This window comes from Drosophila navojoa, chromosome 3 (genome assembly GCF_054131105.1).
Source record: "Drosophila navojoa isolate 15081-1374.11 chromosome 3, UAZ_NAV_1.0, whole genome shotgun sequence".
Lineage (NCBI taxonomy): Eukaryota > Metazoa > Arthropoda > Insecta > Diptera > Drosophilidae > Drosophila > Drosophila navojoa.
This window is the reverse complement of record NC_142891.1, coordinates 25,068,830-26,123,126: the sequence shown is the minus strand read 5'-3', so window position 1 is coordinate 26,123,126 and position 1,054,297 is coordinate 25,068,830. Positions and strand designations below refer to the sequence as shown.

General features: G+C 37.5%; 75 protein-coding genes, 5 long non-coding RNA genes, 2 other non-coding genes and 3 pseudogenes across 138 annotated transcripts; 36 read left to right on the top strand and 49 right to left on the bottom strand.

Moving 5' to 3' along the window:
* The first annotated feature begins 5,443 nt into the window (after positions 1 to 5,443).
* Lim3 (Lim3 homeobox protein) lies at positions 5,444 to 39,926 on the top strand. Of its 4 annotated transcripts, none has more exons than XM_089257403.1 (7): positions 5,444 to 6,857; positions 37,260 to 37,436; positions 37,533 to 37,742; positions 37,805 to 37,997; positions 38,069 to 38,220; positions 38,286 to 38,480; positions 38,791 to 39,926. In XM_089257403.1, exons 1-7 carry the CDS (start codon positions 6,491 to 6,493, stop codon positions 39,105 to 39,107), a joined length of 1,611 nt encoding a protein of 536 aa, XP_089113529.1. In that variant the 5' UTR covers positions 5,444 to 6,490; the 3' UTR covers positions 39,108 to 39,926. The 4 variants fall into 4 exon arrangements, with proteins under 4 accessions (XP_089113529.1, XP_089113530.1, XP_089113531.1 ...); XM_089257404.1 differs by having other exon boundaries at positions 5,446 to 6,857; positions 37,260 to 37,434; positions 37,540 to 37,742; XM_089257405.1 differs by lacking the exon at positions 5,444 to 6,857 and adding an exon at positions 35,092 to 35,593.
* On the bottom strand, positions 10,582 to 11,763 carry LOC115563218 (uncharacterized). The gene is made up of 2 exons (XM_030385856.2): positions 11,542 to 11,763; positions 10,582 to 11,458 (listed from the first exon to the last, which is right to left on the bottom strand). Exon 2 carries the CDS (start codon positions 11,281 to 11,283, stop codon positions 10,621 to 10,623), a length of 663 nt encoding a protein of 220 aa, XP_030241716.2. The 5' UTR covers positions 11,284 to 11,458; positions 11,542 to 11,763; the 3' UTR covers positions 10,582 to 10,620.
* A 767-nt stretch (positions 39,927 to 40,693) lies between the features above and the next one.
* On the top strand, positions 40,694 to 43,001 carry grk (gurken). Of its 2 annotated transcripts, XM_018098768.3 has the most exons (4): positions 40,694 to 40,859; positions 41,047 to 41,367; positions 41,480 to 42,196; positions 42,278 to 43,001. In XM_018098768.3, the coding sequence occupies exons 2-4, from the start codon at positions 41,301 to 41,303 to the stop codon at positions 42,478 to 42,480; spliced, it is 987 nt and encodes a 328-aa protein (XP_017954257.2). In that variant the 5' UTR covers positions 40,694 to 40,859; positions 41,047 to 41,300; the 3' UTR covers positions 42,481 to 43,001. The 2 variants fall into 2 exon arrangements, with proteins under 2 accessions (XP_017954257.2, XP_017954256.3); XM_018098767.3 differs by lacking the exon at positions 40,694 to 40,859 and having other exon boundaries at positions 40,962 to 41,367.
* A 681-nt stretch (positions 43,002 to 43,682) lies between these two features.
* Akap200 (A kinase anchor protein 200) lies at positions 43,683 to 59,273 on the bottom strand. 6 transcript variants are annotated; one of them, XM_030385845.2, is made up of 5 exons: positions 58,988 to 59,273; positions 47,323 to 47,557; positions 46,818 to 47,246; positions 44,926 to 46,761; positions 43,683 to 43,911 (listed from the first exon to the last, which is right to left on the bottom strand). In XM_030385845.2, the coding sequence occupies exons 2-5, from the start codon at positions 47,509 to 47,511 to the stop codon at positions 43,834 to 43,836; spliced, it is 2,532 nt and encodes an 843-aa protein (XP_030241705.1). In that variant the 5' UTR covers positions 47,512 to 47,557; positions 58,988 to 59,273; the 3' UTR covers positions 43,683 to 43,833. The 6 variants fall into 6 exon arrangements, with proteins under 6 accessions (XP_030241705.1, XP_030241703.1, XP_030241707.1 ...); XM_030385843.2 differs by having other exon boundaries at positions 59,102 to 59,273; XM_030385847.2 differs by having other exon boundaries at positions 44,926 to 46,758; positions 59,102 to 59,272.
* A 354-nt stretch (positions 59,274 to 59,627) lies between these two features.
* ms(3)K81 (male sterile (3) K81) lies at positions 59,628 to 60,571 on the top strand. The gene has a single exon (XM_018098774.3). The coding sequence runs from the start codon at positions 59,785 to 59,787 to the stop codon at positions 60,358 to 60,360; it is 576 nt and encodes a 191-aa protein (XP_017954263.1). The 5' UTR covers positions 59,628 to 59,784; the 3' UTR covers positions 60,361 to 60,571.
* Positions 60,572 to 62,077: 1,506 nt separating this feature from the next.
* LOC108649734 (uncharacterized) lies at positions 62,078 to 65,007 on the top strand. The gene is made up of 2 exons (XM_018098764.3): positions 62,078 to 62,466; positions 62,527 to 65,007. Exon 2 carries the CDS (start codon positions 62,533 to 62,535, stop codon positions 63,952 to 63,954), a length of 1,422 nt encoding a protein of 473 aa, XP_017954253.1. The 5' UTR covers positions 62,078 to 62,466; positions 62,527 to 62,532; the 3' UTR covers positions 63,955 to 65,007.
* A 1,083-nt stretch (positions 65,008 to 66,090) lies between these two features.
* Naglu (N-acetyl-alpha-glucosaminidase) lies at positions 66,091 to 68,883 on the top strand. Its single transcript, XM_030385823.2, has 2 exons — positions 66,091 to 66,575; positions 66,647 to 68,883. Exons 1-2 carry the CDS (start codon positions 66,351 to 66,353, stop codon positions 68,744 to 68,746), a joined length of 2,325 nt encoding a protein of 774 aa, XP_030241683.1. The 5' UTR covers positions 66,091 to 66,350; the 3' UTR covers positions 68,747 to 68,883.
* emb (exportin-1 emb) lies at positions 68,875 to 75,958 on the bottom strand. Of its 2 annotated transcripts, none has more exons than XM_018098761.3 (7): positions 75,459 to 75,958; positions 73,145 to 74,830; positions 72,577 to 72,947; positions 72,025 to 72,504; positions 70,827 to 71,159; positions 70,371 to 70,736; positions 68,875 to 70,289 (listed from the first exon to the last, which is right to left on the bottom strand). In XM_018098761.3, the coding sequence occupies exons 2-7, from the start codon at positions 74,631 to 74,633 to the stop codon at positions 70,140 to 70,142; spliced, it is 3,189 nt and encodes a 1,062-aa protein (XP_017954250.1). In that variant the 5' UTR covers positions 74,634 to 74,830; positions 75,459 to 75,958; the 3' UTR covers positions 68,875 to 70,139. The 2 variants fall into 2 exon arrangements, with proteins under 2 accessions (XP_017954250.1, XP_089114772.1); XM_089258646.1 differs by lacking the exon at positions 75,459 to 75,958 and adding an exon at positions 74,902 to 75,007.
* Positions 75,959 to 76,155: 197 nt separating this feature from the next.
* On the top strand, positions 76,156 to 78,097 carry fy (fuzzy planar cell polarity protein-like protein). Its single transcript, XM_018098769.3, has 3 exons — positions 76,156 to 76,368; positions 76,431 to 77,518; positions 77,586 to 78,097. The coding sequence occupies exons 1-3, from the start codon at positions 76,291 to 76,293 to the stop codon at positions 77,641 to 77,643; spliced, it is 1,224 nt and encodes a 407-aa protein (XP_017954258.1). The 5' UTR covers positions 76,156 to 76,290; the 3' UTR covers positions 77,644 to 78,097.
* Positions 78,098 to 78,761: 664 nt separating this feature from the next.
* Positions 78,762 to 80,176, top strand: LOC108649739 (alpha-tocopherol transfer protein-like). Its single transcript, XM_018098771.3, has 5 exons — positions 78,762 to 78,835; positions 78,925 to 79,175; positions 79,242 to 79,617; positions 79,693 to 79,867; positions 79,923 to 80,176. The coding sequence occupies exons 2-5, from the start codon at positions 79,097 to 79,099 to the stop codon at positions 80,097 to 80,099; spliced, it is 807 nt and encodes a 268-aa protein (XP_017954260.1). The 5' UTR covers positions 78,762 to 78,835; positions 78,925 to 79,096; the 3' UTR covers positions 80,100 to 80,176.
* A 283-nt stretch (positions 80,177 to 80,459) lies between these two features.
* On the top strand, positions 80,460 to 83,005 carry Ku80 (X-ray repair cross-complementing protein 5 Ku80). Its single transcript, XM_030385841.2, has 5 exons — positions 80,460 to 80,606; positions 80,669 to 80,764; positions 80,825 to 81,066; positions 81,123 to 81,245; positions 81,311 to 83,005. The coding sequence occupies exons 1-5, from the start codon at positions 80,592 to 80,594 to the stop codon at positions 82,938 to 82,940; spliced, it is 2,106 nt and encodes a 701-aa protein (XP_030241701.1). The 5' UTR covers positions 80,460 to 80,591; the 3' UTR covers positions 82,941 to 83,005.
* A 24-nt stretch (positions 83,006 to 83,029) lies between these two features.
* On the bottom strand, positions 83,030 to 85,464 carry LOC115563216 (leucine carboxyl methyltransferase 1). The gene is made up of 4 exons (XM_030385842.2): positions 85,003 to 85,464; positions 84,000 to 84,425; positions 83,638 to 83,942; positions 83,030 to 83,569 (listed from the first exon to the last, which is right to left on the bottom strand). Exons 1-4 carry the CDS (start codon positions 85,255 to 85,257, stop codon positions 83,533 to 83,535), a joined length of 1,023 nt encoding a protein of 340 aa, XP_030241702.1. The 5' UTR covers positions 85,258 to 85,464; the 3' UTR covers positions 83,030 to 83,532.
* Positions 85,465 to 86,762: 1,298 nt separating this feature from the next.
* Positions 86,763 to 94,070, top strand: Gli (carboxyl ester lipase-like protein Gli). Of its 4 annotated transcripts, none has more exons than XM_089256914.1 (9): positions 86,802 to 86,842; positions 87,743 to 87,884; positions 89,632 to 89,813; positions 89,873 to 90,005; positions 90,605 to 91,033; positions 91,104 to 92,323; positions 92,521 to 92,832; positions 92,896 to 93,586; positions 93,658 to 94,070. In XM_089256914.1, exons 3-8 carry the CDS (start codon positions 89,638 to 89,640, stop codon positions 93,491 to 93,493), a joined length of 2,868 nt encoding a protein of 955 aa, XP_089113040.1. In that variant the 5' UTR covers positions 86,802 to 86,842; positions 87,743 to 87,884; positions 89,632 to 89,637; the 3' UTR covers positions 93,494 to 93,586; positions 93,658 to 94,070. The 4 variants fall into 4 exon arrangements, with proteins under 4 accessions (XP_030241699.1, XP_089113040.1, XP_089113038.1 ...); XM_089256912.1 differs by having other exon boundaries at positions 87,743 to 87,919; XM_030385839.2 differs by lacking the exon at positions 87,743 to 87,884 and having other exon boundaries at positions 86,763 to 86,842.
* Positions 94,071 to 94,495: 425 nt separating this feature from the next.
* On the bottom strand, positions 94,496 to 98,136 carry Mtr4 (exosome RNA helicase Mtr4). Its single transcript, XM_030385825.2, has 2 exons — positions 96,918 to 98,136; positions 94,496 to 96,848 (listed from the first exon to the last, which is right to left on the bottom strand). The coding sequence occupies exons 1-2, from the start codon at positions 98,041 to 98,043 to the stop codon at positions 94,774 to 94,776; spliced, it is 3,201 nt and encodes a 1,066-aa protein (XP_030241685.1). The 5' UTR covers positions 98,044 to 98,136; the 3' UTR covers positions 94,496 to 94,773.
* Positions 98,137 to 98,533: 397 nt separating this feature from the next.
* On the top strand, positions 98,534 to 100,606 carry Hakai (E3 ubiquitin-protein ligase Hakai). Its single transcript, XM_018110300.3, has 3 exons — positions 98,534 to 99,018; positions 99,075 to 99,565; positions 99,625 to 100,606. Exons 1-3 carry the CDS (start codon positions 98,655 to 98,657, stop codon positions 100,165 to 100,167), a joined length of 1,398 nt encoding a protein of 465 aa, XP_017965789.3. The 5' UTR covers positions 98,534 to 98,654; the 3' UTR covers positions 100,168 to 100,606.
* On the top strand, positions 100,474 to 101,482 carry Pmvk (Phosphomevalonate kinase). Its single transcript, XM_030385821.2, has 2 exons — positions 100,474 to 100,681; positions 100,737 to 101,482. Exons 1-2 carry the CDS (start codon positions 100,608 to 100,610, stop codon positions 101,221 to 101,223), a joined length of 561 nt encoding a protein of 186 aa, XP_030241681.1. The 5' UTR covers positions 100,474 to 100,607; the 3' UTR covers positions 101,224 to 101,482.
* Positions 101,392 to 102,717, bottom strand: msb1l (protein). Its single transcript, XM_030385817.2, has 2 exons — positions 102,438 to 102,717; positions 101,392 to 102,385 (listed from the first exon to the last, which is right to left on the bottom strand). Exons 1-2 carry the CDS (start codon positions 102,624 to 102,626, stop codon positions 101,507 to 101,509), a joined length of 1,068 nt encoding a protein of 355 aa, XP_030241677.1. The 5' UTR covers positions 102,627 to 102,717; the 3' UTR covers positions 101,392 to 101,506.
* Positions 102,718 to 104,259: 1,542 nt separating this feature from the next.
* spi (spitz) lies at positions 104,260 to 114,011 on the top strand. Of its 3 annotated transcripts, none has more exons than XM_089258694.1 (2): positions 104,260 to 104,498; positions 112,470 to 114,011. In XM_089258694.1, exon 2 carries the CDS (start codon positions 112,732 to 112,734, stop codon positions 113,470 to 113,472), a length of 741 nt encoding a protein of 246 aa, XP_089114820.1. In that variant the 5' UTR covers positions 104,260 to 104,498; positions 112,470 to 112,731; the 3' UTR covers positions 113,473 to 114,011. The 3 variants fall into 3 exon arrangements, with proteins under 3 accessions (XP_089114820.1, XP_089114821.1, XP_089114822.1); XM_089258695.1 differs by lacking the exon at positions 104,260 to 104,498 and adding an exon at positions 107,101 to 107,799; XM_089258696.1 differs by lacking the exon at positions 104,260 to 104,498 and adding an exon at positions 109,257 to 109,575.
* Positions 114,012 to 116,100: 2,089 nt separating this feature from the next.
* On the bottom strand, positions 116,101 to 117,728 carry LOC115563202 (transmembrane reductase CYB561D2). The gene is made up of 4 exons (XM_030385819.2): positions 117,577 to 117,728; positions 116,752 to 117,149; positions 116,500 to 116,692; positions 116,101 to 116,444 (listed from the first exon to the last, which is right to left on the bottom strand). The coding sequence occupies exons 2-4, from the start codon at positions 117,112 to 117,114 to the stop codon at positions 116,134 to 116,136; spliced, it is 867 nt and encodes a 288-aa protein (XP_030241679.1). The 5' UTR covers positions 117,115 to 117,149; positions 117,577 to 117,728; the 3' UTR covers positions 116,101 to 116,133.
* A 1,356-nt stretch (positions 117,729 to 119,084) lies between these two features.
* On the bottom strand, positions 119,085 to 120,120 carry LOC115563208 (uncharacterized). The gene has a single exon (XM_030385828.2). The coding sequence runs from the start codon at positions 119,838 to 119,840 to the stop codon at positions 119,172 to 119,174; it is 669 nt and encodes a 222-aa protein (XP_030241688.1). The 5' UTR covers positions 119,841 to 120,120; the 3' UTR covers positions 119,085 to 119,171.
* Positions 120,121 to 128,362: 8,242 nt separating this feature from the next.
* On the bottom strand, positions 128,363 to 134,625 carry LOC108658427 (CD109 antigen-like; annotated as a pseudogene).
* Positions 134,626 to 144,659: 10,034 nt separating this feature from the next.
* On the bottom strand, positions 144,660 to 145,667 carry LOC149091938 (fibrinogen-like protein 1). Its single transcript, XM_089257276.1, has 3 exons — positions 145,540 to 145,667; positions 144,877 to 145,475; positions 144,660 to 144,814 (listed from the first exon to the last, which is right to left on the bottom strand). The coding sequence occupies exons 1-3, from the start codon at positions 145,615 to 145,617 to the stop codon at positions 144,691 to 144,693; spliced, it is 801 nt and encodes a 266-aa protein (XP_089113402.1). The 5' UTR covers positions 145,618 to 145,667; the 3' UTR covers positions 144,660 to 144,690.
* A 2,604-nt stretch (positions 145,668 to 148,271) lies between these two features.
* Positions 148,272 to 149,223, top strand: LOC115563857 (uncharacterized). The gene is made up of 3 exons (XR_016196392.1): positions 148,272 to 148,395; positions 148,460 to 148,977; positions 149,038 to 149,223. It is a non-coding gene; the product is annotated as an uncharacterized LOC115563857 (transcript).
* A 13,753-nt stretch (positions 149,224 to 162,976) lies between these two features.
* Positions 162,977 to 164,401, top strand: LOC115563856 (ryncolin-4). The gene is made up of 3 exons (XM_089257274.1): positions 162,977 to 163,111; positions 163,173 to 164,020; positions 164,087 to 164,401. Exons 1-3 carry the CDS (start codon positions 163,037 to 163,039, stop codon positions 164,187 to 164,189), a joined length of 1,026 nt encoding a protein of 341 aa, XP_089113400.1. The 5' UTR covers positions 162,977 to 163,036; the 3' UTR covers positions 164,190 to 164,401.
* A 30,673-nt stretch (positions 164,402 to 195,074) lies between these two features.
* LOC149091937 (uncharacterized) lies at positions 195,075 to 197,424 on the bottom strand. Its single transcript, XR_016196393.1, has 3 exons — positions 197,222 to 197,424; positions 196,879 to 197,085; positions 195,075 to 195,228 (listed from the first exon to the last, which is right to left on the bottom strand). It is a non-coding gene; the product is annotated as an uncharacterized LOC149091937 (long non-coding RNA).
* Positions 195,701 to 196,689, top strand: LOC115563862 (cilia- and flagella-associated protein 299). The gene is made up of 2 exons (XM_030387507.2): positions 195,701 to 196,172; positions 196,234 to 196,689. The coding sequence occupies exons 1-2, from the start codon at positions 195,858 to 195,860 to the stop codon at positions 196,615 to 196,617; spliced, it is 699 nt and encodes a 232-aa protein (XP_030243367.1). The 5' UTR covers positions 195,701 to 195,857; the 3' UTR covers positions 196,618 to 196,689.
* Positions 197,425 to 201,647: 4,223 nt separating the features above from the next.
* nur (nemuri) lies at positions 201,648 to 202,342 on the bottom strand. The gene has a single exon (XM_030387506.2). The coding sequence runs from the start codon at positions 202,292 to 202,294 to the stop codon at positions 201,839 to 201,841; it is 456 nt and encodes a 151-aa protein (XP_030243366.1). The 5' UTR covers positions 202,295 to 202,342; the 3' UTR covers positions 201,648 to 201,838.
* Positions 202,343 to 204,857: 2,515 nt separating this feature from the next.
* LOC115563855 (zinc finger TRAF-type-containing protein 1 homolog) lies at positions 204,858 to 205,949 on the top strand. The gene has a single exon (XM_030387503.1). It carries the CDS (start codon positions 204,858 to 204,860, stop codon positions 205,947 to 205,949), a length of 1,092 nt encoding a protein of 363 aa, XP_030243363.1.
* A 400-nt stretch (positions 205,950 to 206,349) lies between these two features.
* LOC115563853 (cilia- and flagella-associated protein 299) lies at positions 206,350 to 207,224 on the bottom strand. The gene is made up of 2 exons (XM_030387501.2): positions 206,875 to 207,224; positions 206,350 to 206,803 (listed from the first exon to the last, which is right to left on the bottom strand). The coding sequence occupies exons 1-2, from the start codon at positions 207,187 to 207,189 to the stop codon at positions 206,411 to 206,413; spliced, it is 708 nt and encodes a 235-aa protein (XP_030243361.1). The 5' UTR covers positions 207,190 to 207,224; the 3' UTR covers positions 206,350 to 206,410.
* Positions 207,225 to 208,063: 839 nt separating this feature from the next.
* Positions 208,064 to 209,363, bottom strand: LOC115563854 (cilia- and flagella-associated protein 299). The gene is made up of 2 exons (XM_030387502.2): positions 208,727 to 209,363; positions 208,064 to 208,653 (listed from the first exon to the last, which is right to left on the bottom strand). The coding sequence occupies exons 1-2, from the start codon at positions 209,039 to 209,041 to the stop codon at positions 208,261 to 208,263; spliced, it is 708 nt and encodes a 235-aa protein (XP_030243362.1). The 5' UTR covers positions 209,042 to 209,363; the 3' UTR covers positions 208,064 to 208,260.
* Positions 209,364 to 229,929: 20,566 nt separating this feature from the next.
* On the bottom strand, positions 229,930 to 231,753 carry LOC115563858 (E3 ubiquitin-protein ligase NRDP1 pseudogene; annotated as a pseudogene). Its single transcript, XR_016196391.1, has 2 exons — positions 231,580 to 231,753; positions 229,930 to 231,511 (listed from the first exon to the last, which is right to left on the bottom strand). The product of XR_016196391.1 is annotated as an E3 ubiquitin-protein ligase NRDP1 pseudogene (transcript).
* Positions 231,754 to 232,137: 384 nt separating this feature from the next.
* Positions 232,138 to 233,473, top strand: LOC115563859 (E3 ubiquitin-protein ligase NRDP1 pseudogene; annotated as a pseudogene).
* A 9,474-nt stretch (positions 233,474 to 242,947) lies between these two features.
* On the top strand, positions 242,948 to 443,338 carry DIP-kappa (Dpr-interacting protein kappa). 4 transcript variants are annotated; one of them, XR_016196390.1, is made up of 14 exons: positions 242,948 to 243,372; positions 249,992 to 250,157; positions 299,580 to 299,621; positions 299,828 to 300,033; positions 300,652 to 300,717; positions 300,786 to 300,825; positions 300,898 to 301,053; positions 301,132 to 301,260; positions 304,212 to 304,349; positions 309,371 to 309,535; positions 310,341 to 310,400; positions 311,324 to 311,410; positions 331,923 to 332,928; positions 443,321 to 443,338. XR_016196390.1 is itself a non-coding variant. In XM_089257270.1 (13 exons), the coding sequence occupies exons 2-13, from the start codon at positions 250,007 to 250,009 to the stop codon at positions 332,732 to 332,734; spliced, it is 2,052 nt and encodes a 683-aa protein (XP_089113396.1). In that variant the 5' UTR covers positions 242,948 to 243,372; positions 249,992 to 250,006; the 3' UTR covers positions 332,735 to 333,130. The 4 variants fall into 4 exon arrangements, 3 of the variants coding, with proteins under 3 accessions (XP_089113396.1, XP_089113397.1, XP_089113398.1); XM_089257270.1 differs by lacking the exon at positions 443,321 to 443,338 and having other exon boundaries at positions 331,923 to 333,130; XM_089257271.1 differs by lacking the exon at positions 443,321 to 443,338 and having other exon boundaries at positions 242,948 to 243,400; positions 331,923 to 333,130.
* Positions 256,075 to 260,162, bottom strand: Gpo3 (Glycerophosphate oxidase 3). Its single transcript, XM_030387508.2, has one exon. The coding sequence runs from the start codon at positions 259,931 to 259,933 to the stop codon at positions 256,352 to 256,354; it is 3,582 nt and encodes a 1,193-aa protein (XP_030243368.1). The 5' UTR covers positions 259,934 to 260,162; the 3' UTR covers positions 256,075 to 256,351.
* LOC149091936 (fibrinogen-like protein 1) lies at positions 261,834 to 263,306 on the bottom strand. The gene is made up of 3 exons (XM_089257273.1): positions 263,192 to 263,306; positions 262,073 to 263,133; positions 261,834 to 262,012 (listed from the first exon to the last, which is right to left on the bottom strand). Exons 1-3 carry the CDS (start codon positions 263,258 to 263,260, stop codon positions 261,898 to 261,900), a joined length of 1,245 nt encoding a protein of 414 aa, XP_089113399.1. The 5' UTR covers positions 263,261 to 263,306; the 3' UTR covers positions 261,834 to 261,897.
* On the bottom strand, positions 270,644 to 277,552 carry LOC149091935 (uncharacterized). The gene is made up of 2 exons (XR_016196355.1): positions 276,881 to 277,552; positions 270,644 to 272,333 (listed from the first exon to the last, which is right to left on the bottom strand). It is a non-coding gene; the product is annotated as an uncharacterized LOC149091935 (long non-coding RNA).
* Positions 313,299 to 322,345, bottom strand: LOC149091934 (uncharacterized). Of its 3 annotated transcripts, none has more exons than XR_016196384.1 (5): positions 321,913 to 322,345; positions 321,428 to 321,862; positions 314,430 to 321,340; positions 313,945 to 314,379; positions 313,299 to 313,854 (listed from the first exon to the last, which is right to left on the bottom strand). It is a non-coding gene; the product is annotated as an uncharacterized LOC149091934 (long non-coding RNA). The 3 variants fall into 3 exon arrangements; XR_016196385.1 differs by having other exon boundaries at positions 313,981 to 314,379; XR_016196386.1 differs by having other exon boundaries at positions 321,464 to 321,862.
* On the bottom strand, positions 337,044 to 337,759 carry LOC149091933 (ficolin-1-like). Its single transcript, XM_089257064.1, has one exon. The coding sequence runs from the start codon at positions 337,563 to 337,565 to the stop codon at positions 337,044 to 337,046; it is 522 nt and encodes a 173-aa protein (XP_089113190.1). The 5' UTR covers positions 337,566 to 337,759.
* Positions 351,062 to 359,494, bottom strand: LOC108658627 (uncharacterized). 9 transcript variants are annotated; one of them, XM_089257082.1, is made up of 7 exons: positions 358,552 to 359,490; positions 355,646 to 356,054; positions 354,739 to 354,854; positions 354,139 to 354,660; positions 353,100 to 353,259; positions 352,742 to 352,761; positions 351,062 to 351,108 (listed from the first exon to the last, which is right to left on the bottom strand). In XM_089257082.1, exons 1-6 carry the CDS (start codon positions 358,918 to 358,920, stop codon positions 352,748 to 352,750), a joined length of 1,590 nt encoding a protein of 529 aa, XP_089113208.1. In that variant the 5' UTR covers positions 358,921 to 359,490; the 3' UTR covers positions 351,062 to 351,108; positions 352,742 to 352,747. The 9 variants fall into 9 exon arrangements, with proteins under 9 accessions (XP_089113208.1, XP_030245947.1, XP_089113207.1 ...); XM_089257081.1 differs by lacking the exon at positions 351,062 to 351,108 and adding an exon at positions 351,944 to 352,528; XM_030390089.2 differs by lacking the exon at positions 351,062 to 351,108 and adding an exon at positions 351,944 to 352,139.
* On the top strand, positions 383,186 to 385,957 carry ics (ras suppressor protein 1). The gene is made up of 4 exons (XM_030387102.2): positions 383,186 to 383,298; positions 383,959 to 384,240; positions 384,975 to 385,596; positions 385,657 to 385,957. The coding sequence occupies exons 2-4, from the start codon at positions 384,105 to 384,107 to the stop codon at positions 385,745 to 385,747; spliced, it is 849 nt and encodes a 282-aa protein (XP_030242962.1). The 5' UTR covers positions 383,186 to 383,298; positions 383,959 to 384,104; the 3' UTR covers positions 385,748 to 385,957.
* kuz (zinc-dependent metalloprotease kuz) lies at positions 386,335 to 660,375 on the bottom strand. 5 transcript variants are annotated; one of them, XR_016196388.1, is made up of 13 exons: positions 660,335 to 660,375; positions 547,060 to 547,379; positions 525,758 to 525,790; positions 433,285 to 433,481; positions 432,704 to 433,226; positions 397,240 to 397,772; positions 394,314 to 394,460; positions 393,271 to 393,431; positions 392,942 to 393,176; positions 391,360 to 392,406; positions 390,188 to 390,695; positions 389,546 to 389,949; positions 386,335 to 388,370 (listed from the first exon to the last, which is right to left on the bottom strand). XR_016196388.1 is itself a non-coding variant. In XM_089257268.1 (12 exons), exons 2-12 carry the CDS (start codon positions 547,121 to 547,123, stop codon positions 388,165 to 388,167), a joined length of 3,654 nt encoding a protein of 1,217 aa, XP_089113394.1. In that variant the 5' UTR covers positions 547,124 to 547,744; positions 548,604 to 548,964; the 3' UTR covers positions 386,335 to 388,164. The 5 variants fall into 5 exon arrangements, 2 of the variants coding, with proteins under 2 accessions (XP_089113394.1, XP_089113395.1); XR_016196387.1 differs by lacking the exon at positions 660,335 to 660,375 and adding an exon at positions 548,604 to 548,964 and having other exon boundaries at positions 547,060 to 547,744; XR_016196389.1 differs by lacking the exon at positions 660,335 to 660,375 and adding an exon at positions 548,604 to 548,964 and having other exon boundaries at positions 390,188 to 390,692; positions 547,060 to 547,744.
* On the top strand, positions 417,935 to 419,688 carry LOC149091932 (uncharacterized). The gene is made up of 3 exons (XM_089258136.1): positions 417,935 to 418,235; positions 418,296 to 419,458; positions 419,518 to 419,688. Exons 1-3 carry the CDS (start codon positions 418,140 to 418,142, stop codon positions 419,636 to 419,638), a joined length of 1,380 nt encoding a protein of 459 aa, XP_089114262.1. The 5' UTR covers positions 417,935 to 418,139; the 3' UTR covers positions 419,639 to 419,688.
* On the top strand, positions 467,013 to 468,068 carry LOC108658666 (ficolin-1-A). The gene is made up of 2 exons (XM_018111318.3): positions 467,013 to 467,849; positions 467,903 to 468,068. Exons 1-2 carry the CDS (start codon positions 467,071 to 467,073, stop codon positions 468,024 to 468,026), a joined length of 903 nt encoding a protein of 300 aa, XP_017966807.2. The 5' UTR covers positions 467,013 to 467,070; the 3' UTR covers positions 468,027 to 468,068.
* On the top strand, positions 549,249 to 550,857 carry pim (pimples). The gene is made up of 3 exons (XM_030386663.2): positions 549,249 to 549,438; positions 549,522 to 549,902; positions 550,307 to 550,857. Exons 1-3 carry the CDS (start codon positions 549,396 to 549,398, stop codon positions 550,549 to 550,551), a joined length of 669 nt encoding a protein of 222 aa, XP_030242523.1. The 5' UTR covers positions 549,249 to 549,395; the 3' UTR covers positions 550,552 to 550,857.
* Positions 551,324 to 555,013, bottom strand: scat (VPS54 subunit of GARP complex scat). Its single transcript, XM_018098379.3, has 2 exons — positions 554,365 to 555,013; positions 551,324 to 554,294 (listed from the first exon to the last, which is right to left on the bottom strand). Exons 1-2 carry the CDS (start codon positions 554,595 to 554,597, stop codon positions 551,648 to 551,650), a joined length of 2,880 nt encoding a protein of 959 aa, XP_017953868.2. The 5' UTR covers positions 554,598 to 555,013; the 3' UTR covers positions 551,324 to 551,647.
* Positions 555,556 to 558,468, top strand: FucTB (alpha-(1,3)-fucosyltransferase 10). Its single transcript, XM_030386662.2, has 4 exons — positions 555,556 to 555,996; positions 557,107 to 557,516; positions 557,577 to 557,754; positions 557,826 to 558,468. Exons 1-4 carry the CDS (start codon positions 555,760 to 555,762, stop codon positions 558,324 to 558,326), a joined length of 1,326 nt encoding a protein of 441 aa, XP_030242522.1. The 5' UTR covers positions 555,556 to 555,759; the 3' UTR covers positions 558,327 to 558,468.
* On the bottom strand, positions 559,187 to 560,114 carry Fbp2 (Fat body protein 2). The gene is made up of 2 exons (XM_018098949.3): positions 559,755 to 560,114; positions 559,187 to 559,689 (listed from the first exon to the last, which is right to left on the bottom strand). The coding sequence occupies exons 1-2, from the start codon at positions 560,082 to 560,084 to the stop codon at positions 559,243 to 559,245; spliced, it is 777 nt and encodes a 258-aa protein (XP_017954438.1). The 5' UTR covers positions 560,085 to 560,114; the 3' UTR covers positions 559,187 to 559,242.
* Mco1 (Multicopper oxidase 1) lies at positions 560,897 to 576,751 on the bottom strand. 4 transcript variants are annotated; one of them, XM_089257572.1, is made up of 7 exons: positions 576,428 to 576,751; positions 570,086 to 570,154; positions 569,762 to 570,054; positions 565,560 to 565,744; positions 563,525 to 564,776; positions 561,889 to 562,946; positions 560,897 to 561,831 (listed from the first exon to the last, which is right to left on the bottom strand). In XM_089257572.1, exons 3-7 carry the CDS (start codon positions 569,952 to 569,954, stop codon positions 561,442 to 561,444), a joined length of 3,078 nt encoding a protein of 1,025 aa, XP_089113698.1. In that variant the 5' UTR covers positions 569,955 to 570,054; positions 570,086 to 570,154; positions 576,428 to 576,751; the 3' UTR covers positions 560,897 to 561,441. The 4 variants fall into 4 exon arrangements, with proteins under 4 accessions (XP_089113698.1, XP_089113699.1, XP_089113696.1 ...); XM_089257573.1 differs by having other exon boundaries at positions 570,086 to 570,125; XM_089257570.1 differs by having other exon boundaries at positions 569,762 to 570,154.
* Positions 594,309 to 635,818, top strand: Shawl (Shaw-like). 3 transcript variants are annotated; one of them, XM_089257460.1, is made up of 12 exons: positions 594,309 to 594,426; positions 616,433 to 616,582; positions 623,314 to 623,446; positions 623,518 to 623,697; positions 623,771 to 624,280; positions 624,422 to 624,718; positions 625,702 to 625,911; positions 625,990 to 626,194; positions 627,866 to 628,216; positions 631,996 to 632,100; positions 632,386 to 632,998; positions 634,660 to 635,818. In XM_089257460.1, the coding sequence occupies exons 1-11, from the start codon at positions 594,383 to 594,385 to the stop codon at positions 632,958 to 632,960; spliced, it is 2,760 nt and encodes a 919-aa protein (XP_089113586.1). In that variant the 5' UTR covers positions 594,309 to 594,382; the 3' UTR covers positions 632,961 to 632,998; positions 634,660 to 635,818. The 3 variants fall into 3 exon arrangements, with proteins under 3 accessions (XP_089113586.1, XP_089113585.1, XP_030242517.1); XM_089257459.1 differs by lacking the exon at positions 634,660 to 635,818 and having other exon boundaries at positions 632,386 to 634,127; XM_030386657.2 differs by lacking the exons at positions 627,866 to 628,216; positions 634,660 to 635,818 and having other exon boundaries at positions 632,386 to 634,127.
* Aldh (Aldehyde dehydrogenase) lies at positions 609,063 to 613,035 on the bottom strand. Its single transcript, XM_030386661.2, has 4 exons — positions 612,801 to 613,035; positions 610,668 to 610,816; positions 610,503 to 610,599; positions 609,063 to 610,435 (listed from the first exon to the last, which is right to left on the bottom strand). Exons 1-4 carry the CDS (start codon positions 612,918 to 612,920, stop codon positions 609,242 to 609,244), a joined length of 1,560 nt encoding a protein of 519 aa, XP_030242521.1. The 5' UTR covers positions 612,921 to 613,035; the 3' UTR covers positions 609,063 to 609,241.
* On the bottom strand, positions 639,270 to 640,443 carry LOC115563529 (uncharacterized). Its single transcript, XM_030386644.2, has one exon. It carries the CDS (start codon positions 640,366 to 640,368, stop codon positions 639,565 to 639,567), a length of 804 nt encoding a protein of 267 aa, XP_030242504.2. The 5' UTR covers positions 640,369 to 640,443; the 3' UTR covers positions 639,270 to 639,564.
* Positions 660,376 to 670,067: 9,692 nt separating the features above from the next.
* On the bottom strand, positions 670,068 to 672,432 carry LOC115563530 (uncharacterized). The gene is made up of 3 exons (XM_030386645.2): positions 672,280 to 672,432; positions 671,089 to 672,221; positions 670,068 to 670,481 (listed from the first exon to the last, which is right to left on the bottom strand). The coding sequence occupies exons 1-3, from the start codon at positions 672,328 to 672,330 to the stop codon at positions 670,112 to 670,114; spliced, it is 1,554 nt and encodes a 517-aa protein (XP_030242505.2). The 5' UTR covers positions 672,331 to 672,432; the 3' UTR covers positions 670,068 to 670,111.
* A 2,953-nt stretch (positions 672,433 to 675,385) lies between these two features.
* Positions 675,386 to 680,856, bottom strand: LOC108649409 (Thioester-containing protein 4). Its single transcript, XM_030386646.2, has 8 exons — positions 680,680 to 680,856; positions 680,111 to 680,187; positions 679,324 to 679,983; positions 678,898 to 679,261; positions 678,527 to 678,840; positions 677,948 to 678,474; positions 675,832 to 677,858; positions 675,386 to 675,759 (listed from the first exon to the last, which is right to left on the bottom strand). The coding sequence occupies exons 2-8, from the start codon at positions 680,173 to 680,175 to the stop codon at positions 675,520 to 675,522; spliced, it is 4,197 nt and encodes a 1,398-aa protein (XP_030242506.2). The 5' UTR covers positions 680,176 to 680,187; positions 680,680 to 680,856; the 3' UTR covers positions 675,386 to 675,519.
* Positions 680,857 to 681,389: 533 nt separating this feature from the next.
* LOC115563532 (uncharacterized) lies at positions 681,390 to 683,169 on the top strand. Its single transcript, XM_030386649.2, has 3 exons — positions 681,390 to 682,136; positions 682,237 to 682,459; positions 682,553 to 683,169. Exons 1-3 carry the CDS (start codon positions 681,828 to 681,830, stop codon positions 682,849 to 682,851), a joined length of 831 nt encoding a protein of 276 aa, XP_030242509.1. The 5' UTR covers positions 681,390 to 681,827; the 3' UTR covers positions 682,852 to 683,169.
* ref(2)P (refractory to sigma P) lies at positions 682,926 to 686,391 on the bottom strand. The gene is made up of 3 exons (XM_089257197.1): positions 685,867 to 686,391; positions 683,374 to 684,990; positions 682,926 to 683,311 (listed from the first exon to the last, which is right to left on the bottom strand). Exons 1-3 carry the CDS (start codon positions 686,042 to 686,044, stop codon positions 683,163 to 683,165), a joined length of 1,944 nt encoding a protein of 647 aa, XP_089113323.1. The 5' UTR covers positions 686,045 to 686,391; the 3' UTR covers positions 682,926 to 683,162.
* Positions 686,392 to 686,831: 440 nt separating this feature from the next.
* Positions 686,832 to 687,526, bottom strand: LOC149091931 (uncharacterized). Its single transcript, XM_089258539.1, has 3 exons — positions 687,250 to 687,526; positions 687,030 to 687,192; positions 686,832 to 686,967 (listed from the first exon to the last, which is right to left on the bottom strand). Exons 1-3 carry the CDS (start codon positions 687,524 to 687,526, stop codon positions 686,913 to 686,915), a joined length of 495 nt encoding a protein of 164 aa, XP_089114665.1. The 3' UTR covers positions 686,832 to 686,912.
* A 1,643-nt stretch (positions 687,527 to 689,169) lies between these two features.
* On the bottom strand, positions 689,170 to 690,740 carry LOC108658613 (uncharacterized). Its single transcript, XM_018111272.3, has one exon. It carries the CDS (start codon positions 690,547 to 690,549, stop codon positions 689,284 to 689,286), a length of 1,266 nt encoding a protein of 421 aa, XP_017966761.2. The 5' UTR covers positions 690,550 to 690,740; the 3' UTR covers positions 689,170 to 689,283.
* Positions 690,741 to 692,370: 1,630 nt separating this feature from the next.
* LOC115563531 (ethanolaminephosphotransferase 1) lies at positions 692,371 to 698,038 on the bottom strand. Its single transcript, XM_030386648.2, has 5 exons — positions 697,311 to 698,038; positions 697,168 to 697,236; positions 696,443 to 697,065; positions 696,185 to 696,365; positions 692,371 to 693,480 (listed from the first exon to the last, which is right to left on the bottom strand). Exons 1-5 carry the CDS (start codon positions 697,383 to 697,385, stop codon positions 693,160 to 693,162), a joined length of 1,269 nt encoding a protein of 422 aa, XP_030242508.1. The 5' UTR covers positions 697,386 to 698,038; the 3' UTR covers positions 692,371 to 693,159.
* On the bottom strand, positions 693,513 to 694,290 carry LOC149091930 (uncharacterized). Its single transcript, XM_089258246.1, has one exon. It carries the CDS (start codon positions 694,099 to 694,101, stop codon positions 693,676 to 693,678), a length of 426 nt encoding a protein of 141 aa, XP_089114372.1. The 5' UTR covers positions 694,102 to 694,290; the 3' UTR covers positions 693,513 to 693,675.
* Positions 694,534 to 695,173, bottom strand: LOC108658665 (uncharacterized). The gene has a single exon (XM_089258245.1). It carries the CDS (start codon positions 695,061 to 695,063, stop codon positions 694,608 to 694,610), a length of 456 nt encoding a protein of 151 aa, XP_089114371.1. The 5' UTR covers positions 695,064 to 695,173; the 3' UTR covers positions 694,534 to 694,607.
* A 321-nt stretch (positions 698,039 to 698,359) lies between the features above and the next one.
* On the bottom strand, positions 698,360 to 704,363 carry LOC115563533 (centrosomal protein of 104 kDa). Of its 3 annotated transcripts, XM_089258243.1 has the most exons (9): positions 704,141 to 704,363; positions 703,915 to 704,034; positions 701,740 to 701,907; positions 700,663 to 701,683; positions 700,300 to 700,438; positions 699,246 to 700,234; positions 699,042 to 699,187; positions 698,871 to 698,972; positions 698,360 to 698,804 (listed from the first exon to the last, which is right to left on the bottom strand). In XM_089258243.1, the coding sequence occupies exons 4-9, from the start codon at positions 701,640 to 701,642 to the stop codon at positions 698,662 to 698,664; spliced, it is 2,499 nt and encodes an 832-aa protein (XP_089114369.1). In that variant the 5' UTR covers positions 701,643 to 701,683; positions 701,740 to 701,907; positions 703,915 to 704,034; positions 704,141 to 704,363; the 3' UTR covers positions 698,360 to 698,661. The 3 variants fall into 3 exon arrangements, with proteins under 3 accessions (XP_089114369.1, XP_030242513.1, XP_030242514.1); XM_030386653.2 differs by lacking the exon at positions 703,915 to 704,034; XM_030386654.2 differs by lacking the exon at positions 703,915 to 704,034 and having other exon boundaries at positions 700,300 to 700,414.
* On the top strand, positions 702,237 to 703,640 carry LOC108649872 (transmembrane reductase CYB561D2). The gene is made up of 4 exons (XM_089258244.1): positions 702,237 to 702,255; positions 702,457 to 702,681; positions 702,889 to 703,081; positions 703,147 to 703,640. The coding sequence occupies exons 2-4, from the start codon at positions 702,505 to 702,507 to the stop codon at positions 703,461 to 703,463; spliced, it is 687 nt and encodes a 228-aa protein (XP_089114370.1). The 5' UTR covers positions 702,237 to 702,255; positions 702,457 to 702,504; the 3' UTR covers positions 703,464 to 703,640.
* Positions 704,364 to 704,425: 62 nt separating the features above from the next.
* Dpm1 (Dolichyl-phosphate mannosyltransferase subunit 1) lies at positions 704,426 to 705,466 on the top strand. The gene is made up of 3 exons (XM_030386655.2): positions 704,426 to 704,633; positions 704,689 to 704,899; positions 704,970 to 705,466. The coding sequence occupies exons 1-3, from the start codon at positions 704,530 to 704,532 to the stop codon at positions 705,378 to 705,380; spliced, it is 726 nt and encodes a 241-aa protein (XP_030242515.1). The 5' UTR covers positions 704,426 to 704,529; the 3' UTR covers positions 705,381 to 705,466.
* A 137-nt stretch (positions 705,467 to 705,603) lies between these two features.
* On the bottom strand, positions 705,604 to 714,014 carry LOC108649407 (uncharacterized). Of its 2 annotated transcripts, none has more exons than XM_030386652.2 (10): positions 713,521 to 714,014; positions 710,948 to 711,087; positions 710,683 to 710,885; positions 709,322 to 710,627; positions 708,411 to 708,516; positions 707,554 to 708,353; positions 706,787 to 707,498; positions 706,532 to 706,722; positions 705,993 to 706,468; positions 705,604 to 705,927 (listed from the first exon to the last, which is right to left on the bottom strand). In XM_030386652.2, exons 2-10 carry the CDS (start codon positions 711,019 to 711,021, stop codon positions 705,707 to 705,709), a joined length of 4,089 nt encoding a protein of 1,362 aa, XP_030242512.1. In that variant the 5' UTR covers positions 711,022 to 711,087; positions 713,521 to 714,014; the 3' UTR covers positions 705,604 to 705,706. The 2 variants fall into 2 exon arrangements, with proteins under 2 accessions (XP_030242512.1, XP_089114368.1); XM_089258242.1 differs by lacking the exon at positions 713,521 to 714,014 and adding an exon at positions 713,184 to 713,512.
* A 1,333-nt stretch (positions 714,015 to 715,347) lies between these two features.
* On the top strand, positions 715,348 to 723,396 carry Hasp (Hig-anchoring scaffold protein). 2 transcript variants are annotated; one of them, XM_030386631.2, is made up of 15 exons: positions 715,348 to 715,623; positions 716,116 to 716,421; positions 716,475 to 716,654; positions 716,725 to 716,916; positions 717,566 to 717,742; positions 718,608 to 718,790; positions 718,844 to 719,634; positions 719,698 to 720,852; positions 720,913 to 721,020; positions 721,087 to 721,400; positions 721,477 to 721,622; positions 721,682 to 721,796; positions 721,854 to 721,972; positions 722,037 to 722,196; positions 722,268 to 723,396. In XM_030386631.2, exons 1-15 carry the CDS (start codon positions 715,572 to 715,574, stop codon positions 723,196 to 723,198), a joined length of 4,929 nt encoding a protein of 1,642 aa, XP_030242491.1. In that variant the 5' UTR covers positions 715,348 to 715,571; the 3' UTR covers positions 723,199 to 723,396. The 2 variants fall into 2 exon arrangements, with proteins under 2 accessions (XP_030242491.1, XP_030242492.1); XM_030386632.2 differs by lacking the exons at positions 718,608 to 718,790; positions 718,844 to 719,634; positions 719,698 to 720,852; ... (5 more) ...; positions 722,037 to 722,196; positions 722,268 to 723,396 and adding an exon at positions 717,834 to 718,141 and having other exon boundaries at positions 715,349 to 715,623.
* Positions 723,397 to 723,991: 595 nt separating this feature from the next.
* On the top strand, positions 723,992 to 734,186 carry hrm (solute carrier family 16 member hermes). Its single transcript, XM_030386637.2, has 5 exons — positions 723,992 to 724,381; positions 729,324 to 729,426; positions 731,552 to 731,779; positions 731,846 to 731,972; positions 732,237 to 734,186. The coding sequence occupies exons 2-5, from the start codon at positions 729,327 to 729,329 to the stop codon at positions 733,750 to 733,752; spliced, it is 1,971 nt and encodes a 656-aa protein (XP_030242497.1). The 5' UTR covers positions 723,992 to 724,381; positions 729,324 to 729,326; the 3' UTR covers positions 733,753 to 734,186.
* cta (Guanine nucleotide-binding protein subunit alpha cta) lies at positions 727,199 to 740,002 on the top strand. 2 transcript variants are annotated; one of them, XM_089257224.1, is made up of 7 exons: positions 727,199 to 727,218; positions 736,354 to 737,236; positions 737,728 to 737,866; positions 737,928 to 738,133; positions 738,911 to 739,042; positions 739,126 to 739,265; positions 739,333 to 740,002. In XM_089257224.1, the coding sequence occupies exons 2-7, from the start codon at positions 736,838 to 736,840 to the stop codon at positions 739,691 to 739,693; spliced, it is 1,377 nt and encodes a 458-aa protein (XP_089113350.1). In that variant the 5' UTR covers positions 727,199 to 727,218; positions 736,354 to 736,837; the 3' UTR covers positions 739,694 to 740,002. The 2 variants fall into 2 exon arrangements, with proteins under 2 accessions (XP_089113350.1, XP_017954433.1); XM_018098944.3 differs by lacking the exon at positions 727,199 to 727,218 and having other exon boundaries at positions 736,330 to 737,236.
* Positions 734,319 to 736,239, bottom strand: LOC108649871 (uncharacterized). Its single transcript, XM_030386640.2, has 4 exons — positions 736,011 to 736,239; positions 735,197 to 735,682; positions 734,808 to 735,051; positions 734,319 to 734,678 (listed from the first exon to the last, which is right to left on the bottom strand). The coding sequence occupies exons 1-4, from the start codon at positions 736,090 to 736,092 to the stop codon at positions 734,465 to 734,467; spliced, it is 1,026 nt and encodes a 341-aa protein (XP_030242500.1). The 5' UTR covers positions 736,093 to 736,239; the 3' UTR covers positions 734,319 to 734,464.
* A 695-nt stretch (positions 740,003 to 740,697) lies between the features above and the next one.
* On the bottom strand, positions 740,698 to 742,466 carry Rab30 (RAS oncogene family member Rab30). Of its 4 annotated transcripts, none has more exons than XM_018098877.3 (2): positions 741,974 to 742,466; positions 740,698 to 741,901 (listed from the first exon to the last, which is right to left on the bottom strand). In XM_018098877.3, the coding sequence occupies exon 2, from the start codon at positions 741,883 to 741,885 to the stop codon at positions 741,199 to 741,201; it is 687 nt and encodes a 228-aa protein (XP_017954366.1). In that variant the 5' UTR covers positions 741,886 to 741,901; positions 741,974 to 742,466; the 3' UTR covers positions 740,698 to 741,198. The 4 variants fall into 4 exon arrangements, with proteins under 4 accessions (XP_017954366.1, XP_017954365.1, XP_017954364.1 ...); XM_018098876.3 differs by having other exon boundaries at positions 740,698 to 741,898; positions 741,974 to 742,465; XM_018098875.3 differs by having other exon boundaries at positions 742,110 to 742,465.
* Positions 742,467 to 742,642: 176 nt separating this feature from the next.
* On the top strand, positions 742,643 to 747,675 carry Caper (RNA-binding protein 39-like protein Caper). The gene is made up of 6 exons (XM_018098871.3): positions 742,643 to 742,780; positions 742,846 to 742,940; positions 745,329 to 745,477; positions 745,559 to 745,948; positions 746,026 to 746,593; positions 746,657 to 747,675. The coding sequence occupies exons 2-6, from the start codon at positions 742,887 to 742,889 to the stop codon at positions 747,293 to 747,295; spliced, it is 1,800 nt and encodes a 599-aa protein (XP_017954360.1). The 5' UTR covers positions 742,643 to 742,780; positions 742,846 to 742,886; the 3' UTR covers positions 747,296 to 747,675.
* Positions 747,676 to 747,937: 262 nt separating this feature from the next.
* Positions 747,938 to 768,940, top strand: milt (trafficking kinesin-binding protein milt). Of its 8 annotated transcripts, none has more exons than XM_030386635.2 (6): positions 747,938 to 748,255; positions 750,937 to 751,191; positions 751,262 to 751,471; positions 764,349 to 764,627; positions 764,685 to 766,275; positions 766,340 to 768,940. In XM_030386635.2, the coding sequence occupies exons 2-6, from the start codon at positions 751,029 to 751,031 to the stop codon at positions 767,436 to 767,438; spliced, it is 3,342 nt and encodes a 1,113-aa protein (XP_030242495.1). In that variant the 5' UTR covers positions 747,938 to 748,255; positions 750,937 to 751,028; the 3' UTR covers positions 767,439 to 768,940. The 8 variants fall into 8 exon arrangements, with proteins under 8 accessions (XP_030242495.1, XP_089113347.1, XP_030242493.1 ...); XM_089257221.1 differs by lacking the exon at positions 747,938 to 748,255 and adding an exon at positions 748,713 to 748,731; XM_030386633.2 differs by lacking the exons at positions 747,938 to 748,255; positions 750,937 to 751,191; positions 751,262 to 751,471 and adding exons at positions 752,447 to 752,601; positions 757,202 to 758,244.
* A 1,890-nt stretch (positions 768,941 to 770,830) lies between these two features.
* PRL-1 (protein-tyrosine phosphatase 4A family member PRL-1) lies at positions 770,831 to 773,422 on the bottom strand. Its single transcript, XM_030386641.2, has 4 exons — positions 773,274 to 773,422; positions 773,038 to 773,204; positions 771,091 to 771,222; positions 770,831 to 771,012 (listed from the first exon to the last, which is right to left on the bottom strand). The coding sequence occupies exons 1-4, from the start codon at positions 773,379 to 773,381 to the stop codon at positions 770,901 to 770,903; spliced, it is 519 nt and encodes a 172-aa protein (XP_030242501.1). The 5' UTR covers positions 773,382 to 773,422; the 3' UTR covers positions 770,831 to 770,900.
* A 156-nt stretch (positions 773,423 to 773,578) lies between these two features.
* Positions 773,579 to 778,002, bottom strand: LOC115563527 (uncharacterized). 3 transcript variants are annotated; one of them, XR_016196383.1, is made up of 3 exons: positions 777,806 to 778,000; positions 775,042 to 775,119; positions 773,579 to 774,264 (listed from the first exon to the last, which is right to left on the bottom strand). XR_016196383.1 is itself a non-coding variant. In XM_089257226.1 (2 exons), the coding sequence occupies exon 1, from the start codon at positions 777,934 to 777,936 to the stop codon at positions 777,817 to 777,819; it is 120 nt and encodes a 39-aa protein (XP_089113352.1). In that variant the 5' UTR covers positions 777,937 to 778,002; the 3' UTR covers positions 775,038 to 775,119; positions 777,810 to 777,816. The 3 variants fall into 3 exon arrangements, 1 of the variants encoding a protein (XP_089113352.1); XR_016196382.1 differs by having other exon boundaries at positions 777,810 to 777,990; XM_089257226.1 differs by lacking the exon at positions 773,579 to 774,264 and having other exon boundaries at positions 775,038 to 775,119; positions 777,810 to 778,002.
* Positions 778,003 to 786,805: 8,803 nt separating this feature from the next.
* EndoGI (Endonuclease G inhibitor) lies at positions 786,806 to 788,160 on the top strand. The gene is made up of 2 exons (XM_030386639.2): positions 786,806 to 786,971; positions 787,026 to 788,160. The coding sequence occupies exons 1-2, from the start codon at positions 786,888 to 786,890 to the stop codon at positions 788,013 to 788,015; spliced, it is 1,074 nt and encodes a 357-aa protein (XP_030242499.1). The 5' UTR covers positions 786,806 to 786,887; the 3' UTR covers positions 788,016 to 788,160.
* Positions 788,161 to 789,237: 1,077 nt separating this feature from the next.
* On the bottom strand, positions 789,238 to 791,809 carry twe (twine). Its single transcript, XM_030386638.2, has one exon. The coding sequence runs from the start codon at positions 791,255 to 791,257 to the stop codon at positions 789,980 to 789,982; it is 1,278 nt and encodes a 425-aa protein (XP_030242498.1). The 5' UTR covers positions 791,258 to 791,809; the 3' UTR covers positions 789,238 to 789,979.
* A 29,557-nt stretch (positions 791,810 to 821,366) lies between these two features.
* On the bottom strand, positions 821,367 to 822,876 carry LOC149091929 (uncharacterized). Its single transcript, XR_016196587.1, has 2 exons — positions 821,954 to 822,876; positions 821,367 to 821,685 (listed from the first exon to the last, which is right to left on the bottom strand). It is a non-coding gene; the product is annotated as an uncharacterized LOC149091929 (long non-coding RNA).
* A 1,020-nt stretch (positions 822,877 to 823,896) lies between these two features.
* On the bottom strand, positions 823,897 to 849,048 carry elB (zinc finger protein elbow B). The gene is made up of 3 exons (XM_030388354.2): positions 847,833 to 849,048; positions 826,208 to 826,970; positions 823,897 to 825,295 (listed from the first exon to the last, which is right to left on the bottom strand). The coding sequence occupies exons 1-3, from the start codon at positions 847,899 to 847,901 to the stop codon at positions 824,544 to 824,546; spliced, it is 1,584 nt and encodes a 527-aa protein (XP_030244214.1). The 5' UTR covers positions 847,902 to 849,048; the 3' UTR covers positions 823,897 to 824,543.
* Positions 849,049 to 861,035: 11,987 nt separating this feature from the next.
* On the bottom strand, positions 861,036 to 861,958 carry Pburs (bursicon subunit partner of burs). Its single transcript, XM_030388355.2, has 2 exons — positions 861,372 to 861,958; positions 861,036 to 861,295 (listed from the first exon to the last, which is right to left on the bottom strand). Exons 1-2 carry the CDS (start codon positions 861,627 to 861,629, stop codon positions 861,125 to 861,127), a joined length of 429 nt encoding a protein of 142 aa, XP_030244215.1. The 5' UTR covers positions 861,630 to 861,958; the 3' UTR covers positions 861,036 to 861,124.
* An 11,646-nt stretch (positions 861,959 to 873,604) lies between these two features.
* On the bottom strand, positions 873,605 to 874,432 carry LOC149091928 (uncharacterized). The gene is made up of 2 exons (XM_089257063.1): positions 874,421 to 874,432; positions 873,605 to 874,367 (listed from the first exon to the last, which is right to left on the bottom strand). The coding sequence occupies exons 1-2, from the start codon at positions 874,430 to 874,432 to the stop codon at positions 873,684 to 873,686; spliced, it is 696 nt and encodes a 231-aa protein (XP_089113189.1). The 3' UTR covers positions 873,605 to 873,683.
* Positions 874,433 to 876,834: 2,402 nt separating this feature from the next.
* LOC108657653 (Cuticular protein 35B) lies at positions 876,835 to 878,319 on the bottom strand. Its single transcript, XM_018110308.3, has 2 exons — positions 877,706 to 878,319; positions 876,835 to 877,652 (listed from the first exon to the last, which is right to left on the bottom strand). Exons 1-2 carry the CDS (start codon positions 877,715 to 877,717, stop codon positions 876,948 to 876,950), a joined length of 717 nt encoding a protein of 238 aa, XP_017965797.2. The 5' UTR covers positions 877,718 to 878,319; the 3' UTR covers positions 876,835 to 876,947.
* A 33,478-nt stretch (positions 878,320 to 911,797) lies between these two features.
* On the bottom strand, positions 911,798 to 912,903 carry LOC115563973 (succinate dehydrogenase assembly factor 4, mitochondrial). Its single transcript, XM_030387762.2, has one exon. The coding sequence runs from the start codon at positions 912,848 to 912,850 to the stop codon at positions 912,494 to 912,496; it is 357 nt and encodes a 118-aa protein (XP_030243622.1). The 5' UTR covers positions 912,851 to 912,903; the 3' UTR covers positions 911,798 to 912,493.
* Positions 912,904 to 963,977: 51,074 nt separating this feature from the next.
* noc (zinc finger protein no ocelli) lies at positions 963,978 to 968,010 on the top strand. The gene is made up of 2 exons (XM_030387761.2): positions 963,978 to 964,536; positions 965,818 to 968,010. Exons 1-2 carry the CDS (start codon positions 964,447 to 964,449, stop codon positions 967,312 to 967,314), a joined length of 1,587 nt encoding a protein of 528 aa, XP_030243621.2. The 5' UTR covers positions 963,978 to 964,446; the 3' UTR covers positions 967,315 to 968,010.
* Positions 968,011 to 971,464: 3,454 nt separating this feature from the next.
* TRNAP-AGG (transfer RNA proline (anticodon AGG)) lies at positions 971,465 to 971,536 on the top strand. Its single transcript has one exon. It is a non-coding gene; the product is annotated as a tRNA-Pro (tRNA).
* Positions 971,537 to 1,034,575: 63,039 nt separating this feature from the next.
* On the top strand, positions 1,034,576 to 1,035,277 carry LOC149091927 (uncharacterized). The gene is made up of 3 exons (XR_016196372.1): positions 1,034,576 to 1,034,829; positions 1,034,901 to 1,034,965; positions 1,035,018 to 1,035,277. It is a non-coding gene; the product is annotated as an uncharacterized LOC149091927 (long non-coding RNA).
* Positions 1,035,278 to 1,044,322: 9,045 nt separating this feature from the next.
* LOC115564376 (uncharacterized) lies at positions 1,044,323 to 1,045,412 on the bottom strand. Of its 2 annotated transcripts, none has more exons than XR_003980606.2 (2): positions 1,044,628 to 1,045,412; positions 1,044,323 to 1,044,566 (listed from the first exon to the last, which is right to left on the bottom strand). XR_003980606.2 is itself a non-coding variant. In XM_030388614.2 (2 exons), exons 1-2 carry the CDS (start codon positions 1,045,284 to 1,045,286, stop codon positions 1,044,533 to 1,044,535), a joined length of 696 nt encoding a protein of 231 aa, XP_030244474.1. In that variant the 5' UTR covers positions 1,045,287 to 1,045,409; the 3' UTR covers positions 1,044,323 to 1,044,532. The 2 variants fall into 2 exon arrangements, 1 of the variants encoding a protein (XP_030244474.1); XM_030388614.2 differs by having other exon boundaries at positions 1,044,323 to 1,044,627; positions 1,044,686 to 1,045,409.
* Between the last annotated feature and the right edge of the window lie 8,885 nt (positions 1,045,413 to 1,054,297).

Here is a 1,054,297-nt window from a genome sequence, read left to right as displayed (position 1 = left end):
AATTTTGAAAGTCACAGTCACTGTCAATAGATTTTCGTCTATTTTGTAAGCACGAGCTTGAACTGGGAACTCGTGGTGCATCTGCATCATCATCATCATCATTATCGTCGTCATCATCTGACTGGGCCGCTTGAAACGGTCAATGCATTTCATAAGTTCGCATTGTTTTTTTCGTGCTGCTCTACAATTTTCAGGGTCACGCTCCAATTTCTGTTCCGTTGTTACTATGGTGCACTATGGAAAAACTCTTGTGGGTTAGTTCATTGAAGAGTTGATCTTTCATTGTAGTCAAATTCAAATCAATCAGAAAAGGCAGTTGATGTCCGTCACGTCTAAATTTGTTTACGGATCAAAAGTCGATAAAGGTGTTCAAAAATCACAATTTTCGGATTGATGAAGACTTCTATGAAAACTATTCCAGTGAAGCAAAAAAAATGTGGATGGGGTTTAAATCTTTGATTGACATAATAGATAGTTTTCTCGATTGACCACGCCTCCAATGAGCGATATATGTAAATGCACTAGACATTCAAAAGCGGATGTAGTACACCCGACACTATATAGTCGTGTCGTACGGTTGCGGCTTCATTTGACAGCATGACGGACAGTATGACGGGCACCTGGGTAAACCAATATACTCTTTTGCTTTCTTGACCGAATATAATAGTTTTGATTTAATTTTGTGAATGAAGTATGTCACTCGTAATTGGCCGAGCATAGGCTTGTCTCGGTGTTACGATGAAAACTTGTTTATCTTGTTTAAATGTTTCAATTGTCACGAAATTTTACAGAGGTAAAACTCTTGTTATGCTGGAAATACTTATCTTAGTCATATTATTTTTACATATGGCAATTATCTCAATCATTTATTTTTCCTGATTTGTCAAGCAAACGTGACACTTGATACAATGTTACTTCGATATAAAGAACTTTCTGCTCGAAAAACTATATCAATATCATCATTATTACAATAATAGTCGTTACAATCATAATTATTATTATGATTTTAATTAACAGTTAGCCAATATACCCTGCAGTCCTTGGTAAAACGAGAATCTAATTGAAGCAATCATAGAGAGAAAAGTAGAGTTTGACTACAAATTTTAAGTATGATCAATTTAGAGAGTGTCAATAACTGTTTCATTTAACGCTTTGCCGAATAATAATATATAAAAGTGTAAAGAATAAATAATAATATATCTGAATATATTTAAAGTAGGTTGTGAAAGCATATCCGATTTCACAAAAAGTTTGAATGGACTTAAGGACATCTTTACTGCAATAAACTTAGCTTACGCGTTGTTAACTCAACGCCTTCAAGCTCCATAAAAAAACACTAAGGATTTCCATAGATACGATATATTTGACATATTATTTTGGCCTCACTTTTCTTTTTTTTTTTTTTTTTTTTTTGGTAAACAAATGGCCGCCGTTTATTGCGGTTGAAATTCGGTATAATAAAGGCAACTATTGAGTACCCCTGTGCTCCTGGGCTCCATGTGATCCGTATATTAAAAGGCGCTCTCTTGCTGGGCTACTCGGCTATGATATGACCACCAGCTGTTGTCCTCCACTAGAGTCCATCATATTGTGGTTTGGGTCAAAGCGCTTGGCGTGCGGCGTGTGGCACTTGGCGCGCTCTAAGCGTCTCATAAATAAATGCGAAAACAAAATGCCAGGCAGACGGATGGGCGGTTGGGCTGGCCAACAGGAAGCACCCGTTGTTGGAAAACTAGACAGGCAGACGGTAGTAAAGGAGTAAACAGCAAATCACAAATACCCTGTACAATATTAAAATATGTTCATTTTTTGAGATAAATAAAATAAATTATACATAGTATCTATTTTACTGCATAATAATATAAAATTATATATTAAAATTGATCATTATATGCAGAAGAAATTGTTAATTAAAGTATTCAAAATATTTTTTGTTTATTTCAGTTTTCTTAATACCAATTGTCTAACGCTCATGACGCACGTTATGTGGCTCGGCAGGCGTACAGGGTATACGCAATGTGTTGGCGCACAGGGCGACTCGAGTTGGGTAGAGATAATGATTGACTGGTCTGGCCGCTCTGCGCATGCTGCACTGCGCAGCCGCTGGAACGCCTTTAACCCTTGTACAAGCGCCTGCCCAACCCAGCCAAGCAACAGAGCTTTCCCAGTTCCAGTTTAATGGCGTCGCTGGCGATAAGATAACGGACTCTCGCGCATGACCAAAATGCCAACTGTGGCGGGGCAATTGCTATTGTTGTTGCCTTTGTTACTTTTGTTGTTATCAACGATTTCCAATGTTTTCAATATAAAGGGGCGGTGCTTGTTGCGGCCTGGAAGGCGAGCAGTTGCTGCTGCTGCTCCATTTGTTGTTGTTATTGTTGTTGCTGCCGCCGCTGCTGCTGCTGCTGCTGCTGTTCTTCTTCTTACTCTTCTTATTCTTCTTCTTCTTCTGTTCATGGCTTTTGTTGTTTTTGCGTTGACCGCGCGTATTGACTTGGACTTTTGAGTTAAGTTTCTCATATTTGTGCTATGCCATTGCCGTCGCTGACTTTTAAGTGCTGTTGACTGTTGTTTTGGGGCCACAGCGAAGGTGTCGCCAGGCGTTGGCTCGTTTCAGCTTTGGCTGTTGTTGTTGCTGCTGCTGCTGCTGCTGCTGCTGATGATGTTGTTGTTGCCGCTGCCGCAGTGCTTTTTTGCAGTTATTACTCGAAAATTCTTAAGAGAAAAAACTTTTGTGCTAAAACTTTTAGGTTTCACAAAATATTGTAATGCCGCCTGCATAACGAACAAGAACGAGAACGGCAACGGCAACGGCATTGGTAACGGAAACGGAAACGGAACGGGCATAGATTACATGTATATACATATATATATGTAGGTATAGGGCATGCCAACTGTTAACTGCTGCCCGAGCTGCGAGGGGGCGAGTGGGGCCAAGTTAAGCATAACAGTGCGCATACTAAAAACAGCATAAAAATTGTCGACGTCGTCGCTGTTGCTGTCGCTGTCGCCATTGTTGTGTTGTTCGCTAGCCTGGCTGCCTGCATTTTACCATATCATTTGTGTCACATTAAGATCAATTGGTAAACACACACAAACACAAGCACCCACACACGCACACTAGCTGGCGCACACACAAAAAGGCAAACGGCATAAAAAGTATCGTAAAAGTCAAATAAAAAAGCTCACACAACAACAAGAAGAGCTGCAACAATAACGCGAGTCGCAGATGCAGCAGCAGCGACAGCGGCAACAAAAGCGTCAAAAAGTGCGCAAAAAATGCAGCCCGAGTGCCACAAATAGCAGCAGCAACAACAACAACGACAAAAATACGAAAAATACATAAATACAAACAAGTAAGAAAACTCTAGTCGAGAGCGCTCGACTAGATACTACCCTGAACCAAACTAATAGAAAAGCACATTTAGTATGGTTCAAATTTCAATTTCGATGTATTTATTTATTTATATAAATGAAATAGAAAACTCATTTAATTAAATATATAAAAATTTTGAAACAATTAAAAAAAAGAATTACGACATGCTCTGGGTTTGAACCCGAGTCCTCGTGATCAAGCGCAGCGCTTTCTACCTTGACGCCACCCTTCTGTTCTAATTTTCAATGTCAAAACTGAAATAGATTCACTGCTACAGCGCCATCTACCAAATCTAAGTCAAACTAACTGCTGATGTGACTTTAAGAATGTGCAAGAACAACCAAACTAATAAAAACGTACATATAGTATGGTTAAAATTTCAATTTCGATTTTTGAAAAAATATAAGAGAAATTTAATCAAATATATAAAAATTTTGAAGCAATTAAAAGAAAACTACAATACGCCCAGCAGGGTTTGAACCATAGACCTCGCGATCAAGCGCCGCGCCCTCTACCATGACGCCACTCCTCTGTTCTTATTCACAATGTCAAAACTGAAATAGATTCACTGATGCAACGCCATCTAGCAGAACTAAACGAAACTAACTGCTGATGTGATTCTAAGAATGTGCTAGAAGATGTTTGAATGTATGTGTGCACACGTATTGGAAAACTGCTGTTGCTGCAGCACGTGCGTTTGTTAATTGGCCAAACATTTTGTTATTTTTTAAAGTCGATTGACTAAACCGAATTTAATGAAACTTTCAGCATATGATCTACATATTCTATTGAATATTTGGCATTAAAAAAAAAAAAACATGTCAAATCATTCACAATTAGCTATACTAGAATCTGACCTTCACTGGGGATTCTGAATTTGGAGCCGGTATCCAAAATATAACAAAAACCGAAATTGTATAAAATGCATTGGAATATATTTTTAAAATTTGGAGACTATAGCTCTAAAAATGTAGGAGATATAAATTTATAACCTATTGCGCTTGGGTTGCGCTGCAGTGTTGGCAATATTATGAGAACTTATTTGTTGAATAATTTAATTTCTAGACGTACGATCGTAATGAAACTCACAGAACGTAATCATGATGTTTAAATGTATGTGCATACCGAAGCACAAGTCTCTAGTATTTGATATACGACTTTTACAAAGATGAGGGTGAGGGGGTGGATTTAGGGGTGGGGGGTAAATTTTAACAAAAACCGAAATTGTATAAAATTCATCTTAATATACATTTTAAATTTGGAGACTCTAGCTTGAAAGATGTAGGAGATATAATTATTTAAGTGATCTTCGATAAGGTTTTTTATCGATAAAAAAGTATCGGAATGAGTTATCGTTTTTTAGTGATAAACTCGATATCCGCGCTGTATTTACGGACATTTAAAAAAAAAGTTGATGTCTCTAGCTCTTGTATCTTCTGAAATCGACGCGTTCAAACATACGGACGGACGGACGGACGGACGGACGGACGGACGGACGGACGGACGGACGGACGGACAGACAGACGGACAGGGCTAAATCGACTCAGCTCGTCGCCCTGATCAAGAATATATATACTTTGTGGGGTCTGCCACGCCTCCTTCTGCCTGTTACATACATTTTAACAAAACCATTATACCCTGATTTCCCATTTTCAATGGGTTCAGGGTATAAAAAAGAAGAAAAACGAAAGAGAAAAAGAAACAAAAAATACATAGCTAACAAACAACGCAGCAGGCGTCCGTTAGCTACTGCCAGTGTTGCCGTGCCGTGCACTGTCATGCCGTTAAGCTCTGCTGTGCCGCCGCCGTCGACGCCGACGCCATTTTGTCGCTGCCTTCCGTCGCGTTTGCCAATTGCCGTCGCAAAATGGCGTTCGAGTGAATATTGAGTTGAAATCGAATCGGAGTGAAACACAAACAGCACGAATTCAAAATTCTAACAAAATAGTGCGAATCAAATCAGGAAAACTACTACAAAATTGCTAAAAATAAAAAAGAATATTCAAAAATTTAAGAAACGATAATATCTGTTAAGTTAATGTAACGTTCATATTTTTTTTTGCCCAATTCCAAAACAAATTGAAAGCGCTCAGGTCTTAATTAATCACAACAGCACAAATTTACATGGAAATACGATTGTAGCATTTAATTTTTAGCGATTCGAAAACAATGTTTAGTTTATTATAATTTCAGTAGCTCGACTATTGATGCATAATTAGGCCATAAGCAGATAGGCATTGTTCATGTTCTGCTTGTGTACTCAACTCTGTGGAAAGGAAGAAAACATGCACCCTGCATTATAGGCGACACGCTCAAGCTATTTGCTATTTGTATGTTCGTTTATATTGAAATTGTTTTTGTTACTGTATTGCGAAGCAGACACTTGAGGCTGCCTCTACACACATAAGAGTCCAAATTGATATAGCAAGGCATCGAGTATAGTCGAAGAAACACACACACACACACTCGCTTCCTCGTCTACACAATCGAAGCGAAGTACCAAAAACCAAAGAAAAACCGCCGTGCGTTTCGCTCGCCTGATAAGAAATCGAGGCGAGCGACGGCGACGGCGACGGCAACGGCGCTTTACACACGGTGTGCCACAGTGCCAGTGCCAGTGCCAGTGGCAGTGGCAGTGCTCGAACAGTCAACGAGTCAACCAACCAACGAGCGATCCAATCTGGCTCTATCTATAAGGCAGTGCCGTCTGCCTTACCTTATGGAATATAACCAAAACAAAATCTCCGCCGCGTGACTTAACATTTCCGCCTCTTTGCCAGGTTGGATCGCGCTAGCCGCGCGTGTGTCTCACTATATAATATATATCGGTCAATAATTGAATACATATAAATATAAATATATTTATTTGTCAAATACAGGGTAGTCCATTAAAATTGAAATCGATCAGGCTTGTATAAAATTGTGCCAAGAAAAGTGCCTGCTCGCTAGTGCGTCATATACTCTTCAATTATTACGCATACGACTCGTGTGACGAAACGCATATTGAATTAGCTCTACAGACAAGCCAGTGTTTATAGTAGTTGCCAATTAAGGAAGCTCTCATCGATTTGCTGCCGTTCGGTGTTGTTGTTGTTGTTGTTGTTGGGAGTGTGCATGCAACTGGCTTTAGAGATGATGCAAACGCTGAAGCCGCCACCGCCATTGCATCAACAGCATCCGCATCCACATCCGCATCCGCATCCGCATCCACATTCGCATCCACAGCATCTGCAGCAGCAGCTGTCAGTCATGGATAATCACCAGCAGCAACAGCAACAGCAGCAGCAGCAGCAACAACAACATATTCATCAGCAGCAGCAGCAGCAGCAGCAACAATTGCCGCCCACGCCGCAGGCATCGCACCTGCTCGCTGGCCAGCACAGCCATCATCAGCAACATGCTGCGGTTGGCGTCGGTGATCACGATGACCCAAATCCGGAATTTGTGTTGGCTTTAATATCAAGGAATCGAGCGCTCGAGGGTGAGTACCAAGCAACAGCTTTGATTCTCGGTTGGCCCGGTCTCAGGTCCGGGGGTCTCAGTGCCTAGGTCCATTGGCCACTCGTCATCCGGAATTTGCCTATGGCTCTTGCACCTGTCTTGTCTAATATTTTTCAGCTCCTGTCTCACTCTCTCTCTCTCACTGTCTATCTGCATCTCTGTGCAACTATCAGTTATTTATTTATGCTTTTAATTATTCCAAGTTTTTCGCTGTTGTTTTGTGATTTTTGCTAGGGCAGCAGATGAAATGTGGCTAAAGTGTTGATTGCTGATGAAAGTCTGTTGTAAGCGGACTTTTGTATTGTATGTATGAATAGTAAACGATGTGTATGCGTCTGTGTGTGTGTGTGGCACCTGTGGCACGGTAGTGCGGTTGCCCTGACTTGTGTCGAAGAGCCTTCTCCATAAGTGTTTTTCAATTAAGCATAGCCGCTTGACCTAACCGCATTAATGCGTTCGTTCATTTTCGCTCATTTCATATGCTGTTTCGGTCATTGAAACTAATAATATAATTGCTGATATTAAAAAGAAGGCTTACTCGTTATTCCATATACCATAGATGACTACATGAAAGATGAGGCGATTAATATAAAGAAAAGAGATTTATTGTTCTTTATAAAAGTTATTAGATCTTGGATTTATAAAGAGATTATAGATTATAAATATCAATTTCTGACTTAACCTATATCTAATATATCGGATCGACTGATTTATGTTAGGCCAGCCTTAAGATGTGTTGGTTAACTATTTCTTCATTCACTTGTGGACTTGGGTGTTGCTAATTTAATTCACAATCAAACCTAAAAACCCTATTTAGTTAAATATAAGTATTTAAATCGACAATTAAATTAGAGTACTTCAGCTGAAGGCCCAGAATCTCACGGTATTCTGGGTTGAAATTATTCTGGGTTTCCTCCTGAAACACATTCAAATACGATAGGTAAAATGGCCTTAGGAGGACTATTCGCCCAGGATATGTGTATGTTTCCATTTCTCACGTTTTGAAGGTGGATTTGCCCATAAAAAGGTAGTTCCTTTTATAAATGTAGGTATACTTATCCAGAAATATTTTAAATAATGATATACTTTTAAAGTATACCAATGCAAGAATTTTTTTTTAAGTCGAGTTATACTTAACAAAAAATCTTTAGCAAAACTATAAATATCTCAGTGAAAAGCCGAACATTACCTCTGCTAAAAAACAAATTTGTAGCATTAACTCTTTGTTGATTGATTGTAAAAAAATGTTCAAGGGATTTGCCTTGAACAATAAAATATAATAGATGGTAGATTTTACGATATGTCTGCCCATTTATATTTCACTTTTAAAGATATGGGTACATACATATACAGATAGATAGGTAGACTGACAAGAATAGAGCTATATTGACTCATCGATATAAGTATATGCTTAAGCTCACCTTCTCTTGACACTTTTCCAAACTGTTTAGTTCATTTATTTGCGTTTTTATTGTACTCAAATTTCGTATGATGTGACAAAGCAGTTAATAATTAAATAATCAGTATAAGCGATAAATATTGCTGAAAATTATGCGAGTTGTGATTGAAATCAACCGGGAGGCAAGGAGACCGAATAAACGGAAGGAATAAACGCAAGGTGGATAGACAGGCATACCATACCGATGAGTACAGGGTGTGAGATATTCGAGCACACAATTCAGCCTACAGCTCAATTTTGATTATTGCTCTAATTCGATTCATGTTTCATAACTGTTAGCAAAACTGGATGCATGTTATTTTATACTGGGCAGAGCTTAGCTCTCATTGTTGCTTGTCTATGCGCAAATCCGGCTGGAAGACATTCGGAGCAACCCCAAGCACAAATTATGATTTCGATTCGTGCCTCACATGTCGCGGCCTGATCCCACGCAAATCAATTGACAAGCTAAGGCCGTAGCTAAAAGCCGGTCCAAAATGTTGACAACTGACACACGGAGGATAACATCGAAGGACACGCGTTTGAGCTGGATATGATGTGGATGTGGATGTGGATGTGGAGACGAGACAAAGCCGAAAGTCAGAGTCAGAGTCCCAAAATTGTTGACAATGACCAAATGGCTTAGCATCTCGGCTATTGTTGCTAATGCGCTGGGAATACCTAGAAGCAGCAGCTGCTCCCCGTTCTCCCAATAGGAGTAGGCCTTCTAACATCGCCAGCCTCCATTTCGAGCACGTGCCGCAGCATTGGAAAAAAGAGCATGCTGCAGGACTGCAATTGCTGTTGGCACTGGGCGCGTTTTTCAAGTGCGCCGGGATTTTGTTTAGAGCACGCGTAATTACAAACAAATAAATAAGAGGGCCATACCATAAAACCGCATCGCATAGAACACGTGGCGCTAATATTCAGCCAGAGCAGAGCAGAGCAGAGCGGCGCAAAGCAGTGCAAGGACCTGGCTGGATGCTGCGACACATCCCAGCGGAGTTGAGCGACGTTCGTTGAGCGTCGTGCAAAACGAGCAGAAAAATTGAATTATGCGCTTGCGGTGCTTCCCAAGTGAAGCAGCTCTCAACCCCAACCCCAAGTCCAAATCTAACCTGAAACCCTCGACTCTTACCCCTGTCACTGTCGCTGTCGCTGCCCATGCCACGCCCAGCTGAGCAGTTGAAGTAACCGGCAATCGACAAATATTTTGTTATTTGCACATAAACATATTTATCGAGTTTGGGTTGCTCTGTTTGCAGTGTAGTCGAGCAGGAGGAGGCGTGGGCAGCTCGCTGCACCCACGGGTGTTTGGTTTCACCCGTTCGCAGCTCCTTGGCTCTGTATGTTGGGTTTGAGCCTGTCAAAAATTGTGTAAATATGTTTGTCATTTCCACTTGCCTACGGCTCGTGCACTTAGCATTGGGCAAACAAACCCCTGCCCATGCCCCGCTCCACCCCTCGCTGCTACCTCAACCCTCAAAACTGTGGGCTAGCGCACTTGTCGCTCACTCGACCAACCGTCCGTTCGTCGTCCGTCCGCCGTCCGACCGCCCGCCCGCCCGCTGGCCGCCGCGTGCCGTTCGTTAGTTGTTCTTGTGTGGCTTTCCTATTAACGTCACAAGGGGCGCACCCCCCTAGCCAACCAGTCAGTCATCCAGCCAGCCAGCCAGCACCCTACCAATGCTTAAGCGTATCGCTTTAGCCTGCTTGTTTCCTTCCTCGACATCCTTCCGCCGGGGGTTGCATTTTGTTGCCTTTTGCGCACGTAATTTGTCATAATGTCAACAAGCGAATGATGTCAAGATCGGCTATGAGCACAACTGGTTTAAGTGGCGCTACAAATTTAGAAGCTATACATTTGATGTACAGGTATACAAAGATTGATGGGCAGATGAAAAGAGGATGGCAAGCTGACCAAACCAAATGAACCAATTGAAAGCACCAGGTTACATGATGAATGTATATAAGATCAGAGCAGTTACAGTAAGGAAAGATCTGGTGTGAGTGTACAGTGCAGATAGAAAGACAGATCTTTCACACAAGTACCATCTCACGAAGTAAACTTTTAAGCTCAACAGCTCAAATCATGTTTAGTTGAAGCAAAACTTTTCACCAAGTAGATGAAACTAATTACTCTATGAAATATATACACAATTATCTGGAAAGTACTCTCAGTCATTTCCTTACTCAGAATGTTCTAGCCAATTCCCTTTTCTCATCTGATCCATGGATCCACTTATAAAATATTCGCCAATTGATGTAAGACTAAAAATTTAGGAATTTATATTTGGTACACAGCCTACATGTATTGATAGGCAATTAGATAGACGGCTCGCCTGCTGCCACCAGACGTGTCATGGATCAGCGACACCTCGTTTCTCAGCAGGCTGCGCAGATCGTCGCGGATTGCCTGCACTTGTGACTCTGTTGCATTCGGCTCCAATCCCACGTGTATCTCCTGAATGTAGTTGTCCGCACCGCGAAGTCGCCTGCTCAAGTAGATGGAACTGTCCAGGCTAAAGCTGCTCCCAGCTGTGGCTGTTTGATAGCTGCTCTCCGTCGTATAGCCCGAGGAGTGGGAATCGGTCAGCAGGTGCCCGGCGCTCCCAATGGTGGAGGCACTGCCATTGTAATTGATGAGCGCTGGCGATGGGGCTCCTGATAATATTGTCATAGCTGACTCGGAGAGATCCGTGGATAGGTATGCCTCGCTGGCCGACTTGGGCAGTCTTTGCGCCGACTGGCTGCGCCGCAGGAGCTTGGCAGCGCTCAACAAAGTGGTCTGGCTTCTCTCAAAGCTGGTGTCCGACTGGCTCAGCCGAACCACCCCGTGTTCCTCCTTGGCGTTGAATAGGATCGTAACCGAATTTTTAAACTCGACGTCGTTAGTTTGTGCCACGGGCCATGCCGAGCTGTGCGGCAACGGGTGCGGTTCGACAGCTTCTCCATTAGATCTGTCCATTCTCGAGTGGAGCTGGAGCTGGAGCTATGGCTGGGAGCTTGCAGCCCAATTGCAATTCGGTTATGGTGCCGACCTCCTCGGTGAACTCCGTCTGAGTGCAGCAAGTGAAAGTCTTCTGCACCTTGGCCAGATCACAGCGAAACGCGTTGTAGGCAGCCCAATTCACATCGGACATCTGTGTGAGTGTCAAAAATAAAAATTGTTAATGCTCTAAGTAAATATCATTAGGCGTCTATTTGTGTGTAGCCTTTTACTGACATTATACTGGGTCGTACTTCCTCTCTCTTGCTTGCCACTCTCCGTACTCGAATTCATAACTATTTACTGTTTTATTCAACTCACCCCTAACAAGCCATAATTTTGGGGCCTAAATGTTACTCTACTAAGTACATAACAAAGTTAGTGCAGCATAGCATAACATATTATATAAATTTATATATATATATATACCTATATCGAAAGATTCAACTTACACGACAGAATTCCCAAAGCAATTCGACTAAACTAATACGATGCTTTGTAAAGTTATTTATTAAGTATATACAAATTATATAAACATAGATTATGAACAAAAAATATTATTCAAATAAATAAAAGTTTAATAAAACTCGAAAAACAATATAAATAAACGCCTAAAATTGAATAAGCGAAAAAAACTAAATCTTAATCAAATTTGTGCAACAAAACAAATAAAATACCACAAATATGTATGAAAGTATGAGTGAAAATATATGCATTAACTATATTAATTGTCAATAAACGAGGAACAATGAAATAAAATAATACAAAAGCAATATATATATCAGCTCATATATACAAAATATATTTTTATAAAATTAAACAAGTATATTTAAATATAATTTTCAAATATTAATAATAATAAATAAATAATAAACATATAATACAATATAAATTAAGCAAACATTAGTTTTAGTTAGAAGAAAAAACAGTATCTAATAATATTAAAATTAATAGGCGCACATGTAGCCAAGAGTTAGATTTTCCACATTATATTAGAGTGAAATGAGACCCAAAATTGGTAATAACATATTTTTAAATTGCAAAGTATCTACGACATTGAAAATATAAATTGCAATGACTAAACAAATCTTAAATAATTATGATGATGAGCCTTAATCGGCTTATTCTAATTAGGCAATTAAGTTATAAGACTTTAGCTCTTAGCGGATGATAGAACAAGGAGACAGAAATTTCGTTGCTCCAATAAAACTCTCAAATCACATATAAATACTTTCCATACGTAAGCGAAAGTCTCCTATTGAAATAAGGATTGAAAACAGGTTTATTGGATACAATACTTCGATGTCTTCCATTATTAAATCATCCTTAAGTTTCAGAGCGAAGTAAACTAAAATTCATCTTTTTATACGAATACATTATTTGTATATTGCTAACCCGCCCAGTTTTGGCATGGGCCAAAGGAGCTCTCGGATTTCTAAGCCCTAGTAGCTCTCCTTTGAGCAGATGCCTTTTTAGAGGATTTCGCGCATTTTTCATTGCTAGGCCAGAACAACAAATGAAAATACATTAAAAAACAAAAAAAAAAGGAAAAAAAAAAACAAGATGGGCCTTGGGCTTGGAGCCAAGTTGAGAAATCAGTTGATGTTGTTAGTGTTATTGTTGCTGTTGGTTGTTTGGTTGTTCGGTTGTTCGTTTATTCGTTGTTTTCCATGGCGTCCACATAAATCATTTTTTGTTCGGACTGCCTGCTGCATATTTCATGGCGGTTTGTTTGCTCCACTCCTGAAGCGGGGAGCGAGGCAGCTTGGAGAGGCTCCAGCTATGGCTCAAGGGGACGGAGTTGGGCGCTTAGAATCGACGACAGCTCTTTGACTAGGCTGCCTTTGCTGGCAGGTAAGGTTAGCCAACTCTCCCTGCTTCACTACAGCCCCAACTCCCCCTCCCACCTCTCTCTCTTTGTCACTTCTGTCTCGCTTTGCGAACATTTCTGTATGCTACATTTTTTGTTTCTTTCTCTCATTCCTAATTTTTTTTTTTTTGCTAACCTTCCCAAAACAGCATTCCGTGCCAAGGAGGAGAGAGCCGGCGAATGTTTAACTTACGTTAAGTAAATAATGGGGCGTTCATATGACATTACCGGGGGGAGCGGGCGGAGCTCTAAGAGAGGGCGTAGGCCAGGAGAGCTCATGTGCCTCACCTACCCATCTCTATGTAAGCGAGTATATTTCGATGAGTGTATGTGTGTGTGTGTGTGTGTGTGTTTGCAGTCACTGTTTACTTCCACAATTTCCTTTTTGCTTAATAAAATAAAATATGAACGAAAAAAATCTGAAAGAAAATCTTCTGCAGTCAAGAGTAGCAGACGCCATTTGTAAAGCTGGAGTAGGGCTTCTAGCTCTAGTGGGTATAATAGAGCTCTGGTCTTAGATAGTTAACTAGAAAAACGTACTTTTTTTAAATTTGAGGAATCAAATACTCAAATGTAATCATATTTTAGTTTATACTTGTGAAGTCGTCAATTCAATTTTTTTTCCTTCACAAATTAGTCTATTTAAATTTTACTTTTAGAAATATCATAATGTTGTGAAAATACCTTCAACTAAATTACATACTTTAAAAATATTTGAATATTAAGTACTTTTTTTTATTAAATTTGTATATTTTATTAGTTTACAGAAATTTATATTACTGAATTAGATTTCTAGATTTCAAAATCATTTTTATAATTTTACTGTGAAACTGTTTTAAGAGTTTGTAAATTTAATTTTTACTTGATATCGTAATTTTGTATTATTTGCTTAATATTATAATTATTATTTGAAGTTCATAAATTTTTTCAGATTTTAAAATTGAAATATCTGAAGTGATGCTTTATTAAAATTTATTTTTGAGCTCCTATAATACTGAGTAAACTTTGTTTTACCGCTGCTATAAAAATAAATTCACACTTTGCTTATCTTGATCATAAAGGAAACATTTTTGAACTATATGAACTAATCCACTGTGATTTGTTGCTATGCAAACATATTTGGGGCCACTGTGCAATCGAAATGAAAAATTCAAAATTTACAAAGAAAACACAAATATAAACAGCAGAAGCACAAAGGCAAATGCTTTAATGTTGGCTTCCACTGCAATGGCTAGAGCAAGCAGTGGGACAGAGACAGAGATGCCACCAGAGTAGGATTGCGAGAGGGAGAGGTGGAGGGGAATCTCCCTTGAACACGTAGCAGCCGGCTAAAAAAGTGCCGAAGGAACAAAAATGGGGTACGCGTACAAACTGGATACGCGTCGTCCCTGTATGTGTGTTTATGTGTATTTGTATATGTATATGTATGAATATGCTTCTATACAAACAATATCCCGCAGCGAACTTTATTAAATTACACGATTTTGACAGTTAAGCAGCGGCAGCAACAGCAACAGCAACAGAGAGCAGAGCTCTACGCCTCCTGTTGTTGTCTTCTACCGTATATGTATGCGTGTCTGTGTGTGTGTGTGTGTGTGTTGCCAAGTGAAAATCATAATTTTTTCTTATATTTTATGTAATACTCTTGAAGCTGCAGAAGAGCAGCAGTCCCCCCTCCAGTCCTGCTCCCCTGCTCAGCCAGCCATCCTGCCCTGCTCTTAGCTGCGCTGCGAGCGAATTTCCCCTCCTCTTCTGACTGACAGACATTTGCGTTGTCTGGCAACGCCGACGGTATTCCTTTTTGAGTATTCCTTGGGGGCCGGTTTAGGCAAATAGAAATGCTCTTCTTTCTCGTGGCTGGCAATAAGAAATAAAATAAAGTCGAAATCTTGGCAATTGCGCGATTCACTTATGGCCGGGAGCGGTTACCAACTTTTATCATTCCGCAATTAGCGTGGCCATGTCTGCTCCAGAGCAGCGCTTATCGCTACGCAGTCGTAGTCGCAGTCGCAGTCGCAGTCGCAGTCGCAGTCGCAGCCGGTAGTCGGGTCAAAAACTTACCAGATACTTCTCTAACAAGCCGCTGTCGCTGCCGCTGCAGCTGCCGCCGCTGCCAAACGGTAAATATTTGTACACCGTTTCACTCGATACCTTGAAAAACGGGACAACAACTGCGGCGATAACGTCTACACGGTTACCCTATACCGATGACTGTCTATATGTCTGCATGTGTATAAGTGTATATATCTATAAATAGTGAGCGTGTGCATTCTTTTCTTCCACTATATTAAGTAAAGGAATATAATAGGGTGTGCTAGACTAGAAGACGAGTTTTACATTCAAAAAGCAGTATATGTATCTATGTATATGTACATATATATATTTTTAAAGATTTCTTGTAAAAGCTTATTCTTAATTTATTACTGACATGTGACCAAATCTGGAATAATTTGGCTCATATTACAGAAGTTACATTGATCTTAACTTTTGAAAAACATAAGAAACTTAAGAAAATAATTTGTAAATAAGCACGTAAACCCGACTAAATTATAAAAATATTATTTACCCTTATAAGCTTTTACTAGACTTTCAACTTTACAAATAAGTTCAACATTTTTATTTTAAATTTAAAGTTTGATTATTTTAATTTTATAAGTGGAACACACATATGTATAACAATATATGTGCTTCTGCACTCAGTCATCATGACCCATTCCCGGTCATTTTCAATGGGTACAAATATACAGAGCGCTTGTTTAAGAACCCAGTAAAATGTCTATGTACCAGACTCATGTTTTTTGGGTCTGGGAGCATGTTCGATTCGGTTATCTATGATAGTCGCACTTAAACGGCATGGTACAAGATTTGCCCATTCAGACGAGACATACGCCTATAGGAGAATAACATTAGTGTTTACATTGGCACCACGTACCATAAATGTTTTCGATAAGAAGCAAAGAACAAAAACATGTCCAGCTTTTCCGACCGATCCACATGGAGATGACGTGCAGCTTGCATCGATGGTCTATATAGTAAAGATATATGTGAGATTGGTATGAAAACAGAAACTGCGCAAGCTTGGGGTAACAGACCTCTCCCAAGCAGCTCCCTTTGCTCGCCGCCTAGTGTTAAATGAGGCCTATTAACATCTAGACATCTACGTGGGCACTGCGAATTCCTTTCATGTGCAACCCTCGTTGGCTGACTTTCAACTCCCTCCCACTCGTAAAGCCTTTTTATCCTCTATGCATTTTCTGCCATTTATGCCTTTTATGCTATCTGAGATTATTTTCCACATCGCTTTGTCCATTGTTCGGGTTTATCTAAACAGGTGGTCCCAGCATGTGGCCGAGCCGCTGCATTCGCAAATCTTTTTGTCTGATCCACCCTTCTACATCTTTTAAGCTTCCTTTTTGTTGTCGTTGTTCTTGTTGTAGTGTTTACCTTTCAATCAACAATGATATTATATATATTTAAATAAGCATACATATATTATACACATACATATATGTATATACATATGTATGTGTGTTTGCTTACATACAATATTATTGAGTTTTGATTCAAGTCAACCGCAAATTATGTTTGGTAATTTTATTCAAGCAGGTGTGCTAATTGCGACTCCCTCTGCCTTCCTCTGCAGCTTTATATTTTTGTAGAGCAGAAATTCATATTTCGCGTTTTGTCATTATAAAACAATCGAATTTTCGTTATGTCAATAGTCAACAATAATCGCCGTGATTACTTAACTTATCTAGCACCCGTCGTTGGAGTGATTCGACTTTAGGTCTTACACTCCACGAGAGCCCCATTAAGTGGCATTTCAAGCAGCAAAATACTACAGACGCTTTTATTTATTGTTTCTCGATCTCATAGCTCAAGCTATTGAGTGTTCCACAGGCAGACGCAATGGGCTCTGAGTGTAGAAATCTGTTTGATTACGAGACTTCAAGTCAGCTAGTACGAACATGTAGGTTGGTTGGTGTGCACCACTACAGTATACCCCTACTTTAATTTGCCTTTTAGGTTTTATCGATAACACTCACTAGTCATACTACTGCTAGGACGTATGTGGTATCGATAACTAATATTTGATTTATTTTAGATTTTTAAATTTTTATACATTATCTACCATCAAACTCTATTTTGTATTGATTGAATACCGATACATTGATCGACATTATATTACATATACAAATATTATGATGTTTATAATGACGTATTTTATTTGTAATGCGGAAACAGAATAATTGGGAAACTTATCAATTGGCTACGAAACGACAATGAATCATCTAATAATTGGAAACCTTATATACCCTATAAGAAACCTCGCCAGCCGACACATTCTTATACGCAAAATCTATACATAGTATGCTTACGGTATGACCATAGCTGGCAGATTTGCTTCATTGTATTGATATGATGCAGCAGTTGAGGCACTTCGATCGGCTTATCAGGCTATCGGGGAGATAAGTTAAGGTCCCCGTATTTCAAACAGATAAGTGTCACTCTTCGAAAACACAAACACCTAAACAAACTACGCACACCGACCAGATCTGAGATTCGTAACTCCCAGGTAGACAGTTTCGATTGTTAAGTAAAGAACCCGTCGAAAGTTCTAAGAGCTGCCGCCCAGTTTATGCTCGGGCTTATGCTATTTACTCTAGATGTTGAACTACTTTCGCTCCACTACGAGCACTTGAAAATGTCCAACAAGAGTTGTATAACTGGAAGCACGATCTATGCAGTGCCTGGTCCCTAAGGGGTAAGCGGAGAGCTTAACACACTGAAGTGCCATATAAATGTGGCACTGATTGCGCGTGGAGTAGCTGTAAGGCCTGCTACTTGGATTTAAGTCAAATATAATCGTTTATTAAATCTAAAGTAAAGTTATTTAAGCACTTTGATCACACCGACCCTCGAAGCTCTCGCTCTATCCCACTGCCTCTTTCTCTCTCCCTCGCCAGCATATTAGAACTAACTGTTGACCTAGTATAAGAAGTAGGGGAAGGGCACGGCTAGATAAAGAGCAGCAGTACGATAAGACTAAGGCAAACAGTAGCCTTTGACCACATTTTAGAAACTCTTATTTAGTTTATTGCAAAATTAATTTTGGTGACGTATCACCATACATAATATAGATTAATATTACAATAGATTGAATATAAAATGCCGAAAAGTTTGAGAGGTTTCCTATTGCTTTTGCCTTATTGCCTTTGAATGCTGGTATGAATGTTGCATACAGATCTTAACATATACATATATGTTATGCTAGTCTATATATGAATATATGTTTTGTTTGCCTATTCTTCTAGCTTAAACAAAAAGGAATAAAATATAAATAAATAGGACTGCTTTAGCATGAAGGTTTTTAGACTTGACTTGTTAATGAATTATATTTAAATAATCGATAGACTGAACATTCTATACCTATAGAAATTATGTTTACGTCTTTTGAGATTTTCCAAAAATTTGTTAACCAAAAAACTTAATTTTGTATAGAAAGAAACAACTAAGAATCAGACAATACTCTGATATGGAGATAATAAAACTGCAGCCATGTTCCTTGTCTATTACTGCTGTTTAACCGGCGCACTTATAAGTAGGACTAGGCGAAGACTTACTTGTGTGTGTGTAATCTACATATATTGATTTTTCCAAATGCATTTCCACCATTTCACAAGGACATTTCCATTGTCGTCGTAAGTTATCTATGGAATGAAACGAGAGTAAAGCAAAGCTCGCCTGCTTAACGAAAAATGGGAGCTCCTTAAGCTCCTTCAATGGAACTCCATAAATTCCGAGCAAAAATCAAAAGCTGTTAAATAGATAAATGGTTTTATTTACAAAATGCATGACACCACCTTCCCATTCCAGACTGAGGCTGCTGTCGAGTCCAAGGAGCAGCTCGGATGGACTGACTTGAGCGTATGTCGCAAATTATGCGATGCTCGGTGAAAGCGTTCAATGAACAAAATGATTTTATTGCATGCGGCCGGCTAAGCCCGAAAAACCACTCAAAACCATTTGGCCATATGTTGCCATTTGTGACAATAACTGCAGCGGGCACGACACACCGGAATGAAACGGAACGGAATGGAATGGTCGAGTGGGTTGGGTAGTTAGCAGACAGACAGATAGACAGACAGATAGACAGACAGAGAGTGAGCGAGAGAGTGGGAGAGTGAGAGCGTGAGTAGATGCCGTTGTCGTTTGTTGTCGTTAATGCCCAATGGGTGGCAAATTGTTTTTTATTATCGGCCGGGCCGAGGCAGCTGCGACCCTGCTCAGCTCTCGACCGGGTTGGTGTGACAACGTGGGGCAAAGGAGTTAGCGTCAGCTCGTCTGTCCTCTGGCTATTGTCGATTGCGTGAATAAAACTTTAATGGAACGGCACAAATCCCATCGGTTTACCCCGATGCTGCTATTGCTATCGTCGTTGTTGTTGTTGTTGTTCTTAGCGTTTCTAATGCCAACTAATTGAGTGCGAAAATGCCGTCAGTATTGCGAGAAGTTTTCCTCAGCTTTTGTTTTTATGATATTTTATGTGAGCATATTTGAAGCCGTTGGCAAGTAGACCTCCCCCCTTCCCCATACACACACACACATATAAAAGTGACTCACAGAGTGCATTCAAAATGCAAGCAATGTGGAGCCTGGGGAATGCCAGAGAGGTGCAGAGAGATGGAGCGAGTGTTTTTGTCCACATTTGGGAATTGCGCTTAAAAAATGCCTGCAAATGGCTTTTAGCAGTACGTGTGCATATACATATGTGTGCGTGTGTGTGTGTGTGTGCACTTTTATGAGTGCATCATGGCTCTGGACTAGACTGTCACGTAAATAGTTGATGGCCGGCCATTGCACGTCTCCTATTTCTGTGGAATCTCGACTGAAAACTTGCAGCTAAGTAAAATTTATAGCCCGCTTCGAGGCGCCGGGCACGTGACCATGCAGCAATGATTATTAAACTGTGCTTCCCATATATACCGCTGAGATTGAAGTGCATAATAGATATACATACATATAAAGTGAAAGGGAGCTAGACAGATATGTGCAGCAATCAACAAAATTTCTAATAAAATTCTTTGCTTAGCTAGAAATTGAAGCTTGTAAATGTTTAGATACACTATATCTATCTTCAAGTGCTCGTATTAGTGATAAATCCAAGGGAATTTATGTTCTACACATGTAATTCGTTAAACAATAGAAAACCAACCGACAAAAAAAATATTACACAATCAAAGATATTTAGAGTAAATTTGAAAGTATTGTAATGGTATATGAGAACCAGGTAAATCCAAAAATTGTCAACGCCTTGTTAGTCATTGTAATGTATCAGTCATAGGTGCTACCCATTGTTTCTTCCTAAAACGATTCTCCAATAATATTTGACGAATTATTTGAAAATATGAATAATAGTAATTCCCAATATGCTTCACTAATTCTATGTATATAGCATCTCTAAATCACACTTGTTAAATAAATTTAAAAAAAAAAACTAACTAAAACAGTTTCTAAAATAAATGAAAATAAATTATGCGATGGTAAAAATGAAATGTTTCTTAAATAAAAAGTTAATGTTAATAAAAAATAAAAAAATAATAATAAATTGTCCTGCTGAATATATATTGTAAAGTCCTAGCAGTACAAGCACAACTATTTCTAGCTAATTGACTATAAAATTGCATTTCATTTAGTATAATTATTGTTTTAGAGTTTTGTTAAACAAAGCGCATAGTTTAGAGGTAGAAATGCCGTCTAACCAAATTGGCAACCAAGCACAGCCTCGTCCTCCCAATCAAGGGGCAGCCAACCCCAAGTGCAACCCTTGGACAAGTATCGCTCTCCCGCTCACTCTTCGGCATCTCTCCTTGTGCTTCCCCTTCATGCGTACACTGCGGCAATCTTTCACCCTCTATAAATATGGCGACGTCCATTTTTGTGGCTGATATTTCAACAGCAGCAGGTCCCTGGTCTCTGGCTTTGGGCTCCCCATTAACTCAACCGTTCGGCGCCATCTTGGCTTCATCAAACGCACACAAAAGCCCATAAGGGCAAAGCCAAGATAATGGTAGCCAGGCAGCAAGGCAGAAAGGCAGCCTGAAGCACTGAAAGCACTGAAAGCAGCAGCAGCAGCAGCAGCTCAGCTTGATTCAGGAAAATAAAATGGGCACCAAACGAAGTCGTTAGACCAACCGCCTACCCTAACCACCCCCAGTCACTTAGCCACATCCACGCCCCACGCATCCTCCGACCCCGACCCTGGCCACCTGCACCTAGATAGAGCGTTCTCTGTATCTGTGTGTGCTTGTTCGTGTGTTTGTGTGTGTGTGTTTGCAAGCGCGCTTCAAAAGAAAATCACCCCAAGTGTGTATTTTTATAGAGACCGCAATAAACCTTTTTCTTTGCCGAGTCGTGAAGCGCTTCGATGAATGTGAAAAGGTTGCTCCCTGAATCCGTATTCCGTATACGTTCGGCCTCTGTCTCTGCCACTGACTCTACATCTGCCTCTGCTCGTTTGATGAAGTTCCAGTTCGAGACACAATACACTTGGCACAAGCGAAAAAATCAAGCAATGCTTCAATTCGGAAACGCATGACTAGGAAATACCCCATGTGCAGCTTTCAAGTTGCTGAATATATAGCGACATACTTCTTTAATCAATATATGGCATAGATCTGTACCTATGAGAGGCATATGTAGAGGAATCAAAATATTTAGATCTTATGTATCTAGCTGTTCAACTTTTCGAGCTTTGCACAAAACAAATCCGAATATTAATATCAAATCTTAGCATCATTAAGATATTATTGCATTGTGATAATGAAATAAACAACTTACAAAAATATAAACATATATATACAAGTCTATGGATTTATGTGCAAACGGATGGATATACGAACATTTGTTATAGCAACTCAATGGAAATAAGGATCAATATATAAACTTCATGGCCTGGGGTAACATTACATTCAACTTGTTACATGTGCGGCCACCTCAACAATATGCCCTGCTTATTCACTTTCGATGGGTATGCAAAAAGAAATACTTGCTGCAGCCGTTGCCCATTTTTCTTGGCCTGGCATAACCATAAAGGAGGCCCGATTGATGGTCGTAGCATTCAAAATTGGAGGCGGATAACCATGTGCTCCATGTGCTGCTGGGAGCGAGGCGAGGGCTGTGCCATGTCATCGTCGACGTCGTCGTCGTTGTTGTTGCTGCTTTTATTTTTTGCTCTGCTTTATAGCGCCCGGTCAAGGGTGCTCTGGTCAGCTAGCTTGACGCTTGAATGGCTGCCAACGAGTGCGCGCCTTTTGTTTGGCCAGCAGCACAACAAAAAAAAAGCTAGCAAAAAATACACAAAAAACACACACACACATACATATGCACAGAAAATAGGAAACAAAAGCAAAGAATTACAACAAAATAAAAGAGCGAACAAAATGCTTTTTGCAAAGTAACCAAAAGCGAGCGTAAAAATAGAAAATTGAAAATAGAGAATGTGTGGCGGTGCCCATTGTTTAATGGACGTCAGCTGGAATGTGCGCCAGAAATTGAAAAGTTATTGTGCTGCACGTCCAGTAACCAGCCACTGCACTGCCACAGCCACAGCCACAGCCGCGGGGCGTGGCATAGTAGCAGTGGGTGCAAACGAGCGGAGCAGGGGCAGGTGGAATCGTATTGTCGTGACAAGCTGCTACTTATATACAAGCATAGATGTGCCACAAGCACGGGTTTTTGTGCCAAGCGCGCAAATTGTTGAACTAAAATATTTGACAGTTAATTTTTGGTTTGGCCGCTGCCTTTTTATATACAAAAGTTTTGAACAATAGCCAAAAAAAGAAGGTATTTTATTTTGCTGAATGCTGAATGCAAATAGCTTAACCATAGCACTGAGCTTATGCAAGCGTTAACGCCGTGTCTTGCAAAAGCTGATTGAATTCAACTAATACACACTCTGTCCCTCTCTCTCTCTCTCTCTCTCTCGCTTGCTTACGCTCTTGCACTTATTCACTTTGCATGCAATTCCTTTACCCACGCTCGACCGCAATTAAGAAATTACAATGGCAAGAGAGAAAAGCGCAGTAATGTATCCTCAAAAGCTCAACCAACCAGGCAGGCAAGCGGGCAGGTAACAGCAACAACAATAAGAGTGCGAAGAGCAAGAATCACATGCATAAAGTAAATTATAATAGGCATAATAAAAACGAGGCAAAGACCAAGCGACAAGTAACGGCGTTTTGTTGCCATTTACTTTACCATGCACGTGTATGTGTGTGGGTGTATAGCTGTGTGCGTATGTGTGTATGTTGGTGTAACTGTGTGGTAAGGCCGTAAGTGCTTCGTGCGGAATTAAAAGCAAACGCATTAAAAGGTGTCCGAAAAGAATTTCACCTTGGCAAAGGCACAGGCTACAAAGCACGGCACACCACAGCAACAAAATGGCGCAGCTGCAGATGGCGACAGATTCTCGTTACACACACACACACACACACCAACACAGCTATAACTGTTACGACCAACGGCAATGGCAACGGCAACGGCAACGGCAACAAGCAACATTTTTAATTATGAAACACTAAAAGTGGCAAAGCCAAAGTGCAACGCGTACAAGAATAGGGCGCTGGGCGTGAGATGTGGGGCGTGGGGCGTTGTGCTTGGGGTCGCTTTGGCCAAGCTATTAACTTAAACGCCTTTTGCCGGTTAATGGAAATGAACCTCGTCGTGGCAATGGGCAGTTATCTGGTTAAGACAACGATGGGGAGCTGCTGCTGCTGCTGCTACTGCTGGTGTCTGCCGACACGCGCAGGTGTTTAGTCCGACCCTCTTAACCGTTAACGGTTAACGGTTATGAGCACCGTGCAGAACAGAGTTCGTGTTAACATGGCCTAATTGTGGCATGGCAAGGGCCCACATGCTGTACTTGGTCTCCATATTACTCTGCAGACTACAAGTACGCTGAGTACTGGGCTAAAACGAAGCTCCTTGGAGTGTCGGGGTGGGGTGGTGGTGTGGCAGTCTATGGCCATATTGAGTTACTGCAGTTGCGTTAATTGCAGGCACGTGTGCCGCACAAGTGAAACGTTTTGACACGACCCGCCAAGTCGGGTGCGAGACTCGCGCCTCTTGTAGGGCCTCCTCGAAGAGTTTCACCCTGCAAATTGTATGGAAACTTAAGAAGCATCTAAGCCGATCGTCGGGCCGTGTGCCACAACTCTGTTCCAACGGGCGCGGCGAATTTCCACGCAGCTACAATTTCGCTGCGTGCAACGGTACCAATAATTGATATCCATCCGCTCGCAAGGCGCAGCACGCAGCACGACGCACGCAGCACGCAGTGGTGTGCGTGCAGCCGTCCAGTCGCGTGCGACGCGGATGAGCACTTACGTCCCTGTTAACCGAGAGGCAAACAAGCTACGCATCAGCTTTGTTTGCTATAGTTTAAATTAAGTTAGATTAAACGAAGTGAACAAGCCAAATATAAGAATTTATATTCGATTGACAACTAGGTATTATTTCCGTTTATACCCATTGGAAATTGGAAAACAAGGCATAATGAAATTGCCACCACAATGTACTATATAGATTCTTGATCAGGGCGATGAGCTGAGTCGATTTAGCCCTGTCCGTGTGCTTGAACGCGCCGATGTCAGAAGACGTAAGAACTAGAGACTTGAATTTCTATTAAATGTCCGTATATAGAGCGCGGATATCGAGATTTTCTCAAAAAATCGATAACTTCACCCGTTATTTTCATCTGATATATCTTTAGAGCCAAATGTTAAATGTTAGTTCATATGTATTTTATAAAATTTCGGTTTCTGTTAGGCGTATTTCCAACACTGGAGACTTTCGCTTTGGCAAATGCATTTCCATGTTATAGAAGCGAATAATTATTGAAATATCAGTTGTCCCGTTTAAAGCTTTCTTACCTGTTTTCAATTGAGTCTAATCACATGCATAAATTTAAACACACATACATACATGCATGTGCACATTTGAGAGAGTAATTGAGAGAAAGCAGCAACAATATTAGTGTAGTGAGCGCCGACATAAAATGGCGACAGGCATCTGCGATCACACTGTGCAGAGCAGAAAGAGAAAAAGAGACACAAAGATGCCGTGGAACGTGTCGCATAAATTGTTTGCGCTCAATAACTTTGTTCTAGTTTCCATTTGTTGCGTGGGTTGCTCTCTCTCGAGTTGATGAGCGATGTGTTCAATTGAGCGACTCAAAGAACTAAATAAGGAATTCATAATCGATAGCACAGTATGGAACGGCCATAAGCAGCGGAGCCAACTGCACAACTAAAGAGCACAATTTATGCTTATTACGCCAGCACTATAATTCCCATCACTAATACGCAGTGCTGTTAGCAAGCCCAACTGCTTGGCTCGTTTCTAGTTTCATGGCGTTAGTTTTTATTTCGGCGTTTACTTTACTTTCACCATAAGCCGCAGCAACAATTTGAGTGCCAATACGCATCAATCGATGTGGATATCCATATCATCAAACAGACACACACACACACACACACACGCTCACACCCTAAATATAAATACAAACAGAGTTAAGTGCTGTCCATGGGCTGTGCAACAGTTTGGCTGAAGCTGAAGCTGAAGCTGAAGCGTTGAAAACAGTTTTCAAAGTCGCGTAGTTTACTCAGTTACGAATATGGGGTAGGGGTTGCTGCTCAGGGGTTGCTGCTCAAAATTGATTAAGGTCATTATGCAGCCGGGTAGCGTCGAGCTGGGATCGAGAGTTGCGACTTGTGTGCAACCAGCGACGGGCAACGGGCAACCGGCACCGAGCACCAAGCACCAAGCACCGACTCTCTGACACTTAATCCCAGCGGCATAATCAGCAACATATTGTAGCAAAACCTTCTTCACGCTGCCATAAAAAGTAGCAGTTTTGTATTTTCGAAATTTTACACCCCGCATGTGGAAGGGAAAGCGCAGACGGATGGGCAGGGGGAGGGGCTGGATAACGGTGGCAGAGGTTAAATGCCAGGGCTCGACTCTCGGCGAGCCTTTGCCAGAGTTTTATGGCTTACCCACTTTTGTTGTACAATAAACCTGGCAACGGCTGTCTGCACTCGCATAGGAGTGCCAGCTCCACTCTCTCCACATTCGCCTATTTGGCTGCCATTCGCCATTCGCTGGGTGCGGCTCGCATTATTCATGAGGTCAGTGGTTGGGCTTAAACCCTTGCCAATGGCTTGCCGTTGCTCCAAGGAATATTTTGCACAGCTGCTGCCAGGCAATCAACAAACGCTTCCCTCTCTCTCCCTACCTCTCATCCTTCATCACTGTCTCTTTCTCTCTCCCTCTCTCTCTCTCTGTAAAAGATCCTTCTTCAAAGGGCATCTGAAACTAACGAGCAGAGCCTCAAGACTAGCAACAAGTGAATTAACGTAAAACCTGTGCACCACTTAACTATACTCACCACCCCTGGCCTTACACCCCCTCCCGCGCAGCCGGCTGGCCACATTAAAGGTGTCTCACGCCCCTGGAAACGTTGCAAATGTTTTTATTACATTAAAAGCATTAAACGCTCCACATTAACGGTATGTAGAGCAAAATACCAGCGAGTCGACAGGCGGAACAATAAAAAAATTTAAGTAGACTTCCTCCAGTCGCTCTCACCCCACCTCCTGTTAAGGATGCAGACAACCAGCCAAGCCACACGACACAGGACACACCAATATGTCATCAATGCCAACGAGGAAACTCGAAAGCTAACCCTCCGCTCAGTTACCGAGGGCTATTCTCGACGAACGACCACGCAGTGGGGTTTGCTCTAAACAAACAGCGGGATTTCGTCACAACTGATACGGGACTGGTTCCGCTATGCTGACGCATTTATATGTACAATTGGCACTCATTCTGATGTATGATATACTAAATATAGTAAACTAATTGAGCCAAGTTCTCAATGATTTATTTATGTATTTTTATTAATATAAGGAATTTTTATATTATAAATTGTATGTGCCATTTTTTATTCGTAATACTTAAGTTCTTTGATTTTAGTTAAGGTATTAATTCGTACCGTGAAAAATATATGTCATATAATATTATTTGTATAAAATCCTCTGTAGTTTTTTGAATATTCATAAATTTATCTATTGTCTTTCTTTTTCACTCTCATAAAAATATTTTGTTTTCAAGCTACGATAATTATCGACACTAACTCCTTTCTCTCTGTTGTTTGTTCAATAAGTTTTATTAACAATAAATGTTTGTGATTCTCATACTAAATTATTATTTATCAGGCAATTATTATTATTTCCTATAAATATTACGCATTGCATTTCAGTTTATATGCATATGTACGTTAATTAGTGTCTTTCCCTGGAATTCACATTTTACAGAGTTGTTTCTTTTTCACTGTCTGTGTACGCCTTTCTATTCGATTCTCACAAATATAATCATTACCATAACTGCAAATATAGAATACTATAAATGCAGCCTCAGCCTGCGTCGCCTCATTCGTTGGCTTGATGCATATTTGAGCACGTATTTATTTGACTTTGCCCACAGTGCTTATTTGTTTGCTATAAGCAGGCCGTAACTTGACTTTATCAGAGCGTCGAATATTATGCCATCCGAATATACATACATAGTGCTCGAGCACCACCCCGCATCGTCTTTTGTTTGACTTTGTTGAATTGATTTCGTTAGGGAAATAATAACAACAACGCTCAGCAGCACCCTTGAACGCGCACTCGCTATTCAATTTAGAAAGAGAAGCAGACACGTAAAGAGCGAGAGCGAGAGGGAGAGACAGAGAGCGAGTGAGAGTTTGGCTGGCTCTCTGACTGTGATGTTTCCATTTGTACAAAATAGAGCACTTAACGGGGGAAACTGCAAACAAATTATTGCACTTGCTGTCACCAAAGCGAGTCCGTGTCCCGCCCCTTAGCTACTGCCATTGCATACACTTAAAGGATTACAAGCGGATCTGTCGCTTGTTTGCCACTAAATGGACGCATTTACTCCATGGGAAACGAAGTAACAGGAGCAGGAGTTTAACGGGTGGCACAACTGGTGGGTTGGCTAGCGGGAGAGTGGATGGGTGGGTGAGTGGATGGGTGGGTGAGTGGGTGGTGCGGCTTACAATGCCTTGCGCGCTTTTTATGGCCAATGAATAGATGAATGAATGCCTGCCAACCTGACAGACTGACTAACTGACAAACTGACTGAATGACTGACTGCTTGAGGAGGGGTCGCTCGGCGGTTTGTATGAGTGCCCATGGAGTTACTTAATGGATTTGGTTAAGTGCTGCATTGACATTTTGATAAATGCTTTGGAACAGATGCGCTGACTGGCGCTGCGTTAAATGGGCGTTGCCCGTTCGTTTCCCGATCCCTGCTACCCGCGCCCATAGACCTATATAGTTCCCTCGCACTCTTATGATAAATAGTTTATACCCAACACGACCAAAGGTCCGAGCTCAACATTTGTCACTAGCCGCGAAAGTGTTGGCCAAATTGATTATCCAGCAAATTGAACGAGCTCAACATAAACTGATGGGTCGTCCTTGTCCACTCGCTATGATAACTGTATTAATCAACTTTGACGACTTCCAACATCATTAAAACAGCCAACAAAGCCTTCTTAGCATTCGTTTGTTACAGAAAAATGATGAGTCCACCAAGGGTTCTCGGATTACATTATTTATTTCCTATTATATCTTTCAGTCCACCGATCTCTATTGTTGCTTGATCCCTCCCGAATAGATTGATTCTATGAATAAGCATAAGACACGAAGAAATAGAAGATGGGCAAGAGAAATAGATGACATGAAACGAAAAGAGAGCTTACAGAAAGGAATCGAGAAGAAATGAAAATAGTTGTGAAGAAAAGAATTAAGAATTCAAACGTTTTTGTAGGCAGCTGTACAGATAATATAGAAATACAGGAAAGACAACCTAATAATAGAACAGGGTATAGCAGCGAGGAATAAATATAAATAGAGAATACATCAGAAATAGCATAAATAGAAGCAGAGAAAAGACGATATGAAGAGAGAAAACTTAAATTTGACCCATTCAAGAGTTACCCAAACTCTACTCTCTATATCTCATCTTTTGTAATTTCTTTGTCTTATAGACCGCAAAGCCTTACTTAAAAACTCACTTATTCCAATAAATTTAAATAGCTGTTTTACGTTTTCCACTTTTTAACCGCTAATTGTTAAGACTCAAGAAAATTCCAAGCATACAGACGGATCACATTAAGCAGATTCTCAGTTCAAGCTACTGGCTACATTGTATGGAGTACCGTGACCATAACCAAATGTCAGTTGTTTGTTGTTCTTTTTTATTATAGGCATACAAGACACTTAGTTAGCTGCCCCAAATGGCAAAAGTTTTTGTAATGTTTTGAAGTGCCTCTAATTAGATAATATGCGGCCTGACTCGAGCGCAGATGACGCCGCGTGTTCTTCCCCATGCAAAGTGGCAACGCGTGCAATGGCCATCCAGCCCAAAACTTCGCTTCTTGATGACCTTAAATAAAAAGCCCCGGACAATCCAGCCCATGAGACTGCGCCAGTTGGATATGACCGACTGGTGGATATACTGAAAAAAAAGATTCTTACGATAAATAACTTTGATGAAGGGAATTCGAAAGAGAGAAAGAGGCTGAAATTGAATAGTATAGAATATTTAGTTAGTTCTGTTCTTAAAGGGATGCGATAAGTACTTAAGTAGCGGATATTTATGATCGATTTTAATCGATTCCGTAGAAATAGGTAAAGTGATATTTTAATCGACTCAATGCAAAATTGAAAGATTCATATAGGAACGGACTGACGGACAGGTGGACGAAATAACGGACATACAACGGCTAAATGTATTTATCAAAACTTATCTTTTATATAGACTCGACACCTCCTCCATCCCCATGTTACATGCATTTCCACAAAAGCAATATACCCTATTTACCCACTTCGGTTGGGTTTTGCATGATATAAAAAGCCAAAGGCAAAGCCAGAAAGCTAAAGCGCATAAAAAGTCGGCCGATGGCACCGCGTTCGCAATTTGAATCCTAATGGATGCGTGTGGCGCGACCAAAACGACTCGTGAACACGCGATGAGGCGCACAGCTGGCCAAGGTGTAAAGTTCACGTGTGTCCACTTACCAGGCAGCCCAACCCACCCACTCGCCAACCACCCCGCCCGCCAACCGCTACCCTCCGGCCACTACCCGCTGCCGCTACCCCTGGCTCACCTGGTGACGTTTTATTAATGCTTTTGGAGTGCTTTCAATGTTTTATCGCGACTCTACGTTGTCTATCCGGTTACGGTTTACCCCTTTTCGTAGTGCAATAGCTCTTTCGTAATAACTTTTAGTTGGTCATCCCACAGACCCCCACACACATACGCACACAAACACCCACACACATGTATGTATGTATATGCACTCTATAAATAGCCAGGCACTTCTATTATGATTATGAATTTGACCACCGACTCTTATCTAAATGGGTCTTTTGTTTGGCTTGCAACTAATGGCGTAGGCGTAACCATGCCCCCAATCCACATTTTACACATTCTATTTAATATCCTCGCTTGATTACAGACATTTTGTCCGAGGTACTCGTGGGTCAGCCCCAGGTCTAATTAAGTTGTCACTCCAATAGCAACAAAATCGAACATATGTCACCCAAGCACAGACATCCTGTGTTATATATAGCAAATACCACTTAGATTTACTTATAATACAGAGTTATCGCTCAAAACGAATCTATGAAAACACTTAATATGAAAATGAATATAGCAAGTTTATAATTTAATGTAAAACTATTGCAATTTTGTCTGAATTAAGTACATGGACTCACTAAAGTGTTCTATTAACTTTTATTACAAATGTTATAAAAGATATTCTACAAGTTAAACCTAAGATTCAGACTATTTTATTACAGTGACTTGCATTATTAATGTTACAGAATCTCTATTGATCCACTCGAAAATTAATGCCGGGTCTCTTTTCATAGAATGTCTAATTTATTTAAATAAAGGTATATGAAACTTTTTTATGATTTAAGCTAGTAAGCAAAAATGTGAAACATATACTAGTAAATTTTTCAGCCGAGGTATTTCTAATTTTGGTAGCTACGAATTTTCTAGAATTTTGCATAAAAATTTGGATTAGCAAGGATTAATAGTTAGTTTTTTCGTTGATAACATTAATTTAATTTTAATAAAATCCTGATATCTCAAAAAAGAAAATAAAGAAATATAGGAAATAATATATGCAGTCCTACCTCAAGCTTTCATTATTTCGAGAGTTCCAATAACTCTTTTAAAAGTAATTCAATTGCCTTGACTAAATTTTAACATGAATAATATTTAACCCCCGACATTGTAATTTTATTTCGAAGGCCTTGGCTATTTTTAATTGGGACAATTGTGTGGCTAGACATGCTAAATTTTTTTATTTTCTCATTATATATCATTTCTTAATTCAAGAGATTCGTAAATGTTACAGAAACTCACACATTGCCTTTCTATATCTTAAGTATGCAAGATCTGATGTATGTATGTATATCAAAAAATTATATGAAAAAATCTTGTTATTTACTATTTTTTATTATTTTTCGCTAAATTTATTCAAACTAGGTTCGTTCTAGGGTAAGCTACATAGGCATGTTCTTCAAAAAACTACTTTTTTTAGTTATTATATATTTTATTAAGAGTAGAACCGGTACATCAAAAATAGGATCATAACAACACAGAGAAGGTTTATTAATAATAGAGCCGAACCCCATACCGAGTTTTGGGGATTTTAAGTTGTGGAGGTTTTGCTATTGTCCAATAGTTTTGGCAAAGCCAAAACTTCGCAGAGGTCTGGCAGGTAATAGACCTCTTGCGAGTAGGTTTCGGTGCCTTAACAGTCTTTCACTGTACCTGCTTGTATCCCTGTCAATCTGCTCTTCGACAGTATGCAGCTTTAAATCTTTGTGTAGTGTGGATCCACGTACATACTAGGGACAGTTTGTTATCTGTCAAAGTACACTATTCTGCAGTACTTGTATTCGTTTGTAGTTGGATTTGGCAGCAATCTCCCAAATCTACACTCCCTAAAAGTATGCAATTAAATTTTACTTTCGTTAATAGGATAAAAATGGAAAGCAGAAATCTTATAACAACTTAAAAACATATTTTTGTAAACTTGAAGAGTTGCTCGTGGATAAATCTAAAGTAAGTTTAAAAAACAAAATCTCTTTGCAATGGAAACTACTTTTGCTCTTTACAACATAAAAGACTTTCTGACACGCAACTTTCTATATTTTGTAAACTGTAGTTCATATCATTCATTCGAAGCCAAAAAAAAGAAAACTAAAACTTAAATTATGCATTTTTTTTTTTTGTCAAGTGCTTTAATAACTTAATCATAATAATGAAACGAATGTATGTAAATTCTCAAAGAGAAATTCCGAGTATGAAACCTTAATTCAGCCAGCCTAAAATATTGTTGATTAAAGCAGAATTTAGCAATGGGTAAATACGAAATTTTAAAATATATTTATTTATATATATATATATATATTTAAGAGCAAATAAATGTATGAATGGAAGTCTTGTCAATTGCATAAATTGCTGGCTGCTGAGATTTTAAAATCTTTTGAGCCGAGCACTGTTAAAATCTTTGAGAAATTGTCTTAAGTGCATGTATAAGGACATAAATTAGTAACAACACACAGACATACACATGTATGTACACACAAATATACAGCCACACACACACACACTCGTATATACTACACTTGACCAGCTGGCGGCGTTTGAAGGCAAAGCCATGGCAAATAAGCGAAAGCTTAAAACCAACAACAACAACGACGACGACGAAACGAGACGCTAGCAGGTTTTAACGCTAGCTACAAGACAGGCTAAAGCCCAAGTGAATTTGGCAGCACGAAGAAGACATGAGAGAACGGCTCCACAGCCAGCCATTTTGTTCGCTTGCTGGCAGCTTACTCGCCCTCGCTTACAGTGTGTGTGTTCATCTCGCTCTCTGTCTCGCTTCCCCCCAGTCTTGCATACTCGTTCTCTGGTATGTTGCGATTATGCAACAAGCTAGCATGCGTGTCCAGTTCCAAATGCCATTTTTTGGCAATATGAATTTTTGAACAACATTCGCAGCAAGCTCAGCTTTTCCTTAATGCTGCTGCGTTGAAGATAGACAAATAGCAGAGCGAGCGTATAAGCAGAGAAGAACATAGTGAAGGGCAAAGAGTGCTAAGCCATACAAGCAGTCGCATGCATGCACACATACATGCATACCTACATACATATGTACATACAATTACAAAAATAGCAACAGCAACTGAAGCTGAAACTGGCTGCAGAAAACGTAATCCCTGCTTTAGCGCACATTTCACGGCTGCCTTTTAGGTTTCTATCATATTTAAGCTGGTCGCTCCTATTTTGCACTCTGTCTCTGCCTCTGTCTTGTCTGCCTGGACCGATTCCGCTTCAGCTACGCACACAAATTTGCGTGTGCACGTGTGTGTGTAAGCTTGCTCTCACGATTCCAACGCAGTTTTAGACGCACTCGATAGCGGTCGCGGCTGTGGCCATGCGGCTCTTACCTGCGACACTCGTATGTAAATTAAAATTTCTTTTTATTTCCCTTTCACTCATTATATTTCTTGTGTTGCTCCTTTAAGTATGCCACAATACCCATACAGAGTAAATGCATGGGCACACGGATCCTATTGTACTGCTTATTGTTATCGATTCAAAAGTGCCTGGAAGCCATTTTGATTGATTATACAATAAAAAATAAAATCAATAAATAAATAAATAAAATGCCAAAAACAAATAAGAAAACCCTATCGACAATTAGCATTCTAGCAGTGAGGTTAGGTCGCACATATTTTGGCATTTGTGGGTGGGCAAATGTCATAAAAAAAAAAAAAACAAACTAATTGCTTGCTGGACTTGTGTGAGGCAAAATCAATTTTAACGCGCAACGGTTTCCCGTATTGTGATGAGAGTCGATCAACTCGACGGCCAGACACCAAATTTAACAGCTTTAAGGTCATTTTACAGTTAAACAATGTCACAACAGTACATATCATAACAACAATAACGCACTGGCAGCCAAGTGCTGTGTGCCATATATGTATGTGTGCGCGTGTATGTGAGAACATATTTATGTATATTTTTAGTACACGTACGAATTCGCAACACTGGACGCAGACAATATAGCAGTGAGGGAGATGAGAGCATGGAATGAGAGCGAGCGAAAGAGAGAGCTGTTATAAGATAGCAAACGAGCGAGCGAAAAAAGCTGAAAAAGCTTTGAGACCACTCCCCGAAAAGTTCAGGCGACGGCGCAACGTCGACGCACACAAAACAACCAATCCCAGGCATAAATATACAAAAAAAAACACACACACACACAAACAAAACGAAAAACTGAATCGCTCACATACACACACATACAAGCGCGCGCTTTTATACAGAGACAGATAGAGGCAAAAGCAATGTGTTACAATGCAATTTCCCCGCCAAAGCGAACCGTGTTGTTGTAACTGTTGTTGTTTTTGTTGGCGTAGTTGATGGGAGACCAACCCAAACTCAATTGTTCAGGCCAAAAGACAAAAAGGCAAGCTTGGAAAACTGGCACAGCCAAAATATGAGCAACAACAAAAACATACCCAGAGGCACACACACACACACACACACACACACAGATAACTAACATCACAGGGTGCAGCAGCAGTTTCCAATTGGAAGTGCAGTCTGATTTCTAAGGGTTGGGCTATTGGCGTGATTATGTCAGCAACAGCAGCAGCAACAGCAACAACACGGCGAACGTGTGTTTGTGTGTGTGTGTGTGCCACCTTCACCCACCACCATCAACAACATATGACTGCAAAGCAAAGCAGCGGTTCGTCAGTTGCTTTCCAAGCGCTGACGCCGCCGCACTTGCTCCACGAGCGCTCGGTCGTCATTCGTGCGCCGCATTGCAAACTGTAAACTTTGGTAACGGTAAAGCCGTTGTCGGTAAATCGCCTTTTCGTCGTTATCGTCGTCGTCGTCGTCGTCGTCGTCGCCGTCGGCCAATGGCCATGCGCCATCCTCACACGGAATGTGTTAAAAACCTAATGCCAAAAATGTGACTATTGCATTGAATGCTGTTGAATATGTAAACGGTGAACGTGCATTTGTTTGTGTGTGCGTGTGTAGTTTCTTAAGCAAAGCGTCCCTCGAATATACGTGCATATATATGTATAGAAGCACGATCGTTCTTAGCCATCATCTAGCCCATCCCACATCGCCCAGGCATGGAGCTTTTGAAGCTAATGATGTTCAAAAGTGACTTTCTGTCCAATGGCAAATGTGACGATCGCGTGCCGCCCATTAACCTAAGTCAATTGCCCGAGTTTCTATTGTGTAAGTTTTCCAAAACAAAACATCAACAATAACGGTATAAATTAAAATCACAAATTTTTAAAGGCAAAAAAACCAAATATTCCAAAAAGTATCTTCATAACAAATGTATCTTAAATTTCCCAATGCAATGAGAAAATTACTCAGTAAACAAAAATCTATTTCTCTGACTTTAACTAAGTATTTCTAAATACTTTTTTAATTACTTTAACTGACTTCATTTTATAAACGTTAAATCGTCACACACTGATTTAAGGGAAATGATCCAATGCAACAATTACATAGAATGTAAACAAATGATTTCTATTGAGTACATATTTTATATATTGCAAAACATTTCTGATCTATTTTGATTAGTTCGATATTGACTTTTATAACCATTTAACCAAATATTCCACTCAATACAAATTACTCATATTTTTCAAGAGTCCAAGAGGCAATAATTTATTCAATGCAGGATATATGAATTTACAATATTAAGAAAGAACTAACTGATAAAATTCGTATTTATATAGATGGGATTTATGAAAGCTGAGCTTTTACCTTTAATGATAAAAACTCTGCAGATTTATTTAGTCGATTTTTCTATTATCGGATGCAATATTTTGCGAAGTACTTTAGAGCTGAGTTGTATAATTAATACATATTATCTTTAACCAAATAATATATTTAATTCAGTGATTCCGTGCTCTTGACGGAAAACAATTCTCATATCGTTACCAAGAAGAATCTTATAAGGAACAGGGTCTTAACATCGTTTCATAGATAGCTGTTTGAATGATATATAAGTATGTTGAATGGATGGGAGCGGAGTCCTCTTTAATTAACAAAGATTAGATGGAGTGATATCCTCCTAAGACGATTCTCAAAGTGCAGTCATTCGAAAAACTACAATGAACTCAATGTCGCCATTTAGAAATAATAAATTTACAATTTTAATAGAACATAATATTTTCGTATTACTAATTTCGACGATTGCTTTGTTGACGAAAATAATTTGAGAAATTCATCATTTTTATACAATAAATATTTTGATATAGAAGTATAGAATGAAACGCATTAAATATGTAAATATAAGAAGAGAATAATAAATGATAAATAAAGCGGTTCGTTCGAAATAATATTTAATTCAAGGCTCGAGGTTCCTTGTAAAGAAACGGCAATCACTAATTTAGATGAATAGATAATTAACTACAGTTACAGTATTATTATTGTATTCAATTAAAGTTTTTATTTTAATAGTCAAAGCACAGGTAGTCCTGTGCTAAGAGACAAATAATCACCTCTTCTTCGTTCCGTTAAAAGTTCCCTTTTGATGGATACAAGGAAACGTCTACGACCCGGCCCCGACACTTATCCCATTTACATTTGTTTTTCATAATGACAGTTTTTAAATAGGCGACAAGTCCAGATTCAAATTACAACAAATAGCTCAATTAAAATTCATTTCGAATTGATTTACGAGAGAAACTAGCAACGAGAGAACTTAATAGAGAATTTTCCAAAAAACATAAAAAATATAAATAAATAAATGGAAATGCAAATCGGTAAATCGAAAATGCGAAACACTAACTAGTCTGCTACCACAATTTAGACTATATACATATATCATCAATCGAGATACACTATAGACAGATAATATATGATTACAATTGATATTCATCCACAGCAACGATACCGAAATGTGGCGGCTGCCACGAGCTGATCCTGGATCGCTTTATACTGAAGGTGCTGGAGAGGACCTGGCATGCGAAGTGTCTGCAGTGCAGCGAGTGCCACGCCCAGCTGAACGACAAGTGCTTCGCCCGGAACGGTCAGCTGTTCTGCAAGGAGGACTTCTTCAAGTAAGTAAATTTCTCAAACGGCTGTCGCATCGGGGCCGTCGATGTCTGTTGACCGGTTTAATGAAAATCTCCCGTTGCCCCGTTGCCAATGTTCGGGTCGAACAGACGTTATGGTACGAAGTGTTCCGCTTGTGATATGGGCATACCGCCCACCCAGGTGGTGCGTCGCGCCCAGGACAACGTCTATCATCTGCAGTGCTTCCTGTGCGCCATGTGCTCGCGCACCCTCAACACGGGCGACGAATTCTATCTGATGGAGGACCGCAAGCTCATCTGCAAGCGCGACTACGAGGAGGCCAAGGCGAAGGGTACGTTTACTCATCCTCTCCCTCACATGCGACGGACTACTTTACATTTAGCTCTCGGGCAGGTCTCTACTTGGACGGCTCTCTGGATGGTGATCAGCCCAATAAGCGGCCACGCACCACTATCACAGCCAAGCAGCTGGAGACACTGAAAACCGCATACAATAATAGTCCGAAACCCGCCCGACATGTGAGAGAGCAACTGTCGCAGGACACGGGCCTGGACATGCGGGTAGTGCAAGTGTGGTTTCAGAACAGGTGAGCTCGGGGTTGGACTGGCAAGCCCAAGAGCCGGATCTTACTCACTCCCCATTTTTTCCATTTTGCAGACGCGCCAAGGAGAAGCGACTGAAAAAGGATGCAGGACGCACGCGCTGGAGCCAATACTTCCGCTCCATGAAGGGCAACTGCTCGCCGCGCGCCGACAAATTCCTCGACAAGGACGAACTGAAAGTGGACTACGACAGCTTCAGTCATCATGGTATATATAGCCAACTCGCACTATACTAATTCGCAGCATGTTTAACTATTTAATTGCCCTTTCAGATCTTAGCAACGACAGCTACAGCACCGTCAATTTGGGCCTGGACGAGGGCGCCTCGCCGCACAGCATACGCGGCTCCTATATGCATGGCAGCTCCAGTCCCTCGCAGTATCCGCCGAGCAGTCGCTCGCCCCCAGTTCCGGGCCAAAGTCATACGTTTGGCTCCTATCCGGACAATATTGTCTACACAAATATTGGTAAGCATCTATATAAAGGTAGAGATAAATACTATAATGAACAAATAGCCAGCAAGAGGTAGATAAGTGGATTACTGTAAATAAACAGATTCAAAGATGCTTAGTCAGATAAATAGGCATAGATAGCGACATAAAAATATATCGATACGCATATATTGATTTATAGATATACAGAACTAGACATATATAGGTACTACATAAGGCATATATAACATATACATTTTCATTTGTATATATTATATGTATCCGTAGATATCTAATGGTTATTAATTGTCACTGATTTCTAGCATCTCTTCTGCTTCTTTTTCAGATCATGCAGTTGGTGCTAATTTGCACGCAAGTAAAACGCATCATCGCCTGCACAGTAGCAACAATGTATCGGATATGAGTAACGATTCTAGTCCCGATCAGGGCTATCCTGACTTTCCGCCTAGTCCTGACTCCTGGCTGGGCGACTCGGGCAGCACCAATAACAATATCAGCAACAATAATAATAATACTAACAACAACAACAATAGCAGCAGCAATGCGAATAGCACTACCAGCAACAACAACCATAGCAGTGGGTCGGCGTCCAATGCGAATGCCGCCGCCAACCCTCCTGCAACGCCTGGCGTACATTACTGATACTCAAAAATACTTTTGCGTTACTTTGAGATGCAGTCGCGAAGTCTGCTGCTCGCCGCTGCCCAACAACAACAACAGCAACAGCAACAGCAGTAGAAACACCAGCAACAACAACATAAGCATACTTCGCAGCAGCAGCGCTAGCGACGCCATTTTGAAAGCTCGCCTCTAGCTTGACAGCAGTTAACAGTGCTGAGATACTGACTAACAGTAGGCTAACAGCGTTGGGCGTCAGAGTAACAACTGAAAAGCTTTATAGTTAACAGCGTGAGCTTTTGTTTTATCGCTGACTGCATTTATCCATATTCACTACTTTTTTTTTACTTTTACTAACGTAACACTATTTGCTCAAGTTTCCGTATTTCATTAAGTTTTCATAAATATGGAAGATAACGAACATGCGTATATGTATCAATGTTCGATGCTTTAAATCAAACTGGCTTAAATAATAATGAATATGTTGATTACATCTACTTCCTTGACCGCTTTTGTTTGTACTTTGAACTTTGATATTTTAGTGTAATGTAAATATTGTATATTTGTGTATAGTAAAGAGAAGAACTACATTTTAAATTAAACTAAGTCTGTATAGGGTCATACAAAGATTGGGGGGACAGTGCACAACACTTATTAAGCTGAGCTCCCAAACAAGTTATTTATTGCTTTATATAGGAATACATGAATTGCATAGGAGAAATATCAATTACGAAAAAGTGATGTCGTATATACATACATACATATATCTAAAAACACAAAAAAAATTATAAAACAAAATAATATACAAAAACAAAAAATAAGAAAAAATAAAAACATGAAAAAGATTTCAAGCAAATAGAAATTTCAGCAAAATGCAAACTACGTAAAACAAATGATAACGAATTTTTAAATTTATTGTGTATTACAATAAGTTTAAAAAATTCAAATAAATGCGATAAAATAATTACTATTTGACATGTAAGAATAAATGATACAACAATTGTTAAATCTTTCGTCTTTTCATATCTCTCCCCCCATAAATAGTTGACTTCGAAATTAAGTTAAGAATTGTGCGGGCTCGTGTCTTCGTGGAAAAGACTGGAAACACGCATAGTTTAATTTAAGCTTTCTAAACGCAGGACTATTGATTCCGTTTTTAACGGAATTAATGCAATTTATTGATAGTCAATTTTATTTTCTTTTATGTTCTATCGACCGTTACACTGCAAAAGAATTTCCCTATTATATTTCAAAGTCATGACTCAAATCGATGATCGTTGCCTTCTGCTTTCTTTAGAATGCAACGCTCTCGCTGTGCTCTCATTATGTCTCTCTCTCTCTCACTCTCCCCGTATCAATGTCATACGTTCCTTCTACTATTTCATTCATACCAATTCTTTTCAACAAATATATCCCATTAGCATTATTTAGCGCGCTCTCTTCTCTTTCCGCTTTCTTTGAACTGCACTGCTCTCCGTTCATCTCTCTATCGTACGCTCCTTCTACTATTTGATTCATGGAGAGTGTGCCGCGCCGCCTTGCTGGTGGTACATCTGTTCGGAAGCTCTGCCGTTCTGCTTTGGTGGCCTGTCTTCTGTTGTTCTCAGTCTCTTTTCTAACGTTCGCGCAACGACATTGACTATCGAGAGAGCTTTTTGCTGCGCAGGGCGCCTTAACTTACTTAACTTATTTAGTCGATTGCAATTATATAAAAATGCTTAAATAATGGTTTCCCAAATCAATTTTGCAATTAATAAAAGCTATCATAACATTACGGTGCGTGCGGTAATTCAATTTCTATAAAAAGCTATCCAAGCCCTCTTTCCAATTTTGTTTTTATTGTTCGTGTACCCGTATGCGTATTTCTCTCTCTATCTGTGTGCGTGTGTTTGAATGTGTGACAGAAAATGTGCTGCCAAATCGAAATTCAAATGTCGTAAAATGTTCTATTTTTATTTTGCAGTAAACTACATACAACAAGCGCAGCTAGAGTCCGTTGTTGTTGTTGTTCTGCTGTGTGTGAGATGCAGATGTGTAATATGTTTTTGTTTTTGTTGCGACGCCAAATTGCATTTGCGGCCGATACGCCGCTCGATCCTTAAACACGACATATCGGATACAACGGCCACAGCCACAGCCACAGTCAAAAGAACTCCCTGTTTTTTAACTCGTAACCAACTACTAGAGAGCCGCATCCGCTCCGTGCGTTTACCAATAATGCAAATTCAATGTATGCCAATATTTCAAGTAATTTTCGTGCTCTCAACAATTGTCGCAGTCACAGGTAACACGGCAAAAGCGTTGCCACATCAATGCAAAATGCAGTGCAGCTGTTTATTTATGACTCTCCCACTCTCTCTCGCTCTCTCCTTTTCGGCTCTCTCTTCTGCAAACAGATTGTTGTTCGAGCCGGATTTTACTGTTGCGCCAGCAAACACTGCAAATTGAGGAGCATGTCGTCCAATTGGTAAACCAATTGGAGCTACAGCAACAACTCAATCTCGATGGGCAGCCCTCTGCAACGGATATATTCGCCGATACAGCTCAAATGCTACAAGTATCATCGGCTCTGGATATTGACGGCGAATTGGCAACAATTGCGACAACGGAGCGCGATAGTAACACAGGCATAGCGTCCTGGTTCCATGACGAAGAAACAACTACGACGACAACAACAACAGCAACAAAAACTACCATGCCTATCACGACCACAAGCTCAGCAGCAATATCATCCACAACAGTGTCAACAACTGTAAATACAATGGCCACGGGGGAACCGCCGCCCGATGAGCGCACGCCCCAACTGGCAACAGACGCCACAATTTCTGAAGCGGGCGAAACGCTGCAAACGACGACGACAAATAAGAGAACAGAAGCAACCACCGCAGAAGCAGAAACAGCAACGACAGGAACAGCAGAAGCAACAACAACAATGACAACAACCAACTCGGAAGACTTGAGCTTTAAGCTGCCCTGCAGCAATACCTATATGAAGTACTTTTGTCTTAACGGCGGTAACTGCTTTCGCTGGGCCGAGAGCGAGAACGGTTTTAGCTATTGCGTGTGCGCCGTTGGCTTCGTGGGCGAACGCTGCGACTCAAAGACTGAAAACGGTAAGCAACATCAATAAAACCTTTGGCTACATTGATAAATGTATATATAAATAATATATTTATTATGCTTTGCCATTGCAGGAGTATATGTACCGTTGCGTCCCAGCACACCCGAGCCCCAGCTGAAGACGGCGCACATCGTTTTCTCTTTCCCCATGCTCATGTTGCTCTCCACGATTTACGTGCTCTTCGGCGCAATGTTTGTGTTGCGCAATGTGTCCGCGCAACGGCGAAAGCAACAACAGTTGCACTTGCACAAGCAGCGCTTTTTCGTCAGCTGTTAATAGAGCTGTTAAAACAGAAACGGCCGGGCTGCCAACTTGTTTATCGCTCTTTCACTTTTGTTTTTGTGGTTCGCTAAGGGAACCAACATTTGACGCGATTTAAATTTTGGAAACGGATTTTTGTTTCACCACTTTGCTATAAATGCCACTTGATGCATTTTTCCTTTATCTTCTACGATTCATTCTTTCTTTACGTTGCGCAACGCTTTAATTTATTTAATTACATTATAATTGTTTTCGTAAATTCTTTGTATTTAGTTGCAAAAAAGAGCGCTCTTTTCTATAGAAGCTTCAATTTAAGCTTAGTAGATTTTGTTTTGTAGTAACATTTTGTTACGCTATTAGTATGTAGCTAATATTTAAACTTTAGCGTTATCACTGTTATTATTGATAATTTTTTTTCTTCATTTTGTAACACTTTGTTACGCAACACAAAAAAACGAACAAATATTGTAAATTAACAAATACTTTTTGTATTGCATTAAAAACTTTGGGACTCAAAAGTTTTATAAAACTTTAAATCTGGCTGTTTACTTTTTATATATTAATATCGATTTGTATATATGTATGAGTGTATAAATGTTCATAAGAGGCAGCTCTTGCTCTTAACCACATATATGTATGTATATCTATCCATCAATATCAAACCTCAAGTTCAGTTTAGTGGAGCACACTTGCGTTTTATATTTTATAATATATATTTATCCAATATTTCGTCCAAAAATTCTTTACAAATTTCTTAGAACTTACAGTTAAATGTATAGTAGAAATTATTCAAAAAATTCTTAATTTCATCATTTCATGGATGATTTCCTTTTCGTTTTCACTTTTTATCATGATCATCAATATGATAATGGTATGTATGCGTGTATGTGAGTGTGTGTGAGAGAGAGGGTATGTGTAAAAGGGCGTGTGTGTATATGTTTTCTTATAAATGCGTTTTTTTCATGAATTATACGAATATACGTGATTTGTGGTGCATCAATTGGACCAACACTTGAAAACCGTTTCCTCGTCTATTGGTGGGCGATGGATTTGGAGGTGGAGACGTGTGTGCGTATGTGTGTTTGTTAGTTAGTGTATTAGTGTAGTCGTATATTCCGTTTGTTTCATTTGCTCTTGAATATATGCTCATGTAATCTTGGATTAGGGATATGAAATTCGTACAAAAATGATTAAAATATGTAAATGTTAAAAGTGTATTTTTGCTTTTTTTTTTTTTTTTGCTCTCGTGTTGTATCTTTTAATTGTTGGTTTTACGTTGCGTTGTTTTCTTATTTGATTTATCGTGTTTTTTTCTTATTTTTCTTTTGTTTTTTTAATAATATGTAATATATATAATAATTATTAGTATTATTCGCATGTCACGGCCAGGTCCTGTGTTGTAACATCTGCCGCGGCGTTCTTCTCCTTCAGATCCTTGGCGATATCCTAAAAAAAAAACGTGTATTTATTAATATTTAGTAACATTATATATACATATATAGAGGTTTATACGAAACAAATGTTTGATTCAATATAGAATTGGGATATGAACACAAGGAGGAAGAAAAAGCAACTCAAAGCACAACAACAACAATTTATGGATTACATGGCAATGATCCTTGCCAACGATTAAACAACGAAAATGATAGCAAAAAATAAATAAAAGTATCGAAAAATAATCGAAATTAAAATAAAGTACGGATTGTAAAGTCTGCGTTTAAATGCGTTAACTGCGGCCAAACAGAGTTTGTTAGAGATGGGATAACTGGAATTAGACTGGAATTCTGTGCATGGAAGTTTGTGCGTGTATTCGTGTGTGTGTTTTGTTTGTTTGTTGGAGTGTGTGTGTGTGTGTGCGTTGTTTATTTGTGTGCAGGAAGTTGGGGGATATGGGTAGATATATAGAAGGCGTCAGTTTAAGTTTATGGTTTGTTAATATTGAAGTGCATGTAGAGTCAACAGCACTGTTTACGTTTCACAAATGGGCGCCTTTTGATTTTAGTAACATTCCAATTTACATTCCATTCACATATACATTCACAAGTTCATGCAGTTAGTTACTGGCATAGCGAGCATAACAGGGCCTCTTAGCATTAGCTTTAACAGACTACACTGCAGAATGAGCTGCTGCAGCTTAACAGAAGCAGTCATGTACAGTAACATTTACAATCAGAGTTTACTGCTTGCTACATAAACAACAACAACTGAGATGCATGGGAGAAGCACAGAAAGAGCAGAGATCAGATAGCAGTGAGCAGTGGAAAAATAACAGTAATAGAAATAGAGGAGCCCAACGCAGGAATTTTTGGAATTATTTCATATGACGCATCTCTGACTGCTGTGGTGAGTGAGCGATTGAGCGAGCGACGAATGTTAAAATTCATTTACGTATATAAATGTCTATGGGGAAGTGTGGTGAAGTTGAGAGTTGAGTTTTGATTGAGTTCGATTGTTATTCACCTCATGATGAGCAGCATCTACTTCAATGTCCGCTGGCGCAAGCAGCTTATCTATACTCTGCTTGTCGCTAATAACATTTTCATTATCATTAACGTTCTCGTTCTCGTTATCATTATCGGTACCAGTGGTAGTATCCTTATTCTTTTCCGTCTCCTCTAGCTGCTGTACAATGGGTTCTTTGTCATCATTCCCCCGCAAACTGGATTCATCTACCACACGAGCATTGTCTTCGCTATTTTTCACATCCTCGGACTGTTCTTCTTCCTGGCTGATGATCTTCGCCTCAAGATCGGATTCAATAATCGGTTGCTCTGGCTGCACGGATTCCAACTCCTTCTGGCTGATCGTAGCTGCATTCGTTAATTGATCTTGTCCAATGTCTTCGTTATCATCCTCATCCACATCTGTGATGATCTTAGCACTTGAACTTCTTAGCTGCTCAGCGACAGCCTCCTCGTCATCGTCAATTATGGATGAGCTCTGTTTATCCTGCTCCGTTGCAATGTCTGCTGCCTGTTCGGTGATTTCGTTCACAATGGCTTGCGCCTGATTCTCAATGTCTGCCAAGAGTGGATCTTGCTCCACCACGGCTGGCGGAGGTGGTGGTAGCACAACCTCCTGCTCTTGCTTTGTTTCCTCTTTCACGAACTTGTCATCGTCCTCGTTGTCCTGCGTTTCTTCGTCTGTGGTCAGTGCAAATGCCGAAACACGCGACGGTGGCGGGGACTTGGGCAGTGGTGGCGGCTGACTGAACTCAACGGCCACCACATCAGGTTCGCCACTGTCTTCGGCGACAGAAACGGGGACATCGGGCTTGGACTCTGCTACGAATTGAGTTGTTTCGGTTAGAGGTTCTACACTGGGCACAGGGGAAACTGAAATCGGGGACTCAGCTGCTGCCTCTGCTGCTGGTGGTTCAAGTGGGGACTCAGCTGTTGCTGCTGCTGTTGGCTGCGGTGCAATCAAGACAAACCCCTCGGAATCGGAGCTCTCACTAACAGCCGCTATAATAGCGGCAACCACTTGTTCTTCTTCGGCGACATCCGCTTGCACTTCGTCCTGGGCTTGGGAGGTGGGAAGATAAGCGGAATTGTCGGTGGTTGTGTCGGTTGTGTTAGGTGGTAATGTGTTATTTTGGGAGTTGGCTTGTTGGGTCTGAACTAACTCTGCGGCTGCAATTGTTTCGGTCTCTGTGGGTTTTTCAGTGTTGTTCTCAGTGGCGTTTGTTGTTGTTGTTGTTGTGGTAATCGTATTTACAGTGTTGTTTGTGTTGTCTAGTTGTTGTTTTACCTCAATTTGCGACTTGTTCTTAATTTGCTCGGCATCAGACTCGACAGTGACAGGAGTTGGCGGTGGCGTGGCTGTCTCGTTGGTCTCAGCCACTCCATTCGTGCCGTTCTGATGGTGCGACTCATCATCCACATTGTTGCTGGAGGTTGCTGATGCTGCTGCCGCCTCTGGCTCGGTTGGAGTTTCGGCCAAACCGTTCTTGTCCCCATTGGTCAATTGTGGCTCGTCTGCACCGCCATGACCATTGGTAACAACTTCGGTGGTTTCATTCTTGTTGCTAACGGGCTCTGGGATCGGGCTTGGCTGTTCGACTGGCTCATCTACTTTCGGCGGCTCGGCAGTGGCGGTGGTGCTTGAGCTCTCTGACTTGGCCGCCGTCTGCTCCTCGCCTACTGTTGCTGGCGCCGCAGACTTCTCATCGCCATTCGCCTGTTTCTTTTCCTCCTGTTTTTCCTGTTCGCTGGCTGCGCCATTCTCGGTGGGTTTGGCGGCTTCAGCCACAGGCGATGCCGGCGCAGCTGCAGCTGTTGCGTCCGCGCTTGGCTGCTAACAACGAATATATAAGTATATATAGACATAGTTTTAGTTTTAGTGAAGTTTACCTCTGCTTTGTCAGCGGCGGCTGCAGCTGCTCCTTCGGCTGCGTCTGCTGGTCGCTCCGCCTCGCCATTCGTGGCAACTGTCTCTGCCGTTGCTGCAGCAGCTGTTGGGGATGCAGGCTCCTCTGTCTTGGCTGGCTTCTGTTTGTCCTTCTTGCCAAACGATATGCTACGGAATGACCACTTCTTTTTCACCTTATCCTTCTTCGACTTGGACTTGATACTCTCATCGGCCAGTGGCGAGATTTCCTCTTCTTTGGGGGAGCCAGATGCCGCTGCCGCCTCATCCTTGGCAGCATCAGCACTCGCATCGCCAGCGGCTCCATCGCCTTTAGCTGCAGCATCTGCTCCTCCTGCTGCTGCTGCTGCTGCTGCCTTCTTCTCGGTGGTTAGATCTTTGTCGTTCTCAGAGTTCTCTTCGGTCTGCTTTTTCTGCAATCACAATTAGAAATGGGGAGACTCGTTTTGAAGCTCGTTTCGTAATTGCGTGCTCGCTCGAGTTGCTTACCTCGCCCGCTGCAGCCGCATCCTCGTTCTCTTCCTTTGGCGTCGCCGCATCGCCATTTAATGCGGGCGCCGCCGACGTTTGATCGACATCTTCAATTTTCTCAACTTTGCCAGCGACTTCGTCGCCCTCGCCAACCTTCTTCGGATCGGTGGTAATATCAATTGATCGCTTGCTCTGAGCTTTACCCATTTTTGCTGGTCCTCTACTTTAATTGCTAATTGGTTCTGTGTCTGTTCTGTAAATAGATGCGGGTGGTGCGCGACAAGAATTTAGGAAATAACATAAGTCAATTGTCTCTTTGTTTTCTATGTTTTCAATCAATATACATATGTATGTATATAGATATAAATGTCTATAAATACATATGTTTTAATTTATTTTCATTTCTGTCTGTATATTCTGTATTCATAGTATATATTTATCTATCTGTTTGGTTCATCGGAAGTGTCGATTAGCGAGAAATAGCAACGCACACTTTACAAAATCCACTTTGCTATTTTATTTTTACATTTGACATTTCAATGCACGCCAACTTACAATGCAGCAAACAACAAAGCAAAATCAAAATATGTGTACATATGTATACGCATGCAGCATAGACGCATACATATATGTATGTGCATATTTACACATGCTTGTATGTACATATGTACATCTACAGACCTGCGCTGGGCTGATAAGGCACGCAGTTCACAGATGCGAAATAAATACATACATATGTACATATGTATAGGCACAGTGGCTCACAGCTGAATTCAATCGGCACCTTAAAATTGTGACATCGTACAAATTTGCCTTGTTTATTTTTCAAACCTTTTATTATAATATTAAAATTTTATTTTACTCTAATAAAACATAATAATGATAATAAAACAAATATTTAGTTTGACCCGGCTTCTCTGGTCAACAATCTTGTTGAGCCCTTTTGGCGTAGATGGCTAGTTGAAATAAGCTTGGAACCACTGTAAGTTTATATGTGTAGACATACATACATATGTAAGTATTTATTCTCCAATAAATCTTTTCTGCATTTGCTTTGTTTTTCCTAAATAACGAAAAATCAGATTACGCTGCCACTCCCAAATAAACAACTATTATAATCGAATTACTTATACATATATAAGGCCAAAGCAATCACTCATGATTGAAAGCAAGCCTTAAGCCGAAAGCAAATTCTCGAAATTTGCATGATAGGCGGCGTTTCTAGGCTTAGGGTTGCTGCTTGATAAGAAATTCGCTTAATCTGCAACTTTGCTACGATTTCTAGTGCATTTAACTGTTGTTTATAAATAGCAAATCAAAGTATTTTTATTTATGGAAAAAGAACAATAATTAATTTTAAATAAATAGGGATTAAATACATATTTATACTTTGCATTATTTAATGTTTTAAATTTATTTATACATTTTGTATTTAAGCCAAGCATCTTTTACGTATTTACAGTACATTTTCGGTACATTTGCACCTGCTCGCTGCGTGATTTTCAAATGTCAACGATAGCGAATATTGTTTGACTCACGTTCACAACTACAAACACAGGTACACATACATACATACATACATACAACATACATACATACGTATGTGCATGCAACGAATATCGCACATCTCTATGAAGATCTACGTTCAGTGTCTTTACAATATCTACGTAGGCGTATAACGGTTAGCTGTTATACATACTATAGCATATGTATAGCTCTATCAGCTCATCCGCTTATCAGACGTCGCCGAAAGACAAAGCAATAAAAATGATGAAAAACGCAAGTGAATAATACTAATATAAGCAGCTATCATGAAATTGTTTTGACCGGCAAATGATTCATCAAATCCAGGAAATATTTATGAAGCAACACATGACGAAGACGACGACGATGGCGACAGAGGCTGACACATGTTTGTGTGTGAGAGAGTGAGATGGAGAGCGAAAGCGGGCGCGGCATTACTTCTTCTTCTTCTTAGGGCTGGCGTACTATGCGTCACTTTCAAAATCGAATTACTCGCCTCGGCACGCCTCGGCTCGGCGAAATGAAACAGAAACCCAACCACAGAATTTTAATCGTAGCAAGAGACGGACGAAAGTCCAAATGGGTGGCAAGGGCAGCGGCAGCAAAAGGGAAGCTTGCGCTTGAGCGCAAACTTTAAAAAAGAAGGTTGTTGCAATTTTAGGGGTTGAAAAGTACAAAAAAAAAATTAAATAAAATAAAATTTGACCATGCAGCATATACCAAGACCGGCTGTCGAGGACCTTTTTGCACGAAAGCTATGTATATTTATATATACCTATGTATATACCTAGTATGTATGTTTATATATTTCTGTTTCATATACCGTTTCAAACCGCTGTTTGTGAATAGCTTTTCAGTTAAATTTCTTCTATCCATTTGACAAGTTCACATACATTTAAAATATTTCTATAAATCATATCATAATCTGCTAGGTATAAACATAACTACTTTTTCAGATATGCATATGTATATTTCTCTAGATGCTCACAATCACAACTTAATCACTGCTCAGCACAATCATTGACCGTTCGCCGTTATAGAGGTCGCACTGTAGTTGCGTACATGCCATGCGTACACGTGTGTATTTAAATTGCTTTATTGAATGCGAACGAGGCAAATGAAACTGAAACGAAACATTTTAAGAGCAATCATCACATTTCACATTCCGCTTCTCGCTGTTCCGCTGTGCCGCCGTTCAATGAACCCAACCACCCATCAAATACACCAAACACCTCTGTGCTTTCGAATGTTTTCGGACTCACCTCCAGATTAATATAAGTGAATCTAAGCAAATTTGACGCTAGCTAACACACACATACGCTCACTTACCGAAAACATATCAAAAGAAAACAATGTGAGGCAGCAATTAATTTGATCGTATAAATTCAAATTAAATATCCAAGCGTTTCGAACAGAATATCTACATGTATATATACATACATATTTGTACACTTGTATGTATGTGTACGTACATACATATATGCAAAAATGTTGATGAGTAATCGCAAGAATATGCCAACACACAAACACACATACACAGCGGTAAACACAGGTGTAGTCGTAACTCAACCCTTACCAAAATAGACAGCACAATAACCAAGCTAAAGCAGCCCTGGAATTACCAACAGCAGAATAAAAGCGCAAGTAAAATTGCGGTATGACGCATCCAGCAAGTAAAAAGGACAACGGAACAAGGACAATGCGCGAGAAGAGGGTTGCCGGCCGGCGTTTCATTGCTACTACTACAACTTCTATTACTACTACAACTACTACTACGACGATTACTACTACGTTTACACAACGTGCAGCAGCAACAACACCGACCACGGTCATTGCCCGCCGTCGTCGTCGTCGTTGCCATGGCAACGGTGCTCAACGACGCTAACGTTTGCGTCGACGCTACGTCACAGCCAGGCAGTGGCGCCGCCAATGGGGGGCGTGTGAAAATTCTTGAGCGCCGCCGCGGCCCACATAAGGCACATCAAAAATGTGACAGCGTTGCCAGACTGACGGCACACGACATGACATGCAGAAAAATGCGATGCGATGCGATGCAAAGTAATTACAAGATTAACACGATAGGCACGAAATTTACATACCTACAGCGCACTTAACCTCAACATGTACGTTAATGATTGACAGCCGTTCAAATTACTTAATTTAGACTGCGTCGGTATTGCTAAAAAGACTTTTGGCCTCTATTAGTTAAATTCAATTTAAACTTGACCTTTGATATGTCACAGACTCTCTCTGTCACACACATACACAAACAGTGACCAAAACCTCTCACAGCTATTACTTTTAAGCCGCGTCTTTGTGTGCAGCAAAAGAAAATTTATAAACCAAGGAACAAAGGAAAGCAAAGACCATACTCATACACATACACACACGCAAGCAAGACAGGCGCAAAGTAATGTCGTCTATAAATAAAAGCGCATTTATCAACAATGAAGCATGTTCGAAATGCAACAACAGCAACACAAAGAGCTAGCTATGTACATCCGTATATACAATATGTACATACATACACATCGTATGTTTGGGCGTGAGTGTGTGTGTGTGTGTGTGCATGTGTTCAATTGTCTGCTCTCTATCAATTTTGACACTTTAAGCTGTTATACTGCTGCTGCGGCTGCGCTTTCAATTTGACGCCTCCTTCCCTTCCCTAATTCGCCTCACCCTGCCCGCTGGCTCCCATCACTAAAAGATCGCAGCCATCAGAGAAGCCAGACGAAACGTAAATTAAATTGATTGTGCAGGAATGCGTACACACTAGAGCCCGGAGCTGGCCAACTGGACAAACATTAATTTCATGTCATGCTACACACAAAATACACTATAAATATATTGATGTGTGTGTATGTGTGTGTGCTTGTATGCGCATACCATACAGATTCCAGTTGGGATTCCAGTTGCATTGTCGTGCAATTGTGTAGGGCATTTATAGCATTTATAACGCTGGGAACGTGGTAAGTGCGCGCGCTGTTTGAGCACAAACCCGACGTAATTGAACTTTTATAAACTAATCAAACGAACGCCCACAGTCTCCTCAAGCAGTAGCCCTCTGCTCTTCACTCCTCTATGCACGCACTTGGCAGCTGACACAAACACACTCACACACACACACACACACACAGAGAGAGGCAGACAGACAGACATAAGAGCGCATCAAGATGCTCATTCCTTTCAATTTCTTCAATCAGCCGCCAGGCGGCGACAGTTGCATGCTCAAATATATAAGTATGTGTGTAAGTATAAGTGAACTATAATAAGAAAAGGAGCGAAGTGCAGTAGACAACAATAAAATACAGACGCAAGCGCACACGCACACACCCACACGTATGTACAGTGATACAAGTGCAAGCATTGCATATTTGTCAATGCTATTTGATACACATGCATGTGTGTACGTGTGTGTTTGTATTCCTGCTACTGATAAGCCACGCCTAAATATAGCCAATACAAAACATACATACGTACATACATACATCAATATACAAACACATATAAAATGCACTCAAGCACAACAAATGCACAAATTGTGAAGAGAAAAAAATAAGACAACAATTTTGTGGCCCACGCAGCAAAAGACAACGACAACAAATTAAGAGAGAGGAGAAGAGCACTCAGAGAATATTGTGCAAAAAAAGCAGAAAACAGCAATACACGAAAACGAAGACTGCTTCCAATGAGTGTATGTGTGTATGTGCGTCTCAGAGAATGTCTCAAATAACCGGATATAATTGGTTAGAGCTCTGCTGCCGTTGTCGACGTTACTGTTATTCTTGTTGTTGCCGTCTTATGCGTTACGACAAAATGAAAAGGATACGTAAATCGAGTGCCGCAATTAGTTACAAGCTAAGAACTCACTCATATACCCAAAATGCAATGCGAGCGACAACAAAAATAAAAGAAAATATTCTTTCAATTATCATTTCCGGTCAGCATTTCGACAAACTGAATTCTTCACTATTATTGATATGTATAGTGCTGCTTAACGAACATATCCCAAATATAAACATAGATATGTATGTGCATATACAAATACTTTTCCCATAACGGTAGTTACGTCGCTGCTTTGATATCTTTGTGTGAAAGAAAGTACACCCCAACCATTGATAAAAAAAATTGAGTATATTTTTATAAACGGAAAATACAGTAATAGAGAGGAAGTGTCTTTAGAAGGCAAAGGCGAGCCAAAGCAAACAACGCACGATTGATAAACAAAAAATGCGCCATAATCAATTGCAGTGCAGGCGGCAACCATATGTGAATCACAGTTAACTTGGAGTTTAACAATAGAAATGACGATTTAGAGCTTGACTCCTAATATATTTCTCTCGAGTCCAATCTCCTATACATATGTAGTTCAGTGTGGGAGCTACGTGATCGCAACTACAAAACATGCATACAGACCTACATACATACATATATACATACTCATACCAATACATTTCTGTATGTGTGTATGTAGAAGTGAAGTCTAGATATGCACTGCTTCACTGACAAGGCCATAAAAAATGATAAGCTACAGAAAGTGAGTGATCTTGGTAAACAATATACTTATTTTTTACGTGCGTCTGTTTAATGCGATAAAATAAAAGAAGCGAACGGGTTGGTTGGTGGCCAAAGTAGATAAACTAACTGAGCTACGCAAATCTTCAGTTTTAACTAATTGCGATCTCGAAAAATTCACGTTTGGCCCAAAATCATTTCTGTAAGCTAAAAACAACTTATCAGACTTCTTTTCACTTAATATATTAATAAAAAAAAAAAAAAAAAGGAAAAGAGTAATAATTTCGATCTAAAATCTAAACGAGTTTGAGGAAACCAATAAAATCTCAATTTGCAGCTGCAATAATGCAGCTAGAGTTGTCACTCTAGCTGTATTACAGCTAAAACCTCAAATTTGCTAGTATTTTCGCAATATAACACTTAAATTCTAGCAACCCTGACCGCCCGTTTTACAAGTGTATCAAAAAGAAAACTTGAAATACACGCACACATAAGCAAGTCGAAATATTGCTGAAGGATGCGGATGCAAGTTTAAAGCGTAGCTGGCAACAAAATAAAGTGGGCTGCGATTGCTGGTGGAACCGGTTGGCTGGGCTATGCCATCCGTTCGTATTCTCTTCCTCTATGTTTTTGTCTTTGGATTTTGCAGCTAATTAAGGAGTGTGAGTGTGAGTAGTTGTTCAATGAAAAAGAAAGAACAAAAAAATAGTTGTTATAAAGGCAGCAGTTGACGCAAAGGCGAATGCCAATTAGTCACTCGATTGGCTTACCGCCCATTTGGGAGGCCTAGAAATGAGTGAGTTATCGCAAGTGGCGCGCGCCTTGAGTATTCTGATTAGAAATTCAATGCGCTGCACGCTTTGGCTTTGTGTCCGGACCAGACCACTTTGGTATTGTAAACGGGTATTTAATACATCCATAAATAATTCATAAGACAAAACGACGACTGGCGAAAATCGACGCCCGCTGTTTCTGCTTCCATATTTCCGGTACTTACTTTTTGTCGTGTGCTTCAGCGTCAGCTGCGCGGGTGGCCACTAAATTATTATTAGTACCCGGGAAGAGGAGCTACTTTGTTTTGCAGATGTTTTTCTTTTCTTTTCTTTTTTATTTTTGGCACAATAATGAGTAGAAGAGCTTCTAATTAACAGTTAACAGTTAGCAGTTAATAACGGGCGAAGCACTTTCGTCAACACGCACTATGAGCGGACAAGGAGGGAATCAACCGAATCGTAATGTCTCAAAAAAGTCGTCGCAGAACAACCGAACACCAAACCGTTCAACTCAAATAACAAACGACGACTGCGGTTGCCGCCCGACTTACGATCAGCGTTAACAGCGAAACAGAAGCAGCGCAGAAAGCAAAAAGAAACTTCTACTCCAGGGGTTTGCAATGTAAGCAGAGCTACAGGCAGCCGACGACAGCGACGGCAGCGCAGAGCTGGAAGCAGAAGTAGACAAAGAGAGAAAGGCCGGAAGCGCCAGCAGCGGCGTCAACAGCTGAAATGCGGGCTCCAGAGGCAACAATATTGCATTAAATGACCATCAGCAGATATCGATAAAAGCGATAGTGATATTCTTTTTTTTTTTCCTCTCTGTTGTTTCTTTCTTCTTATTCTGTTGCTGCGCTGCTGTATGCTTACAATGCGTAAGGAGTCAATAACAAAACTAATGAGCCTTGACGGCGGCACCGCATGCATATGGATGTATGTATGTACGTAAGTGTTCACACATACGCATGCATGCATATTCACGCCTTATTGCTTTATTTTGCCATTCATACTTCACACAATGACCCCACATGGCAGCAAGCGGACGCTGTTGCAGTAGCAACTTTAAATAAACAACTGCACAACAATGAAAAGCGGGAGCGACAAAGAGCGGAATAGGAGGAGAGACGCTTAAGAAGTGTTGCGGGACATTCTTTTAAATATTGTGTCCGATGATTAATTAAATTTAATCTGATTATACAATGGCTTATCAATTTATCAATTAATTGATGCGAGTGTTATCGATCACTTCATAGGAATGCAGTTTTATGAAACAACATATGTATGTATGTAGGTATGTGTACATATGTGGGTTGCTATTGCCAAAGTGTTGACATTCCTGGTTATGGGCTTACACCCCATTTCAAATGCAGCACACATAGTATGTACATATGTATATATATATAAGCATATACATACATACACACACTCAAATTCAACATGTGTGTGAAAGATGTTCTTGAGCAGCTCGCCGCGCCGACATCTCCAAACAGCCGCCATTGCCATTTGCTCTTGTGTTTATGTATGTATGTATATTTCTATAAGTATGTATGTATATGTTGCGGTTTGTTACTTCAAATATATTCTCGTACTTATGCCAACGTAGTAGTGCATTTCCAAGCCTCCCCCTAACGGTAAAAATCAAACCTAACCACTTGAAGCACTACTTACATATGCATGCAACTACATACATACATACATACGTGTGTACATTTACAGTTAAGTACACACACTCACGCATACATCGAAGTGTTTGTTTATTTATGGCTATCGTTGGCGGGCAATTTAAATTATTATTAATGCCAATTCAACAATAAGCAGCAATGGCATAGCATATGTATGTGTGCAAGAATAAATATGCCACATTCAAAAAAATTCGTAGGCAAAGCAAAAATCAATCCGTAACAATAATAACAAACAAAGCGCAATAAGATGAGCAGCAAAACGAAACGAGAGCCGTAAACGTAGCCGGCACGGTAGGCCGTGTGGGCGGCCGAGGGGGTTCAGTCAGTCAGGCAGGCCGGCCGGCCGGTCGCCCGCAGATAAGCGGTCGCGGTCGCGACTCATGAGAAATGCTGCCGGATCGTCACAAATTGCGTTGTTAGTGAAAATCATAGAATATTCTTGTTATTGTAGTTGAAACTTTGCACTTAAGCAAAATACAGTAAGCTATGCGATAGATAATACAAATAAGAAATGTTACACATTTCACATGTGCATAGGAGTCCTGAAAATACAATTATTCTAGCTTATCTTTGTATATTTTCTTTTTCAATTGCCCAATGGAGTATATATTTACTTCTGCTCACAGTTACTCTAAAATTTAGTTTAGATATTACATACATCCATATGTAGATATTACACTATTTGTAACAGCATATTGGGCTCAGTGTAGTTTCTTCAGTTCACAGATGAAATATCTAATGGAAGTACGAAATCGTACACTATTCATATGTACAAGGAGTCCCAGACGCATCAATTTTGTTTATCTTCTGCTTTTTAGGTTTGCTTTTTAGATTGTCAAAGTTTTAGTGCATTTACTGTTACCTGTGTTGACAGGTTACCTAAATATTATCTCATTAAAAATTCAAAATAAGCGATTATACACTATTATGTGTTTTATTTGGATTATCTTCTGATCTGTATATTTTCTTCATAAATTCCATTTCCGTTCATTTCCAGTTACTCTCAACTTAATATTTTACGTGAAATTATAATATATAATTCTATCACAGATTAGAGCAGATCTTATTGCGAGCGATTGCTGTATTTATATACGAACGTAGTTATATAGGCATATACATACATGTACATATGTGTCTATGTATATACCTATGTATGTATAGACATTCCAAATATGCTTTTAAAGTGGCTGTTAAATTTACAGCAGACCCCAGCTGCTAGAACGCTTGAGAGATTTTAAATACTTTCCACTTGACTGTGACAGACTTCATTTTTCTACGACCCGGCCAAAAGATTAAATATAAGGTTAAGGCACTTATATCTCAAATTTGATGAAGCTATAATATACACCTACATTATAAGTCACCCACGTTCAGTCAGCTACACAGTAAGGCAGTCGACCACAAATTGCACTTGGCGAATTTTACGTAACGGTATTGAAAACGTTAGCCACAGAAATTATTTTCGTTTAAGTCAACCGCAGTTGGCAACATCGGTTAACTGTGCCCTCGCGTCAATATTAAAAACGATAACAAAATACGATTGGCAGCCCCTCCCTCCCTCCTTTAACTATCCTCTTTCCTCCATCCCGCACTCGAAAACCAAATGTTTGTAATTTGAGCCGACTTCAATCCGCCCCGAGCTGAGCTTTCAGTGCGATTCAGAATGCCAAGCAAACATAAAGGACAGATCTACAGTGAAAACTCATGTATCACAAATTGCTAAAGTGGCTAAATCAATAATAAAATAAACAAATAATATTATATATGTATATATTTTGATACATATAGATATGAATAGGGGTTTTGAATTTTAATTTTTATTAATTTGCTTATTTAGTTTCAATTTCGTGGGTCAATAATTAGCTGTTTCGGCATATGCGGTCTGCAGAATATTTACCGTACTGGCTGCATACACATGCACACAAGTATTCCCATGCACGTATACGTATACCAGCAGACAGGCATGTACACACATACATGCATACACACATAAGTAGCGACGCCAGTTAGGGCGGTGGCTGCTGCCTGACAGCAGGCTAACTACTCTCTTGGATTTTGTTGCTTCAATGACTGCAAACTTGCGACGCAATATTTTTTCTTAAAAGGTAGGCGATTTCTTCTCGTACTCTCACTCTCCCTCTCGCACTCGTCTATCCCGAATGTTTTTTCTTTTGCCATCAACACGATCCGCAGGCTTGGGCGTCTACCAATCAACTCGAGGAAAGTAAAAGCCACTCGGTATAACAAACTGAGCATTAGGCAAGGATATTTTTAGCGAACAAGTCCAAGAGCGAACGTGTTGGCAAGTGTAATCAGGCGTAGAATGCTCAAACAAAGACAAGACACAACGACAATGAAAAATAAGTCAAGTCAGGCAACTTGAACGAACAAGGCAACAGTCGCACAGACACACACTCACGCATATACCAAAACTCACACTCGTACTCGCTCGCTCACACAGCACACAGGCATGTGCATCCATATATACGCACTTACAAAAGAAAGAAGCGACAAGCCAAGGAGCGTACGAGTGACAGCACAAAGCGTAAAAAGGATAAATGAAGCACGCAAGGGAAGAATGTTGATAAGCAACATAGAGCACAAGACAGACAACAAAAGAGTGAGAGAAACAGGCTTGTATACAGTAGGCAAGAAAGGGAAGGCAAGAGAAAGAGAACCAAAACGGATACAAAGCCACCGGCAGCGACGCCGACAGCGGCAACGAGGTGGCAACGCCGACGCAACTGCAGGCGGCACACCCAAAGTTGAGAAAAAGGCTGCGAATAATGCCGAATACTATAATCAATCAGTTGTGTTAGATTATTTTTTATCATTGCAATTTAAAGCTGTCAATGTATTTCACATTTATTTATAAATCATTAATATAAAATTTGGCAAATTTCTGTCAACGCGTCCAGCCCACATACACTCAGTCAAACACACACATACAGGCAATAGCATGGCGTCCTTTTTGAGTTTTCTTTGCTTAAGCTGTCTGTGGCAGTTGTATTAAAGTTTCTTTTCACTTTACTGATCAATTTTACTTATTATTGCACTTAGCGTATATATATACACACGATTTTAAGTCATAATTCACAAAGTCTCGTCCTACACTCGCATTCACACACTATTAAAACTCCAGAAGTACATATACAAAGCGTTATACAGAATTTCAACAGCAGCACTTACACATACAAAGGCACTCAGACAGCTTGGCTTGGTTTTTCAAATTTCATGATTGCCATTTTTTATGCGTTTTTCGAACTCATTTTGAATGAAATGAATATTGTAAGTTGCATTTACCTGGCTCGTTACTTATATTACGCACACGCACTTTATTCTTATACTCTGATTTTTCAAATATAAACCGCAGTTCGTTCTTCTTTCTTTTAAACTACTTTCTGTCTCACGTAGAGCTGTCAAACAAACCGAATGCGTTGAAGCAGAGTGTGTGTGTGAACAAATGGGCACATTTTTTTCATTTTCATTCCCTTCACCAAGCTAAACGCTGATACCTATCGATAGTTTTCCAGTCACTCTTAGGAAAGTTAAGCGGGGCGAGTTGGCTGCTGTTCAATTTAAAATCGAGAGTTAACTGACAGCTTTGTAAAACTTTTAATACTGAACTATCAACATAATAAATTAAAGAGTTTACGGTGTCTAACGTAAATCGCAATGTTTTATGATTGTTATTTTAGGTTAATTTGGGAAAAATCCTGCAACTTTTATTCTCATCAATATGGATAGCGAAGTTTGTTCATAAAAATGTACAAGCATTACCATTTCATATCGATAAAGTCGTGAATTGGTATTTGGTATTTTTTATATCTAATATTGGATTTTCGATTTATCAGTATGCGGTCACACACAATATAACATAAATAACTCATATTCGGCGGGAAATGGGAGCAAAGGAAGCGTTGCAATAAAACAATTTTAAACGTGTATAAGCACACAAATTTGAAGGCTGATTTAACAATACAAGGATGCCGCCAACACCAAAAGGAACATCCCCAGCCAGTCGTAAACGGTACTGCGGCCTGGGCAATCATCTACTGCGACCTCCACACAAAACAATCACCAACGAGAGAGTCCTGAGTTTCGCTAAACATATAAATCCGGAATTGCGTAGGACAACGCTCATCTGTGGCAGCTGTCTTGACACATTGCTGAAAATTTACAAGGTCAAGCTGAAACACGCTGTGCAATTACGAAAGACCAAAAACCGTAGCGCAGGCACCACGAATTCCATATCAGATGTGAGCAGCAGTCAACAACAGACACAGAGCTCTAGTGTAGTATCGGCATACTCTTCGACATCCGATCCGTCATCAATAACGTCAACTAGCAACAAGGAGGTCTCCTCTAGCACCAACACGAAGCGCAAACGGGTGGAGCAGCCATCATCCAGCAGCGACGATGATGGCGAGTCAATGCTTAGTCTGAATGCTGTGAATGGAACTCGTCTCCCAAATATACAGCCGATACCGAAGCGTCGTCAGTTCGTTCACCTAAATAAAGATGTGATGGACATTTATTTGAGTGGCACAACGGGCGGGTAACAGAGATTGAATATCTGTTCAATAGTAAAAGATTTTTTTGGGAAGTTCTGTGGCAGCTTACGACTTACTGCAGGTAGGATTAAGATATAAAGAACGTGATGCTCAAACTAAACAATTAGGCCTATTGCTCACTTGCATGTTAATTATATTTTGTAATTTCTGAAGTTATTGTTAAGCTAAGTGCAATAAAAAGCACAGGAACAACGTTCAACCATTTTCATTTAGCACAAAACTACAGAAATACATACATATGTACATATATACATACATACATGTCTGTATAGAATTAATAGATCTTTGCCTTTAGGAAAATTATTTACTCATTTTATTAAGTTATTAATCCTGAATTCGAATTGGTTGTTTTGAGATTTTTAACTTAAAAACCTGTTTATTTACGTATGTATATAATATACGCAAAGAAAAAACATGCAAGTAAGTTTAAATTAAATTAAATTTTAAATTGTTTTAAATACGTTGATTGATAATAGAGTTGTTAAAATAAAGTGTTATATATAAAAGTGGGATACGGGTAATTTGAAAGTTCCACATAGTACATTAAATGACAATGACAAAAATTTGTTTTTAAATTAAGCATGTTTTTTATTAGCTATTCGATTCATCGATGAAATTATTCGATTATTCTTAAATCCGATATATTTATGCTCTGTTTATTTAAAACGCCAATTAAGAAATATAGAGTTCGAAAAAGTTTATTCATTGATAGTTTATATTTATAAACAAGTCCAGGTTGTATGTTTAGAGATTACTAGCGATAGTCGTGTATATCGAATATACATTACTAATCTATTTAAATTTGAATTGAAATTAAATAACCGTTTTACAAAATATATGTAATAGCAGATGTATTAAGATTAATTGAGCGATTCAAGTGTATATTTTATTTAAGCATACATATTAAGAATAACGATGTTCAATATTTTTATTTTTATTTTTTTTTTTGCTAACACTAATCAATATGTAAAAGTAAGTTGTTTTCGTATTCGTAAAGCACCTATTTTTATTTTATAGGCTTGTATATGCGAGGATGCAATAATCAATACTAAGTCACAATCTCAGTTTATTCTTTATTGAATGAAATCTACAGATTGAAAGAAGGGATCAATGTGATCCTGGCTTCGACTCTGAGGGTAATTATTTCTTGAAAATTTTTATATTCTCGCTATGAGCAAGATTATGCAGTTTCTTTTTCGCTTTATTCGGTTGTGAGCTTTGAGTGGAATTATTCGTGCAATGCTCTTAAAAAGAACACCGTTTTTAGGGACTGATAAGATTGATGCTCGCACGAGACTCACTAAATGAGCAGACATACATACATATGTACAAAAGTTCGAATTCATATACACATGCACATAAAAAATTCCGGTACGTTATTGCATTCATAGAAATGTATGTATGTGCATATGTATATAAAAAAATAGTATGATCTGTATCCATATTTCAATATGGATGAAATGTGCATACAATTTCTACACTTAAAGAAAAAACATACAAACTGACTATTTTTACTTATATGTTAAAAAATATAGGAAATAAAGTAAGCAATTTTTTACTTTGCAAAAAATACATATGTATGTCGATAGTTCATAGCCATAACGATGAATTCATCATCAGCTGATTCTGTTATGCATATCCAAAAGTACGCTGTTAACAGAGTTAGCATGTTTTATACATATTTTAAAATGATTTAAGCTTTTTAACGACTTGATATTGCTTTTATAACTGCAAGACATTTATTCATTTCATCAAATTTTCTACATAAATATATTAAGACAAGTATAAAAGACACACAAATTTCGTTTGGCATACCAAGGATTAAACTACTTGAAGAATTGCACTGTTAAAAAGAAATTGGCAAAATGTTAAGTTAACAAACGAGCACTGTAACAGCAGTAGCAAATACAAAATAAAATAATTGAAATAAACTAAATAATAAATTGCCAAAAGAGCATTAGAGTACTTAGTTGGCTACCAATTAATTGTAAAATTTAATAGAAATAAACGTCCTCTAAATGAAGTGCCACACAATTTGTCGAGTCTCATGCCATGCGTCGTGCCCATGCTAAAGATAACAGAAGGTAGCCAAAGGTGTGTATATTGTGTCTGCGTAATTTAAGTTTCAGTGACTTACATTATTTGATGTTGCAGTACGCGATGGGCTGCATCACCAGCACCAACAAGCTGAGCGAGCTGCGACAGGAGAATGTCTTTCGAGTACGTGTTGCCCATTTGCAGCCCAGTGGACCGGAGGCGCCAATTGTGCGCAGCGGCTACTTGGAGTTGACACCACGTGAATTGATATTCATGTCGCCTGGCTGCGAGCCAATTGTATGGGCATTGCAGCACTTGCGACGGTATGGTCTGAATGGAGATCTGTTTTCCTTCGAGGCTGGACGCCGCTGCATGTCCGGACCGGGCATCTACACGTTTCGCATACACAATGCTGAGCAACTCTATCCTATGTTTCAAACATATATCAATGCGGTGAATACAGATGCCTTTGCCCAAGTGGAGCGGGAACGTGAACGGGAGCGCGTAAACTCCACGCATTCCGTTTCTGTGCTGATGGGGCGCAGCGATGTGCAGCCACATAGCAATAATTATTTGGAGCCGGCTCCGATTCTTGCACGAAGCGCTTTGCAGTCGCAGCAACACCACCACCCAACCGATGCCATCGCCGTGACCTCAGATTCACCCGATTCGCTGCCAAATCTGCAACTTGTCAATGCCGACCAGGTCAGCAATGGAGCTCTGCAGTCGCCTATCACCCCAGGCGCCTATATCAACACAAGTGCCAATGTCTACTTCGATCAGCCGATGCAACGCTTGCTGCAGGAGCAGACCAGTTGCGGATCCCCGCTCCAAGCCACGCCCACCTCTACGAATAGTGCTCTCAGCACCATGCGTAGGCATCAGCAGCAGCAACAAAATTTGGGCGATATGCCGCCCCAGGAAGCAGCGCCGGCTCTCGCTGAATCGTTGCGTCTATATGCAAACGTGGATCGTTTGCTTTTCGATAGCGAACGTTGCTACGAGAACATCAACCGGTTGGATCTGCCCCTGCTGCCCCGTGACTCTTCGCAGCATTCGGTTGTCTCTTCATCGCAGCAACAGCCATTGCAACAGCAGCAGCAGCCGCAGCCGCAGCCTGTTACCCCAACGAGTTTTCCAGGCGTCAACTACATTGTGCTTGACTTGGATCAGCCGCGGAGTCCTGCCCAGAGCTCCCCCAAACCACTAGCCAACGGCTTTGGCAGCGGGCTTTCCCTCTCGAACACAGCGCCCTTAACGCCGGAAGCAAGTAAAGTATCCGATGCGATGACATTGCCGCAGAACAGAAACTCCACGACTGGAGCAGCCGCGACACCAGCTACAGAACTTGTGGGCTCTCAAGGCTATTCCACAATTGATTTTATACGTACCTACGCTCTGAATAAATCCTCTACTGCAGCTAACCACGATGGCGACTCTAGCGCCAATGGCCAGCATCAACAAGATCATGGACCAGAGGAAGGGGAGCTGCGCAGCACGCGGCACAGCAAATGCATGCGAAAGGCCTACTCAATAAGCGAGTAGCTCAGTTAACCAGCTAAGGAGGATGCTAATCAACGAGTAAAAAGACCTACACAATAGATGAATAGAAACGGAACAGCGAATTACCAAATTGATATGAAATGAGTCAAGCGACATTAAACCCAATTAACCAATATCTGGCCAGACCAATAGCGTCCCAATTGATGTGAGTAGAAATCTAGGACAGACAGTCAGACAAATAGCATACTCAATTTAGGAGCAGAAAACGTACGAGAGGAGATGATTAGAAATGACAAGGAAACCATGCGCGCAACTCTTTCAAAAAGGAAGCACAACGAATTTACAAAACAAAAATAATAAGAAATGAAACCACAAAACAAAACAAGAAAGGGGCTCAACGTATGACCCACTAAACCAGAATGGGATTCAAATTATGGCCAAAAGTGTATTTGAACATAATCCACAAATTTGGTGTATTCAGAGCGAAAACACAAATATTGCAATCAGGTTGTTTCAATTGATGTACTTAACGTATATATTTATAGTTATTATATAGATTTAACTGTGCACATATACAGACAAAAGTATTTTTACACACTCACACACACATGGGGCTGTTTTTTTTAAGTGCTAGTCGCTTTTGAAATGTGCGAAATGAATTTTCTTTTTGTGAAAATGCAACATGTTAGGCTTTTAAATTAAAAAGCTATTAATGATGTATGAAATATGTATGTAGATTGTACATGTACATCATGTATTCGTTAAACGTAGTCAAGCGAATATTTCGTAGTATGCAGAACATTAAGTTAATGCTTTTTATATTGAATATGTTTGCCAAAAATCGCTGTTAATCTTATTTATATAAATTGCTTTATTGTTATCCAAAATTGTTTGGAAATCGATGTAAGATGAGTCCGGCTACTTAGACATACAATATATACATATATACATGTATCTTGTTGGATTTGTATTTTGTATTTTAGATGCAGAAATATTTGAATATTATTTGTATTACTGTTTAGTGTCTAAGACAAAGATGTGAAATAAAGATGTAATACACAAATAATCACAAAAGCGAATTTAATTTACGTTAAATTGAATTGAATTTTTTTTGTTTTTTAATATTTAAAGAAAGAAAAAGAATTTTTTTTTGTGGTATCGCCTGATTCGCGACTGGCTGTTTATTCAGCGTATTCAAAACTATGGCTATCACAAAATGAATTTGATTGTTACACACAATTAATTATCCACAGTTGGAAAACAGCTGTTCCCTATCTTATAAGTAAGTTGCAATAAACAGAACGCTGCATTAAAAGGTTTCAGTGGATATATCTTGGGCAGGAATTATAAAGGCTTTCAAATTAAACTCATCAGTTTTATTCAAGACTCTTTTATCCAACAGTGCGCTAAAAACTCATATGATCATTGTATTTACCTTTAATAATATTCATTCCATATTTCATGTCCACTTTTCCATCTATATACAAAGACAGCACTCACATGTTTTATAACATCAATCACAATGACTTGTTTTTTTAATTAATTATAAATTTCTACAAAGTTTTAAAGCTTCACATTGAAGTAAAACCCTAATTATATTTGTAGTAGACTTAAAATAAAATCAATCAATCTTAAAAATATCATTTTGAGCTAATGACTTTTATTATCATTATCTATTACTAGACATCTTAAAAACTCCATCATTTCAATAACACAAATCCAATAGCACAAATCCAAATTCAAATATTTGTTTCTCTTACCGATGCATATTAATCTCAATGTATCGATATATCATCAGATCACAAATCGTATCAAGCATTTCCAGTGAGTACATACGTCAAGCATTGAAAAAGGCGCGATGTGTTGAAAGTTTTAAGCGAATCGAAAATGAATAAAATTTAAAAATGCATGCTTATGATACAAAGACGTAACGATGTCACAAATTTATATTGAATTTTAACTTGTTAATACATTGGAATATATGCACAACGAATTCACTCAAACGTTTCCGTGTGTACACATGCAAATCTTCATTTATTTAAGCACAAACATCGGTAAACTGTTGTGTTTACCGTTTTAAACTCAAATTTACACATGAATAGTGAGTGGCGAAAATGAGTAAATATAATTGGCAAAATTAACAGACTGCATAAATACTCGCACTTTTATTGCATTAGCATACATACCTATTATATATATATATTCAGCATTGGCTGCAGTTGAATAAATTCAATTACAATTCAGCTGCAATAATATACAGTTAGCCGGAGTGCGGTACATACGTTCATTTTATTTTCATTTGCTCTCACAAATTACTAATACAACGATCATTATAGCGGTCTCGCACAACGTCACACTCATTATCAACAATTGCGGCAGCCAAGAACCCAATTGCCGGCTCGATTTCAGTGAGACTTGTGCCATTGACTTCAATTGTCATGTTCGGGCGCATCAATTTGTGCGCGCTCTTGGCATTCGTCCATATTTTGACCTTGACAAAATGCGATCTCGGATCGGATTTGGCGGCCCGCTTTGCACCAGACACATCGCCCGATGTGCAGGAAGATGCTGTGAAGCAGCTTATTCAGCGTGTGATTGGACTTCGAGCATCACAATGGTTTCAGGTGGAAGTTAACAGGATTCTAGAAGCCAACAGCTATCAGGTGTGTACTTGTGTATATATATTGGCTTACAAATTTCAGTTAGAATAAGAAAACATATGTTTCTATTATAGATAAGTCGCTTAGAGAATGGAAAGGTGTTGATTGCTGGATCAAATGGGGTCTCTGTATGCAAGGGCTTCCACTATTATCTAAAGCATGTGCTGAACAAGGACTTGGATTGGTTTAAAACCCAAATTGAGCTGCCAGAAAATTGGGATCCGCCTAATGCGACATACCGCTCAAAGTCCGGCAGTTCGCTTATCTATTATCAAAATGTTTGCACTTGGAGCTATAGCTTTGTGTGGTGGCAATTCGATGAGTGGCGACGTCACATCGATTGGATGGCCATGATGGGCATTAATCTAGTGATCGCCCCCAATCAGGAGGCCATCTGGCAGGATGTCTACACTGAGCTGGGACTCACTCCCGAGGAAATCGATGCACACTTTGCGGGCCCTGCATTCCAGGCCTGGCAGCGCATGGGCAACATTCGGGGCTGGGCTGGACCTTTGCCGCCTGCACACAGGCAGCTGCAGCAGCGACTGCAACAGCGGATACTTGGGGCTCAGCGTGAGCTGGGCATGAGCGTGGCTCTGCCTGCGTTTGCTGGGCATGTGCCAACCGCAATGCGACGCGTCTTTCCCAATGCCAGCTTCACGCCGGCCCAGCGATGGAACAATTTTCCCGATCTCTATTGCTGTGACCTGTTTGTGGAGCCGGAAGATCCGCTCTTTCAGCAGTTGGGTGCATTGTTTTTGCGCCGTGTCATCCAAGTCTATGGCTCCAATCACATCTACTTCAGTGATCCGTTCAACGAGATGATGCCACGTGTTGGCGAGCCGAACTACATGCGATCCACCGCCAAGGCCATTTACAGCTCAATGCATGAAGTGGATACTGATGCTGTGTGGCTGCTACAGGGTTGGATGTTCTTAAAGTCCTTCTTCTGGACAGACGATCTCATCGAAGCTTTCCTCACCGCTGTGCCACGGGGTCGCATCCTGGTCTTGGATCTGCAAAGCGAACAATTTCCGCAATACCAGCGGACGCACTCCTACTATGGCCAGCCCTTTGTCTGGTGCATGCTCAACAATTTCGGTGGCACCCTTGGTCTCTTTGGCTCCGCCCAGTTGATAACTAGTAAAATCATAGCTGCCCGCTCCATGCCCAACAGCAGTTTGGTGGGCGTGGGCATAACGCCCGAAGGCATTGGCCAAAACTATGCCATGTTCGCCCTCACTCTCGAGCAAGGCTGGAGTTCAGATGAGTTGCAGCTTGAAGATTGGTTCGAGCACTTTGCTTTGACACGTTACGGCGTAAATGATACGCGCTTATCGCAGGTGTGGCAACTGCTGCGGGAGAGCGTTTACTCCTTTCATGGCGTAGAGCGCATGCGTGGAAAGTATTCGTTGAACAAAAGGCCGAGCTTGAATCTTAATCCTTGGATTTGGTACAATGCAACCACGATCTATGAGGCTTGGCGCCTAATGCTGGAGGCAAGCGAAATTGTACCCCTAAAGGATAACAGGCGTGCCATCTATGAGCACGACTTGGTGGATATAACGCGCCAGTTCCTCCAGCAGAGCTTCGATCACGTCTACGTCAATCTGAAGTCAGCTTATCGCAAGGAGCAGCTCAATCGTGTGGAATATCTGGCTGGCAAGCTTTTGGAACTGCTTGCAGATATGGAGCGAATACTGGCCAGTGGAGAGCATTATTTACTGGGCAACTGGCTGGAGGCCGCCAACCGATTGGCGCCCAGTGTGGAACAGCGTCCGCTCTACGAATTTAATGCACGGAATCAACTGACGGCCTGGGGTCCAAACGGTCAGATTCTTGACTATGCGACGAAACAATGGTCTGGCCTGATGAGCGATTATTACCAGCCTCGTTGGAATATGTTTCTGGAGGCTGTCGCGCAGGCCCTGCAAGCGAAGAAGCCTTTCAATGCCTCCGAATTCAAAAAGCGGGTGGCCAACGAAATCGAGTTGCCATTTAGCAACCTCACCAAGGCATATCCCACATCGCCAGTGGGAAGCACGTGGAATATCTCACACGATATCTATGAGAAATGGAAAGCTTATTCGAGAGATACGCACTTTCTGCACTATTGCCGAATTGCGGTAAGGCTAATGGATGGCAATAAACCAGCGGACAGGCAGTCGAAATAATGCACATAGAAGTTCATAATACATTCATATAGAAATAATCACTCATAAAAAAAATAATGTTCTCTAGATTATCTTTCTTTATAATAATTGACAGATAAAAATTCTTTTAATATTTATAATTAAAAATATAAGCTTCAGTGTTGCGTTTTATTTATAAAAATAATTATATAATTTTTGAGTTATAAATATAAAAAAATAAACTTATATTTTTTTTAGTAAAAATGAAAAACAATGTAAGATATGTTCATTAAATATTATTTTGGAGTTTTTGTTGGTTTTCTATTTCTATTCATATGGAAAACGAAATGAATGAAAAATAGTTCAAAATTAAATTCAATACGAAAATAATGATCTGTTCTTGGTTTAGTTCACAAACCCGCCTCAATCGAAAACATTCTTTCCGATCCCCATTCACAAGTTGGCATACATACATACATACGCACATTGAGATATGAACTTTATGGGTTTTTAATTGATTTTTATTTAAATTATTGTACAAACTAATTTAAATGTAAAAATTTAAACATCTTCATCAATCAATCATACGCATACGAATTACTATGGTTATTTTCTGTTTGTTTTGCAATTGTGTGAAGTGTGTTTCGTTTGTGTGTGTTCTCAGTTTGTTGCAACGCGTATTACATATACATGTACATATTTTATTGGATTGGTTTTATGCAAGTGGTTTACATAAAATTGATCATTTACTTGATGTGTGTGTGTGTGTGGCGCAAACTACATAATGTTTATATTAATATAAATTGTTTCTTTCGTTTGTATGTGGAAAAAGAAGTATGGGAGATGTATTCGCTCGTTTTCATTTTCATTCATACACGATATTTCTACAATTTTACTCATTTAAAAATTTCAAACAAACATTATCATTATAATTATTATTATTATTATTATTATTATAATATGCATTTAGTATTTATGTATGTATAAAGTTTTCATCTTTCGTTTGCTTTGTAATGTAGACGACGATGTTTTACAGCTAAGTTTTGGGGATAGGGAGTGCGTGGTTTTGTTGTTGCTTATTGGTGGCAAAAGTACACAAAATATGTTAAATCATATTAAGGTATGCAATTGCGCACATTAACCGCTTACATTCTCGTATAATTTAACCAACTGTCAGCATGTAGATGTTCCTCTGTTTGTGTTTGTGTGTGTGTGTATATGTGTGTGGCTGCTGTGTTTGTGTGTGGGTGTGTGTATATATATAACGTTTATACTCATATGCATTCAATCAAACAAACATTTATACTTTTTCTCTAATTGAGAAAACACTCATACATCATTTGCAATCATAAATCATCAATCAATCATTATTATCAGCATACTCAAGCTTCAACTAACATCATGCAAGCAGCACCAGCAGCTACCCAGCATATTTTTATTCATCCTGCATATCCTCTGGCAATTCGTGCGGATTTAACATGCCCGGAATATTACGTTGCATTTGACGTTTGTTAGACTGCTCCTCAGCCAATGCTGCTTCACGCTCCTCCAGATACAAATCGGAATCATCCTCACCAGTGGCCTCCTAAACATAATATATGAATGCAATCAATAGAAAGGGAAAAAAGGTGAGGAATGGTTTATTCCTTTTTAGCATTTTACTCACGCGTATTTGTATTAGGAAATCTCTCAAATGCTCCTTAAATGCTTGTACATTCTCGTCCAAATTGAAAAGGCCAGTGACAAAGACTTTGATCTGATTATCTGATAAATGATTAAATGCTGACTTTAGCAATGAGGCCACATATTCCTGTATGAATATCATATTATCCGGTATGGGGCCCAATTCAACCGTTATCTTTCGATTCTCTACCAAAGAGAACATATAGGCCAATATAATAGCATGATTAGGCAGCCCCGCTGTATGCGAAGTGTCGGTAACCACTGAGAAGATTTGCATAAGGATATCCGTAAAGTAGGTTTGATAGAAACTCTGCGCTGCATTCGGATGTTGTTCAAGATTTTGCAGCATCTGTGAACGAGATATATAATATTATATATATGTATATATGTTGTAGATATCATATATCATCATATATTACTATTGAAGAGATCAACTTACTTTGTATAGTATATTTAAGCCCATGTCGGCCACATTGCGCATTGTGTGCTTGAATGCCCATACCACAGAGTCGAATACCAATTTAAACTGAGCCGGCGGTATGTTGAGGAACGCCTTGAAGCAGTGCGCATTGACCGCCTGCAGCAGCTCATAGAAACTGAAGCGATGCTGCGGAAAATCTTCGAAATTCTTATTGATCATGTCTAGCGTGCATTCAAATACAGCATCGAAGATTTTTGGTACTTCATTTGTGATATGCTGGCGCAATTTATTCACAATCGTTGCCATCGCGCTCAGAACTTTTGGCTCACGCGCGGACGGAACTTTACACCGCTATAAGAAATACATATTTCAAGTAATTAAAATTATATATAGATAAGCTTACAGATAAGGCAATAAACCTATTAAATTTGTAGAATGGCCTATATAATCACGACACGTCATAGGGACTTTCGGTAATCTAGACAGTCGATAGCTTATAAGGTTTCCTCTGCAATTCGCTATCTAAATATTAATCGCTGTTCACATTTCTAGATGTCTAAACTAAAGGCACTAAATATTTACTAATTATTTTGAAACTAAGTTTAGAGAGTGCTAAATTTTGTAGAATATAAGGGAAAATGATTTTGCTCTTTGTTAATTTAAAAATATATGTATCTTCAATATTTTTGTGTAATGAAATTTCTGCAGTTATACTAAGGCTAAGTATTTTAAAATATGAACAATTTCCTGAATTCATAAACAACTTTCTACGTATTCTCTCTTAAAAAAAGACTAAAACTTATAGTAATAAATTAATTTACTTATAGGTTGGCCAAATAGTATCTTAATATTATGTACTATTTCAAGATTGGCTAGAATAGAATGTAGATTAAATGCGGAGTAATGGATTTCATATAAAAGTTACATTTTTAAAATTTTAATATATCTTTTTAAATTTTTCTAAACTTATTTAGTCCGCCTTCTTCACCCCAAACCAACCTGTGTTTGTAAAAGTCGTAATTTAAGTTTCATTATATTATGGGCTAACCCAATCTGTTTTCATACAAACAATAAAGGCCTGCTCCTACTATATAATTGTTTCTCTACATCTGTTGCCCTGCAATTGATATACCAATAACTCATACTGATAAATGCAAAACAAAGATAACAAATTATCAAATATGTATATAACATGTAAGCAGAAAGATTTACACACCTGATAATCCATCAAAATGGCGTCCAATAGGGGCGGTATAAAGTTGTCCATAACTAATTGATTGTCATTGGAGCGCGATACCCATTCGGCTATCAAATTGAGGGTTTCCTTCTTCACGACATGCATTGATTTGATCAGCGGCTGATTGTTCACATTGACGCCATTCACCTCAATGGCCTGAATGATGTTCTCCGATGTGATCTTGTACACATTAAGCATATCCAAATAAATCCGACCCAATTGAATGACATAGGCGTGGCCCAGTGCTTTGCAGGCGGCCACATTTGTCTTCAATATGCTGCCCAGCTGCTTAACGGCTGTCATGTTTTTCAGAAAATCGACATTTTTCGATGCCCGCGATATGATATCGTCCCAAACCTGGTTCGGCAACAGCATATACCGTTCTATAAGGGCATCCTGTTGCACCTGGTCCACTTGAGCAGAGATCATATAGCCGACTGCCTCATAGAATGTGTGCACCTTAAACGGAAGAGTTTAGTCGTTCATTATAGGCTGGCTGAGTGAGTGCGCATTGCTAGTCACTTCGCTTACCTGCTGCGGCTGAAGATCACATATTATGCTGCTCATAGTGCTGAGAATCTCGTCAATGAAGGTGCACGCCTCGTTCGGCTGTATTGTAACAAAATAGCGACGACACTTAATTGCTATCTTAATGAATGTGTCGCAGGCCATGTCCTGGACACCGTCGTGCGTTTCGTGCATAAATTCAAACAGCTTGTTCACCACCGTCTTTAGGAATTTCCAATGGGCGCGCAGAAAGCGTGGATACTGTCCCACCACATACATAATATTGGATGCAATGATCGCCTTGTTGTCCTTGCCCTTCTTCTGCTCGCAGAGTCCAAGCAGGTCCTTGATGACGGTGACCAGAAAGCGTTTCTCATCTTCTTCGCAGAAAGCGCCTGCAGAAAGATAATTGTAAAACATATAATTCATTCAAATATGGAATTTGATTTATTAACTCTTGTTTAAATTATCGTTTCATTCGGAACATTTTCTTTGTTTCGCATTTTCAAGTGGAGATCACATATTTTAATTAAAATAAATTATATTTTGTAAAAATAATCGATTTACAGTATATACAAAATTAAAAACATACCCGATATGGAGCCAATTGCCCAGCATAGAGTGTTGAGATTTTTCCAGGAGAATTCAGTGCCATTGACCTGATTTAATAGCTTAATGGTCATAATGCGATCCGTATCCGCACAATCCAAATGGGTGAGAAACACCAAGGTTTCCCTCATATTTTTGTACAAATTAATCGAATTGGTGTCCTTCATAAATTCGCGAACCACTTCGCCATTCTCGTTTTCGACAACAAGAACTTCCTCTGGCTTTGCCATGCGAGAAATCATGATGAAGCGAACCTTAGACAAAATCGGTGCATAGAATCGGCGCCGGGGATAAACTTGCTGTCGCTTCGATGACTCCAGTGTGGGTGGAAAGAATTCGGTATTGTACAGATTCTCGACAAGGCAATTCCAGTATTCCAGACAGATTTTAAACACCTCCACGTCCTCAACCTCACTGATCATGACCAAGTACAGGAGTGCCTGGTTCAAGTAATCCACATACTTGGCATCTTCCACAAGTTTGCCATGCTCCTTGAGAAACGTGCAGAGGAACATGGCCAGATTCAGCACCAGCTCCTGTTCCGTATCGCTGCCGCACAGGAACACTTGATTCATATTCATATTTTGACCAATGATCTGGTCTAGCTGCACCATTGTGTCCTTGAATAGCGTTGCAAAATTATCGTTGTAATTGGCCGCCGATAGACCCGCAATTTCGGATAGGCACTTCAAGGTTACATTGCGAAACATCGGCACGCTTAGAAACTTAAAGATCAACGTCTCTATGAGCGTCGTCTCGAAGATGTAGCCCAATGGTATCCAATTGAGAAAGCGCAATAGCGTCTCTAGTGTGACCTGTATCAGCGCCGCGTTCATTGAATTCTCCAGCACAAACGAACAGAGGGTAAAAATTTGCGAAAACTCCGAACACATTGTATCCTTCAAATGCTTGGCCTTCGTCTGTGTTATTTGCCCGAGCGAAAAATCAAATACCTCCTCGCTTAGGTTTTTCAATATAACCATATTGTTCATGCACAGGCTCTCGTTCGTTTTCGATGCACCGACTATATCGCTGATGAACGTCTCCCAGTTGCGCGGCCATTCGCGCTTAAGGATCTGCACCAATATCATATTCAGCTTATTCAAATAAACTTTGTTCTGCTCCATGATGGCCGGATCCGAGGATGTTTTTATGATTAGGCTGACGACATACTTTTTGATTCCCTCACATTGATTGCGTGGAAGCACCTTCCAGCGTGTCTTGATCACCTCCTCGAGAATTTGAAGCGCATAGAACTTGGTTTGCTGATTCTGTGAATATTCGAGTATACTGTCGACACGCGTCCAGGCCTCCGGATGCTCCTTTAGTGTGGTTAGTATGTCCTGCGCCAGTCGCAACTGTTCACCCTGCGACGAGTATAGCGCCTCCACAATCTTATCGAGCAGATTAATGTCTAGCTTCTGGTTGAAGTCGAGCAATTTGCTCGCTTCATCGGAGCTCAACATCGCCATCGCTTTGTAGTAAAAGCAGCGTTCGCGTCTGCGTCGCTCAGCAGCAGCACCAGCAGTCGCTGTGTCCGCGTTAATTTTGATTGATTTTCGCTTGCTCCTCCGGCTAAAACGAGTGGGGAATGCGCGTCAGTGATGAAATCTGTGTTAGTTGACAGCTGCTGTTTGGTTGACGGGTCGCCTGGTCACCTGGATTGACTCTATAGAAGAATCGAAAATATCGAAAATTACATTTATCGGCATAAAGGCAACCATATTTCTTTTTACATACATTTACGTATGTTTTCTTATTTTCTACACACATGCACACACAAACACAATGAACGATTGCTTGTGGCGCGCTTACTTTTTTTCGCACATACGAGCACACACACACTTACATACCGTAGCGATGAGCGATATTTTCGTACCTGTTACTTATCCCAAGCATTCCAGTGCTTCGAGCCATTAGCAGTTACGTGACGAACAAAAATTGAAATCAATTTTTAAATTTATTCTCAAATAAATTAAGACGCTCGTGAGATTTGCGTTTAATGTTGTGTTTCGTGTTTACATAGACGTGCAGGATCAGAAACCTGCATTATTGCTGCATGTCACGGTCATTTCAGATACCGCTCATCTCTAGCACACACAAATACACACGCACACACATGCCGCTTACACATGCAAAATACAATCAAAGCAGCGCAACGCATCTCGAGACTGCGACGGCATTTCACAAATCTATAATGTACGCACGGCTTTAGATTGTTGTACAACACATATGTTGTTTAATTAAAACCCACTCTTGCACACATTTAACTTATATTAACTTTCACACGCACTTACCTAGTTTTAGAAAAGCGTTGCAACCTACGATTCCCAAGAAACAGCGTGGAAAACGAAAGCGCAAAACGAGTGAAAAGACTACAACGTTTCTGTCCAGACAGCGAAAAAATGTATTTTCATTCACGAGATGCACAAGTCAAAATTAAATCTTTTGTCGCAAAATACATGCACGCTGAGCGATTTTTTTTTGCAATTTGGCTAACAACGGTTGACGTTGTGACCAATTTGTATGTTTGAAACAAACTTTTTCGCAGTACTTTTCTTCTCCTTCTGTAGTGAAAACCAGGGATGGACCACAAGCGTCATGCGCGGTGCCGGAATCGAGTAGAGTTTATATAAACAGAAATGAGGTATAGAGACCACAAAGTAAACAGAGTGAAGTGCTTTAAGGAGAATTCTATTTTTTTTAATTATGAAGTCAGCCCGTATTTAATAAATATCTACCGGCACAATTAACAGAACACAGTGTTTCCATATTATACAAACATGGAACCCTGATTAAAAGACGGTTGTATTTACATATATCGCTCGCTTATCGTCCCCATGTTGCTTATTTTATTATCGAACTTAGAGTTGCAATTATTAAAAAATAAAAAAATAATAATAATAATCAAAATATAATTAATATAAAAATGTGCCCAATAATCATAATGGCAAAATGTGCACATACTAAGAATAAAAATGCGAATTTCTTGTATATATCAAAATTGCCTCGTGACAGGCGTGATCAGATTCAGCACTAGCACATCTCTATTTTTATTCCAAAGGAATGTTTTAAGAGGCACATAACATAAACAACTTTCGATATAGAGAATTTTATTGTTTAGAAACGATGTCGATTTATTTGCATTGCTTAACAACTAATGGCGGCTTACCTATATTTACACGCAAAAAGGGTGAATGCGACAACGTAAGCACAATCAATAATATGTGTACATATGCAAAAGCCACATTTTGTTACTTTCATTGTAGCTGCCCTTCTCGACGGTGGCTTCTCTGAATGGCTTTCATATGTTCTTCAAGTCACTCGGCATACAATTACAAACTACGCACACTGATGAATGGACGTACATTTGGCGTGACTTTCACAATGCAATCACGCTGATCGTGTGTGGCCGTGGTATGGGTGAGCTTCAGCTTCAGGCTCTAGCGGAACTCGCATTCGGAGGGATTGCACTTTTTATTAGTCGCGACGAGTTAGCCCATCCCTCACTTATGGAACGCCTAAAGAAAGATGCCAAGAAGTATGTTCCTGTTGTTGACGCTGCTCTGGAAGCATCTAGTGCTGGCACAACGCTCCTGGGCTATACGGACTGTCTGTTGGCAACGGAAAATGCACATCTCTTGAACCGTTTGAATGAGTTCAGCTCCAATTGTGGTTCGCTGTTTTGTTGTCTTGTTGTGGGCCAGCGCATCGCTGTAGCTACAGAAGGCTGGTGGGACTTGGACACCCTTGATAGGGAACTCTTGCTCTTTCTGCTCAACTCTTCAAGCGCATTGCAGCTCGATGTGCCCGTCTATCTGCCCAGCAAGAGTCCAAACATTGCCTTTCGGTTTGTCAGTGTCCCAGTTTCAGCGAACAGTGCGCTGTGTGTTCTTTGCGGGGCCGAATCTGCGTTCCGGGAGCTGCATCTGAATGCGATGAATGCATATCGTAATGATGCCAATCTCCTGGCCAATGTTGAAAGATGCGTTCCACGCAGCCTTCCCGAGCAACTGGATATCGATGCCCATATATTAGCCATTATCCTGATTAATACGGAGACCCGTAAATGTGTCTTTACACGAAATCTGCATCAATCGTCGAGTGCTAAGCGAATTGTTGTGGGCGATTTGCAGCGTTTGGACATGCTTAAGAAGTTCTTTGATCACACTTTGGAGAACATCCACGAATTAAAGATAGCCAAAAGCGAAAGCAACGCTCTAGACACGTTAAATGAAACGGTTATGTTGGATCAGTACAGTTGCTCCGATTATCACAAATGTTATGCCCAGGCAGATGATCAAAATAATGTCATATTCCTGCTTTTTGTTGCGGCAGTGCCCACACATACTATGAGGTAAGTGCGGTAACTCCGTTTTCTCTTTCACATGAAATACTGTTTCGTCTTTTTATTATTTTCTTAGGTTTCTTGCGAAACAAGTCTATGCTAGTCTATTGCAAGACAAAAGCGTTTGCTGGTGAGCGATAATGGGCATGACTGCACAATATAACAAGAATTTCGGGACAAGAACAAAATAATTCTGATAGTATTTTTTCGTGAATTCTAAATATGAAAGTCTGAGGAAGCCTGTAATATATTAGAAAAGTTAACTTTTATCAAACAGTGTTATTAAGGAGCTTTTAAGACTGATCCTAATTGCCTTAGTTCTATTGGAATTTGAATATCTTATAGTTTAAGCTGGTTTATTAATCGATTAAATGATCGATACACATAAATTGGATTTTAATAATACTGGTGTTAGCCGAAAGAGCTAGGATATATAGAGTATTTCGTAAAATGTGTGTAAATTTCGTAATGTAAGTAAGTATTGGGTGTCTTCGAGCTGTAGAACATTACTTTTAAGATTAATTTATAAATTGACCTGGTGCTGGAACAAATATAGACTTTTTAATAAAATGTTAAAATTTTAACAAATCATGGATTTTTTTAAGTTTAAGCTATAAAGATAAAGTAAGTATAAAAAGTCTACGCTATAGACCCCCTATATGAACTACTTTAATAAATAAATGCAATATAAGCTCACTTGGATTAATCTCCCTACATTTCACATGAATATGGATTTGTGCAGCTTACTGCTTAAGGCTACTATTTGTGAGGTTGCTCTTATACTAATAAAAATTACTAAAATTGTATTGCTCTGTCGCATCTTAAATCACCCGTCAGCTATATCCATTGTATTCCCGTTTCCAATCCCGTTCCCATAAGGAAAATATTTGTTTTGTAAACAGTTGTCAAACTGTATTTGTGTTGAGCTCGACGATGTCAAATCTAATAGAAATAATTACAAATTATAAATTCAAAAATGCCATCAACAATTTCAATGCTAATTTGCACATTTCCAGCAAAGTCACGACTCTGGGCAATGCTCGCAGCTAAGACCATATACGAATACCATTTGCCTCTTACTTACAAAGCACAACAATCCAAATGGGAATAACAAAGCCGTGAAAGCAATTCATCCAACTGCTGCCCAGTAGAAAACGCTGCAAGGCCCTGATAAATAAAAATCAAAAATGTGTTTAGGGACCAAATTTTAGCTCGTTTCAATGATCATCAGCAAGTTCGTATATGTGTTTGGAGTCGTCAGCCAGAGAGTCCTCTAATAATTACAGCACATTCCATTTAAATTGAACTTAAACTGTCCAAAACACAGTAAGTGCCCCATTAAAATGTTCAACGCGTTCGGCTCATAAAACTAATAAATAAATAAAGCCAAATCAAATGTCAATAGTATTTTTTAGCAATCAGTGCGCATTCGGCGCGCTGTGTGTGCTGTTCGATGTCGGAACACTGAAAACGTAAAAAAAAAAAAAAAAATTAAAAAAAAAAATTCAACAAAATTCAATGTCAATTTTTTGTGGAAACATAGGACAATAAATTCAAAGAGATCCATCTATAAGAACTGCAATCAAGATGCTGTTTCTCCGCTCCACTGTGGAGCACACAGACGAACAGCTATTCAAGATCAAGCAATTGCGTCAACTCGTAGAGAGTAAGAGATGATTTTCCTCGCGATAATCATCAATCGCTATTTAAAGTCTGTTCACCATGTTCACAGAGTCGGACGAGTTGCAGGTCGGCACCGATGATATATTTTTGACGAAATTTCTGTATTACACCAACTGGGATACGTTCAAGGCATATCAAGCCATACATGCCTATTATGATTTTAAACTGAGGCACCCCACCTGGGTGGCCCAGCATCCCGTACAGTATTATGCGAAAATATTCTTTGCTACGCAATGTCGGTTTGTCATGCCCCATACGGATAAGAATGGACGTGTGCTGGTCATCTTTAAGACAGTGGATGCATTTCAAGAATTTCCGGATTATTTGCAGCATTTGGTCGAAATGGATGATCTCATCTTTGAGTCAATGTTAATGTTGCCGAGAGTTCAGAGAAACGGCATAACGGTGATTTGTGATCTTCAGGGGTTTGTATTGAATGAAAAGACAGCCGAGAACGAATTCGCGAATGACTTTAATAATTTCTTTGACTTTCTCTGCAGTACAACTAGAAACTTTCTACGTCAGTTCTCGCCCATGTTTATGAAAATTGTGAATGAGAAGAATACAGTTCTTCCCTTTTCCCAGCGAATTGTGCATATCATACAACGAGGCTTTCTCATGCACGTCACTTCCTCGCTATTTCTTCCCTTTATGAATAAGGATTTTAAAGATCGGGTAAGTGGCCAATCAATCCGTCATTTAATTTTCAACTTATCAAATTTTATGACAGATATTCACCCACGATGGTCGACACTTAAACAAACTGCGCGAGATGGTTGGAGTTGAGTGTTTGCCGGCAGAATACGGCGGCCCAGCAACTAATGTGCTCGATACAAATCTGATTTTTAATCATTTAAGTCAAAGTGCGGATTACTTGGAACAGTTACAACAATATAAAAAGCGTTGAAATAGAGAATAGACATGATTCAATATATGATAAAGAGAGTTAACAGATATTCAAGTTTTGAACATTGTCAGACTAAACCAATAGAAAATAAATATTAAAGGTACCATGAAAAATCATTTATCACAACAGATTACTCGTTTTACTATATAATAAGTGTTGAATGTAGAGTAATCAATTTGTTATTTATTATTATTTATGTTGTTTTTTATTTTAACTCAAACTAATTGAGTACGTGTTCGAAGAAACATTGTATGGCTTGAAAATTGCATTAATTCAAAAAAGATCGCTAGATAACAGCAACGTCTTTTATTTGATATCGATTACTTAATAATCAAGAGCGAATACTTGGCGCCAATTTGATTCTTCTTCTTTTCTACTTTTTGTTGCTCATAGTAATAAATCGATAGTTAAATTTGCTCTCGATAACTTACGGTGTATTGTGAAATTACGCCGCTTCCCTAGATAAAGTTGAACTTTATAAATATCTGCTAAATGGCATCTAATAAGGTAATTGGGAAGTTGCAGAGGTCAAGCAGAGTCGTATACTTACATATTTATCACCTCTGCAGGAGTGTCTAATTATTGTGCTAGACGTACGAAACTGCATCGCCGAGGAGTTCAAATTAAAATCAATCAAATGCGCTGCTGAGATCATAAAGGACAAAGTAAGATACATACATACATTTAAGTTTCAGATAGATATTAATACAATTTCCTTCTACCAGATTGTCAGCGACAAGAAGGACTATGTGTCCTTTGTGTTAGTGGGCTGTGAGAAGAGCAAGAATGACTTATATGATGCTGACCATCAAATGTGCCAGAATGTGCTTCAATACGATAATACCCAGCTCTGCACATGGCAGCTTTTGCTGAGCTTCTTCAAGTTCGTCAACGCGACAACCTGCGATGAAGGCGAATGGCTTGATGGTCTCAAGGTAGCTATTCATATGCTACATTCGGCCCAGCCGTAAGTTTAAAAGGAGAAGAAATATATGTATTTTCATTGAATCGATTTCTTTATAGTTTGAAGTGTGCGAGGCAGCGTATTTTGCTTCTCTACGACTTCAATTTCATGACACAGAGATACGACGACTATGACAAAATCTGTAATAAACTACTTGATGAAAGCATTGAATTAATCGTGGGGTAAGCTACAGTTTTATGGAGTAGGTGATTATTGTGTACTAATCTCGCTTTCGATTGTTACTCAGCTCCCTCAACATTGCTTACATAGACAATGCCGAGACCAACCAGCCTCAGGCCATATTTCAGTCCACGCGAAAGTCCAATATCCATGAGCTGGAGAATCAGAAACATGCTTTGCAGCTGGTGAGCAACTGCAACGCGGTGTTGTGCAGTTTCAAGGAAACCTTGGCCTCGGTCTTCAAGGTGTCCAATAGACGTCCCTGGGTTTGGAATGCCAAGCTCCACATTGGCAGCCAGATTTCAATTAGCTTACAGGGCATTATAGCCATGAAAAACGAAAGTCACATCAAGTTGAAGAAGGTGTGGGGCGAGAAAGATGAGTTGGTGGAGCGAGAGGAGCGGTTTTTCATTAAGGGCACAGAGGTTACGCCCTTGCCTGAGGACCTGATTGATGGCTACATGCTTGGCGGCACTCCAGTGCCATATGATGAGACGCTGGTTGAGCTGCCGCCCGCCCATCCGCCAGGTCTGCACTTTGTGGGCTTTGTGAAGCACAGCAGTATACCCGATGCTTACTTCTGTGGAGACTCCCTGTACATGCTTGTGCATCAGAAGGGCAATAAATCATCTGCCCAGAAGCTGGATGCCTTGGTGAGGGCTTTGATTGCCCAAAAGTGTGTTATACTCTGCTGGAAGATTTTCAGTGTCAAGTTTAATACACCACGGATTGTGGTACTTATTCCGCAAGAGTCCAAAGACGATAGTCCGGCCACTTTATATATGCAAGAGTTGTCTTATCATGCCCAGCACCAGTTCTGGGATTTTCCCTCATTGCGCACCGAAAAAACTGAGTGTAACAAAGATCAGCTAAAAGCTGTTGATAACCTCATTGATAGCATGGATCTGGAGTGCACACTGAAGGATACCCAGCAGCCTAGGCAGCGACGACAGAATGATCTGCTGCCATTCGACGGGCTGCCCAGCATTTTTGAGCAGAATGTGATGGATGTATTGGAATACAAGGTTATCTCCAAAAAGAAAGACGATGAACTATTCGACGAATTGCGAAAACAGAAAAACGTAGTCGATGTCTTTTGGCGTGTGCCTGAACCAATTGAGGAAAAGTCCAAACAGGCCGCAGCAGCGCTCAAAAAACTGTTTCCGTTGGAGCACAGTTATGCTTGGCTAGAGAAGCTCAAGGCAAAGGAGCAGGAACTGAATCCAGCGCCAGCCATCAAGCAAGAAAGCGGAGATCCCATCACTATCGATAGCGTAGGTTTAGTGACACCGGTTCAGGATTATAAACAACTCTTACAAAAGGTGCGGTCCGAGTTGAATACTACTAAACGGGACGCTCAGTTCCAATCCTTATCTGCTCAAATGCGAGTGGTTGTTAATACGTTGCTAGAGCGCAACAAATTGGACCTCAATCAGTTGAATGAAGTGATCAAATTGTACCGAGACAGTTGCCTTGAATTCAACAGCTTTGCGGAGTACAACCAATTTGCAATCCAGCTAAAAACCAAAGCATCTGAGAGAAATCTTCAAGAGTTTTGGCACACCGTTGTGGTGGAGAAGCAGCTGGGCCCTCTCGTTTTGGGTGAGCCCACACTGGAGGATGAGCTGCGTCTGAAAGCGTTTTATACAAAACCAGAGTTTGAGGTTGATGATGCTGAATTTCATGGTGATATATAACACGTACAATACATTTTAAAAGTTATTCCATTAAAAATAAATATTTAACTATTGTAAATTGTAAATTGAACCAGTTGTCTTTGAACAAATTTGCACTTCAATCACTGAATATATTTCGTTTTTCATAAATTTTAATATACATTTACAGTTCCACGAAAAGACTGTTTGGCAAGGGAATAAATAACCAATTGAAACAATTGCATTTGATAAAGTAATTATTGTTTTTTTTTTTTTTTCGTTGATGCATTACATTTATATATTAATTTAAAATGTAAAATTATTTAGCCAAAGAGGAGCATAAAAAATTAAAACTTAATAAGGAAAACGACTTAAGGAACAAACAATTTCAAATCTGATAATCTTTATAGATGAACACTTAATAGTTTAAGAATGGGAAGGGGATGTTAAATAAGCAATGCCATTTATATACATTGCATGTAGCTATATGCATATGTGTGTGTATGTATGTGATAAACATTAAATATATTAATTTGTTAACACAATTTGTGTAGAGGTTGCAAGCAAGTGCACGCAAAGAGTTATGTTTACAAATGGTAATGGATCCAAGAGCCACTTCTTTGCACTGTGCGTTCTAGTCAATGTTGAGTGAGGACATTAGCTCCTCCACGCTGTTGGATGAAGGCGGAAATACAGTTTAGTAAAATATATCAATGTATTTACAATGTGGAAGACATACGTAATATCTAGATCCTGGAAGGCAACGCCCAGCCAGGCAACAACGAGGCAATAGTGCTGGAATAGCTGCAGCAGCAGCTCGCCCTCATCCAACATTTCAAGGCGCTCAATGCGTTGGCGTTCCGAAGATGAGATGCTGTCGTACACCTGTACCATGTCCCAAGCACGTGCTCCGCTCCAACCACAATCCTTGAACCGATTGGTTTGTGTCTCCAGTGACAGACATGATTCTACGCCCGCCAAACTACAGCCTCGACTGCGCAGATTATTAAGCATAACGTCGCCGAATCGATCATTCATGTTTACCTTTAATAGAGACTCGATTGTTAGTATGAATATAACCAAGATGAAGTTCATAGTCACCTGTTCATAGTTAACGAAGACGGCTGCCTGAAACTTCTGCGCTATCCATTTAAGCAGATTTCTACAGTTTTGCGCCTCGATATAGACCAGCACACATTCCGCCAGAAATATGGTGGGCAGAGTGAAGTCGACTTCGGCCTGCTGCAGCTTATTGTCCACCTCGTCAAGATTGCGCAGATCAACGCCCATCAAATGGTAGTTGGGACCATGCAAGTCTGTCGGACTGAGGCGCACCTCTCCATCCTCGTCGTGGATTTTGGCCAGCAGCGCCTTGTTGCGTTTGATTGTATAGCATTTGCGCGCGGTCACTGTTGGAAAATCTAGCTCAATGAAATTCTTCACCTGGTGGGGAGTGTCCCGCAACCGAAAGTAGAGGGTATCAAAACCACAGCCAAGGTTGATGATTTGGCAATTTCCAGACGTCTTCTGCAATGGTCATGGTCAGTGTAGTCGAAGGGCAAGGTTATATTTATTGTATATGTAGCTGGGGCGTGATGCACAGCCACAACACATGCGCATCAGCATCATGGTTGCCAATGCAACAGGATGGAAATAGCATTGAAAATTTCAGTGCCACAGTTTAAACAAACCCTCGGCCTTAACTCCTGCCTAGTTCAATTTCAAATTAAATAAGTTGAGCCTTGCTCAAAAAATATGTATATCTATCGATAACAATTAGGAAACGATCGAGCTTCAAATATGCCGATTCTGTACTTAGATTGTCTACAATCAAAATACATTTAAATATAATCTTATCGATAACACATAACACATGATCATTATGAACAGATGCTATAATTTTTCAAATTCGCCGTTTGCTAAAGCTCTTTTGGCAAGTAAAAAATATGCACGTTACTCAAAATTTTGCCAATAATAATTGATACTCAATTTGTTTGCCTATCTACAATAGGATGCAGCGAATATTCATATCGCGCATGTCCCATAAATTTTGTTTTGTTTTGTGCTGTAGCCTTCAGCTGTAAGTGCAGTAAATACGACTAACCTTCAGAAACTTCTCCACGCACATCTCAACGCCCTTGACGCGTGCAAAATAACCGCGATTTATCTCCGGCGCTTTTCGCTCCTGGTTGCGCACAAAGAACCCAATATAGTCATCCTTCCAGTAGCCAAGGCGCACAGCACCTCGTTTACAATCGCTGGCATCGTCATTGGTGGCGATGACGGCCTCATCGCATGGATGAAACTTGTGTGTGCTATTGTTATGTGCGACTCCTCCGCCTGCTGACGGAGGCTCCATGGCGAGGCTGCTTTGATATTGGGCTACTATAAGCTTTTGATGCGGGATGCCTACGAGGAAGACGGCAGCTGGATTTCCTTTGCTCAACTACTTTGTCACTTTAAAATCGTTTTTAAGTTTGATTATTTCGCTTCTTTGATTTTCTCGACCGAGTTGTGTGAATGCAAATGAGTATAAAAAACAGCCCGTAAACAGCTGCAAGCATCGATGACATCCGCAAGTGTTGGTAAGCTTGCGAAGTGTCGCTTTTTCTATCGATTTCAGATAAACGTTTCATCGATAAGCTGAATGCCCGCCAACTTTAAATTTAAAGCACTATCAGTTTCATATTCAAGACAATTAGTTATTGCAAGTTATAGCAGTTGAACTCATTCAAATACCTAATGCTTAACAAAGAGACTTAATTCAAAAATTCACAGACGTTTATAAGTAACGCGTGCCACAATCAAGTCAAAGTTAACTCCATCATCCATGTAAGTGCTCTAATTGTTTCCCGCATCTTTGACATCGGAAGCGACGGCTGTTATAATTAAAATTGTCAGCTACGCCCAAGCCACTGAGTCTTCAACTCAATAAGTCGGGGTCAAAAAGTGAACTGGCTTTAATTGTTGTTTGGCTTTTGCATTTGCAATGACGGTGAATGAATCACAACCCCTGGCGAAACCGAATTAGTCTTCTAACGATAGAATGGCAAATTATGCAAAGTGCGACTTTTTGTCATGCAAAAACATCTCACTGGATTGACAATTGCATCTAACTAACTATTTGCTGTCCAACGATGCGTCGTCGCAATGTTCAAAGCGTTCAAAGTTTTGGTTGATGGCCCTTAATTATGCAGACGTTATTAATTGAAGACTTTTTGAACTCCGTCAATGGGCAGTATGTTGTGCTAAGGGGTTGAACACCATGTCAAGGGCGTGAACTGTTAATTTTCAAAACTCTCAAAATTTTTAGATTATTTTGAATGAATAGTAAAAGAATTTCTAAATATGATTCCAAAATTGTAAAGGTTCTGGTGAGTATGGGAGAATATAAAATATAAGTGATAATTAGAAAAATATTATTGCTAATTTAAATTGAATTGAATAAATTTTTATATATTTCTTTTATATTTTATATAAATATTATAAATAAATAATATTCATATTTTGTTGATTTTAGAGTTCATTTTCGGTTTTTTTAAAGAAACATATTATATATAATTTAGGCAGAAACTAAAATAATAATATTAATAGCTCAAAATTTATTCTAATTAAATTAAATATATTCAGCATTATTTAATCGCATATATATGTATTTGTATTTAATCAATCCAGTGCATCGGACAGATCAGTGTGAGCTTCCTCCGCCTTCGCGCCTCGCCTTTCCTATGCATTGTCACTCTGCCGCTCTGCTCAGCTATTGGCCACGCTCTCGCCCGCTCTCCCGCGCTCTCTCGTACTCTTTGTGCCGCTTGCACCCACACTCGCTCGGGTTAGCTGCGACTGCTGGAGCCACTTGCCGCTTCAGTTTGATTGTAACGTTCGTGAGCGTCGGTTGTGCGAGCTGAAAGCTGCGCGCGCGTCTTCTACGAAAATTCACTCAGGTTTGTGAGTCAAAGCAACAACTGTTGGTAACAAAAGCGTAGCTGCTCACGTAAGCCAGTTAACATGTGTGTGTGTGTGAGTGCGTGCATGTATTTATCAAACTGTGTGTTAGTGTTAACAAAGCCAAAAGCCATTCCATGTATTGCGTGTGCGTGCAATTGCATTGGTATTGGTATAACCATAACGCTGCTGTTGCTGCTGCGTTTTGACGTTTGACTGGCTCTGGCTGTGCCTCTCTACCTGTGGCCTGGCTCAAAACTGAAAACGGTCATTTCATTACGTTTACGTTTTTCTTTGCATTTTTCGTTAGCCGTGTTTGTTGTTTTTTCGGGGCGTTGGCGCGTACACAAAGAAAGTTAATAATTTTTGTGGCTCGTCGCTTAGAATTAATCATTTACAAATGGTTTGATCAAATTGTGTTGGAGCACACAGTTTTAAGATTAGATAGTGCAAAAAGGCCAAAACCGAACAAAAAATACATACACACAATTTATAACTGGTTGCGCCGTTGGCGTCGACTCAGGCAGCGACGTCATCATTTCGAGCATAACTGTAAAACAAGTGAGATTAAAGAAGCGGCATCAACAGCAACAACAACAAGAGCACTACTACAACAGCGCAGTGGGCCACACACACACACACACACAGGCACACACACATACACTGTCAGATACTCGCACACAGAAAAACGACACCTGCAAACGCTTCACTTTCAACATTATCGTTGCGTTTTATTGTTTCTGTTTGCTTTGTGATTGCGAAAATAAAAACCAACCAAGTGGCTTGGCGCACTAAATGTGATTCACCACCAACAACAACAACAGCAACAACAATAACGTGTAATTTGATATAAAATTCCCGCAAGCAAATTACAAATTTTTTTTACCGTTGGCAAACAGTTTTCAAGAGGGCTTGGACAGGCGACAGCCGTTATTTTGTGCAGGCGTTTGCATTTCCGCACTTCTCAGCAAGAATAAGCAAAAGAATACTAGGAGAAGAAGAAGCAGCAGCAGCAGAAGAAGAGGACTTCAACACGTCGAGGTTAGCAGCGTAACCTGAGTCGGTGGCGCTGGCAGGTTAATGCACTTTTATACATGTTTTGCATGCTACAACACAACAACAACAACAGCAACTGCCACAACTCGTGCGCATGTGTGTGTTTAAGTGCTTGTGAGTCCTTGTGCTAGTTAATGTTGACGCTGACAACGAAGCCGAAGTCGACGCCGACGACGCGTCGCTGCTTTTGCAATCTAATGCCAAAAGTGCAGCTCAAATTTGTTTACATATTTCTCATTGTTGTTGTTTGTAGAGTTGTGCTGGTGTTTGGCACGTGAAACTGCAATCGGAACACAGGTGTGCGCAATAACGTTAAATTTGAGCCATATCAAGTTTAGTGCTAACCGGAAATAACAATTAGTAATCAGGGCGAGTGAGTGTACGACGTATGTATGCATTTTGTCGAGTTTTGAATGAAATTCCGATGAAATCATAAATGGGTTCAATATGATTTTTATAGTTTATAGACGAATTGAAAGCGACTAGGAACTCCATAAATCGATGGATAAAGTAAAATTCCTTTTAAAATAAATTAGTAAAATTTCTTTTAAATAATTAAAATTGAATTTAAGTTCTGCGAACAAATAGGAAATACATCAAAATTAATATTTCTTAAAATGTGTATTACAATGGACTATTTAAATGCTTAATTATATTAACAAATTTTCTATTTAGGTATAAATATTTTCAGAAACAGGCAATATATATTTTTTAACGATTCGTTGAGGTGCTAAAAACTAATAATATATTGGAGACATATACAGATGTTTGAATAATTTAAAAGTGCGCGAGGAGAGATAAAAGCACTTCTACTTTCTATTATCGAAATTCTAATATACCGCAAATGGAAAGTTTTAGGTTAGAACCATTAGAACCCTAATTAAAGCAATTTTTTCATTACAGCTTTGAGCTCAGTGCAACCAAAATCTTAAGAAAAGTAACAGTATTTCTTTCCTTACAAATTTGAGATCAGTTTCCGTGGCTATATATATCATATTATTTTACGCTTACGATCTTCATACTACTTACACAGTTTTACCTATCTCACGTATACGACTCAAACTCTTCTGATCTTGTTCTTAAGCTGTCAACTTTAACCCATTTCGGGCAATGTCATGACCTGTTTCCTCACCACAATTAACCAATTAGCAGCGAAGACACTCAAAACTCTCTGACTAAACAATGGAGCGTCGGCACTCGGCATTGCAATCGTAATGCCTCCATTGAAGCAAAGGTGCCTAGAGTTGACTCCAATTTGGAATCAAAGACAGAGTCACAAACGTCGCATTTTATGCTGTAACTTATTTTTAGCGCATATTTTTCTTGGCAAACGGGTTTCTCGGTCGCTCGGTCTCGCGGTCTCATGGCCTCTCTTACTTCTAGCGAACGCCCCTAACGCTCAACTAAGCCACATAACACCGTCAAACATATATGTTTATACATAATGTATATACATATATACATATAGCGCAGTTAACGTAATATTAAAACCAGTTTGGTCACTCTTACTCAGCACCGAGATTTGTTTATTATTGTGCGCTTAAACAAAAAGAGTGTTAATTGTAGATTTTTCTTTGAATTCTTTTATATCCCTTTTCTCTTTCCTCTGCAGAGATAAACAGGGTTACATATTTGTTATAAAAGCATTCACAAAATTTGTTATCCAACAATAACTAAGATAAATCTAAGAATTATATTTTCTAAACCATTCCCATTTTTCCTTCTCTTGCAGTTTGAAATGGCACAGAAATTTAAATACCGTGACAAATTGAAATGTCTATCGATCCTCGCTCTATCGATCATTCTTCTACAATCGCTGCCGCAGCCGATTGACGCTCAAACTCGGGATCCGCGATTTTATTCCCGCGTGGGTGTCGACTATCAATGGCCGAATCCCGGCGATCCGGATTACAGGTGAGCCAAAGCATATTCTATACCTAAATATAGGCCTTATAAGAATCCAATACTTTCAGAACATACACATTCAATGATCGTCGCTATGGCCACTATCAGCCAAATGGATATGGCGCTAATTATCCCGGCAGAAACCCACCCGGCCAGTATCCTCAGGGCATGCCCAATGAGGATCGTTTTCGCTTTGATCCGGTGAGTAGTGAAAAGACTATATTCATACTCTACATTCTACATGGATATCATGATGTAGACCTAGATATAACTTCCATTTTACATTCTAGAGACCATTAGAGACCATTACTTCCAGACTTTGGTTGTAAATTGAATTTAAATTTTTGCTATTCATTAAGAATATCAGTCTCATAGACTATACTATTATGGAGTCGTACCAAGACTAGAGTTTATTAATTGTATTTGGATATATTCTAACTAGCATTACGTAGCTATTGCTATAAATTCGTGATTCCACTTGTTCGCACCTATTAATCAATTGACTTCGAGTCTGATCAATTGAATTTGCGACACAAGAGTTGACCCCAAAACAACGGACTGAGAAACGATTAAAGAACGCGCCAGCTGCGAACAATGGAAAGCCATTGAGCAGAGGCTTTGAGTGATCCACAGACATCTGAGCAATATCGAGGCAATAATCTTAATTAAGTTTTCATGCGTTATGCGACCTAATCAATTACACATGTTTCCCATGCGCCCGCAACTGTAAACTGAGAACTGTATCAAGCAATAACAACAACAACAAGTCTAATATAAACCTATTAAAACTCTACTTGCAGAACGATCCCAATGCTCGAACTCAGTTCCCGGGCGTCTTGGCCGGATGGAGGGAGGATCTGCAGGGAAAGCAGCGCCGTGATTCATTGACTCTGGAACGGGATGTCTTTGTGACGACGAACTATGGCCAGGTGCAAGGCTTCAAGGTCTATATGTATGACAATCCCGATCCCAAGTCCTTCTATAGGCCATATCACTCCACTGTGGATCGCGTGATGGGCGAATGCTCCGTGTTCTTGGGCATTCCCTACGCCCTCCCACCCACATTCGAGGGACGTTTTAAGCCGCCACGCCTACACCGCGGCTGGCAGCTACTGCAGGCGGTGGACTTTGGACCCGCATGCCCTCAGCCGGTGCGCTTTACAGGTGCTACCAAAGGTGTTATGGACATGGATGAAGATTGTCTGTATCTGAACGTATATTCTCCTAAGGTAAGTCTTGATTTATATCTATATCTATATAGACATAGTTATATACTATCTGTGAAATTGTATTTTACAGACTGGCGCTGGCGTTGCCCAGAAGTATCCGGTCATGGTCTACATACACGGCGGAGAGTTCGTGCGCGGCGCTTCCAATCTGTTCCAGGGTCACATGCTGGCCTCGTTCTATGATGTGGTCGTGGTTACGTTGAATTATCGGCTGGGCGCACTGGGTTTCCTATCCACAGCAGATGAGAACTCGCCGGGCAATTATGGCATCTTGGACCAGGCAATGGCCCTCAAATGGGTGTACGACAACATTGAGTTCTTCAATGGGGATCGCGACTCGATCACATTGTTTGGACCCGGAGCTGGAGCTGCCTCTGCGGGACTGCTGATGGTGGCTCCACAGACTCGCAACATAGTGAAGCGCGTGATCGCCCAGTCGGGGTCAGCGCTGGCCGATTGGGCGCTCATCCAGGACAAGTACAGGGCACAGAATACGAGTCGTGTGCTGGGCCAAGTGCTGGGCTGCTCTATAGACTCGTCCTGGAAGCTGGTCAACTGCCTACGCACTGGGCGCAGCTTCTACGAGCTGGGCAACGCGGAGTTCTTGCCTCAAGTCGGCAGTTTCCCCTGGGGCCCGGTGCTGGATCACAACTTCACGCTGCCCGGAGATGACTGGTACGAGGGCTGGCGGGAGAAGGATTGGCGGTTCCTCACCCAGACACCCGAGACTCTAATTCGCACGGGACGCTTCAATCGCAACATTCAGTATATGACGGGTGTGACCACACAGGAAGCGGCCTTCTTTGTGGCCCAGAATGAGTCCCTGGCGCCGTACTATGAGATAGACAATCGCTTCTTTGAGCAGAAGGTGAGGGAGCATGTCTTCCGCTACAATTACACCCTCAATCCGAATGGGGTATACGAGGCCATCAAGTACATGTACACCTACTGGCCCGATCCCAACAACAACACCATCATTCGCGATCAGTACATCAATATGCTGAGCGATCTCTATTATCGTGCGCCCGTCGATAAAATGGTGAAACTGCTCTTGGAGCAAAAGATTCCCGTCTATATGTATGTGCTGAACACCACTGTCGAGGCCTTCAACTTGCCCCAATGGCGCAAGTATCCGCACGACATCGAGCACTACTTCCTGACCGGCGCCCCCTTCTTGGACACCGAGTTCTTCCCCAAGAAAGACCATCTGCAGCGCAACATGTGGACTGATAACGATCGCAATATGAGCCACTTCTTCATGCAGACCTATTCGAACTTTGCCAGATATGGGTAAGTGGCTAGAGAGCTCTAGGCTAGTATATGGTTATGCACTGTATAATATCATTGTTAACCCAAGTTTTCAATAGGCATAACCCATTGAAACTGGGGAAATCTCTTAAGCCAGTTGAAATTACTCATAGAGCTGGTAGAGGAACTATCGCTTAATTAAAATATCGTTAACTCTCTCCACTCACCTTTGCCCACAGCAATCCGACGCCTCAGCAAGTGCTCGGAATACACTTTCAGCGGGCCTATCCGGGGGAGATTCGTTATCTGAACATCAATACCACCTACAACTCCTCGATCCTGCTGAACTATCGGCAAACGGAGTGCGCCTTCTGGACGCAGTATTTGCCAACAGTAATTGGCGTGCTGGTGCCCACATATCCGCCCACGACGGAATACTGGTGGGAGCCCAAGGAACCATTGCAGATCGCCTTCTGGAGCATGTCGGTTGCGTGCTTCTTCCTCATCGTGCTGGTTGTCATCTGCTGCATCATGTGGCGCAATGCCAAGAGGTATGTCGAATATCGTATATCGCCAAGGTGATCCGAAATTAAATAAAATCTCGAATATCAAAGACAATCGGATCGGTTCTATGACGAGGACGTCTTCATCAATGGCGAGGGCATGGAGCCAGAGCCAGATCCTCGTGGCGTGGACAATGCACACATGGTGACCAATCACCACGCCATGCGCTCGCGCGACAACATATACGAATATCGAGACTCCCCATCGACCAAAACGCTGGCCAGCAAAGCGCAGACGGACACCACATCGCTGCGCTCGCCCAGCTCGCTGGCCATGACCCAGAAGTCGGGCAGCCAAGCGTCGCTCAAGTCGGGCATTTCCCTCAAGGAGACAAATGGCAGCCTGGTCAAGTCCGAGCGCGCGCCGACGCCGCGCTCGCAGACCAATGGGTCGGCAGCCAGGGCAGCGCCCATCGAGGAGAAGCGTCTGCTGCAGCCGCTCTCCAGCACGCCGGTGGCGCAGCTGCAAGCGGAGCCAATGAAGCGGACGCCAGCAGCGCCAGCCAGCGTGATCAGCGGCAGCAGTCGCAGCACCACGCCGGTGCCCTCGGCGCGCACCACAACGACGACGGCGACGCTGACGGCGCAGCCGGCGGCACAGCCGCGACGCACGCAACTGGTGGAGGGCGTGCCCCAAACATCTGTCTAAGTAACCGCTCTCTAGGCGCGCGATGCGCTTAGAGAGAATACGCAAAGCCTTCGAATGAACAATCTTGATCACGTAGCAAATTCGACATTGGGGGTAAGTGCCCAGAGATCCTGCGAGTCATCAATACCATTAAGTTCTTAACGACAAGTTCTTCTCTCCAACAGCTCCTTCTAGCCGGATAACGCCTGTATTAAAAGTTGACATAGCTAGATTAATGGTTTCGTTTAATATATAGTTTTATGTTATTTATAAATTTATTTTTACACAGATCTAAAAGATCTCGGCAGCTATTTGTAACTCCAATTTTAATTGCATTCTATATTTTAATTTAGTTTTCTCTTGTTTTTTGTGTATTTTTTAAGTTTGATAACCCAACGAATACGAATCCATATCAATGACATTCCATAGCATAGTCTTGGCCTAAAGCTAGCTAGAGAGGCGAGACCATCGTCAAGTGTACATAAAAACTATGTAAAGTTTAATCAAAAACAAAAATAATTAGTATAAGTTCTTAGTGATAAGCTTCGCATTTGCCTGCTAGGAATCAATTAACAATGTTAAAGATCTGCAAAAAGAATCAGTCTATGATCCAATAATCTTGTAGTATATATACATATATAATAATAAAAACAAACAGTAAACTTTTCTTGCTAAGATTTTCCATATATGTAGTACCCATTTAACATTCTTACTTGTAATCCATCCATATACAAATATCACATCATACGCAGATCTAGAGCACAAGTGCCTTATCCAAATTGGATATAGTCTAGGATTAAGTGTGTGTACTCATATACGATTTAAGTGCCTTAAATTGCATAGTTATACACATTTTCTATATAGATATATATGTTTTATGCGTCGCATATATAGAACTCAATGACCATACGAAAATCAGTGTAAACCGTCCAATATTTTTTATGTTTTCATGTGAAGCGTGTAAATGTTATACAGCCGTTGTTATTGTTTACATGTGCGAGAACATAAGAAAAACCATAATCATTTACATTTATAATTATGTAGTTTATTTAATTGTATGTATGTGTGTACGTATGTAGTTTGTCCAATTCATTTATTCAAATAAAAATTAATATTATTTCTCATTTGTGAAATGTTCTGCATAGTGTGCATTGTATTCTTCTGTCAACATGTTTCATTGAGAGTATGACATGAAATATATCATCCATGTAATCATATCTATGAAATGTCATTCATTTGGAAATGGAAAATGTTTTTCAGCTTTTCATCGGTAGCAAAATTAAGTAAAAATAAAAACTAATCTATAGATAGAGCGAGGCAGCAAAGACAATGTCGCGCTTGAGCAATCGAATGCCTTCGGAGAACTTGTTCTCCAGATCCGTGTTGCCAATCGTCTTGGATGCCTGGCACAACTGACGCAACAGCTCCTCCAGACGCCGCATGCACCGAATGATGGAGCCCTCAAAGATGTCCGTCATCTTGCAGACATTCAAGAAGCTGGAGCCGTTGCACCAGGCCAACACAACGTCCATTAGGTAAGGCTTGAACTTCTCCACGTAGCTCTCCTCATCCAGATTCAGCTTGCATTCGGTGGACACTTTGGCAATGCGTCGCGCCAAGCTTTGCAGGGAGCGCAACGGGCCGGACAGCTCGGTGGCGCTCTTTGGCGCCTCGCTGGACTTCTCGTCGCAGACGAAGCAGGAGAGCAGCGCCACAGCTTGCGGAGCGGTGAGGTCGTTGAAGACGCCATTGAATATCATTTCAGTGATGAGCAGCTCATCCGCGGAGCTCAGCTCGCAGGCGACGCGACCTTTGAACTCGATGACATCGCCCGGCTTGCAGTAGCCCATTCGCCGGAGCACGCGTTTGCGGAACTTCAACTCGTCCATTTGCAGCAAGCTGCGGGCAGCCTTCAGCTCGGCCTTCAGGTCCTTCACCTCATTCTGCAGCTTTAGTTTCTCGATATAGCGCTTGTGAATGCGATCCAGCTCCGGCGACTTGTGCAGGGGATGCGCCTCGAGCAGCTGCTCAAACTGTGTGATTGTGTCCATGATTTTGCGGAATTCGCCATCCTTAATATTCATGTCCTTGATGGGATCGAGCAAAGGTGGTCCCAGTGGGAATCGTTTCTTCGCCTCCTGTATGGTCTTCAGCACGGCCCGGCGATTGTCAGCCGTACGCAGATCGCTGGGAAAGTAGACGCGTATCGAGCTAATTTGGGTGATGAGGGAATTGGCTACGGGAACTACCTCCATGCAGCCGCGCTCGTTCGGCGGACAAGGCGCGGTGTCGCCGGTTTTGGCCGCCTCTTCGCTGACATGGAGCAGCACATCGATGACAATGCCCGGTTCGCTCTGCAGCGGGTTCTTGCGATTTTGCTCCTGCTTCTTCTTAAAGTTCAATATCAGACCCCAGTCGTACTCCTGTTTGCCAGCCGAGACTTTAACCAATCGCCCTGGCTGCAGGAAAGGCACGAGATACTTTGGCTTGGTCATCCACTCCCGGTACTTGTTGCCGTAGACCTCGAGCTGATCGCGAATGTGGTGATAGGAGGCGATATTGTGCTCATCCTTGATCTTGATCTTCTCCAGCTGCTGTGTCTTCTGCTGCACCTGATCGTGTAGGCCGGGCAGTGCGGCCTGGTTTTGGAACTGATAGAAGCTGCGCTCGAGCATATACTCCGGGTTGATTTCTTCCACGCGCAGCAGATTTAACACCATGTTGTAGGTGAGATGGAACGCCGAGTTAAGAGTGTCTGCTTGGCCCTGCACAATCTCACGGCCCACCACCGGAGAGACCTTCTCATCAATCATCAGTATAACGATGCCCTTGTCATCCAGACCGCGACGACCAGCTCGTCCAGCCATTTGGATATACTCGCCCGAGCTGATCCAGCGGAAGTCCTTGCCGTCGAATTTGCGCGGCGCCGTAAACAGTACCGTACGCGCCGGCATGTTCAAGCCCATGGCAAACGTCTCTGTGGCGAAGAGCGCCTTAATCAGGCCCTCGCCGAACAGAATCTCAATGGTCTCCTTGAGAATGGGCAGCAGTCCGCCGTGATGGATGCCAATGCCACGACGCAGCAATGGCAGCACATTCTCCACCTGCGGCAGGCGACGATCATCCTCCGAGAGCACATCCATGGCATTATTAAAGACCTCATCCACCAGTTTCTTCTCGTCGACCGTATTGAAGTCCAGCTTGGCCATTTGCATGGCGTACACCTCACAGTCCTTTTTGCTGAACGAGAAGATGATGACGGGCGCAAAATGACGCTCCATAATCATCTTGACAATCTTGAATATATTTGTTTGGCCTGCATTGCTGCCCTTGATGCCACCCTTGCGACCCTTCTGATCGCCTTTCGCTGCCTCACCTGCAAAGATTTATTCAGATAAATATATACCAAGGCATACATTAATATGTCCCCATCATCTATTCGTACCTGCATTGGCCAGCACCGCCATAGCTGTGGTAAAGTTATCCTCTTTGAACTGGCCCTTCTCATCCACGATCAAGTGAATGCCATCGCCTCCAGCTGGGAAGATGTAATGCTGCAGCGGCGTGGGGCGGTAATCCGTGTAGACCACATGGCAGGGCTGCTTGTGCAGGTGGCAAACCCATTCGGCAAACTGTCGAGCGTTCGGTATGGTGGCTGAGAGAAAGACGTAGCGCACATTGTCGGGCAATAGGATGAGTGTCTCCTCCCACACCACTCCACGCTCCTTGTCACGCATATAATGTATCTCGTCGAAAATCACCCAGCCCACCTCGCGCATTATTTCGCTGCCGCGGTAGAGCATATTCCGCAGAATTTCCGTTGTCATGATCAGACAGGAGGCGGAGGGATTAATGGTAACATCGCCCGTAACCAGACCAACATCCTCAAACTCATCTGTGAATTCGCGAAACTTCTGATTGGACAGCGCTTTAATGGGAGTGGTATAAATGACGCGCTGCTTGGCAGCCAACGACTTGGCAATGGCATATTCCGCCACCACAGTCTTGCCCGCCGATGTGTGGGCCGACACCAGCACACTCTGCGAGTTGTCAATGCAGAGAATTGCCTGCTTCTGGAATGGATCCAGTACGAACGGGTATTCCTTAGCAGGCACGCCGGTGAACGGCTGCAAGGGAATGTACTCCTGGTCAGGATGGGCGGCCACCTCGTGTGTGCAGGACTCGGGCGACACCAGCTGATGGGTAACAATACGAACGCGTAGGGCGTCCAATGCGCAATCATCCATTTCCTCTTCATTGTCCTCTTTTTCATTTTTCACCTCATCCGTCGCATCAACAGCAATTTCGTTTACTTCTTCTTTTACATCGACACGCTGCCGCTTAGCATCCTCTTCCTTTACATCATTCTCTTCTGTTTGCTCCTTGGCGCTGGCATCTGCATTAGCTGCAGCAGATTCGCGTTTGATCGCCTTTTGCTGTTTGTTGTCGCCATCTGACGCAGTTCTCTCTGTCTGTTCTTCTGCTGCCTTTTTAAAGGGTACGGGCAACGGTAACCGTAGACTTTGAGACGGCTGTTCGTTAAAACAATCAAATAGCTCGTCTATATCCATTCTATTTTTCTTTCTCGGCACCTCCTTTTAAAATGAATTCACACCGTATAGAAAAAACATGTGTTTCGGAGCACTCCTCATTTTTGTGTTCATTTAACAGAATGTTAAAATTGCAACTATTCAAATACTCAGTTGGCACTGTTGCAGGATTTTTATTATTTGAATTATTTTTTATTGCGAATAATGAAATAAAATTACAATAATATATGGCATGTATTACATATTATATAATATCGTATTGATGTATTATATTCTGTAAAAAAAATTAAGAATTTTTATGATATTTATTATAATATTCTTGTAGGTGATTTTTTTATTTAAACCCGTCGCATAATACATATTTACATATTTCCATTATCATCTTATATTGCTTAATAAAATTATTTAATAAAATAAACAAGCCAATTTTTAAATATTCTTAATATCAATTTTGTTTTCGACTGTAACTGTTATTAAAATAAGGAATGTCAGCATTGTTAGTTGCCATGTAATCGATAATGCTTGAAGAAAACTAATCGATTAAATGCTAATGGATTAGCAATAGCGGCGGCGACACAGAGAGGAAAAACAATTGATATATTTGAAGTCCTGAGGATTTTGTTAGTTGCAAAATGGAAAATGATGAAGTTAAACGTGGCCGTGGACGCGGACGTGGTTCACGAGCGCGGGGTCGAGGCCGCGGTCGCGGCAGGGGACGCGGTAAAAAAATTGATGACACAGGCAGCACATTAGAGGCATTCGAAGGAGGCGCTGGAGTTGTTGTTGCACCTGTGTCAGGTAGCGGGACCGTTGAAGATAGTCCCAGCAGCATGGATCACACAGAAGATGTCGTAATGCAAGACCTAGATAAAGAGAACGAAATGGAGTTAACAGCATCGGCCGAAGAGCAGGCAACACCCATTGCGGACAGAACGCCACCGCCTCAGCAACAGCAGCTGCAGCAGCAGGTAGCGCCGCCCATGCTACCACAGACAAGTAAGATAGGTGTTATAACCGAGAAATGCTGGAAAAATAATTTGCGTTTTTTACAGTTGACATGGAAGCGGATATATCACAGTTGGAAGCACCCACATTTACAACATTGTCGCGCGGACCACCGGAGCCCATGCTGCGCCTTAAATGGAACCACAAAGTGAACCTCATTGGCGAAAAGGTGCTCAATCCGATGATCCATTGCTGCGACCAGTGCGACAAACCCATTCTTGTCTACGGCCGCATGATACCCTGCAAACACGTCTTTTGTCTCAAGTGTGCTCGCGCAGAGCCTATCAAGAGCTGTCCGCGCTGCAGCGATAAGGTGCTGCGCGTCGAGCAATCCGGCCTTGGCACGGTCTTCATGTGCACGCACGGGGGCAGTCGGTATGGCAGCACCGGCTGTCGCCGTACGTATCTCTCGCAGCGCGATCTGCAGGCGCACATCAATCACCGGCACGTCACACCACAGCCGCCACTGACAGCGTCGACGGGCGTGGAGCCAAAGCTGACGGAGATGAGCGGCCTGGAGTTGCATAAGCAGCGCAAGGCGAGTAGTTGCTATGGCTCCTAACTATGCCACTCTCTGTCTAATGCTTGCCCTTGCAGTTATCTGAACCCTCTACCGCCTCCATCTCTTCTTCCTCTGCTGCTACTGCCGCTGCTGCTCACATGCAACAGCGTTCCACAACGCGCACTGGCATAGGCTCGATACCTCCACCAGGATCCTCCGAACGAGCCGCTGGTCACACACACTCAGCTCTCACGTTGGCGAACCTGGCACGTATCAACAATGCGAACGCCCAGGACTGCCACCAGGGTAAGGCATCGCTCCACCAGACCCTCAAGAAGGGCACGCATCAGTCCGAATCAGTGGCAGATGCCTCCTACTACAGTAGCGTGCTCGCCACGTTTGGCAGTGCGGGCGTGGCAGCTGGCCCTTCAACGGCATCGACTAGTTCGCCAGCTATTCCAAACTGTGCACCCAATAGTGGCAGCGCATCTGGCGGAGGAGCAGCTGCAGGCGCAGGCAATGGCAGCAGCATGAATCTAGGCAACGCCGCCCAATTGAGCAGCAGCTACGACATCGGCAACGCGACAGGCAGCACCAGCAGCGGCAGCAACTGGCAGCAAGCTCAATATTACAGATAGGCTCTTGATTGACTTTTATTTGATATACTTATATATTTAATTATTGTACAAATAAACAGTTGTATATGGAAAACTTTTGTCGGACTTTCAAATATGTAGATCAAAGCCAAATTAATCGATTGCACGTTGTACATCGAATTTTTTGGCAAGTTAATGTGGCTTATCGTTATTGGTGCTTATGGTATAACGATAACTTTTGTCATCAGCTGAACCAGTGGCTGCACAAAGAAAAAGAACACCCATATATGTAAACAATTTAAATTTGAGCAGAAGGAGAACAAAGCTAATTTACATAAGTACAAAGATGTAATAAAAGACTGGAAATGCCAACTTTGACACGTTGTCTCACATAAATTAACATCCGAATTATATTGGACAAGTCACGTAGTCATTTAAGCAAAAAGCGCAGTCAAGAGTGAAAGTTGCTTAGCTAAGAAAATATGCAAAAAATATTATTAATTAGTGGCAAACGGAAATGTGGTAAGGATTTCATTGCAGAGAGATTGTTAAACCGGTGAGTATATTCTTAACAAGGTAAAGGACATGAAATTTAGATATAGTTCGAACAGTCTGGCAGATCGTGCTCTGATCGTTCGCATCTCAGAGCCCATTAAAAAGGAATGGGCGAACAAGCTGCAACTGGATATACAGGCTATGCTCAGCGATGGCCCCTATAAAGAGCAATATAGGCGGGACATGATCGTGTGGAGCGATGAGGTGCGTCGCAGAGATTACGGTTTCTTTTGCCGTGCGGCCATGGAGCAGGCGCCCGTGGATCAGGTGGAGTATGTCATTGTCAGCGATGTGCGCCGTAAGAACGATATACGCTGGTTCCGTGAGACGTACGGCCCCCAAATGGTGCAAACACTACGTTTGACGTCGTTGCCAGAGACTCGCAAAGCGAGAGGCTGGCAATTTACTGCAGGCGTGGATGACGAGCCATCCGAATGTGATTTGGATGACAGCTCCTTTGACTATGTGCTTGAGAATGATAAGGACGATCAGAGTGGGGAGCAGCTACTTGATCGAATTATGGATATGTTACAGATTAGCTGATTAAAGTGGCCTTCTCATATATGTATTGGTATACAAAGTATATATTTTTGATATCAATTATATTTTTGAACGAAAGCAGCTAGAGATGTCTTACACTTTCCACGCACGAGTTGATGCAAATCATCGATAACTTATTTGCACATCGATGGGGATTAAAATCACTGTTAGTTTTTTTTTAAATATATGAATATATTTAATTTTTAATATTGGTTAATGGTGGGCTGTGTAGCTGTTGATTTGTAAAAACTAAAATGTTAAAGGCAAGATTTAAGATAATAAAACATCAACCTTCGAGTATGCGGATACTCGAATTCAATTGAAGATCATCGAAGCTGTGCACTTGCGGTTTGCGTAAATCCTTCTCAACAGAACGCGAACGGAGGTGCATACGATTCTTGTTGACGCAGCTGAGAGGCGTTCGCTGTCCACGCTGCTGATTGTCGGGCGTGCTCTTGGGGGTGCTGGTCACTCCCTCTGGGGTTGAATCCACATATATCTGCGGCTTGTTGGCGCGTGCAGGCTTGCGGGGTGCAACACGTCGCTTGTTGCCCAGGCGAACGCGTTCCAAATGTTTGTTAGCTGGACGGGATTGGGACAGCGACTGTGGCTGCACCTGGGCCTGTGCATTATCTGGTATCGGCTCTTCGCTGGCACTTACGAACGAGGCCATGCTGCTCCCGTTGCTTAGATTAAGCGTGAGGGTCTCAAGGATCTCCTCCAGCATTTGGGTTTCACGTGCCTCGCTCTCATCATCATCACAAAATATAATGGGCGTACGCTCTACCCCAATGGTAGGCGAGCGTGGATCCTTTGTATGTGGCTGCTCTGGTGTTCTCTGATGCAACAACATGTCACAGGGCATCGTTTCCTCCTGCTCGTACGGCAGAGAAACAATTTCCACGGAGCTATTGTTGTGGCTCTCAGTGGCCACCTCTGGCTGTGCTACTGGAGCACGCGTATCCACGAAGAGATCGGCAAATGTGTCGTCCATATTTAGCGTGCGATCGATGGCTTCGTCGAGCATCAGAGGCGTGCGATTGAGTTGTGGCGAGCGCGGATCATTCAAAGAAAAACCCTTCAACAGCCGTTTTCGCAGCTGCGCAAAAGTATTTTCGTTGCCAGTTTGCTGCATCTGGCATATTTGCGGCTCAGCTGGCAATATCTAGACGAAAATCGGCTTTAGGAAACTAAAAACATATGTGCTATATACGTACATTTAATGGTGTGCGACAGATGTTGGGCGAGCGTGGATCTAGCGTCGCAATATTTTCCCTGCAGGGGCTCATTGAAATCGCTATGGTTGATCTTTGTGCAGCAGTGGCAGTGCCCGCAAGACGCAGTCTGTTTAAAGTTGGCGTATCTGGCAAGTAGGTGCCCTCCATTTTAGTAGCTTTGGTGCCCATAATTTTTAATTTGCAATGCTGCGCTGTTGTATTTGAAATGAAAAATGCGGGAGACGTTTCTAGCGTCGATATATTTATATGTACAAATATCGATTGCAGAAATATATATCACCACTAACCAGAGAACACATAGACCGGACACGTAGTGTAAAGTGTTTTGCACACTTTTTTTTTGACATTACGACCCACACCACTTCGTATTTGCTCGGCTCCTCACTTTTAGGTTCAGGCTACTAAAATATTCGAGAGCACAATCATTTTGCTTCTGGCGCTCGACCGAGATGGTCGATGGTTGAACAAAAGATCCCTCTGTGCTCAATGTTTCCTTTGCTCTCTCTCTCTCTCTCGGTGCTCTTTGCTCTCTCAAATGTGTATATGTGTGTATGCATGTGAGCACAAGCTGCCAGCTCACGAAAATTGAAATTTCTTCGCAGCAAGAACCCATGCCTTCCCTTCTGTGTGAAGAGTATACCGAACTTATCAAACCGTTTGCCAAGCTCGTACAAAATATGTATATGTGTTTTCGATTTTAATTGTGGAAAGGGTATGAAAGCGTTGGTGCTCATGATGAAAATGCTTTCGCGGCGAGCGTGCACACACACAGTCTTTGTTGCTACATATATTATGAGCGTTTGTGTGCCTGTGTGCGTAGCACTTGCTGCCTGTAGCAATTTTAGGTCCCAGCATTTGCATTTGGTTGATCTTGAGAAGTGCGCACACTTATATATGTACATACATATGTACATGTAAGAGGCGCGCTTATACATACATACATATGTATGTATTTATGTAAGTAGCTGATTAACTAAAGTGACAAGTGCATATGCCAATTCTTTGTGGCACTGTGACCGTCGAATAACTCATACTGTATGTGTATGTGTGTAGTATAGTTACTCTCGCGCTTATATTTAAGCACCTGGATTTAATTTTAATGATCGTGGGTTGGCTATCAGAAGGAATTAAAACAAAAGTTTAGTATCTTATTTAGCTTACTATACAAATGGGCAGCAAGTGCTACGCACACAGGCACACAAACGCTCATAATATATGTAGCAACAAAGACTGTGTGTGTGCACGCTCGCCGCGAAAGCATTTTCATCATGAGCACCAACGCTTTCATACCCTTTCCACAATTAAAATCGAAAACACATATACATATTTTGTACGAGCTTGGCAAACGGTTTGATAAGTTCGGTATACTCTTCACACAGAAGGGAAGGCATGGGTTCTTGCTGCGAAGAAATTTCAATTTTCGTGAGCTGGCAGCTCAGAGCTGCTGCTTGTGCTCACATGCATACACACATATACACATTTGAGAGAGCAAAGAGCACCGAGAGAGAGAGAGAGAGCAAAGGAAACATTGAGCACAGAGGGATCTTTTGTTCAACCATCGACCATCTCGGTCGAGCGCCAGAAGCAAAATGATTGTGCTCTCGAATATTTTAGTAGCCTGAACCTAAAAGTGAGGAGCCGAGCAAATACGAAGTGGTGTGGGTCGTAATGTCAAAAAAAAAAGTGTGCAAAACACTTTACACTACGTGTCCGGTCTATGTGTTCTCTGGTTAGTGATATCACTATATTTTTGTGTTCTCTGCTGGCAGTACTCTAACATACTGCTGCTATCGACATTTACATTGGTGATGAGCAAAGCACAATCGATATAACATTTTTCGATTGAACTGGCTACACGGATGGACTAAAAAAAAAAAAAAACAAAAAAGAATTGAGTGCCTTTTTTTAATTATTTCGAACTAAGAGAGCTACTCGAATTTTAAACAGTATTAGTTATAACAAATGTGCGCGTGTGTGCAAAGTATGTGAAAAATATTTTGTAAGCGGCGAAAGCTTAAATGGCTATTGCGAACACCAAATGTAAGTTATTGGAATTGACAAACCCCCAAGCTGAAAGTAATTGTTAAATATAAATGATCGGGTTTGTGTTATTTGGCGTCGAGAAAATTATTTCGTTCATTTTTACGCAGTAGACAAAATACATTTTCGGTGTATATATATATATATATATGTATATATATATATATATATATATAGAAGGCACCGCAAGCAGCAGTAAATTTTGTTTCGTATATACATACACATACATATGTATAAGTCGGTTTTTTTTAATAGCCCTCTCCTTTACGCACATATACACATGCATATATGCTGCACTCCCCATGTTTCGTTCGACGCGGAGACTTTCGAGGCAACGCGTAAAATAAACTAGTTTGTATGTTGCCAACTACTTTGCCTATACAGCCACATCTTGTCTTACATTAATGTAGGTTAGTACACGACAGCAAGGCGTCACCCTCATATATTGTAGGAATGATTTTTTTCTTTTTTAAATTCTATAGTTTTTTGGCTTCATTCAATTAAACCATTTTGTGTTCATAGCCGGCGAGCGAAAAGTAAACAATTTGTCCACGCAGTTGGCAACGCGGTCACATTGTAGACTTTCTCTCTTGTTCCAAATACATACATATATACAAATGCATGTATACGGATGAGCATGTGCATGTGTATGTATTCCACGGGAAACAACGAAATTTCATTCATTCCTCGTTTTCGAGTAAAAACTACACGCTACGTGTAGTACGGTTGCCATATACAACTACTATGTCAGTTGTTCACACACACATGCTCGTATTTACTTGTAAATACTTTTCAATGCAAGTATACATACACACATGTATGTATACATATATGCAAGTCTACTTTATTTGTAGGCAATCAACGGATCTAATTGTGCAACATGTAATAATTGCAAACGAGCGTTAAAAAATAGCAGCTGAATAATTTCAAGACTGCAGCTGCTGTCGTTTTTGGGTACAGGGTGTGTCGTCGCGGCCTGCGCGAGTGTCAGGTGCAAAGACGTTCACGCAAAAGCAACGGCAAAGTAAAAGTCTCCACGCGACCAGAAGATACTTGGACATTCCAGAATTCAACATAGACGGCAACGAGCGTCGTTTGATTGCCATCCATTGGCCGCGTTTTTTCACACATTCCACGCGCTGTTAGACATACATATGTATGTACATACATACAAACACTTGTACGGTGACTATTGATTTCAATCAACTTTGTCTGCTTCTGCTCGCTTTTCTCTCTCTCTTTTTCTCAGGCTCAGCCACTCTCTCTTTATGCCCATTTGTCAATTAAGCAGCACGTCCGCTTGTCGGCTTACAAACAATTTGCCGTTGTGTGTGTGTGTAAATTCCATTTCCTGTTTATAGTAGGTATGCTGCACACACCAACATATATATATATATATATATATATATATATATGTATATATACACACAAACAAAAAACCGTCCATGCCAGCTCCCGTCTGCTTGAGCCCCATGCTCAGGTCGTCTCGGCTTGCCACCACCACCACACAGCGTCGGTCGTTGTCGTCTGTATATTTTTTCTCACTCCATAGTATGATGCCTCGTCGGTAGCAGCCGCAGAAGCAGCAGGCATCGGCGGAGCGCTATGTACAGTACGTGCCACTTCCTTTACATTCAGAAAAATAAAAATTGTTCACACACACGCATATACATACACAATATGTATATACACATACATATATACACAGAATGAGACGGGTGGGCCAAAACGACTGACAAGCAGACGGGCAATCCAACGGGGAGCGTCCGTTTGGCGTCTGCGCTGTGTGTTTGGTTTATAGTTGTAGTTATTTGTGTTGTTTTTGTACAGTTGCAAAGACATAAATACAGGCGAGAGAGTACGTACGAAAACGAGTTTTTCTGTGTTGAACGATGTGGCAACGCCGACATCCTCCCGGTTCCCCTTTGTGTTTGCTTATTAGAAAGAAGAAAAATGCCGCTGCGCGTTGTGTTGCTGTCTTTACGTAAGAAGGCCGTCGAACTCTACACTGAGAGAGCGGCGTGCGAGAGAATCGCGAATGTGAGTGAGTGCCAATGCTTGTGATGTACTGTGTGTGCTCGTCTAATGATTACCGTTACAATTTGCATTGGCTGTCTAGTCTGACAACCGTCTCGCGACCCAGACTAGACGACCCAGCCCCAATCTCAAATAGGCAACTTTTTTTTCACATGACCTTTTACCGTCATCGCCAAATGACGCTCAGTTTGAAAACGTGTGATTGTATGTGCAGTTTAATTCGTATTGATTATTTAATACTAATTATTAGAAAATGTTTCTTCTGAAATACTTTGCGTGAATCTGTTTAGCTCAGGGTCAATGTCCAACAACAACAAAACAAGTGAATGTGAGGAATGAAGACTAAGTAATGATCATATAGATAAAACAGCATAGATACATATTCTAGTTTTGCGTGAACGCTATAATCAATAAAAAATTGAATCCGGTTACATATGTATATATGTATGTATGTATATAAATTTGTGATTTTATCTCGCATTGTGAGGGAAATTTTCCGTTATGTATTTGTCAATATTTAAATGTTATTTGCATTCCATAATTGTGACAGTCTGGTAACTCCACAATCCTTGGCGCGCGCGTAAAAAGCCTCGGTTTTTATTTTTGGCGCGCACAACTGGTCAAAAGAAATAAAGAAAATAAAAGGCCAGACTAAATGCAATGCCTCGAGGAATGTTGTTTACGTGCGCGCCTGCGCATCGACCAAGATTTCCACGAATTCACCAAAACAAGCATCCAAGTTGCAGAAAATGTTGTCGTCCCAGTCTGGACCTCATCCTGTTCGTCCCGTTCGTCTACCTGCTTTTGAACCGCCGCGCTGCGTCGCTTCTTGTTTGTGTGCATTTTAGCTCCACCAAACTTGGTGGCGGCGGCATGTCAACATGTTGATCCTACTATAGCGTGCGAAACGTTCTGGCAACACCAAAACAAAAACAACAGGCTTCAAGCCGTACCGTACGTTGTTGTTATTTATGTTATTTGATAGTGTATGTGTGTGGACTGCCAATGCTAAATTACACACACTTGCATACTTATGCATACATATGAAGAGAAAAGAAAACGGCGTTGGCGTCTACTTTGGTCTCTCATTTAATCAGTCTGGCCACGCTCTGCTCTTGCTCTTTGCTGTTTTCGTCAGTTGTCTTTCATAGCGTTTGCGATGCGGTTGTGTTTTCTGAGCGACCGATGCCGCTGCTGCTGCTAGTGACGGCGTCGGCATAGGCTTCATGCCAAGTGATTTTGTTTTTAATATAAATTATTTTTGGTAACCAATGGATATACGAAAAAAAAAAAATATATATATATATGTATATATCAATATATATGTATATGTTTTCAATTTAGTGAACGATGGAAAAACTATGGATTTATAAAACTGTTAACTGCTTTATTGTTTTTTGTGGTTTTCATCTTCTCTGTGCATCATCTATGAACATTTTAGTTTATGGGTTAATTTAATACCATTAAATAAATTTACAGTTGAGGAACTATTCATAAATAGTGTCAGTATATATTTTCATAACCTCTACTTGTTCTGTATTGCCCGCGCCCCGTTTGCTTGAGCGAAATTCTTAGAATTCTTAACATTCCCGCGCGCATACACACACATATGCTTATACATACAGACGAGTAGCTAAAAAGTAAAAGAAGAAAAAAAAGAAACACATTTGTATATATAAAAGTTGTACTCTCCCTACGCGTCGAAGTGTAGACATAAACACACATACAAGCGCATGCACTTGAACTCTCACGCACGCACACCAACCAATACACACTAACACAGACATTTATACTCTATTCAACACACCTCGAAATTGGTTGTTGTCGCCACTAAGTGGAGACAATTGCTGTCTCTTTTGCACGCACTCACTAACAAAAACTAGTAGGACTTGTTTTTTGCGTTGTTTTTACGCAAAGGCAAAAAAACCGGTAAGATTTCAGAAGCGACGGCAGTAGCAGTATTTTTTTTTTTGTAAAAATTTTTATATTTTATTAACAAGCTTACTGCTACCATAATGGCAACTTAATCTAGTTCTACATTAAAAATAATAACAAAAAGATCTAGACTTAGATTATATATTTATGTGTTAATTTTTAATATTACTTTAACATTACTATTTATATTATATTAATATGGTTTTGTTTAGTGAAATATTTTTCTTTTATATTTAATTATGTTATCACTCTTTTGGGCAAGTCCGTTGGGTGGCACTTCTTGAGTCGTCTCTTCCTCGGCTTGGCAGTTAGCCGTCTGGCTAGTACGTTGCTGTGGCTGTCAAGGCGTTCTATATACCTTGCGGAACGTGATTGTAGGACATCTCCCACCTTTGGAACCTTTAGATCCTTTTCGATGTCTCGAGTCCTCATGTACCATGGGGCATCGCAGATTCGCCTCAGGATCTTTGCTTGGGCGACTCTAATTTTTTCCAAGTTTGATTTGGATGCAATGCCGTATATTTCTAGGGCGTATTTCCAGATCGGGCTTAGGATGCTTTTGTATATCGTAGTTTTACTATATAGCGACAGCTTGTTTTTTGGAGCAAGAAGCCATGCCATTTTTCTGGATTTTGCCATTATTGAGGCAGTAGCAGTAGCAGCAGAAAAACAGAAATGTTATTGTGTGCGTATATGGGCCTAAATGCAGTGTGCTTGTGTTGGTGTATCTTCTATGTGGTAGAATACCACGTTAATCATAGTTTTCACACACCGCTTTTCTTACAGTTTTGTAAACATATACACAAACACATGCATATGCATATACACACAAACGCATACTAGCAGATACCGAGCAACGAACTCGGGCAGCAGCGACGCCCAAGAATGAAACAACATAAGGCAACATGAAAACTACAGCAACAACAAACAACACGGCAGCATAAAAACATAGAGAAAGCGAATGAGAGGGGCAGAGACTGAGAGAGAGAGAAAGCAGGAGAGAAGCAGTTTTACGGCAACGACCCGAGCAGACGCTGCCGCAACAGCAGAAGCAGTATTATTAGCGGGTGTTGTTGACGTTCTCTTGAACGCTGCCAATTGTCATGTATGTATGTATATGTATGCAAACTTTGTTGTTGTTGTCTTGCATGTAGTTTATTTATGCTTTCTATTAGTAATTTTTATTACCAATTGCTTCGCCACTGGCAATGACCAAGATCAACGAACCTATTTTGCTCTTTCTTGGTGCCGTCGTTGTCTTTAATATTATTGTTATTATTGGTGATAGGCAAAATCCCATTGAAAAAGCACAAGTGCAAAAGAACAGTAGAATGGGATGCTGATCTTGACCTACGCGCGCGCAAGTTCAAAATGGTTATTCAACTTGTACTTTGTGCGGCTTCCTTCTAGTTCTCGAATTGTAGATTTCAATTTTCAAAACGGAAATTTTAATAACGATCGCGACGTTGTCAATCCAACACATCACACACATACATTTGCACACATACACGCATGAAAAGAAATCTTGAAATTTTTGCTTTTAATTGCATTTACGTTTCTTTGTTTTGAATTTTTTGTTTGCTTAAGTATTCGATTTCTTAATGTCCGTATATAAATTTGGAAATTGTTATCATTAAATTGGCGACAAATTGACGGGCTTTGGTGTCGGCGCCATAATTAAAAAATAAATAAATAAGTGCAATATGTATAAATATATACATATACCCATAAATATTGCTGAGGCGATACTGTACTAAGCTTACATTAATGTGAGTCAGAGAAATGGATGCCAATTTTAGGCAAATAAAATTATATTCTTATTATTATTTATATTTATTTTATCGTATCCATACCTTATTTTTCTAATACAAGTTATTTCAATACAATAAATATTTGCAAATTACATGTGTTTACAAAAAAAAAAAAAGTGTAGACTTTACGTGACTATATTTGGTACATTTTTACCACGTGTGGCAACCTTGGCGTTTATCAGTGCCATGCGTTTATTTGTTTTTCTTCTCTATTTATGTATGTATGTGTATATGCATATTGATTGTTTACTGTTAATGGCGTGCAATGATCGTGTTATATTATCATATTGTTTATATTAAGTGTCTGTGCTTATTGATGTCGTCGTCGTTGTTGTTGTTGTTGATATTTCTGTGCTTTAACGTATTATTATCGCTTAATAAATAGCGTACGCTATATTTGTTTTCATTCAATTTTGCTCAAGCTATAACGCCCGACGGCTTCATTCAGATTTATGTAGCACAGCAACCACCCCGCTCCCCGTCTATTCATCATCATCGTCGCCACCATCATTATCATCATTGCCAGTCGTATAAAGTTGGTTTCGCTTCTGTTTTATTTTTAGTTTGTTTTTATTTATTTTATTTGTTCTGCGGCGTCCAAGCAAAAGCCGGCGGTGAGAACTAACAGAAATGACCGAAGTAACAGTAATATTTAAGCTGCAGCAGTAGCCGAAGCTATGTGGTTAACAGAAAGGTCGGGGGAGAGTCTCCACTCAACGAACAGCAAGGGAGAGAGCGAGAGTGAGAGCGGGAGCGGGAGCGAGGCCGAGTGCGAGAACAAGAGAGAGAATTGTGTCATTCTTCAAAGTGGTTGTGAAATGTTTGCTTTTTCTGCCTACTCATATCACAGCCAGCTTTGAGGAGCGACACGATGCTCAGTACGAAATTCAAAAGATGAAAAACAAAATTAATAAAAAGACAAGAAACTAAGAGTAAAACAAAATTGTTATAATAAAGTCAATATTAATAATAATAATAAAAAAAAAGTATAATAAAAAGTAATTAAAAAATGAACAAAAATCTACTTTTAAATATACATTTTCATTAAAAATATAATTTTTTCTGCACTAGTTTTATTTGTAGTTCAAATGAACTTTACATAAATCATTGAACAAAATTATAATTCATGGTGCCCTCGCAAGATCCCTCCAAATATACTTTTACAAATCAAACTTGATATATATATATATATATGTGTGTGTAATGTCTATTCATCTATCTATCTATATACCTGCTCCTCTTTCTATCCTGAGAATTGGCCACATTCATGCTGAACTCTCAAAGAGGCTGTGAAATGCATTTTAAAAGCTTTGCGAGCATATCACAGCCAGCTTTGATGAGCTTAGCGTAATGTAACGTACATCAATCAATCAGTCAATCAATCTAATCAAATCAAATCAAGTCAATCATAAAATAGCTCGCACTAAAATTGCTCTCGTTGAAGACGGACATGGAATTGGAGGCAACTCATCAAGTAAATTGTGACCAAATAAGTGCAATAGGAAAATAAATAGAAAATTAATAACTTTCCTAGCTCTTCCTCAATACCGTTTTCTTTTGCATCCCAGGCCTAACGCAAACGGAGAAGGAAACTCGGACAACTATGAGTTATGAGTTGAGCATTGGCAGAGAGTTTGGATAAATATATTAGAAATAATATTGTGATGGCATTCGGAATCGTCGGACCGCCTAAATAAAAACAAATTCATCACAGACAAGGATATAGATTCAAATGAAATCAGAAACAATGAAATATTTTTAAAACTGTTTTTATTTCAATTGCAATTGCTTTTCCTATTGCTCTTATTCGGTCAGCCTGTATTATAATGTGGAACATCAGTTTTTAAAATCAATCGGAACTCTGCATCAAAAACATTTGATGTTGCTTATCTAAGCCTCATCAAGTGGTTGTGATATGGATACCCGACGCATATCACAGCCAGCTTTGATGAGCTAGGATAATCAACGGAAAACAACAAGAGAAACAATTGAACATACATGAAAAACAAAAAATCAACAAAAACTAAAGGAAAATTTAACAAATTCGAGTGATATAGATAAATCATTCACATTGCATTTTATTTATCATTTAGCCGACATGTATTTGATTATAGAAAATTTGCGTTAATTATTATCGAATAATTCGATTTTCCCACAATTTACTAATGCATTTGTATCTTTTTCACAGATACGCCGATCCGCACACTCGCACAGATACACAGACTCTGATGCATATCTAGATACAGATCTGTACTCGAACCGAATTCCAAAGAGCCTTTGATGACGACACCTCGCTGTGCATAACGACATTTGTTAAATACTTTGTGATAGTCTTGTTTACCGTTTTATTTAATTGTTTTACACACACGAGATAGTAGTATTGTAAGATCTTAAGAGAAACCAAACAAAGTTGCAAACCAAATAGAGAGAAATCGAACAAAAGCCTGCAAATGCATTCCACAAGCACAGCCACAAGAGTATTCGACAGATTGAGAATGGGCATTCTGCTGCTGCTGCTGCTGGTCAGCTGTCTGGGCTGTCCGGCTCTGATCGAGGCATGCTCCAGCCGCACCGTGCCGAAGCCGCGCCCGTCTGTCTCTTCGTCCATGTCGGGCATTGCATTGGCGCCCACACAGCCGCCGGCCACAACAACAACAACAACAATGCGAACCACCACAACGACGACGACGCCGAGGCCGAACATCACATTCCCCACATACAAGTGCCCGGAGAACTTCGACGCCTGGTACTGTCTGAATGATGCCCATTGCTTTGCCGTGAAGATCGCCGAGCTGCCCGTCTACAGCTGCGAGTGCGCCATTGGCTTCATGGGCCAGCGCTGCGAGTATAAGGAAATCGACGGCTCCTATCTGCCCAAGCGGCCGCGTCCCATGCTCGAGAAGGCCAGCATCGCCAGCGGAGCGATGTGCGCCCTCGTCTTGATGCTGTTCGTCTGCCTTGTGTTCTATTTGCGCTTCGAGCAGCGAGCGGCCAAGGAGCGCGAGCTTCAGGAGGACGACATCGAATATGAGGAGGAGGAGTGCAGCGATGGCGATCATTGCGACTGCTGCCGCGATCGCTGCTGCGCCTCGGGCGATGAGCCGCTCGTGACGCGTGGCAAGCTGCCCTATCACATGCGGCTGGAGCACGCCCTGATGTCCTTTGCCATCAGGCGCAGCACCAAGCTCTAGGCTCAATCTGAATCTGACACAGAAATCCAAAAACGAATTCCCATTTAGCTATAGACTATAGAGTATATGTATATTTGAACTCAATCTCAAATGATTTCTGCCTTGCCCGTTATGCATGTCATGCCGAAAATGCGTACTACGAATTTCTATGTGCTTTAGTCGTAGCCTAATGTTCCATTATACATACTGCATACACATATTGTCCTATTTACTAAATGTTACGTGTAACAAGCTCTCTATTCCAAGTTCTTGTGCGTATCCTAGACCTGAGATGAGATTCTTCACTTCTCTAATTATCGTGAATCGAATATGTATTTTTAATTTACCTTACGCTAGAGCTATATTTATTTTACTCTATAACTATTATACATACATACATGTATACCATGGCATATATATGTACATGCACGAACACATCCACAATGATCCACGTCAAGTATTATTTATTGCACTAGCTATGTATGAATTACAATGAGAATTTTTACAATAAACATGCGCTGCACTTGCATATTATTTATGCCAAGGGAGCAAATCCCAGATTCTTCCGTGTTTTCGATTTCAATTTAGTTTTAAGAAACCCGTGTATAACTCTTGATAACTCGAAATGGAAATCTGTTATTTTTCGAAACTCAAGTTATCGAGAATCATCGAATAGGAATTTTTCATCGAGGGAATAGAATTTGTTTTTATTTATCGCGAGTTTTATTAAGCGGGGTTTAAATTATCGAGACTCAACTGTACTATTAAGAGTTGAATAAACGGCAATGAAGATTCTAAAAATACCGTTACATACTTTTGGGCTTTTACTGAAAGCATTGGGTGCAGAACACTAAAAACGATTTTCGAATTCGAGCTTGTATGAAACCGGGAATGGCCTTATTATATCAGAATTAATAGTTTCGATTGGCTATTGTACATTATTATATACAAATATGTATACCCGGATCAGAATCACGATTAGGACTAGGATGAAGAGCGCATGACACCAATATATGGATATTCCGATGATTGCAAGTTAGCTAAACGTTCCGGAGTCTAGTTAAGACCGAGCGCCGCAACCTTCCTAAGGATAACGAAATCCTCGCTTTGGCCTTTGAATATTCGGGTTTGCGTGTAGCTATAGAAGTAGGCCCACATGGCTGTAACAAGTGCGCTCATGCTGTGGAGGATGTATAAGGATTTGGATAGAATCTTCGACAGGCGAGAGTCGATAGTGAAGCCTATGCTCCAGTAGTCACGTATCAGTTGGACCAGGCAGCCGGCTACCCTCATGCAGCGCCTCATGGATATGTCAGTTGGCAGTTCCTGAAGAAATATTGCGAATCCAATGCATATCGTTGTGTTGCTTCCCACTTTCATTTGAATATCTAACTGGGTGTCTATGGAAATAAGTTTGTGCCCTTGAGAGATACGAAGGCTCTTCAGTATTAATTTTGATTGAGCGAAACTGCTTCTATTTTTATCAATTGATAGTAATCGTGCAATGTTCGGTTTAATTAATAATGCCAACTAAAGATAAGCGGTCATGTAGAAAAGATAATCTTATGAGCGACGTGCTCACGTTCTTAGATAAGCCCAACATGAGTTGCTGAAAGTATGTACAACCCGTATGGTATTGTATGATAGTGTACATGAATGGGTGTACGCACGTAAGATTCTAAGGCTTAGACGGACTTGAATACTCAAAAAAATCATGTTAAACGTATGATCATTGCAGTCGGTTATTACCGACTGCTTTATGCCCATTCAGGGTTCACCAGCAGTATGGCATGGTAAAGTTGGCGGGAAGGAATCTGGAAAATTCTTAATGCTTAAGGAGAGGTTTTAAATCTCACGTGTTTACCTTGAATAGCGGCGAAAGCCGATAAAGTAATTTGACCCCGAGAATTATAATTTATTTAGATATATTAGTAAATGAATTAAGATGGATAATTCTAGCTATATATATTGTTATCAATATATACTCACACATATTTACTTTTCTGAGTCTAAGATCTACCAGTATTTAGTAATTCTATAGAGTATAGTAGTTGCGCTCTAGCCTCTTCCGAACAAATATTTATTTATTTTATCAGAACTGGGGGCGTTACAAATTTGGAATTACCACTGTATCGAGGCAATTATATATGGTACCACAGATTTTACATATGTATATACATATATATATCTAGTCAACATGTGTACCTATAGGATCTTATATCTACGACAACTTTTACAATATAAAAGATCTATAAATTTGATTCGGCTACCTAAACATCATACTTAAGTATTATTGGGATATTAAAAGATTGTAGCTGAAGTAGTTTGTAAAAATATATTTTATTTGTATATATATCAAGCTAGAGCCTATTCAATTATCTCTTGGTATAACTGATACTGTCATAAAGGTCTGATTCGTATTACAAATGAGTTGTACGTGCCTAGCGCAAGGCAACGACTATATAATATAAAAACGATCTTATCTATAATTCTGCGTGAACTGCAGGTCAATTTGCGTATGGGGGAATTCCAGTGCAGGCATGAGGTATAGTTGGGGAATTCACGGCTTTAAAGTCAAGTAAAGCAGTTTGCAATTCAATAACAGAGGGTTGCTGGGTTGCGATAAGGAAGACTGATCACACAGATCTGTTTTAAAGTGTCGCCAACTAATCTGCGTCCGATTTAGAACTGCCTTGAAATTGATTTTATTCTATGATAGAGCCCCTTCATTGGACCATAGCTGCTGAGCACCAGGGAAATAAGCGTTATGCACTTCATCAAGATTTGGAAGTCGGCCTTGGTGCGGCTCTTAAAGTAGCCCGTCTCATACCCGTAATACTGGGTGACCAAGGCGATGACAAAGCAGGCGAAGCCCAGGAAATTGTGCAATGTTTTGTTTAGCAGCGGCGTGATCACTTTCTTAACGCGCGCCGAGCAGAGAGCTGCCAGACCGGAGCTCATGGCCAGGAGACAGAGTATAAAGGCGGTAATGCCTAGAGGGATACCGGATTATTAACGTTCCTCTTTGAGCGAATCCCGTTCACTTACCCAACCTGCCGTGGACGGACTGCAGCATAAATCCCTTCTGTATCATTTTGATCAGGGCACCGGCTGCCCCACAGCCACCGCCCAGCGTCAGTAGGACCCAATGGATGGTGGTCTTGGTGGATCGCTTGTAGCTGTTCGTTAGCACGTTGCCTCCATAGTGGACCATTACGCCTTCCGCCATGAAGAAGGAGAACTGCGACACACCAGGGGAAAACTCAAATGCTGATCGATGGGGGCCGACGGATCACTTACCCCAATGGTAACCAGCCAGGCGTGCAGTCCGGTGCCTGCGAGGCCCGTCTGCAGCGTGAGATACGACATGTAGATGGTGACAAATCCAATGCACATTTGGTTCAGCACATTCAGAGAGTACTCCAGGCGCTGCAGCGGCTGCTCGGTCTCACTAAGCGGTAATTTGTGCGACATCCTTGAATATCGATGGCCACCGGAAGATTCGCTCAGGTCCACAAAGGCGGGCGATCGCTGGGCTCGTGCGCTTGGAGCTGTTGGAGGCGATTGCGAAAGCAGATTTGTGGCTGGGTCAGCTCTCGCCGTGCTGCCGTAGTCGATCACTTTCTGCGTGCTACTGATGACCGGCGGGAGATGTTCTGTCATCGTGGCCCCAAATGCTTGGTCTTAATACCCTGTAACTGAAAAGCAGAGGGACACAGAGATTTGGCTATAAATCTTCAGCTCGTCAACGTATATTTAGCAGCAGAAGTCGACTCGAGTCAGGTGATTCAAGGCGTTTGTTTCGAATCGATAAGTATCGATTTCAATAAAATATCGGTAGGCTTAACGTGATATCGAATTTGAAATGTTCGCTGCAGGCAAAAGAGAAGAGAGGAAGGAATGTGAAGCCAGTAGAGGGCATCTGGCAGTCGTGCATCTGGTATTTCTTACAGTGAGTACGGCGTGCTTATCAGCGGGGAAAATAATGTTATTTTCGTGTTAAATTTATTAGCTGCAACAAAAACAAGCTCGCCGACTGATAATTGCTTCCAACAACTATTTTATGAGGCTGGAGTGCGCTGACTGTGCTGTTTTTTTTTTTTTCTTAAATTTTTTTTTATATACATTCAAATTCACGGTAATTATTTCGATTTGTCGTCGGACGAAATCATAAAAGCCAAAGCGAATTTATATGAGCTGGAATTTATTATTGGTTTCCGCGAGTCAGAAGTACGCCCATTGACTATAGCCAGTCCACTAATCTCAGTTCTGTATGGGTACAGCTCGAAGTCGACTCGGGGTCGGGTCGGCATTAGTCGCGCCTCAGTCTGCCATTGTAACTGGCACTGTCAACCGCAAGCCGCAAATAGCAACCCATATTGCTGTTCTCATATACCTATTCAATATCGAATGACAGTCGACTTTTAATATACACGTAGGGGGTCAGAATATAAAAGTTATATGAAAATTCAATGAATGGATCAAGGCCAGCGACAGCCTCGATGTAAAGGGCACATTCATATTGGATAAGAATACAATTACAGGGTGCTCACTAGTCGGGTAGTGAGCAAGCAAGCAAAAGCGAATGCTTCCATTCGATATTTGCATATAAATTTGTATATTATATTATATATTTGCAATTGTTTATTGCACATTCATTATCTCGGGGGATGCTGAACACAAATTTGAGTTGCTTGAAGGGAGTGCTTTGCTATGATATACCCTGCATTCAGAGACGAGCTCTAATCGCAATCAACTGTCGATTCTGTTATCAAACATACATATTTTAAATTGAAACACTTCAAGAAAATTGACGTACACAGAGATACATTGTCGTACAGACAGATAGGCAGACACACAGATAAACAGAGATAGATAGATAGATAGATAGTTACAAACCAGTCAAACAGAAACACGTAAATAAATTTAATATTTAATGTGAGCAATTGCATGAATAGCTTCATCTCTCACTATAAACAGCATGATTCATCAAGAAATTGGACTTGTATGAGCCGAATTTCGTTTGAAACTAAAACATATTTTATGTGAGATTCTTACATGGAGTTAGCATTAAAGAGAAACGATCAAGTTATCTGATACTGCTTAATTCGAAATCTGCTATAACTGAAATTGTTTAAAAATACTAAAGTTGGTGAGCTTTAAAGAAATAATAATAGTAATAGTCATAGTAGAAGACCTCTAGAATCTATCTATAAGTAAATCATTAAAAACAAAACTAGTATACCCTAGTTTTACATATTCAATAAGTTCAGGGTATATGCAAAAAAATAAAAAAATCTTACGGATGATGTTATCTATCTACACTACTACCTCAGCTTTGTCCGTTATGCTAAAGATTTTAAGCTAACTAACAAAAATTATAGCTGACTTCACTTACATAATTTGGTTAACTGGATCCTCTAACCTGGAATTACATAGAATAATAAATTATTAAATATATTCTGCCAATCAATAAAAAGTAAACTTTGTATGGACTTCAAAAGAGAGGGAACCATACGGAATGGAATGGAAAATAAACGAATAATTTAAAAGAAAAATCTAGTTTAATTGGAATCAAATCAATGCTTCATATATAATTATAGTTACTTTTATTATCAATCCTCTAAATATAAGCTAATAATATAGTCAGTTCATTAAAATAATTAAATCTAAAACTTGGCATTATTTTTTCTTAAGTCTTTCTTAAGTTAAGAATCCTCTTAACTGGCGAAACTGAGAGCTTTCTGATATAGAGACTTCAGCGGTGCTATGCAGGTTAGGACCATTGACACGAGGGTCACGACCTGCATAAGGATAACGAAATCCGCGCCTTGGTCTTTGAATATTCCGGTTTGCGTGTAGCCGTAGAACTGGGCCAACATGGCCGTAACAAAGGCGCCCATGCTGAGCAGGACGTGGAAGGTCTTGTTGGACAGTGGCGAGCAAACCCTCGACAGGCTGCGCGCGAGCACTGCTGCCAGTCCACTGAGCAAAGAGATGAGGCACAGTATGAAGGCAGCGAATCCCAGGCGAGCGTGGATGGTGACGCTAATGCTCCAGTGGTCACGTATCAGTTGGACCAGGCAGCCGGCTACCCCCATGCCGCCACCGAGTATCTGGAGCACCACATGGATGGCCGTCTTGCGCTGGCGAGTGTAGCGCAGAGTTAGCCAGTTGCCGTCGTAGAAGCACATCATGGCCTCCGCCATGAGGAACACAAAGCCAAAGGACACCAGCCAGACGTGCAGCCGGATTCCAGTGAGGCCAGTGCGTAGGCAGTTCCAGCAGATCCAGATCGTCACGAATCCGATGCACAGCTGGTTGAGCACGTTGAGACCAGCTTCGATGTGCTGCAGGACGCTAGTGGAGTTTCCTTTTGCTACGGTCATTTTGAGGGCGATATTCCTCCCGGATTCCAAGGATACACTTTTAATTGTTTATTAAATATGTTTTTTTCTGTAGAACAAGTGGGGTTTTAATGAGGTTTTTTACTACTCGAGCACTAAATTATTTTACACTTCCCACAGCTCCAATTTGAAGTCGAAAATAATATTAACTTATTTATTTATTAATGGTATTTTGTATTGGTATTTCACGAGCTTGAAATGCGATTTTACTCTGGGTATTTCTTTGAATGAACTTTCAAATTTCCGTCCGCTTTCGCGCATAAGGAAAAGACAACTCGGGGTCTTCTTATGCATAACAAAACGTATTTATACCATCTACCCTTTATGGAAGTTCGAAAGGGTATATAAGACTTGTGATACTCCTACACCAAACCGACGTACCGATGCTTGGTTAATTTAATATTCAGTCCCCGGTCCGTATCAAATACATTAGGTTTACTATAGATTTACTGTTAAGCTCGATAAATATCGATTGCCTGTTTTATTATACACGGCATTATAAGACTTGTATATGAGCAGCTGTAAGCCGAACTTTAAAGGTTTTCGAGAACCTCTAACATAAAGCTATAATCTGTAAGGCATTCCGGATCTGCTTAGAGGGTATCTCCAAGTTGAGCAAACATACAATCGTTCGTTTCTTTAAATTAACAAAATTACTTGATAATATTATTTATGTACATATTCCGACTATCAGTAAAGTTGCGGTTACCAATCAAATGCATAGTGCTTAAAGGATTATAATATATACACCTAACGCAATCAATTTCGCATTTCGCACTCTACGTACATACCCAGTAACTACTGCCCCTAGCATCTTTATCGCCAGTGAAAATCGACGCAGATCATAACAATTGAGATAGAGCTTATTCTGCACTCAGTCTCACGTCATTCAGTGGGTGTTTCCAGCATTCAAATTTGATATGAGTTTCTTATTTAATCGGCCCATAGAAATTTGGTAAAATGGGGTATAATGATTTCTGTGAAAATCTTGAAGCAACTGAAGTATATAGTATATAGGGATTGATGTATTACGAAAGCTTTAAAGTAGGATGATAAAACAGGAAATCCCATTAAATACAGTATTGCAAATGTAGTTGACCGAATTTGAACAGGGTATCGTTCAGCTAGCCGGTTCATACTCCACTAGTTCGCTAGCTTAGGGTAATTGTTGGTCATAATGTAGCATAGTCATCATCGATTTAAGCCACTTATAATTCGTCTAGCACTTGTTTGTTAAATTACCGATACTATTTCCATTTCGAGCACCGTCATCAATGCTTAAGCCTTATCGTACTGCAAAAGCGCACGTACTATGATAATAAACAGCCCCGGTATCGGAAAGGGTTTTACTCTACGCTCACATAACTATTTCACTACGTATGTATATTCTCTGATATGACTAAAGATCAATTAAATATCTATTTGATCATTTACAGTGGAATAAATAAAACTTTTTAAAATATTTCCGCGGAACTAACTGTTAAACGTCCAAGAATTAACGAATTGAGCATGTTAGTAGCTAATGATAATAGCTCAATCCATCATCATACTAATAATAGTAACAAACAGTATTGTGATGATAAATAGTTTATAAGTGGCATACGCGATAAAGCACTTTCAACAAAACTCGATAGTATTACGTTACTGTACTGTAAACTAACTTTATGGATTTGTGCTTACATGGCTATTTTCAATAGAGGGCTTCTTGAAAGGGGTGTCATTCGATATGAAATCGAATTCATTTTTAGATTTCAAGAATTAGTGCCTTCTGTAAAGTCATTCGAGGTTTTGCTTGAATAAACAACTTCATGCAACTACTTCGTATTTGTTCGAGACTGCTCGACTAGGAGATACCCTGAACCCTCCACTCTGCACTTCTTTTATGTACACACACATGCATCCACACGCATGCATAAGCCCGCGCTCTGCTAACTGCGCAGTAAGCAGCGACTGCGCTTGGGCTGCGCTGCAGTATGGGCAATAGTAAGAGAATTTAGTTGATAAGTAACTTGTTTTGTAGAAATGCAATCTTAATGAAATTTTCTGGGCGTAATCATATGGTCAAAATGTGTGTACATTCTAAGGCACAAGTCTCTAGAACTTGAAATACGTTTTTTACATATTGGGGGCGTAGGGCGCGTGGTATGAAAAATCTGCTGATTAAAAAATGTTTGTAGTCTTCACGTCTAATAGTATTCCAATGAGGCTCAAAAAACAAAATCAAATTTTTGATCATTCTCGATAAAAAAGTTATCGGATGAGTTATCGAAAAAATAAAGCAAACTCGTACTCTGTATGGTATACACGAGTATGCACACATAGCTCTCTAGCTCTTATATCTTCTGAGATCTCGGCGTTCATACGGACAGACGGACGGACGGACGGACGGACGGACGGACAGGGCTATATCGACTCAGCTCGTCGTGCTGATCAAGAATATACACTGCGCGTCATCAGGTTAGCGCCCCCCTTTACACTCAACCTCAAAGCTAAATAAAATCTAAACCATCAGAGCTCCATCTTTGAAATTTTTTTATATTATACTCCATTTGTTTCTCTTTAAAATACAAAAAGAATGGCTACTTTAACAATAAGGATTATTTTTTAATAATTTTTTTTGTAAAATGTACAAAAAATATGTAACAAAAATTTGGTCATCAGATTAGCGCCCCCTGCATTAAATTCAATTTATTTAAGCTAATGACCAAAAATAACACCGGTATTTTAAGCTATTGTTATTTTTAAGTAATATTAGTAGTGCGTAGTGCCGCCATTGTTTAAAATTACTTCAAAAATTCGATTAGGAATGGAATTATAAAGTTGTTCAATATAATTCAAGGATATGGTTGACCAAGCGTGTTCAATACCTTTGATTAACTCTGTCCTTGTACTATATTGCCTTCCGGACTCATATACTTTCCTGACCAACCATCCCCAGACGTTTTCGATGATATTAAGATCGGGTGAGTATGGTGGCCACTCCATGAGATCAACTTTTCGGCCCTGGATCCAGAACTTCACGGATCGGGCGGTGTGAATTGGGGCATTATCGTGCTGGAAAGTCCACTGCATGTTTTGAAAAATGTTTTGGAAATGTGGAAAAGCAGTTTTTAAAACGATGTTATAGTCCTGTGCGTTCATACGCGATGTCAAAAATTGAAGCTTGCATGTGCCGTAGTAAGATATTGCTCCCCAGACCGCGCTAATCTGATGACGCAAAATAAGTGCACGCATTCTTTGCGAAAATAAAGAAGAATAGAAAATAAAATATAACGGTTCTTCTCTCGCGCTTGATTTTATTATGAGAGACATCTCATATGTTGACAACAAAATCAAAACAAAAACTACGAAGTTGCGTGCAATAGGAAAAGAGAAAAAAGCAAAAGAAGATGAGTGTGAAGGGGGGCGCTAACCTGATGACGCGCAGTGTATATACTTTATGGGGTCTGCGATGATTCCTTCTGCCTGTTACATACTTTTTACCAAAAACATTATACCCTGATTTACCATTTTCAATGGATTCAGGGTATAAAAAGAACACAATTAAGCTAGTATTTACTCTTGGTATGTATTCGCTCTAAGTATTTGCTTTAGTATTTTGTCTAAGTAGCTAAGGCGCCAGGTAGATGTCATTTCAGTCGGGCTTGAGTGACATATAACAGACATACGATCAGATATGTAGGCAAACAAACACACTTTTTCAAATCGTATAACTCCATTACAATATATATGTATGTATATTTTCGTTTTTCTGCAATTGGACATTTAATTTTCTTTACGGGTGAAATAAATATGTACGTTCTTGTGTGGGCATGCAGGGATTTGCAAACTTTGTTAAAATTTGTTTGGCGCTATTGAGGATAGAGACACATACTCGTGTATATCTCCGATTTATAAAGTGTTAAAATTTTCCCGGGTGTGGTAAATCGAAAAATGTATTTTCCGATATTCCATAAATTATATTAGTTGATGAGACAAAAAGCTGAAATTTGGAATGCAGATTCTGTAGATAAAGTGATTTTTTAATGCATCTTATTATATATATTACTCTAGCTTTAAAGATGTGAGAGATATAATTTTATAACAGATCTTCGATAAGGTTTTTATTGATAAAAAATATCGGAAAGAGTTATCGTTTTGTAGTGAAAAACTCGATATGCGCGCGATACATACGGACAAAAGTTGAAGTCATTAGCTCTGAGATCGACGCGTTCAGACGGACAGGCCCAAATCGACTCAGCTCGTTGCCTTGATCAAGAATATATATATACTTTGTCCTTCTGCCTATTACATACATTTTAACAAAACCAATATACCCTGATTTCCCATTTTCAATGGGTTCAGGGTATAAAAATCGATAGCTCATCTCGTTATTGTTTTGTCGATGAAAGCCCTTATCAAAATAAATATTTATAACTTGTACATCTTTAATTTTGTATTTATACAGTTTCGATTTTTGTTAAAGTTAACTCCGCACCTTTATATCCACCCCCTCACCCACATCACTGCCTACACTGCAGCGCAGCTAATGTTATGATTCTATAAAGATTAATTCGGACCTGAAGATATAGTGAATTTTAGATACTGCTATATATTGGACACAATTGATGCTAGAGATCTTCCAAGACGAAAAGGTGTATATATGTCCGCTTACAGGGGGCGTGGCAAGCCTCAAAAGTTTATATCTTTTAAAATATATGAGCTAGAGCCTTCAAATTTGGATAGTTAAGTTACTAGTAACTTCCTCTATCGATTCTTCAAACAATATTGTTACGCCTCTTTAGTGGCGTGGCATATCAAAAAATACCCTGTAATTTCTTCCATTTATAGAGCGTAAGCATCCAAACTTGTAGTTAGGTTACCGTTAGCTTGTTCTATAAGCAGAAGGGCGTGACATATCGAGAAAAACTAAATTTTTTACAGTATTAGAGCAAAACTTACCTACTAAATTGTGGATGGGGTGTGAATGAGTATTCCGCAGTCGGTAACTCCTGACTGCAACGTTCTTACTTGTATACATATTTAACAGTTATAAGTTATAGTTATAAATTTTCGATAGTACGATCGATAGTATAGACTATTTTCACAGTCGTTAGTTTACAACATCAATCGTTTTACTATCGATTGTTTTCAGTATCGACTGTGAAAAAAATCGATGGCCTCACTATCGATAGTTTTGCGTCCCTAGGTCAGGGTATCTCCTAGTCGAGCAGTCTCGACTAAAGCCTTTTTACTTGTTTTGTCATTGCCCGTTTTGAGATGCACCTATTTAATATTGCCCACAAGTATTCGATTCGTTGATTTTGACGATATGGCCAGAATGCTTGGATTCGTTGTCATGTTGAAATGTGAACGAGCTTGGTAGTTGTAGCCCTTTTTTTGAGGCTATCTATCTTTATACCGTCTATAAATTCCAACTCGCCCACACCTGAAGCGTTTTTTATTTGGGCAATTTTTGTTTTGTTAAATAAATATTAAAAAATACTTTTAAAATTGCTATAAAGACTAAAATGCTCGGCTTAGCTTTTATGTCACTCAACATACATATGTAGTAAATACATTCATATGTCTGCATTTGCAAACTGTTAATTCGAACACGGTTTTTATGAAATTCATGCAGCTCTCTCTGAACACATACATATGTACGCGCTTTTACTAATTGCAATTGGGAAAATTATATATGTATTTTGAAGCAATTAAAATAAACACAAATTGAGCGCTCTGGAGTAGAACCAGAGACCCGATCGATGCTGCAGCGTCATCTAGCAAACCTAATCTAAGCTAAATGTTGAGAACTAGTGCAGTGTTGGCAATATTAGAGAATTTATTTATTAAATAATTTAATTTCTAGACGTACAATCCTAATGAAACATTCAGAACGTAGTCAAAATGTTTAAATGTACATATGTGTGTACTGAAGCACAAATCTCTAGTATCTGATATACGACTTTTACAAAGATGAGGGTGAAGGGGTGGATATAGGGGTGGGGGTTAATCTTAACAAAAATCGAAATTATATAAAATGCGTCTAATATATATTTAAGGCACGTCGCCCTGATCGAGAATATATATACTTTGTGGGGTCTGCCACGCCTCCTTCTGCCTGCTACATACATTTAACGAAACCATTATTCCCTGATTTCCCATTCTCAATGGGTAAAATGTATGTACCGCAAACCACAAATTTCATCGATACTATCGATGGTTTTCCAGCTCTAGCGAGCGCCCAAACATAATAATCATGTATAGTCATAATCATCATAATCATATGCTATCCTCTATTATTGCGTTGCTCTTTCTCACTTACTCTTTCAGTCGCAATATGCTTTCTCGCTCTATATGCGCACAAGCAATCGCACAGAAAAGCGCACCCCTAAAGTGCCATGCTCGTCGTGTGCTACCCATGTACTCGCACTCATACTCCCACTCCTTCAATTGTTATTTACTCGGCTGAATATTCTACCTTGAGTCATAACGAGCGCATTCTTTTACTCATCCCGTTTCACAAACATACATACATACATTTGAATATCCTGAAAAAACATAATGCGGCGTGACATTAATCAATGGGTCAACGATTGCAATGAGATAGCTCCAATGCATGACGTATGTAACTGGAGGCATGGCCTCAAAAGCAATATCAACCGACCAAGGAGCACAATTCGAATCATTTCTATTTCTATCACTTACAAGCATCGAGCATACGAGCTTCGCTCACTTCAAGCAGCTTTGATGTGCAATTGACAAACTCGAAGCAATCGACATATCGGTCGAAAGACTCAAACTTCACGTTCCAGTTAAGCCTCGTCGAACATATCAAGCCATTCGATGTGTTAAATCTCGTCAATAAACTCAAGAAACCACTGAGGAGGGAAGTAGCTGTGGTGGTTCAAACTGCAGTCTCAGTTCCAGTTGCAATATATGTATATGGATGTGCATAGTTTTAGTAATAGTTAATCGATTGTTATAATCGGAATGGCTAAGCGGCTAGTTGTTGGAAAGACCAAACACATATTTATTCGTATGTTATACATATACATAGTATGTAGGTGTAAAATGTTTTCAGACCTTATGGGTTTCGGTTAACGAACGTTTCAATTGACGAACCAGATACTGGTAATTTGTGGGGTCTACCACGCCTACTACTGAGCTGACAATCACAATCCATACATTTCTTCGATTGTGATTGTCAGCTCAGTAGTAGGCGTGGTAGACCCCACAAATTACCAGTATAACCAAGAAGTCTGCAGAGTTTCCAGACCCGAATGTAACGTCCACCAGTGAAGACAACATGAAGCTTTTGCGTTTGACATTTTATCATATTATAATAAAACACCTCAATATACTACATATACAAAATAACTGTTTCATGTACATGTGCTCAGCCACACCCAACCCATCACGTTTGCAGTTTTTCATTGGCCAATCAGCACTCAGCCATCCCAGTCACATTGGGAAGTGAGTCAACTATCTTAGCATGGTGCATGCGCATGTAGCGCTCGACCCACAAAAGCGTTCGAGTCCACAGGTAGTAGGTGAATGAATATCTGAATGTTGGGGAATATCTGAAAGTAGGGGAATATCTGAATGAAAGAGAGCGCGCTCTTAATGTGTTTAATTCTCTCTGAACCAACAGTTTTGCATTCACTGCACTCTCAGCTCTGCATGTGCATTGTGCATAGCACAGCTTGGGAGCTTTTGCTAATGGTGTTTAATTGTACTCCGCCTAGTTTCGTCTTGGCATACGACGAAGGCCTACGAAATTGTTTCGTTGCAGAGCAAAGCCAACAGGTGGAATAAGTATGAAAACTAGTAGGGATGCATGATTAATTTTTAACCCCTCACCCAATGAAAATGGGAAATCAGGGTATAATGGTTTTGTTAAAATGTATGTAACAGGCAGAAGGAGGCGTGGACCCCACAAAGGATATACATACATATATTCTTGATCAGGCCGATGAGCTGAGACGATTTAGCTCTGTCCGTCCGTTTGTCAGTAGATATAAGAGCTAAAGACTTCAAAAATGTCCGTATACACATATAGCGCGCATATCGAGTTAATCTAAACAATCGATAACGCATCCCGTTATTTAGTGATCGATTAAAACCCTTTATAAATTTTCATAGAGATAGTTCATTCACAAGAGTAGAGCTCCTAGCTACATATGTACATACATGAGCTTTTGTGTGGCTGTGCTGGAAACTCTTGCTGCCAGTAGAACTTGGTCGGTCTTGTGAAGTGAGTGCAAATATTTTCATAATTGAATGTATAAAATGCGATTCAGTAGCTTGTCAATTCAAAATGGCTGGAAGACTGTCAAATTGATCTTATGACTTACATGCGATAGTATTTTTGGCAATAAAGAGTATAACTTGTATGACATGTGTATTCCACTTAAGGTTGTTATAGTCCACAAGAGCGGCCAATGATAAGTTTATATCGGCTTTTATTTCTACGTTGTTTAGTAAAAGACAACAGATGGCAATATTAAATGAGATGGTGTTTAACATTTGGCCCCACATTCATCGCCTTCACAAATGTCGCACAGCTTCGATTCGACTTGGTAATATTCTGTTGCCTTCCTGTTCGTATCGTAGTAATCATAGAGGACAATGGGGGCGGACTTCTGATTGGCGACAGCATGAGTCCTGATCGCTTCGATCGGTAGGCACTTGATTTCTCCCGTGGTCAGACTCTCAAAGTAGATGACCAATACAGAATACTCATTTTTGGTTTCTATCAGCTGCGTAAGAGAGAACAATAATAATAAAACCCGAACATCGGATAGATGATGATTATTCGAGACCTACACTGACGCGTCCGATATTCCATATGTCTATTAAAATATCCTCATATACGATATAGCCGGAGGGTATATGCATTGGCCTTGCCCTCCTCTACATACTCAAGTCATACATTGAGGTTTAGCTTGGCTGGGGGCGATTCCGGCTTAATAACAGCTTCAATCTTGAAGCTGGGCTTCGGTTCCTTCTCGACAATATTGTACTGGTAGCTTATTTGTAGCAGAGCAGCGCCAGTTCCCTTCGCCTCGTACGACAGGGACTTGGTGCCTTGAGGGAACTCCACGGTTTGTAGTAGCAAATTGTTATCTTCTGTCAGGCTGAGCCTCTCAGTCTTTTCCCACTGACCATGATTGGAAACGGACACGTCCCACTTAGCTGGCTCATAGCCGGACGTCTTGGCGAACTGTATGAGGGCCTGCAGGCCAACCACCGTATCCTGCGAAGAAGCAAAACCCCCAAAGCTGTTCCTCTGTGCCACCAGCCAGCGAATCGAATTAAGCAACGAATCGGGAGTCACCTGGCCCGATTCCAACAGCGAGAGCACTGCATATGAAGTGATTTCTATGTCATGACTCCGCACCCAGCACCACCAGCGAGCACATTTTCCGGAGCGCAATTTTTGTTCATCTTCCGTCCACCAGTTGCGATCTTCCTCGTGCTTGGCAAGGGCTTTGAGTGCAGCCACATGCTTGGCGGCATCTGGAGACTTGGCCCTCTGCAAAGCGTAGGTGGCAATGGCCCTGAGCAATAGATCTTCCTTCTCATTTGAGTTGTCATTCAAATAGGCTACGGCCTTATCGATAACCGTTTGGTTAGACTTTTGTTGCTCAAGCAGAGCCAGAAGTACGTTGGCAGTCGTCGTGACGGCCGAACGCTGTGAATATTCTTCATCTTCCGTGAAGCTGCCGTTGTCAGCCTGGTGGCGGATTAGGAACTTGTATACATATTCCAGTCGTATCTCCGACAGGCTTACAAGATCCTTAATCTGGCTAAAGAAGCGCAGCACATATTTTGTTCTGGATATGAAGAAGATCCAAAACTAAAGTTTCCGGTTCCGTTCAGTTCTGGATCCTCTTCATATTCCGGAGCCGACATATCCAACTCATCGGTTGAGTTTCTGGATTCCAATGTCGTTCAAAGGACATAAAGCAGGCAACTCCGTGACTGTAGTACTCCATACGCTGGTAGCCCCTCTCGAGATTGCGCTTTACGCGATGCTCCAATTCCGGAGTTAGTTTCTTCATGTATTTTAGATAATCATAGACCAAATAGTTTGGCACTAGCTTGGACATAGTCGACTCGCCGCAGCCGCTGGGCAAGCGAACCAACCGTTCCAGGTTCTTAATGACTGGGCCCAGCAGATCGCCAATAAAACCGAATTCGACATGCTGCGAGCCTGGCACAACCTCCTCCGGTAGATCCAATTCAAAGCTGCCCTTGAGCTCGTGCACCTTCTTCAAGTTGACGAAAAATGCCTGGTTCTTATATTGCGTCACATCTTTAGCAAGGGGTGAACTGACCGTGAATTTCAACAGAATGCTGCCAATAATTTTGGGACGCAGAAGGAAGGATGTGCCGACTGCAGAATTGCTGCCAACGCGCACCGTCTGTGTGCGGTTCTGTTCGCCGAGTGCCTCGTTGTAGACATTTACAAAATCGTAGTCGTTTTCCTCGTTGCTCAGAGTCACCTCCACGTCCAGCTGCTTGGGCAGGTAGTTAAAGACCAGAGCGGGCACATTAATCACCTCGCCACGCTTCACTGAGTATGGTAGATACACGGACACAAAGAATGGCTTGAATATATTAATTTTCTGATGTTTATTGGTCACGCCCAAGCCCTTTTCGGGATGCAGTGAGAATGCCGTCAGTATCGGGAATTTTCCGGACCCACTTAAAAGTCTCCGTTTCTGTATTTTCAATGTCTTCGAATAGCCACGTTTTTGCCAAATCCTTTGGGTAAAATCCCTGATAATCATCACTAATTATGTCTTTTACTATAGCCGTGATTGGCCTTCCATTGAATCCTTCAAAATATTATAGATGTTTAAAGTTGAGTTATGATTGATAATATTTTTCGTGAGATAATGTTCAGTTAGGTCAATTATGTACATACATACCGTCATTGAATATGGCCGCTTTCTTGACACGGATAATAGGAGTATCCTCCTTGCCACGGCGTGTGCGTATCATACCGCCCAAGGGTCCAAGCGAACACGCCCTTTATTGTTGTACTTGTCATTTCAAGCTCAAATGCGTCCCCTTCCACAGCCATTAAGCCAACGAAGGACTGGGGCGCTGTTCTAATCTCTATCTCAACATCTGCGCCAGCTTTGATCTCATCTGGAGCAGTCACCTCAATCTGGTTTTGTAGCTCTACATCTACGTAGAAAGTATACTCGCGGCTCATTGAGTACGATTCGATGCGTTTCTTGGAAATTTCCTCGTCCAATTATGTTGTACATAAAGTATTTGATCGGACGACTGGATCTTAAAGTAACTTGATATTTCTTTCCTATTTTGAGGCTGAAATGTGGTGAGATATTAAGGGGATGACCTTTTGGAAATATCTACCAATTGAACCTCTCTCCGTTGTTTTTGGGCATCTGCACATAAAACCATTCTGTTTCCACAGGTTCCATTGGCTGCATCAATTTCCTGTTGTGATACTTCTCTGGTATCAGGGTCTCTTCTCCCTTGAACTGTAGCTCGATGCTGTAGTAACGACTATAGTTCTCCATGTCAGGTAAATCTGGTAGCGTGACCTTAAAAACTGCTAAGCTCGATTCGTTGAGGTGGCTCTCAAATTCAAAGGATTTCTTCTCAGTTGGTGGTACCTCGTATATATCTAAATATTCGGAGTGCTTAATAACCTCGGTGAACCTTGCTTAACGATAGGTGATTCGAAGTGTTAACATTTTGATTAGTCAATCCAATCCTTTCATAAATTACCTTGACAGGGGTCTTTGTGTCTTCAAGTAAGGTGCCTTTAACAAGAGTGATTTTAAAAATGATCTCGTGCTCTTTATCAGTAATATCCACGCAGGACATTTTGTAACGATACGTATAAAGAATTACAAACGTCCATCAACGGTGACTGTAAGCTGAGCTTGAGTAAATTCGTTTTGCAACAAACGATCAACTTCCGTAGCATTAATCTCAATTTTCGCCTTGCCATTCGACATGTCAGCATTTCTGATAATAGTGAATATGTGGGTATCGTTCGGAAGATGTTGCAAGTAGTTTGACAACTTGACCGTTGCTTTTCCATTTACTGGTTTGGCATAGGGGCAACTAATAGAATAATTAAAGCCATATTCGGGTCAGGAAGGTGATGGAAAAAATCTACTTACTGTGCTTCTACAAAAACCTGTATGTCATCATCCTTGACCGATATTTCGGAAGGAACGGTGAATCTCATGAAGAACGGGGGTTCTTGGTAGCTCGTATATTCTCGTACCAGAAGGCTGACTTCGTCATCGCTATACAAATCGCCAGTCAGCAAAGAAAGTTTCCATGGTCCAATGAGCTCCGACAACTCGAAATTTCCGGTGTAGACCCCTCCACGGGTCTCGATGTTCTTAATCTCTTTAACGCATTTCCCGGTGGGGTCCTCGAGACGTATAACTACATCATCCGCGGCCACACTCGGTCTAAGATTCTCATCCAAGAAGAATACGCGGTATTTAATAACAGGGACCGTAACGATTATAATTTTTATAGCAAAAAATTAAAAAATAATAATTATTTTTTGATAAATAAAAAAAAAAATTATATTTAATTATAATAAATGATTTTTATGATAAAAATCAAAAATAATAATTACAGAACAATTTATATATAAAAATCAAATCATAAATAATTTTATTATAAAAATAAAAAATAAGAGTTATGATTTGATTTTTATTTTAAAAATTGAAAATAAAAATTGAATTGAAATATCTTTTGAACTGAAGGAGCTAGATCATATATTTATATATATATGTGATCTACGCATTAATACCTTTCATTTGATATATAATATGTATGTAAATATGTATATGTATAAGTACATATACATATATTTTTAACTATATGCTTAGGCGCTTGTCCACTGCACTTGCGCTGTGCACTTGCCCGTACCTATTCAGCAGGTAGACAGAATGAAATAAAGCATAATCGCTGTATATATGCATATTAATATGTTTATATGTATATATATGTATTATTGACACATTTCCCTGCACCCATAGATATAACACTTTACTTGAGGCGCAAAAGAGTGAAACAGATAGATGGAACCAAAACATAATGTCATACGCACAGTGGGTATCTATCGGTCAATGCATTTTATAAAAAATAATACCAAACCTAAAATTTGTTCAATATTTTAAATATATCCTAAACGTCTAAATTCTAGAAAAAAGTTTATTTTATAAAGAAAAAAAAAAAAACTAAACTAATTGGGCCGTTTGGCCCACTGTGCAACGGGGAGAACCGTTAAAAATCTATTTTAAGAATTTGATTTGCGATAAGAAGTGGTTAACGCAGCATCGTTAAGCTTTTTGTATGCATTGTTTCTTTTATAATTTGGTGATTGATTGCGATGGGTCGTAAACGTGATGCTATTGTCCGCGAGTTTTTTTTTGTTTTAAAGTGGAGCAAGACGTTACGGATAGCAAAATTTGTAAGCGTTCCTTCAAGGGAAATTACTTCACCAACTTGAAGATGAATACATGTCTGAGTTGAATCAAGAATCAAGTGAACCTCAAGAGAAGAAAACAAAATTTACTATTTCAATGTCGACAAGCGAGGTCAAGAAAGCGTGTGTGCAATTGGTAACAGATGAAAAAGTGCCATTCTCTCTTTTTGATTCTGCACCAAATAACAGACCAAATTTTTAATGGGTTGCAGATGAGCCCCATTACATCACGGAATGTTATGCATCATGTCACGGAAAAATATGAGCGCGAAAAATCCATCTTAAGAGATCGATTTCAAAGTAAAATGCTATCGCTCAAAATTGACATTGCTTCCCGACATTCCAAAGGCATTCTGGGTGTAAACGTCCAATATTATAGAAATCATGCCATTGAAGTAAAGACATTGGGCATAATTGAGCTGCAGCGCCAACACACAGGGCTCAATTTGAGCATTGAAATCGAAAATATTTTGGCAGAATTTTCGATTTCAAAGCAGCAGTTATATACGATAACATCGGACAATGGTAGAAATATCATAAAGATTGTTTGAACGAGGAACTGGAAAGTGTGGTCAGTGCTGACATCGAAAATGAGCAGCTGATGGACAGCATAAATGTTTTTTCGATCTCATCAATTCGATGTGCTGTTCACTCCTTGCAATTAGCCGTGAAAGATTTTTTGAGCAATGATGCAAGGGATGCTACTGTTGCAAGTGCGCGAAAACTTGTAAAAGCTTTGCGCACACCGACGTTCAGGTAAACATACAAGTTAACGAATTCTAATCATTCCAATGAATAATTTTCTTCTTGTATACTGAATTTAGACTAGCAATTTCAACTACAGAGCTACCTCTGCCTGTCATTGATGTGCCCACCAGATGGAGTTCATGTTTTGAAATGCTAAGAAGTGTATGCATAACTTAACTTAATAATGCCGCCGGGCTCATATATTTGTTTTTCGGTTAGCACTTTGTCATATGGCTTAAACTTTGCCAAATTCAGATGCGTTGAGTTCTTGAACTCAAGTCCCGAGACACCCTCTACGGTCAAGTTATAGTCACCCGACTTTAGAGGAGGCAACGTGAAGGTAATTTGCTTGAACTCATCGACATTTGGCAACTCGACCGTTTGCGTCTCATTGTACGAGGGTCCCGTTATACCAATCTTCAAGGTAACTGGCTCTTTGGTGTGATGCACGGCGACAGCCACATAGTAATCTCGATGAGGGTGTATGGTTCCAGGTCCAACGATTGTATATTGTCTGCGGTGAGCAACGAAATCGGTACATAAGTATAATCAGTGTAGATCGGCAACGGTCATAATTGTGTTAAGCATGTGTACCCAGGACCAGAAAATATATGTAAAATATTCACAGCTAAAATATCACGAACGAAGTAAGAACGTTGCAGTCGGGCGCTACCGACTGCAGAATACTCATTCACATTACATCAGCAATCAATCGTAATTTTATAAATTATACATTTCATTTGAAGATCCTAGCTCCCAATTTTAATAAGATCAGACCTAGCTGTTTGTTGCGCACTAGAGATTTGAAAATTGCTTTATTTTATCGATTGTGCAATCGGTAACGCCCGACTGAAACATTATTATTCTCCACTGTATTCAATCCACATTTCTATGTTGTTACATATTTTTATAATTTTTTTTTTAATGTCGCATCTATTTAATATATACACGGTTTTTTGTTTTATGGTATATCTACTTACCCTTCCGGCTTGCGAGACTTTAGCAGTTGAGTAAGGACCAGCACAAGCAATGAGAGCTAAAGCGTGTGAGCGCCGCATTGTTTTTTTTGTTTGTTAAAATTGAAGTCCAAAATATATATTTAAAAAAATTATAAAATTATATTCAAGCTATTTTGCCAAGAGATGTCTGACTGGGCCAAGCCACCAACTGGTGGGTTTATATCTTTGTTATAAATTGATGTGCATATTATTTTGCCTTATCAATAGTCAAACCTTAACGCAAAGACCTGAAATTCAGGTTAACTTTCAAACGTTTTGCAAAGCGAACTCACAAAACGTGTAAACCTGCTCTAGTCTAGATTGCTTGGCCACGACATCCCTAAGCTGTTTGAAGACCTAATGTTTCACGCATGCACACGTACTAAAAGCACTATATTTTAGACTATATTGTGGGTGTTTACTTATTGGCAGAGTACGTTTTCTCATAATTAGTCTTTTCTATATATAATCAAAGTTTCAGATCGTAATAATTACATGTTTATGAGATTATTTGCCAAATCAAAATTCGCTAGTATCTAAACTATCTAAATTTCAAGCCTCTAGCTTTGGTGGTTTACGAGATTATTGCGTTGGAATATGGGGACCACTGCTACTGCTATCTAATATATTTTATTTCTTTTCCGTTCATTCGTTTGTTTATAAGATTTGTTGTTTGTGTAATAAAACAAAACATTTGAAATATTTTTACATTCATTTGACACATTTTACATTACATCTTTTAAAAGTGCTTCACTGAAGGGGCTTAGCTTTGTCATCCGAATGAGCGCAGAGATTGTCCAGACTACAAATGGTAGTACTTGAAATTGGGCATGTATTCGTTACGAAATACAATATTATATTTCTTTTATCGTTAATAATCGATAAATTGCTTTTATTTTTTAATTTATGGTGAGCATTTATAGCGACTTATTAAGATAGTAGTTTTGTTTCTCAACTAAAAATGGTGAAATACGGTAGTATGAAAATTCAAACAAGTAAGAAAGCTCTAGTCGAGACTGCTCGAGTAGGAGATACTCAGAACCCTCCTATCAGATATTCCAATCATTCTGTACTTCTTTTATTTATACATACGTATAAATAATATACATATAAATCTACGTTTAAAATTTGGCGACTCAAGCTTTAAAGGTGTTGTTTATTACTGATATTCGAAAGGGTTTTAATCTATGACTAAATAACGGGATGCGTTATCGAATTTTGGAGATTAGATCGATATGCGCACTATATATACCGAGATATTGAAATCTCTAACTCTTTGAGATCGAAGCGATCATACATACGGACAAACGAACAGACGGACGGACGGACAGAGCTAAATCGGGTCAGCTCATCGCTCTGACACGCCCACTTCTGCCTGTTACATACATTTTAACAAAACTATTACACCCTGATTTGCCCTTTTCAGTGGGTTCAGGTTATAATTAGACTTCTAGACTCTATGCGACCAAAATCTACAAATCACATTGAGGTCGTGTGGTCGTGTGGGCGTTGCGCGTATTGTGTGTCGAGCTCCATCGTCGATCCCGCGGCCAAGCATATTAATAATAAGCGAAAATTCAATTGCAAGCAGAAAATATTTTGATTGTTAATTTTCTTTTTACCATCTTAAACTTTCAATAAAACAAGTAAGAAAGCTCTAGTCGAGACTGCTCGACTAGGAGATCCCCTGAACCCCTCGAGCAACTGATATTTCAATAATAATTCGCACATACACACGCACACACACATACGCAAACAAACAAACACAAGCACACACACACACAGGCAGCAAACAAACACAAGCACACACACACACGCGCACATATACAGGCGATTGCGCTTGGGTTGCGCTGCAGTGTTGGCAATATAATCAGAACTTATTTGTTGAATAATTTAATTTCTAGACGTACGATCGTAATGAAACTTTCAGAACACAATCATAATGTGTAAATATATGTGTATACCAAAGCACAAGTCTCTAGTATTTGATATACCAGTTTTACAAAGATGAGGGTGAGGGGGTGGATATAAGGGTGGGGGGTAAATTTTAATAAAAACCGAAATTGTATAAAATGCTTAATATATATTTAAAATTTCGACACTCTGGCTTTAAAGATGTGGGAGATATAATTTTTTAACAGATCTTCGATAAGGTTTTTTATCGATAAAAAAATATCGGAATAAGTTATCGTTTTTTAGTGATAAACTCGATATGCGCGCGATATATACGGACATTTTAAAAAAAAGTTTAAGTCTCTAGCTCTTATATCTTCTGAGATCGACGCGTTCATACATACGGACAGACGGACGGACGGACGGACGGACGGACGGACGGACGGACGGACGGACGGACGGACAGACAGACGGACAGGGCCAAATCGACTCAACTCGTCGCCCTGATCAAGAATATATATACTTTGTGGGGTCTGCCACGCCTCCTTCTGCCTGTTACATACATTTTAACAAAACCATTATACCCTGATTTCCAATTTTCAATGGGTTCAGGGTATAAAAAATTTGATATTTTTTAAATAACTTTATTTGAATAACTTTCTTGAGTATATTAAACAGCAAATATACATACATATATAATTAAAACATTATGTGTGTAATACTAGTTCTGTTTGGCATATTTATAAACTTCCAATCAATTATATTCTTTTCGGCTTTGCCATCTGTATTTTTTCACAAAAAATTTTCGTTTAAGCATGATTGTAACAGGAAGCATTACAGACCCGCCCACTACAAACCGCAAAAGTTTATATCTCCTACACTTTAAAAGCTAGAAGCTTCAAATTATGATGACCAGTTGAGTTACTGGTAATCTGGTATCGATGTTATTGGCGCCCGACTGCAACGTTCTTACATGCTTTTTTAATTTTTATGTTTTTGAGTGATATCCTGTAAGTTATACCTTATTGATACGCCGTAATCAAGAAATAATTTTTGTTCATTTCTATATTACTGTGTGCGATGTCATAATCTATAAAATAATAATAATTCACACTTAAATCGACTGAGTTAGTGGATCTGATCAAAAATATCTATGATTTATGGGGTCTGTCACGCCTCCTTTTCATACAAACACCCTGACTTCACATTTTCAGGGTACAAAAAAGCCTTTGTATGACTATATCAAAGTGCTTATCAAGGTGTACTGGTCGGTTTGAGATATTTTTAAGATTTGTAAATAGATATAAATTTTGTAATGTTTTTCATATTGAGATTTGCAATGGAATTTCAGACACTGGAAACTGTTTTATTTTCTTCTTAAGCTTTGAACTTTAGATGGGGTGTTTTAGTATAATACTTATCTTTTGGATGCATATATTTTTTTAGTTTTGTAGTTAACAACATCAACATTTTAGACATAAATACATACATATATTCTTAGCTATTAAATACATTCATAAAACATTAAGGTACTTGGATATGTATCATATAGTCATCACTCAAGGAAAGATAAAATTCGCTTCAGATGAGCTTGAATCATTTTAATGTAGTGTTAATTATTCAATGCCATCATTTGTATTCTTCTTTAATCACTGATATGAGTTCTTCTCATTCTCAGTATTATATTTCCGTTTTTCTTATTACAACTGTAACACGTTTAAAATATCTTAATTTTTTCTTATTTTAAAAATTCATTTTTTTCTCTTTCCATTTTTAATTTTTTTCAGTTATTTTTATATTTTTATAAATGGCTGTTAAATTTATTTTCAAAAATATCATTCTGTTAATATTTGTTGTAAACGTATGTCAACATTTTCAAAAAATAATTATCATTTGTACTGCGTTTACGTTCAAATCTGCATTCACTTCAAACATTTTCTCAAAATATGCATTCTTGTTTCTATAATTGTATGATTTCTGTTCGTTCTATTTATCATGGTTCATTGATTTAATTATTTTCAGAAAATTGTAAAAATTTTTAATCAAACTTTTTGAAAAGTGAAGTAAATAAATTCCTAAGATTTTCTTTGACTTTTTTTGCACCTGCTGCTGCCGCAGCTGCTGCTGCAGCAGATGTACTGGGCAAGTCGGCGTCGTAGATCGGTGGCATGATAGGCTGCTGTGGTTGGGTTGGAGGGGGATGCAAGTCTGCGGTCATCCGTACGGCTTGGCTATACGGGGGCTTGTAGCTGTTGGAAGTGGCTGACTGTACCATCTTTAATAGTTCATCTGAAATCATTACCAGGTTCTGTTGATGTGATTGCTGTTATTATTGTCAATCATTTGGATACCTGTCTCACTGCTGCTGTCGCTGCTGTCTTCCTCCCGAATCGTGCTGAGACTGGGACTAAACTGAGGCCGACGTCGCACAGTCTTGCACCCGTTGGATGCCGGAAACTGCTGTAGCAAAAACAGTAAGCCCTCGTCTACCGGAAAATATCCGACTCTCGGCAAAGGGCTCTGCTCGCCACACTCAGGACACCTGATGCCCGACCTACTGGTCAGCTGCCACACACAGCCGGAACAAAAGATGTGCCCGCAGCTGAGTTCAGTCGGCTGCAGTTTGAAATAGTCTGCACAATAAGTAGAATAGCAGAAGTCACAGCTGAGTAGTTGCTCCAGTCGTCTTGGTATTCTCATGTGATCGCTAAATGTAAGGATTGAGAGGGAGACAGAGAGAAGATGAGTAATAAAGAGAGAGAGAGGAAAAATAAAGATAGATAATTAGAAAGATCAAGAGAAAGAGAAGGGAAATAGATAGAGATAGAGATAGAGAGAGAGATAGAGATAGAGAGAGAGAGAAAATGAAGGAAAGAGAAAGAGAGACATAATATTTACTATTTATCAGTTTAACCAATTTGGTTTTCATTCATCAACTTCTCTCTTAACGCAATGGAACAAAAAATGTATGCGGCTCCTGTTCTTATGGTGTGGCACGATGGTCCCCGATTTAAATTGAAGAGCATCTTACCAATTTCACGAATTCAGTTTTGCAGGTGCTCTACAGGGTACCGTGCTTGGACCTACACGATACAATCTATTTACAGCTGACATGCCGACCTCAAGTGTAGTTGCAGGATTAGATGAGGACTATGAATGCTTGCAACAATAAGGAGGATGATATATGGGCTAGAGAACTTCGTTTAGCAGAGCCATTACTATGCTGAGCTCCACAATTCCACCAAATAAGCTTAGATGTTGGAGCTCTACCGGACAAGAAAATTCTATACTACTATGGCGCGACTCCTTGCTCCGGGATTGATATTGATGTGATGCACCATGGTAAATGTGATCCGGAGACATCATAAAAGGATCTGAAGGCTTCAGTATTTTAAAAGACTTGACAACCATGCAATTTTCTAGCCAGATGTCTAACTGTCAAGCCGAGGAAAAAACGCCTCAAGTGCCAGCCATCAGATCTCCTTGAAATGGATAATCCAATAAATTATTAATACTCGACTACGATATCCCCTGAACCCTTCTGTAGCTCTTATATCTTCTGAGATAATAAATAATAATAAATTTAATAACTTACTAAAACTAATGCTGTTCAGTGCTGTTTTCATTCATTCAAGTATTATTTTCTGTACTTCTATGCAACTTTTTTCATTGCATTAGAACCTGTTTTGAAAAGTTTTTTGACTGTGTCCATCCACAAGAAAAGAAGTTAAACAATAGACAATGCTCTTTGCACTTTAGCGCATGCCTGTGTGTGTGCGTATGTATGTATGTATGTATATTAGAAATATTGAAATAACAAGTGAAGCTTTCTTACTTGTTTTTCATATTATTCTACTCTGAGCACATTATAAAATAGGAAATCAAGGTATGATGATATTTCTATACCCTGTGCCCATTGAAAAGTCATTGAGGTGTAAGGCTGTAAGCTATTGTACCTCACCTCTATGAGATAAAATTGATGGTACAGTAGGTATTCGCGGCTCGTCATCTCTACTTCTCTGATTAAGCCTGCCGAAATCAACCTCTAACCGCTTCAGCTTGTGGCCATGTGCTCCGACAGCCCAGCAGCCCATATTGGGGCTTTAATTAGGCTAAAAATTTAAGGGAGAGTCTCATTGGGGTCTGCAAATGCCGTGGCAAGTTATTGCGTTGCCTACATAGTTCTCAAGCGGCTCATAGGCTGCGCCAGCTGCTTGTCGCGATGAGGCATCATTTTCAGCTTCCCGTCAAATCAGGGCAGCGATTTAACCATGTCAAGAGTCGCGTGAAATTATATACCCGTTACGACTTTCACTTGTTGAATTTTTATTGTTCGAGTAGCGCCACCCGCTGCGCTGTTTTCTGTGCGACAGCCGCATGTGGTCCGAATATGTATGTACATTGACATACGATAGACATACAGACAGACAAGGACCTTGAGTGCGTTGCAATGCATTAGCTTTATTTCATTTGAAAGTGAGGAAAACTTTTCTCCGCACATTTCGCGTACTTATGGCCGTTTAATAATTTGCCATCAAAAACATAAGCCCGTATTTTAAACATGCAACAATTATTATACCCGGAACCCATTGAAAATGAGAAATCAGGGTGCTGCGTTATCCCCCCCCCCCCCCCCCCCCACTTCAAATGTGAATTCATTAAAAATAAGCTAACGACGTATAGTCGTCTATACACACATGGTAGGGTATCCACCAGTCAGACACTTTCAACTAGCGTTGCTTTATAGAAATCGAGCTAGTTGAAATTTGCTTTGTATGACAGTAAATTAAATAAATTAAGAAGAGTGGGTGGAGTAGGTGAGAGAGTTAATATAAATACAAAAGGTCCGCCCTTTTCGTTTGAGGTGATGTTTTTCTACACACCATAAATAAAACAAGTACGAGTGCTCTAGTCGAGACTGCTCGACTAGGAGATGCCCTGAACCCGCTCGAGCACTGAAGCTATTTTCTTTCCGCTATTACCTACTTACTTAATATCCTATAAATAAATCGACAAATGCTAATACATGTAAATTATTATTTAAGCCTTCCGATTGAGCGGGCTCAGATAGACGCAGATATAGCCGTCATATCCTTATTGATATTGAACTGTCAACACGCATATATCCGATCCCCTAGTAGGCGTACACGTGCCATATTTGGTCAGTCCTTAGAAGGCTTCCGCTCAAGTCAATGTGAAATTTGCAGGGTATTTTGGCATGCCATGCGTGAGTATGAGTACTCACTGTCGTAAATGTGTATGAAAACTATGTATGTATGTATGTATGTAAAGGAAAAACGCTAGGTTCTGTACATACATACAAACATTTGTCTATTGTTTATGTAAATGTCTGATTTAATAAATCCGATGTGACAACGGAGTTTAATAAATGCGTTACTTTAAAACGCATATACGAGCTCATTGACGCATTGTGAATTTGGGCAGATGAGCTTCGATTTAAAGAACTCGTTTACTTAAGTTGAAAACTAACAAATGTCGAAATGAATCAGAAAATGTTCAGTCTTTAGCCTCTGAGATACGTGCGGACAGCTGGACATGGATATATCGACTGAGCTGATCATTCTGGTCAAGATTATATGCACTTTCTGTCTGTTGTATACATTTAACAAATCCATTATACCCGTTGTACCCGTTTTCAATGGGTATAAAATTATGCATTTACATTCTCCTAATAAATCGCGTAAAACTTTTTCGTCGGTTACCAGGATACTACACAAAGTTTAGACAAATTTTCTATTTCGTATGACAAAGTTACGCATCACGCTTACCTCATGCTGACGAATTTCGTATTTAACCAACCGAAAATTGTGACAAACTTATCCTCACACAAGCAGCTATTTTAGAGGTCAAATTTATATTTGATTTTGTTAGTTCTGGATCAGGAGCACTTCACTTATAGTTACTCCTATTAGTTTATTATTGTTACTTCTATCTGGCTTATTTGCATGCAGGACATCTCACTGTTTGTTTAAGTCTTGTTAATTTTTTTGTCGTTTTGCAGAGTGGCTGTGCCGAAAAACACATTAAATCGACACCAAGCTGAGTTTCGAATTGTTGACACCGATGTTAATTTGGCAGCTCCAGTAATGAGTGCTGTTGCATCGCGGACGCGGTGTCGTTGACAAATGCAAATTTTTCGTTGACAATTTCACAGGTGACAGGTGGCCTGTGGCGATGAAGCTTTCGCTCTCTTAAATTTTGCTCTTAGAGAATGATTTAGACTCAAGGTCAGGGAAGCCGTTTTTTTATTAAGTCCTGAACCCATTGTAAAAGAAAACGTACGTAACAGGAAGGAGATGTGGTAGAGCCAATAGTGTCGCGAGGGTAGGGGAGAAATCTTTGATTCGTAACTCTGTATATATATATATTTTTATGTCCATTTACCAAAAGTTAGGGCAACTATTAAATTAAACAATTAAGTACAGCCCACCGCCGCGTGTGTGTGTGTGTGTGTATGTGCTGTTTCTTGTGTGAGCAGAAAAGAAACAAGGGATTACTGCAATATCAAATGCTCGAAGGGTTCAAGGGATTTCGTAGTCGAGTTGTCTCGACTAGAGCGTCTTTAGTTGTTATAAACATGTTTCCTTAGTCCTGCATCCCTACTAGTTTTCATACTTGTTCCACCTGTTGGCTTTGCTCTGCATCAAAACAATTTCGTACGCCTTCGACCCAAGCCGACACTAGGCAATGCACATGCAGAGCTGAGAGTGCAGTGATTGCAAAGCTGTTGGTTCAGAAAGAATTGAGCGCTCTCTTATAGTCAGAAATGCTGCACTGTATGTATGTATATATACATAGGTATTTATGCCATGCAGTTAAGTAGGGGAATATCTGACTGCAAGAGAGCGCGCTCTTCATGTGTCTGATTCTCTCTGAGCCAACAACTATGTATAAATGAATATATGTGCTTCTGCTTCTGATTGCTACATGCGCATGCACCCTTTTTAGCGGGATGGACGAATGCTGATTGGCCAATGGAGAAATCTCCAATCGGGAAGCATATGCTTCTTGCACTTCGCATCTCACATTTAATAAGCAGCACAGAGCGAATAGCAACTCAATAAATGCTCCTGCGCCAATAGATGGCCATGGTTATGTAAATGATCATCTTTTGTTATCGATAACTTGAGTGGGAGTGAGCACAACTTTACGTTAAGCGGGCGTTAAGTACGCCTGACTCCTGACTACAGCCAGGCAAGGGGGCGTGATATCCAAACTCTGTAAACTACATTTCCGTATTCATCAAATGTATATACGCAAAAAATATGAAGTCTCTTGGTCAAATAGTATTTATATTAGGCCGAAAAAAGAAACAATTTTTGGACTATTCTCTACAAGTTATCGAAAAATATGATCAATTTCAGCTCCCTAGCTCTTGCATCTTCTGGGTATAAGTATATCTGCTACATCTTTAGAGCTAGAATCTCCAATATGGAATTTCATCGAATGGTTCAGGGGATTTCGTAGTCGAGCAGTCGCGACTAAAGCTTTCTTGCCTGTTTATATTTAAATTTAATTATATATATAATTTCCGTCCATTTGGACAAAAAATCTTTTTATCCAACAAATTCACATAAATTTGAATTTATAGCCAAATATCGAAATGGATGCATTCATAGATATTTCTTTATTGAAACGAAAGATAATTTAAAACTTTGCATTAAAATGTTCAAATTGAAGTTTAAGTCTTTTAATACGACTTTGCCCGAATCATCATTTGTGTGAACTTAAGCGATTTAAAATGCCATTCATTCCATGATATTCTTTTATCATTTCGCCCAACAGCTTCTAGGGTATATCGTCCGTTTAAATTACTGAAATTATAAAAAAAAATCATTAGGCCATAGAGTTTCAAGTATTTTAAGCTTGATGTTACCACTTAGAGCAATCGTAAAACCACCATCCAGACTCATAATATTCTGCACAGTTCCCCTCATATGTATCGTTATCCAGATCATACGTTGAAAATTTCATGTTCAAATGATGTTGCAAGGCATTGCCAGCATTTCCTGAATAATTTCCAAGTTGTAGTAGCTTGTACGACTCTTCTTCGCTTCCAATAAGGAAATTGCTGTAGCGGGCATAGCGGGTTTCATTATTAAAGTCCTCCAAGTGAATATATAACTCATGCGGCTGCGATTGCGTAATTAAATACATATCCTCCAATCCGATAAAATATTCGCCTTTTATGTCCCCAAATCCTTTTTTGTATTCCTCCCAGTTGAGATTGAAGCTTTCAGTTCCATCAATTCGACGCTGAATCACGATCCAACCAGGTCCTGCTATCTTAGAGTCGCAGGGCGCGAGGATAGGCTCAGTGTGGGGCAATCTAAGTATAGATGCAATCGAATTTCTTTGGCAGTCAGATCCTCCTAACATCTCCAGAAGTTCTGATTGTTCAGCCAGTTGTTTATCTTTTAACTCGATTATTGTCTGTAGATATTTTGTGGTCGGCGCTTGTGTTTCATTCTTAACCTTCGGGAGCACAGATGAGAGTTTAATATTTATATTTATTTATAATGTATATGCCAATACTTACCGGAGATGCCATTGACATAGAATTTAGAGCTGATATAAATATCATTGAAATGGCAAACACCTTGAGGTCTTTTCCCATTTTTTAACTAATTCGACTTTGCAACTGATTCACAATTGAATTTGTTTCGCACTGATCCAAGCTCTGCACTCATCTCAAAAAAGAAACCTCGCATTTCGTATTTTCTTATCAGAATTTCTTAAGCAGAAAAGGCTAAGATTATCAATTCCCGACAAATAAATTAGGTTGCTTTCTATGAATGCACTGTTATTGATAATTAAAAACAAAAAAACCTAATCTCTGGTGGTTAACTAGAATATGCTCTAATCTGTGCCCATATTCAATATTGATGCACGTTTAAATGAATATTTCGATTTAAGCAGAAAGAGAATGTAAGCATCTACAGCGTCTCTCACCAAAAATAAATTTGTTGGCAGTAGCTTTGAAAGATATAAGAAAAATAATAAGATATGTAAACTGTACAAAGATGCTTGGAAAGAAGAGAACCATGAAGGGCTACCAAGAGTAAACGGAATATGCACAGCAATCAGAGTGGCGAACTGGCTGACCTATGTCACACAGATATCTGAACTAGTAGAATTCGAATGAATAATTAAATGAGTACAACACGTTTTCATTGCGTGAATGGATTATTCAAAAACAAGTAAGAACGTTGCAGTTGGGCGTTGCCGACTGCAGAATACTCACTCACAGTCCAAACGCTGTCAGCCCGATGAAATTTTCAAGTCTCGAGTATTACAGTAGTGAGGATTTCAAAGCCTCTGCGGTGTTATATGGCCTGTTACAAATATTCGTCTTATAAATTAGATATTTTATTGCGAGTGCCCGAGCTTGAATGCAGATCATGAATCTGAGCCCATTCAAAATGTGAAATCAGCAACTTTTGCCTATTACTTAAATTTTCATTCATAACCAAATATCGAAAATATTTCTTTATTGAAACTTTACTAAAGATAATTTAGAACTTTACACATTTTGGTTCGATAATTGAGGTCTTATACATTTAGAAGAGGCGAAAGCTATTAGAGCAGTTAGCACATACACTCAACCAATTCAAGCTTTGAAAGCTTGTCGGCAAGGGTAAAGCTTAAAGCTGTCGAGCATGAATTTATTTATGAAACTTGAAAATAAAATGTTTGTTAAGCTATGCAAAAGCTCAACTTCAGGAAGTGGGTATATGTTAAGTAAATATGTTTGAAAATAAATATAATATCTGATCAATTTGTGTATTAGATAAGCATATGTACTTTTTTTTTAAATAATTAAAGTTTTCCCATTAATTGAACTATTAAGTTAAAAAATATTTTTTCTTTTTAGTTTTTTGTTAACTCAATTAAAATTATTCGCATTGCATTCTAAGTAATTGAAACAAAATGCGAACACACGTGTGCGGCTATTGGAATTTTACAAAACTAATATAATTATTGTGTATCGATGCTTAATTTGGGAAACAAAAACATTTAATTAAATCAATGCAAGGCTCTCATTAGGTATTCCGGCCCAAAAACGAGTATCACACACGGGCAGCCACTTGTAATAAGTACTACGAAAATACTCGACTTTTGTAAATGTTGTTGTTATTACTGTTTATATTTGCACAATAACAACAATGGCAGTAGCTGTAGCAGCAGCAGTGGCAATTACAACAATAATACTATAAACATTAATGCTTAAACACAGACAAATAAACATAAACATTTATGTCAATAAAATGAACTGATGCTTGACCTGCTAGGTCAGATAAAATGTATGTACGTCTGGTTCAAGCGAAACGGCTGACACAGCAGACACACACACACACACATGCACTCTCTCTCACACACACAGTTGCGTACATGTAGACGTGCCAAAAGGCTGCTACATTCCAGTTAATTGCCTTGCTCAAGCCCTGACCCGAGTCGCTCGTATCCTTTGCAACGTCTTTTGTCGCACGCTTTCAGGCATCTAAATAAAATTTGTCGTCAAAGGCGGCCGTCGCACGCACGACTAAACCGAATTGACCCCGTCGCCCCTCCGCAGCAGGTGTTGACCGACTGCCCTTGGTTGGCCCGGTAATTGTTGGTGTAAATGCAGTACTAAGCTGTTCCAACAGCTGCTTCTACTGCAGCTGCTCCTGCTCCTGCTCCTACTCCTCCCCCGGCTGCTGCTGTTGCTTCGATTGCTTCTGCCTTTCGGCCTAATTGAGTTTGCATATGGTTTGCTTTGTACAATTAGATTAGCTGCTCAGAATTTGCTGAATGCCAGCTTTAATCTATTCAATTGTAAATTCTGTCGCTTCTACTTCGAGATCAAGAAATTAATAGATTCATTTAATTTAATCATCAAAGAAAGTTGTTTTTAGGTAATCTATTCACGCAATAACAGCATGTTTTACTAATTTAATTTAGTTTCCAAGCATAACTTGATTTAATTTCTTTTAATTCACTGGAATTCTATTAGCTCAGAAATCCGTATGACATAGGTCAGCAAGTTCGCCACTCTGATTGCTGTGCATATTCCGTTTATTCTTGGAAGCCCTTCAGGGTTAACCACCAGAGATTAGGTTTTTTGTTTTTAATTATCAATAACATTGCATTCATAGAAAACAACCTAATTTATTTGTCGGGAATTGATAATCTTAGCCTTTTCTGCTTAAGAAATTCTGATAAGAAAATACGAAATGCGAAATGCGAGGTTTCTTTTTTGAGATGAGTGCAGAGCTTGGATCAGTGCGAAACAAATTCAATTGTGAATCAGTTGCAAAGTCGAGTTAGTTAAAACATGGGAAAATACCTCAAGGTGTTTGCCATTTCAATGATATTTATATCAGCTCTAAATTCTATGTCAATGGCATCTCCGGTAAGTATTGGCATATACATTATAAATAAATATAAATATAAAACTCTCATCTGTGCTCCCGAAGGCTAAGAATGAAACACAAGCGCCGACCACAAAATATCTACAGACAATAATCGAGTTAAAAGATAAACAACTGGCTGAACAATCAGAACTTCTGGAGATGTTAGGAGGATCTGACTGCCAAAGAAATTCGATTGCATCTATACTTAGATTGCCCCACACTGAGCCTATCCTCGCGCCCTGCGACTCTAAGATAGCGGGACCTGGTTGGATCGTGATTCACAGTCGATTGTATGGACCTGAACACATCAATCGCAGCTGGGAGGAATACAAAAAAGGATTTGGGGACATAAAAGGCGAATATTTTATCGGATTGGAGGATATGTATTTAATTACGCAATCGCAGCCGCATGAGTTATATATTCACTTGGAGGACTTTAATAATGAAACCCGCTATGCCCGCTACAGCAATTTCCTTATTGGAAGCGAAGAAGAGTCGTACAAGCTACTACAACTTGGAAATTATTCAGGCAATGCTAGCAATATCATGCAATATCATATCAACAATGCCTTGCCTAAAAGGTAACACGAAGCAAAAAATACCTGAATCTAATTTTGATATTGTTTTTTTGATAATTTCAGTAATATATATTCACTAGAAGATCTTGGGAAAAATAATGATGGTGAACGGCATTTAAAATCGGTTAAGTTCACACAAAGCATGATTCGGGCAAAGTCGTATTAAAATACTTATACTTCAACTTGAATGTTTTCATGTAAAGTTCTACATTATCTTTCGTTTCAATAAAGAAATATCTATGCATGCATCCATTTCGATATTTGGTTATAAATTAAAATTGATGTACTAGGCAGAAGTTGGAATTAATAATCGTACGAATTTATTGCATACTTGACTCTCCATCAGGTTATTTATTCCATTTGAAAAAGAAAAGGAAATAACATCAAATAGACTTTAGGCTTGTCATCGCCTGGTACGATGGTACCTGTGGGAATTTGAAAATTGTTAGTTTGCGAATGCAGCGCAATGCACACACAAAATTGTGGAGGATATCAATAAACATTGAAATACTTATGAATCTAGGCAAATAATTCATGCTGTTGGCTGCCCCAGTAGCCAAACTGCGAACTGGTTCCCCAAGCACCAAATGTGGCACATTTTTCATTTCAACACGAGCAATATTGCATTTTTAAATACGTGCGGCAAATGGAATGGGCGGGTGGGCGCATAGTGGAATAGTGGAATAGTGGAATTGGGGAATAGGGGAAAGCAAATGGTTTTCACTAATAAATAAAAAGAGGGAAAATAATAAATATGCAACATACACAAAAGCAACAACAACAGCAACAACAACATCGAGACCAGAAAATATTTAAAAAAGCTTTTAAGTGTTATTGATAGTTGAGCGTTGAGTTCTCTGTAGTCCCACCCACGCCTCTCGCTTCGGCCGCTACTCCCCCTTCTCTACTCAGTCAGCAGCCTTCACGGTGCTCGTATGGCACTCCCTCCCTCTCGCTCTGCACAAGTATTTTGTTTCATTTCCCTGGTTTTTGCAAACGCTTTTGTATTTGTTTCTTTCTTCTGTTTTTTTTTTTTTTTTGTTGGTGGATCTATGCGAAGCTGTTCCTTCGCGCTGCATTTTCCCGTGAAAGTGGCTCAGGGGGAGGGGTAATGGGAGCATGCTGGTAGTCGTGGGGCAGCGCTTCCGGTTATTTAAATGCTACAAATACAAATTGTTGGGCGTTTGCCGGACAGCACTCAACAGTTGTTTGGTTTGGTTCGGTTCGGTTCGGTTCGCTTCAGTTCGAACTGTGCGGCATCGCCCTCCACATTTTATCTTGTGCCAGAAACGGTTTTTGCATATTTGGGTTATATTTCAATTGTTGCTAGCGGTTTGCCTTTCAGCATTTGAAGTTGCGACGTTGAGCACTATCGATTGCTTGCCAAGATAGGGATTAGTGCAAGTTGTTGAGTTGATTTCTTGAAGAACTTTAATTGAGCAGAATGTGGATTAAGAACGAATTATTCAATAAATAATTGCAAATTTAAAAAAAATAAAAATTAAAATTTAAAAAATATTTTAATATATAATAAATATATTGTTGTGGCTAATAAAATGCAATTTTGTGTAATATATGAAATATAAAATAATACGTTATTAATATTCATACATTTTAAATAAATATATATATATATTAAAAATAAAAAATAAAAAAGTATCATTAAAAATTAAATAGATTAATTAATCAAATATGTGCAAAAATATTAATTTTTGACAAAAATCGCAAATTAAATTTCTACATCAATAAAAAATGCATGACAATATATTGTATACATACATAAAAAAGAGAAAATTATAAAGTTATATACTCATTATTTAATATGAGATTATCTTTCCATATATTAAAAACATATTCTATTCGCTTATTTAATAATTTGATTAAAATTAAAAAATATAGCAGCAAATATACGTATATATTAAATATATATTTAATTCTATTTATTAAATTGAAAATTTTAACGTTTTACTACAAGTATATTTCAAGTGAAACTATACTTTTGCCTTTACAATTTTTGCCTGTAGTGAATGTTAATCAATTTTAATCTATATTTCTTTCTACAGTAATTCACTTTAATTTTGTATATAATCCAATTGTATTTTCAATTAAATTTTCTATGTTTAATATACAATAGATTTTTGAGGTCATTCAGAATTCGTCTATACTTGAAGCGCATCTGCACTGAAACTTATGCCATTTTGTTAATCCATAGACAAGCACTTGGTGAACAGCATGGATGGCATTCAGAACACGCTTTCACGCCATATCTGTAAAAGTCCGGACAAAACCCCACGATGAGTGCATATTTTGTGTGCTCGATACTCGACAGAATTTATCGTTCCATTTCGTTTCGTTGTTCTTGCTGTTGTTGTTGTTGCTGCACTGCATTGTATATTTATTTGTACAGTTTTGGTATTTTGTTTTGCACACATTGTGGTCCATTGTTTTTATCAACATGCCGTCGGAAGCGCCAGCCAGGCAACAGCTAGCCTGCTGGACACCACCAGCAACGGAATACAAATAAAGAATGCAAAATAAAATTATTCAATAGATGCAATATGGTCACGTTTTCTCACAATGGACAAACACAAACCCGATTAGAGGGCAGCTCGAGAGATGGGGCCCAAGATGAAATGGGCGCACCAGAAAACTGCATTTGTTAGGCTTAAAAGCTTACAGAAACCTTTGAAATTAAGCTGTAGAAAAAAAATGGAGTGGAACTGCGGGCATACGTATAAATATATTTTCATTAAAATATGATTTATTTATGAATATCAAATGAAAATAGATCAGTATTAATTTGGTATCTCTAATTCTTTATATACTAAGAATATTATGAATTAAAATAAAGATTTCACTTAATAATACCTCCGAGTTTTTGTGGCTAACAGAAAATGAGCTTTGCTTTCAGAGAAAACTGAATAAATCTAAGCACATGCATATGTAGGTACTGAATATATGCTAATCAAATCTCTCTGCAATGTAGTCTGCTCTGAAGAGTTGCCTCGCATGTGCAGCATAATTCCTACAAGAATTTCCAGCTGCCTTTGAGTCAGTGAACTAGCAGCATCTGCCCAAAAAAGCGGAAAAGAAAAAAACAAAAACACAACTGAAGAAGGGAAACGAAAACTTTCGACCCACTTGCATGTTTAAGCTAGCGATGCGAGTCCTTCAATTATGCATAGCTCGCTGCTGCACTGGGTCGCTGCTGGGTGCGTGATTGTGGCTAGAGATTTTCATAATGCCACGTCAACACGAGACACCCAGGAGAGGGGTGAGAGAGAGAGACAGAGAGAGAGAGCGAGGGATAAAGCGGCGCGTGCCACGACAACAACAACAACAACAACAACAAGTGTCAAGAATGTTGTGGCATAAAAGAAATGCGTAGCATACTTTAAGGCGCTTAAATGCTCAGCACCACCAACAGCGACGGCAGCAGCAGCCAGTCACATTTGCGCCATAAATAAAGTGGCATATGCGGCATGAAGTATTGCGGCACGACAGACACTAATGCAGTTGCAGTTGCAGTTGCAGTTGCAGAGTAACTCTGAGCAGAGTCGTCTTCGTCGTCGTCTTCGTTCTTTGCGCGTGTGGCAAGATAAATCTCAACAAGTTTTTATGCATTTTGTGCAACTCCTTCAAAGAACTTCTTTTTCTTGTGGCATGACAAAAGTCGACAACATAAGCCAACCAGCGCTGGCTGACTTTTTCCACACTGCCAAGTCAAGCAAATGCGCTAAAAAGTGCTGCAACTTAATGTGCTGCTTTAAATACAGGCATAAACATATATATGTAACTATACTTATGCATATACATATGTATGTTTATATGTGTATGTGAGATTTGGATATCTCACCGAATCCGCTTGTCTTTTTTTGATTAGCATCTGTATGCGTGTCTGTGCGTATGCGTGATGCATTACGTTCAACGGGCTCATTTAACAGACAAACAAACATCGAGCATACGCCATGTTGACCCCATTTTTATCAGCAAAGTGTTTTCACTGCATTGCTTTGCTTTTTGTGCGACTGTTTTTGTTTTTCCCTTACCTCTTTTCCATTTTCTATTTTTCTTTTTTTTTTTTTTTGCCTTGTTTTGCTTTTTTCTCTTTGTTTTTTTGCTTTGGGTATTGCAACTTGTGTCGCATGCCGCCTGCTGCCGTTGCTCTCTGTGTGCGTGTGCGTTTGCTTTTCGGCGTTTTTATAATGCCTTTCGGTCATGCTTTGTAATGCAAGCCAATATAGAGTGCAATGTAAATGTGTGTGTGTGTGTGTGTGTGTGCGCGTGTGTGTGTGTGGCAGCATATGCGGGCTACTTAGTCGCCTGTCGCTTCTTGTTTATGTTCGAAACGGAATACGTTAAGCGCTCTTTCGCTTGCTCTTAAGCATCAACTGGAAGTTTCCAGTGTTCATTTAAGAGAGACATGAGCATCGAAAACTGAATTCACTCTTGAATATATTCGAATGCTTTTAACGGTTACTTGGACTTTTGAACTCGTAATTTTGTTTCGTAGTTTATTATTCAATCAACTCTTTATGTCAAAAAAAAAAAAAAAAAAAAAAAAAAAACAAAAAAAAATGTTTTAAATAAGATTTAAAAAATAAAAAAATAAAATAAATAAATACCAAAATATATTCATACATATATATAAACACATTATTGTTAATATATATTGAAAATACAATGCTTAATTCAATTTTAAATACTTATGTAAAATTACAATACTAATATTTTTTAATAAGAACATTTTAATTATACTATTTTTTTTTATAATTTTGGATTTTATTTCAATTAGAGTTTTTGTATACCGAAATTACAGTTTTAAAATTTAAGATTATAAATATATAAAATAATTATACAAAATATTAATAATAATAATAATAAAAATAAAATAAAAATGAGATTTAAAAATATTATTTTCTAAGCATTGTATAAATAAATAAATTAAATCTTAAAATAAATACATTTTAATTTGTTTTGTGATTCTTTCAATTGCAAAAAAAAAAAAACAAAAAAAAATTAAATAATAAAATATATAAATAAATACAGTTTTTATATATTCCTTTACGCCTATTTATTAACTCAATTTAAATCAACTGAAAACTAGTTGCAAAGCATTTAATTCTTCATCATCAATGTCGATTAAAGATGATAATTTTCTCAATGTTGCAATGGTCTTTATGGCACTCTTAAATACTAAAAACAAATTTAGCACACTAATATTTTAAAAGTCTTCAAAATGAAAATGTCGAAAATATTTGGCAAGAAATTGAAAGAAATGACAACAACTCACAAAGGAGTAGTACTAATTAAATTGGTCAGTCTTAAGGATATATGTATATATTTATGGCATTTTTGAAAGCATATTTGCTCTTAACATTTAACTTACTTATAATTCCTTAAATATACGTAAAGTCAGCATTATTTATTACACTGACCATCTGTCAATGTCTTTTAATTAAAGCATTTCCAAAATGTTTCCGCTTTTATTTCTTATGTATTCAATTCCAGTTTTGGATGCTCTCTAATAGAGATTTATAGTAATATGTGCGAGTTAAACTTTGTGGATAGCGCAACAGAAATGCACTTAAAGGCTTAAAACTGGCTCACATTATTGACGCAGGCAGAGTTTGTGCCATTATGTGTTGAAAATATTTAAAACTAGTTTTACTACTCATTTATTTGTTTGTTGTTCCGTTTATCTGTGTATTCATCAGAAATGGTTGCTCAGTTGCTGACATTTTAGCAGCTGCATGTTGAGAGCTAAGCGTGGCTCACAAGATAATTGCCAAAAGTTGTTGAAAAAAAAAAAAAAAACACACACACACAAGAAAATAGAACAAAAATTTGGAAAAATGTTCTAGAAAAAAACTTTGGCCAACATTTTTGCAGCTAGTCAAAAAGTTTGACCCTTGGGTCAAGCTGTGTCCTGGCCCGAGAAATAAAAAAAAAAACTGAAGTTGGCTAAACATTTTATTCTATCTAATTGAGTGTGTTTAAAGTTTAAAGTATGCCAGAACTTTTTGTTCAAAAAGTTGCCGGCTTAAGCCAAGTGAGCGATTGTAGCCATATATAAAGCCAATAACAGGCCGACACTAACTGTTGCACTGAGCTCATTGCTCGTTGTCAATGTCATTATTATGATTATACTGTTATTATTATTGTTATTGTGACTTACGCATTTTGATTGAGTCGCGAGAAGTTTTGTAATTTATTTTTCACGCTCGTCAGACGAACGGAAATGAAATGCGGCGCATAAAAATGGCGACCACTTGCATATGCGGCGGACATTTCCGTTGTGTCAATAAAAAATATGCATATGTGCGTATCAGTGTCGGTGTGAGTGTGTGTGTGTGTGTGTGTGTGTGTAAGCGTGCAATAATAAAGTAACACAAATCCCAATTTCCGTCAATGCATATGGCAAATATTGCATGGTGCACGCGGCGTATACGCAATATGAATGCTATAATGCTTGGCGCTGTTGTTGTTGTTGTTGTTGCTGCTGCTGCTGCTGCTGAAGCGTGTTCAGTTAATAACAGGAATTTCACATGTCTGCAACGTTTTAAAGCTGTGGTATTCCCACCTGTATGCAACTTAGCCAACTTTTTCTTTCAATTAACAAATAATTTTATATTTGCATTCAATGTCTGATTGACAATGAAAATATTGTGGCTGTCAAATTGTTAAATTGTTATCATAAATATTTCCAATATATTGTGGAGCACCAGCTGCTGCAAATGTCTTAAATGATGAGCAATACCAGTCGAATACCAGTCAAACGATTCTCCATAACTGTCCCTCGGAACAGAGACTCAGAGAGCAACCGATTGAGTCGGTTCTTCAACCAGTTTGATTAGTATTTATTTCTCGCTCTGGTATTTCACTCACCTCTCGCAAAAAGCAGAAAGTGTTATATTTTCATACAATTTTTATAAAAACAATAAAATATTAAACTACGTTATATATAGAGTTAAAGTTCTAGCATTTAAAAACTCTGTCAATCTTCATTTTTTTTTATATTCCTGCTTATAAGAAATAATTCTCAGATCACAAAAATTGCATATTTATGCTGTTGGAAATTTGGGTTTCTGGCCACAGCTCGACATTGATAACAATTATGTGTTGGCTTTTTGGGAAAGTTTGCATATGATTTTAAGCTTAACTATAATTAAAGCTTCCTGCCAGTTGCAAGACAACAACAGCAACAACAACAACAATGCCAAAAGGAACAAACAATCAACAACAACAACAACAAAAATATGAGAAAACCAAACTGTGAGCATAAACTTTGCCAGGGACTCATAACTTTTACTTTGAGCTGAAGCACAGAGCATAGGGGAAAATTGAGGCGGAGGGAGGCAGGTCAGGATATGCAGCAGGGCAACAATAAACCGAAAAGAGAAAAACTTTACAACACTCTGCAGTTGTTTCTCGGTGTGGTGTGTGTATGTGTGTGTGTGTGTGTGTGTGGGTGTGGGTGTGTTAATAACAAACCAAATGAGTGCAAATTGCATTTCGTTAGTGGATGCTCAACTCTGAAATGATGTGTATTCAGCCATTGAACGAACAAATATTTGCAATCCAATTTGGGTTTAAATACTAATTATTGAAATATATACATATATGAATTAATATTAAGAAATATAACTCAAATATGCTATAGTTAAAAATAATCTATGTCATTATTATGAAGTTTTTACTATGAAGAGTACCTTCAAAAGTTTTGCCTTATGATTTAAAAATTCATAAAAAATAACAGTGAGCATTTTAAATTTCAAAATTTTATTGAAAAAAAAATTGTAGTAATATGATAATAAATTTATTATTGTATGTATGTCTTTTTGTATTAAAATAAAATATCTTTCAAAAATAATTTTTTCACGTATTTTTGCAAAGTTAAAAGCAAAACACAACACTATATATTTAATAAATGAACACAAAATCTTTTCATTAAAATAAAATAATATATAACTATTTTTCAAGTAAAAATCAGAATAAAAGAAAATGACAATAATTTAATAATACTTTGTAAAAATAAAAATAATAAATATATAAATGGGAAAATTTATAAATAGTTAATTTTTATTTATTCTTAAAATTATTATTTATATATGAAATAAAACATACCCTTCATGAATATTCAAATAGGGTATGCAACACTAAAAAGTTTGCCAAAAGCAAATAATTTTTGCTCTGTTGTTTTGTTTTTTTTTTTTTTTTTTCTTCGGCTGTTGCATTTGCGATTCTCATGCAAAAGTGTTAAGTGCGCGGTTTTTGGGGGCTGCTGGCATATGTACTCTTACTTCAATTTCTTTTTCTGCTTCATCTTCTTCTTCTCTGTGCTCTTGGTGCAGTTTTTGGGGTCGCAAGTTTTAAGAGTGAACTTTATGCTCTAATTTCCGAAAAGGAAAAATTAGCAAAGTATTTGCGCCGTTGCCATATCATAAACTGGCAAAAGGCGAAAACTGGAGCAGCCATAACATGCATGTGTCCGGATGGGTGTGTGTGTGTGTGTGAGTGTGTATGGGAGTCTGATGGGGGGTTGCACACAAAAGTCACATAAATTTGAAATGACAGCACCGTTTTACAGTTTTTCGAGGTCGTGTGGTAATAAAGTTGACTAGAGCCACAGTCACATGGAGAAAACTGAGAGAGCAGGAGAAAGAAAGAGACAAAGAGAGAGAGAGAGAGAGAGAGAGAGCTTGATACGAAGAGCAACAGCTGCTCCAAGCGACGCATGATGACAGACCAAAGTGGCAGCTAGTTGGGCTCTGGGGCAGTCCAAAAAGCTGGTCCTTCACTCTCTCTCTCACACTCCAACTAGACTCGTAAAATATGTTTATGTCTGTGTAGAACTGAGGCTCATAGGCCCAGCTATATATATGTATATAGATATAGATGTGTGTATGTATGCATATCTATATATTCATCTGTTTATATTTGTATATGTATATGTGTATGCGTTCGCAATTGCTCTGTTGAGCTGCTCTATGAAATTATGCAATGGGGATTATTTTAGTTAAATTGCCCAACTGCGTCGAGGGTCAGCCAGATAGACAAGCAGCCAAACAGACGGACGGATGGACGGATGGACGGACAGTCAAAGAGATAGACAAGCGAGCTGGCACTCATATCGCATAAGCGCATTCATGGCATTCGTTTAGCAGCAATGAATACTGTATTCGGACTTTGAGCTCAACTATTATGGCTCTGCCGACAGCTCATGCTGGGAAAGTCGCTGAGAATTCTAAAACTTTTAAATATGCATGCAGTTGTTGGCTTTTCAGTAATAAAACATTTCTTCAAACTTGAATATAAATTTGCATACATGAATTAAGTTTTCTTATAAAAATAAATTCATGAACAATTAAAAATTATTTTTAATATTATTTTTTTTATATTAATTTAAATTTATTTATTATAAAATATTATTGAAATATTATTATTTGTTATTTCAATTAATAAAATAAAATTAATTTTAAAAAATTTTACAAATTTGAATCAAATGAATTAAAATAAAAAATTTAAAAATAACACTTTTAATTTATATTGTTAAATAAAGTTTGTTGAAGTGTTAGCTTTAAATGTTATGAATTATCTTTACAAATATATATAAATATAATATATAAAAATATATACTTATATAATTAAATTGAATATTATAATATCGACCTTTGAGTGGAAAGCTTTTTGCGTTCATTAAAACGGATTGTTAAAGCGGCTTAGCTCAAAGTGCAGAGACCGCAGGCAGTGCAAAGCAACAGCATTTGGGTCAACAGAGAGGTCAGAGCGTTGCCAGACTGCCACTGACTGCGGCCACTTTGGCACACAAATGTTATATAATTTCTAAATCGCTGCAGCCGAAAATAAAGGCGGCCAGCGCTCTAATGGCCAAAAGACCACAATTCGCGAGTGCGGCCCCGTCTCATTGATTTCTGGCATTCGAGCTGCTGCTTTGATTGAGCGACAGCTGCAGCAGGAGCATCGGTGGGGCAGTGGGACAACTGGACAGTGGGACAACTGGACAGTGGGGCGGACGGCACGTGTTTCGGCCATTTGACATAATTAACGCGAAAATCATTTTGTGGGCGTTCGGGCATATTGACGTTTGTCAATTTAATTACAATTTATTTTTGCTCATTTTAAGAATTTGTTTTGTTGTTTGCTGCTGCTGTTGTTGTTGCTGCTGTTGTTTGTTGAGCCATGCGAACAATTTGGCATGTTTTGCGGTCCTCATTTTGGCGCATTGTTTAATTTATTTTCAACATTTTGTGTTTTGCGGCAATTTGTTTGTTGCTTGTTTTTGCTCATTTTTGAATGTTGTTTGATTTGCATTGCGGCTGCATTTTCTCCTTTATATAATATGGCTATTTAATGCATTTAACTTTCCAAAAAATATTTATTTTCTTTTTGCATATTGATATAAATTTAAGTAGTGTTGTGCATGAAAATATGATGGATAGTATTTATTAAATTTATTGAAAATAATTTGTATTGATATAATACGATTAAAGACGAATAATAATTATGATGATATATATAATTATAAATGTATATATAATTAATTTAGCGATAACAAAATTTGATTATAAATTGCTCAACATATTTTTATGAACAATAGCCAGATATCGCCCCACTGTTCCACAATTGAATTTAATTCAAGCCAATTTAAACTTCAAACAAGCTTAATGAAAATCAAATACCCAAATGAAATGATTTTTTTTTACATACATACATGCATATATAAATATTTCGACATTAACAAACAGAATGAAAATAATGTGAAATTAAATAGAAAAGTTTATAAATTAGTTAAGAACTTAATTCTGCTTTCTATAAATATTATTGTGGAGTGCACTAGATGTTAATGACTGTCAAAACGCTTATGGCTCCGCAGGGCTTAAAAAGAAGAAGAAGCACAACAGCAACAACAACAACAACAACTTAAATGCCTGATTTTAGTGGCGTCCAACAAATTGACCCACTTAAGCTAATCCGCGTACAAGTCCAATTAATGCAAATTAAGCAGAGCAGCGCTGCCACGCCCACCCCAACATACAAAAAAGCCGCAGCTAAAAGCCACGCATAAGATTTGAGTTAACGGTGCGCCCTGCACCCCGCCTCCTGCGTTTGCAATTGGGGCTTTTGGTTGGAACAACTCCGACGACAAGTCGTACAACATAATAAGGCTTATGCCAGTGACTTTTATAGCCAAGTGGCGCGACACACCCGCGCCCCCCGTCCACCGACCATTTGCGTGCGTCGCTAATTAGTGTAAAATGTTTCCTGTTATTTACCTTTTTCGGTTTCTGCAACAAAGCAAACGACAACGCGGCCTAAATATAAATGGGCAACAGCCAGCAGAGCGAGGGTAGCAATGCAAGTTGCCCGCTGGCAGAGCAGCAGAGGATGAATGGATGGATGGGAGAGTGTTAGTGAATGGCTATATCACTAGCAGTTCTCGGTTACGGTGTCGATTTTATTATTTGTGCGCTCGCTGACGTGACCTGCTTGCGTAATAAATAAATAGTCGTATTTATTTTGCAGTTTGTAATCAACGCAATGCCAAAAACAAGGACCAAATCAGCGCTAATTAACCCAAGGCCTGAATGGAAATGGGAAAAACAACAAAAACAAAGACACGACAACAACAGAGAGACAAAACAAGCAGCCAGCTATTCGCGGCCAAATGTCCTGCTGCTTAGCATGCAGAGCATCAACTCGTTCGAGTCGACTCGGTGTCGCGTAAATTGCATTTTAAAATAAATTATAATCATTATTATGTTGCAAACAACAGATGTCAGTCGAGCCATTTCCATCTACTCTGTCAGCCAGCTCTCTCTCACTCTCTCTCTCTCTCTCTCTCTCTCTCTCTCTCTCTCACTCATTGCTGCGTTGGCAGCCATTTAGCCCCGTTCGCCACTTTAGTCTTATGGACGGCGCATAAAAATGTTAACTGAACAACATTAACGCCAGCATTTTATGACGTTGAACTTAATATTATTAAATCAGCGACGAGTTTATGAAGCGCTAAACACTCTCTGTCTGTGAATGCTCATGGATCCGTTGATAAGACATCAGACTAAGGCGACGGCCAAACAGCTACAAGTTATGCTATTTCTGGGCGGGCTTTAAATATTCGCCTAGTTTTTGTTTTTGACAAAAAATGTGTGAATTCAAACTTAATGAGAAAATGTTAACTTCGTTTGTTTTGCACTGTCCTTGCGATCCAAGGCTTGAATATTGCTCAAAGCGGAATTCAAAGAGGAAATGAGAACACTTTTTATATGTATTGCTTACCAAACCATGATTTTAATTAGTTTTAATTTTAGTATGTATTCCATTGCAGGATTCCCAATTTTCTAATATTTTTTTTATTTTTATACGTATATATATTTATTATTATACCCTGAACCCATTGAAAATGGGAAATCAGGGTATAATGATTTTGGGAAAAAGTATGTAACAGGCAGAAGGAATCATCGCAGACCCCACAAAGTATATATATTCTTGATAAGCACGACGAGCTGAGTCGATATAGCCACTAACCAAAGAGCACATAGACCGGACACGTAGTGTAAAGTGTTTTGCACACTTATTTTCGAGGGTAATCTCCCAGTCAACTTCGTATTTGCTCGGTTCATCACTTTTAGGGGTCGGACTACAAAAATATGCGAGAGCACAATCATTTCGCTTTATGCGCTCGACCGAGATGGTCGATGGTTGAACAAAAGATCCCTCTACGCTCAATGTCCGGTCTATGTGCTCTCTGGTTAGTGATACTATTAGACTTCAGACTTTCTGTGTATATACATATGATGAATACAAACATTTTGTAATCAGCAGATTTTGGATACCCCACGCCCTTCGCCCACAATTTGTAAAAAACGTATTTCGAGTACTAGGGACTTGTGCTTTAGAATGTACACACATTTTGACCATATGATTAAACTCTGAAAATTTAATTAAGATCGTATCTTTATAAAAGAAGTTATTCACCAAATAAATTCTCATACTTTTGCTCACACTGCAGCGCAGCCCAAGCGCAGTCGCTGCTTACTGCACAGTTAGCAGAGCGCGGGCGCGTGAGGGTGGATGCATATATATTTATGTGTGCGTGCATAAAATATCAGCCTGGAGGGTTCAGGGTATCTCCTAGTCGAGCAGTCTTGACTAGAGTCTTCTTACTTGTTTTTATTTATTTATAAAATATATAAGGGACTCATGCTCATGCCTATTGTACAATCATGCAGGTGATATTAACGATCACCTCCAGAGGCCTTGAAGTCAATTGCGAGTGAGCATTGATTAGTTGACGACCTCTATATATATTTATACAGAGTGCAAATTGTTGATAAGCAATACTCTCTCTCTCTCTATATAGCAAGATGCTCAATGAATTCGCGGGAATAGCTTAAGAATAAATTTGGATGAATATTTGTATACCCTATATATATCATATAGATAGTCCATCCACAAGAAAAGTTATTAAACAATTCATTTCCCGTTGTAAGCCCACACTGCCTGTGTGTGCGTGTGTGTGTGTGTGTGTGTGCATGTGCGATTATTTGTTGATATATCATTTGCTCGAAGGATTCAGGGGATCTCGTAGACTAGACTAGACTAAAGCTAAACCAATATTTATATTCTATTTACATACAGACCCCCAGATGGACTGCTGAGGCGATAAACTATGTATTATAGCTTATGACCGTTACATATAGCTTAACAAATTCAATACCCCTTGAATTGTTATTTTTCAAAGATTTCCAAAAATATACACTATAAAAAACACTGTTCAACAAAATTCGACTTTGTTTCAGCTGACTGAGAAATGAGAAGAGAAGAACTGTAGCAGCCGCGTACTATCTGCTGCATAATACTCATTCCATTATTGTTCAATAATATCTGTAAACATCTAGCAAGTAGGTATTCAAAATTTCGATAATTTGCTAAACAGTGCAATATTTCTATTAATTAATCTGTAGAGATGAGCCATGGATCAAAGCAGTTTTCATCAAAGAAGCGCAGCGAGACGACGCAACGGTTGACTGTGTTCAGGATGAATAAAAACTTGACAATTTTGATAATTTGCGCATTACTGGAACTGAGTTACGGCTATGAAGTCGATTTTCTGGTTAGTTGCGCGAAATTGAATGAGCAGGTGAATGGGAAAGTAAGAATAACATGATTTTTAGAACTGTGCAGCCGAAAAGGAACTGGGAGATACATGTGGAAAGTACTGTTATCGTATTGTCAAGCCGCTTCTGCAGCACCTGTCTAAGGTGTCCGCAAAGAATGAGGACGTGGAAAGCCTTGTGAACAAAATTGACGAGCAAGCGACAATTATCAAGAACATGCAGCTAGAGAATGCGAGACTTGAGAGTCAGAATCAATTGCTAGCCTCATGCAAATCCAAGTTGGCTGCCAAAGACGAGCTGGTCGAATACAAGAAAGCAGATATCAAGCAACTGGAACTTGATATCATCGATTGTAGGTCTAGGGCAGGTGTGGAGACCTCCAAGCTGGAAGAGCAGCTGAAAATTCAAAGTAATTCTCTTGACGCGAAAGGTTTGAGTTGTTCGAGAAATTCAAGCGATGTGCAAGAGGCCGATTTTTCATGCGTTTCGAGCTTGGGGGGTCCGGGCTGGACCGTTGTACAGAGACGAATGAATGGCAAGGTTGACTTTAACCGCAATTGGAACGAATATGTTCAGGGATTTGGCCAAATCCAAGACGAGTTTTTTTTGGGACTAGAGAAATTACATTTGCTTACCAGCTCCCAGCCGCACGAGCTTTTCATATTTATGCGAAATATTGCCAACGAATCAACTTACGCTTACTATGATTATTTTCTTATCGCCGACGAAACGGAATCGTACAAAATTAAATCATTGGGCACATACACTGGAAGCGCTGGCAACATGCTCTCCCATCATGTTGGTGCCAAGTTCTCCACAATAGATCGCGACAATGATAACGCTGATCAGCTGCATTGCGCTAGTGAGTGGTTGTCTGGCTGGTGGTTTGATAAATGTTATCACTGGTAAGTCAGAGATCATCTGATTCCCTTTGACTATGCTAACCATTTGTACTTCTTCCCTCTTTCTAGCAATCTGAATGGCGTATATCCAGACGGACTCAAATGGCTTAACGGGAACAATGAGCATCAAATCTCATTTGCACAAGTGATGATTAAACCAAAAAAAAAATAAACACAGATGAGCCATAAGCACACAACCTGATAGCAGCATTTACCACACTGCGCATCTTATTCTCTCTTGGCTTTGCATTACTAAAATATGAAATAGTATACACTTATACGTAGGTATATATACATATATCACACTAATTGGTACTAATATGATCAGATTGAGATACTTCTACATATTTGATTGGATTTAGAGCTTGAACTGATTCATTGAATTTATTTTCAGACTGATTCAAGCTCTGCACTCATCTCAATAAAAACCTCGTCAGTGGCATTTTCTCAACTCTTAACATTATAATATTACGTGCATTGACCTATTGACGATGAAAGATGACTTTGATAACGATTCCAATATACTGTATGTATACAAATAGTCGGGTGAAGATGCTAAGCTTATCAATTGCAGACGATTTGTATTAGATTAACATTATAATTTCCATGTCATATTCATACTATGAGCAATCCATGTTGATTAGCTTATGATCATTTCATTCTACATATACTATATACATATGCATATATTCAATATACGTATAGTGTGTTGCCTATTTTCTAGCTGACCAAGAGCACATTTTGATGCAAGCGACGCAGTTTGTGCGCATGCAACCGCTACATGAGCATGTTTTTATAAACTCTATGGTTAATATTCTGTTGGCCCACGAGCATAACGGTATTACATGTAAATTATGCAGGACATGACACATAATCAGCGAACGCAGCAGCGAGGTGTGCACTTTGGCAACCACAGCGTGTAATTAAGTAAATATTTTTGTGCACATACTATACACATATACATGTATAAATATGTGTGTTTTTATTTTATTTTTTTCCCCACCTGACCATGAACGGTGATAGCCGACAGAGAGGGAGAGAGAGAGAGAGAGAGAGAGGGAGAGGAGCAGAGGAAGTGCGAGATAGTTGTGTGTAAGAATTTCATGCTGGAGCGCTGCATATTTGTGGCGTGTGCTGCATGCAAATGGGTTTTTACTTTATTGGCCGCCATTCGCAGATTTGCAACATAATTAAAAGAAGCGAGTGGTAATGGGCAGTGCGCCAAATTAAGTATACGCCACGCCGGCCTCCGACTGCAGGCAAAAATGTGAATAGCCGCAGCGACTAATAATGCGAAGCGAAGCCAAACCCAGCCAACGGCTGCTGGAGCATTTTAATTGTAAGTGGATCATAAACGCGTGCGTACAAATTAATTGCCACAATTCCGCGCCAAGGAAGGAACAACAAATACAGTTACTAATGCAACTTCCGCTCGAGTCAGTTGCAGTTGAACTTTAAGCGGTCGACATTCTGGCCGCAGGTCAGCTGACTTGACATTTGGCAGACATTAAACAGAAACTGTTGGCATTAACCGCAGGCCAGGTATACCACACGCACACACACATACACATATACACGCATAGAGCAGCCGTCAGTAGCAGCAGATTTCCCCAAAGGCAAAGACAACAACTCATGGAAATGGAGACAGCCAAGCAAGCAGGCGCCAGGCGCCAGACTCTGGCCCCCGACCAAAGGCAGCTCAGGCGAGCGAAGCACAGTTCAAGTTATGAATAATTAATGTCTATCTCCCTCGCTCTCTGTGTGTGTGTGTGTGTGTGTGTGCGTGTGCGTGTGGCGTTCGTGTGAGCGAGTTGATAATTTGTTCTAATTGCCGGGGGATGGCCACAGGTCAATTTTGTGGGCATTTAAATAAATTTGCCAAGACAGCACTAAGAAGGAGAAAGGCAGAACAAAAAAGTCACACAACTTGGCTAACTAATCAAATTAAAGCAGTTTGCAAAAGAGAGAGAGACAGGGAGAAAGAGAGAGAACGAGACAGAACGAGAGTAAGAATGCAGTTAAGCAAGAGATGCCATTCGAAACACTTAGTTGCAATAATATTTTCCTAATGCTAACAGTGAATTATTTCAATTTATGCTAAGCTCTCCTATCTGGACTAAATTGAATAAATGAATAAGAATGGTCTTATAAATATAGTTCAGATACTTTACATTTGATTTGTATGCTATTTTAAATTAGTTAAACTGTTCAATTTTCTATGAGATTTTTTTTCTTCCTAATTTGTTCTAAAATATATTTTATGATCAATGATTTTTATCTTTTATTTTATTTATGCCTATGTATTTTTATTTATTTTATTTTTTTTTTATATATTAAACTATGGATTTTTGATTTTAATTTTTTTTTTTTTTTTTTGTATCCAATTATATTTTTATAAATGATCCTCTAAATATTTATTCACATGCATATATAGCACATAATTTCGCTACATTTTAAGAAAAACGTTTAAAAATGGTAAAAAAAAAAATAAAATACAAAATATACTATACTCTAATTGATATATTTCACTTTTCGTATGGCTTAATTTATTTTTTTTTTTTTAATTTTTTATGTATATTATGTGCATAATTTATGTGTGTATATTTATGTACATTATTTATTTCATAAACCACGCTTGTTTAAATTAGTTTAAGTATTTTATCTGTATTTGTTTAGATTATGATTTCCACTTCATTCAAGGTAAAGTGTAGAAATAGAAGTAATTGCATTAAATTTGGGATATCTAATCCTAAATGCTGACGTGATATAAATTTCTCTTTAATCTAGTTCTCTTTAAAATCAGTTATGAAGTTTTAGCTATCTATCTGCTCGCCTCTGTATGCGCTCTGTCTCTGTCTTTCATTAGACCATCCATGCCCTTTGCACACTTTCCGTCTGGCCAAAGACCAAAGTTTTGGACTAAGCGTAGTTTGGCCAACAACTGGCAACTATCACAACGCCAACGCTGTAAACATCAACTGTGATGGAAGTAGCTCGAGGTTGTGTGGGTATTCGCAGCCAGAAACGGGACATCATAATAACTCGGCACGCCTTGCTCGGGGCGGGAGCGGAGCTTATGCTTGGCCATAAATACCTTAACAGCTTTTGCGTAACTTAAGTCACCTTAGCACTTAACAACAGGGCGTTGGGTGTGGGCGTGCCAATGTGTGTGAGTGTGTGTAGGTGTTGGTGCTACGCGCATTACGTTCACATTCGCAGGTGAGAGTTTTTAAGCGTTGCATTACGCTTAAGCGAGCACCAAATGCAACGCGCTGCAGCTGCAATGAGTTAACTCAATAATGCACTTGGCCAGGCACACACTCACACACACAAACTCACACACTCATACTCTTTTTCATTCGGCATAGGGCCCACAGCTCGGCTGTCGTGTCCATATAAATGCGCACTTGTTTCAGCTTTTATTATTATTGTTTTTTGCTGTAGTCGTTGTTGTTGTTCTTGTTGTTGTTGTGTTGAATAAAGTGCTTGGCAATTTTCATATGCTTTTAAAATTTTTTTTTTTGCAGGTTTCTGCAGCTCGGCAACAATAAATCACAGCTATTGACAGGCATGGCGTATACTTAATGTCGAGCACCCGCAGCTGCCAATGACAATATGCAAGCAAATAGTCCTTCATTAATAAGTTGAGCTGTTGCTTCAAAATTATTTAAATATTAAAGTCTGCGAATTTCAATTTATATTTTAATTCATTCATTTTTATTGCACTCTTATGTCAAAGATGTATAAATTTATAAGTTCTCAATTGTGTGGTGAGTATTTAAGGTTGCTATAGTTTAATACTATTATTATACTACTATTCAATACTAGTCGAAGGCACCTGCTGATAGTGCTTAAATGGTTTAATTATGGAATTTAATTTAATTTCATATTAATTTAATATATTGCTTGCGTATATTTATCAATTATATTAAGCTAAAATTGAAAAAAAATTTAATTTGGAATATATTTCAGATATATTCATTTTGTTATTCATTACTTAATTAATAATCTAAGCTAAAATGAAAAAAAAAAAATATTTTATTTGGAATATATTTCAAATATATATGTCGAATATTTCTTCAGATTAGATAATTTTGTGGAACGCAACGTATTTCTGCACTGTTGCCCTTCTTCCTCTTGCTAATCAACTGTCCGATTTTTCACTAGCACGTTCGATTACATCTATTGCAAACAACTGGCTGCCTCGTCAGGACCACACTCGATAAGTTAGTGTTAACTAACAGCTCACTCAGTCAATATTACCCAATACTATGCATGAACCGAGACATCGATAAGATAAGATTCGAATAATTATCATCTCCAACTGATATTCATTATGCGTTTATTCATTACTCACTAAAGCGCAACTCAAATAATATCTGAATTTTTTCAAGCACTATCTAAAATATTTTAGTTTTCCTACACAGATATATGTATAAATAAATATGTATATTTACAACTGTATTTGTCTTTGTCCTTCTTTGCACTGCAGACGTTGCAGCCATTTTAAAGCTGCATTTCAACTATAATTTGGCTTGTTTTACGGGCACAGAGATGTCATAGCCAAATGCTCGGTGGCTCAACCTGCCACACACACATAAGGGAACATGGTCTACATAATAATACGAGACAGCCAGCCATCCAGGCAGGCAGGTTGCCCTGGCAGTTCCCTGGAGGCAGTCATCCGACCAATGGCCGCAAAAGATATCAATGAACAATCGATGGGGCTGGCGACACACAATGGCCCGCCGCCCCTTAGCCGTCCGCATGCTGGCCAACTTGGGCCACACACACATATGCACAACTTACAGCAGAGATGGGGATACAGAAGCTACAAAGACACGGTTGTCGTCGCACTGAATTTGTAAAATACGTGACAAACATTTGCAATTTGGTCAAAGTCGCAGTCGCAGTCGTTATCGTTCTCTATCTAAAGTCCTGTCACAGGACTTTTTGTTGTTGTTGCTTTTCTTTACCGATATTTACAATTCAATTGTTCTAATTTCATTTCGTATGGCTCTCATTTTTCTGACCCAAAAAACAAAACCGAAAAGCAAGAGAAGAACGAATAGAAAATTGAAGTTCAATCGAATTGACAGTCAGTGAAAATTAAATGCCCCCGCAACTAAAAGCTGTTGTCTTTCGTTTTTTTTTTCTTCTTTGCTTTGCTAGTTTTCTTGTTTTTCACTTCATGTCTGAATTGATTTATTTATGTTCGAATCGACAGGGTTTATGCCTCTCTCCTTTATTTTTATTTTCCAGCTCGTATCTGGCGAACTTTTATTGTGCGGCCGACCACATTTTGTGGCTGCCCGGGTTATAAATTTATAGTAATTTTTTATGCCACTTTAAATGGTAACATAAATTTAAATTTATTACACGCCGATTTCCGTTGTCCCCTGCCTCAACCTCAGCTTCCTATCACTGCATTTGCATTCATATAGACTGGCAGAAACCAGAAAGTATCCTCCCCCAGTGCTGTCCCACAGGAGCTGCGCTCCTGATTTTTATGCACTCTTGCGGTCGTGTTAATAACATCGTGAACGCGCCAGTTCCAAGCAGATTGATTCATACATTATTCAATAAACACATTTATTTTGCTCTCACTGTTGCTGGCAAACTAACTTGTAAAGTAAACGAAAAGCCATTCAAAGTATTTGTTTAATTTGTATTTTATTTTTAATATATTTTATTTTATATTTATATTTTTGCAATTCAATTTTGAAATCTAAAATAATACGTATAGAAATATTCTCAATTATTTCTTTTTAATATATATTTAATGTATAGTATCTATATATAGATATATGACGGCTTCCACTTCTTTAAAATATGATGGGAACAGATTTACAATTTTGATTTCTTTAATTCCCACTCAAATTGAAACCACTTTAAAGACTGTTCAACAACTCCTACATCATTAGGGCTTAAACCACTCAAAAGTTGGCCAACTCTGCTGGCTGTGAGTCATAAGCATTTATGTATGTCAAATTCCAGCTAAGCAATTTTCGCTAATAGACAAACAGAGATGGAGCTAGAGACAGATGGAGAGGGAGGAAAAGAGAGAGAGAAAGGGGATATTTTCCAAAATGCTTAGCATACCACGTAGCTTAAGGGGAAATTTAATTAATTTGCTCGCTTGTCCACGCTCTCTGGCGAGTTGCTTCAGCTTCATCTGCATCCAGCGATTTAGTATCCACTTCAAGCGCGGACAAGTCATAAACTGTGAAAGTTACGAAGTTACGAGTATTTTTCACCAGCTGCAACTTCATTATGTGACTGATGATGTACAGCAGCGTGAAAGTAAGTAATCATATTTTATTTTTTTGCCTTTGTTTTCAAAAAAAAAAAAAAACAGAGAAGAGACTATGAAGCCTGTCGCAGGACGAGCTGCTGCTGCTGTTGCTGCTGCTGTTTGAAAGTTTGTGCCAGCATAACTGCATAATGGCATGGAGAACAGCAAAAATTGGCATATAAAAAGTTTTTTAATGAATGGAATTAGTGTCTGGGCACTGCACTGACTTTGTTAAATCGTCCGGCCAGCGCCTCCGTGATTCCATCCATCCATCCATCCGGCCGTCCATCCGTCCATCAGTCCACTTGGTCTGCCCATCAGCGAGTGTATTTGGCATGCCCGCAATGCTCGATGTAACAGCTCCTGTTTTCTGGGCTAACAAAATTAGCGCTTATTAGTGCCAGTTGGGCAAACTTCTGTTGCTGCGTTTCCCATTTCTCGACTCGCAGCTCTCATAATTTCCCCTGAGTGGCCATTGAGCGAGATCTCTCCTAATTGTTTTAAACGAACTTCCATCAGAAAGTTGATGTACCGCAAAATGCTTGCAACGTCGCTCACAAATTAATATATTCTTTTAATGAGTATTGTTCGCAAGTTTTGGTTCTCCTCTAGGTTTTTCCATTCCATTTCCTCAGCTCCTACTGCTGTATTTTGGACAGGTTACACTTGAAGCTGACTTGTGTTTTATGGAAACTTTTTCGGTTTTCTTAAGACAAAGTTTTGATTATTTCCTTTAGTTTTTAGAGCATCCAAACTTGCCGCGTTTTAGTCAGCGGATGTTTTTCTGTGATTTTTTTTTTTACTTGATTTTGTATAGTTTTTTTATAAGCTTGTGTAGTAGGCTAATCATTTCTTGGGGGCTAATAGGTGGCCTTGTGATATTTATGGATGGCAAATGTAAATACAAAGAGTTTTATTTAAAGAATAATAAAAATAAATATATGCAATAAATAAATAGATATAAATAATATTTAAATAATAATTACTCTGGTCTGATTTATTTTTATTATTTTTTATTTTCATTTATTTATTTATTTATTTTTTTTAGAATTTAAGAAACATAAATTTCTTGTCTCTTAAGTAACAAGAGCTTATACAAAAGTATATATGTAGATATATACTAATTAACGTAGTATAGGAAATGGCAAATCCAAAGTATGTTGATGTATATATGTACGTGTATATATGTGATTATACGCATCTAATTCCAGTTAGCTTGACATAAACTGTAAATGACTGCAATGCAGTCATAAACTTGCACCAAATATCAATTTATACACTTAATTAAGCGCATATGTGACTGCGCCATTTTATAAACCAGTACACGAGGGTAAAGACGAGCTGAAGTAGCAGAGCCACACGCACAGAGAGAGAGAGAGAGAGAGAGAGAGAGTCATTATATAGCCACACACATAAGTAGGTACTGCTCAAAGTCAATTGCAGTTTTATGAGCTGTTGAAAATGAAGTGTGTAACTGAGCGAGATAGACGGAAAGAGGCAGAGAGGGATGGGTATAGAGAGCGATGCCGAGAAAGGGCAATGGTAAAGAGACTTCACATCACAAGCCATTACGCTGATTGGCTTTTAATGTTTATCAATACATAAGCAAGTCCGTTGAAATTACGCTCATCTAGGGTATGCGGATGCCAGGCGAGGCCAGGGCCAGAGGCAAGGCATCAAATTCAGTGAGAGGCGTGAGCTGGTTTGACTGGCATTGGGTTTTGCGGTAGTCGAAGAGCACTGCTTAAATATGCATGTCCCGTGGACTACTTTACTCTTGTATGTGTGTGTGTGTGTGAGTGTGTCGTGCCTGCGGCACATAAATTTCCATTATCACATGCTAACATTTAGTCAGCTATTATTTTCATACATGAATTATAAGATGCAGGCACATGGGAACTGGCTCGACCTGCATTTTTTCTCTGTCTTACGTGCATAATTTATCTGTCAGTGAAAGTAGCAAATGCACTAAAACGAGAGCCCCAAGAAGTAGAATGAAAAAAGCAGCAGAAGGAGCAGAAGAGGAGCAACAAAACCAAATGGCAGCACCAGTTGGTTTACAGCCGCAGCAGGACATACGGACGACATGTGGCGTCTGGTAACAGTCAAGTCGACAGAGCTCAAACAGTGGAGCAAATACGGATATGTTTGAACAAAATTTTATACATACATATAGACACAGCATATTGGTGTTTAAGAGTTCAAAAAATAAAAGTATAATATCTAAATGTTACTAATAGAATGTATTTTTCTATTATCGTTAAATTAAGAATTTTATTTCATGGGACATATTATGTATGAAAACTTTTGTACTGAAAATTGAAATATATATTTATATCTCATAATGTCTAAATTAAATTATTCATATTTAAAAGCATTTAAAAATTCTAAATACTATTTAATTATCTTAACATTTATCATACACAATAATTGGTTACTCATAAAAAAAAAAAATGTTAAAAAATTAAAATAAAAAAACATTTTCAGCAGAGAATAAATTATAATACTATAATGAAATATAAACAAAATAACAATGATTAAAAATAAAATAATGAAATAATAAAAATAATAAACTGCAAAGAAATTAAGGAATATAAATAACTTACTTTTAGCTAAATATATCCAAATAATCATTGATATTAAAGAAATTTATAACAAATTAATATTAGTTTTATTAAATGAAAAAAATAATAATAATAATAAGACATGTATAATAAATTTATGTGTTGCTATATCGTTAATATCAAATACCCAAGTGGTTAAGTGATATTAATAATAAAATTAAAGCGACATATAAACCACAGGCTTTTAACCACTGTGCGAGAAAGAAAAAACGAAGCCAAAAGCTACAACAACAACAACAACAGCAACAGCATAGTCTGCACTGGCATATGCATCATCATCATGATGAGAAGCAACGAGCTACACTAACTAAATCCTATTATGAACTTTGAGCTTATGAAAAGACTTCAAGCGGCGCATTGTCTGCCAGCTGCAAAAAGAGATGGAATAGCAAAGGCGATAGAGACGGAGACAGAGAACGGGACCCCTATGTGCTGTATGCTGCTGGCAACGTTTACACTTCTGCATAATTAAGTTATGTGCACAATACACACAGACTCACACACACACATAGAGAGAGAGAGAGAGAGAAAAAGAGCCAGACACATTCGCATGCACACCTTGTGCCATTGGCCATAGTTTTTCATTGCGCATACGCCGCGTGTGTCGCAGTTGACTGCCCGTCTGTGTGCGAGCAGCTGCTTAGGCATCTTTAATTGTTATAAATTGCAAACTAAATTAAAGTTGTGCAACAGCAGCATCAGCAGCAACAGCAGCAGCAGCAGCAGCAGCTGCAACCGCAACTGTCGACCAATTTGAAATTTCTTGCTTCGTTTTGCACAAATTTACACAATTTCCGTTTGCAATTTATCAGCGCCAAGTTGTTGGCGGTATTGAAAACAATTGGCAGCTAATTTTGCGCAAAATTTGCCATTTTTTACGTTCTCCTCTGCTGGATTGAGGATATTTCAAAATCGTTTTGCTGGATGCTTGCCAGCCAGCCCGCCAGCCCAGCCAAGCATCCCGTCAGCCCAGCCCAGCCCACCCACAGCATTGAGCTCAATGCATATCCTGAGCTGCTGTTCGTGCTGCCGCTGCTGCTGCTGCTGCTGCTGCTTTTGATTGTAGAGCCTTAGTTTCCATCAGCGCTGCTGTCGTAAAATGCAAAATAAATTTCTAATGAATATTGAAGTGTGAAATTTGAATTGATTGCATTTGATTTGCGGATTTATAGCTAGTATATTTACATTGAGGCGAATCTTGTGGCTTTTTCGTTCCTTCTCCCTCTGTCTCTCTTTCTCACTCTCTCTCTCTCTCTCTCTCTCTGTGCCGTAATTTCCAAATTCAATTGAAATGCTGCATTGAGTAAGCAGCTTTACAGCTTTTGTTCTGCTGCAGCATACGACGACTGCAATTGTGCTTAAAGTTAATAGAAACTGTGTAGCATTTAAATAGAGCTACAAAATAGTCTTAAAGGGATTAATAATCTAAACAATGAAAGTTTAATTAAATTGAATTGCTCCATTGCGATACATGTTACAAATATGATATTAGCATGATATGTCAACAAGATTAAATAGATATTTCAAAATCATTTTTAAGGCTTAACGATTTGAAAATAAAAGGTATAAATGGAACCTGAAAAAATATGCTTGGGAAATTGGTAAAACTAGATTAATTATATAATAATGTTTATCGAATAAATAAATTCTATACTTAAAAATATAATTTCTTAAAGATTCATAGAAGTATGATCAACATATAATTTAAAAAAAATAAATAAATAAAATAAAAAATAATAACATATTAATTAGAACAGAAAAGAATAAAATAAAATGATAATTTTTGTTACATTAAAAACTTAAATAAAATAAATTTAAATTTTAAAAAATCATAAATTGAGAAACATAAATAGAAAACAATAAAAATTATGAAAAATATATACAATTTATATAACAAGTTAGGAAAAACTTTTTTAAAAACTGAAATTCAACTTCAAAGAGCATCTAATTAATATGGAATGAAGTCTGATGTGAGCACAGCTAGAATATATTTAATTATTTGTTGAATTTATTTATTAATATAATATAGAGACAATTATGTTTCTCCAGCTTTGTTGCAGATCTGTTTTATTTAAATACATTTATTTCAAAACGTTTGGAGCTTGCCTCCCTTCATGTTTGTCTGCCTCTGCTCATATATTTCACATTTATCCAGTTGAGCTTCTCTTAAATAGCAACAAATTCGGTTTGCGACTTTGTATGCACTGGGTATGCCAAACTATTTTGCCCAATTCCGATTGGCAGACCGCACAAAAAACTAGACACTCACAAAGTTAAGCCATAATCTGGAGTATTTGCAATTGCCGCATAATTGCAAAACTATTACAATTTGCCCCATTTCCGGATTGCACAGAACTCTGTGGCAAAAGAATTTAATTGAATTATGTGCCAGACATGCGCCGGCCGTGGGCGGGGCAGCAAACCGAAATTGTTTGCCAAAAAACCGTACAGTCAGAGAGAGAGAGAGAGAGAGAGTGAGAGAGAGGGGAGGGGAAAGCTAGGAAGGACAAAATCCGTTGCCATGTTTAATAATTTTACAACAATCTAACGGCAGCAAATTCAATTTTATTCAATATTATTAGCTGGAGGCCCGTGCCTGGCTCGTCTCCAGTTGCGGTAGCCAACTTCTTGTCTGCCTTGGCCCTAAACCGCAGCGGGACAACGGGGCGGAATGCCTGAACAGTTTTGGCTAAAGTGCCGAGATTTGGGATCTGCTATCTGGATCTGTAGCTGTGGCTGTGTAGGTGTGCATTGTCGTTGTGTAGGTGCTACAGCTATGTCCGCATGTGGTCCTCGGGGCTAGCTTTCGTTTGTTTGACTTGACTGTTATGCCAACTTGGCACGCAAACTTCTCACAAGTTTGGCTAGTTAAGCCAAAAAGCGACGGATGCCGCATATGGAAATTGGGTCGTGGCATCATCATCATCATCGCCACCATTTTATTGTCATCATTGGCATACACAGCTTGCCTCAGCTTGCCTCGGCTTGGCTTGGCTTGGCTTTCGACCAGGGCAAGGCCAAGACGTTGTGGCAACTAACTAACAATAGCAACTATGCAGCCCTTGTTTGGTTAGCAATCTAGTTGGGTCTTTACAGCAATGTTCAACACAGACAAACACACACACACACGCACACACACACACGCACACACAAATACACACTTCCCTGCACACATTGCGACCCTTTTGTTGATATTGTGGCGCAGCTGGTGCGAAGTTTTGGCATATACCCCAAAGGTTAAAATTGTTAATTTGTTAAAGCTCGAGCATTGCGGCCAGAGTTCATGATGCCCAGAGTCACTGATTGAAAATCTCAATTATATATGAACTGGCTACACAGCTTGAACTTAGGTTAACTCATAATTGCGAGCGCACAATTTATTTAAATTGTCGTAATTTACAAGGATTTTCTGTAGAGGAAAACTTAACAATTTAAGTTAAGGGATGGCTATGATTAGGTATAAATTTTATATGATGTACTTTAATTTATATCGTGCTATTAGTTTGTGCTGTATATTTGTAGTATATCTCTTCAAAGTATTCCTTCTGTGCTCTAGAGTTTTTGTTGTTTATCCTACTCCCCGCAAAGGCCTCTCTTCTCTATTCAAGTATAGTCCGAATCACTCAAGTGTTTATATATTTAATTTATTTTCTTATTAATGAAATACATTTAGAGCTTTGCTCTGGTAAAGCACGTTGGCCACTCTTGTTGTTGTACTGCTCTATATTTAGCTTTAAGCCGGGTATATCAAGTCTGCACACAGTTGTCTAGGCAATCATTTAAATAGTCATTTTGACATCAGCTGCTGTGAAATTCGAGAGGCGCACAAATTATATGTTAATGCAATTGTAATTGATACAAATTTGATTTCAAGAAAAGTCAAAAGGAGAGACACAGAGAGAGAGAGAGAGGGAGGAAAAAATAAATATGTTTGGGCGGCTGCTGGCATTGAAAATGAGAAATCATTTGGCAGGGCGGCGACTGTGGCATATGTTGGCGTAATGTGCCACACGTGGCATGCGGCATGTGGCATGTGCTGGCATCCTGCTGCCAGCAGCGGCAAATGAGTGGCCCGGGCTGGAGCTGGAGCCAACTGGGAGCGAGCGGAGCAGGGGGCGGGGCGAAAAAGCTGGCGCTCGAGCGTCGCCGAGCGAGCAGCCGAGATAACGTAATAATTTATATGAACTTTAGAGGGTCATTAATTTAAAGCTTATTCAGTTGTTCAAGATTTATTAAATTAACTCAAGTTGTGGCAGCCGACGCTGACTGTGGCAGGAGAAGCGAATCGACTTGGGGCCAAAGCCAGGCGAACGAGCATTGCGAGCATGGCAAGACACACACGCAATAAGTTAAGCCTTGGGGTCAGCTAAGGGTGGCGATTTTCTCACTCTCTCACTATCTCTTTTTCTCTATTGATAATGAAAACAAACTTTGTTCGCTGTTGAGGTAGCACATGTATGGAATTTCAACTCAAAGGCATATTATTTATATATATTAATTTATATAAATATAATGTACACTTATCAATAAAGAAGCTCTCAACTTTAATATGCCATACTAACATATATATTTAATCATATATAATCATAAACTTATAGTATAAATATGTTTCATCATTGACGTCTGTCGACGTCTACTAAGCACTATGACTAACCCCGCAGTTAATCCAATTGAAATATATTTCTGCTGATAACACAGTCCCAAATATACATGAACATTTATAAAATACCAGATAGTGCAAAATAACGACAAATATATATGCATGTATGTAAATACATCTATAACGGTGTCCCGGCTATATATAGACTAACCGTTTTTCTGGCATAATGAATAAATGTTTGTGCTGAGTAAATGCAGATTAAACCGAATTAAATTAACTGCATTGTAATTGTCTGCACTCAGGGCGAATGATAATCAAATTTATTTATTTGAGGCGAAAGGCAAACAAGTGGGCGGGGCGGGGCGGTGCGGTGCGGGCATGCCGACTCCAGTTGCAATTCAATTTATTGCTGTTGACCGCGGCTAGGATGATTTGGCTGCTTTTCCGGCAAAGCTCCGCATTGCAATTTACGTGCAAAAACCAACATAAATGTTACAGACACAACAACAACAACAAAAGCAGCAAATATCTAGGTAAGGGCAAAGGTAAGCTCGAGCTACATTTGATTGAAACGCTGCAATTTGGCGGAGTAGAAGAGTGAGCAAGGGAGAGAGAGAGAGAGAAAGGAAGAGAGAGAGAGTGAAAAAGAATACTTGAGAGTAGCGCATATATACATACAAATATATATATGTATATTCGTATAAACGGACTCGTATTTTAGGAATATTCATAGCAGTGCCAACGCTTCACTGGCAACAACCACAAAAATGCATTCAATTGAAAATGTTTGAATTTGAATTTGAATTTATATTGCAAGTTTGACTTGATTGAAGGCACTTGATATCGTTTCCTTTTGACATTGGGCCAGTCCACTTCATGCTCTATATACATACATATATATGTGTAAGTATGTATGTATGTAATTCTGCGGTTTGCATGCTTTTGTTTGGCCCAAGTGCAGACGCTTGGCTAACAAGCTTTGGATTTTCTATTCAATTGAGACGATTTAATAATGCATTCAACTGCACACAAACGCTCACTTGGTGTAAGCGAACTTTCCTTTATTTAATTAATTATAAATTTGATTGTGTTTTTTTTTTTTTTTTGTGTGTAACAAAATTCAGCTAATTAAATTTAATTGTTTGACCACAAGTGAAAATTGGTTGCGCCCTCAATATTCATGTGTTTGCCAATAACACTCAACATGCTTTCGACATGTTTATTTTCATATAAATAAATTAATTATGGATTTGAAGTATGTATTTTAGAGAAAAAAAAATATTTTTCAAGACTTAATATTTAGTTGCAAATAGGTTTAGCTTAGTTGTTGCAAATATGCTTACATTTTGATTGAATTTAATATTGGGTTTTTATTATTTATCTTTTATGAAAAATTTGATTTATATTCGATTTGAAATATATTTTGATATAAATAAATAAATTAAATTATAAATTATGTACATATATTTATATTATATAATTGATGTATATATGTATACTCCATAAATAGAAAAAAAACAATCTTTTTAAAACTGAAATATATTATGTCTATTTTTTTAATTGCCTCCAAATTATTTCAAATTGAAATAATTAATTTGTTCCCTCTTTTATATATTCCTGTTTTCAAATTTAAACTCAAAATTTGTACAGTATTTTATAGAGAAAATTCTTCAAGCTTGGTCCAAACATTTTATGTTTTAAGCACTGCCTTCTGGACGACAGAATCATTTGATTGTGCATTGACTGTGCTTAGTTTTTATGCCGCATAAAGCTGCTGCATAATAAAATGTCGCAATTTAAACATTAATTATAGCCATCGAAGCGCGTCCGTGAAATAGTTACGTATTGATAGACAAGCAGGGCAGCGGACCAGACCATGAACCTCAAGGATAACGCGTCCTGCATGCCAAATGCTGGGCACGTAGGCAGTCAATGGCGACATGGACTGCGGTTGCGGATACGCAGATACGCCCGCAGTTGCTTCTTTTTCTATTTTCCTGTGCTCGTCGCAGAAATCGCAAACTAACCGCAAGACAACATCCAAAGTTCGAATCTTACATTTAACGGCATTTTGGATGCTGACGTTGCTGGCGCTGATTTTAACGACATTTTAGCTGCGATTTCCATGCACAACTTCTTCCTCCATAAACTTACAAGATACGCGTGTTACCTGCACAGAAGTTGAAGTTGAAGTTTTCTTCTTCTTTTTTTTTGTGTGACTCTCAATTCCAATAAACTGCCTGGCACAATATTAGTTTTTATGCGGCAGAGAAAAAAAAGAAGGACATAAAACAGATTTGGAAAAGAAAAGAAAAGTTTCGACTCAACAAAAGCGAAGCAAATAAAGAAACTGCAAAATCATTTAGGCAAACACTGACAGACTTTTACAGACTTCGCCCAGCGCCAAGCCCATATACGAGCGCACAATCCAGCTGTCAGTGCTGAGTGCCGAGTGCATACTGCTGACAAACAAAAGAGCTGAATTCGAAGCCACAATGTGATAAAATGATTATGGAGCGAAAGATTCCGTCCAGTAGAGCTGCAGTGCGGAAATCTATTAAAATACTGTTGAATCATATCAAAAGAAAAGAAAATTATTATTCTAGCAAACAAATGTTAAAAAACAAATATGCATATGAAAATAACAATATATTTCTTTGCTATCAATTAAATAAATATATATAGAAATATATGTATGTAGAAAAGGTCTTCGCTGTCATGGTCGCCATGTAGAGAAAGTCTTTAAACTGTTCGGTTCATAATATGAAGTACATTTATGTTTATTTGATCGTGTCTTGTATGTGTATAAATATTATTATATGAGACATACTACAATGTAAGAAAGAGTGTAGATAATTTATATGTATATTTATTATAATGATGTTTCATGAAATCTAAATAATAATTTCGGATTGCATTTGTATACTACAGATATCGCATATATGATTAGGAATATGTATATTAATACAATAGTCATTTTTTATACGAATAACAGTTTTATTTTAATAAAAATTAAATAAATAAAAAAAAATTGCCTAAAGCTAAATATTTTTTAGGAATCTTATGTATAATATAAATCATTTAAAATAATATATATTTTATTAATATTTTACAATTATTTTATCAATTTTAGGTTGAATATTAAAAATTATTGAACAATGTTCAGCAATGGATAAAAAATTACTTCTTTTTAATATACAAAATTTCAATTGCAAGTTATTTGAAGAAGAAATAATAAGATACAAGTGCATAAAATGTAGCTTCAGAAATTCCTTTGATATATGCTCTACACTTCATAATCAAAATTAATAATAATAATTAGAATAAAATATTGATAGTACACAGAATTATTGCTCATAAATATTTATAATATTGTATCAGAATGTTTATATTAATCTATGTGCGAGGGCATTTTGAAATTGATTTATTTTCCAGCCAAGTTGGCCAAGAATGCAGCCAAAGTTGCCAGCACTGGCAGCTCACCTGGTTATGCCCATCAGACTTGTTTCAGTATGCATGGAAAACTTTGTGCTATGTGACTTTCAGAAATTTTTAGTTTTGATTTCAAGTTTTGCCGTAGCCTGTTGTCAGCTCATGGCGGGGCTTAGCTCCCAAAAATATTGCAACTAGCAGCGAAGTCACGTGCAAGTTTGCCGACATTTTGGCATTACCTGGCAACCCTGCCCGAGTCGGGCGCCAGAGCATGCCACTGACAAACTGCTGCGTATGCCATGCCAACTTTAAGTTCAGTTTACCACAAACGCTCTCTCTCCCTCTCTTTCTCTCTTTCCCTCTTTCCCTCTGTCTGTTTGGCATTGTGCAATTGCCAAGAGCGCAATTAGATAAATTTCCATTTAATTGCGATGAGCACTCATCGCACTCACGTTGAATTTAACATGCACTAACTAAATCTGTCACGTGCCCCCAACAATGTCAGTGGTTGGGTATATGGAAATGCTAGCTAGGAGTTTGGCTTACACATAGCAAAGAGCTCAGCCTCTCTGTCTCTATTTCTTTTTGCTGTCACCTTCCCGACGCCATCAACTTTTGCCCTAATTACAATTGTTTTGCATTATTATACTAATATACATATGTATATTTAAACGTTAGGAATTCACTATTAAATATTTACAATAATAGAGGAGAAAGCAGTATAGAGAGAGAGTTAGAGACAGTCCTTATCTAACACGCCTCAGAGAGTGAATTAGAAGAAGAGAGAGAGAGCCTCGTTTCAACTGAATAATATGCTAGATAGGCGTGATTTTTTAAAAAAGAAATATACATATTTATTGTATGAAGCTTTTATTTGTTAACTTTATTTCGCTTTAAACCTTCCACACGCCTTGCCTTCTTATATCCAAACTCAACTCTCTCCGCTTCAACTAAGCTCTGCCGATCCTTTTTCTATTCTTCTGCCATTACTCATTATAGCACTCACGCCAAGTATCGACAGCCTCAGCCATCGATATATCGATAGATGTGTATATATCGATGGTTAACCAAAGTGCTGTTCCTCAGATCTTCTAATGTTCTCCTACAATATGTACATATACATACATACATAAAAGTTACATTCTGAAATGAGTAAATTAATGTTCTGCAGATATTCGCCTTCTTACTATATCGTCTATATTGAAGGATTTAAACTCAACACCTTTACCATTTATTATTTCACAGTTAATATTATAAAATATACTTAATTCAGTAATCAAGCAAGATGACTACGCCTTTTAGAGGTACGGCTGTCTACTGCGCTGTAGTCTAGCAGAGCTCATTCTGCTCCTTTTCTCTCATCTACTCCTATTCCATCTCTCCATTTATTAGCTTTAGACATAACAGCTTCACATTACCAAATTTAAGTTCCATATAGATGCAATTAAGTTTTATGAGCTTTACATAGTTTGTTAAGGAACCGCACTTATCTATGCATTGAAATTACACTCCATCTAACTACCGCAACGTATCGGCAGCCGTAGACACATCCGCACACGTATCCGCAGCAACATCCGCTCAAACTAAACGATGCCAAGCGACGCTCAACACCTTTAGCGGCGAATGGAGCATAAGAAATCATATCAAAGTATTTCAGCGCACGGATATAATATATATAACAATTTTCACACAATTTTCCTAACACGTTATTTGCGCGTATTTCATATATCCTTACTGTCAGGAGACTTGCTCTGTGTGTGCGCGTGTCTGTATGTGTGTGTGTGTGTGTGTCTGTGTGTGTGAATTAGCGGCAAACGGATGTTGAATTGGTTTGCCTTTGGCTTCGCTTCCCAGTCAAGTGTGTGGGGCAAATGTGTGAGTTCGAGCAGCAGCATCTTGTGTCAGGTTTTTCCTTTTCTGCTCGATGTTGACTGCTTGTTTTTATTTCCATTTTGACGTGTATACTTGTGAGTGTGTGTGTGTGTGTGTGTGTGCTAGTGTGTGCGGATTGTTCAGACACGTTGGCACGCTTAAATCAAAGCAATTTGCCGCACAGCTTCGTGAATGTGTGTGTAAATTATCGCCGCAGGATTTTGTTTTATTAAACTCAAGTGTGTGTGTGCTTGTGTGTGTGTTCGTTAGTCTGCGGGCGCCAGCCTCAGATTTACTGAGCTTTACAAACGTACATCTGTATGTGTTTATGTATAATTTTCTATACATAAATATTTTAAAGCAAAACTTCAAAATTTTATTATGAATTATGAAATAAATAAAAAATTAAGTGATATAAATTAGTATTGAAATAATATAAATAAAGATAGCTTAAAAAATATATATGATATAAAAAAATATACAATTATTGTTGTATATTTTTTTATATCATATATATTTTTTAAGCTATCTTTATTTATATTAAACGTTAAAACGTTATTTAACTTTGTGCTTTCCATACATATAAATTGGTAAAAATGAGTGTAATTTTTATTTTATAAATAATTTCTTATAGTAAAATTTGTAGGTAATAATATTTGTATATATTACTATTTTGTTATATGAAACATATTGATTTAATTTTTGGCAACTATTATTTTAGTCGTACTATGAAAATCTGTCATTTAAGTAGGTCACACAATGCGATATTTTAAGGAATTCGCCTTTGTATCAACTACTTAAGTGCTGAATTTTCATCAAATCATTGTAATTGTAATTTATAACATTGATGGTTATATTTTATTTATTTATTTATTTTGTTCTCAGTTCGTTTTACTTCTGTTGTTGTTGACATTTCTATGCATTTATCACAAGTAGTAAATTAAAAGGTTGACTTCAAATCACGACCTTTTAATGGTTACTACTTATGGTACGTGCATAATTTTCACAAATTTCAAGTATTAATATATGAACTATCTACGACGTCAAATACCTCAACGTTGAGCTCGTAAAACAATTTTCACACTGAATGCAGCTGATGGCAAAATCGGTCAATTTATACCCGAATCAAGCGCAACTGGACTTAAGCCTGTTATCAGCCCTTTGTCTATTTTGAACAAACAATTATAATCTATGCATCCCGCTGGTCAAGAAAAATTATTTGAGGTATTCTTCAAATGAAGCAAATGTTATTTACACAGCCAATGCTGCGATCGACGCCAATAAAAATAAATAAATGTATTTCATAGAGATTTCTTTTGGAATCAAAACACAAAAGAAATTTTTTTGATTATAAAGTTTGCAAATAATTTAACATTATTAAAAATGTTGGGCGAAGATTTTATATGCTGCATGTTCTGGACCAGATGACTTCGTGATGACTTCGCTACAAATTGATGGACAATAAGCTACAATAAATAATTTTTCAAATAAAAAATAAATAAATAAATAGAAAGAATAATAATAAAAATAATAAAAAAAAAAGAAATAAATGAAAAGTAAATAAATAAATAGAAATAATAATAATAATAATACAATTTTTATATAATTTAATACTATAATATAAATTATATATATTAAAATAATATTGTAATAATTAAATATTTATGCTATTAGGCATTTTTTTAAATTATGAGTTTTATATTAGTAATTGTATGGTATCAATATCATATTTAATTGAATAATTCATTTAAGTAACTTAACTTGATTAGACAAATCTGAAAATAGGTTAATAAAAATTGTATAAAACATAGTTTGACTGTTATACATATATATGTATATAAAATGCATCTCTCATGCCATAAAAATATATATTATATCTATTATTATTATTGTTGATCGACTGCTTGAGAGACAAAGCAACAAAATGTGAAGTAGGAACAAATTAACATGCATAAGTCAAGCTTGAGATAAGGATAACACAATGGCAAAGCCAAGGTAATAATGTAGGTATGTTCACCTGCCCTCACACACACACACACACACACACACACACACACACTGACACTTTCACACTGTCACAAATACCCCTGCAGCTGTTTCGCTTACTTAACACGTCGTTTTTGTTGGTAAATCGGAGAATGAAGGCACAGACAGTCAGACGATTTTGTCGACATATACAACAATGTTGCCAAAATAGCATGACAACCCCACAACAACAACAACAACAACAACAACAACAACACCAACAGGAGCAACAACAATAACAATAATGCCATTAAAGCCGCCAGTGCTGCCATTTTTCCACGTGTGCGCGCTTTGACAATGAAATGTTTGCGTACCATTTACGAGTGTGCGTGTGTGTATGTGTGTGTCTGTGTTGGCTGTGGGTGTAAGTGTGTCGTTTATGTGCATGATTTTTCACTTTTGCAAAACATTTTTATAATATTTGACAGCACATTTTTTGTGCAGATTTTCCATTCAAAGTTGATCAAAAGAAAAGTCAGGAGGGTACAACATCTTGATGCCTTGAATGCAATAATACATCTAAGGCTTTTGTGAAACTTACTTAAAGCTACTATTTACATGTCGATTATGGAGTATGGAGAGTGAAAAGCTTTTTTTCCAAATCATAAAATATATAACCCTTTCAATTATATATTAAATGTGTATATATGAAAATTCTTATATGTTTACATTTTTAATTCTGGTACTAAATTTTTAAAATGATTATACATTATTTTATTGGGGCAACATTAATAAAATATTAAATTTAAATAATAAAAAATATGTAAATAAATAATTTTGTTAAAGCATTAATTAAAAACAAATTTGAAATTTTTATTTTATTATTTTACTTATTTTTAGTTTGATTTTTAATTGAATAAAATGACTCAATGATAGTAATAATATACTTTGAGCCATTCTGAAATTTAATGGACTTTAAATTGAAATGACTAATTTCTTTATATTTTCTATTTCCATTATTCCCTACATATTTCATACTTTTATAGCTTTCATAAGCTTCAAAGCCACAGAAGATATTTGCAAAACTTTTTTACCCCTCACATGAGGCCGTGGCTCATTAGAATGCACATTTGATTGGTGCTGATCTATAATCTGTTTATCAATAAACATTACTCTACATTAAATCGTTATCGATGTTCGGCACTTAAAAATGAGCTGTCAACGGCAGGCGATGGGCCAACTGACGGCATAATAAACTGAATAAATATTGGAACTTCATCAAGTGTCATGAAACGAAGCTCGGGGTTAACGCTACTTGGGGGCAAGTGCTGAAGCGCAAAGATTGATGATGGGAAATCAAAATGAAAATGTGTTTCATAATAACTTTTGCACATTTCCAAGCGACGCGTCGGCCATCGAGAGTGTCTGACATACTCATAATGCGTAGCTAATGTTGACATTTTTTCAACGGTTCAATGGGCAGCCAAATATCAATCTGCTGTTGCTTATCTGCCGTCCTTCGGCCACGCCTACCCGCTGGCTAAGAAATGTGACAGCTGTGTTGTTGCTGTTGTTGTTGTTGGTGCTGCTGCTGCCCTTGCTGTCCCATTGTTTGATTGACTTGGATTGGCCTTTGTCTCAATGAGTCGAAACATCTTCATGATAACTTGTCCAAACAGAGATAGACATAGGGGAGACAGAGACATCAGAGAGAGTGGGAGAGTGGGAGAGCGGGAGAGAGTGAAGATGTTTGAGTTTTCTTTGAATTCGTGCTGTTTGATTTGTGTTGTATTGTTTTGTTGTTCATTTTCATTTATTGGTTCAGTGCACGACAAGTGGATCAATATTTTCGAACGTCATTTACTTGTCATTATACAAAGAATATTGTAGAAAAATTCCATTGCTCGAGCCGGCCCATATTGTGTTCTTTATCGCCGTCACATCATTAGGCAACGCCCCCTCCCTATGCTACCGCGCCGTCCGCTCCCTCAGCTTATCGAACCAGGAGAAAATGTGTGTAAAAGGCGACGAAGAAGAAGAGAAGCACGTGCGCTTTTCTTTTGCCCTGTCTGTGGATTTGTTTGCCAGGCAATTATTATCCTTATCATTGACACAAATCACCATTTAATTAGCCCAATGCCCGGCCAGGCTAGTGGGAGCTTGCCTTGTGCATTTCCCATTGATTTGTTGACATTGTAGCTCTACAGCAGCAGCTCGAGTGGAACAGCTAGTATCAAGCTGGTGGCTTGAAAAAAATAAAGTTAGTTGAAATCTAATATTATTTCATTAGTATTCTTAAAGTAAAATGGGTTTGTAAAGTTATAAATTATTTAAATTAATAACTTACATTTTTTCTGTTGAAGAGAATAACATTTGAATATATTTTTAAATTAATATGCAATTTTATATTATTTTAACTATAGAATTATAAACAGTAAGTGGGGTGGGGGGCTATATCTTCTTTAATATTTTTCGTTGTATTCCATGTCTCGCTTCACTCGGGTTTGCTCTCTTTGCTGCAATCAGCAAATTCTCTTATCAAGACGCCGACGAACGAGCAGTCGATAGCAAAGTTTGATAATGGAATGTGTTAAATATTGTCAATTTACTGGAAATACTGTATGGTATATAGGAATTGAAGGAAAGAATGAAGTTCTTAGAGCACACATATATGCTAGATTCTTATGCTCTGCCTGTATTTTGCAATGAAATCAGGATGGAAGTACATTTGCTTGCACAGTAATAATCAAAATGAATAATAAATTGAATATAGATTTAAATTAATACTGAATAGCAGCGACATCGTAGGTGCACAAGGAGAATGCACTCAAATATAATTCCGCATATATTTACGAAAAGATACTTTAACTAATATGAAGCCGTTAGCTATAGCACATATACGTATATACACATATAGACATAAATATTTTCGCACCTGTTGTGATAGTTTAATTACCAGTGTGCTAAAACGAATTGCAGAGCGGCAATAAATCACAAGGCCTTGCAGCCAAAAACATAAATTACAATTAAACCTAAAGAAATTATAACAATATATAAAGCCAGTTTTAGATAGACAAAAATATATTTGTATACGTATATGTATTTGTAAACTTTTGACCTTTTGCAACTATTAATTATCTGTCTCGCTGTGTGTGTGTGTGTGTGTGTGTGTGTGTGCGTGTATGTGTTGGCATTAATGCGACATTAGAAACCCAACAACAATTGAATTGTGCAAAAGTTTTGCTGTTGCTGCAGTCTCTGGCTCTGGGCGCTCCATAAATCTGCATAAAACATGCCAAAGCTAAAGCCCAAAGTCCAACTGCTGACTCCTTGTTGTTGTTGTTGTTGCTGCTGCTGCTCTTTGTTGCTGTGGCATGCAACTTAATTAACATGTGGCACCCATATTTCATACCTTGCGCACAGCGCATATGTGTGCATCCCTAAGATACAACAGACAGTTAATATATATACATATTCATATAAATAGACATACATATATGCACTTACTTGTATCTGCTCATACGGTATATGTATATTGTCTGTTCGTAAGCCGCTTAACGTAGCGCCAATGCGATTAGCTGACAGCGTCGACTTTTAGCACTTAAATTGCAGTTGCAACCAAGCCAAGCCAAGCCAAGCCAAGCCAAGACCAATTGCCACACATATGGTCCACTTGGCGTATCTGCTGTAGCTGTTGCTCTATATTATATGGCTTAACTTTGCCCCGGTTACTCCCACACCTTTTTGCTGCTACTGCTGCTGCTGCTGTCCTGTCCTGTCCTGTCCTGTGTTATCTCCTTTGACATTCCCTGCCACAGTTCATTTTGTTTTCACTGCAATTTCTTACTTGTTGTACACAATTAACAGCTATTGCTGCCAGCTCCACTATGAGGGGTCATATCAGCTCTTCTGTTCGTTTGTGTGGGCGTGGGTGTGTGTTGGGGCTGTGGGTGTGGCAGCCATTGTTTGCTTGCCCTCTCAGTTGCTTGCCGCCGCCACCGGGGGGTGTGTCCCCATTGTAATATGCGTTTTAGTTAGCAAACAGAGCTCGGCCAACAGGGCAGCTTCTTGCTGTGACTCGCATAATGAGTTACATGTTTGCTGTGGTCTCTCCTGCTGTTGCTATTGCTGTGCATGTGCCTCTGCTGACCTGCAACATCTCAAACAGCGTTCGACTGCAGCCTAGTCGAAGTGGGCCCTATGCATTTTTGTGAATGCAGCAATTATAGGTCATAAGCATTATATTTATTAAAATATTATAATCAATAAATAAAAAGTTAAATGTATACACCGTTTATTTGTAAAATTAATAAAATATTAAATATATGAATATAAAATAATTTGTAAAATAAATTATATAAATTTAAGTACAATAATAATATAATCAATAGATAAATAATGTTATAATCAATAAATAAAAAAGTAAATATATTTATTTGTAAAATTATATTAAATTTAAATTCAATTAATAAAGTATTAATATATAAATATAAAATAATTTTCAAATTTAATCATAAACTGAAGACCAAAAATAATAAATAATAATAATTTTATAGCTATTTGTATAAAATTATTATTTGAAAGAATTTTAAAATTTGTTTGTTTTAAATATTAATTAATAATCTTTTCATTATATTAAAACAAATAAATAGATAAAAATAAATAAATAAAAATAAACAAATCATTTTTATGTTCGTTTTGTTTTTGTTAGTTTTTCTTCATTATTATTTACGCCTAAGTTTATAAACAAAGTTTTTAAAAAATAAATAAAGATATTTAAATTTTGCATATACAATATAATGTGAATTTACAATTAATATATTATAATTCTAAAATTTAAATTAACAATTTATTATAATTCTAATAATTAAAATAACTAATGCTTAAAGTAAAAAGAATATACTAAGCCAGTTGGCGAACACAAATGCAATCAAAAATGTTCAACATAACACGAGAGGAGAAAGCTCTGCGCTTGTACGTCATGGCTAACAGGAGCCCGAGCCAACTGGCAACTGGCAACTGGCAACAAATGATTTAGAAAATGATTTATGGCACATTCATCTAATTACCACAATGACCGCAGAGCAGAGCAGAGCAGGGAGCATGGCAGCTCCATGGTGGCTGAACTGACCAGAAACACATTCACAGCCAGCCGGCAAAAAGCCAGCTAACCAAGCCAGATGACAATTGTGAACGTTTGGGGCTGTACGTGTGTGTGTATCTGTGTGTGTGTGACATTAATGACGCATGCCATCAAAGTCAGTCGAAATGGAATGGAGTTGGATGAGGGCTGCAGCCAGACAGACAGAGGCTTTCAGTCTTTCAGCCTGTTGCTAAAACCAAGTATTTTTTTCGCGCAATGCAGCGCATCAATCTCAACAACATCGGCTAGCCCTAGCCGGGGGAGCCATAGGGGACCATGTTGATGAGAGGCGTGTTGGAGCGTTGCGGTACGCGTATTAATATCGCATCAATTATAATTTTCAGTTGGCAGCCAGCCTAGTTGACAACCAAATGCGTTTTAGCTGCAATTTCGGGCCCAACATTCACGTGTAACAAATTTGCAATGGCAATTCGGCCAACATTGTTATTTAATTTCAGTTGTACCAAATGCGACAAAAAAAATCATCGTTGTTTTCTTGTTTTTTGTGTGTGTGTGTTATTGATTTATCATAATGGCCATGTTTTGGTTTGACATTTGTGTTTAGGATGTGAAATGTTATTGACAGTTTTGGCTAATGATTGTTTGCCAACCGAATGCCATTTTGCTGTTGGCCTTATCCGGATAATTGCTCGTAGCTGTGATTGAAGTCCAGTCATTGTTTCATTCGCCTTCAAATCAGCATCATTACAAATTGATTTTACCACAAAAAGCGTCAAATTCAATTTAATGAGATGTTATTTATTGAAATGATATTATTAATATTATAATTAGTCAACTTAAGCTAGTAGAATTTTATATATTTAATACATTAAATTATTATAAATAATAAATATATATTTTAACTTAATTAAAAATAAAAATGTTTCGTACAAATTAAATCATATTTTGTCAAATATTTTTTTTATAAAGTCAATTTATAGATTAATAAATTATATAACTATGATTAGAAAAATTAAATATATATTTTAACTCTATTATAAAACTTTAATCATATTTAGTTAAATATATAAATATATTATGAATTTCTCCGTAATAATTTAAAAATTATTGGTAATATAAACTCTTATATGATTATTTGAAAATGAAAATGTTTGAATATGCTGATTATTTATGATAAGATTATGCTTTTACATAATATAATCTGGGTTAGGTAAACACTCTGTATTAACGTATAACTTTAGCTTGTGATTATAATATATATTCACTTCTGTTTTGTAGCTCTCTAGCAATGAGCTAAAATAATTTCTTGAAGCTGAACACATTTGTTAAGTTTAGACAAGATCTTCTCCTAGCTGATGCCAGCTGCAAATCTGAAATGTTCTCCGTTTTCCCTTGCGCCATTTGACATGGCTTTACTTAATAATTTAAGCATCTAGAAATGTCGTTCACACCAATGCTATGTAAATTTGTTTGTCACTTCACTCTTTTCTGTCGCTAGTCAACCAACGGCAGCATCTCGCTCTATTCCTCTCTTGGCCTGCCTCGTCCTCTTCCGCCGCCTCTTTCACTCTGATTTAAATGCTAAAGTGCACGATTATCATTTCGATTTTGTATAAATAGGTCATGAATTATTCATGGGCACTTACTTATGCGCCATCAAAGCGACTTAGACGTTTCCATTTCCATATCCATCTGGTGCCCACAGAAGTCGACATATGGCGATATGATGAAGTTGGCTTATTGACTTTAAGCCATCGATGAAAATACTAAGTTGCGGCTATCAACTACAAGTTGCGTACAAGTTGGCTGTGCTCGATCGTTTAGTTTGATAAAGTCAACTCCACAAATTAAAGCAATTTCCTGCTGCAGAACTTTTCTCACAACTTCTGACAATTGTTATTGCTACACAATTATATGTATATATGTCTATATAGATAGATACATGTTAAGTAAAAGCATATGTATATATATATTGAGTGAAATAAACACAAATTACTGTCGATTTCATTTCACGCCTTGAGCAATGAAACTTTCCCATGCCCAGGGAAATCGTCAACCATTGTCAAAAGCTGCGGCGTGTTGTCCTAACGTCCTAACGTCCTGGTATCCTGCTATACTGCTATCCTGCTACCCCGCCTTCTCGGCAGTCTGTTGTCCTAGCATCATTCTCAATGTCTGCCGTTGTCTGAAATTCGATAAGGAAGCAGATAGACACGCAGCAAGGCATCGCTGCGAAACCTGGAAGCAATTTGCGCATAAACGTTCAGCACGATAAAATTTGCAGTTTTGTTTATTTTTCTGACAGACGCCGAGGGGAAACGGCAACATCCAATGGAAAGCTTGCGGAATACTCTGCGCTTTTCATCCGCAATGCGAACCTTTGATTCGAATTAAATTTACGATTTGTTCCTCTGGCTGTTTGCGTCTGCTTAAAGCAATTGTCATGCACGTTTCAGATTACAGCGATGGCAAAAGAAAAGAACGAACAAGATTGTATTTGAATTATCAGCAGACAAATTCAATTTAATTACTAAAAGGGTTAAGAAAATTAGATAAACATTTTTGCAAAAATATTCTTCAACAAGCAACAACTAAATACAAACCATATTTATTTGCTATGATTTACGCAAGGCTATTTATTTTTGAATATTATTTTTTTTTATAAAATGAAATATCAATCAATTAATTGAAAATGTATTACAAAAATGTTGTCAGTAACAAAAATATTTATAATAATTTAACTAATTGAATAAAATATTACTCTAAAATTTAGACAAAGGATGAAAAGCTATGCAATTAAAATTAACAGAAGTGTTTAAAAAGTGATCTATACTACAATTTAATCAAATTTTGAATAGAAAATCATTTCATTTATTTTTTATACAGACCCTACAAAGCCCTGCGCATCTGTCCGTCCGTCCGTATGAATGAACGTGTTGGTCTCAGAAGATATAAAAGCTAGAGATTTGCAAATTTTTCCTAGGTCCTTATATATCACGTGCATATCGAGTTTTCCTCTAAAAATCGATAACTATTCCCGATATTTTATTATCGATCAAAAACTTTATCTAATTATATCTCCTACAGCTATAGAGCTGGAGCTTCCTAATTGTAAAGGGTAGACTTATATGTACTTTATATAATTTCGATTTTTGTTGTTACTTAAAGAATATATGCATATACTTTGTGGGGTCTGCCACGCCTCCTTCTGCCTTACATTTCAACAAACCTATTATACCCTGATTTCCCATTTTCAATGGGTTCAGGATATAAAACTTTAAGTAGATGTGTTATTTATAATATAATTTTTGACTAGGAAGCAAACCTAAAGTGTTTTGACTATTCTAACTTGACCTTAACAGCAAGTTTCTCTTAAGCTAGCTAAGCTCCACACCTATGGTGTTCAAAATACCATTGAACTGGTTTAATTTCAATACTTTATACACTTGCCAATCAAATGTAATTTGATAAATTTGCAAGCTGCTCTCTCAGCCATTAAATAGCTCTTGCATATTGCACAAAAGAAGCGATAAGCATCTATAATTATGACACTGTGTGAGCTGCAGCCGCAGCCACAGCCGCATTTCATTTCCCGGCCATTACCACGACGCAGACTTGTTGCCACTTGCCACTTGCCACATGCCACTTGCCACTTGCGTGGCCAATTGACATTTATGGGCATGTGCGAGCATGCAAGGCCGTCGATAACACGCCTCACTAAGCGCTCTCGGAGAAAGCTGAGCTCGAGTTCAACATGAAAGCCCGCTGCCGAAGCGATTCAATGTGCTCAAGAGTCAAGTTCGTATAGGTACGATTATTTATTCATAACTGAAGTGCCGCTCAACCCGTCCCTCTCGCTCCCTGGCTGTCTCCCTTGCTCGACTGGGCTGTCAAGCATGCATTTTTGCATTAAATTGTCCTTGTTGAAAGGAAATCGCACACACTTAATGCGCCAGCAGTAAAACCTATTTGCATGAGCAGACGTCGGAGCTGCAGCTGGTAGGTTTTGAAAAGGATAAGCAACTCGCATCGCATTGTTGTCAGCAGCTGCTGAACTGCATTTCGCCTGACAGTTGATAAACGACACGAGTGCAGACTGCCAAGCGCTGAGTACTGAGTATCCAGTAGCCACTACCGAGGTTAGCTTTACACACACACACACACACACACATGCTAAAGTGGCCGAGCGAAAGAAATGCGAAAATCCTATAATAGATTTTCAGATTCCTCAATTCGGGAATCCCCCAAGTGCTGCTGTGACTGATGATTGCCTGACGTTTGTCCCATTTCCTGCTGTACGTATTTTGCGATTTTTGTTGTCTCTTTTTTATCGCGCACTTGTTGCGAGGCTTTCGCATAATTTATGATCTTTACTGTAATTGCCCTATTTTATGTCCGCACCCGGCAAAGATTTAACGACCCAGCAAACGCCTCAACATCCTGCTCTAGTCGTAGGCGCTGTCGTCCTCTTATCATGTGGCGCATTACGTGGACCGGGGCTCCTGCCGGCAGCATGGGACGGGCGGCGCTGTGGCACTTAAGCCCTTTAAAATTTATGTCAAATGCATTTGTAAAATATGCCAAACGTACGAGTGGCAAACCCGATTTCTGCGCCATTTAAACTAACATTGTGGACGCGCACAGTGTTACGAGAATATACGAGAAAAATCCGTACTTTATTTACATATGTTGAAAATTATTCAAAAGTTTACTTCATCTTACATTTTGATTGTATGAATAAATATTAATATCTAAAGCATGTTTTTAGATATTTCAATTTGATATCGCTTTTCTAGGCTTGCAATACTTTGATTTGTTGTATATTTTTTACAAGATTTACATGTTGGCACAATAAATCACGATTATTAAAAAAAAAAATTTAATTTTATCATTACATTTTTTTTTTACATATTAAGTAATCATTTTTAAATATCTTTCAAAACAAAAATAAGTTACATTATATTTTATATTTATTCATCAATTTATATATAAATTTGTTTTTATTAAATAATTTGTATACTAATTTATTTTTTTAATGATATGATTTTGTAAGTTAAATAAATGTTAAAAAATTAACAATAATAATGTTAAAAAAAAATCAAAATAATTCTTATTATATTATATTATTGAATATAATTATTATTATATAATTCATATCTATTATATTATTGAAAGCCAATTCTAAACTCTCCTCTCCTTGACTGTGAGTTTCCATTTTCATAAAGCCTTGACCAATGTTCACTATATCGTCAGACCACCAATGTTGCTGCCAATGGAAAACGTTTTCTGCCATCGTTCGAGTAAAAACAAAAGTACGATCTACCCTAAAAAAAAAAGAACAGAACAAGAAAGAAAGAACAAGAGAAAAAGTGCGCAAGAACAAGAAAATCTTTGTGCATTTTCGTGCTGTTGGTTGTGGCAAATGTTCGTGCAAGGAAAATGTAATTTTTACTGCACGTTTGAGTTTGGGACCCACCCACATACACATGTAAGCGTGCATGCATGCAGACGAGTGTGTCTCCTTCGCTCTCCCTCTCTCACTCTCTCTCTCTCTCTCTCTCTCTCTCTCTCTCTCTCTCTGTGTATGCATATAAGTCGCAAATGCAACAAAATGGCGACAGGCGGCCACGTTCCTTGTCTCTTCAGTGTGTGTTGTCTTTATCAGCATCGTTCTCATCGTCGTGAGTTTTTGCCTGGCTCTTATAGAAAATACATTTTCACATTTTTGCCTGTAAGCAGGCAGCCAGCATGCCCTGTGCCACAATTCAAAATGAGGTATACAAGCCACAGGAGAGACGATTGTAGAACCAGTCAACCCAAACAAAAACACAACACAAAACTCTATATATATATTAACATAAATACATATACAAACAGATATATAATACGTTTATCTAAAATACTTGAACATAGATTATTATTAATAAGACAACACAAAGTCATCCATCATGGCGGGCAACGCTGACTTTCGTCTGCTGCAGTTCGATTCATACGAAAGCTATCTGACCTCCTTCATTCGAACTGAAGACTATCGATACTTATCGAGCATGACACCAGTCAGGAGGCTGGTGCGGCTCGGCTATCGCAGCACTGCCCGTGTCTACGAGGAGGCTGAGTTCAATAAGATTCGAGCCAAGATGCTGGAGTTCATGAATCCGAAGGTCCTATCGAGCGTGCACTACAGCGACTATTTCAAAGGTACAGATGCAGCACTCGCAGCATTAATGCGCCGCGAAGAGCCAAATCTGTTGAATCAGCTATCGGTAAGCCGATATAAAAATATATATTATATACTTGTCCATCGCTCGGCTTGCCTTCGGCCAGACCATCATCTTTCTGCAGGTGCGTCAGCGCAGTGGCTTCGATATATCGGGCTACATTGACTATCAGAAAAGTCTGCACGACTGTACCTTCCGGAAGCCCGATCATACCAATTGGCGAGCCGTGTTCGAGGGCCGTGAGCTGCTCAAGCCGAAGCCCACCGATTTGAGCTACTACGATTGGCACAAGGGCATCGTTAATATAACGAACTCTGATAATTTCGAGTCCATCAAGGGCAGAGATTCACTAATATTCAAGCATAAAGGCGACCACAAGCTAATACCGGTCTGTGCGAAGCCCGCCCAATATGGTGAGAACGTAAATCGTGTCATGATACTGTCGGAATTATATGGTTTTATAATCTTATACGATCATGTTATACGTTGAAACTCCAATCGCAATAATTAGAAAAATAATACATAAATTAATAAAAAATATTAAATTAAAAACAAACATTAATATGATGAATACTTTTATTTTAATGCAAATATATTATTCATTTACTATAGCGTGGGTCTACAGAGCATCTAGCAGACGTTCAAGCTGAATTAAGCATTTCCTTTTTGTTTTCATCCTTTATCTTATGCAAATAATGCATGCTGCATGCTCAAAAGACGAAGGACGAAAGGCGAAAAAAAATATTCTTACCCTTAGCTTATGGCTGCCTGGATAGGCAGGTGTGTGTAAACGAGTGTGCGTGTGTAACACACGTGATAGTGCTCGAAATTTGGTCACGAAATGGCAAAAATGTTTTTGGCATTAAAGTAGTGCCATGCAGGACAGCCAGACAGCCATCCATTTGAGGCATATCCAAAATTTGGCGACTTCAATTTGATTTTGTGCCAAACGGAATATCTAAAAACAAAAAAAGAATGTGAAAAATACTCGTATATATATTTGTATAAATCAATACTCAGCCCTGTGCAAATATGCTTGTGCGTGCATGCACAATATATATTGTGCAAATAAAATGGCACCAACAAGCACGCACCATATTGTATTTATGTAAATTTATTTCCGTTACATTTCCGCCATTCAATTGAAAATCGTCGTGTGATTTTCTTTCTTTACCCTTGCGCATATTTGTACACCCCCCGCCCCCCGCCCACCCACTGACTCTCAACAAACAAAAAAGAGTCGGCCCAAAAATCACAGCCGGCTGTGAAACATTCGCGAAACAACAAAAAACACGTAAGAGCCCCAGTGCTCTACTCGGATACACCCGACTAGAAGATACCCTACATACAGACGCATGAGCTGAGATTCTTTATATAGTTCTCTAGCGCAATTTGAAGAATGTCTATGTATTAACTGGCCTGCCACGCCTCCTTTTCGCGTTACATACACTTCAACAAAACCACGCTACCTTGATTTCGCATTTTCAGCCAGTTCAGGGTACCAAAAAAAACACCAAGGCAGAGGAGAAACATTTAAGGGGAGAAAAGACTTGCGCAAAAAACTACAAATATGCAGCATTCATTTATAATATATTCGTTTGGCTCGTTGGGCCCGCTGCGAAGGCAATGCCGTGAGGCTGTTTGGTCTGCATGTAAATTGTGGCAAGTCCAGCCGAATGTTCCCCAATGTTGCCCAACTGTAACTGCGAATTATTGTTTCAATTTATGAAACTGCTCTACAGACATGAGCGACAAATAATTTCAGACTTTACGAATGCATACGTTAAAGTTTTTCCATTCAAGCGAAAAGCAAACCAAAAATTATTTGATCAAATTTAATTTTGAAAATTTGGTTTGAGAATTTCGTAGAATATAGAAAATAAGTTTTGTTTTACTGACTTAATTTACCACTAAAGAATTTTTAACTAATTACATTTTAAAATCGAAAAAAAAAAATACAATTAAATTTTAAAATTTAACACTTGATTTTAAAAATTAAATTGAATGTGTTGTCTCAATTTATCTGTATGATAAAGTGTAAACATAGTGATGATTACACTTAGCGCTAAAAACTAATTAATTTATATATAATATTGATTGAGGTTAAAAAAAAAAATAAATAAATAAAAATTTTACCAAAAGATAGAAAAATTTGTACATTCCTAAATTCTTTGCTTCATCAACAAATATATATCTGTATTTTGTATTTTGAAACATTTGCTTTGAATAAATTGAATAGAGCAAAATAATGAAGTAAAATGTCATTAATAAAATTTTAATCTGTATTAATTTTTTTTTTTCATTTATTTTTTTTAGTTTTTCCAAAATGTTTAAAAACCAATTACAATTTAAAATCAAATTTGCAAAATATTTATATCACAATTAATATATTTATATATATCATTTATATCTTTAATATAATTCTTAAATTTATTTTGATAATATTTTTAGCCCAACTTTACCCACCTACGATGCAGAAACCAAGAATTCCTTACACAACTCAATGTTTTTTGTTTATCAGCCGAAACAAATAATTGACACAGCTGCCAGAAGGTAGCATGTAAGGTACTTTCTATTACACCAGATACTATTAAATTGGTACATTACTAAATTCTGTGTAAACATGAAAATTGGGCCACTGTTGAGAGCTGTGTGGAAGTAAAATGAAATTCCTATTGAATTTGTATGCAGCTTTCTTTGGTTAAATGAAAAGGGGCGGGACGAAGGCAGAGGTAGAGGTAGAGGTAGAGGCAGAGGTAGAGGCAGAGCGATATGTTTACAGAGTCTATCTAAACGTATTCAATTCATTTGCCTATTGTCATATCTGAATTGTTTAGCTGGAGCTGCTTTGTTGTTGCTCAAAAAGGCAAACATTGAAGGGAGCTTATTGTTTCTCAAACAGACGCATACATAGGCACTCGCACACATACACACACGCACACTCGCTTCTTGTCTATTCATCAGAGCAAAATGAGCGATAAGAGCATACGTGTAGCTGATGGATAGGAAATTACAAAATTTCTCGAATGCACATTGTGCGCTTAATTAAGCGGCCTTGTCACAGGCGCAGGCACTGTCACTGCTACAAGCGAGTCACGAGTCACGAGTCACGAGTAACGAACAGCGAACTCTCATTAATATTGTGATTATTTTTGGCAGCAACACTGAGCGCCGTCACTTCGACTCGACGAGGGCAATAACAATGGCAAATGCTCATCAATGCGGTTGGCTGCCCATCCAAAATGTGCACATGGCGGCATCGTTTCTGTTCTGATGTCTCCCAGCTGCATAGCTAGCTGAATGCCTGCCTGCCTGCCTGCCTGCTGCTCAACACATGGATTTAATTTCCTGCCCCACCCACCAGAACGCCCACAAACTATTTGAGGTTTAATGCGTATGCGGGCCAGATAAACTCATTTTACTCATTTCCCCATTTCTGGTTAGGCGTTACACTACAAAAACTTTAGTGTTGATAAACTTGCCAAAGATTCTGTGCGTTGCACCAAGTGTTGCCCAATAAACCCGAAATTGCTGCAGCTTGACGGCGGCCACAGAAAGTTGCGCCCAACTGCGTTTACACACTGGCTAAGAAGTTTTGCTCGAGTGTAGCCGGCATAAGTTGAGACAACGCTGACAGGACAGACGGACAGACGGGCAGAATGTCAGGCATTCAGAGTATAAGAGATTTTCATCCTGCAGGCCAGAAACATTGGCACATTCATCATTTTTGTAGCCCAGCAGCAACAGCAGCAGCAGCAGCAGCAGCATCTGCTGTTGCAGGCAGCCGCGGCAAGTTCTTGTCACATGTCACGTCGCCCGCCTCGGTTGTTGGCCAGGCCAAGAGCACAGCCAGAGCTGGCTCCTGCTTCAACTGTAGCTGACGAGTAGCAGGCCTCTGGCATTCACGCCACTGCCATTTTTCGCATTCTGTTGCAAAACTTCGCTCCAAAGTCCAAAGAATTTTCGCCATGCGCCACTGTATTAAACTGACGCTTTAAACTTTCGTCCATTTCGGCGCTTCAATGTAGCTCACAGTTAATGTGTTGAATAAATGCAAAAGTTGAGGTTGGAGCATTGGAAGACAATGCTAAAGTTAAACAAGTAAGAAAGCTCTAGTCGAGACTGCTCGACTACGAGATCCCCTGAACCCTACAAGCAACTGATATTTCAAAAATAATTAGCAAACACACACGCACACACACACGCATACATACAAATACACGCACACACACACACATACAAACAAACACACGCATACACACACTCGCATATACAGGCGATTGCGCTTGGGTTGCGCTGCAGTGTTGGCAATATAATGAAAACTTATTTGTTGAATAATTTAATTTATAGACGTACGATCGTAATGAAACTTTCAGAACGTAATCATAATGTTAAAATGTATGTGTATACCGAAGCTCAAGTCTCTAGTATTTAATATACGACTTTTACAAAGATGAGGGTGAGGGGTGGATTTAGGTGTGGGGGGTAAATTTTAACAAAAACCGAAATTGTATAAAATTCATCTTAATATACATTTTAAATTTGGAGACTCTAGCTTGAAAGATGTAGGAGATATAATTATTTAAGTGATCTTCGATAAGGCTTTTTATCGATAAAAAAATATCGGAATGAGTTATCGCTTTTTAGTGATAAACTCGATCTGCGCGTGATATATACGGACATTTTAAAAAAAAGTTGAAGTCTCTAGCTCTCATATCTTCTGAAATCGACGCGTTCATACATACGGACGGACGGACGGACGGACGGACGGACGGACGGACAGACAGACGGACAGGGCCAAATCGACTCAGCTTGTCGTCCTGATCAAGAATATATATACTTTGTGGGGTCTGCCACGCCTCCTTCTGCCTGTTACATACTTTTAACAAAACCATTATACCCTGATTTCCCATTTTCAATGGGTTCAGGGTATAAAAAATATATATATTTGATTGTAAATAAATTGGTTTGGAGCTTTAGTACAATATGTAATCATGCGAATAGATTAACATAGCTTTATATTAAATTACACATATACATATATATATAATTTATATTAAATAATATGAATTTATATATGGTAAAAAAGGAAGCCTTTTTTATATAAATAATTATAAATAAATTATAAATATAATTAATTATAAATAATTCGCTGTTTATATGCAAAAGTGCAGTCTATAGGGCTTAATCTCTACAATATATATTAAAAATATTCTCTTTCTTAAGTCTTTTATATTCTATATCTCAATCAATAAAATTATCCTCCTAGAATTCTCTTTGAATAATGCAAATTATAGAGTTCTATACGGTATTTCTATTCGAAAATTTGCAGGAAATATATTGAATAAATCGATCTTCCCTTTATAATTTTGCCTTTTAAGTGTCCTTCATGAGCGCATTTGAAAAACTCTGTATTAAATACAATTCAAGAGAGAAATATTCCTGATATATTTAGAGAGAAAAGGGATTACTATTTGCTAAGCCATTTCTCCCTCAGATAAATTAATACAAATATTTCGATTTTTGTTAAAATGTGAAAATATATTTTTTATTATTTTTGCAAGGGAAATTAAATAAGTTAACACAAAAGTCAGTTCGGTGCTTCATCATGCGCGTGTGCTCGTGTGTGTGTGGGTGTGTGTGTGCATTGTATTGTCCTAAGTACATCGGTGTGTTTTCGTGTCTGATTGAGTGATTGAGGAATTGGCTGTTTAGCCCCTCAGTGGGCCCGAGCGCCTTCTGACGGTGCGACGGACTCCAGCACGGTTTCTGCGGCCAGCACGACGACGACGACCACCACGACGACGGCGGTTGCTCCTGTTGCGACGGTTGCCACCTCGCCTGCGGATCACACGCCTGGCACGGCCATCCTCGTTGCTGGGCTGAGCAACAGTTTGCTTTGGCTTAGAGTCGACGGCGGCGCTGCGATGCTCGTTGGACTGCGCCGCGATTGAGCCCGCCTTTTCGCTATCCTCCTCCTGATCGGCCTCCTCTTCGATTTGCTGCTCGTCCCCCTCTTGGTTGTCCACATCGGTCGACTTGATCTCATCCGCCTGTTCGATGGGCGTGCGTGTCAGGCCGTTGCGTCGCTGAGCAGCTGCCTCAGTTGTGGCCGCCAGGCAGCAGAGGGCTGCCAGGGCAAAGATCAATGCGAACTTGTTTGACATGCTTGTGCTAGAACACCGGAAATGTTTGTGATGATCTGTCGCCGCATCAACTGGCTTTTATAGTGCCTCCCATGCTTGCGCCAACCCATCTGCCGCCAAACTGTACAAATGTTTGTCCACCGTGCCAGCGAAGTTCTGCCAGCTGTATTTGTTGCGGGCCGACAGCAGACGAAGCGAAGCTAGTTGGCTATTAATTCGATCTTTGTTTGTTGTTTGCCTCCTCCACAGCTGCCAGATACTTAAGCTCTTGGCTTTGCGCTGCACCGCACCGCCTCACTCCCTGGTTCAATGCATGCCATGCCATGCCATGCTACCAGATAATTGGTTTCCCTCGCCACCAGCTCCAAACACGCTAACCCCCCCCCCCTTGGCCAGAGGGAAATGCCATTAAAAATAATACTTAGAAAAAATGTAACGTAAATAATCGAATTGTGCACAAAAGAGTTTTTAGTTACACATTTCCGTACTTTTCTGCTCCATATACATATATTTTGGCGGGTTTCTATGAAATCTCTGAAAGATAGAGAAATCGTTGCAGAGTTAGTGGGATCGATATGCAATATGTGAGCAAAATTAAATTAGATCAATATTTTACATTTCTTTAGATATTTTTATAAATAGCTTATATATAGTTTATACAGTTTTTTGGTGAAAGACTTCTTAATATTTGTCTCTTTGGACAATGGTTAAATTTGGACACAAGAATAATATACGTGGCATTAAAAAAAAGTCAAAGTGAAAATAAATAAAATATTTTTATAAAAATAAACTTCTTTTGAATACAAATTAATACAATTACGTTTTCGATTACAACTTTTAATATTAATTTTTCTTCCATTTTAAAAAGTAGAATATTAAAATAAAATTCAATATAATTATTTTTGTATTACTATTTTTAATATTTTTTTTTTTTATTGAAAAAAAAAATGCCAATGAAGTAATTATCTTTTATTATTTTTTTTAAATCATTTTTCTACATATGAATAAATAATATTAAATATTTTTAGAATATTTGCAAAAAAAAAAAAAAAAAAAATTATATTTTTGAAAATATGTTTAATAAATTTATTATGATTTTTATCACTCTTTCTTTACTAATTTATTTTTTATATATAACAAATACGTTTGGAAAAAAATAATTGAGTACTCTCAATATAGACTTTTCACTATCGAAATCGTGTGTAAAATTTAATTTTGATGTAAAATAAAATTTAAAATCTCTTTAAACTTCGAAAAACCATTCTACTATCCATTTCATTGTGCAGGGTTATTGTTTACTAATATTTTGTACATCTGGGAGCAAACTGAAATTGGTCTTCGGCTAACAAAAGGAAAGAAAATCGTTTTTCTTTCTCGTTTATCCGTTTTGCTGGCGATGCTTTGTGTGCGTTTTACAGATCGGAGCGAGCGTCTATTAAAAATTGCAGAGTAAACAGCTTGCAGCGATTTACAAATAATGAATTACAAATTGGCGGCAGGAGCAGCAGAATATGCTGGATATGCATCGGCGGACTTGTGCGCAGCAAAATGTTGAAAATGCACTAGAAAAACTGAAATTTGTATTTGCTTTTGTTTGTTTTGATTTGTTTTTGTTTTCTTTTTTTTTTTTTGTTTTATTTGGCTCGTTGCCAGCAATCAACCATATTTATTGCGCTTAAGCGCGTTGCCAATAATTTCTGCTTTGGCAGCTGTGAGGCGAGGCAGGAGCGGAGCATTTGGAGCCCGTTGTGGCACGTGCAGCAGGCGGAAATCACGTGGCTGGCATTTGTTGAAATGATTTAGGACAGTTTATTATTTAGCCAAAGCAGCTGCCAGCTATGTGTGTAGTTTGTCTTCTTCTTTTCCTTTTTAAGTCGGCTGTGGGAGCTTTCCATTTTTTCGTTTTTTTTTTATTAACTTGGGCTGGCAGCTGTCCTTTACTTCTGTCTGCTTCATCGGGCAAATGTTATTTAATACGCTGGCATTGTTATTTTTACACTCGGTTCGATCCCTTGAGTGTGAAAACTAATTAAAAAAGCGTTTAATTAAAATTTATCGACTACAAAAGAAGCTCGCACGTGGTTTTCATTCGGAACACAAAAGGTGGTAAAAATTGATTGAAATTCAAGCATAAATATATCATATATCTCTTTTATTTTTCTTTAGGTTTCCTTTAAATGAGGTTTCCTTTCTTCAAATAAGCAGAGCTTGGGAATAAATTCAATTATGAATAGTTACTCCTTCGATTTCTTCAATTGCATTACCTCTAGATGCTTGCGATTTTCAATAGAAGTAGTTTATATATATATACTTTCTTTTTCAGCTATTTAATCTTTTCTCTTGTTTGCCTTATCACTTCTACAATAGTAGACTTTTATTGAAATCAAAGCTGGCGCTGCTTTGAAGCGTCAGTTTGATTCCTCACGCCGAAAATTCTGTACACCACACTTCCTAACTACAATTGCAAAATTCACATATATATTTTCCACATATATTAACATATTTGTATATATAAAAAATATATATACACACATAACTGCGTATATAATTCGTAATATTTCAAATACAGCAACAATCCGCTAAGATGTCCATTGAGAACGAGCAGAGGGCCGAGAGTAGTGAGACAATCGCCAGCATTCCCACACTTTCGCCATCCGAAATACCACATAGAAACATGGCCATATCGTACTATTGCGATACGGATGACGAGATGTCAAATGTGCCCAATCCGAGCGGCTCCATCGAGGGCGATCCGAGCGAGCTGGATGAATTTCGCTGCATCGTGTGCAGGACGCTGCCCTACACAACGCTCTATCAATGCCAATACGAGCACATCATCTGTGCGGGCTGCTATCAGATGCGCGTGCTGGACAAGATGCTGGGCGCGCAGCTGGGCACCTGTCCACAGTGCAACGTGCGCATCTATCGGCACGAGGCCGAGCGCAACCTGCATGGCGAGCGTCGGCTGGCCGAGGTGCTGGTCGCCTGCGAGGCGTGTGGCTTCAGCTTGCAGCGCGCTTTCCTGCGCATGCACTGCCAGACGGACTGTCCTCTGCGGCTGGTGGCGTGCAAGTACCGGCGCATCGGCTGCAAGTGGAAGGGCGTGCTGGGCGCGGCTGCCGCCGAGCATGAGCAGGAGTGTGAGTATCGGAGCAAGCGGGGAGTGCAGCTGCTGGAGGAGCTGCAGCAGCTGCAAGCGGAGCGCGACTCCAAGCAGTGCTTGCTGGGCAAGATAATGAAGCTTCTGCAATTGCCGCATATCACAGTGCGGCTGCTGCAGCTGCTGCCACACACGGAGGGCTTTCCGCGCAACGCTTTCAAGATCTGCAGCTTCTTCGCTGCCTTCAGCCAGAGGTGGTCCATTCAGCTCAAGTGGCAGACGCCCGATGGCGTCGAGGAGCCGGCCGATCAGCAGAGCTGCACATGCAGTCTGCTCTTCCAGCTCCGCCTCGAATCGCCGAGCACCTGTCGCGGCGCCCTGGGCCTCACCTACACCCTGGTCAGCGGCACCTACTCGGAGGTGCGTTTCCAGCCAAATCTGTGCGAGAAGTGTGAATTCACGCGGGATAATGTCTGCGGCCCCCTGACCCTAATCTACAAGAGCTCTTGGCCGAATTGCGCAAAGCTTCTGAACGAACGTGGTTTCTACGCTCGCCTGCTAATGGCTCGTATATGATATTTTAATACATGCACACAGTTTTATTTGTATACACGACAGAACACTTCATTTACTACAACATTTCCTTTATTTGTATGTGTGCGTATCCTTATGAGAGTAAACAGGTTTTGAGCTCCATATATTGATTTTTAATGTAATTTATTTATGTTTTTTTTTCAAGACTATCGACAATCTAGGGAGGCATTCAGGCAGTTGAACTGATATGGCTCAGTTCATATTCGGGCAAGAGAGAGTTTAGACTTATTGCCACTAAATTATATAAGATGTATTACTTCACAAGAACCCAACACAGTGCCCCTAACCAGTATTACTCTAGTGTGGAAGTGCTTTACCGTAATATATGCTAATTTATCCACAAATAACAACTCTGATTAAAGAAAATAAACAAAAAATCCAGTTTGACCGAATCACAGTCGCTATATATTTTATTCAACTATATCAAACAGCTTGCTGGTTATTCAAGTTGCCTTTCTAACGATATGATCGTACAGCACTACCATTCCATACAATGGCGACAATATCTCTGTGCGCTTCACATTTTCCTTGAAGGCGCCGTCTCCAACAGTGACTGGAATGAATTTGAGGTCGCCCTTGTATTTGAATAGCAACGAAATGCCCATGTGCATGACGTCATAGTTGCTGGTGTTATTGAAGAAGACGCTGCCGCTGTGCCAGTCATAGAAGCTCAAGTCGGAGTGTTTCGGTCGCAACAGAATGCGGCCCTCGAACACGGCCTGCCAGTTGGTGCAGCCAATCATTTGAAGGCTGTTTAGCCGCAAGCTGTCCTCATAGTCTATGTAGCCCGATATATCAAAGCCGGTACGCTGTCGCAGCTGTAGAAATATTATTGTCTGACAAAATATTCCGATTGGCAGTATATTATTAGGATGATAATTAGAAATGCAGCTTTTATCATCTTTACCGATAATTTCTTCTGCATATTACTCGCCTCTCGTTCCGCCAGCGCACAAATTGCCGGATCCCTGCTTGTCATATAGGAGGAAAACAGAACGAAGTGTTGCGAAACCGGATTGATTTGATCAAGCAGTTTTTTTTTCATCTCATAAAATTCGTCTTCTTCGTAAATTGTGGCATTTGTATGATAGCCGAGCCTAATCACCTGCTTTATAAGTTTAGCGTTTCTCAAATACTTTTTCGCGTCACTCCTCGTACTTGAATTCAGGTATTCGTCGTAGGTACTGAAATTCAATAGTCTATAATCAGCGGTGGGCGGCATTATTTTTTGGTTATTATTAATGGAATCCTTTCCTTTTTTTTTTTTTTTTTTGATTACTTTAGAAATGTTTTTTATTTTTTTATTGTGTTTGTTTTTATGTATTTTTTAATTTAATTTAATTTTATTCATTTGTTTTTTGTTATTTTTTTTCTGTATTTTGTCTGTATTTTTTATGTGTTTGTGTTGTGTTGTGTTGTGTCTGTGTGTCTGTGTCTGTTCAGTAGTTAGTGTGGAACTGAAATTGGTTCATTTTATTTCCCTTAAGTTAAATCTAGCCTACTGCATACAATATAATTACAAATTTATTTATTAATTTTACTTATTATTATTATTATTATTTTATCATTGTGATGAATATATTTTATTGTATCATTATCATTATTTCGGGTTATTAAATTATTTTATTTCATTGTGAAATCAGTTTTCAGTTGTAGGTTTCCTTAAATATTTCATTTAAGTATATCTTCCAAGTACTTTTTAAAGTATTTCCTGAAAGAATTTCATCTAAGTATTTCGTTAATCATTGTCTAAAAGTATTTCTTCTAAGGATGTATTCCTAGTATTTTTTCTAAGTTGCTCTTCTGAGTGTTTCTTCAAAGCATTTCCTCAAAGTATTTCCTCCAAATGGTTATTGCTTAGCTTAACTATCACATACTTCACTTACGACTGCCCCCTGTAGCTACTGCTCCTTATATAGAAAGACTTTCCCTCAAACAGTAAGCCACGCTCAAATGTTGAACTCGGATCTTTAAGTCAAAAAATGGGAACACTCTCATTCTAGCCTAGTTAGATATGTTTTAATAAATAAACATTCAATATTGTATTATAATGTAAAGTGTTGTTTTGTTTATTACTTTAGCTCTCTAGTGCCGACAACATTTTGATGATTTTAATGCTTATATCATACAGCTCATAATTTTAAATCATAAAATGTTGCACACGTTTGATTCAGTTCCCTGAAGTTGAGACTAAAAATCCTTGTTCTCAATCCAATCCAATCCAATCAATGAAAATATTAATCCTGCGGCAATGACCTAGAAATCGAATGCCTTTCCATTTCTTAAACAGTTTTTAGGATGCCTTTCGAACAACATGATCGTAGAGTATGACACAGCCGTATATGGGCGACATATAGAGTGAGCGTTTCACATTCTCCTTGTACAAGTTGTCCGCCACGGTAACGGGAACAAACTTGTGATCGCCCTTGTGCTTGAACATCAGCGAGGTGCCGTAATGGATGATCTCATAGTTGCCGCTATGATTGATACTTATTTTACCGCTATGCCAGTCATAGAAGCTTAAATGACCTGGATTCGGTCGCAGCATAACCCGACCCTCAAATATGCCCCTCCAGTTGAGCGCGCCAAGCTTATGCTGAGCACAGGCGCTCAGGCTATCTTCATAGTCTATATAACCGGATATATCGAAACCGCTGCGTTGCCGCAATTGCAGTAATATAATGGTCTGCCGTGAAGATATGAAATATTATCAATTTAATTAATATTTATCAATTCAACAGAAATCCAAAAGGGCTTACCGATAACTTTTTCTGCATATTGGGCTCCTCGCGTATCGCCAACGCAACTAATGCTGGATCCGTGCTCTTCAGGTGATGGCTGAACAATGTTGTTGTTGTCGACTTTGGATTGAGCAGAAGGAGTAAGTTCTTCTGTTGCTCATAGAATTCAGCCTCCTCATATATGGTCGTATTTGTGCGATAGCCGAGCTTAACTAGCGCATTTATCATCTTTTTACTGCTCAAGTATCGATACTCATCCATCCTGGTAAATGATCCAAGATATTCCTCGTAGGTTTTGAATTTGAGTACATTAAAATCACCGCGTATCGCCATGGTATCTGTGTATATGTTCTTGTATCTATATGTATCGATGAGTATCTATGAGTATCTATGTAAATGTATCTGTAGGGATATGTAATTAAATATATTTTCTTGTATCTGTATGTATCGATGAGTATCTAACTATATATGTTCTTGTATGTGTATGTATCGATGAGTATCTATGTAAATGTATCTGTAAGTATCAATGTGTATCTAACTATATACAAGAACATGTATCTGTATGTATCGATGAGTATTTATATGTATTTGTTGTCGTTTCTCTTTGTTTTTGTATCGTGTTTCGTGTTTTGAGTTGTAGTTTGTGTAATTATGTTACATTTGTTGTTCAGTCTATTTATGTTTTTGTATGAATGTTTATGTATTAGAGTTACAAGTGTTCAATAGTTTGTGAAGCTGAGCCTACTCGAGTCATTAAAACTTACTATTAACACAGCATTTTGCTTAGAGTTGCATACATATATATCTAATTTCAATATTAAAATCTTAAGATTCAAAGATTATTAATTTTTGTAGTGTTAACCAAGCCAATTTAAGAGTTTTATTCGTATAGAAATTTATGATTTTATAAATGTGTAAGCATTTAATTAAATATGCATATCAATCAATGAAAATGAATTGATAAAAGTACTTGAATATATTTAAATTCACAATTACCTTTTTATTTATTTTTTTTTTTTGAATTTTATGCAATATATTTATTATAAAATAATATATTTATTTAAAAAAAAATTAAAAAAAATAATTCAATTTATTTATTGTTATTCATTCATTTATTTATATTTATTTTGTATATACCTATGATTTTTAACATATTTTTATTTTTATTTTATATTTTTTAATTTAAATATTTTAATAAATATTTTTATAACAGTTTAAAAAATGTCAGCATTTCAAAATATATTTATTAGCATTACCTATTTAATTCGGATACCTATTTAAAGCATAGCATATATGTACACACGCACACATACTCAGTCACACATCATATGAAACCGGCTAGGGCACAGTGCCTGTCTCTAAGTAAGTCAACACTCTGGTACAAATGATGCTCGCTTTTGCCTGGCAGCATAAATTACGCGCATAAAATGAACATTAGATTCATATTTTAATGCGCACACAGCCACACACACAAACACACACACACGCATGCAAACCGTAGACTCATATGCCATAAACAAAAGCAGGTTAACTGTAGCCCAACTCCTGGCAATGCGATAGCTACAAACACAAAAACAACAAAAAAAAAAAAGTAAGAAGGGCACACACATACACTCACCCATACACGTCTGGCTTATTTCCATTACAAATGAGCTTATTATGCGCCCGAGTCAGAAAGTCATTGCGACTTAAAAGGATTTGCATGTGATTAGCAGCTCGAAATGTAAACAAAATTCTTACACCAAAAGACAAAAGCCAACGGAAAATAACGGGTTTTTCAATTTTGTAATTAAGCGCCAATTAAATGCCCTCACTCTAAAGACATTTTTTAATAACATTAAATTATTTAAAACAAATTTTCTAAGCGACAAAAACACATAAAGAAAGTTAATTTGATTTGGAAAAAAATGGTAAATTATTATTCTTATTTTGAAATATATCTTAAAAGTTTAATTTTTTATATTTTTTTATTGAATGCTATTATTATTAAAATATGTAAGCATTCAGTAATAAATAAAAAATAATAATTATTAAATAAAAATAATAAATAAAATAATAAACAAAATACAAAAAATATAAGAATGAAGAAAATAAATATTTATTATTATTTTTTTTTTTATATATATTTTTTATTTTATACATATATATTTTGTTATTGTTTTTCTTTTTTAAGCGTTACATAATCGTTGATGTTGTTGAGATAACCTCTCTTAGTTAGTTCCCATCCAATGACGATTTGTAAGCACTCGAGAAGTTGAGTTGAATACTTAACGCACACACTGTGTGTAATTGTATGAGTGTGTGTGTGTGAGTGTTTATTGTTGTGTGCTTGTAGGCACTTGCTATTTGTGTTCGCAATGCGTATTTGGCAAATTGCCTTTTGGCAAGGGAACGCATTAAAACAATGAACACATCATAATCATAATTTTTGTTGCCTAATTTTTTGGGCAAAATATGTGAGCTCAAAAGGGAGAGAGAGAACGGGTGAGAGTGTATATATATATATATGTGTGTGTGTGTTTATGTGAGCATGTGCAGACAGATTCTTTAAGCATAATACATATGGCTTGAATTATACTGGCGTCGACTTAGGCTTAGCCTGGCAATTGCAAATCGAAATTCTTAGACTCAAACACTCAATTCAACTCGTCTTGACTCCGACAGACGGACGGACGTGGCCCTTGACGCAGACTTTGAGTGGCGCCTAACGCTTCAATTAACCTGCACAATGGAGACTTCTTTTGCATAAGCCCTGAACATTTGCACACAAAAGCATCTCGGAGCAAATATAAAAGCGTGCTTGCATTTCAGCAAACCCAGCGTCGACATCTAATTGAAGCGGACTCAAACGTGTTGCCGATGGACAGGTGAAAGAGATAAAGAATGCAAAGTATTCCATTATATATAAAGGCAGGCTTTTCTTAGTCTTGAAAAACTTTACATAGTATGTATTTTTCTAAACTATTAATTTTCCTATTTTATCTTTTTAATATGTTATTTTTTTTACCATTATTATTTATAAAATTAATTTTAAAAATATTTACTCTTTTATTAATGTATAATTAAACTAATGTATATATCCAAAAAAGAAAAAAAAAATTTTAGAATATATATATATTAAAATTAAATATATTAAAATATATAAATAAATATCTTTATATTTTCTTTTAATTAAATGTTTTTACAAATATTTATGTAATTAAATATATACTCATTTTTAATGAAATATTATTTTTGCTGGCAGTATTTGAATATAATAATTATTTAAAAATTTAATTGCACTAATTTTCATAAATTTTTTGTTTTTTTCAGTTCTTATTAATACATTTATTTTTATTTATTTTTTTTTTTTTATTTTCAATATAATTTATTTTATTTCATATATTTTTTATTTGCTTATATACACTACTTCATTTTTTCCAAGACCTTAATATTTAAAATAAACAGATTGTGTACATGGTATAAAAATATATATTTATTTTACTTTAAGTACCAACAGCCCTTGGCTAAGCTTCTATACAAATACTTATTCAACTTTTGTAGGAGGGTATATTATTCGACTTATAATGACGTCAACAGTGAGCTGTCATATAACAGCAATGACTTGCCTCATAGAGACACCCATCCACACACACACACACACACAAACAAACACTCCCCATGCACATATGTTTCAAGTGAGCATTCGTTTAACCTTTTTGGGCAGACATCCATGAAAAAGCAAACAAGCCAAAAGCGAAAGACCAAATAAAAATACATACATACATATAGTATATGTATAAAATCAAATATAAAAAAAAGGAGAAAAAACTCAGACAGCTCATGAATGCAGGCCATTGAATTGGCAGTTGGCACAAAAGACTAGACTCCCAAGTTTAGCCAAGCTTAAGAGCCGAATAAGTAAATATATGTGAGTATAGCAAAAAATATACATATATCAGTGGAACTTGCGGCCGAAGTTTATAGACGCTTAGTCGAAACTGATTATGTCAGGAAAATATCCAAGACTCAGGAGCTAAAGTTAATATTAGAGAGAAACGCCAAAAGAAAAATATTCAATATTACTTTAAAGTTAAACAATTGGAAAAAATTAAAAAAAAAAAATCTAAAAAAAACTTTTTAAGATTTATAATATTTATAATATAAATACACAATAGCCTAAGAGATGCCAAATACTCTCTAAGCAGTGTATATAAATTGCGAAAATAAATAAATCGCAGCGCAAATCAAGGTAAAAAGGCAATGCATTGGAGATGGAGGAAAATAAGAATAACAGTAAACAGAAAGAGAATTTGGGGCCTACGATGACGTCAAAACGTTATCTCGTTGGGCATTCATATTGAGTCAACTTCGAAGCACTTGCCACGATTTCTAAATCCATATCGTAAGACCACAATTTAAGCGAAAAGAAAATAAAAAAAAAAACAGATTTCAACTTCAAAGGCTAGCGTCACTTAAATTAAGGATGTGTGCCACGTGGCCAAGAGCCGACGGCTATTAGGCACAGCACAGGAGACTAAACTGTGCATAAAACTCAATCAAGTCGAGACAAGCAACAGCACAACAACAATTACACACACACACACACACACACACACATAAACATATACGTGCACGCACAACCACTCACATCAATACCCTTTACATAGCTCAACGCTCCGGCATTGTCCCTGCAGGCATGTCAGGCTCTAATGCCAACTCTGACACGCTTCGTATTCCCGCAGCTCAGGCGCTTCGCTTATAAAATAGGAATCAGCGTGCATGGAGAGCAGCGAAACAAACAAAGGAAAAGAAAAAAAAGAAGGATATTCCTTGCCTTCGAGCCCGAAAATTCCACTGTTTTGGCAACACAAAGAAGGCGACCCAGCCAAATTGTATTAACCCGATGTATCGTGTGCGCCGTTGCATCTTTGGCCCCTTTGCTGCTCGGGGCCTCAGCGACGCCCCAACAAAGACAACAAACACAGCAACAACAACAACAACCAAATAAGAAAAACTAAAACACACACAAAATAAAAGACACAGGCAAAACAGGGCAAAACAAGTCAAATAACTTAAGTAAATGTGCGAAAGGCCTCAAGAGCTAAACTCGAGTGTCTGCGCGCCCTGAAGCACATGTTGTCATCCTTAAATAAACACGTTAGCTGCTGCGACTTAATCTCAATGTTCCGTTCATTTAGTGCAGCTGCTAAGAAATTGAAGAGTGCTCGAATCCTTATACAAGAAAGTTCTCTTGAAAGTGATTCTTGTTGAAATAAGAAATATGTAAATACATAAAATATGTTTGATTAAGGGATTGCAAGTAAAAAAAAAAAATTTAAGTTATTGCCACCAATATAGAAATAGATAGAAAGCAAGGAAAATTATTCAATTGATATTAGTTATCGAATAACAAATCAAAATACCCTGTAAACACTTTCCTTGTAAAATAAAAATAAAAATATATTTTTAATGGTAAAGCAAAAGTTTCTTAAAAATAAATTTGTATCAACATCTAATATTTGTTGAAAATGTTAAGACAACAAAATAAAAATAATAATAATAAAATATGATAAAATAATAATGTAAGCATTCTTTACTTTCTTTATTATTGGAGAAGTTAAAAAATACATATATAGATCGTAGTGCTATAAATAAAAGTCATTTTCAAGAGTTTCATATGACGCTTGGCCTGATCTTCATGCTACGTGCCTAATTAATTTTTGTTGGACTTATATAAAGCATTTAGATAATTGAAATAGTCAATAGGTTAATCGAATGCTTGTCCAATGAACCTTTTTTTTTTTTTTTTTTTTTTTTAAATATATACACCATGTTTAAACCACCATCTGGACTTCATAATTATTATACATATGTCTATCGTAGTTGAGATACTTTTAATGAAATTTGAATATCTGTGTGTCGAAAGACAATAAAAAATTCTTAGGTTAGCGATCAGATGATTATTTTGAAGAGTTTAAGTGCAAGCCAATGGTTCAATAGCTGGTATTAATGTTTATATTTAGATTCCGATTGTCTCTCTGTTGTTTGGGCTGAGAAATCGTTTAAAGGATGTCGAAATGTCTGTGGAGCAACCGAAAGCAATTACACAGTCTTGTTTGGCTCCGACCAACAAAGAGGAGCGAGCAATGAGCAAAACATGTCCATGTCCGGTGCAATAAACATTCATTACGTATGGCCGCATGCCGCAAACAGAGCCAGCCGGACAACAACATATTCTGCCCAACGAGGATGCTTTAGTTTTTATGGCACAGCTGCCACATGGCAGCAGACAGCTAGAAAATCAGAGCAATATACACTACAACACACACACACACGCACACGAAGAAAATGTCTTAAGAGTCATGTAAGAAGGAGTCGCTGTGGGAATGCTGCTGAAATCGTCAGCCGTCCGTTACGTTCCGGAATTGAACAATAAAATAAATGATATTTGCTCAAGTGGCCGGGCTTCGGTTTTAAATTCAATAAAATTTTATGAAAATGCTGCGATTAAGTTGTATATACAACTTGAAGCTGCTTGCCACATGTGTGTGCCGAAAAAAAGTGCAAAGAAAAAAAATATAAAAAACAAAAAGGGTCAAGGCATTTGCCAAATTGACTTTTATGACAGCGGTCCGACTGGGCGTCAAATGGAAAACTATATAATCAGCGTTAAAAATGCAACAGCTGCTGCAACAATCCAAGCAAAACGGTAAGAAAAAAAATTAAATGAAATAAAAAACATATTTCAATCCCAGCCACGTCACGGTTTCGAAACGTGACAACGGTAAATGCCAACCAACATACATACATATATAAAGTATATACATATATATTTCGAACAAGAAGTGAAAAATGAAACTTCCTTTTCCCCATAATTGGCACTCGCATTGCTCTCTGGTTGCATTCCAGAAAACGAATAATGTCCTTTTCTATCGCCAGCTTATTGGGGCGATTCAACAGCGAACTGGACAACAATGGGTTACCGCGCATTAATCGAACTTTAATTAATCTGATTAGGGAGGCAAATGAAAACGAATCGCTTAACATTTATATACGCATGTCAAACTAATGGCAATGGGCATTCCGTAAATCGATTGCAATATCATCTTAGATGCATTGAGATTATGAAGATTTCTGTTGAAATTTTTCTAATATACACTGGTGATAATTAACGGTAGTAGAAAACGACTGAAATAAAATACAAAACATAAAAAAAAAAACATTTGTTTATTTTTATAATTAAAAAGCATTTATTTTACTTATATGAAATCAAATGGAATTTGTTTTAATGGTTTAGATCCAGTAAAAAAGCCACTAAAGAAAATTAATACCAAATTTAATTCCCTTCCTATTGGAATTTTTTTTTAATTTTTTTAAGGTATGTATACAAAAATATTTATGAATCAAAAAAACAAATTAAAGTCTTAAATAAAAATAAACTCAACTTTATAAAAAAAAACAACAAACAAGCAATGAGTTAAAGAAATATTTCATAAGTAGTATTATTACAAATAATTAGTATCTTTGCATTTTATGATTATACCTTATCATTTATTTATTATTGTATTAGATTATGAATTCCTTAATTCATTTAATTGCATCGAAAACCTTTTGTGGAACAGTTCAAGCTTCCCTCGTTTCTGTTATTTGCTCAAGACGCAACTACAAATTGTTTTTGCTCTATGCGAGACTGTAATTAAAAATCATTTTTATTTATCGCATTTGTATGTTTTCATTTTAATTTAATTTTGTTTCCCCACATTTGTTCGGGTTTTTTGTTTTTACTCATATATTTTTTTTTTCCTTTTTTTTAGCGTGTAACAAATGCGCTGCAATAATTTTGGTCTGCCACGGCAAGTGTGACATTTATTACAAACATTTCGCAAGGTGCCTGGACGCTTCGATTCGTACGCCGATGGCTGCTAATAAATTAGCTCGCATTTAAAATTGAAAATGGAAAATTGGCAATGGCAAACATATGTGCGCGAGGCCAACGCACACAGCGTCTGGCCCAGCCATATAAATCATTCAAGCGAGCTGCCGGCAAATGATTTAAGAGCGTTTTCCATAAATGCTCTCAGTGTGTGATGCATAAAGCGCTCGAAGTCAAAACAGCAAATTGTATTTTAAATATAAAATATTAGTAAAATAAATAAAATAATAATAACAGTAATTATGATAAAAAATAATACATTACCTTAAGTTATTTTAATGTATTTCACTTTTATTTACAAAATTGTCTCATGCAATAAGGGTTATCTGTCGGTCAGGTATTCCCTACTGATCAATTAACAATGCTCAACTGACTGTGTTGACGCCTTGAAGGCATTCTCATAACATTTGCAATCATCTGCCACTGATAAGCTGAGCCCTTTGCCCCATTAGGTATTAAACAACTTGAGATCAGGCAAAGTCATGTCACCTACGACTTTATATTATCAACTATTTCATAAATTGTCTAGCTGCTGACATCGATCGATGTTTCAAAAAGTGATGGGAAATAACAAAATGCAAAATGCAAAGTTTCTTATTGAGATGAGTGCAGAGCTTGGATCAGTTCGAAATAAATTCAATCGTGACACAGTTCAAAATGGAAATATATCTGAAGCTCATCATCTTAATATCATTCAGTGTGAGCTTTGTGACAATGGTGTGTTCGGTAAGTATTTGCATATATATTAAATAGATATAAATATAAAATAGTATATACCATAGGAATGCCAGGCCAATAGAGAACTAGATGCACACTGTGGAAAATACTGCTATCAGATTGTGAAGCCCCTTCTTGCACACGCCTCATCCGTGTTCTCAAAAGAGAAATCTCTATCAGAATTACAATCGAAATTGGATAGCGATATGCAGAGTATAAAAGATCTACAGAAAACAATTGAACTAAGAGATAATGAATTGGCTTCTCAGCTTGAATTAATTGAATCAAAAGATAAGCAGTTGGCTCTTCAGACTGAGCTAATCGACACATATAGAAGAACAAGAGATACTACTATAATTGAAAGAGATAACGAAATATTGAAATTAAAATCTGACTTAGAAAATGAATCAGCTGCAAATGCTGCGAAAATTAAAGATCTTCAATCGAAGCAAACAGAATATATGGAATATATGAAAAAGTTAGAGGAACCTAACTGCCAAGGTAAATCCAATACATCTGCAATGATATTACCCAACATCGGGCCATTCCTCGTACCCTGCGACTCTAAGCTTGTGGGATCTGGTTGGATCGTGATTCAGCGTAGAATTGATGGAACTGAAGACTTTAATCGCAACTGGGAGGCATACAAGAGAGGATTTGGGAACATAAAACATAACTATTTCATGGGATTGGAGAAGATCCATTTAATTACACAATCGCAGCCGCATGAGTTATAATTCACTTGGAGGAATAATAACGAAGCCCGATATGCCCGGTACAGCCATTTCCTCATTGGCAGCGAAGAAGAGTCGTACGAGCTTAAGAAGCTTGGTGATTATTCTGGGAATGCTGCCGATGTCTTAGAATATCATAAAAACATGAAATTTTCAACAATTCAACAGATAACGATTTATCTGACAGGAGCTGTGCAGCAGATTTTGAGTCTGGCTGGTGGTTTAAGAAATGCTTCAAGTGGTAAAAATAGAAAGCAAAACACTTGAAACTATGTATGTATATGCCCTATTGATCTCTTGATAATTTCAGTAATTTAAACGGACCATATTTTAGGAAAGGAGATGCAAAAAAGTCAAGGAATCTATGGCATTTTAAACCGCTTAAGTTCACACAAATGATGATTCGGCCAAGGTCGACTTAAACCACTTTAACTTCAACTAGAACACTTCAATGTAAAGTTATAAATTATCTTTCGTTTCAATAAAGAAATATCTATGCATGCAGCCATTTCGATATTTGGTTGTAAATTAAAATTAATGTATTGGGTAGAATTTGTTGGAATAAATTTTCGCAAGCATCAGGTTATTTACGCCTGCCTGGTCCAACATGCGTCAGAACACATCTATTACGATATATGTATTTAAAATAATGTAAATGACAAAAGGATGTTTCGAGCTGGGACACACTTCGATAGCATCACTTGGTCTGGTTCAATGAATTTGCTGGAATCGTTAAGTGCTTTATGGACGGCATCTTTGAGAACAATAATATTTACCTAATAGGCGTGTGGATGATATTGTAATCTATATGAGATTGAAATACATGCTCACAGCTCGCATAATGCGTGAACGATGCGCGCCGAGAACATATGCCAGATTTTAATAATCATAAAAGCAAACAGCAAGAAGCAGCCCGGGCCGGGCAGCTCCGGCATGTAGCGAACGCTTCCACACACGCGCTGCCATTAGAATTGGCGCAAAAACTTCAAAGTGCAAAGGAAGCCGTGGCCAAAGCTGCCACCGCACAAAAGTCATTGTTATGCATGACGTCGAGTGCCAAAGGCAAAGTCGAAGCTGGAGCCAAGTGGCAGCCAAAGACATTTCCATAAAGTAAGGACAAGGGGAATGCTCGACTAGATGCTACCCTGAGCTAATCATTCAGCTGAGTTTACCTGCTAAATTGAATCTATTTTCCTTTGCGTTTTTATCTAAGAACTATCTCGAGTGAAACGATTCATAGCAAAAATATGCTTCAGTTGAAACAATGTATTATAATTTATATATTTATGTATTCAATTGTTATAAAGAATTAATTCTAAATAGCAAACTTTGAAGTCAGAGCAGCAAAGGCGTTCAGGCAGCTCTTCAAGTCTGCGAGTTATGCTAAAAACATTATTTGAGAAAGTCCGAAAATATTTGAAAAACAAAAATTAATTAATATAATTTTTTATGTGTTAGTTAAGTTAAGCTAATATTTCAATTAATATATTAAGTATCTGATATATATTAAAAAAAAAAATTAATTTCGATTTAAATATGTTCAAATATATGTATATTTAAGCTTTCAATCTTCGGATATATATTTTTTTATTATCGTAAGTAAAGCGATTTTAAAATATACATATATCTGAAACTTTTAATATCTAGCTCATTTTATTTTATTTATTTTATTTTTTTAATTCTTTTTTCATGAGAGATTAGAGTAAATCTACTTTGAAGACGAGCCTATGAGTAAAGCATTACAAACTGGGCCCTTCGGCTTGTTTATGTAGTGTTAATTTTCTCCAATTGGATTTGTAATTTGAAAAAAATTTGTCAATTATATAAACTTCAAAGCAGAAACCAATATGCCACGTCTGTGTTAGGGCTCGTTGCGACAAACAAGAAAAATATTAAAGATTCTCTCTCTTAAAACCATAATCATATTGACGTGATAGGATTACACTTTGCTAAGTGAATTAATAAAGTGTGTGAGCATCGCATCGCATCGCATCGGATCGACTTGGCGGCCAACTACTTAGGGAGACCACTCAATATGAGATGCACACAATATTATGGTCTAGAGTGGGTGACCGCCTAACACCCGCCGCCCGCTGTCCGCCGCCCCCGCCCTCCGGTTGGTTGCGTGTCCTGATTCTTGACAAGCGTCGACTGGGATGAGCTGCGGCTGCGGGTGAAACTTTTGCCACGCTCAACTTTCTTTGCCAACATTATTAACATAATTTATCACGACAAAGTCCGCTAAGCAGCTCCTCAATAAGGTAACACTTTTTTCTGCTTCTTCTTCTTTTGCCCAAAAGTTTTGCCAACAACCCAAAAAGGAAAACTTTAACCAAAACATATTCATTACATAAGCATTACACGAGGCACTTCTTCGACGCCTGTCAATGGCTCTTTCATTCAAAAGTTATATATATATAAATATATAATATATATACATACATATATAATTATGTCATGGAGGCCATGATTAATCGTTGCCTTGATATGGCTGGCTCGCAAATGAATTGACATTCATCGAGACGTCAAAAACGTTAACAAAAAGGAGAAAACAAAGAGAATTTCTTGCTTGGCCCTGGCTAAAAATCCTTGTCAATTTTTTATTTTTTTTGCTCATACTTATTCTTATACAACTTTAAAAAATATATAATAAAATATAAACATATAATGTAAGGAAAATAAAAATAAAATTGAGGTAAAATGAAAATTTTATCTTAATCTTTAAAACATCAACTAAATAAATATAAATAAAATATTTGAAATGAAAAAAAGCTACATTATAATAACAAATATTATAAATAAAAAATTTGGCTTACAAATATTTAAAATAATAGAATTAAGCCATACAAACAATTTTTATTTTTTATTAATTATAAATCATTTTTATAAATACAATTATTTCATACATATTTTCTATCTTGAAGAAATCAAGAAAACAAAATCAAAAATTGAAATTGATTTTTTTAATATATATATTGTTTCTATTTATTTATATTTATATCAAATATTTTAATATTTATATTTGTTTTAAAATTGAATTATGATTTTAATTTATAATAGTTTTGTTTATTGTAAAAATACATATAAAATTACTATCTGCTGAATATAAATATGTTATAACTAACTTATAGCTTAACTTAACTTAACTTATATTTATATTATAACTAATTTTTAAGGCTCAACGTATTTCTTCCTGTTGACATTTGATATATTTCAAGATGCTGTTTTCTAAGCTAAAAACTAAAGCATTATCTCTCAAGTTAAGTCCTAAATCTGCGACCTTGAAAGGAATCAAAGGACAGCACAGAAAAAACTATAAGCAATTACCATAAAAACGTTGACAAAACTTGGCAGTTCCATTGCGACCCAGTCATAATTCGAAAAGTTAGGCCAGCAACCAAAAATCTTGGATGTTTCTCGAGTATTTCTCTTCACTTCGCTATTTTACTTAGGTTTCTTATTTTGTTGGCTATTAAAAAGTTACGCTTTTCATTTCAATTGCTCGAGTGAAACTTGCAGCAGCTGAACAAATTACAAAACTAGTCGCATCAAGTTCGAGCAGTTGCTCGAAAGGGGCGTTAAAAGTGTTGGCCAAGACTTTGGCCGTTGCTTGCTGTTGGCCAACAGTGGACAGCTGACAGTTGGCAGTTGACAGGCAGTCAATAAATGTAAATTGTCAGAAAATTTGTTGGCAGTGCGAATCGCAAAAATGTTTATTAATTGGCCAATGGCTAGAGATCGATGCGAAATGCAGAGTGGATGTAACCGACCGTCTGGATACTCGTTCGTAACGAAAATTAATCAAATATTAATATAATATATTAGTAATTAAGATTAAATTAATAAAGTTCTATTCATTTGATTTGTTTCACAGCCTATACTTAGTTGCAACAGCTATGCACATACTCTATCGATATACCCCGAATGAGCTAATAAAACATGATTTCTCATCCATTTTGTTGTTGTATCTTTCCTGCTCTTAATTAATGCAAATTAGGTATCCAATGGAATTTGTTTGGCTGCCGAGGCTTATGCTCGGAAAAAAAAATTCCCCCGCAAATGAGTTTTTCATCAAGTCTAACAACTTAATTAGCTCATAAAAATGACGCCCGAAGCTGCTAACCCGCCCAACGCCAGGCACCACCCACCGCGCACCTCCCCTCCACCCTCCACCCTCCACTAACCGCTTTCTGCGTGCTGCGGCCACTTAAACGCAGCACAGATTGGCACCGAATCCGTACGGAAATGCTGGGGCGCCAGGTCGTAGGTCACGGCATAGGCGCAAAGCTAATTAGTATTAAGTGCTCTGGCGGCACTTGAAGCCACCCTCATATACCGCGTATTGTTGTTGTTGTTGTTGTTGTTGCCGCTGCTCCCATTGTGGTTGTTGGACGGCGTGCGCGTCGCCTCCGGGTGTGGCAAAATATTTTTGTGTGTGCGGTCACTTGTGAAATTCCAGCAAAACGCTCGGCAAAGCAACAACACGAATAACGGCAGCAAAAAGTGAGCAAAAACTAACAGACAGCAAGTCAAAGCAGAGCAGAGCTAAGACGAAACGTGAATACGCTTTCCGCTCAGCAGCACTGAGTCAACTAATTTCAAGAATTAATAAGCTACATACATATGTACATACATATGTACATACATACATATGTACATACATACATACATACATACATACATACATATGTACCATATGTACCATATGTATGTATGTATGTACATGTGCAATAGCTCAGATCACGCAGAGAGCGTGTTCTTAACTGTGTGTGTATATGTGACGTCTTTATATACATACATACACAATTATACATCAAGTGCAAGTGCTGCTCAGTTTATAAAAGAGAGATGGAGTATTTACATCGACTCTGTTTTGCTATTTCGTCCTGCTCTCAATTTCCCCTTCAACTCATTTCGCCTTACATAAATAAGCGCTCCGTTGTTTTCTATCAGCGCTTGTTGTCTTCTCTGCCTTTTCCCCATTTCGTTAAATGCCTCTGGTTTTGCCTTAAATTGCCTTCTCTTTGTTGATTGCTTTTGATCGCAAACGGAGTATACATATGTACATACATAGTATGTATGTATGTACATACATATGTATGTAAATATTAATTTTTCAAGGTCGGCATTCAAAACAAGCTACTTTGAACACACATTCAAGTATCATACATACATATTTATGTATGCATGTACATACATATGTACATACATTTGTATATTAAAAAACCACGATGTCTTCTCCACCTCTAATGTATGTAGGTATGCACATACATACATATGTACATACAATGTACTTTGAAGGGGTAGACTTGCACAATTCGCTCTATTTATAATTTTCGCCTCATTTTAATTCGCCGCATAGTATGTACATATGTATGAATGTATGTATATGCATATGCATGTATGTATGCGAGCTGGGTATCTTTTGCGTCCCTTTAGTTGTTGTTCTTTGCTTTCAATTGATCGCGATTAGCACGCCCAATTTTTCGCACCGAATCTACATAATATTACTGTACATACATGCATACATACATATGTAAATTGCAAAGTTCGTTATAAATTCATAATATCCGTCGCTCGTTAGTTAAAGGCAAATTATGCGAAAGGCCTATGGCAAGGCGTATACATACATATGTACATACATATGTACGTACATACATATGTATATACAAATATTAGATATACATATATACATATTTATGTATGTGCATATGTATGTATGTGTGTGTTCGCGATTTAGTGATGTTTGAGTGCGCAATGATTCAGTGGCGAGCCCCGTTAGCTTTTGCCTAATTTGTGCGCTGCTCAGCTTGTTTTCGCTTTCTTGTTTTGACGGCATCACTTTTTGAATAAACAGTTATCAGCTGAATTCGACGAACTTAAAAGGTCAGCCGAAAACTGTTTGATGTTTTCCTTTGAGTTATTTTAACCGTAAAGACTTTGTGGCGCTGACACACTTTGATAAGCAAATAAAATGCGGATGTGGTGGGGAGAGAGAAATAAATATTACGGCAGGAATATGCAAAAGTACTCTACATAATTATAGGGTATGTGGGTTATGGTACGTATGTACGTATGTACATATGTACATGTATGCAATAATCAGGATAAAGATAATATTTGCTAAGTTGGGAAAAGTATATTAATAAATGTTTGTATGTATGTACATAGGTACATATTTACATATGTATGCTTGTACTATTAATGTTTTATTAATTTTAGTTGTAGACCATTTTTTCCATAAAATATCTATGTTTCTTAAGTTTTTTTTTAGGTGTGCCAATAATTTTGTTCAGCAAAATTTAGGTTTTTTTGGTTATTTAATTTTTAAAAAATGTACGATGAAGTTTATTGCAATATTTTTTTTTTGTATAACTTAATAAATACTTTATTCTACTTAGTTAATTTTTTGTTTCATTAAAAAACCGTTTCAAAATACTTGAAAAATTGCCATAAAGTTTAAAAACCTATCTGTGCCAATAATTTACATAGTTCGTCACCGTATGTATGAATGTATGTATGTATGTATGATTGATGAAGATTTTAAATTTAATAATTTAGTAAATAACACTAATAAATGAAAATATACATATGTATACATTGTACATACATATGTACATACATACATACATATGCATGTAAAACCTTTTATTTGTAGATAAGAAATATAGGATATACATACATTTATAAATAGAAGAGCTTAATTTAATCTTCTGGAAATTGGTTATCCATCAGCCCCGCCCTCGCAGCGACCCTTAGTTTAGTTGGAACTTAACAGGCACTTGGATCAATCCGCAAACAAGTCAATTATCTTATTAGAATCCATTTACACCTCCTCCTGCTGCTGCGGCAAGTGCTTCGCATTGCTCACTGTGCTGCCCCTGGCTGATCCGCTGGCTCACGTATCCTGCCAAGGCTAGCTGTCACGTAACGGTTTACTTCAGCTCAACTCATTTCCGCAGCTCACATGACTTTATGCAATAACGGCTAAAATAAAATTATCTTATCAGCCAGCTCAGGAGCAGCAAAGTTCTGCGTGTGTTTGTCTCTCTCTCTTCTTCTTGCCAGTGTGTGTGGGTTTTTTGGGCTAATTTTATTGCATAAAACTTGTGCTTATTGCGCAATGTCCTTGTCCTGCGTCCAGCTAAAAACTGCACGTCCCGGTCATACAATTCGAACGTGACCGCTCGGCCATGTACCGATGCCAACTGACCGGCTTGCCAGGCCCCACCTTGGCTCCCCCAGGCATGATGTCCTGCGGTCCTTACGCTCACCCATGCAAGTTACCATATGTATATGTATGTAATGTGCACGACTTAGAGCCAAACAGCAACAACAACGCGACACTGACAACAGCCAAATGACAGTTATTCATGGTAATTTTGTTCAACAATATTTGTGAGCAGGAGTCGAATCTACCAGCTCAGCTAGTCGAGGGGCTGGCTCCTTAGGTTCAATTGGTACGCTGCGATATGCACTGCGGATATGCTTATTATTGAACGGAGAAGGTTCTAAAATTCAATAAAATTTTAATATAAAATACGTATAAAATATAAAAATAAAAAATAAAAGTCAAAATGTAATTTATAAAAAATGTTCTACTTTTAATATTGTGTTTTATTATTTAAAATATGTCTATATACGTAAATACATACTATCTATGTATGTATGTATAATATACATTTTTTAGACATCAAGTGTCCTTAATTTATTTTTTATATTATATATTTTTGCTCCCTTAAATTTTAAATTACTTTTTATTAATTTTTCTGCTGGTAATTTAATAGTTATGTTTGTTGTCTTTAATTAAATAAATTATATTGAAACTAAATTTGTACATATGTTATATGTATATCTGTTTAGATTTTTAAATAATAATTAATATATTTTAATAAAGTTATATTTTTCCTATATGTAATATACAAATACAGAGATATGTATGTATGTAGTTATATTAATTTGAATTGAATTTATATAATACATATATACATATGTATACATATATGTAATTAATAATATATTAATTTACGTTTGTACATTTATTTCATTATCAATAATATTTTAGTCGACTTCGTCATGTTTTATTTAGCCCATGCCATAGTATACCCTCTTTCGTCACTCTGCTGATAATCACAAGGGCTATGGCAATGCCGCTTTGATGGGAGAGGGGCGCAGCGGGCTGAACTTGAGGCTGTTTGAGGCGAATGTGTCACGTCTGCTTTTCGCTATGAAATGACAACATGACGAGTACAACAAATATAAATGCAAATATGTGTGTATGTGTGTGTACAATTTGCGGTAAGCATTTGTAGCTCGTTATACTTGCACATAAGCACAAGCACACACACACACACATACACAGACACGACCACTCACTCACACTACCTATACACGTTGTAGTTGTGGAATATTCTCCGATTCATATTCGTTGATGTCTAGCAGGGCGGAAGTGTTGATTTTCATTAAATGGCATCAGTTCAATTGGAAAAATATTGTTGTGCGTGTGGAAGAGGGAAAGGGAGAGAGAGATAACGAAAGAAAGAGAGAGAATGAGCGTGACTACACTTGTGTGTGCGTGTTAACTTGGTTGTTTATATTGCGTTTGACTTATTAAATTAGCTGGTTCAGTGGCCCTGGTTGCGATTGTCTCACAGAGAATTACCGCTGCTCTATCGCAAGCTAAGTCAAACGAAAATGTGTTGATAATACATACATATGTATGTATGTATGTATGTATGTATGCATGAATTTATTTAAATCTACAGTAAGACTGCAAAGAATTTAAAAGAGTAAAGTGTGCCTTAATCAGAAATATTTTATAATGCTAGTGCAATATGTACATACATACATACATATATCATATTTAAAACAACTTAAATAACTGAAAAAAAATATTTATAGATAAAATACAAGTTAGGAAATAAGTTAAAAAATATTTTTCTGTGTTTATCAATTTTGATATTTGCCTTTATTTTTTTTTTTCATATTTACAAAAATAAAAAACAAAAAACTTTAAAAATATTTGTATAAATTATATACATATGTATGTATATATTTATATATATGTACATTCATACATTTGTATGTATATGTATGTCGTAGATTCATTCTCGTCCGGCTCCACCAATATTTAACTCGGACATAATGCAACCATTTTGCTTCGAGCTTACAACATTAAAGCGCGTCTCTTCACTCTTCTTTTTATACCCTGAACCCATTGAAAATGGGAAATCAGGGTATAATGTTTTTGTGTAAAAGTATGTAACAGGCAGAAGGAATCATCGCAGACCCCACAAAGTATATATATTCTTGATCAGCACGATGAGCTGAGTCGATATAGCCCTGTCCGTCTGTCCGTCCGTCCGTCCGTCCGTCCGTCTGTCCGTATGAACGCCGAGATCTCAGAAGATATAAAAGCTAGAGAGCTGAAATTTTGTGTGCATACTCGTGTATACCATACGCAGTACGAGTTTGCTTTATTTTTTCGATAACTCATCCGATAACTTTTTTATCGAGAATAATCGAAAAATTGATTTTGTTTTTTGAGCCTCATCGGAGTACTATTAGAAGTAGAGACTTCAACAGATTTTGGATACCACGCCCCCTTCGCCACCAATTTGTAAAAAACGTATTTCAAGTACTAGAGACTTGTGCTTTGGAATGTACACACATATTGACCATATAATTACGCCCTGAAAATTTCATTAAGATCGTATGCTTACAAACGAAGTTATTCACCAAGTAAATTCTCATACTGTTGTCCACACTGCAGCGCAGTCCAAGCGCAGTCGCTGCTTACTGCGCAGTTAGCAGAGCGCGGGCGCGTGAGGGTGGATTCATGTAAATGTATGTGTGCGTGCATAAAAGAAGTAGATCAGTGATGGTACAAGAAATAATTGAATAAACAATGAAAATATCGATTCGACATATTTTTTATTTTAATTAGAGAAGAATGAATTTCTGCATAGTTACATAGAATATCACAATAAATATCTGCTTAAGTTTTTCTTTGGCATTTTCAGCTTATTGCTGAACTAACTTTTCGCAAAGCGAAGGCAAATAGAAAATTATTATGTTATTTATATTTACATTTGAGGGCAGCTGCTGCTGCTAGTTTTCGAGTTCGTAACGAATTTCCGTAGCATCAAAAGTAGAAGAAGAATATAAGATGACCACAACCATACATATATGTATGTAAGGCCATTGTAAGACTCGGCTGGGAACTGTTGGTCCAGCTGCTCCGGGTGCTGCTGCTGTTATAGATAAGCGAACTGAATGATAAGTTGAAGCTTTCTGGTTATCTAGAGCCACATAAGATGCATAGAAAGCCGAAATTGCAATTCAACGAAGCACTGCTCAAGTTTTGACACACACACACACACACACACACACGCGGACGACAGGACGAAAGTAAACGCATAGATAGTTGCGTACAGTTGTCACAAAAAGTATGCTGGCCGAAGGGAAAACATGAAAATTATAACCAAAGCGAAATAAAATTTAAAACCAAATGCAAACACACCCACAGCCATTGTCACATTGTCATTGTGTGTGTGTGTGTGTGTGTGTTTGCTCAGATTATAGTGTAAATATTTTGACATTACAATATGCCAGTGCAAGCATGCTTGTGCGCTTGTGTAAATTTGCTCAAGTGTTTGCACAAAATTTACTATTCATATGATATGCTCAATGGCCGGGCATTCGTAATGGGATGGATGGGCACAGTCGGGCCAGTCGGGCCAGTCAGTTTATTTGTTGCTATGGCTGCGGTTGTGGCTGTGCCATTCCATTCGCAGTTAATTTGTTAAAATTTCACTTTATAAATAATATTTGCTAAATTTGTTTGCCCAACAACAATAACAGTTGGCAGTTAGCAAACGCTTTATGGCTTATGGCGACGTCTTCTGGCACAAGTTTTCCAATTTGCATAGCTTCCGCTGCAGCTTGTTTTTGCCATAAATATGCAAAGGCTTTTCAGCCTCTTGTCTATGGAAATGAGTCAAGCAAATATATGCGTTGGCTTTTCACATCTTTCCGTCTTCTTCTTCCGCTTCCACTTCGTCTCCTACTTCTTGCGGTGCTTAGTGTGTCGCATATGAATTAAACAATTTTGTTTTTTTTTTTTGCTTCCAGTCGGGTGATCTGTAAAGTTGCTTGAGAAACCACATTGCAACAGGAATTTAGGAACTTCCATATCGAGATATGTACATATGAACTGTTCGATCTGGCCATGCCCGTCTATCCCTTGGCTGTTTTGAAGCCTCGAATAGATTTGATCGGGGTATATACCCTGAACCCAATGAAAATGAGAAATCAGGGCATAATGGTATATACATATATTCTTGATCAGGGCGACGAACTGAGTCGATTTGGGCCTGTCCGTCCGTCTATCTACCCGTCCGTCCGTATGTATGTATGGACGCGTCGATCTCAGAAGATATAAGAGCTAAAGTTTTCGATAATGTTCTTAATGGATAATAAAATATTGGGAGTAATTATCCATTTTTGAGGAAGCGCGATAAGCGCGTGGATACACGCAACCAGGAAAACAAATTTCAAGTCTCTAGCTGTTATATCTTCAGAGATCAACGTGTTCACACATACAGACGGACGGACATACAGACGGACAGGGCTAAATCGACTCAGCTTGTCGCCCTGATCAAGAATATATAAACTTTATGGGGTCTGCCACGCCTCCTTCTGCCTGTTACTTACATAACCTGATTTCCCATTTGCAATGGGTTCAGGGTATAAAGATAAATTCTTTATTAGCTTCACTAAAAATAAATTCTTTAACTTAACTAGAATATAGCAGCCACACAGAATCAATTAAAGTTTGCTCAAATGAAGTTGGATTATTGGACTATTGTCAAAATATTATTAAACATTTCAAAACAGAAAATTAATTGCATAAAATCTAACATATTTTTTTTTTTCTTTTTTTTTTACACAAAGTGTTTTAATGTAAACTGTAGAAAACAGTAGTTCCGTTATTTAATTCTTTATTAACTCTACTTTTTCGTTCTTGTTAATTTTCGTATTTTTGTGTCTCACTTCTAGATTTGATTCCCTCATCGAGGCGATTTTTGAATGCTTCCCATATGTATACCCAACCAGTCGATTTTGTTGTTGGTTTTGCTTGAGCAGACTTGTGTACGGAATTTAGATGACATAATTTTAACACACACAGGCAACATTGTTTAGTTGCATCCCAATCCAAATGGATGCCGAACGCGAAATGTAGGAGATTGCAGCAAATTTGTGATATTTCTATATTGTTGTTTGTTCGTTTTGTGGTTTGCTTTTCATTTGTGTTTGGTTTAGCCTGATCTTTGTCGAAACATTATTTGGACCGATCGAACACGAATAGACAACGTCTGCGAATCGCACTCAGAGGTACTCGCTGTCGGGCATTGATGCCGTATCCGAAGGCACCGGCTCGACGCCATCAACAAATATCATAATCACACCCAGCATCGGGCGGAGATTCTCGGGCATGTGCGCATTGTCGCCGCCCAGAATGACCACGCACGGCTTCCCGGTGATCACAACGGGCAGCAGACGCGTCACAAACTGCGCCAGCCGATGCAGGTTCAGGCGGCGCATCTCGAGCGTGGCCAGGCCCTCGGGCCAGCTGTCCTCGTAGCAGCAGTCCATTAGCACATTGACCAGGTGCATCGGGCAGCCGCTGGAGCGCAGACCCTCGCGCACCATCATGTGCATGGGCGTGTCCGGGGTGGAGACGAGGCTGCCCCAGGTGCGAACCGTGGCCAGCGGCAGGGTGCGACCCCAGCGCATCAGCGAGTAGCGGTCCAGCTGTTCGCCCACATTGCGTATGACCGGGTTGGTGGATCGCAGTGCAGCCACATAATACTGCACCAGCTCCAGCTCGCGTCGATGCTCGCTCAAGCGTCGCTCCTGATGGGCCTGCATGTCCCGTAGCTCGGCTATCTCGTTCACCTGGTCCTGCAGCTGCTCGCGCAGCTCGAACACACAGTTGTGGCGGCTCATCTCGTCCCGCGGCACGCGCATGCCGCAGCCCCTGTTGCACAGGACGACCACCTTGGGGTTGTTCTGGCAGTTGGCCACATGGGCGCGATACTCCTCCAGGGGCATCAGTGCCGTGCAGCCGTTGTCCGCGAAGCAGCACTTGATCTTCAGGCGCGCCAGCATGTTGCGCATGAGGCGCGAGACGGGAACCAAGTGGATGGGCAGCAGATCGGAGCGATCCACTGGACAGATTTGCTTCTCCTGTATCCACTTCTCGATGCAGAAGCGACAGAAGGCGTGCTCACAGGTCGATGACTGCATCGGCTCCTCCAGCACATCGGCGCAGATGGGGCAGAGCAGCTCCTCGTCGACGTGGCCAACAATTAAGCCCTGATCGTAGCCCATAATCGCTTGGTTGGTTGACTTGTTGGTTCTGAATTCTTATCGCTAAACGAAACGACTTGCATTACACGCAGATATGTATAGGTATTATAGATCCAGGCTGGCCCACTTACCCTTATCACGTGTATGCTACCGACAGAAGCCGAAATATTTGATTTTTCATTAATTTTCGAAATTTCGAAATATGAGAGTTGCGTCTCAGCCGGCAGTTGAGTTGATCTGTGCTGAGATTTTAGACAAATTTTTACAAGAATCTCCAATAAATCTGTCGACTCACCACTGACATACATACACATGTGTATGTGTTTGGATCGATTAAAGCATTAGTACTCCCCTGATGAGCACTCGCATGTACGAATTAATCGATGAACCAAATGCAATGCAAAATGTGGTTCCAGTTGATTTTTGATAGTAATATAGTTCGAAATGATATATTTTTACAAACTATATTCGAAATATATTTAAATATTACAATTCTAAAAGCTGCAATAGCCGCAAATTAACATTAATGACAATCGATCAATATATCGATATATAATGTTATCTCAGCACTATCGCTTGCTCCAATAAGAATGAACGATTCGAACGCTGACAATCGAAATGTGCTTTTTTTACCTGGGAACTTGAGGCAGCTCACTCAACAAATTTTCAACACTTTCGACATTTGCAATAAAATCAAAATCAAAATCAAAATCTAAATCTAAATCAAAGTCAAAATTTTTGAGTCTCTACTGTGGCATTACTCTCACATTTCGAGTCGAAATTTCGGAAAAGTCGTATTATTTCTATCTGCAAACATCCAGTGCAAGGTCGAGTGGCAACCACACAATAGCTCGAGGGCTACGAAATAAATACATGTGTGCAACCTGCCCCAGTTTAACATAGTTCCCATTTAGCGTATAGTAATCTTAGTTATAATCAATCATGGGCTACGATCTGGCATTAATTGTTGGCCACGTCGACGAGGAGCTGCTCTGCCCCATCTGCGCCGATGTGCTGGAGGAGCCGATGCAGTCGTCCAGCTGCGAGCACGCCTTCTGTCGCTTTTGCATCGAGAAGTGGATGCAGGAGAAGCAAATCTGTCCAGTGGATCGCTCCGATCTGCTGCCCATCCACTTGGTTCCCGTCTCGCGCCTCATGCGCAACATGCTGGCGCGCCTGAAGATCAAGTGCTGCTTCGCGGACAACGGCTGCACGGCACTGATGCCCCTGGAGGAGTATCGCGCCCATGTGGCCAACTGCCAGAACAACCCCAAGGTCGTGGTCGTCTGCAACAAGGGCTGCGGCATGCGGGTGCCCAAGGACGAGCTGAGCCGGCACAATTGCGTGTTCGAGCTGCGCCAGCAGCTGCAGGACCACATCAATGCGATTCCCGAGCTACGCGACATGCAGGCCCATCAAGAGCGGCGGCTGGGCGAGCATCGGCGCGAGCTGGAGCTGCTGCAGTATTACATAGCGACACTGAGAGCCACAAATCCAGTAATTCGCACGGTGGGCGACCAGCTGGATCGGTACGCCCTGATGCGCTGGGGTCGCGCCCTGCCGCTGGCCTCGGTTCGCACCTGGGGCAGCCTAATCTCCACCCCGGACATGCCTATGCGACTGATGGTGCGCGAGGGTCTGCGCGCCAGTGGCTGCCCGATGCACCTCATGGAGATCCTGCTCGATTGCTGTCACGAGGACAGCTGGCCCGAGGGACTGACCACGCTCGAGATGCGCCGCTTGAACTTGCATCGGCTGGCGCAGTTTGTGACGCGTCTGCTGCCCGTTGTGATCACCGGGAAGCCGTGCGTGGTCATTCTGGGCGGCGACAATGCGCACATGCCCGAGAATCTTCGCCCGATGCTGGGTGTGATTATGATATTTGTTGATGGCGTCGATGAGACGCATCCAGAAGCAACTCCATTGCCAGATAGCGATTACCTCTAAGTGCAAATTTATCAAGTCATGTTCGATCTGTCTAAATTATCTTTGAATTACAAAATTGACATATTGGCGCTAATCTCATCTGATCTGTTCACAATTTTTGTGTTTGAAACTTGTCCCCATACATGTACATATACACATTTTTTAAATTTGTAATCTCTTCATACATATGTCGTCTACGAGCGTCAGTCTCTCTCCTTGAGAGTCGACTCATGTGCTGCCTTCTTCACCAGGTCGTCAGTGCACAGACATCTGGCAACGCTGCCAGAGGCCCGCCCGCTCGCTTTCAGTGTTCTCTAACATTCCACTGAAACGAATTAAGCAGCACTAGCGCTAGCACTGATATAAATATCGATAAGGCATAATTATTCAATATTCTAATTAATAAACGAGCTTATTAAAAATTATTTATTTATTAAAAATTATTATTATTTGTTAAAATGTTTACAGATAGACCAAAACTAAGAAATTAAATATAATAAAAAATAAAATAAATAAATTTTACATAATGTGCATACATATATTAAGTGTTTCAAGAATATTTAAAAAGTATATATTATTTATTTTCAGCTTTTATATTAGACTAGTAAACTATTTAATGAAAATTCTTTTCCTCTCGCTTAGATTGCTTATACGCCCAAATTTCGGTCGGTTAAACATATTAGCCATTAATAATTGTTAATATAATTCTATAACAAATATTTGTATTGCCTCAAGTTGCATGTTGACTTCAATTACGCGACAATTAGCAGAGTTAACGCTGCGTATGCGTAATATTTCATGGAAATTAATTTGAGGCACATCCCGAAGGAGGCGCGCTGCGAAGGGCCCGGCCTCGGCTTGACAGTGCATTGAGGAGAAACTTGTAATGAAAATGTGAAAAGTTGGCGCTTCAGTTAGCGCCAGTTGGCGACACCATTTGCTAAAGTTTCGCAAATTGCACTCGCAATCGGAATAATTTTTATGGCCGTGCAGCAAGTCGAGCGCTCAAGCTCAAGCGAGTTGCAAATTGAAACTGAGACCTTAAAATTGCATGAATAGGACATAATATATATATATGCATATATACAGATTATCATTGAAATCAGCTTGGGTTAAAGTTTACAAATTATGCTTTGATAATTGCGAATTGACTGTGAGCAAATCGAATTAATAATCAGACATCGTATAAATACTTATATATACATATATATATACTAAACTACGAATCTCTGGCATTGGAATAGTTTGCATTCATACAAACTGACGGACGAACAGCACGGCGGATTTTGCTCATATGGCCATTTAGACTCTGTTGTCCATTGAGAACAGCGTACAATAGGCTTGAATAAGAAGAAGAGGTGTCTATACATCGAATTAGTGTTAAATTAAATTGAGTTTTTGTCAACTAATTAAGTTGATTACGCAAAGGCCAACGGTAGCAGCTAACTAGGCGACTAATATAATAATATTTCTTATCAAATCAGATGCTTGCAAGGATGCAAAGACTCTGACGTTTGATGATGTCTCATGTCCACTTGGCCAGCTAGGCAAAAACACAAGGCCAATGTAACAAAAGCCAAAACTTAATTAATATCTACAAGAACACTTGAGACGAGAGAGAGAGAGAGAGAGAGAGAGAGAGAGAGAGAGAGATAGAGAGAGAGAGAGAGATAGAGAGAGAGAGAGAGAGAGAGAGAGAGAGAGAGAGAGAGAGAGAGAGAGAGAGAGAGAGAGAGTGAGAGAGAGAGAGCAGATTGAATGCAGGTGGTTTTCGTTGAGTGTCTGCCAATTGTTGTTGTTGTTATTAGCATTGGTCTGCCTTGTTTGCATATGCCTGCAGCCCTGGAATCTAGAGGCACCCTGAAAACGCATCCCATGTGTCCCATGTGGCATGCTAGCTAGAAATCAATTCGCATTGTTAACCCATGATTGGATATTATTGATTCAATTTGCTGCCACACTGTCGATACATGTTTTATGCATGCCATCGTCTAAGCTCAACCACTCGCACTCTCTCTGTTTGTGAGTGTGTGTTTGTGTATGTGTGTGTGTGTGTGTTGATAATGTCTGAGTGTATTGATAATAGGAAACATGCACGCTTGCTCAACAACACCAGTAGCTAATACAGATAACCGTACCGGCACCGGCACCTCCACACAGGAGAACCCACTCAGTGGGCTCTACTTGACTCTTGGCGTTGTTTAATTTATGCACGAACTGCACCTGACTCGCACGCACTGTGGAGTGAAGCAAACGATTTTTATTAATATAATACTAAAAATTAAAAAGTTTCTTTTTTAGAGAATTTCTGAAATATTTTCTTTGTATTGATTTTTAATATTTTTATACGCTGAACCCATTAAAAATGAGAAAACAATCATCAATTAAATTTTATGTAGCAGGCAGAAGGAGGCGTGGCAAACCGCACAAAGTATATATATTCTTGATTAGGGCGACGAGCTGAGTCGATTTGGCCCTGTCCGTCTGTCTGTCTGCCCATCTGTCCGTATGCTTGAACGCGTCGATCTCAGAAGATCTAAGGTGTAGAGACTTAAACTTTTTTTAGAATGTCCGTATATTTCGCGCAAATATCGATAACACATCCCGATATTTTTATCGATGAAAACTTTATCGAAAATCAGTTAAATACTTACATATATCTCCAAAAACCTTAAATATAGAATCTCCAAGTTTTAAATATATATATTATGATGCATTTTATACACCTTTATATACACTCAGTCACCCTCACCTTTGTAAAAGGTGTATTTCAAATACTAGAGACTTGTACTTTGGCAAATGCATGCATATCTATGTTATAATTATAATCGGAAAGTTTTATGAAGACAGTCGTCGACAAGAAAAGTTATTGAACAGTTAAATTTCCATTAAATAAGCCTACACTGCTGCCAATGCGTGTTTATGCATGCGTACGTATGCCTGTCTATGTGCGTGTGTATGTGTGTGTGCGAGCTATTATTGAAAGTTGCTTGAAGGGTTCAGGGGATCTCTTAGTCGATCAGTCTCGACTAGAGCTTTCTTACTTGTTTTATATAATTTATGTACATTTGTATTATTTTTCTTTTTTAAGCTCTAATTTCGTTTATATGTAGTTTACCGTAAAAAAGTTTCTTTTAACTGAAATACCTACCGTAGTTATTAATAGTATTTTTATTGTTATTAATTTTTGTTTCTTTTTTTTACAAATTTTTGTTTAACAATAAAAAAATTGATATGATTTCCTTACTATAAAATATAATTGTAATTCTAATTAAAAATTAATTGTCTAATTCTTGGAAATACTTGAGCAACGCTGCATAGAGCTGATCGAGTTCAATGGCTGTGGGCGTGGCGTGCAACTGCTGCGCGGTCGTCAATATTGCTAGCAATGGAAATTTGCGATATTATTTGTAGTAGTTGGCAATGCATTTGTGGCATTTGGCTTTGTTGTCGTTGTTGCTGTTGTTGCTGATGTTGTTGTTGCTGTTGTTGTTGTCGTGGACAATGGACAATGGCAACGATAACAATGGCAGCCATACATGTTGCTAATAGTACCATGGGGCACGCCCACATGTCTGCAACATGCCAAGCGCTGCATGCTGTGCCACATGCCGCACGCTTCACGCCGCCTGCCACATGCCACATGCCACATGCCACTTGAGCACATTGTTTTTGCCATCTGAAGTGTTTGACGTTTCCTGTTGCTTCGCCGGCAACCGGCATCAGAGCAGCCCACGCTGTGTGTGCAATTGATTTGCCGAACATATCCACAATTATGGCTGCCTTCATTGATTTGTGCCACTAATCACCGTTGCATAAATCACGTAGCTGCTCACCCAACATCGGATGCTGCAGATGCAAAGCGATGCCAGACAATGGCAGTCGATACCTCAAGTAGCTGGACTGCTTAAATTCTGCTTATGTGCAAGTTCTGAGCCGAATGAAACAGTTGGCAGTGCTTTCCTTTGGAGTGCCTAATAAATAAATAATATGCAAGTTCTTGATTTGAAGCTTTAAATGAGATATATATGATATAGGAGAAACAATCATAGGACTTCTAGACTATTTATTGTTTAACAAGCTCAATTTACTTCACTTTTTCGAGTACGAACGGTTCCATGGCTGATATTCTAATTACTTATATTCAGATCACTGTTCTAATATACTGATCTCTTCTGTATATACAATGCAAGTCTCTAGCTCTTCAGGCTCTGAGATTGACGCGTTCCAACGGACAAAGAGGGAGACAGGGTTATGTCGACCTAACTCGTCGCCCCAATCAATCTGATAGAGCTATGGAAGCAATTGTTTAAGTGGAAATTATATTAGTATGTATATACATATATAAAGAAAATGTTATATAGCTCGATCTTAATTTACTTTTTATATATATTTTCTTCCTCTTTATATTACTGAAAGGTGTTCTATTTCCATTTTAATGAATTGTCTCAATGCAAAGAGGACAAAAAAAAAAAAAAATTGCAATGAAAAGGAATACTTCTCTTCGCAGACAGTCACAAATTAAACGCAAATCGTTTATTTGCTGTGCCAAACCAATTGACATATTTTATTGTGCATGTGTGTGTGTGGCCTAAATGGGTTTAACGGTGTTCTTAACCCGATTTATGTACCTGTTCAGCTGAGCAGCTGCTCGAGGCGACGCTTCGGCCCAGCACAGAGAAGTAATAAAAACTTAATGGCAAATATTAAGTACACATTAAACTGATTTATTTGAGTGGGGGTTATGTCCGCACAGAGCGCTGCACAGATTTATTTTTATACGAGTTTGAAGAGAGTTTTTCTGCCCATCCCAAGAAAAAAGTATGACATATAAAACATTCGATGTGTGTGTAGAAGAAAGAGAGAAAGAGGCAGAGCAGCTGAGACAGAGATGAGTGCAGATGATTTAGTACTAAAGATCGAAATGAAACATTGTTATAGAAAATATAACCATATAAAAAATAAAAAAAATCGTATTTTTTTTTAAATGTTTATACATATATCTAAATTTTCTTCTTTTATTATTTATTTATTACTCAATTACTTAATATGAAAAAACAATAAATTCTAAAATAAATAAGTATTTGCCTCCTCCTAAATATTTATTATTCATTATTTGTTTTTTGTAATTATCTAAATTATTATTATTTTTTTTTAACATTTTCTAATTTCTTCAATTAAAAAAATATAATATTTGGTATAGTTATTCAATATGAAATTTTTATTTTATTACTTAGTAATGTATATATATAAAAATATATACATATAAATATAATTTTTCAGAATTTGTTTGCAAAATAATCATCTTAAAAATATAATTGATAAAATCAAAATTATATAAATATTATTCTGAAACAATATTTTAAATTTTTCATTATTGTTATTCAAAATTAGAAAACAAAATATTCTAGTTTAATTTATCTTTGAAACTCCATTAACTGCAAATCAAGTGATAAATTCTTGATGGCAGCCTCTTAAATTTGTCATTTGGCCAACCATTTTCTAGAGCTCGTACCTTGACTGCATTTCGGGCTAAAATCAATTTGTGTTGAGGTAAAAACAAGTTAAGAGCTGCAGAGCTTTGCATAAAAGGACACTAAGGCAAATGTAACAAAAGTCTGTCCAAAACAGCCAGAGAGTTTCTAGGCATTATAGAGAGAGAGAGAGAGAGAGAGAGACAGCGAGAGTGTGTATGAAAGAGAGAGAGAGAGAGAGAGAGACATTGCCTGTGTGTCTGTTGCAGCTGTGTTAAGTACATGGCCGGCTTTTGGTAGCTGTTCGGGCCTTATAAATGAGTTCAGTTATATTGTTGTCTCACTTTTTGTTTGTTTTTGCTAAGCAGCTTGGCTTAAACTTTATTCTTTTTTTCTATTTTTTTTATTTTCATTTTTTTTTTTATTTTCATTTTTATTTTGTATTTGCTGAGCTCTTGAATTTTGGCAGCAATTTGCGCTTTTAATGCAATCAGCTTTGTTTTGTGTTTGTGTGTGTAGCTGCTAATGCGCTTGCAGCAATAGACACACACACACACAAGTGCCACGCCCACATGCCCAGAAATCAATTGACACTTGGCACTTGGGCGCTATTATGCAGCAGCAGAGGCAGAGGCAGAAGCAGTAGAAAAAGCCAATCCTCAATTTCCCATTCCGTCTGCTTAAAAGTTTTTTATGCGCTTGCAATTTACGCCAATTGTGGATAACAAAAATGGACAAGAAGAGGTAGAAGCATTGGCTACGAAAATAAGGCCAAAAGCAGACGCATACAACGGCGAAGAAGGAGTGCAAGGAGAGGAGGAAGGGGGCAAGTGCAACTTTCATTTAATGCCCGCACTTTCGGGTGTCGTTTCTTACAGCTAAATGACAATCCGCACAGCGAGCTCTTAAGACATCAGGGCGAAGGAGGAGAAGGGGCGGCAGAAGGCGACAATGGCATAAGCAGGAGACGGGGCTACACAGCTCTGCAGCCAAAGCGGATTTGCTAGCGAATGCTCTGCTGCATTTCGTTTCGATCTAGCGAATTGGCTCACACAAATAACACGATTGACAGCTCCAGGCGTTGGCTATTGCATCTCAGCTTAAATGCAAACAGAAACAGACACCTGCTTATCCAATTATTGAAGTCTCTATATATCTATATAGATATATAGGTATATAGATGAACAATAAGGTGAAAAGAATCCGCAGAAAAAAAGATTTTCAATTAAGGTATTTTTGCATAAAATATTTAGTTAAAATTAAGTACTTGAGCTCATTTGCTGTTTATGCATCTAGTTATATACGTAGAAAAACCTGGATTTTTCGGAAAATAACTATCCCATTCTAGCTTTAAAGTTTTATTATTTAAATTTTTAAGATACAATAAATTTTTAAATTTATTTTTGTTTTAACTGTCTTTATGTCTTTTTAAATGTTAAAACAAATAATAGAAAATGATTAGTTTTAGTATATTTTTAAAGCTAAAATTTCGGCTCAGAGCGCAAACTAATATTCAGATTTCGACTTGGGGTTACGTTAAAATTAAAAATCATACATAATTTTATTATATTATTCTAATAGCAATATTTATATATTTTCAAGTACCCATTTTAAATCTGAAAATAATATATATATTATGTATTGATCTGCCTATCAACATTTTCAAATACAAGAAATTAAAAAGAAAATATAAGAGCTTTTATTCTATAATAGTAAATACTTTATTTTTGTTGTAATATTAAATATTTTTTTTTTATAAAAATAATATATGTATTTTTTTAAATTTAATATATAAATTATTTTAAATAAATTGAAAATTTATTTCTTAGTATTTTGTACTATATTACTTTCACATTTATTTTTTAATTTTTATTATAAATATTTATCGATTTTTTATAATAATAAATTTTTTATTTATATACACAATATCTTAGCTAGTAGCTTCCATCTATTATCTATCTATCTCTACATTTAACTCTATCCATCAACTTTTACCCAAATAAACATTTCTATTTTTTTTTTGGTATTCCACAAATAGTCAGATTTTGTGCTAAACTTTAAATATCCTTTGTTAATGCGCTTTGATATGGATATGATATAAATGCCCCACATACACACTCACACCCACACGCACACACATGTTCACATAGATAGACCCACACAAGTCTTGAATGTTTATCAACGGGGGTCAGCTTCAGCCAGCTTGAACTTTTGCTTTCGGCTCTCCTGCCTCGTAATCCTCCAGCTGTGACGTTTGTCAACGCTTTCGGTTGCCATCATAATCGTCATCATCAACACGAAACGGCTTTCCGTTGCTGCTGGTGAAAAATGATGGGCCAAGGAACGGGGCCTAAACTGTTGCCGCATGCCGTTCGGCCAAGTAGACAGACGTCCTTGAAGATTTGCAAACATGTTTATGATAAATATGATGTACGATGATTTATATGTATATACATTATATCAGACGTATATATATTTGTATATTCATCGGGTTTTTCTATGTTTATTTCTAAGTTTTCTGTCATTTCAGTAAGTTAATATGTATATACATATGTATATATATATATATATATATATATATATATGTATTTATAGCCATATACTTTTTAAAGTTCCCAGCTTAGCTCTGGTCAGTTCCCAGCTTGCCTTTCGACTTAATATATTTTTTTTTTGTATTCAGTATTATTTTTGTTTCCAGCTATGTTTATCTAAATGATGCCAGGAGCCAACGTTGCGTATGTGGAATAATTTTATTGTGGTTGACCGTTTTGCCACTTGCTGCTGCTGCTGCTCTGCTGCTGCTATTATTGTAGTTGTTGTTGTTGGTTGCTGCTTCTGACATTTACTAAACACAAAGAGCCCGACAACAACAACAAGTTTTGTGTGCTTTTGCAGATAAGCCAATTTATGCAGTTATTTTTTGTAGTTTATTTTTTGTCTAGTCTGCGTGTTAATTTGACTACGTGAAGAGTGGCTTAGCTGTTGAAGGCTGCCGTTGTTAAAAGTGAAACTGAATAGCTGATGTTTGAAGAGGGTTTCAGGTAGTCCAGCAGAACTAGTTGAATGTTCCTGGGAGGTGTGGCAAAAGGCTGGTAAAAGGTTGATATTGAAACGCTCTGTGACTTGCAATTATAAACATTTTCATGGATATTGCAAAAATGAGCTAGCTAATAACATAGGTAGATCAATTGAAAAACAGATAATGCGACCAGTAGAAAGATATATAGATATGAGTGAAATATATATATGTATCCAATATTATTTATTCATATTCGTTAATTCATCTTTATCATTATCATTTCCTCAAGACATATTTATTCCTTGAGAAATTTTGATCGTGTGTTTAAAAATTACAATTTCAATTAAAAATATATATAAATGTGTTATCCTACCCTTATTTATACAAAGAAGTGTATTACTATTATATTTAAAAAAGATAAGTTTGCTCTGAATAAATATAATTCTTTTTACTTATTTTTTTTAAATATATAATTTTTTAATTCAAACGAATTTTAATATTTATTTATTTAAATAATTCTAAGAACTGAAAAGATTTTTTGCTGTTGCGCTTTTCTATTGCCTCATTTAACAATTCTTATTCGATTTCTTCTAGGCACCTTGTGAAGCTTCTTAATTACTCTTCCTTTACCACAACGGGAATTTGAAGACTTTTGCTACTGGAAGCAACAGCCGCGGCAGAGGCCAAAAGGCAACCAATCAACTTTGTCGGTGCCGCGTGCTTAGCGCCCAGTGCGCCTATCAACGCACTAAGCAACTAAACCAAACACTTGACAGCCTCATGGCCACTCGCCTCGAGTCGCTCAGCCACTATTCACGCACACACGCACACACACACACACACACACACACACACACAACTACGCTTAGACAGGAGCACATGCACACGCTCTCACTCGCCTAGATTCATTTCGAGTGAAATGAACACTTCCAGTGCTGCTCTTCGTTTCGTGCTCTTGCTCAAGCCGTTTCGAAGTTCGAAAAGCCGAGTGGGAGCCGAACAGCGAACGAATTGGAGCGAAGCGCTGAGCTCGGCCCAGGCGTTCCACCAATCGAGTCAACGCCATTGGCATTTAGTCGTACATCGGTTGTCCTTCTGTGCGGATGGTTCGGCGTTCAGTATACGCGGGTCTAACCAAAAAAATACTAAACTGTCTAACTGTATAGCCGCGCGAGTTTCGCCGTTATTTTGCGAGTTGTTCACGTGTTTTTATGTGCTTACCATTTACCGCTGGCAAACGATTTGAAACGAAATGTTGTTCGTCGCGTTATTTTTACTGTTGTCGCCATCGTCGTTGTCGTTGTCGTTGTCGTTGCCGTTGTCGTCAGTGTTGTCGTTGTCGTTGTCGTTGTCAATTGCCAGCCACTGGCAGCCCTCTTCACAAAAGTTCTGAACGCATCAAGTGAAAGTTTTGCCCACCGTTAGTTCCCCCATTCTCGCGGGCATAGCAATTGCAGCAGGCGCGTCGTGCCGGCGATACCGTTAATCAACTTCACCAGCAGCGTGTATGTGTGTTTGTGTGCTTAATTTGATGTAATTAGAATGTATTTCTTACACCCTCTCTCTCACTTACCTCTATCTCTGTCTCTCTCTCTCTCTCTCTCGCTTTGTCTCAGTTGATCTGTTAATTGCAAATGGATAAAGTCCCGTTTGTTTGCTGACTGACGATGTTGTTTCATGTTTGTTTTGGTTTGTCTGTAAGACTTTTCTTGGAAAACTGATTTAGATGAATGTGATAAGGATAAGCAGAAATCTATAGAAAAGAGTTTAATTTTTAATGAGAGATAAACAAAAAATTTTAGCTAATTATTTATATATATATATATAATACAATATTATTGCAATATATATATATACATATTTTATTATCTAAATATATGATTTCGAAATACTATGGAATTACTCTATGAAAAAAGGCTTTGCGTTAACAAATGAAGATAGTTCTAAAAATCCTAACGAATCTTAATATGATATCTAATTCGTCTCTGATGACTATTATTGATAATAAACATCATATCAAGTTCGAATTAGCAAAAAACTTATCGATTATAGAATCTACAGGTTAAAAATACTTAGTAACTATAACTAATCTTGTGAAAAAAAAGAATACCGGATTTTTGCTATACTAACCGAAAGTAATTTTTTGTATTATTCATCAAGTGGCATCAGCTGATTTAAAATGAAAACTAGCTGATAAATGCAGCTTGACTGAAATATTTATTTTTCAATTTATATACTTAAATTAATAAATAAATAATAATATTAAAAAAATAATAATGAAATAATATATGCATTTTTAACACTATTTTAATGTTATAAATTTTTTTAAGGCAAAAAAAAAATTTTTTTTTATATTATATATTTGTAAAAATTAAAATTCTTTTATTTTTGTTATTCACTTTGAAATGTTTTATATAAATATATTTTACAAAACTAAATTGAAGTCTAATTGTTATACTGAAAAAACATTGTTTCATATCTCCCAATTATGTATATTTATATTTATGTGTGTTTGCAAACCTCTAATATGTTGGCAATTGTGCAAAAAGCCGCAGTGGTAAAAGGCAGAGAATAAAAAAAAAAAAATAAGAGCAAGCCCAACTGCAAATCCAGGCAATGCAACGAAGCAAACTAAATGGCCATAAAAACCACTCTCTCAGGCGTCGGGGGGTAGTGGAGTCGGTTAGACTTGTAACCAGCAAAATAATTTGTTGCAATAAATATTTGAAAATCCAGTTAAGCGAAGCATTTTCGTCACGAAGAGGCAGCAGCGCACAGCAGCAGCGGGCAACTGGCCAAGACAGGAACTTCAGTCCCAGCAGTCCCAGCTCCTTGTTTTGAGGAATTTCGCAGCGCACACTCCAGCAGTGGCTTTAGCTGAGGATTTTGTGCATTGTTTTATTGCGACATACTCTATGTGATGAGGGCAGCTTGTAAATATTGCCACAAAATGTGTGAAGCTGAAAAACTGCAGGAAATATTATATTTGAAATATTTATGCATAATAAGTAGGGGTAGAGCCGGTCTATGAGGTGGCATAGAGTGAAATGTAGAGGAGCTTGGTTTTAAATGAAACGCTTAGTCAGCATTTGAAGTTTGATACATAATATATTTTATATCTGTTTCAACTAAGACAAACTTTTTATATTTGAGCATGTGTCATACTTGATCTCGATTGGAGTGAAATTTAGATAAGCTCAGCACTTCTCAAAACATTCTTAAACCTTACAAATTCTTATCCATCAAAGTTATCTTATTTTCCTATTATTAATAATTGTGCTTTATTATTATATTATTTTTATTTTTAAAATAACTTTGGTAAATTTTAATTTTTTATTTATTTATTTTTTTTTTTTTAGACTAGTTTTACCAAATCTTTATATCTATAGGGGAAGCAATCATGTTTCCATTTTATAAACATATAAATCTAGAAATATAGAGAAGATTACCTTTTTTGTTAAGAAATGAAATAAATTTATTTTATTTTATTTTGTACAAACTGTTTTTAACATTGTCTAACTATAACCTGAGCTGCTTTCATTTCATTTCAATATTGGCCAATTTGTAATCTGCCCTCCATGAATACTTTTAAGTCATCTACGTTACGAGAGTGGCGAATTTTCGCCTTGTTAATAATTTTTCAGGTATTTTTTAAATATTCGCGGCCTTTTGCAAGGCCCCGCAGTTTTTTGTTGTTGTTGCCTTTGCTCCTGTTGCTGTTACTGCTGTTACTGCTCCTGCTGCCGTGTTGCATTTTGTTGGCTGTTTCACCTGCGGAGCTGGGGTCTTGCGCGCCAGCCGCTTTTGTGTCTCTATCCCCACGCTTTAATATTAAAAGCGTTTAAAATTTTTTGTACGTTTCGTCGCCATTGTTTATGTCTGAGTTTCTTTTTTTTTACCTACATCAAGCCCAAGGGTCTTTTGTCTTCATACCCCGCATAAAAAATTCAACGCTGACGGGTTTTATTTTAATGTTTTATCAAACGTTCGTCTGGCAATTAAAAAAAATTGCATTTTGAAAATGAAAATTAAGAAATAAGCTATAAATATACTATATAGAAATAGATGAATTTTTATTTATGGTTGACCATCGGATTTAAATACTGTCATAAAAAAATTAATTTTAATAACTTTTGATAACATTTTTATTATATACATATATACCAAAAAAGAAAAAAAGAAATAATAATAAAATTATAAAATGATTTAAATATATACATCTAGCAAACTTAGATAATTATTAAATACCTTTTATTATATATACAGTTTTCATTTTGTAAATAATTAATCCATTTAATTTGTTAATAATTTTATAAACTTCGTTGATCAAAGTCTAAAAACTTATATTTCATGAATATGTTTTATATATATTAAAATATATTTTTTATTTATTTATTTTCATTTGTTTTTTTTTAAATTATTGTATTGGCTGGTAGGGGCTGTCTCTCTTTGACTATTCCACAGGAGAATGAGTTAATCTGAATCATAATTCAAATAATGTATATGCTCTGGCCCTCTTTAGTTAGGTAAAGTAATATTTTAGAACTTATCTATGGCTTATGCAAGCTAAAGCATTTTATTATTTTAATTCATATTTTAAGAATCGGCAAGTATTTCAAAAGAAATAATTTTTTTTTTTGAAAATCTAGGGTATGTCTTCGTAAATCAGTTCATCCCATAAGGTTGCCCAAAAATTTGTTATGGTTGCATTTGCTGTCGTTGTTGTTGTTGTTGTTTTTTGTCAACGGGGAGCCGCACTAACAAGCTTTGTTGTGTTCCGCCAGTCGTCCGTCGTCCGTCGTCCGTGGTCCGTCCTATCGTCCTGCGTGCCTCGTGTCGTTGCTGTTGCTGTTGCTGTTGCCTGTTGGCGCATCGCCTTTGACTACAGTTTGCTCAACGTGCAACGTCGTCAACAACGCCCGCAGCGCCGGAAGCGGAAGTGTTACCATTGCCATTTTGTTGGCATTCGGGCGCGCTGCACTGCGATGCGATGTGATGCGGTTCGCTTCGGTTTTGGCATTTTGGCATTTTGGCTGCCGGCTGCCGGCTGCCGTTTATCCCACTTGCTGTAGTTGTTGTTGTTGCTCTTATTGTTGCTTATAATATTCCTTTGGCTTTCCGCTTGCAAAATGCTGCCATGTTTGCAGCTGTCGCTTTTGCTGCCCGTTGGCTGTTTTCCCCACTCTCGACGAATTTTCGTTTTGAGTTTCGGCTAGTGATTTTGTTTTGTGTTTTTCTTTTCATTTTGCTTCCTTTGGCTCTGCTCTTGCTTCTCTTGTGCTGCCAGCTGTCTGACAGGTGGTTTGCTCAACGTGTTTTGTGTTTACTTTGTGTAATCATTTCATTTGTCAAACTTGATTCGAGCCCTGTGCGAACAAACACACAAAACGTTCGTCGACAGTTTGACATCGCAAATTGAAGACAACTGAAATATGTCTGCAGGCAGTTTTTTTCGTTTTCCTTTTTTTACTTTTATTCTCTTTTTTTTTTTTTTTTGATTTATAGTTTTTCTTTCGTTTGTTTGTTTCTTGTTTTTTGTTGCTGTTAGCTTTTAAATCAACGGCAAACAATTAAAAGTTTTCTTTATGTTTCTGCCAGGAAGTTAGCTGAATTTATAGCTTCACATTTGCTGCACAGAACCAACAAATTAGCAAAAACTTTGAGAGATACAATAATAAATTTATTGCGACATGTTCAAGGAATTTATATATTTTTTTAAACAAATTATCAAATTATATAAGTTTTAAGAACTAAAGAAAAGTAATTTATGTAGAATTATTATTATTAATTAAAAAATTAAATAGAAACTGAAGCAATGCATGAAATGTTTTATACTATTAACAATTAATTTTTGATAATACTTGTATATGTATTTAATAAAAAGGCAAATGAAAATTTATTGTAAATATTAATTTTTAATATCTTTTTTTTTTTTTTTATAATTGTAAAATTATGACAATTTTTGTTAGGTTACCTTTTGATTAAGATTAGACTATATTTTTAATATGATTTGAAAATAATTAAAATCAACAAATCTTGTTTTAATTAAATATTTTTTTTTTTTTTTGAAGTAAATAGATAATTTGTTAATGCCTTTAGAAATAACTGTTTAAGAGCATTAAAACAAAGCCAAAAAACTTGTTTAATTATCGACAGTTATTTTAATAATCAAATATCGTTAAATGATATTTTTATTGTGTTAAAATGTGGAGGTTGAGCCAGTGTTGTCTGCAAAATCTTTATTGGACTTTTGTCTTAAAATGCTCTAAGTTTTTATTGCTTTAAGTGATTCACACACCCGCATCATTCGAGTTAAAGCTTCAATAATTGCTCAAAGACTTTAAAGCTCAGCCCCCGCAGCTGCCGCACCGAAACATTGGAGCTTGAACAATCAAAGGCAAGGCACAAAATCAAATTACTGTCTAAATGCTGTCTAAGCATATTTCATTTAATTGTCTCAACTTAATCTCGACGGCAACAACAAAGTTACCTCGCCAAGGCACCGGCCCTCCCGCGCTCCGCCGCCCGCGTCCTGCCTTCTGGCTCTTGCCGCACCAGCCGCGTAGCAAACACGTCAAAACAACGCCTCAAAATCTACTTGGCCAACTCGACGACAGCCTAACTGTCCGTGCCCTCCCCCATGCGGGGGCTCCACTCAGACCCCATTTCCTGCACAACAAAAACAAACAAACGAACGTCGGCAAAGTCAGAAAGCTACAGCCCAACTATGTAGCTATGCATAGGAAATATATTCCAACGAATCTCGAATACACTTTTGAAAATGTAAACGAGATATAACAAAACTTTTCAGTTCTGAATATTCATTTATTTTTTTATTTTCATTGGATGTGTTGGATGAGCTGACATTCACTAAGAATTGGTAGATAATATTGTATTACGGCTAGCTTAAACAAGCAAGATTAGAGTACTTTGAAATCATATTTATATTTGCATATTATTATATTTTATGAGCTAAAGTCAATGTTATTCTGAGCTGTGAAGAGATAAGATATATACTATAGTTGTAATTATGTTGATTTATTTTTAAAATAATATCTGCTCAACGACAATTCGTTTCGGTTGTCTTAAGCTTAAAGTGCACTGATTAATATTTTTATTTTATTTTATAAATAATTATAAATTAGCAATCAATTATTTAAATAATATTAATCAATAGAATAATAAAATAAAAATAATAATAATTAATAAATCCAAAGATTAGATATATAATAAATTCTTAGAAAAGATAATACTCGATTCCTGTTCCATATGAGGTTTGAGTGTTATGAAAAAGTTACTGCGCTATCGATTAGTATATCTACATATATTATTAACTAGACAGGACTATCTCAAGAATAATCAACAAAAGTAATAAGGTTTTGGTCTTGGCATTTGCTTTCAGATCGCTTAAAAGCATAGTTGAAATTGTTAGGTCCAAATATTTCGAGGTTATACTGAATTCGTATACCCTGAACCCATTGAAAATGGGAAATCAGGGTATAATGGTTTTGTTTAAGCTACTTTTACATCCACTAAAGTATCCAAAAGAAACAAGCGAATTCCCTACTCGGCCACGCACTTAATCACATAATCGAAATACCCCTAACTAGGGCAGGGGCATGAGCAACATTTTTGACTTCAGCTCGCCAAACGCTACGCATCCGGGATCCGGTCCGATGGCGACCGATGGAAAAGGGGAGACGACCAGGGCGGGTGTGTGGGTGTTGGGTCTCTATAGAAGACGCCTACATTTTCCACATTTGCCGTTAAGTGCTGGCAAACCCGCACGTCATCAGGCTCGACAACATCATGACGCTCAATTTCAATGGCACTGGTGTTGATTGCAATGTTGTTGTCGTTGTTGTTGTTGTCGTTGTTGTTGCCGATGATTACGCGCCATTTAAGTGATTAAAGGTGAAACTGTTTGGTGGGTTGGCTGCGCGGGCAACGCGAGCAGCACCCCCAGGTGCAGCCTCTACAGCTGGTGTGTGCGGCCACCCCCCTTTACACCAGCTCCAACCTCCCCCTCAACCCTCAATCAACTGAACACTGCCCCACCCACCCCAACTCTAATCAAGTGTTTCTGCCATTTTCGTGTACAATTTCGCCTATTGCCCGTTTCAGAGATTTATCGCAAAAATGCTTGGACTCGTTGCACTGCGACATGTACGGCCACGCCCATCGGCCAATGGGCGTTTGGCTGGCATTGCTCTACACATTATCAACATCGTGGCCATAGTGCTCATAATGATGACTGCCACGCCCACTCGTGCCGAGATACCTTCAAAGGGTAAGTACTTTGATAATTTAATGAGCTTGTTTCAATGGGCTTCTCAATGATTAATTGATTGAAATTTGTGGTCCGCTGAGCAGGTCTGAGCGGGAAGCAGACACAGTGGGGGGAAATCGATGTTAAGGAGAGATTATGGAAGTATTACGAGTGCTTTTAATTATGACAGTAATATGTATATACTATGTTGATATGTATATAAACATGTATGATGATAAATTAATTATCTATATTAAACAGCAAGCTGAGTTTCAATTCAACATAAATATTGAATTGACAATATATTAATCATATGGAAAAATAAGATACTAATATACCAATCGTAGAACTGCTTTAATAATGTTTATAATTTTATCATTTTTTTGTTTCTTTGTTATTATTATTATTTTTTTTTTATATTTTGGTACGGTCCTATTACAATAATTATTCAACGTCCTATATATATTTTTTTTTTAATTTCCTCAAGTCGTATTTAAAAGGCAAATATGCAAATTTTAAAACTTTAAAAGCAAACCAAACACGCATTTAAAAATCTATATAAACAGCAATAGAAATGATGTTTGATAAATAAAAAAATTAACAATTAAAAGTCAATAATAAATAAGATTGAATGAAGGTTGACTTCATTCAAATGTAATTTCAAAAATGCAAATATATACATTATTTTTTGTGTACATTTGAATTTTAAATTCGATTGAATTTTTATTATACTGAAATTATCACCAATTCTTTTCCACTTTTTTCATTGACACAAAAATTTACTTATTTTATTTACTTTGTAAAAATAATAAAACATTTTACACAAATATGTATTCCACATACTCGATAAACATTTAAAGATTACCATATTTGGATTTGTCCATCATACTCTGTTCCAGTACAGTGTCTGCAATAAATATGCCGAAAAATATTTGAATGCAAAGCTTTTACGTTGGCTATTAGAGCATATTGAGGAATTTCAATTGCCTCTTTGTCTTGTCTTTGTTGCGACCTAAAATTTTCATATTAAAAATGTTATCATAATAATTCGTAGCAGGTCTTCAAACACTTTTTCTCAGCGTGTGTGAGGCTTTTTGTATATTTGCATAATGCTGAAATTTATCTTTTGGTTGGCAAACAGGGCGGCGTCTAGATCCTTCAGCATATTTCATGACATAATCAAATATGCTTTAAGCCATGGCCAACAACGAGAGCAAGAGAAACCCTTTTGATGTCCTCGAAATGAGCTGCGGATAAAGGATGTGCCTAGTGCTATGGCTTGTTGTCTTTCTTTCTTGAGCTATTTATTTATTTATTTCTAGCAAATTTTGCGTATATCATAGCAGAGAGTCTTGGGTATCTACTCTATACATTTTATTTATTATCTTTATTTTTCTTTCCGGTATTATTTGTATTCTTCTTGGGAATACTGAATATGCAAATGCTTACAAGACGTTTAACTTGTCACCTGCGGGCCAGAGAATGCTCTCCGCACTTATCTGACAGATGTGCATCTACCTCCCGGACACTCCTCCTCCTATCCTCCGGTCATGTATGAAATACACATTTGTTTGCCTTACATGTTTGTCACTTTTCGTTGTGGCTGAATGTGCTGTATCTGTCTCTCTCTCTCTCTCTCTCTCCCTTTGTATATGTGAGTTCAAGGAGTTTTTGGCTCTGACTAGCAACGAGTTTGCTGATTCAGTTCGCAGTCACAAGACTTGTAGTTGAAAGATATATGATGATTTTATGCATGACAAAAGCGAAAAATATTATATGCAAAAACTGGCCAAGTGAAGCGTATAAATAGAGCTGCTTTTAGTGTGTTATCTGGAATTTTACCCACTCTTTCAATGTGTGCTTTGTACAGAAGAGAAAAGAGCAAAATTTATGTTTATTTATATAAGTATATTTAACAAGTAAGAAGACTCCAGTCGAGACTGCTCGACTAGGAGATACCCTGAACCCTCCAAGCTGATATTCTAATCATTATAAGAATTTATTTGTTGAATAATTTAATTTCTAGACCTACAATCTTAATGCAACTTTCAGAATGTAATGTTTAAATGTATGTACATTCCAAAGCACGTCTCTAGTAATCGAAATACGTGGGGGCGAAGGGGGCGTGGTATCAAAATTCTATAAATTACAAAATGTTTGTATTCATCATATGTATATACACGGTAAATCTGAGCTTTCCAGGTCTAAAACTATTCAAATGAGTCTAAAAAAGCAAAACAAAAATTTCGATTATTCTCGACAAAAAAGTTATCGGATGATTTATCGAAAAAACAAGACAAAATCGTACTGCGTATGGTAGAAACGAGTATGCATGTCAAATTTGCCCAAATTATTTTATGCCTTTTAAAATATTTGGTTTTAAATTCGGTATTTATACTCATTCGTGAAGTGAATTAGTATATTGGTTTTGTGCAATGTCCGTCTTGCTGTCCGTCCGTCTGTCCGTCTGTCCGTATGAACGCAGTTCATTTCGCCGCTATTGAATCGGAAAATGCATTTTCCGATATACCAGAAATCACGTTAGTTGAAGATCACCAGCCTTGGCGGATATACAATCTCCGCCCATTGGGGGCATGGAAAATCGGATAAAACTGTATCTCACAAAGTTATAAGTCTAGAATGCTGAAATTTTGCACGCTATGAAGGACTTATCCTAAAGTATAAGAGCTAGAAGCTTCAAATTTTGATAGTAAAGTGCCCCAAACAATATTTTTACGCCTCTTTAGGGGCGTGGCACATCAAAAATACCCTGTAATTTTTTCATTTTTTGAGGTGTCTACGCCCAGTAGGGGCGTGGCAATTTGGCTACTAAATTGCTTATGGGGTGTGAATGAGTACTCCGCAGTCGGTAACGCCCGACTGCAACGTTATTACTTGTTTATACATTTACTTATGAGCGATCTAATGCAATATGTTAAAATGAAATGTGTTTCATTTTTATTTGAGAAACACAAAAATGTGCTGCCCAAAGCTAAAGCTTTAAAAATAAGACACAAGCAATGTGCTTTAAATATACATATTTATGTATTTTTATCATTTCCCTCTATTAAAAAGTCTATTTTGTAACAAACACAAGTTTCACATTTGCTCACACTGGAAATAAATGGATAAAAACGAGAAAAATGAAATGTGTGTAACAAAAAATGAAACTCAATTTAAACCACATATGAATGCGACTTCCTGCTGCCCGCATTACCACAGGCGTCTGCCGCGCTCTGTGTAAAGCAGATTTTATTGCATACTATTTTCTCGTCATTTCCGTTTGACATTTATATTTTGCTCTCAGTTTTTGCCATTTTTTTTCGTGATACTTCCTTTACGATATACACATACATACATGTATGTATGTATGTATGTATTTATATGTGTATACATATATGTGTTTGCATACAGTTCGCATATATTGCTTCTTCTAAATGTCCTTGACTGCATTATAACAAGCACTGTGTGTGTGTGTGTGTGGTGTGTGGTGTGTGTGTGTGTGTGTGTGTGAGTGCGTGGTTCTAATGGCTGGCATTTTCTTCATATTGCCAAGTCGCGTGTGCGCCGCATGCACTTTCGCCTCTATTACGAATACTTTCACAAACTTTGGACTTGGCTTATTAAAATTTTGTACTGGCTCGCGGCGTGCGCCAGCACTGGCACAAAGACTACATATTTTCTTCCTCTATTCTTTTTATTTTGGCGCTGCGGCGATTTATGCCACAAGTTCTTGCCCCACCGAAATTGTTGAAATAGTTTCGCGTGCTGCAAATTGTTAACGCAGCTAATCAGCATAAAAACACCAGCCGATTGCAGAGCCCGATAGAAGCAAGCCTAGAGAGTGAGAGTGGCAGCCTAGAGAGGGAGAGAGAGAGAGAGAGCAGGAAGAGTGCTGTGGCAAAGAGCGAAAGTGTTTGGCATTAGACCAGCTTAATAGCTATGTTTATTAGCTGCCTCTTGGCCAAAGGGCTAAAAGCTCGCAGCAGGTGAAAAATTGTTTGAGAATTGAATGCGTGTCTAACTGATATTTGAAATGAATGCAATTCATTTATGGCTGCTTGTGGCTTAGGCTGATTTACCATTTCTCATTTTAGCACTAAGGCTGGAATGGAATTGAAAAAAAAGTGCTTTGTGTGATGAGAATGTGCATTTGCGTTGGCTAACAAAGCTTAAGGATAGAATGGGAATGTAGGTGGATGTGCAAATATATGAAGAGAATAGGAAATGATAATTATTGTTCACGTTCATGCTTGAAGCTGTTTATGCTTAAATATAAATATACTTTTCTTTTTGAATTATCATACAAACATGCTGCATAAATATTAATTTTCTACAATAGTAAATATCACGAAATTCGGATGTAAATTTCCATTCAAATATGCCAATTGTAAATTAATTTTTATCAAAAAAATATTGTTTTGCTAAACAATAAATTGCCATGGTACCGCGTTCGTAAACAAAGTTTTTCGTTCTTATTTTAATTTTGCAAAATTTTCTTGTTACCAAAATGAGTTTAACCAATAAACAATAAAACAGAAATATGAAAATTTTTAATGTAGATATTAAAAAAAGAAAGAAAAATAACAAATTGAGTTTAATTCAATTTTTTTTCACATAAATATTGTGTTCATGTGTCGCATCATATTTTTTCAACCAATTAGTTGAAATATACCCGATATAAATTTATTTATTTCTTTTATTTTAGCCATATGTTTGGCTATTTAATTGGCAATTTATGCCGCTGGCTGCTGGGCTGAAATACGACAATTTACATGATGTTCAATTTGTGTTTCGATTTTCCAGCGAAAAAATTTGATTTTTTAGCTTGTTTTTTGCTATCGATTTTCCTTTTGGCAGTTGCCGTTACATGGGAAATTTTACACTTCTGACGACGCGTCGTATCTCCTGCTCCTTAAAAATAAAAACAATAAATTGGCCAAATTTTGTTGTCTAGCATGCGGGGCGGTGTTTCTACTGCTCGATGCCATAAGGCATAAGGAAGCCCATTTTGAATTATTGTTATGTGCAGACATTTCTTGTAGTAAATATATGCTTATCGTTCACATATTGCCTTATTCATTGGCTGATTGGGCGGCATCTGTACTGGTATAAGTATTTTTCCTTCAGCAAGTCTCGTGCTTCATGTGGCTCCCATTTTGACTAATGGATGCTCGTTAGCTACACAAATGAGTTTTTTATGGTCGCTTTCGTTTCTTGAGACGGGCAAAGCGGAAAAAACAACATCTTAAATTAATTCTATTTTTAAAGACTTTTATGTTTTATTTATTGTTGCTATTTTTTTAATTTTTATTTTTCAAATATTTACTTAATCAGATATATTTATTTTTCTCTCCCTAGATTGTTCATTTATCATTTAACGATATTTTATAATTTATTTTGATATTATTATTATTATTATTATTATTATTAATTATATTTAATTAATTAATTATGATTATTAATCATAATTTATTAAATTATTAATTATTATTATTATTATTATTATTATTTTATTATTCTTATTATTATCATTTATTATTATTTACTTAGTATATTGATTATTATTATTAGTTATTCATTAGTATTATTATGATTTATTATTACTATTATTATTATTTCTTCTTCTTTTCTTTTTTTTTTTCTTATTATTATTATTCTTCTCTTCTTCTTCCTATTCTTCTTCTTCTTGTTCTTCTTATTATTATTATTATTATTATTATTTTTGTTTACTATCAGGTAATGATAAAAATAAATAATAATAATTATAATAATAAACAAAAGACTCGAGAGGAAAGAAAATCCGCCAAAAATATATATATGTATATAGCTAAATACAAAGATAAATAATGAATGGCAATGCCTATGTACTTTGGTAAATATGGATTTCTTATTCCCCCATCTTTATAGACTTGTAAAAACACAAATAGTATAACTCAATGTTTATTGACTTTTATTATGACAGATTCTTAACGCTTTTATACGTTCATCTCTCCGAGTCATGATATAAAAGAATATGTGAATATAAAGTAGCGCACTCAACACACTTTCACACTCACTCACCGAACACCAAATGACGTTAGTGTGCCGGTGTATAAGAAGTGCACTTATATTCATATTTTCACTTAGTCTTAGTTTTAAAGTATTTTCTTGAGTCTTTTTCCTGTTGCTTTTTTTTTGTATATCTTTTTTTTTCTGGAGCGGCATTCACAGTTTTATTTATTCGTACCTAAATCATTGTCATTTTGTCTAGTATTCGCAATGCCCGATCTTCGCTTGTCATCATCAGCCTGCTTAGGCTGTTTCAGCTCAGGTGGCTCGCTCACGTCTTGGGCAATGCCAATGCTGCTGGCGTTACTTGCGCTCGTTGCATCCGTAGAGACTTGATTAATGGATTTCGATTTGCGCATATTTTCCTTAATTTTCTTAAGACTCGCCGTCGCATGGCGTAGAATTGTAACCGTATCGTGAATTCGACTGCCAACCTCCAGAGCATTGCCGACAATTAGGCGTTCAGAGATTTGATCGTTTGGCGCATTCAACCGAGAGACTGAACGGCTCGGCATGATTAGGGTCACCTCCGAGTCACTGCTGGGAGCTGTTGCCGCTGTGCTGCTCTCAGCTGCTGAAACCGTCGATGCATATCGCGTATTATTGTTTTTCCTTGGACTGCCCGAGGAGGAGGGGGAGGAGGAGGAGTTGCCGGGCATCGTTGGCTTCGATGTTCCTGGGCTCTGGCCACACTTTGGATGAGTTGGCGTCGTCTCACCCATGGACGCATCGCTGTTAACTCTCTCTGGTAGAGAAGAGTTTGAGTTCCCAGATTGTGGATGTTCAACCGGGGATCGCTCCACTTCGGTCCTCATCTTGCTTGAATATTGATCGCTGCCAGCCGTCGAGGAAGAAGTCCCATCATAGCTACTATTGGCCAATGCTGACGTCGGTTCATCCCCTGAGGGTGGATTTTTGTCTGCTGGCGCCTTTTCACTGGTGCGGTTACGCATCAGGAATCCATACATTTTGTCAACATCTTCGGCAGTAAAATGCTTGGGCCTAGACTTTTCGATCCTTGTTGGCTGTGTTTTCCTCTTGCTGGAGGATCGTTTGCTGGTTTCTGCTGCCATATCCGGCGAATCGCTTGCTTTTGGCTTTTCCGATGCCGAGGTCCTACGCGATTTCGTTTTCTTGCCAGCTCGACTAACCCCGCCCTCTAGAGCCTTGCCGCTGCCCGCTGCCCTATTGCCTTTATTGCTGGCATTACTAAAGGGCAGCTCGGCTTGTTCAGCTTGAGGATCTTTGCGCTCTTCACGGCTCGACGATTTCTTACTTGGCCTTCGCACAGGTGAACTCAGTTTCCTGTGTGGGTCCGTTCTCATTTCGCTGGCATTCTTCGCTTTGGCCGAGACATCCAGTTTTTGTGGAGCCTCGCCTTCGGGCCCTGAGTCAGGTATGACATAGGGACTGAAGCTGCAGGTCTTTAGTCGAACTGGTCTATCTGGACCATCGGGACCATCGGGACCATCTGGTCTGTCTGGACCAGGGGGACCTGTTGGCCTATCTGGTGTCTTATCGGACACCCGTCGTCTTACAGTCGACCTTTTGGAATCCCGACTGCTGCCACTGCTGCCTCGCACTGAATGGCCGACGGACGAAGTGCCTCTGACCATAGACGCTCTGTGGACTGGACTCGATTCATTCGCTAGGGCCGAGCCGCTGCCAATCCTCGTGGCTGATGCACTTGACATCATTGGCACTTTCGTATGCATGGCTAGGCCAGCCTGCACCGTCCTCGACAAGGTGTCCGTGCAGCTGGGCTGAGAGTTCATGTCAGCATGGGAAATCGCCGGGAAGCCCGGATCCATGGCTGGGGAGAAAGCAAGTGAATCTCCGGCGAGCGCCTGCTGGCACTGCTCGCTCTCCGGCCGGTTCTTTTTGGGCGTGATGATGTCGCCGAGGCCCATCTCCTGGCGCAGAAATTTTCGCGCCATTCGCATCTCCTTCAGCTGCCGCTGCTGATCCCAGCCCAGTTCCTCGGACATTATCTCCAGCACGGTGGGCAGCATCTCCTGCGCAGCGGCCGCATCAACGAACGCCACGCGCAGCCGGCGCGCAATCACGTCCACCACATGGCAGGCATACTCACGCTGGCAGGCGTAGATCACCTCGGCCTGTATGTAGGGAAACTGCGGATGCAAGCGCTGCCGGCTGTCCGGCTGAGGGCAGTAGCTGGGGCAGAGCAACAGGGGCGCATTGCTGCCATACGACTCGGCCAGATGCTGCGCCACGTCCATGGGCAGATCGTATGCCTGCACCAAATCGAGGGGCAGCATGCAGCAAAAGTTCTCGGCGCCGTCCAGCAACAGATTGCTGGAGACGCTCACGTCCGAATGCGGCTCCAGTAGGCACGACTCAATGGCCGTGTTGATCGCATCGACGGCCATTACACGGTACGTGCTCCAGCGCCCGCCGGCCAGGGTGATCATCTGATTGCCGCTAACCTCGAGCAGAAAGTTGGGCACAACTTGCGGCTCCTTGTCCTGCTGCTGGTCCTGGCCCTGGCCCTTGCCCTTGTCCTGGCCGATGTTGTGTCGGTCCGTCGCAGTGTCCGCATTGGTTGGGCACATGATGGATGGCTTCACCCCCGTCCAGGCGCTTAGCACATGCTCCTCGCGCAACTGCACACAGTCGTCGAGCACGCGGCGCGTATGCCTTAGCAGGCAGTTAACCACATCGGCTGTCGGGGCCGGCGGCTCGCCGGTCGGCTCGGGACGCTCCACATCCATGCTGCCCACGAGTAGACGATTCTCAAAGGGCAGCATGATCAGCGCCTCGTCGCAGCCGTCGCAGCTGGGGAAGAGCAGGCCACAGTTCTGGGAGCCATAATAGCCGGGCAAGGCGATGTGAGTGCCCAAGTGGGGCACTGCGATCGGATTGGCGCGGCAGTCCTCCAGTTTTCTTATCGCGTCCGTGCCGGCGCCCGTCGCATTGATAATCACCCGCGTATTGATGATGAACGACTCCTCCTGCAGGGCATCGGCGACGAGCACCTCACGGCAGTCCTGATAGCAGCTCGGCATCAGCTTCAGCAGGCGCACATAGTTGGCCACCGTGGCCCCAAGCTTGACCGCCGTCATGGCCAGGGCGAGGCACATGCGCGCATCATCCAGCTGGACGTCGTAGTAGATCAGCGAGCCCAGCAGCCCGTCCTTGCGCAGCAAAGGGAACTCATTGAGCGTGGCCTGCTTGGAGAGGAAGTGGGAGCCGCGCACATTCGACATGCCCGCCATGGCGTCGTACATCTTCAGGCCCAGCCAATAGAGGGGCAGGCGCAACGGACTGTAGATGGGCATCAGCATCGGCTGCACGCGATTCAAATGGGGGGCTATCGTTAGCATTGTGGCCCGCTCGTTCAGCAGCTGCTGCAGCATGAAGATCTGCTGCAGATCGGCGCCCTGAATCGCTGCATGCAAATACGAGTTGCTGCCCTCAATCAGTTTGCTCGACTTGCAGCTGGCGCCGCTGGCAAAGTCCTCGGCCTCGATGAGGGCCGTCTTGAAGCCGCGAGAGGCCGCCTCGAGGGCACAGCCACAGCCGATGGCACCGCCGCCGATAACCAGAATATCGAAATGTTCGCTCTTCAGCGATGTCATCTGCTGCTTTCGCTTTGGCATCTGGCCGCTGCTCTCCCTGCCCGCCTTCAGGCCCTGGTGGAGCATGGCGCTCATTGAGGACAGCAGGCGATACGGCTGCTTCGGCCATGCCGATGCCGCCAGACTCATTCGCATCTTCATTAGCATATCCGTTCCCCTGTCTCTGTCTCGATTCAACAATCGACTTGGCCAGCCTCGAATCTGTCGAGCTGCAAAACGGTCATTGGTAGCTAGTTGAAACGAAGAATTTACTGGGACATAAAACCGAAAAAGTATTTTGGATTTTGTGAAAGCAAAAAGTTTGATACAATTTAATTGAATTCACCTGATACATTTCTAGACTAGTTTCCCATTGATGGCTATTTCAAAGGCATGCGGTCTTATTGATGATATACAATATGAATGAATCGTACTAATAATCTCTCTGTATATTCTCATATTCATTCATTACGAATGACTATATTGAGTTTGTGCAATGCCCGTCTGTCTCTATCTGTCGCTCTATCCATCCGTCCATCCGACTGTCCGCCCATGTCCGTCGGTCTGTCTTTCCATTACACTGGTCGGTCCGTCTATCCCCTTGTCTGACCCTCCGATTATCCTTACGAATTCCTCCGAATTTCCTCCGTCTATACCTTTGTCTCCAGTCTGTTCGTCTATCTGTTTCTTGTTTCGTCCGTCCGTCCGTTCGAATATCTGTCCGACCGTATATGTGTCCGTCCGTGTTTTGCCCGTCGATCGGTCTATCCGTCCATCGCTCTGTGCGTCCGTCCGTCCGTGTGCCCGTCTGCTCGCCTGTCCGTGCGTCTACACCGTCCCTCCTGCGACTCTCATGACCTCAAGTGGGTCACACAGATTTCTCCATTTATTCATGTAAAATATCATAGGCGATGCATGCTCCAAGATAATACGATATTAATAATCAATAATAACGAATAAGTATCCTTAATATGTATGTATATTATCTTCAATTGGATCAGGAGTGTGTTTTAATGACTTTGGAGTCCCTGACGGGACGAACTGACAAAAAGTAAGATAAATAAACCAACACAAATGGTCAAAATGGTGCCGATATTTATGAGCACGCAAACATGGATAGCAAGCGAGGCCAAACGAATGGTCGGACGGCAGGATATGGCAGTGCTGGTATGACAGGGCGTTGGGGCTAGGGCGCCCTAATCGTGTCAATGGAGAGACAATAGTTGAAAATTAACAAATGAATTGAAATTACTTAAACAAACTCATTAGCGTGTGAAAGTCAAGGCGTTCATCAAGCTGCCCGCGCTTTGTTGACACCAATTGTTCTCGGGCGGGCGGTTCTGGCTGGGGGTGGGGGCCGCAGAGGCACTGAAATGGGTGGGCATTAAATAATGCCCAAGGGGGCGGGTACGCGGCACAGCCATGGAGCCCATTGTGGGTCAGAGGCAAGTTTTTGCGCGCTGAAATGATTATAAGCCCGTCTAAATATTCGGGCTACGCCTAGCCAATTGTTTTCTATTGTTGTTGTTGTTGTTGTTGTTGCTTTTGGCCTGTCGTGTCCGAGGAACGCCTACTTTACCTGGTCCCCAGAGCGAATGCCCATTGACTGCGGCAAGTATTGCATGTAATTAAATTTTCCAGCCTTTATGAGTTAAGCATAGTAATTTCGTGTCCCCTGGCAGTCACGACTTTAAATTGTCATCGATGTGACGGTACGGCGCAGCCGGTTGACATCAATAGCGAGCGGAGGAGACGGTGCCGGTCATTAGGGTAGCTAGATATTTCATTTAGTTGACAGCCCAGCACAGCTGTAATTTTCATTAGGTATATTTGAGACAATGGCACTAATTAGGAATTTAAAGTGAAAAGAGTATATTGGTTTCCTGCAATGCCTACCGAAGCAATATGCATCATGTAAAATATCAAATTTGTTCAATCAAAGGCGAGTGTAATATATAATGTAATATTAAAATTTAAGTACTAGGCAGAAGGAGACCACAAAGTACGTATGTGCGTGTGTGTTTGCATGTGCGAATAATTGTTGATATATTGGTCAAATTGGCTCAAAGGATTCATTACTTGCTTATTAATAAGGACAATTAAAATGTCATAAAAAATATGAAAGCATTCAGTTAGGCACACATTCGCCTGATCATCATTTGTGTGGATTTTAGTGGCCATCCGGGCCATAATCTGGGCAGTTTATGTCGTCCAACAGCTTTGGATGTTTGTCGTCCATTTAAATTACTGAAATTGTCGAAAAATCAATAGGGCATAAGCTTCAAGTGTTTTGCTTTTTGTTTTTACCACGTATAGCAGCTCCTAAACCACCAGCCAGACTTAAAACGTGCTGCACAGCTCCTGTCAGATAAATCGTTATCCCGATCTTTTGTTGAGAATTTCATGTTTTTATGATATTCTAAGACATTGTCAGCATTCCCAGAATAATCACCAAGCTTCTTAAGCTCGTACGACTCTTCTTCGCTGCCAATGAGGAAATGGCTGTACCGGGCATATAGGGTTTCGTTATTAAAGTCCTCCAAGTGAATATATAACTCATGCGGCTGCGATTGTGTAATTAAATGGATCTTCTCCAATCCCATGAAATACTCATGTTCCATGTTCCCAAATCCTCTCTTGTATTCCTCCCAGTTGCGATCAAAGTCTTCAGTTCCATCAATTGTACGCTGAATCACGATCCAACCAGATCCCACAAGCTTAGAGTCGCAGGGTACGAGGAATGGCCCGATGTTGGGTAATATCATTGCAGATGTATTGGATTTACCTTGGCAGTTAGGTTCCTCTAACTTTTTCATATATTCCATATATTCTGTTTGCTTCGATTGAAGATCTTTAATTTTCGCAGCATTTGCAGCTGATTCATTTCCTAAGTCAGATAATTTGTGATTTTTTTCCTCTATCAGAGATTTTAATTTCAATATTTCGTCATCTCTTTCAATAATAGTAGTATCTCTTGTTCTTCTATATGTGTCGATTAGCTCAGTCTGAAGAGCCAATTGCTTATCTTTTGATTCAATCAATTCAAGCTGAGAAGCCAATTGCTTATCTTTTGATTCAATCAATTCAAGCTGAGAAGCCAATTGCTTATCTTTCGATTCAATCTGAGAAGCGAATTGCTTATCTTTGGATTCAATTAATTCAACCTTTGCAGCCAATTCTTTATCTTTTAGTTCAATTGTTTTCTGTAGATCTATTATACTCTGGGTATCTCTATCCATTTTCGATTGTAATTCTGATAGAGATTTCTCTTTTGAGAACACGGATGAGGCGTGTGCAAGAAGGGGCTTCACAATCTGATAGCAGTATTTTCCACACTGTGCATCTAGTTCTCTATTGGCCTGGCATTCCTATGGTATATACTATGATATATTTATATCTAATTAATATATAAGTGAAAATACTTACTAATCTTTCCATTGTCACAAAGGTCACACTGAATGATATTAAGATGATGAGCTTGAGATATATTTCCATTTTGAACTGTTTCACAATTGAATTTATTTCGAACTGATCAATAGAATACCTCGTATTTTACCTTTGATAATACAAAACAGATTAGGCTTAGTCTAAGCCGTAGGTGAGATGACTTTGATTCAAAAAGTAAAATAATTGATAAGCATATTCACTGGACAGCATGTCCAGTGTGCCGCGCTCTAATGATCACATAAATATTAGATGAGTTTAATTGTGGGCCCAAGCTAATAGATTCTAGATTAAAACTGTAGTTCTTTTAAGCAGTGCATATAGTGCGTTGACGAAATTTATGTAAATAATAAATAAATGCACAAGTATTATTGTATGTTGATCTATAATAGAATACTATAAATCACATTAGCTATTAATGTTATTTATTGAGTTAAATTACAAAATAAATCAGTGATTATTTAACTTCTGGTGTTAAACTTACAACGTAAGCCATATCGCTCTAGCTCCTGACGAAAACTGAAACAGACCTAGGGCGCAGACGTTTTGGCAACAAAACAGCCGCAAAAAATGAAAAAATATAAAGAAGGAAAAAGAAAAACAACAACTCTAGGGTCTAAATACAAATTTCCGGCATAAGCCACATAACAAACCTGGCCCGTTAGCGACACGGCCACGGATGCGGATACGGATGCGGATGCGGATGCGGATGCGGACGGCGGCTCAACTGTACGGTGGACAATGGAGCAGACTGTGCTGCGGCACTTTGTTACATTTCGTTAGCTGGGCAAAGTGCCTCAACACGTTAGGTGACCCGCGACATGCCCCCAGCCAGCCTACCTGCCCTCCCTCTCTCTCTCCCCCTCTCTCTCTCTTTGTTCAGCTGCAGCGCGGCTTCGCTTTGTTTTTGCTGGGCGAGCTGGGCTCACCTTGGCACAGCCAGACGCCCCCGCAGCGTTGCCTCTCAGGCATTATTGCAGCTATAAAGTCAGTGCCTTGAACTTTTTTTGTTTTTTTTTGCCCGTTGTGCTTTTGGGCTGTTTGTGATTGTTGTTGCTGTTGTTGTCGTCGTTTTTGTCGCCTTATTGCTATTGAAGTTTGTTTTTTATGGCCTGGCCGAGAGCTTGACAATAAGCACGTTGGCTGCTAAACTTTTCCACTTCTCATTTATTATTACGCGTCCAGTTTTATTTATTTTCATTCTGGTTTTTTCCCCCAAGTTGTTGTCCTGACAACACAGCGACACAAAATTGTCGTCTCCATGTTGTCCAACTAAAGAGAAAAAAAAAGAACGACAACAACAGCAATTACAAATCGCAAAATGCAAACAAGCGCAGCAAATACATCTACAAAAAATTTTAAAAAATTTTCGCTAGGCGCAAAAAACAGCGAGAAAATTAATATAATTCAAATAAACGATTTGCCACGCTTCGTCAGGCAATCAGCGAGGTGTTAAGTTTAAGTGGCATAAATTGTTGTTGCTGCCACGGGGCAACAAGAGCTTCCTGCTCCTCGCATTCGAATTCGTAACAAATTCATCGTTGTACTTTTTTTTTGCTTATTGGCAAAACTTTTGATTTATAGCCTTGGCTGGGCTTAACTGAATAACTTTGATTTCTTGGCCTGCTGCAGCTGAACATAACGACAATTTAATTAGCAGCGAATAAATTTCAGACAGTTAAATATAATAAATAATTGCCAAAGCTAGCAATGATTGAGCTTGAGGTTGTGCAAAAAAATGTCGTTAATTTCTAGTCAGCCTGCAATAGAAACTTTAAAAAATTTTGAGAGCTACAAAAAATTGTTCATCTCTTAAAATTAATTTATAATGCATTTTAGGGGCTGATATGTAACAGAATATAACAAATTAAATTGAAAAAAAAATATATATATATATTTATATTCTTAAGATTGCAAAAAACATATTTTTAAATTTAAAAATAAAATTTCATCTATTAAGTTAATATTTGAACTCAATAAATTGTAAATAATTATATATATAGTTACAAATTTCTTAAATTTTTTTTATGATTTTCATGTTTAATTTATATTATATTATAATTTTATTTATTTTCATTTTCATATTTTTTTATATTATATTATGTTGAGGGTTATCTTTTAAATGAGACACGGTAAATGTAGGTGCAACGCAATAAGTTTATTTAACACAACAAAAATATTCAGTAACAAGTACACTACTTCACGTACCGCGACGATTTGAACTGACCGAGCCGACACACTGACATTGATCTTGCACAATGAACTTACAGGCTGACTACTGGCTCGATTTACAGCATGCTTATATACTTATTTCTATTACGCATCGAATGTTTTGGATGTCTCCTTATGCTTCTATGTTTACGTATGCATGTACATAATCCAGAACATTCGGTTTCTTATTCTAGAGACAATTAGGTAAAAAGCTCACTTGATGATGATGATGAGTTTTTTCGAGATTATTCCACAACATATTATAATTTTAATTATTATTCTCATATTTAATTTATATTATCATTTTAATATCGCGTTAACTTGCGATATATATTATATAAATATTTTCAATTTATTTATGATTTTCATATTTAATTTATATTATAATCTTATTATCCCTTTATCATGAGATATATTTATACACATATATTTTATATATTTAATATTATTTATAATTTTTATATTCAATTAATATTATAATCTTACATTCCCTTGAGATACCGAGATTTTCGCTGTCAATTCCAAAGAAATAGGAAAATGCATTCTCAACTTGATATCTAATATCTTAACTGAAGTATAATTCTAATCGGCATTCTGATCTTGAAAATCGTATAAACATTTGTTTCTTGGCACGCAAACTTAAAGTGCGACAACTGGCATTCGATTTGACTGTGGCTACAAAACTGGCGCCAGAGACACTCGCCTGGCCATCCATATTGTATATTGTGTGTGCATGCAGTGGCCCTATGATATAATTGGCCTGCACACGCAACGAGGAGGCCGAGACGTGGTCCAAGACCAAGGCACATGGTCAATGGTCAGCAAGTGCTTAGTTGGCCATGGCCAAGGGACAGAGCAACCAGGCTGAGCATAAAGGCGCTAATTTGAAGCAATTAGTCTTGTGCTTCCATATATGTGTGTGTATATGTCTATGTGTTTGTGTTTGGGTGTATATACATATATGTATAGGGCAAAGGACAAACGACAAACGATGTGGCAGTGCAGTAAGTTCCATCCGATTGACAAAAAAGTATGCGCTCATTGAATGCCCTTTCCTTCAAGAAGTTAGCTTGCCTTGCATAGCATTCCTATGTTCATGAAATAAATGTACAAACAATAATTTAGTTTAAATTGATTAAATTCTATTCTTTATAAACAGTAAAAAAGTGAGTATATTTTATTAAAATATTTTGTTTATAGCTTTTTACAAAAAATGACAAAAAATAAGAACTAATAATAGTAATAAATTAATTAATAATAATATTCAAAAAGAGACAAAAAAAGTTGATATATATATTAAAAACAAAGCCAATTAATTTTAAAATAAAATAAGTTATGATCTTTTTTTAATATGTATATCAAATTTAGTTTTTTCTCTTTTATCTGTTTTCTTTTCTATTTGTACATTTTTTATTTCAAAGTACTTTTAATATTCTCTTTGCTTCTTGTATTTTGTGGTTTCTTCTCATGCACTCAAACATTTTCAAACTCACTTTATTTGGTAATGTGCTAACTCATTCGCGAATATTATTCTTATTGAATTTGTAGTCTATTTTTAAGCTACGTAAGCCCTATAAGAGGGCATTCATTTAGCGAGCAATTAAATGTTATCGCATTTTTTACGACTTGACATCAATTAATTTTTACCTTCTGCTCTGCTATAGTTTTGTTTCCTCTCTTCCTTTTTCGGTTTTAGTAATTTTTACTACGACAACTGTTGGACAATGCCAGCAAATATTATTTTTGTATTATGCTTGTTGTAGCCATCAACGTTGGTGTTGTTGCTGTTGTTGCTGTTGGCCAACACTATTTGTGTCATGCAACAATGTAATTGGCACTGTCGTTGTCATTTCCGCTGGACACACGGTACGCCAGGGCGAGACATTAAGGATATTACGTGGGCAAGCGTGTAGCGACCAGACGCTAAACAAAGCTTCAGCAAGGAGACGAGAAGGGCAGGGAGAGAAAGAGACAGAGAAGGGGAGAGACGGCGAGAGGGAGTGGGAGGCCCCATTCAGCGGAAGGAAGCAACTTGTAGGTCGGAATTTGTGCAGTTTTTATGCTGTCTGTGTGTGTGTGTGCTTGTGTACTTGTCGCCCTTTTGCCGTTTAAGTTGTGGGCGTGGCCGTGTCCCGGCCAATTGTTAAGTTGAAAATAATAGAGGTGGACAGAGGACTGTCAGGCTGTCACTGGCGCACAATGCCACCCAGACACTAATCGATGTGGATGTGAGCAATCCACTGGGCTACTCCCACTGCTCCGATCCACCCGACTGACATTGCAATTCCAAAATTAATGACTCAATAGGCCAAAAGGCCACAAAGCTCAGGCACTGAAAGCCATTGTTTTCCACTCCTGGCCTTTTTTAATTGCGCCCCTCCCCCGCCCATTGGCCACTTGGCGGTTAGCCATCATTTATATTATTCACCTCTCGATTGTTACACCCACAATATACACAACTGCGCCCACAGCCACGCCAATCCCCCACACATAAACTACATTAGCTCTAAGCTACACTTGCGGCTTGTGGCTGTGGTAAGGCCAGAAGCCTCGAGCATTCGCATTGAGAGGAACTCGGAAGTGGAGGTCTCTAACGGCATCTCATACTAAATATGTCGTCTTTTAATGTAAATATGTATGTGAGAAATACTGTAAAAAAAAAGTACAAATTGACACGCAACTTAAATGAAAGAACCTAAAAGCTGTATAAAGTTCAAAAGGACCAAGTCATGGCTAATGAGACCCTTATCAAACACCATATATTAAAATAGCATCCATGAAATCAGTTTGAAAATCGTTAAATACAATCTGAAAATTTCTTTTCTCTTAAGAAAGTTTTCACTTAATCCATTGGGCAAGTTAAAGAGAAATACATAACAAAAATTTTATTGGTAAATTGGTAAATGAGTAAAAGTTAACAAAATTTCAATGAATTATTAATAAAAAAAAAGAACGTAAAATATGCATTTACAAAATGTAAAATCTAATTTAATAAAAAAATTAATGAAATAAATCTTTAATCAAATCAAATTAATGAAAAATAAATATTTACTTACTTCAATGCAAATTAAAAATATATAAAGATATAATATGCATACTAAATATAAAATCCATTCAAATTAAAAAGTTTGCAATAAAATAAAAATTAAAAATTCATTGGAATGAAGCAGGCCATAATGAAATCCTGTAGAGGCTCATGTCAGCTGGATGCAGAGAGTATCAGCTAGTCAGGCACGGCCGGCTAGAAAATTATTTATACATGTACTCTTTAAATATTAAAAATTGTATTGATATCAAAGTTATGAAATAGTTAAAATTTTAGTCTTAAAATTTTATTAAAATAATTTCTCTCGAACTCTCTTTCAGGTAAGTCGATGGCAATCTTGACTCATGATGTTGTAAAATAAAACCATGATGGCTGCTCGTAAGTTGTTTTCAATTTGCACCTAAAAATTGCTTAAGCTAAGAGTTCAAACTGGATCAGAGTTAGCTTGGGTTAGGTTAAGTGGCAGATCCTAACTTTTACACCTATTTGAACGTTTTTGACGCCAAGAACCGTAAGCAATGTGGCATGAAAAACTTTGTCCTGCTTTGCCATCGCCTGGGGCAAGTTGTGTGTGTTTGGGTATGTGGGTGGGCAGTGCCTTGGTCACTTTTGGTGCCACGCCACATTCGACACTTTATCACCTGGTTGGCCAATGGCCATGTTCTCCGGCCCGGCCATAACATTTAATGGTGCTCCGCTTAACGCTTGTAAACACGTGGGTGTTGTCCTCCCCCCCGGCCCAATCAGAATGTGTTTGTGTCTGCGTCTATGTCTGCGCTTATACATGTTGACTGCCTGCCACGCCTCTTTAGCCATGGATGTATGCGTGTGAGTGTCCATGTTTGTGCTCGTGTCGCTTGCTTTCTTTTGGAAAATTATGCCCAATGGGCATGCTAATTTCACTCAACTGAATCGCTTTTGAAAGTCTACAATTACCGCTAATAGCTGGCAAACAGAAATCAAATGTCTGTTCTGCCTGCCTCTGCTCGCCCCTGCCATTCATTAGCGTTAATTGTCGCGCGGCCACACGGCGTATGCGCAACTTTTACCATATTATTATTGCAAATTAACAAATCACTTAGCTCTCGACTTAAAAGTCGGTCGCTAGCACCGAAAATCCCATTGGAACATGCGAATTAATTAACTAACTTGTTAAACTTTCACAATTTCGGGCCAAAAGTATTTTTCGACGCATTTCATTTGAATTCATGCTGAAAAAAAAGGGTAACCTAAATTTCATTGCCGTCGATTGTATACACTACACAAAAGTATATAAAATGTATAAATATAAAACTTTTAATTTAACTTAATTACGATTATACTATTTTCTACAAAAAAAAACATTTTTTTTTTTAAATAAAAAAAAAGTTGTCTATATCTATATATCATCTACATACATTTAGTATTACTATTAGTATTACTTATTTTTTATTTTTACAATTTTATTTACTTACTGACAATTTACTTACGAAATAGTATAGTGAGAAAAACAATTTAAATGAAATACAAAAAATATTTTAAAATATGTTGAAACACGTTTAATATTTTAAGAATAAAACTGACGCAGTTCACATAGTTCATATGCCTGAGAGTGCTGCACACTTAATTTCATTATTTGCATACTTCTCTGTTGGGGCACGGGCAGTAAGAAAAGGGCACAAGAGAGAAAGGAGCCAAAAATTGAGACGAAAAATCCCATTGGCATTAGGCCTTAACGCTTCGCTTAGCTCGTTATTGAAGCCGAAGTTTATTGCTGAAAGTTTTGAGCCGGCGGCAGTTCGCTTTCCGAAAGCAATTATCCTCAAGGAAGTCTGCGACTTAATTGATTTCGCAAACACTGAGCTGGAGCGTTGGCAGCCAGCCGGACGGGCCGGCGCACCGGGGGCAGTTGTTACAATCTTAAAGGGATTCTAATAAGCGCATTGAGCGTGTGCCTTTTGTCTTTTGGGCTCTGACGTCCGAATATCCCTGTATTATCCTTTCGGTTCAAAGGCTCCTCGAGCATTTAGATAACAACATTTCGTCGGCTTTTTTCACACTTTACAGCCGGACGTGCTGCCATCGTCTCGCTTCGAGGGCCAAAGTTGAGCAGTTCAAGTGTGTGTAAATTACGCTTTTTTGCTGTAAGTGTTAGATGTTAGTGTGCGGTGTTGCACAAAATGAGTAGACTTCAATAATCCCGTGGCGACGACCGACGTTCTTTATTATCAAAAATCAACTAAAGTACAGTGACATAAATTCTTATATCCAAAGCTAGCCCTAAACCCTGATTATGCTGACATTGCATATTTACGCGAGGCATCGCATTACTTCGGGCAACAACATTGTTGCGCGTTGGAGCCACTGCTGCTGTTGTGCAATATCCGCTGGGAACGGCTACATTCATGCTGACGGCGCGTGATCAATCTGAACATTTATGTTTTGCTGGTCGATTGTGTTAACTCCTCCCCCACTTAGATGAATGACGTCCTCGGCTTTCTTGAAACTGTTAATTAATGTTTGAAGATCACGTTGACGTTTGTTCCTCTGATGTCTTTGATAGAGTTTCATCGAAGCGTAGCAGGAGAGTAAAAGGATGGCCACGGTTAGCCCAGATACTATTGGCCTTCTTACTAGCCCTTCCTCTAGTTGAGCAATATCCCGCAGATTTTTTATGCTTATCTTCTGCAGGTATGGCAGGCTTGGTATCTCTTGGTGGTCTGTTATATTTAAAAGCGCAGATACCGCTGGTCCCGGGGATTTCCTCACGTAGTTTTTTGGTTTTGGTATACGGTGTTGTTTACCTTTATCTTGTCGTCAAAGGTAAGGAGGAACGTCCCTTTTACCATCTGCTCGTTGACTGTAGCTGCTCCGTCGTTGATGATGATTACTCCATCGTCGACTATGGTTAGAGGTTCGAGGTGGCTGGGCCGAGTTGAACAATGTGCGGTGTCCCCTGAGTGTAGCTGTTGAGCGCATGTTGTGTAGGGTGACTTCTTGCAGAACGTTATTGTGAGGGCTGTACTACAATTTCCTATTGATATTACATGATTTCCACAGTCAGCTAAATTGTAGTCTTCGGCGAAATTTATTATGATGCCGTTGTGTTGGACAGGGTATACGGTTAATTTTTTACATACTATGCTAGGCTTAGGATATCTTATAATGAAATGTAGAAAATTTTCGCTTAACAAAACTTTAATTTGAGATACTTCCATTAAGTCAGTAATAGTGATATTTATAGAGTGTTCATTAACAATGTTTTTTAAATCAGTGGAATCCAAAATGGAGGGGTTTACAATTCCAACCTTTGCAAGTGTTACTGATAGTATTAAGGTTTTTAACTCTGAGATAATTATTCTATTTCTTGTTAGCAGCGTTTCATATAAATGCTCTGTGTCTACTTGTTTTACTTTTGTGTTTTTTACTAGGAGGTTTACGGTGTCAGTTAGCTTATTAATTTGTTCCTGCATTTTTGTGTTTATGGTTATCTGCCTATTTTCTGACTCTACAAGTTCATTCTGTGTAAATTTTAGTTTCTCGAAATCATCATGGTCTGGCGTGCCAGCTACGACCTTTAGAACGGTGCCTAGCATATTGATACTCCTAGCATGTCTATGGTGGACATTTACTGTAGCTATTAATGTTTCTATATGTTGTATGTCTGCGTCTAATAACATTCTCATATGTGATCGGGGGAAATGGTTTGCTAATTCTTTCGTATTTTTTACTATTTCTGAGTATAGGGTAAGGTTGGTTGAGTGCTTCAAGTATTGGAAATCCGTCCAAATGGTTACGTATCCGTCCAAGATCGGTATGTAGTCCATGTTAGTATAGTCAGTCAATTTCGCTGTTATCGTTGTAGCAAAAAGAAGTATAGTCCAAATCCTAAAAAGATAAAAAAGGGAATTTAATGTTTTGCCTATCTTAGATTGTCCTTGTGGACCACCCTCCCTTTTATTAAGACTGTTGTCCCCAAGTCTGCGTCAATTTTGCCTTCGTTGTATAGTGGTGTCAGTTTGTTCCCTAAGCGTCTGTTTGTTTTTTCCAAAACTGTGTCGCCTATTTGGAATTGTCTATTGTGTCTTGTTTCGTTTACTCTATTTGTTAGGAGTTGTTGTGCCTTTTGAATTTTATTTCCTATCTCTATTTCGAGTTCTGGGGAGGATGAGTGGATTATATCGATTGGTCGTTTGTCCGTTACTGAGTGAATTGTATTGTTATATTCGATAGTTGCTTGAAGTATCGTTTCAACAGTGTCAGTAATTTTTCTTTGAGCTGTTAGGCATCTTGCAATGTCACCGAGGGTGCTATGGAATCTCTCGACTTGTCCGTTTGATGTACTATGGAGTGGTGGGGCATTTACGATTTGAATGTTATATTGATTGTTTAGCAGAGATTTTATTGTTTCGGACTTTATGGAGGGCTCGTTATCGCAATAGATCGTCTTGGTATGCCGGTAAAAATTTACAAGTTGTAAAATTGCTGATTGTATGTCAATTATTGTCCTTGAAGCGATGGGTTGAACAATTGCAAATTTTGAAAATTTATCTATGCACGTAAGGAAGTATTTTTTATTGGTTGAGTATATGTCTATGTGTAGTATTTCGCCCACATAGGAAGGTATGGGTGTTTCTCCAAGTATTTGTTTTTGTGGGTGACGATTGTACTTAGCTGTTTTACAAATTTTACAATTTGAAACAACTTCGTTCGTTAATTTTGTCATTTTCGGAAAAAAATAGTCTTGTAAAATCTGCTTCACATTTTCTTGGGCTGCTCTGTGAGCCCGATTGTGTTCTGTTGCAATTATTTCTTTCTGTTCGTTTTTATCAAAAATGTCATTTACTATGTACTTTGTATATCGAAATGTTGTTGTTGGAAAAGTTTCTATTAGTTTATGTTGTATGAATGCTAATATTGGTAACTCGCAATGGATTGCATTTACGACATCTTTTTTGACTACATCGCAAACTCTTTTGATTAACGAGTCTCTGTTTGAGAAATGAATTGTATGTCGGATTTTCTTACCAAATAGGATAACTGTACGATCAGAGGCTATATTATTTTCTTCTATTATAATTTGGTTTTGGAAACAGTTGATTGGTTTGTCTGTTGTGTCTATGGTGTATGTGAGCGATATTTCGCTGTGAATTGTGGCTCTGTCTGACTGTACATCGTCCTCTAGGGCATGAATATTATGCCGTGACAGTGCGTCCGCAACGTAGTTCTCCTTCCCTGGCTTGTAATAGATGTTTGCGTTATATTCATCTATAAAAGCTTTCCAACGCCTGATTTTTGCGTTCGGGTTTCGGTCGGATACTGCAAACGTCAGAGGCTGATGGTCCGTAAAGATATTTAAATTTTTTACCCCATATAGATAATTTCGGAGGTTTTTTAAAGCCCAAACTATTGCAAGTAGTTCCCTCTCATTTGTTGCAAAGATAAGCTCTCTATCCTTTAATGTTCTTGATATCATGGTGATTGGTTTTCCACCTTGTGACAGAACTGCCCCAAGACCAGAGGATGAAGCGTCCGTTGTTAAATCAAACGGCTTCTTGTAGTCAGGGTAGAGCAACATTACATTTTCGGATGCAAGAACCTCTTTTAGCTTCTCGAATGCCGCATGTTGACTCTCGTCAAATTTTACTGGAATTTTTTTGGATTGTCCGGCGCTCACTTTGCCATTTTGGCCTTTTAAGATGTCGCTTATAGGTTTTGCTATAGACGCGAAGTCCTTGATGAAACACCTATAGTAGCTTGCCAACCCAAGGAATGATCTGACGTTAAACAAAGTTGTTGGTACTTCATAGTTACGAATCGCTTCAACTTTACTTGGACATGTCTTTATACCATTACTTGAGACTACGAAACCTAGGTATTCTACACTTTCTTTGAAAAAGTGCGACTTTTCTGGTGAAACTCTCATGTTGGCCTCGTATAGTTTATCTAGGACCCAGGCGATATGCTTGACATGGCTTTCCATATTTTCAGAAAAAATGATTACGTCGTCTACGTAAACATAACAAGATTTTCCAATTTGCTCTCTGAGCACATCGTCAATGGCTCTCTGAAAAATACTAGGTGCATTTTTCAAGCCAAAAGGGAGCCTGCAGAACTCATACTTTCCGCTTCCTACAGAAAAGGCTGTTTTTTCTCTATCTTTTTCGGCAAGTAAAATCTGGTGGAATCCGGATTTTAAATCTAGTGTTGTAAAGTACTTTGCTGTGCCTAAGTTGGATAAAATGGAGGCTATATTGGGAATGGGGTATTTGTCATCTATTGTCTTTTTGTTTAGTTTTCTGAAGTCTATAACTAAACGTTTCTTTTTTCTTCCCTGCTCGTCGGTACCTTTTTTATCTACAACCCACACGGGGTTGTTGTATGGTGACTGGGACGGACGTATTATACCGTTTTCTAACAGATCTTGAGTTTCTGTGTTTACGAATTCTGATACGCCCATTGGGTATGGATATAATTTTGAATAAATGGGATTCTCGTCCTCTGTTCTAATAGTTGCAATGACATTTGTATTATACGGAAGCGCTTCATTTGGTTCCGCAAATACTCCTGCTCGGGCTTTGAGCATTGTTTGAAATTCCGTTGTTATAGCCTGAGGGGCTTCTATTTCTTTGACACTTGTGAAATTTACGGCTGGGCATTTTAGAAAGTTAATGGTCTCAGAACCATAGTTTGTTGTTAGTTTCTTATTTTTGAAGTCTAATAAAACGTTGGTTTGGTTTAGTAGGTCAAGTCCGATTATACCATCGAATGTCGTGAGGTTTGGTAATAAGAAAAATGTTGTCTTGGTATTAAAAAGGTGCATTATGCATTTCTTGTCAACTACGTTGTGGCCATGGATTGATTTTAATCGAAAGGGTTTTTCTACCGGCGTAATATTTTTTAGTTCTTTTAATGGTCTCACGTAATTCTTTGAGGCTCCGGTATCTATTAGCAACTTTATGGTTTTCCCTGCTATCGTTCTCTCTATGAACGGGAGCAGGGATTTATTCCTAAAAAATTGACCTGGTCGTATTCGTCCAATTCATTGTCAACGTCTTCTGTCTCGGTTTCTGCGATCGCTTGGTATTCGCTATTGTCCTGCTCGTATTCTGTATCTTCTGTTCCTAGGTGGTTAACTCTTTGCTGTTTCGGTCCTGTGAACCGTGCGCTACCGCTGTTTGGTCGTTTGTTTGCCTGTCCCTGGTTATTGTAGTTTTCGTATTGAGTGCGTCGTTGTTGATTTGGCCACTGAGTCTGTTTCGAGAAGGTCGCGTTTTGTTGGTGTTGCGTAGCCTGTCTGAAGCGAGAAGATGAGTCAACGTCCATTGGTTCTACCTGTTCTTGTCGTGGTGAGAATTCTGGTCTTTTGTAGTGTGGGCTTTTTCCTGGTTGGTTGTGTTTTGGGTCTTGAGCTAGAGTCTTGTCTCTGACTTGCTGTCTTTGTTCGATCTTCTGCGCTTTTTCTTCTATACTGCGGGCGAAATTTGTGGCGAACATATAACGTTCATGATTTGACTCAACTTCTTGAGCCAATGCCAATGCAGAGGGAAGATCAATTGGTCTAGCTGAGAATAGGACATCACTTAAGGCCTTCCTGGTTCCTGAGATGAATACTCGCAGGGCGTCTGCTCTATATTTCTCATTTAGCGAAGAGGCAACGGTGGTGTCGTAGGTCATGATTGTCTTATTTATAAGTAAAGTCAGTTTCTTTTCTACCTCTTCGTAGTACTGCAGTAGTGTCAAATTTCCTTGGCGGAGTGTTGACATCTCCTGTTCAATTAAGTATATCGGTCGTTTGTCGGAGTACGTGAAATCTAACCGATTTATAATGGCCTTAAAATTTAGAGGAGTGTCGAAAGAAGAGAGTACCATATCAGCAGCGTTCTTAATTTTGTTTCTTAATATTCCCAAAGCTTGATAATGCTTTGAGCTACCATCGTATTTCTCATATACCTTGTATGCGATATGCGCAGCCTTTCTCCAAGATACATAAGTTTCGCTTTTTCCTTCAAAGTCCGGGAGGGACTTCATGATGTCAAGGGTTTCGTTGCAAATAACACCTATTTTGATTTCTGCCTCCTTGAAAGTTTCTACCTCGGGTGCGCTAACCTGTACTGAATTTATACGTTGTTCAATTTCGTTTAATTTTCTATCAAAGCTATCTTTTTGAGCAGCTAAAGCGCTTGCGACTGCGCCTTCTACTATAGCTTTTAATTGATCTGAATTCAAAGCCATTTTTAAATTTTCTGTGTTGTAAATTTTTCGAAAATTTGTTATTAAATCTTGTATTTCACTATCACTCATAGGGCAAGTAAAGACAGGGAATTTTGCGTGCTGCGTTTTTTGTTATTAATAATTAATATTTAAAGGTTGAAATTGTATTTTATTTGTTTTTACTCCTTAATTTCTTTTTTTGCAATGAACACTCTACTCACATGTTCTTATATTATGTTAGTAGACTGTATGTTGTGTGTTTCTTCGCTGATGAGCCGCTTCGTGGTGGGTGTCTTCGCTGCGTACTGTTTCGTCTAATGCTGCTTTCTTTTTTTCTTTTTTCGTTTTGGTTATGCGTTTTAGTTGTCTTGCTGTTTTTTTTGCACTTGTGGGGTATTTATCTCACTGAATGCTTGTTTTAATCGAAGTTTTAATTTCGTTTTTTTTTTTTTTTTTTTTTTTTTTTTTTTTTTTTTTTTTTTTTTTTTTTTTTTTTTTTTTTGAGTTCGCCCCACGTTGGGCGCCAATTAAGCTTTTTTGCTGTAAGTGTTAGATGTTAGTGTGCGGTGTTGCACAAAATGAGTAGACTTCAATAATCCCGTGGCGACGACCGACGTTCTTTATTATCAAAAATCAACTAAAGTACAGTGACATAAATTCTTATATCCAAAGCTAGCCCTAAACCCTGATTATGCTGACATTGCATATTTACGCGAGGCATCGCATTACTTCGGGCAACAACATTGTTGCGCGTTGGAGCCACTGCTGCTGTTGTGCAATATCCGCTGGGAACGGCTACATTCATGCTGACGGCGCGTGATCAATCTGAACATTTATGTTTTGCTGGTCGATTGTGTTAACTTGTACATAGGATATATATATGTATGTGTGTGTGTGTGTGTTTGACCGGAAGTTAAGCGCCCACGCAACTCAACCCATCGCACTCAATCCCTTGCCCATGGACGACATTTTGGGCACCAGCGTGTAGTTTAAATATAATATGAAAATTGTGTTTATTTAATTGCCCGGAAAGCTTGAACCCTTTTTCCTCTAAATTTTTTTGTATTTTTTATTGTATTTGGGTCTTGGACAGCTTTAATTTTTATGGCTGATTGAGCTTTAGTGAAATGTCCGCCGCAAAGTGCGCCATTCAGTTGTATTATTAACCATTTGCAGCGAAATGTTATTTTTGTGTAGTGCTACAATTAAAATCAATGATATTTTTGGGAAGAAAATTAAATTAATTTTTTTTGAATTTAGGCAAATTTAAATTTAAATTATATACTTTCAGTTTTATTTTATTTATTTAAAAATAAATTGAAGCTAATGGCTTTTTCAATTGCAATTTCAATCAAATATTTAATTTCAATTAAATTAAAAATTGCCTATTTATATGCATATATATTAAAATTTTTTGTTTCATTTCATTATATTCATTATAGTTGCTCTACTCGCAGGTAGATGGCGCCTTTTCGGCTTACTCAATTTAACTGCAAATACTTATTGCAGTGATAGCATTTCCATTAATTTGACAGCCACGCCCACAGGCAACGCCCTCTTGTTTTTGGTGCAATTCGCTCGCTGGGTATGTTAATTTTACAGCACACTCATGTTTCCCGATGATGATGTAGAGTTTCTGGCACGCGGCCAGCAACGGAAAAAACAAGCAGAACCTTCCCTTTTTTTTTTGTGCTGGTTGCTGCGAAATGAACGCATCCTGCTATGGACTTTTTGGAGGCGTTTTTCTGCCCGAAAGCAATAACAATAACGCGCACATGAAGCCAGTCTGTGTGTGTGCGTGTGTGAGCGTGTGAGTGTGTTATAGCTACACTCGCCTATATACTGCTAGTTGGCGCTGTGCTCCCTCATTCAATGTTTGTTTTTTTTTTGTGCGCTCTGAAACAGTTTGATGAACTTGCAGGCCAACTGCCGGCAACCCGGCAATTGCCGCGCTGCCCGCTTTTGATTGTTTTTGTAGATGATGCGCCGAATCCTGCACTTCTCTAGCTTGTTGATTTTGATGATCATAATGTTGATGATGATGATGGTGCTGATGATGGTGTTAGTATTGGTGGTGGTGGTGGTGGGGCTTGGGCTTGGCAATCGCAATCACAATCACAATCATGATGATGGTGTTTTGGAGCCTTGTCTGCAATGCTTTTTTTTTTTATTTTTCGGTAACTCCATTTGCTGTTGTTGTTGTTGCTGTTGTTGCCTTTGCCCCGTTCACCGCATTTGCCACAGTTGATTTCGTTAATAGAAAATTTAATTGCTTTTATTGATATATTCCGGGCAGAGGAGCGACTGTGATTGTAATTGGGATTACACGAATGGAGATGCAACGAGCAGTGAATTTTATTGATTGCCAGTGAAATGTTGACAAGCGAGCAAGGAACCGGCGGGTTTTAAAGCGCGTACCCCAATGATTTGGCTGGAATGTATTTGAAGAAGTTATTAAAATGGATCTATGTGTTGAAATCCATTTCGACCTTCTGATTAAATACTCTCGCAAAAGGTTAAAGTCACAATGCGGAAGTTTTAATATCAAAATATATAATGAAAATAAAAAATTAACATACAAAGACATATATGACATTGAAATATATTAAAAAAGAATAAATAAATAAACAATTAAATAAATATTTTAAATAAATACATTGAATAAAGAAAGCAATAATAGTATTAAATGAAAAATGATAAGAACAAAATATTATTTTATAAATTAATATTTAAATAAATGAAGCTTTTCTAACTTTAATAATATTTAAAATAGAAAATTATATCGATAAGCAGTAAAGCTCTCAAATAACTTATTCTTTTTAAGCTTCTTTCGTAGAATCCCGCTTGTTCTGATCCGGTTCTTCAGTTATTTTCGTTTTTGTCTTTTCTTTGTTCGCTTTGAGTCGAGTATTCCCGTGACGCTCTTTTCACAAACATCGTTTAGGGAGAGATGCGATTGATGTTCGGTCAGTTCAAGCACTCGAACCTATCGAACCCAACTCTCTGCTACCGATACATAAACAAAAGTATGTCTTGTTCCTTCAACTCAAGCAAGTTATCGGTGATTTCCCCTGGAGAAAAAAAATGGATTCTGGTTTTTTTTTTTTTTTTTTTTTTTTTTTTTTTTACATTTTACATTTTTAGAGCGACAGTAATGTTGAAATGATGTAATATTCTAATATCTAATATTTTTAAATTCTATTCACAAATTTTTTTTAAATTTACTTGTTTTATATATGTACTTTAAAGATAATTATAATTAGTAAAATGTTCTTGATTACAATTTTCTTAAAATTCTATTTTATAAAATCATTTTGCCTATATTTATTTAAATTATTTCATCACCCTCACCTTAAGCCTACTCAGGTCTCTTGCTCTGAAATATGAAATGCCAAAGCCAGGCTGTGTCCAATAACTCAAGCACACTCTTCCATGGTCAGACGCCCGCCTTCCTCCTCACTCAGTCATACAATCAGTTATCCAACCAATTCGCTGGTGTAAACCGCATTCACACGTGCTTCATTTTCGCCTGACTGTAAAACATAGCCCAACTTCAAGTAACAATAATATTTACTTACTGAAGGTTAAATGCTGAAAAACTTCATTTGAAGCATTGAATAACTCGCACACACACACACAAATAGACAAACAAAAATGTGCACACTCACACACACAGACACACCTTTGACTGTGTGTGTAACGGTGAGTAACCCGAATATCGAATGAAATAAAACATCAACTGCAATTAGTTGAGCAATCGATGGAAGCAAGTAATAAACTTCTGGGCTGCCAACAACATTTGCCACTGATTGACTAGCAACAACAACAACAACAACATCGCACAGTGGCGCAAAAATCAAAACAACCCATACTATTTGCTAATGCGACCCTAACAAGCTGAAGCCAGCAGCAGCTCCTGCGAAGTGGGCGAGGGGGAAATGGGAAAGGGATGGGGGCAAACAGCCAGGTGTGGGCGGCTCTTCAGCGAAAGAGAACTGAAATCTTAATTAAGATTGATATGTTCACGTGTGTGTGTGTGTGTGTGTGTGTGTGTGTATCATGGCAAGCTAACTGCCCGCTCTGCGCTCTCCTTCGGCTTGACTGACACTTGTCTGTCTAGCTACACCTGACTGAATGCTAAGGTAGCTCCACACACACACACACAGACTCGCTCCCCCTCTCTGGCAGCCACGCCCCCCTTGCCCACATCTCATGTGTGCTTGATTTTCGTTTCCATTTTCAACTCTCGAGGATGTTTTGCTGCTGTTGTTTTGGTGGAGTGTGGTCAACCTTTCACTCGAATTGCAGCACGAATTATTTATGACATTCGATTTGGAATTGTCGTTGCCTTCGTTGTTATTGTTGTCGTTGTTGTTGCTGCTCTGTATTATCGTAATTAGTGGCCCGAAATTGACATTAGCCGAAATCTGGAAACAAATCGAAATCGTTGAGCAATTTTCGCGTGCTCATTCTTGCGCGTCAATCCCATGGCATTTCTGGGGCATCGACTTGAAATACCCTGTATATGTATGTAGGTTGGCAATCACTGTTTGACTGTTGTGAGTGTGGACAAAAGCTGCTCTGCATGGCCAACATTGCATTTAAGAAGAGGAAGAATAAAAGCAAATTGCTGAGGATAGCACTAAATAATATTAATATATAATACTTTCTTTACTTTCTATTATTATAGAATCGAATTTTTTGAATTTATGCATATCTATGTTTGTGAATATTATATGTTATACAATTTATTCATTATAAAATGTAGAGAAAAATATTTGCCAAGCATTGGCCTCTACATATGTATGTATACTAAAACAGTTGCAATAAGAATATTAATAATAATAATATAATAATTTATTTTTTTATTGATGGCTCCAAAGATAATCTTAAAATGGCAAATCTGCTTGATTAATTCAATATAATGCAATGTGTTTAATTTACTATCATAAATTTTAAAGTTAAGTTTAATAAATTTCATAAATAATATGGAAATTGCAGGTATTCAATTTCATTAAGTTTCATTTAGCCGTTTCATTTATTTTTTATCTTTCGTTTTTTGGTATTTGAAATTGAAATTCTTATATATTTTTTCATATATTAACACCTACGTATATATGTAAATTAAATTATATATAAGAAAATTATATTAAATTATATATAAGAAAAACTAGTATATAAAATCTATAAAAAAAAAATTGCACTTGCAGTAGATAAAATAAAGAGATAAAAATTAAAGTAATAGAAGAAAGTTTTAAAAATTAGTTTTGGAAAATGTTTTTTTTTTTTTTTTTTGGCTAACATGCAACAGCATTTGTGCCGCAAAGCAGACGAAGCATGTTGCGCGCAGCAAATTAAGTGCAGCCACAATACGCACACAGACACACAGTTGCAGGCGCAGGCACGCGCACACTCACTCAAGGCGATGCAGCTAACAGATGGCAAGACTTTTAACACTCCAGGGATAAAGTTTCATTTAGAGCCGCCTAACATGTCCGGGATGGAGTCCAAAACTTGGTAAAGCCACAAGGCGGCGCAGCACAAGTGACAGATGGGGGTGAAGATGGCAGGAAGTGGATGCCAGATAAGGAAGGCAAACATACACATGCACACAGATGCATCTGTATATACATACATATTTATACGTATGTGTGTGTGTGTGGAGACCAAACTATCATACTTCATAGTACGAGGCACTTCACTTCAAATTGCACTTCGGGTTTATGAAGCACACGCCCACCCTTGGCAGCCGCCCACTTCACTTCAAGTGCATGTGAAACCGCAGTTGAAAGGCATTTATTGTACTTGTCATTGTTGTGGGGGGTGCCAAAAGGGGCGTGTGGGTGTGTGGGCGTGGCATGTGCAAGTCCAGACTGTGCGGTTGGCAACCAATTCCTCTGCCTTTGCCTTTGCCTTTGCCATTGCCATTGCCATGGCCCCAGCCCAAGCCCCGACCTGAGCCCCCAAACGTTCGCATAGAAAAATGCTTTACTTGCTCTTATGAATGCCAATGCACTGTGCTCATAAAAAGTTTCACTGTGTGTGTGTGTGTGTGTGTGTGTGTGCATGCTCTGTCTTTTTGTGTATTAGGCATTTGCTAAACGACCCTAGTTAACCTCCAGGCCAAATAATTTGCATCAAGCACTTGCACTCTACACAATCTCCTCTCTTGCCTTCGTCTCTCTCTCTCTCTCTCTTTCTCTCTCACACCCACGCCTGACTCGAACTTTTGCCGAGAATCTGTATTACGCCCTTTAGGGCAATCTGGATCTGGCTCGGGCTCTTGCCTAGCCATAACGTTCCTAACGCCGCTCCCCCTCCCAGAATCTTCTTTGTCTATGCCGCTGCTTATTTTAGTTATGGCATTTGAGGCATTTTTGCCAAGTTTACAAGATTATGCGCTTAGTGTTTGGGCCGGCACTGCGAACCAACAAAACTCCATCCGAAGCATAGAAAACTTTTTTCCAACATTCAAGGTGAAAATGAATGAGTGTTTCTCAGTGTGCGTGTGTGTCTATGAGTGCGGATGGCTGTCTGTCTGAGTGTCTGGCCCGGGGTGTAATTAAATTGGTGCCATTTTGAGTGCTCTCTGCTGTGCGAACTACGAGCTGGGCAATAAAGCCCATGCTTAAAGTTTAAATATGTGGAAATTCAATGGGTTGATCGCAAATTCTTAAAATTACTAAACTACTATTTGAATAAATGGAGTGTTTTTTCGGCAGATTTTAAAGTATTCATTTAGAAAGACTTTCGTCTGATCATCACTTGCATGGATTTTATTGGCTTATAGATCCATAAATTTATATCATATCGTCCTACATCTGTGGATGTGTTTTGTTCATCTAAATTACTGAAATAGTTAAAAAATCAATGGGGCATACAGTTTCAAGTGTTTTGTTTGTTTATACCAGTAAAAGCATTTCCCGAACCACCAGCCAGACATATACATTGATGCACAGTTCCTTTCAGATAAATCGTTATCCCGATCTTTTGTCGAAAACTTCAGGTTTATATGCAGGCTATAATCATCGCAAACATATCGGGAATAAATTTTAAGTTTCTTAAGCTCGTACGACTCTTCCTCATTGCCAATAAGGAAATGGCTGTACTAGGCATTTCGGGTTTTGTTATTAATGTCCTCCAAGTGAATATATAACTCATGCGGCTGCGATTGTGTAATTAAATGGATCTTCTCCAATCCCATGAAATACTCATGTTCCATGTTCCCAAATCCTCTCTTGTATTCCTCCCAGTTGCGATCAAAGTCTTCAGTTCCATCAATTCTACGCTGAATCACGATCCAACCAGATCCCACAAGCTTAGAGTCGCAGGATACAAAGAATGGCCCGATGTTGGGTAATATCATTGCAGATGTATTGGATTTACCTTGGCAGTTAGGTTCCTCTAACTTTTTCATATATTCCATATATTCTGTTGGCTTCGATTGGAGATCTTTAATTTTCGCAGCATTTGTAGCTGATTCATTTTCTAAGTCAGATAATTTGTGATCTTTTTGCTCTATCAGAGATTTTAATTTTAATATTTCGTTATCTCTTTCAATTATAGTAGTATCTCTTGTTCTTCTATATGTGTCGATTAGCTCAGTCTGAAGAGCCAATTGCTTATTTTTCGATTCAATCTGAGAAGCGAATTGCTTATCTTTTGATTCAATCAATTCAAGCTGAGAAGCCAATTCTTTATCTTTTAGTTCAATTGTCTTCTGTAGATCTTTAATAATGTGGGAATCTCTATCCATTTTCGATTGTAATTCTGATAGAGATTTCTCTTTTGAGAACACGGATGAGGCGTGTGCAAGAAGGGGCTTCACAATCTGATAGCAGTATTTTCCACAGTGTGCATCTAGTTCTCTATTGGCTTGGCATTCCTATGGTATATACTATGATATATTTATATGTAATTAATATATAAGTGTAAATACTTACCAAACTTTCCATTGTCACAAAGGTCACACTGAATGATGTTAAGATGATCAGCTTGAGATATATTTCCATTTTGAACTGTTTCGCAATTGAATTTACTTCGAATTTATCCAAGCTCTGCACTCATCTCAATAAAAAAAGCTTGTGTTTCGCATTATCTAATCGCTTATCGGTATCATAAACGTGTATTGACGTCAGTCGATGAAAAAGTTATGAAATAACAACCTTTGACATACGAATTGAATAACGATCCACCTTACAATGTAATCGGATAAAAAGGCTAAGCTTATCAATTGAAGACAGCCGTAAGTCAGAGCTTGCGTCATATATTATTAATTCGATTTTTAAATTATTAAAAGAAAATGGATTCATATGAAAAATGTCAAAAGACTGGTATTGAAATGTTATTGTTTAAATGTCACGCACATTCTATCCGTATTTTCCGCAGCTCAATGAGTTTTCAAGTTTCGAGCACTTTTCAACACTGTTTGCAACATTCAACAGTTGTTGAAGTTGTTGTTGTCCCGTAATGTGCTCAGTGCTCAACTTCAAATGCATCTAAGGCACAGAGCTCGAGTGTCAAAGGAACACTTGAAAATGTCAGTCAACACGCACACACACATACACACACACACACACACGTACGCACTTGCAGTCAAGGCTAAGTATAAACAATTTATGAAATTTATTAAATTGGCCAAGAGGCGTTCTTTCCTCGCATTGTTGTTCTTCTAGTTGTTATTGTTGTGAATGCCCTTGGCAAACAAGAAGAAGAACAACAAGAAGCAAATCTTTCGGATTCCTCTTTATAGAAGCAGGCGGGGTGGGGGGCGACATGGGGGTTGGGTGGCGTCGGCCTCTGGCAAGCACTTGAGCAAAATTTATGACAATGAGCCAACTGCTCTGAGTGCTCATAATATAAATAACAAGTGGGCCACTGAGCAAAGGGGCGTGGCATGGCATGGGCATAGAGCCCACTGTTGCTTGAATGGGCAGCTGACCGTGGTTAAATGTGTTTTATGCTCGGCAGCTGTGAGAGCCCGATTGAGCGGCCTGCCCCAAGTGTGGCATCCACAATCCGACAGTTGAGCTCTGCCAACTGCAGCGCCACATGTGGCGGCAACCGGGGCGGCATTAGGCCCAGCGGGACCGACCCCAAAGGCAAATGTGCGCAAAGAGCAGAGAGGTTGACTTTTTGGCCTCAGCCGTTTAGCCGTTATGTATCGAGTCGAGTCTCACGAAATTTCTCCCTGCTGTCCGCCCGTCAGCTGGCGTTGTTTTTTTTTTATGTCCACGACCTGCAGACAGGCTGCTTTACACTTTAAGCAGGCCCCAGCTGAAATTTACGACAATTTGGGTTAAACGTTTTGACAACGCGAAAAAACTGCGTAAAAGCATGGCATATGAGATGATCACTACTAAAAATTCAGTGAGAGGATGGATTTAATAACTAAAGCTGCCTTAAAAATAATTCAATTATAAAAAAAAAATTTTTATTTATAAACTGCAAATTTTATTACAAATAATATACATTTTTATTGCTATCAAATTTTTAAAAAGTTTTCATAAAGAATAGGGTAAAATAAATAATAAAATAATAAAATAATATATATTTATATATTTCTATTGCATCTTATAAAATATAAAATTGTACATATTTGTATAACTTTATTAAATGTTTAAAATATTGCTAATTTAAAAATTAATTTCAAACTGATAATCTTTCATATGCTAGTGCGAACTTAAAATCTTCCTCTCAATTCACTTATTTTAAAATTCAATGAATTTATAATGAAACTCAATACATACATACATACAATTCGCCAACTGAATCGGACTAGTGACGTTTACTATCTACAGATCTGAGAGTAGCTAAAAGCCAGACAAACATTAGTTAAATAACATAAATATTGCAAAATTCATTGTCAATTTATGTAAAAGCTGCTAAAGTTTTGATGCCTCCACATTGAATTGAAAACAAGCAAAAAGGTGTTGCGCCTATGCTATAAATAATGCAAATCTAGTGCAGCCATAAGAGCTGGCAATAGCTCGTTCGATAGGCATTGGAAACAAAGAAAAAAAATTGGCGTTTCACAAGAAGGGAACGAAGGAAAACCCTATCAAAATCAAAATGTCATCAAAAAATAAAAAAATAAAGAAGGATGCCCAAGGCTGTTTGTTGATTTTTAATTAGTTGACCACCTAGCGTCCCAGCCAAGAAATTTACATTTGCTGGGCCACAGAAAGAAGTAGTAGAAGAAGAAGCAGAAGAAAAAAAAAAAAACATTAAATGGGCAAAGGAAATAAAAGAGTTGCCATCAAGCAGAAGCAGTTGGCAAAAGTTACTGAATAATTCAACGAATGTCCTGCCAACATTTTAATTTAAGTTTGCGCTCCGTTGCTCGCTTAGATAAGAAACTCGGCGTCGTCCTTTCGTATTTATTTACACTTTGCCGCTGCCAAAATTAATAGAAAACTTTCGGCTCTGACAACACAAATAAAATATATATATGTATATATACACTGGTTGGCAAAATGTGAAAAGTACAAATTATGCAGCAATTTCATTTTGATATTTTTTGGCCAAACACTGGATGAAAGGCTGTTAATGTAAATGGCGGCCACAAAAGTAGCCAAAAGAAAATATATAAAAGGGAGAAAAAAAAGAAAGGAAGAAAACTTTTAATAACGTCTCCAAAGACACATTTTTGTGGGCCTTTGTCTTGCCACATGGTAAAAGACAGAGAAAGTTAAACAGAGCGAGACAGAGAGGGAGAGAAGGAGAGAGATAGAGGGTGTGTGTGTGTGTGTGTGTGAAAGAGAGAGCGAATATAAAGTCTTGTTCACACTTCATTTGCAATTCCGAGTGCGGCTTCTTCTTTTGTTGTATAAGAGGTCCTGTGAAGGGGAACCGCGCCTAATTATTATTTTCACGAATTCCAGTTGTGATTTCCGCCAAGGACTTCGGCACTTGTCCTTGCTTTGATGGCCGCCGTCACTTGATGTAAATTATGTTTATGCTTGCATAAAACTTTTTGCCCATAACTTTTGACACTGATGTGCAGCAATTTGCCCCGAAATTGTTCAGCCAGATTATGGGATTGAAAGCGAGCTATATGTGGCATTAAGTGATTCAGTTTAATTGGGAATAGTTGAAAATGAAGGAAAGAAAGACGACGAAAGGAATGGTTGAGAAAGAATGTGAATTTTACAATTCCACGAAATATTTGCAGAAATTAAACAAATTAATGTTTTAAACTATTCTACTTTAATGAAGATTTTTTTAATTTATCTAGCTGCAGAGATATTATTTATAAGATAAAAAATGAATTATATTAAAAAAAAAAAAATGTTTACAAACTATATTACATATTTTAAAACTATTAAAATATTTTTAAAATTTTGCATACCTAATTTTATATTATAGGTACTTCTTTTACAAGTATGCACATCATTTTAATGGATATTATTTCAGAATATACTCTTATTTATAATATTTGTATTTGTTTTACCTATTTATATATTAAAAGATATTTTAAAACTATTTTGCAATATCTATAGTATATAATATTTAGTATATAATATATTTTAATTATATATACATATTTTTATTATTGAGAGATTTAACTGCTGAATGCTTTAGATTAATATTTTTGTGGTTAAATACATAAATTTTTATTATATCAAAAGTTAATATGTAAATTATAAAATAATAAATATATATTTTTTAGATAAAGCCAGAAATTAATAACTTGATTTATTAATATTTTTTAATTAGTTGATCGTTAAATATATTTTTTTACATTTCAAAAAAAATTAGATAAATTTAATATATATATAATATATACATACATATATTATTTGTTTGTCTGTTTGTTCTATTTATTGTATATCATTTTGTTTATATGTAAGCCTTGTTCATTGAAATTCACACTAAAAACATTCATATAAATATATAATGCTTAAAAGTCAACGTGGAATTACATATGAGTCGGACAAGAGCTAAATATAAATAGGCCTAATTTCGCTGTTCAACAGACAAAACATGGGCTTTGGCTCACACAGACGCACACTCGAACAACGTATGTTGTTAACCAAGTGTTTGTGCTGTAGCTGTCTGTTTATCTGGCTGTCTATCTGTCTGTCTGGCTGTCGACATATCGACATATCTTAATTCGCATAGCCAGCAAGAGTCTGCATGAATTTCAAATTCAATTTGGCGCATTTTACATAATTTATTAAACAAAAGGCTCGACGGCAACAAAAACAACAATGCAAAACGTTTTATTGCCTCGTTTGTTTCGCTAACATGACTGTGTATGTGTATGTGTATGTGTGTTTGTGTTTGTGTGTGACGCATGTGTTTGTGTGGTCGTCGGGGCTTTTTATATAAATAATTTAGGTGTGAAGATTATATGGCCGCGATATGGTTAAAATTGTTGACAACTTAATTTGTGAAGTGGCCTCCGTGGCCGGAAACATTCGCCCGTAAATGGCCAAAAGCGACGCGTAGGTGCCGCAGCGAAAGAGACAGAGAGAAAGAGAGCATATGTGTGAGTGTGTGTGGCACAAGCGTGAGCATTACAAATTGTAATTTAAATGCGCGTTGAAAATAATTTATGAGCTCGAGTCGCAGCAATATGGAGCCAGCAAACAATGGTGGCGTCACGCGACGCACACGAGGCGCATACTTAATCTGCAAGACAGGTGAGAAATCAAGCCAAAGACAGACACACACACACACGCAGTGAGAGAAAGAAACAACCAGCCAATTGAGCTGTCTGAGAATTGAGAACTGCAATTGAATTATTAAAAAAAAAAAGAAATGAAACGAAATGAAATGAAATGAAATAAAATTAAAATACTTTGGGCAAAGGACTCGTAAGTGCAGCAACGACAACGGCGGCAATTGGCGTGATATATTGCCTGAATAATGCACGCAATTGGCACGCCCAGCGGCCCGCCCACCTGCAATTGGCGGCATCGGTTTGTTAATTGCTGCATAATTGTTTGAAATAAATTCACTTACCATGCCAGGCCATCCGCCAAAAGACGCGCTGTCCAGCGCTGACGCGGCGTATGAGTAATATGCCGTTAAATGTCCCCTCAGTCACTAACCATGCCCCACTTAATGCCAAGGCCCTCCCCCTCCCCCCTTCTCACCACTCACTTCCGCTCTCTTCCACTCCCACGCGCAATTTGCATTGTGCATGTTAAGCAATCGAGCATTAAATGGAGATTGCGCATTGTTCAAGTGCGTGTGAGTATGCGAGTGTGTGTGTGTGTGTGTGTGTGTGTAAATTGAGTGAATGATTATTGCATGATTAATTCAGCGTCGAATGCATTGGGAATTCTCTCTGTGTACGCGTATGTATGCATGTGCGTCTCCTTGCCTGAGCTCAAGTTCGCAAGCTGTGACAAATGACATGCGAATACTTTGCGCTGCAATTTAAACGGCAAGCAACTGTACATCTCATTAACTGTTACTTTACTTAATTAGCGGTCGTAATTAGTGCAGTGCATTGATGGATGTATGTGTGCAGATAATTCATTGATAGAGGGAGAGAAAGCCAGAACGAAAGCAATACTTAGATCTTTGGAGTTGGAGGGATAGAGGGAAATATCGTCTGCAATAATTTACTATCGTAACGTAGGGCTTGTACAGAGAGAGTCTAGCTTACATTTAGACTGCAGTGTTTTTTGCCTTTCTATTTTTCCACAAAGCCAATATTTTGTATTTGTAAATTAAAAAAAAAAGAAATTATATTTGAACATTTAAAAACTTTCATTTAAAAAAATAAATAAATAAATAAAAATAAAAAAATAATTATAAAATATAAAATATATATTTAAGAAAATTGTAAAAGTATACAATTTAATTCAAATAAATAATAAAATAAATAAATAAAAATATAAAATAATAAAAAAAATAAATAAAAAAGAATGAATATATACCGATTTATTATAATATTTCTATATTTTTTAATAAGGAGAAATAAAAAGCATTTTGGCTAGTTAAAGATGTACTATAAAGTTAATCTCCTCTGACAAAATATATATTCAACTCTATCTAACCCAATATACATTACATTTAAGAACTCAGTTCATAATTTTCTGGTAGATCTTTCACTAAAATAGCAATAGTAATTTAAAGCCCGTGCAAGTGCCACAACCCTCTGTTGATATCCTTTGCAATATAAACATGGCTTTAAGGACTTAATCTACAGTTTGCGTTAAATCATAAAACACTTGGAGTCCCATTGCAGTGAGTTGAGCTCAAGTCCTTCGAGTCCTTCGAGCAGGCCATGAATGCGGAAGAGTGAGTTGGCTTGGCATGAGGTTTGCAGTATTTGAGATATGCAGGCGTTGGCTGTGCATTTGTCACAATCATTTATTAATATGTTAAACACAGACTAAACGAAGCCGCAGCAACAGCAACAGCAACCACCTGCCATGTGCCACCTACCACCTGCTACAGGCCACATGCTGCACGCCACCTGCCAGTTGGCAGTTGCACCTTGGTGGCCCCACAGCCACTGCACAAATGCTGAACAGGACCTGACGGCTGGCAACGACTTCAAGCTGAAGCTGACAGGCACGTAGCATAATTCATGAAAGTGAGAAAGTGTCGAGCACCAGCGGATGCCCCTTACCGCCCCCTCCACAGCATCACAATTCCCACTCAAGTCGCAATACTCCCCAGTTGCTTGCCATGTTTTATGTTTTCGTTCACTTTCTGACACATTTGCGCACATATTTTGTCTTAATATACCCTTTAATCGAACGTAAGAAAGGGTGTTTCTTGCTCAGTTCTACAATTACATGGTATAATATTAATTTAGTTTTCTATTAGAAACAGAGCAGAGAAATAATAAACAAGAGCGAGGAATACAAGAAAAGAGAAAAAAATAAAAATAAAAATAAAAGTAAAAAATAAACACAATGAGCAATAATTCTAGGAAATTTATTTTACATGTGAATTTTTAATTTTCGACCTATTTTTATTTTATTACAATTATTTAAATTATATTATTGTAGTTGCTTTTGATTGCTCTGAGCTTCATTAATTATTTATTAAGATCATCATTTATTATTACATCAATAATTATTATTCTAAAAATATATATAGAGTATAAAGATCAAACAATAATAAATAAATAAATACAAATAATATAAAAAATTAAAATAAATAATTAACATGTTATATTGATTTTTATTTATTGTTTTGAATTAACTAATAATTCATGTAAAATAAATAAATATTGGGATATACAATTTATTTATTATGTTCTATTATTTTTAAATAATATTTTTGTTCTATTTATTTTTTTTTTAGCTAAAATTGTGACCGATTCTAATGCTAAAGCTCTTAATTAATTAAAATTGCCTATTATTTTTTTATTTTTAATTTTTCATTGTTGGCAACTTCCAGTCAAGCTGTAGAAGCGATCTTTAAATATTTTCTCATGCAGCTGCAAAGTGAACGAAAATTGAGCCACGTCCCTTATGCTTGATGCTATTTATATTATGAATAATGAGATTTTGCTACAACTATTTTTTATTTTATGTGTTTTATTTTTCCATTTTTTTGTGACATTTTCTGGTGGCTCGATTTAATTAAAGTTCTTAATGAGTTTTCCATCGCAGCTCAATCAATCAAGATGCTCGAATTGAGCCATTAAATGCAAGCTGGCTTTGTCTTACAAGCGATTACATTGTCAGAGGCAGCTGAAGACGGATGGCAAGGGGAAGTCGGAGCCCGCTAGAACTGATCCGGAATCCAGCCAAAACCCGCCAGCTGGGCAACTTGCCAGCAAATTTTCTTTGCCAATGAAGTTCAAAATACTTGAAGCGAATACAAAAAAAAAAAAAAAACAAAAAGCAAAAATAAAGAAGGAAAGCAAACAGCTACAGTTGCTCAACTGAACTGAGATTGCAGCTGCTAGTGAAGAAGAAAGAGAAAAAAACAAAAGAAGTCCCAACACATATAAATATATATATATATTTGGAACTGGATTGGACTGTATGTGTGTGTGTGTGCGTGTGTTTGTCGCCCAGTTCGAGTTCATTTGTTTGCCAAGTTGCCAAGTTGGCAAAGTGCATTTTGCCGCAGCCGAAATTTGTTTTGCGGTTTTGCATATAAATATCTGAGCAACCACACACACACACACACACATACACAAACACACACACACGCACGCACACACGCGATTCACTGCAGCTCTGCTTGCATTTAATATTATCTGGTAAGCATTTGCTTCGGTCCTTCGTCCTTTGCGACACGTGTGCATGCTGTGAAAAAATCCATTGCATACTTTTGGGCTTTTGCTTTGCTTTCGCCTTCTGCTTTACCGTTGCCGCTGCCTTTGTCGCTGCCTCTGCCTCTGCCTCTGCTGCTGTTGCTTTCGTTGCTGATATTGTAGCTGTTGCTTTGCCGAGAGCTAAAGTAAACAATTTGCATAAAGCATTTCATATGCTGCATCCCCTTTTTTATGACTCCATTGTAAATTATGGTAATAGTTGCCTCCTGGATAGCTGCCCGTATTACAACATAAGTAAATGTTGTGCGGCTTGCTTCACAGCGCGGATTGCATCGTGTATTCCTCTGCTCTTTTCTTTTTTTTAATACTCTATGCAATTGAAAGGAACAGATTTTCTTGCTCTGAAGTCGTTTATTCAAATATTTAAGAGGGGTTATTAAGCATAGAAGTATCTAAGAAGTATTTACTGTGTGCTGCTATAAATCATTTTCATTTTTCAGAATTTAAATATAGTTTAAGGGTATATTTAAAAAATTTAAATAATAATAAAAACTATAATAATAATAGTAAAATTTAATAATAAATAAAAATAAATGCATTCCTTTAATAATGAAATATTTTTGGTTTATTTAGTAATATAAATATAAAAATATAAAATATTTGATATTTTAATATTTCATGCCAGAGATATTAAAGACAGTTAATTAGAAAGTTTTTGGCTTAACTTAAAAATATATTTTACACCTTTACATAGTATATTCTTTAAAAGTATATTAATAATAGTAGATTAGAGTAGATTAATAATAGTAGAGAGAGAATTCAGACCAATTTATTTTTATCATCAATTCTAATTTCTAAATTTTTTTCGAGCACATAAAAATAAAAAACCATGCCAAAATATGAGCAATTAAAAGCTAAGTTTAATAATGCTTTACTAACAAAACGTCAAGATATATACGTAAAATTTCAAGTAATTATTTTACCTATTTCTACATATTATTGAAAAAAGACTCTAATTAATGTGAACAAATTGAAATTCAATAAATTGCGCTATTAAAATCAAATTAAATTAAATGATAAATATTTGCCCCAACTAAATCTTAGTCTGGCACAAATTGCGATAGTCAATAATTGTTTGTGTCTAAATTAAACAGAATTTATTCGCAATTAGTTGGCACACTCACAATTAATAAGCCAAACGTAAGATATAATGTAAATACGCTTTGGCTTTATTGTGCCCTACATGTAGATGTGGATATACATGCACATATACATATATATGGGGACACGACTGTACAAGCTGGCAATGAAGCAAAGCTGAAGTGATTTAATTGCATAATGAACCAGAGCTGATATTTAATCAGTTCGTTTGTCAATAAAGTGCATGCACAATGGCTGCCTGAGGCGAAAAAGAGATAGAGAGAGAGATGCGGTAGAGGCAGAGAGGGCGAGTGAGAGGGACAACATCTCTGGCTGCTCGTTAACTCAAAACTAATTACGTACACGCAATGTGATTATGAGCTTCAGATGATTAGGTAACTGTCAAATGTCAAATGTGCGTGAGGTTGGATTGGCCTGATTGGAAGCAATAGCCATAGGTAGAAGTCTCTCCCTCTCTCTCTCTCTTTCTCTAGGTTGATATATATCTCAATGTACGCAACACTTTTTAGGGATAATGACCAGACCATAAGCCATAACGAGCTGCCCAAACGCCCCACGGTCCACGGCGCTGAAATGTATTTTTGTTGACATATTGCGGATTTAAAATGATTTGTGCTCGCCCAGGCCAGCGCCGATCTCCGGGAATTAAACAAATACATTTGAATAATGGCTGGCAATCAGCAAACAAAACAGAAGACTGATTGCTGGCAATAAAAATGGACCATAAAAAGCGATAACATCATATTTATAAACGAGACGAGGCCCGCCTCGCACGACTCAACAAGCAGCCGCAAGCCGCAGGCCCAACCAGAAAGCGAAAAAAAGACGCACATGGACAAGCCTGAGCCAATATAGGCCCGTGCCCTAGCCCAGGCTCGATATGCTCCCAAGGCGGCGAGCGATGAAAGCGATTATATGCGTAAATATAAAAATGGCGAAAAGACAAATAAACGACAATAAACGGGCGGGCGTGGCAGGCGCGTAAACCAAACGAAGCCCCGCCTACCAAATCCGGCCAGGCGACGGCCGCAAAAGAAACAGTAAAAAAGAAGAAGACAGCAAAAAAAAAAAAAAAATCAACAACAAAAACATGTCCAGAGCAAAAAGCTGGTCTCATAAAAAGTAAACCGAAAAAAAGGGCAACAAGGGTCAAGGTGCCATCACAGTGGGTCAAAAGAAGCGAAGAGGTAGCAAAAAAAAAAAAAAAAAACACGGGCAAAATCTAGAACAAAATGTACGGATAAAAATTAAATTGTGAGAAGGAGAAGGCGAAGGAGAAAATGAAAGAGAGATAGAAAGAAGGAGAGAAACGAAAACAGAGAGCAAGAGTTAGAAGTTAAGGGACATATAAGAATTACGAGAGGGAGATACTTAGAGAAAAATATAGCAAGAGTGGAATAGAGGACGAAAACAAGGGGTTAAAAAGAGAGGAAGAGCGAGAGAGAGAAAGAGAAAAATATGTAAGGCCAAGGACCGAGACAGAGAGAGATAGAAAGAATGTTTTTCTAAAAATAAACAAATATATGTGTACTATATATTTACATTTAATCAGAAAAACTTTGAAATCTTACTAAAAATTCCTACAAATTTTAATAAATTTGTTTGAATTTAATTTAATTAAATCATTAATTAAATAAATTAAAATCAATTCAATTAAAATATAGTTTGAATTGAAGGCCTCATTAAGGCTCTGATGCTGCCCATAACAATCTCTTGAATTTTGCCAGATTAGTTTATATATTTGCCCCACTGTGCGCCTGCCTTGCGGCCACAGCCTGAGAACGAGCATAAAAACGGAGTAGGCGGCACGTTTGCCATAGAGTTTGCCCTCTTATTGTGTGTGCGTTTTGTTTATGGCGTCCATTTGGTTGGTGCAAGCAGCCGAGATTAGATTCCCTTCTGGCCAAGGTGGACATTCGCAGACAGACAGACATACAGGCGCTCTGTGCATTTGGCGCTGTGTCTTGTGCGCCGGCTACCTCAATGATTTGTCCATTTCCTGGCAGTCGCGTAAATGCGAACGACTCATTTTAGTGCCGGCAAAAAGACGTGCAGATTCGCCATTTGCATTTGCAGTCGAAAAGTAATGGTGGAGTGGGCTTCAGGGGGGCCATGTGGGCTATTCAAATGTTAAGCGGCCCATAAATTTGCCATAAACCTGAGCTGCGCTTTAAATGGCCAGCGAGGCGGCTGAAAGTATGCCGACAATTTGTGTTTACTCGCTTGAAATCAAAAACAAACCAAAAAAAAAATGGAAGAACAAAATTAGAAAAAAAAAAAATCGCAGTCAAATTTGCTTTGGCGCTGCTTTTTGCCCACTCAACGGAGACGGCTCATTGAAACGGGCGCCGAGTTTTCAGCGCGTTTTTGTTTGCCCAAAGTCCAAAAACCAAAGCAGCAACCGAACGGCACGAAATGCCGCGAAACGGAGCCATGGGCGAGCCTGATAAATTGAATGGTCAGCTGCGTTAGCATAAAAAGCCCTATTCAGTTCCTCTGGCCTTCTTTTTTTCTACTCCTGGCAAAGGTGAGGGGGCCAAGCACACATATGAGCGTCAGATCATGAGTGAGCCAAGCGGACATTGCGCTGACTGATTGCCCGCGAACAGGCGCCAGCAGCAGCCTTAAACTGACAGAGCCAATTGAGCGTATTTGCCAAAAAGGAAAAACAATTTAGAACGGAAAAAATACGAGCGCTCTCCGCTCTTAATTAGGTATCCAATTAGTTGAGTGGAGGCTGAGAATTAAGTAAAATAGAAAAATATATTACAATGATATCATTAATATAAATGAGGTTATAAATTACAAAAACGCAAAAAACTTACTTACATTTTTTATTTAAAAAAAAAAAAAAAAATACATCTATTTTAATTATAAATATGTTTTTTTTTTTAAATTAAATTATTAAAAAATAAATTTCGAAATTATATTTCTAAATTATTTTTTTTATCTATATATTTATTACAAAAGCTCTATTTCAATAACATATTTTTTGTATTATAAATACTTTTTTTTTATAAATAAATTTGTATATTCCTGTTATTTATTATATATATATATATATATATATATATATATATATATATATATATATATAAACTCAATTTTATTACTTATATGTATATTAAAAAAAATTGTATTTATATTTCAAATATATATACTAACTGATTATTATTATTTTCTTTTTATTATATTCTAAATATTAATTTTATTTATATTTTCATTATAAGCATAATTATAACGATAAGGACGGCATTTGTAAATGGTAACTCATATATTATAAAAAGTGTTTTAAAAATGTTGTTTAGAGTTATCTCATTAAATTTTTTTTTCTTTAATTACTGAACTACTATAAAAGTCTTACTTTTTCAGTGTACTGGCAAATATTTATTATGAAAATTTAGCTATTCAAATACATTGGACTTTACCAAACTAAATTGAGAATATTATGAATAAAGAACTGTTAATTAAAATTAGATTTTATTTTATCGCCATAAATCTTATGTATTGAAGGCCGATCATATATTCTTAATCTATCTATCTATTGTACTATCTATTTCTATTGTACCATTTCCTAGCAGGTATCTACACTTAATACTATTATACAAATATCGCATTATGCACTTTAACTGAATAAGCCGTATTTGGTAAGGAGTGTGAATCAAATTCATAACACGCAGCTGGCATTTTATGTTTTCTCCTGCTTATTTAGCATTACGCAAATGCTCAGACAAATCGCCTTGCAAAGCGAAAATCTGACGAAAAAAAATATGACTCATTAAATTGCAACTCGACGTTCGCGAAAAAAAACTTGTGAAGGATAAAAAGGGAAAAAAGAGGTTGCAAGTGCAGCAAGTGCTATGACAGGTGAAATAGAATAGAGAGTGAGAGAGTGCGGGAGACAGCGGGGTGCTCGACGTATTACCCTTTACACCCGAAAAAAACTTAGCGCCCATCTAGACGAAAAACGTGCTAAAACGTAAATCAACAGCGAAAATCGTGTTGAGCATTTTTCGCTATCCCCCTACCAAAAAAAAAAAGGAAAACAGAAAAATAGAGCAAGGAAAACGAAGAAAAAGCGTAAACAGTAGTTGCTACGAACTGCAGGGGGGTGGAGGGGACAACCGGGAGAAGCTGGACTCGAAAGTTGAAAAGTGGTAAAAGTCCAGAGGGAATTGGAGATTGGACATGGCTTTTGGCGACGACCCTCAGCTAGCGGGCAGGAGCAGGGCGTGGCGCAAGGGTTTGCAGCTGCTCTAGCTGCCGACTCCTGTCGCCTTCGCAACGTAATTCAATATGCAATGCCGTGTTAAAAGCTGTAAAAATGCTTAAGCGTTTTTCAATTTACCAGTTTTATTTTACGAACAGCTTTTCCTGCTAACACACCCACACACAGACAAACACACAGACATTGACCGGAATGAGATTTGCAGCTAACTCAAATTTCTTAAATGTTTTGTCGAACATTTGCAAGTGGCCGTTGGTTGGGGCAGGGAGCAGAAGTGGAAACTTCAGCAGTTTCGTAACGTACATTGACACTCGACACGGCAGGTTGATGTCCTTAAAAGCTGACTTGACTTGACGAAAATTACAGACCCTATTGGGTTGGGGGTGGGGCGTGGATAGAGCGCAGCGCCTAATTGCATTCTAGCTATTTAACCTTTGTAGATTTGCGGGACAATGCACGTTTAGCTTAAATGAATTTGATATTTATTATCATTAAATAATGTAATTTAAAATATGTGTTAATATTTATGAAAGGAAAGGAGTTTTATTAGTTTTATGCAGCGTCTTTCCCTCTGTTGGTATTCTCATCTCATAAATAGTTCAGATTTTCAAGGAACTACAAGGACAAAAATCAAACAAAAATAGCTTTTGATATCGATTTCATAAAAACTTTATTCATTATAAATTCTGTAATTTCTAGATATGAAGATATGCATTCTGAATAAATGAAATAAAATAAAATAATGTTTAAAGTTCTTATAGACTTTACATAAATATCTGCAGTTCATAGCAGAACCTTAAATTGATATATTTTAACGTGCGATATGTGCAGATATTAACAATGCAATAAATAATATTTTTTAATAAATCCATTTTACAATATCCTGTCGAAAATTGTAATTCATACAAGTCCCGAAAATATTTCCTGTAATATGAAACTTTTTGTTCCTGTCCTGGCTCTCACTGGGCGAAAACTGCAAACGCTGCAATTTGCGACGAAAAACAATTAAACTTGAACTTTTGTCACCGAAAAGGAAACAAAAACTACAGAAAATAAAAAACAATAAAAGCGCAGCACAAACTGAAAGAGCAGCGTGAAAATTGTCGTATCAGCAAAAATAAGGCGACAGCAGCAGAGTCCGCACTGAGTCCGACTGAGTCCGCACAGAGTCCGACGGAAAGTTTTTGCTCCTAGCTGGCGCTAATTAATTTTTATTTATTACGTATACGAACGGGCAGCCAGCGAATGCGGCTATTCAGCCAATGAAATTATTTGACCACACAACCAAAAAATATAATTAAATTTTCTAACAACCTTTCCTCCTTTGCAGGCAAACATGCACGCGTGGACCCACAGCAAACGGCACTGGACGGTAATTAATATAACATATAAACTGTACTATTTGATTTTCAGTCGAGCAGACTTTTATTGGCTCACAGTGCGTATACGCAATGTGCGCTAGCGAGAGTCTGCACAAGTGCAAGAAAGTAAATATGATTTGACATTTGTGAAGAAAATCGAATGCCAGACAAAGGAGCTTTGGAGTAACTGAGAGTCATTCTATTTGAACTTCCACAGAAGCGGACATGCCCCGATTTGCGGAGCCCATTGCCAATGTCACCGTCTCCATTGGCCGAGATGCACTGCTCGCCTGTGTCGTTGAGAACCTAAAGGGCTATAAAGTGGCCTGGGTGCGCGTCGATACCCAGACAATACTCTCCATACATCACAATGTCATATCACAAAATAATCGCATCAGTCTGACCTACAATGATCATCGATCGGTAAGCATGCGCAGAAGATATTTACATTTATTTTTGAATTTTGAAGTATTATTTGAAGACAAAATATTAAACAATAAACTAAAAACAAAAGCAAAAACAATATTACCTAGTTTATTAAGAACTAAAAGTAATCAAAATATTTATGCATTGTTAAGTTGTTGTTTAAGTTTTGTATTTTAATTTTTATTATTCTTTTCATTTATTTATTTTATTTATTTTTTTATGTATTTATAAATATTGAATGATTAATGAACATAATGAAATAATAATAATGTATAGTAATATTTTTATTTTTTGGTTCACTTTATTTATTGATATTATTATTATTTTATACCTAAAGAAAACAAACAAAATCAATTTATAATTTTAAATTATTGAAAAAATAGTTAAGTGTAAGCATGTATTGTATTGGTTGTATTTTAATTCATTATTAAAATTTAATATTAAAAAAATCTTTTTAAAAAATAAAATATTTAATTCATAAATCTATGATTTGAATATTTGAAGCCTATTAAATATTTATATATACATATATGTATATAAATAATACTACTTATAATAAAATTAAATTCTTATTTTTTTTTTAAATATTAATCATAAATTTGTTCGCTATTCTAGTGGTATTTGCATATCAAGGAGGTGGAGGAAACAGATCGTGGCTGGTACATGTGCCAGGTGAATACAGTAAGTTCGTGAAGTCTGTCTTTAAGAGAAATGAACTTGAATTGATTTGGGCTCGTTGTCCGTTGCAGGATCCGATGCGTTCGAGGAAGGGCTACCTGCAGGTGGTGGGTAAGTAGAGTGGGCAGAGCCATGCGCTGACAGCTGACCGCAAGGCACATAACGCATTCTTTGTTGACGCAGTGCCCCCCATGATAGTCGAGGGCATGACCAGCAACGACATGGTCGTCCGAGAGGGTCAGAATGTGTCGCTGATGTGCAAGGCGCGCGGCTACCCGGAGCCCTACGTCATGTGGCGGCGCGAGGACGGCGAGGAAATGCTAATTGGCGGAGAGCACGGTGAGTAAACAGCTACGCATCCCACAATCACAATCCGTGCACGCAATTCATCCCCTCAATACGCTCTCGCCCACACAGTCAATGTCGTCGATGGCGAGCTGCTGCACATCACCAAAGTGAGCCGTCTCCACATGGCGGCCTATCTCTGCGTGGCATCCAACGGTGTTCCGCCATCGATTAGCAAGCGCGTCCATTTGCGAGTTCAATGTGAGTATCTCTAGCGAACGAGCTTTAGTATATAGAAATCAATTAAATAAAGACAGTTCAATTAGAGAAACATATATTTTTATGCTTTGAATTTATATAAATATTTTATATATTCAATAATTGATTTAAAAATTAAGTTTGGTTTATATATATATATATATATATATATTGATTTTGTTATTTAATTTAAAGATAAAAAAAATTTATTAAATAATATAATATAATTATAAAATATTACATAATTATCAAAAAATGATAATAATTGAATGAGTTAATTATTAGCAATATTTGTAATGTTTCATTTTTTATTATTAATTATTGCTCTATTTATTTGCTTATATATCAATTACATAGTTTACATTTTTTTATATTTGGTTTATATTTATTTATTAAATTTGTATTTATTTTTATATTAACCTAAATTGTTTTTTTCTCTTTAAGTTTATAATTGTATTTATTTTTTATTATTCAATTATATAATTAGTTTTCATTAATTCACTTTATTTTTTTACATTATATTTTTTGACTTTTTAATATATATATATATATATATATATATATATATATATATATATATATATATATATATATATATATATATATATATTTTTTTTTTTTTTTTTTTTTTTTTTTGTAATTATCTTAATAATATAATTTATTCATTTGATAAATTATTTATACATGTGTTTTTTTTTTTTTTTAGATTATAAAATTATATAATTGCTTTTCGTTAATTCACTTTATTTTTTTTACATAGTATTTATTTCATTTAATAAACTTTTAATTTTGATATTGATTGATTTCATAATATTTGTATTCATTTATTTATATACTAGTTTTTGATTGTTAGTTTATTTATTTATATAAATTTTTTTACTTGGTTCAGTTGTTCATCTCTCGGTTTGCCCATTTCAAGTTCAATTAAAGCGAACAACTTTACCGTTAACGAATTATGCAACACACAATTCACATATACAGTTGGACGTGAGGCAACGCGTTAAATCCATTTTGGGGCTACAAATGTTATGCAACATTTATGTGACGTTGGGTCCATGCGCTCAGAGTCAGACGCGTTGTTAAATGCGTAAAACACACACACTCGCACACACACAAACAAAGCAATGCCGCTGCCGCCCAACCCCTTCTCCTGTTTGTGCCGCTTGGCTGTTGCTACCTCGGGGCAATAACCGCAGTGTGTCCTCAACATTGGCACACGAAAATAGGAGCCCAGCGCTGCCGACTGGCCGGACGGGGCAGAAGGCTTTGGGCAGGAATTTGGGGGCAGGAGGCAGTGCTTCGAGGTGCACTCACTTGGCCGAAAATCGACCAAAGCTGCAGTCACGTTAAATTAATTTACCTGTGCGTCTATAAGAGCATGTGTGTGCGTGTGTGTATTTGTTGTGTGTATGCGCTCATTTCGCCTTGTTTGTGGCTGTTTTGTTTGTTTGTTTGTCAGCAGGTGTTATTTTGTGCCCCAGCGCTGTGTACGTGGCGAAAATGCGTTGCCAATGCCATCAGAGTGCTTCTGTTGTTACTGCCACACACACACACACACACACACACACATAGCTAGCGGCTGTTGCAGCAACAAAAGCTATTTACACACACCCAGGCACAATCTCACGCTTAACAGGCGCACTTTTAATGACCGAATGCATTTTAATCCAAAAACAGTTTGCAAACTCACGTAAAATCCATGCGAAAATTGCTTTTGCAAAATCTCTGATGGAAATTGAAAATTTGTTGATCAGCAAAAATATCGCTTATACACACAGCTATACTATTGCCAAGAGCCCATAAAAGTTTATAGAGTATATATATTTTGCAATGAGAAAACGTGCGGAATTTATATTTAATAGCTTCAGTTTATATATTCAATCGGAATATTTTTATACATTTCTAACGAAAGTTTTCTATATAAAGAAATTTTCCTTTTCAAGTTTACCATGCTTTAGAAGAGCGCAATTGATCATTGACTAGCTTCTGCTGTTGTACTATTACTAATCAAAGAATTTATAGAATTAATTATTTTAGATCTGTCTACATTTCATTTGTACCCAATATTATATTCCAATAAAGAGAAAAGAGTTCACAGAGTTATAGTTAACGTTCTGTTATCGGAATGTTGGGAAGTGGAAAACCAAGGTCTGACCATCTAGAATCTTAATATTTTTGTATAGTTTATAAATTATTGCATTTTGTTCCATAATATGGAATCGATACAATGTTTCTCTTCTATATATTCCAATTTATTGTTAATTGTTAAGTAAGAAGATTAAAATCTGGTTCGACTGCCTAACTGCACGAACCTAGTATTATATATATAGGATTGTAGGTGAGATAAATATCTTCTTCTCACACTTTAACAAATGACTCTGGGATCAACTGATTGCGTCGCTTGCTTAAGGAGCTCGTTCGGCTGCTCGGCGATCGGTTGGCAATTGGTAAGTCTCGCTCTGCTTGTCTCCGATTGGTTGCTTACATTGAATGCAGCGAGGGCTGTGTCGTCGACAGAGTACGTGAGTTGAGTGTGTGTGTGTGAATGCGAAGATCGTCTGCATTGACTTATAGAGCCACGTATACCTTTGCTCACTGAGTCTCATTGTACGAACATCAATCTTATTTGATTTTACACTGAAAAGTTGACTTCGCTTTAAAATTATTATCTTTATTACTATTTTAAAAATATTTATATATATATTGTATCTATATTAAATATATATCAGAAATATCAAATTTATTATATATGTATGTGCAATTTAGGTATGAATTCATTTTAAGTAAATAAAAGAAGGTAACTGTAAATACATTTATTTATATGTTTTGTTTATATTTAAAATATTTTTATATTATTTTTTTTTTTAAATATAATATAAATATTATTGTTTCTGTCAATAGCTTTCAAAATATGCTTTTCAATTCTAAAACACATTTGCTCTCGCATTTTTCAGTTCCTCCCATGCTGTCTATACCAAACCAGCTAGAGGGCGCCTATTTGGGCCAGGACGTTATGCTGGAGTGTCACACTGAGGCATATCCGGCCTCTATTAACTATTGGACAACGGAACGCGGCGACATGATAATATCAGGTAAATGTCAAATGCCAGCCAGCTCTTAAGCTCTACTTATTGGCAACGTGGTTGTGTGGTTGACTCTGTATGTATATACATAAATCCTCTGTATGTAGGTATGCATATGTGAAATAACTCCAATCTTGACCAAAAGCCAAGCGGGGGGCCTTTGCATTGCAGCCAGGTTTATTATGTGGAGGAGCGTTTGTAAATGAGCTTACAATGTAATCAACATGCTGTGCGGCCAAGGCCAGAATATTGCGCCTGAAAATTGTCATGTAAAATGGCAAAAATTAAAACTCGCATCACGGCGTAAGCCCAAAAAATAAGTTAAGCCGCTGACGTTGCCGCACACAGTCAGTGCCACTGCCACTGCCGCTGCCAGAGGCAACTGCGACTGCGACTGTAACTGCAACTGAAATGAAAACAAATGAAAATCCATTGGAAAACAATAACGTGGGCTGTTGCTGCTGCTGCTGCTGTGGCGATTTCTCTTTCGCATTACTCATACGCACTGAGTGACAGGCATTCGAAAAACATGCACAGCAACTGTTGAGCTGTTAATGTCACATTGTAGAGCTTTAAAAGTGATTGTCTGCATCGCTGCTATGCTTGACGGTTGACGGCGCCTGCAGCTCAAAGGATCCGGCCAGCAAGCGCATTTAAAGACGAAGTGGCCAAGTGCACCGCGGCAAGCAAAGCAAAGCTGCTTAAGTGCTTAAACGTTTCTCCTTTTTGCCTCTCCTGGCAGTTGAGAGCCTCTGCATTTACTGACTTCAACAAATATACATATATACATATATAGTCTTTTAATCATATTTTTGTAATCTGATGAATATATCTGATAAAAAGCATTTGTCATATTTTAAGTTATTCATATATACATTTTAATAATTATCTCTTATTTTATTCAGAAACAATTTTGTTTCTTTTTCTTATTTATTTTGTAGGAAAATAAATCTGTGGATACATATTTTCGTATAAGATTTAATAATGATTTATGCAAATTTTATTTAATACAGTCGAGTCCCAAATATTTTTTTTTTTTGGATTCACGTAGAAATTCGAATCATCGAGAATTATCGAGAATGAATTTTTGTCATGGGCATTTTTTCGATTTAAGGAATATCAAGACTTGATTTTATTGATAAATTTTCTTATATTTTCTTAGACTTTCTTTGCTTATCCGAAAATGCGATGCTTAAATATGTAATGAATTGTATGAATTCTGTGCTATCTGTTCTAGTCTAGGGATTGTTTAATACTTCATATATGTGATATTTAATATGACGGGCAGATCACAATTTTGATTTAACGATCGCGCTGCAAAGTAAGTGAGAGAGGGAGAGAGAGAGAAGTGCAAGTGTTTTACATGCGGCTCTATCAGCAGCTACGGATAAGCAGCACTGGAGCTTGATTCGGTTCTCATGATGAAGTACAATCAAATGCTCTCAATTTTAGATTTGATATAATTTCTAATACTTAGTACTCAATTATAAGAAATATTCAAGCTTTTTTATTGAGTGGTCAACACAAATGTAAAGATTAACTCAAGTCAACAGTGTTTTAACTTTTTCGACGCTTCACAGAATCCAACTTGTTCAGCAACAATTATTTTTTCGCTCGTAAACTATTTTTGTGTACATTTGTTAAATTTATATTAATATATGCAAATGAAGATTTAATTTTTAGCACACATTAAATTAAACAAACAATCTGAGCAAAATCAAAACATAATCAACGCATATGAAAACATGTGTATCAATCTGTCTTTGTAGCTCATATTTTACTGATTGCCGTATTCGCAATTCGCTTTAATTGATTACTAATTCAATTACAGCAAAGTTTCCTGCAAAACAATTGATTTTAATGAATCGCTGAGCTGTGCCAGAGTGAGTCGGAAATGCAATATGGTATATTATCAAAAACTGGAAATCGCTTATTGTAAACATTGCATTGATAATAGAAAGCGGAATGGAAATAAATATGAGAGCAGCGAAAAATAACATCAGATGAGCCAAATATTCAGACAGTAGCTCGGAATGTCACAAAATATTATGCTGCAGCGGAAATTATTTGAACATAATCACATTGGCAAACACACACACATGAGTGCATGTGGCAGGGCCAAAAGGATAACCTCAGCTCAGTTGTGTGCCGTGAAAATAAATGAAAATCGAATATAATTAACATGTCGCTGGCTAAAATGCTAAAATCAATAAAACTCATATACACAACAAATCGTAGCATACTTTTCAGGGCTAAATATTCATGGGACCCAAAAGAGCTGGCACTCAGTTGTTTTTGTTCTTTTTATGATCCTTAGCTGATGACTCAGCTCTTGCCAGTCATGAGTATAGACATTATAATAGCTAGACTAACATGCTTATATCTTATTTCTATGCTTAAATGCGATTTGTTTGTTCGATATGCCACACACACACACACACACACACACACACAAGCACACAAAGATATAAGTGACACGACATTCAGGTGTATGTGCGTGTGTGTGTGTGTGCTGGGCAAATTATAGCCCAGGTTGTAGAGACATTTCATATGCACACACGCATAGGCAGCGAGCAAAACGCGAGCCGCAGATACGAATATTTTCGGTGGCGTCGCGCATGATGAATGGCAAACAGACACCAAAAACTTTTTGGGTAATAAATTTTAAGCGATTCCGCAGTGAAACGCATAGAAACTAGTATGGATGTGTGCGTGCGTGTGTGTATGTGTGTGTTTCACGTTCATGTAGGGTGGCCAAAGAAACTAGGGAAAGAAAGCTATCTAGTTCAGTTTGCAGATTGAAAATGGAGAAGAAGTGGCGGAAGCTAAAGAAGAAGAAGCACATACATCAAATTAAAAGTCGACGAGACAGTTGGAAATATATTTGACTTGAGTTCTAAATATGAATGGAACATAAGAAATGAATAAAATAATAATAATTATAATTAATACTAATATGGTGTAATAAATAAAAGAAAAAAATATATATATACATATATGCGCGATTTGAAAAGTAAGCAAACGTTAGGCAAAGATATTTACGTAAGATATACATGTATGTATGTATTTTAAAATGGACATTGAGAGTCAATTTTATATGTAACTTGAATTGATGCAGAGCTAAGACATCTTTGAATATTCAAAACGATTGCGAATATAGAAAATAAATATATGTATGTATACATTGAGTGAACGTGAGAGGTATAGAAAGAGAAAGATTTGTATATATATACAAATATATGTATATATGACTATCTAGGACTAGGCATTGATGCATATGTATGTATTTTTGCAAATAGCTAAGTTTAACAAAAATAATTCTTAAAAGTTATCAGAGCTGCAATCGAATACCTGCCATTAGGCAAGAAGATTATGAGTTGATCTGCTTATCAATATTTTCAATGAAAAATGTTCCACTTAAAAAAATAGATATTACATATATAAATGTCTTCAGCTATAAGGCATAAATTTCTATACGGTTTTATTATGCTCATATTTGTGCTTGAATATTTAGTTATCTGCAAATATATAATATTTAGAGATACGATTATATTTCTCATTAAACATACAGATGCAGCCTTTAGCGGCTTTGAGCTGCAACTATATATAGAGTCAAAGTCATATTACATGCTATGTGAAATATAGAATTATTAGCCAATTCTACTTAATAACTATGCGTTCCCTCCCCTCTCATGACTATGCTCTTGCCGATATCATTCAATGCTGTCTCAATTCTAGCCCAATTCCGTCAAAAAGAAGCCCAACAACTTGTCAAACAGCCCTCTCGGCAACTGTCGCTGGCATATGCCATTTATCACAGACTTAGTCAGGGACAGGACAAGCAATTCTCTCACAGACTGTCGCTGATGCATGCCACAGTCAGCCCGATAAAAAAAAAAGAAAAGAATATGGAAAAAAACAAGCAACTTGTGTTTTATGTCCCAATATCGAATGGCGGTGTATTAAAAGTATAAAGTTGCGCCGAATCGCATATGTCGAGGTCTCTGCTGCTGCTGGTGCTTTGCTGCCTTTGATTATGAGTTAAATTATATATTTGCGTGTCGGATCGGCTTATAATACAGCACGAAAAGTATCTGAGAAACTGCGGCGTCACAAAAGGTGACTGACTATACAAAAAAAAAAAAAAAAATAAAGAAAAAGGAAAACGACAAAAAAAAAAAAAAAACAATGAACAAGAAAAAAAGAGGAGCATGCATGTGCCGCAACGCAAATTGTTTTTGCTAAAAGACATTTGTCACACACACACACACATACAGACTCACACATACACTTTGAGGCAACACATGGCGTATGAGCAACATGCGATATCGCCTTACACTGCGCCAAACAATCAAACTGAAATTAAGTTTATATATTTAATGCTGCTACTTATGCCCAATATTGTATTTCTCTCTATGCCTGAGCCTAGGCTAGACCAGAAAAAGACATAAAAATAGGCAGCGAAATTAAAGCCAGCGCCAGAAGAAGCAGAAAAAATAAACTTGGAAGAAGCAGGAAAAAAAGCGTATAGAGCATTGAACAAAAGTTTTTCTTTTAGATTTTCACTGATTAATGAGAAAAGTTTTATTTAGTTCAGGGCAGAGGGAACACCCCTACTATTGAACTACGGCAGTTTTAATTACACATACACGCAGATGGCTGGAGTGAGGGACAACGAGCGCGGGTGAACGAGAGAGAGAGAGAGAGAGAGAGAGAGAGTGAGGGACAAGCGAGGCGAGAAGCGCGTAATTAGTTTGAGTTGCCATTGAAAACACACACATATACACATATACACAAAAACCAACAAACGAACACACACATACAGAGAGTGGCTAAGAAATGCAGGTGACATTAATTAATTGATTTATTTTGTCTTTGCTCTTAAAGTCTTTCGTTTGTTAAGCTAAACTTTAAAGCTGTAATTTTTATCGTGAATTATATATATTTTCTACATATATTTTTTCAATGTTGAATTTCATTCAAACTGCCGGCTTACCTCTGGTGTTTTTATACCCTGTTTTTTTTTGCAGACACTTCCCGGGCGGGCGATAAATACGAGACCACATCAACCGTCAGCGGTTATACGAAATATATGAAGTTAAAAATTCGCGCCGTTGGCCCGAACGATTTTGGCACCTATCGCTGCGTGGCAAAAAACTCGCTGGGCGAAACCGATGGCAACATTAAGCTCGACGGTGAGTGACAGACGCACACACAAATATACATATATATAAATTCACGTATATATTTAACTGATGTTATTTATTTTTTTTGTTGTAGCTTTCAACTATTTTTTTAATTTACTGCAATTTATTTGCTGCATTTGTGCAGCAGCCATAAAAAATGACTTCGCATTTTTCATCAGTTGAAAGTTTTCTCATTTTTTATTGCTGGCTGTCAAAGAGTTGACATTATTTAAATACCATAAAGTATTGCTATAGTTTCACATATTTTAAAAAAGTTGTCAAATGAGCAGTTTATATTTTTAAAGAAATAATATTTAAAAATATTTATTTTTTATCCATGATTTATTTTTCACAATTATTTTAAAGACAACTGAAATTTGAACTATTTTAGTAGTCTGAAATATAATTCATTTCAGCTATTAAAGGTAAAGAAAAGAAACATAAAATAAATAAATAAGTAAAGAAATTAATAAATAATTAATAAAAATAATTTTATTATATTTTTTATATTATTCATTATATTGCAGTTGATAAATTTTGCTTAATGCGTAAAGTGTGCATCTTCTCCTCTTTCAATTTTTATTTAAAATAAAATAGCTTAATATTTTAAATATATTTATGTATATATATATATTTAAAAAAAATATATATATTTTATTTTACAATTAATTTAACTTTGTATTTATTTTATTTTTATTTTTTTGGACATATTTATTAAAAATAAATTGTAATTCCTCTCTATATCCTTGGAATACCATTTCTAAATCAATTTTAAAATGTGAAATTTTGTTCTAATTTTCTATACGTATCACAGAAATGCCCACGCCCACAACAGCAATAATATCCGAGATGGCCATGTTGAACCGCAGCTACGGTAAGTGCAGCCAAAGGCTTTCGCTTTTCTTTCTCAGTCTGAAAACAGTCAAAAGCTGTGCTTAACTTTAATTCAACAACTATCATAAGGCACCCATTCAGCACTCACTCAACCTTCGTCTTAATTGGTTTTGCATAATTTTCTATTTATCAACCTTGTGCACTGCAAATCATCAGCACTCCACGACTCCAAAAATAGCTCAAGTCTAGCAGCCATGAAAAAAAAGTCTTATTGATTTCAGTAAAATTGTGGGAAAAGAAGCTTTAAAGTAATTTTCTAACTAAATTGGTTTTCATAAAGAGCCTTGTCCAATAGCTGCAAAAATATTTCCAGCAAACTCTGGACAAAGTCTCTCAACTGAAGCTCCACTCGTAACGTAAACCCTTTACCAAGTTTCTCTCCCTCACTCACTCTCTCCATCTCGCTCATTTCCATTGGCTCGCATGCTATTTTCTGTGTCCATTTTTTTTTTTTTTATTTTTGCCTGTCTTACCGTATTTACTTTTGTTTGTTTGCCATGTTTGCGCTCCTCTCTCGCAGACGTCTATTAAATGCAAATAAATGCAAAAATTAAATAAAAATACTTGGAATACTATTACGTCTATATGTATTATACGTTTTTATATGGCTTTTTCTTTTGCTTTTCCCAACCTGTTCAGCTCGTTTTCTGACTATTTCTTTCATGTTGCCTGCAAAACAAAAACAAAAACAAAACTAAGAACATGAAAATTTTCAACAACAACAAAACGATAATAAACAAAACTCCAACCGTCATTATTCATATACCTTGTGCCGTGCCAAAAACACGTCCAACTCTCACACTCTTTCTCTCTCTCTCTCTCTCTCTCTCTCTCCCTCTCTGGCTCGCACTCTCACACTGTCTGTCTTGCTGATTCTTGCTGCATAAAATTATAAAAAAAAAGATGGCAAGAGACGTCATAGAAATAAATTTGAGTCGGCTAACGCTTTGCCTGATTACGGGGTTGAGGAGTGGCGTGACGGTGCTCAAGGTAAGTACATGGCTACCACTATGGCCCACACCATCTATCTATCTGTCTACCTACACACCCACCTGTGCTCTCGCCTAAAGATACAAAAAGGAAAGCTCGGCTCTTTGTGCGCGGCCAAGTTATGCAGCTGCAGCTGCCTTTTTGATAGCCATCGCTGCAGTTTTTCATCATTTTCACACAGTTTTCCAGGCTCTCTCACTCTCTTTGGCATTTTCTTTTCATTCATTTTGTGTATGTTTATGTTATTTTATTTTATTCTTTTTTTGTGTATATATTTCAAGTGCGTCGCCGTTGGCTTTTCCCGTGTTGCCAGTTGCCATAATGCAGAACTTATAAGAGCTCTTTTGGCTTTTTGTTTGGGCCATGGCCAAGTGTTTGGCGCCAACGTTAAAAATTAATTAAATTTCCTTGACGTTTGCATTTCACAGTTGTTTTTGCAGTTGTTATTTTATATTTTTATTTCTTCCTTTATTTTCCATTTTCCATTTTCAATTTTCATTTCATGTTTAGCTGCAAGTACGCAATGCACTTTATGCCATTCGCCTTCTTGCTGCCAGGCGCTGCATCTCAGATTTATAAAGTGCCACAAGCATAAAGCGCACAGCTAACAACAAGATGAAAATTAGGAAGAAAGCGAAGAAGAAGAAGAAGAAGCAGGCAATCAACAGCGAGCGAAAGTGGGTGTTGGCGCTGTCAAAGCAATAAGCAGTTGAAAGTTTTAGCCGTTTTATTGAATGGCTCAAAAGAACAGAACGATTTGTAGTTTTATTTGCCAACTGCACAGAGCAAATAAATTAGCTAGCCTGGCTGGAGCTGGCGAGTTTATTAAGAATGTTATATGAAATCAGACTGAAACAAGAATTAAGTAACTGTCAAAGTCTTAAATCGTGTAGGTAACAAAGCTACACAATATTAACTGTAGGCAAAAAACGAAAAATGAATAAATAAATAAATAAATGAATGAACAAGAACTAATTAAATTCTGGAGTTTTAGGAGCTGTTTGTTGAAACATAAAATACGCTTCCCACTAATTATTGTGATGGGATAGCACATCCAAATTAATTTTGAAATAAATCTTAAACACTTCTTCACTACATATATCGCCTATAATAAAAGCTCTAGTCGCGACTGCTCGACTGCGAGATCCCCTGAACCCTTCGAGAAACTGATATTTCAAAAATAATTCACACACACACACACGAACTTACACAGGGACGGCTGCGCTGCAGTGAACTGCAACTGATATTTCAATAAGAATATATATACCATATCAAGAATATATATACTTGTGGGGTCTGCCACGCCTCCTTCTGCCTGTTACATACATTTCAACAAAACCATTTCCCATTTTCAATGGGTTCAGGGTATAATTATAGTACATTGTTTCAACTGAAGCATATTTTTGCTATGAATCGTTTCACTTGAGATAGTGTAGCGTACGGGTTTGACTAAGTTGCGACTCTCTCGACGAGAGCGCTGTATGTCGCCTGTGGATGTTAAGTACAGGCTTGCTTATGGCGTGTAGAAGGCTTCGAGGTGCGCACTCTTGCTATGCTCGTATCTAGCTCGCCGGATTGTCGGGGTTCTTCTCCACCTATTCTACACTTTTGCACCCTAACACACTTTAGTTATAGTGCGCTTCAGAAACTATATTTCGAATTTGACTGTATTTGGACCAATGCGCCGACACGCAATATTAATATGGTAAACTTAAACATGACTTTGACCGACAGAGAGACAGTAGGTGTTGTTCGTCCCTCGTCTCTACCCTCCCTACCTTGACAATACTATATTTTAGTTGTATCGTCCCTAATCAAGTCTTTAAGACTATATTACACCTTACACGATCCTGGCATGGATAGTCGACAGACCAAAAAAACTTATGAATTCATATTCATTTCCATCATTTTAATTCAGTATTAAACAAAAAAAACTAATCAAACCGTCAGAATACCATGACATTCTAAGAGAGAGGTATGATGGGGAGATGATAAGGTTTGCTAATCAATACTACTCTATACTTATGCGTTAATGCCTTTTCTTATATTCTAATTATGTTTGTTTACAATATTTCTTATTATCTACAACATTTAGTTTTAACTCGCGTTACATTTTCGTTCCCATTATAATTTTATAATTCTTTCATTTCTTACTTCATTTTTGGATCTTGTATAATTTTTCATTCTATTAACGTATAAATTCATTATAATTTAAATATTTCCAACTACATTTACGCAAGTATATTATAGTTTATGTTTATGTTTTTTCCATATTTCTTATTTACTTTTGTTGAAGTCTATCAACGTTAGATTTTAGAGAACTTTATATTTTTCTTGTTTTCTTATCCTTCAATTACTTACATAGCGTTTTTATTGTTTTTATATATATATCTGCATACCGTTGTATCCCTGGGCCCAAGATGACGATAGTATGTTGATTTTAGCTGCTGGGGTTAAAACATAAAAATATAAAGGTCTCTTGATCTAATTATCTTTTTTTTTTTTTTTTTTTTTTTTTTTTTTTTTATAAAAACCTTTTTAGAGCAACGCACATAGTCTGCTCTGGCTACCTTCGCTGTGTTCCTGCATTAGCGCATCAGCTGACGCAATGCTCTACCTTCCGTCGGGTCCTTACTTAACTAAGGTATTGGGACAAAGCCGAGATCTAAACGAGGTTGTCCTACGTCATGGGATAGGTTGTTTTAGAGATCCCGATTTCTTTATTTCTGGTTGTTGTGGGTGAAGTCTCTCTTTTGGCCGTTAATGAAACTGACGTCGTCGAGAGTTGACTCCGTGTCGGTGAGGGTATCTTGTCTTCGTGGTAGGTTAATCTGCTGCGCAGTCAGGTCTTTTATTTCATCGCTGCATGCCGTTGACCGCACGAGTCACATAAAAAAAACCAACTACTCTTTCGCAGTCTTTGGGCTTTGGTGATAGCTCTAGCTATTGAGCTAAATCAAGGTGGTCACCTAAATTATTAAATAATTAGCGAATTACAACCACTAATACTTTAACGTACCTATTGCCAAATCACTAGACACTTATTTAAATGGTTTGCTGTTCGCACTATCCACGGATATAATCTTTTTGTGCAGTATAATAATTCACCCACGTTTTGCTTTTAATTTAATATATGATCTGAACGTCGCGTCTGCTATCGTCAAAGATCTTTTTAATTATGATCGGCAGCTTAGCTAATCACGCTGGTTTAAGTGGCGCTAAGCGCAGTCGCGCGATCATCTCTTCTTCGTCTGCTTGCGGTACAATCGTACGATCAAAATCTGTGCTTGCGGTGCAATCGTATGATCTGTATGTCTTGCGCTATGCGAATGATAAACAAAGATAGATAACAACAACGACCGTAGGGTGACTCATGACATACCGAATCGTATTTTATTATTTGTTCCCACTATTCTGTGTTTATACCTATGACTCGAATTGTTATTTATTTTCGGTCACTACAGCACAGATAATGTTGCAAGACCTGCTCGAAGAACCATTATCTGAAGACCATATGATTTTAATTTAGGTACGAATCTGTATATCTTTTAGGTGGTATACCCCTAGGTTCTTTCCGTCTTCTGTTTTAAGTACATAGTAATTTGGACTGCGCTTTTGGTGTACTCTCGCTGGAATAAATACTGGTGCCAGCTTAGCGCTAAATCTTTTAATAGCATTACTCTGAGTAAAGTTCCGTGCATAAACTGTATCTCCTACACACAGCTGAACATTACGACTACGTAAATTATATCTATTGGCGTTTGCTTCATGACATTTATTTATGTTTTGTTTTGCTTTTTGTCGCAGCAACTGTAATGTATCTTGATTGCTTAGTTTGGTGTCATCATTCAAAAGATCTAGGTTCCTTAATAGAGAGTAATCTTTCCCATTTAAAATCATGTTTTGACCAAAAGCAAGAAAATAAGGAGAATATCCTGTACTTCGGTGTAATGAAGCTCTCAAAGCTCCACTAATAGCATTAAGATTTACATCCCAATCGGTATGTTCAGAACCTATGTAGGCTCGTATAGCGGCTAACACAGATCTATTTAATCGCTCACTAGCATTAGCTTGTGGTGAATAAATCGCGGTGCACTTTTGAGTTACACCGAAACTCGTTAAGAAGGCCTGAAAAGCACTGGATTTAAATTGAGATCCATTATCTGTGAGTATCATTTCTGGTACTCCAAATGTGTAAAATATAGCGTCTTCTAAGAATTCACAAATTTTAGAAGCCGTGAACTTCTTAAGCGGACACAAGAAATGGAATTTCGTGAAATGGTCAACAACTATAAGCATGCCAATATTACCTTTTTTGGAACGTGGATAGGGTCCTAACAAATCAATATATAATTTTTGAAAAGGTCTATCAGATGAAAAGGGTCTACCCATTGGCGGTTTAAGAATGGTATTTGGGCTCTTTGTCGTGCGACATACGATACATTCGGATATATATTTTCGAATCTGACTAACCATTCTAGGCCAAAACAAATATCTTTTTATCTTTTCCACAGTTTTACTCATACCACAATGTGCTGAACTTGGCGCGTCATGTGCCTGCTGTAAAACTTCAGTCACTAATGTTGATGGTACCCAAAGTTTCCAAGAACTATTTTCTTGTTCTTCTTCGCCAGAAGAAAACTCTGTTCTTTTGTAAACGAAATCGTCAATTACTTTTAGATCGGGAAATCTGGATTGATTTAATTTGACTTTCTCAATTAGACTTAAATATTCGGGTGATTTGAATTCTCGTGACGTTAAATCTATTATCGGACAATTAAAAGTCATCTCTTCAATAGCTGGGTCATTTTGCCGAGATAAGGTATCTGCTACCACATTTAGTGAGCCTTTTCTATGCAAAATACTAAACGTAAAGGTTCGTAACTTCATGGACCATCTGGCAAGTCTGCCGGATAAATCTTTCTGATTCATTAACCATTTAAGAGCGGCGTGATCAGTTATCACTACAAATTCCTGACCTTCGATATACGATCTAAACTTTTTGATGCCTTTAATGACTGCTAAACATTCTAATTCTGTCACAGAATAATTGCGTTGTGCTTTTGAGAGTTTTTCAGACATATAAGCTATAGGCAGCTCAACTCCGTCCCGTTCTTGAGCTAAAACACAACCTATTCCATACATGCTTGCGTCACAAAGCAAAACAAATGGTTTCGAAAAGTCTGGTGTGATCAGAATTGGTGAAGCTGTTAAACAAGACTTTAAAGATTCGAACGATTGTTGGGCTTCTGGATTCCACTCTATGCCTTTCTTTTGTTTTAATAGCTCTGTCAAAGCAAAACTAACAGTGGCGTAGTTTTCAACAAATCGTCTGTACCAACCTGATAAACCTAAAAATCGCCGTAGTTGTTTCACAGTGGTAGGAACAGGAAACTCACTGATGGCTTTAATCTTATCGGGATTTGTTCTTATTTGACCGTCTCCGATTATGAATCCGAGATAGGTGACTTCTTTCATACAAAACTTTGATTTGCTTATGTTTATTGTAAGATTTGCTCTGCGTAAGCAAAGTGCTATTTCTTGCAACAACAACAAGTGTGAATCGAAGTCGTCAGACAAAATAAGGAGATCATCTAGGTATACAAAGACTCGTGTTCGCAAATGAGCTGGAATAACTTGATCCATTAATCTACATAGTGTTTGTGCGGCGTTGCATAAACCGAAGGGCATCATTTTATACTGATATAAAGGTCTATTCGGGACCGTGAAAGCCGTATATTGTTGAGATTTCTCGTCTAGAGGAATTTGCCAATATGCGTGTTTCATATCTAAGCCGGTAATAAAACGAGCTGGTGGTAAACGACTTAAAATGCCATCAATATGAGGCAAAGGGTATGCATCCCGCCTAGTAACCTTATTAACTTCTCTCGAGTCTAAACAGAGTCGATATTTTTCTCCCTTTTTGACTAAAACACAATTGCTACTCCAAGGACTGTTTGACTCTTCTATGACATCTAGTGCCAACATGTTATCGACTTCAGCAAACATAATCTTTTCAATAGCTGGCGAAACTGGCCAATGACGTTGTTTTATGGGTATTGCAGAGCCAACATCTATAGAATGCGTTATTAAGCTGGTGCGACCAAGACCTTCAGTAGCGAAAGATGGAAAAACTGCTATGACTTTATCAAGTCGTGCCTTCTCTTCTTTCGACAATACGTGATAGTTGGGTGGGTCTATATTTTCATCTGCGGTACCTACATCTAATTCTGCTACACCGTCTTGTGATGTTATTTTGTCTAAAAGTCCAAATTTATCCCAAAAGTCAATGCCTAGATATACGTCTTGCTTCAAGTCTGGAATGATAAACATTTCTAGATCTGCTTCTTTCCCTTGGTATTTAATTTGACTTGTAAACTTGGCTATTACCTTGCTAGGTGTTCCATTCGCGGTTTTAATGTATCCCGAACATTTTCTAACTTTTTTGTTCAATAACAATTCTTTTGCTGCCGAACCGCCAATACAACTTGTTGTGGCTCCTGAGTCTAGCAGGGCTATATAACTTCTACCTTCTATACTAATTTCAGTGAAAAGTCTATCATCTGAGCTTAGAAAAATGGCTGATATAAACCTTCTCCTAACCTTCCGTATACTTTTCCAGAATTCTCTTAAACGTTTAGTTGAACGCTTAGGCTTAATTCTATATCTAAATTCATCTATTTTATTGAAAATTCGGTTACGGGCTACGTTGTAATTTCGTATTCTTTCATGTAAAGGTGCGAATGAAAAGTGAGTGTTGGAAGAATTATATTGGTGGTCCGTTTGAGTGCCAATATCCTGACTATCAATGGGTTCGGAGGATGTGTCTACTTGGTGTTGGTTGACACATCCCGTTTCCGGTTTCCCGAAGGGTTACATTTCGGACACATAGGCTTGAATATTTCTTTAGCTCCACAGCCAAAACAAAATATTTTTCTAGGCCCTACGCAATCGTCGAATCTGTGACCAGGTTTGTCACAATTCCAACAAACTTGAACTGTTTTTGTGGTATGTCTTTGTATTTCGGATAAGTTCTCTGAAACGTTAGCAACATCCGATAACTGTTCGGAATCGTTGGGTACTGACAATTCTGTGACGTATGAACGCACAGCCCGAGGCTTAAAAGTTCTAATGTCGTTATAAAACTGTTCGTGTTTCCTAATTTCTCTTCGGAGCTGCGATCTGTTTGAAACATTTAAATGAAGTAATTCGTGATGTACTATAGGCTTGGCGTTTCGAATCAACAGATCAACTAATTCATTTTCAGGTATCCCATTTTGGAGTCTATCAACAAGATCTTCTATTGAGTATTGGCAGTCATCAAATGGTTCGTTTTCGCCTTGGCGACGTTTCCTAATCTTTTCCCATATGTCATAATCGGTTTCTATATCTTCAAATCTTCTCTTGAACTCTAAGCAAAAGATTTCCCAAGTAAAGTTGGAGTGAGTACGATGAAATTTCCAGTACCAATCACTAGCTTTACCCGTAAACAATAGATATAAATGGTCACATAAGAGTTGAAATTCGTTATTCAAATTTTGTTTGGTAAGAGAACGAACGCGATAAATAAATTCGTCTGTTCGCATGCAATTCTTGGACCCATCAAATTTGATGTGCCAACTTTGCATAATGTTGGGTACTTTCCCAGGTGAACTATTTAAAATGGAGCTATTCTGATTGACACTAGACCTTGAGATGTTCTCAACGTTATTGTAATGAGACTGTTGTATGTCTGTATTACTGATCCTAAGGTTGCTGTCGTTAGCAGAGGATGGTGGTTGTTCTGGTGGGACCAGTTTAAGAGATTCTAATTTACTTTGCAGAGATGTCTCAATAATTTTTGATAAGTGTGTCGTGAGTTGTTCTACCAATTGCTGCTGTTGAATATTTATTGAAGCTTGAATATAGGTAGCTATCTCGTCTTGGTTGTTAAGTCCGATACTAGTAGTGTTCAAATTACGGTCAGATTCTTGTCGAGTGGTGGATCGAGTTTGCATACCCCGCCTTGGACTTATCCCTCGACCTCTAGTGGATCTTTGGTTTCTCCTAGGGTAATTTAGCCTATTGCCACTTGTACTTAGGGTTTCGTTTGCACCAGGTTGTGGGCCGGCTTCCGAGCGAAGCTCTGCAAACAAGGTATTGTTCGAGAATGTTAAGGCCATTGCCGTGCAATCAGCGTTACATGTTGGGCATTTTGGAGTTACCTTAAGATGGTCTATAATACAAAGTTTATGGAAAATATGCCTACATGGGGTTTTTGCTACAAGATCTTTTCTATTTAATACTTCGTTACACATACAGCAAAAAGGTTCTTCCGTTTGCAATGCGGATGCTATATCTTCCGTGCTATGGATCACCGACATTTTGCTTGGACTATTTAAAAACTAATAATTAAGGATTAAAATTGTTTGGGGTACTAATATGTCTGTCTTTTTCCATGCCAGAAACTATAAGATGGTGTCAGTCTAGTACATAGTGGTCTACACCTATTATCGTTAATTGTTCTATTTCATTAACCAGAACATTCAATTACTGGACAGCACTCACATTGAAGTAAATCTACTGTGTTCCAAAAATAATTGAGATGTATTCTACAATTTGTATAATATCAATCATATACTTATTGATCATCACCCTCTGAAGCTGTAGGTCTATTCAGGTCGACCAATCCAAAACAATGAATTGCAATCGCTAATTCCACGAAAAAGATCCTAAGCGTAAGAGAATGTTGTCTGCACAAATATATAAATGACTTTTAGTTCACTAAAACATGAATTGTATGGATGGATTGATGGGTGAGCTTTAGGAACCCAGACAGTACTAAAAGGTTGAAAACTAAACTGTCTATGCTCCCACAGTGGTATTTGATTAAAGTTGTGTACTGTCTCGGGCCCCACGTTGGGCGCCATTAAAGTTATGTAGCGTACGGGTTTGACTAAGTTGCGACTCTCTCGACGAGAGCGCTGTATGTCGCCTGTGGATGTTAAGTACAGGCTTGCTTATGGCGTGTAGAAGGCTTCGAGGTGCGCACTCTTGCTATGCTCGTATCTAGCTCGCCGGATTGTCGGGGTTCTTCTCCACCTATTCTACACTTTTGCACCCTAACACACTTTAGTTATAGTGCGCTTCAGAAACTATATTTCGAATTTGACTGTATTTGGACCAATGCGCCGACACGCAATATTAATATGGTAAACTTAAACATGACTTTGACCGACAGAGAGACAGTAGGTGTTGTTCGTCCCTCGTCTCTACCCTCCGTACCTTGACAATACTATATTTTAGTTGTATCGTCCCTAATCAAGTCTTTAAGACTATATTACACCTTACACGATCCTGGCATGGATAGTCGACAGACCAAAAAAACTTATGAATTCATATTCATTTCCATCATTTTAATTCAGTATTAAACAAAAAAAACTAATCAAACCGTCAGAATACCATGACATTCTAAGAGAGAGGTATGATGGGGAGATGATAAGGTTTGCTAATCAATACTACTCTATACTTATGCGTTAATGCCTTTTCTTATATTCTAATTATGTTTGTTTACAATATTTCTTATTATCTACAACATTTAGTTTTAACTCGCGTTACATTTTCGTTCCCATTATAATTTTATAATTCTTTCATTTCTTACTTCATTTTTGGATCTTGTATAATTTTTCATTCTATTAACGTATAAATTCATTATAATTTAAATATTTCCAACTACATTTACGCAAGTATATTATAGTTTATGTTTATGTTTTTTCCATATTTCTTATTTACTTTTGTTGAAGTCTATCAACGTTAGATTTTAGAGAACTTTATATTTTTCTTGTTTTCTTATCCTTCAATTACTTACATAGCGTTTTTATTGTTTTTATATATATATCTGCATACCGTTGTATCCCTGGGCCCAAGATGACGATAGTATGTTGATTTTAGCTGCTGGGGTTAAAACATAAAAATATAAAGGTCTCTTGATCTAATTATCTTTTTTTTTTTTTTTTTTTTTTTTTTTTTTATAAAAACCTTTTTAGAGCAACGCACATAGTCTGCTCTGGCTACCTTCGCTGTGTTCCTGCATTAGCGCATCAGCTGACGCAATGCTCTACCTTCCGTCGGGTCCTTACTTAACTAAGGTATTGGGACAAAGCCGAGATCTAAACGAGGTTGTCCTACGTCATGGGATAGGTTGTTTTAGAGATCCCGATTTCTTTATTTCTGGTTGTTGTGGGTGAAGTCTCTCTTTTGGCCGTTAATGAAACTGACGTCGTCGAGAGTTGACTCCGTGTCGGTGAGGGTATCTTGTCTTCGTGGTAGGTTAATCTGCTGCGCAGTCAGGTCTTTTATTTCATCGCTGCATGCCGTTGACCGCACGAGTCACATAAAAAAAACCAACTACTCTTTCGCAGTCTTTGGGCTTTGGTGATAGCTCTAGCTATTGAGCTAAATCAAGGTGGTCACCTAAATTATTAAATAATTAGCGAATTACAACCACTAATACTTTAACGTACCTATTGCCAAATCACTAGACACTTATTTAAATGGTTTGCTGTTCGCACTATCCACGGATATAATCTTTTTGTGCAGTATAATAATTCACCCACGTTTTGCTTTTAATTTAATATATGATCTGAACGTCGCGTCTGCTATCGTCAAAGATCTTTTTAATTATGATCGGCAGCTTAGCTAATCACGCTGGTTTAAGTGGCGCTAAGCGCAGTCGCGCGATCATCTCTTCTTCGTCTGCTTGCGGTACAATCGTACGATCAAAATCTGTGCTTGCGGTGCAATCGTATGATCTGTATGTCTTGCGCTATGCGAATGATAAACAAAGATAGATAACAACAACGACCGTAGGGTGACTCATGACATACCGAATCGTATTTTATTATTTGTTCCCACTATTCTGTGTTTATACCTATGACTCGAATTGTTATTTATTTTCGGTCACTACAATAGTTCTTAGTTAAAAACATAAAGGAGTGGATTTAATTAGTCAGTAAACTCAACTTCTCGGCGCGCATCATTCATGCATTATGCGAGCTGTGAGCATGTATTTCAATCTCATATAGATTGCAATATCATCCACACGCCTATTAGGCAAATATTATAGTTCCAAAGCCTGTCTTTGCTCGGAATATTCTTTTGTCATTTACATTACTTTAATTACATACATATGTCGTAATAGATGTGTTCTGACACATGTTGGACCAGGCAGGCGTAAATAACCTGATGCTTGCGATAATTAATTCCAACAAATTCTACCCAATACATTAATTTTAATTTACAACCAAATTTAGAAATGGCTGCATGCATAGATATTTCTTTATTGAAACGAACGATTATTTAGAACTTTACATTGAAATGTTCTAGTTGAAGTTAAAGTCGTTTAATACGACTTTGGCCGAATCACCATTTGTGTGAACTTAAGCGAATTTGAATACCATGCTATTCTTTTAATTCCACTCCCAACATATTTTAGTGCATATCGTCCGTTTAAATCACTGAAATTATCAAGAAATCAATAGGGCATATACATAGTTTCAAGTGTTTTACTTTTTCTTTTTACCACTTCAAGCATTTCTTAAACCACCAGCCAGACCCATAATCTGCTGCACAGTTCTTGTCAGATAAATCGTTATCGCGATCTTTTGTTGAGAATTTCATGTTTTTATGATATTCTAAGGCATGGCCAGCATTCCCAGAATAATCACCAAGCTTCTTAAGCTCGTACGACTCTTCTTCGTTGCCAATGAGGAAATGGCTGTACTGGGCATATAGGGTTTTGTTATTAATGTCCTCCAAGTGAATATATAACTCATGCGGCTGCGACTGTGTAATTAAATGGATCTTCTCCAATCCCATGAAATACTCATGTTCCATGTTCCCAAATCCTCTCTTGTATTCCTCCCAGTTGCGATTAAAGTCTTCAGTTCCATCAATTCTACGCTGAATCACGATCCAACCAGATCCCACAAGCTTAGAGTCGCAGGGTACGAGGAATCGCCCGATGTTGGGTAATATCATTGCAGATGTATTGGATTTACCTTGGCAGTTAGGTTCCTCTAACTTTTTCATATTTTCCATATATTCTGTTTGCTTCGATTGAAGATCTTTAATTTTCGCAGCATTTGCAGCTGATTCATTTTCTAAGTCAGATAATTTGTGATCTTTTTCCTCTATCAGAGATTTTAATTTCAATATTTCGTTATCTCTTTCAATAATAGTAGTATCTCTTATTCTTCTATATGTGTCGATTAGCTCAGTCTGAAGAGCCAATTGCTTATCTTTTGATTCAATTAATTCAAGCTGAGAAGCCAATTAATTGCTTATCTTTCGATTCAATCTGAGAAGCGAATTGCTTGTCTCTTAATTCAATTAATTCAAGCTGAGAAGCCAATTGCTTATCTTTCGATTCAATCTGAGAAGCGAATTGCTTGTCTCTTAATTCAATTAATTCAAGCTGAGAAGCCAATTGCTTATCTTTCAATTTAATCTGAGAAGCGAATAGCTTATATCTTGATTCAATCAATGCAAGCTGAGAAGCCAATTGCTTATCTTTCGATTCAATCTGAGAAGCGAATAGCTTATCTTTTGATTCAATCAATGCAAGCTGAGAAGCCAATTGCTTATCTTTCGATTCAATCTGAGAAGCGAATAGCTTATCTTTTGATTCAATCAATGCAAGCTGAGAAGCCAATTGCTTATCTTTCGATTCAATCTGAGAAGCGAATTGCTTATCTTTTGATTCAATCAATTCAAGCTGAGAAGCCAATTGCTTATCTTTTGATTCAATTAATTCAAGCTGAGAAGCCAATTGCTTATCTTTCGATTCAATCTGAGAAGCGAATTGCTTATCTTTGGATTCAATCTGAGAAGCGTATTGCTTATCTTTTGATTCAATCAATTCAAGCTGAGAAGCCAATTGCTTATCTTTGGATTCAATCTGAGAAGCGTATTGCTTATCTTTTGATTCAATCAATTCAAGCTGAGAAGCCAATTGCTTATCTTTCGATTCAATCTGAGAAGCGAATAGCTTATCTTTGGATTCAATTAATTCAACCTTTGCAGCCAATTCTTTATCTTTTAGTTCAATTGTTTTCTGTAGATCTTTTACACTCTGCATATCGCTATCCAATTTCGATTGTAATTCTGATAGAGATTTATCTTTTGAGAACACGGATGAGGCGTGTGCAAGAAGGGGCTTCACAATCTGATAGCAGTATTTTCCACAGTGTGCATCTAGTTCTCTATTGGCTTGGCATTCCTATGGTATATACTATTTTATATTTATATCTATTTAATATATATGCAAATACTTACCGAACTTTCCATTGTCACAAAGGTCACACTGAATGATGTTAAGATGATGAGCTTCAGATATATTTCCATTTTGAACTGTTTCACAATTGAATTTATTTCGAACTGATCCAAGCTCTGCATTCATCTCAATAAAGAAAGCGCGTGTTTCGCATTTTGATACTATTTGAAACATTGATTGACGTCAGCAGCCAGACAATTTATGAAATAGTTGATAATATAAAGTCGTAGGTTAAATGACTTTGCCTGATCTCAAGTTGTTTAATACCTAATGGGGCAAATGGCTCAGCTTATCAGTGGCAGATGATTGCAAGTGAATGAGAATGCCTTCAAGGCGTCAACACAGTCAGTTGAGCATTGTCAATCGATCAGTAGGGAATACCTGACTGACAGATATCCGTTAAATAACTTAAAGTAATGCAAGCAAAATATCAATGATTTCAACTAGTAAGAAGGTTTTAGTCGAGACTGCTCGACTAGGAGATACCCTGAACGATCCATTCTGCACTTTTTTTATGCACATATACATACATACATACACATTTATCCACACATACGCATAAGCCCATGCTCTGCTAACTGCGCAGTAAGCAGCGACTGCGCTTGGGCTGCGCTGCAGTGTGGGCAATATTATGAGTATCTATTTGTTAAGAAATTTAATTTCTAGACGTACACTCTTAATGAACCTTTCAGAACGTAATCATAATGTATGTATATACCAAAGCACAGTTATCGGATGATTTATCGTAAAATTAGTATACACGAGTATGCATGCCAGAATTAAGCTTGCCAGCTTTTGTATCTTCTGAGATCGACGCACTCATACGGACGAACGGACAGATGACTCAGAATATATTTACTTTATGGGGTCTTCGATGATTCCTTCTGCCCGTTACATACTTTTTCACAAAACCATCAAAGCCTGTAAACTTCTCTACTCAATTAAATAAGCATAGGTGTTGTAGAAGCGGAAGTGTTCTCTTTATTACAGTGAGCGATAATCGCTGTAATTCAAACATAGGCTTAATAATAGTCGGGAATAAGCTATATTTATTTTCTCATAAATCAATAATTTCATGTTAATATATAAAAGTTAAACTCGCAGGCTAGACATTTAAAGCAGAGAATGATTGAAATCTACGATAATTTAGGGCTACATGTATATGCGATGTACAACCACTCCTAAATCAGCTTGATATAAATTAGCATATTTCTGTTTGATTCAAACGTGTCTGCATATATTCAAATATTTAGTCTATATATACTAAAACTGCGCTACTCGAATATCGTTTTCCATAACTTAATTGCTCGACTGTTTATGGGCATGATTATGGGGCGCGATCTAAACGGTTACCAAAAAATTGTTACAAACCGTTTAAATAGGAAAAGCCACAAATCAATTTCGCGCTAATAACGCCGTCATTTCAATTAAAATGCGGTTAAAGTGCGTATTAATCTGATAACAACGAAATACCAGCAACAACATAAAAACGACAACAACAACGACAGCCAACAAAACGAATAAAATGAATAAAATGTGCGGAAGCGGCAATGGAATGCAGCTCGCATGTTGCACATCAAACCAGCCACAAAAGCTAACCGACAAATTGAGGGCAGGAGAGGAGCGGCTGGTGGGCCCGCAGGGGGAGGAGTAGGTTAGTAAACTAAGCCACAAAATACAGCCGCAGAACACAACCCAGCAACAATTTATTTTGTATTTTATTCCATTTTCATTTCGAATGCACGCCAGACCTTAGCAGCGGGCCGTGAATGCTTCACACCGAAACTATACATATGTGTGTGTGTGTGTGTGTGAAAGAGAGGAGTTCGATGTGTTTGGGTGAAAGAAAGCGCTATGTGTGTGTGTGTGAATCTTTGTGTAAAGCGTGCAAGAGAGCGTGGGAGAGCATTGTGATTGCCATGTATTTATGTCGGTTTGTGTGTGTGTGTGTGTGTGTGTGTGTGTGTGTGTGTGTGTGTGTGTGTGTGTGTGTGTGTGTGTGTGTGTGTGTGTGTGTGTGTGTGTTGTGTGTGTGTGTGTGTGTGTGTGTGTGTGTGTGTGTGTGCTCGCTTTACCGTTCAAATAAATCCGCTGCAATAAAAATGCCATCAATCGCATAGCCAAAATGCAACAACAACACTCAGAGCAGAGGCGGGCAACAGCTTAAACGCTGATTGACACTGACATTGTGACGTTGTCAATACCAATATCCACGTCTGTGCGGCCACAGGACACCATGCGTGTCCTGCCTCCGCTCCTCGTTCACTAAAAACTGGTGCATGTCACAAATTAGTTGCGGAAAAAACAAGAACAAACAACAAAACGCAACGACAAATTAGCCATAAACAGCGAGTGGTTTTATTTGCGGTTTATGCAACCAGTTTTAATCCTTGAGCAACAACAGCACCGACAGCAATAACAACATGGCTGGCTGACCAAAAATATTTGCGAGCAAAAATGTTGATTGCATTTAAAATGCAATTATTTAAGGCATGCGTCCGTGAAATGCCGCTCAACCGACTGCACTAATGAACTGGATCCGAACTGAGCGAACGGAACTGCCAGTAGGAGAGTGTGGAAGAGCGGGTGTGGGAGTGGGAGTGGGAGTGGGAGTGGGAGCGGGAGCATATCGCTTGTCTGGACAAAGGCCATGTGCAAACAGCAGACGAAGAGCTGCAAACGCACTCGTGCATCGAGAGTGCCTTAAAAAAGAAAGCAGAAAGAGCAAGAAGTAAAACTGAAAGAATAACAAGGGTAAAAAAAAGCTGTTTGCTCCGACGGCACATTCGATAAAAACACTTGAGTTTGTTTTCGAAAGAAACCCGATCCGAACAACAATCCCATTAAGCACAATGAAAACAAATATGATGTAGTAGCTATAAAATCGTATGCTTCTTATATTCTGAATTAAAATTATTTACAGAATGCAGACAGGAAGCGGTGTGTTGACTCGGTCGTCATTCCACCACATAGATATTTATTTCAATTTTCTTAAATTTATTTATTTAAATATTACCTAAATATGTATGTACATATGCATGTACGTATGCAGCTCTTTCTATTAGCTGCATTGGTTTCTGCAAGCTCATAAAAACAGCTTTGGAATTAAAAGTAAGCAAACGCGCTCAGCACAAGTTGTACTCGTTCCACCCTGGAGTTATTTGAATAAGCAACGTAGCCAAGAGAAATGGTTGAGCTTTGGATCATAAGAGAAGAGTCAGGCACTCTCAGTGGGAAGATAAACAAAGAGCGCTGCGAATAGAATTTGCAAGTGTGCGTGTGGGAATCAGCTTGGAGATATATGTATATGTATACGTATGTAAACGGCATAGGCGAGCAAGCAGACTTGGCGCTAGAGCGCTTCTCTCCTAATTGCTGGAGGATCCACAACCTCACACATACCAGCACGATGAGCAGCCGCAAATCACAATTGAGTGATAGGATCCACTGAGTCTTTTAACAGTGTGGATTGCAAATGGCGAGTCTATTAGAGCTGAGTCTTTTAGCGGTGACTTTCTGGAGCGCTTCTCTTATGATTGCTGACAGGATCCACAGCTTCACACACACCAATAGAATGTTATGTGTAGATGGTCGGCAGTTCGTAATGTTACTTATTTGAGCACTCACACTTCAGTTACTCAGTTGTCAACGAGCTTTTGCTTCGATCGCAGTTGTTGAAAGTTATGAGTGCAAGTGATTATTATAATATGGACACACATACACATACTTATAATATTTAATATTTGTAAGTATAGCTATATTTAATTTCATTACAAATTTAAAAAAATCTCAAGTCAATAATGATTATTATTAATTATTATTATTAATTAAGAAAAAATCAACTAATTCAGATTCTTTTACGGCACACATACACATATATAGGTACACATACTCACATACACACACATACACAGGAAATTTCTGACTCAAAAATAATTGAATAATAAGCATAATGATAAAATATAAACAATTTGCTAGGTTTCTATTTTTATTTTTTTTTTTAATACACGTTAAACAACAGTATTTGCAAAACAATTGTCCAATTATTATATTAACTTTTTGTAATTTCATATTTACCTGAATCCCGTTCTACTTAACTAACACACATAAAAATGTGCTGCAAGGCAGGATAACTTTCCGCAAAAATCTTTAAATATTGATTTAAGTCAGGCCCCAACTTGAATATATAAATATAAATTCATAAAAATAAGAATTTCATTTAATCTCCCATAAAAAGAAAGAAAAGGCAAACAAGCAGTGCCACAAAATGGCTTTTTGATTGATTTGCGATTGACAGCTTTGACGTAGAGTTTTCAGCCCTTTGTTTTGTCATCGGCGCCGCTTATAAATAAAACAAAATGCACACACATAAATATATAAATAAATACATGTATGGGACCTATGAGCTAAAGTTGAAAAATCAGAACAAAGATGCGTGGCATGCACAAAAAAATGGGGAATATTTATTGCCTTGAATTGGCATCGAATGAAATATGCCATCAGAATTGTCTGAATGTCGGCTCTGACACCTTTTCAATGTGTTCTCAATGAAGCGTGAATACGGGCACCCATATGCACACAGACTCTCTCTCTCTCTCTCTCTCTCTCTCTCTCACACACACACACACTCATGCATGATATTTATGTCTTTGACATCAATCAAAGGGCAATGCGAATTTCCGACTCAATTTTGCTTCGAGCCTTAAACAAACAGCTCAAGGCTAAGTTAGGCGTACGAATTTCGTGTCGGTGTGTTTGTGGGTGAGTATGTATGTGTGTGTGTGTGTGTGTGTGCGGGGGAGTGTGTGGATAAATGGGCATGTGTGTGTTGTTGCTTTGTTTGTTTGTCTTTTCGCTTTTCTTGACGCTCTTGAAATTGCTTGAAGTTTGGCTTATTTGAAGTATTTGCGCTCTGTCGAATCTATCACTTTATATTTATGACTTTGACTATGGTCGAAATTAACATCAGCAACAACAACAACAACAACTGCCCATATAAGCAAGAGCAGAACAGCTAATGTAACAACAACAAGAGCCACAAGGGCCACAAAAAGCCAGCAGGAAAATCAACGCAATGCGCGCTTAAATACCACTTTGTTGTTATTTATGACGCCAGCTGATGAAAAGCCAAATGCCAAAAGATTAAAAGCTGATAAAATATATTTAATAGCCCTCATATGTATGTACTTTCGACCAGCCAACACTATGAACTCCCCAGATATATGTAGCTGAGTGGCTGGGCACAGTGGGACGAATGCGATGGCATAGTGAAGAAACCTTTGTACATTCAAAAACAAGTATATCAAATTGATGTGAATTCATCTAGTCAAAGTTCAAAATCAAACCAAATTTTAAAAAAGAAATAGAAATTTTAAAAATTAACTTTAATATCAGCGGCAAACATTCTTTTAATTTCCAGTAAAACCTGCTCTGAAAAATTAATCCAAAGAAACTGTTCAGATAATATGAGCAAACAAAATTTTCGATTATTTAGTAATTAAAAATAATAATAATTGCATTAGAGACATCTTCAATTTTCTACTTTTCAACACTACTCAGCCCACTGTGCCTGCAATATATCAAACATTGACATGCGGTCAACAAAGTGCGTTCAATGACGTGCATAAAAACCAAAGGCAGCTACAACAGCAACGGCAGGAGGGAATGTGAGTGGAGAGGCTGGGGCAGGGGAGTGCTGGCTGTGGGGAGTAGCACTCAATCAAGCGTGGAGACAGGGGACACACGCTGTCCCAGCTTTGGGTACATTGACTGTCCGCCACATAAAGACGCACAGAAGCAGCCAGAGCGGTAAAATATTGTCGAGTAATCGCTGTCGAAACGCTCGTCGAATGCATTGACGCTATAAAGACACACAATGACGTTGTAAAAAGGAGAGAGAAGAAATAACAGTCAGATGGACAGAGAGACAGGGGCAGACAGACGGAGCGACAGGCGGAGAATACGTATAAAAATGCTGAGACGAGTCCGCGTGCAAGTAAAAGATGTCAACAAGCAGCAAGCCGGAATGGAAGCCATTCGGGTGGCGCTGGCTTAAGTGAGCTCCACAAATAGAGCTGACCAGAGGGAGAGGGGCGACTGAGCGAGTGAGACAGACGGGGGGCAATAGGGGCGGCGTGGGGTCGCTCCTTTGGCAGTTGACCAGTGCACATATACATGTATATAAAAAAAAGTTTGGATTATTTTTGTAATGTTTTCAAATATTTTGCGTATAAATTTTACAGTATTTTTTACTTGCTCAGATTTAGAATTTTAAATTAACAGAAAAATGTTTAAGGGAGCCAGCAAAGATAAATATATACATACCTATATATGTATATATATGCAGTACAACAATAATAATATATATATAATTTATCAAAGACAAACAAAGAGTCACATTCAGTTATTATACAGAATATTCAAATATATATTTTAAAATGCATAAAGTATATATTATATTTAACGTTTTTACAAAATTGATAATGATTGGATTTATTCGAAACATTATTTACTGGTAGATATATTTAGTATATTATATATATTTCATATTATTTATACACTTTATTTGTTTTTAGCATTTTATACAAACTCAAAATGGGAAAACTCTTTTCCCCGCCCCTGTATATTATTTGCAGTCTGCTTATTTCGATTCCATAATTTTGATTACATGTGCTCCAGCTAGCTCGCTTTGATTATAATTTGCTTGGCAGCTGCATTCGATTAATGAAATCCCATTGCTGATTTTGAGGTTTATGAGCCAAACGTGCCAATTTAGCTGTTGGCCAGACAAACAGCAATTGGCCCAAGCCGCAGAGTGCAAAATCAATAAATTAAGAAGCAATACTCATATTGCCCATCCCAGCTAGAGGGGCTAGCCTAGGCAACTACTATTAAATGCATTCCACCACCAACGCACCAGCCATAGCAATTTTCTTCAACGTTCCCTCATCTGCCTGGCCCCCGACCCGCCCCGGCCGGCCCCGCCCGGCACCGCCTCGCCTGGCTGAAGCCAATGTCGTTTTGGCTTTGGTAACGCGCAAAATAAATGAAAATATAAACCCGACTAACCAAAAACTGATTACTACAAGAGCTCAAGCACTCATGAAGCGCCCGCCTCTTATTCACTCCCCCTACCGCCCTCCCGCCCTCCCTGCTCTGCCACCCGGTCCTCTAACTCTGCTTTCTTGCTCTCATTCGCAGGCAACCATGGTGGCAACACTGGCGATAACAATCAAACGCCCGTGCGTAATCCGCCCGGAGCATTTCACAATTCTGCAGGCTCACTGGCACAGCATAATCTACTTGGTAAAATAATGCGCGGCATTAAAACGCAATCATTTGGGATTTTCAAACGTTTATCGAGTTATTTGCCGGCGGCGCTGCTGGCGTCGCTGCCAGCGTCGACAAGTCGATGGCGTATGAGTAATATGAAAAGCCAAGCCCACATTCAGCCACTGGAGACTGCTGTCAGCGTGCAGTCAAACATAAACAGCAGCAGCAGCAGCAGCAGCAGCAGCAGCAGCAGCAGCGGCAGCAGCCAAAGGACCAGCCACAGTAGCAACACCAACAACAGCAACAACACCAACAACAACAACCAGACCAGCAATAGCAATCGATGGGCGTGGCAGCCAGAGCCGCGCATATTTCACATAGCTCATACGCCGCGTGTGACGACGCAATGCGATTGGCCAACGCTCATTTGCATAGTAATATTGTCAGCGGGCATTGTTGTTGTTGTTGCCACGGATGTTGTTGTTATGCCCTTGTTGCTGGCGCTGCATTTTATCGGCAGCCGGATCGCATTTTCTATTAGTGCGGCGCATAGGCAACATTTAATGCTAACATTTTCGGCTGTTGGTAATAAGGTTGCCGCATTGTTGCCGCAAATTTATACAACAACAGCAGCAGCAATAGCAGCAGCAGCAGCAGCAGCAGCCGGAGCAGGAGGTGCGGCAGGAGCAACCCAGCCAAACACATTTAGTGTGCTTTGCCAGCGCTGGCATTCGAGATGAAATCAAATAATTGCAAAAAACTCATTTAGGGCACAACAACATGACGGAGCGGATGAAGAAGTGGAGCCAGAAGAAGACGAAGAAGAAGTAGTCGAGCTAGAAGAAGCAGCAGAACAAACCGCACGCCAAGAGCGTGCAAAACAGAATCAAACTTAGACAAGTAAGTGAAAAGTATAAAAAACAGCATAAAAGTTGTGCAAAGCAAACAGCACAAGAAATACAAATGGCATACTCATATGAACATATACATATATCATATGAACATATATATCAACTGTATAGCACTAATCGTTAAATGTTTCTCATGCTAAATGGCAACTGCAACTGGCGTGGCCTTTACATACATTCAGTTTTAAATTGCCAATCAGCAGCAGTTGAAGAGCTCTTGGCTATTTCGTTTCTCAGTTTCCAAACAGATTCTCTAATGCAATTAATCAAGCATTGAAATGCGAAGCAATGCCGCAACGACTCCAATTCATTTTAAATCAACTTGCATTCAAACGTCCTTTACAAATCAAAAATAAATAAGAAATTCCCAATCAAACCCAAGCTGACTGCAAGCTTAATGAGAGAATTGGTGTTCCTTATTATTATATGATATTAGATATTATTATGATATTAGATATAGACATTAGAGAATAATTTGCGAACCCAACTGGATTACAGCTGAACTGCTTAAGCTGGATGATGAGGATGTTTTATAGGTCTGCTTTCGCGCTTTTGTTGTCTGGACTTTGGATTATGCTGACAGGTGCTCGCCATAAAAAGGAGCGTGGGAGGATTGATTTCAATGCTTTGGGTATTGGTTGATGATATCATTGATAAGAGTAAGAGTAGTAAGATGTTGGTTTCTGAAATTATTTATTGTATTTGCTTTCGTAAATTTTCCTTTTTCTTTTTGTTGAAAATCCAGTCCCGAAATAAGATCACACAGTAGTTGTTATACTTTGTATTATGACTTATATTTTGATTTAAGCACGGCACAACACATCGATCTACACAGCTCAAGAATCGCAGCAAGACAGATCGCGACGCAGCAACATTCAATGCGTGCTAGTCGAATTCGTCAGACAAATAATGTTTCTAGACTAGCGTTGCGACAGCCGACATGACGATCGTAATCGATTTAATTTTTAAGATTTAAGATTTTGTGTTTCTTATTAGTCTGTGCATCGTATGAAGGGGTACCTGCGTCAATAAGTGTGTCTGCGGGAGTTCTGTTCGCTGTCAAGCGTTTTGTCTTGTGGCTGTAAATGTATAGAATAGTTTCGAATTTAGTCTGCCTGTTCTCTATGTCAGATTTTGTACTAATGATTCTTAATTTCTCATTGATCGTTCTGTGAAATCTTTCTATGTCGGCGGTGCCTTTCTTACTAGTGGTTATACTGATGTTTACGTTTTCATATTTTAGCCAGCTTTGAAGGGCTGCGCATATAAGCGCTGAGTCTTTGTCTGCTTTAATTTCTGTGGCTTTTCATTTCATGTCATTGAAGATTTTTATGATTGCTCTTTTAGTTTCGAGTCAATCACGGCCTTTAAGTTCAACTAAATTTCCCAATTTTGAATATATATCGATACAAGATAGAAATTGTTTGTTATCGATTAGATAGAAGTCCATGACATATTTTTCTCTGGGGCTGTATATTTCTGGAGTGATTTCAAGGTTTAATTTTGTGTTTCTATTTTCAGATTTAGATAGATTACACATTTCAATTTTGTTTATGATATTTTGTATAAGCTTTTGTGGTCTGGGAAGTAGAATTTTTCTCTTTGTGATACCGGGGTGAGGAGGTTCTTAAGGTTTTGGTTTTACTGTCGAGTCATGTTTTCTGCGTACGCTTTTTGAAATGTTTGGAAGTCTGAGATGCTTTCAAAGTATAATGCGTTATTCCTTAAACAGAGATATTCTTTAATAGCGTCTTTGGCAAATGTGGCAGTCATTTCTTTCATGAGTTCTATTTGTCTGCTATATGAGTTTAAGAGTCTTTCTGAAATGGAAATAAGCTTTGATTATCTTCTTGACCACTGCAAATGGTTGCTAGCGAGCTATTAACTTCTTCCTAGGAGATTTTCGTCTAGTTTGATTTTAGAAAGGGCGTCAGCTACATAGCTTTCTTTTCCTGGTAGGTATTTGATATCGTGATATTTGATATTTGATATCGTAGTCGTATTCGCTTAGTTTGATCATCCATCTTTGTAGTTTCGTATTTGGTTCTTTTATATTATGTAGCCCCATTAGTATGGGGCTAAGTATTTGGAATTTTCGACCGAAGAGATACGATATTTGGCTGCCCAAACGATAGCTAGTAATCATTTTTCTATCGTGTTCGTTTAGAGTTCTGCAAGCAAAGCAAATTGCTTTGTGATCTTGTGAAAGAGCTGCTCCTATAGCTACATTGCTTGCATTTGTGGTTAGTGAAAAAGTTTTATTGAAGTCTGGGTATATTAGTATGGGGTCACTTGTTAGGAGTGCTATTAACATTTCGAAGGCTGAGATGAAATCTTGGTTTCTTATATCGATTTTCGTGTCTTTCTTTAATCCTAATGTGAGGGGTTTTGCTATTTTAGCAAAGTTTGGGATAAATTTGCGGTAGAATCCACAAAGACCTAAGAAGAGTTTGATTTCTTTGGGTGTCTTGGGAATTGGAAAATTGATTATTGCTGTTATTTTTTCAGAGTTTGGTTTAATTCCTTCTGTGGTAATAATATGTCCTAAGAATTCTGTTTTTTTCCTCAAAAATTCACATTTATCTAATTGTAATAACAGGTTAGCTATGTGCAATCTGTGCAATACTCTTATGGAGGTTAAATGTTCTTCTAATAAGGATGAAAAGATAATCATGTCATCGAGATAGATAAACCATCTTTATAGATTAAATCTTCTAATATGCATCTTTGGAATGTTGCTGGGGCGTTTTCAAGACCGAAAGGCATATAGTAGGGTGAGCGTGATTTTCCATAGATTTATCTAGGTGTTTGTTGTGTTTTTTTCGGTGAATATATCACTATATATTTATATTATATTCCTTCTATTCTTATCATACTAGTAAAAAGGAGAACTTTAATTATTATATACATTTTTATAAAATATTTTGAAACATTTTGCTGATGTCACCTGTAAAGAGAAAGGCAAATATGCTCTTCTTCTCTTCTTTCTTAGACTTTGAGCTTCATTGAAGTGGGGCTGAAATGCTGTCTTATATTACATATGATAATATATTGGAGAACAACTTCTTATTGATTTGCTTTGATCTACTTAGGCTTGAGTTTTCTTATGTAAATAGATGGAATCTCGATCTTCAAGATATTGAGATTTAAGGGAGTTCGCTTATGATTTTTAGCTTGATTTGTTTATTGTGTCAGAATCGCTCCCGATTGGTGACTTTAAGATATGCTGAATACTGGATTCCCACCAAAAGTGTGCAATGTGATCTTTTGTTTATGGGATTCCGAGTGTGGGAGTGAGTGTTATAGCCTCTTTGGTATGTCTGTACGAGTTTTGCATTGTTTATAAAATTAGCAGATGTTTTTGTCGGTAAGCTTGAGCTTAGGGTGAGGTCCTGAAGATGTTTAGCTAAGCTGGAATTTAAGGATTGATGAAGTGGGCTTTAAGCTTAGAACCAACGGCTTTTAAGCTGAATAATAATGAAATTAAATTCAGCTTCCTGAAAATATCGGCATATGTTATCGAGTCTTAGAGATAAGCTCGATATCCGCGCGATATATATGGACATTATTAAAAAAGTTAAAGTCTCTAGCTATTATATCTTCTGAGATCGACGCGTTAAAACACACGGACAGACGGGCGAAAGCAACTCAGCTCGTCCCCTGATCAAGAATATATATACTTGTGGGGTCTGCCACGCCTCCTTCTGCCCGTTACATACATTTCAACAAAACCATTATACATACATATGTCGAAATAGATGTGTTCTGACACATATTGGACCAGGCATAAATGACCTGATGGAGAGTAAAGTACGTAATAAATGCTTGCGATAATTAATTCCAACAAATTCTGCCCCATACATTAATTTTAATTTACAACCAAATTTAGAAATGGCTGCATGCATAGATATTTCTTTATTGAAACGAACTTTACATTGAAATGTTCTAGTTGAAGTTAAAGTCGTTTAATACGACTTTGGCCGAATCACCATTTGTGTGAACTTAAGCGAATTTGAATACCATGCTATTCTTTTAATTCCACTCCCAACATCTTTTAGTGTATATCGTCCGTTTAAATTACTGAAATTATCAAGAAATCAATAGGGCATATACATAGTTTCAAGTGTTTTGCTTTTTCTTTTTACCACTTCAAGCATTTCTTAAACCACCAGCCAGACCCATAATCTGCTGCACAGTTCTTGTCAGATAAATCGTTATCGCGATCTTTTGTTGAGAATTTCATGTTTTTATGATATTCTAAGGCATGGCCAGCATTCCCAGAATAATCACCAAGCTTCTTAAGCTCGTACGACTCTTCTTCGCTGCCAATGAGGAAATGGCTGTACCGGGCATATCGGGTTTCGTTATTAATGTCCTCCAAGTGAATATATAACTCATGCGGCTGCGACTGTGTAATTAAATGGATCTTCTCCAATCCCATGAAATACTCATGTTCCATGTTCCCAAATCCTCTCTTGTATCCCTCCCAGTTGCGATTAAAGTCTTCAGTTCCATCAATTCTACGCTGAATCACGATCCAACCAGATCCCACAAGCTTAGAGTCGCAGGGTACGAGGAATGGCCCGATGTTGGGTAATATCATTGCAGATGTATTGGATTTACCTTGGCAGTTAGGTTCCTCTAACTTTTTCATATATTCCATATATTCTGTTTGCTTCGATTGAAGATCTTTAATTTTCGCAGCATTTGCAGCTGATTCACTTTCTAAGTCAGATAATTTGTGATTTTGTTCCTCTATCAGAGATTTTAATTTCAATATTTCGTTATCTCTTTCAATTATAGTAGTATCTCTTGTTCTTCTATATGTGTCGATGAGCTCATTCTGAAGAGCCAATTGCTTATCTTTCGATTCAATCTGAGAAGCGAATTGCTTATCTTTTGATTCAATCATTTCAAGCTGAGAAGCGAATAGCTTATCTTTTGATTCAATCAATGCAAGCTGAGAAGCCAATTGCTTATCTTTTGAATCAATCTGAGAAGCGAATTGCTTATCTTTTGATTCAATTAATTCAAGCTGAGAAGCCAATTGCTTATCTTTTGATTCAATCTGAGAAGCGAATAGCTTATCTTTTGATTCAATCTGAGAAGCGAATTGCTTATCTTTTGATTCAATCAATGCAAGCTGAGAAGCCAATTGCTTATCTTTTGATTCAATCAATGCAAGCTTGGAAGCCAATTGCTTATCTTTTGATTCAATTAATTCAAACTGAGAAGCCAATTGCTTATCTTTTGATTCAATCAATGTAAGCTTGGAAGCCAATTGCTTATCTTTTGATTCAATCAATTCAAGCTGAGAAGCCAATTGCTTATCTTTTGATTCAATCTGAGAAGCGAATAGCTTATCTTTTGATTCAATCTGAGAAGCGAATTGCTTATCTTTTGATTCAATCAATGCAAGCTTGGAAGCCAATTGCTTATCTTTTGATTCAATCAATTCAAGCTGAGAAGCCAATTGCTTATCTTTTGATTCAATCTGAGAAGCGAATTGCTTATCTTTGGATTCAATCTGAGAAGCGTATTGCTTATCTTTTGATTCAATCAATTCAAGCTGAGAAGCCAATTGCTTATCTTTTGATTCAATCTGAGAAGCGAATTGCTTATGTTTTGATTCAATCTGAGAAGCGAATAGCTTATCTTTTGATTCAATTAATTCAACCTTTGCAGCCAATTCTTTATCTTTTAGTTCAATTGTTTTCTGTAGATCTTTTACACTCTGCATATCGCTATCCAATTTCGATTGTAATTCTGATAGAGATTTCTCTTTTGAGAACACGGATGAGGCGTGTGCAAGAAGGGGCTTCACAATCTGATAGCAGTATTTTCCACAGTGTGCATCTAGTTCTCTATTGGCTTGGCATTCCTATGGTATATACTATTTTATATTTATATCTATTTAATATATATGCAAATACTTCCTATCACTATTTGAAACATTGATTGTCGTCAGCAGCCAGACAATTTATGAAATAGTTGATAATATAAAGTCGTAGGTGACATGACTTTGCCTGATCTCAAGTTGTTGAATACCTAATGGGGTAAATGGCTCAGCTTATCAGTGGCAAATGATTGCAAATGTTATGAGAATGTCTTTAAGGCGTCAACACAGTCAGTTGAGCATTGTCAATCGATCAGTAGGGAATACCTGACTGACAGATATCACTTATTGCACTTATTTTAAATAACTTGATATGATTAAGCTCTGAAAGTTTCAAAAAGATTGTACGTTTAGAAATTGAATTATTCAACAATTAAATTCTTATCTTGTCCACACTGCAGAGCAGCCCAAGCGCAGTCGCTGCTTACTGCGCAGTTAGCAGAGCGCGTTCTATGTGTGCCTAAGAGAAGTTCAGATTGTTCAGTTGATTAGAATGGCAGATTGGAGGGTTCAGGGTATCTCCTAAACGAGCAGTCTCGACTAGAGTCGTCTTACTTGTTGTACTTAACATGCTATTATTATTTGAGAGGTGCTCTATATTACGAAATTACATTTCAATTTGTAAACCCTAATTTAATATAGAACTCGTATGCTCCAGCATGAGGACATCATAATTATTCAGCCATTCAACCTTGCAATTATAGTTTGCGTTTGCCCTGCGAGTGGGAAGTAATTCAAAGCGAAATTCAACAAAACTAATAATATATGTATGTATTTTCATTTGAATGCGCTGCGAACTGCGAACTGCCAAAAGCCAATTGCTGTTGCAATATTTACAAAATTGAAAGCGAAAATGTTTGTTTGCCATTGCCTGCAACTATATTCGAAATCAGTGCGAAATATGCGCGCTATGGAAATATGTCCACACAAATAAATGATGAAATATGCATGGGGTCAATAAACAAAAGCCGAATCTTAAATGAGAGACACGAAGAGGCGGCCTAGCATGTAAAATGTAAAAACACAACAGAAGCTTTGCCCCATTAAATGAGCATAAATTAATTATACTAAACAATATGAATTCAAAGCGAAATATGTCGAACTAAAAAAAGCACTGTTAATCAAATTTGCATTTAGGTGGGCGTATTTGCAAACACAAACATATACATACATAGCGAATTTACGTAGTAAATTTAGCGTCAAAACTAAAAAAGTTCAATACAAAAATAAAATAAATGAATAAAAAATGATAAATATATATAGAAAATATATATGTTAAAACCTTAGAGAGATATTAGCTAGTGATACGATTTATATATACACAAAATTCAAAATAGCATATTATTATAAATTGAATGTGTTGCATTAATGTTGAAATTATTTGTTTGATTTAATCAGATTTAATTATTGTTTTTATCAATTACATTCTCCAATGATAATTGTAAATATTTCAATAAAAAAATAATAAAATAAAAACAAAACAAAAACAAAACAAATTGCATTACTTCCATTGAAATATGTTTTAAAGTTGCTCTGTAAATAATTGAATTGACAAAATAAAATAAAAAAATATTACGACTATATATACATATATACATATGAAAAATTCTGCTTTGCTTTAAAAATGTTGTAAATATAATTAAGTATTAAATTATGGCAGATAAAATGAATGTTGAAATGTTAAAATGAATTAAAATTATATAAATCTAAATATATAAATATGAACTATTTAAAGCTAATTAAGTAGAACTTAAATTCCCAATCAGCATTTATACACAGGAATAAAAAAAATAAGAACTAAAAATTGCTGTTGATGAGAAAGCGATGTATATGAATTTATATATAAGGCGTGCGTAAAAAACATAAAGAAGCTCAGTTATGTATTCAAATGTATGTGCAGCTTACACATACATCTAACTATATACATACATATATATATAAACTAAGTACATACATACATATATATATAGCTAGTTATTATGATTTCATAAGCCTATTTATTATGTGAATATATAAGTTGTGGCATATCTATGTAACATAAATTTATATGTAAATGTATGCAGAAAGTTTACAATAAAAATAAAAGTGACAACAATTTGTGTGAAACTAATACCCAAGCATTATGTCTGCTGGAAACTTTGGGAATGTAACTGCAGTCCAAGGCACCCACACTCACTAGCTCTCAAGGACACGCACAGGGGGAGTCATCTGAAGAGAGGCACGTGCGCGAATGTGTATGTATACAAAAATAAATACTTGTGTAACTAGCAGCCAGCCGACCAGAAAGCAATTGTGCAATTTGCCAGAAGAAACGAGAGGCAACAAGGGCAACAAAATAGAAAAGGTAACACAGTGAACGACTTGCATATATCTAAGGTTTTTTGGGCGCAAGGATATGGGCGAGGATCTATGAGGATTTCATAGGTGGTGAGAAGAGATGGTAGACCGTAGAACATTTATAATGATTGAATTGATTTAAACATATTCAGATTTAATCAGAATTATTGTTTTTATAGAATTTCAATTATCCAGAAGAATTCATCAATTCAATTCAATTTTCATATGTATTTTAGACGATATCTATTTAGACGACACATACAGCGGTATTTAACAAAGGCTTGCAATCAAATAAAATGCATATAGTTTACCTTCATTAACAAACTTGTCTTGGTTCCATTTACAGGGTATTTGGAAAACAAAGCACTGCAGCAGCCAAGCACATAATTGTTGGCACAAACCGCACAAATTACCAAAAAAACCCAACACACACACACACTAGCACACACACAAACACACATACACATGTTACACTCCTGCACTACAGCTGGCAGCAAGAGCTCGTCGTCTTTATTTAAAATTGGACCAAAAGATGTTGGCCCAACTGGCATTCGTTTGTTAAATATTTTGCACTTTCTACGGGCAGCGCTCAGTGGAATTTGTTGCGGCTGCCATTGAAATGTTGTCGTGTGGAAGTGAGCAGATTTTCCAAGCAATTAGTGGCTGGAAAAGCGCATGCCAGATGGACAGCAAAGCCTAACGACTGGGTTAACAGGGCGACACATAAGAAGCCAGCATTTACATATGCTAAATGTGCATAAGTGTGCGTGTCCGTGTGCGTATGTACAGTCTGTGCGAAAAGTAAGTGGTTAAACACTTGGCCTTGGAATGAAGTCGAGATATTAAAGTAGCATTGGTTGTTTTTCGTTTGTAAGTTTATTTATATGTAAATATGTAAAAAATATACATATATTCTCTTTAAAAAATATTTTCAATTATTTTTTCTTATAGATAATCCTTAACCTAAAATAATGAGCCTCTCCATATTTAGTATTTCAGAAACATGAGTCTGGAGAGTACGACAGTATAATCATAGCATAGCCGTGGTAAGTCATATAATATACATATATGAGAAGATTTTCAAAGCTAATCTCCTTTAATCTCTTCTATTCCATAGGTATATATCTGTACGTAGAGGTGCCAGAGCTTTGTGGCCACTGACAAAGCTCTAAAATGTCGATTGCAAGCGGAAATTAATGTTTATCAATCTAGAACTCTCATTAGAAATATTAGACTATGCCTTATAAATTATAAGCATTTAAATAATTTATATGTATTTATGAATATGAAAAAATGCATTACATTTTTGTTAAATTCTGATTTTGCCTTTTAATGCAAGTACTCCTAAGCTCTGGAAATCACCTGATATAGATTTTAATTTGAATACGGTATAAATATGTTAAATACTTTTCAAATAATAAAATTACACTTTCTTCTGAATTTTTATCCTTAAATTTGGTTGAAATAGCGGGGGAAAAAAGTCGATTTTTGAAAATTTGCAATTAATACATTCCGTTGCATACTTTCAAAGGAGGACTAATACGGCTCCAGTTTAGATGAATATTTGACTGAAATACCAGGCGAACAGAGATGGCCAGCAGGGAGAAAAATATAAATCAAGATCCCACTGTTAACTTAAAGATTGGAACGTAAGCTCTCTGTTAATTAGCAGTCTATGTCCAGTAAGAGATCATAAGTGGAAATCAGGTTGAAAATGTTAATCAACAGAGTGGAACGTAAATTCGCTGCTAATGAGGAGAGCATTTTGGTTGAGTGATTTTAATTGGGTTACTCGAGAGCAGCTTCAGGTGCAGTTCAACTGCGTCTCTCTCTGTTAAACTCCTGTAAAATGGATGGATTGCTAAAATACATTAGGATGTTGAACATATGACCGAATTGGGAGCAGCGGCATGTGACTGGAGGCTGTTGACCATATTGCATATTGTGGTCCTGTAATACTATACGCTTAATCCAAAGGCTTAAATTGTTTGTAATCAATATTGCAAATTAATAGCAACTAGCATTAAATGAGAGATAGAGAATATAGTTTAAATATTGATATTTACGCACCGATTTACTTCCATGTGATTATCTGGCATATCTAAAAATAAATACATCAAACTATTAAATATTTGAACAAATAATTGAAGCTATTTACTTTTTCAAAACCAGACGAAACTAATATTCATTCGAAATTGAAGTTGAATTATATTCAGGTGCTCGCAATCAAATAACTGTTTATTCACCTGTAACAGATATCATACTCGACAAAGCAGGCAGCTCTTTAATGGCAAAAAGCGAAGCTGTCTAAGCCCGTTGCAACGAGAATGGCATTTGGCTGCATTTCTTGGCAGCACCTTTGTCTCGCACATCCCTCTCGGTTGCCAGTTAGCTCGCCGGCGTGTATGCGAGTGGAAAATTCAATTTGCAAAGTGCATAAAAGTGAGAGACGACAGCGTGGCCGATGAGCGAGGATGCAACGAACGTGTGAGATTTTTAACTCGACGCGTTCCATGTTTGCTGCTGTTAAACAAAAGCGTCAGCTACTCTAACCCAGTTAGCTGCACATACATATATGTGTATATACATATATATAAATATATTCTATACATACATAGGACAGACATAACCAGATGCAGACGCTGAGCATCGACATAGACGCATGCAACAAACAAGTGGCATAAACGTAAACGTAAACGTAAACGTAAGCGCAGCGCCCGAGTGGCGCAAACATTGTAATTAAATCTACGTCAACATAAGCGACGAATGCGAATGCGAATGCGAATGCGAATGCGAAAGTGAATGGAGCTGGGGGCAATGGAAAGCATGAGAAGAGCGTGCCGAGGATGAGTGAGTGAGAATGAGAGTGAGAGTGTGTGTGTGTGTATGTGTGTGAGCGAATGCACAGGGATATATGTACATATGCATGTAGGCATGTAGATATGATACCATTTTGTAAGTGTGTGCATGTGTGTAAGCTTAAATACCCTGGCACTTGAGCATTCGAATCGGTCAGCTCGCTCACTGCAGGAAATTAAATCAATGAATAAAAGTAATATTAGAATTAATATCAATAATAAAAACATATCATAAATATGTATAATACTACTTTTTTATTTTTTACAATATTCTATTTATACTTTTATTTTATTAATATTACTTTTTTAAATTTTAAAAAAATATAAACAATATAAACAAATGTAAATGTGAAAGACAAAATTCTTTTATTCATTTTAATATAATAAAAAAAAAATATAAAATAAAAACAACCTAAATAAAAAATAAAAAATTAAAAAATGAATAACAGAGGAAAAAACACAAAAATAAAAATAAATAAGCATAAATTAAAATAATAATATATGTATATTTAAAAATATAAAAAAAAAAAAATAGAAAATTAAATGATATATTTATACAAGCTCCTTCTCCACTCGTATATGTCATTTATTAAGTATTTTTCCATATTTCCGTATGTTGTATCAATATACGATTCACACAATATATAGGGCATTGCCTAGTCGTGCCGCTCGCAATTCTGACTAATTGCTAGTGCTGTTAGCTGTTAGCTGTTGACTTTTGAGCCAGAGCTCTGCACAGCTTGGCCAGAAAAGTGACGCAGACGTTGTCAGTGCGCTGTGTGTGTGTGTGTGTGCATGTGTGTGCGTGTTAGCCTTATGACTGGCTTTGTTTAGCCGCCAAGGTAAGCGAAAGTTTCTATACTGTCAATGCTGCTGTTGCTATTGTTGTTGTTGTTGTTGTTGTTGCTGTTGCTGTTGCTGTGTATTTAGCTGGCTTTAAAAGTGAAAGATATGAGTAAAGCATCCATTTCAATTGAGGACTGCGAGTTGATCTCGAATCTGTGCTTTGTGAATGTCCTTTTTGCAGCTCTCACGTTCAGTTAATCCAATTTGTTAGCTCACTTTCAATTACAATTACACTCCGAGAGACAAGAGTTCTGTTTGTGCTCTGTCACTGCATCAGATTTCTTTTTACTTCATGTGTTTGTAGTTCCCTCTCATTGTTGCTGTTGCTGTTGCTGTTGCTGCAGTTGACACTTTTCAATTGTTTGCTTTTTTGATAAGAGTAACTGAAAAGTTAAATTGAATTTAGCATAGTCAGCAAACAAATGAAAAACAATTAACTTACAGTTGGTAACGAGTAGTTGGCAATTATTTAAACCTTCCACTTGAGTATCCTCTTTAAGGCCTTCAAGTAAATGCAATGAGCTCGAAATGAATTAGGGTAAATGAGTTAATTTTAGCAGAAAACGTTTCTAATGCATGCGTGGATGATAGGTAAAATTGGTGTCTGGGCCCAAAGGCGTCTTGCTTGTTTGACTTGACTTTCTGAGAGCCGAGAGCCTGACTTTAAGTCATATGTGCCATAAATGGCCTTTACACGAATAGCTGCAGCAATTAAAACGTGGCCGAAAGGCATAAATTACGCATACGCCCCATTGCGTTCGTGCATTGTGCATTGTGGCATAAAAAAGGCAGACGCATAACAATAACGAGAGCTCAACTTGAACAGAATCTGAGCCAGCTGACCCAATTTGTATCCATTAGACAGGCGATAAATATGGTTAGCAAAGACTCTGCTTAACTTGGCCAGAAATCGGTAGGCGGCTCTCCTCCCAATGTAACTTATGGCCGGACTGTCAAGTGTTTGCCCAGCCAAAGGAGAAGGGTTGCGCTTCCATGCGGCATATCAAGTTGCAGCCTGGCTTTGATAAAGGTCAAAAGCGGCCGGCAATTAGATGGCCAAGTAATATGATGCCGGAGCAGGATAGCGCCACTTACAGCTAATAGCCCCATCCTGGCTGGATGGATGGATGGATGGATGGAAGGATGGCTGGGCGGGACGAAAGGATGTACCAATGGGGCAATAAGTTGGTGCGTGTTGACGCCGATATCCTTTTGCCCAGCCACTTATCATAACGCTTACGCGTTGATGGCTATCCACACTAGGTTCCGCACGCACACGCTGCTCCCCCTGCTGCCGTCGTTCCCGCTACTCCTTCTGCTGCTCCTACTCCTGCTGCTTATGCGCCTCCTGCAATTATGCTAAAAGCGTTAAATTTATAGTTTTCCCATACTCGAACACGGCTTCCCATGTCTGCGTCTAAATAAATGGCCTTTAAAGCACGCGTTAATGATGTTGATTGTAGTCCTGGGAGCAGCGACAACAGCACCAGGACGAGCCCTGGACCCAAACCCAGACACAGTTGTTTCCCACCTTTTCATGTTTAATGTTTTCTGACTAATGCTTTATAGCTGGAACGCGTCTGCCCCGCTTCGCCTACCTCTGGCTGCGCTGTCTGGTTTATTTTTATGATGATATATGGTCAGAGCTTTCAGACCTCACATCGGCCACTCGCCTGGGCTCGTTGCAAAGGATTTAAGGCCATATTTATTATGGCGGCCTGTTACCTGTTTATGATCGTGCAGAGCTCAAAAGCGGCTATAGCTCCAACGAGCGTTCCTATTGTATATGCGATAATAATATATTTTAAAATTCTAAAAAATATAAATAATGAATATTATTTTTTATTTATTTATTATTTTTTTTTTTTAATTTTATTTCACAGGTAAAAGTTTTGAATAGCACAAAGACTAAAGTAAATGGCCTCAAATATATATCGTTGAATATTTTCAGTTTCATTAATTAAAATATATATATATTTTTTTTAGAAAATTAATAGAAGTCAAAAACTTGTGTATTTTCTACTCAAAGGCCGGCTGCAGTAAGTAATACCCCCATTATATATAATTTATGCACGTAATTTAGCTAACATGAGGTTAATTGCCTGCCTTACCATATACATATAATTAGACCTTTATTTATATTCTACTGCACGATATGTAATAATTTATAAGAATGAGAATGGTAAGCGAGAGCAGATAAGAAAATTTGTGCTAGCATATGTATGTGTGTATACATTGGTGCATATGTATGTATGCAAAGCACTTCTCATATTTGCAAATTTTACTCAATTTACTAGCGACTTACACTCTCCTTAAAATATATTATGTCATTATAATGTTACTCTCATATATCAATTGTACCGTCTTTAATTCAGCACTGATATTATTGGAAATTAAATCAGTTTATTATTCAATTACACTTTTATTATAATATAAGAGCTAAATGCTCTTGTCAAAATGCGCTCAATCACAATATCAACTCAAGAGACGCGCAACGAATATCCCACGCACGCTCCTCTTCATTTATCCGTTAGGAAGTGATAATGAGATACAGCTTGTATGTGTGTGGCATCACGATTGAGTAAAACTGACTCTTGAGACTGTTAGAATATCGCGCAGCTCTAATTTACATAGTTCAGGCCACGCCCAGTGTTTTCTGTGCGCCCGTTGTGGATTTTAAATAAAACTAAGCCTTAAGGCATATGCATTCATAACACTTTCTGTAATATAATTAAAGTTACAGTAATACTAATGCATACATACAAACCTGTAAATATGCTTAATGCATGCTCATACATTTTTACCTCTGGTTAGTTTTGCCGTCTCTTCAATATACACACACGTCCATATGTGTGAGAGCTGTGGATCCTCTCAGCAGCTGTCAGGCAGCGTGCATAATGTGGAACGCGTCGTGATGGCTCTCGCATTCTCTTCGCTCACATGTGTATTGCAAGCTCACTAAATTTGTTCTTGCTCTGCAAGTATTCAAATGAGTGAAAGAGGTAAAAGGCGTAAATGCCCTTGAAGTTGCGAAAACCTTTTGGATAAATAAATTTAAAGAAGAGTAATTATATAGTGCTGACCCATACTCCTATATTCATGAGCACAGCTGGAGGTATGACCAAGTGTGTGATAATTTAATAGTTCATGCACGACTGGGAAATACCCTCAACGTACAATGCAAGCGCCTGTCCTTTCAATTGTCTGATTGCATTAACTAACAATAAGTTTAGTGCAGAGCCCATAGAGATAAAACTTTCTGCACACAATTTAGTGTATCACTGAAACTGCACGGAAACTCACGTAATAAAGCAAAAGTTCTCGGCACACACTCACAGACACACACGTACATCTATGCGCTGCTGGCGGCCGTAATAAACCCAACAAAGGCAACAAAATGCGCTTAGTATGCAACTTTTTGCGCCAACGCCCCAAATAACATTAGCGAAAATCACTTAAATGGCTGTAATTTGTTTGGTGCACGGGGCGTATGCGTTACCTGCAGCAGACTCACAGCAGCAGCAGCAACAGCAGCTTATGGAAGCGCAACCAGCTGCAGCACTCACCGAAAAACAAAAACAGACTTAATACAACGAATTTCTGCTATTTGGGCGTGAAACAAAACACATTTAAAATGTTTAAAGTGCAGCCAAAGTGGTACCAGCAAAACCTTTGGCCGCACTCACACCACCAACTAGCAGCAACAACAACAAGAACAGTAAAAAAAAGTCAATTCGGCGAAAAAACTCATCACTCAAGCGCTGCCCAGTGCACGGCCCACAAGGTCCAACAAGAGCGCCAGCTGTAGTTGAAGCAACAGCAGATCCTCTCAAACAATAAGCCAGTTTTTTAACACACACTCGCTCCACACACACACACACACACACACACACACATACTTACATACATACATAAACAAACACGCAGTATAAACAAATCTCGCTGCGGCGCTGGCCCCAAACAGCCAGCAAAATGGTTTAAAACTCAATTAAAGTTTTAGCCGCAAAATAAATGCAAAAACAGCGGCAGCAGCGTCAACAACAGCTATGGAAACAATGATATGCCCTCCCCCAAAAAAATAAAGAAAGAAAAGAGATGGTAAAAATTTGCAAATTTACAATCGAATAATGAAGAGATTTATATGCCCTTTGCGCAAGTATTTGATGGCAAAGCAGATGAAGATAACAGATAAGTTATCTGACACATCCTGTAGGCTGCGTTTGCGTTGCAAAACCCTTAAATTATAGGAAGTCTAAAAATAATTATTATATAAGAAAGTTAGTTTTAATTTAATATTAATTCTAATCTATAATAGATTAATGTTATAATGGTAATTATGACAAATTATTGCCTGATATTAAAAACAGTGTTGCAAAACATTTGTGTCTACCACAGCCATTGTTTAAATAATATATGTAGTGTAAATATTCAAGTAGTTATTTTATATTATATTATTATATATTAAAGTGATATGAATGAATACTACTCTTTGGTATTAGACATAAGAACATGTTTTTTATATGTACATAATATGTATTATGAGTCAACTTTTATAGATAACAGTGTTGTACAGCACTCTATCACTTACTCATATCTTATACTTACCTATATATCTATACATATCTGATATATCTACTCTTATGGATAACAGTGCTGTAAGGCACTCTATTGATGTGGGCTCATTTACCCCTCTTTAATCCTAATATTTACCTATAGTTCGTTATGGTATAATTACTACGTTTCTTCCCCGCACTCGATCGTTCCCAGCCGTGGAGCTCTTCCAATGTTTAGCTAGCTAATAGTTTACTCTAATATGCACTTAAAACTAATTTTATGCACTTTTGTATACCCTCACCTAATTGAAAATTGTAAACCAGGTGCATAAGTAGGGGCACAGGTGTTCCGTTGAAATTTCGCATGTTTGTTTTTCGGCATTTGCCACGCCCACATGCCCCTAGCTGTAACCGCAGGTTAGCGCAGTCGATTGCTGTAATTCAAATGAAAATCGTGCAATTGAATTGCATTTCCAAAAAAAACATTGAAAAAGAGAAAGAGAAAAGTGCCAAAAACTTTGATGAGCCTTCACTTTTGGCACTCACTGTGTATATGTATATATATATGTATGTGTGTGTGGGTGCGGGCGCTTTTGTTTGTTTGCGATTAGTTTACACGTTGTGGTGTCTAGTTTCCCTTATTTTCTAGTCCAATTTTGAAGTTGTTGCTGTTGGTTTTTTTTTTTTTTTTTTTGGCTCAGCTATGTGAAGTGCAGTTGGCAAAACAAATTGCTTGAAGCTTCGCCCCGAGTTTAATGAAGTTTAACAACATTTAATGGTGCATTCTTCTTACACGCTTTCACAAAAGTTCTCGGCGCTTATTTTATTAGAGCGTAAAATCGCATTTTACTTTTTTGGCAAATAGTTGAGCACAACAATCAAATGCTGTTCGATTGCCATGGAACCTTTTCCTTTTGATTATTGCTCACGAAGTTCATAGTTGAATGAATTTTTTGAATGAATTGTATAAGGGCAGCGATGCAAATGCCTAATTATTCATTATAATAAACATTCATTTTAATTAAAAATAATTCGAACTATTCTTCACTCATATTTTACGAATAACTTAACTTTCCTTAACACTAGATAATTGATTTACTTTAAAATAATAAAGTATGAAACAATGTGACTACATATTAATATAGACATGATACATATACAAATGTATACTAAAATTTTGAGTTGGAATTTTCAATATATTTATTATTTTTATAAAGAAAAATAGTTCATCCACTTTAACATAAAAGAAAATGTAAAAATTGTATTTTTATTAAAATTTTGTATGTATATTTATTTTTAAAATAACTTCCTATGTATTTTTTTTTTTTTTGAATTAAATAACAAATATGTATATATTTATATATTTTTGTTTTATATTTACAAACATATTTATTTGCTCTAATAGACATACATTTTTTTAACAGATAATACACTACGAAATTAAATTTTAAATATAATGTTAAGCCAATAAAATATGCATTTTGTTAGTAATAATTTGTCTTTAAGTATATCATGGACTCACTTAGTTATACTACTATAATGACACATATATAGTTATTTTCTAGTTGGCTAAAAAGTCAGTTCTAATATTTAACTAAATGGACATATGTAACCATATATTTCAATATATTTCACATCCAAGGAAAACTCATTTTCAACTTATAGTACATTTTTGTTCTTTCAACTGTTTTCAACATAAATAAAATCGCCTGGCACCTAATTTGGAATGCAGAAATATCAAAACAAAAAAGTAAATAAATGAAATTAAAGTATATAGTTTTTTATTTATGAAAACTTAAACTTTTCCACTGCACCATGTTAATGACTCATTACACATGCAACACAAAACGAGGCGAATGTGGCAGCAGCAACAACAACAACAAATGACGCAAACGAATACGAAAATGGCCAACAAAGTTGTTCACAAATTTGTTACCAACATGAAACGTGGCTTAAATGCGGCAAAACGTAAAGTTGAATTATGCTATAAAAAATAATACAGTAATTGTGGCAAATTGTGGAAAACTGCAAATGGCACACATACAAACATATCATTTTAGCCAAACTCTTTTTGTTGTATAGCTTGTAATTGTTTCGCTTTTATATTTTTTATTTTATGATATATTGTAATTCTAAGAAATTACTTTAAGGCATTAAAATATATTTCTTCTTTGAAGTTTTTTAAAGTGATTATAAGAGCCGTGTTCAATTCTGATTTAGATAGACGTTAATTTATTTAAGCTAATGTTTATAATTTCATTATATTTATATGTATGAATTTTATATATTTTGTACACTATTTATATATATGTTATTTTAATTTTTATAATTATTATTATTTTATTTCTCACTATAAACTCTGTAAGCTGTTTAGAGAGAGCTCCATCCGAAGTACTCCAAATTAAAAAGAAAAAATGTTAAGCATAAAATATTTTTCATGAATATATATTGAATTTTGTATTATTTTGTGTACTTTATATTTTTATATATTTTGTTATATTTTTGTAGTTTTATGCTACTGTACCAGATTATAAATAACTCACATTAAAACATTTTCATAAATTTTATTGAATTTAAAAAGCATTCAACACGTGTCAGAAACTGAATTGCACAATGTTTGAAGAGTTATTAAATAATGTAGTTAAATGATTAACGAATCGCAATGTATATATTGAACGTCTGTTAATACTAATAACGATATTGAAAACTGGGATCCGAACCATAGACAATGCAAGCACATGGATAACCTGAAAAGGGCGTTCGATTAGAAAACACCCAAAAATACATAAAAATGACAAAGTCAAACACACAAAGAAACTGAAACATAAACAACAGTAACCATTAAAATTGTATAAAAATAAATAGATATAAAAACATTGAATGACAAAAAAATTTATTATAAATGACACCAGAATAAATTCAGTTTACAGTTTAATTTCATAAAAGAAAAACAAGTCTAAATACAGAATGAGGAGTAAGCAAAATTTAAAAAATTCTTTAAAGTTTAATAAAATCGAAATGGCTTAGTAGTTGTCTATATATGTATAAATATATTCAGTGTATATAATAAATCATACAAAATTGCCAAAGGGGGAAAAACGTGTCCAAACTACCTGGCCCATGCTGTTTATGTCAACTGTGTTTAAAAATGTTTCATAAAAAGAAATATATAACGTATATATTTATAGTTTATTAAGTGAAACAGAATTGCAAGTACGAGCTAGGTTAAAATGGGTTATTTTATATAAATATAAAGAAGTCGCAGTCGATAAAATGTAAAATTTAAATTTCAATACATAGTATTATATGTATCTGTATCTAGAATACCAAAAACTACCAAAATTATTACCTTGACTTAGGGACTAACATCTGAAACGAGAGAAATTTTCGATAATTTCTTTTTTCATTCGTTGCATCGGGAAAGGCATTTCATTTAAAGCAAAGCAACATTGTTTGGTATTTTTTAGGTATTTAGCAAGGATAGCACGAAGCTGATTTGGTATTAATTAGCTCAAACGTATACCTGCATGAATCGGGTTCATTAGAACAACAAAAGCACATGCTTACATAGTATATATACACACACATACATACACATGTCAACATTTAAGCATATTTCGTTTTGTTTTGATTTTGATTTTCGTTTTAGTAATCGTAGCGCTCACATGCCAACACCCAATGTACAAAATTGCAACACTTGAACTTGCCTCGCGGTTTGCACTGCAAATGCTCCTTGATATACTGGCACGGGCACTGGAATTGGCCGCAATGCCGGCCCGGCTCCAGCGGCGTCACATCCACCAGGCCGCGCAGCGCCTCCATGCCCCAGCGCGAGCCATAGCGCAGAAACAGCTGCAGGCCGCGCTCCTAAGGAGTAGATTAGGTTTACGTACATATATGTATATTTGTGTATATATATATTGACATAGAGGATTAGAGACAACAAGTTAGGAAAAAGTCAAGAGTTTCGGGTGTGAAGAGTGCGGAGTGCAGGTTAGACAGTGCGTATGAGTAATAAATGTGAGAGGAGACGTACACAAATCGTGCTGCATACTTTTTGGCTGAAAAAAAAATCTATAACAAATAACAGAAATATTCCAAATATACAGAGGTATAGGAAAACTCTCCTTCTCTCGATATAAAGTAAAAGTATGGCGGCTTCGTTTTCAACAGCTTTTTTTAATCGCAAATAAATTGAATAAAACACAAACAGCAGTGGAAGTAGTTGTGATCGTCATCGGCGCCACGCCTACAGCATACAGCCTACAGCCTACAGCCAGCAGCCCACGCAGTTGATGCCGCAGCACTGGCGATGCTGCAGACTGATCTTGATCTTGTTGCGCAACAGCTCCTCCTCGTACTGGCAGGGGCAGATCGATGACTGCAGATGTCGTGGTGTCTCATGGACGCCCGCCTCCTGAACGGTCCAATCGAGGCGGCGGCGCAGAAAGTCCTTGCCCCAACGCTGCAGATAGCTGAGAAACAGCTCCTGGGCAAAGGCCTAGAGAGAGTGGTGGGCATTTGTTCAGTGTGTGTGCGTGTGTGTGTGTGTGTGTGTGTGTGTGCACGTGAGAGACAAAAAAGAGAATGTGTGAGCATGATGCATGATCAATGTACAGAGCGCGCGAGAGAGACAGAGAGAGAGAGATGGTTTGAAGCGGCGGCGAGTAAAAGAGAAGCAAGAGTAGAATCAGTCTCAACTACGACTACGACAACAGGAAATCCAAAGCGGCCAGGCAGACTCACCTGTTTGCGGGACAGACGCACCGGCTGCGTGCCCTGGATGACAATATCATCGACATCAATATCCAGCTTGGCCTCCCAGCCCGCCTTGATGGCCTCGCCGCCATTCTGCTCGGTGTGCTCGAGGAATTCGTTCAGGAAGCTGACGCACTGCGTCGCATCGAAGTACATGAAGCACAGGTTGACCTTGTGACAGGAGATGCGGCCCCGGTCGTCGAGCACCAGCAATATCTTGTGCCGCATCAACTGCTTGTTCACGCGCGCCAAGCACTTCTCCAGGCCGCGCGACAGCCGCAGCTTCAGCCACATGCACAGGAATATGGCCGCCGCATTGAGGAACAGCCAGCCGACGCCCAAGGCGAACAGCGCCACGCCCTGCAGCCCCGAGAAGAGCAGCGCCAGCAGCACGGCGAACGCGAACAGTATCCAGCAGACGAGAATGCGCTTATAGCAAATGTTGTACACCGTAAAGCGATAGTCATTGACCAACGTCTCCATGGCATTCACATAGTCCTCCACAGTCAGCTGCAAAGAGTGAACAGAGCGGGGGCTACAGGTCAGAGCCGACTCGGGCAACGGCTGATTGATTGACTGCTCGCTTACCGTCAGGCCCTGCGCCATCAGCTCCTCGGGCACCAGCTCCGGTCGAAATATGGCCGGCGTTATCCAGGGCCATTTCGTGTTGGCCGGCAGCAGAGTGACAATCACATCGCCATTAGCTGTAAGTGAGAGAGGGAGAGAGTGTAAGTGAGTGAGAGAGAATTGTGGCATTAGCAGCTGTCGCTTCACTCTCTAGATAATTCAATCCAATTTCGACAATTGCCAATCATAACTGGGCAGATTTTGGCAGGAGTCGAGGGGCAGAATAACCTGAAAGCAATTATTTCTTAACATCATGCTTGAATAACTATTTCTATTTAGCCATTATTGTTAGCTGCATGATTATGATCCTTTATGATAACTAATTTACAACAATTAATTTTTCATTATAACAAATTCATTTATAAGATTCAAATTTGTTATACTCAATGAGTATATTGTTTTAGTTTTATGATTTATTAATTTATTTTTTAAATTATGATAATACTTTTTTTTATTATTTACTCCACCTTTGAATATTTAATATTTATTTATTATTATTTTTTTTTAAGTGTTGAATTGTGCATATTTTCATCTAATAGCATTTTCTTTGTTTTTGTTTAATTTATTTTATTTTATTTCTTAATCTTTTTTTTATCTTATCTATCTTATCTAAACTATCTTATAGATAGTTTAAGATATATAGTAAAACTCTTTTAAATAGATAATATAACTATTTAAGATAGTATAACTATTAAAGATAGATAGATTAGCTCTTTTATGCTAACTATAATCATTATTTTTCTGATTTGTGTCCTCATTTGAAGAGACATTTATAGAAACTCTGATATACTTTCTCTTATGCAAATGTCACTCTCATCGTCATTATCCTTATCATAGCTCATAGCTCATAGCTGTGGGCTCTACTTACCGAAACCCTCACGTATGCGACCCGTCGACAACTCAATTGTGCGCATTCCGGAGGCTTGATCCACTGGAATTGAGATGCTTTTGCTGTTGGCATTGCCACTGCTGCTGCTGTTGATGTTGTTGTTGTTGTTGTTGTTGTTGCTGGTGCTGCTGCTACTGCCGATGGCACCACTGCCATTTGGATGAGTAGCGGTCACTGCTGCCGCTGCTCCTGCAGCTCCGGCTGCAGTCGAGGATGCTTTTTGGTTTATTAGCTGCTGTGGGTGGCGGGGCGGACTGCTGCCGCTGCCACTGCCACTGCCACTGCCGGATGCATTCAGATTAACGTGGGTGCTCTCAGTTGTCAAAACAGCCGGCGTCACATCCGGCAATGGCGTCGGCCCAGCTGTCGTTGAGGAAACTGCCGAGCGCTGTAAAGTATGACAACAATGGGTTAATGTTCTTGGCCTTAAGACACAGCAACTGGAAAACGGTAAATGCCAAAAGAAAATGCAAGAGAGAGCTGAGGAGAGAATCACAAAAGTTGAGTCGGGGAGAATTATGCAAATATGCTAGAGAAAATCAATTCTATTGATTTGCGGCGAGAATTATAAAAAGCAACAGAAAAGAAGCTCAGAAATAGAAAATAAAACAGAAAATTGTTATTTGTTATTTTGCACGTACGCAGCTCAGCGGATATGGAGAGCTGCGTACTGCGCTCTAAAAGGCAGAGAAACGAAATAAAAACGTGGCGTAATAGGCGAGCGAGCTTTGCTATAATTGATCTTTAGCGTGCTATAAATTGTTTGCCATAATTATCCAGCTTCAAGTTCGTTAGGCTAAATCTAATGCACTGTTTCTGAAGGTCAAGGAATAGTAACGTACATTATGTACATAAATATTATGTAGTGTATGATATATTATAATTTGTTTACTTGTTACTCTAAAAACTAAACAAATTCTTTAGTTCAAATATTTGCTTTATATTGTACATAATTTTTAAATGTGCTCGGTATTCGGTTCTGCAGTTAATCTGATAAGTGGATGTAAACAGAAAATCATATTCGACTTGAGTAGCACGACTAAGAAATGCTCTTTACAATAGAAAACCACTTACTTCTGATAATATAATATAAATTCGTGTGGTTTTTTTTTTAGTTTTAATCACTTGTTCAATTTAATATAATTAATTTAAATTATATTTTGAACAAATTCACCCTTAAATAATTTTTAATAAGTCAACTTGAACTCAAATTATATCTAACACTTAACCTTAATATGTAGTCTAAATACTTCCACAAACAGGTGTTCTCTATGTACGTATATATATATACAAATAGATTACATATGTATATTTTCCTTTATACCCCGATAAATTGCACTTGAATACAAATTTGTATTGCCAATAAATGAACTTCGAAAGTGTATAGCCCATAATATACCCAGCTTTGCTGGCACTGTATATACATGTTTAGTTTCCTATATTTATACAGAATTTTAAACAAATAGATTGTAATCTAATCGAAAAACAGTTTCCTCTTTGAAAATAATTTATTAACCATTTCCAGCACTACTAAAAAAGCATTCAGAGCTCTTGTTTTTCCCCTCACGTATTCATATTTGCGTCTCTCTGTTGACAGTCCGTGTCTGGGTTGGTTTTGTAATTTAGTCTAACCGAAAAGCCGGAGACATATTGCGAAATGAGATAAACAGAAGAGAAAATAAATACAGAAGCAACAAATAAATATTGACCCTTTTATAATAATAAACATGGTAAATAAAATAAGATATAGCTGCTGAAATATTTGAACAATTGCAGAATTGTGTTGATATTAATTTTTTGTTTTTATCTCACTCTGAGCTGATACGAGAGCAGAAGAAGCAGAGCAAACAGATACAGAACTTGAAAAGGCAATAAGGGAGAAAAGTAATTGAGTTAAATATACAGCTGTGAGCAACAATAACAAATAAACATTTTGCTACACCTGCCAGCAGGCGTATTTCCATGACTGAATTGTTTATATAGCTATTTGCCAATGATTTTTATTTATTTATTAAGCATAGTCAGCTTGGTTGATATATATATGTATGTATGTATATCATTTGTATTTTTTGTAATTTATATTTAAAAAATTAGTACACTTTGAATGGGTCAATTTATATTTTATTTGTTGATTATTTTAATAAAGATTCATCATAAAAATCAACAAGTGTCATTTCAGCACTTGAATAATAATTAAATTATTAGAGCTGTATAGCTGAGTGATAGAACGTTACTACCGTAATACATATAAATATATATACATGTATCTGTATACATGCTACATATATATTTACTTATTCACAGAGAGAGGGAGATGAGGGAATGTCATACAAAGTACAGTTAGTTAGTACTGACTGTACACATGAATGCAACGAAAACTCAGATTCCATTCATGCGTGCACCTCAACTTAATGAGCAAGCCCCTTGCAGCTGAGCGCATGACGTGTCGCCTGACGGTGATGAGTAATCAATGCATGTTGCACCCGAACGGGCCTTTCTGGGCACCGCAGTGGCCTGTTGCAGGCAGCGACCCTAACCTAACTTCATTTGTCAAGCGTGTGTGTGCAACGTGACACAAAAGCATAATGAACGAAGCAGCGCTGCTTACAACTCCATTAGGCAAACGAAAACCTAAAGAAACGCAGTGATAAGGCGCTGACAGCGGCCCTATGCGTAGAGAACGAAGTGGCGGTGGTGTTTGCCGAGCGGAGAGGGAAAGAGAGTAATGAAAACATACGAAACATACGAATACTGTGCCAATGTATCGCAATGCGTTGCGTTGCGTTCACGCGCGTGAGAGCGGCGTTTTAGAGAGTGAGCGTGCCAGAGAGCGGAATGAAAAAGAGAGCGTGAGCAGAAGAAGAGAGAGAGAGAGAGCGACTAACCTGAACAGGCGCTGGATTTGCTGCAGCTGTGGCCAGCTCATTGGGACTGCGCGAGCGCGCACGTCGCTTGTTGTTGCTGCTGACCACAGACGGCGGCGGTGGCGGCAGAGCTAACTTGTTTTGCTGCTGTTGTTGTTGTTGCTGTTGCTGTGTGGCACTGTTACTGTTACTGTTATTATTTTTTTCACTGCCGTCTGCCTCGTCGTCGAATTTAACCCAATTTTTGGTCGTCAGTTGTACGTCATCAACTGCAGTCACATCGCTGCCGTTATCATTCAGCGGCACATCCTGCAGGGGATGCGCTGGCATCGCAGTCGCCGTCGCAGTCGCAGCCGACGTTTGCGCCTGTGCCTTGCCGTCGTGATCCATTAGGTTTACTTTTTGTGTTTTTGCAGTTTGAAGGAATGTGCGAATGCGCGATGTTGACGCGTGTCTGAAATTGTTGTAATTGAACGTGTTTTGCCTGGCTGAGCGAATGCGATTTGTATTTAGCGTTTTGTTAGTGCGCTTTATGCCGCTTACATAACCTCAATAACAATTCACACTTGAGTTGTTGCCGCAGCGCTGCCGCTGTGTATTTTTAACTGAGTTTTTCTTCTTCTTTTATTTAAATGTTTTTTTTTTGTTGGTTTTTTTTTTTTTTTGCGCAGCGCATAGAGCGCTTCGTTTACGTGTTGGCCGCTCACGCGTTCTCGTCGCACTGCCTCGGCACACCCAAAAACAAAAAGCCGAGCTTAGCTTGGCTTAAAGGCGTGCTCGCCGCTCAACTTGCGCTCAGCTCAGCCAAAGCCCTTTTACCGTTTTGCTTTATGTGTTCCGTTCCCACACGTTTCAAGCGCTGTTCAAGCGCACTCGACCCGCCTCTGGCTTTGACTGCAAACGTTCAACTGAGCCAGCGAACGGCTTTAGCTTTGCGTTGCGCTCACCTGTTGGCAGCAGCGGCAGCAGCAGCAGCAACAGCGATTGCGGCTAGAGCTTTGTCTTTGGTCTGCTCTCCCACACTCTCACTCTCTGCTCTCTGTCTCTCTCTCTCTCTCCCGCCAGCTCATTCATTAATGTTTTTGTTTTCCGTTGCTACTCTTGCTTTTTTTCTCACATGACAAGTTTTTGCTGTTTAAAATTGTTTTTTTTTTGTTTTCTTTGTGTTTTGTCTTTTCGTATGCCCAAACAAGTTGTGCCGCTACCCGTGTCTATTCCCTTCTCCCTCACACTCTCTCTCTCTCTGTGTTCTTCACTGCTGCAATCTTTATGTCTCTCTGACTCACAATTTGTAGTTAGCTGTTCCAGCGCCCCTTTCTCCCTTTCTCCCTCTCTGCATAATCATTTTTATCTTTCTATTCATTTGTTTGCTTGTTTCGAAGATCTTTGGAGTAGAAAATTTTGCAAAATGAGCAGCTTGTTAAGCGTGAGTATTTGTACACATGCTGAATCAAGTGCTGGTGTCTGTGTGTTGGTGTGGGTGACTGCGTGGGTGTCTATGCGTGTGTATGTGTGTTTGTCTCACGATTAGCTTCGCCACGCTGCTTCAGTTTCAATTTGAGCAAGAGGAACAACAAACAACCACAACAACAACAGTAAACAATGCCAGCGCATTGCTTATCAACAAGATGGGTCTGTAGGCTTGGGGGTTTAGGGGCAATTTGTGCTCAACGCACCTCAACTGCCTATCGGCTATCAGTCTTTTTTATTGCAAGTAAAGGGAAGCTCAACAAATACTAAGATATATGTATTTATACTCTAGTATGCAAATACTCATTAACCATTTTAAGCAGTGATGTCGCTTGCTTTAACGACGAGTTCCCCACTGCCGTAATCCAAAAATATAATCATAATAGAAATCGTTTCTAATTATAAACAAACTGAAAATATTACTGAAACTAATAATCTATTATCCATTAAATAATCCAGGAATACCTAGTATTTACTTAAGATACCTAATGTTTAGTATCTTGAAAATACCTCGATGTTCTTAGCATCGTTATGGTTCACTCCTATCATTGAGACCTTTGCGATATATAAAAACTATCATTGGTACTCTAGTATCTTTCACATACCAGAAACTTTCATATCATAAAGATACTTCAGTATCAGATACTTTTTAAAATAACTACTTTGTTAGTTAGTTTTTCGGAATGATGATAATATTTATCTGACCTCTCTATATCACATTTCTATACGCTATGTTTATTTCAATCGAATTGAAGTGCAAAATTCCGCATGAATACGGTTTTTCCTGTAAATTGTGCATTTAAAATCAATTTGACGTCTGCTCTGCCGTCCAGTCGGGCGTGGGTCCAGTTTCGGAATGTGCCTTCGATAAGCGTAGCAACATTTAATAACAAATTTATGACGTTGCGGTGCATAGTTTTCTGGCCAGGGACGACATTACAGTGGCAATTGGGCAGAGGGCCGCACAACAACTTTTGGCCGGCAATAAATTATGCCACAATATTATTATATAAATGGCGCGGAGAGTGTTGAGCGGCTGCAGAAAAGGAATTTGGCCCAGTGCCAACGGGCCCAAGCCGACCGAAGCGTTGGCCAAAAAGTTGTTAAGCAAATTATGGTCCCTGGCTCACACACACACACACACACACACACACACAGATGCACAAAAATATATCTGAAACTCTTACGTTGTGGCTCGAGATGCCGGACTTGGCCCAAACCACATTTCCAGCGCAGCCGAATGCAGTTGGCCAAAAAATTATCATTGGCCATTGAAAGCTGCCGAAACGGCCTTTTGCTTCGACTGCTAATGGCAACAAAAGTGTGCAAAATGCTCAAACTTTTTCCATTTTTGTGCCGAGAAAATTGTTGAAGGACATTTGATATTTATTTGCCGTTTTCTTACCAAAAAGTTTCCATAAATTTATATATGTAGTTGAAATTTATATAACAATTATGTAAGTTTTTTTTTGTTTAAGTTAAAGAGCCAAAATTTATATTTCCATTTTCTTTTAAGTAATGCCTCTTTAAAGAATTTGTAAAGAACATATATTGGACCATATTGTGCATATCTGTCTGACTATCCATTTATCCATTTATATGTCTGTCTCCGAGACTCATAGTGAGCCAGTTTTTTCGCCGTATTGTCCGGCTTCTATGCTCCTATTTTTCTGCCTGCCCAGCTGTAGAATTTATTTGTTTCATTAACTATAAATGCTGAAGACCTGAAATTAAAGTATAATTTCTTGTATACCATTCATGAGCTTATAATTTGTATTTTATATATGATTACAGCTCGAATGGCTCAAAATCAATTTATGGAAAACCAACAGTCATAAAACCAGAACGTATCATAACATATTTTAACTGAATGCCCTTTCCACTACTAAAGCAAAACCAAGAGCTCTACGCTTGCTTCAGGTTACCTCCTACTATAACATATATATTTGAAGTTAGAAATAATTGCCATTCATATACATTTATATACATTTTTTTTTTTTTTTTATAAATTTTTATTTATATTTATACGCATATATTACACTTAATTTACCTATCTTTATTTTCACCATAAATCTCACTGTATAAATATTTAATTTAATGTCGGCTTTGCCCAGTTAACCTCTTTGGCTTTGTGGAATACCCTTAATACCTGCTAAGATTCATAAATTACTCAAATGTAACTCGAATTGCCTTTTGTGTGGAGTTGGCCAAAAATCTTTGAGGATTGGGGCAGCCCTAATAAACTTGCTAAGCCATAAATCGCTCAACATGCAAAAATCCATTGTTCGTGGTGAGTTTTTAGACTTGGCTAACGGCGCTTTGACAAGCCACAAAAATGACATTCTCAGCCAAGATCGCAGACGCAGACGCTGAAGGAGGTGGCAGCGGCAGCCAAGCAGTCAGCCAAGAGCCTAATTAGGCCAAATTAATTGCCTGCGCTTTTGACACTTTCAGCGACCCACCGCCACCCACCCAGCTCCCCCTCCCCACGCGCGACGTCTCAGCAGCGCAGTCCGCTCAAAGTCAACAAAACAAGCAAACCAAGTACAACACTCAAAAGTCTATTTGCAGGCATCGTTTCCCTTCTGGCTGCCAGCCCCCCTCCAGTTTTGGCAAGAGTAATGTTGGCAATTTGTTGGCCGCCTTCGTCGTCGTCTTATTAACCCGCAACAGGAATCGGAGACACGCCGCAGCCGACTTGGCAAAAAGTTGCCGCAACTTTTTGGCCGACTCGAGAATGTCCAACGGGCATATAAATTAGCCAGGCTGGTAGCAAAAGACACTGCCAAGCAGCTGCTCCTCTCTCCTTATTACACTCTGTCCTCACGTCTCTCTCTCTCTCTTTGATTGTCTGTCTGCTGTCTCACTCTCGAGCAAGTGCCAAAGTTTTGGCATCAAAAAATGTTTTCAAATTAAGCTAATTTATATTATATAAACACACTAAAGACGCTTAATGAGGCTGTGGCTCCAGTCAGGCTGTGGGCGTGGCCACATAAGATGTTAACAGCACTCATATATACGGACCTAACTACACAAATACCCTGTAATTTCTGGAAAATTCGTGTAAGAATATAATGTAAACTACACAATAGATTATGTATTAATAAAAGAAAATCAAAATAAAGTAATAATAATAAGTTTAAAAAATATATTTTTTATAAAATTTAAGTAACAGCAATAAAAATTGTTTAAATATATTAAAATATAAAAAATGTTTATAAACACTTCAAACAATTTTTTCAAATTTGTAAAGATTATTTTATTTTGCAAAATCTATTTGATATGTATACAAATTTTTAATCATAAATTTATTATTTCTTATATATTACATTTTTATTGTGTTATTAGAGTATAAAACATATACATATATAACAAGTAAGAAAGCTCTAGTCGAGACTGCTCGACTACGAGATCCCCTGAACCCTACAAGCAACTGATATTTAAAAAATAATTAGCAAACACACACGCACACACACACACACACATACAAATACACGCACACACACACGCATACAAACAAACACACGCATACACACACTCACATATACAGGCGATTGCGCTTGGGTTGCGCTGCAATGTTGGCGATATTATGAGAACTTATTTGTTGAATAATTTAATTTCTAGACGTACGATCGTAATGAAACTTTCAGAACGTAATCATAATGTTAAAATGTATGTGTATACCGAAGCTCAAGTCTCTAGTATTTGATATACGACTTTTACAAAGATGAGGGTGAGGGGGTGGACTTAGGTGTGGGGGGTAAATTTAAAAAAAAAAACCGAAATTGTATAAAATTCATCTTAATATACATTTTAAATTTGGAGACTCTAGCTTGAAAGATGTAGGAGATATAATTATTTAAGTGATCTTCGATAAGGTTTTTTATCGATAAAAAAATATCGGAATGAGTTATCGTTTTTTAGTGATAAACTCGATCTGCGCGTGATATATACGGACATTTTTAAAAAAAGTTGAAGTCTCTAGCTCTTATATCTTCTGAAATCGACGCGTTCATACATACGGACGGACGGACGGACGGACGGACGGACGGACGGACGGACAGACAGACGGACAGGGCCAAATCGACTCAGCTTGTCCTCCTGATCAAGAATATATATACTTTGTGGGGTCTGCCACGCCTCCTTCTGCCTGTTACACACATTTCAACAAAACCATTATACCCTGATTTCCCATTTTCAATGGGTTCAGGGTATAAAAAAAAAAAAACAAATATGAAAATATTTTAATATTTTAAAAATAGTTTAATATAACGAAATCTTTTTGATACAAAAATAAATCTAAAATAAAAAAAAAATAATAATTATATAAGAAATAAAACAATATATTAGTATATCATAATTGCTAAGAGTGTTAAAATATACACATGCTCTATCTTGTCATTGGCCAGTGTTGAGTAACTCTTTTTTTTTGCATTCTAGCATCTGCTTTGATTTGCATAGCGGATGCCATAAGCTGGATGTTGGTTCACCTTTAATCCGTTTGGAAATGAACAAAGTTATGCAACACCAACAAACACAACAACAGCAACTTGTTGTTGTTTCCATTTTTTGTTCTTTTTTTCTTTCTTTTGCTTTCAGCTTCACAGTTCGCTGGCGAAATTAACGTGACTTGCATGACGCCCCAAAAGTATGCAACGCGGCTCTAAAGTGTCGCCATCAGCATCGGCCGGGCACCCTTTGCCGCCGCACCCCCGCGCACAATCCACGTGCATAACTTTTTGTGCCTTTGGTCCAAAACAACAACGACAACAACAACAACGACGAGAAGAAGAAGAAGAAGCAGCAAACTGCAACTGTGGAAACGTGTCACAAACTTTATGCGCCCGCCACGCGTCACGCACGCGATTTTCGCTTAGTTGTTTGTCACTTTGGGGGCGCGAGGGCCGGATTGGGTGGTGGCGTAACGGCACAGGACGCCATCGGCACAGGGTGGTTAGCGCAAAGGGATACTTGCCAGAGCACTCACAGCACCCAGCACTGGGTAGAGGCGAGCCGCTGGCACCGGTTGTTGTCGCTGCCATGGCAAAGAAAAATTGCCCTGCAAATTAAGCGAGCAGCCCGGCATAAATCAGGGAGGCGTTAGCCAAGCGCCCAGATTTCAAGAGCTATTTATTATATATATTTATATTGTATATATAATAATATCCTATGTACAAAAATATGTGGTCCAGCAGCAAATACCAAGGATAGGAAATCTATTAAGTAACTGCACTCTACGAGCCCTGGGAATGAACTGAACTGGGGCTTATAAACAAAATCGATGGAATAATGTTTCAGGAGCTATAACTGACCATTCTACAAAAGAATTTAGGAGGAAGTATTGGACAGTCAAGTATTGGTCTGACTGCTGGAAAATGCAACACAATAGCCCGAAAGAGTCAAGTCAGTATTGCGATATATGCAATGCCCCCAAGTGAAAAAGAAACAAGAACATCTGTGTAAAAACAGAGTCAAAATCAGAATCAGAGTCAGATTCAGAGTCAGATGCAGATTCAGATTCGGAATCAGAGTCCGAGTCAGAGTCAAGCACAAACGATAAGGATTTTATTGGAGTTCATTGGCAGACTTGAATAATATCTAATTGTTGGCAATGGAGTATTTAGTCAGGGTCAGCAATTCACAATATGCGATATACAATGTACATTTCGTACGGGGTCATTCAGTTCATTTGCAGATGATCCGCAGCGACTGTTGCCACAGACGTAGCTGCCACTTGGTAACCACTTGAGTTTATAATAATTTACAACATGTTGCAGCAGCAACCGCACACGCACACACACACACACACACACACACACAGAGATGATGGCCCAGTCAACAATGAAACTGACACGAGCCTGCTGTGTGTGTGTGTGTGTGTGTGTGTGTGTGAGTGTCATGTGGCAAGTGCTCGACTGAGACGGCGACTGCGACTGCGGCTGCTGTGACTGTTGTTGCCACATGTCAGCTCTCATAAAACATAAAATCACTTTGGGCTGCAGGTGCAGCCGCTCAACCACTTCAACTTCAACTCACATTGCCACCTGAATGTGGCAAAGATGAAGTGTGCTTGTGTCTGTGAGTGTGTGTGTGTGTGTGCGAGTGGCATTGTCTTCAAGATATATCAAAACTCTTAGTCCAACTATTGATATCGCTCAACAATGACAACAACAACAATAACAAGAACAACAACTGGCTAACCGCAAAGTATTTGGTTTCTGGTTTCTGACATCCATGGCAAATATTTCTCAAGTGTCTTTTGCCTAAGAGTTAATTGAAATTCGCTTTTGTTTCGAGCTACAAATGGTCACAAAACTCTCATAAATAAGTTTACATTTAATTACTTGAAATCTACACAGAATTTTCTCTTGTATTAATCAAACAGTGTCCGGTTAATTGATTGAGACTCTCAATCAAAGTCAGTTGCCATGAAATACTTGAGCAAATTAATAATCAAATTCATGTGCGAATGAAATAGGCAGCAGAATATTTATATGGAATTCTATTGTTGAGAATTTTACAATGGTTTAGTTTTCAAATTAAATTTGAATTTGAAATAATATGATAGTGAATTACGTTCGAGAAATCAAATGCATTTCATTTATTAACTTGGTAAATTATATTTGATTATCTTTCACTTTATTAGTCATTGAATTTGGAGCAATTAGGAAAACTCTAGTGGGAAGTGTCCGACGAGGAAATACTCTTAACTCTTGCGACCTAATCGAGTCAGCTATTGATAGGTGTGATATAGTTAAGCCTTAGATTGAGTCGAAAGCAACGAGCTACAATGAATAAGGAGAAAAAACTCTAACGGGATCTGTCAGCCGTTCTTCTCTTAATTTAAAACACTTTCACAAAAATCTTATACTCTGATTTCGCACTTCTGATAATTTCCGGTATATACATACATATATTATAAGATTCAACTTTCAGCATGTAAATCACTTCTCGTTGTCATTCTAATTATTCTTTATTATTATTATTATTATTATTATTATCATTGAAGTAATTACCTCATTTTTCGCACACTAGCATACGAAAATATTTGCCGTCTTAAATCGCAGCAGCATTTGCACTCAAATTTTGTTCATCAAATTCCATGGAAGCCATCAAGCCAAGCAGTGACAGACAGCGAAAAAGGAAGAAAGAGAGAAAGAGAGGAAGGGATCAGCATAAATGCGATTCGGCTGCAGAGGCAGTCAAGTGTAAGGACGAGATGCAAGGACTAAATGCCAGACAATGCACCATCAAACACGCAAACTTCAGCTTAGCACGGCGTGTGGAGGAGCTCATTACGTAGCCGCGTCAGTTGCGCCCAGATGCCCAAAATGTTGCAGCAGCCACTTCAGTGTAAATCATTACAATAATTCAAATAAAGCGCTGCCAGGGCGCGACGAAGGACGAGGACAGCGACTGGCGGCACTAGTAACAGCAGGAGCAGGAGCTGGAGCAGGAGCAGGAGCAGTAGCAAAGTAAACGGTGAAAGTTTGCAGAGCCAGACACGTTTTAAAATGGGTTAGAGTGGAGCCGAGAGGGATAGTTGGGCAGGACAGCAGACAGCTGGAGCTTTGCCCACTTGAGACGAAGCAGTGGCAGGAGAGGGAGCAGTCGAAGCAGGAGAAGGTGTGCACGCCCTACGCCAAATGCATTTAAGCAGAAAATGTTGCCAGCAAAAGGAAGAGCAGCGCAAAGGACATGCCATGATTTAGGGCTGCTTAAACGTTTATGCAGTTTGCCATTTAACTGGCGCTGGACTTACACCGAAAATTCTTAAAGCCAAGAAGAGAAAGCGTTGGCAATATTTCCGTCTGTCAGGCTATTAAACGATCTAATCTCGCTGGCTGCTTGCGAAATTTCATCTGAAAAAGTTGCTGCCCAAAAGAAACTGCATTACATTATTTCAAATTTGAGCTGGTTTTTCATTCGGCTGCAACTTTCTCCTCCTTTGTGCCACAAAACAAATCAGCTGCAAGCTGCCCAAATATGCAAAAGAAGCCGCAACTTGCTACACAAATAAAATCATATTTAAAACTTTGTGGCCATAACAAAAACTTCCTGCGCGCTGCATTTGCCAAACAAAAAACTTTCCTGTTGAAAAAAGGAAAACTCGGCAAACAAGCGAAACAAGCCAAATGAAATGCCCAACAAGCTGAACTTTTAAATTGGTAATTGTAAATATTTATCAACATTCATAAACTGCAGCCGCAAAAACTACAAGAAAAATAAGAGAGAGGGGGGCGAAGGGAGAAAGGGGGCGGCGGGAGCGGGAGAAGAGGGAAAGCAGGGGAGAAGAAGAGAAAGAGAAAGAGAAAGAGAAAGAGAAAGAGAAAGAGAAAGAGAAAGAGAAAGAGAAAGAGAAAGAGAAAGAGAAAGAGAAAGAGAAAGAGAAAGAGAAAGAGAAAGAGAAAGAGAAAGAGAAAGAGAAAGAGAAAGAGAAAGAGAAAGAGAAAGAGAAAGAGAAAGAGAAAGAGAAAGAGAAAGAGAAAGAGAAAGAGAAAGAGAAAGAGAAAGAGAAAGAGAAAGAGAAAGAGAAAGAGAAAGAGAAAGAGAAAGAGAAAGAGAAAGAGAAAGAGAAAGAGAAAGAGAAAGAGAAAGAGAAAGAGAAAGAGAAAGAGAAAGAGAAAGAGAAAGAGAAAGAGAAAGAGAAAGAGAAAGAGAAAGAGAAAGAGAAAGAGAAAGAGAAAGAGAAAGAGAAAGAGAAAGAGAAAGAGAAAGAGAAAGAGAAATAGAAAGAGAAAGAGAAAGAGAAAGAGAAAGAGAAAGAGAAAGAGAAAGAGAAAGAGAAAGAGAAAGAGAAAGAGAAAAGAAAGAGAAAGAGAAAGAAAAGAGAAAGAAAGAGAAAGAGAAAGAGAAATAGAAAGAGAAAGATAAAGAGAAAGAGAAAGATAAATAGAAAGATAAAGAGAAAGATAAATAGAAATATAAAGATAAATATAAATAGAAAGATAAATATAAATATAAATATAAATATAAATATAAATATAAATATAAATATAAATATAAATATAAATATAAATATAAATATAAATATAAATATAAATATAAATATAAATATATAAACATATAAATATAATTCTTATGTTTAATATGGTAAGAGTTACACCCTGCATTCTTGCCTTCCGCCCACTCTCAACCCAATTCACAAATAAAGCCCTAAGGCACCGCGAAAATGCAACAACAAAAAAGAAAACGCATAAATTAGAGCAAATGGTTAACATATGTAATTTGACAGCAAGGAAAAATATGTATAAAAACAAAAAACGAAAAAGGGCCAGAGTGTGTATCTCATATTAATGCAATTTAACAGGGCGTATGCATAATATTTAGCTTAGCCAGAGCCAAAAGCGGGCAGTGGGCCCAATGCAAAACTTAATTAAAAATGTGTGCGCATAATTATAACTATATTTAGCAGGCTGCATTTTAACTCATCCACACGCAGACGCATCCACACACACACACACACACATATAGAGTGCTGCCTGCATGTGTACATTAATTTCGTATGCAGCTGCATACAAAGGCGCAGCGCAAAAAAGTATGCTACAGTTTTTGTAAGCGTCGACGGCCACCAACGCTTGATGATCCAGCTCCAGGTTTTGTCAACACGGCGTCCTCGTTGCAGCTCGTTGCCGCCTTTGCTGCCTGATGAGCGGCAGCAGTTACCGTAAATTATTTTATTTATACCGTTAGCAGGCTGGCGGACTGGCAGACTGGAGGACTGCGTCAGCAGCAGCAACAACAGTTGCAACAGACGCCGCATCCCATGAGCTGTCTATGTGCTTGACTTAATAAAATAAATTTAGAAAGTCCAAACGCCCGCCCACTAGCGTAACGCCTCGCAAAACGGCAAAATGTGCATAATGCCTCTGTATATGTGTGTGTGAGTGTGCATGAGAGAGAGAGAGAGAGCGAGCTTGTCGTTTATTATTTATGCATGCTGTGCAACATTTTCGCCCAGCAGCTGCACAACAAACGCGAAATCGTTGCACGGCTGCTTGCCACAGATTTTTTCTCGCTGATATTTGTTGTTCACCGCGCACAGTGGTATGAAATTATAAAAAATCTGAATTCAGAAATGGTCAAATTTAGTGAATTTTATAAAGAAAATGAATTGAAAGTTCTGATTTTCAATTAATATTCTTGTAGATAACTTAAAAATAAATCCAATTTTAAGTTTAAAAATAAATATTCATTCAAAATTGAAAAGTTAAATATAGGGATTAATAATATTGAACAAGCAAATTTAAATTTAAACAATAATAAATTTTTTGTAAAAATATATTCTGTCGTATATAAATTATAATACAATCATTATGGTAATGCAACTAGACACTTATATTTTTTTAATTGAATGCAAATACGAAGTCCCTGATAATTTAAATATTTCTAAAAAATATTTAAAATTGTCTATGCCCAGCACCAAAAAATGTGCTTGAATTTCAATATATTTTACTTTCTATCCTACGAAATATTTATAGCTCGCATTTCACCACTCACTCAAAACCAGAAAAAAAACAACAAACAAACACGCAACAAAAATACTCAATTCAAGCACAACGAAATAATTAAATTTGCAACAAATTTGCAATCAACGAATAAAAAGAAATTAAATTTTTCTACAAAAAATCTATTGGTATTTTTATAGAATTTATTTGTGGTCTCTGATTCGTTTAGTATGGTTTTATTATATTTTGCTATGATTGCCGTTATTTATAAACAAATGTTTTTGCAGTTTTGATTTTATTTATATGAAATCAACTTCAGTGAAATATTTGTGGCATTTAGTTTGGTTGAGCACAAGCGAAATTGATGAAATAAAAACGAAACAAATAAAAATACAAATGAACAATTGTCAGTGCTGCGGAAGAGCTTGCCAGACTAGAAGATACCCTAACTATTGTACTTCATGCTGTGGCTCAAAAGGTTTTCTTTCTTAAGCTTAACAATTTTGAATCATGCTTTAATGGATTTAAAGATAGCACCAGAAACTTTTTAAATAATGTGAAAGATAATGCGAGGTAAATCAGTTAATTCGGAGATTTTCATATTTTAATTTGTCGTTTTTTTTATGTTGCTCTATAATGAATGAATTAATATATTCAATTCGCTTCGGTAATGTATTTAATGAAATAATAAATAAATATGTGTGTATATGTATAAATAAATAAATTATTATTAAAGCTGCAAAGATTAAATGCAGCATATACGTAATTATTTTATCATGCGTTTCCCTTTTTAAGCTGGCGCAGCTTTAAATTATAAAAAAAAAAAAAAAAACACCGAGAAAATTAGCCATACCAATGAATTTTAATAAGTTTAATTAAAACTTAATTATGGTGTTGAATTATAATGTAAAAAAAATGTATGTAAATATATCAAATGAACTTTAAAGAGCTGGCAAACAAATTAATAAAGCTGCTTATGAAAAAATTAAGCTGGCCATGTTTTTCAGCATGATATAAACTGATATAAATATTGATACATTAACGATTGCTGATGAAATTAAATAGGCAAATATATATCAAATTTGTTGTAATTAAATGTATAAATATATTTCATTTGCATTGGGTAAACAATTATTATTATTGGTGTCTTGTGCCTACCCCCATTCTACACAGCATTCTATGAAGTTCTATGGTAAAATAGATGGATAGACCTGGCACAGGACCTATACACTCTTTTTCTCTCCTTGGGAACAGAGTACAAGTTTCTGCCAATTTAATTTCTATTGATAAGAGTCATGAAAATACATCAAATAAATAAGATTATTCCACATTTTCTATTATATTTTCCTTAATACATATAAATAGCATATCAATTGTTGCGCCAATTAAAATCGATTTTAATGGGCTGCTTGAGCTGAGTCGAACTGAATGCAATGCGCTGCAATTTATGAGCATTAGTCGGTGGCTCTCCATAGATACGCAATGACATATTTTGTGGCCGCAACAATGGGGAGAAGGCAACAAAGGCGAGCAAGCGACAAAGCGACAAGCGATAAAAATATCAAAAGCAAAGCAAAATAAATACGAGGGCAATTCCTTAACAAACGCTGTGCTGGCAAAGCTGCTAACTGAATAACTGTATATGATAGTCGATATACCTATATAAGTCAATTTAATGGATTTAGCGCACACGGATGTGTCGCATCCTGCTTAGATACAGCGCCCGACAAAGAGCGAGAGAAACAACTCTAGCGGTACTTTAAAAATAGTCTTAAAGTTCGAAGCAAGCGGCGCAATATTATATACTTTTGAAAATATTTTCCACATTCTCTTCTTTTTTTTCGGCTGCGGCTGTTTTTTTCGGGCGACTACTTTTGGGCTGCTAAAAGCAATTTACAAAAGTTTTTCCATCAAAAATCCGCTGTCAGTGTAAATATCCTTAAAATAGCCGAGTCTGCTGCTGCAGCAGCTAAGCACACACACGCACACCGACAGGACACTGCTCCTGCTGGCCGCTTCCTGTTTGCCTGGCGTCCCGGCTGCTCGGCTGCTCGGCTGCCCGCCTGGCTGCACTCTCCAGCTGCAGAATATGATTTATGAATGCATGTGCTGATATATGCCATGTGTCCGCCTGCCCCGGCACGCCCCCTCACTGTACGCCCCGCCACGCCTCCGCACAGCGCTGCACTTGTATTGTTAGTGCCGAAAATTATGCTACAATATTTTGTGTTTTTCTTTTTTGCCTTTTGCATTTCCTACACGTTGCGCCAGTGTTGGAAAACTGTGTGCATTGTTGCTTCATCTATTCGCAGACCAAACAAAAGGCAAACGTGCTGGCCACACACACACACACACACACACACACACAAATAAACCGTGTGCCCTGCTGGTAAATCTGAACAGTTTAAATTGAGCATGTTACGTATTAGATGTGGGCATCAAAACTCTTTCGTAGTGTCTAAAGTGAAATCCCCAGCTCTGCTCTCCACTCTGGCTTTTATTTGCAGAATCTCCTCTGAAAATTGGGTTTTACGTTCAAGCAGCAGCAGCAGCAGCAGCAGCAGCAAAGGTAATTTTGAACTACGGCTTAAATCACAATTTTGTGCCTTTCTGGCTGCACAAAGAAAAATGATTTGGATTTCCAGTTGAAATTTCTGGCCTAATTTGTGGGATTCTTTACGCATACGGAAATCGTCCATGTAAGAAGTATAGCAGCTTAAAGTATTACCATTTGCAGTGTGCTTACTAAGTGTTGTACCATGAGGGAAGGAGCATGGAATCGGAAGAAGAGGAAGAAGCATTAAAGCATGCGAGCACAATTTACTGGCAAATGTAGAAATTCCTTTAAAGGCGCAGACTTTAATTTTAAGCCGAATATATTTTTTAGCGTATTGAAAAATCTAGGCAACCAAATTACATTTTTTACAAATTTGCTTATACAGATTTTTTAAATTATTAGAAAACTCAGCAAAAGATAACTTAATAGTGATAAATAAAATTAAAAACAAAAATAATGAATTAAAAATTTATGAAAAAATAAATAATAAAAAATAAATAGCACTAAAATATATAAATATGTATAACCTTTAAATATTAGTATTTATTTTAAATAATTACTAGACTAAATAAAAATAACACAAAACAAAAAAATCTTTAAAAATGTATTTAAAGTATTTCAGCTTCTTGGTAATATTTACTTCATAAAAAATATTGATAAAAAAAAATGCATTTAATTATTGCACACAAATTATGAAAAGTAATCCATTTTAATTAAAGTAAATAATACTTAATTTGAAAGCGACTTTCAAAAAGGGATTAAGCCACACCCACACACATGCGCGAGAGGAGTGAGAGAAATAGAAATAATTTACATAATGAAAACTCACAACAAATGAAAATATTACTTAGTGAAAGGGCTGGACAGAGACAGAGTCCTATAAACGGATTTAAATGCGCTTTTGTTGCGGTTGTTTTGTTGTTGCTGTCGCTCGAATCGTGTTGCATGCATAAATCATAATTAAGCACACATTGTAAATAAATAAAATGTTTATATTAATTTGTTGACAATTATGAAATTATGAGCTAGACAAAGGGAAATGCAGCAAAAAAAAGTGGAGTAACCACAGTGAAATGCGTTTAGCAGTTTACAAAGCGATTAATTAGCGTTAAGTCAGCTATTTGGCTGTCAACAAATATATTTAACTGCTCATTAGTTGGCCCAGTCCCAGGATGCATTTGCCCGGCTCCCCCTCTCCCTCACTCCCTCTCTGGGCAGCGAGTGGGCTAAATCAGCGTTACGTATACGCCGCATGCAACCGCAGAGTCAGGTGCCTCATTAGGATTCAGTTTGTGTCGCTGTCTCAAGTTAACTCCGACTCCCACTATTCCCCAAATTCAACGTATGTGTTAGTGCTAGCTAGTGCGCGTGTGTGTGTGTGTAACTACTTGTTATTCAGTGCGTTTAACTTCGTTTAGCTGGGCGAAATGTTTCAGAACTCGTTAGAACGGTGGTTCCTGGCCACAGCAGCAGCAGCAGCAGCAGCTCGTATCAAGTCTACTACACTGAATTGTTAGACCCGAGGCCAGTCTCAGAGCCTCGCACGGCTCTAATCAATGTGACTTACTGGCTCACGGCCCACACCCATCCACATTAGTGTGTAATTTATTTAGCATTAACTGTTGCATGACTCTCGAAAGACTCAAAAGACAAGTTGACGGCGTCGGTTGACACTGCGTCCGCAGTCTGTAATCGAAATTTCATCTCATTTTGCTGACAACTTATTAGGATGACATTGATAGGCTGTCACGAGCGGCCTCCAGCGGCAATGGCGAAAAATGTTGAAGCATCATTTATTTTTATCGCATTTATGTTTTACTTATACTTAGATCAAACATCTGATGACGCTGACTTATGCGGATTTAGTTAGCTCAATTTTCAATAGCTCATATTATTTATTTGACTAAAGACACGATGATTTATTAGTGTTTCGAATTAAATTAAATGTAGATAGATAGCGCACATACAGACAAATGAATTTCTCAACAGAAACATCCTTTAGGCTTTGGGATAACATTGCCTAAACGCTTCTACAACTTTTCATTCTTTCCAGCACAATTTAAGTCTGATCAGCATTTCAGCTGCGAAGCAAAGCCTCTTCAATTCCAAATTCCGAATTCAGTTCTTTATTTTTATCGAATGACAAATAAGTGCTGCCAACAACTCAATGTCAGCACATCGACTGATTGCTCAAGCATATCCAATGTTTGCGCAATCATGCGAATAAAAACAAGAAGAAGTGGAAATAAACCTCGCACACAGACAGCCAGAGATTTCTCCATGATTAAACCTTTGGATTGTCCTGCAGTTGCTGCTGCTGCTACTTCACTCTTACCAATTATCATTTGTCTGGCACCTGGCCAAACGTCGCAGTGGCTCAAACAGAAAGCATTGTCCACTGTCAAAATCAAAGTACTGCAAGTATTGAGGTAGACAAAGCACGTCCACCTGCCGGTCCACGTGCGTCCCCTGCCGCACCTCAGTCAAATGCGAGTTGTGTACGATACGTTCGTTGACAAGGGAATCGAAAGAGTAGCAGAAGAAGCAGAAAAGAACTAGCTTTTTACGAACGGGGAGCAATGACTACTTGGCAGGCACAACACACACGTACACACACGTACACATACACACACACTCAGGAGCCAGACGAGACATGACATTAGTAAGCAACTTGCTTTTTGGCGCCTTGTTCATTGATGTGACAAGTGAATTTGACAGGCAACAACATGTCACATTGTCATCGCTCACACTTCATAATTACACTCCTATTAGAACATTTCACAACTAATCAAATAATCGATACGAATTGACGCGCGCTACGAGTGAAATATATGAAGGCTAATTATTAGCTAATAAAAGAGAAATGGAATGGAAGGGAAGGGGATTGCGTCAGTGGAGCAAAAAATAGAAATATTTTAGAGCAAATTGCAAATTGTTTACTGAATGGCGGATAGAGAGAGAGAGAGAAAGAGAGGGAGAGAGAGAGAGAGATATAGAGAGAGATAGAGAGAGAGAGAGAGAGAGAGAAAGAGGGAGAGAGAGAGAAAAAGAGAGAGAGAATATACGAAGATCGTATACATGCCTCCGACGCACTCAACCACTAGCAAGAAGTGCGCTCTCATATGTACGGACTCTATAAATAGACAAATGAACTCTAACCCTTTTAACCCCAGAGTCAGGACTTGCAGATTTGACGAGCGCTGAGCCTTACAAGCTCAGCGAAAAGATAAGAATAACTGATAGACCAAGATGGAGTCTTGCAAGCTCAGCGATAAAATAAGAATATGTAATAGACCAAGCCTTACACACTCAGCAATAGATACACTAGATTTATGTGAAGAAATTATGCATGAGGCTGCTTATATAAACCCGGGCTGAAAAGAATAAAGACGAATATAAAACTAAACACGATCAAAGTCAAGTACATTCGTTCAGAGAGAGAGAGAGGGAGAGATATCGAATAAAAGTGGTACGAACTACCTTAATTGTGTTGAATAAAATTCACATGCGATACGAACTAATAGAAATTTCAAACACAATACAAAATATTGCTAAGCTTAACTAAACTAAATAATCCACTTGAAACTGCAGCTCAGCGTATAGTGCAAACATTTACGGCAGTCAAACTAATTAACGAATACCGAAGACGCATTAGACCCATTAGGCTGCAAGCACAGGTCGCCCAAGGTAGAGAGCAAAACCGAAGCAGCAAATAGCCAACAGTTGCAAAATGAATGATGCATTTTTTATGCGAACGGCAGTCAAGAAACAAGCAATGTAAAATAGAAGAAAATCTTGCTGTTTGAATTTTATTGGCGAAATTGATAAAGTGGCTGTAGGAAAATCGAAAGGAATTGCAAATGCAAGTGGATCGATCGATGGAGGTGGCGGGCAGCCAGCTGAAGTGGGTACTGGATGCTGGGGCTGCCCTGGGCAATCAACGTGCACAAGTACAAGGATTTTAAGATTTACATTTTCGACGTTTTCTTAAGCATTTCCCCTCACTCTCTCTCTCTCTATCTCTCTTTTATTTCCTTTTTCATTTTCGATTTGTGTTCCTTGCCTTGCGTTTGGCATGCATAAAAATATGAGCAATTGCTGCTGCAGCGGGGAGAGGCGGCCACTGAGATGGCCTGTTGCAGGGGGAGATTTTGAGATAAAGTTTTGCTTACCTCTGCCACGTTTTCGTGTTGAAAATCAATTTTAATTTGCACAAAGCTGTGGCAGAGACAAAGTTGCCGGCAAAAGTTGGAGAAAGGCGCAAAATAGTTTTTAATTGAAATGAATTCTTTATGAAATCGGATAATAGATGGATAATCGAAATTGTTATGGGTTAAATATGGACAATTCTCTAGTGTAGAATGAGATATTCGTACGTATTTCAAGTAAAAAAAAAAGAGAGCAAAATATTCTGCTCGGTTTCAAGATATTACAATAAACCAAAAAGCCTAAGTCGCTTTTTAAATGAAGAGTTGAACCTCCGATTTTTGCGACGCTCTTAGTGACAACTTATTACAAATAATTGTAAATTATTAGCAAGTGGTACGTCTTAATAATATTTTTTATTTGATACAAAAATATTGAGTAATTTGTTTTATTTTCAGTTTTAATCAGGGTCGAGCGTGACGTGATCAATGCGACATTTTTTATACATTTTATGTAATTGTACATGAATAAAAGAATTAGAAATTATTGTCAATATATTCATATGATTAAAATATATTGTAAAGGAAAACAAAGCATATATCATAAGCAGCATATAGTATAAAGAATTTTTACAAACAAATTTACAGATTTGATTCACATTTCCGGTTTACACACAGCGAATTGTAACCGCTGTCAATCATGATGTATGCACAACACGGCGAACAACAAGTAATGCTCGCCTAAGCTGCAGCCTTTAGTTTTTTAAGAGAGACAGAGAGAGAGAGAGAGAGAGAGAGAGAGAGAGAGAGAGAGAGAGAGAGAGAGAGCAAAGTAGAGAAACATGATTGAAAGATTTGAAGCACAGAGCGCTTTGCATAGAGATTTGTGCGAAATAACCAGAAAAACGAAAATAAAGGAAAATCGAAAAGTCGTTGATGTATGATGTTGCCAATTGTTTGAAGTAAATCAAATGGACGGGCGGACGGCGGGTAGAACGAGGCGAGGGCTTGCAGGATAAGCAAGCCAAACGAGCAAAAGGCACAGGCTGTGGTTGCCGCAGTTCCTAGTGATTGGTGCCTCCTGCCAGCTGCCTCTGGGTGGCATTAGAGCTCATCCTGCTGCTGCTGCTGCGGCTGCTGCTGATGCCGGTCTTTGGCCAATGTAAACAAAGCGCACTGAAAAATGGCACGAAATAAAGACAGACAGTAGAGAGTGTATGTGTGTGTGTGTGTGTGTGTGTTGGTTAGAAGGATGTGCAGCCCGCCTCCTCTCTCCACATGGCCCCTCCCTCTAGTTACCCCTAGCCGTGCTGACAGCTGCCTGGGGGCATGGCACTGAGGCGTAGGCAGCTGTCATTTATATTTCAGTGCCACTCCGAGTTATTCAATCAGCCCATTTATCCAGCCAAACGGACGGACGGATGGACGGACTCAACTCCTTTGCTGTGGTCAGCCCTCTCGGTAAATGGCCAACCAGCTCAACAGAGGCAAATGGCCAAAAATTAGTGCCGACATAAATCAAACTAAGCTGAAAAGAAGGACTTGGCCTTATCATACAGACAGATATATATTTACATACACATTCATAAACATATAGGCACAATAGATATCGTGCTATTGCGGCCATGTTAACGATGCAAATTATTGTACAAGTTAATGCGAATTTATGGCTGCAGTCGGCAACGATTTACCAAATTAACCTGCATATTTTACAGCTCATTTAAAATGAGACCGCAAAACGTTTCGACACTGAATAATTTATGTTAATACCAATCACAGACGCAATACAAAATGAATTATATTTCGCATACACACTCACACACAGTGAGTGTGTAGGTGTGAACGCATTAGCATACAAATCGGGCAACTTAAAAGATACTTAAGTCAACATTGGGGAAACGCTCGACGTTCGCCAGGCATTTATTCAAGATAAATAATGCATGGGTAATAAATTTTCATAAGTAATATGGCTTTTCGGCAAAAAGGGTTTTGCGTGGGCAAAACACAAACGGAAATTTGGTTTGCTTGCTGCGAAAATTGCAAATGAAAATGAAGTTCGACTCAAATGGCCTTTTAATTCAAATTTATATATAAATATTACAATTGCCACTTCAGATTAATCATTTTTAACTGCAAATCCAAGTACAAACAGAATATAGTTGGGAAAATCTTAAGAATTTTCAAAGAGCATAAGAACCGAATTCCGAATGTATAAAAAGTTTGCATATATTGTATTTACTTAAATATATAGGAATATATCTGCTATTACATATTTATAAAAAATGTTATATAACATTTAACTGTTATGAGACTCGAATATAATAATAATCAAAAAATAACCATAATTATTTTGACAATAGTATTTTAAATAAATATATTTTAAACATTTACCTGTTGAATAAATGCAATGTAGATGCTCGCACACTATACAGTTAGTGGCTGCACTTCACACACATACGAAAGCTTTGATTGATAATGCATCTGCTGCCGCTCAATTAAAATATCATTAATAATCGCCATAAGCCCACTCTGGTCCTCTCTCTCTCTCTTTGTCTGTTGCAATTCGAGCTGTGGTCCACTACTGATTCGTCACTCTCAACGTAGGTTGGCGTCTGTAGTTGTGAATACGTTCGATTGTGTATGCTTGTGCAACACCTCTAAGATGAAATGCTCCAAATTTGCCTTTCTAAACTGCACTCGACGTGCTCTGAGCGGCCAGTTGTGGATTCTACATGTGCTCTCACATTCAACATGCTTGACGCTTGCACTCCACACATCGACACATATGAGAATGCATATACATATGTATGCATGCAAATGCGAGCTTCCACAAAGACACTCAATTCCCTTCTCAGTTACTGCATATGTATGTATGTATATGTGCGTGTACTCAGAGTACTCAGTTGTCCGCGCAGTTACGATCCAAGTTGCGTTCTACAACTTCTGTGCGTTCACTTGTGGATTTTATATACATATGCCTGCACTCTCTTTACTCCGTAGGCGTATGTGTGAGAAAGAGAAAAAAAGCTTGTCGTCAACGAAAGCCACTCAACTACCATCTCAGCTACGATCCATGCTGTGCTCTATTTTTCGCACTCAATTTGGATTGCAGACAACAAAACAAGGCTTTACTTATGCGTGCGAGTGTGTGCACTTCCACAGACTTACATATGTGTGTGTGTGTGCATGAGCATGTGAAGCAGCTAAGCTAAACTATGAAAACATTATAATTACGTTCCACAAAGAATCTTGGATTTTCTCTGTAACGATCTGAATTTAAAATTATAAATAGTTCGGAATGCAAGAGTTTATTATAAATTTTCGTTACTAAATTATTCATATTACAAAATAATTTTCTAAGACTACAAATACAACAAAAATTAAATTCAGAACTAACCCTTTTTGGGATTTGTACACAATTAGAATAGTCAAATATTTCTACTAATGCACTCCGAATTCCCCAAGGAAATTCGTTTCGTAATATTCTTAAATATGAATAATATTTAATAATTTATTTTGCATACGAAAATTAGCGCAGCTTTGCAGCTTTGCGCCCCAAACTTTACTAAAATAAATAGGACATAAACTTAAAAAAAAAAAAAAAACTAATTAAAACAAAAAACTATGGCCAGTGTTGCCGCAACATTAGCAGAAACAAAATAAAACAAAAAATGAAAAAATCTGTGTCGACTAAAAATCTAGTGCACGAAAATTTCACAGCAAAAACAAAATTAATTTTTCGGACCAAGCTAGAGTTATTTTTGTGTGTGTGTTTTTTTTTTTTTTTTTTTTAATTTTAATTTTTGCTAGCCAACGAGAGAATGCATTATTTTGCATATTTTATATGGCGGAAATGTTGCGCACAGCACACGGTCAAAAAACACACACACACATACATACATACTCATGGCTCATGGACTCACAGTGCGCTCGAAAAGTATGCAACACGCATATTATGCAACACAAGGCACAAAAGACAAACTTTCACTGGCTTTGGCAGATTCGACAGGCAAAATGAAAATTAATAGAAAAAAGAGAGTATATACATATATACGTGAGAGAGAGATAGAGTGAAGGAAAGAGTGAGGGGGAGTGGGAGAGCTCCACAGTCCTGATGACCGCATCAACAATAAAGTAATTAAAAATTCAGCTAACAATCTAAGCGGAAGCTAGAGCTCCGCTTCGCCTCGCCCCGCGGATAGCTATACGCCCACCATTCAGCCTGCAATATTCTCGTCATAATTTATAGGCCCTGTCGCTGTCCATGAAGCAGCGGCAAATTTATTAAATATTAAATTATTTTGTTTGTGCTTTTTTTTTTATTGATCTAGATTTAAAAAATAAATACATATGAGAAATATTGTATTTGGCAAAATTGTTCTTATTCAACACAAATCTTAAAACAAATATAGAAATTATAACAAAAAATAAATTAATTTATTGATTTTATATCTTGTATATTCAATGTTAAAGCAAATGTTACAATTCAGTAACTAATAAATAAAATAAATTATAGATAAATTTAAGTCACATTTTTCCTTATAATAAAAACTGTTGTTAATTATTTTGTGTTAATATTTATTTCTAAAATGATTAATTTTATACTCTCAAGTTTTAGTTAAAACTGGAATCTCAAAAAGTTCAGATTGAAGCCGTGTTTAATTTATATATATATATATATATATATATATATATATATATATATATATATATATATATATATATATATATATATATATATATATATATATATATATATATATATATATATATATATATATATATATATATATATATATATTTTAATTATTATATTTAATATTATTTTAATTAAGCAGTCTGAGAAAAGGAAATAAAATTTAACAAATATAAAAGTAATATACAAATATTATATAATTTTCCAAAAAATTAAAGTTTAAAGTTCCCATTTATTTATTAATATTAATGAAGAATATACCTAATGCATTTTTATTTTTTTCTAAAAATAATAAATTTAGTAAATGATTTTAAATGTTACTTTTAGCCTGTATACTTTGCATACGCATAAGTATACAAAGATGATATATAGTAAGTTCTCGACTTGGCAATTGATTATTCTCCGATTTCACTAAGAATATCTTTGAAAATTGGTAAATTGTATTTATTTAATATAAATATATAATTTATTATTATTGATATATTTCATCATTCGTAACTTAAATCTTTATGGCAATATTTAAGAAACATAGATCAACTTTTTCTTAAGTTTCCTAAAAACTTTTTATGCTATAAGTAAATTTATAAATGACATAAACGAAATGCAACAGAAGTTTATATAAATAAAATGCTGCCAAACCGGTTTTGCGGTGCTGAATATGAGAAAAAAATGTAAGTAAAACAAAAACTAAAATAAAAATAAACAAAAACCAAACAAAAGGCAAAACTCGTATCAAGTTTAACGAGAATGGGAATGTGTTTGTAGTTTGTGTATTCAGTATACCCTGTACTCTATTAAGTAGATCATCAGGGGTTAAATGAAGTGCTGACAATGTTAGTAACGAGTCAGAGGATTAAACTTAAATAAAATTTGTAAAAATCTCTGTCATACTTTATACTTTAATTATTTTTTTCTTTTTCTGTCTCTCTTTTTGCTTATATCTTTCAGGGATCCATTAAGTCATTATCTGACTTTTGTATCATGTTTAATAACTAATAATAAATATGAATATACCTATAAAAATCTCTCTCTTACTCTCCCTCGCCCTCTCTCACTCTCTCTGTTTACCTCTATCTCACTACTTCCTGTCTTTACGTATCTCTCCAGATTTCCCTGCATATCTCTTTGCATATCTTTGTCTCACTCTCTCTTTTTTTTCATTCTGTCCCTTTTTCTCTTCATCTGAGCGATATGCAAATATTAAAAATGTTATTTAACAGAAAAATGTTCTCCATTTCCCACTAATAAAATTGTTCATTGAATTACAGAGTATCTCTTTGCCACACACTCCCGACCAGAGCGCTCACACTCGTATTTTGACGACATCGCGAAAAAAGGCAAACAGAAAACAAAAACCAGCTCCAAGACGAATCAATCGATCGGATCGGATCGGATCGAACGTTGTGAAGAAATCTGCTCAGGCAGTTGGGACGAGCGCGTGGAGAGCGAAAGGTGACGCAGACTATTTTCGTAGTTTTTGTTTTTGTTTTTGTTTTCGTTTCTTTTTTTATTGAAATTAGAATTAGAAACGAATTTCAAAGAGCACATCAAATGCTCAGTTACGTGCAAACCTGTTGAAAGTGCAGAAGAAATTCTTGAAAAAGAAAAAATTAAAACAGAAAATAAATAAAAAGAGAATTCTTTTCAATTGAAAATTGGGTCAAGTGCATAGTTTGCGCGGCATAGTGTGCATACAAATTGTTGAACTCGATTTAAAGTGCTGGAAAGTCCGTGAAAATTGCCAGAAGGAAAACAGATGCAAAACCACAGAGAGAGAAAATCAAAATCAAAATCAAAATCAGCTGCACCAACAGTTTGAATAGCACTGTGCAACAGATTTTACTTGATAGTAGAGCAACAATATATATCTATAATCAAAAGTAATCAAAAAAAATTTGAAAAAAGATTAACAAATACTATATCAAATCTAATAATTAAAATAAAAAATAAATAAAATAAAATAAAAAGTTTGCCTCTATAAAAATCGAAGTACGCTCGAACAGCACTGTGAACCATCAATAATACAAAAAAGGATTTTAGACAATAGCAAGTGTTTTTAAATATCAATAAATAAAAATATTTGAAAAATTATTATAAACAAAATACTTACAGTTACAGCAGCATTGTGAAGCAAAGTAAAAGGTGTAAAACTTGGCTAAGGCGTCACGGCTAACAACACGGCGGCAAGTGGCAACGCCGCACAGTAAACAGCATCAATTGAGTTAACAGCGAACACTTAACAGCAAACAAGCTGCACGATGAATCAATGTCTGCCTGTTAATGCAAAGATGTCGAAGGCAAAGAAGGTGTTGGACGAGGCGCGCGAGACCCAAAATCGGGAATTGGATCTTGTGGACAAGGGCCTGGTCTCCTTCGAGGAGCTGCCCGGATTGTGTAAGTGCCCAGATGTCACAAGTGCTGCCAATTGATTGTTTAGACTTGTGTATTATAAACAAACGCGGAATAACTATGACGCCATCGTTGTGCAGTTAACAGAATTCTGTTTGATGACGCCAGCATCTATAAACAAATTATACTAACTCAGTGCTTCAAACAACAATTCAAATAACTTCATTTGATGTATACTTACGGCCAAGTGTAGCTTTTGCTAATACACTAACTTTGTCATTAATTACCAGTCAGCAAACGCCCAATTATGTTTGATTTTCACTTATAAATAGGCGCTGCGTACGCACTATAATGTTGTCCCGCTCACACTAATGCCTGTTGCTCGCAGTGCGTCTAAAACAGCTGTTATTCATGGAGAGTATCAAAGGGCTATAGGAAATTTGTTGCATCCAGTGAATGTACAACTGGGCAAAATATTTATAACTGTTTGTATAATTAAATTAAATAGTTCTTTATTCAATCATGTTCGTCAATAAAGGACAAAAATAGCTTTGACAAATAACAGTTATTTTATATAGTAATATCAGCGTACAGCCTAAATATATATTCCCTAGTTCTATATAAACGCCGTTTAGCTGGTCTGTTTATATAATAAAATCATAAAACAGTAACACTCTCACGTATCTATAGCATCCCACCTAGCCCTAGTGTAAGCTGACAATATTCTACATACACATACATACTATATACATTATGAAACATTATTGTATTACCCACAGTCAACATGAACTACATCACACGTCTGACGCTCTCGCACAACAAGATCACCGTCATCAGTCCTGGTATTGCGAACTTGCTGAATCTGGAAATCTTGAACCTATCGAACAATCTGCTCACCGAGCTGCCCGTTTCGCTGTCTTCGATGCCGAAGTTACGGATTTTGAACTGTTCGATCAACCGACTGGACAATCTGCCGCGTGGCTTCGGGGCCTTTCCTGTGCTGGAGGTGCTCGATTTGTCGTACAACAATCTGAGCGAAAAGGTGCTGCCCGGCAACTTCTTTGGCATGGAGACGTTGCGCGCTTTATACCTCGGCGACAACGACTTCGAGTACCTGCCAAAGGAGATCGGCCAGCTGAAGAACTTGCAGATCTTGGGACTGCGCGACAACGATCTGCTGGAGCTGCCGCGAGAGGTGGGCGACCTGGTGCGGCTGCGTGAGCTGCACATACAAAACAATCGACTGCAGGTGCTGCCGCCGGAGGTGGCGCAGCTCGACCTGCTCAGCAACAAGTCGGTGATGAAAATGGAGGAGAATCCCTGGGTGAATCCCATTGCGGAGCAATACCTGTTGGGCATCAGTCATGTGATCGACTATCTCAAGACTGAAACCTACAGAATGTGAGCTTGCACAGCAAATCCATATAGATCTATATAACTCACTCTTCTTCTCCATTTTAGCATCTACAATCGCCACATGCAGGGCGGACGCAGCGGACCGCCGCCGCCCAAGGCTGACAAAAGCAAGAAAGCATCGCGAGTGCGCGCATAGTGCACAACAGCAGGCTTTACTGTACTCGTAGCTGCTTAACTGCCACCGCAGCTACATTTGTGTGTGTTTCTCTTTTTAACCAAAAAAAAATTGTTTTTTGTATACTAATTTATAAGTATTTTATAATATTAATATTTAATTTTGTCAAAGTGCCTTCAATGTTTGCTAACAAATGCGAATAAACTAGAAAATATATTTTCTAAAAATAAATTGTCTTTTATTTAAATCAGTTATTATTCTATAGAAACTTTAATAAATACAAAGAATAATTATAAAATATTTTAAGGTAATGCAAAAAAAAAGAAATATATATATATAATATATTTATGGCGGTTCTTGTAGTGATGTAAATCCGAAAAATATTATATTATTATATTTTTTTGTAATATTTTACTTAATAATATATATAAGTAAACTATATAAAACTACTTACCCACCCTATTGCAATACTTACTTCCTGCATAGAATCCTTTAAGCATTTATATTTAACACATTCAAAAAAGAAAATGAAGTTTTGTATTTTATAAAATAGTAGTTTTGTTCTTGTTTTTATTATCATCTCTTATGTTCATTCTTAGTTTTATGTGATGTTTTTTATGTTTTTTGTAGCAGTGTTTTTTCTTTAGCCTTAAAGTCAATTAATTAATTCATTATATATATGTATATATAACTAAATTAATAGTTTAAATGTTTTTTGTTTTTGTGTTCCGGTTGTCTGTTCTTGTTGTTGTTGCTTTTGTTGTTTTTGTCTTGCGTTAAACTAATAGCATAGTCTGCCTTTGTTCATCAATTTAAATTTAAATACATATTATATATATATTTGTATATATACTTCAATTTAAGTAATTACTGTTAAACTTATGTCGTTTGTTAAACATTTATTTGTTTTACTTAATTAATGCATAATTTTCTTAAATTTTTCTTGTGTTTATTTCTTAGAGACTTTCTATGTACAAGTTTTGTTTTGTTTTTTGTTTTTTTTTTTTTCTTGTCCAAGAAAAATATGTTTTGAAAGAAGTTTAATAAAAGTTTTAAAAATTAAGTTTGTATTTGTTGAAGAGTTGAAGTGCGAAATTATTGCCATTTAAAATTGTAAAATACCTTTTAAAAATAAAACTGACTCAAGTACCTTAATTATTTTCTATGGCTACAAATAGTCAAAGGAAATTTCTAAATTTGTTATGTTTAAGTTTTTAAAGATCTTTATGATGATTTTGTATTTAGTTGAGAATGATTCGAATTGCATAAGTAACAGACAAAAACAAAAAACATAAACTAGAAAATCTAATCAAAATTACAACAAATGATTGAATTTGTTTAACTAAAGTGAATATTAATATATATTTGCAATATATATATATAGGAGCTGAGTATAATATATAACATAATCAGTTGCGGGCTGGATAGAAATGATTAAAACAGCTCATTAGACATTTAAATATAAAGCTTTTAACCTAATACAAGATGACAAAATCAATACTAAATCGAATACTAAATATATAATTTTTACATTATTTTTTAGGGAAACTTAAGAAATGCTTTGATTATTCAATTTTCGTTCATTTAAATTCAGCTTACAAACTTTTAACAAATATTAATCAAATTTCCCAGTTTTAAATAAAGAAAATCATTATTTCATTACTTGTTTTTTCTTCGTTTTTCTTTTCTCTCTTCCTCTCTTACAAATGCAAAATATTTGACGGCTTTGAAAGAATTTGGCTTTTCATACATTATTTAAATTTATTTAAATGCCATTATTTTTGTTAAGGTTTTCCTTTAATTTTGTACATAAACAATTATTTGAAATTTTAAATATTTTTCGGTTGCCTTTTGCTCTTTACTAAATGTTTGACATTTCAATATTTTGTTTTCTCTTTTTATATTGTATTTTTAGCATGTTTTTTGTTGTTCGTTTTGCGTACATCTAAATATTATTTTTGTTTATTTACTTTTTTTTTTTTTTATATTCATGTTGTTGCTGCTGCTTTGTAAATAAGTACGCACAATCATTAAATATATGTATATATATTTTTGTCTGCTTTCAATATATATATATATTTATATTTGATGCAATTTGCATTTTGAATTATTTATAATAATAATGATTTGCATTCTTATTTCAATTAATTCAATCAAAAATATCGCTTATAATTTTTGTCGCTTTTCTTGTTCGTTTTCCTCTTTATTATGTTGGTACCTCAGAAATTGTTCGTCAATTTGTTGTTGTATCTCGTTTAAATAAAAATAATTAGCATAAAAATTACATTTACATTTAATTTGAGTTCATTTGATTTTTGTTCTTGTTGCAGTTGTTGTTGTTGCTGTTGTTGTTGCAGCTGTGCTAGCTGTTGCTGTTGGTGTTGCTTTTGTCGCTTTCCTTTTGGTTTTGAATGGCGCTCCGACATTAATTTTGGCTGTCAAACTTTGCTATTGTTGGGCGCCCGCCTCGTCGACTCATAGTGGCCACGCCCCAATGCCGCATAGGCATCAGCATAGGCGTGCTGCTCCGACTCCTGCTGCTGTTGCAGCTCCTCTAACGTCTGTTGCTGTCGCTGTTGTTGATGCTCATGCAGCGATGTCGGTCGACTATAGCTTACTTGTAGCGGCGGCGGGGGCGCGACGCCTAAGCCAGATTAAATACATATAGGTGAGGGAGACAAAGTCAGAGCGAGAGCCACAGCGAGAGATAGAGACAGATGGAAAGAGAGAAAATTTGTACATTAAAAGTTGTATTAGTTTCTCGACTTGTAGTTGCTAGTGGCGCCAGCTCAAGTGAAGTTGGCCCTCCCCCCCCCCCCCCCCCCCCCTCCGGGCAGCTACTTGAATTAGGCCATGTGCAGCTTATCGATTTATATTAAAGTATACACACACACACACACACACACACACATACACGCATATAGTTAAACTTGGTTTTAGTAGTTGTTAGTAGTTTTCTTCCTTTTTTCGGTTTTTATAACTATGCAAATGAAATGCCTTTTGGAAACAACTTGCATAAATTCCAGCAAAGTTCAAAGTTTTGATATTGGCAACGAAATAAAAAATAATTTTATTCGCATGAAATCAAGTTTTGAAGTTTGTTTTTAAATTAAATTTTTAAGGTTAAAAAAAAGTAAATAAAATTTAAATATACTTATTTGCATACAAAAATAAAAACCAGCAAATAATTAACTTCACAAAAGGGACTTTCATTTGCCTCAATTGTTTCATTACAATTATTTTTGTTCGTTTTCTTTCTTGTGTACTTTTATTCTTTAAAACTACTAAAAAAAAAAAAGAACTTAAATGTTATTTTTATTTGATTTATGTTAGTCATGTACTGTTTTATATTTGTTCTGATTTATACTTTTTCTTTTATGTTTTATTTATATAATTGTTTATTTCTTAATTTAAGTGCATATATACAACATTTTTATATGTACACAATTTATGGTTATTTGCATTGCATTTAGTTAGTTGAGTTAGTAAGCAACATTAGTCTTAATGATTAATAAAATCTTTTTTTCTTTTTGTGTGCATGCAATAACAAAAACAACAACAATACAAATTATGGGAAAGGGTGAAAAAATAAAAAACAAATTCGAAACATGCCAGAAACAGAAAGAGAGCAAAACAATCAAAGGACAAACAACAATAATAACCATAATAATAATAATACTAAGAGGAATACGAGGTGCTGTTATTAGAGCCGATGACCAGAAGGAAACAAAATCAAGAACGACAAAATTCCAGACGGGCTAAATACAATCGAATCGTGAAGGAAATATAAAAGAAGAGGCTAGTGGAAATTATTCATACCAATTGCAGATCAAATTCGTTTTGTGTGGGTGGGTGAGGGGGGCAAAGCCGTTTGCGTGGAACGATGGAAATGGCACGCTAGCAGGCGCGTGGAAGTTTTCTATATATATAAATTGTAGTTATGTTTGTATGGTATATGGCATGTGTTGAGGCGTTCCAATTCCAAGCGTTCCACATTTAGTAAACAATATTGCGGCGCATCTTGCCAGCGGCTGCTGTTGCCTTGTCTTTGCTGCTGCTGCGGCTGCGGTTGCTGTTGTTGTGTTTGTTGTTGTGTTGCTGTTGTAGTTGTTGTTGTTGTGTGTCTTTGGCTTTGGCACTTTTGGCTTGCTTGCTGCCGCCAGCCGCTGTCGGAGGCGTGGCCGTGGTACGTGACGAGCGGGACTTATTGCGTGGTGGTAATTCTGAATTTCAGATATTTTTTTATGATTTTGATTTGAATTGCGAATACAGATGAGGTATATATGTATACGGTTCATGGAAAAGTGGCCAAAAAAAAGGAAAAAAGAAAAAGGTCAAAATTGAAATTAAATGTGTGTTTGCTTTAGTTGTTCAGTGAAACTAATAAGAGAAACTAAACAGCAGCTCTCTGGAATCGGGGAACTACTGGCATAGAACACTCTCGTGGAGTGGCAGACGCACCTTTCGGCGCATAGAACGCTTGCGGTTGTTGTTGTTGTTGTTGTTGCGGTGACAGTGCTTGTTGTTGTTGTTGTTGCTGTGCATTTGCCGGCGGCAATGGCAGCGGTAGCTGCGCTCGCGCCACAACACCACCGCTGCTAATGGCCGCCTGCACACCACCACCCATGGCACCACCCACGCCCGATTGATCGGCTCCATACCCAGATCGTCCGGCTGCTGCGCCGCTCGCCTGCGGCCTGCCACTGCTGCTGGGCCGTGTGCCACGCCCATCGCTGCGTCGCGCCTGACTCGCCGGGGCATTGCGGCTGGAGTGACTGCCGCCCGTGGGCAGCGGGACTATCGAATGCCCGCCCTGATGCCGATCCCATTCGTGCGGATGCGCATTGTGATGATTGTGTCCACGTGATCCACCGTGTCGTCCGCCACCACCCCTCGGATAATGCTGCGCCTCGTGCGCGGGTGGTGGAATGCTGCGCGGTCCGGCACCACGCTGATTGGGATGACGCTGCTGCGGTTAAAGCATGTAGAATATAGTATGAAATAATTAAGCAAGCATCAGTCGACTGTCACCGACTGCATAATACTCGTTCAAGGTATTCTAAGGGGATTCAATTGACGGAATATATATCATTTAACGAGGAGAGATCTCTGTCTGGGGAAGGAAAGCTGAAAGCTGAAACCAAGCTTACTTGAAATTGGTATTTTTTTCGATCTGGAAGCGCTCTTGGATTATATGCATATTAAGTTGTAAGTCTCTAGCGACCATATCAGAAAATAGGTAGAAGATAGATAGACAGATGATGGATGGGTCATGATATGAGATATTGGTGGAAAACAGTTAGATGGATAGTGATAGATAAATAAATAGGTAGATAAAAATTCTCCACTATTTGAGACGTAATCTTTGCATTTTAGATACCAATTTTACGCTTGGTTTAGACTCGCCACACCCCCAATGGATAATGTATATATATATATATCCCTGAAAATATTATACTGGAGCGTAAATGTACCCAATTTCAAGCATCTAGATAAGCTGAGCCCAGCAGCTGAATGGGTAAGCGGACATACAGACGGAAATACAGCAAGAGAAAGATTTCACACTGGGTATACCCCTTTGCACTAGATGACCGAGTATGTGAGAAATTCGAATTTATCAAAGCGAAATTTACCATTCGACGCAGCGTATTCATGGGCGCACGCAGCGTTTCGCTGATGCGTCGAGCCCGGCGCTTCTTCGGATTGGAGCTGGGCGTGTGCACGGCGCAGCACTTGATGAATGCGCCCAGGACGACGATGAAGCCGACGCCAATGAGCACCACCAGATACCAGTTGCCGGTGACCCACTCGGTGACGGTGAGCAGGGTTTCCCGATTGAGCAGCAGGTTCTTGAGCCGCACCAGCGGCCCGTCGGCGTCGACGGCGCGACACTTGAGGAACACGTCGCAGTAGCCCTGGAAGTTGTCGCAGGGCGAGCCCGGCTGCAGGCTGATGCCACCCGGCTGTATGTTGTATTCGGCGGCGAATTCACTGGTGCTGCGACAGGTGGACGTATCGTTGCCATCCTGGCAGGCCAGCTCGCAGAGCTTGCGCTTGTCCACGTGCGGCAGCGTCGTCGAGGTGAGGAAGCACTTGGTCATGTTCCAGAGCAAACAGGGCGACCCACTGCACTCGCCGCGTATGCACAGGGCGGTGCCATTGTTGCACATCGTCTTGTCATCGCGGTGCCGGGGCTCGGGGCACTCGGCCGTGGTGCCATTGCAGGTGCTCGACCAGCTGCACTCCGTCTCCTCCTTGCACTTCTGATGGAAGTGCGAGGGCACAAACGCGCAGGAGTTGGCCAAGCAGCAGGGGCCCTGCGAGGGCGAGCACTGCGTCTTGGCGCGACGCCTGCAGCCCTTCGCACTCGAGTTCAGCGACTGATCGTATTCGCTGATCAGGCGCGGATAGCAGCAGTTGTCCTTGCATTCCTCCTCGTTGAAGCCACAGTCGCATTCCTCGCCCGACTCCACGATCTTGTTGCCGCAGAAGGCGCCCTCCGATGCCTTGAAGCAATCACGTTTCGTGTTGCCCACCAGCACATCCAGCACATTGGAAATGTTGCGTATGGAACAGGGTGAGAATTTCGAGTTGTTGGGACGATCGCCAGAGGTGGCGCTGGCAAACATTATGAAGTTGCCATTGGGTCCACTGGGACGGCATTCTTGTGGGTAGTCGTGCTGTGGAGCAGATGACAATAGATTAGTAAGCGTTGGAATAATGGAATGAAACACTTAAAATGACAATAAATGATATGCGCAATGAAAGATCAGCAACGTTCATGTCAGATAATTAAGATATAATGTAAGTTTACTGGTTGGTAATTTAGTGAGGAATTGTGGAATGAAACACTTAATTCCAAATTCATTTGGCGTGCATAATACATGTATACTCATTTTTGCACAATCCTATATGAAAAGCAAGGTGGAACGATGGAATAGAACATGAATTATATTTAAAAAGTTAATCAAATTATGAAATTGAATACAAATATTTTAAAAAATTATATTAATACTAAGTTAAAATCAAAATAGTAATCGAATAAATAAAGTAAGAAAAGCTGGTATAGTAATGTTAAATTTAACTGCAAAATATAATGGAATGCGGAATAAATATAAATGTTTCCTATGATGAAAACCTGAAACTAGCGAATACCTAGTTATTTCTAACTTGCATCCTATGCATCCCCACTCTCCAGCCACTCCATCCACTTACCGGTGATCCGAAATTGTGTCCAATCTCATGGGCCAGCGTTAGCTGCGACACTTTTGGTGGGACGCGACTGTTGTAGTTGACGAAGGTGATGATGCCTGTGTTCAAGGAGCGCTTGGTGCTCTGATACTGGCCGCCCACAGTTTCCGTGTAGGTTTTGTACTTCTCGCAAATGCCGCCCGAGGCGCCCGATGCGCTGGCCACCCAGGCCAAGCCCAAAGTGCCGCCCGTAAAATCTCTGCAGGATGGACACAGAGAGAGAGAGAGAGAGAGAGAGAGAGAGACGATTGAGGTTTTAAGTCAAGTAATTTATTATTTGATGTGGCACTCACCTATAGGTAAATACATAGGCTAGACAAAAGTCTGAGTGATCCTCTAACGAGTGGAGATTCAAGAAGTTCGAGACATCCATGTGCTCGTTACAAAATGCATTGTGTGGTCCATTGTAGGAATTGCGACAGGCGGAATCGTCGTCGATTTTAATGCGTTGCACCTGGAGAAGAATTCCCGAGATTATAGTTTACCAAATAAAGTAGTCTTCCAATATCAATTAATTTTAAGAAATATTATTAATATGATCTAGTTTTCATTTCTTCCATTTTCACTTTCCAGTTTCAATCTAAGCGGAAGTTAATCAATAATTTTTAGGTATTTCAATTTCTATGAATAATGTAGAGCTTCTGTACCAATAGTTAATTCTATCCCTCATAAATATAAATCTATAAGTCTATATTCAACTCGGAAAGTTTTCCAAAAACATTTCCTTGCTCCTTTAAAGCTCTATAGCAATATTTGTTCAGAGAGTTGCAGTTCCAGTTTGTTTTACATTACTTCTACAAAATATACATATGAATGCTATCATCCTTAACGAATATGAGTCTTAATGAGCTCATTTTTACTCAACTAAAATACTTCAGGATGTTCCATTAATATGCTATCGACAAATTAAATATTAATACTCAGATCAAATTTAAGCTCGAACGCAACTTAATTTAAACTTCCATTTCGTTTCACTATTGAAATCATATACAAAATATCAATCCTTTCATCTTAAAGGCCCTTGACTTTAAGGTTTACTGTACTAAAACCCATCTTAACTGGGCGCTGGCGTCAGCGCAACTCGTTTCACGCATAATTATTGGGGCTGTCTGCGCTTAAACGCTTCTCTTTACAACCCTGATGAGGTTGTCCTGGTTCCTGGAGCTGCTGCTGCTGCTGCTGCTCTGGTCCTGGTCCTGGTCCAGGGACACGCTCTTTGTTCTGTGGCCATTGTTGCCTGTGGACTGTGGGATGTGGAGCCACCCTTCGAGCAAACGCTGCTCCGTTCGACAATTGGCAACCGGCAGGGGGCGCTGCTGAGCTGCTGTTCACTCACCTCAAAGCGTATGTTGCGATGCTCCGTCCGTCCATCGAACTTTGTGTTGCGGTAAATGTAATTAACGGCCGTCACATGATGTGCAATCAGCGACGTGATTTCCTCGCGGGTCTTCACATCTATCTCGTACTTGCGACCGCGATCGTGCTGCGAATGGGCCAACATGAAAAGGGAGTCATCAAATTTTCACAAATTAATTTTACACACACAAATATAACAGCAAAAATTAACAAAATAAGTACAAAGGGAAAATTATATTAAAAATAAAAATCAATGGAGTCGACTTTTGGGCGCGAGCGGACGAGCTCGCTCGTAATAAAAATCTCAACCGCAGCGCCGCTGCGCTTGACATTTTGAGCAAACAAGGGGCGTGGCAAACAAAGCAGCCAGACAAACAAACGACCCCATTCCCCAGTTTGCTGTTGCCCGGGGTCCCAGCACGCACCCACCCGCACACACACTCCCACACAATCACACCCTCACACACACACATATACACACACACACACAACAAGCACTCTTCAAATATATTTGTATAAAAATGCAAATTCAGCTAAAAACCCGTCGAATATTTTTCAGAACTTTATTCGCTTTTATATATATTCGCGTGCGCGTTGAGCGGGTGGATTTGCGGGATTTCGTGGTTTTTAACCGTGCGGTGTGGGCCACGTGGGGCACGGTCTATCAGCGCACCGCTAACGGCAGTTTTTGGTTCCAAAATCAAAATGCCGCTGGGCTCAGTGACAAAAGGCGAGTAAATAGAACCAGCAAATGAATGGGATATGTGCCTAAGAATACCCTGGCAAATGGCGTTCAAAGAATATGTAAAAATTGATAAAAAAAATTCAAAAATATTTCATAATAAATCTCTGAGATGGCAATATGAAAATTGAATTATATTTCTAGCTCCTTCTCAGAAAATAAAGAGTTACTATAATGAGTGTATAATATTGACTGCTAATTATCTACACCCAACAAGCAAAAAGCCTCTGCAGCCAGTGCTATATTCTAGTATTATTATATGATCTCTAGCTTCTAAATAAAAAAAGTACCCACACAGCTATACAAATCAATATACCCTCTCATTTCATTGCTCAGGCCAATAAAAACACGTCACGAACGCAGCGACGAACGAAACAAATGCGCGAATTATGCAAAACTCATTGCAAATAAACAGACAAAACGGTGAAGAAAGAGCGCGAGGGGCAGAGCGAGAGAGTGAGCGGGTGAGTGAATGAGTGAGTGAGTGAAGACAGAAGCGGGTTGAGCATATCGCAAGAGGGTCGGGGCGGGTGCGCTGCAGAACGAAGCTGACGAGGATGTTGACGTCGACGTCGACGACGACGACAACAACAACAACAACTAGAAGAACAACAACAGCGTGTACAACACGAAAAAAATGAACGTAAAGTGAGGCAAAAGAATTGCTTGCGAACGAGCAAGCGTAGAGCAAAAGAATTGTCGAGCAAAATAGAGGGAGAGAGAGAGAGAGACCAGAGGCACGCAGGCTATAACGGTTGATTGCATGCGCTGCAGATATCGAAGCAGGTCAGCTGATTGGTTGATTGCTTTGAAGACGCCGCCAAGCAAAGGCGAAATTCAAGCAAATTTCAAGGGAGCTATGGAAAGGAAAGGAGGAAACAAAAAATAAAATCACCCTATATAAGGTCGCTCGGCAAATTGTGTGTGGGGCCAGGCTTAAGAGCTGCTTCAATTCTGCTCTAAATGATTTCATGTGTGCGAAACACTTGAGGTTATTGTTAACTCAAGATAATAATTATATATGAAAATTTAATTAAGCTAGGTTGCTAGTTGAGGTAAATTGATTTTGAAGTGATGTGTGCATGCTTAAGTATAATTTGAGTAAGCATGAATATAAATTAATTGACTATTATGTTCAAAATGATTGAAATAAGAGGCATTTCGATTTAAAGATCTTCGTTGCGGATCTGAAAAATACTTTTAGGATGAATAATTTATATAAACTATAGTTTATGAGAGATTAAATTAATTAGTTAATGGCTTATTAGCCCTATAGTACAAAGGTATTCCATTCTATTTGAAAATTTTGAAACTAACTTTTCTTTTGAGATAGGCTCTTTTCTGAACTTTAAAGAAATCATAGGCAACAAATAATATACCTTTATTGAATATATACAAAATTCAAAATTTCTTCATTCAGATTCCACAATCTTGACAGCCAACAACAAATTGTGATTGACTTATTTAAAAATCATAAAATATTAACTTTTAAGAAAAAACTGAATCCGAACTTATTAGAAAGAGATTTAATAAAATAAGAGTCTAAAAAAAACCTATGCGGTGAAATTTGTGCGTTAAGATTCCATAATCTCGACAACTAACGGCAAGATTAACTTGACTTTTAAAAAAATCATAAAATAATCAAGCAACTTTTCAGCAACTAAGCTGACTTTTCAGCTAACCAAAAAACAATTTTCACTTATCGTAGCGCATCACTCAATTTCTTTGAGCAAACAGAAACAAAAAATGGCGTCGGACTGACTACGCGCAGCGTACTCCCCGCCACCTCATACAGTCGTCTCGCTTGCACTCCCTCAAGCATTGCCCGCGCATCATCCAGAAAAATGGGGGCCTTTTGTTTTATGCTTGAGAGCCAAAAAGTGAAGCGTTCGCTCGTAAAAAAATTGCGAAATTCATGGATTTTGTTTTGTGTTGTTTAAGCCACAGTGAAACTGTTGTTGTTGTTGTTGTTGTTGCTTTTGTTGTTTGTGTTGCTGTCGCTGCTTCGGTTTTAATTTGGCGCACGAACTGGCAGGCCACGACCACTCCACAGTTGCCACGCAGCAAGGCTTCCGCCTTCAGCCTTCAGCCTTCAGCCACACCCCCAACCCCAACCCCAGCCCCAGCCCCAGCCCCAACAGTCGCTATCGATAGTCAGACTTACATCAGCAATACTCTCGCGTATATGACGCCAAATCAATGGATCTGTTTGTATATACAGCGAGCAGGTATTCTTGTTATCCTCACGTCCGCGTCCGGCGCCAGATGAACCGTTAGCCGCGGCATTGTTGCCACCAGCGCCGCCGTTGCCACTGGCGCGACGCACACGCTCGTGGACCAGTTGACGCCACTCGGCGACATTGGCCGTGGTGCCCAAGCGTCGTCCGGTCTCTGGATCATAGAATCCACCGTTGCCATCGCCCAAGTTTGCTTCCTTTGTATATTTCTGATGTGGCAATTTGAAATCATCATCGCTGCTGGCGTATTTCTTCGGTGGATATTGTTGCTGTTGCTGCTGTTGTTGTTGTTGTTGTTGTTGTTGTTGCTGGGCTGCCGTTGCCTTTTTGTGTTGCTGTTTCCGGTGCAGCTTTTGGACATCCTTTGACATGGGCACTGGCAGCTCCTCAACCGCTGAATTTTGTATATTCTCCATCCATTGTGAGACCTCCTCCGTTATGCCACAGCCGCCCACGTGACCTGCAAGAACAAAACAGAAACGAAAGCCAAAAATTATAGTCAAGTTGATGTGGAGTTCAGGTTGAGTTACGAGAAAGAAGCTTAAAAAATGTAAAAAAAAAAAAAAAAACAAAATAGGTCATCATTCGAGATGGTTGTAATCGACTGTCTCACGCTGGTTTAAACTTTTAATATAAATGTGATAAAATTAACTTTTTTAAAATTTTTTTGAATGATTAAGCTATATATAAGAGATTTGGTATGTACTATATAGTTTGGATGGTTTGATATTTTTTGTAAATATGAAACTAATCAAAATGTGTATAGCATATATAAGATTTAATCATATTATATTATATAATTTATTATCGAGAATATGTTGTGCGATATACAATATATTGCCACCCATAAAATCTTCAATTTCCAGATTTCCCAAATAGCACATGGATAAAATCCTATCATAGCTCCGCGCAAAGGTCAGAACTCAATATACCTTCCTTACTCACTTTTCAAGTAGGGAAGAAGATAGAAAATCTTTTTTCAAGCACGTTTTCATTTTAAGCAAATTAATGCTGATGCAGCCGCAAAAGGCAACAACAACATTTAGTTCTGTGTTCACCTACTCTGGACGTGGGCCAAATCATTTTATGCGAAGAGAAAAATGGTAATACTAAAAAACAAAGAGAGAGAGAGAGAGAGAGAGAGAGAAAGATAGAGAGAAATATAAAAAAAAAAAAAAAAAAAAACTGTAGAAGAAGCAGCTCAGCATTGCATGGGTGAAATTATTTATGGTGCACAAAATGAAAACCACGAAAATGTAATTAAAGCGCAAAACACACAGACACAGAGAAAATGCCAAGTGCGGGTGAATACAGAGAAAATAGTGCAGAAATAGGTAAAAAAAAAAACGTAAATAAAAGAATAAAAATGTATAATGTGAAATGCCAAAGTCAAATGTTTGAAATGAGAGACACAAAAAAAAAAAAAAATAATAAAATGCCGACAGAAAATAAAATGAATTACAAAAGTGTTGCATACTTTCGAGCGTCCACTGCAGTTCAAACGTAACATATGTATAAAATTAAACACACGCACACATAAATATATATATAAATATATATATATAGCAATTTGTATTTTATTTATTTTTATACACATTTAAAACTGTTGCCTGTTTAAATGCATTTACTTTTTTTCGGCCAACGGAAACAGTTAATAGCCACGAGTCCGGTAATGAAAATTTATTGTTTTATTGCTTAAACGCTCTGCGGCTCCTTCGCTTTGCTCTCTGCCCCGGCCCTGACATTTTGTAAATTTTCATTTTATCTTGACGCGTTTTCCACACAGCAGCAATTGTCAACTGAGGCACTCAGAAATCTTTTCTTTTTCCTTTTTTATGTTTTTAAAGTTGCCCGCATTTTTTTATGGCTCTGCCCATTTACATACATTTTGCATATCTGGCCTGCAATATGGGCGCACTGTTCGCTCTGGGGCAGTAAGACAAAGCCCAAAGTCACTTTAAGTGAATTAAGAATACAAAAGAAAGAAAAAACTAAAATTTTTATAAAAAAATGAAATCATTTTTAATCTGTGAGCACTTGAGGCTGGTAAGTGCTCTAGACATATAATTCTAATGCCATAACTTTAAATTTTACTCTTAAGATTTTGTTAGTAAAAAGTACTCTAATTTTTAAAATATTACAAGAGACGTAAAAGACTAAGAGTTAAACAAATTTGTATTTATATATAAAATATTAATATGTATATAAATTGAATTTTGTAATCATATAAAATCTAAAATCCTTTGAAAATACATACTTCAATAATCGATTATTTTGATTAATATTATTGAAGAAGATTCATTAATTTTTATTCAATTGTCATTTAAAAATTTCCTTAATTAAACATCAAAAGGGCTTAATTTATTTGTGCTTCTGCGCAGCATACATTAATAAAAAAATAAAAATTTCAGTTAACAATCAAAAAAATTAAAATCTCTTTGAAATATGTTAAAAACTGATTGACTGTACGCAATCGATAGCAATTAATAATTATGAATTTCAAGCCTTTCACTCTCTGAATAATATTTAAATAGCTCTCGAAATAATCTTTGTTTACTCAACCCGAATAGCCCATCACATATAGTCAAGCAGACATACATATATAAGTATATACATTTATATATATGTATATGTATGTATTCGTATATATGTTTCACTTAACGTACGTGCTTAAATCAGCGTATACGCCTGACTTTAAAGAGCATAATCGAAAGTGCGCCGTAGTGAAAATAGTAACAAAAAGAAAAAAAAAGGAAGCTTTTGACTGGACGGGTATTAAGAATTCAGTGCACTTTTCATTAAAAGTTTTTATTTCATTTTTTTTTTTTTTTATTCTTTCTGTTTGTGTTTTTGTACGTTTTTTCTTCTTCTTTTTTATTTTTGGGTTCTACTTAAATTCCATCTCGCCAATGCCGCTGACCGGCTTCAACGAACCGTTAAAACTCATAACAGGCCACCCAGTTTTACGTTGCGGCCGGTCCACTACTCCCGGACTTCCACGACCTCCCGCACCATTCTCCCTCTCTCCCACTCACACACAATTCGAAATGGGATTTCGGACTCGGGGCCACAGTGTGTACACACTGGCTACATTGCAGTTTTCAGCTGTGCCATAAATTTTTATTTGGCCGCGTGCTATTGTGTCAAGTTGGACGCAGAAGTGTGAAGAGCAGGAGTTTTGGGGGGAGTTATGACTGCTGCTGCTCCTGCTGCTCCTGCTGTTGCCATTATCATTATGCTTTTACACTGTTTTCCCTTACCTGGCCAACAGCTCTTCTTCTTCTTCTTCTTCTTCTTCTTCTTCTTCTGCTACTACTGTTTTTTATTCAAGCCAACGCACAATGCACTGTTTGTCTTTATTATTTCTTTGCGTGGAGAGTTCACGGTGTTGCCAGCCACAGCTTCAGCTGGTTGGATGTGTGGCAACGCCACAGTCGTATTGCCACAACAACAGCAATGAAAACGCGACCTATGCCAAAGCGCAAATTGTACGGCAGGTGCTAAAGAGCTAAAGAGCTCGAGGAGCAGCGGCAGCAGCAGCGGCAGCGGCAGCCACTAAATACATAACACTCGACAAGCCAAGAATCCGACAGCGCGCAGCTTCCGCATTTTCTTTTCCGCTGCATCTCGGCACTGGCTCTGGCACTCGACTCCCATCCCATCCCATCCCATCCCATTCCATTCCATTCCATCCCAACCCAATTCTCCCTCAACAACTCTCTCTCTTGGGTGTAATTTGCATTTCAAAGGCATCCTTCCCTTAATTCTCTGTCTCTTCGCTGTATGCCCTCTAAGCATTACAGCTGCACAGGGTATACTCAGCTAGGAAATTATTGCGCAATCATTTCATGAATATGATTAGAAACAATGCTAATGTGCGCTGAGAAAACCTCAAGATATTTATATTATTTTCTAGGATTAAAGTCGAAAATTGCTTGCCACAAAAATTGTGAATAACAATTTTGTGAAAAACAATTTATGTTTAGGGTATTCTTCCATTTAGATTTGGCTTTCGGTATTTGATAGCAAACTAGTTGAATTTCATAGAATTATACAAATCGCACCAATGAGTAATAAAGAGTAAAAAATAAATGTTTAATAAAACATAAATGTGCTTAAATTTTAATAAGCATAATAATGATTATTAAAGTGCTAATAAAAACAAATGAATGGTAACTGCGAAGAAAAATTGAGAATTGAGAAGAAAAATTGAAAAAAAAAAAAACATATATATAATAATAATAATTAATGAAGAAAACATTGAAACAGTGCTTATAATTAAATAAAAATTTATATACAAATAATAATAATAATAAGTATATAAAAATATAAATAAAAAATATAAACACATAAAAAAAAATCATTGAAAGAATGCGTACGATAATGCCCGTAAATATTATATTAATATAATTTAAACAAAATAATAAAAATATGAACAAAATAAATTAAAAAGAATATTATGAATTTAATAATTATCAAAAATTTAATATTCAATAAAATGTATAATAACAAAACGAGTGACATAATAAATATCATATCTAATGATAATGATAATGACGAAAGTAAAAACTTTTTTATATATTATATAATTAGACGTTAACTGTTAATGAACACTCTTTTCTATAATGACCTAACAATTCTCTAACTGCGAAAGTTCTTCAATGAACAACAGAGATCCGGCGAGTGTGCCAATCTGTGAAGCACACCTCTTTTACAGTTAGTTGCACCCTTTACAGGGCTTCTGCCTAGTCGCCTAGAATTTTGATTTGATTAGGGCAAAACGGTATGCTCATTGTATAGCGCTTTGTGCACCGCGGCATTACCATTTGAAGGAGGGAGGACTCTGCTGCTGCTGCTGCAGCATTTTCTTCTCTTTTTTTCCTGGCTTAAGAGCGGTCGCTCATCTTACTCCAATGACCCGTTTTTTATTTCGCTTTTTTTTTGCCTGCTACTTTTTGTACCTTTTTGTTGATGGTGTTGCTGTTGTTGTTGTTGCAGTGCCTTTACTTTCTTTTGGTTGCTTTTTAGGACAGCTTTGTTGTATCTGTAGCCCGTCCATCACTCTACTCGTCTGCTGCTACTGCTGCTGCTCCTGCTCGTCTTTTGGGCGCGAGGGGTGAGGAGTGGGGCGGCTTGCATTCAATCGTGCTTATCTGATGTGTTTGCCTGGACGCAGACAGCCAGGCATCAGCTGGATCCTTTTGCCCAAGATGTTGTCTGATTTTCGGTCTTTATGCTGTGTGCCCTGTTGCCTTTGAGTGTGGCCCTCGAGATGGCAGCTCCTTCTCCATGCCCATCTCAACATCTGTGTGTGTGTGTGTGACATTTGTGTAGGTCCACATAGGTGTGCGTGTGTGTGTGTGTGTGTGTGTGCTCGTATGTGCTTGGCCTCTCAGCACTCGCGCCATTTCAATCAGCAGCTGTTGGCGCAGTTTACTTCACATTTCATTTTCCAATTCTTTTTTCTCTCTCGCACCCTTTTCGCTGCCACTCAAACGTTAGCTTTTTTATACCTTTTACTTGACACACACTCACACACACACACACGCACAGTCAGTTGTTGGTTGTGCACACCCAAGAGCTAACCACACACAACCGACACTTCAATCATATTTTGCTGCTGCGTCGCAACGCTCCGAGATTTCTTCACAGAGATTAAAGTGCACTTTGGTGTTATCTCTCCCAGTCGCAGTCGCTTCGACACCCAATTCAATCCAGTCCCGCCCCCCTGAGCCTCCCCTTCCCCTTATGCCAGCCCACTTCTGAACTGAGGCAACTTGCACTTGTACAAGATTTTTTCTATATATTTCATTTTTTATTTTTCTCTCTTCTACTTTCTGTGCCTTTGGCTTTCTTCTTGTTTCTTGTTGCTCCAATTGCACAAAAGCCACGCGCTCGACTTATGAATTTTACAACTTCCCGTTGCTGACTGAGGCCGGGACCGGGACGGGGGCCGGGGCCGGAGCATTCGGGTTTGTCTCTCCTTCCTTAACATGCTACTGCCAAGGGGATTTCCAACACAACGACAACAACAACAACAACAGCAGTAGAATGAAGAAGAATAAGCGTCAGTCAGAGACAAACGGCGCTCAGACATGCAAGCGGCTTTTGTATGTCTCGAGCTGGGTAGGGTGGGGAGTGGGCTTTGGGTTCGGGCCATTCGACCCGCTCCTTTGCCACCGATTCGAGGCACTTGTGACCTCTGCAAGATGCGCAGCAAAAATGAAAAATAATCCCAAATTCAATTGCAAATGAAATTGAGGGCGAAAAAAACATGCCCTTACAAAGCAGCGCAGCAAGCAGAAAGCAACACCCGCATGCCGTACAACCAAAACAACAACAACAACAACAACAACAGCAACAAATCCCTACAGGCCAACAAAATAAAAGAACAGAGAGAAAACAACAACAACAACAAATACAACAGACGTTTTTCACAATTTGTTCGCTTTAAACATGTAAGGAATTTGAATTTGAGCCAAGCACATGCAGCTCCAGCGCCCTGCATAATCACAAGTCAACGCGGCTTAAATACCCATTAAATATGTTGGCATACAAAATGGTGGCTATTTGCGTGATCTATAGATAGATAGATATCGCCATCTTAGGAAGTTTTTGAAGATGTGCATGTTTCAGCATTTCAATCTAAGTATCTTTCTCTCTCTCTCTATCTATCTCTCTTTCATTGCATCATTGTGTCTCTCTCGTGCCCTGTGTCATTCTCTTTCTCTCCGTCTGCCTCTCACTCTCTCTCTCTCTCTCTCTCTTTCTCTATCTCTCTCTCTCTATCTCTTTCTCTTTCTCTTTTAATCTATCTATTTATCTATTTCTCTCTCTCTGTTATTCTGTATATATCTGTATTACTCTCTCTGTTCCTGTCCTTCTTTCCTTGTATCTGCCTTCCCTCTCTCTCTCTCTCCTCCTCTGTCTTGCTTCCTCAATCCTGTTTCTATCTTCGCTCTCTGTCTTCCTCCCTCTCTCTCTCTTTACCTGTTCTTATTTCTCTGTTTCTATCTTCGTTCTCTGTCTCTCCCTCCTCGATCCTTTTCTATCTTCGTTCTCTGTCTTCCTTTTTCTCCCTCTTTGACTATTAATCTTAGTCTCTGTATTCCTCTATCTCTCTCTCTCTCTTTAAAGAGAGCGCATTTAGTTTTTCATTTCTCTTTGTATCGTATTCGCAACAACTCTTCACATATTCCAGTCATACTCGCATTCCCTAAATACCCCGACTGAATCAATCTCTTATCAAAAATGTGTATTGCTCGATTACTTATAAGCATAAATTGTGATGCTGCTATTTCTGTGTTGCTTGAGCTGTTTGTTCTTTTCATTTCTTCGAATTGTTATAAGTATATAATAAAAAATTTAATAGCATACAAAAGGGCGTCACATGCTGCTAAATTCCACAGGCAAAAGTTCGCTGGGCGTTCCGTGCACATGAACGAGGCGTGGCACGCAAAGCCCAATTGTCGAGCGTGGGCGCGCGTGCTTCAGTCTCTCTCTCTCTCTCTCTCTGTGTGTGTGTGTGTGTTTGGGTGTGTGTATGTAAATACATTACATATAATTCATTGTAATTTTCTTTTATTTTGCAAATGATTTGATTATTTTGTTCTTGTTGCTCCTTTAGTTTTGTTTACTTCGTCGTCATTTCCATCCCAATCATCATGATCATTACGTTCATAATCATCGTCCGCTTTACTGTCGACCATGTCAACGTCAACATGAACGTTATTTGGCTGCCTTAAACTGTTTACTTTGCACAGTGTTTTTTCTTTTTTTCTTTTCTCTGTTTGCATTTATATTATTATTTGTTTTAATTAAATGAAAAAATGTTATAATTTATGCCAGGCATCGCATGTGTGAGTGTGTGTTCGCTGAGGATTGAGCCTTTAATGCCTCAAAGGATCAAATTTAAGCAGCTTATGAACGCCAACAACGATGCCAATATTCAGTTGGCCTGAGCAGCTTTCAAAGCAAAAGCAAAGCTCATTAACTATTTAATTTAAAGGCTTTTCAAACTCTCAACTCAATTCGATTTGATAAGAGATACTTAAGTGCATTTGCTTATGTGTGGGCCTAAGCATCAGTTGTTTTTATTGAAATTGTTGTATAAAATATATTCAGTTTTAATGTAATCCTCAACAGAGGAAAAGCTTCTAAAATAGTTCAAATTGTTAAAATTTTTTTTTCTTTCTATAATAATTATAACCATCTATAAGGTATCTTTTTAATATTATTAGAATATTAAAATTAAATTAATTATTAATATTATTAATAAATTATGCAAATCTTCTATTATATTTTAAAATAATTAACAAAAATTAACAAAAATATCTAATGTAAAATTAAGTATAGATTTATTTCAATATTTCTTAATTTATTTATCTTGTTAGGAATTTATATTCGGTATCAATTTTAAAATTTATGTTAAGAATGAATTAAAAATTTATAATGCACATAGACCCAACTTTTTTCGTATATTAAAATTAAAGTATTTCAATTTATTATCTTTAATTTTTTATCTTATAATTTTAGTAGAATATTTGTTAAAGCAATAAAATTGTTTATATTAATAATTCCAATATTATTTCGAATATTCGAATGAGCACATTTAATTTTTAAATTGTTTTAAATATATTTTTAAAATCTTTTAAAATTCTATATGATGTAGTCCAAATTTCCATTTAAATTCTAAAATTGCATTTGTCGAACCATTTTCAATTCCCTATCTAAAACCGACTTTAACCACCGCTCAGCCCTAATAAACACATTTAAATTTGGTTTCTTTACTAAAATCAAGTATGCGAATTTCTCAAGCATTCTCAAGCAATAAAAATGCCATTTGGAATGAATAGCCAGGAGAAAAAGAGGCAAAACTACAGGCAGCTGTCGAATATATATTTAATTTGGCAAAAATTAGTTTTCCCATGAATAAACATGCTGAATAAAAATTGTTTTATCCCATACGTTGACAGTTTCGAAAGGCAGATGCCTTAAGTATCGATAGACTCACACACACACACGCATATATATACGCAAACACACACACACACGTATATATACGTATGAATAGACTCCGTTTGGTTGGTCAAAACAAATCTTCAATTTATTTACACAACGCCCAAAGCCGTCTGAGTTTGTCCGTCCGTCTGTCTGCCTGTCTGTCTGTCTGTGTGTCTGTGGTCATATAATAACGTCTATGTATTGCTATTTTTAGGTAGTATATTTTGTTGGGAGAGAACTGTTGCCTAGGCACTGTAGATGCCCAGCAGCTATAGCTCTTCCTGTCGCCGTCACCTGCGCTTCAACACTTCCAGCATAAAGCCACCAGACACCCGGCCGGCCAAGCCAAATCCAGTTGCTCACTTGGCCAACTCGGGGTAGGGGGATGCGATGGCATTCTCAGTACCAACTCCACCGCCGCCCAAGTGTGATATTACGCATTTTGGCAACGTCCGACGCGGGTGTAGACCAACAAATATACGACTGACACGTGGTCGGACAGACAGACGGAGAGACAGAGAGACGGACTGACACAGTGGGTTGATTCTGGCGACAACGCAAACTTCGCCTCTTCGCATACAAATTAGTTTTTGCGACTGAGACTCGGTTTGTTGCTCGCTTTAGCCATCTGCCGCTGCCTTTTTCTTATTGTTTTGTTCGCTTTCAGCTCAAATATAGATTAATATTAAAATGCATAGCGAGATACATTAGTTTTTATGTAAATACGTTAAGACCAAGTAAGACCTTGGCTTGGCTTAGATAACCAAAATGAGAGCCAAGTTGCTTACAATTAGAGATTACTTGGAAATTATTTATGGGCAAGCATGTGGTGACCCAGCAAAAATTATGCTGCATCCGATTGAGGACTTTCGAACAATTGTTTGAGTTATCGATACATTGTATCGATAGTATGCTATGTTTCAATTATCGATAACACGTAAGCTGCTGAAATATTTATAATTATTTACAGTTTCATTTAATTACTGACATGAAGATATAACGATAGTACGAATTCCTCAGCTATCGATAACATTTAAACTGCTGGAAGATTTTACAAGATTTGCCAAAATATACGCTCATAATAAAAATTAATACACTTTTAATATAGTACGATAACTCTTTATGTTTTCGATAACATTTCATCGGCTGTTATATCTAATATGATTTGTAAATTAGCTATCATAACCTATAAATGAATAATTACTTTTCTTAGCAAATTTAATTGGATGACAAATACTAAAATACTAATTTTATTCGGGCAATACTAAGACTGATTTCATCATGAACGATAACCACGCTTTATCGGCTATCGATGACATCTAAAATCTAAATTCAAATGGGTCAATAAGACAATATTAAAGCTATTATGGAAGTCAATTTAATTCCCAAATAAGAATGGATAAAGATATAACTAGATATATAGATTTTATCACTTTCTTTCATTGCTAACATTTAAAAACTTATAAATTGTTAAAACTATCATTAACCAGCATATAGCCATACTTATCGTTGCTTTAGTTGAGTTCATAAATTATTTCCCAATTTTCGTTGTCTAATTGTTGTGGCTATTAAATTTCTAGTACCTGGGCTCCGGAACTCCGGTCACCTGCATGGAACCCCAATCAAGCGACTATTGGCCATGCTGCCGGCGCTGCTTGTCACTCAATTCAAGTGCCGTAGCCAAGATAAACAAGAATTTGTGAAGAAGACGAGGCAAAATGGTTAGTTAGAGCCTAAAAGCAAATGAAAATGGTAGCCAAAGCAATTTGTGGTCCAGCCAGGATAATGACAAGTTTGTGTGGGTAGGTGTGTGTGTGTGTGTGTGTGTGTGTGTGTGTGTGTGTGTGTGTGTGTGTGTGTGTGTGAGGGGAGGCAGAGAAATGTTCATATAGCAATGGAATGACAGGACATCAGTTCCGAGTTTCAGATACACAACTTTGAGTGCGTGCAAATGATGTAGAAATAAGCCAAGTCCTTCGACTGCACGTGTGTGTATGTGTGTGAGTGTGTGTGTATCGTTCACTAATTAACGACAGAATAATTTGCCATGCCATGAATGAAAACGAGGCTGCAAACCGTCGGACAACTAAAGCTCTTGTTAAGAGTCTACGTTGTGGGCCCAAAAGCCCAACTAGAAGCTAAGGCAAAGAGATAGAGACAGGGGGATGGGACGCTGTGAGGGTGGCGACAGGTTTCTGGTATTGCCTCTTGGTTCATGGTATTAGAAAAGTTCATTTGGCCAAGCAACTGTTTGGCTTTTGGCCCCTAAGCTCGCAGCCACAGGCGGCGCATCAGTTGCCAAAAATTTTTGCATGCAAGGCAAAGTGCAATATCAACAAGCGACCCGAGACCGAGAGACACACAGTTAGACTAGCAAAGTTCGAGCAAGTAACGCAGACAAAGAGATAGAGGGCAAGGGAGAGAGGGAGAAGGAGGGAGGGAGAGTGCAATACACATATGTATACGTCGGCTTGTCACACACTGCACAAAGTTTCAAGGGGACAACTGCCTGGAATTGGACACATGCGGACACAGATATATATACACACCCACACACACACACACACACACAGATATAACCAACAGTTAGGCTGGAATTTGCTGTGCAGACGCTGGTAATGCTCCAAGATAAGAAAGCAATGAGTAGATATGAAAAGGCGATAAAGTGGCTAGAAATGTGCTTCAAAGGACCGCATACTAAGGCACGCACACACGCACACTTAGATATATATATACACACACACATACATCACTGCATATATATTCAAATTTCCATTGCATGCAATTCGACCATAAAACAAATGAAACATTGCGGTTTCATTTGGGTTTTCCTCAATTCTTTTTGGGATTTTCCTACGCACACCTAGGCACATCGAACATCCGTGTGTGAAGAGCACACGCGGTGAATGGCCACTCTATTGTGAATGTTGACTAGCTGAGTAGTGTGTGCTGAATAGTGAATAATAGCTTATCCTGTTGTAAGCGCGCCTGGCCGAGCCATTCAAATTGATGTTTACGCAGATTATTCGCAGAGATTCGCCAGCAATTGGGGAAAAAAATCATTCCTACAATAGCAACAGGAAATTTGTGGTTTGCCTCAGCACTGAGCGAATCATTGAGTGACTATTAAAATATGGGTGGGGAATATATAGGTATGAAAAAAAGAAAACTATTTTCTTTATGTCTTATATTTTCATTACTTATTCACTAATCTATTCCATCTACTAATCAATTTTCAAATCTACTTTTAACGATAAACAACAATAATAAACTAAAATAAAAATCATATTTAACTTGAATTATGATTGCCCTGAAGAGATTCATTATTTAAATGCTTTAATAGCTGTTAGAATGTATTAATAGTTTTCTTAAAAATAAGAGTTATTTTTTAAATTAACTCTTTTCATTTATTTATATTTTTGTTTGACTGGATTGAGAATATATATATTCTTATATAAACTATTCTTTTCTTAAATATTTATAATAATATCTTAAACTTTACAGAAACAAAAGTTTGATTTTTTTAATATTAAACAAATAACTATAAGATTTATAACAATATTAAAACAAAATTCAAATAATATTTTATTTAGTTGAAATTCTTTTAATAATTCATAGGTATAAAATTTCTTTCAATTTATAAATCAAAGTTTTAAGCAGTCTTAAACTCTTAAGTACTTAAGGACTCTCAGTCTCGCTCGCTTTTAAGATTAATAAAAATAAATAAATGTAGAAAAATATTGTTGATTGCCTTAACTGTTAAGCATTATAAATTTTCAAATTTAACAAGAGAAATCTGACAAAATATTTTTATTTATGCCACAATAAATTTGAGAAAACAACATAAATTACTAAAAAATAGCCCAGACAATTGCTAAGCTGACAAATCTGACTAGACTTGTGCGAACGCAGCTTGTTGCAGTGTACAACAACAACAACAACAACAAAAACACGAACAACAACAAGGGCAACAACAGTACGAACTTCATTTCCTCTATTGCAAGCCAAAACGGAAGTAACAAATATCATCAGGCCCAATTGCATTTGTGGCCGAAAAGTGGAAATATTTACTTGGAGTCCGGAGCTCTTGTTGTTGTTGTTGTTGTTGTTGTTGTTGCTGTTGTTATTTTTTTGTGTGGAGAGATTTTTGGTCGGGGCTGGTTTGGTTGCTTTGATGGTTCGGGTGCGGGTGCAACTTTGATGAAGGATACTTAGTTAGTGGACTGCCTTCTGGGCAAAAGGCAGACCAGCAGACAAGTACATTAGATAAAAGCCAGGACAGACAGCAGGCAGGCAGGGAGGCAGGGAGGCAGGGAGGCAGGCACTGGCAGCAGGCAGACTGGCAGCAGCAGGACTCCAATGGACTCCAAACGACTCCAAAGGATATCAAATGAAGTGCAGCCGAGGAAGATTTTGTGTTTGGGCATGATAAACGTGGTTTATGACTACGGTGCTTACGTAACGTTTATGTCTGCCAGCATTCAAACATCATCTAAAGCCGTTAACGAGGCATTTGCCAAATAGGCTGAGGCTCACTCGAAATTTGCACAATAAATCCTTCAATAAACACAGGAATTTTGCATAAGCAATGCGAGGACGAGAGACTCTTAAATATATTATATTTCGTGTTTAATGAAGCATTTCCATTCAATGAATATGTATTTGTGCAAGCTCTGTCTGAAGTGAACTGAATAACTGGGAATTGTTGGGGATTATAAATAAATAAAAGTTGATTTAACTCGAGAGTTACCCAGGTATTTTCCATTTGTATTTTATGGAGTATAAATACTATATATACAATGGTATATAAACATATATGTATATACAGCTGCGCTGAAAAGAGTAGTAGTAGTAGTACTGAAGAAAAATTAGCAGTATACTCAATAAATTGAACAGAAGGAGGCGTGGGAGACTCCATAAATCATATACATACATATATGTATATTTAGGAAAATCTTTACTTTTGGTGTCATTTAATTCGTTATTAAGCATTATCGATTATGTTAAATTGGTTATTTTATTTACATTTTTGTTTTTATAAACAAGTATAATTATATTTATTTATTTTCTTATATATATATTTTTATTTTAATATATTATAATTATATTTACTTATGATCTTCTATATATTATATATTATTTTCTTAAAATATAAAATACGCATTTAAAATCTTCTTTATCCCCAATTCCACTTATTAATGTACATTTATTCTGAAGCTCATTAAAAAATCATAGGAAATGAAATAAAAATCGAAATGTTCGCTAATGCAATTCGTAAATAGTCAAGTGCTTGCAGTAGAAGATGTAGTTGTTGTTGTTGTGGTTGATGTTGCTGTTATTGTTATTGTTGTTTTAGTGGCTGCTGTTGCCTTAGCCACAGCAAATTGCACTTGCCATCGAGTCCTGTTTTGAAGACAACGTCGCCAATGCTCGCCTCGATGCTGTTGTCATCGCAGTCATTATCAAGTGGCCGACACACTGGGCACGCCCACCAACGATGCCAACGATGCCCAGAAAGTAACCAACCAGTGAAGCACTTAAAATCGACCACATGACAGCCGCCAGCGGGGCTCTAGCACGCCAAACGCCCACGCAGCCCTGCCCCACCGGCCAACCCTCACCCACTCACCCACTAACCCGCTCTTAAGCCGCCTGCCATAATCAATGGCTGTCTAGGCTAGTGTAGGAGTAGTGTGTGTGAGTGTGTTAGTGTGCCTCTGTGTGTGTGTGTTTTCCATTTTTGGATTTGAAGTGCCAGCCAAACCACAATTTTCAGTTCAATTTAAACTTGCTGAATGAAGTGTTCATTGCACTTGCTGTTGTTGTTCTTTCTATTGTTGTTGTTTATCTCCTGTTGTTACGTTTTCTTCTTCATCTCGTTATTCTTTTTGACAGCTGCTGCTGCTCGACTTGTTGTCCACAACGGTTTTTATCTCGGTTATTGACGGCATTTCTATAAAAATATATTCTCTAGTTTGATAAATACTCTAACAATCCATTTGCCAGTTCGCTTAGCTGCATTGAAATCACTAAATATGCATAGCATGCGATTGTTTATAAACCAGCTAAGAGCATAAATTGAATTTGCATTTATGAAAATCTAAATTTTGAACTAGAAATAAAATGAGATGTAAACCAAATTCTTAAAAGAATTTCTTTTAAATAAATAAATTGGCATTTTTAAAATATATATTATACATTTCCCAAACGCTACGCTCAATAAATAAAATAAAAAATTGCAAAATTATTCATTTCGTATATGTAGATTGTACATCGATTTCTTTTTTCTCTAATTTATATTTTTATGAATTCGCATATTTTTTAAAGAGACATCGAATGAATCTATAGTTCTGTTAGATTTTTGTAATACAAAGTCAAAGCATTTTAATTATTAATGATATTTTGCATCACTTGTTGTCCTATTTTTTTTTACAATATAATAATAATATAATGATAACACATTAATATAAGCAATTATAATTAAATCGTCGTCTAATTTTTTGTATATATGATTTCATTTGCATCTTTTCGGCCATCGAGCTCGCTAGCTTTTATTACATACTTAAATTATTCATTTTTACATTGTTACATATTTCAAAATTTGTGCATTTTATTTATTTAATTTCAACTCGTTTGCATTGCTCATATTTATGTTAATTTCAATGCGCGATTCTAACTTTCATTTTAATAACTGAAAATCTGTTCGCAACTCTAGTTGGCCATTAAAACATAAAAGAGGGTAGTTAAAAAGCAGCTTTGCCCTGACATTCAACTCCTCCAACTAATACACCTGTATAAACTGCACACACACACAACCACACACTCTACTTCCCGCTCACTCTCTCTCTCTCCTCTCTGTCTCCCTCTCACTCTGCCACTTGCTATTGTTCCAGCATAAACTTGGCATATACATACATCATTTAGGAATACGAGTGAATATGGGCACGTTTATAAAAGTTTTTATCCTAATGCCCCTTTTTAATTAAACTCAAACACATGACCCGTTGATTCCCTAAGCACACATTGAGTTGCCACAGTTCACAAATGTGTGTGCACACACACACACACACACACACACAGCAGACAGACACATGCATATTGAGAGGGAGCATGTTAGGTAGCCAACAATTTATAGCCATTGCCAGGGGCTCTATCTATACATGCATATGTATGTGTATATGCATATGTATATGTATGTATGTATATAGAGCCGCATCCACAAGGACACACACTCTCTCTCTGACAACTATTCAAACAGAAATTTAATATTTTAGTAGTTAAATTATTTGGCACTTGTAATAAAACAAACAACTTCCAACCACGCCTGCCTCACTCCCGTCCCCTCTCTCGCCCTCTCCCACTTCCTCCGACGATGCAAAAGTTTTCTGAAGCCGCTGCACAAACCGCATAACGGCGCATGAGTTTTTCGGCCAGCTATGTGGGCATGGGCATGGCTCCGTTACTCAGCCCCACTCTGAGTTGGTTGGAAAACCTCAAAATATTCAACAGCGAGAGCAGGGCTACTCTCTGCTACTCTCTGCTCGCCTGGCTGCAGTTGCCTTGGCTGACCAAATGTTGTTAAATAGCACGAGCAAAATGTAAATATAAATTTCCAGCTCAAGATTTATGCATATTTTGAGGCAAGACAAGCAAATTTCTGACTTCGAGCTCGAGTTTTGTTGTTGCATGGCAACACTGCCATACGCTGAACGACACCGCCCACCCCGCCCCCTCGAGTGTGGCATGTGTGCTCTAAATTTTAAAATTTAGTTGGAAATTGTCCTTGGCTGGATGCGGCTGCTGCTGTTGCTGCTGCTGCTGCTGCAGCTGTCACAAGGACATGAACTGCAGCCGTTTGAATTATGGTGCAAGACATTGGCTAAAATCTTTGCCTCAATTCACTCACTTGCTCTAGCTCTCTCTCTCTCTCTCTATCTCTCTCTTTGAGCTGACATATGTGCGTGTGTAAATCCAATTGGCCACATTACGCATACGCCATGCACCACATGGCCATGTGACTCGACTATTGTCATATCTAACTGGCTTCTTGTTTATGCACATTTGCATATGTGTGCGTTTCTAATTGGAAAAATTGCTTAACCAGTGCTATTCCATATATATAAATGTTGTTCAAGAGGTATGCCATAGCTATTTCCATATTTACAGGGTATTCAAGATATAAATAAATGAAAATTATTCAATAAAATTATACACAAAACTTTAATTAATATAATAATGAGAAATTTCTTTTCATATTAATTTACTTTATATTTATATATATGTATTTGTTTATTCTACATTATTATAATTCTGTCCTCTTTGTAAAATAATATATTAATCTCCCCATAACTAAGTTTAGTTAAAATTTCCTAAAAAGGATTTCAAAATGTTAATATACCGAATTTACTAAAATAAAAAAAATATATACAAAAGCTGTTTGCTTTCCGTCAGTGTTGGAAAGCAAACAATTTTTGGATTTATTTTTTTTATTTTAGTAAATTCGGTATATTAACATTTTGTTCTTTAAAGCGATTATTATAATTACGAAGAAATAGACTTTATCAAATTATGCCCTCAGCAATCTCAAAAAGTTTCCCTCTTCATAAAGCCAATATCCGAAATTGTTTTTGTCTTTCGAGTGAGTGAGTATGCTACATATTTGTTGCACATTTAACGTGAGCTAACGGAAATGAAGTTGATGACCATCATAATTTCGTGCCGCGTGCATTTTCCTGTCCACGCATATGCCAAGGGGCATGTCCTGTTGTTAACGGTCAGTCAACACCATCCCTCCACTCCCCCGCCATATTTGGAGGTATATCAATAAATGTTTGCGTACAGGCTCGTCAAAAATTTGTTGGAAGTCGAGACGGGCAACCGGTTAAGGATCAATGCTCTAGCTCCGGCTCCGGCTCCGGCTCCGGCTCCGGTTCGTGTGACCCAACGCCAAAAACCTCAACCGCAGCGAGCAGCGAACGAAAACGATTTTAGTGTGTGTGGAATGTCCAACAATTCAATTTACCGCAAAACTCGTTATTACAGGTGCCTAGCTGGCTGCAGAGCAGCAGCACCACCTGCATACCTGAGCACAGCCACATACACATGTACATTTATATATTGTATGTGTATGCATATATACATACATATACATACGCATATTTGGGCAAAAATTGTTGCCATTTGGTGTGGAAGCTGTTGCTGTTTTCCCACATTTCCCATTTTGCCAAGTGCAAAATGTATTTAAACCTGTCATCTACCACACCCACGCACACACACACACACACACACATACGACGAGCCACACACCAGTATACCTACACACGCCCACACCACGCCACGCCACGCCCACTACCCACACACCAAGTGCATGCACCCGGCAAGCATTTGTTGTGGCTCTCACGTGTCCGCCTGCGTATGCGTGTGGTGCGTCTGTATGCCTGTATGTGTGTGTACATTAAAATTTATGCAAATGTTAAAGTGTGTGTGAAATGGCCTCAGCTCGCCTTTGTCTGCTCGCCAACAATGCAAATTGGTGGAAACTGTTGGGCTTAGAAGTGGGCTTGGGTGGTGCGGCTGCCTTTGCCGCTGCCACTGCTGCGTGATTCTCAGGCACAAAATATGTATTAAAATATTTCGAATGACAGACTGTGGTTGTGCATCCTCTAACATGTCAACGCATTTTTCGAGCATGGTTTAGCAATTAAATGGCTATATAAATTATGCAAATGGCTAATAAAATGAGTGCGATTTTATTATTTAGTGCCTTTGGTTTAATTTTAGTTTTCGAAATGCAAAAACGAAAATGAGAGAAAGATAAAAAATATTCTTAATGCAAGCGATACATACTATTGAACGTATACACATATTGCTTAACTGATAAATATTAAATTTTGTTTCTTTTATAATTTCAGTAATTGTTAATATTCGCATTATTATTTAAAATATTATCCTCTTTTTGTTTCAAATATATATATAGTTTTTAGTTTTATAACTATCGATTTATACATTATCATTATCATTGTCATTGGCATGGCCATTTTCATTGTCATCTCGTCATTTATCATTGTAATTTGTCATTGCCGTTGTCATTGGCATGTTCATTATTATTGTCGTTTTCATTTTCATTGTAATTTGTCAGTGTCATTTTCATTATCATTATACCCTGAACCCATTGAAAATGGGAAATCAGGGTATAATGGTTTTGTTAAAAGTATGTAACAGGCAGAAGGAGGCGTGGCAGACCCCACAAAGTATATATATTCTTGATCGGGGCGACAAGCTGAGTTGATTTAGCCCTGTCCGTCTGTCTGTCCGTCCGTCCGTCCGTCCGTCCGTCCGTCCGTCCGTCCGTCCGTCCGTCCGTCCGTATGTATGAACGCGTCGATTTCAGAAGATATAAGAGCTAGAGACTTCAACTTTTTTTTAAAATGTCCGTATATATCACGCGCAGATCGAGTTTATCACTAAAAAACGATAACTCATTCCGATATTTTTTTATCGATAAAAAACCTTATCGAAGATCACTTAAAAAATTATATCTCCTACATCTTTCAAGCTAGAGTCTCCAAATTTAAAATGTATATAAAGATGTATTTTATACAATTTCGGTTTTTGTTAAAATTTACCCCCCACCCCTAAATCCACCCCCTCACCCTCATCTTTGTAAAAGTCGTATATCAAATACTAGAGACTTGTGCTTCGGTATACACATACATTTAAACATTATGATTACGTTCTGAAAGTTTCATTACGATCGTACGTCTAGAAATTAAATTATTCAACAAATAAGTTCTGATTATATTGCCAATACTGCAGCGCAACCCAAGCGCAATCGCCTATATATGTGAGGGTGTGTGTGCGCGTGAGTTTGTATGTGTGCGTGTGTGTGTGTGTGCGTGTGTGTTTGCTAATTATTATTGAAATATAAGTTGCTTGTAGGGTGCAGGGGATCTCGTAGTCGAGCAGTCTCGACTAGAGCTTTCTTTCTTGTTATTACTGTCGTTGTCATTTTCATTGTAATTTGCTATTGTCCATAAGATTGTCATTGTCAATTTCATTGTTATTGTCATTGCCATTGTCATTGTCATTGTCATTTTCATTGTCATTGTCATTGTCATTGTCATTGTCATTGTCATTGTCATTGTCATTGTCATTGTCATTGTCATTGTCATTGTCATTGTCATTGTCATTGTCATAGTCATTGTCATTGTCATTGCCATAGTCATTATAATTGTCATTGCCATTGCCATTGCCATTTCCATTGCCATTGCCATTGTCATTGTCATTGTCATTTATTTAAATCATTCCCATCTTCAATCACATCACCGTTATCAATCAATATTCCTATTTCTACACAATAAAACCTCATCTCATCTTCATTATAATCATTATGTCATATTAATAATAAGTTTTTTATTTACATCAAGAATGAAATCATTTTTCTGCAACATATATTAATATATATGTAATATTTTTATTGTTACACCAGCTTCTTTATATATAACGTACTTATATACACTCTTATCGCATAAAAGTCACAGCTGTCTGTGTATTTGCACAATTTCCAGATATTAGCAATTGCACAAATATTGCTAATAAACTGGAAGTTATAGACATTAGACAGCTGTTGTTACAGTTATTTGTGTACCGTACACAATATGGCGTTGACTTCCAATAAATCAATGCAAAAGCTATTGGAATTGCTTCACTTAGTTAATGCATTAGTTTAAATGCGATTGCCAAAGCTTAAAGAGCTGTATAAAGAATTTACTTAATATAAGAAAAATTTATTGTTTATATATAAAAAAAATTTCCTTTAAAGATAATGCAGACTTATGCAAATCTGTGGACAATTTTATTGTTATTCACCTTTAATATTCAACGCTTTGGAACCTTCGATACGAATGGCAAATCACAGCCGGTGAGTAACATAATTTTTCATGCACCGGAACAAAGAAATAAATTTTCAATTACGTTTCAGTCTCTGACCTTGTTCAAGGATTTGGAGGGAGAATGCAATACATATTGCTTGAATATCGTCAAGCCGATATTGCAGCAAACAAAGCAACATCATTTCTCGGAATTACAGGACAAAATAAGGGAGCTAGATGGGCTGTTAAAGGTGACTGAGCAACAGGTAAATACGCTTAAAATAAAGCTGGGAGTCTGTGAGAATGCTACGGCCATCAAAGAGAACCTATTGCGAGATCAATTGAACCGAAAGACCTCACAGCTAAATGAACATCAAAGGAAAGCCGATGCACAGGAGGAGAGTGTTAAGAATTTGGAGACACAATTGACCAGTCTACAGAATCGTATTGGCATCTGTGAGGAAACGGTTCGGAATAAGGAAGTACAATTCACGCAGCTCAAGGAGTTGAACGTGTCCTGTAATAACAGCAGCCGGATTAAGGATGATCTCATTGAGACGAATAAGGCCTTGATCAATAGACATAATGCCGTCTCAGAGGGTGAATTGATTAAACTGGAATTAAAGGATCGTCGCATAACTGAACTAGAGGCCAATGTGAAACTCAACGAACAAATTGTTGTGGAACAGAGAAACAAAATTGCCAAAGACGACCTGAAGATAAAACAATTGGTTCGCAAGCTATTTATATACGATAAACAAATCAAGACTTGTCATGCGACGAGCTGTCTGGGAAAATCTACAGATATACATGTTATCATACTGCCCGGAGCCGAGCCCTTTCCTGTGTTCTGTGACTCGCACCTGGTCGGCTCCGGCTGGACTGTCCTATTACGTCGTCGCGATGGCTCGGTGAACTTTTTTCGCAATTGGAACGATTATAGAATCGGTTTTGGTGATTTAAGAGGTGAATTTTTTATGGGCTTGCAGAAGATACATTTGATAACCTCGTCACGCCGCCATGAACTCTTAATACATCTTCAAGACTTCGATAATCAAATTCGTTATGCCTACTACGATAATTTCAAAATAGGCAACGAAGCCGATGACTTTAGCTTGCATGTCCTGGGCGAATACAATGGGACGGCAGGTGATGCGCTCTCAGTGCAAAAATATATGAAATTCTCCACACCTGATCGCGACAATGATCAGGCGGAAATTAATTGTGCACAGGATTTCGGTTCGGGCTGGTGGTTTCGCAAATGTTATTATTGGTGAGTAATATTTGAATATATGAATTAATATATATTTATTTGTTGCATCTTGTTTACAGTAATTTAAATGGAATATATTTCAATTCTAAGAGAACTAATCAATATGGCATCAATTGGTTTGCTTGGCACAAAAATCCATTGCGATTTGTTCAGATGATGATAAGACCCAAGCGGCGTTAAAATGTAAATGTATAAAATATATATTTTTATTCGGTTATATTAATTTCATATTTGATCGATTTTATTTATAAATTATATATTTTTTCATAGTTTTTTAGCTGCAATAAATATTGATAGCTTAATTTTGAAAATGTTTAAAGATTAAAATATATATGCCAGCGGTTTTCTTTTTTTATGAATAGAGAATTATTGTATTCATTCATACCAAAATGTTTTTAAATTAATAAAAAAAATCTATATATGTATATTTTTTCGTATTTAATTAAACTTTAATCCGTGCTTTGCTGTTCGTTTCGTCATATTAAAATCCACAAAAAAATGTGTAATCCATTTCTTTTCAACTATATTGCATTGAATATAATAATTCATACTTTGATCTGTGATATATAAAATGTTCAGCTTTGAGATAATACATATATACGGCTTGAACATAAACATAAATTGAAAAAACTTTTTTTTTTTTTTATATTGTATGTATATTCAATTGTTGTTTTTCTCCCAAAGTTATAAAACTGATTTTTGTACTCATATAAAATACATAGAAATATAATTTAAGGGCCAAAAAGTTATGTGCAAATGGAAGTAGAGAGGACAATGCCAATTTCAAAGGTGTGTCTGTGTGTGTGTGTCTGTGTGGCGACTAGACAGAAAAAACCATTAAAAGTGACTCGGATTATTGTTGTGTGTGTGTGTGTTTTTTTTCACGCTGTCTAGATCGCAGTACAATTGAGTTGAGCGCAGCTGAGGCGTTGGGGCAACTGATGGCTTTGCCACGTTTTAATTTGCACAAACATTTATTAAATTTTAAAATCTAATTTGAATTTTCACGCCACACGGCGACAGAGGTGGCCGATGGCGACGGTGGCGACGGTGGCGACGACAACACCGACGACGATGACAACAAAGGGGTATAAAACTAAGCCAAGTGTAACACAAAACAAGCGGGAATATGTTGAAAGTACAAGTGACCGACTAAAAGATATGCTGTAAATTATCTTTATATGATAATAGAAATAAACAAATTAATTTATTAATATATACGTATGTACAAGTTATGGATTTTTACATTTACAGGAAACTAAACTCAAATTATTATGCTTAAAAGACACAAATAATTTAAAAGAATTTTGAATACAAAATAAATAAAAATAAAATTGTTACATGAATTCAATATTTATATATAAAATAAATTTATATTAAAAGAGACCATACAGATATTAAAATGAAAGTAAATAAAAAACAATAAATAATCCTTTTGAAAAAAAAAAAAAAAATTGTTCATACTTTCTGGCATAAAAACTTAAGGACAATCCTAAAGATGTCAATAGAATTCGCCGATCCGCATATAATATAGGTATTTTATTGCACTATAGAATTCCCTTGCAACATTTACTTGTACAGAACGTAAGTCATCAATTTTTCCATTTGAGCCAATTGATGCAGGGTATCAAGAGACGACAACCAAGCAGAGCCAGAGCGACAATACACAACGGCAGCATTCTCGGTGCGAAGGAGTCAACGGCAACAGGATGGAACCGAAAAGCAACAGCATGGAATTGATTATTGAGCGAGTGTCGGGAGTTGATGCTGCCGTACAGCTATCTTCCTCTCTCTGTCTCTGTCTCTGTCTCTGTCTCTCTCTGTGTCTCACTCACTTTGGCATGTGGACTGTGGGTTAAATGGAACACTCCACACGGGACTTGGGTGTGCTGTACATATGCCTCTCCACGTTGGTGAAAGTTTTCCCTTCTTTTTGGTGATGCCGGGCTGACGCAAAAGTTATGGCACATTGGTATGCAGTTAATATTCAAGGCCTTTGCCTTTGCCGTTGCCATTGCCTTTGCCGCATTGTTGCAGCTGCAATGCATTTCGCAATTTTGCACTGCCGTTGACAGCGGCCCAGTGCAAAATTGCAACTGCAAGTCGCATGCATAAGCAGGCAACGTTTGGCCAAATGGATTTCAGGCTCAGGCACCGATTCGAATATACATTTTAAATGCAGTTTTTGGCCCAAAATCGAGCACAGAGCGCATATTTATTTTTGGCTCGGCTTTTCTTTCCATTCTGTTGCATAGTTTTTTGGGGCGCTACGAGCATTCAATGGGGATTAGCAGCAGAGGCAATTGGCATACAAAAATCAACAGCACAACAACTATTTGTGCCTGTGTATCACAAAATAAATGTGCAGCTATGCACAAAATTGTTGTGTGGGGATTACACAAGTTGAGGTTATGTATACAAATTGTTTCGCCAGTAAGGGTAGTCTGAGAAATCTAGAACACCCAAGAATTGGAAACAAAAATTACATATTCACTATATTTTCAATAGGTATGTGCTGAAGATTCATTCATATCTATAGAGATACTCCGTGCATATAAGGTTTAAAAATAATACCAATCACATTTTCTTTTTTTCTTTTACTAGGTATATTCTCACTTATTTAAGGTGAAATTATGCAGCATTTGCTGTAAATCAATGCTGAAAATATTTATTTATATATAAGCCAGGTTTTGTCTACTTTTTACATTAAAATGTAAATTAAGAATGCCTCAAAATTTGAATAAAATGTAATTAGTTTACTAATTAGTTTTTCTATATATTTAAATTATAATTTTGTTCAGCTGAATATTCTCACTTGTATTGACAAACAGCAGCAGACTAACCCTTTAACGCAACATTGTATCTGTTTATTATCTTTCTGGCCATTTTGTACAGCCTTTGAATGCCAATGAAGATAGAGAAATGTCATTTGATGCACTTCTCCATTACGGAGTTTTATTGATGTTGTCTGTTTGACAGAGCGAAATAGAGGGCCCAGAGAGCAGCTGCTGTTGCTGCCACACGTCATGCAACATGCGACACATGCACATGCAACAGCAGCTATAAAAGTTTTGCAGCTGACAATGAACATGAAAACCGTGCGGGCATGACGAAAGGAATTGTCAATTTGGCATCTGACACACACTCATATCAGCATTTTATTATCAGCTGTACGGCTGTCAATTAAAACTGAAGCATAGAACAAAACACACACGAATGCAGCTTGTGTAACGGCAAATAGTGTACAGACCAGACCAACTATGTTGCTCGTTAGCGATCTCAATATGGGCTACGCTTACAACGAATTGAAACTGCGTTGAAATACGAAATAGTTACATATGTATAAATATTTAAATAATATGAAGGAATTATTTTAAAAAATGAAACAAAGAATTTGTTTAATACAAAATAAAATAAAATAAATAGTTTCAGTGATATGTAAGTAATTAAAAACATTAAAGGGAAAATAAAAACATTGCTTTTTAAAGTAAATCAAACAAATATATATGTATATAAAGAAATAAATTTGTAAATAAAAAAAAATTACAATTAAAATGTTTATTAATAAATCATAACTAACAAACCAAATTATGTTAAGCTCAGAATTCAGTGGATTGTTTTGATGTACATTAAAAAAGATTAAATTTTTATTAGGAAAATTCGTAGAAAAATTTGTTAAAAGATATTTTGCTATGTTTTATAAGTCACTCCGAAAAAAGTTTTAATTTTATGTGAATTGATCTCCAATAAATAAAATAAGTTGGTTACCTTTTGCAAGAAGTTCAGGAAGCAGTCGCTGCTTTAATTTAATCAAGAATACATACATATATATTACATATAAACGATAACTGTATTTACTTAAATATATTCCTATTTAATACCGGCCACATAATTTACGAAAAACCCACAGGTAGGGTAACCCACAGGTAGGGTAACCCACAGGTAGGGTATAAACATCTTTTTTTGGTAGGGCTTTTGCTCTTTTTTTAGTTTCAACCGCTTTGAAAAGCTACATGAAAAATTAGTCATGCGCGATTTTGTTCGGTTCGGTTCGGCTCGGTCAACCCCATTAGAGAGGGCAAAACTTCAATTAATGCCCAGCCATGTAGCCGCTGGACAAGCAGCAACAATAACAACAACCCCAACAATGACAACACCGACAACGAGAACAACACGAGCTGCAAATGCTGTTCACTGAATTCAATTAACCGCAATTTTGCATAGTGTTGGTAACTCGGGCCAAATGCTTTAAGGTTTATCACATTTTGCACAATAAATGCAATCATTCTACAGAAAAACCATAAAAATATATACCACAAAAAAAAAAGATAAAACAAGCTATACAACTCTATCCAGATAATTCGAATTGCTTGTGTTTTTATAATTGTTGTAAATTTAATTATATTTATGTAGTTTTTTGTGTGTTTTCCTCTGTAATTTGTCAGTTGTAATTGCTGTGCCCTTTGATTTTGTTGACCGTTGCAGTGTAATTATGAAAACTGCATTTCAAATTTCAGTTGATGGCCCATCTCATTAATTATGCTTCTTGTTTTTGTCAAACACATTCATAATGTGGCAAATGAATTGTTGCATGAAGTTGTTATCTTTTTACTGACATATCTTTTAATGACATATATTTGGAGCATTTGGGTTGGCAATGAGTTTATCGATAGCAAGAAGAAGGCGTGGCACAGTATATACGTATGTTGTACGTATGTATATATCCAGGTTTCATTGTAATTAAGTTAAAAGGTACAACTAAAATTCCCTATTTTATAAATTCATTTCAAACAGACAATTTTTTCAGATATCGCTAATAACAAAGATTGAAGAGTTATGTATATACATATGCATTTTATTCCAGTTGTATTATATAGTTTATTAATTTAAAAGTATTTTCTTTTTTTTTTTTCAAGTTTCAGAAAAATTGATGAAAAACCTTGAACAATTTTGCCGCTATTCCATTACCAATATTCCAGTCTCTTTGCATTGCTCTGATTTATAGATAAAGCTGTCTCTACACATGATATTTTTAAGCTCAACCAGCTACAATTATCATTATCCGTGAGCAGGGCGAGCACAATGATAATAAATAAATGAAAGAAAGAAAAATAAAAACAAGATGAGGCTAAGCCGTGTGACATTTGGCAGACAGGGAGATCCTGCTTGCTGTTAACGTCGGTTTTACTGTTATTGTTTTTCCTGTTTGCTGGCCATGTTGTTTGGCAATCAGCATATTTGCCGTTCGGAACTGCTGCTGCACAGTGCTTTCGATATTAGTCAACGATGCATGAAATCAGCGTTCAGCAAAAAGTCAGGGCAGCGCTTACATACATATACATATATGTATATGTATGTATGTATGTATATGTATATAAACAGGATTTACACACAAGTTGACGCGATGTTGTTTTTCGATGAGAGGACAACGATGCTGATGCCATAGCGTACAATAATTTCCGGCATTTGATAACAGCAACAACAGCAACAACTACAACAAACAACAGCGAGAGCAGCAAGAGCAATAACAATAACAACAACAGCAGCAAGAAATGCAATACAAACAGTTTGTAAACAAACAAATTTCATGCTACGTTTCACCGGAAAGTTCAAAGCCGAGTTGAGGGTTGGAACAGCGAAATGAGAGCAAAAATACAAATATAAAAAAATGAATATATAAGAGTCCAAATTGACAAGCAACGGCCGGAAATACAGTGTCTACTTTTTCATATAAGCATGTGCATTTGTGTATGTGTGTGTGTGTGTTTGTGTGTTATTAATATGAATTGAAATCAGGCTGGCTTGCTGCCAATGGCCACGTTAATTGGCAGACATGAAGCACGCACACAATTGAAATCAAGTGCGTTGAACAGCAACAATAACCCTCTACAAGAGCACACTCTCTCTCTATATATAGCAAGTGAGTATGTGTGTGTGTGTGGGCGTGTGTGTGTGTGTGTGTGTGTGTGTGTCTGCAGCGGTCAACGTCGCGCTCTGCTCTGCGGTTGGATGAATACATTTTGCATGCGTGGCGACATGTGTCAACTTCTATTAAGTTAACGCTGGTCATTCAACTCGCACCAGTAGCAACCTCGCTCCTCTCCCATACACATTCTCCATTCTCTCTTTCTCTCTCCCTTTCTCGCTCTGCGTCGCCCACACTTTTAGCACTTGCTGCCAGCGGGCATGTGGTGGTCAGCATTTTTGCAGTAGAATTAAAAGTGAGACTTGGCCACAAGGCATTTACAGCAGAGAGCGAGAGAGAGAGAGAGGGAGGGAGAGAGAGAAACAGTTGGCAGTTCTACTCTAGGAGGGGAGGGCAGGAGAAGGGCAACAAGAGGCAGACGGCCACAATGTGGACTAAGAGCTGAATACAGCTCGGCGGGTGCAGTTTGTCAGGCGATTTAGCGACAAAAAAAGAAGAAGAAAAAGAGAAAAAAATAAGAAAAATGAAAACACTTTTAGATTAACAACATGCTTGCAAATGGCAGCCAGCGGAAATTCTGTTAAGCGCATTTACTTTACAATGGCTCCACAAATCAAATTTACGCGTCAAGTATTTTACAGAATTTAATTAAGGTTTTTAGCATGTTCAAATTTAGAGAGACGACGAAATTCGGTTCAGGAAAGACAACGTGACGATTATTATTGTATGTGGAAATTAATGGAATAAATAATTCACGCTAGAGAAAAATATTAAAATATAAATATTTAATGGTCTATTCTTATTTAGTACAGAATATTGGAAAATCCCATTGAAAAATAATTGTAAAACAAAAAAAAAAAAAAGCAATCAACGAATACGCTAAAAAAAAAAAAAAATAAATAAATAAATTAATATGCTGCTTATTCAGTTCTAGAGTATACCCATACGCTTCCTAATTACTTTTTATTTTTTGCTATTTTTACTTTGAACGAAAAATTATATTTTTATATATTTATTTTGTATGTTGATTATTATTTGATAAATTGATCTACATAAGCTTTTAAAAAAATCTATAAAATTTAAAAACACAGTTAAAAGACCTTAAGTGATCTAAATCAAATGTTTTTATATTTTTTTTATTCTTTAAAAATTTGAAAGTTCAAACAGTATGTGCTTTATTTTACAGTTTATATTTTTCCATGAATTTTCAATTTTCCCAAACTGCATAATTTAATAGTGTTTTTTGCAAGATATTTTCAAACTAAATATGTACATATTCTTTTGTTAAAAAATACTTGTAAATACTTATAAAAAGTATTTATGTACGTTCTTATTTATATTTGAATTAAAAAAATTATATTTTTATTTTTAAAACAACTTATATGTTTTGCCATATTAAATATTTACTCAGTAAATATGAAATACTGAAGTTAATTACAAAATATTGATCGCAGTGAAAAAACGAATTAAATTTTAATTTCCTTTAACTAACGCAACAGGAATAGGAAATGTCGCATAGCTAAGCGGTTGTTGACATTTATACGGCAATCGTTCCACAACAAGTGGACTGCAACCATACTCGATGTGGATACATATACATACATACTATATATATTACTATATATATATGTGTGTTTGTGTGTGTATATAAATGCATAACGCTCCAAAGAAGTGCAATAAAACAAAGTGTCATAAATAAAATGAGCCGCATTGCATTAATGGCAGTTGCAGGCAACTGCATAAAGCTGCCACGGCCAATGCACTTCGAGTCGTAAAACTAGGGCCACTGCAGGCGCCGCACAATGAAAAACTGAGATAGGGGGAAACAAAGAGTGAGAGAGAGAGCGAGGGACGAATGGAATGCCTGCCACTTGAGTTGCATTCTGTTTGGCTGTGCAAAAATTATATTACAACAATGTGTATAAATTGTGATTTCCATGCAGCATTCAAGTGGCAAGAACAGAGACTGCTGCTGCAGTCGGTTAATGGAGTCAGTGTGTGAAGTGAGTGAGTGTGTGTGGCTTTGTGTGTGCCCGTCTGTGTGTATTAACCCCTGCTGTGTGGTGGGAACGTCTTGTGTACGCTTCGCTACTTGCCAACTGACTGGCAGTGTGTCAAGCCCAAGAGTCCTGCAACATGCGTGTCTTCGCTTGGTTGATTTTAACACACGCGCACGCACACACACACGCACACACACACGCATACACACACGCACACTCTGAGACCCATTCACATGGCCCAACAATGTAATCAAAGTAGGGGCGCAAGTGGCGCCACAAGCCCTATGCCCCATTCTGTATACTTTCCTTCTCTCTCACTTCCACTCTCACCCTCTCTTTCTCGCTGCCTGCTGTCACAGCAACTGCTCATTTCTAGCACAAAGCTTAATATGCTGCTAAATGGCATTAAATGGGGTAGCGAATGGCTGGTCGAAAGGGTGCCAAGAGTAGTGCACTACATATTTGATAAGCTTTGCAAGCGTAAATACCTCGACAATGTTTTCTTTCCTTACCATACCCTGTGTCAATTAATGAAGCTATTTACGTTCGTACATAGACAGGCTGGAAGCGAAAAGTTTTTCCCTTATTAGTTCGAAGAACTTAGGAGCAAACTGCCTGATAATCGATATCGAAATATATAATATTGAAAAAAAAAGTGTTAAGCGTCAGCGAAGTACAGAGAAAGACAACTATAGAGTATAGCCAAAAAAAATAACCGATATTTTTTTTACATTAATAAATAATTATCGATAACTTAACATTTTTCTCAAAACATATTTTAAAGCATATTCTTAGACACCAAAAATCTATATATATATACACTTAAACGAGTATCACCATAGAAATCGAAATCGATAAAGCAATGCCAATAAATATCGGTATATATATATAGATATTAAATCGATTTCCTTTCGATAAATTTTTTTTTTTTTTTAATTCATCAAGTCATATCAGCATATATAGACTTTTATATTTTTGAGCATATTTTTCAATTATAGTTCATTTTAAATTAATTTTTTTTATCATATTTGTTCAATATTTCTTTGCATAAATCCATGTGAATGTCCACTTTGTAAATTAATACGATGAATACATATATGTATGAATTGAATTTTTCAAGCATATTATTCAGTTCAATTTAATTGGTTTTTCGTTCATATTCGTGGAATAAACAGCAGCAGCAATATTGATAGCTGTTTATTCCATAGCAACAATTGGGTATTAATCGAATATTTTACAAGGACTTCAGTAAAGATTTAATTGAATATTTTTTTTAAGTACATAGCTTGTGGTTTGAACAGGTGACATAACTCAGCATGCAATTTGTTTTACATTAAAATTGAGCCTGCTTAACATTTTTTTTTTTAAATATTGACTCCAACTTTGGTCGATGTCCAGTTATGTAGTAATCATCGTTTCATATACCAACCTATATACATATAATTGACTAAAACAAAATACGTACATGAATTAAGACTTGAATCAAGTCTGGAAGATATCTTATTTATTTCGAATCAATTTAAATTAAGAGTCAAATGAATATTTGGTTATATTTGCATATTTGAGCTTTAAATAACATATTTTATATTACATTATATTGCTATCCTATCTGAGAACAATTATATGATTCTTTATTCTCATGTCTAATGATGTCTCCTCAGATTTCCTTGAACAGGGTAACTATGCACCGATCAGTTGCAACTGCAGCCACCGTAGCTGATTTTTTCCCCTCTTCTTCTTTCGGCTTCTTCATACTTTGTTGTGTGCGTGCCTGGCGAGAGTAGCTAATAAAGTTGGACAGTTTAAGACGCTGGCTGAATGGCTGGGCAGCAATTAAGCCATAAAAGGCACTAAAAACTGGGTGAGTTACTGTTGACTTCTCTCGTGGAGCTGTTGGGGGCACAAAAAGTTGTGCTTTCTGTCAGTATGTGTGTGTGTGTACGTGCGTGTGTATGTGTGTGTGTATGTGTGTGTTGGTGTTGGTGTCAACAAGTGAAGCATGGCAACAGCGCACTTTGCACTAATCGAACTTTATGTCCTGCTCTTTGGTTCCAAGTTCCATGAACTTTTTACGCACTCCGGTTTACTTAACTAAACTTTTTTTCGCTTGGTAACCAAAAGTTTTTTTATTTTGGGTAATAAATTAGAAACCTTTAAAGTGAAACCCCTTAAAAGTACTAAAAAAGTTACAAAGTGCAGACAATGCAAGTTTATTTGGCGAAATTATTTATTGTTTGATTTCTATTCGCCTGGCGAAACTAAATAAATCCCAACTAATTAGAAGTTTTGTCAGCGCACAATTTCCACAATTTATACCTTTGTTTCAGTAAACCAATTTGAATTGCATTCGCTAGAATTAATTAGTTTTGGAAGTCAATTCACAAAGTATTATTTAATTTTTTTAAATAATATTTCTACACTTCATTAGCGATCAAATTTGTTGAATAATTTTTCTTTATTAAATTTCCATTAAAATTTCACTAAATGAAATATAAAGAAATAAAATAGTTTTTGCATTCTATTCTATGAAATAAAATATACTTCCAGGCGCTGTTGTCAAACTTCACAGTTACCAGTAATTACCATTTCCATTTCCTTCAATCATGAACTTAATATACATATTAAACTTTTAAAATATACATTTAATATATTTTAGAGGTATTAGCATTATAATTCAAAAGGCATAAGTTGCCTTAATTATTTAATTTAATTTCCATTCTAATAACCATCATTATATGTTATTGCACTTCAGCTGACAATTTTGCCACACTTGACTTGCCTATGTATACGACCTCTGACACCCACATAAAATTTGCCCCGCAGGCCAGTTATTATTATTAATTCAATATATCAATTGAAATGACAAGACTTTTAATTGGGCTGATTTATGCCAACATTTTGACATAACACTCGACGCTCGTGTCTAAACCTAAACACACAAAATATGCTAATAGAAGCAACAATAGCAGTTAAATGAATCTAATTAAATGCAACAGAGAGAGAGAGAGAGAGAGAGAGAGAGAGAGAGAGAGAGAGAGAGAGAGATTGTGATAGAGACATATAAAAGTGAGCTAAACAATCAGTTGGAATCGGTGTAAAGTGCATCAATCAAATGCAACAACGAACAAACTATTTGGAAGCCAGCTAAAATGTAAGTGGCTTTTGTGTAAGCTCATTAAAATGATTACACTCAAATGCACACACACACTCACGCCCACTCACGCCCACATGGCACGCCCCCAAAATTAGACACACTCATACAACAAAATACGCGACACAAATTGTCTATTGTTGTTGTTCCATCTGTCTGTCTGTCTCTCTATGAAATGGCATGCAACAAATTTTTGCCACAATTCCCTCGCGAACATTACGGGTATTCCCCCGCATGCTACAAATGTTTAGTTATGCATTAGGCTTGTTGTTGTTGCTATTTTTGTATATATGTATTTGTATTTTATTTTTCCATTGCCGGCAGCACTTTTGTTGCAGCAACAACAACTACCTGTTTTTTTTTTTTGCTGTTTTATTGTTGCTTGGCTTACACAACAAACTACAGAAATATTGTTGCATGCACAATGAACAGACATATGTGGCAGCTAGTTTCATTGCCATTGTCATTGTTGTGACGGCGAACTGCGACTGGGACTCAGATGTGCCACAGTTCTGCTGTCAGCCTGCATTGCGATGGCATGAGGCGAATTGCAGCAATGTTTGTGCAGGAATTTCTTTTCCCCTTTTGCATTGTTCGAAGGTAGAAAATTGTATGCAGCACTGTTGCCAAACTTCCTATTACATATTTAAAACGGCATACATATGTACCATGTATTTCTTTGCATGCCCATGTTTATATAGGTACAGGTAGCAGCGCAACATTCAAGGATTCATGCGCTGTTGTCGCATTTCAGCTCAAAGTTTTGGGATGCTCAAAATAAGGTGAAAAATTCGAGCTTTTTTTCAAATTTGAAGCAATGCATTAAGAATGTGCTGTAAATGAAAGATGAATGCGCTGTTGTCACATTTCATTACAGCTCAGACTGCTTAAATGTAAATACAATTCTATTGCGTCTAGGTCTGTCAAGTATAAAGCTCTTGCGCTGTTGCCCAATTTCTGTTGAGCTGATTACAGCCTGATGCCAATTGAGAATCACTGCACTGTTGCCACAAATCAATTTGACTTATGTCACTCAATTCGAATTAAATAACTCTAACAGTTCGACAATCAAATGAAAATCAACAGCCTGTTGTTGTCACATTTCAGTAGCTTCTATAAAAGGAATAGTTACTTTCAATTGTCGTAAAAATTATAAATTATATATGCGCTAATACCAAACTTTTTATTGGCTTTTAATACTAGTAAACCTTAGCCAATATATTATCAGCTTATATATCATATCCATATTTCAAAAGCTTTTAAAATCGAAATACCAAATTTAAGCACAATCGTGTAATGCTACCAAGCTTCACTTGGGATATAATAACAATATACTATTCTGCTAGAAACTTCATTACGTTTCCCCCAAGCAATATCTATATCTATAGAACAACGTAATCAGGTATTAATAAAATTGTCTATATATATGTTATTTAAGCCATTACGGCATTAATAATAAAATACCTTTTAAAGCCTTAATTGTTACGATATATCATATGCACATGTACATATATATGTATATATATATATTTGTACAAGATTTATGTTGTGTTTAATCTTTAATAAAATTCCTTTTAAAGCTTCAATTGTTATCATAATGCATATTTTAGGATAAGATTTATGCTCTACTTTATCTTTTCATTCTATTAAATATGCAAAGCACCCAAAACTCTTTCGATTCAGCCACACTCAACTCGTTAGCACTTTAATGCACATTTGTTGATGGCTATTAAGCCACTGTTGCCAAACTTCAGCTCACAAAGCTGTGCGAGAAAAATGTAAGCTACATAACGCTGTTTATACGACCCAAAAACTCTGTGACAATCTTTATTTGTTTTTGCGCTTTTTTCTTTGACAAGTTGAGGCCGCGAACACGCGGGGACCAAGAAAATTATTAGCAAACACTTGGGGAATGGACACTGCTCAGCTGTCGTAAAAGCCGAACTGAAATGTTATCAAACATATTGTCAAGGTCGATGCGGATGAAAGAGATAGAGGGGCACAGAAGGAGAGTGAGAGGGAGAGGGAGAGCATATAAATCATATGACAAAGTTTTGAGCAGACTCCCCATGCACTCCCTCGTCCGCTTCCCCCTCCTTTGCCAACCCTCGTGTCTCTGCACTTCCATAATAACGGTGAACATTTTTCACTTTTCTTATTTGACTTACCTTCGCGCACATTCTCGTAGGCATCCTCAACATGCGACTCCTTATAGATAATGGAGTGGAAATCAAGTTCATCCTCGTTTCTCTTTGTCGTTGCTGTTGTTGTTGTTGCTTCTGTCTGTTTGGTGTTGTTGTCCGTTGGATACATTGGGAATGTGTTTGCTGTTGTTGTTGTTGTTTCACCAATTTGATTCATAAAGTTTTCTCTCTTATTATCAATGGCAGTTTTAGTCAGATTGGACCCCGTTGTTGTTGGAGCTAATGTTGTTGCGGTGGTCTTTGTCGTCGGCATCGACGTTGACGTCGACGTCGACGTCGTCGTTGACGCTGACGCCGACGTTGTCCGATTTGTGGGAAAATAATGTTTGGCATGTTCAACATAATAGGCATCACGTTCCGTTATAATTTTACCCTCGAATACCCCATTGTGTATGGAACCAAATACATAACTATTACGATCCCCTATCACATCGCCCTCATAGATATGATCCGTTGAGACATCAATGGGGCCGTTGTTATCATAAAACTGAAAGATATTATATTATATATATATGATATATTAATGGGGCCTCTGCAATACTCACGTCTAACTTATCACTAAATGTATTTAAATCACGTTTTAATCTAAGATGGAAATCTTTTCCATGTGCTGCAAATTTTATATATACAAAATGATCTTTGGTCACCGATCGACGCGCTCTATTGTGACTAGCTCTGACGTGCTCATGATCATAGTTAAGTGTTTCATAGTGGGATATGTATTCGTTGAGACGTTTGTGACCTGTAAAGAGTTAAGAAACATTCGTAATTAGTACACGAATTTTTATTATAATATATATTTTTGATATATTTGTAATGAGTATTGTATTGTATTAGGTATTAGGTTGAATATAATATTTCTATAATGTTACAACAAATTATTTTATATTTTAAGCCCTTCTTTTTTTTTATACCCTGAACCCATTGAAAATGGGAAATCAGGGTATAATGGTTTTGTTAAAAGTATGTAACAGGCTGAAGGAGGCGTGGCAGACCCCACAAAGTATATATATTCTTGATCAGGGCGACAAGCTAAGTCGATTTGGCCCTGTCCGTCTGTCTGTCCGTCCGTCCGTCCGTCCGTATGTATGAACGCGTCGATTTCAGAAGATATAAGAGCTAGAGACTTCAACTTTTTTTTAAAATGTCCGTATATATCACGCGCATATCGAGTTTATCACTAAAAAACGATAACTCATTCCGATACTTTTTTACCGATAAAAAACCTTATCGAAGATCACTTAAATAATTATATCTCCTACATCTTTCAAGCTAGAGTCTCCAAATTTAAAATGTATATAAAGATGTATTTTATACAATTTCGGTTTTTGGTAAAATTTACCCCCCACCCCTAAATCCACCCCTCACCCTCATCTTTGTAAAAGTCGTATATCAAATACTAGAGACTTGAGCTTCGGTATACACATACATTTTAACATTATGATTACGTTCTGAAAGTTTCATTACGATCGTACGTCTAGAAATTAAATTATTCAACAAATAAGTTTTCATTATATTGCCAACACTGCAGCGCAACCCAAGCGCAATCGCCTGTATATGTGAGTGTGTGTGTATGCGTGTGTTTGTTTGTATGCGTGTGTGTGTGCGTGTATTTGTATGTATGCGTGTGTGTGTGTGCGTGTGTGTTTGCTAATTATTTTTGAAATATCAGTTGCTTGTAGGGTTCAGGGGATCTTGTAGTCGAGCAGTCTCGACTAGAGCTTTCTTTCTTGTTATACCCTGAATCCATTGAAAATGGGAAATCAAGGTATAATGGTTTTGTGAAAAAGTTTGTAACAGGCAGAAGGAATCATCGCAGACCCCATAAAGTATATATATTCTTGATCAGCACGACGAGCTGAGTCGATATAGCCCTGTCCGTCTGTCCGCCCGTTCGTCTGTCCGCCCGTCCGTCTGTCCGTATGAACGCCGAGATCTCAGAAGATATAAGAGCTACAGAGCTGAAATTTTGTGTGCATACTCCTGTATACCATACGCAGTACAAGTTTGCTTTATTTTTTCGATAACTCATGCGATAACTCTTTTAAATTTAAATTTTCATACTATTGCCCACTGCAGCGCAGCCCAAGCGCAGTCGCTGCTTACTGCGCAGTTAGCAGAGCGCGGGCGCGTGAGGGTGGATGCATGTGTATGTATGTGTGTGTGCATAAGAGAAGTGCAGAATGATAAGAATATCAGCTTGGAGGGTTCAGGGTATCTCCTAGTCGAGCAGTCTCGACTAGAGTCTTCTTACTTGTTATATATAAAAAAGAAATAAACTGCTTATTAAATTATTAAATTATTTGATTATTCCATATTCATTCCACAGAAAATAGAATTAAAACAAAAATAAATAAACTATATATTCTTTTTTTTTTTTTGCATGAAATATAAATTGTATGAAAATATATGCGGATATTTTATATTAATATAAAAAATTAAGTCTATTAAAAATTCGAATTATTTTATATATTATATTTCTTTTTAATATTAATGTATTTTTGTATTTATTTATAAGTTTCTATTATGATATTATAATATTATTTTTTAATATTTTAAATATATGTCAATTAGTTTTCATATATTATATAAAAATTATATATAAATGTGTATATATTTTTTTTCTTTTTTTAAAAGATCTTAAAAATATAAATTTATTTTGAATTAGTTCTTAAATAATTTAATGAAATGAGTCAAGAAATGGAAATGGTTTTCAATTAGATATGGATGAAGTACATATATATATATATATTTATATATTATCAATATTTCTCATTTCATTTGAATACAATCACTGCCAAGATTATATCAGACATAACTTGTTTTACATAACCCCCAAGCCCGCTTGTCATATCCTTAACGCAGACAATTTTCCTTCTTTCTCTGTTGCTGTACAATTCCTGATTGCTTTACAAGCTGTTAAGGTATTAGTCAACCAATCAGTATGTTATATGCTCTCAACAGACTTCCACACACACAAATATAATGTATATATATGGATGTGTATAAGACATAACAGTCCATTAGGCAATCGGGCACGCCCACACTTAAGCCAAAGGCAACCGGCAACTGGCAACAGGCGAGACCCAAAATGCGCACGAGTAATGCATTTATGAGCGAGTGTGCGTGCGTACGTGTGTGTGTGTATGCGTGAGCGTGCGTGTGTATTAAGTGTGTTTGTAAATGCATTAAAAATGTTGCACAAGCTGTTGGCAAAGCAGACATACATATGTGTGTGTGTGCGTGTGTATGTCTGTGTGTGCGTGTGTATGTCTGTGTGTGCGTGTGCCTCTGTGTGTATTTCGTTTCGTTTGCTTTGGGTGCTGCCATTTCTGGTTTGGTTTCCAGTCCATCTGCCAAAATAAATATGTGTTTGTGCCAGGGACAAGCTCCACTTTGGCACTTTTACACTTGCACTTCAAGTTCGACAGGCCACGCCCACCCAGCCAGGAGCGCCCACTGGATGAGTGCGCACTGCGAACAGTACTGGACGACAGCGGCGAGTAACTGCAACTGCAAGAGTAAATTGCATTATAAGAAAATGCATTGCATACACACAGGCGAGCACTGAAGTGCTCAGGACAGGGCCGGCACACAGTTGCTTTCAGGCCCATTTCACTGCCGGCCATTAAATGCTATGAAACGTTAAAAGTATTAAGCGCATCAACATCACGAAACAGCAGCTCAAATGGCAATGATTGTTGTCGTCGTTGTTGTAGTAGTTTTTGTTGTTGTTGTGGGCATTTCAGACGATTGTCGTTGGTTTGTTGCAATTTCCACTGCGTTTGTCATGTATTTTTAAATTGTTGCTGCACAAAAGGGTAGACGATATTTGGGGCGAGGCGAAACGGGAGAGAAGCGTGGGATTGGGCGCATGGAGAATGGGAATTCGAGGATTGGCTGGCACAGCATCCAACGTGAACGTTGTATTTCAATTTCCGGCCTTCAATTAATTTGAAATTGCGGCTAGCCGATTTGAGTTGGGATTGTGCAATCGGAATTGGGTTTACGCCAAGATTTACGTACGTTGAAATGTGCCTGATTGTTATGCGATACTTATAGGCGTGCTACGCATACACAGGCAGTTGCTAAAAGCCACTTGACAAGAGCGTAATGGGAAATGTTCTAGTGCTAGTTTGATTATTAGCTTGAAATTGTCGAAAGTTTGAGAGGTTACGAGTGTGTCAAAGTTATCGATAAATAATGATTAAAGTGTAAGATAAGCTATCAATATCAACATGGAATTAATCAGTTATTACGCATTTTTCGAAGAGAGAAAAGTATATTAGGTGACATTTATCGACATGACGTACTACTTGATGTATATTGACAAACTATGAGCATTATGAAGTTGATTAAATTAAATAGAAACCATTGATATCCACATTTATACAGTGTTAGAAACTGTGAAACAGCTTCAAAAAATTATCTACCTGAAAGTATTTTTTAAAAAGAAGCAGTTATAGCTAAAGTTATCGATATTAAATGTGCATCCATATAATGTAACTTATTTATTAAAATCATTTCTTTATTTATTAATAAGCCGCTTACAAATAAAAAATAAATGTATATACATAAATACATTTATTTTTATAATATAAATATTTTTATAATTTAAATAAGTAAACTTATTTATAATTTTAAAAAGGTTTATACTTAGCGCCAGTGAGAAAACTCGTTCTTTAAGAAATACAAAATATCGATTAATACATTTGGTAGATAAGAAGCTTATTTCAAGCTTACTTTTTCTTAATTATTCTTCTATATATTCCCTAGATCAAAAGCTGCTTAAATTGAATTTGATTTCATGCCTTTGATGATGGCTCCAATGTAATTAATTGCTAGCAAATGATATTAAAACGATTTCGATTTAATTAATACTTTGTTGTTTTATGTCGAAAGCCACGAAAACCACAAATTCCCTGAAAATCGTTGCAGAAATAGTTCAGAGTAAGTCGAGTCGAGTGCCGAGAGCCTAATCCGAATGCCGCAAATATTTGTTAGCAAATTTAACAGAGTTCATCGACTAGGGCGATGAAGAGCCCAGAACCACAGCAAATTATTGGCAAGGATTAGCAAAAGTAAATACAAATGAAAAATTGACACAAGTCGACAGCTAGAGAAAACTTCCCTGCAGCAACAGCAACAGTAACAGTAACAACAACGACGTCTAGTACTACAATTTGCTCATCTGGCCAAAAAGTTGGGGAATATTCAGAGGAAACTAAGAGGCAGAGCCCAGAGCCCAGAGCTCAGAGCCAGAAGGTTAATTGCGTTCAAAAAACCACAAAAATCGATAGGAAAATGAGAATAAAGTCAGAATAGCTGCGGTCAAAGCACAGATACAAATTATACACAAATGCAGACACATTTTCAAATACATACACAATTGTACATTCAGTTCGAAATACATGCAGAAAGGGAGACAGAGAGAGAGAAAGAAAACTGAGAGAGATAGCGAGGGAGAATGGCAAATATGCATTTGCCATCACTGAGGAATTTTAATTACTTAAAATGCGCCAAAATCATGAAAAATACACAAAAAAAAAGCAAAATGCGAAAAGGGGCTGCTGTTGGTGTTGAGGGTAGGGTTGGGGGGTGACGTTTATGGCGATGAGCCCTCAAAATGAATGCCAACAAAATGGAAGATGATTCCCCCAGTGGAGCAAAATAGAGAAATAATTTAAAGCAAACAGTAAATTGTTTGTGAGTGAGGGTGCAAGAGAGATAGATAGATAGATGATAGATAGAGAGGTAATTAAACAGAATATTTAAGCAAATCCTGTAACTACATATATGTATATTTGTATTTGGTGTACCAAGTAAATATGAATAAAGCTCAAATAGCATGCTACTTATTTGTACTTTAACTTATTAAACACAGAGCTCAACACGTTGTCGTCTCCTTAAAATATAGCATTATTTCAATAGTTGATTTATTAATTACATAAATTTGACAACATTAAAAAATGCTAATAATTAAATTAAATTTCGTATTTGCAATTTATTTTTTGCTATTTTTATGTTTACCAATATTATTATTATTTTATTTAAATTTTGTTAGTATTAGTATTTTTAGAAATATGTATTTAATTAAAAATATAATTAGTTTGTAATATTTTTTTGTTATTTAATTTTAATTTTACTTAATTTGACTCACATATATTTCTTTTAGTTTTTGGAGAAAGTAAACATAAATTAAAAAAAAAACAATCTTAATTTGACCATAAGAAATATATATAAAAATTCGAATATGATTTATTTAGTAATATTATTATTATATTCTTGTCAGCCCAAATGTGATGGACATCAATAACAATTTAGACAACAATTTAATATTATATAAATTATATCTAAACCTCAATCCAACGCAAAAAGTTCGAAGTATCGCAGTCAGTGCCACAAGTGAAACCATTTATCAAATAAACTTTGGAGCTGGCCCAAGTATATATTATATATAAATATATATGTATATACGTTATATATATCTTATCACAGCTGCTGTTTGAGTCTAGCCTGTTGCCTAGTTCTTTCGGTGTGTTGGCCCATTTCTTTTCCTGTTTTTTGGCTAGAGCTTGTAGCTAGCAGCTGCACATTTGGCCCACATAAGAAACGAGCTGAAAACGACTTTCGCTATTAACTGCAGCGAGTGCAAAAAAAAAAATCAGTGAAGATGAGAGAAGAAAAAATTGAATATGGCAAAGCGTTTGACCAACATCGGAGCCAAGCAAATGAAAACCAACTACGAATAGCCATGGCCCGGCAATTGCCCGACTTTTACGGCAAACAACTTTTCTTTTTTCCTTGTCATGTCTCTTCAGTCTCTCTCTCTCTCTCTTCTTGCTCTCTCTTTCGCTTTCATTTGTTGGTGGTTCGCTTTAGTCATCGATAGCCGAGAAAAACTATTAGGAAGCAAACCAGTTTGGCAGAGATCTCGATGAGCAAACGCCTTCAATTGCTTCTCTCGTCGGCTCTTTTTGGCACTCAAATTAGCTGCTGGAGGCGCCGACTGCTGCGCACAGTTGATTGAAAAATGTTCAATCAGCTGACACAATGAAAAACACATACATACACAGAGCTTGTTCTTGGGCCTGAGGCGGAAGTGCGTAACTCGTACGATGGTAGGCATTAGACTCAATCTTAAGTATATACTGTTCTAGAAATATAAGCACTACGACTTTATGCATTTACAGTTTCGTAGGGCTAAAAATAATTCGTTAGCTCAATTTCATGAATATTTAGTGAAAGCATTTATCTCAAAAAAACTTGCTATACTGCATTAATACATAGATACTAAAAATTCAGCTGACAAAAAAAAATTAATATTAATATTAAAATATATAGAAAGAAAATGCTGTTGATTACGAGATAAAATATTAAATTTCTGAATTGAAAATTAATAATTCATTAGACTTAAATTTTCTTTTAGTGATGAAGAAAAATAACAAAAAATTCTAGATTTACACATACATATATTAATATATAATTTAATATGAAATATAATATATAATATAATATATATATAAATTCTAAAAAATACAGTAGATTACAAAATAAAGTTTGAATTCTCTCAATTTCAGTTAATCATTAATTAATGATTATATAATGTTTTGCAAATTTTAGCTTCCGCATCAATCTAATGGCTCATTGAAATTCCATTAAGCCACAATTCTTGATGCCCTAAACGATCCAACATTGGGTTCGGGGTCTGTCAAAACGAGCATTTAATACGTTCGAATTTTGACCGCTGTTCGCGCTTAAACATTTGTCGCTGCATGCGTGTGCGTGTGTGGGGGAGTGTATATGTGTCATATGCAGAGGAGAATTTATAGTTTTCTGGGCATCAACTGCTTGCTCGCATATTAAAATGATGATTCAATTTGGTTGCAGTAGCTCGCTCAAAATGGGCTCAAATGCGATCAACTTGAATATTTTAAGCTTTAGGTCAGCGTTTTGGGTGGTTATATGCTCATTTTGATTGATAGGCTTAAGGCTGTCAGTGTGTGTGTGTGTGTGTGCCTCTGTGTGTGTCTAACAGAGCGTATGTCTGTGTGCGACTGTGTGTGCAATCTCGTTAAGCTGATTTCACTTTGAGCGCTGCCTGCTTTGCTGCTGCACTTTTCCAGTACGCCACGTTTTAGATAAGACTTGCCTCCCCCTGCTGCTCTTGCACCGCTGCTTCGTCCCTCTCTCACTCGCCCTACTCAGACTCACTCTGACATCAGAAAATCATCATTCCAGCATCCGACATTGCATTGAGTTTCAGTTTTTGCTTGGCCTTTTTACAGTCTGAAGTTGGATGATGGATGATGTGGGCACTGGGCTCTGCTGCGTCGTCCTGCCTTGTTGGCAATTTAAAACTGTTTTTCTCTTTGCTTGTTTGTTTGTGGTATATCAATTTTTGATGTGTTTCTAATATGCTTACGGCTTTTAGAAGTTATGAGAGGCTTTTATGTTGTTTGTTAAATACTCAATAAAGCATTTAAAAAGTGTTTTGATGGATTTCATTGGAAATATTGAAGAATTTCTTTAATTCACTTCAAGCTTCCATATCTTCCATATTTTATGACGAATTTTCCAGTCGCTTTTTAGACAGGACCTCAGCTCAACTAGACAGGCCCCTAACGTAAATACAACAGGAGAGTTTCGTACGCAGTTCGTGAACTTTGCAGTTAGAATGAGAGACAAAGAGAGAGAGAGAGAGCGACAAAGAGAAAGAGAGTGAGCGGGAGGGTGCGATTGTGTAGGGTGGGTGGATTGACCGCAGCCGCAGCGCTGCTGTAGCGCTGGAAAAAACCGCACGAAAGCTTGTCAAATAAAATCTAAGAAAAGTGCAATAAATCACGTTCCACTGCAATCATTTCATCAGCGTCAAAAGTTTAAATAAAAATAGCAAAAAACGAAAAACAAACTAAGCTCAATAACAAACGAAGCTGTAAAAAAAATCCAGCTTAAATTGAAATTAAACCAAAATAAAATTTATATTTATTTGCCAACAATTTGGAGAAGCTTTAAAACGTTTTAGCAGTCGTACGATTTCAAGTTGTGTTTTCATTTCCATTTTCTCTTTCCAAATTTTTCCATTTTCATTTAAAATAATTTCGCTAGCATTTGGCTTATAATTTGCTTTCCATCTGTTCTCGTTTTCCCCGTTTCCGTTTGCTTCAGCCATTTCAATTGCGGTTTATTTTTGATTTCGTTTCGATTTAACTTTTTTCCTGCTGCTGCCGAAGAAGTAGATGGAAAATGAAAACACATCCAATCAGTTGAAAATGTTGCTTCAACTTCAGAATTTCGTGCAATGAAAATGAATCAATTGATTCCTACGTTTTCCTTATGCATTCTTATATTTATTTTCAATTTTTTTTTCCTTTCTTTTTTTTAGCTCCTTCGACTTCAGTTGATTTACATGTAAATTGATGGAGCTGCCAACCTTACGCACGCGCCCAATAATTGAAGTACATTTCGAAAAGACTCTCCAGAGTGGGCTAAAGAAGTGAATTGAATCGGAAGGAAAACTTTTAAATAAATAAAGGGTACTCAGTCGGTGATTTATGACGAGGCGCCATTTTGTAAGAAATTAATACACTTCAAACTGCTGAGAGAGAAGAAGCGTGGGAGGAAGAGAGTGACAGACAGCAAAAGAGAGAGAGAGACGGATTTTGGTGTTCTACTGCCAACTAAACTGAGACTTTTCACACAAAGAAAATAAAATATTATTTTATAATTTTAACATAAGTTTTTATTCCATATATCAATTGTTTCAGCTGGTATTGTCGAAGAGAAAAACACGATATATTTGTAATTTGTATAATTTTCGATAGCTATATTCCATATTACAAAATTGAAATCTTGTTCCAATTCCATTTAATATCAAGTCTGTATAGTTCCTACAAAGTGCTTTAAGTATATTTATTGCAAATTTACTGTCTTCCTCATTTAAATCTACTGATACTTAAAGCTTGTTCCAATTTCAATCGTTCCCTAATATTGTGATGCCAACTCAACTCACACCCGCTCTAAACGTTCGTTTGTTCCAATTCCATATTGTTGCACTTTACATATTAACATCATTGGGCTGTTTCGATTCCATATTAGACTAGTTGGCGCTATGATACAGCGTAAATATTCCCCTGTCAATACCAAATTGTTTCACATCAAATTCACATCATTTTTAATTCCATATTATTTACATATGCCCCAAAGTTCGTAAATTTATTCCAATTATGCCATAAATTATAATAAACATGAATGCGTGTACATACTCCACATCATTCCATTTTCAATGTCAGTTGCTACCTGCTGTCAAAATTACATTTCACAGCCCTTGAAAAAAGTTGTTGTTCGTTCACCAGGATTTTCAATTTTTAATGTGTCCTTTGCCGTAAACTGGCAAATTGCGTTCAGGTAAAAATTGGATGTTGACATTGTTTGCACTTCAGCGTAAGCTGCATACAATCTACAAGTTCACAAACACAACAACAGCTAAGCGAATCAAGGTGCGATGCGGGTGTTTCCCTCTGTAAGGTGCATAATTTGAAAAACCTTCTTAAAAAGCACGCAAATTGCAAAGTCAGCAAGGACCAAAATATGTAAGCAACTGACAAAAGACTTTTATATACTGAAAGCAGACACATACACATACATACAAGTGTGTTTATATATTTTTTGCATGTAAATGTTCCATTCCACTTTCACAGCCATGTGCTTTCGAGCTCATCAGCAACAGCAACAGCAACAGCTAGTACTTGCACTGATTTAACTTTTATTTTCGCTTTTTGTGCATAATTTCTGTCTCATTTCTGCACACGCTCCCTCTCTCTCTCTCTCGCTCTGCCAGCCACCCACTCTCCCCGTCTGTTGCGGGCAAAGCGTATTAAGTCTTTAGCTTAAAGGCAACAGCAACAACACAAGCAACACAAACAAACAGGCTGCTGTAATGGCAGCAATTACAACAGCAAAGCATTGCATATACATACACTTATGCATATGTGTATGCATGGACACATGTATACGTATATAAATACATACTCGCATACACAAAGCCATAGACAAAGACACATTAGCAGCTGCTGCTGCTGCTTCTACTGTGGGCGTATAGCCAACACGGCTCGGCTCGGCTCAGCTCAGCCCAGCCTGCCTGTGGGATAACCCCAAACTAATGCAACATCAAGCTGCCTCACACATGTCCATGTGTGCCTCTCTCTCTCTCTCTCTGAGTGTGTGTGTGTGTGTGCTTTGAAGACAGGGTTTTGCTGCTTTGAGCTGCCCAATTTGTACGCAGCTTAAACATAAAATCCAATGGCAAATGCCTAAGCTCTGCTGCACAGCTGCCGCGCTTCTGCCACTCTATATACATAGTATATGTAGGCTACATAGCCCACGTCTGCGACGTTCAATTCACTTGGCCGAAAACCTTTAAGGCGCCATATTAGCCAGGTTCATTAATTGTTAGCTTGTTGTGCAAAAGTTTGTTCAGATATAAAGTAAACAAGTTGCGAGCAAAAACAGGCGACAAATTCACATAACTATAAAACAAAACAAAACTCTGTAGAGTAAAAAAAAAAACTGGTTTGTCTTTAGAAATAAAAGAAAATGTTTTACAATTAATAAATTATTAATCACTTAATTATTGATTATATCAAGTTAACAGTCAGGTTTTTTTTTCTTACTTCCATGAAAAATATTATTTAATATTTGTAGGTAATTATTCCATACTCAACTTCGTTTTAATACATTGTGATAATTATTATTATTTATTTATATTATTTCTTAATTTCAATTATTATTATAATCATTTATTGATTCATATTATTATTTATAAAGTCACATATTTTAAAGAGTAATTTAAATATGTAGTCTAATTTTTTTAAAATTTTAAATTTTATTTTTATATGTTACTCAAATATTTCTATATGATTTATTTCATTTACAGATTAATCGCATTAAATTCCTTTTATATATTTAAATTTATCTTTATATATTCCAGTTATACAACATTTATTTCTGTGTTGTTGTTCATTTCTTTAATTTTAATTATTTTCATGCCCATAGATATTTATATTTGCCATTCTATGAGATTTATTGACATCATTTGTAATTTCTGATTTCTTTATTAATTGGTGGACGTAATTAAAAATAGGCTTACATACATTTATACATATATACAAAATATCTGTATATGCATGTGAATTTGTTTACCTTTTTGTCACTTTGAATAAATTAACTGTAAATAAATTGTGAATGAAAAACATTTTCACAACTCAATTACAGCAATTTTCGCCGCCAGACAACAACAGAAGCAAACGAACAAACAACAAAGCACAATTTTCAGCTGCCGTGCAAAGTAAATCAGCTTAAATGAAAATCAAAAAGGAAAAACAACAAAGGAATTAAAGCCATATGTAGGCAAGAATGTATAAAAAACAACGACAACACAAAAAGGGAAAAGCACCAAAAATAAATAACGAAAACACCAAAGAGAAAATGAAAGAACTCGACTGCTAGATGCTTAGACGGATTACAAATTAATTTTTCTTTTTTAAAGTATATTTTTAATTCTGTTTATTTAATGCATGTTTAACTAATTTATTTAATTTTTTTTTTATTATAATTCAGTGTATGTTTTTTTTAAATATTATTATTATTATTATTATTATAATTTTATTACTGTAATTAGTATTTTCTTATAATACAAATTGTAAAAATATATTTTTAAGATGATGTGCTATTTTATACAAATAAGATTTTATAAATGCATTGTTTATTTTTTGTTAAATGCAAAAAAACAAAGTATAAATATTATTATTGAATATTCTAAATTCATTTATATTAATTATATATACTAAAAATAGTAAAGTATTTTCACAAGAGATTTGCAAACAAATAACGGCAACAAATATTAGTATATAATATGTTAATGTGTATTAAAATAAATCCTAGCACTTTCATTACTCCCCCTTATATGTAATATCCTCTACCAACCTCTATCAAAAATCCTCCATTCTTTTTAAGTCTTTTGCTAGCATTTTATTTGACTGCATTGTAGTTTTTTATGTTGGCCGCATTGGAATTAAAGCTGAAAAGTACTTGTACAGCAAATGTGTAAGCCTTTTTGGATGTGCGAGTGTGTGTATGTATGTGCCATTCTGTGTGCGTCCTGTTTGTGTGCTTGTCAGCCAACATATTTCTAGTATTTATGGCAGCTGATGCGGGGCCGTTAGACCGCACGCCCAGCCCGAACAGTGTTTAAGACTTGTTTATGCTTCTTGTTTTGGGCTGCCGCTGTTTTAGGCCAAAAATTCATTTCGATAATGTGTTTTTCAGGGCTCTCAACTGACTGCCAGCCGCATATTTTTCCTTCTTCTTTCTTATTATTTTTCTGCCTTTTCTGTTTACCACATGTAGAAATTTGTGATAACAAAATTAGATGTCAGCATCAAAAACTTTGTCAAAGTGCATAAGAAGAGAAAAAAATATATATATATACTTACAAACATATATATATATATATATGTGACAGCGGCAGGATGAGCAGAGCAATCAGCGGATTATACGGCGTATGCGTAATGAGTAATGAGTGCTGGGTATCGAAGCGTATGCGTTATATTCCGCAGGCACCCAACAGCATTACATCACGCATACGCGAGCGAAACATTTAAAAGCATTTTTCGGTTAACGCCGCGCTTAGTTAATAAGCCGCTCAAGTGCTGCCTGACTAAGTGTGTGAAATTTTGAAAATTGGGTTGCCTGATGGAGTGGCAGGAGATTTTGATGGGGTTCCCGGTGGTTGGTTGGTTTGGTTTGGTTTGTAGGCGTGGCACATTGCGGGCCAACATGCAAATTAGACAGGGCGACTGTGCATCAGCCTGTGCTGGGGCTTTATAGCTGCCTAGCTAGCTGGCTGGCTGGCTGGCTGGCTGGCTGGTTGAGAGCATTTTGCCATTAGGCGCTCTGCCTGTCAATTTGCATAAACATGACTGAAACGCTGCCAACTTGCTTCAATTTACTTATTAACAACTGACACAACCCACACAAGTTCACATAATATTCCATTAGAAAAGAAAATAAAAAGATAAGTAAAGAAAATAATCGATTGCGCGCTGTGATCAAACCCGAGGTTAAACGAGGCACGTCTCAGTTAAGTAGAAGCTCAAATATGATTAAATTACATGCAAGAGAAGAGTTAAGAAATATATATATTCGAGAAAATACTTTGCTCTTTTTTTTTCGTTTCATCATTCATTTAAGCACATGTATTTAAATAAATTCTTACTTTTTGATAATAAGTAAAAACTATATACATACTCTTATTTCAAATATTTTTTTATCAAGTTACTAAATCATTTTTTTTTTATTACAAAAAAAAAACAGCGAAAAAAATAATATAACAAAATATAATTAAATAAACAAAAATATATAAATAAATAAGTATTGAAAAAATCTACTTGAATATATAATTAGATGAACCTTCAGCTGGATTCGTTTATACCAAAAATATTGAACATGCATAAAGAAAAAGAACATGCACAAAGTTGTTAAAATTAAAATTTGTGAAAGTATTCCTGCAAAGAAATTCTTGTATCAAATAAAAAATAAATATACTAGTAAAAAAATTTGTCTTTTAAAAATTTAAATATTGCAGAATCCATTCAATTATTTTATTCAAAATAAATTATAAAATTTTATCAAGGAAATAAATAAATAATTACTTAACTTGTATACATCATTTTTCATTTGAGCTTTCAAATTTATTAAAGTAACTGAAAAAATTGCTCTAAGACATTTTTTTGTAAAATAAGTGCGTTAATTATAGACTAAATTAAGAACAGTTAAATAATAAAAACTTGTTTTTCTTAGAAATTCAATTTGACAAAACTTAATGAAGTTAGACGAACGAAATATTCTTAGTTGAATAAAACGTAATTGAAGTCAGTTTCAGTGTCAACGAACTTTTGAGTGAATGAAAGCAGCTTATTGCTTCGCAGTCTTAATCGATGTACAAATACATGTGTACACACTTACACTCACACACGCCGTGGGCCATTAGTCTGTGTTAGCCCTTAATAGCCAATTGACTTAAAAACCAACAAATTGCAGTCTTAACGCAGACTGCAATACACTGTTGGCTCGTTCGCTTCGGTCACAAATAATTACCATATTAAATTCGCACAGAGCTGAGCGGCAAAACTTTGTCCAGCATTGACGTCGCAAAATAATCAAGACAAAGTTGACCAACAAACTTAAAAAAAATGGGAAGAGAAAGAAGAAAACGAAGTAGAAGCCGAAATAGACAAAGTCGAAAGCTGCATATCGAGAGATAACGCCACGAGGGCAGACAGGAGACAACGCCAAAGGGGGAGCTCGAGTCGAAGGCATAAACCAGCCAATAATCTGACAGAACTAAACTTGAAGCTCGAAACCAAAATTGGTTTGCTCGCAAGCAGGGAAAACTATAGGCGAACTGCAGGCGAGAGTTGGCTGGCTGGCGACAAAGCCGTTTCAAAATAAGTAAATGCGACACAGGATGGCCGGGCGGACGAACGAACGGACGGACGGACGGACAGACAAATGCTTAGCAAGAGTGGGCGCAGGCAATAGAAAAGTTTTTTGCCTTGTAATGCATTACAAGCAATTTCACTTCGAAGAACCACACAACAGACAGAGACAGAGCTGCTCGACTTGGGGCGGCTGAAAACTTGAGTTTAAAGCAAAGCGAAGAGTCTCACGCCACATCTATCAGCAGGGCGAACTAGATAAATCTATATACATATATTTATATGAATGTGTGTGGGTGTGTGTGTGTATTACAATAAACTAAAACTAAGTAAACACATAGAGCGTATAGCGAGAAAAAAGAAGAACGCTTAACTGGGTCAGCAGCGACAGGAGTGGAAGCAAGGCTTGCCATGTTATTGTTTAGCCAATTGCAATTGTTAAGCATTTCTGATGGCGTTGCGGAGTAGTTAGCTCTTCCACTGTCTCTCAACCCCTCACCCCCTCCTCTCTCTCACTCTCTCTTGTTGGACTTCACATGTTTATTATATTGAATTTATGTTGTGCTTTGTATGCAAGCGACGTTTTGGCTAACCCAAACAGCCACCCGCAACCCAACCACCCCCCAAAACCCCAACGCCAACCCCAACTCCACTCACAGCAGTTAACATGGCATGGCATGAAATCAGAATGAAAATGGCGACTGTTGCAGTACGCTACGACAGTTTCACTGTGTGTGTGCGTGTGTGTGTGTGTGAATTTCATTTTAAGTGCGTATTTGGTTTGTCAACGCTTTGTCCTTTTTACCCCAACTGCTGTTAGCTACACAGCCAGCGTATTATTATGCTTATTGACCGAGATTTTTCAATTTGCATGCATATGAACAACAACTGTTGAAAACGAGCAGAAAATGTTACATAAATGCCATACAATGGCAGGCACAGATTTCATTCCAAATGTCAAGCTTACTAATTGCTTTGGCTCACTTTGCAATGTTAGACACTGAACAGTAATAGAGTTTCATTAAAAGTTTGCCGTTGCTTTGTGCCAGCATATGTGTTACAGAAATGCCAAGTGAAAATGAAATATAATACCTAAGTTCAGAATTAAATAAAACTCGGACAAATTATAAACAATATACAATTGTGTTTTTAATTCCATTTTTATACAAGGAGTTCAGGGCAAATGCTTCTGTTAAATTTCATGTTATAGTCGTTAATTTACAATGCATGTCAGAGCACATGCTAAATACTAAATAAATAGATGTCAAAGGACAGATAAATGTGTATACGATATTCATATCTATATATTATATTACTTCTGAATTTTATCCTCAGTCTCAGTGGAGTATATTTGCAATTGTAAATTTTTCTGAAGCAAAAGCTTCTTCTGTATATTTTTTATATGCTGCGATCTCGAAATTTATTAGAGCTGCAGACATAATATTTTAAATTTATGTTCTTTTCTAAAATAGATCGCATAAGGTGTGAGTGCACTTGTCGGAGAGCTTCGTCAATTCTAAAATATATATTTTATATATGTATAGTAGAGCAGTGAGGGTATATTCTAATTGAATATACACTACTAAACTGCTGTTATTTAAGCAATTGTGGCCTATATTCAACGGGTTTTATCTAGACTTAATCTCAAGTAATTAAGAAAATCTTAATATTTCAGTTCGATTGTTGATAGTTTCATAGAAAATAAGTTTGAGACTAGCCAGATATATTTATTTAACTAATTAAAAGCTCTTCATATACAATATAAATATGAAATATTCAAATGTTTAATAACCAAGCTGTCAGTTTTCTGCATAAAATTACTGTAATTTCCAATGATTGGAAATTTATTAAGCTGTTTATCCACACAAAAGACGAACCAATATATTTAATGCATCTACAAATACATTAGTTTCATATGCAAACAACAAAGAACAATCAACTCAAATTTTAAATAGTTAATCGCTTTCTCGACATTATCACGAATAATAAACTATTTAATGAAATACGAAATTAAACAGCTTAAGCTTCAGACAAGCTGTTAAATAGACAAATGAAAAGAAAAACACTGTAATATTCCAATATTTAATTCATTTAGGCTTTAGATGACAGCGCAATATAATAAATGTCATGTCGGATGCAAATTGTGCAAAAACAAAAACAATATGAATATACGTAAAGCAAAAACCAATCGAAGAACGTATTCTGCAAGCAGCCAAATGGCATTTAAAACAAATCCCATCAAATGGCTTAAGACGACTATCAGCAGGGACTAGAGCTAAGGAATTTGCTAAGACGCCCTTGGCTGATCAAATGCAAAATTACAAAAACAAAATCAAACACACACAAACACACACAGGCAGAGAGTCTAAGAGTTAAATATATTTGCGGAAATCTCAAGCGAATAAACGGAAATAACAGCATTGCATTTCATTTAGCAGAAATTTAAGGAATTTATCTAACAAGTAATTGACACGGCCGGAGACAGCAGCAGCAGCAGCAGCAGCAAGAGAGAACGAGAAGAGGAAGAAGAAAAAACAAATAGCCCGCAAATAGTTGGAAGGCGACAGCAAATTGCACTTGCATTGCCAGCTGTGAAAATAGCAAATGCAAATATGACAAGGACAACGAGGACATACATATGTATGTATATACATATATATGAATATATATTTGAAAATGTGGAAAATGCCAAAAGCTTAAATTGCAATTAACAGCAGCGTTTAGCAAATCTAGTACGAGCTACAGAATATTTGATATTATCATGCATCCTGCATTCTCGCTTGGTATTTATATAATTTGACCAGGCTGCAGGCCATGGCCTGTCTATGTGTATGTGTGTGTGCGCGTGTTATCATGGCATATCTCTAATCAATATTTAATGAATTTCTGCCTGCTGGAAAGCAATCAAAAATTATTAGACATAATCAACAGAGCAGCAGCTGGCTGGCTATGTTGGCCAGGCTGACTAGGGAATCAGCCTGGCCAAAACACGTTACAAATTAGTGTTGAGATATTTGCGTCTCCATTCACAAGTTGAAATTAATTAAATTTTTCCTGTCTTATGATGTTTTCAAATTCTAAATTGAAATGAATTGCATATCTAAATAAATTACATTCACAAACTGTTATTACATTTCAGCATTTGACATGACTTATGTGCAAATTGTCTTCTCTTGTGGCAAACGCTCACAATTTCGTCTATGCACCAGAACGATTCTTTCAAATGAAATAATTCAATTACTTGACAAAGTCTCTGACGTGCATCAACTCGAATGCACACTCAACCGTTTTAGCTTGCAACTTAATTAGATTAATTTCGCATTTTGGCCAAAGTGTACATTCAGAAATTTCAAATAAATTCAAATGCTCTTTTGATTTTCACTACACTCTTTATCTTGCGTCCTTGGAATACTAATTGATGTTGATTTTTGTTACTAAGAAAATAAACATTGAATAAAACTGTAATTAAACTAAGTTACAGTACTTTTTATATATATTTTGAATAGGTGATTATATTTCTATTTACGAATATTTTTCCATTATGTATTTTTTTCTTGAAAAGTTTTAAAATTTAATTATTAATCATTATAATTTATATTAAATAACAAATTTATTTTTTTTTTAATTTTAAACATGTGCATATTTTTGGTAATTGACTCATTTTTTTTTTGTGTTTATTTTGCAATATGTTTTTATTAACATTATTTTATTTTTATTTTTTTTTTTATCATATTATTTCATCTTTTCTTTTTATTTCATGTATTACTTAATTACAGCATTATTTTTTGTTTTATTTCATAACTTTTTTATTCGGTTAAATCTTGTTAATTTATTACAATTTTGTTTTTAATTTGATATATTTTTTATTATATTTAAAAAAATGTATGATTGATATAAGCAAATTATATTACAATCTATCATTCAAAAGTTAATTATAATTTTTTTTTTTTTTTTTTACTTTTCTTTTCATTTAAAAAAATTAATAACTTCTATATATTTATATACAATTATATACTAATATATTTATCTATTTATCAATATACATACATTATCTTATATATTCCTAATGCATTTTATTTTTGTTCCCATTGCAGTAAAAACTTATTTTGCTCACTTTATATGGCTGCGCAGAGTTTTATTTACGTCAATTTTCCGTAACCGACATCGCTATCGCTCTTTAATATGCGATCACAATGTTTTCTTAAGCACCTCAGGCAAATCGTAAAATGTTGCAAACAAAGTCATCATAAAAAACACATTCAATCGAAATGATTATGTGGTTGCGGCGCCCACTTGACCTGTCCTTGCGCCTGGCCGAAAGAAGGCCACAGACACATGCATGCACACACACACACACACGCACACAGAGTCCGGCTAGCGTGGCGTATGAGCAATTTTCGTGCGTCAGGATTAGCACATCATCAGCGGCAAATGGCGTCTGCTCGAATGCGGCTAAACGAAAAATTTCTATTTATGCAAAAATATATTTTGCCAGACTTAGACCCCGAAAGGACCTTTAACCTTTTTGCGAGTCTTTCTGGTATGTTTTTTTTTTTTTCAGATTTAAATGCGGGTCAGTGGTTGGACAAGCAAATCGGAATGGAGGGTGCATAGAGGGCACAGTAAAGAGGCGCATGGAGCAAGTAAAAATAATCATAAATTGTTAACAAAAACACGCCTCTTTTTCCCCTCCCTCTCTCTCTCTGTCTTTACCACAGATACACGGGGACACGCCCCAAGGCAGACGCTCGCCCAATCTCCAGGCCGTCGTTTAAAGCCACTTTAACCCTTTAGAGCCGAAGCGTGCGATTTGGGTTTCTGGTTCTGCTTCTGATGCTGGTTTTCGGTTCTGGTTCTGGTTCAGTTTTTGTTTTCTTTTTTTTGGCTGCCAACCATGCACTTTGTTTATTTGCTGGCCAAACAAACCGCAGCGGGACATGAATGGGCGTTGGGGCGCGTCTTCATGCGGGTTAAACAGACACAGTTAGCGACCACATATACATGCAAAAAGCAAACACACACACACACACACACACACCCACTTCAGAGCTGTAAGTTTAACTTATGGATTATGGGCGTGACTCGTGCAAAATGTTGAGATAACAGAAAAACAAAACATTTGCCTACATTTGGGCGTCGGAAACAACGGCATCTACTAAAAGACCCGCAAGCAACATACTAAATGGTATTAGCATAAAAGTATGTTGTGACTGTCTTTATGTGTGTGTGTATGTGTGTGAATATATGTTTGGGTGTAGACGTGTGGCTTTTGCGGTTAAGGGCAGCTGCTTTTTATCCCAAAATACACAATTTGATAGATTCATTTTAAAAAATAAAAACAAATAAATACATATACAAATTTTTAAATTTTAGATGATGAGATAATACAATAAAAAAAATGAAGAATAAATAAATTAGTTTTAATTTATAACAATAAAATTATTATTATATATAATATTATATTATTATTATTTACATGTAAATGGCAAATTTTATCTGCATGGAATTTATATCTTAAAGTTTTAATATAAAAATATTAAATATCCATAGTTATATATCTAAAAAAATTATTTTTTTATGATATAAAGAGATATCATTTATTTGTATTATAAGAACAATACCAACCGAAACAAATTGTGACATGAAATATTAAGAAAATAGAATTACATTAAGAATTTTTTGTAATCTACGTCAAGTTGTTTAATACGGATGAATACCTAATTCAAAATGATCTTGAAATAAATTTTATGTTTTAAAAATATTTATTAAGGAGCAAAAATTTAAAAAAGGAAAAACTTGTATTTATTACAAAATACAAGCAATGAACATAAAATATTCATAAAGTTCTGCTGCACCACTTCAGACGTATTATTCATTTCAGTTGAATATCCTTACACAGAGCATAACAACACCTCGTTGAATATCTAAACATTGAATCTTTAATCATTGCGGACAATCGACCCTAATGCTTAATGAATTTTTGCCGCTTTCCGTTTTACAGCTGGCGGGCCCCAAAAATAACTCAATCAATATTTCAATTTGCTAGCAAAAAGAGGACGACGGGAATAAAAGGAAATGGTGAAAAAATGGAAAACTTCTGCAGCCAAATGCTAACTAGTCAAGCAATTAGTGCTGGTTACGTTACATTTTTAGGGTGGATCCCGTGTCCATAATTGTTACGCTTCGGCCACATCCGGCACACGCCCCCGCCCTGCTACCGAAACTACTCAATGCCCAATTACTGCCACACCAGTTGTCCTTTCTCTCGTCCTCTATCTCCATCTCGCTCATGCTCTCTATTTCTCTCTCCCTGCCTGTGGGTGTCTATCTGCCAAAGTCCATTCATTGTCTAGCAGGATATTCCGCAGCCATAAAGAGCAGCCCAGCAGCCACGCAGCTCTGTCCATTCGATTGCAGCTCCATTGATTACGGAAATAGCGTAACGCTAAAATCAAACTAATCAGCTGAATGATTGGCGTTTCGACCAGCATCGAACGTTGACAGCCCTCGCACAATGCTCCACATTGATCGACTGCCCCCCATCGAACTCAACCCAAGCAGGCGCAAATGAAAATTGTCCCCCCTTTTTTTTAAATACCCTGGAGCTACTTGGGTGTAATATAAGTGTATATAAGTTTATGTGCCAATTTCCAAGAAGGTAAACAATAATATAAAATATAATCACTCCGATTGCCAGGGTAAATGTGATGTTCAAAAAAGAATTAAAAGCGGGATAAGACTGAGTCAAATACTTGTAGAACAAATTATATTATAATTTAGAAAACCTTACACATACAGCACGTATAATATTTAAATTCATATAAATATCTCAAAAGATCTCCAGCTGTAAGAGACTAAGAAATCCGTCTTTTTGGTATTAAATAATATAAATAATTATTACCAAAAGATAATGAATAAATGAGGTCAGAAAAAATAAATTTTACTAATATAAGATTTTTCATAGCATTCATTTGATGCTTGCCATCAATAAATTGAACTCATTTAACTCAGTAATATGTTGGGCATTCGATTTTAATGGGTATCTGCTAGTCGAGCTCTAGTCAAGCCCTGCACCACTAACCTTTCTTATATTGCGCCACTCGCTGAGCTTTTCATTCAACTTTGCTACCTTTTCTTTTATTCGACAGCTCTTCTATTCCTTCTCCCTCACTCTCTCTCGCCCTCTCCTTCTCTATCTTTCTCTTTCCCACTCTACCTATTTCCATCTTTCCTATGCTCTCCTATGTTAAGTTTCTTTTGTATGCCGTGCTGTTAACGAGTTTTTCTCACTGTGCCCGGGCGGCTCATTAAATGTGTGTAAAACGTCCCTTCTCTGACTTTTCTTTTATTTTCTTCGTTTTTTTTTTTTAGCCTCTCGTCGACTCAACTCACTGGTCGACATTTAAATTACTTTATAGCTGCCTTCATTTAGTTTATAATACGCCGATTTGCTTGGGCACTTTTTAACTGCATTTTATTTTTTATTTATTTTTGTTGTTTTTTTTGTTTCTGTTTATATTTTTTCGCTATTTTCCTTTATAGGCTCAAAACATTTTGCTTGGGCACTTTTAATTTGTCGTAATTTGTAGTTGCTTGACGTTAATTATGCGCCATGTTGCTTCATGCTTCTTCTTCTTGCTGTTGCAACATTAACAACTTGAATTTGAAATTTCTAAGAAAAAGCAAACTGAATAAATTTGTATAATATTTTACAATATATATGAATTGTAGATTTTGATATTATGGAGTCTTTAAGTCTTTAGTAGTGTGCAGTTAAGTCTGTCAATCAGAGAGTATATATAGAGAGTGTTATTAGTAGAACTCCTGTGCCTTCTGTTCAATCAAAATTCGAATCAATAAATTATCACGTTCCGATAGTCAATTTTGTCTAATGCGCAAACAATAATTAATTACGAATATATTGTTCCAACTGATGCTAAGCATTTGTGCAAGCAAAATACATATATAGACATATGTGTATATGTATATAATATACTCACTGTACTATACTGCTCAAACATGCATCTAATGAGCTTCAGAATCGGGCACATCAAAATCGATGCAGACCCCAGACAATGGCAGAGGCTCAAGTAACAAAAGCTTTTGGACAACACAACATCATTATGATGTATATTAATTATAATATTCGGTTAGACAGATAGATGGTTAGATTGTTGTCTAGTTAGTTAGTTGGCAGGCAGTCAAGCAAGTGCTTTAGGTAAACATGCTGCATGTTTACTATCCTTATTGTTTATTAATACCATCTAGATATCATGTTGAGCATGCAAAGTGATATAATATAAGAGCGATTGATGAAATTGTAGTCAGTGCATGGGTGTTTAGTCAATTGATAAAGTAAAATAATTGATAATGATTAAAAGAGAAACTAATCATCAAACAACAGCAGCATTTTCCCAAGATCTAGTCGACTATGAGGGGGGAATAAGGAATTTATATTGGCAAATACCTTGCTAATTGAAGTTTATTGTCTGCAAGCAATGTGCTATTTAATTAGATAATTAAATTAAATGATTTCCAATTATTGACGACTTCAAAGTGAGCACTAAGCAAACGAATATTAAGACTTTAAATCAATGTGACAGCAACATGAATTTAATTATTAATGATATTGATAATATTGATGATGGAAATCGGATTAAAAAGTTTAGCTAGTTTATTCTCTTTGTTATTCAATGATTGTACAATGACTTAAGACTGAAGCAAAACAGAATCCATTGAAAAGCTTGTGAATCGAATATGTCGGAGCAAAGTCGGAAGAAACTTTTATCTCGTAATGCAGAACAGATGTGGAAAATATAAAATCAAGATACTAAATCTTACCACAACCATAAACTCAGCTCCGTTAAACATTCTTCAAATGCTTTAATAAAAGCATAAAAATATTTATATATAAAAAAAAAAAAAAAAAAAAAAAAAAAAAAAAAACTTTAACAAAACTTTAACAAAACTTTAACCACACAAATTTTGTCCACTTTTGTTTAAAATATAATAAAAATGCCTTTTGTTGATTTGAACTGAAAATGGCAAACCAACTGAGCTGAGCTGAGAAGTGAGGCAAACGAAACGAAATCTTTGTATAGTTTTGATTAGTTTTCTCTGTTCGAGAAGTAAAATTCAAATCAACAACAAACAATTGGCTTTTGTTTTAAAATAAAAGGAGAGTAGAAGAAAAATGCAGAAAGCCGGGCAAAGGGCAAAAAGTTATCTGGAATCTTGAAAATGTTTTAAGGGGTTACATTTAAGTGGCACAAAAGCGTAAAAGTTCTTGTGGCAGCTTCTTGGGATGGCAATGGCAGATGCTGCTGGGGCTGGAAAACTATTTAATAGTTGCACGTTGCAACATCTGTAAGCCGAGACGGCAGCATGAACTACTTGCAGCAAACTATGTTGCACACAGCAGCAACAATGTGACATGCAACAAATGTTCAGGGCAAAAATCACATCTGCCAAAAAAAAGTACAAAAAAAAAGTAGCTAGAAATGCCTTTCAATCACAGACGCTCACAAGGCATGCAAACTATGCCAAAAAGGAGCTGCAGCTGGAACGTTCTGACAATTGGAAATAAAACGAAAAAGCAGTTTCAGCTTAAAAAAAAATCGTCTACAAACAAAATATTAAAAAATAACTCAAATATTCACTCAGCAACAAACAAGCAACTCAAACTTAGCAAGAAAATAACTACAAAAACACATTTTTGTTCGTTTTTCCCCCTATTTTCTATGTTTATTGGAATACCCATTGATAATGCACTGAATGGGTATTTCATATAATCAAGGTGCAATCATTTTTGGTTAGAAAGCTGAGCTATCGATTTATCGATTTATGTCATCTAAGTTCTTTTGGCATCTCCATTGAAAATACGCTTTATAGGCATAGCTGTGTTTGTTTCTACGTATGTGACAGGTAGAAAAAAACTTGTTACCCGTTCAATTTATATGCGATCTTGATCTAGGTATTTATCGATCTATCGATTCATTTATGGCGCTTGTCAAGCTGTCTCCTCATATATCTGTTCGTCTGTCTATGTGCAACAATTTGGTAAACAACGTTAACCATAGACCAGAGAGTATAAGATGTTAATACTTTATTCAATAGCTCATTTTAACTTTGATATTATTAATAAATATCGATCAATTTCGTTGTTTTCAGAGCATAGCTTGGTTCACTAGAGAAATCAATAAAAATTCTATACATTAGCTTTGCTAGTCAAGGTATCTGTTGGACGAGCACTCCTGTCTTAAAGACTCGTAGTGGTTTTTTTATTTCGTGAAGTGAATAACAAAATGGCAGAGCAACAACAACAACGATAATAACAGCAACAACAACAAGAATAGCACTTGATGCACATGAATAAAGTTTCAAATGTGCCCGAACAGGCGTAAAGTTTTTGTTTATTTTACTTAACTATTGTGCGCAATGTTTGCATTTTATTTTTGTATATAGACTCCTCGCATATTGCCAAAAAAACAAAATAATGAAACATAGAAACGAAGAAGAAATAAACTCTCTACACCCGCTCTCTGTATAACTTTCAGCATAGTTGTAGCAGGACAGTGTTGAACAACGTTCAGCTATGCAGAAAAAACAAAAACTAGGTCGTCTAACTACTACACAAAATGTCCACATCAGGCTGCTGTTGTTGTTGCTGTTCCTATATAAATAGTAATTAAAATAGTTCTATCATGAAATGTGGGTCCGACGGTCCAACGCATCAAAAGGGCGCGTTGCATAAATACCATGGGGATCAAACAAAAATATGGAATGTTTGCCAGTGTTGGCAAATACTTCAATTAAACTAGAAATTATTTACAATTTTGCCGCTTTTACGAGGAGTATATACACATAGATGGAAACTGTAGTTATACATGGGAAAAACTAAAGGTAAAATAAGAGCATGCTACGGTTTCTGTTACTATTACCGTTAGTATTAAGTTCACTGTCATTGTTACTGTTACTATTACTATTAGTGTTCGTATTACTATTATAATTATAGTTCCTGTAACTAAATGTTATCTGGACTGGTCCTTCAACAACTTTTACTTTTAAAACTACTTTAAATTTGACTTAAAATATTACAGCTTCCTTAACTTCTACTGTTAATGTTACTTTAACTTCCATTAAAGAGCAAGCTGATTTAGTATTTACATCTCAGCTAGAAAATTCGATTCACTTTTTCCATCCTTCGCATTTCAATAGAAAATGTTAAGTAACTTGTACTCGAATAAAGAATAAGAAACAAGACCCCTTAAAAAACCTCACTCAACACAAATAATCAAGAGGAAAAGTCACACACACACACAGAAAGAGATAGAAAGACACACACACACATTCACATGTATAACAAGTACTGCATACAGATGGAAAATGAGAAAAGTTGTCAACCGCATTAAAGGAATTGTTGTCGCTTGTCGTATCCATTGTCTGCCATAGAGTTGTCAAGTGCAAGTACAAAATGCAAAATTATATATATTTATATGCATATATAAATGTTATATATATACATATGTATATGTTTACACATATGTATGTATAAATATTTGCGAGCATGGCGTATACGCATTTCCAACTCTCGTTACTATTTGCAAAGCGACTCCCGATTTCGTGCAGTGATAGCAATCAAAAAAGTATCAACAGCTGTACACTAAAAGTTAATTTATTTGTTGTTGATGTTGTTGTTGCTGTTGTTGCTGTTGCTGCTGCCGCTGTTGACCAATAGGGAGTTTCTGTGTGGCTGGCTGATGACAATTCGAACCAACTGTCCAAACGATAGCAAAAATGTGTCGCACAATTGAACTGTACAACTTTTGCTAATTGCTATGTGGACGGACTTTGTGGCTACCAAACGCATAAATAAATTGGTAAATAAAGTAATAAAGGAAAAAAAAATCTATAAAATCAAATAAAGTTGAAGCTGAAGTGAAGTTTTCATATAAAAGCTTTGCCCTCTGCCTGTCATTTGCCTTTTACGCTGGCCATTCATTTTTAATGAACTTTAAATGACATCAAATATGTACTGCATTCTCTCGTGCTCGCCGCTTCTATTTTACCTTGTCCCAGCTCTGAGGGAAAAAATAAAATAAATAAATCTCAGCGTCGAGTCCTGTAGCAAATAATTGAAGGACAAATCTCATTTTTTTTTTTTTTTTGTTTTTTTGCTTTTGTTTTATGCTTTCCTAGCGACCAAACGACATTCAATGTAGGTCACGTGCTGCTGCCGCTGCTGGTGCTATATGAGACGGACTGTAAAAATAAAATCGGACAATATATCGCTGCCTGACAACTAAGCCCAAAAAAGTAGGCAACATAAATTGTTTATAAATTGTGATAAATGTTAAATTTATATTTGATTATAGTTAGTTATAGAATTGCAATTTGAATTGAGATTTCAGTTAGAAGAATATGAAACAGGCATTAATATCAGAATAAATTAATCAACAAAAAATTCTTGATTCGAAATGTTTTGCAGCTATAAGCAGGATATTTATTGGAAATTATAAACTTTTTCAATTCTGTTTGATGAGAGATTCCAATTGAATGGCATTACAGCAGATAAGAAGCTCAGAACAGAATGAAAACTAGAATATGTCAACAGCACATATGTAACATATTTTCAACATGATTTGTGTAATTTTATAGATCCCATATACAGAACTATTTAAGACTAATAAGTTAACTAGATTGAATAGATGGATCGTGCTGTCATAACATTCTTACGATTCGAAGTATTGATACTAAGTAGCCTAGCACATTTGACCGACATTCTGTGAGCAAAGTTTTCCCACTCGAATCCAGTTTGCTTGGAGTTGCGCAAGAAATGTTTTGCCGACTTCAGTTTCAATTGCTGTTAAGGCTTCAAACCCAATGCCATAAAATTAATACAAAAATGCACCGCGCTGACCTGCATTCGATATATAGCGAATGCACAAATAGCAGAAACTATACGGCAAAGCAACAAAATTTGTTGGGAAAGGGAAATAGTAAAGAAAGTTGAGCCAAGTGATTGAAGTCAGCCAAAGCGTATAGTTAAAGAGAGTTTGATTTTCTTTCTGCTCGCTCTCTTTCATTCTCATTCTTTGTCTCCCTCATTCTCATTCTTTATTTAAGCCATTTTAGACACGAACAGACGCAAAGAACAAGTTTTGCCCACTCGCACTGCCAATGCTCATAGGGTAAACAAAACTCCAAGTGGAAAAGTAGTTGGCTACGCACGAACAGCAGCGCCCACATCTGGAAGATGATACAACAACAACAACATATGCCACAGCAGCACTACGTGTATCAAGTAAATACTCTTCAGGTGTAACTGAAATATATAGTCAACGAGAAAATATATATCACTCTGATTACCAACATATTGAATGGATATTCAAGATACATTCACATTATTATTGTCTTGCATAAAAATAAAAACTAAATAAAATACAATAAATAAACTAAAATAAAGTAAATATAAACAAATAAATAATTTTAAAAAATCTAATGTAAAACATACATATTTAAAAATAAATAATACATATTTATACATGTTTAATAATAAAATAAAATTACTTAAATACATTTTTATTTATTGTATTTTATTTTGTTTACTATAAATAATAAATGATATAAATAAAAAATAATATTTGAACTACTTTTTCACTAATTCAAGTGCAATAATATTCACATTATTTTATGTATAAAATTTAAAATTATATACAAAAATTGTTTATTGAATCTGAAACACAAATTCAAATTACACATGTTCTAATAAATGTTTAGAAATCCTATATACCCCATGGAAAGAGCATAGAACCATATATAAAAGAGAACTTGACGTCGACTTCATTCCATGATTAAGTTACCAGCATATCGATTTCCTTTCAACAGACTTTATTATGATGAAAATGGAAGTCGCTGGAGCTGTGTCTGTGCGGTTGCCAGGCAGGCCAAATGCCAGACTCCATATATGTGAGTGATTCAGACTCAACTGAGTGACGGACCGACTGACTGAGAGAGTGACTGACTCGTCAGACTCAATGAGCCGGCGCCATTGTCGCCCCACTGTAAACAATAGCTGCCATCGTCGTCATCGTCATTGTCGTCTAATGCCCAAAGAAAGGTTGCAAAACATGAATAAATTGTGCTGGGATTGTAATTGTCGGTTAGCATCTTGGCTATTTGTTGCTACCGTCGCACAAGTTGAGTAAACAAATAAAGAAAATGCCAAAGATGAGACGGTACAGTGGGACGACACAGCCATATGTATTGCATATGCATGCAAATATTTATAGTATATAATTATATATATGTATATTTATATTTATTCTCATTGCATTTCTTATTGATTTTCTTCCAGATTATATTTCACTACAAAGTCATACATGATAACAGAAATATTTTATTGCAAGATTTTAAAAAATTGGTGTGAAATTAATGAGATGAAAAAATATTACAAAAATATATATATTTACAAATTTTTTCTATACTGGAAAATATTTTACATGAGTGACGCTTATTATTTGATTTAATGAAAAATAAATTGTGCACATGAAATATCTGTACATGTAACTCAAATTCTATATATAAACAGATGTGTCTAGCCGCATATATAATTCAATCTAAACAAGTGCTGGGCTGGGGTAAGTATACATATATGTCGAAGAGCAAGTAGTACTAATTTGTTTGCGCGCATTGTAATTGTGCTTCTATTTCCCTTTATGCGTGCCTTCGAACTTGTGCGAGTGTGAGTCGAGCCTGTGTGTTCGATGCCCTTGAACAAAGAATGCTCTATGACAGAGTATGGTGGTTGTTTTGGTCACACATGAGCGCAACTTGCATAGTGAAATTATTGAGAGTATTTGGTGGTCAGTATGTGAAATAAGAGTTGTTTGCTATTTCACAACTATTGTAATTTCATAAGAATATTGCATCAGCCGTTTGGTGTGTTGTGACTGGAATATGATTTTTAGCATGGAAATGTCCCGTTGTAGCTGGGCGACAGCGTTTGTAGCTGTCGCTGAGTGTGGTTCGGTGGCAAGCACAAGAAATGGTTCAGACAAAGAGGTCAGTTACGTTTAGAACTTGTCCGCCGCCGAAACTCGCTGCACAATGGAAATTAAGCAAGAGAATACTAGTGCTTCAACAAGAATACTAGTGCTTCGACATCAGAAGTGGGATTCGGCTCACTATCTACCACTCTGAATGAGCCTCTATGAATATTAATTGAGCAACAAAATAAAAATTTAATCGAGCTTGTAAAGCATTGCAACTGAAACAACAAATAATAAGACAATAGTGTTGCCAAAACTCAACGCAGAAGTTGCTGGCGCCGACGCAGCAGCATGGTGCGCTACAGTGAATATCATCATGGCGGAAAATCTCATAAAAGGCAGTGCATTAGTGATGGCTTTGAGTGCAGCGTTGGATGGCAGTGCATCGCAGTGGCTTTCACAAACATGTTATCCTGACATAACTTGTGCGGAATTTTCATTGGTCAAAGAAAAGATAAGTTCTAAGTTAATTGGTAAAAGAATTAATAATGTAGTAATTTTAAAGGGTATTGGCAATGGTAGTATTTGTAGTACATTGCAAATACTTGGTAATGTAAAAATTAACAATTTTTTGCATTGAGATACTATTTCATGTTTTGGGGGATGAAAACTTAAAAAAAGGTGTCGTGATTGATCGAGAAATATTGTCTAATGGGTTTCATATCATTATGTCTCCCGGAAAATTTGAAGTTATCAGATCGAAAATTGTAAACCGTTGTTCAAATGATGATATATTTGGGCCTTGCTGCTGTTCTGTGTGGGTGCACGCGCACGCTCGCTCATACATGTATGTGTTGCGGTTGTTGTGTCTGTCTCGCTCTAATTTACTGTCGTGCCCAGACTGCGTCAGACAGAGACGTCTGCCAGGTTAGGATAACGGATCGGGGAAGAAACGAATGGAATTGAAATAACGGCAGTCGCATAGTCACACATACAACCTTAAGCGTTATTGTGAAGTACATTTTATTCTTTCCTCTTTACGCTCTTAATCTTGAAATATAGTGATGACACGATGCTTATAATAGTGATAACACGATATTCATAATATTGTGAAGACACGACACTTATATTTTTTTTTCTTTGTATAAGTCGGTTTTGGCCTTGAGACAATTTATCGGATTGGCATCATATGTTCGGCAATTTATACAAGAATTTTCGTGTTCGATGAAGCCATTATATATTTGGACGTTGGAAAAGAACGAGTTTGTCTGGAAGCCAGAACATAAACAAATAAGAGAAAAAGTTGTTTCTCTGCTTACGCAGAAGCCAGTCTTAGTAATCTTTGACCCCCAATACCCGATTGAGTTGCATACGGATGCAAGTGCTCCAGGATACGGAGCCATTCTATTACATAGAATCAACAATAAGGCTCATGTCGTTGAGTTTTTCAGTAAGGCAACTTCATCTGCTGAGTCACGATACCGTTCTTACGAATTAGAAACTCTTGCGGTTGTCATGGCTATAAAGCATTTCCGACATTATTTGACGGGCAGAGAGTTCGTCGTTCTTACTGATTGCAACTCACAAAGGTGGTGGGCATATTTACAAACGTTCACGTTTGATTTGCAGTATAGAGAGGGCAAGAGAATGGTAGATCCTTGCCAATTGTCCCAAGAGCGTTCAGATGGTTTGTAATAAATCAGATTCATGAATCAATTATGCATTTAGGCTGGGAGAAGACGTTGGATAAGGCCTATGACTATTACTGGTTTGAAAACATGTCCAAGTATATACGAAAGTTCGTCGAAAACTAAGTGGGAAGTCTGATCAAAAGGAGTATGTTATTGTCCAAATAGATGCTTTTACTAAATTTGTCTATTTAACACACACGGTCAAGATTGATGCTAAGAGCTGCATAATTGTTGTGACATCAGCTGTATCATTGTTTGGAGTACCAAACCTCATAATCGCAGACCAGGGTAGGTGTTTCGCCAACACAAAGTTTAGCGAGTTTTGTTCTAAACAGAAAATATGCTTGCATTTAATTGCGACGGGAGCAAGTAGAGCAAACGGACAAGTTGAACGGACTATGAACACCTTGAAAATCTGTTAACTGCAGTTGAGACTAGCAATCGAGAGGTCCAGTTAGCCTTAAATTGTACAGTAAGTCGTGTAACAAAGGCAAGTCCTTTAGAATTGTTTATTGGTAAGGTTGCTCGTCCTTTGGGGCTGCAAGTAGAAACGAGAGCACGGGCAGCGGAAAATATTTCAGCAGCAGGAGCTTACAATAAAGCGCGATTTGATAAAACCAAAGCTAAAGTAGTTAGATATAAAATAGGCGACTAGTGTTGTTGAGGAATGAAGAAAGGCATCAGACGAAATTAAGTCCCAAGTTTAGAGGGCCGTTGCAGATATCTGAACTGTTAGACGGAGATAGGTACATTCTCAAGTCATTGACGAATAATAGAAACTACAAGTATGCTCATGATGATATAAAGAAGTTACCGGAGGGGTATGTACCAATTGAAATGGAAAGTTGCGACGAAGATTTGAATATAATTGAAAGTGAAGCTGTTGAAAGAGACAGTAATGGATTGATTGAAAGTGAAGCTGTTGAAAGAGACAGTAATGAAGTAATTGAAGCTGTTGCAAGAGACAGTAATGAAGTAATTGAAGCTGTTGCAAGAGACAGTAATGAAGTAATTGAAGCTGTTGCAAGAGACAGTAATGAAGTAATTGAAAGAGAAGCTGTTGCAAGAGACAGTAAAGAAGTAATTGAAAGGGAAGCTGTTGCAAGAGACAGTAATGAAGTAATTGAGAGAGAAGCTGTCGCAAGAGACAGTAATGAAGTAATTGAGAGAGACACTGTTGCAAGAGACAGTAATGAAATAAGAGATGGTGAAATGTTCTGATCGTAGCGTGTGGCACATGAGATAATTTGATGTAGAACGAGCTAAGGTTATGATAATGCGAACAATTATGAAGAATTTGAGCTAAGTAGGAAGATAAATTTATGTCAACCTAAGAATAAAACTAAAATCGGAAATAAGATTTTATATAAAACTGTAAGAAGAAAAAAATGTAAAAAGATATTCAGTTGTAATGGATCAATTTATGAGATAAAACGGAATCTTATGCTTAATATTTGGTAAATAAATTGATGTATGTGGAAAAGCTTGGTATAATATTACACGAGGCCGTGTTAAGGTCAGGATGGCCGTGTCGAAGAGCAAGTAGTACTAATTTGTTTGCGCGCATTGTAATTGTGCTTCTATTTCCCTTTATGCGTGCCTTCGAACTTGTGCGAGTGTGAGTCGAGCCTGTGTGTTCGATGCCCTTGAACAAAGAATGCTCTATGACAGAGTATGGTGGTTGTTTTGGTCACACATGAGCGCAACTTGCATAGTGAAATTATTGAGAGTATTTGGTGGTCAGTATGTGAAATAAGAGTTGTTTGCTATTTCACAACTATTGTAATTTCATAAGAATATTGCATCAGCCGTTTGGTGTGTTGTGACTGGAATATGATTTTTAGCATGGAAATGTCCCGTTGTAGCTGGGCGACAGCGTTTGTAGCTGTCGCTGAGTGTGGTTCGGTGGCAAGCACAAGAAATGGTTCAGACAAAGAGGTCAGTTACGTTTAGAACTTGTCCGCCGCCGAAACTCGCTGCACAATGGAAATTAAGCAAGAGAATACTAGTGCTTCAACAAGAATACTAGTGCTTCGACATATACATAAGTGCATTGAAATGAATAACAAGTAGATTGCGTGCCCAAGTGGATTCAGTTTATTATTGAATTTAACCGAGTGTAGATCGTTCTCAGCTAGCTGTTCCGTATTATTATGTCTGATTCAGGTGGAGCTGGTATTTTCCTTTGTATTGTATTAGCGTTTCTCTTTTTTAACGACAGCTCTAAAAACCTCAATAATGAATTTGATGTGAATGCCACAGAGCAAACGCAAAATTTTATCAAAGATATCAAAGCCAAATGGTCGGAATATTTTGTAGATCATATAGAACCTTTGCTGCACGATGGAAATCCTGTGGATATAACTATAAATCACATTAAGCATGTGCACAAGCCTGTGAGTCGAATCGAAATCACCTACAAGATTTCTGAAGTTGACAAAATAATTGCTGCGAGCTGCTTGCCGGATATGGGCAGCTATATACAGGATATCAAAGTGCCGGGCATCGATACATTTCCGGTGTTGTGCGACTCGATTTTGGCTGACAGCGGCTGGACTGTCATATTGCGGCGTCTGGATGGCAGTGTTAATTTCAACAGAAACTGGATCGAATATCGCCGCGGATTCGGGGATCTGCGCTCTGAGTTCTTCATTGGACTCGAAAAACTGCATCGCATGACCAAGTGGCACAAGCACGAACTAATTATATATCTGAAGGATGTGGACAATGAGGTGCGACACGCACAATACAGCGAGTTTCGAATCGATAATGCGGCTGCATCGTATGCATTAAGTGAGCTCGGCGCATATTCGGGCAACGCAGGCGATTCATTAAGCACACACATTAATGCCACATTCTCGACGCCTGATACGAATGAAGAGTGCGCCATGGCCTACAAATCGGGCTGGTGGTTTCACAAGTGCATGGACAGGTATGTTTTGGCTGTTTCTCTGGCAGTTTTACCATTAACATCTATTTTGATAGCAACCTGAATGGCGTATATGAATCGAATGAAGTTGACGCCGATACAGCGGGCATAGTGTGGAGCAGCTGGCAAATGAAACCAATGAAATTCGCACAGATGATGATACGACCTATATACAATTAAATTCACGTTTCACATGAACCTTTTTTTTTAAAAAATAATAACAGCTTTTTATAGAAAAGTCCCATCGTAGCTTTTTCAAGCTGCAAGTGTCAAACTGTGTGACAGACAAACAAGCAACAGCAGGGCGCACGATGGGCCCAGGGCCGATCCAGCCCCAACCCGGACGCATTTGCCTTTTTTGCGGCGAATGACGCATAAGTCAGTTAGACAGAGCGACGAAGCGTGCAACTGTCGGGCCACTCTGTGTCTGTGTGAGTGTGTACTAGTGCGAGTATATTTCATATTGGATCACATGACGTTTCATGCATCTATTTGCAATATATGCCACACACACACAGACACACACACACAAACAGTTTTTGAGGACACAAATGCTCTGAAAATATGCCATAAAATATAAAAGTACACAAGTACTATATATACGAATGTACACATATATAAAGACTCGTATATACAGTATATATGTATATACATCTATTTGTATGTAGGTTCTTTTTTCCAGACTTTGCATAAATTCATAATGTCAAAATGGATGCCGCTGGCAGCGACAAAGCCGCGTCGAAATTTAACACATAAATTTATAATTTATATATTTGCAGCACATTGGCGCTCTCTGGGGGGGCAGGCGAGACAGAACGAGAGAGCTCGATGTGAGCGCAAATGCAGGAACAAAATTTATTAAAAACAATCAAATATAATTATAAACATTTGAAAGGCAAGCAAACTTTTTAATAAATTTCTATTTTAATTTTGTTTATAATATAATTATTCATTTTCCCATCAATTGTAAAGTGAACAAAAATTTATTATTATTTATGAAGTCAATTCGAATTTGAGTTTCGTATTTCTCAAATTTAATATTAATTTGAAATTATATAGATATATTTTTTTAAATATATATATTTTTGAAAATATATTTGCTCAACTTTATATTTTAGTTGAATAATATCTTTCTTTTAAATTAGTTTTATGACTTGGAAAAACGAAATATAAAAATATACATTTATACATGCATTAACTCTGCTCTAAATTATTATCTATGCATGCATACTAAACGAAAAAAATAAATACAAAATAAATAAATATAAAAAAAAAATAAATATTTAATTTAATTATATTTAAAGTTAGCTGTCTTTTAAATAGAAAAACAGAAAACAAATATACAATGTTACTTAAAGTAATTTTGATATTATATTAAATACAAATAAAAATTGAAAATTATTTAAATTAATTTATAAAATATTTAAATATTTAGGAATATTAATACTGTGAAAAGGCACTTTGGTTGCTGATTTACTACCTTTAAAAATAACTTTCTCGTAAATAGAAGCGTAATCAGTCTGATAAGCCTCGAATAGTCATTATCAATATTCGGTCATTATCAATAGCCGACTCAATGGACTCTATGAACTCTCTTTGTCAAAATACAAATATGAACAAAACTTTTGGGCCGCACTCAAATGGATTACAACTGTCATAGATGAGCTATGTTGATATTAAATATTAAATATTTACCATTATCATGCTACATTCTAGTATATTTCCCTCTTCTGTCTTTAATCACTGAAAATGCACAACCTTTCTCCTTTTCGCCAAGTCAAAAGTTAAAAAACATTTAAATAATATCGAAGCGTAACCCGTAACGCAGCCGGAATTCGACTGTGGCTTTGAGGCGAACATGGCAAATGAAATCAATTATTCATGCCTTCATTTTGTAGCTCTTTATATTGATTTAAATGCCGCACAGCATCTGCAAAAGCGAGTGTGAGTAATTAATAAATAATTTTTGCCCGTACACACAGACACACACATACATATACATATATATGTGTGTATATATCATCTACTGCGCATATACTCTGACAGCTTGCTGTTTACCCGCCCGTTTGTCTTTTGCAATTTGATTATGATGTCCTTTAAATGAATGGCTTCTGGCCATCGATCAGGCCACAATCTTGTTGCTGCTTCAATTTGTTACTCACTTCACTTTGCTCATCCACTGGCGAGTCCCATGGGAACTCTTAAATATTGTGCGCTCGCGTTAACCCAAATTGAAATTAAGAAATATCTTAGCTAAAGTAATAAAATCAATTTATAGTTGACGAAGGTATTTTGTTATAAACATAATTTTAAAATTAAATATAAAAGCGGTATAGATATTTTTTAAGTCACTATAAAAGGTTGGGTTAAGCCTCCATCACGTAGCGTACAGCTTACCTATAAAGAAAAAGAAGGGGAAAAAATGCTTAGAATACAATTTCTTTATTTTAAATAAATCAAGAATTATAATATATATATATTTATTGTAAATAATGAATAAATAATATTAGAAATTGAGAAAATTTCAGGCTTTCTTTCTTTACATAATTTTTATAATTTATCAAAAATATAAATTTAATATTAATAATATTTTTTAAGGACAAATAATAAAGTTTTATTTCAATCTAAACAACAAAGCATATTTTTCAACATAAATTATCCATACTATTTTTTTGTTACTTTTAACTTTTGTTTACTTCATACAACATCTTGCATCTTTTGGGAGGAAGAGGACATATAACTCTTATAGTCCTTCTCCAATAGATGCAACCGCAAATAGTTATTTACAAAAAAAATTCACATATCTAGCATAGGCCTCTTATCTAGGCCAATCCTAAAATACCCAAAGAGCCAATAAAAAAGAGCAGCCGCAGAGTAGGTTTTTCGTTTTCAAATATTCATTTGCCGCCACAAAGGGAAAACAGCAACGGAACGAGCAACTGAATAGGATTTTCTTTACCTTATTTTTTCGCATTTGGTAGACGAAAAAGAAGGCCATAAATAAACAACAGGTATAAAATGGACTTAAGAACGTAAAAGCAGAGCGCGACGGCTATAAAAATGCAATTTTTCACTGCTCAACCCTACACACACACACACACACAAACACATAGATATATGTGTGTACACATGTGTGTGTTTGTGTGTAAGAGCATAAAAACTGCTTTAGTTGGGTAACAAATGTTTATGCAATTTGTTTAAAGGCCAGTTCGTGGTGCAAATAAGTAACATATGAGCCGCTGCCTAAGGAAAACTGCAAATTTGTGCACTAAATGCACCACAAAGCAAGGCACACGCCCCCTAGTGCGCCTACCACTCATAGGTGAGTTGTGCAGAGTTTTCATTTTTTTCTATTTCTTTTTTTGTTGTTGTAAAACTTTTTTTCATGTGCGACAAAGGCCGAGCGCGCAAATTGCAGCAGTTGCCTACCAAAGGCACAAAAGGCCAACTTAAAAAGGGAAAAAAGGTTTATCATCCTAAACCGAAACTTAAATACACTATATATACAAATTGAAAGTGTTGCCATGTTTTATACCTTAAAAAAATATTTATTTTATATTCCATAAAAGCTTTCTCTAATTTTATTAGTTTGTTATTGTGTATATTATTTTCCGTATAGCTGTAATGCCCTGTGTTAGAGCATCCATAACGAATATGGAGCAAGTGCAAACAATTGCAGAGTGTCGTCATTGCAGTGCGCCATTCCATTTGCAATTCTCAATTCTCCCGACACGCCTCCCGCCTACCCGGTCTTCCGTTTCTTATTGCCTTGCGCCTTGCAATGCAAAAATGTGTGTGCGTATGTGTGTGTATTTTTCCAACTGAAATTGAAAGGCAGCTCTTTCTCTCTGTCCCCCCGGTGTGGGCGTGGCCCGCATCGCTCCTTTGGCGCTGGGCGCATTTTATTGCCAGCTTTTTGGGGCGTAAATATCTGTGCAGCAGTGAGAAGGGGCTTCAGCTTCTGCTTCAGCTTCTACTGCTGCTGCTGCTGCCAGCTGCCATTCGTGGCAAGAGTTATGCCTTAAGCTAGGCGCTTGAAAACAGGGGGCAGACAGCATCAGCAGCAGCAGCAACAGCAGAGAACTCAATGTCCACCCACCGATTCTCAAACAAGCATCTAACGGTACCAAATAAGTCAATTGCCAGAATGATTTAAATGCCAGCTCAAGGGGAATGTCACCAGGATCAAAGGCGACAGAGGCTAACGACATGAATACAGTGAACATTCCCCAATTAGAGACCCGTTGCTAACCAGAGATGACCAGAGAAATTTAAGCATTGTAAAAGTTATACAAATTGTGGGGTATAAACTAGATATCGAAAAAAGAGGTGAGAAATCTCCTGATTTATTTAATTCTTATTACTGTTCAGATAAAAGGTTTGAAAAATGCGTTGGACACGTTGGAATTCGAATTATTATACAAAAATATAATATATAAAGAAATATGGATAATATACAAAGGCTTATAAAATTTAAAGAAACTGTACAGTATTAATACAAAATAAATAAATAAAATAAAAAATAAAACAAAGCACTAAAAAAAAATATTTATAAAAAAAAAAAAATAAATAAAAATAGAATAGAATAGAAGAAACACTGAAAAACAATGTTGTTAATAATATTATGATATTAAAAAATTTTAAAAAATTTATATACATATGTATATTACATAAAAATATATATTACACAATACAAATTAAATACATATAAAAAAATAATAATATAAAAAATATATTAAAAATAATAATATACAAAATATATATATGAAAAAATAATGAATTTATATTTTTTAAAATTAGAAAATAGTTTAAAATTTATTGATCAATTAAAATTTTATGGAATAAGTATCTATTTTCGTTTTTCTTCCATTTATATACACACAAATTTCAGCTATTGTTCCCTTAATATTATATTACAAATTTTCCATCTATTTCCTTCATTTTCTAAATGCAAATTTCATTAAATTACATCCCATTCTTCTCTTTACCTTTAATAAAACAAAAAAAAAAAACAGTAAAAATTTTATAAACTCAAATGACGACGTTGTGCGCCTGGAGCCTCGTGCCTACTATAGAGATTCTAGGGGATGTTTTAGCATAACAATCAGGTCATAAATTGTATATCTAATTTTGTAAAGCCCATTTAATAGACTCCCAGCCCCAAAGCCAAAAGGCTCAATGCAGTTGCATAAACTCGAAGCTAATTAACAACAACATTTGCGCATAAATAAAATGATAAACACATCAGCAACAGAGGCACAGGCATAGTGGTAGGGAAAGAGACAGAGAGAGACGCAGAAGCGGAGAGTGGGTGGGCCCTCTGTGAGACTGACAAAATCTATGAGAAAATTTAATGTCTTAGGCTCAACATAAATTTTAATGCTAAAGCGCTTGGCTCCCGTGTCGCAGCAGTCAAAACAAACAGACAAGAGCAACAGAGACAGAGACTGATGGAGGGCGAGAAGGAGAGGCAGATGGTTGAGTGAAATGCAAATGCAGCTGCAACATGGCAACAGCTGCTGCCGCTGCTGCTGCTGCTGCTGCTGCAACCACCAACAAGGCGACTCTGGTTTCATTTGGTCGACACTTTACACAGTGGCACAAGCCATAATCAGGACAAGTGTCCTGCTGCAGCATCAGCAACAGCAACACCAACAGCAACAGCAGCAGCTGCTGTTGGTGCTACTATGCTGCATTATGCATTATTATTTGATGCATTTTGCATAGAAGGCAGAGTCGAGCTGCTCGCTCTCAATGCCCCAGCTGACATTACGGAGCAGTCGCAAAGCAAATCTGCAGGCTAGCACACTTAGCCTTGAGCAAAATAAAAAAAAAAAATAAGAGAAAAAGAAATAAAACAGTCCTCATGATTTATGCACGTGTTTAGTGTGAAAAAATGTGCATTAAAAGCAAAGCACAACAACAACAACGTGTAGGAAATGGAACCCAAACAACATGCCACAAGCACAGCTCTTAGAGAAAGTGTTGCCAAGAGAGCATGTTGCTGCTGCTGCTGCGTGATGGAGGCGTCTCGCCTACCCGGCAGGAAGTGAAAGTGTGTTGGAGGACGCGCATGTGTTGCACGTTTCTTATATCGGGGTCACTGGTCATTATCAAGATGTTGCCAAAGAAATGCCATAAAGTGGTGTGGTGTCCTGTCACTAGTCCTTGCTGCTGCGGATAGCCTGTCGTCAGCAGCGCCCCATTTGATATGCAAGGCAGATAAAGGCCAACGCGCATTCAACGCGCCTGGCTGGCCAAAAGCCAAATGGCTGCCTACTAAAACCAGACAGACAGCGAGCCAGCGGGATAGGCAGCGTGACAGAGAGAGGGAAGGAGCCAGAGAGAGAGAGAGAGAGAGAGAGAGGGAGAGAGGGAGAGAGGGAGAGAGCGAGAGGCCTCAACTTGTCTTGAAAAGCCAACAAAACCAACAATATGAATATAGTATGGCAATAGTTTAATGCCAGCTCAACTGCAAGTGAACTCTGTAGAAAATTTGTTGACTAAGCAGCTTCTTTATCCACAAAACAGCCCACGGAGTAAGTGTGAGTGTGCGTGTTGCGTGTGTGTGTGTGTGTGTGAAAGGCTTTTAGTTTTGGCTTTTACTTGTTAGCAATGGAATTAATGCGTATAAATCGAATGTTTAGCCAACTTGTTGGCTTTGCGCCGCACAGCTTCGATAAGTGTAAGCTGACTTGTTTCTATTATTTAGATAAGATTAGATTTGTAACATCTGCATATGTAGGTGTACGCGTGCATGTACTTATCACGGCCCATAAGCAATAAAATATACTCAAAATTTGTATTTGCCACGTCCCAACGGGCGTATAATATTTTTTAATGGCTCGATCTGTGGCCTCCGGGCGCGTGCTTAAAAAATGTTTGTGTTTCAAGAAAAAAATTCTTAAATCTCTCAAAGCAAGATTTAAAGCACAAAATGATATACAAAACAGAATGAAAATAATAATAAATTAAATAACGATAAATTTATAAATTATTTAATAATAAAAATCAATAAAGTTGTGTACATTTATAATTTTTCAAATATTATTCAACAATTTTTAATAATACTTTTAATATTTTTTAACAATACTTTTTATTATTTTTCAAATATTATTCAACAAATATTATAGATTATAAAATTAAAAATATTAATATTTTCATTACTTTTCAACTTATTCTTCTTATATATTTTCAACTATTTTTAAAAATTATTTTAAATTTAAAAAATATTAAAATGTTGTTTATCTAATTTAATAAAAAATTTAATTATTATTATAAATTTTGAACTCAAACAATATTAAATCTGTTTTATTGTTGGTTCTTAAATATTTAAAATTTTTTTAATAAATTTAAATTTAAAGTAAAATAAAAGCTAAAACAAATATTCTCTAACTTTTATTAAAAACAAAAAAAAAAAAAAACACATTCTTTCAGCACATATTGAAATTGCAAAGTTGTTCTTTGCAAACTTCTTCCTATAAAAAGCAATTTCATGTGCAGCTCTCAACGCATGTTGACAAAGCCCCCGAAAAAGAAGCGAGCCTTGAGCAACATCTCTTTTATTATTATTTTTTTTACTCAGCTAAAACTAATTAGTTAAAATTTTCAGCAAACACATTTACGTAGCATGCTAACAGAATTTTTCTTTTTTTCTGCTTAAAATAATAGAGAAACAGCTGCTGGCTTTTGTTGCTCTGGCTAAGTACTTAAAACTTTAATTAGCCAAAGTAAAAAAAAAGAAGAAATGAGAGCAAAAAGTAGGCAACGATGACGACGAAGAGTCTTGCCACATGCGAGAACGTGGATACACTTTGATATAATTAGCGGCATTAGCCATTAGGTAATTTTAAAAATTAATCAAGCAGCCAGAGAGCTGGCCAAGCGGCACATTGTGGTGCCAGTTATTGGCCAAATTAAGACAGTGGGCAATGGAGGCTGCAGGAGCAGCAGGCGTGTAGCGTCAGGTTAGCTCAAGTAGCTAGCGCACTGCTAACCCAATTAGCACTTAACACATGACAGAGGCACAGCCTAGGTAAATAAATGGCAAACAACAGCTCAATTGATGGTTGCAGCACGTGTCCTGAAGCTTCAACTGAACGTTAAATGTTTTCGCAAAAGTCTTGCGCCGCAAAGCCCCCCACTGAAATACTGAAGCCTCAACAGCAACCTCTTGCTCTCTCGCTCTCTCCCACTGTCAGCAGCGGCAAAAGCGACTTTCAATTTCCCAGGCAGGCAGCCAAAAAGGCAGTCGTCAGCGAAAAGCCAACCAAAAGGCTGCCATAGCCACAGCCACAGCAGCAGCAGCAGGCAACTCTGGAAACTAGCACAAGGACGTGTGCCACACGACACAGACACATACACACACATTTCACATACATACATATGCTATACATACATACATCGCTTAAGCCATACACACGCAAGCAAGCAAAGCTCAAGTTCCCATCTAGGTGGAGCACTCATACTCTTAAGCACTTTGGGCGTACTTCTTTCTACAATACAGCATTTATATGCGTGTGTGTGTGTGTCTGTGTTTCGTGGTGGGAGGGACCAATGCGAAAATCTTAGCGCTCAAGTAGCGTACGTGATATGCGCGTAATCAATATTTACACACAACTTTTTCCAAGCGAAATACATACATCTATGTATGTGCTAAAAATGAAAATGTAAGACAAAAGTTCAGCGATTGCCTGGCAATACACATATATACATACATACATACATATGTATATACGCATGTCTGTATTGGATTGCCACTTGGCCAAAATATCATGCATATGCCATTTAAAGAAACATATTTTATTGCCACACAATCGAATTAGTTGAAGGAAGATATTCAGTGCGACATCTGAGAATTGCATAGAAAGGCAAACAAATGGAATTTCTTCGGAAAATTACAAATAAAATGAAAATTGGATCAACACATTTCAGTGCAAAAATATACGCATAGAACTGTAACTCGAATACACAAAATGTAATTTGAGAACTGTATTTGCCGTAGCGAGCCAAAACTTACATTTTTGCAAGAATTTAGAAGCTACTTAAAATAACAAGTACTTAACGTAAGGAAATATCAAATTTTGAATTAATCGACTCAATAAAATAAAAAAATTAATAAATTATAACCATATTCACACTTATTTTGTGAATTATTTAAACCAATGGCAAACGGAAATTAGAAATTAAAATAATATCTTAAATAAATAAGTGAAATAATGTTATAAAACATCTTATAAAAACTGTTTATATATATTATTTTATTAATTGTATTATTAACTTTTTTATAATATTAGCATTGAATATATTTTTATATTTAGGAAAAAAAGGACAAAAAATAAATAAAAATTAAACACGTTATTACAACAAATAACAAAATTTTTAAATAAATAATAATATAATATTTTATTAATACTAATTAATAATAATAATACATATCAATGTGTATAATACATATTTATTTTTCTTAAATTCTAACACGTTTTTTTTTTGTCTTTTTGGGGCGTTTTAATCTAAGTTCAATAAGCATTTTTAAAATATTTTTAACGGATGTGAATACAATTAAATAAATCATGAGCAACTGAGATAAAATTACAGCAAGTAGATTTTAGTTTTAATGCATATTAATAAAATCGTTTTTAAAAAAATCAATATTCAAATTTGAAATCTGTTTTTAATTTAAAGATTCGAATATTTTAATAAATATAAATACATAAATATATATGTATGGAAAAAATTGTTGCTTGCAGGCAATTCGGCTATATTTATGAATGGCATTGACGGAAGATTGTTTATTTATTCGCTATGATTGGTATTTATCTATTCGATTCAGAGGTTTATTAGAGACTGACGCTTATAACAGAGTAATGTTCGTTAACATATAGTACTTATCGATATATCGCATTGTAACAGAAAGATTTTCTTTAACACCCTTCCTCAATGCGATTATGATTTCAAATTCATTTTACATAATCGACTTCAAATTAACTTAACATTAACATAATTCATTTCAATCTTAACGCTTCAGTAAATTTAACATGCTTGTTCTTACAAAGATTCTTGGTCATGATATCTGCAATCATATCTGTTGTACAAGCATACTTTAAGTTAATTTGACCCTCGTCAACTACTTGACGGACAAAAATGATATCTTATATCAATATGCTTAGTCCAGGAATCCCGCATCCAATGGAGTTGCTACTGGCCTACAATTGTCCATACCATGAGTCTGCAATAATTCCTTGATGTATTGCGAATGGCCTATGGTGATAGGCCCAAGCTCATCTTCACGCATCACCTCCATGCTCAGTTCAGGCACGCCTTTGTCGACACATTCAAACGCATTCGAAATCGCCGACTTGATGCTAACCAGGTCCTCTTTGGATTGACATGCTATAAGTAAATCATCAACATATACCAGGATTAAAGACAACTTATCCTTTCCTATATGCTGGTAAAGACAGGGCTCGTTTTCGCAGGCCACGAAACCCAAACCAATCAGAACATCATTTAGCTTTGTGTTCCATTCCCTTCCTGATTGCTTCAATCCATATATAGCCTTCTTCAGCATCAACACCTTAGCTGGTTGAGCCCGATCAATGTACCCTTCTGGTTGCTTCATGTACACTGTATCGCTCAGGTCACTGTTGAGGTATGCCGTGCATACATCCATTTGGTGTATATGCAGTTTCAATTTCACTGCCAGTGCAAAGATGAATCGCACGCTCTCCAGTCTGCATACCGGAGAAAAAGTTTCTGCATAGTTTATGCCATACTGCTGGGAGCAACCTTTTGCCACCAATCGTGCCTTAAATCGTTCTACTTGTCCATCTTTGTCACGCTTTAGGCTGTATACCCATTTACATCCAACAGCTCGCTGTCCTTTCGGCAAATCTGCCAATTGCCATGTCTGGTTGGCCATTAGTGCGTCATACTCCCGCTTCATCGCATCACACCAATCTGATGCATGAGCACTCTTCAACGCCTCCTCATAGGATAATGGCACCTTCACGTTGCTGGCAACCAGAGCCCCAAGTACGTTGTGCTGCTTTCGAGGTCGGCCTGGCTTGCCGGTTCGAATCAGCCTTGGTCTCCCAGGACCAATGCGAGGAGCATTAACAGTTGCGTCCACGCTTACTTTCTCTTTGCGATCTCCATCGCTGCTGCGCCCATGGCTGCTGTCCCGATCGCTGCTGCGTTCATCAGGGTCGTGACTTTCATCATTTTGCTCGCAATCAAGTTTTTCCCCTGGCTCAAGGATTAGCACATCTGACTCACGTGATGATCCTTGGTCGTGCTCCAATCCTTTCCTGAACTTGTGCTCTAAAAACACAACATCTCGGGATAACGCAACGCTTCTCTTGACAGGGTTGTACAGACGATAAGCTTTGGCGGTTTCAGAGTAACCTACCAGTATATGCTGCTCGCCTTTTGCTGAAAACTTGTTTTTATGGTTTTTATTTAATACAATGGCTTCGATACCAAATACTCTTAGATGAGAAACGCTCGGTTTTTTCCCATACCAATCCTCATATGGAGTTTTGCCAATCAAAGCTGCGGTTTCAGCCCTATTGCGTAGATACGCAGCCGTCATTATCGCCTCGCCCCATAAAGATTCACCAACTCCAGCATGCACCATCATACTTCGCGCCATCTCCATCAGTGTTCTGTTGGCGCGTTCCGCCACACCATTTTGTTGTGGAGTGTGGGGAACAGTTAGTTGTCTCTTTATACCATGGCTCGATAAGAATTTTTCAAATGTACCGCTCAGGTACTCACGCCCGTTGTCGCTTCTTATAGCCTTTATGCGTTTTCCAGTTTGATTTTCAGCTAATCTTTTAAAGTCCTTAAATTTCTCAAACACATCACTTTTATTTTTTAGCATGTACACCGACATATAACGCGATTTATCGTCAATAAATGTTGCAAAATAACGCGCTCCACCTTGTGATGTCGTACGCATAGGACCACAAATGTCTGTATGAACTAAAGCTAGTAATTCTGTCGAGCGATTTTCTGACACTTTGGGAAACTTCTTCACGCAAATTTTGCTTTTTGCACACGTTTCGCACACAAAGTCATTTGTATTACACACACTAGCTGTAAGTCCATTAACCATGCCCTTTTTAATCATTTTGTTTAGGCTATCAAAGTTTAAATGACCGAACCGATCATGCCATTTCACCAATTGATTCATATTTGCATTCACATTAGCTGAAACTACATTTTTCATACTACTTTCAAATAAAAACAAATCGTTATGTTTTTCTGCAACTAGCCAAGTGTCATTGTTACCGTCTTTAACAAACACTTTGTTTTTCTCAAAAATTACTTTTAACCCTTTTTCAGTTGCTTTTGACACAGATATAAAATTGCATTGCAATTCTTTCACATATAAAACGTCGGCCAATTCGATCGTTTTCTTTTTCCACTTAATCAACACATTCCCGCAACCTTCAGTTTCTATGTAATTATCGCCTGCTAGTTTTATCTTCTCTTTGTGCTCACGCATATTAATAAACATTGATTTGTCCGCGCACAAATGAGCCGTAGCACCACTGTCCACACACCAGACATTTTTTGTCAATTGGATTTTTCCAAGAAAAGAGAACATCGAAAAAACCGTTTTACTGTTCTTTTCGGTCGTTTTTTCGCTTTCGTTGTATTTATCAACCTTTCTCTCTCTTAATCTGCACTTCGCCGCGAAATGCCCGTTTTGCCCGCACAGCCAACACTTCACGTCTTTCGGGTCTTTCTTTGTCTTGTTCCTTTTACCGTTTGTTGGACGCGACGAAAAAATTGTATTCTCGCCCTTTGCACCTACTTCGCCTATGTTGCGCCTCTCTCCTTCTTCCAACAATTTGATTTTTAGAGCGCTAAATGAAGGCAATGTGTCCCGTGTTTCGATAGCGACCACGAAATTGTCCAACTCTTCATGTAAACTTGCTAGTAATATTATTACAAGCATTTCATCAGCCACCTTCACTTGTATTTCATATAATTTTTCTACGACATTAGAAAAATTATCCAAATGTTCACGTACACTGTCTGTAGCTGACATTTTCATATATAACAATTGCTTGAACAACTGTACTTTACGCGCGGGTCCCGAAGGCATGTGGATCTCGGACAATTTTATCCAAGCTTCTCTCGCGGTTCCACAATGCTTGATACAGTTTATCTGCGATGCTTTTACAGACAACAAAATGCTAGCTAGAGCCTTCTCATCTTTGCTATCAAACAACGCTTTCTGTTCCACTGTATCGTTCTCATTTTTCAATAACCGGCCACATGTCACCGACCACAAGTCAGAATGAATTAACAAACTTTTCATCTGCACTGACCACGCACTATAGTTTTCACTATCTAGTTTCTCAATTGCAAACATTGAACTCATTTTGCACAAATTAGTTTAACACACGCTTTAACTAATTAATCGAGTCTCATATATGTTTTTTCCAATCACCAGCACAGCTTTCACTTTTCGCTGCCTGGGCCCATAACCTATTCGATTCAGAGGTTTATTAGAGACTGACGCTTATAACAGAGTAATGTTCGTTAACATATAGTACTTATCGATATATCGCATTGTAACAGAAAGATTTTCTTTAACATTATCTCTCTCCATCTTTCTCTTTCTCTCTGTGATAGCTGCAACGTGAATTGCAATTGATATAGCAAATATTTAATTGACTGCGCATTCCGATGCTACGCTCCAATAAAAGAGCTAAGTGAGTGCCAAACGTTAAAATGTCTGCGAGCTTTAACTATCAATGATATAATTGCCCTAACTTCAGCTGCTGTTGCTGCTGCAGTCGAGTCAAAGCCTTGGCAGGGATACGCTGCCATCAAGCAAATGCAGTTACTTTGGCACACATTAAATTTGGTTTGATTTTTGGCCCGGCCCGGCCCAGCCCGGCCAACAAGCCGAGCCAATGCGAGTCTCTGTCTCTGGCAAACAGACCAGCCAAACAATGGATGGATGGATTGGCAAAGGAGTTGCCGGCGGGGTCCAAAGGACTACGAAATTTTCGCACAAAGGCAGTCAGTCGACGCCAGCTTGGTGGAGTTTTGGTGAAGTTGAGCCAACCAAGGGGAAAATCAAGTGGAAAACGTATATTGTGAAAATCAACTATTGGCAGGCAGCTGTCAGCCGCATAGCAAAAGCGCTGTTCAAACAACGAAAACAATGGCCAAAACGCAGCTCAAAAGACGCCGGCGAAAGCTTTCAGCCAAAGTTGCTACCATAAATATATAGAAGAATACCAGAGGAAGTACCAGAAGAAGTAAGAGGACCAGACGGCCAAGGCGCAATTTTATGAAAATATTACATCATAAACAGTCGTCTGCTGAAGATGGAACAGCTATATACATATATATACATATATATGTATATAGATGGCAAATTTTCTAGCCTGTCTGGCACACAAAATGCTGCTCACAAAATATTTGCCAAACAACAACAAAAAAAAAACAAAATAATAAAAAAAAATAAATCTAATAAATTATACAAAGCCAGCTTTATACACAAATCAGTGCAGACACAATAAAAAAAGTCGAAAGAGAAAAGAGATAAGTACATAAAGCGAATTTTGAAGGTGTGAAGAAAATTTTAAGAGCAATTTAGTTAAATTGAAAATATTCAATCTTCCACGAAGCTTACAATGAAATGAAATCCATTTTGGGCTATGTCTATATTGATAAGCAGAAAAGTAAGACAGCATTATTTTCGTATATTACTACTACATATATTATATTACCAATATTAAGAAGTCAAGTTATAAATATAAAAAAAGAAAATCTTTTACGAATAGAATTAATATATATTTATTTTAATGAGATTCATCATTAAATTTTAGCATTTCCCAAACAACTTCAATTGATTTTGTTGTTCCAATTAGTTTTCATATTTTTATTTTTTAATTTTTTCTTTCGTTGTATGTTGTCTTTCACACGCCATAAAACTTATTCTAACAAAATGTTGCAGAAAAATGTCTAATTAGAAGTTTGAACGCGTTCACAAAAGGTGCAGCTGTCAAAGTTTTTCTATAATATTGTTCCATTTTTTATTTTAATTGACAAATGCTGTGCGCGCTGTCATATGCACTGGTTCGAGTCTTGCCAGTTGCAGAACTTTTGCCGCTTCAAGTTTTCAATCAATTTGATTATTATTTGGTAAGCGGCATTCGTGGCCATGTTAATAAAACACGCGCACAATTCAGAGCGAATGTTATTATCATATTAGTAACTCATCTGCAAAACTTGAGCCATGAACTGGTTTCGTTGCAGTGCAAACTTCATCAACTTGTCCAAAAACTAACAACATAGGACGGCTCGCAGAACTATTGTGTATGTGTGTGTGTGTACGCCATGAGGTTTGGCTTCTCCCCAGTCAAGATGGAGAGAGTAAGAGAGAGAGAGAGAGAGAGAAGGAGGGAGGGAGAGAATGAAACATGGAAGGAATATTTTGGTCGGGGTTGAATGAATGTTGATAAAAAGTTTTGTTGCTTCACTGTTGGCAAACACATAGTTTCAACATATTGCCGCCACCTTTTGGCAGTGGCAGACAAAAACATGAGCTCGGCGCGCCCACGAAATACAAAACAATTTGAATGAATATACGGGTTGGAGGTTCAAAACTTTGTCCTTGCTGCCAAAGCAAGCCGACTGACTGTTGACGAGACAACAATAATGATTACTGACTCCTCGATGGCTGTCGGCCATAGAAATACTGTCATCTATACATATACATATACATATACTTATGTATTTGTGTGTGAGTGTGTATATATCTTCTTCCGAGAAAACATGGCTTGAGTGCGGTGATAGTGCAGTCGGCGCTATAGAAAACAAAACTTTTGCTCAAAACTAATAAGCTTTGGAAATATCATAAAGACCGCACAGACCATCGCCCTCAAGAAAACAGGGCTAATGGCCCAAACTTCTGACAATGACATCAGCAACTGTGCTTTTTCCAGCCAGCTCGGGCGGAACAGTTGCAAATTTATTAAAATATAAATTTAATCAACTCGCAGCGGTAGCTGAATGAGTCTGCATAAATTTATTTCCACTCGACGCTTATAGACTAATTATGCAAAAGTTTCAACTCCAACAACAATTCAATTCAGTGAGCCTGCTTGCAAATTAATTGATTGCAGCGACTGACACTGAGATTCCACTTGAAAAGAAATTGAAAGTTGAAATCTAAGTTTTCTATTCGCTTAAGCTCTTGCCAAAAATATATGAAAACCAAAAAATGGCAAAATACCATTTTTAAATCATATCAATTTTAAAGTTTAGTTTGAAATTTTAAAACGTTAATTAATAATAATAATAAAATAAATATATCTTTAAGTATTAATTAAATCATAATAAAATATATTGCATATTTTTTCAATAATTGTATTTAGATCAGCAAATGTTTTTCGATTTTGTATAAAAAATATATATATATAATTTTCTTTACAATTATATATGAATGATTTTGATTAAAGTAGAAATGCTTTTATGAATCTTAATTTTATATTTAATATTTATTTAATTATTATATAATAATGAAAATATGTTTTAGAATGACATACGATTTTATTAAATAAATATCTATTTTCACATAAAATACAAATAGGTTAATTATAAACTATATTATATTATATGTATATTTTTTAACTTTATGGAAAATACATATTTTATTTTATTTATTTTTTTATATATTATTTTATTAATTGTCATTTTTAACTTCAATATATTTATAACTTGTTATTTTCTCCTTGCTATTATTAAAAAAATAATAATAATTATTGAATTTATATATTTATTATTATTATTAATTTTTTATTTAATTATTAAAAAAGATATCCTAATTATAATTTTCTGTAGCCTTTATCGCCCATTTCAAGTTTTTCCATTATTACTTTTTCATTTCAATCAAATTATATAAAATTTGTTAAACTAGTTTCAAGCACTTGCTACAATATTTTCATTTGCTTTTTTTAAGCAGAGATTCGTAATCAAACCGGAGGCAAGTTGCAAAGTTTTTTTTTTTTTTTTAATGAGTCTCTTCAAACTGTTGCAAAGATTGTTCTATTACTTTTGGCAAATCTTCACAAGCTGGGCTAAAATTTAACTGAAACTCGTTTTGAGCCAAGCTGGCTTACCTACGTTAACGCAGGCACACGCACACATATACCACCTACTGCAGGCACCGCACACTTTTTGACCTCAGAAAGGGACCGCAGATGAAGCCAAGTGCAAAATTGCCTGGCAACACTTGAAAACTTTATGCAGTGCTCAATTGCAAGCATAAATTGCTGCCAGTTGTGGCAGCCGCAATTTGAGCGTAGATTTGTAATTAAAACTCAAGCCAAACCCTTTGCGAGCTCCACAAAAAAAAAAAAAAAAAAAAAAAAAAACATATTATTCATTATAAACTTCTGTTGCAGCAGCAGCAGTTTGTCTGATTTAAGGCTGCAAAGCCCACTTGAGCTAATCACACAAAATTCTCATTTTTTTCGTTTCTTTTGAGCTCAACAACTTTGCCACAAAAAGTGGCAACTAGCTGCTCTCTCTCTCTCGCTCTTTCACTCTCGCTGCAAATCAGGCCAACTTTAAAGGACTTGCGGATTCCAGCCAATGGGCAAACAAACACCGCCAACATAATTTACAAATTAGTTTTTAATGAATTCCTAAAGCACAACATTTTCGCACAGATAATCTCGAGTGCCATCATCAGCAAGAAAGTCAAGTTTCCGTTGACACAACTCAGCTGCAGTGTGTTTTCACCTCTTTGCGTTGACGACGCTTATAGTTACATTTTATACTTCAAAAATCTAATAAAATTGCGTTACTATGAACAAGACGAGATTTTCTTTGAACTGGCAAACTCGAATTTGAAGCCTACTTCTGTGTGACAAATTAGAAATAAATTGAAAAAGACAAGAATCAAATTTTAATTCCTTTCTTTATATGAGATTATATTTGTCCTTAAATGTGTTTAAGCTTGAGGGTAAGAGAGAGCAAAATTTAATACAATGCATAAATCATAATTTTTAGCAAAACGATGAACTGCAAATGTTTTTTCCTTTGGATAGTGATCATAATATTTATTCATAATAATAATGATAATTATGAGAATTTTATATTTAAAGTGATTATAGTTTAATGATTATACTATACCCGATAAATAAAATAAACATTTTAAATCGTATATAAAACTTTCACAATTCTGCCTTGCATATTCACAACTAAACAATTAGCTCAATAAATTTAAAAAATTTAAATTCTTTTATAGCTTGATTAGTTTTTTTCATTTGATATTATTAACTAACTAAATATCAACCACACGAAGAAGAAGCACGCTGCACTATAAGTCTTGATCGCCCTGAGCTCAAGAATTTGACTGATTGCCAAAAGCAGCTGGCTCGCCTTTAAATACACAACGATACTTCCATTCAAAATTTAACTAAACAGGACCGAATGTCCTAAGCAAGGCTCTCAGGGCGTATTAAAAGCTTGATCGTGAAGGTACACATTTTTTATTTTCAGCTGTCCCAAGAATCCAAGATTAGTCTCAAAAGAAATACTATTAAGCTATTCTCTTTAAATAGTAAACAACAGTGATTCAACTCTTACAATAATATACATCACTATATTAATTATTATAAATATATATAAATTAATGATTTTTTATTATAATATATATTAATTATATTTTTGATATTCTAATATTATACTGTGCCTGAATATATACATCTTCGTCAAATATGTTTTCAATGAATTTACCTGCAAAGAAAATATAATAAAAATCTCATTAGTAAACAAATTATTGTAAGTTAATTTTGTAAATATTTAAAGAATATGTGATGGCACGGAGAAAAGTAATATATGAAGTATTATATAACAAGTGAAATATATATATTTTTAATAGTATAGGTATTTTTTAATTCGAACTTTTAACTGTATTATTGTTCACCTAAGACTAAAACATTAGTCTAGGATTTGTTTTTAATATTTATTTATTTTTAAATTGATTCATTATTATTTGAATTTATATTAATCATTATTTTTTATTTCATATTTAAAATTATATATATAGAATGTGATTATTTCTTTGCTTATTCTTTGCTTACAAATTATTTATTTGTTTAAAATTTTAAGCTATTAGCAATCGCTTTCTGTTTAAGACTGAGCAACGCATTCACTTTGTTATTGCTGAACCGCCTCTGAGACAATATTTCGAACTAAAGTCCGAGTATTGCTCTCTAGGCACCCACACACTGAAACATCCACATATTTCATGGTGTGCAAGCAGGAGCGCATCGCTTTGCAACTTATAATTGGATTTATGAGCAGGCGGAACACAACGACAACATGGAACTGAGCAACTAAACGAACTCTGCCACCGGACCAGACCATCCATCTACATAAGCCAGCGCTGGGCGAGGGTATCGTAAGTAGCTGTTCGACGATACTCGTAGCTCCTAGTTTAATGGTCCCTGCCAGCACAGAAATTGTCATGCTCATCGTCGACGACGACGACGACGACGACGGAAACGGAAATGCTGCAAAAGGTAAAGAGAAGAGCAAAAAAATGGAGGAAGTAGGATGAAATGCATGCGATGCAAGCATAGGAAATGGCTCAGGGGGGGATACGACGGTTGAGCAGCTGCTGTGGTCACTTCTCTCAGCACGACTGCTGCATCAGTTTGTTGCAAATTAATCACTGGGGCATTTACTTTATTTATTAAATAAAGCTTTGACATTGTTCGAATAATGGCATTAGATCTAATGAAAGTGGACTTTGTTACCGTTCAGTACCATATAAATTGATGCAGGTCTCTGCTAAGGTAATTATAGCACATAAATAGGTTATACATAAATTTATAAGTAAATTAATGGTTAACTTCAATTCCTCCAAAACTTATAAAACAGAATAACTTTAGGAAAAGTGCATAGAAGTCGATATCTTAAAGAGTGAAAGAGCGGGCAGTTATAATGGCTGAGTAAAAAGTATAACATGAATAACATGACATAAGAAATAAAAGAAAGCAAAATGAGATACGAAAACAAACGCCCAATGGTACTCTATATTGAACAACAATTTTTGAAGAGGAAGCCATAAAAGATTATATGTTTTAATAAGCAAGTAAAATAAATAATATAAATGAATAAATAAATTAATAAATTAAAAAATAAATAAATAAATGCTAAATTACAGTTAGCGTTGGCAAATTGAAAATATATATATTATATTTTATGATATATTATAATTACAATTGGTGTTTATGTATTATATTAAATTATACGTATTAAATTATATTATATTAAAGTTGCTTGACATTATTACATACAGAAAATGATATATTATGTATCTAAACATAATTACAGAAATTTGTATAAATTAAAATATATATATATATATATATATATGTATATTCCTATAAAAATATATAAATAAAAGTCAGCTTTTAACATTGGCATGTGCAAGATTAAAAACAACTTTCAACAACTTTTCAACTTTTATACCGATACAACTTTTAACTAGACAGCACTTAATACGCCCTTAACACTGTTAAATTGCTGAAAACAAATTTAGGAAGCACGCATACTGCTTATCGAGCAAAGTAAATAAACTATAAACAAGAGAGCACAAACAATGCGTAAAGTGTAGCGCTTAGATAAATGTTAATAAATATTCAAACGAGATTCTTATTCATGCGCTGACGTCAAACGCTAAGCTAGCTGCAGAGATTCTATTATATCTGCATTTCTTTATATTATATTTTATTTTGCTTCTCTCTTATTTTTTGTTTATAACGTTTGGGTACAACGCAAGGCGTTGACTGTTCAAGTGCTCTGAAGCAGCCTTCTTTCATGTGAGGCGCGGGGCGGGCGTCTCTCTGTGTGTGCATGTATATGTGGGTGTTTCTTTTCCACTTAGGTGGCTTGTCTAACTGCTGCTGTGTTGTTGCCAGCTTAGCACCAACAACAAAACAACAACAGCAACGACAAAAACATTAACAATAACAACAACAACAACAACAACAACAATAAGCAGCATAAGTAGCATGTGAAGCGAAGAGCAAACAACTAAAGATCGCAACAAGGAACAGCTCTTGTCATACACTTTCTTTTATGGCACTGACACGAGTGAAGCATAAACTAGAGAGCTAATATGCAATATGACAACATGATAATTTCGTATCATTTGACATCAGTTGGCAGCGCTATAAACGGTGGAAACAATGATGGAATTATATATGAGTTAGAAAACTCTTTTAGATAGACAAACCAAGTTGACTGAAATTAAAAATTGATCAATTCATTTATAAATTTCTTAGTTTATATCTAAAATGTATTTTTTTTTTTTTTTTTTTTTTTTAATTTACCTTTCATGTTCAAAGACAATTAAACAAAAAGTGACAGACATGTAATATATTTATATGCATACATATTTCTTATTATTATTTATTTCCATATTAAATACTTGATCAAGCTGGGGCATGGGATCTACAATCCTACCCAATGAAAGAAGTTCGAGGTTGAGCACTACAGAAAAATACATGAAAGGGAATGGCAATAGGCATATGCATAAATGATATGAAATAGGGACTGAGTGATACTCAGCTCAGCATCAAAAAATTCTCATCCCTATATTTCTATAATCTGGCTTTTCCGAACCTCCCCACTTGATACTCAGAGAAAGCGTAGCAGCGATGTGTTTAAAACAGACTCTCCTAAAGTAAATATTTGAGTAGAGTATAGTGCAGTAGCTCAGTCAGTGGTCTAAAACCACATACATATAGCAGCTGGCAACACTCAAACCTTGAGCTTAGTCTAGTTAAAAGTCTGCAAACATTAAACTAGCTGACGATAGAGAAAGAAATGAATGATGTTGGGCCCTCTATATAATAATAATTATAATGATATAATTTAATAGTATCATTTATATACAAAAAAAAAAAAAAAAAAAAAAAAAAAAAAAAAAAAAAATTGTTTAAAATATTTAATATTTATATTTTTATTTTATTTTAAATGAGTTATGAAACTTTTTTGTCTCCTGTTAACTCTGAAGAACTTTAGTTTATGTGAGGTAGAGAATATCTGCCTAATATTTCAATAGAACGCCTTGTTCATGAGCGTTTAATTAATAATCGATAACTGAAAGTGATTCACATTCATTTTAGAGCTCTTTAGGTCTTAACACCTAATGTGATTCATTTATCGATGTCTGCAAAGAATATATATATAATTGATAAATTTCAACAAAAAATATTGAGCTAGTTAAATAGCAGCGCATTCACACGTCGTTGCGTTGAAAATAAAAAAATAAATAAATAAAAAATAGAAGCTTAGTTCTAATTTCATGTTGTTGCTGGCATTGTTGCTGTTGTTGAGTTTTTCAGCGTGGGTGTCGAAGCGCAACATGGCTAAGTAAGGGGCGTGCCAGGGCGCTACGTGTGTTTGTGTGTGTGTATGTGTGTGTATGTGTGTGTGTGTGTGTGTGTGTGTGTGGGTCTCTGTGTACTCTTAGTTTAAAGCAGTGGGAAACTGGGTTAATAATGTCATTTACTGCACTGAAGAGCAGGCAACCGAACCAACGAACGAACGAACGAATGAGCAAACAACCAAACAACTTGGCAACATGAGCTCCAGCGCATTGGGCATTCGAATTTAAAGCTTGTTGTGTTTAAGCGAATGTCATAGAACTAAATGCTAATTGCAGGAAGTTGGCAACAAAACGTTGTTGTTGTTCTTGTTGTTGTTGTTGGTGTTGCGACTAATGCAGTTTGGCAATTAGTTGTGCTTGTTGATGTTGTTGTTATTGTTGTACCTTGAGCGACATTGTGTTGACCTAAGCCTAAATGCGATTGGCATTTTTGCAAATGTATGAGTCTGTGTTTGTGTGTATGTGTAAGTGAGTAATAGTGTCTCATATGCTGATTGGATTGAGATGACTCAAGTGCCTTATCTTATCAATACAAAATAATAAAATAACAATTGTGAACGATTCGAATTTAAATGAAAATTAAATGTGTCTACTTGAGCTATTATTACCGATAAGAAATATATCAATGTTTATGTATATATGTACATACATACATATATATATTTTCAGAACACTCTCTTTGCAATTTCAGCTTCTCTAGAAATAACAAAAAATGTAAACTAATAATTACAATTTCTTTCCTCTTGTTGAGGCATTTAATTTATAGCTTCTTTCCATTCGTTTTGTTTCATTCGTGTTTCTACAAGAATTCACTTTAAATTGTTAATGAGGCTGAGCGTTTAGCACGTTTACAGCGCTTGGCTAAGCGCATCAAAATGCTTCAAACCTCTCAAGACGCAGACGCCGCTGTTCCGAGTCTCCGAAACACTCATACTCATAAATAAGAAATCCATTATCAAATGGCGCTGTTAATGCAGCAGCAGCAGTAGCGGTAGCAGCGGCATCAACTCAGCTGGCAAACTATGCATGCCCATGCCTATCCTCAAGTTTGTTGAACAAATCCTCAGCATATCCGCAGCAGCAGCACAAATAGACAAAGCGCGTGAGGCATCGGCAACAACAAAAAATGGTGAACAAGATGCTAAAGAGAGAATGCAAAAAAAAAAAGTTTTTTGTTCTTTTTTGCAAACTGACTGACTTTAGTAAAATGTTTTACATATCGAAGTTGGGGCAGGTGCAGTGCAGAAAAACTCTGCCACACACAAAGCACATTTATAATGAGCATATTGCCAAAGTAAAACAGAAGAGGAAATGAGCACTAGCTGCTCAAATATGAAAAACAGTGGATATATCAAAAACTCTAACCGAAATGAACTAAATTCACATAATAAATTCTTATTTCCATATACCTTTGAGTACACATAGTATATATGTAGAAGTATTTTTTGGCACTAATTAATTTATATTAAATATTAATGTGTTGCAGTTAAAAATAATTGTGTGCATTTATTCGAAAGGAATTATTTATCTAAAAACGTTATATTAAATATTTTTTTTTATTTAAATTTTGTTGTCTACTTAAATATATTAAATTTATATAACAATAAAAATATAGAATTTATATGTAAATATAATATTGCATTTGACATAAAAATAAATAATAATAATAATAATAATAATAATAATAATAATAATAATAATAATAATAATAATAATAATAATAATAATAATAATAATAATAATAATAATAATAATAAAAATAATTAAATAAAAATAAAAAAATAAGTCGTCCAAAACTTCTTGTTCTTTAATAACTATTTATATTTTTTAAATTTATGTTTTATAAATTTATATTATGTTATTTTTCTATTTTTTTTTTTGTTTATTTTTTTTTTCGTCATACAAAAACTAAGTTCCTAAAACACAAGCTTACAGATATGTACATAAATTTATTCACAAAATACAAATATATTGATTATATATTTATTTAACTAAATATAAAATGAATAGTTAATAAAGTGCTAATTAAATTAAAGTTCGTCTTTCGTAAAAGAATAAAACTCAATTCTAATGTTCACTCGGGCTTATTCACAGAGATCAAATGCGACTAATGGAAATGCATCACACTACATTTGACAAGAATAATTCTTTTGCTGCCCATTGTTCGTGGCAAACAGTTGAAAACTTTTCATTATGCTGATGGCTTTAGCATGGCCCATGCTACAGGTACTACGAGCACTGCTCCATGACGCTGTCTAAAAGTTGAGAACTATGAGTACGCAGTCGGAATTGTCGCTGTCGCTGGCGTTGTCGTTGTCGTTGTCGTCTGCAAGTTGGCAATAGAGTTGGAATGGAGTTTTTGGTGACGATGCCAGCAATTAAAAATTTGTTCATTACGCTGCAGGCGAAACACACACACCACACCACACCACACACCACACACACACACAGAGACACTTTAGCCAACGAATCATGAAACTTATTAATTTCACAATTATAAAATAAATTGTGAGTGTGGCAATTAATTTGCGGTTAGCAAAAGATACACAAGAGTCCAGGCCTCAGAGCTCCTCATTAGGCAGCGTTTGTATTATTCTTTCTCTTCTCTTCCTTTTTTTCGGTACGTTAATTGGAAACAGGCGAACACGGGAAAAACTGAAGGAAAAAAAAGTTGGCCAACACAGGCTCAGAGCCAGCCATAATTGTTGTCGATTGTTTGCCAAAAATGAAAATCAAAAAGAGAAAAATTATGAATGAACTTTAAATGCTCTTCAACTGGCAAAAGAGATTTTTTATTTTGTTCAAGTAAATAATAATTAATTATTTTATAAATGTTGCCGACAATCTATCCCATTTATCTTTATATTATAGATCAATTTCTTGGCCCCCTTATAATGTAGATTACAATCTCCACTTTAAGTCGCCTATTTCACATCATAATTGGAATACCCTTAGCAAGCGTATCAAATGTTCAGCGAAACGTAGCACAAGTGCCAAAAAACTGTGAAAAATTAGTTTGAGTCCCCATCTGAAGTCGTCTTGTGCGCCTTTGTAGGGTCTGCTACGTGTCGCTTCGTTCCAAATAATTCCTCATCTCTTCCTCTTCGTCTATAACAAAGTCTCTCATTTGGCGACGAAAATTTCGTAATTTAAAATTGAAATTGAGCTGAAGTTATTAGTTATAATGCTTATAAAAACTGGCATGGGTTGAGCAAAAAACTTTACCATAATGAATCAAACGAATTTTCTTCGTAATTTTTTTTATAGTTAAGTTTTAGTTGAAACAGCTTAGTAAATGATAAATCTAAGAAATTTTAATTGCGATCTTGTGCATAGATACTCCAAAATTTTTAGGCAGAGTTCAAGCAATTTATTTTATTATTTATTTATTATTTAGATTTATATTACTTTAACTAATTCTTATACAAACTTGAATATTTGTCATATTTTCAGTTACCTGTATTTTAAATATATTTTGTTTTTTATTTAATAAAATTATTGATAGAAATATGTATGTCAAACATGTATTATTATTTTTTTTTTTCTTTTTTAATATACAATTTTTACTCTATTTTTCTTTAAATTTATATGCTGAACCTCATATTTTTTTAATTCCCTTTTCTTTTAATACCGTATTCGTATTTTTCACGCTACACAAAATTTAAAAAATGTATAACTAACCGTATTGTTTTTTTTTTTATTTATTATTATTATTATTATTATTTTTTTTTTTTTTGTGATAGTTTATTCTAATTCATGCACATATTTGTTTTTATATTTAATTTTAAATGAATTTATTATGTTCTTTTTTTAATTCACATACATACATATATTTACTTCGTTATTTGTGCACTTTCTTGATCAACCCTCGCACTTAAAATGTCCGAAAAGTCTGAGCATTTGTGCAAATTTTTGGCACCGTTTTTCGCAGTTTTCTGTTAAAGTTTTTGGCAAGTGGGCTTCATTCATTTTATGCGCCAGCTATTTGCACATCTAGGGCATAAATCAAAATGGATATTACACGCAGGAGAGAGAGAGAGAGAGAGAGAGCTGGGGAGGGCGACTGCACTTTAAAGTGTCATCAAGTTAATTGGCAAGGAGTTAAGACGAAAGTAAAAACTTTATGATTTTTTCTATATAGCCGGAAGGGGAAATAAGACTCAGCTTACATAGCGCTGGGCGTTTGTAACTGTACTGTGAAAGAGCATTAACTTCAAATTACAAAAATAAATAGAGTAGATATACGTATGTATGTAAGTAACTATACACTATACATGTATACATATGCCTGTTGTTGTTGATACTGCTGTCGTTGGGCTACAGGACCCGAGCACAAATTTATAGGTGACATAAAATGAGCACAGACAATGCCAATAACAATAAACGCAAATAATGTTTATGGGAGCGCTAAACAGGCAACTGAGCTGACACCAGCCAAGTAGAGTAGTCGCACAGGGCCAACAACAACAACTATAGATTATATAGCCCATTTTAGCCAACAAGAACAAGAGATGGCAGAACAACAACAACTATAACAATAACAGCAACAAAAACAGTAGCAGGCAGCATTCCTGGGTTATAAACTGTCCCATCGTATGGCCGCCGGACAATGCGAATATCCATTGTCGAACCGCTTTAAAAGGACCTCAGACAAAAACAACAACAGCACCCAGATTCAGGACCCATCATCGTTCTGCAGGCTGTTGCTGCTTTTGACATACTGCAAATACCACAGGCTTTGCTAAGGCAATCTGACACAAATAACCAAGAGTAAACCGTATAGCATGTATACAGAACACTTGCAGATACCCTGTACTTAAATTGAAGATAACCAAAAATAGAAACCAAGGTTTTTTTTATAAATTTAATTCAATTAAAATAAAAGTAATGATTAAATGATTTTAAAATTTATAAATTTTACTCAAAATGAAATAATTTAATGAAGAAAAATAAAACAATGTATAAAATATAATTAATAAAAAATAAAAATTATAAAATAAAATAAATAAAAAGGAAAATAAAAAAAAATTACATAATTAATGAAAAAATATAAAACCAATATTTAAAAATAACATAATTAATTAAAAATAATTCATTTAAATACATATTTAAATATTCAGAAGTATTATTTAAATGATAAAATTAAATAAAAGTAACTTTAGTAAATCAATAAATACTTATTATTACATTTATAGATATAATTATAATAATTGAAACTATAAACTAAAACTAAATTTATGAAAAAATAATAATAATAATAATTATTATAATGTCATATAGTGACTATACAATTTACATTCTTTAATTTAATAGGATCTAATCAGCAGCAAATTCGTTTACTCAAAATAAATGCACATTTTTTTTCAGCATCTAAACATATATTCATACTACAAGAAACCTTCAGAATAACTGATACCATCCAATGATAGGGTATTTAAAAATAACAAAAAACAGTAAGAAGAACAAAAAATGGTTTTAAAAGGAAGTACGCTAATGTACGTGCAATGCAATCAATGGGGCTGCCAACTTCTTTATCCACGAATTGTCTATCCCTCTCTCCCGTTGTGTGTGCGTGGCCTGCATGCGGGCGCCTGAAAGGAGCTCGATAAGGAGCACTAACAACAGGATACAAGAAGAACAGTTGACGGTTTCAATTCGATTCGTTTAGAGCCTCAATATTATTTACGTTCCACTAGCTACAGTTATGAATTGTCAACAAAGGCAAACAGAGATAGAGTGACAGTGAGTGAGGGGGAGAGAGAGCGAGCTAGTCCGAGAGAGAGAGAGAGAGAGACAAATGATTGGGGCATTTCTTATGCTTTACGTAGCGCGCCTGTGTAACAATAGTCGGTGCGCTAGAGCCTGGGCAGCTTGTCATGTAACACGTAACGACATTTCGAATTAACGAAGCATGAGATTTGATTATATAAACTGTGACAACCAACAATGACAACGACAATATGTTGAGTCAACGCCAACATCAGCTACAATAATAATAACAACAACAACAACACTCATGCAACACACACGCACTTCGCCTCACAGTGCCACACAACAAACTGGGAGTTTCTCGTCGTGCTCCTTTATTATTGTTGTGCGATTGTCACCGCCGTCGTCATCCTCGTCATCCTCATCAACGTTGTCTGTGTTGTCCTCTTGGGCTTGGACCGTTTCCTGCTGCTATTGCTGCTATGCTTGTTGTTATATTCTCTAGTGCCTGGTTGTCTGTTTATTATTATTGTCATTATAAACATCATGACAACGGCCGAGGCTGCGTTGTTAGGTGTTGAACGCTCATATGCGTACGCAACGGACACATAACATAGCCACACACACTGTGTGGGTGTAACTCGCTTGAGAGTGAAAAGTGAAACGTTGAGAGCTCAGCTACTGTCAAAGACTAAGCCATTAAAAAACTAAACAAGATACAACACGCAAGACTCCACAGAAGAACTAAATTTGTGTGGTTATTATAAATATTGGCATCGTTCACATATAAAATTGAGTATTTATAGATATCTCATGAAAAGGAAGCATTATAAATAGAAATACATCTGTTTATAATCATACAAATAATAAAAATAAGTTCAAAAATAATAACCAATAATAAAAAAGTACAATAAAAATAAAAATAAGTAAGTATGCCATATAAAAATATATACATATTATAAAAAAAAAATAAATAAATAAAATAAAACAAAAATATATAAAGAAAAAAAAGAAAAAATTATATAAAAAAAAATTTTTTTTAATTAAATTACTAAAAGGAAAATAAATAAGAAAATAAATATTTAAGTGTAAATACTATATATAAATATATAGATTATACACTTAAAATAAATCAAATAATTAAATCAAAAACAAATTTCGTATAAGGAGACAGAAATAAAATATAATGTATGCATATATCATTTAAAATGCTTTTTAAAAAATTAAATAAAATTAAGATATTCAATCGCAATTTAAATTTATGAATTATTTCTTGTATAGAAAAAAGCAGACTCAACTTGATCGTGTAAAATTTTGTAATCAATCAATGACGTAAAATTTTGACACAAATTGTTGGCATGTCAATCAAATAAAAATCATTCACTTTAACATACTTCTCAGAGCATAAAAGTGCATAAATGGAAAAATGTTTGTATTTATCCATATAAATATATATTTAACCCACTATTAGATTATGAGCATAGGTAAAGTACGTTCGGTTGAGTTCAGCCATTTAATAAGCAATTAATTAGCAAAAAAATTTTAATCAATTTGTACTTCATATAAAAGAATAAAGAGATGACAGCTTCAGTGTAATTATACTTAACTTATATAGGTATAAATAAATCTGCTGGTAAAAGTGTCTGTACATCGCTCATTCTATAAATGTTCTAACTGAACTTGGCTCATGATTTGCTCTTTACTTTTTAATTAAAAAATAAATGGGCGCATTTAATAAGAACAATAAAGAGCCACAGCGATTTTCGCTTTAAATTAAAATCAAGCAAAACAATACAATAACAATAACCAAATTGGAAAACAAAGAACCAAAGTACTAGCTCCATAAAAGCCATAAAAAAGAAAGAGAAAGATAAAGGAATAAGAAGTAAGATGTAGTTGGTTAAGAGCACTCGACTAGAAAATACCCTAACTACAATTTTAATACCCGTATAATCATATAATACTTTATATATTTAAATTATGTTATTTTAAATATAAAAATTAACATAGATAAAAGTGAGGACAGGCAACTCTCCAACTGGACTATCAAAGTCCAAGAAGAGGACTTGCTAGAGCTTGAAAGAAGATATTGACTTTAGTGTCATTTGTATCATTATGATTTAGGCACAAACCAATATGCCCGCCTTCGAAAAGCCTGTAGAGTATAATCAGAATTCAGGCCGGACCAAAAGGAAAACAAATTTTCGGCATGTTGCCATAATTTAGGCAAAAGCGCAAATAACAACGAGCGAGAGAGCGAGAAAGCGAGGGAGAGAGACACAGATAAAGACGCATACATATATCTTTATAGACAATAGGTTATTTGTCTTATTTTGTTTGTGTATTGCCCGCACACACATAGCGAAAAGTCAGTCTGAATTGGGGAGAAAAGAAAAGTATGGCCCAGAATATATTGACAATCGCTGGCCATTAAAATGCCAAAGCATTAGGCCCTTTCAGCATTTTTTATGGCCCGGCCGAGGCATGCGTCAAGTTCAAGGTAACAAAACAAAAGCCGATATGTGACGGAACGAATAGTCGATATATTATACATCCATTTGATAATATATGTATATGCACACATACATAGGTATATATTATTGCAAAAGAGAGCCCAATCAGCGGGGGCAGCAAAGCTCAATTTGATGTCACATGGCTCGACTTGTCCGTGCTTTGCTGTCATGGTAGCTGCTTCCATGTAATTGGCTCAAGGGTCAAAGGTCGCATGTGTATGTATGTATGTGAGTGCAGGCTAAACAATTTGCCAAGTTGCGCCATAAGCCTTTGCCAGCTGAACTAAATAGATGCTTTGCCTTAAGCTCACGCTTACAATATATTTGTTTAGAGCCTACGAAAAGAGGTCAGTTGTTTAATTAGCCACAAAATATTGTGTAAAAACATACAACTAGACTGCAAGCCGCTAATTAAAGGAGGGCAAACAAAAGCCAAAGAAATAATTATTTAAACACAAAAAACAGAATTTCGACTTGCAAATACCCTTAGCATAGTAGAGAAATTGTTAAGTGATATGCTTAAAGTATTTTGGAAGAGTATATGTATATTAAAAGTAATAACTACATCGTAGTAGTAGCTTCATTTGCCCCGACTGGTCCACTGCAAAATATTAGCTAGTAAATAAAAGTCCACAAAAACCTTTTTGCTACTAAATTTTCTTTAAAAGCTCTTCAAATTGGAAAATACCTTGCCGCAAAGAGAATATCTAATGGAACTCGAGTGAAATTGAGGAAAATGAATAATTTCATTATGAATAAATTTATAATTTATTTATATTATATTCTTCTTTATCAAATTTTGTCGGTAATCGAAAATGAAAAGCTGTGGAAAATAGACAAATTTCCCTAGAATCATTCCCCTTAATTGGATGTAATTTGTAGTTTGATTAAAGCCGTTCGCATTGCTCTCATTACTAATGAGAAATGAAACACGGTTGGCATTATGCTCGTAATCATGGCTCCTCTCTCACTCTCTATCGGCGCTTCTCTCCCTGTCTCTCTCTCTCTCTCTCTCTCTCTCTCTCTCTAGTTGGGCCTGTGCCGGTTACTAAATTAATTGCATACAAATTATTTAATAGTAATAAACATAATAAACAAGAGTGTGCGCGGCAGTAACGAGCCAGAGAATGAATCCAGGAGGCGGCGGTGGCGGACACGGTGGAATTGGAACAGGAGCCCGCAGCAGCAGCAGCAGCAGCAGGAAGATGAGGCTTATGGCTGGAGCGAAAATGTTGGCATCAGTAATGCCCACGGCAAATGGCAACAAAAATGCATAATGAGCATTAAAATGCTGCGGGAAAAACAGTATGCGAAAAATGAAAATGCAATGGCAGTGCCAGGGACGTGTCCCCGTACATACATACATACATATATATGTACGTTTCGCAATGGTCGTATTTAACAGGATTATACAGCACACGCACATAGATCTGTATTTATGCGAATGAGTCTAACCAGCCAAACGCAAAGGCTGGCTGGCTCTGGCCCGTTCATCTATTTTACTGCTACTCACGTTCTATTTGCTTAACATTCTAAACGAGTCCTTTTCATTAGTGAAGCAACAAAAAACATATATATATGAACAGTTCAGAAATAAGTCAGCAAGACGAACATTTATTACACTAACTTATCAGAATTGTGCAATTGTCTTTGGGATTGAAATATTTCTCAAAAATTTGAAAAGAATTATGAATGAATTTACTTCATTATAAAGCGGTGCAAAACTTATGTTAATTATTTAATTATTTGATTTGGCCCTTCATTTTTAAGTTTTTCAAAAATATATTTAATTAAAATAGGAGAACTCGAAGAGTCTATAAAAACAGACTTCGATATCTTCCATTGAAAAGTAAAAATTTATTTCATAGCTGCAATGTTGAAATATATATTTATTTAATTATATATAAACTGTAAAATGCAAGAATACAAAAATAAGTAAAATATTTATTTATTTATTATATTTATTTAAATTTATTTATTTATAAAAATTTGTATATTTATTAAAAATAAAACTGCGTTTCTGTTCACGTAATTTACTAAAAATTGTAAATACGTTTATTATGATCAAAATCATAATAATGAAAAATAATGTTGATTTTTTAAATTTTAATATTGTATTATGTTTTATCAATTATTTAATTTTAATAAAATAGGATCCAGGCAATAAGAAGTAAAAAATATAAAGTTTTAAATTTTTAAATTAATTATTTTATTATTTAATTGCAATAATATTTAAATTTCAATAAAAAATTAAGAATTATTTATTTTACTTTAGTACTTCATTTAACGTTTTTCCCGTCTACATTTCTTGCAATTAAAAAAAGCCTCTATTTTTATTACGAATTTCAACTGGCGCAAGACCCTTAACATAGTTTATATGCCTCAATTGAGCCGCAGCACACACACAGCCCTCAAATGTGGGCAAAGGGCGTTCGCTTGGTTCGCTTGCACTATGCAAAAAAAAAAGGAGGAAGAATCGGAATAAGAGGAGGGAAAAAAATAGGCGCATATAAAATTGGAAATAAAAAGCATAGAGTGCAGCCGAGGCACATGAAATAAAATGCAATTGCACTTTGCACAAAAGTTCAACGCATTCAGGGCTGGTCCAATATCAACATAGCCCCAACTACCCACCCTATGCGCTCTCTCTCTCCGGCACTCTCTCTCTCTCTCTCACCCTATAACTGCAGAGAACACAGACCCTATACGAGTAGTATCCGGACTATTCGTAAAACTGGAAATCAAAGCGCAAACGGCAACGGGTCTGCTAGCAAACTCACAACTCAATGGCGGAAGTTTGCATTTTCGCAACGAATTCATAATCATGTTGAATCGCACTGGCTAAAAATCCAGCCAGCTACACGCCCACCGCTCCACCTCAATAGCTCCCCTTCGCATACACACACACACTCATCCACACGCACACAGATACAGATGCAGATACAGGCTATGCCATTTGCCATGTTAGCTAAAGCAGAGTTTATCCTTTTTGATTTGCAGCCACTGTGACTGGCAGCGGGCGTTCACGGCGGGGAGGAGTGACAGTGGGTGATGGGGCCTGGACTGTTTGTGGAGCGTCAAGCGCGCATTGCATGTTTTGGCCGCTGCTGCTGTTGCACTTCGCTCTTCAGCGACTGAGTAGTAAATATTATTTCGTTTCAATTCAAATAAAAAATACACACACATACAGATACCCGCTAACACACACACACACACACACGCACACTAACAAGCGCGCACGCACACTGGCATAAATAGCGGAACATAGAAAGAGGCACGTATGCCGAAGCATTGCTTGTGTTTGCATTTGTTAGAGGATGGCCGCAGAAACGCAGTAGATCGACGGCAAGATACCCTAGATAACGTGAATGATATTTTCAAATATTAAATTTTATATAAATATTTTCAAATTTAATTTAATAATATATATTTCAAAACATTTTTATACTTTTAAATATTTATACATTATCAATATTTATTTTTTATATATAAAAAAAATGTGGAATAATTAAAACATATTTTTTAAATTTAATATTAACATTAAATAATATACATAAATTAAAAAAAAAAAAACATAATAATATAATTATTGCTAAATAAAAATTAAGAATTAAAAATATCCATTATTAAGCAATATATTTTTGTACACCCTACACCTTTTTATCACTACAGGGTATCAGCGATGATGTAGAAAAAAGAAAAACTTAGACCAACCGTCCGCCGTTGATATTTCAAATGAGCGGAAATTACACGTTGCAAAAATATGAATTATTAAATTTTCGCTCTGAAACTGGCAATAATAAAAGAACTAACAGCCAAACGGGCAGCGCACGAGCTTAGCATTTTTCAAGCTCTCGTATTTTGTAATATCCTGAAAAGCCAACTAAAATGATAGCGCAAAATTACATTCAATAGAAAAGTTTTTAGACACTCAAATGAAAAAAACTAAAGATTAGTTAAAATTGAATTTAAAATCTGTTTACATCAATATAAAATACATTTTTTTTTTTATTATTATTATTTATAGAGTATTTGTGAGTCTGTCTTATTTAATATTGTATATTTTTCTGTGCCTTTGTGTTTTGGTCGATTTTCGTGTTGTTATAAAACTTTTGAAATTTTTATTATTAACTAACACTGGTGCACGCATCCAGGATTTATAAGGATTTACAAGCAAGCGAAAAAGCGAGATAGTGATAGAGCAGGGAGAGAGAGAGAAAGCTTATGCAGGCTAGAAAAACTTTGAACATATGAGAATAAAACAAAACGTGTCGAAATGTTTTCAAGCACACTATTTAAAATATTTTTAATAAAAATGTGAAATATTACTTAAAAAAAAATAAATAAAATATATATCTAACATAATGCAACTTAACAGCAGTAAAAAAAAAAAGTTTATTTCCATTATGTCTCTGTTAAATGAAAGTTTAATATAATCTTAATAAATCTATAGCAATATGAATGCTTAAAATAGCAAAAGTTATATATTAAACCGTTAATATTTTTGAATAAAGCAAATCCCTGAATTTCTTATAAAATTTTTATGTTTTTAGCGTTCAAAAATCCTGCCCTGTTATGATACGCATACAACCAAGTATGTGCGTAGGATGTAATATGAAATTTTGTGACTTTCATAGCTGACACAAAAGGTATTTGCCGTATTTTACCTGGTTTCAAATATTTTTGCCATTCCCAGAGAAATGTTAAATGGAAATGCCTTTCCAAAAGGGAAAACGGCGATATAAATATCTTTCAAATAGCTGTAGCAAAAACTCAACTCCTGCGTGAGTGTGTGTGAGCATCTGTGTGTGATAGCGAAATATTTGTGTGCGCGAGTTTGCTTGTGTGTGTGTGATATCCTGTTACCGGATATGGATGTCATGTTGTTATATTTTTTCAACATTTCGCACGAAAATGCATGCAAACTGACAAAGCCGAATAGAAATGGAAAAATGGGAAAAAAAGAGAAAAGAATTTTATATAGCATAATGCGTGGGTACTCAATGGGTTAAGCATTTGAAGTAGGATTTGTAGTGAGCACAACAGATGGCGCTGTTCCGCAATTCCATCAACGCAAATTTAAAAATAAAAATATGTGAGACTTATCTGACTTTTTTCAACTATACAAATTGTTTCAAAAACAAATGCACGTCAGAGAGATAATATATATAAAAAATAATAATAACGACCCTAAATTTATAAAGATTTTATATAAAACAAAAAATTTTATAGAAGTTTAAGTTAGCTTAAGTCACGAAAAGACTTCTGCATTTTGTAATTCAAATTTGTAAAATTCTATAAAACGCAAATAACTTCAAATTTTCCCTTGCTTTATTTATTATTTAAAAATATGTATCGAAATCATATATATATTATAATATTTTTTTTTTTTTTTTTCAATATAATCAAATCAAGATATTTAAATCTTTATTTGACATTCTAAACTTTACAAATACAAAAAAAATAAAATAAAATAAAATAATAATAAACAAATAGAGCGAAATTGGGGTCTGTTATAAATTTAAATAACACAAAAAATTAAAAAATTTAATTTTAATCTAAAAATAATATTTAATCAAAATTATTAAATTAATACTCATAATCAAAATTGATCCCGATTCTAATATAAAAAATTATTAGAGCTTACGTTATATGCTTAACCTTTTCAATTATTATATGGTGCGCCTTCAAAAAAAATATTTGTAGCACAATAAATAATATATTTGTAGGCCATTAAAGTATATCTGAAAAGGGTTAATTGTCTACATTGCTTCACTTCACTTTAGGGCAAATTGTATTTAATTTGCACTTACCTAAAATTGTTTCGCCTTTATATTATTATACAAGTAACGAACAACGCCTTCAAGTGTGCAATTAGATTCGTTGGGTTTATGATAATTGCTCATTAAATGTCAGGGTAAACCCCGAGCACAAAATTATACCGAGAAAAACCAACAAATTCCCCAATTATCCTTTGAGGTTGGCACATTAACGCAAAATTCGTTGTGTGTTTCATGTAGTAGAGCCAAACGGAAAAGGTCAAGTGGCTCCAAATTGAAGACGGGGACGAGAAAGAGCTTTAAGCATATGCGAATAGATACCGGGAATAAATGTTGGCATTCGCTTTACATACACATATATATGTACATATATGCTACCTGCATAATTCATGTGGGCGTGGCTGGTAAAGAGGATGCGCATGCCAAACACAGAAATATTTAACATCATTAAATGCAAAATGCATCATTTAATTTCAAATTATAAAAGGAAACAGAAAACATAAAATGAGGTAGACGATGAGAGAGGGGAGGTCTGCCCACAATTGCATGATTATTTATGTAGCCAAAACGGGAAGACAGTGAGAGCAGACACACAGCCAGACCAGACCAGAACAGCTCATAACAGCCCCGACCAAGCCAGCCCAGCCCAGCCCAGTCCAGGCAGTCAACTGACAGTCGCCTGTGTTGTCCTTGATAATAATAGCAAAATTTTAACGTCGAGTCTACCAAACATTCAGGCTCATAATTCTCGTATCTTTTGCTCCCATTTTGTCTCCTCTTTTTTATAAATATATATATATACATAATACAAGTTCATTTTTATCCATAGGCAGTCGTCTGTGTGGTTGGGGAGTGGCAAAATGATGACAACTCACCTGTAAAGAGAAAATGTAGCAGAAAACAAACATTAGAATAGGCAGTTAAGTATATTTGATTAAGGTTTTATGTTGTCTGGGCCCATTGTCTGCACAGCCAGAGACAGGCAGAGCAACCAGAGGCCCAGGAAGTGGCAATTAACGTACTATAAATAATTGAAAACTGTTTGCATCCTATAGTTACTACAAAAAAAAAAAAAAAACAATGACTAGAAATTGTAATGAATAAAAATAAAAGCAAATTGCTACAAATTGAATAAGCCAATTCAAGTCTATTCTATGCTATACTTATTTGCTGTATGATTTATTTTTAGAATGTGAAATGGATCGTTAAAAATATACTGAAAAATCTGGTAAGTGAATCATTTTGACTTGTGACATTTATTTATATAATATATCATCTCTCATTCAGTAGACAAAGAAAATAGCTAAGTTAATTATTGACTAACGATTACTGAATTATGATATATATTAGCGATAAGATACTAACTATACTATATAAGATACTATATAAGCATTAGCGGCAATTGAACCATTTATCTTCATGATTATCACAAGTTTAATGTTTCTTAAGTATTCAGAATATTAAATATGGGAAGAGAAATGATAATTAAATACTATATATGTTTGATTATATATAATATAAAATTTTTTATATTTTTATATTGACGATGATTTATTAGACTAAACCACTATACAATTATAAAATAGACACACGGAATAGCCCTAAGCTTCTTATTATGCAATGTAAATATTAAATTAAGAAAACCCTATTAAGATATCCTGCTTTATGCAGTAGCATAAGAAGTATATGCATATGATTGTAGAATTTTTAAAATAGTTCCAACAACAAATAATCAAATCTGGATATCTTTTAGTCTAATCTGACGCACTCTTATGTATTTCAACATATTCTATATACTATAGCAAACGTATTTAGCATAAGGCAAAAACGTATTTTTATGTTGCTTCACTTCCCTTGAATTCAATATTCATGGGCGACTTTATGTTGAGCTCGAGCATTAAGTGTGTGTTGCCAAGGCTAGCTGAATCTATTTGTGTCACGTTGCCAAGTGTTGGACCATGCCCGAGCCAAGTTTTCAACACACTCACTCACACACACACGAACGCGCGGTTGTGCGAGCTGTTGCCAGTGGCCAAAACACACACACACACACGCGCTGAGCAGAGCCCCGGCGCACACAGGAAGGAAGGGAAGTTACGCCCCTCGCACACGTTGAATTATGAAAATTATAAACAAATTAGCCCACACAGCTTGGGATAATATAGTGTGGCTTTGTTGTTGCAGTTGCATAAATTAGCGCCCCTCAAGCCGTCAAGCAAACACCCTTACCGAATCTCCCTCATTCCTCTTCACACGCTTTACCATCTCTCACTGCTTGTAATCTGCGCTAAATCTGCTTGTAATAAGTTTAAAATAATTGGAGCAATGGGTATTAGCGGTGCTAGCAATGCGTTATAATAGCCCTTGGCCAACTAACTATTTGGTGCCAGTCAAGTCTGGTTGTGTAAGTGGCTTAAATTGTGATTCTGGACCATGGATTAGCATAACAAATGAGAAATTATGCTGGTGCCATAACAAATTAAGCACAGCGCAAGCAACGAATATTTCATTAATTTACCACGCATAATAATGAGCAATTTATATATATAGATCTCTTGTTTAACGAAATACTCGTATTATATAAATCTGAGAGAAATAAACGAATAAGAATTAAATTGAAATTCAACATAATTAATAACCAGTTATTAAAAATATATGTATATAAATTTATCTTTTGAAGAAATACTTTTTGGTATACAAATTGAAAACAAGGAAACAGAAATGAATTAAATTAAATTAAATTTTAATTGAAATTTTGCAATGACATAAAAAAAATTAATTTGTATTTAATATAATTCATATTAAATTCTTATTAAATTCAAAAATATATATATTTACTATTTGCATGTAAGATTAAGGAATTTAATTTCAAGCAGAACGAAGCTTATATGTATTTAATATTATTTTGTTTTTTAAATATAATATCGTTTCATAAAAAATGTTTTAAGAAACAAAATCATGTACATTTTTTATTGACACTGTTATGAATCTAAGCTTTAAAAACTAATTTTAAATTATATATTTAGATTTTTAAAATGTGTTTTATATTAGAATATATAAAAAAATATGTTTTATGAAAAACAATTCGATTTTAGCTAAAAACTTCAAATTAAATTATTACATAATTATGTATAAACAAAAATTTATAGTTATACATAATAAATAAACAATATATTTGAATTTGTACACTGTAAAAATCGATTTATTAAAGAGCTTACAAATTGTGATTTAATGCAGGAATGTTGACTGTTGCGATGTTTTTACAAATGTCATTTGCAGGGCATTGGGCATTGGGCATTGGGCAGCTGTCATACAGCCTAGTGCCCCGCCCACCTGGTGGCTGGCGGCCAGTCACGATCACGTACCTGTACTGGGGTGCAATCATATGCGTGTCTTGGGCAGCAGCGGCCATTTAACCAAATGTTGCATCAACCTGGTAATTAAAGCCATGCGCGACCGCAAATGTCAGTTAGCTGGCAGCAGCTAACAGCAGTCAGCAGGAGCCAAAGCGGAACAGGACTGGGTACAAGGACGTGCCAGCAGTTGCCAGCTTAGCTGTCCCCGCCGACCTGAACCAGCTCAACTAAACTCAAAACTCCAGCGATATATGTATGTATGTGTGTGTGTGTGTATGTGTGCTAGTTAACGCTGGTGTTGCCTGCCGCTGGGAGCTGCAGCTGCTGATTGCGCTACGTGGCCATAAACGGAACACGGCCCAAGCTGTGCCACGGCCCAGCAAAATGGCGACGCTCTCTGCTGCATTTCATTTACTTCAATGACAACGGCTATGGGAACGGCTACTGCGACTGCAGTAAGTGCAACTGCAGCTGAAATAGCATTGGCCATGGCCATGGCGATTGCAACTGCATTCCGCATTGTGCATTGTGAATTGTGAATTGTGCACGTCCATTGTGAATTCAGCATTGTGCGTGTGCATTAGCGAAGCACAGGACATTCAAAGAACGTACAGTGGCCCCAACGCTGAGCTTGTAGTTGAGGACTGTGCATTGGACAAATTCATAAACGCAAATCAATGTCGTAAATATTTTAAATTTTTATGTGTTTAAAAAAAAAAAAATTACATTCTTTTCAAAAAATAATTAATTAATTAAAAAAAAAATAAAATAAACGAAATAATAAGCAAATAAATAAAAAAAATCATAAAAAATATAAAAATAATTACAAAATAAATATTAAAAAATAAATAAATAAAAATAAATACAAAAAAATAAGTAAATAAAAATAAAAAATAAATCAATAAATAAAATAACTATGACAAACATAACAAATTATTTTAAAATGAAAATTTTTTTAAAATAATGGAATTCTTGGAATGTATTTTTTTTTTTTTTATATTATATGATATAAATAGTATAATAGATTTCATTTGTTTAATATTAAGTAGAAAGCCCCATTTGACGTAAGAAAATATTAATTGAATGTCTAGAGTAAATTATAAATTTGTTAATGAAATTAAATTAACACAATCTAAGTAAATATTAATTATGTATTCAATTTTTGAGGGCACATGATTAAAATTCAGAAAAAATTATATTTTGTAGCACAGCAACTTTTAAAAATGCACAATATAGATCTGTTTTAGAAAATATATCATTTAATCACATTTATATGATCTCCGTACATTCATATTTATTTCTGTGAGTGTGTGTAATAATCAATATCTTATGGTATTTTTAGCTGCTTAATAATGCGGCCTAAAGATTGCCTGCACATCAATCTCGAGCCACTGTGCAGTGGACAGCTGCTGTACTCAGCTTCCGGTGTGCACGTACGTACGCATACATACACACACACAAACACTCACGCATACGGATATATATATATATAATACATATATATGTACATATACTGAAACAACCTGCTCAACATGTTAATGTGCCAGAGCGTCCAGCTTGGAATCCCCCACAGCCGCTTGACTTCCATTAGTGGGCTGAGTGGGAGCATTACGAGCGCCGTAGTGGGCAGCTGGGAGGCATGGGATCGCTGTTGAATATGTGAAGCTTTGGGAGTGAGGGAGTAGTTCAGCTACGTGCAGCGTCCAAAATTGGTCGAGTCCAGTCGAGGCGAACTGCATAGAGTCTCGTCTCGTCTCGTCTCGTCTTGCGTCTCGCTCGCACTTTTGTTCCATTGCCACTTCGCCTTTCTCAAAAGTTCATTTTGCATTCTTCGCTCTGTCTGCTGCGCTGTGCCTCGCTCTGCTTTTATTTGATTTTATTTTGTTTCATTCATTTTTATTCCTTTTTATTTTTCTTGTTCTCTTTGGCTGCCATTTCTATTTGATTTCATTGCTTTTACCTTGGCCGTTGCTGCTCTTGTATTTCTACATAACATCTAGGTTTTTTTCTATCCGACTTTTAGGGGTTTTTGTTCGTTTTCATTTTGTATTATCCCCTGTGTGTGGCAGGTTGATACGATTGAGGTGAAAGCATAAAAAAAAAGAATAAATTCCACGGACTTTTGGGTATTTGCGGCTTATGGCCATTTCTACTTTTGACATTTGTTCTTAATTTTGAGAAGTATTTGTGTTTTAATATATGTACATATATATGCCCATGAATCAACAAAAATATATTTTTCTGAATTTAAGTTAAGAAAACTATTTTAAGAAATTATTGATCGATTTCTATCTTTATTATCTCAAGGAAATTAACCATATATTATTCATATGTATTTAATAATATTTTTTAGAATTATAAAATTATTTTGGCTAATGTTATAGCTTTTATTTATAGTTATTGTAAAAATCTTCTCAGTAGATGAATTTTTTAAGATTTCCTGTCATATTTTTAATATGAATATAATTTTTATATAGGGCAACTAAAATTCGATCATAGCTAATATGTGCATATATATATAATATCCATGTTTTTACTCTTGTATTTTTTTTTTTTTTTAACTTCTTAAAGAAATTTCATTAGCAACTGGTTGCTGCAAGGGGATTTCTTATCAATTTTATGAGCTCCGAGAGACGTGCACGAAATTGTATATGTATGTGTGTATATGTGCACGCTTATGAGTGAGCGCATGTATGCGGGTATGTCTGAGAGTATGTGTATGTATGCGTGTGGGCTGATATCAATAAAACCATAGCCAGACGGTCACTGCTATGAAATCAGAATCTAATTACAGAACCAAGTGAAAATCATTGTAAATAAGAATTCAATATAATAATATTTATTTATTAAAAAAAATAGCATATATATTTATAAAACAAAGCTTTTATGTACAATATAAATATATACACCAATAAAAAATAAAAGAAAAACATTTTCAATGGGTTCAGGGTATAAAAAACGTTTATATATGCATTAAAAACAATTTTTGTTTTACATAAATATTCCTCATTACATAGAACTTTATAGCTAAAATTAAAAAAAAATAGCAAACAATTTTATTAGGAATATCTGCAACACTTTTAAATTAAATAAATATTTACAAAGTATTTACTAAGATATAATTAAGTACAAGGCTTATAGCACGGTTTAGTTGTGCATTCTAAAAATAGAACAGGCATTTTTATCTCTGTGAGATGAGAAAAACGTTTTCTGATAACACATTTTGCAGTTAATTAGCTAAACAAATAATCTACATGATATTACTTAACAGGTGACTTTCACTCATTAAGATTAGTTTGGCTCTGGCTATAGTTCTAAACTAAATTTCATTTCAAGAAATCTTAAATTCGTATCAGTCTGCAGTTTGACATTTGAACTGATTAAACACTTAATAAGGCGAAGAGGAAGCAAATTAAAAGCACATGTCAAAGGCCGTAATTAATCGAGTTCATTGCCTGACCAGCACAGAAAGCTTGACAGGCAATAAGTAAAAAAGTTAAAAAAAGAATACAAAAACAACAACAGCAACAACAAGATCAAAAGGTAATGCAAAAAAAGCAATCCAAATGAAGTTGACGTTGATGACCTTCGTTTAAGGTTCAGTGCCGGCTGCGATTTATGCAACTGAGCAGGGAGGGGTCGTGTGAAAGAAAACACTGAAAAAAGAGTGGAAGAAGAAGAGCAGCAAAGACCAGGTAACTTGTAACTGACACCCTATCAAACAAGACCACCCACCCACCTACCCGTGTGCCGCTACCTCTATCTGCAGCCACAACCGCCCTGTGCGACTGTCACTCATGCAAATGACAGGTAATTGACCTCATAAAGCACAAATACACTCACACGCACACTCTCACACACACAGCTAAAGAGAGTGAGTGCAAGAGAGGAGTGAGTGGGCAGGAATGCAACAATTTTTACTTTCCATATATTATTTGATGTGTGAGCAAGTCCGTTGCCGTTCCAATTCCCCTTTGCACATTCTCTCTTTCTTCTATTCTTCTCTTCAGTTGAGTGTTGTTCTCTGTAGGCGTTTAACATTTCTGATCTTTATACCCTGACTATGTACACTATTATGCTGGCAAACATGTTACTGAAGCGAAACTATTTTTAGTTTTTATTCTTTTAGAGTTAATTTAATACTTAAAATTTTATAATTTAATATATTAGTTTATTCAAATTGCCTGTTATACTATTTACATTTATTTTCCAACGACAAAACGTGATGTTCTATAGGGTATTTTATATTCGCTGCAGCCAACTGCACTTCTTTTTTGCTCATTTTTTTACGTTTTTTGCTTTTCCCATTTAAGTGTAATTTTGTAACTTTTTTTTTAGACATTTGTCACGTTGCTTTGTACGTGAAATTGTAAAATGTTAATGTGCCAGACGAGCGGCAACTTATTCTTTTTCCGCTGGGGTCGCTTTAAGTGCGCTGCTATGTGAAGAGAGGAGAGCAAAAGAGATGGAAGGAATACTATATTCGGGAGCCAACGGGAGTGAGTGAATATGTGTATGTGTGTTTGTGGGTGTGTGAGTGTGTGTGCCTATAACTTCTGCTTACACTTAACATATGGATGCATGTATGTATGTAGGTGTGGGTGTTTGCAAAACGCGCAATTACGATTAATTGCATTTGATAAAATGCCATTAAAAAAAGTAAAACTGAAAATTGTAACATGTCGTCTTCAAGCAAATCCGCCAGTCGAGTTTGATTTTATTGCACACAAAATGCTCAATGATAAGAATGAAAAATTCTGTTTAAAAAAATTGCTTTCTCTTAGAACTATTTTATTTCGCAACGTTTCCGATTCATTTGGCATTCAACAAATGTGCCCCCAAAATGGTGATATATTTCAACAGCTTAAACAACAAGAAGTTGAAGAGGAGAGGAAGACGAAACATGCAAGCTAATTCCAAGCGCCATGAATTTATGAATTTCATGCGTGTTTATCAGCAAAACATGCCGCTGGGCCTGGTCCGAGTACCAACAGCAGCAAGAACAACAACAAGAGCGATGCCAACAACAATTGTTTGTGATAGAACGTGTAGGCAAATCGAGCGGCCAAGCAACAAGCCAAAGCAATGCCAACAAAAAATCAAGAACTGAGGGAGAAAGCGCAAGAGCAGGAGAGAGTAAGCGCGTGAGTAAGAAGCTAGTGGGAGTGGGAGTAATAGCATAAGAGTGTGAGTAACAGCTTAAGTGAGAGCGTGAGCGAGAGCTGAGAGCGTATGGCACGAGCACAAATTAGAGAGCGAGCAAGTGCATGGGCGTTTGCGTTTGTATGTGTGTGTATGTGCTTCAGTGAAGCAAAGCTCAAAAGCGAACAGGCGCAAACGAGGCGTGAAAATCACAAACAAATCATAAAAAGAGCAACAACAAGAAGAAACACGACTCACTGTAAGCAGAGTAGTGTAGAACATAAACATTTATACATACCAACCAACAAACATACATACATACATACATACATATGTATGTATGTATGTATATGCAAATCAAGCGAAACAAAAGCGTTGAGCAGGAGCGGATTCTAGGAAGAGGGGAGTGGGCGAAATGATTCATGGTCGTGTTTATCAACAAACACGTTTCATGAGTGGCCTCAGCTGCGCTCAGCTGCCAAAAGGAAGCTAAATGCTGGCCATGCGACGGCACACACAACACACGCACACATGGCAGAGTCCGCAATTTCACAATGCTCACACACACACTGACATTTGTGTGTATAAGACATGTGCCACACATATGCATGCGATACTGGAGTTCGGACTGAACCGTAGGCAAGGCAAGTGCAGTGGAACTTGACACATGTTTCAAATGTCATTTCGTTCTGTCATACATAAATATCACGCATTTTTCTATACACACACACACACTCTTTCTATACTTACACACATGCATATGTGTACATTTAGAAATATATGTATGTATGTATGTATATGTAGCTGCTTCTAATCAAATGCAGCTGACGTTGTTTGAACTGTAGCCCGAGCCCGATGCAGCTTCAATTTTAGAGTGGACCTCATTAATCAAAAAAGGGAATTCAAGTTATGATTTTCAAAATGTAAATTAATATTTTATAATATTTTATTAATTAAATTATAAAATATTAATTTTCATTTTGAAAATCATAACTTGAATTCCCTTTTTTTATTAATGAGGTCCACTCTAAAATTGATATATATATATATATATACATATATATATATATATATATATATATATATATATATATATATATATATATATATATATATATATATATATATATATATAATATTTAAAAACAATTTAAACAAACGTATTTATTAATTTTGTTCTCTAAGTATGTAAGAATAACAATCCTCAAATTCAAAGGACGTGGTCCACCCTGTTATTACTTCACTCGGAGCTCTGGCCTGCTCAGTCTGTTTATGAGTCATTTGGGCTCAATTGCAACGGCACAAACCGGTTAGGGTTAACCGAAAATGCAAACAGACTCACAGCTGAGTATGTGAGTGTGTGTATCTGTGTATGTGTGTGTGCCAACGAAGCAGCCGGGGAGCCAGACTCTCAAGTAATTCATATGAATTTTAGATGCAATTGCATCAATCTCAATTATAGAGGGCTCGAGGGCAATCGGACCAAACAAAGCCTTTCCTCGCTGCTCCCAATGCCTTATGTGACATGCAATACTAATAAGAATTTTTTTTTTTTTAGGTAATTGCTTTAAATCTGCTGCAACTCGAAATTGAGCAAAATTTCTGCAGGTAAAATACGCATTTATTTGCATCTTCCACTCGAGTCGACTCGATTTAACGACCAAGTCAAAGTTCAATGGCCACAAAGTGAAGGACAAGTTTGGGTCAATTGCTAATAATAAAAAGAGAGAAAGAAATAAAAACAAAAGAATAACGAAGAAGCAAAAATAGAAGATAAGAAATTTCTGAAATAGAGCCAGCATAAAGCGTAGATGCTGCTGCTGTTGTGTGGGCGAGCATAGATAGATTGGCTAAGATAGCTATCAACCAGCTGCAGCAGTAGGCGACAGACAGAAATTCATCAATTAAGACGACGCAAGGAGAGAGAGAGAGAAGGAGAGCGAGCCAGAGCCTGGCTCAATGGCTTTGAGTTGATTGGAAGGTTGAACGACGTCATAGACAAGAAAAATCAATTTAAATGATTACGATTTGAAGGAGACAAATAGTCGACTGCAACAGCAACAGTAGGCCCCTGGCAGCAGACAAGCTAAAGACAACGGCACAGCAGGAGATAAGTCATAAAAACGACTTACTGCGTCCGCACTGACTGCACTGCAAGCAATTGAAGCAAAGACAAATATATTAGGGAGAACAATTAGTTCTGCTGTGACAAAAGCTATATGTTTGTGTAACATTATAAAATAAACAAATATATACAAACCAAATTATTAGAAAACAAAATCAATAAATACAACAAATTTCAAAAATAAAGTAAGTCAATAAAATATAAAATAAATAAATGCACCAAATAAATTATGTGACAATAGTGAAAAAAATTAAAATAATAAAAATGTATAGTTGAAATACCAAGTAATTATAAAAATAAAATAGAGGCTGAGCAAAAATATAAAAATAAAATAATTTCATAAATAAAATGGTAAATTTCATATATATATAAAAATCAACAACAGCAAAAATATAATAATAAAATCAATATTAAAATAAACACTTATAACAGTTGTTTATTAATATTTCCCCTTGATAGGTATTCACCGTAATTAATAATTTATAATTTAATTTTCGCACAGTGTAATTGCTTGCTGCGCATATGAGATAACAAAAATCCGCATATCGAAGACTTCCAATTCAAACAGACAAACAAATTTTAATTCCTCCTATACGCTTACTGAAAACAAAAATGAAAAAAAAAAAAAAGAAGAGAGGGCCAGATGAAGAAAAACTAAAAGAAACCCCCCAAGCAGTGCTCCCCTCACATATTGTCATGTCTTAATTCTGGTGGCAACTCGGCTGATTCAACTGTTCGACACAGTCGCTTCATCTTTATTTCATGTTTCAGACTTCACTTCGTTCGCTTTTTTCCAATTTCAGTTGTTGTCACAACTGGCAGCAAACGATTCATACCCGTCGTCGACGTCGCCGTCGAGAAATGACAAAGAGCAAAGCTACAACAAGAATACTGAGCGAAAAGTATTGAAAAAGAAAATAAATATATAACAAAACGATGTCATATGGGCTGATTCATACTCGTTCAAATTTGAGTCACACAGTTTAAAACAAGCATAGAGGTAAAAAGAAAATATAATATATATCATATTATAAAATAAAATAACATTTTCTTATGAAATTTATGACAATAGATCTATGTACTTATTTCAAAAGTTTCACGTCCTTAACTAATATGCCCTTTTTAATTTAAAAAGAAATCCTTGACTCCTATATCTGACACATTGAGTATTCTGACCCCTTCTTTCTGAACTTCTTTCCTTACCCCCGCCTCTGTCACGCCCCTACTCTACCACAACAGCAACACTTCTGCAACTTACAAAGGCGTTGAGAAATTTGTTGCGTTGCGCTACAAGAAAACTTTCGGTCTTATACATTTAACTACAACTAATGATATTAATATTGGAATTATTACATACAAAAAATATAAACAAAAATTAATATATCACCTTGGGTTAAGTTTAGTAATACCCTTGACTTAAAAATAAATAAAAAAAAAAATATCAAATTTAAAAATATAATAATCAAAATATATTAAATTAAAAAAAAAAAAAAAAAAAAAAAAAAACACAAATAAATAATACTTGTGAAAATACAAATAAAAAAATTTATATAAACAAAAAAATATATAATAAAAAAGAAATATGTATTTTATAAACTTTATAAGCTAAGCAATCTAAACACATTTTTTTATATGCACTCAACTAAAAGTCAATAGATTTTTTTTATTTTCCTTATTTTTGATGAAATATTTTCAATAAATATTAAAAACGTTCTCTATCGTGAAAATATATAATTCCCTCATGTATACTAACAAATAAAATTGTTTTTTGATACTGCTGATTTTTGTTATACATAAATGTTGACAAAATACGTATAACTGCAATTGTTCGATGTTGAAAATAAGCCTATGTTTGTATGTATAAACATCAGAATAAACAGTGGAGGGGGATGTCTTGAATAATAGATTTTTAGCTTTTGATTGCATTTGGCGCGACAACAGTTTGCGCTCGTTGTCAGGCAAAGTAGAAAAACAAAAAATCAACAAGAAAACAAAAAACGAAAAGTCAAAGAAAAGCGAAAAAAAAAAAAATTCAATTTTACGAATACCAAATCCAGAAATTGGAAATTGCCGAGTATTAACGTGACTTTTGTGGGTGTTGTCGTTTGATGTTTTCATTTCCAATTTTCATTTGCATTGCAAAACGAATTGCATTGGCTAACAAAAAGTGGCAGAAAATTAGCAAAAGCCGACAACACAATAAAACCTAAATGAAATAAATAAAAAACAAATTGGCAAATCAAATAGTTATTCTAAATATTCCGAAAGTAAAATAAAACAAAAAACTAATTGACAACTAATTTGTAGCCGAATGATAAAAATAACTATAACAAATTATTTATATATTAGTAATGAAATTACTTATATAATAAAACTAACAGAAAAACAAAAAAAAATCAAACAAAACTAAAATAAAGTAATATAATGAAATAACAATATATTTTTTTAAAATGTATATATTTTTCTGATATTACAAATCGAAGTATATATTAAGTGCATAAAATTGAATGGATAAATTTTGTTTATATATGTTTCTTATTTTTACGACAATATGGATTAAATTTGCCACAAATTACAATAGAACAGGTGAACAATTTATATTAAAAGAAGACCAATATATAATCAAATGTTAATATTTCTTATTTTATTTGTTCATTTTCACTACTCCCATCCAGCTCTAAGCACAAACTCATTTCACGCACAATTCAACATTACCCAAGCAAAGATATTGCTGAGCCTGAGTAATTATGTTGCTTTCATTACACAAGATCTCATATCAGACAGGGTGGCTCGGGACTGGGCTGGGACAGAGGCATTATCACACAAGCTGCTAATATAAGCAACATTACGAGCTATAGCCACGCCCACACACACAACACGCACAGCAGAAACAGAAACTCTCGCACGCAAAACTTGAGCATACAGCTTAATTATCAAGGAGAAACTCGGACCAAAAACGAATGAAAAAAAAAAATAAATAAATAAAAAAATTAAAGTAATAAATATAATAATATTTAAATAACTTAGTATATGATTAAAACAGTTCAGAAATGAGAATAGATGAGCAAGAACTAATATTGAAAAAATATATAAAATATAATATAAAATTACTTGTTTATATTGTAATTAATGCATAAAGATAAAATATAACTAAATTAATTTTTTTTTAATGAGCGTTGAATTTTTTTTTAATTGGATGTTTTTGTTATTATTATTTATTATATATGTTTTCTTTTTATTTATTTATTTTTTCCTTTTTGTTTCGATATTATTTTCTTTAGTTTACAGTAATTTTTCTGTGAATATAATTAAGTATAAATTGAAATTTTAAAATGTTTGCTAAATTTCTTTTCTACGTTTTAATGAAATTTCATTTAGTTTTATGTTTGTTTCTCATGTTCGCGTTGCTCCGGTCCGCTGAAGCAAACAATGTTCGTTGCACTACGTTGCATGTCATTAGCCCCGGATGATAATGCATAATTCGGAAAGAAAACTTTATGATGAATCTGGCCAAAGTTTGGCAAGCGACAAGTGGATAAGCAAATTTTAATGGAATTAAAAAATATGTATGATCATTTTCCATATGACAGCATAAATTAAAAAGGTAATTTATGATATCTTAAATTTTCAATATGAGATATAATAAGTTTCTTGAATTTTTGAATTACGAATACTTTAATTTACATATATTGAATTTTATTTACAAGCTTAGTATATTTTAGAAAAATGAAAACCAAAGAAAACAGGGCAGCATGTCAAACAATTAGTAAATATAAGAATCGACTGCGGCCACCAATAAAACAAAATAAAAATTCAATAGAAATGGTTTGAAAAAGAAATATGAATAGAAAAGAAAGAAAAAGTCCTACAATGAAAACCATTCTGGTGCGATGCAGACCATAAAAAAGGACAATCAATGATAAAAGGGTCAAACGGAAGGCAAATGCAAAATAAAGTCAAGCACAAGTCGCGACTGCAATTTCAGTAACTATAAATCGATATACACATATATTTATAGATATACCCTTGCACATAGACAATAGACTTTGCTTTATCTCCAGACATGGATAAACATTGCATAGTCTTTGGCAGGACTCAGTCCTTAGTATAATCGAGTTGATCAACAAACAGAGTGCATGTAGCAAGCAGTAAGCAGCTCGCTGCATAATTTTCAAATTCAAGTCGCCGTTGCAGTTAGCTAAAAAGACAACGGATATGAATATGCCCCAAGGCTATCAGACAGCATAAATGAGCGTAGAATGTACATAGAAGTCGCTTCAGTATATATAGATAAATGTATATATACCTATCTATATAGACAAAGCAAAGCACAAGATGCGCTTAAAACACAAACAAAACGTGGCTAAATGGCAGCTCTTCATATCATCGTCCCCTCAGGCCCCGTATCGACCAATTCATGTTAGCCACAGCGTCTGCTTTGCCACTGATACGGGTAAATCTGTTTGGGCGTTAAAAGTACAAACTCCAACCTATAAACACCCACCCACAGGCACACACACACACACACACACAAATAGATTTACCCACCCACCAACACCCACACCCACACCCGCACACAGAGAACAGTTGAGAGCAGCGCAAAGTTTTTCCCTGGCTGTTGCGTTGCCATTTCTGCTGCTTCATGATGACAAACATTGATGCAATGATGATGTTCTTACATTTGCACAGTCTCCAAACTTCAAACTCCAGCGTGACATTAGATTTTAACAATTTGCATAGAAAATGTTGTTCAAGCTCATATGTAATCCCATATTTTATGACATCTAACATGTAATCTGAGTGCTTAAAAATCATTTGACCACCATTCATAAGCTGTTAGTTTGTGGTTTAAGTTCACCAACTCTTTTATTTTTCCTGCACACTCATTTCATATTTGAATGTATATAAATATTTGGCACCATCTGACATCTGCTCATCTTGTACTTTCTTAGGCAACTATTTGATATCGTGATTCTCCCATTTTGTTTGCTGTTATATTATGAACTTTTATCATAATCTTCTCCAATGTTCTCTTTATTCGTTTCCCTTTTCAGCCTGCCTTTTAATTCAGCTTCTATTACGCGTATTGTCTCTCTCTCTCTCTTTCTCCTTGCAATCATCTCTCTCTCTCTCTTTCGATCTGTAGTCATCTCTCGTTCGTTCGATCTACAGTAGTGCTTTATTTTATTCTGTAGGCATTTCACTATATTTATATACATCTCTCTCATTTCTTCTTTTCTCGTCAGTCTGTGGTCATGTCTGTCTCACATTCTACTATCAGTCTTTCCAATTTTCATTATTTCTAATCCTCTCTCTCATTATTTCTCCTCTCTCTCTCTCTCTCTCAGTTTTTATTGTTTCAACTTCAGGTGTATTAAGTTAATTCTCTAACCACGACATTTATATTGTCTAGGACACTCAATATTGATAATGTGTATCCCCTTTCAGAATGAAAAGCTCAACAGTCTGTGCTCCGGGTTAGGGTTGCTATAGTACCGCTTCATACCAATAAATTGCTTTCGCAATCGCATCCCAATGACTTTCATTTATCTGTGGGCTGTGACAGGGCCGTAACCATTTCTTCCGCTTCATATTACAAATCTACGGCTGATGCGATTATAGGCGAGAGACGGCAAAAAAACATATAAAAAAAAATAAAATAAATAAAAAAAAAAAAATGAAGAAGAGTATGAAGTGAATTTGTATGCCCTGAAGCGGTACAAGCACTGATATATGTACCATAAAACAGAGAGAAAATGAACATAAAAAAATGCGAATGAAAGAGTAAAGTGCAGACTATTGGTACTCAAAGTTGGTGGTGGGCCAGTAGGGGGCGCACAGTGGTTGCGCTTGTATGGGGAGAGCGGCCAAAAGTACTTCTAGTGCAGATAAAATGATGAAATTTTTTCCAAAATTCTATAAAAATATAATAAGTAATATAGCATGCCTAAATAAGTCGTATAGCCCACCAACACCCTACACCAATACGTAACCTCAACAAAAATTTTTTTTCTAATATAACATTAGAACAAAACAGATGATTTATTAAAAATAAATGAAGCAAATAGTAAGAAAAACTAAAATTATCAAGTTCTATGATTTTATTTACATACATTTACTCTTCTAATAATAATTGGAATGTACTGTTCAATAATTTTGTTGTTTTTTTTTTTTTTTTTTTTTTTTTTTTTTGTGCAAGGTAACTTTTTTTGACTCGATGAACAGTTGCTTTGGGTATTGTTTGTTGTACACAGCGCAATGAAATTGTTTCCTTTTCTTTTAGCCAAATATTTTGATATTGCATTACAGAGAATTTTGTACGATTGTGTTTTTGCCAAAGAGTTGCGAATCTTTTACAAAAGAACGAAATACGCTTTGGCAAATCATCCAGGTCGGCTCTTTTTAATTTCAATGTGTACAAATTCTATCAGTGTCTTTAGTTTTTCTGCATTGGTTCCATTTGTTGTGCACCAAAAATCAAAAATATATAGGCGCGTAAAAACACACCTATAAAAATTGTCAACGAAATTCAATCAACCAAATCAAATAAAAATGATTAATTAATAAAAGAATAATCAATTTTCAAAATCATATATAACCACAAACGACGAAAAGAGAGACAAAAACAACAAAACATTACGCCAATCAGACGTTTCGCAGGGCACAGCTGACCTTTAATAATGGGAGACGCCGTCACTTTATTTACGTTTATAAATGCATGGGCAAATTTTGGCACCTAAACTAAACACATTTATTACCTTAAAAGTCAGACAAATACGGGGATATAAAACATTTCTGTGGAATTTTGTGGGATCATAACTAAAAGTCCACCTAAACATAAAAAAGACGCTTAAAAACACACATAAAAAGATTAAATCAAACAAATTAATTTCACAATAACAATTTGATTAGTTGACTAGTAATTTTAATTGGAAATTAGAGTAAATACCTTGTACTTCAACATCCATACTAAAAAAATTAATCTGGACCACTTAAGATAACGTCTGACCACTTTGAAAGGCAACGCTAAAGTGAAAAAAAGCCTACTGAGCGCATCAGCTGTGCGAAAATGGACACGTTTTCGGCATTTCAATGCTATTTTTGGAAAGTACCAGTGAAAATCTAGAAAAACCCGGTTTGCCATTAAGAAGTTTGGACATTTACGAGTCAATTTGTGTGGGTTTTGTCAAAATTGGTTGCGATGGATTTTTTGACTTTTGGCCTATGGGCGCAACCACTGTGGGGCGAGGTCTATGATACCGCCGCGACCAGTTAATAGCATTGCCCGTCTACGCCCACGCAATCAGTGGAAACATTTTTTACGTTTGTCGAGATACTTTTCGCCCCATGCAAAAAGACAGCAGCAAGACATAAACACAGCGAGACATGGTTATGCTGCAGTTGGCCAACTTGTTGTGATGCTGCCAAAGGGCAAAACCACTTTCAGCCTCGGCTCTGCAACATATATCGCAGTCGTCGAGCTATATTTCCTCCTATTTTTTGTTAGAGGCATAACACGGCAAAATCATGGAACGGTTCAGAAAAATTTGCGGTTCGCTGCTCTCTTAATATCATGTGCTACAACTACTCAATTGGAAAGGGCGAAAGCGATTATGCAATAATGATCTCACAATATTTAAATGTAGAAAAAAAAAAAAAAAAAAACAAATTCTTTTTTTTCTGCTTATAAAATATTACACACTCCATTCTTTTTATACCCTGAACCCATTGAAAATGGGAAATCAGGGTATAATGTTTTTGTGTAAAAGTATGTAACAGGCAGAAGGAATCATCCCAGACCCCATAAAGTATATATATTCTTGATCAGCACGACGAGCTGAGTCGATATAGCCCTGTCCGTCTGTCCGTCCGTCCGTCCGTCCGTCCGTATGAACGCCGAGATCTCAGAAGATATAAGAGCTAGAGAGCTGAAATTTTGTGTGCATACTCGTGTATACCATACGCAGTACGAGTTTGCTTTATTTTTTCGATAACTCATCCGATAACTTTTTTATCGAGAATAATCGAAAAATTGATTTTGTTTTTTGAGCCTCATTGGAGTACTATTAGACGTAGAGACATCAGATTTACTGTGTATATACAGATAATGAATACAAACATTTTGTAATCAACAGATTTTGGATACCACGCCTCCTTCGCCCCCAATTTGTAAAACACGCATTTCAAGTAGTAGAGACTTGTGCTTCGGAATGTACACACATTTTGAGCATATAATTACGCCCTGAAAATTTCATTAAGATTGTATGTTTACAAAAGAAGTTATTCACCAAGTGAATTCTCATACTATTGTCCACACTGCAGCGCAGCCCAAGCGCAGTCGCTGCTTACTGCGCAGTTAGCAGAGCGCGGGCGCGTGAGGGTTGATGCATATGTATGTATGTGTGCGTGCATAAAAGAAGTGCAGAATGATAAGAATATCAGCTTGGAGGGTTCAGGGTATCTCCTAGTCGAGCAGTCTCGACTAGAGTCTTCTTACTTGTTTTTTATAAAAGTCAGAAATTGAAGTTAGTATTAATAATAACGTACACAAATGGTGGAAAATAATTCTTTTTAGACTATTCGAACTACATTTCAAATTTATATTATTATTATTCAGTTTACCGTAGAAATCTATTATTTTTATGTATATTCATATATGTTGTACTTCTTTCCTTTTAATTTATTGCTTTTTTTCGTATGTGCTGTTATTTATTTATATTTTTGTATTATATATTTTATATATTGTATATATTTGATTTGCAATTTTGTTTATCTATTATTTATTTGATACTTTTAATTTTTTTCGTATGTGTTGTAATTTTTTTATATTTTTGTATTAATAATTTTATATATTGCATATATTTATTTTGTATTTTTTTTATTCATTATTATGTATTTTATATATTTTGTACTCTTAATTTTTTCATTTATTGTATTTATATTTTTTAATATAACTTTAAATTTTTCTTTTCTTTAAATACTGATTTTGATTGTAATCATTTTAATATTTACATGGTTTTTAACATTATACAAATGTATAAAAAACTATATATTATGGTACGAAAATACGTCTTTAAAACCTAGTATTCTTTTAACCTTTAAGACCTAACGAAATCAATACGACCCAGGCAAATGCTGGCAATTTGGTTGAACCCCTTGGGCCAATGCCCACATAGTTTTGCTGAGTAAAACAAGTGGGTGGCCCAAAAAAAAGTTTACCGATTTAACCAATTTTTAGCAGTAGCAGCCCACAAAAACCATTACATTGACCGCAACGGGACAGGAACAACAAATGCCAAACGAACAGCAGCTGCTCCTGGCGTGGTTACTGAAGCTGAAGCTAAGAGTTGAGGGCTGCGGGCATGGCTGGTGCTAAGCCAGTTCACTGTTTGGCGCGCTAAGCCAAGTAAAAACTCATCAAACTATATTTTCAATAAATAATGACAATGTGCAGCCAAGCCAGCAGCGGTTAGGCAGACAGAGAGTAGAGACTTTCGCCGGCAGTCAGTTTGTGTTTCAGCTAACAGCTCCATTGATTTCGCCAATATCAAGCAGCTACTCGAAGTCTAGAGAACTGGCGGCGCGACACCAAATCATAAAATGGCATGACATAAAAATAAAAGTGTATTAAAAACAAACACAAGCCAAAAACCCACACTTGTGTAGATTAGTGTGAGTGTTTGTGTATGCCACGCCCAGCATTTGCATGCGCGCCAGCAACTCCTTTAATCCATTCCATTGCAGTCAGCCAGACAGCAGACAGACAAGAAGTCGACAGCGCAACCTGCATGGACTAGCGGGACTTAAAACCGACTCAGACAATTGCAAAGTTGGCCCTAACACATGCACAGTGGGACCAAGACTTTTTCTGGTTATATAGAAATATTTTGCGAATTATTTTTATTGAAAAAAAAAATGTATATGTTTGTTACTAAAAAAATAAATTAAAAAAAACCAAGTATAAAAAAAATAAATATATAAAAAATAAATGTATAAAAAATATATATATAAAAAATATATATATAAAAAATAAATATGTAAAAAATAAATATATAAAAATTTAAAATATACAAAAGCTTAAAATATATAAAAAATAATTATGTAAAAAATAAATATATAAAAAATAAATATATAAAAAATAAATATATAAAAAATAAATATATAAAAAATAAATATATAAAAAATAAATATATAAAAAATAAATATATAATACATATGCTTTATTCAATTTTGCAGTACTAAGTTTTCCATTTTCATATCATAGCTAACACAACGGTTCCACTGTGCTAAATTTTTTCAAATTTGGTCGGCACATACGCGTAATAAATTGCACAATGGGGAGCACTCGTAGTTATGGTTAGAGAAGTGCCGGCATGTGAATGGTCCAAGAGCGCAGTAAAAAGCTGCACTTGGAGTTTTTTCCCGGCTAACATTTGGCGGTCTTTCGGATATTTATTCGTTTTTTAGCTAGTTTATGGCCCAAACACAACATGCACAAAAGTTGTTGTTGCGCAATTTTTGGCAGACATTAGGAAATGTGTATCTATTTTCTGTTTTGTCTTTTTTTTTAAGACTAGAGTTTTTGTTGTCTTTTGTGAATTATGTTAATTTAAATAAAAGATAGAGGCAATTTATAAAATATTTAAATTTTAATGAAAATTGGCATTAAACAAATGTACTTGCAAATTTAAACACAATTTTAGATATGACAGTTGCTTAGTTACTTTATGTTTGAAAAGTAGTAAAAATATTCCTTGCTTTCAGTTCCTCGATTATATTTTAAAAATTCTAATTTTTTTTTTTTTTTTTCTTTAAATTTTAAAGTGAATAAATGTTGCTTACCTCTTTCAGCTCTGTAAATATCTTTTGCGTAGCCTGCAAGTAGAAAGAATAAAATTAAAGTTAAAGATAATAATTGTGGTATTTCTTAATATATTTAACGCACACACAAATATGCAAATCATTCAAAAAAAAAAAAAAAAAGTCTCTGGTCTCTGTAAAAAGGGTCCAAAGGACTTCACCTTGTACGACCGGCAAGGTTCAAGAGTGTGCAAAGTATTCAAATTAAAAACTACTTGAGTACGCAACGTGTAACAGCAGGCAAAAATATTTCCTCCTCGCCGGAGCAAAATATACTAAGAAAATAAAAAAAAACTCGTCCCACACCCTAAGTTAAGAATTCAGGCTGAACTGGGAAACTCTAAGTGAACGGCTAGAGTGAGCGGACCTAAGCATTCAAGTGACGTTCCTCTCCTTTCCTTTATGGAATATATTTCTGCTGAGTATTTACGTATTTTATGTATTATGTACTTTAAGTTTTATGTAGGCTTTTTTTTTAGTTTAAATTCATTTGCATTTTTAATACAATAGTTCTTTGACATGTATGCTATATAAATTAAATATTAGACATTTATAGGTATATATTTAAAATGAAATTTGATTGATTTTCATTTAAACCTTGTTGAAGTTTTTCTAAAAATATATTTTTTACTTTGTATTCTTTCTATTAATTTCTGGATTTTTTTATATATTTTTATAGTTACTACTTTTTTTCTATTTTTTATATATTTTCTATTTTTTCTATTTTCTATTTTTTGTATATTTTTTTTTATACAAATATTATTTATGTTTTTGTTTTAATATTCACTATTCTTATTTAGTTAATATGACTTTCTATTATATATTATATATATTATTTACTAATTCTGTACATTAACACTTTATTATTATTTATAAACATTACTCATTACATTACTTCGATATTAATACTTTGTATATAAAAACATTTATTTTATTTATGTGATCATTATTCCAATATTTTATTTTTTGATTTTTATTTAGTAACCTTTATTCCAGCATTTTATTTTAATGTATAATACATATGTATCTCCCTTTTTTATTCTTTGCACATCTAATTAACGCTAAATCAGCATTTGCATTAACATAGATTGGACAATAGAGATCCGACTAACATTTCGCTTTAATTGCAGAATGACAAAAAAGAATAAAAAGCTTGTTTTACAGAATTTTCGGTTGGCTGGGGAAAAGGCAGAGGTGGAGGTGGAGCATGGGCGTACTACACAAATTGCCACTGAACTGGATTATGTGTTAGCTGTGCGTGCTGTAAATGTTGTTGCCACTCAATTGTTGTTGTTGTTGTTGCAACACTAGCAAAATTCACATGAAATATTATTTATAATTATTAGTTATTATGCAAATGTGTGTGTGTGTTTGTGTGTTATGATAATTTATTTGGCTAGGCGTGATTCATGCACACAATCACTCGCACACACACACGCGCAATTAAATGCATTGCAAGTTAATTGAGTTTAAATATTTTATAGAAGCCGCCGTTAGCCAATTATAAATTTCGCCAAATTGCAATTTATGAGTGTTAAAAATTACTAAAATTTATTTGTTGTTAATTATAATCAATGCATTGTTAAGATGTCATCAATAGTTTGCAAATGAGACGAATATCTATAGATATTTTTACCAATATATACATATTGTGAATTCCATTGAAATATTTTTAAAATATATTCACATATTTATATATATTTTCTCATTCATATATAGTCAATTTTCTACTATTTTGCCTTGCACATGTGCATTTTCTTTGATCCTTTGTTTGCACACAGCACAAGATGCCATTTCCACTCGTCATTAATGTTCTTCCTTTCTAGCACACACACTCTGCCTTTCCCTCTCTCTCTGCCGCACACAGACTGCCAAAGGCCATAAAATCTGTAGCTGAAAAACTAATTCATTTCAGACTTTAATTCATTAGATTTTTTTTTTTTTTGCCTCTCCGTTCGTTTTTTAATGGCTGCTACCAGGAGAGAGCGACGCTCTTTTGTCTCGCATAGTCTTGATGACATTTTAGCTGCCGGCAATGCCAGCAACTCCAACCTAGCTCTCCCTCCCTCTCTCTCTCCCACCCACAACTCTTTAAAAAAAAATGATGCCGACAAACTGCATACAAAAGCTGCAGTAGAATGTCAAAGTGGTATGCAAAAGCTGCCATGGTATGCTCTTTATTATAGACATACACATCTACACACATGTATGAATATTTATATATGTACGAGTATGTGTGAGCGTGTGTGCGTGTGTGTCTGCGCAGTAAATTACTAGTAAATCCAGCGTGTGCACTCAAGCTACCATTTATTTCCACAGCCAGTCGCTAAGTAATTGAATCAAGTTTCTCCAGGGCTCACTTTCAATACAACAAGAAAATGAAATGAAACAAAAAACAAAAAACGGAGTAGCTTCAAAGAGTTATGTGACAATTGCGACTATAATGAAAACAAAGCTCATTTATAAATGAAAACATTTCTCGAATTAATTGTTATTTAGAGCAGCGCAAAAAGCATTTGCAAGCACACGCTCTCTCAACTATTTGTAGATCTATTGTAAAACTATCGAAATTCGACTAAGAATCAGATTATTTTATTGTTTTTTATGTAGGTTGACCAAATAAAAGTAGTAGCCGTATAAGGTTTGCCAAAAAACTAGAAATTATTGGATATATGATATTAGAAATCTCAGGATAACGATGTCATTGTGCATGAAATAGTAGATGATTCAAATAGGTCGCTTTACTGGCCTTATTAGATGGATTCTCTATTGTTATCACGGCACTCATTTTGTGTATTGGCTTTCATTTCATTATGAAACTTCAAAAAACCTCTGCGAGCTGTCCACTATTTATTTTATTTCCACTGATATACTATTTATACTATTATTTCTGCTCCTATCCTATCCTTATCTACAACTAAACTAATTCGTTAGTAGGCATAATGTTTGTTACTTCATCTATTAAGTATATTATTACATTTACTCATATGTCAACTAAATTATCTAAATATAACTACTAATATATCATTAGCATATAGTGCCTACTACTCTATCTACTGCTAACACAGCTTGCTAATGGCCATGATATGTCTTTTACTCTTTACCTGTATATTATTAGCAGACATAGATGTAGGTCTACTACATTTATCTAGTACTATGTCTACTATTATGTCCATTACGGTGTCTACTACCTATCCATTATATTTGCTGCTTTATATCTACCTCTGCTCTGCCTGCCATGTTTACTACTATATGTTCTCTACCTTCAACCATACTTACTACTAGATCTACTACTATCTACTCCTTTTTCTACTACTATGTCAACAATTGATAACTTAAAAAAAAAAAACATGATATTAACAACCTTTGAACAAAATTCCTATTTATCAATATTGTAAACAAATTTCTCCCAAGTTCAATTCACACTTAAATGTCACGCAAGAATCTATGAATAAATAATAATTATTGGATGACTCAAACAACTTTTAATATGCATTTATCCCAAACAGCATCACTCGGCCCGCTTGCATTGTTATTAGAGTCATTAAATAATAGAAACTTATTAATCACATTCAATCGCAATTTGTACAACAGTCGTTTTAATTAATCAACAACATTTTTCACACAATCTGCAGCACAATTAGTAAAATGTTCCAAACTGCAGTAAAGTTGTTCAAAATATTATCTAGGCCTAGCACACTTGGTTTTACTCTCTCCGTCAACACAAACTATAGAAATAGTTCGCATAGAGTCAGTAAAATTGCATAATGTTTTCATTTAGCAATCAATTTCCGACATAATTTCACTATTTTCTCTCTTCAACTTTCAGGCTTCGTTGCGCATATTTAAATTAGAAGAAGACGAGATGCAAAAGTTCAACAGCTGCCAACATCATTTCCAATGCAATTTGACTAATCGTGCATGGCAAACGAAAAGATAGTGTGGCAATCCACATACATATATATATGTATATATGCATGAGTCTGGCTACCACATTGCGTATACGCAATGTGCGCTGTGAAAGCTGTTGTTGGTTTAATTACAATTTACAAGGAAATATATGGAATATATCTCCCTCTCTCTCTCTCTCTCACCCTCTCTCTCTCTGTCTGTGTGTGTGTGGGTGAATTGGCAGTAGCATGCATTCAGTTCTTCATTAATAATAATTGTTGAAATTCCATAATCATGTTTAATAATTATTATATACAGAGGGGCGGCTGGAAGAGAATGGGGATGGGGGAGGGGGGTCGTTGGTGGTTTTTGCCAGGCCATTTGATCAGCTTTTGGCTGGATACATTTACAGCCGGCAAAAATCCGTGTAGCAAATGCTGTGAAAATTATAAAATAAAATAAAATCCAATGTAATTGAGATGAAAATGTGCGATTATTCGATACCCTGCATAATTGCTAGCTTGCAAAATGTTAGGTTTATGTTTCAAAAGCTGGCTTGAAATCGATACTTAACTAAAGAATTGAAGAGCTAACTATAAAAGACGTAGAAGTGAGCAACTATGGGTTACCCCTTATATTACTTGTTAGACATTCTGAATGTTTGATAAGCCTTTAACAAATTCGAGTTTCAAATTTACGTTAATTGATAAAAATGTAAAACAATAACGACTTTCCTATAAATTATATCCTATCCTATCCTATGAAATATATATTTCGAATTTTGACATAACTTAGCTTAAAATATTTCAATATGATAAAACGATTATATCCTTTTATTCAAATTCTATAATTTTACATAATTTTTCCTTCTACAGGCACGAAATCTATTTAAATTCGTTCCAAGCTTGATCGATAGACACATTAATGATCTATAAGAAGATACCCTGCATAGTTTTATTGGCATAGAGGATATCCTGTACAGTTGAATCTATACTTCCATTCGTATTTTATGAATATGCCCTATTTTTTTTTTGTTTTTCAGAAACATTAGCAAAACGCTAAAATAGCTAAGTTATGTTAAAAAAATGTATATATTATTTTTATGATAAATTCTGTTAACTTTCACATCAAATTTTCGCACATTTATCACTTCCACTTTCCATACTATGCAGGGTATCAAAATATAGGCGAAACAAAAATTGGCGCTGTCGTCGTGTTGTGGTCGCTGCATATCGTCTACGAGCAGCTGTGTGTTGTAGTTGCCTTTACATGTTATATGTTATTGCTGTTCCCATTGCAATTATTATTGTTGTTGTTGCTGCTGCTGCTGTCGTCGTTGTTGTTGTTGTTGTCATTGCTGCCACAATGGCAACCGCCTGCACATTTCACAAATGGTGTGGAAATTAAATTGTATTAAGTAATAAATGTTTAAAGCTTGTGCATTGTGCAATGCTGATGTTTATTAAGTTTCCAGAGCGGGGAAGACGGGCAGGAGCTGCAGCTGCAGCTGCTCCCTTGACGCACAGTGGGTCGAATTAGATAAAGTGAGTGGAATATGATTTTAATCTAAATTTAAAATATTTTAAAAATTGTTTAAACATGTTAAGTGCATGGATCAATGTTTGATAGCCTAGATAGCCAATAATATCTACTAACAATATATTTTGTTATCGCATATATCAATACTGAACTGCCTATTAATGTCTACACATTAACTCATCAACAATCAGTTTTAAAATAGCTTGATAAGAATTTGATTTTCATATGCGCCTACCATAAATATAATTGATAATTGAGCACATAATAATTTCAACTAGTCTCTTATCTTATACAGCACAAATAATTATTAGGCTAATTAATAACAAATTAGCACAATAATTAATAACAAATAAGTACAATACTTTTGCTATATATATTATTTTCATTATATTTCCTATTATCTTTTTTGTCACAATCACAATCACTGTGCAATCTCTTTGCAAGCTGCTCAAGGCGTTTAGCTTAAGGCTATTAGGGCCAAGGCAACAATTTGGCTTTGTTGAAGTCCAAGTAGAGCAGCTGTAGAGGAGCAAATGGAGAATATTTTCTATTGTGCAAGCACGCAGCCTCCCAAGATATTCTAGCTTTAAATGCAAACTTTTGCCCTCAGATATCAAAACGAATTGCGCATTTATTAGACATTTTTATTCAGCTAGTTGCATTTATAGGTTTTTATTTAAATGTTATTTATATACATTTTATGATGAATAAATATTCATTATGGTGCAGAACTCAGATATTATTTAAATTATGAAATACATTAGAGTGAAAATCCATTAAATCAAATAATAAATATAAGGTAAATATAATTCAAATACAAATGTATATACAAAATATATGCTTGATAAAAATAATATTACGGGTTTTATTAAAATTTATGTAATATATTGTATGTTGAATATATTATTAAGTTTTGAGTGATTTTATTCTAATAAAAAACTCTTTTTTTTAATTCTTAATAAATAAACACAAAATGAAAATTCATATATTAGAAAAAGTAATCCGCATAAATATTGTTTGTTAATCTGCATTATACATTAAATAATACAGTTTAACATGAAATACGGTTCACCTATTTGATAATCATTTGAGAGCAACTTAATTATTGTTAGTCAAATGCATAGCAAATCCATTGCTGCGGTTTCAAGTCTCTAATCTCTACTGTGGAATGGCATTCATTTTCAGCAATTCGGTTGCTTTTGGTGTAATTTGAGACCGCAGAGAAATGGATTATAAATCAATTGCAACCCCTTTTGGGAGTAGGAAACCCGTCACCAGAGACAGAGAGAGAGAGAGAAAGAGATGGCGGCATGGAGGGTGGTAGGGCAGACAATCTACCCTACAATTTAACCCCTAAGTAGACCACATAAATAATATATTAATAACAGCCCCCTTGTAATGTAAATGTGCCCCAGCAGCCGCAGCAGCAGCCCGAGCATGACTGGCACAGTGAAACAATTTCTGGAGAGCACTTCAACGTTTGAGCTTGGGTCTCGTTTAGTCTCATAAAACAAAAGCATAATTCAATTAAGTATCACCATCAGACCCTGGCCACGCCGACGGCCCGAACAAAACAATCGCTGTATAATGCAAAAAAAAAAGTATATATATATACATATACAAAAATAATGAAGAGAATAAGAAGAAACTACGTTTAATGGCAAACAAAACGATAGTTTTAATTATTTGTGTATCTCATAGGCGGGCGCTCGAGCAGAGCGAAAAATGAAATCACAATTCAGATTTATATGATTTTTTTTTTATTTTTAGGCTTGACTTACATTGTGGGTCATTGTGGGTCATCAGCTATGTAAAAGTTTATAATGAATATGAAATAATGAAAAAATGAAACCCCTTGACCGAAACTCTCAAAAACAGTGACCCACATGTGCAACAGAAACTGAAAATGAAAATTTCTAATTGAAATTTAAGCTATGGAAACCTGTATAAATATTTACTTTTCATTCAACTAAATATACGTTTTAATATAATTTCTTTTGCGGTTTATTAATTTTTAAGTAAACAAAATTTGTTTTTAATTGAATTAAACTTTAAATTGAAAATCAATTAATAATTCTAATATAACGTAAAAAATGCCCAAACATATTTGTCATCTTTTTTATTTAAATTAATTTAATTGTAATATAGGTATAATCATTTGAGCGAGCTCCAAATTTTAGCTTTACATTATTTAATATTCATATTTAATATCAAATTGCAAACTCAAATATAATACATAAAAAAATATATATGAATATATATAAAAAATGTAACAAACAACAATCGAATAAAATAGCTAATATTTAAAACAAAAATAAATTAAAAGTAGACCTAAAAAATAATAATAAATGAAAAATTATAAAACTAATAATAATAAATTAAAAATTATACAAATAAAAATTTATTAAACAATAGAAAAAATAAAACAATAATAAATTAATCGAATTGTATCTGCAATAATCTAAATGACTCGGTTTAGCTTAAGTAGAATCACTATAATCTAAATTTTTCATTTCAAAAATACTTTCTACGAAACCACGAGGTTAATCGCAAGTTTTAGACATCTCAAAGGTTCATACTTTTTTTACTAAACTCTAAACCATATTCTCAGATTTGAAATATTATGGACTATATTCAGATTATATCTCTGCAGTTAAGACAGACGTAATTACAAAACTCGAGCTGAGGCTATTACAACACAAGTTTCTTAACCTTACCCAACATTTTATATGCTGGCTTTGCATTAATCTTGATTCTTTTGCAATTTTTCACTAATGTAAAAAATAAAATATGGTTTATTATAATGATGCCACTCATTTTCAGAGGAAACGTCAGTCAAGTAAGTCAGTTCGTCAGTCTGGGGACTACTACGCTTCGTTTTGGGCCGCTGTGCCTAAATCACATTCAAATGAACTGAAGCGTGCGTTTGGCTGTCTCTGTGGCCCGCAATAAAAATTGTTTTGGTAATTGTTTTGACCAAATATTACATATATATGTATATATGTATATTTCAAATAAAAAAGGGTAAAAATGAAGTAAACTGCTTTGCCGGCTGCAATTGAGCGAGTGCTTGCTTTTTATTCCATTGTTTATTCCGCTTTTCCCTTTTATTTTCCTACGCCTATTTAATTCAATTTCGACTCTTTCCTTCTCTTCTCTTTATATATATTTTTTTGTCTTTTGTAATACAGGACCGTTTGCGCAGCTCAAATAAAAAAGCGCTCGCAACGACAGCGACAAAAGAGAAAAATTGAGATTGAACAGCATAAAGCTGAAATCCGCTTTGAACGGATTTACATTTAAATTTCGACTTTGGCAAGTCAACCAAAATCCCTAAGGACTTTTAAAATAAAGGCACAAAAACTATATATTTTTCTCTTTAGTTATATACTAGGATTAATATTAGTAAATAGTTTCTACATTTTTTTAAAATATATTTACAATAAAGTTTGATAATAAAGTCGAAATTTATTTTATTTATTTCTCTGTTGGTTCATATTTATATATTTTTTCGTATATATTTTTTTTAATTTTCGTATATATAGTATCTTTATGTGTATTTTGCACTGCGTAAACAAATAGTTGCCAGCTTGTAGCATTTTATTTAATCCACAGGCAAATACTATAAATAAATAAGAGTGCCAAAAGTTATTGAAAAAACATAAAATAACATGTAGGCATGATATAGTTGAGGCTGCACGACTATGACATACCGTGGAATCGTTGGAATACATGAAATTCTAATCAACTATTCACTTATTTTTTAACACAGCCACTGCCCTTTGCTGGGGTTTTTCATCGATAGCACTAAAACGGCATTTATGCAGTTTAAATTTTTAAAGCAATTAGTGCTATGAAAGAACCTAAAAGAACCTTCTGCTGCCTGTAACACACATTCCAAAAATAATATATCACTTTGATTTCCCATTTTCAATGGGTTCAGGGAATAAATATGCATCAATTTATTTGCATACATACATATTCAAATATACAGATACATATCTGCAAATAACTACAACTACGCTTGTTTATTATACAAAATAAATATCAAATATATATTTAAAAAAAAATTGAACAAAAATCTTCCTTGAAATTTATTTTTATTTACTTAAAAACAAATAACTCAAATAAATTTCTGCCGTTCGCGCATTTATCGCAGCTACTGTGCCACTAATTGCCTGTGCGTCAACTGTGCCGCGCCGCTGTCATTGACTTGGATTTTCCACAAAAACCGGAAATTCGAAACGCAAAGCAGATAAATGTGTATATGTAAAAAAAAAAAATAAAGCATAAAGTCTGAAAACCAAATTGAAAAACAAAAAACCTTGCTGCGAAGGGTAGCAAAAATTGTGTTAAGCACCACATTTCCACCATGGCCTTGCCACAGCCATGGGCAAACATGTGCGTTCGCACTGAGCCAACCAAGCATTTAAGCCACCAACACGACCGCCTCAAGACACATGCGACCCGTTGCGCCGCGCTCTCGAATTACAATTCTCAACACCAACAGAAATTTATTATAACTTGGTCAGCGCGAATTGCCAGCCAAGCGTAATTTCATCAGAATGAAATTTTAGCCGTTGTCTCGGTCTCGTGTTCAATTTGCTGGAACAGCTGATTAAATCAGTTAGAAAATGAAAATAAAAGCTAAATAGAATAGTTAACTTTATAGAATTAACGAAGTTTCGATACACTCTATATGTGATTTATTAGAAGAAGGTACTTGTTTGAATTTAAACTTGGTTGATAAAGTTGAGTATAACAGAGATTTGAATATTTCTAAATTTGTATTGGATCCAACACTTAATGTATATTACAAAAATAAATAAATAAATATTTAAAAAATAAAATAATAATAAGAACATGAAACAAAAAACAAATTTAATGCTTTCAAATAAAATAAAAATATAAAAAAATAAAAATATAAAAAAATTAAAATATATAAAAACATCATAAAAAAAATAATATATAAAATAATACACTAAAATAATTTAAAAAAAAAAAATAATATAAAAAAAATAAATATAAAAAAAATATATAAAAAATAATTTAAAAACTACAAATTATAAATATCTTTACTTGAAATATATTGATTAATAAAATTCTATATCATAAAAATGAAATAAATATCATGTTCATTTTAAGAACATTATACAATTCATAATATTATATTATGTAATAACTACCATAATTTCGAAGCTCCCTAACTAACTTTCGCTTGATTATTTCCTTCTTTCTTTCGTCATCATGTAGTTGTAAACATATTGATTTGCAAAGACTTTATTCAATATTAGCCAGATTATAAAATCTGTAATTTCATTATACTTTACATCACAATATTCTTTGAACTCTCATACAAAAATGTCTATTGCAAAAATAGTTTACATATTTCTAGTTAAACTCAAGTTAGCTCTGTCTGTTATCAACAATACATAGACATTTTATGCACATTCCCATATATATATGCACTACTTCCAACATTCCGCCTGACAAACTCAAACCACCCTTTCAGCGCGCAGTGAACAAAATCCATGTAATTTCGTGAAATATTTTTCAAAGGAACACGAAACTTAATAAATTTCCCTCACTTGAACCCTTTTTATGGGCTCTGGTCTCTGGTCTCTGGTTGATTGCAGCTCGTTAATCAATTTTATGCAAATCAAATGAAACATTTCTCGATGGGTTGAAACGCTTCTCTTTCTTTTTTTTTTTTTTTGGTTTTGCTAATGGGAAATTATTTAGCAAAATTAAGCGGAAGCGAATGAAAAAGCAAAGCAACTTTCCACAGCTGATTGATTGATAAGCGAGCACATAAAAAGTACATAATTCAATGCTGAAAAATAACAGAACAATTTATTAAAGATAATATATATTTTTAGTTCACAATGAAATGTGAAAGGGTTGCAAGACAACTTATCCATGACTCTATGACTATGAAATGGGCTTTTTGCTTAGCTATTTATAATGCTTTTACCTTTTTGACTAGAAAATGCCTTGAACTTTGCATAGGTAAATAGCAGGCGCACACAAACACACAAATTTCGTTATCGATGGGCCAAACATTCCAAGATACGTTGCCACAACACTCGGTTGGGGCTGGTTCGGTCTGGTTGTGGATCTGGGTCTCGGTCGGGGTCTGAGTTTGACTTTGACACAACAGCTACAACCGCAGCAGTAGCAACAACAACAACAACAACAACAACAATTATTATTAACAGCAATCAGTTGTGCCGTGCTATGTACACAATGTGTGCCCCAAAGGCATAAAGGAAGCGACAGCCAGACACCGATACAGATGCAGATACAGACACCGATACAGACACAGATACATTTACAGATACAGATAGAGATATACACAGCTACAGTTACAAACAGTGACGCCGCCGCCGCCGCCACCGCATCGGCAGACATCCGAGACGCTCGCTATGAGCATAATGAGCAGCATTAAAACTAATGAAAATAAACTTTGCCACACAGCAGCTGCAGACAACGCAGCAGCTGAAGCAGTTCAAGCCGTTGCCGCACAATGCCCAAAAAAGCGCGCAGCACAAAAACTCGACTCGAGTCCTCAGCAACAGCAACAGCAGCAGACACAATAAAAATAAAAGCAACCCCAATACCTTTTTCTCTCTGTGTCTCCTGCTCTCTCTCTCTCTCTCTCTCTCTCTCTTTCTCTGTCTCTTGTAAGATATATGTGTATATATGTATGCCCACAGAAGGCATAACCCCAAGAATAAGAAAATTGCGAGACAAACTGAAATGGGAAAAACGCATAAAGACGAAGGCGGCAGCCAGAACAATGAAGTGCCAGGCAGACAACAACAGCAAACAAATTGGGCAAGATATAGATATACGAATTTGTGATGTCCTATATAGAAAAATTATATAGCATAAAAATAGAATGTGATATGCACTACGAATTATATAATATAAAATATTTTACATTATCATTTTAAAATGTTTACAAATCAGCAAACTTGAACTGCAAAAAGTATTTGATTCAGCATACAATATTTATTTATAGAAAAATAAAGTGAATTTACTATTAAAAAAAAAAAAAAAAAAAAAAAAAAAAAAAAAAAAAAAACTTAATTTCATTGTAATAATATATAAAAGAAAAAACAAAGTAAAAATACAATTGATTAATTAGTCAATTTAAAATCTCAGACTATGGCAAATAAACGCATACTACTAAGTTTCTTAATTAGATTAAATAATTTTTAACAAAACCAACTTCTACTTTAAAGAACAGAATTTTAAACTATACAGATATTTTTTAAGTTTTTGGTTTATTGAAATCTAAAATAATTTTATTAATTTTAATATTATATTAAATAACTTTTATAGTTTTATTTATATAGCAGCTCAATCATATAAACTTCAGCCTAATTTTTAAACGAATTTTTATTACATCATATTAAAAATAAAATAGATAAAAATTCGCCGATTTTTTTACAAATTCTAGTCTAGGCCAAATTATAAATAAGGTGATTTTTAATTAATTTAAAAATGTTTATTTATAATGTGACTAATTTTCTTTCAAGTGAAATTCAACAAACAAAAATATTCCCCCCTATTAAAGCAAATTCAATTAACTATTGGACATACCAAACTGACAATAAATTAATGATGCCACAACATCATCAAAATCAACCACAGACGCATAGTATCTTTCACTAAGAAGAGCATTTCTAGCTAAAAGCTTTGGCGTAAAGTTAAAGATATACAGCAGCAGCACAAGATACATTGAAAAGTAATTTTTGTTGTTGTTCGCATTTGGTTGATGGAGCAAAAGTTTTGCTGACTCCACGTGAAACTATTTGGCGCCAGTTTACTTAAAATGAAAATGAAATACATTTATTAATGTGCCATCCCAGCCAAAGCGAAAAACACCTAGGAAAAGCTGAAGGAAACAAAAGGTAGAAGCCAGCCTTGCTCTGCACCTTGTCGTATCTCTGTTTTGGTCCTACACAATGTATCTGCGTGTGAGTGAATACCAAATAGACAAAAACAAAATAGATGCACATAATTTGCCGTGTGTTAAATGAAAGTCGCCAAACAGCTGTCTGCACTCAGCTGCTGCGTGTGAGAGTTGTGATAATGTGACTTCTAGTTTCTAGTTGTATACCCTGTAAACATAGTTAACCTCTAGGGATTTTCTGTATTCATAATATATATGAGAATTTTATTGTCAATGTTTCTGATTTTGCGTGCTTTTCTAATATTGAATTTGTAAACTTATTATTATGTAATAATTATATTAATATTGCGTGAATTTTTTTTTAATATAAGTTTTTTAATATTATTTTTTTTATTTTTTTATATATTTTTATTTTATTATTTTTATATTTTTTTTAATTTTATTTTTTTTTTGAAGTACTATTTTTGGTTTTTGTTTTCTTTTTCATATTTTCTTTTTATTTAATAATATTGTTTTATTTTATTTTTTATATTATCTTTTACATTCTTTAATTTTTATTTTAATATTTAATATAATGATAATAAATTTTTTTATTATTATTATTTTGTTATAAAATCTTTTTTATATTAACTTTTTTATATTTAATATATTTTATACATTATTATACATAATTGGAGCGCATCAGTTAGTCGTGCAGCCCAAGGCCATGAAACAGTTTCATTTTTCTGTTTTCGGGCTTTGGCCCTTTTTTTGGGTATTCTCAGTCACATTTCGCATTCGTATCTATGGTTGAGAGTCTGTGCATAATGTATCTATATCTGCGCAATGTCCAATGTTTGTTTGTGTTTTTCTCGCTCGTAACTTGACTTGACTTTCATTATTTACTCCCTTAGGCCGCTCCCTTTACGCCAACAGGCAAACTTTTCTTCTCTTTCTCTTACCGTTTCATTTTATTATTTTTTATTCTTGTTTTCCCTTTGTCTGCTGTCTGTTTGTTTATTTGTTTGTTTATCTGCCTGTGGTATGTGGCTTACCGCGTTGCTTTAATAATTTAATTAAATTTTTTCTGTGCTACCGCATTCTCTATGTGAGGCACTTTGATTGTTATTTCGGCCATTTGGCATAATGAGGCAGCATAATTTGCACATAAAAGCTAATTTAGGCGCATTTTTAGTTGGCAGCTTCCTTATTGAATTACATTGCGTTAACACAGATACACACGCATACACACACACACAGTGACACCCACACATCGATAGCTCGTAGTAAAGTGCCCTCGTCGGGTTAGCTAAAGCCTTTGCCACAGCTCCTGGGGCAAATTGAGTAATATTCAAATATCGCAAGTAGTGCCAAAGGCTTTGAAACAACCCATCAAACAAACACCTGGCATCTACCGTTCTTGTCATGGCAATCGGTATCTGAAATAATTTATTTCACGCCTTGAGCTAATCAAATGCCAAAACATCAAGTTCGCTCGCAAAATGCGAATGGGGCTTAATAATCGATTCGAGATTGAAATTCCGCGATTTGAGCTGTCAGAGAAAATCGAATATACATAAATTTCTATCTATTTCTGTTTCTATTTCTATTTCAATCGCTTTAATAGATGTTCGCAAGAAATTTAATTAAATAGAAATCTGTTTACACTCGTCAAATATTTCAAGTTTTAAAGATAACGTTAAATTTTATGGAAAATATATTTCAGCAAAAATCAGCAAAAGCTCTTTGCGAGCTTTCTGAGACTTTTATTGGAATTTCTGGTATTATCATACGATATGAATAAAAAAAATAAAATAAAAAAAGACGCTTTTTGGAAAAATACTACTGAAATTTCTAAAATATTTATTTTGTAATTTAATACAATATTATTTTAAATATAATTTATTTTATATTCAAATATTATTTGTTTTATATATATGATATTATATTCACATATATTATATAATTTACAAAATCTGAAATTAATGTTTACAAATCCAGACTTTACCATTTTACTTAAAAATTCACATGCAAACATATTTAAATTTTACAATAAAAGTTGTCAGTAAGAGCTGCCTTAATGTCGTTTGTTAATGTCAGAAATACAACAGAAATATCCAGCTGTGATTCAGAAAGACTTATAGAGGATTTATGCCTGGATTCGAATGCGACTTTATATTAATATATATATATATATCTACTTGCTTTTTGGCATTGCTGTCGTTGACTTAGTAACCGCATTTACGCATCCTGTGACACTTAATTCAAATCCAATTGCCAGAATAACCAAAGCAACGCACAAACCATTAAAAAAAAAAAACATGGATAAAGAAAATATCACAATCCTGTTTTCGTTTTTATTTTATTTTTTTTCTGCTGTTTTTTTGGGGGGATCACAGAATATTGCAATTGTGAGTTGGCTGGTTTTATCCTGTTACCTGTGACAGGTAACGACGCACACGTGTAAGGTGCGCAGCGCACCCTTTTACCCAAACCAGCTTCGTTTACATTCAGGGCTTGTCAGGCGTTTGGCAAGTCACGCCCTTTTATTAAAGCCACTCATCAATTTTGAAGCAGCAGCCAAAGCGCTTGACATATGCAGCCAGCTTAAAGGATTTATCAGCAAGGTATTCAAATATATATGTATATAAAGGTATATACGATTCTATATCTCTATACATATGCACCTCTATGTATGTTATATGTGCGTGACAATGAATGTCATCTGGCATTGCATTGCCTGCCGAGTGGTGAGTGTAACACATTTGCAGCATAGCTACCGCATGTATCTGTCAGATACAAAACAAATAGCTGCAGATATATTGGGCCAGCAGTCAATCATATGTGGGGAAATCGAAAAACGAGAGGACACCAAAAACGAATTGAGGAAATGGGGCCACGGCACAGCAGCTAGAAATGGGCTGGCATACGCTGGTGGCGGTGGGCGCGGCTCGGTGCTCGGTGAGCGCTGCTTGATAGGTCATGGGTTATGGCTGTGTATATCTTCTTTTTGTTTGCCTATTGCACTTGACACGTACCGCAAATAAAAACAAGAAAGTTTTGCTATCTTTGCTGTAATTGAATTCGTTATACCCTTGCAAAATTGGTACACAAAAGTTATGTATATAAGGAATAACCGTTTTGCCATATACTGCAAGTTTGTAATATAATACTAAAAAATACGTTTATGAATCAAATATTTAATATTCATTTAATCCTTTTTTACTGTATTCAATTATTGCAACAAGTATTTGTATAAAATATATATATATCAAAATTGTATTTCGTAGTCTTCACAAGCGTATCAACAGAACCAAGATACGTTTAGTTAGTGTATTAAAAGCTTTCTTAAAATGTGTAAAGTTTGTCTCAATTTTCATTGTCTTTATTTCAGTCCTGCCTTTTGTCTTCCTGCGCTCATTTGTGATTTACGACAAATTGCCAACGCGTTTGCCATATCGGAAATATAATATATATATATATATATATATATATATATATATATATATATATATATATAACATTTTTTAAACGGCAGTCAGCAGCTGCTTATCAAATAAAATATTTATGTATATATGTATGTGCGCACACAGCAGCTGCGCTTCGAGATTTCCCTTGCGGTTTACCACATTTTAAAACGGCAGCAGTGATAATTGTGTGTGTATGTGTGTGAGTATGTGCATAGACTTGTGGCAATTAGTGTATAAGCTTTATATGCGGTTGCATGACGCACTGTCAACTCGTTAGCATTTTAAACTAGCTTCTGAACTGAGGTTAAGGTTTATCAATTATTATTTTATTATTATTATTGATTTAATTTTACTTTTTAAGGCGAGTATGCAGCAAGCAAAGCAAAATGTGAATGGGCAAGAATTGTGTATACTTTATATATATTTAATAAATATTTTGCTGACTTTGACACTAATTAGTCATTCAACTTTGAGCCGAGTTCACATAAATTTAATTCTATTTTTACACTTTGTATTTCCAGTTTGATTTCCCAAACGTATTTAATGAACAATAATAATAATAATAACGGATTAAGTATAACAGAAAAAAAAGCAAATGCCTTTATTTTGTTCATTTTTTATTCATTCTCAATTTATGTGAGCTGAACAAAAAAATGAATTTATAATTCATTACGCTTATGTATTTATGTATTCAGGCGTTTGATTACAACAAAATGTTTTCAAATGCGCTGAATTTTTTTAGTTTTGTTTGCTTTGCTGTGAACTATTTGCGTTTAATTGTAATTAACAAAAATAAATGTGGTTTTTGTTATTAATAAATGCAATCATTTACATCAATTTGTTTGCATAGCTCTTAGGCAAATAAATGGGAAATGCATTTTTCTGATTGAATAATCGAATGCTAATGTTAATGACATCACGAATATCAATATTCTATAACAAATTTAAAAGAATGAAAGAATATAAAATTTAAGTTTTACATAAATTTATCATCATCAGATGAATCAGTAAAACTTATCTAGACTTCGCAAATGCGATCCGTAAACAACAATAATTCATTAGAAATTATTTATCAAACTCTTCCGTTCAAAATTAACATGAGAAGCGAGGCATAAGAATGAAAAAAAAAGAAGAAGAAAACATACAAAGCGACATGCAATAAGTGCCACCAAAGAAGATAAGTAAAACGAGTATTTGTGCTCAGTAGTTGCTGTCGGACTGAATCTGTATCTGTATCAGTATCTGTATCTCTATCTGAGACTGTTGCTCTTGCTGTATTTATGTGTTGTAGCTGTTGCGCTTCCGCTGTGGCCGGTCACTTGGTCAAGCGAGCGTACGAGTACACGAGACCATGATGCGGGGGGCGGGGCAAATAACCACAGACTAAGAGTAAGCAGAAGACGAAGATAAAAGCCAAAGGCAAAGGCAACTGCTACCGTGTGAGCCAAAGCAGCCAGACGCAGAAAAAACCGAGCTCTATCTGTATCTATATTTGTATATTATCTGTATTTTTATTTTTATTAAGTTGTATCTGTATTTGTAACTGTATCTGTATCTGTAACTTTGTATCTGTATCTGTAAGTGTAACTGTATCTGTATCTATATATGTATATGTATCTATATATATATATATATATATATATATATATATCAGTATCTGTATCTATATGTGTATCTGTATCTGTATCTACATATATCTTTATTTACATATGTATCTTTATATGTATATGTATCTGTATCTGTACAGCTGGGTCGGTATCTGTATCTTTATATGTATACGTATATTAATATGTATATGTATCTTTATATGTATCTGTATGTGTATCTGTATCTGTATCTGTATCGGTATCGGTATCTGGGTCTGTATCTGTATCTTTATATGCATATGTATCTTTATGTGTATATGTATCTGCATGTATACCATTACCTTTTTATCTGTATAAGTATCTTTACCTTTTTATTCGTGTCTAGTATCAGTATAGAGCTTTCGATTTTATATAGCAGCATGAATTTTTTATTTGTTTATCATTCGGTATACAAGACGTTGACCCTAACGTTCGATACGTACGATAAACATTTCGTACTCAATGCGAAATTTTCTTTCGGCCCCTTTGTCTTCTTCTTTTCTTTCTTTTTTTTTTTTTTTAGATTAGCCGGCAAAAACGAGTGGATTAACCGGTTTTCACTTGGCTTATTGTTGTCTCGGTTGACGTTTCTGTTGTTGTTATTGTTGTTGTTTGCTTTTGGTTGCTTCACACAGCTAATTAGCTGAGTAGTTGTTGCTGTGTGTCTGCTGGCTTGGAGAGCTGCCCGCCCGTATTTTGTAATGCTTGACCAGCAAATTAAGGCAAGTGGCTTCTAATTGCCATACTACATTATTTATTGTTTCGTGTGTTATTTTTAGATGAAGCTTGACTTTTATTTTGCTAATATTACACATCTATTTGGGTTGTTAATAGACGAAAAATCTTTAATATACCTTAATTATTGCTGGAATATATTTAGTTACTATTTTAAAATTTCATTTTCCACTAATGATTTTTTATTTATATTTATTTATGGTTCTTTTTCCTTTTTTTTAAATATTTATATATGATTTAAATTAAAAAAATAAATTTTCCATATATGTATGTATGTATATACATGTATAAATATATTTATATACATGCGTACACTTGTTTAATAAGCCCTGCACCCAAATAGCACTTGACTGTGAACACAACAATAATTAGAGTCATACAAAAGCCACAATAATACAGATAGAACTCGGCGTGGGGCGCAAGAGTATTGTGTAGAGTGCAGAGCTGAGGGCGTTACGAATGCCCAAGACCCATAGACAATAACATTGAAATAAATGCTCAATCATGCAGAAATTAAGTTAACATTTTCATAAAAGCACACAAATAATTACGCTCTCTGTGTGGGGGTTTGGGGGTGGCATGAGTAAAGAGGGTGGGTTTGGTATACGATTCCTTTTTGTACTCTTATAATTTTAGTACCCACTTTCCTAATTACTTGGCATTGTTCTTTGTATTACTCTTATTTCACAAACGACGACTGCATTTAATCGCTTTGCTTATTTATGTGCGTCTGTTATGTGCCTCTGTGTGGACGTATTTATGTGTGTGCGTGTGTGTGTATACAGATGAAATTTATGGTTAGCTTTACTCAAATGGGTTTTTCCTCAGAATTTTATTGAATTTAATTTGCCTTCTAATTTGAGAATTTTTTCTTATGTATTTTGCAGTCAGCCTTAATGGCTTTTATATATTGATTCGTATAAATTTAATATTAACATGCCAAGAAAAAAATTATGTAATACTAATAAACTATTATTAGTATTTTTCTTCTTTATTTTATTTTTATTATTACAACCAATATTACTTTTGATAATTTTGTAAATTAAAAATAAATAATTTAATTGTTCGTTTACTTGTTATATTTGATATTTTCTTCCATTTATTCGGGTAAAGTTCTATTTAGTTTTTTTTTTTTTTTTTTTTCATTTTAAATTTTTTTAAGAATAATAGAAAATCTATGCATATTTTTATTACCTTTTTTTTATTTTATTGCAAATCTGTGTTTATTTATTCATTTTTCAAAATTTATTTTACAATAAATGAACTTTTTTCCTTTGAGATTGAGATTATTGAGATTACAATATTCATTTTCTAGCAGCTTTTTTATTTTTTTTTTTTAAATTTTTTTTTTTTTTATTTTATTTATTTATTTATTTTTTTATTTTTTTTTTTTTTTTGTTCTCTTCATCTTTTACTTTAATTGAATGCCTGCAAAAAATAGTATTTCCTTTCTAGGCCCATCTGTGCGTCATGTTCTAAGGCTCTCAACAAATTTCTTTGTAAACTTTCAACAAAATATAAGCGAAACACTTTACTTTTAAGGCCATAGAACTTTGTTACAGCTACAAAATTTTACAGCTTCTACAAAACGTGCCTCACAATCAAGGTTTTAGCAACAGCAACCGCAGCGACAGCGGGAGCTACCATGACAGCAGCCGTCTTTGCAGGTGAAACAATAGATACGCTTTGCTCAGCCCGCAGGTGTCAAGGTCTTCACAATAGCAGCCAGTTGTCTCATGCAGATATATCTATCTACCTATATACCTATATATATACACAGATGTATCTATACATTCCGGCATATATTAACGAACTGACTGTGTGAAACTGAGATCCGAACAAAGCTCATGTTAAATAACGCTCGAGTTGAGTCATACGAGAGTTATGTGTACGGAAATCAAATAAAAAACCGAATATATATATATGGATCACGTATTCTTACGACTTTTGGAGAATGAGAAAAATGTAAATCTTAAAAAGGCGTTGAGTACGATTCCATGAAAACAACGTTTATATCATATGTTGTTTATTATACTTTAAAAATCCATTAATAAATGAACAACAAACGGGCATCTTTAAATTATGTAAATACATTCTTTTATATTTGCACACAAGATCACTTACCATTTACGATGATAATGAAAATGATCGACATGAAAACTATATTTAATCCACATGTTGATGACATTATATGCAAATGGTATCCAACGTGTCGAAAGATGTGAAATCCTTAAGTTTTCTGAATTTAATATTTTTTTATTTTTATATATTTTTATTCACTTCTATTGGCAGTAGTTTAATTTGATTTTGGTTGTGAGAGTTTTGATCGAATCTCACCTAACTGCAACAAATTTCCACTTTAACTTGATTTCCATTTAAAATTTACTATTTTCACACATATCCACACACGCACACATATAAGAGCACCATCAAATTTTACACCACTTTTAGCACTCACGAACTTTTGTTTACTATTATTATTACTTTTTTTTTCTCCTTTTTTTTTTGGGTTTTATGATTCTTTATTTAATGCGATCTTATTTGAACACCCGTCACGTACACTGTAACAATTTTATATATAATGATTTATGATTTTTATACATCACTTTTCACTTTTTCGCTACTATTATTATATATTCCTCCTCTTTTTTAATTTTTTCCCGTAAAAATCAATGGAAAAGAAAACGAAAAACCGAGAAGAAAAAAATCACCGCAACGCGTTCGAAACGAAATTTACAGTTTTAAAATTTTTAACAAAGTTGTTGCTGTTATTGTTGTTGGAGATGTTTTTGCGGTTATTGTAGCAGAGCTGTAAAATAAGAAGATAAGAAAGAGGTAAGTGGGGAGCAATGTGAATGCAGCAGCTGTTGCTTGCGTGAGTGTCTTTCGAGTTCTTGGCTGTCTCAAGTCGTCAGCGTAAGAGAGATAGACAATATAAGTATTGAGTGGTGAACTAGGTAACATACACGTAAACACACACACCGCCAAATATTTGAATTTATGCTTTATATTTAATAGCGGCTGGTTTAATATTTTTTAATATCTACAGCAAAAATAATATATTACAATCACCACTCTCTTCTATACTCATTAAATAAACATAAACTAGAATATAAAACACTCACAAACATGACTCAAAACAAAACTCACTCAACAGAACCAATTGAGTACGCGCACAATCGAGAGACGCCACGACAGAGTGAGAGAGTGAAAGAGTGAAGTTAAGCAAAAGAGAGCGCATACTCATTGCAATTGCATAGAATTTTTATGTTATTGTTGATTGTGCGCGTTTATTTTGTTATTGTTGCTGCGGCATAAACAAATGACTTGTTTTAAAATAAAACACCGAACTATAACAAATATAAACCAAAATAAAAGCATACTGATTGGAATTGGATAAAAATTTATGTTAATATTTCGGATTTTTTTCTGCGGTACAAACAATGAAGGCGCTGTTCAAACAGCCGCCGCTATAAACAAACATTTTTGTATTTATATTTTCACATATTTGGGTGTGATTTTAGATTCTAAAAAGGTTTACATTTCACAGTTTTGTGATGCTAATTAAATATTGTTATGCCGCGTTACTCATTGCCTGTTACACACACAGGCACGCACATTCACTCAGTCACTCACTCACACACACAAACACACGCGAGCATACTTACATGTTTGCTTATGCTTTGTGTATGTTGTTCTCTTATGTTGTTGTTTTTGTGCGCGCATTAAATGCGTTGAAATGCAGCCATTTTGTCTTGCAATTGGCACTCACACACACGTTCGGCTGTTGCGATTTTGTGTATTATTTATTGGTTTAATCGCCAGCCACGAATCGCTAAAATAGCCGCCGCATATTCATGTTATTGGATTTTTTAGATCTTGTTAATTTGTTAATCCAAAAACACGCACAAACACAGAAACACGCGCGACGCAACGACGAATCATCAACGGCTTTCCCGAGATTTTACTACGCAACCGACGCACGACCTACCCGTCCAATGGTCTTTTTTGAACTCAAGAGCGCGACCAGAACATAAACAGTTTACCCTCATTTCATGTTATTAAACATTTGCCTTTTTGAGTACAACAGCATGTTAGACCGCTGTTAATAAACACCTCGATGGCGGGCAATTTATTTATTGCATATTTATGATAAAGAGAGGAGCAGTTATCAAATTTTTTATTTCAGATTTAATTATTTTTTCTCAAAATACTTAAATAATTGTAAGATTAACTAATTGTGGGACATTTATACGACAAGTGGTGGAACATTTTGTATAAAATCTTTGGTATTTTTACATAGCCAACTACGGTCACATTGCACTTGTAGAGCAACTCTGTTTTCATATGAAGCAATAATTTTTGAGCAGCTTGGCGTCGTTATAAGTAAAATTTATTAACAATATACAAACAAAGCGCCTGACTTGTTAATTTAAACAGTAAAATAAACTGTATATGAAATGGCTCAAATCTGGATGGACAACGAAAATGCGGGTGCACACAGTAAGTGAAAAAAAAACGCGGAAAATACGCAGTGTTCTTTCTTAGCGCCGTAAATTGAAAATTCGTAACTTATATCTTTTTAGTGTTGCCCCGTTCAGCGCGCAAAGCCATGGGCGACAATTCACTGCAGCAGTCCGCAAAGAAGAGCGTGCTTGGCAAGTTGGACAACATGTTGAACAATAAATCGCATATGACGCCCTTCAAAGGCGCCAACACGAAATTTCCCGCTAGTTGCGCGCCAAAAATTTCCCTTTGCAAAGAAACGCTGCAGAAACAGCATCGGAAGCTGCCCCAAAAGGCGGCGGCGTCCCAGCAGCTGCTGGAGGCGCAGTTCAAGGCGCCGCAGTCGGTGCCGAATGTGGCGAACGATCTTTATGCTAAATCTGCCGACTCCACTAATGACTTCGATTTATACGATTATATGGATTTCCCCTCAGAGAAATGCTTAAACAATTGCCAGAAACGTGAGTTCAATTAATTTAGTATATAATATTCCATTGTCCTATTCTCTCCTATTCTACACGGTTACATTCTCCTCTGTAATTTTTCTTCCCTCTTTCTCTTTTCTTTCACATTCTTCCGCATTATTCTCTGTTATTCTCTTCTCCCTTTTTTTCTCTCATAATCCTTCGTTCTTTTTTTTGCTACTCTTTTTTATTCTGCCCTTTATTTTCACTTTCTTTCCACATCATTCTCTTTTATTCTTCCGATTCTTCCTCCTTTTAATTTCTTTCTCTTTCCTTATTTTCTCGTTTGTTGTCTTTCCACTTCTTCTTGTCTCTCCTCAACACTCACACCATCCTCTGTTACTGCTCTATTCATCTTTTCCTTATCAAGTCTTCTGTTCTCATCTCATCTCATCTTTCAGCAATCACATTTAAGAATTTCGAACCCATGATCAATGAGGAGCTCATATCTAAATTACTGAACACAATGGAAACGGATGAGGAAATTGTGGAAGATATCCCTATTCATCTCGATTTTGATGCTGACGATATAGACTGCCAGCCAATAACATATAAATCGAATGAAATCGAACCTCTTAAAGAAGATATATTCAATCCTCCGTTGCCATCTTATTCATATTTCACAGACTTCGAGTGGGAGCTTTAACAGAAAATCCTCACTAAATATGTTAGAATCAATTTTGTTTTAGTCATAATTTCTATATTTAAGTTAAAAAGAGACGAAAATTAGTTGTTAGCTGTACGAAGTATTTCTGTTATATGATATAGTTCTTCAATTTGACAAAGCTGTATGCATTTATGTAATAATTCAAATTTAGTATTATCCATTATTAACTAGAATTTTGAACTTAAATAGTTTTGATTTCAATGCGAAAAATTGTTTATTAATGTAGCGCATTTTGTTTGTAATTTGTATTAATAAAAATGTAACAAAACTTATATAAGCTCTTTATATTTGAGTCTCTTGAAATCCAAACTAATTTTAACTAGACTAAGATTTATAAACTTCCCTTTCATATATCATATATCATGCATGAATCCAATCTTATCTTAGTTATTTATCGTAATTATCTATTTATATGTCATGTCGAGGCTATAACGGCATATCTGGTACACCGAAATTTATATGCACGTAATATAATATCTATAAGCTGTAAGAAGCTGAAATTCAATCTAGAATATTCTTTAGAATCCCCAGAATATTCCTGGCAGAACACAATCTTTTATCTCAAATATTTAATAGGATTATTATACCCAACTGTTCAAGCATTTATTCTATTGGATTCTATTTAGTGAAAGCCCAAATTATAGTTCAACAGATATAAGTAAAAACAATACATACATATTTTCTGTTTATTCTAGCTCAGTGGGAATGGAATGGGAATATTCCATTATCCATTAATTAAAACATATAAATATCTCATATTATTTATATAATTTGTATTTGTTTATGGTTCATGGACTCAGCTTAAATCAGAAAACAAAACGTTTCGCTTAATTATTTAGTTAAGAGAGAGTTCTTTCTCTGTTCTTTAACTTAAGGATTTGCATAAATATACACTTGCAAAAATACAAAAATGTTCAGATACTGGAAATATTACAAGAGGTTAAATGCTTATATAAATAAAAACAAAGACGATTACACAACAAAAACAGGACAATAAAATAGAGACTAACGGAACGGAACGATCTTTGAATTGCTATAGATTTCATAAATCCGACAGCAATCGGTCAAGGGGCTCTCAGTACACCCAGATGTGCTCGAGTATACCGTTATCCAGCTGATCGGCGGGCAGCGCCTTGAGCGTACGCAACGTCTCCATGTAGAAGGTCAGCTCCGAGGTAACAACTCCGTGCTGCGGCCCCCCATTATTGTAGACATTCAGCTTGAGCAGCTGCTCCCGCAGCTTGTCCTTGAAATTGCGATGCACCACACCATAGATCTCATGGATCTGTGCCTCCGGCAGCACTCCGGCGATCGCCTCATGCAGCTTGACCAAATGCCTGGAAATATGACGAAATGTTTGCGAAGGAATCGGCGGCCGAGCATCCCATGCCTCCAGCTGTGCCGCAATCCGTTCCGATACGATGCCATGGATCTTATGCTCGATCTCCTTGATATGACCCTGATAGTCCCGCTCGATCGCCTCGTACCCGCTCATGCTCTCGAAATGATCCCGCAGCCGGGGCAGCAAATAGAGCACCAGCTGGAGCGCCCGCGACACCAGCGCCAGGTTCGTGCTCGTGATCGTCTTCAGTCCGGCCACGCGCATCGCTCCGGCGCCAATGATCAGCTGGCAGCTGCGCGAATTGAAGCAGCGCAAGAGATCTATGACGTTCCGTGAGTGGTATCCGGCCAGCAGGGGCAGACGCTGAGCACTGCCCCCATACTCGTACAGCATCTGGATGAGGAGCAGCGCCACGCTGACCAGAGCGAAGGGCTGCTTGCCCTCGACGAGGAGCACCGGATTGCCGGCCACGATGCCGCCGATGCCCGTGATGTGGCTGCTGCCATCCAGCGGCGCCTGCTTGGAGTAGTCTCCCGCGGACATTCTCTCGATAATCCGCTGGAATTCATGTGGTATGTCCACCTGGCGCCAGCGCTCCTGATCCAGCAGCAGGGCCAACTTTTGTTTGCGCTCCGCATGGAAGCGTTGTGCGTACCGCGAGGCCTGCACCTTCAACGCCAGCTGGAGCGGCACACTCGCCACCCCACAAATGCTGAGTGTGGCATCGCCAAACTCCTGCACCATCTGGGACAGCTGCAGCAGCTCCTGCTCCGTGGCCACGCAGCGCTCCAGGCTCTGTGGCGAGACAATATTGGCGCAACGCTCGTGGCAATAGTGGCAGACGGCCTGGAGCATCTGCTGGAGCTGCGCGCTGAGCTGCTCATGGTGTGCAGCACTGAGAAAGGCGTCGGCGTCGATGAGGTTGACGGCATGCTCGTGCGGATCGAGGCCACCGGCGGCAGCATCGGCCGTTTGCTGCATAATCGAAACCACCGCCTTGATCCGCTCCAGCACAGCGATCAGGGCGTGGCTGGCTCGCTGCAGCATGGCCAGCCACTCGGGCAGGGTCAAGTCCAGGGCCTGCTCGCCCGCCCCAGTCAGACACAGCTCCTGATCTCCACGAGAAAGGAGCTCAATGAGCAGCTGCTTAATGATCGCCCGAATCGTGGCGATCGCCTCCTGCTGATAGCTCTGCACGAAGCTGAAGTTCTGCTTGCGCAACAGCCCCATCACAATGGCCACCAGTTTGTCCTCCTCGGCACAGACGCTGTCGGACTCCAGATCCGCGTCGGACAGCGGGCGATTCAGATCGTTAGCTGCATAACGTTCGAATTCCGTAGTCAACATTTTATCAATTAGCTTCTCCATTTCGCCCAACTGCATGGGCAGGTGCTTGAAGCAGTGGACGCCCAGCAGCTCGGCTGCAAGAATCTCCTGTGTGGTGCTAATCAGATCTAAGGCGGCCACATAATCCTGTGTGCCCAGGAGCAACTGCAGCATGGGCTGCGTCTTGTGCACGGTGGCCATGAGCCGAAGCTTGTCCAGCGTCGTCTGATAGTGCTGCCGGCGCTGGGCGTAACGCATCACCCGGAAGCTGTCCGTAACGGCGCTGCCATGAAGCTGCGCCAAAGCCGACCGTAGTTGACGCACTTGCTCCGCCGCCTGCTGCATTTCCGCCAGGATCGCATGCTGTGTGGTCATGGCATGAAAGAACGCAGCCGACTTCTGGGCTACCTGCTGGGCAATGCGCACCTCCACTATGTCCAGGTAGTGGGAGAGCTGTTCCTGCAGCTGGCGTCCGAGCTGCTGGCGTTCTACGGGCGTGCCGCTGCCGTCTTTAGTGCTTTGCATATAGCCGGGAAAGACCTGGGCAAAGGTGGCCGGATGATGCAGCTGCAGCTGGGATTTCAGAAATATCTCCGGTACGGGCACAGGGCCCAAGTGCTCCGGCGTAGTCGTGGAAGGCAATTGTTGTTCCTGCTGCTGCTGTTGCTGCTGGCGCCTCTCGTGCCAGCGATAACGTTTCCCAATGCTTCCCACATAGACAGCGAAATCAGCATGCGTGATATCCGGCAGACGAGGATTGCAGGGTATTTGGACACGATCCACAAAGTGTTCGCCCCATTTTTTGGTAAACAAATTGCTCTGCTTGCCGCGCTGCGGATCATTGAGGACAGCGGGCAGATTCTGTGCCGCCGAATAGACGCCCCATTCGGGCGGCAGCTCACGCGTCTGCTGGTTCACATGATACTTGGCCACATGCGCATCATAGTCACGATCAGAGACGCCATCTAGTGGGAGAGAGGCGCAGACGCCATTGAAGCCATAGCGGCACACAAATGAGCCGCCTTCACGAGTGCAATGACGAGTGCGCAGATGACTGTGAGAGGTAGAGGCAGGAAGAGAGAACATGTAGAGAGTGGTATAAAGGATATTTCAGCTTCACTCACTTGATAAACTCTGCCACGCTCTTGAAATGCTCGCGTGTGCAGTAATAACAGTTCTGCCAGCTGGGCGCATTTACGCCAGATAAATTGAAATTCGAATTCGAATTCGAGGCGACAGAATGTTTGCGTTCAACATGTTCAGCCGCAGTTGTTGTTGTTGTTGCAGTTGTTGCAGCTGTTATTGCCGCTGTTGCTGCTGCTGCTGTTGTTGTTTTATTGTACTGAGCTGTGGCCATAACACATCCTTATTCCAGCTTGGACCCAATTTAATGTATTCTGTATATGTACATACATACGTATACATATGTATATGCAAACATGTATATATTTAGTTATATTTTCTAATTTTTTTCTATTTTTTATTGCCGAAATCTTGCCGCAAACGTTGACGTGTTATGTCAATATTTAACTTTATCTCTCGTTGCGTGCATCGCTCGATTCTTTATGTTGCATTTTGTCGCTTTGCCATTGGTTGCGGTTTTACTTTCTATTTAAATAGCTGCTACGAGCATAGCTCTTGTAGTTTAAATAATTTTGTTGTTGATTCGTTTTGGGCTTAAAATGTACAATGGAACAATATTATGATGACGTGATTCAGTGCTGGGCAGCGTTTAAAGTTACGGATCAGGGCAGTACACGTTCAAGCACATATGATGGCCGTGAGTGCATTACGTGTTTGAGTAAATGTATATTTTCTTTTCTTATAAAGTGACACTTAAATTGTTGCTGTGAGTACTTCTTATTTTATGAATTCAAACGGTATTACATATACTTCTTTTTGAGTCAACAAAGGAATAGGAATAGGCTGCGATTTGTCAGACATCATGTATGAGCTATTTTTTAGTAAATGGATATACTGCTTAATTGACACAATTGCACATCGCACATATTGTAACGTGTTGCAGCTGCTGTGTAGCCAACAGCGTTTGACAGCACTGATCAGAACAGCTGATTGTAACAGAAGGCGGTCTGTTAAGTAACCGAACGGCGTTCGAAGGTGTGACGTCACATTTTCGAATACCTGTGACGTTCCAAAAGAGCTATTATATAAAATTAAAACTAACTGCTCTGTGTAACCCAAAAATTATTTTAATAGTAAGCTGGTAAAGCGAACAATACTTAAAATAACAAAATATTAAACACTTGTTATACTTATCTAATATATTTAAACGAATTTAGTAAAAGCAGAGTTGGCCCAGCTTTTTCTTTTAAGGTCCACATCGTACCTATTCTAACTTTCTGCCACTGCTTTCAAGTGTTTCGCAGCACTGCACGAAACAGTTTCAATAAGAAGACGAGCTGTTGCAAAATTTTCGACAGTTTTACGCGCGCGCGTTCTTTAAACTGGTGGCATGCAGTTCGGACGTCTCCCACAAAAATTTTCAATATAAATGCACAATGCGACTGTGGCGCAAACGCCAGTTGCTGATTCTAACCGTCTGCTTCCTCTGGCTGTGGAGCGTGGCTCTCATCTATTGGTATGTTGTTAACCGCGAGAAGGACGACATCCGAGATCGTGTACCGCTGCTGCTCTGGTGGACGAACGATATGACCTGGCCGTACAACGAGTTGCGTCGCTGCGGAGCGCGGACATGTCATGTCACGAACAATCACAAAAAACTGCAGGAAGCCAGGGTGAGAAAGAAACGAATATACTTAGAGAGAGAGAGAGAGAGTGAGCAAGGGAAGCGATGTCGTTGCATCCGGCTTTTAGCTGATAAACAAAAATTTTTGAGAATGGGAAATCGGGGTATATTGATTTTGTTCCAATGTATGTAACAGGTAGAAGGGGGCTCGGCTTAAATTGCATATATGCATGCCCGTATAGATTTTAGAAGATGTAAGAACTAGATTTTTTAAAGTATAGGTAATTGCAAGTGAAGAATACAAAGATTTTATAAATTGCTCTAAGAATCTCAACATTTATTAAGCAAAACGTTACAATTAGCAATGCAAAGCAAATTTTCACACAAACATTGAAACCATTTTTATACCCTGAACCCATTGAAAATGGGAAATCAGGGTATAATGTTTTTGTGTAAAAGTATGTAACAGACAGGAGGAATCATCGCAGACCCCACAAAGTATATATATTCTTGATCAGCACGACGAGCTGAGTTGATATAGCCCTGTCCGTCTGTCCGTCCGTCCGTCCGTATTTTTTCGATAACTCATCCGATAATTTTGTTATCGAGAATAATCGAAAATTGATTTTGTTTTTTAAGTATCATCGGAGTACTATTAGACGTAGAGACTTCAGATTTACTGTGTATATATATATGATGAATACAGACATTTTGTAATCAACAGATTTTGGATACCACGCCCCCTTCGCCCCCAATTTGCAAGTATTTCAAGTACTAGAGACTTGTGCTTTAGAATGTACACACATTTTGACCATATGATTACGCTCCGAAAATTTCATTAAGATTGCATGTCTACAAAAAAAGTTATTCATCAAATAAATTCTCATACTGTTGCCCACACCGCAGCGTAGCCCAAGCGCAGTCGCTGCTTACTGCACAGTTAGCAGAGCGCGGGCGCGTGGGGGTGGATGCATATGTATGTATGTGTGCGTGCATAAAAGAAGTGCAAAATGATAAGAATATCAGCTTGGAGGGTTCAGGGTATCTCCTAGTCGAGCAGTATCGACTAGAGTCTTCTTACTTGTTTTAGTTGTTATACCCTGAACCCATTGATTCTCTTTTACCGGTTTAGTATTACATTTTGTGTGTTCTGTCACAGGGCATTCTTTTCTATGGCTCCAATTTGAAAACCTTTGACTATCCACTGCCACGTCGACGAAATCACCAATGGGGTCTGCTGCACGAGGAGTCGCCACGGAATGTGCCCTTTGTGCCCTACACTGAATTCCTGCAGCATTTTAATTATACGTCCACATTCAGCAGACACAGCAATTTACCTCTGACCACACAATATCTGCCCTATGCCAGCGATTTGAGTTCGATGGATTTCTTTCACTCCTTCGCGGATAAGGGTGTGCTGCAGTTTAATGATAAAATCGGTTCGGTGGTCTTTCTGCAAACCGATTGCAATACGATGTCCGGGCGAGAGGATTACGTGCAGGAGCTAATGCAGTACATACAAGTGGACTCATACGGCGGATGTCTACACAATCGGGATTTGCCCGCCAAGTGAGCAGGAGCTGCAAAATTCTATCTATGTACATTATGCCTTATATTCCTATCTTCCAGCCTACAACATGACTATTTAAACAATCTGTATTCGGATGAATTGCTGCTCTTCCTGTCATCGTATAAATTCATGATTGCCATCGAGAATGGCGTTTGCGAGGATTACATTACGGAGAAATATTGGCGTCCACTCATTGCTGGCATTATACCCATTTACTTTGGTTCGCCCAGCATACGCGTATGTTGGCATAGCCTATAAAATCCCATTATCTGTTTATAGCAACTATATAAACTGTGAACTTTTTTTAGGACTGGGAGCCGCACCCGAACTCCGCCGTTTTTGTGGATGATTTCGCCAATGCCTCCGCGCTGGCTGCTCACTTGCACTTTTTGGATGACAATGCTACAGCTTATGATTCGTATCGCAGCCACAAACTGAATCGCGCTAACCCAATTGCTAATCCGATGCTTTTGCAGCATTTGCTAACGCGTCGCTATCATGCTGGGCCGCAGAAAGAGGAGCTATCGCTGTTTCATAAGTTCGAGTGCCTCATGTGCGAGTATGCCACTTCCATGCTGAAGTCGCAGTCGGCCAATGAGAAGCATTACAGCTGTCCACTGCCTCCGGTCTATGCGCCACTGCAGCAACACAAGGAGCCCAAGTACGCAAGCGATTGGCGCTCCATGATGAATGTGGGTCGCTGTCAGGCACAGCTTCTGGACACATTCTTTCGGGCAAATCGCAGCTTCACATCAGCGGAATTTCAAAAGGAACTGAATCGAATGGTTCAACAAGAATTGTGCGACTAGAAACGACAAGCAACGCAAACAAAGAACTCAACTGCCTTATTTTGTAATCTTATAAGCAATATGTACTACACGGTAGTTAGTCTATATGTGGACTGACCAGCATTTAATGCAAGCTATATATAAATATGTGACGACCTTAATATAGTACACAATCTGTGTATATATCAGTTTAACAGCTAAACATATTTAATATGACAATATTTGCAGCCATCTTTAAATACGTGTGGCTTAGTGATATACATATATGAATACAATAATGCCAAAGTACATACATATAATTAGTTATAATAAATCATCGTGATCAACATACACACTTACACAGACACATACAACATTCCATATATGTGTAATTATAATTTAATTATAAATTTCACATATATATACACGTACATTCCATATATGTGTAATTATATATGTATGTATAAATATATATAAATTTCAAATATTTTAAAACCTATTTTAAATTTTTATATTGATTAAAAATTTTTTATTTTATTTTTATTTTAAAGATTCTGATTTACAATTACAGCTCCTGCGAACTGCGCAAATTTCATGTGCTTTATTTTGATACCTATTTAATATATATATCATATTGATGCTAGGATCAATACGATAATACGTTTTAAAAATTATTAAATAATAGTAAGTCAAAAGTCAGTGTTATATAGTATACATCTCACTCATATTAGCCCCTTTATCAAATGCAAATGATCAATTATAACCCAATTTTATTATCAAGCAAGTGCTTTTAGAGACATAATTGAATATTCAAATTCAATTTAAGTCATTTGCAGATCAAAGTACTCATCGTAGTCTCAAATCATCCCATGTTCTTCCGTTATGCACAAAGTATCTTCAGATTTGATTAGAACAAAACAAAAAGTGCTTTCTTTATTATTCGATATCGAAGTGTGGCTTACATCTGCCAGTGCATTTGAGGATTCACCTCCTTCAGCTGTCCCATGCTGACGATCCACATGCTGCCATTTTTCATCATTTCGATGGCCTTCATGATTTGAGTGGCCGCCTGCTCGGGCGTCTGATGCTTGGCACTCTCGATGGCCTCCACCATCGACTCGGAATGGCTCCAGGTGACATTGTCGCGCAGATTCATCATCATCTCGGTGCTGGTTAGACCTGGGCACATGGCCATAAACATAACTCCGGTCATCTGATAGATGCGCTTATCGCCCATCGAACGGGTGAATCCAATGACGCCATGCTTGGCCGCTGCATAGACGGCAAAGGCTGGTGCCGGTTCCAGGCCATAGACCGAGGACATGTTGATAACCATGCCGCCTTTGCCCATTTGCGTCTTGTCCATGTAGGGCATGGCCTTCATGGTCATGTGAATCATGCCCATCTGCAGAGAGAGTGAGGGATAGAGACAGTTAGTTTATGATGCATCCTCTGATTTAGTTTGCCTACCAAATTGACGCCCATCGTAGTCTCCACATCCTTGTCGAGCAGCACATCCTCACAGTTCAGCAGCACATCGATGTTGCCCATCATTTGTCCCATTTTCATCATCGCCTGCTCAATGGATGATTTGTCCATTAGATTCACCTGCATGAAGACGACCTTCACGCTGGGATTTTCCGCCTGAAGTTTCTTCATCATCTCCACGTTCTCCATGCGATGCATGATGCCAACCATTTTCATCTTCATCTGGCGCTGCATCAGCTGATGCATCAGCTGGAGTCCAATGCCCGTGAAGCCACCGGCGTAAACCACGTTCTTGCCCGACCAGTCGTACATCTTGCTAGATTGCTATGCCAAATGCAATTCGGATTGCGCCTTTTATATGGTGAGCGTCTGCTATATCACGAGCACATATATTATTATAATGCTGATTAACCTGCATGGGGTGTTCGGTCAGAGGTCAGCTGCATTGGTCATGCGACCAGATGTTTGCTTTTCGACAATACCTCAGATAAGCTGAAATTGCAGGGTTTGATGACTTTTTTTTCGTCTGTTTTTGCTTATGCCTTATCAAAGTCCGTAAAAGAAGAATTTCTAGATTTGTGTAGCTTTTGCGCAGCTTAGAAATGCATAAATCCTAAATCTATTATTTTCTAGAATTTCTTTCAGATTATGTAATATAAAGATAATTTGCATCATGAAGAATATAAATCTATTTACATATAAATACATATATACTTCTAAATATTTATTATTATATGAATATATATTCTGGTTTTTTTAGGTTTAAGATTGAGATGAAGATTAACAAAATTTTTAATTATGCGAAAAGGAAAATTTGATTTCTTAAGTTTCTTATCTCGCGTCTCCTCCTCCTATAAAAGTAATTGCTCCCAAAGAATATATAATACATAATAGCGTAATAGGACGAATTGCCAGCAGAAAGGAGAGAGATAACAATATGATGTATATTTCTCTGCATATATACATATATAGAATATACATATATTTATAATAAGAATATATAGAGGAGAAAAAGCTCTATTATTTACAAACAAAAGTATTCTCAATAAATTCAACAAATTTTAAAAGCCAAAACTTCACAAAAACAATCCTTAAATATGTTGAAAAAAAGAAAAGAAAAGTAATTATCATTTGAATTAAATACTTTTAATAATTTATTTACAAAATGCTGAACATTTTTACGCTTAAGATCTAATGAAATGTTGTAGACAATCACAGATGTTTATGTTAAAATGAAACCAAGTAAATCTTTTGAGTCACATAAAATCAAGATTTCGTTGAGCATGGATTTAAGTTAATAGTAGTTAAGGCCATGTCAGATGAGTATTTCACAAGTTCTTTGAATAGATAATGAATACTGGCTTGGAAAATACTCGGAAAGTTGTATATAGGAATAATATGTTATTAAAGTGGATGTTAAATGTTAAACGACTGTTAGATTTAACAGCGATTTTCTTATTTAATGGGCAACGTGTATAGTATTTCAAGAAGGAATTCACACATGTTGATGCAGTGAATGTTAAATGACTGTTAAATTTAGCAGGCAATCGATATTGATCTGCTGTTCAAGAAACTAATCTGAATGGCAATTAGTTTGAAATTGTGATCTAAAGTGACTTAAAAACAGAACCAGTGTCATGATAGCATTGGGTTAGTGAATGGGGGTCCCCTATAGTTGATGTAAAATGAGGGCAAGTAGGGGCAGAGCCGTTGCTAAATGTCTAGCCGATATGTCCTTTGTTGGTGGCACGCGAGTCGGTGGGTTTTCGGATGTCTCAGCTGTCGACGACGTCTCCTCCCGTCCATCGGGCATATAATCACCGCAGGTGGGAAAATTATGCGGCACCGGCACCATTTTATCATCGTCGCCCACTTTGAGCACCAGAGCCATACCGATTTCCGCATGGAACTCAATGTGACAGTGGAAGAGCCAATAGCCGGGATTGTAGGCCTCGAAGCGTATGATCGTGTAGCCGCCATCGGGCACGGTGACCGTGTCCTTGACCGGAGGATTGATCAGGTTGCGCTTGAGCAGCTTAAATTGATCCAATTGCTTGATCTGCAACGGGAATAATATTTGATAAAACTTAATTGGATATTCGAATTAATCACTCACCATTTCAATTGTCACATTCTCGCCCAGACGCTCCAGCCCGATGACGCGAAACGCATTCCCATGCAGATGGAACGGGTGATTGGCATAGAACGTGAAGCCCTCGTCGACGATGATCAGCTCGACGACCGCATTCAGTGGCACCTGCAGCACGTGATGGCACTTGCAGAACTGTTCGCGGCAATCGATGCCCTGCTGGGCGAGCGTCGTCTCATTGCAGAAGAGCTCGTCGCTCAGCTGATGACGTTGCGGCAGCAGCGCCACCGATGGAAACTTGAGCGAGATGTGATTCAGCTGCGGCGTATACAACATATTCTCCCTGGTCACATTGTGAGCCATGCTGTAGTAGTCGCTGTGATGGAATTCCGGATTGTCCTTGCGATAGAAGTCGTAGTAGACAAAGAACTTGTAGTCGGCCTCCGGCTTCAGGGTGTCATCATCGATGCCCGACACCGAGTCGTAGATGGGCAAGGCGCGCATCTCGGCCACGGTCTTGGTGTCCGGATAGCCCGGCCCGCGATTCATCACGTTCAGCTCAATGCCCGTCGCATTGTGATCGTAGCGCAGCTCGGCGCTCGGCTCCGCCTCGGGCGCGCCTTCATAGCGCAATATGGCCACCTGAAACGCGGACGTAAACCGCTCGCTGCAGTCCATCAGACCCTTGAGACGCACCCAATAGTTGTTCACCGCCTGATTGGCATTCAGCACAAAGTCGAAACGTTCGCCCGAATAGGTGACAATGGAGCCCACCTCCATGGCCTCAATGTCATAGCCATCCGAATTGATGGCGGTCAGCATGTGATTATCCACAGACACCACGATCGGGCAGTTCAGGTACTCGGCGTTCACAATGCGAAAGCGATATCGAAAGCCGCGCTTCACATGGTACACCTGATGCGGTATCTGCTCCAATGGGATCTCCTGCAGATTCCCACGACGTGGACGCGAATGAGGCGCTGTTGCGGCTGACGACTCGCTGCTGTTGCTCGGCGGCTGCAACGGCTCACTGGAGAGCAGTTGGATGAGATTTGGTGGCGTTGCTGCTGGAGCAGTTGTGGTTGCTGAAGAGAAATTCGAGTAGGACGAGAAGCGGAGATTAGGAGATGATTGTTATATAATGGGGTAATACTGGGGTATAAATATATATATAGAATATGCATATATATTCTTGATTGGAACAACGGGCTGATCAACTCAGCTAGATCTAAAAATTTCTAAAAAGATAATATAGAAGGAGGAATTAATAAGAGAGAATATGGTAAGGTAGATAGTATAGAAAAGAATTAATAAGAGAGAATATGGTAAGGTAGATAGTATAGAAAAGTATAGTGTAGAAAATATAGAGAGAATTTAGTAAAGTGGATAATGTGAAAAGAGAAAGGGAATATTTAAAGGAGGTAAATATGAGAACAGATGGAAGGGGGAATTAATGAAGGAGAATATTTTAAAGTAGTTTGTAAGATGGAATATTGAATAAGAGTTAATATGAAAAGAGATGTCAGATAAAGAGAATTTTGTAAGGCGTGCAAAATGAAAGAAGGAAGTAATAAGACACAATATTGTATAGTAGATATATCAAAAAAGAGATTTTGGGAAGCCCAATCCCATCAAAGAACAAGAAAATGGATTAGCTACATACGTTGCATGTCCGAATCCTCCCTTAAAGTGTTTCTTTCATTATTGGCTGCATCAAGAGATTTTACGTTTAGGTCAGCTGATTTAAGCTGAGGCAGATCTGAAGCTGAAGCTGGAGCGGAAGTTGACGCTAAGCCCGAAGCTGAAGCCGCAGCTGATCCCGAAGCCCAGCCCGAGGCTGAAGCCTTGGCAGCAGGCTCATCTTTACCAGCCTCTGGCTCCTCTGCCGCCGAAGCCTGCGTCGCCATACGATGCTGTCGCTTCATGTCTGCCCAGATGCGATTGTAGTACCTGCCACGCCCATTGATGAGTATATTGTGCGGCTTATTGTCGCCGCTGGAATGATGATGGAAGGCAAAGATGCTGGCGCCCGTATCGTGTATCCAATCCTGCACCACCAGCACATGCTCGCTGAGATCAAAGTCGTAGAGGCCGCCGTGTGGCTCCATCTGCTTGGGCCGCCGTATGATGAGTGGCCCGAAGACGCCGTCGCCGCGCTGCATGCCCGTATGCGAATGCCAGAAGTGCGTGCCGGAGTTGTCAGCCGGAAAGCTGTAGCGGAATGTGGCATGCGGCGAGATGGGACACTGAGTGATGTGCGGCACGCCATCCATATAGGGCGTCTTCTTCTGGTGCAAGCCATGCCAATGGATCGTGGTGCTCTCGCCCAGCAGATTATTCTTGACGTCGACGACGATCTGGTCGCCCTCGCACACCTCTATCGCTGGACCGGGCATCATGCGATTGACCACGGTGATGCTACGCTGCAGTCCATCGCCCATGATGCAGTGCGGCCGCGCGCAATCGGTCAGATTGAGTGGGCAGTCGTAGCAGGCCTTCGAGAAGGTCTGATACCATTCGACCACGAATGTATAGTGGCACGTCATGGGCGGCGCTCCCGCTTGACAGTCGCGCAGGCACGGGTGCTGGCGATACCATTCGGCTGTCCAGATATCTGGCGTCACCTCGACGTCGTCCAGCTGCTCGATCCGCGACGTGGCCAACGGGCGGCAGACGAAGCAACAGCTATTCCTGTAGATGCGCTCGGCCGGGCAGCTCGGATCGATCGGCGGACAGGTGCGCCTATAGCTATTGATTGTTATCTCGCCATTGTCCCGGCGCGCGCACTCGAGCAGCGTGCAGTCGGCGTCATTATGCCACGACTCGCCCACCGCGTACAGGGTATTGTTGTGCTGGCAGTGCGTGCGCACGCACTCCCCACAGCAGCTGCTCGACGTCCTCCGCAGCTCAGTGCCCTGCGAAAATCGAGGCAAATATCAATGCGACGGCTATATATTATTGATGCGAGATATGTTAGAATGGAATATCATATTAGTGATATATATGAATTTCTATAAAATATCTATTTCATGAATGGAATATCATATTAGTGATATATATGGACTTCTATAAAATATCTATTTCATGAATGGAATATCATATTAGTGATATATATGGACTTCTATAAAATATCTATTTCATGTACTTTTATTATATATATATATTTAAAATTTTTTTATGCTTCGGTTTTGCTAAAACATGTATTATTTTTATTATTTTTATCAATACTATTATTATTATTATAAAATTATTATTTTTTTAAAGTATGGATTTCTATTATATCTAATTCATTTATATTTTTGTATGCTTCATTTTTGTTACTACTTATACAATTTTCAAATGAATATTATTATGATGAAAAATTCTCTTATTTTACTGTTAGTACAAAGCTGTCAAGTTCAAATAGATTTTCTTATGAATTGTTCTTCTAAAATTTCATGGGAAACATTAAGACTGCAATATTACTGAAGAAAACCCAATTGCCAATTAAATTATAAATACAATCTAATATAAACAGTCTACAAAATAGATACCAAATAATTTAACATATAATAAAATAATTTAACATATAATATAAATATATTTTCCCAATTGAGTTTCGTACAAATTTTGCTGATTAGCTGCTTATGTTATTTTAAATTTAAAATTTATGTTCATAAATATACATATTTTGCTGGAAAATTTAATCAAACACTAACCACATCACAGTAAAATTCATTACAATCAATTTGAGTGACGACGATGTGTGCCTGCGGCTCGGTGCCAACACCTGCGGCGCACGTGTAAACCAGGCAATTGTTTTGCGCATCAAACCAGACGGCTCCTTGTTCCTTCTGATGGGTTACATTGTGCTCCTTGTACTCACAGTAGGTGCTACCGGCAGCTAAAAGGGACGGTAGAGAAATTAATTTTACCATGAGTGACGAAAATAAGCTGATGTAAACAAAAACAGTCAAAATGTAAACAAAATGTAAACAATAAAATATAATGAGAAAGGAATCCAGGCGTGAATTAACGCGTCAAATCGCACTTTGAAAGCAGAGCAGCAGCCATAAAATTCTTTTCTTTGATATGTATTTTTAACTATATATGTACATACATAAATTTTTTATTTTTTTTTACAAGTTTTCTTCTACGATTAGTGTGAACCCAATCTAGTTTTACTTATAAGGGAATAACAAAATATTAAAGATGAATTACATGTATATACAATTGTATGTATACATTTTGTAAATTTGTATTAGTACTTTATTTTTAAACATATATAATATCCTTACAGAATTGAATAGATAGTTATCTATTTAAGTTTTTTCCCCTAAGTATTTCCAAGTGTTACCTCTCAGTATTTCCCTTAAGCATTTCATCTATGTGTTTCCTCTAAATATTTATTTCATCAACAAATTTACTGTTTCCTCTAATAATTTCCTCTAAATTTCTTCTCTTAAAGAAAATATTTCATCAAAGTATTTTTTCTAGGTATTACCTCTAGGAAAATCATCTCTAAATATTTTCAAGTGCTTATCTTAAGTGTTTCCTCTACGTTTTTTCTCCAAGCATTTCTTCTGAGTGTAAACTCTTAGTAGACTTAGGTCGATGATGCTGAAATGCTGCAGCTGCTGCCCTTTATAAAGGGCGAGTTTCACTCAAACACGAAGTCACGCCGGCCCGGTTCGTTACAGTCGAAGTGACCAATGGCTTCGAGCATTCTAGCTTCGGTTTAGTCAAAAGGGACAACTTACGTGATCTCTGCAGTTCTTCTTCCACCCTTGCTTGGGTAGAGATGACACAAGTGTCATATCACTTAGCATTTTGTGCAACACATGCATCTTCTCATGGAGTGTCATAGCACTCAGCTTTCTGCCTGCTCACTTGAATATCTGTCTGAACACGTGTTGAGCATGAATTGTTTATTTGTTTATCGTACGACAATAAATGTTTGATAAAACTAAGTATAAAACACAAAAAAGTAACGCAAATAAAATGTAAACAAAAAAACGTTTTGTGCTGTTTGCACTACTTTTTGTTGTTCGAATCACGCGCATACCTTTTATTGTTGTTGTTTGTTTGTAATTCCGATTTAAATATACATACATACATATGTACATTAATTAATATATGTACATATATGTGTATGCATATGTATATGTATATATGTATGCATATAATTAAGTGTAATTTTCCATGTACGTATTTTATTACATATTACTTAATGTGAATTATTATTAGCTGAGGTTTTTGAACCAAAACGTAATTTGCAGCTCTAATTTGCTGAACGTGAATAAATCGTATTAGTTTTTTTTTTAAATACCCTGTAAAAAAACTTTACATATAGGCATTATAATATGGGATGTATTAAATTTGATTATATAAATATAATTTATTTAAAGTTAAAAAGTAATAAAAATAATGTCAATTGTAATTCAATATTAATTTAAAGATTTCAAAATCATAAAAATTATGAGCAAATATTGTATTTTCTTTAAGTACAATATAAGATTTATGAAAACAGTTAATAATTTATTAAACTGTATTTTCTTGATAGCGAATAAATTTTTTCTAGTATATAAATTATATGTTTTAGAAAATCCGTGTTATCTTTTATTTTATTATTTGATTATCAACTATATTTTTATTTGATTGAGCAGAGGGTATACTTTATCGTATATGCTTGCTCATTATGAATGCAATTTTCCAACTTCTCTTGTATATACGTATATATATTTTTTGTTTGTTAGTTTTGTGTCTGGTGGAAAAGCAGATTTTGTCGCTCGAATTATACAAAGAAGCCGCAGCTGAGGCAATAAAAGCCAAGCTATTAAAATGACTTAGTTTAAGCAAACAAAGACAATTAACAATTCGTAAGGGCAGTGCGAACGTCATTTCGGATTGTGGCATACCCTGTAATGCAGGAATATCTAATTCATTCATAATTTTTGAATAAAGCTTTGTCCATAGAGTATGAGCCAGTCGTATACTTTATGGTCTAGCACAAAGTAATCTGTTAATTGGAAAATCAATTTCGCAACCTGCGAAGCTATAAAAACATTTATACATTAAAGCATCGTTAGGTTTATTACTGACTGTGTACACACACAACATACATACGTATGATATCAGGATTTAATAATTCACAACCTGATAAGCACGCACTTGATAGACGAAATCCTCTTTAATTTTCAGTTGATTTCGGGTGTTGTAAACTAGAACTGTTTGTCAGAATGTGTTGGCATTGTATAGATTTTTATGGCCTCAATGTGTAGAACGATCAGAAGTATGTATTATTGATTAGAAAAGTTGCATTTGTTATTAGGCATACCCTATGAAATACAAGACCTATAGACGTGGGATTTGTTTTTCTAATACTTATATAAGAATATCTGAATTTGTTATTCATTCAATTTTTATATCAAATACAAGGTATCTTTTAGTTTTCTAATTACTGTATTACATATATAATAAAACAAAAAGAAAGAAACCTAGATATTGTCTAGTCCAATTTAAGAGCATAATCTATGATAGAGCAATTTCTTTAGATTAAATTAATCGACGTAAATTTTAGAATATAAAAACATTTATAGGGTATCTTCTGGTATAAATCGTAAAAATTCTGATATATAATTTATATTATTTTTAAATTAACTTTTGTTGACTTTTAATTGTTATTTTGTGTAAATTAGAATTTGGCTGCATGTGACTGGCGGGTCAGTGAAATGTTTTAGCCAGGCTAATTGAAATCAATATCTTCAAGTTTCTCTTCAAGCATGTGAAATATTAAGTAATAAAATTACTCCATGTTTGCCATATAAATGAACTATGCTCACATATACATTTACAGGTATTAACATAAATGCGATTATTACCGCACTTATGCTGTCAGCTGTCCGCATTTTATTGACTGACCATGTTAACACATTCAATGGCTCGTTATGGCTATTATGATGATGAGCTTTAACACTTCATATATTTGGTATGTAAGCGTGGAATTACTTGCGCAAATTTGCATGGCCAGCCCGAGAAGCCCCTGCGACTCTCCGTCAGCTAAACATTATTTTGCATTGTTTGCCATTTACATTTATGCTAAGTCCCTCAATATTGGCCAAGGTCAGTGGCTAAAAGCTGTTAATTATTGGTTGCCATTTTGCTGTTTTCACACGACAAGCATTTGTTTATGATTGTTTGGCTTTTAATTGAGATGTTAATTAAATATTTCTGTAGACACCTAGCTAACTCATTTGTTGCCTCTCATAGATTTAATGTAGAAGCAACAGGCTGCAAAGTTAACTTCAGTTGCTCTGTTAAGTTAGAATTCCAATTAGAATTAAGTTTGCAGACTTAAAGCAGTTGCACTGTTAATTAGCATGGATATAGCAGATTTAAGAGTTCTACTTCTTATACATTTTAAGCCACTCTGCAGAGCTAACAGCTCGGCATATTAAGCCGTAAGCCACTCTTCGCATTTGGAACGCATTATAAGAGCAACAGGTTTCAGATTTAGTATCAGATATGCAGTTAAGTGTATTGAAAGGTTGCTTGACAACAGTTTGGTTTGCACTGATAACTAATGAAAGTTTATTATTCTTATATTTAAAAGTCGACTTCAGAGTTGAATGTTATTATTATTTTTTCCTTTTAAAGATCATAGAATGAAACAAAATTTATTAAATGATCTTTATTCAAAATAAAAAATAATATATATAAATTTGCTTGCTGATCTAAGGTTTTCAAGCCACTGTGAAAACAGTTTGACAGCATAAGAAGAGTTCATCTGCTAACGCTCAGACACAACATTTGACGCTGCCATTTATTATCACTTGCGCTCGCATTTATTTATAGCCAGCTGCTCTGCTCTTTAACAGTTTAGTTTGACATTACGCTTACAATTTTGACATAAAAAACTCACCCCTAGTCTCTTTAATACTTTTCAAGCCGCTGCTGGCTGCTTCAGTCAAGCCGCATTCCCATAGCAGCATTCCAAATACTAACAGCAGTTGGACTGTTAATCTGTAGACTCTGTTACTGTTCATTGTGCTGCTCAGACTGTAATAGCTCTTTATAAAGTTACTTTGTTTGCTATACGTTGTTGTTGCGCTCATTTTGTCATAATTATGATGTACGATTATTTCGCTTGCGGTTGTTGCTCTTGATTTTGTTTTCTCTGTTTTGTTGTTTTGCTTGGGATTTTTGGTGTTTGTGCTGTTGCCGGTGTTTATTGTGTACTTTAAACTGTTGCGAAAATTGTAGATTTGGCAGTTGATTTCTTTTTGCTGTTTTATTTTGATATATAATTAATTTGCTGTAAATTATAAAATATAAAATTAAATTAAATAGTATTATATAAATTTTTAAAATTGCTCAACTAATTTCTTTTTAATATTAAATTTAAGTTGTATAGTCATTGTATAATTTCAGATATTTAAAGGGCATATTTTATCTTCAAGCTCTCCATCAACCATAAAGCATTTATTATAAACACCAAAATTATTATCAAATTTTGGCTCACAAATGTGAATTCTCAGTTTTTTTTTTGGCCTTGGAGGAATTTGTTTTCTCAGCCAGCAACATGCGATTAAAGACAATTGATCAAATATTTAATATTGACTGAGTAGGGTACGCGCCTTGGACGAAACAGACATAGATTGTATTTTTATTTAAGTATGATTTACGGCTGGCAGTTAATGCGAATATATGTGTATATGTATGAGTGTGTGTGTGTGTATGTGTATGTGTGCCCAGCTAGATGCTAGGCAATTGTGGGCTCTATCAGCCTTTGGTCAGCCAGGCCAAGTTGGCCCACACGCAGTGCACGTACAAATTTAATTAATTAGCACTCTGTTCTTCAAAACACACACACACACACATACATATAGAAACAAGTCCTTGCTTACACACACACACACACACACGCACACACACATAGAGGCATACACTCACTTACACTGACGAATCGCACCAGTCACGTACGTCTATAAGACCAAAGATGGAGCTGCAAATGGCAACTGGTGGTGGACCAAGCATTGGCCCCACTAACTAGATGATGGCCCAGCCTCCCAGCTGGAAGCAGACAAAGCATATCAAGAAAACTGCGCATAAATTATGAAAAGGAAAACAGCCAACAACAACAACAACAACAACAAAAATAAGAGCAATAAAGAGAGAGAGAGAGGGGGAGAGAAAAGAAAGAGACGTCGAGTAAACATAAAAATTGGATACGATTTTTTCTTTTTTTTGCTGTTGCTCACTTTCTTGGGGTCACACTGGCACATAGTTTAGTCTGGACTTAAAGCTACTTAAAGATTTATGCCCCGAGCTGAGGTTCGACGGCCGCTGTCTGCACTGCCAACGCACTTCCGTTAATTAGCAATTAAGTGGCACTTCATTTAAGCCCGAAAGGGAATGTACTTAATGTATTTATGAACATTCTTATCAAAATTTATAAGAGTGGCAACCGAATTATTTCGCCGTGATATCAATCGATTTAGCTTTGTTTAACAGAGAAGTTTAAGCACTGCAGGCGGCTAATCAGTGGTGTGTGTGGGGGAGGTTTAACGAAGACCAAAAGGAAAAACTGGAATATTGCAAATTAATTTTTTACTCTGTTGACAAATGTTACTCGAGCTGTAGAACAATTCAAGAGTTATTCGTAAAGATTCAAATTAACTGAGATGCTTATAATAGTCAAGTGAGATCTAATTTCAATAACATCAATCAAATTACTTCAGTAAATTTTCAGTAGGTATATCTATTATTTTATTCACAATGATTCACTTTTCAGAAGAGAAAGGGAGTAAGTACATGGGTTAAATGCAATGTTGCTGTCTTTATGTCCGTTCATCTATCCTTCCGTCTCCTCCATTCAGAATCGAGTAACTCTCAGATCTATAATTAATTATTTTTTTTTTACTGCATATTTATTCATTTTGTTATCAAATAGAAAATTTACATATTTCAAAAAATAATTTTTCTAAAATGCAAATATTGTTTTAGTTCCAGCTAACTTTTTTTAAATATTCAGCCACATTAATTAACATGTAAATATAAATTTTTTTAAATCAATGCTTTGAATTATGATGCAAATTTGTTGTAAAGAAAACTGGCTACAATTTTTGTTCAGTTATATTTTTTAATGAGTTTTTTTTTTTTCTTTCGACCATATGTATGTATGTCCGGTTCTGGATGAGTGATTGTCTAGATTATGAAAGATAATGAATGGTAATTAAATATCAATTGAGCCATGTAGACTTACAATTATATTGCGATTGTCTGTTTGGGCTTTAAGCAGTTCACCTATCGACTCGGCTGGAATTTATTAAACCAGATTCTGTTACATGAGAAAATATCTGCTAGAAACTGCTGTGAAGGTATTATTGCTGCCTTTAACGACATCGAACAATAAATTAAATAAACGATTTGCTGTCTTCGTCCCATACCCGGAACTGGAACATTATAAACGAGACTTGAAGTGTTGACAGAGACATCAAAATGTTGTACGTTCATTTGTTATCCAAAGAGAACAGAAGTGGGGAAGGGTAGGTTGGGTTAAATACCCTGTACTGTAGTTGCAGGGGTATGAAGGTTCTATAGAAACAGATCAGGGAAGAGATTAAAAGAGACGGCAATTGAAAGGAGAGAAAATGAAAGAAAATATAATGAAATAGAAGCATAGGTAAGAGAGAAGCAAGGCAGAGAAGAAAACAGAAGAAGAGCGTATATATGACGAAACTGCCAAAACAGAAAAGACGAAGAATATAGTATATAACGACGAGAAGAATAAAATGACAGAAGGAAAGAAAATGAGAGAGAATTTAAAACTATACGGAAAGAGAACAGGATGAAAGACGTGATATAAGAAAGCAAGAAGACCGAAAATGAAAGAAAATAAGATGCAATATTAAAATCTTAATAAGGAAACTCGAGTTTTAATCTATGTATTTGGTAGTCCAAATAAATGAATATTTATATAAATAAATGGAATCATTAAGTATTAAAATTTTGCAACAACTTCACGCGTTTTATTTATAATTTTAAATTAATATCCACTTAGTACAGGGTATTTAATTTGGCACACATTCATATACATTCCTAATCGATTATCTGTGTTCATCTCCGTGAACTGTGAATGTGATTTTTTCCTTTCAACCATGACTAATCGCATAATTAAGCACTTTCAATTATTAATTGAAGTGACAGTAAATCAATTTAATTAACATTTTCTAAGCAGCCAACAAAAAAATTTACCTGAAAAGTCACGTTGATGGATGAGTTCACAAGTTAAATATTAGACGAAATTAAACAACGAAGACAAACAAAAGGAATTACAAGCTAAAAATAAAATTAATATGCAAAATGGCCGTTTCACCTGTAGTTCACACCTGCTCATGAGCCTGTGTTAAATTCCCTTTGTGAAAATCAGAAATCCCATATAAATTGATTAAGCTCTATCACCTATTTGTTTAATGTCTCGTCTGACCGCACACGTGAAAATTCCCTTTTAATTAATACGAAATGACGCAGCTGAAGGTTAAATGGGGAAAAAATCGTTCACCTGTGGTTGGGAATGCGTTCAGTGAGCGAGCAGATATTATCACGATAATTATGTGTTAAAATATTTGCGTGCTTAGTGGATTGACTGGAAGAAATCAGCTTCTGTTATAGCTAGTGAACTCATGTATACATATATGTGTTGTATATGGTAAATATGACTATAGAGTACTCGTTCGAGTACATATAACATATATGTAGATAACATAACATATTATATATAGTATTATTTGACTAACTTTGGGTTTCCCACATATTTTTGTATCAACCGCAAGGAAATCCTTTCTGTTTATTTATTTTATTTTAATTTTATTTTTTTTTTTCAATATAACTTTTGGCATATACTTTTGTTCTATACATGGCTTACCTAACAAAAAAAAAAACCCCAAATTTTAGATATTAACACTATATAATTAACGTAAATTACTTGACTTCTATATATGGTACGTCAAATACTTTTTTAAAGATATAATTTATAGCTTCTAGCAACTAGTCATTAACGTTAAACCTTATTAATACAGGTACTAAAATTGTAAATGTGTGTATATATATGAATGGACTGCCTAACTTTTGATTTACCAAAAATAGCAAACATTTGAACATTTAACATTTGTATGACTTTTTATTTTATTTTATTTAATGCTTGATGATTTTTACCTCTATAAGCTGTGATATACTTATTTAGTTATCTCAATTAGCTATAATTATCTGAAACTATAATTTATTAATTTATTTTTAGATATTGAAAAAAAAAGAAAAAAAAAACTAACTAAATAAAAAAATAAATGAAAAATACAAACAATTAGCAAACTGAAATAAATATAAATTAAAAATAAACAAAAAAAAAAAAAAAAAAAAAAAAGTAACTAAATTAAATTAAGTTAAAAAAATAAATAAAATATGATAATATACAGAAATAAGAAAGTTATAAATTAAAGTTTAAGAAAAAAAGGTCTGTATTTAAATATAAAACAATATGCAAAATAAAAATAAATAAAAACCAAAAAGTTAGATATCGGGTGAATTGAATTCAATTCAAACTCTATAAGCAAAAGCTCAAACCATCTTCAGATTGACTTTGCTTACAAACATCTGTAGATGACATATACTATAGCTATAAACAGAATTCCTATAAATTAGACAAGCATTCAAACTGCAATTCTCTCTGCTTATTTCTGTTAATAAATTTTGGGTCTTTAAGCCACGTTGCATTGAAAATAGTTTTAATGAATTTCCACTTGTTTTATTTTCGTTGTGTTTTTAAATGACAAAAGCTTATGCTAATTTCACTATAGCGGCTACCTCACTTCCCGGTATGCGAGCTATAGCCAAATCAGCTTGCATAACACAATTTGTCAGCATCTTTTAGCTTCAAATTTATCACCAGTTTCTATGGATGTTATATATGTACGTATCAATTTGTTGACATGTCATTATGTGCTTATTGTGTGTGCGTGTGTGCGAGAGTTGATTGCAGTTTTACTTTTGATTTATTGACGTATTTGTATTTATTTTTACTTTTATCTAGTTTTTGCCTCGTTAACTTGTACAAGATGGCATTTCAATTATTCAGATACGTCACTCTTGGCCGCATTTCTCGTTGAGAAAAGTAAAAACGCGAAGAGTGGAAGATTTTAAGCTGCTTAACGATATACATATATAAAAATAGCTTTGTGTGCCTTTAAATGCATGTTAACTTGGCTATTTTTAGGAGTTGGTCGCTTGGTCCGGCTTGGCGCTGGGAGAGTCCCATAAAAGCTTACGCATTCTATCTGTTGAGAAACTCTTTTAATGACATGCATATTAATTATTTAGAGATAGGCAAGGGACGTCGGCAGACGTATTTAAATGCATATTATCTGTCAGCGCACTTTAAAGAGAATACGATTTACTTTCAATTAGGCTTGATTTACAGAGGCTAATCTAAATTAGTTACTGCTGACAGTACTCTAAGATGAATTTAAAGCACTTAAAGTTCCTCTTATAAGTTCCTAGAACTTTGAATTTAAATACTAACTTATATTTTTAGACAAGGTATGACCGAATATGTTTAGTCTGATATATAACTTTTATCATGCAGAAAATGTTAAGTATTTAAAACATATTTCAAATTGCTCCTCTAAAAATTTCCTTCATAATTATTTATAAACAAATATACATTTATTACAGGATATTATTTAACCTGGTCAACTGCCAATTTATTAATATTTCGACAACTTATCGATTCATTCACCCAATTAATACGTATATATCGAGGTTTTAAACAGGGTATCTACTAGTTCACTCTCTTGCAGCTGTAATATATATTCCATGTTTATTCTTGGAAAATCCGCATTGATCAGTGACCCATTAATGGAGCTAGTTCATTTGGTTCGCGCTGCGCGGGGAAACACCGTTTCCCAGCAAATCCGGTTACACAACAAAGAGGAGGACTAGCTCTTAAGACTCTTACGGCCGGCCAACGAAAATTCAAGATCAAAACAAAACAAGCAAAATAAATAATAATTATAATCCGAAGCGCTGAGCATTATGCTGAAGGCCAACAAATTGTAAGACAAGTTACGACGTGCCAAGCTGCAGGTTGCTAATAATTTTTTTTAATACCTGTTTCTTTTTCTAATTATTTGTATCATTGAGCTTAAATTTTGTTTATATATATTCAAATTGAGCTTCGAATATTTGAATATTTTGAGAACTATAAAAATGTGAATTTAAATGTTTATATTATATCCGAATATATTAAATTGTGTCAGAACTCAAGAAAAAATCTTAAAAAGTTGTGAAATGATTTGTGTGTTTTTTTTTTTTTATAGCCGACTGCAGCAGATTTTTTGTTTTTATTATTTTTTTGTTGTTGATAATCAGGTAATTTTTGTTTTTATTTTTTATCATGGCAATAAGATAATAAAAACTCAAAAGACATAGGGAGAGGCAGAGCCGTAAGCGGTTCAGACGAATGACTACATACTTTAAGGAAATGTTGCCATATTTCACTTATTCGAAAAAACTCTGCTCAAAATATGCTTACCAGTTTCTCTTGAGCAAATCCAAAAATCTTTACAATTCACAGATAAAATGTATCATCAGATATACGACTTATACAACTTTTACTTATCGCTTAATAATAATTATAAACACAATATTACTATTTCGTAACGGTTTAATCGTATTAGATTAGAGCTTTTTCTGCTTCGTTATAATGATGGCGAATACAGTTTGACACGAACTGGTTGGCGACCAGCTAGCAAGGAGTTGAATAATAATACTTGAACTTCACTGCCAAAACCGCGTTGTATGCGCGCGAGTCGCCGTTAAAATCGCAACTAACTCAATTTGAATGCAACAAAGGCGTTTTTGAAGATTCCAAAACGCGCTAAAACTAAAATTTACCTTTTAGCCTTTTTTGTTATAGCGTTCGCACTCTCCGCCGACGTCGACGTCGCTGCTGCTGCTGATAACAGTTCCAGTTACGACGAACGACGATCGCCGCCCCGTTGTCCGAGAGAGCGCGAGCGGCAGAGCTAACGTGAGAGCGTGAGACCGTTGCTTGGATCATTTCTGTTACGTTCCAACCGGTCTGCTGCTTTAATTACGTGCACTTGTTGGCCAGCGAGCACTGTTAACGCTTAACAGAGCTCTGTTTATCTATTCTGATTGGCACTATGTTAAACATCTTATGAGACGCCGCCGATTCGACGCAATGCTTCCGTGCCAACATATTTGATTGCAATCGCATAGTGTGTGTGTGTCGCTGATGTCTGCTCCGTTTGCTCGCATTTATTAAAAGTTGTCGCCCTGCTAATAAAACCAGGTTGCATATCACATGTATGCGTTGTTCTTTTCTGATTGGTTTTGCTCTTACAGTTCTATGTAAAGTACGTATGCTTGTTTACATAACTGCCATTTCCTTCTTCAGTCTCTTTACTTACATGTTTATTCATGTTTTAGAGTTGATTCATTGGCAGTCAGTCTGATGATGAGTCTTATAACTGCATTTTATTTGCTTCATATACATACGTTGAAAAATACAATATTTTAAGCAAATAATTATATTTTATTAAATTTGTTCAAGGCTTTTTAATTGATTTTTTCTAATTGTTCAAAAAGACTTGAAATACACATTTTATATTATATATTAAATATATTTTCTTATTTGTTTGTGTATATCCTCTGTATATTCAAATTAATATTACCGTATGCTTTTCTTTTTCGGTGTAATGTAGGTTTTTTTTTTTTTAATAAACTAACCACTTGCTAAATTAAAAAAAAAAAAAAAAAAAAATCAGGAAATAAATTTCAGTGTTGCCAAACAAACAAATAACCAACAAGCTATTGAATATAATTTAAATAAATACATATATTATTCTTATTAATTTTATTTGATGTCGTTTCACTTTAATTTATTTTATTTACTTGTTTAATTTAATTGGAATTTAATTTTTTTGTATTATTTCTTAAATCTACATATTTATTTTTACTTTCTAATTTTTTTTGTCTTTATAAATTAAAAATTTAGTTTTAATACAGTGTCTTATTTCTATTATTATTATTTTTTTTTTCAATTTTTAGTTTCCGTTTTTTTCCATATTTGAAAGTTACTCCAGATAATGCTCAGTGTAGAGTCAAATGTTATTCACCACACACGCATACTGATGCTGAGAGCTTTCGCTCTGCCGCTTTCACTCTCGTGCTCACTTTCGCACGCTCTCTATGGCGCTCTCAATTTGTCGCCGTATAAGCAGCAACGTGAAGTTGCAGCATCCCGTTATTCGGCTGGAGTAATGCGACGACGGAGCCAGCGACAGAGCCAGCCACAGCGACAGCGACAGCGACTGAGCCAGAGCCCAGCGCCAGCAGCGATAATTGTTGATGGCATGTCCTTTTCGCAGGCTGAGTTCAGTTCGTGTTAAGACGTGCGTGCGGCAGGAACAACTCGCCACTCGAGGGCTCTGCCAGCGCCAAGCTAACCTCTCTCACGGTGGCCAATTGCCTACAAGAAGAGTGTTAATAAGCCAGCGAACGTGGCATTGGCTGTGGCCGTGTTGTGCGCGAAATACGTTCAGGTGCCAAAGTGGCTTGGACAACTGGACGACAGCGAATCGAGTGTTTCACTGTGTATGTTCGTGTGCTTGTGTATGTGCGTAAGTGTTAAGGTGTGAGCAACGTATTATTTACGAAATACTTACAAGTGCTTCACGCGGCTAACGAAACTTTGCCTAAAGGATTAAAGTATCCAGAGTAGTAGTTGGACGAGGTAACGGAGATCTATCTTTGCACTCAGCCAGCTTCTGTTTAGCCAAACTTTTTGTAACTTCATTTTGTGGGTTGCTTTTGTTGTTGTAGCCTGTGTTTTGTTTCGGCCAAACTTTAATGTGGCTAGCTGGCTTCTGCTTCTTTTGTTTTTGTTGAGTGTGTGTGAGCCGTTGTGTGTTCCGCCTAGGGAGCTATAAAATAAACCAGCTCAACGGTATCTAGTCCTCCCCTATGTCAGCGTCAATTTATATGGGGCTTCCGATGCCCTTTATAACCGGACTCAAGAAAATGTTGCTCTGAATTGGTTCCGACCAAGATAACATATGGCTTGAAATGGCTTTTAAGGATATTAATGATTTAACTATTTGGGCGCCTTTTGTTCTTCGGGGTGGCCAGTGGAGACAAAACTTATCTTTATTATTCACAAACATTAATTGTGAATAATGCATGTTTTCTGTTTTCCAAAGGAAAATCTTGCAAGAAATTCAAGCCAAATAATGACAGAAATTATTATTGAATGTTGGGAAAATCTTCAAGAAATTCGTTAAAGTTAAACAAAAGATTTCCTGGCACGCGTCATTGGAAATTCTCATCTGAATTATTTTTATTCATTCATAAAACCCTCGAATTGCCATCATGTTTGAATATTCAATTTATAAAATTTTTGCTGACAAATAAAATTTTTATTAAAATTACTTTACTTTGTTTAACAACAATATTGTATATGGATTAAAAGTACATTTTTCATCTCTGAGAGGTGCTTGGATGCATTTTATTTATTTCAACTAAGTGAATAAACATTTTTTATGTGAATCATTTATATTTGGGAGCAAAATGAAATAATCATAATGTTTCTATTATTATTATTTTTTGTTCATATTTTATTTATTATATTTTTCATATAATGTTGAACATATTAATTACACCGAAGTTTTCTTATATTTAAACCAAAAAATTTAAAATAAATAAATCAACACATTTCAATTGAAAAATATTATTATGGCATACCAAATATTTTCTTTTTATGCTGAAATAAAAAATAGGGAACTAAGAAATTCTATTTAAGCAAAAACTTTTCACTAGATAGATAAAACTGAATAAAAAAATCTCTAAAAAATTAAGGAAATACTTAAGATTTTTCTACAACCATTTATTTACAAGTTGTAGAAAAATCTAAAGTAAAGTTAGGTATAATTTAAATAATAAAAGAAGTAAACTTTATTTAAAAATAATATATTTTTGTATGAGATACGAAAAGAAAAAATTAAATAAATGTAAAATTAGTTAATGTATATAATTTGTTTTATTATTTTAAGCAGTATTATTATAGAAGAAGTAAGAAAATCTGTCATTGCCATTTAATATATAAATTCTATAAATATCAAATCTGATATTAGTCTAACAGCTTAACAGCTTTGTAAACTTCTGGAAATAATAGAAAAGACTAACAAAATAAAGTATATATATGTATATTTGTATATATTCTTTAGAATATATACAATTTTCTAGAAGTTTTCAAAGCTTATGCCATTAGTTTAATTTTTGCTGACAGACTTGACAAAATATACTCCAAACCTTTTTCTTATTTTCGTTGCTTTGTTCTTTTTTTTCAATCTAAATTTAAGTTGCGTTGACAAAGTTATTTAAAGTCTGAGAAGCGTATTTTTACTTCGTATTTTATTGTTTGCCAAATGTTTTTTATTAGTTTGCCGTTTGATCACAAGCAAAAAAGAACAAATAGAAAGAAGCGAAAAGTTGTTAGTTTGTTTTTAATGTGTTGATATATATTTTGTGTAGCTGTATGGAGGAAGAAAAAAAGAAAAAGGTTTAATTTATGGGAGCATAGATTGGCTGGGGAGTTGCCTAACCATTCATGCTGGCCTAACCCAATGGGACAAGAAACTTTTTGGTTTTGTCAACTTTTGTTAGCTTTTTATGCGCGACACTGAGACACATAAACAGAACATAGTGAAGAGTGCCAACTGCAAAGGACACTCCACATGAAAGGAGCTTGGTGAAGGCAGAGACGAGAGGACTGGCGGCATGCATTTATCAAAAAAGAAAAATTCTTGTTTTACGGTTGACGCGTGCGCGATTTGAAGACTGTCTTCGTTTTGTTTTTCCTTTTTTTTTTTTTTGTTTTTTTGGTTTGTGATTTTTGGTCTCTTCTTTGGCCGAAATCCGTTTTGCAGTAATTGAGTTACGAGCGTGTGCATCTGAAGGCGACGAAGATGCCAGCGCGTAAGTCAAATGGCCCACACACACCAAATGCTGCACTTTTGCCGTCATATTGAGTGTCTGTGGGCATTGCGGACTGATTGAAACGAGCAATGTAATTAAGGTTTCGCTCCGTTGCCACAACTTGTGTGTGTGTGTGTGTGTGTCTGCTCTGTGGCCCGCCCATAAAACAGAGAAAGACCGAGCCAAGAGCCAACAGTTAACTTTGGCGCCAATGTTGGCCAACAGGAATTAAAGCATAAACTACAATTGTGCACGTCCTGAGGTTTACGACCCAGCAAAAAAAAAGTAAATAAATAAATAATAATACCCATATATGCATGTGGACTGGGGCTAGACGTCTCTAATAGCTCTCACTTGTGTTCCAACTTTGTGTGTGTGTGTGTGTGCGTGTCTGTAATTTGCTCAACTCGTTGTGGTGTGTAATTTCATAAAAAGCCGAAGAAAAAAAGAAATTTCTAATGGAGCGCATAGTTAAGCAATTGCTGGAATTGGTAATCAAAATGCGTTCGTTCTCTTTGGTGCAACGAGCCGTATACGCAATATGAATATTTTATCTGATAATTTCGCATAGAGCCGAACTGAACTCTACTCAACTACAATCTGTCGGCAACCGTTGGATTATAATCACATCATTGCATACATCATTTGCTCGACAATTTTACTAAAGCAAATGCAGCTGACACTTCAAGCATATGGACGGGCCATTTTCAAAGATTGTTGGGTGTGGGAGATGGGGATGACCTTTTCAGCCAACTAAAGCAGCTGGCTACATTGAATAGGCTTGTTGAAGGATTAACTTTTTCGTATTGAGCGTTGAAATTTGTATTTATTTGGCTGCCCCGACTTCTACTGTCTATAAAATATATTTTATGCTATCCTGATTTTTCATTTTCACTGCTTGCAATTTTTTATAAAATTTTTATATAGTCCTGTACAAACTTTGTCCATCTCACATTTGGGTCTATTCAAGAAAAAATCGAATACAACATTTCTTTACCTTTTGTACCTTAAGCTTTATGTACTCATATATATTCAAATTTTACTACATACTCCTTAATCCTTTTCTTAATCCCATTCTTTTAGAATTCTCAGAATCTTACTAAAGGCAAATTTGCCTGGCTTAATTATACGTAATCTCAGAGCATTACCTTGCCACAACTTTTACCTCGCATATTTTTACCTCCGCTAAGCCATATTTAATAAACTTTTACTAACTTTGTCTTACATGGAGCTTTTGTTTATTCAAATTTGATAAAATGCGCACATGCCAATCCATGTTAACTTCTATGAACCTTTCGACTAGCTGTGCCAACTTTGCTTAACCTGAACTTAACTTTTACCCCTCACTGAAACTTTAACTTGAGCCAACTTCGCTTCAACTTAACTTGACCTCACTTTAACTTAACCTGACCGCACTTTAGTTTGACCCAAGTCAACTCAAAATATTATAGATTAGATTACGATAGATAGATTGCCCAAGTTAAAATCAACGAGCAAGTTAGCTCTAAGGATTTCCATGAGAGCTACCATCAATCAGTTGACGAACTTTTTTAAATAAAAAGCTAAAATAAAAAAGTATTTACTGGAATTCTTTGAATTTGGTGCACACAAGCGAAGCCTTGAAAATTAATAATAATTAATAAAGTTGTCTAAAAAAAAGTTTTGTTTCAAACTTTGTGCTCAAAGATAAAACAAAATATTTATGATAAACATTTTGTTGTTGCCAAAAAAAAAAAAAACAACAGGTAAACGCCAACCAAATTATGAAAATTCCAAGAAAACTCAAGGATTTAAAAAAAAAAAAATAGTAACAACAACAACAGCGTGAACATAGCGACTGCCTGGGGCAACAGGCTCGACTAGAGCTCGCATTCTCGTGGGTGTAGCAAGCGCTGCGGATGCGGGACTTTTCCGCTATGCCGACTGCAGCTGAAGCCACCTGGAGCTACCTGCCAGGCATATAGCCATTGACAGCATTTACAGCTGCTGCTGCTGCTACTGCTGCCGCTTCTGCTGCTGTGTGACCTACTGACTCCCGTGTAGCCTACTTTCCGGCGCCCGCGGCAGCAAGTACCTGGCACCAAGCGTGCGGAAACTGCGCTGATGGCCCTGTCCTGGCTTGTCGCTGCTGCAACTCATCTTGCCAGCCTCCTGCTCATACTCTTTGGCATCCTCATAGGCTTGCCTCAGCGTCTGCCTCTATCGTAGCCCTAGAGCTGCCTCGAGCTGTGCCTCATCTTCACTCACTGCTCATTCACTCTGCCCTCGCCCTCCACATCGGCGCCTCTGCTGTATTCCTGTTGACAGAATTAACTGCAAGAAAAATACTTTGCAAATTTAATTAAACAAGCTGCGTCGCTTGCTGCTTGCAGCTTGCAGCTCATGCAGCGCCCCAATTGACGTCAGCCAGCATCCCGCACATGGCCCACGGCCAACAATTGATATGTTCTCCATATGGGCAGCTCTTGATTACAGCTCTTTATACTCCTCAATTCTCTTTTGGCCGAAGGTTTTATCAATTAGTCATTGAGTTATGAGCAGCTTTCAGCTGTAGTGGTTGCTTCTATGCTTTATAATTAAATATCAAAAAGTAAGAAACAAAAAAAATCATTTTTCAATTTTTACAAAATTGCTATATAATTTAATAAAAAAGGAAAAAAAATGATTAAAGTTTTATACATTTTCATGTTTTTTTTTTTTTAATTAAAAGAAATATATACATTAATTTTTATATATTTTTTATTTTAGAACTATAATTATTAAATATTTACCTATTTATTTCTAGATTTTTTTAGTATTTAAAATACTGGAATAAATAAAAAATAAGTTGTATAATTTTATTCTATTATTCAGAATAATATATTTATTAATTATTTAATTCTACAATTTAAAATATATATTTTCTATGTTTTTATTTATTTAAATATTTTTTATTGGAATAATACAAATTAAAAATATAAATCTAAAATAAATACTTTATATATTGTATATTTATAGTAACAAAAAAGAATTCATTTTATGAAACTAGATATACTAATATACAAATTTAGGGTATCTAAATGTCGATCACACATACGCCCTCGCAACTTTTTTCTCGTTGTGATTGTGTTGATGTTGTGATTAATTGTTTGTCGATGTTGCTTGATAATTACTTTGACGACTCCGATATTAACGCGCTGATAAAGTCTGCTGGCGACGAAATTAACTTTTTCTTAGTTGTTTGAGTTGGAATTTTAATGATAGGTATTTCGAAAAAAAAAAAACGGTAACTCAGTTGAAAGTTATCTCAAATGCGAACTTATTATCAAAAGAGGAATAGAGTAAGAGCTTCCAAGAAGTCGATAGTAAAATAAAGACAAGCAATTGAAATTTGAATTTAATGGGGTATAATTTGTCAGTATACGAATTGATATCTATTGCTGGAAAAGCTGTTCAAAATGTCTGCATTCTGTCTAAGTTTTGCATGCTGAAACAATTCCAAAGATTCCTTTCTATTATTTGTGGCCAACGCTGTCAGCATGATGGACTGCTTAAACCAATATCAAACTGACATTTTGCCAACCATACATTGACAGCTCTGTGGTCTATTCAACTGCAGATATACGTATATATCATATTTTACAGCTGTAAAATCGCTTGAACTGAGTGGGTGGGTCGAAGAGCACATTTAACTGCAATAGACTTAGGGATTTGCATACATACATATGCACACGTACATATACACACATATGTAACGTATTCAGCTATTTCTTCGTCAAATGCAACATAAATCAGAAATTGCTCCACTCACTGCCAGCTTAGTACCGGCCACGCCCCTCTTCGCTTCGTCTCTGCCCCAGCCAAAGTAGAAAAATTTTCTCAACATTTGTCATGAAAGTAAAAAAAAAAGTTATTTGAACTATATGGGCGGAAAAGTGGGCTGGGTTCGGGCTGGGGGTGGGGGTGGGGCACATAGAGTGAGTGTAGGTATTTGCTTTTTGGCATTGCCAGGCCGGGCCAAGCCAGTCTAAGAAACTATTTTCTTTTCATTTTCCCCAGCAAAGGCATTGCCGACAAGCACTTGTGACACATAATGGTAGATATACATATATATAATATATTTATATGTATATATAATGTTATATATATATAATGTTATATAGGTACATATATTTTTCTGCAGAACATATTGCAAGTAAAAATGTCATTTTAGTTGCGCGTTTTGTACTTTTGTTCGGCTCTCAAATATCCATAAAATAGTTGTTCATATGCATTTAGCTGTATGTTGGAATAGCGTCTTGTGCCTTACATACATAAATGAAATGTCTTTTAAATTTGTTTTACTGTTAGATACTGAAGTGGTTTAATAAATATATAAAATTGTTTTTATCTTCGAAATTTGGTATTTGTAGAACATTTTAGCATCATCATTTGTTTTCGACATTTTGTAATTGTTCTATTATTATTTTTTTATTTTAACTTTAAATTAATTTATTTTTGAATGTCCATTTGGTTACCTTTAAGCTCACAATGTCAATGTCAAAATTTCTGTGCTTAAATTTCGCAAGTCCTAAATTAGTCAAAAATAATAGTAAATAAATAAATAAATAAATAAATAAATAAATAAATAAATAAATAAATAAATAAATAAATAAATAAATAAATAAATAAGTAAATAAAAAAATAAATAAAAAATATATAAAAGAGGAAAGAAAAATATATAATATTGTATATTCACTTGGGCCATGGTTTTTCCCATCTTCACTTTGATATTTCTTCACTGAAATATTTATATATATTGTTAGATTACTCGTACACTGTACTTTTTATCTCCTTACTGTATCACAAGATCTTACTTTTATATGTTTGTTAAGCAGAATTGGGCTGCCAGACAATACTGTCATTTACTGTACAATAGTAAAAACTGAAAAGGGCTAAGTCCGCTCTGATTATGCATTGCAGCATACATATAGGTATACATATATATACCTCACCTTATCACACATATCTAGACTAACTTCCCTATCTATTTGCTGTCCTTCAACTGCAAACAATTTCCGCTTAATTGATTATTTATGTTTATTGCATCAATATGGCATATGCAAACATCTATGGATGGCCCCCAGATGTTGTGTGCATATTGGAAACTATCTAATTCAATTTCATATAGAAATATTTGTATGGTTGCAGTTTCAGTTCCATTTCCATGTTTGGAAGTGGTTCAACGCCACGTCGTTTAGTATACCTCGCTGGGGATTTTAATTAAAAGCAAATATATTTGCTTTTAAGTTAGCAAAACCACACAAACATTTCATGGCCAGGCTTTACGTTAGTCAAAAACCACCTTCCCGGCCACAAAATGTTTGCTTAGTTTCGATGCGAGGCCATATGGAAGCGGGGGGCGGAGGCGGAGGCAGAGGCGTGGCACCAAAATGTTTACCTGATGAAGTATTCGAGCTAAACGTCAATTTTCTAATATATTGTTTGTTCTTCATCTTGTTGTTGTTGTCGCTGGTGTGGTAAATTTGTTGTTGTAATTTTGTTTACATAATTTTCATGTACATTTTATAGTGGATAATTTAACAGACATGCCAACTACATAAGGTTTAGCAAGTTTATGAAAGCGTTAAATTTTCGCATTGACTCAGAGCTGTGGGCATAAAACTTACGCTTCACTTGTTTTCATTTTAAGCATAATTAGTTATGGCTGGCTGTTAAATTTAACAAGCAGTTAACTATGGGTTGGGATGTACTACAAATTGGATGTTGACATATTGGTATGAGCCGTGCTGTAGGGCAAACACAAATGACGATAATTCAGGCCAACAAGAAAATTTCATGAGATTTAACAAGAATGAACAGGATATAGGCGAAGGCTGAACATATTGAGGATAAGCTGAGTTCGAATCTGGTACCTGAAGAGGAACAGAGTAGAGTTTGTTGAATATTCAAGCTAGTTTAAAATCTAGAGCATTATCCTTTTAAAAAGGCATTCATAAAATGGTTTTAAGAAATTTGGTTTTATTATTATTTATTTATTTATTTTTTGACAGCTCATCGCATTTACAAATTGATCATTTAAATCTTATTTAAATATAACAGTATAAGGAAACTTAATATTAGAATTTTCGAATATTTTTAAAATATCGAATCGATGATATATATATTATATGCAACTTTAAACTGATGGACATTTTTCAATATTTTTGGTTTTTTTTTTTTTTTTATAATTTTTTTATTCTTTCATTTCTTTAAGCCACAAATTAAGGCACATTATTAAAGTCAGAATAATACGTTTTCACCATATTAAATATCTGCGCATTCGAAATTTTTCCACTTTTTAAAGGATTTACCAACGCAAATATATAAAAAATATCGCAAAAATATTTGATCTTAGGACAAACAAAATATTCCGATATAAATAAATTTTTTGTTGAAAAATATATGGATATATTGATATTATGATATATTTTTAAGAAGCCTACTTAAAATCTACCATATAAACTTCATTAGCAAATACAATTATTTTAAATATTTTCGATTATTTATATCTACTCCATAACAGTTTAATATACTCATTTTAATCGATAGTCAGTGCAGCTGTGGTCAATCCACACACAGTTGAATGTATTGACCACAGCTCTGAAAAGTTGATTAAGAAATTCTACTTTAAAGAAAAGTTATTCAATAATTAAATTCCATTGGCAACGCAGTCGCTATGCAAATTGCGCTGCAAGCAAAGTGCATGTGTGCGCGTGCGTGTGCATGTTTGCCATGTTTGTATAAAGAAAGCTAAGCATGATACAAATAGCAGCTCGATGTAATAATGGTTGGACTACTCTATAATCGGCCACTCTCGACTTGAGTAATCTATGTAAATCATACAAGGATTAACAATAATCTAAAAAGTCTGCCTCAAATCAAAAAGTTAGTTTGAGTGAATAATTTTGTCATCAATAAAAAAAAGAAAGAATAATCTTTATAAATATTCCTCAAATTAGACTCATTTATTCACCGACTGAATTACATATTACGTACAAGATTTATGGCATTAAGATGTTCTTCAATCAAATTGTATATGTTCAAGCTCTATTATGTATGCCACACATAAACATAACTCATCAGTTTATCGGCTATTATTCATATATTGAAGACATATTTATGCGAATGCCCAGCCTAGTGCATTACAATTCGTAATAAATCGCATAAAACACAATTCGATTTCAGATATTCCTAATTTTATGCCCAACGCAGAGGGAGACGCCCAGAGCCATAAAGTTGCAACAGCTGCCAAGTAGTAATCAAAAGAAGGAAGAAGTAAAGCAAAAAGAAGAAGAAAAAACAAAAAACCTCTATAGTACTTATAAATACCTATATACATAATCACATTTTGGCAACGTTCAATGATTTCTCAGAGCATTAGGTAAATTTTTTCTGTATTGAAAATGGGAATGTGGGGTATATGAGGTTTGTACAGATGTATGTAACCAAGCCTTGATTATCCATCTGATATATTACAAGATCTAGAATTTTCCGCAAAACTCCTTTAATACCTCACTGAAACCGAGGATTTTCTAAATAATCCGTAGCATATAGATTTCTATGAAGTCGTTAAAAATTACGAAAAATAGATTTATATCAATTTAATGATATGTTAAAAATTAAGATAAAAACAAGTTTTGACTACCCAAAATACTAATATAGAAATATAAAATAATGTTCATGAGAATTGGCAAAACTTTTGACATACTTTCCAGGGTATCTGCCAGTGCAGCAGTTGTTCTGCTCTCCTATGCATTGTATTCATAATTAGATTTTTCGATTCCTTTGCTTAGGCGTGGCATTTGCTTAGTAGCCGGCCGTAGTGCCACAGTGATGGACTACGGCAATATCTTTGCTGTTTCTCTTTTAGTGCTGTCTCTGTTTAAAGGAGGACAGAGACATGAATTATGGATTTCCTGCCATTATCATGGCTAAAATGTTTTGCCTCTTGAGATTTGAGGGCCGTAGAAAAGTTTGTCGTGCGACGCTTTTGACGGAGCTTATTGTGGTTATCTTTTTTTGTGTGTTGCTTTTTTTAGTAAGTCTTGAAAGTATTTATATAAATAAACTTGATGAAAGTTCGTTTGAATTTTTGGGAAAATATTATGATAGAGAGTTTATACATTTTCAGGAAAGTAGAGGAACAGACATACATAGGTAGGGCAATCAGTACAGTAGACATAATGTATAAATAAATATTATATACGCAGTAGATATATTATATATATTTTGTTAAAAATGTTATGATAAAATAAATGCGCCTGATTCTGAAACTGAGCTCAACTTGGAATAACTTAAAAGTATTAGACACTTGAATAGTTCTTAAAATTAGTTAAGTATATCCTTGAAGAATATAAAACTAAATACATGCAAAACACAGCAAATATTTTTTGCATCTATTATCTTGAATTAAAAGATCAAAAATCAAGCTCAATTACGACAGTCAATCAATCTATTAAAAAGTCAATAAGAAAATATTGTTCAACACAAAAATCCAGGCAGCTCTAACGAAGTTGTATAAGCTTGAAGTGAAGCACTAAGAGCAAACTCAATTTGTGTATGGATAAAATGTTATTTGACAAAGATTAAATTAGACTGTGTCAATTAGGCAAGTCAAATACATGAAAGCATTTCTTAACATTCGCATCGAACTAACAATCCAAAAATATGCTTGGCTTACATCTCAAGTGTGCTAATTCATTCAGTGCTAATAAAGTCAGTTGGAAAAACTTGTGTCTTTTGTTGCTGTCCTCTTGATATCGACTGATAAACTGATTTGCTTTTTGGTTATGGCCTTGTCTCTGCTACGAGCAGTGGCGTGCTGACCTTGTTCTGCACTTGTGGCTAACTGACACACAACAATAACAGCCAAAGGTCGCCATTGATTTTGGCCGTAATTTGGTAGTCAAACAAAGCGAGATGCAAACTTGTATATGTGTGTCTATACAGGCTGATCAGTTGCCAGTGCACTTTCCCCTTTGCCACTCTTCCCCTTAGCGCTTTCCACTTTTCCGCTTTTGCCATTACTTTGTTTCGTTTGTGTTGCTTCGGATATTTGTTGTTTCTTTTTAGTTTCTTGTTTAACTTGTTGTACAATGCTTTTTAGTTTTTGCGTAATGCCAAACTTTAGGCAGGCATCTGGCATTCGTTGCATTGTTTTGCGAAATGTTCTTTTTTTTATTTGCTGCCAGAAGGCAGGAACACACACACACAGCATGAATATTAAGACGAGTTTATATATAAATATGTAACTCTTTGAATAGATAGTCAGTTGCACAGTTACTCAACTACACACAGTTGCTTATTTACTGTCAGCAGCAGCAATTTTGTTGATTTGTATCGCTCCTGGCTAAAAACTGCCTTAACAGAACTTTATATACAGATTTTAGCTCTCCCTCTATGGGAAAATAACAAGCGCATTTGATTAAAATAACTAGAATGAAGTGAGCTGTTGAGGATTTATGGTTATGTGTAGAGTGCAAGAAATCTAAGAATTTATTTTAATAAAATTTCATATGTAGTTGATAGCCCATTAGCCCGTAGTCGATAAATATCGATAGTAATAATAGTCAGTAATGTATTTATGTGTAAAATCCACTCGAAATTTGGTGCTTTTAAGGAAAACTAAAAGTCTATTGCTATCGATGATCGAGAGATAGAATCAATTTGAAAACGAACTGTCTGAATACAAAGATAGATGTAAATATACTTATAAAAAGACCTTGATATGACAGAATGTGTCTGTTATTTTATAGAGTGAAAAGATCGTATATCTAATATAAATTCTAAAAATATTATTAATGATTAATACAAAAATATATATTTTCGATAAATATCGATTCTCGATTTCTGATTTTTAGCATATGTTGCATATTGTCAGTCCACAAAAATACTTGTTCGTGTACAGCCGATGTAGCATATTTCATGAATTTCTCTGAGAACTCTTGACTCTCTCTCTCTCGTTTTTCATTTGAATATCACGTATTTGGCCTTAGTGAGCTCTTGGTTATTCACTACGATCACATGTGAATACGATTGGTATTAAATGGAGGTTCAAGTGAAAATTATTCACTCTCTGAAGTGGCAATCCATGAAAGCCTCAACGAGTCGTTGATTGACTGAATGTTGAGGCCGAAAGTGCCAGCGACAGGCGGCGCACAATGCGGCTAAGACAAAGCGCCAATGGAAAGCACTCAGCACTCAAGCACAGTTCCACCCGCACTCTCCTCTACGTCGTACGTCTGTCGTCTGCCCAGACTCTTCTCAAGTCAATGAATGAAAATTTCCTACGCAGCAGAGATTGATGACGCACTTGAAGCGATGCCATGGGAGCATCAGCATCAGCTCCAGCTTCTGGTCCAGCTGCAGCTGGTGCTGTGTAGATTCGATTACTTGTGCGCGTACTCGTACTACGCCACTCGTTTATATATTCAGATAGTCTGTCTAGTCAGATATATGGCCAGTGAGTGGTCCACTCCTTGCGAGTTGATTAACCATCAGCAGCTGAATGGCCTTTTCCCCAGACTTTGTTCGCTGTGCATCGCACTTAACCAGCATTTTGTTATTTTGACATCGAGCACATGGCCAGTGGGTCGCCCAAGTCGGCTTGAATGTTATTACCGGAATGTGCACAAGTGCGGCCAAGTAAAAAATTTGCATACCAAGCAAAGTGGTTGACAAAAAATAAAAATGAAGCGAATAAAAGTTACCAGCCAAAAATGTTCATCGTTAAATGCTCTGCAAGTGGCAACGATGCCCATTCGACTGTTGGCCATAAAATGCCTCATCGACGTGATATATACTCTCCTGATTGTATACATACTTATATCTTTATATATGTATATGTATGTGTGTGCTCCTTCGTTGAAAGACATTTCCCCCAGCGAGGCATTTTTCTTGTACTATCTTTTATATTTTTTTTTTTTTTACTTGAGCAATTTCTTTGAAATTAATTCTCTTGGTTTTGTAATTTCCATCCAGATTGACCTCGTGCTTAGGCAATTTTATTGTCATGCGGCAAAAGTGATGCTGGGAGCTGCAATTTATCAGGTTTAAGCACAAATTGCAGTAGCTTTTTCACTTTTTACAGCAACTACTTCTCCATGTATTTTGGCCCTTCTCTATCATTCTGTTTGTGTTTCCCTCTATTATCTTTATCTTCTATCATTTACTCCGACTAGGCTTCTCTATATTACCTCTCATGTTCTCTCTCTCTCGGTCTGCTCTGCTCAAGGATAAATATTTCTCTCTTTGCGGTGTGCTCTTGTCTCTTATCGTTTTTCTTTTTCTTTCGCTTTGGTCTTCAGTTCTATATCTCTCTCTCTCTGTTCACGCTGGCTTTTACACTATGTATCAGTCCCGCTCTACCGTTTCTCATTTTTAGTGTCTGTCTACATCTCTCTTTCTTAGTCGATCTAAATATTTCCCTTGCTCTCTTTTTTCATACCTATATTCAACTTTTTTTCAAACACAAAAACTCTCGAAGATAAATTTGAATATAATTCATCATCACAATCAAAAGATATAAATTATTTCTTTGGGAACTATTTATTATTGCAAATTACGCGAAAATCTAAAACTTTCACAATAGAAAGTGCAAAGCGTTTTTCTCTTTGTCTTTCAAAGAACCATTTGTCAGCTTTGCATCTATGGATGACTGCCATTTATTTGTACCACAAGTTTTGCTCATGTTTCACAGACTATCAATCAGCGCAATCTAAGACAACAAAAGTTTTTGCCGCCCTCCGCCTCGCTCTTCCAAATACAGTCCCCTACGGCCCCTAACGACCCCCAACTTCTCTGCAAGCAATAAACATTCGCTCATGTTTAATGTGGGCTGCCTGTGGAATTTCTTTTAAATTCAGGCCAAAGAACATGGGACGTAGCTGTCGAAGCAGCTGTCATATTTACATATCTGTGGTGTCTCTCACATTATTTGGCATTTGATACTGACAATGCCTTCTTGTATATATTAAATTAATGGAATGTCGATGTGGAAGTCGAAGGCGATGCCGAAGCCGAAGTCGTTTATGTGACTTTACTTTGCCGTTTATTGAATCTATGACATCTCAAACGCGGCTCGGGACAGTTCTTGCCAAAGCTGTGGCCCCCAAAGACCTTGATAGACCTCGACATGGATTGAATTTTCAAAACGAATTTAAATATGAATTGCGGAGCACGAGTGTTGAAATTGACATTTTATATACTAAACTAAATGTGTAAAATATAAAAATGTTTGGTAGTATTTGCATTTGTATTATAAGAATTCGATATCTCTTAAATTTTCTTTAAATTAACTTTTTTTTTTCATTTTTATTTTTATTTGATATTCAAGCAAAAAAATGGTACAAATACATCTTTTATATTTGATATAATTTGTGTACAATAAAATTACAAGTTTAAGCTGTATTTACTTTTTTATATAATTTCATAACTATTAAAAAAAATAAATACATAAATAAGACAACTTTCATGGACTTAAAAGAATTGCGAGTAAAGGAAAAAATATGTGCATTATACAATTTATATTCATATAGGAATGAAGGGAAGAACATTTATTTCAGTATGCCGAAGCTTAAATTCCCTTACTGGCATATAGTTTTATATTTAGTAGAAGCATTAGTTTCTCATTGAGAACATAAGCTGTTTTAGTTTATCACTTATTCTTGAAGATCCAAAAAGTATGCTATGAATATTTGCAACATATAGAAAGTCTACGCAAACCATCGCACTTGAAAGTTCGAGTCATTTTATTAAATTCTGTGATAATGCTTTGTATATATTCCAAATATAGAAAATTTGTACTTAGTCAAAGGTGATACATGATGAAAACAGATTCATTTTAAATGCCCAATTATTCAGTTTATCATACAATATTTACTAAAGCCTAATTTTATATCATATTAATTTTTGAACTGTTTTTTATCGTTGACATAGCACCATTTTACGCTGAGCTTCACAATTTAAGCACATAAATGATAATGTCCTTTGCTAGAGTATGGAAAGAGCTCTTGACCCACATATTTTATGCATTGCACTCATATCTCTAAGCACACACACACACACACGCGTATCACTCTAGGCAAACCCCAATTTGGGGTTTGCGCATCACTTTACAAAAATGGAGAAAAAAGAGCCCCAACTAATGCAGCATTTCACATTTATTCTCTCTCTTTTTTGCAGTCAAAGGACATGCAAAACAAACCAAAAGGACGTGAAACAGATGCAGCCAGCGGGCTTTAAGGGACTTAACTCTAATTAAAAGGCATTTCGCGTTTGTGTTTTTGAATTAAATATAATTATAAAAATAAAATAAAAATAAAAAATATTAATTAATAACAAATTAACATTAATTCAACAATGTGTTTCATATGTGAGCGTTAAATGATTGGATTTGTGACTTCAACTCCTTAAAAGTGTTTATAATTTTGGGCATGCGGCTGCTGTTACCACAACTGTTGCATGCAACATGGATGGCGAAAATCGGATCATATTGAATGTGGGCGGAATTAGGTGAGTGCACTTTAGGTTAAAATGATATTTCTCATCATATTTTAAGAAATGCTTCCATAATATTTGAAATCTATTTAGATCCATCAAAATATGTTTTTAAAACATATTCTTATTGTCATTTATTACTTAAAATTGTGGGGAACAAAATTTTTGCAGCTAAAAAAAAAAAAACTATAAAATTATAATCTATATTTAATTCGAAATTACATAATATATTTGGAGACTTCAAAAAGACAGAAAGAGAGAGAGGGCGGAATAGATTAAACAGCTGCAATTTTTATTTGGTAATTTTCGCAATGCGGTTAAGTAATGCATATTAATTTTTATTGCGACCAATAAACATGTCACTTGGTGCATGTTTTTTCTGCCAACCGCATTGTAAAATGAACTACATTGATTTTGCGTATATTTGCATATATTGTATTTTTATTCATTTGAGAAAACGACAAACCACAAATCGCTACAAAAAATTAACTGAAATATGTAAATCGGATTTTCGTTCTGGTAGAGCTAAAATATACCTACATATGTAGAATTTACAATCATATTTATTTTTATAATATATGCATTTAAGGTTAAGTCTTCTTTCAATATAATACTGAATAAATTGTTGTTGATATTCGAGACTATAAAATATGATACAATTATTTTAATATATAAAAAACCCAGAACTAGGAAATAAAATTAAAAAAAAAAAAATAAATAAAATTGTTCATATATACAAGTTGTATTTCTACACATTTTACTTTGATATAAAAGGCCTAGGGGCCTATAATATAACTATCATCAATATCAATAATCAATATTCGCATCATAAAAATTGACTTATCCTACATTCAGTATATTGCTCCAATAAAAATATGATTATAAATATACATTCATACTACATACACAGATGAAGATAATCCAGTATAATAATATGAACAACATACTCGCTTCTTCACTAGCACAAACAGAGCATAAAATTTTATCTTCTAAAGTTTCGCACGAGTCTTCAACTGCTTCATCTATGCTTTAGCAAAAATGCTTTAGCTTAGGCTTCATCACAAAACGTCTTAACTCAACCCAGCTTTATATATAATATATACATATATATAAATATGGAATGCTTTTTTTTTATTGCAATATTGATTTACACATGAAAATCGTTTCACGTTGCGTTTCTTTTTTCCGGCCCAAGTGGAACATGCTGGGAAGTACTAAGTACTCAATGTATGAGTAGGGGGGGTAAGTGCTGCAATATGTATATGTCACACTACTCGAATGTTTGTTCAAGCATTGTGCACAACTTTGCGACTGCATAGGGAGAGAATCTATTTGTGTTAGTGTAGTGAGTGCGTGTGTGTGTGTATGAGTGTGTATACGTGTCTGGGACTTCTGGCTGTTACACCGTGATATGAGGGTAGGAGGTGAGCCGCATGCTTTTTGTAGCATACTTATGCGGGTCAGAGCTGCCCGGCTCTTTTGCCTGAGCTGCATGGCATCATGCTGTCACATCGCAGATGTTTTTAGCACAAACACAAGTACACACACACACATACGTGTACAAAGCAACTCAGTTACATGGCCGAGCTAGTCCTTCTGTGTGTATATTTTTCGCTAAATATTGTTTGCTATTTGTTAAAGTTTCACATTGAATAAAAGTTTTCGCTTTAACCTGAAGGCAAGGGCAGTCACAACTGATGTGACTGTGAGACTGTGTGTGTGTGTGTGTAGTTTATCATGCTCTTATGAAAATAGTATACCTACTCGTTGTGAATTTTTGACTTACTTTTCCTCTGGTCGAAACTCGAATATAAACGGCTATCACTATCTTGGCAGCTTTTTCATTTTAAACTAAAAACTGCACAGCGCTCTACTTTATTATCTTCTCACTCTACATACTAATTCACAAGAGGGTGGTTTATCACATCTCTATCCAGTGTGGCCTATTGCAAGACAATTTGAACTACCAGGGACATGCGTAAGTGCTCAGCTGGTTAATAACAAAAATGGTTTTATGTCATCTATAAATTTAGAAATTATGTAAAAACGAAATATTATGAAAATAGTTAGACCATTTGTCTATGTCTACAAGTAAAAGCCCGTTACTTACACTCTGAGAAAAAAGTCAGAGAGATAGCGATTTTTTCGATTCTCCAAGTTTGTTAGTGATCAGTTATCAATCGTTTTCTCTAGTGGGAAGTCGCTTTGCTCTTTCGCCGACCGTTTGGTTGTGATATTGGTATGTATTTTTTGTCCGTTAAACACATCGATAGCGTAGTGAGTGTGTGTATGTATGAGAATGTGAAGACTCTTTGCTATGTGTCATTGTGAGAATCTCAATAGTACTGCACCCTAAACGGTGTTCGTGATCAACTCAAAGCGCTCAACCGAACCGAAGGGTTCTTGTTCTGTGCTAGAGTGATTGAATATGATTTTGCTCTGTCATTTCATGAGTCGAGTGTAAGGAATAAAACGGGTACCAGCTATTTACGAGCTTGGTTAGTTACATATAAATCACAATCCTAATAGAACTTGATTTAGTTTTAATACTTCTCTAAATATATATGTACAGTCAGAGGTACTAAAAATATAGTTGAAGAATATTTTTGTTCCTATTATAACATTTTCTTAATCTACTCAATAGCAAAAAATTTGTTAAACCATTTTTTCTTTATTAAAAAATATATTTTATAAACACAAAAAAAATTAAAAGAAACATAAAATATTATTTTGAATATTAAAAATCAAGAAAACATATATTTTGCCAAGACAATATTTTATTTAACTGGTGTTTCTTTTTTAAATCAGCATAATAATATATTTAAAAATATATATATTCCTTGTACCTTCAGGACTCTGTTGTCCTTTGCCTAATCTATATATATTAATATATATTTATTTCAAGCCGAAGGCCTTTCCTTTTAATTATTCATAATGGCTATTAATAAAAAAGCATTTATTTATTTTAATTTATATTTTTATTTAAAGCTTCATTTTACTTATTTACCTTCAGTTCAGAGCACTTAATCGCTTTGCTGTGGACAGTAAAGGCGTATTTAATCATCTCTTTTTATTTTATTTTTTATTCTCTCGTTTGTCTGCAAACTTTCACTTAATCATTATACGAAAATAATTCTTTTCCTTTTTTTCTTTTGCCGAACAAAAATTATTTCTGGTTTTTGTCATTCGCAATGTGGCTGTCAGTAAGTCTCTGTGTTGGGATGCGTGATTCTTATCATTGTGATTACGTGATGCTCTCTTTGTCATAAAAAAAAGCGCACAGTCAATGGGCGGTTGCTTTGTGGGCGTGCACTGGAGTGGGAGCGGGAACGGGAGGGTCTGAGGTGGCTGTTGGTAGAAGGTTGAAATGGCATACATGATGGGCGCTCCATTGCTTCGCTCATCAACGCAGACAATTGCGCTCTGATTGTATCTGTGATACAGCAGACATACCCACACGCACACACACACACATGCAGACATACACACACACAGACACACTCACTCATGCAGGCAATAAAGTTTCTGCTGTGGTTGCTTTCAACACAAATACATTATACTTAGTGCCGTTAGTTGCTGCTGTTGTTGTTGTTGTTGTTGTTGACTGTGCTGTGCCATTCGTTTTCGCCATTGCTATGTTTGTTGTTGCTGTTGTTGTTTTTCTTTTTGGTTTCCGTTGGCCTTTGCTTTTCTAGCGTCTGTGCTGCCTCTGCCGATGCTGGCGTTGCTGCCAGTCTTGGCTTTGCCTTTGAATCTTTGATATTGTGTGCGAATTAAACGAAATGGCTAATGAAAAGTTTAACAGTCAATAAATAAAAGAGGGAGCATACACGAACAGCACAAAGTGGGCGACCACAGTTGTCTATAGCCTTAAAAATATATATATAGAATATGTACACACGCATATATATGTATATATATGTATGTTTATGCATGTGTTGATTTACTATATGAATTCAATTCGAATTCAATTTAAAGCCTAGTTGCGCAATTAAATTCGATTTGTATAGAACTTTACTAAATACTTTTTACACTTTTTATCTCATTCATCAATTTAATTTGCATATTTTAAATTCTTGTTCGATTCGCTTTATAGTCATTTCTTGTTATATTTATTTAAACTTAAATTGCATCTCATTTTGTTGTGCAATTAATGAAAATGTTGTGGGTTTTTTATTTCATGTAAAATTTACAGTTTACCATAAAAATTTATTTTTTATATATATTTTATATGAATTTATATATATAAGATTTACTTACATTTCATTTCTTATTGATTAAGCTCACTTTTTATTCATGTTAATTAAATATGAGTAAGTAAAAAATATTTTTTAATAATTGAAATTAAATTAATTGAGGCCACTCTTTATTGACATCATTAAAAAACATTTTATAATTGCATTTGTTTAAATATTAGTTAAAAGTTAATATCAAATAATTAATACAATTTTAAAATTTAAAATTAAAATGAAATAATTTATATATATATTTGGTTTATTTTCATTTTGTTCAGATAGATTTAAAAAACTGCAAACTCGACATATTTAATTATATCATAGAATTTATTACAGATATTAATATATATAAAATTTTTATTACATTTATAGTTATTTATTTTAACTATATATATAATATTTTTATAATTTTATAATTGAAACCAATGTAAAAAAAAATTTAATAATAATACATTTTCTCAAATCAGATTATTTTTCAAGCATATTTTATTTTTATATTTGATGTTTAACCAACTGACTCACATAATTCACTTACTCCAATTACCCTATCAAGTTTTGTTCGCCAAACAAAACGGCGAGTAAAATTGCTGACAAGGATCTTGCGGTAAAAAAAAAAAAACGCTACTGCAAGAAAGAGAAAAAAATCAAGTACGAAGACATAGGAAATTCGTGGCATTTTAAGCGCTGAAGCAGTCGCTTAGAGCCAAGTGTCAGAGACAATGGCTCCAAAGACAATGCCCAAAAGCCAACAACAGCAACAATTGCAACAACAAAGATGTTCTCTATTAGGAGGAGGCACGGTACAGGACGGCTCGGTAACAGGAACAGTCCCAGCGAGCTGACAAAACCGCAGGCAACAAGGGGCACAATTTAAAAACAACAGCTGCGCATTTTATTCTACAGAACTTTAACAATAGAAAGGAGCTAACATAATGAACAGCATGTTGATGGACTAGCTGAATACCCCGTAATAATTGAACAAATTATAATTTAAGTGTAATATTAAATATTAAAATTTTTATTAGGATTCCTAATAAGTTCTGCAAGTCATTATAAGAACTTCTAATTCCCTATTTTTACCAGTTATAAAAAAAAATTGAAGTAATAGAAATTCCCTATACCGGAGCACTTCAAGCCAGCTTAGTTACAGGGTATTTTAAAATGAAACAAAAGCAAAGTGTAGGCGCGAATATGAGTAATAAATAACTTGGCTGCTACTTGAATTGTTTTTTATTCCCTCCTATGGCTTTGGTTTATTGTGGTTTCCTTTTTAGCGTTCTAACTGTTCACAATGGGCTGGCTACTCGGCCTCTGCCCGTCCCTAGCCCTCTCGTGGGGCTGTCAATGTGTTTGGCACTACGCTTCATTAACTTCTTGTTATTTAATACACTTTCCTTTCGAATTTCCGTTGCGTATTTTCCGGCCAGTTGTCAGTCCATCCAGAGATTCCTTAAATGTCCAAAAGTCCTGCGGGGAGTATGCACACATAGATGAATTTAGGGTCTATGATAAAATATTTGTGGTGGAAATTGAAAAAGAGAAAAGCAAGTTTGCCAGTAAATACGAGAAAAAAGGGTCTCACAACAAATAAAGTCCTTTAATATCCTTTGGCATAGAAAACTCTTTAACTGTCCGAATAGTCGGTTGACTTTTTCTGGGGCATCTGCTAAAGTTCACTTCAATGAATTTATTTGTTTTATTTTATTTATTATTATTTATTTTTTGTATGTATATTATGAAAATTAAAAGAAATGAATAAAGCTCTATAATTAAAATAAAATTTTCAAAAGAAAGGTAATTACAAAAAATATATGAAAATAAAACTATTAAATAAATATGCTTTTACATTTATACAAAAATGTGTGACTAATTACTGGAATAAAATAAAAATAAATAAAAATAAATATTTATTTGTACTTTTTGAAATATAGAAATAAAGGACGTACCATATGAAATATGTAAAAAAAATGTCCACTTAATATATTTTGAATTAATCTGAAATAACATATCATATATAATAAAATTTTTCAAAATTTGTTTCTTGTAATTTAAATTATAAGAAGGTATAAGCATTACATTAAATGTAAATGTAAAAGTATAAGCATTACATTAAATGTTAAAATTTTCCCCAACGCCTTTAAAATCTAGACACATTAAAAAGGTTTAGAATGTTAAATTTGAAAGCGCATTACTTTAGATTTAAAAAAGAGCCTGGAACTGTTGCTTTCAAATATCTTTTTTCTTTTGATGCAGACTAAAAAAAAATGTTTATATATATAAATGCATATAGGGACACATACGTGCGCCAGCTTCCGTTATACAATACTTTGGGTTAACAGGCGTATTGTTGGTAATTTTTTTTTTTTCGTTTTTCGCTTTTTTTTGTAGATTGCTAGCGGGCGTGGCTGTTGTTGTTTTGGCCATGTTTCCATTTTGTTGTTGTTGTTTCCTTTTATTTATATTCGTTGCTGTTGCACGCACAAAGGCAAATAACAAAGGATACACAGCCACAAAATCATGTTGTAAGCCTTGTCAGCTGGCGCACTCACATGTCTCCATGTCTCCAACGGCCTTGTGCCAAGTAGAGAAGAACAGCGCAACATTCCCCAAGTTGGGCCTCAATGCCATATGCCACACCCACGGTTCTTTCAGGCCAACCCCCTTCGGTGTTCGTTGTGCGTGTGTTATTTTAACAGCAATTTTAATGAAGCGCAAAACCGTTGAAATACAATTTGTAAAGCAAAGAACAAAAAAACACCCACACCCACATATATACATATATATACAAGCTTACAGAAGACCAAAAAAAAAAAATCCCCGAAGAAATTTTCACAGAATCTTTTGGGGCTGGAGGCGCTGAGGGCAGTTTTTTAACCATGCCAACAGCCAAATAAAATGGCTTAAAAAATGTACTTTTTGGCCCGTCTGTTGTTATATTTGATGATTTTTTGTTGGTGCTCGCGCAGTTGATTAAAAAGGGTTCCCGCATGGGAAGTTTCTTTTGTACATATACCTGAGTATGTGTGTGTATTCCTTTGCATTTCAATGGGCCTTTATGTGGGAAATCTCAGCTCGACTAACAACTGGAACATAAAGCTTACGTGTCAGAAGACGACAGCTATAATTGTCAAGCACTTTATTAGTGTAGGTTCAGATTTGAGCTGAAAAAATTTTCATGCAAATAAAAGTGAAAAAGCTATGTTGGGTGCAGGATATTCATTCAACTTTAAAAATTTTAAATTATGTTTATGTATATTATATTGTACAAATATTGTTTATCTTATTACAAATGCACTCTCCGAAATTCATTTTTGTAGCATTGTTTTGTATATAAAAAATCTTTAAAAAAATATAAAAACAATTGTTTACATGTTATATTTTCTATAATTTTATATCCAAAAGTATTTTAAAATTTAAGAAAATAATTAAAAAAAAAAAAACACTTTTTTAATATTATTTTTACTATTATAAACATTAATTTAACGAATGAGTCTTTTTATTTCCTTTGTAATTTACACATATGAATATATTTTATATACAAATATTTTTATTATTTATTATTATTATTATTAGTTAATTAATAAAATACTAAAATATTCTACCGTTACTATTTTTTCATATATATTAAATTCAAATAAATTTAATCAGAAACTAAATTTGTGCATGATATATTATATATATAAAATCATAATTATATTATCAAATCAAAATTCAAGCGATTTGAATGTCAATTGACTAAGCTCTACTCTTAAGCAAAAAAAAGTAAATACTTTCAGCATTTATTTGACAACTAGAAAGACTTACTTCAATTTCAAGTACAAGCTCGAAGCAGACTAAAAATAAAGTCAGCCAAATTTAGTTCAGTTCTTTGAGAGTAATGAAATTGGCTTTTCAGCACTTCAGTTAAAAATTAATATACTTGCAGTACTTATCTAAAAAGCTTTGGATAATCTCATAATGTGTACGTACGAGCATATTGGGCGCTCGTATTTTTTTCCTTTGGGGGGAAATCAAAGAGAATAGCTAAATTAAAAAAAAGAAAACACGGAAAGGAGGAAAAATAAGTATGTGAGGAGGAAAGAAACAGCTGCCATACAAGACTAGGTCCCATCATCATATTTCATTTGCTGTGCAGTCAAGTTTATTACCTGTTGGCAGCTTGTATACAACGTTGTGTATTTTTTCTGATACCCTGTAACCATGGTTCGCATGGAATGGGGTGACACGACTGTAGCTGTTTTTCGAGTGTTGTGAAAAAGCATTTTTATAATATTATGACAAAATTTATAAGCTATAAGTAAATGTAATCAATGTAAAATAAAATTATAAAAAAATTATTCTTTAATTATAAACAACAATAATAATAATTGCATTCTTATTTGTTATTTTCTCATTGCCATAATGCCTTTTTTATGAAAATATAGGATATCTTTCAGTCGGTTACTCTTCAGCTTGCTCGCTCTCCTGTTCATATTGCTAAGTGTCTGAATTCAAAAAGATGGTTAATACTACGTGTGCCTTGAGTGCTTCACATATAGAGTCATGTTGCTGCCGTTGCTACAGTTGCAGCTTTTGTTTTGTTGTTTCTGTTGTTGCACGTTGCCTGGTTGCTGCTATTGCTGATGCTACTGCATGCCGCCGCATTTGTTTGTCTTGTGTTTGCTTTTGCGTTGTTTGCTGTTTGCCAGTGTCTGGTGCTGCGCGGCTGCCTATGTAAATATTTGCCCTAGTTAATAGCCAAGAGCCAAGCCCAACAGCAGCAGGGCTGTTCTGGGCGTCTAGTCTGTCGGCCTGCAGCGCTGCCACCAGCAATTGCTGTCGCAATCACTCCCACCCACAAAGGCCGTTGCCATAGTATTGCACACATATATCTGCTCTGTGCAACGCATCCACACGCTCTCTATGCCAATGCGTCCTTCACTTTCGCTTTGTTCACATTTCCGCATCCGCATCCGTCAAATGGCGCGTGCATTTGCGACATGTGTAAACATCTACAAAGACAGCAAAAAACTGCAACAACAACAACGTGCGGATGTTCGAAGCAAAAAATAAACTCAAACGCGATGCAGTTGCTGCATTTTGCGTTTATATTTCCCAATGGCATCCAAATTCATCAGCTTCGCGTCGCCTTCTACTTCTCAAGCTAGCACTTACTTAGTGCCACCTCGTTGTGTGGCATTTGTATACCCTAAAGCGAAGCAACGAACAGAGTAGATTGATTTCTCACTTGGTGTTGAACATATGTGGAAAAACATACGAAAATATGTAAATGTATCATTATTTTATATAACTATTGTACATTCAGGTAATATATAATAACAATAAAAAATTTAGCAAAGATAAAATATTATTAAATATACATATATTTTTTAGTTATATATGGCTGAAATTTAAATTGTATTGGCTCACATATAATTAATTAACTTATTTATAAGTAATTTGTATACAAAAGTAATGTATTATTTTCTAATATATCATTATATCGCCGTTATAAACAATCTATTGGTTTACCATTTTTTTTTTTTTTTTTTTTTTTTTAGGAATTTTTGCGCCATGCATCACATAAATTTTTGATTCAATCGATCAAAATGAGGTTAGAAAATTGCGCATTAGCTGTAAACTATTTGGCTGTGGTTAGAGCTGAGCGACATGCCCAGCTGTGGCTTGTTAGCCAGAGGAGAGAATCGAACGGGCAATGCTGACACAGAGCTGCCTCAGTCGCATTGATAGGCACTTCAAATATATATTGGGTTAAGTGCGATGCACTTATTTTGTAAATATATGTATATATGTATATATGTGTGTATAAGAATCTCTGTGTATGTGTTTGTGCCTAAAACACACACTAATGCGCACTTGAACCGCATTTTTGGGCGCATTTTTAGGTCAACCAAACACACGCAAAACCCAAACAACAAATTAAAAAGAACAAATCGCAAATAAATCGTATTTCTGTTGACAAAAATGCAATAATTTGTCATTCATTATTGAATTAAATATTCCTTTTTCCCTGTTCTTTGCATTAATGGTAAAGATACATATATGAAAACATGCAAAATCTAGCAGAACACGAAGAAATAAAATAATTATTTGATTTACTTTTATGAAAGCAAACAAAAAGATCACATTAAAATAATAAAAATGTTCGAAAATTGTTTATTACTATCTTTAATTAATATAACAAAAGAAAAATAGAATAAAGCTAAAGCTTGAGCCACGTATAGAAAATCTAATACTAAGTTTTCTTCTGCTTCAAGGAAAGAAAGAAAGCTGAAATTATATATATTTTAGAACATTTTACTTTCCCATTGTGCTTATCCCCAATGGCCAACATTTTCTTTAAAATATAAAATTTAACTCTTAAAAATTACAATGGCTACTTCTAATACAATTTAAATTTAAATTTCACTTGAAATTACAAAATATAGTCTATGTTAAAATGAATTCTTAAAAAACCCATAAAATTTGAGTAAAGTATTATTAGTATGTATATGTATGTATATATGTACGTATACTTACATATATGTTTGTGTGCAAAAAGAAAGGTAGAAGTAAAAGCATTAAGAAGAAAATGTTGATGCGACTTAAGACGTCAGAGTTGTGGATGATGGCGCAAATGTCTTGATCTGCCTTACTTACACAGCTAATCCCCGTGGGTGGTGTTTCCTGCTGGGCTGTCTAAGCCTTTGTTAAGACAAGCTATTCCACTCCGCTATCGCTTCGTGCTCTTTGTGTTTGCGTTCTTCTTTATCTGCAGCGCAGTGCGGCGCGTCCCTTGCTATTTGATGGCTAATGATCAAAGTCAGGGTATTTGGCCCCTATTTTTCTTTTTTACGTTTATTCCATGGAGCTAAAAGAGAGTTGATAGGTTTTAGGCGAAGGTTCAAGTTTTGCTATACTATTATACTGAATTTGATTTGTAATAAGACTCTAATTTAATTAAATTTAAGTTTTCGCAGGACCACTGGCATTTATAATGATACAAAATAAATGAGAAATGTATTTTTAGAATTATTCGAAATGGAAGTTATATTTTAAAAATTGAGAAATAAAAATAAAATAAAATATAATATTAATTTGTATAGTTATAAAAATAAGTAGCTATGCAATCTTGGTTTAAAGCAGCTTTTGTGAACGGGTATTATGCATTTTGTTACACCCGCTTTGCCCGCTTTACCAATTTACTTGAGCTTTTTCTTTGGCTAGGCAGGTGGTGGCTGTTGATGATAGCGAAGAGCTAAAACTCTATGTATTCCATTTTTTCTTGTCGCAAGGTTGCCGCATCTAAGTTAGGTGCTCGCCATTGGCTCATTTAGACCTTTTGGCAGAGCCATAACAATGTAATCGAGTGTACACAATGCGATAAAGCCGCACTCAATGTCAGTCCAAAAGGCAGCAGAAACAGTGAAAAAATGTGCCGGCAAATTGGCCAACTTGGCGTTTTTTTGCCCCCAACCATCCTTTGGCTGGCCGTGTCGCCACGCCACGTTCCGCTGGCCTTTTAATGAAGTGCCAAATGCTAAAATATAGTTGCGGTCCATAGGCATCATAATTGTAATTGGCCCTAAATGTAGTCAGTATACGGTAATGGTTTGCCCAACTGAAATAGTACAGAGCTCAATCGGCTTTAGCCATGAGCTTTATGCTGACTCGCTCTGGCGGTAAAGTGCAAAGAGGTATATTGGTACTTTGATGATGTGCTACTGTGTATGACTTGATGATTATAACAAATAAGTATTTATAGTGTGCAATTATTTAAAACATAACACGTCGAGAAATTTCTATATAAAATAAATAAATATATTCAAAAATAAAAATTTATAATAAATGGAAAAGTATATATAACAAACAGTTAGACCTAACATATATATATATATATAGGTACAAAATGTTTGTATAATTTTATTTAGCATAAATAATAAGTAAATATAAAAGATATATATTTTAAAATATTTATTTTAAAAATAAATAATTAAATAAATAAAAAATGTAAAGTAATATTATTTATAATAATAATAAAACTGTCTTAATTTAAATATATTATTATTAAATATATTATTCAAAAATATACATATTTCTTTATATATTATTGTTGTTGCTTTATATTTCATTTTCAAGACATTTAATTTTTAACGAAAAATTATTACCATATACTGTCATACTTTAATTTCAATCAATTTTATTATCATATACTGCTATCCTTTAGTTATGGTCACAGCTACAACATATTAATAAATCACTGTCTTAAAATATACAAATATTTATTATAAACTAGAGTAAAAACTATTCCAATTCATCAATTCTAAATGCCATAAACAAGGTCATCGCTTATCTAAGTCGTTCTGTTAAAAGGTCATTTAGTTTATATACACAATGAAAAGTGGGGGTATCTTTTAGTCAGGCACTTAATCACCGTCGTCGTGTTTTTCCACTTTGTCCTTGCCAACGGATTTGACACATTTAGTGCGCATTAAGCGTTGTTGTTTTTTTTTCTTACAATTTTTTTCTGTGGAAAATGATTTTCAATTATGTTTCGAGCTTCAGAGTCCGCTTCATCTTCTTGTTTCTTTTTTGGCTGGGCCTGGGCCATTCGTAACGCTCTGTCGTACCTGTGCATTCGGCTCATTGCGCACGGCTGCGCTTTTGGCAGCTCCTCCAAGCCTCCTGTGCTCCTCTTTTGCCACGCCCACGCTACGCCTCTTATACAACCCTGCATTTGGAATCATTTACAATTTTTAGTATACATTGTGTAGGAGATATTTGACGGTGTGTTTCATATTTGAATATGCATGAAATTGGCATTGTGAAAATCAATTTGGAAAAAAGCGCATACAATGGAAATAATTTCGTATACCACATGTGTGCCCTGGCGGCAGCAGTTGGAGATTTGGGATGTTTGATTATTGAAAATATATATACATATATATATGCATTGCATTTTTCATTGGCAGGGTATTAAGGGTTGCCAATGTGCAAATGGCGTAAAACCAACTGAAGTGGAAAGAAAAATTGCAAAAAATAGTTGCTAAACTTGACTAGCGAATACCCTTTCAGCTTTATGAATGGATGGTTGATTCCATTTACTCACACATTAATAATATCATTTTACACAGTATAAATAAGTTAAGATCATTTTTAATGGGGCTCTTATGCAAGTTTTCCCTCGGTACTTATGTTAATTTATAATAAATCAATTTGTATAAAATTGTATAAAATATTATGTTTAAGTAGAAAAGGATAACGTGTCCCGTACTCTTAAGTGAAAAAATGTAAGGTACAAAAGGTTATCTTCCTATTTATATATAGAATATGTATGTATAATTAAAATTTTTTAGTTAACATAGCTGATCCATTCAGAGGTGTCAGCTGTTCCTCTAGGTATTTCCTTTAAATCTTTAATGCTCAGTTGGACAATCCACGACTGACCCCTGGAAATAGGCTAGATCTAGCCTGAAATAAGCTAAACTGGCAACACTGGCTGCATTTAAGCTGATTTATATCTGACCTACAAAATATATTCAATTTTATTTCTATTTGCTGCTCTGCAATATGCACAGGGTATTTTTATTTATTTATTTTTTCTTAGTAAGCCTTATTTATGTGTATTTGTTCAGCTTAAAGAAGAAACAATAAACAATCAAGTGAGAGCTCGAGCAAATCTCTTTTTCAATTAATACCTTTTGCTTGTTACATAATATTTCAAAGAAAAACTCACTTAAAATTCAGTCAACTTTTCGAGCACCTGCAACTTATCTCTTGTAAATAAATCAAATGACTCGAAAAGCACTTTGCCATGGCGAATAAATTGTGGTCCAGCCCAGAGCAAAATGCAATTTACTGATGTTATGTATACATATATATTTATGCATGTATTTCTTTATATACTGAGTGGGAAAAAGACAAATTTCCGAATAAATTGCTAACAAACGCTTTGATTCAATTACGACAACAACAACAGCAACAACAACGAGGCAAACAAAATAAGCTGCAACTTTGCAGTGACCGCAAAGCACTTGACACGCTCAGCTGCCGTCCAATATAAATGCAACAACTTTAGAGCATGGAAAGGATGAAAGGATGCTCGCTCAACTCCTGCCACTACTTCGACTCCTGCTGTGGTGCTGCTCCTGCTGTTGTTGTGTGGCTGCTATGCGGCTAAAAACAACTAAACAATGCAGTACACACACACACACACACATAAACATATACAAAATTACAATAAATATACAACGTGTAAGCCTTTGCTACCCTGTGTTGATAGAGCATTTTGGGTTCTATGAATGAACAGGTGACTTGAGAAATAGTTCTTGAATTTTTGGTTAAAGTATTTCTGCTTTTAATAATAGTAAAAAAAAACAATCCAGTAATTCCCATTTCTATAATTTCAAACCCCAAATTAGGAGCAGACGGCAAATATTTTGTAAAAAATCATTTCAAATATATTTCAGAGTGTTTTGTTGTTCACTAAAATTAATTCAACTGGAAAATACACAGCAATGCCATTGACGAGTTAATGTGAGCGTCGTGCTATAATAGAAAATCCAATTCCAATTTGCCAATGAGCAGATGGGATTTCGCATTCAGAGCTGCGGCGCTTAGGAGTTCTTCTGCGGCACCTTGACAATGACGCTCTTGACTTCCGTGTAGTTGGAGAGAGCATACTCGCCGTTCTCGCGACCATGGCCGGACATCTTGTAGCCGCCGAAGGGCGCCTGGGCGGCCAGGGCATTGTAGGTGTTCACCCAGACGGTGCCGGCGCGCAGACCGCCCACAATGTAGTTAGCCTTGTCCAGATCCTTGGTGAAGACAGCGGCAGCCAGGCCGTAGTCTGAGTTGTTGGCACGTTCGATCACTTCGTCGAGCTTCTTGAAGCGAATGAGCTGCTGCACCGGGCCAAAGATCTCCTCGCGTGCAATGGTCATGTTGTCCTGGACATCGGCAAAGACCGTGGGCTGGACGAAGTAGCCGGGCAGACCTTCGGGGCGTTTGCCGCCGGCAACCAGCTTGGCGCCCTGCTGCTTGCCCGTCTGGATCAGACCCAAAATCTTTTCCATTTGCTCCTGGTTGACCTGCGGTCCCTGTTCGGTGCTCAGGTCGAAGGGATTGCCAACGGTGCGTTTCTTGGCACGCTCTGCGCTGCGCTCCACAAACTCATCGTAGATCTTGTCCTCGACAAAGGTGCGCGAGCCGGCACAGCAGCACTGACCCATATTGAAGAAGAGACCGAAATGAGCTGTCTCGACGGCATAGTCCAGGTCCGAGTCGGCTAGAATAATGTTGGGCGATTTGCCGCCCAATTCCAGGGTGACGCGCTTCAGATTCGTATTGCCTGACGCCAGCTGAATCAGCTTGCCCACATCTGTGGAGCCGGTGAAGGCGACCTTGTCGACATCGCTGTGGTTAGCCAAAGCGGCTCCAGCGTCACCAAAGCCAGGCACCACATTGACCACGCCCTCAGGGAAGCCAGCTTCCTTGATCAGCTGCGCAATGTAGAGGGCCGTCAGACTGGTTTGTTCGGCAGGCTTCAGAATGATGGTGTTGCCGGTGGCCAGAGCAGGACCCAGTTTCCAGGCCATCATTAGAATTGGGAAATTCCATGGTATGATCTGACCACACACACCCACGGGCTCGTGCCGTGTATAGGTAAAGAAGTCGCCGTCCATGGGAATGGTCTTGCCATGGTTCTTGTCCGCCCAGCCGGCAAAGTAACGCAGATTCTTAATGGCCGTGGGCAAATCCACATTGTAGGACATGCTATAGGGCTTGCCATTGTCCAGGGTTTCCAAACTCTAGATAGAAAGAGGATTATGATTGGGATTAGCAGTGTATTTTCAGATTCTAATATCCACAACTTACAGCCAAATAAACCTGATCGCGCTCAATGAGATCCGCCAGGCGATAGAGCAAACGACCACGATCCGAAGCATCCATGCGACGCCAGGGTGAACCCAATCTTTAAAATTAAATACACATTAAATAAGCATGAGAAATTATTCATTCTATTTAAAAAATTATATTTACTTGAATGCTTGACGTGCTGCTTTAACGGCTATGTCTATATCCTCCTTGCCACCGGCTTGGATTTCGGCAATGGTCTGTTCGGTGGTTGGGTTAATAGTGGGAAAGGTCTTGCCCGACTTGCTCTTGTGCCACTCATTGTTGATGAAGAGCTGGAACGGATGAATTGAAATAGAGATATAGATTTACGAATACTGTATGTTGAGTATGATATTCGTACTTTTTAAGTAGTTTGTGAAATTGATTTTATAAATTCTTTAGAAAAATAATAATTTTCTTTTAATGTTCCTTTGAAAAAGTTCTATTAGTCAGCAAAACTTTATAGTGTATTTACTAGTCGTTATTTCCACAATAAACCTTTCACACTTTGCGATTGATGTACCCAGCCCATTGTACACACACAATTTGATAAACAATTTGAGTTAAGCTTCTCAATTATTGCCGGAACGAAGCTAATCAATAAGATTAATTAACTGCTCTGGTGTAATCGAGCTGTTCTCTAATTAGTTGGCTTCGATTAAAACTATGCTGTTTACACAGCTGGGCAGGCAGAGAATCATGCTGACTATAAAATATATTTGAATATATATGTATGCATGTCTACGTAAATATATTCAAATGTCTCTCAGGTTTTTAATCAATCTCAGCATGACGAGGTAAATTGTGAAATATCGTAAAAAATTTCCGCCAGACTAAAAAAATACTTTGGCAACACGTGTGGGACAGATGACTAGGCGAAGCCCTAGATAAGCTAGTTAGTGGTATAACCGAAATATTGGCTAGTAGCTAAAAATAATATTTTCCTTTCCTGGCATAGAGATAAAATTTCTGATTAGTGATAAAAGGGCTAAGAAAACATATATTTAAAATGTATATAAACATTAATATATACGAGGGTAGTCTAAGACATATATAAAATATATTTGTATATATGTTATTTCCAATCTTAAATTTTGTAGATCTTCATAATCTACATATAATCGTAATCCAATTATAGATTTTTAAATTTATTTATTATTTATTAAAATTAATAGCTGATTTATTATATTTTATATTTTTAAATTTTGTAATTTGTTTGTTTTCGTCGATTTGTTCCACATTAATATACTCTGTATATGAATTAATTAAACGATAACATCAATCTCTTACAGATTCAATTGACAGGTGAAATAAATATAGATAGGTCCACAATTAATCGCAATGAACATGTTAAAAGACTCTTATCAGTAGCATTTTGTGTTGGTATAAAAACATATTAACATCAGTTTATTAATAAACACCAGACCTGTGGAGGTAGCTCGATATATGAGCATTCGAAGGTCAAGCTCCAGCCGAATTTTTTACTGGTATACTCATATGTATGTCATATAATTTATTAAGTTCGGCTACTCTTATTATTAAAATAAAAACACACACAGTAGCAGCTTTAAAATTCAAAGAGATATCTACAGTGCATTCAAAGCAGCTGAATTGAATAAAAGAGAAAAGTCGCTGCTCTGTCAATGTGAACTGTTAAGAGAGCGGCGTCTGTGATATAACGAGAGCGTCAGCAAGCAACAACAATAACAACAGCCGGCAGTAAATAGCAAGATATATTTTTTGTTTGCTTTGCCTTGCGTCTGCCTATTCGCCGGTTTGCATGTGTGCCTCGCGTTTCTTTCTGGTTATTTTCCTATGCTTAGAAGTCACATACACACGCACACTTAAATAAACATATGTATGTATGTATGTACATAGAGGCAGGCAAATGTTTATCTAATGCGACATATGAACGCCTGTTTTCTGCATGTAAGCCTGGAATTTGCATTAATTATAGAATTCAACTCAATATATTTAAAGAGTGCGCTTGCTTTTTTTGCCTCTTCCCTTTCGCTGTTGCATAGATTTTGTTTGTGTCTGTGGTCTAGAAGCCGCAAATGCGAAAACAAAAGGGCAGCTGCGCTTTGTCAAGGTCAAGCAAAACAAACGGCGAAAAAACTTGCAATTTTACTTACAATCTATTCAAGTATGAAAGCGAATATATAGGAATGTTTGTATGTAGAACATATGTAATCACATTATCTTGGTCTTATCACGGCATAAAGCGTGCTATGTACACAAACAAAAATATATAATTTATACATAGACTATACTTACGCCAGTGTAGAGCACATCTGGAGTTGTTTGTGGCTGTGGCATAGCCGAGTAGGCAGCAGCAGCAGTCAAATTTTTGCATTCTGCACGCAGCAGTCCACTAGTCCTCAAAATACGCAGCATTATGTTTATATTATATTTTTAATTAATTTCAAGTATGAAGAACTAGGGCGTTTACCACGACTCTAATTCAAAACAACGCGTGCTAATCGTTCAGCGGTCCGCTAGCAACTGAGAAACTGAGGTTGCGACACTAAAAGCGAAAACTATGAAGACAGCATGCCGCTCACTCACATATACACACGTATGTTCACATACTCGTCCACTGCTGCCAATTCAGCTTTTTTCCCGTCAAATCTGGCTTTTTCCGAAGACAAATTGCGGGAAATATTTAAGAATTGCGGGAAGCGGGAATTCTGGCTTTTTTGAAAATGAATTAGGCTTTTTTCGATTTTTTTTAATACTTCGATTTTTTTTAATACTGAAAACATGTAGCATCGCGGTTGCCACTTGTAAGAAAAGAGCATGTAGAATCCGATATGTACAAAGGGTATGATTTTGAAAAGAAAATCAAGTCTTTAAATATCGATGCAGGCCTCGAACAAGAAATTCGTGCTCGCTGCTCTTCTTTTGTTATTGAACTTATCAAGCAGCTAAAGCAGAGGTAACCAATTTTTCTGATTCTTCTACCGACCGTTAAATAATTTTGATTTTATCTGCAGTCTCCCCGACAATTTTAAAATCTTAAAAAACATTGACGTTTTTTCCGTTGATAAAATTGTGTCAACTAAAAAAAAAGTAATTACAGAATTGTTGGAACACCTCCAAGTAGACAGAATAGCCGACATTGAGCGGCAGTACTATGATATTAATCTAGTTAAGTGGGAAAACGTTAATGACAGCTCCGAATTTTGGAATGAAGTCTCCAATTACAAGGATTCTGGCGGCAACCGCCGATTCCTTGACTTGGCAGCTGTTGCCCTGCAAATGTTTTCATTACCATGGTCCAACGCGGAGGTGGAACGCGTATTTAGCCAGCTTAACTTAGTAAAGTCCAAGTTAAGGAACTCAATGAGCCTAAGCACAATAAACAGTATTCTTAGCATAAGGTAATATTTTATTGAGAGTGAAAAGATGATACCGATATATATATTACTTTTTTATTTAATATAACACACAGATATGGTTTGCGAAGACTGGGCAAATGCTGCTATGAATACAAAGTTCCTTCAAATTATCTTCGCATGATAGGTACTAACAGGTCGTACGATTCTGAAACCGATGCTAGTCGCGAAGAATTAGATAGCATGCTAAAAATCTTGTAAATTAAAAAAAAAAAAAAAAACAATCAAACCATAAAAACCGCTTTTTTTTAGGCTTTTTTGTAAAAATTTTCAGCTTTTTTTTCTGTTTCTTCCATCTAAAAACAGCTTTTTATTCTGGTAAAAAGTTGGCAGCACTGTACTCGTCAGCTTATCAGACAGCTGCGAGCTAACGCACACTTATGAGAGCATGAGAGCATTTCAAACAGCTGCTGATCAGCAATTTACTCTTACTGCTCAGCATATAAAGAGAATTAAAGCAAATGAAATGCGCAAAAACAACACGCAGTCTAAATAAATGGTTGTGTCTGTGTTTGTCAAGTTACACACATACATGCGTTCCATTGAATTGTTTGCTCTTTAAGATTGCCAACAACAATAAAGCTTTCAAATAATTTGTCAACTGGGATAATAAAGCTGTTTGCGAACTGAAAGTACTTGGAGCAGAGGGTGCGCTGTCAAAAGCACCGGCAGTGCGAACGAGACAGACGTAGTGACTGTTTCTCTTTAGAGGGGAATGCTAAATAGAGCTCTTCACAAACTGAGCATGGGGGAGTGCAAGCTAAACGATTCTCAAAATAAATGGAAGAGAATAAATAACATTCAGTATGGACTTTTTGCAAATTATTGAATGCAAATTGTTTGTAATTTATTTATTAATTTTGTGAGTTATTATGATGGCTTGTCGGGAATGTCTGAAGCATTAGTTGTGTGAAATTTATTTATTAATGAAAATATTTCAAGATGTAGGAATCCAAAGGAACGTTTTTCGTGTTATTTATGTATTTTTATAAGCTACGTCAAATATAATCGCCCGGATATACATACATATTCGTTGAGTATTTATCACCCATACGCAGCGTCGCTCGAATTCCAATCAGAAAACCTAATCTCCTGGCAAACTGAGTGAATGAATGAATGTTTTTGGGTGGGTATGTTTTTTATGCGTAGGACCCTGTCCACTATCGATAGCCGCCTGTAGCTGCCAGGGTCAATTACCATAATCAAACGGCCTTAATAAATGTTAATGGCAATTGTTGTGCGTCGGTTCGCATTTGTGATATTGCCATTGCCATTGCCATTGCTTTTGCTTTTGCTGTTGCCGGCTGCTCTTAACAGTCGGATGAAATATTTAATTTATCCCATACAAACAATTTGACAGTAAAGCACGAAACGCATATGAATTGCTCTCCCAAATGCAGGATGTCAACGCAGATATTGAGGCCGTGGCACGTGTTATAAATGCGAAATTAAATTTAAAATAAATTGCTGGAAATTAAGTTAATTGAATTTAATTATATCTTGTGAAAGTCGGAAATTCAATTCGTTTCAGCAACAATGTGGCATTCGTTAGCACAGGTGGAACTTTATCGACAGCTTAAGAGAGACATACACACACACATACATATAGATATATACAAATATATTGTATAAAAAAAATGTACGGTAGGGTATTTGGAGTGAACAAAGGCTTTCAAAAGATACAAACTTTACAAAATAATTTTTGTTCGTGAGGAGTTTGCAAAAGTTTGGTTTTATAGATAGAAACATATGAAGGATTTAAAGACTACATACAATTTTGTATATGTATATGAATGAGTATATATAAAGTATGCAAACTAGATTATTGTAAGTCAACAAGAGCTTGAAAGCCATTAGGAATTTTTTTAAACACCTTTTTACCTTAAATATTTCACAACATTTACTTAGCAAATAAGAGAAAACAGATTTATGTAAGACATATACTATAAAGCCAATGCACAACTTTATTATTTACTTAGCATGGAGGCATTAGCGCCAAATCATCGGTTTAAGGGCCAAAAGCAAACCTAAGCAAAGGGTTAATGTGTGCGCATTGCACGATGCTATGCATTATATATAAATTTGGCGAAAATAAAAGTAAAGAGGGAGCATCTATGATGGCCAAAAGAGCAAAAAAAAGGTCAGCACAAATGCCAGAATGTATGCAAATGGCTTATAGCTGGCTTTACTTACACTTAGCCTTGTCTTCGTCCTGCTTCCGCGCTCCACACCAAGTGAATTTTTTATCACTCACTTTTTGGTAGTAAGATTCCGACCGAAGCGAATTGTGTTACGTATAATTTTTTGTGGCTTGATTTAATGGCCAATGCGAAAGGGTCAAGACTACGCGCAAACACAGAGATACATGCTGTGTGAGAGTGAGGGGCAGATAGAGTTATGGAAATGGTAATTTGTAAAGTTATATTGGGCCAGCGGGGCGTATGCGCACTGCAGTTAATTTGCATGCAAATCCAGTTGAATTTATTGGCTCACTTTGCTCCTTTATTGCAGATATGAAACCTACAAGGCGACGCTTAAGAAAATACCTGCAACGCGCCTCTCACGCCTGACCGAAGCCCTGGCTAATTATGATCCGGTGCTCAATGAATATTTCTTCGATCGCCATCCGGGCGTCTTTACGCAAATACTCAATTATTACAGGTGAGTTAAATGGCTTTGATTGGCTTTATGCAATAATGTTATATGAATTTTAAGGTTTCTTTTGGCTGTAGCTGAATATAAGTAGTTTATAATTATTATATATTTTATCCGAGTAGCTTTGAATCAGTTCAAACAGATTTCAGATCTTACTTGTTTACTTTATTGCTCGCATTGAATTTACTCAAGTCGCAAGCCAGCGACTTTGCTTTGCCTTGTTCTACACTTCTTCACACACATCAATATACTTAGTCGATTTAGACAAATTTGCAGAGCTGTCGACGAACGAGCATCTGCCCTAATCGAACGATCTCTCTCTTGCACTCGAGTGCCGACTTAGCATGATTCAGCCGATGTGCCGTGCGAGTATAGAATAAAGAGAATGCGGAACGCATGATTGAAATACATTTACAAACATAAATCTCTTAAAAGCCACTCTATTGGGCACTCTCTAATTAAACGTAGCGCTGGACCCAAGAAGAAACATAGCTCGAATGATATAAATGTATTATATTCATTATATTTATTATTTGATACACTTAATTATATTTATTGCCTTATATTAGTTATTTTAACAAAAAATAGATACACTTTATATTTTTATTGAACTTTAATTGTTATAATTGTACCTTTATTTTGTTTATTATTCTAATAATTATATATATGTATATAAATAAATATATATTTTTATGCATAGTTAAAAAATATATTTCTTCATCTGTTTTATTTTTTTTTTTATTTGTTTTCTATTCATTTTATTAAAATTATTATTATAATTTTGTTATTTATTTATCAAGACATTTTTTTAATTTTATTTATTTTTTTTTTTAATTTTTTTTATATTAGTTTTTGCTTTTCTTACAAAAATATAAAAAATTATAGTGTAATAAAGACAATTTTCTGCTCCATAAGCACTCGCAATGTATTTAGTTGCAGTCATTATCACACGAATTACACCACCCTTCTTAATTTTGCATACAAGCATCTCAAAGTTTGGTAAAGTTGATCAACTTTGTTGAGGAACAGATGATGACATCTCCATCGCTATAGCCACTTTGGGAGCAATTTAATTAGTATATTCACCAGGGTAATTAATCTTTGGCGACTCCAGCGCATTTACCTTGACTTGAAAGCAAGCAAAATAAAATAAAATCAAAAGAGGAATACGAGTAAGAGTATGAGTGAGCTTATATTTTAATTATGCACCTCAAGCTAAATACAGGCAGTCATAAATCTCAACTTTTTCGGCTGCAAAGTTTATCAAAATTCTTGGGCTTCGCTTTCGCAAGAAAAGCTCAACGCTCATTAGTTGGCAAGGATAAATTGTGAGCTAGTTGGCGGTGGAGCGGTGGCGGGTGGAGCTATGGCGGTGGGCGAGGTTTCCACTCTTCAATACCATAGCTTACGGCAAGATTAATGACACGATTTTTTCCCCTTTTACGCCAAACAAAACTTGTTGAAGGCAACTTGGATGCGTTTACACAGGCCAACAAGATTCAATAATTAAGTAGAGAAAATATAGTTTAAGAAGCTTTTATATTTGCATGCGTGTTGAAAACTAAAGCCATATTTAATCACTTGTGATACCAATAAACAAGACAGTTTCAATAAAACTTATGGTAACTGATAGTCTTAAAATTCTATATAAATTAATCTTTATTATACGGCATTTGCTTTTGAATTACAGGGGAAGATTGGGAACTAAGGTTACACCATAGTTCTATTATACACATTTTCAATGGCAAAATGTCGTGAAAGCTGTTCTTTTGAACAAATCATAAAGACGCTCTTCTTTAGGAATTTTCTTAACAAATCAGAAAATGTCTTTTTTCACTTTTCACAAATTGTGTTAAAGAATGTTTTTATTAACATGCTGTTGCCTTACACAAGCATCAGGTACATACATATATGCTTAGATCTAACGGTTATCTGCACTATTGATTAGTGGAACCCCCTTATTGCCATGGGCACTGGCAAACAGTTTTTCCAACTCAATTAACTCGCAGTTGCCAAGAGGATATCAAAGCAAAGCATAGCTTTGAGAAATATAAGCAAGCTACCCCCATATACATTTATTACCCTATATATGTATATATATATATGCATATATATAAATATTTATCTCTATGTGCTGTACAGCGGTTGCACAATCGAATTATGTACACGCCAGAAGCATTTTGCAATTGCTAAAGCAATTTGCGTATTCCTGCTTGCTTTCACAAGAATTCCATATTTATGACCCAAAACTTGTGCTTGGAGACGCAAAAAGAGAAATGTTATTAGATTTGAATATTGAATATAAATACATTATGTACTGTATATACATATACATGTACATAATATTCATATACATACAGATACTTTCATAATCTAATAATTGTGAAAATGCGGTTTTATTTCCGATTTAAATTGAATCCAATGGGAACTTAAATTTAATATTTTTTGATGCCCCTAGAGGCACATTTGGATTCTATGCAATGTTAATTTATAAATATAATGACAGCACTAAGTTAAAAAAAAAGTATAAATAAATATACAACTTGAATATGTATATTAAATTTTTAACGTATTTCGCTTTTCTATGCATTTCTAATATATGAAATTCATCGATATAGATTATTTACTTCTGAGCTTCTGTTATTGTTGTGTGAGCTATGGAAACTATAGCTTTAAACATAAATGATTTATTTAAAGGGTATAAAATGTTGTTGGATTTATAGGGATTTTCTATTTATCGGGGTAACCGTTATCGAGACTCGACTGTGAAAGATTTTTAAAGAACATATTTTTATATAATGCATTTCTATGCGATTCATCTCTCTTTAAAGTAAACTCATTTTTATCACGATATTCATTCTACATTTGCTGTCTATCATTTAATCCTTAAGTCTATATTCGCCGCTATAAATAATCTTGCAATATAAATACCTTTCAAAACTATCGAATTGCCTTCTTAATTGCGCTATCAATTTAATTAAAAAAGGTGCACTGCAGTTGGACAGATCAAATGGATTGGGCACGCTGGGCTCGTGAATGTATGTATGTAAAGTGGGCGTGACATATCGCGCATAATAAAAGCCGCAATTCACATGTCCTCCCGCATTCATAATGGCCTTGAGCGTTCGTTTTATTTATTTTTATTTTCTTTTTTCTGTTGGACTCATAGCTCGGGTCTTAGCTTAATTTCGCTTTTTTTTTTTAACCAATTTTATGGGTTTTTATTTCGTATTTTGGGGCATTCAACATTCGGGGCACGAAATGATTTGGGGGCTGGCGCACACGAAAAAGCAGCGCAACAAAAGCTGCCAAAGAAAAGTTGCATAAAATATGCACAAAAGGAACCAGCTCAGGATGCATATGCCGCATATGGCCATCAGCCAGCCAGGACGTAAAAAAACAAGTAAGAAAACTCTAGTCGAGAGTGCTCGACTAGATACTACCCTGAACCAAAATAATAGAAAAGCACATTTAGTATGGTTCAAATTTCAATTTCGATGTATTTAAAAATATAAATTAAATAGAAAACTCATTTAATTAAATAAATAAAAATTTTGAAACAATTAAAAGAGATAATTCCGACACGCTCCGGGTTTGAGCTCGAGACCTTGTGATCAAGCGCCGCGCTTTCTACCTTGACGCCACCCTTCTGTTTTAATTTTCAATGTCAAAACTGAAATAGATTCACTGCTACAGCGCCATCTACCAAATCTAAGTCAAACTAACTGCTGATGTGACTTTAAGAATGTGCAAGAACAACCAAACTAATAAAAATGTTAAAATTTCAATTTCGATTTTTGAAAAAATATAAGAGAAATTTAATCACAAATATATAAAAGTTTTGAAGCAATTAAAAGAAAACTACAATACGCCCAGCAGGATTTGAACCGGGGACCTCGCGATCGAGCGCCGCGCCCTCTACCATGACGCCACTCCTCTGTTCTCATTTGCAATGTCAAAGCTGAAATAGATTCACTGATGCAACGCCATCTAGCAGAACTAAACGAAACTAACTGCTGATGTGATTCAAAGAATGTGCTAGAAGATGTTTGAATGTATGTGTGCACACGTATTGGAAAACTGCTGTTGCTGCAGCACGTGCGTTTGTTAATTGGCCAAACATTTTGTTATTTTTTAACGTCGATTGACTAAACCGAATTTAATGAAACTTTCAGCATATGATCTACATATTCTATTGAATATTTGGCATTTAAAAGAAAACATCAAATCAAATCATTCACAATTAGCTATACTAGAATCTGACCTTCACTGGGGATTCTGGTGAATTTGGAGCCGGTATCCAAAATATAACAAAAACCGAAATTGTATAAAATGCATTGGAATATACTTTTAAAATTTGGAGACTATAGCTCTAAAAATGTAGGAGTTATAAATTTATAACCTATTGCTCTTGGGTTGCGCTGCAGTGTTGGCAATATTATGAGAACTTATTTGTTGAATAATTTAATTTCTAGACGTACGATCGTAATGAAACTTACAGAACGTAATCATGATGTTTAAATGTATGTGCATACCGAAGCACAAGTCTCTAGTATTTGATATACGACTTTTACAAAGATGAGGGTGAGGGGGTGGATTTAGGGGTGGGGGTAAATTTTAACAAAAACCGAAATTGTCTAAAATACATCTTAATATACATTTTAAATTTGGAGACTCTAGCTTGAAAGATGTAAGAGATATAATTATTTAAGTGATCTACGATAAGGTTTTTTATCGATAAAAAACTATCGGAATGAGTTATCGTTTTTTAGTGAAAAACTCGATATGCGCGCTGTTTTTACGGACATTTTAAAAAAAAGTTGAAGTCTCTAGCTCTTATATCTTCTGAAATCGACGCGTTCAAACATACGGACGGACGGACGGACGGACGGACGGACGGACGGACGGACGGACGGACAGACAGACGGACAGGGCTAAATCGACTCAGCTCGTCGCCCTGATCAAGAATATATATACTTTGTGGGGTCTGCCACGCCTCATTCTGCCTGTTACATACATTTTAACAAAACCATTATACCCTGATTTCCCATTTTCAATGGGTTCAGGGTATAAAAACATATATGAAAAGAAAAATATATATACGTATAGCAGCCTGTCGAGAGATGCGATTACTTTTATTTCGCATAGCTGCCGCTGCCACACAGGGCGCTGCCACAAAGAGACAACGGCTGTCCAGTAGCTGATATGGTATTACAACTTGGCCAGTTGCTGCGGACAGGTCCATGTCCTTGGTTAGCCAAAAAAAAGAACGGAAAACCGAGCTCGAGCAGCCTCCTCCTCCGCATCCGCATCTGCCTCATCAGGCAACATGCCTCACGCACGTGCAACCATTTGCAGCAATTTGCACCACATGAAAAACAAGCCGCATTTCAGTTTCCTTTTTCCGCTTGTTCCTTTTTGCACCTGCACAGGTCATAATAAAACAATGGACACAGGCGGTGCTGCTGTGAGAATGAGGTGTATCTTAGCAATGAATATGCCCGATATGCATATATTGCTAACAAATTATTATTTTGTTGATTTATAGATTAAACGTTTTTAAATTTATTTATTTTGTAATATAATTTATATTTGAATTTGCATAAATCCATTGAGAACTTGAATTGCGGAAGAAGGCGTGGCATGCCTCTGAGTTTGATTCCATTGAGAACTTGAACTTGTTCAAAGCGGAAGATGGTCCGTCTGTATGCACTTTATTTGCACTCTATTTTTTCTTCCCTTAGGTTTGCGTAGTTCCTAAAAAATTATACAACAAATATAAAATTCCTTGTTTATACATATACAATAATATATATTATGAATTCATATAATATTTTACATATGTGTTTCTTGTGGCACTGTATTGAAAAACCTATAAGTATACCTTCCTGCACTACTCTTACATTCAAACTCCAATGAATGAGTATCAAAACTTACCCAATGAGAATCCTCAAGAGTAACAGCTCGATTTTGAGTGGGAGTCTCGTTCCGTATATAAAGGCGAGTTACTTGCAGCGGATTTTTAGTCGTATTCCTTTCTTCCTCGTGATCAGCCGTGCAGTGCAGTGCAACCCTTCCTATTCTTCTTCATTTGATTTGTGTGAAATAAATATTTAAATAACTAAAATTATTAAATATAATATAATATAATATAATATAATATAATATAATATAATATAATATAATATAATATAATATATAATAAATATAATATAATACAGAATACATAAAAAAATTGATAACAAATAAATAATTGGTATAAACCATTTGAAATTATAATATATTATTATAATAATAATAATCTCAGTTCGACTAATGATCATTGTGCTATCATCATTATGTATACAATAAATGCGTAATAGAATTATAATATCGAATTATAATAATTATTTTTGCTTTATTGATGATCATTTTCATGTTACTACACTATATCGATCATTATGGTTATAGCGATTAAAATAATTATTATTTGATTTAACTGTTATAATAAGACTTAACAAGCAAAACATTATTATGTATTAAGTATGTAGTTGATTTAAATATTATTAAATTAGTGTAAAAGATGTTTTCTACAATATGTTTACAAACGAAGTTTATTATTCTATATACAATATATATAAATAAACACATATTTTTATGTTTTATATAATAATAATATGAATGTATTTTCTACAATATGTACTAAAACTAGTATATTTATTATTGTTATTTTTCCTTTTTAAAATTTTTATTTTCAGAACTGGCAAACTGCATTATCCCACAGATGTGTGCGGTCCGCTGTTTGAGGAGGAACTGGAGTTCTGGGGCCTCGATTCGAATCAGGTAGAACCATGCTGCTGGTCAACTTATAGCATACATCGCGATACGCAAGTGAGTAACATTACCAAAAATATAAAACTTGCTGAGAATTATGAGAACTTCTATGTTGCATGCCCTTGCAGAACACCTTAGCTATATTAGATAAACTAGATATTGAAAATGAGAAACCTACGGAGGAGCAAATAGCGCGTCTGTTTGGCTTCGAGGAGGCTTTAAGCAATGGCGAGCTTAACTGTTGGCAGCGTCTGAAGCCCAAGATCTGGGCCATGTTCGATGAGCCCTCTAGTTCAACGGGCGCTAAGGTATATAAACTCATTATATATAAAATTATCTTAACTGTTTCATTCATAAATATAATTCGCATTCGCTTTTCAGTTTGTTGCTGGCATGTCGGTATTCTTTATATTTGTTTCTGTGATATCATTCTGCCTGAAAACCCATCCTGGTTTTCGAGTGGACCTGCCCACCAGCTACAGCGGCTCCGCTGGCCACGATCCGCTTGCGTCGCCCATACCTCATCAGCAATCGCAGCTGCATCAGCAGCAGCAGCAACAGCAACATCAATACCATCAGCATAGTATAACGCCACCTAGCGGCAGTATTGGTCCCACATTTCGTGTCACGAACTATACGAGCTACAGCAGCGGCAATCTGAGCGCTGCCCAAGCCACGCCCATAGCCAGCATGAAGGGGCGACAGCGTCTGAAACGCGATGTCAATATGACAAACACTTTCAATGAATTTCTCGAACAGAAACTCCTGGGTCAGGACGCAGGACGACAACATGGCTGGATCGAGACCTATGGCCAGCCACATAAGGCGTTCTTCTACGTGGAGCTCGTGTGCAATGTCTGGTTCTTCATCGAGGTGGTCATTAGGCTCATTGTAAGTATATTTAAAAAAATTTAAACAGAGTTTCGAGTTCAAATTGTAGGACTTGGCTCGGCATAATTTAGAAAACTATCATTATAAAGCGCACTGTATATATTTGTATCGTATTCTCGTATTCTCCAACTCTTTTCACAGGTCTCACCCAATCTGTGGCAGTTCATCAAGTCACCGGTGAACATAATTGATTTCACGGCCACGCTCAGCTTTTATACGGATGTTATGCAACGCATGGGCGAGTATACGGGCCTGCTGGAGGCCTTCTCCATAGTGCGCATTATGCGTCTCTTCAAGCTTACACGTCACTCGCCCGGATTACGTATACTCATACACACATTCAAGGCCTCGGCCAAGGAATTGACGCTGCTTGTGTTCTTTCTCGTTCTGGGCATTGTCTTCTTCGCCAGCCTGGCGTATTATGCTGAAAAATTGCAGGTGGGCTGGTGTAAAAATGTAAATTAGCTTCTAATATGTATGAGTGGGGTGACCCATCAGGAGTGAGAGTATTTCGGATAGCTATATTTCTGCATCTGTTTAAGTTATTGGTTACATGAAGCCATTGAAATATTCCTTATTGCTTGCCATTTTATTATGAATCTTTTTATTCCCGAGAAGCGTATGGAACAAATTTGAAAAATTTTAAGAAATTCCATCTCAGCTCATGATTTACAATATACGTTTTAGATTATATATTTTTGTTGAATTTATTTTTAATATAAAAAAGTTCGTTGCATTTATCTCGTTGTTCAGCTACTTCAACGATTTCTTTTCCATTGTTGTGCTCTATTGTTATTGTACAATGCCTCCCAAATGTATACTACACAATTATGTTGGAGCATGTGCTGTGCGGCTTTTGTGTCCCTAGATTGTTAAGCAGATTGACTGCGGCTGACTGACTACTCGAGCACCCTATAGCAATTTAAGATATTTTGAGAGGAGGACTCACTGTTAAAATATCCTACCGAAAGTAATTAATATGGTGCAAATAAAAGGACTAACATTTTGTTAACAGATATTTAACAGTAAACAGCAAATCTGGTTTTTTAATATTTATGAGCTAAGGTTTGTTAGTTTTAGCACTCCAACTGTTAATTTGCATACTTAAAATTCGTTGATGGTCGTTAGATACAATGTAGAAACTTTTTATTTTAATTTTCAGCTTTAACAGGAATTTTTTTTAAACTTATACAAAAAATGATTATACTGGCTATTTTCACGAAATAGAAATATTAGGGTATATCAACAGCGATTTGAGAAAATTGAACATCATTCTCTATCTGTAACAGAGTTTTTAACATGAATGGAAGGGCATTCTGGTATCAATTAATAATTATTAATGCCAGGGTATTTAACAACTCACAACTTTTGATGCCCCGATTTCACTTTTTATTTTTTTGTTCAATTTCTTTGGGCTGCAGGACAATCCAGATAATCAATTCAAGAGCATACCACTGGGCCTATGGTGGGCTATCGTCACGATGACCACAGTGGGCTATGGCGACGTGGCGCCCAAGACCTATCCGGGCATGTTCGTTGGTGCACTCTGCGCCCTGGCTGGCGTGTTGACCATAGCCCTACCCGTACCTGTTATCGTTAGCAACTTCTCCATGTTCTATTCGCACACGCAGGTGAGTGGTGGTGAGGTGGCGGGCAGGCCAATGAGAAGAATAATAAATGTGGCTAATAATTTTAAATACTCTCAACAGGCTCGCTCCAAGTTGCCCAAGAAACGTCGCAGAGTTTTGCCCGTGGAGCAGCCACGTCGCAAGCGTGAGCCGCCGGCGCCGCATCGCGGCCGCACGAACGCCATCAAGCAGACGACGCCGACGGTGGGGGGTGTGGTTGGCGCACATACCACGCTGCAAACGCCCGCGCCCATGTTCAAGGATGCGTTTGGCAGCGCCAAAATTGGTAAGTGCCAGACAAACTTTTTCTTTATCTCTCGCTTCCTCCTCTGTCTCTCTATCTCTCTCGCTCTTTCGCGCGATTGCCTATCCCATTTACATGCCCAACTGTTGTTGTAGTTGTTGCTTAAAAGTTGTTTATAATTTGCTGTTGTTTTTCCTCTTCTTCTTCTACTCCTTCTTCTTGGTTTTATTTTGCTGGTTGCTGTTGTGTTGCATTTTTTGGTTTCTCGTTCGTGTGTTTAGCCAAAAAGCCAACAGGGCCACAACTCGCAACAACCAAAACACAAACAGACAACAAAACAGGCTCAGCTTAATTTGCTCTACACACGCACGAATACACACACATAAACACACACATCAGACATGCTCCACACACACACACATATGCTCGCCAGCCAGCCAGCTGAGCTCTCTCCAGCGACCAAAACAAATTTCATTCAATTTATTGTTTAATTATTTTTATTATTTATTCACCCTTCAGTGGCTCAGTGCATCGCCCCCACTTTGAGGCTGCGCGTGTGTGTCGGCGCCTCCCTGGGGCGTCTTTTATGGCGAGGATATGCAAACTATGCTCCAACTATTACTCAAAAGCAGCTGCGTATGTGGCTTAACTCGGCAGTTATTAATCCTGAGTGCTTTGTTGGCCTCTAGTCAAACTTCTATTCAAGTTAAGTCAAAGGCATTTCTCACGAGGGTTCTTGGTTTTATAATCTCTTTTCATTTGATCTCTTTTTGGGTTTATATTGCTTAATATTATTTTATATTATTATTTGAATTTCTATAGTTTTAATATTCATACAAAATTAAAAAAAAAAATTGTATAAAAAAGGAAAATATTCTGTACCTATCTTACCATATTTGTTTTTTATTTATTTATGTTTTTTATGTTTATAATAAAAATGTAGGTTTTGTTTATTAAAGTTTTTTGATTTTTATATCTATTCATTAAATATTTTTCTTGTCTCCTTATATTTCTTAATTTATTATTTATTATTATGAATAATTATTTTTTTTGAATAAATTTTATATTATATATTTTATTATTTTTTAAAATTAATTTTATATTATATATGTATTTTTAATTAGTTTGTAAAATTTCCGACTCCATGTTGTATGTGTTTATATTTCATTTATAATTTTTTGAAAAATAATATTATTAAGTTGGTTTTAATCACTCAGGTTATTTGATTATTTGCTAAATGCAAATATTATTTTTCAATAAGAATTTTTCATTCAAAACACGTACACAACGTACAAATGCAATACACTCAAACAGACATACACAATCACATATCAGCAAACCCCTTGAGCGTGTGTTAGTGTGCTTTATGATTTATTTGAGTATGTGTATCTGTGTTTGTGTTAATACGCTATATTGAATATTTTGCATATCCTCACAATCTTTTCGATGTTGTTTTCCGTGTATTTGTTTGTTTGATTGTTTGTTGGCTTCCCTCCCACCTCCCAACTTACATACATACATATACATATTCATATGTGTGTGTCTGTGTGTGTGCGTGCTGTCATGTAACTGCAACTCGTAACTCTAACTGTAACTGTAAATGTAACTCGTAAAATTGTAACTGTAACTCGTAACTGTAACTACAAATGTATGTATGTGTGTGTGTGCGTTATGTTTGCGCTTGTGTCTGTATGTGTGCGCGGCAAATGTTAGGCAATGTGAACGGCGTGAATGTCATTGGCCTGCATCTGCACCGGGCACCGCCGCCAGCGAGCTGTGCGGCCAACTGCCACGCTCATACGCCGGCATACGCCCACAGTCACGGCCAAGCTGCGAGTCATGGCCATTGTTCACAGACGACGATGACGCTGACGCCGACGCCGACACCGACGCCGCCGACGACGCTGTCGATGACGCTGACGACGCCATTGAACGGCTGCTACACAGCGACGGCAACAACAACAACAACGACTATGACAACGTCGCTGCCGCTGTCGGCCGCTGTCTCTGCCGCGGCTGCGGCTGCTGCTGCCGCTGCCGCTGCCGGCCCCTCGTACATCAGTTGTAAGTGTTGTCTTGTCCCCATGTCTTTGCTTTCAACTCTCCTTCCACACTCACACGCACACACACTGGTTGTCCCACTCGCACCTATAGAAGCTCCTGCATGCCTGCAACGGGATTGAGATGTTTGATCAGTTCATGTTTTCTTTTCTCCTTTTTTCCTTCTCTCTGCCACGACACGACGAAATTTCATTTTAATGGCTTTGCAAAAACTTTTATGATGCCTGCGTCCCATTGTAGCAGCTCTCTCTTTATCTCTTTGTCTCATTGTCTCCCTCTCTCTCACAATTAGCCGGCCATGCTTGAGGGGGGCTTGTTAAAATTTATCGCATGCTATAAATTTGAGTGCTATAATTTTGTCACTTGAGCATTCGGAGTCAATAAAAATAAGCACGAAACTTTTCTTTTATTTTTTGATGTTCCGTTAGCATTTTAGAAAGCATTTGCCGTATTTGGCCCGTATTTTCGGCATTTGCACGGGCTGCACACAGCCCTTTTGGAAGTACCCGTTTACCCAATTTTATATTTAATTTTAATTACAATTTTATTATGATAGCAGAATGCCTCTTTTATGCCATAATTCAAATGCCCAGCTTCGTCTTTACACACACACGCACACACATAGACACACTGAGGCAAAGGCTTGGCAGCATAGAAAAGTTCATTTACCGTCAAACAAATTGAAAAACTTTTTCCATTTGCTTCGTTCGGTAAAGCTGTGGAAAATTTGCCCAAAACTGCACAAAATAAAAAAAAGGAGAAAAAATTGGATAAAAAATAATAAAGGGAGCAGCAAAATTTTCAACGTCCATCCAATGTAAAAACGTGTCCAAAAATTTCAGTTTCACACAGCTTGCTCGATGTGCATTTTAATTAAAGGACTTAAGGACTGCAGCGCAAGTCAAGCGCAAAGTGCTTTCCGAAACTTCTCTAGCTGCCCGACTGGACCCTCAAGCCATTTCACGCTGTCTCTGATTAACTTGACGAGTGGCAAAGGGTAGATAAAAATGCCCTCCCTTTAGCTCCTCATTTTATTACAGGGGGTTAATCAAATTATGAATGAACTGACTGACGGCAAATATTATGCATTTATAGAATTTTATTCTGGGTGTAGATAATATATACAATACATCCAATTCTAATTGCATTTGGAAATGAATGGCGCTCAGTTTTGATCGTGCCTTGAGAGTTGAATAAATTCGTGAGCTTCCATTATATAATATGTACCATATATGCACTATATAAAAGTCTTTCGTATAGAACCAAAAACAAAAAAGAATTTTTTATGAATTGTTTATGAATTTATATACACTTATAATCAGAGCACAAAAATATTTATGCAATATACAGACTACTTTCTCAAGACGTTCACAAAACAGATTGAATTACTTTTATACCATAAATGAGTAACAATCATTGCGAATAATATTATAGAATTTTACAACATATACCACTTATGCACATGGTATCTATAAATATGCAGTCTATGTAGAGATATATCATTTATTTATAAGTGGAATAAGCAAGGTTTATGGCAATTATACCTGACAAAAATCTATTCGAAATTTCAACTAAGACTTAAGCCTAATTTAATTATAATATTTAAACAAGTTCAAGCCTAAACGCCTCGCCCACTTCCTTAGCTTTTTGGCGCACTTCCTGGCCAAGTCCTGCTGCGAATGCTGTGAAAAATTGGATTTCTCTTTGGACCGGAAAATGTCGTAGTACGTGTTGCAGTCAAAAGTATTTGGCACAAGTTAGTTGTATTTTTTCTTTCTTTCTTTCTTGCGTTGGGGCATTCACTTAGGTGACTGCCAGACTTAGACACAGTCCGCTGCGAACCCTGACCCCTTTCGGCCGGCTACATGCTACAAAGAGCATAAAAATAGCAAGTAAATCATTAGCAGGCATCGTCGGCTGGTGGGCGTGAAAGTGTGGCAAGGTTGCTCTCTGTGTCGACTTCTAGTGGTCATTAAAATGGGCAGCACACCACGCAAATGGTTGGACGTTGCAGCAATTTATGTGTGCACAGTGGTGCAGGCCTGCAAAATTAAATGTAATTTCGTCAGCCAACATTGAAAACACCTCGGAGCGAAGTGACGATGCGGATGCCGGCAAGGGAGTGGGGAGGTTCGGAGGCTCTCGGTGCTGCTGGACGTGGTCACATTTCATGCCCCTATTTATTTTTACGCCCATTTGCTGGGCGTGGCGGCTGCTCCATTTGGTGCGTGTTGCCTGGGCAGCTGTACCGTAAATTAATTTGTATACCCTAACACAGGATAGAGTCCTTATGTTAAGCAATTTGTCGGCCTGAATTTACACGAAACTGTAAAGTTTTCTTCAAAAATGTCTTCCTATATTCCTTCTTTGCTTCCTTTTATACTTAAGCAATCGACCTATCGATTAATTTTGTTTCCTTCCTTGGATAAAGCTGCGAGAGAGAGAAATGCAAAAGTAAAAATATTTTCACACACTTCTTCAGTTGGACGAGCTTTGCGCGCCTCGGCTGAGCGCATGTTTTCCAACGTCTGCATTTTTAATGGCTAGCGAAAAGCCGCTAAGAGCCGGCGTCGGAAAATGGCGAAATGCGCCAAATTGAAAAGAAAATTTGTTCGGTAATGGGTTATATAATGGGCACGTATTTAAATGCTATGGCTAAAACGGGAAGCGAAACACACTAAGCTGAAAATATAAATAATATTCTGCTTGAATGGCAAAAAAATATATATTAACAAATAAATATTGGCTCAAATAAATCAATAATGTATGAAGTAAAATATTTATACTAGAAAAATATATGCTGTTTTTTAAGACTCAACGAAAAAAATATAGGGAGGAAGGACAAAAGACATAAATGTTGCTAAACGAGATAGAGAGCGTGAACATTAGAGTGAGAGAGAGAGGGAGAGTCAGGGGGAGGTGAAACTGCTACTTAACTCAAACTATGTCAGTGCAAAAAAAAGGTCTCTTAAATGTAAAGAGGGCTTTGCAGATGGGCAATGGTTAGATATGATATGATGTGGTCCATGAAAAGCAAATATATATAAAAAAAACTCACTTTTCCTGCAAATACCTATTACGAACTTTTAAGCTTGTCCAAGAAATATGATATGATATTTATGATTAAAATTCTGCATGTTTAAAATAGAAAAAAAATAAAATAAAAGTAGTAGTAGTATAATAAAGTAATGGTAGTAAAATATTTATACTTGTCCTCTGGATGATAAAATTTAATAAAATGATGTTGGCATGATTAATCTACATCTTTACTTCAAGTTTGCTTTAATGAAATGTCATGCTCTTTACATTATCAATATATTTACTATAATGTAATAATATAATATCTTCCATTTAAATAGTATGTGTGAAATAGTTTTATAATAATTTAAGTTTGGCGCACTTTCAACTAGAAATTATGCACATTTTCACTAGCTCAAACTTTATTTTTATTTCCTTAGTGAATGAAAAGAGAGAATAGCATTTGACTTGATAACTTTTTAAAGATTTCCTTTTTATTTTCTTTTTTTTTTTTTTTTGTGAAACTTTTGTCAAAATATTTTACAAGAAACTGTAACGAAAAAAGTTGGGAATTTTCCTGCGTGCCTTAAGTTGGCTAAAGTTTTCGCATGGCCACGACGGATTTCTGATTGTTGACAATTTCTCTTGCTTTATTTGTATTTGATTCTTCTTTTTTTCATTGTTGGTTAAACTTTTGGTTAACATTGTTTACATTTGGGCTGGAGCACATTAAAAAATACATTCAACTGCTCTTGGCATTTTAGCGGACTACTTAAGTGTGCCCGCCGTGCAGAGCCTGCAGCCGAGGGCGGCAACAACCGGACACGACTTCATGCTGCCGCTCCAGCCGAAACCTGCCGCGCCGCTGGGTGAGTCGATCATTTGGCTAGAGGCCGCATAGCTTTCCGATAGATAATTGTGTTAGCTGTCGGGGCCACATTGTTGACCTACGCCATTGTTTGCTCGAACTGCAACTGCAGCTGTGCAAAAGTTTGCACTGATAACAGTTTGGTTCAATATTGGCTTGCAGCGAGCACACAATGTGCCCGGCTGATAGCACAATGCGCTGACATGCGCTTACACTTCCGTTTCCGACAGTGACACTGCCTGAGTGCCTCCCATTTACCCTCTCTCTCTCTCTCTCTCGTGTACAGAACGCAAGGATCAGCATCCGCTACAGCTGACCGCCCACAATTTGGCCTCCGATACGCAACAGCTGTATGGCAGCCACGGCCACAGCCCCAATGTGGGCACCGCGCTGAGTGTGCCGCCCACCCTCAGCATGACGCACACTCAAATGCCGCCGGGCATGGCCAGCATGGGTCAGCGCACACCGAATCTCAGCTATCGGGCCACACACACACATACGCATGCGCCCATACAGCAGCCCATACCGCAACACTATCAGCAGCTGGAGTCGTCCTCCACGTCGAACAATTGCAACATCAAGATCTCCGTGGCAGGCGCCTCGGCCCCAACATGTGCCGACGAGCATGGCCAGAGCATGGCGCCCAAGGTGACGCTGCTGGACGATCTGAGCGATGAGATCAACTCATCGACAGACGACTGCGCCGAGTGCTGTCTGGTGGATGACAGCGATACGTACGAGACCAGCAACAACAACGGCGTCTCCTGCGGCAATCGGCAGGCCCAGCCGGAGGAGGAGAGCGCCACGGCTGAGGAAAGCGGCGACAGCTCTGGCGGCATTTACGTTGGTCCCAAGCATTGATTACTGGCCATCAAGTGGGAATTTCCATGCTAGTCGAGGTATGTACATCTATATATTGTTTGTATACGAGTTTGCTACGGCCATGCATCGAATTGACAGCAAACAATGTAAGCCATGCCATTAGTGTATACCCTGTAAATTGGTGATGCGTTGGGCCATGAAGAGTGACTAAACAATATTTTTAAATATAGTATTTTATCATTTAATCTAGTCTTTATTTTATCGAATTTTACGTAAAATGCAAGAATGGAGCTTTAAAAGCAATTCAGATTTTTCATAATAAATCAAGCAATTTTTATTGCATAATATTGCACAATATCTTGCTTTTATTCGATTAATATTTATCAAAATTTATTTCCTGTTGAGCATTTAAACTAATCATTTGAAAAATATCGGATTCCTTTAGTAGAGATGGCTCTTGAGCTTATTTGAATCTAGAATTCAGTCAGCTTTTCCTTCTTCAATGCGAATAATCAACAAAGATTCTTACCAGCTATTTCTGAGAATAATCGCAATAACAAATGCTATTTGCTGCCCGACATCACTCTGTTGTAAATCAAAGTTTTTCTCAGGGCACGCCCCAGCCTTGTTGTTCCAGAGCTAAGCATGTCTTGAGCATGGAGGCGAGCGAGCTTCCGTTACATTTGTGTTGTCCCTATAACTGTCATGTTGACAACTGTCATTGACAGAGATATATGTATGCCTGCATCCGGCGGACTGAAGGCGCGGAGGAGCGGAGAAGCGGAGCAGGGCGGTGCGTGGCGATACTGAACTGAACTGGACCCGGCTGACTATTTTCATGCCAAGACAAACACGAAGCCAGACAGTGCACAAAGGCAAACATATCATCCAAATAAACGTGTCCACTTACATGTCTACATGGGTGGGGCAATTCAGCGGGGAGTTGTACGGGTCAAGCAGTGTGAGTTGTTATTGCTATTCCGCTTCCGCTCTACTGCTTAAGTTGCTCTCCAGTGAGGCTGTCTGTCTGTCTGTGGCTGACACTTGCCAAGGTGTTTATTATATAAACCTTGGCTGCCTGTAAACATGCAACTATAAATTTTAACACCCGAGTAAGCTTCATCTATTTCAATCTATTATCCCGCTCTTCATCTCTAAAGTTCAAATAAAAACCATCACACGGACTGTCTGTCTGACTATTTCAATGAACTGAGAAATTATAGCTGCTAAGATTGCACTGGAATGCTTAGCTTGATAATATCCTAGAAACGGGTCGGCAATGGGGTATAAGCCATGGATACTTTTATATGGCTTACGAAATTTATATTTAAAAATACAATTATTAAAAGAATATTTAATTCAGCAATTTATTTGCATTTAGAATAATCACATTCCTTAATCCTTATACCCTTATTACAATTCTCATATATATTAATAATCTTTATAATAATTATTATAATGGTCATTGCTTATTATATGTTTATTTTGAATTTGTTTATTCCTCTTATTGTCTTTGTGTTCAGTTTTCATATTTACTTTCTTAAACTCTTCTCTTTTAAAGAAAGGCAAGCATTATCTCTAATTGGATTCACACATAGTCTCCTCGACTACCATGAGCCTTTACAGGGTATAAACAATAATGTCGACACAATGGCGACCATGGCTAAAAGTATAATGGCGCCAAACTTAATTTCATTCCACTTTTTTATTTCCTTTGCATTTCTTTGCGTTTGCACAGACAACGACATGGCTGCAGATCCTATACAAACATATAGATGTGTATAGAAAAACATATATCTTTGGTCAACAGTTTTTGACCATTTAATATTTTACTCAATTTATGTGGTTTATCTCAATGTAAAATCGAAAGTGTCAAAAGAAAATGAAATTTGTTGTAAATATACATTTAGTTTTTAGGGCAAGGTATCAAGAAAAGTACAGAACTTATATAGCGCATGTCCATTCAAACTTATCTGAGGTTCAAACGTAATTTTTGGTCCAATACTTATAGTTTTTTGATGTGAAACTGAAAATAAAATGAAAATTCAAGAATTTGAAAAAAAAAAAAACATTTGATAGATATGGAGAGAAAACAACCACCCTAAAACAAAAAAATAGCAAATAGAGCAGATTAAAATTTAGTTCAATGTAAACTGAATTCAAATGATGCGTCATAGGAAATATAGTAAGTAGCTAAGTAAATAAATGATTAGAAAGGCTCAAGCAACTCGTTTACAGTAAATAAAGTAAATTTTAATAATTACCTACTACTACATTGAAAGAACTCCACTTTAAAAACAAAAAGAAATTAAAGAAAACAGATAGCCATACCATAATACAAAGAATTGGTTTTATTAATTATTGAGTGGTTTAAATAGTTTATACTGAAGCTTCAATATATTGTTTAAAGCCTTCTCAACAGCCGCAGTGATAGTTTGTTCTATTTAACCCAAAAGATTAGCTACTTGAAGCAGATTGAAACAAATTTCCGTGAACATAATACATATATTAAATGAATTAAAAAAATACATAATTGAACAGATTTAATTAAAATTTTGTTAATGTACATTGTCTTTAAAGTTATGATAAAAAAAACCTAAAAACAAATTAATTACGTTATTGCATAGCAAAAATTTAATTTGATTAAATCTAAAACATGGGCAAACTATGCGAATTCTGGCGAGCGGAAATACAGTTCAATGATTTTTATAATTAGAAATATTTAAGAAAAAAAAAAAATGGCACTTGCTCTTTCCAGGTGAATAAATATGTAAATTTAAATTAAAAATTGTTTGTAAAATATCTAAAAAAAAATCGACTATTTAAACACAGAAATTTGCATCAATTTATTGCACAAGGATAAGATGAAACTGTATTTCCATAAAACAAAATGCCAAATACCAAAATGTAATAAAAAATATGAATAGATACATATATGTGTATACAACTATATATATGTACATATATATATATAAAATGTTTACAAAAGAGCCCAACAATTTGAACAAATTTTTAAATGTTAAACAAATTACAAAAACAAACAAAAATTTGTGGTGTATGTGCGACAACAAAAAATTTCCAATTTTAAAAATAAAAAATACAATTTCTTTGAATATACATGCAATGTCAAGGATGACAGCGAAATTTCATCAGCAGTCTACCCAGCACACACACACACACACACACACATACAAATATTATACACGTACACCCATACATATGGTAATTTTTTCACGAGGGAATAAAGTAATTCCATACATGGTTCTCTTTTTTCCAGCGTATGAAGGTAATGCCTAAACAACAACGTGTCAATTACTCTTCTGGGAGAAGGAGTCTGCCTTTTTAATATATATTCATAAAGTTTTGGGTTGCTGAAATCAAGAGCTAAGGTAAAAGTTGGAATATAGCGAAATGTAGGATTTAGTTGAATAGTAATTTCAAGGTGAAGATTAATGATTCAATTGACGGCGAAGACACAATTGATTCTAAATTTAATTGTTAGGTAATGATTCAGTTTTATTACCAAGGCTAATGGCATTTTTAATGATGAACTAACGATAAATGTTGCAATTAACTCTACACCAGCTACGTCATTTATCTTATAAGTTTATCATCAACTTCATTTTATTGGCAAACTCAGGAATGTTGAATGCTAAAAGATAAATGACTTTCCATGTAATAAAGGTAGCAGGAAAGTAAAGTTAGGGATTGACTAAATGGTAAGTGTATAGTGACTGGAAAATAATGGTAATGTCAATTGGTACTCAACGAATTCGTATGTTGACGGCAACATTCATATTTCACTGCTAATAATCTGAATGGTCAAATTAATGTTAAATCTAATGCAAAGGTAAGACTCAAATAGCGATGGTATAATTGACGGTAAGCTCAATGGTAATTGGTAAAAGTTTTGATAAAATACTAACGTGTGAAGAAAATAAATTACACAGGGAAACTCTTAAAAAACGAGAACGTTTTCACCCAATTTGACCTCAAAACTCTGAGCTCAAAACAGAGATTAAATCAATGATATAATTCTTGCATTTAAAGGGTATCTAATCTTTGGGCATATTTATTTCCCCTATTTCGTGTTAATTTTAAAAGCACACGCAGCAGCCAGCATTTGGCTATTAACAACGTATCAGCTGAGGCTTAAAATTATGGCCACATAGCCCTCATATGGCCATTCCGAAACAAATTTATGTACGTCGCATAGCTAGAACGGAGAGTGAGAGTGAGTGAGTGAGAGAGGATGATAGGGAAAAAATAGCACTGAGGACTGCAAGTGATGGTCTCTAATGTCGACACTTAAATACGCACGCACACAAACGCAACGTCACTCAACCCCATACACGCGCACGCACACGCACACACATACACATACACGTAGACGTAATACGGTCTAAACCGTTTGCACATCAAAGCGCAAATCCATTAGGCATAAAACCACCAGCCAGGTAGGACAAGCAAGAAAAAAAAGCTGAAACGAAAAGTGAGAAGCTTATCTACGTAAAATGCTTGTGCATAAGCGAGTGCCTATGTGTGCGAGTGTGTGGGTGTGTAGGCGTGTGTTGGTGTGCCCCTAGAGTGTGCTAAACTAAGCGGAGAGTGAGAAGCGCCGAGAGAGGCAGCTCTAAAGCAAGCACAAGATTAATGAGCAGCACCTGCCTGCCGACAAATTATATAGCATAATTCACTTTGAGCCCCATTCGCATATGTTTACCAAAATATCTCCAAGCTCGGTCGCTCAGTGTTTCATGGCCAATATTTTAAGTATGCACGAAAATAAGTAGAAATTCTGTTAACAAATGAGCTTCGGCTAGACAAAATCTAAAAATAAAATTAAATAAAATTGAATTAAATAAAAAAACAAAAGAAATACACAAATATTTTTTAAGGTTTCTGTAAAAGTTTAAGGTGTCACCAAAGATTTTTTTATTTTCTGTCTAAGAAAATGTTCTCTTGAAAAACAAAAGCGTGAATGCCAACAAAATTGTGTGCTAAGCTACGCAAAATCAATAAAAGCTGTGCCCAATTGATGTCGGCATATAAATATATCTACATATATGCATATTCGTTATATTACATTCGACTTAATAAATCCTTAAACAATCATTTATACTTTCCCGTCTCAACTCTCCCGGCTAAGCCAATCAAATGTTATTTTCCGTTTTTCTTTTTTGCCAGTCGAGTAATCAAAGTTAGCAGCTGTGACCTGTTTGTGTCCCTGGGCTGCTTAGAAATGCAATACAATCTGTGAATGATTCGCTTTTGTACTTTTTGTTTCTCGTTGTTTTTGTTTATAGTTGTTTTGCGATTGTTTTCATTCGTATTTTTTTCCCATCTAACGATGATTGACGATGATTGAAAGTTACAGTGGCAACAAAAACCACAATGGCAATAAAAACAACGCCAACTGCAGCTGGCTTTCATTTAGCTACCTAAATGTTGGCAAACCCAATGACAGACAGTCTGTCCAACTAAATTATTATCTAGAGAAAAAGGATTCGTGCCTCTAAAATTGGATTAAAATATATATATATATATATATATATATATATATATATATATATATATATATATATATATATATAATCTAGAAAATAATCAGTGCTAAATATATGAAAAGGGAAACGAAACTATCAAAAGAGAGGTGTAGACAACAAGAGATAAAAATGACAGAAAAGTACGGAAGAGGCTACCACAGTAGGAAACAGTAAATTGATAACTGTTTCCGTTTTAATTTTAGCAATGAAGAAGATATCGGTTATTAATATTTCATCTTAAACGTCTTGACTGCAAAGGCATATGATATTAAACTTAAAAACTTTCTATTGAATTTCATGCCCGTTTTATATAATATTCATTTTCGTTCCATTTTGGATAGCGGCTTCTAACTTTACCAGATTCTGTTAACTGCATATGGTTGGTTACTTCATTGCTTGAAAGAAAGAAATGGAAAATGGGACGAATAATCAAACAAATTATTAGTAATCGAGATCGTATTTATATGCTCTTCGACGAGCTATATCTTAGGTCTACTACGGTTGTAAAGTATATTAAGCAATTAGTAGACTTGTCCATTGGAGTGAACAACAATTGAGCTGACACGTTACACAACTCCATAGAAACTGTCATCCAACAATGACCACAATCGGTAAGGATACATAGGCCTCTACGTGCCGTCGCCAAGACAGTTTCTTCCTGTGCACCGTATCTATAAATAATTGGCATTCAACAGTTAAATAGCTCAGTGATTAGCTCACATTTGGGTTGGAGCTCTCATTCAACAGTTGAAGACCAGCCTAGCCATTTAGGGTCTATGACGTGCAGACAAAAGTCGAAGAATTTCACAGTCAGCAAACGCAAATTCTCTTTATTTTCCGCTTCTCCGTTCGTTCGTGCAACAAAATTTATTGTTACAGATAGCCGAAAAAAAGAAAGAGAAACGTGGTGGCTGTTGGGGGCGAGAGCGAGGAAAAGTAAATTTCCTTTGCGTGTGGCACAGAAATCGTGTCGAGATATGCAGCAATCGCAATGTAAATTCCAAATAGATGGAAAGCAATGTGGGCAAGCGAATGCGGACGCATGATTTGTTTAGTGGGCTAGACACGCAGCCATGGTCAGTGTTGGCTCTCAATCGCTATTCATCTTCATCTTCATCTCCAGCTTCACTCCTCTCCCCATATTCATCGTCGTACTCAATCCCATCTTCATCGGTGTACTCATTGTCGAACTCATCCTCCTCCATATCCCAAATGCCATCCACGTCATCAAGCTCATCCTCATCCTCAATTCCATCCCCAATCTCATCGGCACCACCATTCCCATACTCGACCCCATCTCCGTCGCCATCTTCCTCACCCTCAGAACTGGTAGTCTCGCCATATCTTGAAAATAGGGCCCGCCTACAGACTCTCAGAGTGCGACGTCTCTCGCAGCTGTTCATTCGGCCAATGCAGCCAAGGATGCGTATCACATGCTGCCCGTCGCGCTTTATCTTGTGCACATAGCACTTTAGATAGTAGGGTACATCGGTAGCTCTGATTACAAACCACACAATTGCACCGCTCACGGTCACGGTGGTCAACCCGTGCAGGCAGTACTGGTGCAGTCCGTGCCGGCAGTCGTCTATTCGAAGCGCATGAATTAACTGCTCCGTCAGCCAATAGATAATTTGCTCGAGACCGCACCAAATGCGCAGCATCGCTATCTCTGCCAGAAATAGGCCAGCCACAATCTCGACTAACAGCTGACATTGCCAGGCCATGTGCATGAAGCGGCGCGGATATATGCTCAGGTCCCACAGGAAACAGAGCGTGGCCAGCAGAAAGAGCCAGCTGCCCAGGCAAGGAGCCGGTGAGCACTGATCCTCCGGCTGTGACATAAAGTACGAGTAGCCCAGCAGCTGCAGAAGCCCAACAATGAAGACGGACAGCGCCTCCATTTGATATGTTTATTTCTTTCTTACAATCTTTAGTCTAAGTTCTTTACTTTTGTATTACGAATTGAAATGATATATGAAATATGACAGATAAGTAAAATATCATCGATATGGATGTTTGAACAAATACATTCGAATCTGTATCTGTATCTGTATCTGTATCTGTATCTGTATCTGTATCTGTATCTGTATCTGTATCTGTATCTGTATCTGTATCTGTATCTGTATCTGTATCTGTATCTGTATCTGTATCTGTATCTGTATCTGTATCTGTATCTGTATCTGTATCTGTATCTGTATCTGTATCTGTATCTGTATCTGTATCTGTATCTGTATCTGTATCTGTATCTGTATCTGTATCTGTATCTGTATCTGTATCTGTATCTGTATCTGTATCTGTATCTGTATCTGTATCTGTATCTGTATCTGTATCTGTATCTGTATCTGTATCTGTATCTGTATCTGTATCTGTATCTGTATCTGTATCTGTATCTGTATCTGTATCTGTATCTGTATCTGTATCTGTATCTGTATCTGTATCTGTATCTGTATCTGTATCTGTATCTGTATCTGTATCTGTATCTGTATCTGTATCTGTATCTGTATCTGTATCTGTATCTGTATCTGTATCTGTATCTGTATCTGTATCTGTATCTGTATCTGTATCTGTATCTGTATCTGTATCTGTATCTGTATCTGTATCTGTATCTGTATCTGTATCTGTATCTGTATCTGTATCTGTATCTGTATCTGTATCTGTATCTGTATCTGTATCTGTATCTGTATCTGTATCTGTATCTGTATCTGTATCTGTATCTGTATCTGTATCTGTATCTGTATCTGTATCTGTATCTGTATCTGTATCTGTATCTGTATCTGTATCTGTATCTGTATCTGTATCTGTATCTGTATCTGTATCTGTATCTGTATCTGTATCTGTATCTGTATCTGTATCTGTATCTGTATCTGTATCTGTATCTGTATCTGTATCTGTATCTGTATCTGTATCTGTATCTGTATCTGTATCTGTATCTGTATCTGTATCTGTATCTGTATCTGTATCTGTATCTGTATCTGTATCTGTATCTGTATCTGTATCTGTATCTGTATCTGTATCTGTATCTGTATCTGTATCTGTATCTGTATCTGTATCTGTATCTGTATCTGTATCTGTATCTGTATCTGTATCTGTATCTGTATCTGTATCTGTATCTGTATCTGTATCTGTATCTGTATCTGTATCTGTATCTGTATCTGTATCTGTATCTGTATCTGTATCTGTATCTGTATCTGTATCTGTATCTGTATCTGTATCTGTATCTGTATCTGTATCTGTATCTGTATCTGTATCTGTATCTGTATCTGTATCTGTATCTGTATCTGTATCTGTATCTGTATCTGTATCTGTATCTGTATCTGTATCTGTATCTGTATCTGTATCTGTATCTGTATCTGTATCTGTATCTGTATCTGTATCTGTATCTGTATCTGTATCTGTATCTGTATCTGTATCTGTATCTGTATCTGTATCTGTATCTGTATCTGTATCTGTATCTGTATCTGTATCTGTATCTGTATCTGTATCTGTATCTGTATCTGTATCTGTATCTGTATCTGTATCTGTATCTGTATCTGTATCTGTATCTGTATCTGTATCTGTATCTGTATCTGTATCTGTATCTGTATCTGTATCTGTATCTGTATCTGTATCTGTATCTGTATCTGTATCTGTATCTGTATCTGTATCTGTATCTGTATCTGTATCTGTATCTGTATCTGTATCTGTATCTGTATCTGTATCTGTATCTGTATCTGTATCTGTATCTGTATCTGTATCTGTATCTGTATCTGTATCTGTATCTGTATCTGTATCTGTATCTGTATCTGTATCTGTATCTGTATCTGTATCTGTATCTGTATCTGTATCTGTATCTGTATCTGTATCTGTATCTGTATCTGTATCTGTATCTGTATCTGTATCTGTATCTGTATCTGTATCTGTATCTGTATCTGTATCTGTATCTGTATCTGTATCTGTATCTGTATCTGTATCTGTATCTGTATCTGTATCTGTATCTGTATCTGTATCTGTATCTGTATCTGTATCTGTATCTGTATCTGTATCTGTATCTGTATCTGTATCTGTATCTGTATCTGTTATCTGTATCTGTATCTGTATCTGTATCTGTATCTGTATCTGTATCTTGTATCTGTATCTGTTATCTGTATCTTGTATCTGTATCTTGTAATCGTTATCTGTATCTGTATCTTGTATCTGTATCTGTAATCCCTGGGGTATCTGTATCTGTATCTGTATCTGTAATCTGTATACTGTATCTGTAATCTTGGATCTGTATCTGTATCGGTAATCTGTATCGGTATCTGTATCTGTATCGGTAGCTGGATCTGTATCTGTATCTGGTAGCTGTACCGTATGCTGTATCTGTATCTGTAATCTGTAGCTGTATCTGTATCTGTATCTGTATCTGTAATCTGTATCTGTATCTGTATCTGTATTGTATCTGTATCTGTATCTGTAATCTGTTAGCCTGGTATCTAGTTATCTGTATCTGTGATCTGTATCTGTATCGGTATCTGTATCGTTATCTGGTATCTGGAATCTGTATCTGTATCTGTATCTGTATGCTTATCTGTATCTGTATCTGTATCTGTATCTGTATCTGTATCTGTATCTGTAGCTGTTCTGTAATCTGTAATCTGTATCTGGTATCTGTATCTGTATCTGTATCTGTATCTGTATTGTATCTGTATCTGTATCTGTATCTGTATCTGTATCTGTATCTGTATCTGTATCTGTATCTGTATCTGTATCTGTATCTGTATCTGTATCTGTATCTGTATCTGTATCTGTATCGTATCTGTATCTGTATCTGTATCTGTATCTGTATCTGTATCTGTATCTGTATCTGTATCTGTATCTGTATCTGTATCTGTATCTGTATCTGTATCTGTATCTGTATCTGTATCTGTATCTGTATCTGTAACTGTAACTGTAACTTTACTAATGGCCTCCATCTAAATATACTTATTCGTGGACTTGAGTGTCCACCTGCAAAGTGCCAACAAATTAACATAGCATTAACCGCTGTTAATCAATTGGATGCAGGAGGCAAGACAATTACGAACTGCCAACAATTTGTCGGCCATGTTATCTGCTATCTTGTTACCTGACTCAAACTGTTGGCTTCAATTTAAGACCAAGCTAACAGACAGCTAATAGGTCTACTTCTCCGAGTTCGCACTCCCAGTCACACACCCAACCACCCTCACGCGCACACACACATACACAGACACGTTCATAGATTGTGTAAGTGGCATTTGAACAGGGTTCATTGTTGTTGCCGCATGACATTGGGTTCAGGCTCTGCCCCGGTCTAGGCTGCCTGTCTATTTAAAAATTGACTTGTTGTTATTTACATGCCGCATTGTTTATCAAAGGTCCCCCTTTAAAACGCTGCTACTCACTGTCTATCGAATGTTATCATTGTCAGCGGCGATAATTGTGGGAAAGGAGGAACCCCGTCTCCTGCCTGCTGCCAATGAGAATTCAATTTGTAAGTGTCAATGACAGTTTAGTAGATGTCACCTATCTGCTACTTTTTCTTTTTTATTCGTTTTTCTGTTTCTTCATCTTCTTTTTTTCGAGTTTCTCACATTTTTATTGGCATTTTGTCCAGTGAACCGAAAATCCCTAGTTGATTTGGGAGAGCAACAAGTTTAGCTAAGGCTGATGACCAGGACAATCGATAAGGGGTGGGGGAGAGAGGGACAGATTCGAATCGGGATGCGATAAGCTAACACCGCGTGACTTTTTGTGCTACTGCGAATGCGACGTGCAGCACAACGGGACATTTAACTGGGAATGTTAACGTATTTATTACCATAATTGCTACAGTTGAAGATACATATATAGTCTGCAGTCTGTAGGTATGTGTGGGGCGGCTTAGCTGTGCAGTTCGCTTGGGTTTGTATGTAATTGAAATCAGTCGCTTAGAAAAATCAATCAAAATTTGCCAGAAGCATTGCCATGGAAATAAATAACAAATAGCTGAGTAAACACCATGTACAACTGAAACAGTTATAAATAATGGAAGAAAAATGGAAAAGATGGGCTTCAAAGTGCATCGTTTTCATTATGAATAGGCTATGATATTTTTCGGATGTTCTAGTTTTCAGCAATCAAAGGTAAAATTTAAAAGTGAATAAATATAAATATCACTAAATTGGTTATCAAGATTTGGTGCCTGTAATCTTAAGCAATCAAACTGTCAAAAGGTAATTTAATGTAGGAAATAAACTTAAGGCAATAATCTATGAAACTTCATGCATGCCTCCCATAAAATAGTCCAATACTATTAGTATTGCTTCCGTTTCTATTATGATTTCATTGCTTTTTGAAATTGTATAGCTTTATAATTATTATAATATATCTGTATTTAATAAAAATGTTTCATTCATGCATTTATTTAATCCTAATTGGTCTAGTACTTAAGCTTCAAGCATTTGATAAAATTCTTTTTTCATGAATGCTTAATATTGTTCAGCTGAAAGCAATGTGATAATGCATAATGCATAAGCTAATGAGAAAATAATGACTAATGACGCTGTCAGCCATTAACGGTGTACAAAGACTCCGCAAAAATTAAAAATGAAGAAGAGAAATGAAATGAGTCTTAATCGGGATTGTAACAGACAAGTCATGCACTTAAAATTACTTCTACACACATACAGATTTATATATGTATGTGCTTTTAAATATATATATGTACATGCTTGTGTGCATGTATGTACAAGTATCTGTATATATTCATGTAATTTCGCACGTGCAATTTTAATGAACTTTTCACACTCATTACACTCAATGGGAGCACACAGACAGCGCAGAGTTGCGAGCTCGACATTCCATTACCCACACACTTGCAGACGGCAAGCACACATACACACGCTCACATTCATACTCACACACGAACATGCACTTTCATATAGGGCATCGTTTAACTTCCGGTTTTGTCGCGTTTTTGTAACCGCACGCAACATCTGCAAAATCATGTCCGATTTCAACAGCTGCTGTTGCTTGACTTTAATATACCCTGTAAATACAAAGACCCTCTGCTTGTCATTATTAATATACAAAAACAAAATGGTCAAACTTAAAAATTACCTTCGTATACTAAGAATCAGCCTACGCTGAAGACATCTCGTACAAAAGTTGTCTGAGTTAAATACAATGTATCCTGTATTCAGTTTGAGTGATTTAATAACACTAGCTGTAAATTAATTCTAAAATTAAAACCTAAAACCTAAAATTTCCTTGCATTATATCAGATTAAATTAGGTATTATTCAAACTGTATTATTTAATTTGGCTTTAGATTAAATTGAAGAATAAATGCAGAGAGTTACAAGACTAGTAATCCAAGTTCTGAAACTAAATACCCACACTTATTTATAATTACCAATTTTCTAAAGAGATGAGATTGCGATATGAGATCTTAAGCATATGAAAAGGTTAATTGAATCACATACTCTACCATGCTTAACAGAGTGCACATGTCAAATTCATAATATAAATTTGATTTTTGTCCTCTTGTTCTAACAGTTGCACAGCTTTACAAATGTTGAACTAATTGACTGTTAAATTTAATCCGAAAAAAGTCAGTATTTATTTGGGCGTAGTTGCACGTTGCTCATATATAAATAAATGACATTTACCGGATTAAATTTAACAGTCAATTAGTTCAACATAAATAATCGTATAACTTACACTTACTTATGAAATATATGTATGTATATATATATCTCTAAAAATAAAAAGGTAATTTTCATGTATTTTTTAAAAAATGTATACACCTTTTAATTTTTTATAAATAATTAATTAATTAATTAGCATATTTTATTAATTAACAACCTGGCTACTTTACATCTTTGATTGATTGATATTTCAACAAATATGTAAAGGTTAATTTTTTTTTTTTAATTCCCTACAATTATTATTATTCTAAACTAATTGCCACACTTTAAAGTAAAATATCTCAAGTACAGGGTATATACATATACATAGATAGAATGAAAAAGGGGGGTGGTAAGACAAGCTTGTCTTGACTTGTCAAATCGTGCGCATAAAACTTTGCCCATGAAAAGTTTTGTAGCCTTCCATCCTCGCACCCGATGCGCGTGGCATTCGAGTCGGACTCAGACAGGTTGACTGATATATATCTGGGATTGGGTAACAACAATGTTGGGTGTCATCCAGTGCATGTTGAATGCACATGATGTGGCCTCATTCGCATGTTACGTGATCTGCTGAGTTTCTATCGGGACTTATCAAAATGCCTCCCAACCAGTTCCGGTTGCGCGTTTGTTCTCCACATTTTCCTGGCACTTTTTCCCCTGTTCAGCTACGACTTGTGCCGCCGCGTCTCGAGACAAATTGAATTGGTGCATTTTTTGTGCGGTGCATACAAATTGCGAGCCAACTGGCGCTGACGTTGACTTGCTGGTTGAGGTTTCGTAAGCTACTCTCACCTCGGATCTATGCACTTTATCAAGAGCTTAAGCTATAATTGAGAATATGAGTATATTTTTTATTAGTTATATAGATTGATAGAACTAAGTTGACATCTCAAGGATTTCTTTAAATCATATGAAATATATTCCATATATTGTAGGGTATTTAGTTGTCGACTCTGTGGCCAGTTTTGTGCTCGCTTCATGTCTTCTGTGCCCGTTGAAAATCACGCTAATTGTCGCACAGCAAATGTTGCATACATTTTGGTCGTCGAGCCCGTTGCACAGTGGTCCCGTCGGGCTTGATGCCCGGCTCCATTAACATAAATTTGAATAAGAAATCGTTGGATGCTACCGCTGCATTTATATAGTTGCAGAGCAGTGGTTAAATCCTAACAGCATTTAAAGCTAGCTCTTAAACAATCTCACTAAAAATGCCTCAATAAATATGTTGAAAACTTCAAAAAATTTAATAATAGCTTAAAAAGCGTATGAATATTTCTTTGCCATGTCTGAACGTTTTCTCTTTTCTGTGTCCACCTTGGTCGGCTCAAAGCCTTGTCATGTTTTTTGACATGCAAATGCAAGTTGTGGCATCTGGCGCATCCGTACTTGCAGTTGGCATCTCGTTTTTGGTCCTTTGTGTGTGTGTGTGTGTGTGTGTGTGTGTGCTGGGGTGTGTGGTACATATTATAATGGCAAGTCCCTCTACATATACAAAAGTCAACGCTTTCAGCTATTAGGAAAACAATAACAAACACTCCGCCAGCAGCGCCAACATCAACAAAGCATTCCAGTGCCACCTGCGGCCAGCAAGCGCCCATACGCTATCCTCGCTCTCACTCTATCTTTTTATCTCTATCTCTCTCACTCACTTTTGTTACCCAAACAAAGATAAAGAGCGACGGTCAGCCACAAGCCGAACAATGATGACGATGCCGATGATGATACCCAGGTCCAGGTCCTGGTCCCCCGACCTATGCATAATTTATAGGCAAATGCAGTACCGCAATATGTCGGGGGTACTCAAGAATTGCTGATGCCGATGCTCCGGCTGTTGTTATTGTTGTTGTTGCTGTTACTCTTGGTTGTGCTTGAGGGTTTCGGCTGAGGGTCGCGGCGCACATTTGCATTTAAACACATTTCCACACTCATGAGCTGCAAATTTGTGCAACACTTGCAACACCAGTCTCAAGCACCGGCGAACCACTAGCAATATGTATATAGACGAAAGATCTTAAGTGGTATTAGAAAATTAAATCTGGTTTGCTTAACTGATTAACAAGAATTAGTTTAACTAAAACTAAGCCAGTGCAATGAAAAATGTTTCAATATCTAGAATGTGTGTTGAGGACTCTTATATCATAATATGTATATGTATACGCATAAAGTGGCCATAAAATTTATCAACAAAAGTTCTTTATATGATTTATAATTTTAAGACAGATTGCAAACAAAATATATATATAAAAAAAAAGTAAAATTAAAATGTAAAAATACTTCAAGTTATTTCTGTTTCACAAATTAATAAAAAAAAAATATTTATATATATAATATTAAAATAATATAACATCTATGAATATATTAATATGAATATTGTTTAAATCATATTAAAATATAGTTGAATTATTTTTAAGTTATTTTTAAATTATAATTTGATTAATTTGATATTTATTTACACAAAAAACATATTTACATCAAAAAACGATTTTAAAAAGGATTATTTTTTTCAATTTTACTGAATATTAAATTGTATAAAAATATTATTTTTTTCTATATTCTGTTATTTGTACTCTTCTTTCTAAATTATAAGTTATATATGTAATAAAATAATATACATGTGTAAATAAAGAAAAAACTTTTGGAAATACTTCATATATAGACTGAAATGTTTTCAATATTTAATAAACATAAATATTAATTCTAAGGAAAGACCTTAATATTAAACAATAATATATTAATATAACATACGTTAAAGTATGGCATATTTTAATATTTTTGCATTAATTTATAATAATTTCAATTATATTTAAGTTCGCTCCAATTAGACATTCAAATGCAGCTAATAAGATATGCACACATTAATACGAAATGTCTCGTACTCTCTCTCTGTCTCTCTCTCTCTCTCTGTCTCTCTCTCTTTCTCTTTCTCTCTCTTCTACTTTACGGTCTTTCTCTTTGCTCTTTTGGTAGCCATGACATTTTCAGATTGCGCATTCGCCAGGTTGAACGGTGCAAATATTTCAATTAGCTGGTCTAACAAAATTTTAATAGTTGTCAGCTGCATAGACTTGATAAATGCCAAAGTGCCAGCCAGTTGCCAGTTGCTCTTAATGCCACACCCCACCACATAGCAAGCGGCTCTGGTCCCCGTTCCAGCTGCCGCCCCTTATGCCCCTTTTTGGAGAGCACTGCCTGCAGCCTTCAGCTTTCAGGCTTCTGGCTTCGGACGGTTTTTTTGTGCCAGGCTTGGCTGCGCCTGACATCCAAAACATTTAAAACACGATTTTCACATTTACCTTTCAATTTAGCATTGCATTCGCTGTTGCTGTCGTTTGTCCTTACTTTTGTTGTTATGTCTTTCCTGCTGCTGTTGTTGTTGTTGTTATTCCTGTGCCTGTGTCTGGCGAGAGGCGACATATTGACAAAAGTGCCTAGCTGCTTGAATTAAATTATACCCCACGGTCCCACGAATTCGATTAGGTTAAATCGAACTTTTTAGTTTGATTAGAGTTAATCAAACCATAAAACAAAGTCGTTGGGCCCATCGCTCAACAAGGAACAACTCACAGCAAATACATATATGTATGTATATATACATCTATAATATGGACTACTAAATATTTTATTTAAATATGCATTGAGACCTCGTTGCAGTTTACTTACGACTTACGACTTTATATATTAAACTTGATATAACAATATATGTATATAGTAAGAGTAAACTACTTGATTTATCTTTGAAGAAAGTCCAGATATAGCTTTTACCTTTACCATAAAATGTTTGCGGATATCGTAACATCCACTTACACAACATTTTTATACCCTGAACCCATTGAAAATGGGAAATCAGGGTATAATGGTTTTGTTAAAAGTATGTAACAGGCAGAAGGAGGCGTGGCAGACCCCACAAAGTATATATATTCTTGATCAGGGCGACAAGCTGAGTCGATTTGGCCCTGTCCGTCTGTCTGTCCGTCCGTCCGTCCGTATGTATGAACGCGTCGATTTCAGAAGATATAAGAGCTAGAGACTTCAACTTTTTTTTAAAATGTCCGTATATATCACGCGCAGATCGAGTTTATCACTAAAAAACGATAACTCATTCCGATACTTTTTAATCGATAAAAAACCTTATCGAAGATCACTTAAATAATTATATCTCCTACATCTTTCAAGCTAGAGTCTCCAAATTTAAAATGTATACTAAGATATATTTTAGACAATTTCGGTTTTTGTTAAAATTTACCCCCCACCCCTAAATCCACCCCCTCACCCTCATCTTTGTAAAAGTCGTATATCAAATACTAGAGACTTGTGCTTCGGTATACACATACATTTAAACATCATGATGACGTTCTGAAAGTTTTATTACGATCGTACGTCTAGAAATTAAATTATTCAACAAATAAGGTTTCATTATATTGCCAACACTGCAGCGCAGCCCAAGCCCAATCGCCAGTATATGCGTGTGTGTGTGCATGTGTTTGTATGCGTGTGTGTGTGTGTGTGTGTGTGCGTGTGTGTTTGCTAATTATTATTGAAATATCAGTTGCTTGTAGGGTTCAGGGGATCTCGTAGTCGAGCTGTCTCGACTAGAGCTTTCTTTCTTGTTTATTTATTGTTTATTTCTGTTACTGTTTTTGTTTTTTGTTTTTATTATTATTTGTTGGGTGTCGGCCACATAAATCTGATTTATAGGAGTAATAAAATGCTTCATGCTTCAACAAATTTCAACTGTTCGGCACACACACCTTCTTGTCAAACGTTTCAGCTTGAGTTCTCGCTGCTGCCAGAAAATCAAGCACTTTGAAGTTAATGTGCGAGTGCGAGCTGTAACCACGTTGAGCTGCCTGCCATCTGCAGTCATTTAAATGATGTATCAAAAGTATTTCGGAGCAGTTATTCGGTTGAGTTCATATTTTTCGTAGAACACTTTATTATCTCTGATTCAAAATTTATTTACATTTTTATTCGCTGTTCTTAGCAATTTAGAGGGGTATATTAGGATTAGACTATAAATATATTTAAATATATATCTAAATATATAATAACAAAATATTCAATTTAATATAATTGAGTGAACTTTTTCAATTATTTAAGATTTTAATAATTTTAATAATAACAATAAAAACTAAACAAACAAAAATAGTTTTGTTTATTATTTTAATACTTATTTCAGAAATTTCTCATAATCAGTACGAATATTACAAAAAAAAAAATAATAAAAAATAATAATAATAATAATAATAATAATAATTCAATTACTAAATAACTATATGTAAATAAACAATAATATTATTATTAATAATCAGTAAATTGATTACATATAATTTTTTTATTTACATTTTTTATAAGATAGTCAATTGAATATATATAAATATTTTATTTTAATATTTTAATTATTTCTTCAAATTTTTTTTATAAACGAAATATATTTACAATTTTATAATTATATTTGTACTATTTTTTTAAATATATAAATATATTGTATATCTAGGCTAGTTAAGTTGTTCTAATGAAAACATTTTTAGTTTTAATAATCAATAAATTTTCTTACCTTTACCAAATGCATTAATATTTCTTGAGCACATAATTTAATACATCGCAATTGATACTCGATATGTATTGAGGCTATTTAAATACATATTCAAATTATTCTAATTACCTGTAATATGAGTATTAGTTCATCATAATATTAGCTTTTGCCTAAAGGAAATTTAGTTTCACAACTTTTTGGCACCACTAAACGGCTATTAAATATTAAGTCATGCACCTTGGCTAAGTTGCTCACCTTTCAGCGGCAGCTAAATGGGCGTGGCGTTTTAAGTATCCGAGTCCTGTTCACGTTTCGTTCATTGTTATCAACTGAATGGGCTGGCTCATAGCTGCAGGCCAAGCTTTTGTGGAAAGAGAGTGTGGGTGTGTGGGACTTCGCGTGTGTTTGTGTGTGTGCGTGTGCTCAAACAGTTTAATACCTTGGATAACAAGGCGCATCATGTTACATTTACGCACAGATACAAATACATCGGTATATAAATATACATACATATACATATATGTATATGGAAGACATGTGTGGCACGCGGCCAGGTGCTTAGCCTCCGGCTTGCATTGCATTGCCTGTCGTTGCTCTGTGCACGTGTGTGTGTGTGTGTGTGTGGGAGAAAAGCATGCTCGGTCACAACTACACGTAAGCTCTAAACTGTTGGTACTAATGCAATTTCTGTCATTTTTAATGGTTTTATAAGTTGCACTAAAGTCGCCTGACTATGGGGTCGTATACGCAAGCTTTGGCCACTTGCTCTGTGGCAGACACTTGATTATTTGTTTGGACTTTGGACCTGGCAAGCGAGTCGAGTCTGTCTCCAGCTGCGTCTGTTCTTTGAGCACTGGCCAGCTCTGAATTTTGTTTGCTTTCATTATGATGAGGTTTGCTCGTGCATGTGTCCTCTGCATGCTCTGTACGCTAGATGTCCTCCTGCATGCTCTGCATGTCCGGCATCTCCATCTACCGCCTACCGCTGCCGCCTCCGGGCGCTGTGGTCATCCAGTGTGGCAACTGATGGCAATTACTGCTTCGTTTGTGCCAGAGCTAAATGTGTTTAGTTTTGATTAGTTAAGTAATTGCCGGATCTCAATTCAGGCGAGTGGCACTATGGCACTATGGACTGGCAGGCTTCTGCAGCTCCTTCAGTATTGCCTGCAGCATACTCAATTGCAATTCATACGCGAAATTATAGTTGTTGATCTAAGTGGATTACGTTCAAATCACTAATATGGACATTTCATGAGTATGATTGGTTGAGCATTTAATGGAGAATATTTTCAATGCTTTCAAGCGAAATATCAATGGTTTGCTTACGGCCAATTAGTCAGCTATGTTCATGGCAGAAGAACGTTTGATTTATTAAACAAATATGCTAATTATTATTATTTAACTTGCAGAGCACCCTCCAACTGAACAAGAATAATATTGTTATTATAAAAAAATATATTGTCATTATAAAAGAGTAAAGAAATTAGTAAATTGTAAGTATAAAAAACATATAAAATATATATAGATATACAATAATCAGATTAAAATTTTATTACTTGATGAAAGAGTTAAACATTTATTTATTTATATATGTTTTTTTTTTTTTTTCTTTATTAAGTTAAATTTGTATTTATATTAAAGTAAATATCAAACATATTATATTATTAAACATTTAATAAATTTATTTTAAAACAGCAAATAATGATAACAAAGGAGCTAGTTAATATTTAATAGTATTTTTAGACAAAATCATTAGAATAGAAACTAAAAAGAAAAATTTCGTTTCTAAACTTTTTACATTACATAACAAATATTTAAAATTCATATATGTACATGTAATATTTTATTTACTTATTATTATGTAAAAAACGTTTATGTATTTATGTAAACAAAAATTATTTATTAAAAAAAATATTTAAAAAATAAGTAAAATTAAAAAAGTTCTCATTATATATATCATAAACACACAAAAGCCCTACAAAATTGTTTACTTATTTTTAGGCCTTTTTTTAAATGGGTCAAATTTATAATTTTGTTATTTATATTACATATAATACTTATACACATTACGGAATTTTAAATTTTTTCCTTTTATTTATTTATTTATCAAATTATTAATCTGACAGTTTAATAAAATCATGACTTATTCTCAAATATTCTAATTTAATCTCTTCTTGTATTTTCTGCATAACCAGCCATTTTTTTCTCTCAGTGCAGTTTCACTCCTTCAAATGCGAAAGATGCTCTGGACCATTCTGCGCATTCTCACCACAGAGAGAGAAGTCCGCACTAAAAATGAATTTCATTTCGTCAAAAGCTCGGCGCCTGGCATAGAATCTATGGAGCCGGACCGGGCGCAACATCTAAAGAAGCATTCGAATTGGAACCTACATCAACAGCAAAGCGCTTGAAATTGAATTCGGCGCGCGCCTTTAACAATTCCAACTTATTAAAGGCAAATGCGAAAAGTTTAATTGGAACTGCGATTGTGGCGCTGCCTCTTGTCACTGGGGAGTCGCGCAAAATAGATGCGGCCTAGGCAGTACCCACTATAAAGTCACGCCTAGCCGCCTACCCGCCCCCATGCCTTCGAGCCACTCCTCTCAGTTGACTGCAGGCCTGGCGCTAACTGTGCGCAATTGAAGGCAATTGAGCAATTTTGTATGCTCCGAGCATCAGGCGGGGCATTTGCATAAATACATTTATTTAATATTTAAATTAGTTCTCTCGCATTTCTTGCAGCCATGCATTGGTGTCGATATATTTGTGTATATATTTGTATACTTTTACAATTTTTACTGATAATCCCCATTGATGGCCAAGTAATTGTCCATGACGTAAAGCACAAATGCAGCTAATCTCTGTAAACTTACCAATTTGCTCTCGACTCCAAGACAATGAAATCTCTGTCTGGCTGCTAAGCAGGCCGAATGCGTACAACCAACGCAAATTGACAAGTTTTCTGGCTCATTAATCTGACGGGCTCAGACGAGATTTGGCTACAGCAGAACCTTTTTGTTTTTAGCGTCGGTAAGTTTTTATTTATTTGTTTTTATGTATTTTTTGTTTTATTTGTTTGTGTATTATTTTTAGAAGACTGTTTGCTTTTGCTAAAATTCAATTTTTACGAAACCAAAAAAATATTTAAAATTGACATGGCAAGTAGAAATTTGTGACTATATAAAAAAAAAGTACAAATAAATTATTTCATATAATTTTATATTAAATTTTAAAATAAACATTTTCTTTTACTATCTTTCATGACTAAATTACGAAATTCCAAATATATTCATTTAATTTCTAAATATTACGTATACGCAAAGTATATTAAAAATAACTTTATTATTATTCTAAGTAATTTCATTGTGTTGCATATTATAATGTAAAGTAAACTTTACGTTGGCCGCTTGTCAACTAGAACTGAAAACTCTTCAAAATATTGCATATACGTCCTGTATATATTACAAAGAACTTTATTGTAAATATTTCAAGTAATTTAATTATAATGTAAAGTAAACTCAGCTAGAGCAGAATTTAAAAATTCCTCGAGAATATTACGTACTCTCTCCCAAACAAAAAATGGCGTATATGCCAGATATTGCGTATACGCCGTGTATACGCCGCGCCGGACTGTTGCTGGCAGGTGCAAATGTATGAACAGTTAACAGTTTACTTTCCTGCCTTCTGCTTGCCTTCCGCAGCCACCCCACCTCCTGGTGGCGCCGTCGCCGTCGCTGACCCAGCTGGCAGTTGTACTATATGGCAGGAAGCGCGGCCAACTTCTGCGACAGTTTTTCTTTAGTTGTTTTTCGCTCAGTCTTTCGCTTACGTAAATACCCCAAAGCTCTGCGCATATTTCCATATTAAGTATTTTTATAGCTAATGGCGCTTTTTACTTAATGTCAACACACAAGCCACGCCCCATGCTCATACATATATACATATACATAAAATGCAAAAAAATTGAATATTTTTATGTTGTTTTTATAACAATTTTATATTTCGATGTTGCTGCTGTTGCTCTTTGTTGCTTTTTGTTTTCACCGTTTTTGCCTTTTGCCGTTGACGATTTCAGCGCCAAGAGGCAGAGACTTCCTGTGACTCCTGTGCCACCTGTTATCTATTGATTTTTATGCCTGCGTATTGCCTGGATACACGCGGTAATAAGAAATATCTATCTAAGGGAATAGCTGCGCTAATAGATACCCTGTGAAAGTAATTATTGGTTTTTTATTTTTTTTTTTTATACTTGTTTATTATTTGCAATAAAAATAAATGCAAAAATAGTTCTGTTCTACTTTATTGGAATTTCTATTTGACGGTTGAAAATATAACAAATCAAATTTTTTTTTTCAAAACTTTTGTTCATAATTTTGATTATATGTAAAGTTATAATTAAAAATCAAAATAATTAAAATAATTTGTATATTCATGCGGACTATGAAAAGGCAAGTATTTTATAAATTTAATTTAATTTCTATAATACAAAATATATTCAAATACATATTTATAATACAAAGTTCGTTATTTTTTATAGAGAATATACGATATATGCACTTATTAATTTTCAATTACCTTTAAAAAAATAAAATAAATTTATTTAAGCAAATTTGTGACCAACATTTCTAAAAAAAAAAAAAAAAAAATATATATTTTATTTAGCGGAAGTAAAGTTAATTGTTGAAAGGAAAATATATTTTTTTTCTAATATTTATTTCTTCCATAACTAACCTTTATTTTCAGTTTAAAAAAATTTCATAATATTTTTTTTGATAATTTTCTTGTAAAACAATTTATTTAAATTGTATTTTCACTTTGAATATAGCTATAACAAATCTAGAAGCAAAGCAAGTAAGAGGTAAGAATGCTTGAGATGCAAACACTGCGTTTGCTAGAAAGTTGGCATCAGATAACTGTAGAATACTCTTTAATATATATTCATATATACACATGACTATATGTATATTAGTGTATATACACTCTAATATATACACAAATACATACATAAATATAAAATAAATAAGCAACTTCACCCCAAATTCTTTTCTAAGCAAAGTTGACAGTTGAGCAAATTTTAGATAGCCAGCAATGGCATAAAATACACTCGCCCACATTCACCCACTCACTCCCACTCACGCCCACTCTTGCTGTCTCCCCCGCCCTCCTTGGGAATTGTGAATGCGTTGGCTCGTAGGGGTTAAAGTGCCAGAACAGCAGGGACTGTCGGACGAGAATGGTTATTGTTATGTTGTTTAGCATCCACACAGGATGCACAGGATGTTCGTGCAGCTGTCTTTGAGTGCCAACCAATTTGGGGCTTGTGACATAGACAAAGTGTTGGCCATTCCCGCCCATCCTTGGCTACGTTCTTTTGCCAACTTTATAATTTGGGTTTTGATTTCGCATTTCAATTCTCCCAAGTGGCCATTAGATAGTTGCTACTAATTCAACTTGTATTCTTTTCAGTTTCTTTAAACTCTATTTTGTTACTAATTTGAGTTAAATGCGTTTATTTGATATACCCGCAGTTGACTTTCTCTCTCCCTCTCTCACTCTGTCCCTTTCTCGTTCTCTCTGTTTCAGTTAATTGCAACATAACGAGCTCTTTGTTTGCCAGCCAGCATTGTCGCTTTAGTGTATTGCACTTTCGTGTATTTTGCATATTTTTGCAATCTGCACCCCAGCTAAAAAGGTAAACTATTTTTTGTTGCTTCCACTAAGGCAATGGCCAAAATCATTAAATAGTTAAAATTTAAATTATGTAATGGAATAAGTGGTTCTACAATTTCCTAATTGTCTCGTGCATTATATACCCCACAATGGCATTTGAGATCGAGTGTTTCAGTGTTGTTTCCTGTAACAGATAACTGACTCTCTCTCTCTCTCTGTGTTTTCCTCTTTCTATCTCTCTCTAATTTCTATGCTAGGTATCGCAGCAGTCGAGCAGAGTCAAGCGACGCCTTCCAGCTTGTTTATAGCTGCTGGCTTTTAATTGAATTCAATTATTCAGTAGTTGCCTCTAGTGCAACTGCTTCTTCCGCTCTTTTTTTGCAGTGTAGTGCTTAATCCAGTGCAGCAATATGTGAAGAGTGAACAGGTAAATGGATTTAACGCGCAGCCAAATGGTTTTTGTGACTTGTTTTAGAAAACGCTTTTTTTTTATTTTAATTAGTTGGTGTGTTGCGATAATCTTTGTTTTTGCACGATTTAATTGAATGCCAAACAATTAAAATTAATCAACAAGCGGAAAGTGTCAGGCATTGAAAGCGACGACAAAAAAAAAGCTTCAAATGAGCCGTAAAAAGCGAAACAGCCACACAATCGCGATTGACCCGACTTTGTCGCTGAATGAGCATAAGAGGGGAAGAAAGAGAGTGTGTGTGTGTATGTGTGTGTGCCTCTGTGGGTGAGTGCGAGTATCGTCAACTGTCATTGTCAGGCAATGATGTGCGTGCGTGAGTGTGTGTGCGATGTAATTATCACAGACGCCAACAGGCGGCGCTTTAAAGCTGCTTAGCCACGCAGACGGCGGCCGCAGGAGGCGGCAAGGGGCGGCTGCGTCGTGCCTATCTATCGTTTAATATACTTTAAATGCTATATTGACTCTACTGACTGTGTGCGATGCAGCATGCGTGCGCATGTATATACCTATACTATGTATGCTTTTTGTTAAAATAACTCAGGATGTTTTAATTGAGAGTGAGCGACTAATAGATATCCTTAGTGATTTTGTTACTCTGGAAGATTTTTTCTTCCATTGATGAGGGGATTGTGGAAATGTAATTCCATATATTTGCGTGCTCTATATTAGGTAGGTAGTGGCGGCTTCTGTATGGCATGGGCAATAAATAATAATAATAAAAAATTAAAAAATAATTCTCCATTTATTTCTCAATGATAACATCTTCTGCAAAAGGTTAATTTAAAGAGGAAAAACATAGTTGCTGCTTTCAGCTGTGGTGAACGTACAATGACCGAGCGCAAAAGGAGGAACGAGAGCAAAGAGCACATAATAAAATCGCTCTTAAGAGGTATTTCATGATATTATACAAATGATTTATTCAGCTTATTCGAATTGCTTTATTCTCAAAAGTCCCAAAAGCTTATCGATATGCCAAACTTCGTCAAATGACTAAAGATCCTTATCAGTATAATGAAAATTAAATAAATTAGATCTTGTAACGCTTGTCATACAATATGATTTTGAAATAAGTGTTAATTAAGTACAAGTCAATTGCTAGGCATTGAATATAGTTTACAAATTTTAATTAATTTCTCGCAAATAGTCGATGCTGTCCATTCACACAACTCATTTGTCAAGCAATGCCAAGAACTCAGACAGTTGAGTGATGACCATAGTTTGTTTTCCTCAAAATTTGTATGGCCTTAGCTGGACTTTGACTATTTAGTTAGGGTATTTTGAGTTCTCAGCCATCCTTTCGGTAGTTGCATATTCATATTTGTTATCGTTTGGCGTTTGTGTCATTTTGCGCCAACTGGCAACTGGAAAAGTTATCATAGAGTCGCAGCCCAAGTTTATTGTAGCATACTTTTCAGCTGTGCTGGAACACTCATGCTCACACCCATACACTTGTACTCAACCGCGCCCACACTCACGCCCACTCAAACGCAGGCCCATAGAATATGGGCTTCATGACTTTGTTTTGTTGGCTGCGCCGCTGCTGTGCGTTTTCCCAGTTGGTTCTCTGCTGCTCTGTTGTCTTAGGTGGCTCGGTTAATTTACATTTTCCTGGTAATTAAAATGTGCTCGCCCATTCGCTACCCTTCGCTCTGCCACCCCCCTGTGCCACCCACACTGGCAGTTGCCACACGCAAAACTCGTTTACATAATTATGTGTGGCAATTTGCGCGTGTGTGTAAAGATTTACACAGCCATAGCCTACACAACAATACACACGCACACACACAAATAGGCCATAAATTGTACCATTTCATTTTTTCAACAGATTTCCTAATGCTTTTTGTTGTTCGCCTTCTTCTGGCAGCAACAATTGTCAGCTAATTTGAATAACTCACAAGGATAATATGAATTTATGAATTTATGAATTTATGAATTTCAAATTATATTTCTGGAGCTTTACATTTCACTCTCTTGATGTTCGGAAAGTTTTTCAATAAATATCCCGTTTAGCCGCGGGTTTTCCAACTGTATTCAATTTTAAATGACCAACTTTCTTGTAGAAGTTCTTAAACTTGAACTGCAAGTGCCAATAAATAATAGGCGAGAAGCTGAAAATCTTAAGTTATTTCGCAATATATTAAAAATGTGTGAGATAAGATTAATTATATTCATTATAGAAAATTATATTATTCAAGGTAAAATAAACAAATAAAAAAACAAGTAAAGGATTGTATATTAAAAATTCAATGTTCATAAAATCATTCGTAAATATTACAATTTAAAATAATATAATTGAAAGAGTACAATTAAAAAAACGCATATTCAAAATATATATTTATTCTTATAAATACCAAACAAAATATTATATTTTGATTAATTATATTATATTTTAATTAATATATCTGTAAATAACAAGAAATATATTCACTTAAATTAAAAAATGTTTAAAATACATATTCTCATTAATTGTAGTATTTTTTATATAAAATAAAATACAATTTTAGGACTTAGATCAAGTTTGCCAAACAATTTAAATAATACTTATTATTATTATTTTTTTTTTTTTTACTACTTTTCTTTTTGCCATCTTACAAATTTTCCCTACTCCCATTTGAGTGCAGTAATTATTATTTATTTTTTCATTTGCTGTCAAATGGTTATTGATTTAACGCTTGAGAGTGTGCCATATATCATTAAACGTAAATGAATATTTATGATTCATAAAATAGTAATTAATATGTTAATTCTCGCTGTAATTAAAGTCCTATTGTGTTTTTGCTCGACTTCAGCTATACGACGAAAAAAATCATATACATAATGTATGAATATGCATGAATATGTGTTAATACTTCAAGATAGTCGACGATTTAATATCAGAAAAAAGAAAATCCATATATATATATATATATGTTTACATACACATACATTTTTACGGAAATTACTCTGGAAGCAACACTCTTTCGTCTTGAGCTTGAAAATGCACAATACTTATCTAGATCAATATGTAAGCTACGTCTATGAATTTATATGAAATCAGCATCTTTCGTGCTCATAAATAAATTGTTTGCGCCACGCAACGGAAGCCAGAGCCCCGGAACATACAAAGTCAATGGGACAAACCTCCAAAGCCAACAAATAACCCAAAGAGATGGTCGGAATTGTAGCTTATGCTTAGACCGAACCGGAACCTGAACTGAACACGAAATTCGTTTTGTGGGTGGACATTAGATACGCTTAGCAGCTGCGTTTCAAGCAAGACGGGCGGGCGTCGGCCCCATTGCTCCCCAGCTGCCTCGCTACAGCCCAGCTCAAGGACGGCGTGTGTACGCACATATACGAACACGAAAAGGAAAACGAAAACGAGAGTGAAAACTTCCAAAAGCAAATTAATAACAAAAACAGCAAAAACAACTGCAAAAGCTTGCGGAGCTACTGGAACGCAAACTGTCAAGTGGCTCAGCTGCCCGCAGGACCAATTAGAAACATCCAATCAGAGTTGAATACGTGCCAACACGATGCGATGATTAAATCGGAGTGAAAGGCCTTGTTTCATATTAGAAATACGTCATTAGTCCAACTCATTAGTCATTATTCATTGGTCATAGGCAATAGACATTCGGCTTTCGGTATTTAGCCTTAGACCAAGTCATTAGGCATTAGGCATTAGGCATTAGGCATTGTGCATTAGGCATTAGGCATTAGGCATTAGGCATTAGGCATTAGGCATTAGGCATTAGGCATTAGGCATTAGGCATTAGGCATTAGGCATTGTGCATTAGGCATTAGGCATTAGGCATTAGGCATTAGGCATTAGGCATTAGGCATTAGGCATTAGGCATTAGGCATTAGGCATTAGGCATTAGGCATTAGGCATTAGGCATTAGGCATTAGGCATTAGGCATTAGGCATTAGGCATTAGGCATTAGGCATTTCGTGCTTTTCGAATTTTCATCACGCGCACAGCACTCGCCTAAGCAATTGAGAATTCTTGGCCTATTGGCGGGCCAAATTCAATTCATATTCGTGGCATTGGCAATGCCTATTCTGAATGGACTCATTAAATTGTATCGAGATTTGTTTCAACTCAACGATTTGTTGAGCACTTTGTTCCCCGGTCGATTATGCCGTTGCGCTCGAGTTGCCTTCGAGTTGTTGCAAATCATTTCTCGGCCAATTTCAAAATAATTCCTAGAAGCCGACGAACTTATTCCTTGGTGAGCAATTAGGAAATTTTATTTGTTCTCGGCCTGCGCCGCGGAACAAAATAAAAATAAAATAGAAATAAAAGGAAAAAGAAAAGAAATAAAAAATGAATATTCCCCTGAAATTAATAGCTGGCATTAAATTATAAACTGAAATGAGTGCCAAGAATTTCATTTCATTTAATGGTGCCATTTAATTTTGAGCCCCCTGAAGAAAAGGGCGTTAAAAATATGCTAATTTGACAGTTATATGAATATATATATCTTAAAACGTAAAGAATGCGTAGGAATTGTTTAACAATTCATTAAAGAGTACAGAATCATTAATATGTTTTTAATATGATTTGAATATGCTTAACAAACTTCCACTCGCGCCCTGCGGCCAATTAATTATGAATAATAAACTATTGCTTTCTGCTAATACTAAACTTTTCACCTGGCACAACAATTCAAATGAAACAGCTAATTAAATGAAAAGCGCCCAAGGGCAGTCGAGGTATTGCCAGCGAAACAAATTTCCCCACAAGCGAATAACTTTATGTCGCGGTACACCCTGTACTACCTTAGTGTGTGCAACAAGCTGCCTGACTAGCCTTATGATTAATAATAAATGTAGAGCATTCGGCAGACAAGGCTCAAGTCAAAAGGCAGCGGCAAAAGTAACTGTTAATAAAATAAAAAATTTAATTAACAACAGGCAGAGTAAGGTGTGCCAGCTGAGCCAAGACGAATATCGAATACACTGAGAGAGGTAAGTGAGAAAACTGATTGGATATTTATATACCCTGAACCCATCAGATTAAAATTGTTTTGTTAAAATGTATATAACAAGCAGTAAAAGTTAAATCGATTGTCCATCCGTCTTTTTGTATTTGCGAATGCTAGAGATTTATTAATTACCTCAACTTCTAAATACTTTTTCTTTCCATAAGTATACATATACATATTTAACTAATAAGTATTTACATGTATGTATATGCAGCAAAATTTACAAAGTATAATTTATTCATTTTTATTCATTTAATTTTCAGGAATACCTTTTCTTTTCTAAAATATGCATGACTAAATAATCAAAAATTAAATATTTATATTACCCATAAAATATATATAAGTATAATTAATATATTTACTTTGTTTTTTACATAAATTACATTTCCAGCTGAAAATTCGAAATGTCCTCTGATAGTGTATTAAAAAACCCTTAAAGAAGAACGCAAACTCAATTGGATAGCCTGTTGATGGCGCCTCCAACAAACACAAATAAAAGTGTAAAAGAAAGAAGAAAAATATGTCTAAGAGATGTGTGTGCGTGTGCACCTGGGCGTGTGAAGCTTTTTGCTTGATTTGGCTTCGAGTCGCGGCCTGAACGAAAGCATCAATAAATTCGCTTTTTTTTACTTTTTTATTTTTATATTCAGCCAAAAAGCATAATGAAATATTTTATCGAGTTTATTAAGCAGACATATTTAAAGCCATTGGGACGAACAAAAATAAATAAATAAAAGTTGAGCGCTCGAAAAAGTTGAGCGCGATCGCAGGGACTTAAAAGATTTGCCGTGAGCCCGGTGAAAAATGGGGTGTACAAAGGTAATTTCAAATTCAGGGCACAAAGAAAATGCGTGAGCTAAACAAAGCTGTCAGGTGTCAGCAGCAGCAGCAGTAGACACACGCACACACACACATGAACACGCACAATAACATTATCACAAGCCCACTCAGTAGGTGCTGTTGAGGCAGGTTTTATTTTATTTTTTTTTCTGTTTCTGCTCTCCTTTTTGAATTTGTGTAAAGAGGAAGAAAGCTGTTGCTGAGCCAAAATGTTAGTTGTCGATTTTGATGCCAGTCGAAAAGTTGGCGAAAGCTTTCAACAGCAGCGGAAGAGTCAAAGGCACAGGCTCACGCATGCACACACACGCACGCTCACATACATACATATATGCACATTCACTGGCTACTTGGCTATTAGAAGATAGGCCAGCCACGCCCAGCGCCTATAAATAACAGCCGTTATGTGTGTACGTGTGTGTGTGAGGGGGAGAGGCATAGGCGCAACTATTTCGAGTGGCCAATTTACTAACAGACCACACACACACTCACGCACACACGCACCTACGCACACACACACTCACGCACACACATACAAGCAAACGCATACACCGACGAGCAGATTTGATAGCTTTAGTCCCTAGATCGCAATTTGATGTGGTGTTTCATGTTTCAAATTGAAACTCGGGCCTAGTGGCAGGCAAGCAATAAGAACAACAATAATTGAAATGAAATGAATGAAAAAATATGAAAATCAATTGAAGGAATTATTTTCCTTTTCGTTTCTTTTTCATAAACGAAATCGAAAATGATTTCAGCTTGGCGAAGTGGCAAGCTCAAGGCTTATTGGGCTCTATACTCTCTCGCTCTAATTGACGGTTATCTAAATATATACATACATGTGTATGCATGTTTGTACGTATGTATATGTATATGTACCCTTCTCGGTATATTGTGAGTTTATCTTATTAGACAGATTGAAAGGTCTAACTGAATAGGTCTTATTTACGTAATTGATGCCTGAATAGCGTTTGATTAAATTACTTTATTGAAATCAGAGCCTATCGAAAATAGATAAATTTGCGTTACATTGGCTTGATATGATGGAAGTGGTCTTGTTGTTCAATGAAATTACTTTAGACGTGATGTAGTTAAATACATATGTAGGTATTAAAATCGAATGCGCTGTTAGCTCTAAGCGCAATTCTGCAGAACTAAGAATTGTTTGCCAATCACAAAACACTCACATTCAAAGTCCACAATTGGATCGTAACTTAGAGAGAGGCATGGTGGAAGCTAAAGCTGAACGCTTCTTAAATAGTTCGTCGGAGAGCCAAAGCACACGCATTTAGTCATGCTATGCTTAACATGCATGTGTGGACTGCAGGCAGAGAGAGCAATTACCGATATTTGTGTCTGAGGAAGGAGCAATGCCGCTCAACTGCTCTTTGCAGTCTTTGTGTTTTCTTCGTTGTGTATGTGAAAGCTTACGAATTATCTAAGTTAAATGCTCAAAGCTATAATTTTATTAGGGCAAATCAGTGCTTTGCGTAGCTAATTCACTCCCTTGCTTTCAGTTGTTCGTGAAATTTCGCTTTATTTGCGAGTGCTTCAGATTATTGTTTCTCAACTGTGTCGGCCAGTCTCTTTTGCTGTTGTAGGAATTGCTAGATCTTTATATAGATATGAATTTCTCGCATATGAGTATATGTATGTATATAAAATGAGCTTCATACATACGAAAACTCCATGCCGCATATTTAAATAACATATATGTATGTGCATAATACATATGTATGTGTGTATTGAAGATTTTGCCTTTGTTGCAATATGACAATTCGCTCGAGGCTCTCAGCGTTCAATATTAATTAATATTTTTCTATTAGGTATATTTAGATTTTTATAATCTGCCTGAAGGCTTTTATTGCCCTGGCCTTAAACTAAATTTTTATTCTCTGTAACAATTAAATAAATAATGCATATATCCTATTGTAAAGATGCACTTAGCTAATTATTATTTTATAAAGAACATACACTTGTTATGGCTTATAGTTATATTTTATATATATATGTATGTATGTAAATTTACATATATACATATGTATATGTAGAGTAAAGCTGAAGGTGAGCCTACATATATATGTACACATGCATACGTGTATTGTCCTGCTCTGAGTAAGTAATTATCTTACAGAATATTCAGGGTGTAGTTGGGATCAACGCATTTGTGGAATTTAATTAGAGTGCTTTCATAATAGACACACACACGAGTATTCTCTCTCGCTCGTACAAGGGATAACGGATCAGTGCAGTGTGGAATGCATCGTATGAGTAATAAGAGAGTGGAACTTTTTAACTGAGTGACTATTTCGCTCTTTTGCATTATGCTAAATAACTATTTTGGTTACTGCATTATTATTGCGAGCTTTTGCTCTAGCACAGGAAATACACATACCTATTTTTATTTCGCCATGAACATCATGAGTTTGCTGTTCATTTTTGTGCGTGGCTGCATTAGAGCTAATTAAAATTAGTTTTGAGCACATGGGTTTGTGGAAAAGTTTATGAGCGAGTATTTCATACATACATATTTATATATAACAAATTCATATGTACTTATAAAGTGATTATTTTATAGATATGTAATCTATGCATGCATGTGCGTATATATGAATTCAGGTACTTTATTCGACTTTTGAGCTAAAACTTTGACAGAGCATTGGCTTTAAGCGTTGCCAATTAGTTGCGGTTTTAATGCTCCACAATTTTCTATCTAATCATAGTTGTACAGAGAGGAGCCCACACACAAACATGCGCGCTCCCTCACATTCATGCACGGTTTGAGCTTCTGCCAGTGCACTGGCGTTAAGTGAAGTTTGTCAGGAACGGGAAATCTAATAACAGCAAACACAAACACAATAACAGTTAGTTGTTGTCACGTTGTTATTACGTGTTGGTGTGGTGTGCGTGTGTGTTTGTGTATATGTGTCGAGTTTTAATTTGAGTTTGGCACTGCATATTAAATAGACACATCAACGCCCCAGTCCAAGGCGAGTTCACACATACACACACACACATACGAGGCCCTATGGACACAATGTCTGATTGAATCGATGGGGCGGCGCTTGAGCTGGATTCTATTTGTGGTGTATGTGTATCGCTCACTGAATCGAATTTTGGCAAACTCTACTACTCACACGCACACAATGTCCCTCTCTCTCTCTCTCTCTCTCTCTCGCTCTCAGTTATGTGCGTTGATTCACTGATTACGTTACACCGCCTAGCCGCCTCATAAAAAAGGCATTAAATGGCGATAGCTGTCGTTGTGGCCAAACTCTGGTCAACCTGTCTAAACATTTCGGCCTCCTTTTGGACTAGCGCAAATTGATGTGACATATTTGATATTAATTGACATCATTGGGTCCTGGGATTTCAATGACCCAATGACCACAATTCAATGAAAACTTTCCTTGAGCTCAATAAATAACAAGTAATTGAAATTGAAATCGCAAACATTTAGTATTTGCCATAGTTTAAAAAAGTATTCATTGATTTTCGTTTTCACACTTGCAAATAAGAAATTTGCAGTTGAGACCCAACTAACTTATTAACAAAAGTAGTTCTGTTGATCTGCTAAAAATACCTAACGCTTCTCTAGCAACTCTTAACTAATTAAAATATCTTTTTTAGAAAGGTTTAGCCATTAAGCTGATTTGTTTGGTTATTCACTGCAGTGTACTCTTTAAATGCTATCTCTGCTTTAATAGTACAACAAAATGTAATAGCAATACATAAAGCAATTCCACAACATTGTTGCCCTAAGCACTGGTCTGTATTCATTAGACAAATATATGTACATATGTATGCAACACATTTAATAGCATTCAACGACAGTTGCAGCTGTAGCCTTAGGCGAGCATATTAATTAGCTTTCAATTATGACATTAATATATCAATTATAAAATTCGTACTTTCAAATATTTAATACTATAAATATTTTCAGGAATCGTCAGACTGCAACCCAAAATATAAATGATGCAAATTAATGACCTCAAAATGTAAATAAAAAAGAAATGGCGATTAAAAATGTTTTATTATTCGGAGTTTGATATTTAATTATTAATTGTTCTGTTTTATTACTATCCCTTACTGTTTACTACTATTATATTTAATACAATTCTTATAATTATTATTAAATCATTTCCCTCAAAGATTGATATTTAATTGATTCTCTTCCCTTAGGATTTCTACACAAAAAGTTATCGTTAAAGTGCTGATTTCCAGATTTCAGATTGGAAAGCATTTGCTTTTCCATTCAATTGCAATCGTAAATTATAGCTAATGCTTGATAGCACACATACTTATATATGTATACACTTAAACTGCCACACATACATATGCCTATAATTTTGTGTGCTACTTAGAGCATTAGCTCAAATCCCCAGAAATTAAACCGCAAACACTAGACACAGCGCCACAAAAGCCACACGCCACATTCCAGTATCTCTCTCTCTCTCTCTCTCATTCTCTATAACGCATCTCGGCCTCTCTTTCACGCACACTTTTACACATACATTCATTTTTATGGTATTTATCAATTTGTTCTGCCAAACATTTTTTAATGCCAAAAATCCATTTTCTGACACACACACTGCGTATACGCAATTTAATGTTTTTTTTTTTTTTTTGCTTAAGCTGCTCAACGCAATAATTGATTCTTTATGATACTAGAAAACTATTTGACTGTGAAATATTATTTGAAATTATGACTAGGTTGCTGTATCTATCATATATTTTCTTAGTCTCTTGAACTGAATAGTCTTAAGGCTCTCTAAAGTATATATCAATTAATATTTATTTAAATAAATATTCTGTCTATATACCAGCAATATATACACATTATTCAATTATATTATAAACATAAATCATTTATCTGCATATATCATTATTTTCACTATAAATAAAAGACTATTATTTCAACTGATTAAATTATTGATAGCTTGTAGCTCTTAATATATTTAATAAGATTTGCCATTCGATTATAATCTATAATAGCCGCTAAGTATAAGAAAATACACAAATAAAGTCAATACTCGACATGGCTGCAGTATAAAATATTACATTTACTTTCCTTATATTTGAATATATTTTCCACTCAAATAAATTGATATATCGCATAGGCATATCTACAACTATATTGTTTGCACTATGCATATACACATGTGTATGCGTATATATAAATAAATATACATATGTGTATATGTATAACAACAAAAATCTCTAGCTAGCCGGCTGTGCACTCATGTGCGCTCATTATTTATGCAAAAGTTATCCATTTATGTTGCTCAAATATTTACAAACGACTTTGGCACGCATCGCGCACAGTTTGACAGCGACTTTTAAATTGTGGCTGAACATACGTTTTTGACGGCTTCACTTGCTAAGCTCGTAAATGCGCGGCGCATTGGTTTTCAATTTGAACATGTGTCCCGGGTCAAATAAGTGAGCTATGCACACACGCACATATATACATACCAATATGTGTATGTGTATGTGTATGTGTGTGTGTTCATGTTCCTGTAAGCCATTGATACTTTAATGTATGCACCAGAGGATAACGGTTTATATCAGCTCTCCGCCGGATTTTGTAGACGCGCGTGTATGTGTGCTCTCGAAGCCATTTATTGAGGCTTGGGCTTTTGGTTTTTTCGATAGACCTCAATATACGTGGAGGTATGTGTGATAGTATGTATTGTATTTTTATATGAATATATATTTATGTATGTATGTATTTTTGTTTCAATTTTTATTTAAGTATAAATGATATATTCTAAACTAATTTTGATCGCGAAGTATTTATAGTTCGAAAAGGCGGAAAGTTTTAGTTTAAATTACCCTAAATTAATCAAGTTAATAATCAAGTAAATGCAGTGAATTTCAATACAATTTGTCCAAAATCAATATTAGAAATCCATTTGCCATCAATGTTAAAGGTAATTGAATTGCACCCCGACAATTCACAACGGTCTTACACTCATAAATTGCATTACCAACGCAATCTCCATCTATTGACAATGTAATTAATGGGTTCGATGTCAAAGTGTCGGTGTCACTCGATGCTTGAGTAAACAAAGATGTGGGGACAATCTGTTAGCCGACAGGTATAAGGGCGAACACACATTGTTTATAGCGAAACCCAATACCAATATATCAGTAAATATTTCGATTGGGTGGGGCGAATCAGGCAACATGTTTGTATAATTACCTTTAATCAAGTTACTCATGGTCTAATGGCGTCTTCAAGCTATTTATGTTGTGGATATATATAGATAGGATATACATATATACAGTATAGATATAAGAATAATAAAAATGAACTCTGCTTGTGGAGCCAAGAGTCGACTATGACTAGATCGACTTAGCTCGTTGACTTGATAAAGAATATGTGATTTAAGAGTTCGGCTCTCACATAGATTTTCCCAAACTAATATACCTAGAATATATAAACTAAACACACATTTCAAAAATGTTGTTTTTATATTACACATAATTTATTAATATTAGTTTAATGTTACAATTTTGGCTTATACGTTGTATAGCTGTTATAGAGGTCCTCATTTATACTCTTCCTATGCACAAAGGCGTATCCCAATTGATGAAGAGGATATTTTGGTATTAAGAACTCCATGCGTTGGTTGCGCATCAAGGCACATTCCAGATAGGACCTACACGTGTTGAATGCTATTTTGTGGCATTCCTCAGATCTGCCGTTTTTGAAGAGGTTATATCTGAAAGCAACCCACATGCTATATGCCTCGGGACCGGTCCATTGGGCGGAATCGGATCTGTAGGCCGAATATATTTTCGGTTCCAGCCAATCCATTACTACGGGCTTGTTATATATGGTGGAATGGCCAATGCATACAGATTCCAAATGCTTACTGAAAATGAAAAAATTTGGTTTTCAATCCATAAAATAAATAAATAAACTGCAATTATTGCAAAAATTCAACCAATAGAGCTCGCCCACGCACTCTCATCCTCATTATTTACGGTCCTCTCATGCCACTGTTCACAGCAGAGAATCGAGTGAATTACATTGCATTTATATATATGTGTGGAGTATGTTTGTGTGTAGGCTCTTAGCTCTAATATGTGTTAGTAAAGCTCTTAGCTCTTCATACACAAAGGCGCCCGAGAGCAGATCGATACGATGCAGTCAGTCTGTGGAACCTGGGTACAATTACTGACTAATTGAGCAAACACATGAATGTGGGAGTGCACAGTTTTGCCCTTTTACGATGCAACCTGTGGAGCCTTTTTATTACTCAGAATACAATTTCTTTCTAATGTTGCAGTCCCCTCGATATACTGAGCATAATAAGGTAACTCAATGAGCTCTAACATTGCGAAAGCACTCACTACACCGTCCACAAATCCACTCAGCTTTAGTCTGTTACGATCCAAAGCTGTGGAGCTTATGCAACAGAACAGAATACGCTCTGAGCAAGAGAATTACAAATGTGTGCGTGGTTAAGAAATAATTACCCAGGATAATAGTTCATTGGCGCATTGTCCCCTAGCAATAAATTTGCCTTGGTCGCACCACCCCGTTCATTGATTTCTAAAATCATTTGCTTAAAGTCCTTCTTATCGTTCACGGCTAACAGATTCGGAAACTTTTCGAACTTTTCTCTAGGTGTATCCGAGTTATCTTTCGGTTGTATTTTGATATAGTTGATTGTTGAGCCAGACTCTCCATTACCCTTACTAGTGGGTCGTAAGGATTCAATCATTTTAGATCGATTATATAGTGGACTATGTGTATTTTTTCGATTCTTGAGGGCGTGATGTAAAAGGAACATATTATTTTTGTGATTTTTTTTACTTTTGATTCTTTTCTTAAGTTTTCTTGGAAAAATTCTGGCGATTTTTGCTGACTCTGCTGTATCCATATCATCCAGTGGAAGCAAACTTTCAATTTGATTTACTTCGTTAGTATTTTGAGCGTCTTCCATTGATATTTGGTTACTATTTGTATTATCTACTTGCTTTGTGCCTTCTATTGGAAGTGATATTTCACTTTTATGAGACCCCATAACTTCCATGTCTTCCATTGGAAGTAATGTTTCGATTTGAAGGGTCTTGACATCGTGTGGATTGTTTTTATATTCCAGTGGCTTTTCGGTTTCCATTGGAAATCTTTCATTTTTATAAGACTTTACAATTTCCATAGCTTCCATTGGAAGTAAACTTTTAATTTGATTAAGCTTGCCAGTATTTTGTTTACCTTCCATTGATACCACTTGTTTTTTGCCATCCGGTGGAAGAAATCTTTCATTTTTGTAAGACCTTACTATTTCCATGTCTTCATCTGGAAGTAATTTTTCCTTTGGATAAACCTTGTCAGCATTTCTTACACCTTCCATTGGCAATGAATGTTGCTTGCTGTCATTTTCCACTCCTTTGACACTTTTTACCAGAAATAAGCTATAATTACTAAAATTCGTAACTAGTTCCATGTCCTTCATTGGAAATAAGCTTCGATTCAAAGAAACTTCAGGTTTTGGGAGGTCTTCCATTAAAGGTAAGCTTTGAGCACTTCCAGGATCATTTTGATTGTCAGTCGACCTTCCAGGTTTTTGGGTTGGAAATGCACTTACATGGTCCACATACAAAAACTAATTAAATCTGTTTAGGGAATTTTGAGCAATTGAAATGCTTAAGCCTAGAACTTACGTTCACAACACAGCCAACGACTAAAAACAATATACAATTTGCTGTAAGCATTTCAAAAAATAAACATACAAATATATATATTTTTGTTTAAGCTGACTAGGAATTTGTGTGTTATGAACTGACTTTAAAAGAGCAGATAATTGATCTAGAAATCAAACTGGCCAAAACTTAAATCTTAAAGTGAATGGAAAAGCTTGAGCAATGTTGACTTTGGCAGCTGTCAGCACTAATTCATTAAGATTGGTTGGTCTGAAAAGCGAACATGTGTTTACCATTTATTGCTCTATATGTAGTAGTCGTCGTGTGAGTTGTCGGACATAGTTTTACAGTTTCAATGGCGATCAGCAGAGCCAGCTACTGAAGGGATTGACCCGATGGACTTCATGTGAAATCTAATCAATCAGTATTGAGTTTCAGTTTGTTTGTCGACGAGCCCGAGCAAAAACAAGCAAACATGTTGCAGTTGGGCGTCAGCGATTGCATAATACTCGTTCTGAATGGACGAAGAGTTAAATTATTTATAGTAGATTTTCAAAGAGAGAGAGATATACTCACGGACGTAGCTATGTCTTTTAGATAAAACGTGCGTTGTTAAAAACCATTATACTCCTTTCACGTCGTGAACGAGCATAACAAAAAAAGGTTTAAGCGCTTTCATGTTTATTATGAATGACGCAAATAAACTCGTCAGAGTAAAATGATTAATATTGCGTATACGATGCGTTGTCCGATCAAATTATTATTGTTAACTGGATTGAGTTGGGTAAACGACCTCGCTAAAAACGAAAAAATAAATAAAAACAAAAATAATATACTAAGAATCCATTAATATACAATCCCATCAGACCCATACATCTGAGGTCTAGACATTTGCTGAAATCAAAGTAATTGTTAAGCACGCATAAAAAGCATATTAAATGAAAATAAAACGAAAACCCAATCGTTCCCTGACTCTATCTCTCTCTCTCTCTCTCCCTTTCTCTCTCTCTTTCTCTCTATATAAATACATATATGCAATTGGAAAATCCGTAACTAATATGCTCTCTGGCACTTGCCAAAACAAAAAGAGAATAAAAACTTCAAAGTATCCTAAACGGCAATCAACGTTACGAACGAACGCCAACGAACCGTAAAGGCAATGCCAAAACAAGTCAAGCCATTAGCCGGACACTGAGCCAGGGCAACGCTTCAAGCCAAGATTCACATTAGCCAAATACATTTTCCACTGGCGTAATATTTGTAACAATAAATTCTACAGCAATTGCAGCCTAAAACTGGACAAAACAAAAAAAAAAAAGACCACAAAATTTCATATTCAATGACGACAAATTAAATGAAATGTGACCACAAATTTTGCACAAATCTATGAGCTCCAATTACTAAGAGAGAAAGAAGCCGCTGAATTTATGGCCAAATAAGTGCGGGGGTCCCTTCGATGCCTTTTCTATTTAATGGGCTCATTCGAAAATTAAAATGCCATTTTCATACCCTGTAAATGTGTGCAGGCAGCAAATGGCTGCGGGTATATAAATTGCGAAGGCTTTTCTAACATTTCCATTTAAATAAATGTTATTATATAAATATTAAGAAAGTTTTCTAAAATTTTCTGGTATTTGTATAAAATATATATTATAGTGCGCCCATAAAAGTTTCAATAATTAATAAATACAAAAAATGTAATAAGTAAATCAATTAATAATCAAATTAAAATTTGAGAACTATTTTATAATATATAATATTAATTTATATACTCTCTATATAATTAATAAAAATATTTGGTGAAGTTACTGATGTACTGACATTTTTATTCGTCAAGAAAATAAGAATTACAAAACTTAAAAAATAAATAAAATGAAAAATAAAATCTAAAATTAACAATTTAAATTTTTTGATTTTGCTACAGGGTATCTCTCATGTTAAATCATGCCAGTTGAATGCCTGCCGGCTGCTTGACTGCTCTGCCTGCCTGTGCTTGGGAAGGGTTTTTAAGGCATTGGGATTTTGCCAATTAAGCTGACGATTTTATAACTCCCTTTTTTATGACCAAAGTTTTATTTATAGCTCAATGCAAGGCGATGCCAAGTGCCTGTGATACGTCCACAGATACAATGCAATCAATTCAAATCGATAGAAATTCAAGCTAAAATAAATTGGAAGAAACCAAAAGTGGATAACGAACCTGAAGAAAAGTCTCATGTGACTTCATATTATGCATTAACAAAATTTAAGAAAGCATTGGAAAGTCTCTGAAGGCATCTCAACAGCAGCTGAAATCTCCTTGAACGGAAGTCGAGGAGAATGAGTCGACGCCAGCTTGCAGCCAAACGTAATCGAGTAAGCGGGGCTGTGCTTAGGGGAAATTGCCAAAAGTCATTAAATTGTTGAGCAACGAGGCTAGAGCAATAAGCAGTTGCTCTCGACTGCTAACCAGGGTGGATGGATCACCGGAATGGAATGCAGCTGCAATGGCTCATTTTTATGCAATCCCATCATCATACTGCCTGAGATAGGGAGAGACAGATATATATAGAGAGAGGGAGAGGCAGAGACAAGCAGAGAGCCAGATACCTCAAGCAATGTCTGCCATCTGCTACTGACGTTTACCATAAATATAATTAAAGTTTCATTTCCGTGTTAGAGCTGCGAATGACAAGCGCTGCGGGCACGTGGCGTATGAGTGATGCCATGAGTGGTGCAGCCATTCAAACAGCGAACAAACATTTCAAATTTCAAATTAAAAGTGCATTTTTAACTTCGTTATGTCACACATTGAATCTTTGCAAAATATATATTAATGGCGTTTGCGTAATTAATTATACTCGGTATATGTTGACAATGATTTTCAAGGGTCTTACCAGGTCGCTCATTAGATTTGATTTGATTTGTTATAAAAAACCTATCTCAGGCTATCTCAGGCAGTAGTCGGTATGATAGATCACAATAGAGCATATATATATTTTTGATTTTGATTAAGATGTAGATAGCAATGTATCCCCTAGCAGAGTATCTCCTAGCCGAGCAATCTCACCTAGCTCACTCTTACATGTTTTGCACTAAGTTTAAGCTACATAGGCAGAATTTCAATGAATTTTTCCTTATTTAGCTCTTAACTTGTTGCACCTTTTATATGTATTTTATTATTTATAATACATTCATGAATATTTTATACTTTTTATACGTTTCAATAATATGTATTTTGTTTGTATGCATTCATACAAGTTTTTCTCTCAACTATCGTATTTAGCTCTCGCCCGCAAGGTCAAATCCCTCACAAATGTTCCATAGTTGTGATTCTACTTCGTAGTACTCTGTTGCCTTCTTATTCGTATCGTAGTAGTCATAGAGGACAATCGGGGCGGGCCTTAGACATGCGACATGATGGCTCTTAAATGCCTCGATGAGAAGGCACTTCATATCTCCCTTACGCAGGCTCTCAAAGTAGATGACCAGCACAGAGTCGTCATTTTTGGTCTCCACCAGCTGCGCAAAGTAGTTAGAATTGATATACAAATAGAGATTGGTACATCAGATAGGTGATGAATTGATACCTACCCTGACGCGATCGATTTGCTGTATGTCCTTGAAGCAGTCCTCTTCCACGGTATAGCCGGAAGGTAGTGAGACCTCCAGTATGGCCATATTGGAAGCCTCAGCCTTGCCCTCCTCTACATACTCAACGCTTACGCTGAGCACCAACTTGGCTGCCGGCGATCCTGGTTGAACAATAGCTTGAAGCTTGAAGCTAGGCTTGGGCTCACATGTGACAACATTGTACTGATAGCTGACTTGTAGCAGAGCAACGCCAGTTCCCTTGACCTCGTACGACAGCGACTTGGTGCCTTGGGGGAACTCCACAGCTTGCAGTAGCAATGCGTTATCTTCGGTCAGGCTGAGCTGCTCCGTCTTTTCTAGCTGTCCATGATTGGAGACGGATACGTGCCACTTAGCTGGCTCCTCGCCGAACTTCTTGGCGAACTGAATGAGTGCCTGCAGGCCAGCCACCGTATCCTGCGAGGAAGCGAAGCCCCCAAAGGAGTTCCGCTGTGCCACCAGCCAGCGAATCGAATACAACAGTGAATCGAGAGTCCCCTGGCCCGATTCCAGCAGCGAGAGCACTGCATACGAAGTGATTTCAATGCTCTGACTGGCACAAAACTTTAGTTTATCTTCCGTCCACCAGGTGTGATCTGCCTCGTGCTGGGCCAGTGCCTGCAGTGCAGCCACATGCCTGGCGGCATCTGGGGACTTTGCCCTCTGCAGAGCGTAGGTCGCAATGGCCCTGGGCAACAGGCCTTCCCCATTCTCCTCAGTCGTGCGGGCATTCAGATAGGCCACAGCCCGATCGATGGCCGATTGGCTGGGCTTTTGGTGCTCAAGTAGAGCCAGCAGTACGTTGGCCGTGATCGTAAGGGCTGAACGCTGCGCGTCATAGAAATGGTCGCCATTCTCCGTGAAGCTTCCGTTCTCAGCCTGGCGGCTGAGCAGAAACTCATATCCACTCTCTAGTAGTTTCTCGTCCACTTTTATCAAATCCCTTATCTGACCGAAGGAACGCACCACATAGGCCGTCAGCCAGGTGGACCCTTTGCGTTCGGGATCCTCCTCATGCCACTGGCTTGGTCCAAACGAGCTGTAGCTGCCATCGTCGAGACGGTAGTGAAGCATATTCTGATAGCCCTGCTCTAGATTTCGTTTTATGCGATGCTCCAATTCTGGAGTTAGTTTCTTCATGTGCTTCAGATAATCATGCACCAGATAGTTGGGCATAAGTTTGGACATGGTCTGCTCGCCGCAGCCGCTGGGCAAGCGCAGCAACCGCTCCAAGTGCTTAACGGTCGGGCCTAGCAGACTTCCGCCAAAACCGATTTCAATATGTTGCGAGTCTGGCACAAGGTCCTCCGGTAGATCCAGCTCAAAGCTGCCCTTGAGCTCGTGCACATCCGACAAATTTAGGAAAAGTGCCCGGTTCCTATATTGCGTCACACCTTCCGGCACTACCTTAAGGGTCTTGAGCACGGCATCTCCGGCAAGAGGCGAAACGGCTGTAAATTTCAGCATTATGCTGCCAACGATTTTGGGACGCAAGAAGAAGGAAGCGCCTACTGCGGCATTCGCGCCCACCTTCAGTGTCTTCGTGCGCTTCTGGAAGTCGCCAGGAGCTGCGCTGGACACATCCACAAAATCGTACTCGTTGTCCTCATTGCTCAGAGTCACCTTCACGTCCAGTTGATGGGGCAGGTAGTTGAAGACCAGAGCGGGCACATTGATCACCTCTCCGCGCTTCACCGAGTAGGGCAGACGCACGGACACAAAGAACGGCTGATAGCTCTTAATTTGCAGCTGGTCATTGATCACGCCCAAGCCCCTCTCGGGATGCAGTGAAAACGCCGACAGCACCCAGCTTGTAATTGTATCAGGAATTTTCCGGACAAACTTAAATGTCTCCGTTTCCGTACTTTCAATGTCCTCGAATAGCCACGTTTCGGCAAAGTTTCTCCGCACATTCGGTAGAGGCTGATCAGTTGCTGCTGGTGATGCTGCGCGTGTCCTCTGGGTCGACGAGCTACTGTAAAAGTCTTCTATAAATTGCACAAAAAAAAATTCATTTTCATCTGGGAAAATTCAATTGCCATGAGAGAGAAACATCTCTCAGTTATTATCGAATTACCTTCTCGATGGTAAAAGCCCATTCGATCATAAATGAATTCGGCATTTGTCATAGTCACAAGTCCAACTAGCCGTTGCCGAGTTGGGCATATATCATAGCGCCCAAGGCAAGAGAACGGGTTATTCTTGATATCGCTGTTGTTGGCGCCAAGGCAAGCGCTTTGATCCACCGCCATAAGGCCAACGAATGATCCTGGCGCCGTCTTAATCTCTAGCTCAACATCTGAGCCTGGCTTAACCTCAAGTGGAGCGCTAATTTGAATCGGGTTCGGTAGCTGGACTTCTACATGAAATTCAGTCTTGGTATGGCGAAATGCCCCAGTCTCGTCCACTTCGTAGGCATATATGTGACCGTCAGGAAGCATTTCGAATGTGGGTGTCAGAGTGATGCTATAGACCTCCTGTGGCTCACTCAGCACGACTCGGTGCGTCTGCAGGACATTTCCACGTCCAATGATATTGTACACGAAATTCTTCAGGGGGCGCCTAGACTCCAAAGTTACTTGATATACCTCACCGATTTGGAGCCTGCGATAGGGTTGACACTTAAGCGTTTGCCGAATAGAATGATTTACAGTACCTCGCATTCTTCGTAGGGTTTTGCACATTGAGTCTGAGCAACTGTTCACTCCACAATTTACGCATAATGTAAGCATGCCCACACGTGCGCGGCTCGCTGGGAGAATCTATGTCTACGGTTTGCTCTTCCCCATCAAACTGAAGCACCCCGTTATGTCCACCCCAATAGATTCCTGGTTCTGGTAAATCTTCTGACGCCACCTTAAAAACAGCAAAACTTGACTCATTGAGTTGGGTCACATATTCAGCATAACTGTTCTCTTCTCTTTTCTGTGTGCCCTGTCCAGAATAATACGTGCCCGGGAAGAGCTTAAGCTAAAGTTTTGGTTTATAAGTTAACGTTAGTTATTAAATATTTTTCAAATGACCTACCTTGACAAGGCTCTTGTTGTCCTTTAGCAACGTACCATCAACGTAAGTGATCTGAAATACTAACCCATTTTTCGCTTTCGAATCTATTCTGATCATTTTATAGCGATTGGCATGTAGTTGAAAGCTGGTGTTTTCACTGAGTTTAATGCCCGTAAAGTCTTCCTCAATAGTGGCTAAAATCTTGTAGTGCAACGAGCGGAAATTATCTTGCGAAAAATTGTCCAGTTCCTTAATATCTATATCAAATTTCGCAGTGCCATTGACCAGGCTAGTATTCCTTATTAGTGTGTGGCTCCACCAAGTTGAGTTTTCCCTATGCACTTTGAGCAATACCTTGCCATTTACTGGTTTGCCATAGGCGTATCTGGTAATAAAGCAATGAGAATTTTATGGGTTTCCCTGGGGAAACAAGTAAAACCTACTTACTTGGCCCTTACCGCAACGTACAAGTTGCCATCCTTGACTGAGACATGTTGATTCGCATCCATTTTCACGATGTATCTTGGAAGAACATGCTTCTCTACCTCGAATTGGACACGCTCATCCGTGCGACCATTCTGAACGGAAAGGGTCCATAGGCCCAACGCTGCAAGCTCGGACAGTTGAAGCTTTCCAGTATAGACTCCACAACGGGTCTTTATGTCCTTTACCATCGCGATGAGTGTGTGTTTGGAGTCGTCGAACCGTACAACTAAATCATCCTGTGCCGCGCTAGGCATTTGGTCTTCATCCAAGAAAACGATCCGGTAGTTTACTATGTCTCCCGGCTTGTACTTTCCCCTGTCGGTTTGCAACTTTACTCTGGGCTCAAACTCTTCGAAGAAAAGCTCCTTGGAGCTCTTGAACTCCATTCCAGCGACACCCTCTGCGGTTAACTGATAGTCACCCGAAGTTAGAGCAGGCAACTTGAACGTAATCTGCTGGAAGCCATCCGAATTTAACAGCTCAACTGTTTGAGCTTCGTTGTACGAAGGTCCCGTAATGCCAATCTTCAAGGTAATTGGCTCCTTGGTGTGGTGCACGGCGACAGCCACATTGTAATCTCGATTAGCGCGTAAGGTTCCCGAGGCAACGATGTAGTACTGCCTGCGTGAAAAATATTTCGTAGTTAATTGAATAAAATGCATGAGTAAAGAGCATATGAATATGAGGATCATCAGACACGTCAACTTAGGCGTGTCAGTCCGGTCTTGCACAGAAGACTTTGACTTACCCTTTACACGTCAAGTCTTTGGTAGACCTTGCGAAATCCATAAAAGGCTTTGCTGATACTATCATTTCCAAGGATTGCTAAGGATTTTCGATTTACAAAAATAATTTTTTAATTTAAAAAATTTTTTCTTTAATCCCGATTCACGTTACTTGTTCTCAAGTTGAAAATCACATGATTTACCTAAATGCATACATATATCCACTTATCTACTGAATGCGCTTGTATTAGTTATCTACAAAGGCTTAGTTATCAAAGAACACATATGTACATATTTCTATATATGTAACCTACATATATGCATTACATTTTTATCAGCTATTAGGGAAACTTGTGAATTAGTTTTTGTGAATGGGATGTGTGTATGCAAGTAAATGCATATACTTATATACAAACATAGAAAATTGTGGAATCGATGAATCACATTTTATAGATTAGATTTACTATTTACGTCGATTTTTTACCTGCAAATTTGTTGTTATATATGTATATTGCATCAAATTTAATTAAACTGATATTTAATCAATGTATTATTCTAAGCACAATTTAAGTAAATCATATATTAGGATTACCTGTAAACTTTTTGATAGATATTTTTGGTAATATTCTATTTTACTTGCTGATCAATGAAGCCTTTTATTAAATTATGAAACTTTTAATACGCGATTTTTTATTTAAGAATGCACTTGCTGCGCTTTACTGCTTAGACGCCTCGATGAAGAGTGCTCATAGAACAGGCGTACCATGCCAATATAAACCAATAAAGAACTGAGCAATGTTTTCTCCCTCTCTCTCTCTCTTTCTCTCAGTTGTCATTGCTCTCAGACTTGGGGAATTCCCTCTCGAATAACGTCATTGATTCTATTCATCCCGCACTGACATTAAATCCATAATGCGTCGTCTGTATTATAAGTGGGAATCTTCAATTCGATAAAAAGCTAAATGCGTTTACTAAAAGTTTATGTATCTAATTTTAATGACTATTTATTTTTTTCTCATTATTTTCATTATAGAAGTTAATTTTTATTAATTTATTTTACATAGGTATGCACCTATATCAATCATATACAATAATTTCAAATTTGGTATTGAACAAAAGGTTCTACGAAATAGAGCTCAGCGAAGTCTACCTAGCCGTACCTTTTGCTTTTGTGTTAGTTCTCTTGTGGTTCTTGGTTTATCAAGCAGTTGCTTTCAGCTTGCACTTCATAACACAAACACTTGTATGAATCATAGAAGCAGTTTTAGAGTGGACCAAATACCAGACTGTTACTGTGACTGTCAGCTGTTGTCAATGACGTAGAGAGTGCAGTCCGTTAGCGAATCAGACGGCTAATTATACAAACCGGTTTAGAATGTACCGAAAATAACATTATAATACATATGTACATAAATATGGAAGCAGAATGCGAGCAATGCCAATCCGACAAGCGGCACCTGGCTGGTGTCCAAGGTGAAGCACGTGCAAGAGCGCTGAGTCACGCTCCATTTGCTTTGAAAGTTTATTTTATTTTACATTTTTTATTTATTTATTTTTTTTGCACACAAACTTCTCTCCGAGATGTGATCCACCCAGCTGTTCTGCGCTCTCTGCTCTGTCAGCGTTCTTTCAAACATTATTCGACAGTCGAAGCGCGCGGTCAGCGAATTTCTTATCGGCCGAACGCGCGTCTCGCACGTAATAGATAAAACTTGTTAAAGTCGGAAAAACACAGAAATTATGGCAACCACAGTTATGTCAGGTTGCAGTGCGATGGGGCTGCGCGATGTTTGCGAGAATCCCGATCTATGGGCCTATGTCCGGACATTAAAGGAGCACGCCGATGTCAATGTAACGGGTGGACAGCTTCTCGAGGGCACAGCATCCCAATCCTTCAGCTTCGATATATCCTCAGCCGTGTTTTACTTTGGCTTCTGTGCCTTGATCTCGCACCTATTGCTAGCGGGCATCACAGCTGTCGTAATACAGAAATGTGTCTCCCTCAAGATGGTGCACACAGCGGGGCATGCCTTCTATTGTACAGTGGCTGTAAGTACATACATACATACGTACATATGTATGCATCTATATATTTACATATGTATGTATATGTAGCTCTCGAATATTTACATTTTGTTTGCTCCGTCAGTTTGTTTTCTTTCTGGGCGAAGCTCTGCTTGTGCGTCACAGTGGAATCTTGGTGCTCTGGCTGGGCATATCTAATGTGGATCTATTGCACAGTGCTCTTGGCCTACTCGCCTTTGGCATTGGCGTTGGCGGCGTTGGCATCAAAACTTTGCAGAAGCGAGAGCGCAAGCGCGAAGATCCAAATGCCACGGTTAGGCACTTCCGCAGTAATCACGGATTCTCTGGTAAGTGCAAAGGCACTCGCTTAAAATGCAAGCAGGCTATTTACATATTCCCTCTCTCTCGCTCTATTCCGGTCACTCTCCATCTCTCCATAGGCATTGTCGGGTGCGCTCTGCTGCTGTGCTGCGTTCTCAGCGGCCTGCCGTTATATTTCTACACAAGCAAGTCGCTACAGCTCGTTCATCGCTTTTGCGCTCTCGGCAGCTTTGCAACACTGATGACTTCGCAAATGTTCAGCTACAACACTGGCTTCGCTCGGCGCCAATGGAAAGCTCATCATGTCCGGCTGCTCAAGCTGTTTACATTTATTGCGCTGATCACAACAATGAACTACGAATTTCGGAGATTCGCGCGAGAAATTGTTAGCTTAATAATAAGACAAGTATGGCATTAGATTAGCGAGAAATTAAATGTTGTTAATTTCCATTATTATAATTTGATTAAATCATTTTTCAGTATACGTATACATACATTTATATAGCTTTTATTTGTTATTTTGATACACAATACCATGGGGATAACAATATTTTGATTATTTGCATCATATACATTTACACATAGATTATATACTTGATTATCATTCGTTTCGTAAAACGAATGAAAACACTTCACCGAAGATAAACATCAATTGACATAATATGCCCGAAGCTAATATTAATTGTCGAAGATAAAATGAATGAACTTATAAATATGCGACAAAATGACTCAATTGCGACCACTTTGCGATGTATTCATAATGTCCAATGCAGCCGGTATGTTGCCCTCCACTGAGTCCAACAGCTGCGTCAACCAGGCTCCCTCATTGCTGAAGCCCATGGCCATCATCGCGTGCACTGCGGCATTGATGCGTTCATCTACGAAATGGATGACAATTATGGATGAAATTGAATCACATCGAGTATAAATTTCTACTCACCAGTATGATAGATGGGCACCTGGCGCTTCTCCTCAGGGGCTGGGGGATTACCCGCTGTCGATGTCGAGGTGCTGTTGGTGGCCACAGCTGTGGTCGAAGTCGATGTGCTGACCGTGTTCACCTGGGAGGTTTGGGTATGAGCAGTTGCCAGTTCCCGTTGCTGTTCCTCGTTCACGTGCTGACGCAACATCTCACCCAATTGCGCGAAATCACGGGCTGGGGTCACCGGAGAATCAGTTGTGGTCGCGTTTGTGTTGCTCAAGTTAATCAATGCATCCGAGCTAGAGACATTGGCCATGGGCGAGGCCGTGTTATCAATCATTTGCCAATCCTGATCCAAGCTCTCCGATCGGCGTCGTTCCTCTGCCAGCGTATTAGCCGTCTGTGCCGTCTGTACAGTTTCCGTTTCAGTTGCAGTTGCGGTCGTAGTTGTAGTAGCAGTTGTAGTTGTAGCTGCATCAGCAGTTGGAGCTGACGCCTGTACTCCATTGCTTTTTTGAAACTCTGGTACACTCAATGTTGGCGATGCTGCTGGTTGCTTGGTTGTATTCTGTGCTGTGTCAGCGCCAGCCTCAGACTTCTCAGAGGGCGTTGAGCCATTTGAAGCCATGGAGGTCTCGGCACAGCCAAAATCAGCTGCTGCACTGGGATCAATCATTTTAGCAAACATTTCGCTAAAGTTGTTCAAGATTTCAATACCGGCACGCATATACTCGGGATTGACAACCTGTGCCAAATTTTCCAGACTGATTACGGGTGTTGTTGGTGTGCTATTTGCAGTGGGCGTGGCAGTTGCCTGTGTCTGGGCTTGCTCCTTGGGGCTGCGAGGAGCAGCCACGGGCTCTTGTGCATTTGCTTCAACACTTGCTTCAGTTGAAGCTGCTTCCTTTTGCTTTATTGGAACGTCAGTCGACTCCTCTACTTTCTCGGTTTTCTGGGTTCCTTCAGATTTTTCATTATTCACTGCAGTTTTCTTCTCTTTTGGCTCCGGTTCTGGTGCCTCCTGAGTTTCGGCAGCCGCAGTGGGCGTTGCATTGCTCTCCGGCAAATGCATCATCATGTCGACGAATTGAGAGAATACGTTGCCATTCCGACGACCATGGCGTCTTTCGCGACGAGTCCAGCACGGAGCAGCACCAGCTGGCGTAGCCTGTGCTGAACTAGTAGTTGTTGTAGCAGTTGCAGTTGCCCCTGCAAAAGGGCACTGATCGCGAGAGCGACGGCTCGAACGCCGATGATGATGCGAGCTGGCACCGGGGCCACTTAGCCAGGCCTCAACCACACTCGGTCCACTGTTGGTGGGCATGCGGACCATCAAGTGATCGGCATGCTTGTGAGCCGACTCGCAGGCCTGGCACAGATCAAAGTTGGGGCACTGTATGCACTTGTACCGAAAGCCGATCAATGGTAGAACGCCGCATCCATCGCACTCGACTCCATCATGGATGACGAAATTGCTGGGATCGTCCTCGGCTTGCTTAGCAGCTGATGTCTGCTTGGCATCAGCCTTACCATCGTCAACAGCTGCAATTTGCAAATGCATATTATCCTTGCATTTGACCAAGAAAATTTCATAATCATTTTGATTGAAAACTTCAATTTCATCACCATCAGCATCTGCAAGAAATATAAATTAGGTTTAGTTTACCTAAGATTGCGTAATATAAAAACTGAGAATTCCGTGCTCGAATTAAAATAGTGTCTGTATAACAAGTCAATGACTAAGCGAATGTACTAATTTCATGAAAGATTTAACTATTTCGTGATATCAAGAGCTAATATATGTACATATGTATGTATTTTACTTAAAGTGCATGTTTTCTGGTGTTAGCTTCATTTTCTCCCAACATATATTCATACATACATGTACAATACTTGAATAATACCCCCACTGCATATTTCTCAATTGGTCAAAAAATCTGCAGAAGAGTGTATCGCCCAGTCAGGAATACTTGAATCAAATATAGTTGTTTATTTTGTATTTGTAAACAAAATTAAAGGAGTATGTTTATACAGTCTATATCGGATCTTCTTTCAATCTACTGATTAAAACAAAAAAATGTACATATTATATACATATCGTGAGTCATTTGATTTGGATGGATTAAGTTCTGCCATTTTGTGTTGCTATCAATTCTATTGATAATGATACGCATTACTTTGTGAATCACACAGGGCTGACAGTCGCCTATATTTATATGTATATGTATTCGTATATTTAGTGAGTACCTATGAAATTTACCGAGGAGTTGGCAAATGCACTTTAGCCTTTTCCCATTTACCGAACAAATACTTGCGAAATGCACTCACACATTCGAAACTGTTTACATACACACATACATCTTTGGAAACAGATGCGCACGCACACAAGCTCGCAAGCATTCGATTACATAGCACACACGCACATACGCACACATTGACACATTTGAGTGCATACAATTGATATCGCATGTTGATTCGTCTATTTTATCATTTGTATGTATACATATTTACCAATCCAATATGTCCTTAGCTCGCATTTAGCCAGCTGTCGCTCCTGGAACAAGTACATGTCAATTTCGCGATGCAGAATGCTAAAGTTGTTTGATGGCATTCGCAGATATGCATTCAGCTTCTTGCCTGCGCCAACTGGTGCATTGTGGTAAGTGATTTTCAGCAATTTCTCCGACATATTGAAGTAGTTTTACTTTATTCCTTTTTTGTTGTATTTTTTAATTTGACAAAGTAGACAGCAAGAGAATGTATTTACTGATTATTGTTCCACAATTTGCTTCGATGTCGTCTATTGCGTCGTAGTTGTTCTTTATGTATACAGCCGCAATGGCTGCAGCTTCGGCTTTTATACTGGGTCGTGTTCGTCGTGCAGTTAGACACGACGGTTCTTGAATATTCGATGTAGAACGAACAAAAATACTGCAAATCACTCCACGGAACCCTATTTGTTTATGAAATGATTCGCCAAAACGAAGAGTAGTGCCAAGCTGGTCTTAAGATGACCGATGATGAGTATTAATCGAAATTCGTGATTTTGTATCGTGCTGCTAACAGTGTTGGCTAATTTTTTTGAATTTTTGAACGATAGATTTATCGTATCAGCCCTGAAATGCTTGTGATGTGATTAATTGGCGCAGTTTTCAAAGTTCGTTTGCAATATATTGAAACAGAAAGACTATGTTTCATATATATCTCATATCCAATTGTAATCCGCAAATCCGCACTAATTTTAAAATTATTCAATGATATTTGTTTCACAATTTTCTCTGTGTGTTTGTCGATGCTGTCTAAAAGCTGGGATACCATATCAAACTCCATTAACTCCGATTTTATACTATTCCTGCGACTTGTTAGTCGTACAGTACTTTTCTGTAACACATATATTGCGTTTTGTGATTTAGATAATCTTCTAACGGATACTACTCAACAATTAATTTGAACTAAGTTTAATTTATAAATACACATTTGTTTGTTTTCAAAGTTGTTATTTATTTGCCATAACTTAAAGTTTAAAGATTCGATTCTACGTCTCATATAGTATCAATTTAAGCTTGCGGACGTCGAAACAATTTTAGAAGCTGCACCATTTCTGATTTTGTGCTGTAAAAAAATAATAATAATAAAAATAAGGCTCTAGTTAGCTTTCCATAACAAATACAAACCGTGGTGCGCTGGACAGTTTAGAATTGGGGCTGTGCCGACTTTCGATGTCCTTCTTCGGCGTTGATATATTTACCACTTGAGCTGTCGTCTGATCTGTTTTATTACCTATAGATTCTGTCGGATATGTATCGACTGGCTCTCGTATGGCTGCCAGTGGACTGTCTAAAATATATACATTTTTGTAAAATTTTGTTTTTGCTTGCGATTGGCCTTGCTCACTTGAATATGTCTCAAAGAGCTGTTCCATCCAGGAGTAGTCCTCGCGAACTGGTAAGCCGAAAACAAACCCATCTAGATGCCAACGTAAGTTTTCCGAACCCTTCTGCCGCTGGTCGTAGTGAACCTCCTCCACCTGGTAACCATAGTCGCCATAATCATTGTACAATAGATCAATTAAATCGGTGGCACTGCTACGACTCTTCAGCGGCTTTGGCAGGGCCAAGGCAACGCATTGCAGCAAAGCCAGGACAAATAAACGATTGGTGAACTTGCACATTTCAGTTGAGCGGTTTCTTTGCGCAGACAGGACCGTTGCTCTCCGACGGCGAACGATGAATGAGCCAGAGCTACAGCCTGGCAAATAAGATGAGCCTTAGCCCGTCGCCAGTTTCCCAGTTGCATATGGGTAACGAAAAACCCGCTTGTGTGCTACACAGATGCTCAGTTCAATGGCCAAAAGACTTCCGCATTGTAATGGCAATGTGAGAACCTAGATTAGAGGCTGCCATTGACCGCAGCTCGATGCGTTTAAACAATGCCAGAGCCAGTAGCCCAGGGTGTGGGATGAGACACCAGTATCCCCCATTCTTGGAGTCAACAATCTGCTTGAAATGAATTGGCTAATCAATTTCATCTATAAATGTAAAATGATTTTCATTTTTATTTTTTTAAGTTTGTGATTTTTTAAAGTTGAGAAGGCAAATTAGCCAGCAGTCTAATGAGTATCAGCCCCGTCCAAACATTATTTACCAGTGCGCCACGCCCCTGGCCAGAGCTATGTACACACATACATATGTACATATGCAAAAGAAAATTGCCATCATAATGTGGGTAGCACTAATTGATATTTATGTATTTAATATATAGAATGTATATACATACATAACTATATATATACATATGTGTATGTAATATTTAGCACATCCAGCTAGCTTAGCATTATAACCTACATATATTTGTTGGAGGAAAATAACGCGAGTCATTGTAAAACGTTCTAATTACTTTGGCTACTAATAAAAAAAGCTGCTGTGGTTTGTTGTTTATTGTAAGTAACGGCATCTTGTTTGAGCTGCTTGTAGTAGAGTGTGTGAGTTCATTGACCCATCGAGTAAGCCAGTAGGCACCAGGCATCAGAGAATGCGCCCAACTAACTCTCTTGCCAATTCATACAGGAAGATGCTGCTATCAGAAACTAGAAGCTGCACTTTCTATCTCCTAGATTAAGGTGTGTGTGTGTGTGCTTAAAACTGGTTTTCAATTGAAAATTGCAACGTTGCAAAATGATGGCTCAGGCCTTAGTTAATGCATCGCTATTAATTTATTTTAGTTTTTCTGTTTTTGCTGGCCCCCTTGATGACAGCTGAACTTCACATTCAATTTGACTTATCCTTGATCGCGTCATTACCGTTACATTCATTTTTCACGTCTTCCGGTTTCAATGCACCAATGAAAGTATAACGTTAGCAATGAAGAGTACCGTTATGCATAGAACAATAATAAGCAATTCGATTTGCCCTCCCGTTAGATTCGCATTTAATGCTCTCCCACACTGACTTCCTGCTGCTATGTAACAGACAGAATGAATGTTAGCATTGGCAATTAACAGCACGATGCGCCTTTGCCCTTACATAAATGTTAAGCTTAACATTGTCCTTCATGAAGGCTGGGCGCTTGATTTGAATGAAATCTTGTGAGTTTATTTAAACAATTAATATTATTATTTTTAGTTGTTCTTTTTTAATTTGAAACTTTTTTTTGTACGATTTCTTAATATTTTATTGGCGTCTTCAATAATTCAATTTCTTGTCAATGTTTTTTAATAGTTATTTAATTCAATAAAATATTTTTAAGTTTGAAATGCAATTTTTGTGTTTTAATATTTAAATTAATTTATTTTTATTTTTAAATTTATTATGTGTGTGTGTGTGTATGAACTGTGAATCTTAAGTCGAATGCCTAATCATCTATTGCGATGCTTAGCCTAATACATATGTGTGTGCGCTTTCGTTGAGCAGTCTGGAAAGTGTTTCAGTCTCAGTATCCCTCGACCTGGCGGCAGGCGCCATAGCTGTCGCGTCGCTGTCCCGGAGCACAGCGGGCCAGGCCGTCGCGCAATAGGGTCTTGGAGTCAGCCAGGGCATCGCCCAGTAGCTCGAAGCTGAGCAGGGGCTCGCCACCGATCAGATGCTTGGGCTGTATCGGAGTGGGCTCATCGCTCAGTTGCCAATTACGCGGCTGTGCCTCGTTAATTATGTAGGCGGGCACATCGATGGGCGGATACAGGACGTTCGCAGTGTCCGGTTGGGTTTGGCTGCGGGCGACATCGCTGCGGTACAGGGGCACGCTAATGGCGCGGGCATTGGAGCTGGCCATGGAGTCGCCAGCCAGGCGATTGGTCTCCAGGAAGCTTTGGCCGCGCAGCGAGCGGGAATTGCGATAATACTGAGAGCTCGCCTGGTTAAAGCCTTCGAGTAGATTGTTGCTGTTGCCGCTGCTGGCTGGGACGGGGGGCAATGCCTGTATAAGCTCCGGCTCCGCCTCCAGGTGATATGGCTTGATCAGCTGCGGCATGGGAATCAGCTGAGGTGGCAACACATCCACCTGCTGGCGATGCAAACGCGGATGCTGCTGTTGCTGCTGCTGCAGTAGCTCCTCATTGGTGGCGGAGATGTCCACGTGGTACGGCGTGCGTCCCTCAATAAACTCGGGCAGACCTCCTGGCAATCCCGACTGCAGTACCTGCTGCTGTTGCTGCTGCTGCTGCTGCTGTTGTAGCTGCTGTCGCTGGTAGAAGGATTTGAGGGCCGAGGCATGCTTACGCTTGCTGTTGGTCTTCGAGCCGCCGCGCATGGTGGACTTGCTCAAAAGATCCAAGAGACTGAAACTGTCCTGCGTTGCGGATGGGATCACGAGTATCATGAAGTTTTCCAGATCGCCACGTATGTTATACTGTCCCTCCTGCCGCTGATCGTAGGTGACTACGCGGCGACGCAGTCCGTCCTCTGCCTCCACAATGGGCAACAGCGGTGGCTGCAGCAGACCTGTTTCCGCTTCAACGGCTGCCTGCGGCGGCGCCACAGCCGGAAAATGCTCCTCCGCTACAGTAGCTGGCGTCTGACTTTGACTATGGCTGGGGCTCTGACTCTGACTCGGGCTTGGACCTTGATTGCTAGTGGACGGCATTTCAGTTGTGCTGTCGCGCAAATAGGACGACTTTGAAGCAAACGCTGATGCGCCGAGCTGCATCAGCAGCACAAAAAACAGCAGCTGCGGCAGCTGCTTGGAGCTCTTCCAAAGCATATCTCAGACAATCTTCTAGAGTTTGGACACGACAGATTTCACAAGCGCTCAATAAATTCTACGTTCTTAGCTCGCGCGCTTCTGCTTCGCAACTGATTAAAAGACAGCAACAACAGCTATAACATCGACGTCGACGTCGGCGCTGACGTTGACGTTGGCCTCAGCGCCAGCGCCAGTGAAGGCATTTAAGCTTTTTTCTCTGCTCTGGCTTTTTAGCAGTCCAATTGGGTAAGGTACTTGAAAACATTGGTATGAGCGAATTCTAGCTTTTTAAATATCTAAATACCATAAAATATCTAGTCCGATTGCGGTAAGGGTTTTGTAACCTGGAAAAGCTTTTATTCTGCATTTCAATTGTGTAATTGAATTCACATAAATATACATTCAAAAAAACATTCTCCGATGTGTTAACTTCACGATTCAGCTAAATCTTTTTCACTTCCTTTCCAGCTAAGTTTAGCTTTTTGTGCTAAAAAAAAAAAAAAAAAAAATGGCAGCACTGGTTAGAACCAGCGTCGCGACGCGTCGGCGCATGCGCAACTTTCATATTCTGCCGCTGTCGACGTCGCTGCTTTGTTGCTTTCTTTTGCATCTCGTTCTCGTTCTGGTTTTCTGTCCACGTTGTTGTTGTTGCTGTTGTTGGTCATTGTTTGTTTTTTTTATTCGTATGTAATCTTCATTGTTGTTGTTGTTGTTGTTGCTGTTGTCGTGCCCATTTCGTGTGCGTGACTTGCGTACGTCGACGTCGCTGCTGCCGCCTCTGCCACCCGCGCTGCTACGTAATGTTTATTTTTTGCCCACTGGAAAAGGAGCAGGGGCAGGGTGGGGTTGGGGGTGTTATGGATTCTCCAAGTGCGCGCAGCGATCCGTGAATTAGATTTTCACACCAATTAGGCAATGAGGAAGCATTTCGATATCCAGCTAATCGCCCGAGCACGTACTCAAAACTGATCGATACATTGTTGACAGCTGGAGAACTGGACAGCTGGGCAAACCTGCTGGCAGTCGTGGGGACTCTATTAGGTGCAGTTTCTACGCATCAATAAACCAATTAAATAGATTCAATTCAGTAGAATTATACGAAGCAGAAGAAGTCGCGTTCTAGTTAAATTTATTTATCTATCAGATTAACGATTCAAAGAATTCATTCTATTCTTATTCCTCGTATACAATTATTATGCTCTGAGCTCAGTGAAAATGTGAAATCAGGCCATAATGGTATAGTTAACATTTACATATGTAACACGCTGATGTAGGCGTGGCAGACGCCTTAGACTATATATGTACTTATATACATAGCATTGAACACGAGGACGATATGAAATAGCTATGTCTGTCTCTCCCAGTGCTAAGAAGCAGCTGAAGTTTGTTTTCAAAAATCTATCACGTTTATCCTTTAACTGTTATCGATTAAGGCCCATATCGAAATGTAGTATTTAATTATAGGGAAATCGTTTCTAGTCTTAGAGTCATCTGATTTTTGTTTTTTTTAGCTTGGGAGTTGATTGTGAAAGTGAGAGATCTATAACTTGCATGTTTTTATGCTAAATTAATTAGGGTATCTAATAATCGGGCACCTTGACTCGAGTTTACCTCAGTTATTTCCCTTTTTTTGCGTATAAACTAATTTGCTTTCGGATGCTGCTAAATGTTTTCTGTCCGATCTATAATCGAGATTAGGAGCTCACTCTCAGAGCTCAGCTGAAACACTTAGCACTTCAATTGTATTTTTGCGTTTTCTAAAATATAAATTTATTTCTTAAGTGGTTGTTGTCTTTGTTGTTGGCTGTTCGCACAGTTTTCGAGGATAGGGAAGCGACATTTACAGTTAAATATATTTGCGTGTATAATATAATTAAGCATTCATAGTTTGAAGTTTACATATGCGTGTGTGTGTGTGTTTTACTTTAAAATAATAATTACATAGTATGCATTTAAATAATTAGAGGTCTTGGCGGTTATATCTTAGCTAAGAATTGCATGAATTAAAATTTCAATTGGCCCTTTCGCACAATCTAAACACTTTGAACTAAAACAATTGAAAAATAATACAAAATAAATTAAGCACATGTAAGGTATGCCATTAGATCCACATATACATATACACCTATTTAAATTGAAGTAGACAATATACGATTAAGAACATGAACAATTATTATATGATATAGGAAGCGAGCGTCGTTTCAGTTTCGTGTTTTCCCCCAAAATGTCTGTGATGTAAAATAGGATTGAAAACTAAACTGCAGATGGGGATAATCGAATTGAATACTTGGCGAAGACTTGTCATGGATTGATATTTAAATTGCCAGAGATGAGATCTCTCTGATAAATAGATACTAGAACGAATAATACAATCGAATTTAAGAATACTTCAGTTAGCGATAGTAATTGATAATTGAGTGCAACTCAAGCAAACTCTTCGTGTTTTCTGTTACCTGAGAATTTTTTTTTTTTTTTTTTTGTTCAAAAAGCGCTAAGTAGAACAAACGTATAATATATCTGTATAATCTCCCGTGATTTGTCATGAAATAAAAGCCTCCAAGCTGATCGATGCACATCAGAGACATGCAATTCGAACACGTTAAACAGTTCACCAACATCCAGTTCAGCCTAATCCTGTTTCACTGTCCTCGGCTGCTCCTCAGGCTGCTCCTGCAGCGTCTTCTGCTCCTGCTGCTGATTCACATCCAGATGCGTCACTCGCTTATGCACTGTAAAGCAAACCCGATTGAAGTGCTCGCACATCTGATTGACGACGCTGGCGCCGTAATGCCAGTGGGTCAACGTGGTCACGATCAGCAGGATGTAGAGCAACGGCCGTTCCAGGACCGGCAGCCACAGGCTCATCAGCAAGGACATCACGAACATGGGCGCCTGCCAGTGCCAGGCCTCGCACCGCGTCACTGACATCTGCGACACAATCAGACGGCACTGCAAGGGACATCAAATGAAAAGCCATTGGCTATGAATTGCGGAGTCCATTGTAGCACTAAGATTTATTTTGGCTCAACAATGCGAGGCACATTGGAACAAATAATGTTAATTGTGGAATCAATCGAAAATTCAACTAAAATTGTTACTGGGAAAGGACCATCCCGACCATCCAGCAACAGCTCTCTGGCGCCCTTAACGCGAATTCTTAAGCATCCTAATCATCGGATCCCCCTCGCGGGGAAATTCAAAGACGCCCCGATCCTTTACCAAGAAGTCGAAGGCCCGATGCTGATACCAGCCATACATTTGATTCTCCGTCATTGGTTGCGTTGAGACATGCCGTGGCACAGGCTGACTGGCTGACTGACTGGACGGCGTAGCCACCACATTCCCATTCACTTTCGCATTCATTTCGGGCAGCAGCTTCCTATGGTATTTCTCGCGCATCTTCTCAAGCGTCTCATCGTCGCAGTGGTAATACGAGTGATCGTGCCGCGCATAGAACTTGGTGGTCAACGGACGCTCAGCGTCCAATATCTGGGTCTTCAGTAACCCCCGGTCGATGTTGAAGTGCAAGTCGCGGTTGCGGCGCCGACGACGATAGTGATGTCTTGGCATCTTCTAGCACTTCTTGCCCACCTCAAAGCCTATCAAAATCTTCAATCGAAGCGAATAATAAAGGCAAAATTTAGAATCTAAAATTATGTGTGTAGTGTAGTGTATTTGTTGAAAGTTGTTCATTGACTGAGAACGGAATTTCATCGTATCGGACTACTACTACTCGAATGTCAAACTTTGCATACCCATTGAAATCTGCTGAAGAGGGTGTATAGTTAAGATCTATTCCAATTATATAGAAACTTTTTTTTATGTGCAGCAGCTCTTGAATGATATACTAATATAAATACATATGTTGCTCTAAGTAAAAATTCATTATTTCGAGTCGCACAAACGAATGGACTACAAAATGAAAGTTGACAGAAATGGTGCATTTTTGTTCGTTTAATTCTATCTGGGATAATCCAATAATTGAAGTTCAATAACAACGAGATGTTCTTCAGATAGATATGTCTATATGCATTATATTAGCCATGGTCATAATTTAATGCAGATAATCAATCTACTCATGTCTGCGACTTTTGCTTAGCCATCAAATTGGTTTCCAGAATCAGCTTTATCAATGGATCTGCTTCGCGTGGAAATACAAAGACACCGCGATCCTTGGCCTTGTACGGAAAGGCGCGAGTGTGGTACCAGCCGTATATTTGATTCTCTGTCACTGGTTGCGGTGTCGAGTGCTTCGGCTCATACTTCTTGAAATTGCCCTCTGCGTCCGGTACATTTATCTCGGGACCCTTCTTATCGAACTTTTCGCGCATGCGCTTAATCTCCTCATCGGTGCAGCGGTAATAGGGCCAATCGTGGCGGGCATAGAACTTGAGGGTCAGCGGCTTCTCCGCCTCGGTCACTGTTATCGGCGACGCCTTCGCCTGCTGCTCCTCGGTGGCATCGTCACCTTCAGCGTTGGTCTTCTCCAAGTCTTTGGCACAGCGCCGGCCGCCACAGCAAAAGGGCGGCATGTCGATAAAATGTTCTCTCTCAAGTGTTTTTTCTCTGAGTGTTGTTATTGTTATGAAAGCTGAGAATTTTAGATTAAATAAGCTGACGTTTGGATATTGCTTCGAGTGTGTCGTATTTTCGAAATCCTTGCCAAATCTAATGCTAGGCATAGAGAAATCAAAATGTTTTCAAATGCGCTTAATATATCTATCTAACCTTTTATAGGTGTTATACTTCTAGGATTATAACACATAATCTCTGCTCATTTAGACTTTTGATATTCTGTTAGACATTTCTAAAGAATATCTCATTGCAATGAAATTTTTATTGAAAGGAAGTACGTAATGAGCATAATATTTAAGACTTTAGATTATATCAACTTAAGTGAAGATTTTTTAAAAGATAAAAGAAAGATTAAATAAATAAATTCCGTTCGGATTGGATTAAGAATATCTAATAATTTTTCATCGCTAATCAATGACTATAACTATAATTGGAGTGGAGAAGTTCCAAGACAGTTACACGTATATTTTAACAACCCTCCGAAGTGAGTATACGAACCAATTTTAATCGGACGTCGCACACATGAATTATTTGAATTTCCATTTTCACTTGTAAGAACTTAGTTTTATAGCAGCTCCGATAAGTGTCTAGACCAAACATTGATCAAAGCTATATGTGCTTGCTGTAGCTAGCCTATATTCCAATCAATCAATATAGAACTACAAATATGAAAGGTTATAGTCGCAAGACAAACAAATATTTAGTATATTAATATTATTATTATTATTATTAAGCACTCATTGCTTTGTTATCTTAGCTATAAGCGATATTGAGTCGCTTTTATTAGGTATTAGGCAAGAAACCCCTTAAGGTGACGAATATAAAACCACGCCACTCCATATCTAAACTGAGTCACTTGCTGCGACATTTGAGGCTTGCTTGGAGGAGAGGGCTGGGCGGGCAGACAATTAGTTTGCTAATGACCCAACAAGTGTTCGAGGGCTCGAGTATGATAATAGCCATCGTTAACAACAAACAATAAAATACAAAACTAAATAAATTGAAGCCTTCAGGCCAAATGTAAGCGTGTAACGCTTTCTCAATAGTCTGCAGAGATAAGGGAAGATAAGGAACTTACGCTGACGTTGGAGAAGATTGTGCCACTTAGCATGAACATGGCGCGCGGATCCCTTTCCATAATATCGTTGGGCGATAAAAATGGCCAGAGCAACAACAGCACAAAGTAGGTCACGAATGGCCACATCGGACGCACTGCCTCCCAAACCGACAGCATCCGGCCGGTGCGCTTGACATATGAGCTGTAAAAGGCAATATTGAATGTTAATTGAAATGCATGACAACCCAGCGAGAGAGAGAGAGAGAGAGTGGCCCTTACTTGTAGACATTGATAACTACTAGAGGTAGATTCGCCATGGCGCTGACATGTAGCACCGCTTCCATAACATTGCCCATAGGCAGGCTACCGAGCGGGCCCAATGGCAGAGCGAATTTCCATCGCTCGAAGCCCGCCCACCACGTGAACAAATACATGGCAGTGCTGCCCCACATGCTGACATCGTAGCCCCACGGCAGATACAATACGCCCGTATTGTATTTCTCCCAGTGCGACACGAAGAAATTGAAATAGACCGTTAGGCAAACGTAATACATTCGCATCGGCCGCACCGAATAGAGCCGACTGCGTCCAAAGATACTGTACAGGCATGTGGGAATGATCATCGCCGTATACGAGTCCAGGCCATGATCAAACAGTTCGCCCAGTGGCCCGGACAGGCCAATGCGACGCGCCTGTTTGCCATCAATGCCATCCAGCGTGTACGCCAGGAATATGTTTATAGCTGCGCTTAACCACACCCATTTGGGTATCGGTGTGGTGCCCTCCTCTCCCGAACTGGCATCGAAGTTCCAATCATAGTAGGAGAGCAGCACCAGATTCATCACGCTGAACAGGAAGCCCAGAAAGGTCATCAGATTGGGCGCAAACCAGCGCGGGAAGAACTGAATGAATAATGAACACGTAAGTTGTTAAAATTATTGATTTTTTGGTTTGCCAATTGTTGTTGTTTCTGCTGTTGTTATGAATATGCCGTATGCACTCACCTTGACCAGCCAATTCCAAAATGGATGCATTACATATTGGCTGAGCGGCGACGTGTCTATGGCGCTGTACTGCATATAAAGGAAAATACATTAGATTTATGAACGGACCGATGCGACGCCGTACCCCCTGCCCTGCATCATACCTTGTAATTGTCAAAGCCATTGATTTGCTCCCGTGTCAGGTACCGCCAATGCAGCAATCGCCACAAGCGCTGCATCTTTATATATTTATATATGTATGTATATGTATATATGTATATTCCAGGCGTAACGCACGTGCTCCGTTGGCTGTTATTGTCGCGAGAGATCCTCTCTTATAGATGAATATGGTTCACACGGCAGCAACGGCGCCACTGTTCTAATTGTTGTTGTGGCAATTGACTGAAAGGCGGCAGTGGCTTTTACGTTAATTGTCAATGTTCAGCGCATCGTTAACTGGTTTGCGCGATAGAGTGACTTTTACTGGTCACAACACATATGTATGGAACGAAGCACGGCAACTGGTCAATTAATTTCACATGCAAAAACAAAAACTAATTTTGCCGGCTGTTTTTTCACGCTTTACACACACAGAGGCGCGCGCGCGTGCACTCACACACATGCATTTATATACACTAAATTACTGACGCACACTTGCTTACACACACACGCATTACTCTCAGCTGGTCAGGGGGTTGTTTTGCAACACACACTTTGACCCATTCACCTCAGAGATGGTATATTTACAACTATTATTTATAATACACTTATATTTATCAAATACTATTTACTTAAATCTAACACCATTGTACCATTCGCAAGTGTTAAGTGCCAATTAATTGCTTCATGAAAGACTGGCACTTAATGCTGCAGCAACAGTGCTGCCAGCTCAATCAAGGACCGGGTCGATTGTCCATATTGTTTACCACAAAACGTTCTCACATTTATCGATTATTGGCGGCATTTTTAAATTCAAATTTAAATTTTCATCCACATTGCTAGAACTAAATTTTTTTATTTTGAGCTCATTCATTAAAAAATCGTTTATTTATGTATATTTTACTTATGAATATTAAAATAAGGTACCCCATTTAAAATAAGTATTCATGACTATCACAAAAGTGCTGCCAACTCGAATAAAGACCGTATTACCAATATACTTTCAGCATATCGATTTTATCGGATTTCCTAAATAAAAAGTCACATTCGAAACTTCAGTTGATTGGCTTTATTATTGTGGGACGTTTAGAAATTCGTGTTTATGTATAAGTTAACAAATCACATTGCGTAGAAAACATATATACTCGTATAAAGTTTAACAAAATGTATAAAGCATAAATAATGTTGAACTTAACACCAAGTCCTGTAACAAAATGTGCTAAATTGAATCTGTGTGTAACAAAAATTACTTTAAATTACGCTAATGGCCGTAATAGTTGGCTTGTCATAAATGATCTACCTTATAATAGACAGATAGTTCAGTTATCAATGACTTTTGTCGTCACAAGGTATTGTTTAGTTTGATTTCTTTAAATTCCGTTTACGTATATTGCCTGGACAGCCGCCAGCGCTTAATAGATGCAATTTCCAGCCTCCGTCCAATGGCAGATGCACATCATCATGACAAAGTGGGCAGCGAGCAGCGCCAGTTTTAAGCTCTGAAATAAAATAAATATATGCATATTAAGTGTGAACTACATGAGAATTGAAAGATTGTAGAATACCCCGGCAAAAGTCCTCCATTTGATGCAGCTCATATAGCTGTTTATGCACCGACTCCGTGCAGCGGGTGCACACCACATAGCTCTCCTTGGCTTCGCATTCGTCTGTAATTCAAGGAATATCATAATACATCTGCCATTATTATTCAAGTAAGAATAACTGGGAATACTTACTAATTAAATGGTAGTTGAGCGCAGCTACCTCCAGCACCTGACTACATTGTGGGCACTTGGTGAGAAAGGGACAGGTCTTCCAATAGTGGCGATCCAGTTGGCTAGCGTCGCTCCCAGGGCAGCTCCAACCACAAAACATGCAATTGCTGTAACGAAGAATACAGCTTGAGTACTGGATTTCTAATTACACTGTACGGTGCTCACATTTTTGGTGTTGTTTCTTCAGTGGACTCCGAGTTGGTTGCGGATCCCTTGCGTGAGTTCGAGGCCGACTGCATGGAGCGCTTCAGTTGCTCGTTGTACTGTTGCTTGCCATTGCAGCTGACGTAGCCATTGCCCACCACAGACGTACCCAATGCCATTCCGCTCTTGCTCTTCAGCAGCCGCGACGCATCTGTGCTGGTTGTGGGCTGCATTAATTCCGCATCATTGCCTGAATTGTGCACTTCTAGCAGCTCTTGCTTGCGCTCTAGATCCAGCTTGTCAAACTCCGTAAAAAGCTGGCGGTAGAGCAAATTGCGACGCGTGATGTCATCGTCTGGTGGCAACTGCTTGCGTACCAGCCGCGGATTCACCTTATAGACGAGTAGCAGTATACGCTCAGCCACCTTGCGTACTGGCTCCGCTGGATGATGTATGCCCGAGCATCCGCAGTCGGACAGAGCCCGGCATGTCAATCCGCTATGCTTGTCAGTGCTACTGCCCTGTGTGTGCACCAATTGCTCGAGCATTTGCAGCCGGCTCATGGCTAGACGCTGATGCGTGCCAGAGCCAACGCTTCGCGACAGCGCAGGTGCGACCAGGTGCTGCTCGGCCACCTGTGGACATGCGGCGATACTGAGTATAGTGTGCTGCGCCAGCGTATGCAAACGCGCCGAGGGATCACCCGACTTGGCCAACAGCTCGGGCAGCAAACGATCGACGCATCGAGCCACCTCATTGGGCGACACGCGACCGGGCACATATTCAAGGAACAGCACCCGCACCGTTTCTGTCGCCTGATTAAACACTGAATAGACTGCATCTCGGACGGCACGGTGCAGCAGCAAAGCGGCGCTGCGTGCCACTTTGTTGGGACTGGCTGCATGCTCATTGCTAGCCGCCTCATCCGTTTCCTGCTCCTTGAGAAAGCTGCGCAAGCGCACTAAGCCATCCTCGCGATCCTGAAACTGTCGCGAATAGAATAGCTCAACCTGCAAGAGACCACATCAGATTACTATGGACATTGATGGTTGGTAAACCGGTGGGTAAGTCTTACCAACTCGCTGCCAAATACCAAGATGGGCAACGCAGCTTGTCGACGCTCGCGGTCATTGAGGCGGGAACGGCTGCGATTGGGATCCGCCTCGAGCAGCGCGTTGCCCTGACACTCCCTTAAAAATTCATTAGTATTTGAGCTAAACAGTTAATGGTAAAGGAACGAGACAACGTTTACGGAAATGGAGAAATAAAAAGAAAAAAGCAGCATAAACATCGACGACAATTACTGTTACTGAGGCGTTTCTATAACTATTTGTTTGTGTTGTGCTGCTTTCAACTCATGCCACATGCAAACTGCTCCCTAATCACAACAGCAACAACAATAGGTACAGATTGATCTGTTTCTTGTACTCAAACTTACTGCCTAAGCGTGGGTATGGCTCGCTCCTCGTAATCCTCGTAAGAATTACGCGGTGCACTTTTATTTCTCCTCCTTAGGGATCCTTGACGACTGGACATGGGCGAGCTATGTCGTGATGCCATGGGCAGGCGCGGCGACTGAGGCAGCTCGTCGTGGGATTTAGCATGCAGATGCAGTGCAGCAACAGGCGCAACTGTGCCCACCTCATGGCTGGGCGACTTTTCGAGCTGCACACTGTTGGACTTGGGATTGCTGACAGCCTCGGCCAGAGCGTGTGCCACATCCTGAAGACTCGGTGCAGCTGGCAGGCTAGGCTTGCCGCCCGCATAGATCTCGCAGCTCTGATCATTCTGGCTGAGTGCTCCCTCGTTCTCGAGCAGCTGCTCCACTTGGAGTTGCTTGAGCACACAAGCGCGATACATTTCGATCTGCTCCTTGCGCAATTTGGCCGCACTAAAATCTTCCTGTTGCACCGCCTGCCGCTTGGCCAGCGCATAGCGACCCAAGCGCTCGCCCGCCGTTCGCAGTGCCGTCATGCAAAGTTTTAGTTTGCGCGCATATTCGAATCTTTCCATGCTGACTGCCTTAACCTTGCGCTGCTCCAGTTCGCGTATATAGTGGACAATGGACTCCTCCACGTACATGGAAAATAGCAGATCATCGCATATGGAGGCGAGTGCCAGCTCACCCGTCGCGGTGTCTATGGGCGCCGTCTCGCTGGCCACATGCTCGTCGCCTTCACTGAGGGCAGCCGTTTCCAAATCCTCGCCGAGCACATTGACCGCCATCAATGCAATCTGCTGGGTGCTATTCAACTCATTGCAATGAGCGCCAATCAGACGCAGCTTCAAGTGCGTTCCTCGCCTCGGATTCACCGTCACGCTCTGCAACTCGCGTGATTTGTAGTTGGTATTCGCATTGTCGGCGAGCGCGACAAAGCCAAGAAAATCAAAGTACTGTGAGGACGGAGTGCTGGGCATAGACTTTGGGGAGTAGTGTAGCCATAGTTCCACTTTTTCGGCTAAAACAACAAATTTTACATAGTAAAAGAATTCCTCTACAAACAGCCAAACTCACGTATCAAATACTGATGGGCCAAGAGCTGGATGCGATAAATTTTAGCCGGTTGGTGGAAACGCAAGATGATGTCGTGGGTGCTGAGTCTGCTGTCCACGGCACTGCGCCAGCCGTGTACCGTGGGGCCATGTGTGTTAAGTTCGCTGGCCGGGAAGCCGGGGTCCTCGTCTAAAACCACAAAAATTAAACAAAGCGCTGGCTTAATTGATTAACATTAACAGTGTTGGTAAGCAACGAATATTGTGAAATGTGAGGAATCAAATTGAGTTGGCAATGCAAGTTCATTTCGCTTCATAAGTTCAGTTAGTTCAGCAATCATGAACGAACCATTAACTGTTTCTTACTAAAGTAATTATTATAACTGGAATAACAGTTGTAAAAATCTTAGATGAAGTAATTTAAAACTTGATAAACAATTTATAATCTCTTATATGAAGCAAATTGCATTAAATTAAGTGGTTCATTTTAATGAACTATTCAAGTGAAGCATATGACACATCTCTAATCATAACAAATGTTAGCGGCTGTCGACTAGTCAGTCCATGTATAAATTAAACGAAAACAAAAACAAAACAAAACCTCTCCAGAGAGGTCTGAGAATGACGCTATCACACATACCAACAGCAACGATTACGTGGCTGTACATCGTTCTGCCGCTCTTTATACATATGTACTATGCGCAGCTCATTGAGAATATTAACTTAGTCTCGTTTCTAGTCTGCGACACGGCGGAACGTATCATACTGCTTTACGGCTGATTTCAAGATGAAGCAAGCAACAAGCTCGTCATCTGCGTCGTCACCATGGCTGTTACAAATTCAAAGCCTGTTAAACAGCATAAACCATATGCTGATCTTTGTGGTGGGTGCCTTTTTCTTCACGCTCGCCAGGAGTCTGGAATTTCAGGATACGGCCATGCACATGTTTATGACGGGCGTAGGAGTAAGTATTATCTTGAAACTAACTTTTGATAACATAACTCTAAATTAAAATCCCCATTATCATTATTATCATGTCGAAATATTTTCAATAACATAACTGTAAATTTCAACACCCCATAATCATTGTTTTCACATCAATTTTCACTGTTGCTGCTTATCATTGGTTTTGTCACCTTTATACCTTAATACTTTGTTTTTTTTTTTTCAGTTTCATGTACTAATTGCTCAGGCATTGATGTCACACTATAAGGTAAACCGAATTACCCGCTGGCTCTCGCACAAGAACAAATCTCGCTTGCATGGCGTCCTGCAATTGGTCGGTGGTTCGATGGTGCTACTGGGCGCCTTGGGCAAGTTCTCCCAGAAGGATGTGCACTTTAACACTTGGCATGGTAGATTCGGTACGTGTGCGCATACATTTCACACCTCACTAAGCAGTAAACACATCAGTTTAATTGACTTTCAGGTGTGGCCGCTGCCTTTGGGTGCGCTGCGAGCGTTGTTGGCGGTCTGGTTAACTTCTTCCAGCCCAAATTTGCGTTGAAAGTATTTCCACCCTCGGAAATGCGTTTCCGTCATAATCTCTTTGGACTGCTCAGCTTTACGATTGGCATGACGGCCATTTACCTGGGCTACTATTCAAAGTTCTTTACACGTGTCGTTGATCATGAGTTTATACCTGCCCTGATGCTAACCACGGTATTAGTCTACTTCCTGACCATAATTGGGCCGGTGGGGTCGCTGCTAACTAAGCTCAAGTACCGCAGGCAAAAGTCCGCGTAAAAGGGGCTGTTGGCTAGGAATCCAAATTGGTGAAGGTTATGAGGCTACATGAAGGAGAATCCCCTTTCATTGAGTACAATAAAAAATGAATACAAAGTAAACTTTCTAAAGCGCAACGAAGGCAATTTGAATTGTCAATTGGCTTGGCGCTTCGCGCTTGGCTCGGTGCCAAATAAATTCTTTGACTGCATATTTAATTGGATATGCGTTGCAGACATGCCAGACATATTATGACAAACAGTAATCTGTCAATATAATGAAGATATATGCAAACAATGACCATCATAGATTTCAATTGCATTATTGCAGTCAGTTACTACTTTATGGAGCATCTCAAAATGTATGTCTTATAAAATAAATATGTTTTAATAGTGTGGAATGGTTGCTCTAGATCAATATATATAAATGTATAATTGTAATAAATAAATATTTTTCTATCCCGTGAAATTACTTTTGAATGTTGTTTAATTTGGCGTCGCACTATGCGTATGTGTGATTTTTTATCGATTTCTCAAGTGCAGCCAAATGGCGCGCGATACTCTGCGCTGGGCGAGCGCAGAGCTAATGGTAACTAAAAATAAAAACGTAAAAACAAACAGAAACGAAATTAAATAAAAGTAAATTATTATAATTTGTGAAGGGAAAAACAATTTGAGAATACATAACGTTTTGTTTACCTGAAGCAAAGACCACATTAAATGGAATTTTCTTGGCCATTGTGCAGTCAGTTACACTAAACACACATTTACTTAATTGAAGTCGCTAGGTTGAGCTTTAGCGGCATCTACTTTGCATTTAACACAAACTAAATTAAAATTAAATAGCGGTGCATACCGCCGTATCTGTGGTTACACTGCCTTTGCACAGTTGCAGCTAGTGCAGTTCATTGATAGCGCTGCTATATCGATAAGTAACAGCTGTTTTCGCATTGTGTTAACCAATACTGTTCACTGGAATTCTGTGCAAAACAATCGAGCTAGATCTGTTTAGTGAAAGTTCCAGCTCGTTCTTTAATTGAACGCCACCTTAATGTTTGCTAAATTATTTGTAGAGTAAACAAGACAAAATGCCGTCAAATGGCCATAAATACAGCATTTTGCTGCCCACATATAACGAAAGGGACAATTTACCAATTATCATATGGTTAATTGTAAAATATATGAAAGTTAGGTAAGTTGAATTGCTATCGAATAAGCGAATTGATAAAAAAAAATTGGTTTTCCAGCGGTTACGACTACGAGGTGATTGTGATCGACGATGGCAGTCCAGATGGCACGTTGGATGTGGCCAAGGATCTGCAGAAGATCTATGGCGAGGATATAATTGTGTTACGGCCACGCGCTGGCAAGCTGGGCCTAGGGACCGCCTACATACACGGAATAAAGCATGCGACCGGCGACTTTGTTATTATCTTGGATGCAGATTTGAGTCATCATGTAAGCGTAGATAATGACCCTGCACTGACGTGTGATACTTATATGTGCGTGTGTGTCTCTTTATTTGCAGCCCAAGTTCATACCCGAGTTCATAAAACTACAGGAGTCGGGTGACTACGACATTGTCTCCGGCACTCGTTATGCAGGCAACGGCGGCGTCTACGGCTGGGATTTCAAGCGCAAGCTCATCTCGCGTGGAGCCAACTATCTGTCTCAGGTGCTGCTCCGACCCAATGCCAGTGATTTGACGGGCTCCTTTAGGCTGTACAAGAAGCCGGTGCTCGAAAAGTGCATTTCCAGTTGCGTCTCCAAGGGCTACGTCTTCCAAATGGAAATGCTGGTTCGTGCTCGTCAGCATAATTTCACCATAGCCGAGGTGCCCATCACCTTTGTGGATCGCATCTATGGCACCTCCAAGCTGGGCGGCACTGAGATCATTCAATTCGCTAAGAATTTGCTCTATCTTTTTGCCACCACCTAAACCCGAGAGAGAGAGAGACGCCAGAATTGATCGGAGAACCATGAGAATTAACAACAATAAAGCTAGATGACTTAATGAATCTTTAATTTATAATTTCTTTTTGGTTATTTCTTTAGCCTTTTGTACATCTGGTAAGTTTTTTTTTTCAAGAATTTTACATACAACTAATGAATTATGCATGAGAAGATTTTATATGTGATATTTATATAATTCGGAATTATAATTTCTTTGCATTTCTTTTTGTTTGTTTTTTTTTTTTCATAAATGTATTTTTAATTTGAATAATGATATCTAAGTTTAATTGATTCAGGCAGCTGTATCAACTTTTAATTACTTAAGTTAAAAACTTTGTGCTGGTTGTCGGGATTGCCATACAAGGTGACACAGTCGTCCTCGAGGGCATTGGCCGAGCTGCCTCCATAGTTCTTCAATGCGAGCGTTAGCAGATCATTGCGATCCACAAGGGCGAGCACAACATATGCACCGTTTGGCAAAATCTCGCAGGTGCTGATCTTCGCGGGTGGCTTATAGACGGCCAAGGACTTAGCTGTGAGCCAGATGATACAAAATAGCATAAGAATTCATTGAGAGGCTAGATGTACTTTCACCCACCTGTGTTCAACTCCCACAAGCGTATTGCACTGTCGCGTCCCTCCTTGTCGAAGGACAACAGCACTTTGCCCAGTGGGTCCAGTTTCAAGTACGTGACGGGCGCATTGTGTCCAATGAGCGTGCACTTGCAGTTGCCAGTGACCAGATCCCATATCAATATCTTGGCATCCTCCAGACCAGCGATGACGCAGGCATTCAGCTGAGAGATAGCCAGAGATACTGTGTTGCAGCTGGGCTTCCACTTCTTGAACAAGGTGCCGCTCTGCAGGTCGTAGACCACAATGAAATTTGGCGTTGTCGGTTCGTTTAGCTCCTTGGCCACCACGCACACATAGGACCCCTCATGGGTAATGGCCGATAATGATGTGACGAAATCGTGATGGGGAATCCGGAGATCGTAGAGCAGTTTACGCTGCGATAAATGCCAGACGAGCAATGGGAATGGCTTCTGCGTCTCATCGCCGCAAACCAAAATTCTACAGAATTCAAATATTTGAATGAGTCGAATGCTAAGTCGGAGTATTTCTTGGCTTGCTCACCGTCCGTCGCCCGAGACGAGCAACGAGTTCAGGAACCGATCCTCGCCCGCTTTGAAGGTGGTCACACAATCACCCGACTCCAGATTCATCAGATTCACATACATGCGGTTGCGTGAGAGACAAACCAAATGATTCTGATCGTGCAGGCCGAAGTAGGGCATCTTCTGGTTCATGACGCCCTTCAGTGTGACCTGCGAATGGTGCGAAGATTATAATAATTAATAATAATGATATCGAATCTATGGTTAACCATACCTTAAACTTGCCCTCGTCCAGGTTGATGACCCGAATCTCGCGACGACACAGCACAGCCGCCTCGTAATTGCCCACTGGACACATGGCTGTGGGCTGCTGAATGCCCTGGAGCTCGCGTATGCGACAACAGTTCTTCACATCCCAGATGCAAATCTCAGCGCGCTCGGTGCACAGCGACGCCACATAGCAGCCCGGCTGCGGCAGGTTCATCAGCACATCGTAGCCCCTGACAGCTGGTGTGGCATTCGATTCGGCAGCGTTGGCCTCATCGTCCTTGGCATCCAGATCGGCATTGAGTATCTCAAGAAAGGCGAACTCCAGCTCATTTGTGTACTCCCACCAGGAGCGTATTTTCTCGTCGTCCTTCAGGCTCTCGTCGTCCTTGAAGCGCGTCTTCAGATAGTACTTCATAAGCGTATAGAACTGTTGACCATCGTAGCTCAGCTCGTGGAGGTAGCGCACCAGAAATTGCTTCAAGAAATTTATATGTACATAGCCCGTAGAGCCCTCGCTTCCCGCCAGCCACTCGGCATGCAGAATGTCATGCATCAGATGCGCCGGACCCGTGGCATGCACCTTGTTGGCTATCCACTGCAAGTCCGTAAAGTAGAAGCAATTGAAGAGTATGTCGATCTTATGCGGCGCCGGCTTATCCTCGATCACCGCACAGAAATGATGATAAGGCAGTTTTAAGTACTTCTGATAGTTGTAGCTGAAGGGTGAAACACTTTAGTTACGGCTTATGAATATTATTGAGTTTGTCTTACGTTTTGACACCGGCGCTGCCTTTGAACTCGCTCTCCTGGCGATCGAAGTAGTCGCGCAGCGCTTCATGTACCAGCCACTGCTTCTGCGCATACCTCGACAGGACGGCGCGTCCAAAGCTCCTGTCCGCTATTCTAATATTTTTCAGATTTAAAAGCATTGGTCCCATCAGCCAGCAGAACTTGGACCAAATCTTGAAGACGACCTGCGCCTCCAGTTGTGTGATCTTTTGAAAAACGCCCAAGCAGTCGCTCTCCCGTATGCCCCACGGCGACAGTCGCACAATCAACAGCATCAGCTCCACCTGATCTGCCGCGAACTTCGTCTCCAGCACCTGTAATATCTTGCTGGATATATCCCCGATCTCGCTAATTGGCTGCGCCACATGCCCCAGCCAGGCGAGCCACCACAGCGACTTGGCATGGTAGGGCGTCTTGCCGTGCAGCGACTTCCAATCGTCGGGCAGCTTCAGTGCCCCGTTTGCTGCATAGAAATCGCCGCCGCCGGAGCTGAGTATGTCGTGCCATTGGCGCTCGGTGAACTGGCGCAGACGTAGGAAACAGCGCTGTGGAATGCCCAGCTGCGCCAGCGCCGCGAGCATATCAAATGAATCGCTCTCACCCTCCTCGTCCTCCCGCTCGCTGACCGTCAATATCAGCTTGCCGCAGCTGCCCAGCTGCAGCGGCAGCCAATCGAGCGCCGCATCCCGTTGCAGCTCATCCAATCCGTCAATGATGAGCACAAAGAAGCGCTGTTGTCTACCCAAAATCGCTTTGATCACGCCAGCATACGCCTCCAGGATCTGTAAGGAACCTTGAAATGTTAAACTCGAATTTGTCATCAAATTCGCTCGACTTACGTGTGGCACCTGACACTGCTGACCCGTCTCCAGCACCGACATCTGATTGGCTATCGATCCTAACAGCGAAGTGATGTCTGAGGAGCGTGCGCTCAAATTGGCATATCTAAGAAGGGAATAGATTAATCGTTAAACTTTCTCAGGCTGAGGATCCTATCAAGCATGTCTGCTCAGCTTTATAAAGGAATTCCCAATTTCGGTAAGCTAGCTTATGTAACACTCTTTAAAGCAGATAGTAAAGATAGAAAAATAGGAAAAGTGAAGACTTTCTAGAGAAGTTTAAACTACTCAGATCTATCACTTTTATCATGTCTATATCACTGTCCCTTAAAAAGCTAGCCAATATATATGGTATTTTCGGGAGGAAATCATCTACCCAATAACTTAACTATATGATAGTTGAATAGACAAGATAGCCATATATATTAGACTCCGACAACTATGACACTAATTAATTTCTAAATCAAAAGTTGTTCCTTCAATTTCACATCCAGAATCATTTTAGACTAGATTAGTAAATGAAAATATATCTATTGAGCTTTTAATTAACTACTCTAGAGAGACACCGACTATATGGGTTCAGCTATTGGCTTGGTTCGTTAATATTAACTTTTATGGGTAACATGTTTGATGACATAGCAGCTACATAGACAGAGAAACAGGGAGGCATACACAAATTATGTCTCTTTCAATCTATTTATCAACATTGGATATATGTATATATCGACATCTATATATGGACATTGGTCTTGGAATTTTGGCTTAGTCTGAAAGCTGGAGCATAAATCGCTTACGAAAGAATTTGTAAGGAAGAATCAGCTGATATATCACACCAGATCTCCACCTTCCACATCCACAGCACCTTCGTAAATTTCTCCTACTGAGAGTTTGGTCTTCATTTTCGAGCTCACCTCAGTACTAGCTGTGCCTCTGGCTTCCATCGATGCACATTCTCCATGATTTTGGACACGAGCACACTTTTACCGCTCCCCCGAGCGCCCGATACCACCAACGGCTGGGAGGTGCCGTCGCGTATGTAGCGCTTCACATCGTTCATAATGTCGAAGTTGGCCGAGTTCTGGGCTAGCAGCTTCGAGTAGTGGCCGATCAGCTGCAGCTCCTCGAGGAGGACACGATCCACGCCCAGCGTGTTGTAGGGTATACTCTTCTGAAGGTGCTCCTCGAAGATGCCCGCCAGCGACTTGTCCAGCAGACTCTCGATGACCGAGGACAGTTCGTCGTCCAGGATATTCATGGTGGGTAGCATTCGGATGAGATTCTTTTCGCACAGCTGATTCTTGAGCTCGGCGTAGATGCGCGTGATGCGACGCAGCACCTCCAGCTCCAGCTGTGTGGCATTCTCTGGGGCGCGCGAGTAATGGGCGCCCGTCTGTATCCATATACAGCGCTTGGCCAGCTCCTGGCTTATTAGCACCGTGTTGTTGATCTCCTGCTCGACGACGGTGGTCAGATACGAGTCCTTCACATCGTCCGAGAAGAGGCGCAGCAGCACCGCCAGCAGCTCATTCAGCTCGTCGTTCACCTCCGTGGAGTACGGATCGATTTGTTGCGTGTAGAGCCGATGGCACATGGGCTGGTAGGAGTTGTCAATGGTGTACCACTTCTCGAGCAGCGATTTCTCTGCATCGCTGGCGGCGCTCAGCACCGAGGTGAAGTCCTGGCTCTCAATTGTCAGCGGCAGCATGGGCGTGCCCAGCGTGGAGCCGAGGAAGAGCACCGGTATTATGTAGGCGTCGGTCGCATGACGCGTTATCTCGCACAGGCAGTTGGCTGCCTCCTCGTGCCCGCCCTGCGCCTCCAGCGGTGTTTGCGTCCAGCGCTTAACCTCCTGCAGTCTGGAGAAGTCCTTCTTCACATTGCCATTCGCCTGCTGCTCCAGCGACGTCGTCATCGCTGTCGCCCCCGCCTCCTTGCTTAGCGCCTCGCTGTCGTGCACATCGGCAATGATGAAGTCGAATCCCTTGCTTTGGCACTTGCTCTTAAAATGCTTGTACAGACTGTAGATGACACGCTTGTGCTTCTTGTACTCGGTGCTATTGTCCGCCAGTATGTAGATGACGATCTTCTTGTCGCGCTCGATTTTGCGGCCGGGCGGCGGCTTGCCCTGCAGCATGCTCAGGTTGCCCATGCCCGGACTGCCACTAGACGCATCGCCAGGCGCCTGCGCCCCCTGCGTCGTGCTGTTGCTGTTCGACTCTGCAAGTCCAGAATTCATTAGGATCCAATCCGATTCGATAGCTCCACAACTTACCCTTCTCCGTGGCATTGGACTTGGGTAGGGACGTCTGCTGCTGCTGCTGCTGCTGTTGCTGTTGATTGCCATTCGAGTCATTGGTCTGAGTGGTCTCCGGCAGCGCCTCCACATCGGCCAACGGTGCTCGTTTTTCATTGTAGTCCTTCGCATCGTTGCTTGGCTGTGCCTCGTTTTTATCGGCTTCCTCATAGGGCGGGGAGCTGTAACGTTTAATTCGACACTAATATTTGAGACTTTCTTATAAATTGTGGCCTCAACATACTCATCGGACTGCTCGGAGGCGCTGTCCTTATCCTTCTTCTTCTTCTTCTGCCCGGAACTGCAAACGTTGCCCATGGCTAGAGCTAAAAGCTTTCTGCTGCTCTACGAATTTGAATTAACTTAAAATTGACTATTGTTGTCCTGAAAGAAAAGAGGAAGATAATAAGTTAGTTATAAATAATAGAGACCATACATATATGTATGTATGTATAAGGTATGTTTTGTTTATTGTTAGTGGAAAGTTCATTGCAAGTGGCAACACTAATGCTAAATTCCAATTCAATGTTAAAGCACTATCTTTCTAAAAGAAATATTTATTCGAATATCAAATTGCGATTAAATATCTATTAACATTACTAATCAAAATATGGCAGCCCTGAAGCCATATTCCTGTTTAATGCTCGAAGAGCAAATAATAATTGAATATCTGTTAACTAACATTCGGTTAACATTCACTTATAATATTCTCTTTCATATATCCTCTGATCCTAATCCTGTGAATGTGGCAACACTGAAGTTAAGTTAAGACTATTCAATTTTTAACATTAAGCTAACATACAAGTGAATGTTAAAATAAAAATGTTGGTAAACCAATTATTTAGGTGCTTCCAGCATTGTCAAGCTCCAAATGTTCCATTTTAGAACTCTCATAGGGCCAAGATATCATGACGCTAATTGAGTTACATTCTATATGTAGGTGCAAAAAACTATAACTTTTAGCATTTCATTTAACATTCATTTAACACGTAAAAACTCTTAAAATTCTGAATGAACCTTCCAACTGCCAGCACTAAATGATTGAAATGGCAATATTAAGATTAAAAAGTCTAAATAAGAGTCTGATAAGATGTTCAGGTATCTAAAAATATCATTGACAAATGACAGCACTATAAAAAGATTGGCATTGGCATTCATTTTATTTAAAATCAATTTCTTATGTATCTTTTGCCAAATTCCAATTGGCAAATGGCAACATTGAAAATAATTAGAATAGTTCTAAACATGCACTTAACATGATATTTGTTTTACTAATGCAAATAGGCCACATTGGAGTTAAATTAGCAATGTTATTTGTGCTTCAATACTAAGTGGCAACACTAGGCTCAAATACACATTCTAATTTTATCTACAACTTTATCAAAGTGGCAACACTGCAGTTAAAATTGCAATTCAAATATCCTAGGCTTCAATGGGCTTAAATACTCATTGTAAATTTGTCTACTGCTTTTATCAGTCACTTAACATGAGCTTGAGTGACACATCAACAGCCTACCCCAAAGGGTTAGTTGAAAATATGCCTGAGATTAGATTCACTACTTCTTCTTCTTATATGCATACATGCGGATACTACAAGAGGCATAAATGCCAGCTTTGTGGGCAAAGTATTTAATTGTGCATAATCAGATGCTTCCTGAAGTGTCCCCGTATCGATTTACAAACGGCCTGTAGAGATGTGGCTTTTGAGAATGCCTCGAGGCTTTAATTTTATGCCAGGTACACATAAAACACTGGACGAGGGGAGGGTAAAAGCAGGGAACAAGGCACGCGTTCAATATGCAAATTCCATATACACATTTACAAAACAATTACATTTAAGTCTATATATTCATATAAAATATATCTAATTAGCACTTGATATACATATATTTGAAGAATCCCCAATTGTTTTTCGTTGGTTTCTCCTTTTCTCGTAAATATTTAAACTATTTTGAATCTTTCACTACCACAACAGGTCAATGACAAAAACAAAAAAAAAAAAGAGAATTTCCTGTGCAAGGCGCGAGACGCACACTGAGAGAGAGAGAGCACGGAGAGTGCGGGAGCGAGAGAGGAAAAGAGAGCAAAAGCTCAGTGAACGCATGCTCTCTGCTGAACTTTTATAGAGATTTTCTGCGTTCGAATTGGCGTTGGCGTTAATCAAGTGGGTCCGCCTGGCTGGCTGGCTGAGTGGGTGGGTGGGTGGTTGGTTGGTTGGACGGTTGGGTTGACTGTGGTTCGTTGCTCTGCCCCTGCGGTGCGGTGCGGCACGATTTGGTCTGGTCTGGTGTCCGTCTCGGTCTGAGTTTTGGTTTTTTGTGTACACGCTTGAAAATTGTCGGCTGCTGCAGAATCCAATTCTTTTTTTAGTTCAATATTTATTGGATATAATAAAAAATGTTCAATCGTGTCACATCTTTCTCTGATTTCTATTTTATTTTATTTTTTTTTTTTTCAGTTTGCGCTATAAATAAATTTACTTTATATACACAGCCATAGAAATGTATGTATTTGTGTTTGATTTTGAGTATATTTTTTTTCATTTTTTATATTCGACATTTTGTCGCGCGTTTGTCGCACATTATTATTTATTTTATTTTTCTCAATAGCAATTAATGTGTTCCAAGCATTCCTTTAATAATAACGATCTCTTCTACATTTTTTTTCGCGCATATGCCACTTACACTGCTCGCATACATGTGTGTGCATGAGTGAGTGAGAGAGATGGAGTGACAGCGGAGGGAGATGAGTTTGTGTGTGTATGCATCGCTTAGTTGGTTATTTGATTTATTTTAATACACAAATTCTGGCACTTACTTTTCTTTACGCGCTTTTCGCACGCTCCCCTCTCTGCCCGATGCCCGAAGTCCAAAGACCCGAACTCGAACCCGAACCCGGACCCGAGAACCCGAAGCCCAAAAACCCGAACCCGAACCCAAAAACGCATCAAATTTAAAACATTTCCACCCACTGCACTTGCACTTGCCGTTATTTGTTTTTGTTTTTCTTTTTTATCACACAGCACTCGTCTCAATTAATTGCTTAATCAAAACGCTCGCCACACGCTTGCACTAAGACATTTTCGACAGCAACACTAACAACAGCAACAGCAACAGCAACTGCAACACAATACAACAACAACAAAAAATAGAATTGAAGATTTTGTTTTATGCTCTGCGACGTTTTCCTTCTTTTTTCTTCCTATTTCTTATTTTGCTTTTGCTTGTGCGCGCTTTAGATAGTTTTTCCCGTTTTGTGCGTTGTGCTCCGTGCCGTGCGTCGTTCTGCCTGTGAGCGTTGGAAAATTTCTCGACGGCGAAACGTGTGTGGCGAAAGCTTTAAGCGAAAGCTCTAACGCTCGCTTTCTCGCTCTCCCTCGCTGGCGCTCTCCTCAAGTTCTTGGCGAGGGCTGCAATTGGTGTGGAAAAACGTAGTAACAACAAATGCCAAAGGGTAGCAGCAGAATTGTTGATAATTGTGAGCGGGAAATTTAATGGTATTTATTATTTAATCGTAAGTTAAATAAACAATGGCCTATGAGAATGCAGTATCTAGGCTGTGTTTATTAAGTAACTACTAGTAAGTACAGACGCAAACCAATTGAGCATCCTGCATGGACGAATATTGTGTTTGTATGCATTCGTATGGAACGTATTAGCATTTAGCAAAGACACAACCCATTTTACATTTCCTGTCATTTTACCATTTATCAATAGAGTGTTGACATTCATGTAGAGTTTTCAAATTTGAAATAAATCTTTTATAAAGGAATATTAGACTAGCGTGCAAAATCAATAAAATAATTCCATATACATATCCTCATATGTAATTCCTACATATGCAATTCCTCTATTTATTTTCTCTAAGTATTTCCTAAAAGTGTTTCCTCCATGCTCAGTTGGATGATCACAAACATCAGTTCACTTCACTTTACTGCACTGCACGACTGATCCTCACCAGGCCTGGGCGACTAAAGAACTGCTGCAGCTGCGGCCGTTAATATAGGGCGACTTTCACTCAAAGATCAAGTCGTGCTTAAATGTTGTACCCGGCGTCAGGTAGCAGTCGAGCTTTAAGTGACTAATGGGAACAGTCTCTGCTTCTGCAAAAATTCTAGCTTCTGTTTACTCAAATATAAATACCAAATGAGTACTGCTGCATACATATGGGACAACTTAAATGATCTTCTGTAGTTAGGCAGACAGACAGGAAGAATAGACGGAGAGACAGATATACAGACTAAATGCGCATAATTATCTTAATATCAGCTTTCTCGTAGTTGAGCAGTGTCGACTAGACCCCTCTTACTTGTTATTTATTTTGTTAAATATAATATATATAAATTACTTTAGCGCTTATTGTATTAAAGATCTTATTCATACATACATAAAACGAAATCCTTGTCGAGCAGCGAAAAACTCTCCATTGTTTAGCAAGGATAGAAACACTTCAATGCACAATTGTCTACACATGTATACATATACATACACATATGTATGTGTATGTGTTCACAAAGCATACGTTTTGTGGAACACATTACAGTTTAGCTCGGACACCAACCACTAACGCATCCTCTGCCTGTCAGATGCGATGCTGCTCTCACCATCTGTCAGAAGCTGAGAGAGAAATCCCCAAAAATTTCAGCAGCTGAGCTGCATTTCGTGTTGTTTCGCCAAAGTGTGCAGTTTGCAGTTTACAAGGCAGCTTGCGAAATACGCACCAAGTAGAAAAAAAAAGATTATTAAAATCGAGCATAAAATGCTGCAGAAGTAAACCAATTGGGGCCGATGTAAATCCAATTGGAATAACAACAACCACAACGCAAAACCCTCTAATCAAGAACCCCAGCTGAAAAACAGGCCAGCAAAATGAATCGTCTGCTGCTGCACTGTTTGGTGGCCATGATTCTGGTCTACAAAGGTGACTATGTGATTGATTGATTGAGTGACTCATATCCCTGATTGATAACAGCACAGATAAGTATGTTTAGCGTATTTCGATTCGAGACCAGACGATTCAATTGGGCTGCAGCTGAAAAATGTATATCCTGCTGCTGCTGCTACTGCTGCTGCTGATTATATAAGCGCAACCGCAGTGCGCAGACTCCAGATGCTGCGTGGACAGTCCGACCGACTGACTGACATGTGGAGCAGACGTCAACACAGAAATGGGTCAATGTTTTTGAGGGCAAGTCAGGCAACCACAACAACACAGCAGAGACACCCACCCGGCCCCTGCCCATTTCCCCACCCCACTCTCCACCGCTGTTGCTGTTGGGTTCTCCAATACGAACGGAATGGGGAATCAAAACAAAATACGCGAATGATGTGTAGACTTTCGCTGAACCGGATGTGGAGCATGTGCTTAAACCGAAATTGAACTCTCTCTATCTCTATCTCTATCTCTCTTTAGTCATCTCGGTGCCCACCAGCCAGACGACCGCATTGAGTGGCCTAGCAACTACCACAGAGATACCCCAGCAGGATGATGACGACGACGATTGGGACGAGGGCGATGATTCGCTGGAGTCCGATGATGATGGACGCGTCTACAAGAATCCACGCAATTCCCCGTCCACGGAGTGCCCGCGCGATGAGGAGCAGGCCACGCTGTTGGGCCAGAAGTGTTTGCGCAAATGCTCCTCCGACGAGGATTGCAAGAGCAAGAAGAAGAAGTGTCTATGCGACGGCGTTTGCGGCAATTCGTGCATCAAGCCAGGTGAGTGGAGCGCTCCAGCTGCTGTTGCCCGCCCTAATCGCTGTCTTGCCCAGATCGCGAGTGTCCGGAACTCGCCCAGCCCAGCCTGGGCCAAGTCACCGTCGCCGGCCGTCACTTTGGCGCTCGCGCTTCCTATGCCTGTCCCCATGGCTACCATGTGGTGGGTCTCCAGAGTCGCCTCTGCCAGGCCGATGGCAACTGGGCCGGCGCTGAGCCAGCCTGCAAGCAGAACAGTAAGTGGCTGACACTCCAATATCCGCATTCCCATTTCAATATTAAAACAAACTCCCGTCGTTCCTGCAGTCTACTGCCTGAAGCCGCCCCAGATCGAGCACGCGCGCAACTCGGCTCTGCCGGAGCAGGAAACCTTCGACTTGGACTCGACGGTGCAGTACCACTGCTACACGGGCTATGTGACCAACGGATTTCCGCGCGCCAAGTGCCTGGCCATCGATAATCAGGCCAGTTGGTATGGACCCGACATACAGTGCGAACGTGAGTACGGTATTCTGATTGGAAACGTGCATCTATTGTGAGTGAAGAGAAGTTGTCCGTCTAGGACAAAAAACGAGATTGATCGAAAAAGGAAGAGAGAGAGAGAGTGAGCGATTGACAGTGAGAGAAAGCGGAAGAGACTGTGACTGAGAGTAAAAGAAAGACTGAGTGAGTGAGAGTGAGTGAATGAGAGAGGGAGTTGGACAGAGTGAGTGAAAGAGTGTGAGAAAGATAGAGGGAGAGATAGAAATCGAGAAAACCAGAGAGAAATATAGAGAGTTAAGGAGAAAAATAGTGAAATGGAGCAAAATATTAAGAAGTATGGATAGAGAGTTAGAAAGAGGAGAACAATAAAAGGAAATGTTACTACGGAAATTTATTAAAAGCTTAGCATTTTGATTAGTTTCTGTGGAAAACCCGTGATTTATCATGCTCAAATTAATATTTAATTTACGTAAATAAATGTCATGATATTTAATGCAATTTGTTGCTTACGTTTAGCAAGCTATTGAGAGTTTCTTCCTATAGACATTATACTCCGATATCTCCTCTATGAATATCCTTAATATTCTCAATACTCAATGCAACTGCAAGATACTACGAGTCAATAAATTCGAGGTTTAATCAAGTTGATCTCATGTGCTTACAGCTCGCTCCTGTGGACAGCCTCCAGATCCGGCGTACGGCTGGCATGCCGGCGAGTGCTACACCTACGGCTGCAAGATCACCTACAACTGCGGCACCGGCTACGAGCTGGTGGGCAAGCACGAGCGCTACTGTCAATCGGATGGCTCCTGGACGCCCAAGGAGCTGCCCACCTGTGTCTGTGAGTATCTTGCGCCTTTGTCCATCTAGTCTAGAGCGATTTTATAACTTTTCATTTTATGATTTACTAACTCCCAACCACCACAACAAAGCGGATAACGCAAATGTTACAACCACCCAAGCAACGTTGTCCTAAAGCAAACCAAATTTGAATTTCTTTTGCAATTGCGCGCGGGATTGCTCCAAAACCACCAAAAACCAAAATACAATTTGCAATTTGTTCCGAGCGCCAAATTTCGAAGCTCCTAGCCAAAAGCAAAGCTAAACACAAAAAACAAAATAAATTGTTAATTATCGTTCTGCATTCAATAATAATAATTGTTCAAAAGTTGTTGTTGGCCTACAAAATGTTAATTGATTAATAAATCTAATAAAAGTTACCACGAATCTTAAGAAAGAAACTAAAACGAAACCCACGTTGTTTTATTTGCCCGGTGGTCGATGCGAGCGCTTTCCTAAGATTTGTGATAGCTTTTATAAATACATCCGAGCATCTTTAGCACTCTTCTAACATAGATTCCTCTTAGCCTCAAGCCCTATCCAGGACTTGGTGCCTTGCACTTTACAATCGAATTTGATATAAAAGTGTAAATTGAAGATTCTTATTCTAAGACCTGATCTCATAGTAGTTACCTCTTAACCCTTATCCTTTAATAACTCCATAACCCATATACCATAAGAGTCTCCACAATACCGTGGCAATTACCCCTAGGTTGTATATCATAAGCGTTTTATCCTTGTCGGATTAAAAGATCTGCTCTCCTTAGTAGTACATAGTCATTATAGCTATCCACACCATCCATCTCTATGATTTATTTGGCTCTCATAACCCTAAGCCTATTTTATGCATATGCCTTTCTTCGCAGTGGTCACTTCTGTGGTCTGTCCGACGCCAGAGAATCCTAAGAATGGCAAGGCTACGTACACCACCTTGGCGTACAATTCGGTGGTCAGTTACGAGTGTCGCTACGGTTACACCCTGGTGGGTGAGAGCTCAAGCCGCTGCGGAGCCAGCGCCAAGTGGAGTGGAGTTGTGCCCAGTTGCAAAGGTAATAAGGCAGCCATAACTCACTTAATATCTATCTTAATAAATTCATTGCAGAAATCAATTGTGGACATCCGGGTGTGCTATACAATGGCTGGATCGAGAACATTGAGGCAGGGACTGGGCTGGGGGCTAGCATCATCTTTCGGTGCCAGCCCGAGATGCTGATCAACGGCCTGGGCTCGAGCGTCTGTCAGATCGATGGCCGTTGGCGCAATGCGCTGCCCGAGTGCTTGGCGCCCTGTGTGGTGCCTACCATATCGCAGGGATTCGTTATACCCATTGAGATAATTACAGATGAGAATGGTACGACAATAGTCACGCCGACTACGACGACAACGCCGTCGCCGACGCAGATAGTGGGCGGAGTGGAGAAAGTCAAGCACGGCACAGCGCTGGAGGTGAGGTGCGAGGAGAATTATGAGTTTCCCGTTTCATTGCTAAGTCCACCGACCTGCAACAACGGCACCTGGAGCATCATACCCCGCTGTGTGCCAGCACGCTGCAAGAGCATGCCGAAGCCGCCGAAGCACGGCATGGTAATGGCTCCGAAGACGGAGCACGGCATGAAGGCGAGATTCAAGTGCAAGGACGGCTTCAAGCTGGTCAGCCCCGAGGGTAAGGATATCACCGATCCACACGACTATGTGCTAACCTGCTCCTTTGGCAACTGGACGGGAGAGACGCCCAAGTGCGACGAGGTATTCTGCTCATTTCCGGGCTACATACCCCACGGCAAGGTGCTGCTCGTGGGCAACATGGGCCTCTACGACTATCGTCCGTATGTCAAGAAGATTGTGAACAACAAGCAGATCATGTACGACTGCGACAAGGGCTACGTGCTGGAGGTGAGATATTGACTTACCCCCATTCAGTTCGATTAAGCAGTTCCTCATTTGATGTCCATTCAGGTGGGTCCACCAGGCGCTACTTGCGTGGGTGGCAAATGGCGGCCTTTGGATTTGCCGCAATGTCTGCTCAGCCAGCATCCGCGTCTGCGCTGGAATCGACGTCGGCGTCGTTCATTGCAGCTGCGTCAACTGCGCTCCATCTATTTGCTGCGGCGCCAGCGTCAATTGCAACGACAACTGGCAGAGCATCAGGATTTCCTAGGTCTACAGTCTGCCATGGTTCAGCCCGCAGCTGGAGCAACGATGGCCGCACGCGTGAAGCGCAACGCCAATAACAATGAGAGTCCCTCGGACATTGAGTTGGCCTACTCCAAGTACTATCAGAAGATCAAGGAACGCTACCAGCGCTATGTGCGCAAAATCTTGGGCCATAATCGACTGTTCCAGCAGACGCACGGTCAGAATGGACGCTGGTATAACCAGTACAATAATCCAGAGCTGGACATGATGCGCAAGGCCTCACGGTGGCGCAATGAGGTCGAGGAGGATATCGCTGAGCATCGAGGGCGTGGATCGCTGCCTGTGCCCGACATCAATCAGAGCTCGCGTTACAGCCATTCGCGCAACTCCAACGAGGCACCAGCTCCACTCTCGCATGGCTCCGTGGAGCGCAAGCTGCATGGCAACGGCACAAAATCATTGATCGAACAACTCAAGTCTCAAATTGTGCGTCGACGGCGCAGGCGCAGCACCAGCATCGGAGCCACGGGCACACCGCCGCCCGAAACCGAGCTGGATACGAGCGACGGGGCTGACGCCAACAAGGCAGCCGGTGGCAAGCGACTGCGAGGTCCCTGCGAGGAGCTCGACTGGGACTCGTTTGCCAACATAACGGTAGTGCGTCCGGGCAAAGCGCCCGGCCGAAACTCGGTGGGCATAATGCTGCAACTGGAATGCAATGCGGGCTTCAAGCTAAACATTAAGGGCGAGAATGCGACTGCGCGTTGCATACGCGGCATCTGGAAGCCGGATGTGCCCAAGTGTATGTCCGCTCCGTGTCTAGTGCCAGCCGTGGAGCACGGCCAGTACTACAAGGTGGAGCCGCACACCAAACAGCTAAGCGACAAGCCATCCCTGACGCCACTGTCCACCTACGAGGAGATTCAGTCAAATGAATTCATAACCCTGGAATGCGAGGATGGATTCAATATACAGGTAGGCCACTAGACTCTAAGCAGCCTAGATCTAAGCATATCTCTCGCTTTCACCTTTCAGGGTTCCGCTCAGCTGCGCTGCGCTCATGGCTCCTGGTCTGTCAACGCCTTTTCCGAATGCACCTCCTTGCCCTGCACTCTGCCCAACATACCCGGCGTTATCTATGAGGCAAGTTCAAAACATTTTCCCCCAAAGTTTGCATTTTAGCTATTGTGCATCGGGTTTTTCCTGCAGGGCGGCTATCGCGCGGGTCTGACCATTGGCCATGGCAGCACAGTCAGTGTGCGCTGTGAGCTGTCCACGAACGCCAATCCCATTGAGATGTCGTGTCACAAAGGCGTCCTAACCCCGCCCAGCGTGCACTGCGAAACTGGCTTGCGCAAGTCACGCGAGGAACTGGAGCATGTCACGCCCACGCCCACAACGCACAGCAAAATCGAGCACAACGAATTGGACAACGATCATCACGATAACAACACAGACGAGCACGGCGAGGAGTTGAAAATGTGCGGACATCCGAGCTTGACAGACGGTGCTTTGGTCTACAAGTGAGTGATCCTTGAAGGATCCTTGCAACAATTGAGTGATTCTGCTCACTGAACTTGCCTCTTCTGTTCTCTTCAGAAACGCTGACCATGCGGAAATAGAAGGGGCCTACGAGAGCGGCACGGAGATCTTCTTCAATTGCATTCCCAACGCCGCTGGCGATCGGCAAACCTGGCGCATCATCTGCGACAATGGACAATGGATAGGTCGCTCCTATAACTGCGGTAAGTCTGATTCCCGCTCTGATGCAGCTTCAATCTGAGATGAGCTTCCTCCCACCCAGAGAACGGCACGTGTTTGTTTCGCAACAATGAGGCAAATGTGGTTAGCTTCTACAACGACTTGGAGATAAGAGAGGACATTGTGGAATTTCCTCCAGGCGCTACAATTATATCCAGGTATGTTGCATCAGACCAAATATATCGGACTAACTTCTTCTAAATCCTCTGTTGTAGATGCGTGGACATTGGCAAGTTCTCCATGACGGGCAGTCATGAGCGCACCTGCATTCACTCCGAGTGGACAAACACGAAGCCCGTCTGCTCAGGCCTGAATCAGGAGAACGATTATGCGAGTGGGTACCTCACTTAGATTCGCATTTATGTTAAATGATATGCACAAATGATATTTCCCCGCAGTGGAGAAGGCGCCCACCATACTGTTCCGTCACCAGAACGGGCCCATTGCCCAGAGCAACGATGGCAAATTGATTGTGTATCCGGGCACCACGCTGCACATGGAATGTCTCTGGATGCGACGCTTCGGCAATCCCAAATGGAATGTCAGTCACACACACAAGTGGGTAGCACGCGATGCGATCAATGTGGAAGGAACTGTTCACACAAATGATCTGTTTCATTCGTTTCCAGAAACTACACTGAGGGCTGGGTAACCGAGGCCGATGAGGGCCGAGACTCAACGCTGGAATACCGTTTGAGCATATTCGATGCTGTTGCCGACGATACGGGCATTTACTCCTGCATGACACCGGCCAGGCACGAGCATGCCGTCGAGGTGGTGGTGAAGGCGATAAATTGCCCGGAGATACCGATTAGGCGTGGCCTGATCGTAAGCACGAACGATACGAAACTGAGCACACGCGTGCTGTTGTCCTGTTCGAATGGCAACTCGTTGATTGGCGCATCGGAGCTGTTTTGCTTGCCCAGTGGCAATTGGAGCGCACTGTTGCCGGTTTGCGAGAGCGTGGAGTGCGGCGATATACCGCTGATGCCGAACAATGTTAGCTCACCGCGCGTCTCTGTGCTGTCACGTGAGGTGGGCGGGCGAGCGGCATTCTCCTGCTCCACGGGTTACGGATTGCGCGGCCCCACGGAGGCCATCTGTTTGCCTACGGGCGAATGGGCGACACCGTTTCCCACCTGTGTCGAAGTGCAATGCGATAATCCGGGCGCGCCGCAAAACGGTTACGCCCAGGGCTCGGCACCATATCGTGCCGGCGACGTGGTCCAATTCAATTGCAACCCGGAATATATGATGCAAGGTCAGCCAATAATTGCCTGTCAGGATAACGGACGCTGGTCGGGCGGTTTGCCCAAATGTGTGCAGGCCTGTTCGTATCCAGGGACCGCAATAAGCGGTCGCATGTCATCCGTTAAGTTCTACTATGCCATTGGCGAGAGCATCACCTTCACCTGTGATGCCGGCCTCGAGCTGCGCGGCTCCAAGGTCCTCAAGTGCATGAAGAATGGCAAATGGTCGAGTGCCATACCCACTTGTGTTGCCAACGATGCGCCCGCTGGCGCCGTTGGCACCAATAAACATTTGACAACCATGGGCTAAGTCCCCATCCGTGAATTGAGTTTAAAATCAAAAGTGATACTAATACATATGTAACAGTAACAGTAACCAAATGCGAAACACACGCGGATAGTCGAATACTGACATTTTCTTGCGATTTAACAATAATTGTAATAGATATTGTCCAACGGCGTCATTTTACTATTAATAAATGTTCGGTCTAAAATCAGATTTAAAAAAGCCAATCCACATCAAATTGGCGCCAAAAAAAAAACAAGCGATTGCTTTCGATAATTGTTTCTCTCAGCCAGTTCATTTGAATAAATTACCTAGCTAATGAACCATTTTGAGTAACACAGCAACATTACGTTTATCTAACATTGGGTTGCCCACACATTAACATTATCTGCCCGGCTATAAATAACTAACAAATTTGGTTTGGACCTGTTTCAACACATATTATAATATAATATTATGAATGAATTGTAAGTCTAATTATAAATTTGAAATTATCTTGCAATCAACTTGTTTAATTGTTGAGCATTTTTCAATAATTTTGCTAGATTCTTTTAATGACTTTGATAGACCTTTATTCTTATTTTAATAAATAAAAAAAAGCATACATTAAAAAAGGAATATAAATATGTATAATATTTATAATTATAAAATATAAGTAATTCAGCTATTTATACACATATGTATAATTTATTAATGCTTTCTGTTTGTATAGGTGTACAATAATTTGACGGTCTTTTGCTCAATTTGTGTTGTTGTTCTGCATGGTTCACGGTAACTAGTTCGTTCAGCAACGGAACTGCGCTCTGGTACAAAACGCGAGTGGACCAGCGTTCATTTGTTTTTCCACGTCCGAGAGTGTGGCACGTCGTGTGGGTGGAGTGCGCGTGAAAGACGACGACGGGAACCTTTCGTTTTTCGCGTTTTGTTTTTGTATATATTTCAAACAAAATACGTCTATAATTGTGTACATAGTGTAGTTAATTTACAAAAATTCCTTAATTTCAACAATCGCAATAAACATTGGCCTGATGTCATGTAATAGCCAAAAACCAATAAAAACACAAAAAACTCATTCATTATAAAACGTGCAAAAAACGTGCGTCAGTGTGAGTGTGTGTGTATGTGTGTTCAAGTGTGCTTGTGTGAGTGTGTGTATGAGGCCCGCCTGCTCAGGACGAATTTAAATAGCTAAACAATTAAATTTAAGGTAAGTGTAAGCAGCGATTGAAATGCACAAAAAAGAACAGCTGACGCATACTACAGAAACAACAACGCAATGCAAAAACAAAAACAAGCAGAATAATGTGCGCTGACATTACCTTGCCTGAGCCCCAACCCCTTACACAGGCCCCGGCCCCAGCCCCTTTTGGCAACAGCAGCCAGCGATTCAAGGGCGATGAACTACAACAACAATATGAACAAGACGAAGAAGAAGCAAAGGCAGAACAAAAAGCAAAGTCATAAGAGTGTGACAAAAGCTTTTGTGTTGTTTTCAGATTTACACTGTTATTCTCCATATTGCTGTTTCTTTTGCTGTTGTTGTTGTTTTTGCATTTACACTAGTTTTACGCGAAGATTTTAATTTGTGGGCGTTAAACGACGTGATAACAACGAACGTTACCGATACCAATACTTCCGTTAATGATGGAAAGTAAATCAGTGATAGGCATGCTGATGTTGTTGTTGTTGTCATTACCAATTCCAACCAGCCACCCCAGGTAACGTTTTTTCAGCTGCTGCTCTGACTGCTCTCTGTTACTGCATGTCTGAAGCACACAGGCCCCGACACGCGCGCAACAGTAGTGCTCGCGCTGACGTTGTGTTGTCGTCGACGCGTCGTCGCTGGCATAGGCAGCATAAAGAGTCAGTGTGTTAGTGGGAGCCGCTTTGGTGTTGTTTTTGCTTTTGGCTAAGCTGTTATTGTTTGCTTGCCTGCCCAACACATACATACATGTGTGTGTGTGTGTGTGTGCGTGAGTGTACGTATCTCAATACTTGCTTGCTCTTATTTCGTGCGTAGTAGGTAAAGTGGGTCAGTGTTGCCATCTGATCCTATGCCCTCAAACCCAATTTGTTGTTGCCAGATAAAAGAGGACATGTAGGCTGAGACAATCTGTCGTTTGTTTTGGAATTGCTCTCAGCAGCTTTGAACCCATACTACTTGCAATATGTGTGTGTGTATATAATTCCCACCCAGATGATATCTGAGTTATTTGTTAACAAACAATAAAATTATGACGCATTTACACGTAGAAAAGTCATTAACATCTAGGCCATGTAGTATTTATTGCTGCTACTGACTAATATTTACTTGGGGTGTGGTCAACCTGACATCTGGAATCCGTTAGCCGACTGTTCTTGCTTGCTGGCTTTTGATCAGCTTAAAAATCGAAGTAGATTAAAGCCATTTAACTAATATGTACAAATATAATATAATGCAATGTGCGCTGAGATAAACTATAATAAATAGTGTGCTATCAATAGCTATCGATCGTAATTTACTCACACTTGCGGTGTAGGCGGAGAGTAACAAAGATGTGAGAGAGAGAGTGAGTGAGGGCGAGTGCGGGAGCAGAAGGGATGATTGATCAGTCTTTACATCTCTCTTCTTCTATTTTGGCGTCTGTTGCTTTGTTTATTGTTCTGCATGCGGGCGACTGGCGCAGGGGCCATTGCACTAGACAACAGCTGTATGTAAACATAATTGCGTTTGACATGCATTGCTGTTAATTGTTAATTGACTGCGCTGCTATCGATAACATCTGCATGCAGTGCGCATTTCCTTTGCTCGCCCACACACACTTGTCTCTTTCTTTTCCTTTTCTGTTTTTTGTTTTTGTTTGTTATATCAAGCAGACAAAAGACGACTCATTGTGTCGACTCATTGTGTCGTCCGCATGTCTGCCTCTTTGTCTACGCTACCTGCATTTAGCGTGAAATGCAGCTAGACTCTTGACCGGTCATTAATGACCTGTCTCAACAGTGATAAACCCACATGCGCCGTTGTAATCATTCTTGGAATTCTGTTGGCAACACAGAGGCGGAAAGGGAAACAGTTTACCCATATTTATGTACATATGTATGTATGTTTGTCTATCATGCCAAAACGAGCGAATGTCCGAAAACGTGATTATCTCTAAATTACATGCCTTTAACTGCATTATTGTCAATTGTGGCAAAATATAATTTCTTACAATTGACCCTTGGAACGATACCTATCACAAGTCGTATAATATAAATACATACATACAAGCAATTTATATCTGCAGGTCTATATTTGCCACAAAGTATACAGCTATCAGCAGTTGGCAACAAGTAAGTGTTGTTCCCCTCATCTCAGCTGGTGAAAATTGATGGCACCTAAATATAAAATAGGCTCGCCGCTGTCCTTAAGTTTTAGTTTTTTATTATCAAGGTCGACTTTCGATTATCGATGTGAAAGGCTCTAATTGTCGTTCGATTATTAATTAATAAATGTGCGGCCTCGTCATGCGAGCTGGGTCGCTTGGCCAAACAACGCAGCTGTTTTATTTCATACGAGTTTAAATTATTACTATGTGATTTATGGCTGTTTAACGAAGTGTGCAAACAATTTTCGCTCATATTACAAAGTAAACGAACAGGCAGACAAAGAAATAATAAATATTTAAGTATTAATTATTAATGTGAAAAATATAAATATACAGACTATCGAATGCCGATAGCCGCACATCGACATCTGAAGCCAGGCTCCAATTGTTGTTAGTGTTAGATAACACTCAAATAAATCAAATTTGATCAGTGTTGATTTATCCTAACTTATTGATTCCAAATGCAATTGTCCTCTGTTAAAATGCACATGGTTTTGTTGATACATACATATGTATGTATGTATCTTTGTTTAATTTTGTTTGTGTAGCTTTATAAACCGGAATCTAAATTGTTTAGACAATAGATGCGAATTGAGCGCAGTTTTAAATGATCAGCACTGTGACTATTGGGCATGAAGAAAAACAATTTTAGACCTCGTGTTCGTTTCGATAGAGTGAATACATACATATGCATGTACATACAAACATACACATACATATGTATACATATAGTATACGTAATTGTTGTCAATACATTTCAATTCAATTCAGGCGCCAATTGAATTTAAATGTGTAACATTGTTTTTGAGTCGATTTCTTGCTTCATAACTGCCCAGGAAACGACCTTCAATCTTTTGGGGGCAACGGAACGAGTTGTTGATTGCGTTGTTCTTAATTCAAAACAAAATTTCCATTATACCTAAAATATATACATACATATGTACATACACACACATGTATACAACAATTTAATCATAAACAGATATCTATTATCTAAATTCTTAAAGTATGACAAGTTGAAAGCAATTGAGAACTATTGACCATCACATGTCAACAATAAGATATATAATAGAGAGATTAGTTGCAATATCTGTAGTTTTTGTAATTCCTGCAGCCCCCATCAATAATCTTTGCTCGATGTGTGGAACGCATAAAAAAGATTCATTCGTTTGCTTTTGTTTGTTTTGTTTATCGTTCCGTTCTGAGAAAGCATATTTCTATCGCCAATGATGACGTCATGAGGCCCCCACAGCTGAAAAAATTTCATCATTAGCGACAAGCAACGACGCAAAAAATAAAGAAAAACAAAAAAATGAAAATATTTACAAAAATATGTGTGTATAGGAATATGCATATATGTATATATGTATATACATACATATGTATATGTATAAAGATTGGGAAAATTATGTTATGCAGCTCTCGCATGATCCTCTATGTAGCAAAAAAAAATATGAATCATCGAGGCGATGGGGAAACGAACAAGTTGGGGCGAGGTTTGGGATCAGGCCACCAGCTGAAATGGCTGTGTGCGACCTACATATGTCTACAAAAGATTAGAGTTGCTAACTGTTGTTCATTTGCCGTGAACCAATGCCGATCACTAGTTCATTCACACAGAAAGCTTGGTCGTTCATTGAAATGAGCTATTCAATCGAATTGACTCGGAACGAATGGGCACAGCTCTAATATACATATGTATATGCGATGAATTGGACTCGTATTCCCCTGCATTTATCAACAACTGTAGCTCTCTAACAAAAATCGGCATCGAATTCGCGGCTTTGCATGCGATCGAGACACATTTATGACGAAACATGTTCAGCCATTTAGCGTGCAATTACTTCAGCCAAGCTATAGCTGAGATTAGATGCCAAAAGCAACACGTTCAGCACAACTTGTTCTGAAATATATGTACATACATATCTACATAGGTACATTGTATGTATGTATATACAAAATTATTCGAATATTTATACAAAAGTTGGGCGCGTGTTTTTTCTATGCTTTATTCGTGACACGAACTTCAAATTCGTATGTGTCGTGCATGACAACAAACACGAAAATTTGTAAAGCGATAGAAATTTAAAAGAAAAGTAAATAATGCAAATATGTACAAAGAATTTAATATATATACATGATTCCAAAATTTATCGAGAATTAATTTATAAATAAATTATAAAATGCATATTACATTTGATTTATTTTAATTTTGTAATATATTTATTTAAATAATAATAAAATATCAAGAAATATACATACCTAAATGAAATAATTTACCAGGATTATTTATATACATACATACATATACTATAAATCTATATTAATCACAAATTTAATGGAAATATGAAAAATCAGGTTATGTAATGGTATTATTTGATATTTTATTTTATATTTATATATACATATAGGCAAATTTATTTCGATCGTCTGCTTAATTTTTGTTTTACCTTGAGAATATAAATGGAGAAACACGCGCCCATCCCTAATTGATGCGTATATGTATGTATTTGCACAGTTCTCTGCCGGATGTTTCATGTTTTAATCAGTTTTCTTGTTCTTTGAATGTCATCCCTATCCATCTCTTTCTCTCTCGCTCCCTCTCTCTGTGTGCCAAGCAGTTCAGATCCAATGAATTCTAGAATACATACGCGTGATATTCATAATGAACATACATTTTCTATATTTCAATAAAAAAAGAAAACAAAAAACAACGAAAACTTAAATTTAGTATATCCTCAATCCACAAGACATCCACACACTATTTTTCTTTTTCTCTCTTTCTCTTTCTTCTTACAGACCATGCATAAGGAAAAAGTTATAAGTACACAAAATGCAAATAAAGCAAACAACAAAGAGCATAAAATAAATGGAACAACTAAAGAAAGTAGTGATAAAACAGGTCAGTAATCTATCTATCAACAAATATAAATGATATATGTAAGTACATACATATATTAAAATACAATCGATCTTCAGTAAAAGTTTGTATTGAATTTTTGATTGATTGATTGATTGATAACCTCAATCGATCTCTTTTATATGTTGAAATCCCTTTAAGATTACATATCTATATAGAGTATGTAGTGATTTCTATTATATTTCTGCACAATGATTAATTAGAATGTTTGACGATTGTTATAGTTAGAGTCCGTATAGCTTGCAACGATTATAAATGGTACAGTTACGCCGTAATCTAACTAATTAGCAGGAAAATAACAAAGCTGTAGCGCAATCAATTGCGTAGGTCTACGCCCGATGTCTGTTTATAGCTAGCCAACGAACCCAACTGGATAGATTGTTAAACCAACCAACCAACCCCCTACGAGTGACTCAGCATGTAGATCCGTTTAGATTGCCCCTATCATAATTTTCTGGACGTTGACAACCCAAATCGCTTGGCAAATATCACCAGGCCCCGAATCCCTATTGTTGTTGACGTATGTATATACACAGTCTGCTGTGCTTGTTTGGTTATTTAGAGCTGGCACGTTTTGCCGGTTTTTATTTTATTTATTTATTTGTTTACCGGCCTTATATGTATGTATATATGTGGCGCTATCAGCGATACGCATTGACATTCTTAACCAGACGCACAATTGGAGCTAACTGTGAGCACGGCTAGACCCCGGGGTCGGTTTCCGGGCAAAGTGTGAAAGTATTTCGACAGACCCCTTGGAGAGATAAGATAGGGCTTATTTTCTTCTTAAGCATAAACACCAAACGAGTCGGACACTTGAAATACAGACTTATACAGACAATGCTTATTGTGTATGACACTCAAGGTTTTGGGTATCTAAATGATAATATCCAAAGAATCATTGAAATTGGCTTTTAGTAAGGTTTTGTTACAAAAAAAAAAAATATATATATATATATATATATATATAATAATAAATTAAAGTCCATAGTGTAATAAATGAAAACGAGGAAGGAAAACGAAAGTGCTATAGGCGACTCTGCCAAGATCTGATACTTTAATCATTCTACGATTCTCTTATGCACACATACATACGCATGCATCCATAGTGTTTAAGGGAACTAAATAATATAAATATTAATGTATCTACGATGTCAGCATATCATCATTTAGCCTCATATGTATATATTCTTGAGCAGCATAAGAATGTAATCCGACTGTGCCTGTTTGTTTGCCTATATATATCTGTTCGTATGTCTGTCTGTATATCTGTCTCTCTGTCTGTCTGCCTAACTACAGACGATAATTTCAGTTGTCCCTAAATATGCAGCAATAATCATTTGGTATTTATACATATGTATTTGAGTAAACCGAAGGCAGAATTCTTGCAGAAGCAGAGCAACGACCTCTACCTTGCGCCGGGCTCAACATTTGAGCGAGCTTTATTTTTTGAGTGAGAGTCGCTCTATATAAAGAGCAGCGGCTGCAGCATTTCTTCAGTCGCCCAGGTGGAGATCAGTCGTGCAGTGCAGTGAATTGAAGTGTGTGATCGTCCACCTAAGCATTAAAGACTCGGAGGAAATACGTAAAGGAACTACGATAAGAAATGCAATCCGTTAATGAAATACGTAAAAGAAACAAGCGAAAGATATACGTTAAAGACATATATAGAGGAACTACTTAGACCATTTACTTAGAGAAAATAACTAGCAGAAATACTTAAAATATACTAAATAAATACTTTGAGAAAATACATTAATGAAATGCGAAAAGAAAGAAAATACTTGGAAGAAATACCAAATTCCCATGACCAACGGAACGGAATACAAACCAAATTAGTTTGACGTTTTTCTATCACCATCGGCTGATCATTGCTTTAAATATTTGGCTGCTATCTATATGCATATGTGGTGCAGTCCGCAATTGTTTTTGTTACCCAAGTTCGTATTCGTATTTAAGCTCAGGGACTCAGCGGTCACAGAGAGTTTGACTTGAATCCTCGTCTACTTATATCTCTCCTCACAAGCTCTGAACTGAACATTTGCGCAAAGATCTAACCCAGCTATTGTAATTCGATTTCGTTTCATATACTACTTGCACACTGCAGTAAGCCTGCTGAACAAGAAGGATGAGAGCAGCGAATATGACCTGGTGCCACCCGATGGCGGCTGGGGTTGGCTAGTCCTCTTTGGCGCATGCCTGACGAACATACTCATCCCGGGCACCATCAAGAGCTTTGGTGTCCTATTCATCGAGTTTTTGCAGGCCTTCGAAACAACGCAAACTCAGGCCTCCTGGATACCGGCCTTATGCTATTTCCTTTACAGTTCATTGGGTAAGTATTAAGTGAGACAATTGTGTATCGAAATTCAATTCAACTTTATTTTGCATCCCTTTACAGGACCTGTCTCGAGTATTCTCTCCGTTAAGTATTCCTATCGCACGGTAACTCTGATCGGCGCCGTTTCCGCATCGCTGGGCATGATGCTATCCTTCTGGGCATCGTCCGTTGGCTACTTGTACATCAGGTAAGTTGAGTCGGCTTCAAAATGAGTCGAGAAACATTCATATTTATAGAAAATAAATATATACATATATCTAAATCTAAACAATTATTGAGCCGGTTTAAACAAAACACGTTTTGACACAGGGGGTTCCGTACAAGCAAATATTTGTTAAAGATCAACTGATAAATTAGGGGAATTACCACCTGTTGAAGGGTATTACTCAGATCACCAGACTTTAGTCGACTACTTAATTAATTTTCTGCCTCGATTGCTTTGCTCTTTCAGCTATGGCGTCTTGGTGGGCATTGGTGCTGGTCTTTCCTTTCCGCCCACTGTGTATATTGTGACGTCGTACTTCGTGAAGCTGCGCGGACTGGCCAACGGCCTCTGCATCTCTGGCAGCGCCATTGGCTCGATCATATTGCCGCCCGTTCTGCGCTGGCTACTGGAGACCTATGGGTATCGTGGCTCCTGCTTGATTATGGGTGGCATCACGCTAAACGTATTGGTGGGCGCCCTGTTCTACGAGCCAGTGGAGCAACATATGATTCGCGTGCCGCGCGCTCGCCAGGCGCTGGAGGACATACCTGAGGAGGAGGACGTTGGCATTGTCATGAAGTTCGAGAATGTGGACGAAACCGCGCCCAATCAGGCTGAGCAGGCCGAGAAGCATCTGATGCCCTACAACTCGCCACCGTCGCCGCTCTACTTGCTGGATGATGACAAACAGCAGTTCGTGCGTAGCGCGTCGGCCGCTGTGGTTCAGAGCTACGCCAAGCCCGGCGATGAATTCCAGCCACGTGCCCGAAAGATCAGCACACCAGTGCGACTGCCACAACGCAACCAGACATTCACGCCCGGCCAGTTGAACTCACAGTCATCGCTGTATGCAGTGCCCGAGGGACGCTCCAGCTCCAACAAGCTGGCCATGCGCAACAGCTCGAGGAATCGGCTGTCCAAGCGCTCGCCTTCGACCAGCAGTTTCTTGTACATTAGCACGCCATATCACGGCAGCACGTTGTCGTTTCAACCCAAGGAGTTCTCCTCGCATTTATCGTTGCGCTCGGCGGGCAGTGCGGCGGCTGAGGCGGCGCCACAGGATGCCGGCGGTGCGGATGAGACGGGTCAGGGCAAGGCGCCACAGAGCCAACGCAGCAAATTTTTCGATCTGAGCCTGCTGAAGGATCCCATGTACTTGGTCATACTCATCTCGAACTCAACGAATGCCATCAGCTACACGAATTTCATCATTCTGTTGCCGGCCTTTGGCCTGGCCAGAAAGTTCGACAAATCTCTGTCCGCCTACTTGCTCTCGGTGGTCTCGGCAACAGATCTAATTGGCCGCATAGGCGGCTCGGCGCTCTCCGACATGGGCTTCATACCCAAGACGTGGTACTTTGTTGGCGGACTGTCCATTTCGGGCATTTCGCTGGCATTGTTGCCGCTGGCCTACAGCTACGGTGCCGTCTGCTTCTGGTGCGCCGTCTTTGGGCTTGCATCGGGCATTTATGTGGGTATTACGGCTGTCATCATGGCCGATATGCTGGGCACGGAGCGGCTGACCTCGTCCTATGGCATCAGCCTGTTCGTCAATGGCATTCTGCAGCTGGTGGGACCGCCGCTGTGCAATTGGTGGACCGAGGCGGTCGAAACTTACAATCCGCTCTTCCATACGCTGGGACTGACACTACTTGCCGGCTCGGCCCTATGGGCCTTCATGCCATGGATACAGCGACGCAAAGCCAAAGAGGAGGAGAAGCTGGAGGCCCAACTAGACGAGGAGGCCCTCGATGGCTACTAAGCCGTCCGGCTCTTACACCACGTACAATTACGATTAGTTCTTAGGCTTCAAATGCGTACAAAGAGAGAACGATAGATAACTGAATGAAGTTGCATCAGAATTGGGGGGGAAATCAATGTATATCAGAATGGAGGAGTGGATTCATTAAGTTGTGGGAGGACGTCAAATGGCATTGGAAATTTTGGAAATTGTTAATTTGTTTCTTCCATTAGCTTTTTTGTCTAACTGTTAAGTCTTAATTATTAAATTGTATAATTATTACAATTATTGTTTACTTAAAATCAATTTATAGCTTAAGCCAATAACAAAATGAAAAATGTCTAGAGCAGTGAAAACTTAAGATGTGAAAATATTTTTTCTATAAATATGCTAAAAAAAAAAAAATATTAAAAAAAAGCAGTAAAACCAACTAAAGTATCAAAATGAAATTAAAATGGAGTTTAATTGATTAGGGTCTGGGGTGATGATTATAATATACCTATAATTCTTTCGGATCAATGAAAGCTTAGATTGGGGATAAGCAATTTAATCTATTGGGATTCAAATGTCAAATTCCATGAAATACGTTTCGAGTGCAATATTTATTTGATTATATCATCATAATTACACAATGTATTGACATGCAGAGCTAAACTATAAAGAATTGAACGTTTCTTGTTGTCGTCGACAAAAGTTGTATATAAAATAAAGCGACATGCTTTCGTATATGGCACTAATTGCTCTTAATTTTAGATTTCAAGAACCCCTTGGAGCGCAGCAAACGCACAATGAATGGCGCCGAGCCCAGCGTGATGCTAATCCGAAGTGGAGCGAAGACTTTGTGAACGGCATAGGCCGTGACGAAAGTGCTACCCACGGCTAACTTTTCTGCAAATGCAGATGACTCGATTCCAAGGAATTCCATCACGGGCATCATATTTATTCCGCTGCAAACAAGAAGAGAGCAGTTTAGGGATTACATTGGAATGGTTAATGTGGGTGCAGAGCAAGCGTTTAGTTTTTCAGCCATGGATGCGGTTACGAATGGATGAATGCATTCAGTTAGTTGATCCTACCTGGAGACGAGCACGTAGAAGCCACCTAAGGAGAGCAGCGAAATGCCCACGTGGAATACCACAATGGTTGCGCCGTACTCCTTGAACACTTTCTTCAATTGCTCCTTCTTGCTCAGCTGCTCAGGCGCAGGCGTTGTGGGTGCCGTGGGCGTTGAGGGCGCTGCGCTTCCTGTTGCTGCTGCTGCTGTTGGTGGCTGTGCTGGCTGTGCTGGCTTTGCTTGTGTGCTGTAGCAACGCCGGAAGCCTACGAAATTCGAGCAATGCTTATGATATGGGATGCGTATGCTTGTTAGCTAGAGCTAGAGCGCATGCGCGCGACATGCAACAGGTTTGGTGGAGCACGCGCAACACGTGTCACCTTTACGTCAACAGCTGCTATCTATCCTCACCTTGGCTGTGGCCCGCCACCGGCATCGTGGCATTCTGATCGTAGGTCACCCAATCAGCGCGCGTGCTCTCGCGCAGCGAGCGATAATGCGAGCTGTGCATGTTCTGCGAGGTGAACTTGTATTCCTGCGACCACTGCCCTCCCGGCATATTGAGATGCGAGAACTTGTGCATGCCACCGAACGGGGTCGGCACATTGCTCTGCATCACTGCATTGAGGCTGACAGCGCCAAAGCAGTCGTATGACTGCACATGCGGATCTTGCAGAGAAGTGCTGACCTGCGATATGGTCATACTGTTGTCAGTGGTAATATCGATTGTCGAGATGGGAGCGTGTGACATGGTCATAATATTGTCGGACATATCCCTGGAGCGTTGCGGGGAAAACCGCGTCGTTTCGGCAGCGTCCACATTATGGGGCAACGGTAGAGCGGGGGCTGGCTCAGCATTGTTAAGCACCTTGGCACTGGTGTGAAAAGGTTGAAATGCTGCAGGCAAAAATATTGAGTCTTATTAATGCTATATTAAAATAACAATATATGAGAAAATTATTGCGCAGTTGGGCAGAAGCCCAGGGTGCAAAATCCAACTGGAATTTGCTTTCACTTTCATACATATATACATATGTATGTATGTATGCATGTACATATATTTTTATGAGTGACAGTGAAAGAATCGCTTATTGCGCGCTAATTGAATTAAATCTACATAGGCTATTTATCTGCAGACCCATCAACCACTGCAAAATGTTCTCAAATGGATTTTAATCAATTTAAACTGAATGACCTCTAACGCACTGAATTTTTCAATAATTACCTGTATATTTTTTCATATACTGCATGCCGCCTGATAGACGCGCAGCATTAAGCAAAGATACTTTGCCTGTGTTAATAATCATTTTTAATAAACAATATTTTCCGCAATTATTGATACCGAATAAACCGCAACTTCACAGCGACTGAGCAAAATAGACCAATGAGCAGCAGCCACTAGAGCTGTATGGGTGTTTGTTATTATTGTGTGAACTATAAAAACAGCTGTTTTCAATAACAGGGTTGCTTGTAGCTACGAATATCGCATTTGAACTATCGCTTATGGTTCTCGATAGAGTATCAACAGAATATCGAGTGATTGACATCGCGAATACAACCCTATTCAGTCTTTTGGGAGTGAAAATGCGAATTTATTTACAAAATTTGCCAATACGAGAAAAGGGAGGCGTCGCGTAATAAAGGAGTTAATTAATTTGTCATCAAAGCGATTAGCATATGTTGTAGTGGCTGCAAACTGTGAAAGTGTGTGTGTGCAATGCCCGCGGAGCGAAATTCGCAGAGGAAGAGCGCGGCGATGCTTTTGTGGTCAAGATATGATTTGGCTACAACTACGACGTCCAAACAACGACCAAAACAATAAACCCCCGATACCAGGCTAATTTTGGCGAGTGTGCAACAAGAACAATAACATTATCAACATACAAAACGGGAGACAATCAACAGCAACAATAACAACACCAACAATAATATCAACAACTGAACGTACAGCGCGCGCGTGTGTGCGTGACTGTGTGTGTTTGAGTTTGTGTGTGTGTGTGCCTGTGTAGAAAGTGCGCACGTCAGGCGTTGGCTGTCGTCGCAGTCGCAACCATGTCCAGAATTACGTTGACCACGTTAACACATAGTGGCGGCATCACAGGCGGCAGCAGCAGCGGCAGCAACAACAACAGCAACAACGATACACGCACTGGGACGCTGACACACCTGATGGAGGAGCATCATCATCACCATCACCATCATCATCAGCAGACAGTTAGTGGCCGAGGGACAACAGCCAGCTCCACCGGACTGATATCAGACGGAGCGGAAAGACTGCGACGGCAAGGGAGTCGATTACAAACATCACGATTCGCCTGCATGAGATGCTTTGGTAATCTCCTGACACATCTGGTGCGGCTGCGCAGCACGCCCGAGGAGCTGGAGCAACGCTACAAATCCAAAGAGATTGATAAGTTTCTGGAGAAGGAGAAGCATACGTTTCGACGGCAGGTAAGATTGAATTTAAGAGAAGCACATAACGTTTCCACATTCCGTTTAATTAAGTAATTAGTATTAATTTGCTTGTACCCACACGCACACATGCACAAACACTCTCTCACGCACACACACGCACAAGCACAAGACACAACATTCATCCGGTTGTATAGCCCGCATGGGCCGCCCAGGCAAACAAATGAAACGGCAGACGAATTTTCACTTTTCGTTCGATGTTGTTGTTGTTGCTGATGTTGGTATTGGGCTTGGCACTGGGTTTTTTTATTGTTGCATCATTTAGGCAATCATTACAAAAAGTCTTATTCACACAAAAGGCATTCAATTAACAACTTCTTTGTGTTTTGTCCGCTGGCTGCAGTTCATTTTCTTGCGCGTGCGTGCGTGTGTCTGTTTGTGTGTGTGTTTCTATATCGGTCAAGGTTTCAATTTCGCACTTATCTTTTGCAGTATAGTGTGCCCTCTAATAAATTCACTCAACTTTGCAGGTTAAGTTGCTGCTCCTGGGCGCTGGCGAGTCAGGCAAATCAACCTTCCTCAAACAGATGCGCATCATACACGGCGTCAACTTCGATCCGGAGCTGCTGCGCGAATACCAACATGTGATATACCAAAATGTTATAAGAGGTAGTTGCTTCTATATGCATAGTAAATATTTATATATCAATTAATCGATTTCGGCTTGCAGGTATGCAAGTGCTCCTCGACGCGCGGGAAAAGTTGGATATTCCCTGGGGCAGCGATGGACGGGAACAGGATGCCAATGACGCCAAAGCAATGGAGTGCAATGCAATAGAGGCAGCCAGATTCGTGGAATATGCGCCGCTCATACGGCGCCTTTGGCAGGATCGTGGCATAAGGCGCGCCTACGAACGACGACGCGAATTCCAAATTGTAAGCTATCATCTAAATCCCTAATTTGTGGATCCATACTGGCATATGCCTTGTGTATCAGTTGTCTCATTTGTACCAAAAGCTAATCGAGAACTTTAAATATCTTATATGCTAAGCTAGAACAAGTAACGTTAGCAAATGGATTATATTTTGTAAAGACTTTGCAAGCTACTGAGATTCAAAATTCATAAAATATTTTCCATGTACATATATTAGCGTTAAAATCTGTCTTAATTTCATCTAAAACAATTAAATCTATTTAATAAATAAATATAAATAATTATAAACAACGCAAGCAACTACGTATATATTATGTAGTTGTTTTGTTTATAATTATTGGAATTTATTTATTTAGCCCCGTTTCCTCAAAATTAAAAATAATTTATTGTCGATTGTCCAATCAAATTGTATCAACAATTAGAATAACTAGAAAATACTTGATATACCCTTAATTTATGGCTTATCCATTTCTTTTAACTTTTAAGTTAGATATTTAGTTTAATATATTTAGATATTTAGTTTAATATAATTATATAATATAGATTCAATAGGCCTGACTGTAGTGCTTCTAAGAGTATAAACATTATTAGATGCAGTCTTATTCGATAAGCAAAGGGAATACATGTCTACAATAATTATTATACCGTGAAATTGAAATATTCAATAGATCTTATAGACTTGGGATTTCTGTCGCGCATCATTTCTATATTTGTATCTATAAACCTTTTTACAAACAATTTACATATATATTATAAACAATGAATATCTCTGTTGCAGAGCGATTCGGTCAGCTATTTTCTAGACGAAATTGAGCGGCTGGCGAAACCGGATTATGTGCCCACACACAAAGATATACTGCACTGTCGCAAAGCAACCAAAGGTGTCTACGAGTTTTGTGTCAAAGTACAGGTGAGCTGCAATTGTGGCGTACATTTGATTGCTTGTGGTTTTTAATTTGATTTTTTTTATTGTATGGTGCATTTTGGTTGCAGAACATTCCATTTGTGTTTGTGGATGTGGGCGGACAGCGCACTCAACGTCAAAAGTGGACCAGATGCTTTGATACCTCGGTTACATCGATTATATTTCTAGTGTCCAGCTCAGAGTTTGATCAGGTGCTTGCCGAAGACAGGTGAGTGGGGCTTACTGAAATGTCAGAGGAGGCTAAAATTTGAATGTGGACTTGCTTCGATTTACAGAAAAACCAATCGTCTGGAAGAGTCCAAAAACATTTTCGATACCATTGTGAACAACAACACGTTCAGAGGCATTTCAATAATATTGTTTCTCAACAAGACCGATTTGCTCGAGCAAAAAGTACGAAATCCAGAGACTGATATACGCTGGTACTATCCGCAATTCAATGGCAATCCGCATTCACTGCTGGACGTCCAGAACTTCATGCTGCAAATGTTCATGAGCGTGCGCCGCAGCACCAGCACCAGCCGAATCTATCATCACTTTACCACTGCCATAGACACGCGCAACATCAACGTGGTGTTCAATTCGGTGAAGGACACGATACTGCAGCGGAATTTAAATGCCCTGATGCTGCAGTAGCATCAAGGTAAGGAAGCATAGAGGCGACGGCGACGGTCGCAATCATATCACAATCTAACGAATCTCACGCCAGCTCTAACACACATACCACATACATCCAAAATCAAATCAAAACAAAAATATATATATGCCTATATATATTTATATATATATATATATATATCGAAACATACATATATAGATAACGAAAGTGCCAGGCTGTCAGGAATGTAAAATTTTGTGAAGGGCCGACCCAAATTGTTGTTTACTTTTTAAAATGGTTTAATTATTCATAATCTTTGTATTAAATGAAATTATTATTATTATTATTATTATATTAATTTTTAGCATTTACATGTATTTTATTTATGCATAAATGTATATAATTTATTATGTATGTGTTCGTGTGTGGCCTGCTAACAGACTCTAATGCTAGCTAAGAAACTAATCCAACAGCTGCAGCTACAACTTTTCTATCTACTATATTATCATTATTATATACTCTTTTGATTATGCTATACGCGTATGCCTTTTTGCTACCATGACATTATACAAGGATATTTACCATATATAGCCAATATACATGCACATACATATCTCTATTTATATATATATATATAAACTATATACACCATTATATTTTTAGAGTTGAATGTCGAATATACACACAGAAGCAGATATTGTAGTTTATACAAAGAGAGCTTAATACTAAGCATGAAATTTTCTCCTAGAGAAAAGTCATCAAGCGACAAATGTACCAATTCAAAATACCAATATTTAATAAATGAAAAAAAAAACAATTTGATATTCAACGATATCTTTTCACTCAGGGTGATAATTTGTGGGATTCGAGTAAAGAAATTGTTCCAAAAAGTAAGTTCCCAAGGAATTATAGCATTTATCAAATACATCGTTTTATTCAAGGAAACGAAACTCCATTAAAACATGAATACTCTCCCCCATAGAATTATCTACATAGATTGTAGATCTGCCCAACACTCATTGAAATACGTTTCGGATGCACATAAAAACTGTATTTGGGTTTATTTAATTACAAAGTGAGTAATTCCTTTCGTTTCATATTGAACTACATGTTTAATTTTTGGAATGTCATAAAATCGTCTTATAAACTATTACGCCAGTTCGCGTAAATGCCATTTAAATAGCATATGTATAAATTATTGCTAATAAAAAATTATAATAAATACGCATTTGTATAAACATATAAAAAATATTTTAAATACACAGTTAAACACTCTAGGAATAAAAACAAAATGTGCATTGCATTGCTATGATGATGTTTTCAATATAAACATGAATTTAAAGCATAAACTCGTGATGCTGTCACCAACCAGATCTCCGATTCAGATCTATGCTATAACAAATAATACTAAGAGAAAATCAAGGAGTACTAAAACTACACATCCAATGGAGTTTTTAACACAAATATTTAGCATCCATAGTCATTGAGTTGCTTCTCAGCTGAAAGCTGCCAGTTGCCGATTTTTTATTGCTACGTTCCCTGCTCAGCCGCCTTGACTAGAGTTGGAGTTGGCGTTGCCGCTGCTCGAGCTGTTCGATCCACCGCAACAGTTGCCCTGAGCTGCTTTGGCACTTAAGCTGCCCAGTCCAATGGAGCCGCCGCCATCCGACTGACGTTGTGCAGCCGCAGCGGCGGCACTGGTGCCGTCCTTGCTGCGCGCTTGGCCAATGAGCTCGGCGGCGATTTCATAGAACAGGCGCTCTACATTTTCCGCCTCTTTGGCGGATGTTTCCAGGAAGTACATATCATGTTGCTTAGCAAACTCCTCGCCTATTTGCGTGGGAATTTCACGATCATCGCGATCCGTCTTGTTGCCCACCAGTATTTTGAGCACCTTCGAGTTGGCATACTCCTGGATCTCTCTCAGCCAGTCGGGCAAGCAGTCGAACGTAGGCTGGCAGCTGATATCATAAACGAGTATCAGCGCGTGCGCTGATCTATAGTAACTTTGTGTGATGGAACGAAAGCGCTCCTGTCCGGCAGTATCCCAGATTTGCAGCTTAATCTTTTCGCCCTCGACCTCAACGGTCTTAATCATGAAGTCCACACCAATTGTAGCTCCCTGTCCGGGCGGAAAGAGACCCTGAGTAAAGCGTCGCACCAAACATGTCTTTCCAACGCCTGCATTGCCCACGAGCACAATTTTAAATAAGAACTTGTAGTCCTCCATTTGCAGTTGAGTTCTGCTAAAATGTAAAACAACAAAAAAAGAGAAAAAAGAAACTAGTATACAGAGCTTTACTTAGGCTTAGACACACCTTAGTTAGCCACCCGTAACGTGTGTGTAAACGTAGGCGCGTTCGTATTGGGGGATGGTTTAGTTGTTGGGTAGCGTTGGAGTTTCACCCGCAGATGCAGCTTACGCCACTTTTCATTTACGCAACTGCCTCTCACCTGTGGCTGTGGTAGTGGTGCGCTCTTTTCACGCAACCTACGTATACGGTCTAGCGCTTGCCGTTACCTCCAAGGCTGCTGCAACTCTTCTTCTGCTCTGTGTTATTGACTGGGACGCTGATGACTCAACAATTAGCACTGCCAGCAGTGTAAGTTTTTGGGAGTACGTTTTGGATTGCGTAGCGCCATTCAATCAATTTGGCACCTGTTCGACACGATATACTTTCGTTTATGAAGCTTTATTAAAACGGTAGTAAATGCAAGCAATGATAATAACTCTGCAAATACCAAATTTCGCTGCGTATATGTAAATATAAACAAATCGATTAATCTAATGGTGATATGGCAACGCTATAGTTTACTTTTGAAGGCAGGTTAGAGTTGCAAGCTAGATCAACAATTCATATTATATAAAAAACGTATTCAAATAAATGTTGTTTAAATTGTTATTTTAATATAGGTATTAGTAAAATATTTATTTCTGTTCATTGGTACCTTATTTAAATTTGGAAAATTTACATGCGTGTTCAAAGAATCGATACTGTTGTAGGCATCGATGTGTATTCATTATCAACCCTGAAGCAACACAACATAGCCAGCCACGCTGTGAAAAAATATTAAAATATAAGGAAATTGTCATTAAACTTCCAAATCAATTGAAAACCCAGTTCGTAAGTGAACCTTCGAGTTGCGGTGTGCATACCAACAAAACTTTTGGTTTCTCCAACCGTGCTAGACAACTACTTGGGGAGTTTGATCCCGTCCCAAAAATTCAACATGGCCGAAGACTTTGATGTGGAAGCAATGCTGGAAGCGCCGTACCAAAAAAACGTAAGTATAGCTATTCGTTATCTAGACATATATATTAATTAAGAAACGGTATGTACCAATTATGTTATCCCTACGACAATGGTATATTTTATGAAAATTTGTATACTTTTTTTCCAAATAGACACCTACAAGCGTTCTCGCGTTCTCATGTGAGATACATACTTACATGCATATGTGTGTATGTGTGATGTCTGAGAAACAGGCACGTAAAGTTTGCTTAACACCTTTATGCGCTTATGTATGCATTTGTGTGTGTGAATGTGTGACTATTGCATTGAAGTGGTTTTCTTTAAATCGATTTTAAGCCTTAGTTCTCAAAAGCGCAATCGACAATCGATTATATCGATTTGCAAAGGTCGGCCGGTGGCTATCGCCCTAATATGTTTTATACATAAGTGAATGTGATGCCTAATCAAACCCCACGTAACGAGCGTGTGCGTGTGTGTGTGACTTGTTTGTTTTAGTATTAATTTGCACATAATCGCAATGTATCATATATTTACCTTTAGTTTTATTTGAGGCTTTCGGTTGTCAGGCTGGTTCTTTTACTTCTTATCTGTATAAAGTGTCAAGTAGTATTTTGATAAGGAAATGTGAATTAAAAATTCATATTGTTTCGGTTGGTAAGCTTTCATCAGAAAATATCGGTTTCATACGTATTATTTTTATATAGTGTGGTATTTGATATTGCATATTCCAGGTAGTATCTGAAACCAGATAAAGTGAATTTATATTAAATCATATAAAATACAATAGAATTTAAAAGTGGACTACTTCATCAAATTTTGTACTTATGTATGCCATGTCTATATGCTTACTACTTTTCATAAAACGCGTTTTCGAAATATGAATTTGTTCGAACTTAATAGATGAGTGGTTGCTCTCTCTTTTCTGTCTCTATCTCTTTAAAATTAAAATTAAGCAATAGCAATGTGCAAGTTAATAAGATAATATCACACTACCCAACAAAATAAAAGAAACCTTTTAAAACAAAAAGCGAGAATAATTCTTAAGGGTGAAATGTCTTTGCAGAAATCGTATAAGCTCAATATTGTTGCTAGTGATTGTTTTGGTAATTCTAAACACAAAAAGCTGGAGACCATTTGGTAAGTTTTGAATGTACCAGAAACTGCGAAAAAAAATAAATGAATAAATAAAAAAAAAAAAAACATTTAAAGAAAATAAAACCCAAAACATATCTAGGCATTTGTTTTCTGTATGATTTCTGTTTCTGTTATGTTTTTATGAATTTGTTCTTTAACTTGCTAAAAAAAATCAATGAAAACTGAACGTGCACTAAATTTCAGATAAACTCGACCTATTGTTGTGTGGGGCAGCAGGCAGCTCTACTACTACTCTCACTCACAGACAGACAAGAATGAAAGAAAGTCTCACAAGTCCACTTCACTGCTCTTTCAGGAGTCGAGTCTGAAATGCCCAAATATTAAAAATAAAATCATAAAAATCACACCAAAAATCAAATGCCTATAAAAATTGAAAAGAAAAAACGTAATAAGCAAACATCAATTTATTTCACTACACAATATATCTTATAACTTATATCTATGTATATGTATGTCCCATATATAGACGTGAGCGCCTGCGATGTGGTGGCCAGAGTCTTTAGAGTCAAATAAGAGCCAAAGCAACCAGTCAACAAACCATCCCAACCACTAGCCAGCGCTAATACCCAAATACCGAAACGAATATTGAAATATGTGTGGAGACATTTCGCCGTGATCTACTTATCTATGTGTGTGCTCCAAAGCCTATCTATCACTTTATATATAAATAGATAGGTATACGTGATATGATGTACTCAAATTTATATATATATATATACATATATATTTCTTAGGTGCATATGTGTATATATATCTCTACAAGACAGAGAAGCGACTCGAAGAAATCTGTTGTACTTGTATTAATCGCATATGTATTACCATTACTATTACTCTATTGCTATATTGCTGTAAATTGGCAATGATCTGTAAATCGATCATTGTTGACTTAAGCATTTCTATTTTATATACTTGCAGATACCAAAAATTTAACTAATTTACTTTGATTTGCTTTCTCTTATTCAAAAAAAAAAAAATCGAAAAACGAAAACGAAAAAAAAAATATTTTACAATAAAAAACAATACAAATACCTGAACAAATATTGTAAAATGAATACAACAACCACGAACATCAAAAAACGAAAACAACGTAACGTGGGATCGTCGACGAACCGAAACGTTATGTGTGTTTGTGTCTCCATGTCCCCCACAAAACATGAACAAATGAAACTATCCAATTCTATGTATGTACATTATTGCTTGCGACTTCCACCTCCCATGTCTTCACCCAACCAACCAAATACCAAAACCAAAACCCTATCTGTAGAACGTCAGTGCGGGCAGTGCTGGACGTGGACGCGGGCGCAGCAGCGGCAGCGAGAGCGGAGGCCACGATGACAACGAGGAGGATGAACGCTATGCGGAGAACGGAACGCGTTCCTCAAACGGCAACAAAAAACGGAGCCATCGCTCACGGTAAAATTGAATGGAAATTCTCACAAAATTATAATCATTTTGATTGAATTTGCTGTATTCTCTTGCTTTTTCCCATAACAGTAGTCGCAGTGGATCACGCCACAGACGCTCCAAGGATCGGGAACGTGAGAAGGAGCGCGGCAGTGAGCGCAGCAGCTATCGTGACAAGGATAGAGATAGGGAACGGGAGCGCGATCATCGTTATCGCGATAGCAAACGCAGCAGTCGCACACGCGATGAGCGTCCCAGCGATGACAGACGTGGCGGACGCAATGATCGCGATCGCGATCGTGATCGTGATCGACGTTCGCGCGAAAGGCGTGGTGGCAGCAAGAGCATTCGGGATAGCGATCGCAAACGCAGCAGATCTCGTGACAAGCGTCGACGCAGTCGCTCGCGTGACCTGCAGCGCAAGCGCATGAGTCCCATACGAGAACGTCGGCGGAGCCATTCACGCTCCAGAGATACAAAGTATGGCGTAATTATATTTTTATAATTTTCCTATGATGTTAATTTTGTTATCTTTTGTTATAATTTTTATCATACAGCAGTCGCCGTCGCACCAGTTACTCACCACGACCATATGGTGGACGCGGACGTGGTGGTGGAAGATCGCCGCCCAATGGCATCGGGGATCGCACACCACCCACCGAACTCAGTCCTGAGGAGCGCGATGCACGGACAGTCTTCTGCATTCAGCTATCACAGCGGGTGCGCGCTCGTGATCTAGAGGAGTTCTTTTCCAGCGTGGGAAAGGTTCGCGATGTCCGTCTAATTACGTGCAACAAGACAAAACGCTTCAAGGGTATTGCGTACATTGAATTTGAGGATCCGGAATCTGTAGCATTAGCCCTGGGATTGTCGGGACAGCGGTTGTTGGGCGTACCGATTATGGTGCAGCATACGCAGGCAGAGAAGAATCGACTGCAGAGTGCGCCGCCTCCATTTCAGCCCAAGGCCCACACTGGACCCATGCGACTTTATGTGGGATCGCTGCACTTCAACATCACCGAGGACATGCTGCGTGGCATATTTGAGCCTTTTGGCAAAATTGATGCTATCCAGTTGATTATGGACACGGAGACAGGTCGCTCAAAGGGCTACGGCTTTATTACGGTACGACAAAAAACTTTCTATATTTTATATAAAGTTAAAAATATATATTTTTCTTATTTATAGTATCATAACGCTGATGATGCCAAAAAGGCTTTGGAGCAACTGAACGGCTTTGAATTGGCGGGGCGGCCAATGAAAGTAGGCAATGTGACAGAGCGTTTGGATATGAATACTAGTTCGCTGGATACTGATGAAATGGACCGCAGCGGCATTGATCTCGGTGCCACAGGACGATTACAGCTGATGTTTAAGCTAGCCGAGGGCGCAGGCCTAGCCGTACCACAAGCTGCAGCCAATGCGTTGCTGGCAACAGCTCCACAGCCTGCGCCGGTGCTGCAGCAGCAACAGACGCCATCCATAGCTACTCAGTGTTTTATACTGTCCAACATGTTTGATCCACGCACCGAGACAAATCCCACATGGGCTACGGACGTCCGTGACGATGTGCTCGACGAATGCGCCAAACACGGTGGCGTTTTGCATATACACGTGGACACCGTATCACCAACGGGTACGGTTTATGTGAAATGTCCGAGTACGACGACAGCGGTGCTTGCGGTCAACGCGCTGCACGGACGCTGGTTCGCTGGCCGTGTGATCACGGCGGCGTACGTGCCAGTTATCAACTATCACTCGATGTTTCCGGATGCTATCAGTGCAGTCGATTTGATTGCTTCGACACGTAAAAATGCTGACGATTAAATAGACGGTATGAAGCAAGGGAGAAGGCGATAGATTTGCAACTGCAACACTAAGCAACTAAATATTGTTATTATTCGTTAAACAACCAAGTTTTGTAATAATTTTAACATTTTTTGAAAGACTTTCCGAACTTGTGTAATTGTCCTCCGCTAGCTGAAGAATATATGGGGCAAATCAAAAAACAATTACATTACAATTAAATATATACATAATATATATAACAATGTATGCATCAGATAATTAGGCATTCCTAACACGCCAAAAAATCTATTTGGATATTGAATTCAAAACTTTTTGAGACATTAAAAATTTGTAATTATTTTACCCTAAAGCATGATTTTAGACAGCGCTACATAATGTAAAATGCTATGTAAACAAAAGTAAAAAATATTTTGTAGACAAGAATTTAAAACAAAATAAAAATTCAAATATGACATTTTTTGCTTCAAAATAAGGCTATTTACAATCCCTGGTCGCTCTCAAAGAGTTGAGTAAATATCTCGCAATCTTGGAAACCGCTGGTATGCTTAAGAAAAAATTAAATATTTTTGAAAAAGTACGAACGGTATCCAAAAAGAATATCACAAAAATTATCGATATATGGAGAAGTCGTATACCAAAACATCGATAGCTATTTAGAGGCTGACAATCGCGTTTCGTTCCACCACCAGTGTGCGCAAGATATTGTCTGCAGCTGCAGAAAAAAGCAAATTCCTTAGACCAACGATTATTTTATTTAGTTTAACTCAATGTGACTCGACGCACACAAACACAAAGTGTATATTTTACTAGCTAAACAAATTACAATTAGTTTTTCGTTCCATCGATTGACGCGCGCTTGTGCAGAGAGAAGAGTGGCATGTGGTTTTCGCTTCGATTTTTAGTGTGAAATCAGCCACAACACATCGAAAAAAAAAAATAAAAAATAAAATGGCAAACACATGCACAACTACAACAAATGTAGGTATTGTCGAGTAACATCAATAAAGTTGTGCTGAAAATGAAAATTCAATAATTTGTGGATTGTGTAGGTTACATGTTCGAAACAAAACAATTTGGGAAAAAATTATGAAATATGAGTAACATTCACACTGGTGAATGAGTGCGCGAGTGCTGAGCAAATGATGACAGTGTTTTATAATCACACATTTGTAGTGGGCGCGCTCCTCAACCAAACACAAACACACAAGCGACCAGTGTCATATGAATACGCACAATACATTCCTGCGCCCACGCATCCCATTTTTGACCTCCCCTACGGAGCATCAGCAGCATCCCCATTCCAAATCCCAGCCCAGCTGATTCATGTTTGGCACTGCATGCGGAACACACTTTAAATAAATTCATTTTACAAATTACAACGGTGTCGTCTAATGACCCTGCCCCACTGACGGCAGCGTCGTCTTCGATGGCAGCGCTGCTTATATAAGTATGCGGTATATGTGTGTATAATATATATGTGTGTGTGTCGGTGCGTATGCCAAAAAATTGAGTACACCGTAAAAACAGCCAGAACGAAGCGAGGAAAGCCAAAAACAACAACAGCAGCAGCAAAAGGCAAAACTATTTAAGCACAAGCTGACGCCAACAAAGGGAAACGAAACTTTAACAAATTAGTATTTGGCTTTTTCTCTTTTTTTTTGGCAAGCGTCGCCATTGTTGCAGCCAGCCATCACTTGCCTTTGGCTTTCAAATTTATTTTAGAGAATTATGCCATTCATCCATTCAGTTTCGCTGGCAACGCGCGCTTAACAGTGGACAGTGAAACGAAACGTAACACAGCTAAAAAATAAAAATAAAAAAATTAAGTGGAAAATGTCTCGAACAAGACGCGCGAGAACAAAAATTAACAACAACGGGAACAAGAGCAACGGCAGCCAATAGCAGCAATTTGCTATTTTTTCCCATACATATCATTCGCTTCGCTGCTGACACCGCCGGCTTCCATTCACATTCACATTTACGAGTTTGTTGTATTTGTGTTTGTGTTTGGTTCTGTCTATATGTAAATTTCTATTACGCAATGCAGCTGCTGCAGTGGAAATGGCTAAGCGTCGATAGCAAAAAGGAACTGAAATAAAACAATAAGCAATCGCGAAGTTCGTTTGCTGTTATCGCAATTATCGCGAAACCTTTGTGCTCGCTTGATCTAACGGCGACGGTCAGGGAATACCTCAGTTGTGGCTCGCAATGCCTATTGCTTTCCATGCAGTCGACGTCGCCGTCGGCATCGCTGTTCGCGTCAGCGTCACATGCTCTTATTAAAACGGCCTTTGTGCGTCAGCGCCATTGACTTCGAGTTGCCTTGAAAAGCTTTTGGGCAGAGGAAGTGCAACTTTTCGCCACAATTTCGCTCCCACTAATAAGTTGTATTCGAGTGAGCGCTTGCTTGCTTTTTGTGTTTTGTTTACAGTTTAATTACACGGTTTTACACTCCGCACTTCGCGCCGCTCCGTGTTATATTATATCGTTTCGTTTGCGAGCTTCAGAGTCTGCCGCGATACGTATACGCCGCGTTCGGCACGTAGTCGGAGTGTCTGTCTGCTTTATGGCCATCTCTCTTTGGCTTCATACTCTTAAATAAGAAGCCAACAACAATTACCAATCGAACTTTCAATTCAGTTGAAGTTCTCTTCGTGCAGACTCCATTTAACCCACTGCCAGATGACAGACAATAATAAATCAGTTAACATTTGCACGACAGTCAGCACGCAACGCTTTTAATATTTGTGAATGTGCGCGGTAAATAATATAAACAAACATATTGATCCCTTTGCTAATAAAATATGAGGATAATGTTCATACATATATATATTTTTGGGAATTATTTATTGATACAAACCATCGCTGATTAGTCCCATGATCGCAATATTGTTGGATGCAAACTTTTGCCAGTTTTAAATAAAGTGTGGCCAAATCAGAGTTAGTGATAAACTCCTTAAAAAAGCGATGAACTGCTGAACCTATTGCATATTTTTTTTGCGCTGTCATGTCTATGCTAAATGATATTGAAAATAAATAAATTTTAAACGTAAACAGAATGATAAACGATTATCTATATAGTAGTGATAAAAACATGAAAACGAGAATATTAATTTGAGATCTGATTTGTCTAATAGCCTTTCCGTATGCCTGATGATCAAGTTGTGCAATTCGCATGACGAAAATTTTTGCAATTTTAAATAAAATGTGAACTTATTTGGATAGCAAATGAATTGCTTATTTTGGTATCTTAAAGAAGATAATGATTTACAAAAAAATTAAAAAAAAAAAAAAAAATTTTAATCAATCAACATGTTTAAATAATCAGTTGTAATGATAAGTGATATAGAGTCGGAGCTAGCTTCGGCAGCAGTACCTGTGTGTAAATGTGCGAATTATGCTTGTGATAAATTAACGCTAAAATCCTTTGACGTTTCACTAATATTTATAGTATTAATAATCATCGCTTTGACGTTGACTTTATTATCGAAACTTGTGCGGCAAGATAAGCGCCCACTCAATAATGGAAAGTAGACGGGGAAAACGCGCGTAGACTGGGTGCTACTTGTTGCTAGCTGTTAGCTCTTAGCTGTTGGCTAAATATTATTTTCGTTTAAGAGTCGGTGAATTAACAAGCCGATGTGCATTTCCAATTGCAGAAAATCAACTAACTACACATTGACCAGCAGCTAAATCGATTATACTTGTATCGATATCGATAACGACAATATATTAGAATTCTTCAACATTTATGCTATCCGCAACATTGGGGGCCAATGGCGGCCAAATGCCGCTCAGTCCCTCGGCGCAGGCGACGCTCAGCAAACACTTGCCCAAGCTGCAAACAAAGCGACTCATGCAACAGGCGACGACGCCCAACAAACCACAGACCGCGGATGCCAGTTGCCTAACTGGTGAGTTGTGCAATAATTTGACTGTAATTAACCCCTTGCTAATTACTTCCATCTGTTCACACCCTCACAGATTTGTGCAGCAACGAGAATTTGCCGGAGGTGGAAATATTCTCACTGCTGGAGGAACAAATACCCAAATATAAAGTGCGAAATGATTTCCTCACTGATTTCTCGGGCTATGCGAATGAGGATTGGTTTGTGCCAGCTCCAGCGCTGCCCATTCCAGTCGAGGGTCTCGGATTGACCAAGGAACAGACTAGAGAGTGCCTCAACTATTTCCGTAAGTGCAGTCACTAATCAGCAATACTAATATTAAGTTACTCAAACGCTATAAATAGTTCATGAAGTTCTTTAAACAAATTGTCTGACCTTGTCTGATAAGCTTACAAAATATAATTCTTTATACATATACTCTACTATATGATACTTTAATTGCCCAATATCCATCCATTCATAATTGCTCAATTAAATTCATATTGTATTGTATGTGTACAAATTTCTCAACCCGTTGCTATAGTTATATAATAGAGCAAAAATTGAAACATTTTATTGTCTTATTATATATTCATATATATATTCATATATTATATATCCTCTATCTCTTGTTTTTTGCCAAGTTTTATTCATTTTTAAAGATCTTTAAAAAAATTGTTTATCTGCCGCATGAAAGACAAAACGCAATTCTCTTTTATCTACGCAACTCGAAGCAAGATAAAAATAAATTCTATATGTATTCTATTTTTTGCAAATGTGCCGCGTTTTTGACGCCAATAAACTTGTGACAAAGTATTATTAATGCGTCTTCAAAATTTACTTTTAAGATTTTAATATGTACATACAATTGTGATACTGTATATCAAAGTGTAATTCATAATGTAAATTTGTTTTTCTTAATCATCTGTTGAATGTTTTCATACACGTAGTATGTGCGCACAGCTGAATTTTCAAACGTTGTCGGTTTACAAATTTAAAAATTGCGCCAAGCTTTCACTCATAACACAATACTTGTGGCTCGTACGTTCAGTGTTGTGAACTGACAACGGCGCTCTTTGCTATTCGCACAAGATAAACCATATTTGAGCATATTTATATTCTCAAATGGCTAGAACTTATATGAAATATTTGGCATTGACTTTTTTGTTTCTAAATGGAAAGCAGGTTTAAATTATTATTTGGAATATACCCAATTTACTTTTAATAGTGCTGGTCACACTGGCATCAGCTGGTGTTGTCATTCGCTGTTTTGACATTCACACCGCAATCAGCTGTTGTTGGAGCCGCCGCCAACGGGTTCGGGGCATTGCCTAGCCTTTGTCATTCCGCGTGCGTCGTCGATGTGTGTGCATTTCAAAAGATTTTGCCAACTGACGGTGTTGCGCCGTAAGCAATAAATAGTGCCAAAAGAAATTCGTAAGCGTCGTGCGCGTTTTTAATATCTAATTTAAAAATATAAACACGTCGACATTGAACCAAAATTATGAGACGTTTGCTGTGTACCCAGTGAAATTGTATGCGTGCCCCAATAAGCAAAAATAAATTATAATTACCAAAAATAAAATCAAACTATAAAAGCGCTAAAAAAAATGTGTTGCAAAACCATAAGCTAAAAAAAAAGCAATCGAAAATTATTACTAATACACGCACTTTGAGTGTGTTATTGTGTGTGTGTATTGCTCATTTGTGCAAAAAAAAAGCAGAAAAGGAAAAGAAATACAAGAGCCAAACGAAACATTTGGAATTTCTCCAAGTGCTTCAGCTTGCCGCCGCCTGGCGTCATACAACTGTATTTATTTTTAGGACGCGCACACAGCAACAAAAACTTTGAACTTGCTTGTGAATTATGAAGAAAACGAATTGCCATTGCCTGTTTTTGTGTGTAAACACACTCATTTATGAATGGGGTCGCCATGCTCTCAGTGTGTGTGTGTAAGTGTAGGAGTTGTAATTCAAATAGGGCATGGGCATGGGTATGGGCAGGGCAGGGTCTTCGTCTGTCAGCTTAATTTGTTCTTGCTTGTTCTGTTGTCGCCCGCTGAACGTCTCCATTTGCCAGCTGCGCTTTACATAATCGTTTTTCCATGTGCCGCTATTCTGTCTCGCTGTTTGTCGCCTGCTGCTGCTGCCGCTGCCGCTGCTGATAAGCAATCAAGTGTGTTTGCCTATCGGAATTTAGCGTCTGTTCGCTCTCTACAACTGTCCGTCCGCTCGACACATCGGTCAGACAGACGCGCAGGCACAGCTGTTAGCTGTTTGCTCGGCTATTCGCTTGCTCGTCGCCTTTTGCATGTCGTTCGTAATTTAACCATTTACCGTTGCGCTCTGTACATGCCGCTTATCCACTGCCAATTACAATTCCAGTTCCAGTTCCAGTGCCAGTGCCAGTATCAGTTCCAGTTTGAGTTCTAGTTCGAATTCTTTTTCTTGCAACCGGCCATAGCTACGCTGATTAATCATTATCAGAAAATATTTATGGCTACGTTGTTGCTCTTGCTCTTGGCCGTATCGCATCAATCAGACACCGCCGCCGCTCTTGTCAGCTGTGCGTGTGAGTTTATCTTTTGCGTTTAAAGCAACCCGCAAAAACGCAAACGCGTTCCGTTGGGTTACTCATCACGAGAATAAACCGCAATAAAAGTGGACGTTGCTGTTGTTAGCTATTAGGCACGTTAAATTGCTGATCATTTCCCCCCGACCCACATTGTTGGCTATTTTTATTGGTGTTAAGCTGGTGCCGGCCAACATACAATGCACAAACTGGCAAAAATTTGTGTCATGTGTGTGAGTGTGTTTATGCTTGGATATAATACGTATTATGTCCGAGGGGGACCCGCGAGCACTTCTTTGCCAAACACAAACAAAATGCTAAATGACATACTTTAATTGCGTCATTTTACAACACTACACACCTCTGGCAACTGTTCGCCAATGGCCAACGGTTGTTATACAGTTGTGTGTGAGTGTGTGAATTTCTTGTGTCTTTTGTGCCATGTATGTATGTATATATGTATGTGGAGAGTGTTGTGTGTCTGTCACTGGCCTATTGATTAGGACATTCACATTGCGGTCCACAATTAGCAGCGTAGCGAAATGGAGCGCAAAGCATTTTTCTTTTCTTGCAGTTGAGACAAGTGGAAATAGTTGCATATGTTATTAGTACACACACACACACACACACACACGAGCATACGTACTGTAATAATAAAGAGCTGAATTTATCTCGCAGTGAACTTCCTTATAAGCAGTGCTGGATAGCGAGTGCATTCCTTTTGTTGTTTTTGCATTCAGCGGGCCGCTTGACCATAAAAGTAGAAGTAGATTTAATTGCGCCCAACTTTTGCCAATAATTAATTACCACCAACAGCATTTTGTGAAAGTTGATGTGAACGAAAAAAAAAAGACAAGCCGAAACAAACTACATCGAAACTACAAAGTTTGTCTTAATTTAGCTGCTGCTTTAAACCGTTTTCGTTTCATTTTCGTGTGTGAGCACGATTGATTGGCATTTTTTGTATGTTTATTATTATATTTTTTCTTTCCCCACTAACAAAAGTGTATTATTTTGTTTATTATTATTATTTTTTTTTTTATTCAGCTGTCTTCCTTTACATAACTTTGATAGCTTTGTCATTCAAAGCCAATTAGCCAATCAAGCAATGCCATTCTTGAGTCTCTCACATGCTTTATTATCGATGCGATAGCGTAATTTACATTAACCCACTAAAGCCCCGCACCCCTATCTTCGCACGCGTTGCCTTTATAGCCGAGGCTTACCTTTTAAAGTCTGACTCATAAAGTGTGCGTATATACATACATACATATACATATATAAATATTTGTATTTGTATACAGATATTAATGAATATCATTTGAGGGCTCTACGCCTGTCGCATGTCGATGAACCACTCACAAGTTATTTTCATTTTCGCTATATGCGATACACTCTGTACTCTCTCGCTCTCTCTCCCTCTCTCTTCAAATAGAAATAAACAAATTCTGTTATTAATTTCAATCCTCTTGGGTTTATATTCTTTTATGCTTGTCATAATTCCAGTTGTGTTTGCTTATATATTAAAAAAGTTATAGAGTATCCCAAGACTGTGTCAAAGTATTTATATTTTTGCAATTTCGCTTAAATGGTGACTGCACATTAATCAAACTGTTTTGTGTTGATTCATTCAAGTTTATAAGAGAAGACCCATGTTGGTTTACAATTTAATATAATATATGGGATATTCCGGCATATATACACATGTATCCGATGATATGATAAAAAGAATTATGTATGAACTAAACTAAGTTTATAGTTTGAGAGATTTTCTAGAGTTTATATATTTAATTAAAGTGAGAGAGAGAGAGAGAGAGAGAGAGAGAGAGAGAGAGACAGAGAGAGTTTGTAAATAAGAAATATTTATTGTGATTCCTTAAGGCAAATGTCTAAGAAATATTATTTATGCCTATCTATATAAAGTTTTTCTGAATATGCTAAAAAAAAAAAAAAAAACAAAATGAAAGGCAATTCTAGTATAATTTTTTACGACTATAAATTTGCTTAGGTAGCCCGACCGAGTATTATCTATTTTCAGATAGCCATTGGTTCTGCTTAAACATTGCCTTCTTTTTATTGCTGATCATCTCTCAGCGGAAAATTCTATTTGGCACAAGCTCTATAACGGTTGTTTGTTTTTTAGCTCAGCTCAATTTTCTTTCTTTCACTCTGTTCGACCATAAATTATGATCTGATAGTTATTCAGCGCAGCGGCAGCGGCAGCGGCAGTAGATACAGCAGCATCATCAACCTACATCAGTGGCGCTTAACTTAATGTTGCATCATTTCCCCTTTTACTTTAGCTGGTCATCTTAACATCCTCCGCTCAGATGGGTTCTACATTTTCTCAGCCCACACACACACTCACACACATTGACACTCGCCCAGTCCCAGATAGGAAAGCCCACTAGAGCTAGCTACGTGATCGCCGACATGTTATGGCTGAGTGGAAAGGCGCATCTTTCGAGCTGGCTAATAAAATGTAAACTTGTTTTATGCTCGACATTTTTCCGAATCCAAGGGCCCGCCTCATCAAAGCCATTCTTCAGTTTTAGTCAGTCGCTCCACACGCCGGCGTTAAGTTGTGCCTCTCCCTTCTCTAGATCTTTGGATTTTGAAATATTTTCCACTTGCATTGTATGTTAATGCTGCAGCAGGCAAACTAAAGTGTTGTGAATGGCAAGTGGAAATGCTGTATTATGTAAATTGGAATTTTGTAATTTGTTATAAGCCATTGTCTAAAGTAATATATGTTTGGTATATATATCAAGATAAATATATATATGTGTGTGTGTGTCTAGACATATTCATATAGTGCTGCAAGTGTTTAGATAAACGAAAATAGACCATCGATAAGTGCGTAACTATAAAGATAATAAGTATTTACTTGAGCGCTCGTGAGTCAGTTTGATTAAAGCCAAATGCGCATTTAGGTTGATCAATCAAATCAGTAGGGCGACGCGTCGTGGAAGTGCTATGACTTGAGTGCAGTCAGCACGGAATCGTGATATTCTCATATAGTTTTTGTTGTGTTGATCAACACTGAGGGTATTTGAAGTCATGTCGAGTCTCTTTCAATTCACACTCAGAACTTTCTGGCAATGCTTCAATTTAATGTAGCGCAAAATGCGAATATAATGTGCAGGACTGTAGTGGAAACACTGTATTCTGAGCGGAGTCAACGTAACAAGTGGAAAAGCTTTTAATTTGCAAGCCATTAGAACTCAATATAGCCAAAATCTAATTGCTTTTCAAATTATAGCTAAAATTGTAAATTACGCTTGATATTAGCTAAATTGGTTTATTTAGCTTGTAAATAGCTAAAGTGGTTTATTTGGCTTGGGCTGTTAACCCCAACAGGACTCAATTGAGAATGTGCACGTTGTCCAACACTGGCATTTGACAGACAGCCAACTTCACATACTCATTCATAAATTTCTTTGGCACATCAACATTAAATTGCAGCATTTAAAATTAAAATTAATTGTTCAATGTGCGCGTCAACAAAAACTGAGAGGGAAAATCAAGTGTGAAACTTGTTAGCCAAATAAGACAAAACAATGCTCTGGCTTTCAAAACCCAACAACAACAACAACAGCAACAGCAACAATCTCAAATGCCACTATTTAGCAACAATTCAGCTCTAAAGAGCAACGATCTGCAGCAACAACAAAAGCCACACTTAAATGTGAAGCTAACAGCAACAACAACAACTGTAGCTCTGCCCATCATCCATGAGTTCACGCTGGAGCCGGAAGACGACTCTGATGGCTATCAGCGTAGCTTTGTCGCCGGCCTTGAGGCGCAGCAGGAGGAGCAACTGCTGAGCAGCTCCATGGTACAGCATGTGGCCAGCAACAGTTCGCTCTGCTCGCTGACGTCCAACTGCAGCAGCAGCAGCAACATCAGCAACATCAGCAGCATCAGCAACTGCAGCAACACCTCCACAATCAGCAAACAGCCGTCGAATGCCAGCAAACACTTTGAGAACACGTACAAGCTGCTGGGCAAGCAGCTGGAGAGCAATTGCCAGCGCACGGCGGATAGGCTGCAGCAGCTGGATCCGCAGCTGGACAGCCTGGACAGCCTGAGCAGCCTGAGCAGCTGCTGTGCCTCGATGTCGGCCATTGTCAATGGCACCGAGCCGCCGCCCACGCGCCTCGAGCTCGAGCTGGAGGCTGTGGATCGCATGCGCGTCATTGTGCAACAGATGAAGGCGACGCCGCAAGAGGCAACGGCGAATGGCTCAGCGCCGCTGCTGGCGCTGCTGCACGACTTTGCGGCCAAGGGACAGCCAAAGCGGGACAGCACAGCTCAGGAAGACAGCACGCCCAGCACTCCGGTGCCCAGTCCCATTGCGGGCGTCCTGCCCGTCGAGGGGCCCAACTTTGAGCTGCCCGCGCACCTGCTGCAGTCAGCCAACTCCTGGGAGCTCATGTACTACGCCTCCAAGAACGTCGATGGCCAGAACTGTCTGAAAGTGGTGCGCAGTCTCTTGACCAACAAAGGTAAGAATCACCCACTGAACCACTGAAGGCGCAAGCTCAACTCTGTAATTCGATTTGGAAATCTTTTTCAATTGAATTGCTGTCAAAATATTATTCTATATTCTGTCAGTACAGCCACGGGTGAAAGTAATATGCTATACAAAATTCGTTTGGAATGGTGGGTAGAGAATGTTTAAATATTTTCTCTAGCGATATCTCTTACCGAGCTTTATCTGTATTTTAATTTTGCATTACTGGTGGTCTTAAAATAAAACAACCCATCATTTCAATAAACATTTAAAAAAAATACTATAAATTAGGGCTGTCTCGCTCGCATATTTAAGTGGAGCTAATTGCCTTAAGATCAAATTAATTAATTATAAGATAGATCTAAATATAAATCTAGCTAAATTAAAAATTGCTTTCCAAAGAAATTACAAATTTAGTTGGAAAGAACTTCTTTGGCAGCAATAGGTAGCATAGATAAGCGATCAGGTGGATAGCAAAGAGCTGCCAGATTTATTTGAAATATATTTTTAGACTACCTTCAGATCTTGATTAAAGACGCGACTTATAGTCATATGATTTGAGTTATTGAAGTAGATGTATGTGATATATGATAATATATACATGTAATTATATATCTCAAGTAAAAGATAGTTTTCAGTCAAAGTTCATGTCTTCATTATTGTTATTTGTTTTTCTTTCATTTTCGCTTGCATACAATAATTATTAATAATATACATATATGTAAGTCCCCCAATAAAGCGCAGACTTTATGACCCCCTTAACTTTTTTAGCATATTAATTTTGTTGGACATTTATAGGCGTATGGATGGATATATATGTATATATGGGTAATAGATAGGCAAAAACTTATATTGAGAGAACCGCAAAAAAATAAATGGGGTTATGTCACAAGCTATACATGTATATAGATATACTATATTAGAGTTACTGTGTCAGTTGAACCGTTCATTCTAATTGCATAATGTCTAGCCGCGCCCAAAAATAAATGAAAATTCGTAGTCGCTCCTCTTTGTCCCAAAAACCCTGTCCAATTGACCCAAATAACCATCTCACTCCTATTCAGCACCACCTGCGGGACTCTGTTCAGCTATTTGTACATTTCCTTCCCTTCCTTTCCCTTCTTTTTCAAGGAGTGATAAGTCACAGCTGAGAATTGTGATCTCAAGCCGTAATCCCACTCACTTCCACAACAAGCTCTTAGCCAGTCCGTAATGCTACAACAGCAGTTAATTAGGTAGAAAACAGACTTAATTAATAATGAAGTCAAATATTGATATACACATATGTTAGTATAGCTAAAGGAAGGGAAGGTTCATTAAGAGTTTATATTTTGTTATAGGCTAGTTTTATTTTTTGTTTATTTCAATTATTAAACAGCTGAAATTTCAGCGAACTTGGGAGTTATACATATATATCAAGTATTTTGTGCATTTCTAATCAAAACCGTACACCTACTTACTATATATGTATCCATTTATATACTCATACGTAGTATATTGATTGTTGACTGTTTATATTTACAAAATTTATACCTGGCTGCCCATTTGAGCAGGCGTCTTTTAATAGCTTATTAAAGGTACCATTAGATGCTCAATAAGCTTTACAGGTGCGAATTACCTGACTGAGCCAGCTCATTATCCGTTATCGCTGGCCTTATCGCGTGCTTATCGGCCTATAAGGGTCAAGTGCAGCGGGGAGAGCTCGTTCCGCTGCAATTGGCGGCGGTGCAGAAAGTCACTGGACGTATCTTATCGTTAGTTGTTATATTTGTCGATTGATTAATGTTTTCTCAATTAGACTTAGTTCTTTACCTGATTTTTTATTCGTATAATTCCTTTGTTGTGGTCGACGTGTTAAGCGGCACGACAGCAATTTTTGTTTTCTTTCGCCCGTTTCTCCTACTAATTCCCATTTCAGACTTTGTATTTGTGTTTTCTTGATATTTGCGGAAGGCGTTATCGATATTTATAATTAAATAAATATATGTATATATATCATACGTGCATACGTACATACATATGTAGAATAGCTTTTAGCAAGTTAATTTCAAAGGAAAATAAACCATTAAAGCACATGATCTCATCTTAAGCTTTTTATGCCCTGAACGTGTTGAACATTAACTTTTTTAGGGTATATTGGTTTTGTTGAAATGCACGTAACAGAGGCAAAGAGAGAGAGAGCGAGAAAATGTGGGATATGACTCTACTGAATTTAGCTGAATTGATGTGAGCTACAAATTTCAATAGATCACAAATTTAACATGTGAAAATCAATTTTTTCGCGAATCATCGATAGCTTTTCCATTATCATCAAATCGATTGAGGTCGATTTCGAATTTGAATTATTTTGACCACATCTCTCGAGTTACATGAGAAGAAAAACGAGCCTCAAATTATGAAACTCAGTTCGTATATTCCCAAGCTCAACAGATTGAAGAGTTATCTGTGGATAACTTTGCCCATTTTGCTATAATAGAAAAAGTTTAATTTGATGTTTAGGGCATCTCCCAGCCGGGTTCACTAATCTACAGTACTCTTAGCTTACTTCCCTAACAGTTTTGCAACTTTTTTGCTGTTTTGTTTCTCTCCTTTTTTAAGGTCAGGTGCATAGCGTTTTACACCAATCGTATGATAGACCGAATCAGCGCTCTTATGAGCGTCTGATTAGATCAACTAAAACTGACGATCATTCAGATATTTCTTTTCATTTTATGACATTTGCTTTGTCTGTTTATCTAGCTATTCGCAATGAAATGGGTAAATGGACATATTGAGTTCTATTAGCGTTCCCAGACAAAAGTCGTTAGGGCTTAAAGCTTAATGATCGACGATAATTTAGAGAAAATACTAGACTTGCAGTAAATCGCTTCTAAGCAAAAAAAAATTGTTCTTTTTTATGTTCCTGTAAGCTCAACTCAGGAGCTGTTCCCATGAGAGTAATTAGAGAAATACAAATAGATGTAGATAGAAACGTTTGAGTGTATTTATATGTGTAGGTATGCATATCGCTAAAGGTAAATAAAATTGAAATATAAAGCTGGCCAGCCAGAATCGTCAACGAAAGTCTTATATAACACTCGACAACTAATTGAATTTACACGTTTTTATTTATTTCGGCTGAGGCTCAGACACGTGCGGAGCAGTATTTAGCAGATTGAAATTGGAACTCGAAATTTGGTTCTACAAAAGTTCGAGCTCGATCGGCGTTCGTTTGAAGTGTATGCATTATTAGTACCTGGATTTTATTGTCTCTGTCTGCGTTTAGTTTTCCTGGGAAATTCGCTATCCTATTTTCCAGATATCCGGATACGCGGAAAATTACCCGCCACGACATCCGTGCTCAAAACATGAATGGGATTAGGATTTAGGTAGACGCTTTCCGATTTCCCTACTATAAAAACAAAGATAGTGTCAAATGATAAATGAGAGACATATGCATTCATACACACATACTCATGTACATACATATGTACATAATTGTAGTTTATTAAGCCCTTTGCCTTATTATTTTATTTTAATTACTTTTAAATATTTTAAATAATTACTATATTTATTTTTATTTACTATGATGCAGTATCAAATAATTTAATTATTTTTGCATAAGATATACAATCATCTCTTTAAAAAGAATTCAATTTAAATTGTTTATAAAAAATAATTTATACATAATTAGATAATTTGAATTCAAACGTTTTGAAGCCATTTGAGTTGTTCATTTTTTTACGTTGGCAATGCTGTTAGTTGCTAGCGTTCTCTCACTCTCTTTTTGAGTGGATTTCAATTTAACAGAACAGTTGCAGCGCGCTCATAACAGAGCAATAACAGTGCGCCTCTCTCTTTTTCATATGTGGATGCTAACTTTGGTGGTGGATTCCACTACAGCAACAAATAACACAGAAGCAAATAAAATTCACTCTGAGCGTTTGTCGTGTATCTGCTAATCCGCAAATTACACAATTTGTGCCAATTGTAATGTTTAAAAAATACTAGAAAATATTGTCAAATATCAAATCGAAAACGAGAATTTCAATCAGTGCTACAATATATTTTCTAGAATAAAAATCGACTAAAATAAGCAAGCAATTTTCTTTGAAATTGCGAACAAAAACTTAACCCTCCACTGGCTCATCCAATAACAACTCGAACTGCGTGTTTGTGTATAGCGAGGCGTGTGTGAGCGTAAGTGTGTGTGTCAATCTGTCGGACGTCGCTTCTCCGTCACGAGTTTGGAGCGCCGTTTGCCCGGCTGGCGATATTTCTTTTTACCTTAGAATTCATTTGGAAGTTTTGTTGTTGCTTGCATTCGTTTATGTCTCACAACCTTTGGACTGGCCACAGCCTTGTGGCTATAGTGATTACCAACAGTATTGTTGTTGTTATTAGTGCCAACCAGTGAAGTGAAACGCGCGTGAAGTTCGCAATCAAAACTGAAAAAACCAATCTGTGTGGCTATTTTCGACACGTGAGTTTTGTTCATTTGCTTAAATTTACACTCGTATTTCCCGTAGAACTGGCAGGGGCAGCATATGTACATATGTTGATGTTGCATTTATTTTCACCAAACATTTTTGTGTCTCTTCCTTTCACTTGAGTTAGGGAAAACGCCTTTTACTTCCAGCCTGCCTGCAGTTGCCTGCTGCGCTGCTCGCTTCCTCTGCCGCTGCCTCTCTCTCTGCTGGTTCCTCTGTTCATCAGTAGCTGCGCTGCCGCTGCCGCTGCTGCTGCCGTCAGTGTATGTGTGTACGTCGCGTTTGCAAGAAGTGGCTTTGAATTTGAGAGTTGAAAAAGTTGCGCTCACGGCTATAAATATATTGAAATACTCGTTTAGAAGTTCAAGCTAGGTTTTGTTCGGTTTATGTTAGGTTTTTTCGACAACAAAGCGCAAAAGCAATATTGCGCACACTCAGCGCGCGTCTAGTGGGTGGCAAAGAGCGCTGACACAGAGAGAGAGAAGAGAGAACGTGCGAGAGAGCAAAAGCAATAGCAATAGCGATGACAGTTTTAGTTTCTCTGCTGACTTCAGACAATTCGCATTAATTTAGCAATTAATTTAAGTGTTTCATCTGCGGTTGACAATACTCACGCTGAAAAGCAAACAACGATAAAACTACAAAAAAAATTAGTCATGTGACCACTAATGTAACGTTGCAACCGCGCTGGATCCACAAACAATCGCAGCAATAACAACAAGAACCACCACCGCCACCAACAAAGCAACCAAGTGCCTTGGCAGCAGACTTTACAATGAGATTGTTTATTACATAATACGCGATATAATCGAAAAAAACTAAATCGAAGCAAATTTAAACTTTTATAAAAAGAAATTCGCAAAATGCTGCGTGACTAAGGAAATTCGTGAGCACAGAACCAAACGAAAATAAAGCGAAAGACTTACATACATTGAGCATGACGCACGTAAACAATGCCAAAGGAGCGGCGTCAGCGCCAACAAACGAAATGGAGAGAGGGCGGCAGTGGTGGTCGGCTGTCGGTGTGGCGCCTGCTGCCGGTGGCAGTGAGCATCGATTTTTAGCCACTGAGAATTGCAGTGCTAGCAGCAGCAGCAGCTCTCATGTGGATGCTGTGGAAGCTGTTAGTGCAACAACAACAGCAGAGCATTGCTTAGAGGAATGCGCATTCGTTGAGTGCCAAACGAAAGCGTCGAGTGATTGGCACGACGACTTTTGCATCACAGAGGATGAACTTGAATATGAGGATGAACTCGAGCTCTCAGCTGGTTGCAGTGCAACAACAACAGCTGCGTCGACATCGGCAGCGACGCCAGCGCATGAGTATGGTCTGCCGACATTTGGGTTGGGAGAGCGGGAGCAACAGAATGAACAGTTACTTATGGAAGGTATTATAGGTCTTGGACATTTCTCAATTGCGTAACGATCTGGCAGCCCTGTTAAATCGATTTGCCGATATGTGTTTGCTTTTGATCTTGTATCCCTATTTATCGATAGTCTGTAATTTAAGTCGAAATGTAAAGCTAGCTTAAATATTATCAATAGTTTGTAATTGCAGTCGAATTGTAAATACTAGTTGAAATCTTGAATGTTCCTGTATTAATTGCATAATATTTATTGCTTGCAGTTCTATGTGGTAACCGTGTTAGCCAGATGACTCGTGCCTACGATGATATAGAGGCCGTGACGCGTCTGTTGGAAGAGAAGGAAAAGGACCTGGAGCTGACGGTGCAAATTGGCAAGGAGTTGCTCACGCAAAATAATGCACTAGAAGCGCGTGTAAGTGATCTGGAAACAGATCTCAAAGCCTCCAACGATGACCGCGCCCAGCTGCTACACGAGTTACACAAGAAGAACGAACTAATTTCGGTGCTCACCAACGATGCAGATGATGCAACTGATGCGGGTAAGTTGAATAAATAATATAAAAAGCAAGTATTAAAATGAACTCATCCACCTTTAGATACGCCTACCATGTCAAAGTCGATCACTCTGGACCTGCTGCAGAAGAAAGTGAACTCCTTGCTCGATGAGAACAAGACGCTGAAGAACGAGGCCACACAGCTGGCGCACCAAACGGACGAGGTGGAGGAGCACGAGCGACGCCTGATGGCGGACATCAGTGCCCAGCTGAACGATGCCAATTCACAGTTCGACAACCTCAGTCTGGAGCTGGAGCGACAGCGCGAGGAGAATCGACTACAGCACGAGCAAATTGTGAGCCTTACAGCGCGCCTGGCCGAGGCGGAGATGCGACTGCATCAGCTGACGCAGGACAACGATGAGCATCTATCGCTGCTGCATGTGACGAAGGAGAATCAAAATGCACTCGCCCTCGAGCTGGTGGAGTTCAAGCAGCGCTACGAGGAAGTGCTGGCGCTGCTGCACTCGGCTCAAGATCAGCTGAAGCAGCAACGCAAGCGGTCGCAGCCACAGGCGCGCAGCTCCTTCCTAGGCGGCCTGGGCACGAACGGAGCCGCTGCCGCTGTGGCCGCGGAGTCATTGCAGTCGGAGCTGATGGAGTCCTCGTTGTACTCGGAGAACAGCCTCGACTCGGGCATATCGGGCGATAGCCAGCGCTGCGCGGATCGCATCAGTCGCATGATGTCGCAGCTGCCGGGTGGCATGGGCATGGCAGCCAGCTTCGGCTCCAGCAGCATCTACGGGCCTCCGCCCTACAAGCGCGTCTTCGACACGGTGCGCTGTGCCACCAAGAGCGGCAACTACATGGACAGCGGCAATGTGTCGATGACCCAGATGGGCGCCATGTCCATGAGCAGTTCGTCCGGTCCGCGCATGGCCTCCATGGCGTACCCGGCTGGCTCCTATTATCGCGGCAGCAGCAATTCGCTGGGCCTGAAGACGCTCTCGAGCGAAAGCCTTAACTCGCAGTCGGATGATGGCTATCCGGCGCAGCCTTCTGGCGTGCCTGGTGCTCCAGGTGCCAAGGAGCTGGAGGCGGCACTTAAGCGTCTGACGCCTGCTGAGGTACTGGCTCGGCGTGCGATGCTCTCCTATGCGCCCGCCGGCACCTACAACTACGATGAGCCCCCCACGCATGGCCGCGTCGGATCAGGAGCTGGAGCAGGCGGACAGCCGGCTGGACTCACTTTGCCCATGGGTGTGCGCACGCCGGACAGCATCATGTCAACGGGATCGGGCTCATCCTCGGGGCTAACGACGCACCAGTGGCGCCTGCCAGAGAAGCTGCAGATTGTGAAGCCCATGGAGGGCTCCCAGACGCTGCATCACTGGTCGCGCCTGGCCACGCCCACGCTGAGTGGACTGCTGGAGGAGCGACCGGGCGTGACAATACGTGGCGGACGCGGACTCGACGATCTCGGTATGCAGGTGTACACGCTGTCCGACGTCGAGGAGGACGTCAGCGATGATATTGGCCTGGGCAAGCAGTTCGAGGCGCCCGGCTGCACGTACACCTACACGAACAGTATGGTCATGCATCCGGATGACGGTTTCGTCAACGATTTGTCCTTCCTCTCCCAGTCACAAATGTCGTCGCGCATGGCCTCCACATCCACATCCAGACAGCCAAGGTGGGATACCAAATAACAAAAGTTTGTTTAATTTATGTTTATTGTTTCTCTATCTTTTCTTTAGTTGTCCGGCCACGCCTCGTGCCGGCATGTCGCGCAAGAATTCGTGCTCCACGTTCTCGGTTAATCTGGGCTTGGCTGGCATGTTGAACGAGCGCGGCATCAAGGCGGTCACGCCCAGTGCCCTAAATACGCCCGCCGGCCCCAATTTCTCGCCCACTGTGACGCCCTGCAACAGTCCGGAGGGCTCGCCGCCGCGGGGCCAGTCGCCGGAGCCGCTCTTCGGGCTGCTCTCCTCGGGCGCTGATCTGATCAAGCGCAAGCTGGTGGGCCCCAGCGAGAGCCAGCTGCAGCGCAGCCTGAGCAAGCAGCAGCACCAGCAGAAGGTGATGCTGTCGCATCTGGAGCGTCGGGCGCTGCGCTCGCTCAATCTGATCGAGAAGGTGGAGAGCATCGGGCTGGAGAACATAATCAGCGGACAGCGCGGCCGCAGCGCCGGCATCGCAAATCGCAGCAGCTCGCCGCTCTCCCAGCTGAGCAGCTGTGGCAGCATCAGCGGCGAGAGTCTTCAGAGCTTGCACACGAACAGCAACCAGATCGTGGATGACATCCACTTTGATCGCGCACAAATCAAGGGTGTGCTACATCGCGGCCTCAAGTCACCAACGCCGCAGCAGCCCGCAACGACAATGGGCGTGGCCAGCGGCGGCAGCGCCACAACGAGCGCCTACAGCAGCGAGGACAGCGATGACCAAGGCATAGTGCTGCAGCTGAAGGCTAGGCCACAGCCGGCCGCAGCAGTAGGATCAGTCGGAGCAGCAGCTGCAAAAGCAGGAGTAGCCCCAACAGCAGCTGCAGCACCAGTTGATGCTTCCGCCACAGCCAGCGAAACGCGCCTCAAGCAGATGCAGCGACAAAAGTCGCGACGGAACCTGAAGAACGGCATGGCTGCCCAGCGACCCGATCTGGGCACCATAGCAGGCGCAGGCAGCGGCCGGCGAGTGCGGCCCGATCTGGGCAAGGTGGCGGACAGCAGTGCATCAGTTGCGGGGGATGCCAAGGGCAGCGACAGTGAGTCGAGGGCGGCGCCACAGAGCATTACGCAGGCCTTTGTGGGATCGGTTAGTTCCTTGTTGTTTGGCCGCAAAGGAGGCTGGCTGTAAAGAGAAGAAAAACAGAGAGAGAGAGAGAGAGAGAGAAGAAACACACACATACACAAACATAGAAATACAGATGTGTCTGCTAGGGAGAGACTCGTTGAGGGAGCTAAGCGCGCCGGACTATGATTTAATTAGACTTCGTTCCATGTGAAAATTCGAATGAGATCAGTGAAGCCAAGCAAATGAGGGTGTACCGTTAGTTGTCGCCGTTGCAGCCGCCATTTTGTTAACGACTGTTGAAGTGGATGTCGCTGTCGATGTTATGCAACACTGGCAACACACGCCTGCTGTCTTAGTGTTTGTAGCTGTGATTTGTAAATACTTGTAGTAAAATGTTTAAATTTAGTAGTTATTATTAATTAAAGAATCACTTGTTTTGCTTGTGCAACGGCGGCCAACTAGAAGCGATTATTAACAACAATAGCGCAGCAGCAGCAGCAACAACAACATCAGCAGTAGCAGCAGCAGCAGCAGCAACAAAAACAACAACAACCACAACCCAGCAGAACAGTGCTAGAAAAAGAAATATACAGTTCCAAAGCAGCTTTTTATTTACTCAACACACTTAACGATATAAACTTATATATGATTTTTGCCAATTTTGTATTTATTTTCATGTATGTGTTTACGTAAAGGGTACGCAACGTAGCTTACGAATATACTATATTATTTTTAATTTTATTTTTATTTGGGTTTCTCGCTCGATAATAATTCGCTGTATAAACTGAAGAGTGTGCGAAAAGAATTATGTATGTATATAAGATATAATTAACTGAAAGTGGACTTGCAAAAAGGTATATATATTTTTTTACACATGTATATATATAGTTTACGTTTTTGCTTTCCACTCTAGCCGACTTACGTATATCACAAACAAGAAATTAAACACTATATATCTTTTTTTAACTGCCTGCATTATTCTAAAACGCTTCTGTTTTTGGTGCTTTGTGCGCAGCCATAAAAAAAATGAGAATATCCCAAAAAAAATTTGTTTCTAGTCTTTATACACACACACAAAACGCGGCGCTCGTTTGGCTATGCGATTAGCTTTATCAAGGCATAGCTTCTAAACGGAGTGCACTGAACAAACCCCAATAAATATTTACTCTTTTGCATACTATTTTAGTTTTTATTCTCAACTACATCTGGCTGTTAATCGGCAGTGCTGTTGGCTGGCATAGCATAGTTCGCAACACATGTTACTAGATCACTGTTAGCCAACAGCTTTCGCTGTGTTAAGGGCCCTTCTATCACAAAATGACAAAAAAGAGGAAAGAACAACAAAGAAAACAAGAAAAAAAAAACAAATTTGATATACTATTTTGCTTTACTTATTTATACTTTGATTTGGGCAAAACAAAACATATATCACTGATGAAATTATTGTATTAAAATCAAGAGCAACATAAATACATATATTGACGAAATTGTTCACGCTTTGAAAATTTAGGTTTACATACAGTTTGTAATAAGAAAAACAAAACAAAAAAATTAAAAATAAAAACCGGCATCAAAGCAAAACGAATGTGTGCCCGCTAAAAATTGAAAAAATCTAAAACAAGAAAATGTAAAATTTATTAGTTGTAACTATTATCAATATATATTTATTTACGTATGCAAAAATAAAGAGAACATCGTTAAATAATAACCGACTTTCACTTTTATTTATGGGCCGAATTTCGACATAGACTTGAAACTATTTTATTTAGCTAGAATTATTTTCATGCTAGACTCTGTAAAAGATTTAAAAAAAACAAGATTTTTGTTGAAGGGAATAATGCCAATGCTTTATGAACTTTTCGTCTCTATTCAAAATACAAGTTAAATACTCGCAGAACTTCGGTTAGACCTAATACAACTTTTAAGACCAGTTAGCCATTCACTAGGCAACTTTTTGAGAATCGCAGAGAGAGTCAATCATCATAGCAGAGGCTCGAATAGTATATCGAATCATATACGATAAGTATTTAACATAAAAATCTTTCATCTTCCAGGTACTTCAAGTTCCCAAAATCGATTGAAAATAGATTTTCCATTTCATACAAAATGTTTAATTTTCATATATCGTTTTTATTTCATTGTAATGACTAACATTTTAAAAAATTACAATTCAATATTGGATAAATTAATTGTAAGCATATAATTTTATAATTTCTGCTTTATCCTGACTATAATTTGTTAAATTTCTTGTAAGGTTTGTTTCATTTTCATTCATGTTCATTTTCTCAATTTTTTTTTGTTTTTTGTTTTTGCTTAAAGGGTCTGTTTTTATTTTCATTATATTTTATAGATTTATATATATATATTTATAAATATTTGTTGTTTTGCTGTGTATTTGTTGTATTTATGTGTATTGCAACTGCTGCATATAGCGTTTAAATGTATGTAGTCATTAATGTAAAATTTGTATGTACTTGATAATTAATTGTTTATTGCTGTATGATTTAGTAATATATATAAATAGTTGTTATCCAGCGGAGTTTCGTATGTTACAGAGAGAATAGGGAAAACGCATAGGATCCGACCATAATACCATTCCACTAAGCACATCGAAATCAAATTTGTTTGCAGAGTACGTTAATTCGTTTACGGTTCAAGCTGGTTCGCCTTAATAGTTATGTAACTAGTCTATCTCTTCTTTAGATTCACGTTTTTCTTTTCGTTTCATTTGTATTGTTATTTAGAATATATTTCTCACTATGAAATGAATCAACGTCTGGGCGCTGCCTAAACTAAACATGCGATTAAGTACATCATTTGCGGATCGTTTACATCAAATGCAGCGTTCAGTTTAAAGCAGATATCGTTCCTCCATATATCTATATATATATCCATATCTACATACATATATATTTATATGTATAGCTTTCTACACGTGTTTCATTTATTTGTATCGTTATTTATTTCTTTGCTTTTGGCTATATTGCAGTAAAATATATATTTAGTCATATTATTGCCTATGGTGCCTGACCCTTGACATTAATTTGAATTTGGACTGGGAAGTGGATTTGGAATCGGATTTGGATATTTGGATAGGTACGTAATCGCTACTATTACAGATGCTATAGATGTTTATCTTTTTACTACGATGCCCGGCCACAACCATTTCATGGACATTTCGAGGGGGGGCGTGAAATAAAATTAGAATTGCGTTTGTTTGGCGAAATATAAAATTAAATAAATTACATTAATTAATACATACAATAAATACAATTGTTGTTGCCAATTCATGCGAATTTCAATATATAAATATAACTGGGCTCTGATCGACTTGTCTATAGATTATTGGGCTGTTTTTTTCAATCTGTCTCTTCAATCGTAATTTTTCGTTTTTCTTTTGTGTTTTTAGCAATTATACAGTTTTAGAATTTATAGCGTTTGTTTTGGTTTTGTTGTTTTCCTTTTTTTGTTTTGAAAAAATGAACACTTTTTATCTGGTGGGAATATACATATGGTTTTGGAAATCTATTGCACAGAACATGAATTTTTGTGGCCATTTTTGTGCTTTAGACGCGCCTTCGGCTTGTACTTCTCCAAAAATGAGAGCTGCTTGGCATTGATAGCGCCGCGTCGCTTACTAAAAAAAAAAAGGAAGAGAACACAAGAAATATTAATAATCGATTTCATCGGAGATTTCAAATTATGTATGACTCACTCTCTAATCATTTCAACAGCTGCTTCATATTTCAAGCCCAGTTCGATGAGTGCAAGCGCAACCAAAACGGGGGCACGTCCCAGACCAGCTACGCAATGAACTGCAACGCACGCCTCGGGGTTCTGCTGATATCTGGAGATGAGACAAGAGACAAATAGATGAATATATCTATGTATGTATTTATTGAGCGCAGAGTAAATTAAAGTTTAGTCATTGTTCATTCAGTGTGATGCTAAAGGCTCGCTTTAATAATTACAAGGCAACGCTTACCGACAAGTCTCATTATCAACGAATGCAGTATTATTGTATCTTGTATCTGTTTCATTTGCTGTCAGGGGCATTGTATCTGTATCTGTGTCTGAAGCTGTAGTATTTGATGCTGTCGCTGCTGCTGCTACTGCTGCTGCCGTTGCCGCCGACGCCGCTGCCGAGAGGCTGGCTCGAGCTGCCATTGGAGCTGATTTTGGTATGTGTCTAAGCGAGAAACGCTTATGTCTGTAGTAGGATAGTGTGGCGCTTGTGGACTTTCTAAAACTAGCCAGCGGATAATAGCACACAAAACCAAGAAACGAAACGGAGTACACACATATACATATACATATACACATATATATTTAAAAATCAATATATAAATATATATATATAATATATACATATATGCATGGAGGAAGTAGGTAAGACTTTCGAAACCGAAATTAAATAGTTTATAGTTAAGTATTTATGGATATCTACTGTGAGGTTAAATCAAATTTACAAAGGCCTCTAGGGAAAACTTAACGAAAAAGTAGTGATATGGATATGGATATGTTACAAAAAATATCTAAATTTATACAGCAAATCAAATATATCTATGGTGAATGAAGTGTGATCTGGTATATAGAGCGACAAAACAGCAAGGCCTAAGCGAGGGCTACGGGATATGGTGCAAATATATAATCGATGTTTATGTTTTATATATATATTGTTTGATGGGAGGTTTGAAGCGCAGCTCTTTGAAATGTTGTTAGCAGCAGGTTAGTCGATGATTTGTTTTTGGAATTCGTTTGAATGTTCATCTCATTGTCGGTGTATAAAGCAACAAATAATACTGAATAAATTGATAAAAATCAACTTTGGTATCGCTTTTTGTTTTTGTTTTTGCAAATGAGCCTAAACTACGGAATTTATATAAAATCATATTCGACTGGATTTGAAGAGTAATCAAACGTAATTGCTTAGATGATATAGACATCGTTGTAAAATTCCCTTAAGCAAAGAACTAGTTCAGCAAACTGTTAGCTGCACTGATTCAGTACAGCTACACTCTGTGATCTGTAGTTCAGCGGTCCTTAAAAACTCCGTTCTTTTCAACACTGTTCACCTGCTCATGAATCATACGGTCTATGGGCCAACAAATACAAATACAAATTTATCATAATTATCTGAACTTTATCTATTCTTCATGATCTGCAAAACTAGCTGAACTAGTAGGGGGGCCATAAAAGTGAACTAGTTCAGCAAATTTAATTCAAATTCGGATTTCTAAATCTTAATTTTCTTGTACATTAATTTTACAAAGAATTTTTAGACAAGTTTTCCATATATATTATAAATAGTGGAGTCTATAAATCGAAAAAAAAAATCCTGATCCCCTTGCCATTTTGAATTAGCGGGACTCGGCGGTAAATAAAAAAAATCTTAATACAACATTTTGGAAAGCTGATAAATACTTACTAATATTACTAAACACTTAATATAGTTAAAGCTTTTTACTCCTATAAGTGAAGACTGAATTTACAAATTTCTATATCATCTAAACAGTTTCAGTTCAATTTAATTCTGATAGCTCAAATTTTTGGTCGTCATTGAGAGAAAACAAAATATTAAGTATAAATATTATGACTTCAGCTTATTGAAGAAGTGATATAGAAATCGTATCGTAGGGTATGGCACTTAGCTCAGACTTACTTGTCCTTCAACACCTCAAACCACTCGTCGACGACCTGCTGGGGCGGAAAGGTGCCATCGTCAAAGGCTAGATCCTTAACAGTAATACCCTGGGCCTCCAGCTCGTCCGTATTGTAGCTGGGCTCGCACACACGCACCACCGTGTTAACATGGTTCTTCTTAAGCTCCTGCAAAGCACCAGAACAACAATGAATGATGACGAAATCTGTGACGATATCTGTGACTTCGATACTCACCATTATATAGTGATTAATTGTTATGTCTGATGGTCGATCGGTGATTAGGAACTTCATGCCCTTATACTCAATAAGAGCTGGTGCTGGGCGCAGATCTTTTTGACGCATTTTGTGGCTTAACTTATAATAACTTTACAAATCAGTTGAATTGATTACAGAGTGGGTTTACTCCCCGCTTACAATATGTTAATCGAACCTAATCCTTGTTTTTCAAACTAAGCTAATATTACGTGTTATGTGTATTTGTGTTAATTGTTTCAAAATTGTCTGGGCTAAATATAAATATGTGTTTGTGTGTGTGTTTATTTTCCTTGTTTGATTTGACTTTGGGAAGTTACGCGATTTTTTTTTAGATCGAAAAAAATTCAGCGTAATTTTAGAAATTTTTGTTTTGTAAAAATATATATAAATATAAGATTTCTTTTTCTTTTGTTGTTTTTTCTTTAGCAGGCTTTAGATTTATACACCAAACCAAATTGTTTAAGTATAAATGAATAGTTCAATAATTAAGTACAAATTTTGGATACCCTCAAAACGTTTATCACAAAAAATATATAAGTATTTTTTGCTGTGCCTCAACCCCGTTTAGTAAAAATCCCTGTGAATTTCGCTATATCGAATCTATCGGCGAATCTATCGAATTAAATTTATTTCAGGCGCAGTTGCTGCTCCTCTTCAATGGTTACAATTGTTGTTTCCAAACACTTTTCGTTGTGGCACCCTACGGTTAAATGTGATTTCTTTGTGATATGAACTCAGTTCACCCAGACGTAAAAACTTTCGCTCGGGACTGCTCCTAATTCAACTCCCTCTCTCTCTCTCTCTCTCTCTCTCTGTCTGTCTGTCTCTCCCTCTCTGTTGAACAGTGTCTTTCTGTCTTGAACTCTGCTCGCTCCACGCTTCGAATCAGTTTTGGCGTCCGTTGACTTCCGGGCAGAGGATGACAGCGCGTTGTCTCAGGCTATCGCGGCCTTCTTTGCTTTTTGATTACCTGAAATTCAAACAAAGTATTGGTCAATAATCGATAGTAATCAAAAAGTAGAGAGTGCGCGACTTGAATATTCCCAATAGTCATTGGAGTATAATGGAGTCTTGATTGTTTCTGTTTTGCACCTAAATTATAACATACAAGCTATGTTCTTTTGAGGTGTTCATGAACTACTAGTTCTATTCAGCAATTCAGCTGTTTTGAGATTAAGATTAAGATTAAGATTAAGATTTCTAGTAAGTACATTATCGTTTGTGAACTGTTGAACTAATTGAACTGCTGAACTTTTCAATAAAAGTTGTCAATAATGAACAATTGTGAAAAATCCCATTAAAACTGTACCTGGCATAGAATATACTATCCAAGTATAAGAAAATATAAAAAACACGAGAATTCATATTTCATATGCCTAAAATTTATAACCAATATTAAGTGACCAAATCGAGAAGTCTTTGAGAAATAGAAGTTTGTCTCTAGACAAATTTTCAGGGACCATTTCGATTAATTCTTAAATTGAGAGCAATTGTTGCGTCTATTTTAAATTGATTGTTCAATTAGCTTGATTAATACCCAAATTTCTAGTTGGCTCTCTTGAGTTTCGTTCAGTTCGCTTTAATTGTTCAAAAATTGCAAGGGAGAATTCGAGGGGAGCAAATTAAACGCAATTCGGGAATTTCGCCATTTCGACATTTAAAAGTTCAGCAACACTCATGACCTTTGACGGAATACACATATATATATTTATATGTATATATATATGTATGCCTGCCCTAGACTTACTTTTTATTTGTGCTGTGCCTGGCAGTATTCTGCACTGTCTAGATGAAACTCCATAGATGTGGGAACAGGTCTAACCAACTGCAAGAGGAATGCGAGAAAAATGGAATAGTTAGTATAAAGTTAGATTATTATTATATATGTATATGAGACTACTGTAAATATGCATGTGAATGATGCAGCAAAAAAATCTTTAAATTTTAATATAACAGCAATACGACGAAATTCCAAATATACACAGATTTTCACAATGCCTCGCTTTGTCCCGATTGTTTTTCTTTTTAACAAACACAGACATACATATATTTATATAGATGGATATATGTATAACAGCGAGTCAAATCTAGATACAACTGAATATTATTGTATAATATATAAATATATACACTCATGATGAAAATAATAGGTACACTTCTTAAAATTGAGTTTAGTTTAGCAAAACATTTTTTCTACTGACCCAAACATTAAAATTTTAATGCACGTTTCTGTTTTAGGTATATATAAAAGAAAATAAGTAAATTTGGAAAAAAAATATTTATTTTTTCAAAAGTTACAAACAAAAAATCAAAAGTGCAGCTTTTGTGCTTGACTGAAATAATAGGTACACTTTACTTTGAAAAGTTGTATTTAAATTTTTGATCTTCAAATCATTAAAAATCTTTTGCTATTATATTGTTGGATTAATATCCTATATATCCTTTTTGATTTTTAATAAATATTTCTATCCGCTTGGACATACTCCTAATTCAAGTTTGGCAGGTCCCAATCGGAATCTCTCTTCAAGTTTCTTGGATGCAATCCTATAACTGGCGTTTGTTATCACATTTTTTCTTTACCATTTGCTTTTTCAATTCACTCCACGAGTTTTCGATTCGATTCAGATCAAGAGAATGACTGGATCAAGCGAGAGTTTCCACTTTATTAACATAAAACCAAGTTTTTACTCTTTTTAGACGGGTGTTTCGGGCCATTATCGTGCTGAAAATCCCACCGCAGGAGCATGTTTTTCTCAGCATATGTTATTTTTATATTTGCGATAATATCCCTGTAGTCAGCTGTTCTCATAATGCCAGATATTAGAAAAATCGGATATACTCCATACCAAAAGAAGCATCTCCACACCATAATGTTTCCACCGCCATGCTTCACTATTTTTTTTGTTTAGCGAGGATCCAATTTTTTTCCTTTAGGGATTCTTACATGTCTAGAATGATCATTTCTATATAGGCAAATTTTGGTTCCGTCGATAAATAGGATATTACGCCACTTTTTTTTACTTTCAGATCCTTCCCAGGCGATGTGGTCTTTAGCAAAAGTTTTGCACCATCATCAAATTTTTTGATGCGTATTAAAGAACCAATTTTTCGATACGACCTGGTAGCTTAGCCATATGTAGTCATCCCCCAATTGAAAAAGCATCAATAATATTATCTATTTCGGATGCATTAACCCTTGAAGATTTGAAAGGGTCAGATTGTGCAATTCTTGTAATGCATCTGTCCAGTTCTGCTGTGGTTTTTGATGAACGTCCACGTGTTTCTTTTTTATTTTGCACCCTTATAGCAAAATTAAGAGATCTGTTCATCAGTTTGGCGATTTCCCGCAAAGATTTGCCACTCCTTATAAGATTTTTAGCAATTCTGCGTTCCTCACTGGAACAATGAATATTCCGACCCATCTACATATGATATTGATTATTTTTTTTTACTTATAACGTCTCTGTGAAGACTACTTAATATTTCATAACAATAAAAGACGTTTTTCTTTGGTTAAAATTTTTTTCCAGACTGAAGAGATCGAGTGTACCTATTATTTTCAGCAAGCTCTTTTCAATGAATTGTGACTACAAAAAATTTACGGGAAAATACAAAAATTTTTTTGGCATGCATCATATTGCCAGATGGTTTCCTTAAAGTTACCATCAAATTTTTTTCAAAAATATCAAATATTAATTAGTTATGACAGAATATCTAAAAAAAAATTTGGTGTACCTATTATTTTCATCATGAGTGTATATATATAGAGACACTGGTGCACACACACACATATAGATACATACATATTTGGCATATCTCTAGTTGTATATAGATAATATCTTCAGCAAATATTTAGCTTTGTTTGAAGGTGTGTCGGTCGGCCTATGCAGGCCTTAAATATAACTATACAAACAATCCGATTCCGCTGAAATTTGGCATAATATTGTTGATAAAAATGGAAAGAGCATGGGAACTAACTATAGACATGCATAGAATATGTATAAACACACATATAGAGCAGTCGTAGAACTTGTGGCTTCTCGAGAGGGAAACGTAGAACTAATTAACAAACTCTTGGAAATCGTATAGCCTGGTATTTGTCTATAAATATATGTATTTAGATGTGAATTGTTTCGTCATTTTGGGCCACATGATTTATATTTGAACAACTTTCACTTGCTTGTACCTTTGGGGCATTAGGAGCTCAGAATCACGCGAAACGAGTGTACGTACGCCGTACGGGAGTGAAATATCTGTACGTATATACGTATGCATGTATGTTCGAACATATATACTATATCAGCTGTTTACTTGGCGTTTTCTTCTGGTTTTTACTTGACTTATGCAATGTATTTTGTTTTGCGTCTTTGCAAAATGACAAACACAAATATATAAAAACACACACACACACACACAGAGAGACAGGTATATACAGATACTATATACAATGATGACACTGGTGTTATTTGTTTGTTAGTTATAATTAGTATATGGTGTTAAGTGATTAATACCGACTCTAATCTTAGTCGCCAGTAATGCGGCGCGATAATATCTCAATTAGATATCGACAGGTGTCAATTCTAAGACGCTGATCGATTACACTGAGCAGACACCAATTGCTGCGCGATGAGCACTGTATCATCTTTTGCTATCGACTGAACGTTGCCAACTCATTGCCGGAGCAGGCCAGCCAGCCAGCCAGCCATCAACCAATACCAATTCAAACGACAATTACTGTGAGCGCAACAAAGAGAAACAGAGAGAGAGAGAGAGGAACTTGGCCTGAGCGAACAAAATATGGTGAGCGAAAAACGAACGAGAGTGCAACACGAATGCCAATGCGAATACGAATACGAATACGAATACGAAAACGGTTACGAGTACTTGCGGTTCATTTGTTTTGTTTGCTCTCTCTCTTTCAGCTGCGAGTGTGTTTGGGCGCTCACCTCTCGCTGTGACGCACATTAGTTCACTCGCATCGCTATGGAATATGGACAAACGCGTATACATATGTATATACATCTATATATTGTATATGTATGTGCGTTTGGATGTATTTACATATGTACTTGCAAACGTACGTACGTACGTACAATGCTCCCGTCTCGAAGCAATATTTGGTTATTCTGGCGCATTATTAAGCCTTTTAACGAGACGTATGAATTGCTGTCGCCTTAAATTGTTTTCAATCGTTTTAAACACAAACAAAGCCAATTTCGAGTGTGGCCCACCTCAACTTCAAATGCATGAGGGACCAATCGAAATATCGATTAATTTAAAGATGATTAAGCTGGAATTCGTGTTATCTGATACGAAAGCTTTCATAAATCCCGATAAAAATTAATAACAATTATGTATTTAGCATAAATATTTATAGCTCATAGTCAAAAACATTATATAAATAATTTGCGCAAATATCAAGTCGAAAATAGAACATCAACAAATCATTATGTATTAATTATGCTATATTTAACATATTTACTTTCGTAATCTTAAATGCGACACGCCTATATTATTATATATATATATTTATATAGTTATATCCATATAGTATGTGCTCTATGATACTCGAAATGCGACTGCAAAGGTAAATTACACAACAACAAATTGAGACTAAGAGAGAAAAAGTTATGCAGAGGAGAGACCGGCCTATTAAAATGTATTTATTTTTGGAATTTCTTTCATATTCACTCTGCTTTGCTTTTTTAGTTTTCATTATAAAGAAACATATGTATTTCTACGTACTTGCGAAGCATAATATAAATACACATTTTTAAAAATACACTTGTTTATTATGTAAGTTTTTCCCATTAAGAAAATCATTAAAAAGCGGAGAAATGTTTTTTGATATTTTTAAATTTATTTAATTCGGAATGCAAATACCGCTCAACAGCTTTCGAGCCAAGGTCAATGTTATTTAAGAAAAATAACAAACCAACTTACGACAGTTAAATTGAAAAGAATTATCTGATTATTTATCGCACGATAACAGAAAAAACCAAACACATTCAAGGTCAGGTCGCAAAACAATTGCAATTTAAATTGAAACCAGTTTAAACTAATATGACGGCAGTAGAATCAGGCTCCAGACAGTCGGACTATGGCTGGGCAGGTACTATGTGTGTAGGTTGTAGTGTAAATTGTAATTTATTGTAATTGTGTTTTATTTTTATTTTTTTGTTACCCACACGGTCGTCCAAGTGGGCGGATGAATTTTCCAACAATTTTCCCCTATACAACAAAGCCCCAGGCCACGCTTGAATGCGCTCAGCTAATTTGCTTGATATATCAGGAAAGGAAGGCCTCATGTATATCTATATTGTATAATGTATAAATGTTCAAGTTCATGACTAATTTTCCAACACCCTATACTTTGATTTCCATGAGCTTAGTATAATATAAACAAATTTAAGTATATTTATAGGGTATTTTACAGTCTAGCAATGCGAAAAAGGTATTTTATTTTAGATAGTATACAAAATATATTAGCTTATAAACAGGTAAATGATAAATTATACCCATACTCTACCAACTAAATTTAGTTTTGTGTGGGTTTATTCAAACCAGAAGATCATAAATTCTATATTAAAAGGCATTCACATCTAAACTAGAACTTAAGTGATTTATAAACGCATTTGCATTTAAGTGAGATCTAAATACCCGACTAGAGTTTATTAATTATACATTGCTGTACTAATTATATTTTTCGTAAAGCTTGTATAAATATCAATCTAAAGCATATCTCAAAAAGCTGAACCGATTTTATTTAGTTCCATGCTGATGGGCATTCCATAGACGTATACACCAATTCAGACTGGAAAGTGCCAGCTCAATCCGCTTGGCGACATGACGAAAGTCGTGTTAGCCTTATTTGGCACTTTATTCGTAGACACGAGACACTGCGTTAACTAATCTTATCTCTATAATATGACGTATATACTTATGCATACATATATATACATACATATATAAGTACAGGCAGCAGCTCGAGGTTTTCAAGCATAACATTTGAGTGAAAAATTGAATAAAATTTACGAATATCTCGAGGAATACAAGATTAAATTCATATCTCAAGAGGAAAATATATGAGCAGAAAGAGAGGGAAAGTAAGAAGGAGTTGGAGAAGGAAATATGTATATAGACAGGAAGAGCGTGAGACATATTGAGAGAGTGGCAGTAGATAAAGTTGAAGCAGCGAAAGGGGAAGAAGTACAAAGAGGGAAAGGTAATCACGAAGAGAAGGAGACAGCGAGAGGGAGAGAGACATAGAGTGGAAGGTAAGCTTGAAACTTTGCTGGCCAAAGAAATTGAGGATAAAGTGAGCAGAGCAGAGAGCCAAGAGTTGATTGCACTCCGGCCAGACAAGTCAATGCCATTGTGAAACATGTCGCTGGTAGACAAACAAACAACAACAACAACAACAACAACATTAACACTAACGCAACAGAAGGAGCCGAAGACTCGTCGAGACAAGGAAAAATAAAATAATGAAAACAGATATGAACCCTCTTAGGTATGCGAATTCGGGTATTCTCTAGACAACAAGGCTGCAGCTGAAAAAAAAATCCAAATTCTGGTATAAAATATCGAAGTTCGCAGCCGAAAAAAAATGCATATTTACTCTTTTATTATATTGCTAAATGAAAGGAAAAAGCTATATATATATATTTTTTTTTTAGCAATCTAAACAGCGACGGGAAGAAACTTGATTCGTCTGTCATTCAATATGCTCAAACGTACCCTTATAATTCAAGGGGATAACTTTCAAGTAATACCCAGACACTGGCCAGACATTGCCTGATATTTCGCCAATTGTGATGAATCATCAATATAACTAATTGGAGGAAAGTGCAAAAAGCAATTTCGATTAAAAAGAGAATATAATAATTACATAAATATGTATATATCGATTAATTGCGTCAGACAAAGGCCTGGGAACTTTCAAAAAAGTTTGAATGCGGCAATGTCCTGGACAGTAAGCCCTCACTAAAGCGGATACTGTACATTCTGATAGGCATAATAATTTCAAGAGATTATAATAGGAATATTGGATTGAATAAAACAGAGTTACATACATATTTCCGATTCTCGACTGCAAATTTAAAGTTTAAATAAAGAGATCTAATCCAAAATGTCACTATGCAATTATAAATGTGTTCCATTTGGGATCCTAAAATATCGATCCAAGAACCTTATAAGAATAAATATATTTAAGTTCATAAAATAAAATTCCACGTTTATAGGTTATAGAATATATACCTTTGTATTTCCCTTAAAAAATCATTAAATAATAATAACAATAAAAATAATAATAATTTAAAAAAAAAACTTTAAACGATTATCTCTTTCTTTAAAAATATTAATCATTCATATTCAATAAATGGGCTATACATAACCTATTTGATATTGCATAACAAACTTTAAATTAGTTTCTTTGACTCTGGCAAATAATATTGTTTGATTAACAACATTAACAATTCAGTATTTGGCACATTTCGAGCGAAAAGTAGAGCACACGTAAAGCTGCAAAAAAACTAGGACACTATTGTGCTAGAAGCGAGCGACTCTGCTCCGGAATATTGATTTAACGGCTGCTGGCTGTTGCCTGTACGAACAGAAAAGGAGGTGTTGAGGGCGTGGCTAATCCAAGTGTAAACACAGCATAAAATGCTAGTCTGCCCTTTCACTTTCATAATGGAAATTATCGGTACTAAAAGCTTGGGCTTGGGTTGGGTACGGCACAAAATGAGGTCGTTGTCTATGTTTATGGGATACCCATTAATCGAAGGTGGCTCAAAAAGTTCAGGTAGAGTAGATGAAGCTCTAGTTGTTCTATTTTTATACTCGTAGGCAACATTAATGCTAAATAGCATTAATAGTTTATAGATAATTTGTTTATGTACTATTAAAAGCAGTTATTACGACGACATTGACGTTAGTCTTCGAAATGAAGAATAAAGCTGTCTAAAGATTATTAAATATGAATATTAAAGTGCATTGACATTGTATATTTAACAAAAATAAATTTCATTATGTTCTATTACCACAAAATATTTAAATATATGTTATATATATGGGTAAAGTTTTTTTTTTTTTTTTTAAATTAATTAGCTTCACGAAAATATTTTACAACGAATTTATGTTTTTAATAATTCCAAATTGAACCTAATAACTTTTGTGCATTAATTTCATTTTTCTTCCTTGATTTAATGTTATATTGAATAAAATATCTAGATAAAGCATACACTACAAACTATACACATATAAAACTTGTATAAATTGTAATTCTCGCAATTGAATGACGTAATATGTCGCGCAGGGTTCTAGTATTGAAAACAAAAATAATTATTTGTTTACATCAACATTTTTGCCGGCTTTCAAATTTTAATTAAGTACAAAAATTCATGTGTCCATATATGCTACATTTGAATACTATGTCAATTTCTATATTGTATTCAGTGTTTGCTCGCGTGCACAACTTACCTAATACTCATTGTTTCTCACTACTTTTGAAAGACCTTTGCTTTTTCTCCTTTCGTCTTTTATCAGTGTTGAAGCTATTCTACTTTATCAAAACTGTTTACGATTTATATTGCTTGGCAAAGTTGAGAAATTTGTAAGTGCTCTAGAAGCTAGTATATAACCTTGTATATAATAATATCTTTATATATACTGACATATAGCGCTTGTCGACTTGTGTATGTGGAGTGCCTGAGGAGTCTTGTATTATGGCCTGATAATCTTTTGGTGCCAAGCAACAAGGCAACAATAATTTTGATGACGTCTTGTGCCGGAAAATGCGTCAGCCCTTTTATCGCATTTGATTCAATGCATATACAGATAGGCATTGTATGTCTGTATGTGTGTGTATGCACATACATACATATATGGAGTATATGGAGCATGATTACAGTTTGAAGGTTGCAATCGCTGTTTGTGCCGCAGATCGAATACCTAAGGAACAAGTTCTGATTACTTTTTCTCTCTCTCTCTCTCTCTCTCTCTCTCTCTCTCTCTCTCCTTTTTCGTATCCATCAGGCCAAGGAACGATTTCGCGCTGTAAATGTCGCTTGCACATGCCAGCAAAGAACCCTTTGCAAGGTTATCCAGTCAAAAATTGTCGTCGTTTTATGCAGTTCTCCTTTTAGATGGTAGCCAACAACAACAACAACAAAAACAATAAAAACAACAACGGCTGCAGCAACAACAACAATATTTGCTTAACTATATTTAGACTTGGCTCGTGGTTTTAGTGTCGCCTCTATCTCTATCTCTCTTTCTCTTTATCTCTCCCTGTGCCACGTTCCACTCCCACTCCCCCAGTTCCCAATTCCACTTTCCCCACCTCTGGCAAGCGAATAACGGCAACTGACGTTGTAAATATTGCATGTTTTGGTCGTTTTCTTCCTTTTCTATATTTAGATATGACATACACACACTAACGCAAATCGCACGCCTTCCGGAAACGTGACAATAGCGAAAATAAATACATATGCACACACATACATACATATATACGACCTGCTGTTGACAAATAGTTTTTGCAGGCGAAATTCGAGCGAAAAACTGTCTATTAAAAATAAATTATTCGCTTGTTAGGGCAAACAAATTTAAATAGTATTTCATATTATCTGTTTTCAGCTTTCATAATCTAATCACATAAACATGAATAAATTTCTCTGTGCTGCGACACTCACACAGACGTGCCATAAGTGAATTGTTGGCTTTAAAACCTAAATTAAATATTTTATTTAGATTTGAAGGATGCCCACGCTGTCATATAAAAAAAAAACCTACATATATACATATGTATATGAAATCGCAATGTACAAAGATACACAGTACATATGTACATACATATGTACATGCATTTGTCTAATTTCAAAGTGGCACAAGGCATACGTAGAGAAGCCAGGCAAAGACAATAAAATCAAATGATAACATGAAATACAGTTGCTCGGATCGTACATGTTGTATGTATATCCACCGCTCTATTCATTTTAATATTAAGAATAAATAATAAAAAATAAATAAAAATAAAACAAAATGAATGAGTATAAAAATGCGTTCAGGGTAAAAAAAAAAAAAAATAAAAAAATAAAAAAACAGCAACAACACTGATGCTACTATGCGCTGAGCAATATCATTGAACTTGTTCAAGGACAGCGCAAATATCGCAGAGAATGTACAGAAAGCCACGAACGGAAACTGAAAACAAAAGAGCGAGGAGAGAGGCAGTTCATGCCGAGAGCTACATATGCAATTGGATTAACTGTTATTTAAAGTTACGATTAGGTACTTGGTTACCGTATATGTATGTATGTGAATAAATACGGCTGGCTTTTGTTTTACAGTTATAATCGGCCGTTCATTTAGATTATTTGTTTGTTCGCATTGACGCAAATGACAAAAAGAGTTGTACGAATGTCTGTATGTATGTATGTCTTGCAGACGAGACAAAAACAAATGTATAAATAATACGGTCGGTATTTAATTATAAACATATTTACATATATACAAATGAATCAACTACAACTTTAATTTAGTTGAGTGCACATACCAACAGGCAATTCTTGACCGATGCAAACTGATAATAAATTTATGCTCATTGCTGTTTCTGTCTCTCTGTGTGTGTGTATGTGCTTAAAAATAAATAATATGATAACTGTACGGAATGGAGATGTATATCGCGTCCTCAATTGCTCGGAAAGAAATACAACTGATCCAAATATAAATCTTTTTTCGCCTTTTGCTCAAGTGAATCTTTTTGCGTCGTCTATTTGTTGCTTAAATATTATTTTGTTGCAGTTGACGTTGATATGATAAATCTGTTTGAGCATTTAATATAGATTAGATATTAGTGAGCGCTCTGACGTACATACATACATATATACTAACATGCATGCATATACATTTATATATACATATGTATGTACTTTTTGTATTTGCGAATGAAAGTAAACACAAATTTAGAGCATTTGCATACATGTATATACATCTACACACATACATATGTACATATGTACATATGTATGCATCTCGAATCATGTTTTGTTCTCTTTCGTCTGTGCTGGTCATGCCCTAGTTTTGCACTTGCACTACTTTCAGTTATAACTGTAACCGGGTCAATCCAGTGCAGACATTTACTTTCATCTAGCTACGTCATAATGTACATAAATATTTAATACAGCATATATATGCATAAATATGTATATGTATATGCAGGTGCATGTGGGTCAATAACTCATAAGCAAAGTGCCTAAAATTGAATAAGCGTTAATCCAAATTCTGAATCATTTCACGAGTTGGCGAATTTTCGACTCATGCCAATTCACTTTCTGTGTCTGTAGGAGAGAGAGGGATAGCAATAGCAAGATTGCATTTGTAGATTAAGCTAGCTCAATAGGCACGCGAAACTAATTAGCTCGAGTTTGCCAAGTCCGTCATTAAAATAAATGTAAATGCAAATGACGTGATTTGTTCAGGATTGCGAATAGTATATAAAAGGATGAATCCTGCATGTATTTCATCATGAATCGAATTTAATTTTACATTACTTTCTGCCATGACAATGAGCAAGACAAAGAGGATAATGGGACTGGCGATATAAGCTGGATCACTAGTTTAATATAAGATAAATTTGAAAGTAAACCCAGTCACGCCCTGGGAAGTATTTATTTCACAAAGTGCAGCAAGTACATAAGAGAAATCGTTGCAAGGCAATGAACCCCCTTCGCCGACATGGTATTTAATTTAATTACTAACTTTGGTCACACTCCCCATACAAATATATGTATGTACTTGGACTGTCTGAAAGCGTTATGCCTTTTTTTCGCTCTAAATACATCGACTTTGATCTATTTATTATTATTGGTCAACTATTTGTGCACTTACCACAATTGCCATACACATTTGAGTATAACTTTGATACTTTTTCGTTGTCTTTCGAGTACGAGAAGTGGAATTTCACGCACACACTTGGACTTGCACTCACACGCACAAACACAGACACAAATACAATTGATTTTTGGATTTTTGCTTTTATGCAGGCTCTTTTTACTGTCTGCTACACTCGTATTAGAAATGTTTTATATTTATTCGAATGGGCAATTTATTGCTTGCGGGAGGCATTAACACGTCGTTTGGCTTCTTGCTGCCGTGGTCAAATATTGTAACCTCAAACTTTTTCACCAAGTCTGAATGAGACACAGACGAAACACAGCCGGAGGACAACACTTGATGTTGCGATAAATGCACCCACGATTATTTGCAGCTCAATGAACGCTTTTAATGGAATTGTTGCGCAACTAATTGCAATTTAAATTAGTTGTTTTAGAATTGGGGACAAGCGTAAACCCTTAAGCACGAATAATTTTTTGTTGAATGTAATCAGTGTGACCGTAGATGTCTAATGTTAAAATACCATACACTTAACATAGACCATACTAAGATACTGAGTTCTGTTAAATGTGGAGCATTTTAAGAAATGTTGGAGTAAAGGAATATTTTCGGTAATTTTTTGCCATTTATCGATTGTTGCGAACAAGTGTGAAATTAAAAGTAAACCTAAGAAAGTGACAACAATCAAGAGGAATGTCAAAACGTAAAGCCGACAATTCAGAAGGGGGAGACGAAATGACATCTACAGCAGCAAAAACGAATGCCACCGAGAAGGAAGTAAGTGGAGTGGACTATCAGCAATAAATGAGTTAATAAATGATATTTCCACAGAACATTTTTGTCATTGGCACAACAGAGCCTCTCAAGGACTACACTAAACTCATCGAAACGAAAGTAACGGTCGATCAGATAGTCGACGACGAGGTGACCAAGGAGAACTTCAAGAGAATCGCCAGTGCTGCCCGTGACGTTATATGGAAGCTGTTGTTCAACGACGAATACGGCGATGCTGAGTCACAGAAAAAAGCCAGCGAACTGCTCGAAGAACACAAAAGTGACGCAAGCTTTTATGCGCCGTGGCCGTACAACGAGTGGATAGTGAAGGTGCGGGACGAGCTGTTGAAGCGGGAGCTCCTCGACTTCTGGCGAGATACGATTGTGGCCAAACAGTTGGGTCCATGCTGGTCCCGCGACTCGGATCTGTTTGACAGCGAGGATGAGCCACCGCTGGAGTTCTATGCCCATGCCGGCTGTGTGGCGCCCTTCGCGGCCAGCCTGAAGGCGCGCGCAGCCGAGAAGGCAGCTGCCAGCGGTGACGAGGATGGCAGCCAGGAGGTCGAGCGGGATTCCAATAATGCGTCTGCCCTGGCTGGCGACTTTGAAGCGCGCATCGGTGCAGAGGAGCCGCTGAGCGACTATCGTGACCTGATGAAGCGCTACGTGCTGACCACCGTCACTGTGCCCGACGAGGTGCACAAGAAGAATGTCGAAAAGATTGGTCAGGCGGCCCGCTCGGCCATCTGGCAGCTACTGTTCGAGGGCACGCCTAGCGCGTCGGAGCTCGAGAAGGCCGCCGAGCTGTTGCAGGAGTACAAGAGCGACGCTGGCTTCTACGGACCCTGGCAGTACAATGCGTGGATTGTCAAGCTGCGCGACGAGCTGCTCGAGCGCAAGATGCTCAGCTTCTGGGGCGACACGATCGTCAAACTGGAGCTTGGGCCATGCTGCTCGAGGGATTCGGATTTCTTTGATGCCGACGATGCTCTTCCAGTGGAGTTCTATAACAAGGCCGGCTTCAAGGCGCCCTTCGACTCACCTTGAGCCTTAAGCACTATTCGAATATATTTGTTGATTACTAACTTAGTCTAGATATTATTTTGCAGAACAAAAAATCATTCTCAATAATTGTACAATGAAGTTGATTTGAATGTTGAAATGAAAATTGCAGTCAATTTTAATTGATAAATACACGTTATTTAAATTTTCTATGTAAACTTACATTAGGAGTTGAAACTGTCCTCTGCTCACGCTCCAGTGTGGTGGGTTTGTATTATTCACCTCACAGCTGACGCTCGCTCTAGCCTACACAATGTACTCAAGTTGAGCACTAATTGTGCTCGACACACACACACACGCGAAAAGCCACACACACAATTAAAAAGGAAGTAAGAGCATGCGCAGGTAGGTAGGTTAGAGAAGAGTAATTGCCAGACAGACAGTTGTCGTTCAGCTGATTTATCCCGTATATAATGTACATATACACATGAATATGTATGTATGAATATATGATATGCGTTTCTTTCTCTCCTGGTGGCTGGCGGTGGGTGAAAGTTGGCGCCCGTTGCGGTCTCTTGTGTAATATTCGTAATATTCCGCTGTTGGCAATAAATAAAACGTAATTTTTTTTTCGTAGTTTCTTTTGCCAGTTAGCCAACATAAAATATGTCTGCTATCCGATTTTCATGGCAATGGCAGTGGCAATACATAGGAGCCAAGTTGGCAACGAAAGAATGAGAGGGAGATAGAGAGAGTGAAAGAGAAGCTGAACTGAAGCTGTTGCACGGAACACATTCGGGCAATATTTCATTTTTATTATCTCTCTGCAGAGGCATCTGCAGTAGCAGGAGCAGCAGCAGTAGAAGGCGTGGCAAGCGAAAGTATTGTGAAATTCCAAAGTGTTTGTCTACATGCATATATACACAATATACATACATACCTATATACAGACATACAGATATGAAATCCTACCTTTTCTCTATGGCTATGTAAGCCTTGTTTCTTAATTACGTATTCCAAATATAGATCAGAGACATTGTATTGCCCGCATTTAATAATTTAATGGAATTAAACGCTTTAATATGACAGTGCATGACTAGTAAGTCCCCTGAACATTTTTGTTGTAATTCATAAATCATAATCCTTTTCTCAGCTTATTCTATGCCGAGATTGAACTTGTTCTTCACAAGGATCTCCACATAGGTCCATTATTTTACGGTAATTTTATTCATTTTTTAAATGATTGCTACAATAAAAACATAAGGTATCTTTTTCAATATTTCCACATTCGATTAAGATTATATTAAGAGAGATTTATTTAAACATAAAGATTCTTATTTGCTACATCACATTAAGAATACTTGTATTTTTTTTTGTTTTTTTTTTTAAATTTCAAATAAGCTCCATAGATTGATTATACTTTCATCAATTGTTTAACGATCACTTAATCCTATAGATACATAGAAATATATGATCGAAATCTTAGCTGAAAGAGCGATTTGTATCCGATTTGGAAACTGCTTCGAATAATTTTATTAATATAATTAAACATAAAGAAAATTTGAAAAACTAAATTTAACTAAACGCCAAAGGAAAATAAAGAAGGAATAGAAGAGAAACTCACACATACATAGGGATGACAATCGAAAATAGCTTAAAAATATAAATTTTGTTGCACTGACTAGAGGACATTTTTGGGGTAACATTTGAGAACTGTTAACAATGAACCAGAACCGTAAATCGTAAACCGTTAACAGCTAACTGTAAAGCGTAAAATCAAGTTAAACAATCACATAAATTCCACTTAACATATATGGGAAAACGCATCAACTTAACGAAACTTCAAATTTGCGTCCTTTGGGTTAAACATCTAAACTAACTAGATCTTATGCGAATGGCTCGATCGTTGAAACAGTCCGGCAACGCTGCGCATCATCAATGCAACAGAATGACACTCTAAATTCTAGATCGTTTGCTTGAGCTCCATCATGGCCATATCCTCAGGTATTCTATTCTTCTGCATAGAGCAGGCGGGATCGTGATTTGTGCAGAGTGCGCCCCCGCCTCGAGGACGAAGAGGAGGAGGATAAGTGACCATCTGTACCGCCAATGCCGCTGTCGCCGCCATCGCTATCGGCGCACTGCCACGACTTGGTCTTGGCCCGAAACAGACGATACTCCTCATTGTGGGCTGGCGCCAGCATCGGCACATAGTCGCAGGGCTCACAGAGATCCGTATAGCTGGCATAGAACTCCTTGTAGCCGTTGTGCAGCAGATACAGCTCGGGATAGTCGAGCGTGGGATAGTTGTGGGTGTGCTCGTTGCGATCGTTGCTGCGCAAGTAGCGCAACAGTTTCGGTCCACGCTCCGAGGAGAATTCGCAGTGGAAGACGTAGATGCGGTGCTGGTCAGCGATCTGATCGCACGGTGGGAATGCGTCCTTGATCTGGGCGCGCGTATAGAGATTGAGGGCGCCACGTATGTGGCCGCCTTCGTATTCGTACGGATAACGACAGTCGATGATCTGGTAGTGATTCTGGAGTTCGGCGAATTCGCCGCGCATTAGACGCGCCAGCGTCTCGCACGAGATGGTCTTCAGATCGCGATGCCGCACGCCGTGCAGCAGCACGGGCAGGGCACACGGCTTACTGAGATCCCCGATCAGCTCCGGCTCGTCGGCCAGGGCGTTCATGATGTCCGCATCGTTCATGGAGGCGGCTTTGCGCATGCTAACGTTGCTCGTCTTAACCGGCGTCACGGCCTGAGATAACACCTTCTGCGGCTGATCGTGCTGCTGCTGATCCTGCTCCTCCTCCAGTTGTTGCTCGGACATGCTGAGGCAACGGCGCACGGTCCTATTGCGTGCCGTGCCCATGCTGGTGCTCTTCAGCTGCCCGCTGATCAGTGCATCCAGATCGCCGGGCAGCTTGTCCAGCGGCCGCTGCTCCATTGACTCCAGCTCAAACATGGCCATATATTCGTCATCCAGAGAGTTGCTGGAGTCGTAGCTGGACGAGATGCTGCTGTAGCTGCGCAGCGTGCTCGACTTGGGCGTCCCACAGCCGCCGCCATCCAGCTGTGTGTCGCGCATATTGTGCGCCAGCTCGGTGATCGGCGAGAGGTGTACGGTGCAGTTGCCGCCGGAGATCTGACGCTGCAGCATGCGCTGCAGTGGCGACTCGTCGCTTACCTTGTGCCGCTTGGCCGAGCGCTGTTCCAGATTGCTGGCGCCATCGTTGGAGTGCAGTGGCTCCTCCAGCATCAGACTCAGTCGCTTGCTTGCCATGCCTCTCGATTTCGATCGCGATCTTTCTATCTCTCTCTCTCCCTCGCTGTTTCTCCTTCTTTCGCGCGTTTTTCTTCAATTTTACTTGTATGTATATATTTATATTGCGCTGTGGCAACAATCCCAATCCCAATCCCGCTTTCGATCCCGATCGCGATCGCGATCGATATTTCGTTTATTTATGATCTTTCCACAATTTTCTTTGGTATTTTGCATGCGGCTCTATTTCTTTCGATGGTCTCAACTGGCGACGTTCGTTTGACTTTGCGTTTTGTCTTCGATTTTCGTGCTCTCTTTGCACGAATTTCACTTATCGTTGGCGCCGTTTTCATTTTTCTCTCCTAGCTCATCCCACACGCACGCACACGTACGCACCCACACATGCACATGCACACGCATACACGCGCGCAGCGGCTTATTGGTAAACAGAGCGCGTTAGAGATGGGCGATAGTTCGATCTTCAACTTTCATTGTTTCAGTGTCAGCTGGCTATTTTCAATTGTTTTTGTTGTTTATTTTTTCACACATATGTATGTATAGATGTACATATATATTTTTGCTGTAAATTCACCACAATTTGACTTGATTTCAAATTTTAACTTGAAGTTTGAACAAAATGTGCTTTTGTGTATGCTACATAGAATACAAATAAAATAAATAAAAATAAATACAGAACATTTTGCTTTTAAATTAATATATCAAACTCAATAATAAATATAAAAATAAAATAAAACGAGAATTTCTAAAAATTAAAAACTTTTAAAAAGGTTGTCTATTTTCAGCTATGATTTTATTTAGATTGCTCTGCTCTCAAGTACATAGTTCTACACATGGTTATACTTATGTATGAATGTATGTGTGCATTGGAGCCCCGTTTATTTTGGCGTTTTAAGCAACAGTCGCTGTCCCTGGTGCGCCTGAATGGCAATTTACTTGCTGGCTGCTTGGCTGTCTGTCCATCTGTCTGGCTGTCAGTTTAATCGGCCACGTTTTAACCTCAGTTGTCGGCCTGGCTAAAGCGTTGCTCTTGTCGCCGCTGCCATCGCCTTCGATCTTTAGCTGGATGTCAATACCAAATTCAAGCAAAGTGCTGTCAAAAGATAATTACCGTTTCGGCTCTTACACACACACACACATACAGCCGCAAATGACGCCAACGCAACAACAACAATAACAACTTGGAAAAAATGTTGTTAACCAGTTTTGTGTTTTGTCATCTCGCTTGGTACATTTCAATAAAACCACTAAAAATGTTGATTAATTTGCAAGATTTCGTTACAGAAGTTGATTCCGAATGAACAACTAGTTCAATAAACTGTATACTGACTACGTGATACTCTGTATTTGTATTTCTCTTTGATCAGTTCAAGTATTTTTCTGGGATATCTGTGAACTCGAATCATTTTCTCATTTTGAACTTAGCTCCAGTCATGATCTTGAACAACTTGTGTACTGACACATACATATGTACAACCCATCCAACTCTCAACGGGAGAGGTAAAGAGCTTTCCGTCAATATATCTAAAAAGCTTCCCATTTGCAACTCTAACTTTTGCCACGCCTTCAATTAACGACGTGATTAGTGCCTTCCTAATTTTCGATTTGCCTAGTCTTCTCTTCAAAAAAGATCATCAATCAAATTAAATATTAAGCCTTGCATATAGTTTTACGACAATTGATAGGGAATACAGGCTCCTTATCAATCTCATTTTGAATTCTTTGTTCTGTTTGAAATAAGGAACATGAAATGGATTACAGTCTTTTACTTAGAGAAATAACTCAGTGGGCAACCGAAAGCAATAGAGTTCGTTGGCGATCGGATAAAAACTTTTTGTTATTATTTCCGTTCTGATTTTTCCCCGATCGATCTGAAGTAAAGGGTCATTGTAGACACTATACATTATACTTTACTGGTATAGAATAGAAAAGTCCTCGTTCAATTTCCTAAAATCAAATCTATAGTTGGTTCAAGTCTGGAGCTTTTATTTGTCACTTTACCAAGGCAGTTTGAGCGCTAAGTTTCTAGGAGTAGTTGAAAGAGTCCGGGTATTCTAGAAGTATGATACGGGACTGGCTTGCCTGCGATATGGGGCGAGTTAATGGTTGTCTGCCTCAATCGGCTCGCACAACTGGCAGCTCCTTAAGGCAACTCTATTGGCAAATGGGCCGAAGACGTGCCACATATTAACAGACAGACATACATAAAGATGGATGTATATATATGTACATATGTATGTATATTTCTCCTTAGTTTTTTTTGTTTGCTCAATTATTAATTTGATACGATATAATTGACATGTTGGCGATGCCAAAAGGAAGCACTAACATGAACGAGCTAAGCCAGAGCGACGCATATTAACGCCACACGTTTGCTGGCCAAAGACCGGCAATGGGACGGACACTCGATCTTGCCCACGTTCCGTTCACATTCACGTTCCACAGTGGAACACATTGCTCAGTTTACGTTGCAAAAAATAACATTAGATTTAAATCAGAAACAAAAAAAATGAAATTAGAAAAAAATAAATGTTTTTAGTCAACTAATATATAAACTGTGTGTTTTCACTGGGAATTAACATTCAAAACTCAACGGTTTATAAAAAGAAACATCTTAAAAATATTGTTGCATAACTTAGGGAGGCTCTAATTGTGGCTCTAATTGAGGCTCTAATTGTTGGGGCAAGATTTGAACAGAAGTACCAGGCGAATGCGTATCAGAATATGCCTATGTAAAATGTTGTTCTATAGAATAATATTATTTTCTGTTAAATAACAGTATGGTAACGGTATAATGCTATTTTACTGTTAGGGAACATTTTGTGCCATACTTATCATTTCTGTGCCTCTGCGAAGGTGGTAAAAATGATGCATATTAGTGTAACACTATTTTTATTTAACATAGTCAACACTGTTAAATAGCAGTGCATCATAAAACACTGTTAACTAACATTTAAATTACCTATAAAAGGCCTCACTGGTTCTCATTTATTGTTCGCCTATTACTTAGCCGAAATTTTCGTTAAAATTTTATTCCCAGCGCAGTAACAGCTGGAGATATACATATATTGAAGGAAACGGAGCGGTTGATAAGCAAATCATATAAAATGCCCTTTTCAGGGCTTTTAGGTAAGCTAGAACTACATGCATGGTATGCTGTGAACATTTTTATACTCACTGACGAACGTGAAATGAGTAAATTTCGGTATGCCAGAAATCATATTACTTGAAGAGCTTGAAAGCCGAAATATACGTGTTGACTTTCCAAATTTTAGTGTACACAAATTTTGTATCATATTCCGAAAAATAAAAGATTTTATTATTATTTTTATATGTCTGTATATGCAATATTTCAATTAAGGTTTTCAGTCTGTTGCTTTGGCATTCGGCTCCACTGTCGCTAAGTCAGTGGCTCTGTCTCTGTCTCTGTCTCTGTCTCTGGCTCTGACTCTGGCTCGGGTTGGCAGGCGTGTAAATTGTTTTTACTTAATCGTTGCGGACACAAACGCACATGTTGCTTGCAACAGTGTTTGCCGCTTGCTGTTGTCAGTTGGCAGCTGCCCCATGAAAGACTCCGTCCCGCTGCCCTCCCCCCTCTCCCCTCATCCACTGACTGAACGATCCTCCTCTGATCTGCCGTTTCGGCTGGCTTTCGGTAATTGCAGTTGGGCCTCTGCTTCTGTGTTACCTGTATAGAAAATTGTTATTGGTAGCTAACTTGTTGCTATTGCTGTTGTTGTTGTTGTTGTATCTGTTGCCCAACTTAGTCGTTCAGACATGCAAATTTTTATGTTTGTGCTGTTGTTGTCTAATATTAGTTGTTTGTTATTTTTTATGCAAATTTTCGTGTTAGTTTTCTTGTTTTCCTTTTGACAAATTGTCTGTTAGCCTTAATGATGGAGCGTACGAGTGGGCTGGTACGTTTATATGCATAATTGTCTGCTTACGCGGCGATCCACGAACAGCTCTACGACTCCATCGTACACATGTTAACTCCCAGCTGTATGCCATTCGAAAGCCGAAAGTAGCGAAACGTGTTAAATGCAAATTCGATAGCATATGAATTCATTCAGCTGTCTATTACGAAATAATATTGACGGATGTCTATATGAACTACATGTGTCAGGTAAGAGTTGAAATAATCAAAATATATTATCAAATTTGTTTCGTTTGTGTACTTTTCTAGCTCACTGTTATATTCTGATCGAATCGAAGTGAGGAAATAAGGATAAGGTTCTGTTATATTCTCTAAGTCTAATCACTAGTTTATCAGCTCAGTCTCAGGTTTTGAGCTGGTTCCAACCAGCGAACTAGTTCAAGAGTTACTCACTTGTATGTGTTCTTTGATCAATCATTATCTTTTATAATCACTAGTTCATGTATTTCACACAAAACTAAGTCAGTTCCGCATAGCGAACTAGTTGCGTTCATTTTCCGTTTGCCGAAAGACTAGCTCCGCAAATCCGTTTCCTACTTTAAATTTGTTCCTCACAATAAACTAGTTTGGTATGAATATGTGTGTCTTATTTATTTGCATATTCTTTTTGTTATAATCACTAGTTCAGGAACTTCAATTTTCACTTTAACTAACTCCGACCAGTGAACTAACTCATTAAGTATCTTTTTTTAATGAACTAGTTCCAGCCAGGATGAATCTGTTAATGAACTAGTATCACAACAACGAATCAAACTCAAGTTTCATAAACAAATCGCTCGAATTGCTCAGCATGAGCAATGAATTGGATTTGTAATTCACTTAGCGAACTGGTTCGCGGCACAGCCTTCGCTGCAATCGCTGGTCGCTTAAGTGACTTCTTTCATTTAGAGCTGCGGCTAATTTGTATAATTTTGTAATTTTGTTCTTATGAATAATCTACAAGATGCTTCCCTTGCTCGAAATTGAAAAGAAGTGCAGGGCGAAGCGCTGCCCACTGATTAAAGGCGATCGCTTTAAGTATAATATGCGAGTGGTGCAAGTGGAGTGAGTGGAGCGAGTGGTGCGAGCTGTGAGTGAAATAAATGGCTTCATAAAATTTTGTAACCATAATTTAGCTGAGCACACGAAACAGATGAGGAGAGTAAATTGTTTTATCAGTCGATAGTTTCAGGCCTGGCCTGGGCCCAGCCCAGTTGGCTCATTGGCTCATTTGCTCTGCCTCGCCAAGGAAATGTTTCTGTAGGCACAAAGTGTGGCCATTAAGCGATACATAATAATTAACTGAACAAGGCTATGGCATGGAGCTCTTCGGCCAACTCCAGTTCCGAGCGGAATGCAGCTGCCAGCGGAAATTGTTGATAAGAGTCGCATGATAACATCATCAATAGTCTTGGCCCCGGGCCTCTATGCAATTATTTAAATTATATGTACGGCATTTGTGTTCGTTTAAAATTAAATTAGTATAATGTTGTGCCCTCTCTCTCTCTCTCTCACTCGCTGGTTCGTTCTCTTCGGTTACAGTCTAAAGTCTATAATCAGACGGGTATACCAACTTGTCCATAATTGGCAGCTCTTGAGCAAACCCAGTCACACCATCTCGCATGCTTTGTCGGCTTCTGCTCATCACTCCCGATATGGCCAGTAATTATATGGCCCGCTGCGGCTGGCGCATCTGCCCAGAATGATACAAGATTTTAATGATGATGCGAGCCATTCAGCACACACATCGCCCATAAACTAACAATTAGTTTTGCAACTGATAAATATTTCATTGTCAATTATCTCGCGTTTTGCAATTATGCAAAAAAAAACTAAAAAAACAAGTAAGAAGACTCTAGTCGAGACTGCTCGACTAGGAGATACCCTGAACCCTCCAAGCTGATATTCTTATCATTCTGCACTTCTTTTATGCACGCACACATACATTTACATACATCCACCCTCACGCGCCCGCGCTCTGCTAACTGCGCAGTAAGTAGCGACTGCGCTTGGGCTGCGCTGCAGTCTGGACAATAGTATGAGAATTTACTTGGTGAATAACTTCTTTTGTAAACATACGATCTTAATGAAACTTGCAGGGCGTAATTATATGGTCAAAATGTGTGTACATTCCAAAGCACAAGTCTCTAGTACTTGAAATACGTTTTTTACAAATTGGGGGCAAAGGGGGCGTGGTATCCAAAATCTGTTGATTACAAAATGTTTGTATTCATCATATATATATATACAGTAAATCTGAAATCTCTACATCTAATAGTACTCCGATGAGGCTCAAAAAACAAAATCAATTTTTCGATTATTCTCGATAAAAAAGTTATCGGATGAGTTATCGAAAAAATAAAGCAAACTCGTACTGCGTATGGTATACACGAGTATGCACACAAAATTTCAGCTCTCTAGCTCTTATATCTTCTGAGATCTCGGCGTTCATACGGACAGACGGACGGACGGACGGACGGACGGACAGACGGACAGGGCTATATCGACTCAGCTCATCGTGCTGATCAAGAATATATATACTTTGTGGGGTCTGCGATGATTCCTTCTGCATGTTACATACTTTTACACAAAAACATTATACCCTGATTTCCCATTTTCAATGGGTTCAGGGTATAAAAAAAAACATCTGTCTTCACTGAAGCAGATGAGGCGACTTTCTGTCTCTTTCACTCATGGCTCAAGTATAGAGAGAATTACAATTTAAATTCTAATGGATTGGTATACTAAGAAAACCTCTCAAATTGTTTATAAACAGTAGAATGATAGATAGAAGGATACAACTTTTTGATAGCTGATGTCGATTAACAAAAATACATGAATGTATTATATTTTAAATGAAGTATACTTTAAAACCTAAATTTTGTAAGTATGCAAATTTATTTTAAGATATTTATTATTTATATATATATATATAAATATATATATAATATATATAAATAATACATTTATTATTAGAGAAAATGTATTTTAATTTTAAAATTTAATATATTTCATAATAAAGGTGAAGTTCAATAGCTCATTCGATATCCAATAGGAGGCAATCTAATAAGAAATTAAATAATCTATATATGTACATATGTATGTATATGAATTTGACTATAAATTTTGGATTTTATAAAAATATATATTTTTATAAAAGTATATATTTTTAGGTACTCAAAAAATATATTTTATATTTTAATTTTATTTATTTATTTTAATAAATTTAAAACAAACATTTTAATTATATTTATATACATATTATTATACTATACATATTAGTTTTAATATGAATTTTATTTATTTTTTTTTAATTTTAGACTTAATAAATTCGATATTTTGTAGTTCCTTTAAAAATTAATTTTAATTTAAATCTTTTTATTTTAATGTTTAGTTTATTATAAATTAAAAATTAGACTCACAAATTTATTTAAATATTTGCTAGGTACTTTACAAATTTGTTTGAACTTTAGATTTTATTTTATTTTAATTTTTTTGTTTGTTTTTAAACCAAGTTGTTATCTATTGATCGATATTTATATTTATATATTCTTAAAGGTACTGTATAAATGAACTTGGATTTATAAACAATCTTTCCACTTCATTATAGGCTTTACCACGTGGCCATTATGATCGGCAGTTAAGATGTTATTAGTTTTTGGTTAATAATTGATGTGTTTGACAGGTTAATTTTAAAGTTTTCTCTTAGCGCTGGCTTATCAAAATCATTAGCAGCAAGAAAAATGGCTAAAACAAAAGGCAAAGTGTGTAATTTTTATGGCCAACTCAGACACACACACACACACACACACATGCATACGGCTATGGTCAGGCACTCTCAGAGGTAACACAATTTAACACCGCTGCCAATGTAGCCATCAGGCGGCATGCAATGTTCGACTAACGAGCAAAAACAACAACAACAGCAGCAACAACAACAACAGCAACAACAACATGCCCCTGCCTGCTGCCGTGCTGTGGTAATCAATTTTAAAATTTATGACAAAATTTGCAGCTTTAAATTATGCCATTAAGCACGGCATGTAACTCATATCGTCAGGCGGCGTCGCGTTGGCTTGCAACAAGAAAAAAAGCTGAAGGAGAAACATGTTAACTGCTTTCTTGCAACTGTATGTGTGTGTGTGCGTGTGTGTGCAATGGCGTTTGCATTATACGCTCGTATTTCGCCACATTCAACAGCGCTGCAGAGTTGACGGGTGCCATAACTCATGGCCCGATGCCGGAGCCGGTGTTGGCTAGTACGACTCGAGCTCAGAGTCCGAGCAGTTGTTGCAATTACAACTGGACACCACATGCTACAGCTGCCATGTGCTCATGTCTGTATGCGTGTGTGTGTGTGCGTGTCTGTGTGTGTGTGTGGCGGCGTGTGTGTTAAATATTGCAATTTATCACGCAAATGCGTTTTTCAATTTTAACATGCCGCCAGGCATCATAAAAACGTTACAAACCTACAATATGAGCCAACACACACACACACGCACACACATACACACAGCTGACAGCCGCTCGAAGCGGGTGGAGGGGCACTACTCCCTGCCCACGTTGATGACGGCTCACGTATCGCATTTGAAGCTAACCCTCTGCCACAAAATGCGGCTGAGGCACGGCAAATGAATGGCAGACGCTCACAATGCTGCAGCTGTGGAGCCCGGCTCTACTCAGCTCAGCTCCACATCTGCCCCAACGGCTGCTTGGCTTTCAAATAGTCGACAGTCAGCAGCTCTCGTAGACAATATCAACACGCTGATGGTTTCGATGTCGACTGCAAAGATAGCCACGGATCACCAGTCACGCAGTGCTCCCTAGAGATAAACATATGTTTAGCATCGTTTATGGAGCGGTGGAAACTGAAAGCTTACATATAAATATACATATATAAGATAATGATGAAATTGAGATTCTATAATGTAATACGGAAATCGTTTGAAAATGCATTTATATTGTTAGGAAAAATATATTTAAGATAATTCGAGTATCTAATAATCATTCACACTTGGATATATTTAACTATACATGTATGTATATCTTTCTAAAAACTAATAAATAATAATAAAAAAATAATTAAGAGTTTCGCCTTCGGGCACTACCGACTGCATAATATGCAAACACTGTCCAATATCAGTTAAATCTGCATTGGTAGAACAGTCAGAAAGCAGCCTGCGGAAACTTGAGATGTAGATCCACTTCATAAAGTCATAAAGTCAAACGTAAAACCTAGGAAGGTGCAGTTTTATATCTAAATATTTATCTATGTACAATAGTATCCGATTATAAAGATGCTCAAGTCGCTCAGTCGTTATAAGTGGAGGCGATATAAGCGCGTTCCACTTTATACCGCTTATCTATCTTATATTTTTTGATTATTTTAATTATTATTAACTTTTTTCGCAAAATTAGCATACCGAAAAAAATATCAAATTTAATTTTAATCTATCTTTTAACTAACTTTTCATGCAATAGAAAAGTGAAAATAAGTTATTCATATATTAAAATATGTTTGATATATATGAAGCAGTAGATAAAACGTATATAAGATATTGATAAAACTGTACTCACACTCTTTAATGTCAACATAAAAAAAGAAATATAATAAGAAAACATTTTTTTTAAAAAGTTATATATAATATGAATTTGTATTACTATAATAAATCCATTTATATAATCACCACCCATAATAAACTATATTTACTATAGATTTTATACTCTCTCTCTCCCTCTCTAAACATTATAGAGTATCGTTGATATTTTCTGCAAAGCGTTACATACTCGATGGAGGTACTGTGTGGAGCAACGCTTTGTGAGTGTATACGAGTGCAGTATACTGCTGTATCCCATAGCCCGAAAAGGTGCACTCAATTAATAGTTGATTTGCTTTACAAGGTCCAATTAGCTATGCAGAGTTCGGTTTGGCTTGCATGCCGCATCAATGTCCATCAGACTTTTGGCCCCTCTTGGCATTTGAAAATGTTAATAACGGCCACGGACATGGACATGGTACATGGAAGTGGATATCGCCAGAGGGGAGAGGGGATGGCTGAGAGAGAGAGAGAGGAGGGCGAGAGCAGCATGTAGCTATAGTAACGATGTCGTTTGCTGGGGCACTTGTCATCTGGTTGTTCAACTGTCGATTGGTCAAAGACATTCGATATGTATGTAGATAGCGGTCCAAATAACTGACCATGTTGCGGTCTCTGTCTGTAGCTCAAGGCCCCCCGAGGCGCCTGCGACGGGGAGAAGGGTTTGCGGTGCGAGGCTCGACGACAGTCGGGCTTGGCGTCCATTAGGCCATTCGCAATTTGCAAATCAAATCAACGGACATTCGTTTAAAATGCGATTCATTGCATGGGTGTCTTTCGATTAAGATAAAGACTTAATAGACCAGGATTTCGAGCGCTCGTTTGTGATCTGGCGGATTAATAAATAATAAGCGATAATCGAGCCACATCAACTCAAGCTCTTGTTGCAGCCGTCAGTTCAGTTCGGTTTGCACATTGCTGTCGCTCACTCCGAAATCTGATCTCATGGCTTCAAAGCAAAGGTGTGCCGATGATGACTAAATATTTGAGTGTCGCGGAGACACCTCGTCTTAAAACATATACTATATCCATATGTGCTATATATATGCATGAATATATTTGGCTTTATTGTGCGAGATCTGTTATCGCCTAAACGAAAACAGTATAAGCAAATATATACAAATCTCTGCGTGTATTTGTGTGTATCAGGGGCGCCACTAATGAAGTTTGTTATAAAATTTTATGACGCTCTTAAAATATTGTGCTTTAATGATTAGCTAAAAAAAAAAAAAAGAATAGGCCGGCTGCCAGCTAAATCTAAAGTGGGCGATGAATCCGTATTCAAATATCATTAATAAACATCTCAAAAAATTGATGCCTATTAGAGTCTATGTCATGCTAATACTATATTATATCATATACTTTATGGAAATACCACAAATTTATTGTTATCTGTTAAGCTTTTAAATGCAATCTCCAAACTGGCCGAGATATGTTATTAGTTACACTACTAGTGACTTACTAAAGTATATTGATATTTATATATTTTATATAAAATATATAGTATTTTATATTAGTATTTTAAATATATATACTATGTATTTTACATTGAGAGATCATCTACAAATATTTTCCATTTTATTTTACCAATTTTTAATAGAAATAAAATACATATATTAAAATCTTAAAAAAAAAAAAAAACAAGGAAAAAATTAGTAAAGTAAAAATAATAAATAAAAACAATAATTAAAAACAAATACATATTTTTATTATTTTTTAAATTTTGTTTGTATATATATTTTATTTTTGTATTACCTTAAATATTTAAAAGAGGAACCCATTGCCAAAAATAATAAAAGAAATGTGCATAAAATATTTTAATTTATGGCCTTATATAATAAATATATCAACAAATTTCCCGCAAAACTTAATTTAGTAAATAATTATGTACATCTAGTATTTATAGATCTGCAAAAGCATTTATAATTTATTTTATAACAGAGTATTAAAATGTCGACGCTTGGGCGAAAATTAAATAAATATTCGCTTCGGCTTGTTTATTGAAATGTTTCTCATTCGAATATATTTTAATATTGAATAAACAAAATATTTAATGTCAACAAATTTTGAAAAAATCATTAAATTTCTTAAAATATTTTTATGAGCAATTCTCATAAAGCGTTGATATATATGAATTTTATTTCAATTTCAAGGAACTCGAATTGAGATGAAAATTTATTTATAAGAAGCGGCATTTTGTGTCTCAAGTTTTTGGACAAATTGAAATGTGTTTATATGCGACATTTTTAATATCTTATAATATTTCAATACGATTAAGTGTAAAGAGCTCGAATGGTAGGTACCCTGTTTGATATATGTATGTTCCAAATATAATATAAATATAGATATCTTTAAATCATATTCGTATAGCAGCTCTAATTTATACAGCTAAGAAATTTGACTTTCAAATCGATATTTATCGATATTACAAATTGAGTACATAAACTCAATATCCACATAAGGATATTTCGGTTTTTTATTTCTAACTCTTTGAATTTAGCTAATTTATCCATGAAACTTTTTTGTATATGAAATAAATCTCGATTTGCTTGAATGGTTTAATTTTCAAGCGTGATGAAAGTCAAAGTTGTTGATATTATAGGTATATATTTTTCTCTAGTTCTTTTCAATCTGTTAGTTAAGTATGTTTACAAATGCACTGCATGTATATATTATATATCGAGATTTCGAGATTTCGAGGCACTATAAGAGAACTAAACTGTGCTTTATCTTTTATAGCTTTACTAATTGATCTTTTACAAATTGTCTTAATATCAATTTAAATTTCAATTCGAAATTCGTGTCACATTCCAGTGCTCTTAGTCAATATACCCTGCTTTGTCAGCTTGTTAGTCAGTGCGGAGAATATGAAAAGATAAATGTAAAAAGACAATAGCTTATGACATGCTTGCTCGTTGTATTTTTCGTTTGTGGTTTCTTTCATTATTGTCTCTTTTTTTTCGTTATGGAAACTAACATCCATGATCCAACTGTCAAGAGTCATTTGAGTTTGGCTAAAATATCGCCGAAGCTTGACAATTTATGTTAATTGATTGCGAATCGTAAATTAGTGGCGCAGCTCACGAATATTGTGGAGCCGGCAGCAAACAAAAGATTTCATATTTTATAAACATAAAGCTCATTGTGATCTTGGGTTGTTTGTCGGGCCTGCGACTTGATCGCATTTAGTTCAATGCGAGAGCCATTCGGCATTGTTGTGCCTATTGTAATTGAATACATTTTATCGCTTTGTATTCACGGAATGAGATGACAATGACTCTGATTTGTGTTTGCACAATGGAAATTAATAAGGAAGCTTTCACAATGACTTTAACGACAGCTTCTAGCAAACAAAAATCTACAAAACTCAAGCATCGTTTAAATTGAGTTAAATGCTGTTAATGGACTCTTACCTATCGTTTATGCTCTTTGTAAAGTTCCGTTTTGCCCTATATGCAAATGATATAGAAATCTCGAGTTTAATTTGCCGATACTCATCTATGAATAAGCATGAATTTCTCCACAGTTTCTCGTATATCATTAACTAATGCAACGAATACTACTCTTATGATCTTTTTGATTTGCCACGCCCACAGAGATCATATAATAATTAATTTTAGGTTTCTTTTTGGAATAGAATAATGAAAACCGTATTGAGGCGACACCTAAAACCCCATTTATATTATTTTATAATACCTAATTATTTGCTTGCTTATTACATTTCTCTATAAATTTAGATATTACGTTTATTTATAGACTATGATGTTTCCAAAACCTATGCAAAGAGGTATTTTGGAAGACGTTGATTAACCAATATGCATAAAATACACATTCTCATATAATTGTATTCTACTCCTTCAACTTTTTCTATGCTACTACTTCTACTATGGGCCATCGTATTACCTCTACCTCAAATTCTACTACTGATTCTCTATCACTACTTCTACTACTAATTATATTAATAATTCTACTACTAATTCTACTACTAATTATATTAATAATTCTACTACTAATCATATTAATAATTCTACTACTACTTCTACTACTAATTATATTAATAATTCTACTACTACTTCTACTACTAATTATATTAATAATTCTACTACTACTTCTACTACTAATTATATTAATAATTCTACTACTACTTCTACTACTAATTGTATTAATTAATAATTCTACTACTACTTCTACTACTAATCATATTAATACCTCTACTACTACTTTTTCTACTAATTTTATTAATAATTCTACTACTACTTCTACTACGCAATATATTAATACCTCTACTACTACTTCTCATACTAATTCTATTAAAACCTCTAATACTACATCTGCTACTATTATCTCTACTACTAATTCTATTACCTCTACTACTACTTCTACTACTAATTCTAATTATTACCCATACTAATTGATGCTTAAATCGATAAAATAAAAGAAATTTTAATTTAAAGAAGTTAATTTTCGTAATGAGTAGATAATTGATTGGCTGGATAACTTTTCTACCTTACTTAAATGGTCAATGGTTTCCACTTGACCGATTAAATGGACTTTGCTAGATGGCTAATTACGTGAATGTTACACATATTTTAAGACTTTGAATCTATGGCTACGCTGATGGCATATTGAAAATATTGTTTGCTTTATCATCATATTTTAGTTAATTGCTTAACATTATTTTCAATGCGGTCAAATTAATTAGCGTGGGCCCTCGATTGTTGTGGCTGTTGCTGCTGTTGTTGTTGCTGTTGTTGTTGCTTTTGTTGTTTCTGCTGTTGCGTGTTAACAATTTATTTATGTAAAGTTAATTCGGTGCCAATGCAAGAGTTGCGGCTTATAAATGTAGCTGTCAGTTGTCATAATTTATAGAATAACTGTCAGAGCCGCAACACCTCCAAACACGACTTGCCGCTGCCTCGGTCCGCAAAAGAGGCTCGAAGTGTATCGTAATCATAGCGTCAACATTTTTGATTTATGCACACAGTTTATTTCTCAAACAAATTTTGTTTTATTTTGCTTCATTTTCTGTTTTTTCGCTTTTTTCGTTTTTGGGCACGCTCTCCGAGCTCATGGGAGCCCCAGCCCCAGCCCCAGCTCCAGCACAGCTCGAGCCCCAGTCGCACTTCAATGGAAATAACAGTCAACAGAGGCCCGTGGAGCCAAATCGGGTAGCTAGTTTGGCTCTGAATAGGTGAGGCTCTATGCCCCGGTCTCCGGTCTGCTAACTTCCAGTTACGCGACAGTTGATTATGATTAAGTGCCAGGCCAAAAGCCAAAGCTGAATATCATATTCCATGTTTTGTCATAAATAATATTAATACACTTGCAAAACAGGCGTACATTGACTTGCATATGGAATTTACCTATTAGCGAGTGAGAGAGAGAGAGTTGGATAGAGAGTGTGAGAGAATGGGGAGAAAGAGTGGGAGAGGAGGACAAAGAAGTGGAGAGAGAGAGAGCGTTGAAGCTTGAGAAGGAGATGAGGAAGAAGAACTGGAGAGAGGGAGAAGGAGAGAGCATAATGAGAAGAACGAGGGAGAGGGAGAGAGAATAATGAGAAGAACGAGGGAAAGGGAGAAAAAGGATGAGAGGTCAGACAAATATAGAAAGGGAGAGGTAGATGGAAATTAGATGAAAGAGGCAGCCTGAGAAGTGGAATAAATGTGGCAGAGAGGGATGTCAAATACACTTGAGAGTAAGAAAGAGAATGAGACACATCGGGTGATAGACTGAGAAAATGAAAATGAAAGAGTGGCTGGCATAGAAAAAGAATTTGTGGAAGAAACGGAGACGAATAAACATTTTTCAAATACATTATTCAATGCGTTTGAGTTTTTGTTTTGTGTTAGGCTAGTAGAGTATTTACTCTTCTGTATTAATAAAGCGCATTCAGTGTTATATCTTATTTATTATGCTATGCACAAAATGTTTAGACTTAAAACAGTTTTGTTGCTCCGGAAACAGACAGAGCGGAAGTTGCATGCAAATACTTGTCACAGCTTTCTATCTCTCTCTCTCTCTCTCTCTCTCTCATTCTCTCACTCTCTTTCTCTGGGTCTCTTTGTATTGTATTTTGGTAGCTTTTACACAACTGCCATAAACTCATATTTGGTTTTGTTCAAACACAAATCAATGCTAAATGGCATCCATAAATCAATCAATCAATCAATCGTCGCAATGACAGCCAGTCAGAGCGCGCCAGGCTGATTGACGAGCGTTGTCTTAGAAATCTGCTATCAAAATATATATTGCTAAATGTAATTAAAAATATATATGGATATACCCTCAACAGATGTGAAATATCTTTAAGGAATGCCTCAAATGTGGATACTAAATTAATCTTTTTTTTTATTTTGTTTATATAATAATAGGATCACAATCAATCAGATTTTTTTTTAGTAATTATAAGGAGTGTTCACTAACTTGCCTTAAGAGTTTTCCAGGGTATTTCTGGGTCTGCGAAATGCCAAGAGCAAGCTGTCGAACTGATTTATGAGCTTGACATATATCTATAAATGGGAATGTGAATGTAAATAAAATGCGCATTCGAATATTAAAACTTTAATTTGTATGCAAACAATTTCCACTTATATGGGCCAAACAACATTTCATTTAATTAAAACTATAATAAAAAATATATATATATTATATGTAAATTATATTGCATATATTATTATAGTAATAATCATATGGATATATCATTTTTATTATATAAACAAAATACTTATAAAATCAAAGTTGTATTTTTGTGTGTGGGAGGAAATGTAGAATTTTTAATAAATAAATATTAAATATATATATATATATATATATATATATATATATATATATATATATATATATATATATATATATATTCTTGTTTTCAAGAAAGTTTTTTTTTTTTATATTATAATATTGAAAAGACAATGAAAATTAAAGTCCTATAGAGTTTTTGTCTTTTCCTATGTTTTGACAGCTCGCACAATGTTCACAATAGCTGAAATCTATTGACTTATTATTTGCAAAGATTTGTATGCTGTTGTGAAAGACAAGAGTCTTATATATAAGAATATAATCTACAAATAGCCATGCTAAACACGCATAAATTTAGCAGGTTGTCTCACATGGCTACCAATAATAATATATATTCTTCAATATATTTATGTACGTGTGTATTCATCATAAAATTTCTATAATGATATTTATAATCGATCAATTTTATGAGTATTTTATTTATCTTAAATAAATAATATGTATATACTTTTAAATTTATATATGTTTAATAAATAAATATTGTTTAATAAATAAATTTTGTTTTCTTTAATAACATATATATTTATTTATTACATTATTTAATATATACTATATTTATTTATTTATTTTTTTTTTTTGTATTCATTAATCAGACTTGTGTAACACATTTGCATATCTATTTTATTAAAACCAGATTATTGCTAAAATGAAATTTGTGCTAAAATCATTAAAACGAACATGAATCACCGTCAGAGTGATTTGTGTAAATTATTGTGTTTATTTGGAAACCGTATTTCTTTTGGCTTTAGCAGGCAATCATAATTCAAACTTGTTGACTATAATTTATGGTTTTAAAACGAGCCTCTGTGCCACAAACTGACGTAATTTAGAACTAAGTGGAATGTGTGTGCACTAATATATCATGCAATACCTACATACATAAATACACACATGCAAATAAAATATAATCAGAAGAGAATCGCATTTGTTTTCGAACACAAACGTAAATTGTGCCACAATTATTAAAAAATACAATATGTATTTATTTATTTTGGACTGTCGAGTAATTCACTTATAATACATTAATACAATTTGATAAAAGACTGGGGTAGTTATTGCATGCAAGTACTCACTATTTTGGAATTACTTGTGCCCACTTGTCATTTGATATCAGAAAAGATCTATTATCATATCCAACAGCTCCTAGCTGACGACCATCTGTTGATTACATTCACTTTTCGAAACATTTATTCCCAATTTATAACATAATTCGATACACTTATCCATTGCAATATCTATACGTCTAAGAATGACTAAAAATGCAAAAGAAATATATATAAAAATAAATAAATAAAATTTTTACCATTCAAAACATTTCACATTAATTTCATAGGAAAATCTTGTCAACTAGTTCAACCGATAAATATCGATTAGAGTCGACCAGATGTTGTCATTCATTCACACTCATTAGCTGGCATATTTAATGGCCCCACTCGCACAAGGCGTTCCGTTCGCATCGCAGCCCCTGGCCCTGCCCCGTGCCCACACCTCAATTTGTGTGCTCATTGAGCAATCAAGAAAAATGTTAATTTCAAAATACCTCATCGGTCACATTTGCCGTTTTCCATTTTGTATTTTCCATTTCCCAGCACAGCACCCACTAAAATGTTCACGCTCGATTAATAAATTAAATTGAAAGACACACGAGTAGAACCAGAGAGAAATGGCTAAATGGCAACTACATTATTTTCCTTGAGAAATGTCGCGACATGCTAATAAAAATATATATATTTATATATATATATATATATACATATTTTTTTTACTGTTGACTTGATTTATGCTTGCTCTAAAGACATGCTCTAGAGAGGCCTCTGTGAGTGGGGGGCTCCTTGTTTTTTTTTCTCTGAGTATTAGCCGTGCGCTAATAAAAATTAATTTGAAAATTCTTTTAGCCATGGCATGAGGCGCGACACAACGTTGGCGTTTGGCTTCAGCTTAAGATTCTTATTTATTTGTTTTTCTAATATGTGTTTGCGTACACATTACTACACTCTGCCTAAATTTAAACATAAATGCTAAGTATGAACGGTTCCGCGTGCTTTATTTATGAGCTAAACGACTAGAATTTCTAATGCTCAACAAAAGACAAGGAACACTGCTCAAGGCGGGGAGTATACGACCAGTAAATACCTCGATCTCCACAAGCAAAGTAGGGGCATTCCAGCAATGAGATAAGACTGCAAATGGCAATATATACAAATATTTAATTTTTATTTAATTTTTAAGGCTCAGAAATTCAAATTATCGAGAATTATTGAAAACGAATTTCTTTCAAGGGGATAGAATTTTTTTCGATTTATCGAGATTTTCGATATAGTGTGGCTTAAATTATCGAAGGTAATTTGTAGTCGATCTCATTACCTTCTCATATATGCACTAAATCTATCCATTACCTTTAAACATTTTCAATGGCCTAAAGGGTATATAAATATATATAAAATAAAGAACAGAAAATCTTGTTCAATGCATTCACAAAATTTTATCACTGCGGATTATTGCTCGATGAAATACAAAGTGTTTAGTGCTCTTGATTTATGAATATTGCGGCATTATTTTTGTTAGGATGTGAGTTCGCATAAAGTCGAAATGGGTTTTAAATATTCAAACCATTTAATAGAACAAAAGCGAAACACGCTTTGTCTTTATAAATTGCGATTCATAAACTCATTTGCAAACCGCTAAATAAAGTGTTTTAATTCAAAGTAAAATTCAGTTATTTACGATTATTTTATGAGCTATTTTAAGTAAATGTTCGTGTTAAAAATTTATAAATCTATCAAGTATAGTTTTGAGAGAAAAAAGTCTTTTGAAATAAATATTTATTGCAATTTATGTGAATGATATGTATGTATATATTTGCGTACATGTTGTTGGGGGCTGCTGAGATCAGGTTGGAATTTCAATTCCCACACACAAAAGCCATAAACAACTTAAGTGAAACCGTTGGGGGCCATTAACTAAAATCCGTCTGCTTATATGAAACACAAACAGCTGTGCCAACAATTTGTCAGCTATGAATTTATATAGATGTGGATAGATGAATATGCATCTATATCGGACAATATTGAGCAAAACTCAAAATGAAATGAAAATGAAAATCTTGAATACATATATAAATTTATATACATGTAGATATTTATATGTTCCACACATCATAATGTCTCGAATTGATGTTGTTTTGCATTATATCTCAGTCAACCATAATGTGAAGTCTTAACCTCTCCCTGTCTCTCTCTCTCTCCCGTCCTTTCTCCTTGACTCTTCTGAGTGATGTTTTGATGGCCAAATATTTGTGTCACATAAATTTCTGTTACCCCCTTTTGACAGGCAGCGCAAAAAGACGAAATAACAAAAAAATAACAAAAAGCCACACGTCGCCGCAGATCAAAGAAATTTTGATTGTCTGCATTATGATAAATAATGTTGAAATGTTATATTTTATGATTTGTATTTGTGACACAAGTAATTAATTTTGACATTTGTGCTAACAGCTTATAATAAAGCATTTAAGCGCCCTTTCAATCCAGTTCAAGTACAATGTGATTCGGTTGCTTGCGTAAATAAATTATATTTAGTTGCTATTAGTAATGCTACTTATTCAAGTTAATAAATAATAAATAATAACAATGAGTAAATATATAAGAATAAGAATGAGTATTTCTATTTATATTTATCTATATTTATTTATATTTAAATAAAATGACAACTAAAAGAAAAGGCAGACTACGCTCTACTCTTTATAAGACTTTCGACTTTATCGATTTCTTCTGTGCAGTTAAGATCTCTATGCTATATAGATATATGTATATAGATATGAATATAAAAACATATTTTTATTTAGTATTTATTAAAATCTGAATAAATTTATTTTTGGATTTGTTCATCCAGTGAAGAGCGTATTTTGGGTTGAATTAATATCCGTCCCTCTGCTCATGCGCAACCCGTTTTGCAGTCACAGAGGTACAGGCTTTAAATTTAGAATAAATACTGTACTATATTAAGATTATGGGTATCGCAAAATTAAATAAGCTGAGACAGCAATTTGTTTGATGTTCTACTCCAAATAAAATAACATGGATGCAGCATCGAAAGAAAATCAGAAAAGAACGTCAAATATTCAACAATTTTAGCTTTGTTTCAATTTTCTTTTTGCAAAGGTTTTGTATAGAATATGCGCACGGTATCATATCGCCGTTGCACATTTCTGTAAATGCGAATTTCTATTCACATTTCATGAATTTGCAATGAATTCATAAAAGGAAATAAAACACAAAATACCAAAAAAAAGAAAGTGGAAATAAATTTAGAATTTGTTGCTTGGTTTTTAAATATTTCAGCATTTTGCGCACAGGTCAACGATTTGCAGCAGTAAATAATTCAAATGGAATTGCTAAAATATGCGAAGTGTGTGCAGGTATTTGTTGCTATCTCTCTCTCTGTCCCTCTCTCTCCCCTTCTATCTCACTGAAAAGTTGGCAAATTCATTTGCAGCTCCGCATCGAATGCATATCCCAATTATAAATGCTGACAGACAATTGAGTTCTGTTCTGGTCCGTGGACAGGTTCGAGTGCCATCTGTGCGAGCCGAACAACCCAATTTGAATAATTTATTTATGCAACATACTCGAGGGCCGTCAGAGCATATGATAGTAGGTTCTGTTTGGCTGCATATCTCGACGACAACTCGTTTATTATCTCTAGAAGCCTAATGGGGCTCGAGCACATAGAGATTATGACGCCCCAGCTCTGTTCGGCCCTGCCTTCGCTGATCTGATATATAGAGATCTTGTTGAACGGCCAGAGTCTTTGGCTACAAGAGACAAACAATAAAATTAAATAATTACAAGTCGTGAGTGAATTTCACGCGAAACCACATACTGATGCACACAAGTTGATAGTGCAGCTGTCTGGAGTACCCTGATCTCGATGCTCTCTGAAAAACCAGACACCAGAGTCCTCAGGAGAGAGAGGGAGAGAGAGAGGGAGAGAGGAGCTGGCATTGGAGTATGCGAAATATGCGCAACGGATGCCGATGCCGATTCGATGGCAATGCCAATGCCAATGCCTTTGCCCATTGCCCATTGCCCATTGCCGCTCGCTTGACCAGTGGACAAACAATGCGCGTTTTATATCGATGACAATGTCGCCAATATAAGTGCCACAACCATAGCCAGAGAGTCAGCTCTGCTCCTGGCCCAATAATATCAAGCCGAACACTCCAAAAGCAGACAAAATCAAAGCCAGACGCTGCCGCTGCCTCTGCCTCTGCCTCTGCCTCTGCCGCTGTCTCCGCCGCTGCCGCTGTCGATGTGACCACCGCTGGCATAAAAGGTGCCCACCAAATTCCAGGAACATGTTAAACGATGTCGAGCATTTGGAAGCGAGTAATGTACATGGCATCTGTGGCAGTCGAATCGCCAGAGCTCATATCAGTGCATACCGTATATAAGTATGCCTCCACAGTGTTTGGCTAGATAATAAACTGGAAGCACTTGCCTCATGATAATAAACCAAAAATATATAATCAACTCATATTAAAAAGCTTTCTGCAAAAAGAAAAAGTATTTTTATATAGACAACAATATTTCAATTGAATAAAAAATATTAATAAACAAGAAAGAGATATGAATAAATCATAGGATATATTATAATATTAAAATGTTAAAAAATTCAAATATTAAAATAATAAAATATTAAAATGTTAAAATATTAAAATATTACATTATTACATTATTAAAATATCAATATATATATGAAACATATATATGAAAAATATTAAAATCTTAAAATACATATTAAAATATCAAAATAATAAAATATTAATATGTTAAAATATTAAAATGTAAAATATTAAAAAATATGAAAATATAAAAAATATGAAAATATTAAAATATAACATTTTTAAAATGTTACAATATTAAAATATTAAACTATTTGAATGTTTAAATATTAAAATATGAAAAAATAAAAATATTGAATAAAATGAATCGACTAAAATGAATGTATCGATGATGCTTTGCTATCGATGGTCTTATGCAGCTCTATGAAGTATAAATATCATTTAGTTCAGAAGTTTTCAAATCAGATTAAGCCAAGCAGGACTTGAACACATTTGATTAAGACAAATTGATTGAACTAAATAGCATATGTATTATATATGTATATGAATATAGTTGCATTACAAATTCAAATAGTTCAAGCCATTCGTGGGTTCAATTGGAATTTCGAAGTGGAGGGACCCATTGCAATCGCTCGAGTCGCTGGCCGCATTTATGTAAATGCAATTAGCAGCGCAGGCTATCTGGAATGGCCGTTGGTGCGTAATTCGCTTAATTGATTGCAAATTAATAATGCATTTAATTAGCACGCTCGTTGCATTTTATTTGCTCTAATTAAAAGATAGCAATGCTTTGGCAATGCAAACACTGAAATAAATTAAATTGAATAACATGCGGAGCTAGCACGAGCTCCATCAGCAGCCGGCTTATAGCATGTGATGCGATCCGCTTTTCATAAACAATAGAGTTTTGGCCAAATGTGCGCAGTTCGGGATTATTTCCATTGGCCACTGGGATGACCGAGACAGGCATCACCTGCATTGACAAGCTTCCTGCCCAATGTGATGGACGACTTTTGCTCGGGGCCAGCATTGTGGCAGCTCCTTCAACTCGTTCATAAATTATGAACCAAAGCCAAGAGCTGACTGCAGCTGCTGATGAGCAGCCCGCCGCCTGCTCTCTGACTGTTTGCCTCTGCCTCTCAGTCTGTTGCCATAAATCAAAAGGAAAAGCTCGTCTGCAATTGTCTGACCGTCTGTCAGACTCCTTAGACAGCAGGTCCTGGCCCACTCGCCTGGCTGCCGACTGCAGTTGATGCAGTCGCTGCAGCTGCAGCCTGCACTTGTGAGCTAGACGAATTTATGCATGGCTTCACATTTCTTCGAGTTATCATTTGTTACCTAAATTATGCACGTTGAGTGGCAGTTCTTGCTGGGGAATTACTTTGGACGATTAGCCCTGGGTAAACTGGTAAACTGGCCAGCACTCAGTGCTCGCTGTACGTCAAGGGTCAGAACAGTGCCTCCTAGTGAATGCATACATGTATCATATAGTATGCCTGCACACACATCGCTTTGTCAATTACCCTCTGTGAGCGCATCTCATATGGTATGCTAGAGGCATTTTTTATTTGGACTAGTGAATTTTCATGAGATGTGGAAATATCGTATATACAAAAATAATTACAACTTAATAATAATTATTTAGTATTAATATATTAATTATATATTTATGGTAAATTTATATTATCCATATACTAATTAAATATTTCAAGCCTCTTTTTAATTTCCCAAGCTATTCTACACACCTGTTAAGATTAATATTCATATAATATAGGGTATTTGATAGTCCATCATTTTTTGTGTGTTATTTAACCCAGAAAATTTGAACTTTGGGTGTATTTCCAGTTTACCTAAATGAGAACTAATTCCCAAAAGAAAATTTGTAATGGTATAGAGTATGTTTTAGTCAGTCATTCTTTGCTGCCAATCAGTTCAGGTCTTTTTCAATCTTCAATTGCTAGTATCAGTATTTCTGCACACATACAACCAAGTAAAATTTTTAGTGTTGTACTTAATCTGTCTTCGACTATCCATCAACTCGCTGGAAATGCTGTTGAACAACAATTTATGAGTATAATATATGTATATAATGAGATGAGGTATTTTCAAATGATATAGGGTATTTTCTAGTCAGTCATTTGTTATTTGACTTCCTCAGGCTCGATTTGAGTTACTTTCAATGTGATAATCGATTTCTGCACAGATTGAGGTATTTACAATGGTGTAGGGTATTTCCTAGTCGGTCATTCTTTGTGCTCAATTCGTACAGGACTAATTCTACTTCAACCACATCCTCAATTGGCACACATTGCTGTTTGACAACGAATTACAAGTATCTCTCTAGACACACACACACACGTAACGAGGTAATCAGTTGTGTTTATGCTCTGTGTGTATGTGTGTGTGTGTGTGTGGAGGGGGGGCTTAAAGATGAACAAACGCATTTTAATTATGCAAATGCTGAAGGCATGATGACAATCAGGAGATAAACTCACAGATAGATTAACCACATTATGTTGACGATGCGATGCGATGCGATGCGTGTGTCCGACTAATTTGTTAAATGTAATTACAATATTAGAGCCAACAAAATGGCCGCAAATTGTTTACAAATTGTGGGATTTATTTGAAATCTGTGCGCCCGATTCGTTTGCCACGGAGCACATGTTCGGGCCCTACAATGTGAATTGTAAATTTTGACAGGCAGTTGCCAGTTCTCGCATGCACTCGCTAAATCGTATGCATTGCCGCAGTTTCTCTTCGATTCGCGCAGGTGTCTGTCATAAATCGCAATTTCCGCACCTTGAGATCTTGTCAGCTTAATTAATGCACTTGAAAAATTCGTGAATAAATTAGTCGCGGGATCTAAGTGAAAATGTGCATTAAATTCGAATTTCATTTGCAACAATAATCAAATAAATTGGAATAATAAAAGGCTAAAAATGAGATATGACCATGTGAGCTGTGGAACTGAAGTTCATTAAATTATTTATAAACAATACTTAAATCTAAACATACATATATTTATTGACGCAAGATTTATTTAAATTATTCATACATGGATTGTTTTTAAATTAAATACTATTCGTTTCTCGTTTCGATAAATTTTCGGTTTAATTAAATATACAATATAAAAATCATAATAATAATAAAAATAAAAATACAAAAAATATAAATAATGATAATGATAAATAAATACAAATATATAAAAAGTAAGAATAATTATAATAAATATTAAAAAAAAAAAAAAAATAATAATAATAATTTAAATGTATTTAAAATATTCTAGGGTATTTATATGGCAAATATAATTTTCTTATTTATGGTAAAAGCTATGGATGGCCTAAGTTAGTATATGACAAATTTACAAATAACTTTTGTATTTATTGTATTAATTTATTCATTTCTTAGTCTTATTTTCCTAAAAACAAATCTAAGATTGAGGATCAATAAAAAAATTCCCATTAAAATAAACTGTTAGTAAGCACTCAAATGAATTGAAGTTGATGTGAGTCATATGACGCAAATCTTAGCTAAATTTTAATATACATATATGCAGATGTATATATATTTATGATATTCCGCAACCAGCATATATTTTCCATTTGTTTTAGCGAGATCAGATCATGTGTTAGTCGAGTCGCTTAGCATATTAAAGGCGACAAAAACACTTTAGTTACAAAACGTAATAATCAATTGACACTATTGTATATACATATATGAAACACATATGTACATATATGCTTTATATGTATGTAGTCTTCTAAACAAGTAGCTAACTCAAATGCCTGTGTCAACGATATTTATCATGCTCTTACATTGTCATTAGAGAAAGAGAGAGAGAGAGAGATACACAGTGTGCATGAGAGCGAGAGAGAGAGAGAGAGAGAGAGGGATAGATGCAGCATATGAAGTATACAAATTGCAATATCTATGCAAATTTATAACAAATAATTACTGACAGCAATATTTCATTAATAATTGCAAGTACTGCGCGCAATACACAACATTTTCTAGATAACATTGCAAACACCAAGCCAGCACAACAGCAACAACAGCAACAACAACAACTGGAACAGCCAGGCCGAGGCACAGTGAGGCAATTAAGCTGATGACGTTGATAAAAATCAACAACGTAGCCAGTTGCTATAATTTATAGCAAGGAAATTATCTACGTTACAAGTCAGATACAATACACATTATATTAAAAATGTGTTATGCCCGTCCCACCGTAGAGCATGTCCCCAGCACCGCATGCAGATGATTTACGATTGCCAACTAACCAAGTGACATCGACTCTGTCACAATGGGCTCACGAGTGCACTTTGTCTCCATATAAACACCACAGACTTCATACATCGACCTTGTGCTCTGCTCCACTCTTTGGACGTTGCCTATAAATCAAGCAATCTATAGTAATTAAAGCTGAACAAGATCATCAATTTTATCCCAGATTATTTTATACTCATTCTTATGCAAAATAAAAGTACAGAAAATAAAACTAGAGGAAACAGAAAATCAGAAATCTTGCAGAAATCCTTGACAAGTATTCTTCTATATATAACATACACATAACATAGATAAGCCTAATCAAGAACCACTTAAGCACACTTATTGCAGTATATCTACCCTATCCTGAATTTATACAATATAAAAATCTAGATGTTCCACAACTTTCTTGTTAACTGTTCTTTAATCTATGGATTTAAGATTATTAGTTTTATTAGAATTTTCCTTTTATAGTATTTTCACATATATTTTGTAAATAAACCAGGAAATCGGAATGATGTCACAATATAAATAAAATCATGATAGTCATATTATACCACCACTGATGTATATCTAGATCTAAATATATATGTACTATATGATAGGTATTCCGATGGCTAATTGAATTGATCGGAACATGCTAGAGCAACTGCTGTCCTGGCCATGTGTTCGCCATGGGAGGACAATGCCCAAATCGAATCGCTGACAGGCAGGCGCGCGTGCTACGTGGAACCCATAAAATCGTGGCATATATTGTCGTACCTGAAATTTACGTGCGACACGACAGCGCAGTCGATGACAGCCGATGGGCGGGGTAGAGAGTGGCGAGTGTCAAACTGCCAGCAATATGCTTGACAATAGTCAGAGTGAGCGAGAGAGAGAGAGAGAGCGATGCTCATATTTAAAATGCAGAACATCGTTGACCACTGTGACCAAAGTCAGAGAGGCGATTGGCATGGTCGGACAATGGGCGGGGTGAGACGAATGGAAGTGGGCTATGAGAATGACTGTGTAGACTTTTCGCTGCACACACACACACACACACACACACACACACACATTGCATGCAGATATGCCAGCTACACATACTCCCTTCTCACTCTCGCACACACTCTCCCTCTCCCAGGCAGTGGCCTGTCAAATGGCTTCACGGCGGTCCACTGGCCGTTGCGTGCGCTCTGCGGGGCCGAGTCGTGCCGACCGGCGCAGGCTCAACACCTTCCAGCGGGCATCATCATTACCATCATCATCGATAAATGCATTTGCCGTTCTCTGCATACAAACTGTTGCTAAATTTATTTATATGTAATGTCCTCTCATGCATATTTAATGTCCACGCATCGGCAAGCGCTAAGAAGATAAAATGCATTCGCCCGCGACCCAGACAAGCTCGCGGCCGACGAGGCTCGATGCTCCATGCCTCCACTTAGGTAGCCGCAGCTCCTCTTGCATACCTGCTTCTGCTTCTGGTCTTCGGCGAGGCACCCAGGCCAGCTTTGTAAGTAGCTTGTTTCGGCTTGTAGTTTCCTGCGATTGACTCCGACGCCTCGCGGATCGTGGACTCCAGAAGTCGCTTTGGGTGTCGCGTGTTTTTTTTTCCTCCTCTCAAGATCTTCACTCTCGTGGCTGCGGGCAAAAGTCTGCTTATGGTCAGCCAATCAAAATGGTAATGCATTTTGGACTCAACTCTTTGAAGAAAGAGGAAGGAATTATAGGACAGTGGACATCGCAGAAATTTATTTATTTAATTTATAAGTTTGTCTGTGTTTATCTATGTATATCTATCCAAGTTTGTCAAATCAAATTATACGATTTCTAAATTATTTCAAAGTCTCAATTTACAATCTGTATTTGTGTTTATTTCATGTACATACATATTTTTATTTAAAAATACAATGAATATCTTAAAGAATGATAAATTATAGTAATAGTAATACCAATAGTAATACTGTACTCCAGTTTTACTGTACTGTATGAATGAATGAATGAATGATTCAATTGTCCTTTTGGATGCATCCATGCAAGATTTTTAAACTTTATAGTCATTTTTAAGTCTCTTTTTCTTTTGATAAACACAAATATAAGCAAAAAAAAAAAAAAAAAATAAATAAATAAATAAATCAATAAAAATAACAAAAAACTGGGAAATCAATATAATTAATATTTGGTAAGTAACCCGTTAGCTTTAACAACGGCTGATATGAGGTTAACAATTCTCAAACTTCATGCATACACACACACATATGTACATATGTCACATACATACATGCATATGTCTGTCACTCAATTCAGTGCATGATTATGCGATTTGTTCTTTCAACATCTCAATGCTTGCCCCCCCTTACTCCCAAACCCCCTTGCTGCTTGCTAATACCCCTTTGGCTCTGCACCTTCCTCCCCCTCTCTCCTCCTCATCGCTTGTCGCCTGAACCGTTATCTTCAGCTTGATACACGCATTGTGCGAGAACAGAGTTGCGCACGAGGAGACTCATAAATCAAAATGACATGAGCAACCGACTCTGGGCATTAATATTTCAACACCATAAATGCGGCGTCAATTCGCACTGGGATGGGATGGAGGCAGGCAGGCAGCCGGGCAGCCGGGCAGGCACACACTGACTGACGATTGCAAACTGTGCATAATAAATAAATAAATATGTAAGTATGTATGTATGTAGGTATGCGTGTGCGAATGTGTGACAGACAGGCTCTCAAACTCTACACACATAAGTCTGCAGTCGCCGCTCACCATTCACCATTCACCACTTCCCACTCTCCACTCTACACTCTTCACTCTCCAGAACTCAGTCTTCAGCCTTCTCACTCCTTGAGCATCAAATCAAATCAACGCAAGCGTTCAAACATGCAACGGAGAGAAGACAAGCCGAGACACGCTCGACTAATTATGGAAATGTCATCCATCGGACGCTGCTGGACTGGGCTGTGCTCCGCTCCGCTCTGCTCTGCAGTGGTGGGATCGCGTTTGTGTGTGGAGACCCCACAAAGTGGAGTGGAGGAAAAGTGAGCAAACACTCAGCGGCACTTGCATGGTAATTTATAAGAAGGAGATTTCTTTGTTGAGAAATTAACCGAGACAGGGAGAGAGAGAGAGTGAGAGAGAGAGGGGCAGACAACGCTTAAGACAGCCAGCGACGCCTTTCAAGTGACAAAAGTTCAGCTCGTGGGTGGCAAAGCCAGACAAAAATCGCCCGGGCCCCCATGCACAATGATATATGGTTTTGTCGCCTGTCATTTGGCTTTGGAAATTATTGTTGAGGCATGCACTTGGTGTGCCTGACGTCTCTTATACACTCACTCACTATCTCTCTCTCTCTCACTCTCTTTCTGTGTCCACTTCTGCTGTATGGCGAAGTATACGTAGATTATAAGTAAATTATTCTTAGTTGTAGCTCAAATATAATTTGAATACATTGATATTTATTTATTTTCGGCTGATCTCAAATTATTTCAGCAAATAAAAGATATACATATTAAATATATTATATTCCATGTAAATTCCATTAAATTCTATTTTCATACATATATCATATTATATATTTTCAATACCTTATTATATTTAATATGATATGATATACTATTTTTCTTTATACATATATTATCCATGGGGTAGGGTATATCAAATTTGTTTTTCTTTTGCATTTGTCTTTTCAGTGGTTGCATTCGACTTGTTGTTGCAGTCGTAAATTTGAATGAATTACGATCTTACCTGGTGTACCATGCCTGCATTTTAAATATATGTATATGTAGTCAACACCTATCTGCGAGCTAGTCGGCGCTTCTAATGGCAAAAAGGTAGTCCTCAGTTCTTACCACGTTTGTCTTCTGTTCAAGTATAATTTGCTTTAACTTTTCTTTCATTTTTTACCTCTTTCGGCTTGTAATATCTGCATATTCTTTCATTTGTATTTTTCATGCGAACCGATTTTTCATCTCCCATTATATTTTGCAGCGAACGGGAAAAATAAATTTGCAAACGGCAAAAGAAATATTTTCACGAAATTCTCAACCGATAAATTCTTGCCACAGTTTTATTTTTCTCCTTTTTTGTGCTCCTCGTGGCTTTCTCCCCGTTCATATTGGTCACCGGCTGACAAGTCCAGTCCTGGTTCGAAGATTCCAGATTCCAGGGGCGGGTGGGCGTTGTGGAATGATAAATGGACGCGGCCAGCGCGAACTATAATGGCCACCGCGATGGCTTTCACCTGTGCAGCTCAAATTTTAAAGAAAAAACCTCCAGCTATCGAGGGAAGTATTTGATAAAGAGATACTCTAGAAATCAGCTGATATATGATATAAAGTAATATTATTAAAAAATAGTTCAGATATGCCTGGAATTGTGTAAAGTTGTTACTCAGGGAATAAATGGGAATTATTAAGATCGTAATATACATAGATCTAAGTAATAATCTAATAAGTATATATTTACATAAGATATTCACAATTTCCAACAACTATTTCGAATGGGAAAAACTTCAAACTCTGCTCGAGTGCAGTGTGCAGGTAATCCTCCGTTATGTGTGCCGCTCCTCTTTGCGATTCTCAGCGATATGTGGCGAAATGGACATTTATGAAAGAATTATTGATGCCAGCGCCAATATGTATGCGTGTATGTCTCTCTCTCTCTCTCTCTCACTTTCTGTCACTCTCTGGTGTGTGCAAAGTTTATAGCATATTTTTTATGACTCTCGCTCGCATCTCACATCCCGCCCCCACGTCGCGCATTTTGGTCACCCGGAGAGGTCATTCCCAATGTGGGCAGCCAAATGCCAAACCGTATAATACAATAAATTGTCAGGTAGTCACTGGGCGGCTAGCTGTCAAAATGCAAGGGCATGGCTAAAATATAGCTCTACCGCCAGTTCTACAACCCGTACTCGTACTCCCACTCCCACGCCCACTGCCGTGTAGCGAAAATTTTAATTTATCGACGCCATATGTGGGCAGCGAGCAGAGTAACTAGTGGGCCTCCCTCACAGCCCTTAAGTTCGCTCGGTTCGCAGCGCAACTTCTTTTTTGGGGGAAATATAAAATTTGATTTACTGCCGTGTCGGTAGCTTCGGCAGCTAACTTCCAGCCGCCTCAAACCCTTCGATTACTCTCCACACCTCTCTTCCTCCTTTACTCTCTCTCTCTCTCTCTCTCTCTCTTCTGTCTCTCAATCTTAGCGGGCATAATTCAGGGGCCAATGTAGCTGCATTCTATGATTTGTGGGTCTCTGGTTTATTGGCTCTGGCATCGGGCCCGACTCCCTGCGCGTTTATTCATTTCGCATTTTGAGTTACGGCCGTTTAGCTCCACGCCCTGTCAGCCCAAAGTGGATCGTTTGCGCTGTGTAAGAGTGGTTGTATCTATGTACCAAATTTGTATATTTAGATGGAACCAAAATTTAAATACCACCGTGCAAATTTGCTCTCGACTACTTTACTCTCGTAAAGGTTTTATTAAAGATGATAGTTGATACATTTAAATTGCTGAAAGAAAACTAAATAAAGATGGACGTAAACTTATATATTCATAAATTCATTTTCTTTTATTGGAAGTGTAAGTATTAAAAAGCTAAAATTTAAATTCAGCTGAGGTATATTTGAATGGGAATCCTAAAAAAAGCTATTGAGAGCCCAAAGTACATCCATTCTTCAAAGTAATTTTGGTAAATTTTACTTTTATTAACTTCAAAAGACTAAATGATTTTGAAATATTACCTTATATTTGTGGATGAGGCCAGAGAATGAATCGTTAGTTTTAAATGAAAACTATACGATATTGCTTTCATCCTGTCACTTAACGATCATCTGAAGATCGTAACAACTTTAAATTTGTATTACATTCTATTTGTAATTAAGCTATTCCTATAGGAATCGCTTACGAATTGAAAGGAGTATATTTGGATTGTGCTCATTCTTTTGTCTGTCTGTATAAATGATAAGCCTTGAGACTAAACAACTTGATGGAGCCAAGATGACAGGATTCTTCCTGATTATATCTGGCATGATAAAAATTATGGGGGGTGGTAGAGACATAAGTATATACTCATGTAAACGATCGATGAGCAAACAGTATTTATTAATCACATTTTCATCCACTTGGCTGGCATCTTAGAAAAGCTATATTTTCTAACTTTTCTTGGTCCAGACACGTTACAGAGTATTACACAGTCCTTGGTGCTCGATTAGAACATTCATGAATTTTTAAATTTTTTTAAAAGAGTCAAATCCCTAAAGGGATTTTCTACTATTATTCTCTGATAATACTATATAATATTATATAAATTAAAGAAATTATTGGAAAAAATTGTATTCTTATTATTTAAAATTAATTTATTTCTTTTTTATTTTTTTTATAAAAGTCTAAGTGTTGTTTTTCAGAAAATTTATTGTACTTATCCAGCTTGCATTGAGCCCCAGAAAAAATGCAGTTTCAGTTAAGGTTTTTCTTTGATTTATTGATTTGTTGTAGTGGCTTAAGTGAACTTTAAAATGGTGTTCATAATTACATATACACATACATAAACATATATAGCATATACACATGTATACACATACATAGATATGCACATATGTACACATATAGTTATTAATATAATTTACAATATAATTTTACAACTTTTAGTTTTTGGACAATCTTTTCATTTTCAAATTGGTTTTCACATATGCATAAACGAACGTATGTACATCTATATATTTAGTTGTTTATATATATTTTGTATTTGATTTGTGTGTGTGTGTGTGTGTGTGTTTAAATTAATAAATAATGTTACAATTACCATAAGCTTTAAATGGGACATACGGAGAGACACACTGACGAACGAGTGGATGTGCGGCATATCCTTGAATAGAACTTTTCGCCTAAAGCTAAATTTAAACATTTGTATGTAGCTATAGTACATTAGATCACTAGCTTTTCGTTTCACGAATGAGTTGACCCCTGACCCCGACCCAGTCCCTGTCCCGCTGCCCCACAATTTCAATTGGGTGAGGGGGAGGCGAAGGGGACAACTCAAGCAAAATGATTTGACTGAATGTTCGGACCAACGGCTGGCTCCATCTCCATCTAGGGATGGGGCTCCTACTACGGATGCGAGGAGCCCATGCGCGGTCCGTATAACGAGTAGGGCGCAAAGTACTGGGCCAGCGCGGCATGAGGCGGCAGTCCGGGCAGCACTCCCGGCGGCGCCAGCGACGGCGGCAGCATCGACGGCTTGCCATACGGGTGGTAGCGCGCTGCCGCCGACAGCGGGCTGAGCGGCGGGGTGGGATAGGTGCGCTGAAAGAGCGGATGATTCGGTGGTATGCCGCCCGCGGCTGCTGCGCTGAGCACGGCGTCCGGCACGGAGGCTGTGTGCGTGCGCAGATGCTGGAACAGATCGTCGGAGGTGCCGAAGCGCTTGCCGCAGTACGCCGCATCGCTGCCAATCCAGGAGCAGACATACGGCAGCTGCGAGGCGGCCGCCAGTGCCGCCAGCTGGGCGTGGTAGGAGGAGGCAGCCGCTGCCGCCGCTGCTGCTGCGGCATTGGATCCGCCTGCGCCCGCAGAACTGCCGCCCGACTTGCCCGCGGCGCCCATCTCGCACTGCGGACAGCCCGCCGGACAGGGCTGTCCGGCAGCCTTGTTGATGTAGTGCGGACTGGCCGGACAGCCGGTGCAGTAGGGATCGCGACATATGTTGGGTGCGCCCGCCATCATGGCCGCCGGATCCGTCAGGCCCTTGAGACGCGCGTAGTTCAAATAGGGATTCATGGCCGAGGCCTTGAACATCGCAGGGTGCGGCGACATCAGCGAGCTCGCTGCCATCAAGTCCATGGGATAGGGCGTGCCGTAGCCTGCAGACGAGAAGACAAAGAGTAAGGAGAGATGTTAGATTGTTATTATTCATGTAGATATTCCGATTGGGAAATCTATGGAAATCAAGTTGGATAGTTGAAGATATTGAAGTTATTAATATTTCTCTTGAAGTTTATATCATAAAAAAATATTCTAATTATTTGCATAGGATTTTTTTAATAGAGGACTAAGTTAATAGTATGGGAGATTTATGGATTGTTTTTCTTGTTATTTACTTTTGAAACGTAAATATTATTTATATACAATCCAAGAGTCAAATCCAATATGCAATATTTATGAAAAGGTTAGAAAATTTTAAAGGGTAACAAACTAGTTAAATTTGCTTATTTGTAGTGACGAAAAAAAGATTGTAACAATTTTCTTATGCTCATCTGGAATTTTACTCAACTGTCTCTTTATCTTATTTGATTATTTTTAAATATAAATTAATTTATTGAATATGAATTGGAGATTCTGCTTTCGAGATCTAGCTTTAAGTATCAACATACTTTAAGACTATTTAGTTTTGCTGCACTTTTATAAATGTATTGAAGTCATAACAACTGAAAAGTAAGAGACTGGAAACTGTTTACCTTTGTAATAATTGATATATTTTCTATATAACACAATTTATTTCATTCCAATCGGAGATTCCCTAGTCGAGATTTCGCCTTTCAAAGCAGATTTGCTTGACTAGAAAATCAGTCATAATAAAACAAAATTTACTTTAGTCAAATGGGAAAATGTAGAGCTATAACTTTAATTATTTTGTAAGGACGACAAACCTATTTAGCTTGTTATATATTCAAGTTAAGATCTTCGTTAAAAGGCTTTCGAGTTCTATATGCAATGCGAGTCCCTAATCTTATCCCTTGATAATAATAGTTTGTTACGGCTAGAACGACTCTTACCTGGCGGATAGTAGGAACCAGCCGAGGGACTGGCCTGCTGGCTGGCCGCATGCAGAGCCTTCACATAGCTGGCCTCCTTGGCCGCCGCATAGGCGGCCTCTTGCAGTCGACTGGAGCTGGGATTCTGTGCGGCTGTGCTGGGGCTATGCATCGACGCCGACTCTTTGGAGCTGCTGCGCGCCGGTGCGGTAGAGTGCACCGGACTGCTGCCGTTCAGCTGGGGGCCGCTGGCATTGGGCGTGCGGCGCAGCTGGTTCGAGACGCTGGCGTTTGGCGATTCCCGATGCGAACTGCTGCTGGCGCTCTGGTTCGAGTCGCAGCGCGGCTGTCCGTTGGCCGAGGCTCCACTGCCCATGGCCATGGCCATTGCCTTGGGTGTCTTTACGCGTTGGTTGTTGCTGTTGTTGTTGTTGTTGTTGTTGCTGTTGGTGAGATTTGTGGCGCCGCAATCGCTATTGTTGTTGTTGCTGTTGCTGCTGTTGTTGTTGGTCTCGTAGGGCTTAAAGGTGCTGAGGGTTTTACTGTGAGCCGGCGGCAGCTGCTGCTGCTCCACGGAGCCGGTGCTGACGCTGGATGAATGACTGCTAACCGGCGAGGATTTATCGCGTGCACTATCAAGCCCGTTGCCGTTGCCGTTGGCCTTCGGCTGCTGTTTCGTGGACTTTTCAATATTGGCCGCCAGCAGCTTGGGATTTGTGGTGTCCGCTCCGATGGCGCTGCATGTTTGTGCCAATAGCGCCAACGGACTGCTCTTGTTGTCCAGCTGCAAGACAGAGAGAAAGGCCAGAGGCAAACGCTTATTATTAGTCTCTCACTCTATTATATCGATATCGTGCCATCAGATAAGACTCGAACAATCCGCGTTCTGTCGCCCGTTTCTCTCTCTCTTATTTGCATTGTCTTTGTGGCCCGAATGCGTGGCACGATGCGCGATCCTAATCTGTGGCCAACACTCGCGCTCGATCATGAAACACTCTTAGAGTCTCTTTTGGCCTGCTCCCATTTCACATGCCCCACACCCCCCGTACCGCTCTAACCACTTGCCCACGGCTATAATAAATAAGGGCTGCTGGCCATAAATACGGCCGACGTGGCCAAAATAAATGGAATTATGGGCCTATTAAAGCGCTTGCAAATAAAAAGATATAAAAAGTACATTAAATATGAAATTACGACGCAAATGTAGTGTGAAAGCATTTGGGCCCCACTGGGGGCCCCAAAACCCAATTGCCAAGGGGCGCTACAAATATGATAAAGCGCGCTGTTAAAACAAACAAGCAACTCCGGCCGAGGCTGAGGCAGAGCGAAGTGTTTAAATTATGCGACCTAATGACACAATACACAACAGAGCGAGAGAGAGAGAGAGAGAGAGAGAGAGAGAGAGAGAGAGAGAGAGAAGAAAAAAAGCAGAAAAACAGAAAAATACATCCATAAATTCTGTCTGGGCACTGAATAATGATTTCATTTCAAACAGGTCGAGAAGTACTCTAGAAAGTGTGGATTGAAATGCGCTCAGAAAACTGAAAAAAAAAATTCTTACATTTTATAAAGCATTTTGTAAGAATTTTTAAAGAAAAAAATTCATATTTATATTTCTGTTTATATTCATAGTGTTTTTATGATATTTAATATGTTATGTTTTCATAAAAATAAATTAAGAGCATGTTATGTAATTTTACATATTTTTGTCATTATTTTTTTTTTAGTTTAGTAGACTGTCATTCAAACCAATATTTTAGTTATTGCATTCATTATAATTTTCTTTTTATTTTTTATTAATTATTATTGTTGGTTTTTTGGTTGTTTATTAGACTGGCATTAAAAACAATTTCTAGTACTTCTGCAAAATTTTAAGATTATAGAGATTATAAATCTGCGAATATATGATAGATATTACATTAATGCCTGATATATTTCTATTACAATACAATCAGAATATCTTTTGGTATTCTCATTGTTGGCATAGATTCAATGGTAAAGGCAATAAAACTATGAAGTCTTTCCCATACATAAGAATATAGAACATAGAATAGAACATAAAAAGAGATCCCGAAGGACAGAGCGAGAGTGAGCGAGAGAGAGAGACAGATAATCCGTCTCTATTTAACTCTGCTCGATGACATACTATATTAAATTTTGTTGAACATTTGTAATGGATGAGGCAATTGTCGCAATTAATTCAAGCGAATTGCTAGCCATAAAGCTGCCATAAAATATGACAACGCAATATTTAGCGAATGATGGGGCGGAATTGGTCTAATCATTGGCCATTAATCATGGCTAATAACTAATATTGTTTTAGTGCTACTTTTCAGGCTAAAAAGTGAAAACTTGCGATTTACAGAGAGAGAGAGAGAGAGAGAAATGCCGACACTGGCGAGGCCACAAAGCAAAGTGCATATAAATGAAATGAATATTGCCCACTTACAGCTGTGCCATAAACTCGAACACGGCTTTTGCAATAAAATCCATTTCGCCGCATGCCATAAATTATGGCCCAGCAGGGCACGAAGCCCAAACAGAAAGAGTGAGAGAGAGGTGGATAAGTGAAGAGAGAGAGAGAGAGAGAGAGAGAGAGTGAGAGTGTAGTGAACCTAAACTGAGCAAACGAGTTGAGAGTCATAATTCATGGAAACTAACAAAGCGCATTGGAAATAATGACGTATAGCTTATGTATTTAGTGTGCCTGTGTGTGTGCCTGTGTGCGTGTGCGTGCGTATGTGTGTGTGTGTAATTACGCCCATGCTCCAACTGGCGCAAGTCATAAACTACAAAATATTGAAGCTTTTATAACACTCAATGGGCAGCCATAAATTATTATGATACCATTGTAAAAATGGCAAATTTCTTATCGGTACTTAAGCGCTTTTTTCTCCTCCAATGTACAACGCACACATAACATAAACAAACACACACATACATACATATACATATATATATGTACATATGTGTATATACATACACACTCATTAATGGGGTACGGGCGTATTTTGTTGTGCTACGATAAGGACCGCATTTAAGAAAAATTATTTACGGCTAAGCAAATATTGGAAAATTAGAAAGAAAAAAGAACTATAGAAATATACAAGTTTTTAGTTCATTAAAAGTAAATCGTAAATAAAAAAAAATACTTTTCAATTTGATAAAAAAAAAGAAAAAAATATTTAGAGTTTGATAAAAAATTCAATAACTCATTTGATCATTTGATATCAATGCCTTAAAACATATCGAGTTTTTAAATATTGAAGTAAAATTCTCCTTAAGCAGGAATTTACATTATATTTACAAACGCATTCCAAGATTGCAAAGAAACTTGTTCAGTTGAAGTTGGAGTATCAGCTCTATATATAAATGATATCTAAGGTTTAGCATATACGATTCATCAAGATCTACATATATTACAAGAAAAGGAACCACATAGAGGCATTTGGTATTAAAGCCAACTGCTTTTCGAGTCTCTAAATATTGTAGGAATGCGCTCTAAATTTTCCCGTTCTTTTAGATCTGAAGCACGTGAATGCTGGCACCCATTTTATGACTCTGATTGCTGATTGTTGATCACTCGCGTTTCCTCAATAATTTCGCATTCAACGAATGTCGATGGCAAATACTTTTTGATTTTTATGGCAACTCGTCCCCCTTTGAGGTAGTCCTCGATCGTAGATAGGCCACTGATTCCACGAACGCATACGTTATCAGCCCATACTTATCAATTCGGAACCCCAAATGCTTGCCACTCAGTCTCGTTTTTAGCACAATTAGTCATAATTCAAACGAGCGCTGGCTGATAAAGATTGCGTATTGATTTTAGCGTTTGCTTGTGATTTAGTTCTCGCCCGATGTTTATATATTATAGACAGCCGACTTGCACGATTTACGACTGGACAATAGTATTTATTGGGGACGTAAATAGACGACATTCATGTCTGCGGGCTCTAAATAGTCGATTGAATTATTTAGGACTGAGCTGGCTAATTGGAACAAAAGCGAACAACTTAGAGCCCCTAGCACAATTTACTGGGTGCTAAAAAGCAAAAATAAAGCAACAAAACTGAATGTGCTAAATTTAATAATGTATGGTTACTAAAATGAAGCAAAAAAATAAACAAATGGGCAGTTATGGCACTTCATTAACACTCGCTCACATTAAATAAAATTTCCCTTTGCTGTTGCTATTTTTTTTTCAGATTTGTTTTTTTTTTTTCTTTACATCCGTTTACAAATTATGAGCTTTGTGTTAATTAAAATGTTACACTCTGTGAAAAATGTGTGCAAACAGCAGCAGCAGCAGCAGCAGCAGCAGCGATTACAAAAACAACAACGACGTTAAATAACGAGTAAATATTAAGAACAACAACAACAACTGCAATTACTGCCTGAGCAATGATTGAAAACGGTTCGGGCATATGGATTCGGTCATGCGTTTTGCACAATCGAGTCACAGTCGCTCGTTAAATGCGTATAATTGAATTAGACACTCGAAACTAAACACGCTGAAAGGCAGCCATCCACAGCTTTGGGTGTAACGAGTGTGTTTGGGCGCTTCTTCAGCTGCATTTCGCATTAGCTGCTAATTATAGGGGTTTCGAGGTGTGTGTGCGCGGCATGAAATATAACGTATACGCACTGGGTGGATAACCTTGCAGCTATATTAACCCTAGGCAGGGATCGTGACATTTGTGCTGAATAAACAGATAATAAAAATCGAGACACATTTACAGATAATCGACGAATAATCGACAAATAAGAGACAAGCAGTCGATTATTTTACATCTTGACTGTTAGCAGCTATTAATACGTATACGAATTGTAACCAAGGTTATTAAATACCCAAATATAGGTCATAACATGTATGCTAAATAAGAGGTGAATAATCGATAATGATTAATGAGACATCGATAGGCATTGATCACAAGTAATTGATTAATAATCGATTAATAATCGATTAAAAATAGGCATGAAGATATTCTGATATTCGGATACATACATATATGTATGTATGTAAAGACCACTCATAGCATGTTATTTATGTAGAATACAAGATTATTAATCGATACAGCATAAGTAATCGATAAGCTATTGATTTCAATGCGTGTTTCAACAATGTATATAATATTACGCAACTTATTAGATATTAGAAATTATATAAATGCAAGAGTAAATATAAACAAAAAATCAATAAATCTTATCATTGATTGCTCAATCTAACAGTTGATTAATAATTTAATATAACGTATACGCAAATGACTTGGCAATGTGACTTGGCAATGATTGCATATATGTACATATGTATTTATTGTTATGCAGAATAAATCTCAGATGCTAAATAATATAATTTAATTGTTAGTTTATATTATAGCATATCATTATTATTTTATATAAATATTTATGATAATACTATCATTATATATTATTTACAATTGATAATAATATACAAAAGATCGATAGAAATCGAAGCAAATGCTGTAGACATTCGCTGCAAGCTTAATTACATTAATTCTTCGCCGATCCCAGAATTTCGTAATTAAAATTAGTTTAATATACATATTTTTATACATATATATATTTTTTTCCGGACAGTCTTATCGATACATCTTGACATTAAGACAATATTGATTCAAGACATTTGCGAATTGAATTTAACTGAGTTGAAAATGTTGCTAATAGAAAATAATAATATTAATATTAATAATGCTATTTAGCGCTCCTTGGCAGTATTTACTGTACTTTATAAGGAGCAACAACGATTTTTTTGGTATACTTGAGTGTTTGTGTGCGAGTTTTTGCAGTTTGCACAATATTTCACAGCTGTCGAAGAACATGATTCAAATGCGACGCGCGCGATATGTGAAATGTGACACATTTTACGCAGCGGCATTTTAATAGGGCCCTAAGCCATGCTGTTGTATGGCCAAAACCCGTCGGCGTTTGGGGGAAATATGACACACATCGACAGAGCACACTTTAGACAGAGCAAATATACACTTGAAACAATATTAAGCAGCTGCAGCACGCAGACAAAAACAACATCAACATCAAATGAACAGGCAAAGAGCAGAGCGAGAGGGAGTGAGGGGAGTGAGGGAGACAGAGCATAGAGACTCGACTCTGTGCTCACGACTCTCGAGTCGGCGCTGATCAACTGAGTGCTTGAAGCCACTCAAAAAATCATACTCCACGTTAATATGACAAACAAAATGTTGAAACTTTTGAGACAATGACAATGACAAGCTCTCGAGCCATCAAAATCTGAATGGGTTCAATTGAAGGCGCGCTGAAGCGCACAGACACGGCAGCCGCAAACAAGATGTGAAGATCGAATTGCTGTCTTCGCCTATTCGCTAATGCTACAATGCTGACGATGCTTTGAAGTTCAGCCGCACGGCAAATACATACATATGTGTATCTAATTTGAGTCGTATTTACATACATATTTTATAGGTGACGATATATGTATTTGCTGTGTGCAAGTGTAAATTATGCCCAAATGGCCGTTTGCCCTGGCTAAAGCAATAAAACTTATCTACATTGATAATGCAATACAGCAAAAAGCTACCCTGGCACGCCCACTGCCCAGTGCTCTGTGGCCGACTCCTGCTTCAGCTACCCCCCGCTTGTGGCCATATTTTCGTATGAAATGCAATTTTCTATGGTGGCTGCTGTGGCTCAGTTTGCTGCTTCCTGTGCCACACACACACGCACACACACATACACATATACAGCGAAAAGAAACAGCCGCTATAAATACGAATTACAGGATAAGCATAAAAAGCGGAAATTGTACGACGTCGACGTCGACGCTGGCGTCAACGTTCGCATCGGCATCGCTTTGCATAAGCCCCCAGCGAGGATGTTGGCGTCGTCTGTTAAGACGCTTTTCAGTTTTGTTGCGAATTATAAAATAAGCGATAAAAATTGTATAAAACTTAATGCAGACGTTATGCTCCGCTCTCTCTCTCTCTCTCTTACTCTCACTCTCTCTCTCTCTCTCTGCCTGTCTGCACATACTTAACGCTTATGTGGATTTTATCCATTATCTGTTAACACCTTTGTGTGTGTGTGTGTGTGTGTTTTCGTGTTGCTAATAAATTCTGCCAGTGCTGCCAGACAGCCACAACAGAAATTTACATAAATGCGCTCGACAACATTCATTCAAGGGAATTGTCCTTCGGTCGCTCGTGTGGCTTTCTGACAATTTACTTAATCATAATTCATAAAGTAGAACACGCAATGGGAGGGCGACAATATTAATATTGTTCCAAATAAATTAAAGACGAAAGGCGAGACCCTTTTAAGCCGTGTAAGATGTGTATTTTTAGCATACAAATAGCTAAAGCTTTCATACAGAAATTTGAGAAAAGTAATGATTAGAAATTTGAGGTGACACAAATCGCAATCAGAATATTTAATTATTTTTATCGAAATACTACCTATTTTACTTCAAATAAACCCTAAAACATTATTTAAAAATTAAAAATTAATATTAACAAATTGATTAAAAAATAGTACATTTTTTTTTGTTGTTGTTAATATTGATATTAAAATATAACTAATTATTTCATATTGTATATAAACAAAAACATATTTGGAGAAAATATACTTTAGATAAAAGAGATAGCATGTGTGCTATTATAATTCAATAATTGTTATTTTGATTAACATATTTATAAGTTTAGTCTTTGTAAAAAAATTAAAATATTAAGTATGAATTAAAAAAAAAAAAAAAACAGAATAGATTTCAAACAAATAAAAATTGAAAAAAATGTTTTGATTTTATTTTTACAGTAAACTAATAGATGTATAAAATTAAATGTTTATTTTTATCATATAAATTAATTGTAGCAATGAGTAGTTTTTTTTTATCATTTTGCCATGAATAATTTTTTTTTATTTTGCCGTAAATAAGTTTTTTTTTTTTATTTATTTAATAATTTTTATTTTATTTTTCCGGTCCCTACATTTTATTGATAACTTATAATCGTATATATTAAATAAAATTATATCCTAATACTCTATTTATATTCTAGATTTTATACGTATGTGTTATAATTATGAGTTCGTTGAAAAATTATTAATGATCAAATGCAATTATCTTTACTATGAATTTTGATTCATCGGTCAATTTGTTTCTACTATGTGAAATACAGAAACTTATATTTATATAATTGAAAGCAATTATTATTTATATATGCCATAAATCTGAACAATATATAGCTTATGGATGACAGCCGTAGTTCGTAGCTTAGCTGAAGATATGGTTACATGGAATCGACTTGAGGGCAATTGTAATTCAAAATAATCCTTTCCAGAAAGTCAAATAAATATTTGATAAGTGGCACAACTTGGTGCACTTCCCAGAATACTTCTGCCAGTCTAGAGAAAAATGTCTCACAAATTTCGCAATGGCTTGCGGCAAGCGAAGCATGAAATGTGCAGCATGTCAAAGGCAAACGCGTTGCATGTGCCAAATTGCGAGCACTCGAACGCGAGCTCGAGTTTGAGTTTGAGTTTGAGTTCGAATTTGATTTCGTACTCGGCAAATGCGCAATCCAATATGCCTGTCCGTAGTTTATTTAGCCGGCGCACAGGCGCTGTCACATTAACTGTCAACTGCTGCAAAAGTGACACTTGTCATATTGACAGCTGACAGCGTCATTTGACTGTCAAACGCAGCTCGGCTCTACTTGAGTAAATATGGCCGAGGCGAGAGCGAACTGCACAGAAAACAGAAAAGCTGAAACCGAAAAAAAACAACAACAACAAAACAAAATACAAAATGAATGAAAAGCTTATATTGCATGACTCGAGAGTTGAGCGGGTAAGTAGGGGCAATGTGTGGCAATGCTCTTATGGCGTTGCCACTTAATTTGACGACACACACACACTCACACACACACACACACACGTAGCAATCTCATATGCACTTGGCGTTAGACAATGTTGCAATTTCAGCCGTTGTTGTGGCCTCAGCAACAGCAGCAACTACAATTGCCAACAACAGCAACAACAGCAACAACAACAACAACTGTCAACCATATCATTGCAATTGTCACAGTTGCCGCTGCAATTGTTGCTGTTGCTGTTGCTGCTGTACGTTTTTGAGTGACACATTAATGCCATTTTCATGTGTCACTCTTTCTTTCATTCGGGGTCTGTTGGGACTGTGTGTGTGACCCCCCCGTCCTCCGCCCCTGCCCGACAACATTATGCGTCCATTTAGTTGTCAGTTAGCGAATGCTGTTGTTGTAGCAATTGTTGCAGTTGCTGTTGGTGTTGTTGCTGCTACGCTTGTCGCATAACCTTTTTATTTTGTTTATACGCGCTGTTAACACTGGCTAGCTTATATATTTATATTTCACACAACTTGGCGTTTGCTTAAAAGTTAAACTGCAATTAGTTGTTGTTTCTCTCTCTCTCTCTCTCTCTCTCTCTCTCTCTCTCTCTCTCTCTGCCCAACTCTTTGCATCTACGATCGCCTACTCAGCCACTTATTGGCCATTGTCAACGCCCATTTGGCATATTCCATTATGTGGCCTCATCATTCATGGTGCTGCTTAAAGGCAAATGTTGAGTACAAACAAACAACAACAATAGCAACAGCAATAGACAATAGCAACAACAATTCTTTGCTTTTAGCTGGGGCTAACAGCTCAAGGTTTTGCATATCAGCTGCCAGCTGCCCGTTGTTCCTTTTGTTTTTCAATGTAATTAAGACAACGAATTTATCAATCATACGCAGTGTGAACCTGTCACAGAATTATCTCGCTCTCCCTCTCCTTCTCTCTCTCTTTAACTCTTCTTATTAGCTAAATACATTGTGTAAACATGCTTAGGCATTGCCTACTAACTAATTTATTCGGTGATTATGTCTTAATATGCATATTTAATACAGTCAATAAAATAAGTTAATGTATGTGAATGCTTTGGCCTGTTTTTTTCCCCGTTTATGGCGTTCCCCCACATTTTGCGTGTGTGGCAGCTGCTGCTGCTGCTGCTGCAATTTGCATATGCCGAAAGCGTAACAGAAACGGACTGTCTGTCAGTCTGTCAATCTGTCAATCTGTCAGTCTGTCAACTGATTGACTGCCTGCGCCTACGTACGGCATTCATTAGCTCTCACATTTGTATAATAATGCCGGCCTGCATATAAATTCTCTCTCGCTGACAGACAGACGCTGACTGTGCCCGTTTTTATTTTATTTAAAATAAAAATAAAAAGAATATATATATATACATATGTATAATGATATATCATAACATTCTATATGCGAACTTAAGCTGACAGGCGACTAAATGAATTTGACAATAATTAGCATTTCAAGTTGTCAGCGCTAATGAATGCGACGGCAACTGTTGCTCCTATTGAATGTGCCAAGGTGTTGCTGCTGCTGCATGCAACATGCTGCACATTCAATGACCCATCACACAACGTGCAGCTTGCAACTTGTAAGACATTGCACATATTCTCTCACCTCGTTCTCCCTCTCCCCCTCTCCCCCTTCAGTGGCCCCGTGTGGAAATTAGATGAGCCGAGGTGTCATTCGCATTTGCGGCGCGTTAATTACGTGTTATTTATAATTATGCGCTTTACACATGCGTTGACAACACCTGTCAGCAGCGCTAACAACTGGCGTATCGAATCGTGTCGGGACAGCTGCCGGCTCTCTTCTGGGCCAGCCACGCCCTCTCGCCCCAGCGTCACCCGCCGCGCCTGCCCAGCTCTGCGCTGCTCTGCTTGCACGATTATTCATAATTCATTTTCCTGATTTCATTTTTCGTTTCTTCGTTCGCGTGTTTTCAATTTTTGTTTTCCTCGCCTGATTTCAGTTTGCATTGCTCATGTGTTAATTAACTTTCGGAATATTTGGTTTTTACTTCCGTTACACTTATTTTGTTTCATTAAATTTATTAGTGTGCTTTGTATTTCTTCAGCATTTTTTAACAATCATGTAAAATTTAGTTTAATTATAATTATTTTTTGTATTATGTAAAAATATATATAAATTGTTTTTTAATTATAATTATTTTTTATTAATGTAATTCTTTATTTTTAATTATTATTATATTTTATATTGAACTATTTTAAAAAGGGATTTTTTTTAATAAATATTTTTTTTTATGAATTTACATTCATATTATCATTATTAATTAATTTATTTCAAATATATATAGAAGTTCTTCATTAAAATAAATTCCGAAATAGATATCTTTATTCTTCATATTTTAATTTAATTTAATATTTATATAAAATGATTCAATCCGTCATTCATTGAGTCAGTTGCAACTATTATATATCTATTCATTTCTTTAATCAAACATATAAAATATTCTTAAAAATAAAATATGGAAATAGACACCATGGGACAGGCTCTATTATTCTTTTGTTTTCTTTAATGCATTTCCGATTCAACATCCGTTTCAGCTCCTCAATGGCAGCCAGCTGAGACAGATAGAGCGACAGCTACCAGTGTTCAGAAACACTCGGCCATTTTGGGGCCGGAAAGCCAACTGACAGTTCAGTGTTGCACAGCGGCGTTTTTGTTGCTGTTGCTGCTTTTTGTTATTTTGTTGTTTTTAATTTGTACAACGAACACAATTTGTGTACAAAATGTAGCCGAACGAAAGAAAAAAGAAATTGTCTATTCCTGAGCGTGAGAATAATCGAGTGAGTGTGTGAGTGAGTGAGTGTGTGAGTGAATGAGTGAGTGACAGGCTGACGCCCTTTATACTGCCGCCTCTGTAAGTCTGTCCGCCAGTCTGGCAGTCTGGCAGGCTGTCAGCCTTTCAGTCTGTTTGGCTGCCCCCGTCCATCACTTTAGATAATCAAATGCGAAAATATGCGAATAGAGCCAAATACTACCGGCAATGCAGCCCAAAACACAAACACAAGCACACGCATGACACACCCTGTCATAGAATATAAAGAGATATAGCTTGCAGCTCAGACATTGCAGTTATTGCATACCCTGTAGTTCTCTGAAAAGGCATGGGGTGTGCGGAGTGCAAAAGTATATACGGAAAAGAAAAATGTATGGAAAATTGAATAACAAAATAGAAATAGAATTTGGCTTGAAAATGTTATCGATACATCTATTATCTGATGTATTCATTTTGAGTTGTATTGCCAATATTTTAAAGAAATTTTTTAAATTTAAGAATGACTAACCTCAATTATTATTTAATGGAATAAATCGATAGAAATATATATATATATATTGTGTTTAGATGGCTTTTTATTTTTTAAATAAGGTTAAGACAACTCATTCTCTTTTTTTTTTAAACTCTTATTTCGATATACTGTGAAGTAATACTTATCGATATATCCAATCAAACACTTTATGGCCAACTAATCCCACTAAAGAACTCAAGCAGAGTGAAAAGCTAATCTATTTAATATTACGATGTCGTTACATAAATACAATTAATGTTAAAATTTTCTTGTATGATTAGAAATACTGGGCATCTTATAGTCGATCATTTGTTGAGAGCGCATTCTAACTAGTTTTATGTTTTTTCTCATGTTGATTTGTTTCCGTTTTGTGTGCGCAACGCCCTTTGCTTGATTTTTTCCGCGGCGATAAGCAAATTTCGCGAAAGTATACCAAAATGCCAGTCGGGCAGGAGACGGGAAATGGAGGACGGGAAACGGGGGCGACTAGCAGCTGTATAAATGAATTGCAGATGGTAAACTTTGCAGCAGAGTCGAAGCTAATTTAAATAAGCAGCCAGTGGGAAGCGTGAAACGGCGCCCTCAGGCAACGATCTGCAACACGTGATAAGCGTCAGCTGGGAACAGCGACAGAGAGAGACTAAAAGAAGGGCTTTATTTTCTTTTTTTGTGGGGAAGGCGTGAGATGCCCGTGGAAAATGCATTTTCACTTTTTAGCTGGAGAGGAGCTTTCATGCAGAGTTATCCACAATTGAATGTTTGTCTTTTGTTTTTGGGTCGAAAGTTGCTTTTGCCTCGAATGACATCTCCCAGTTTGCGGCTGTCAAGCGCAGATCCTGCCAAAATACTTTGCCATTTGACATGCATGTCATTCGAAAATAACAATTCTGTCGGAGTATTTAATTTGTTTTACGTTTTCTTTCTGCTCTCTCTATAAGAAAAAACACATATATGTACATGTTTATGTTTGTTTTTCTTTCTTTGACTGGCTTGTGTTCTTTCAACCTTGGGACTGTCGCCTTGAAGTGTCGCCAGGCAAATCAGCCTGGGTTCAAAGAGTGTCAAAAGCAAACGCAAATTCATGGAGCCCGACGGACCGACAGCCGTTGAAGTCTAAGAAATTTGTTGCGTTTACAGCGAAGCAACGAGAAAAAGGCAAAATTCATTTTATGAAAACAAATGTCAGTTTGACACATGTCGTTTTCTATTTAAATGAACTCGCTGTCAACTTTATGGCGCATATTTCATAGCTTTCAATCGCGAGGCCCCTTGTAATGAATATGGATGGGGTTGGTTCTGGTCCCGCGACTCGTCAGCGAGCGACAGCTGTTGTTTCTTCGCGACACGCTCATTAAATCATATTATTTATTTACTTGGCTTGACTCTGCGAAAAACCAAACACAATCTCTCGAATCTCACAAGTCATTGACAGCGCAGTTCAAGCTGTGATTTTCTGAAATACCAAAGTACGATTCGAATTTGATTCCCATAATTTACTACAGATTAGCAGATTCTCTGTTTAGCTTCTTCTACTTTGGGTATCTCTTAGTCGGATATTCCCGTTTGCATTTCCGCCGACTTGTTGAAAGTTCACAGCTCACTTTCACTTTTCGAGTGTGCCAAGTGGGGTCGCTCGCTTGTTGCTTGCAACACACGAAGCTAATTTGAGCCGCTTTCAAATGGCTGTTTAAAAATTGATGGAGCCACGTCGGACGCTCAGCTGACGAAAGACCTAACAGCTCTAGATGGAGATACAGCTCGAATTTAAACTGGATTAAGATACTAACAAAGATATAGGTATAGATCTAGATAGATACACAAAAGAGACGAGCAGAGGCCATAGATACATAAATATTTATAGATACAAGTTCATATCATATACAGACACGCTTTCAGATACATATTCATGGGGCGAGACATGCATAGATACGAATTATTAATAATATAATAACATACATACATATATTATGCATATCTAATGCACATATTCTCCACATGAATAATAATGTAAAATGAGTCTGTATTTAGGAAACGCAAGTATAGAAAGTATCTACATATGTCAATTATCTTATAGATACTTTGTTAGCTCCATCTCTATATGCATTTATACGATTGTATGCCCCATACATTTGTCTATATGCATTTCCGACACATTTATAAGTTCTATAGATACAAATTTAAATATATACATATTTATATATATTCTATACCTGAGTATACATACATATGTATATACAAATACATAATGTATCTACATTTAGGAAAGATCTATCAGTAATTACTTTTTTACTTTTACAACAACATCTCAATATCTATCTTTATATTTATCATTATGTAGCTTAGATACATTTATATATTAACAAGTGTATCGGCATATGTAGAAGTATCCATAGCTAAGATACTATATCTGTTGTATCTGCAGTTGTATCTAAAGGTGATTACATTTAATTTCATAAATATTTCAGTTTATGAAGATACATTGTATATCATTATTCAGTATCTGTATCTGCATAGATCGATCTTTATCCATATTAGATGAAGGGACACTATATAATTGACTTAAATGTAATTTGAAATATTCTTTTAGTATCTGTGTCACTTATTTATTCTATGTATATTTTAATACTTAAACATTTATCTACCTATTTTATCTCTATTTGTATCTACATTTCCATCTTTAGCACTATCTATGCATTTATCTTTAACTATTTCCTGGTCTTCTATATATGGTACATCTCCTGCAACGTCTGCACATTCACTTCAAGACTTTTATACTGTCGAATGGTGCTGGATTTGTTAATACATCATTAGTGAGTATTATGCATGTTCATAGATACATTTGTATCTTTAGATGCAGCGACACTCTGTACAGATAGGCATAGATGTCGTATCTAGTATTTATTTATCTTGATGCATTTATGCTTTATTCAATATAAATATTTATAAGTAAACACACACATATGTATACCTTTCCCCTCTCTATTTGTATCTACACTTCCATCTTTAGCACTATCTGTGCATGTATCTCTGTTCACCCACTCGCAGTCGCCAAGATCGTTCAAGTGGCGCCAATTAAAATGATTAACAACGTTGTCAATGTGTTGCATTAAAAGTGTCGCCCATTCAAACACAACAAAAATAAAATAATAAAAATAATAATAGAAAAAAAAAACATCTGCAGAGAATATAAAAAAATACAACACATTCGAATTTTGATATTTATTTTTTTGGTGTGATAAGACAAGCGAGTTGTTTCGGCGCATAATTGATGTGATTGAGATTGATTGCTTATTTGTTTGTTGTGCTGTCTGGTTGCTGTTGTTGTGCGCTTTGATTGAAAGCCCAGGCCGGGCCAGGCGAAGCCAAGCCAAGCCCAAGCTGCGTGGCTGGCGCCAGACATTTGTCCCATTGGCATTGGGCATTGGGCAATGGGTGTGGGGCACGGGGCATGGGGCATTGAGTGTTGACCGCCTTGTGGCTTATCAATATTACATTTGGGTTTATATTTCCCTCTTTCGTCTTTTTATGATTAGACGCTTTGTGCGGACAGTGGACAATGGACGGACGCGACCGCATAAATGCGTAGATACATCAGCCGCGAGGGGGCTTCAAAAGCAATTTGTGTGTGTTTAGTGTCAAATGTGGTGTTGAGCCAGTTGGCCTGGCGGTGGTGCGATGGTGCGGCGGTGCGGCGGCGGCGAGGGCTTAGTGTTTATATCATTTTATGGCAATCACTCATACGAGGCGACTTAATGATTGCTGCCATTTGGAAAGCAGTTAAGTTGATGCGGCTTACAGCAGCATTACGGCCTATCGGAAATGGTCAGCAAATGCCAGTAAAGACCAAATTTTGCGACATTTTTTTCCATTGGCTCGACTGGGCTTTAAAACACATTTGAACGCATGAGGCAAAAGAGCCCAACGAAAGTCCAAAAATGAAGGGCATTTGCTTATCTCGGCTGGCTGGGAATGCGTATTTGAGTCAGCTGCTTCGGGTTGTAGCCGCTGGAAAACCCATTTGGCTACAATATCAACTGACCGTAAATTAACAGCACTATGCTAGTTCGAACTCCGTTTACTCTACTGTCCTACCCCCACTCTCCCTCTCCACTCTCTGCTTATTCTCTCTCACATTCTGACAGTTATCAGCGGGCATATTAATATGATTATTTCTATATTAATTTATTGGTTAATTTGTTGGCGCATTTTACGATTATTGGCTCTGGCTTTGGCTTTGACTACCCCAGCCTCCCGCCTGCCGCCTCCGTTCGATTATCGCAGTCCATAATTTTAGTCTGTCGGTGGCTAAAAACGGGTTATTATTTTGCGTTTAAGCCGTCGTTTCAATTCATTACCATAGTTAGTGCCTCGCGTGCATTTAAATGAATTCATTGAGTCTCTCGGCCATTCAATTTGTACGTACGTAAGCATTTAGCATGAAATCGACTATCGAATGGAGCTAACTTAGGCGTCGATTGACGCTCCAGCAGCGTTTTTTCTTCTCCCTCTCTCCCTCTCTCTCTTTATTATTATCGTTGATAAATGCCTTGGCGAAAAACAGAAATAAAACAAAACCAATAAAAGATGTTTTCCTCCAATTTGGCCCTCTTGTGCGCCGCATGGTGTTTTATTTATAGTCTTCAACAAAGTTGGGGTTATTAGCGAAATTGATCGCTATTAAAATTATGAGTGCCATAAAAGAGAGACCAAACAATTTAAGTATTCCCTAATCGAGCCAGCTGAATTTTATTCAGGCGACATTTATTTTGGGCTCTTCTAATCGGGATTTTAATCAAACTATTTTATGAGTCATTCGAATCTGTTTTCGCTCTTATATTCGCTGGGTAGTTCCCATTGTATTCTCCAAGAAAGATTTCGCTATGTTTTATTATATCGGTGCTATAATAAAGAGTGGAACCTGAATGAGCTCTAATCACATTCGAAACAGTTCTTTTGTGTCTCTCTTTATGGCTACTTGGCTGAAAGACTTCTGAGGCCAAGCGATTGTGACTATAATTAAGCTTAATTACACTGCCCAGCAGCATTCGGTAAGCGCGAATTAGATGAGGCCTTTCCCAAAGATTTGCATACCCCCAGTCGGAATGTGAGGCCATAAAATATCCAAGGAGGTCAGTTTTTGAGATGTTTTAACATAGATCTGTTAAATGTCAGTTCTTAGAACAGACTTGAGTGAGTGCGGCATAGAGAATATTTCTCTTTGCGAGCTTCAAAAAATGCTTATTAATATTAAGCTCATAATTTGCTTAAAGCTTGACTAAGTATTACCAATAAATAAATTTTTTGTTTCGATTTTAATTTACTTAAACAAAACATAGAGGTAAACTTAAATGGATTTACTAATGGCTTTGGGTTTTTATAAATTATGTTTTAAAATTTGTTACTTTTGCCTTTTCAATGACAGCTAGAAAAAAATTGCTTGGCCAATTTGCAGCTCGAGCTTTAATTTATGGCTAAACGCACTTACAACAGCTTTGACAAATGAGTTTCTCTCGGCTTCATTTAAATTGTGATCTACATGCTATACATATGTATGTGTGTGTGTGTGTGTGTCTATACCTGCCCACACACACACACACAGACTAAAAGAGATATTTGTGATGTTCCAAGAATTAATTAACACTTTAGGCAAAAGCAGATGAAAGAGCGACAGGGAGGGAGAGAGAGAGAGTGAGAGATAGAGGGAGAGAGAAATAAAAACTATTATGCAGTATGCACGAAAAATTAACATGACAGCTCTAGACATAGCAATTTATCACTAACATGCTGGCCAATTCATTGCTGTTGTTGTTGTTGCTGCTGCTGCTGCTGCTGTGCTGTTGATGACACTTTAATTAGAGCCACACGCAAGCGAGGCACACACAGACACACAGACAGACAGACAGACAGAGAGACAAAAAGCCTGACAGCCGACTGTGAACCAGCATTACAAAGTGAGCTGAACCCAAGCGAGGAATGAACTAGCGCTCTGACTCGAATCAGTGTGTGTGTGTGTGTGTGTGGTGTCAGCCAGAGTTGCCAGACCACCGTGTGCCAACCGACTGTTGACTGTTTGACTGGATGGCTGACTGGCTGGCTGGCTGGCAAGCTCAAACGGCTTTTGGCTCTGCGGTCTCTGCATAAATGGCTGCTTGACTGACACATTTAATTATATTAATGATGTTTGCGGTCAGCTGACATTTGCACTTTATTTACACTCCCGAACAGTTGAGCTGCTCGTCAGACTTTCACGTTAACATGGCACACACACAGAGAGACAGAGTGAGAGAGAGAGAGATAGACGTGTGAGTCAAGCTTGATCATTTCTCAAATGTGACAGCAAATTATCAACAGCAACAACGACAGCAACAGCAACAACAACAACAACAACAACAGCAACAACACAGGCAACGGCAACATTTTTGTGGCATAGTTTTTCGCCGTCTACAAACGGCACAAACGATGACACTGACAGCTGTCAGGCTTAGTTTATTTGATTTTATTATAATTAATAGCGGGCAGGTGTCATTAATCATTGAATAATTTATGGGCATTCGTTGCCTAGTATTTACATATCCACACACACACACACATACACACCAATACATACATATGTAGCTGCTAAATGCTGCGAAAAGGGTTAGTCAGTCGCTCGCAGTTGAGTAAATAAATTTACTTAAGTTGACAACGTCATAAATTTTAAATCGCACAAATAATTTATAATTGAGAAATGACAGTTAATACCTTGCAAGTACTTTCCATTTGTTTCAGGTAAGCACACCTGCATAGTCATGGAGCGACCATTTCAATCACAGCTATGAACTGGCTGAGCTACAGAGCGCGGAACTATCTGGAACCATTAGTTAGTTCCAGGTGTCGTTGAATTAGTATCATAATAAGGCATAAGATCTAGAAAATTTTACTTGTTTTGCGGATATCATTGAACTAAAAAATGAACTAGTTCATTGAAATGAATCAAAATGAAATATTGTAAAAACTAATGATAATATATGTATGTGCATAACAAGTCTTGCAATCTAAAGCTTCGCTATATTGCGGAAAGCGCTGAAGATGAAATAATATTATCTAATCTTATCAATCTCAATGGAACTAGTTCATCTAATGTAACTAGTTCACATAATGAAACTAGATCATATAATGTAACTAGTTCAGATAATGAAACTAGATCATATAATGGAACTAGTTCATATAATGATAATTACTCATAAGCTATTAGTAATTAAATTCAGCTTTTCAATAATAATAGAGCCGAAAGAGTATAGAGTTCAGTTTTAAAGTTATTCGATTCCACACGAACTAGTTCATTAGTTATACAACAAGTGAATCACACAATGACATAAAATGAATATATTTACATATCTTATCGATCACTACGAAGTGATTCACTTAAATGAATAGCATTAAATGTGCTCAATAAATCAGCTTTGATCTAGTAAAGTAAAGAGTTTATAAGGGTGTTAATAGCAGACGTTAAGCACAATGAACGAGGAAATGAATAGTCCAAAAGAATGAGCCAGAAATGTATCCCAGTGAACTAGTACCTGATACCTTTGATTGAACTAGTAAGTACTATATGCCAAGCAAAGTTTTTAAATTATGAGACTATTTGATGTTACATCTAAAAATCTCAAAATAAAGTTGATCTTTTGATTCATTTATAAACCTTAAGAGGAATATCTTATCTCTCTTGGAAAAATTTCAGTTATAAACTACACTATGGAGAATATTTTTCTGCTCCAAAAAGTTTAGATATAGAATAAATACATTCATCTATACATATTCATATATGTATATGTATATAAGTATAGCTCTTCAGTTTTATCTGTTTAAAGCTCTAATGAATTGTGAACGTAGTTCCATATTAATGGATGCAGCACTCATTCATTGTAGCGCCGAGGAGCTGGCATCCGTTCGTGGTGCGAATAGTGTGAATATTTACTCACAAATTAAAATGAAAATTTATTGGTCTCGACGAGTTTTCGGGGCTGCAGAGAGCAGAGAGCGAGAGCGCAGCAGTCGGCAAAGGGCTTTCGGACTCTGATAAACTGCCTCGGCACTTGTGAAATTGCATTTGTTCTCTGTGCCATTATAAATTCAGATTTGCTGAAGATATAGCTTCGACTGCAGCGTTGCCAGACCGACTGCAATTTCAGAGCTCACAATAAAACTTGCGCGTATTGATAAATTTATGGAGCGACGAATGAGATTTCGTGCTGCAAAATAGTTTCCAGCTAAAGCTAAGGCAGTCTGGCAACCTATCGGTGCGGTCCGGCAACCGTGTGTAGGAGTTGCTGATTGTCGTCGTAAATTGTTGCCTGCGGCAAGTGGCCGTAATTGCTTTTCTGTCGACATTTCTATTATTTATGAAATATCATACGTTCATAAATAATGGCAACTAATTTTATTTAAACGCTCGCAACTCATACTGCGCTCTCCATAAGCTGGCCATATCAGAGCCAGATTGTGATATATTGCACCCACCGTCGCCCCTACCGACGCCGCCTCGGCCCAGCCAGATAAACACAAACAAGAATCTATTATTCAATCGAATAACAAACAAAGTCTCTCACCTCAATGCGATATAAATTGCGACTCGAACTTGCTGAGCTGAATAAACACGCTCACATACACACACATGTGTATATAGGAACACCCACATTCATGGTATAATTAATTGATCGAATATAATAATAAATAATTGCATAAAATTTGACTTAACAGCAGTTTTGCATAGATTATTTAGTTGGAATAATTTAAGTTGAAGTTGTAATAGCAAAAAAAGGAAGTTGAATTGAAGTCGGATTTTTTGTGGGGCGCACTTCAGATCTATCGAGGTAGAGTCCATCTGGAGTGAATTTGACTATTTTTTGTGAGTGGCTTTGACTTTTTGAGTATTGAGTAGCAAAATATATAATTTAATTCTTACACATTCGACTCTATTCATAGAAAAGAATTATTTTCTATATACATATGCGATTCTTATAGAATATCTTATACAGTAAGATCAAAATCTCTGAAAAAAAGACTGAAATCGAATTGAATTCGACTCTTAAAATAAACACTCTAATATACAATATTTTTCCTTATTTAATCATAATTGTGATTATAATTCATATTCCTATAAATTGTTCACCTCAATAGAGAGTAATAAAAGCTACGACTTCTCTGATTCTAATTGTTCATGAGTTTCTGAGTGAATCCAAATAACTGCATATGTTTGGGATATATAGATGACCATACTTTGCAATTTATTATAAAGATGATAAGTACTTTTTCTACTACTCCAGCTTCAACTTAGAGAAAACTTAACCGGCTAAGATAACAAGTCAAGTAACTTTGTTCCTTCTATATCCAGCTAGACTCTACTTTTCGCTATACACTCTCTCTGTGATACAATCGCTTCTATATATGTCTTCCTTTCCTCTATCCGGTACTTACCGCTGTTGGAGCAGCCGTCGCTGCCATATAATCCGGCCGTAGATAGTGATGATTGCTGGACTGCAGCATTTTGTTGTAGTTGGTTAAATCCACTTTGAAGGCTGTTCTTTGGTTTGGGTGTGGGAAGAAGAAGCTGCAGCGCTTAGGGCTAGCTCAGCCAGTGAACAGTGCTGCCAATTTAGCGCAGAGGCTGGCGTGCAGTGCTGCCAACTCGAGTGAAAGGCGGCGCCTGCGCCTCACTTAAGCCGTTGCGGCTTTTGGTTTAATTAATTCGCGTTCAATTGCAACAATTGCTGCTGAATATAATTATTTATTTATTTATTTACTTTTGCAGTTGTTGTTGTTTTGGCTTGTTATTTATAATATTAATAATTCAGAAGGGGATTTCAGTGGCTGTTGTTGTTGTTGTTGTTATTCAGTTATTCCGAGCTGTGCGGCATATTTAATTTATTTGCTGCTGCTTAATTGTGTAATAAATTCATTAAATCGTATAATTGCAGCTGCTTAATACATATTTTATTTGAGTTAATTTCTTGAATTTGTTTGTTTTGTTGTTGTTTGCGTTACGCGCCAAAAGTTGCGTGAAAAGTGCATTAATTTCCAGATATTGAATTACTTTCCTCGGTTTTTTCAGATTTTCTTTGGTTTTGGCTATGGCTGAATGCCTTCGTTTAGGGCGTGTTTTATGACGAGGCACGTACGTGAGGCTTGGTGTTGCTAAGGGGGGAGTATAGGGGGCGGGGCTTGACCTCTTTATTATCTATAAACGTAAATCGAAAGTTTCCTTTGATTTGTTTCAAAAACTCAGATTTGATTTGATATATTTTATTTATTATTTTTTATTTTTTAAGACTAAATGTGGTTCAGTCTAGGAGTAAAGCACCTTTTTGAAAAAACATCACTTGAAATTTGCTAAAAAATATTTTTAAAATATTTTTTTTTTTTTTTTTACAACTTGATCTTGTTAATTTTTCTTTGCCTTGGTTGCACTAGAGCAGGTGTGTGTGTGTGTGTGTTTGTATGTGTGTATGCAATTTGTTACGTATTTATTTGACACGCGGCACACGTTAAACAAATTCCACTCCGTTCGCAATCCGTTCGCTTTGCACGTACGTACTTTAACGTGAAATAACAGAATTCGACTAAAAATCTATAAACAACATTCATACTCATTCATTTTTTCGCTCCGCTCTTGCGTCTGTAGTCGTTCGGTTGAGAGTTGCGAGAGTGCAAAGCATGCGGAACGCTCGGGCATGGCACAACTTGTTCCGAAACCAGTTCAGTTTCACACACTCAATGCGCGCGTGAGTGCGCTTGTGTTTGTGTGAATGTGTGCGCTTGTGTTCTCTTTGTTGTGGTCGTTTTCATTTTCAACAAGTGTGCTTTTGTTGTTGTGCTCGGAGCGACAACATAATAAATGTCATGCGCAGTTGAGAGGCAGACCGAAAGAGAGCGAGAGAATGAGAGCAGAAGCGCGAGCTTAACGGCTCCGACTCTCTTTGCTGAGCGCGCATGCTTGCTGCTGAGGCAGCACTATAAAAAAGTACTAAATTTCATTTAGTAGTAGACACATTCGTACCATTCGTGCCTGCCGCTGTCATAAACATCGCAGCGTTAAGTAGATTCACACGCCACATTTACAGAGTGCTCAAAACTATTCAATTTATGATAATGTTGCGGAACTGAAACACACATTTTTCTAAAACATAATATTTGCTTCAATGAATTCTTGAAACTTCTCAATAAAAATGTTTATTTATTTCTTCACAAGAGCAAATCTTCACACAGACACAAGCACACACGCACACACGCGAGCGGTTTTTGGAAAGCCGCCGCTCATTGGACGATCGTCGCTTCTGTGTAGCCATTTTGGGATTTTTTTCTCGCTCTTGTTGTTGCCGACGATGTTGTTGCTGTTGTTGTTGTTGTGGTTGCGGTTGTGTTGGGTAATATTGAGCACAGCGGCGTCGGCCATAATTGTTTACAAGTTGCGGTGAGCAGGTGGGCGGAGGAAATAATATGTGCTAGAGTTATGTGGTCAGATAATACATGAGGTGCCAACAAGAGAGCGAGAGAGCAACAAACAGCAAGAGAGCAGCCTCGTAAGCTGAGAGCGCCTCGTTAGAGTTGATTTAAGGCTGTAGATGATAGAGGGAGAGAGCGAGAGAGAGAGAGTTTTGTGAACGAGCTGTAAACAGAAAACAGCTGCTAGCAAATGTTTTCAGATGCACTGGAATGGGCAAAGTACCGCAACGAATTGCAGCCAATCCAGTTCAGTTGATGCGAAGCACTGGAAAATAAACTAGATTTTGGCAAGAAGTAAAAACTTCAAAACTAAATAACAATCATATTTTGCTTTGAAGTTTTTATTTATCTCAAATAAAAATATAAAATCAACTCCAATCAACTGTAAATCAGCTATTTGCATATTTAAAGAATTTGATGCATTAAATGTCCTACCGCTTGCCAAGTGAACAAATCAACTTTGATTTTTATTACATTTCTGATGTTTTAATTCATGGCCAACAAAACCAAGCGGCAAAATTAAGCGTTCATACAAATGCAAATGGCCGTGCCATAAATCGAACACCTACCTTTCCAAAATCAAAGGTAATAAACGCGAAAGACAATGCCTGCGCGCTCTAAAAGCCATCGAGCTTTGCCTTTCAAAAATATCGAATCAGCGTTAAATAATTTACATATTCAAAACGATTTTTAAACATATTTAAATAGAAATTAATATCAACTTAATATACTTGAATAAAATGTCGGTTTCTTTATGGAGTTATGTTAAACTTTGTTAGAAATGTATTTAAATAAATATTTAAATAAAAAATAATTTATGTTTCATTTTATTAATAATATAAATTTATATAAAATTTCTCTTTATTTTAGTAATTGTTTAAATTATGTTTAGCTAATTGATTGTTTGTATATTATTTTAATGGCTTACATTAAATTGTGTTTAGCTCCCGCACAATAAAGTAAACAATTGAGATTTCAATTAAGTGCCACACCCACACACACACACACACAGAGAGACACTAACACATGCCTCTCTGTCTGTGTTAACCACAAAATTAAGTGGCTAACTGAATTTGCGGCCACACACAGACACACACACACACACTCTGACATTCACACCCAAACACCCACACACACACACACGTTGTCCTTTTTGCCAGCAAGTCCCAAAAGACAAAAAAAGGGGTTTCGGAAGTGGGCAAAACATTTTGTTTGTGCTTTTGTTAGCATTTTAGCAGTTCATTTATGCGGGCCTCTAGCAAAAAAAAGAGAAAGAAAAAAAAGACCAACTTCCAGCATATAATTGACCGGAAAATCCACTTCAAGCACAATACAAATGACCATCGGAGTGGAGGTCGGATCTAAAGCGAGGCTTGACCAAAGCTGGAAGCGTTTGCCTTAATTGTTCGATTGGGTGAAGAGGTCAACAGGTAAATGCTTTAGATTCGGTTCTTATGGATGATATATAGAATGGAATAACAAACTCTCATGATGTAGAAAGCTGATTGACTACTGATATAAATGATTCACAGGGTTCATTGATTGAGAAATGATTGATGAATAACAGACAAAATTGTTGATTGACTGAGTCAGAGACTAGTGGTTGGATAATTATCTGGATAACTGATAGATGGATGGATTGATTTATATATACATGGGAAATTATAGCTTATTCATGGATTGAATGTTTGGGATTATATGGTATGACTACTGATAACTGATTGATGGTGATTGACGACTGATTATCAGCCTTTAGGGCTGACTTTGATTGATTGACTGACTGGTTGAGAACTGATGATGTATGGACGGATTGATTGACCGACTCTCTGGTTGGTTCATGGATTGATTTTGCTAACTGATAAATCGATTGAGTGACGGATTGACCCATTGATTGACAGCTAGGCTGAATCAAGAAATTATTGAGCAAAATTAGTTCATGATTGACTGATATATAATTTGATTGACTACTCTATTAATATATTGACATTGACTGACTTTCTGGCAGATTGATGGACTTTCCGCCATTAATATTAATATCGGAAAACCTTGATAAACATTATATAATTTGAAAATCCTGCCATGAAGCTGTGAGAATTTCTAGAAGTTTCTGATACAAATTAGAGTTCTCATATATAAGAAAAGATACTCATAAGTAAGCTCTATCTCAATTAAATGTTGTACTGAGTTAAGTAATTCGCAAACCTATGTTTCCCATTGCTGTAGTTGCACCGTGAGCTAAGTTTTTCTTGCGGCTTTTCATATCGTGTCGCAACCCTCAGAGCGCTCGTTAACTTTAAGCGCTCTTTATCGCGCTCTTCTTCTGCTTCGAGCTGCGCCTCGACCCCAGTTAAATATCCAAGTACTTTTAGCCTTTTTGCTCCCAGTCTCTGTCATTTCTGCTGCTGCTGCTGCTGCTGCTTTGTGCCTTGGCCCTTTGCCTTCCATGGCTTCTTTCTTCTACAACGTGTTTGTTTGCCCACTTTCATGTTGTATGAATTATATGCGCTGCACACTTTTTAACCCTTGGCATATTTTACAAGCTGCTTTACTTTCAGCATACTCTCTAATAAACACACAAACGCACTTAAAGCGCGCATGTGAGTGTGTATACGTCTATGTGTGTGTGCATGCTTTTTTCTAGATTATATATGTGTGTGTAGGTGCCTCGAGTGTGCCGGCGAGTTCATAAATTTGCCCACTGGGGCGTATGAGTAATGTGCATGAAGTGTAACTTTTAGTCTATGTGTGCGTGGGTGTGAGTGTGTGTGTGTGTTTGATGAGTGATCAAAAGGGAAAAAATGAGTAAAATGTTAAAGCCATAGGCCAGCGGGCAACATATGTTAGCATCAATTTAGCTTGATTATTTCTTTCTTACAGTTTTTTGTTTTTGTTTAAATATATTTTACTCTTGACTTGCTTCTTGTGGTCTGTGTTCAAGTTTTCTGCATATATAAAGTTTTCATTTTGTGTGTATTACGTTTTACATGTATAATAATAATATTTGAGAGTATAGTTATGCTTAGGACTTGATCCTATCCTAAGTTCATGTCACATGGCTAAACATAACAGAATTAAACTTAGACTCTATTTGATTGATTAAAAATAATGCAATTTGTTATATTAATAAATGCACTGTATATTATTGATTTATATAAATATGATATTCATATTCGTTATTCTATCCTATTTAAGGTAAATTATACTTTGTCTGTCTCTGATTCATTATCTCTAGGTCTAAGCTAGCAACTGAGCTGTCTTTAGTTTATTTATTCCTACTTACCATGCCCACAAAAGGCTACCTCTGGCCTACATGTCGAGGAAGGTGTTGATAAGTACAGGTTCATTATTTGCTTCTATTATTTGAGTAGTCTTATGTCGTTTTTCTTTATACTCAATCACGATGATGATCATTCATGCTGAAACTAGATGCAATTGCCATAATATTTAATATTTTACATATTCTTCGTTTATGAAGCATATATTTATTTAAATATATTTAAGTATTTAATTCCAGCATCCTGTCTGCATCCGATAAATTATAAACACAACGATTGCATATAGTTATAAAGCTCTAAGTGAATCATAATGCGATCGATAAAGCCATGAAACGCATTCAAGCTAAACAACTCTTGGACATATCCTCTGTGGAATGGCCTCAACTATTTACTGCAATCGAGAATAGAGCCAGAGGTGGAAGATATGTGCAGGCCGTCACTTCTGACTTCCTATTGCAATTGCTTAATCATAATAAGTTTTAATTGCAGTCGGTGGGCAGAGGCGGCACTCGAGCTGGCAGCCAACAGCAGCAGCCAAGAGCAGTAGCACACATAGCAGCAGCAGCAGAGACAACAGCAGCAGCAGAGGCAGCAGCAGCAGCAGAGGCAGCAGCAGCAACAGCAGCAGCAACAGCAGCAGTAACAGCAACAACAACAGCATCAGCAGCAACAGCAACAGCAGCAGCAGCAGCAGTAGCAGCAGCAGCAGCAATAGCAACAGCAGCAGTAGCAGTAGCAGCAGCAGCAGTCCCAGCAACAGCAGCAGCAGCAACAGCAGCAGCAGCCAAGGGCAGCGCAGACACAGCAGTAGCAACATCAGCAACAGCATCAGCAGCAACAGTGGCAGCAGCAGCAGCAGCAGCAGAGACAGCAGTAATGGCAACAGAATCAGGAGCAACATCAGCAGCAGCAATATCAGCAGAGACAGCAGCTGCAGCAGAAACAGCAACAGCAATAGTAGCAACATCCGCAGCAGCAGCAGAAACAGCAACATCAATAGTAGCAACATCCGCAGCAGCAGCAGCAACAGTAATAGCAAAAGCAGCAGCAGAGACAGCAGTAATAGCAACAGAATCAGGTGCAACATCAGCAGCAGCAATATCAGCAGAGACAGCAGCTGCAGCAGTAACAGCAACAACAACAGCAGCAACAGCAACATCAGCAGCAGCAGCAACAGCAACAACAACAGCAAAAACATAACGGCGATCAATTTATTCAAAGTCATTTAGCGGGTTAGTTAGTTGCCCATTTCCGGTCAACTGTGCAGCGAGAGCAGAGTGCGGAGAGAGAGAGAGAGTAGTTGACAAGAAAATAGATGGCATGCCGTGCCATGCCATGGCTAGGAAAAAAGGAAAGAAAGAGAGAGAAAAAAACTCACTTTTCATTTTGTATAGCCCCAGCTCGACTGCTGCTGCCGCTGCTGTTGTTGTTGTTGTTGTTGTTGCTGTCAGCGCCTCTCAAGCGGCAACAGCAACTGTCGCCGTGGCAGTCACTTCATGTCGCAACGCATTAGAATATGTTGCAAGTAGCCCCCCGTCTGACCTGCACACATATTAAAAGCCCGAACAGTTGCAGTTGCAGTTGCATATGCAAACTACAAAATGCAAAATGCAGGCGCGCGCGAATTTCATCTTATGACAGCTGCTGTTGCTGCTGTTGCTGCTCCTGTTGTTGCTGCTGCTGTTGCTGCTGCAGTTGAAAAATATGCTGCTGTCGTTGTTTTTCGCTGCTGTCGCTGTCACACTCACATGTTCGCTACGTGTTCTGCTCTGTCACTCCACGCACATGCTGCAGGGCATAACTCACACACACACACACACACACACTAACACACGCTCACACACACACATGCGCTCTTTCGCAGCGGCGCCCCAAACAAATGTCAGCTGTAAAAATCATAAATTTAATGCAAAATGCAAAAACGTTTCGCTTCGTTGCGCTTTTACTCTTGACAGGTGGCCCCGCTCAGCCCCTCGCCCCTCTCACAAGCGACTCAGCCCTCTTAATCCACACTCAATCCTATGCCGTCTCTCTCTCTCTCTCGCCTTCTCACCTTACACCGCCACGAATCTTTTATTCTCTTGTTGCATTCTAAGCGCAAAGCTTCAACTGCAACCTACAAATAAAAGCGACTGACACAAGATAGCCTTAAATAGTCCATAAGTTTTAGATCTTGTAATATATATTTATGTATATATTTATATATATAAGCCTCCGAGCAGTTGGATAATCGTTTACATACATATGTAGCTATTCATGTATCCGTTTTCTAGTCAATACCAGCATATGATTATCTCGATAATTTGCAGGGATTAGAATTTCTTTCCTACTTGGTAGAAAAAAAATTCCTTATAGTATTATACATATATGGTACAATATTTATTATTATGTACTCATATAATATACATCATTTTGATCATATTTTTTTTTTTTTTTTTTTTTTTTTCAAAATTGTTAGAATTGTGAAATTTTTCCCTTGAGCGATAAATATAATTTATTTATTGCTTCGATAGAAAAAAACTTAAAAAAATAGAAAAAATTACAATTATATTAATAAATAAACTATAAATAAAAAGTTTAATTAAGATTGTTTTTTTTTTAATTTTTATTTTTGTTTTATGCACTTTAAATAAACAAATGAGTAAAATTAAAAAGAATAATAATAATTTGTAAAACTAATCTTTTTCTATCTTTTAAAAGAACAATAAAATTAAATCTTTCAAGCCTGCCTTCTTTTAAATGCATAAGATTTTAAATGTCTAATTTATATTATTCATAATACTGGGTTTATTCGCAAGAATAAAATTTCAAGACCAAGCTATCGATCCTTGTTGCTCCTCAATAAATCGACTCCAGCTATGGATCATTCGTCAATATAAATATGCGATGTTAACAAATGCTTTGAGGTCCGTCCAAATAGTAAATTATTATGACCACGAATCAGCAATTGGTTGCAAATGCTAAATCTCCCGAAACCCATTTGAAATATACTGTACATTAATAAAAATAACCCAAAAAAGGAAAAAAATATATAAATAGTTAATAATATCTAACTCATACAGCATAAACACACAAAAATTCCAATCATGTGAATATGTGCTAATGACACGGCCGTTCCAACTCAATAAATAATGATTAGAGAGAGAGATGGGAGGGAGAGGCGATCGAGGGATCTATAAATGATGTCATGCCAAAACCGAGCTCTCGTTAATGTGGGCGCGCATCATGTTGTTGTTGTTGTTGTGTATTTTACATTAAGAGCCTCTTTCCATCAGCAAATGTGATTTTGGCGCTGCTTTTGTTAATTGTTTACATTTCGCCTTCGGCATTCAAATAAAAGATATACAAACTATATATAAAGCAAATGACACTTGGACAGAGACAGAGAGAGAGGGAGAGAGAGAGGGAGATTCAGAGATAGAGCGAGACAGAGTTTATATTAATTGCAAAATCATGCAAATCAACAAACAAATTATATATGTTTGAAAAGGCAGACAGAAACCTAAGATGGAAATTAATTGCCAATATCAACGCATTTGAACACAATAAAAAAAATAGGCAGCAGAAGAAGAAGTAAAAATAACTGAGATATGTGTGTTAGGGCTGGCTGCAAATGCTTATGAATGTTTTTATTGTTTTTTCTTTCAAATTTGTTATTAATTAAGAGTCATTTATTAAACAACTCGCAGTCGGAAGAAATCGAACAATGCGAATTCATAGACAGAGCGGCATTGCTTTGTTGCTCCGTTTAATTTATAACTAATTAATATGCATCAATATATTATGCGCACATACACACACACACACACACACACACACACATACATACAAATATGCATTGGCAAGCGAAACAATGGAAGACAGAAATCATAAGAAAATTTATGACCATATTTAGTGTACAATGCGAGACAGATTGCATACAAATGTCTTTACGAATATATTCGAATAAATAAATACATATATGTGTATGTGGGTAAGTGTGTCTATAGATAAATGATATATAAATACATATATACAGTGTATATCTATCCAAAATTAATAGATCTATTTATTTTCCAAGTGTAAATGGTAAGTTAAACATTGAAGAATTATGTTTTCATAGAAGTATTATATTTCACATACCTTTAAGAAAATAATTATTAAAAAATAAAAACATCAAATTTATCGATACCTTACAAATCGGGGTTTTTAAAGTTGTTAATGACATATTAGTTGCAATGGAAAAATAATTTTAATACTAAATATTATATATACTAATTTGGTATGGGATATCCCATTGGTAGCTACAATTTTCGCTGTGTAAGGTTCACATTTAAACCGACTAATTCCTTCATATTACTTGAATGAATTCAACTCAAATAGAATAATTTTAAATTTAATTCAGATAGTTATATATGCATACATAAACTAAAACTTTTCCCATGTTTTCTTGAAATATAATGAATGTATAGAAGCGAAAAAAGGGTGCGTCCAGCCAAGACCAGCTGTATATCGATAGATAGGGCCGTAACACTTGTATCAGTCAGATATGAATTGTTATAAAGTACTTTTATGACTGCGGCTTGCCTTGATTAGAATATGAAATTTGGGCTACATAAAATACAGATGTATAAATAATCATATAATCAATAAAAATCTGTGCGTCAACTCGAGTTTTGACGCACATCTGGATGGCCATAAAAGCTGAAAATAATAAACTTTACTATATCGAATCTAGAACTCTTTACTGACTCTCATAAACTAATTAATTAGTAAAAAAAACTCATATCAAAGAACAGAAAATATAAATTCTACAGAAATATAGATTAAATTAATAATATGGTATGCAATTATTATATTAAAATGAATTATAATAATATTTATTTTCATAAATTATAAATACAACTATAAATAATAAATATAACTATAAATAATAAATAAATTTAATACGTAATTCAATTTATTCACTGACTAAAAATATAATTAATCACACATAATATTCTAAATATAATTACGCTTGAGCTTTGTTTATAACATCTATGTGACACTAAGTCAGACAGATCTTACAAGTCACTAACAAGTTGACGCTTTTGTTCTTTTTGTATTATTTTGAATAAATTCTACAAATATGTTTAGATTTAAATACATTTTTACATGCATACACACATCATTCACTTCTCATTGAAACTCATATTTTAAGCTTTTTATGAGGTCAATTATAGTTGCTAATTAAGTCATACTTAATCAGCTTTGCCTACAATGTAACCGTAGTCTTGCTCATGAACTTAAGTGCTCAAAAGAGATTGTATAATATTACTATCATAGTTAATACAAAGTAGGCTCCAATTTAATTACACTAATAAGCAAATACTCTGACTTTTTACTTGGATTCATTCTGTGTATAGGGCACATAGGCAAGGCTTAAACTTTGTATAGAATGTGAGTATAATATGGGTAATATCCCTTTCTCCTCTTTCCAGGAAATATTATATTATAGAATCATTATTATAAAATCAATAACCGTACGGACGCTATAAGCGGAGTCTCTATATCCGAAATCTACTGTACATTGCAAGAGTTGTTCATCTGTTGGATAATTTCCTGCACACTTGAAACGTTTGACCTTATATAGAGAGTCTGTTCATATTGTCAATACTGAATATAATCTGCCGATATATATCTATTATTCGCTCACTCTCTCTCTCTTCTTCTCTATTGTATTTTCCTTCTCCTCTCTATATCTAGTACACATATAAAATCATATATAGAAATATATGTCTTCAATATATCTAAATTTGTCATCTTTTAAATCATTTCCATTTAAATCGTTCCACCCTTCTGTAGAGCATCAGTTAGTCGATCATTTTGTCAATATGGAATGAGCTCTGGCAACATTGTTGCCAACTTCTATCGCTGCTGCTGTCAATAATGACCAGCTAGTCAGTCGACTGAGTGTTTCTGCTATATGGCTAATAAAGTATTCGCTTAAACCGATTTTAATTTCAAATTGACTCATTAGGCAGCCGTATCACTCTCGCTCCCTCTCCCTCTCTCTCTCTCTCTCTCTCTCCTCTGTCCCTCTCCTTCTCTGTATATAGAGTTGTAGTGCTGTGCCTACCCACCCGGAAAGAGGCCTCGCGCAAAACATAATAATCAAGCATAAACTGCACTTAGACTGGAGACCGAAGACCGAAGACTGAAGAGAGAACATTCAGGACTTGGTTTGTGAGCTGTTATTTAGTTGCAGTTGCAGTTGCTGTTGTTGTTGTTGTTGTGTGTGTGTGCAGTCGGTGTCCACGGGCTGGGCCACGTTGATTAAAAAGCGAGTGCACGAGGCGCATACGCCGGTTGCTTAATTGTAAATTGGTGCGCGTTTTGCAGCGGGCTGAATTATAATTTCATGTTCACAAGCACATTTGCACGCACTGTAATTTACTTAAGCATTCTGCCGCTATCCATATAATCACCAGCTGCCTGGCTGCCTGGCTGGCTGTGCCTCCGTCTCCCTCTCTCACTGTCTTTCGGACTGTGCGAAACTCATAATTTAGCTGGCACGCCCATTAACAACAGCCCCGATCGGAGCAACAGCAACAGTAACGGCCTCAGCCAGCAGCCACTGGATGGAGCCTTTGTTGGGTGGCATCGCGTCAGTTGCTCCATCAACAACAGCGCAACGTGCCGACACAATATAAATTATATATAACATGCATTAGCGCATCTTCAGGCACTGAGCACTCACAGAGTGAGACAGAAAGAGAGAGAGGGAGAGAGAGAGAGAGAGAAGGGGGACAGCTAGTGACTTCACTGATCGAGTCACGCACCTTTCACTGCGTGAAGCCACGGGGCTGGCAGCTCTCATTACAAGTTACGGATGTGAGCAAATAGTTGGGCATACCTCTAGTCGGACTCTGAAGCAGGTTCCTCAATCTAGATAATACTATATGTTTAATGTAGGGTTTTATTAAAATTCCTTAAACATAACATTCATTCTGGAGCCATTGTCTGAAGTTGTGTTGCCTAAATAGTAAAATACTTGCATTAATTGAACGGTCAGTATATTGAGCTTCTCTTTGGTTTCACTGTACTAGGTGGATTTTTAGTTAATTCTACATGTGCTATTTCTATTGAACCACTTATATTTATCGAAAATCAAGTAATCGTCGAGTCAATTAATCAGAAATCGCGATAAATCGACAACATAAAATATTTCATCCTCTTGAAATTCGTTTTCATTAAATCTCGGTAATTTGATTTCTGTGTAAATAAAAAAAAAACGAAATTTCAAACTGTACATACAGTGGCTCACAGCTTTTTTGACCCACCATCAAATATAAAATTCAGCTGTTCATAATTTGGAAATAAGAGAGATTATTAAAAATTTTTAATTACAATACCCTCAATTAGGAAAAGCCTCTAGTTAGCTAATCGTTCTCTATATATTTATGTATATACCTCATGCAAATTTTTGTCTGCCTTTTTAATTAATTTTTTACATTTCCTTTAAAAGTATTTTGTTTTAAAACATTTTTCCAAAATATTTTAGAGCTGAAAAAGTTGCAGAGCTTTTTTTGACAGCTCTAATTAGCAAAGCCTGAGCAACCCGTTACAATTGAACAATTCCTCTCTGTTTTTTCCTAGAATTAGTTCGCCATGAAAAAACTTGGCATAATCTGTGCAAAAAATATTCTAGCCAGATGCTGCAGAGCTAAACAAAAAAACAAAACCTCAAGCTGTGAATGAGAAAACATCCGAATGTTTGCTGCAGAGCCTCGGGTAAATTGGCAAAATATGCAATATTGGATGTGGAGTTTGCGCTTGGAATCAATTGACTGTCGAAAGGCGGCCGGCGGGCACATCAACTGGATGTCAATCAGCATAGCAAACGCACAGCTGTTATCCTGGAGGCAATAGAAACAACAATTGAATATTTGTGGGAGGCAAGAGCCCGTGAGTTGGGGCGACTTTATTTGGTTTAAGCTGATGACTGGGATTGGGATCGGGGTGCGGAATGGATTAGCGTGTAAAGTCGCCGCACTTGAAGCATTTGCATTCAGTTGGCTCCCGCAGGCGAATGTCCATGGTGGCCATCTCGGGGGAGGAGAGGCGAGTGCCGTCCGGATCGTAGCAGTGGGTCAGCGTGATGACCTTCTCCTTGAGGAAGCTTTCGCGGCAGCAATAGCACTCCTAGAATAGAGAAACGAGAGAGAGAGAGAGAGAGAGAGTAAGCGGGTGAATCGGTGCTGTACATGGCTATGCTCACTTTCAGAAACCCCGTCGGAGTTATCACCGAGGGCTGCACCTGGCTGTTGCAGAGCCCCTCGCACTTGTTGACTATGACGTCGGCGTTGCAGGTGCGCTGCATGCGGCCCAGCTCGTCGAACTCCTCCTTGATCAGGTGAATCTCGGACTTGAGAGTCTCGCAGTTCTCGTCGCCGGTGCCCTGGCTGTAGCGCAATGCCCTGGGGCACTGGGGCAGCACCACTGCGACGGCGACCAATAGCAGTTCCTGGAGATGCATCCTCGACGGCTTCACACTTGACTGTTGACCCTGGCCCAAGCGGCTGCCGCTTTTATAGAGCCGCCCAGTGCCGGGCCACAGTTGCAATTCGATTTGATGGGCTCGCCGAATGAGTTATATGCGACTCTCTGATGGAATGTTTGTGTTACACGCCGCAGTGGGTCCCAGTGGAAAGTGGGCTATGTTGCGGTAGGACTGAATGGCCGTGTAATCGGCCGCTGATGGCGATGGCGATGGCGACGGCGATGTGGATATTGTGTTCTCTTGTTAATTGGTGCTTAAATCAAATGACTCGGCTATAACTTGCAAATGAAGCGGAGCTCTGAAATAGAGTGAATAACAAAAAATAGCCGGGATAGATTTCAATGGAACCCAGGAAAGAAATTCCAAAGGAATTCATTTTGATATGAAGAAATATTTTATTAGATATTTAATATATAAATTTGTAACAATAAATATGTGAATATATATTTGATAAAATAAATAAATCAATTACAGCCATTGAGATAGTCTGAATGCAAAATAGGTATATTATACTTAATGTAATGAAAAGTAACCCGATCAAGATATTTGAAAAAAGTTCTTTTTAAGCTTAATAAAATTATCCATATTCCCAATCATATATATTTAATTTCTATTTATTTATTATTATTCTGATTTTTTTCCAATACTATTAATGTTAATATTATAATGTAGAATCCTTACTCAAGTAATGTACTCTAACAACATGTTTGATTTAGCTCTTTACAAGCCAAATCTCTTGATTTATTCCCATCATAATAATGTCCAAAGAGTCTACAAATATATAATAACATTAAAATGTATTTCAAACGTTTTCGACTATCTCTGACTCAAGGATCGTTTCATTTCAAAATTTAAGCTATTTTGTATACAGGATATAATGTATCGTTTCTCTTTTAATGTGAGCATTGGGCTTAAACTGGATACTCTGAAGAATATTTTATAAAATAGTTATAAGTAACATAAACTCTAAGATTTCCTATTCATATTAAGAGTACGAACTGAGATTATTAAAAATGTATACTTGTATATTTGTTTTATAGAATTAGTTATATAGCGAATTATCTCGAATGACAATCGAACGGTTGATATGCATAATATTCTATAAAATAATTACAAGTATACCAAATTTTAATATTGTATATTTTTATTTAGAATCCGACTTAAGATAATTCAAAATATGTATTTCAGATAACATTTTCTCTGTAAGCACTGATAATATATTAAATATATAAATAAAATATATTTCTATGGCCTATAATTCACATGGTTGGTGATACATTTGAAGCCTTAATCAGCGACAGACATTTGTTATGTACATATGATTTGGCCTGCTTTACATCGCGCCGATTTACCCACGCACTCACACTCACTCACACACACATGAGCAACTTCCATCTGTGCCCAGGAGGCAATTCTCGTGGCGCTCACGTTAACCAAATGTCTCGATGGAAGTTGAAGTCTGCCCGCCAGTGTTATCGTCCAGCCCTCTGCCATCCTCGTCGCGCCCAACTTTAGCTAGCCCAGCCCGTCCCGCTCCACACCCAACCGCATCAGCCCGCATCAGGCCGGGCAAAGCCGGAGCGACCCGGGCCGGGAATATGGCTGCGCTTTAGAATTATCGACGCAAACGCAAAAGTCTCAATGGCGCAGTAAATTATGTTTTATTATGCAATAAAGTCAACCATAAAAATGCTGCAATAAATTAAATTAACTACTAAAAATGCTGATTTTATTTTTCTTTTTCGCCCCCGTTCCGCCCTTCTCCTGCAAAAATGCCGCGGTTTGTCCTGGCCCATATACAGAAGAAAAAAAGACAACTTTTTGCATTTTATTCAGGCTCGTTTCGTTTCAGTGTTCTCCCTAAGTTCTCTCTGTGACTGGGGTTACGTGTCTATTCGCATTTGTGCAAAAATTATTGTTGCTTTTCGCTTAGTATTATTATTGTTTATTGCTCTCGGACAGATGTTCTCTGTTTGCTGTTACTCTCGGCTTCACAATCTGAGCAGAGCGTTCGAATCAATCACTGTTACATGTGATGCATGTTAGGATGTATTTATTATGATCTTATTAATTTTTTAGTTTATCTAAGCTTTTCCATCAGAAAGCGAACGTATCAGTTTATTTAATTGATACCGTAAACTGAGTTTATGGCATTAGAGATAAAGTTGCGAATAAATAAATATAGTCAAGTTAAATTATTTTTACAATTATGCAAATATATTTAAGCTATAAATTTAACAATATATTTTTTACATATATTAGGCTTATCTAAAAATGAATATTATAATAATTATTAGATCATTTTTGTATGACATTTATATTTTTTAATAATTTTATATTATTGTATATAACTATTTAAACGCTTTGGTATTTTTTTCTATTTTTTTTTAAATTTTTTTAAAAATTATTTTGGTACAGATTGAGCCTAAAATATATATTTCCAGTATACTTACACTAATATACTTAATGCTAGCAAACTCTAAAAACATTTACAGTTAACCTGAGCGTAAATAATGCAAATTTCGACCGTAAATGTTTTCTACGATAATTGGAAATGTGCAAATACATACACATATACATATATGTACATATATTTCGCTGGCAGTTAGTTCATAAACAAAGAGACACAGTGTCTAAACTTCAAAGGATAATACGGTATAGAGGAGCATATGCTTGGCAAATAAATGGCTTCCAGGCTTTTCGGCTTGCAATGGAAGCGGATGCACACGGCTGATAAAGCGAACAACGGGCCCATATGAAAAAGTAAAACAACAAAAGCGCAATGTTTTAAATAAATAAATAAATATGACACATAAATACAAAGCGCTTGGCAAAAAAAAAAAACAATGGCTCGACAGCCACTTTTTCAAAATGTGTGCGAAACAGGGCAACAATAATGAAAGCGAGAGAGAGAGAGAGAGGGAGTTAGAGAGGGGGAAAGGAAAACATTGAAAGCCAACCGAGCGAGCGACAGGGCCCGACAGTTAATTCCGCGAAAGAGGAAATTACAATTCATGCCCTTTGGCGGGACTCCATGATTATCGGATCGAATTAGTGTCTGCCCGGACCTGAACCGGAGCTCGAGCCTGGGATCTGGGATCTGGGATCTGGTCGTTCGTCTCGCGTCTCTGGTATCTGGTATCTCGGCCTGCTTTTGTCTCTCGCATGTGTGTGCGAGTGTGCCGGACTATCTGTGAATTGTCCTGGGGGCACATGTGCGCACATTCTTTATTGCCGGCGTTTGCAGCTTGCCCCATTTGAATGAACTTAGCAGTTCATTTGTTGCTCTGCTCCGCAGTCTTCCCTCCAGCCCAGCTCCACTCTCTTTTGTTTCAATTCCGTTGTCATTGTGGGACACACACACTCTCTCTCTCTCTCTCTCTCTCTCTCACTCCCACAGAGACTTTGCCCGTTTGGTATTCCTGCTGTCAGTTTCAGAATTGCACTTTTCTCATAACGTTTGGCTTTCAAATATTTCAAATAGTCTGCATCTGATTAATTTATGCATGAAAGGGGAAATCTGAAATTATTTCATACTGCCAAACTAATTATTAACGCAAAGCATTGCTGTCAATGGAATAGAAGGCCGAATTTCAACATGTTATATTAATCTAGAACCCTGGACAAAATTATACTAAAACACTGTTATAATTATAATGAATGTATTACTTTGTTATATATTTTATATGAATTTCCTATGCATTTATGCATACTGTAAAGAAATCATTTTGTTTCTAATTTTTGTTTAAATCTGCTTAGGTTGATGAGATCAAATATTATGGGCTTTAATATTATGGGCTTTAATACAAATTGATCGAAGCTAAGAATAAGACCACATTTTAACTTTTTTATTTTTTATTTATTTATAGTAATTAGAAATAATTAGAATTAAGACCAACTATTTGTACTCTAGCTATATTTGGTCTTAATTCTAATTATTCCTAGCTACTATAAATAAATAAAAATAGTACAAATTAACAAAAATTATTTAACAATTATTTATAGTTGTTTTAATTTGGTATGAACGGCATTTAACATTTATAGCCTAGCTATTCAATCTTTTAATTAATCTTAATATTACTTCCACAAGTTACTTATAAATGATGATATTTTATCATTTATTTAATTATGTTTAATTATATTATAAAATACATTTTAATTATACAAAATTATAAAATTAATTCTTTAAAGTTGTGAGCATACAGAAAAGTATTTAGATTAAAATCCATACTAATCGATCTGATTATAAACTCACAATATTTAATAGATGTATATGAAATTGCTACCATGAAAAATGGTTATTTGAATGTTACAAAATATTTGATAATTTATTCAAATTAAATTAATAATCAGATTTTTGCGTATCCCTATCCTCAAGCTCAGACTTCATGATAATGTCAATGTATGCATTGATAAGAATCAATATATATCATATCATATTTAACAACTTATCCTAGATTCCCTCTCCTTTGAATACGTTTAGTGAAATCTTGTGCCTTTTTGGACAAAAGAAAATCTGTAAAAGTGTAGTTAGTTAATTATATGTGTCTTCTATTAGGCTGTTTAACTGCCTTTGGGAACTGGTGACTGGCAACTGGGAACTGGCGTTTGACAAGACCTGACTCATTACGGCGAAGACATGTGTTAATTTATGTAACTTTCCCGAAATGCCATTGTGGCGTTCATAAATCATTTTTGTGTTTCTGTGTCTGTTGGCCTCCGTCTGCCGTCTGCCGTCTGTTGTCTGTTGTCTGCCGTCTGCCGTTTGGCTGGGTCAGTGCCTACTCTTTTATGTTATTTTTAGTTAATTGTTTGCGCTGTAAAATGTTTATGCGTTTTGCCAGCAACAACAATAAACACGGCCTGCCTTTGGCCTCTTTGACTAATGTCTGCCGCGTGCACGTTTTTGCTTGGGTGATTTATTATGCGCAAAGTTTTCGAAAGGGTTTCTTTTTTTTTCTTCTCTTGTTTTGTTTTACTGCTCGAATCATATCAATCATATCGAAATTAATTAAGATTGCATAATAAACATCAAATGCATGCGAACACATTTATAATTGCGAAACTCTACCTGCCGACTGTAACCTCTCTGCGTTGCATAAATTGTAGAGCATATACATCTATCTGAATGTAATGAAAGAGGTGTAGAAATGTACATGAATTTATACTGAAATATGGAATGATTCATCCACGATAACTGTGTAGAGGTAGTATCTATGTGGTGTAACCTCTGAGAGGTACCGTCTCAAAGAGGCAGAGTCTCTAAGAGGTAGAGTCTAAGCAGTAGAGTCTCTCTCTTTAGAGGGGTAGAGTCTCTAAGAGGTTAGAGTCTCTGAGAGAAGGGAGTTTCTAAGAGATTGAGTCTCTAAGAGGTAGAGTCTCTAAGAAGTAAGGTTTCTAAGAGGTAGAGCCTTTGAGAGGTAGAGTCTCTGCGAGGTAGAGGCTCTAAGCAGTAGAATCTTGAAGAGGTAGAGTCTATAAGCACTAGAATCTAGAAGAGGTGGCGTCTTTAAGAGGTGGAGTCTCTGAGATATAAATGTATGTATATTTTGATTTGATATATAATAAACAATTTGTCTTCAAGTAATAAATTCTTAAAGATATTATTTTGAATTGAAACAATTGAACAATTGAATACATTCAAATACAAAATGTGCCATAGATTGACTTTACATAGCATTCGCGAAAGTAGTCAGTCCTACGTTCAGTCCATCGATTATTGATGATCTTAGTCAAGCTGTTGTGGCCAGTGGAAAGCTGTGGGGCTAGCTAGACGGCAGTTGGTTTACATCACTACACTATACAACATAATTACAGTGCGTAGAGGGGCAAGAAAGCATTCACTGGCCAGCGCGAGAGCAGAGAAACCCGTGATCGGCATTAAGACGAGGCTGTTATTAAGCTGATTGCCATTTGGGATAAGCCTGCCCGAAATGGGCTTCGGTTATGTGTGGTTAGCACCTGAAAAGCCCCCAGCCAGGTGAATCAAGCACGACTCGCGATGCGATGCGGGACCTCGGGCCTGTCGATGAGACGATGAGTTGATGTGCTGGCTGCCAATCGTGATGCACAACTGACAGCCAGGGCGTTACACAGTTCTTGGTGTTGAGTTGAAATTCTGACACATATTGGATACACACACACATACACAGCCACACACACACACACACACACATGCGTATAACTGAACGGCAAGAGCAACGGCAACAGCAACCCAATTTTGTGATCATTAATCATGAAATCCACTCACTTGGCCGAGCCGCGACTGTAGCAATGACCCATTGAGGCAGCCATTGCGCATGAGCGCGTAAACAAGCATAAATTAATACGGCAACTAATTTAATTAGCCATAAATCAACGAGTTTATTAAACAGTAGCCCCCAATCATGCCAAATGTATACAGCCATAAACTGCCGCAAATTGGCTAATGCAAACGGCGACCCCAAAGTAATGCCCCATGTGATTATTTATCTTACACTGCGTGCCGCCCACAAGCCTCGCAATTTGGCCCCAGCCTCTACCTCCGTCTCCCTCTCCCTCTCTCAGTCACTCTCGATGGGTCTGCATGCACATTAAAAATCAGTTAAATTCAAATACGCCACAGACCCAAACACACACACACAGACGAAACGGTCATAAACAATTTTCATGCATTTAGTCGGTCAGTTGGCACAGTCCGGAGACCAGAGACCAGAGACCAGATACTGTGGATCAGGGGGGGCGACTCCACGCTGCGAGTGGCCCAGTCGAGCCTGTCCGTCCACTCGCTGTGCGACCAAAAGGCATTTGACACATGAATTTCAAACATTTATGGTTATTATAAAGCATTTAAGATTATTACGCTTGCCATGGGCCATCAGTTACAATCGAGTGTATTTCGATTTTATATAATTTTGGCGCTGTCGTTTATGTCTTGCGCTGCGTCGACACTTAAATTAAGTGCTAAAGTCAATTTGTCGTATATATTTTGGCTACACTGATATAACTAATAGAAAGCTCTAGTATATGGGTGAGTAAATCTTTCTATTAGAAATATGGTATATTCGAGTAATGATCAAAAATATTCAAGTCTAATTTTAAAATGAAAATATCTATTAAAAATTACAGGAATTTTAAAAATTTATTTATTTAAATAAAAATGAAATTAATGTATTTTAATTTTAGAAAGTATTATTTTTCCTAATTTGAAAAAATAAAAAAATTAATTAAATGATTTTTTAAAACGAAAGAAAAACTCTCGAATTTTTTAAAACGATTTTATTTATTGAAAAATCAATCAAATGTATTTCGTGTAATTTCGTATAATTAAATATAAATTAAAACAATTTCTGTATGAATAATTAAATATGAAATTAATTCAGAATTTTAAAAAATATATATTTACAGTAATGATAAAAATTAAAAAAAACAAGTAAGAAAGCTCTAGTCGAGACTGCTCGACTACGAGATCCCCTGAACCCTACAAGCAACTGATATTTCAATAATAATTAGCACACACACACACGAATACAAACAAACAAACGCACACACATACACATACAAACAAACACACGCATACACACACACTCACATATACAGGCGATTGCGCTTGGGTTGCGCTGCAGTGTGGCAATATAATGATAACTTATTTGATGAATAATTTAATTTCTAGACGTACGATCGTAATGAAACTTTCAAAACATAATTATAATGTTGAAATGTATGTGTATACCGAAGCACAAGTCTCTAGTATTTGATATACGACTTTTACAAAGATGATGGTGAGGGGGTGGATTAAGGGGTGGGGGGTAAATTTTAACAAAAACCGAAATTGTATAAAATACATCTTAATATACATTTTAAATTTGGAGACTCTAGCTTGAAAGATGTAGGAGATATAATTTTTAAAGTGATCTTCGATAAGGTTTTTTATCGATAAAAAAGTATCGGAATGAGTTATCGTTTTTTAGTGATAAACTCGATATCCGCGTGATATATACGGACATTTTAAAAAAAAGTTGAAGTCTCTAGCTCTTATATCTTCTGAAATCGACGCGTTCAAACATACGGACAGACGGACGGACGGACGGACGGACGGACGGACGGACGGACGGACAGACAGACGGACAGGGCTAAATCGACTCAGCTCGTCGCCCTGATCAAGAATATATATACTTTGTGGGGTCTGCCACGCCTCCTTCTGCCTGTTACATACATTTTAACAAAACCATTATACCCTGATTTCCCATTTTCAATGGGTTCAGGGTATAAAAATTAAAAAGTTAAAAAAATATATTTTTTAATTATTATGCATTATTTTGTTAGATTTAAAAAAAAGTTTTCAAAACATAGATTTTTTTATTGCGAGACCCCTTTAATTATGAAATAAAAAAACTATATGAAAATATTTTTGTAAATATTCTCATTTTGAAAAATAAAATGATGCGATTCGAAATAGTTTTTATTTTAAAAAATTCAGTGTATATTTTGTTATTATTATATAAATAAAGAAAAAGATATGAGTGAAACTTGATAAAATTTGTCGTTTTTAGAAACTTTATTGAATCGTTTGATAAAAAGAAGAGCTTTTAGCTGTTTTGTTTAGTGAATGCCTTTGATATTATAAACAACAAAATGAGTTGGCTAATTAGTAAAGGCGGCAGTAACATGTTGTGTCAGCACGCTCTGAATGATAAGTGTTGGGCTATTGAAATTCAAGTTTTCCCATTGCCGGCGCAAACGAAATTCGAAAACGAAATCTTGGCCGAGTTGACAAATAAGTTACGCTTAATTTTGTGGCAAGCGTTTATAAACCGAGACACGCAACACATTTAGACAGCAAAGCACCTAAAGCGAAGCCATTAAAAACGCCACACTCTGATCAAAAATTCAAAGACCGAGCGAACCAAAAGCCGAAACCAAAGCGAAAACCAAAACCAAAACCGAAACCAAATCCGAACCCTCGACAGAAACTGACGCGAGTGCCATAAACTTTGAATTTTACGACGCTGTGTGGTCTCATTTGACATATTGTGGGCTTTACGATTCCAAAATTAATGACGCCAAGGCAGGTAACGGGGCGCTTTGGATTTGGGGGCGCCCTCACTTGGGTCTTGGAAGCCCGGCTAGGTGCGCTTCGGCCAGCTTGGCTGACTCTTGGCTGGTGCCATACCGGTTTCGTGTATTTTAAACGACATTCTCATCAGTTAATAAGACACATACCCATTTTTATGGCATTAAACGACGACAAGTGAAACATAAAATATATATTTACTTCATTTTTATGCGCTTGCGAGGCAACAGCGAGCCCAATTTGCAATGCAAATGATCAAAGCGCTTGCTTAGTCCAGCTCTGCTGAGAGCAGCAATCTTTGGGTTTTCAGACTCGGTCGTCTAGTTAAAAACAAATTCATTGAAGTGTTGGCAAAAGCTCTCTGTATATATGCATGTATGTGTGTGTGTCTGTGTGTGTATTTTGTTGCTCTCGGTTTTCGGCAGCTGAAATAAATCGCAATCAGGCTAATTTACGATCTGAGCAACTTTACGTTCTGCGGAGCTTAAATTAAACAATTTAAATCTCATTTGGGCACATAAATTAGGCGCAAGTGTCAAACATCGAATTTATGATAAAATTGCATTTAACGCCATGTACTCTCTCAGATGAGCTAATTTAATGTCAACCTCGAACCGATCGCAATTACGCGATATGCTAAATGCGATATACGAACAAGTGCTAATTGCATTTAATATTTATTGATTTTGCATATTAATTTACTTTCGAATGTGTATACATATACTTATATAGACATATGCAATCGGTTCAGTTTAATAGATTTATATTTCCTGTTCACGAATTCTACTTAAGGCATAAAATTGGCTTTTAAGTGCGTTCGCTTTTATTTACGGCATAATAACATTATTTACCTCAATCGGGAATCACATTAACATATAACAATATAAAATTCTATTAACCTTATTGGCAAAACAGAAACTAAGCAAAATTCTATAATGCGACGAGCAAATATCCTATACTCAGTTTAGATATTTATAAATTGAATTTGAGTTACCTAAAAAATAAGCTTCGAATGTCCCATAAGCTCCAATATCATTTATCGTATTGACTTAATATTTTACAAAGATTTTTTTACTTTGAAAACTATAATATTTATTATCTATAGAATGTATAGATATATATATATTGAGAGTGGTTTTTAGGAACAAGACAAGACAAAGTAAATGATAATTTCGATCAATAATTTATACATAAATTATTTAAGCTTTTCTGTATAACTTATTTTTATAAAAATTATTGATATCAATTTTGTATATATCAGTAAGAAAATCTGTAAGTTTCACTTTATTAAATTAAATTATATTTTTATGTATGTGTGATTCACAAGATTTCAGTCCTTAACTTTCGAGGCTTCATCCTTTTAGCCATTATGCAACTATTTAATTTTCTTCCTCAATCTTCGCATTTGATTCATGAAACGAGAAATGAGATATTCTTAGGTCGTCAATCAATGTCAATCATTGTGGTTTCATAACTGAGCTGTGACTTTGATGTACTGCTGACAATTTTATGATTTATAATCTATATGATCAATCATAGAAAATTTCCTATAAATGCATCCAAAGTAATGATCAAGCTACCTTCATAGCTTCGAGCTAATCAAAGTCAATCATAGAATAGAGTAGAGTAGAGTAGATCATCTATTCACATTCCAGGTCTCTAATATATTTTGATTACGTTTCGAAGAGAGTCAATCACTCTCAATCATTTGTGATTTTAGTAAAATGAAAACGCTTCTAGTATTAATGACCGAGTCGAGCTACCTTTTTAACACTGTCGAGCTGCTCATTTGGTGAGTGCCTAAAATGATTTGATTTAAAGTTCTCGCATAATGTGCTTGATGGGCCCAGGGACATTTTGTGGACTGCTCGTCCCATATTCATAAATCAGCGCTTATTTCGCAGCATGAGAGTGAGAGTGTGTCTATGTGTGCGTGTGTATTGCTATTGCTACCCCTGTTGGCGGCAATTTGTTGGGCAGACAGGCTGCATCCTTGCGTTATCCTGGCCGGCTCGTCCTCCTCCTTGTTGCTGTATTACAAATGACTGTGGAATATTTATAAGCATCATAAATTTAATTTATGTCGCCACTGCGCCCGCCGCGTTTATTGTGCGCATAATAAACGCTCTTCTCCATTTCGCACAGCCACCCCGACCGCCTCCTGCTCGCTCGCAGTTATCCGGCTATTGAAGTAATTTATTATTTTTATACGTTTCGTATATGTGTACGTGTGTGTGTGTGTGCCTGTGTGTGAGTGTATTTGTTTGTGGCACGCATTTTATACATTATACATAAAATATAGTGCGAAAATTGCAGTTGCTATTATTTTTATTTATTACACTCGCATTTTTTGCTTTGCGTCGCGCAATTCGAATTTGTGTGGTAAGTGATAAAAATGTTTCCTTTTTTTTAGGCTTTTGTTTTTGGTTTTGCCCTTGCTAATAGGGGTTGCTCTCTAGGCAGAGAGACACTAAATTATGCCGGTATTCGAGATACTCTTGATTTCTGAATCTGTTTCAGTTATCTGAAATTTATTATATTTGCGAATTCACCTGCCCTTGATTTATTTAAGCGAAATTATGAAAAATCTCTAATTCTATTTAAAAATCTATTGGAGCGGTATTTTACGCTCGATGTGAATACAATTTTGATGATAGCAATTCAACAGAATTCCACACAAAAACTGGGTTTAGATAAACATACCCATGTGCAGAGTTCTTAAGCAATGAATTGTGCTTGATTAAGATACAATTTATTGTTCTATAAATATTCAAATACCATATGGAATGTGATTTATTTTCCAATATATTGCGGTTATATTTGTGGAATTTTCATTTAAAAACGAAACGAAAAAGCTAAACGCATATTTTAGATCGGAAAAACATTGCAATTTATTTGGATATATAACAATATTATTTGGTAACCATGATGTGATCGCAAGGATCCATTGAACTTTGTTTCGTTCCATTTCTTCGTTATTAATGATAGCTGTGCTCGTGTCCGCCGTATGAGTGCTCATATCCAGTATCGTGTCCGTGTCCAGAATCGTGTCCGTGTCCGTGTCCATGTCCATGTCCATGCTCCTGCTTCAGGGAGAAGCCGTGAGAGCTGGAGCCGTGGTGTCCGCCCTCATGGCCATGCGAGTGATAATGCTCATAGCCATGGCCAGAGTAGTCTGAGTGGCCCGACACGGAATGCTCCTCGAACTCAACGTGCCCGCCTGTGTAGCCGCTGTGTCCGTGGTGGACGGGCACGTGGTGGTGCACCTTCTCGCGATGCACTTGCGCCTCGAAGCCCTTGTGCTTGTCGGCTGTGTAGTGGACAGTACGCTTGTGGCCATCGGCATCGATCAGCTCATAGTGTCCAGTCACCTTGTGGCCATCCCTGGACTCGCTCTGCTCCTTCACATCGCCCGTCTTGGGGTCCTTGACTCCGTACTTGAAGTGGTACTCGGCATGGGAGTCGTGATGGTCGCCATGATGACCCCCATGGTGCCCTCCATGGTGATCGCCTCCTCCTCCATGGTGGTCGTCGTGGGAGACCAGGTGCACAGATGCGTGGCTGGTGGCTCCGCCATGACCATCGTGACCACCATGAAACGGGGCGGCTCGAACGAGCACAATGGTGAGCAAGGCAAAGGCGAAGGCGAAGGCAAGGGAAATCTACAGCAAAGGGATCTGTTAGTCAAAGGACAAGAGATCCCTGTAGATCTTACCTTCGTGGCCATGGTGCTGCTGTAGAGGTAAGCGTTGATCTGGCCTAGGCGTTGTTTGAACTCTGAACCCAGGCGAACTGTGCCTGAGTTGAGTTCAACCTTTCGTATTTATATTCGAAGATTGAAAGTGCGTCTGTGTATATTGTTTGTGGTATAGAAGAATGGTAAATATTAGAGTCGTGTGCGTTGGCAAGTACACACATTTGAATGCTTTTAATACACTCTTAAAGTCAAAGTCAGTTTAAGAGAGTGATTCCAAATAAAAAGTTATTTTATAAACGGTTTCCCATACTATAGAGCAGTAGCTTTGCTAAGTCCACAGTATCGCATTATAGGATTATATGTGGATGAGCATGGGTTATATATGTATGTGTGAAAGTAGCATTGGAATTTTCGCGCAGGGTATCTGGCACTCCTAACTAGAGTACGCTGATTATTTAGTATAGCATGCCCCGTTGTGCCCCGCATTTAAAAGTATTTTTTTACATTTCTTTTTATACATGTTCGTATAGTGAAAGGGAGTATATTGGTTTTGTGCAATATCTACTTTGCAGTCCGTACGGCTGTCCGTATTATCTTTGACAATCTGTATGAATAAACAGAAGCCATTTCGCTGCTTGAATTATATTAAATTTTTTTTTTTTTTTTTTTTTTGAATACACCATAAGTCATGACGAATCGGAAAATACTTTATTGCTGCATGATTAAAGGGTAATAAAATGCGAGATTTTGTAACAGGTGCATTGCTCAGTTACTATTAGGCAACAATTTTATAAATTTAATTGAGGCAAATTAGAACAAACTGTTAATTTCCACAGCTGATGAACAAAAATCTGGGGAATGTCGTTGTCCTGCTCCAGAAATTCTCTAGTAGAATCAATAGATGAATGGTTTTTTGTCCTATTCGTATGCTCGTATAAAATTACTATTAGTATAACTTGATATTAGGGATTTTGTTTATTTTATATTATCAATTGAATGATTGTTTTTTGAGGTCTAATTGCTTTGAATTACCTCGTAAAAGCTACGAAACTTTAATGAAATTATTTATGACTCATATCATTCCCATTTTCAATGGGAAATCCGGGTATAATGGTATGCAACACGCAGAAAAAGGCGTGGCAGACCCCACAGGGCGACAAACTGAGTCCTTCCGTTTGTCCGTATTTTTGAACGCGTCGATCTCAGATAATATAAGAGCTTTTTTCCCAAGTCGGTCTTTATTACGTGTATGACCCGTTTTTTTTTTTCTTTCAAAAATTGATAACCTATCCCCTTATTTAATTATCGATTAAAAACATTATCGAAAATCAGTAATAAATTTATATATTGTATATCTTTAAAGCTAGAGCCAAATTTTAAATATTTTATGTACTCTATGGAATTTTGGTTTATGCTATAATTTACCCCCAACCTTATATCCACCCTCTCACCCATGCATTTGTAAAGGCGTATTTTAAATACTAGAGTCTTGTTCTTTGGCAAATGCACGCATTTTAATGTTATGATGATGTTATGATCTGAAAGTCTCATGAAGAAACGTTTTTAGCCAGTTAACCTCCAGTAGTAAGCCCATGCATTTTAACATAACATTATACCCTGATTTCCCATTTTCATTGAGTTGAGGGTATAACAAGTAAGAATGTTGTAGATATATAGAGATGTACATGGCTCAGGCACTACAAATGCCGATTACTTAAATGCTTATGCTCCGAAAATGTGCAAATTTCAGGGTATTTATCGAAATGACACCCCCTGAAAATGCGTAAAAAGTCAATTTGAGTCATCGATAGAAGAGGTTACAAAAGTTATCTAAATTTGAAGCTTCTAGCCCTTAAGCTGTAGGAAATAAAACTTCTCCGCTTTTCCACGGCCTCTGCGGGCGGAGATAGATCGGCCTTAGCTTTTTGTACTTGGGTGGTCAACCCTCTCGTACGGAAGATCATTATACTCATTTCACCTTCGTCGTTTAGTATAATAATGTATTCACGCCTACCGGAAGAAAAGCGAAGAATGATAATCTAATCATGCCATTAAAAGAAAGTTTGCATTGTATATGAGTATTATACAGTAAGTAGTACTGCTAACTGTTATATGTTGCCTGTAATATTTTTGGTTACTGCGACATGACGTTTACTCGTGGAGGCAAATAAAATTATTTTAATGGATATTTAATCATTTACTGATATAGCCAATGCTTTTCTGAAAAATAAATAAATTTGTTCAAGAATAAATACTTATTAGCTGTGTAGATCACCAATGTAAATGACATAGTACGTATGACATAGCCCTTTTAAGCTTAACCAAAAATTTTTTAACTATAACTTTAAAGTGAGGATCTCCATTATCATTTTCGACATTGCACGAATATAGTATTCTCACCTGAAAGAGCGTAAAAAGATAAAATCCTGATATTTTCACATTAGAAAAACGTTGCAATTTATTTGGATATATAACAATAATATTTGGTAACCATGATGAGATCGCAAGGATCCATTGAACTTTGTTTCGTTCCTTTTCTTCGTCATTAATGATAGCTGTGCTCGTGTCCGCCGTATGAGTGCTCATATCCAGCATCGTGTCCGTGTCCAGAATCGTGTCCGTGCCCGTGCCCGTGCCCGTGTCCGTGTCCATGTCCATGCTCCTGCTTCAGCGAGAAGCCGTGAGAGCTGGAGCCGTGGTGTCCGCTCTCATGGCCATGCGAGTGATAGTGCTCATGGCCATGGCCAGAGTAGTCAGAGTGGCCCGACACGGAATGCTCCTCGAACTCAACATGTCCGCCTGTGTAGCCACTGTGTCCGTGGTGGACGGGCACGTGGTGGTGCACCTTCTCGCGATGCACTTGCGCCTCGAAGCCCTTGTGCTTGTCGGCTGTGTAGTGGACAGTACGCTTGTGGCCATCGGCATCGATCAGCTCATAGTGTCCAGTCACCTTGTGGCCATCCCTGGACTCGCTCTGCTCCTTCACATCGCCCGTCTTGGGGTCCTTGACTCCGTACTTGAAGTGGTACTCGGCATGGGAGTCGTGATGGTCGCCATGATGACCTCCATGGTGCCCTCCATGGTGATCGCCTCCTCCTCCATGGTGGCCTCCGTCATGGTGGTCGTCGTGGGAGACCAGGTGCACAGATGCGTGGCTGGTGGCTCCGCCATGACCATCATGACCACCATGAAACGGGGCTGCTCGAACGAGCACAATGGTGAGCAAGGCAAAGGCGAAGGCAAGGGAAATCTACAGCAAAGGGATCTGTTAGTCAAAGGACAAGAGATCCCTGTAGATCTTACCTTAGTGGCCATGGTGCTGCTGCAGAGGTAAGCGTTGATCTGGCCTAGGCGTTGTTTGAACTCTAAACCCAAGCGAACTGTGCCTGAGTTGAGTTCAACCGTTCGTATTTATAGTCAGAGCTTAGTCAGATTTGGAGTTACTTTCGAATTTAGATTTAGTAACGCCCTTTCTGGGCCAAGTTTGTGAATGTAGCTGCGCCTATGCTTTCGCTGCAGCAATTACCGGCGTGTTTGGCAAGGCTTTTTATTAATTTAAATGAAATCCACGGATAGTAATTCATTCCACAATTTATTGTGCCATCGATGGCCAATTTAAAATGACATTGTTTATGGCCGCCGTCGTCTCGTCGTCGTTTTGGTCGGCATAATCCCTGAAAGCTGAGCCCGATGCGAAGATGAGGCAGCAAACGAGCCTCAAGATTTATATGCCAGCCGCACGTTGAGTCGTTGACGTCAATCAGCCTGACAAAAAGTCATCAGAATAGCAGCGTGGACCTTGTCTCGATTCCTCGATGCCCCAAGATGATCGAGCCCAGTGGCCGTTGTGCCAGATCCCATCGCCTGGCCGTCGTCAGTGGCACAGTGGTGGTACGGTGGTGCAGTGGTGCAGTGGTGCGATGGCTGCTGGCTACTGCCTGTCAGAAGTCAATCGGCTGCCGTCTGTCAATGTCGTGTCGCCTTCATCAAAGGCGCAGCTCAGCTCTGAAGTCGCTCCTGGACAATGGAATTGAATGTGCATGTATTCGAAAGGACTCGACGCTCTGAGGGAGCTGTCAGCCCGAGTACAATTTGCATATGCATTTGATGCGTAAATTGGCTGCCAATGTGCTATTCCTTTACAACACATTGCGATCCTAATATAAATCTACCTCTATCGTTGCTTTGGGCGAATTGCTTAAATTGTGAGCGCTGATGAAAGCTTTGCTTGAATTCTTAAATTTAAAGATTCTACACACAGTTAAAATAATAATAAATAAATATTATAACTTTCAAATATATATATACTTTTGCCTTTTGCCTCTCTAAAAAATAGAGCACTTTAGATATCATAATATGCTGAAATATGTTTAATATAAAAGAGTTTAAAGTATTTGAAAAACAACTAAGCCATTCATAAATATTTATCAGCCTTTTGTTGTATTATAATAGCAGTTTGATCAAGATATATTTTAAACGATCTGTGTTCCTGTGAATCTAGATTCTAAACTAAGAAAGCAGTTTAAAAGGCGTCAGCTACATATGTCAAGGTTTCATTACAAAAGTCGATCTACTAAGACAACTCGCTCAAGTGATAAAAGTAGTTACGAAAAGTCTTCAAATAGCTAAGGATAATTCCCATTCTCATTTCTTATTAATCACATGAGAATTGGATACAGCTATTCCATAAGTTCCCTGTTGTCGTCATTGTGCTGCATGAGCGAGTAAAAGTTTCATAAGAGTACTTGAATTATTATTATCATTATCTTTTTATAATTATTTTTTTATTATTATTACCAAGATTATTATTATTATTATTATTATTTTTTAACTATATTTTGTTTTATCTATTTAGTTTAAAGAGTTTTCTGCTACTACCAAATGTAATATCTGGAAATTATAGAAAACTATTGAAGTCAATTGAAAGTGTAATTAAATATAATTTATTATTAATTGAATTCTTAAGAATAAAGAACATATCACCTTCTGTGGAAAAGGAAATGTTAAAGCTGCAAATAAGCAAGTATTATGTAAATTATAAGAATTTGTAATTAATTAATCGATTCAAGCTCCTCTCAATTTTGGGTTCATTTTAATCTCTAATAAAGAGAACAATAAATAAATAAAATATAGTATTAATTTAAATATTACATTACACATAGTCACTAATATTTACTTATTCTACTCTATTTATTATTGATATCAATTTAATCAACGATTATGCAATTGCTATAAATATGTACATGCATATATTCGTATTTTCAAGCTAAGCCCAGCATCTTAGCCGCATTCATCTTTGGCTAACAATAAATTGGTAGCTGACTGTGGCCCTCAGAGCAGCATTTCCATTTTCAAGTTGTTGTTGTTGTTGTTGTTTGTTGTTCGTTGACTGTTCGGTAAGTTGGGTCGGTTGCTTGGCTGCTGTCAGTGTCATTTCTGGCTGCGTTTTGTGGGCACATTTCGGCTGGTTGATTACTCATGTCAATCAGGATTCCAAGCAGCGACGACATGCTGTCAATCCTTGTGTCATGGCCGCTGAAGTTGTTGCCATTGGAGTTGGACAACAAGTACGCTTGATTGTGCGGCCCAGAAGGCAAACAGACGCCCAAAAGGAGCAAAACGAGACGGCCGAGCAGCCAAGCGAATTAAAATGAAATGAAAAGGGAAAAAAAACTCAAAAAAAAAACCTGTTGCCACAAAGGTGCACATGGCAGTACTTACTGTTGTTGTTGTTGTTGCTGTTGTTGATGTTGGATTGATGTGCATTGTATGTAAATTGGGCGGTCGTTTTCGCATTTGATGCCCTGTCAAGGGATAATCAACAGCAGCAACAGCAACCGCAGCAGCCTGCCTGACGCAGGACATCGACATCCACGAATGCAACAAAGGGAACAACGTCAACAACTGCAACTCATTATGCAGACGCATAAAAATGTTGCCCTACCCCTGCAATGAATCGCCGCCGTATCGATTGATGGAAGGTCGGTGCTGTCCGGCTGATTGCTGCTGCTGCTCCTGCTGCTGCTGCTCCTGCTACTATATACTACATACTACTACTATAACGAGCGGCCAGAAATATTGCGCCAATGTACGATAATTTGCAACGAGAATTTCTCTGACAGCCCCCGCACTTTAATCGGCTTCGATCCGCACTCGAGTCACATAAATTGTTGCCTCCTGACATTTCGCGAACGTTTCAGAATTGAAAGCGATGTTCGGCTTGTTGACAGATATTCGTTTGACAGACCGTCAACCGTCAACTGTCATTGCGAGGCGGCGTAAACTTTAACTGGAAGCGAAAAGGCCGAAAGCCCAAAGCTGCAAACTGAAAACTGCTTACCGAACACTGAGAACTGAGAACTAAAGACCTTCAGCCGCTAGGGCCTATCGAATCGACTGTCTTGCTCGTCCTGCCCTGACAATTTTCCATTGGCATCATCATTATCATTCGCTTCGGACATCCTTAATGCAATTTACTGCATTGCCTTGAATTGCATTTATAGATTGGCTCCGTTGATGATCAATTATGCAGCCTCGTTGCCTTCATAATTTCTCAAACAATGAAGACGTAAAGAATTTCGCATTATTATATTTATGACATGTAATGCATAAAATAATTAGCTTTTTCTTAACAACTTTTTGAAGGATTTAACTTCTGTTAAGACTTAAATAAATTTAATTAAATAAGTAAATGTAAAATTTGTTATAATTATATATTTTATTTATTTTGTTTAGTTTTATTTCATGTTTTGGTTTTTAATTAAAAACTTTTACATGTAATTCGAGAGGAATTTTATGAATGACTTGTTATTATTATCTCTTCAAATTAAAAATGATAAATTTTACAGAAATAAATTTGCTGTGATAATATATGTGAACCATATTCATACATTTCATTATATATTTGGGAATTACCTAAAAGGCTATAACTCAGTTAATTTCATGAGAAAGACTCTGCAAATGCCATAGCAAAGCTTCTAATATCAAGTGCATAAAGCACTATCCAAGTGCCAATGGAGCTCTCTCAGGTCAAACAAAAAATAGTTAGCAAATTGCCAATAAATCAGCAAGAGGCGCGAGAAGCAAGAAATGCGCTAAGAATTTGTGGCCATGGCAATTGAGCGACAGGCAAAAGGAAGAGGCTAGAGAGCACAACTATTGAATACCCTGTAGTTTTTCGAATTGCAAATCGGCAGTGATTAATGGGAGATATGAAGAGATAAGGGTAAGCTATGATAAATTAGAGAAATCATATATAAATGCAAAGCATTAAAAAAACTTATAGGGTGTTAACAGAAGTTAGTTAAGAGAGAGTGAGAGAGTAGTTATCTGAACTGAACTGGACTTGAAGGTATATTAAGATGCAGTGAGGGGAATTTTATATAAATATAAGAGATTTATTAAATTTATAGGGTATTCAATGAAGACTTATGAAGACTTAACTGTAAATAGTAATTGAGAGAAACTAAATTGAGTGTCCCGAGAGATCAATAGAGAGCGAGAGAGAGAGAGAGAGAGAGAGAGAGAGCGAGCAGTGGCTGCTTATATATAAATATAAGAGATTTATTATATGTATAGGGTATTCATTCAAGTCTTCCATTGTTTTAGCTGTAATTAGTAATTGAGAGAAACTCAAGTGAGTGAGATAGAAAGAGGCAGATAGAGAGGGAGAGAGAGCTGAGCTGAACTGGACTCTGAGGCAAGCTATGGTGCAGCGAGGTGTTGGCGAGGGTTCCCCATCGACTGGGCCCGTGTTGACAATCCTCGTCAATTAGGTTGTAATGCGTCTCTCGCAGCATCGCCGCTGTGTTCCGCAGTTGGCATTGACGCATTGCCTGACACATTATGATGCTTGATTTGTAGTCATCGCAATTTTGCCACCATTCGGAGTCGCATTTGCTCGTCCTCAGATGGCAATGCCGATGCCGATGCCAGCAATCTCGGCCGCGGTGTAATGCGAATTTTTCACTATGGACAAATGAGTTTGTCGCGGCCTTTTTGCGTTATAATTAGGCTTTTTGCTCGCTGCCAAGAAATATCTTACAACATTGTTGGCCTTTCCAGTTATTAATGGCTAACTCTGCACATGTCGGAATTCAACGTGTTTATCGCAATCGGAAATTGTTGTATTTCGCTGCCATTCCCGTCGCATGGCTGGCCGTTTTTGCCGACGACTCTGCAAAAGGAGTTTGAACGAACTCATTGAGATGATTAAATACTGCAGAAATGCAAAAGGAAATTATTTCGAATGTCACAAAGGCGCACATATGTATAAACATATATAGATGTACATATATTTATACATAAGTGAACTTTAGCATTGGGGTAGTATATATATGGAGCGGAGTTAATGACGACTAGTCTGTGCCGGGCTTGAGAATGTAGGAGAATGTTCGGTAAACTGGAATAAATTGGAATGTTGGATCTTAAGTATATTGGAAGCAAGCTGGAGAAAATTCTCGATCGGGAGATAACAGATATGCCGCGCCAAAGTAGGATTTCAAGTTTAAGAATGCAGACCGTTGGGTAACATATCCTATATTTCTTTATATTTACTTGATGATAAAGTGAAAGCTATAAACTATTTGAATCTTCCCTAATATAATATGTAGAATATAGAATGAATGGATAAGCTGAAAACTATTATATGTGCTCAAGGTCTCGAGATTAACGAGATTAACTATCGATCCAGATCGTGAGTTCCTATGTCACCTAGATCAACTTAACTATTGAATTTCTTACGACCAGGCTTCACTTTGTTTATTTATACATTTCATTGAAGATGCCTTAGAATTGAATCAATAGCTGTAGAGTAATTAGATATTAGATTGCTCTTATTTTATGTATGTATTTCATAATAATTATTATGTTTGGATATTTTTTATTTTATTTAAATTTATTATTATTATTTATTTCAGTAATTTTGAATGATTTTTTTTATATTTTTCCTGAATTGCCAATGCTCATTCACGTGGTACTGTAGTTCACACTTCCATTTTGTATGGGATAATTTCTTCAAATTTGGTCTTAGTTAAATATCAAAATATTTCTATATATAGATGCAGAGTAACATAATTTATATGCTGTCTTTTAAATTGATCTAAACTTTTAGATTCGATTGGATAGCAATATGAATAACTCGTAAAGTTAATTTTAAATCTTTACAAAATCTGTTTAAAATATTTTAGAATATCAATATGAATAACTCTCCAAGTCTCTGACCCAGTATTCTAACAACACTCGGATTACTCGAAATTCGAACAGTTTCAACGCTGATAGATCGATCAAATGTGGAACACTGGTAGCTGGCAGATGTAATCGGACGTGCTCTTGAATGCCCCTCGAGGCATTACAATTAATTTTCAAGAAACTATAAAAATTGACTAGGCCGCCGACTACTTATTTAGGTGCCCGGGTTGGAGTCGGAGTGGGAGACGGAGTCGGTGCCTTTGTGCGAATGAATAAAAGGCAGTTACTTTAATGAAATACATCTGTTCGGAGTTTGGTGGTTTTTGTCGGCGTTTCACACAAAAGCCAACAATTTATGATTAATCACAAGATCGATGAGAAAATTATGCTTATGACAATGGGCAAAGGAGGCAAACAGGCAAACGTACAGGCGGTGCAGGCGGTGCTGGCGGGGCAAGCACAAAGCCGGGCATTAATCTGCATTTTCTAGGCCCCAGCGAGATGACAAAGCGCTTCTGGCGCATATAATTATTGGTCGCCGACAAAGATCAGATGGAAAAGAAGTCGCCAGTGGCAGGAAATGCCACTTAATTTGTTTTTCTTCTCCCATTACCATTCCCATTCCCGTTCCCAATCCCCATACCCATTCCCACTCCCCTTCACATTCCCATTCCCATTCCCTCAAATGTCTTAAGTATTGATCAGTCAAAATGTAATTAATGGCAATTGCTCATAATGACTGCACGTCTTTGAGGCCCGATCAGACCTCACTCAGTCAGCATGCATAATTTGTGCTCTATGTAATGCCTGCTCGACTTCTGCTGATTACATTATCTGCGACGACAATTCAAGACACTTGTAGATAATCAATTAACACAAGTTTCATTTTGATTCGATGTAGCTGAAATGTTATTAATGGAAATGGGAAGCATTGATTATGGGTCACTGTATACAGACCTCGACAGAGGACGTCAGCTCAATAAATGAGCTGAAAGTATTTGGTGATATTTCATTGATTTCATTTCATTGAAAAACAGCATTAAAACTGTCATGAATTGGGCAATATGAGCAATAGAGATAAGAAAATATAATGGTAAGTTTTTGTATATTTTACTTGTATTATATTGCAGTATTTTATATAAATGCAATTATATCAAATGATATTCATATTAATAAATAAAGGTAAATTTTTTAAAGTGAGATCACATGGAAAAATGTAATGCAAATATTTATATAACATTCATTGAACTAAATACTATAAATTATTATTATTATTAATGAAATAATATAAACCAATATTAAATACTACAATCATATATGTGAAGATCTGTTCGTCCTCGTACGTTTAAACGTGAGGTAATTGAACGCTATCTTCATTTCTTTACTATATTAATTTTTTTGATAAAACTAAAATTATATTATTTATTATTATTATTTTTTTTTTCAATTTCAATTTATTTCACTTTTTGTTATAACTACAAATTTTTGAGAACAGTATTTTACAATGATTTAAGAGTTTAGGCTAAGATATTTATTTACATACATGACGTATGCCATATGCGATAGCATAAAAATTATTTTATATAATAAATAAAATTCTTATTATTTTAAATTTTTATTTATTTTTAATTTTTTGGACAGAGGTTTACTATTGCTTTTTATCTAATATATTTTTCATATTTTTTTTTTTATTCTACTTTTTTTAAAACAACTTCTGATTGTTAAGAGCAAACCTTGATATCTTTAAAATTTATTATTATTATTATTATTATTATTATTTTTTTTTTTTTTCAAATTTAAATTGACTTTTTTAAGTTAAGTATTCCCACTAATAAAATACTTTGAACTATATTCGAAGGGCCGTGCCCATATATCGACTATAGTACAGAAAAGATGAGCTTTTAGAGTAAATGAAATAATATAGTTGATTGTTTGCTTGGAGTGACACAACACGCATCAATTAGCTCACACCTAAGTAGGGGAAAGAGAGGCGGCACCGAGGAATTGTATATGAGACCCTTTTAAGTAGAGAGGATAGTGGTTGGATTTGGAAATGTGCAAAGGAGGATATACAATACAGCGGAGAACAAAGGAGGCAGAGTGATGCATATCGGGTTACGACAAAACACTGAGCAACATCGAATTTCACAATTGTTGGCCCGTGAAAATTTGATCCAGCTGATTTGGCCAGAGATTAGACAGAACAAATACGTCGGCTACCAGAAGAAAAAACAAGAAGAGAGACAGATGACGAGGAACACGAGTTGTTGGCTTTGTTTTCGGTGCCCGGGCTGAACTACTGGATTTGCGCGATGCTTATCTTAATTCGTTTGTTTTCATCAAATTACAAAATTGCGTGTGATAACAATCAGAAGTTGAGTCAGTACCTACAGCTAATCCCTGACATGTGACAGTGGGAATGCTGTCCATCATGGAATTAGATATGATCATAAATGTGCAAAAGGAAATACGAAATGCGAGCAAAGAGCCAAAGCCGTAGCCAGAGCCGGAACCAGAGCCCTTAAAATCTACCCTCTAGGTAGCATTAAGTACCATTGTATAGCTGTCAGCAGGCTAAGCGCCCCTTTTTCTCACTTGTTGGTTTTCCGACAATTGTGCTGTATCTACGACTATTTTGTCAGTTGTTGTCTGTTGGCTGTCTCCCTGCCTGTGCGCTCCGGTCGGCTTATTTAATGTATAAACAATTATTTCCATCAGGATTTCACAAAAAGTCGACAAAGGCAAACAATCCCGAATGCAATTCGAGTGAAACTCTGACAACAGCTGCCCCTTCAGTTGGCATTTTCAAACTGGATTTACTTGGACGAGTCTGTGTATTTGCCCAGTGATTAGCAAAAAGATTCCGCATTCAGCATTCAGCATTCTCTATTCTTTATTCTGTATTTGTATTCTGCATTCAGTCCATTTCAACTGATGTTTTTTGCTCAAATTGAAAAATGAAAACCGCAAATATTTGTAGTGCTCTGACAAATGCAGAAATGTGTCTGTGCTTTGTGCCTTGGTAATTACTTAAAAATATTGTTTCGAGTCAAATGCGGGCTCTATAAGAATGCTAAGCCAGGCTCGCATTGCATGTTCGCTGGTGTGAGATATCCTGTTGCCGAGCCTCGACTCGGCTCGGCTCGGCTCGGCCAGCAGCAGTTCCTATTTGTATCGGATTACCTGACGCGCGCATTCGCTACATTTGCCAAATCAATGAGAGAGACGGGGTGAGGCGGGCTGGGCCGGGCCTGGCCGGGCCGGGCGGGGCAACTAATTAGCTTCTGGCCAGTGGACAGGCTATCAATTTACCACAGAGCGCATCGGATAGCACATTTGTCCGAGCATGTTTATCGGCAAAAGGCGGCCGGAGCTTTGTGCTGTGCTGGCACCTTTTGGCCCATCACATGGGGCGCTAATCTCTGCCGCACAGATTAACGCACAGCAACCAATTTTGTGTGTCCGACTGGCCAAATGACAGCCGCCAGAAGGCACAAATTTACGGCTTTCTGGGTAATTTGACACTCTGGTCAGAGTACAGCCTATAGCACCATTGAATCAGAAAACCAGAGGACCAGAGGACCCGAGGACCCGAGGACCATAGGGCCGCCTTCATTACGTCAGTCTGTTAAGCGGCGCTCGGGGTGCGGAGCTCGACCCTCGGCTACGGGGTCAAGCTTGTGGTTACCGCCGATTGATCACAGACGTCTGCAGTTGTCATTTAATTTGCCCCTCGTACCATCGGAAATAATGGGTGCTAGGACTACGAAATCGCCCGGCCTTTCACTGCCAGCTAATGTGATTGACGGCGAGCCGATTGATATGCCAATGTCTCATTGAGGGAGCAGAAGTTACTCGTCTGCAGATATTTGAATTGTAGTCTTAAGAAAGACAAGATCTGTCGACATCTGATTATATAATGAGCAGATTCCAAATCTTACAAAGTTATCATACATAATTTAAAAAAAAACCGATGTATAATATATTTGTATATTATATATTACATTATATATATTATTAATATTTACAATATTCTGAAAATTCAATATTTTCAGAAATGATAAAAAAATTGTTTGTTATAACTACTGCGTTCTGAAAAAAATCTTGCATACCATATTAGCTTTAAAATACACAAAACAAGAATAAATAAAATAAAATATAAATACATGGTAAGAGATAATGCTATAATTTAACATAATTATAATATAAAACCTATTTTTAAGTATATATATTTTAAAATTTATTAAAACAAATATTTGTTCAAAACTTTTAATATATTAATAATATAATATAAAATATATATTTTAAAATCTATACAAAGCTTAACAACTTGCGTTTATTATTCATTTTTTATTATATATATGAAATAATTTTTTATATATGAAATAATTTTTTATAATAATATATGCCTTAAATAATATTTGGTTTCTTGGCGCAATCACAAAATCGAGATTTTTGCCTAAGTTTCTACCAAAGCATATGCTCATTGAAAACAGTTTCTCTGTGAATTTTAGCGTGTGTACAGATTTGACAGTAAATTCAATGGTGGGAGGGCTTGAGATAAATGTTGTAAAAGAAAGATATAGTAATTACATTAATAAATGCTCAGCTTTTAATTAAGCTCGGTTTATGCTTCCCTCTTCTCAATATTTATAGGTATTAAAATCTATATTAAATTTGTAACTGATTTAATTGAGAGCCCTATATAAACATATATTATATATCTCTAAAGAAAAGGCTCGTTAATCAGATTTTTCAGATTTCGTAAGGCATGAAAATGATGTTATTTTAAGCCAAGATGATATTACCGCTTGAGAGTCCGTCCCAACGGGCGTCCATTGTAATGAGTGATTAAATAGGCGCAGACATGTCGTATATACCATTTCACGGTTGTGCTACTTCTGATTAAATGCTCATGCAGCAATTTTTCAATCATTTGCCGTGAGTTATGTATGCAAGGGCATGGCCCTGGCCAGGACAAATACGAGAGCAGCAAGAACAATTGAATATGGGAGTTCGTGTGTGGCAGAAAAAACAGAACAGAAACAGAACGCAGCATAAAACCATCCGTCATTCGGGCATGCATGCATTCATATTTTCAATCATGTATTCAATGCAATGGGCGACCCATGGGCAGGGATTACGAGTGTGTATTTAAATAAAAGTCCAATGTTTACTGAATGCTCTGTTCGGATTCACGTTCACATGCAGCTCGTTAGCTTAAGATATTGCGTATTGGTTATGTCGACAAAACCAGAAGGGAGGGGAGGGAGATGAAGTAAACGTTGTTAAATATTTGCATTTCTGGGGATGGTAATGGTCATGGGGCTGGCGATTGGGCTGGGGATGGATGGATGGATGGATGGATGGATGGATTCAACGCATTGTGTGTCCGTCAATGTTGCTCTGTTGGCTCTTCAATCAATAAAATGTCAGAAATGCATTGCAGACAACAGAATACAGCAGCAGCGAAAGGCGCAAAGCGAAAAGCGAAAAGCGGAAAGAGATACTGAATGACGTAGTGACTGCCGGAGCGACTCGATTGGTTGTCTGATTCCTAGGCATGCCTGATATATGGGCTTGTATTGACATGGACACAGTTCTTGACTTTTATTTTGTTGCTGCCCCAGCCGCAGTCGGGCGAGTAGCCAAACAGTGGAACAGTGGAACAGTCGAGCAATCGAGCACCCAACAACCGACATCCAACATCATATGTCAATATGTCAGTCAGTCCAACTGTCAGCCAATGTTTGCATAACTCTGCTCAGTTTTGGATCTCTCGTGACGGCTGCTGCTGCTGCTGCTGCTGCTGCTGCTGCTGCTGCTGCAGTTGCTTCTGGTTTCCTTTGATCGCCTTGATTTACATAACTTTCCGACAAAGGCCTCAACTCAATTTGGGTTTGAGGTTTTCGTTTTCTCAGTTTTCAGTTTAGATTTCAGCCCCCAATTGGTTTGTAAATTGCTGGCGCCGTCTGAATTTTGATTTGTTTGAAATGCTTACGCAAATATGAAAATAAGTAAAAGCCAACACACAGAAAAAAAAAGATAATAATAAATACAGCACATAAACACATTACTTCGACGATCTTCGTGGCGCACCCAGGGCATAGCTTGAGATCTGATAAGGCGACAGCACATAGAGCCGTTTAGCTTTCAGCTCACATATCATTTGCGAAAACCAATAAAACTCATATTAAATATCTGCCAGTTGTGACACCATCTGATAAAGCCGCCCGACCCTAGCCCCTGCCCATAAATTAACCTTATTGAGATGCACGATTACAAGCAATTTACTGTTTATGCATGCCATTGAATATCCGATGTGGACTTTGGGTTTTTGGCTTTAAGAGCTCCGCATTTAATTACCCATAACGCCCGGAGTCGCCTTCTGCATTCCTAATTTCCCTCTCTCCCAATCTTGCGATTGATTCATTCACAGTGTGTGACATGCACACACGAATGATTCCATCCAGCTCGTCGTCTTGGCTTGGCCAGCCACCTGACAAGCTGGCCAAAATGGATAATAACGACTGTCGTAAAAACTTTGATGTCCCACTAATTGATCCGGTGAATACATCCGGGCAATAAAATCTGTTCACACAACAGCCATGTTCCCAATGCAAATCAGCCCGAAGCTGAAAGAGCTATCAAACGATTTCGTTTTCAGCTTCCAGTTAGCTTTGACGGAATAACCATAGAAAATAGAGATTAATTCCGTATATTATTAGGCGGAGCAAGATAATGCCTTTAAAGTTTTCAATCCATTTATATCTTTATCAACAGCTGGGCGATTGAATTTGGCTTTAAATTTTTTTGATGTTTAGCGAATGTTTTTGATTAAAGTCTATAAAATATTATACAAAGAGATTAAATTGAGAACTGTAAGGCTCTTGGAATATCTGCATTATTTCAGTCTCGAATATAAAATAAATAAACAATCAAACTAAATGTACATTAATTTTAAGGGATTAACTGAATGAATTTCTTAGTTAAATGTAATTATTAATGATATTAAATATATTTAGGTTTTTAGTAGGAAACCATTGGAAACATAGTTAAATTATATTTTATAATAATAGTCGTTCTTAATAATAGAAATTCTTAAAATCATTTATAAATTATGTATTTGAATATTTTTTTATTTAACTAAATATAATGAATATATCAAGTTTGTGTTTATTAAAAAAAAGAATATATTCAATTTATATGTTATATTAAAAATTTTAGTTATAATCTGTATTGTTTTATTTCATTTATTTAAAAACTTGTTTTATAGTAACATTATTGTTGGTTTTTATTTTATTTATTAAAGACCAATTAAAAATCGTATTCAATTTATCTTTAATAATAATACAAAGCTTCTTCTTCATATTATATTTATATATTTTATTAAAAAATATATAAATAAAAGAGTTAATTTGTAAATAATTCTAATACAATAATATTTTAATATATTCAGTATATTTAATTCAAATTTAAATAACTAGATAAATAAATTTTTAAATACATTTTCAATTTATAATTCATTATATTCATTTTCGGAGCTGATATTAATAATTATTACTAATTTTATGATTACTATAAAGCTGAAAAGCAGATTAAGTTTATATACTTTAGTAATATTAATCATGGTTTCTAAAAGAAGCATTCAAAAGATATACTCCAAGCATGAGAAATAAGTTTTCATCTTCAATCTAATCTAATTCAGGTCTTAGGTAGGTAAATCGATTTGTCTTCTCTAAATCCACGTAGTTTATTCTTTAATTACTTGGCTTACTACGTAACTCCACTTTATTCATCAGAATCCTCACATGCAAATTGAATGTGTTTAGAGAGAGCTCAACATAACTCATATGCATAAACCAAAGGAAATCTATGCTTCGTCTTTCGTCAGTTGTGTCACAGCTTATCGCTTAAGTCTCCCGGTAGCTGGCACATGGCGGCTCTCACATAAATTTAACCTCCATGAGGGTTTAATTGGCTGTCTGCCATAATACGCATCAACATATCATCGAGCTGAACTCGTTTGCCTCTCTGATGAGCTCCATTTTGAGTGCTCGAACCCTCAACGTGTGGCATTTTAGGTCTCTTTACATTTTTTTCTCTCGTTTTCATTATTTATTTTGAATTTGGAATTTGTTGTGTTTTCATTACTGGGCTGCTGTCTGGCTGTCTGGCTGCTTGCTTCCAGTGCCTCTCATCCTAAGAAAATAAAGAGAGCTGCTACAACCCCTGGACCGGAACAGAAACGTTCTTTTGTATCTATAAACAACAAGCTGCAGTTGTTTTTCCTGTTCTCGTTGTTGTTGTTGCTGCTGCTGCTGCTGTTGCATTTAAGTACTTTGTGAAATTTTTGTCATTGTTTATTTGTTTAAGTGGTTCTGTGCACAGTGACTATCCATCTATTTGTGTTTATCCTGATCCCAGGGCTGGTCGCCCGGGCACATATGTTAGCATTTTGTTGTCCTGTTGTCACAGCGCTTCTTCTTCATCATCATCAGCAACCTCATCGTCTTCTCTGAGGTCCATTCATATTTTCATTACAATCACGAGTGGTTTCATTTATTTTGTTTATTTAGTCTGCGCCGTCTGCCGTCTCCATTCACTGTTTGCCATGCGTGCCTAGTCTAGGCCAAGAGTGTGGTCCACACACTAGTTTCGTCACATGAGCATGAACCAGCTCCAGCGGAAGCTATAAATTGTGAACAGGTTCTGCTCTTAACTGCTGGCAAGCGCAGTCGCAATACATTTTAACTACCTAACTGTCTAGACTCATTCGAGAGTTTTCTCCAGCGCATTTCCACGAACCTCTGACCGTCCATCAACTCTCAACTTTGTTCCACAAATTCATTCATGAACAACAACAAAGCAGAATTAAGCCCCGGGCTAAATAATAACTCTTTCGTTTTGATAATTGCTTCTCGGTACTCGTAAAACGTGTAGCCCTCGACTTTTGATCAAATTTCCAAAGCTGTGCACGTCTTTGCCTGGAAAACTGTGCTGCATATGCGTCGATTCGACGAAATCTTCTCTTGACTAAGGAAGACATTGTTCTACTATTTGTACTATCAATAATCTAATGGGTAATCGCCGGCACGTTCGCACTTTTTCTAATTTATTAGGAATCCCAGGGAAAAGAGGGAGCAAGAGCTGAGACAAGCTGAGACAAGCGCCCATGGCGTGGGGCATATGCTTATGTACTATATAGAGTACAACTTCATAGATGATGTGCCCCGATTCAAATCTCCCCGGATGCAGAGAGAGTAGGCAGCGATAGATAGAAACATTTAAATATGTGATTCCCTTCAAGTGTCTCCTCTTCTTCTTCTTTGTGACATCTGCTACCGTTGCGAGAGCAATCAGAGTGAACGCATCTTCGGAGGGATCCGTCTACCTGCCAGCAGGAGCAGCAGCTGATCGTGAGTGGCCTATCTGACGTCTACGATCGGCCACAATTTCATTAATCCTCGGGGTCCTTGAGACAGAGTTCGCCTCAGAGTGTTGAATTATTTTCAATTACTTGCGGCTTCAGTTTTTTTTTTTCTTTTTTACGACCCAGCATCGCGCAGCATATCAGATAGATTATCCAGGGAAGGCAGAGCACATTTGGTGTTACACTTGAAATTTATGACATCCTCTGTCGCTCATGTATTGTCTTAATGATTAGCCTTTGTCTGCTACCCTGCTGAGCTCTACTTTCCCCTAACACACTCACGTACTCACACAGCAAGATGTCTATCTGCATCTCTCGCTCTCCCTCTCTCTCTCTCTCTCTCTCTTGCTGTCTGTGCTGCCATTGAAAGTGTTAATTGAACCATAAGCGTAACCATAAATGGATTTTATTTCCAGCTAAGACAAAACAAAAACCCGAAACCAGAATTTATGTGCCATCGTCTTGTTGCTTTCTCTCCGCTGGCTGACAATCGTTTTATGGCTGCTGCGTATTTCTTTGTCCTTTTGTCTGCTCCTTTGTCTCGAATGGGATTTTCTTTTCGCTTCTATTCTTTTTTCGTTCTGCTGCTATCCTGGGTGTTGCTGTCATTTGGGTGGGCATGTTCTTGCCAAATATATCCTATATCTCAGCCGCTTATGCAATTTGCTGCAGTTTCCGGCAACTGATCCTGAATGCCTCAGCTCGTGTTGTTTGCTCAGCACAATGGCTGGCATTCGAAACGGTAGCTGATAATGCGGATCCCGTGCGGTTTCAGGCCAGACTAGCCTTGGCCTGATCCCCGTGATGTGCTGGCAATGAGGTTAGCGCAGCCAAGGTGCGAGCGACAGAGATTTACCTTAAGCATAAATATTATATGTACAAAGAGCGGGAGGGAGAGAGTGTATAATGCATGCTGTTGGCTTGGCGTTGCTAATTCATTCCGGGAAACCGTTGTTGCCAGCGGTTAATGGCGTTTAACTAAGCTAAACGCATAATCAGCGAGCAGAGCTTGTGCCCTTGAGAGGCGCGCCTTGCCCTGGAGCACGGCGTAGAGCGATGGGAAGCGCCCCCATCTCACGACACAAATGCCGTATAATCACTTGTCGAACACTGCTCAATAATTAAAGAGGCAAGCCAGCCTGGAGCAGGGAGCTGGAGCTCGGTTCGCATGCAACTAGCGATTAGGGCGCTGATTTCGTTGAAACCTATCAAAATACATAACAATCGGGCCGCCGACGCCAATGCAGCCGATGATGATGATGATTTCAGACACAGCCGACAACCGACAGTCGACAGCTTCGAGGAGGCTTGCTCCGTAATTATATCGAGCAAACATGAAAGAAGCGCTGCGGCCAAGAGCCCAAGAGCAAAGCAAATCAGCAAACTCGGAGGCGGGGGCAGGGGCAGGGTCAAAGGCAGAGAGGCAGTCGTAGATCCAGACCTGGACTCCAAATCGAGAGAGGGACTCACTGGGGCGTTGCCGCAACGCATAACAATGAAAACGTTTAAGCCAACTAACGAGCAGAGAGCTGTAATCTGTGCTGGGATGCTGGGATACTGGGACGCTGCTCTGCCGGCGATTGGGATTGTGGGAGGTGACTTTATGAAGTTTAACAAATTAATATTAAATTACGTGCCAAATTGGCAGATAAGACATGCCATGCCACGCTTGGCACTGCCCTGGCTTGGCCCGGCTGTCGACCAACACTCCACTTCAAAGGATGCCACTGGATTTCAGTGCAAACGGATTTCGCGTCTACCGAGAAAAATAATGATGCTCCTCGACTCAGACGATCATTTGTCTCGCAGCGGAAGTCGAAGCGAAACGAAACGCATCATAAAACATCGATCCCTCAAGTCGGCGCAGATCTGTTTGGTTTGGCTCTCTGATATGTGTGGCTAAATTGGTCCATTGGCGCCGCAGAGGCAGCCACAGTTTTAGCACACGTTATCCACTCGGCTCGCCTTTCACTATTCGGCTTTAATGGCATCCTTTTTCGGTTATTATGGCCAGCAGTTAGGGCCACTCAATAACGGTCTCGGGCTTGGAATTGATTAAGGTGAAAGGCAGCGGGCTAATAACAGGACACTCAAAGCGCTTTCCAATTAGCTGTCATTCATCAAGCCAGCAGACAGCAGACAGCAACAGCAACAGCTTGGCCAACTGCATTTATATGCGGAACTTAACGAAATACAATTTCAATAGAGTTTCAATAGAGTTTAATTAGGAGTGCTTCAAGTAAATTAACACTTGCGTATGCTAAGTAGACAGTTAGAGATTTAATGTTTCTTTTTCCTATTTATTTCCTAGTAATTTAATTCTTGCAATCACCAATTAGTTACCCTAGATAGATCAGGCTGTATTTGAGTATCTGCTTAGAGATAGCCTGCTGATACCGAGATGTTTTTTATTTAATGGAAAGCCTGAGCTTAAAATATCGTAATCTTTGAGTAATCCCATTATTATTATAGGAATGGTAGACAATGGACTATTGCGACTATCGCAAATAATATTCTGTCTTATCTTTTTTCAAAAATAAAATTATGCTTAATAAATATTTAGACTAGTCACTTATAAGTCTCCTCCTTTTTATTTTTTCCCCAATAAACGTAAATTTTAATTTAAATTTTTTGTAATTGCACTATACCAAATAAATTGTTATATGAAAAATATATATATAGTGAGTATATTAATTTGAAAAAAGCTGCAGCCCTAAAAGGTCGTATATTTACTCATAGATCTGTAAATATAATTTTTCATTTTTGGTGGTGGCAAATAAAAATCCATCTTAAATATTTCAAAGGTTAATAGTTAATATAAGTAAGAATGTTTTAATGATATATGGAGGAATACTGAAAAATATATAATTATAAATATGTATATTTTAATATATAAATAAATATATATATATAAATATATATAAATATATTTTAAAGATATTTTAGGGTATAGAATGCTCAAAATTCCGCAAAGATCAGTTATATATTATATGTATATAATGATAAATAATTATAAAGAAAATACTCAAAGCTCAGTATTTCTGTACAATTTACAATAGTCTGAATAGCTTATTACGATGTTCCAATTCACGGCAATTGATATTATTAATGATAATGAGTCAAACAAAACCAAGACAAATAAAAAAATTAAGTAATAATTAAATAAATAAATTAAATAAAAAAAGTAATTGTTAAAATTATTAAAGTATTTTCATTTATGTATTTTTAATCTTCTCATTTCCCCAAAATATAGCTGATCTGTTTGAAGGAATAAAAATATCTGGGAAATAATTATATTTATATTTTTTTAACTTGAAGTAATTGCGTTCATTATACAATCAATGGCAACCATCCTGGAGCGTGTTTCCCTTAACTGGCCGTGGCTCTCCCTGTGCCTGGACCATGTCGAACAAGTGCTGACCGAGGAAGTTAAGTCATTATGCTTGCAGTCATTTATGGTTATGATTACCTCTACTTATTGTCATAAAACACAAAAACACAAACATCAAATACTTGAGCATTTATGCAACCAGGCATGAAAGCGTGCCCATGGTGCTTCAAGTATTGCCCGTGTGCACGCATCCCCTGCCACAGCTAAAGTGCATTGGGTTATTCCCTAACTTCACCTGGCTAATGCGACTTTGTCATTCAATGTGTCAGAGTTTTATGAAGAGATTACATTTAAGAGACTAGCCATATCAGATGGAATTGAAATATTAATCGATGCAGTTATGGGAAAAAATATTTGAACATATTTATATGTTAAAGGTTAGGGCATTTGATGTTCGGCTTGCTAAGTTTGGGCGTATGCCTTGTTTCAATTATGCCACGTAGTGTTGTAGGGGCCGCTGTTTGTTCTAAATTTCCACGAAAATTTTATGTAATTATTATGGCCTGGCTGACTTCGACTCGACTCGACTCGACTCGTTAAAGTTTGGTCTGTCAGCGCCGCTTAATGCAGAAAACGTGTTTGGGGCATCACCAGTTCGAGCGGGCGCACAGGAAGCCCACAGCTGGCCCGGGCTGGCGCCGCCGGCCACTGGGCCAGCGCTGCAGCGCTGCAAGTGCACCGATCCCAGCTGCGCCGCCAAGTGTGAAGAAGCGCGCGTGCATCCACTTTATATGTAGATGAAGAGTTTCCGATAGAGCACGTGAATGGAAAAAGGAAAGGGTATGCAGGTCGTGCGACACTCGCACCCGCCGCTCGCCACTCGCCACTCGCCACTCCCGTGTACGTGTGGGCCTCGACGTTGCGTGGAAATCATATTTTTATGACTTCGTAGAAATGTTGAACACAAAATTTGTTCGTAATTACAATAAAACTCTATAAAACTCATCGTAAAAACTAAAAGCGAAATAGAAAATGAAACACGTTCCTTTCATACCGCGAGCCCATTGGCATTGGTATGTTAGGGTATACTAGGTTTGTGCAGTTGTATGCAACATACTGAAGGACGTGTGGACTACCCGATTCATTTGTTTATTCTTGTTCAGGAAAACGAACTGGGTAGAGATATCTATCCGCCTTTTATAACTGTCACTATCTGTTCCTGTCTGTTCGTCTATGAGTTTGAACTATCCGCTCGTCCTTCTCTCCGCTCATCTGTTTATATGCTCGACTGTCTTTCAGTTCATTCACCCGTATGTCTGTCCGCTCGTCCGTCAATATGTACTTCTCTTTTAATGGTTCGAGAGTATTTTTTAGTCGAGCACTTGGTTTTCTTTTCCACTCATTTGTTTTCGATTCCATTTCCAAGAGTTGACAACTCTTCAAACATAATTTATTGTCATGGCACAAATTTCGGTGGGTTGGCGATTGGGGTGCGGAGCTTACGAAAATTGATGGGTTGAATTTGATGGCGTTTGATTTGTTTATGAGATAGTTGTAGACGCTGCGTGTAGCGCCAGATTTCCTGTTCATGAATCTTAATAAATATTCGGCTAATTTGGTTTATGATCGATGCAATTACATGTTGCTCATATTAAGTAATGTATCGAATATTCGTGGAAATTCGGCTGGCCTGGCATCTGCATATTAAGTGAGTAAAGTTTCGAGCATGCCTATGAACCGCATGAAATTTATATTAAGACATTATGCTCAGTGAGCCAGATTCGAGTGGATTCAGCAAGCCAAGCATAATTTAAATTATCAAATACCTAATCGCATATCCAAGCCGAAATTAGGTTCTCGCAACCAATAGGCGTATGACAGCGACACAAATGCATAATCAATATGCTAACATGCCCAAAACCCAATGAAAACAATCCACGCTGAGTGTCTGTGTATGTATGTGTGTGTGTGTGTGTGTGTGTGTGCTTAGTACAAATATGTATATTGGCTTAATTATCATCAATTTCGAGCAATTAAAATGTCTGCAGAGCCAAAGGAAGAGAGAGAGAGAGGGCGAAGGAGGGCCAGGCTCAAGCCTAAGTCAAACTCTTGTAAAACAAGTCACAGCAACTACCACGGCGAAGACGTTGCCGTTGATAGCAGGGCAGATAACCACGTAGACAACGACAGGAAGGCAGCCCCAGCGACGCTTAATTAATATAAATGCAAATGGGCTAGAGCGAGACAGAGAGTATGTATCGAAAGAGAGGCAAGAAGAGGCGCCGAACTACGACGACAATTACTTATAGGATTTCGGTATGCCATGTACTACACACATGCACACATACATATGTAGGCGAACGAGTGTGTTGTGGGTAGGCTTCAAGGGGGTGTGGGGGGTTGGGGTTTATCAGCCAGACAGCGCCCCCGGCGCCAATAAAATGAAAATTTCCATGCGGTCATACAAACGGAATGAACAATTTCATAAGTAAGTAGCAAACGGAGAGCGAGCCGAGACCACCGCACAGACAGACAGACACAAGTTTTGGGGTTTCGGGTCTTGTTCGAGCACTCCGGGCCGCATATTTAATAACCAAGAAGCGAGCTGGGCAAGGCTAAGGAGCGGGGATGGGGCGCGCTATGGGATGGGGGGAAATTAACGTGCATAATTACAAACCCCAAACAACCGTTTTGTGGCAAGCATATTAGATTTTATTAACTGTTGTCGTATAATAATAGAGCCCCCGCTCCCTTGCCAATCCACGATAGCATTCCATCGACTCGGACGCACGTGCAGCTGATGTGGGCGAAGGAAAACTCTGTGAAGGGAAACTATGCGCCTTATGCAAATACCTGAACGAGCAGCTGAGGCATATAAGTTGAAATTCAGATTTGAGATTTACTAATTAGCTACACAATGCATGAGATTCTGCTGCAATTCCAACTCGCTGAGTTGGCCAAGCGGGAGGGTTGATCTGCTAAGCCCAGAACATGTGGGCAGAAATTTTCCAGTAATATAACTTGTAGCTGAACAATGACAAATGCTTGTCCAAGTTAATAAACTAAATTAAGCTGCTGATATTTGAGAAATTTCTGAAATATAAGCTAAAAATCACATAGATAATAATTTTGTATATTTATCTAAATAAATATTGACTACATACATGTATTTTAAGCAATCTATAGAATTATTGAATATTTTGATATATGTATGTATGACAATTTATGTTTGTTCCCGGTCTAAAGTCACAATTTACTTATGGCTTCATCTGCGTATCTTTCTATCTAGGATTTACTCTACTCATATTCAATTTATATCATTAATGTTCTTTGGGATCTCGACTTTGTTTTTAAGCGCATAATCAAATAAATGCTTTAAGCTCATTTATGTAGGTTATTTTTTAATATTGATTTTATTAATGTAAAGTGAATTATAGACTAGCTGAACTTTTTTGCTTCTGGAATTTCCCTCTAATGTTAGAATGCTTTACTTAAATTATCCAACTGCTTTATGTTCTATTAGGTAGCATTTCGCAGGGGCGACAATTATACCAACATTTGTGGGCAACCCTTGAGAGGCCATCGGAATCAACAGCTAGATCTAGCACAGAGAGAGGCCGTTGCATTCGGTTGCCTAAGCCTGCCTTTCAGAGTCGGATAATTACGAAATCCGCTTAGCCTCAAACGTTGTGTAATTCAGCGTACCTGCACATAGCTGTAGCATGTCTCTAATTGTAGCCAAAGTGTACCTAAATATGTCGACGGCCCATGCTAAGTACTTAATAAAATAAACGCAGCCCGAGGCGAAGTGCATAAAAGAGAACTAAGCCGAGAACACGGTGTAAGTAGTGCGCCATGGAGTGGGGCTGGCCTAATGCGTTCATTAGCGGAAAAGCTACCTCAAAGTGTATCCGCTGTTGCGGAAAAATGCTAAGCAAGCGACTCGCCGATGCAAATGCCAAATGCCAAATGCCAAACGACAAACGCCAAGCGGGCTGGAGTGGGCTCCTGGCTGCGATTAACGAGAGCCCTGGCAACGTGATATATACTTGCACCGTCTGCCGTGTATGCTGAGTGCTTAAATACTTAATGCGGTTGACTGGATCTTGGCGCGCATACTTATTCACTTACGGCCCGAAAAGCCAACGCTCATGTGCTGCAATCCTCCGCAGATGCATGCATGTGTGCCCAGCAGTTTTTTAAGCTGACAGCGACAGCGACACCGGCCGAATTCGATAGACCCTTGACAGCCCTTGCCTTGGTCACAGTTCAGAGTTCAACTGAACTTGCGACACTATCGTAGCTCATCCTGCCTCTGTCACAAGTGCCCTGCTACCCACGGCCTAATCCTGCTCGGTGCTGAGTGTTCCCGTATGCTCAGAGACCCTACTCGCACTCCGGCTCTGGTTACACCCACACGACTTAGCACCGGCTTCCTGTGGCGAAAAGCAGGCGTTGGCGGGCAGTTCCATTGCGAGGCGTTGAGTTCACACTTTGGCATTGTAATTGTAGATGACTTTGAGTTTTTAGCGTCAATTATGATACACTTCAAAGAATTTGAAACAAAGAGAATAAAGGAAGAATTGCTTTACAGAGGAACAAATATAATCGCAGATCTAATGCGAGCAGTACTGAGACTAGGCAAATATATTTATATATGCTTTTTCTTTAATCATTGAATTTTATTTATTTCTCTTGTAAGGTAGAGCATACAAGTTTCGTTGCCAAGTCGTGTGGAGAATCCGGTTTGTTAGCATTCATTGTTTGACAACTGCAAGGTGCTAAAAAAGGTTTGTTCGTTTTGTCATTTGTAATTGCTGTTGCTGTTGTTGTTGTTGTAGTTTTTTCTTGATTGTAGGTCAGCCGTTTCGAATGCATAGTTGAGGGCCGTACCAACATGACACTCATCACATCTAACCAACAATTAGCAATGTGTGCTTCCTCCGTCAGCTGTTTCAAATTGCTGTAGAGCAGCCCGTATCCTTTCTTAGTTCGCCTCAGCCTAATTGACTTTTAATTGCGGGTCTGTCTTTTGTTTTTTCTGTTTTATTTTTAGGCTCTCAGTTCTCAAAGGCAAAGGTGATAAATGAAAATTATACAGAGTGCTCTTCAAATTATAGACTGCTCTCAGCTGTTACATATGCTCGTCGTGAATTGGCGGCCAAAGGCTGGTTTGGCCGTAGACCTGGCTGAGCCGTATTAAATGAGCTGTTTAGCCTGAAATGTGTACTCAATTTGCGTATAATGTGTAATTAGCGGTAAAACCCTACAAGTACCCCGACTAAGCCATTAGCCAGCGACTCTGATCAGAGACGTGAATAATGCGCACAGTGACAATCGACCTAAGTCGCTTACGGCGTAGAGCTTAAAGAGAAAATGCGCTCAGAATCGAAACCATTTCAATTGATAGACTCTAGTATTGCCATAGGCTAAAGCAGAAGAAGGCTTCTGCGATTATTTGCATTTTATTTATCTATATTTAATTAAGTATAAAGAGTTTCTACTTACTTTTATATGGTAAGTAACATTAATTTTGTAATAAATGAAGTTGGATAAAATCTCAACAGAAAAATTATTTTTTATTTTATAGAACGTTGAAATTTCGCACGTGAGCTAATGCTATAATTCTATAATGACTGATGAAATATTTTTATGTCTACGCTTACTAGGGGCGTGGCAAATCGGACCTGAAGATATAGTGATTTTTCAAATTTGGCTATATTCTAGGCACTATTGATGCTACAGACTTGAAATTTGGTATATATACGCGAATTGACCTCCCAAGTCCAACAAGCTATAGTGGATATATGTCCGCCCAAAGGGGGCGTGGCAAACCGCAAAACTTTATATCTCCGACAGTTTAAGAGCTAGAAGCTTCAAATTTGGATAGTTGAGTTACTGGTAACGTCCTCTATCGATGCCCTAAAAATAATTGTCACGCCTCTTTGGGGGCGTGGCATATCGAAAAATACCCTGTAATTTTCACATTTTTTGAGCGTAAGCATTCAAAAAAGAGTTTTCCGCGGGATGTGAATGAGTATTCCGCAGTCGGTAGCGCCCGACTGCAACGTTCTTACTTGTTTTTATGATACATTTTTTTATACTCAAATCAAATTTGTGTTTTACATATATATGTACAGGATAATATATATATATATATATATATATATATATATATATATATATATATATATATATATATATATATATATATATATATATATATTATGTATATATCTATATATCTATATCTATATATTATCTATCTATATATTATTATATTATATATATATTATTATCCTCAAAGAAAATATATTTTGAGCAACTTCAATCTGTACTAAAGCAAGCTGTAATTGTATTTAATGTTTTTCTCTCTGCACGTAAAATAAACACTTTAAAGGCGGATGTTTATTTGAATTTTCCAAGATTTTCCATGACATTTCATGAATTTCTCGATTCGCTGCGTTAAATTAGGCGTTTGATTTGTGAGGGCAAATAATGTTGCGGGCGTTTCTGGATACGCTCAGCAGGAAAGGAGGACAACTGTGAGCGAGAGTTATAACGGCAAATGGTACATCTGCTGGCTGTCTCGAGCGGCTCGACTGCTGCTGACAAACTGGAAACCATATGAGAACAATAATTCTGTGCAATGGGCTAACCTTGGTTGGCTTGGCAGGCTTTCTTTACGGTCAACTGCAACAAATGGAGGGCAATAAATTATAAATTCGTTTGACTTCTGCCTCCTGCGAGGCCAAACAGGACCAAGCCAGCCTTTGTTTCTGGTCAGCCCTCCGTCTCAGTCGCAATCGCAGTCGCAGTCGCAGTTATCCTTGACCGCCCTCGCACTGTAAAATGCTGTGTGACCGTCTCCTGGCACCTACTACATATCAATTGTGCGTGCGTGTGTGTTTGCCCAGCCATAATTCAGCCTGACAGGCCAAAAACCATTAGTGAAGGCAATAAAAATGACAATAGAGGCAAATTTCCATATTGTATTGCAGTCAGCTTTCAGCTTCATCCTCCTTCCTGGTTGCCTGTGTCTCGTTCTCGATTTCAGCGCATATATCGAGTTGCCATCTACTTGAGCATAATCCAATTACTGATCATGTCGTACAGCCAGTCCTTCGCCACATTTAAAGGTGACACATAAATCATTTGGCATCAGAGAGCGGGTGATTGAGAGGAGGGTATCGGCAGAGAGCGACAGCGATAATATTCATAGTTATTAGGAAAAGTGCTGGCCATCAACAACTGGGCATATCAGAGGCCCACATTTCCGCTCCGACAACTGCCAGCGTTTAGATAAACAATTACACAATGCCAACTTCCGGCCTGGAAAATGGTCGCTGCCTGCCAACGGGACTGAAAGAATAAAGACGCTGCCATGAAAAACGACGCCCATTCAACTGTTGGCAGCCACACAAAATGGTCAAAGCCATAATTTACAATCAGGCGACAAATCAATGTGCCCGTGGATCGGGGCTCTCGGCGTGCTGGGGCGCTCCATTTCCATTCGGGTCGCACGACGAAACATATTGCAAATTGTTACAAAATTATTGTGTTAAATACATTTGAAAGGGCATTCAAAATGAAATGGAAATAAATCGAATTTGATAAAGTGCTGAATATGCTTTTATGATTTCTCGAAACATGAAGAGTTTCGATTGCTTGATTTGAGATGAAACGCAGACAGAGGCATGGAATAGACTCCTTAACAGGTCTCACTTTGTGATGGTAAATTTATCAAATTAGTGACGACTTAACAAGAGGAGATACTTGAGTACTTTATAGATGATGATTTTGTCATTCCTCTTGGAAAAATTGATTTAGATTTTTTCTAAAGAATTTTCTATTTACGGAATCATATTGATACAGCAAGGAATAAATACATTTTACGTTAAGCTAAAGATTTAATTTTTGTTTTTAAGAACTATTTATTTACCAACTCATTTCGATTTTATAAATAATATATTTAGTTAGGCTATTTATTGCTTCGAGTCTATTTACTAAAGTGTTGCATCCGATTTTAAACTTAAAAAAAAAAAATAAATAAATAAATAAATAAACATAAAAATAAAATAAAATATTGTAAGAACATATATGTACATATTTAAATCTTTTTTACTAGGATATCTAACTGCGCAGTCGCTGCTTACTGCGTAGTTAGCAGAGTGCCGGCGCATGAGGGTGGATGCATATGTATGTATGTGTGCGTGCATAAAAGAAGTGCAGAATGATAAGAATATCAGCTTGGAGGGTTCAGGGTATCTCCTAGTCGAGCAGTCTCGACTAGAGTCTTCTTACTTGTTTTTTTTAGCAATTGTTTAATTCTGATATGATTCCATCTGAAAAAGATTTGCCACTTCAGACAGTGTTTAAAAAACATAGTCAGATATGGCGTTTTGTTACTAGATTTTTCTGAAATGTATTTTGCCTTATGAAGAAAGTCTTACATTCCAATTGACAATTTCTTCAGCTGGGCAAATTCCCAAATATTTTTGCATAGACTCTTTGTATATTTTTCACTCTCTTCCACATGTTGGTTCAAAGATAATATCTTATACATTTATTCGTAATTGACAATCTAAGAGCAGAGTTTGTTTCGCTCCTGAAAGTGTAAATTCAAAGTAAATGCATCAATTCATATAATCATCCTCTGCATATAATTCAAAACATGATGAGTAAATTCGCCTGAGCTTCCGTAGCTCGTAGACAAAAGTAATTTATGTGTGTATTTATTTTTCACACTAAACGCCACAATTTATTTGAGCGGCATTTGCAATGGCTCATTCCCGTCGCGGTGCAAACACATTTCAATTCTTTTCGCTTTGACTCTGGCGACGCCTCATAAACAATAATAAATCCCGCAACGAGAATATTTGTGCAGAATCAAAGTACAATCGGGCAGGCAAGCCGTGAAGGAAAAAGCCCCAAGGCGACGCCAGACGGCATATTGCCTGAATCCCATAAAACGTTGGCTACGCCTGCCGGCGCCCAAGGCAAGGCGGCGTGGTACGAGGCGCGGCGATGCACGGTGCACGGTGCCCGGTGCTCGGGGCACAGTTGCCCGTGGGCCACCAACGCCTCCTCAATTTTAAATGTACCATGACGTGTCGCTATTTTCGTCAGGCTGAGGGAAAACTCTTTCAAATGGAATTCACAATGCACTGCGAACTAACTAAGACAATCCAGACTAAATCCAACTGTCTGCACTCGCTGCAACATGACACAGAACATTTAAAATTATGACAGTTTTCATTTTCAATGGAATCTGCTTTATTTTTAGCCACTGCAGTGGCCGGTACGGGATTTCCTGGCTTTGCCTTTCGTTAGTTTCGAGTAAATTAAAAATATATATCTATGTATTTGTTTTTTAAAGATTTAAATCCTGTCTAGATATGTTTCTAGTCCATTGCATAAGACATTTCACCTTCATTATCGACAGGGGAACGAGGTCAGATCTCTGAGGCATGTTAATAAAATTGTCATGAAAGAGCGCTCAAACAGCGGGACATGTGTATTCAGGCAGGCCAAGAGCAGGAGCAGGACCTAGGCCTGGACCCAAGAGGTCAGACCTGGGCCGCAACCTGTGACACGCATACACAATCAGAGACAGTGAGACAGATAGTGGGTAGGCGGACAGCTAGATATCTAGGGGAGAGCTCGAGATGGGAATCTGTGAAAGTTGTAAGGCAGCCAGCTGGGCTGCTGGCCATAAATTAAAGGTAACTATTCACTATCGCTCAATAATAGGCGACAATAAAAATTTATTACACTTTGACCACCATGAAATCATCGTTAGGCACTTGCGCGCGCACCTACACGCCTATGCAATTGACTGGAAGGACATCGCGGGGCGAGAAAGAGAGCGAGAGAGAGAGAGAGAGAAAGGTTAATGAAAAATGACACATACTCTCACAACAGGGGACAGAATTGGCAGGAAACTTGACTCGTAAGATGTCCGGCTGCTGCCCGACGAATCGACGACTCGACGACTCGACGACCCGTCGACCCGCCTGCTGCCAGCATCTTATACGGCTGTCAAAGACCGCACTGCTCGTTTGTCACATTTAACAGATTTGTTATCCTGTCGAGTTAATGTCGGGCACACAACAAGCAGGGCACACAACAGTGCGGAGGCAGCCAGGCAGCAGCAGCACATGTCCTGGCCTGGTTCATAAGAAATGCTCAACGGGACGACCCCGGCTAGAGGCGAAGAACAACAACAACAACAATAACAAGAACAACAACGCCAACAGTCAGACGAGTTTGATGTCCCTGTCCGTGCCGCTGCCAGGCAATAAAAACAAAAGATTGATGGCATTGGGCACACGTTCGATTTGTTTTCCTGTTGCTATAGCCGTGTCCTTGCCTTTAGTGCTTTGTAATGTCTTAACATTTGACACATCACTTGGATTTTCCGACCCACATCGATATCGACGCGCCGCTCCCTGCGCCCAGGATATGCTCGTTAGTTAGGGTTTCTAATAAATTTGTGCAACACATTTCTTTTCCTTTTCCTTGTCCTCTCAGAGTCTCTCTCTCTCTCGCACACACTCTCACCCTTCCCGAGCTCTGTCGTCGCTTGTAACATTTTTATTTGATAACATATTGCATTTGGCCTTCGTCTCTCGTGCCCTCGAATCGCATTGGGTGAGTGGCTCCCTCGGCAGCTACTAAAATATTGGATGTTTCGGACTCTGCACATGGTGCTCAACGTTTCCACAACCCACATTCCCATTCACAGCCATAGCCACATCCGTATCCGCGTCCGCGTCCGCGTCCGCGTGCGCGTCCGTCTGCGGCTCAACTGGCCGTTGATTTATGGCGTCTGTGTTGGTCATTCAACTGCATTTGATTTAGGTTGTAAATTGTTGTATATTGTGGCCATGTCTGCGTTTCCTGTTCGCCTCGACTTGTTTTCTTTTCTCTGCGATTGCTGCTGCTGCTGCTGCTGCTGCTGTTGTTGTTTTTCTTTATCACTTTGAAATTTTTCGCTAATGAATTTATCGTATTTCAGCTGTTCTTGGCAAAGTTGCAAATAGTCCAGAGTGGATTGATTTACAGTGGTATCAATATCAATTACAACGCCACATATGTTTGTGCTTCTAATGGACGCGATAATGTGCTTGATACATGTCTGTTTATAATGGAAGATTATGCATATAGGAAATACAAATTGGAATTTCTTTACCATGAAATCATGTACCATGTAATAGACCAACGGAAAGAATAGAAAGTAATGTTAGTATAGTATCATCTAGCAATTTGAGAGAAAAGAAAAACAGGTGAGATGAAATACAAATAGATTTGTTATACAAGATATATAGAACTGTTCCGACACAACATGAATACTGTCTGATAAAAGGGCTCACATTGGGACGGACAGCTAGACGAACGGATGCCTGCACATTAACTCCTCGACCATTGATACTGATCAAGATGATATACATTGGGGGACAGAAACACAGTTTGTCTTGTGTCATAATTCATTGGCAAAGCAGAGCTTGGGCCATAAGCCCGATGCAGGCGAGTCATAACTCGCATGGCGTGCCGAACTCATAAACCATGCGAGCAAAGTGCCAGAGGGAAGGAATCTGTGGAGAAGGAAGCAGCAGCAAGAAAAGAGAGAGGAAATAAAGAAACAATCGAATGCACATTCTGTCATGTCATTGCCAAATAATATTTCACACGTAAAGCTAGCCAAACAGTTGGGATGACGAGGGCGAAGCGAAAACCCACAGAAATGCGGAAAAATAAGAAATATTACGCGCACAACGGACGCTGAGGAGGCGAAGGGATTGACGGAGGGAGGGAGCGGAACAAATGCTCTCCGTATGTAGCAATGGGCAGAGACGGACGGAAAATCTACAATATATTGCCAACTATTATGTTATTGTGTGAACGTGCACTGATTTCGCCAGCCAGGCTTTGTCCACGTGCAATATTTTTCGGTTCCGGGCAAGGATTTGGCCGGAGTCCGGTTGCTGCTGCCGGGCGCTAATGCCGAACGATGTGGACGGTGCTGCTGAGCTGCTCAGCGTCTTATCGAGGCGTATAACATATATCATTGACACTTTGACATTGGCGAGCGACTGGGGAGTCCAAGTGTGGGCCATGACCGACCGGATTTTAGTACTTTTCAAAATGGCACTTAATCATGGCAGCCGCCTGGCACAGGAAAATGCGGAAACTGGCACACACACCACGCGTAATCGCATGTGTTCACGCTTGAAAGGATAACGACGACGACGAGGACGAGGGCGAGGACGACGGAGGCTTGCTGCCGAGCTGCGAGGACTATGTGTGTGTGTGTGTGTGTGTGGACTGGCCTCCTGCCGTCGGACGACCAAAACGAAATAAGATTAATGACTTGGCAGCGAACAAACGGAGCTGTACGCTGCATGAAGACGGCGCAAAAAGGACATGCTGCCTGGCATTGGATAAATTGTTTGCTACTTGGACTGTCATTAGTCGAAAAGTTTGTTTGTTATTGTGTTAAGTGTTATTTGTGCGCATATCCAAGTGTCAGGCTGCCAAGCTGTCAGGCCCCTCTCCCTCGCTCGCTCTGTGCTTTAGCTACTCTGTATATCGTTTATCACTTTCGTTTTGGACACAGCCCAGAAATTCGCATGTCATGTTTGGCGTCTATGATGACGCCTGAATCTAGCGCAAGCCAAACAAAAAATTGCCAATGACCACAAAATTTGTGAAATTAACAGACAAAGACCGGAACGGACTAACGGATAGGGCCGGCTGGAGGAGGTAGGGGCTGATCTAGTGACAGGGGTAGAGACTAAGTGAGAGGCTAAGGTAGAAACTGAGATAGAGACTGTGGTAGAGGCTGTGGTAGAGGCTGATACTGCATACGTTTCGTGTCCTTTATTTATGCATCTAATGGTAGCAACGTGACTTGGCAAGTTCCCGTGACTTGGAGTAGAGCCATAGACTGGTGTTTGGCAAGCCTATTAGGGTATGGGAATAATATGAAACGCGGCATTAAAAACAACTCAAAGGAACGGAAATAAACTTCATTTATCAAAGGCACTACAATAGTCGCCTCTTTACTCGGTCTCTGGCAAACGTGTGAATTGTTTTAGCTCAGGCGCAGCTGGGCTGGGGCAAGGCATGGCAAACATTCAGTTGAATCTATTTACAGCTCTATCAAACCAATCAAAGATCAATCACAATCAAACAAAATTTACCTAAATCGATGAGTAAATTCCGCATTACTTCCAGGAAATCCACAAAGCGTCGAATATAAATGTTAGCTGAGACAATGCACAGTGCTCGAGCGCTTACTCAACGATGAATATTTGGGCGAGCTGCTCTCGATAGATTTGTGTGTGCTGGGGCTCGCCTGGCCCAGCGAGTCATCCATCAAATGCGATTTCAGATGCTGGCAACAATTATTTCGTCTATTTTATTTTTAAACCGAATTAACGTGGCTGTTCCTGAATGTGCCCGGGGGCTTGTTATTGTTGTTGATGCTAATGTGTTTTTATTACGTGAAAATTAAATGAAAAGAACACGCATGCCAGTTCTCAAGATCATTTTTATGGCCGAGCCCGGGCCGGGCCCAGAACTAAACCCAAACCCTATCTCTGACAGGCTCCCGCTGCGCCGCGTCGCAAAGTAGTAGGCGCTGATTGATAGAACAAAGTAAAAATCAAATAAAAAACAAAACATTCAACTATGCACGGCCTCTGCCATATTGCGGTGCCAGATCAAAGACCGCCCCGAGATCTGTAATGACAGCTTTGATCATTGTTTTGCCTTTGATTTTTTCCGGTTTGCTGCCCGATGCCGATGTATGTAGAGCGCCCCGGGCCGATAGCCGATGTTGATGCCGATGTCGAGGCCGAGGCCCGTCTTCCCATTTAGTACTCGCATTGGTAGCATTTTACGAGCTATTTCGCGCCTACTTAAGAGATCTTTCTGCTCGGCTCATTACGGTGCTCTTGCGAGTGGGCATTATAACACCTTGTTTTATGACTGTGTCATTTTGCTAGAAGGTCGAATCTCACATGCGAACATTGTCATATAACAGAATAGATCTTTGTGAGTTATATTGCTTACACGTGTTTCTCTACTCTCTCTTAGATCGCTCTAGCAATATCAGAAAAATATACATAAATGAAAATAAATGAAATATAAGAAAAACAAATGCTTTATTCATCATAATGAATAAAATAAAATATTGTTGAAGAACCATTTGTCATTTTTCTGCATATTTGTCATTTTTTAGCACATTTGTAATTTTCCAGCTTAATTTGTAGCTTTAATTATTATCGGCGAACGAAGAATGGTATCGAGATCAATTATCGGATAAGTCGATAAAAAAAACTCCTATTGAGTAGCAAACGAACGGACAAGAAGAACAGACCAGCGATGGCTGTTACAATTAATTTACAAATTAAGAAGTACAGTTATTCATCAAATATTATATGATAATAATAAATAAATTAAAATATAATAGAGTCCCATACTTATTCTTCAATTCAAAAGAGATGAAAAAATGAATGGAAAGTATCAGCAATTGCTTAATTTAATTGTTGCGGTACTCTATATGCTTTGCATTCGATGTCCCATATGAAATGTTACTGAAATTCTGCTTCATCTCTTAATATACAGTAATTTATTTATATAATATTTATTTTATATTATATTAATTTATAATACTACTATGTGTTACTAGACCAAACAGACGACGCATATAAAGTAATATAATCTAAAAGCCAATTCTTATCCATTGGCTGTCAAAAAGAATCGACTTGACACCCCTCTCCTAGAACATTCTAGCCCTAGTCCTAATTTACAGCCAAAATCTTATTCTTGAATCTTTGCTTTTGAAGCTGTTCCAGGCGAAATATCATAAGAGTTTTTAAAAAATCTATGTATATATTTATATTCTGAAAACCTATCAGTCTATCCTTAAATTGATCATATTTATATCCATCCATCTTCCTATATAATCTGTCGATCTATCTTTCTGTTAATTAAATTCCATGTCTATATATTTATACATGAACTTACCTGGATTAATGGATTTAGTTATCTTCTATTCAACCCATAATGAATCTAGACAACCGTCATTTATTTTGTGTTAGCTCTCAACCAAGATTCAGTTTCTGTCTTCAAAGTGTGACAAATTCGATACAATGAAGATATAAGAAATCGACTAACTAAATACTCTGGATCTTGCCAATGGTGGAGCCAATCAAGTGTCGTGCGTCTGGCTAAATCTTGATATGCAAATTGAATTCATCCGTCAATATGCACTCAAGAATGGCCGATTGTATCAGTCGATCGAAAAATAGTTCTTTGAATCCTTCACTAAGCTCCCATTGATTTCGATTTGGCTAACGGCACTTTCAGAGATCCATAAATACATCATGATGGGATTGCCTCTGTTTCGGTAAATCTGTCCAATTATCAAGACTTTTCGACTTTCCAATCTTATTTATTTTATGATGATGGTATTTGTGGGAAATTTTCTATTTGTGTAGCCAGCTAATCAGTGCAAACACCACAAAAATGTCAAGAGGGATTGAGCAGAGAAAACAGCTGCAAATTTTCCGAATTTCTTTTCGGGGCCCACCACAAAATTTGTCCACGCCGCCTCGAACAATTTATGACATTTTAAAACCCCTTTCGAGTTCTACAGCGGCGAGCTACGCGCGACGGCTACCAAATTAGAAAAGACAAACACTTTTCAAATAAAAATCACGTAAACTGTCGCCTCGATTTCAAATGAATCGACTCGAGCGCATTCGGAATATTTGGAATTTGGACTTAGGCACGATTCTCTGGCCCCGCAACACCATCATAAATAATGGTAGCTGCACTCTATTCCGGGAACCCTTTCGCTGGACGGACGAGCATCAATTTAAATTTTCTTGCTGGCGCAACATAAATTCTGGAAACCACACAATCAAAATTTATGTAACGCCTTCGCAGAAGAGCACAGAAGACAATGATGATGATGATGATGATGATGATGAAGCTACCGTTGCGCGGGATGAGGCCGACTAGATTTGAGCAAATAGTAGGTGCTTCTGTTGTTAACATGGCCAATAAATCAGAGATCGTGAGCCAAGTCTGGTTCCCTCGTCCCAGCAGCTGCTCCATCCGATTTTCAGAAATCCGTTACCCTGCCCTTGCTCTCCCAGTCCCCGTAGCGCGTGGGCTCCGGCCCGGGCGGTCCCCCAATCTCACCTGTATGCGGATTGGTGTTGTTGGGCCAGCGCTTCAGTGGCTCCTTCTCGTGTGCCGGATGCGGCATAGTCTTCGGTAGGCTAGTCAGCGGGACTTCCGATAGGAGCTTCTCCTTGAATTTCAAGTATCGCTCGCTCGGCTCGGCTTTTGCTCGTTTTTTCTCCTCCCCATCAACCTCTTTTTCTTCAGGAAGAGGTTTTGCTACTACGGAGCTGGCGCTGAAGAATCGAACTGATGCTCTCAGAAGACAGCTTGGACCAACAATAAAGCGAAACATTTCAAATCGTGACGAAGTATCGATAGAAATCTCAAATTTTGATAACTTTTCTGCTGAAGAAGCAAAACAGTGTATGAATATATTTGTGTATATTTATATTCCTGTGTTTGTATTATTATATGATTGCTGAAACTAAATAGCAATTAGTGAGAGGCATGGCCAACTCGATTCATCATGAGATAAACACTTGCTCGCAGAACTCTGTATATTGTATTGAATATTGAAAATTATATAGAAGACTTAAGGCAATAATTCTTTTTTATAACAATTTTCATTTATTTATTAACATAATTATGTTTTTATTTTATTATGAAAACTATGCCTAAAATTAAAGAAAAACTATAAACAAAAAACATAATCAAAAAATGACACCTCAAAAGTAGGCGTACGCTTTAACTTTGCTGCGTACAACGAATTTGTTAGTTGTTAGTATCTTGTGGGATACCCTTTTTGTTTTAACACCTCAGCCAAACGGCGAGGCATTGAGTCAACCAGCTTTTTAGTGTCCTCTGCCGTTATTTTGCCCCATTCATCTACGCCCGTAGTTCATTCTGCTGGCAACAGCTAGTGCTATTTAATTTAATTTATATAAAAAAAAATTTTTTCTTTTATTTTATTTATTTTTAATTTAATTTAATTTGTGTTATTTACAATGAGATGTAATATAAACAATAATCATTTTTGTATTACCTATATATCAATAAAAGGGTTTTTAATTTTTAGTGGACGTTTTGTTTAATATTTAGTTGAAACCATAATCAATTATTCTTTTTATTTTATTTTATTTATTTAATTTAATTTATTTTTTGACGTATGTCAATAGAATATCATTTAATCATTTAAAATACGACATTTGATTTAATACCTAATCACAACAATACCCATTTATTGTATTACATATAATTCAATATAAAGTTTAATAATTAACTTAACTTATATATACTTTTTTATATTTAGATATTTAGATAGATATTCAAACACAAATTTGAACTAGACTTCAATAAAGATTAAGTACTCTAAAGACCTAAGCTCTACTCATATATATATTGTAGCTCTCTGCAAAGTGCAATCATCTAAATGCATTGGCCAAGCACAAAAGGGGAGAAAGTTTTCTACTATCCATCGAAAAACTGGTTTGATAGATCCTCCCTCTCTGGGTCGCAGTCTAACTGACTAAAATTCATCTCTCTTGCCACACGATTATCATTCGGTAATTGAGCACTCGCCATGCATGGCGTATCGCTAACAAAATTAGCTGAACGCGTCATGGCTGCGCCATTGTGTTGCATCTGTTTGACATGATGTACTCGAACAGCTTGTCCAAACAGTTTGACGTGAGCCCAGTAGACAGGAGAGATCAAGTGTCTGAGCTCAAAGCTCGACTAACTGCTGCTGCAGAGCTCACTGGCAGACAAACTGACAGAGTGACAAACTGACAGACTGACGGAGTGACAGAGTCTAATGACTTTGCAACGAACAGTAAGAGCAACGCTTGCGATAAAGATAAGCTACGAGTAGTTATTTCAACTTCCGGAAATGAGTAGCTAGTTGGCAGTTAGCTAAACAGCTAGATGGAGAGTCGGCCCGACTATCTGTCTGTCTGTCTGGCTGTCTGTATGCCCAGCTGTCAGCTGTCAGCTGGGGCCGTTAGCTGATTCATTCATTGATGGCAGCAATTAAAACTGGACATGTGTTGCTGCAACCGGGCCTTGAGATAGCGAAGCCTGCTCTGATCGTGTCAAGCGGACAGCCAACAGCTTCGCGCCCGTCTCTGAGGCAACGCCTCACAGAGTCGGAGTTGGTGCTGCAGGCGGTGGAACTTCAAAGCATTTTAAATATGGCTTGTGCACATTCCAAACTGGGAGAGAGAGAGAGGGCAGGCAGAGAGTGGAGCAGAGAGTGGGAGCTGGAGTGCAAGTGTCTGTCACGCTGGCGCAAAATCACAGCGACATTGCAAATTTGTTCTGCCATCCAACAGCCCACTCGGAATCGGAGGAGCTGCCTCTGCTGGCATCTTTTATTATGTGCTCTGGGCTTGGCCTCTGTTTTTTATTTTTTTCTGCATTTTTTTTTTTTTTGTCGTTTGGTTTGGTTTGGCTTGCCCCGTTTCGCAGTGCTTTCTTGGGGCAACATTAAAAGTTGCCGGCTGTCAAGATTCGCATGCGTTTGCATCGTTCTCCTTGTTGACTGCAAACTTTCTTTCTTTTCAAGCCCCCGCCACAGCATGCGAGCTGCAGTTGGAGTTGGAGTTGGACCTGGAGTTGGAGTTAAAGTTGGAGCAGCTGGCTGAGATTGAGGTTGTTAATTCGCCTCTGTCCCGCTCAGTGTGTCAGCTGCGTCTCCCATCGCTGCGCGCGGCGAAATTGAAATTGTTGCCTTAACGTTGGCATGACAATAATCTCGCAAATCTGTTTAAATTAAGCGAGACAAATGTTTCTTTTGCCCATGCACTCTGCTGGCAGTCCAATCAGACCATCAGACGAGCAGCTTTTTGCCGTCCTCTGCGCCTCAACAGCCGTGTCCACATGTGTCATAGTATTTATCTTGAGTATTTGATGCCGGCCTGACATTTTCATCTCGTACTAAATTCGAGAAAATTTTTCGCAGTTTTGTTTTGATGTGAAACTCTTGCCAAAGTATTTCAGCACTCAATTTAATATCTTAGGAAAGCGCAATGGTCTTTGCTTTTTTTGGGGGAGATGTTTGCAGGTGAATGGGTATTATTTAATAGTGAATCGAATTTTAGATATCTAAAAAGTGGGGGGAAATTTATGAATGCAAATAATTGAAATTGAGGCTTTATATGATCAAAATGAATCAAATTTGTGGTTAGGCAAACTTGCTCATAAAACATAGAACATATTTATTATAATGAGGCATGGACTATTACTTGAAAAATAAGATTCAGTATTTCGATAATCAATTAGTGGGTCAACAAAAATTCTTTTTATTGAATTTTTATCAGCTTAAAATCAGCTTTGGTATTTATATGAATAATAATATGATTTAATATAGTATAATTTGATAATTTAATTTATATAAACACAATTTGTCATATGAATGCAATATAAGATTGCATTCCAAAAGATCGTTTGATCACCATATCGTTTAATCTCGTATATATTTATATAACGCGTTCTAATTTAAATAAATATCGGAAAATAGGCTACCCTTTTGATAATAATAGTTATTCTAAGCAATGTAAAGAAATCTTACAAAAGTACAGAAAACAAATTATAATTTTAATAAATAACCTCAAGTATTAAATAATTAGTTCTAAATATATAAAGAAGCGAAATTCCCATTATATAAAATATTATCACAAATTATCAATATACTAAATATTTAAAAAAAAATAAATATTAAATAAGTTACTATATTAATAAATTGAAATTTTAAATACTAACTTCTACAGTTTAAAGAAAACAAGTTTCCATTATATAAATTTATCTCATCTTAAATATATACATTATATATATATTACATATTAATATAAAATATTTAAATACAGAAAGCACATTTCCAATTTATTAAATATTTAAAATAAAAAATTAATTGAATATTAAGTCTTAATTAAATACATATAATAAATTAATTATTTATTAAATAAACTCAAATATAAATTACATACAAGGAAAATATATTTTTATTATCCTACATCTTACAGAAAAAAGGTTCTCATTTTATTAAATATACTCAAATATTAAATTTAAATTCATACAAAAATAATTCAAATAAATTCCCATTACATAAAAATTCTTAAAAAATTAAATCTTACAGAAATACACAAAATTTATGCATTCGCATTGACAAAACTTGTCCGATTTTAAAATTTGAATTTATGAAACATAAACTTTTGTAGTCATAATTCAAAGAAATGCTGTAGTAAACTGAACATCTTTAAACTATTCAAATGCAGAGCATTCGAAAGAAGCGCTGCGAATTTATTTTTAGGTTGCGAAAATATTTTATAAAACTTGCACAGGCATTAATTAAATCGTATAAAATACGCTGACTGCCCGGTTCCTGTGGCTTTGATCAGCCGTCAAGTGGTTTGATCGATTTCCAACAATAAAAATTCACCGACAACTTGTTCATAATGAAGATCTGTTGTTGCCACCACCTCATTGGCGATGTGGCTGTGGTTGATCTTGTTGTTTTGGTGCGCACGGCGCATCAATCACCCGAAAGCTGCGCAGCGATCTCTACGGAGATCGGAGATGGGGCTAAGGAGTGGTGAGTGGGAAGGGGGGTGAGGAATTGATGTCGGCATCGTTGAGTTCTTCTGCTGCTACGGCCAATTGCCGGAATGCCACGACTGCCCACCCGTATACTTGTTTGATCCTTTTTTATTTTACGGAACAATCGAGCATTTTCACACCGTAATAAAAACCTCAAACATGTTTGTAAAGTTGTTAATGCTCCTGTGCTGCACCATGTGTAGGTGGGAGCAACGCATAAATTAACATTTTGACTGCCAACTGGCGCGGCAAATGATCAAAGACACTTCTGTGCCGTCATCGTTGCGTTGATCATCGTCATCGCCATCAGACGGGCAGGCAGGCCACTGGGCCAGACGCAGCAGGAGTCGAGCTCGGGGTCGCTGGCGGAGATGGTGGCGGCATCGTGAACATCATTTCACGTTTACGATCCATCAACACGAGCCATCAAATTGTATACAAACAAACGCAACAAAGATCAAAAGCCATGTACCTACACACACTCACACACTCACACTCGCACTCACACGCATGCATACTAAATGCTCATTTCGAATTTCAGATTCATTTAAATAAAATCTGGAACCGGGTCCCGCCATTTGAGAGTTGCCTTTCAACAGCCACCGCTACCGTAGGAGAGACACTCTCCGCTCAGGCAATGCAAATGGAAATGGGAGTGGGAATGAAAATGAAAATGGAAATGCCTCTTCAGCTTCAATCTTAATACGTATTCCACTCCGCTCCCGTGCTCGGCTAATTACTTATGTGTCGGCGACTCCGCGGCCCAAGTGTAATGCATTTTTCATGTGCCCCTCTGTGAGGATTGTCTTAATCCCTTACGTACGTCGAGTGCGCACAAAATGTCTCTTATTTGTGTGTGAAGTGGATGTTGATTTAGTTAAGAAGGCTGGGTGCCAAAAGGAAGCGCAGTTTGTATATGTATGTGTACTTAAGAGTTGAGAAGTATTCGTGTGGACTGAGAGGAGCGTAAGACATTTGGAAGGATGTGCGAATAAAGTTGGGCAATTATAAGTGAATGAGTATTAAAATGTCTTCTATAGAAATCACTATACAAAATTGAAATATAACAAATTATAACAACTATCATTATTGATATGAAAATAAAGATACCATTCGAATGGTATAATGAATGTATTCATTACAGATTACTTATTCAGTATACATATGTATATGTATTAGTTCCAACGAATGCTTAAGCATATACATATGTATTTAGTTATGGGTATTCCTGTAACGAATTATATATTATCTTGTTTGTCTATGGGACAATGGGCATATTACAAGATATTAAGATTATTAATGCAATAAGCTTGTCAGATATAGTTTATGTAAACTAAACAATGTCGAAAAATAATACAAAACTAAATAAAAATATAAATTAAATCATTTAACTCATGAGTTCGCTTGCCTAAAAATTAATTAGTAATTTTTTATCAAAACTCATTATTAGGCAACTAATTTTTTTGAAAATAGAAAGAATTTTAAATTTATTTTCTAAAATAATATCAAATATAGAATTATTTATTTATGTACTTTTTTATTTATGCATTTATTTACGTATTTATGCATTTATTATGCATTTTTTTACATATATTTGTTCTAAATATATTTTAAATTAAATCATATTTTACATATATAAATTTGATTGAATTTAGTATATATTATTAATATGAAATCATTTGGGAAGCATTCATAATTTTAAAAAATTAAATCTGTAAGTACTTAAATAGTTAGCAGCAATCCTATGCAGAGTATGCTATTGTCTACAGATAAACTTAAAAATCTCAGTGATTATCAAATATTACCAAATATAAAAAATGTATGTAAACTATGTCAAAAGTATTCATCAATTATTTATTTGTTTTTCGTAATAAGAAATGAACTCTTTTTGGTAATCTCTATTAAATCCAATCAAATTAGGCCCACATGAATATATGCCTTGTTGTACTTTAGGCGAGTACTTGGAATGTAATTAAAATTGAGTCTAAGGTTATCTAAGTACCTCACTGGGGTATCTAAGCCCCATGCAGTCTTATCGTATGACAGCATCGTCAAAAGCTGCAAATTTATACGAGGGCCATTTGTCAGACCATAAAACTGCTCAGATTTAATGCCTATGAGCAGCATGTCAAATTCAATTTTATCCCAACGATTGATATGGACCACCACCGAGAGCGACATAGAGAGAGAAAGAGAGAGGGAGAGCGAGGGAGTGAGATAGAGAGTGTGCTAGATGACGAGCGATGTAGACGAAAGACCCCAATAAAGTGCAATTAGCCAGATTTATGATTATCCCTGTTATGCACAAATAATTTTTGGACAATTTCAGATATGTCTACGACGGGCGACGTACGTTTTGGGCGAAAAGCCAGCGCATAATTTATAACACCAAACGTAAACAACAAAGAAGACAAATCGCTTTATTCACGGCAGTCATTCCGCAGTCGCCGCAAAAACACCCCCAGCTGTGCGGCACCAGGGGATGGGCTCCGGCCGGGGCTGGTCGGGGCTGGTCGAGGCTGGGCAAACACCCCTTTGTTTGCGATCTTCTGGTTGAGAAATATGGGCTGACAGCATTATGCCCATGACTTGACGTGCCGGGGTCCACGGCCCTTGTCGTCACCGGAGGCACATAAAATCAAATTGAAATCTGCTCGAAATTTGATATGCCCCAGTCCATGCTCTGAAAAATATGATTTGTGTGGGCTTTGACTCTTTTATTTCGCAGATGGAGTTCTGCCGCCGCTATAGCACCTTTGCGTAATCCGCTCTACCTGATACGATTGAGGGGAACTCGTTTTCTAGCTGCTGTTTTGATATTCGCTGTTTTGCTTGCAACTCATTGTAAACAATATTTTCCGGGGAAAATGCTTCATTTGGGATTCACTGGGAAAGGTATGTCTGCATCTATGTTTGTATGTAGCTATTAAATTGGAACTAACTTAAATAGAAATTATGAACAAATTAAAAAAAAAAAATATTTATGAATAAAATGGAATATATTTATTTTAGAAATTTAATATAGATTTTATATATAAAAAAACTTTAGACTTTTATTTGTATTATATTCTGTAGTCTATTTTATTGCAGTCTATTTATTTAAATAATTTAAATATATTTATTGGTTTTTAAAAGTTCTCTTTTGTTTGTATGGTTTTTTTTATTTATTTATTATTATTATTATTTTTTTTTTTTTTTTTTTTTTGTTAATAAATTGTAATCAATTTATGTGGCTGATTCAACTTAATTTTTTTTATTGCGGAATACTGAGTATATATGTTTAAAATAAAATTACATTAGTCGTGTGACCAGTTGATTTATTCATATTTTATAAATTCAACTAACATATTTTCGTCAATTAAATAAATTTATTTTTCCATCGGACTCGCTACAAATCAAATGAAAACTGTAATTTTAATTTAAAAGCTGTAATGTTAAGCGATTCAGAAATAATTTACTATTTCTCTTTCTAAAATTAATCTGTAATATTCCATAATTGTTCCAAAGTGTAATTGATTAATGTGGAAATAATACAATACGATAAAAATATATTAGAAAAAAATAAAAAAATTAAATAAATAAATAAAAAATAAAATAAAATAAGATATATCTACATATCTACAATGCCCCATTGCAAATGGTGGTACATATACGGAATTCATTTAAATACATTATATCTGACCAAAATATATTGCGCAGCTCCCATATAACCGCGCAAAAGAGATAAGCATATATATCTATCTCTCTTTCCGTTTTGCCTCTGCTGAAAGATACAGCAAATAAACGCCTAAGTGAGTCGTGTTATTTAGCCTGGCAGAACACATAAAAACCACACACAGGCCATATGCGAGCATTTCCAGTGTCCCTGGACAGTGTCTGTGTGTGTGTGTGTGTGGGTTGGGGAACTTGTAAACACCTCCGGACGTACACATAGGCCCGAGGATCGCCTTGCCCGCTCGGGCCCTGCCCCTGCGACGCGTTAAGTACTTGGGTTCAGTTGTTGTGTGTACATGTTATTAATTACGCGTAAAGCCGACGCTCGCCTGGGCGGGCACAAGGAGCGAGAGCTGTCAAAGTCGTCGGGGTGGATGGATGGCGTGAAGGGTGAAGTGAAAACATTACCCAAGGCAACGGGCGACGGGCAACGGGTAACGGGCAACGCCAGCGGGCGTGAGCTGTCAGAGTTTACAAATGTTGACAAATGCTTGCAAAAATAATAATATCTGGTCAGAGCCGCAGCAGAGTTGCAGAAAGCTGCGAGACTAATAGAACTTGAGCTCGGCCCGCGGCACTTCGAATTGCAGTTGGTGCTGGCTCGGCTCGTATTTAGTTGTGGTTTGCCTTTTCGCCACATGCATAACCCAATCGATCCCGTCCATTGCAACTATCGCACGCTCCGCCACGTTGTCCTGTCAAATCAATCATCGTCTCGGCTCCGGCGGGCAACGGCTTCGATGCCAGCCTTTTGTTATTGACATAAAGCCGGGCCATAATTTTTCATTGCATTGCACTCGCATGACATTAATTTTGTTGACAGTTTTCTTTTATTTTTCGTGTTTTCCCCCTCTTTTCTGTGCTGGCCCTTGCTGGCTGCCCCAGCGCTGTCAGCACGCATTTACATGTGTCACAAGCTTTGCCTGCGACAATGCCAGCGTCTGCCAGGCCAAGCCCTCGGGCTTATGTAACTGAGGTCTTTGTGGTTGGTCCTTTTAGCACTCATTGTCGCATCGCTGCATGTCCATTTCGCTGAATACCCTGCAGCCATTGTATTGTCGTGTTCATAACATAACTGTCAATTGCATTATACGCTGCAGTCACTGAAAATGCGGAATTCGTAGTATAATGATCTAGTAGAACTGCATGTAATTGTTGGCAGAAGTTGAAATATATATACTCCTATGTCAATGTCCCGATCAAGACGACATTCTGCGTCGATCTGGCGATCTTTTAGTCGGTTCGTCAGTCCGTCCGTCCGTTCGTGTGAACGCAACAATTTCATATCCCATAAGAACTAGAAATATAATTATTTGTTTATCTTTTTCGATTGATCAATGAATCAAACCCATTTCCATACTTTTTCCTTACAATCGATAAAAATCGATAGATCGATTTTGACCCTGAAGTGAATACAATGCTTACTTAATTCTTCTTATAAACTTGCTGCTTATGAAAAATACATGTTAAGGAAAATCTGTTCCTATAACATAGTCCGAACTGCAGCCCAGGGTATTTTCCAGTCGAGCAGTCTTAACTACAGCATGCTTAGTATACCTTATATTTCTATACTCGATTTCAGCTTATTCGATTGTTATAGAAATTGAATTCGACACAAGGTTTACCTAAGCACAGTGTTGCGCGTAAGTTTGGCACAGCCCACAGAATATAATTTTATAGAGCTAACATAAGGTGACTAACCATGAGTGATACGATTTCTTATAGCTATATTTCAAGAGCTGTTAAGATTATTGTCAAGATAGAGCTGTTGAAGTGTTCAATATGGTTTGCCATTTATTACTATTACATTGTTATTATAATATATTATCAATATATATATATCTTTATCTATGCTCGCTCTAAATAATAAATTTTTCACCATATTCATGTGTTAAATAAAATCATTTATTCAGTCTTGGATTTCTCGCTTCTTATGCTAATAATTTTTAGTTTATGTCGTTTATCTTCTTACAAATGTGATCTTTGGCATCGTAAACTGTTTGAAAACAGGTTCATAAAACACCCACTTAAGTTAAGCTAGCAGCGCTACCAAAGTGCCGAAATTCCAAACACTAAAAATACAGAAAAAAAAAAAACTACACAAAGAGAAAACAACTTCAAAATGGTCCCGGGAGAATAATGAATTAACATGACATCCGACATGCATAATTTACAAGATTAACGATATGAAAATTGATTTCAATGCCACTAAAAATGTCGAAAACAAACTGAAATACATAAAAAGTTTTGCTTTATTTATTGCCGTGGTGTGCGTGTGTGTGAGGAAATGGGACACCACTTAAGTCATTTAAGTTTTATAGTCAGATAATTTTTATGCGATTTGAGAATCAGGTATTTATAGGCTTATACTCGACGAGGTCGTCGTCGTCGCCGTAGTCGTAGTCCAACCAAGCCCCTACCGACTCATTAGTTTTACGTTTTACCCAATCCAGGCAGTGAGTGGAGCTAAGTTGTGGCCTCTGGCATTTACGACTCTTCTATGTGCCAACTGTCCCCAGTAATTGTCACATTTTGTCAGCTTCCCATATTTGATTTGGGTTGCCACAGACCAACCGACAGACAGACGGACAGGAGTGACAGTCGTCGCAGTTGTCTGCTCTCATTCTGTTTTCTGCTCTTTTATGACAATTTTAATGCAATTTCTAAAATAAAATGTATTTTTTATGACTCTTTTCAAGAGTGCGCACCCTTGGGAGCTAACCTGAAAGGCAAGTCCCGACCTGCCAGCCAGCCAGCCTTTACGATTGGCTTTTTCATTTGTGTTGTCTATTATGGCTGTGTTCGCTTTTATCTTTGGTTTGATTTTATATCGTTTATTTGCTCGCCCTCTCTCTCTCTCTCTGTGTGTGTGTGTGTGTGTGTGTCAAAGTTTATATTTTTATTTGTTTCGACAGTAAAGCTGATGTGTTTATGACACGTCTTGACAGTAAGTAGCTGCTGCGGACTTGACTGCTGCCAGTAGCCGAGCGTGTTGACCTTTTTTATTCGATTCGGCATTTATCAGAGCAAGCGCCCACTTACGATCTGATTTGTGAGCGTGTGTGGGTCTGGGCTCTAAATGGTTCAATCCACAGCCCTGATTGAATAGCCGAGTGGTCTTTATTAATAATGCGATAAGCCTTGAAGACGAAAGCTGACCAGCTGAAGGAATGGGCAGAAACAAATCCTCAAATATCTAATGCTGTTTGGAGTTTCTCTGGTATTTGGCGAGTCTCTTAGTACGGTCCATTTAAAATTAACGCGATGAGAAGTTGACGGCGGCGGTGTCAAGGCGAAGCCAGCGAGGTATAACATTTCAGTTTGTTTCCGGCATTTCGGAGAGCACACACAGGCCAAATCAACATAAATGTGATGGGCATGTCAAAGCCGTCAAGTCGAGAAATAATGCCAAGACCCCAACAGGCAGACAAAGACCTTAGGTGAGTTAGCTGCTTTGCGCAGAAGTCGCTTCGATTCGTCAACTTTTTAGCCGTGCAAAAAGCTGAACACTTGCCGGAGTGGAGGAAGAGGCAGGAGACGGGAGCCCAAAAGAAAAACCGCAAAATTGAAAATACATCAAAGTTGTCTGCGGCAAAGAAACCAACCAGAACAACAATAGCAAGAGCCAGAGCTGAGAAATCATAAAGAAAATATGCTATGCCATGTTGGAGCAGGAGAAGGGAGAGGCGGAGCACGCATGAGTACGTATAACGAACAACAAGCGAACATATTCAATAACGAGAGATGTCAAAAAGCCATCATAAACAGATGACATTTCCCATATTGAGTGGCGAAAGTAAAATTTAATAATAATACGGAATACACCGACGGCGACAGCGACGAGTCAAAGTCGGGCCAGTGTTATGCGAGACGGATGGAACTACTACAAGGCGGACAGACGGCGGCGCAGGACAGTCAGAGGCGGGCACGGATGGACGGACAGACGGATGGACGGAGGAGGGGCAGAGAGACGGTTAGTCGAATAGGCGGAGCTGGCAACACGTCAACAACGAAAATTGACACGCCGACATAAACACTCACACATGTTTGGGGTACGGCCTCCGTCTGGGTCTGTGACACGGCAGTTGTTTGCTTGGGGAGTGCAGAGAGCGGCGAGCGGAGAGCGGAGAGCAGAGAGCAGCGCCCTGCCGTGAGGAATGTATAGCAAAAATGTCAATATGTTGTTGGGGTTGTCAGGGCTGTCATGTCACACTGGCGCTTGGCAGCTACCTACCTAGCTACCAGCTACCAGCTGCCAGCTGCCACCTGGCACCGCCTCCCGCCCCGGGCACCCGACGCCCGCTGCGCAAGTAGCCCCAATGCTAAACGTGTCTTAGTTTCATGCATGAATGTTTGTGGCACATAATTGAAAGCTAGCTAAATTAATTTCAATGTGAGGCGCCAACAACAAACGAACCTAGTCAGCTTCTAGTAGCTGGTCGGTGGTTCGGTGGTTCGACCCCACATTCCCTTTGAGGGGCAACTCGCTTTTCACACATGACTGCTACGTGCTTGCGGCGGGCTGAGTTCACAGAGGGCAGCTCGTTAACAGGAGCTTCACAGCTAGTTAGAAGTCACCTCATCATCGTCACCATCATCGTCATCGTCATCGTCATCGTCATCGTCATCGTCCTCGCCGTCGTCGTCAGCGTTTGTACATTTTCCATGACATTTTTGACAGCTTTCGTCTAACACGCAACAAACCCACAAAACAGTTTGTAAACGCCTCGCCCCTACAGACAGCTCACCTCACCTCACCTCACCCCTCTCTCACACCTCTTTTCAGCTAACACACGACGTTTATCAATGACATTTTGGTCAACTGGGGTAATGGCAAATGGCATTGATTTAAATGAGTTTTGGCCTTGTGGCTTTTTCGGCTAAGCACTCTGCCACTCCATAGTCTGGACTGGCGTCAATTTGGGACCTTTGACGCGGTTCAGTTCACATTGTGTACGATACAAATGAGAATATATATAGTATAGTAGTATAGAAAATTATAGCAATATAGCAAAAGTTAATTAAATTATATTTAATATTGAAATGCATAATAATCATAAAATATATTTTTTTAATAATATATATTATTAAATTATTATTAAAAATAAATTTAAATATATGTATACTATGGTAGCTATAGTGTATCAGAGAGACCCATAGGTAAACACATTATTCATATAAATTGGGGAAGCTTGAAGATATGTTCTTCCCTTGAACTGCATGCTTAATGATACTGATATTTTTGTGAATAAAACTGCATATACATTTATACTTAGTGAGTAACATTAAAATTAGGCGTATTTATTTTTCTACTTCAGTCGCCCATAAAACATGAAATATTAATTAAAATTAAAAAAGTAGAGGTGCTAAAGTGTAGAAAATTATTATATACAAACTGCAGAACCCCAAAACTTGGCGTTACTTCAATATTCGTGTTTTTCTTAAACCAGATTCGAGTTACATTAAAAGCTGTGAAGTTTAGAAGTAAAAAAAAAACGAATATAAATGGTACTCGCTGTATATCGAATTATATAAAAACTAAAAAAATAATATAAAATTATTCTTATATTTATATTTTTCATTGATTTACTTCAATCAAATATATTGACGATTTCTTACTTATCTGGCAAAAAGATTAGAGTATATATATTTATATTTTTAATATATATATATATATATATATATATACTTCAGTGTTCGGGTTTTTCTTTAACCAAAAAGAAAAATAAAAAAGCGAATATTGATGTTACTTACGATATGTTTAATTATATATTTTTTTCAATATAATTAAAATTAAATAATATTAAGATTATGACTAAAACTATATTTTTAATTAACTTATTTCAATTGATAATTTCTTTGATAATTTATCACTTATCTGGCAAATAGATTTAACTATATTTTGATTCATGTGGCCTTAGTGAACCCCTCTATACAGTTCAGTCGCCAATTTCGCCCAACTTATTTCGCCTGGGCACTAATAAGCCCAGTGCCCAAACAAAATGTGCACAATTTACGGGCACAGATTGAACGTGCAATGTGTGGCGGTGTGTGGACATTTGTTCCGGCTCCAGAGATTTCGGAGAACGCTCTATTAAAAGTATGTATATCAGTGTCTCTAATAGCGTACGTGTGAATCGTTCGACGTGGCTGATGTCCATGTCCAAGTCGAAGCCAAGGGGGGTTCACTTCTGTTGCCGGTCGTAAAGAACAAAAGGTCCTGTGTCTCGGCAACGCCTCTCTAGGGTATACGGGATATATAAATGCCGTAAGCACCCATGGCTAAGCCCCAGCGCTTTTGCTAAATGTTCGATAATTTTGGCCGCAATTGCAGTTTTATGACATTTCATGGATCATATGTGTCCCATCTTGGCCGCAGCCCATAAATTCTAACAAGCCGCCAGTTATCTACCCCAGCAGAGCTCTGCAGTGCCATAAACCCCGACTGCTGCAGTCGCCAGCTGTCGTCGAGGATATCATCTTTGCTCTTGGAGGCTTTTAATAACTATTTCTATCGCACTTGGCACTCACAGCACGCAGCCACATAAATGTAATATAAAATACTTGGCAACGTTTTGTACTTATCTCTCCCAGTGTCCTCTCGGACAATATATTGTATGTATATAAATATACGTTTTTATTCCTCTTGCTGTAAGCGCTCATAAAGTGCACAGATAAAAGCGAGTTATGGAAATGATGATGCCGCATTAAAGCTCTGCTTACTTATTTCACACATCTCATTGGGTAAATGTTGCGAAATGCTTGAATTATATAGAGAAAGGCACAGGATTGACAGCAATTCGATTTATATCTGGCTGAAAGTTATATAATTTTTGAAATTAAATTAGTATATTATATAGGAGGAATGAATAGAAACTACAAATATTCTTTGTTCTTTATCAGACCAATGATGTTAGTTCATCTGGTCATGTCTGTGTGTCTATTCGTCTGATTATTTTAAATTCACAAAATTTGCTTAGTTGATCAAAGAATAGAATAAATAAATAAATAATTATCCTTAAATTTATTCTTGAAAAAATGTGAAACTTAGAATGACTCTTTTAAAAATAATTAGCTCAAACATAATTTTTATAAGATTAATATAACATAATTTTATGCATTTGTAATTCCTTTCACAATAAATTTTATAATTACAATATTAAACAAAAAAAATTAATGAGAATACATATATATAAAAGTAAAAAAATATTATAATAAAAGGAAAAAATATACGTACATAATACAGAGATAATTCGCAAATTTAAATTTGAAACGATCTATATAATTTTCTATATTTTCAATAAATTTAATTTCTATAAAAAATGAATCAATAAATCCAAATTTGATTAATAGTATATTATTTTATGGCGAAATTCCATATTTATAAATCTACTACTCAACTTAATTTATACATTTTGAATTATTTGTGCATTAGCTTTCCATGAATTCTAATTGAAATTAAGCATTTATGAATATTTTCTTATATTAACTATTTCAACTTGACTAAACACTTCAATTTTAACTTAAATCACTATTCGATATCGAAGGGTTCTACTACTAATTAGTTATGGTTGAGCCTGAGACTCCAAGTCAGTGTCAGCTGTTGGCAGTTCTTGTAGATTTATGTGTCCACGGCATTTGGGACTGGCGCTCGCTCATATTTGCTCGCTAATTGAAAAGTATTTGTAACGGGTCAGCAGATATAAATCAGGCAGGCATAATCCATTACTTATGATCGCGTTGCCCTCTGGGGGCATAGCCCAAAGACTGCTAACTCAGGCAGCGATCAGCGATCAGAGAGGCAGCACAAAGAGCTTGACTCATGTCACTTGAGGATTTATTTCTTCCTCTCTCATTGGGATCTCGAGCGCGAAACTTGGTAGAACGAGGGCTCGCTCGCCCGATCGGGCCGCTTGGCGGCGGCGCGCATGTGCGGCCCCCTTTGATGTGCTAACATTATTAAAAAGCCAATAAAACATTTAAAAACAGCTTGAAATTTTTCATTGTTGGCGTTTCTTTAGCGGCTGCTGTTGCTTTTTCTTTTCTTGGCTTCTTTTTTGTTTTTTGTCTCCTTCTTTTTGGCAATTGAAAGCGAACGCAGCGAAAGATCCAACGAGTCGGCTTATTAATGCGACAGCGAACAACGCCAGACAATTTAATATCTTGAATATCCCTTTGACTGCCGCACCGCACCACCACGAACCACCGCGCACCACAGCGCCCCAAGGTGAACCGTGCCGCACGGTAGCACAAAATGTCAACAATCAGCGAACAATCACATTTTGTTTGCTGTCAATGTGACAGCCACCAATATTTATTTTAAATCACCGACAGCGCTGCCTGTTTTAAGAGAACTGCCATCCCAGGCTACTTGGCTCCCCATCTCCTCTCTGTCACTCCCGCTCTCCTGGCTCAGCTCTATTGCTGCCTGATTGGTCTGCGTTTATTTAGGCAGTAGCTACAGTGTTTGTTTTTGGCTTTCAATTCGTTTGAATCGGCTTCGACGGCGGCTCAGCCTGAACGGCAGTCAGTCAGCCGCATGCCATCATCAAAATGAAATACAAATATCTTTGACAGCTACTGTAGAGTGTGTGAGAGACAGAGTGAGGGAGAGGGGGTGAGCGGGAGGGAGTGGGGGTGACTGGGTAGACCCATATTCAGTCCGACTTTGAAGTCCGCTGACATCGACGACGTGCCCATCATTCGTTCGTCTTCTGAGCCTTTGTCATGTCAATGCTGCTTCTGCTGCTGGGCTCCTTCGGCCGTCGTGGAAGCCAGCTTAAATCTGAGCCACAGCCAGGCCAAGCAATGGCTAGTCACCCAGTCAGCTTAGTCAGTTTAGGCAGCCAGTCATTTCCTTTTTCGTCTTTCCTTTTCACCCATTCAACTGGTGCGTGCATATGTGCATGTGTGTGTGTGTGTGTGTGCATGACACACATTCCTTACGTAGCCAGCAACGGCATCACTTCAAAGGACATGTTTACCATCGCCGATTTTCTTCTGGCTGAGTCAAAACGCTAAAATCACAATAACCAAACACACAAAAAAAGAAAACAAAAATGTTTGCTTATATTCTTCCGATCGTAAGACAATAGATAAGCGAAACAATGTCAAGCGACCTTCTGCGAATTCAGAAACATGTGTCTCCTCTTCCATCTGCATTAGAATGCCAACTGCTTCGAGTCATTCATAATTTATAAGTACCCGAATTTGTTGGGCTCTGAATGGGCATTAGTGATATATCTATATTTGATGCTGAGTCTATTTGGATCTTAATTTGAACTGTTTACTAACTTCTGATCAAGGTATAAATTTTTTTTTTTTAATAAGTTTTTATTTTTTACTAATGTAAAATATAAATATAATATAAATATAAATTGTTGCTTGATTTCTTATTAATTGTCTTTTTTCGCTGTTCAATGTAAATATTTGTTCATATTATTAGTTTTGTATGTTAAAGATTTAAAGTTGACTGATTTTAATGCGATTTCATTTAATTTAACAAAATAAAAAATTCAACAACAAAAATAGCACACAAAAATATTGTTATAATAAAAATATGTATTACATATACAAATAGAATAATAATGTAGTGAATAATATTAAATTATGTTAAATATATTAAAATCATAATAAATAAATAGAATTAATTAATAAGGGGAATAAAAATAATTTTAAATATTTTTTATTTTATATATTTGCGAAATTGTTGAGCATTTTAGTTTGATTTTATTTTCATACTTTTCAAAATTTTTCAAAGCCTCTTTAATATATTATATTCTTTTTTCATCTCTCGCTATAATTTAACAGACTTTTTAGCCTGTCTCATTCTCATCTGATTCATTCATACATTTGATCATTGAGTTCAAGCAAAATATGATAGTGTTATGGGCTATGAATATATATTGAAACCTTTATTAAAAAATGCTTTCATTAAATATAAAAAAATATATATTTATCTGTAGTACAATCAATTCTCCTTGCCTTACATTTTGTTTTTCCATTGGCAACCCACAAAACTTCATATTGTTATTCTGCGTAGCCCCTTGAAAAAACATTGTTTTTGGTACTAGTAAAGAGTTGAAATATGATTCGTATTACGTTGTCTTTTCAAAGCAATTCCGTCATTAAATTTATGATATTCTTATGCGCATATGTGTATCTCTGAGTGCTCCTAACAATTACGAAACACAAAGCGAAATTAACTGAAAAACAACATAATAAATTGTTAGAACTCAATGCTGTTATTATAGAACAAGTCGTAAATGGATTTCCGAAAGGCATAAAATAAAATGTTCTACACCCACACACGACATACAGCCAGACACCTGAGGAGGTGCTCGCGGTACTTGAGCTGCCCGTGGCACCCCTGGGCACACCTATGCGGCAATTAAATATCACGCATACGCCACATGAATAATGCATGAAAACAATTGAAGAGAGAGACATACAGAGTGACAGAGAGAGAGAGAGAGGGAGAGAGAGGCAGAGAAATAAGAGAAGTGAAATGCAAATGGCCATAAAATTATACAATTACAAAATATTAAAGCGAAATTATGGTTAATCATCTTGAGCGCGCATAAAGCAGAGAGCCACAGCCACATTATTTATACCTATATACATTTACATTTATATGCAAAATATAAACACACAAATTGAAACGAACCGTAGCATTGCGACGCCCCATCAAAGTTAACAGCCCAAACGTACACAAAAAAGAAAAAAAAAACGAAAGCCGATGCCAAAAACCAAAATGGAAGGCAAATGTGCCGACAAAGTGGTTTGTCCGTCTGTCCGTCTGTCCGTCTGTCTCTCTGTTTGTCTGTCCGACACCGACGCTGGATAATTTTCGTATATCAAATAACCATAAAAAAAGGGGCACGTTTCCCAAAACGAAATTCATTCATTTCTATGCAGAGAGCGGATCGGGCCGTAAAGAGTCCAACAAATTCATAGTTCGACGTTCCTTGGCTCGTTCGCTGACGTTGTTTATGATTATTGCAGCGAATCTATGGAGACCTGGCACCGATTAAATGAAATGCTCTTTGAACTTCAGCCGCATCGCCCCCCACCCCCCGCCCCGCAGCCATTACCATCGCCACACATCTTATTATGCATTTTTAATTAGTGATGCGAGGCAACGTGTTGATAATCATTGAATTTATCACCTGTGAATGCAACGCTACCGACTCGACGCAACTCGACTCGACTCGACCCGACTTGAGTGTGCCCCTACCATCAATTAGAGCAGCCGCCAGTCTATCGATCTACCTGCCCGGCGCATAGCAAGCAGTTGCTCAAGCTCTGCAGCTCGGAGTGAAAAGCCACTCGCTCAGCTCGTCGGGGCACGCCGCTCCTTATACGCAATACCCGAATAGTCGAATAGGCGAATAACTAATGCGATTTCGAGTGGCAGCTCAAGTCGTTGCTGCGAGTACTCGTATTTTTGTGGCATTCATTAGACGCTCGCATCATCAACACATCCATTGTCGCTGCTCAAAGTCGTTGTCAAACTGTCACTCTCTCTCTGTCTGTCTCTCTCTATCTCTATCTCTGTCTCTGTCTCTGTCACTGTGTCTGTGCCTGTGATGTGCTTGTCATACTATAAAGCTGTGTGTGTCAGCCCGTCATTTAATGTCACGTCAATCACATCGCAAGTTTTCCATATATCAACATCATTTGCTGTCTGCCAGTTTTGCCCCTAAATGGCTGGGTTCACATGCGTGCGCATAAATAACTACTTATGTGCACACTTGCGACTGCTGAGTAGTGAGAGAGAGGTTATTTACGGAGCAGTCCGCGATGTAGCATCGGAATTTCTAATCAACGTTTATTGACTGCGAACAGGTTGCTTGGGCTAGGTCAATCAAAAGTTTGGACAATTTGTAAATCTCAGTTTCTACACTCGGACAGGGCTCCCAAAGTGGAACCAAGTTTAGATAGGATTTTGATATAGTAAAACTATTTTAATAGCCTTAATTTTCATCAATCATCATTAGCGTTAGCTAAGCAACATTTTATTAACATTAAATATTAGTCAGGCAATAAATCAGACATTGTTACACTGATCAGGTTTCTCTCCATAGAAATTACCAATAATTAAATCGAATCTATTTCCGATTACATATATTTTTTGTGGGAGGTTTCGTAGCTCTATACAGCAATAAGAGGTTAATGTTAATGCAGCCTATGTTGCATCAGATATTCTAATCGACTTTTATTGACTGCAAACATGTTGCTTGGTTGGGCTAGGTCAAACGATTTTCGTATTTATAATTCTAACCTTTGTATATTGGGATTATTTAAAAATTAAACAATTTAAAAATGTAAAAAATTATCTTTCAATTAAAAACAGTCTCTTGTGCAGTAGGGACTTAAATATAATTTTAAAAATGAATTTTAATGTGATCACTTTTTGTAGATTTTTTTTATAGAATCTACCAAAAAATTCTACAAATAAATACAATTATTTATATTATAACGACAAATTTAGCTTTACGAATTGCAAGATATTACAATTAATAAATAACGAATTTATAAAATTTTTGATTATTACGTACTTTAATAAAAAGTCAAACCAAGTCTAACTAAACTCTTTGCAAGTCTCTACTCAATTTAATTAATTTTCTAGAGTAAGGGAAACGTCTGCCAACTTCTTTAGCTGAGTAATAAAGGCGTATAAGAAAAGAATTCATCCCACACTCACACACACATATATCCATACATATATATATATGGGTGTAATTGTAAAATTTACTGGCAAAAGGTAAACGAATAGTGTTTACATTTCAGCGGAAAGAGAGGAAATCCGTGCGACAAAGGTGCTTAGCACGAACGTGACTCAGACAATGGGAGTGTTGGCCATTTCTCAGGCATTATTAGTTTATTTGACAACTTGTATGGTCATTATCCCTTGTTGTCGGACCTGATGCTGATGCTGACGCTGATGCTGTGGCTACTGCAGCTAATTTGTGTCGCACACAGGCTCAGCGGAATCCCGGCAAAAGTGCCGCAAAACTTATGAGGAAATTTGGTGACCGAGCAGAAGAAAGAAATGAAAAGAGCCGAAATTTTGCAGATTTAGTGAACGAGCCATGAATGAAGCGAAATTGTTAGTTCCTTACCTACGGCAGGCGGTGCGCTGCCTTTGAAGCTCGGAGCACCTTAGCCCGAATTCGATGGAACCATGCGGTGTACCTTCTTTTCACTTCACCTTGTTGACATTGTCGAGCGCTCAAGGTCCGAGCCCAACTATTGTTTCGGCTCGCCGTGCGCCCTATGCATATTTCTAGGAAGCTTTCTTGATCGTTGCCGATTCGGAAGTGACATTAGCCCAGCCGACATTGAGCCCTGAAGTGATCTATAACAGGGCGTGGGAAATTATCGAACCAAGCGGGTGGCAATCAGATCTCTCTGTCTCCCCCTCTCTCTCACTCTCTCTCACACACACACGCAGTTTGGACTGCAAAAGTCCTAATACAAATTAAATGGCTTTGCGATTAGCAGATATATATCTACATCGAGGCAATATTGATAAGGGGTTGGGCAGCCATGACGACACGTCATTAAAAATGAGAACCGATCTGAGGGCACATCTGCCGGTGTTACGGGTTGGACTTTGGGCTTTGGGCTTTGGGGTTGCTTGCCGATAAATGCGCAGATAATGCGACACTTGAAATACCTTCGGGAGAGGCAGTCAACTGAAGCATTAGGGCATTGTTAGAGGATTTATGACATCAAACATGGAACTAAAGCGCGCTCAGTTAATGTCTAGGGTTTAATTGTTTTCACAGTTGCAACTCGACTGCTCCAAGGCAGCCCAGTCGACGGGGTAAGGAGTGCTGTCAGTCAGTCGAGTCTTTGGTAACCGCGCTTAAGTGCCAGCACTCTTTCTTTTTATATCACTTTTTATTTATTCTGTGTAACCCCTGTGCCTATCATGGGAATGCTTTTGATTTGATTTCAAGTGTGCATTTAAAGGGGTGCGTGTGTGCCTGCCTGCCTGCCTGGCTGCCGCTCTGCCAGTTCCTGAATGGATTTCAATGGACTTTGGCTGCTTTGCAATTTGAAATTTGAAATCTTTTTTTTCCTCTTAAAGCGCTGCCAACTCGACACAATGTTGCCTCTGGCCGGGGGCAATGCGGCTTTGTTGTCGCGGATGTATGAAAAACCCTCTTTAAGGTCCTCAGCATGTGCCTGATAATGCCCCTGAAGTGAGTGTATATCATTAACTCGAGAGCTGCCGGCACTCGCGATTTGATTGCGTTTCTTTCTGCTCTCACTCTCTCTCTCTCTCTCTCACTCTGGTTGTTGTTGTCGTTCGGTAAGAAATCCTATTTGAGCACTTCTCGAGTGCCGCAAGAAGTGCGGAAATTGTTTGAAAGCAAAAATGCGTTTTACTTAAACAGTTTTTATGCGAAAAATCGCTGTGTGTGAGAGTTTTCTGCGCTTTGATATAGGAAACCTCTTAAATTGGCAGCCCCTGATATCGGCTGGGAGCAATTGTGAGAAATGCTTTGGCAACTTCAGCAAATTGCAAACATTTCTTTTGATCCATGAGCCCAGCCAGAAGTTCTCTTAGAGTATCAACAATGATGCAATTGTATTACGGAATCATATGTATAAAATATCTTGAGACGGCTTGTCGAGGGCTTTTATAGCAAATGTAATAATAGCAATCATTTGTCACAAAATAAACATATGTGAAACAGAATTTGGGAATCTATTTGCATTTGAATTATTCATAGACTTGTTTTTGTAAGCGGCAACAAAAGTCAATCGACTTGGCCTGCAGATATACCCTTTAAATAATTTGATATGACAAGAAAGTTATTATAATTAATTTCTCATTCTCATTGAAATAGGTTCTTGGTATAATAAAACGGCAAATATAAATGAATTAAATAATCATTTCAGATATAATCTATTTTTTACTCTCCTTTTTATTTATATATTTATAAAAAAATATATATAATTTTATATTTATTATTTAAAAATAAATATAAAATAAATATATTTTTAATATGAGTATATAAATAAATAATTAAAAATATACATACGTACCTGAATAAATAAAAAAAATGAACAAATAAATAAATAAATAAATAAAGAAAGAAAGAAAGAAATAAATAAATAACTAAATAAATAAATAAATACATACATACATAAATATTTGAATCAATAAATTAATAAATAAATAAATTAATGAATAAATAATTAAATAATTAAATAATTCAATAATTAAATAATGAAATAAATAAATAAATCAATAAATAAATAAATAAATGAATAATAAGTAAATACAAAAATTTATATCTGAAGACATAAATGTAAAAATTAAGAAATAAAAAAAAAAAAACATTTATATATTTATCTTATGTATAATATATTATACTTAATGACTTTCTCATCTTTCAGAGTAGCTATTTTTGCATGTCTTCATGGTCTTATATATGCAGTCTTCATACAATATAGAGTCAGGTCAAGCAATTGTCTTCTATTTTCGAGCATTAGCTAACTCTTTGATTTTGCTTAAAATTAATTACTTTGGCTGCAAATAATTTGATGTGTGCAATTGACTTACACATATTCTCTGAATTATAACTATATTAATATGCGCAGCAATATTTAGCTTTCAATAATTGCTTGCATCAATATTGACAGTTTACGCACATTTCCCTGATTAATCTTAATTACTTTAGTTAACAAACATTTAAATGTCACATGTATGTATTATATATATAGATACATTTATGTATGTGCGTGCGTGCACTCGATTTTAAATCGGTTAATTAAGCTCTTGCGTTGAGCGCATTAAGCTTTCGTCAAAGCAGCTGCAGTGATTCCTCGATAGCCACCTGTAATTAAGCTCCTGCCCTGCTCTTCTGCTCTGCTCTGCTGTGACGCAAACACAGAGAGACACGTTAGCCACATTTGCCACGTACATAAACTGGGCGCAATCTTGTCCAGGCGCTGGGTAATAAATTACACAGCTGCTGATGGATGTCACTTGGCGACATAATCACTGTCAGTGCACTGAGAGCCCCACAGAAAGATAGACATAGACAGAGAGCGAGAGAGAGAGAGAGAGAGAGAGAGAGCGAAACACACACATATATATGTAGGAGCTGTAGCTGGACTTGGTGACTGTCTCCAAGCACAAATATGCGCTCTGGCTGTGGCAATGAAGCGGACAAGCAACTAACAAGCCTCGCTCCGGCACGGTCCCGGTCCAACCCAGTCGCGTCCGGTGCGCTCCAGTCCGGGGCATTGTTTATAATTCATAAAGCAATTTTGCATGCCGTGGCCCACAGAATGCGAGCCATATGCAAATGCAGCTGACAGACTCGGCTCAGCTCTGCTCTGGGATGGCCTCCCTTGGCCAGCTGGCCAGTGCGTTGCCTGCTTGAATGCCTGTGCAGTGAGTGGCCAGGCAACTTATCACGCGGCTGCCCTCCACTCTATCTGTGTGTGTGTTTGCTCATCATTGAACATATTGCGTGCGTGGAGTCGCTCGCCGAGCTCTCCGAGCTACAAGTCCGAGCTGCAGTCCGAGCCAGAGTTCGAGTTGGAGCTGGAGTGGGCGTCAAAACCACCCGGTCGCACATGCCTGCCATGTCATTCATTCATTTTGCAGGCTGGCTTTCAGGCATCCATCAGTTAACGTTGCTCCTGATGTTGCTGTTGCTGTTGCTGGTTGCCAGTCAGTCAGTGGCTGTTGCTGTTGCTCTTTCTCGTTTCTCGTTCTCGTTTGCCAGGGCGCACTCTGAAACAAAACCAACAAAACCTTGATTACAATATATCCTCCTGGGCAGTGCGTACCTAGCCGTGGCAGCGCCAGCTCCCTCTTCCTCTCTCTCTCTCCCTCTCTTCTTTGCCCCTTCACTCTGCTGTCGCTCTGATGTTTTGAAATGCACGCGAGATTAACTCTTGCTTCTGACATTAACGAATGAGAGCCAACAGCATCTGACAGTCAAATGTCAGTTAGCTGCTGTTCTCTGACTCGAGCTGCAGCTCGCAACTCCTGACTGCTGACTGCTGACTGAGCTCCGACTCCTGAGCACCGACTCCTGCTACGACTCTGGCCTGGCTCTTGCTCTTGCTGCAGCTCGTTCAACAGCGGACAGCTTTGAGTAGAACCACATCCATTTGCAGCTGCACCTCGGCCATGCCCCCTCCTGTCCTGTCCTGCCCTGTCCGTTGACTTTGTTGCAGTTGGTTGCAAATGCAGTTGTCAGCTGACGTCTTTGCTCATAATTTACAAATCGGTCAGCTGAATTCCGAGCTACCAATTTCGATTGAAACAGGCACGTGGGAATTTTACACAAATGAGTTAGATTAGCTGCATGCGATTGAGATTCGGGTGAAATGTGAGCTGAGCAAAAGGCTAAAGGAGAGACGTATATTATCGTGTATACTGTGACATTAGGACTTCTCAATATAAAAGTAAATGAAATTGTAGTAGAAGTCTAATAAGAGCTAATATTGGGAAATAAAAATAAGGATTCCATAGGGATTTACTCGATATTTGTTATCTATTAATTTTTTTATTTGTAAATATTTTATTTCTTTAATTCAATTTAAATGTTGCAGCTTTTTATTTATTTTATTTACATCTATTTCATTCTATTTATTTATGTTTCTTTTTCAACTTTATTATTTATTTAATTAAATTCGTTTAGTAATTTTGTAAATACTTTATTATTATTATATATTATTATTATTATTATTATTATTATTATTATTATTATTATTATTAAATAATATTATGCTCCTTATTTTATTTTTTATTCAGTGAAATTGTTGCAGATCTTTTCTTTATTTTATTTATTTTTTCTGTATATTCAATGAAACTGTTCCAAATTTTGAATTTTTTTTAAATATTATTTCTTTAATTTAATTTAATATTAATTTAATTATTATATTTCTTTAATTGTTATTATTTATAATTTTATTTAGCTCAATCGTTGACGTATTTTTTAATAATTTAATCTCAATTATTTGTTAAATAGTTTTTCTTTAATCAGTTTAATTGTTGAAGCTTTTTTTTAACTTTATTAACTATTAGCTATTGTTTATTATTATTATTATTTTTTGAATACTACGTATTGTTGCAGCTGTTTTATTTTTTTAAATTTTATTTTACTTTTTTTTGTTTATTATTAATCTATATAATATTTTTCACTCAGTTCCCTTATTGCAGCTTAATGCTTACAGCTCCAAAGCGCATTTAGTAAACTCATTTGGCAATTTCCATAAAAAGTCTTCAGTTTCTAGTTTACTGGCATTTTGCAGTCGCTCAACACATTTGACCAGTGGCCTGACTTTGGCACGACTTTGACTGTGGCCCATTGACTGCTTGACTGGCATTTCAGCTGGAGGCTAAAGCCAAAGCCAAGACCAGACAGGACGAGCAGTCAAACACACACCCAGACTCGGACGCAGACTCAAACTGCGCCCCGCCCCGAGCTCAGCCAAGACATAGTGGAAGCGTAATTTGAAATGAAAATTAATGACATGCAATCAATTTTGGTAGTCGTCGTTATTTGTTATTTTGATGACTTGCCTTGTACACACTCGCTCAGTTCAGAGCGTCTCTCTCTCCCCTTTCTCTCTCTCTCTCTCACTCTCTTGCTGTCTCTCTGGAGCGTTCTTCGGGTCTCTAGCCCGCTCATTTGTCAAAAGCAAAACAATTGGGAGCATGAAAATGAAATATGGCTGACAGAGAGTAGCTGCCGCGGCGAGTGCACAGAGTGAGTGCAGCCAGAGAGGGCCAGAGGACCAGAGGGCCAGGGGGCCACAGGGCTAGAGGGTTAGATGGGCAACTCCTAGCCGCAATATGCTTAAGTTGCGGTTATTTATTGTCTGGCATTTATAGTTCAGTTCAGTGCTCGCTCAGTGCGTGGCCGGAGGATGGCTTTCGTCCTCACATTTTTCATATTTTCCCAGCCATTCCAATGCAATCCATTCCATTCCAATTCATTCATTCCATTCATTATTTGCCGCAGTCGCAAAAAGAGTCGAACTTTCGCTTGATTCGTATCGACATATTTCGCCCGCATTTTGTATTCCGGCTGTCAACGCCAAAAGTTCAGGCCTCCCCTTCTCCCTCACTCTTCCTCTCTCTCACTCACTGTCTCTGCAGCCATCCATCCATCCATCCATCTATCCATTTGAAGGACTGTCTGGTTGAGTGACGTGAGCTTACGTTTCCACCCCGGGCTGATTGATGTGCGCCAGCAAAAAAGTTGGCACTTGCTTTACTGTTGTCGATTACACAGCGAGTTGTGAAAAACTTTTGCTCTTCCTCTCTTTCTCTCTCTCTCTCTCTCTCTCTCTCTCTCCTTCTCTGCCTGGCTGCACGAAAAAACACTACCCGAAATAAGTCATCGCGTGCAGCGCAGACATCAAGTCAAACTCAAGATTGATTAGTTATTGAAAACAAGGCAGCTGAAGCAGCGAGATACCCTGTAAGGGGACTCGACACTTGTAGGCGAGCCTGAGCACAGAGAGCAGTTCGGCTGCAGAGCTGCCTCGGCAGTTTCTCTCTCGAGCTTTTCGCTCAGTGCACCCCCACACAGCAGAAATAAGTCATAATGATTTTTGATCGATGTGTCAAGTCCAAGGCGTCATCGAATCATTAGCAAAACATCCAGCCACCCAGCCACCCACCAACTGGGTGCCCCTTGCATAATCATTTTCAATAAATAATTTTTCCTCCCTCCTTCCCCCTGCCAGCTTCAAGCGATTATTTATTTCTTTTTTCCTCGCTTCCTCTTCGTCTTTTTTGTTTGTCATAATGACAGCATGACAGGATAAATTACTGCCAAATGAATGAGGCGAAATAAGTCTTAAGCGAGTGAGCGAGCGATTGGGGGAGCGAGCGAGCCAGCGCGGGAGGGGCATGGGGAAGGTAGGCAGCCTGGGCACGCCCATTTGGCGCTGGCAAAAGCCAAACATAATTTTTTGTTGTGTAATTTACCACCAACACACGCACACACACACTCACACATACACACACACTCGTAAAGGGGCAGACGAGACCCGCATGGGTAAAATTAATAGGCATAATAATTTTTTGACAGCACAGCCAAGGATAACACACTGCAGCAGGCAAGTCATCAGAGTGCGCAGTCCTTGGTCCTGGCTGCGCCGAGGGAGGAGGCGGAGCTGGTGGTAATATTTTTTCTGTAGCCAGCGACTTGACTGACAGCCAGGTTGATGATAAATGATGTCGCTGATGTTGGTCGGGGGCGCAGGCTGGCGGCGGACGGTGGGGGGGAGCGAGAGAGAGAGCTGCCACGTCATGGAGGCAATCATTTGGACTCGTCTCTCACTTTAACTGACAGTCGCTCGTCAGAGTCGAGCAGGATGATTACTTTGATGACGTTGCCACATACAAACAAACAAACGAGCAGGCAAACACAGCGAGCCGCAAATAAACAGACATATTCATATTTTGCCATACACTCTCATACATATTTTGTGCACTCTCATTGGTTGTACTTCTCCTCTACTTGTGTAATTAATTGATGAAATGTGCGTGCGTGCAAGTCAAGCCTTGACAATGACCGATTGGTTTCCATTTACTCTAACAGATCCCAAGTCCAGGTCCAGCCAAGTCGACTTCCACTTTGGTCATTATTTGGCCCGGCTAGCCGAATATCGTCTCGAGCAGTACTTATGTCTAGTCATCAGGATATAATTTATCAGGCATTTTTCGGGCTCATTTTCTCGCTGTGATGTGTCAATTTAAAGTGTGAGAAAATTGCCGGGGCTGTCTCGGATGATGAATGATGGTGGCCCACAAAAATACAAATTAGATTCAAAGTGATAAAGTTTTCAGCGTGGGCCACAAACACGAATTAGCAGTAACATGAGCTTTTGTGTATGCCAACTGCCTAGTCATCAAATTCTATATCAGTTTGCTCAAGTTACACTTTAAAACTATTTCATAGTGTTAGTATAACAATTATATTATTTTTATTTTTTTATTAAGAAGAGAGCTGAGAGGCAAACGGCTTGTATGAAATTGCTATTCATTTGGTCTACATTGTTTTTAAGCCAACTTAACAACTATATAACAAAAAAAAATAAATAAATAAATATAAAAAATAATAATAAAAATAAAATAATAGATTTTTCGTCCAGCCAAGGTTTTTAGTTAAGTAAACAAATATCTAATGTATAATGTATAATGTATAATGTATAAAACAGTGAGATCTTCCTGTCGTAGGACCTGAAATAAACAGTTCAAGAAAAATTTGGCTTTGGGAATATAATGTAGTATAATAGTAAAGTAAATGTAAAGACAATTGAAAATGTATACATTTTAAAAATTATAAAATCAGTAATTGCACCATCAGTAGAATCGAAAATATCTTACCTATAAGAAACGTTTCACGTACCCAAAAGTGAATTTATTACCAATTTTTTATATTTTTCCGACATTGTGTGCTTTGAAATAAATACAAATAAATAAAGAAAACCCATTTTTGGATCTTTAAATAGCTTGCAATTCGAGTACCTAGTTCTGATATACTAGGTTAAGTGTAAATAATGTTTAATAAATTACCCCGAGAAGTTTCACATGCTAGTAATATATTCTTTTGCAGTGGACAGTTTTTTGTAACTCTTTTCGAATCTATTTGTAAAGCATACCATAAATATTTGCTGAAACGGCAAGCTCGCAAAGTAATTCCCGACACATGTAGTAGGGAGCAGAAAGCAAATAAACTTCAATTGTTAAGTTGCGACCCCGGAGCGAAGTTCAGTTCAGTTCAGTTCAGTTGAGTAGAGTTGAGTTGAGTTGAGTCGAGTTACCTAAACTGGTTGCCACAAAGGCGGCAATGGAACAATGCACAGTGCCAGCTCATAAATAAAACAATTGACTAAAAACATAAATCAAACACTTAATACAATAGTTTCCGCTTTTATTATTATGTGGTCGGATTTGAGACTCGGGCGACTTCTGCATAGCTGCGCACTCGCATAAAATGCCCATAAATTAAAATAACAGTAAAATAAAGCATTGTATGTGTGTGTATGTGTGTGTGTGAGTGTGAATGCGGGTACTTGCAAATTAGCATACAAACTGTCTGCAGAATGGGCCATTGAAAGCCCAGGTGAAGTCGCACGATAATGTTAATATGTAGCGCACTTAATCATAAATGCCTGGCGACATGCAATGGGCGACATATGAAGGCGCTCGATGATGATCATGATGATGATGATGATGATGATGATGACGATGGTGATGATGAACGAGCAAACTGCCAACTGGCAACTAGTTTGCCAAAGCGCAGCCATTTGGCTTTGCATGTTGCTAACTAGTTAATAAAACGAGGCAGCTACACCTTCATGACGCATTGCATGTCGGAACTAGAGCTGGAACTGGAGTCGGAGCTGGAGTCGGAGTTGGAGTTGGAGTTGGAGTCGAGGCTGACCACACACACACACACAAGAGTCGCTGCACAACTGTAAACTCGTACCAAACCGAACCGCACCGTTCCTCGGCTAGCTGGACCGCCCCCTCGGGGCTGGCAGGCACTTTTCATTCCATTATGTAATTTATGACCAGCACTTTTCGAGCAGCAATCAGCCAAGCGTTAATCGTCGTTTGACTCGCTCCGCGTAGGCCCAACAATGGCATAACTCCCAACACCCAAAACCGGACCAGCAACTGGAACTGGAACTGGAACTGAGACAGTGACAGCGACAGAGCGGTAGGTGGGTAGGGGCAGAGCTAGAGCCAGGGAGACTGCCACTTTGTCGCTTTGTCGCATTGTCGCATTGTCGTGCGACTGCTACTGTTTCATTATTATTGTTATTATTATTGTAATTTGGCGACTACCGACTACCGACTGCCGACTGCCAACTGGCTCGCGCAGCGAAGTGGGCCCAACCACGTTGACAGCGTGTCATTTCATATCGTTTTGTTTAGTCATAGTTATACAGAGCTCTTGGCCCGGTTGGCTTCCTCCTCCGCCTTCTCCTCCTCCTCCTCCTCCTCGTCCCCCCTCCCCTCTTCTCCTCGTACTGCAGTGCGCAATTTGTAGTGCCCATTGGTTAACCTACCGACCGTACCCTCGCCTCTACCAGCCGCCTCGCCTGGTTTAGTTTTCCTTTTTATATGGGTTGTTTTTTCTTGTTCGCTCTCCTTCTTTATGGGCATTTTTTGCTTCTTATTTTTTGTATGGCATATCTCATAATTAATTGTGAAATTATACACAGTCATATGCAAAAATGGTCGACAGTCATAATTTTTCTGCGCTTGTCATTTTGTATGCTCTCTCTCTCTCGATGTGGTTAACATGAATTGTAGATCAAACTTGAAGTAAATGAGGGAGAAAGATTGTAGAGTTACTCTGCCTTTGAATTGTGGGATATGTAGAGTATAGCTATATACAATAGTTAATAATAAGTTTTCTCTACTTTATATAATATTATAGACAATATATATAATATACATAAAATATTCATTATATACTTATATTTTCCTCTTTGCTTTTATTTATTCATAATTTATCTTAATTATTTAATTTTTTATTATATTATAGAAATTTATATATAATTAATTTATTCTTTGCGTAAATATTCATTTTTATTTATTTATAATTTATCCTAATAAATTCAATATCTATTATTTTTGGATTTTATGTGTAAATAATATTATTTATTATTATTTATGCATATATACATATAATTATAATTTATATTGAACTACTAATTTATTTTAAATTTATATTAAATGCATGTTATTTTTTTCACACCCTATGTAAATTATTTACTTACTCTTAATTTATATTATATAATTTTATTTATAATTTAATCAAATAATGTAATGGATATTCCAAGTACTTCATCCAATTTATTTCCCATTTAATATTTAAATTTCTTAATCAAAGCAACAAAAGCTGGCAGATTTTTTTGAAGGCTTTCAGTTCCATCAACGGCCAAGAGTATCCAAGTTTCGAGAGGTTTCCCGTGTCCGCATTGTGTTCTTATTTATTCAGCGTTGTGTCGGCATGGCCTTTCATTTATATTTCGCGCTTATTTGAATACGGGTTTATGGCCATGCTGCATAACTAATCGGGCCCGGAATAATGTAGAGCTCTCACAATTCATACAAATTAATTGGTTTCGGTGCCACTCAATGGGTCGTGTCTGGGGCCAATGACAACAGCAATTGTGGCAGCAACAGCTAAAGCAATGCCAACGGCAACAGCAACGGCAATGGGAATGGGAATGGGAATGGGAATAGGAATGGGAATTGCCAAGTTAATGGAAACGGAAGGAACTACTTGCGGACAACGTCGTTCGACGACTCGAGCTCGCTGCGCTGGGGCCACAGGCAAAGCTAAGAATCATGGCAATGCAAGTCGGAAGCACACTCAACACCTGCTAAAAACTTGGGAAATGCATGACGTCAGTTAGTTAACTGTGGGGCGCTCGCTTCAGGTAGCTGTCTGCTGTCAGCTGTCAATTTGTGTTTGACATGCTGCCCGGCCCCCGCAAATCACAGCAAATAAATGCCAATTGACAGGAACAAGTGCAGGCCAGTGAAATTTTCCCGCACCAGTTGCCGTATTCCCCTGATGACGTCTGCAATTGAACTTTGGCCGGTGGAATCAATTGAACCCTGCCGGGGGTGGGGGGTGGGGGTGGATTGTGGGCGGCTTATGGGTGTGGGTGTGGAGCCTATGCGATGCTTCTGTTGCTTTGCCAAACTTCCGTGTCAAGACACTTTATTTGTGTTGCTTATTTATGTTTATGTGCTCGCAGTCGGCAGGGAGGGGCACGCATTCCCGAATGGGGCACACGTCCACGTCGGCGGGATAGGCCAAGCTGCCCCAGCGCCTCCCGCATCCATTTGCCGCACAGCTGTGCCTAATTTATTTCACTGGACGTGCCCCCGATTCTGTGGGCCCAACAGCAGCCGCAGCAGCAGCAGCAGCAGCAGCAGCCACTCAATTCACAGTCGGAGATTTATTTCATTCTGAAGCACATTAAAATTTTACAAATTGCTCGAATCAAATAAATTGCCGCGTTTATGGTGATAAATTGGCTAAGACATCGATGTGAAAGTTTTAATTCAAGTGCGGTCTAACAAGGCCTCGCCAGCCAATCGCCTGACAGCAGTGCTTTTTTTTGTTAACCATTCTAGACGTGTTTTAATAGCACTAATCAATATATGTCATTCAGATTTGCACGAGTTTCAACTAAATGCAAGCAAATTTTAATTGAAAACTGCTTTTATCAGCTCCTGTCTGAAAGAAAGGCTTTAGATTGATCGAATGCGGATGGAATTTTAAATCAGCTTCAATGATTTGTATATCTACTTTTTCGAATGGATCAATCTTCTCTTTTCTTTTTGAAAAAATCACAGACTTAGACCATTCGGCAGATATGTATTTGAATCTCTAACTAAATACTAACTTCAATAAATATTCAGGTACTATATATGCAAATCTTCAGTTTCGATTAATTTTTGAACAAGATATGAATAGGAATTCATATACCTTAAAATTATTTTGCACTATATTTGCTCTGTTGTGGATGGAAACAACGATACATTTCCAATTTAGTAAATTGAATTATACAAAAAAAGTAATCTTTAATTTATAATTTAATATCAAATTCATTTATTTATGTTTTAAAGGAAAGTAATATAAATATTTGTTCATAAAAGTAAACCCATTTATCTTTTAGCTGTTAATCCTTTTTCAATTTAATAAAATTGAATTTATTTTTTTGTTGTTTGCGAAGAACTAAAACTTGATCATTAATAATTCTCAAGGATGGAAACAAAGCTTTCGCAGATGTATTTTTTTTTTTTTTTTAAATTATTCAATAATTAAACTAATTTATTTAATACTATATATTATTTAAAAAGTATTATTATAGATTTTTTATTTCTTTATTTTTTTTATTTATTTTATTTTTTGAATGTAAAATTGTTTTTTTTTTTTTTTTTGAGAGCTAAAAATCAATTTGAAATCGAAAATTAATTAATAAATTAAATTAATTTATTTAATACTATATATAATCTTTAAAAAGTATTATCATAGATTTTTTTTTCTTTATTTCTTTTATTTATTTTATTTTTTTGAATATGTTAAATTGTTTTTTTTTTTTAGAGCTTAAAATCAATTTGAAATCAAAAATAAATAATATTTTCGAATATGATTTTTTTTACAAATTTAATTTATTATTTTTATATAATTTAATATTTTATTGTAGATTGCAGCCGGAATACAATATAAATAAATAATATTTATTTTATGTGCACATATCTTTACTCTGAACTCATTCTAAAATCTCAAAGTCGTGCAAATAAATGTGTGTTCCACATATATTATATATATCCATTCAAATAAAAAAAAATATATATCAAAAATGTTTCAGCTCTATTACATTATTCACAAGAAATGCCAGCAAATTAAAAAATAAATAATGTACAAAGACTCTGAATGTCTAAATTATGTTCATTCATTTGCACGATTTGCATCTTGATGGCAGTTTCTGACAGCTGAAAGATGAAATATGTTTCCTTGGCTATTTGCTGAGCTGATGCAAGGCACTTTCGGAAGAGGGGAGAGATGTTCGCTTAGCAGTTTCGCCGTTTCGCCGTTGCGCAGCGCCGTTTGCTCTTTAGGTAAATGACAATAATTGTTATTTTAATTTTTATGACAGCAAATAAATTTTTGGTGGCTGTCAGATGTCAGAGCCGGAGCCAAACAATGCCAGTGGGGTAGACATTTTTCATTATCTAAATTTCATAGTTCATTATCAAATTTGTTGCGTTCGTCTTGGGGTACTTATCGCATCGCACAACCCTTATATGGCTCCGACTCAAGTGCGGGCCAGCCAGTTGCCGGTTCCCATGAAGCGGATATATGGCGATCTGCTGACTTATTTATAAGCCTTTTATTGGACCGGCTGCTCGTCTGCAGTCGCAGTCGCAGTCGCAGTGGAAGTCGAAGTCGAAGTCGAAGTCTGCTCAACGTTGGCTCCGCTTGCCACAAGTGAAAACCACATTTAACTCTTTTCATCTTCCCTTCGCGCTGCTCATAATTAATGCTGTCATCTTGTGCATATTTAACTCAATTACTTCCGCGCTGTCTCTGGCCATGGACGGGAATGGAAGCATGTGAAGGTATCGCCGATAGGGGCCCGTCAGACCGGGGCCTAATTCATTTTGTTACTTTATGTGATAGTTAAGGTCCCGCTTCTGCTTCTGGAGTGCCTGTGGCTCATTAAAGAAATTGTTTTATTTGCGAAATTTACATACAAAGTATTATGGTGGCCATGTTTCCAGATGTGGGGCCATTAGCTTTCCTTCATCATTATGCAAAAGACTTTAATTTTGTGGTGGCTCGAGCTCCGCTGAGCATTCATCATCACTCTAAAATGGTTGATGCTTATCGTACGCGTAGATTGAAATAACAAAATGACTGGGCACAGCCGGATGCCAAATGGGATATACTGAAGCTCTATGTGTCCAATTAAGAAAGTTAATAATTGATCCTATTCAGGAATTGATATTATTTTATACTGAATTTATAGAAAGGATACATATATTTTTAGTTTTTATAGAAGTGGCAGTGGGCGTGGAAGATCCCATTAAATATTCTAGGTTTTTATTATTTACTTAAAATAAATATATGAAAACCAAACTTTCTAAATTATTTTAGAATACCTGAATATTGTTAATTTTCATATAATTTCATCAATTTATATTCCTTCTATTGGAGCAATCAGCAATAATACTGCAAATGTCAAATGTCAGTGAGCAGGATGCGGCGAAAACAATGCGCGCATTAATGAAAAATCAAGATAGCAATTTCTAAAAATATGACAAAAAAAACCCATCAAAAACAGCAGCAGCAGCAGCAGCAGCGCAAGCAGAAGCAGGAGCAGCAGAGCCAGGCAATGCGTCCCACGGGCAAGAGAATAGAGCGGATTACCAAAAGAATAAACCAAGAAACAACAGCAGTTGACAACTGTCAGTGTCAGAGAGCTGCCAGAGCCACTGTGACAGTCACTGTTGCTTCTTGCTGTCTTTTGTTTCCACATTTCTCTCTCTCTCTCTCTCCCTCTCTTTTCTTCTCCATTGTGCTCTATAAGCCGAAGGATGAATTGAATGGGCCGTGAGATTTGCAGAGGCCATCAAGGAATATGAGAGTTTATTCAGCGGAACATAAATATTTGTCATTTAATATTATGTGTGTATTATATATGTATATGTATATATTTATAAGTTTATGTATAGCGTAAATATATACATATATATGCTTTTATATGTGCTTTTCCTTATAGAGTATTTGTCATATTTAATAAAATTTATTATCTTTATAATTATTATTATTAAAATTTATTGATACGATTATTGGTTTTAATTTAGATAAGTTTTTTTTTTTTTAAATTCACTTTTGGAGAATTATTTATATGAAAAGCCAGTTTTCAATAGAGTTCTCTCTTGTATACAACTACACATACACATATTATACCTTCATTAAATTCATTCACATATAAAGTATAGATAATTTATCAATTAATTTGATTTATTATTTTTCATTCTCATAGTTTTAGAAATATATAGAGATCTTTATTAACTATTTATCTAATCTACACTAAAGTTCTAACTTTCTTATATTCATTAATATATAATAGATTTTATCTATACTATTTTATATAATATTCATGTAGCTTTAAATCATATACAACTTTGGGTTCTACTTATCTCACTTCAATAGCTTCAGCCTTTATAGAGCATTCGAGCTTCATCCAGAGCTCAATCAGACTTCTTCCATTTGTTTTGTTGTTTTTTCAACTTTTTCTCTTGTTCAGTTTTCACTGTTTGCTGTTGACATTAGCAGAAGCTTAGTCCTTGCTGTCTGTGCTGTCAAAAGTGTCCTGTCAGTTGCTGCGTCACATGCAACTGTTCCGAGCTACAAAAGACTCCAGCAAAATGGGAACCGGCTGTGGGTCAGGAGAGGCGGGTGGGGAGGGATGCTGAGACGCAGCTGCTGAACCTGCGGCCTGACACTTTATGATTGCATTTGCTGGCACTGCGGCTGAGTGAATCCTAACTGTGGCTGCTGGCTGCTGGGTCAGTTCAAGAATGCAAATGACGAGCGGCCATAAATAAAATTAACCCAAATTAAACACAGGCAATTAATTACAGCTGCTCGCCAGCCAGATTTAACAGCAAATTAACACCAACAGCCTCTGACGGACTGCTGGAAATGCCACCACCAAAAGGGCGAGACGAGACGAGGACGATGGACGACGGACGACGGACGATGCTCGATGGACGAGTCTGACAGTTTAACTGACCATTAATTTGCATTTAAATGGTACGACAAATTCTTAGACCCTAAGAGATGCTTTCCCAACAGCAACGGCAACAGAGAGAGCAACAGCAATCTCACACATCGTGTAGCATGGCGAAAGGCATTTCGAGTCGCATTTGCATATTTTTGACATATTTTCTACAAATTTCGGAGCAGCTTGACCGTTTGCTTAGCAGAGGGTCTCTTGACGGCTTCTTCTTCTTCTTTTTCGGAACAATTTTTAACTTTATGCCACAAAATTCTCACTGCTGATTTATATAACAGTCTCTGTCTTTCTCCCTCTCTCTTTCTCTCGAGGGTATATGAACAGGCCAAATATCGCATTTAGGAACATGAAAATTTTCTTTTCATGTTTTTATCGCACATTTTTCTTCGTTTTCTGGATCTTTGCAGCGTTTACAGCGCATTAAAATTTACTTGAACGCTCGTAAATTTCGCATTCTTGCCGCAAGAAAAAAAAGTAATAAATGTAATAATCGTAAAAATCATGATGAAACAGAAAATTTTGCCAGCTTTCTCTTAACCATGCCTTTGATTGAGTTTTTCCTCACTTTTTTCTTCATAATGCAGCAAAAGTATTTCTACTCATAAATTTGCTGCACTTTATTTGCTCTGCCAAGTTTCAGTAATATTTGATGCTAATAAATTCTACTCTATTTCGTATACTCTGTGCAAAAAGATGTATTGCAAATTTGGCTATGCTTATTGATTGCGATTGACAATGCAATGATGATAGTTGATAGTCTGCTAGACACTAGTGAAGTGATTAATAGATTTGAAATTTCCTTCGAATTCATATTGAGCTAAACCTGGCTGAGAAGAGGAATTCGTATGGAACAAGTATGAAGTGTCACCGTATTTACTGTATTTTCAACAAATGCATAAGGCGACTTATTATTAATTATTATTAATTATTATTAATTATTATTATTATTAATTATTATTAATTACTGTCACTATAACAGTCACAGTCACTGTCACTATCATAGCCACTGTTGCAATCACTATACCATTCACAGTCACTGCACTATACCAGTCACAGTCACTGTCGCTATCATACTCACTGTTGCAGTCACTGTCCCAGTCACTGTCACTATGTCACTATCACTGTCACTATAACAGTAACTAACTGTCACCATCACTATCACAATCACAGTCATTATAACAGTAACTATCACAATCACAGTCACACCCATAGTAAAGGTCTCATACTCACTGTCACTGTGACTGTCACTGTCACTGTACCAGTCATTATCAGAGTCACTGTACCAGTCATTATCAGAGTCACTGTACCAGTCACTGTTGCAGTCAGTGTACCAGTCAGTGTACCAGTCAGTGTACAAGTCACTGTTGCAATCACTGTACCAGTCACTGTCCCAGTCACTGTACCAGTCACTGTCCCAGTCACTGTACGAGTCACTGTCCCAGTCACTGTACCAGTCACTGTCCCAGTCACTGTACCAGTCACTGTCCCAGTCACTGTACCAGTCACTGTCCCAGTCACTGTACCAGTCACTGTCCCAGTCACTGTCCCAGTCACTGTCCCAGTCACTGTACCAGTCACTGTCCCAGTCACTGTACCAGTCACTGTCCCAGTCACTGTACCAGTCACTGGTTCAGTCACTGTACCAGTCACTGTCCCAGTCACTGTACCAGTCACTGTCCCAGTCACTGTACCAGTCACTGTACCAGTCACTGTTGCAATCACTGTACCAGTCACTGTTGCAATCACTGTACCAGTCACTGTTGCAATCACTGTACCAGTCACTGTTGCAATCACTGTCCCAGTCACTGTACCAGTCACTGTACCAGTCACTGTACCAGTCACTGTACCAGTCACTGTACCAGTCACTGTACCAGTCACTGTACCAGTCACTGTACCAGTCACTGTACCAGTCACTGTACCAGTCACTGTACCAGTCACTGTACCAGTCACTGTCCCAGTCATTAGTAACCATCATAATCCCTAGGACAATCAAAAACACAGCTTAAGTCTCAGTCACAGCAAAGTCACATTTTCAGACTTTTCCCCAGCCTTATACAGGGAATTTCGCAGTCGATTAAAATCGACTTTCCTCTTCATCCATTGGCTTTAGCTTGTTAGAATTTCTTTAGCAGAAATTTAAATGAATATTGATGTAAAATCCATATTGGCAATGTAATTACAAATGCAAGACAGAGAGAACACAAGAGCGAAAGAGAGGGAAAGAGATTTGCAAATGTTTGAATTTATTGAAATTTCATCCAATTGGCCTGATCTGTGTGTGTAAATATTTTCGACTCCATAAAGTTGCGGATGATGCTCTGCTTCGTGTTCCATTGCGGGTGGGCGCTGGCTGGCTGCACATGGAAATATTTTATGGACGCTCGTTCATTGGCAGTGGCCTGATTTAAGTTGCTGGCCGGGAGCAATGCATCTGGTGGCGGTCGGCGACATCATAAAGCTCAGCCGGGCAGCACTCGCTATAGGACATCACTCCCCCAGAAGGACACATAAATTGCGCTTTTAATAGCATCCGCCTGTCATTGCAATCTAAATAAATTGTTATATTTATTTACGACAAAATGTCCACAAACACACGGAGCGGGCAGTAGGGCGGGCGAGCGGGCGGGCGAGCGGGCGGGCGGGCGGTGCGGTATGAGTGTGGCTAGAAAATATGAAAATTAACTGCCGACTAAAGCCAAATCCCGCCACATATATCCCACACACACACACACACACACACACACACACACACACACACATACGCATACATGTCTGCCAGCTCCCACTATCCAGGCAAAACAATTGCGCCACATATTCCACATTTGTGTGTGTGTATGCGCGTGTGTGTGTGTGTGTGTGTAATTTTCACTTCATGTTTGGCCACAAAAGCGCAGAAACTGCCATAAAATGCACACAGCGCACAGAGCAAACGACGACGAGTCCTGGCCGGAGCACCCCGAACAATAAGGTGAACGGGGGCACTAAATGCCACTAAATGAATTTATTTGCCAGGGCAGCCCCCGACCAGCACGCCCCCTGCTCTGGGCGGGCACGAACAAAAACAATAGCAATCTGAGCGAGGAACATTTTGAGAGTAAATAAAGCCCAAATGAGATTTATGCAACATGACCGACAACGACCAAGTGCTGAAGTTGCCCCAAGCCACAAGCTCTCCCCACTCTCCGCCCACTCCCCAGTTCAGTTTCAGGTTAGTTCGTTAGTTTTAGTGGGCACCCACTTTGTGGGCATTGCGGAGTGGCTGCCAGCAGGACCTGCTCCTGGACGACTCCTTTTCGGACCGTGTGCGTGCCTTTTAACCCAACTAATTTTTAGCTACTAAAAAAAAAGAGAAAGAATATAGAACGAAACGAGGGGTGGAAGGAAGGAAGACAACCTTTGGAGACTCACAGAAAAACAACATCCTTCTTGGTGCTGCTGCTGATTCTCTGTGTCCGGCCATTTATTCTCCGCAAAATTGTCACATAAATTTCACAGCGTCCGAGACATGTCGAGCGTACTTCATTTTGTATTTTATGATATTTTTCCTAACTGGTTAAAAGCAAATTTATGGCTCAGAAGCTAAGCAGAATGCAGACAGCTTATCTATTTTTATTTCCACTCCAGACTGGTCCATCTAGAGCCATACTTTTGAAACGGCTGTTCAGATGTGCGGACAACAAATCGGGGAGAATCTTTAAATTAGTTTGAAATTTTATGGGCCATTTTCCTGCTATATAATGGATAAAAAGAAGAAAGGGTTTAACAATTGTAATATTGTTATCTTTTATATGATATTTAAAGTAATATAATTACTAAATATCTAAATATAAATTACTTCATTTTTTATTTGTATTAAGTAGGCTCAAAATTCTGGGAACGATTAGAAAATAAATTTCCACTCAGTCCCTAATAAGCAAAAGTGCAAGACTCTTTTGTTGGTCCAACAGAAGGTATTATTGAAAACTCATTTATAATTTATATATATTTTATTATTATTATTTATTTTTTATTTTACAAAATTATTTTCTAATTTATTTAAAAAAAAACTATTTATATTTTTCGAGTATATCTAAACTATTTTTATATACTCACCCAAGATTCGTATATAGAGATATTACCACTTATATTCGCATTATCATTTCAGCCCAAGAAAACCTGTCTACTTTAATTTGGAAATGTGATTTATGACAACATTATTTCACCCCAGTGGTTCGCCCCATAGCTTAAGTTTTGGAAACATAATGCAAGAATATCTGGTGACTAAATTTTTTGTTTTATTTTTGGGTTTTCTTGTTGTCGAGGGTAACCGAGCACTAGAAAAACTTCCGACATGTTGTAGCCATGGGCAACATGCAGCTTGCCTATAACAGGAAGTGTGACCCTTTCTCTGTGGGTTTGTTGTTTGTTTGAAATTGACTGATTACCCACAAAATAACCGAATTTCCGAAATTTGTACGTAATTCGAGACATTAATAAGTTGCTCACGCTGATTGCGCTGCTCTCCCAAGTTGAACCCTTTTTTCTTTTCTCTATGCCAACACATAAATTTTGTGACAGACGGGGTTTACGTTTTCCGACATTTGTTACACAAGCTCACATTGCTAATTAGCTAGTGTGAGAATGAGTGAATGGCGGAAAGGTTAGATGACTTGGTTCCATATGCGCACTCAGTGAATTGAGAGTGAGAGAGAAGGTTAGATCAGAAAACTAGCTATACATAGTTCTATATTCTACGAGTATTCCCAGAGTATTACCGAGTCGAGTAGAGAGAGAAAACCGTTACTACTTGTCCTCATATATATATAGCTATTATCTTCTTGAAAACTACATGCTCTCATGCAAAGTCTCGTCTCGAGACAGTCGTTAAAATCAATAGTCCCCTAAGCAAGTTATCGCATTAGCCTCACCTCACGAACGCAGCCGGTCGAGAAGACGGTGCCCTTAGAAACCTGCTGCTCGTGTAGTTCAGCGACATTACTTCTGCTTAGTTTAGCAAAATGTCTCCCCCGCTTCCTGCACCGGGAGTGAAAGCATCGTTTTCATTTCATTTAAAATGCTGTCAGCACGTAACCCTTGGCCCAAGATTTCCCTCTCCCAGGCTCCTCAGTCTGTCTATGTCTTCATGTCCTTTTTTATGGCAATTTCAACGCGTCATTGAGTGTGCCGCGGCGCGTAGTCATCAGGGCCGTGGAGGGGAAAGAGATTCAGCAGAGCCGAGTGGACTGGAAGTGCTGGCAGGCAAGCATTGAGGCTGAAAATGAAGAAATGAAGACGCTTAGATGGAGTGTACAGAGAGAGTTGAGAGTTGAGCGCAAGACCCGGCGTCATTGAGTGTGAGGTGTGCGTTTATAATCAAATTAGAAGCGAAGCGTGAGATCAAAGAGACGACACGACGAGACGCGACGTCCTCCGTTTAGTCCGAGAGTGAAAAGTAGGCGCGACATAATGCCCGAAATGTCGAAAACACAAGCTGCCACAAATTTCCAAATATGACGAGGGGCTGTGTGCTCGGCCTGACAACTTGAAGTGGAAATGACTGCGCGGGCTGAAGAAGACGTCTCATTAATGACAACAAGGAGCCGCACTCTCAGCCGACGTCGCCGTCGCCGTCCAGGTCCAAGACCGCATCGTAAAAGAAAAGGTGTATTATACACTCAACTCGACTCGACTCAACTTGGCTCGACTCAACTTGGCTCGGCTTGGACGGCTCGTCTCAGAGCCGCAGCTCTGGCTGTTGCTGTCAATTCAAGTTTTTGTTGAATTGTTTTGCTCAAGTGGTTGGCTGCTGGCTGGTTGTCGACTCTCCAACCACTTCCTCGAAGGATCATAGCGCTGCCACATAATTGAAAACGAGAAGAAGGCACCACGAAATTGCTCTCGACGCTGCCTGACATTTAAAGTTGATTATGAGTGCCGCCGCCCCGAATCTAGGCAAGGGACGTGGGGGGAGCTGCTGCTGAAATGATTCTCGTGCTGATGTTGCTGACGACAGGTTAAATGTTTTCATTATGAATCGCCGAGCTGAGCTGAGCTGAGCTGAGCTGAACTGGGCAGAGCTGCCGGCAGTTTTTCCATAATTGGAGCTGCATTCAAGTGTCCTCAAGTGTTGCCCCAGCCCCATCGTTAATGGTTTAGTTGTTGTTGCTGTGGCAGAAAACTAAATTGAGTTCTAGGTAGTCAGTCAGCGTAAACAAGGTTCCCAGCCCCAGGCACGGGATGCTCAAGTGTTGACCTGATAATAAATCGCCGACCCACTCAATTAGTTTTTCGAAAATTCCTCCGCACTGAACGACAATTCTAAAGGACCTGCATGCATTGTTGCCCTTAGCACTAGCACACATATAACAGTTGGAATCAATTAATATATCAATTGAGTCTGACATTTAAATCCACATTAGTTTTGCTTACAATTTTTTTTTGCGGTAAAAAATTCAGAAAAAAAAAACATATATTTATTTATAATCACATAAATAAAAACAATATTTTCTTATTATTTATTTAAATAAAAATTGTTCGAAATTAGATTTCGTAAATTTATTTCTGCTAATTAGTCAAATCATCTATCATATTTATTTTATTTTATTTATTTATATTAACCTTTTTTTATATATGTACATATATGTTTATACATTATTTTGTATTATTAATTAAATATTTTTGTTATTTAATTTAGTTAGTTATATATATTTTAATTTATTTATTTTATTATAAATCTATTTATCATATAATTAAAAATATATATATATATTTTTTTAAAATTATTTTTTATTATATCAGATAAATTGCTTTTTGTAATATTTGCTGACGTAGACTCTGCAAAATTAAAATAAAATACCTATGCATAGCTGAGTACAGTAAACATCAGCTAAAGTAAGACACAGCTGCTAAACAGTCGACTTGTGTTTAGTTAGTAGTAAAAAATAACATCAGCCATGAATGTCATATGTATATATAAAATGGAAACAGCTGTGATTTATGAAACATCAAAGAGAGCCCGGCTCGGCTGGAATGGTGCCTCGCGAGCCTCCTTGTCCTAGGAGACGTTGTTCGGACACGTGACGCTAAGCGGCACATCAATAAATTAACACAAAAAGCGAATGAGCACCGAACGGCAGAGCTGCGAGCCGAGAGTAGAGTGGAGTAGAGTAGAGTGGAGTAGAGTCGTAAAGGACCCTTTAAAAAACAAACATGCCATGCATAACTGATGAGTCCTCACTCGGCTGTGTACTTGGCCATGGTCAGTCCAACTATTCGGACAACAACAGCCACAGGAACAGCAAAAACCTTAACAACGTGCAATAAAAACTAAATTATATCCTTTCACGTTTCAAGTGGCTGAGTCGCTGTCGGCGTCGCGGCGTGCATGAGAAGCGATTCAGCGATTCGCCGACGAACACGTTGAGAGACTGAGACGCAGACAGACAGAGCCACCGGACGGACCGACCCACGCACTATTTAATTTAGTACAAAATTATTATGCGCTACATTAGCACTCGGCGGGGCCGTGAACTGGGATCGGCAATGCGTCTGGGATCGGGATGCGAACCGTGCGAGAGCTGAGAGCTGTGAGTTGTCTTAAATGAAGTGTGAATTCTGCTGTCAGCCTGTCGTTTCAACAGAGCCACAATTACCGCCTCGCCCGTCTTGCTCGCTGCTTCGGTGCTTTCATCTCTGGGCTCTCTTTTTCGTGTAACACTTTGTTTGGAAAGGAGTTAGTCCTATAAACGTTTACATGTATTTCTAAGGTATTATTAGCGATATCTTCTTTTTTTTTATCTAGTTTATACTATACATAGAGTGCTTGGACTGACACTTCCAGTATGTAACTTTTCTTTTAAAAGATATGAGGTTCCCAAATGGTACCGTCGAATATGGATAGATAGCTATTAGGGTTGTGAATATAATCGAATAAAATGGATATTGAATGTAGGAAGAGCTTACTTTATTTTATTTGATTTCATATAAACAGTTCAGACTGAGACGACTTCATCACTTTTAATGAATATAAAAATAAATCCAATGAATCGTTTTTCAATTCCATTATTAACTTGCCCAAGGGTAAAGAGCTTAGAGTTCTATAAGTTTACCCATTGCACAAGAGCGCTCTGGATCCATGATTGAGAGAACAATCAACATTGTAAAAAACCATATATTAAGGATCTGCATCGGATGGTTAAAGTACAGTAAAATCTCGACCCATTTATGGCACTTCTCTTTTATCAATAGAGAACAATTTCAGCAAGGACAAACATGTCCTTAGAATGACAACTTGCAGCAATGCTGGAAAACAAGGCACTGCCTGCCGCAGGACATACTTGCTAAGCAACTATTTCCTGAGCAAATTTGATAGAGCCGAAAAGTGACAAAGCGCACCGGAAAATCGCAATCAACAACTGTCACGGCCAAGCAGGCGAATAAATGACGCGTGACAAGGCCAGCCGGGACGAGTCAGCTAGAGGAGGGTACGAGACGAGGGGAGAGCTGTAGGCATAGCTCGAGATACTTTGATAAATGCGTCATAAAATGAGCAATTATCACGTGCTGCGCTGAGGCAGCTGAACAACTTGAAGGACAATTAAAAACCAAACACAGACCGTCAATAAAATTATTTGTTAAAGCGTCTCTCTCTCTGTATCTCTCTCCCTCTGAGAGGGGAGTGACATACGCAGAAGTGTCAGCTCTGGTGGCAGCGAAATTAATGAGCACCATAAATCAAGGACAATGCCTGGCTGCCTGACTGACTGTCTGTCCGTCGGCCTGTCCCTGCCCGCCCATGTGTCAGCCCGGCTGTTGGCCCGCCTTGCAGTCAGTCCTTGATTGACCGCATTTGGCAGTTGTTGCCGCTGCGCAACAACACATTGTGGCAGAAATTAGCAACGCCGTCGAAAGCAAATCAATAAACATGCGACTTCGTCTCTGCGGGCCGTAAACGGCCTCGACGGTCTCCGTCTACGGCTTCGACTCGAGCTCAAACTCGGGCGATACCTGGCATCGATAGATATTCATGATGTATAGACCATAATTTATGTGCTCTTTATCAACAACACAAGAGACGACAACAGTGGTATTGCCTCTCCCTCTCACACTCTCTCTCTGTCTCTGTTTCCGTCTATCTACGCCGTGTAGCGCCAGTCGGAATCGAAGTCCGGGGACCTGCTTTGGGCTATTAAATTGCGAAGGTCGTAAACATTTTTATGTTCGCTCATAAATATTTACGCAGCTGAATGCGATTCACGAACAAAAAAGGATATGTTTATGCAATTGTTTTCTCTGCTTCTGCTTCTTCTTTAACATCTTTTCTTCTTGATTTTGTTGCTCTCAGAGATTTTTATGCGCTGCTCGAAATGCAGTTGTCGTTTATTTAGTTGTCATTCCTTAAAATATTATGCTTCTATTTCCCATACTCGACTTTCTCTCTTCGAGTGGAGGAAACTCGAAGAAATATTACTCTGAGTAGCGCTGATTTATAAAGAAATGCTTTTTATATCAACTATACTAAGATACTAGAGCAGATGATATAGAAATTTTTGTATTTTTATAAAATTCCTTAGAATTCAGATTAAAGTTTCCTTTGCTGCACGGAATACAAGCTCTAAATATAATTAATATTTTTATATAAATTAATTTCTTCTAATGAATTTTCGAAATTAGTGAAAGTTAGTCCATAAAACCAGAATAAACCCGATCTATATTCTATTCCATATTTCTTTTCCTATTTCAATTCTATTTAAGTTAAGAAAAAGTTCTTGATCAAATTACAAGATTTCTACATCAAATATATACACCTAGTAAAACTGATCTTCAAAGGTTGATCAGATATCATTTAAAATAATACGCTAAATTATATATTATATTAAAAATATAAAATTGAAAATATTCAAATATTTAACATATCTGCTGTTGCATTTTAAATCCTATAAATATTTTGCATATCATAAGTGAAATTTCAAATCATTTTAACAATTTTCATTACATTATAAATGATATATTTCTCATCGATAAGTATTCGCACATCACGTTAAGGCCCTTCAAATACCTGAAAGTCTACTTCAGCTTTACATAACAGAGGTTATTCATTAATTTCACTTTCCCGGCTTTTCCTGCTTGTCAGCCCTGTCCCATGTGCCGTTTGCGACTCCCTTTTACCTTTTTTTTTTTGCAATCAATTAATACCCAATACCAAAGGCAATAAAATTTATATAGTCAATTTGTCTTTCGGTCTTTCTGCACGTGTCACACATTTTTTTAGCCCAAATTTTGCTTTGTTTCGTTTTGCGACAATGCAGCCATTAATTTGGTTTATTAATCTACCCCCGATTGGGTATTTCTAGGGGTTCCACGTGGGGTTATTTCGAAGTTTTGCAAAAAATAAAAATAAAAATAAAAGAAAACATCGAAATTATTCTAAAGAATCTTTTGTTGTTAAATTTCAATGTCACCAAAGCCCGGGGCTATTTTTCTTTCTTCTGTGTTCGTGTGTGTATATGTGCGTGTGTGCGTATGTGTCTGTGTGTTTATATGTATGTTTTTCCTGCTCGTTACTGTTGCGAGATAAATTGTTGTCAATAAATTATCGACAGTCGGTCTTTCGGTAGCTCTACCTTTGCTATCCTTCTCGCATTGCTTCCCTTTCTCTCTCTCTCTCTCTCTCTCTCTCACTCTAGCCACCCAGAGGGCATGCAGGATGTTGTATATCCTTTCTTATGTGAGTTATTGTTACTATATATGTATGTGAGTGTATGTGTGTGTGTGTGTGTGTGTGTGTAGCTGAATCACACATGGGCTCTACTCAATTTATTGCAGTTTGTTTTTCAGTTGTTTTTTTAAGTATTTTTTTCTCATCAGGAGCAGCTGAATCAACTATTTAAGAACTATGATTCGCCTGATTCGGGACTTATGATATCTTGGTGGAGTTTCCTTTTGACCTCGATAGGGTCGTACTACCTTTATATTAACGCAGATAATGTCAAATTTATTGCATTATTTTCGCGCTGCTTGTTTTGCAGTTACTTTTTATTTTCATGATGGCAATATGCGTGCCACGCCCCCGCCGCCCCAACGACCGTTCTTAACTGTGCTGTTGTCGTGGTTGTTGTTCTTGTTGTTGTTGTTGTGCATAAATCAAAAGGTAAATGGCTGCATTTTTATGGCTGCCTTTTGCGCCATCGTCGGCTTTGGCGTCGGCGTCGTCGTCGCCGTCGTCGTCGCCGTCGCAGCCATCGTTCATCGTTCGCCTTTTGCGCTGTGCTTCGCTTTTATCACACAAACATTTCTGTGATAATAAATGCCATAAAAATGAAGAAATATGTGGTTAATTTTATGTGCTCTGCCTCCTTTTTATATTCTCTCCGCACACACACACACACACACACATGCACAAAGATACTTATATACATAAATGTTTTCGCGGCTACAAATTTTTTCGCTTCTGCTCAGCGTTTTTACATCCCTGCGTGTAATTTATAATATTTTGTGTTATTTATATGGCAACCCCGACGCCTGACGCCCCCCACCTCCCCCACCCGTGGCCAGCAGTAGTAGTAGTAGAAGCATCTCGTTTGCCATTTGCGTTCGCATTGCTAGTAAATAATTCACATGCCCCGCAAAATTTATGACGCTGACAAAGTAGCCGTAAAAATATGAATTACTTACGTGCAACGCACTCGCTCTCCCTCTCCCCCCTCTCTCTCTGTCTCTCCTTTTACTTACTCACTCACTTGCACACAATGCATATTTATTTTGGCATTTAACGCAAATGAGCCCGTACTGAAAACAACCAACTGCCGACTGCCATCACCTCTTGTTCTTGGCCAAAAAGCCGCAAATTACGTCTAAGCCGCATTTGTGAACCAACACGCGTTTCCCTAATAAATCCATCATTTTCTGCGAAAGGCCTTGGCCTTGGCCCAAGACTCTAGTAAATAGAGCTGCATTGATCTACCTGCTGAGCCGTTAGGTATTTGTGCGATTGCGTAAATACCTGTAATCGGTTTATCGGGCGAATTCTTTATCCGCATCTCCATCTTTAGCTGATTTTCGAAAATCTCCAGTTACTTAAGTTGCAGCACTCGAAGATTATGTAATCTTACAGATCTTACAGATGTCCAGCCTAATCTCATCCATAAGAAATTCTCCTACATTGAAAACCTATTTAAATCCCATATTCGGATATAAAAGAATTCAGTTTCAAGCCTCAAATATTAGAATTACTTAGTGTTATTATTAATACTATTATTAATTTTCTATTGAATTATATTATATTATATTATTTTTATTATTATCATTATTATTATTACAATCTTATTTTATATATATTCTATATCAATCAACTCTCAACTCTTATTCAGAGACCTCGCATGGCAACAAAGCATATTTTTCATTTCAGGTTCAACCCAATCTCGCCCTTCGCTTGAAAATGCGTTTCATCGCCGAAAAAGTAGTAAGCCGAAAGTAAATTTAATTGAAGCCTTGTTTAGTGTGAGCAAACCCATTAACAGCTACTCAGTGGGTTGTATTATGAAAAATTCATGAACTTGAGCAACCATCAAACTATTAAAAAGTCCAAAGTTCATCATGTGCCAGCGCCAAGCACATGTGCAACTGATCTCTTCCCCCTCACTTGACATTCTGGCACTCTTCCTCTTTCGCTCGCGCACACAGTGCAACTTGTGTGCACTTACGGCAAAGCTTAATTAAGACACACACACACACACACACAGATGTGCATGCACAAACCTACACATATATGTATGCGTATGTATGTACAAGAGACGATTACTAGCGAACAAAACATGTGAAAAATTGTTTGGTACAACTTTGACACGGCGACAAAACAACGATTTCCACTTAAACAACAAACAGAAGCTCTTGTGGAAAACAAACCACAAAACAGAATCCAGAAGTTAATCGAAAAACGCTAAACAATGCTCGAGTCGCAGTCAGAGTGAAGTGAGAATCAGCGGGCGGAGTCGGAGTGGGAATTACACTGGGTAAGCACACTCGGCAGCAGTCGGCGCTCAGCGCTCTGCGCTCATGCGATGGAGCAATGGAGCAATGGAGAGAGCGGCAAACAAATTAATTTTTATATATGACATTAAAGCGAGCGAGCGAGCAGCAGAGGCGATTGCATAAAAAGAAGAGTGGTTAAGTGTTGAGTGACTGAGAAACAAATCTCGGCGAAGACAATGCGACTGAGCGTCGAATGGCCTGGTGTTGACAGCCGACTGAGTGGGAGAGCGAGCGGGAGAGCAAGCGGCAGCGCTAGCTAGATTGAGTGTGAGCTGCTGAGGCGCGTGACATATGTGTGAAGATAAAATTAATGTGCGCGTCAAAGGCGAACTTCCGCGGCAGCCAGCTACAGCTACGTCTACAGCTACCAGCACGAACAAAAACTGAAAGAGCGCCGCTCTCGCGCTCAACTGTTGCTCTCACATCGAGTGTTGCCGTGTTGCAAACAGCCACTGAGCCAGTGAGCCACTGAGCCAGTGAGCCACACATGCCCATGCAGCTGACTGATTCTACAAAAACAAAAACAGAAAAAAACCTGCTAGGCCACTTTGCGGCTTCCATTGCATGGCGCATGCGATGTGATTGGGCAAAAAGTACGCCATATTTGAAAATTACACACAGTGCAGCTCGCTCGCACAGCACACTCGCCTCTCCTTGCACCAACGCGCTCAAGCGCTGTGCAGCGCTGCTTACCGGTTTTGAGCGCAGCGCGGCCAGAGAGCAAAGAGAGCCGCAGCGAGAGCACGCTCGTAGCTGAGAGCGCATTTTCGCTTCACTCTAACGCAAGTCACCGAACGGCACATTCGGACAATTCAGTTCGAGTTTAGCCTTCGATGCGTTCAGACGTGTTCGGAAAAAGCCTAAAACGGAAAGCAAAGCAAACTCTGCCACAACAGCACTTGTGCATCTGTGTATCTCTCTGTCTATCTGCTCAAGTACTTGTATCTGACGGAACGCACGGCTGTCAGATCGTTCGGCGTGTAAAGTGCTTGAACAGCCAAAACAAAAAGTGAAAGATACGCCACTTGGCCACTTGTCAAAGCAGTGAACGCAAGCAATTTCTGAAATTAACAAGAAATTCAAGAAAAGAAAAGTGTGAAAATACCCTGGAATTATTTCAAAGGAAATAATCAAAGAATAAACCAAATCTGAAAACGAAAATTTCAAAAAACAAGTTTTGCCGTCGCATTTCACTTGGATTACCCCCACACACATCAGCCAGCCGCTGACAGATCTTGTTCAGCATCCTCTGTGGATTACTCTATTAGGACAATCGCCAACAGCTCCGCAATGGTTGTCTTGGAAGGCGGCGGTGGTGTTGTTACCATCGGCAACAACCAGTACTTGCAACCGGATTATCTGGCTCCATTGCCAACCACGGTTAGTACTATTTGTTAACACATCATAGTTGAGCTCATAAAAAAAAAACAAATAAATATGGAGCATAAATTAAAAATTTTGCTGTTAACATTTTTTGAATTCAACAAAAAACACTTTGATGAATGAGTAAAAATATTATTTAACGAAAAAATTGCAATCGAAACTCTTCAAAATGCCACAAAAAATAAGTGAATAAAGCAAAATTAAAAATTGCTGGGAATTTCATTTAAATGTGAAAATGGGTTGCCTTAAACGAAAAAAAATATATATATATAAATATAAAAAAATATATATATGGGAGTATTTTATATATATAAATATAAAAAAAATATATGGGAGTATTTTATTAATAATTTAAAAATGTTAACGTAAAAACAAAAGTTAATTAGAACAGAAAAAGTAAAAAAAATTGTTTTCTGTTAAAGCCGAATTCAAGTTTCCGCTGACATATGAACTTTTAATGAACATTATAAAACATTTGTGATAATTTGTGACACTTGTGACACAGCTTAAAACAAAATAATAATAAATTTAAAATGAACATAAACAAAAATTTCAAATTAGTTTTCGCCTTCCCAACAAATATATTTTATTTGGTGTTAGCAGATAAATGAAAAAATGTTACATGCACAAACAATTTATCGTAGAAGAAAATTTTTAGATGCTCATTCAATTACAATTATTAAAAAAAAAAAATGAATATATGCCAGAAATATTTTGTTAACATAAATTATACATTCACAAATTACTTTGTTTATTTTATTACATTTATGCCGAATTTATATATATTTTTTTTGTTGCTTGCACAAAAATGTGTTATAATGACTAAAAATATTACAAACCTTTTATTAAGGTAAGAAATGGGAATTTAGAATGTGGAAGCAACAAAAAAATTTAATTGAAAGTGGTATAAATACATTAAAAGTAAACCAGAAATTTTATAAATTAATTCAATGAAATAAAATATATAAGCCATTTCAAAATATATAAAAACACATTGGCAATAAATAAAACTTAAAAAAAAATCTACTTAAAATGTATAAAAGAAACTTTAAAAAGTTTTTAATAAAATAAAAAGTTTTATAACGAATTAATTCATAGAAAAATATTAAATATTTGCTAATACAAAGTTAATTTATTGAATAGGTAAATAGTAAAAAAGTTTTAATATTTGATTTATTTATGATTTACATATGCTAGGTATCATTAATAAATTTAAGAAAATTTTATATATCTAAAACTAATCAAAACTTTTTCTTCTTTCCATTCATTTCAATGCAGATGGATGCCAAGAAAAGTCCGCTGGCTTTGCTGGCCCAGACCTGCTCACAGATTGGCGCCGACTCGTCGGCAGTGAAGCCGCTGCTGGCCGTGGACAAGAGCAAGAAGTCGGGCACCTGCTCCTCGTCCTCCACCTCGTCCAGCTCGTCGAGCAGCGCCGACATGGGCGCGGCCAAGTCGCCCAGCCAGGCCAAGTCGCCCAAGTCGAGCACGCCCATCAGCAGCACCATCGGCAGCACCACGCTGGGCGGCGAGGTGAAGCTGGCCTTCAAGCCGTACGAGACGAACGTGCTCAGCCAACAGAATCAGAACAGCTTCAAGAGCAGCGCCAGCGAGGAACTGCCGCGGCCCAGCTCCAAGAGCTCCACGGGCGCGCAGGAGCGCGTGCCGTCGCGCAACAAGTCAAATGCCACGCCCACAGACGCAACACAGTGCAAGCCGGAGCCCCTAGCCACCACGCCACATGACGCCAGCCGGAAGACCGTCTCGCCCGCCGGCAGCTCGCAGCGCGGCGCCAGCCCCATCGTGCGCTCCGGCATGGAGGTGCTGAACAATGCCAACGGCACCGCCCAGCATCCCAAGGAGATGAGCAGCATGGCCGCTGCGGCAGCTGCCGCCGCAGCCGCGTACAAGGCGGCCGGACCGTACGGTCTGAATCCGTTGTCGGCGCTCTGCTGCCCGCCCGGCATGGAGCAGCATGCGAATCCCGCCTTCCGGCCGCCGTTCGCCGGCGGCTTCTCGCACCATCACGCGGCGATGCTGGCCGCAGCAGCCAATGGCGGCTATCCCGGAGCCGGAGCCGGCCCGGCCGGACAGCCCAATCCGTACATCAGCTACCAGCGCATCAAGACGCCCGCCGGCGGCGAGGCCATCGTGCCCGTCTGCAAGGATCCGTACTGCCCCGGCTGCCCCTACTCCGCACACACGCAACAGATGCTGATGGGCGCCCCCTGCCCGGCCGGCTGCACCCAGTGCGAGCACCAGAAGTACGGCATGGCCATGGCCAGCGCCGGACTCCCGCAGGCGCATCCCTACTCTCAGGCGGCGGCTGCCGCAGCTGCCAATGCGGCCGCCGCCCGCTCGGCGCCCTACGTCTGCAGCTGGGTGGTGGGCGACGCCTACTGCGGCAAGCGCTTCCAGACCTCCGACGAGCTCTTCACCCATCTGCGCACCCACACGGGCAACCTCTCCGATCCGGCCGCCGCTGCCGCCGCGCTCGCCCAGTCGCAGGCCCAATCCCTGCTCGGCACACTCTTTCCGCCCTCGGCCCTGCGCGCTGGCTACCCAACGCCGCCGCTCAGCCCCATGTCCGCCGCCGCAGCAGCGGCCCGCTATCATCCGTACGGCAAGCCGCCGGGCGCCATGGGCGGTGCCCCCTCGCCCTTTGGCGCCGCCGGCGCCTTCAACCCGGCCGCCGCGGCTGCTGCAGCTGCTCTGGGTCCCTACTACTCTCCGTATGCCATGTACGGGCAGCGCATGGGCGCAGCTCATCAATAAGAAACTGGAGAAACCAAAAAGAGATAGAGAAGAGAGAGGAGGAGAGGGAGGCGAGGGAGGCGAGCCACAGCTTCGCTTTGGGGATGCTAAAGACGCTGGCAGCGGCGTTCGCTGTTCTGTGATACTAAACTGTAGATTTGTCGAGGCGCTACTTACATTTAAGTTTCGGATTAACCCACAGATACAACAACAACAACAACAACAACCACTACGACAACAACAACAAAGAATCCAAAAGCAACAACTTAATTATATATATACATCCAGCACATACATATATATATATATATATATATATATAAATATTCTCGAGAAGTTTAATGAAGGATTTCTGTCAAATCAAATCAAATGTTTTGTTTTGTTAATTAATTTAATTATCTGATATATATTTTAAGACATCAAAGTTTGTTCTCAAAGTTCAACCAAAGTTTTCTCTGACTTCCAGTTCTAACTAAATGCGATCCATATATATGGATCGTATCGTATGAAAATCGTATGTTTATCAGGTTTTGTTTACACACCTTAGCGATACTTAAGCTTTGTTTAATTTTAGTACTTGTTTAGAGCCTAACCTAGTTCTTAGCCATTCGCATATAACTATGGATAATAATACGATTACAAATTCAATAAGCTCTTAAGTCATCTATCATATAATATACATATAATAAAAAATTATATTACAAAAATACAACAAAATCAACTCTTCTCATTTCTTCACACAAACGAATATAAGATTGATATCTTAAAAAAAAAATATTAATTCCCAATAGCAACGACACTTAAAGTGCGCAGTAAATAAATAAAATTCACAATGAAAAATTGAGGGGAATAAAAACTTTTTATATTAATATACAAAATTCCATTAGTCTTAATTTATTTATTTGTTTATAGACTTGTTGCTTCTGCGTCTGCCAGTCCGCACTTGACTGATGTGTGCGCGTACTTTTGGCACCGACTGTGTGAGCATCCATCAATGTAGGGTCTTCAAGCAAGCGAAAAATATCATTTTTATTTCATTAATATCCCAGATATTTCAGAAATTATTACGGAAAAGTCAAGCTGAAATTATTTTTATGAATTTATTTGTATTTATATATATTGCCATGATCATATATACATATATGCATTACATATAAAGATTATTCGAAACAATGAAAACAAAAAGTTATTCGTCTTTTTTGTAACTTGTTTTGTTCGATCTTATAAAGAGTATATTTTATATTCTGTGACAGGAAACTTTTCAAGATCAGCGCTGATTATTTTGAGCACTCTCTGAGGCTGATAAAGCTTTGTCATTCTGATGTTATTTTCATTAAAATGTAGATAATACCTAAGAAATCTTCGGCTAAATTCGGCAAGAATAGATTAGTACGATATGAAAGCGAGATATCCAATATTCCCATGCCTTCGTTTGAATGATATAATATGCTAAGCGAAAAAGGATTCATATAGTTTCAAGGAATGCATAAACCATATCATAACTGCAAATATACATCAAAAAATTTCAGTTTATATGGGCAAAGTTCTTCTTCTTCTCCAGTAGCCTTTAAGAAACTCAAATGTTTCTAACTACTTCAAAAACTATCTGGAAGGCTAGCAATGCCTAACCATAGAGTTACATAGAACTCGTAGAGCGAATAAAAGAACTTAAACTGTGTTTATATACAGCCAGGAGTCCGAATTAAATAACTATATGAAATTGTGTATATTTTATATATTATATTTAAGTGGAATATTAATTAAGTATTAAAAGTCAAATAGGTTTGATTGCCTTGTGGCATTGTGCATGATTGATTGATTGATAGCGTTTATTTTTCCGTGTATAATATATACTTAGAGCTAAAGACAGCTAATTTCCTTATCAGGCAAGCTCTAATGTAATTGAAAAGTAAACAAATACCGTAAGAGTAAATTACTTAAGAGGTATTGCGAATTGGGGTCACTGTTTTTTTTAAGAACTGTACAAATACTTTTGATAGATTATTGAAAGGAATTTAGCGAAATATATGACCTATATATACCGTTGCCAATATATTATGTAAGCTATATATTTAACATATATTGACTGTGTTCAATGACTAGGAAGATAGCCATAGAATCGGAAGAATACTAAAAAGCATTTATATATTAAGTGTACTATATTTACATGTATTATTATTACTTCTTTATCATATAGGAAATTAACTAAATTTTCTTATTTAAATACACATATATGAGGTGGGAATACTCTATTGATTTTCTTCAATCTCATTTGTCCTTAACTGGCTGAGTAAAAATTATTTTACCCGAACTGATATCAACAGAATCAAGCACAAAAACTTCGCTTCTCTCTCTCGATTATATTACAACACCTCCGCCGTAGATCAAATGGAATCATTAGGTATAGGCGCGTAGCTAATTGGAAAATTACTATATCTTTCATAATTTATCCGCAGAACGAGTTTCGATGCTGTCGCATTGTTGACCTCCGCCTTCGATAGACCCATTAATAACATGCTCAGCCAATGCGACTGTCAAGATCTGTGTATTTAACATAATTCTGTAGTATATTCCTCATACCGATTGCACATGCTGAATCGCTTGTTAATCAATGAGTTTTCTGACTGTCCGAGATAATTCCTAGCTAAATCATACTGAATCGAAGTATTTGCAATCCAATGAACTAAGCTGCGGCCGACAGCTGTTGATTGGAATGGATGATACGCCATCTATTATAGCTCTCGATTGGCGCTCGATTTGTAGGCGATCGTCTTGAATTTAAAAGTCAAATCGCAATCAGAAGTCGATGCTGCGTTTCGTATATTCGTATTTTCGTATTTGATATTTCGTATGCCAGTTGCAACAATTTTTGAGCCCATAACATTTGAATTTCATGAGCTGCGGCTGATCGGGGCACAGCAAGAGGGCGCAATGTGGTGTGCGGGGTGTACGGGGAGGCGTCGCGTAGAGGTGGGCGCGGCATTTGCGCAAGCGTTTGACAAACTCTCAGCGGCAGCCATAAAACACCCAGGCAGAAATTAAAAATCAATAAAATCGAATACATTTAACCAATTGACATTCAATGAGCAGCGCACAGCAAAAAGAAAAAAACAAAAACAAAAACTGAATAAAAAATAATAAAAAAGTACAAATGAAATGCCACTTGGCCGCAATTATCGTTCCCCAGCCCAGTCGGGCTTACATATCTGTTAAGTAAATTAATTGTGACAATATTCAATTGATTTGATTTAAAATTATCGCCATCAGCTGTCAGGCGAGCAACGAGCTACGATTTTTCAATTGATTTTGCTATAGTTCTTTCGATTGCCCCTATGCAGATACGTATGTACATATAGTAATTGGACAATCGGAATGGGCAAACAGTGCGACCTTATTTTTAGTTTATTTTCTGTTTCTGTTGCCCTTATCAAAAGTCTATCAAATGTTTCATTACGCTTGTTATTGACATAAAAGTAATTTCTCTATCAAATAGTTAAACTCTATATACATAGATTATATTGTCAGCTCTTGTACAACTCGCCCTCTCTCTAAATACCCTAAGCCAAATAGCGTATTTACTATTCGACTTCAAGTTTTTTGTGGTTCTCTACTTGACTGTTTTTTTTCTTGCTCTGATTTACAGTAATAATTTTTTTGATTGTTCAATTTCTGTTGAAAGATCTGTTGATCGTGTTTTTATTGCTGTCGTATTTTTACTGTTGTTGCCCATATCATTGTTGTCGTTGTTGTTGTTGCTTGTGCGCTGTCTTCCATTTTGATTTTGTGTTGTTCCAAATTGAATTTATTTACATGCATCATATTTCTTTCGCATTGTTGTGTTGTCCATGTTAAACAATTTGTTTTGTTGTCAACACTCAAGAGCAGCAGCAGAGACAGAAACAACAAAAGCAACAACAACAAACGCTAGACGAGCGGCATGGCAACTTTTTGTGCTATAAATAGACTGGCTTTGCTTTGCTTTTTCTCTGCTCAAGTGCTTGTTGCTGCCTATCTTGGTGCATTGGAGTAGAGAGAGCCGCGTAGAGTTGGTCTTGCCTCTTTGGCTCTCTCGCTCCCACAATGGGGCCTCTCTTGCACTTCTTTTGGCTGCATGTCTTGTGATCTCTCTTTGCGCTGCTTTTATATTGAAATTGTTTGACTTCAGGCAGCTGGCTCGTTGGTCTAGGGGTATGATTTCCGCTTAGGGTGCGGGAGGTCCCGGGTTCAAATCCCGGACGAGCCCAAGGCAAAAAATGCTTTTTTAAAAATGTAATTAAATTAATTTTTATTAAATATTTTTTAATATTCATTGATAATACTTATATCTCAAATATAGAGTGAAAGAAAATATACTTACTATAAAATCAGAACAATCAACAACTTGAGTTCTATTTCTGACACACACACTTTACGATTACCGAAAATAAATATCACTTCATCGAAAATGTGACTCGATTTATGGACAATTTGCTCTATATTCTTACGTACGAGTCTTGTGATTCAACAATATAGAATGATATCACAATTGCAAAGTGAAGGCCCGGTAGTGCTTTATGGCCACCATGAAATTAACCATAATCGATCGGCTGTGATTTTGAAAAGATATTTTGATATTCCTCTTTATGCCCCGGCATTAGGAACATTATTTATGGCAGCCCCATACTAACAAGTCATATATGCGCTCTAACTTATGGCTATATGGCAATAAAATCTATTTTATTGGCTTGCTCGCATATAGATGTTACGATTAAACAGTGCGAGGAGCTGACCATAATTTATAATCACAACAAACAAGTAGTGGTAGTGCGCTGAACGAATGGCAAATACCCTCTAAAATAATTATCTCACTAGATAGCTGAACTTTCATAAGAAATCTGTACTATTATCCTATGTAGACAGTACTTTCTTTAGTTTGTGAAATGAATTCATAAAGATGGTGCTATAAGATGTCTAAATTTATTGGAAGGGTACTCGCTCGATGAGCTTGGAAAAAACGAGTTTAATCGTGCATTTGATTCGCTCCATTGCGATCATATAAATCGTGGCGACGATCATATAAAACTTGATTGTTGACAATGCCTTGCCGTGATTTTTAGTACAGCTGAATCGAATTGATATAGCGTCACGGCGACAGCTTGACATTTAAGATCTGATGATTTACTCGCGGCCTGCCAGGCTGATTTATGAGGTGTCGCTTTAGATTAGCGACTGACTCTTCGGGTTCAAATTGTTGCTTATGTAAGTGATAAGCCCGCCTCTTGAGCGATTTAAAATACATTTGCTATTTGTATACACTTGCTGTCGGAATTAGACATTCTTGTCACGAGTCGAGCGACCCACATAAATGATCCAAATCGAATCATATATCAAATGCTCAAATGGACAATATCACAGTAATATATAACTGTTGATGTCTATGAAATAGGCAACGGAAATAGAGTTCGATTCCATGAAAAGCCTTCATGAACGTCTGTCTATATCAGTATATAACTGTTCTGAATTGCTCACAATGTTTTTATTCATTTTAAACAATATAAAATATAATATAAAATAATAATTAAATATCTTACTGCTAATAATCAATGAATGAACTTAGTAATTCATTATAACGAACTCGATCAATCCATATCTAATGCTGAATCATTTCCCACCCAATTGCTTTTCATATTCATATTTACTTTTGTCTCAGCTCCAGCTTACCTCGGCTCACCGAACTCGCATTGTTCTCGAAATACAATCCCATTTCTATGACTGTATAAATTTAACCAAGGACATATATCCTTGGCTCAATTGACAGCTGTTGCCCCTGTTCGGAGCCTGAGCCCTCCATAAATTATATGGCCAGATGATGAGTGATGTCAGCATAGTCGTCGCAGCTAATTAACAGCTTTGTTATAAATTACGTCAAAGTCATTAAAATGTTCGTGTTTGCCCTCCTGGAGGGGCGTCAATCATGCGTGTCGCAGCCAGACGCAGGGCATGCAGCTAATCGACTAGCGGATACATTTGTATCTTTTAGTTGTTGCTCAAGTGGCGATGCTGCCGCCGCTGTCAACTCCTTGATCATTTTTCTGTGTAATTCTTGAGAGAGACACCCCCGCTGCGAAGATGTTGTGACATTGTTGCTGCTGTTGCTGCTGCTGGTGCTGTTGCTGGTGCTGCTGTTGTTTTTAATATTTATGGCTTCCTCGTGTCATTTTTATAATGTTTCGCTTGACACTTTCCCTTTTGGCTAGCATCGGAGCTGGCGTTCGTATGGGCGGTCGCTCGATGTTTTGTGCCGATGTTAATATTAATTTTAGTCTCTTTTTTGTCAAGTGACATTTGTAGCTGACACGACAACAGCGGCGACTGTCAACAAGCACTTGGCAGGCATTATTTTCATATTTTTACCAGAGCGAGGTATCTGCGAGATAGAGATACTTGGTTTCCTGAGCATAAAAATCCGCATTGAATATCTGAATAATATAATATGTATACATAAATATATAAATATATGTGGCGATAAGGGCGAGTGCAGCCTTTGTCACGTAACAGGGAATAAAATATAGCATTATTTTATACACACATTAAGATATATTTGGCTGTGGGTAAGTCAGGAAAATTTAGGGCTCTGCAAGGCCTTTACTGCGACATAAATACTTCAGCTGCTGTGATTATTGCCACGGCTGGCACCTATAACCCACCCACCTCAGGCGAGAAATACTTTTGGCCACGTTGGCGGCTCAAATTGACACTTCAAAGGTGCCGCCGACAGTTTTTGGAACTACCTCCGTAATATATTATTGATAGATGGACAGATAGAGATTGTCGATAGATATATGAGCACGTATCGCTGCTGGTCAGTGGCTAAATTGTTTTGCTTTGACTGCCAGCCTGCCTGTCCACACATTTAGCCATAATAAATAATATGGCAGCGCAAGGCCTCGGGGGCTTATGCAGTTCCTTAAGGGACTTAGATTCGATAGGCTTACTTTGCATTTGTAATTTATATAGCTCTTTGGAAATCGGGTCAATTTTAGAGTTGATAGTGATATGAGTGTATACAGATACAGTTACAGTTACAGGCACAGATACAGATACAGATACAGATACAGATACAGATACAGATACAGATACAGATACAGATACAGATACAGATACAGATACAGATACAGATACAGATACAGATACAGATACAGATACAGATACAGATACAGATACAGATACAGATACAGATACAGATACAGATACAGATACAGATACAGATACAGATACAGATACAGATACAGATACAGATACAGATACAGATACAGATACAGATACAGATACAGATACAGATACAGATACAGATACAGATACAGATACAGATACAGATACAGATACAGATACAGATACAGATACAGATACAGATACAGATACAGATACAGATACAGATACAGATACAGATACAGATACAGATACAGATACAGATACAGATACAGATACAGATACAGATACAGATACAGATACAGATACAGATACAGATACAGATACAGATACAGATACAGATACAGATCAGATACAGATACAGATACAGATACAGATACAGATACAGATACAGATACAGATACAGATACAGATACAGATACAGATACAGATACAGATACAGATACAGATACAGATACAGATACAGATACAGATACAGATACAGATACAGATACAGATACAGATACAGATACAGATACAGATACAGATACAGATACAGATACAGATACAGATGCAGATGCAGATGCAGATACAGATACAGATACAGATACAGATACATTCGGTAGCTGTATATACATATGTATATATGCCTGTATATCTATATATAGTCGGTGGTCATACTTCAGTGAGTTATGGCGAATAGTTTTCGGTTTCGATGGTGCCGGCCTAATACACCCCAAATAATCTAAGGAGCATAAATATTTCATGCACTGTCAAGATAGCCGATAGCCAAAGTGTTATATCGCCAGAAGTAGCTAAATATGTGCTTGACCCGCTGCGGCTGTTGTTGCTGTTGCTGTTGTTGTTGCTGTCGCTGCCTGTTGTTGGCCACATTATTAAGCCAATTCAGCGGCAGCAGATAAATAAATAAAATTTGAAACATCGCCGCAACAATAAAAGGCGACAGTACACGATTTATTAAACGTTGAGCCAGCTCATGTTGTTGTTGCTGCTGCTGCTGCTGCTGGTGCTGGTGCTGCGGACCAAATGAAGAGACAGACATAACAAGCAACAGCAACAGCAACAGCAGCAGCAGCTGCTGCTGCCACCGTTGTTGCTCACATTACTCTTTTTGGCGTGGCAACGACAACAACAACAACAGCAGAAACAGCAACAGAGTCAGAGTCAGATGTATTGCTATATAGAAAACATACAATACTTTAGGTTGAGGCCAAAATGACTAATGACCAGCGATTATCAAGCGATAAAAGGCAAGGGAACAACAACAACAGTCAGCAGCAGCAGCAGCAGCAGCAGCCACGGCAGCAACAACAATGATAATTTATTATTGTTTTAAACATTTGTGTTTTGCGCTCAAACGAGATACATTTGTCTCATCTAGAAGCCGTCGCCTTTGTTCATTAAGACAATAAAGAAAAGGGTCCCCGAAAAACAAAACATTTACATACATTTAAACGAGGGAAGGTATTCCATATCCATAGACCAATATATGTAAATACAAATACATATCTCTCTCTCTCTCTCTCTCTCTCTCTCTCTCTCTCTATGTCTCTCTCTTTCATATACATATTAAAATTTTAGCTTTTAGCATATGAGATCTGGCGGCCGCAACTTGTAATTAGTTGCCTTTTATAACCCGCTTATTTACTACTGTCTGGGTGTTAAATTTGTTGCTACCAGAAGCAACAGCAGCAACAGCAACAGCAGCAGCAGCAACAACAAAACAGACAACAATAATAAACTTGAAGATTCATGAAAGCGGCAAAGAAAAATAAACAGCCAAAAAGACGTAAATCTTGGTCTTTCAGTATTTCATTTCTTTTGTAGCCCCAACGCAAACTATCTCAAGCCAAGAAATAGAGGCTTCACTGTACAACTACGAAGCCCGATTACTCTTGCTCTTACTAGAAGATTTGTAAGCTTAAGCTATTTTTGTTATTTTCTGCAATAATTTAAAAAAGGGTCGAATTTTTCTTAGAAAGTGGCATAACACCATATAACTTAAGTTATCTAAGCATATTTATTTCTTTTAAGGTGCATATATACATTTATTTAAATATTTGCAAAAAATAAAAAACAAAATTGTTCATTTTGTCGAAATATGTATGTCATAAAAATTAATTTATGATGACAATAAAGTCTGAGCTCTGAAATTGAGTAAAATATTTGGGCACTTAAAAAAAATATAATGTAATTTAATGTGAAAAAAAATAAAAAGTTGTGTACTAATGAACAAATAAAAAGGCTAATGAACTGAACTCTAAGTCGTTAATTGATACTTAACAATAATGCTGATAAATAAAAAAAGTATTATTATAAAAGTAGGGATACTATTAAGAACAATATTATGAATAATAATAGTTACAATAATAATGAGATACTACACAAAAATAATAATTCGAATATTAGCAATATTGCTGATAATGACCAGTGAGTCTACAATTGAATAATTTTCAGTACTTATTGTAATTATAATACATAATGTGAATAATATTAATATTAATTATAATAATGATCTTGATGCATTATAATAATAATGATAATTAGAAGCCATTATCAACCGAAATATTATTATTATTATTTATCATTTAAATGACTATCACCATAATAATATCCACAATAATAATTATAATATGTTAATTTTAGCTAATCACGGGTCGCTTCACCTCTGTCAATGGTTGTGCGTATAATGAAAAATTCATTCTGTTTATCTAGTTCCAGATCAATCCACCTGATTGGGGCTTCAACCTCCGTTATAGGGTATTCAAATGTGGGGCTTGGCGAGGCTGAGCGATGTTGTTTGCGCTGCGCGTTGTAAATGTGAATTGGGCGAAATTAAAAATAAATTTATGACTTAAGTGGCTATAAATTATATTTCTTGTTAAAATTCTATTGTTTCTGTGTTGGATTTTCTTTTTTTCTGTTTTTGTTTTTAATTTTTGTTTTGTATCTTTTGTGCTCGACTTTCTTTCCATATATTTATTCTTTTTTTTTCAAAATTTTGTAAATTATTCAGCATGCATAGTTAGCCCGCCACATAAATTTCAGGCCTTGCGCTTTCTGACATTATTTACGATCTGCTAATGAAGTTGAGTAGTTTCCCAAATGATTTGCACAAAGATATTTCATTAATTATGAACATGAATAAACCAACGTCTAGCACTAATCGACACATACTGACTGATTGTGTGTCCATGTGTGTGTGTGTGTACTTGAGGAACGCCTGTTCACAATTGCTCGCAATTAATTGTAAATCTGTACTGGAATACCCACTGATAAGACGTCCGTCCCACTTGAAAACAGATCAAGTCACATAAATTTCAAGCGCTGGCCGCGGCCTGTTTTTTGTTTATTACTGAATACTCGAGTCCTCTCCGAGTTGTTGTTGTTTGTTGTTGTTGTAGTCTGTCGCTGAGGTCTTTTGGGTGATTTGTTATTTATTAAACACTTCGACACGATTTTGTTATGCTCTGTCTCAAGATCTGTGATACTCTGTGTGCTTTGTGTGGTATTATGGGATTTTCTATTCAATTTGACAGCTTGATGAGACAACAGAAACTTGATAAGTAATTCTATTTGGTTAAGACTTGGTGGGTTTTCAGTTGGTTTATGGGATTTAAAATATGCTAAATGAAGTAAACGACTTTAATCTGGGCATTCTGATTCTGATATCAGCCTCGAAGCATTCTGTGTAAAGAAAGTGCATTGCATATTCGTTAATAAGTTCTGGCAGAGCCCCCCCCTCTCTTCTTTGCTTGCGTTGACACTTTGTCATGCCACCGGCTCGAGGGCAGTAATGGAACTGTTTTTGGTGCCATTCGGGAATAGATTCTAATGGCAAAGGTTTCAATAGAGAGGCGTCCATTCGATAGTATCTCTCCCTATCTTCCCCTCTTTTTCTCTATCTCTCTCTCACACACTCCCTCTAATCTAAATACGATGGCAATTAAAATTGAAATTTATGACGCTAATGTGCCACATACTCGGAGGGCTTAAGATCGCGCCTGTCGTCCGCCAGCTATGGCATTATATTTTATAGAATTTTACGATGCCATTTTCGGGTGTAAGACCCCAGCGATAATTTGTGTGGGCAATTAAAAATTTGTTTGACTGCCGATTCGAGAGCTCAACTAATAAGCTGTCCTCGTCAACAGAATGTGTAATACTCATCGCTAAGTAAAGAGCTATATCATTTAAAAATAGACCCCGTCCGTAGCATTTGAGGCATTTTCAAGATAAACAGACAACGGCAACGCATTGCAAAAGCCCCCTGACAAGTGTCCCATCAGTCTCGGCGTGTGTTTTCTTTTGAAACATTTGAAAACAAGCGACAAGCGCTATAGTAAATTTAAGTAATACCATATACTATCAACTTAGTGTAGAGGCAAAGATAATAAACAGCTTTGCATCTGCATGGATTTGTGGAGGAAAACATTGCCGTAACGCGCGAGTTCCGATGCTCCCACTCCCTCTCTCACTCCGCCTTCCGTGTCCCGAGACTCTTTTCATCTCGAGTCTCGTGAACGTGCTGCCCTGACAGCGGGCTGGCTGGCTGGTTGTCTAATTTTAGAGCAGCTCATACAGACATTTGGTTAGTTTGCTTTGGGCTCCGTTGGGCTGCCATTTAGATAACCCAGTCGGTTGATTCTGATCTTGAGATTTGCAAGATCTGTTTGTTGACGTTGACGTTGATTGCCGCCTGGCACACGATTATCACTGCAGCATTCTATTCAAGCTGCCTGATTGTTGTTTGCAGATCTCAGCGATTTATCATAGAGTTTATGACACACACACTCACGCACACTCACACACACATCCCCTACTAAACCTATGAATTTATGGCATGGGCCGGCTCTAGCAGCTTAACATCGTCTTCTTACATATATTGGGCGCATCTCTGGGGAAAACTTATACCAGGAGCATGTCAAAGCAGGGATCAGCATTGATCCAACAAATTGCTTATTCAAATGGAGCAGCACTCTGGGCTTTCATAGCTCGTCGAGATAAATCTTTATTGATAATTTGCATTTATATCGTTTCGTGATAATTCTTTGTGAATTATGTATATATTAGCTCTGTTGTTATTAATTATTTAATGCAAAGTAAATATTATTATATACGTATATATTTTATTATTCATTGGCCGTTTGCATATTTTAGTCCCATAAACACACAGGTGCTAAAAGCTGCTAATCAAGCGGTGTAAATTGTTAAAGTCTATAATCGTATATTCATTTAAGGCCTCTTGGTAGGACTTGCTTATGAGCAAAGCAAATTCGAATAATATAATGCAATTAGGAACAGTAAACACCTCGAAGTTAAGCAATCTAACATCTTTCCTAGAAATATGTATGTATGTATTTTGTAAGTATCTCGTTTCTGCTATGAAGTATTGGCTGTCTAAGTGCTAACAGCTCCATAACCCATAAGGTGAAGTCGTTGTTGATCAGATCAGAGAATACACCTTTAACTTTTGTATTTATTTTTTAGATTTTGGTATTTACCTTGTTCGCTTACGTAAATAGCATCTATATAAATATTGCATAAAATATTAACAACTTATTCTAAAGTTCTGGAATCTTTCGATTAACGACCTCGAGGCTCTCTAGAATATTCTGATTGAGAATTTTTTATTCTGACACAATTTAATTTTTTTATTATCAATATTAATTATAGCATGTCAAGATACGTTGTATTATAAAATTGTTTCTCCAATCGATATTGAGAAATTAAATATATATGGATGTATACTATATGCCATGTCAAAGAACTCTATAATAAAATACAATTGTTAAAGTCTAAAGGTATAGATACTATAATATATTATGTATGAAATAATTATAAAGAGAATACTAGAAGAAAAAAGTTAATATAATATATAAAAATAAAATAGCAACGAATGCTGGCAATTGGTAAACAAACCATTTAATTCTTTATGAATCTTTATAATTCAATTTTTTTGTTTTTGTTTTAATTTTTTTAGCACTAATTTGATTGACGTGTCTTCATAGCGGCTTATTGATTGTATCGTTAGCGTGCGGAAACTTTTGCTGCTATCAATATGGCTGCGATGTCTGTCTCTGTGTGTAGGCTCAACAAGCTCCCCGGCGTCTGTCTGTCAACGTGGCCAGAGAGAGATAGATAGAGGAGGAGAGAGCGGATGAGAGAGAGAGTGGCTGGCAAGAGGCCCTCAGCTCTCGGCTCCTGGCTCTTGGCTCTTGGCTCTTGGCTGTCGGTTGACGGCGACGTAGTCGGAGCTGGCATCAAGCTGTCAAACATTTAAGCCGCCCACCATCGGCCATCTGTCTGACAGTGGCACTCTTCTGGTCATTTAATCACAGTATTAACTCTTTCGCTGAGCCGCTGTCAGTCTTGTCTCATTTTTGTTTTATTTGCCGAGCTGGCGGGGCTCCCAGGGGGCGGGCCGGCACGGCGGACGACAGCCGACGGCCGACGTTATAAATACTACTGTCTTCCAACTGTCAAGTTGGTATAAGTTTTGAGCGCAAAATACAAAATACAAAGCCGCCTTGACAGCTGGCTCTGACTGCGGCTCTGGACGTCGCTTGTCATGCCCCATGCCCAAGTGGTCTGCCCCTCGCCCGCCCTCGCACTCGCCAGATGCTGATGATTATTATGTATTTTGTATTTTTGTTATTTCTTGGCTTTGCTGACCAGAAAGAGCGCGAGCGCGAGAGAGAGAGAGAGAGAAAGAGAGAGGGAGATACTCATGTGTCTCTGCATTCGTTTAGGCTTTTAAACGCTTAGGCCGACTTATGTTGGACTTAACGCGACTGGCGAGCAAAAGCCAACAGTTGGACAGCTAAAGACGCCTCTACTCGACGTCGGCGGCAAAACTTGAAATGAATTTGGACGCGCTTCGGATAATGAAAACGAAACGAGGCGCGCGCTTCAAGCAGCAACAAAGCGAACAAAAAATTGAAGTAAAGAAGCAGAAACGGCAACAGAAACTGAAAAGGCAAAAGACAAAAATGAAATACAAAAAAATATAAACAACAACAACAACAACAAAATCCCCAACGGACACAAGAAAAAAAACGTCAAAAGTGATTTTGCGCTTTGCTCAGCAGCAAAGTACAACAAAAATCAAAAAGCGCCGCCAACGTCTGCGTCGACGTCAACGTCGCCGTCAGCACCTCCAACGAGGTGCACCTTTCTCGCTCGCTCCCTCTTTCTCTCTCTTGGCCCCGACCAATTCCAGCTACTGTCCACCCTTAACTGTTTTCTAAAAGCTGACAAAAGCTTCTGGGCGCTTGCGGGATTTTTGACATTTAATTTTTTTCCGCTTTGGCTCCTCTTCGGTCAGTTGACACGTACTTTCCGACGGCCCCAAGTGCGGCGTAGGCACCGTGTGGATCCCGACAAAAAATTAGAATTGTTGACAGTATGGCCCACACTACACCACAGAAGCTTAGCAAATTTCGAATCGAATGATTGATTTGCGAGCTCGAGTAATGGCTGTGCGGCAGAAAGTTCTAGGGATACGGCAGTTCTTATCTTGGGAATAGGTAGCACCGGTGGCTGATGGCAGATTGAACGGCAGACTCATCAACTGGCTGACTGATAGAATGAAAAGCAGACTAACTGACTAGTTGACGTATTAAATGATTGACTGACTGATTCAATAAAAAACTGACTATTGACAGTTTGACTAAAAAAATAGCTGAATGAGATGCAAAAATAAATGACTGAGCGATATAGATGGACTGATCGTGGATGGTTGTTAGACGATTGGCGGGAAGACATTGGATAACTGATCGTGTGATTGATAGATCGCTTAAGATTGCATGATTGACGAAGAAAACTGATTAATTGACTGCTTGTTAATGCACGATGGAAGACACGGTGACTGGAAGACATGAAATAGTAGATCAGTTGATGGTTGGATTGAAGACCTTACTACAACTTAGTCCAACTGACTGAGTGATTGACAGACACAGGAAAAGCTATTAGCTGGCTGTCATATTAAAAGTCTTTACGATTAATGATTGAATAATATAAATTGAACATCAAACGTATTCCTCCGAGGCCAATAGATCTTGCGAGTATCTACAACATATTGATAAACTCTCGTATTCATCATGTCATATAATCATCCAATCGACATTTGTAATGGCAAATTGCAGCCTTATTGAAAATTCCATTTGAGAGATTCGCGCTGAAATTGAGCAGAGCACAAAAGTCTATCTTTATAAATAAGTAATGAATAATCGCAATATCCACTTACATATTGACTAGGGCATCATCAGTGGGCTTTCCCTCGTTAGTATTAACAAGGGTTTTCCCTTTGAATCCGTTAATTTGTATATGTGCATAATCGAAATTATATATTATAATTATATATTATATATATATTCATATGATTTATATACTTAATTTCAATCAGTGCTCATTAAAATGGGTTAAGGCTCCCATTTAGTTGAATGGCAAGCGAAAATGCACGCACCACGTTTTAATTTATATGAACATATACATATTCCATACATACATATATCTATATTTTTGTTTTTGTCTGGCTACGTGCAATGCGAAATTGTTTATAAATTATTGATTAAATGACAATGCGCTGTCGGAATTTGATTTATGGCCCGGGGAGCGAACAACGCGTCGTTGGAGGCACGCAAGCAAATTGTGTGGGCACAAAAATACATTGAAAATTTGTTAAGCAAACAATAAACAATAAACAATAAAAGATGGCCGCCACGACAGCGACGTTCTCCACGATTTATGACAGCAAATTATATTCGAAAGGGGGGACGACTACACACAGTTACACAACAGCCGAAAAAAAGCCAACACTGGAGCTGACGCTGAAGCCTGGGCTGGGACTGGGACTCCAACTGCGACTGGGGCTAGAGAATAAACAAAGTCGTCTGTTTTTATTAATTTATCATTGGACAACGGCAACAGCAACAGCAACAGCAGCAGCAGCAGCAACAGCGGCAACGGCGGCAAAAAAATTGACATTAAGTCAGTCATCAATCAAAATTACGAAATGGAAAAAAGAAAAAAGAAACGCGGCAATAAATAAACGATAAAAGGTCCATTTCGTACTGGGAGCGAGCAAAACGCGCTGGATTTCAATGGCTTTTCAATTAACGATGGGCGCTGTGGGCATATCTACCCATATTTGGAAAACCGAATGATATAGCGATGTTCTGGAGGCCGTTGCGAAAAAATTCAGAAAGCGCTGGTTCCTAGATTCATTCACAGCCACAGATCTGTGGCGCTTTTATATAGCCAGGCATTATTCTTCTTGTATGTATATTAATTGAAAAATTTTCAATCAATTATTCCCGAATATTCAATATCAAATAACATTTTAATAAATCTTAATTATTATATTATAATTTAAATTTTACATATTTTAGTATTATTTATTATATCAATAGATTTATATATATATCTATACTTAATTAGGCATTTTTATTAATTTTCAGAATATTAAAAAATAAATTTTATATTTAATATTTATTTTCTTATAATTCATATTAAAATTATTTCAAGGAATTCATTTTAACATTTTATATTTTGTTAATATAAATTAAATATATTAATTAAAAAATGTTCAACAGAATATTAAATATTAAACTTTACATAATATTCTAATAAATATTTTTTTTTAATATTTTTAAGTACCAATATTTTAAGAATTTTTCTTATTTTTGAAGAAGTTTTTTCCAAAAATTCATGGTTTGGCGTAGTTAGGCAGGAAAGTCGAGAGTCTATTTAATTAAACAGTTTTAAACATTAAATAATTCTTTTAAGGTACCACTAGCCAATAACTTTTGTACGTGAAAAACAACCCCTTTTATTAATAAAAGTGTCACTTGAGCACATTAAAAGTAAGTTGAAAAATATTTATGCTGATGATATAAAATCATGTCAGGTAAAATTCCACAATAGTTCTACATCAAAAAGTAAATATTAAATGCGTAGCCGACAGGCTAAATAGATTAGCTGATATTTATTGTTAACATATTTGCACACTCCTACATAATAAAAGCAAATTATCTAGTGGTAAATAATAGTATAATCTTCTGAAGCCCCCTTAAATTATCTGTGTAATTTTTCTCTTTTACAAACTTATGCGTAAAGTATCATATAAATTTATTTATCATAGCACAAAATATTAATATTTAATACATATAAAAAAATTGTATTTAATACAAATCAAAAATCGTCAATTAAAACATGGAAAATATTATTTTATTGAATTTAGTTATTTATTTTATTTATTTACTTTGTAAATTTAATGACACTAAGTGTTATATTATATAATTTAATACTAAAAAAAAAAACATGAAATAATCAAAATAAAATAATAAATAATAAATAAAATAATAATATTTAAAAAAAAATAAAAAAAATTTTGTCTTGCTTTAATAAGATTATTTGTTTTTTTTTTTTTTTTTTCATGACTGGTCTGCCCCGTGTTTTGGCTTGCGAATTTATTTATTATATACCATATTATTTACAGATAGGAATATTCATATTCGTTTAATTTCATTAATTTTAACGTTGCGATGGAAAATCGAATTTTGATTTTTTCTAAAAATGTCAAGTGTTCGAATTCCGTACACTCCTTTTCTTGGTTACTTAAATTTTGTTAGTTTATATTACTTATTACTGAGCTGGTCTAGCATAGTAAATGGAATATTATTTATATTAAAAGGCCCTACGATGTCGTTCTCCAAACGTTGCTCTGGGCCAGTGACCACAGCTACGAACTTTGTTGTAAGCGTTACAGAGTAAATACCCAACAAGAGATTACGAGGAGGAGCAAGAGAAAGAGAGAGGTGGAAGAGGAAGGGAGAGAGAGAAAGAGAGAGAGAGAGGGCGAGCGACAGTGTTAAATGGAGCTTGTAAAAGGGCACTAGCTTAAAAGCCCGCAGCACATACTACTCTAATAATCATCGTCTGAGGCAGCTGGGCACGAGGTGTAAATACCCCAGATTATGCTGGGTGCAATTGCTACTGGTTGTGGGCAAACAGAATGCCTTGAGCAGTGCTTCTCTTCTTATTTATATATATAAACATATACATATGTATGTATATATGTATTTTTTTTTTCTTGTTGGCAGAGTTTCTTCAGCAGGCCAGCCGAAACGAGCAGTGCAAATATTTGCCAAGCATTTAGAGGTCATCGGGTGGGTCGGTTGGCTCGGGTGGTTCGGGGGCTTGGGCTGTCGAGCTCCTATCGACAGTGTTTGCTGAGTGTAACACGCTGTTTGCTTGTATTCCAGCCAACACTCGAGACGTTGATTGCGCACGCCAGCTGACTCTGGCTGGGCAGAGACTAGTTAATTTGATCGCCTCTCGCGCGCATGGAGCAGTTTCCTTTAGACTTTTGAAACATAATACGACCGAGTCGCCGCAGATTTATGAGGCGCACTCGGCCGATGCAGTTGGTTGGTTACCGTAATACTTGTATTCAGTTTTCACTTTTCGCAATGGCCAATCACAGGTGCCGATACCTGCTCGAGCGAATGGAATGGATGGAAACACCGTGGACAGCCAGGCGACGTTGTCAGACTTTGATTTACATCATATAATGCGCATTTTTCTCGTGTTTAACAGACTTAATGTCTGTTTATAAGCTTTGCCAGAGAGCTCGCCCCTTGCCCCGCACGCACCGCGCGATGCCATCAAGAATCTCAGCGACTCTGGTTTTCTTGTTGCACTATAAAATATAACATATATGCTATGTTTATAACAATCTGATTTATTGCATTTTGATAACCTCACAGCCCCATCTCTCACTCCGCTGCAGCCGAGGCAGCCTAGGCAGCCTAGGCAGCCAGTCGAGCGGAACAGCTCCGAGTGACTGTGCCAAATGCTAGCAATATTTGCGAACGTAATTTATGGTCCGCTCTTATGGTTCAGATTTATAGGGGCGTACCTCTATATATACGACTACTTGTGTATGGGTGAATGAATGCTTTTAATGATTTTATTTGCCAGAGCTTGAAGGGCGACGAGAGGCCAGAAGGCAGTGAGAGAGGAGAGAGAAGCCAGTCAGGGGAAGAGTGTTGAAGGATGAGGTCAGTGGGTGGAGAAGAAGAATGATAGTGGAGATAGTGAGATGGATGAGAAATCAGGGACAAGAAAAACACGGAAGAGTTCATGAGAGAAGAGTGAACAAAAAGAACTTGATAAATAAAAATGGGAAAAGATCACAAGAAGAAATCAGAATAAGAAAAGAGGAAAAAAAGGAGAGAAGAAAAATTAAGTAGAAAGAAGAGACCAAAAAAAAGGAATCTCAGTAGCGAGAAAAAAAGAACTGATAAAATGTTGAAGTGACAAATAAAGCTTCATTGAGAAATTGAAGAGATCAGAAAAAACGGGAAACAAGTTACGCGAAGAGAAGAGAATAAATTACTCTAGAAGACCACAATTAAATACATTGCGCTTACTTTTCTTAGAAGTATAATAGTTGATCTCATTTATCTTGGAACATTCCATATGTCAGAAAGGAATTTAAATCATTAAATTTATTTTTTCATTTATACAGTAGTTTTTTACTAAAGTACAAATTATATTTAATTTCTATAATCAAATTTGCTCTCATTTTTTTTATTTTTTTTTTTTTTTGGGTTCTTACTGTTTGCTTCTGGTATCGGAATTCCCCAGAATCTGCAGCAATTATTCATGGACCAGATTAACTGATCAAAAGTATTCAGAGTGTCTGCTCTGCTGTTTCATTTGGGATTTTTGGGACGGTTATCAGAGAATTCTTCGGCCTTGCGGCACGTGTGGAAATGCTGTGCAGATTGCGTCAAGCGTCGCTTAGTCGAGCTCATCTGCTGCGCCAAAATTCAGTTCGGCCAAAAACTTGTGCAAATATTTTGAAGTGAAAAATGAAAGAGTCAACACACGTTTTACTCCGACAGCGTCTAGGTTGGGCAAATAAACAGAGCATTCGGCTTCATGCTGTTTGCTCGAAAAGATTCAAGCGCTGCTCATGAAATACTTGAGAATCATTGTCAAATATTTATGCTAAGCAGACTGCGCTCAGCTCACCTCGATCCGCGATCCGCGCAAAGAACTTTAGATGATTTAATATTTAAACAATGAGCACGTGAATGCAATGTGCCTGGCTAATTAACGAGCAGACCCAAGGAAATAAAATCAAATCGAATTCAAGCACTCAGCCAGGCAGCCGTCCGTTCAAGCGGCAAGGCGGCGACCCACTCGAAACGGTCTTGTCAAATTTGAAAAGCAACATTATTTTGACACATCACCAAAAAATCACAGAGACAGAGATCGTGGCTGTGGCAGGGAGACCAGAGAGGAAGAGAGGGAGAGAAAAACTAGCTAGAGAGAACCGCAGTGACGTGACTTTGGCAAAAAGCAAATTGCGTTAATCAACACGAGGGCAGCTCTCACAAGCTACGTTTGCATGGCTGTCAATCAAGGAGGAGGCGGGTCGACGGCGTGACCATAAACATGAACTGTATACCGCGAACCGATCCCATGGAGCGTCGCTAAGCGGGGGTTAAACTGCCGTTGATAATGACACCTGAATAATTTTGATGCGGCGCGACATGGAACATCACAATTTCACGCTACACTTGCAGCCAGCACAGAACTGCACAGATATACATACATAGATACATTCGCCCACAGATACACACAGAGAGCGCCTCTGTGTGTGTGTGAGGGGCTGGCGTCGCATAAATTAAATGTAATGTGACATTTTTACAAAATGCGCTCATTTCTCAACATATCCGGCTGAAAGAAAAGCCGAAGCAGACAACAGTAAATACAAGAAAAATCGAGCAAGAAATATCGAACTGGGAATACTCTCTATGCTGGGACAGACCGAAATTGCGGATTGTTGAATATATATGAATTTATTTATATGTATTTTATTTTGATTGATTTTACTTATATACATATTTATTTAAAATGGTTAAAATGATTCCAGATACACAGATGCAAGCTAATAAGGTAGGGAATATTATTTGGTATACAAAAACTATAAATTTATTTATTTTAAATTTTAAAGAAATATTAACTTTAATGTTATTTTTAATAAAATAATACAACATTTTTTTATATTATTTATATTCATTATATTTATATTCATTTGTAGTCATTTTGATCAGTTTGATATGGTTTTTAATAGACATTATTACCAAATAATTAGAACTATTTACTTTTTTATTGTTATTTGTTAATTCAAAAACATTGTAATGATAATAATGTAAATACTTAATATTAAATATTAGAATATATTAGAATAAGTTATTGATATATGTAAATATTCATATTACAATTTCCGTAAATAGTTTTGGATATACAGTAATCCTCTTCCTATACAGAATATAAACTGATGCCAAAAATAGTTTCAAAGTCATTTTTGTTATTGTTATATTTTAATATTTATTAATTTTTTTAGACTGACTTAAATGTTTATTTTCCCACGGATAGTTTTTCACTGCAGACTTTATTGATCTATTTAGATTTATTTATATACGTTATTTAGATAGAAAGTTTTTATATTGTTTTAAAGTTTTTATTCCTTTATTCATAGAGAAAATAAATATAAATATATATGTATATATAAATAATCCATTTATGGCTAACATATTTCATAACACTTTCATAATACCCGCTGCACGAATAAGATTATCTATAGACACACATATATACATACATATATGTTTGTACATATACATACATACATATGTATTAATGAAAAGCAAACGTGAAAAGATGCGACAAAATGAGACGCATAAATTCTCATATGTACATATGTGCCAGGCGAAATATTTCGCCTTAAATTATCCTCAATTAAATGTTAATGCATTTTGACATTTCGGCTGTCGCTCGCCGCCTACTTTCGCTTGGTAGGATTAAGTGTACAAATATAAATATACTTATGAATAAGATGGAGGCCTCTCTATCTCAGGCAACGCGTCGCAAGTTTGTCACATTCACATTCACATTCACGAGTCGGCTCGCATTCATGAAAAATGAATTATGATTCGTGTGAGTATCTCTTGGATGCGCTCTGCGCCGTATTTCATCTCGACTGTGCATGCGAAGAGCAATTAGCGCTGATGTAGTCCCAGCAGCTGCATCTTCATTTATCACACGGCTGCCGCTGCTGCTGCTGCTGCTACCACCTGCTTTCCTTTATGTTTTATGGCATTCGGCTAGCAAATGTATGTATTTGTGGAAATGATTTGAATGGCTTGAATCAACACTCACTATTGTTGCCAGCGATCTGCCTCGTTAACAGACTCTGGCCAAGTGCAAGTTCTATCTTCTTTAGAGCTTGTGCTCGATAAAATCAATGGAATGTTATCATTATTTTATTCTTAATTTGCATATAAACAATAAGCTCTTCTTGCATATATGTACACTAAAAATATATATTTCATATTGCAAAACCTCCCATATTAGCTACATACATACATATGTATGTATGTATGTATGTATGTTTGTATGTATGTACATACGAACGTTTAGCTAAAGTGCATACATTTTTGCAATACACGCAAAAGATTCATTTGCCTAGCTTCAACATACATATACATATGTATATACATACATAGAATTCATCAGAATTATTTATTTAATAATAATTTGTTTAATTTAAGTGTCCGTTGCTCATTTTTCTAGAAGCTTCTCGAGTTTGCTTTTCAGTGTTTGCTATTGCCAAATCACAGTAATTATGCAACACTAACTAAATATCGATAGCTTTATGTCGCCTGCTATCGAGGCATGCTGTGGGTATAAAAGCAGGCCACAGCGGAGCTAGAATTCAGTCGTCGCAGGGACCTCTCCTTAGGGAGAGGTTTGATTCAATAATTGTTTTGAGACATTATTGGACATTTTTGTTCCTCTGCGCGACTCAAAATGTTTTTTTTTTTTTGCTCTTCATGGGAAGTCATGAAGTGCTTAAGCCCCGTTCGGCATTTTAATGTCGAACTTTTGCTGATTCAACTATGTTTTTTTTTTTCGTAAGGGATAGTTTGATATCAGCAAGGCAAAAGCTAAGGGAACATTAGTTCCCTTAAATCGGCCAATTGGCCGCAGTTCAGAGGTGATGCCAAAATGTTTGGATCACTTCCAGAACGCTCTGTGCGTGTTCTGGATACCTGACGAGAGTATATTCTCTCAACATTTAGTTGGTACGCGTGGTGGCTCCTGGGCGAAAGAGACACGGAATTATATAATTTATTTTCCGTCTTCTTGAGCGCATTCTCATTAACTTATCAAATACAGCATTTCTTCACTTTCACTTCTTTAACAAATATTTTTCAGTGTCTCAACTCTGGTCATAGTGTATATAAAAGTCCCAGCAAATATATCCGTCGGTCTCGGTTTCGCATCTTTGGAAGTCCCTTGATTTAGTCCTGGGGAATATTGTTGGTGGAGTTTTAACATATTCAATATAAAGTTGTCAGAGTCTTTTGCTTTCGTGGCTTTTTTTTTTATTGGCAGAATTGGCGTTTTCATTATTCAATGTGCGAATAGGAGTTTGGTGAAAGAATTATAGACAGTTGATATTTGCTGGTTTTTTTCGAAATAAAAATCGTATTGCTTTTTATTCGAATTATTTTAGTTATTTGTCGTCAAATATCGTTTGTCGGTTTTCGTTAAGATTATATGCCTCTTTTCACTATTTAGTTGTTGCTTTATGATGGTGGTATTTATATATTCCTATGTAGTTTTTGATGCGATTTTTTTTTATCATCTCGTTTCTAGAAATCATTTTTCCGAGTAGTGCAAGACGTATTGCTATAGCTCCGACTCCATTTGCAGCTCCGGTTGAATTTGGAATGGAATCCAATGCTTCTGCAAAATATCTCAATCTGGCTGAAATGCAGGATAAATTAAATATAATCCCGTCGAACCGCCGTCCGTCGACATTTCAGACCCGAACAGCTGCCGCCATCCTTTTGTGGAGTGTGCATGTGGGAGAGTTTACCTGCATTTTATTTGCTTTTATATGGGATTTGCGAAGCCTTCGAGCACTTTGACCCTCGCATACTCTGCGGTTGTCCTTTTTGCACTCGCTTTGTCATCATCGTCTTCGTCGGTGTCGGCGCTCGGCAGGGATTTGTAATATTATGCTGTCAAGTCAAACATGCCCACTGACAGTTAGCAACTGTCTGACGGGCGGTCGGTTGGCTTGAGCATGTAAGCTGACGTCGGGCTACACCCGCCACCCCTCGCAGCAGAAGTCGTGGAATGGGGTGCGGATGGGTGTGTGGGCATGGTAAATTTGTGGGTCGTCGAGTGGCATGCGGGGGGCTGCCAATTACACTTTGACTTGACGCCGGGCAACGCGTGTGCAGAGGCGATGACAGTGTATCCTCGTAGTCCTTGGTCGCCGGCACTGCGGGCTTCGGCTTGATGCTAACAAATAATGACATGGCAATTTGCAGATTTCACAGCATGCCCAAAGCTCCGCAAATATTCCACTCGAACATCGGCAGTCGAGTCGAGTTAACCAAGCCAATTCAAAGCGCAGCTACAAGTTAGTTTAGTGCTGCCCGGCTTGGGATCGCTGCTCTGCAACTGGAATGGGAGCTGGAGTTGTTGCCCGCCCCGGCTATCAGTGTCAAGTCAAGGTGGTTGCTACTTCTCCACCTCGTGCTGCTGCTGCTGCTGCTGCTGATCCCCCGCCGTGGACCGCCTGCCAATGTCAGTTAGCTAAAAGTCCTGGCCTAGTCCCCGCTGCTTGTCAACCTCTCTGTCCGTCCCGCTGTGCCTCGCATGCGGCCCAGAGAAATTCAATTGTGGGTTAAAAGCTTGCCAAACTGACAGCGGCTCGACCCACACCCGCACCCGGACAGCGACATCTCCTGGCCCCTGGTGGTCATGCTCGGGTGAAGACCTCCTACATGTCTGCTGTCAAATTTCCTTGTCTCTGACGCAGGCTCAGGCCTATATGTCAGCCCCACACCGAGCGTGTGTGTCGCTCTCTCTCCCTCTATTGGTGGAGTTGGAGCCAAGTCGAGAGCTGAATGTATTTCTATCGCTTAGGTGCTGTCATGTGATTAAGTCATTAACTAAATGCTTAATCGGAAAACTGCAAATTAAAGTCCTCTATCTAGTTTGGGTGTTCGTTGTTTGCTATATTTATTGTTACAGCTTGATTTATTTAGTATTGTGGTGCATACAGGTGTGGAGAATCGTATAAAATTTAGAAAATGTATCGTCGACACTTTCCTCTAGACGGATTTTGGATGCTACAATCTTTCTTTTTTTATTATTGAGGCATAGTTGAATATTGTCTTCGGGTCAAAGATTGAAAAGACAGCCGTTTCGATTTAATACAAATGTATAACTATTTGCGAACCAACTATTAGTCGTAATTCATTTTCAAGTACGCTTTGAACTCTATGAATCGTCATTTTCATTGACATCAGTCGTAACATTGATTTTACAATTTTAAAGAACGAAGGGAGATGTTATTTTTTGTCTTTCCGTGCTCATTTGCCAAGTATCATTAGATGTTGGTTGATTCATAAAAAGGCATTATGATTGGGCATTGGCTGACTGTCAGCTGCTGCTGGATTTTTTTCGTCGGGGGGAATGTTTGGAGTGTTTTTTTTTTTTTTTTCTATGTATTTGATTTTTGCTTGCGAGCCTACCTTTTCCCAAGCTTTCCATGGTGTTGGCCATGACGTTATCTCAGGTAGGATTTCCTCCTCTACCAAGCTGAGATATTGTGGCGATATTTCTAAACCATCTAGTGAGGTGAGTCGCGTTTCCGATCCTTGTCCATTAGCTCATAATTCACCTGGAGAGGACAGAAAAGAAGCAATTAGTTGTATTGGTGGTGTATTATTTTGTCAAACTCCTGTTCCTAATTTTAGTTCATTGTTTGGATTTCGCTACCATTTTTGTTGATATGCTCTCTTCAGTATGTTTATGGTAGAAAGGAAAGTGTGTTAAGTAAACGATGTGCAAGTGTGACTGTGCAGGATTTTGATGAGTAATTAAAACGTACTTTCGACTTTCTTTATGAATCGTAAAGTATAATTATTTGCAAATCAACTATTAGTCGTGAATTGTGAGGCGGAAGGTCTGGAGTTTTTTTTTCTTTCTAAATTACATCTTTATAATTGTTTGGTAACGCGATTATTTTTTGGCTCGCTTCACAGTGGTTTACTTTGTGGACTTGGAAATGAGCCCTGTGGTGGAACATCCTCCATGCAATGAAAATGTTTCTTTTTTCTCTATTTAGTAGAATCGAACGATTTTTCAATTTTGAAGCGCCAATTTTAGTCAGTTTCAAGGCCGATTTCGATGTACTCGACCCATCCCGTGGAGAGGACAAAAATAAATCAAATTGAAGTTAATATTTGGAAATTGATGTTTTTAATATTTGTAACAATATTTAAATAAATATTTTATTGTAATTTTTCACAAAATTCTGTTTTTGTTATTTTTTTGTTTTGTTAATAAACTGATTTTCATTGGATAAATACTTATAATATCTCAATTGACCTTCGCATCTATTCAAGCTATTTATGGCAGCTTGTCCGTCTTTTTCTTCTCCTTTTTCTGTCCTTTTTTTTGTCCCCTCTTTCTGTGTCCTGCTGTCAACCTGACAGTCACTTCCGGTGCCTGTGCTGCTCATCTGTCTTGGCCAGGACACTGTCTGGTCTGTCGCTGTGCGCAGCAGTTCCTGTTGTCCTCCCGCCCCCCTCCGCACCAGCAGCCCATCGATTCTCTGGCTTCTCTTTGCTGACGGCTCATTAGCGTGTGTGCGTGCGCACTTTCTGTGTGTGTTGTGAATCCCCCGCCTCTCCCCTCCCCATAGTTGTCAGCCTGTCAGCCGCTTCGCCATTAATTTCGCCAGCCATGCAAAGCCGCGCTTCGGCGCGCCTCGAGCTCTGCGAAAACTAACCTAACCTGCAGTGTAATGCGTTGTATTGTTCACGCAAAATTTATTTCCGCTGCGTCATGAACATCCTGCTGTCGTCGCTGATGTGGGGTATGTTGCTGCTACAGTTGTTGTTGTTGCTGTTGCTGTTGTTAATTTACGTAATAAATACGCTTGAAAATTTTGCACGCACATGCAAAATGAATTACGTCGCTTGACGTTGGCGCAGTAGCAGCAGCAGCAGAGCAGCAGCAGCAGCAACTTAACTGTCACTTGTCACAGGAACGTTTCGTGGGGGCCCTTGGCAGCGCGTCCTGGCAGAGCTCGGTCCGGGCTGAGCTGGCAGAGCCGGCGACGTTCTCGTCGTCTCTCACATGTCAACGCGCGTCGCTTTGCTTGGCATTTTTGTGATGTGAAATGAAGCAACGAGGTGACAGCCAAGGGGAGTTGCTGCTGTAGCTGCAACCAGCAAACGGCAGCAACAGCAGTACAAAATGAATTACTCGCGTGAACAACAAAAACTGTCAGAGGGCTGTCAGGCTCTGCTATGGCGCAGGAGGCGGCTGTTGTCATTGTTGCATGCGAGTGTGTGTGTGTGTGAGTGTTTGAGGTGTCAGCGCATCGCATTTGAAATGCTCAAACACACACACAGAGAGAGGGAGACCGAGCAGTTAACAACCAACAGTCAACGGCGACACGCTGGCAACATGGCAGCAGCAGCAGCAGCAACAGCAACTGCCTGCAGCCAGCGGCAACATATTGCCAGAGCTACACATGCGTGCCTCTCCTTCTGTGGCACACTCCACAAGTGATTATCTTACCTAAATTGCTTGTAGCAATCCACCAAATTTGACGTCTTTGCAACTGAGGGCGTTGCTGTCTTTGCGCATTTTTTTCTGTTGTTGTTGTTGTCTTTTCTGCGGCGGCGGCTGCTGCTGCTGATGTCGCAATTTTCATTTTCGCACTCCATTATAAAGTAATTTTTTTACATTACTTATGCCTGTCAACGTCTGCTTTGACTGCTTTTCCTGTTTCCGCAGCAACGCCTCCTCTTCTCGTCCTTCGCCGCGTCGTATCCTTCGTGGCTGGCAAAGATTAATATGTTGCCGCTCAGCCATTTCCTGGGCGCACTTTCAGCTTGGCTCCATCTACCTACCACCGCCCATCTGAGCTCCTCCGGCGTGTGTGACAGTTTGCAAATGTGATTGACAACTGACACTTTCATATAAATTTAAAGCTCACACACACACACACAGCGAGTACGCGTTGACAGTCGACACAACACATTGCAACCGAAGCGGAGGCCGCCTCGGAGCCCTGCCAAGCTCTGAATGACTGCCTGCCTGCCTGCCCGTCTGACTGTATCTGTATGTCTGTCTGACTGATGGGCGTTACGACTCCGCTTGACGACAACTGATGGACAGCCTGCCAGCAGTTGGGCGTGTTTTGCCATCAAGCAGCCAGCCAGCTCAGCTCAACTCAACTCGGCTGGAAACAGCAAATGGCCATGTCCACCAATTACAGCAACCAACTTCTAATGGAGACGTGTGATGGGCCAGCGCAAACCACGAAATTTATTAAAGGCCCAATTCAAATAAGCAGCTCTACTCGAACTGGAGGACCCTGTACGCAGATTGTCAGAGTATAGAACTGTTATAATAATAATAATATGTACATACATTTTATATAATAAACACATAATATAAATAAATACTATTTCGCATTTTATTTTTTCTACTTTTAGTTTAGTATTGTTTTAGAGAGTCTAGGGGCTAAAAAGTGAATTGGATATATATGCATATGAGATAAGGATACAAAATGGTTACTGGTATATAAATATAAAAATCATATTGTCAGTAAACAATTGTATAGCGTGGGATTGACTGAAGTTCCGCTTGGCTTTTATTGGCCCAAGTAACCGTCGATTTTTCAACAATTTTTCACTCGATGATGTGCTTAGCTGCTTCCTGTGCGCCCAATTATCTCCCATGCGCGTTGATTTGGACAAATATTCCAATTACCATGACTACTTCCGCTATCAGGGCTGAAGGCGAACTCAAATTACGGTCTAATTGCTATTTAGAGTTTTGGCTTCTGTCGAGTCGAGGCAATGTCCCATTATTCAAACATCAGCCATAAATGCTGACACGGCCCGGTTGGATAATAGACTCATCATTACCGGACTCTCTGGGCACCTGGCATCGGTCGTCACATCATCATCATTATCATCGTCATTATCATCGCAGGGGCACAGCAGGTAGTTGGCAGCATATGGCAAGTGGGAGACCATTTGGAGGAACCTGTCGCTCGTGCTGACGACAAATGTCTTTGGCCAGTGCAGCGAACGGAAGTGACATGACAGAAATCCCTGGCAGCTCGAGCACATAAAAAACTTGATTATAAATGCCGAAGCTGTGCAGAAAATAAAACTAATAAATTGATGTTGATCAGAAGCTGTTAACCGAGCCGAACCACAGCACCCGAACAGCCATGACAATGACAATGACAATGACAAAATCAACTCGACTGACAATGATGAAAGTGACAAAGACAATGGCGCTGAATGACAGCCCAGCCCAGCGAATGACTAGATAGAACAGGCCCAGACCCAGTCCCATATCATTCGTCGTGGAATCGGAAACGCGAGTGAGAAGTCTCCGCATGACTTGTCAACTGGGCATCATCAGCACTTTGCCTGCAATGGCGATGATGTGGCTTGTCTTTGTTTTGCTTACGATTTCAATGGGCGATGCGCTGACATCTCGATGGGGGGACTCCACACATTTCATCAATCCTGCTTAGCATAGAAATGACATATAATTTTGAAAACTAAAAATTGTGTAAAATTACAAATTACATTTTATTAATTATTAATGAAATATAGAAATCCAAAAAATATTTTATATCAATTAACTTTTCATTTTTCTACAATCTAAATCTGCGAAGATCAGGATGCTAACAAAGATTGCGTTTATGATTTCCAAAACATATTTAAATTGATTATAAAAAATTTTTAAAATTAATTTAAAAAATATCTTACTTAATATTATTTAAATATGGAAACTCAATTTAATTTTGGAATTCTAAAAATCATGTAGAATCTATTAGCTGTCAAGAAAATATTATGAACTATGTATAGAAGAGACAAATATTTTTTATATACATAAATTTAATGTAGAAATAACATATTTTTCTTAATATTAAATAAAGTTTAAATGTAATATTCTATAATTTTGAAAATTAAAAGTTGTCTTTATGTATTTCAACAATTATTTGTATTGTTTTTACATTTAAAATTATACAAATTTTTATCTCCCAGAAAAATTATATGATATGAAATATTGGAAATGATCTAAATGTCATTAATTATTCACTATAAACTACCTACTGCGGCCTCTACTATCTAGTTAAAGTTGCTTCTGTTTTATTTATGCATTATTCAGCATTCCATCAATCAAATGTCGAAATGAAATATCAGAATTTATAAATTACAATCTGCTTTCGCCTTTGGTCCATTTAGTTCAAGTTGCTGCCGTTTCGTATTTATCATTTAGCCTTCAATTGTCTATCGAGTCGACAGTCCGTCAATCAGGCATTCAATCATTCAGCCATTGCGACTGTTGTCACTCACTCACTGCCGAGCTGCATGCACGAAGCGGACTCTGTCTGCTGCACGCTACAATGACAACGGAGGGAGCTGAGCTGATATTTGCCTGACACTTGAGATTGATTGTCATCCATCAAGCGAACGTACTCTCGCTCGTCTGCTGTTGTTTGTTGTCGGCGCGAGTGAGTGAGTGAGTGAAGAAAGATTGGAAGGGCGAGGCAGAGTCTCAGAGTCTGCCTTTTTGGCTTTTGGCTTTTGCTTTCAGCATTTTGCATTTCGAATTTACATGCAAATCCCCGCTGGCCTTGGCCAAAACAATTCGGGCGCCGACCACAGTTTTATATTCAATTACGTAGCTGCCACAGTCAGCTGGCCACAGAAGCTCGTCAGGTCAGCTACATCTCCATTACACTCACAACAGCTGCACTAATCAAAGCTCATATTCGACTTTGACTGCCTGACAGATGACCGCAGCAAGCAAACCCAACCCAAACTCAATCTGGTCGAGTCAGCTGGCCATAATTGCACTCCTCGCAATGCCCAAGACAGCCGGCTGTCGACAGTCGAAGACCGAGAATCGAGAATCGAGCCAAGTAGCGCATAAAGAAATTGAATTCATTAAACATTAGCTTCCTGACACGATTGCCAGCACTGAACGCGGTCAGTGGAGGCCTTCAAACATTTAGTGTCGCCATATGCAAATACATAAATTTAATGCACAGATCCGAGAGCGCAGCTCCAACTTTCAAGTCCTCAGCCGGCAGGCAACATTTACCAGTTAGTTGCCCAGTCTCGAGTCTCGAGTCGCCTGCAGTCGTCGTGTTGGGGAACAGAAGACATACACACGCGATAAAGAAATTCGATTAGGCATCAATTTTAAATGAGACGCACTTCCCTGCTGTTGGCTGCCTGGTGGCTGGTGGTTGGCTGGCCGCCTGCTGCGGATGCCACGTAACCTGATATGGTGACACTCGTCGACAAAGTCGACAGCGTCGACATCGGCCACATCGTCAAGACAAGACAAGACAGCGTTGCCGCGGCTGCAATCTAATTTATGACTTAATTATCGGGCCATATTTAATGTGTCCAATAAACTAGTCTACAAAATTATACCAACACATCGTTGTTTAGGCCTGTTGCCACTCGCTCCACTCCACTCCACTCCACACTCCACAGCCACTGGACGCCACTGCTCGCCGCCTGCTGCTTGTGGGGCTTATTAGGCTTTTGGTTTATGCGTGGACGGGACAGAACTTGAATTCGCAGCTCGGTGGCCTCCTTTAGTTTTGCGGCCATCAATTTGCTTTTAAATGCAACAATTTGGTTTGCATTGCGCCGGATCTCTACAGACGCATACGCATTCGCAGCCTCTCCTCACTAGCCACCAGCCCCGCTCCACTCTCTCGCTCTCTCTCTCTCGATGGTCCACGTCATCGTCACTGCATGCTGGCAACGTTTTTGCTTTCTGGGTTGGTCTCTGGCTCTTGCGGTGTCTTGGCGTCCAACTACGTTGCCTGGGCAATAAAAATTTCGTGAAGTGGCAATAAAATTCCATTTAAAATGGCAGCGATTATGTCTCAACAGACCATTAAAGTCACTCAAATGACAACTACTACTTAGGCACACTCACACACTCCCAACTGCCTGTTTTATTTTCGTTTTACTCTTTTTTTAGTTTTTAATTTCTCGGATCGTCGATCGCGACATCTGTCGGTGCCGGTCTCCGCACAGTGGGACTTATTTAACGGCTCGCCGTTTATTACCATGGGCCCACTGGCCGTAGAGCGCGTTTCGTTTTTAAAATATTGATAGGAGTCAATGGGGCAGAACGGATGTTATCTACTAGAAACTAATATTAAAACATTTCCACTTCAATTTTAATTTATATGTCAACTAATTAGATAGATGCATTTGGGCTTGGACTGCTGATACAAGAGTTGAACATTTTGGAGCTCTGACTTTCAGAAAGGGACTGTTTAAGGAACGAAAACTGGTTTCATAGACCATGACATATTAGTCGAAATGTTACCGGTTAACTTTGTAAGTTCTCAACTGAAGTTACTCGTACAGCTGAGTTGGTGAAAGTATTCGGGGTGTATATCTGATCAATGAGATCATTATAGGAACGCTTAAGTGAAAATGTGTCGTGTCAATAATTCAATAAAACTAACTTATTAAAAAGCAAATACACATAAATTGTTCCAATCCAACTGTTGGGCAATTGACAAAATTATGAATACACTTTTGTGATTTACAAAGTATCGAGGTGAAAGTCAATTATACAATAAATGATAACGTAATTTCTAGCAAAACATTTCCGTTCTTTGCCTTCGTGAGGTGAAATATCCCGATCACGTTCCCGGGGCTAAAAAGGTTTTGATGGTATCATAGGTGACGATACCCTGAAAGTTATAATTGATGGAGAACGGGATGAACTTTTTATCTGAGGCCGTAGGCTGTAAATGGAATTAAAATCCCAGACAAATGTATACAGCCACTCCAATCCAGTTATCTAGCATCATTCAGCTTATGTAAAATACGAATGACGAAATGCTTAGTAATTGATGTTACTGATCAGGAAAAAATACTTGCAATAATTGGATAGAGATAGATGCTTTGAATTATTTAGCATCTCTAGATCTTCAGCTATATTATACTACGAATATTTAAATATCACTTGCACTTCTTTGTATTTCCCCTCTGATAAGAAGAAGTTGGAGATCTTCACGAATGTAAAAAAAGAATTTTTGATTTTTATTTAATTAAGGATTATCTTTTATTTTTGAGTTTATTTTCTTGCACAACCAATAACAAGAACAAAGTTCATAGTTTCAGTGTGACCAGATATGCTTATTAGATAAAATACTTTAATAGTGTTGAATAATGTTATTGTTGAATCTGGTATTGCAACAATACTGCCGAAGAATTTCAGTGCTTAATTTGTTATTAAAATATATATTATATATTTATAATTATATGTAAATAATTAATTTTGGCCATAATTAACAATAATACATTCTACATAAATCAAATTTAAATTTAAATTATAATTATCAAATAAATAAAATAATTATAAATATTCTTATAATATAATAATACAAATCAAGAATAAACCACAGAAATCGCACTGTGTAAGCAAACATTAAAAACAATTCCTGTTATACATATGTACAAATTAATGAAATCGGCAAATCAAAGAAAATGGAATTTCATAATTAAAATTCAATATTTGTAAAACTTTTGCTTAACAGCAGTCAAAGGCTGTACAGGGATATCTAGAGATAAGAACTTTAACAAGTGCGCAGCAGACTTTGCTTTGAGGATATAAATTAAATTAGATGACAGCATCTGCTCGAATATACATAGGTATGTACAAGTGCAGTTTTAGAGTCTGTGAATACCTATTTCCTGCTGACTATGCGTTTATACTACGCCCTCTCTTTGATGGCAATCGGGTCGCAGTTCAGACGGCGCTCGTTTGGGCCAAGTACGTATGTAGCATGGATGATGATTATGGCTGGCTTCCTGGCCATTTTCGTGCAGCTTAACGGCGTATGGTGATGCAACGTTTAGATAAGAGGAGGACTCCAGTGCACATAGAGCAGCAGTCACTCTCCACTCCCTCCGACTGACGCTGCCTCTCTGACATGCTTCCTTATTTGCGTGCTGGGGTGTCTCCTTTCAAGTGCCATGAAAATCTTCCATGAAATCCGGGCAAATGGAAATTTAATATAATTGGTTTGAGAGGGCTGCAGACAAAGGAAATTCAATGCCATAATTTGGCATTCAAGTGGCTGAAAACACCAAAAACAACAACAGCAACAACGAGATTGCCATGGCAGCGCTCGCTCGCTGTTCATGTGACGAACGAAGTTGATCCTCATTAGTGGTCACATGTCAGAGCGGGTCGCATTTGCTGCATAATTTTGTCATTCATCATTTTTCGCCCATTTCATTTTATGCTGCATGCCAAAGGACTCGTATTTCATGCTCGCTCCGCTCCCTGCTCGCACTCACAAAAAATCTTTCAACTCCTGTGACATGTGACAACAATGTGGCCCGCTGTCATTGTCATCGTTGTTGTTGTTGTTGTTGTTGTTGGTAGCTGTTGCTGTGACACATTTGTTTTCCTGCTGACTGCGACATTGTCTGCTGTGTATGCCTGTGTGTGGGAGCGAGGTGTGATTTTCAACAAGTTCGCTTTTTGGATCATGTGTTGCCAGTACCTTCTCATTGTTGTTGTCTCTCTCATAGTTGCTGTTGTTATTGTAACTTGTATGTTTTTTGATGATGATGATGATGTTGTTCTGTATTTTGGCTGCCTTCATACGCATTCGTTCGAGCGTAAGCCGTGTGATATATCACGCCCCAGACGACACTGAGTGATGACTGACGAAACGCTGGAATGATGACTGAGTGCCTCTAATGACAAAATGAGCTGGTCAGCCACTGTCAGCACATAAGTAGACGAATACATATGAGTACATACATAAATGTATGTACATAGATGTACATATGTATATATCAATAAAAGGTAAACACCTGAGCTTACGTCATGAAAATTCATATGAGCTACTAATTTCCATTTCAGATTGAGCAGAGAATTAATTCGAAGAAAAATTTAAGCGATAAATCATATACTTGGGAGAATAAAAATCCATTACTGAATGGTATGAAATTGAATATACATAAAATACATAATACATAAAATCATATTATAATATCTATAATAAACAAAAATTATATAAAATAATATTAATATTTAATATTAATTATATATCATAATGAAACTAACCAACTAAACTGATATAAATAAAAATTAAATATTCTATAATTTATTATAAATAAGGTAAAGAATTATTTTATAAATATTTTGTGCAATCCTATCTGTCCCTTATCATATTATTTTCAGTACTTTTTCGCTCCACTTTAAAAAACAACATATTGTGCCATGGCTCACGAAGGAACTCAAGGACTGCTGAGTTTCCCGGAACGACGCCAGAGTTGTCATTGCCTGCTGTGCGATGTCGTTTGTTGAGCTCTCACTGGGATCCCAGTGACAGATAGACAATCTTTGGCCAGGCAACCCTGCACGACTGCACGACAGCCCGAGCAGGCTGGATGGCTGACTGGCGGGAAGGAAATGGCAGAGACAAAGAGCACGAGGGGCGCGGCAATGCGTAAGACGAGAAGCGGAACAAAAGTTTCTCGACACTCGCAGCCTTTTTGAATGGCATTTTTTGTGCTCCTCATTCTCTCGGCTGGAGCGTAATTGTGAGTGACAACGTCTTGATGCCTGATTATGATAAATGAATTGTTAAATTGAATTAGGTGTTGCCGCGCTGCTGTCACTCAGAGCCAGCCTCGTGTTTGCCCCTTTGTTCTATTATTTTTATTTTATTTATTTTTTTTTTTTTTTTGTCTTACTTTGCAATCTCGCAGCCTCTCCACAATTAAATTGCATGAAATTTGATATTTTTCGGGGTTGTCAACGGCAAAGGGTTGCCCGACCAGTGGCTGGGGTCTGCCCCTTTCATTGACAGGACAGTCCGTCCGTCCCCTGCCCCCGAACAATTGTGCCACTCACTCTATTTCCTACGTGAAAATTAGCTCAGGTTACCTTAATGCTGGGCTCTTGATGGCACTTTGTTTGCCTTGTTTATTGAGCTTACTTTGCGATCGGATTGCAAAACGGGGCAGAAAAGTTAATAGATAATGGCGTAGGTTAATATCCAAGTCGAGCCATTGGGTTGCGTTGGTATACTTATGGGTGATATATATTTTAAATAATGAGCTTACAAACTGAACTTTTGAATTTACTATGAGATTTACACTTGAAGGGCCAAACCTAATTAAAATATTAAATTATTTTATGGAGCTAGGCAAAAATACATAAATTGTGTTTTTGAACTATTTTTTCTTTATTTCATACATTGGCAGGCTATGGCAGAGGGTGGGTTATTTTATGTTTTCTCAGTCGATACCGAGTATCATATATAGAAATTTAGTGGCACTTGAGACTATGCTACGCAGAGCAGTCAAGGCTCGAATAACTGAGGAGCTACTCAGCCAGGGCTGAGTGGAATATTTGCATTACTATCGTAATCTATAAGTGTTATCGGAGTGCGATCATTTTGAATTGTGAACCTAAAAGCTATTGCGACTTGAAACTATACTTACAACTAACAATAGGCAGGCTTAAATTAACTTAGCTATATAAACTAATTATTTTCTATTTATTTACAGGCGAGACGTCTCAGGATTGTGGCTGCACAATCTTTGGAGAGCAATTGGCACCGCAACTTGGACCAGCAACAAATCAGGTGAGAAAACAACCTTATTGGCAATTTACTGAAATCTTCTCAATTACAGACTCGACAAATCAAAAGCATCCATTGGCGACAACTTGGGCATCCAGGCATCGTTATTGGCAGAAGGCAGGTAAGTGTAAATACATTATTGGCAACTTACTGAAAAAAAATTATTATTATTATTAAATTGAAATTATAATACTATTAATTATTATAAAATTCAGTTACCCTTGTCGCTTAACTCTTTTATAAAGCTCTTTCTTGCTCAATTGCTATGAACAAGTCTGATTTCTCTTCTGTCAAAACTCTTAGTTCTGGTCGTATATTCTTGTTCATCGAAAGCATAGTGACCCTGTGCAAAGGACATTACTAGATGTCTCGCTCTAACTCAGCTATAGTCCTCTCTCTTCTAGTGACAAAACCTCTTTTAATTGCACTACAATACTCAATAAATCGAGTAACACGAATTGCCAGCGTAAGATCGTTCTGATACGACATATGTGTTAATATACTAATATAAGTTAAGACTGTCGTCTATCTAAAGAGGATATGAACCCAACCAAATCAACTGATATGACTCAGCTCATATCCAGACGAAAGAGAGTTTAGACCTTTTGATACTAAATTATACAACTTCATACTACTTCATCGCAGACAATGTTATTTATATTCTCGAGAGCCCAACTCTGCGGCCCTAATCACTAGTACTCTAGAGTGAGAGCGCTTAACTTATATTATCCCCTACTATACAAATGCTAATATAAATTATTGTTAGTTCTTATGCTAATTCTATGGAAGAATCATAATTGAGTATGTTACACAAATGAATGAACTCTCTCTCTCTCTCTCTACGATTTCCTAATATAACTCAACATTAAACTTGCTTGATAAGTTCTACTTTTGGTATTATAAATCAGCTTGGACAGAAATACAAATGAATTTTTGCATGTGCATTTGCATTCGTTTGGCTGTTGCAACAAAGCGATATATTAGATAGACAGAAGGCAGACAGACAGACAGACACGCACTCCAAAATTGTTAGTGTTGGGCAACTGCAGCAGCAGCAGCAGCAGCAGGCAGATGCATGTGTCAGAGCCAAAAGAGCAAGTAAAACAGAGTTGACACAGACAACTGAGACCCGAATTCAAAATGCAATATGAACACTCACACATGCCAGAGCTAAAGTGTGCGAGAGTGTGAGAGTGTGCATGTGTGTGTGTGTGTGTGGTATATATGTTATATGTATGCATTTCAGCTCAGCTGCCACTGGCCATTAATTTTCGACCAGCAGAAACAGCAAAAGCAACTGCAACAGCAACGGCAACAACTGAAGGCAACACCCATGCCTTTTGCTTACGTTGTGTTACGTTACGTAGCTGTTGCTGTTGTTGTTGCTGTTGTTGTTGCTGCTGGGAGCTTCTGTCGCTGTCAGCAGCGACAGTGCTGCTGCACTACCATTCTCCACTCTCCACTCTCTCACACTCTCCACTCGCGCTGTCAGCCAACAATGCTTTCACTGTCAGGAACAGAGACAGTAGAGACGTCGACGTCGACGTCGACGACGGCAGAGCGGAGTGGAGCGACTGCTGTGGCTGTGTTGTTGCTTTGCAATTTGTTATGTGTCGCATTGTTGCTGTTGCTGTTGCTGTAGATTTTTATATAAATTTTTGCCATATTACAACTCGGGAGAGTACGACACATGTCAACAGCAACGATGCATTCTGACAGCCCAATGACATTTTCTACATTTTCGTAAATTGCTTCGATTTGTTGTTGCTGCTGCTGCTGTTGCCGTCATTGCTGTTACTGTTGTTGCTGTTGCTGTTGCTGTGTTGCCCTTGTGCACTGTGCAGGCGTGTTGCATGACCAAAGCGTTAGGTGAACTGCGAATGGTGCCCGTTGTGCAATGCCAACAAATAGACGAAACAAACGCAATTTCATTTTACATACATTATGTGCACACATACATACATATATCTATCTGCTAGAATGGAAATGGGATGCTTTTGCAGCTATAAACTATCTCCCGGAAGTTCTCATATTTTGGTAAATGAACAAAAGAAAAACAATGTGGATTGGAGTTTATATCCAGAAACTATTTTCGTTTGATGGAACTTATTTGGTCAAGTCTTATATAAGACATAATAGCTAGCTTTATTCAATAGAACTTGTTAAGCAATTCAATTCAACAACAGTATCAGTTATAAAATGCATTTCTTTCAAGTCAAATCTTTTAACAAAACTGAATAAGAATATTTTTACATTTTAGAAATATAGTTACAATTGAATATCCAATTGAAATTCACTAAAAATGGCAAGTTTGATCCAAACACAAATATGGCAGTAGCAGAATTATCTTACCCTTTGCAACTTGATCTTAAAGTATTCAGGAATTCTGCTTCCATTTCGATGTTCTTTGTTTTGTATAGGATGTATACCTTATCTGATATATGTATGATTGCTTAATTGGATATAATCGACTTGCCTCTCTCTCTTTCTGTTTTTCAATGAGATCCTAGCAATCTTTTTACTTGCTACAATGACTCACAAGCTAAAAGTTCTATTTATTCACCTTATTTTTCTGCAGTTCGTTTGAAACATAAATATCAGACATCATCATTTAACTCTAGTCTGCCTTAGAATTATCTCTTAAGCACACATACTTAAATTGCTGTCAGCTAATGCCCATCGTCGTCACCTGTTACCCCGGCTCGAGCTGGACAAGTCTGCCGCAGCAAGAGCTTAAGTATTTGACCTCAACGGAATATTTATTGCTGCCCCATCGGGCTGGGCTGTAGGCCCGAAAAGTATCTGCTTGTTAGCCCAACTAGCGACACGACCGCTAAGTGATAAGAAAATTACGGGCTACACTTATTAGACAGCGACGTGTCAGAGATAGCGCAGAGAGCTGGGCAAACAAAAGGCTTGCTCAGTCCCCCGTCTGGCTCCTCTTTGGTAAATCCTGTTCCACTGGCATGCCATGGAAATCAGAAAGTGTAATAAATTTTAAACAATGCGGAAAATTTACGGTGATTTTCGCTGACATGCCCACTTCTGTGCATTTGGCAGACAGAGTAGAAGAGCAATAGAGAAGGAGAAGGGCTGATCGAGAGAGGGGCGGGGAGAGGGTGGCAGTTAAAGTAAAGTGTTGCTAGCATGTCTAGAGAGTCGCCGCCTCGACTCCAGGCGGTATATCAAAGCTCTTGAATGCCTCCGCCCCCAACGGAGCCGATGCGACGCTCTAGGATGAATGTGTTGCCTTCTCCTCCTCCTGCTCCTCCTCCCCCACCTAGTCGTCGTCGACGAGGACGTCACAAACTGTTGAAAGCCCAAAGTGAAAGATATATGACTTCAAGTAGGTGTAATCACACTCGCTTACACACGCACACACACACACGTACACATACGTGTGAGCTTAAAAAATTGCACTAAGTGTTTTTCAAGGGAAGCCTCGTCGCGTCGACTGCGTTGACTGTGCCACGCTGAGAAATTACTTGTCTGGATTGTTGTTGTCTATCTGAAACTGAAACTCGACCTATGCATAAATTGTCTTGGTCTCGGTCTGAGTCGTGGCTGTTCAGAGGGTTCCTTTGGCCCTGTTTCCAGTAGTTGCCCGCAGTTCCCTCTCTCACTTACTCACTCTGCCCTTGTCTTTCTTTCGTAGTCTTTATTATTTTGGCTCCAGCTTTTCGCAAAGTATGCGTGAAATACGATTTATTGTTTTCGCTAAAAAGATTTATTATACAAGCTTGCTTCCCCTCTCTCCCTCTCCCTTTTGGTGTCTCCCTCTGCCAACTGCGGTTGAACTTTATTTGAAAAGTTTGCAAGTATTCGCACTTTGCACAGTCGTTCGCATCCCTTCGTTGTCTGTGGCACAAACAAAAGGTTTTGCCCAGCACACTCCAAGGTCTTGACTAGCATTTCGAATGCGACTTTAGTTAAGAATCAATTCGATTATGAGCACAAGTCAAAGCAACAGCTCTCACATCATTAGTGCGATTTCCTTTCAAGTCCATTCAGTTCATTACAGCATCGTTAAGCAGTCGAGTTCAAGGAGAGTGAAAAGCGTAAGCTACAAATGCATTTCCTCTGCGAGTGACCTCAACACTTTGACACATCCATCACATTCTGTGTGTGTGTGTGTGTGTGGGTGGGTGCACGCCTCCGCAATCGAAACTTTGAACTGTGTGGCACAGCTGACCCCAGCCAAGCAGCTCCCACATCATTGACAGCCCACATCCCAGGGGTCTCGCTGTCTCTCTGTCTGACTGTATCTCTCGCTCTTTCTGTCTGTCTGTCTGCCTGTCTGCAGCGACACAAATTGCAAGCGCAACACATTTATATAGTTGGCTCCGAGCCGTGCCACAGCTGGCGCTCAGCCGCACAGCCGTCAGAGCATATTATTGTAAATTGAACTCAATTACCAGTGACAGCGGACAAATTGAAGTGGAAATTGAGATCTTCTTTGAGGGCAGTGAGCAGCGAAAAACTTAATAAAAATGAGAAATGCCCCTGCCCACTATTGCTTTGGCCAAGAATATGCTTATAAAACAACAACAACAACAACAACAACTAATTCACTTAAAAACACTTTGCTCGTCGGCCCAGTCTCGAAATTTGTTGTAGCTCAGAAAATGTGTCTGGCAGTCTGTGAAATGTCATTTGTCAAATGCACTTTGTGTCAATGTCTGTCCGTCTGTTCATCTGTCTGTTTGGCTGTTCCTTCTGTCTCTTTGGCTCGCTGCCTTCCCTCTGCCCCTTTTTATCGCAATGCTTTTGATGTGCAACTGTCACAGACATGCGGGTGAATTTGTCTAAAATTCACAGGAAACATATTCAAATAGAGCAGCACCTACAGAAAGAGGGGGAAGGGAGAGGCAGAGGGAGTGAGAGAGAGAGAGAGAGAGAGAGACAGGGAGACATGTCACCTAGAGGCAAGCTAATTTAAGAGTCAATAATGAGTAATAATAATGATAATATAATTAAAATATATTGGGCTTTCATCAATGTAATTACCATTAACCTGGCCATTGTATAGCTCAAATGAAAAACTCGAAAAAAAATTTAATTTTTAATTACAATTTAAATTTAAGTTTATATATTTAACTATTTCTGATTTCTCTTTTATTTAAATTTATATTATATTTTTTTTTTATTTTGACTATGATATTATTCCCGAATCTAATCCAATACCAATTTATTTAATTTTAGTCCTATTTAAATTTTATTATTTATTTATTTATTTTTAATATGAAAATAAATTTTCTATCATTTTAATTTATATTTAAGAAAATTTTATTTAAATATTAATTTTAATTTTATTTTTTATTTCAATTATAATATTAATATTTTTTTTCTAAATGAAATCTAATAACTAAAGTGTTTAGAAGCCTCTAAGCATAGGCTAATAATCAAAAATCGGATAATCGGTTGCTGAATTATTTAATATCGAACTTCTGTTAACGTATTCCTCTCGGTTTCATATACATACATATGTATATATATGTATTTTCGTATATATGTTTTTATATTATTTAGGTGGCAGTCGCGCCTTGATTTAATTGTCTTTTTCGTTTATGACTCGTTGCATTTGGCACAAGCCCCATTCCCCATTCCCCATTCCCCGTGCCTCATGCCTGATGCCTCACTCAGTCAAAACGTCTGATCGCCGCCTGAGGCACTTGCTCCATAAACGGCAAACACAATTGCCCTGTTGCACTGTTGCACAATGCGAATGGGAATGCAACAATGTTGCGCTGCCTTGGGTGGCAAACGCATCGCTGCAAATTAAGTGCCCCGTCCGAGGCTGTGGCAGCCAAGATGAAATGGGTTAATGTGCGGGGCGTGTTGCATAGGAGCATAGGAGCAGCTCAGAGCTGCCCATTTGAATACGTATCCAGTGCAATGAGCCAATTCAAAGCAAATGAACTCGAGCTCATCCAAATAATGCACGAAATGTGCAGCGTAACTAAATGAACAAACATCTGTATGTGCTGTGTGTGTGTATGTGCTATTGGAGGAATCGAAATCACGTTATTTTATAATACTATAATAAAATGCACATATATTATATTATTTTTTATATATTGAAATACTTTTATGATGTAGCCAAAAGAATATATTTAAATTTCGGTATCAGCTTGAAAATTTTCAAACAATTCATAACTTTCTTTCATTTTGGCAGAAGGCAGAGAGAATCGTCGCATGCCCCATTAAGTACATACTTTCTTGATCCGTCCGTAGTAGTGCGTTGATCTCTGAAGATACAGCTGCTAGAGAGCTGAAATTTGGCATGCGTATTCGTCTATATCTTACGAAGTACGAGTTTTTTGTATTTTTTCGATAACTCATCCGATATCTTTTTAATCGTGAGTAATCGATAAATTGATTTCAACACTTTTAGATCTGGAGACTTCAGATTTGCTGTGTATATACATATGATGAATACAAACATTTTGTAATGTACAGATTTTGGATACCACGCCCCTTCGCCTTTAATTTGAAGTATTAGAAACTTGTGCTTTGGAATATACACACATTTAAACATTATGATGAGTCATCCCTCTACAAGAGAACTTATTCAACAAGTAAATTCTCATATTGTTGCCCCACACTTAGTTAGCAAAGGATGCAGAATGATTAGACTATCAGCTGGCAGGGTTCAGGGTATCTCCTAGTCGAGCAGCCTTGTCTAGAGCACTCTTACATGATTTTTATTTTTTTTTCTTCAATAAATTCTAAATTTATTTGTATATGAATTAAATAGCCAAATTCTTGCATAATTAAAATTTGTGTACAATTTTTAGATACTAATGCAGTGCAGTGCCGCACAGAAACAGCAGCGACAACAACAACAACAACAATAAAACAATGGCAACTAAACATCCGGCGGAGGTCAGGAAAAACACAAAAAGCTCATAAATAAAAGCCAGCTGACACGCTGCAGGCGAAAATAGCAGCAGCAAAAACAACAACAACAACAACAACGACAACTAAAGGCCAACAAATTTGGTAAGTCACAAAATGAAGCGAACTGCAACGAGAATAAATATTATTGGTGGCAAAAATCTGTGTGTGTGTGTGTGTGTGTCACAAAAAATCGTTGCAGTGGCAACATCAATAATAACTTAAAAATTTGTAAATATTTCATAAATGGCTCATAAATTAACACAACTAATGCCGCGACTATTTCAATGATTTGTAGCACGATAATGCGAGCAGCAGCAGCAGCAGCTGTTGTTGCAGCCAAACAGAGTCACAGTTGACATTATTTTCGCTTTATCTATATGTATGTATATGTAGATAGAGATACCAACTGTAACTGGGACTAAAGGTGGACTGCCGTGGCCCGACACAAAAGCTGCATAAATATTTTATTATATGATTTACAAGCGGATGCCGCCACAGCGTCCAGGCTCTAAGCGCCGATAAATGCAATCTATATATACATAAATAACTGTAAAACTCATTTTACAAAACAGGATGTTTACCACGAAGTTTGAAAAACTGTTGCCACGACCCCCCCTCACAATATATGCACGATGATAAACTATTTCTGGCCAACTTGCAACCCAGAGAGCATATTTTATATATATTAGCTTTTGTTTTATAGATGTTTACGCAAAGCAAAATTGTGCAGCTTATAGTGATATACATATATGATATGTACATACGATATTTATTTTACATTTTACCAACTATATCTATCTCGAAATTTAATTTAACTACTAGATGCAGAATCATTTTATTACTCTCTTCAAGCCCGAAGAACTAAAGAACAATTTGAAATGAACAGTGAGAATTATATACATATATTATTATCAATTAAGATATTGATTTTGAACTACTTAGTCTCTAGAATTTTTTTTATATTTTTGATTAATTACTAATACTTTACTTTACATATTTATTAATCAAGCCCAACATTTCTGAGCCTAGCACTCTTGCAATTAGCTGAAAATAATAGCAGATTAAATGCAGTCAAGCCCTCTATCGCCAGCTCCAGCTCTGAAACCCGACTCGACAAGAAATGCGACTGATTAAGTTGCCGGACGAGGGAGAGAGTGAGGGAGGATCATTGCGTGAGCTGTGGTGTAAATGTTTGTGCTATTGATTAATTACATTTACAACAATCAAAGTTCACACTGATTGATAGCGATCAAAACAAGGCAGAGACAACAATGCGAGGCGAATAGTGAGTGCAGCATAATGCAATGAATCTTCCCATTCGAGCTGAGTGCGTGACTGACTCGAGTGACTCACTGAGTGACTGACTGATTCAGTGAGTGAGTGAGGAGAACTGGAGAACATTTCTAATGCCTGCTTGTGCGTTGCTCCCGCTGATGATTGGCTGCGTGTTCAGCTCTTGTCGTTTGCTTGTACCGCATTTGTCTGTTTGGCTCGCACTGCCTTTGATCTTGTGTTTTTGATCTTCACTCGCTTTGATTGATCAATTAAATTCATTTGTAAACAAGTTCTGCGACGACGCGCACGATGACGAGCCACAAGAGCGCGCCGCGAGATTTATTTAGTTTCTATTTTGGTGAGCCACAACAAACAGAGCCACGAGCAGCAGCACGTTCCCGTTCCCGTTCCTGTTCCCGTTCCCGTTGCCAGTCACTTGTTACCCGTTACCAGTCACCCGTTACAAGTCGAGCACTCGCTTCTGCCCTTGCCAAAGAGCTCGCATTGTTCATTTTTATAGTTGTCAGTGCATTTTGCCTGTCAAGTGTCAAAAACATTGCAGTCGCCCCGCCCCCGCCCTCGCCTACTCCGCCCACAAATGCAAATGCACTTACGAGCGACTGACAAACGGACAGACAGTCAGGCAGACAGACGCGACCAACTGACAATTCACAGTTCACAATTTGCAAGTTGCGTTCGCTGAGGATGACAGGCCAACAGAAAACAAGCAAGAATATTGCAGACGGTCGTAGCCGACTATGTAATGCTCGCTCGCAGCGAAATTGAATCAAGACTGGATGATACTAGATTATTTTATGGTATAGATCAGAGGGCTTGATTAAGAGTTGAATATACTAGGGTTGTCGAATATTTAAAAAAATATAGTATCGATAATATCTTAAGTTTTGAAAAAGTATCAATATAATATTTGATATTCAACTTTAAAAATATCGATATATTAATATATTTCAATATTGTTTAGTACCTTTTTCCCACACACATGAATAATAAGAATGAGTATTTTTTAGTTCAATGAGAATGTATTCGATACTCAAAATCATTTCAAAATATTTCAATATAAATATATTCCTTGTTGAAATATATATCGATGTATTGATATTTTGATATATTTTCAACAACCCTAGCATATACAGAAGTTAAAGTCCTTAGCCTCTAGCCCATATACTCTCTTTGCCTTCGCAGCGAGCATATTTATGTGTGATGAGCAATTCGCATTGTTCGCCACAATATTACACGATTCAGTCACAATTGTTGTTGTTGTTGCTGTTGCTGCTGACTGACGATTGCTCTGACATGGCTGACGCCTTGATTAAACTGTCATTTAGCTTCATTTATTTTGACATAAAACTGACAACAGGCCCCCATTCTAAGTGGGAGCTTGAAATGCATTTTCAATTTGATACACGATTTGAGTCGACTGCATTTTCGACCGACCTCATCAAGCGCAAGTCACAATAGAGTCGACACACATACGTTAGAGTAGAACCTATATTTAAATACTATATCAACTGTGTAACTTTTTCAAATTTGTATTCAATTAGGTCTGTATTTCGACAACAGACTTTTTGTGGAATGTGTGATGCGGCTGGCTTTAATAATTGCTTGGCAAATTATTCTCAATTTCAAATTGAAACTTCATAAGTTCGTTAACAGCTTAATTGGATCTGCTTAAGCTATTTTCAAAACTAATTATAAAATAAGCAAAGAGATAATGCATAAGGGCAAAGTAAACATATTAAGGTTCACATATAAAGATACTATACATATACATACTCATCCCTCTCTCTCTCTAAGTCTCTCTCTTCACTTCTTCATCTTGCATGGCTGTAAGTCATTCGATGGAGCAACTCATTTATGCAAAATAACAAGTGATTAAAATTCGCATGCGCCGATATAAAGCTGTCACTGAACATAAATTACAATATGTCAGTCTCGAGAACCTTTGACTTTTATTAATGTAAACATGAAAAGCAACACGCATGCTGAACAACTAACTGAAAGGCCGAGATAAACTCGAGACCAAAGCACAGCCACAGCCACAGCCGCAGACCCAACCCAAGACCCAGAGACAGAGCCAGAGATCTGAGCCCAGACCCAGACCCAGTCCAATTCCGGTCCTCAACGACGCTGACAGCATGTGTAGCTGCTGTGCGAGTGAGAGAGAGAGAGAGACAGTTGGAGAGAGAACGAGCAGTGGGGGCATCTCGAGTGAAGTGTTTGCTGATTTGTTGCTACTCGAAGCAGATGCAACACTTGAAGTTTGCCTTTGATTATGGTATAATATTTGTATCCAAAACTCTCTACACACACACACACACACACACATGTGTGTGCATACTCTACCCTGTTTAGCTACTCGCATTCGTGTCTCGCTTTGTATCGGTGCGCGGTGCTTGAGCTCGGCTAGCGATCATATCATTTTGACATGCTCGTGTGTTTAAGCTGTCAAATTGCCTGCCTTGTCTGCGGCTGCTGCTGTCTGATGCTCTCCAGTTGTCTGGTTGTCTAGTTGTCTGACTGCCCGGGGACGGTGCGGGCTCCGTGGGCTCCTCTGGCTGCATTCAACTATCTTTTTACGTTGGCCGACTTGGCCAGCACACTTCACTCCACTCCAGTGCCAGTGCCAGTGCCAGTTCCAGTTCCAGCCCCGACTTGGCTCTCGGCTCGGCCTGTCTATTTGTATCTAGACAGGCACTCGGCCTTATGCCTCCTTAAGTTGACGTGTTACGCTGTCAGCGTGGAGAAAACCTCAATTTCAAGCTGTCAGTTTGTATGTCAGCTCCAGCTGACAGTTCTCCACAATGTCGTTGTCGTACTCGTTGTTGTTGTTGTTGTTGTTGTATCTCTTTCTGCTCATGTCTTGCTTTAGCTTTTGCTTGCTACGACTACAGCCACAGCTACACTTACAGATACTTAGATGGACATTTGAATAATGCGCGCTCAGCGAACTGAACGAGGCTTTGGCCAGGCGTTTGTTATGGGCTAGTTACATGCTTTATGGCCAACTTGTTAGAGCCACTTAAAACGTAAACGACAACTTACTTCGAAAATGGTTAGGCGCATTCGCTGATTCATTTGCAGAATTAAGACTAAATTATTTATAGATTTCATGTTCAAATCAATGTAATTATGTTCTTCATGTTAGACAAATTTATTGCCATAAAATGAATAATAATAATTGTAAGCAAGTTTGTATTTGATGTGTGGATTTTCCACTATACAATATTAATATTCCGAGACATGACCTTTCAATAGGACTAAATTTGTTAAACTGCCCCGAGTGTATATTAAGAATTTACAGAAAAGCGATTTCTCTATAATAATTAATCTTTAATGATTGTCAAATATTATTTCGATAAATAATCGAGAATCGTTAATAAAATGTCATTCAGAGTTTTAGTGACTAGTAGGATCTAGACTTTGGTTACGTTTCTAAAAGCATAAATATAGATTAGCATAGATATTACAAATAGACAAAAAGATTTGCACAAAATTGAAAGGATTGGCTGATAGCATTAGGGCATAATATGATCAAATAATTCACTCTTTTAACTATAGTTAAATTATTGAGTTGGTGAAATCCTAATGAATTGCTTTAAATATACTCGATCAGGTGTACTAATGAATCTTTTTAAATCCCAAGACACTTACGTATTTAAGGAAATATTTAAATACATATTTATTGAGATCTTGCCGGAGATAAAAAAATTAGTTTTCTGCATCAGCGAATAAAATTGAATTTTAATATGAATGCAGTTGAAGTAATTGATGAATTGATTTCCGAGGTTTTTAAATATATATACTTTCAGGTCTACTGCCATTGAATTTCTATGTAATATTAGCAATTTTATCGTTATATTGGAACTCAAGTAAGTATAGATCATAAATCAGTATAAAGAGTTTTATAATATATTCACAAAGTCTATTATTGATTTGTATCTACAATTTCAGATTAGCCTTACATGGCAATGGACAGCTAGAGCAGTTATGTCTCATAATTGCCGGGCTTATATAGTGACTTGGCCGAAATATTCAGAAACTATGCTGAAGTTGAGTTAACATGGAGCAGTTAATGTGATAGCATCCGTTTTATAGTCGTTGTGTGCTTGGCATGTAATGTTCTTGAGCGATAAATTAAGCTGTGAACATTTGCTCGATTTGTAGAGAGGTAGACTCGCAATCCTTTGCAAGTGCCGCTGCCTGCCCCAGTTGCCCCAGCAGCGCCAACTGGGGCCCAACTGTGGCCGACTGGTCCGAGCCGGCAGCTGCCATGTCGTTGCACTGCGTCGGACACAAAAGATTTACGATTATGGCGCGACTATTAAAAAGTTTCGCCTCTCGCACACCTCGCACACCCCAGCCACACTGGTACCAACTCACTCAAGCCCACATTCAAAGTCAAAACAAAATATTGTAAAAAGGCACAAACGGCGTGACGACTTTTGCAGCCGGCGTTCGACTTTAGCTCCAACTCCGACTCCGACTCTGGCTCTGGCTCTGGCTCCGGCTTGGCATCGGCATTGGCATCGATTAATTATGTGTGGAATTTGGTTTATTGAGTACGAACCGCCTTTAAATTGTCTAAAAGACCAAAGAACTGCTGTCAGGGCCCCAACGATCGCAGCGACCAACAAGAACCACAACAACAACAACGGCAACAAGAGCAACGGGTTTCAACGGCTGACTATGCTCGTAATTTATGAGTTTAACTATAATTTTTAACATTTACGCTGCGCCTGCGTGCGCTTGCAATATGACAATTCCCAAACTTCAACTCGACTCGACTCTGCTGGCAAGGGCGGGGAGCCACTGTCCACTGTCCAGTGTCCACCGGCCAACAGCCAACAACCAACAGCCACTGGACTCTATTTGGACTTTATGTGGACAGCTGCTGGTCAATTGAGTTGGCGTTTTCAGACAGCGGGACTGGCTGGACCAGGGTCTCGCTGGCGGCGGCAACCATTTTGTTGGCTTCGATTAGACTGTTAAGTTGTCAAGCTGGCAATTGATTTGTAGCCGGCCCCATCGTTTTTGCCCCAATGTGTCTTACGTAGGGAATTGACTGAGATGAATGTCGCACAAAACGTGCAGCCAAAAGGTGTTGTTCGCCCCGATTGCCAGCTGATCATAAATCGATAGCTGGACTCGAGCCCACGGATAAATTTAATTATTTGTAAATATATACATATATTTTTTTCTTCTAGATTCTACGATCCATTTAAATAATGAAAGAGTCGAGGGTCTACACATATAAATAATGACTGCAAAGTGAATTGAGATTTATAGACCATACGTTAATTCTGATTCAGTTCAAATTGATCTTGAATTTGAATTGGATTGGTGGACCTAGAGGTAAAAATACATTATTATTTATTATTTATTTTTCATAGCCTGATTTCACCATTTCAAAGGGTTCCGTTATTCTTTTTTTTTTTTTAAGTTTGACTGAATATTAAGATGCATAAGATGACTATATTTTCAGTTTTCGAAATAATGAATGAAAAATCTAAAATTATAGCGAAAATATAGAATAAATCTCTTAGTAATGCAATATATTAGTAATTTATTTTTTTAAGAATGAATAATATGAATATTTGTAAGAATGAGTAAGCCAGACATTAGGCATCAAAGTGGATAGAGTTCGTATCATGGTCAGGAACATATCATATAGTCAATCTCTACAATCATTGATTGGTTCTTAATCTAAATCCAGAGTATGTACATTTTATTTAACGAAATAGGAAGTAGATTTAAAGATATATGTATCTAAATCTTAGTCCACATGACATGTATTGTCAGGCAAATATTTAGCTCTTCAAGATTTAAATTTTGACTTCATGTAAAAGCTTAGCTGTTTGATTTAAAATATACAGTTAAAATTTAATTAAACATATATTTTTAATATTTGAAACCTTTGACCATACTTAAAATATTATAAATATTGCAAAAATACTTCATAAATTGCAGAAGTTTTTAAAGTGTAAAACGCTTCTGATATAATTTTTATGCAATTTCCAAAATATCATTATGCAGTAGCATTAAAATGTTAAATACCAAATATTCTAAAATATGAGATACCCGTTTTGACTACTTAATTTATTATATTTATTATTTATTTATGCACACTGAATGCTGACTTGATGATTAATAGTTCTCTTATTTTTCCATGTGATAGACTTTTGATAGGTTCTCTGACGTTCGCTCGTACTCCTAATGGACAATGGTCACGCAAATCGAAACCTTTTATTCGAGTATTGGCGAGTGTCAAAATATGATTGATCAAATCTTGTTCGAGTGAGGCAGTTCGGATTATACTGGATTGGTCTGGACATGGGAGAGGCGCGGTAAGTCATGGCAAATTTTTGGATGTGCTCAAAAGCCGCACTAAATACCAAATTAAGTGTCGTTGCAAATTTTCGTCTTATCGAAATCTCTGGCATTGGCGATTACGTGCCGTGGAGCTCGACTGACGATTGACTAATCATCTTTCAAAATTCATTGCGATTACACTTAATGCATGCTCTAATCCGCCAGCATTTCCAGCCCACTGAGCTGGAGATTGTCAGAGTGTGTCGCTCTATGAGAGCGTGTACATAAAAAGCTCTTTGAAATGCTTGTCAGATTCGGTTTCTGTATCTGTAAATTGTATCTGTATCTGTATCTGTTGCTGTGTTTGTGAGTTGGCTTCAAAGGAGTGTGCGACGTCTTTGACGGCAAACGGAATTACGCGCTCCCCTCGACGCCGCACACAAGCCTCTGCATACCGACTATAATCTGACATTTAATTAATAATAAAGTTGACAGCTTGTTTTGAGTGACTGTGACAGTTTTAATTGAGATTTGTTTTCACAATGCGCTACACAGGCGCGCGTACGGCTTATAGATCTCCATTCAGCTCTTGTCTGTTTCACCCATTCAAATGCTACTGTAATACCTTTTTATTCTGATTGCTCTCCATACAGAGATCTAATGGCGATAAAAGGTTCACAGACTTCTATTCAATACAATTATGGGGCGATTTCACATGGTATTTCTATAGATGAGTTTCGCGCCTTCAGATAGAGTAAAGATTCACATAGGCTGGATGAATAGCTTAAACTATCGAAAGTATAAGAAGAGTCCTATACTTACATATATAAGAAGGTAAACAAGAAATTTCAATATTATTATTTATACTACTTTATTTAGTTGATCTCTATGCAGCTGTAAAGGTTTTAGGGCGTTTATATATTGTTTATCTATATGAGAGTTGAGCTTGAATCTAATTTTTGAATCATCGGACTATAATCTGAGTTTGCTTTAATTTCTATTTCAATTCGCAAGAAGAATTGACGCTCTTAGGTTATTCAAATCCAGATCTGAATTAATGTTTATTTATTGATTATGGAAAGTCAATCAATTCTTTTCAATATTATTACAACAATTATGTTTCAACAGGCTGTAAAGCTACACGCATAAGACTGGCCACCGCTCAGCGCTATCTCTTTCATCTTCAAGAGTGTTTTTGGCTGGGCATTCAACTACCCTTACTTCCTCCTCCTCCTCTCTAGCGCCCGCATGCGGGGCTGCAGGGCATACAAATCACTTGAAAAGCCGAGAGCACCTACAACAACATTGCTGCCACTCAAAAGTCCCGTAGCACTTAAGTGCTGAGCGTGGGGCCATTCAGACAGCTGCCTCTGTCTCCCCCCTAACTCCCACTCGCTCTCTCGCTCTCTCTCTGTCTATCTTGCTATCTGTGTGTGCGTGTAGTCAACTCGATTTAGAGACGATTAGCGCACAAAACACAAGTGGCATGTTTTGATGATGATCATCAAGCGCGTCTGATTGCCGGCAATCAAATGTTGAGGCATAGCAAATTGTGGGGGTGCTGCTGTTGCGATACGCCGGACGAGGCAGTGGAGGGGGGCCTTAAGACAGACACGCGTAAAAACGCTTTCAAATTGAGTTGTTAAGTGTCCTGCCCGGCCCCCTCGACTCCCCCCGCCAATTCAACTAAACTCCTCCTCCCGTTGTTCGCTGAGCGATAATTGAGTTTTATGATTGACACGACAACTTTGCTTTTTAAATTGACATCAATTTCAATATGTCCCACTGCGAGCGAACGGAACGAACGGAACACAACAATGCCAGAGAGCTGAACGATTGAGCGAATGAGCCAATGAACGGAGCTCGGCGAACCGAAGCGAATGAAACAGTGAAGTCCGTCGAGCTGCGATCCCCCCTCCCCCCACACACCAGGCTTCGCCACTCTATATGCCAGCTATAAATTGTGCAATAAATTTCAATTACTGTTATTTCGCCAGCACACACAGACGAAACACATACATACACATTCACATAAATAAAGAATACAAAATCAAAGCATAAAAGCTAAGGAAACAAAACGACATAGGAATATACTATAAAATGAAACGTGATTTCAAATGAGAGATTTAATTATATTTATACAAGAGCAGAAAATAGAACTGGAATATGTTTAATTTGTTATACGACAATAAGTAAAAAAAAAACAGAAATCGAATATAATATGTAAAGATTCATGACATGTCGAAAGATGAATCATGAATGAAAAGAAAAGATTTTTGTATAAAAATTAGAATTCTATATTTTATTGTATATATATTTATATATATATTTATATATTTATCTGAAATTACGAATCCAGCAGTGGCCTAGGGCTTGGTCTTAGTCCTAATATTATGGATTGATAATATGCATAGAGTTTTATTAATTTATTCAGTTCAGAAGCAAAAATTCCATATAAGATTATTGATAAGTTGTTTCAAGCAGTTCGACTTGATCTGTAAAATAAGTTTAAGTTTACAAGGTATTAGGCGTGAAGAAAAGAGCTGCGATCGATTTATAGTAAAAATTAAAATAAATTACTCAATTCAAATAAATCAATTCCAAATCCACATCTATAAAATGATTTCTTACAAATGTCTCATAGCTCTCTCATAGCTCACATGCCTTGTGGCTGGTTAGGGTATTCCAGTTGTCAGCGTGGCATATAAACTATTAAAGTGGCGGGGCGTGGATGGCGAACCCCAAAGAAACACACAAATTGTGATAAATTTTATGTTAAAGTGCATGAAATTATATGGCGACACATTTGGGCACTCATAAATTTTATTTAAACAATTTACAATTGTCATTCGACAATTGCTTTTCGCTCCGTTTGTTCGCCTTTCCCCCCTCACTCCACTGTTCCTTTCCCTCTGTCGCCCTCTTCGGTAATAATTCCTGTTTCTGTTGACATGGGAACAAAACTTCCGACTATTTTATTTACCCATTTATCTAAAAGCATACGGTTTGTTTTTCTCCCAATTACAGTATTGATCGGCTATGAAGTCTGTTCAATATTTATGATATTTTGTGGTATGAATAATGAAGATCTAAGTAAATGAATTAATAAAGGGATTACCTTGGGGTACTTATCGCATATCTTTGCTTAGCTGAAATATGCAATTTGCAATTTGTTAAGTCTCTGTCCTTGAGCCTATCGATAAACCATTCAAATTAGCTTAAACTTGTCCACTCAAGTGTGAACTTATTTCTTAATTTACATTAAAAGTCTATGCATTCACGTTATTATTTCATGATCTGCTATATCGCAAGTTTATTTACAACAATAAACAAAATTCTCCAGAGCATTTCACACACAAATCTTAATAATCTTAATATTAATTAAAAATTTTATAAAAAATATAATGGTAATAATATATATATAGTGATATAACATAAATTATGACTGCTATCATATATAAATATTATTTATTTTATTAAATAAATATATAAGAAAAAAATCTCAATTGATAGGAACAAATTATTTATCTTAACTTGACTTAATATCTGTTTCAATATTGTTTTTACGATCTTACCTTTATCGCTAAAAGTTTGTTTTCCAGCGTTTGGTGCTAAATCGCATTTTTTTCTTCATAAAAATGTCAAAAAGTTAAGTTAAATTCAAACACGATAGTAAAGATTTCGCCGGCAAAAATAGTTTCAAAGGTCATATATTGTACGATGTATATTATGTTATTTTTCCTCTAGAAAATATGCAATAAAACTAAGAAAAATTAAATATTGTTAGCCCAAAAATTTCTTTTCGGAAATGAAATGCTTTTACATACATAAATGGGTCTACTTTATATATTATTACAAATGCTGTACGAAAGTGATTGAAACAACAATAAATGCATTTTTGCAGTCATGTAGCACTTGGGGGGGCAGGTCCAATTTGTTGCAGAATGTGAATATAACTCGGCCAGCTGTTGAAGTTAAAATCAAAACTCAATCATATAACATCAAAGCAAATGTCGCCAGCTGACGAGAGAGAGAGAGAGAGAGAGGAGAGGGAGGGGGAGAGTGTGAGATGGCCAGGACCCTTAGCCATCCACACATCCCACTTCGACTCCAACTAAAAAGTTGGTTGGATGCCAGCAGCAGACGCCATCGTGGTCTCGTTTCAGATGTTGATGCTGTTGCTGTTGCTGTTTCTGTTTCTGTCTGACAACTTACTTTGGCATTTGGCTGTCAACATGCTGTCAGACATTTAAACAATAAATGACCAAACACTTTTCATTATGTTGCTCTTTGCGGTTGCTGCTGCCGCTGCTGCTGCCAGAGACAGCAAGCCAAGACCGAGGAGCAAGGCTGATGGCTGAGAGCTGACTGCTGAATGCCGAATACCGAATACCGAGTCCCGGACTCAGACCCAAAAAGGCCAGCGCCGAAAGAGAGGAAAGAGATTTGTCGACTGACAGCCAGCCGAGTGAGACAGCCAAAGTGAGCAAAATTCGCTTTGATGCCCACCGACAAACAATGCGAATGACCAGCCGAATCGCTCGAATGTAAGAGCAGTTCGATCCAGAGCACTGGCGGCGGGGGCTCTCACAGCGCTCGACATGCGTATGCATGATTTGGGCTCTGATGTGGGTCAGCACCACCGACACCACCACCACCACCACAGCCCAAGCATGTGAACTGCGCCGACAAAGGTCAAAGTTTTACTGCTGTTGCTGTCATAAAAATGTTGCCAAAATGTTGCTCTCTGGCACGTTTTTTATTTTGGCAGTCCGTGCGGCTGTCTGTCCCGCGTCCTTTGTCTGATCCATATGCGAACCCATTTCAAAAATGTTGACACTCAACATAGGGCAATTAAATTCATTTTTCATTCATTTGCTCTCCGCGTGTGTGTGTGTGTGTGTGTGTGTGCCTGCTCTGGACACAGTTGGCAAACGTTGTTGAAACTAACTGACATATTGCGCTGCAAATTTGAAAGGTTTTCCATGCCCACACAGTTCACAGTTTTATAGCCACGAAAATGTGTAACAATAATTTCAAAATTTCCAACAGGCTGAATTCATATATCCCGCACATAAATATATACATACATACATATGTATATAGGTAATTTATTTTTTTGTTCATTTCAATTTTTGACGAACATCATTTACAGTCAGTTTCCAACTGACTTATTACTGAACTTTAACATTCTGAAATGTGGCTGAAGAAAGGGCTGCAAAGTAGCTGAAGGTACATACATACATTCATATATATGTATGTTGCTCAAATGAATAAAGTTAATCATCGAAAAAAAAAGTTCTTTACTTTTGACTATATATATTTATATTTATATTTAGTTAATATGCCAGCAGTAATAATAATTCAATAATAAATAAAGATAGATCGGTACATATCGTTGTCCGAGTCTAGAACATATAAATATGCCTTAAAAAGCAGTTCCCGGCTCAGGATATAATATATTCATAAATTATGTGTAACAGGCACAATTTGCATTCGATTAATATAGTCATAAGATTTTCGGTATAATAGCTAAAAGCGGATTAACATGGGCTTAGGTTGTGAGTAGTATATCAAGATTGACCAAAATCATGAGTATAGCAATAACAGGGTATTTAGTATAGTTTGAAAAATAATTATAATGGACTAATCAATTAATTTACATAAATATGTATGTAAAATCTTTAACGCAATACCAAAGGGATTTGAACGAATCATGTAGTAGAAAGTACTAGTAAAAGGATATATTTTATATTAACATAGATATATTCATAAATGTTTTTTTTCATTTACCTTAAAATTTTAAAATAAATTTGTATTATAGCAAAATTTTTTTAGTTGAATATTTAATTCACTTGTTCATTAATAATCTCCAAAAATTAGTTTGAGCTATTTCTATAAATATCTGTATTTATAAATTGAATTCAAGAAAAATTTTGCTTGAAATTTTTTAGAAGTTCATCAGCTGGCCTAGAGCTCTATTCAAAATGATTGCCAGCTACCAGGAATAGTATTATGCATAGGGTCTTCGCATGTCTTTGACACAGACCACAAATTGTCTAAAACACACATATGTAAATATGCTACCTGAAGGCTCTCTGCAGTCGCTGGGAGAAATTGTTCAAGTGCCTTTAGCTGGCCAGAGTCGCATTAATGGACCCTAAACACGTTGCTGGAATTTGTTTGGCCGCCATCAGAACAAATTGCTTTATGTGTGATAAAGAAATTTTACCATTTCGCTGTAGTTAAATGCCTTCCCCGGATGGCACCCACCCCCACCACCACGTCTGCCAGGATCTGCGGCTGTCGTTGAGCAGCAGCAGCAGCGGCCATAAATTTTGTTTTATTTATGAGCATTTAATTTTTGTAACATTAATTTAAACATAACTGCCAAAACATAAATTAGCTTCCGTTTCAAACTAATTATGCCGCCTGCTTCAGTCACAGGCCGAACCCCTCTGTCCCCGCCCCTGCTGGCTCAGTTTCTGTTGCTCTGCTCCTCGTGGCGTGTCCCCTCAGGCCGTTGTGGCAATCGCTCAAGCATGAAAATCGTTGACTGCACAAAAGGCAACCCACACCAGAGACACACACACACATGCTTACACCCACACACATTTGGCTACACTATCTGACGGTGAGCTAAACTCCAACAGACGCCCACAGCGCATAAATTTGAATATATGTATATGCTTGCTCCCTCTCTCTATCTCTCTCTTGCTCTCTCTCACTCTCACTCATGGCATGCCGCCGCGTTTTATCTTTTTGGCGTAGCTGATGATAGGTTGAGCGGGGTGGGGTAGGGTGGTGAGCGCAACTCCCTAAGTGCCGTTACACATGCATCGCCTGGCGTGCATATAAATTTTATCTGTTTGACGCTCTCCTCTGGTCTTTTGAAATGCCATCAAATTAGTTGTTCATCCAAGCAATTAACCCATAGTGCCGAAATGAAGGCAACTTCAAGATCAGGGCTGCAGAGTCACAATATGTGGTAGAGGATCAGTTGAGTTCAAGGAGAATTTTTGTGGGCAAAGCGAAAGAGAGAATGAATTGAATCTGCAGAAAAGTATTTATTTTTAATTATTTATTAATAATTACTATTTCATATAAGCAATTTGCCGCCTTTATTTTAGTATTTACTGATATTTTATTATTTTATTAAAATAATACTATAATATGCTTGAAGTTATTTTATTTATATATAATACAACTATTGAATAATATTAACTCATATTCAAACTTATTTTTATAAAAATATCCTGAGCCTTTTACATAATGATTATCTAGCGCATGATAATCACTTCTTATGCCTGCAGTTTTAATAAATATTTTTATTCCTATATATTTATATTTATAACACAGATTATCTAGTAATTTTCCAACTTTCAACCGAACCTGTCTACTAATTTCATTTTAATATTTAATAATTTATTTATTTTTTGTGATATAAGACGTTTATTACCTTTGGATTATCTAGAGATCGCCCCAAAAGTTCCTCCATATATATATTTACATATATTAAATTAATGTTTATTCTTTGCTTTAATTTATTAAAACTTTTATGCCAGCCCTGCCAAAAAAAAAAGCAAAAGCAGCCGAAAGCCCGCCAACATAATAATCATAAATATATCAGACAGCTAACTTTCGGCTGGCATAATAAAATCCAATTAAAAACCAAAGAAAACAATGTTTACGACCTGCCAGCGCCCACCAGAAAGGGGGGCAGCAGCAGCCATGCCTTTGCCTTTGCTCTTCAGCCAAAGGGCTGCCCCAGCCCGCCTCCCCTCTCCACGCCCTGATTCTGTTGAGTTATGTTAATAGCACTGTCTGCGTCCACAAAGTGCCACCGATGTCGTTATGCATTTATGTGTGGCGCTTTAATGTCTGCATCCTCGCAGATGCATGCCCCAAGCAGCTGCTCGGGCGGCATCTCCTAATGAGCTACGGTAGCCAAAACAATAATTTCTTTTGGCTAAGACTCCACATAGCTCAGGCAGCTGAGTCCTGCTCCACCTTCCAGCTCCAGCTCGCTCTCACCCCCGAGCTCAGTCGTATCAAGTGTCGGCATAAATCTTCGAATTCACCGACCAGAAAGCATTGCCCTGAGACTTGGCCAACAGCGATTGCCAGGCAAATGCCAGCAGACGCGTTCCCATTCGTTCAGTAACTAATATTTGCAGCAAACAGCTGAACTGAGTTACGGTACAATGCGCTTTATTATTCATGACTGTCTGTCGGTTTGAGTACGGATTTATTTGGTATACCCTGTAAAACGAAATGTTGTAATCACAGCATAGCTTTGAGATTAAATGAACTACCCAAAATAATTGGTAGATATTAATCATATCTCTTTTGTAAATTATTAAATATTTACCATTTATTAAGGAGTCAAAATTAATAGATAAGTAGGCTATATGTAATAATAAATAGTTCGGAAAATTTTTATGATACACAAATCCGATTGACAAACAAGATAGTCAAAGCAACTAGAAAGCGTAAGAAATGAAATAAAATGAAATGATTCTTAACTAAAAATAACAATAAAAAAATAAATACATACAATAAAAAAATAAATAAATAAAGCAGTTAAATTCGTTGAAAAGATTTAATTTTGTAATTCATTATAATCGTTAAATATAACAAATAAAGTATTATGGTATACTTGATAATTATTGGTCATAGAACCAGTTATTATTTTTATTTTATTTTTTAAGCCTCATGATGACGAATCATAAACGTAAATAAATTAAAATTAATTCAAATAATTTAAAAAACGAGTAGGTCAATATAACAATGCGTGAAATGAACACTAAATATTTTTTATTTACTTAAATGAATAATCTGTACTTGGAACTTTAAACAAATATAAAGATAGGTACACATAAATATGGCACGAGACAACAAAATAATTATTCTTATAAATAATGTACATGTAATATAATTAGTATTGAATATTTATTTATAAAGATATAATAATAATATTATAGAATATTCTAAATATATAAATAACAGACACTATGTTTTATTATTATTATTATGATTATTATTATTAATAATTCATATAATAATTATAATAATGCTTTAATATGCATTATAATTGTCAACCGGGATTGTACAACGAAAGTGCTACATAGCTCAATAATGCTTGTCATGGATATATATCTATCTATATATTAAGCAAAGAACCTTCCGCAAACAAATTCACGCATGAAGATTCGCATGTTACATATTTCGTGTTACAGCTCAAAGACTCTCTCAAAGAGTATACCGATTGTAGAGCATTAAATTTGTGGGCAATGAGCTATGTTTGCCACCTCCTTTGCAATTTAGCCCAGTGTCCTGTGGCTCGCTTGGGCGTCCCCAAACACGCAATGCGATGCCGAAGTCTTCGCTCCGACACTTACACTCTGACTCTGACTCAGTCTCAGTCTCATGCTCCGACTCAGAGTCAAACTCAGTGTCAGAGTCAGAAATGAAAGCGCTCTGCTTGGTCCTGGTCCTACGTTGCGTACGTAGCAATTTTCGTGTCGGCTAATTAGCTTTCGGGTGTATTGTTTATAAATTTATGATGCATGTTAAATGGGTTTAATTAATTTATGGCACTTTGAGCCGGGCCCGGAACGAGGCCAAGTCCGAGCTGCGCGCTCGGGCCAAAGGCCAGTGCTTAAGCATTGCCCAATTGAATTTTCTCCAGTGAATTATGGTTATGAGTTGTGGTCATTAAGAGTGTACTACATGTTAATTAGGCTTTGTTTCGTGACAGACACCCAAAGAAAAATGAAAAAAGAAACAAACAAAAAACATCCGACAAACCAATTAAAACTTAAAACTGGGCTCACTTATCGTCGCCAGGATCAAGCCGCCCGTTGACACGTCTCCCGCAGTGCCAGACAGCTCTATTAGAAATTCATGCGAGCAGAGCCAGAGCAACCCCTCAATGCGATGATTATGCTCGTAAATGATGATGCTATTCAAATGTGCATTCCTCATTTAATGCCCTGCCGAACTGCTCAATTGATAACCCCCTAGCGCGATGTATTTTAACTTTCCCCTTTCACCTCGCACTCTGTTGGCTACAAATACCTTCACAGGGTCTGTATACGCTGTGTGTGTAAGGGAAGGGAGTATGTATATTAGTTTGCTACTTATAAGTCTAAGATTGAGTCATTTTATTTCATATATTTTATTTATTTTATTCGAAATTCAAATTCTCTTTAGACATTTTTTTTCTTTGAATCAGAATGTAAGGGAAAGGAAAGGAGTATATTAGTTTTGTACATGGGTAGTCTATAATTGAAATATATATATTTTATATAAAATTTTATTTCATTCGTAATTACTTTATTCTCTATTCCAATTTCTTTTCAGATTACTTTTCTTTTAAAGTCAAAAATACTATCTCGTGGTCTTTATATGTGTGTTTCAGAAAAGTAGGTATATTAGTGAGCATTTTTTTTTTTTTTAATTATTAATTTTTTTATCCATTCAAATTCTTTTTAGACAAGTTTTCTCTTTGGTCTTCATACTCTGCATAAGTAAGGTGAGTATATTAATTTTTTACATATATAAGTTTATATTGTATTTACTTTATTCTCTATTCCGATTCTCTTCAAACAAGATTTTTCTCAGAGCTTCATCTGCTCAGTCCATCATGCTCGACTGAGAGTGTAATGTAATGTTCGACTCTTGTTGCTTTCAAGTTGTGTTGCTATTGCTATGTTCTTTATTGTCGTCATCATCATCACTATCGTCATCATCGTCATAGTCGCTGTCGTTGTCACACCCAGGCGCCAGGCCCAAATGATCAATGGGCGCTAATTAGTGTGTCAGCTCTTTTGGAAAGTTTACACATGCTCCCTGCAGGCCGAGATGGCCAGTGAGTCGGGTCTGTGGGCAGCGCGGGGGGCTATTCAGTTACAAGTGTCGTCTGGGTCCCAGTTGGGCTCCCTGGAGTGGCCGTAGGTCATTTATTATATCTGCTGCTGCTGCTGTTGTGTTGGCGGGGCAGGGCTTGAATTTCAATCATTTTGTAGCTGCGTCGATTAGAAATTGCGATAATGTCCAATGGCGACAAAGTTTTCAGGGCGCCTCCTGTCCGATCCGATTGCGACTCCTACTCCAACTCCAGCTCAGCCTTGACTCTGGGCCGGTGCCTGTCTGCAGTTTGTCAATGCGGCGGCAGAGCCAGAAGGCTTATCTGCACTTGGCTGCCAGTAAATTATGTTTTGTCTGCATCTGCGGGTCATGTTCGTGGCTCGTTGCCGAGCCGAGGCTCACTTTGCCATCCAAAAGTCGTATTTGGACAATGGGAAAGCAACGGCGCAACGCCGACGTCGACGTCGACGCGGCGGCTCTGCGGTCACATTGATTAATGAGCCCCGAGCGCTAATGAGCAGCAATTAATAAAGTCATGGACTTTGTTGACCGCAACAAACGCTTGATGTGGTCAGCAGCAAAGCGACAGCACCAAAAAGGCGAGGGGAATGATGGGCGCTGGGAAGGGGCATAGGTCGAGCTGTGATAGGCATCCGCTGTCCGAACTTGTATAAGACTTTACCGCTGTCATATGCCCAGACACTGGATACACTTTATCAGACTTCTAAAGAGCTTTGATATCAATTACTAGCTAAGTGAAATTGATGTTAGATATGTGTTAGAATAAATATAAATATAAATATAAATATAAATATAAATATAAATATAAATATAAATATAAATATAAATATAAATATAAATATAAATATAAATATAAATATAAATATAAATATAAATTTAAATATAAATATAAATATAAATATAAATATAAATATAAATATAAATATAAATATAAATATAAATACTCGAGATCTGTTGGGCCAATTTTCATGGTTTTGGATTTGTTGGATTTGTCTCTGCTACGAGTAGGATAGCAAATCTTAAAAATACTGAAAAAATTTCACGAATTTCCATTGATACTCAGTAGGCTTTTTAACAGTGACAGTTTTCGGTCCTGCTCTCATATTATACAATAGTATAGAAGTAAATAAACAAATGTAGTCAGACAGTCTACGGCACAGCCTCAGGCGAACCTATTCATAAAAAAGCTAATTTTATAAAAAAAAAAATTTGTTTATGTAAATTATTCATATTTATATATCTCGATTGTTTTGTGGTTTTGTGCGAGTGCTTATTCAGTATTACTATTAATAAAAATACCGCGTCCTAGAAGATCTAATCTTTCCCGGCAAACCCATAATGCAATTAGGCAACGGAATAACGCGAGTCAATTATCTGGCGAAGAACGAGAAATCGCCCGAGAAAGGCGCCACGTTAGTTCCCAGCAAGGAAGGGCCTTAATTCGTGCTTCTCAAAGAGAGGCAGCCTGTGAAACGGCAATAAGAAACGGTTCAAGGATTTTATTATCTGTCGATTTCCGACAAACACTACCAGTAATTCCAAGATCTACTGCTGCCGACGAAATAAACGCTTGCCTCAAAGCATCAAATGTAATCAAATGTATGAGTCAAAATTTCAACTGTCTGTAGATATGAGAGTTGCATTGTTGAACGATCTGTCTGCTGATGATTTCTCGAAGCAATTGATGAATATCGGTAATGGCCGTATTCCTGTTGACGAATCGAGTGGCTTGATTTCATTTCCTCCAAATTTTTGCAATTTCGTTTCATTAAAAGATGAGCTTATCAACAAAGTATTTCCGAATATCATTGCTTTCCACAAAAATACTAAATGATTAACTGAATTTTTGAACTCCTTGGATGTGCCTGGTTTACCACCGCACAATTTACAACTGAAGGTTGGCTAGGTAGTTATCATGCTTCGAAATTTAAACCAAACAAAACTGTGCAATGGAACGCGTTTGGTGATAAGAAAACTTATGAGCAATGTGATTCACGCGTCGATACTCAAAGGAAAATTTAAAGATGAGGAAGTTCTTATTCCCAGGATTCCGATGATCCCAACAGATATGCCCTTTGAGTTTAAACGAATTCAATTCCCGATTCGTCTTGCCTTCGCCATGACGATCAACTAATCACAGGGCCAATTTTTGACTATTTGTGGCCTCATTCTAGAAAATGCGTGTTTTTCTCATGGTCAATTGTACATGGCCTGCTCACGTGTTGGCAAACCATCCGAATTATTTGTTCTTTCAATATAAATATAAATATAAATATAAATATAAATATAAATATAAATATAAATATAAATATAAATATAAATATAAATATAAATATAAATATAAATATAAATATAAATATAAATATAAATATAAATATAAATATAAATATAAATATAAATATAAATATAAATATAAATATAAATATGCTAAGACTTAATCTGGCTTTCAAGCTCTGGTTCTACTTCAATAGCTGATTCCACAAAAAATGATATCTCATGTTTATTTGACTATTGTAAACTGCCAAGGAAAATATTCTAGGGAATTCATCATCATTTATTTACAGGGACCTAGGACCCATAAACCAAGTGGCAGAGTGGCAGTGTGACGTCAGACGTGTGCTCACCTAATTATCAGACGATTCGAGGCATCATAAACTAGTCGTGGAATGGGAGTCAGAGTAAGAGAATGAGCGAGAGAGACAGAGAGAGAGAGAGTCCGTGTGTGTGGCTAAAAACAAATAAGATGCCGGCGATATGTCTTTGCCATAAAAACTGAAAATAGGCGAAATAAATAAATATTCGAAAGGGAAGGAGAAACACATTCAACAAACTGCAATGTAAATGAAATGCAGCCGCACGATTCCGGGCACCGACAATTCCGTACAATTCCAATTCACTTCGTCGTTATGTCGTTGTTATGGTGCGTATCATAAAGTCATAAAAGTGTGAAAACCGCGGCGAGATCAAAAGATCGCATAAGTCAGCACGAGGCCCCATTAGACAGCTACACACACACACACACACACATAGATATCTATGTATATACATATATATATGAACTTATACATTAACACATTGTGCTGCAGAAACACTTCAAAAAGTTTCACGAAAAAAACTCATAAAGTCTGATCATTGTCTAAATTTTTCCTTTTGATTTAAATTTTAATCGAATTCATCGTAAAATCTAAACATTTTGTATATAGTTAAATTCTTTGTAAGTTTCAGACGGACGAATAACAATGCCTTAACTTATGCTCTTTGATTAGGCATAAAATTTGTTGATTTCAATCAAAGAAATTTCAATCAGATAAAACATTATTGCTAACGCTAGTGCTTGGCCATATCTTAAATGGGAAATTCCTATAGCTTTAAAGGTTTTTATCATATATCCAACTGGATTTTAATTGGACTGCGTTTAATACTTTAGATATTTAACGACTAAACATATTTTTACATAATACAGTCTGATGATCGATACGAATTTATATACATAGAAAAAAAAGAACTAAATATATAAATTCTGAAATGTTATTAAATTACCAACTAAAAAGTTATACATTTTTTTTTTTAAGTATATATTTTATTTATAAATAAATTTTATTATTATATATATTTTTATTTTATATTATTAATATTTATTTAATATCTCGATTGATATTCAAATGTTTCAGTTAAATATTTTCATTATTCTAAATGATTCAAATCTTTTGTAAAATACAGGGTATTTTTCATTCGAGCCTTATACATATTTACCACAAAAGTTATTTGGCTGGCTTTTATACTCTAGGTTACTTGCAAAGAGCACGAAAGAGTCTGAATTAATACGATATAATTTGAATGATTGGCTTTATATTCGTAATATCAATAAATAATCAAGTAACAAGTACAACAAGTTCGTGCAACTATATAACATGATTCATAAGATCAACAATAAGATAAATAACTAGGTCTGTAAAGTAAGATTGTTTTGAATTAGAAATTCGCCTAGAAAATTGATTATGCTTTCAAATTTCTCTTAAAAACAGATATCTGAACCCTGCCAGCTGATAGACATATACACATGCATCCACACGCACGCATAAGCCCGCAGTCTACTAACTGCGAGCTATTTACAAACTATGCTAGCAATAGCAAGACGAAATTCGGAAATTCAATCGGTAAGTATTTTTAATTTTCTTTTTTTTTTCCAATATTAACTGGATGTCATTAATTTAGCTTAACGACGGAATGGATTCTCCTACCAGGAATATGCAACGTAAGTGTTCAATTTAGATATTAATTTAATTTATTTTTATACATTCTATAATATATACACATACTTACAGCTGCCACCGTTACTGCGAAATCACCTATTGAAGGGTCAGACTCCGAAAGAGCAAAACGTCCGAGTGTAAGTTTTCCCTTTTTCGACTAACGCACCAGCTAATGATTCTTGTTTACAGGGTCGTCCACACAAAAATTAGCCAGATCTGATGGCAAAGAGAGAAGAATAACAGGAACGTCATAGCAAAAGTACTGGCACGTTTGAACGCGGTCTGAAGCCAGATTGTGTCCCAAGCCCATTTCAAGAATTGATGGCTGCCAGAGTAGATAACTGCGCAGGACGGATGCCGCAAGACTCTTAATTTAGTATTGCGAAGACAATTTACATCATTTCCATGATGAAAATCCTATGTAATATTGGCTGCCAGGAATATGCAACGTAAGTGTTCAATTTAGATATTAAATTAATTTATTTTTATACATTTAGTAATATATAGACATACTTACAGCTGCCACCGTTACTGCGAAATCACCTATTGAAGGGACAGACTCCGAAACATCAACGTCCGAGTGTAAGTTTTCCCTTTTTCGACTAACGCACCAGCTAATGATTCTTGTTTACAGGGTCGTCCACACAAAAATTAGCCAGATCTGATGGCAAAGAGAGAAGAATAACAGGAACGTCATAGCAAAAGTACTGGCACGTTTGAACGCGGTCTGAAGCCAGATTGTGTCCCAAGCCCATTTCAAGAATTGAAAGCTGCCAGAGTAGATAACTGCGCAGGACGGATGCCGCAAGACTCTTAATTTAGTATTGCGAAGACAATTTACATCATTTCCATGATGAAAATCCCATGTAATATTGGCTGCCAGGAATATGCAACGTAAGTGTTCAATTTGGATATTTACATTAATTTATTTTTATACATTTAGTAATATATACACATACTTACAGCTGCCACCGTTACTGCGAAATCACCTATTGAAGGGTCAGACTCCGAAACATCAAAACGTCCGAGTGTAAGTTTTCCCTTTTTCGACTAACGCACCAGCTAATGATTCTTGTTTACAGGGTCGTCCACACAAAAATTAGTCAGATCTGATGGAAAAGAGAGAAGAATAACAGGAACATCATAGCAAAAGTACTGGCACGTTTGAACGCGGTCTGAAGCCAGATTGTGTCCCAAGCCCATTTCAAGAATTGAAGGCTGCCAGAGATTATAACTGCGCAGGACGGATACCGCGAGACTCTTAATTTAGTATTGCGAAGACAATTTACATCATTTCCATAATGAAAATCCTATGTAATATTGGCTGCCAGGAATATGCAACGTAAGTGTTCAATTTAGATATTTACATTAATTTATTTTTATACATTTAGTAATATATACACATACTTACAGCTGCAACCGTTACTGCGAAATCACCTATTGAAGGGACAGACTCCGAAACATCAAAAGTCCGAGTGTAAGTTTTCCCTTTTTGGACCAATGCACCAGCTAATGATTTTTGTTTGCACGGTCGTCCACACAAAAATCAGTCAGATCTGATGGAAAAGAGAGAAGAATAACAGGAACATCATAGCAAAAGTACTGGCACGTTTTATGTCAATAATGGGCTTGAACGCGGTCTGAAGCCAGATTGTGTCCCAAGCCCATTTCAAGAATCGAAAGCTGCCAGAGATTATAACTGCGCAGGACGGATGCCGCAAGACTCTTAATTTAGTATTGCGAAGACAATTTACATCATTTCCATGATGAAAATCCTATGTAATATTGGCTAGTTCGAAAACTTTAAATCTTGTTTGGATTACACAATATTAAAGATTACATAAGATTAATTAATTAATTAATTGAGTTTCAAGAATAGCAATAAAGTTTATAATAAATAAATTTTAATCTGCATATAATTATTTTAATTTTATTTTTTTAATTTTGAAGTATATATGTACATATGTATTATTCATATCTTGTGCTTCTGTTATTTTGTGTGTATTTTATTTTTTTGAAAACTGTATTGGAATATAACCATCAAATGTATATGAAAACTATGATTTAGATAACGCGCAATTCTTCTGGAATGTAACTATCGCGTTATACGAGGGATACCTGAACATTAAAAATGTAAATTTCTAGTAAAAGAGTAAAAGTAAATAATAAAAAAAAATATATAAATAAATATAGAGTATATGGCTTTAATAAATATATTTTCGCTATATACAGTAAATACTGACATACCTAAACTCAATATTACCATATGAGAAACAAACCTACATATCTTACTCTATTATTTGCTTCTAGCTGATCCCACTGAAAAAGAATAATAAGAAAAATTAAGATAATAATATGCTAATATCAAAAAAATGAAATAAATAAATACATCTGTTGAATAAATTTTAAATTTTACTAAAGTCAATCTAAGACAAAAATTTACTTAAGTATAGACAGCAATTATAAAAATATATTTGTCTAAGAATAAAATAAATAATATTAAAAATATAAGAATAAAAACGTAAATATTTTTAAATTTATAGATATTTAAGTCCAATATTTTTGATTCTGATATATTATATACTTCTATTCCTTCAAGTTTCGGGTCTTCCTATTTTCTTAGAGCAACAAAAAGGAAATATTATCCGACTAGTGCAAATTTGGCGTATACGATTGGTGTCTGCATGGGCTGGCAAATTAGTAGCCGGCAACATCCGCTTTGGGGGCGTCAGTTTCACAACTAAAATTTGGTCCGAGCAATTGGAAGTCGCAACTCAGTCACACACATACACATATAGACCGAGTTGCAATTGCACATGCAAGCTAATAAATTTCATTGATGTGTCTATTTTCGGCCAGCCCCTCCCTGCGCCCCTGTCCCAACAGCCCACTGCCAACTCCCAGTGGAGCCTTAAAGTGCCTGCAACGGAAGCAATTTGTAGCTACAAGCTGTAATTTCTATGCGGTGCCCCACGTCCCGCTGGTTTGGCCCATCCGGAATGTTGCAGTGCCTAAAAGACGTCGATAATTCTTAAGCAACGGCGCGAAAATCGACAAAATAGGAGCGTGCAAATTTTCCCTGTCAGTGGCCCAGTTCCGGAGATCCAGGCGTGAGGCGGGCTGATTGTTGGCTTGGAATGGGCTGAGGGCACTTTGGCCTTACAGCAATTGCTGCACATTTTATTTAACCCTTTTTATGGCCTCATTATAGCCAGGGAAGTGCGCAGACAAAATATATATGTATATACAAAAAAAAAAAAATAATATATATATATATATATGCTGAGGGGCGCAACACACGGAAATGAGGCTAGGAATCAAGCAAATAAATGTTTTATAAAACGTTCGCAGCGCACACAAGGTAAGTAGCGAATTTACCCGCACTTCTCGAGCCATTAAAACCAAATTTATTGTTCGCAATGTTTTATGGTTCTCGAAAATTTCGCATAGGGAACTGCTCGAAGAGTCGGTAATTTGGTGGAAAATCAGCAGTCGCGATATGAAGGAGTGCGAACTTATTGGTACTTTGTCTTTCAGGCTCCCCCATGATATATATTCAGACTAATAAGCCAATGTAAAAGAGATAATTTAAAGCGGACTTTAAAGGAAAACAAAAAGTCAGTCGATCCTTGTCCGATTCTCATATATAATTTTGAACAATGATTAACGGACATCGGGTACATTTGTAGAAGGGGCATTTGAAATCTTTTCTTGGATTACTACTCATGATTTTTCGTATACCTTTTCATACTGTTTCATACACCTAAAAATGAAATCCCTTAAAACAATATTCATATAAACTATTTTTATTCTTTCTTCCTTAATTCAAAAAGAAAAATTTAAATACAGCCTGTTATTTTTTCCGAAAGAAATTAATTCTTTGCTCGAATTCATAACTACGCTGTCATTAGATTATTTCCATATGCCACAGGTCCAAAAAAAAAAATTACTTAATGTAGAATATGTATATGTCTTCGAATTAGGTAGACAATTTTAAAAATTGGTCTCGAATAATAACATAAATATATTTTATATAATATCAAAAATATACAGAAGCAAATACTGCATTACGACATTCATTAAATAAAAATTATTTTTTTTTTTATTAAATTTTTATTTTTATCTTTATTATATTTGCTTAATTTTATTTTAGTATTTTAGTCTTTATTTTAACTTTAGTTCGATTTAAATTAATTAATTTATATTAATGGAGGCGTTCAAAAATATAATTCAACTATTATTTGTTATATAGATTGCATTTAGTTTTAATTTTAATTTAATTAATATTTATTAAATTGTATATTTAATTTATTTTTAATATTATTTATGTGTATTAGACTCTGTTTTCATTATTATTTTTTACAATTAATTTCTTAAATTTAATTAAAAGATGTATATTAAGTTAATATTTACTTAATTTATTCATAAATTAAATACCAAAGCCATATAAAACTAGTTGGTCAAGTTGATCTCATTAAACACGTTCAATATTGGCAGCTCGATAGATGAGCTCTACTTTCGGAAACTAGACACCGTTGCTGATTTGAATCCAGGAAGTCTGGCATCTTCATTTCATATTTGGCGCGAAAGGGAAAGTCGGGAAAGAGAAATTAATAGCGACTAAAACTTTCAGGCTGAGTCTGCCAGAGACGCACTCATAGAGCAGCAACAGCAGCAGCGGCGGCCGTCGACAATTTCAGCTTGCTTTGGGGGCCGTTGCCGTTTCCTTGGCAGGCACAAGTTGGGGGCCATAAATTTGCGGAGCGCAGCGCGAAATAACCGAAAAATGCAAGACAAGCTCTGCAGCAGCAGCAGCAGCAGAGGCAGCATCAGCCTCTCTTTAGAGCTGAGAATGGGTGCCGGAGGACTGTGTGATATCTAGCGCACATTCAGCGAGACGATAAATTTTGCAGGGCAAAATGTGTAAATTATAAATACGAGCAATTATTTTAACTCTACTTAACAAATTACCATGCCATAGCATATGGGGCAAAAGGTATAAATTACCGTCTTTTACGACTTGCGGAAATTGTATGGCGACGACGACCCAGCCAGGTTATATATGCGTGTCTTTGACTGTGTGTGTGTGTGTGTGTGTGTGAAAGTCGGCTTAATTGTGTGTGTGTGTGCTTAATTGTGTGTTTGCCAGAGGCGTCGACGCTGGCGGTCGTTTCGCCATGCAATGCAGCAGCCCCTCACTGCTGCCTAGGCAGAGCCATCCCTCACACAACCCCTAGCACTCTGCCCCCTTCGTGCACACCACTAAAGTGTGGTGTAAAACTTTTCGAATCAACTTTTAAGCAGCCCAAATGACTTTGTGGCCATTTCACTCGTGTGTGGCTGAAGGTTTGCATTCGTGGGGGCGACTGCAGCCGCAGGGCGAGCTCTACTTTGATAACTTGATAGCTTGTGTTCTGCGGAGCTTGCTCTCCAGTGGAAATGTTAACAGCTCGCTGAGGTTTGCATTTAATTGCAAACATTTTTCTGGTTTTATGCCCTGCAACATGATATTAAGTAGATGGCATCGTAGATTTTATAAATTGAGAACTTTTACTTGAGCATTTTTGTGAATGTGCGACTTTTGCCATGTGTTTAACAAAACTTGAGGTAAACTCTGGATTATTTATATATATATCGATATGTACTATTTGCTGATATTTTATACATGCATAAGAATCGATGAGAAAAAAACTAGATTCAGAACTACAGATAACTTAAATAATTTCTCAGTCAAATAAATTCATGCTAAAATTATAATTTGATGCTGTTGATGCTGATGTTATGTTTTTAATTTCATTACAAAACGAACATAACTCGTAGGACATAAACAACTTCATTCCAAAATCTGTCCATTAATGATGTAGAAATGCAGGCTGCTGTTACTCCCATGTTAAAATTATGTTAACATTAACATGGCATTAGAGATAAACATATTCCTTCCAAGGTTTGTTAATTAAATGATGGAGAAATGCAGGCAAAGTCTCTCGACTGGTATAGTTGAATATAATGATGTCACTGTGATAACCAAGTTAAAATCATGTAATGTTCTGTTTCCTAATTTCATTTACTTAACTTAAGACATAAACAAATTTATACCAATGTCTGTCAATTGAGTGGCATAGAGATTCGTGCCAAGTCTCTCAAGTGACCTGAATTGAGTTGTAAAAGTTTGTAGTAAACAAGTGTAGAAATTTATGCAATCCATGATAATTGCACATGAATAATTTACACGTCTTCGCCCTATTCCAGAGCAATCCATTATAACGTGCACCCAAGTCGCTTGGCCTCACCCTTATCTCGTCTTGGCGGCCATAATGAGCTTGTGGACTACGACAGCTGCATTCATTGCCAAAAACTGAACGTTTTATTAACGAAATGCGCTTTGGATTTGGATTTGGTGCCGGCTTTTGCCTTTCTTGTTGGTTGGCCTGTCTGCAGTGGCTTTGATGTCTTTGCACTGCGCAAAAATGTTTGGGGCAGGCTGGCAAAAGGCGAAAGGCGAATGGCGAATGGCGAATGGTGAAAGGCGAGCGCGCGCGCGTGCAAAAATAATTTATGGATACCATCAACAACCCTTAGAGCTGGAGCTCGGGATGATAGATGGCGTGCCAGAATGTCTGCCATGGCCTGGCAACCATGGCAGCCAAGCGAAGGCGAAGTCGACGGCAAGTTAACCCAAAACCCAAAAATATGCTGCGGGCGATATATTTCTCGCACTCACTGTCATCACGGCCATGTCGAGAGTGCAAGTGGGAGGGCGAGGCTGGGGGAGGTGGTAGAGCGAGACAGTTGCAGTAGAGTAGAGTAGCGTAGGGTAGAGTGCCCAGCACTTTGAAATTGAAATGTCGTTTCGCCTGGCGCTAGAATTTTTCATTGCCAATTTCTTGAAGAGCAGTCGCCAGGGTCTGTCAGAAGCTGCCACTGCTGCCAAGTGCTGCCATATTTCTGCCATATTTCTCGAGAGCCAACACAAATGTCACATCAATCTTGTGACCAGTGTTGCGTAAGAAGCAAGGAAAATATTCATTTTGTTTTGGCTGCCGCCCCTCCCCTGCCCCTCTGACCACACCCAACTCAACCAAAAAAGAAAAGTGAAATAAATCAAGTTCTGCGCCGCGACTGCATGCGTAAATGATTAATGACCCCAGCCAAATAGCGCGATTTTCAAATGACGAAAACAACAAGTATATTAAAATATATCTACATATATACATTACATATTTATATGCATTAAATGCAAAGAAATATTATACTTGAACTGTAGTTACGAATTATATAGTATTTGCTAGTTTTATACTTCTTCTTTTAGTAAACTTTAAAAATTCATAAAATTAAAATTAATTAATATTTTTGCTAAATTTTACAAATACCATCTCATCTCAATCTCATTATATTTTTAAAAACTCGTTAGGCTTTGATATTTTCTTTTTACTGTCATCATTATATTCCTGAATCAAAGTATTGGCATATATTGATAAAAAAAATAAATATGTTAATAAAATTTGATGAAAATAATAATTTGATTTATTTTATTATAAAAAATACATACTAGATATGTCATTTGGTAAAAACATTGATTTAAATATTTCGATATTTACTGAACAATAATACTTTAAACAATATTTATTTTATTTATTTCAATATTTATGGATATATTGGTAAATAAAAATAGCATATAAAATTTGAATGAAAGTATTTGTTTTATATACTTCAATATTTCAGCAACAGCAACAGATAATAAAATATTTATGTACTGATAATTAAAAATATTTGTAAATAAAATTTCGGTAGATATATATATTTATTTCAATATTTCAGGATTTAATGATAAATAAAAATATAGGAGGTTATTTTATATTATATTCACATTTTCTGCAATAATTAATTCGTATTTGCTATAATTATTTAAATTAATATAGTGATGCAGACTAAGTCTTCTAATATTATCGAGCTTTAATCTGCCATAAATAATCATTTGAAAATTGTCAAAAACTGAAGTTGTCTGTTAAGTTTTTATTAGGAAATAGTCGAGTGAAGCTAAACAACTAAATGTGTCGAGCACGCAGATGTTTAATTTTCATGCGAGGCAATAGGTCAACGTCATGTCATTTGAATAATGCTCGCATGTGGCGCGGCAGTTGCCGGTGCTGCGCGGCTTGCCGCAAGCTTCTTTGGTGGGTATACACCTGCCACAGTGGCTGAGGCTGAGACTCAGGCAGAGGCATGTGGTTTGGCGCATTTTATAAATTTTGCGGGTCAAAACGATTGAGCGCATGTGGAGCCAAGCGCTGTGAGGCCAACTGGCCAGCTGTCTCGATACCCTGTAGTCAAATGCCCTTGGGTTGTCTCAGTGGCATGTATTTTTGCCAGTCGTTTCTTTACTGGAGTGCGTGGTATTCGCCAGTCGATCAGCAGCAATCGCAGTCGGCTTTGCAACACATGTTGCTGTCGCAGCCGTTGTACATGTTGTCGTCTTGCCGCATGCGGCGTCTCTTGTCGCTGATTAGCATCGCCATCGGCATCGCCATCGCCGCTCGTGTCAGCGCGATAAGCTCCAAAGTCTCATGTCTCGGGCTTTGGCTTGCATCGATGTAGATGCCGATGCCGATGCCGATGTCGATGTGGATGCCACATTTTATTGCCGAACATGCTGTTTATCACGCGGCTTCTAGCGTGTGCAACCAAATAAGTTAGCTAGGTGTGTTTACTTGGCCCAGGCTCATGACAGGTAATGAATCTAGACGGAAATGCAAGGAAGAGACTTAGAGCGAGTTTGTTCTGGATTGGGCATCTTTCAATTTGCACATGTTGGCTTATGTATTTTTTATTCTTATAATTATTGCTATTATTATATCGAATTATAAAAAATATTTAAATTAAGAAATATATATACCCCTATGTTATTGACAATCTTCTTCTCATATTTCATTCCATTAAATTTATATTTAGATCACCTGAGCAACTGCTTAAATACTTAGCTTACTCTCAGCTCAAGAAAATCCCAATCAGGAAAATACATTTTGCGAATCGATTTCTGCCAGATCGAACACGAATCTCTCTTCAATATATTCCAAAATAAATTTGTTAAAAATTATTTGATTGTTCAAACCGAAGATAATTGAATTTATTGATTTACTTGACCTCACAGCTTTTTCAAATTCAATGTTAAATATTATGTGGACGTATATATTTTTTTCATATACATATATAATATGAACTTTAGCAGAAAATTTGGCATACATTTTTTTTGGAGATTCGAATTTTGTAAATCATACTTTCGACGGGCGACCATCATCAGAATATTTGAATATTAAAATTAATTGTAATGAATTCCTTAAGTCTCCTTAAGACTCTAAGATATTTGTCTCAGCCGTCTTTTATAGGGATTTTCCTGCTGCTCTGCCATAGATTCTGACTCTAAGTACACGCTTGAATAAGTCGTTGCTTTCTTGTTTATTTTATCATACCTTAAATAAAATAAATGCTCGCTTAAATATTTTTTATTTTTTTACATATTATGCCTGTACTTTTATTTTTTGATATTTATATTTTTCTATATTTATTTTTTATAATTTTATATATTTTCTGTAGTTCAACATGAAAGTTTTATATATAGTTTAGCGCCGACATAAACTGACTGGATGCAAAGTGCTTTACTCTCGATGGGCTTAGCTTCCATAAGAAAATATATTCGGTTTCTAAGACTTTTACCGATCTCGACTAATTGGGTGCCCCATCGATCTTGTTCCTCCTATGTCCAAGCATTAACGTAAATGCATTCGGGCATACATTTATGTATATATCAATTTCAATGGGGCAGAAGAAAGACAGGGAGAGGGAGAGAGAGAGAGAGGGAGGGAGCTTCCTGCTGAGCTGCTCGCATGCTGACTGCCGGCACTCACGGCGCTGGCTCCTCCGCGTCTTTGGATGCAGTCGCCTCTCGCCATGGCCGTGGGTCTCATTAGCTGCTGCATTCGATGACGCCAAACAAGCCACTTAATTTAAATTTAAATGTTTACTTCTCGCTTTGCGTGTGGGGCAATGTATTTGGCTCTACCCCCGACCGCCCACTTGCCCCACATGCTCAACAGAGTTTTTAGTCAACGTTGAGCGTTCCCTGCTCTCGCTGTCACGACATGCCAAGATTTATTTTCGGTATTCCACGAGCAACCCAAATGCGCTGTCAGCACAGCAGTTGCTGCCATACGTCGTCCCATCGCTCGGTCCTCTCGTGTAGCGACAGCTACATTAGCGTCTGATGGTGGTCCTACACCCCGCACCCTAACCTCTCGCTCTGCCTCTCTCTCTCAGTCTGTCTCTCACTCAATGCACTTGACACCCGAAATTGATGCGATTCGCGCCCAACCCACATTAATTAGGCAAAATATTGACAAGTGGACGTGTGTGTGGTGCGGCTATTGATTTATGCTCTGGCCGGGAGTTTGGTTTTAATCAATTCAGTTTCTGTTTGACTGCATCTAGTATTATTGTATTAAAAACATATATCTATTAATTGCATGATGTACTTGACGTTGACGGAGAATTTGCTATGACCTTCCTCTCACTTATCTCTCATATTTCTCGCATTCTTTGCTTTTCATCGCGCTCGACGAGACTTCATCGTGCAGCCCCTGTTGAAAATGCGAAGTAACAAATGAAGTATAGCCCCGAAACGTTGACGGTTGGGTTTACCTGTAAATTCATGGATTTAGAGAATAGAAAGAGGTAGAGAGGCAATCGCTTAACTAACCATCGCTCCATTTCGCCCAGTCGGCCTGGTCGCTGAATGCCTTCTCTATGGTAGGCTCTTGTTGGGTTCGGGATGGACCTATTGGAGCACTGGGTAGATCGTTCTCTGGGCAGTCGGACGTGTGCTCTGCGAAAGAAGAGGATTTTGAGCTCGTAGTCTTCAAGTTTGGCTCATCGCTGTTGGCCTGACGCGCACAACTTTCGGTAGTTTTCCTCAACAGGAGCCAGGAATTTTGCAGAATGTTACCCTCCATTATGAGCTTCTCATATCCCTTGAGTAGCTTGCGGACATCCACGCCCACCAGCTCGTCGGGCAACGTCTGGTCGCTGAACTGTCTCGATGTTTGGCGCAGATCCTCGAAGCGTTTGATCAGCTCCTTGATCTTGCCACCACAGTCCTGAGTCTCAGCCTTCGGTGCTACCGGAAATGAGATGGTCGATGCCGTTTTCGACTGTGGAGTTGCCGGATCATTGTTGATGGTGCGCAGAATCTGTGCGGTCTCATTCATAAAGGACTTCTGCCGCTTCCGAAGGTTCTGCAGACGCTGCTTCAGCTCGTCCAGATAGGCAAGCTGCTGCGAGGTTGGCTGCTTGCTGGCCATCCTGCCAGTTGCATTTATTTTACACCGGTATTTTAGATAAACATTTAAGGATGTGTGCTATAGGCACTGTTTGTGTAAGCAAATTGTGATGTGATTGGCATATAGAAACGTGTTTGCCTGATGCAAAGCACTCGGCTTACTAAATCGCAGGCTGATTTCATTCAAATCTGAGGCTCTGGTTGAATATTCTGATTTATTTTGGAAATACATGGCAATACATTTTATTTATATTATCTTAAATTACTTTGTCGGAGCTGTTGCTGGGCAAAGATGGCAAAGTGTTGGGAGTATCAAGAGATCGGAAGTCGTGCAAGTCCAGCATATAATGTCTGATCTTTTAAGAAAACGTCATGCTTAAAACCTTCTAGAGTCTAGTATTGTACTAGAATGAATGGGCCAATGTGCAGAAAAGATTATTAAAATAGTCTTCTGATTGCGTCAAAGACTTAGCAGGTCACAGATCCTGCAGGTCGAAGGCTCAACAGTTTGTAGATTCAAACGATCGAAGTTCTTTTAATGAACACCAAAGATCTGAGACTTAGATCTAAAATGTGTACAACAAAGTTTGCCTATCTAATTCCCCATATATATTAAGAGCTTATATCAAGAGGACAACTGAAGGAGAGTTTTGTGGGCACGAAAAGCTTATACTGATGAGATCTTCTGCAGTTTACATCATCTTTCATTTATTCATGGCATCCATTCTGACAGCTCTACCGACACCAGAGCCACAGCTGCTACAGTTATTAAATATAATTTATCTGCCCACCATCGACAGGGTATCCAGCGATCGACCTGGACAGTTCGCGCTGTTATCCCTGTTGCCTTTATGAGTTCCCAAATTGAGATATCGCAGCAGCGCGAATTGTCGAGTAAGCTGTAGCCCACTGACTGCCATGGATAGCGCGAACAATGGCGATTTTAGTCGGCGCTTTGCAGATACACCTATATATCTTTCGCTAAGCCGTGGATGCCGCCTGTCTCTGGGCAGTGGGTCGAGGGGGGCTAAGGAATTTCACTAAGCCGTCGCCAAGAAAACGTGCCGCTGCCTACCACACGGCACTCGGCCTGGCCAGGCCCAAAAGTTTCGACCGACTGCCGCTGCTGCTGATGCGGCTGCTGCTGCTGTTGATTTCACCTGGGGGTAGTGCCCGCCCTCGCCTGGGCTGCGGATCGCTGTGCTGGGCTGTTGTGCAATTGTTGTTTCATATTTTAATGCCTCTTTGCAGTCGGTAGGCGTGCCACGACACGATTCTTTTAGCCGATAAGCTGTTATTTTTATGTGCCGCCAGATCGGTGTTGATCTCGCAGAAGTGTGGGCCGGCTTACAGCCTTAAGAAGTTCAAATTATTACAGGGCAATTGTCTTGATCGTTGATTTATGTGCGCTTTTGTTGTCCAACCAGGCTCGACGGGGCAAATTTGCGCCGCTGCTGCTGAAATTTATTAGCCCGGCCATAACGTGCCTGCAATGCCATGCAATATGGTTAGTTGATTACGGTGCTCGGTAGCCACCGTTTTGCAGCACTACCCCCACTAGGCCCACTTAGTCGCTAGCTTATTAAGTCGAAATTTTACTGCTTTAAATGATTTTATTTCATGTTGTTTGTGTGCGTGTGTGTGTGTGGCCCACTCTTAATTGCAAAGCCCCTACAGCCCGCTTGGCTGACAGCAATTCTAATGTCGTAACACCGCCTCCAAAGCCCTACAGTCGGCCCCTTGCACGACTGCGCAATATTTTGGTCAAAGCTTCAAGCCTTCAATTCGCCCCGAACTTAATGATTTCATCTCTCATTGAATTCAAATTTGCTGGCCGTGGGGCAACGTGCAGCACAGCCCAGGAATGACTACATCGTGGGCGTGCCTTCATCATACGCCCCTTTGTTGCAGTCGACTGTGGACCTCTGGCCGTGGATCTGGCTCTGACTCTGGCTCTGGCTCTGGCTATTGCTCTTGCCGTTGTTGTGGACTGTTGAAAGCCGCTGCTGTCGGCCAATATAACGAATTTATTATTTATTTCACCTGACAGCCCGAGCAACAGACTCTATAAATTTCCCTAGCCCGACTCGACTCTCGCCTGGACTCGTATTTATGGCCTATCGCCGGACCGGGCTGGCTGGACTGGCTCGCTTTGGGATGCTCGTATGAAGAAATATTATTGATAAGGTAGGCAAGGCTATTTGGGTCTTGGGGTCCCTGCTCTGTGCTCTGTGCTCAGTGCTGATTGAAATGCCGTTGCCTCGAACAGCTTTATTTAACCGGGCTGCCGCCAGCTGTGGTCGAGGCCAGAAATCAGCTGAGGCGGCATCAAACTTTATGGCCAAACAAAAACAACTTTAACCCAATATCCTGCTTGTAGTCATAATTTGAGAAGCAAAGCAGAAATATATATATACATACAAGTATATTCAGCCGACCGCCTGGGTGCACAAGTCCAAGACCTAATCGGAGTCTGTTCGCTCTCATCCACACACAAACACAGCTTTGACTGGCCCGTATTTCATTATGAATTGCTCTTAACGATGTTTCATTTTTCATGTGCGCATTCATAAACCCTTTTTCCCATTTTGCGCTGCTGTTGAGACTCCAGACTCCGAGCAGATTGTTTGCATGGCGAGAAGATTTCCAGCTGCTGCTGCTGCTGCTGCCTCTCTTCAGGTTCCTTGGAATCTCGTTCGGTGAATAATTGCAACACGTTGTTGTAAGCAGAGACCGCGGCACCATCGACTCGCTTCAATTATGCACTTCCCCCGAGCAGCATTCAGTTCGTGTTGTTAGCTAACTGAGTTATCTCGCCCCTCCCTCGCTCTCGTTTATTTATTGTGGCTATTCTCCCACTCTGAAGCAATTCATATTTCAAGCATTACTAAAATAACAAAATCTTTTATTTTATAGAATTTCAATTAAATGAAAATCGTAAGACTGTTGGCCAAGCATTCTGGAAAATGTAATAGATTTGCTGATGTGGGGTATTAGAGTTTGCGTAATACTCGCTTTAATGGCTAATGAGATCAATGTTCTTAAACCATTATTCCTAGATAAAATATTTTAGTTAAATATTAAAAGCTCAAGCCGAGGAGAAGTTGATGTAAATTTGTAACTAAGTATAGTTTATACATAGTACTATAATTTTTTCTGGAAGATAATCTTATAAACTTCATAGTATTTTATAATATGAATAAGTCAAAGACTAGAGACCCTATATCATTTGTGAACAAAATCAATGTAGACCAAAAAATTATTATATAGTATTTGTCTAAACCCATTTTTGTAATATTTTCTTTAAACAGTCAGAAGATGACCCCTTTAAATAAATATATATCTGATCAGGACGACAATCTGAGATGATCTGCATGTGTACGTATAAATTCAGCGATCTGTTAAGCCAATAGAGCTAGAGATTTGCAATTTTGGAATATGTACTCGGGTAAGTAGTTTCAGCTAGACTAGTATTACTTGTTTTAGAAATATCCCGAGAGCTTAAACTCAAATGTAAAGAGTTTTCTATGAAACATATAACATGTAACAATAAACCATTACCACTATAACAAATTCAATCAATTCCTTTATGAATAAAGTCTCCATTTATTAATTTCTCATCCTACACCATTCTGTACTTTGTCAAATTAAACTTTGAAGAACTAAATTATAGCCGTGTAAACAAAGATAATGCCATTTCTATTCAGATTCTACCTATGCATCAGCAGCATACATCAGAAATATTCTTATTCAAAGAACCTATACCTACCATACTTCATCATAATTATCCCCAGCTTAATTAGCAATTTTATGCAATCATGAAATATATTTGAAATTGGAAAATTGTAGCTTAGGTAATTTGTCTAACGTAAAACTTCGTTTCAGATTCAGCAATTGCCGTCTTCAATTTCATTGCTCAGCTGGACTAGAGAGGGAGAGTCAGATGGGTAGAGAGGGGGAGGAAGACTGACTGAGGCTGGGCAAGGGTATTTCGTTCAGTTCCGTTCAGCTCAGCTTGCGCTGCGGCTGTCAAAGGCGCAGCGGGCAGCAAAATCGCGGTAAACACAATTGAAAAACGGGCAGCCCGAAGAGAAGGAAGAACTGTGCCCAGTCGTGAGCGCAAGAGTGCGGCGGCAAACACTCCACACTTGTCAACAGCGGCTCTACTGATTGTCTGCCCTGTGCAGCCAAGAGCCAAGAGTCCGCAGTCCGCAGTAAATACAGACACAGACTCTCTACACAGGCTCCCCTTGCTCCGATCAGGTATCTGGCGAACGGGGTCGAGGCTGTGGCTGTGGCTGCGGCGGCGGCGGCTGTCGGAGGCTGAAACGAGACTCACGCTTATGCTCACAAATCATAAATTGCCGCCTTAAAATTTATCTTCAATTTTCGAGACCCCATGTGGTGCTTAGCGAATGGTGTTTTGAAATTTATTGCTGCATTTGCAATAAATATTGTCAGTTGGGTTCAGCCAGCGAGCGAAAGAGATGCCATAGTGGGCGGCAGAGGGAGAGAGCTGACTTCTTTGGCGGCAACAGCAGCATTTGCTCTGTTGTTTGTGAGTATCTCTGTCTGTGTGTGTGTGTGTGATTGCTGCTGTAACGCCTCTCACACCATCTCCTGGCTAACCCACCTCTATCTCCCTCTCTCCCTCTCTCTCTCTCTCTCTCTCTTTCGCCTCGCCTGCTGCATTGTTTATGGTTTTCGTGTATATTAATGTGCGCTGATTGGGAGTCGAGGGAGTTGAGCGGGGCGCTTAAGCCGCCAGTCTCGCGGGCAGTTAGCAGCTGCCATTGTCCCAGGCCCCCCGTCCCCACCGCTGCATGTCCCAGGTCCCCGGTCTCAAGCCCCAGTTGCCAGTCAGATGGTTAATTTACAGCGCGAGAAATTGATTGCCAGTTGGAGGAGCGAACAATGAGTGGGGTGTTTCCCTAAACTCTGTTGGTTAATTGTGGCTTTTTCGACATCAGCTTAGTTGGCTTTGGCAGCAAAACATTTATGGAGCGGCCGTCGGCATTTGCCAACTTAATTGCACTCAAGGTGTTTATCGATTCATCAACAATCCGAAGATAATAGTCTTTATGACACTCGGCGACTGAGCGAATGAATGATATAATTATTCATTTGATTATCATCGTATTTCTTGTTTCTTAATATCTAAAGAAAAAAAAGAAAAAGTCAAAAAACTCTTTAAACTCATTTATATTTATTTAAGTATTTGTTTTTTATTTATTTATAAATCTATTTATTTATTTCTTTATTTAGTTATTTAGTATTTATTTATATTTTTTATTTAATTATTTATTTGTTTATTTATTTATTTGCTTATTTATTTATTTATTTGTTTATTCATTTATGTATTTATTTACTTGTCTTTATTTATTTGTTTTTTTTTTTTTTTATTCATTTATGTATTTATTTACTTCCTTTCAAAATGGAAAACTTTATTCCAATTATTTGTGTATATATTTCACACATAAAATTTTTACATTTACATTTACATTTTCTTTAATTTATTCAATTTGTTTCTTGTTTAATCATTCATTCATGCAATTATTTATTTGTTTATTTATTGCCAAAAGTGTATTTGCTGCAAATTTTCCTAGTATTTATTTATTTTAATTTTATTTATTACTTGATTGATTTCATTTATTTTATGTATTTAAATTTTTACTTATTAATTAATTACTTTTTAATCTGAGTTTTGTTACTTATTTATTTAATTATTTAAACGGTACTCATCATTCATTACATTTATATGGTATATAGTATATTTTATTTCGAATAATTACTAAAATATATATTTAAAAATATATATTTAAAGTATATATTATATATTTAAAATATATATATTTATATTTATATATTTATAAATATTTATTTATTTTATTATTTACATTAGTCATCACTCATTAATTAAATAGTTATAATTTAGAGTATAAGTTGAACTCCAATCTCTTAGCTTCGTACAGTATACCTATCCCAAATACATAGTTACCATAAAAACTCCTGCACTTTTAAGCACCCACACTAATCTGACTATATCAGACTCAACTCAATTTCTCCTAATCAGACGTTGTCTAATTCCATTAATTAGAGATGTGCATGTAAAAACAAGGCAGGTTCTGTTACTCTAAATGGATATAGATATACGAGTATGTTGAAGCAACTTGCCTCCCATATTTGGCCTGACTGGCAGACAGCTGTTGTCTCAGTTGTTGTTGCTGGGGAGGGGGGCTGATTGTGTTTGCAATTTGGGGCTTGGCTTTGCAGTGCCGTGTGTGTGTGTATGTGAGTGTGTGTGTCAGTGCAGAAAGAATTCAATATTGGGCTCTCACCTAGCTAGAATGTCAGGCAACATTGCCGTAGCCATCAATCAATTCAGACACCAGAAATGTAATCCTCGTAGCTGAAAAGCCCGCACTCTTCGTTTTGTAGTCCCTATGTATTTGTGCACACTTCCTGTCGCCACAATTTGTTTGCGCCGCTGTCAAGATGTGAAAGCAACGTCCAACTTAGCCCCTGCTCATGCCCCGCTGCTGCTGCTACTCCTGCTACTACTCCTGCTACTGCTACTGCTACTGCAGCCGACACCCATTCGATCCATTGAAGCATGTGACAGCCGACGGGCAGAGCTCATCAATCTCGTGTCGGAGCTAAACAAAATATGCAATGTGTTCACATTGCGGCAAAAAAGCGAGAGCATTGATAAAGCAGAAAACCCCACAGAATGCCAGCCAGAGTAGTACAGTTAGCAAGAGGCTAAACCAAATACAACAGCCGAAACCCTTTGCGGCCTAACCGCACACACAGTAAATATTTTAGCTACAAACATGCATGATTGTTTGTGTGTGTGTGTGTGTGTGTGTGTGTGTGTCTACAGAGAGAAGTTGAAAAAGAAAAAAAAAAATTAGAAAATATGTGTTGACAGCAGTCATCAATCAAGCGACACAACTTTTGACATGTCAAATAAACGAGCCGGCGCATAAATTACAACAGCAACAACAAACAGTAACAACAACAACAACAACTACAACAAGAGCATATGGAAACCGCTTCGTTGAGATACGTTAAACAAAATGCCTTTGCGTGCCAGTAGCCAGCAAACTTGTCAAACGGCAGCAATTGGAAAATCAATTTCATCAACGAGCAGCAGGAGGAGGGAAAGAGGGAGAGAGAGACACACACACAGAGTGATAGAGGGTAAGAAGAGTCGTTGTTCTGGGTCTGGGGAGTCTTTATGCGGCATGTTAAATGTCATTACATTGCTGATAAGATTGATAACGAATAAACTGTTGGCTGTTCCTGTTGCTTTTGCTGTCGTTGTTGCTGTTGCTGTTGCTGTTGCTTATGTGCCTCGGTGTGAGTCATGTGGCTCATTCGATATTGACAGCGACGCAATCACTTGAAATACTCATTCGTTCACTCAATCACTCAGTCAGCCAGTCCATCAATCAGTCAAATCAGCATGTCGACAGACATTTCCACTTAGAACAAAGAATGCGCAAATTTCATTTTCAAGTTCTTAACGGTTCAATTCTATTCACTCGTTCAAGCCAGCAATAGACGGGCATATTAGATTCGCGCTATATATAGGACAAATCAGAAAAAAAAACTATATCTTACATATTACAGAGTTTCAATATTGAAAGTTTATTTATCACTCTGGATTTCCGTTGCTCAAAATGTCGAAATTGTCAATTTTAAACTATCAAAATTTCAATAAATCTTATCTCTATGACTACATCTTGAACAGGTATTATGTAGTCTGTTGCAAACTTCTCCTTGGCGGATTGTAATTTGAGATATTGTTTGTTGGAGCATATCATCATATCATATCATCATCATCAAGAGTCTCCAGAGAATTACGAGCATAATATCAAAATATTTAATAATAAATCTCTAGAGAAATACGAGGGCATTATGATATATATTTATTGACATGGAAAGCTAAAATATATATTTTTAGAGGAGCATATATAAATTATTTAACTAGGAAGCTTTCTTCGGCTATCTTTAGTTGCTCGCAGCTGGAAATAAATGGAAATGTGTTTGGTTTATTAATGTAGAAATAAATGTCTTTTTTTACTGTAAATTAAAGCTCAGTTGAATTTCGTTATACTGAATTAAATTATTGCCGAGATCTTTGGAGCAGATAAAGAGCGGACCGAAAACCTTCAAAAACTACGAGCAGCGTATTTTTTATTTGTGGATGACATGCATATATTAACTTCATGTGATTTTTATTGAGATACTTGCAGTATGTATTCGCCTGCAAGGGTATTATATATATTTCAGCGAGCCAAGTCTAAAGAAATCCATAGATCTCTCAAAAACAATTATGGATCATACATTGTGTCGCAGATATATTGGAATAATATTGGAATATATGGCTATATATGTTTCCTTAAAATAAATTATTAACAATAATATAATATTAAATACAAAAGCTCAACATGAATTCAATCTTAAGCATGGATCTTATATGGCTTAACTAAAAACGTAAAATAATATCACCAACCCGATGGGGTATTTTATTCTTCAGAATGTGCAGAAAGCCCTTAATGCATCTCGGTGTTTGATGGAAACTGAACTCATACAATCTTGTATGAGAACATAAATTATTAAGAAGATTTAGAACTATACTCCGTCTGCCTTATTCTAAGAATTAAAAAAAGTCTTCTACCTGCTTTGGATACTGTTCAATAATAATATATTCCTGAGTCACCGATTCATTGACATATGTACAGATTTATCCATTTAATCAGCTGATTTAATTCCGTGTCATGCAATCTATAAAGCCCGATTGCGATGCGGCTACATTTAGAGTTAGCTTCTAGCATATACCATATGCATATATGCATTTGTGTACAGGGTATTTCCGTAGTCGTGCCTGGACGACCAGGCGCATAGCTTACGTGTTTACAGTCGCCGTTGGCAGTTGACAAATCCTTAACCGTTATTTGCGTATGCTGACAGTTTGACAGGCGGCGACATATGCGAGTCTCTCACGTACGGAAGAGCCCCTATCGC

Excerpts from the sequence above, each read along its gene's own strand:
- LOC115563527 (XM_089257226.1), bottom strand. The coding sequence starts at position 777,936 with ATGATACAGTGCTCATCGCGCAGCAATTGGTGTCTGCTCAGTGTAATC.
- Hakai (XM_018110300.3), top strand. The coding sequence starts at position 98,655 with ATGGAAAATGATGAAGTTAAACGTGGCCGTGGACGCGGACGTGGTTCA. Across the intron at positions 99,019-99,074 it reads GCCCATGCTACCACAGACAA|TTGACATGGAAGCGGATATA; the intron begins GTAAGATAGGTG and ends CGTTTTTTACAG. Across the intron at positions 99,566-99,624 it reads AGTTGCATAAGCAGCGCAAG|TTATCTGAACCCTCTACCGC; the intron begins GCGAGTAGTTGC and ends TTGCCCTTGCAG.
- LOC108658665 (XM_089258245.1), bottom strand. The coding sequence starts at position 695,063 with ATGCCGCCCTTTTGCTGTGGCGGCCGGCGCTGTGCCAAAGACTTGGAG.
- PRL-1 (XM_030386641.2), bottom strand. The coding sequence starts at position 773,381 with ATGCGTCAAAAAGATCTGCGCCCAGCACCAGCTCTTATTGAGTATAAG. Across the intron at positions 773,205-773,273 it reads CAATTAATCACTATATAATG|GAGCTTAAGAAGAACCATGT; the intron begins GTGAGTATCGAA and ends GGTGCTTTGCAG. Across the intron at positions 771,223-773,037 it reads TTTGAGGTGTTGAAGGACAA|ATATCAGCAGAACCCCGAGG; the intron begins GTAAGTCTGAGC and ends TCTCATCTCCAG.
- Lim3 (XM_089257403.1), top strand. The coding sequence starts at position 6,491 with ATGCAACTGGCTTTAGAGATGATGCAAACGCTGAAGCCGCCACCGCCA. Across the intron at positions 37,437-37,532 it reads CAAGGAGGACTTCTTCAAGT|CGAACAGACGTTATGGTACG; the intron begins AAGTAAATTTCT and ends CAATGTTCGGGT. Across the intron at positions 37,743-37,804 it reads CGAGGAGGCCAAGGCGAAGG|GTCTCTACTTGGACGGCTCT; the intron begins GTACGTTTACTC and ends GCTCTCGGGCAG.
- LOC115563856 (XM_089257274.1), top strand. The coding sequence starts at position 163,037 with ATGAATAAAAACTTGACAATTTTGATAATTTGCGCATTACTGGAACTG. Across the intron at positions 163,112-163,172 it reads GCTATGAAGTCGATTTTCTG|AACTGTGCAGCCGAAAAGGA; the intron begins GTTAGTTGCGCG and ends CATGATTTTTAG. Across the intron at positions 164,021-164,086 it reads TTTGATAAATGTTATCACTG|CAATCTGAATGGCGTATATC; the intron begins GTAAGTCAGAGA and ends CCCTCTTTCTAG.
- Rab30 (XM_018098877.3), bottom strand. The coding sequence starts at position 741,885 with ATGGAGGACTACAAGTTCTTATTTAAAATTGTGCTCGTGGGCAATGCA.
- Pburs (XM_030388355.2), bottom strand. The coding sequence starts at position 861,629 with ATGCATCTCCAGGAACTGCTATTGGTCGCCGTCGCAGTGGTGCTGCCC. Across the intron at positions 861,296-861,371 it reads CTCCGACGGGGTTTCTGAAA|GAGTGCTATTGCTGCCGCGA; the intron begins GTGAGCATAGCC and ends TCTCTATTCTAG.
- LOC108658666 (XM_018111318.3), top strand. The coding sequence starts at position 467,071 with ATGTCTGATTCAGGTGGAGCTGGTATTTTCCTTTGTATTGTATTAGCG. Across the intron at positions 467,850-467,902 it reads TTTCACAAGTGCATGGACAG|CAACCTGAATGGCGTATATG; the intron begins GTATGTTTTGGC and ends CTATTTTGATAG.
- DIP-kappa (XM_089257270.1), top strand. The coding sequence starts at position 250,007 with ATGCTTGGACTCGTTGCACTGCGACATGTACGGCCACGCCCATCGGCC. Across the intron at positions 300,826-300,897 it reads GGGCTACCTGCAGGTGGTGG|TGCCCCCCATGATAGTCGAG; the intron begins GTAAGTAGAGTG and ends TTGTTGACGCAG. Across the intron at positions 309,536-310,340 it reads TGGCAACATTAAGCTCGACG|AAATGCCCACGCCCACAACA; the intron begins GTGAGTGACAGA and ends TACGTATCACAG.
- twe (XM_030386638.2), bottom strand. The coding sequence starts at position 791,257 with ATGGCAAGCAAGCGACTGAGTCTGATGCTGGAGGAGCCACTGCACTCC.
- Caper (XM_018098871.3), top strand. The coding sequence starts at position 742,887 with ATGGCCGAAGACTTTGATGTGGAAGCAATGCTGGAAGCGCCGTACCAA. Across the intron at positions 745,478-745,558 it reads AAACGGAGCCATCGCTCACG|TAGTCGCAGTGGATCACGCC; the intron begins GTAAAATTGAAT and ends TTCCCATAACAG. Across the intron at positions 746,594-746,656 it reads AGGGCTACGGCTTTATTACG|TATCATAACGCTGATGATGC; the intron begins GTACGACAAAAA and ends TCTTATTTATAG.
- LOC115563216 (XM_030385842.2), bottom strand. The coding sequence starts at position 85,257 with ATGGAGCCTCCGTCAGCAGGCGGAGGAGTCGCACATAACAATAGCACA. Across the intron at positions 84,426-85,002 it reads GCGTGGAGAAGTTTCTGAAG|AAGACGTCTGGAAATTGCCA; the intron begins GTTAGTCGTATT and ends TGACCATTGCAG. Across the intron at positions 83,570-83,637 it reads TTCCAGGATCTAGATATTAC|CGTGGAGGAGCTAATGTCCT; the intron begins GTATGTCTTCCA and ends TTCATCCAACAG.
- LOC115563862 (XM_030387507.2), top strand. The coding sequence starts at position 195,858 with ATGGCGGGCAACGCTGACTTTCGTCTGCTGCAGTTCGATTCATACGAA. Across the intron at positions 196,173-196,233 it reads ATCTGTTGAATCAGCTATCG|ACCATCATCTTTCTGCAGGT; the intron begins GTAAGCCGATAT and ends GCCTTCGGCCAG.
- LOC108649407 (XM_030386652.2), bottom strand. The coding sequence starts at position 711,021 with ATGGGCAACGTTTGCAGTTCCGGGCAGAAGAAGAAGAAGAAGGATAAG. Across the intron at positions 707,499-707,553 it reads GGCAGCGCCGGTGTCAAAAC|CTACAACTATCAGAAGTACT; the intron begins GTAAGACAAACT and ends TTCACCCTTCAG. Across the intron at positions 706,723-706,786 it reads TGGACGAGGGCAAGTTTAAG|GTCACACTGAAGGGCGTCAT; the intron begins GTATGGTTAACC and ends CACCATTCGCAG.
- ics (XM_030387102.2), top strand. The coding sequence starts at position 384,105 with ATGAATCAATGTCTGCCTGTTAATGCAAAGATGTCGAAGGCAAAGAAG. Across the intron at positions 384,241-384,974 it reads CGAGGAGCTGCCCGGATTGT|TCAACATGAACTACATCACA; the intron begins GTAAGTGCCCAG and ends TATTACCCACAG. Across the intron at positions 385,597-385,656 it reads AAGACTGAAACCTACAGAAT|CATCTACAATCGCCACATGC; the intron begins GTGAGCTTGCAC and ends TCTCCATTTTAG.
- LOC108649409 (XM_030386646.2), bottom strand. The coding sequence starts at position 680,175 with ATGATAGTATCAGCAAAGCCTTTTATGGATTTCGCAAGGTCTACCAAA. Across the intron at positions 678,841-678,897 it reads ACAACAAGAGCCTTGTCAAG|CTTAAGCTCTTCCCGGGCAC; the intron begins GTAGGTCATTTG and ends CCAAAACTTTAG. Across the intron at positions 675,760-675,831 it reads AGCAAATCGATCGCGTCAGG|CTGGTGGAGACCAAAAATGA; the intron begins GTAGGTATCAAT and ends TACTTTGCGCAG.
- Hasp (XM_030386631.2), top strand. The coding sequence starts at position 715,572 with ATGAATCGTCTGCTGCTGCACTGTTTGGTGGCCATGATTCTGGTCTAC. Across the intron at positions 721,021-721,086 it reads TACCCGGCGTTATCTATGAG|GGCGGCTATCGCGCGGGTCT; the intron begins GCAAGTTCAAAA and ends TTTTTCCTGCAG. Across the intron at positions 722,197-722,267 it reads AATGTCAGTCACACACACAA|AAACTACACTGAGGGCTGGG; the intron begins GTGGGTAGCACG and ends ATTCGTTTCCAG.
- LOC108658613 (XM_018111272.3), bottom strand. The coding sequence starts at position 690,549 with ATGCTTTGGAAGAGCTCCAAGCAGCTGCCGCAGCTGCTGTTTTTTGTG.
- LOC115564376 (XM_030388614.2), bottom strand. The coding sequence starts at position 1,045,286 with ATGGCCAGCAAGCAGCCAACCTCGCAGCAGCTTGCCTATCTGGACGAG. Across the intron at positions 1,044,628-1,044,685 it reads CTGGGCGAAATGGAGCGATG|GTAAACCCAACCGTCAACGT; the intron begins GTTAGTTAAGCG and ends ATGAATTTACAG.
- LOC149091931 (XM_089258539.1), bottom strand. The coding sequence starts at position 687,526 with ATGTGCAAGTTCACCAATCGTTTATTTGTCCTGGCTTTGCTGCAATGC. Across the intron at positions 687,193-687,249 it reads GCTCTTTGAGACATATTCAA|ACAGTCCACTGGCAGCCATA; the intron begins GTGAGCAAGGCC and ends TATATATTTTAG. Across the intron at positions 686,968-687,029 it reads AAACTGTCCAGCGCACCACG|CACAAAATCAGAAATGGTGC; the intron begins GTTTGTATTTGT and ends ATTTTTTTACAG.
- milt (XM_030386633.2), top strand. The coding sequence starts at position 757,353 with ATGCCACTATTTAGCAACAATTCAGCTCTAAAGAGCAACGATCTGCAG. Across the intron at positions 758,245-764,348 it reads CAGTCTCTTGACCAACAAAG|TTCTATGTGGTAACCGTGTT; the intron begins GTAAGAATCACC and ends TATTGCTTGCAG. Across the intron at positions 764,628-764,684 it reads AGATGATGCAACTGATGCGG|ATACGCCTACCATGTCAAAG; the intron begins GTAAGTTGAATA and ends ATCCACCTTTAG.
- LOC149091938 (XM_089257276.1), bottom strand. The coding sequence starts at position 145,617 with ATGGGAAAAGACCTCAAGGTGTTTGCCATTTCAATGATATTTATATCA. Across the intron at positions 145,476-145,539 it reads CTATGTCAATGGCATCTCCG|GTTAAGAATGAAACACAAGC; the intron begins GTAAGTATTGGC and ends GTGCTCCCGAAG. Across the intron at positions 144,815-144,876 it reads TTTTACGATTGCTCTAAGTG|TAATTTAAACGGACGATATA; the intron begins GTAACATCAAGC and ends TTATAATTTCAG.
- Naglu (XM_030385823.2), top strand. The coding sequence starts at position 66,351 with ATGTTCGGGCGCATCAATTTGTGCGCGCTCTTGGCATTCGTCCATATT. Across the intron at positions 66,576-66,646 it reads TAGAAGCCAACAGCTATCAG|ATAAGTCGCTTAGAGAATGG; the intron begins GTGTGTACTTGT and ends TTTCTATTATAG.
- Aldh (XM_030386661.2), bottom strand. The coding sequence starts at position 612,920 with ATGCTGCGTATTTTGAGGACTAGTGGACTGCTGCGTGCAGAATGCAAA. Across the intron at positions 610,817-612,800 it reads CAGATGTGCTCTACACTGGC|CTCTTCATCAACAATGAGTG; the intron begins GTAAGTATAGTC and ends CATCCGTTCCAG. Across the intron at positions 610,600-610,667 it reads GCAGCACGTCAAGCATTCAA|ATTGGGTTCACCCTGGCGTC; the intron begins GTAAATATAATT and ends TTAATTTTAAAG.
- kuz (XM_089257268.1), bottom strand. The coding sequence starts at position 547,123 with ATGTCATCAACATGTGGATTAAATATAGTTTTCATGTCGATCATTTTC. Across the intron at positions 394,461-397,239 it reads TACGCGAGAGTATTGCTGAT|CACGATCGCGGTCGCAAGTA; the intron begins GTAAGTCTGACT and ends GCCCATTCGCAG. Across the intron at positions 392,407-392,941 it reads GACACAATTTCGGATCACCG|CACGACTACCCACAAGAATG; the intron begins GTAAGTGGATGG and ends TCTGCTCCACAG.
- pim (XM_030386663.2), top strand. The coding sequence starts at position 549,396 with ATGGCTCAAATCTGGATGGACAACGAAAATGCGGGTGCACACA. Across the intron at positions 549,439-549,521 it reads CGAAAATGCGGGTGCACACA|TGTTGCCCCGTTCAGCGCGC; the intron begins GTAAGTGAAAAA and ends ATATCTTTTTAG. Across the intron at positions 549,903-550,306 it reads CTTAAACAATTGCCAGAAAC|CAATCACATTTAAGAATTTC; the intron begins GTGAGTTCAATT and ends CTCATCTTTCAG.
- cta (XM_089257224.1), top strand. The coding sequence starts at position 736,838 with ATGTCCAGAATTACGTTGACCACGTTAACACATAGTGGCGGCATCACA. Across the intron at positions 737,867-737,927 it reads ATACCAAAATGTTATAAGAG|GTATGCAAGTGCTCCTCGAC; the intron begins GTAGTTGCTTCT and ends TTCGGCTTGCAG. Across the intron at positions 738,134-738,910 it reads GACGACGCGAATTCCAAATT|AGCGATTCGGTCAGCTATTT; the intron begins GTAAGCTATCAT and ends TCTCTGTTGCAG.
- LOC149091930 (XM_089258246.1), bottom strand. The coding sequence starts at position 694,101 with ATGCCAAGACATCACTATCGTCGTCGGCGCCGCAACCGCGACTTGCAC.
- Mco1 (XM_089257570.1), bottom strand. The coding sequence starts at position 569,954 with ATGAGCGCAACAACAACGTATAGCAAACAAAGTAACTTTATAAAGAGC. Across the intron at positions 565,745-569,761 it reads AAGTATTAAAGAGACTAGGG|CTGCCGGTAGCACCTACTGT; the intron begins GTGAGTTTTTTA and ends CGTCCCTTTTAG. Across the intron at positions 562,947-563,524 it reads GGAGGATTCGGACATGCAAC|CAACCACAACTGCTCCAGCA; the intron begins GTATGTAGCTAA and ends ATTTCTCTTCAG.
- elB (XM_030388354.2), bottom strand. The coding sequence starts at position 847,901 with ATGCTGCAGTCCAGCAATCATCACTATCTACGGCCGGATTATATGGCA. Across the intron at positions 826,971-847,832 it reads CGACGGCTGCTCCAACAGCG|CTGGACAACAAGAGCAGTCC; the intron begins GTAAGTACCGGA and ends TCTGTCTTGCAG. Across the intron at positions 825,296-826,207 it reads TGGTTCCTACTATCCGCCAG|GCTACGGCACGCCCTATCCC; the intron begins GTAAGAGTCGTT and ends TCTCGTCTGCAG.
- LOC115563202 (XM_030385819.2), bottom strand. The coding sequence starts at position 117,114 with ATGACAGAACATCTCCCGCCGGTCATCAGTAGCACGCAGAAAGTGATC. Across the intron at positions 116,693-116,751 it reads CCTGGCTGGTTACCATTGGG|TTCTCCTTCTTCATGGCGGA; the intron begins GTAAGTGATCCG and ends GGTGTGTCGCAG. Across the intron at positions 116,445-116,499 it reads GTCCGTCCACGGCAGGTTGG|GCATTACCGCCTTTATACTC; the intron begins GTAAGTGAACGG and ends GTATCCCTCTAG.
- LOC115563531 (XM_030386648.2), bottom strand. The coding sequence starts at position 697,385 with ATGCAGCGCTTGTGGCGATTGCTGCATTGGCGGTACCTGACACGGGAG. Across the intron at positions 697,237-697,310 it reads ATGGCTTTGACAATTACAAG|TACAGCGCCATAGACACGTC; the intron begins GTATGATGCAGG and ends CTTTATATGCAG. Across the intron at positions 693,481-696,184 it reads CAATCTTCTCCAACGTCAGC|TGCCGTCTGATTGTGTCGCA; the intron begins GTAAGTTCCTTA and ends TGTCCCTTGCAG.
- Mtr4 (XM_030385825.2), bottom strand. The coding sequence starts at position 98,043 with ATGGATATAGACGAGCTATTTGATTGTTTTAACGAACAGCCGTCTCAA. Across the intron at positions 96,849-96,917 it reads GGCGGTGCTGGCCAATGCAG|GTGAGGCAGCGAAAGGCGAT; the intron begins GTACGAATAGAT and ends AAATCTTTGCAG.
- hrm (XM_030386637.2), top strand. The coding sequence starts at position 729,327 with ATGCATAAGGAAAAAGTTATAAGTACACAAAATGCAAATAAAGCAAAC. Across the intron at positions 729,427-731,551 it reads AGAAAGTAGTGATAAAACAG|TAAGCCTGCTGAACAAGAAG; the intron begins GTCAGTAATCTA and ends TGCACACTGCAG. Across the intron at positions 731,780-731,845 it reads TTTCCTTTACAGTTCATTGG|GACCTGTCTCGAGTATTCTC; the intron begins GTAAGTATTAAG and ends ATCCCTTTACAG.
- Ku80 (XM_030385841.2), top strand. Across the intron at positions 80,765-80,824 it reads CTGAGATCATAAAGGACAAA|ATTGTCAGCGACAAGAAGGA; the intron begins GTAAGATACATA and ends TCCTTCTACCAG. Across the intron at positions 81,246-81,310 it reads AGCATTGAATTAATCGTGGG|CTCCCTCAACATTGCTTACA; the intron begins GTAAGCTACAGT and ends ATTGTTACTCAG.
- LOC115563855 (XM_030387503.1), top strand. The coding sequence starts at position 204,858 with ATGTCCATTGAGAACGAGCAGAGGGCCGAGAGTAGTGAGACAATCGCC.
- LOC115563529 (XM_030386644.2), bottom strand. The coding sequence starts at position 640,368 with ATGGAGGCGCTGTCCGTCTTCATTGTTGGGCTTCTGCAGCTGCTGGGC.
- emb (XM_018098761.3), bottom strand. The coding sequence starts at position 74,633 with ATGGCGATGTTGAGCTCCGATGAAGCGAGCAAATTGCTCGACTTCAAC. Across the intron at positions 72,948-73,144 it reads GGCAATTGGCTCCATATCGG|GCGCTTTCTGCGAAGAAGAT; the intron begins GTATGTTTTTAA and ends ATCTTTCTGCAG. Across the intron at positions 70,737-70,826 it reads GCTTAAATATACTATACAAA|ATGCTGCAAAATCTTGAACA; the intron begins GTAAGTTGATCT and ends TCTCGTTCACAG.
- LOC115563532 (XM_030386649.2), top strand. The coding sequence starts at position 681,828 with ATGGCAACCACAGTTATGTCAGGTTGCAGTGCGATGGGGCTGCGCGAT. Across the intron at positions 682,137-682,236 it reads CCTTCTATTGTACAGTGGCT|TTTGTTTTCTTTCTGGGCGA; the intron begins GTAAGTACATAC and ends TTGCTCCGTCAG. Across the intron at positions 682,460-682,552 it reads CAGTAATCACGGATTCTCTG|GCATTGTCGGGTGCGCTCTG; the intron begins GTAAGTGCAAAG and ends ATCTCTCCATAG.
- grk (XM_018098767.3), top strand. The coding sequence starts at position 40,977 with ATGTGTGACAGAAAATGTGCTGCCAAATCGAAATTCAAATGTCGTAAA. Across the intron at positions 41,368-41,479 it reads AACAATTGTCGCAGTCACAG|ATTGTTGTTCGAGCCGGATT; the intron begins GTAACACGGCAA and ends TTCTGCAAACAG. Across the intron at positions 42,197-42,277 it reads CGACTCAAAGACTGAAAACG|GAGTATATGTACCGTTGCGT; the intron begins GTAAGCAACATC and ends TTGCCATTGCAG.
- scat (XM_018098379.3), bottom strand. The coding sequence starts at position 554,597 with ATGGCCACAGCTCAGTACAATAAAACAACAACAGCAGCAGCAGCAACA. Across the intron at positions 554,295-554,364 it reads AGCGTGGCAGAGTTTATCAA|TCATCTGCGCACTCGTCATT; the intron begins GTGAGTGAAGCT and ends TACCTCTCACAG.
- nur (XM_030387506.2), bottom strand. The coding sequence starts at position 202,294 with ATGTCAAACAAGTTCGCATTGATCTTTGCCCTGGCAGCCCTCTGCTGC.
- Shawl (XM_089257460.1), top strand. The coding sequence starts at position 594,383 with ATGGATGGCGAAAATCGGATCATATTGAATGTGGGCGGAATTAG. Across the intron at positions 594,427-616,432 it reads TTGAATGTGGGCGGAATTAG|ATATGAAACCTACAAGGCGA; the intron begins GTGAGTGCACTT and ends CCTTTATTGCAG. Across the intron at positions 632,101-632,385 it reads GAAACCTGCCGCGCCGCTGG|AACGCAAGGATCAGCATCCG; the intron begins GTGAGTCGATCA and ends TCTCGTGTACAG.
- Dpm1 (XM_030386655.2), top strand. The coding sequence starts at position 704,530 with ATGCCGTCAAATGGCCATAAATACAGCATTTTGCTGCCCACATATAAC. Across the intron at positions 704,634-704,688 it reads GTAAAATATATGAAAGTTAG|CGGTTACGACTACGAGGTGA; the intron begins GTAAGTTGAATT and ends TTGGTTTTCCAG. Across the intron at positions 704,900-704,969 it reads ATGCAGATTTGAGTCATCAT|CCCAAGTTCATACCCGAGTT; the intron begins GTAAGCGTAGAT and ends CTTTATTTGCAG.
- LOC115563533 (XM_030386653.2), bottom strand. The coding sequence starts at position 704,180 with ATGGCCAAGAAAATTCCATTTAATGTGGTCTTTGCTTCAG. Across the intron at positions 701,908-704,140 it reads TAATGTGGTCTTTGCTTCAG|ACGAGGACCCCGGCTTCCCG; the intron begins GTAAACAAAACG and ends TTGTGGTTTTAG. Across the intron at positions 700,439-700,662 it reads GCCATACCCACGCTTAGGCA|CTCAAATACTAATGAATTTT; the intron begins GTAAGTTTGAGT and ends TTAACTGTTTAG.
- LOC149091936 (XM_089257273.1), bottom strand. The coding sequence starts at position 263,260 with ATGGAAATATATCTCAAGCTCATCATCTTAATATCATTCAGTGTGACC. Across the intron at positions 263,134-263,191 it reads TTGTGACAATGGAAAGATTA|GAATGCCAGGCCAATAGAGA; the intron begins GTAAGTATTTTC and ends TATATACCATAG. Across the intron at positions 262,013-262,072 it reads TTTAGGAGCTGCTATACGTG|TAATTTAAATGGACGACAAA; the intron begins GTAAAAACAAAA and ends CGACAATTTCAG.
- LOC115563854 (XM_030387502.2), bottom strand. The coding sequence starts at position 209,041 with ATGGCGATACGCGGTGATTTTAATGTACTCAAATTCAAAACCTACGAG. Across the intron at positions 208,654-208,726 it reads ATATGCAGAAAAAGTTATCG|ACCATTATATTACTGCAATT; the intron begins GTAAGCCCTTTT and ends TCTTCACGGCAG.
- LOC115563973 (XM_030387762.2), bottom strand. The coding sequence starts at position 912,850 with ATGTTTCGCTTTATTGTTGGTCCAAGCTGTCTTCTGAGAGCATCAGTT.
- noc (XM_030387761.2), top strand. The coding sequence starts at position 964,447 with ATGGTTGTCTTGGAAGGCGGCGGTGGTGTTGTTACCATCGGCAACAAC. Across the intron at positions 964,537-965,817 it reads TGGCTCCATTGCCAACCACG|ATGGATGCCAAGAAAAGTCC; the intron begins GTTAGTACTATT and ends ATTTCAATGCAG.
- Gli (XM_030385839.2), top strand. The coding sequence starts at position 89,638 with ATGGCACAGAAATTTAAATACCGTGACAAATTGAAATGTCTATCGATC. Across the intron at positions 90,006-90,604 it reads ATCGTTTTCGCTTTGATCCG|AACGATCCCAATGCTCGAAC; the intron begins GTGAGTAGTGAA and ends CTCTACTTGCAG. Across the intron at positions 91,034-91,103 it reads TGAACGTATATTCTCCTAAG|ACTGGCGCTGGCGTTGCCCA; the intron begins GTAAGTCTTGAT and ends TGTATTTTACAG.
- LOC108649739 (XM_018098771.3), top strand. The coding sequence starts at position 79,097 with ATGCTGTTTCTCCGCTCCACTGTGGAGCACACAGACGAACAGCTATTC. Across the intron at positions 79,176-79,241 it reads ATTGCGTCAACTCGTAGAGA|AGTCGGACGAGTTGCAGGTC; the intron begins GTAAGAGATGAT and ends CCATGTTCACAG. Across the intron at positions 79,868-79,922 it reads ATAAGGATTTTAAAGATCGG|ATATTCACCCACGATGGTCG; the intron begins GTAAGTGGCCAA and ends ATTTTATGACAG.
- Fbp2 (XM_018098949.3), bottom strand. The coding sequence starts at position 560,084 with ATGTACGACTGGTCGGGCAAGAACGTGGTTTACGCCGGTGGCTTCACG. Across the intron at positions 559,690-559,754 it reads CTACGATGGGCGTCAATTTG|ATGGGCATGATTCACATGAC; the intron begins GTAGGCAAACTA and ends CTCTCTCTGCAG.
- LOC115563530 (XM_030386645.2), bottom strand. The coding sequence starts at position 672,330 with ATGCTTACAGCAAATTGTATATTGTTTTTAGTCGTTGGCTGTGTTGTG. Across the intron at positions 672,222-672,279 it reads TCGTTGGCTGTGTTGTGAAC|TTTTTGTATGTGGACCATGT; the intron begins GTAAGTTCTAGG and ends AGATTTAATTAG. Across the intron at positions 670,482-671,088 it reads CCAATGAACTATTATCCTGG|TAAGCATTTGGAATCTGTAT; the intron begins GTAATTATTTCT and ends TTTCATTTTCAG.
- LOC108649872 (XM_089258244.1), top strand. The coding sequence starts at position 702,505 with ATGAAGCAAGCAACAAGCTCGTCATCTGCGTCGTCACCATGGCTGTTA. Across the intron at positions 702,682-702,888 it reads TGTTTATGACGGGCGTAGGA|TTTCATGTACTAATTGCTCA; the intron begins GTAAGTATTATC and ends TTTTTTTTTCAG. Across the intron at positions 703,082-703,146 it reads CACTTGGCATGGTAGATTCG|GTGTGGCCGCTGCCTTTGGG; the intron begins GTACGTGTGCGC and ends ATTGACTTTCAG.
- LOC149091933 (XM_089257064.1), bottom strand. The coding sequence starts at position 337,565 with ATGGAATATATGAAAAAGTTAGAGGAACCTAACTGCCAAGGTAAATCC.
- LOC108649734 (XM_018098764.3), top strand. The coding sequence starts at position 62,533 with ATGGGCTGCATCACCAGCACCAACAAGCTGAGCGAGCTGCGACAGGAG.
- FucTB (XM_030386662.2), top strand. The coding sequence starts at position 555,760 with ATGCGACTGTGGCGCAAACGCCAGTTGCTGATTCTAACCGTCTGCTTC. Across the intron at positions 557,517-557,576 it reads AATCGGGATTTGCCCGCCAA|CCTACAACATGACTATTTAA; the intron begins GTGAGCAGGAGC and ends CCTATCTTCCAG. Across the intron at positions 557,755-557,825 it reads TTGGTTCGCCCAGCATACGC|GACTGGGAGCCGCACCCGAA; the intron begins GTATGTTGGCAT and ends AACTTTTTTTAG.
- fy (XM_018098769.3), top strand. The coding sequence starts at position 76,291 with ATGTCGATTTATTTGCATTGCTTAACAACTAATGGCGGCTTACCTATA. Across the intron at positions 76,369-76,430 it reads AAAAGGGTGAATGCGACAAC|CTGCCCTTCTCGACGGTGGC; the intron begins GTAAGCACAATC and ends CTTTCATTGTAG. Across the intron at positions 77,519-77,585 it reads GTGCCCACACATACTATGAG|GTTTCTTGCGAAACAAGTCT; the intron begins GTAAGTGCGGTA and ends TTATTTTCTTAG.
- LOC149091932 (XM_089258136.1), top strand. The coding sequence starts at position 418,140 with ATGCAGACTTATGCAAATCTGTGGACAATTTTATTGTTATTCACCTTT. Across the intron at positions 418,236-418,295 it reads CGAATGGCAAATCACAGCCG|TCTCTGACCTTGTTCAAGGA; the intron begins GTGAGTAACATA and ends ATTACGTTTCAG. Across the intron at positions 419,459-419,517 it reads TTTCGCAAATGTTATTATTG|TAATTTAAATGGAATATATT; the intron begins GTGAGTAATATT and ends TCTTGTTTACAG.
- Pmvk (XM_030385821.2), top strand. The coding sequence starts at position 100,608 with ATGCAAAAAATATTATTAATTAGTGGCAAACGGAAATGTGGTAAGGAT. Across the intron at positions 100,682-100,736 it reads GCAGAGAGATTGTTAAACCG|TCTGGCAGATCGTGCTCTGA; the intron begins GTGAGTATATTC and ends TAGTTCGAACAG.
- spi (XM_089258694.1), top strand. The coding sequence starts at position 112,732 with ATGCATTCCACAAGCACAGCCACAAGAGTATTCGACAGATTGAGAATG.
- Gpo3 (XM_030387508.2), bottom strand. The coding sequence starts at position 259,933 with ATGCTAATGAAGATGCGAATGAGTCTGGCGGCATCGGCATGGCCGAAG.
- EndoGI (XM_030386639.2), top strand. The coding sequence starts at position 786,888 with ATGTCAAAACGTAAAGCCGACAATTCAGAAGGGGGAGACGAAATGACA. Across the intron at positions 786,972-787,025 it reads CGAATGCCACCGAGAAGGAA|AACATTTTTGTCATTGGCAC; the intron begins GTAAGTGGAGTG and ends ATATTTCCACAG.
- LOC115563853 (XM_030387501.2), bottom strand. The coding sequence starts at position 207,189 with ATGCCGCCCACCGCTGATTATAGACTATTGAATTTCAGTACCTACGAC. Across the intron at positions 206,804-206,874 it reads ATATGCAGAAGAAATTATCG|ACAATAATATTTCTACAGCT; the intron begins GTAAAGATGATA and ends ATATTTTGTCAG.
- LOC115563218 (XM_030385856.2), bottom strand. The coding sequence starts at position 11,283 with ATGGACAGATCTAATGGAGAAGCTGTCGAACCGCACCCGTTGCCGCAC.
- LOC108658627 (XM_030390084.2), bottom strand. The coding sequence starts at position 358,920 with ATGGATCACGACGGCAAGGCACAGGCGCAAACGTCGGCTGCGACTGCG. Across the intron at positions 354,855-355,645 it reads TCGCATACGTGAGGGTTTCG|CTAATGGCGATGTGATTGTC; the intron begins GTAAGTAGAGCC and ends TCTCACTTACAG. Across the intron at positions 353,894-354,138 it reads TGCGTCTGTCCCGCAAACAG|GCCTTTGCCCAGGAGCTGTT; the intron begins GTGAGTCTGCCT and ends CACTCTCTCTAG.
- LOC108649871 (XM_030386640.2), bottom strand. The coding sequence starts at position 736,092 with ATGATTATTAACACAGGCAAAGTATCTTTGCTTAATGCTGCGCGTCTA. Across the intron at positions 735,052-735,196 it reads GGTGGCGGGCCACAGCCAAG|GCTTCCGGCGTTGCTACAGC; the intron begins GTGAGGATAGAT and ends CGAATTTCGTAG. Across the intron at positions 734,679-734,807 it reads TTCTACGTGCTCGTCTCCAG|CGGAATAAATATGATGCCCG; the intron begins GTAGGATCAACT and ends TCTTGTTTGCAG.
- msb1l (XM_030385817.2), bottom strand. The coding sequence starts at position 102,626 with ATGGGCACCAAAGCTACTAAAATGGAGGGCACCTACTTGCCAGATACG. Across the intron at positions 102,386-102,437 it reads TCTGTCGCACACCATTAAAT|ATATTGCCAGCTGAGCCGCA; the intron begins GTACGTATATAG and ends ATTTTCGTCTAG.
- Akap200 (XM_030385845.2), bottom strand. The coding sequence starts at position 47,511 with ATGGGTAAAGCTCAGAGCAAGCGATCAATTGATATTACCACCGATCCG. Across the intron at positions 47,247-47,322 it reads ATGCGGCTGCAGCGGGCGAG|AAAAAGCAGACCGAAGAGAA; the intron begins GTAAGCAACTCG and ends TTGTGATTGCAG. Across the intron at positions 46,762-46,817 it reads CCGCCGCTGACAAAGCAGAG|CAGCCAAGCGCGGACGCAAC; the intron begins GTAAACTTCACT and ends ATTCGTTGTTAG.
- LOC115563208 (XM_030385828.2), bottom strand. The coding sequence starts at position 119,840 with ATGACCGTAGCAAAAGGAAACTCCACTAGCGTCCTGCAGCACATCGAA.